This window comes from Pleurodeles waltl, chromosome 6 (genome assembly GCF_031143425.1).
Source record: "Pleurodeles waltl isolate 20211129_DDA chromosome 6, aPleWal1.hap1.20221129, whole genome shotgun sequence".
Classification (NCBI taxonomy): domain Eukaryota; kingdom Metazoa; phylum Chordata; class Amphibia; order Caudata; family Salamandridae; genus Pleurodeles; species Pleurodeles waltl.
In genome coordinates, this window is record NC_090445.1 from 116103024 (window position 1) to 117184431 (window position 1081408).

A 1081408-nucleotide genomic window follows, 5' to 3' on the forward strand; every position below is an offset into this window, starting at 1 on the left:
GAGACTTCAAACAACAGGAGGCAAGCTCTAAATCAAGCCCTTGGAGATGTTCACAAGATGGAAGGCACACAAAGTCCAGTGTTTGCCCTCTTACTCTGGCAGAAGCAGCAACTGCAGGATAGCTCCACAAAGCACAGTCACAGGCAGGGCAGCTCTTCTTCCTCAGCTCTTCAGCTCTTCTCCAGGCAGAGGTTCCTCTTGGTTTCCAGAAGTGTTCTAAAGTCTGTGGTTTTGGGTGCTCTTCTTATACCCAATTTCTCCTTTGAAGTAGGCCTACTTTGAAGTAGTCTCTTTTGAATGTGAAATCCTGCCTTGCCCAGGCCAGGCCCCAGACACTCACCAGGGGGTTGGAGACTGCATTGTGTGAGGGCAGGCACAGCCCTTTCAGGTGTGAGTGACCACTCCTCACCTCCCTCCTAGAACAGATGGCTCAGCAGGAAATGCAAACTACACCCCAGCTCCCTTTGTGTCACTGTCTAGTGTGAGGTGCAACCAGCCCAACTGTCAAACTGACGCAGACAGGGAATCCACAAACAGGCAGAGTCACAGAAATGGTATAGGCAAGAAAATGCTCACTTTCTAAAAGTGGCATTTTCAAACACACAATCTTAAAATCAACTTTACTAAAGATGTATTTTTAAATTGTGAGCTCAGAGAACCCAAACTCCACATGTCCATCAGCTCTCAAAGGGAATCTACACTTTAATCAGATTTAAAGGTAGCCCCCATGTTAACCTATGAGAGGGACAGGCCTTACAACTGTGAAAAACGCATTTAGCAATGTTTCACTGTCAGGACATATGTAGCACATTACTGTATGTCCTACCTTAACCATACACTGCACCCTGCCCCTGGGGCTACCTAGGGCCTACCTTAGGGGTGCCTTAAATTTAAGAAAAGGGGAGGTTTAGGCCTGGCAAGTGGGTACACTTGCCAAGTCGAATTTACAGTTAACAACTGCACACACAAACACTGAAGTGATTACAGAGCTACTTAGGTGGGTGGCACAACCAGTGCTGCAGGCCCACTAGTAGCATTTGATTTACAGGCCCTGGCACCTCTAGTGCACTTTACTAGGGACTTACTAGTAAATCAAATATGCCAGTCATGGATAAACCAATCAAGAATACAATTTACACAGAGCGCATATGCACTTTAGCGCTGGTTGGCAGTGGTAAAGTGCTCAGAGTTCAAAAGCCAACAGCAACTGGTCAGAAAAAAGTAGGAGGCAGGAGGCAAAAAGATGTGGGGATGACCCTGCATAAACTCAAAAGTCTAACTCTAGCTTTTTCTTTGTCACAGTTTTTTTTTATATTTCTCTTTTTCCTCCTTCTTTCCAAAGTATGAGGAGAAAAAATAGACCAAAAAATGGGTCCTGGTGGGACCCACCTGCAACCACCAGCTCAAATTAAGCATGTTACCTTACGATTATCTTCTTATTCTTAAGTATGCATCGCACACACCTACCCGTCTGATCTATAGTGTTATGCACATCCTCAGTGTTATGCCCTGTTATTGTCTCCTGGTCTTATGATATACCTGTTTCTTGCTTCACTGGCTGTATTTTTCTTTGATTATACACATAGTTTCCCACAGTGTGGCAATGATGTATCTTCTTTCCCTTCCTCTTTGAAACTCTCTAAAACCTTCGGGCCCTGTGTGCTCTATATAAAACCGCATAAATAAATATATTAAATAAATCACATCTGTGGAATTGTCTAGAATTCGAGCAGGACCACACGGCCTGCTCATATCCATGCTGTGAGTAATGTATACGTCAGACCTTTAGAAAGCCTGGGTCAGAGTAATGTGTTTTGCTTTTCCATATGCTGTGTGACACTCAGATATTTCTCAGAGTTAAAGCCTTCAAGTCTATGGTCGCTGTTAACTTGATGGCTTGTCTGGTTAACATTGCACCCTGGATGCAGAAGTGTCTTTAATAAGGATGCCAGTTAAGAAGTGAGATTTATTTGCAGGTGCAAATATCCAGCAATTAAAGGCTACGATTTCAAGCTATGTAGGCAAGTCTTATTTTGATTGTGTACCAGACCACTTGGCAACTACCGAGTCACCGCTTGAGTGTCATTCCTACAAGTGAGGGAACAGGCTTGGCTAGGCACTATATATATATATAGCACTAGAAAAGAATGTAACAGCAGGTGCTCAAAGAAATGGCTTTATCAGAGCTTGATAAAGCTTTCTTTTAACTGGAGCACAGCTTCTCAAACTTTTAGGACCGCAACCCAATTTTTACATCACCAAATGTGTGTGATTCACCGAGACTTAACAGACATGAGGCAGGGGCGATTTTTCAATGTAATAGTGGACATGCTTTAAAAATGCTGTAAATTTCCAAAATAACATACTCCTTACAGTTCGTTTGTTTTCTTCTCTAACAGCATTTGCTTGTAAATGTCAAAACCTTGACCACGTCCTTCGATATATCTTTACTGGGCTATAGCCAAGATAATGATTTGCCCATAACAGTTGCAGATGGGGATCTGCAGTAGAGTTGGAACACTTTTCGGAGGGGGGTGCTGGCCTGTGACATCTGTTTACTAAAATCACAAGGCTTCTGTAAATTTTTAGTGTTGATACCACTGAGTTTAGCAAATTTGAAAACCCCTTCTGCAGCAGAGTATGGGGTAAGAACTTTTTGAGTAAAAATGAGGGCCCCTGGTTTCGATCTAGACTATACACATGTATTGCAGTTATATACCGGCACAAACACTGCTCAAGGGCATTGGAGCACTCTACATGAGCACCACATTATTACATTACATAAGCTCAAATTAATGTTATTGTAAGCACAGGCAATTAAGTGATTTGACCAGAGCCAACTCCCGGATTTGGACCTGGTTCCCCTGTTCCAAAGTCAGCAACTCTGGCAGTTAGATCCACATCCATATTTCTCAACTTATGCGTGAAAGCCAAACACAGGAGGGTTGATTGTGTAAGATTACGTATAGTGAGCATATTTTCTGATGGAACAATCAGCAGCAAAAACATACTGGGTGGTTCACCCAGAGTTTTGCTTTTGCTTTTTGCATGAATTTGTTTAAAAACTGGACGCAGGGACATATCTCAGCACCTTTGCGCTAGTAGTGCTGGAACAATTTTCAGAGTTGGGCTGCTGGCATCAAGGTTACATCACTGAAGTCATATGGATCGTGAAAAATCTAGTTTCACTCAAAATGTAGCAAATGTATTCTGCAGGAGCGTGCTAAGGGTTTAGTATGCACCTGGTGGTGCATTTTGGACTTCACTGTCACAAATATATTACTAAAGCATCGCACAGTAGCACGCTGTCAATTATAGACACCACATTTTCCATTGTATTGGCCACTACATTTGCATAGATAAAAGTATGTCAGACACAAAAAATGATGTGGAAATTGGGTTTCAGTCAATATTAATTTTTTGCGCAGCACAGAACAAAAGTGTTTTGATTTGTTTTGATCGTATAAACATTTTTGTTTCCCTCACACTTCAGAATTACAAAAAAAAGTGCTTCATTTTTTCATTCCTGAATGCTGATATATTCTGAAATATATGTACAGTTCATTTTCAGGTATTTAAATGTTGTTGTGTGTAGCAAAAAAGGCACCCTACAGCCTTTCCTTTCACACTCCCTATACCTCAGCAAGATTGCCACATAGTTTACATTCAGAACTCCTCTCACCTCACTTTGTAGCCAGAGAAAGAAAAGTATCCCCCAATCTCCATGTCTAAAGAATAAGGAGCAATTTGTTGGAAACATAGCCTGGTATTTGGCCCCTGTCTTTGAAGCACAGCAAATGTGACAAGATAAAAATACATAATGTAAAGGCATCTTTATTTATTGCTCCTTCCTGATCCACCAGACATCTGCTTGTTACCCACCAGTGGGTCGCAACACATTCTAGGCAGTTTGAGCCTTCAGCTAGTTTTGCAATACCCCTGTTACTGAAGACTTAACATATAATTCAATACTGTTTGGCAAAAAGGGCTTAAATGACTGGCAATAGGTAAAAAAGAAAAAAAAAGTTTTCTGAACAAAGGGCCCCAATATATATTTTGCATGGTGCCCCAATACTCCGTAACATGGCACTGATTCACTTGTAGCACCTTAAAAATATGGCTGCTCCCTTAGCCATCAATACAATGAGTTGTGAACATTCATATCATGTGTTGTCAACCCTAAGATGGCTTTTTGTGCAGTAACATATTAAATGAAAGACCTTCACTCTAGCGTATTTGATATAATTGGGACTTGAACTTTGATTGTTGTATTTTGCTTGAAATGCATGTGCCTTTTAAAAATCTTTGGTGTGCCAGTTAAAAATCTTCGCGGATGCCTGTGTTCAAAATAGACAGCATGCGAAGCCTATGCAGACTTCTTGTCTTATTCACCACATCCTTGATTTATTAACTTGTCTTGTGAAGAGCAGGCTCCACCAAGGCTTGCTCAGAACATCTACAGACTTTCAGGACACAAAAATGGAAAACATCTAGATACACCTTCAAAACGCTATTTGATTTTGTGTGAAAATGTGAGGACCTAGGCCCCTATTATACAGCGGGTGCACTGCCTCTGTTCGCACCATGGCGCTCCTTTAAACAGGAGTGCCAGGCGTAAACAGGAACAGAATACCTTATTACAATCCATATCCTGCCGTGAACGCATGCCTACTCTGGGAGCAGCATATTAGGTAAATATGGAGTGGCTGCGTGATGTAGCCGCGCCATCTTTCACTATGAGGGTGGCACTGGTCTGCTCTTCAGTGGAGAAGCAGCGATCACTCTTCAGATTGTTGCGGTGAGAGACTTCTCCCGCCTGCAGGTGGGGTCTCTGCGGGGCCATGGGACCTCACCCCCCCACAGAGCAGCACCTCTTGAAAGTCTTTTTGCCGCAGCACTGCATCCATAATACGGCACAGGTGCAGAAGTACATTGTTTTCTTTGTCTGCATGAGGCCACGCCTCCAGGTAAATGAGGGAACGCCCCCTTGCCTTGAGATCATGCTGGCTCTATATGTACGCTGGTGCTGTTGTATTACTGAAGGCGCTGATAAGCATCAGTGGACCCTTCTGTAGTACAACAATAGGCCAGGGGTGCGAAAAAAACAGACATACACTCCGGTTGAGCCCTCATGACATTGTATCTAATACATCCCATGTTGGTTTGATGGTTGATGGAGTATGCCACTGTATGTACTGTTTGTTTTTCGGACTAGCGTTGTAAAAATTGTTTGGAACGTATGCTTTATAAGATAAATTAGAGGACAACATAAACAACAAAATCCACTATAATCACCCAAACAAAGACAACACAAGACACACTACATCCTTCAATGAACATCGAGAGACCAACCAGACATTGATCAAACCACAAATACACCACATACAGCCCAAATTGTCTACCATCTTTGACTCCCAACCACAGAGCAAAAATAAGCAAAACATAAATTATACAATCCCTTTCCTTTCCGACCAACTCGGGGCATTACTCTTTTCCTCCAACCATGGAATCCTTAAGTATTTCTTACAGTCTAGCAACCCCTTACTAAGGGTTATCAATTATCACTATTATGGGACTTTTACAGCAGTCCCAGGGAAATCAAAGGTTACCAGGCTAAGATCCTTCATTCAGAAGCTGTTACCCATGGTGCCCTGAGGCTTAACCTTGCTACTGAGCCAATAACTGAACACCAAGTACACTTGTTTAGCATTTGACCCTCAGGGTAGTGAAGTTGAGCAGTCTGGTGCTTACTGAAGGAGGTGGTGTGGGGTAGGAGGCTCAGAGCTCAATAAATGATTTAACAGTCCAGTCAGTAAATCACTGTCATGCCATTGTTTTTGCTTATAAAAAGAAAATATACATTATTCTCACATATAACACATCACTGTGCCTAATATTCAGAGGGCATAGCACAGGTTGCACTGATATATACATTATGGTACAGTAAGGAGGACACTGAGTAATGGGTTTCAGTCAGTACATGTGTAAAATGGACTGTGAGCCCTCATGGGGAATTGTTTGGAGAAGATACTTCTAATGTACCCTTCCTCCCTAGATCTGGTTGGCCGTCTTGCAATGGAACATGCTAGGTTCAAGTTCGATGAGGTATGGTTTCCCTCTTGTGTGGAGTGTCAGATTCCATAGTAACTACATTTGGTTTAGTTTGTGTGACACAGGCCAGGTCTGTGCTGCTCAGTCCTTGATGTGACTGCACCGCTAGGGGTGGTATGCTCTGTGCATGGCCCGCCAAGTACAGATTGTCTCTTCTCTCTCCTAGACTAGTCAATGTTGTTGCAGTCTGTAGTCTGTGAGCCTGGGCATAAACGATCAGGTGAGTGTTGGCAGCACCAGTACCAGTGATGGAGCCAATTGTTTTTAGGTTTTGCTGGTCACAGTCCAGTAGTCCTTGTTTCAGTGGATCTTCCTCAAGTCCAGACTCAACCAGCCCCCCTGAAACCCTCCCACTCCTCCCCCAAATAAGCTAGCACAACAATGGTACTTAGCACTAATGTCCTCTCTGGTAGCAGGGATTTGTTCTTCCTAGACATGAGTCATTGAATTGCGACCACCAGATGTGGTGGAGTTTCAGTTTAAACTTTGCACTCCTCCATTCTTTCAGCAGGATAACTGGTATGGAAATTGTCCGGTAAGACTCCTCAAGCATAGGCGCTTCTAGAGGCCTCCCATGCTTCAAGAAGATCTGAGTCACCCGGAGCTCACCAGTCATTGTGAGCGGTGCAGTTCGTTGCCGCCCTAGCTCCTTCGCTGTCCCACTTCTTCTTGGCACAGTCTTACTTTTGCAAGCGCACCTCCGATGCCCTTCATATGCAGTTAGTCTGCTTCTTGCTGCTCATTTTCCACAACTTCCCTACAGGAGCTCCGCTTCGGGCGCTGTCCATACTTTGCACTGGCTTCTGATCCATAAAAGGATTCTGTTTAAAGTACTTTTGCTTGTTTATAGAGCATCAAGAAAAAAACTGGACCCAAATACTTTAGTGAGCAGTTTACCATTATTTACCCCAGCGTATCCTAAGGTCATCAACAGAGAATCGTTTGAGACCTCCCTCTTTCTGACTAAAATCTTGTGGCAGAAAGTCTTTTGCAGTTCTGGGGTCTAAAGCCTGGAACTTATTTCCTCATGGCATGTGCTTTATTGAAGGGTAAGCTAATTTTAAAAAGGAATTAAAAACGTGTTTATTTCAAGCATCAGACGCTTTGTGCCATTCGCTAGTTTAGGGACACTAGCATACCTTTCTGAATCTATAGTAGTTTTTCTGGCATAGCACCAGGATGCTCCTTGGAGTGACAGTTGCGCTTTATAAATATTTTTCATTCATTCATTGATGTGGACCAACTGCGTCGACACGCTAAGATGTGGATCCTTCTTGCATAATGTATTCCATCCTGAGAAGAGGAGCACCTCTCTGTACAGAGCATTCAGCAAATATAAGTTACCACAGACCTCCATTCTCATAAACAAAGAACAATTCAGATAACACTTCAGGGCAGGATCACCCAAGAAACACAGTGCAAACTGCCACACAATGTACCATTTACTATAAGAACAACCCGACTTGTATCTTTTTGGCAAATGTTACATCTGGATGCTGGGCCTGTTGGCTGTGTATTATTGATTATGAGTAAACCCCACTCAAGGGTAAAAGGTAGACGTTCCAGAGTGTGATTTTGCTGCAAAGTTTGGGAAAGCACTCACATGCTCAAGAATTTCTGGGCATTCTCAAACTCTCCTCTTAGCCTTGCTGAAATTGTCGAAGACTTGCTCCTTTGGAGGAGGACAGTCTCTTCTGACGAAAGGGTAGGGACACAGCCCTAAAACGTGTGTGTGTGTGGAAGCAAAAAATATTTTACCTGTGAAAAAAAAGATACAATGGAGTGTTCCTTTGCACAAAGGTACTGCCATTTCACCATACCTGGTTGTATAATGTGTACAATTAAGCATTGGGGGACACCTTATCCAAAGCAAAAGAAGGAATGGACAAATCTTTTTCAGGATTATTCCTGCACAGCTGAGATGGGTGCAGGTTCCCAATGTAATCTGAAAGGTTTGTGAAATTCAGAAACTACAGATGTAAGATAGTTGAGCTGCGGTTGCAGATTAAGGACTTTCTCTATGAATTTGGTCAACTTTATGCAAATCTCTTGTCAATGTGGATATCCTGATTATCTGACATTGCTTCTTGGACGGGTTGTGGATCCCATTCCTCTCGAACAATGACCTGCGGTGCCAGAGAAAGGCTCTGTATTGTTCACTGCAGTGACAATGAAATATACGGAACATGCCTATTTAACGCTGTGAATTATTGACCTAGACCCATCCTACTCGGTGTTCTTGGTTGTTAGTTTTTTGATTCCAGTATCATCTATAAGGCCTTATTTACAAAGGATCAAGTCACAAAGTAGTCTGTTTTTGACTGCTTTCCGACCCAACTCTTTTCCACTGTGAAGAATGGACCATTGCTTTGCAACATACAACAGCCACTTAGTAGGATTCACAGAAATACTGTCGCAGCCATGGAAGGATTTCCTCTGTAAATCCTACTGAATTACTGTGAATCCAGTCATGTAGGCCAGCGAGGGTCATAACAGCTTCATCACTCCATTTACATTCACAGATTAGAAACATAATACGCCTGCCCAGCATAGGAACAGGACTTGCAGTGGCAGTGTTTTAAAAGTGTGGCTAATTATGATTAAGGCTTCCAGTTTTCCACTGTTGACTGATTTTTACAGATAAATACAGGCGGAAAACCAAGTGTTCCCTGTCTGCATTTATGTTTTTTAAATGGAAAACTACCGAAAATGTGGTTTTTGAGTGACTTTCCATACTGTTTTCCATCAGTTCCAAGCCTACCCCTGGGCAGCTAGAGTGCATGACGAGTTAAAAACAAGAGGAGATCTCCTTAAATAACAACATTTGTCAACATCCATTTGTAGTATAATGCTAATATTTACCTGCGGGTGTATTTAGCTGCTTAATTTGATAAAACACAACATGCGTCAAACTATGAGAGACCACTTATTAGTTAAATGTATGTGGAAACATACCATTTTACAACTTGATTTATTCACAGAACAAAAAATAAATATGGATAAAAACGGATAAGATGGGGAAACATAAATATGTGTAAATACAGGCGGAAGTGTTAAAAGAATAAATACCATGAAACTGGGAGTCCTGATTATGACGAGACATCGTGGTGAACGTGCAGTGGTCCCTTGGACAACTGTCTGCTCCCCCAACACCCACAACTGTCAGCATCACCAAACACGTCCACTTTGCAAATGGCTCCCATAATCATTCGGCCGGACGCCACACTCGGAATCCTGGTTACATGGCAGGTATGGGGACTGACATGTGACTGCATCCCTGTTTGGGTTCGATTAAGCTGCAACATATTGCACACCCCATAACGTTGCCCCATCTCCTCGAGTGGGCAGGTTGCATTTGAATAATTGCAATACTGCATTCATTGTGTATTTAAAGTTTTGCGGGAGGCCACCTAAATATTGTCATTTTATTTGTTATTAGTGCAGCAGGGCGATGCTTTTGAGCGCTTCAATGGGTAGTGTAGCGAAGGACAGTAGAGGAACTAGAAGGTGTAAGAGGCCTCTGGGCGCTGTAAGGGTCAGACAGAGTTGACCCTAAAGCTTGTCAGAGGAGTTGTGCCTTTACGGTCTCATGAACCTTAAGAAGTTGACCTTTGCGGACAGATCAAAGCAAGAGTTCCGGCGGGGGGGGGGGGGGGGGGGGGGGGGGTAGAGCCTTGAGCGAGACGTGACCTTCCAACTCAGCCCATGCGTGGAGAGTCTGTTATGTATGCGGTGCACGGGGTGAGGGTCCATGCTGCAGAATGTGGCGTCTGGATGCTGTGCGAATACATACGATGTTGGTGTCTGTGTGCTGGGGGAAGCCTGGGAGTTGATTACAACTGGACTGAAAACGGAGGCCTGACAGAACCTATGAAGCTGTGGCTGTAACCTAAGGGCATTCCATGAAATAAAGAACATCACTCCCACTGAGGGGCTCCAGCCACAACAGCCGCCCGCTGGCGCCTTGGCGAGTCGGGGAGAGGGGCTTCTGGGCGCCTGGTAACGAGCCTGCGTCTTTTGTTTCCTTCCCGCTGAAGAAGTGGCTGCCTTGTTAATCACCGCACGCTGCGTAATTCTTTTTCAGTGATTCAAAGTCACCTTATTTTGTGTGTTCGTTCTTTGTATTTTTCTGTTGAGGAAATCGTTCTCTTGGGCAATTTACTGTGTGTTTATTGCACATTCATGCCGCGACGGAGCCTGTGGGAGAAGAATAATTGGCTTCCAATGAGCCGAGGCATTTAAAGCAGAAGCGCATCCGGCCTGTAGCTCTGGAAAACCGGGAGGCGGAGAGTGGGGGGAGGCCCCGCGGGGTCAGGGGCCACGGTGTGGCGGAGATCAGACACCCGAGGGGTTGGCGCATCCGCGGACGCGTTGTCAGCCTGAGGACGACTGAAGAAACTGCTCCTAGACACGGGGTCGGTGAGCAGCCAAGGCCGGGGACGGATCGGGTGTGACTCGGGTCAGGGTAGAGGAAGGATCGGGTGTGGCTTTGAGGTCAAGAAGGGGGAAGGATGGGGTATGGCTATGAGGTTAAGGCAGGGGAAGGGTCAGGTGTAAGCCGGAGGTCAAGGTAGGGGAAGGATCGGTTGTGACTTTGAGGTCAGAGCAGGGGAATGGCCAGATGAGACGCTGAGGTGTCTCCTACGGCTTGGGGGTGATGAGGAGGTATATTATACCTGCCCCCGCCTTTGAAACAGAATGGATGCCAAGCAGCATGCGCTACGAGGGGGCTCTGAGCGTATGCAGAAATTACAGGAACTGCTCAACATAGTCGGATTGGGATCATAATGAGGCCCGGGCAGTCCCACAAGCGTGGCCCACATTCCCGGACAGCGCCCGTTCATGAAATACTGTTTGCTGAGTCTCACTAGACTCATTTTTAGAGAAATGTGACAGTAACAGAGGCGGAGGCAAGAGGCAACAATATCCCCTCGCCCCCAGTCATCTCCTTCCAGCTCAACATAATCTCGGGGCGATCACCTGTCAGGGGAGGGGTTAAGAAAAACACAGTGCTGAGGTGAAATGACCCAATGGTCACAAAATCACCTGCCCGCTCCCTCTACTCCGGGAAACCCTGCATACAGCCATGCTCTGAATGTAATGGCCCAGAGAGGATGGGGCCCAGAAAAAAAGAGATTGCGTCTGGGCATTACCGTCCCGCAGGGGTCCCCGAGGTGAGAATGGCCTGAGGGCAAGAGCAACACCTGGCCCTATGGAGACCATCTCAGCCTAACCCTACCCCCCCCCTTGCCCAGCAAATCCTGAAGAGTGATGATCGCCAGGCAGTGGAGGAATAAAGCAAATGGCACGCCGTGGGCCGGTTAAAAGAGGCCCTAAAAAACCAGCCCACAGGTCACCCTTGGGCATCGGCCCATTGGCCAATGCCCGATTGCCCGCCATACCAATCCGACCCTGCTGCTGAATAAAAACTGTGAGTCAGCCTGGGCGCGTGTATCTGTGCAAACCTGTGTGTTTGCGTGTGGGTGCATGCCCACCTGTGACTGTGTGTACTAGCTTGCATGTGTCTGTGCATCGAAGTATGAGAGTGCATGGCCCTGTGTTCAGGAATGTGACTATGTAGCCCATATGGTTATGTGTCTGCTTGAATGTCGGTGTATGTAGATATGTGTTTCTGTGTGTGTGTCTTTTAAGCACATGCATGTAGGAGTATTATGTGTCTGGGATTACATGTGAGTGCAAACATATGTGCCTGGTTAGTACATGCATGCATTTCTTTTTAATTATATTTATGATTAGCTCTTGTATATGCACGCGTGTATCTGGCAACAGGATGTCGTAAGCATCTGTCCTGTATCCATACAGATTAATCTCTTTGTGCACAGGAATGCACGTGTGTCTATGTATTTGCATTTTTGTTTTAAGAATGCCTGCGTGTCTGTTGTGTTCCTGCATTGTCTGCGCTTCTACGAATATAAATACCAGCGTGTTTTGATTGTGTGAAGACATGTATGTGACACATGCATGTATGCTTGAGTGTGCTCGTGTGTGTGCCTGCATGTCTTTATATGCACACCATGTGTGAGTGCACCCATGTGTGTGCATGAATGTCTTTTTATGTGCATGCACATGTTTGTGTGCGCGCATTATCTGAGGGAGCCTTCTTGCATGTGTGTGCCTTAATGCATGCATATGTGTTCTCGTTCCTGCGGTTTGCACTGGTGCGTGGATGCTGTGCTCTGGTCCTCAAGTCCTGCTCAAAGGAATGGCGAGGAGCTGTCTATGTCACAACGGAATGCAAGTAATGTGCTAAATTGATAGAGACTAATCAGTGCAGCTTCTCTGCATAAGAAAAGCCCCTGACAATGAGCAATCTGTGGCCTTTGCTTTCTTTATGTAGGCCAAACACAGTGTTTTTCAGACTTGCCATTTGTGGTTGGGCCAGGTCCAAGGGGCATGTCAGGCTTCGTAGCAGTTTGTGCGGAACACGGCACTCGCAGCCCAGAACCGCCATGTCGGATGGCAGGGCATTTATCACGCCAGGTAGCGAGTTGGGCCTATTTCCAAGAACGGAAGGCTACCCCCAAATAAACAACACTGGTAAAACAAACACTGTCGGTGAGAGCCTTTCCATGAAAAGGAAAGCGGACTGCCAAAAATTCAAAGGACAATAGGATGCAGGACAAAGGCAGGCCAGGACTTGAAGGCCAACAGTCACTCATGACAAATTGTGAAATGGAGAGGTTAGACGAGTAAAGTGAAAAACTAATGAATGCACAAGATAAAAGTAATTTGATATATGTACTAAACGCTTGTTGATCAGTGACCGGTCTGCATAACCTGTAAATATGTTAACATTGGGGCAGTCACATGTCGCAAGATCGCTTGTCCACAGTAATAAAGCGGCCAATTTATTACACTATACAAAGGTTTGCCAAATTAATTTTGTATGATAAGAATTGCATGGGCTGTGTTGGATGTCATGTGGTTAATTGTCTGCTCTGTAGTGTGCCAAGTGCGGGAGTTAGCACTCAGAGAGGCCTTTCACCAGGTTTCACTCGCACTAGCACAGAGCAGGCCTATGTATGACTTGTGTACGTGTTTCTATTCACCGAGGCTCTTTCCAGGGCAAACTCCCCGCAAGGGATACAGAGGTTTGTGGAGTGGTTAGGATCGGGGTGGCCTTATGGGATCTTCCTGGCCCCAAAGAGAGGAGGAAAGCGCCTGTCAGAGGGTAGTGGAGCTGCAAAAAAGAAAGTCTTTCGACATACTACATAAAGCAAAGCAACCTCAACAGATGCACACGTTTAAGACCCCAAAGAGGACTGCTCAGCGAGGACGGGGTGCTGTGGACAGTGTGATGCAGTCATGCAGTACAGCGTTCACACCTACAGATTTAAGAGGTCACGCTGTCTTTTATTTATGTGCCCTGCGTTAGTATCCACATTCTATGTGTACACATACAGTCCACATGCGTATTAGATGTTGCTTGAACCCACCAAACGGTCCGTCTACCAAATGCAATTGACCTTGGGTGGAGACCTCTCTTCTTGCCCCTACACTCCTGTCTCTGGTGGTTCACACAGAAATGTGGAGTGCGTGCATCATCTCCCAGACTGACTCGTTTCTAGGTTGTCAGCTGTGGGCTTCATCGATTACACCGATCCCCTTGCCTGTGGGCTCCTCATTCGGAGTGTCACTCTATAGGCCCTCTCTGTGCACGTGCTAGGACTCCATCCATCAGACTATCCCTCCATTAACTCACCGCTTTGATGTCATCTATAGGCTTCATCTGTAAGACTCACTCTGCTAGTGCATTCCATGGCTGCCCCCTGTGGGCTTCTCCTGGCCGAGCACCTGTCTTTGTGTCCTTGGTGGGGGCCTACGGGCTCTCTGTTGGCCCCTTTACCTGGGTAATTCATGTGTTCTTCACACTAGTTCTCTGCCTAGCACACACAAAATGTTTGTGTGTTTTGTTAAGGCCATCGTCCACCCTTTGGGTGATTTGGTGCTGTAAGGATTTTCCCTTAAGAGAGAAACATCGAACCATTTCACAATGAAAAATAAAACTATCTTGCTGAGTTGCAACCCGACATCAGGTTATTTAGGGGAAGTTTTTTTGGCAAAGGACAAGGTTTTTTCCTAAATGTTAGTAGGTCAGGGTCTAAACGAATTTCGGCAGGGACTGAATTCCATTCTGGGCTGCAGTCATTGAAAATGCCCTTTCATTTCCCCGTGCATTTGACTGTGGGGATTTTTAGGAAGAATTCATCCTCAGATCTGAGAAATAAGGAAGGAACATCCCAGTGAAGACAACTGGACAAAGGAGTATGTTTTTGCCCGTGGAATGGTTTATGTATTAGGCACAATGATTCATTCGTGGTCAGCAGAGCAGGAGACATGGTCCTACTTCCCGAGGCCCAGGATCAGCCTGGCTGCTGAATTCCCAACCAGCTGTAGCTCCTGCACTGCAAATCTGGACAGACCCAAAGAGAGCGCAGCAATGAGTTCAGGCGTAGATAAATGCATTTGTGATTTGCATTTCATGCTGAAAAGAGAAGAGGTGTAAAATTAGTTTCAAAATACGCAGCTGATGAAAGCATGAACTGTTGATCTGATTAGTTACAGTGAGATGAGAGTCAAAAATAATTCTAGGTTATTTACACAGGCGCCAGTTTGTCACCTAAAGCCCAGTGCTGCCAAAAAGGAAGGTCCCAGGACATGGAAGGTCTAAAAGGTAATAGAATTTCTGTCATGTCTCAGTTTAACTTCCTTTGGATATGACACATCTGATTTTGTACCACAGAGAGGCAGTCATGCAGACTGGAGAAACTGAAGAGTAGTTTTGTGAGATAAAATCTTACCACCACCTGTGTGTCATCTGCATGCATGAAAAAAACATTTGTCCCGTGGTTGACCAGCACAAACCTGGGCCACCACCTACGGGTGACCAGTAGAAACCTTTTGGAGTACAATCAGTCTCTTCTTGTTCACATGACTCTATGCATCTAGTTGGCTTTTTGGGGGTAGCTGGTGTGGGAAGCTGGCTCTTTTTATAGTGGACCAAAAAGAGGTACACGGGGCAAAGAGTCCAGACAAACCCCAAAGGAATCACAGAGGCAGAAATGACATCCCAAATGCTCTCTGTTAGGCATATCAGAGGGTAGTGCTAAGCATGTAAGGCACATGCACAGGCAGTAAGTGAGGCACACACTCAATAAAGAAGTAAGACACCAATTGATAATAACACATACGTTTATATAATTTGGATAGCAAGATCACCAAAATCAGGAGAATACTTTTCAAGATAGGAATTTTTAGAGTTTTAAAAAGTCGACACTGCATTTTTCTGTTGGTGCAGTGTTTCTCTATGGGAGAGAAAACATGCACAGCAAACAGGTACTTTACAGCAACTTACAGGACCAATCTTCTGGACTTAAGGTGAGTACGGGGTAGGGTCCTAGGCCACACCAACAGGTCATCTCGGGCGGCACTGAGGCAGCCGGGTGCAGTGGTGCAATTCTGCATCTGGTACCCTGTGTAAGTCTATGGGGATTGGTCCAGTCACAAAGATGCTGCAGGGTGGGGGCTGAGAGTCCACTTCAGGTGAACCACTGAGGGGGTTCAGTTCTTGTGATTCTCAGGGACGTAGGAACACCAGTGGTCCTGTTCTCTTCAGTCCAGGTAATCCAGGTGGAGAGGTGGTTTGGACCATCTGGTTTTCTGTCACTGGTAGTGGTGGAGGAGGCCTACAGGAACAGGCTGCAACCAACAAGTGGGCTCAGATCTCATGGGCCTGGGGGGCAAAGGGACACGAGTAGTCCTTATCTCCTCCATCTGGGTATCCAGGTGCAGAGGTGCTGTGGACCATCATGTCTCCGTCACCGGAGGCGGTCAGGGTGAAGGGGGTCTACAGACACAGACTGCAGACACCACCGGGAAGTCCACAGCGGGCAAGCTCAAGGTAGGCTTCATCTCTGAAGGGCCTGGGAACCACACTGACAACTTTGGCCCACATTAGCTTGGGCTAGGTGGCTCAGTGCAGTGATGATGTCTGGCATCGGGTTTTGGAAGTCCCGGTCCTCAAAGTTCTTTCTTGGGTTGCCTGCAGATGCAGGGAAGCAACTACTCTGCTCCAAGTACTGCCCGCTTTTCCAGTTTCTTGGAGGCTGCAGGACAGGTCAATTGCTCCTCAGGGGTCGGGTGCAGTATGCAGGCTAGCAGTGTTGACACCAAGTCTGTTGCGCTCCTCAGTTAACGGGTTCAGCAGGCTTCTTGTCAACACTTTTTTGTCCAGCAAAGATCTTTTGTCCTGGTATCATGGGGTCCCCTAAATACTCAATTTAGGGGGAATTAAGGGTAGTGAAGGGTAGTAACGAATGGTCTCTCTATCCTTGGTGTCACTGTGCCCCCTAGATGACCACTTCCTGTGGGGAGTGGGCATCACTCTGTCCCAGACTTCCTAATTCCACCACACACAAGATGGCGTAATACCTAAGGCTGTGTTCGCTTCAGGCTGGTCACCCTAGAAGTGTGTCCAGCCTGGAAATGCAACACACTTCCTGCATAGCTAAGTTTCTCACTTGTCCAAGTGCCAACTGGGCAGTGTGGCAGGGAGATTGGCATCTCTCTCTGAGTGGAGCCAGCTTAGCATGCCAAAGGCAGTGGGCTTCTATGAAGCTTTCTGCCTTGCAATGTAGATTTGCAGGTCATCCTATTTGGAGGGGTGTGTAACACCCCTGCCAGAGCAGGCTTTGTCTCTGACCTCCAAAGAGTAAAGGCTCTCACCATTGGAAGTCAGAATCTCGTCTTTTTGTGACAGGCTGCCTAGAACTAGTCATTTAGCCCACCAGCAGTTGGTGTGTTTTCAAGGTCACCTCTAAGGTGCCCTCTGGATGCATGTATTAATAAATCCATCACTAGAATCAATGAGGGTTTATTAATACGAGATGTTTGATACCTAACATCCCTAGTTTAGGGAAGCCATCATGTTGTTGGGGAACTCGTATTGACCAGTGTCCAGCACATGTATTTGAAATAGATTCCCTGTACACTTACTGTGTCTAAGAATCGTCAAAGACATAGAAGGGGCATATCTGCTCTTGCATATATGTCCACACGTAATATAATGCACACTGCCTTAAGGCAGTAAGGCCTGCTGTTTGGGTGACTTACACATATTATGTGCAGTGTTTCGGGGACATGGCCCACAGGCTGTGTGCCAAGTCCTGTTTTCACATTTGGAAGCACCATACCACGCAGCCTGCAGTGGCAGCCTGCATTAGCTTGGTGCTGGGTCCCTTAGAGTGGCACAAGCTGTGCTGCAGCTAGCTCTTGGGGACCCTCTACAGGCCCAAGGTACTAAAGGTACCACTTACTAGGAACTTACAAAAGGTGAGACAGGACCTGGCCACTTGGGGATCGAGTGACCAGGTGTCTTGTTTTGTGGAAGGAACAGTCACACTGGGGACCTGCTTAGCAGGAACCCAGTGCACCTCAGTCAAAGTTGCATCCAAGACCCAGTAAAAAATTGGGGGGAGGCGGGGTGGGGTACTGCAACCAAAACCCAGCTTCCTAAAGCTGATCTGCTAAAAATCACCATTTTGTCAGGAGCCTAATGCTCACTGCTTAGTTTGTAAAAGAAAGAGTGCTGGTGCCTGAAGCTCTGCTCAGAAGCCTGTGGCTGGTACGATTAAAAAGTGGTGCTGAATAGCAAAGCTCGTAGTCTTAAATCCATCCCATGCCTCTCCTTAATCCACCACGAGACACTCCCTGCCCATGTATCTCACTCTGTTTTTCTGTCTCTCTCTTTACCCTTCTTTCAGATGTATGTGTTTCTCCGTCTCTTGCTCTTGTGTTGTGACTGATGCGGAAAAATAAGGGTCAGTCCCCAATAATAAGTGCCGGTGACCCCCCACCAGATCAAATTAAACACTGCTCATGCATGTAACATTCAGATGGTTATGCTGTACATGAGATTAAAGGCTTGAATCACAGTGGGACAGCTCACCATTTCTCCATAATCGTCGATAAATACCCTTCTTCAACATTTCAATCCCTTGTGTTAAATGTCCCCAGGATCCTGATTTGTGATGCTGTGGATGGATGCTACCTGGCACCAGGCCTTTTAACACAAGGGATTGGAATGTTCACATACTTCTTACAGTGAATGTAAAAATCTGCATCAATAGACTACAGCATTAAAGCAACAAAACTTATATTGTTGAAATATTAGCCTTGAAGAAGTGACACAGTAGTCATGAAGCACTTGTTGGCCTTTTATGTGGTACATGATTTCCAATTAAAGAAACACATTTCTTTAACTCTGGGATCAGCATTGTGAACTTTCATTTTATTGCTGTTATATGAAATGGAAGGTACACTCTACCAACTTAAGATAACCCTTTGAGCCCAAATTCTAACAAGTTTGTGTTGGAGGAAGATCTTTTTCATTTCAAGCTAGTCATCTCTGGAACTCATTGCTAACTTACATCTGGCCATTGGACGACCAGCTTGCTTTTTTAAAAGCCTTGAAAACCTGGCTCTTCCCTAAGTAATGCAATTCGTTCTAGTGCATTCGAGTTAGCTTTTAACACCAGGAGACCTTTATAGGTATTTGCAGTGCTCTATAAATAAATAAAGATGAAATGGAAGGTGGTAGATGCAAATTGCCAAAAGCGCACACTAATTTTATCTTTGCAAACTGATTAGCCCCCAAAATATTAATTTAAGAGATTCATGGTTAACCTGCGTCGCTGTGCTGCATTCCGCAATTGTGGTAAGAACTCCTTGAGGCACAGGGCTTTTACAGATGAACAAATGCTGCTTGATTTCATTTGTAGAGATTGTGCTGCAAGCGGCGCGTGCACATCAGGGCACGGTCTCCGGAACGCTTCTCTCAAAGACCTCGTACAGTGAAGGGATCTCAGTTCGGCTGAGCAGATGTCCTTGGAAGAAATAATGTTTGTTGTCTTGGCACAAACATCCCCATGAACACCCAGATCAGATGCATCGAATACAGTTTCTGCCTATGGATATTGCCTCCTCTCGAGTGATGGATTAAGAGTGGCCAATTTGGCAATGCATCACCCAGCTTCATCTGCTTAGAGGAGTCTTTCCTCACTGGACTCCATTTATTTAGAGAAAGTCCATATTCCTAGTGTGTCAATCATCTCAGGACTTTACCTGCATAGAGGGAATGGAGGACTCTTTATACATAGGGTAGATTGTTTCTCGCAGGATATCCTGTGTATATGGGAGACCATTTCTTCCGTGGCACTGCTAATTTAGTGGACTTTGCAAAAATAGAAAAATGAATTCCAGACAGGATCAAGCCCTCAAAGGAGAGGCCTCTGACTGCATGGGGAGGATGTCCTCCCGCCCAGTATGCTTCTTGCTCTGGGAAGCCCATCCTCTACAGATTTGCCTTGGGCTCTGACCAGAATCAAATCAGAAGCAGCCTGACTGCTCTGGGTGTTTTTCAAAGTCTACAAAAGTAATTTAATGCAGTAATGATGTCTGTCGGTCCCGTCCATTTTACAGTTTTGCACCATGTTGTCTTCATCTGCTGAAGTTGTTGTTTCATACTGACAAATTTGTAAATTGCACTATTTCTCCATATAACTAAGGTGCTGGCAGTTCGCATCCATTTGTCTTGCTTGGCAGACGTATCCCTTCGCGAGGTGGGTAGTGTCTTGCTTTCTTTGCAGTCATTCTGGTGATAATATCACAAGATGTTTTCAGTGGATTTTTCGAGCGCTGTCTCAGTCAAGGAAATATTGAGGGCCACTCCTTCCCGATCACCTATGCCTTTTGTGAGCGTAGTTTGTCTGCACTTTCTTAAAGAAGGTTTACTTCTCTGCTCTCTGTTGGTCATCTGCCTCTGCTGTTCGTGTTCTGGAGAGAGCAGGGACTGCTAGTAAGAACTTAATTTTCTCGAGAGTCTGGTGTTCTTAGGTTTAGAACTGGCAACCAGGCTGTGGATGTTAACCAGGGGCTGCAGTGTTTGGGAAGAACAGGCACAAGGTACCGAATGGAGGGGTTATGGAGTTTTCCTTGTGACTATAAAATGCAAACCCAGCATTGACTTTCTATTGTTTTGCTTTCCGCAACAAGGCAGCAACAGTTACAACTTCTTCCTTTTGGGAAAGCCTGAGGCTTTGGAGCGCACGAGCCTGGAGAGCGTTGAAAATGATACTTCTATAAGGGTGCAGTCCACCTCACTTGTCCTCAGGGTTAGCGTAGGGTGGGTGCAACCGTAGAGATGCATCGACAAAGGGTCTGAAGTGAACATAGTGTGCCTTCCTGGACATGCTAGTGTTTGCTGCTGTAATAGTGGACAGAGAGAAAGCCTAAGTTCACAGCACGCAAGAGACTCTGGCAGCTGGAAATTATTCATTAGACATAAAAAAATTGGGGTAGAATTGCCATTCATTAGCAGTGGTGTCTGTGCTCAGGAAAGAGTTTTTTCCAATCTTTTTTTACCATCTTTTATAAGCACAGTCAATCAATTTGAAGGTTAAAAGCCCAAGCCCAACTTTTCTTAAGCCTCTCCGATGCAGATAGCTCCACTTGGCATAAATCCTTCATTCTTTTGTTCCCCCAAAGCTAGATTAGCCACTGTAAACTTAGGTCAGTAGACGCCTTGTCCACGGAAGGAGTTGATCTGAGGCAGCCGGAGCAGTAGGCCTGTCTTTTCCAGGCAGCCATGTTGCTTGCATTGGGCCTGTTGAATGGTCTTAGTCTCTGAAAGCACCCCTGCTGTGGTCTGGGTGAAGGATGCAGCAGGGCAGAGGGGGCATCCAATCTGAAGGATGGTGGCACGGCCGGGGCCTTCAGCCATGGAAGTCAATTCCCCAAAATGCCAGGGGTGGCGGAAGTGACATCATATGTAATTTCATCTTAACTTTCCCTCACACACACATGCTTACACAAATTCACATACACACAGTCTCTTTTACACAAGCACACTCTCGCCTGCAAACATGCACACAACATACAGTTAAAAGTGATTTGTTTATTTTCCTCAGCTACCGAGGAGGCTCAAATTCTATCTACCTGTACTTCATTTTTTGTTACATTAATAGTGAATAATATATTATTCGCTATTAGTATAATAAAAAAGGACTAAAAACAAGGAAGTGGAGTCCCAAGCAACGTCTGTAAGGACCAGATGCCCCTGTGCTCCTGGCACTGATTTTGCCACCTCTGAGGCCAGAGGTCGCAGAGGCAGTGGCAGGGTTTGCAAGGGGCTGGGATCGCTGCTGCGACCCCTACTGGGGTTCGGAGCTGTCCGCGCATTCGCCCTCTGACTCTGGGATTACTGAGATGGGACTTTAATACGGCTGCCTCGGTGTAATCACCCACCCCCGGCTACACGCGGAGAAATATTTCACGGACCCGACGACGGTTTAATAACTCGTCCCCATTACAGCCTCCCAGACACTCATCTTCTTTTCAATTAACAGCCCCTGCCTGACAAAAGCCAACGTCCTCACTGGGGCTTAGCCTCTCGCATCCGTCCTAGCTGTCTCCTCTCTCCTTCCCTGACTCTGCCTTTCTATCTCTCTCTCGTGTCTCTCTGCTTCTCCAAGCACGCGGGGCACATTCTCTACCGCTTTATCACTCTCTGCATTGTGTTCGTTCATTTCTGCTCTATTCTCTCTCATGTTTTCTCTGATCCAATCTCTTGTATACACTATCTCCTTTCTCAATTTTCTCTTTCCCTTTCATCCTTTCTCTTTCTTTTTTCATCTATTCCTTTCAGCCTTCCACTCTTTTTTTTTCTCTTTTCCTTTCATCTTCTCTCTTTTTCTGACCTATTCTTTTCATTCTTTCCATCTGTCCTTTTCCTCTTCTCCCTCCACATATCGTTTCTTCTTTCATCTTGCTCTCTCTCATTTTCAATTTTTTCTCTTCACTCTTCCCTCCCTTTCTTCTACTACTTTGTGATCTCACTTCTCTTTTAAAATGTTCATGACATTGAACGTAACAATTTTGGAGTCCGTTTTTAAAAATCTACAAAACGTAGGCCTGTGGGAAGCTGCTCTACTTCGGGCTCCAAACAAAGCTACTCAGGCATTTTACATTGTGTAAGTTGTAACTTCTTGGCAACTTTCTATGGCTTGGGGTGAAGGCCCTAGTTAGGAATCCCTCCTAATGCATTTTCAGTTCATGCAGACTTACTATGGAAACCAAGAGACACCCTATGGGCCTGACGCAGAGTTTGGTAGGCCGGTCTCCATTTTGAGTAGGACGGACCTACTTGTATTTGATGGTCGTGCACCCCTCCACTGGAAACTCTACACCAACGGCCCAATGGAGCCCTATTTAGAGCAGATGATCAGTATTATTTTATCAGTTTGGGACTGCCAGGGAAATTCTGGCAGTCCCAAAATGAAAAGATAGTAAAATAACCCCCACACCCTGGCTGAAAACACCCAGGGGATTGGTGTCATTTATTCTTTATTTTTTCAAAACAAACTGTCACCTTGGGAGTTTGTTTTTGTAAAACAAAAACGTTTGAGCATCCACCTGAAACATGGTGGGCCTCACCAAACTTTCATTGCCTAGATTCCTCTGAAGGCCCAAAGATCTCCAAAGTGCTGCCAGAGATTTCAAAATATGGCCCTCACCATCCTCACTAACTGCTGGCCACCCACAATAGTCTAATTCGGGCCCTGTTTTCTTATCTCAGAGCATGAAAGTTGAGCAGCCAAAATATTTGAGACTACTTTTAAGATTTGCAGTAAGTAAACTGGCGAATGGGTTACTCCGTCACAGCGATGACGGGTGTCCCATCTGCTGAAATCTAAATCCCATTATATCCAGTGGAATTTAGAGTTAGACGGACAGGACATCCATCACCGCTGTGATGGAGTACCTGTCCGCCAAGTTAAAAATCAGGCCTAAGTTTTTAATGAATAGCTTAGCAGTTAATGTGAGTTTTAAACTGTTTAGCCACTGGAAACCCTTTGAGTCATGACTGAAGTCTGAGGGAGTGTGTCCTTCATCTCCTTTTCCTATACATCTCTGATGTCATTTTCCTCTACATCTGTTTCTGAACCATCACACATGCTGATCAAAGAGCTATCGAACAGGTTCATCAGGGTCTTCTTGAAGCCTTAATCCGGCTACGCCACCTCTCCAGCTGCAGAACCTGTCACTGATGTAAAGCCATGTAGAGATTGTAGGCACTACAACTCCTTCATAAAATACAACTAAATTGATATACAGCAAAACTAACTTAAATTAATCCTGTTATTAAATGTATATTTAAAAATACTGATAAAGTAATGCCAATCTCAGCAGAAATATTGGAAGTTTATTTTTATGTTAATGCAGTAAGTTCCGCTTTAGTACACATCTCTTTGTTTGTTGCTGTGGGCGTTGTGCAGTTGGATTCAGGGACATGTGTGAGCTGGTCCCATTTCTATGACATAAACTTTCTGTCCCACCCACTTTCTGCCTGTGTTTACTTTCCTTTATTTCTTGTGCGTCCCAATCAATCAATCAGTCAATCAATCAGTGTTTTTAAAGCTCAGCTACTCACCCCCAAGGGTCTCAAGGTGCTGGGGGTGGTGGTGGTGGGGGTAGGGGTGGATATGTAGCGTCCACTGGTGAGGTGGTTCTTAAAAAATCCATGTCTTCAGCTCCTTCGTGAAGATGAAGATGGGAGTGGTTTGTCTGATGTGGAGTAGAAGGGCGTTCCAGGCGGTGGCTGCGACGTAGGAAAAAGAGCATTCCCCTGTTCTGGTTTTCCTGATGGGGGGTACTTTGGCGAGAGGGAGCTGGGCTGAGCGTAGGGCCCTGTGGGGTGTGTGGAAGTTGAGTCACCTATTCAGGTAGGCTGGTCTGGTGTTGTGGAGGGCTTTGTGTGCGTGGGTGAGGATCTTGAAAGTGATTCTTTTCTATATGGGAAGCCAGTGTAGTGTGCGCAGGTGTTGCGAGATGTGGCAGTGTTGAGGGAGGTCGAGGACCAGTCTGGCGGCGGCGTTCTCGATGTTCTGTAGTTTGCTATTGAAATTCTTGTTGATTCTGGCATAGAGTGCGTTGCCGTAGTCCAGACTGCTGGTGCCGGAGTCCAGTCTCACTGTCAACCAATTCATCTGTTACCCGGCTTTACTTGTTAATGTCCAGCCTGTGGAAAATTCTGCATGCTATTGTTGACTCGTCCCTTAAAAACATGCTTTCCCTAAGCCCACAATTGCATGTTCCTTAAAAACAAGGGTAAATTTCTTTAAAAGAGCTTCAAACAATATTTAAACTGTACATCAACCATCAATGCTACTCTCCATAGGCAAAGATCAGTGTTTCATACACACCAATCAACACCGGTACTCTCCAGAGGTAGCGGTTACTGTACACCAGCGGCAGTAGCAGCAAATGTCAAGGGTGGAAGTGCAGGGGGAACGTCAGGGATGAGGGGAAGGGGGGAAACAAAAAAAATCTTTACCTTGCCGTTACCGCCAACTCCTGCCGCCTCACTCCTCTGATAGTTGGTGTCCAGCACAGGCTCCCCAACAATCCTGGTGCTGCTTTCATGCTAAACATAGCATGAAAGCAGTGCCAGGATTGGCCTGAGTGGCTCAGACTTCCGCTCAGACACGAGCCCTGGGGTCTGTGCAGTTTCTCCAGCCTGGCTGTATACAACCGGCTGGAGAGACCTAAGTGCACATGTGTGTTCGGCCGGCTGGCCAAGCACACATGCGCACTAAGGTGCACTCTCTCCTCCTCCCCCTCCCACCTCCCGTGACCCAGTTCCTCCCTGCACTGCTGACTGAGCCAGCAGCTGAAAAATAAAAGAATATTAAACTATTGTTTTATTTTTCATCTCCTGGCTCTTGGCCAGGGGACCAACTCTCCTCTGCCATTGCGGAGGAGCCGCCCTGATGTATACCAACCATCGCTTGGTACTTCTCAGGTGCAGTGGCTTGCCATAGCCAACCCCCTTTTGTTCTCTGCAGAAATACTGGTTCATGCATACAAGTCGTCACTGGTACTTTCTAGAGGCAATGTACACACAAACTGCCCATCATTGCTACTTTCCTCTGCTGTTCAAGGGCGCCATTATCTTAAACTGTGGAAGCTATGGAGGATATCTCCACTAGCTTCAGCATTCTCCCCAGGCTAAGTTGTTACCTGTGCAAATAAGGGTGTTATTCACAAGAATCACACTGAACCTCGAGTTTAGTTAGGTAGACTTGCATGACGTTATATTTAATACATAACCTAGCTGCTGGTTCTTCTTTCTCTTGTTCTCCTAGGATGCGGCATGTTTCCTTAGTCCATTTTTCTTGGGAAGCCATTTTCTTCCGTGCAAGACAATTGATTAGGGCTGTAGATCGTCTTTGTGTGGTTTCTGGTTTGCACTTTGAGGAGTCCAGCGATCTTGTGTCTCCTTTAGTTAGATGATGTTACAACCTTCCATGCTGTGTCTGTGTATACGCAGCTCGTATGTCCAAAACAGTAGGCGCTGGATCATATCAATCAGTTGGTTTGGATACTTTATGGTCCCTTATGAGCGTAATCTCCGTACCCTTTGAGCTGAGCTAGTAAGATCTTTTCCAAACCTCATGGATGATGGTTGGTGACCAGCTGTCTCGAGATATCTCTTTCACTATTCTATAGCCATGCGTGTAGCTGTTTCACTGATCTGTGTGTGTGTGCACTTCACCCACTTCTGTGTAAAGAAAAATACATAGTTGTAGAGCTGCCCTTGACTCCCTTTTATTTGCAGGCCCGAATAATGCGTGGGCTATGTACAAGCGCAATGAAAAACCCAGAAAAGCTGGAGTGCGTTGCCATTGCTGCGAATGAGACAAAGGACTATTTCTCTGTTTTTGTTTACGTTTAGGTTGGCTTGATCACCCATCTCTCAGCGTTACCAGAGAAGAACAATGCTTTTTAGTTACCATTAACGCACGGAACCACAGGGATTTAAAGCTTTTCTAAATGATAGTACGCTTGTTGTCATCCACAAATCTAAAGAAAGCAGATTTCAAAACAAGCATTTGCAATGCAAAGGGTCTCTCGTTTGCTCGAGTTTAAACTATTAGTGTTGTAAATGCCTAAGTGGACTTTGGACTTTTCTTGGCCCATAAATTGAAAATGAAAAGTAAAACAGTTGACATAAGCGAGCCGATTCAAAGCGCCGCGGCCTCCATGAGCATGAATACGAAAGAGAGACACAAAAGGAAAAAGAAGTTTGCACGCATGTTCACACGTATTGGCAAAAGTGCGTTATCCATGTAACAAGTTTGATGGCCAACGCTGTAACAAAACTGCCCCACGGACGGACAAACATAAAGCATTTACAAATAATAGCAAAGGATTTTTGAAAGGCAAACCCTTGAATGAGTGATAGAGATGGGCGTGCATGCGGAGAGTGTGGTGAAAAGGCCACAGGTAGATTACAACAGTCCAGAGCACTTGCTCTCTCGACCTAAAAATGAGTGCAAGCGAGGGACTTTGGCGAGATGTGCAGAGACTGAGCGTGGGATGTGGCCTAGCATGTAAGCCTGGGTGTTGCAGTTGTGATAAGAACACAGAACCGATGCAAACTCTGAAGCATGGTGTTATGTCCCCTCTTCTGGATTTATGTTCTAACTGCTAGTTGGTGCAAACTCTGAAGGGTTCTGTGATGCCCTCTCCTCTGACAGCTCAACCTGCATCATTGTATAGTCTTTACAGACCGCGCAGTAAGTGACTCGAGAGCATCAGAAACAAAAACCTGTCCTGTGCACTAAACGTACCAAAAGAGGACAAAGCCTTCTCCTCGAACGAACCTCTGTTTTGGACCTTGATTCTTTTGAAGCTTCTTTAGTGTCTGCTTTTTCTATGAACCTTATCTCACACCAAGATACCTGTTTAGGTTATGAATGTGTTACATATGCAGTCAGTCAGTGTCTCCTGTACAGAATACATTTCAGTATTTACAAAGTATCTTTCAAAACCCTTGTCCTGGTGTCCATCCATACTAAGGAGGGAAATTCCCAGCTGCAGGGGGTTTGGAAACTCGACGTCCGGAATGACAGACCAGTCAAGCTTTCTTCTCAGACCTTTTCTAAAGACTACTCACTTATGAGGCGATGTGAAACTTGCTCATTCTATTTTATGTTTTTCTGTTTCAGTTTTGCTGTATGCTATATTTTAGTTTTTACACCTAATGTTATAGTGTGTTGTTTATTGTTGTCCAGCTAAACCCTCTGCCTCTATCTCCCCTTTTAGCTGATCTCGAGTTTCATCTTCAAGATTTTTATGACACAAAGCAAGTCATAATTTAGGATGCCCTTTTCAGAACAACTTCGTATGCATGACCTATTTTCAACTAATTTAAGCCCTTGTGGTGTTAAAAGAACATTACATCATATGTTAAACTGTCAAAAACGGGGCCATTCGAAAACACCCACAAGCTTAAGCTTACATTTGTAATACTACACATAGTAGGCTTGAACAAGTAGGACAAAGTCATTTCTTTTTATGCGCGATATTATATTTTCTTTAGTTTTGCAACAGATAAATACTATTGTGGAATTCAGTGTCTAACCAGCCTGCTCCTCCAAATACAACAAAGACATGGTAAGGGTGACTTGCTGGATTGTTAGAGGACTAGTGCATAGTATTGAAATAATACATATACCCATATGCTTCAAGGGGTAGCTTTAATTGCCCGGCATTCATAATTGCAAACAAATTCCTCTGGCATTCCCAGGCATTCAAGCAGCAACACTGAAAATCGAAGGAAAGCTCCCGGGAATTTCACCATTCCATCGAGTGAAATGTAATTATTTGATCCTTAATTCTCTACCTCAAATTTGTACCTCCTGGCGGGAGACAGGAGAAAGACTGGTGCAGCGAGAGAGGTGAAATAAAATGGAGGATGGACAATAAATGAAGTAGGGAGAAAGATAAGGTAAAGACAAAAATGGTGAAAGAAAGCTATGGAAAGAGAGAAACAGAATTAAATAGAGCTAGGTAAGGTTTTATATTGAGGTAGAGGTGTGTAGACAACGGGAGAGATAGTGAGAAGGAAATGTAAAGAGATGGCGGTGAGAAGGACAAAAGTAGAAAGAGTTGTGAGTTAGAGAGATGTAGATGCAGAGAGAAAGGGGTAGGCTGTTGAGGTCCCAAGAGTTGTAGGGAGGGATGCAAGGAAGAGAGAATGGTGAGGTAGAGAGGAACAAAATAAGAAGAGATATAGAAAGAAGACAAGTGAAGAGTGCAGCGAGGAAGAGAGAAAGACAGAGGTAGAGGGATGAAGGGCAGAAAAACAGTAAAGATGCAGATTTAAAAGAGGTAGGGAGGCAGAGGGGCAGGGCAGAGAAAGGGGAGTGGGGTTGAGATGGAGAGGGTGAGGTAGGGACGGCTGTGCGGCAAAAAGAGGAGCAGAGACAGGTGTAATGAGGTAGAGAGTTGTGGGGGAGAGGTGAAGTAGCGAGGGGGAGTCAAATTGAAGGAAGTGCACAGAGAGATGAAAGAAGAGGTAAGGATGGATAATAAAAACCAGGCAGAGAAAGAGAGATGGCCAGCAAGGAGTTGGTGAGGAAAGCTTAGTTAGCGGTAACAGAGGAAGGAGCTAGAGACGGGGAAGATGGAGAGCGAAGGTTGCGAATGAGGTAAATTGAAAGATTAGGTAGTGAAAGATAGAGATGAGCAAGAAAGCTTATTACAAGAATATAGATTTTTTAATCTCGGCCTGCCAAAAAATATTGAGGTAAAAACATAAACATCCTGAATATTATTAAGATATATACTGGTAATTATAGGTCTACTATACTTAAACACATATTTGTACCTTGACATATGCATATATCTTCAAGGTATGTAGATGTGGAGTTAAAACGGATAGATCTATGTTTAATTCAACCTACCTTCACAGTATTCTGTTACCTGATATTATTGCACATTATTTTTGCAGGTTGATATTTATGTCCTCAATATTGTAACATACAACTATAGGGAAAGAAGATGTAGTGAGAGGGATGTGAAGTATAGAGAGATGAGATGTATAGTTATGAGTTAGAGTGGAGTGGTAAAGGGTGATAAGGTTCAGAGAGAGGTGATGTGGGTGGAAGTGAGCTAGGAACAGCAATGAGGTGCTGTGAAAAGGGTAACGTAGAAAATATTTCACTTGAAGGGAATAGAAAGGTAGAGGTGGGCAAAGATGGTGGTAGAGTGGGAGGTGAGATCATGAGAGAGGTAGAGAAAGTGGGTAGAGAGATGTATTGAGAGAGGTGAGGAACACATAAGCTGCAGGAGAGAGTTGCAATAGAGAGAGAGTGTAGGAACATCCAGATATTCATCTAGGCAGAAAGAGAGATGGGTAAAGAGAGAGGTATGGGGTGGAAGATGTGAGGTAAAGTAAGGATAGATGTGAAACAGAAAGAGTATTTTTTAATTAAATTGCCACCAGCTGCCAGAGAGTGCAGGGGGTAAGCCGTAAGCTTCTAAGTCTCTCTTATGTGTCTCTCTCTCTGCTTCTGTCTGTGCCCCCTCTTTTTATTTCCCAGTCTTGCTCTCTTTCTTTTCCCTGTGTTTCCCTCTGCATCTCACTTTTGTTCCTCTCTATTCCTATCTTGGTTTTTCATCCTTATTCTTTCTTTCATCATACTCTTTTCTTCACTCCTCTGCCTCTTACATCTTTCTCCTACCACCCTTTCTTCTCTCTCCACATCTTCTGCCTTCTGTCATAATTGTTCTCTCCTCTCATCTTTCTTTTTTTCTTTCTTTGTAGCCTTCTGTTTCTCTCTCCAGCCTCTCCTCTCCCTTCCACCGCCCCCGCTATCTTCGCCCCACCCTCTGCATTGAGTGATTACAACTGGGCCTTTATTTTTAGAACACTTATTTCTGCTGCCAACCCATCATCTTTGACAGGTGCCTTTGATTCCGCTTCTCCTGCTGGTTGTCATGCCAGGAGCTCTGCAGGCTGCGGCAGCAGCAACATGGCAGGGCTCTGGTTGTGCACAACTCAGATCTCAGCATCCAGCTGTACCAAGCAAAGCCAAGTGAGCCATCCTGAGGGGGGCTTGCTTTGTCACCCGTTCTTCTACAGGCTCCTACCGGTTATCCGTGTTGACCTAGGATGACCCAAGACTGTGGGGAGACTCACAGTGGTTTTGACAGTGGTTTTATTGTTAACAAATGTTATTGTCATCCCTTTACTGATCCGATGCCTGAAATGACTAGGTTATATTCTAATGTGTACATTTAATATATTGTGTAACAGTTGTATGTCAGAATCTTGTATACAGGATTATCATCTGACATATGTATCTTGTCATAAATATTGTTTCCAAAAGTATTGTCCGATTGAAGATAGATTTTCTATTATGAATTCTGGTATGCATTATTTTTACAGAACGATATTTGGTACACAATATTCATGTCAGACGATATCTCTAAGTCGGAAATGACCATCATTTGTGTGGTGTACCCGCAAATTTGTGCCCTATCTGTTTTTGCTAACTATGACCTTATCCCTGCAAACCGGTAGTAAAGTGCCTGTGCTCCCCCTTTTAACATGGTTGAATTGGCATACTCCTAATTGAGAAATTTAGTTTGCCTGTAAGTTCCGAGTGTGTGGTACAAAATGTACAGGGGGCCTGGAAGTTAAATGCCACTAGTTGACTTGTGCCATCCACTACTGTGGCAGTGCAAACATGGTTTCATGCCTACCATTGCAGCCTGACTGTAGCAGTGTAAAAACTGCAATGCCACCTGTCAAAACAAACACTTATAACTCTTTAAAACCTCCCTTTAAATATTAATAAGCCATCTCTCCGTAGACCTTGTTGCCCATAAGGTCAGGTGTATGGTATTTAAAAGTAGGACATGTAGAAATGTAAAGTTAACATGCCCTTACAGTTAGTAGCCCCTAAAAAAAAGAGGCCTTTTCCTGGAAGTACCCAGCTGACCAGTAGCAACTGTACCTCAACTGAACCATGCAGTTGGCTTCTGCCTGACACCCTGCGAGTCTCTAAGTGTCTCCCCTAAGGTCCTGGCAGACTTTAAAAGTGTACTTAGGACTGGTAGATTGTGACTTAAAAGACTATGACAGAAGATTAAGGGGGTCATTCTAAGTCTGGCGGGCGGCGGAGGCCGCCCGCCAGACTTCCCCCCTCCAAAATACCGCTCCGCGGTCGCAAGACCGCTGAGGGTATTTTGGCTTTTGCACTGGGCTGGCGGGCGACCGCCAAAAGGCCGCCCGCCAGCCCAGTGCAAAAACCCTTCCCACTAGGACGCCGGCTCAGAATTGAGCTGGCGGAGTGGGAAGGTGCGACGGGTGCAGTGGCACCCGTCGCGTATTTCAGTGTCTGCAATGCAGACACTGAAATACAAAGTGGGGCCATCTTACGGGGGCCCCTGCAGTGCCCTTGCCAGGGGCCCCACGACAACCCATACCGCCATCCTGTTCCCGGCGGGAGAACCGCCAGGAACAGGATGGCGGTATGGGCTGTCAGAATCCCCCATGGTGGCGCAGCAAGCTGCGCCGCCATGGGGGATTCCCAGGGCAGTGGAAAACCGGCGGGAGACCGCCGGTTTTCCTCTTCTGACCGCGGCGGTTCAGAATGCCCTGCGGGGCACCGCCAGCCTGTTGGCGGTGCTCCCGCCGACCCTGGCCCCGGCGGTCAGAATCACCCCCTAAATCTTTGACCAGGACAAATCTGTATGGTGACCCAACCCATGCTCCATCGTGGTTGCACCTAGGTTCCGTTCTACCACTATCATTGACGCTTTCTGTTATTTCTACTTAAAACATTAAAAAATAATATATCAGGTTCCCCTTATTGGATGTTTGTCATTGTGGTGTCATTTTGTTTATGAAATAATAATTTCTTTAAAAAAAATGTTTTATTGCATTTTGACTTTATTACTGTTTTGGTACTGCATGAATACTTTACATATTGCGCTACGCTAACTCTGATTAATTTAGTGACTTTAAGGATTCACCCTCAAAAGAGCTGTGATTATTCCTTGAGGTAAATTTTCACTCATCCCAAATAATAATCCAACTGTGTACACTCTGATACGATATTCTTGTACCACAACTGCAATAACATCAGGTAGGAGGCTTTGTAACACTGCAGAAGCAGACCAGTGAGAGAACAATGACTGCTCTCTACTTACAGATAATAGTAACTTATGCTGTCAGAAAGCAAGGCTTTCAACAATGGCAAAAATAAACTGGTATTCTACAGCACAGCAACTTAAAGGAAGATAATTTTGCAGATGAGTTGTGCGATGAAAAGGCCCTACCCCCTTTAGTGAACCTCTTGCATCAGAGACTGAAGGAATCAAGTCTGCATCAATCTCTTTGATGGAACTGTGCCACAACATCGCTGCTTGAAACAAATGGGTGCCCACGAGCTAGATAGTTCCCAAACCATAAGCCAAGCCTAAAAAGTTTGTTCTTTTAGACACTAGCAGTTGAGGTTGTTTAAAGTGGATCTCTTAGGATGGTTTAGTTTTAATCTCGAGACAAGGTGCAGCATTTTCTTTTCTTTACCTTGATCTTCTGTATTCAGTCCATTATTTACAGACACCAATCACATCATGCGTACCTGCTAGGTGACAAACTTCAACATAACCTGTCCCTTGTTGAATGACAGATATTGAATTATAGGAATTTTACGTCAGAATACTGGCCACAAAAATGTAGTGCTACCCAAATATCTTTGCACGATCGGCAACAAAAATATTGTGCATGTAAGTTTGTATTGGTAAACATTGATTTACTTTTCTTAACTCCGCACGTTGAACATTTATATGGTCAAGGTACATGTATCTAGAGTTAAGTATAGTATATTAATACTTGTGTATATATATATATATATGTATATATATCACAATTTTTTGTTAATTATTTTGCTGCAAGGTTTTTGTAGCACAGCAATTAGTGCTCAACATTCTTGTAATATACCCTGAGAGAATATACATAACCCAGCCATCTTCCGGATGTTACTATAGGCACTGTGGTGACCACACTTCTATATGTTCAACATCTACTGACAAAAGAGAAATTCCTGCTTTTCGGCTCACGATGCTTCTCTGTCTCCCAAAACCTCTGCATCAAAGATGGAGTACCCAACCGTGGAGAGACAGATATTGGTGATAAAACTGTGTAATATTAGATACTTTATCATAACCATGCACTCAGGTCATTCAGACATACCACATCAGGCTACAAAAAAAAAGCAGTTAGATTTGCTAAAACGTGACTGAAGTCCAGAATATGCATTTTAATTAATGTCAAAAGGTCTTTTAAAAATACAATGATAACAGTTGATTGGTATTTCAATATCTCTTCACATTCTTGCAGTTTCTAACCAATAATCTTATTAATTCATGCAAGTTTTTTTTTTATCATTAACACATGTCGTTGGCCAAATGCTTAGGAGCATGTTTGGCTGATTGGTACCAGATGGGTCTCACCGGGGTTTAGCTCATGTGGACGTTGAGTTTGTCATATTTTAGGTAGCACTCATCTAGTTCACGTCTGGAGAGGCACAGTTGGTCAAGCCTTCGTGTTCCAGCCCTGCCTAGCTTTTTTTCTGCCTACAGTGGGTGTGAGGTATTATTATGAAACAAAACCCGTTAGTGTAGCAGACAGGTGGGTCTAGTCCCTCTCTGTTGGGCAGAAGTCCAGCGCAGTGTCACTGTGTTGGAAGCGCTCTGTCCTGAATTTCGTTTCAGTTGGAATTCTCTCTAATTTTATTTGACTGTAGAAGAAAGATGGCTTTTTATCTAACAAGGAATGAGCTAAAAGCTACCGTCCAGTTTAGCAGATTTTCGAGGTGTTGGTGGGAAGCCATGGTGGACAGCGTAGGTTTAAAGACCGATTGGTCTTCCAGTCCCCTGAGGAGTTTGAAAAGCTCTACTACTTGGAGAGTTGATGGCATGACACAGTTCTTGCACAGGTTATCTTGACTTGTTTGTCATCATCTTCCTGAACTCTGATGTGGGTTTCTGGATCATGTACTGTCTACCTGAGTTGAATATACCCCCTTTCTTTCCCGAGTGTGGCCTGTGCCCTCCAGGGATGTAGGGTTTTGAACACACCACGTCTTAGCTGCTCTGCGTTCTCCTCTCCCCAGGCAACCGTGCCCACCATAGCTGTGATATCAGCGTGGAGAGTAGGAATGCCTCCTCCTCAGAGGCCGAAGGACAGACATCTTTATAGGTCAGAGGTCTGACCAGGACAACGCCCAGGACATCCGTTGCTCCATTGTGATTGTGGTTTTTGAGCTGATTTGTGGTTGTGATTGGAGCAGGAAAAGAATTGCTCCTTTGGATTCCCACACCATTTCCGGCCTCAGGGGTGTGTGAACCGTGCAGTTGCACAGAGCCCGCAACTTACTGGGTTCAAAAATGTCTCCGAAAATTTCATCGAAATTTACCATCAACGTCAGAGTGCCTGCCCCTAAGCGCCAGTCCTCTCGCCGGCCAGTGCTCTCAGCTGAAGAAGAGCTGGGCGCAGTCCTGCGATGGCGGCAACACGGTCTGTACACGAAAAGCCATCCTGATACAGATGCAGCATGTACTGCGTCTGCTCGCTCTGTTCCCAAATACATGCATGACAACCGTTTGCATTAAATTTATCCCAATTTAAACATCATTCTTAGAATGTTTTTGACAGTTCCGTCTCAGTAGCCTCTGGGGAACGATCCTTCTCAAAGTTGAAAATTATTAAGAATTACTTGTGCCCTTCAATGGCCCTAGACTAGCTGACTGGCTTGGCACTGATATCATTTAAACATAAAGTTGGACAAACTCCCGACTACAGTAAATTAAAATAATTTGCAGGACGGCAAGCAAAGAAAGTTCCCTTTTTGTGAAGAATTACCATTATATATTATTCTATCACAGGTGCGCTTGCAAAGTTAAATTGTATTTGTTGTACTTGTTAACAATCTACTAAAATAAAATGATTAGCAATGAGAAACCCTCATTGGTCCTGAAACGCCCCAAGGCCGGCACTGGCCCCACGTCTAGGTTGGATTTTAAGTCCAGAATCACTCTTTTGGCTAAGACACATGTGTACGTACCCACGGCATAGTGCGTTTCAAACCAATGACACATGGCGTGGTACGCTGATGTCACTAGCACGTGGTACGTCTGAGGCCACTGGCGCGGCATCGTGAAAGAAGCGCAGTTATGTAGGCTTTGTAGCTAGCTGGGTTGAAACGAGACCACACGTAGGATTACACTGCCCACGCTTGTAATGAAAGACAGTTGTATATACAACCATGTTTGACGTCACATTTAACAAATTGTGTATTGGAAACTCAATATTTTTTTATGTACTCCGATTTTTATTATTAAATATATGTAATGAACACATTTTATAACATTTTCACTGACAACTTGAAAACGAAGTGGGGATATTATATTACTTAATTTAGTGTATTACCTGGTTTTATTATGCCAGTTGTAAGCTACAGCATTAAACATACAACATTAACACATACAAAGTTCTCTCTGTGGCTGCTTTATTTGGTGAATATTTGGGTTTTTCGACCCTCTGCATGACCAGTTCTCTGCCAGTGCACTGCCTGATTACCCCTAAACCGAAAGGTACCCGAGATTGAAAGCAGAAAGGAACCACAGCTTGTCTCAACATGCAATTACTGTCTCTCAAACTGTCTCTCAAATCCCTCCGAGGACATCCGAAGGATAAACAACGCACTTTCTGTGCCACCCGCCCCTGACGCGCGGTGTGACCCTGCGCATTTTACATCCAAGCAGCAAGCCCTCTGAGTGCATGCGCGTGCAGCCCTGTAAAGTAGTCCTTTGGGGAAGCAGTACTGTACCCGCCAGTTCTGATTCGCCTCTGACGCGTGGTGTGACCTTGGCCTGCAGAGACCATTTTCACCACCCTCGTTCCTTATTAACAGGAAAGACCGTGTGAAAAAGTGAAGGCCACTGGACTGGAGAACGCCCGGAGAGACGATGAAATGAAAGTCAGAGATTTGCCCTTCAGACGTGTTATTGATTTTCAGAGAAGCAATATAAAAACACTCGGTTCAGGAAAATTCAGTTAGCAGACGATATTGGGGAAAATATCGCATCATTTTGAATTCTGATACTGTAGCCATCTACGGAAAAGGAATCTCACTGTGGCTGTAAAATGTAATGATATAAATATATTTTGTATTACAAGAAGCATGTGGATTGCTTGCACTCAGCCTTAGGCACCCCAGAGCACCTTCGGGTGTAAGAGAGGAGCTGGGAGTGACAGGTACGTCGATGAAAAGCTGTTCACAGAGGAGGTCTCAGTCGTGAGGGCCTATCTGGCGAGCAGAGGTCAGGCCAGGTCTTGAGCCTCTGACCAGGCAGAAAAGGTGGGCTGCGGCCCTCGGGTTTCTTGAGTTGTAGGGTGGGGTCGAGCGAGTCACCTCGCAGTCGGACACGGACAGACGAGGTCAGGCTTTTGCTGTTTTTGGAATGGTATTGTGCGTGTCCCTCCTGTGTGAGGGGTGGTGTCCGATGTGGAGGGACGCTCCATGGTGTGGAGCCTTGGACATGCACGGATCTCCCTGACCAGTTATGTCTTGCTAGATGATATGGAAGCTCAAAAGCGATGACCCCATGCGTGCGTGGGTGGATGTTAGCGTGACCACCTATCATGGAGGCAAATCCTGAACAGGACTATGAAAAATTCAGGACAAAGGGTCAAAAGTCAGAACAAAAATTTAGGACGAAGGGTCAAAATTCAGGACAAAAATGCAAGAACAAACATACGTTTCACTGACACATTCAAGTAGAGACCGTGCACTACTACGTTATCAGTGTATTTATTTACTATTTTCCACATAGAACTGTTTATTCACTATGGTTTTTTTGTGATTGCCTCCTGGTATTCTACATTACGTCCTTGTTCAGTAGTACATTAATGGCTTTCAGCACTGTATCAAGGCCATTACCCGTACCCAAATCTACGCAATCTTTCTTGGAGAGAAAACAACATTGACATTCTGATTATGTTTCTAAACATTTTAAACCTCGGGGCAAAGAGCTAGGAAACAATAAAGTAAGTAAACTTATGCTAGGTCAAACCAGTTGAACAAAAACATCTGTCTCACCTCAGCCTTCAGTGGACTTTAAACTTAAAAAAATATTAATGAGGCAGAGGAGATGCTGTTGGCGACAGTCTCACACCTAATGTCAGGATGTGAGGTGCCCACAACTTGTCTGTATTCTCACAGCACTAGAGTGTATGTCCGAGACTCTACATTTATCTCAGAACTGGGAGCCCAGATTACCAAGCAAAGAGATTAAAAGAGGAGGTTGAAATCGAGATCAGATGGGAGATCCAAAGCAAATTTTCAAAGGGTTGTTGCTAAGAGCTGGATAAATAAGGAAGAGAAGAACAAGGTGGGACAATTCCTAAAATCGGACAAGATGGCTCCACCAAGAGTATCAGAAGGTATTGCATTCCTGGGGAGTTGTCTCAACAGAGAGGAGAGAAACAGAAGAGGCACCGTCAAGTGGTTGAACAAGCAGCACCCTCCCAGTCTGGCAAACTCTTCTGGTGCCATGGTCCATTGTTCTTGCTTGTGAAGGGTGAGGAGGGGCCAGACCCCTTGCAAGGTTGTGCTAGGTAGGCAATTGCCCATTCTTCCCATGTCTTAAAAGGGTTTTGCAACTGAGCAAAAGCCAAACTAGTGACCTGGCCCATCCCAAGTGTCAAAGTACACAGAGAATCGTCAACATATTTGATATGTAAATTGCACAAACAAAATGTAAGAACATGAGAAAGATTTTAAAATGTAATTGATGTTTTTTTAACATATGGCACTGTTTTCCCTTTATATACAATTAGACCTCAGATTGAACTGGAAACCAGTTACCTTTCAATACCTAGGTATTAATATCTACCATTTCCCCACTGATACGCACAATGGAAATCTGGGCAGAGCGACGCAGTCCCTCCAAGTCCAGTTTGCTTTTTGGTCTTCTCTTCTACTTTCAGTAATGCCCATGTGGCAGATGGTGTGCTACCTGATTATTGTATTATTCTGCAAACCTTCCCCCGCTCATCCCTCATTCCTTCTTTGGACACGCTACATATCAGATTTGGTTGCTGGGGTGCTGTCCGGTAGCTGTTTCAACTCTATAGCTACACATGAGTGCAGGTGGATTAGGCCTTCTGGACTTAGAATGCTATTATTTAGCTGTACAGCTCCAACGGGTGGCTTGCTGCCTGTCTTGCCACCCCTTTGCATGAGATGGGGTTTATCCGTAAACACTTTAAGGAGAGTTTACTGCACTACTCATGGTTTCCTACTGAGTATTCTATGGAACACTATCTGATCATTCCCAGCTTTCTCTTGCCTTTCTAAAACCTATAAACTCACTGACATGAAGAAACTCTATGCTTCTGCACTACCTCTACTAGGCCTTCCCACTCGCACAAGACGACTGTGCTCAGAGCAGCTCTGTCAGTGGCATGCTGCAGGTGTCTTAAATTTGGAGGATTTGTTTGTGGTTGGCGAGCTACTCATTTCCAAACCCTTGTGGCAGACTACCATCTTCACCCGGGTCATTTGCTTACTTACAAACACCTTAAACAACCATTGAATGCCCTATTTCATGACCACCACCTATCACTAACCCCACATGAGGTATGCCTGAAGCTCTACACTGTAGGGACTGGTGAAAAAATGATAAGATGGGTGTACAAACCTTTCTTGCAACATGTAGAGCTCTGCAGGGCTTCTCACCATACTACCTGGGAGACTGATGTGGCCAAACCTCTGCAAGATACAGAGTAGGCTAAAATACTGGACTTTTTCCACAAAGTATCCTGCGGCTGCCACTTTAAATACATTCAGAGAGCTTCCCTGGGAATGCATTCCGCCTGTTGCTTGCCATCGGCTTTGTGGTTTATTTGTTGCTTTCAATTTGCCGGCTTTATTTGTTTTAGACTGTCCAGCTTGAATTCATCCCTTCCCTTGTCCAAACCTTATTTACAGTATCCTTACAAGTGCTCCCTTTCTATAAAAAGGGCCCGTAAATCTTGTTTTTATCTCATCACATTTGCTGTGCATTCAAAGAACACAGTCAAGTGTCTGGCTCTGTCTTCGATGGAAGCTTGGTGTTTACTTTTTTTTCTCTGACTTCAAAGTGAGATGATTTATGTGACAATCTTGCTGGATATCGGGGGTAGGAAAGAGTGTTTTTTCTATCAGATGACAACATTTAAATGAATTGTGTAAGGATTTCAAAATATGTCAGAATTAGGAACACAAATATAACACATTTTTGTTAATTCTGAACTGTGCTGGAAACAAATACCTTAATATGATTAAGACATATCATTACATTGGGTGATGCAATTTCCACACATCATCGTCTGTGCACGGTATAGTTTTATTAGTGAAGCTGTATGTCTGTGCCAATGTAATGGTCATTTCAATCAAAGACATGTTGTCTGTAATGGCAGTGTGCTACCACACCATTCATACTCCACTCCACTTAACTCTGCACCACTCCACACCAGTGCACCCTACTTTGCACCTCTCCACTTTACACCACTCCATGCCACTGCATTCTGGGACACTTCACTCTACTCTACTCTAAACAGCTCCACTTTATTCCACTTCACGCTACGCCTCTCTACTCTACTCTGCACCACTCTACTCTATGCCAGTGCACTCTACACCACTCAACTCCACTACACTTTGCTCCTTTGTACGCTAAACCACTTCAGTCTAGGACACACCAATTTGCTCTGCACAATTCCACTCTATGCCACTCTGCAACACTGTATTGTATGCCACTGCACTCTATGCCAATGCACTTTACTCTGTAACACTCAACTCTATGCCTCTGTACGCTACACCAATACACAGTAGATCAGTCTAATCTACTCTGCACCACTGCACTCTGCGCCAAGGCACTCTACACCACTTTATGTCATTATGCTCCATGCCACTCTACGCAGCTGCACTCTACCTTTCACCCCTCCACTCTACGCCACTTCACTCTACTCCAGGCACCTCCAACTAGTAACTCGTGAGCTACTGGGAGCTCACCAGCTACCTGTAAGTAGCTTTCCTGTGTGTAGCCCAGCACACTACATTTGAAACTTTTCCTTAGTTTAAATAATATCTATATAACAAAATACAAAAACATGTATTTGAGACAGATATACATGTATCTTCAGAACTCACAAGATGGTATTTGGAGAATAATGGTGGAATTTCCAAAATAAATGTAAATCTGACATTTGAGTGATAAATCATGCAGCAGTAGGGAGACATATTATGACCTTGATGGCAGGGGTATTGCAGCTATTGGTATTATGTATTGTCCATGTAGAGGCATTCCTAATGCAAAAAGCATTGTTATGTTTTTGCAGGCAACCACTGCTAAAAATCTTGCAGGGGGTGGTCACTAAAGTAATCTTGTCTGATGCGGTCACAGTTATAACACCAATAATATCAGTAGCTCGGGATGACTTTAGTTCAACATAAGTAGTTCCTAATACAGAAGATGTTGGAGACTCCTGCTCTACTCTGAAACATTCTACTCTACGCCACTGCACTCTACGCCACTGCACTCTACCCTGCACCTCTCCACTCTATGCTACTGCACTCTACCTAGCACCTCTCCACTCTACGCCACTTCACTCTACTCTAAAACAATCTACGCTATGTCACTGCACATTACGCCACTGCACTGTATGCCACAGCACTCTACTCCACTCTACCCCACTCCACTCTAAACCACTGCACTCTGGGCCAATGCACTCTACGGCAATACACTGTAAACAACTGCAATGTACGCCACTGCACTATACTCTGCACCACTGTAGTCTACGCCACTGCGATCTACGCCACTCTACTCAGCAACACAGCACTCTCCGCCACTGTACTCTACACCACTCTACTCTGTACTATTGCATTCTAAACCAATACACTCTATGCCACTCTACTCTGCATCACTCCACTCTACGCCACTGCACTACAGCAGTATACTCTACTCTGCACTGCACCACTCTGTGCTGCTCTACTCTGCACCACTCTGTGCCATTGCACTCTGCCACTCGAGTCTACTCTGCACTCTATGCCACTGCACTGCCTACCACTTTACACTTCTGCACAATCTGACACTCTATTGTACGCCACTCTACTCTGTACCACTGCACTCTATGCCACTCTACACTCTGTCCACTGCACTACTATACACCACTCTATGCCTCTGCATTCTATGTTGTCCCATTGTACGCCGCTGAATTATATGCAGCTGCTCTCAATGCCTCTACACCACTGTATTCTGCAACACTCTACGCCAGTGTACTCTACACCAGTCCACTCTACTGTATGCCACTTCTAAACACAACACTCTCTGCCACTCCACAACACTCTACTCCACTATTCGCCATTCCTCTCTACGACACTCTGCCCCACTCTCCTCTATGCCACTAACTTTTAGCCGTGCTGAACAGCAGCCACTCTGGTGTATAACATGGCTAAAACACATTGGCAAAGTCAAAAACTCTTGCATAGACGAGACCTATTGGCTTTGCCAATGTTTGTTAGTACTATGAGGTCCCTGAAAGCACTGTGAATGTGCAAGTCATTATTTTAAACATGTATTACACACAGCGTAATATAGGCTGCCACAAAATGCGCATATGAATTTAGGTTAAACATAAAAAGTGCTTCTAAACTATAGAGTTGAATATTATACAGATTATACCCTGTGCAGAAATTTTTTATAACGGTCCATTAAAACCACACATTCCAAAGCTCAGCTTGGAACACCCTTACAGTACCTCTCTAAAAGAAAATATTTTTGCCTTCAGAAAGCTTCAAGTGACTTCTTCCATTAAAGCCACTACAGGCTTCCATGCCCTTTTAAATTTGCAGATTTACCAGCTGTTCACATTTGCATTTCTTTCAGGAAGGAGGCACACTGGCAGGAAGGCCTGCTTCTTATCTGTCTGCCCCTCCTTTGGGATCAGAGTACAGAGACTCCCTCCCTTACACTACAGCTGGGGAAACTAAATTGTCAAATTAACTTTTGTGCTTTTGCTGAAAGGCTAAAATCACAGACAAATGCCATCCGTTAAGCCATCCATCATGGACAACGGATGGGTGGTCACCGTACTGGATGGGTGGGTTAGCAGTAGTGCAGCAATGCAGTGACTTAAGCAGCACAAGGTCTTGGATTGTGCGCTAAAACAGTTACTTAGCACATAGCCTTGGGTTGTGTGCTGATGCAATGACTGAGCACAGGGTCGTGGATGGTGGTCTGATGCAGGGACTTAGCACCAGGGCTTGGATTGTGCGCTGATGCAATGATTTAGCACATGGCCTTGGATTGTGCACTGAAGCAGTGGCTTAGCACAGGGTCTTGGGTTGTGCGCTGATGTAATGACTCAGCACAGGGTCTTGGATTGGGCTCTGATGCAATGACTTAGCACAGAGTTTTGTTGTGCGCTGTTGCAATGACTTAGCACTTTGCCTTGGATTGTGCGCTGATGCAATGGCTTAGAGCAGAGTCTTGGGTTGTGCGCTGATGCAATGACTTGGCGCAGGGTCTTGTGTTGTGCGCTGATGCAGCGAGTCAGCACACAGTCTTGGTTTGTGCACTGATGCAATGACTCAGCAGAGGGTCTTGGGTTATGCACTGATGCAATAACTTAGCACAGGGTCTTGGATTATGTGCTGATTCAGTGACTTAGCACAGGGTTCTGGGTTGTGCGCTTATGCAATGAGTTAGCACAGGGTCTTGGATTGTGCGCTGGTGCAATGGCTCATCAGAGGGTCTTGGATTGTGCACTTCTGAAATGACTTAGCATAATTTTTTGGGGTTGAGGGCCTTGGGTTTGGGGCCGAAGCAATGATTTAGCACAGGGTCGTGGATTGTGCACTGATGCAATGACTTAGCATAGGGTCTTGCATAGTGTGCTGATGCAGTGTCTTAGCACTGGGTCTTGGATTGTGGGCTGATGTAATGACTCAGCACAGAGTCTTAGATTGTGCTCTGATGCAATGACTTGCCACAGGGTCTTGGATTGTGCACCGGTTCGATGATTTAGCACAGGGTCTTGGATTGTGTGCTGATGCAGTGACTCAGCACCGGGTCTTGGATTGTGGGCTTATGCAATGACTCATCACAGGGTCTTGGATTGTGCTCTGATGCACCACACTCTCATCACCATACTCCACAGCAGTGGCGACCAGGACATCGCACTCAACTGTATCTCCTCCTTCCTCTCCAGCTGAAGGCAGAGGATCCTCCTCCCACCGTTTATCTCCGCACCCAAATTCATCATCTGCTGTTTTCCCCCAGGCTCCTCCCACAGCCCCACCCTCTTCAACTCTTACATGACTCCACTGCCAGACATCGCATGCACCGTGGTCTTAACATCATCTCCTATGCCGATGACGCCAAGCTCATCCTATCCCTCACCAACGACGCCTCCACCACACAAATCAACTTCCAAAACACCATGACCGAAATTGCTACATGGATGACAACCAACTGCCTCAAACTAAATTCAGACAAAACGGAGATCCTCTTCTTAGGGAACAAGCTCTCCCCCTGGGATGACACGTGGTGGCCTGCCGCCCTTGACCCCCCTCCTACCGCTACCAATCACACACCCCAGCTCGGCGTTATTCTAGACACCCAACTCACCATCAAGCAACAGATCAACTCCGTCTCCTCTGCCTGCTTCTGCATACTTTGCAAGGTCTTCCGATTGATCCCCAGCGCGAGTAGGAAGACAGTCATCCAGGCCCTCACCTCCAACCATCTCGACTATGGCAATGCACTCTACACTGGAACCACAAAGCAGCTCATGGACTGCCTCCAGACCATACAGAACACGGCAGCAAGACTCGTCCTCAACCTCTCCAAAAGAACCAGCATCATTCCCCACCTCAGAATCCTCCACTAGCTTCCCGTCCTGCAAAGATGCCACTTCAAGCTCCTCACACACCCGCATGGTCTTGGACTGTAGGTTGAAGCAATTACTGAGCACATGGTCTTGGATTGTACGTTGAAGCAATTACTGAGCACTTAGGCCCTCATTACAACCTTGTAATGGCTGTCCGCCAAGGTTGGACCACCGTGCGGTGATCCCGCCGGCCGCATTACAACATCCTCGCTGGGCTGGCGGGCGAAAACAGAGTCCCCAGCGGGGATGTCGGCCGTAACATTGGAGCCGGCTCCTAATGGAGCCGGCGGTGTGGGGTCGTGCGACAGGTGCAGCTGCACCCGCTGCGCTTTTTACTGTCTGCTGTGCAGACAGTGAAAAGCAGGGTGGGGCCCCCAGGGGCCCCGCGACTCCCCTTCCTGCCAGCCCCAGGGCAGCGCTGCTTGCAGCGCTGCCCAGGTAGATTATAACCGCCGGGACAACGATGGCGGGAAACCACAGGTCTCGGCGGTGCGGCCGTGGCGCTACCACCGCGGTCATAATATGGCAAATTGTACCGCCAGCCTGTTGGAGGTACAGTCGCCAAAACAACCCTGGGGGTCTTTGACCACCAGGGTTGTAATGAAGCCCTTAGTCTTGAATTGATCACTGAAGCAATGACTGAGCACGTGGTCTTTCATTGTGCACAAATCAGTGGCAACACTTGGCCTTCGATTGTGCACGGAGGCAATGACCGAGGACATGGTATTGAATTGTATGTTAAAGCATTGGCTGAGTACATGGTATTGTATGTTGAAGATATTATTGAGCACAAGGTTCTTGGCTTGTGCACTGATGCAATGACAGCACATGGTCTTGGATTGTAGGTTGAAGCAATGACTGAGCACATGGTCTTGTGTTGTAGATATTATTGAGCACAAGGTCTTGAATTGTGCACTGATCCAATGACGGAGCACATGGTCTTGGCTTGTGCATGGATGCAATGACAGCACATGGTGTTGGATTGTAGGTTGAAGCAATGACTGAGCACATGATTGGATTGTGCACTGAAGCAATGACTGAACACATGGTCTTGGCTTGTGCACCGATGCAATGACCGAGGACATGGTCTTGGATTGTACGTTGAAGCAATGACTGAGCACATGGTCTTATGTTGTACGTTGAAGATATTATTGAGCACAAGGTCTTGGATTGTGCACTGAATCAATGACTGAACACATGATCTTGGATTGTACACTGATGCAATGACAGCACGTGGTCTTGGATTGTAGGTTGAAGCAATGACTGAACACATTGCCTTGGATTGATCACTGAAGCAATGCCTTAGAAGATAGCACACGGTCTTGACTTGTGCACTGAAGCAATGACCGAGCACATGGTCTTGGCTTGTGCACTGATGCAATGACCGAGCACAGTGTCTTGGCTTGTGCACTGAAGCAATGACTGACCACATGGTCTTGGCTTGTGCACTTATGCAATGACCGAGCACAGTGTCGTGGCTTGTTCACTGATGCAATGACAGCACATGGTCTTGGATTGTAGGTTGAAGCAATGACTGAACACATTGTCTTGGATTGATCGCTGAAGCAATGCCTTAGGAAGTAGCACATGGTCTTGGCTTGTGCACTGAAGAAATTACTGACCACATGGTCTTGGACTGTGCACAGAAGCAATAACATAAGAAATAGCACAGTGTCTTGGCTTGTGCACTGAAGCAATGACCGAGGACATGGTATTGAATTGTACGTTAAAGCAATGACTGAGCACATGGTATTGAATTGTACGTTAAAGCAATTACTGAGCACGTGGTCTTGGATTGTGCACTGAAGCAATAACATAAGAAACAGCAGTGTCTTGGCTTGTGCACTGAAGCAGTGACAGAGGACATGGTCTCTAATTGTAGGTTGAAGCAATGACTGAGGACATGATTGGATTGTACACTGAAGCAATGACTGAACACATGGTCTTGGCTTGTGCACTGACGCAATGACACACATGGTCTTGGATAGTAGGTTGAAGCAATGACTGAGCACATGATCTTGGATTGTGCACTGAAGCAATGACAGCACGTGGTCTTGGATTGTACTTTGAAGCAATGACTTAGGAAATAGCACACGGTCATGGATTGTGCACTGAAGCAATTACTGAGCATTTGGTCTTGGCTTGTGCACTGAAGCAATGATTTCGGAAACTTCAAAGGGTCTTGAACTCCGTGCAATGCATTGTGAAATAACGAGCTGTATTAAATCATGCAGCAAAGCAATGACTGCGTAAATAGCACAGACTTAAATATTGCAGCTGTGCAATGCCTTATGCAATAGAAGAAACTTTTACATTCTACAGCTATGCAGCGCCTTATGAAATAGAAAATGATCTTAAATTCTACACTTATGCAGTGCGTTACGTAATAGAACAGGATCCTACATTTCACAGCTATGGAGTGCCTTTTGTAATAGAACAGGTTCTCAGATTCTACAGTTGTGTAGAGCCTTGTGTAATACAGCAGTATCTTAAATTCTACGGCTGTGCAGTGCCTTATGAAATAGAACAGGATCTTAAATTCCACAGCTGTGCAGTTCCTTATGAAACAGTACGACTGTTCAATTCTGTAACTACAGCTAAGGACAGGTGTTTGAATACTGGACATGGGCAATGCTTCTTTAAACATCACAGGGTCTTTAATTGTGCAGTGGTGCAATGCATTAGGAAATGGCACAGGGTCCTGAAAGGTGCAGCACATGGAATCCATTGTGAATTGTGCATGTGACCCTGAATTGTACACCAGTGCACTAGTTTAAGAACAGCACGCAGTCTTAAATCGAGCAGCTGTGCAATGCCTTATTAAATAACAAATAGGCCCTCATTACAACCCTGGCGGTCGGTGATAAAGTAGTGGTAATACTGCCAACAGGCCGGCGGTTAAAAAAAATGGAATTTTGACCACGGCGGAAACCGCCAACACAGACAGCCACTTTAAAACTCCGACCGCCACGGCGGTAGCAACAAGCACTGCGGCGGTAACCGGCAATAGCCAGGCGGAAGACAAAGTACCGCCCACTGTATTATGAAAGGTCAATCTGCCACCTTTTCCGGGGCGGTACCAACGCCATCAAAAGCATGGCGGAAACAGTACACAGAAGGGAAATGACTCACCTCTCGACACTCAAGGAAGAACCACGACACCATGGAGCCCATGTTGCACATATTTCCAATGCTGGTCTACCTCCTTCTACACCAGGAACACGAATGGCGGCGAAGACAACCATGGCGAGTACTGCACCTAGCACACAAGGGAGGGGGAGAGGAAAAAGAGAGTGACACACACACACGCAACACACCCACCCCAACACCATACACACAAACAGATGCAACAACATTACATATTTACCCCGTAACCCTCCGGAATAACGCAAGGACAAAATGAATTGATTAAAGTGAGTGTAATATTAAAAATGTAGATAAATATGTCCTTAACCCCTTCTGTGCCCAGGACGTAATGGTTACGTCCTGAGGCACAGTGCTCATGTGCCCAGGACGTAACCATTCCGTCCTGGGCACAGAGCCCAGAGGGAGCGCTAGCGCTCAGTCTGTGGGGTTCCCCCTCACCCCCCCAAGGCAGGGATGGAAGGGGAAGCCCTTCCCCTTCCAACCCCAACCCCCCCCCCCCCACTGACCCCCAACCCCCCTGTGATGTCAGCGCGCGATCGCGCGCTGATTGTCACAGAGGGCCTCCTCCATCACGCTGGAAGCTCAGCTTCCAGCGCGATCGGAAGAGAAATGCAAAAGCATTTTTCTTCCGATCACGTGGAGGAGGCCGAGAGACTTCAAAGGGAAGGAAAGTTATTTAAGTCTCTCTCAGCGTTTGCAAGCAATCCAGCTGTCAAAACGCCCACTAGACACCAGGGTTTTTATTTTTTTAAATGAAATTGGCATGAGGGAGCGACCTTTGGGCAAGGGTCGCTCCCAGGGGGGGCATTATTTTTTAAAGGCCTTTTCTGCCACCCCTGGGGGCAGATCGGCCTATAATTAGGCACCAGGGAGCATTTTTTTTATTTTATTTTTTTTATATATTTTTGAGGTGAGGAGCGACCCCTTAGGCAAGGGTCGCTCCCATAGGGGGCAAATTATATTTAGGCCATTTATGCCCCCCAAGGGGGACAGAAACCACTAGACACCAGGGAGTTTGTATTTTTCTTGCGAATTTCACGCAAGGGGAGCGACCCCTTAGGCAAGGGTCGTTCCCCTGGGGGGCAAATTTATTTTAGGCCGTTTCTGCCCCCCTGGGGGGCAGATCAGCCTATTTTAATTAGGCCGATCTGTCCCCAAGGGGAACAGAAACCACTAGGCACCAGGGATTTTGTTGTTGTTGTTGTTTTACAGATGGGGAGCGACCCCTTAGGCAAGGGTCGCTCCCCTGGAGGGGCAAATTGTATTTAGGCCATTTCTGCCCCCTTGGGGGGCAGATCGGCCGATTTTAGGTCAATCTGCCCCAAGGGGGGCAGAATCCACTAGGCACCGGGGATCTTTTTTTTTGTTGCGCCAACGTCACGCAAGTGGAGCGACCCCATAGGCAAGGGTCGCTCCTCGGAGGGGTGGGGTGGCGGGGGGCAAATTTATTTTAGGTCATTTCTGGGGGCAGATCGGCCTATTGTTATTAGGCCGATCTGCCCCTGGGGGGGCAGAAACCTCTAGGCGCCAGGGCAATGTTTTTTTTTTTTTTTTAGAGATGGGAAGCGACCCATTAGGCAAGGGTCGCTCCCCTGGGGGGAAAATTGTATCTAGACCATTTCTGCCCCTCTTGGGGGCATATCGGCGGATTTTGGGTCAATGAAACCACTAGGCACCAGGGATCTTTTTTTTTTGTGGCAATGTCACGCAGGGGCAAAATCCACAGGTAGGCACTTTGCAAAAAACACCTCTGTTTTCTGTGAAAAAATGTGATGTGTCCATGTTGTGTTTTGGGCCATTTCCTTTCGAGGGCGGTAGGCCTACCCATACAAGTGAGGTACCATTTTTATCGGGAGACTTGGGGGAACGCTGGATGGAAGGAAATTTGTGGCTCCTCTCAGATTCCAGAACTTTCTGTCTCCGAAATGAGAGAAAAAGTGTTTTTTTGGTCACATTTTGAGGTTTGCAAAGGATTCTGGGTAACAGAACCTGGTCATAGCCCCACAAGTCACCCCATCTTGGATTCCCCTAGGTGTCTAGTTTTAAAAAATACGCTGATTTGCTAGGTTTCCCCAGGTGCCGGCTGAGCTAGAGGCCAAAATCCACAGGTAGGCACTTTGCAAAAAACACCTCTGTTTTCTGTGAAAAAATGTGATGTGTCCACGTTGTGTTTTGAGCCATTTCCTTTCGTTGGCGCTAGGCCTACCCACACAAGTGAGGTACCATTTTTATCGGGAGACTTGGGGGAACACAGAATAGCAAAACAAGTGTTATTGCCCCTTGTATTTCTCTACATTTTGTCCTTCCAAATGTAAGGCAGTGTGCAAAAAAGACGTCTATTTGAGAAATGCCCTGTAATTCACATGCTAGTAAGGGCACCCCGGGATTCAGAGATGTGCAAATAACCACTGCTTCTCAACACCTTATCTTGTGGCCATTTTGGAAATACAAAGGTTTTCTTGATACCTATTTTTCACTTTTTATATTTCAGCAAATGAATTGCTGTATACCCGGTATAGAATAAAAACCCATTGCAAGGTGCAGCTCATTTATTGGCTCTGGGTACCTAGAGTTCTTGATAAACCTACAAGCCCTATATATCCCTGCAAAAAGAAGAGTCCAGCTGACGTAACAGTATATTGCTTTCATAAATCTGACATCGCAGGAAAAAGTTACAGAGTAAAACGCTGAGAATAATGGCTGTTTTTTTCACCTCAGTTTTAATATTTTTTTATTTCAGCTGTTATTTTCTGTAGGAAACACTTGTAGGATGTACACAAATGACCCCTTGCTGAATTCAGAATTTTGTCTACTTTCAGAAATGTTTAGCTTTCTGGGATCCAGCATTGGTTTCTCACCCATTTTGGTCACTAACTGGAAGGAGGCTGAAAGCACAAAAAATCGTAAAAATGTGGTATATCCCAGTAAAATGCCAAAATTGTGTTGAAAAATTGGGTTTTCTGATTCAAGTCTGCCTGTTCCTGAAAGCTGGGAAGCTGGTGATTTTAGCACTGCAAACCCTTTGTTGATGCCATTTTCAGGGAAAAAACCACAAGCCTTCTTCTGCAGCCCTTTTTTCCCATTTTTTTGAAAAAAACGAAATTTTCACTGTATTTTGGCTAATTTCTTGACCGCCTTCTGGGGAACCCACAAAGTCTGGGTACCTCTAGAATCCCTAGGATGTTGGAAAAAAGGGACGCAAATTTGGCGTGGGTAGCTTATGTGAACAAAAAGTTATGAGGGCCTAAGCACGAACTGCCCTGAATAGCCAAAAAAAGGCTCGGCACAGGAGGGGGAAAAGGCCTGGCAGCGAAGGGGTTAAAGCACAAAACAGTATGTACAGTATATTCAAATGGAGGGACTATGGCCACTCCAAAATGTCCATGGCCCACAGGGCCATAACACTTGACTCCTGCCTCAATATGGAGAGAACACTGCTGGGGCATCAGGTCGAAAATACACAGGCACCTCAGGGGTAAGGGGAACGGGGGCACCTCAGCCGGAAGATGGTACAACACCACTGCTCCTGGAGGGGGGTACATGCCCTCTGCGATGTCCTGGGGATTGCAAAGCCACAGTCTCTCTAGTGGGTGCCTTCTTTCACTGGTTCTGGAGGGGGCCTTGTGCCTAGTGTGCTTCATCCTGGCAAGGAGGGGGTGAGTGGAGGCCTTCTTCCACTGGTTCTGGAGGGGGCCTTGTGCCCTGTGATGCAGATCCTGGATGGTGCAAGGTCACAGTCCCTTACCTGGATGTCACACCTACAGTTGCTGCAGGGGCCAGGACGCACTACAGCCCATGTATCAGTGATGGCAGTGCTGGCGGCGGTGGTGTCAGTGGTGGTGGGATGCTCCAGCCCCTCCCCTGAAGCCTCGAACGGCTGCCCAGTGCAGGTGGCGGTGCAGGTGGCAGTGCTATCAGTGGTGGGGGGGAGGCTCCTCGGACGGCTGAAGTGCCATGGCTGCTGTTGTTTGACCAGATGCTGCTCCAGCCCCAGACACCAGATCCATCTTGCCTGCAGCGTCTGTTCCTTTTACATTGGCCTTGGCATGTGTTGTTCCCTTCCTGCCCTTGGCAGCTGGTGGTGCCTCCTTGCTTCTGCCAGCTGGTGTTCCCTTCCTGCCCTTGCTAGCCGGTAGTGCCTCCTTTGCCTTGCTGGCTGGTGGTGCATCCTTGCCCTTGCTGGCTGGTGGTGCATCCTTCCCCTTTCTGCCTGGTGTTCCCTTCCTGCCCTTGCTAGCTGGCAGCCCCTTCTTGCCCTTGGCAGGTGGTGCAGACACACTGGCTGTGCTGACGGGTGCCTCCATGGAGCCTCTCACACATGCAGTAGCTGCAGAAACTACAGTGGCCGTGGACTGGGTGGCTGAGGTGCTGGCCTGGGTTCTGCCCACCCTGGCCCAAAGCCTTTTAGGGACACTGGGGCTGGAAGAGGGTGAAGGTTTGGGAGAGGAGGAAGAGGGAGTGGTTGTACGAGGTGTCTGTCTGCTGTGTTTGGGTGCAGGTGCATGGGCTGGATGCTGTCGTGAGGTGGATGGCTGTTGGGTGTCTGAGTGATTGCGTTTGTGTACTTTGGGAGGAGGGGGCACAGACGCAGTGGGAGAGGACACAGGGGACGTGTGCATGGATGTGGGGGTGGTGACTGCCAGTGAGGGGCGTGTAGTTATAGGCATGCTGGTGATGGAGGTAGTGTGTGAAGATGTAGTGCATGTAGGTGTGAGTGGAGATGCAACTGGGAGTGAGGTGGACGAGGAGGAGGAGGAGGGGGACACAGTGGAGGAAGTGGATGTTGATGTGTCTGCATCTGGATGGTGCTTGTGTGAGTGCCCGTGGGATGAAGTGTGGTGCTTGTGTTTGCCTGATCCACTTCTGTGTGTTGATTTGGGTGCATGCAGGTCTAAAGGTGTGCTTGGGATAGGCTGAGGTTGAGGGGAATGGGATTGGGTAGAGGGAGTTGGAGGTGGGAGGCTAGAGACAGGGACAATGGCTGCCATCAGTGAGTTAGCCAGAGCCTGGAATGATCTCTGTTGGGCCGCCACACCAGAGTGAATGCCCTCCAGGAATGCATTTGTTTCTTGCAAATGCCCTGCTAGACCCTGGATGGTATTCAGTATGGTCGACTGCCCAACAGAGAGGGATCTCAGGAGGTCAATAGCCTCCTCACTGAGGGCAGCAGGGCTGACTGGGGCAGGGCCTGAGGTGCCTGGGGCGAAGAGATGCCCACCTTCCTGGGTGAGCGGGCACGGGAAACTTGCTGAGGGGCTGCTGGGAGGGTGGTGCTGGTACGGGGGTGGCGGCTGCACGTGTAGTTGGGGTGGCCACAGAGGTGTCAGCCACCACCAGGGAGCTTCCATCGGAGCAGGTGTTACTGTCAGAACTGTCCCCTTCTGTCTCCGTTGTGGTGCTCCCCTCGCCCTCCTTCCCACTGGTGCCCTCACCGTCGGTGGATTTGGCCTCCAGGCCCATGTGGGATGCAGCTCCCTCCGTCGCCGGTGCCTCTGCTCCTCCGCCAGATGATGCTAATGCATTGTGTGGGGGTCCTGTGAGGATGTAAATGCAGTGTTATTGTTTCTGCGTGTGACATCTTGTGCATGGGTATGTTCCCCTCTATGGTTGTTATTACCAAGGCAGCTTTTGCTCGTGTGAGTTGTGATTTGGTTGGCTAAGTGATGTCACTAGTGTGCATGCTGTGGTGATGGGGGTCCATGCAGGTCTGTGATGGGGGTGCATGCATTGGTGTTGCATTCAGGGCTTGGTATTAGGATGAGTGGGTTGTGATGGTGGGGTGTATGTGAGGTGGTGGGGTGATGGGGGTGAGGGCAGGGGTGGGGGTATGTGATGGCATGCAGGTAGGAGGTGATAGTAATAGAGTTGACTTACCAGAGTCCAGTCCTTCTGCCACTCCTGCCAGGCCCTCAGGATGCATGATCGCCAAGACTTGCTCCTCCCATGTTGTTAGTTGTGGGGGAGCAGGTGGGGGTCCACCGCCAGTCCTCTGTACAGCTAACTGGTGTCTTGCAACCACGGAACGTACCTTCCCTCGTAAGTCGTTCCACCTCTTCCTGATGTCATCCCTTGTTCTGGGGTGCTGTTCCACGGCGTTCACCCTGTCCACGACTCTCTGCCATAGCTCCATCTTCCTAGCAGTGGACTTCTGCTGCACCTGTGATCCGAATAGATGTGGCTCTACCCTGATGATTTCCTCCACCATGACCCTAAGCTCCTCCTCAGATAACCTGGGGTATCTTTGTGGTGCCATGGGTGTAGTGTGAGTGGTGTGTGTGAGGGTGTGTGGGGTGATGTGTTGGGGTGTATGCTGCGAGGTGCGTGGATGGTGTATGGGTGATGGTGTTCTGTGGCTCTGATTCTCTGGGTGCTCCTGGCGTGTCTCTCCCTCAGTTGTCAATTTTCTTGGGTTGTAAGGGGTTGTGGGTAATGTGGATGTGTGTTTTATAGTGGTGTGGGTGTGATGTGTGTATGTGTGTCAGGTGTGTTTAGTTTGAATTGTCCAATGTAGTGTTGTTTTGTGTGGATTTTGAGTGCAGCGGTATGTACCGCCAATGGTTTACCGCGGTATAATCTCCACCGCAGTGATTCGTGGGTCATAATGCTGTGGGCGTTTTTCTGTTGGTGTAACGATGTGGGTTTTGGTATCGCCAGTTTATCATTGACTTTTGGGCTGGCGGACTTGTGTGTGTGTGTCTGTATATTGGCGGATTTCTACGTGTGGGTCATAATACGCGTAGTGGCATACCGCCACAGTCGCGGTATGTTGGTGGCAGTCAGCATGGCGGTCAGCGTCACTTACCGCCAATGTCATAATGAGCGACATAGTCTTGAATTGTGCAGTTGTGCAATGCTTTATGAACTGGCAAATGTCCTCAAATTGTCCATGCAAAACTGAAACATACAGAAACATGAAGGCTCAATTGTTGAATTATTCTCAACCACTGGTAGTTACTTGTGGCATTCCCGTTCCACTTAGGGCATCACGCTGACGCTCGCTATGCCACCTCAGTTTGTACCCAGCCATATACAATTCAGTCTTGACCCTGCTTTAGTGTTAACGCGTCAGCCAAACTGCCAAGCCATGTCCTCCCTGAACAAGAACACAAGCAACTCATTCTGGTTTTGCTCTTATTAAACCTTACCAGTCTGGTATGCCCAGATGTGGGTCCCATGCACACTGTACCACTGGAACCAATCTGTATCCAGCTGATGAGGCGTGATAAGAGTGAAACTGGTCTTGGGTTGCTTGTGTTAAAGTTAACGGAGGACCTGGCCGGACAAGACTGTTCCTATTGGAACAGGATCAAGACTGACTTGCACATGACTGGGTCCAAACTGACGTGGGATGGTGTCCAAAATAACAATAGATTGGGATGTGGCCCAAGTAATTACAAGGGGCTGAGATTAATTCAAGCAAATTAACCATCACATTTTTGTATACTTTAATGTCCTATGAAGCAGCACATATTCTTCAATTGCGCAGTTGTGCAATGCTTTGTGAACTAGCACATTGTTTTGAATTTCACAGCTTTGCAATGCCTTGTGAGCTAGCACATGGTCTTGAACCAAGCAATTCTACAGTGGCTTGTGAGCTACTACATGGTCTCAGTCAAGCAGCTCTGCAGTGCCTTGTAAGCTAGCACACGATCTTGAGTCAAGCAGCTCTGCATTGCCTTGTAAGCTAGCACACAGTCTTGAGTCAAGCAGCTCTGCAGTGCTTTGTGAGCTAGCACACGGTCTTCAGTCAAGCAGCTCTGCAGTGCCTTCTGAGCTAGCACACAGTCTTCAGTCAAGCAGCTCTGCAGTGCCTTGTGAGCTAGCACATGGTCTTGAACCAAGCAGCTCTACAGTGCCTTGTGGGCTACTACATGGTCTTGAACCAAGCAGCTCTACAGTGCCTTATGAGCTACTACATGGTCTCCAGTCAAGCAGCTCTGCAGTGCCTTGTGAGCTAGCACACCGTCTTCAGTCAGGCAGCTGCAGTGGCCTGTGGGCTACCACACAGTCTTCAGTCACGCAGGTCTGCAGTGCCTTGTGAGCTAGCACACGGTCTTCAGTCAAGCAGGTCTGCAGTGCCTTGTGAGCTAGCAGACGGTCTTCAGTCAAGCAGCTCTGCAATGCCTTGTGAGCTAGCACAGAGTCTTGAGTCAAGCAGCTCTACAGTGCCTTGTGAGGTAGCACACAGTCTTCAGTTAGGCAGCTCTTTAGAGCCTTGTGAGCTTGCACACGGTCTTCAGTCAGGCAGCTGCAATGGTTTGTGGGCTACCCCACAGTCTTGAGTCAAGCAGCTCTACAGTGCCTTGTGAACTAGCACACGGTCTTCAGTCAAGCAGCTCTACAGTGCTTTGTGAGCTAGCACATGGAATTGAACCAATCAGCTGTGCATTCTATGTGTTAGCACATCGTATTGAACCAATCAGCTGTGCATTCTGCGTGTTAGCACATCGTATTGAACCCAGCAGCTGTGTATTCTATGTGTTAGCACACGGTATTGAACCAATCAGCTGTGCATTCTATGTGTTAGCACCTGGTATTGAACCAATCAGCTGCGCATTCTATTTGTTAGCACATGGTATTGAACCAATCAGCTGTGCATTCTGTGTGTTAGCACATCGTATTGAACCGAGCAGATGTGCATTCTGTGTGTTAGCACACGGTATTGAACCAATCAGCTGTGCATTCTATGTGTTAGCACCTGGTATTGAACCAATCAGCTGCACATTCTATGTGTTAGCACATGGTATTGAACCAAGCAGCTGCGCATTCTATGTGTTAGCACATGGTATTGAACCAATCAGCTGTGCATTCTATATGTTAGCACATCGTATTGAACCAATGAGCTGTGCATTCTGTGTGTTAGCACATCGTATTGAACCCAGCAGCTGTGCATTCTATGTGTTAGCACATGGTACTGAACCAATCAGCTGTGCATTCTGTGTTAGCACATGGTATTGAACCAAGCAGCTGTGCATTCTATGTTAGCACATGGTTTTGAACCAAGCAGCTGCGCATTCTATTGTTAGCACATCATATAGAACGAAGCAGCTGCGCATTCTATGTGAGTTGCCACAAAGCCTTCACTTGTTTGACAATGCATTTGAAACTAGCCCAGGGTCCCGAATTGTTCTCTGTCCTTAATCCGGGTGCAGAGGTAGTTACCGGAATATCACAGTGAGATTATCATCATACTGAAATGTTGTTTACAAAAGTATCGCCCCATTGGAGTTATGAATTATAAATCTACTCGCAATGGGATATCTTTGTAAACAATAGTTAGGGGACAATATTTATGGCGGGTGATATTTCTGACAGTGATATTCGGACATAAAATCTTCAGGAGCCAGTGTAAAACATTAGGATGGCGATGAAGACGTGCTAATGTCCCATATGTGGGAATATGAGTCGCTCAGCATAGGTCTGGGTTCTGTTGATGTAAAGAGATCCTTTTTGTCAGTCCGCTCTGTAAGACATTGCAGATATGAGGTGGCAATAGCCGGCCTTGCAGTACTTATGTAGAGGAGTTAAGGGAGGAAGTGGACTCGTCGGAGCAGGGTTAACTGGAGGAAGGCACTCTTAGCACCTACATTTACGTGATGAGTGAAGCAGAGCTCACCGTTGAGCACACTTAGGTTGTAGACTTAATACGCGGGTCTCTGGTTGGTGGCTTAGGAACTCTCATTGACTTAGGCCTCAAAGGGAGTCCATGAGTCCATCCCTGTCTTTTGATAGTTGCGACAGATCCTATGGCACATTATCTGGGAGGCATCTTTCATGCAGTTTGTCACTTGATATCGATCGGCATTTCTCTTTTCGAGCATGAGGTGATCTGACTGTCTTCTGAGCACAAGTTGTGTTTGGAGATTGTCGGCATCTATAATGTAAAACATCTGGGCATGTGACTTTAAGGAAGCCCAGCAAGAGAGCCAGCCCTTGTCAGATTAATATTTCAAACTTGGTGATATCCTTTAGATTTCTATACATAGCATCTAGTCTTTTATCTCTTGTGGGAGTACTGTTAACTTAAAGGACATCTGCGTTGCCAGTAATATACATATCATTCATTGTACATTGAGTACATCTTCAGTAGCTCTCTGCAGATGATTAGTTCATTATCCAAGGCTTTATCCACGGTCTGAAATATTATTTCAATATAATTTGAAATTGGTTATTTTATTACTGTCAATTATAACCTGATACTTTTTCAGCAAAGACCCGTTAGATCACAGATTCTAAAGCTGGTTGGCCCAGTCTTTTATTATTGGGAGATTGCTATGGTGGTAAACATGCTTGCGTGGGAGAATTGATTCTTTTACAAACTTATTAAATAAGTAATAACATTGTTTACTAACACTAAACCTTCCAATAGCCATACTACTGTTCAGAACATTTTTCACAAAAGGCTGTTGTGTTGGGGTGATGTTTGGACAGGAGTGAAACTCACTTGATACAGACTACCCTTGAGGTCAAAACCCTGACGACTTACAAATCTCATGGTGTGACATCCTACAGGGCTCCCATCGTTGCTCAGAATTCCAGTTGTATTCTACGGGGACGAAAAGTCAGCACATAGGGGTGTAGGCCTGATGCTGCTGCAGCTAGAGGGGATCGCGCTTGTCACTATGGGAGACAGTATCCCTGTGCTCTTCCTTTTGGCTTCATCAAGAGCTCCCATTTCCGGTAGACACTCTGTCAGTAATCTGTAGAACCTTACAAGTCCAGACAAGGGGACACAAAAACAGTTACCACTAATATTCCAGAGGAAAGGAAACACAGAAATTATTTATTTCTGGAAAAAGCATTAAGTTGGCATTAGCTTTATAAAAAAATAAAGGTCCTGGACACCCATTCCGGTGACAAGCCGCGCTATACAATAACACCTGATTGATTGATTGATAAATCCCCAATTTCAGTGGCATAACAAAACATGAGGAGGCCCCCTCCCACTGGACCCAGGCAGGGGCCTGCAGCCCGTGCGCAGTGTACTGTGCTGAGGGGGTCCCCTGAAACTCAGGATAACACCCCCCCCCCCAACACCTCAGGGCTGTGTGGGCCTTTGTTACGCTTCCCAATAGCAAGCATAGCGCATACAAAAGTTAGCTTGTCATCCACATACAAGTTCCCTAAGCTTTTATACTAGAACAATTCCTTTAGCTTTTAAGTGTGTTTTATCACATCAGTAGTCAGCAGTGTATAAACTGTTAAATCACAGTTTAATACTCTAAATGGCACAAACAATTGGCTCTTTGACCCCCAGTTTGGTCATAAAAAGGCAACAATTTTGACCAGTTCATGTGGTTGGACGGCTGAGCTAAGATCTATGAAATCCAAGTAGAGGCTGCTCCGCTTGGCCTCCCTGTATGTCTTTGTCATGAGACGATAGCATTAGTCTCCCTTCCTGAAATTTGTCACAATGGTAGAATGAGACCAAGGCTGTGAAGGGCCGAGCTCCAGAGCGGAAGGAAAGCTTGAAAACTAGAACAAAGACGGTGTAACCATGGGAATTAGCCTGAATAACAAATGGACGAGTTGGAAAATGTAGTAAAACTGTGACCCAGAGCCACAGGGTAACCGGAGGAAGCCGTTGAGTGATAGCCACAGGAGAAACCTACAAAGGTGGTTTCTTGAGTGGGGAATGAAATAACAACCAGGGTGAAAACTTTAATTCTTAGTAAATGCACAGGAAGAAAAGTGAAACAGAAAGAAATCCAATGCTGAATCTGCATAAAGCTAAAATGAAGCCTCAGTAATGCTTTACTGATTATTTGTGGCCCGGCACCACCTACGCTGAGAAGGGCATATAGCACGATAAGCATAAAACTGGTCTGGCTGATAAGGGGGTCTTCAATGCCGCTTGCCGATCCAACTAAAGATGTATACAATACTAGTGCTAGTTTGGGAATACATTGTCACTGGGGGCACCAGATGGTTCCATGTCACTGGGACACCACTTTTCCATTCTTGAACTTTGCTTTGCATATCATAGTTATTGGGTGTGTTGATCCAAACAACTCAATTACAGTGAACTAGGACTACAACTCCCAGATTGCACCGATATCATGAATTGAAACCCAGAACTGGAAAACGTGTGTCCTGGTGACATTGATTATTTGGTCACCCTGGCTAGCATAGCTGGTGAAGGTATGGTCTACCGTCAGAAAGCGTGGGCATCATGCCTGCTCCAGGCCTACTGATCTTGCAGAGGTCCCACCCTGTCTGTAAGTTTTTTAAGTGGTTTTAGAACACTGCCATCGCAATACAGCAATTGCCAAAACATTACGTTTCCTCGACCTCCGCTTCCTCCCCCCAGGGGCCAGGGAGCACAGGCCGGAAGTTCATAGACTCCATGATTAACACATTTTCGCATAAACTATGATAATCGTACTGAAAAATAGGAATACAAATATAAAAATAAAGCTTACCGTTTTGTGTCACGTAAGATCTATTGTCATTTCCGTAATGAATTTCAGTTTTCTAAATGTAATAACATCACTGTAATATAAGCATCTCGGAACAGCCTCGTGTGCAAAAACAAAGTTCCAGACTTTATATCTGAGTTTTATCTGTTCAATAGAAGACGCCAATACTTAATTCGAGTCAACTTTTTAGGATAATAGAGGCTACTTAGACAATGATCAATTATGATTTAAAGTGTAAAAATAGTCACTGTGTGATGATGCAGAGGCACAAAGAGATCCCGAGAGCCTGGTAATGGGGTGGGGGGAGCGGGCAAGAGGACGGATATTTAGTATAAGGTCAGCAATGAATTCAGATAAGGAATGAATGATATATGAATGGTGGGGAACGTGCTCTGGTTCCCACTGTCAGCTCATTATCAATCTGCCTGCGAGTGGCAATACTGAATGTGCGGGTGCTGCACCACACAGTGACTCGGCGTTACCCGACATGCTTGTGAGGTGCAGGACTGAATGTGCGGGTGCTGCACCACACAGTGACTCGGCGTTACCCGGCATGCTTGTGAGGTGCAGGACTGAATGTGCGGGTGCTGCACCACACAGTGACTCGGCGTTACCCGACATGCTTGTGAGGTGCAGGACTGAATGTGCGGGTGCTGCACCACACAGTGACTCGGCATTACCCGACATGCTTGTGAGGTGCAGGACTGAATGTGCGGGTGCTGCACCACACAGTGACTCAGCATTACCCGACATGCTTGTGAGGTGCAGGACTGAATGTGCGGGTGCTGCACCACACAGTGACTCAGCATTACCCGACATGCTTGTGAGGTGCAGGACTGAATGTGCGGGTGCTGCAATTACCCGACATGCTTGTGAGGTGCGGGACTGAATGTGAGGGTGCTTCAGCACACAGTGACTCGGCGTTAACAGCATGCTTGTGAGGTGCATGGCTGAATGTCAGGGTGCTGCACCACACTGTGACTAAGCCTTAACAGCATGCTTGTGAGGTGCAGTACTGAATGTGAGGGCGCAGCAGCACTCAGTGACTCGGCATTACCAGACATGCCTGTGAGCTGCAGTACTGAATTTGAGAGTGCTGCAGCACACAGTGTCTTGGTTTTAACAGACATGCTTGTGAGGCGCAGTACTGAATGTGAGGGTGCTGCAGCACACAGTGATTTAGCATTACCAGGAATGCTTGTGAGGTGCAGTACTGAATGTGAGGGTGCTGCAGCACATAGTGGCTCAGTATTAACAGCATGCTTGTGAAGTGCAGTACTGAATGTGAGGGTGCTGCAGCACATACTGACGGTGCATTATCAGGCTGTCTGCGAGGTGCAGAACTGAATGTGAGGGTGCTGCAGCACACAGTGACTCAGCATTATCATGCTGCCTGCGAGGTGCCGTACTAACTGTGCGGGTGCTGCAGCACACAGTGACTCAGCATTAACAGGCATGCTTGTGAGGTGCAGTGCTAAATGTGAGGGTGCTGCAGCACATAGTGGCTCAGCATTAACAGCATGCGTGTGAGGTGCAGTACTGAATGTGAGGGTGTTGTAGCACACAATGACTCACCATTAACAGGCACGCTTGTGAGGTGCAGTATGTTGCTGCAGCTCACACTGACTGTGCATTAGCAGGCTGCCTGTGAGGTGCAGGGCTAAATGTGAGGATGCTCCAGCGTACAGTGTTGCCACATTAGCAGTCCTGCCTGTGAGGTGCTGTACTGAATGTGAAGATACTGCAGTTGACACTGTCTGTGTATTAGAAGGCCTGGATGTAAGGTTGCAAAATTGCTACTTGTGAGGGTACTGCAGCTCACACTGTTGGTCCTTTAGCAGGCAGGCCTGTATGGTGCTGTACTGAATGTGAGCGTGCTGCAGCTTACTCAGTCAGTGCCTTAATAGGCCTGAGTGTGAGGTGTTCATTTCTACATGTGAGGGTGTGGTAGCTCACACTGTCAGAGCACTAGCAGGCCTGGGCATGTGAGGTTGCCATTGCTGTATGTGAGGGTGCTGCAGCTCACGTTTGGTGCTTTAGCAGGCCTGCATGTAAGGTTGCCATTACTGTGTGTGGGTGGCAGCTCATACTGTCAGTGCACCAGCAGGCCTGCGTGTGAGGTTTCCATTACTTTATGTGAGGGTGCTGCAGCTCACACTGCCAGTGCACTAGCAGGCCTGCGTGTGAGGTTGCCATTACTTTATGTGAGGGTGCTGCAGCTCACACTGTCAGTGCACTAGCAGGCCTGCGTGTGAGGCTGCATTTACTTGTGTGGGGGTGGCACCTCCCACTGTCAGTGCACTAGCAGGCCTTCGTGTGAGGTCGCCATTACTATATGTGAGGGTGCTACAGCTCACACTGTCAGTGCACTAGGAGGCCTGCGTGTGAGGTCGCTATTACTATATGTGAGGGTGCTACAGCTCACACTGTCAGTGCACTAGCAGGCCTGCGTGTGAGGTTGCTATTACTATATGTGAGGGTGCTACAGCTCACACTGTCAGTGCACTAGCAGGCCTGCGCGTGAGGTTTCCATTACTATATGTGAGGGTGCTACAGCTCACACTGTCAGTGCACTAGCAGGCCTGCGTGTGTGGTTGCTATTACTATATGTGAGGGTGCTACAGCTCACACTGTCAGTGCACTAGCAGGCCTGCGTGTGAGGTTGCCATTACTTTATGTGAGGGTGCTGCAGCTCACACTGTCAGTGCACTAGCAGGCCTGCGTGTGAGGCTGCATTTACTTGTGTGGGGGTGGCACCTCCCACTGTCAGTGCACTAGCAGGCCTTCGTGTGAGGTCGCCATTACTATATGTGAGGGTGCTACAGCTCACACTGTCAGTGCACTAGGAGGCCTGCGTGTGAGGTCGCTATTACTATATGTGAGGGTGCTACAGCTCACACTGTCAGTGCACTAGCAGGCCTGCGTGTGAGGTCGCTATTACTATATGTGAGGGTGCTACAGCTCACACTGTCAGTGCACTAGCAGGCCTGCGCATGAGGTTTCCATTACTATATGTGAGGGTGCTACAGCTCACACTGTCAGTGCACTAGCAGGCCTGCGGGTGTGGTTGCTATTACTATATGTGAGGGTGCTACAGCTCACACTGTCAGTGCACTAGCAGGCCTGCGGGTGAGGTTGCCATTACTATATGTGAGGGTGCTACAGCTCACACTGTCAGTGCACTAGCAGGCCTGCGTGTGAGGTCGCCATTACTATATGTGAGGGTGCTACAGCTCACACTGTCAGTGCACTAGCAGGCCTGCGTGTGAGGTCGCCATTACTATATGTGAGGGTGCTACAGCTCACACTGTCAGTGCACTAGCAGGCCTGCGTGTGAGGTCGCCATTACTATATGTGAGGGTGCTACAGCTCACACTGTCAGTGCACTAGCAGGCCTGCGTGTGAGGTTGCTATTACTATATGTGAGGGTGCTACAGCTCATTCTGTTACTGCATTTATAGGCCTACTTGCAAATGTGCCAGAACTGAATATGAGGTTCATCCACGTGACACAGTCAGAGCTTTAATAGGCCCCTGTGTGGGTGCACTGGAAGTCAGTGGTGTAACAAAGCCCGCCGCAGTCCTGGGGCGAACTCCAGGGGGCCTCCTCAGCAAAGCACGTGGCCTGTGTTAGTTCGGTGGGAGGACTGGGGGAGGGCAGGCTCCATATTCTTTGCAGGGTGGGCCTCGGCAGTTTCGTTACGTCACTGCTGGTGGCACTTCACCTCACACCGTGGCTGCTTTGTATGTGGTATTTGCATGTTGCAACGGTAAACACGCAGTCACCTAATGACTGAAGAGGTAGTTGGGCACTGGCACAGGACGTGGTGGGCAGGCACTGCGTCATGACGCAGTGTCCTTCAGAGAAGTGCACCGTCAGCGCTTTCTTGTAACAGGGTTGTGGCGGCCCTCCTTGGCACAGGGACGTTGTGCTAGATCCTGGGTGCACAGATGGAAAACGCCTCTCGCAGGAAAGGCATCTAGCTGGACATGATGAGATTGTAAGGATAATGCTGGACACACTAATTGCATTACAGGCATACGTGTGAGCTAGTCGTGAGAATGTGTAAATGCGCGGCTCACGCTACGCAGATTAGAAGGCCTGAGCAGTGGTGTAACAAAATTTAAGCCCCCCCAACCCTCAAGATAACTGTAGGGGCTTGCCGCTCGTGCTTATGTACCGTGGTGAGGGCCCCCCCTCTGGAGCTCCTCCCTGGCCCCCACTGCAGGGCTGCGGGGGGCTTTGTTACGGCTCTGGGCCTGAGTGTAACGATGTCAGTACTGAAAGTGAGGGTACTGCTGCTCACATTGTAGCTGCATTCGCGGGCCTTTGAGTTCACCCTGCACCAGTTCTCTTCCCCACAGCTGAATTGCTGCTAAAACAAGCTCACAATGCCGTGTTCCCTGGTGATGGAAAATGGCCGAACAAGAGCAGAGTCCGGCCCAAAATTTCTTCTCTCTTGATCTCGCGCGTTCCCCCCCCTTTCTCTATCTCCTCTACCTCCTTTTAAACCAACCCACTGTGGTACCCACAAGATCAAAGGAGCCCCCACCCCTTTGCAGGACACCTCAGCTCTCAACCCCACAAAGAGACAGGAAAGTCAGGTCAGGGAACTATGGCAGGCAGATGAGATGTGGATGGGGCGAGAAAGAACTTGTATGGAGAAGGTTTTTGATCAGTGGCAGTTGGCTACCTCTCCTGGAAAGCCATGGATGAGATGTGAAAAGCAGTGTGCCACAGAGGACTCGGGTGCAGGGAAAGGATTAAGACCCACAGCAGAGACCAGTTCCTTTAAAAACACATAAACGTCACCTTACAGCATATATAATAAATGTATTTTGATCGTTGATTTGTGTTTTTTGATTACCTACATGCTTTGATAGTGACGTTTCAACTAATTTCCCAACGAGATAGTGTAAAATAGGTTCTGGCAAACTGTGTGCATTTAAAGGTTGCAGCTGCTCACTGGTAACAGAAGCCCTTGATATTTGTTTTTTAAGTATACGTGTAAATCGGCTTACATTCAGGTTTAAAGACTCGGTAGCTGAGCCTAATGTCTCCAAGGCACTGTTACAGCTGGCATAGCCACTGTTAGATCTGGCATTCCAAATGTCAGGCCGGGCGTTCTTTGTTTCTCACACTCAGGCCAAGCCTGAGGTGCAGCTTGGCTGTTCTTAGGCGTGTATCAATGGGTTCGCTCTAAGCATGAACAGGAGAGCTTTTTCTGAAGGTGTACATTTGGAGTTTGATATTTAAGCATTCGCCCTCATTTCTGTACTCTCTAGAGATGACTTACAAAAGTGTTGGTCAAACCACATCAATGGTGAAAACGTTTTGTGCAACACCCAATCCCCTTTCAGAGCCCCGGCTATTAGAAAAACCTACATACTTCCAGACTGAAAACATATACACACACACCCTCATAAGTCGTATAGAGGGTCACTTCAGAAACTTTCATTAGTAGAAAAAACTACAGTCAATATCAACAGCTCACAAATATACAGCTAAGAGAAACTGACAGAGACACCACCAAGGCTGGCTTTAGGGAGGTGTGGCTGGTGCAGCTGCACCTGGTACTGACCTCGGGGTGGGGCGTGGTGGCACTGTGTTTAAACATAACATTGATTTAAAAGCACCTGCTGCAAAGTTCCTTGTGTGTCCAGCAGTTTTCAGACAACTATAAAAATGGCAAGATAACTCTGGTGATAAATGTTCCTGCCAGAGGCAGATATCAGAGTTTTGTCTAGTGGCTATTTTGACTTACAAAGTAGCGCACAGAATTAATATGCCTGCTGCAAAGAGACTGTACCCTGCAGTTCACAGAACTGTATTTTAGGTGGATGGCTCAGTGGGTTACTGCTTTTGTCACAGAGATACTTTTATTACTTGCAGTTTGTAAGTTAAAATCCTAAAATAGCATAGTGCCCTATGAACTGCCTTCAAAGAGCTGCATACAAACTGCAGGGTATTGGTTAGAACTTTGTTTTCCCCAGTCTTTCATTTTCCTAAAGTTGTTAAAAAAGGTCTTGTTTGGGTAGAAATACGTTCTTATTAGTATAGCCAACCACAACCACAGTGGTACGTTTTAAATCCTGACACTATTAAAATATACTTTACACTAATATAAATGACATGTGACTCCTACTCCTTGTCTTCCTAATTGATTTATGCCACATTTCCCAGAGATTTACACATGTATAATATGCTGTCTCTGTATATTATGTGCATGATGCAAAGTGCTCTGACACCCTACACATGAGTAGCGCTATAAAACAAGTGAAATGCATTTGTGGGAGGGGCTATGGAGAGAAGAGGGGAGGGTGGTAGTGTGGGAATCCCCGTAGAAGGAGGTCAGGCTGGGGGAAAGATAGTAGAAATGGGCACCACCAGAGCTAAAGCTGACCCTGGAGGTCACTATATATGAAATGTCTCACCAACAGAACACCTTTCTACAGACTTGACGTCTACAACACCCAACCCTCCTCCATAACCCCCTTCATTGGGAATACCCTCACCCGTGACAGTAACCATCCTCCTTTTAAGAGTTCTTGCCAAAGGAAAACACACAACACATAGTTTATTTACAACAATAGACTTTTACTAACAAATGTAGGCTTGATGCATGGTTGCAAGAGCATGTGCCAATTTTATAGTTCCTGCCCCATTTGGAAAATCCAGAACAGCAAGCGCCAACAATATAACCTGGGTTATTGAAAGGTCAGAAAACCCTGCATCCTCCCATCATCTTTTGCATGTTTCCTGGGCCCACAAATCCCTCAGACATCTGCTGTTTTGCAAGCCTTGCTGCCAGTTCACTTTCCCTGGTGATTGAGATAAAATGGTTTATTCAAGATTGAATAAATCAATGTACAACTTTACATCACCTTAGTTGATGGTCTTTTTCTGAACGGCAGTATCTTTAGAAAAAATGCATTTATATTGTAGTTATTACTGATCCTTACTTCACTGGTCTTTCCTTCTCCTAACCAGACTGCTCTTTATCTCACATCTCCTCCAACCAAACACTGCTGATCCTTACCAGACTGCGTTTCTCCTCCCAAACATCAATTCTACGCATCTTTCCAAACATTACTGATCCTTACCTCATTGCTATTCTTTCTCCTAACGTTTGCTGGGCTTTACCTCACTCCCTTTCCTGCTTCAAGACCTTACTGATCCTTACCTCGCTGATGTTCCTCCTCCCAAGCATTGTGTTGCTCTTAACCCGTAGGTTTCCTAATTGCAGTTCTTCCTCTGACGCCCTACTGGTTATGATACAACAGTACACTGTACTGCAAGCTTCCATCTCCTTTCCCCAACTTTACTCCTCTCTCGTTAATGACCTTCTCCATGAATCCTGCCTCCCTTTCTCCCTGAGCCCAGGCCAGTCACACCTAGTATTATAATATTCTCTCTTGGAATCTGATAGAGTGGTCTTATTTTACTCAAACTAGTTACAGCTAGCATGTTTTTAATTAGAGTGACTATTTACTCGGAATCAAGTAGAAATAATCCTGCCTCAATCCTGCTGACTCATGACAAAAGTTTCAGTTGCTTAAATAGCATCTATTTACTGACTGATGGAGAGTTTTATTACTTCTTGGTTCCCACAGTCAGACTGTTTCTTTTGCACGTTTGTCTTCTGGATATTATTAACTGCATCATATATCGGTCTCTACCAACAATTCCCCATCTTCTTCCTCCGTTTCCAATATCACTGAGCATTCCTTTTTCATGGTCACATTTATTTTGCCCCAGCATGAGATGTTTCCTTCTGAGAACTGCACCTTGGCCAGGGACAACACTTGTACTTAGCTCCTTACTTACCCTGGGGGCCATATCTTTGACAGGCAGGTCAATAAAGAGAGGCTGTTCCAGACTGCTGAAGGCATCCTTTCACACATAGGTCCAGATCAATTGCTTTAGCTTCCTCTTTTTCAGCATGTCAGTCAAGGGTGATCAGAGGGCTTTGGGCCTGATTTAGGACTTGGCAGAGGGGCATACTCCGTCACAAATGTGAAAGATATCCTGCCCACCGTATAACAATCCCATTATTTCCTTTGGGGGTCGTAATACGGCAGATGGGATATCGGTAACGTTTGTGACGGAGTAACACATCCTCCAGGTTCTACATCAGGCCCTTTGTTTTCTTTCGTAAATCTGTAGTAGTAGTCTACTGCCTCCAGAAATGCCTTTCGGGGCTCTGGGTTGAGATGAGGACTGGGTCTGCTCTCAAAGAGATGCCGTCCTGACCGGTCTTAGTTGATGGCTGCTCTGGGCTACCAGCCAGCTCAGTGAGCTGACGTGCCGCCGCAGAGATTTGCAGGTCATGGGTTGTAATCCTGGCATGTCCATTTTAGCCTTCGTCCTTCTGAAATTAATCAAAGAATGCCACTTAATGGACCTTTATTGGTGCACTTATGGGCAGTTTGTGGTGCATATCATCATAATGATACCTCTTTACTTTCTCCTCTCTGCTACCCCAGTGCAGACTGACAATTAAATGCGTTCACTGTGAATCCTGCCTCTCGCCTCTGGCCCAGCGGCGGGGACCCGTTCTGTATAATGGAAGAGCCACCAGCACTGAAGATTGACAGAGCGCTGGAATTCAAGTATGCCACGTGGTATTGTATCTCATGCAAGCTCTCTAGAGCGTACAAACCTGCTAAGGCTTCTCAGTACCAATGGGATGGCTGCACTGGTGGACAAAGGGAAACGTTTCAATTTCTTTGTAAATGAAGGAGGAATACGAGCAAACGGCATGGGCAAGGCTTGGCCCTGCTGTAGATCCAAGCTCAGACCTCTGTCGTCTCCATCTGGGAATACACAAGTGTAGAGGAAAACTGACGTATAAAGGGTCCCTTTACTTGCCTCATCACCCCGTGTGTGAATGGTAGAGATCATACCATATGTCCCAAACTTTTGTGTACGCACACTAAGGGCGCTTACTGCATACTCCGCCATCCTTTAAATAAATAGTAGGTATTATGCCACCTACTCAAACTTCCTGTCCTCATGACACACTAGTACCTACGTGAACGCTTCTGCAGGCTTCTACATCACGCCATGTGGATGCACTAGAGACCATGACATGTCCTCACCGCTATGGGATCTTGGCTCCTACCACTATTTTGGCACCGGCCATAGCACGGAGTCATTTCCTGCCACTTCTTACCACGCCTAAAGAGTGTACCATAGCGGGTCGACGCGCTCCTACCAGGCTGTGAGCTCCACTCGATTCCCACGTTAGGAGTAGGCCTTTCGGTGGGAGGTGGGCGAGAGGGCATTGTAGCAAGCCTTCTTCTGCAACAGTCTTACTGAGAGGGAATCAGACCATATGCTTGGGCTGGCTTTATGGACAGCCGCAGCCCCAGTGTCTGCCCACAGCATCCAGCTGGAAGCATTAAACTCTAACGCTAGGCTGGCAGAGGCAGTGCAGTTGCCGGGTTGGCATGCCAGCCCTCTCTAGTGCATTCAGCTTCAGCAGATGTTCCCTTTCTCCCGATTCTAGAGGCCAGCATGGTTAATGCGACCCGCTCTGTTCCATCTCCGGTCTGAGCCCGTGCCTACTCTGAATGATGAAGGCATGATGCCAGCCCTGGCGGCGCCACCACATCTCCCAGGGACCCTGGGCCATTTATTTACTGCTCACAGGAAACTGTCTCTTTTGGCCTGCTGTTGCTGATGAAGTATGAGCTTCCGCCAACAGCTTGGGCTAGGGTATTGGTAGCTTCGTTGCTAAAATGCTTAATAAAAACTGTTTTTTCTAGCTTATATGTTATTAAGTTTCAAAGTCGCCAAAAATCATCAATATTAATAAAAGTTGCGAAAGCTGGTTGGCAACCAATGTGCTGGTGGGATCATCTGTTCGGCATGAGGCCTTCAAAAGAATTTCTGCCCCATCGATCCCCTGTTTGTCGCTTCCTTAGTAGTCTCCAATGCAAACTCTATGCTTTAAAGATACCAATATTTAAAACCATATTTAAAGACATTTTAAATATGCGAGGCAGTAGATAGTGCCATTCACTGCACTGAAACCTAGCGACACTATAGTGACAATAATGTTTTTTATTTTTAGCAGTGAGTGACTGCTCACTGACAATCGGTCTATCTGACGAGGGATTTTCCATTTCTAAAAGAAGGCGTTAACAACTAATGGTGAAAAGTCAAGGGCACCCTGATTCTGGGACTCCAAAGCAGCTTTCTCCTGGCACTTGCCTCTCTAGCCTGGTCTTACTGCATCATAGTTGCAGAAAGACTCTACCTTACTGGATGGTTGACAGAATATGTAAGTTGCTCCCAAGCCCCTACTGTTGTATGAACTGAGCAAACGAGTGTCACTGTACCTGCTCATTTCACACTTTCCACCACCTACCACCACCATTCTGTTCTCTTTGCAGTGACATGACTTTTCCGTGGCTTAAAAAACCTATCCTTGATCCCTCAGTTCATTCTTACATCCTGCCTCTTTCCTGTGATTCTTAACACAGAGTCTTAAATCTCCCAGCAGTCTGCTTATGTCATTTCTAGCCCTCTCCAATCACTCCAGTTTCCGATTTAGTCACTATCCCATTCATAAGAGGCATGTCATACTTTCTTGTAAATTTTCTTTGACGCCATTGACGGCCCTACTCTACTAAACATCCTTCCTTGTTTTGTCATCTCTGGGTCTGAGTTTGCTTGAATGCCTTCCTACCCTCCCAAATTCTACTCTGTATATTGGGGCTTTCAGGGTCCCTCATAAGGCTTCATGTTGGTGTCTCCCAGGGCTCGGTTCTTGCTTATATTATTCCATTGTCGAGGCTTAAATTGCTCCTTAATGCTGGTGGTCCAACAATTTTACTTCCTTTTCTCATCACCCTTCACAATAATTTATCTGTCTGGTATTACATTCCAGCTGTGTTCCTGATACAGTCAGCCTAACCATACTAAGACATATATTGCCAGTGCTTTTCTTAGAGCTCAGGCATGCATGCCATCTACTCTTACTTTCTTCTCTTTCATTCCTCCCCATGCCCACTTCAGCTTGGAACCTCAGACTTTTTTTTAATTCGTCTTTATCCACTATCAGTCAGATGTTATCTGTTTCTCCCCCCTGTTGCTTCCAACTTTGCAACGTTTTAAACGAAGAACTCGGTGTCTCATACCTTTCTGTGTGGCTGAACCACCAGTTGTCATTCTTATATTTTCCCGTCTAGCCTGTTGTTGCTCTCTTTTTTTTTGTATGATTTGGATTTTTCAGTTTTTTCAGTTTTTATAATTTATATCCACTGCTTTGGTGAAAGTAATTTCATAATATGATAAAATAACTTCATGAGCAATTGCAGAGCATACACTACCTTCCTCCCTCCTCTAATTCTGTGCATATTTATATAGTGCTAAAGCCTCAGTCTGCCTACCAAGCGCTTTGTGAATAGACACTGATGTAATCTGTTTCTAGGCTGTGGTTTTGCTGTATCAGTCGAGCTCTGAAAACTGAGTAGATTAGTGTTTTTGAGGGTTTCATGTGGGGGTCTGTTCCAGCTGGTTAGGTCCAGATAAAGAGGTTTATCCACCTCTCGAGACTCTAGCCCTGGAATCGTTAGTTGATCTTTGGCTTTAGGTGGGGAAAGGTTTGTCCATGTTGTACTGTGGAACGTCTCCATTGAAGGCTTTCTGTGTGATAGTGAGGAACTTGAAGGTGGTTTATTCTTGGCCTCTGGGACAGTGCAGCTGTTTCTAATCCCTTCACTGTTTTGCTCCTTGGTTTCAGAAACCCTGGCTTTCAACAACAAAGCATGTTGACTCAGCCTTTCTCAGGCTATGCATCCAAAGTATGGGATTCTACCATCCGCATTAACCCCCGTGTTCCTACATTCAAAAAAGATTTAAAACAATTTCTTCTTAACCTTCATTCCACACCTCCCTCAGTTAGCTTTCTTCACTACAACTATTCTTCTTACTTTTGCAAGGTGCTAGCTGTTTTATTGTGGAAAACCCTGCATTTTGTATTTCGTTTTGATTAATCCTTATCATTGTCTATATCATTTTGATCTTTTAGGGCTGAATGCTGCTGCATCTTGCATTATTTTGTTATTATTCACGTTGTTGACTTGGAGTTTAGTTAGAATTTGGTAATCAGGGTACTTTGTCACAGGTGTAGCGGAGTACCCTGACTGCCAAACTCTCAGTTCCCCCTCTCTATTTAGAGTCTGGAAACCTCCACATTTTTGGTGGTGGGGCCACTTCTGGCTCTGTCAGTGGACACCTTTGACCGACAGCCCGATCACATTGGGCTGCCTGTCAGTGAATGTCAGACCGCCCGTCCTGTTGAGGGTGGATGTTCCAGCGCAATTCTTTCCTGTTCCTGACTGTCAGAGAAAGGCTGGCGATCTCGAACAGGAGTTATGAATGTGAGGGGGAAACATGGGAAAAACTCCCAGAGCATAAGGTCCATTATCTTTTGTTTTTCGTGAACAATCTTTTGTTTTTCGAGAACAAACTCCCACTATGAATTTTTGTTTTTGATAAACAAAAAACTCTGCTGTGCAGGCACATTGCACATAATGCTTGAACAGCAAAGCTTCAGTGCCTTCCGAAGAGCCATCATCAGTGTCTTGCACAGAACTCTAACTATGATTGACTGAAGTCCACCAGATCAGTGGAGTACATCCCATCTTCGACCTAATGGAATGGAGTACACTTGCCAGAAGCAAATTTAAGCCCTCTTACCTTATTTTGCTGTTGTTCATGTTACTAAATATCTTGTATGCCATGCGTAGAGTATATGTAAAGAGCACTGATGCTCTTGGGTCTTGTATGTGCTATGTAAAAACGTCAGTTAAATGAATATCTCTAATAGTACCTGCCTACTACCTACCACCACTTGTTTCTGAACACTTCTCAATCGCCCATGGTCTCCAGGGCCCTCCACTTACATTACCTTTTCATTCACTGCTGCTTCTCACCCAAACACAACAATACAACACCTCAAGTACTGAACATGAATCTTCTCAGAAATATGTTGCTATTTGTGCTTCGTGTTTTTGACTTCCTGCAGATTGCTATTTAACTAAGGGTCTACCCTGAAAGAACCAGCATCAGTCTTGAACTCTCTGTTCCCTGTATTGGTTTGATTAATTTACTCATAAACGTTTTTGATCCCTTGGAAGATCAAGGGCCTTCAGCCAATCCTTGTCTTCCAATTTCCCATCAAGATATACAGAAGGTCAAACAAATAACACTTGCACACGATGAGGCCATCTGTAAAGCAACAATATTTCTTGTAATCAAAGGACATGCAGAATACTTTCTTTCACATTTCATTGTGAGTGTGCTTCAGAACATTCCTGCAATTCAAGCCAGTAATTCAAAGATCTGCTTGATGTTTTAAATTGACTTATGACATTCTGAGTTTTGATGAAATTCCAGACATTGATGAATACTGAGATTTACAAGGAAGAAAACCACATCTACCCATTTCTGAAAAATTGTTTCAAAAGGGATGGCACTAAACGTCCCCAGCTAAACAAGCAGCGCCGGGCCTGGTGGGTCAATGGAGTTTGGCATACCCTCCAGTAATCTTTGATTGGTCTCGTGGTCATAGATTTGAATCCTGATGGATCCACTCAGCCTACCATCCGTCTGAGATCGATAAACGGAGTCTATTGAGTTAGGTAACAATAACCATTTGTTTTTTTCAGTGCCAAGAGATCTAACGGCGAACATGTGCTTTACAAACACACATTATGTTATTCACTAATGTACAGTGTGTATTATTTCTGTAAATTATAGAACACCAGCTCTGTCTGGCTCACTGAATGCTCTTTCTTCAGTTAGTCTTTAATATTTCAAAGCAGTTGTTTGGTGACTCGAGGTACATTTCTAAAACCAATCAGGATTACAATCCAGTTGTTTCCTCCAGTCTTTAGTAAGAACAATGCAATAATGACAGTAAGCTATTTGCAGGATACTTTGTGGGCCATCCAGGGGAATTTCTCTAATCGGCCAAGAAAAAACATTCAGTGGGATAATGGTCTAGAACAAGAAGTGCAAAACGAAAACAAATTGTAGCTACATCAGACTTCATACTGATACTTTTGCTAAATCAGTACTACTGTGATTTTTAATAGGAGTCAATTTACATGGGAATAGAACTTTGTTGCAAATTCCGGCCTATAGTAAAACTCTTATTTAGTGTTTAGTCTTGAATAAAAGGTTATTTCTGCAACTAATTAAAAGCCTATAGTGGGAGCTCCCTCCAGCTTGGTTGGCTTCTCCACCCTTTTTGGAGAAGAGTGTTTTTGCAAGGCTCATTTTAAATTAATCCCAGGGGTGACTCAAAGTTTGTTTACTGGAGCATGGCCCTGAATATTGTCAAAGATTCTGTAGAAATTACGCTTATTTCTAACATACATCTTGATCATTCACTTCATATATAGGTTTATGAGTGTATTTCTCATTTTAATGGCAGCATTATGGTTCTCAGAATCAACTGAGCCTTTTTTTCCTAATGTTGCTTCCTTTTTTACATCTCAGTTTATTTTGTCTATATACTTGCAGTATTGAGATTTATATTAATACTTCTCTTGGTCAATCCCAGGGTGCAACAAAACACTGCACATAATATTAGCGGTCATGGGAGCATTCGAGATCCAAGACTTAAGGTGGAGAAGGGAACAACTTTGCAATTACTCTTTGGGTTTGGCAAACAATTTCAGATATATGAAAAGTGGTGCTGCTGTTATGGTAAAAAGCAAGCAATAGCCTTTTTGTGTAGCCATCAGGTCCTTCACTGTTTAAGAAGAAACGTTCCAATTGTGGGACTCTACCACTCTGTGAGGAAAAATGTGGCTTTGTTAATGTATATTAGGATTGAGGGTTCTCTTTATCAAAATAACAGTATTCTTACTTGCTTTACCAATAAAGTATTTCTGTTTAGTTTGTGCTGATATGTCTCAGATCAGTAGTTTTCTTGATTATCTTCAGCTGTATTTGAGTGGCTCTATTTGAGAATATGGGATGGCAATATGACATTATGGCGACCAAGAAAAGATACTTCACTGACTAAGGAGGAAAAAATAGGCTCCCCGCACGAGGGAAAAATTGGTGGTTGGGAATGTATGAGTGATAACATAGGAAGATGGATTTGTGGGAAATCTGAAGACTTGACTAAGGGAGTAGCTTCGTTGGGGGAGGGGGTTGTTTGGGGTGTTAGCTTTCCACTAATAAATGTGTTTTCTGATAAATAATTGGGTACAGTGCTTTCGGTTGGGTTTTGTGACATGTCAGTCTGATTTCACCAGGAATTTTTACACGAAGACCAACAAAAACGCACACACACTCACTCCGTTTCTGTTCTGAAAGTCCTGAAAAATAATGGTTATTTTACTAAATATTGCGTTTTTCTCCTACCAATCTGCATTCCTCTCCCTTTCCACTGCTCGTTAGGGCTGTCCCACCCTGCTTGTCCTATAATGTATTTAAACATTATATGCCAGCCTGATTGTCAAAAAATCTGAAGCTCAGTCCTCCCCACCAATCTTACTGACCAAGTTACACTCCTGAAATTGACCTTGGATGGGCAGGATTGGATAGGAAGTAGGTATGTTTGGCGGCATTTCTTACTGACCAGACTTCGAAAGAGCCAACATCTTCTGGCTATTTTGTATTTTATTGCTTATTTTCACTCTGCAGCTACTGATGTTGCTAATTACCGCATGTATAACACATTATCAACCAATAGTATGCCGTCACAGAGCCTTGTCTCCCAGGTTGCACTCTTTGCATCTAATGATTATGCAGTTTTTAGGTTGAGCACGCAAGCTCTTTGACCTGTTGTAAGTCTTGTGGGTTTTAACCACTCCCACCGCAAGCCCATCATTTCACTCATTTGTGGGGTTGCCCTTTGTTATCATTGGTAAATGCTTTACGTTTGTCCCTCCTTGGGGCGGTTTTTATTACCACCTTGCAGACTGCCCTTTTTCCATGGGTAATTGCACAATTGCCGATACATTTGACTGCAAGTAAACTTTTTTTTTTCTTTTGTGTCTCTCCTTTGCGCTTATGCTCATGGCGGCTGTGGAGCTGTAAATCGGCTCGCTTATGTCAACTGTTTTACTTTTTATTTTCAGTTTATGTGGCAAGAAAAGTCCAGTTAGGAATTTACAAGGCTAATAGCTCTAACTCGAGCACACGCGAGACCCATTGCATTGTAAATGCATGTTAGATGTTTTTCGTTCTGAAATGTGGCTCCCTCTTCGGGTCGCCTGTACCAGTCACTCCTGATGCAGTTTTATCTTTTAAGCAAAATATTATTTTATCACTCATGGCCTGCCATTGTTAAATTTTTTGCTATTTTGGGACAGTCATGAGGACGATATACCTGCCTTTCTTTATACCAAAATCTTGTTATCTTTCACTGTGGGCATTTTCTGTCTAGTTATCAGTGTTTTGTAGCAGAAGTGGAATGTTGACTCCTTACATCCCCTTTGGGGTACAATCTGGGCGGTGTGTTGTTGTGCTGGACAAAGATTTAAAGGAGCAACTGGGGGATAGGTTGGTGTAGGGGGCAGTTTTGCTGGTTGCATATCATCCCTGTCCCTTGACATTTAAATGCCTGGTACTTATCCTCAAACTCTGATAGCTGTGGATATACAATGCATCAGTGTGGTCTGAGCTCTCTAGCATTTTTTCTGACATTCAGGTAGTAGTAGTTTTGAGAGCTCTTCTTCTCACCACAAATACTCGCTGATGCTTTCCGTGGAGTCACAAAATCAGTTTTCTTTCATAGTTCCCAGTAGCTAAGAGTTCTTCATATGATGGGATAAGCTAGACATAAGGGCACTCCCTCAATATTACTCAGCCGATCTTTCATGGCTTAAGGATCGGTTATCCAGACTGTAGCCCAGAAGGCCCTGTCCACCCTCTGCTGGCGTAATTTTGCTAGCCACAGTTCTGTGAGACCAAGCTGATGGACCCAAATTGCAAAATGAACTAGGGAGTATAGATAAGTGGGCTGCTTCCTTTGAAGACTTTGATTTATACAAGAATTTGGCAAAGTAGGAGTTGGGGACTTGCTCCCAGCTTCTGTGTCCCTTCCTGTCTTTTTCCACCTTTGCTCGCGGTAGAGTTGCTTGGGTGTTTTTCTCTTTTGCGGTCTTGTTCCTTTCCCACCCACTATGAAGCTTGGTCATTAGTTGTCATATATATTCATATTTTCGAGGGGACTTGATCTTCTGGATCCCCCGAGTTCTCGGCATTGTCTCTTATCATATGGCTTTTCATGGGAGTTTGTTGAATAGTTACAGAAGCATTTCCAGTTTCGAGGCTTTTGATGGGATTACCAGGAAGTCTTAAATTTGGAGTGTCCCGCACACTTAAAACAATTACCAATAGTGAGCTGATGAACAATTAACCATCAGGCAATGCTTTACAGATACTGCTGCAAGTTTAATTGTTGCCAAATCTCTCAGTGAAAGTTACTGGCATGTATGGTAAACCTGGTAAGATACAAAGTAAACTGCAGATAAAAGTTTGGCAAGAGTGGAAATTGTGGAAATATAGGATTACATTTTGTTAATTCCAGTGTACCTGTTGCCATACCTTGCCTTCTTTATTTTGGGGCAACAACAGCAGCTGCTGCAGCATCCAGGAATACTGAAGAGTGACCAGGACCTCCGATACGTAGAGAATGAGCAGCAGTAAGCTGTGCCACATGCACGCTTATGGAAGAGGACATGCATGAAAGTGTGTCTACTGAGGCTGCAGTTTTAGGAGTGGCTGCATGTTATGGGGTTGTTGCTGAGCTTTCCATTCCGAAGAAGGCAATCCAGAAACTGACTATCCTACAGTGATTGAGTGTTTTGTAGGATGTTTTTGATATTCATACCAAAGTTTTTTTTCTGCTGTGTGGTAATTGTCTTTAAATGCCTGACCTGGATTGTTCACATTTAGGAATTCTCTAACGTCTACTATGGTCCCAGAGTATAAGATTGTTTTTGGATAACCTCAAAAGGGCTCTTGTGAATCATAAATCCTCCATTTACAATAGCTCCTGTATCAGACCAGTTGTGAGAGAACTCAAAGGCAGTTGGGCAATCCATGTGACGTGTATTGACTCTGTCCTGGAAATGTGAGGAATCTCTGCGAACTCATTGAACTGACATCTTTTAAAGTTATGATTAGATCTTGCCTGGACCATTGCATGTGCGTGCTAGGGCTGTTGTTACAGCGAAGGGCTTGGAGCCCATCCAGTGATTACTATTCGTTGGTTTCATTGTCTCATTTCTTTGCTGCCTTCTTATTGGCCAGTGCAAGCCAGATGTCACTTCCTTCTCTTTCTGTAAAACATAGCCCAAACACAGATTGATTCAACTTAATTAGTGTCTGTCCGCTGATTGTGCTGTGATTGAGGTACATGTGTCAGGACACTTCCTCTGTTTCCAGTTCTCGTGCTGCATTCTCCATTCATTCTGATTTCATATGCATTTTTGGACATTGTTTATCTCTTCCTGCATCTTTTTGTTTACTCATACAACTAAAATAAAATTACATTTTCCATGGATTGGATTAAGCTGTTATAATGTACAAATGCCACACTGACAACACATTTACACCTTGCGAGTGCTTGTCACCACACACCTATTTTGATTGAATTTCAGCCATTCATCCCCTGTCTGCCTTAAACCTTTGTGTGGATTTTAATTTAGGTTCCTTGTTTAACTTACATACACTCACACTGTACTACTCTATGGCCCTCTATGCTACACCACTCAGCAGTACCTCACTCCACTCTATGCTATGTCACTGTACGCCACTCCATTCTATGCCACACTACATCACACCACTCTACGCCACTTTACACCACTCCATGCCACTCTACACCAGTCTATGCAGTGCTACTCCACTTTGCTGTTATCCACTCCACTCTGTGCCACTCTACTATATGCCACCCTACACAACTCCGTTCCACTTTACACCACGCTATATGCCACTCCACTCTACACCACTCTGCTATACACCACTCAACACAGTGCCTCTCTACAGCACTCTATGCCACTCCAGTCCACACAGTGCCTCTGTATGCCACTCTGATCTATGCCACTGTACTCTAAGCCACCCTACACAACCCAACCAATCCACACCACTTTATACCACTCCACTCTACTGTACGCTGCTATATACCCCTTTAAGCCATTCCATGCCACTCTATTATACACCACTTCATTCTGTGCCATTCCATTCTGCCAGTCCACTCTAATCTATGCCAATCCACTCAACTCTTTGCCACGCTACTCTACCCCACTCCACTCTAATCCAATTTCCTCTACAGGACTCGCTTCTGTGCTACTCTACGCCACTCCACTAACTTTTAGCCATGCTGAACAGCAGCCATTCTGCTATGCAACAAGGCGAAAAGACTTTGGCAAAACGAATACCTATCATATAGATGAGACAATTGGTGCCAATGCTTGTTTTTAGGATGCAGTAAATCAAGTTATACAGCCACATGTTATGCTTGGAAGTGGTGTGGGGTAGACCTGCTAGTTCAGCCAGTAAACCTATCACTTACATTGTATAAAGTTTCCTGTTAGTGTTACTGTTTCTAAGGAAGAGATATAAAACTACTCATGTTAAGATAAAATGCTTAGTAGCACTAAGTAGTAGAATGGCATCATTTTTCAAATGCAGTTAAAAATTGCGGTTTGTCTTGTAGTTGCTCTGATGCAGTATTAACTCTGAGTTTTCTTCATGCAAATATGTCAATCATTTTTGGTATTTAATTTGGTGTAAATTAATAAGATAATGAATTTATATTTGCCTTTTACAGTCATCAATATTTCCTAAACTCATTGTCATTATCAATAGAATTTGATGTTACTAATTCTAAGCTATTGAATTTACTAATTGTAGTTGCATTTCTTGACATAACCACATCTTGGAGGGTTTTACTTAATTGTCTTTTAAATCCTGGTGGAACAGAATATGCTCAAATGATAGATTGGATACAGCCACTAAATTGGTATGTCTCTAAATACCATAATTCATGCCCCCTTCATGTTTTTGTCTTTTTTTTTTACATACCATTGGCTAAGTTGTGTACTGAGCATGGTAGGGGATGTAACTTCTAGTGTAAATTGTTGATTGTACTCCATAACTGTTGAATGTAAGGACTTTTAAAGTTTTGTGGTCGCAAAGTGACAGAGTATCCTCTCCACCAAACTGAAGGTCCATCCGTCTCATTAATGTCGATCAGAAGTACTCCGTGTCCGCTGCGGACATACACCTCCGACGGCCCGACAGGGTAAGGGAAGGGCTGTTGGAGGTTTTGCTATTTGTCCAGCCACCCTATTTAAAGTATGAGAACAAATGTCACTTTTTCACTGTCATTAATTGTCAGATAAAACCGGGTGGCATGGGGAAATGAAAACTTTAAAATGATCCATTCGCCATGACAGACGGATACTCTCGGTTTGTGGTTTATTTCGCCCTGGCGGAGTAAATCTCATCAGCCAAAGTCTGCATCAGACCGTTGATGTTTTTTAGTAAATTTCAATGTCTTTTTCACGGTGTGCAACATTCACCTGCCGTGTACACATTCTGTGTTGTGCACAGCTTTCGGCAAAGCCCTGTGAACTGCCCACTTTGGCTGTGCATAGCAGAGGTTGGTAGCGGGTCCCATCTGCTCTTGCGTTGAGTTTATTTGGCTAGCTGTCAAAATGTATGCATATTCATCAAAAAGTGCCAAAGTTAAAAGCGAATTAAACTTTTATCGCCTCACCATTTATCATTTGACATAGCAAACGGAAAGCTAAACCTTACAGACGTCTGCTAAATTGAGTGCAGATTCATCAAACATTTTTTATTTACTAAGACTTTAAGCACATTTTAATGAATCCGCACGATATTTAGCATAGGCATAGCCTGTTTATCCTTCTCTTAGTATTTGTTAGTTTGTGCAGATCCATCAATTGGGTATCCACTTAAAGGGGCAAGTTGTTCATTTGCTGATAGGATTGACACTGTGTAACAAATCTGAAGAAAACTGGGCATAAGCTTGGGTGCATGGATTTTCATATGTTAAGTTTTATGTCAATCCATTGTGTGTGGTGGGGGGCAAAATTAAAGGAAGTGGGGGGACAATAATATTTTCATTTGCTTATCGATTCTTGATGAATCTACACCAAATGCACCAGGTGGTTATAGAGTTATACCCAGTATGGGTATATTAGGTTCGTGCAAATTAGGAGGTCAGAAAGTGAACAAAGCAGGTCGGGTCAACATTTTGATATGTTAATACCTTTAGCAGTGTTTCAGGAGGGGTCCTAGCACTTCCAGCGGCCAGGGTGTGCCACTGAGTGTACTACTCCTAACAGGGAAATACCAGTAGTACAAGAGGGGGTTCTCCTGCTTCCAAGAGCTAGGCCATTCCATGGGGGCTTCTACTCTGTACAAGGGAATCGCTGTACTAGAGGAGAGGTTGTACTGCTATCGGTGGTCACGCGGTGCCGTGGGGGTTGTACTCTTGAGAGGGGTATAGCAGCTGCACAAGGGGTTCTACCGACATCAGGGGCTAGGCCGCACCATGAGCGTTTCTACTCTTGGCACGGGTACGGCAGTGCTTCAGAAGAAGTTCTACCTCTGTCATGGCCGTGCCATGGGGAACTCTACTCTTGACCGGGGTGTTGCAGTTGTGCACAAGGGGTTATATCGATGTCATGGGCATGGCTGTACCACAGGGCATTCTACTCTTGCCAAGGGTGTAGCTGGGCTACGGGAAGGATTCTGCAGCTGACAGTTTCCAGGCCGCTTCACGGGAGACTGTACTCTTGACAAGGGCTTGGTGTGCTACAAGAGAGGTTCTACCCCTGTCAGAGGCCAGGTCGGACAGCAGAGGACTCTGCTCTTGACAGTGGCATAGCTGTGCTTCAGGAGGGTTTCTCCAAATGCCAGGCTGTGCTAGGGGGTACTTTACTCTTGACATTGGTGTAGCAGTGCTAAAAGAGGGATCAAAAATGTTTTAGCATTCGTGTCAAGAATTTTCAATTCTATTAAGGACACGGAGGCGAGGATTATGCTTTCTCTTTCTTTACTAACAAACACAGCAGCCAATAAAAAACGTAACTACATGAGGAACTGTACTCTTAACAAGAGCGTAGCAGTGCTACAGAAGGAGTTCTGCTGCTGTCAGGCACCAGGCGGTGCTTATTCTGTAGAAAAATAAGTGCCAGGACCAAAGTTTTGCTCAAAAGTCCCTGGTTGGTGCTATTGAATTTCGGTGTGCCAATGCTGCATAGTCTTGATTGCACCTTATGCTTCATGTTCCGAGACTCCGTATTCCTTCTTTATCTCACTCTTGCAAGTTCCTGCTTGCTTCCTTTGTCACTTTTTTATGCCTTTTAATTTCTCCTTCTTTCCCCGATTGTGTGTGTTTTCACTCACATGCTCTGGGTCAAAGCCTGATGACGAAAGATTAGTGCTGGTCCCCAAAAATGAGTGCCAGTGCCCCTCTACATCCAACCACAGGCTAAATTTAAACACAGTGACTAGGCCAGGATGTTGCCAGTTCACAAGTCTCAGCCCACTGTAATGTTGTACACCAGACATAGCCATGTGAGAGATGCAACCCGGCAGTGTCCAGATGAGTCATAGGAAGGATTCAAATAGGGGATTGTACCACTGAGATTGTACCACTGAAAGAGGCAGGTCACACATTCTCCCACTGAGACGGCAGGCGGTTCTACAGAAGGGCCTGTACTGCTCAACTGACCCACTGAAATGTGTCAGTTATGTTATACCACACACATAGTGCATATTGTAACTGGGGTCACTAGCATGCTTCACTCTTGCTTCACTACTATTTTTCCAGTCATTTTCCGACTGGTGATTTGTTCATGGCAGGCGACCTAAGTTATGGTGTGTATTTTTCAATAAATATCTATGTTTTGTTCATAATACACTTTATTACCAACCCCTGCCACATAATTGCCATATAATTTGCAGGTTTCACAAAATGTTGTTTCTGTCTCAGATGGATGAAAATAATACTGCCACAGAATATGACGCATAATTTGCATTTTTGCTGCATCATTTTGATAGCTTTGCAACATAATTTCAAATTCATCTAAGCAGCATAATTCAGTGCAATACACCAATGTAATAAAAACCAACCATAATGACACATATATATATATATATATATATATATATATATATATATATATATATATACACACATACACAAATATTCTGCTCCAAATTTGTGGTCATCAAACCGTCTGACCAGCCCAAGTGGGGTGAAGTGAGGAAGACGAGACCGTACGATATCTTGACCTTTGTGTGTAATCAAGCACCAAAAAGACGAACACCTTAGGAGTAGTATTGCACACTAGTATTTGTTGCCAGTTCACCTGTGGAGGGCCTGTCGCCTTTTGACCATGTTAGCCTCGATCAAGGTGTATATACAAATATATATGTACTTGCCAACAGTACAATGATTTTTTCTTCGTTATGTCTCCCGATGTAAGTGTAGTTAAGAAGACTCCTGATGTACTTCTCTGAATTGTAATTGTCCTCGATGTCCTGGATGTGATGTGCGGGTACCATACCGAACACTGTACCACTGCACTGAACACTGTACCACTGACAGGGGTCAGGCAGTAACAGCCTATGTTCTACAGGGAATATATCACTGACCGAGGATTTGGCAAGTCTCAGCCACCCGTCATTTTCTGTCACCATCACAGGTCAGGCTATGCTATACAGGGATTATATCCCTCACAGGGGACCGGATAGGTCCCAGTCACCTTACATTTTCCGTAACTGTCAGGCTATGCTCCACAGGGAATATATCATTGACAGGGGAGCCGGCAGGTCTCGGCTACCTTACATTTTCTGTCACTGAAGGGGGGTAGGCTGTTCAATACAGGGAGTGTATCACTGATGGGGGCATGGCAGGTTCCACTCTCCTTACATTTCTGTCACTGTCAGGCGGACAAGCTACGCTATACAAGGAGTATATCACTGACGGGACCCTGGCAGGTCTCGGCCACCTTATGTTGTCTGTCACTGTCAGGGGCACAGGCTATATCACTGTCAGGGCATAGGCTATGCTATACAGGGAGTATATCACTGACGGGGAGCCTAGCAGGTCTCAGCCACTTTACATTTTTTGCTACTGTCAGGGGCACAGGCTATGCTATACAGGGAGTATATGTAGTAAAGTGCCCCTTTTGGAATGGTTACCCCCTCCCCCACTTTTTGCCTGATATTGATGCTGACTTGACTGAGACTGTGCTGGGATCCTGCTAACCAGTCGCCAGCACCAGTGTTCTTTCCCAAAACTGTACCATTGTTCCCACAACTGGCACACCCCTGTCACACAGTTAAGTTCCTTGTAAAAGGTACCACTAGTGCCAAAGGCCCTGTGACCAGAGAGGGTCTCCAAGGGCTGCAGCATGTATTATGCCACCCTGGGTGACCCCTCACCAAGACCATATACACTGCCGCTGCAGCTTGTGTGTGCTGGTAGGGAGAAAAAGACAAAGCCGACATGGCACCCCTCTCAGGGTGCCATGCCTACAAACCACTGCCTGTGGCATAGGTATGTCTAGCAGGCCTTACAGCCCTAAGGCAGGGTGCACTATCCCACAGGTGAGGGCATAGTTGCATGAGCAATAGGCCCCTACAGTGTTTAAGTCCATTCTTAAACATTGTAAGTGCAGTATGGCCATACTGAGTATATGGGCTGGGAGTTTGTCATTACAAACACTAGTGCTCCATAATGGCTTTACTGAAGTCTGAGAAGTTTGGTATCAAACTTTTCAGCAGAATAAACCCATACTTATGCCAGTGTTGGATTTATTGAAAAATGCACCCAGAGGACCTCTTAGAGATGCCTCCTGTATTTTAGCCAAACTTCCAGTGCAGGACTGACCAGTCTGTGCCAGCCTGCCGCTTCCAGACAAGTTCCTGACCACATGGGGCGAGAGCCTTTGTGCTCTCTGTGGCCAGAAACAAAGCCTGCACTGGTTAGAAGTGCTTCACACCTCCCCCCTGCAGGAACTGTAACACCTGGTGGTGAGCCTCAAAGGCTCAGGCCTCTTCTTACAGTGTCCCAGGGCACTCCAGCTAGTGGAGATGCCCGCCCCCTGGACAAAACAGCACTTTTTTGCAGCACGTCCGCTAGGAAAATTAGGGAAAACAAGGAGGAGTGACCACTTCAGCTGGGACCACCCCTAAGATGTCCAGAGCCAAAGTGACCCCCCCCCATGCAAAATCCTCCACCTTGGTTTGGAGGACAGGGGCCAATAGGGTTAGGTCTGTGTCTCCCTCCCCAAAGAAAGTGGACAACAGAAGGGTGTAGTCACAGCCTAGAGCTGGTCTCCAGGAGATTCTGGCCTAGTGTCCACCCTGGGTTGACACCCCCCTCCAAACAAGCACGACAACGCCTGCAACCGAAATCCAGAGGACCCCCCTGACCACGAGAGAACCAGACGAAGATTCCTGACGCCAAAAGGTACCCCTGCACCCGTAGCCCCCTGGTCTTGGGAATCTGACCTTCAGTGCAGCAACATCCAGCAGGTGGCCCTCCTCCTTCTCCAGTCTTTTGGTTTCTCGGAACCGACCCCCAGGACTTAGCCTGCAGCATCTTTTGGAACCCCTGGGGTCCCCCTATTGGAAAGCATTGGGACCCGATGCTGTGTTTGCACCCTGCACCCGGCCGCCCCTGCGCTGCTGAGGGTGTGTGTTTGATGCTGACCTGTGCCCCCCCAATACTCCTCTAAACCCCCCAGGTCTGCCCTCTGAAGACGCGGGTACTTACCTGCAAGCAGGCCTGATTCCGAGTGCCCCAGTCTCCATAGGAGCCCGTGTTAAATCTAACTCAGCTTCGACCACTGCACCCGGCCAGCCCCGTGTTGCTGGTGGTGGGTGTTTGGGGTTAACTTGAACCCCATCCTGTCGACATTCTAACCCCCAAAGACAAGAAGTCTTGTACTTACCTCAAAACTGCTAACTTTTCGTTCCCCCTAGAACTCTCTTTAAAAATTGCAGTGTCGACTTTTAAAACAGATTATTGCTATTTATTTGAAAACCGTAGAACTTGTCAATTTGAAACAAAGTGGTATTGATACATATTTTGGATACGTACTTGCAAATGCACTTACCTGCAAACTGAATCTTGTGGTTCTAGTAATAAAATAACAAAAAAAAATGTTTTTGCTATATAAAACCATTGGCTTGGAGTTAGTCATTGAATGTGCTTCCTTTAGTGCCTGTGTGTGTACAACAAATGCATTGCACTACCCACTAATACGCCTAACTGCTGGACCACACTATCACAAAAGAGATCATTAGTATTATCTACTTTAGCCTCTGTTAAACCTCTGAGGAACCCCTGGACTCTGTGCACATAATATCTCTTTTTTATATGGTATATACAGAGCCCGCTTCTTACAGTATATCACGGTCAGGGGCGCAGGCTATGCAATACAGGGGGGCCGGTAGGTCTCGGCCACCTTGCATTATCTGTCACTGTCAGGGGGACAGGCTGAGCTTAACAGGGAGTATATGCAATACAGGGGGGCCGGCAGGTCTCGGCCACCTTGCATTATCTGTCACTGTCAGGGGGACAGGCTGCATATCACTGACGCGCGGCCTGGCAAGTCGCGCACCATACATTTTTTGTTACTGTCGGAGGTTAGGCTATGGGGGGCCCAGGAGGTCTTCCATTGTCTGTCAGTGCCAGGGGTCAAGCTATGCTGTGCGTTAAGTAGATCACTCAGAGGGGACCCGGCATGTCCCACCCCCTGTACATTTTCCATGGCGGTCATGGTGTCATGAGTGATACCACCCTTGACATGCGCATTCCGTGCCACATGTGACCTCGAACTGCATTGTAGTAGGTTGTCCCGGTCTTGGGGTACCTCTGCCAGTATAGGGGTGCGTGGAGCCGCAGTTCCGAAGAGCCACGCAGGGAGGCCTGCAGACAGGGCGCCCTGCAGAGACGCCTGACTTTAGACACCACAGCGCTGTTAATTGAATCAAGGAATCAAAGCGTCCAGATCAGCCTTCACGGAGCACAGACAGAGTGAGCGCGGAGAGTGAGACAAGTAAATTACTCTCCGCCATTCAGGGCCGCTGGAGGTATTAACCACCCGGGGAACAGGCGCGCGCCTGACAGCTGACTAAGGACCAATTTGCGCAGATGGAAAACCTGCGAAAGGCTAAAAAAGCGCAGCTTAAAATTCCGGTGTCTTAAAAAGGGCTGATCTCACCTGCCGCCGAGACATCATTCTCAACCCGGCCTCAGATCTCTTTTTAATGTTCCCGTGTCCACTCCGGGTGCCGCCTCAGCCTGAAAGAAGCAAAGAGCCCTGGCGGCGGCGGAAGAATTCCGCATATTACATTTCAAGAGAAGACTTTTATTTAGAAATGGAGCCCAGCAGCCTCTCAGCGGATTCCTTCTGGTCCTGGCCGCAGAGACGCTTCCGCGCTGCTCCATTAGAAGTAAGTGCTACCTGAGTCCCTAACTAGGTACCCCGCACTGTGGCTGTAATGTTGTTCGGTGTACACAGTATTGGTGAATGCCGTGAGACTCCAGACTCAGGAGCGGCTTTCATGGAGAGCTGTGGCTTCCGAGGCATGATTCGTGTATGTGCCACGAACCAGTAATCAATCAATCTGTCTGTCTGGAAAACAGTACAGGCCCCATCAATCCACTGCACAGGAAAACAGTACAGGTCTCACATCCGTGCTCCTGTACATATATCATATATGTATATCATACGCATCCGCCAGTACAACGAAAGCACAATAAATGAACGTTGTTTACACGCTTGGTTTTATCTTTTTATATGTCAGTCCGTCTGTCCTATCTATCTGTCTGTCTATCTATCTATCTATCTATCTATCTATCTATCTATCTATCTATCTACTTATATATCTATGCATCTGTCTGTCTATCTGTCGGTCTATCTGCCTGTCTATGTATCTGTCTATGTGTCTATCTGTTTATGTATCTATCTGTCAAGCTTTTTTTCTATTTATCTGTCTATCGATCTACCTGTCTATCTTTCTCTGTATGTCTGTCTATCCATATAAAAGTATTTGTCATAAATCTTCTGTCCCCCATCCCCTCTCACACTTCTACTTGCACAGCTGTTGGTCTGTTGTTCCACCAGACTTGTAAACACATTTTTCAAAACGTTAAATGTGAACTGGTGGTTGCCGGTGGGTGCACCAGCACTTATTTTTGAGGAGAAGCATTTATTTCCTTCAGTCAGATATTTACCAGTTACTAGAGAAGGAAAAATACACAGATTGGACAGATGGAGGAAGAAAAAGACAGCAAAACCGTCACAAACAGTAAGCAGGAACCCGCAAAAGCAGAGAAGGGGGCAGGGAGAGTCTGGTATTGGTATAAAGACTTCCGGTCTCGCTATGCAGTGTGCTGACGTGTTTTTTGCATCCGCCGCTGGCTACTGAGCAGAGCGTGGGGCAACCGCACTCTTTCTTTCACAAATTAAGCTCTGCTGGCCCGAAAGGTAAGCACGCCTATAGGATTTCAGTGTCACCATCTAGGCTTCAGAGAACTTACAGTGTAGCTTGGCAGCAGCTGGCTTCTCTGAAATATCATGGTAGGATTTTGGGAAACGTTAATTGAAGGCAAAAAAAAGTGAAATTAAAGCATAGATTGGCCCACCAGCCCTGACGCTGAAGAGGGGTGTTTATAGGCAGATATGCACAAAGTGCTGCCCCCCACAGTGAAGCGAACCATTCACTGAAGTGGGCTGACCTATTGCCCCAGGCTGAATGCTTTGGTGGGTCAGCACAATGTGCATGCCATTTGAAAAGAGCAGTTGTGAAAGTCACGTGACAGACAAGATCGTGCACAGTTTAAGGCCAGCCCTTAACTGCAGCAGCTTTCAGTCAGTGGAGGTCAATGCAGTGGTTTGTGGTGTCGGGGGAGGTGACGATTCCCCGACAATGATCCATCCATTGAGGGCCCTTGAAGTGGAAATGAGCGACATGGCATGAACACTGAGCCTCTAATTTGTAGGTGAGTTGCAATGAGCGAAACAAACACAGGTGGAGGCCTCTTGCAATGTGCCACACAAAGATGGAGGTTACATGAAATCAAACGCATGCACACATGTGGAGATCACTTGCAATGGGCCACTCATATAAATGGAGGTGACTTTATAAGAGATGCGTGCACACAGGTGGAGGCCCCTTGCAATGTGCCATACGTATAGATGGAGGTGTTGTGAAATGAGATGAGTACACACAGGTTGAGGCCCCTTGCAATGTGCCATACGTATAGATGGAGGTGTTGTGAAATGAGATGAGTACACACAGGTTGAGGCCCCTTGCAACGTGCCACACGTATAGATGGAGGTGTTGTGAAATGAGATGAGTACACACAGGTTGAGGCCCCTTGCATTGTGCCACACGTATAGATGGAGGTGTCATGAAATGAGATGCGTGCACACAGGTGGAGGCCCCTTGCAATGTGTCACACGTATAGATGGAGGTGTCGTGAAATGAGATGCATGCACACAGGTGGAGGCCCCTTGCAATGTGCCACACGTATAGATGGAGGTGTCTTGAAATGAGATGAGTACAGACAGGTTGAGGCCCCTTGCAATGTGTTATACGTATAGATGGAGGTGTTGTGAAATGAGATGCGTGCACACAGGTGGAGGCCCCTTGCAATGTGCCACACGTATAGATGGAGGTGTCTTGAAATGAGATGAGTACACACAGGTTGAGGCCCCTTGCAATGTGCCATACGTATAGATGGAGGTGTTGTGAAATGAGATGCGTGCACACAGGTGGAGGCCCCTTGCAATGTGCCATACGTATAGATGGAGGTGTCGTGAAATGAGATGCGTGCACACAGGTGGAGGCCCCTTGCAATGTGCCACACGTATAGGTGGAGGTGACTTTAAAAGAGATTTGTGTACAGAGGGGAAAGCCACTTGGAAAATGCCACAAATATAGATAAGAGGTGACTTTATATGAGATGCGTGCTCACAGGTGGAGGCCACTTGCAATGTGCCACCCGTATAGTAGGAGGTCACTTTAAATGAGATACAAGCACACAGGTGGAGATCACTTGCAATGTGCCACACATATAGATGTAGGTGACATGAAATGAGGTGCTTCCACACAGGTGGCGATCACTTGCAATGAGCCACGCATAACGATGCAGGTGACTTTCAAAAAGATTTGTGCACACAGGTAGAGACCACGTGCAGTGTGCCACACATATAGGTGGACGTGACTTTAAATGAGATGCGTGCACACAGGTGGAGGCCACGTGCAATGTGCCACACATATAGATCGAGCTGACATGAAATGGGATGCAAACACACACGTGGAGGTCACTTGCAATGTGCCATACAGAATGGACAGGTTTTTTTCTCAAATTAATTTACATATTTATTTCATTATTTTATGGCGTGTGAGATTACCAAAAGAAACATCCTGATGCTAGAAGATAGAGAACCCAACTTAACAAGTCTACAGCTTAAAATGTCAAGTTCTGGTTTGTTTCATGAGCTTAAGAAAGTTATTCTGGCATCTCATTTCGACGGGTCACGAATACCAGGCTGTAGCCACCTGACAGGCAAATGAACCGCCATGGCAGGATTTTCTCATCTTGAGAATCTGTTGTAAAACGGCCGTGGAAGACCTCAGTCATGGAAGGAGAATACCAGGAAAATCGTTGTCAAATAAGACGGTGAAAGTATCGGGAGCCTATGTAAAGTCTGCAAATGGCCAGAAAAGGAACCTTCTAATGTTAAAAACAGGAAGATGTAACTTTTTCAATCTGAATGTAAAATAAAAGTGCACCACCAACTAAAACTGCTAGAGTTTTGATTGACTGTGCAGGAGTTGGCCTAAAGACCAGGTGCAGGAAAACCTCCCAGGACCATCACCTCAGTTTTGTCTGAGTTTAACTTCAGACAGTTTTTGGGCTTCTTACGTCCTAGGAGGAAATGTAAATGGACAGCATCTCCTTTGCCACCCAGTCTCAGGACTATCTGGATGCGCATGCGTAGCACATGCATGACAGATGACTTTTTTTAAATCAAATCAGGCAGCAGAGCCACATTCAGAGCAAACAACAGGGGCTTAATGAAGACCTCTGTGGGACTTGACAAATCTGTTTGGCCGTAGACCTGAAAGGACACATAAAGGCCGTTTGACTGGGTCCTATTAAATATGAAACATGACATGAAATGAGATGTATGCATACAGGTGGAGGTGTACTGTGCCCCTTAGTCTCGGAAGAAGATGGCAGGAAGTGAGATGCAAGCATACAGGTGCAGGTCACTTGTAATGTGCCACATAGACACAGGGGAGGTGACATGACATGAGACGCATGCATACAGGTGCAGGTCACTTGTAATGTGCCACAGACACAGGGGAGGTGACATGAAATGTGGCGCATGCATACAGGTGCAGGTCACTTGTAATGTGCCACAGACACAGGGGAGGTGACATGCAATGTGACGCATGCATACAGGTGCAGGCCACTTGTAATGTGCCACAGACACAGGGGAGGTGACTTGACATGAGACGCATGCATACAGGTGCAGGTCACTTGTAATGTGCCACATAGACACAGGAGGAGTTGACATGACATGAGACGCATGCATACAGGTGCAGGTCACTTGTAATGTGCCACATAGACACAGGGGAGGTGACATGACATGAGACGCATGCATACAGGTGCAGGTCACTTGTAATGTGCCACATAGACACAGGAGGAGTTGACATGACATGAGACGCATGCATACAGGTGCAGGTCACTTGTAATGTGCCACATAGACACAGGAGGAGTTGACATGACATGAGACGCATGCATACAGGTGCAGGTCACTTGTAATGTGCCACATAGACACAGGAGGAGTTGACTTGCTCAGCGACCCACATACACACAGGTGGAAGTAATTGCAATAAGATAGATAGTTTATCTGGGATGGTCAATAAAGCGATCTGTAAGTTGCTACTAGCAGTCTAATGAAAATTAAGAGGTCTGGTCATGGCACTTATGCTCTGGCCTCTTTGCTTTGGTTTTGTGTGGTCGAGCAAATCAGTTTAAATCAAATGCATTGGTTCACGTCTATCCATAGTTAGATAGCCTTTCCCTTGCTCTCACACTTATAAATGTACCAACCGAGGAGGCAGCCACACTAATATGATGGCAGATTTGATAATTAAATTAAAAAATCCAGGATTTGGAACCGTTTATGCAATTACAGTAAAACTGTGAAATTATTTCACAACATTTGGAGGTCTGTCTTCCGAAATTTAGAAGAGCTTTATCCATGTTAAGTCACGAGGGCACAGATACAGCGCCAGGATGCACTCTATAAAACCCCAAAACATATTCAACCACTTACACAGATGGAGGTAATTGCAGTGAGCCACACACACAGCTGATAACTTTCTTCATCTGCTGTGTGTGTGTTTGTGTTCTTTACACGTTCTCTGCAAACTATCTATGTTTGGCGCTATCACCCTTCCACCTGCAACTTGTGTGGCTCATTAAATGTCCTCTCCACGCGTGTATGTATGTGTAGCTCGCTACCTTACACGCCTCATCAACAGACACAAGATTGAGGGCATAGCAATGTAGACACACAGCAAGCCCTGGAAATTAGCTGATTGCACACGTCAGATGGAAGTGACAGCACTGTGTGCATATACAGATTTTATACACAGCCCCAGTCACACAGCTGATGGAGGTGACTGCGGTGTATACACACAGAGGGTTTACGATGGTATAGACAGCAGATGGAGGTGATTGCAGAGAAGACACATACACAAAGACAGGGTTTACAAACAGCCACGTGGAAGTGATTGCTGTTTGTGTACACACACACACACAAATATAAATCAGGTACACCCACAGCAGATGGAAGTGATTGCTGTTTTTGTACTCACACAAATATAAATCAGGTACACCTACAGCAGATGGAAGTGATTGCTGTTTGTGTACACACACACACACACACACACAAATATAAATCAGGTACACATACAGCAGTTGGAAGTGGTTGCTGTTTGTGTACACACGCACACAAATATAAATCAGGTACACATATAGCAGATGGAAGTGATCGCAGGGCACACACAGAAACACAACGATCTTGAATTCAGCATCATGCACACATGTACCAGATGGAAACGATAGCTGATACACATTTACACGCGCACGCACAAGGCTTACAAATAACTACATACAGTATATGGAGATGATTGCATTGTATACTTGTGTACAGATGGGGCTTACAAGCAAACACACACAGCAGGAGGGGTGACTGCAGTGTGTATGCACACACAAACACACACACGGCAGGGCATCAACTACACAATCAGATAGAAGTGATAGCAGTGTATACGCACAAGCACACACACAGGTCTTATAAATCATCACACATGCAGCAGATGGAGGTGGTTACTGTATTTACACACACACACGGCAAGGCATCCTTCACACATACACACAAACACACACGCACACAAACAAACACAGAAAATAGATGTGATTGCATTGTGCCCACGCGGGGCTTGCAAATGCCTCCCCTCACCCCCGAGCGCACGCGCGCACATACCGGACCTCCGCCACACACAGAGCCGATGGGGCAGTGGCAGTGATTCTCACACAGATGACGGTGACCTCTACCGGCCACGGCTGAGGGGCCTTCCTCCAGTCAGTCACCCCTCTGAAGGATTTGTTACGAGCTGCGTCCTACAATAAGGCCTCTATCCGCGGCTTGCACTGGTGTCAGCAGTCGAGAATTTTAAATCCCTTCTCTTGGCAGCCGGTATTAAATGAAGTTATTAATTCTCTGAAAAAGCTGCAGCCGCCGCACCGTCAGGGGGCGCAGAAAGATACGCGCACTGCGTGACAGGTGCGAGGGCTGAACCTGGCACCCTTGTCTGATAGAGCAGCATCCCAAGGTCTGGGACTGTAGGAGTCTACTGGCACAGGGCAGGATGGGCATCTCACATAGACGGGGCAGAGCGGAGACTGCTTCAGGGTAGAGTGTTCTGCATCATAGATACTGTGGGCACGGGGGTCTACTGGCATGGAGCATGCGCTCTACAGCACCACGTGCAGGCCTGGAGTGGCTGTGGTCCTGCCCCATCCTTGTTTCTCCAACAAACCCCAAGGAAACAATTGGATTGGGTTAGGACGCAGCAAGTTTATTTCACACTAAACAAAGATACGACCGTGATAATTGCTCACTGGAAATCAGTGCCTACACCACAATACATTTCCTATTTGCAACCCTTTTTAAGGGCAGGACAGGCAGTGTGTCCCACCCAACATGGCACAGTAGAAGTCATGGAAACAATACAGTAGCACATCCGAGCTTTAAATTCTTCCAGGAACTGCGTACTGCCTCATCCCTGCCAGGGCAGCTTGCGACACCTTAACCGCGCATAAATCTGAGTGGTACCCGAGGTAGGGTAGAAGTCCAGGCTCTGCAGCAGGTCAGTCCCCTTCCAACCAGCCTCATTCCCTGGACAGCCTCTCCTGTAGCGAATGGCAATCGTGTGCCCCAGCACCCTCCCGAATTGCATTGCTACTTTGACACATTTTGACGCTTCTATAGGGTGAGAGGGTGGGTATTTGTTCCTTCGACCATTGTGCCACTGCCCCTCAGAGGACAAATAGATGTCTCGCTCTCAGCCACCCCTATACCTTTGGGCCCCTTGTTGCCACAATATGACCACTCCCAGCCACTGCCCTGGCCACCTGGGCAGAGCTGAATCAGCTCGCTGGACATCCGGGGAGTCATGGTCCTGCCCCAGTCCGGCCCCTGCCCTCCACGGTAGAGAGACCAATGGCACCCTTCCACTATTTGCAGTTGGCTTGTACCCAATACTTAAGTCTGGAGCTGTAGGACACAGCATTTCACCCAACATTGCTTGACCTCCATTTTTCAGAGTGGTACCTGAGCCTTTAAACCCTCCAGGGTTCCAACTGTAAATACTACCCAGCAGAGCCTAAGCTGCTGCACTTTGGGACACAAACTGTGCTCCCGCATATGCCTAACTTCTCATAAACACAGTAACCATCTTTAGCATTTTCCGGGGGTCACTGCCCGGTTTGTGGTAGTCTATTGAGAATTGTTGTGCACTTAATAGTGCCCCAGGTAAAACTAATGGTGCTTCCTATAATTGTGCCTGGTCCCTACTCCAAGCTGCGCATGAGTCCTGAAATACACTGAGAAGTGAATGTCTGGAACCTCCCCTCTCACGCCCTTGGCTGGAACTCATACATCCTTAAAAGGACTTTCATGCCAGCCGCTACAAGTGTGCCCAGCAGAGATCCTGTGAAAATGTTCTTTACCCTGAAAGGCAAGGCCATCTGAATTTCGAATAATCCAACCTTTTTATAGGAAGTGGGACCCATATCCAGTGACTGCAACCTGGTTAACTACTGGAGTCCTCCAGTCAGTATTCTGAGGGAGGCTCTCTGTGAATACCAGTGTACATAAGAAGTGCTCCTACCTGGATGTGGACCTTTGTGGTGCTAATCTACCACAAATTAAGACCAAGATATTTTCCTGCACCCTGATTTACCCAAAGTGTCTGCTGCGAAAGGATGGTAGAGCTGGTCAATGAACAGCTTTGCTGGACCACAACAGCGAATAATGATGCATGCATGTGAGAAGGCCATGTAATGTGAGAAGGCCACCTTGCCTATAGGTAAACCTTCCTGCACTGATAATTTATTTCCCTTTCCTGGGAAGACCTGCGACAGACTGTGCCTATCAGCCTTCCCTAGTCAATTGACAATTCTCAAGGACTTCCCTTCCTACAGGCACTTACTGTGCCTAACCTGCCATCAAGCTTGGACCTTTGGAACCCAACATATCTCTTGCCGATGTGCTTCACACATATCCCCCATGACAACCATCAGGGTGTGAAGTCGACTAACCAGTAGCACTTGAATCCGATCTGCTATTTGTTGATATTGCGGTATGTCCTTTAAGGAACTGAGCTTCCCTTCCCTCCTTGTAGCACTTGCCCTGAAAACAAAATCAGCATATATCACGAGGTAGGAAGATCTCTGCTGTGACCAAAGGGTGTCATATGCCCGAGACACATCTATGATACCAGAAAAACTCTACAGGGTTCCTGGACTCTTAGATTTGTTTTTTGTTCCAATCCAGTCAGTGCTGATTAAGAGGTGCCTGAAACTCTAAACACCCCCAAGTTACCAGAAAACAGCAAATATGGCTGTCAGAGGCCAAGATACAGGGCTGCATCCATTGATCAATGCCAAAACACTCTGCTAACACCAGAGGAAACACTACCTCAACCTCACCACTCCAATGACAACTTCTAAAAATCTGTCTTTACACTAATTCTACCATCCAGTATGCCATAGTGTAGGCACAGCAGGGCTCTCTCGTGGACTTGTGGAAGGATTGTCATAGGCCCAATTCAGAGTGGTGAGGAGCAGAATTCCTGTGTGGAATTGAACTCTTCACAATTATAGGTGAGCTGATGTTCTGGATTTGCCGGGTTTGGGAACACCAGGCCTGAATTTACCACCTTGAAAAAATAGCTGTTAAGATCTCTTTGGGAAAGGACCACACATAGCTTTCAGCCAATGCACAGGAGAAGGATGTATGTTCCACCTTCACCCCCCCCCACACACACAGCATTCCCCTGACATGCATAGCCTCCTCCATACATAGAGCACTTCATCCCAGGTGGTCATTAATGTAGTAAACCACATGGAATAGACATTTCTGGGTTCGCACAGTTATTCTCCATTCCAGTGGGTTTAACTCGTTATTCCAGGAACTGTACACAGACACCGTCTGGAGTCGGAAATTCCAGCCACCTGGAATCTCTGCATGCACTTTTTACAAGCTTTACTCCGGAGCCATAGTTTGGTAATGCGCAGAATGTGCATCTGATATAGTGTGAATACAGCAGAACTTTCTGACACAGTAGAATGTGTATCTTGCAATGTAGACATCGCAGAGCACACCGAAATCAAGTAAATGCATAGTTTGCATAGTTAGACTAAGCCTAGTATGTATATATCTCATGGATAAGTCATCGAGTTGTACATGTCATCTGTGCTACTGTGATAAGGCGTATGCCGCAGAGGGGTGGCCCTGTTTGCAGAGACCAAAAATAAGTCCACCATCGGCATTGTGAAGTCTCCGTAGGTTAATGATGGCTTTGGAATGAAGACCAGCATACAGAACTTGCATAATCAATGCAGGGCTTGTCAAACGTTGTCATAGCAGCCCCAATTGATGTGTATGTTTAAGAAAATGAAGAATGTGAAAGGATGTTTTGGCAACTGTGTTCATTTGAGGATTAACGTGGTAATGAGAAGGATTTGGAAGGATTGTGCTTCTGTTTCCCATGATAAGTGATGGAACTCGACCTTATAATGTCCAGCGTTAGCAATTAGACAGAATTTTGACGTGTTCTCTAAAGTATTGTCTTAAATTTGTACATATTTGGAATGAACAAAATATATAATATTATTTTATAATTATTATGCAAAGTCACAAGTGAAGTTCATATGCTTCGATGCATTTCTCTGGCTATATTTATTTATATTTTGTTTGGCCAGGCCCTTTTTTGATAGCACACATTACACCCATGCTTAGATCCCTACACTGTCCATCTGTTGCAGAGGTCCTTTCTAACCACTGACCATCATGCACAACAAACAACCTACCTTTCTGGCCATTAAATTCACTCCTTTGAGGGCTATTGTCTCACTTCTCCTCCAAAGTCTGCCTGCCAGCCTCCTTTCACTTGCAGATTCCAGAGCAAGAACCACCACCTTCATTGCTTTTCCACAGTAGTTACACAAGTGTGGAATTCTTTACCTCTTGACCTCTGTGCAGATCCAAATGTGTTTCCCCTTCGAAAACTCTTTTTAACAAGCAATCTCTACATTACTGCTCATTGACAAGTTTATCTTTGTTACGTGTTTTGTAGCACCAAGAATCTATGCTGTCGAAGGCTGTTCAAATAATGTACCATAAATTGTCTCTAAAGGTTCTGCTATGGTTATGCGGCATGGATACTACTTGCGCGCCTACCTACTTCTTTTCCTTCTTTTGTCTTTCTATTGTCTTGTGTTCAAAACAGCTTTTAGTCTACTTTTTAAGTTATGTCTTTTAATATATTGAAAACACGGTAAGTATGTTTCAGAATTAGGGCCTGATTTAGATTTTGGCAGACGGGTTACTCCATCACAATAGTGAAGGATAGCCTGTACGCCCAAATCTAAATCCCATAGAATATAACATGATTTATATTTCGGCCAACAGGCTTTCCGTTACCGTTGTGACAGAGTAACCCATCCACCAAAATCTAAACCAGGCCCTTAGTCTAGTGTGACCGGTTGGTAAAGATGCTATACAAATAATTCTACCTGTAAGGTAACAAATCCCAGAAGGACGGCTGTCTTTAGCCTGTATTCTCAATGTGTATATGGTGCTATGGCTAGGAAGTCAGCATGTGTGGGCCTTATATTCAATACATCACTGTGGTAACACTCCCAAGAGGGAAAGACTGATATGTGCTGAACTGACTGTATCTGTATGTCACCACACGTAGAAGGAACAGGCAGGCTAGGCACTATATTTAATGTAAGAGCATGGTCAAGGGACTTTAGTTTAGGTCAACAGTACACATAAACTACAACATAACACTCACACTCAGTACAGATCAGATACACTTCGAAAAGCTGTCATGGGATCCCAACAGCACTCAATACCAGCACACTTCACTCAGTACTAAACAATCACATACAGAACACTTACTCACCGTTCACTTAGGTGCTTGAGTGTCTGTCAGTCTATACAGGGAGTGCAGAATTATTAGGCAAGTTGTATTTTTGAGGATTAATTTTATTATTGAACAACAACCATGTTCTCAATGAACCCAAAAAACTCATTAATATCAAAGCTGAATATTTTTGGAAGTAGTTTTTAGTTTGTTTTTAGTTTTAGCTATGTTAGGGGGATATCTGTGTGTGCAGGTGACTATTACTGTGCATAATTATTAGGCAACTTAACAAAAAAAAAATATATACCCATTTCAATTATTTATTATTACCAGTGAAACCAATATAACATCTCAACATTCACAAATATACATTTCTGACATTCAAAAACAAAACAAAAACAAATCAGTGGCCAATATAGCCACCTTTCTTTGCAAGGACACTCAAAAGCCTGCCATCCATGGATTCTGTCAGTGTTTTGATCTGTTCACCATCAACATTGCGTGCAGCAGCAACCACAGCCTCCCAGACACTGTTCAGAGAGGTGTACTGTTTTCCCTCCTTGTAAATCTCACATTTGATGATGGACCACAGGTTCTCAATGGGGTTCAGATCAGGTGAACAAGGAGGCCATGTCATTAGATTTCCTTCTTTTATACCCTTTCTTGCCAGCCACGCTGTGGAGTACTTGGACGCGTGTGATGGAGCATTGTCCTGCATGAAAATCATGTTTTTCTTGAAGGATGCAGACTTCTTCCTGTACCACTGCTTGAAGAAGGTGTCTTCCAGGAACTGGCAGTAGGACTGGGAGTTGAGCTTGACTCCATCCTCAACCCGAAAAGGCCCCACAAGTTCATCTTTGATGATACCAGCCCAAACCAGTACTCCACCTCCACCTTGCTGGCGTCTGAGTCGGACTGGAGCTCTCTGCCCTTTACCAATCCAGCCACGGGCCCATCCATCTGGCCCATCAAGACTCACTCTCATTTCATCAGTCCATAAAACCTTAGAAAAATCAGTCTTGCGATATTTATTGGCCCAGTCTTGACGTTTCAGCTTGTGTGTCTTGTTCAGTGGTGGTCGTCTTTCAGCCTTTCTTACCTTGGCCATGTCTCTGAGTATTGCACACCTTGTGCTTTTGGGCACTCCAGTGATGTTGCAGCTCTGAAATATGGCCAAACTGGTGGCAAGTGGCATCGTGGCAGCTGCACGCTTGACTTTTCTCAGTTCATGGGCAGTTATTTTGCGCCTTGGTTTTTCCACACGCTTCTTGCGACCCTGTTGACTATTTTGAATGAAACGCTTGATTGTTCGATGATCACGCTTCTGAAGCTTTGCAATTTTAAGAGTGCTGCATCCCTCTGCAAGATATCTCACTATTTTTGACTTTTCAGAGCCTGTCAAGTCCTTCTTTTGACCCATTTTGCCAAAGGAAAGGAAGTTGCCTAATAATTATGCACACCTGATATAGGGTGTTGATGTCATTAGACCACACCCCTTCTCATTACAGAGATGCACATCACCTAATATGCTTAATTGGTAGTAGGCTTTCGAGCCTATACAGCTTGGAGTAAGACAACATGCATAAAGAGGATGATGTGGTCAAAATACTCATTTGCCTAATAATTCTGCACTCCCTGTACTAAGACAGGACTTGTTCTTATGTTACCCAACTGCACTTGCCACCATCAACTACCAACCTGCCACCTACATTTATTGAGTGATGTGCACCCATTCCAACTGAGTGAAAATCTTAACAACTTCATACAGCCCTAAAACTTTGACATTCTCACTCTTCTGAGAATACTACACCACAAAACCGAAATAGACTCTGGTCTGCGATGTAAACATTTGAGGTGGTCATGGTTGCTCCCGTCATGCCCTGTGACTAGGATGGGTTTCCGGTGAGGCAGGGAGGCAGTGGACGTTCCCAAGGTGGCTGGGGGGAGGCTAACAACAATGGAGGAGCTGCGACGGTGAAGCTGGAGAGCAAAGTTGTGGCGACGGTGTCCCGCCGTATGTATCGAGCTCGGCCCATCTCAGGCAGAAATGGTTGGCCAGTGAAGACCAGCTTTTCCAAGTGCTGGGAGCTGCATGTGGTGAACCACGCGAACATTAGCAGTGAGTGGGGCTTCTAGGTGGCAGGGTGTGGCAGAGTGAGGGGTCTTAAAGACCTAAAACCTGGTGGTAAGGTGGGCACAGCTGGGGGTGCAGCAGGGCGGCAAGACGTTGTGCTATAAGCGCGTTGCAGCAATTCCTCATCACCACTCGATCTCAAACTAATTTGCCAAATCTCCTGGGGCTTCAGCCAAGAGCTAGCATTCTGATCTGAGACCACAACAATGACTGTGACACCACACGCCAGATATCGGGCTCCTGATAAGGGTATGGGGATATCAGCAGTACATGGCCACCTAGGGGGGCGCAATAGGGGCCACTCTAGGTTGAAATAAACTTAGTTGGCTGTGAAAACGGTCCATTTAGTCGCAGATGCGGCTTGCAGCCTCCAAGGTATGCCTCTGGGCCTTTATGACCACGCCGGCCCTGTACTCCATCCCAACCCCACCGCAACTCCACGCTGACTAAAGAATACGTGTAAGCGCAAAGTAGGATGAAGAGGCTGTCATGGGAAACTTCGCTGCGCCCCCGTGTCACTGGCGAATCATACAATGCATCAGAACACAGGGGCGCTAACATCCTCAATAGTCCCAATGCGGTTCATGGGCATAAAAGTATGGGAAATCAAGCCAGTTCAGCCAGTTTCAAGACCTCTCCACAATCAGCTTCATCCGTAAATACTCAACTTGAGGACAACCATACAGTGCCAGTCGCAACATACATGCCACCTGAAACAACCACCAACCAGAACGCCGTGAACCCCTTTGCAAAAATATTTCAGGTCCTGTGCTAGAAAGTCCCTGTCGAACAAACTGTTGGGGAAACTGTTGCAGAACTAAGGTGTGCGAGCACAGCAATGTGCGGGAGGGAATATGGTGAGGGCCCTAGCAACATACCCCATATTCTCAGTCGTCAAAACCAGGGGCCTGCAGACCCAAAAAGACCAACAAGCACAGCAATCAACCACTGATACAGGTCGGCAAGCAGAAGCTGTTTCACCACAAGGAGCAGTAGATCCAGGGAGTACAGACGGAACTCGCACACTTACAGCCTGGGACAGATGAGCAGGTTTTTCTTGGAAGGCCCCGTCTGCTAATTCAGGAGGAAAGCGGAAAATCAAACATTTCATCATGTGCTCCTCTCTTGCATATGGCTTTAAAATCACCAGGGACAGCCGCAGTCCCGTATCCTACATCTTCAGGAGAGACCCTCCTTCACCAAATCTTGGGTGAAATTTGCGAGATGAAGATCTCTCAAGAAGAGGCCCACAAGAAAACAAGTGAGAAGCTTGGTCAACTTAATTCAAATATAAAACTTCTAAATAACTGGATGTTTCAGGCAGAGCAAAGAATTTTGGACTTGGAGGACTTCAAACAGCATATGGATCCATCAACTATAAAGTTACAGGCCAAACTGACAGATATTCAATGGAAGCTGGACTATTTGGAAAATCTATCTCACAGGTCCAATCAGCGCTTTGTTGGTGTCCTGGAAGTCCATGAAGATGGCGACCACTATCATGTTGGTTGTGTCCGATCTTATTCACAAATATATCTCCTGACATGACCATTAAAGTAGTGGATCTCACCATCTCGAGAGCACATCGTGTGCCTGCAAATCAGAATCCCAATTTTCAGCACCCACAAACCATATTAGTTACTTTTGTTCAGATAAAAGAACAAATTCTATCAAACTCAAGAACAGGGTATATCATACGACAGATGACTTTTCATTTAGAGTGTTCTCTGACATGTCGCTCACGGCTGGCCATTGCCACAAAGAGTTGAAGGGGATGATTGATACCATCGAAACTTTAGGGGCGCCGTCGGGAATGGACCAACAGTAAAAACTGAAAGCCGTATACAAGGGACATTCTCATATATTTTTGTCAGTAGAAGAAGCTAAGACGTTCTTCAACCAAATTCGCTTAAACTGACAAACTGTTCAATTTTTTTTTGGGGGGGGGTCTTCTTTTCCATTTTCCAACCTTTTTACTGTAATGGATGTCAAAAAGTGGCCTTTAATCCAGGTCATTTCGCACCATTGAGGCTAGGAAAGTTTGGAGCGCCCTTCACTCTCGCTCCTCCTTGGAATCTGTTCCAGGCACCATGCCAATTCATTTCACGGGAAGTCGGTATTGGGGGAATGGGGAATAGGAGTGGGATGGATAGGGTTGAGAGGGGGCACATGGGGGTGTTATAGGGGTGGGCCCTCCAAGAGACCCTAGGTGGGCGGGGGGTCTCAGGTTTTGGGAGTGCGGGGGGACTTAAAGGGGGTGAAGGGACACAGACGGGGGAATGCACAAGTTAAAAAAAGATAATCAGTATAAAGCTGAAGTAAAAGAAGGTTGGCTATATCCAGACAAAGAGGGGCAACCATATATAAATAGATTGGCACAACTAAGTTAGTCTTAACAGCTGTATTAATAACCCAAACTAATATCGGTCTATCCTGTCCTGGCTCAAATCAACAGGAGCACAAGCCATCTTCCTTCAGGAAACACACTTAAAGATAATGATAAAAACCACCAGTTCTGCCAAAATGTATAAAACAGCAGCAGTCAGTGGGGTTGGTATATTACTTACACAAAAGTTCACAGGGGAAGTATAACAGGTGACACGCGACCCTAAAGCTCTATGGATCCTAGTCTCTTTTAGAATCAATAATGTAATTAGTCATCTTGTCAGCTGGTATGGACCCATCGAAGAAGAGCTGACATCACTTCAGGAGCTTTATGATCTCTTACTCCATCTGACTGGGTTAATTGTGATTGGTGGGGATTTTAACCTTATGCAAGAGGCCACTCGAGATTGTTCTTGACAGAACAAAACACAAAAAAAACCAAGATCTGCCAGAGAATTAGCACGGGTAAAATGAGACCTTGCGCTGGTAGATCCTTGGAGAATAGACCATCCCACATTGCGGTAATATACATGTTTTGCAAAACGTTACCATACTGCATCCTGAATCGATTTTATTTTTTTATATCCCATAGTTGGGGAAGAATACGACTACCTATTTTGTTAAATTCCTTTTACAATCGTTCTGCCCCATATGTAGATCTTAAAATTAGCATTATGAAGAAGGGAGAAATACACGGGACGTTAGATAGGCCCTTGCTGACTCAAAAAGGGGAGGTCTCAAATATGCAGCGGACTTTAACAGGATTTATTCAAATGAACCAGGGCTCCACCTCAAATTATTTGAAGGCCTTTATACGATGCGAGTGTATTGGCTATGCAGCTTGGCAAGAGAAAGTTTGACACCAAGAAATGGACATGCTTCAACGGGAACTAGACCAAGCCAGGTGGACAGATAACAGACTAAAGACAGCCCAACCTCACCTTTAGAAGCAAATCAAGAACTTAAAGATGTATTTGTTTCCTGCAAGATCATCAATCAAAAAACTTGCTTCCAGAGAGTCTATGGAAAAAGCAAACATATTGGGCATCTCCTAGCATGGTCAGTCAAAAAACAGCATTATCAGGGGATTATTTGTGCTATACGGGATCCAAAAAATAGGGCAGTAACAACTGGTAGTGAACAAATAGGTCGAGTTTCCCTGGAACATTATACCGACTTATACTGTTATAGTAACTCCCTTCCACCTGAGCAGGCCTATTCATTTCTCAACTCAGTCAGATTTCCAGTAAGAACTAATGATCAACAGAAAAGCCTCACTACCCCTGTAACACGGACTGAGATAATAAACACCATCAAAGGTCTTCCTAACGTTGAGGCATGTGACTGTGCTGGTTTACCATCTGAGTTTTGCAAGACCTTTGCTTCACAAATAGCAAACCCTTTACTTACAGTCTTCAACACACTTCTGAATGGAAGCGAGACTCCTAAAGACTTTACTGAAGCAACCATAGTCATCTTTCTGAAGAAAGACAAGCCCCCTGAGTCACCAGGCTCTTATCGGCCAATTAGTTTGTTAAACTCAGACTACAAACTTTATACTAAAATGATGGCCCTTCGGCTAGCCCCAGTCGCGGCAAATTAGAGTGGGAAAGTGGGGGGCGCAGGCCTGCACCACAATTGGCTGATGCTGTTGTAGCTGGAAATGTGGACGTGGACGTACGTGGTCGTGCATTGTGAGCTATGGGCTTCCCCTTTCATCTTTTTTTTTGTTGCTTTATATTGTTCACAGGTGCTCTCCTGTATTATCCTCCTCAGATGTATTCCAGTATGTGTTATATCCTTACACCCTGGGCCCAGAGACCACATATTTTCACGCTCTCTTATGCCTGTGTGATGTAAGGAGCACCACCAAACCAGGACTAGCCCCTTACCACCCTAGATGAGGCAGAGTGTTGTAAGCCTGGTAGTGTGTCCCCTACTCCTAGTCAAGGCATGGAAATTTGCAAAGGACTGTCAGTCTTTCTCCTGTCTCTAGGTGACACCTGGCAGTGTGCCAGAGGCCTGAGAGTATACCTCTTGCCCCCTGGTAAAGCTGTATTGTTCATTTTAGGCCTGGTAGTGTGTGAGATCTTGCTGTGTTTCTGCTGCCACCATATGGTACTAGGCGGTGTTTGTTGCCTCCAGGTGAGGCCTGGCAATGTGAATATAGTCCTCAGGCGATTCCTGGCAGTGTGTATGAAGTCTGACAGCATGCCTGCTGCCCTCAGTTGAAGTCAGACAGTGTGTTGTAGGCTCAGCAGTGCATCTGCTGCCCTCAGGTGAAGCCTGGAAGTGTGTATGAGGTCTGTTAGTATGCCTTCTACCCTCAGTTTAGCCTGGCAATGTGCTGGAGGCCGAGCAGTGTGTCCACTGCCTCCAGATGAGGCATGGCAGTGTACTAAGCCGGACAGTGTGTCTGTGTCCGCTGATGATGCTTGGCAGTCTGTTAGAGATCTGATGTGATATCTGCTTTCTTCAGGCGATGTCCGTCAGTGTTTAAGAGATTTGGAAGTGCCTGTTGTTTCCAGTTGAAGTCTGAGGTTTGGAATTGTGGCTGTGACATATAGCGGTGTGTGGGCTGTTCCCAGGTGAGACCTAGCAGTGTGTCTGCTGTTCCCAGGTGAAGCCTAGAAGTGTGTCCACTGTCTCATGCGAGCTCTGGTGGAGCATGAGGCCTGGCGGTGTGTTTGACGTGTGGTCAGGTGTTTGTTATCCCCAGGTGAGGCCAGGCAGTGCGTTTGACGTCTAGCAGTGTCAGCTGTTCCCAGGTGAGGTCTAGCAGTGTCTCCTGCAAGCTCTGACGGAGTATGAGGTCTGGCAGTGTGTTTGACGTGTGGTCAGGTGTTTGTTATCCCCAGGTGGGGTCAGGCGGTGCGTTTGATGTCTAGCAGTGTCTGCTGTTCCCAGGTGAGGCCAGGCAGTGTCTGCTGTCTCCTGTGAGCTCTAACGGAGTATGAGGCCTGGCAGTGTGTTTGATGTCTAGCAGTGTCTCCTGTTCCCAGGTGAGGCCTAGCAGTGTCTGCAGTCTCCTGCAAGATCTGACGGAGTATGAGGTCTGGCAGTGTGTTTGATGTGTGGTCAGGTGTTTGTTATCGCCAGGTGAGGTCAGGCAGTGCATTTGACGTCTAGCAGTGTCTGCTGTTCCCAGGTGAGGCCTAGCAGTGTCTGCTGTCTCCTGCGAGCTCTGACGAGTATGAGGTGGCAGAGTGTTTGACATATGGTCAGGTGTTTGTTATCCCCAGGTGAGGCCAGGCAGTGCGTTTGACGTCTAGCAGTGTCAGCTGTTCCCAGGTGAGGTCTAGCAGTGTCTCCTGCAAGCTCTGACGAGTATGAGGTGGCAGAGTGTTTGACACATGGTCAGGTGTTTGTTATCCCCAGGTGGGGTCAGGCAGTGCGTTTGACGTCTAGCAGTGTCAGCTGTTCCCAGGTGAGGCCTAGCAGTGTCTCCTGCGAGCTCTGACGAAGTATGAGGTCTGGCAGTGTGTTTGATGTGTGGTCAGGTGTTTGTTATCCCCAGGTGAGATCAGGCAGTGCGTTTGACGTCTAGAAGTGTCTGCTGTTCCCAGGTGAGGCCTAGCAGTGTCTGCTGTCTCCTGTGAGCTCTGACGGAGTATGAGGTCTGGGGGTGTGCTTGACGTGTAGTCAGGTGTTTGTTATCCCCATGTGAGGTCAGGCAGTGCATTTGACTTCTAGCAGTGTCAGTTGTTCCCAGGTGAGGCCTTGCAGTGTCTGCTGTCTCTTGAGAGCTCTGACGGAGTATGAGGTGGCAGTATGGTGGACATGTGGTCAGGTGTTTGTTATCCCCAGGTGAGGCCAGGCAGTGCGCTTGATGTCTAGCAGTGTCTGCTGTTCCCAGGTGAGGCCTAGCAGTGTCTGCTATCTCCTGCAAGATCTGACGGAGTATGAGGTGGCAGTGTGTTTGACGTGTGGTCAGGTGTTTGTTATTCCCAGGTGAGGTCAGGCAGTGCGTTTGATGTCTAGCAGTGTCTGCTGTTCCCAGGTGAGGCCAGGCAGTGTCTGCTGTCTCCTGTGAGCTCTAACGGAGTATGAGGCCTGGCAGTGTGTTTGATGTCTCGCAGTGTCTCCTGTTCCCAGGTGAGGCCTAGCAGTGTCTGCAGTCTCCTGCAAGATCTGACGGAGTATGAGGTCTGGCAGTGTGTTTGATGTGTGGCCAGGTGTTTGTTATCGCCAGGTGAGGTCAGGCAGTGCATTTGACGTCTAGCAGTGTCTGCTGTTCCCAGGTGAGGCCTAGCAGTGTCTGCTGTCTCCTGCGAGCTCTGACGAGTATGAGGTGGCAGAGTGTTTGACATATGGTCAGGTGTTTGTTATCCCCAGGTGAGGCCAGGCAGTGCGTTTGACGTCTAGCAGTGTCAGCTGTTCCCAGGTGAGGTCTAGCAGTGTCTCCTGCAAGCTCTGACGAGTATGAGGTGGCAGAGTGTTTGACACATGGTCAGGTGTTTGTTATCCCCAGGTGGGGTCAGGCAGTGCGTTTGACGTCTAGCAGTGTCAGCTGTTCCCAGGTGAGGCCTAGCAGTGTCTCCTGCGAGCTCTGACGGAGTATGAGGTCTGGCAGTGTGTTTGATGTGTGGTCAGGTGTTTGTTATCCCCAGGTGAGGTCAGGCAGTGCGTTTGACGTCTAGAAGTGTCTGCTGTTCCCAGGTGAGGCCTAGCAGTGTCTGCTGTCTCCTGTGAGCTCTGACGGAGTATGAGGTCTGGGGGTGTGCTTGACGTGTAGTCGGGTGTTTGTTATCCCCATGTGAGGTCAGGCAGTGCATTTGACTTCTAGCAGTGTCAGTTGTTCCCAGGTGAGGCCTTGCAGTGTCTGCTGTCTCTTGAGAGCTCTGACGGAGTATGAGGTGGCAGTATGGTGGACATGTGGTCAGGTGTTTGTTATCCCCAGGTGAGGCCAGGCAGTGCGCTTGATGTCTAGCAGTGTCTGCTGTTCCCAGGTGAGGCCTAGCAGTGTCTGCTATCTCCTGCAAGATCTGACGGAGTATGAGGTGGCAGTGTGTTTGACGTGTGGTCAGGTGTTTGTTATCCCCAGGTGAGGTCAGGCAGTGCGTTTGATGTCTAGCAGTGTCTGCTGTTCCCAGGTGAGGCCAGGCAGTGTCTGCTGTCTCCTGTGAGCTCTAACGGAGTATGAGGCCTGGCAGTGTGTTTGATGTCTAGCAGTGTCTCCTGTTCCCAGGTGAGGCCTAGCAGTGTCTGCAGGCTCCTGCAAGATCTGACGGAGTATGAGGTCTGGCAGTGTGTTTGATGTATGGCCAGGTGTTTGTTATCGCCAGGTGAGGTCAGGTAGTGCATTTGACGTCTAGCAGTGTCTGCTGTTCCCAGGTGAGGCCTAGCAGTGTCTGCTGTCTCCTGCGAGCTCTGACGAGTATGAGGTGGCAGAGTGTTTGACATATGGTCAGGTGTTTGTTATCCCCAGGTGGGGTTAGGCAGTGCGTTTGACGTCTAGCAGTGTCAGCTGTTCCCAGGTGAGGCCTAGCAGTGTCTCCTGCAGCTCTGACGGAGTATGAGGCCTGGCAGTGTGTTTGACGTGTGGTCAGGTGTTTGTTATCCCCAGGGGAGGTCAGGCAGTGGGTGTGACTTCTAGCAGTGTCTGCTGTTCCCAGGTGAAGCCTAGCAGTGTCTGCTGTCTCCTGCAGCTCTGACGGAGTATGAGGTCTGGCAGTGTGTTTGATGTATGGTCAGGTGTTTGATATCGCCAGGTGAGGTCAGGCAGTGCATTTGACGTCTAGCAGTGTCTGCTGTTCCCAGGTGATGTCTAGCAGTGTCTGCTGTCTCGTACGAGCTCTGACGGAGTATGAGGTCTGGCAGTGTGTTTGACGTGTGGTCAGGTGTTTGTTATCCCCAGGTGGGGTCAGGCAGTGCGTTTGACATCTAGCAGTGTCCGCCGTTCCCAGGTGAGGCCTAGCAGTGTCCGCTGTTCCCAGGTGATGTCTAGCAGTGTCTGCTGTCTCGTGCGAGCTCTGACGGAGTATGGGGCCTGGCAGTGTGTTTGACGTGTGGTCAGGTGTTTGTTATCCCCAGGTGGGGTCAGGCAGTGCGTTTGACGTCTAGCAGTATCCGCTGTTCCCAGGTGAGGCCTAGCAGTGTCTCCTGCAGCTCTGACGGAGTATGAGGTCTGGCAGTGTGTTTGACGTCTAGCAGTGTGTCTGCTGTTCCCAAGTGAAGCCTGGCAGATAAGAGGTCTGGCAGTGGGTCTGCGATCCCAGATGACGCATGGCAGCGCGCCTGCTCTACCATATTTTCATACATCCGGCACGAAAGCACGGATGCCGTACGGAGGAAGAATGAATGCCCGGGGCCTGCGGCCTGTGGGGAGACGAGCCCGGGGGAGCTAAGCAGCGCGCGTTACTCACCCTGTGCTAAGAGCACACCCCGCGCGGCCTGCCTTGTTTGACACGGAAACTCGACTTAAATAGAAAAATATCCGTCTACTCATTTCAGACTTATTTTTGTAGATGCAGCGAGCTGTGAACGCTACTGAAACTTATGAGGTTGCCTTTTTGACCCATACGTTTCGGCAGGTTGAACCTGATGGAATCTTATCGGGCGAAACTGCGAGTATGTGATAATTTTCACAATACTCGTGAACCCGATCCTGTGCAACCTCTTATTTGAACGGGGATCAGGATTGAGCCCTTAACAGATAACGAGGGTGTTTTGTATTCTCTTCTCGTCTTTCATGACATTGAACAGGACACGATTAGGAGTCTGGTGCAGCAGTATCCGCACGTGCAATTACTGACTGCAGGAGCACCAGGTGCAGATTCACAGTCAGGAAAACCCCTGATGAATGGGGCAGGGACAGATTCACACTCCTGAAAACCTGATGAATGGGGCAGGGGCAGATTCACACTCCTGAAAACCTGATGAATGGGGCGGGGGTAGATTCACACTCCTGAAAATCTTATCAATGGGGGCAGCGACAGATTCACACTCCTGAAAACCCCTGATGAATGGGGCGGGGGCAGATTCACACTCCTGAAAACCCCTGATGAATGGGGCGGGGGCAGATTCACACTCCTGAAAACCTTATCAATGGGGGCAGGGGCAGATTCACACTCCTAAAAACCCCTGATGAATGGGGCGGGGCAGATTCACACTCCTGAAAACCTGATGAATGGGGCAGGGCAGATTCACACTCCTGAAAACCTGATGAATGGGGCAGGGGCAGATTCACGCTCCTGAAAACCTGATGAATGGGACAGGGGCAGATTCACACTCCTGAAAACCCCTGATGAATGGGGCGGGGGCAGATTCACACTCCTGAAAACCCCTGATGAATGGGGTGGGGGCAGATTCACACTCCTGAAAACCTGATGAATGGGGCAGGGGCAGATTCACACTCCTGAAACCCTGATGAATGGGACAGGGGCAGATTCAACACTCCTGAAAACCCCTGATGAATGGGGCAGGGGGCAGATTCACACTCCTGAAAACCTGATGAATGGGGCGGGGGCAGACTCACACTCCTGAAAACCTGATGAATGGGGCAGGGGGCAGATTCACACTCCTGAAAACCTGATGAATGGGGCAGGGCAGATTCACACTCCTGAAAACCTGATGAATGGGGCAGGGCAGATTCACACTCCTGAAAACCTGATGAATGGGGCAGGGGGCAGATTCATACTCCTGAAAACCTGATGAATGGGGCAGGGCAGATTCACACTCCTGAAAACCTGATGAATGGGGAGGGGGCAGATTCACCCTCCTGAAAACCTGATGAATGGGGCAGGGACAGATTCACACTCCTGAAAACCTGATGAATGGGGCAGGGGCAGATTCACACTCCTGAAAACCCCTGATGAATGGGGCGGGGCTGATCCCCTGCGACACCCCTGTTGTACAGGAACCTGCCTGCCCCCCAGATGGTCTCCTGACCCCCAACATCCGCCTTCCACCCCCTGCATGTGTCTACTCTGAGCAGCATTGTCCCCAGAGTGAGGGATACCCACACGGAAAAGGAACCGGTGATCCCGGGTCTGCGAGGACAAAATGGCCGGGTTTAGTTCTCAGTCGTCCGTCAGGAATCATTACTTCCGGTGCGGTATCTCCACGACCTACATTGGGCTGTCGGTTATTGGAGTGTAAGGAAGACGCATATTCCGAGCAAGGCCTTTCAGAAATTTGTGCTCTGTACATGTGATTTTCCCCCCACTCAGATGCCTCAGGTACGGCATGGAGGGATTTGGGCGTGGAAAACAAGAGAAAACAACGTCCCACTATGCTGTAAAAACCGATCCCACTGTGCCAGCCCTCCTCCCAACTACAAAGCATGGAAATATGCAGTAAAACCACACTAGGGGGGAGCAGTGATGGCGTTTCCATGGAACAATTTTACCTGCCAATAATTGAGATACTCAAAATGCCAGCCTGCATCTTCATGCAAATATGTAGCTCGTTATGGAAGAGTTGGATGAGGGGGGTATGCACTTAGGTCCAATAGCAGCAGGAACTGTAACGCTAGAGCCTGACAATGTGGGCGAGGGAGGGCTCACACTGGGGGTCCCATGGCCGCAAGGACTGTAATATCAGACCCTGAGAGTGCATGGGGAGGAGGGTACAGGCTGGGGGTCCCATGGCCGCAAGGACAGGTACACACTGGGGGACACATGGCAGCTTATAGAGTGATATCAGACCCTGACAGTGCATGTGGAGGGTACACACTGGGGGACCCATGGCCACAAGGACTGTAGTATGAGACCCTGAGAGTGCACGTGGAGGAGGTATAGAGGGGGGGTCCGTGGGAGGGGTGGGAGGAGGCATGGCAGCTTATAGTATAATATCAGACCCTGAGAGTGCACGTGGAGGAGGGTACACAGTGGGGGTCCCATGGCTGCTGTGACTGTAATATCAGACCCTGAGAGTGCACGTGGAGGAGGTATACCCTTGGGGTCCCATAGCAGCTGGGACTGTAATATCAGACCATGAGAGTGCAAGTGGAGGAGGGTACACACTGGGGGTCCCATGGTAGCTGTGACTGTAATATCAGACCCCGACAGTGCACGTGGAGGAGGTATACCCTGGGGGTCCCATGGCAGATGGGACTATAATATCAGACCCTGAGTGGGCATGTGGAGAGGTATATACTGGAGGTCCCATGGCAGCTTATAGTATATCAGACCCTGAGAGTGTATGTGGAGGAGAGTATTCACTGAGGGTCCCATAGCAGCTGTAACTGTAACACCATAGCTGGAGAGTGCATATGGAGAAGGGTACACACTGGGGTCTCATAGCAGCTGGGACTGTAATATCAGACCCTGAGAGTGCATGTGGAGGAGGATTCACACTGGGGGTCCCATGGCAGTTGGTTCTGTAATGCCAGAGCCTGCCAGTGTGGGTGGAGTATGGACACACTGGGGGTTCCATGGCAGCTGGGACTGTTATTCTTGAAACGCTTGCCCTGGTGTTACCCGCTGCAGGCTTCTTTAGACAAGCAAACTGAATCCAAACTACCTAAATCCGGAATTACTCAATTACTTACTTAACAAAAAGTAATTCAGTAAAAAATCAGAAGGTGTCATGAATACTAAATTCTAGGCACCCTCAGGGTCGGAATGGCCTATAGGGCAATCAGACAGTGCCCAATGGATTGGTCTGACAGGTCATTGCCTGGGCCCTGTTTTGGCTGTTTGTGGGCCTGTTTTATGGCCTGTGGGTCGGTTTTTATTGGTATTTGCCCTGATATTAAAACAAACGGCACCTATAGCAAGCTCTGATGTTTGCAGTGTTCCATACCTATCAAAACACTTATGCAGAGAGTCTTTAAAAGGAAAAACTGAGCCACTTCGCAAACTTGGAGCACCTTTTTAGGTTTCCAATTCACTAATGGGGTCACTTTTATTTTAGAGGCAGACCCAGCACACCGCATGTCAAATCCTTCGCCCGGAGAGGAGAAAAAGGGCTTTAAAAAAACATACAAAACTTTCTGTAATTTAAAAAATTTTAAAAATAAAAGTTAGATTAGTAAAACAAAAAAGAGCAACAATAGAATCTGAAATAATCTTGAGTCACGAAAGACGAGGGTGAGGAGGGCAGCCAAGAGGTGGTAGAATAAAAGGTAAGAAGAGACTAGAGAAGTGCGGAGTGATGGTGTACATGGGAGGAGTGTCTGGGGACCAAAGGCAAAACCTACCTGCAGTACAAAGAAACAGCCATTCTAAAAACATACTAAGCTCACTGTTCGGCCTGATGCTACAGAGGGTGAGAGAGAAGAGAAGGCTACATAGAAAAGGAAAAATAGTGTAGAAGAAATCAGTGTGGGCATCCCTCAATGTCGGGTATTCGAAAGAGGTTGGGGTGTCTTCCTGCTAGGTGGTGGGAGAGCAAGAAAAAGACGACCAATTCTGTATGAAAACCCCCCACTTATTTTGGCAAAAAGCGGGCTAGGACTGATTAATCCATTATGAAAAAAAGAGGGGTCAGCCTCTTTTTGCGAGGATGACAACTGTTCAGGAAACAATTGGCCAACTCAACATACAGCTGCCTCAAGCAAATCTGCAAGAAATGGCATGAGAGCATCTTCCATGTGACCATTGACTTGGTCATAGGCTTCTGTGCTGCAGTTGAAAGCAAGAAGTACTCAGTTTTGCCTCCGCTGAGGGCTTGTATGTCAGAATATCGAGTACAAAATTATTGCCCTACAAAAATACTGTAGCCTCAATATTGACCTCCACAGTACTTTGGAGGTAAGTATGGATTTATTATTGTTAACTACACACACTGAAGATATGTATTTCATAAAAATGCTTATGTATGGAGTTCAGAAAAGTAATTGTACGCATTCTTGTATATATTGTCTTCGCCCTGTTGTGGCAGTTGATATTCTGGTCAGGATGTCTTCATAAGATGATATTTAGAGCACAGTATTCTGGTAGAATACCTTGCTAAGGATGGTGGCACGAGCCCCAGGGCCTTTCTGTAGTCATCCAGGGGTCCTTCCTTCAGCTCTGCATAGACAAGAGTTGTATTTATTGGACAAATCCACTTAGCTAAGAAAAGCTGAAGTCCTTTTCCCTAAGAGAATTGTTTAATGCCGAATCCAATTGTGATACTGACCGGGGGGGGGGGGGGGGCACTCTTCCTCCAGATTTGAGAAAGATCATACCCTGCCTTGGATTGGTGGACTGTTGTCGAGAATCCCTCCGGTGACTGCCACTCTTCCTACCGTCATGATCCGCTTTAATAAAAGCTAGGAAAGATTGCTAATGAGGCTGTTTGGGAGCCAGATTGCCCCAGAATGGCTGCACTCAGAGCTACGTAGACGTACACAAAGAAGGGGACTGGTTCACAGATACTTGGCTTGTCTCCCGTACCATAATCAGTACCACGACCACCCATTGCTCTCTCCATCCAGCGGGCACAAGAAGCAGGAGGCTAAAGAGACTCCTGGCCCCTGTACTGACCTGGTACTGAGCACACCCTTAGCGCTGACCATAGCACAGGCAGTTAAATGCTTGTCACCAGTCTGAGATGTACCGAGCTCACCTCTTGCTCCTCTCAGACCTATATCTCCTCACATATGGATGACAGAGATGAGTTCCCAAGAGTCCCAGATAGTGGTTGTCCCAAATCTTCCATTCTCGCCTTACTTTTGAGATTTTAGGCTTCGCCTTTACCCAAGACCCACACCCCATCTCAACAGCAAGATGTTATCTATCAAAGGGGCTTCTCTGACTAAGATGGACCCCAAACAACCACCATTCTTTCTGACTCAGGGGTGACAGCCAGAGGTGTTAGTAACAAACCAATGAAACAATCACCACAACACAGGTTCTTAAAAGTCACTCTTAAAAGCTGAACAGATTTAAAAGATAATGTGTTAACATGGCTACAAATCACTTAGCACACTGTAAAATGTAACACCATTGCTTAGTGAACGATGCGTCAAATGGATTGAAGTGACAAGCTGTATAAGTTATATGAACAAAGCAAAACACAACATTCATCACAACCATTTAAAATTATGTTTACATATACCATCTTCCCTGAAGGTTTATGAAAAATTAACAGCAAATGTTCATGGCTATTGGATCCTGGCCCTCCAGGTCCGACTTTAGCAAAAGATTCTGTAAGGGACTACAGGTATTTTCAGTGGGTCTGTGTGTGTGTGTCAAGAGTTCAGTTTTACTGGGATTAATCTCAGAGAAAGAATGTGTCAAGGCCAAGCTTCCTAGAACGTAACAAGAGATGCTAACGAGACCCCAATACCCCTGTCAAAGGACAGAATAGTGGATAACAAGTCCCCCGACTCTGGTGGGAGCCCTATTCAATGTGGCCTGTGCCTTGACAGGGGAATGGTTGAATGGAAATAGGCATGTCAGAAGTTTTTGCGGGCACCTGGAAAAAAACGTCATGCCGGGCACACACGTCAGTATCTGGCGCCATCCAGTGGTTTAAGCCATGATAGCCGCCATGAATTAACAGAGCAGGTGTCCTTCAAAGTCTGTAAAAAGATTTTCCAGCATAAGAGCAGGTCCCAATGGTCTGTGGATAAATGCCCCCAGCTCCCAACTCCGACTGCTCTGCATGGAAATCGAAAGCTGTACCCTGCCTGGAGCTCACTGTCTCCTGTAGCGGTGGGTACTGTTCCTGGTGCATGGAAACCACAGGACCACTGGTATTATGCCATTCTGCACCTGCTGCAATTTCCGCCTTCTTGTGGTTTACCGCGTTTGCCACATAATCCATCATATGCGGCACATTTAGCAGATAGTAGCAAAAAAAAAAAATCTATCTCAGACTCATCAAAAGTTACTGAAAACGCTGCTGCACGTCTTCCGCGTAGTGGAAGGCCCTTTGCAAGAGTTGGCCACCTTATATTTGCTTTTTGCTGTATTTGCGTGTTAGACTGGTAGTAATGAGGTAAAGCCTTTGCCCAGGCAGTGAGGTGTGTAAAAATGACAAAATATATATACCACACTACGCGGCATAAATATTCGCACATGATTTATGTGTAATGTAGCACACCCTGACACATATTCACAGTTGCCCTACTTGTAGCTGAGGACTGTGCAGATTAAGGTGTACAAGCCCTGAAGTCAGGACACTGAGAAGGTTGTATCTGCCAAATCTTTTGTGACTCACTGTGCCCTCTCCTGCTCATTGGTGCGAAGACCTGGGATATAAAGTCAGCTTCTGGACTGCACCTACATCAAGCAATTTGTGTCACCCATTTACAATGTGAACATCATGCTGTCGTCCTAGTCATTGTCCCAGTGGTAATTAGCTATTTAAAGTGACTGCAGTTTTGTCGAGTTATGTAACCTATTACCAGACATTCCCTCTGTGTTGCATAGATGATTACCCACTATCCTCGTTCTGGCGGCAAGAATCAAACAAGCTTTGGCAAATCAAATAGCTATGATTTTGGCTCCCAAATTTTGTTTTTGTCAATGTTTCTTTTGTTTAGTCATTTTTTAATAAAACGTCGAGGGAGCTGCAAGGCCCTTGGCAATATCAACAGAAATCATTGGAAAAACTCAAGCAGTGCCATTGTAGTACCAGGCACTAAACTGAACTACTTTGTGTGAGGAAGTGCTCCTTGTGAAAGAACAGAGTGGGATGACCCATTTCTGGATACTGTATGCTATAGTGAGCAGAAGAAAACATTTTAGTGACACAACAACATATCAATGGATAAAGAGGGCAGGTTGAAAGGTTTAATACGTAAAGCTTTAATATGTAAAATTGTAGTACAATCAAATTGTCTTGGCTACCTCCTGATATGAAAAAAACAGCTGTCTAATACAGCACCCTTCTGCCACTGGTATATTATTCACACTGACCCTTGTTAAAATCGGAAAAATAGACAGTGCTCACCTTGACTCTTGTTAAATTCAGGAAATAGAAAATGCTCCCCCTTTGTGTAATGACTGGATTTTTTTAGATTTTCATATTTAAGAACTATTGATAGGTACATTTTCAGCCCTGCACTTCCATTTGACACACAGACTTTCATATCTCACATTTTATAGACATCGGAAAACATTTTCCATGGCTTCTAAAATCATCAAACTACTGTTTACCGTACCAAAATAACTGTAGAATAATATAAAAATTATAGTTGTAGGTTCTGGACTTAAACACAAAACACTTTGTGCATATTAGTAAGCCCCTAGTCCTTAGTGGCTTCAGAAGGAAAGTGGTTTCTTCCATGGGTATTTTCCTGCAAGAGTCCGATTTACTAGTTCCCCTATATTACTCAAGGACTGGTAAAGTGTTTCCATTGTTAATTCCATCCTAGGACTGTTTCCAGGAGATTGACACGATTACTAGAATGGCTTCTGAATGTTGAATGTATACAGTTCATTTATAGGTATTTACATTTTGTTGTGTTATAAAAAAATTACATTCTTTAGCCCTTCCCTTCACACTCTTCGTACACCAGTAACATTGTCACATAATTCACTTTACTTTTCTTTCTCTGACTGCTATTTGAGAGGAGTTTGTAAACCACAACTCTCTGCAGAGAAGGATTTGGGTGGTGATTATCGCCTCTGGCAAGCCCTGTGGGTAGAAGATTTGCACTGCAATAATTCTTGCTAGAATTGCATCATAGTTATGAATCCTTCTTGTATCTACTTTGCTTTCAACCCTACTAGACCATCCCTACTGCATGGACGATTTACTGCTTTTGAGCTAATTCTTCTGCACCCTGTAACAATCTTACTCTTGCCTATTTGGAACTAAAATGTGATTTTTTTTTTCCCGAACTGACTTTGTTGTATTCATCTAACATTGTATGTAGATACCCTGCTACTTTCTATTCACCATAGTGCTATTGTTAACAAATATGGTGTTTTGTAATTGTATCTTGTTAATCAAGTTGATCGTGTTGTGCTCTGCGTTTTGCTGGATTTTTCCGATTGGAAATTATATACATCTGAAAAACCTGAATGAGTGGTGTCCACATTACATAATACAATATATAAATAAATGAACTGCCAATCTCTGGCAGGTGAAAAGCTTAAGCATCCAAAGCCTTTGCGATCAAGATGTTAAGTATGTTTGCTGTTCTTTACCCTTCCACCACTGCCACCCCTCTAGTGCCATAATTTCCTCTTTTTCTTTTGTGTTCTCATTGGCTTGCTCCATTCTTTACCTCTCTCTCATTTTTCTGGACGCAGTATTCATATCCTTCTCACCTCCCCCTCTCCCATGTTGGGTCTCATTCGTGTCATCTCATGCTGTCCCTCTCTTGCTCTGCCCTGGGCCTGCCTCACTTCTAAAGTGAGCCACTGAAATCTTGAGTCAGGCTCCGACCAGGTGCCCTGGCACAGCTCAAGGCCCGCTTTGAGCCTCAAACCCTAAACGAGCTGTGCTTTCTCGCCAGCCCTACACATGCTGACCACTTAACATAGAGAACCAGGGTTCAATCCCCGCCTGGGCCCCGCATCCCATAAATCTGGCAAATAGCCGTGTGTCATAAGAAAACATGCAAAGCAGTCTGTGTGTGTTTTGAAGCAATGCACCTTCTGTATTTCCGTGGGAAAGGTCCATGCTAAGTGAGGATTCTAAAAATAAAATGTGCTTTGTGCCTTTCAATTAAGGACAGAGCATTAAGTTTTGATATCAGAAAGATAGTGGCTGAGTTGCCCATCTTCAAACTGCAAAATCTGTGATTAATTTTGTCTTTCTTGCTTGACCAAATTGTGGGATCCTAGGCAAGTACTTTATCACCAGGCCTTCTTTTTTTGTTTATTATCTCACATCAGAGCACCTTCAAATACATGATTTAAAGAAGTCTCTCTCGTTCGATTTAACAAGCTATTTAATAAACTATATTGTTGTTCTGTGTTTAATAACAGTGTAGGCCACATATAGAGTGCACATGACAACTGACTTACCTCTTAGTTCACTCATTGTCATCACAGCAGGAATGTTTCTCAGTTGCTATTTAAAAACGATCACTTTTAATAAATGCTTCTTGTTGCAGCGATACAGCCTGGAAGTGGAAACGCTTTCGCCTAGTAAAGAAATATGTTTTTTTAAATGTTGAAGTCACTTTTCCATATTCGAACATATTTGTTGCATGCCAGCTATTTTCAGGGCTCGGCTGGCGCATGCGCTGTCAGAGACACATCCGACCCTCGGTCTGTTCCACAGACCAGACCTTGTGATCATAGTCCAGGCTCTCCGCAGAATAAAGGAGATGGCTCCCGCAAGCTGTGCTTGTCAGAGACGGGGACCAGCTGCTGCGGCTCCCGCGCGCCTTCCTCCAGCCACGAGGGCAGAGGGGTTAGCTACAGCCAAGGCTTTGTCTGGCAGGAAGTGTGCAGATGTCTGCCCCTCCCCCTTGGCTTCCATACGAGGCTCTTAGCCAAGTTAAGCACAGGGTGGGACTGGGAACCCCAAGCAGCCCTGACAAATTTTGTCAGACCAGGGTGCATGGCGACCAAGACTGGCCACTGCAATAGGGCTTGGGGTACCCTCCCCAGGAAAATCTGGGGAGAGGTGGCAAAAGAGGATTCTACAACACATTTTTTGTTACATATTCTATTGTATTAGCTTTTGAAGCATAGTAAATGATGACCTTACAGTGCGCCAGAATACAGCAATCTTCATGGAGGTTCTTCCAGTGATTCCCAACCCATCACCGTCTAACAGTGCCTCCCAACGCTCCATAGTCCCTCTGTTTCATGTTCCATTTGCTTTATGGAGCCTCTCTTATGAGCATAGGATATTGGAGCACTTACATTGCACACCAGCATAGAATGTGGGAGCACTCTACATCACACACATACAGAGACAATTAATCATACTTGTGTAAATTAATGTATAAAAAATGTTGACAAAGGCGACTACAAGGTGTAGGATTCACGTCATATACACTGGTAGGCATTTTTTTAAAGTGCTTTGCTGGGGAACCATAAACTCAGGATTCAGCACATAACACAGTGGTTAGGGGCGACTTTACTAATAACCAGTGCTTTAAATGGGCCGGTACTGTCCGGTACTGAGTACCGGCATTTTTTTATTTTGAGAGGGTGAGTACCGGCACATCTCAGGAAAAACGTAATACTTTTAATTGGAGAGTACCGGCACTTCTCGGAAACAAGCAGGTACTCTGGCACAGAGTACCGGCACTTTATTTTTTCCATTTCAAGCACTGCTAATAACAATTTGGAACCTGTGCCATGCAGCTGGCATGCAGCTCTTAGATGGCAGTTCATAGCTCACTGTGCTAGATTATGTTTATAATTTATGAATTGCACAGTAACAAAAGAAGCTCAGTGATAAAAGCAGTATCCCACTGAGATTTGCACATAAGATACTGTTCTATGATCTGCATAGAACACATCATTTTGCAGCAGGCATATTAACCCTCTGCGCTACCTTACATGAGTCAAAACTTCTTCTGGCCAAAATCCCAATCTCTTTCCAGCAGGTAAATTAATCACCAGAGTTATCTTGGCACTTTTGGTGTTGCCTGAAAACTATTGAATATAGAAGGAACTCTGCAGTGTTTTTAAAACTACTACATTGGTAGCAAACTGGCCCCCAGTAACAAAAGCAGACCCCCAACCCTTCCAGCCTCCAGGGAAAACGCCCTGGTGTAACAAAATGTGAAAAGGGGCCCCTGAGTCTCTCCTTCCCACAGATATTCATTGGCCTTGGGTGGAATGGGGCTCCTCTGAAGGTCTATGGTGCCCCTCAAGGGTTGGGTGCCCCCATGAGCTGCAAGGGATGCTTGGGCATGCGTTACACCCCGGATTACAGACAAGTACCCGTTCAAAAGGTAGGTGTGGACAGACTGCTGTTCCCCACCAGATCTTTGCAGCCACTCTGGGGTGCACAGCACACTCATTTTGTGTACCGGACCTTGCTTAATTCTCAGGGTGCCATTATAAAAAGTACTAATACCAAACAGGTAATTACCGCTGCCACATGGTTTGGTATCCCAGACGCAGTGTTACCATATCACTATAGGTTCCATAAGTCGGAACAAAGGATAACACTGCAACACAAAAATGCAGGTTGTAACTGTGCAGTTTTCTGGATTGAGACTTGTAAGCAAGGATGCAAACTGGACAGGACACTGCTGACTCTGTGGGAACTGGTCTGCTGTTAAAGATCATGGTTGTTTGTGTTCGATCAGTGGCATAGCTTGCATTTGTGCGGAAGGTGCAGTATCACGAGGGCTGAGAAGTTCGAGGGGCCCACTGAAGCCTGATTATAGCTATATTTCACAGTTCACACATCAGCTCAGGTCCTATTTCCTTCCTTGCACTTGGGCCAGTGACACATTGGCTATTACACTTGTTCGAATGGGTTTTCTAGCAACCCCTTAGCTAGGTTGAAAGTTGTACTTTGACTAGAAAGCTGTCAGTTCTCTGAAGAGGTTCAAGACGAGCAGTCTTATGCCGCTTATGTTCAGGCCTAACTTCTCCAGCTAACAGGTTTCACCAGCAGTGTCTCGCACCGATGCTAGCTTTTGCCAGTCTGAAGTTTGGTTGTCACTTCCATTTATGCATTGAATCTGATGTCAGGACCCGGACTCCATTTAGGGTTGAGCCTGCGTTAGCAGCATGTGCTACTGCAGTGTTGTCCAACCTTTTTATCGCCGCGGACCGGTAAATGTTTGTTAATTTTTCCGTGGCCCGCTTGGGAGGGCGCAATGCTCTGCGCCTCGGCCGCCCGCCACAGTGAAATGAAGTTGAAGATCCTCGGGCGGCCCGGTGCCGATTGATCCACGGACCGGCACCGGTCCGCGGCCCGGGGGTTGGGGAACACTGTGCTACTGCATGCCGCATGTGCTTTTGTTTGTAGGGCACTGTTGTTTATAAAAGGAACTCAGCCAACTAATGATAAGCAATGGGTGGTCTCCAAGTGCCATTCTTCTATCCTGCCTCCTAACTGGACAGCACTGGCCAGGCATCACTTCCTGTTTTTTCTCTGGTGCATGGACCAAGCACAGATTGATTCTTCATAATTTGTGTCTCTCTGCTGCTCTGTCTGCGATAAAGGTTCTTTTTTGTTTTACTTTTTTGCCTGTGTTGCTTCTTCCCCCTCCCACCCATCACTTCTCCTTGTTGCAGACCCCCATTCCTGTCACCCCTCCCCGCCTTCCTTGCTTGTGATGTCTCCTGTCCGTGATCAGTAACCTCTGCCTGATTTGGGGGAGGGGATGAGTGTTACAATTGTGCTTTCCACCACTTGTACGCTGCGGCTGAGTCAGTTGCTTCCCTCAAAATTAGGAACAGCAAATACTGCCACACTTTTCAAAGGTAATGGACACAGTGGGACTGCTGCCTGTGTTTGAAAGCAGTGCTGTTTGGATGGGATTTTTAATGGACTGGTAAATTGTTTGTATGTGTCTAACTTCAATATTAGCACTCAGTCAGGTTTTCGAATTAGTGCCTTTTGACAGGTCCGAGATCCACAAGGACCCTTAAGGTTTTTTACTTAGCTATGGCAAATATTTCTACGGAAGGGCAAATTCATAACATTCATAACATGAAGTCAGCGACAGCTCTTACTGTAGTTCCCAACACGATTATTAAATGATGAGTGAATGATGGTGGAAAACTAAACATCCTACAACTATTATGGCCAAGGGCAGATCTGGCAATATATAAAAGGTACTCTAGTGCTAAAGGAAAAGACATCTTAGGAAATCGCCTTCTCGGCTCTAGCATACCCATGACTTTAGAGACAATGGGTGTATTCTGCAGTGATTGTGTATGTGTCCATTGAGGGAGCATCCTGGCATGTTACACAGTAGAAATGTTTGTATTATTATGGATATGGCTCCTACATTGGCGCTGCTTGATCATTCAAAAGCAGATGCTGGCTACTGGCTTCAGGCCACCAAAATCAATACTAAACAATGCATCTTATATGGTGAAAAAACACAACTCTCACTGTAGGTCCTTACAATGACATTTTTGTGAAAAGTTGCCTTGTGGTACAATTTGTCACATATTTGTAGCAGAATTGTCTTGAGTCATTTATAGTGGGCACATTCTCTGTATAGATAGCATTCAGATTCTAATGAACCGTAAGAAAATACAGTTGGAGGACCACCTAAAAAGGTTATTTACATAAAAGCCACATCTTAATTTTTCTTTTATGATGCGCTGCTCTCTTAAACATTGAAGCCAATAGAGCTCGCATAGGCAAGACCTATTGGCTTTGCTAATGCTTGTTGGTCTAGCAAATGTGCTTTTAAGACCTTTCTGTCATTGTAGATGTTGCAGTTGGAGTATTTAACAGTTCAGAATTTGTGAGAACAAGTATCCATTAGAAGATGTTTAATTTGATAACACTCTCCTTAATAGATACAGTATCTTCCTGCATTCTCCTCATCTCACTCCCGTCTTCCCTGTTTTGTGTGTTTTGGTGCTTTGGGGATGCTCTTACTGGTTGTGTCCTGAGGTGGTGTCTTTTTAATTCTGACTTGACAGTGCAGCTCTCTGCTTGACATATTGGTACCAATTCTTTAAAATATAGATCGAGTGGATCATGACTCCACCTAGAACAATATTACTCACTCACCCCATGCTATTAGCTATTTTAGGTATCATTTGGCCCACCCAGTAGAGTTTCCATTTATTTAGAATGGACGGGGGACTATTTTACATCTAAAAAGTACACTCAACCATCACATTGTCTTAGTCACACTTTACCTCCTATGTGCATGCTATACAGAAAGCAGTGCTTTCTTGCTACGTTTGTCCCAGCATTGGCAGCTCCAGTAGTGATAAACAGATGTGTTTGCAGATGTAAGAACACTTGTGGTTACATGCATTGGCAAGTTAAACCAAGAACTGCTGGCCTTACAAATGCTTGTTTATCTTCTGTGGAACGGGGAAGTTAGCCGGATCTGACATCCCTAGCGATGATGCTGCCGTTGCCAGCGGTATCACCTCTAATGGACTCTGGAAGAGTACTGCACAGTACCACAGGGGTGAATTGCTCCCAAATGTTCAGGTTGGTGGCCTTGAGGCCTTTCAGCATGCGAAAGCTGCAGAAAGCGACCATGGCTGTCACAAAAGCCTTTAGAAGGTAAGTTACTGGTTCTTCTGCTGAATTCTGAGCACGATTTCCGTCCGAAGCAGATCGTTTCTACTGAGTAGAACCGCAATAAAAACAGTTATATAGTGTTGCACAAAGCATGGATTTTATACGGGTAACAAAAATACAAGGTGCGCATTTTTCAGTGCCAACATATTTAGAAATAATGACAATAGTATCTGGCAAACGCTGACCCAGAAAATAGATAAGAGGAGCCAGAAACATTGCGTCAGCGAGGCCCCGGTTTTTGGGGGGCTGGAAGTGCTGACCAAGGTACATTTGGGATGGGGAGGGGCTGTTCGCTTCACACCAAGGGATCTCCAAGCGAGATTTGCAGGTGTCGATTGAATGTCAGAGTGCCCCCTTGGGCTGCCCGGGCACCGAGAGCGCATTCTGCTGACTGCACCGTATGGAAATCACCCAGGCCTCGCGGGTCCTGGGAGTCCGTTCTGCACCGCCAGGCGCTGCGCTGCGCTGCGCTGCGCTGCTGAAATAAGGCCGGGCCTTGTTAGGTGGGGCGGTGTACGGGGGCCGTGAAGTTAACATTTGTACATCCTTGGGCTCTTCTGATGTCGGAGAAGGGACGCGGGAAGCTACGCTGTCACGACCGGATTTTAAAGGCCTGCTCGGTGCAGAAAGTCTTGCAGTCCCACGAGACTTACCCCATCTCTCTCCGGGTAAATCCTGGGCGTTGTTGGGGTGGAAGATTTTAAGTCGCGCAGAAGGCAACCTAAACTACTCCACATACCTGACTCCCCTACACAGTGAACGCAGCCCCCAGCTTGATCGATTCACCGCACGCATGGCTGCCGCTCACAACTGGATTTAGCACACACTTGATTTTGTGGGTATTAATGTTTCTAAATATTTCCTGAATTGCATTTCCCACTGCACCTTCCTTAGGGTTGACCCCTCATTTTCTCTTTCCTGGCCCATATTTCCCACGTCTTCTGTCCCGTTTCTCAAAGGTTTGGGGCAACCTAAGGTATTTTGAAACGCCAATTAAATACCCAACATAACACAGCACGACGAGACCCCATCAAGTTCTGAAATCTGAACATTTCTCTGCAGGCTAAAATGTGTAGGGCAGAACTACAGCCCTTTGGCCTCTCGGCCCCCATCAAGTAAACACTGGCCCTGTAGCATTTAATTGACTTTTAAACCCGACCTCTGGTAATCCTGAGCCTGCCCACTCACTTATTCTTATGTTCCCCACCCTACCATGGAAGTACTTGACCCCAAGCTCCACAACCCCGATACTTATAATGCTTCTCTTCCATTGGACAACCTCAGATGTGTGAGAGGTCCACCTATTGATCTATGCCCTACCACAACTGTTGTTTAATATGGCCGCAAATAAATCTGTTTTCTTTTTTTAGGTCGAGCATAGCAATGGGCAAGCGCTGCTTTTCCGATGTGTTGGTATCTACGTGGGCCTTTAACCACGCCCACCTCACGCCCATCACTTTCACTCGTTGGTTGGCTTGCCTTCCGAAAATCCTTTGATGACCTTGGTAAACGCTTTACATTTGTGCCTGATTCACGAGGCTGTAGGGCTTCCAGAGGTTGTTGGGCCTCAGTTGTGTGAGTTTATGGTTTGGACAGCAGAGCAGTTTAATGCTCCTTAAGAGGGGTGCGCGCGCACTAGGGTGACCACCTGGCATTGAGGCAAATTCTGGACAGGACTGTAAAAAATTCAGGACAAAGGGTCAAAATTCAGGACAAAAATTCAGGACAAAGGGTCAAAATTCAGGACAAAAATTCAAGAACAAACGTCAGTTTTACAGACACGCGCAAGAGAGGCCATGCCTCACTATGTTGTCAGTGCATTTATTTACTCTTTTTTTAACATAGCACTATTTATTCACTGTGGACCTTTTGTGATTGCCTCCTGGTGTGCTACATTCAGGTGTCACATTACGTCCTTGTTCAGTAGTAAATTAATGCCCTTCACGGCAAGGCCATCACCCCTACCCAAATCTACCCGATCTTTCCTGAAGAGAAAGTAACAGCAAAATTTTGATTATGTTTCTGAACATTTCAAAACCCCTGGCAAACAGTTTGAGAAACATTAAGGTAATTAACCTTATGCTAGTTTAAACAAATTGAACAAAAACATCTGGCTCACCACAACCGCCCATGGACTTTCAACCTAATTTTTTTTAAAGAGGCAGGGCAGATGGTGTGGGTGATAGTCTCACACATAATGACAGGATGTGATGTACCCATAACTTGTCTGTAGTCGCACTGCACTAGATTGTATGTTTGGGACTCTACATTTATCTCAGAAATGGGAGCCCGGACTACCAATCAAAGATAATAAAAGAGTAGGATGAAATCGAGATAAAATGGAAGATCCACAGCAAGTAATTCAAAGGGTTGTTGCTAACTACTGGATAAATAAAGTAGAGAAGAAAAAGGTGGGACAATTCCTAAAATCAGACAAGATGGGTCCACCAAGACTATTTGAAGGTACTGGGTACCTGGGGAGTTGTCTGCACACAGGAGCGAAACAGAAGGGGCACTGTCAAGTGATGGAACAATCAACACCAATCCACCTTGGCAAACTCTTCTGGTGCAATGGTTCGCTGTTAGTGCTTGTGAAGGGTGAGCAGGGGCCAGAACCCTTGCAAGGTTGTACAAGGAAATTGTCTGCTTTATCCATGTCTTTATATGGTTTTGAAATTGAGCACCTCCCTGCATGAGATGGGGTTTACCAGTAAAGACTTTTAAGGAAGGCTTGATGCACTGCTCATTGTTTCCTACTGACCATTCTATGGATTACCATCCGGAGTTATCATGCATGGCTTTCTCTTGCCTTGCCAGAACCTGTAAACTCACTGACACGAAGAAACCCTATGCTCCTGCACTACCTTTGCTAAGCCTTCCCACCCCCACAGGATGGCTGTGCTCAGAGCAACTCCATCAGTGGCATGTTGCAGGTGTCTTAAAACTGGGGACTTTGTTTCTGAACAGTGAGCTACTAAATTTCCAAACCCTTGTGGCAGACTACCATCTTCACCCCAGTCAACTCCTTACTTACAACCACCTTATATAATCATTAAATGCCCTATTTCATGTCTGCTACCTAGCACTAACCCTACAAGAGGTGTGCCAGAAGCTCTATACAATAGGAAATGGTGGCAAACTGATAGAATGGGTGTACAGACCTATCCTGCAACATGGAAACCACTCCAGGTCTTCTTGTCATACTACCTGGGTGATTGATGTAGCCAAACCTCTGCAAGATATGGACTAAAATACTTGACTTTCCCCACAAAGTATCCCACAGCTGTCACTTTAAGTAAATTCATAGTGCTTCCTTGTGAATGCATTCTGCCCGTTGCTTGCCTTTGGCCTTGTGGTATGTAACTCACAATTTGTTGCTTTCAATTTGCTGGATTTATTTGTTTTAGGTTACGCAGCTTGAATTCATCCCTTCCTAAAACCTTATTTACAGTATCCTGCCGAGTGCTCCCTTTCTGTAAACAGGCCTGTAAATCTTGTTCTTATCTTATCATATTTGCTGTACATTCAAAGAACAAAGTCAAATGTCAGGCTCTGTCTTCGGTGGGAACTTAGTGTTTACTTTCCTTTCTCTGACTTCAAAGTGAGAGGATTTATGCAACAATCTTGCTGGATACTGGGGTTAGGAAAGAGTTTTGTTATCACATGACAACATTTAAATAGACTTCAGAATATATCAGAATTAGAAGTACAAATCAAGCAAATTTTTGTTAATTCTGAACTGTGCTGGAAAAAAATACCTTTACATGATTAAAACAAATCATTGCATTAGGTGATGCAAATTCCACACATCATCGTCTGTGCACAATGTAGTTTGATTTGAAAAACTGTATATCTGTGCAAATGTAATGGTAATTTCAATCAAAAATGTGTTGTCTGTAATGGCAGTGTGTTACCACACCATGCATGCTCCACTCTGCTCTGCACCACTCCACACTACTGCACCCTACTCTGTATCACTCCACTTTACGCCACTCCATGCCACTGTTCTCTTCTCTATTCGGAACCACTCCACATTATGCCACTGCTTTCTATGCTACTTCACACTATGCCTCTCTACTCTACTCTGTACTACTCTAAGCCACCACACTTTGCGCCTCTCTACACCACTGCGCTCTGCTCGTCTGCACGCCATACCACTCCAGTCTAGGCAAACCAATCTAATCCGCACAACTCCACTCTGCCACTCTGCAACGCTGCATTGTACGCCACTGCACTCTAAGCTAATACACTTTATGCTAATGCACTTTACTCTGTAACACTCAACTCTATGCCCCTGCACTCTACATCAATACACTGTACATCATTCTAATCTACTCTGCACCTCTGCACTCTATGCCACAGCACTCTACACTACTTTACTCTATGCCATCACACTCTATGCCACTTTATGCAACTCCACTCTAACCTGCACTTCTCCACTCTAAGCCACCTCACTCTACTGTGAAATAATCTACTTTATGCCACTGCACTCTGTGCCACTGCATTCTATGCCACTGCACTCTACCCTGCACCTCTCCACTCTATGCAACTGCACTCTACTCTGAAACAATCTATTCTACGCCACTGTACTCTATACCACTCTGACCACTGCACTCTAGTTCAGTGCACTCTACACCACTGCAAGCTGACACTCTGCAACACTGCTCTGGCCGCCACTATACTCTACACCACTCTGCTCTGTACTACTGCATTTTGCACCAATATACTCTATTTCACTGCATTCTATGCCACTCTACTCTGTCCAATGCCACTCTATGCAACTGCACTCTACACCAGTGCACTCTAAACAACTGCACTGCCCTTTTCTCTGCACCACTGTACTATATGCCACTGTTCTCTGTACCACTCTACACCACTGCACTGACACTCTACTCTGCAACTCTGCACTCTACACCACTCTACTCTATGCCACTGCACTCTAGGCACTAGACTCTACACCACTCTACAATACTACACTCTGCACCACTCTACACCACTACACTTTATGCCACATGAGTCTACTCTGCACTCTATGACACTGCACCACTCTGCATTACTGCACTCTCTGCTACTCTATTGTATGCCACTCTACTCCACTCTATGTAACTCTACCCCATGCCACTCTATGCCACTGCACTCTGCGCCAATGCACTCTAAACAAATGCACTTTACGCCACTGCCCTCTACTCTGTACCACTGTACTCTACGCCACTGCTCTGTGACACTCTACTCCACTCTACATCACTGCACTGACACTCTACTCTGCAGTGTTGCACTCTCCACCACCGTACTATACACCAATGTACTATGTACTACTTCATTCTATGCCACTGTACTCTATGCCACCCTACTCTGCATCACTCCACTCTACAGCACTTTGCCCTACTCTGCACCCCTCTACACTACACCACTGCACTCCCTACAACGTGAGTCTACTCTGCAATCTATGCCACTGCACCACTCTACACTACTGCTCTCTCTGCTACTCTATTGTATGCCACTCTACTCCACTGCACTCTATGTCACTCTACTCTGTCCCATGCCACTCCATGCCACTGCACTCTAAACCACTGCACTCTACGCTAACACACTCTAAAACAACTGCACTGTACCCCACTGCACTGTACTTTGCACTGCTGGGCTCTACGCCACTGCTCCTATGTTACTCTACTCCACTCCACACCACTATGCCACTAGCTTTAAGCCATGCTGAACAGCAGCTACTCTGGTGTATAACATGGCTAATGGCTAAAACACATTAGCAAAGCCAATAACTCTTTCGTAGATGAGACCTATTGGCTTTGCCAATGTTTGTTAGTACTATGAGGTACGGAGGTACCTGAAAGAACTGTGAAAAATATAATTATATCATAATAAAGGCTGCTACAAAATGCGCAAATACATTTCAGTTAAATAAAAACAAATTGCTTCTCAAATACAGATTTGAATAATATACCGTGTATATCTAGTGATAAAAAAAATTATACCACTCCATTAAAACCACACACTCCACAGCTCACCTTGGAACACCATTACAATACCTCTCTGAAAGAAATATCTTTGCCACCAGAAAACTTCAAGTGACTCCTTTTAGTAAAGTCAATGCAGGTTATCAAGCCCCTTTGTATTTGCAGATTTACTAGTTGCCCACATTTGCATGTCTTTAGGGAAGGAGACCCCCTGGCAAGAAGGCCTTTTCTTATCTGTCTGCCCCTCCCTCCCTCAGAGCACAGGAGAGCCCCTGCCTTCCAGCCCAGCTGGGGAAACTCCTCTGCCGGTAATTTCGCCCCTGCCTCCGTTGCCCTTTAGGTGAAAGGCTAAAATTACGGACAAATGCCGTCAGTTAAAGCTTTCATCACGGACAACGGACAGCAGGGCGAAATTACGGACAGTCCGTGAAATTTACGGACGGCTGGTCACCCTAGCGCGCACACACAGGGCCGGCTTTAGGGCAGTGCGACAGGTGCAGCTGCGCCTGACGATGACTTTGGTGGGGAGCAATGTGTTTAAACACAACTTTTTGGTTTAAAAGCACGTGAACTTCCTTGTGCCCAGCAGTTTTCAGGCAAAAATAAAAACGTCAAGGTAACTCTGTTGACTAATGCTCCTACTGGTGAGAGATATTTTGTCTAGTGGCAGTTTTGGCTCAATATAAGGTAGCCCAGATGGTTATTGTGCCTGCTGTAAGGAAATGTGCAGTGCAGATCACAGATTGAGTGTGAGTGAAGTATGAGCCGCACTATAAAAATAATGAAATGTTTGTCAGAGAGAGGATGTTGAGAGATGAGGGGCACTGTTGGAGAGGGTTAGGGAAGGAATTAATAGAGAAAACGTTTAGGGGGGGTATCGCTCCATCAGCGCTAAAGCTGGCCTGCCCACGACCACACGCGCGCACACACACCGAGAGAGAGAGAGTCTCTCTCTCTCTCTCTCTCTCTCTCTCTCGCTCTCTCTCTCTCACCGTTTCAATAGCAAGGATACAAATCACTTACAGTAAAGATTTATCCCAGGGCCAACTAACCACATTAGGATAGTCTGCTGACGTTATCTTCGAGGTAACTAGTGACAATATGTTTGCCTACGGGCCCCAACATAGATTCCAATGCATCTTATATGTTGCAAACGCTATCACAGTCCTGGACTGTCCGTTTACCATCCCATATAAGGGGTATCCAATGGGCGTTTATTTGATTCCGTCTCACCTGCTGGGTTATTGAATTATTGACAGCCACTGCATCTCTTTTTTCATGTGTCGATCTGTTTCATTTTCTGCACATGTCGAACTGTTTGTTTTACTGCATGTTAGATAGTTTGATTGCCTATTATAATATACCCATGGGTAGATCCTTTTGCTTTCTGTGGTCGAATGCACTGACAATTTAGTTGAATACCTAATTTAGTTCTGTTGGTCACAGTTTATTCCTGCTGAAATGATTAAGGTTGTATACAAATGACCCCGAAAGAACCACTATATGTTCTTATGTCAGCTTCTCTCAGGCAGAACCATCACACCACTGCCAACAACTGTGCAGCGTCATCACACAGTATTTATTTACTTTCACACCAGAATTGTCTCGACATTATTAGGCTGCGTGCTTGCACACTTCTTCAAGATTACAAATAAGGCCTATAAAGACCTGAATCTTTATTATATATATGTTTTATTTATTTGCACGGTTTTACATAGCGCTTACCAGATCCAATGTGGCATAGGAGCGCTTTACCACTTTTTAACATATCTTTATAAAGGCTTAAATTACATAGGCATCCTAAATATGATACTGAAGAACCGCACACAGTGACATGTTTCATGAATTTGAAACTGCTCGGGAAGGCTGTGCTAGGAATACAGTGAAGGTGGCACTTTCAACTGCATGTATGCTACTATGTTTTCTCAGAATTGCAACACTTCATTTATAATTCAGCCTTGGGAAAGCTTGTGGGCATATCTCTAACAAGCAAAACATTTGTCAGCTAAAATTGTGCTACCCCAGAAGACGAAGCAATTTAATATTTGTACATGAAGAGAGCAGCTTTTCGAATAAGTTGTCCAGAGAAGACTAATTTAGAACAAATAGCTCCAATATTTTATAAAGGTTGGATTTATTTTTCTCTTCAATGTCCTCCATGTGGTGATAAAGTATCGAGGTGGAGGGAAAGGAGTTCTAAGACAGTATACATTGTTTCTAACTAGGTAGGATAGGCTACACCGAGTGGGGTTACAACGCCCTGTTGCAGTGCCACAAAAGGACACGAGGGGCACTTACATTCAATTTGATGACCACAGGGTTTTCTCTCCAGTGCTCAAAAGCTTGGGTTTCTCTGGTCCGTGATAGGCAACGCAGTGCCAGCATGGCGTGTTTACAAGCACATGCCCTTCAAAAAATGCCCCTGTAAAATATACTTTTTAATGTTATCTCTGATTAGATTGCATGTTAGCATGGACTTTACACAGAATGTATGCCTGACAGTGTGGCAGTATTAATCATCAGAGTGGAAATCTGCATCCACTGGTGATAAATGTAAGATGCAACATTGTAGACCAACTGTGTCTTGCTGTGACCATGTAAGATTCACTTCCTGCTGCATGGTGAAACAGGTGCCTTATCCCAAACACAATTTACAGAGGAGATCTTACTGCCAGCCTTCTGCCTAGTGCTTGATTGTGCACAGATAGTTCTCGTTTCATCAGGCAGTGCATTGTGGTTGTAATGGAGAAAGTGCTCGAGTTCACAGATCAACCTAGACCAGATCCTCCGAAGTCATTGTAGAGAAGAGGTATCCAGCCATCATTTGTCATAAGAAAGGTCTCTTAACACTGTTTAGAGTTGGTAGGTGAGTGTTGTCAGTACTCCATCCCAGGGGCGTAAAATCTCTTTATTTCCTGCAGAAGTTGTCCGTGAGTGTTGTCAGTAGGCTATCTTAAGGGTGCAACATCTCTTTAGATTGCTACAGACTGGCAGGACCTTAAGTAACTTCTGGCAGTTGGCCATTTTCAGTGCGCAGTTGAGTTCTGGCAGTAGGTCATCTTCAGGTCACAATATTTCTTTATGTCCTAAAAAGACCATGGATGAGTGCTGGGAGTAAGCCTGTCATGATCTGAATGCTTCTTACTGCGGTTATCTGTCAATCTCGAGGCACCACCTGGTCTCATGATGGTTCTGGACTGACCAAGGTAAGGGTGATCCTTTCCAGTAGCCACGGTGCTGCTGATAAAGTAACACCAGGCAGACTGTGACCTCTAGAAGGAGTCCCAGAGAAAAAAAAAACAATCCTGGGAAAAAGTCTCAGAAGCAAAGAACTCCTGAAAAAGAGGTAAAAAAAAAGAGAAGCGTAATATGAACTGGAAACAGCGAAAACTGCAGAAAAGAAAAAACAGGAGAAGTCCAAAAAATCACCAGATACAGGAGCTAGGAGCACCACCAGAATGGAAGTGTTTGCCAGTATATAAGCACAGTTGGTCTAATGTTCCTTGCGTTGCAAACAGGAAGTGACACGCAGGAAGTTCTGAAGACACCATCTTGAATTGGGAAAAGCCACATTAGAGTGAATGGAAAAATAGCCATGGTGTAAAAGAGGAAGCAAAGCATGCAGGGAAGGAAACACAGGCTCCTGGGAAATAAGAAAAGATGGCTAAGAGGGAAACCACAAAGAAAGAGAAAACAAGAAAAAAGACAAAAGACAGAAAAAATAGGTAAGAGAGATTATAAGGGCAAAAGGCGGGCGCAGCGCGGAGCAGCGCCCAAAGAAAGATGTACCAGTCGTGCTGTGGACCGAAAAATAGGCAGCGGCCCGAAACAAGGCTCAAAACGCAGCCTGTGACAGAAACGGCTGTCCAGGGCACGGACCGCCGGTCTGACCGCGGTCCGCAAGTGGGGTGCCGCATATCCTCGCATCATCACAGTAGGTCCCCTCCCCGAAGCCCCAGGCTTGTCCGGAAAATGCTGAAAAAAGATACGGACCAAGCAAGGAGCATGGACAGAGGAGGCACCTTCCCATGAACAGTCACTAATGGGATCCAGCGAATCAAAAACTGGAGGCGATTCCTAAAAATGCATGAATCGCATATCTCATGTACTTCATACTCAGGATGACCATCAACAAAAAGAGGAGGAGGACCATGGGCAGTTCTCTGGTAGGGATCAGAAACAAAAGGCTAGAGTTGGGATACATGAAAAACAGGATGCACTTTCCAAGTCAATGGCAGACGAAGTCGAACAGAGACTGGATTAAGCACATGCAAAACTCAAAAAGGCCTAAAGTAACGAGGTTTGAACTTGTTCTGAGTTAAGCGAAAAGGCAGAAAATTAGAAGAAAGCCAGACCTTATCCCCGGGCTGAAAAGATGGAGCAGTATTCCGCTGAGCATCAGCTACCTTCTTCATATATTGTTTTGTGGCCAAGAAATTGGCACGTATCAGGTTCTGGACCTGATAGAGATGATGAACAAATGTGGTAACTGCAGGAACAGGGGAGTCCTTAAGAGTGACATTAGGAAAAGCAGTAGGATGAAAACCATAAGTGCAAAAAAAAGATGTAGACCTAGTTGCACTATGGACTGTATTTTTATAAGAAAACTCAGTCAGTGGTAGGTAAGAAGACCAATTATTTTGAGTCGCATTACAAAAACAGTGCAAATATTGTTGGAGTCCTTGGTTTAGGCATTCTGTTCGACCATTGGTCTGCGGATGGAAATTGGAAGATAGGGCCACATCAACATGTAAAAATTTACAAAACTCTCTCCAAGAAGGGGATACATATTGAGGTCCCCGATCAGAAATAATGACTTGAGGAAGACCATGTAATCAAAATATATCTTGTATAAAGACTTGACTCATTTTTTTAGCGCTGGGTAATTTCTTGAGGGCTGAAAAATGAGCCATCTTAGTGAAGGAGTCCACTGTAACCATCATGACCTGATAATCTGTAGAAGATGGCAGAGAACATATAAAATCCGTGGTTAACGGATGCCATGGAACCGATGGTACTGGTAAGGGCATCAATAGACCTGCTGGCTTAGTCCGAGGTGTTTTAGTTTGAGCACACATTGGGCAAGATCTTACATATGTTTCGGCATCAGACTTTAACATGGGCCACCAAAAAGAGCGAAGGAGTTATTCCTGTGTGTTCTGAATTCCAGGATGTCTAGCAATAGGAGAGTCATGACACATTTGCAAAGCTTCTGTCTGTACTTTCTTAGTAGGCAAAAATATGGTGTTTTTATTAAAGTAATATTCCTGATGCTCCTGTAAGTGGGGACTTAAAGTGTTCCATTCTTCCATGGATACCTTCTGATACTCAGTCTTCACCGGGTCAAGAAAAGATTGAACTAGTCCCACAATGCGACATGGCTCAATGATGTGTGGAGAAATAGAAATATTGCTCTTCAGATATCGGCGGGATAAAGCATCTGCCACAATATTTTCAGGTCCGGAAATGTAAGTAACAATGAAATCGTATTGACTAAAAAAAAAAGCCCACCTGGCTTGACGACTTTTCCGGCATTGAAAACTGTGGAGGCATTGTAGATTGCGATGATCAGTTCGTACTTCAAAAGTCTCCTGAGAACCCATTAGGAAATGCCTCCATTCCTTGCAGGCAGCCTTTAATGCCAGTAATTCTCTTTTCAATGCAGAATAGTTTTGTTCTGTGTGGGATGACACATGGGATAGATAAAAGATTGGATGTTCAAGGTTATCATCGTCTTGTTTTTGTAGTAACGCGGCTCCAATGGCTCGATCTGAAGCGTCCATGACCACAATAAATTTCTTAGTAGTGTCAGGATGATGGAGTATCGGGGCTTGGGTAAAGGCATGCTTTAGAGTCTGAAAAGCCTTTTCTGCTTCTTCTGTCCAAATAAACCCCTTCTTTAGGACTTTCTTTTTTGATGGTCTGAGTTATACATCCTTGTTGTTGGGCAAAGCCCTTTATGAATTGCCTATAGAAATTGGACAACCCTAAGAAGCACTGTGTTTCTTTCACAGAAGTAGGAGAAGGCCAATCTAATATGGCTTGTACTTTTTCTGGGTCCATGGCGATTACAACTGGATTGATATGAAAACCTAGATATTGAACTTCGGTCTTGTTAAACTCACAGTTCTCCGGTTTACAATACAAATTATTTTGTCGGAGTCTTTCCAAAACTAGAAGAACATGTTAAGTGTGTTGTTTGGGACTACGGGAATATATTAGAATGTCATCTAGATAGACTACGACACTCTGGTTCAAAAGATCAGAGAAAACCAAATCCATAAATCTTTGGAAAATGGAAGGTGCATTGGTAAGACCAAAAGGCATGACACAATATTCAAAGTGGCCCAAGGGGGTACGAAAAGCAGTCTACCATTTGTCTCCTTCCTTAATTCGTAAGAGATGATAGGCACCCCTTAGGTCTAGCTTAGTGAATATTGTAGCTCCTTGGACTGCTTTCAAAACATCCTTATTAAGGGGTAAGGGATACCTATCCTTGATGGTAATCTTATTTAACTCCTTTATTCTTCTTAGGTTCAAAGAAAAGAGGAGTCCCAGCAGGTGATCAAGAGGGAGCAATCAACCCACTTTGTAAGTTTTCGTCTATGTATTCCTTGAGTACCTTCTTTTCCTGTTCTGATAGGGAATACATTCTTCCAAATGGGACCACTTCCCAGGTATTAAAGGAATAGAGCAGTCATAGTCCCTATGAGGAGGCAAAATTGGCCTTTGAGGTTTCTGGAATACGTCAGAGTACCCCTGATAGCATCTGGGTACTCCTTGAATCACATTAATAATACTGCTTGCTTCGTTAGAGAAAAGCATGGACCCTTTTGGTGACCAATAGGAGTCAGTAGAATAGCAATGCAACTTATAAAAGTGATAGGAAAGTGATATAGTCCGTGTCTCCCAGTTTATATATGGATTGTGTCTTGCCAGCCAAGGAATACCCAAAATCATAGTATGGTTGGGGGGAGATATCAGGTCGAAGGCCACATGTTCCTTATGTCTTCCGAATTGCAGGCAAAGGTTGGGCGTGGTATCAACCACTGGTCAAGAAGTTAGAGGAGAGCCACCTGCTGTTTGGATGTGTTTTGGGATTTCTTTAGGAACACAAGGTATTCCTTTTTCTTTAGCCCACTCATCTAAAAACATACCACTGGCTCCACAATCCAATAACACAAAGACTTGTTCTTCCTGGTTCAGGCACTGAAGAATCACTGAGATGATAAAAAGAGCAGAGTTGTCCTCTCTGGAGTAGCAGATTGAAGGAATTTCAATACCTCCCGTCCCCTTCCTTCTCACAGGGGGCGGGAGTTGGTGTTTCCCGAAGGTCTGATGGGACGGATAGGACACATTTCAATTAAATGACCTGCACTGCCACAATAAAGACATAAGCCTTTACGTCGTCGGTTCTCTCGTTCTGCTTCTGATAACGGACCATGGGCAACGTCTATTTGCATGGGTTCTTCCTCCGTAGAAGCGGAGTATTCTGATCGGTTTTCTTCAGGACAATGTGTAGACGGGCAAATAGCCACTGCCGAAGACTGGACCCTGAATCTTTGTTACTCTAATATACGTTCCCGTAAATGGTACTCAATATTAAGGGCCAGGTCCATCAGTGCCTTCAATTATTCTCCTGGAGTTGAATGCACCAGTTCATCCTTTATTTTGTCTCGTAACACTCGATGAAAAAGTGTCACAAAGGTGCGTTCAGCCCACGTGGTTTCAGCCGCTAGTTGTTTAAATCTGGTTATGTAAGTCAGAACATCCTGATTCCCTTGTTGTATCTCACATAACGCCTCTTCTGCAGCATCTTTCAGTCCAGGTCATTCGAACATCTGTTTAAAGGCTTGCAGAAAGTCTGAATAATTAGATGTTATCGGATCATTGGAGGCTACCAAAAGGGTTGCCCAAGCTAGGGCTGCGCCAGACAAGGAGCTTATCAGATAACCAAACTTGGTCTTATCCTGAGTAAACTGAGAGGGTCGAAACACAAAGTATACCATTAAGGAGTCCATAAATTCATTTAACTTGTTTGGATCTCCAGACTAACGAGGTGTGGAGACAGAAATAGCAGGTACAACACTGGACCATGACACCAATGCTTGTCTCAGAGCTGTTTTCTCTGTACGCAGTTGTTGTAATTTCTGTGTCTGTTGTTGTATAGTATGAAGCATAGACTGTGCAGTTTCCATGACATCATCAGGTGGGACGTCCATGGTTCCAGGGCAGCGCAGAATATTTTGGCATTGCAATCTGCCACGATCTGAATGCTTCTTACCGTGGTTATCTGTCAATCTCGAGGCACCACCTGGTCTCATGATGGTTCTGAACTGACCAAGGTAAGGGCGACCCTTTCCAGTAGCCACAGTGCTGCTGATAGAGTAACACCAGGCAGACCATGACCTCCAGAAGGAGTCCCAGAGGAAAAAAAACAATCCTTAGAAAAACCTCAGAAGCAAGGAACTCCTGAAAAAAGAGGTAAGAAAAAAGAGAACCGTAATATGAACTGGAAACAGCAAAAACTGCAAACAAGAAAATACAGAAGAAGTCCAAAAAATCACTGGATAGAGGAGCGAGGAGCACCACCAGAACGGAAGTGTTTGCAACGCAGGGACCAGAAGACCAACTGTGCTTATATACTGGCAAACAGGAAGTGACAGGCAGGAAGTTCCGAAGACACCATCTTGAATTGGGAAAAGCCACATTAGAGTGAATGGAAAAATAGCCATGGTGTAAAAGAGGAAACAAAGCATGCAGGGAAGGAAACACACACTCCTGGGAAGAAGAAAAGATAGCTAAGAGAGAAACCACAAAGAAAGAGAAAACAAGAAAAAAGACAGAAAAAATAGGTAAGAGAGATTGTAAGGGCAAAAGGCGGGCGTAGCGCAAAGCAGCACCCAAAGAAAGATGTACTGGTCGTGCAAAAATAGGCAGCGGCCCGAAACAAGGCTCAAAACGTGGCCCGCGACAGAAACAGCCATCCAGGACACGGACCGCCGATCTGACTGCGGTCCGCAAGTGGGGCGCCGCAGGTCCTCGCGGCGTCACAAAGCCAGCTTCAGGTCACAATATTCCTGTACGTCCTTGTACGCGAATACTGCAGTAGGCCTTCTCAAGGTGTGAAGTTCTCTTTACACCCAATAAAGATTAGATAAAGATTATGGATAAGTGCAGTCATCTCAAGATCTATTTACATCCTATAAAGACCATGGATAAGTGCAGTCATCTCAAGGTTGCAAGATCTGTTTACATCCCATAGGGATTGTGGGTGAGTGCTGGAAGTAATACACCTCAAAGTAAAATTATGTTTGACATCCCATAGAGACCTCTGGAAGTGCAGGCAGTAGGACATCTCAATGCTGCAAGGTCTCTTAACAGCCCATAGGGATCGTGGATGAGAGCAGGCAGCAGGGCATCTCAAGGTCGCAAGATATTGTTACATCACATAGGGATCATGGATGTGTACTGGCAGTAGGTCATCTCAAGGTCGAAAAATTTCTTTATCCCATAGGGATCATTGAGGAGGGCAGGCAGTAGGACATCTCAAGGTCGCAAGATTTCTTTACAGCCCATAGGGATCGTGGGTGATTGCTAGCAGTAGGCTGCCTCAAGGTTGTAAGATCTCTTTACATCCCATGGGGATCATGGATGAGGGCAGGCAGTAGGTCATCTCAAGGTTGCAAGATTTCTTTACATCCCATAGGGATCGTGGATCTCTTTACATCCCATAGAGATCGCGGAAGAGGGCAGGCACTAGGACATCTCAAGGTCGCAAGATCTCTTTACATCCCATAGGGATCGTGGGTGAGTGCAGGCTGCCTCAAGGGTTCACGCTGTTTAAAACCCTACAGAGACTGTGGGTGAGGGCCGGCCTGCTCCAGATGGAAAGGCCTCTTTAAACCCTGCAGAGGTCAGGTGTGCGCGCTGGCAGGATGCCACTGTTCAGTGGTTACCATTAGTACCAAGTCTTATCAGACCGCACTTAGATGCTACAGCCTGCAACAGGGTCTGCACAGAACTTCTGGAAGGGAAGGGGCGCCTACCCTCTTGCCCGGGTCACCTTTCTCCTAGCTCACGGAATGGAGGGTCGGAGGGAGACAGCATGTGGATGGATAATGCAGTGGCCGAGGGCGAGGACCATATCCGTTCAGTACATTGCATGGGGTCTCTCCTAGGAGCCAGGGGCCCGCCTGCCTCCCTCTCATGCCCTCACTCCCCTCCCTGCCACAACCAATCTTGGTACTGTGCGCACTGCGCGCCGACCTCCTTCACGGGCCGTCTGGGGCTCGCTGCCTCCCGGAGATTTATGGACCCGCAGTCATAAACTGCATTGAAAGATCCGCTGGAAGATAATTCCTGCGCGCGTTATGGATCAAATCTGAAACCTCGGGCTTTCCCCCCGCGCCCTCGTGGTACCAGCCGCGGCTCCGCCATCCCGCGGGCGTGGACCCCGCGGGGGCCGGGTCGGTGCAGGCGCCGGGTAGCATGGGCGGGAGGCGGGATCACGGACGGCGCCGGCTGCTCGCTGCACCGGGGATGCGTCCGTCAGAGCAGCCCGTGTTCCGGGGCAAGGGTGGCGCGGCGATGGATGTGCTGAAGGGCCGCGGGCGGACGTGAATGCCCACCCGAGGCTGCCGCAGAGAGCCAGTCCCATCCCCGCAGGTAAGAGGGGCAGGGTGGGTGGGTGCCATGGCCACACTTCAGACCCTGTGTTTATTCCACCCGTTTTGGGCTGCGTCCCATGCACTGGCATTTTCATGCAAGAGGAGTTCTCGCTTAGGAAATCTCTATCACTGCTCACTGCTGGGCACTGCCTTGGCACACAGTGTAAGGATATCACCCACCCCTGCTTACCGATAGGCACTGCCTTGGTACACAGTGTAAGGATAGCACCCATCTCTGCTTACCGCTGGGCACTTCCTTGGCACTCGTAAGGATAGCATCCGTCCCTGCTCACCCCTGGGTACTGTCTTGAAACTCATTTTAAAGAGATCACCCATCCCTGCTTACCGCTGGGCACTGCGTTGGCACTCAGAGTAACGATAGCATCCATCCCTGCTCTCTGCTGAGCTCCTCCTTAGCACTTTTTGTAAAGAGACCATCCATCACGGTCACAGGGTACCGAGTGCAAGGAGAGCTCTGCTGGACATCTCTAACACTCACTGTAAGGAAAGCATCCATCCCTGCTCACTGCTGCACATCTCTAACACTCACTGGAAGGAGAGCATGTTCCCTTCTCACTGCTGCACATCTCTAACACTCTGTAATGAGAACATCCGTCCCTGCTCACTGCTGCACATCTCTAACACTCACTGTAAGGAGAACATCCGTCCTAGCTGGACATCTCTAACACTCACTGTAAGGAGAGCATCCGTCCCTGCTCACTGCTGCACATCTCTAACACTCACTGTAAGGATAGCATCCGTCCCTGCTCACTGCTTGACATCTCTAACACTCACTGTAAAGATAGCATCCGTCCCTGCTCACTGCTGCACATCTCTAACACTCACTGTAAGGAGAGCATCCTTCACTGCTCACTGCTGCACATCTCTAACACTCACTGTAAGGAGAGCATCCGTCCCTGCTCACTGCTGCACATCACTAACACTCACTGTAAGGAGAGCATCCGTCCCTGCTCACTGCTGCACATCTCTAACACTCACAGTAAGGAAAGCATCCATCCCTGCTCACTGCTCCACATCTCTAACACTCACTGTAAGGAGAGCATCCGTCCCAGCTCACTGCTGCACATCTCTAACACTCACTGTAAGGATAGCATCCGTCCCTGCTCACTGCTGCACATCTCTAACACTCACAGTAAGGAGAGCATCCGTCCCTGCTCACTACTGGACATCTCTAACACTCACTGTAAGGAGAGCATCCGTCCCTGCTCACTGCTGGACATCTCTAAAACTGTAAGGATAGCATCCGTCCCTGCTCACTGATGCACATCTCTAACACTCACTGTAAGGATAGCATCCGTCTCTGCTCACTGCTGGACATCTCTAAAACTGTAAGGATAGCATCCGTCCCTGCTCACTGATGCACATCTCTAACACTCATTGTAAGGAGACCATCCGTCCCAGCTGGACATCTCTAATACTCACTGTAAGGAGAGCATCCGTCCCTGCTCACTGCTGCACAGTTATAACACTCACTGTAAGGAGGGCATCCGTCCCTGCTGCACATCTCTAACACTTTGTAAGGAGAGCATCCATCCCAGCTCACTGCTGCACATCTCTAACACTCTGTAAGGAGAGCATCCGTACCTGCTCACCGCTGCAGATATCTTAACACTCACTGTAAGGAGAGCATCCGTCCCTGCTCACTGCTGCACATCTCTAACACTCACAGTAAGGAGAGAATCCGTCCCTGCTCACTACTGGACATCACTAACACTCACTGTAAGGAGAGCATCCGTCCATGCTCACTGCTGCACATCTCTAACTCTCACTGTAAGGAGAGCACCTGTCCCTGCTCACTGCTGGACATCTCTAACACTCACTGTGAGGAGAGCATCCGTCCCTGCTCACTGCTGCACATCTCTAACACTCTGTAATGAGAGCATCCGTCCCTGCTCACTGCTGCACATCTCTAACACTCACTATAAGGAGTGAATCCGTCCCTGCTCACTGCAGGACATCTCTAACACTCTGTAATGAGAGCATCTGTCCCTGCTCACTGCTGCACATATCTAACACGTTAAGGAGAGCATCCTCCCCTTGTCACTGCTGCTCATCTCTAACACTCTGCAAGGAGAGCATCTACCCCTGCTCACTACTCTGCGTTTCTAACACTCACTGTAAGGAGAGCACCCATCCCTGCTCACTGCTGCGCATCTCTAATACTCTGTAATGAGAGCATCTGTCCCTGCTCACTGCTGCACATCTCTAACACTCACTGTAAGGAGGGCACCCATCCCTGCTCACTGCTGCGCATCTCTAACACACTGTAAGGAGAGCATCTGTCCCTGCTCACTGCTGGACATCTCTAACACTGTAAGGATAGCATCCGTCCCTGCTCACTGATGCACATCTCTAACACACTGTAAGGAGAGCATCCATCCCTGCTCACTGCTGCACATCTTAACACTCACTGTAAGGAGGGCATCCGTCCCTGCTCACTGCTGCACATCTCTAACACACTGTAAGGAGGGCATCCGTCCCTGCTCACTGCTGGACATCTCTAACACTGTAAGGATAGCATCCGTCCCTGCTCACTGATGCACATCTCTAACACACTGTAAGGAGAGCATCCATCCCTGCTCACTGCTGGACATCTCTAACACTCTGTAAGGAGACCATCCGTCCCAGCTCACTGCTGCACATCTCTAACACTCATTGTAAGGAGACCATCCGTCCCAGCTGGACATCACTAACACTCACTGTAAGGAGAGCATCCGTCCCTGCTCACTGCTGCACAGTTCTAACACTCACTGTAAGGAGGGCATCCGTCCCAGCTCACTGCTGCACATCTCTAACACTTTGTAAGGAGAGCATCCGTACCTGCTCACCGCTGCAGATATCTTAACACTCACTGTAAGGAGAGCATCCATCTCTGCTCACTGCTGCACATCTCTAACACTCTGTAAGTAGAGCATCCGTCCCTGCTCACTGCTGCACATCTCTAACACTCTCTGTAAGGAGGGCATCCATCCCAGCTCACTGCTGCACATCTCTAACACTCTGTAAGGAGAGCATCCGTCCCTGCTCACTGCTGCACATCTCTAACACACACAGTAAGGAGAGAATCCGTCCCTGCTCACTACTGGACATCACTAACACTCACTGTAAGGAGAGCATCTGTCCATGCTCACTGCTGCTCATCTCTAACACTGTAAGGAGAGCATCTGTCCCAGCTAACTGCTGCACATCTCTAACACTCTGTAATGAGAGCATCCGTCCCTGCTCACTGCTGCACATCTCTAACACTCACTATAAGGAGTGAATCCGTCCCTGCTCACTGCTGGACATCTCTAACACTCTGTAATGAGAGCATCTGTCCCTGCTCACTGCTGCACATATCTAACACGTTAAGGATAGCATCCTCCCCTTGTCACTGCTGCTCATCTCTAACACTCTGCAAGGAGAGCATCTACCCCTGCTCACTACTCTGCGTTTCTAACACTCACTGTAAGGAGAGCACCCATCCCTACTCACTGCTGCGCATCTCTAATACTCTGTAATGAGAGCACCTGTCCCTGCTCACTGCTGCGCATCTCTAACACTCACTGTAAGGAGAGCATCTGTCCCTCTAACACTCACTGTAAGGAGAGCATCCGTCCCTTGTCACTGCTGCTCATCTCTAACACTCTGCAAGGAGAGCATCTACCCCTGCTCACTGCTCTGCGTTTCTAACACTCACTGTAAGGAGAACACCCATCCCTGCTCACTGCTCTGCGTTTCTAACACTCACTGTAAGGAGAGCACCCATCCCTGTGCACTGCTGCACATCTCTAACACTGTGTAAGGAGAGCACCCATCCCTGCTCACGGCTGGACAGCTCTAACACTCTGCAAGGAGAGCATCCATCGCTGCTCACTGCTGCACATCTCTAACACTCTGTAATGAGAGCATCTGTCCCTGCTCACTGCTGCACATATCTAACACGTTAAGTAGAGCATCAGTCCCTTGTCACTGCTGCTCATCTCTAACACTCTGCAAGGAGAGCATCTACCCCTGCTCACTGCTGCACATCTCTAACACTCACTGTAAGGAGAGCATCCGTCCCTCTAACACTCACTGTAAGGAGAGAACCCATCCCTGCTCACTGCTGCACATCTCTAACACTCTGTAAGGAGAGCATCCGTCCCTGCTCACTGCTGCATATCTCTAACACTCTGTAAGGAGAGCATCCGTCCCTGCTCACTGCTGTACATATCTAACACTCTGTAATGAGAACATCCATCCCTGCTCACTGCTGCACATCACTAACACTCACTGTAAGGAAAGCATATGCCCCAGGTCACTGCTGGACATCTCTAACACTCTGTGAGAAGAGCATCCGTCTCTGCTCACTGCTGCAGATATCTAACACTCTGCAAGGAGAGCATCTTCCCCTGCTCACTGCTGCACATCTCTAACACTCACTGTAAGGATAGCATCCGTCCCTGCTCACTGCTGCACATCTCTAACATTCTGTAAGGAGAGCATCCGTCCCTGCTCACTGCTGCACATCTCTAACACTCACTGTAAGGAGACCATCCGTCCCAGATTGACATCTCTAACTCTCACTGTAAGGAGAGCATCCATCCCAGCTCACTGCTGGACATCTCTAACACTCACTGTAAGGAGAGCATCCGTCCCTGCTCACTGCTGCACATCTCTAACACTCTGTGAGGAGAGCATCCGTACCTGCTCACCGCTGCAGACATCTTAACACTCACTGTAAGGAGAGCATCCGTTCCTGCTCACTGCTGCACATCTCTAACACTCTGTAAGGAGAGCATATGTCACTGCTCACTGCTGCACATCTCTAACACTCACTGTAAGGAGAGCATCCGTCCCTGCTCACTGCTGCACATCTCTAACACTCACTATAAGGAGTGAATCCGTCCCTGCTCACTGCTGGACATCTCTAACACTCTGTAATGAGAGCATCTGTCCCTGCTGCACATATTTAACACGTTAAGGAGAGCATCCACCCCTTGTCACTGCTGCACATCTTTAACAGTCTGCTAGGAGAGCATCCGTCCCTGCTCACTGCTGGACATCTCTAACACTCTGTAATGAGAGCATCCGTCCCTGCTCACTGCTGCATGTCTCTAACACTCTGCAAGGAGAGCATCTACCCCTGCTCACTGCTCTGCGTTTCTAACACTCACTGTAAGGAGGGCACCCATCCCTGCTGCGCATCTCTAACAATCTGTAATGAAAGCATCTGTCCCTGCTCACTGCTGCACATCTCTAACACTCACTGTAAGGAGAGCGTCCGTCCCTCTAACACTCACTGTAAAGAGAGCATCTGTCCCTGCTCACTGCTGCACATCACTAACACTCTGTAAGGAGAGCATCCGTCCCTGCTCACTGCTGCACATCTCTAACACTCTGTAATGATAGCATCTGTCCCTGCTCACTGCTGCACGTCTCTAACACTCACTATAAGGAGAGCATCCATCCCTGCTCACTGCTGGACTTCTCTAACACTCACTGTAAGGAGAGCATCCGTCCCTGCTCACTGCTGGCCATCTCTAACAGTCACTGTGAGGAGAGCATCTGTCCCTGCTCACTGCTGCACATCACTAACACTCTGTAAGGAGAGCATCTGTCCCTGCTGACTGCTGCACATCTCTAACGCTCACTGTAAGGAGAGCATCCGTCCCTGCTCACTGCTGCACATCGCTAACACTCACTGTAAGGACAGCATCCGTCCCAGCTCACTGCTGCATATCTCTATCACTCACTGTAAGGATAGCATCCGTTCCTGCTCATTGCTGCACATCTCTAACACTCACTGTAAGGAGAGTATCTACCCCTGCTCGCTGCTGGACATCTCTAACACTCACAGTAAGGAGAGGATCCGTTCCTGCTCACTGCTGGACATCTCTAACACTCACAGTAAGGAGAGGATCCGTTCCTGCTCACTGCTGCACATCTCTAATACTCTGTAATGATAGCATCTGCCCCTGCTCACTGCTGCACATCACTAACACTCAGTGTAAGGAGAGCATCCATCCCTGCGCACTGCTGCACATCTCTAACACTCTGTAATGAGAACATCCGTCCATGCTCACTGCTGCACATCTCTAACAGTCACTGTAAGGAGAGCATTCGTCCCTGCTCACTGCTGCACATCTCTAACACTCTACAAGGAGAGCATCCGTCCCTGCTCACTGCTGCACATCTCTAACACTCACAGTAAGGAGAGAATCCGTCCCTGCTGACTACTGGACATCACTAACACTCACTGTAAGGAGAGCATCTGTCCCTGCTCACTGCTGCACATCTCTAACACTCTGTAAGGAGAGCATCCGTCCCTGCTCACTGCTGTACATCTCTAACACTCACTGTAAGGACAGCATCCGTCCCTGCTCACTGCTGGACATCTCTAACACTCTGTTATGAGAGCATCCGTCCCTGCTCACTGCTGCACGTCTCTAGCACACTGTAATGAGAGCATCCGTCCCTTATCACTGCTGCTTATCTCTAACACTCTGCAAGGAGAGCATCTACCCCTGCTCACTGCTCTGCGTTTCTAACACTCACTGTAAGGAGGGCACCCATCCCTGCTCACTGCTGCGCATCTCTAACACTCTGTAATGAGAGCATCTGTCCCTGCTCACTGCTGCACATCTCTAACACTCACTGTAAGGAGAGCATCCGTCCCTCTAACACTCACTGTAAAGAGAGCATCCGTCCCTGCTCACTGCTGCACATCTCTAACACTCACTGTAAGGAGACCATCCGTCCTAGCTGGACATCTCTAACACTCACTGTAAGGAGAGCATCCGTCCCTGCTCACTGCTGCACATCTCTAAAACTCACTGTAAGGAGAGCATCTGTCCCTGCTCACTGCTGCACATCTCTAACACTCACTGTAAGGAGAGCATCCGTCCCTGCTCACTGCTGGACTTCTCTGACAGTCTGTGAGGAGAGCATCCGTCCCTGCTCACTGCTGCACATCTCTAACACTCACTGTAAGGAGAGCATCCGTCCCTGCTCACTGCTGGACATCTCTAACAGTCACTGTGAGGAGAGCATCCATCCCTGCTCACTGCTGCACATTACTAACACTCTTTAAGGAGAGCATCTGTCCCTGCTGACTGCTGCACATCTCTAACACTCACTGTAAGGAGAGCATCCGTCCTTGCTCACTGCTGCACATCTCTAACACTCACTGTAAGGACAGCATCCGTCCCAGCTCACTGCTGCACATCTCTATCACTCACTGTAAGGATAGCAACCGTTCCTGCTCATTGCTGCATATCTCTAACACTCACTGTAAGGAGAGGATCTATCCCTGCTCACTGCTGCACATCTCTAATACTCTGTAATGATAGCATCTGTCCCTGCTCACTGCTGCACATCTCTAACACTCTGTAATGGGAGCATCTGTCCCTGCTCACTGCTGCATGTCTCTAACACTCTGTAATGAGAGCATCTGTCCCTGCTCACCGCTGCACATCACTAACACTCAGTGTTATGAGAGCATCCGTCCCTGCTCACTGCTGCACGTCTCTAACACTCTGTATGGAGAGCATCTGTCCCTCCTCACTGCTTCACATATCTAACACTCTGAAAGGAGAGCATCTGTCCCTTCTCACTGCTGCACGTCTCTAACACTCTGAAAGGAGAGCATCTGTCCCTTCTCACTGCTGCGCGTCTCTAACACTCTGTAATGATAGCATCCGTTCCGGCTCACTGCTCCACGTCTCTAACACTCTGTAAGGAGAGCATCTGTCCCTGCTCACTGCTGCAGATATCTAACACTCTGTAGTGAGAGCATCTGTCCCTGCTCACTGCTGCACATCTTTAACAGTCTGCGAGGAGAGCATCCATCCCTGCTCACTGCTGGACATCTCTAACACTCACTGTGAGGAGAGCATCCGTCCAGGCTCACTGCTGCACATCACTAACACGCACTGTAAGGAGAGCATCCGTCCCTGCTGCACATCACTAACACTCAGTGTAAGGAGAGCATCCATCCCTGCGCAGTGCTGCACATATCTAACACTCTCTAAGGAGAAGATCTGTTCTTGCACACTGCTGCACGTCCCTAACACTCTGTAGGGAAAGCATCCGTCCCTGTTCACTGCTGCACATCTCTAACATTTAGTAAGTAGAGCATCCGTCCCTGCTCACTTTTGCACATCTCTAACACTCAGTGAGGAGAGGATCCATTCCTGCTCACTGCTGCACATCTCTGACACTCTGTAATGAGAACATCCATCCATGCTCACTGCTGCACATCTCTAATACTCACTGTAAGGAGACCATCCGTCCCTGCTCACTGCTGCACATCTCCAACACTCACTGTAAGGACAGCATCCGTCCCAGCTCACTGCTGCACATCTCTATCACTCACTGTAAAGATAGCATCCGTTCCTGCTCATTTCTACACATCTCTAACACTCACTGTAAGGAGAGTATCTACCCCTGCTCACTGCTAGACATCTCTAACACTCACAGTAAGGAGAGGATCCGTCCCTGCTCACTAATGCACATCTCTAACACTCTGTAATGATAGTATCTGTCCTTGCTCACTGCTGCATATCTCTAACACTCTGTAATGAGAGCATCTGTCCCTGCTCACTGCTGCATGTCTCTAACACTAAGTAATGAGAGCATCTGTCCCTGCACACTGCTGCACATCACTAACACTCTGTAAGGAGAGCATCCGTCCCTCCTCACTGCTGCACATATCTAACACTCTGAAAGGAGAGCATCTGTCCCTTCTCACTGCTGCACATCACTAACACTCACTATAAGGAGAGCATCCGTCCCTGCTCACTGCTGCAGATATGTAACACTCTACAAGGAGAGCATCTGTCCCTGCTCACTGCTGGACATCTCTAGCACTCACTGTGAGGAGAGCATCCGTCCCTGCTCACTGTTGCACATCACTAACACTCACTGTAAGGAGAGCATCCGTCCCTGCTCACTGCTGCACATCTCCAACACTCACTGTGAGGAGAGCATCAGTCCAGGCTCACTGCTGCACATCACTAACACTCACTGTAAGGAGAGCATCCGTCCCTGCTCACTGCTGCACATCACTAACACTCACTGTAAGGAGAGCATCCGTCCCTGCTCACTGCTGCACATCTCTAACACTCACTGTAAGGAGAGCATCCGTCCCTGCTCACTGCTGCACATCACTAACACTCAGTGTAAGGAGAGCATCCGTCCCTGCGCACTGCTACACATCTCTAACACTCTGTAAGGAGAAGATCCGTTCTTGCACACTGCTAAACGTCCCTAACACTCTGTAGGGAAAGCATCCGTCCCTGTTCACTGCTGCACGTCTCTAACACTCTCTGTAAGGCGAGCATCGATCCCTGCTCACTGCTGCACTCCTCTAACACTCTGTAAGGAGTGCATCCATCCCTGCTCACTGCTGCACATCACTAACACTCACTGTAAGGAGACCATCCGTCCCAGATTGACATCTCTAACTCTCACTGTAAGGAGAGCATCCATCCCAGCTCACTGCTGGACATCTCTAACACTCACAGTAAGGAAAGCATCAGTCCCTGCTCACTGCTGCAGATATTTAACACTCACTGTAAGGATAGCATCCGTCCATGTCACTGCTGCACGTCTCTAACACTCTGTAAGGCGAGCATCGATCCCTGCTCACTGCTGGACATCACTAACACTCACTGTAAGGAAAAGATCTGCCTCTGCTCACTGTTACATATATCTAACAGGTGGCCCTTCCTGCTCTCTGGGTTCATTTCTGGTGGTTTGGAGGGTACGCCAAGCTCTTTCCCCCCTTACATACGGGGTTAGTGGGTATCTCTGGCTTTGTTCCCTCGTGAAGGCTGACGATTTTATAGTGCCCCATTCAATGGCCGTTTAAAGGGTGCTCACAGAATTAAGGGCCAGACGTATCAAAGGATTTTACCCATTCTGTGTCTATGGGAAAAAGCTTTAGTACATATGGCCCTAAGTTCATTAATGCGACCACGTTCTCAGTTGCGTTTAATTAATTCGGTATCTTGGTGGTCTGCATCCCATGCCCCCTCCCCACCCCCCCACACACAGCTGAGACTGGATGACCCCTTCAGTAGTAGCTGTCACGTCTGTTTCATAGTGCAGCCTGAAGCGGGCAGAGAGGCCCCTTCGAACACCCCCCTGTCCCCTCAACACGATCTGCCAAGAGCCAGCACGAAGCCAGTGTGCCAGCAGCAGCTGGTACCCTCCGAGGCCCCCTGGCTGCCTCCTTGCTCGCGGGGAGACCCGGCATCTCTCCAAGGGATGAGCAGCGACATTAGCAGCTGTAATTACAGCCCACTCTGCCTTTTTTGTAGCAACAAGCTTTCCGGTTCCGCATTGCACGAAGCGCCTCGCCACTGCGAGGGTGTCAGGGCTGAGCGGCGGGCACACGGCCATACCCAGCAGAAGGGGCCTCTGGGCACACTGGCGACGGAGCTACTGCATTCAGATTGAGGGCGACACAGGTGCCAGCTCTCTGCGGGGTGCTGGGCATACATACAAAGTGGTGGCGGGAAGGCTGCCAGCCCAGGGCGCTGGGTACCGCACTGACATACTGAGTGATGCCAAGGGGAACTGGCGGTCGGTTGGCGCAATACTGGCCGTACATGCATAGCAAGTGATGGCAGGAAAGCCGCGGTGCCCACACATAGAAGCGCCGGGCTTGTGCATATTGTGATGGGGGGACAGCTAGCTTCTGCCCGTGAGTGATGGGCACACGCATACATGCATTCCTAGAGATGCCAGACAGTAGAAGTGATGCTGCCTTTTGTTATAATTGCATTTGCATAGCGCTCAACTTCTGACAGGGCGCTAAAGCACGTTGTTGTCAAGACACACCGCGGCTTCATGTGACTACTTGTGATGCCCAACCAGACGGAGCTGTACAGAACTTTAACCATCTGCTTTAATATCGTGTGTATTAATATGTTCCCTTCGCCGTACATGCAGAGCAAGTGACGTCAGGAAGGCTGCCAGCCCCTCGGCACATTGGCAGACTGGTGGGCATATATAGGTATAAGCTGACAGCTGCCAAGTCGTTGGGCACACAAACGTGCCATCAGATGGAAGAAAGGCGTCCAGGCCTATCAGATGAGTGTTGGGCGCGCAAACATGCCAAAAGGATGCTGTGACGGACCACATGCGTATGAGCTGAGCGCCGGGTGCATTCGATGGCGCAAAACCTAAGAAATACACATTTTCTAGTGTAAAAAGGGCCACTTTAATGGATCAGGTGCGCATCACATTTACTTACAACCCTGGCACCTATCTGGCATGGTTACTAGTTACCCTCGATATACATTTATGTACACCTGTCAATCATTTCGCCCCACCCCACTTAACAGCTTTCACTTTGAACTGCTCTCTGACTGGCGCCCAGGCCAGCACCTTTTAACCAAACCTCATCTTGATTCCATAACTTTCCCCAGACCCCCGCGCCTCCTTTCCCCCTGGAGCCGATCCAACCCGCCCAGTAAGGAGACTCACCATGACTGCACCCCGAGACTGAAATGTTACCATTGGCCACCCCACCTGCTCGTCAGGTCTGAACAGTCTTTCACGCGCACATGTCTCACCACCAGTCCAACCTGTCCACTTGGTACCTCCCCTCCCTCCCCCCAGTCAAACACTACAACCTTGAGAGCGGTAAAAACCCAGATAGCCCCTTTTGTTCCAAGAACAGTTGGGGGGATGGGACAGATCAGTTACAGACATCAGTGGGATCGGTTCCTACGCGCGAACTAGCTTGTCACAAGAGCGAAAGGCAGTTGTCATTCCAGATTCGTAGGTGCCACCGATATCAGATGAGTGCAAATAAAAAAAACACTGCATGGATAAAAGCAAAATCATTGTAGAAAACATTTGCCGCACACTTAGTGGATGTTTGAGAACAGAAATCACAAACCAAGAGGACTCTCTCAGTAGATGTTCTCACCCCTTGAGCGCCGCCCCTCCCCCCCCAACACTACCTCCTCGTTCCTGTCTTTAGCGCTCATGCAGCACTGTGCAACATAGATGGCAACATGTCGCTGTCCAACAACAGTAGACCAGACCTGAGCACCCCTCCCCCGCCCCCTTCTGGGTGCCATACTCCCAACGATGACCATATATGCTACTCAATAATTCAGGGTACATAAACCCTATCATCAGCTTCTAAAATGGGGGTACCCCTCTCCATCCACATGAAATCTTGTTTCCACCATGTCAACCACAATGCCAAAAGTTAACCCACTGGCAATGTGTCGCTCTCAACAGATCGCTTATCACAACCCGACTGCCTTTAATCCATCACGTCCCCTCCCCACCACAGCAACAAGTTGGAAACATGCCACTCTCAACCTTCAACCCCGAAGCACTGCAATATCAGCACCAGCAGTTCAGGATCACTTCCTAGAATTGTAGTCCCGCCCCATAGCACTGCCACCCCAAAGCACCACACACCTGCCATCATTATGGAGGTACTGCCACAGCCACACTTCCATTCTCACCACTGTAGTGCAAGCCCAGCACTATGCTGCCACCACTTTGTTTCGCCACATCCCCATTCCCACGCTGCTTTTCCTTCTTCGCCACAATATTACTCCATACTCTACAATCATCACCCATCACTCTTCAACTCATCCACAGTACTGCACTCCAATGTCACCATTCTACCACCCTGTGATCACCCGCGGCACTTCGAGCCACCAGTACAGTTCTTAGTCCTCACAACACTGCACTGCCACCAAACATCACCACACAGCCACCACCACCATCTAATTGCTACCTCACATAATCATAGTACACACCCCACATCTGCTTTTTCAGGCCCCAAATCACAATGGCACCCAATCTTCTTCTTATTACTTCCTACCACTGCCTTGTGACTCATCAGCACTTCACTACCACCACTCCACACCTTTAACATTAACGCTGCACTGCAACACCACACCACCACTCTATCACACCACAGTACCTCCCTGCACAACACTACCACTCCAACACCACACTTTTACCAGACAGCACTCCATCACCACCACTCACCACATTACCTCTCACTATCACATCAGATCACCCCCAAAACTATACTTCACAAAACCATACAACACTCCTTGTCACTGAACAACCTGCAGAACGCCAGTGTCACCCCTTTCACTGCACTAGTGCCCCCTCACCACCTGAAGCTGAGAATGAGAAATCACCAGTGCAAATGGACCTTGGATTATTGGTAATTCTTCATAACCCAAAATCTCCCTTAATTCCGACCCTAAGATTTAACAGGTGTGGAATTAACATCCGCTTCCAGGGACCTTGTAACGAGGCCCATTGTGAATAAAACAAAGAGTTTACATAACCTGGAATCTAAAACCAATACTACTGCATAAATTGTAATATTTATTATATTTAACATGTTTACCCTGGAAACACTTGTCTGACTTGTCAGGCCAATAAAGCACATCGTTGTGCATTTGTTTAATGCCTCACCGTGGCATTAACACTGTTCCCCCTCGACCCCCACAAGTGCTGGGCATTGTGCATCAACACACAAAACCTTTTTTATTATAGTAAGATAGGCCTCTTGTTTTTGCCATTGTTTGTTATTATTACAATTGTCTTGAATATTTTTATAATTTATAAAACTCACATCAATCTTTCAAGGATAGGATCGGGGTGGAAAGAGCATTTGTTGCGCAACAGACAACTGAAATGCACTGTAGGCATTTGACATCTGCTCATTAATGCATTTTTCCTGAGCAGAAGACATCTGCGGTGGGGGGGGAGGAGAATGGGGAGGATTAAAGTACTTCTTCAGGTTTATTCTGAGTCTTTGAAGGAGAAGAATGACAGATGAAAGGAATCAGGTTTATTTGTACTCGTTGGGTACGCATTAGCAAATAATCTGAGTCGCAAATGTTGTGCTCCTTGTGTACCTGGTATGTGGGGGAGGGAAGCTTGCGCTGTTGCTGCCTGGGCTGTTCCTGTCTGTGTTAGGGACATTTGCACTGCGGACCTATGTACTTTACCTGTTCTGTGTTAGATTGAAGCTTGCACCGGTGCTGCCTGGGCTGTTCCTGATGTGTGTTAGGGACATTTGCACTGCTGACCTATGTACTTTACCTGTCATGTGTTTGATTGAAGCTTGTGCTGTTGCTGCCTGAGCTTTTCCTGATCTGTGTTAGGGACATTTGCACTGCTGACCCATGTACTTTACCTGTCCTGTGTTTGATTAAAACTTGCACTGCTGCTGCCTGGGCTGCTTCTGGTCTGTGTTAGGGACATTTGCACTGCTGACCTATGTACTTTACCTGTCCTGTGTTTGATTGAAGCTTGCACTGCTGCCGCCTGAGCTGCTTCTGGCCGGTGTTAGGGATACGTTACCTGTTCTGTGTTTGATTGAAACTTGCACTGTTGCTGCCTAGACTGTTCCTGGTCTGTGTTAGGGACATTTGCACTGTTGACCCGTGTACTTTACCTGTCCTGGGTTTGTTTGAAGCTTACAATGTTGCTGCCTGGGCTGTTCTTGATCTGTGTTAGGGGCATTTGCACTGCTGACCTATGTACTTTACCTGTCCCGTGTTTGATTGAAGCTTGCGCTGTTGCTGCCTGGGCTTCTCCTGGTCTGTGTTAGGGACATTTGCACTGCTGACCCATGTACTTTACCTGTCCTGGGTTTGTTTGAAGCTTGCACTGCTGCTGCCTGAGCTGCTTCTGGTCTGTGTTGGGGATATGTTACCTGTTCTGTGTTTGATTGAAGCTTGCACTGTTGCTGCCTGGGCTGTTCCTGATCTGTGTTAGGGACATTTGCACTGCTGACCTATGTACTTTACTTGTTCTGTGTTTGATTGAAGCTTGCACTGTTGCTGCCTGGACTGTTCCTGATCCGTGTTAGGGACATTTGCACTGCTGACCCGTGTACTTTACCTGTCCTGGGTTTGTGTGAAGCTTGCAATGTTGCTGCCTGGGCTGTTCTTGATCTGTGTTAGGGACATTTGCACTGCTGACCTATGTACTTTACCTGTCCCGTGTTTGATTGAAGCTTGCGCTGTTGCTGCCTGGGCTGTTCCTGATCTGTGTTAAGGACATTTGCACTGCTGACCTATGTACTTTACTTGTTCTGTGTTTGATTGAAGCTTGCACTGCTGCTGCCTGAGCTGCTTCTGGTCTGTGTTGGGGATATGTTACCTGTTCTGTGTTTGATTGAAGCTTGCACTGTTGCTGCCTACACTGTTCCTGGTCTGTGTTAGGGACATTTGCACTCCTGACCTATGTACTTTACCTGTCCCGTGTTTGATTGAAGCTTGCGCTGTTGCTGCCTAGACTGTTCCTGGTCTGTGTTAGGGACATTTGCACTGCTGACCTATGTACTTTACCTGTCCTTTGTTTGATTGAAGCTTGCACTGTTGCTCCCTAAACTGTTCCTGGTCTGTTTTAGGGACATTTGCACTGCAGACCTATGTACTTTACCTGTCCTGTGTTTGATTGAAACTTGCACTGCTGCTGCCTGGGCGGCTTCTGGTCTGTGTTAGGGACATTTGCACTGCTGACCTATGTACTTTACCTGTTCTGTGTTTGATTGACGCTTGTACTGTTGCTGTCTAGACTGTTCCTGGTCTGTGGTAGGGACATTTGCACTGCTGACCTATGTACTTTACCTGTCCTGTGTTTGATTGAAGCTTGCACTGCTGCTGTCTGAGCTGCTTCTGGCCGGTGTTAGGGATACGTTACCTGTTCTGTGTTTGATTGAAGCTTGCAATGTTGCTGCCTGGGCTGTTCTTCATCTGTATTAGGGACATTTGCACTGCTGACCTATGTCCTTTACCTGTCCTAAGTTTGATTTAAGTTAGCACTATTGCTGCCTGGACTGTTCCTGATGTGTGTTAGGGACATTTGCACTGCTGACCTATGTACTTTACCTGTTCTGTGTTTGATTGAAGCTTGCACCGGTGCTGCCTGGGCTTCTCCTGGTCTGTGTTAGGGACATTTGCACTGCTGACCTATGTACTTTACCTGTCCTGTGTTTGATTGAAGCTTGCACTGCTGCTGTCTGAGCTGCTTCTGGCCGGTGTTAGGGATACGTTACCTGTTCTGTGTTTGATTGAAGCTTGCACTGCTGCTGCCTGAGCTGCTTCTGGCCGGTGTTAGGGATACGTTACCTGTTCTGTGTTTGATTGAAGCTTGCAATGTTGCTGCCTGGGCTGTTCTTCATCTGTATTAGGGACATTTGCACTGCTGACCTATGTCCTTTACCTGTCCTAAGTTTGATTTAAGTTTGCACTATTGCTGCCTGGACTGTTCCTGATGTGTGTTAGGGACATTTGCACTGCTGACCTATGTACTTTACCTGTTCTGTGTTTGGTTGAAGCTTGCACTGTTGCTGCCTGGACTGGTCCTGGTCTGTGTTAGGGACATTTGCACTGCTGACCTATGTAGTTTGCCTGTCCTGTGTTTGATTGAAGCTTGCACCGGTGCTGCCTGGACTTCTCCTTGTCTGTGTTAGGGACATTTGCACTGCTGACCTATGTAGTTTGCCTGTCCTGTGTTTGATTGAAGCTTGCACCGGTGCTGCCTGGGCTTCTCCTGGTCTGTGTTAGGGACATTTGCACTGCTGACCTTTGTACTTTACCTTTCCTTTTGATTGGAGCTTGCACTGCTGATGCCAGTTCAATATCTATTCAGTCTGTGGGGGAAGTTGGCGGAGCTGTCCTACCGGCTGTGGGTTAAGGAAGCTGCCATTGCTGCTTGTCATATTTTTCCCTGTGCCACCTAGAACCTGTTTTGTATCAGTGCTATGTATTAGAGGGCAGCTTGCCCTGCCTGTGGGGAGTACATGTGGTGCAGTGACTGAGTTGCTGACATTAGACCCTCGAGATTGGGGTTTAGCTTTTGACTCTCCGGAGTTTTTGAGGCCAAGTGATTCTAGCTCTTCGTCTCCCTGTATCTGAAATGGTGCATGCGTGTAACATCAATATGTATACAGCAACTGGTCACTATTTCTTCTAGTACATCCGTGCTTGCAAGTAACCATTCCCCATCCCTTCATAGATTGGTTTCAGTAATCTACTCAAAGCATACCATGTGCAGACCCTCAAGATTCGAGATGCACCTCTTACAAATTAAAGAGTGTCTTTGTAGAAGAACTCCATTGATATTTGGAGAGAGCGAATGGGAGTGTGTGTGTGCTTGGCAGTGTTTTTATTTGTTGTGACTTTCTGATGTGAAGTGTTTTGGTGTCAGGTGTCAGTGACCGGAGAGGTGCTCTTGTCCTGGTAAGCAGCATCAAGCAGTGTAATGGAGGAAGAGGTGTGACAGGCACCAAATTATAATTATATTAAGACTTAAACATATATGCAGCTACACAGAATCACCCTAGCCAGAGTGGTGTGCTATCTGCATATATACCAAATAAGAGGGAAATCAGAGAAGCACATTAATATTTATGGCAACATGCACAATGCACAGATGCTGTGAAATTAGTAAAAGGAAGCCGAAAGGGCGAGGATGGGAGTTGGTGACCTGAGCAGGAGCCATGCACCGTTTTTTAAAATAAGTTTTCTAACTACTGCTGCACAAATAGATCCTAAGAGTGAGGAAACAAATGGGAGAGGCACCAAGGCTGGCAATCTGAGCAGAAACTACACAATTGTTAAAGGCTCAGATTTCACCTATCCCTGCTAGGCAGAAGGAGAGCAAAATCTACAAGCAAGAGTTACTGCTTCTGATTGTCCAGAGCTTATTCTCAATGAGAGGGAAGTTTCCACTGCTCCTGGAAGTGTAGTCTGTGAGTGAAGTTTACACTGTTTCACTTACTGCAATCCATTATTGTGGTTGGAACCTACACAGTTGCTGCCTGTGCTAGTAGGAGGCTGCTCAGTTTATGATATACACCTATGGTGTGGAACCCTGCACTGAGCCCAGGCAACCCTTAATGGATAGGTGTCCAGATAGCAGATGCTCTCAAGGGGTAGCTGAAGCGAGCAGCTAATGCTTATCCAGGAGGAATGTAAAGCACTTGCAATACCACAGTAGTCAGGCAGTAACTCACTCACAAGAAAGAACCACATAAGTGTTGCAAAAATATAGGATACTTTATTACAGCACTACTACCAGACTAGCATTGGTACATCTCCCTTTGGAGATATCTCCATACAATATGTACTCAAAATAACCACCATAAATAGCACAAAAATACACAGGACCCTATGGGAGGGTCAGACCATAACCTAAAAAAGTGGAATGTGAAATAGTGACCCCTAACCAAGGTAAGTATGGTAGTTAGCTAGGGAGCAGGGTCAGTTAGAAATGCCAGAGGTAAGTACAGTAAGTGTCCAGGTGGAAGGTAGTTACCCACCCAGTTGTCCCCTAGGCTAACACAGAGAGTAGTGGTTGGATTGTGTGGAATTCAGGACTCTTCCTGGTGGACCCCGAGGGAACCAGCAGACAAGATGAAGGATGGAGAGTGCCCCACCCCAGGATACCCAGAAAATGGAGTAGCAACACCAGGGGACCCAGGTGCAGGGGGAGAAAAGGATTCTCTCTCAAGTCAGTGGATGCCTGGGATTGTCCAGCTGCTGTCACGACCAGTGGGCCAGGCTGGTGGAGCCCAGGGACTAATTCAAGATATGGAAGTCCTGCAAAGGAAGGGTACAGAGTCCAGCACCCTTGGAGGTGCCCAGGTGGTGCAGGTGACAATGCCCATCCTCCTGAAGGTGAAGTTCCTGCATGTCGGTGGAAGAAGTCCAGCTGCAGGGTCCAGGAGCGGGAAACATCCTTTTTTACTACTTTTTTTTCCCGTAAGTTGTGGTTAACGAAAGCGCAACAACGCTTTTTTTAACCACGACTCCGTTTTTTTGTGCCTTAACTACGAATGTTCTGAACAACGAACATGCGTGGTTAAGGTACAAAGAAGGGAGTTGGCGAAGGTAAGTGGTGGGTTTAGGTTTTGGGGAGGGGGTGGGGGGTCAGGGAGTTTTAGGTTTTGGGGTGGGGTTGGGGGGGTGGGGCGTTTTTGGTTTTGGGGAGTGGGTGGGGGGTCAGGGGGTTTTAGGTTTTAGGGTGGGGTTGGGGGGGTGGGGTGTTTTGGGTTTTGGGGAGTGGGTGGGGGGTCAGGGGGTTTTAGGTTTTACGGTGGGGTTGGGGGGGTGGGGTGTTTTTGGTTTTGGGGAGTGGGTAGGGGTCAGGGGGTTTTAAGTTTTAGGGTGGGGTTGGGGGGATGGGGCGTTTTTGGTTTTGGGGAGTGGGTGGGGGGTCAGGGGGTTTTAGGTTTTGGGGTGGGGTTGGGGGGGTGGGGTAAGGGATGTAGGGTGAATGGTGCCTATTGCTAATGATTTTATCAGGAATGCCTTTACAACTAAATATCGTTGTTAAGGCATTCGTGGTAAAATCATTAGTAGTAGCAACGAGGTCGGTGTTCCGACCTCGTTGTTAAGTCATTAGTTGTTTTTTAATTCGTTGTTTCGTCGTACAATCCCAGGAGCTGCAGAAGATCCCAGGAGTTGCCTGCAAGCTGTCCCTTGACAGGCGCCGGGTAGCAGGGCAGTCAGTGACCAGCCATGTCACCAACAAGCACTAACAAATGCAAACAGGAGCTGAAGAAGAGTTTGCAAAGGTTTGGGGATCACAAGGTCCAGGATACTATATCCAGAAGGGGGTCTCAGGTCTGGACCTCAGCACATAGGAAGGCTAGCAGAAGTCAATGAAGCCCCTATGAGTAATCCACAGGCAATGGACACAGGTAGTCACAAGGAGGCCTCAACATCACAACAAAACAGAAGTCCCACGTTACAGGACAGGGGCTAATCTTTGGCTTGCCGAGTGCTGGGGGCTGGGGTTTCTTGGAGTCTGAAGATCTCTCGGAGGAAGGGTCAACAAGCCTTGGCAAGTGCAACAGTCGGGTGGGGGGGGCACATGGGTGCACGTCCAGTGGCAGGCGCAGTCTCCCAAGGTGGTTAGAAGGCAAGCAAGACCTAGGGGAGACCACAGACTCACCACCTTTGTTGCAGAGTTGCTGGATGTCCGGGGGACAGCAGACCCCTCCATCCGGTTGACTTTGTCATGAGGTGCCTGCGGTTGCAGGGGAGTGACTTCTTCACTCCAAGGGAGATCCCTTTGTGCTTTCTGGTGCCAACCCAGTCCTTGTGACCCTGGAGCATGCACAGCTTTGGAGGTTGCAGAATACTTGCAGGATCCAGAGAAACGATGTTGCATTGGGAGCCTTCCCACCAGAAGCAGACTTGTTCAAATGTCTTGCAGAGTTCCTTGGAGTGTCTTGCTTGACAAATGTAAGGACACACCCATGAGGGAACCCTTAAGTAACCCCAAAATGGGGTTGGTCACTCTCTGAAGTGACCCACCTATCAGAGGGGGTCAGGTACATCATCTACCTGGCCTCACCAGTCATATGCCCCCAGGGGCCTCTGCACATCTTATTTCCAAGATAGCTGAACCAAGTGGCCACCTGGCAGAGCTCTGTGCACCTCCCTAGGGGAGGAGCTGGACAGGGGGGTGGTCCCCTCCCCTGTCCTTTGTGTAGTTTTGCTTCAGAGCAGGAACCACTGGATCCTTAACTGGTGCAAACCGGATAATGCAAGGAGGGCACCAAATGTTCCCTTCAAAGCAGTCTGGTGGCGCTCAGAGGCCACCCCACCCAGCCCTTAGACACCTAATACACAGGGGGAGGTAGTCACACACCTCCCTTACAGGAAATCCTTTGTCCTGCTTCTCTGACCTTAGCCTGGCATGTCAGCAGGCGGGCAGAACAGTGTCTGGGGTCAGCAGAAGCGTGGGCTGGCAGCTACACCCTGTAAGGCTGCACTGCCAGCACTAGGGGATCCTCTAAGGAACCCCCAGAGTACATGGGATCTTGCAACTAACACTGGAAATGTTGTAGTTGCATGATTCCAACAAGTTTGATACCAAACATGCCTAAGTTTGGAGAAGCCATAATGTAGTTGGACCACTTGTGTTGACTACATACCTTAAGATGTTCCCTGCACTTACAGAGCTCAGGAACTGGCAATGGGGTCTGTAGGGGCACCCTGCTCATGCAGGGTACCTTCACACTTACAGAAGTGCACCCTGCCTTTGGGCTGAAGGGCCTACCAGAGGGGTGAATTATAGTGTCTTAAGTGCACGCACCCTTTCACGCAGACTACTATAGCAGACCTGCAGAGACAGTTTGCATGGGCTCCCATAGATAGCACAATACATGTTGCAGCCCATGGGGGACCCCTGGTGTACCAATGCCCTGGGTACCTAAGTACCACATACTAGGGGCTTACATGGGGGCACCAGTATGCCAATTGTGGTGTAAAATGTTTATCAGCAACCAAACTTAGAGGAGAGAGCACAGTCACTGGGGTCCTGATTTGCAGGATCATAGTGAACTACAATCGAAATACACTGACATCAAGCAAAAAGTGGGGGTAACTATGCCAGAAAGATTGCACTTTCCTACAGTGCTGTACCTGGTCTGTGTATGAGGGAAGCAAAGCCTCTGCTTGCTGCTGCCCATGGTGTCACTGGTCTATGTATTCGTGAAGGTTGAGGAAACATTTTCACTTTAGAAATGGAAAACAGATACCTTTGTCCATACTTGTTCAAAAAGTGAGTTGTAAATGGACTTTGAGTTATTTCTTTTAATCACCCTTCGTTTGTAACCGGAACCATGGTGATGCCCTGGGAGTTTTGAAATATAGATTACACCATCCTCTCTTAAAAAGCTCTGAAACAGATTGGGATGATTTTAAAAACCCTGTGTACCAAGGTCAAGGAGTATAGGAGCAAATACCTGGTTCACAGTAGAGTCCATTTGAAGTCCTTAGAAAAGTAAGAACCTGCCAGTCACTCTAAATAAGATCAAATAGGAGAAACACAGAGGAAGAACTGATGGGGTTCTATGTTTTCAACTATAGAATACCTTAAACCCAAAGGTTTGGTGCATGTGGAAAACCTTTTCTAGACAGCCACTGTTTTTAGGACCAAAAAGACTGTCCCCAGTAATGACCACACACCATAACATATCTACCCACAGGGGATTGAAATGCCCAGGAAAAACCAACCACACCCAACAAAACCTATGGAACTACAGCTTAAAAATTCTGGGTCTCTCCGTTGCACAACAGTGTACAGTTGTGCCAACATGCCTGCAACCCACAGCAACATAAGAAAGACAAATGGATCACCCATCACATTTCCGCCCAGACACTGTCAGAGTGTATATTACTCCATCACCGCCATGCTAACTTCCCCTACCACACAACTAGATTAACACCTGAATCATTTGTTATCCCTCTCCTTACTAAATGAGGTGTGTCCACCTTCTCCCATTCACCAGGTGAGCAAGTAAATCCGAAAAAACTTGCCACCGTCCCTTCTTTTTCTACCTCTTACCTTGAAGCCCCTCCTCTAATGAAGGCAATAAAGGGGACAGAGACCCCAGATCTCCTGGTAATCACCAGGCAGTAAGGATCAAGGTCATGTTCATGGGAGGGTGGGCCATACATACTGGGACGAGGACGAGTAATGAAGATTACCAGTAAGTTATTGCCTGTTACCGCTTCAAGGCTTCTTCATCCCAGTCCTTACTCAAAGAGGGCATGCCAGACACGTAATTCCATGACTCCCACGTTAGCCCACCAGAGCTACTTAAAACTAGGGCACTAGAGTGCCCTAAGGGACAGTCTGTGATTTAACACTGTTTAGTCAATGCGCCCTTGAGGGCCCGTGTATGACTTACACTGCGCAGAGAAGAACATCCATGAAGGCTGTCCAGGAGAGGCCGCTGTGTGACTAACCCTGCACAGTGAGGACATCATTGAAAGTGTGTGACTTACACTGCAAAGTGGGTAACGCCCACGACAGCTGTTGTGTGACCAACAGTGAGCATTAAAAGCCATCCACGACATTTTGTGTGTGGCTTACACTGTGTGTTGTAGGACGTCCACAAATAGAACACGTGACTTACACCACTCAGTGAAAAGCATCCACAAGGGGTGGTGTGTGACTGTGCAGTGAAGGGTGTCCATGAGGGCAGGTGTGTGACTAATAGTGAATAGGGCATACATGAGGGCTGGTGTCTGACTTACACTACATAGTGAAAAAGCATCCAAAAGGATGGTGTACTGCTAACACTGTCCAGGGAAGGGTACCTCTGATGGTGTTCTACTACATTACAGTGTTTTTAGGCCCTGCCTACACACAGCTGCTAGATTTTTGTTTTTGGAGATCTGTTATGGACAATACTGGTCCTTATGGGCAGCTCATTGCCTACCATTGGTTGACGTTCTTGTCATCCTCATTTACTTCCTTCCTAATCAACGGCTTTCCTTCCTATATTTATGTTTGTCTGTGTTACTTTCCTGGAGCATAGATTGTTTACTATCCTTTTGCTTGGGTTACTTGTATTCTTCTGCTCATTTGGGGTGGCTGGTAACCTAAAAAAGTGGTGGGGTGAGTGAAGTGCCCCTCCGCTTCCCAAAAAAACAAAATAAAACACCCCCTCCCTCGAAAAGCCCTTAATAAAACACCCCCTCCCTCCAAAAGCACAAAATAAAATACCCCTCCTCTCCAAAAGCCCATAATAAAACAACCCCAAAATAAAATTAAATAAAATTAAAATAAAAGGAATTTGCCCACTGTTGCATGTCCTCCTCGGTGTTCTGCAAATTGTAGCCTGCTGTGGAGCTCCCCTAACCAATCCAGATGCTGCTGTCATGCTATTAACCAGCATGAGAGAAGCGGGTTGGCTGGACGCTCCTTCAGGCCTGGCTTTCATCCAGTTATGGTAGTTCGGGATGGAGAGCTTCAAAGTGTGCATATCAGGCTGCCCGTCACAAGACAGCCGGACAAACTGACATGCGCACTTTGGAGCATCCAGCCAACAGCTGCTCCTACCCTTCATGCTGCCAAGCGGCAGCAGAGGACACCCCCGCATGTCTTTTACCTCGGGGGCACTGCGGTGCACACATCTGGAAACTAATAAAATAGCTATTAAGTCATTTAATTGCCATTTTATGTTTTCCACCCGTGGCTCGCAGATGCTCCCCTGCCCTCGTGGAGAAACCGCTGCTGCTGCTCATGTTCACTAAATTTCTTTTATTCTTTTTCTTTCAGCACCCCATGGGAATGCTTGTGTTCTCTTGCACTCTACCTTGTGTGCTGCTTCTCCCCTCAAATACCTACCATCGTGCACTCCCAGTTGCTCCCTCTTTGCCTCCATGCCCTGCCCAGCTCATGCACTGCTTCCCCCGCCCTGCCCTACCTTTTGTTTGCTTAATATCTTTAATATTTCCCTCTGTTTTAGGCTTCCCCATTGCTTCAAATAGAACAAGTTGCAAACATTGAGCAGAGATTGCTTCTTTCTGTTTCCAACTTGTTCTGTCTAAAGTTCATGTGTTATCGCGGAGAATTTTTTAGTTATATGTTTGCACATTAGACAAATCAGATGCATAAAAACAGGTGCTCTGCACTTCAAAATAAAGTCAGGGCTGCTGAAAAAAACGGCCAGAGGGCAACCCTGAATGCTCCCTCACAGAGCTGTGAAAACCACCTGCCAGCCGATATGGTCTGTAGCCCCCATTAGGGGCGTATCTGTTTTTTTACATTTATTTGGGGGTGGCGGGGGGGGGGGAGGGCAGCTAACCCCCCAATAACAACTCCCCCCTCCCCCCCCCAAAAAAAATGTATTTTCTTGTAAATAGTTGGGTATAGGTGTTTTCGGTTGGTCATAGTGAAGCGTCTATCGGATTTCACCAGGACGTTTTACATATACAGCAAAAACCACACAAACACTCTTTGCCTGTCTGTTTTTAAAAACTTAAAAAATGTTGGTCGTCTTATAAAATATCATGTTTTCTCTCACTAAGTAGCCTTACCAATACGCATTCCTCTCCCTTTCCTCTGCCCCTTAAAGCCCCCGCATGAGCCCTGCCTGTAGTACAATGTGTTTTAACATTGTTGAAAAATCTGAAGCTCAGAACCCCACCGATCTTACTTGCCCAGCTACGCCCCTGTACCCCAGCTGTCTTCCTCGGTGGTCCGTGTACTGCACATGCTTAGTGCACCGCTGGGCGCCTCCCTCCCGATGCCCTCGTATTAGGGTGACCATTATTTTAAGCCAAAACCGGGGCTTTTCACCTCAGTAGAAGAAGGACTACAATTGTACTTCAACCGAGCGCACAGAATGACAGCGCTGATCAGCGCAGCACTATAGAAGAGGCACTAAGGACATAAATAAACTAAAGCCACTATCGTGCATGTTATTTTACTTGCTTTCCTATAACAGCTGTTAGCTATCCGTGCTTTGAAAAACATAAAAAGGCCCCGCCCGCCGTTCTCAGTCCACCCGCTCTAAAAACCGGGACATGAGCTGAATTTCCCGAAATCAACCGGGACAGCTGGCGGAAAACCGGGACTGTCCCAGCATGTCCGGGAAGCCGGTCACCCTGCACTTGGGGTTGTGGGCAGGAGAGTGCAACATGGGTACTGCCCCAACCTACTTCCTGGGGGGTGGGGGGGAGGCAGCGATCAGCCCCAAAAGGCGTCCTCACGGTATTGACATTTTTTTCCATTTTAAGAAATCGACTTATTATTCAGTTTAACAATCGGAGGCTCCGGCGAGTAATTAGGGAGCCGTCGCGTGTCGCAGGCGCCTGAGGAGGCCGTTTGATGTTTTCCTTCCTCCGCTTTGATTTCATCGGTGCGTCGAGCCCAGCGGCGCGGGAAACGTGTCCCCGCCACCGCCTGGCAGATTTCTTGGGGGCGAGGAGGGGGCACGGCTGAAGGCAGCTCACACAGGCCGTCCAAACATTCGTAATTGTTGTTCCCATCCCACGCGTCGACACTAAACCGTTTATTTCTGCCACTTCACCAATTTTAGCAGATGTTTTACAAGATAAAAAATGAAATGACGCGTCTTTTCCGCAGTTGATAATGCTGCAGTGTGAATGCGCTTCGAAATGGTGCATCGACGGAGAGGGTTCCTCGCCTCAGCGGTTTGGAGCATCCACTGGACCGCTTCTCCCCCCGCCGTCTGCTTCGCTGCAGCCCCAGAGTGCTTTGGGACTGAACCCAGCACAGAGGCCCAGCATGGATGGTTCAAGGCAAAGGTCATAGCTGTTGCTTCCAGAGATTTCCAATGCACGCAATGCCGCGTTGCGCATCGGCGTCGACTAGCTTGACATCCACGTGGTGTCTCTAAATGCTGTTTTGCCATTGATGGAAGCCTCCTGTTAAATAGAAGGCTCCCCTTGATACAATGAGCCTAAACAGACCACTTGTTTTATCGAGTACTCATTTATGCAGTGACGCACGAATAGTCTGTCAAAACTGAAAACTACATTGGCGACGGTAGGTCTGGGCCTGCTGAAGTCACATCTGCATTCTGCTTTCTTCTACCACTGGGCACCTTCTGTTCCCGACAGCTGTCCTTGGTCTGTCCCCCACACCCCCTGGAGTGTATGTGTCCATTGGGAGGGGGGTTCCATTACGTCATTTCCAAACCCCCTTCTTCTTTCTCCACATCTACCAGAGCCGATCTCATCAGTCGTCTCCAGGAGGCCCAAACTTATTTTCGTTAGGGTGAGGGAGGAAAGGTACTACCATGCGGTTGCATGAATCTGGTATAAGGTGCTCCTCAGAAATAAATACCAACAATCTAACAATTACTCAGAAGAGGAAGCCACCTAGGGTCAGTTCCTCAAACTCAACATAGGCTTCCTTGGCTACGGAGTAGCCTCTAAAGTACGAGACATTAAATCAGCTACACTACTCTCATTGTTGTCCAACTTCCACAGTTTCCTGGAAACAGTCACCTTCTATGGCTGGTTTATTGGAAATTTTATGTTGCTCACAGATCTGGTGAGGGGTCTCGTGAAATCCACATCTGTCTGCCATTGGACCAGTGCCCATCAGCAGCTAGTTCAAGTTACCAAAGATGCTCTCATCCAACACCACCCTCCTGCATTTTGACTCTGAACTGTCTGTTAATGTCAATCCTAGTGAGTTGGAGTCAATTTTTCTACTGAAACAGGTATTCGTAGAGTGGGCCACAGTAGCCTACACAGTCAAACTATTCACTGGAAGTGTAACCATTTCCACTTTTACCTACCTATATGGCACATCTTCCCAAGAGTTAGCAGACCAGAAACTGGTGGCTCTCTTCCAGCGAATATCGTCCCGATATCAGAGCCAAGTTCATTCTGGCTTGCAAATGAGATCTTAGGTCAAATAGTGGTGTCCTCTTGCACTTTTGTAATATGTAGGATGCATAAAATAATATTTTGTCTCACGGCTCAAGGGTTCCACTTAGTGAGAACACCACGAGAGACTATGGGCGAATGCAAACTTTATGAGCCACCTATAGCATATCATAACAATTCTCCTTCCAACAATGACATTAAAACTCAATTTGGAGGCCCTCGTTCCTGTTTCTCCAGCTTACGCCTGCAGAGGATCATGGGGGCGTCTTGCAGGAATATGTCTAGCTGTTCTGTGAACTTTGAGTAGCTGCTGCTTCCTCCAGCTTGCCCTTTGACCTCTCTCCTGTCACTGCGCGAGGGCAATGACAGGAAGAGAAAGTAAACAGGGATGGGCTCTTAGGCCATTCTTAATCCCTCAGCACCAAATAGAAGCCTGTGGAGAGGTTCAAGAATGGGCAAGTGGTCTAACCTCTGACGTCACTGAGAGCGAGAGGATGCGCGAGGACAGATCTTCGCCACGAGCCCCCGCTGTCTGCAGACACACACGGCACACCAGATCACCGGGTAATCACTGGTAATTAGTATTTGACGCCCACGCTGCCGAGTGGGGATGGGAGCTTCTGCCTCCAAAGTGAGGCCCACGTGAGCCACGATGAGCGAGAGGGGAACCGAGGCGTCCTCGTGAGCAGAGATGAGGAATGGATATGAATGTGCGGGCGCAGCTGACAGGCCGCTTAATATCTCGCTTGGTTGGGATTCTGCAGATTTTTATTCCAATGTCAGAGACATTGCACTCTCGAGGGGTAATGAGGCCTGAAAGGGACGGGAGGAAGGCGAAGGACGCCTTTTAATGCAGTCGGAGTAGAAGAGCGGCCACAGCATGACACGGGGGGATGGGTGGTGGAAGGGCACGTGGAGGCATCAGAGGGAGGGTGAGAGCCAGGCTCTGGTGCGAGAGCAGCTGAGGCGGGGAGCTGGCACGAGGACCAGGGAGTAGCGTGAGGAAGATGAAGCAAGGGACCAGTGCGGGGACCAGGGAGTGACGGAGTAGGGGGAGGAGAATGAAGCAAGGGACCAGTAGGAGTACCATAGAGTCATGGAAGAGTGCGTGAACCAAGTAATTCGGGGACTAATATGAAAGCTAGGGAACCTATGACTAGAGCAGGGACTAGGGAGTCACGGACTAGTGTAAGGATCATGGATGGGCCAGTGTTGGGGAGCGGGGACTTGTGGAGTACTGTGGGGATGATGGAGTAAGGGGTCAGTGTGGTGAACAAAGAGTCACGGAGTATTGTGGGGATGATGGAGTAAGGGGCCAGTGTGGTGAACAAGAAGTCACGGAGTACTGTGGTGATGATGGAGTAGAGGGCCAGTGTGGGGAGCAGGGAGTTATGGAGTACTGTGGGGATGATGGAGTAGGGGGCCAGTGTGGTAAACAAGGAGTCACGGAGTACTGTGGGGATGATGGAGTAAGGGATCCGTGTGGGGGAGAAGAGAGTTATGGAGTACTGTGAGGATGATGGAGTAGGGGGCCAGTGTGGGGAGCAGGGAGTTATGGAGTACTGTGAGGATGATGTAGTTAGGGACCAGCGTGGTGAACAAGGATTCACAGAGTACTGTGGGGATGATGGAGGGGCCAGTGTGGGGAGCAGGGACTTATGGAGTACTGTAGGGTTGATGAGGTAAGGTACCAGAGAGTCATGGAGAAGTGCGAGAAATATTGCGCCAGGGTCTAGCTTGAGAACAAGGAAGTCCGGGATTGGTACCAGGCTCTGGAAATCAGGGCAAATAATGAGGCCCCGGAGGATCAGGCAGTCGTACAGTAATGCAGCACTTACTGTATGAAAATGAGGAAGTCTGGGACTAGTGTGGACTAGGGAGCTGTGGACTAGAAGGAGGATCCAGTAGCCGCCCTAGTGTGAGAACCAGAGAATAGGGGACTAGTGCGAGAACCAAGGAATCAGTGACTAGCACAAGAACATAGGAGTCAGGAACGCCTATGAAGGGTAGAGTGTTGGAAACCAGTGTCATGTCATGCCATGGAATCAGGGACTAGTGCGCACACTGCAGGGTAACAAAGGAGGAGTCTGGGGCTTGTGCTTGGGCGAGGTTGTCAAGGACCAATGTGAAGACCAATGAGTCACAAAGCAGTTTGGGGACCAGGGTGTGAGGAACTAGTACAAAAGCCCAGAAGTCGGACATTAGCGGAAGAACTAGGTAATTCCAACTATAGCTACCCCAGAGCAGGCAAAATGACCTATACCCTGTACCATCCACCACTGTCTTAGGACAGTGCAGTGCCGTGATCAGCGATCGCTTGTACCCACGTACCATCTGCAGAGCTCACCAGTAGGAATTGCTATTGAACACTGAATTTTATTAAAGCTAATAGGTTTGACTGATTAATAATTAACTGCAGAGAAAAATATGCATGCGTGGTATGTGAAGGCTCCTTACATGAATAATGAATCAAGGTTGAACATACAAATATTAAAGGTGAAAAAGCTGCAAAGAAATGAAGAAGTGTATAGTATGCAGACATCACTTGTCTTATAATCCTTTGGGGTCAGAGTTAACTCCTACTTGAAACATTATTTTATTTATGGAAATCAACAAAATGCATTACAATACACTCTATTGAAGTTATTGAGATCATCGATATATAACATAACTATACATTTTACATCAGTAATATTCATCATCGTACAGATAAATCCTTGGATACATTAAGGGTAATCTTTAGGGCAGTGGTTCCCAACCTGTGGTCCGGGGACCCCTGGGGGTCTGCGAAGCCTCCTCAGGGGGTCCACAACTGCTTAAAAAATAAAAAAATATTATTAGATTAGGTCCCCAGCTTTCAGTAATATCTCAGTGGGGGTCCCCAGATTCCAATAATGATTCATTGGGGGTCCCCGGGTTCCAGTAATGATAAAGTGGGGGTCCACAGAAGTCAAAAGGTAGGGAACCGCTGCTTTAGGGCAATCTCATGCTTGGTGGATAGTGTAATGCTATCTGTATTTAACCGCTGATTCAATCTTGACCACTGACTCTATTTTGTGCTTAGCTTAGCTTCAAATGCCGTCGCATCGGGGGCGCAGGTATTTTTCCACACACAGCTTGTTCTCTACATTGAACCTGTTTTCGCTTTTCTCACAAGGGAAGGGAACTTACCATGGGGGATGCAATGATGATAAGAGTGTACAATGATGAGAATAATTATAGCAGAGAAGGGTACAGCTCTGTCTTGGAAATACACATCGGGATCTGGCCAATCCTTTTGTGTGTTTTGAACACTGACCAAGTACAGCCAGCGCTTGAATTTCACAACTTACTCAAACGGAGGAGGGGGGTTACCAGAATCTTCCTCTTAAGTCTGTTTAAGGTATATAAGGTGGGGAAACTTGGCGCTGAGGCTGAAGGAACTTATTTCTGAGGGTGGACGCATTGCTCAGAAAAATCAGAGTCCCATTGGGGAAAATGTCTCCTGTCTCAGCTGTCCAGGGTTCCACAGCTAGACGTTGGCAAGGACAAGGATGATGTTGGATTCAATCCCCACGGTGATTCATTTTTAATTCTTAATTATCTAGCTTTGCTGTGTGCGTGCATAAAAATAAATAAATATATATATATATATATATATATATATATGTATATATATATATATATATATATATATATGTATATCAACTGCTGTGATTATTTTAGCAGCTGCTTGTGTTTTGCTGCTTTCAAGTTAAATGCTCACGTTAATATTTTTGTATACTTTCGTTTGAGCCTTGGGAAGTGCCTTAATAAATTCATTACTCAAACTGAGTGCTGCATTCTTTGCATTCTTTAGACTCGTTCCCTCTTAGATTGAGACTAAGCAGAACAGATAGTCACACTGCTAATCAACATAAGGTGTGGTAGAGTTGAAGTTGGTTTACTCATCCATTCTAAAATAACATATTGAAGCATCCACCATTAACCTAATGTCACAAAACCTAGGCAATGGTGGTAACCATCACTGGCAACTTTGCCAGCCTTTGTGCAGAATAGCAGCATAGTTTTCTGTTTCTCACTGGTGGTGCAATAATATTCACTTTCCTCCTAAGGTCTTCTTCGCATCTCCACATAACATGATTATATTTGGTATTGCTAAAAAAGGATTAACTGGCATACAATGAAGGCCTCCAATACATTTAATCTTATCTATGGTCACCTCCCATACTTAGTAAGGTGCCACACTTCCCAACAATAAAGACATAGGGCCTTATTTAGATATTGGTGGATGAGTTACTCCGTCACTACAATGACAGCTATCATGTCCGGAAATTTCTAAATCCCATAGTATATAACAGGATTTAGATATTAGCAGATGGAATATCCATCATCATTGTGACAGAGTAACTCACCTGCTAATATCTAAAACAGGCCCTTACGCCTAAAAACTATTTGGTCAATTATCCTAGATCAAAATGCAGTAGCATGCTTAAATGACCTAATCACTCTTCAACCTAAACAAGAGGATTGACCATTGTAGGGGGACTATAATCATCTTTGTGAAAAATAGCAGAAGGTGCATAATTAGTTATTTGCCACCGAAAGTGCAATCACAATATTCGCTTTCTTCTTGAAGCCTTTCACACATGGCAAGTTATACATTTTTCATCAATACAAGTTGGTAGCCCTGCAGTTAAGGCCTCCAATAAATTTAATTTAATCTAATTCACCCCTATGCTTATAAAGTGGCCACACTGCTCACATATAGGAGGACACAGAGATAAAATGATTTGATCACCCGTCCTAGAACAAAGTGCTAAGGCATCCACTGCCACTGTTGACCTAATACCATAAATCTCAAACAGACTGCAGGCTTTATCAGTCTTTTTGCAAAATAGCAAAAGGCGCATGCTAGTTTATTTCTCACCAAAAGTGCTGTCACAATATTTGCATCCCTCTTGGAGCCTACCACATGTTACTAAATATGTCCTGGAAAGAGGGATCTGCATTCTAAATTTGATGTATAAATTACGTTTCAGTTCAGGGTGGGGTTCAACAATGTATTCAAGGTATCCTGCCGGCAATCTACCTACTTTCATGTTAGGACTTTTTTCACATTGTCTTTGTTATCTGATCCATCTAAGGTGGGTTCCTTCCAGAGATTCCCTAACTGTAGAGCTGATAAAGATTTTCTAATATGTGCCATCCATACCACTAAAATTTGCCGTCTCTAAGACAGATTTTAAATAAATTGCTACAAAAGGATTTGTGTGCAACCGTATCCATTACAGTATAGGTTTTAGTGTTGCCATATCTGAACTAGTGGTAATACATATTCCCAGGTATGGAGCTAATAAAGGAATACCTGGGTCCAGCACAATTAAAGATCTTAAAGTTATTCTCCATTACAGCAAACCTTGAAATTGCAATCCCCCCATAACTGTGCTTCATATGTTGCAGAAGTCATCACTTTTTGTTTGTAATTTGGAGCCATATGAACTTATGGATTGGCTCCCCCCTATACGAGAGATCTTCTTCAGTGGGAGCCTAAAATGACACACCTGCTTACAGGGATTTCTATCATTCTTACCCTGTACCAGCTTAAAATGACACCTATAGGGCATCCTGGGAACCTTCCCACAGGAGGCCTAAAATGGGTCACCCATGGGGGTTCTGAGGTTAATGTATGTATATCTATTATTATTTACATAGTAGAAACCTATCTGGGGGAATAACAGAGTGCTAAATAATGGATGACAGACTTATAGTCAGATTATTGGTTATTAACAGTAGTTAGGTAAAACATAATTTCCTGAGAAATTAGTAGTGTTCATTGAAGTAAAGTGTTTAAAATTTCTTTCTGAATTCTTTCAGTTCTGATGTCGATAAGCATTGTGTTCCAGTACCTAACGCATAAATAGAGAAGATCAGCTGTCTGGTTTTTACCTTTTGCATTTGGTGTGACACTGTCCATATGTGGTGTTTGTTTTTAGTTTTGTGGACATATATGATGGTTTGGTGTTTCTAATTGCCTTAGATCTGTGATCTGTTCAGGAAGCTGATGTAATTCCTTCACCAGAGGGGATGTGGTTAAACTTCTTCACACCCTGGATGAAGTGTGCCACAGCATTTTGGATGCCTTCCACAAGTGCTAAAGACATGTGGGGAAGGCTGCTTGAGAAGAACATTGTCTCCATCCAGGTGGGGAGACACAGTCGGCTAATGGGAGCAGGTACTACTGCTGTCTTGTTTTTCATAGCAATGTATTTTTGGGAAAAAAGGCACTGTGTTTTCAAGGGTTTTCATGCTAGCTGTAAATTTTGGGGGGTGGGAGAGGTTGAAGTTGTCTAGGTTCATGTCATATAACCAGGCTTGTTTGGTGCTTTTGTCGAACTAAAGAATTCCACGCTTTTACGGTTGAGTGTCAGTGTGGTATGTGCCTGACATCCAATTTTAGCTTTGCTTGAGCCAGGTTTGTGACTCATCAAATGTCATCAGCTGAGATTTTAAGTTAGTGTAGAATACTGACAGCATACCGATGGATCATGATGAAGTTGTAAGGATCTGAGGGCATCCATGTAGTGAGTGAAGGCGGGGAGAAAATGGATCCATGATGAACTCCCCCAGAGATGTGGAGCTTCTAGGATTTTGAGGGGAATATTTGGACGAGCTGGGCCTGGATGGTGAAGCAAGAGGTGAAGTTTAGTAGGGCTGTTTTATCAGAGAACCCATGTATGTTTCCAGGATTGGGATCAGTGATTGATGATCAACTGTGTTAAAGACTGTTTAGATGTTGAGCACGCTCAGGAAGAAGGGGTTGCCATTATCATTCATGAGGAGGGAGATGTTGATTACTCGAAGTGTAGATGTCTCCATCACAAATCATGGTCTGAAGCTAGCATGGTAATCTTGAAGCAAGTTATTTTTAGTGAATTCGCTCCCGGGGTTGAGTGCCAATTGCTTTGTTGTTGACTTTTCCAATAAAGCACTGGTTGGAGATGTGGTGGTAGTTAATGAGGTCTTCAGGTTCAAAGTAGATTTCTTCAGCAGGCGAGGATCTGTTCTGCCTTGAAGGCATTTGGAAATGGTGCTTAGCTGGGAGAGGAGTGTATGTTATTTAGGACGGGTGTGATGGTATCTTCTCAGCGGGATTTCACAGTGGAAAGTGGCAAAACGTCATCTTCATAGGAAGTGGCCTTTAGTGAGCTAAGGATGGTGGCTCATTCAAAGCCTATATCCACTTTGGGGTAAGGTGATGGGGAATTGGAGGGAGAATCTGTTTCATGTTCTCAATGAGGGATCTGATTTTGTTGTTGTTTTTAGTGAAGAAGTGATTGATTGCGCTGCAGTCGTCAGCCTATTCAATGAATTAAGGGCGTTAGGTGAATTAGTGCAGTAGTAAACTCATTGAAGAGTGCTTTGCCCTTATTCGTTGATGGTAGTTTTGCATAAGGAATTTCAGTGCAAAGGCCGGTGTGCATAGGCTGCTGGACCACTCCTTCACTTTAATTAATTTTTTTTTTTTTTTTTAATGTTGCATATCTTTGCAATACATAACCATTACATGATGCAAAGGCAGACATTGGCTTTGCTAATGCTTCTTTTTAAATCAAGTCTCAAGGACACCTCATAACGGTTGTGTAAATGTATAACATTGCTTGCACAATTTTTGCAAATGGAGAAAACTGATAATTACGTTGCAGTTTCCCGCCTTTGAAGCATTTCATTTGTGGACGAAATTAACCTTAAATATGTTTGCAGCCGAATTCACTAGGGGAAAAGTGTTTTTTAGCCGTTGAAAAGGGGTTTTCAACTTTTTATTTTAAAGCGTTACACATTGTAGGCATTTTTATGCCAATAATTTACATGTTGCGAACTAATTAGGGACACGTGTAGGCTTGCAGCCTACCTTATTAAAACATTGTGTTCATGTCACGCTAATAAAACGTACTACTAAAAGCAACATACTGTCCGAACATCTTGCATTTTTCTGAAGGGGCAAAAGAACCTGTCAGTCAATTAGAGTAGTCAATGTACATTTCAACAGCTTAGAGTTCTTAGGTGTACCATGGTGTTGAAGGCTTCGGTTTACAGAACATGTTCTCGGGAGTTTATGTGGTTTTTCAAGGACGTGTTGTACTTGCCGGTAAGACTCCTGCCACTACAGTGGACTGATGTAGAGGAAAGGTTGGTTTTCTCTGTGTGGTTGACAGTGGCGTAGCGGTGCAGGGGGGGCCGGCCGCACCGGGCGCAACATCTGGGGGGGGGGGGGGCGCGCTCGCACTCGCGAGGGCTAAAATCCACGGGTTAGGGGGCGCAAATTACTTGCCTTGCCCCGGGTGCTGACAACCCACGCTACGCCACTGGTGGTTGACTTAAATGGCACCGGCCGTGGGGCTCCCTAAATATAATATATACACAGTGCTCTCGCAATACACCCATCCCCGCCCGAGGTGACTCACTTGTGGCCATTGACTTAACCTCGCTAGAGGAGTTTTCAGAAATAAGTGATTAAATATCATACAAAAATGAAACATGAAAAATATATATATGTTGTTTGATACTCATTAATGAAGTTGCACATGTGTAGTGAGCCAAAAAACAAGTGATTATCTCTTACTAGTGGATACAGTGTTGCTTTATCTGCTACAAGGTTTCCCATCATTAATGTTGTCCCTTCCTGTAATGACCCACCTTTGGGGTTACCATGAGCTTATTCCCTTGCAAGGATTCCACGATAGTTCTCTGTCATTACAGCAATTGGCATCTAACCTACCCTGGTGAAAGTGACTTACCTGCATGCGTTCTTGGGATACACTACTTCATGCATGCCTAAATTACTCTTTTATAAGGGGGTTCTCAGGATAAGCTGGAGGTGCTCCACTTGTAAGGTGTAAGACACGGTTCTCTTGTGCTGTCTTAGGAGGTCATCACCTTGTAAGGTGGAGGAGGCCCTCAGCCTGTGTGCTGTCTTACGAGGTGCTGTACTTGTAAGGTGGAAGACACGGTGCTCTGTCTGTGTGCTGTCTCAGGAGGTGCTGCACTTGTAAGGTGGAAGGCACGGTCCTCTGCCTCTGTGGTATCTCAGGAGGTCCTGCACTTGTATGGTGAAGGAGGAGGTCCTCAGCCTGTGTGCTGTCTTAGGAGGTGCGGCGCTTGTAAGGTGAAGGACATGGGGCTCAGCCTGTGTGCTGTCTCAGGAGGTGCTTCACTTGTAAGGTGGAGGGCACGGTGCTCAGCTTCTGTGCTGTCTCAGGAGGTGCTTCACTTGTAAGGTGGAGGAGGAGGTGCTCAGCCTGTGTGCTGTCTCAGAAGGTGCTTCACTTGTAAGGTGGAGGAGGAGGTGCTCAGCCTGTGTGCTGTCTCAGGAGGTGCTTCACTTGTAGGTGGAGCACACGGTGCTCACCCTGTGTGCTGACCCAGGAGGTGCTTCACTTGTAAGATGGAGGATGAGGTGCTCTGCTCGTGAGTTACGGCATGAGGTGCTCACCTTGTAAGTTGGAGGAGGAGGTGCTCAGTCTTTGTGCTGTTTTAGGAGGTGCTTCACATGGAAGGTGGAGGAGGAGGTGCTCAGCCTGTGGGCTGTCTTAGGAGGTGCTCACCCTGTAAGATGGAGGACACGGTGCATGAAATGGAGGACACGGTGCTGTCTTAGGAGGTGCTCACCTTGTAGGATGGAGGACACAGTGCGTGAGATGGAGGACACAGTGCTCAGCCTGTGTGCTGTCCTAGGAGGTGCTCACCTTGTAAGATGGAGGACACGGTGCTCAGCCTGTGTGCTGTCTTAGGATGTACTCACCTTGTAAGGTGGAAGAGGAGGTGCTCTGCTCGTGAGTTGTGGCATGAGGTACTCAGCTTGTAAGTTTGAAGAGGAGGTGGGTGGTGCTCAGATGGTTCTCCGCTTGTAAGGTGGAGGAGGAGGTGCTCAGACTTTGTGCTGTTTCAGGAGGTGCTGTACTTGTAAGGTGGAGGAGGAGGTGCTTAGCCTGTGGCTGGGTCAGGAGGTGCTCACCTTGTGAGCAATGAAAGGAAGTGCTTCTGGGAGCAGGTACAGTTGATGTGACTTAGGGCAAGAAGTGTTCACATTGCATGTTGTGTCACGAGATGGCGAGAAGCAGTGTCGCATTAATGTGGCTCAGGGTCCCGGAAGGATAAGTGTATCTTAGTGTGCGTTCTTCGTCGTGCTTGTCCATCATTAGGGTTAAAACTTGTGCTCTTAGGCCTCTAATGTGTCTGTGTCTGCGTATTATGTGTCGATGGCAACGTTGTTTCACTTGTCTTTTGACTTCGGTGTCACTCTGGGGAATCCACAGGTCCATAAGGTGGTGAATGCATGTGTCCTTCACAGTCCACCATCGCTCACCTTGCCCTAGCCGTTAGGTCCCATAGTAGTCTTCTCATGGGTAGGGAGTGGCAGAGTCAGACGGCTGCTGGGCTTGTCCTAGTGACAGGTACTCGCCTGGGGCTGTCTCAGGACTTTGTCCAGAAAAATGTCAGCTTCTTATTCTGCCAAGTCGTTGCCCATCTATGACTATTCCCAAATGGAAGTGGTGGCCTTCTGAACTTGCCCCTTCCTGAAAAACGGCTCCATCGTCCGTGGGTACTCTCTCTCGCTCTTTCTTCCCAAAAATGTCATCTCCTGTGGGTGTCTTCTCGCCCTTCCACAAGAATGTCATCTCCTGTGGGTGCTCTCTTTCTGAGGTTGTAGAGAAGCTGCAGTATTACTGAGTAAACACTACCAGGGCCGGCTTTAGCACTGGTGACGCCCTGTGCGACAATCTGTTTTGGTGCCCTCCTCCTCATGACCTCCTCTTCGGATTCCAGCACTACCACCCGGCAAAAGTGCTCCTCATCTCTCCATAGCAACTCTCTCACATACATTTCATTTGTTTTAATGCTCTGGTAAAGGCTGACTTGACTAATCCACTCAGGTAACTACATAAAGTACAGATCTGTTCTGTGCAGCAGGCCTATTAACTCTCTGTGCTACGTTATGGCGACTGAAAACTGCCACTGGACAAAACTTGATCGCTCTGTCAGGAACATTAATCACAAGAGTTATCTTGACATTTTTATTGTTGCCTGACAGCTGAACGCTCAAGGAACACTGCTTCAGGTGCTTTTAAATTGTATGTTATTGCTAAACACAGCCCGCCCTCTCCCGTTCAGCGCCCAGTGCAGCCGCACCAGTCACACCCCTCTCAAGCCAGCCCTGATGCTGCACTACAGAGAAGCACAACTGTTTATATACGAGCAACAGAGACCATGTTCAGAGAATAAAATCATCCCTGCCACTAGAAAATTCAGACCCACACACAGCCCTGCCAATGCCCGCCCTTCACCCTGACCTGCAGCCACGGGTGTAGCTTCAAGGGGGGTGTTTGGGGTGTTACACCTGCCCCCCCCCCCAATAGTATTTTCTGATAAACAGTTGAGTACAGGTGCTTTCGGTCAGGTATTGTGAGATTTCAGTCAGAGTTCACCAGGAATTTTTATATCGACATAGAACAAAAACACACACACACACTCTCTCCCCCTCTCTGTTTTGACAGTCCTCAAAAATATTGTTTTCTCTCTTAGTACTCCTAAACCTACCCACATTCCCTGCCCCTTTTAACACCTCTGTGCATCCTGCTTATCTATGATGTATTTAAACATTATGCGCCAGCTTGATTGTTGGAAAATCTGAAGCTCACCCCCCTCACCAGTCTTACTGGCCAAGCTATGCCCCTGCCCGCAGCAGCCCTCTGTTTGTTAGGCGCTGTGATTGGAATACAGCTCTCCTAATGCACCTTACTAATGATTGGCAGCAGCTCCAGATTATTCCAGTGCCATACAAATCTATCAATACACCGCAGCCCTCATTTTCCAGCCCTGCTTGTGTTTTTCTGTCACAGCGTACTGCACTCTCTAGTATTGCAGTGCTACGACTCACCCACAGGTCAGCTAATGGAACACAGGATTTGTAGAAACGTCTAGTTGTCCAGTATTGTGACCATCTCAGTCCTGGTGAAGCCCCTGGTTCTCCTGTCCTGGTGAAGCCCCTGGTTCTCCTGTCCACCATTTGTGGCCTTAGGACACTGGACAGAGACTAGTGTCCTTTCCAGTAGGATAGGACCTGCAGTGCCTGTGTTTGTAGTGTCTAAGCAGTACTGGGCAGACGAACGATGGCCTGAGGCCTGAAGAAGTAGTAGAAGGTCTCCTTACTCCCTGGGTTCTTCTCTCACTGGACTCTCTAGGCTACCTGAGCCTTAGTGCTCACACCATCCCTTCCAGGGGAGCACTCTGCCCTGGGAACAGTACTGCAAAGAGGTAGTGCTGGCCTGAGGGAGAACCATTCCTCCTTCGGGTTACCTGTGATGTATAACTCTAGGCGTTATAGGTTTGTAGGGATAGGAGGCAGCATTTCATTAAGGACAAAAGGAGGGGACATACCTGGGCCGGACCGGCTCATTGGGCCGGTGGTGCCCAATTGGTGACTTGACCTGCAAGAGAGTCTGGTTCATTTACTGTTATATTCCTGGGGTTATCAGCCCTGTCGCCTGCCAGGTCTACTGCCATTTTGTCCTCTGGAGCAGTGAGAGGAGTCATGTCAGTACGAGGTATTACCTGTAAATAACACAGGCTACTTGGACCAGGCTATACTCGAGATTCACTTCCTGTACTACCATAAGCAAGCCTTTCTGTTCCTGGGCCTTCCCTGATGGTGCACATATAGGGTTCTGGGCACCTGCTCCCTCCAATCTCTCTCTAACATGACACCAACATCCAGTTCCTTCTCATTCTCCTGGAACAATCTAAAACAGGCTTCAGACACTCCCATCCACCCACCTACCCACCCGATAATCACTTGCTCACGCTATGCACATTGGGAACCCATGCAAAGCATCATCCTGCCCTTCAGTTGCTAGGAGATAGTATGCTATTCCACCTGCATCTAGAATGGTTACCCTGCAGTTCAGCAGACCCAGCGTGGCCATGCACCCAGATCAAGCTCCCCATCACCCAACCAAAGAGAACATTTGTATCAGAGATCTGGTGCCTACAGGCACACACTCTGGAGGAGGAGAGCTCCGCTCTCACACCTCTGTTAATCCAGTGCTGGGACCACCATCGTTCCCTGCCAGGGCACTTCCATTGTGACATGTATGTGACAGTACAGCTGGAGACTTACTTAGTAAGGTGTACTAACACACCTCGGTCCTAACCTGCTACACTCTCTGATATTGTGTCACCTAGTCCCACACAAATCTCTCCCTAACTCCTTTAATTCCCAACCTTCAGCACACCCCCTGGTCTAAAAACAGGCACTACAATCCAATCCTGACCCGAAGAACCCTTGTAAGTTCATGCTTCCGACCCTCACCTCTACCATTGGACGCCATTTGTGACCAGCAGTACCCCTGTATCCCAGTACTAAGCCTCAGTATCACATGGCTCTGCCAAGTCACCTCAGGCCTGACCTTTTTGATCCCTTCACACCTCAGTGGGGCCAGGATGGTGCTGTATCTTCTGGGCCTGTCTGGAAAAGACTTTGATTGTCCCCTGTTTTTCTCCCCCACCGTGCAGATTCTACCCGGCCTGGAACACACATGATCTCAGCGGACGATGCAGAATACCCCCGAGAATACCGGACCCTGGGAAACGGAACCCGCCGCTTCTCTAACGTGGGTCTGGTGCACACCTCGGAGCGCCGGCACACTGTGATCGCGGCCCAGAGCCTGGAGGCGCTCACCAGCCTCCAGAAGTCTGACATGGAGAGAAAGAGAGACGCCTTTATGGACCACCTGAAGAACAAGTACCCCCAGCACGCGCTGGCCATCAGGGGCCAACAGGAGCGGATCAGGGACCAGGTGAGGCTGTTCTGTGAGACATCATGTATGGGTGACCGTCTGGATGCAGGGAAACTCTAGACCATGGGTCTCCAAGGAGTAAGCTGTGAGCTGCTAGTAGCTCTCGAGCTACCCATAAGTAACCGTCCTGTGTGTAGCCCAATCTACAAAAACTGAAAAGTTTATGTTTAAAACAAACATGTAAACTTGTCTGATGTGGTCAGTATTAAAAAAAAATCTAATAATATGCATAGTTCTGAATGATTTTCATCAACATAAGTAGCTTTTATTATAAAAAAAAAAAAGGTTGGAGAGCCCTGCTGTAGACAGGTCAGGCCAAGTATAGGATCTTAGTGTGACTTTATCGATGGAAGTCAATACATAAATTATGTGTGGGCTTCCGTCTGGGTGCAGCGAGCTGTGCTGCTCTAGCAGGAGAATCAAAGGCTGGTCAGGCTAGGCCAAGGTTCCTGCATGTCCGTGACATCATGCATGGGCGACAGACTGACTGCAGGGGGCTCTGCTGTTTGATTAGGAACCTCTTAGCAGGTCAGGCCAGGCTACGATTCCTACGTGTCCATTAAATCTGAAGATTATGCAACAGATGATGGATTGTGTGACAAATCCTCAAATATGCATAAAACGCAGAGCGGCACAGTTGCATAATTCTAGTGGCAATGCCTGTATGTGGCCTAGAGTCTTACTACGCAAAGAGTTACGTTATAGTTTATTGAATCAAAAACAAGAGGTTTTACTACAGGGCACACTATGAGCTCACTTATTTGAAGGTTCTCTGATATCTGATAATGAGCAACAAAGTAGGCCAGGTTACAAAGAATTTGCGTAGTCCACACCATTTTTCCAAGCAAGGAAGCCAAGATTGAGCTCAGATTTTCCAGTTTCACATAGTGCAATCCAGCCACTAGGTGGGTATCTCTGTCTGACATCAAAGGCTTTGTCCTTAACTCTTGGAAGAAGAGTGTTTCGCATAGGTGACAGAATAGAATCCACATTTTTGGCATTTTCACATAGCACAAACGTATACAAGTGTTTCACAACAGAAACAGATTAAATTATTTTTATGACACAGAAAGTTTTGCCAGATTTGCAGAATGCAGAGCCGAGGCCAGGATTCGAACATGGTTACCCGTGTTATATGGTCAGCATTTGCAACCACTAATTTACATGGTCTCGTGCAAAAGCTCAGCTTGTTTTGTGCTCGGGGTTCAAGGAGGACTTCACGCCGAGTCAGAGCCCAGCTTCTAGCTCGTTCTTTCAGTGACTCAGAGACACTAATATGTGTCAAGCTTCAGATTTTTAAGTTTGAGCACAGTTGTTTCAAAATGAGTGTTGCTGCTACTGCTTGTGTAAACGGCTTAGGCATCCCTCCATAATAGACAATGTGCTCTAAGTGGAAAGCTGCCGACGCAGAACCTCTGGTCATGGGTTCGAGTCAGCCTCAGCACTTCAAATAGTGGAATCCTTTCAAACCTTTTGTAATTCAAAGGTTTAAATTCCTCCATCTGAAATCTGCTGGTGCCCCCTTTAATGCCTCATTGCTCTCTAATAAATTCATGTTGCATGCTGGTAATGCCAGTGCCTGCCATGAAATTCCAGAGTACAAAATCCTGGCCAATATATATTGCTGCCTTGAAGACTAAATTACCGGTGGGGCCCTTGAAATACTGACCAGAAGGCAACCTTATCCGGGCACAGGGAGTTCATCTGCTGTAGTTAGAGCAGCACTGTGACGTCAGGCTAAGGCTGATATCTCTAGCAAGTGAGGCACCCCTATGGGTACAGGGAGGTGTTCCTCTTTAGGAGGAGACTTTAGGCAGGTGAGGTTAGGGGTAGGATCCCCAGCCATTGAGTCTGCTGTGTATGACATCATGAGTGGGCGCCCCTCTGGGTGCAAGGAACTTTGCTGCTCTAGGCGGGGACTCTAGGCAGCCTTGGTTTGGGATCTCCAGCAAGTGAGGCCGCTATGTGTGACCTCACTCCTCAGAATAACTCTGTGACAAAGGAATTCTGCTGTTCTGGACGGGGGCTCTGAGGCAGTCCAGGAGAGACTGGAGCAGAGGGAGCAAGGAGGCCTGCCTTGACCAAAGTCATTTCTTGGTCCACTATAAAATCCACAAAGGAAGCATAGATTCTCAGCTCATGTAGGTGGCTTATTTATTAAGCCCAGGTTAATGGTCTAGATAAGATGCAGGTAACTGATGGTATCTTCTTCTCAGCCTCCTCATCCAATTGTTACTTCTGCCTCCACAAGTCCCCAGCATAACTACCATTGAGTCATAACGTCCTTTCACGATCCACAACAGCATAACAGCCGTTGCAGCATTACATGCTCCAACACACCACAACTGCACAGCAGCTGTTGTACCCGTACGTGCGCAAATGCACCACAACAGCAGCAGCGCTATTGCACCAGTACATATACAGCAGCATAAAAGCTACAGCACAATAACCTCTCCTACATAGTTAGTTCTCTGTTCGCAATGCACAACTCCACACAGCCATGCTCATAGCACTCAGTGCAACAACTTACTCATAATAATCCAATACAAACTACCTTTCGTCCCCCTGTAACACAAAGGAAAAATATAAAGATATTATTCTGCAACAAGTTCATTTAAAAGTAAGCCACCCGTGTCCGCTCGAACACCCAAGCTCATCAACACCTGACCAGTTTGTCGAAAGTACACACAGTTAGCACTGTGCAGTTCTATAAATATCCCATGGCAGCCACCATAGTTGTAGACAGGAAACATTGTTTTGCAAAATGAAAATTTATTGCAACTTGCATATATTGTCATCTTCAATTTCCTATGAAGGAAGATATATATGTATATATTTTTTTGCCTGAACATGTATATCAACCCTGTTCTCTTGCAAGACTACCTCTGAATACAGCAGATTCATTGAGGATTGAGTTCAGCTGTTGTGAAGGTCTCACTGGACTATAAATCAGCGCCTTACGATAATGTGCACCACAGTAGACACAGGAATAAATACAAACACTCTCACAGGTTCAGAGTATCTAGATCCTGTTTAATGAGAGCGTCACTGCTTTATAGCAAGAATGAAAGTTCTCACCCCCTGTGCACAAGCAACAGCTTTATATGCTTGCGAAGAACAATCCTTAGCACTCGAACCTCCTTATAAACCTCTCTCTATTTCCCCAGCTATGTGGTGCAGAAACTGAAACCTTCTTAAGAAATTCAACAAATCTGCAAATATTTTAAAAGTTCAGTTGTGGCTGAATTCAGCCACACGTTTGTGTTCCAGCCAGCACTTTGCTTTTATCAAGTTTATGGCGTCATGTTGGTTTGATTTTGGGAAGGTTGAGTGTATTTAAAACGGATTGGGTTTTGACCAGACAGAGCTGACTGTTGACGTGGTGTCCTTAGTAGTATCCGGAAAGCCAAGAATACATTTGATGAGCCTCTGCTGGACAGAGGTGCATAATGTGAATTTGCGTTACAGCATTTTTCATCCAGCTATCACTTTTTCTTCCACCAAACCCTTGATGACATACCCCACATTCTACTTTTAACATGTTACTTTCCACTCGTGTGCATTACATCAACCAGACTAATGACTCTTAGAACATAGGGTAAGGACAGTACAACCATAGGAGCCTTCCTGCTATGAAAGACTTACCCTAAGAAGGTTATTGACATGATGTGCAACAAGCGATGTCACTTTGTACTGCGTTGTGCCTGCGCGCTCCTCTGGGATCAAGGAGCACTGCATCTGACGAAGACCCTGAGGCAGGTCAGATAAGAGATGAGCTGTGTGAAGTCATGTCTTACTGCCCTTCTTGGAGCAAGAAGCCTCGCTGATGTAAGATGGACTAGGACACAGATCAGGAAATCGAGAAGACCGACAACAAGAGATGCTGCTATGTGTAACATTGTGTCTCGTTACCTTTCTGGGAGCAAGGCGCCTTGCTATTTTAGAAGGGCATGACACAGGTCGAGCCATAGAGAGGTCCAGCGTCAAGGCATCTAGCTGATGTAGCCGATCATGAGTAGGATGTACAGCAGATGAAATAGGTCTGCACAGCGGGCATTCCTGTTGAAGTAAGGACCACTGCAGCTGCTGGTCAAGCGAAAGAGTGGACTTGCATTAAGTGAGGCCGCTCTGTGTAACAGCACATATAGGTGACTTCTTGGCGCAATAATCTAGCTGCAGGAAGAGGCTTTGAGCTCTATGAGGCACACCAGAAGGGTCGGTAGCAAAATGGCCTTCAGTTGTGAAGCAGGGGTGGTGCATGGATATATTTGATAGAAGATTTGAAGTAAGATCTTTTGTAAGGTGAAGGTAAAGTTCTGCGGCAGGTGAGGCATTGAGGAGATTGGGTTCTGTTGCAGGTAAGGGCTATGGCTGCGAGTGAGAAGTTCAGCAGTAGTTGAGGCTTAGGGTCACTAGCACTGCGTTGGCAGGAGCAGAGGAAGGTGAAGTGAGGAAACTGGAGCAGGGGAGAGGTGGGTTCTGTTACATGGGGTGGGTACACTCAGCTGCATATAAGGCGTAGCTTCTGAGGCAAAGGAGAGGTAGAATCTGTTGCTGTTGAAGATTATGGACTGTAGCGGGGAAGTGTTTTGTGTTGGCCAGGGATAATTCTAAGTGAGGCATAGGTGATGTTTTGCAGCAGGCATACTCTGCTGCTCAGGAGATGTGCTGCTGCCAGTTAGATCCCCCTTGTTATTGCACACTTTTGAAAGGTTTGCTGCGGATGTACTTGTGGATAATGTGTATCAGTCTTCCACTGCATACAAGTAACTTTCATAACGTTGAAAACCGAGGTCCCAAAACATGCTGTTTATTGTTTTTTGGCTTTAACCATGCTTTGAATATGTTACAACTAGAACAAAGTTTGCTAAGCTGAATTAACTTCAACCAATGTTACGGGCAGTGGTTTCACAAAAACATGTTTAGCAGCCCCAGGAAAGGGCAGCTGCATTTATTCTTATGTATCTTTGATCTGACAATGCATTATTTATGCCACTAACTGGTTTCATGGCATATTGTTGGAATGTGTGTTGCCCAGAACCTGGCCATTTGACCTAAACCATTGAAAGACCATACCTGTGTCAAGTAGTGACGGAATTACCCACTATATTAAGGAAGATGATTGTGGGGGCAGAGACACTCATTCAGCAACACTGGGCTCCACCTTTTAAAATGACCTCTCCAAAGTCACTTTCATAGATTAAGAGTGCCGCTTGAACGGAGAAAGTCGTGATTCATAACTGCTGATCAGCCACTAAACACTGCCTTGAGATTTCGGAAGCAATCCTGCGTGCCAACCTGGACATCCTGTTTCTCACTGAAACCTGGCTCAGTGACGCCACAAACAGGACCTTTTTTTGCCCCCCACTCCACTCCATTCTTCGCTGTGAATGGGAAAGAATTGCTCTGTTGCAGGCTCCTTACTTTAAATCGCTTTCACCCCTTCAAGTACATGTCTCTGGAAATCTACACTATATACTGCTTCTAATCTCAGAGTGAATGTAAGTTATCACTCTCTGGGTGAAATTAACTTTTTGTCTAAGAATGCAAGGAATTCATCACATCCCAAGTAATTCATTCTGACAACATCATCTTCCTGAGTGACTTCAATCTTCACTAAGATTCCATGGGTAGAAAACGAATGGACACCTTCTCCTCATTTCTAGGCGACAATAATCTGTTGCAAAATTACCAAAAAACCCATACACTGCAGGAGCTCCACTCTGGATCTGATTATATGCATTTCCTTAACTAACAGCAAAGGAGCCCATATTGGTAGATTGGTGTTACCACATCCTAGTCCCCATAACAGCGATCTTTACCTACATGAAACCCTTTGGTTAATCAAAGTAAGAGAAAATATAGTGCATGGACACATGAAACATCGATGTTAAGGCCCTTGCAAACAAGGCTCACCCAAATAATGCCTCTGTAGTTCCATGACTTGACACCAATGCTGCTACAGACAAATTTAATAATTGCATGGAAACATTGAAAGAGGAACCTGCACCTCTCAAAAGCAAGCACGGTAGATCCACACCTTCTCCAACGTGGTTCTCAAAATACCTTTACGAGGAAAGGACGTATCTCAGAAAGCTTGTAAAAGTGCAGACAGTGACCCTCTCCACTGAGTCTGATTAGGCGGAGCTCTGCAAGAAAAATAAAATCTACAAAGACCATATTTTCAGAGCAAGTCAGTGCATATCAGACCCCTCCTGGACTCAGCAAAGAACAGATCTAAACTTCTATTCAAAGTAATCAAGCAGGCAAATAATCCTTCTTCTAAAACCACATCCATGTTCTCTGAGGCGCTATGTATTGACTTTGTAGTTTTTCAACAAAAAACGTAAAAGCCATGGACAGTTCCCTGCAGGCCACATCTGACAATAATGCAGGGATAATTTAACTTAGAAATTCCCAAAGCACACTTACCTTCGCTCAGAGCAGTTTTCCATGCTGTGGCCCTTTTTGTTACTGGACACAAGAAATTTGACCACATCACAGGTATATTGCTATCCTTGTATTGAGGTAAGAGCTCAATTTAAAACTGCCTTCATCACCCAAAGGCCCTCCATTCCTCTTCGCCTATCTACCTAACTGGAAAATTGGAAATCTTGGGTATAAAAGGGGTTCAAGAAATGCATGATCCCTTGTTCAAGAAATGCACAGTCCCCTCTAGTAGTGCCTCTCTCTTTTTCCCATGGAGAATGATACATGAAACAACCATTCTCAGGATGCACCAGAAGAATCCTGAACTCCCTCCATCTGACTCTTTGTATGACTCCATGCCATGCTACCTTCAAAAAGGAACTTAAGACGCTTCAATTTGAAACAGACTAGGGCTAAATTTATGATCTCCTTCACACTCTTGAATGTCTGTATTTCTCTTTTAGTGTGATGTATCACAAATATATTTTTACGGAGACTGTAACTGTACTCTTGTAAAGCGCTCTGATGCCCACGCTAAATAAAATCACACACGAATAATAATAATAGCGGCCTTAGATTTGAACAGACTACAGGCAAGCACAATTTGACAGGGGCACCATGATAGACCACCATACAGCACCTCCATGCAGGAGAAATCAAATTCCTTGCAGACCCCACTGCCCCTGGTTTCCATTGGCTAGTTCACTGAGCTGGGTCAAGCCACTGTAGCTGAGCACACTCACTCCACTGTCTTCCATTCATCAGTCCCTGCATTTGTGCTAACCAAACTCTCCCTTTTCCGGTAGGTTATCATACCTGGTGGACTTACATTTTTAGGAGGTTCTATGGGATTGAGAAGCAAACACTTACTCCTCCTAGAACTTTCCTCACTCAAGGCATCCATCATCAGCAAACTGTACTTTTCAGGTGCAGCTGCATCATCTTGGAACTTTGTTCATAGAAACCTAGGAAAACTAAACAGCAAAACATGTTTCTGGCACACTGTTTAACATTCTTACCTGCTTCTTCATTTGACTTGTTTGTATATTCCATAGTGATTACCCGCAATTTTTTTATTTGAAAGGAGAGTACCAGCAGTTTCTTAGGAGAGGTGAGATACATTTAAAAGAAAGAGCACCTGCACTTATCAGTAGCAAGCAGGGATTACTCGGGGATAGTGATTGCCCAGAGCAAGTTTGCTACTGTAGTAGCAATCATAAGCAGTGCTGTTACTACACATTAATCATGACCTGCTGCACCCTCTGGTGCTACAGTACTGGTATTCACAGGAAGTTCTGCTACTGTCTCTTGACCCTGATCTGAAGTACCCTGTGGTGCTTACTGGGATCCAGAAGTAGCTTTTTTACTACACCATGCTCGTGGCCTGAAAGACCATCTGATGTAACAGTACTGACATTCACAAGTGTAGGACGCTGGCCTGGCTTATAGTGGGTACCTTGTGGTACTTACACCCTGTGCCAGGTCCAGTTATCCCTTATTATCCACTTATAAGAGGTGTTTCTAGCAGCTTAGGCTGATAGAAGGTAGCTATGGCAAAGCAGCTTAGGCTGAACTAGGAGACATGCAAAGCTCCTACTATACCACTTATATCATATGCACAATATCATAAGAAAACACAATACACAGAGTTACTAAAAATAAAGGTACTTTATTTTTATGACAATATGCCACAAGTATCTCAGTGAGTACCCTCAGTAAGAAGGTAAGTAATATACACAAGTTATATGTACACAAACCCAAAACAGGTAAGTAATAGTAAGAAAAGTAATGCAAACAGTGTAGAATTACAATAGGATGCACTAGGTGAACATAGGTCTAGGGGCAAAACACAAACCATATACTCCAAAAGTGGAATGCGAATCACAAATGGACCTCAGACCTATGGGAGCTTGTAGAGGGTCGCTGGGACTGTAAGAACACAGTCAGGGTGTCCAAGATACCCCCCCCAAGACCCTTTAAAGTAGGAGTAAAGTACACCTACTACCCCAATAGAACACAATAGTAGTGATAGGGAGATTCTGCAAGAACCACAAACACCAGCAAAGCACTGAAGACAGATTCCTGGACCTGAGGACCTGCAAAGCAAGGGGACCAAGTCCAAGAGTCGCGATAGTGTCCGGGGGGGGGCAGGAGCCCAGGAGCCCAGGAAACCCCGGTTGAAGGTGCAAGGAAGCTTCCTCCGGATGGAAGAAGCTTAGGATTCTGCAACAACGAAGAGAGCTAGGAACCACTCCTTTGGATGGAAGATGTCCCACGGCATGCTAAAGGTTGCAGAGGTGTTTTCATGCAGAAATACCGCAAACAAGCCTTGCTAGCTGCAAGGGTCGTGGTAGAGGTTTTTGGGTGCTGCTGGGGACCAGGAAGGACCAGGATGTGGCCCCTTGGAGGAGGAGACAGAGGGGGCGCTCAGCAACTCAGAGAGCCCCCACTGAAGCAGGCAGCACCCGCAGAAGTACCAGAGCAGGCACTTAGAAGATTTGTGAACCGGAACTGGCTCAGAGTCACAAAGGAGGGTCCCACGACATCGGAGTCCAACTCAGAGGGTTGAGCACGGCAGGACGCAGTGCTGGGGACCCAGGCTAGGCTGTGCGCAAAGGAATCCTTGGAGAAGTGCACAGAAGCCGAAGCAGCTGCAAATCACACAGTACACAGGTTTGCAGTCTAGCGTGGGGAGGCAAGGACTTACCTCCACCAAACTTGGACTAAAGGATCACTGGCCTGTGGGAGTCACTTGGATAGAGTTCCTGTGTTCCGGGGACCACGCTCGTCAGGATGAGAGGGGACCCACAGGACCAGTGATGCAGTCTTTTGGGCCTGCGTTAGCAGGGGGAAGATTCCGTCGACCCACAGGAGATTTCTTCTTGGCTTCCAGTGCAGGGTGAAGGCAGACAGCCCCCAGAGCATGCACCACCAGCAAACAGTCGAGAAAGCTGACAGGATGAGGTGCTACAATGTTGCTGGTAGTCGTCTTGCTACTTTGTTGCGATTTTGCAGGCGTCCTGGAGCAGTCAGTGGTCGATCCTTGGCAGAAGTCGAAGAGGGAAGTGCAAAGAAACTCTGGTAAGCTCTTGCATTCGTTATCTGAAGAATACCCCAGAGGAGAGACCCTAAATAGCCAGAAAAGGAGGTGTGGCTACCAAGAAAGGAGGATTGGCTACCAAGAGAGGTAAGAGCCGATCAGTGGGGGTCTCTGACGTCACCTGCTGGCACTAGCCACTCAGAGCAGTCCAGTGTGCCCCCAACACCTCTGAATCCAAGATGGCAGAGGTCTGGGACACACTGGAGGAGTTCTGGGCACCCACCCTGGGAGGTACTGGTCAGGGGAGTGGTCACTCCCATTTACTTTGTCCAGTTTCGCGCCAGAGCAGGGCTGGGGGATCCCTGAACCAGTGTAGACTGCCTTATGCAGAGATGGGCACCATCTGTGCCCATCAAAGCATTTCCAGAGGCTGGGGGAGGCTACTCCTCCCCAGCCCTTCACACCTATTTCCAAAGGGAGAGGGTGTAACACCCTCTCTCAGAGGAAATCCTTTGTTCTGCCTTCCTGGGCCGAGGCTGCCCAGACCCCAGGAGGGCAGAATCCTGTCTGAGGGGTTGGCAGCAGCAGCAGCTGCAGTGGAAAGCCCGGAAAGGCAGTTTGGCAGTACCCGGGTTTTATGCTAGAGACCCGAGGGGTCATGGAATTGTCACCCCAATACCAGAATGATATTGGGGTGACAATTCCATGATCTTAGAAATGTTACATGGCCATGCTCGGATTTACCATTGTGACGCTATAAATAGGCAGTGACCTTTGTATAGTGCACACGTGTAATGGTGTCCCCGCACTCACAAAGTCTGGGGAATTTGCCCTGAACGATGTGGGGGCACCTTGGCTAGTGCCAGGGTGCCCACACACTAAGTAACTTGGCACCCAACCATCACTAAGTGAGAGTTAGGCATACAGGTGAATTATAAGTTACTTATGTGCAGTGAAAATGGCTGTGAAATAACATGGACGTTATTTCACTCAGGCTGCAGTGGCAGGCCTGTGTAAGAATTGTCAGAGCTCCCTATGGGATGCAAGAGAAATGCTGCAGCCCATAGGGATCTCCTGGAACCCCAATACCCTGGGTACCTAGGTACCATATACAGGGGAATTATATGGGTGTACCAGTGTGCCAATGAGAATTGGTAAAATTAGTCACTAGCCTGCAGTGACAATTTTAGAAAGCAGAGAGAGCATAAACACTGAGGTTCTGGTTAGCAGAGCCTCAGTGATACAGTTAGGCACCACACAGGGAACACATATAGGCCACAAACTTATGAGCACTGGGGTCCTTACTAGCAGGATCCCAGTGACACAAATCAAACACACTGACAACATAGGGTTTTCACTATAAGCACTGGGCCCGGGCTAGCAGGATCCCAGTGAGGCAGTGAAAACACCCTGACATATACTCACAAACAGGCTAAAAGTGGGGGGGTAACAAGGCTAGAAAGAGGCTACCTTCCTACAACAAGCAGCTCTGTTCACTATACCACAGTAAGCTCAGTTATTACACCTCATTCCTGACCTGCAGCACACTTTGGTGTTATAGTATTGGGATTCAGAAGCTGCTCGATTATTACGCTGTTTTTCCTAATCTGCAGCACCCTGTAGTGAAACAGGACTCGGGAACACAAGCAGCCCTGTTATTGAGGCTTAATATTGACTTAAAACACATCACCCTCTGGTGCTACAGTGGCTGCATCATTTACAAAGCTCTGAAGGCCAGCACCCGCTTACCTTGCAGACAAGCTCACCATCTTTGCTGGATCTTGGCACATCTGCAGCCAGGACACCATAAGACTAGTATGAAAAGTGTAAAGAAGAAAAAGAAGACAGCAGGCCTTTTCCATTTATGCACCCAAGATCTGGAACAACATCCCTGTATCTATCATAAAACACCACAAACTACAACCACATGAATGCATATCTCTCACACGTAACCCTTATAAAAATAAACAAGAAATACTACCGCACCACTTCACTGTATGATTATGTAGGCCTGTAGAGTAAACAGACCTCAGTGGGAAGCAGGCTCGGTTGCTTTCCATAATGGTGAGTCGATCTGTCAGACTTGAAATATTACGCTTACATTAAAGCCCTGTGGATTGAAGACCGGCGTCTTTATTACTGTGCTTAAGAAAACTCCTCGTGGCCACTGCATGTTCACATGAAAGCGTTATAGATACAAGCATTTGGAATGCAATGGTCTCTTGTTTGCTGGAGTTAGAGCTCTTAGCGTTGTAAATTACTGACTGGACTTTTCTTGCCACACAGACTGAAAATAACAAGAGGAAGAGAGCACGAGCGAGCTGGACCTGGAAAAGCTGCTGAACTGCTGTTGGTTACGTTTACAGAGGGAGCTGGTGGGGAGGTGGGACTGAACACACACCCACAGTGTAAGACAAACAGGCAAATACTAGGAAATAAAGTGCCTTACAGAAGAGATAAGAAGGACACATCGTAATTATACAGTACTTTGTGCTGCTCCCAAAGAGAAAAAGGCAGGACAAAGAGGCAGAACTGACCACTAGCAAGCAAGGATTTTTGAAGGACACTGCAAATAACAAATCAAATAGCTTTGTACCACAGTATAAGTACACTAAAAGTATACAGCAGGTCTAACGCTAACACTTGACCTAAAAATGGCACACAAAGCGCCCTCTGCTGCTAGAGTAATGGCATACACAAGCTGCTCTGTTTTCAGAACTTAAACCTGTCAGTCGCTCCCTCTAGTACTGAAGTTCTAATATCCACAGAGGGCTCTGTTAAGCATCACAGTCCTGACCCAGTGTGTGTATTTACAAACAGCTCTGTTATTAGACCTAATTGCAGTCTTGCAATACTCTCTAGTGCTACAATACTATGAGCCACAGTCGTCAGGTCTGTTGTACTCAGTCCTGCAACATCCTCTGATGGTACTATTATGGTATTGACCCGTGTCTCAGTTATTACACCTCAATCATGATCCACAGTCCCTCCAATGGCACTGTTCTGGGATGTTCAAGCAGCTCTGTTATTGCATTTAATATGATCCGTAGCACCCTCTAGTGCAAAGGTATTCAAAGTGTGTGCCCCCCCCCAGTGGTCCGTGGCTGTATTCCCAGGGGGGCGCAAGTACCTCTGATGCAGGTGGCTTAGAGGCGCGACCTTATTTGTCACGTTTCCAGGTGGTCTTCATGTACAGTGGATGAAGTGCATATAAAAGCACGGGAACTGTGATCCTGAGTGCCGTGTGGGCAGGGGTCATTAAGGACGGGACTTGGGAACAGGGACGTAGCTACCAGTCGTGCAGCAGGTGCAGTTTCACCAAGAACCATTGAACCATGATAACTGTTGTATTTCTTAACCCAATAAGCAGACCAAGGGGCCACTTTCATTGCTTGCACTAGGTCTCATGTGGCATCGTTGCTGGGGACTCAAAAGCAACCCAGGCAGAACAGCTCGACCCAGCCCCACTCCCTTACTCTCTTTGCAGTCTCTTTGGTCTCTTTCCATCCTTTCTCTCTTTACTCTCTCCTTCAGATGCAGAACCCCTATAGTCCAGACTCCTGGGACTTCAAAGTAATGGCCCAGGAGAAAGAGGAAAGGAGCGAGATCCATGAAAACTATCTAAAAGATGACCTAGTGGAAGGGGGTACAATGTGGGACCTGATTTTTCATTTACTATTACCTGTAGTGCAACATGTGCAGTGGTACTGGGGTCTGGAGTGTGGAGGGCCACTGCACCCCATGTTTTACTATTAAAGAGAGAAATGGGGGCCCATTGTTTACTAGCATTATCTAGGTCATCATTTCTGTGCATGGAACAGAGCCGAAGCAACAGGATAGAGATGTGAGACTTTCATCCTTCTTTATTTTTTACACCAAGGGGTAGGTAAGCAGTTGTAGGAAGGTGCAAGGGAAACAGGGCTGTAAGTATCATTGGTGGTGCTGAAGGTGCAGTGGGGTTTGTTAGCCCATCACACCACTGGGCCAACTAAACAACACAGGGTGGAGTGAGGAGCTAACTAAACCCCAGTTATGGCTGTTACAATCCCTTTTTGCTTCTGAAAGGGACCAGAGCATCCTTGCTGTGCCAATCTTGCTTTGGGTCTCAGAGCAATGACCCAAGTGAGGGAAATATTGAAGTAGAGGAGACACCTTAGCTTGGACTCGGAGATGTCTGGGGGGAAGCAGGGGGCCTGTGTTTTAACAAAGGGCAGGGACAGACCACTTTGCGAGGTAGTAGCTGTCATTGGTGAGGCAGGTGCAGTGGCACTGGGGTTCAGGGGTTTGAGGGGCCCATTACATCACACTTGTGGCTGCCTTACGTTACAAACGGTGCATGGTGGCTCATTTTCACGTCTCACAATTGCGCTGAGGATATCCTTGCTGTACGGAGGTAAAAGAGGGAGGAACCAGGGGGTGGCGCAGGCAACACAAGGGGACAATTTTTTTTTCTGAAAGGAACAGAGATCCTGTTTCAAGATTAGAGTGATGAATAGGCATGATGGGGAAGGAGTGAGAGAGGCACAGGAGACAGCCTACTACTCAGTTCACAGCTATCATTAAGTGCACCAGCTGCAGTTGCATTGGGACCCAAAAGTATGAAGAGCTCGTATCACCCCAGTGTTAGGGAGCAGTGTTTTTTGGCCAGTTTCCGTTTTTGGTTGATGCAATTGTTCTTTTATAAGTCTCATGTTTACTCTGGATTGACGTATAGAAAAAGTTCCACTGAAAATGAACTCATATGTCCCACGCCTGTGCTCAGCCCTGCATCCTCTGCTCTCCTAATCCTTGCCATGAAATTGTGTAGGGGGGCCCGACTTGAAAATATTTTGCTTGGGGAGGAGGTAGTGCGGGGTAGGGGAGGCTCCGAGCAAAAAAAGGTTTGAAGACCTCTGCTCTAGTGCTATAGTTCTGGGATTGACAATAAACTCTATTGCTGCACCTTAATCCTGATCTGCAGCACCTCTGGAGTACAGTCATGGGATCCACAGGCAGTTTTGTTACTGAAACTTAGTCCTGACCCGTGGCACCATCTAATGCTGAAATACTGTGATCCACAAGCAGCTGTTACTCCATCTCAATTATGTTCCGCAGCAGCCTCTGTTGTTACAGTACCGGGATTCACAGGCAGATCTGTCAATACTCCTTAATCTCTATCACTAATAGCTCTGTTATTGCACCACCCTGACACAGTACGTGCTGCTGCTGCAGTACTGGGATCCACAGTCAGCTCTGTTATTTCACCGTCCGGCTCCATGGTACCTTCAGCTACAGTACTGGGATCCACAGTCAGCTCTGTTATTTTACCGTCCGGCTCCATGGTACCTTCAGCTACAGTACTGGGATCCAAAGTCAGCTCTGTTACTGCACCGTCCTGCTCCATTGTACCTTCTGCTACAGTACTGGGATCCAAAGTCAGCTCTGTTATTGCACCGTCCTGCTCCATTGTACCTTCTGCTACAGTACTGGGATCCAAAGTCAGCTCTGTTATTGCACCGTCCTGCTCCATTGTACCTTCTGCTACAGTACTGGGATCCAAAGTCAGCTCTGTTATTGCACCGTCCTGCTCCATGGTACCTTCTGCTACAGTACTGGGATCCAAAGTCAGCTCTGTTATTGCACCGTCCTGCTCCATGGTGCCTTCTGCTACAGTACTGGGATCCAAAGTCAGCTCTGTTCTTGCACCATCCTGATCCATGGTACCTTCTGCTGCTACAGTACTGAGATCCAAAGTCAGCTCTGTTCTTGCGCCTTATTCTGACCAACAGGACATCTGATGCTACAGTTCTGGGACCCATAAAAGGTTAAGTTGTGGCGCATCAAGTGTGACCCACAGCACCTTCTAGTACTGCAACACTGATATCCACATGCGTTGTGATCATGATCCACAGCACCCTTGGACAAGGATTCACAAGCCGATCTTTTACTACACCTTCATTTTCATCCACAGCACCCTATAGAGCTACAGTTTGGGGATCCTCAGGCGGCTCTATTATTGCACCTCAGTCCTGACCAGTAGCACCTCTGTTGCTACAGCTCTGGCATTCGCAAACAGATTTTGTACTACAGCTTAATCCTAATCCGCAGCACTGGGACCCACAAGTGTCCGTGTTACTCCACCTCAGTAGAGACCTGCAGCGCCCTCCTTTGATAGAGTCCAGGATCTGCTGTTACGGAACTGCAGTCCAGACACATGGCAGCCTCTGGTGCTACAGTGCAGTTCTGAGGTGCAATAGCAGCTCAGTTATTGCACCTCAGTCATGACCCGCATCACCATCTCATGTAAATTCACAAGCAGATATGTCACAGGGCCTTAGTCCTGGTGCGCTGCACCCTCGCTGAGCCTCAAGCAACTCCATAATTGCACCTCAATCCTTACCTTCAGCACAACTTGCATTTTAATATCAGGACCTCTGAGCCAAAGCACATCAGACCTAGCCAGCATCCCTTTCTAGGAGACTATCACGCCCACAAGGTCAGCAACTGATGTCTACATACCCTAAGAGTGAGCAAGGACGGTGGCTGGCACCCCTGCGGTCAGATTTCCCATGAGGCTTTGCCCCACGTTGGCACAGTGTTGACAGCCCATCATGGAGCAGCCTCCATCTTGGGCCTCACAGGGGGGAAGCTCGGCATAATTGAAAGTAAGGTTCGAGATGATGACTTAAAAATGCTCCTAATCACCCTCTGTCTCGTGGGGAGCCGCTCGGTTCTGTTTGTTCCCTGCTGGGGCTGCAGCCACTTCTTCCTGTTATTGCTGTTAATTACGTATCTGTCACCGCTAATCAGAGGGATAACGAATGGCTGGAATTAGCGAGCACCGAGGCTTTTCTCCGTCTCTGCTGCACGCCGTAGCGCCTACCATTAAACCGCTTTTGGAGCGGCCGAATGCGGGGAAGGGTCCGCGGCTCTCGGAAGAAGGTCGTCCTGCCCAACTGGGAGGTATTCCGCAGCGTAAAGTCCTCTAGAGTCAGATGTGCTGTAGAGGATCACGTGGAGTCAGGGGAAGATCCGGGCGCACTCTTGGTGAGTCGCACCTAGTGAGGGCAGCCATTTTGTGCTTAGAGTAGAAATGCCATTGAAGGTGCCTTACAATGCCCTGCCCCAGCCAACGGGTTTGCATTTCTCTTTCCTCAAGTTAGACAATTTCTGACCACAAGCATCTACACTTTTTTTTAAAGACCCATCTCTGGTTTTCATCTTTTTTCGTGATACTATATTTTTTTTTCCACTCGCTTTTTTTATTCCTTAAACCTTGGCATGTTGTGTTTTGTTTTTTTTACATTACAAATGTATTATTTTTCCCCTTTTTTTCATAAACAGATGATCTTGTAGGTGATGCCAGTACATTTTTTCCCACCTGCTCAACTATCCCAACTAGGACAGATAGGCATCACGAGTGGATGCAGTGTGCGTCACCTTATCAGCCTCACGGTCGGGGTCACCTGACTGGAACAAGCGTTCTAACATAGTCCGTCTGCCATTTTCACTCCGTCATTGACACATGTTATGTCTGTGAACTACAAGCCAGTCACTGAGAGAATCTAGACGCGCCACTTGTACAAAGAGAAAAGCTCTTTCCCTTTATAAGATCTGTTGGCTGGCGCTAACGTGGCCCAACAGTTTATAACTTGGCCTCTCAGAGTTTGCCACTCCTTATCCTCAAGACAGTGCATTGAGGCTTGACACAGCCAGACAGAAAACTTCTGATGCATTCTGTCATCCTTAGCCAATATCGCTACCGTTACCTCTGATATGTTGGTGATTTCACATTTATGGCCCAGAGTGGCCAAGCCAGTGTCTCCCAGTCCATGACTTATTCTGCTGGCTCAAATGATCAGAAACCGAGCAAAATAAAAGTTACAAAAAAATGCAGTCACACTCGTACAAGTTAAAATTGCCCTAGTTCCTGCAGGTGTCTGTGTGCGAAGGAAAATTCGGTGCAAAATAGGCAATGCTTAATTTCCACAAAAAAAGTTTCAGGGACGAAGGTACAACTAGGGAACTACTACAGTTTGGACCACCCACTGCCGCTGCAGCAAAGTGGCAATACCAGGTGGTCTTAAAGCTCCGCTATTATTATTTACTGTATATTTAACTATTAAATTGATGTGCTCTTCTGAAATCAGGCAGACAGCGCCTCCATTTGGTAAAAACGTTCTGGTGTTAGGAATTAAGTGTCGTGCTGAGCACCAGAAAACACAGGCACAAATTGAGCTTTGAAAATAGGGTTTTTTCTTTGGTAATAACCACTTGTACCTGAGTGGATTCTGGTCTTGGTACCTACTAGTGCTTATTTTCATTGGCATTCATTATTTTAAATTTACTGACTGCCCGAGTTTCCGCAATCTACATCTACGAAGAAAAGTCCTATATCAAGAGGTTCAATGAGTTGGAGTCAGATGTCTGCTTCCTACAGTTGTTATTGGTAGCAGGTCAAAATGAAATCTTTGCTCTTCCTGCTCCCTTCCCCCCGAAACCAGGCAAGGACTTATCTCCCTGAGTGTGCCCCTGGAGCAGGCTGCACAAGACGTGCAACGCAGAGTAAATGTGAGGGATGTGAGACAGTATCAAACAGTATCAAACATCGCTGGCAGTTCGAGAATAACCAACATTGCTGGAATTCCGGGGTCCAGAGATAATCTAATAAAGTCTAATACTGCAAATAAGGCGGTTTCTGTTCTATGGAAGGTTCTAAAGCCTGATTGTGAGGCATCCCAAAGACGATGGTTCTCTAAATAGGAGGAGAACTGTTTCTTAACATAGGACTCCAGAACTTTGTCCATCAGAGGTAGAAAAGATATGAGGCCATAGTTAGCTAACTCCTATGGATCTGCTTTGGGCAATGAGGAAGCAGGCCTTATCAGGGAAGAATAAGGTTAGATTAAAGCAGGTGGAGAAAAGGTGACTGGGATATCAGAATGTGAGGACAATACCCATTGTCAGGAGAGGTAAGGGAGTGTACAGTAGGAGAGAGGAAGTGAATGAACCAGAAGTAGGGCATAGAGGTGTGAGAGGGTCTAGGAGAAGGGTATCTGATTGTTTAAGACACACAAGGGTTATTAGGTGGGTGTAGGAGCAGATGGACATTGCAATTGGATAGCCAGAGAACCTTGTGTAGATGAGTGTCGAACTAGAGGCAAAATGAGGTCACATATACGTATTTGCAGACATTCTCATGCATCAGTATGATGCATTGAGGCCTCAAGGGTTTCCCACTCAGAGCCAGAATGAGATTACAATTACAAATCAGGAGCGTGTTCCTGGCATCATGGCTGATATGGTGGTAACTTTAGAGAGTGTCCAGTCCGAAACCAAGTAAGCTCACGTCTATCTCTCTGGAGGTAAAGGTCGAAGCAGCAGGCTGGAGCAGTGGAGACTTCGACTTGTTCCAGTAGGATACTGATGGCACATGTACTTAAGTGGGCACATGCCAAACAGCAGGGCCGGAATGGTGGGGACCTCAAAGTGGTGCCCCGTCAAAAGTAGTAGAGTGAGTGCACATAGACATATTTGGTGACACACCAACATAAGTGCCAGGCTATATGGCAGCAACTAGGTAGTGGTCAGTCGTATTGAATCTACTTTGAACCCAAGCAAGCATGCCCGCCATTACTACATGTAACACCCAATAACACTGTGTATGTACCCAGGCTCATTTGTAGCTTGTGGAGTGTAGGGGAGGGAATAGGATCACTTGCATGGCTCCTCCGCCTCTTTCTCACTTACAAATGAGGCTTCATGGTGCATTCAGAGGTTGACGACTGTATACTTAGAGCAATCTTTCCTTGTTGCTCAACAGGTTAATTCGTAGGAAGGGCAAAAAGAAGCAGGCTCTTGAAGACTATATGCATTGGTATGACAAGTTGGCCCTCCTTAATGAGCAAATGAATGCCATTCTATCACTCACTCTGAAAGTCGCTTCAGAGATCCTTGTGGGTTACCAGGGATGCGCAAGGGTGCTGCCTCAGCGGTCCAGTGCGTAGACAGAGTTAGAAATGGTTAATTCCAGCTCAGCACTGTGTGTGAGACTTGGTGCATTCTCAGAGGGAGTTCTTTCCTATGTAGGGCAAGACTGGTCTCCTCACTGGGAAGCAGATTGCTAATGTGTGCATGCATGCAGGTATGCGCACACACTTACGATCCAGGGAATTCAGATGCACAAAAACATCTATCATGAGTTGTTACTGAGGGGTCAGACCCTGGCTGCTACTTCCTGGTTTATAGTAAGGTGCTTCGAGGGCATCCCTTGGGTACAGCATCATCCTTCGAGGTGAAGATGAAAACCCTAGTAATTCAAGTAGGAATGGTTCATGTCAGAACATCGTTTTACAAAAAATATTGTCTGATGGAAATACCATTTATAAAAAAATAAAAACGTCCCACTGTTTGTACATTTTCAGTCATTGACTACAAAGGAGCGATATTTTTTTACACAATATATGAGATCATATTTTTAGCAGATTATATGTTGGTTACAATGCGCCAGGATTATAACAGTAGGGTTAATCTAAGCAGTGCCAGTCTTCATACTTTAGGATTTTCAAGCTCACGCAGTTCCAGTGTCCTTGCTCATGAGCTCTTAGTACAATGTGCACCATTCAACTGAGCATCACAGACAGTAGTAACATGCCATCTATTTCTGTTCACACTTCTGCTACACTCATAATTAGCTTCAAAAATGCTGTTTTTGCATTTCCCTGTTCCTAACAGCTACAGAGCGAGGCATTGTAGATGGGCACCAGTCTCTGCGCAGAGGGAGAAGCTGCTCAATGGGAATCATAGGCATTAGTAACCAGGCACTAGTAAGTGGGAACTAGTCCCTCTTCATGAGGATGGAGACACTACTGATAGACACTACTGATGGAAAATAACTCACTGATGTGCCAACTCCATTTTTCCAATGGAAACTTCCCACTACTGAGCGGGAGAATGCCCCTATTAACAGTGCGGAATGCATTCATGGAAAGAGAGTGGTTATTGCCGAAGAGCAGTGTAACTCCTGTGCCATTAAGTACTCGTGGTCAGCAGTCTAGTGCTCACATTCTAGAGTTCTGTGACATTTCAAGATGGTAGTTCCAGGTTTGGCAGTTGCTGTGCTGGTCCAGCTAAGGTAGGTGAAGTAAGTAAATCCACTCTTCCTCCACTGTACCTTTACAATGGCAAAAAGTATAATTTAAGGACCAGGCCAATTGCTGATCTGGTGTAATAACCACAGATTGGAACAAAAAGGGACTGGCAGAGGACGTTAACAGTACTTTGACTGGCAAAAAGCAAGAACAAGATTGAGTAGAACTGTTACCATTTTACAAGGAGACAAGAAGTAAAATAAATCAGCTTTTAACATTACTACTCTACAGTTTGTACCAGCACTTGCCAGAGCAAGCACTGACACAGGCCAAGGAGATCAGTGAGCCTTTCAAACCTTCCACCAGCGTGAGGAAGCAGGCGGCGTAAGTACAGGAGCAGTAAACACTAACACTTCTTCCAGTGCAAATGTAGGTGAACTAACTTGTGCAGAACAGCAACACCACATGACTGCAGCGCAAATGCTTGGTGTATTGATGATAGAGACCCATCAGCCGAAGACGTTCAGCTGCGCGTGGGCACTAAAAACAAGAACAAGGACGGCTCAACGTGTAATGCCCTGACTTGAGACACTGGACAGGTACACAAGAAGGGAGCTATGTATAGAGCAAGTACGCTTATAAACAGTGACACACAACTCACTCAGACCATGCCACACCATAACTACATCATTTTCAACAGTAGTATGTCACATGGAGAACCTTATTGTCCCATCTATGTTTGTATCAATGTGCATCACGTGCTAGTTCAAGTTTACAAACATCTAGTGCATACCTTTGCCCTGTATTGTTTAACCAACCCATTCTGTACATATGCCCCCTCTAGTTAGTGTTCTTACAGTCTCCTAGCCATCTAAGTTGATAGGGGAAAAAAGGTTTTGAGGGTCGTATTTATTCTGTGGAAGAAGGGGAGACATTTTCATAGGAAACGCAAGCTAGATAGCTTAAGCACTGTCTAGTGCTGAAGTGATAAAGGAAGACATCTTAATGCGCTTTCTGTGGTGGATGATGAAGAAGAATTACATGACGATGAAACTGCCATGAAAAAATAAATGATTAAATATGACAAAAAGTCAGGTAAAAACATGAGGTGATAGCAAGCCACAGATTCTTTAGCAGAAGTCAAATTCCTGGAGAAATCGTGGGTGATGAGTTTGTATTGGGAATTATTAGCATCTTGTACCTTTAGGTCGTTCCATGATGAAATGTTGCTTGATCAATTTGGGCAGAACACTGCAGGCAAGATAACATTTGAAAAACTACTGCTGAGTAAAGGTTTGACTTTGGACTAGGCAAGAGTACTAGTTAAATGTTCCTAATATATGCCCCAGGATGAAAAAAGATCTTGAAACAAGTGGAAGGGAAATAGAAAATGTTCAAGATATTAGGTGTAAGTTAGCAAAGCACATAGGGGTTCATGAGGGTCGTGTACATAAGGAAGTTTGTGGTCAGGGTGAAAAGGAAAAAGAAACAGTATGGTCAGTGTGTGTTTCGGATATATCAGTGGACATGTATCAGCCAACTGTAGCCCGGTGTTGAACCAAGGGTGCAGGAGGTGTAGGCAAACGGGGCACTATGCTCACATGTGTAGAGGAAGGAGTGTAAGAGGTAATAGTTTCAGTAGGCAAATGTAGTTGAGGTTGACGTAGAGGAAAGTGAAACAGATGTCAGTAAAGTTGAATTCATACTTCAGATCTCTGAATTGAATGGTGAGGTAGTAACGGTTGTGCCGACTCTGTGGCATGATACATGCTAATTGGGTATTACATGGTACATGTATACTAAGGAGAAAATATAAAAGTATAGTAGGTTAGTTTGAAGCAGTAATCAAATTTAAGGGATCAAGGACCTGCAGTTAAGCTTACTCCAGGGTTTCATGCACAAACATACTACATTAAGGAGTGGTCACGTACATACACAGGGCGAGACTGGTGCCATTTGCACTGAAGGTAGAGTTGAAACGACTTAGACTGCTTATGCAAGGAAGAAATAATTGAAGCAACGGGGGCTTCAAAGTGATTGACTCTGATTGTTAACATGGAAAGCTGAGGGCAAGATAAGAAGGTGTATAGATTTAAGGGATCTTAATTAAAATATCTGGATTGACAGACATTCTTTACCAAGCACTAAAGAAGTGTTGGGAATGTTGAAACAAGCAAAGGTGTTTTCAACATTGGACTTCTCCTCAGTGTATCACCAAATTGCACATGTGGAAAGGTCCAAACCACTAACATCATTTATCATCTCCAACGGAGTGCACAGGTTTTGTCTCATTCTCTTAGAACTGGCATCTTCGGAGTGCCAAAGGACATTGCAGTGGTTTTTGGAAGGTTAACAATGTCACCTCCTTTCAAGATGATTTTCTAATTTATGGAAAGGATTGGAAAGGGTACAATGAGACAATGAAAGAACTTATGACATCTTGAAACGAAGATGATTCACCACTAAAGGAGAAAAGTACAAGCTGTGAACTACTGGATGGATTATATAGGTCACCACATGAACGATGAGGGTAACTGGGCTGAAAGAGAACGTAGCCAAGGCAATTAAGGAAGCTCCCAACTCTGCCAATAAAGTGCTACTCTTTCTTGGGACTGGTGGAGTATCATGTGCAAAATTCGTACCAAAGTTTGCATAAAAACTATGTAACATGTGGAAGTTACTTGAGAAAGATGTGAAATATGCCCGGTGCCAGAAATGTGAGGATGATTTTGTTAAGTTAGGAGATAAGATGTAGAACGCCTACTGTCTGAAGCTATTCAACAAGAAATGAAACTGAATTAAAGTCAGAAACACAAGTAGCTATGGCATTGGCACTGTGCTAATGCAAGTGAGAGATGGCAAAGACCTTCTACATCCATAGAATTGAGACAAGAGGAGACGAACTCAGGGATGTGGATCGCCCGATGCCTAGGACATATTGTTTGGGGTCAATGGCAACATGTTTTCCTTTTTATTTTGTCCTTAGGACAAGTAGGCCCAACCCCCTGCAGCACAAACCATTTGTTATAGAAAAGGGAACTCTCTGCAGGGTGAGTACTGTAAATAAACACTGCTCTACTGACAGAGGTTCCAGTAAAAAAAAAAAAAAAAAGTGTACATACATGTTTGAAAAGTTTAACAATATAAGTATAATGCTCCAAGAATGCTCTCTGATTAGATGCAAATGTTTGCTGAAGCTTGTACGCAGGAGTGATGAATCTTTGCTTTCAAAATAAAATGTTCAGAAAAAATGCAGGTAGGAAAAAAGTTTAGATACTATGACATTTTAGGTGCTGTTTGTTTGAAGCGTCATTTAGTAAAATGTGTTGATGCATGCTAGTATTTCTAAAAAGTATTGCTAATGGAAAATCAGTGTAACCATTTTCAACAAGATTATGAGAAGCATGAAAATAAACAAGCACTGGCAAAGCCAACTGATCCAACATTTTTTTAGTCTGTTGGTTTCGTCAATGCTTGTCTTGTTTTGACTTGGCTTTTGAAGCCCTTTATTGTTGTGGGAGCTGCCAGGCCCTCACCATTTTAACACACATTGGCAAAAAATGTTTTTTTTGTCTCAAAAAGCACACATTGCCAGCAGTGGCATAACAAAGGCCCGGCAGCCCCCCTCCAAGGGGCCAACTCAGCAGAGCACCTGTGATGAGGGAGATTTGGGGAGATCCCTCAATGTTCTTTGCAGGGGGGCCACCTCCAGTTTTGTTACGCCACTGATTGCCACAGTAGCTCCTGGCACTGAACAAAACTACTTTGTGTGCCTGTATGCTCCTTCTGGAAGAGCAGAATGCGATCAATCACAGTAAAGCCAGCCATTACATAGAGAGAGAAATAAAAGTCTAATAAAAACAAAATGTCTTTGTTAATGTCAGACCTAATTAGGGACCCAATTCTTAAAGAAAGTCACAAAAGTGCACCCATGATATATGTCTTTGAATTAGTGGCTTCATGAATTCACAAGAACTTACAGAAGTAGATCAGGAAATCGGACTCTTACAAAATATTTGTGAACTGTATTTTAGCACAAGTAAATATGCATGTGTAGGTACTCTCATGTAAAAATCTATCTAGCGTTCATTTTTCCTTCATTTTTTTCCAAACCCTGGAAGAACTTCTACTTCTGTCATTGTTAGAAATACATTTCCAACATTTCTCATTATGGTAAAAGATTAGAGAAGAGCTGATGAAAATCCTTAAAACATGCAAATTAGTAGGTTTGCAGACTCAATAGCATTCCAGCCCTGGAACTACTGCTTACTGCTTGCTCCAGCCCCAGAATGTAGATCTGTGGAAAGAGGGCAAAATAAGGAAATTGCTATAGTAGGGATTGAAATTGCAAGTATTCAAGCCCTACTATAGTATTAGCCCTGGCATTATCAGAGCTCTTACATAATTAGATGCTGTAATTTGTCGCCACACTACACGGCACCAAAAGGTTAAGTAGATTATTTTTTTACAGGACAAGTAGATTTAAGAAGCAACCTGTCCCATGGACAAGTAGATATTTTATTAAATTCTACACCCCTGCCAACTATTAAGTTGTGGAGAAGGAAGTGTTAGCTTGCTGGTGATTTGTGACCCATTACAGACAGGACATGTGCTGGGTCAAATTTACTGTCACAACTGTTTTCTGCAAAAGGTAAAAGGAACGCAACACCCCTTAAAGCCAAATGGCATTTCCCTCTGCATGAATATATATTTAATGTGGAATATAATGTGGAATATGTCCCCGGTGAGAAATGCAACAACAGATTACTTGTCTCACTTACCCTTGGAAGCCAGTGAGACGGTGGAGCATGAAGAAGTGTGTAGTGGCAGAAGAAGATAATAAACATATAAAAGTGTGTTTCATGAGGAGTAGGTGAAGGAGATTCAAAATAATGAAGTAGTTAGGAAAGTAAGTGAGTATTTACAAGCATGTTGGACTGTGAAAGATAAGCTTGATAAGGAAGCAGAGTCTTATGAAAGTGTGAATTTGGAATTGTCCTAGCAAATGGCGTTTGGGGAAATAAGCCTTAGTGTTGCAGAATGGAAATATCAACCAGGTCTGGGGTTGCTTGTGTTCCGGTTCAGAATGGACTAGGCCTGGCAGTTTGGGCTGAACTGTTCCTATTGGAGGATGACCAAAGCTGATTTGTATACTTTTGGCTCATGTCTGAGGTGGCATGGTGGGAAAAAAAATAATCAACTGGAATGTGGCTCTGAGTAAGTACCTGTGGCTGAGATTAATTCAAGCATTATGCCATCACTTTTTTGTATTCGTCAGTGCGATGCCCCAGGTGCAGTGTTCGTGCTCCGAAGTTGGTCCCATGTTTAGTGTGTCTCTGGGACCAAATTCCACCCTACTGAAGAGACCCAAATAGGCCAAAAAACAGGCTAGAGTTGCTTGCACTCCAAATCACAAAGAACCTGGGAAGGACCAAGGCTTATTTGCATATGGCTAGATCCTGTCTGAAGCGCTATGGTGGCCAAAAAAAACTCAATGGACAAGCAGGCACTTCTTAAGTAATTACCAGTTTCTGAGATTAGTTCAAGTATTTCGGCAATCACTTTTTTGTATTCTTCAGTGTGATGCTATAGGTGCAACGGGTATGCTTAGGCATGGGTCATGCGCTCACTGCACTACTGCAGCCAAGCTCCCTCTTACTGAAGAGGTCCAGTTAGGCCAAAACCTGTCTGGGGTTGCATGTGTTCTGGTTCAGAATGGACCTGGCCTGATAGTTTTAGCTAGACTGCTCTATTGGAGCAGGATCAGACTGATTTGCATATGGCCAGGCCCAATCTGAGGTGGCATAGTAGGCAAAACAAGGATGGATTGGGATGAAGCCCTTAGCAGTTACCACTGGCTGAGATGAATTCAATCTTTCTACCCATCACTTTTTTCGTCTGCTCTATTCTTGATCGATTCATAGTGAAGTTATGTGTTATCATATATTAGAAAAAACAACTTCTAAATATGTGGAATGTATAAGGCCTGTAGTTCCAATCATACCATGAGAATTCATTATATATATTCAAACCCTTCCTGAAATAATGGATTTAAGCGCTAGATAATGTGGGGTGTCTGTGAAGATATTGTAATGGTCCAGGGGTGCTGTTTTGAAGGTGCATGTTACGTCTGTGTATAACCATTGTAGTGTCTCCAGGATGGGGGAAATTTAGTTTATTAGTTAATTAAAACCATAAACATACACAGGTCAATAATCTTAAAATCATGCATTCAGTAAAAACTAAAAACATAAAATGGTTAGGCATAAGCATTCAACATCATAGCAAATAGATTTGGCAAAACTATTGAGGTCTAACATCCACATACTATTTCCAGCATATTTTGTGCAGTCTTTTATGAGTCTAACAGAGATTTCAACTGATTGGCTAAACCATCATCCATCCTCCTTCTGCCTAATCACTAGTGCAAAAAGAGCAATATTTAACAGTACAAAAAAAGAGACCAAGCCTCTCACAGCCTGACTCAACACACAAACCAAGTAAAAAGTGCATTGTGAAAAAATTACGTGCGAAGCAGAGCACAACTAATTGTGCAAAGAATGCATTACGTCAACATGGAAAGCGGGACTACTTTACTACCGGAAACCAACATCTTCCATATGCCTAAGGAGCCATGAAACAGACTCTGATGCCCAGGGGTAAACAGCCTGGATGGTCGAGATAAGGGACTATTATCCTCACACCCTACCCCTAGCAGCCAGCCCATATATATACTCACAATAACATGGATGGCATGCCAAAATACACAGCTCAGCTAGTAGGGATTTAGTTTCGTGACAAAAGGTAGGCGAAGGGTGATTCTAATTTAGCCCATAACAGCTGTTAATGCATCAAAAAACCCTTTGATTCCTAATTCCCACTGCCCTGCTCAGGCCCTGATAATAATTTTATCTGGTTATTAAAAACTGCTAGAAACTGCACCATCCAAACATTCAGCATAAGGGTGTGTGAATTAAGGATCTCTACAAGGCCTTATTCCCAGGGCTAGAAATTCTTTACGCAGCAGGGCCCTTCGATCTGCTAATAACCTCCGACATAGACATACTATATGCGGAAATGTTTTATTTGACTGATGACATAGGTGACACAGTTTGTCATCCGGTTGCCTCTTAGTCTGACATTTAGGTGTGAACTCTAGCGTTGGAAGAAAGCTGAAGCACATTTTTATAGGTTCTTTCTTAATGGTTAAAAAAAGAACTGAATCAAAATAGGGTAGTTCCCTGCAGGTTCCATACAAGTTCATCACCAACCACCTAAGGGCTCATTTTGCCAATAACCTTTTGTCTTTCATAAGGCTTTTCTGCTGAATACATTTATTAAAAGTTTTCTCAAAGATGGAATCACTTACAATCAGTTGCTATAAGTCTGAAAGACCTAAATTCTCCATGCTATTCTGCAAGTATGTGGCGAAGTGTCTTTTCCCCCGTTCAAGATTAGTTTCATCCCAGGCAAGGTGTGCTAGGGTCTCTTCAGGGCCATTCCTCAAATGGTGACAGCAATTTACGAAAGCCCCTTGTCTGGCTAATGTTTGCTTTGGCAGAGAGAACTCCAGTCTTGCTTGGGCTGGGGAAGCAGACTTTGGCAGCTGGAACACCTGTTTATATGTTCGTAGTATGAGCTTCTTCAGAATGGCAGCGTCCTCCCCTAGCATTATCCCCCCCATGTATGATAGTCTTTGCAGGGCTACTCTGGTGTTACTTAGCATTAGCAGATCATCAGCGTGTAGGATGTTACACAGCTCGTGACCACCATTGCTCGGTGTGTCCAACACCATTTCAAACAGCAGGGGGCTAAGACGCACCCTTGCTTTAACCCCAGGGATGTTCTTACCTCTCTGGAAAAATGCTGGCTGTCCCCATACCTTAATCTTTACCCAGGTTCCTGAGTATAACAACTAGATTGCTCTTGAAAGTTTTGGCAGAATGCCCCAGCATTGTAGCTTTTTCAAGAGCAACCCCTGTGGGACTCAATCGAAGGCCTCTTTCTTGAGGGCTGGTGGTATTCCATTGGGACCTGGTGCACAGTTGGTATGTGAGTTCTCAATGATTTTTTCCAGCGTCACAATGTTGTATTCTAAAATATCTTGGGCGCTGTCGGTATTATTATCAGTAGGTCGCATGTCGAGTGGGCTGGAGCGAGATCCCAGCCCATACTTTCTTTATTGTGGTCTCCTAGGAAATTCACCCATTCTTCCTCACTTATATTAGTATTGTTTGGGACCCTGATCGAGTTTATTAGCTTCCAAAATTTCCTGTGGTCATTATGTTTTGAAGAGTAAAGAAGCTTGGCCCATAACACTTCAGTTTTGCCCTTCTTATACAGCTAGACATCTCTATTCGATCGTCTGCAATCGTGTCGAAGGGACTTTAGCAGTGTACAGTTCTGCTGTGCTCAGCGGTGCTCGGTGCAACTGTTGGAGGGTTTTATTGATCTGTGATCTAATGAGGCGAATTGGCTTCAGCCAAGTAATGTTCCTATTACATGTGATGCTTGTGCCAATAAGTGAGGTGGTGGCCTGATGCCTTGCCATTAGGAATTCCGAAAGGCATTCCCAGGCCTTTATTGGGTCTTGATCGCTGGCTGAAGCTTCTTTCGGTATGTCCACTGTCTCACATGCCAGATCTAGAATGTCTTTTAAGGCATTTTAAGTTCTCAGCATAAGCTTCTGCCTGTACTATCCGAGCATGCCCCAGAACTCATGCACTTGCACAGAAGCAGATATTTTGTGGCAGGTAGTCACTTTCTGTTCACTGGTCGATCTTGAAGTCAGTTATCCTACTGAACATGCTGGCACTTACTATGGTGTAATTGAGGTAGGAAGTCATTGTACCAGAGCACCTTGTCCAGGATGGTGGGGTATCTCCCGGGAGGTAGCCATTTAACATTATCAGTCCGGCTGGTTCACAGGCCTTTGCAAGCTTTTTCCCAAGTTTATCTTGTCTTCTATGTGAAGGGTAGCTTAAGGCAGGCAATTCATGTAAAACTACTTCATCGTCCCTGTTTGTATCTTGGAAGAGCTTCAGGTAGAAGACTCTGGTAAGTACCAGATTCGCCACCCATGGTTCACTTTTCTGCTCCAGGAGCAAGTTGATCAGCTTATCTACTGTTTTTTCCCTCAGATTAATATAGATGTTAACGAAGACCAGCGGGCTTGTCTGCTGCCTGTCCCATTCTTCCAGGCGAATCGCCTGCAGCCAAGGTATGTTAATACCTAGCACCGTGACTTCTTCAAGTGAGTTTGTAATTTACATAGATCATCAGCCCACCTTTAGCTCTTCCGTGAATAGTGCTTTTACTTGTCAACATATTCAGTGAACCCAATTAGGGGGATACTAGATTGTGCCTCTTGTACAGCTATGATGTCAAATTTGTGGAGGTATTTCGACAATGAGGGTTCTTAATTTTTTTGTGCAAGGCACCCCAGGTTACAGGCACAGATATGCAATGTACCTTGCTTTGTTATGTTGTACCTCAAGGATCCTCACTTCAGTCCATGTGGCAGCTGGCTTGACGTGCCTCCTATAAAGAAGAGGGGAGCCAGCTCCAATATTCTGTTACATCCATTTCGGTTACTACTCTTGTTACAGAGGCTTCTGCCGACGGGGCCTTGATTGTTTGAATCATCAGCCCAGGTTTTCCACTTGTGCTGAATGACCCACCCACTGCAGTTTTCAAAATTGGACATGCCTGTTGCCCTACTTTTTGCTTCAGGCAGTTTGAGGCCTTATGGCCACTCTAAACGGTGCTCTTGCCTGCTGATTGCCTTTGAGCCAGAAGTAGTGGTGGGTAGCGATCCTCCTGGAAATGCACTATTTTTATGCCCCAACTTTTCGAGTTGAACGTGCCCAATGTAGGCTCTGATACTTGCTTATGATTCGGTGCAATGATTTTATTGGAATAAATGTCCTGGGACTCTACTTCTGCAAGGCCCGGTAGGCCCTTGATTAACTTTCAAATATTTGCACGATTTAGAATGTCATGGCTTTTCCTTGATCTAAACTCTGGGATCCACAACAATTGCCTTTGGACATTGATATTTCCCGCAAGCTTTCCTAGGGGGCATTATACGTTGAGAGTTCTTACCCTTGCTTCGATGAGACCCCCTTGAGCATGGAGTGGCATAGTTTTGTGCACCGACCTCTCCTGTAAGTGGATGCTACACAGTCTGCTGCACACCGACACATTACCTGGGTGGAGTTCTGTGATCTCCTTCCTTGACATCCCAGCACTATCACTCACTTGGGCACAAGATAACATTATATTGTTATTCATTGATTCTTCTTCTTGAATTTCTCTGGGCCCACCAGCTGTCCATACATCTTGGCGTGTCAATGATGGAGCTTTACTCTTGTCTCCCTGTGATTTACCAAGATATGCCCTGGCTGGGCCCTGCCTACAGCTGGTTTCCAGAGGCTTGGTCCTGCTTGTACCTGTAGGAGAGGGAGCTTTGCCCTGTTGTCAATACTGCTGAAGGTTTTTTTTTAGGCCTCCCATGGTGCTGTGGCCACCACATCTTTGATTATGGGTGTTGGTTGCCGGGGTAACGGGAGACCCTTGTGCCATAGTAATAACAACTGTATCGGCTTCCTTTCCCACTTCCTCATGGGGGGAGGTGCTGAAGCATTGAATAATGGATACTAGTTGGCCGTAGGGGCTAGCCCAAGCTCTTGGCAGGTTGGGTCCATGGTAATCTCACTGTCCCCTTGCTTACTTCCCGCTACTTAGGGTGCCGTTATTTTTCCCTCATGTGCAATTAAACTAGTCAGTGTCTCCTCCTGGGCTCTACTTGAAGTGCAACTTGCACTATCTCTGCCAGCCCTTCTTTGACTGTTAACTCCGGCCTTAGATAATTGCTCCTTGCTGGTTTTTGATTTGTGTGTCACATTCCTTATTTCCCTAACCATTTCCTATAGAAATGCCGATAGTCACACCAAATTATTGATTACCTCCTTGTATGAACAGACTGTAGAGTTGTTATCATTCCTGGCTTGAACTCTTTTGATTAAGACGTTTAGCTTCTCCAGCTTTCCGTCAATTCCTGACATGGAGATAGGGAACATATTGAGCATGTCGACTTGAATGTCCATCTTATTGGTGTGGTCATTTAATGTCTCCACTGTAGGGTGCATTGTGTTTGGTACGGCACTCCAGAGCCCAATAGGGGCCTTAGTAAGGTCTTTCATAAATTTTCCATCCTCCACACTTGGACATTCTGCTTTGTGGGAGCCCGGTAGTGGTGCTTCATTTGAAATGGTCACACCCTTGTTAAAATTGTTTGCTTCTCACTGACTGACAGACAGCCCCCCTCAAAAAGGCAGATGGTTGAACGAGTGAAGCTGTGGGAATGTCTGCATAAGCTGGAAATGAATTGAATATTGAGTCGAAGCTTACATCTTCAGTTTTGGCCATTACACCATTTGGCGGGGACTCCGATCCCTAGTGCTGCAGCACAAAATTTGGCAGATTGGAAACTATAACCACTGGAGACAATGGTAAGAGTGCAATTCGTGGGGCTGACTGTGAGGGTAGTAATTGTGGCAATGGTTGCTGGTCCCCACCTGTGACCTTGTCTTCTCCACACTGATGCCTGAGCTCAAGCTCCGAGGCAGAGCCCAAGCCAGAGGTTGGGTTCTTGACAGTGTCTGCAGTGTAGGGGACAATCCGTACTTCCTCCTCTTCCAGTGGCAGAAAATAATCAAATATTTTTGAGGGCTTGAAACTTTTAAGGCCTTCTCCCACTGCCCCCATTTCTCTGTTTTCAGGGAACAACAATAGATCACCTATCTTTGCCTCAGTTTTCTCAGTAAGCCAGAGGTCTTCAAACTTTTTGATGCTGAGACCCCCCAGGCAAAAAAAATTAGGCGTAAGGACACCCTCCTGACAAAAATTTCTAGGACCTGCTGTTGTTGGCTTCGGTCATGTTTGGGGGGGAGGCTGAAGGGCCTTGAGAGCCTGAGCACGGAGAACCATGTAAAAGAGCTTCCCGACCCAGTGGCATAACATCCTGTGCCCCCATGCACCATAGGGCTTAATTAATGTGTGCACCTGCGACACACTGCTTTCTTTTTCTGTTGCTGCCTGGGAGTGAGAGCTGGCCTAGGTGCAGGGGTGCAGCCATATGCTGAGGCAGGCAATGTCTGGGCGGGAAAGCTGTTGTGGAAGCAACTAATACAGTACTGTAGGACAGTGCTTGTCTGCATGACTTAAAGGTGAGGTGCCACTCACATAAAAAAAAAAACACATATACAGGGTTCAATTTAGCCCACAATTAAGTCAATGGTTGCACATTGTCAATGAGACATGCATCAACCTGGAGGCAAAAGCAGCAGCGTGTAAAAGAAACAAAAATGTCACTTGCCGTCTGGGCTGAGTGAGTCTCAGCTGTGGTTCTGTGGTCAGACTGCTGCAGCCAGCGAACCTGAGCCCTCAGCCAGCGCAACCAGTGCCACCTATATTGTGATGAGTGAACTGTACTCACTGAGGCGTCATTGATGTGTGCAGTACAGTCACTCACTCAATCAATCATAGATTTGTAAGCATGCCTAATCACCCATAGGGTCTCAAGGGGCTGACTCTGGGCGCGCTGCTCAGCCGAAGAGCCAGGTCTTGAGGTCCTTCCTGAACTGCATCAGTGATGCGGTCTGCCTGAGCTTGAGGGGTAGCACGTGTAATGTCCGGGCTGCTAGGTAGGAGAAGGATCTTCCTCTTGCTGTGCTTTTCCTGATCTTGGGGACGGCTGCCAGGGCGAGCTGGAAGGAACGGAGACGTCTACTGGGTACGTAGAAGGCGAGGCTGTGGTTAAGGTATGCTGGTCCTACGTTGTGCAGCACCTTGTAGGTCTGGATCATGAGTTTGTATGTGATGCACTTGTTGACTGGGACCCAGTGTAGGTATCTGAGGTGGGAGGAGACGTGGCTGTGTTGGGGGATATCCAGGATGAGTCTGGCTGCTGCATTCCAGACTCTTTGGAGTCTTGATTGAAGTTTCTTGGTGATGCCGACCTAGAGAGCGTTGCCGTAGTGAAGTTTGCTGGTGATGAGTGCATGGTTGACTGTCTTCCTTGTATCAGAGTGAATCCTCTTGATAATCTTCCGCAGGAGTCAAAGGGTGTGAAATCATGATGAAGAGATGGTGTTGACTTGGCATGCCTTGGATAGTAAGGAGTCCAGGATAATGCCCAGATTGCGTGTGGGGGTGATTTCCAGAATGGCGGGCCACCAGGAGTCATTCCAGGCAGAAGGGGTGGAGCTGATTACGTGGATCTCTGTCTCTGAGTTGAGCTTGAGGCAGCTGGCCTCCATCCAGGCGGCGACTGCTCTCATCCCATTTTGGAAATTCCTCTTGGCCTGAGTAGACTCCTCAGACCAGTTGATCGGATCAGTTGGGTGTCATCAGGTAGGAGACTATGGCCTTCATTCGAACCCTGGCGGGCGGCCTGGCGGGCGGTAGCCGCCCGCCAGGCGGGAACCGGCATTTGGCCGCCATGCGGCCAAAATACCGCTTCCCTCATTACGACATTCCCGCTTGGTCGGCGGGCGCTAACCAAGTTAGCGCCGGCCGGCCCAGCGGGAATGGGGGCCGCAACACAGGAGCCGTCTCCGAATGGAGCCGGCGGTGTTGCGGCGGTGCGACTGGTGCAGTTGCACCCGTCGCACTTTTCACTGTCTGCTAGGCAGACAGTGAAAAGCTTCATGGGGCCCTGTTAGGGGGCCCCTGCACTGCCCATGCCAGTGGCATGGGCAGTGCAGGGGCCCCAGTACACCCCTTACCGCCAGCCTCTTCCTGGCGGTGAAAACCGCCAGAAACAGGCTGGCGGTACCGGGGTCAGAATCCCCAGGGCAGCGCTGCTTGCTGGCGGATTCGCCCAGCCGGGGCAAAAATGGCAGGAAACCACCGGCCCCGGTTTTCTGACCGCGGCTTTACCGCCGCGGCCAGAATGGGCTTGGAAGCACCGCCAGCCTGTTGGCGGTGCTTCCGTCATTCTTGGACCGCCAGGGTCAGAATGACCCCCTATGTTTAGTCCGTGTTGTTTGGTGATCTTGGCAAGCGGAGCCATGTAGATGTTGAAAAGCGTCAGGCAGAGTGAAGATCCTTGGGGCACTCCACAGCAGGTGTCTTCGGGTTCTGACGTAATCGGCGGAAGTCTGACACTCTGGCCCTCATTACAACACTGGCAGTGGGTGATAAAGTGACGGTAATACCGCCAACATGCCAGCTGTAACTACCGCCAAATTGTGACAATGGTGGTGATATCTCCGAAAGACAGCCAATGTACCACACTGACCACCAGGGCAGAAACAACAGTCACCACGGCGGTAGCGGCCTACAGCCAGGTGGAAGACAAAGTTCCACCCACCATATTAATACCCTTCAATCCGCCACCTTTTTCGGGGCGGTACCAACGCCATCAAAAGCCTGGCAGAAACAGTGCACAGAAGTCAAAGGACTCACCATTGGAGACACAGGGAAGAACCACGCCGCCATGGAACCCAAACTGCATGTTTTCTCATTGTTTTCTTCTACGTCATGCTCCACCACGAACACCAATGCCGGCGAAGACAATGACAGTGAGTACTGCCGCATAGCACATGGGGGGGGCAGGCCGAGAGTGACACACACACACCCAACACACACACACACCATACACACAAGCAGATGCACAAGAAAAAAAAATTGGCCACGATAATCGGCAAAATAATGCAAGGACAGCAGGAATTGACTAAAGTGATTGTAATAAGATCAACATCAAAAATAATAAGTCGGTGTGGCAATGCAACAGATATTTACAAATGTACAAAAAAGGGACACTGCCCAGTCCATAGTTCACAGGGCCCACATGGCCACAGGGCAAAGTCCAAGGCCCCACTCGATTCCTCCACCAATATGGAGAGAACACTGGAGGGGCATCAGTTGGAGGGGGGGTACCTCAGCCGAATGCTGAAACGAGACCATTGGTTCTGGAGGGGGCAACATGCCCTGTGCTTGGTCCTGGGAAATGCAAGGCCACAGTTTCTCGAGTGGGTGACTTGCCCACTGGTTCTGGAGGGGGCATCATGCCCTGTGCTTGGTCCTGGGGAGTGCAAGGTCACAGTCTCTCGAGTGGGTGACTTGCCCACTGGTTCTGGTGGGGGCAGGCTGCACAGCAGCCCATGGAGGCTGGATTTATGGCATCCACCGTAGGTGACGGCTGCACTGTGGTGGTGGTTGTGGGAGGCTCCTGCTCAGCCCCTGCACCCTCTGATGGCTGCACTGTGGTAGTAGTTGTGGAAGGGTCCTGTTCAGCCCCTGCACCCTCCGATGGCTGCACTGTGGTGGTGGTTTTGGGAGGCTCCTGCTCAGCCCCTGCACTCTCTGATGGCTACACAACCACTGCTAGCTATGGGGGCTCTATGACAACTGCTGGTGCAGGCTCCTTCCCCTTCTTTATGGCTGGTGCAGGCTCCTTCCCCTTCTTTGTGGCTGGTGCAGGCTCCTTCCCCTTCATTGTGGCTGGTGCAGGCTCCTTCCCCTTCAGTATTTGTGGCCTGGAATCCTTTCCACCACAAGTAGGTTATGCTAACACTGAGCCCGTGGATTGTTTGGCTGAGGTGCTTGGCTGGGTCCTTGATACCCTGGCCATACGTGCAGGTCCGGGGGAGGGGAGGGGTAGGGAAGAGGTCAATCTGGAAAAGGAAAAGCTTTTTAGGGACATTGGGGCTTGAAGCGGGAGAAGTAATGGGAGTTGAGGATGAGGGAGTGGTTGTTGGAGGTGTTTTTCTGCTGGATTTGGGTGCAGGTGCATGGGTTGCATGCTGTTGTGAGGTGGATGGCTGTTGGGTGTCTGAGTGCTTGCGTTTGTGATAGGAGGGGGGACAGACACAGTGGGTGAGGACACAGGGGACGTATGCATGGATGTTGTGAAGGTGTCTGCCAGTGAGGTGTGTGTTCTGCTTGGTGTGGTGATGATGCTAGTAGTGGATGATGATGTAGTGCATGCAGGTGTGAGTGTGGACGTAACTGGGTGGGAGGAGGAGGAGGGGGAGACTGTGGAAATAGTGGATGTTGTTGTGTCTCCAACTGGATGGTGTTTGTGTGAGTGCCTGTGGGATGAAGTGTGGTGCTTGTGTTTGCCTGTGACACTCTTGGGTGTTGTCTTGTGTGCATGCTCGTCTGGCTGTGTGCTTGGGATGGGTTGGGGTTGAGGAGAATGGGACTGGGAAGTGGACGTTGTGTGGGGGGGGGCAGTTGAAACAGGAACAATGGCTGCCATCAGTGAGGAGGCCAGAGCCTGGATAGATCTCTGTTGTACCGCCAATCCACCGTGAATACCCTCCAGGAATGCATTAGATTGCTGCATCTGGGCTGCCAGCCCCTGGATGGCATTCACAATGGCTGACTGCCCTACAGAAATGGATCTCAGGAGGTCAATACCCTCCTCACTCAGGGCAGGAGGACTCACTGGGGCAGAACCTGAGGTGCCTTGGGCAAAGGAGATGCTGACCCTTTTGGGTGAGCGAGAATGGGAAACTCGCTGGGAGGGCGGTGCTGGTACGGGGTTGGCAGCTGTACCTGTAGCTGGGGTGGTCACAGAGGTGTCCGCCACTACCAGGGAGCTTCCATCGGAGGAGGTATCTGAGTCTGTGTTGTCCCCTCCAGTCTCCGCCGTGATACTCCCCTCGCCCTCTGTCCCACTGGTGCCCTCAGTGTCGGTGGACTCTGGCTCCAGGGTCTTGTGGGATGCAGCTCCCTCTGTTGCTGGTGCCTCTGCTCCTCCGCCAGATGATGCTAATGTGCATAAGGACAGGATGACAACACAAGAAAGGGGGGAGAGAGACAAAGGATACACTGGGTCAATGACTGCACCAGCACCACCATTTGTGTACAGAGCACCCTCACACACAGGGTACAGGCCTACGCACTGTGCATTGCACTAACAGTAATATTGCTAGCCACCATGGCATGAGGAGGAGCACACACCGCCAAATGCAGCACACCTGAGACCCACGCAGCCCTGACCAGTAGTGGATGCTAACAAGCTAGGTAGGCAGTATTTCCCCTTCAGACCCTTAGCCACCAGAGGACATACACTGCTATGTCTGGCCTGGCCTAGGGGCACCCACTGACACACAACCACCACCCAGATACCACCCCTCCAGCCTTGAGCTTCAATGATGGCCACTGTACTCACCTCCTTGTGGCTGCTGTGATGCCCTCAAGCGCCCAGACACCTCAGGATAGGCCACCGCCAGTATGCAGGCCATCAGGGGGGTCAGGGTCTGACGGGCACTCCTTCCTCGTTGGGAGGGCATCCCCAGGTGGGTCTCCGCTGTCTTCCGTGCCCAGCGTCTCAGGTCCTCTCACTGTTTGCAACAATGGGTGCTATGCCCACCATAGACCCCCAGGGTCCGCACCTCCTTGGCGATGGCACACCATATACCCTTCTTTGATGGGCGCTGACCTGCAGAGGCAAAACAGACAGGAGAACACCATTAGACAAACAGTCCAGCCATGAACACGAATGGTCCACCATACCCGTTTCCATCATCATTGGCACACACATAGCCCAGCACACAACGTGTACACCGCCAAGAGGATATCCATCCACCCCCCCTACACGATGCCTTCACACACAACTCCATGCATTCATGCCACATGCATCGTGCCCACAGTGTACTCACCTGTTGGTCCGGAGGCCCATACAGCAGTCCGTACTGGGGTAGAACCCCATCCACTGGTCTCTCCAGCTCCTCAGAAGTGAAGGCAGGGGCCCTTTCCCCAGACATATGAGCCATGGTAGGTTCCAGACGCAGGTCACAGCAGCACATGCAATGTAGGTCCTCTCCTATGGAAGGTCAGGAAACAAGTGAGGAATATGATAGAAAATGGCAGTCACGTCCGCGGCGGAGCATACCGTCACCGCCGAGGTAGCTCACCATTGGCCACTGTATCCCATAGGGCCCAATTACAACCAATGAGGAGTTGCACAGTGGTTCCCGACCGCCTACTGCCACGCACACAACGTCAGCGGCATTACCTCACTTCCACCTGTCCCTCCACATAGGACAGGCGGATGCCATGTCGGGGGGGAACAGGCCTATGGATTAATGCTGCATCACAGGATAAATGGGCACATACTTGACAAATTACACTGTCCCATAACATGTTTGCAGATTGCGGACTACTGTTGTGGCTCCATTGTTCAGTCTGTGACAGTCTCCTCACTCTTTTGTCCCTTAGATACCTACCGCTGCGGATGAATAGGAGATGGAGACATACCCCCGTGTACAGACCCCTGGTGGACTTGGCTGCGCTGGAGGACAGGCACTTTATCCTCGCCTATAGACTGGACAGGGCCACAATCACATAGCTGTGTGCCCAGTACATCTCCCACGTCAATGCTAAGTATCCTGGGTTGGTGCATGATGGTGTTTATTGTAGTAGTAATATATAGAGAGGAAAGTGCAATGGGATGGGGTGATGATGGAGGAAAGTCCAGGGTATTGCTCCAGTCTGTTCGTAGCACAGGTGCATTGTCCCAGGGGACATAGGAAAGGGAGCAATGGCAGTTCAAGGTGGACAGGGTGACTGAGTGGGACACAAGGGGGACAATCAGGATAGTCTCATTTCCTGGTGGGGGGTCTTGGCAAGTGTCTCTGGCTTCTGTCTGGATCGCAGGGAACGTTTGCGGGGTGGTTCATCTTCTGCAGGGGGAGGGGTGCTGGTGGCCTGTGGGTCCTGTGGCGGGCCTCCTGGCCACTAGCGGAAGTGGAAGGCTATTCAGATAACTGGCTAGTGGCAGGGGCCCGCTGTTATGACACTGCCTCCCACATAATGTCGACCATCTCTGTCAGCACCCCTGCTATGGAGATCAGGGTGTTGTTGATGGCCTGCAAGTCCTCCCTGATATTGTCCCTCCTGCAGCCGCCTGTTCTCCTGCACGTTGTCTAGGATCTGGCCCATTGTGTCCTGGGAATGTTGATAGGCTCCCAGAATCTCAGAGTGTGCCTCCTGGAGAGTCGGTTCCCTGCTCCTGTCCTCCCCCTGGCGCACAGCAATCCTCCCAGTTTCCCTGTTGGCCTGTGCCTCTGTCCCCTGAACCGTGTGCCTACTGCCCATGACTCCAGGTCCCTGATTGTCTTGTGTGCGAGGTGTGGCCTGGGGTCCTTGTAGAGGTCGGCACACTGCTGATTGACGTGTCCTGGGGACAGAGGTTTGTTTACACTGGATGGGTGCTGTGGTGTTGTTTCCTGATGGGGGAGGCTCTGTGGTGGTCTGTGACTGGGCTTGGGTAACCGGCTGTCCAGTGGTCCCTGATGGGCCAGGTTGATCGTCCAGATCCTGAAGACTAGAGTTACTGTCCTCACTGTGGGCCTCTTCTGTTCATGGTCTGGATAGTACTGGCACTTCCTCTCCAGTGACATTGGCTGGGGTACCTGTGGGGATGTAAATTATGTATTATGCTTCATGTATATGACATATTGTACATCCTTGGCTTCCCCTCTATGGCTGGTGTTGCCCTGCCAGCGTTTACTTGTGTATGTTGGTGTATGGTGGGATTGTTAGTTTCCCTGTGCTGTGCATGTTTCAGTGATGCGTGTCCATGCAGGGCTGTGAGAAGTGTCCATGCATTGGTACAGCATGCAGGGCTTGGCATTGAGATTAGTGAGATTTGATGGTGGAGTGTGTGGGATGGAGTGGAATGGTGGGAGTGAGGGTGAAGGTATGTGATGGCATACAGGGTGATAATTGTTGAAAGTTGACTTACCAGAGTCTGGTCCTCCTCCGGCCAGACCCTCAGGATGCAGTATTGTCAAGACTTGCTCCTCCCATGCTGTGAGTTGTGGGGGAGGAGGTGCGGGTCCACTGCCAGTCTTCTGTATAGTGAGCTGGTGTCTTGCTGCTATGGAACGTACCGTCCCCTCTAGGTCGTTCCACCTCTTCCTGATGTCGTCCCTTGTTCTTGGGTGCTGTTCCACGGCGTTGACCCTGTCTACAATTCTCTTCCATAGCTCCATCTTCCTGGCTATCGAGATTTGCTGCACCTGTGCTCCAAACAGCTGTGGCTCTATCCTGATGATTTCCTCCACCATGACCCTTAAGTACTCCTCAGTATAACGGGGTTGCCTTTGCGGTGCCATGGGTGTTCTGTGATGTGTATTGTTGAGGGTGTTTTGGGTAATGTGTTGGGGTGTGTGATGTGGAGTGCGTGAGGGGTGTGAGTGGTGTGTGTGTAAAGTTGTCGCAGTGGTCTTGGTGTCAGTCTTGTGCCAATGATTTGTATTCGTAAGGGGTTGTGGGTAATGTGGGTGGGTGTTTTATAGTGGTGTGGTGTGTGTATTAGTGTCAAGTGTGTGTTGTTTGAATTGTCCAATGTGGTGTTATTTTGTCTGTGGGTGTCCATTGTGAACGCGGTGGTATGTACCGCCAATGGTTTACCGCCATTGAATGTCTGCCATGGTGATTCGTGGGTCATAATGTGATGGGCGTTGTTCTGTTGGTGTAACTGTGTGGGTTTTGGCACCGCCAGTTTATCACTGACCTTTGGTTTGGCGGATTTGTGTATGTGGCTGTATTCTGTCGGATTGGTGTGTGTGTGTCATATGGTGAATGAATATCCTCCTGATGCCAGTGTTGGATGTATTACAAAATGCACACAGAGTGCATATTAGAAGATGCCCCCTGTATTTTACCCAATCCTTCAGTGCAGGACTGACTGGTCTGTGCCAGCCTGCCACTGAGACGAGTTTCTGCCCTCCTGGGGTGAGAGAGCCTTTGTGCTCTCCGAGGACAGAAACAAAGCCTGCACAGGGTGGAGGTGCTTCTCCCTTCCCCCTGCAGGAACTGTAACACCTGGCAGTGAGCCTCAAAGTCTCATGCTTTTTGTTACAGCACCCCAGGGCATGCCAGCTAGTGGAGATGCCTGCCCCTCTAGCCACTGCCCCCAGTTTTGGCAGCAAGGAAGGAGAGGATAATGAGAAAAACAAGGAGTCACCCGCCAGTCAGGACAGCCCCTAAGGTGCCCTGAGCTGAAGTGACCCCTGCCTTTAGAAATCCTCCATCTTGGTTTTGGAGGATTCCCCCAATAGGATTAGGGATGTGCCCCCCTCCCCTCAGGGAGGAGGCACAAAGAGGGTGTAGCCACCCTCCAGGACAGTAGCCATTGGCTATTTCCCTCCTGACCTAAATACACCCCTAAATTCAATATTTAGGGGCGACTCAGAACCCAGGAAATCAGATTCCTGCACCCTACACAAAGAAGAAGGACAGCTGACCTGAAAGCCCTGCAGAGACGATGGAGACGACAACTGACTTGGCCCCAGCCCTACCGGCCTGTCTCCAGACTCAAAGAACCTGCACAGCGACACATCCGACAGGGACCAGCAACCTCTGAAGCCTCAAAGGACTGCCCTGAAACCGAAGGACCAAGAAGCTCCCGAGAACAGCGGCACTGTTCAAAAATAGCTACAAATTTGCAACTTTTTAACAACTTCCAAAGAACTCACTCTTCCTGTCAGAAGCGTGAGACTTCACACTCTTCACCCGCTGCCCCCGGCTCGAGCACCAGAGAACCCTCCATTGATTTGTATTGCAAACCTGACGCCAACTTTACACACTGCACCCAGCTGCCCCTGCACTGCTGGGGGTGTGTTTTGTGGGCCTGTTTATGTCCCCCCCAGTGCTCTACAAAACCCCCCTGGTCTGCCCCCAAAGACGCAGGTATTTACCTGTTGGCTGACTGGAACAGGAGCACCCCTGTTCTCCATAGGTGCCTATGTGTTTTGGGCCCTCCTTTGACCTCTGCACCTGACCGGCTCTGTGTCGCTGGTGCGGTGATTTTGGGGTTGCCTTGAACCCCAAACAGTGAGCTGCCTATGCCCAGGAAACTGAACTTGTAAGTGCTATACTTTCCTCAGAAACTTAACCTTACTTACCTTCCCCAGGAACTGTTGATTTTTGCATTGTGTCCACTTTAAAATAGCGTATTGCCATGTTAACCTATACTGTATATGTTACTGCTCTAATTCAAAGTTCCTTACTTACCTGTATGGAGTACCTTGCATTTTATGTATGTGCTTCAAATCTTGAATCTTGTGGTTCTAAAATAAATTAAGAAAATATATTTTTCTATATAAAAACTATTGGCCTGGAGTTAAGTCTTTGAGTGTGTGTTCCTCATTTATTACCTGTGTGTGTACAACAAATGCTTAACACTACCCTCTGATAAGTCTACTGCTCGACCACACTACCACAAAATAGAGCATTAGAATTATCTAATTTTGCCACTATCAGCCTCTAAGTGGAACCCTTGGACTCTGTGCACACTATCTCTCCCTTTGAGATAGTATATACAGAGCCAGCTTCCTACAGCTATTAATCAGGATTCCTTGTGACAGGCTCAAACTGTGTGCTCCTTCAGCTAGTAGATGCTGCATGGTGGCCTTGGATGTGCTGTGGCAGTGACAAGATGGCTGTGGGATTTTCTCCTAAGCTGCATGGGAGGGTGCTTTAAAGTCTGCTCTTGTACTACAAAGAATTGTTCTCCCTTGTTGCTGTGAAGCCTTAAGTAGATTTGGTTTGTTTTCACCATGTACCAAATGGTTTTAATCGAAATGCGGCCTGAAGTTTGGTGTATTCCTCAACCCGCCATATGGTCTATTCAGGGTTGCTCCCGCTCTAGGTCAGGATAGATGTTTGTGAACCCTTTCTCAAATGAGGTGATAAAGTTTGTAGCCCAGATGTGCACAAAGAAAAGGTTTCGAAAATGTGAGGAATGGGAAGATTGTCACTGACTTATTAGCAGCCTGTTGGACTTGGCCCTATCTGCAAGGTCACCCTCAAATGTTTTACTTTCTCCCTTCCTGGTTTTTGAACCTGTTTTGTTGGCTTTTAGGATTCTGTGCACTTTACCAGTGCTAAACAGTGCCAAAGTGATTGTCCTCGCTCCTTTAAATATGGTAAAAGTGGATAATACCCAATTGCACATTTAATTTACTTACAGGTCCCTAGTAGAGTGGCACTACATGTACTCAGAGCCTGTAAATTAAATGCTACTAGTCGGCCTGCAACACTCATTGTACTACCCATTGAAGTAGTCTTTTAAAACCGGTCTCAGGGCTGCCACTGAGCCTGTGTGCAGTTTTAAACTGCCATTTTGTCATGCCCAAAAAAAATTTGACTGGCCCAAACCTTCCTTTTTAATACATATGTTACCTCGAGGGTAGGTCCTGATCAGCCCATAGGGCAGGGTGCACTGTATTTAAAGAGTATGGCCTGTGTTTAACTGTTACATGTCCTGATAGTGAAAAGCTCTTACATTTGTTTTTCACTACTGTAAAACCTATCTCTCCCTTTGTATAACATTGGGTTACCTCTTACATTTAATAAGTGATAACGTTTGTTTGGGAGCAGGTAGAAATGTCATGTTTACACTTAAATGAGTTGTAATTTAAAAATGTATTTAATGGCAAAGTCGGATTTTAAGTCACAATTCTGAACATACCTCTTTTAGAAAGTTGGCATTTTCTTGTCCTAACCATTTGGTGCCTGCAGCCTGTGATCCTGGGTCACATGACAAGGTGTAGTTGGCCTTTGTGTATTCCTCCCAGACACTGTCGCAAAGGGGGACTGAGTGTTGGCAGGATGGGCCACCCTGACAAGATGGGTGGGGGCGGAGTAGTCACCTATCATATTTGCACTTCAATAGGGGCTGCCTTCTGCATTCGCAAAAAACTTCACACTTGCCTTTTGTCACCCCAGACATCCTGGGACCAGAGTATGGAGGAAGGAAATTCCAGAACCTTCTGTGGGGTGGAAACTCTAGAGGTTTCTTCCACTTCTAAGCTGACGCCTGGTATTAAAAACAGGACCCTCAGACCGACTCATTAATACACCACTGGACCGGTGGATACTACAGAAGAAGGACTGCCCTGTTGCCAGCATAAGACAGCTGCTTGAGGCCTGCCCTACTCTCTGGGAAGGAAGACTGGACCTGCTCACTTCATCTCAGGCAGAGTGACTTCAAGAGTCAAGTACCTGACCTCCTGTTCTGAGCTACAGGGACACAGCAAGTTCTAGTGGCCTCAATGCAACTGCTCAGCTGACATGCTGCACTGGACCTGCCTAGACCCACAACTGGACCTGCCTGAGCCGTGCTGGCCTCTGCATGAGTGAGTTACTGATCCCAATAGGTGCCTCCCCTTGGCTAACATCAGAGAGAAATCCCCCTGGCATATTTGAAAGTTCCATTAAATCAGACGCGAAGCGACGTAAATGCCCACTGCACAGCCTTATCTGAAATGACGGCAAGTGACATAAAGCACTGTGAAGCCTCGCTGCACAGCTTCATCTGAACCGACACAAAGCACTGCAGAACCTAGCTGCAAGCTTCATTGGAACTGACACCGAGCGACACAAACCTCTCCACTCAGCTTCATCAGGACCAACACCACACGATGCTAACCCTTGCAAAGCAACACCCCACAGACCGGTCACCAAGGACCTAAGGTACAAACCTCAGCAGGCCAAAATTGGTCCTTTGCCCGGCTTGCATTCTATGGCTGTCAGCCTGAACTTGTGACTTTGTCCCGGCTCGGCTCCACTAGATACCATCAGATGGTGCTTTTCACCTTTTGGTGCTGCTTTCATAGAAACCTTTAAAATTCAATATCTCCAGTAATACTGATTGGATTTTGGTCATGTTGGTGTTAATTAATTTATTAAAGCATACCCTATTTTTCTAAATTGGTTTGGGATTTGTCTTGTGTTCTTTTTTCAGCCTATTACTGTTGGTGTGCTGCATAAATACTTCACATATTGTTTCTAAGTAAAGCCATACTGCTTTTGTGCCATGCTACCAGAGGGTGAAACACAGGTTGATTTAGTGACTTTTTGAGGTTCACCCTGATAGGGATTGTGGTTGCTTAAGCAGGGTTTCGCCCACCTCAAACTATAACGAAGTTTTTCACTGGGCCCCAGCAAAAGCAAGGCCTCTAGCAATCCTTTTGGAAGGAAAGGATGTATCAGAAAACAGGAGGAGATACCAATTACAGAAGCTCAACAGACTCTAGCCCAGCTCATTCCACACTTCATTGAGACCCAAGCCTAACGGACATTTTCAGTGTTAGTAAAATCGTTGGAATGTTTTTTATGGTCCCACCCTTCTGTCATGTATGTTATCTCTTGGTTGACAGCATGTCCCCTTTTTATGTCCATGCCGCTGGTGTCGCGCGCTGGGTGCAGGTGGAGTTAGGTCTCCTTGACAACGGCTGCTGATCCTGTGCGCGTTCCCGTTCACGCGCAGGGTCGCGGTCGTGCGCGCGCGGCTCTGAGGGCTCGGGACGCTGCGGCTGCGGGAGACGCGGGGGATGGAGGAACCGGCGAGCCGGGAGGGCGAGCGGGGGTCCCGCGGGGAGGGCAGGTAAGGGCAGTTCTTGTGGCCGTAGAACGGCGGGGTGGTGGCAATGGGTCCATCGCAAACAGATAAGAAGAGCATGTATTTGCTAAATAAGAAGACAGGTGTGTGTGCTGGGGGTGGGGGACGCGCGGGTAGTCTAGCCAAGGGACGAGGGCAGGTGTGGGACGCGGGGGCAGGTACGTGTTGAAATGCCTTGGTGCGCGCTGGGGGCAGGTAAAAGGGCCGGGGTAAGGGGAAAAAATTCGGCGACGGTAATGGAGCAGGTAACGGGCGCGTTGTGGTCTTGCATCGGTTACCAATGATACTGCCTGGGAGGGAGTTGGAGTCCACGAGCTCGTGGCAAGGGAATGGAAATATGTACCTTGAGGTGGGCAAGGGAAGCCGAGTGATAGGAGGGTATATGGGGTAACGGCAGAATCATAGCATGCAAAGGAATGCACGATCTGCTGGGTGAAGGGGCTTTGATGTGTGCAGTGGCATGGGAAAGCCGAGTGTGCACTAAGTGGGTGTCAAGGCTGCTTCCTGTGTAAGGAGAGCTATTGGAGAGTGACAATACATACTGCTTCCATGGAGGTCGGGGAAGGGACGAGGTGAGAGAAGGACACTCACTTCCTGTTGTAATAAAGGATGCATCTTATGATGTTGCTAATAAAGACGACTTCCTGCAAGGCTGTAGGAAGTGTTTTCTCGATGTGAGTTCAAGAAAGCCTGCTTTCTGTGGGGGTAATAATTCTCCCCTTGGGAAGATGAAATCAAAATCTGCTTTCATGCGGGAGTACTAAAAACAGATTGCTATAAGGATATGTGACGGCTGTTTTTGTTTTGGAGGGTGGGGGGCATCGTCGAAATTGTAAATAAATGGTGCCTCTTGTGGGGTGAAAAGGGCCTCTTCCTGTTATTGTGGTAATGCAGTTTCACACCAGCTGGTGTAATACGGTCTGCTTTACGGGTAGTGTATTAAGGACCATTTTCTGATGAGGCTGCTTCATCGGGCACATTCTTACAGGGGCAATAGAGCTCGATTTGATGCAGTTGTAATGAAAGGTGATTTCTCTTGGGTATGCGATACCTGCCGCTTCCCACGGGTGATCGAGTCTGTTTCCCAGTATGGTGGCGGTAGTTGCCTTTTTCTCGTTCGGTTACCAAAGGCTTTCTTCTTTAGGGATTGTAAACTGCCACTAATTTCGGGAACCCCGTAATACTGCTGTTGAGATCGGCAAAGATTATTGCATGTTATAGAGGCAATTTTTGTATTGACGAGGAGGTTAAGCATGTTTCTTAGGTGTACCAGACCATTGTTCCTTCTTTTCGGGGTAGCAAACTGTAGTCGGTGTCGGGTAGGGAAGGCTGCTAGTGCTTCGGTGACGGTGGGGTGCGAGGGGACGTTTAAAGCCACCTTCCACCAGGGATAATTGAGGTCGTACACAACTGACTCTTCCGCCTGTGCAGGTGGGCAGGTTTTCCTGTAGTCCAGCCAGCCTCTGACCCCAGGTGTTCATGGTGTCTTCACACCTTGGATGCTCTCAGGATGACGCAAAGGCAGTTCTCCCAGCAGAATTGCCCCCTGGGAGAAGTGTAGAATGATGCAATGACAACGTGTGTGGGATGGAGCTGAGCCGATTGGATGGAGCGTTACAGCCTGTACATGCTAAAGTGGTTTGCAGAACGCTAGCAGCTGATCGTGTTTAGGAGCCATTTAGTTACGCCCATCAAGGTTTTAATATTCGTATTTGTCAGACATCTACTTGAAAGTCGCTCCAATCAAAGGATTTTAATGTACGCTGTGAGCTCCGTTCCTATGTCCGATTCTTCTCTGCATTGCTCTCTTGGAGTCGGGATTTGACGTCTCTGTCTGTAGTAGACTGGCACTTACGCGTTTCATTGGCAGCATCGCTCACCGCCCGGCGGCATACGCTTTTAAACAACGCAGACTAACTCGACCTTGTGTCATGGAACCTGCCAAAAGGTACTTAAAGGAGTGAAATTAATTCTTAGCAGTGGTTATCACCTGGTCGGTGTGGAACGGCGAGAATATAAGGGACTTTAGTTCAGCTTGATCCTTTGCTTTAAATAATCCCCGAGACAGGTAGAGAAAAACTAAGAGCACACATTGTAGGCTGTATTCATGCTAAGGAGGATTTTAAACAAAAACGGAGATTGTGCAGAAGTAACTGGCATTAGTGGTTTTCGCACGAGTCTGCTTCTGATATGCTGTCAAGGGACTCGGAGACGGAGCGAGGCCTCTGCCTTGAAGCTCAGCCATGTCCGCCATAAACAAGGGCTTAACTGACCACACTCACATTGGCTATGAGGTCAGTGAGGAGAGAAGTGGATTTTTGGATCGAGTACTCAATGTGTTCTACAGAGGAGTCAAACTTCATTCCATAATCATGTCTCATGATAGTTATCCCTATGTTGGTTGTCTGAATAAATAGGAGATGTAGTGCCTGAAGGCTAGCCCTCCATATCTGGTGCCAGAGGTGTCCACTTGAACTACTGAAGATAGCTGGTGTTTTAGATTCATGCTTAAGGGAAGGCACCACCTCAGATGTCTTCCCAGATTGAGGGATTTGATGTGAGGCAGAACTGCATGAGCTGGTTTGGGCCCCATTGATCCATGGCTGTGACTGACCCATCTGATCTGGGAGGTAACCCGGGCAACCAACTTGGATTCGTAGATTTAGGACTAGGGCTGTAGTCTACAGCTTCACATTTCAGATCCGAGTTTAGGTCTAGCCCTCCTGAGCCGGGCATCCGCTGGTCTTCAGAATCCAAGGACAATGCTGTCTTTTCAGAACTAGGACACAGAGCCACCCTTTGGATTTACTGCTACATCTGTTTTGCCTGAACTGTGGTATAGGACTGATGCCTGAGTGGTGCGATATATATGGCGCCTTTATGCTAGACTTGGCTCTTTTGAGCTGGGAGAGTGAACCAGCTTTCTCAAGCTGTGCAGTATATCTGCCCCCTTAATGTAGGACTCTTCTTCTGTATTTGGGACACAGAGCTGACCCTGTCAAGCTGTGGAATATATAGTAGCTGTCTTATGCTGTGGGTCGCTCTCTCAAACAGGTAGACAGAGCTGGCCCTCAGAAGTGGTAGGTAATAGCTGCCTCTGTTAAACTAGGGATCACTCTCAAGCTGAGTCAGAGCTGGTACTTTTAAACTGTGCAGAGTAGCTGCCCTTCTTAACCTAGAGTGCACTCTGCAGCAAGGACCCTTACATGAAGCAGGTTTTCTCATGCTTGATGTGGTAACAGAAATGCATATCCAGCTTCAGCCCAAATCAATTTTTCTTTTCTCCACTGTGGGAGAAATCTGTATAGCAGGGCATATTTGGAGCTGCAAGCTTCTTCTTACTTGAAACAAGCTGGGATAAGAAGCTCTCACATCACACATGTCCACTCTTCCACAGAGACTGTTGAAGCCATCACGGAGAAGGAGAAACAATGAGTGAAGAAGGAGATCAAATTGTCATTGAGAATGATTTAAATAGTGCCATTGAGTTGTGGCTGGCTCAGGCCATTGCATCAGATAATTTATTTATTCAATGGGTGGGAAGTGCAATCCAGTAGCATAGCCCCTTCCTGCCTCAGCTAGTCTCGACGTTCAGCTTGACACTTAGGTTTCCTGGTGGATTTTGAGGGTGTCGGCATACATAGCAGACTCTAATGAATTTTGCTTGGCACGCCTGGAACGTACACAGTGGTGGCCATCCCCGCGAGTCATCTAGAGACCTATCTAGTTACTGAGATGTTTCCAAGTTGCTTTACATTGTGAGCACCAAGAGCATCTCAAAAGGGTTCCCCGGCAGGTTTGGACCCACAAGTAGTATACTTTTTGGCTATGGCCAATGGTTTGCAGTTTATTGTCCCATGAAGTGTTTCCCAGTAGCCCTAACCCTATTCAGCTGGCATCTCAACCTCAGTACTCCGGACGGCAGTGGAAAACGTTTTTGGCTAGGATCCAGTACCACGATGCAATCACATTAAGGTGAGTCAGCCCCCCGAAAATCAGTGGTTGTACACTTTCTGAACCTCTGTCCCACCCCCACATAAAAGGTAAACAGCAAAAGATCAGTTTGGAGTTATTGTATCTCAGTGTCTGCTTGAAAGTCTCCACATTCAACTGAGAGACAAGGGAGGACGGCTAATTTTCAGATTATTGACTGGAACAGCCAAAGAAGTTCAGTGCCCTCCAAACTTTGGCTGGCCCACTTTTACTACATTTTAGCTGTTTTTTTTTACCTAAAAAACTCTCCACAATGGCTGTATCCGCAGAACTACTTCGCACATCTCCCAGACTATTGTGCTATTTGTGTTTTTAAAGTCCCATCCTGGTTACAAAGCAGCAGTACATTATACATGAAATGAGCATTTACTGTGGGTAATGCAGAACCAGGGGAATGGGGAAGATGTAAATACAGTATAAGGATTTATGGTGGAGATAGGAAGGGTTCTAAGATGCGGCAAGATTAGATTGGGTTATTGAGGAGATTGACAGCTGTATGCAGGTGAAGTTGGAGGAAATTTTAAAGCGACGTGGCAACCTAGTGGCTACGCTAAGAATGTATTGATTGAAGGGATTGGTTTTGAGCCCTCACGTGAAAGTGGAGAAGAAGTGGTTCCTTGTGTATTTGCATTAGAATGACAACTTCCAGCAAGACTGGCTTAGCGTCTTGTCTTTTCCTTCCTTTATTTCCTGATTTCCAGTCTGATCATGGTGCAGTGTTTCTTGCATGATCAATTGGAGATGTTGATGCTGTTTAGCAGATTTGGTGGGGTGCTATATATGATTCCTTTGTAAGTGATATAGTAGGACTTTAATGTAGTGAAGATGATCATTGGGAGCCAGTGGAGGTCTCTGAGGATTGTTGTGATATTTTAATAGTCGTGTAGACCAAATGTTGAGGAGGACTCCTGCATGAAGAACAGTCCTCCTACAAATAGGGTGGACAGTAGCAACAGCAGTCAGAAGAGCTTTCAGGATAGGAAAGGTGTAGAGCCTGGACCACTGGTTTGAAGTGATTTTCCGGTTAGGAACAGCTTCACTCTGTGGAGTAAGGCTATTTGATAGCTGACAGTCATTGTCTTCACGCACTGTAATCCTTTAAGCTGGGGATGGTGCCTGTGTAGGAGCCCACAGACCTGGTGTTGTTGAAGAGTGAAGCCATCAAGGTTCACCTTGCAGAGTAAACTTTGAACCAGTTGTTTGCAAATACTTGGGATGTGCCCACGTTCTGTCATGGTGGGATTTATGCATTAGTTGAAATTCACTGGTGAAAATATAGAGACTTGTGGGGATCTACAAGAGGCAAGAATGACCTCCGCTCTAGAGGAGTTCAAGGGGTTGGTTGGTAATGACCTTCTCAATATTATTACACAGGAATGGAAAATGGGTGATTGGATTGTAACTTGTAAGTTCATTGAATTTACCTTTGGCCCTTTTCAGGTGGAGAAATGTCTCACCTGTCTTGAGGCATGGAGGAAAGAACTTAAGGTGAGGAATGGTATTTCTTGTGTTAATTTGAAGTACAAGGGCTTAATTGGAAATGTTCCTCATTTTAAATGACGGGGTGACCTAGTCGTGGAAGGAAATAATCTTCAGAGGTTAACCAGAATGTGAGCAACTTTGTTTTCAGAATGCTATTGCATCTTGTCTCTCCTACTTTTGAAGACGTTGTTGATTGTGCGTTTGTATTTGGCATGTTTGAGTAGGGGATTTGGTTTGGGGATTAAGCAGTGTTTGAGCACATTAAAGAGTGCCGAGCCTTAAATGGTGGTTATATGATAGGCTATTTTGGCCTCTGCTAATGCACGCCTGGTCTTTAAAGTCAGTAGTTGTTCTTTCATCTTTAGTAGATGGAAGTTGACCTCTGTTGAGTTTACTGACTTGTGTGATGTATCTGAAACTCATTGCCACTTGATGTGGACATGGCCACTGGAATTATGCTGTGGGGGAGGGTCAAAGTGTGCGACAGGGTTGAGTAAATTATGCAGCAAGAAAAGGCAAATTATGCAGTAGAATTTGTGATAGTATAACTTCATTATTTTGTCATTTTTTAACTACCTGGGGATTAGTTGCACCTTATTGGTACCAGTTTAACACCCAAATACAGAAATAGGCTACTGAAAGGTGACCAGTCAACCTTTGCTCAGGGCCTTCCACTGAGCTGCAATACTTTTTGCTGCATGTTTACTAAGTTTTGAACGGTTTGAATTTAAAGCAATTTTTCTTGTTAAAATGTGGTGATTATGTGGTTCGTGATGGATTGTGGGCAAATCTACTGTTATGCAAAAATGGCTGTGGTTGCATAATCACATAATTCCAGTGGCCGTGGACTTAAAGTATACCACGTACACCACTGGAGATTTAGGTAACCAAAGAGAGTCTTGATTAACTTTTGCAGGCTGCAGCATTTATGGCCAGAGAATAATGAGAAAAGAGGGTTAGTGCTGCAAAGGCCTTTAGGCATGTGCTGTGTTTCAGTCTCAGCAGTTAAATAATTCAGACGTGCTGTGGTTGTTCTGTTTCGGCTATAAAGGTAGTTAGGCACATGCTGTGGTTTTGCCTCAGTTGTGAAGGAAATTAGGTGTTTGCTGTATTTCTGTATCGTCAGTGAAGGCAGTTAGATGCATGCCAGTGCTGGAAAGTAGGCAGATAGTTCTAGATCCCAGGTCCGACAGCCATTTCTGGCCAGATCTTGGATCCGGTCCAGCTAGGGGGAAGAAGATGAATTTGTTCTGATAATATTTTCTGATACCAGGGCACATTTAAGTATTCCGTTTGGACCAGCAACAAACAGGGAATAACAGGAAATTCTTCTTTACACTTCCAGGTGGGTTCAAAACAAAGGTCTGATTCAAAGGGCCATCAGCCTGTCAGTTATCTGGACTCTAACACCTAACTGCCAAAGCAATGGAAGGAAACAAAGGAGCACAGCTTGTTTTCATTTCACAAGTACTTAAGCGGCACTATGATTATTCAACTCCCTATGTAAGGCGTGTGCTTGCACAGTAAGAATGCACAATTTATCCGTATGAATAATTGCACAAAGATTGATGTAAAATGGCGCCTACTATTTTTTTTTTTTTTTAATTCTTATGGCACTGTTCATCCCAGTGTAGGGTGTCAGACTGCTTTGCATCATACAGAGGCACAGAACATCATACACGTGTGTAAATCAATGTACAGGAAATGTTAGAGGAGACAGAGAGGGTTATAACTTATAAGGTGTTGGAATCACATATATTCCATACTTCTAGATGTTATATAATAAGAGCAAATGGTTAGGAGAAATGCAGAGTCAGGGTATGAAATCTAACGCAGTGAGAGTGGTTGTGTGTACTAAAAAGACTTTATTACTTTCCAAAGGAACCCTTCTTTACAATCTTAGAATAACAGCAAATTGAGAATAAAGCAATAGAAATCCAAACCTATGATTTAAAGTTTGAATGCAGCTCCTTGTTGCCTGTAAATAGATCACTGTACTATGTTAGAAGGCTTTCAACTTGTGAAATGGAAAAAACAAAATGATTTCAGTGTCAAAAGCCCACTTACCTTTCTAAATAAAAACAAATCTGTGATCTCCATGTTACAGTGTTAAACAGCATGCTTTGCAGAAAGCACATTAACCCTCTATGCTACTTTATTAGTCAAAATTGTGAATGGACAAAACACAGAACTTTCCCAGGGCTATGTTAACCATTAGAATTATTTTACCACTATTATAATCTTCTCAAAATTGTTGGGGACACAAAGATCTGTGCAGTCGGTGTCTCCTGCAAGATATCTGTAAATTATTTTAAAACGCAGCCTCTTTGTAACCAATTAAGTAAACTAGAACAGATTTACTGTCATATGTCCTTTTTGCCAATTTCTTTGAAGTAGATTTTATTTTTTTAAACTAAACTATAAGTTGACGGTCATACTGCTTTTCAAGTTTTGCCCCTCGTGAGTCCACCCCTTACTTCTGCCACACCCTAACCCATAATTTATAGGTGCCCAGAGTAAAAAAAATAATTCCTGCACTGATGCATGCTGTGGTTCTGTTTCAGCTGTGAAAGCGGTTAGGTGTATGCTGTGGTTCTTTAGCAATGAATGAAGTTAAGCACATGCTGCCAGGGAAGCCCAAACCAATGAATATCTTTTAGAATTGGGAGACTAAGAGGCGCCTCTTCCTATTCTGCAGGGGGGCCTCCCTCATTTTGCTTACACCACTGACATGGTGTGGTGCAGTCTTGGTAGTAAAGATAGGCACATGCTGTGGTTGAGTATCAGTATTAAAGCAGTTAGGAGCTGAAAGCAGTTATATCCGGTTGCAAGTATTGATCTAGAAGGTATGATGGGAGTCAGCCGACATTGCCATGTCTGCATGAGACAGGCGCGAGTTCAGCAAGCTGCTATACAATTTTGTTCAGGGTCTGGCCGGGAACCTGGGACCAATCCTTTGGGTATTCGGGTCTACACCCAAGCAGATCACCTTGCTTGCAGCCAGCTTGTGTTACTTTCAGACTTCAGTGTGATGAGCGATTCCGGCTTCTTAACGTGGGGGTATATGTTTCTTGGTGCTCTTAAGGACTCTTGCTTTTGCTGGTGTAATATTTGTTACATAACAAGTTGTGTGGAGATAGAAATTTGCATTATCTGCCTTCGCCATCACAGGTCTGGTCTCCCTCCTGCTGGGCGCAGTGTAGCCATGTTTGCTTTCACTTTTCACCAGTTATTTCTGTCACGCAAGTACCTGCTTTTCCTGTACTAGCAGATCTTTACTTATGCCATTGCAGGAGCGTAATGAAGGTTACTGCAGACCTGCGGTGTAGGAGGCCCCAGACGTTCAGGGGACCCCTCCCTGCATTCAGTCCAAGGCCAATGCACATCTGTGAGAGATGAGACTGACAAGGGCCCGATCACATCCTGCAAAGGGAGCGATATCATTTTGCGTTATGCCACTGTACAATTGCCTGATGCTGGGCGTGGTCCCCATCAGCATGCATGTTGGCTGCCGTACTGAATCCTTTTGTTCTATAATTGCATGCTGCCAGAGCAGATCCTTGCTGCAGGCATTAAGCACACGGTGCTCCTCACTGCAACAGTGCACGTGGTGGTGATAATCCTCTGGCAACAGTCGAAAGGGAATGATCGTTGTGCGCGACAGAGATGTAGCATGTGCAATCCTGCCTCCATTTTATCACTGCACGTTTGACATTTTATGGAGATTCGGGATCTAAGATTGAGCACGTTTTAACTCTGCATTTGTGATGTTTCATGGCGACCTGGTATCCAACAGCTCAGACGTCTCCATTTTGTCCATCCGCCTGCCTCATTCTTTAAAGTAAAAGCTTCAGTTTTTTGTTTCTTTCCAGGAACATACGGCTGGTCTAGGTCATAGGTAGTAGATCCCAGAACCCTCCAGCCTTTTGGCCCAAAAGGCGGAGGGTCATTTTAGGGGCTAGGGTTTTGTTTCCACTCTTAAGTCACTGATTCAACTTGCGTACTCCTATTTTTTATTTAGTAAGCATTCTCCCTTATGAGATTCGGAGCAATAGTGATAATTAGAAATGCTTTTGTGGCTCAATAGGAGCGAAGGTTACTTTTACAGAAAACGCTTTTTGGTTTCTTCTAGTCACCAAAAGGGTGATAAGTTGTTGAAGATGCAGATAAAAAATGGAACTGGAAAACCACTGCGAAAGTGAAAAAAATATGAAAAAATAAAGAACCTCTTGGTTATCTAGTTGCTCAAAGCAAATGTGTTTTTATATGAGAGATTCCCTTTTCATCATCAAAACATTTATTCGGATTCAAGAAAATCCATAAAAGTATATTTTAAGCATAATAATCGATTACACATTTCCAACATTAAACATCATACATCTAATTGCAGAAAAAAAATTATAAAAATATTAAAAGAAAACATTTTGAAACAGCAGCGCTTCAATAATCAGTCCTTAGACTACTAACCCATGGGTACCAATTTATATCTATATTTCAGGGCCAAAGATTGTTTTATAAAATTCAACGTTGCCCAACACACCTCTCCGTTACCCAACCTCTGCAAATAGCACAAGCCCTCCGGATATGATCTAGTGCTTGCTTACCGCAAAATTGGGACTAGGCACTTATGTCTTGGTACTTCATATAAACGGCAAAAGAGCAAGAAATGGCATTTATTTTGGGCTGAGAATCTGTCACAACTGCATGGTGGTAGATTGCGAGACTAGCATAAATGGTTGGGGAAAGCCACTGCCACATGAATCATTGAAAATCTGTTTAGAGAAAGGTACCTACGATAAAAAGGATTCCTGAGCCAAGATAAGTAGGGTTCCAAACCCTCTGTCATTGAGAGGGGTACGTAGCATAGTAATGTTGGGATACCTTGAGCATTCCTTAGCCTAATGTTGGTGTAGTAATTTAAACAATTTTCTCTTGCCAGACCTTTAGACTTAGAAGTGATGGAAGTCGGGTCATCATACAAGTATTTTAGATCTATCACTTCAAAAGTCCTCTTCAGATAGGACAGCCATGGGGTTTCTGCCACACTCGCTAAGCTTAAGCAGTCGGAAATACAGGCTTGCACCAAAGAGGCCTCTGGTTTCAAGCATATCTTAGCCCAATATAAAAGGGGGGCAAGTCGAAAAAAATCCTCTAGATAAGGAAGCCCAAGTTCTTCATGGCAGATCAAATTTGCATGCCCTGGGGATCCTGTGAGTAGCCTCTTGAGGAGAAGATTTTCAGCTACTGATAGACTATGTACGTTTGCATATCCCCAAATGGCTGCCCCTTATGAGCCTGCTGAAATACATTTTGTTTTATACAAATATATCAGTTTTTTGCCCTAATTTCTGGGCAGATCTAAAAATTGCTTCAATATTATTTTTAAAACAAGAAGTTCGAACCGTTAAGAGGTATTTCTAGGCCAAAGAGGAACTAAAAGGGATTCCCACGTAATTAAAAACTTGCACCTTTTCTAAAACTGTACCCCACATCCTAAAACTTTTGGTATTTGTATTGCGAGGCCCACACCTCATAACAAAAGATTTACCATAATTTATTTTAAAGTCCAGCCTTGACATATAATCTGTAAAACCATCTAATAAAATGTTTAATCGATTTGCAGTTCAAGCAACCAATACTGAATAATCCACATACAATAAAATCGGAATCTGATACGACCCCATGCAAGGAAAATCTTCCCCGAGTTGAATCCGATGACTAGAAACACCAAATAAAAATGGTGCAAGAATGCATCCCTGTCAGATACCATGTGTAACCTTTATAGAAGGAGTCAATTCCTCCTGAGGTCCAAAACAGACTTTCAACAACAGGTCCTGCTTTAGGCGCTTTTTTATATCGCTAACAGTTAAGACTCAACGCTCATCCCTTCCATCAGTGCCCAAAGTTTTTGCCTGTTTTCCAGGTCAAACACGGTAGATAAATCAATAAAAGCCATGTGTATTGATCCCCTTTTTTTGCTACAGCATACTTACCCAATAGCAAATTCAGGTTTAAACACTGATCAATGGTACTAACCCCCAGTCTGAAACCAAATTGGATACTTGACAGTATTTTGTTTTCTGAAGCCCATTGTTTCAAACGCTCCAGTAGCACTCTACCCAAAATCTTCATACTGGAGTCAGTTAGTGAAATAGGTCTATAACATGTTGGGGAAGACCTATTGCCCTTTTTAGGTCAAGCATAAGCGTTTGACCTCGTGTATACTTTTAAGTATATTTATACAGTGGGCTTAAAGCAATTTTATTTGTTGGTTGCAGTGTCCTTTAAAAATCCTTGATCGCTAGAGGTCAGTTCTGCATCTTCGTCCCTCCTTTTTCCTATTTGGGAGCACTGACTTACTACTGTTTAATTATGCTTTGTTGTGTTTGTTTGTTTGGTCTTTTTGGGGCTTTTTTTTTGTCTTGGCTATCTGCTTGTGTTTGGCAAAGCTGCCTTATTTGTTTGCAGAACACTTTTTCTCTCAGTTTACCTTTGCTGTAACGTTGCTCCAGGAAACAGGTCTGTAGATTATCTGTTGTTATTTTGGTTACTTTTGATAATTATTTAAATTGTGAGCTTAGGCTTTTTGTGGTGTAGAGTGTTTTTTTATAAAGTTTCTTTTTCTGTGTAAGATGTGTTGGCTTTATTGTAGATCACTGCCTTTTCTTCCGAATGAAAATGTTGTCTTTTTGCCACGTTTAATGATTTCTGTTGAAAGAAACTTTCTTTATGACATATAAAAGCATGTGAAAAGAAATAAAACAATGCCCAATGTACAAAAAAAATCAGTGCTTAATTTCTGCTGGTGGTTTTTGGGGCAGGGTATTCGTACTTATTTTGAAGGGCCGATACTTATTTTTCTGCCTCAATCATTTACTGTGCGCAAAAGACACATGGGAAAGACGGAGGAAGAGAAAAACGAAAATAGCATCTCAAACTGAGAAAGCAGAAAGATGCTAGAGGGAGCTGAAGTGGCAGTGAGAGGCTGCAAATGGATTAAAGAGGCTATAGCTCGCTTCAGAATTTCACTCCTTTAGTATTTTGTGCACCTACATTTCATTGCAGCAGACTCTAGTTTTAGAGGAGAGCTTTGGGCACTGACACGTTTTATTTACAAATTAAGCACTGCAAAAAATGCAAGCCTAATATTGTCCTTGCTGAACGTAAAATTTAAATAGAACAAAATAAACCTTTACGTTACTGCTGGGAGCTGAGGTGCCAGGGAGAGGCAGCAAATGGATTAAAGAAGCCCGAGATCGCTTCAGAATTTCACTCCTTTAGTATTTTGTACACCTACATTTCATTGCAGCAGACCAGAGTCTCAGAGGAGAGCTCCGAGCACCGGCATATTTTATTTACAAATTAAGCACTGCAAAAAATGCAGGCCTAATATTGTCCCTGCTGAAATTGAAATTTAAATAAAAAGAAAAAACCTTCTCTTTACTGCATGTTTTCTTTTTCTCGGAGCTCTACTTACTACATATGCTAGTAACTAATTTTATGGTTCTTAATTTACCGGTTGCATCAGGACGAAAGATGTTTGTGCTGGCCCTTGTGTATAATATAGAGTGCTTAAAGATAATTTACATTCTTAACAGCCTTTTTTATAGCCCAATGTTTAGCATAATTTGTTGCATAAGATAATATCTTCAGACAGGAACCTTTCACACTATTTCCAAAGGTTTCTTTCACTTTGATCTCTTAAGCCTCTGCAACATTTAATTACCATATGTTTGCATGCTCCGTTTATGGGGTTAGCTCTTTTAGGAACACTTAAAATATAATTTGCTTGCCTTTTCTGGTTTATAGCGATTTTATAAAGTTTAACGTTTTTGTCAGATGCGTTTGCTTTAATTTCGATCAATGCCTTTCCCTCCAATTTAAAATGGTGTTGTCCTTTTGGCATGTTTTACACTTTTTGTGGAAAGAGACTTTTTTGATGGGATATGAAATGTGAAAAGAAATAAAACAATGGGCAATGTGCAAAAAATCAGTGCGTCATTTGAACTGGTGGTTTCCGGTGTAGGGCACCAGTACTTATTTTTTAGGCAGTCATTTATTTTTCTGCCTTAATCATTTACTGAGTGTGAGTAAAACACACATATGGGAAAGACGGAGGAAGAGCAAAACGAAAAAGCGTCTCAAAGGGAGAAAGCAGAAAAATGGTTTAAAGAGGCCCGAGATTGCTTCAAAATTACCTGCCTCAGTATTATGTTCTTGTACATTTAATTGCAGCAGCCACTTCAGAGAAGAGCTTTGGGCACTGGCACAATTTTATTTACAAATTAAGCACTACAAAAATGCAAGCATATTATTGTCCTGCTTTGGGTATACTAAAGATAAGCTATCCGTTCAGTGTTAAGTGTGCGTTCCCTTCACACGGCAATGGGAGATGAAAGTGCAATTTTGGTCACTTTTCCGTCCATTTCCATGATGCTTTAAACACCTTTTTATATGCTCAACAATTTATTTTTCAAGCTGTTAAAGCCTACACCTGATGAATGAAACTTTATGGATGACATATAAAAACATGTGAAAAGAAATAAAGCAATGCTGGTGGTTTCCGGTGCAGAGTACTTATTTTTTAGGTCCGGTACTTTTTTTTCTTCCTCAGTTATTTATTGTGAGCCAAAGGCATATATTGGAAAGACGGAGGAAGAGAAAAAAGAAAAAGCGTCACAAAGGGAGGAAGCAGAAAGCTGCTAGAGTGAGCTAAAATGGCAAGGAGTACAGTGATTAATTTGTAAATAAAAAGGTGCCGGTGCCCAAAGCCCTACTTTTAAACTCCCGGCTGCTGCAATTGCATGTGTGAACACGGAATACTGAGGTACAGTAATCCCGAAGCCATCTGGGGCCTCTTTAATCCATTTAAAGCCACTCCCTGCCCCTTCAGCTCACTCCTGCAGTTTTCTACTCTCTCCCATTGTGACGCTTTTTCGTTTTCCTTCCTCCGTCTTTCCCAAACATGTCTTTTCTCGCAGTAAATGCTTGAGGCAGAAGACTAAGCGCCGGCCCTGAAAAATAAGTGCTCAGCACCGGAAACAACAAGCACAAATTAAGCACTTAAGGAGTATCTGTAAATGGATTAAAGAGGCCTGAGATCGCTTCAGGATTACACTTGTGTCTTCTGCTCAAAGAAATGCATCATGCAAAAAAAATAAGTGACGGCCCCCAAAAATAAGTGCTGGTGCCCCCCACCGCCACAAATTAAGCTCTGAATTTTGAATGTAGCTTTGTATAGATAAATTTGTATGAGTAACAACATGGCTGGCCCATGTAATTGCTACAAAAAATGGAGTTGTCCCAAATCATGAACCTCACGGTCCCCCCTGCCCACAAAGCGGAACTCCAATCCTGATTCTCCTTTCTCTGGTCTTCCTCCCAAATCCCATTCTTTTGGCATCGAAATAACTGGTTTTTCATCACGTACTGCCCACAGAAACTACGCTGCCCTTTCTAAACTCGCGTTGGCAGACTTAGAGACTTGCGCCGGCAAAAGCTTACCTGACTCGAATAGTTAGTAGTGGTTAAGATGATGACCCTGCCCCGTATTTTGTACTGTTTTCAAACGATTCCCCTCTCCCCTCTGGCTAAGGTACTATTTAACCTACAGTCCACAATCTTCATATTGATCTGGGGCGGTAAACCCCAGTGCTTGTCCAGGCATATCCTTTTCTATCCTAAGAGAAATGGGGGACTGGCGGTTCCATGCCTGGTGAGATACTTCCAGGCTGCTCAATTGCGTTTCATAATCGAATGGAGCCACCCATACACTGAAAAATACTGATGCTTCATGGACCAGGCCGTCACTGGGTCCCACATCTGGAAAGAACCCTGGCTCCCATGCAAATACAGGGCTAAAGGACTATATTATTCCCCCATCACTAGCACGTAGTTCCGGGTTTGGGACACAGTCTCCATTAAAGCTGGACTAACCTCTTTTGCATCACCTATGACTCCAATATGCTCCAACCCAGACTTCACCCCTAGCATGAACCCAGATAGCTTCCGCAGATGGCATGCTGGAGGGTGTAAGAGAATAGGGATCTTATTTGACAAGAACGGTATCATCCCCTTCGACTGCCTGAAAGAAGAATATAGGCTAACTGAGGCAGACAGGTCAATGTACCTGCAGGTCAGGCATTTGGTACTTCAGCCCTCGATCCGATCCCTCGCTGCAAGACCGCTTACACCATTTGAGAAATAGGTAATGCTCAAACAAGATGACAAACGACTGATAACTGACATTTATATACACCTAGGCACCTAATCATACTTGCCTAAAACACTGGGGCAGCATAAATGGGAGACTTGGATAGGGAGAGAAGTGTCAGACACAGAATCAGGAGACCTTTACTATAGGGCCCACCACACCGCACATAATGCAACGGGCACGGAGATGGCTTACAAACTCGCCTCTTTCTGGTACCACACCCGAGCACGAATCCACTCATTGGACCGCACAAAACCGGCCACTTGCTGGAGAGGCTGTGGTACTGCCCTAAGTTGCAACGATATTGGAGTCGCATCTTAGATGATATCTCAAAGGTCTTCAAAATGGAGATGCCTAGACTACCGACATATACAGTTCTTTGTCTTCCTAATCCACTAACATTCCCGCTTCACTCTATAGAAGGTTGACAGACCATCACACCATCTCGTCACTCTGGGGCACTGACAGAGTTCCCAATTACATGTCCTGGTTTCACAAACGCGGGCATCTTCTGGGGATGGAGAAGATCTCCCTCATGGTGGAACACCTGTCTCAGACCTTGCTACTAAATGGGCACCCTTCATTCAAATTCTTTCCTCCGAATTCAATGTTCTCACATGCCCCACAAACTTAAGTCTTCCATCTTCTACATTTGGACAACAGAACAGCACCCCACTCCCAAAGCCCAACTCTTCACTATTGGGTAACTAGGTGGAGCCCTTATCCTCAACTCACACTTGGAGGATCATATAGGTGGGGTGGGATGGGGGAGGGTAAAGAGAGGGAGGATTACTTGTTTGTGTCACTACTTTTGTTTACACATTTTTTTTATTGTTTAAATTGCGACTGACTACGCTGCCGGCCCCGGGGTTGTGGCATCAAAGCTGTGTTACTTAGGTTCTTTCATTGCTACTACCGCTGCCAGCCCGAAAGGTTGTAGGCATACAGCTGTGATTCTTTAAAAACCTTAATAAATCGAACTGATCCGTAACCCCTCCTTTCCAAAAGCACCGCTCCCATCTAATACCTTTTAATGCAGCACTCTCAGTGTATTTGGAGTAATTTTGGTGGTCGTTTGGGTAGGGATGTGTGCTTTGAATCTCACACCCCTAGTCCACTGGTGCTAAAGTTCTTGCTGTTTCACACATACACACCTTCCGTTTTAAGATGCCATGGCTGGAATGCAGTTGCATGCAGACACAATTGCCCTCACTTGGTCACACACACTGTTGCACACGCACTAAGGGTACCACAGCATCTCGTATATTCCGAAGGGCAAATTGCTTCTAGAGAAGATGTGGCATAACAGCCAGAGCTGCAGGCTAAGAAATTTTGATATCAGGTTTGAGTCTCTAAGCCCACGTACTATCCTGTGATTCTAAGCAAAACACTTTAATCTCCCTGTGCCTAAAATCAACAAGAATTGGCAAAGTCAAAATGTTTCACCTATGCAAAATCTGTAGTTATTTGTTGCGCTTGGGCAATGTCACCTGTACCAACTGCCAAGTAAATACATTTTGCACCTGGGAGTAGTTTGTGTTTTAACCCCTTGGGTGCCCTGGATGTAATGGTTACGTCCTCGGACGCAGCGCTGCTGTGCTGAGGACGTAACCATTATATTCTGCACCTAGCCTCCCACCCTCTTTTTTTTTTTTTTTTTTTTTTTACGGGGAGTGGCCCCTTAGGCAAGGGTTGCTCCCCAAGGGGGCCACATTTATTTTATACCATTTCTGCCCCCCTTGGGGGCATATAGGCATATTTCTATTAGGCCCATCTGCCCACAAGGGGGCTGAAACCACTTAGGCACCAGGGATTGTTGTGTGTGTGTGTGTGCGTTTTATTTGGAGGGGCGGGCAGCCCCATGGGCAAGGGTCACGTCATGGGGGCACATTACTGTTGACCATTTTTATTAGGCCCATTTACCCCCAGGGAGACAGAAAGCACATTAGACACCAGGGAAGATGTGTTTTTTTTAAAGGTGGGGTATGGCAGTACCCCTACCCCAAATAAATGGGGACAAAGTTGTCCTGCCCACCGGTGGGCAGATGGGTTAATTATCCCTGATCCACTCCTTGGCAGAAAGCCTACTAGATGCCAGGGAATTAAAAAAAAAAAAATGAAGGGGTGGGGGTTGCCAACCAGTATGGGGTAACAGACTTTTAGCCTTTCAGCCCCACCCCTTGCAAACTAATGGATCTTATCCCAACGGCAAGCAAGAGGACATTTGATTACTTTGGGTTTTGATTTTACATTTGGGCCAAGAGACCTCTAGTTCTCAATATCGTCCCACTTGGAATGGGGTGCAGCTGTACTTTTTGGACTTTGGTGCGCTGCCCCCTAGACAAATCTACTAGACCTAGACACATTTGAAAAATAAACATCTGGGTGAGTCCAGGGTGTTGTGCTACACATGTACCCCACACCATTTTCTTACCCACTATGCCCGGCAAACCTCCAACTTTGCTTGAAATCACGCATTTTGCCTACATTTTTTCTGATGGAACTTTCCGGAATTTACAGAATTTTTACCACCCAGCATTGTCCCATCTATATCCATACAAATTCTGCCCCACTTGTCAGCCAAAAACGTTTTTTTCCAAACTGCCCTTTTAGACCCGCTTTGGTTCCCTCTGAATTTCGGCATGTTTTTGGCCTTTCCCCGTCACAGGCACTTGGCCCACCTATACAAGTGAGGTATCATTTTGATAGGGAGACCGAGGTTAACATTGAGTGGTAGGAAATTTGTGCTGGTGAAGTGATCCCACACAGAAATGTGAGGAATTATTTTGTTTTTAAGTTAAATTTGAGGTTTGCTGAGGATTCTGGGTAAGAAACCACTGGGGGAATCCACACAAGTCACACATACCTGGGCTCCCTTGGGTGTCTAGGTTTTAGAAATGTCTGGGTTTGGTAGGTTTCTCCAGATGGCTGCTGAGCCCAGGGCCAAAATTGCAGAGGTGCACCCCTTGCAAAAATAGGTAGCTTTGTAATGAATAATGTGTCCATGTTGTGTTTTGGACCCTTCCCTGTCGCTGGCACTAGTTCTACCCACACAAGTGAGGTACAATTTTTATCAGGAGATGTGGAGGAATGATGGAGTGGAAGGAAGTTTGTGTCTCCCCTCAGATTCCAGAACTTTGTAGCACCTACCCATCCTGGATTCCCCAGGTGTCTAGTTTTAAAAAAATGGACAGGTTTGCTAGGTTTCCTTAGGTGCCGGATGAGCTAGAGGCCAAAATCCAAAGCTAGGCACGTTGCAAAAAACAGGTCGGTTTTCATTAGAAAAATGTGATTTGTCCACTTTGTGTTTTGGGGCATTTCCTGTTGCGGGCACTAGGCCTACCTCACACAAGTGACGTACCATTTTTATCAGGAGACTTGGGGGAATGCTGGGTGGAAGGACATTTGTGGCTCCTCTCAGATTCCAGAACTTTCCATCACTGAAATGTGAGGGAAAAGTGTTGTTTTTTTTTTTTGTGCCAAGTTTTGAGGTTTGCAAAGGAATCTGCGTGCCAGAACCTGGTGAGAGCCCAACAAGTTACCCCATTCTGAATTCCCCTGGGTGTCTAAATTTCAAACATATATACGTTTGCTAGGTTTTCCTAGGTGCCGGCTGAGCTGGAGGGCAAAATCCACAGCTAGGCACTTTCCAAATAACACGTCAGATTTCAATGTAAAAATGTGATGTGTTCATGTTGCATTTCCTGTCGCGGGCACTAGGTCTACCCACACAAGTGAGGTACCATTTGTATCAGGAGACTTGGAGGAACATAGAATAGAAGAACAAGTGTTATTGCCCCTTGTCATTCTCTACATTTTTTCCTTCCAAATGTAAGACAGTGTGTAAAAAAGTCTATATGAGAAATTCCCTTTAATTTGCATGCTAGTATGGGGACCCTGGAACTCAGAGATGTGCAACTAACCACTGCTTCTCAGCACCTTATCTTGTGCCCATTTTGGAAATACAAAGGTTTCCTGGATACCTATTTTTCACTCTTTATATTTCAGCAAATGAATTGCTGTATACCCAGTATACAATGAAAATCCATTGCAAGGTGCAGCTCGTTTATTGGCTCTGGGTACCTAGGGTTCTTGATGGACCTATAATCCCTACATATCCCTGGACCCAGAAGAGTCCAGCAGACGTAACTGTATATTGCTTTAAAAAATCTGCCATAGCTGGAAAAAGTTACTGTAAAAAAACGTGGACAGAAATGGCTGTTTTTTTCACCTCAACTTCAATATTTGTTTTATTTCAGCTGTTACTTTCTGTAGGAAAACCTTGAAGGATCTACACAAATGACCCCTTACTGAATTCAGAATTTTGTCTACTTTTCAGAAATGTTTAGCTGTCCGGGATCCAGCATTGGTTTCACACCCATTTCTGTCACTAACTGGAAGGAGGCTGAAAGCACAATTTTTTTTAAAAAATGGGATGTGTCCCAGTAAAATGCCAACAAAATTTGGTTTTCTGATTAAAGTGTGCCTGTTCCTGAAAGCTGGGAAGATGGTGATTTTAACACTACAAGCTCTTTGTTCCCATTTTTCTGGAATCCCCCTCCTCCCCCCACCTTTTTAGCTCTATTTTGGCTAATTCATTGGTCTCCTGCATGGGAATCCACAAACTCTGGGTACCTTTAGAATCCCTAGGATTTTGCAAAAAAGGACGCAAATGTGCGTGGATAGCTTATGTTGACAAAGTTATGAGGGCCTAAGCGTGAGCTAGCCCAAATAGCCAAAAAGAGAGGCTCGCCACTTGTGGGTGAAAAGGCTGGCAGCGAAGTGGTTACGGGCCTTGTTTAAAAAAAATATTCCAGTAGGCCTACTAGTCCTTTAGTTATATTCAGGGCCATTCGAATTATGTGGCAGAAAGGACCAAAATATGTAGCAGGGTTGACAAATTAATGTGGCAAAAAAGTCCAGTTATGCATTTATAATACCAATAGCTCCAACTCAAGTAAATGCAAGACCTATTGCATTGCATATGCTTGTTATAAATAGGGACCACTATGCAGGTATGTATTCCATTGCCACATGCCTAAAGACATTTGTTAGTAATAGGGCCCAAAAATCTACATGTGACTTAAAAACATCCACAGTGACCTTGTCTGAGCCTGGAGCCTTCCCAGCCTGTTTTTTTTATTGCTGTCTCCACCGCCTTAACATCAAAACATAAAAGACCTCCATCACTTCTAGTCTGGATCCTGTCAGTGCCTAAGGCAAGGGGGGCATAAGAAACAGCCTCAGGTTGGAAGATGGATGAAAAACACATCGCCCATTTCTCTGCAGGAATTGTTGATTCTATTTTCGGGGTGCTGGCATCAGTTAAAAATGACCTATTTATTATTTTCCGAAAAAGCCAATGATCTTTTAGAGAAGCTGCTCTTTGTAAGTTGTCCCAATCTTGCTCCCTAATCTCCCCTTTCCTCTTTTTAAGACACAGTTTATACTGCTATCAAGCCAACCTAACTTGGTCTACTGAACTGGATGAAGTTTGCAAAAGGCTTTTTAACTTTTTATGAGCTGCTGGGCATTTGGCATTAAACCATCTGTGTGGAGGTTTTGCCCTAGTAGTTAGCTTTTGATTAATAGCATCATCCATTTTTCATAGGCCAATTGCAGGGTCTGAGCTTGGAAATTCTCTGCAAGGCATGTAAAAATGTAAGGAGCATAATCCACAACCAACTGTTTGAGGAAAGTTTCAGTATTTATGATTGGCCATTTCATTTTAAGAGCCCCTCCACTTGCAGCTAGCTTGCAATCATGCTTATCCATATTGGTGATTTTAGCCCCAAGGCTCAAAACGAAAACTAATGGATTATAGTCGCTCAGACAGTGAGTTTGAACCCACAAAAAGGAACGAAAGCATCAGACATCAACATAAAGTCAATATTACTACCTGTATTACAACCCATAAGAGTAGGTAGTAGCCTTCCCTCCCTTTCAGGAGATAGCAGGTCACTGGCTGAAAGAAGGATGAGCCTTTAAACAAGGCTATTTAAAGCATCACCATAAATAGAATGTGAGAAATAGGTAAGATTTTGATCCTCCAAATTTACTAATCCACAAACGTGTTTAGTATTTAATTTACATAATTGTATTTTAAAACCCCCAACCTAAAATAGCCTAATATCACATTTTGCCTTTGCTGTATATGACATGACAAAATTATCAAAGTCAACAATGGGCTCTGCATCAGTGTCCTTAAAATTATTATAATAAACATTAACCACCACCCCAGCCAGACACTGAAATCGCTGAAAAGAAAGGGGATGTCCAGATCCTATAAGCTTTTATAGCAGGATTCGAAACTGACACCAAAGTTATCAAGCCTCCTTTTGCTCTGCCTGCCAGGGAAGAACGGGCTGGTTTCCAAAATGCATAAAACCCACCTATGTAAGCAGCATCTTGCATCCACGTTTCCTGCAGACAAATTATATCACCCTCCGTAATAAAACTGAGCCAATCTGGGTTATTTAATTTAGCTCGCAGTCCAGCTATATGCCAGGAAATCAGTTTAGAACCAACACCAGCTGCAAACTGTGACAAAAAGCAGTAATTACCCTTACAGTAGTAGGGGGGTAGATCAGGGTGGGAAACATCACTTACAGCTGGATCAAATCAGTCTAGGAGGTCCAAGTTGGCAATAGGTTCAAATGAATTTGAAGTTGATACAGCAAAGGTAGTAGCAGGCCCTTGAGGTGCTGCATTTCGGGTCACATTGATTGGCCTATAGAAAAAGCCTAGAGAGAGGGCCTTCATTTGAATTGGTAAATAACTTGAATGTATTAAATTGGACAAAACCTGACTTACCAACTCTTTACTTCTAAATTTGATCACAACACAAACAGCTACCTCTTCTTTTGGGATGGTCCCCACCCAGCCAACCCTCCTCACATGCTTTATAAAATTGTGAGTTAATTTATTATTAAATTAATTTTTATTTAACCAGTGAATTACTTTATTTTTTAATTGGTCATGATCTACGGTTACTCCAACCTGAAGAGGTGGTACTCCTTTTAAAACAACAACAACATAGGGCGAATCCTTGCGGGGGTGAAGGTACTCTTCATTCTTGCCCAGACATAACACAATCGGGGATAAGACCTCATTTAAAATGTTAGTGAGTGCTGAGCATAGAGTCTCTCTGGCGTCCTCTCTAATGGTCTCAAGAGCTCTGTCAGCTGTGCCTTGTGATATGTCCAACGAGGGAACCTGCTGATGACTTGAAAAGGCTGGACAGGGTCTCTTTGCTTTCACACCACCCGTCCTTTTGCTTTTGCCATGTTTCAATTTGGAAATTTCTGTTAAACCTGCCTCCTGCGCAGCTCCAAGTGTGAGGCCGGAGGGGGAGGAGACTTGGCCGACAAGCAGCGACTGGTCAGATGAGGCATCCAGCACATGGGGTTGTGATTGCGTTCCTCTTCTCCCTTCAAGGGGAGATTGTATTTCAACCATTGGTAGCTTTATGGGTGCCAGTTCTATGTCTTTATTTAGCACCCCTACTGCCTGCTGAAGGAACCCATCCAATGTAGAAAAGGGTTGGAGATATTGGAGCCCGCAGAGGAAACAGTGGTTTATGATATAACCTTCTTTTTACCCATGTTTAACTCAAATATATTTTCAAATACCTCCAGGGCCTCTCCACCTGATATAAAAAAACACAGTACCTTCAGATCGATTAAAAAGGGGGTGGCCCAGCCCGGCCTCCTCTGGCCGTTGACTGGCATAGTCGGTCCCGGTCTTGGCCTGGGCACGTCCTGCGGTGTAATCAAGCGGGCCAACAACAGGTGTCTGCACGAAGCCTGCTTGGGGATGTAGTCCCAGCCCAGCAGGAACAAACTGAAGCTGATGGGTCCTGGAACAAAAAGCGCGCCCATTTGACAATATATAGATTTACAGCTTATTAAGAAACTGTTTAATTTTATCTCATGTAAAGTCAATATCCTGTGAACTTCATCGACACACCCACACATCTAAAGAGCTAAATGTATTGCTAACAATGTACATAGACTGGGCTTTTGGTCTGTGCCTCTCAGCCGTTGGCTTTCTTTTTCTGATTGCATGAAGACCTTGTGTCTTGAAATTGTATTCAACAGGTTGTTTTTTGTTTGTTTGAAAATATATCCTTTTCCCCTTGCTTCTTTCTGAGCTGCTGCTGTTGTGTTGTATTCATTCTTGGTTTTCCCATTTAAGTCTCACCTTTTTATGGGAGTGGTTTTAGAACTCTGCACAATGTACCACAGCTAACCAGTGCTAAAATTCTTGTGATCTTTTCTTTGAATGTGGTAACATTTGGCTTATACCCAATTGACATTTAATTTACTTGTAAGTCCATACGAAGTGGTACTACATGTACTCAGGGCCTGTAAATGAAATGCTACTAGTGGGCCTGCAACACTTATTGTGCCATCCTCCTAAAGTAGCTTTTAAACTTGTCTTGGGCTTGCCATTGCTGCCTGTGTGTGCAGTTTTAAACTGCTGTTTCGACCTGGCAAGATACACCTCTTGCCAGGCTCAAACTTCCCTTTTTAATACATTTGTCACCGCTAGGGTAGGCCCTACACAGCTCAGAGGGCTGGATGCAGTGTATTTAAACCATTAGACATTTTACATGTCTTGGTAGTGAAAAACTCCTACATTCATTTTTCACTACTGTGAGGCCTTCCTCTCAAATAAGATAACAATGTGTTACATTTAATAGGTGATAACTTTCAATTGAGAGCAGATAGGAATTTCATGTTTGATGTCTAAGAAGTTGTAGTTAAATTTCCTCTTTAATAGTTAAGTCAGATTTTAAGTTACAATTTTGAAAATGCCACTTTAAGAAAGTTGGTATTTTCCTGTCCTTCAGCTTGTTACCAGGTCACATGACTGGGTGTAGTTGGACTTCGTTTATTCCTCCCAGATAGCCATACAATACAGGGGTAAGGTGTGTCTGGATGGGCCATCCTGGTGGGGAGGGGCAGAGCTGAGCACAACCCCGCTTTCAACTGAATAGGCTCAAGGAGTTTAAAGGGAATTCTCTAAAAATGTCTCCTACTTCAAAGTAGGCACCAGATTTAAATATTGTACCCAACTCTTCAGTACATATCTGGACCTGTGGAAGACTCGGAAGAAGAAGGAATGCTGTGCTGCTTTGCTGGAAGTCGGAATGCCACTCTGTTGCCCTTTTTTCTGAGTCAGAAGGGCAGGGCCTTAATTTTGAACCCAAGACCATTAGAGTGACTCTAAGGGCAAGTTGGCTGGCCTCCTGATCAGAGCCTCAGGGACAGAACAGGTTTCAACAACCTTGTACCCAGTCCCAAAACTCTACCAACTATGAATCCTTACCTCCCAAATGGTGCCATCCCAGTCCTGAACCCTTGGAAGTGGGCCTGAGGGTTCTTTGCAAACCCAACTGTGGGCTCAGCAGAATCAATGCAGTGTACCACATCACACTGCAAGACTCCTCATTGGAACCGCTGATGCAGGGCTTTGTGTTGCAGCCCATTGGAACTGCTACTGTGCGACACTTCTCTATGCAAGTACCTCACATCAAATTCTGCAGCTCCCTCAGAACCGCAGCTCAGGGGCAGCTCCTCCACAATGGTGGAGGAGCGTCACCCCACTGGCCAAGAGCCAGCAGCTAAAAACTAAAACGATATTTCATTATCATTTTATTTTTCAGCTGCTGGCTCAGCCAGCATGTGCAGGGAGAGGCAGGGCTGGGCCATGGGAGGGTGGAGGAGGAGTGGAGTGCTCTGAGTGCGCATGTCTGTGTGGCCAGCTGTCTTAGGCTGGCCAAACTGACATGCACACTTAGGCTTCTCAAACCCGGCTGTCGGAGAAACTGCACAGACACTAGTGCACTGTCTTAACGGCAGACCAAGCCAATCAAACCAATCCTGACGCTGCTCTTATGCTAGGCATACCACGAGAGCAGTGCCAGGATTGCTTGGGAAGCCTGTACTGGTGTCCTAGGGACTGCTGGAACACCAGGAGAACAGAGGGGTGAGGCGGCAGGTGTCGTAACGGTAATTTTTATTTTTATTTTTTTATTTTTTTTAAATAGATTTATATATATTTTTTCTCCCATTGTCATCCCCCTCCCCCCTGACATTTGCGGGGGCCACAGCTGCGTGATGCATCTCCACGCAAGGACCCTGCATTGCCACTGCAGCTTCCTCAGAACTGCAACGCAAGAAATTCTCATTGCCTCTGTTGCACGATGTATCCTTGATGAAGAACCTCTCATTTGTCTGCAACCAGGAATTAAGCCACTTTGCTCAGCAGGACTAACTTTGTCCCTGTCGCCAGCCCGCACTCTAAAGTAGTTGGCCTGAACTTGTGACTTTGTCCCGGTCCTGTACAACTAAATAACTACAGTTGGTGCTTTGTGCTTTTAGGCACTATTTTCACTTAAATCTTTACAATTGCACATCGCTGCTTTTATTGATTGGCTTTTTGTTGTTTTGATCTCAAATACTTTATTAAAACTTACTCTATATTTTTTTGGTTGAAGCATACTAGACAGTATGGTTTGCTAACTACATCTTGAGGACATTTGGAAAGTTTTTGTGGGTTTGAAACTCGAATTTGCTTACTTCTTATTTGCGTGCTTTATTTGTTTTAGACTGTCCACCTTAAATTCGTCCCTTCTGTGGCCCACACCTAATGTACTGTATCCTTCCACTAGTGTTCAATTTCTGTAAACAGGCCTTTAAATCTTGTTCTTATCTCGTCATATTTGCTTTGTATTCAAAGAAAGAGGTCAATTGTCAATTCTATCTGACAGGGAGCCCGGTGTTTACTTTTCTTTCTCTGAATTAAAAGTGAGAGGATTTAGCTGACAATCATGCTGGCTACTGAGGGTTTGCTAGAGGCAGGCTGTGAAGTGTGGTGTAAACAAATTTGTAATACAATCAAAACAAATCATTACACTAGGTGATGACACTTCCAAGCATTATCGTTTGTGTGCTGTATACTTTTATCATTAAAACTGTAAGTGCAAATGTAATGGTTGTTTCAGTTGGACATGTGTTGTCTTAATTGCAGTGCACTACCACACCATGCATACTCCACTTTACCTCACTCCACTTTACTATGCATCACTCCATGCCTCTGCACTCTACTCTGCCCCAATCCACTCTGCCACTTCACTCTACGCCACTCAACTGCACTCCACACCAGTGCACTATATGTCAATCCACTCGACCCACCCCAATCTAATCCACTCTGTCACTCTACTCTGCACCAGTCCACTCTGTGCCAATTCACTCTACTCTGAAACCATCTACCCTACACCAATGTAACCAACGCCACTCCACTCTTTGGCAAGCTACGCCACTGCAATCTACTCTGCATCACTCCCTACCATTCTACTCTACATTTACTTCATGTCACTGCACTCTACTGTAACCATTGCACTCTGTGCCAATACACTCTACACCCCTTTACTTAAAACCAATGCATTTTATATCACTGTACTGTACACCAGTTTACTCTGCACCACTGCACTCTATGCCCCTATACTCTAAAACACTCTACGTCACTGCACTTGACACCATTATGCTCTACACCAATTTCACGCTATGCCACTCTATTCTACTCTGCACCACTATACTATACGCCACTGCTGGCTACCCCACGCCACTCTACTCTGCACCACTCTACTCTACACCACTCTACACGACTGAACTCTTTGCCAATCAATCACAGATATTTGTATAGCGCGATACTTACCCGTTAGGGTTCCAAGGTGCTTAGGGGGGAGGAGGGGGACTGCTACTGTTCAAAGAGCCAGGTCTTGAGGAGTCTTCTGAAGGCGAGTAGGTCTTGGGTCTGTCGGAGGTAGGTAGGGAGCGTGTTCCAGGTCTTCGTGGCGAGGTAGGAGAAGGATCTGCCGCCGGAGGAGGTTCGTTGGATGTGAGGGCGAGGCTTGCGGATCGCAGTTGGCGGGTCGGGGTGTAGAAGTTGAGTCTGTCGTTGAGGTAGGAGGGGCCGGCGTTGTGGAGGGCTTTGTGTGCGTGGGTGAGGAGCTTCAAGGTGACCCTTTTGTTGACGGGGAGCCAGTGGAGTCCTTTGAGGTGAGGGGTCATGTGGCAGTGGCGGGGTGCATTGGTGATGAGTCGGGCTGAGGCGTTTTGGATGCGTTGGAGTCGCTGTAGTTGTTTTGCTGGGATTCCTGCATAGAGTGCGTTGCCGTAGTCCAGTCTGCTGCTGACGAGGGCGTGGGTCACTGTCTTCCTGGTGTCGGTCGGGATCCACTTGTAGATCCTGCGGAGGGTGTTGTAGCAGGAGGAGGTGACGGCGCTGACTTGTCTGTCCATGGAGAGTGCGGAGTCGAGGATGAATCCCAAGTTGCGGGCGTGGTTGGTGGGCGTCGGGACAGTTCCGAGGGTGGTGGGCCACCACGAGTCATCCCAGGCAGAGGGAGATGTCCGAGGATGAGGATTTCTGTCTTGTCGGTGTTGAGTTTCAGGCGGCTGTTCCTCATCCAGTCGGCGACTGCTTTCCTTCCCTCGTGGAGGTTGGCTTTGGCGGTGGCAGGGTCGTTGGTGAGGGTGAGGATGAGCTCGGTGTCGTCGGCGTAGGTGATGATGTTGAGGTCGAACCGGCGGGCCACTTGTGCGAGGGGGGCCATGTAAATGTTGAACAGCGTAGGGTTCAGGGAGGAGCCCTGTGGGACGCCGCAGATGGTGTTGTTGGCTTCTGAGCGGAAGGGTGGGAGGCGGACGGTCTGTGTTCTGCCGGAGAGGAAGGATGAGGTCCAGGCTAGGGCTTTTTCCTGGATGCTGGCTTCTTGGAGGCGTGACAGTAGGGTGCGGTGGCAGACTGTGTCGAAGGCCGCGGAGAGATCTAGGAGAATGAGGGCGGAGGTCTCGCCGCGGTCGAGTTGGCGTCTAATGTCATCTGTTGCGGCGATGAGGGCGGTCTCGGTGCTGTGGTTGCGTCTAAATCCGGTTTGTGAGGGGTCGAGGACGTTGTTGTCTTCGATGTGGCATGTCAGTTGAAGGTTGACGATTTTTTCTGCGACTTTTGCTGGGTAGGGGAGGAGGGAGATGGGGCGGAAGTTCTTGAGGTCCTTGGGGTCGGCTTTTGGTTTCTTGAGGAGGGCGTTGATGTCTGCGTGCTTCCAGTCTTCTGGGAAGGTGCCTGTTTCGAAGGAGGCGTTGATGATCTTGCAGAGTTGGGGCGCGATGATGGAGTCGGCTTTGTTGAAGATGTGGTGGGGGCAAGGGTCGGTCGGAGATCTGGAGTGGATAGAGTTCATGATTTTGCGTGTTGTGTCGTCGTCAACGTTGGACCAGGCAGTGATGGGGTTGGTGATGCTAGGGTACGAGGTGGTGACGGAGGTGGGTTCGGTCGGGGTGTTGAAGCTGCTGTGGTTGTCGGCGATCTTGCTGTGAAAAAAGGCGGCGAGGGAGTCGCAAAGTTCCTGAGAGGGCGGGATGTCGTTGACGTTGGTGTTGGGGGTGGATAGTTCCTTCACGATGCGGAAGAGCTCTTTGCTGTCATGTGCGTTGTTGTCTAGGCGGTCTTTGAAGGAGGACCTCTTGGTGGTCCTGATGAGGTGGTGGTGTCGGCGGGTTGCGTCTTTGAGGACTGCGTGGTTGTCCGGTGTGCGTTCTTGGAGCCATTTCTTTTCCAGTTTCCTGCAGGCGCGTTTGGAGGCCAGGAGTTCATCGGTGAACCAGGAGGCTTTCTTGCTGGTGGGGTTGTTGGGGGGTTTCTTCAGTGGGGCGAGGATGTTGGCGCAGTTGTTGATCCATTGTCTGAAGTTACAGGCCGCGGTGTCTGGGTCGGTGGGCTCGTTTGGAGGGTTCTGGGAGAGGGTGCTGAGAAGTTGTTCTTTGGTGACTTTGCCCCAGTTGCGGCGGGGGAGTTGGCGGCTGTGGTGGTGTGCGGTGTTTTTGTTGTAGGTGAAGTGGACGCAGTGGTGGTTGGTCCAGTAGGGTTCGGTGGTGTTGTTGAAGGTAACGTGGTCACTGGTGGAGAAGATCGCGTCCAGTGTGTGTCCGGCGGCGTGAGTTGGTGACGTGACGAGTTGTCTGAGGGCGAGGTTCGTGAGGTAGCTGATCAGCGTGGAGGAGTTGTGGTCGTTGTTGTTCTCGAGGTGAAAATTGAGGTCCCCGAGGAGGATGTAGTCCGTGGAGGCGAGTGCGTGGGTGTTTGCGAGGTCAGCGATGGGGTCGCAGAACTGGGCTCGTGGTCCGGGGGGTCTGTAGACGAGCGTTCCTCTGAGGGTGGTGTTGGGGTCGGTGTTGATCCAGAAGTGTAGAAGCTCTGCGGTGTTGAAGTGGTCGTCGGTGTGGGTAGTGATCTTGAGGGAGGATTTGTGGACGATGGCGAGTCCTCCTCCGTGGCCGTTGGTGCGGTCCCTGCGGGAGATCTTATATCCGTCTGGGATGGCGATGGCGATGTCTGGCGCGGATGATTCGTTCCACCATGTCTCGGTCAGGAAGGCTACGTCCGGGGCGGTGCTGTCGAGCAGGTCCCAGAGTTCTACGGCGTGTTTGCGTGCGGAGCAGGTGTTGAGGAGTATGCAGCGGAGGTGGTTCGGACTGGTGGTCGTTGGCTTGGGGGTTCGGTCACATGAGAAGAGGCAGTTGCGGCAGGCGAAAGGTCCGTGGGTGTGCTTCGGGGCGGCTTGGTAGCAGCGTTGGTTTCGGTCTTGGTCGTAGTTGAGTGCGTGGAGGCAGGCAGCGTCGTAGCTGAGCCTGGGTGGTGCGCGGTGCGAGGTCCAGGGGTCCTGGCGCTGGGCGCGGGCCAGGTGCGGACGGGCGCAGACGGGCTTGCCTCTGGCGCGCCTCCGGCACACCATCGGCGCATCCGGTGTGCAGTTGCGCAGCGACCTGCATTAAGAGGGGGTGGAGGGAGGGAGGAGGAGCTGGGGGCGGGGCCGAAGCAGCAGCAAACGGGCGAGGAAGCGGTGAGTAGGGGGGGGGAAATAACACTAGATAGCTAGAGGGGCGGGGGAGGTGGGAGGGCAGGGGGTGTAGGCTGGGAGAAAAGAGTCAGGGAAGCAGGTGGATGGCGCTGGATTGAGGGTGGGGGGGCCAGAGGAGGAGGGAGACGCGCAAAGGGGAGAGAGCGAATGCGGCACAATACACAGGACAACGAGACCACTAGGCAACAGGTACAGACACTAGAACACAGGGCACAGATGGAACAACAGTGAACAACAGTGACCACAACACAATACAGCACAGAGAATACACAAACAAGGAGAGACGGCGAGGAGACAGAGAGAAACGGACACGAAAGAGCAAACCTTACTGCCCACCACTGGGCCACCAGGGATGAGGCGCAGGCGGGGGCCTGCAGGTGGAGGAGGGCCTCGAACTCAGGCAGCAGTGGCAGTCAGGGACAGGGCACCTGCAGGGTGCACTGCGCGGCGGGGGGAGCGTCGTGTCCTGACAACAAGGTCAGAGAACGCACCCTCGGAGCGCAGCGACCTGCATTAAGAGGGGGTGGAGGGCGGGAGGGGGGCTGGGCCGAAGCGGCGGCAAACGGGCGAGGAAGCGGCAAGTAGGGAGGGAGGGGGGAAAAAATAACACTAGATAGCTGGGGAGGTGGGAGGGCAGGGGGTGTAGGCTGGGAGAAAAGAGTCAGGGAAGCGGGTGGATGGCCCTGGATTGAGGGCGGGGGGGGCCAGAGGAGGAGGGAGACGCGCAAAGGGGAGAGAGCGAAAGCGGCACAATACACAGGACAACGAGACCACTAGGCAACAGGTACAGACACTAGAACACAGGGCACAGATGGAACAACAGTGAACAACAGTGACCACAACACAATACAGCACAGAGAATACACAAACAAGGAGAGACGGCGAGGAGACAGAGAGAAACAGACACGAAAGAGCAAACCTTACTGCCCACCACTGGGCCACCAGGGATGAGGCGCAGGCGGGGGCCTGCGGGTGGAGGAGGGCCTCGAACTCAGGCAGCAGCAGCAGTCAGGGACAGGGCACCTGCAGGGTGTGCTGCGCAGCGGGGGGAGCGTCCTGTCCTGACAACAAGGTCAGAGAACGCACCCTCGGAGCGCAGCGACCTGCATTAAGAGGGGGTGGAGGGAGGGAGGAGGAGCTGGGGGCGGGAGGGGGGCACTCTGCCACTCTAAAATACATCACTGCACTCACTCTACGACAGTGTACTCTCCAACACTGCACTCTGTCACTGCACCACTCTACTTTATGCCACTCTGAGCCAATGCACAGTATGCCACTACATTCTATGCTACTCTACATTGCTCCGCACCTCTGCACACTATTATGTACGACTCCATTCTATGCACACCATTTCTACACTAAACAATGCACACTCTGCCACTGAACTCTGCACCACTCTATTCTGCACCACTGGAATCTGTGACACTGTGCTCGACTCTGTGCCATTCTACGCCAATGCACTGTACGCCAATACACTCTATGCCATTCTGCTCTGCATCACTTCCCTCTAGCCCATCCCAGGTTCATGACAGTTCTTAATTTGGTTTTGCATGCTCGTGACATAATCAGTCACATTAGTACTGCAAATTAAGAAAGTCAGGCCACCCTTTCCATTGGAATTCTTGTGTGCCTTCTTGAAAGAATAGAAATCAGCTGGATTTTCAGGACCCATATCAAAATATTCTACAACAACCTGCAGTGAGACTAATGATTCGTGATAGCGCTAGTTCTTTTTGAGGTGTCACGTGTCATTTGTGGCGTTGCCAGCATGCTCCGTCTTATTTCTGGCATTGCATGGAATTGCCTGCTGAAATTACTGGCTCATATTGGAACATTCATTTCTTTTTTTATGAAAGTCTTAATCCTCCAAGATTTCTTTTTACAACAATATTGTAGTTTACACATTTATAATATGGTGGAAACTCTCAGAAGATACCAGCCATAGCAGTAGTCTTTGAGAGCAGTTCAGCTTAGTGAGATACAAGCAAGATAGAAATAACAGTTTTACATTGTTCAAATATCTTGAGTTACACTTTATAGTTAGCCAAAATATTTCATTAAAAACTACATTCAGCTGTTTACGAGCGCTACTAGACAATTTGAAAACTTTGACATCTCTCACTTTTTACTATTGGGTGCTCAATAATAATGCAAAACTGACTCAGTCTGGTTTTCTTTTCCAGCCTGTATTCTTGTACCTCCTGAGACATTTTCTGCTGTACTGCATAGCATACTTTATAGTCCCATATCATGATTTGCATTAACAGAGAAATCTGCATCCAAGTGGAGTAACAAATCCAGTTACCACTTTAACTTCCATGAGAAAGGTGCAGAATGCTTGTAGACTCACTTCCCCAACCACATTGCTGCCACTTAATTGTTCAGGCACAAAAAACAGGGCCAAACCATCACAAACTTTAGAATGCTCGGACTATTTAACGGAGGAATGTACCCATTTTCTCTGCTTTTTAAACGACAATGAAGAAACACCTGCTCAGAGAGGCTTTTGCAAAGCGCACATATATCTAGAAGCCGGGGCCCTCAGAATGTGCATTGATAAAGGGTAGGTGCAACAGATATGCACTGTTCTACCTTAACTAAAGCTAGACGTCCAAGATGCTGCGAAGTGGCTGGAAGGTAGCGCTGGCACATTATACATCAAAGTTCGACCACCCATGAAGGAGTTTTTGCACCTTGATGTGGTTAAGGCAAGGAATGAGTAGACCGAAGACTGTGCTAACATTTGTATATAGCCTGTGTGTGTGTGTGTGTGTGTATATCTCTCTCTCTGTCTCTCTCTCTCTATATATATATATATATATATATATATATATATATATATATATATATATATATATATATATATATATATATATATATATATATATATATATATATATAGAGAGAGAGAGAGAGATAGATATATAATCACATTTAGAAATGAGCAGCAGCATTGTGGGGGCATTGTAGATCAACCCTGCCAGCCATTGTGGATGAGTTGAAGCTTGTGAATCAGCGAAGAAGAAAGGCCACTATAGAAAGAATTGCAATAGCCTAGTCTATGTAAAATTAATGACTACATTTGAATCTTTCTAGATTCAAAAGGTAGAACGGGAGTGATTTTCTTTAGTACTTTCAGCATAAAATAACCAGCTTAAAATAACAAGTAGATGTGAGTTTTGAAACATGGTTTCTGAAAGACAGACTGGAATGAAAAATCCCTGCAATATTACAGACTGATTCAGCTGGAGTGGGAGGGATGCCACAGGAACTCGGCCACCATCATAAGGACCATGGGCCTAATTTACTGGAAACCAGCATTTCCATCTTCTCTTTATTTAAACAGAGTTTTTTTTCATGCAAGTGGATAATGCTACCAGACAGGATTTTGCTAGTGTCTGTCTCAGAAAAGGAGCCTTAGACCTTAACAAATAATTGGGTGTTGTCATTCTAAACAAGAAACAGCAGTCCAAATGATGCTATCAGGTATGCGAGAAGAGCGACCTAGAGGTAGCCCAGTCTCCTTAACCTGTTTTATCAAGTTTCTTTCCAGTAGATTCCATAATATGTATGTTCTTGTACTCACCTTTGGGGATCACTTACTGCAACACCCCATTTTTAACTACAACTTGTTCTCCCCTCGAATGTTACAAGTTTGTGGAGTAGACGTTCCCTCTTTTTACTTCTGTTTTTGTTTAATGTCCGTTCTGTTAGCAGTGTGTGCTTACGTTTCCTCTCGTACAGTCTGGCAGAACATACTTAATGCAGAAATGCAACACACAACCATTCTGTCTAAACCTTAGCTGGATATGTTCCATCCCCAGCTGACACCTGGGGTACTTTAATGGACTGCAACATCAGCACTTCTCTCTCTTGTGTGCACGTCAGTGGCTACATTTGGTCTTGGGGCAGAGCAGGGTTTGAGGACGAGCTGGTTGACTAACAGCATATTTTTTATTATAGCCATGTTGTATTTACTTTAATGTTTTTTTTCGTATAAAAAATACATATAAAAATAGTTTGGAGATCCCACAGATGGGCTACTGGTTACAGATTCATAAAGAATATCCACGTGGCACGACTAGTATTGCTGCTAAGTAACTTTTGTTTCTGAGGTTGCCTTCTATCAAGACAGTCAAATTTTGGCATGAAGTCACCAGCTTCAGAATCATCCCAAACTGTTTTTGCTGTCCATCCCAAACAGTATCTTTATGATTTGCTGCTTATACCGTTACACAGGTGGCTTGGCTTCTGAAAGTCATGCCTGCCCAGGAATACCTAAGTCAGTTCTTCAGCTGCCATATGTTTCTGGTGATTAGTGAGGTAGCTCAAAAAAGATGACCCTTCAATATAATCCTTTGAACGTGCTTTCAGATGTCATCATAATGGAAGGCCCAGAGTAAACCAAAAGAACTTTCCCAATTCCATACTTTTAGTGCGTCACTGAGTTGGCCTTCTCATAAATATTATGTATTCCATCACCGCGGCTACGCCGGCTTCTTTCTCATCACCACCTTATTTTCTGATTGCAAACTTCCTTTGTATACAAGGGCATAATGGCCGTTTGCCACAGTTTGTGCATTGTGTGCTTGCAGCCAAGCAACACTGTTTACTGTATAAGAAAATACCCTTGATCTAAAACACACCTCTGTGGATCAACTGCATACTTTAGAACTAGAGACACCTTTATCATTCTGTCACACTGTTGCAAGAGGAAGGGCAAACTGCAGACATTGGTTATTGGACCACAACAGCACTTGTTGAAGTTGTTTGCCTTTGGTATCCCAGGGTCCGTGCTCCTATGGCTCTGCAAACTGGGCCATGTACAACTTTCTTTGCACTTCACTCTCATGGTAGGTAGAATGAGCAGTCATGGGGTTTTTAGAGAGATAGTAGGAGGCAAGAACTCAGAAATCAACAGTCAACCAACAGGCAAAATAATGTAATGACCAACCTAATGCTTCAATTGTGTATAAAAGCAAAGTACATTAATCACATAAATTAACGAAACATTACACAATTCAATCTAAATGACTTATATGGTTGAAACTAAGTTGCATTAGTGAGGTGCTACACCCTATTCTTCCCAGTATTCTTCTGGAATCCCCCTTCCTCTTGATAAGGTTGAGGTTCTGTATCTACAGTCACCAATACTATTTTAGGAAGTACTAGGAGCAGTTTTAGGTGGCTCAAATACTCTCACAGATTAAATTTGCAACTCAGATCAGTGACTGTTTACTCCTACAGTCAAAAAGTCTTAGGGCCTGATTTAGATCTTGGCGCTAATGGTCCTGCCGCAGGTTTTCCTTCAGAAAACCAGTCTGTCTCCTTGGCGGTCCACCCGCCCAATTGGGATATATGCTGGACCAAAGGCGAAAGAGCACTCGAGTCCCGCCGACTCTGCCAAGACTCTCTAGCTGCCTCAATGGCGGCCTTGAGAATTGGGGCGGACAGCGGGACTCCAGTCACCTTTACTGCCGAGCAGATTTGGATGTGCCTTAGCGCCAAGCCAACTGTGGCGGTCTGACTTCCACACCTGAGTTGGCGGATTGTGGGGGAAATGAGGTACAAACCTACCTTTTCTCCCCATTACGCTTCCGTTTGACTGGACAACACCTTCCTTCGCTGCTGCCACTGGACAATTGAGAAAACATGACCCCGGGCTGTGTATGTTGTGTGGTCACTGCTTATGGGCACAGGACAGTGCAGTCATATACATGTCACAGTAATTTTTTAAATTACTGTGACATTCATATTTCTGGAGCACATTTGTGTGGGACATGGATGGGGACACACTGTACATGACATATCCCATACTTAAACAGCTGTCATTGTGGTGTCCGTATTCATTTCCAAATTAATGCTGGTATCACAGGGACGTTACATTCACACTCGTCGACTGTGTCCATGTGTGCACATTACAAGGGGAGCTGTACCTGTGATGTCTTGCTACCAGTTGTGTATGTGAGTCAGTATGTGTGTGTGTGCGATTGACTAGTTGAGTTGGAGGGAGCTGGAGTGGGTGATGTGGTTGTGTGTGTATGTGTGTCATTTTCATGTGGGCTCAATGATGTGTTGCTGTGTACAACATTCAGGTTAGTGTTGTGTGGTTGTCATTGTCATGATGTGTGTGTAGTTGTGCTTGTGTGTGAGTATGTTTGTGTAGTTGTGTTGATTTTTGTGTGTGGGTGCAGTGTCAACAATTTGTGTATGTTGGGTCATGGATGTGTGGCAAAGTGTAGCATGTTCGTGTTGTGGTGGAATGACAATGGATGTGCGTGTGTTGTGTGGTGCATGTGGACACATAATGGCTAAGGAACAGTGTTTGTGTGTGACTTACCTCTATTCCATGGCCAGTGCCATTGTCCGATGTCCATTGGGACCAGCAACTGTTTCCCTCCGTCAGCAATCCGCCAAAATTACACCACCTGCAGGACTGTAACAACTAAATAGAGTAGTCAGGAACCTGCCAGTCTGATGACTAGGAAGAGCACTTTGCCTCAGCCACAGTAATCTAAATGTGGCAGGCGGAACACCATCTACTTAATGGTCTTTTTGGGTCCGCCGTGGATTGGCAGTAAGACCACCAAGATGTAAATCAGGCTCGTAGGCTGTAGAGCAGACATGCCTGTGCATGTTTAGTCTCTTGCCCCTGGTGAAGGCTAAGCGTGCATTTTACTTTCTGATAGAGAATCAGAGGAAAAGCCAGTGAAATTTGCTTTATGGAAAACTGCTTGAAATTGAGGAACGTGAGGAAACACTGCTTCCTGCAGTCAGCCCCCATTTCTCAGGATTTACATTGCAACAATAATGCGTTATAACAGTACTTGGAACTTACAGCCCCAACCGATCTAGATTGCTGGTTACAATATTATCACATAAGTCGACCCTTTAAAAAGTTTTACCAGCAGTATTCCTGCAGATTCAGCAACCAGATCCATAGCTCCCGCTAACCATCTCAACTGATCTCCAGCAGCAACAATTCTCATTTTCTCAGGAAACAAGCACTGGCAGTGCCAGTAGGCCTGGCTTTAAAGGAATATTGTATGGTAACGTGAAGCATTACAAGTAAACAGCATAGGAATGGATATGTATGTATGTATGTGGAAGGAAAGAACTGTAGAATAATATTCGCGTGGATTGAAAGGTAATGTGACAGTTGCTCTGTCCAGCCAAACCTAAAAATCCATGCAGGTTAATAACTGCTTTCTTTCCATCTGTGCAATTTCCAGAGAAAAACACCATAAATTATCTAGTTATCTCAGACACTTTAATAGCGTTGCAATGGCATGCATGTCATGTCAAACGTGTTTCCCTGTAAGTTCAAACTTAGGCAGCTGGATAAATAAACATTATCATAGCTAGGAGGCGGCAGGCACTTTGTGGCAGCACACAAATTGTGCTCAATCAAAACATGTACTCCTGGCTCCCAACACATGGGCGGAACCAAAGCCCCTCCCCTGGTGATCCTCACATGATTGGCTGTCGTCAGCTGTGCTTTTAAGCCAGATCATAAAGGTGTGCACGCAACAACAGGGACAGTCGTCCTCCTCATGCTTCTCTGACAATCCAAAACCACAGTGAGTACTTCTCCTTTAAGTACTTATTGTTGGATTCAGTCCATTTGTCAGGCAGCAGCCTGGGCCTCAGTGCATTCGTTTGTCCCCCATTATTATTTGGATGAGTGAGACGGCACACTGTGTTTATTGGTTTCCATTACTCTTTAGTGGTTTCCTCAACCATCACCCTTCCACAGCTTCTCTGAGTTGTTCATGCATCTGCAGGGGTTCATATTAGTTAGAATTGCTTAATATTCAGTATTGTTCTTTCTGATTAATATGATACATTCTGCAGATTCCTTGTTGAAGGTTCACTCCTCCTTCAAGAATAACTTTCTTTGGGAATGATTTTTGAGATCTGCCATTCTCGACCTTTGAGATGTGGAAAAACGGGGCAGAACTTATGTTACCAGCAATCACTTCTGGTTGCACTGACTGTAACACACCCTACAACACCAGAGACGGGTGAGAGGCTACTGCTAAAGAATGTTCCACATGTAATCAGTCACCTAAGAATTAAATACACACAAGGAATGTCCTAGAGTTGTTGTATATGTTTTGGAAAGAACATCACCAAAGTTAACTAACTCGTTCCTCATAGCTGCTAGAATATTAAAAATTCTATCAATGGGCAATAAAAGGTATAGAAAGAACGATTGAGTCTTCCAAAGCTGTATGGGTTAACATTCCACTATTTTGGCATCCAAGATTCTAATATGTGAAAAATATTACATTTCAGTGACTAAGCTCAGGTGCTACACATAAATAAAAGGAGATTCACCAAGATATAATAGGTAATTTTTGGTTATATAAAAACAATATCGCAATAAGATATTACTGAAAATTGATATTTCAGTTCTTTTATTTTATTCGGGTTAAGTATGATCTACTTCCGGGAGGCAGTGAAGTGCCGTCTGTCATTTGGAAGAATGCATGGCATAACTTATAAGAACTAGAATACATAGTATTAGGGGTGCAGGGTAGAGTTTGCCTATTAAGGTACAAGAGAAGTATTCGTAGTATGTGAAGGTATTGTAGGAATTGGCTTTCTTTATTGTGAATTTGAGAGGCTGGCAATCCTGGTTTCCAGCCAAAAAAAGGGGGCACAGTCATCGTAGATGTATGTAGAGAGACGGGATTATCTGGTCACCAGGATCTAGAGCAATATGTTAGTGTGCATCAGCAATGCACCTGTGCTGTCCCAATTAGAAAAGAGCTGACGAGACACGACTTTAAAGAACTTTACTTCGCAACTACCAGAGCAGTCCACTTACATCCCCTGACCCCAGCTGTCCCTCCGATCACTTATTGACAGCATCTTTGCCTTTGAGCCTTTACTTGATCAGCTGACTTTAACTACGTTTTAGCTATGCAAAAGCCACATATATTCATGTATTATGAACGATTGAAGGGGAAATGGCGTAGCTTTGGTGATTATGGGTCTCTCTGCCTTGTTACTCTTGGGGTTTAAAAAAAAATGCTTGCTCTCTGCGTCTGTCTCCTCTGGGAAGTCCTGACATTTATTCTCATGCAGCTTGAAGCAGAGGTGATTCCCAGAAGCCGACATATAGGGGCTTTCGTGTGGCCAAAACATGTCTGTCGAAATGGAATAAGGCCTTTGTAAACCTGAATGTGTGTCTGAGAGAAACACACACTGTGCACTGACTCCGGACATAGGATCGATCCACTTAACATTTCTATGAATGTTTAATGGAGACTGCTTCAGTTAATTTGCAACTTTTTTTTTACTGGGAGCTTCTTGTGGATAATGCCCATGTGCAGGTTAGTATGCCGTGCCATGCTTCTAATTCTGCACTTCTAATGGGCAGGCTATGATGGCAGAGCTTCCTGCATCATGGGACCTAGATTTTAGAATCCACTTTTACTTCAGCTTAGACTTGTATCACATTGCAAATTGTTAGAAAGAGCTGGAGATGCTGTTGTTTTGCTAGTTTTTTTTTTCTCTATTGCAAAGTTTTTTTTTTTTTTGTATCTCCCTTGTTGCTTTGTGGCCGGGTGGTTTACATGTGTCATGCTACCTTTTCTTTAATGTGCATTTCAATCCAAAGAAAACAATAATTTGGGTATTGTCATTGTCAGTATACGAGGACACCTGGACATTGAAAGATCAAACCAATTTAGCCATGGGGGCCCACATACAAATTAAAGAGGGTTGGACTTAGAGATGACCCCTGGGGAACTCCACAAGGGAGCTGAAAAGGAGCTAAGCTGAAGTCCCCACACTTGAATGTCAATGTTCTATCTCGGAGGAATGTCTCCAGGATGCTCAGCCCTCAAACCTCGCTGATGTAAACGATATGCCAATATCAGGGGCGAGATGGTGTCAGATGTCTCTGATGAATCGAATAGGATTATAATAGCGCCACCTCCCTGATCTACCTGTTTTCGAATGGAATCTGTGGTGGCACTCAAGGCGGACTCCATACTATGATTTTTCTGGAATCCATGTTGGTAGGTATCCAAACAGTCATACGCCAGCAGGAAGTTGTCAAGTTCTTGGTTGATGTGTTTTTCTAGAATCTTGGTAAGCATGGGCAGTAGAGCAATGGGACATATGTTTTTGAGGTCACCTGGGTGCCATCCCGGTTTTTCTTTGATAGACATAACGACGGTCTCTTTTCAAGTGTTTGGGAACATACCTGATTCCAATATCTCTGCATACATCATCTCCAATGGCACCGCAATAGGTTTGCTTACCATTTGTAACACTCTGGTAGGTCAGGGGTCATTCGGGGACCCCAAGTGAATCCCAGATATAAGGGATTTGAGTTTATTAGTCACTAGAGGTGAAAACTTTGCCAAGGTTGGGCCCCCAACCGCTCTGCCATTGGTGCCAAAATCCTGCTCCCCTGGAACTGTGCGTGGCGTTGAAAACTCGTAGTCCGTCTTTAAGATTTTGTATCTAAGAACTCAGCTACTTTATTGCAGAAGATCTGTGAATTTTCTAGCTCCTGAGAGGGATTAGGGGCGACTACGGCCTTTACCACTTTAAACAATTCTTTAGAGGCATTGCCTGCACTCCTAATTTTCTGTGAGTAGAAGCTTGACTTGGCGACTTTAATAGCACATTTGTATGTTCCCCACAATTTCCTGAGCTTCGCTTTTTCTTGGGATCCAGGGTCAAGTTTCCATTTTCTTTCCTGCCTTCTGCATGATATCGGGAGTACCTTAAGCTCTTCAGTATACCATGGGGCAGAGACTATCAGTCTTGGATTTGACTTCCCCAAGAGGGGCCACTTCCTCGATTGCTTCCCTTACCCAGGAATCACAGTTCTTCACCCATGACCCTTTGCCTCCCTCTAAACTCCCCTGGTGCCTCTGTAGGGTGAAAAAAAGATCCTCCTTCGTAATACGACCCCCAGTTTCTGCTGTAGGTGGTAAGTCTGCCTGGAGTCCTTCTGTCTCCAGTATCTAACTTCAAAGGGGACCACACTGTGATCTGCCAACTCTAACTGCAGTCACTCCCCAACTGCAACAGATTCCTTTGTGGAAAAAAATGCCATCCAATACATGCCCCAATATGTAGGTGTTCGAAGTGACCGCTTGACTCCAACCAAAGCAGGACATAAAGTCCAGGAGTGTTTGGATATCACTATCTCCCTTTCCCTTCAAGGCAAAGTTGAAATCCCCAAGGATTAGACAGCGGTCGGCGGACGTTAGAGGTTCAGTGATTTGGAACCAATTCTCCAAGAATTTCTTATTGGGCCCTGGTGGGCTTGAAGTAGCCACCTCCGCACGTGTCTCTAATGGTATTGAAGGGACCCAAACAGCAGTACAAGCTGTTTTTAAATATAACACCACCCCACCTCCCCTCCTGTCGTGCCTGTCTAACCTCTCCACTCCGTATCCCATGGGCATATGAAACGAAGTCCGGATCAGAATCTGCTCTGGCACATGTCTTGGTCAAGAATAAACAATCCAATCTAAATTCTAAAATGGCTTCCCCTATTTCCAAACTGTTTAATTGGGTAACTGGCATTAATCAGAGTGTCCTGAGTAGCCGTCTGCTCTCTCCCAGGGGGCACACTCTTAAGGGCCCCTTGGCACAATGTAAGTGGTCCTTATTGAGTTGTTCCCTGGGTTTTCAGGTACAGTACCTGCAACTTCAAAACACAAGGGGGGGAAAGGAGAATTGGGCGGTCCAGTGTACGTTCTCCCAATAATATGCAAATATAAAGTGGTACACTGTTCCGAATGAGAGAAAAGGAGTCCTGAAATTCAGGAGCAATGGTCCTCACACACCTTAGTTGGTGTCATGCTTCATCATCGGACAGCTCCTCGTCAGACCGGCGCTGCAATGTCTGACGGGCACCCCCCGAAGGGGGGCTCTTTGCCGGAGATCTTTTTATATATTCGATGATGCCGTGGGACCTAATATGGATCCGAGAGAGGACAAATCCACAAGAGAGAGAGAGAAAGATAAGGATAAAATTGGCTCAGATCCCTCACTCAATGATTTATTGCTTGCTATTGGGAAATGGTCAAGATGAAAAAAATGTAGGGAGTGGAAACAGAGGTAATGCTCGGACACTCACACAAAACATTTAAGAAAAGAGGGTGGTGGAAATAATCCACTCCTCATTAGTATACGGTCGACATGTTTCGCGTCTATGATGGTCCCACAGGATCCAGTGACGCCTCTTCAGGACCTACTAAATCACAAAATCACTCTCAAAATATCAATATACCTATACTCCTGCTGACTACCGTTCACAGTCAAGGCGTCATCAGTCACTTACTGAGGTCAAACCGGACTGGCTTCTCTTTCCTACTAATCACCCTAAACCAGGGGAAAAAAAAGGCTCAAATTAGCGCTGTAAAAAATCACTCCATCAGTACTAGAGAGTGATAGATTTGTGATGAAGAAAACAAATTGTGACAAACTGTGCAACACTCAGTGATCAGGTGGGTGCGAAGCAAGCCATGCTAATAATACATAGGGAGGCTTACCCTCTTTACTAAAAGAACAGGCTCCATGGGATCACGCTGGCCTCTTGCCTGGCTCACCGAAAAATCTGGTTGGTAAGAAAACATATACCGAGTGGAGGACCACATGTTATAGTCCAACATTAGTCGATGGGATATTCCGCAAAGTAGCTGGGTATCGGTCAACCATAGCATGAAAACGAAATTCAAAAGTAATACTTCACAACTGTGTAAAGGTATCTCATAGACACTCACCAATAACAATATCCACAAAGCAGAAAAAGATAATGCATAGTTTAGTACTAGTATGTCACCCTTAGAAATGAATATGAAGTAGGGTGTTCAGTACAACCACATTTAGGTAGATAAAAATGATCGTTTACTCTAATAGGCTATGCGATGTGGCACACATCAAAAGTAATTCGCCAATTCGAGGAGAATGAGGTTCCTGCACCGATATATCCAATAATGGTATAACCATTCTGAAAGGCCCCTCTTGAAAGTAAAGCGTCTCACTCGGCCAAAAATAGAATACACAACATAACCGGGTACGAGAAAAACAAATTGCTCTTTTTCATATCACTAGCCTAAAAAGAAAACGTCCCATAGACTTGTGGATACAGGCACCGTCTATCAGGATTGAGTACGTTTTCAAAGACACTCGAAAGAATCTGTCAAGAGAAACTGGGTCGGGGCACTTACTTTTCAAGTAGCCGAGGTACTCCGTCACACCTACCCTGGGGTTCGCGGTCCCGGATGTGATCGTAGCCCAGGGACCGGCGAGTTTAAATATCGCGTGTGATAGGCGCGTAAGTCTTAATTAGGGGAATCGGTATCCTAGCAACCCCCTCGTGAGTTGCAACCATCTCTGGAAATAGACGATGGACTATAAAAACGAGGTGGTGAGAGCCCCTCGTTTGTGTCGGCCATCTTAAAATGGTGAATGGCCATAAATGATGAGCCTAGTCTGCAGTGATTGACTAGACCTGGGACAGATCATTAGAAATGCCAATGATATCGATCGTGGCATTCCTAAAATCACACAGTCTGATAATTTTGTACATCGTATGGTGAAAAAAAAAAAAAAAAAAAGGGGGGGTGACAGTATTGAAGACCTACATAATTGAACGTAGATTTACTAACCTGTCTAAAATTGAGAATGAGGCACTTCGAACTTTGGCAGCTGAAACCAATATCACTATTAAACCAGCAGACAAGGGAGGCGCCATTGTTGTTTTGAACACAGAGGAGTACAGACAAGAGTGTCTTCGCCTCCTTGACGATGCTACCTATTATGCCCAAATTGATCAGGACCCTACGGCCTGTTTGCAAACTGAGATACGGGGCATGTTAGAAGAAGCTGTCAACAATACTTGGATATCACAAAAAGAAGCGGATTTTTTGAATACGGAAGATCCCCATACTCCTTATTTTTATTGTCTTCCCAAAATTCACAAGGGTATTCTACCTCCACCAGGACGCCCGATAGTTTCTGGTATTGGGTCTGTTCTTGAACCACTATCTGTATTTTGTGACCACTTTTTACGACCTCTTGTACAACGGTCCTCTACTTACCTTAGAGACACTAAAGACGTCCTCAATCTGATCAAAACCATAAACTCATCAGTGTTTGTTGATGCCCTGATCACCCTTGATGTTGAGGCTCTATACACCAACATCCCGCAAGCAGCCACACTGGACGTAGTTGAGTCAGCTCTTACATCTACTAGCCCAGAATCAACGACACCTGTTCACTTTATCATGCACTGTGCCAGTTTGGCCCTGACTAGGAATTTCTTCCAGTTCGGGGATAAACTCTTCCACCAGATTCATGGCACTTCAATGGGCAGTACATTCGCCCCTAGCCTAGCATGTTTGTACATGTACAATTTTGAAAAACGCTTTATCCTGCCAGAGTCCAATCCATTCTTCACAAATATTAAGCTATGGCGTCGCTACATAGACGACATCCTTGTCATTTGCCACGGACCTTTAGACTTGGTAGACTCTTTTTCTACATGGATAAATACTCTGGATCCTTTCCTCAAATTTACCTCCTCTGTCTCTACCACTGAGGTCCCTTTTTTAGACTTGCTAATCAGCATTGAGGAAGGTCGATTAGTGACCCGCACTTTTCAAAAAGCTACAGATCGGAATAGCCTACTATTATATGATAGTCACCATCCTAAGGCACTCAGGCAAAACTTACCATTTGGACAATTCCTACGCCTTCGACGGAACTGCAGCGATTTACGACTATACAACACCCAAGCTGCTGATCTACAGATCAAACTACATGACCGTCATTACCCAGAGAGAGTTATCAATACAGCTTATAAACGAGCTAAGTACAGTGATAGAGAGTCATTGTTACAACTAACTCCAAAACCCACAGACCACAAACTCACCTGTGTATCAACGTTCACTCCCTTCTCAAATACGGTGAAGAAGATAATCAATAAGAGATGGTCAGTCCTCTGCAGTGGTGGTGAAGATATTCCCAAACCTGTGTTTGCGTTCAAGAGGACCACCAACATAAAAGACATGTTGGTACATACTCGACCCAAACCTACCATCACTCCTCCTAGACAGAGGACTTTATGGGACCTTCCCCCAGTCGTGGGCCATTTTCCATGTGGAAATTGTAACATCTGTTCACTCACCAAGCGTACAGACACTTTACACCTTGAACCCTTCCTCACTTGGCAATTGAGGAAACACACTAACTGCAATACTCGGAATTGTGTGTATTTGATTACTTGCCCGTGTGAGCTACGATACGTAGGGATGACTACACGACCTGTGAAAATCAGGATAAATGAACATCGGAGTAATATCCGATGTGGACGTGCCACTACCAAACTCAGCATCCATTTCACCGAATTCAAACATACACCAGATGACATGTGGTGGGTAGTGCTACAGACTTGTGACTCGACAGGCACACATTCACTTTTTGAATTGGAACAACGTTGGGTGTATCGTTTGAATACCCACCGCCAGGGACTCAATGATGACATCAATCAATCAATCATAGTATTTATAAAGCGCGCTATGTACCCGTCAGGGTTTCGAGGCGCTGAGGGGGGGGGGGGTGCGCTGCTGATTTAGCGGTCGAAGAGCCAGGACATCCCTTGGTTCCACCTTTCCAAATAGACAGCAGTATGTTTATTCTGACCACGTAACCCCCTTGTAAATACCCTTGTGTTTTGGAGAAATTCCCTATGACGACACCTTTTATGTCAGTCTTCAATACTGTCACCCCCCCCTTTTTTTTTTTTTTTTCACCATACGATGTACAAAATTATCAGACTGTGTGATTTTAGGAATGCCACGATCGATATCATTGGCATTTCTAATGATCTGTCCCAGGTCTGGTCAATCACTGCAGACTAGGCTCATCATTTGTGGACATTCACCATTTTAAGATGGCCGACACGAACGAGGGGCTCTCACCACCTCGTTTTTATAGTCCATCGTCTATTTCCAGAGATGGTTGCAACTCACGAGGGGGTTGCTAGGATACCGATTCCCCTAATTAAGACTTACGCGCCTATCACACGCGATATTTAAACTCGCCGGTCCCTGGGCTACGATCACATCCGGGACCGCGAACCCCAGGGTAGGTGTGACGGAGTACCTCGGCTACTTGAGAAGTAAGTGCCCCGACCCAGTTTCTCTTGACAGATTCTTTCGAGTGTCTTTTAAACCTACTCAATCCTGATAGACGGTGCCTGTATCCACAAGTCTATGGGACGTTTTCTTTTTAGGCTAGTGATATGAAAAAGAGCAATTTGTTTTTCTCGTACCCGGTTATGTTGTGTATTCTATTTTTGGCCGAGTGAGACGCCTTACTTTCAAGAGGGGCCTTTCAGAATGGTTATACCATTATTGGATATATCGGTGCAGGAACCTCATTCTCCTCGAATTGGCGAATTACTTTTGATGTGTGCCACATCGCATAGCCTATTAGAGTAAACGATCATTTTTATCTACCTAAATGTGGTTGTACTGAACACCCTACTTCATATTCATTTCTAAGGGTGACATACTAGTACTAAACTATGCATTATCTTTTTCTGCTTTGTGGATATTGTTATTGCTGAGTGTCTATGAGATACCTTTACACAGTTGTGAAGTATTACTTTTGAATTTCGTTTTCATGCTATGGTTGACTGATACCCAGCTACTTTGCGGAATATCCCATTGACTAATGTTGGACTATAACATGTGGTCCTCCACTCGGTATATGTTTTCTTACCAACCAGATTTTTCGGTGAGCCAGGCAAGAGGCCAGCGTGATCCCATGGAGCCTGTTCTTTTAGTAAAGAGGGTAAGCCTCCCTATGTATTATTAGCATGGCTTGCTTCGCACCCACCTGATCACTGAGTGTTGCACAGTTTGTCACAATTTGTTTTCTTCATCACAAATCTATCACTCTCTAGTACTGATGGAGTGATTTTTTACAGCGCTAATTTGAGCCTTTTTTTTCCCCTGGTTTAGGGTGATTAGTAGGAAAGAGAAGCCAGTCCGGTTTGACCTCAGTAAGTGACTGATGATGCCTTGACTGTGAACGGTAGTCAGCAGGAGTATAGGTATATTGATATTTTGAGAGTGATTTTGTGATTTAGTAGGTCCTGAAGAAGCGTCACTGGATCCTGTGGGACCATCATAGACGCGAAACATGTCGACCGTATACTAATGAGGAGTGGATTATTTCCACCACCCTCTTTTCTTAAATGTTTTGTGTGAGTGTCCGAGCATTACCTCTGTTTCCACTCCCTACATTTTTTTAATCTTGACCATTTCCCAATAGCAAGCAATAAATCATTGAGTGAGGGATCTGAGCCAATTTTATCCTTATCTTTCTCTCTCTCTTGTGGATTTGTCCTCTCTCGGATCCATATTAAGTCCCACGGCATCATCGAATATATAAAAAGATCTCCGGCAAAGAGCCCCCCTTCGGGGGGTGCCCGTCAGACATTGCAGCGCCGGTCTGACGAGGAGCTGTCCGATGATGAAGCATGACACCAACTAAGGTGTGTGAGGACCATTGCTCCTGAATTTCAGGACTCCTTTTCTTTTCTCTCATTCGGAACAGTGTACCACTTTATATTTACAGTACCTGCAACTCCATCCATCGGCGAGGGGGGAAGAGGAGCCATCTCCCCTACCTTGCAGCATGTTTTGCATACATAGCTCATAAGCTGTGCCCCTGTGTATTGTAGCCGAATGGTGTGTCCATTAAGACTAGCAGCATATCTGGCCCCTGGACCTGGTCGGGCACAGATGGGCTTGCCTTAGGCTCGCCAGCAGCGCTCCTGCAGCCCTCCTGCTTAAATGCTGCTTGCCTGCACATCAGGCATAGGTGGGCGTGGCACACAAAAAAAGACTAGTCCAACGTCCCCTTCCAAAATAGGTCTTCAAATATGGCCCAATCACTTAATTCAGGTCTCTGGCACTAACAGGCCTTTTGCCCCCCATAAGATCATCATAATGAGCAAAATATTCGGGAGGGAAATCATCCATTCCCCTGTCCTCTTCCTGAGCCAGCACAAGAATACAAACCCCAATCAGAAAGTATTTAAAATGTACACAGTGTTAAAACTAACAAAAATATATTTAAACTATTAAAATGATCAGGAATTAAGAACTTGTAATAATACAATTTCGCCACCTAAAAAGTGATCACGGGTCAGTGTTCTTACTATGATGTAATCAGTGTGCAGTGTGAGATCGTAGACCGGAATAAAGATGTTTGTTACAGAGCTCCGTGTGAGACTGGTCATTTTGCATGCTCCTGGGCTGGGGAGGAAGCTATGCCTATCATTGTACCCGCAGTAATAGGATCACAGATACGTTACTGCAACATGCCTTTTGTTGGTTACGACACCAAAATGAGATCGGGCCAGAGGTCTAGCAGGAGCGTCCAAGACCAAACACATTTCACCCACCATTAAGAGGCTTCTTTAGCCTCCCGTGGCCCCATAGAAAAAATAAAAATTGCTTTGATGCTCACAAAATAGTGAGAGTTGGCCCCAAAAAGCCTGGTAAAGACACTATTGATATTTATGATAAATAGTCTTTAGACTGTAATTCTTAGATAAAACCAAAATATTAAACTTAACTTTCATCCCTCATAGGTAGAACCCAGGCAGTGCACGGTTCGCTCGTCTAGAACTCCGTGATAATAGGAAGGAAGTTAATTATTAGAATTTTGATGGTTAAAAATTGTTTTAATTGTCAACCTTTGGAAGGTGATGTAGGTCAGCGCAGACCCTCCTGTGCTAAGTAGCTTGGATATCACGTGGTTTAAATATTATACAGGTGACAAAATTAACAGATTGGCACTTCATAATGAAGAAGCAATTTCTCACAGTAAACCGGATTTAGTATCTCACTTACAACATGATATAAACATTAACAAAAATGTGTCGGAGTGGTCAGAGAATTCTCAACATTCTGCCCTAAATGGCATTTTCATCCATACAATAATGCTTGATATAACAGTACAATCATGCTAGCAGTCTGTAGCCACTGTTCATCTAGAGGCATTCAAGTTCATCTCTGGCAGTGGAGCCTTCTCCAACTGTGAGCTGCAGTCAAATTAATTCCTCGTGTAGAATGGCTCGTCATCCTCCACCCCAAATTCCTGTTACTTTCTTAGAGTAATGGATGAAATAATCTAGCAATTTCAGTTCTTTGGAACCTGTTTTGCATAGTACACATTTTCAAAATATATTTTGCTGAAGTAGAGGGTGCATCACAAGTGCAAAATGTAGTTAGCTGACAGTGCCGCATGTAGTGTGCAAAGCAAATGAAGCCAGAATAAAATTCCAAATGCCAAATTTCTCCTGTGAAGACCAGGCCCTCAGCAGATCATCTGTTGTTCGGACTAATGCTGTGTGAAACTCACCCAGCCGGCAGGCTTTTTAGTAGCACTGGTGTGGGTGTTCCCTGAAGAGGTATGTCTTCACATTTGTCTTGTTTTTAAATATAAAAATAAGGTGGTGGCCATAACCTAGAACTCTAAAACTTTCTTTGGACTCGACACCTCTTTACATTTCTCATTTGTGGGTTATCCTACCTATGGGTATAAGGTAGGCGCTGATTGGCGGGCCCTAGGGATAAGATACCTTTAATTGTCAAGAATATGACATATTATCCACTAAATCTCAAGACTGTAAAGGATTCTTCTTAGATGGCGGTTGTTTGGAAGTGAGAAGTGGTCAAGTGCAGAATGAAGACTTAGTCATACAGAGTAAGGTACAGGATGTACATGAACCGTTCATGCTTTTGAAGATGGCAATCTTCATTGGAATTGCACCTTAGACTTTTTTAACGTTGATTGCTCCTGATATGATTTTACTTTATGATGTAAGGTTTTTTTTTTTTGAGCCAGTGGCACGAGGAGCATGTCTGAGATTAACATCAAAAGATACAGAAAGTTCAGTCGAAGATTAAAGGTCAGCTTGGGCGGGGGAGGTTGTGATAAACTGGCAAACCACAAACGAGCTTGAGATGAATGTGTTATTTTGAAAATGTCCCAGTTTGCTATGTTCATGGTATGGTGCCCAGCATCAAGAATCTGTACAGGTCCTAGACACACAGATTTCAGAATATATTTTCGCACAACAATGTAGCTTTTTGACAAAGTCAAGGTGTTTGCGCATGGTCAGGTTTGAGAACTTTGCACAATGAACCGTCTATGTGTCACTAAAAACGGGATCAACTTGAGCTTTGCGATAGACCTCAAGGAATGCTCTCGAGCCGTTGGTTAATTGTTCAATAATGAATGAGGACGGCATCACTTGCATTGGCTGTGACGCCTTCCTGGGTTAAAGCAGATGTAAAGGCAGCTCTTTTATGAATGGTAATGTAATTCACGTTTTCCCTTGGAGTTTCGTTGTTGGATATTTGGGTTTCACAGTAGAAACCTTCAGAGCTGGAAGGTGAGAGGTTTGCGGTGAAAAGCTAGCCCGGGGTACTTGCTCCCCTTCTCTTGCCCCACTCTATGCTTTTTAAGGCAGTCTACCTAGTGCCCAAGACTTCAGGGCCTACTGTTGATGGAAAGGAGGAAAGCGCTTCCTAAACCCAAAGGGGAAGGTTCACCACAGGGTGGGTATATATATATATATATATATCACGTTAATTTGTGGGATTTAGGATAGTGCCTAGGTATAAGTACACCCTCTGCGCCCCATTTTGTTCTCTGCCTCTCCCGTTGCCATCACTTGCTTGGGTGCTTCCTTTTTACCTGGGATCTCTTCCACAAGGGTTTTAGCGTAGCGGTCTCCCTGTCCCATCATTCTCCAGATATCCAAGACCACTTTGATATGCCATAGTACAATGTGTGACTGAAACTGCAGAAACTAGAGTAAACTGGCCACCTCGTGATGGCACTAAAAAAAAAAGATGATACACAAAAATGCCATTAGTACTGAAGACGTCAAACATACTTCAGCACTGATTGTTGCTCATCGGTCTTTCATTGTACCTTTTCCTTTTACATTAATCTTTGTGCTGTACATAGGTCCACCAGTTTTGTCCCTTTTTTTACTCTTAGCCCAGCTTTATTTCTCATCCCTCAATTTGTCCGTATCATATCACTGTCCTGGATGATTTAAATATTACGTTTGACAAACCTTCGACAAACATCTTCCTAGAAACGTTCAACAAACCTTTTCCTAGGAAATGTTCCTTAAATATCAAGACCTTTTAATTTCTGTCAATTAGTCTGTGGCCCAACCCACTGAGCCACATTATAGGTTTCATTTTCTCCACAGATGATTCACTTTCCGAACTGTTCAGACTGCTTCTTCTTTTCCATCACTCTATAGCTTTCCATATTGCAGTAAAAGGTTTCAAAATCCCGAACCTTCCACAAGGACCAACCCTTACTAGTCATTCCTGAATCAAACGGACTCTAACCGATTTCATTCTGGGATCCATCAGCTTATTTAAAACGTTGATCACTCTTGGTCTTTCAGTGAATTAAACATCTTTATCTCGAAATGACACGCTAAGTGGTTCTCATCATGGCTGGCAGATGCTCTCTAGAATGGACGTCATAGATAGCATGGTTTAGAACTGCTCCTTGATCCTCTCTCCATTGAAAGAATCTTCCTGACATTCAGGGCAACCTTGGACAGCTGGAAGAACCCTCATTTGTTGTTTACTTTATCTTTGCAGCTCCTGATTACCTTTTAATTTTTATCATTGAAACGTTGACTGTTCTCCATGGCGAAGTACTGCTTATGCCATAACTGGGAGGACTCCTTTTCAGTTCATCCTGTGTAGTCAGACCAAACATTACCTTGATGAAAACGTCCATACTCTCGCCTCAGCAGTTTCTCTCGCATTGGTAATTATTCTTTATCTCTCTGCTGTCAATGTGCCCTGCAGTAGTCTCAATGAGGAATGAATCATTTCTACATAAGACATTCGCCTATAAAAAAAACATGTATGTTGCATCAACATTAAGCAAATCCTCCTGGGACCCTTCATATCTAGGGAACTACAAGTCTAAAACGAAATTATCCTTACCACCTAACCCCCAAAAATGCTTGACTGTGCTGCAGTCTACAGTTGCAACACTTAAGTTGAAAATATTCTTGATTTCGCCCTCTGCATTGCATTTTTCTACCCCCACATGAATAGCCTGTCAAGTTTTGTCCCTTGTGAACGAGCTCAGATTAGAGACAAATAGCAGTGATGTCAGGTTTGCATAATGCCTCAGCGGCCCTCCACATTGTTGATCATGGTGCTATTTTGGAATGGGCAGATAAAGTAGGCAACAGCAATTGGGCTCTCTTTTGAAACTTCTGGGCACCCTTATAGATATACATATTTGCATTCTGAGATTTCTTTGATGACCAGCACCGCTACTGCACTTCTGGTCATCAAAAATAGTATTTGATGACAATAATGTCATACTTAAGCTACCCCTTCAAAACACCGAAGGAACCAATTATGCCAATATCTAATATAGACCATGCTTTCTCAGGAACCGGAACACATCCCACAGGAAGAGGTACAATTAGTTGTGACTTATCACATACAGCACAAAACATATGCTGCCCTAAAAATTGCTCAACCAATATATACAAGGCTGGCCTCCCAAACAATTCCTTTGTCCTCCTCTTCATAGCTTGCACCCCATCATGTGCTAGTTTCACCACTTTAGATTTTAGCGACTCCCGCTCACTCAAACTATCTAGTCTTCTAAGTGGACCACTGATGTTTCAGATGTGATATGTCAGAAAAAGTAAACTCCTGCATGAGAAAATTTTAAATTGGACAAACCTTTATTCACACTTTCCATTACTCTTTCTATGGTCCCTTCATATACTAAGGCTGAAGGCAATTCTCTTTCTGACATTGCACTTTGGCAACACATTATCTCGCTGACCACAGCCTTGTCATCCTCATTACGGTCTTCATCCTTGAGGTCAGACCCTTATGATAGCAACAACTGCCTAGCTATAGAGCACAGTGGCCTGGCCTTAATGGGCTTGGCCACCTAAAGTTTAGACTATGACCCAAAACCCTATCTTGGTCTGCCATAGTTTCTAATGAGATGTCTGTATCTGTTACAGAACATGCCAGTTCTCTCTTAAATCTTTGTGAAAGAAACCAGATCTTCTCATCATTATGAATACTTTACTGGTTTTCTGTCACAAAATGGATGAAATGAAGCCATGTCGAATTGTCCATTAAGCCTCCTTTCAAACTGGAAAAGCAGTTTTCTTATGGAATCGTCATTCAACAAATGCTTTACTTCTGCAAGTGCACACGTTCGTTAGTATGGGCAGTCAAATATTTTCAGTTGCATATTGCAAGTTCTATTGGGGGCCTGCCAGAACATCTGTCACTAATGAAGACACTTCATATCTTGTTCTAACGCTGGTCCCGTTACATTGATTTTTCACCTCTGTAACTCTGTCTGGTGGTTACTTTATCTCTCCATTGGTAGGTTCTCTTTGTGCTAATAAGCATTTAAGAAAATACATTTCTGCATAATGTAATAACTGCAGAGCTCACAGTAGTGAAAATAATGTATACAAACAGGGTTATAAAAGCACAATTACACCCCCCCCATGAGATAGGGACATCACCTTCAAACCTATGTGCGGTGGGGACAGCATTTGCAAAGATTGGTGTGAGTGGGGGTAGCAGCTCCGGTCCCCAGTGTGCTGGAGGCAGATGATGTGAATTTCAGGATGATGTGAACAGCACAAGCATACCTGAGGGTGACGATACATTTCATCAACACTTAACCTCGATTCCATGGTCAAGCAGTTACTTATGTGGACTCAAAGTGTGATGGATCTGTTGCATTGTGCACACTTATGATAATCACAGCTATTACGTTTTGGTCTATAGTGTAAAATTAAGTGAACGTTTTGTAGTACTTGAAGTGTGCAAAGAAATACTCCAGGTTCACCTATTTGCCTAATTTACGGTGCATAGCTGATTCCTATTCTGGCTAGTTAAACATAGGAATAATAGCATACGTAGGCGGCCAAGTATCACTGCTCTCACTATGCTTGCTCCTTTTTCCCTGCTCCCTTAGTACATAAGGCAGCACATCTCTCTGCCCTTAACAAATACGCCAGCTTGAGCCTTCTCCCTCTATACACAGACGATAGTGACTCCCAACATACATGTCCACTAATCTGTCTTCCCTCCACACACAAATGCTGGCTTTTGGTTCCTTCTCCTTTAGTCCACATGCAACCTTATGTCTAATCCCTCTACACTGATGACTCCCAGTTTCCTTTCTCAACATGAGTCTTGTCTTTGCAGTGCATATACCCTTCAGTCCCTCTTCCCTCAGTATATGGCCTACAGCCTGTCCTTTCTTTATAGACCTGGCCTGTAGTATCCTAGAGCTGGCTTTACCCTGTGGGGTCAGGGGTGTGGGCCCTACTCAAAAAATAACAGATGACTCTTTCTTTCCCCTGTCCCCAAATTGGGTAGAAGCATGGGTGCCAATATTCAATAGGAGGACCTGTGCTTCTGCAGTGGGTCAGTTTGTGTTCCTTGTGGGTGGGCCTTTGCCGCCCGCTGGAGCCAGCCGTGAGCATCGCCCATCTCACAGATGTTACAGGCGGCCCACTCCTCTCTGACACTGCCCTCCGGCATCTCACGTTTCAGCTGATGCGGCCTCACACATCTCTGCATTGTGGTTGCCAAGTTCTCTCCTCTTTGGCATCGGGCATTGCTATCTCCTTCCAACAGCTCAAATTCACGTCCCTTTTGGGTGGTAGTACCTCCACTCTCATGGTCTGTAAGTTTCTTTGGCTACCAACATACCTTGTCTTTCATTTCAATGTGTGTTTGCTTCATGGTACACTTAAATCACATGTTCTCACAGCTGAAATGTTTTAACAGTTTCAGCGCAACTAATGTTACACATTACTTCTAAACTGTTTTCGCACAGTGGTCACGTGGCCCCCCAAAACCTTTGTGTCTGAATCTCTCTGCAGTCTTGTGTGGGATAAAAGGCCCAAAGATAGACGTCATACCCTGTTGTATCCTGCTGGTAGCTGGATTCCTTAATGAAGGGTTCCTTGAGGAGTCTCGTGACTCCTGTACTCCGGCTGTAAAATGGAATGAGCAAGTGCTTGTGCAGGCATTTTTCTTCTCTAAAGGAAGCACAGGGAAAGGTAGGTTGGTGCTCATAGACTTGTTGTTAGGGCAGGGCACACTTCAGTTGGTGGGTCAGAAGGGGAATGTGGGGCATAAGGGAGGCATGTAATCTCAGTGGATATTATGTTGACTTTGGACATTCACCTAATTCTTTCTCCCTTTTCTCCTCTTCCTTTTCCACCAGTTGTTCCAGGGATCGGGCCCTCTCATGCTTGCAGGGACACATGGCAGCCCTGAGGACCTGTTGTTTAGGGAGCTAGCAGACGGTGGTGGTCAGGATAACCCTCCGGTAAGAACGCCCGTCCCTTCCCCTCTTTGCATCACTTTGTACATTACTGTTACAGGGCAGAGGTCCCAGCACCAAAGATGTGCTGACAAGAATGGTAGGTCAACAGGCAGATGTGGAGGAAGAGGCGGGCAGATGAATAAGTTACGCCTCAAAAAGTCTTACCCCAACTGGCTCAAATTTAGTCTAAAGGTGTCAACTAAATTCCTCTTTTTGTTTGTTTAGATTATTGAAAGTATATGAAAGTACATAGGCGCATACACTAACATGCACACTTACATGCACCAACAAATGCCAGAAGAAAATACATATCACAGTGTGCATATAAGCAGACAAAGCAAATACATATTTCCAAACACATTCTCTTAACACTATGTGAGGTCTGGTTACTGATTTGCGTTGGTGGCAATTGCAATCATTTACCATAGGTGTCCAGGGGCCGCTATACTTCCGTGCCACAAAGTGAATAACCACGTCCCCCTTGGTGCACTTTAGTCTCTGAGTCAGAAAGTAGAGCAGTCCAGAGCTTACTCAAGGAGGTGATGTAGGTTTAGACTAGGAGTCTCCAACCTTTTCCGTATGAAGAGCTACTTATGTTCAATGAAAACCACCCCAAGCTAGTAATATTACTAGTATTGTAATGGAGACAGCTTGAGATTATTATATTAGTGGCCACCATATGAAAGGGTCCCAGCAGTGGTCACCTCAGTTCATCAGGCACAATTGCCAGCAGTGCTGTAAAAAAAAAAAAAAAAGACTTCATCAACGTGAATGCTTCTATATGGATAGTGCAAAATAGCCTTAGCTGCAGTGTCTTATTTTAGTAAGGTCTCCATGACACTGCATGATTTATCACTTAAATAGCAGCTTTAAATATATTTTAGTAATTCAACCACTCTTCTCTTTAAGTGTGTGAGTTCTTATTTTCGGCTGTAATACATGGTTTCAATTCTGGTATAACTATATTAATTCAACCAAACAAAATCTTATAATTTAGTTGGCTGAACTGTGCACAGAAGTTACTTATAAGTAGCTGGAAAGCTACCACTAGCTCAAGAGGTACTTGCTGGAAAACCTTTGACCAGGCTTCTCCAACGAGTAGCTTGTGAGCTACTGGTAGCTCTCCAGCTACCTGCAAGTAGCTCCCGTGTGGGCAGCACAGTGAAATAAATTAGAAGCTTTTGCTTGGAGATATATGTTCAATGGCATTTGTAGCTGCAGATACACATGCTGTGCATATGTCTGCCATCTAGTGTTGGGCTCGGAGTGTTATAAATTGTTTTTCTTCGAAGAAGTGTTTTTGAGTTACGGGATCAAGTGACTCCTCCTCTTCAGCTCCATTGCGCATGGGCATCGACTCCATGTTAGTTTTCTTTCCGCCACCAGGTTTGGACGTGTTTCCTTTCGCTCCGATAGTTCGATTCGGGGAAACTTTGAAAACGCTTCTTTTCTGATGGATACAACTACCAGTGGATTCCTCACCTTATGAAAGTCTTCTTCCTAGCTGTCGACGAGGACGTCATAATGGCACAGCTCCACGTGACTCCGTCTGACGTCAGCGTGCCATCTTCTATCTACACTTCGGTACCGTTGGAACAGATATCTCTACTCGCCCTTTGGGGCGCGCGCACCCAACTCGGGCCTCGTCGGGCCGACCACGTGGGAGCCTCATGGATCGGACTCCATTCCAATTCTGTCCTCGGTGCCACGCTAAATTCCCTTATACGGACCAACACCTCGCCTGTAATCTCTGCCTTTCCCCCAACCATCGGGAATAAAATTGCGAGGCCTGCAGACCCTTCCAGTCGAAAAAGACACTCCGAGACAGAAGAGCACGGAGACTCGAGATGGCATCAAAAAGCACCGAACATCTCAACATTGAAGAGAAAGAAATCATGCAGACCGCAGTCTCCGTTCGAGGATCCGACTCCGACCAGGATTCCCAGGAGGACAGACCGGTCACGGCAGCACATCACATGAGTACGCCTGCCCCTGTGTCATCTAAGCCCAAACATAAGGCCTTGGGAACGCAGCTGCCGGAAGGCCATGGCTCGACCCGAAGGAAAACGCTCGGTGACCAACCCACCAGCTCGGCACTGAAAAAGGCCACCCCTCCGAAGCCATCAGACTCGAGCCGAAGCACCGTCTCCTAACCGAGCAAACACCGATCTTTGGAGTCGAAATCTCGAAAATCATTTTCGGAGCCGAGACCATCCTCAACCCCAACCTTTTCGATACCGAAAAAGCCAGCTTCGGAGCCGAAAAAGCCTATTTATACTGAGGAGCATGGACTTTCACAAGCCCTTAAAGAAAGCCACAAAGCTACTGAGGAGGACTCAGAAATACAGGCAATGGATAAAAGGCAAGGCAGGATTCATATCCATAAAGAGACTGGTAAAGTTTTAACCACACCTCCTCCAAAACCAAAGAGGAAATTAGCCTTTCAGGAGGAATTAGACACTACACAGCCTCCAGCTAAAGTGCCAAGAACAAAGGAGAGACCTCCACCTCATCAATTTTCTCCTCCTCGGTCTCCTCCTCACTCTACACATTTACATATCTCTCCGTCTAATAGTCCTACACCTATGCAGTCACCATCACACTCATTTGATTCGCAGCAGGACAATGTGGATCCATGGGATCTTTATGATCCAGATCCCATTCCAGACAACCCAGATTGCTATCCCTCTAAGCCTTCACCACCAGAGGATAGAACAGGCTACACTCAAATCATGGCTAGGGCGGCATCATATCACATTGTCACCATGCATACTGAGACATTAGAGGATGATTTCCTATTTAACACACTCCTCTCCACGCATGCAACATATCAGTCGCTTCCTATGCTCCTCGGCATGCTAAAACATGCTGACCAGGTATTTAAAGAGCCAGTAAAAGCAAGAATAATTACTCCTAGAGTAGAAAAAAAATATAAGCCACCTCCTTCCGATCCTGTCTATATTATCCAACAGCTACCTCCAGACTCGGTAGTTGTAAGCGCTGCCAGGAAGAGAGCATGTTCGCAGTTGTCAGGTGATGCACCCCCACCAGACAAAGAGAGTAGGAAGTTTGATGCTGCCAGGAAAAGGGTGGCATCTCAGGCAGCCAATCAGTGGAGAATAGCCAATTCTCAGGAATTGTTGGCTAGTAATGACAGGGCCCACTGGGACGAGATGAAAGACCTAATCCAACACCTCCCCAAGGAACAGCAAAAAAGGGCACAACATATAGTAGAGGAAAGGCAAGCCATCACTAATAATCAGATCAGGTCAGCCCTAGACTCTGCAGATACAGCAGCCAGAACCATCAACACTGCTGTAACCATAAGGAGACATGCTTGGCTTAGGTCTTCAGGATTCAAGCCTGAAATTCAAAAGGCAGTGCTCAATATGCCATTCAACCAAAAACAACTTTTCGGCCCAGAGGTTGACACTGCAATTGAAAAGATGAAAAAGGGCTCAGACACTGCAAAAGCCATGGGTACACTGTATACCACACAATACAGGGGATCCTTTAGTAAACCCCAATTTAGAGGTGGATTTAGAGCCCAAACTGCTGAGGCATCCACCTCACAGCCAAAGTCGGCCTACCAACCTCAATACCAACGAGGTGGTTTCAAAAGCACTTATAGAGGCCAGTACCCCAGAGGCAGGGGAAAATATCAAACATCAAAACAAGCCTCACAACAAACTAAGCAGTGACTTGTGCCATTCCTTCCCACTTCACACCTCCCCTGTGGGGGGAAGCCTGCAAAAGTTCCACAACAATTGGCTAAACATTACCACAGACAGCTGGGTATTATCAATTATCCTCAATGGCTATTGCATAGAATTGACACAAACTCCACCAAACATTCCACCAAAACTACACAAGCTGACCACAGACCATATCGCTCTGCTGCAGGAAGAAGTCAAATCTCTATTACTCAAACAAGCAATAGAAGCTGTGCCACAAAATCAAATAGGGACGGGAGTTTACTCACTGTATTTCCTTATTCCCAAAAAGGACGGAACCTTAAGGCCAATATTAGATCTCAGAACCCTCAATCTTTACATCCTTTCAGAACACTTTCACATGGTGATACTACAGGATGTTATACCACTACTTCAACAACACGATTTCATGGCAACATTAGACCTCAACGATGCGCATTTTCAGTTCAAAGTGTTACCCTTTGGAATAACAACAGCTCCCAGGGTTTTCACAAAATGCCTGGCGATAGTCGCAGCCTACCTAAGAAGACAACACATTCATGTCTTTCCATATCTAGACGATTGGCTAATAAAATCAAACAGTCATACACAGTGTCAAAACCATGCGCATTATGTGATACAAACCCTGCACACCCTAGGGTTCGCCATAAACTACCAAAAGTCACCACTACAACCTGCATAAATTCAACAGTATTTAGGGGTAATACTAAATGAAAAAGCGCTTGCAAGCCCAAATCCGCAAAGAATGCAAGCATTTCACAATATATTGGCACAAATACAGACAGGGCAACAGTACACTGTCAAATTTGTGATGAAAGTATTGGGCATGATGGCATCCTGTATTGTGATTGTTCCACATGCAAGACTAAACATGCGGCCCTTGCAACAGTGCCTTGTACAACAATGGTCACAAGCACAGGGTCAACTTCAAGATCTAGTGTTGATAGACTGCCAAACATACATGTCCCTTCAGTGGTGGAATTTCATAAACCTAAACAAAGGGCGGCCATTTCAAGACCCTGTGCCTCAGACTATACTTACAACAGATGCATCAATGATTGGCTGGGGAACTCACCTCAACAATCACAACATTAAAGGACAATGGGATGCCCAACACAAACAGCTACATATAAATCACTTGGAGATGTTAGCTGTCTTCCTAGCACTCAGAGCTTTTCAGCCTCTCCTTATTCACAAAAATGTCTTGATCAAAACCGACAACATGACCACCATGTATTATCTAAACAAACAAGGAGGGACACATTCGTCCAAACTCTCCCTCCTAACTCAAAAAATTTGGAAATGGACAATACACAACCAAATTCACCTGGTAGCACAGTACATTCCAGTGGTACACAACCAATTAGCAGATGTTCTCAGCAGAAATCATCAGCAAACACACGAGTGGGAGATTCACCCTCAAGTACTTCAAAAATACTTTCATCAATGGGGAACACAAGACATAGATCGGTTTGCCACCAGCGAAAACGCAAAATGCCGAAACTCTGCATCCAGATACCCACATCCCCTATCCAAGGGCAATGCTCTATGGATCAATTGGTCAGGGATGTTCGCTTATGCTTTTTCCCCTCTCCCACTCATTCCATTTCTAGTCAACAAACTGCGTCAAAACACGCTCAATCTGATACTCATAGCGCCAACGTGGGCACTTCAGCCGTGGTACTCAACACTATTAGACCTGTCAGTAGTACCACACTCCAAACTCCCAAACAGACCAGATCTGTTGACACAAAACAAAGGGCAGATCAGGCATCCAAATCCCAACACACGCAATTTGGCTCCTGAGGTCATAGAATTTGGGTATCTACAACTACCAACTGAATGTATGGAAGTAATTAAGCAAGCAAGAAAACCCACTACCAGGCAGTGCTATGCCAACAAATGGAAAAGATTTGTATATTACTGTCAATCTAAACCAATTGCCCCTCTTTCAGCATCAATACAAGATATTGTATGCTATTTGCTTAATTTGCAAAAATCAAATTTAGCTTTTTCTTCCATAAAAATACATCTCACTGCAATTTCCGTATATTTTCAAAATATACAGCACAGCTTTTTATTTAGAGTTCCTGTTACCAAAGCCTTCATGGAAGGTTTAAAACGCATCATCCCACCTAGAACACCTCCAGTGCCTTTGTGGAATCTAAACATAGGGCTTACGTGACTTATGGGCGCACCATTTGAACCTATGCACTCATGTCAAATGCAATTCTTAACATGGAAAGTTGCCTTCCTAGTCGCAATTACATCATTGCGAAGAGTTAGTGAAATTCAAACTTTCACAATTGAAGAACCGTTCATACAAGTACATAAACATAGTCGTACTACAAACTAACCCTAAATTTCTTCCTAAAGTAGTATCACCCTTTCATATCAAACAAACAGTGGAACTACCAGTCTTCTTCCCACAGCCAGATTCTGTGGCAGAGAGAGCCCTGCATACATTGAATATTAGAGCTCTAATGTACTACATAGATAGAACAAAACCATTCAGGAAAACTAAACAGCTATTTGTAGCTTTTCAAAAACCTCATACTGGTAACCCCATTTCAAAACAAGGTTTAGCAAGATGGATAGTAAAATGCATCCGAACTTGTTACCTCTTAGTTGCACCTAAAGCACATTCCACAAGGAAAAAAGGGGCTACAATGGCCTTCTTAGGAAATATACCAATGGCTGAAATATGTAAAGCAGCTACTTGGTCAACACCACATACATTTACTAAACATTATTGTGTAGATGTTTTAGCAGCGCAGCAAGCCACAGTAGGTCAAGCTGTACTAAGAACATTATTTCTAACAACTTCAACTCCTACAGGCTAACCACCGCCTTTATGGGAGGAATAACTGCTTTCTAGTCTATGCACAGCATGTGTATCTGCAGCTACACATTCCATCGATTGGAAACTGTCACTTACCCAGTGTACAACTGTTTGTGGCATGTTCAGCTGCAGATTCACATGCACCCTCCCACCTCCCCGGAAGCCTGTAGCCATTTAAGTTAAACAAACACTCGTACGTGTGTGTGTGTGTGTGTGTGTGTGTATATATATATATATATATATATATATATATATATATATTCAATTTACATGGACATCTCTTTTCTTTATACTCTATCACGCCTACCTTACCCTCTGCGGGAAAACAATCTAACATGGAGTCGCTGCCAATGCGCAATGGAGCCGAAAAGGAGTCACTCAAACCCGTGACTTGAAAACACTTCTTCGAAGAAAAACAACTTGTAACACTCCGAGCCCAACACTAGATGGCAGACGTATGCTCAGCATGTGAATCTGCAGCGGAACATGCTATGAACAGATGTACACTGGGTAAGTGACATTATATATATATATATATATATATATATATATACACACACAACAAAATTGAAAAATATGTGTTTTAAATTAAATGTCTATATTTTCAGAATTATAAGCAGATGCTTGGTGAAAGATTTCCAAAATATAGTTAAAGCTGATATTTGAGTAAAATAAATCAGTGTTGTGAAGACTATTACTAATATTATTAACTTGATGCTTCGGGTGCTGCATCTATAGCCGTTATGTATTATCCATGTAGAGGCATCGGCATTGACAAAGCATTTTTTCACAGTACTGCTGGAAGCCATGCCTGATGCACAGAGGTGATTACTTTTAGTAATACTACATATGGTGGCCACTAATATAATCTTGGCTGCTGTGGTTACTACTACATCTCCAATTATTTTTTGTAGCTTTGGGGCTTGTTAAACACAAGTAGCTCTTGTTACAGAAAGGGTTGGAGACCCCTGCCCTAGACTTTCCAAAATACAGTAGAACATTTGCTTTCCACTTAGCAGTCTAGTCATTGCCTTTATAAAATTCGAAATCAGTGTCTAAGCATGTTTACAGATAATAACACATAAGAATATTAAAGATGTTTGCAAATCCCAGGATCATGACTTCTGAACACCAGAGATGGCAACATTTTTTTGCAAAAGAGAAGAGATGTAAGCTAATAGCCAGGGCTGCCAAGTTTGGATTTGGGGAACAGGTGGGAGTCCTGGCCTCTGCTCAACATTCTGTGATCCATTGCAAATTATAAAATTCCCCGTGACTACCAAAACAATTAAAAAACTGTAATATTCTGGTAGTCAAGTAAAGCACTCCATTGCCCTTCGGACGTCCTCATGCTATATAACACTGAAAAAAAAGATACAGGGACACACTTCAGAAGTGAATGTTATTATTTGTTACGCACAGATTATAGATTTGGTTACTTAGTCCAGACCTCACATCTGAAGTTCGCTTTTATTGCAGAAGAAAATCCCAAGAAATGTTTAATACTGAAGTTTTGTGATGTGACTCACCAGACCAAACGTGGTTGATAATGCAGTTTGTAATGCATCTGTGATATCACACACGTGTATGTTTTGGATCGTAGCCATAATAACATTTCAACTGAAGCATTTTTGGAAGAGGCATGCAAAAGCCACACCAACACAATATACATCCCCCAGGTCAAAATTAAAAACGTATACTAACAACCCAATATAGGGTTGCACTTCAAAAACCACACACTGAAAAATGCTTCCGTATACAGAGCTAACAGGTGCAGTGGATGCACTTTATACTCAGTGCTGCAAACAGTCTCATGTTGGTCTCCTCTAAATCTGGCCGCAGAGGCATCCTTATTAAGCATAGACAAAGCATCCTACAATAAAAACAAACCAAGATCCGACGCACTTGATATAAGTTGCTGGTTAAAGATGCTTAATAAAACTGGAGGACTGTTTCAAAACTCCGTTTCCTTTTGTCCCTCGTGCATTCAAATTCCATAAATCTCCTGCCCTTTAAAAAAAAAAAATCCACTAACAGGCTCACTTTGCTCTCTGATTGAATCATGGTTCCCTTTTACATCTAAAGCCCCGTATTCCACAGCTTTTGTGCCTTTTTTAAAGTATTTTTTTTACTTTTGTTTTCCCTCTTGCTACAGGCAGCTTTAACTCCCCATCAGAAAGCATTGTTGCTCATTCTTTAAAATGGCCGTTGGTCACGATGGAACTGTAAATTCATAATATAAAGTGTAAAAAAAAAAAAAAAAACACCCTAAAAAAACACACCAACTCTAGATGGCCGCTAGTGCGTCAGCATGCACCGTTGATCATCTTAGATTGTTTTTTCTTTATGACGAAAACCATTCCAAGATGGGAATGCAGGTGTGCTCACACAACAGTGGCTATCTTGGAATGTTTTTTCTAATAATGAAAAGAAAAAGCATTCTTTAGAGGCTGCAATTGCTTGACGTGCCATTGACCGTCTAGAATTTTTTTTTTTTTTTAACTTTGCTGGATTGCAAACAAGCATTTGTGTAGGCAAAATTGCTCCGCGCATTCACAGGTTTGCCAACGCTCGTTTCCCTTTCCTTTTACTGTTTTGTAGCAGCACGATTTTTCACTGCTTATTATCGATGCTGCACATTTTACCCATTCATCCTTATTTTTGCTTTGTTTTGGATCTTGTGGTGATTTTATATGAGAAAATAGCCCATAACTGTCTGTTAACCAGTTTCCTATTAGCGGGTGGGCAGCTGAGCAAGGCTGCTCCTTTTGATTTATACTACTTCTGCTCGTTTCTTAACTTAGATTAAGTAAAACGCAGCTTACTTCAGGAAAGTGCATGATGGATGTCCTTTTTCCTTTACTTCTTCGGAAGAAACATTCTAGTTTAGCATCTTCTGCAAAACCGTTTCTAAAACTTTCCATTTCTTCACCCTTGGGAGTGGAAAACAATTGAGTTTCTTTCATAGTGCTCAAGAAATTGTCTGCCTTATTGGCCACAGTGAGTTCAAATATATTGGGAAGCCTTCTGTCAATTCTTGTAGGGGCCCCTCACTCCTTGGGATTAAGTCCCTGAGGATCTCCTGGGAGGTCGCCTGTTATTTACATTCATTTTGAAAAGATAGAATTTGTAAATCTTCTGTGTTTATTTTTCCATGCCTTCTCTCTGTACCACGCTTTGAGAGACCGTATCTGTTTTTTTACTCTCTTGATTTTTGGGTTCTCTTTAACATATTGAACACCTGAAGGTGCATACCCTTTTTATGGTTAATTTGCATTTTTTGAGTTTTTTCCACTCGGGGATAGTGTCGGCATGACTTCACTTTTAAGTGCTTCGTGTGTGGCAGAAAGAATGCTGCAAATGACCCACCTAGTGTCTATGTGGTTTGCCTTGTAACTTTCATTCTGTGGAAGAATGTCCATTTTGTCAAAATATGTTGACGAGGACCCTAAGGGGATAGTCAAGACATTCTGTGGGGAAGAATGGAATGCGTCCTCATACTGAAAGAGAGATGGCGTGGCCAGTAAAGGTACTCCTTTTTTTCATGAATCTTTTTATTTTTATTTCATTTCAGACACGAGAACAAGAATAATGAGCAGTACGTTACTGCGGCATGAAACAGCTGGAAGCATAGCTCCCGTTACATCATATCTGATTCATCATGATAACTTGCCAAGTAAATGTATAGTGCATTTAATTGGCAATAAAGGTTTCCTCAAATGTCAACAGGGTGGTGTATCAAACCTAGAATCTACTGTGTGCTTGCGGTTTACAGGGTGTTCAAAGTTTCAAGACACATAATACCCCAGAGTGCCACCCTGACGGGCAGTCACCTCCCATAGCACAGTACAGAAGCTAAGATCCAGTGTTAACAGTGTGCACAACAGTATAACCACAAAAACAGTAACCATGATTGGAGCCCACTCCCGATGCCCCCACCCCTACCCTGTAACCCCTCAACTCCACCCATTCCTCCCATCCCAGTCCCAGTCCCATAGTGCTCTATCACAAGACCATCCTCAGTCTTTCCACTACGTGCCCTCTCTCCTGTCGGGGAGGGAGAGGGTAGGCACGCTGCCAGAAGCACAGCAACACTCTTCTACACACCCAGCCGCTGCATCAGTCATCGCCCGCACAATCTCCACATTTACATCCCCCACATGAGCCTCACTCCCAGCTCACGAAGCGTACGCAGCATCTCATCCCGGCTAGGGGATATTTTTGCAATCCCATGTTGTCATCCCTACGCAATGCCACCCCCTCTGCCTCAGGCCATACTGTAAATGATTTTTTCCATGCGGCTATCAACGGGGATTCTGTGGATTTACATTGCTTGGTAGGGAGGCGTTTAGCCGTCAAAAAGCCCAGGTCCAAGTATCTCGTGGAGGCTTTGTGTTTTTTTTAGCCCTGGGGAAAAAGGCCCAAAAAACAAGTTTCCCATGTGGACAACAGTGGGCGCCCCGCACATTCCAACAGCTTCTCCAACACAACCCTCAGTAAGAGCTCAACGAGGGACAGGACCATAACACATGCAGCAGGTCCGCCCCACTTGTGTGCAGCAGTGCCAAGCTGCATCCATACGATGGAAATACAAATCGATTTTAGCTGGGGTAAGATAGGCCCTATGGAATATATAGAATTGAATAAGGCAAAATCTAGCATTGCGCGAGATGTTAGTATGACTCCTCAGCGCTGTGTTGCATTCCCCATCTGTACAGGGCCTGGCTAGATCACCCTCCCAGCTGGTCCGCATTGTAGCGCAGGCATGAAACGTGTGTCCAGAGTGCGTCAGTAAACCAATGTACCAAATGTCTGCCCTGCCCCATGACCTGCATGTATTGCACCAGTAAGTGCATTGGCGGCTCCACTGAGATGTCTCCCCAGTGCCGCCTTCAGCGTCGCTATCAAGGAGTTGTGCAACAAAAACTGCCCCTGTGGCAAGCCCGTTTCCTCAGCTAGTGTAGCGAATGGGGCTAGTGCGCCCTCGTTGTACATATACCCCCAGTGTATGCAACCCAGCAACATGCCAAGGTCCCAGCTCTATACTCGTTGTGAGTTGCGCACCGCGGGCATGCCCAGTAGAGTCAGTGCTGCTTTATAGGGTGTGACCATGTGCATGAGACATAAGCACCTGCGGAAACAGTGATGCGCCACACTCACTAGGAGCTACTCCGGCACCTTCACCCGCGCAAGGGGTGGAATAGATGTGATACCTCCGATACTGTCCATGGGCGTACCACTGCAGCTGTGTCCAACAGCTGGAGTCCCGAGAGCCACCTGGCTGCCCGTTGTAGCTGAGAAGCAAGGTAGTATTACTCCATTGTCGGCACTGCTAGTCTACTCCGGACCAGTGGGGAGTAGAATTTCATCAGCGCCACCCTACAGAGGCCTATATTCCAAATGAACTCCCTAATTCTGCACTCCAGCTCCCTAAAGAATTTAGCAGGGACATAATAGGGTAAGTTAGAGAACTAATATAGCAACCGCAGGAGGACCACCATTTTCAGGTGAGCAATTCTCCCCATCACTAAGAGTGGCTGCACTTCCCATCATGCAGATCCTCTTCCACATTGGGCTGCCAAGGAATGAGCGCCCCAAAGAGATGAAGAGCCCGAATCTGGTATGTCAGGGTAGAAGGAGAGCAAGCATGATTTTGCCCAATTTACCCGCAACCCTGACAGCGCAGCAAAGAGTTGTAATATTTCCTCTACTTCATCTGGAACATTGGAAATGCTTCTAAAATACAGAGGAAGATCATCTGCATAGAGGGACACAATGTGTCCACCATCTCCTAACTGAATACCTCAGGCCTCCCATTTTGGTGGAATCCCGCTGCCAAGGGCTCCATTGCCAACGAGAACAGCAGCAGGAAAGGGTGCAGCCCAGTCGGATTCCTCTGCCCACTCCAATTGGCCGCACCAGTCTTGACCCTGACTTGAGGTTGGGTGTATAAGTTTCACCATCCGTAAAAAGCTGGGACCTAAGCCAAACCGACGCAGCACCTCAAACAGGAGAAAGGCCATTTCAGTGAGTCAAGGGCCTTTTCCAGGTCTATTAGCAAACAGCCTGCTCTAGGCCAGCCCTGCGTCGAGTACCTCATGACCCGAAATAGGCATTTGATATTCCAGGAAGTGCTGCGTGGCGGTGCAAAGCCATTCTGATCGGGGTGGATCAAACAAGACACTAGGGCACCAGTCACCCTGCCAGAATTTTATAATCTGTGTTTAGCATCCCGAGTGGTCTGTATGAGCCCAGTTCCACTGGATTTTTGCCAGCCTTTGGGAGAGATATCAGTAGCTCCTCCTGCTATGAAGCTGCCAGAGCCGCCACCTTCAGGGTCCCTTCGTATACCTGCATCAGATGGGCTGCAACCACAGGTGAGAGTGTTTTATAAAACTCCGACAGGAGGCCATCGGGGCCTGGGGTTTTGCCAGAGGCCAAGGCGTGTTTACTACCTTGTATCTCCAATAGTGTTAATGGCTCATCCAGCTCTGCCTGCTGCTCCTCTGTCAGACCAGGCAGATGGAGTGAGGAAAGGAACTCCTTGTACTCCGCAGGCCCCGCTGTCGTCGATGACTGATACAGGGCCTTGTAGTTACGCGTGAGCTCACTGTGTATCACACCCTGGGTGTAGAGCATATCGCCCGTCGCTGAGTGCAGCTCCAAAATAGGGCTGCGATCCTGCTCTTGGCGGATCAACCAGGCAAGCAGCCTACCCGACCTGTCAGCCATGGTGTGCGTGCGAGCCGAGTGAGCTGTATAGTTGAGACACCGCAACCTTTCTACCAGAGACAAGCGTTCAGCCCTTTTGGATGCCAGTTGGGGAACTCCTAGAGGGTGGTGGATAGCGCTCTGCTTGTGGTGCAACTCCACCAGAGTTAAGTTGTTTTTAATGGATTTGTGCATGCTCCATTGTGTGCTCAGACAGTGCCCTCTTATAAAGACCTTGAACGCCTCCAATTCGAAAAGCCCAGACGTTGCAGTGCTGTCATTGTGTTCAAAATATTCAGAGCTAGCCGTGCTCAACAATGCCTTAAACGGTGCATCTTCCAGCAGCCCAGGTCGCAGCTGCCAAATGGGGACGGCAGGAGGGGATGTATCCCACCCTGGCTGCAACAACTGAGGGTTATGATCAGAGTGGGTGCGACCAAGATAATCAGTTTGCAACACCGCATAGCCCTGGTCAGCTGTACAAAGTGTTCTATTAAGTCACACATGCAACTGATGTCGAGCTGAAAAAGGACAAATAGGTTCTGATCTCAGCATTGCATTGGTGCCATGGGTCCCGCCGCTGCCAGTGACGGAGCCACTCTCGCAGCAAACGCTCAGCCACCACCACAAGCGCAGTGGATAAGGGTGGGAAAGAACGGTAAAGGACCGGATCCAGGACACTATTAAAATCCCCCCCACAAGCCATGGGAGGCCACTCCATCTGGAGAGAGTGCCAGATAGCCTATGAAGAAAAGAGGCCTGGTACACGTTTGGCTCATAAATGGACCCCAACAACAGTGTGCGCCCGTGCACAAGCACATAGCGGCCCTCTGTGTCTGCTTCCCATTCATGTCACAAAAGGGGTAGACGGACGGATTCAAACAAGAACCCGCCTAGCATATGAAGAGAAATTGGTTGCAAACAATTGTCCGCGCCAATGCCGCTGAAGTCTGGCAACTTCTGACAGCACAAGATGCGTCTCCTGTAAAAGCGCTGTGTGGATTGAGATGGAGTATCTACGTGCAGGTGTGTGTGTGTATGCCCCACACATTCCATGTGAGGATGTTAGTGGGAGTCATAGGTGTACAACAGGATAATAGTCTGTTAGGGCGTCACTCCTATGGACATGTGACACTTAATGACCGGTGGGTAAGTCGCAGGACAGAGGGGAGCAGCAGTGGTTCGTACTCCAGACAGTAACAAACAAATGTAGCAGAAACCCAACAATTGTCACATAGGTAAAACAGAAAAATACCACTAGAGCAGAGGGACAACCGGTGTCTTCCCTAACCTTTGAACTACCCTGTCCAGCGTAACTGTTTTTGGGAAAGAAAGTACCCACAAGCAAAAAGGTGGAAGGAGTTGGCTCTGTCAAACAAGCCCAAAAGTGTGTGACCCTGATACATCTGATGCCCAGGCAGACGTTAAGCCTGTGCCATGATGCACCCCGCAGCTACCCACCTGGCCATTTCCAGACCCTTCCTCTACGGCGCCATCCAGCAGATGGGGAGCAACGCAACGCAACGCAGCGCAGCCATTTAAATGGATAGTGAGCCAACTAGCTCTCGCAGTTGCGGCGCGGGCGACCTATGCCCATTGCTGTCTGTTACAGCAATGTCATACACCGGGGATGGGCTAAGTGCTGTGAGTACATTATCGCTACAAGTTTAAATTATATCGTCCACCCTCTGCGGTGTCACAGTAGGAAGGGCCAAGGACCCAGAGTCCAAGGGTACTCCAGCTACGGATCCCTCCTCACCATCAGAGAACAGAACAAGAAAGGGCGTGGGCCCGAACCCGGCATCCGGGCCCTCGACGGTACCCAATGGGCTCGTTCAACAGGGAAGAATTGTGTCAGTGATCCTGTCGGGACCAGTTCTCAAATCTACTTTTCTACATAAGCTACTGCAACTGAGTCTTCTGACCCTTCTGAAAAGGTCCACGACACAGATATTATTTCTTCTCTTGTGGCCTTCTGCATCATCCGCACAGTGCTCCAGCGCCATGACCCTGTCAAGCACCTCCTGCAAGGAGGTCTCCAGTTGCCTGGTTTTGGGAGCAGTGTCATTCAGTGTACCCTCCAGTGAGCAAGTCTCATCTGCCAGCTTGCGGTAGTCCACATGAAGCAGCGTGAAGTCGCTAGCCACCTTATCAGTCTTGCTCTCCAGTGAAGTTCGTGTCTGGTCAAGGGATGCGCCAATGCGCATCACTGCCGCCAGTACCGTGTCCAGTTTGTGGCTGTTTGAGGCTTAGGTGTCAGGTTTCAGCACCCGCGCATCGCACCCGAAGCAGAGACGGTCCATGTTGTCCGTTGTAGTGCCCCAGTAGCCCAGGCTCCTAGGGCCAAGTTATGGCACAGCAGTCTACAATTTACAGTGTTCCAGGGGCCAGGAGCATGGGGTGGGGCAACTTGCTTGTGCAAGGTGAGGACCGGCAGACGCAGTAGCACGAGCTGCATCCCGCCAGCAGCGATCTTCGGAGGCCGGTGCGTCAGGCCTCCACGCTGCCTGCCACAGCAAAACCCATCTCTGCTGTTCAATGTATGTCCCAGATGCAGCTGCGGCTGCCCATTCAGGCCATGTGGTCTGATTCAGTGATGACACGGGGGCTCAGGGCTCATAAGGTAAAAGAGAAGTCCACATTGGAAGTGCAGCAAAGTCTAACCATTCACAGTCATGTGATTCTGTATCATAATCTTTCGAAGTCCCATTCTTTGACATCACATGCTTCTCTGTCAACTCATAAAACTTCTATTTCAAAACTATATCCTTCCACCCTTCTTTAGCAAAAGTCTCCATCTTTCGTCCTTATTCTAACATATGACCCGGTATAAATTCCTTTAGCACCGCTAAGGCTTCTGCAGAACTCTCTTGTCCAGCTAATCATTGTTGCAAGGTCAGTTTGTTTGAACCCGGGAGGACCACCAAAGACTGCTACCGTGATTTTATCTGTTGTACTTCTGCAACCATTTGGCCACAATATCCTATTGTACCAGACACTGTAGGGAAGTGTAGGAAGTTGGCTCTGTATGCACTATTTCAAAGTAAGGAATAGTATGTACAGAGTCCAAGGGTTCCCCTTAGAGGTAAGATAGTGGCAAAAAGAGATAATACTAATGCTCTATTTTGTGGTAGTGTGGTCGAGCAGTAGGCTTATCAAAGGAGTAGTGTTAAGCATTTGTTGTACATACACACAGGCAATAAATGAGGAACACACACTCAGAGACAATTCCAGGCCAATAGGTTTTTGTATAGAAAAATATCTTTTCTTAGTTTATTTTAAGAACCATAGGTTCAAATTCTACATGTAATACTTTGCATGAAAGGTATTGCAGGTAAGTACTTTAGGAACTTTGAATAATCACAATAGCATATATACTTTTCAAATAAAACACATATAGCTATTTTAAAACTAGACAGTGCAATTTTCACAGTTCCTAGGGGAGGTAAGTAATTGTTAGTTCTTGCAGGTAAGTAAACCACCTACGGGGTTCAAGTTTGGGTCCAAGGTAGCCCACCTTTGGGGGTTCAGAGCCACCCCAAAGTTACCACACCAGCAGCTCAGGGCCGGTCAGGTGCAGAGTTCAAAGTGGTGCCCAAAACGCATAGGCTTCAATGGAGAAGGGGGTGCCCCGGTTCCAGTCTGCCAGCAGGTAAGTATCCGCGTCTTCGGAGGGCAGACCAGGGGGGTTTTGTAGGGCACCGGGGGGGACACAAGTTAGCACAGAAAGTACACCCTCAGCAGCACGGGGGCGGCCGGGTGCAGTGTGCAAACACACGTCGGGTTTTCAATTGGAATCAATGGGAGACCAAGGGGTCTCTTCAGCGATGCAGGCAAGGGGGGGCTCCTCGGGGTAGCCACCACCCGGGTAAGGGAGAGGGCCTCCTGGGGGTCACTCCTGCACTGGAGTTCCGATCTTTCAGGTCCTCGGGGCTGCGGGTGCAGGGTCTTTTCCAGGCGTCGGGATCTGGGAGTCAGGCAGTCGCGGTCAGGGGTAGCCTCGGGATTCCCTCTGCAGGCGTCGCTGTGGGAGCTCAGGGGGGGCAACTCTGGCTACTCACGGTCTCGTAGTCGCCGGGGAGTCCTCCCTGAAGTGTTTGTTCTCCACAAATCGAGCCGGGGGCGTCGGGTGCAGAGCTGCAAGTCTAACGCTTCTGGCGGGAAACGCAGTTGTCTTTAAGTTGCTTCTTTGGAAACAAAGTTGCAGTCTTGGGTGAACAGGGCCGCTGTTCTCGGGAGTTTCTTGGTCCTTTTAGAGCAGGGCAGTCCTCTGAGGATTCAGAGGTTGCTGGTCCTGGGGAAAGCGTCGCTGGAGCAGTTTCTTCAGAAGGGAGGGGGAGACAGGCCGGTAGAGCTGGGGCCAAAGCAATTGGTGTCTCCGTCTTCTCTGCAGGGTTTTTCAGCTCAGCAGTCCTCTTCTTCTTAGGTTGCAGGAATCTGAGTTCCTAGGTTCAGGGAAGCCCCTAAATACAGAATTTAGGGGTGTGTTTAGGTCAGGGAGGGCAGTAGCCAATGGCTACTAGCCCTGAGGGTGGCTACACCCTTTTTGTGCCTCCTCCCAAGGGGAGGGGGTCACATTCCTATCCCTATTGGGGGGATCCTCCATCTGCAAGATGGAGGATTCCTAAAAGTCAGAGTCACTTCAGCTCAGGTTGCCTTAGGCGCTGTCCTGACTGGCCAGTGACTCCTCCTTGTTTTTCTCATTATCTCCTCCGGCCTTGCCGCCAAAAGTGGGGCCGTGGCCGGAGGGGGCGGGCAACTCCACTAGCTGGAATGCCCTGTGGTGCTGTAACAAAGGGGGTGAGCTTTTGAGGCTCACCGCCAGGTGTTACAGTCCTGCAAGGGGGAGGTGATAAGCATCTCCACCCAGTACAGGCTTTGTTACTAGCCACAGAGTGACAAAGGCACTCTCCCCATGTGGCCAGCAACATGTCTCGAGTGTGGCAGGCTGCTAAAACCAGTCAGCCTACACGGGTAGTCGGTTAAGGTTTCAGGGGGCACCGCTAAGGTGCCCTCTGGGGTGTATTTTACAATAAAATGTACACTGGCATCAGTGTGCATTTATTGTGCTGAGAAGTTTGATACCAAACTTCCCAGTTTTCAGTGTAGCCATTATGGTGCTGTGGATTTCATGTTTGACAGACTCCCAGACCATATACTCTTATGGCTACCCTGCACTTACAATGTCTAAGGTTTGGCTTAGACACTGTAGGGGCACAGTGCTCATGTACTGGTGCCCTCACCTATGGTATAGTGCACCCTGCCTTAGGGCTGTAAGGCCTGCTAGAGGGGTGACTTATCTATACTGCATAGGCAGTGTGAGGTTGGCATGGCACCCTGAGGGGAGTGCCATGTCCACTTACTCGTTTTGTCCTCACCAGCACACACAATCGCCGGTCACACCCTTGACCCCCTCTTCACCTCTAGCAACCACATTTCCTTCAGCCACACCTCCGAACTCCACTGGACTGACCATCACTGTGTCCATTTCACCTAAAAGAAAACCACAGAGCAACACCGCATCCAGCTACCTCCCCACCGCCGCTGGGGCAAAGTCACCCAAGAACAACTGACCAGCACCCTCATCAACAACCTTCCACCCGACGCAATCGACCCGAGCACAGCCGCCAACAACCTCCATCAATGGATCCTCGACTGCGCCAACACCCTTGCCCCTCTCAAGAAACCCACCACCATCCAAGGAAAGAAAAAACCAGCCTGGTTCACAGACGATCTCACCACCTCCAAAAGCAACTGCCAGAAGCTCAAAAAGAAATGGATCCAAGAACGCACACCCGACAACCTCGCCGCCCTCAAAAACGCCAACCGCGAACACCACCAACGGATCCGCACCGCCAAGCGCGCCCACTTCACCGAACGCATCAACAACAACGCCCACGACTGCAAAGAACTCTTCGGCATCGTGAAGGAACTCTCCAATCCGAAAGCCAACTCCAACGACATCCCGCCCTCCCAGAAACTCTGCGACGACCTCTCCACCTTCTTCCACCAGAAAATCACCACCATCCACGACAGCTTCATCACCGGTCCACCCCCGACGTCTCCTCCCGCGACTGCCGCCTCACCGCCTGGACCCACGTGGACGAGGCAGAAACCATAGCAACCATGAACACCATCCACTCAGGCTCCCCCACGGACCCCTGCCCCCATCATGTTTTCAACTCAGCCAACGCCACCATCGCCCCCGAACTCCGCAAGATCATCAACCTCTCCTTCACTTCTGCCACCTTCCCGGACAGCTGGAAACACGCAGAAATCCAACCCCTCCTCAAAAAACCCAAGGCTGACCCCAACGACCTCAAAAACTTCCGTCCGATCTCTCTCCTCCCTTTTCCAGCGAAAGTCATCGAGAAGATCGTCAACACTCAGCTCACCCACTTCCTCGAAGACAATTCCATCCTGGACCCCTCACAATCCGGATTCAGACGAAACCACAGCACTGAGACCGCCCTCCTCGCCGCCACAGATGACATCAGACATCAATTGGACAACGGCGAAACCTCAGCCCTCATCCTCCTCGACCTATCAGCCGCTTTTGACACCGTCTGCCACCGCACCCTACTGACCCGCCTCCAGGAAGCCGGCATCCAAGATAAAGCCCTCCACTGGATCTCATCCTTCCTCTCCGACAGAACGCAGAGAGTCCGTCTCTCCCCTTTCCGCTCCAAAGCCACCAACCTCATCTGCGGCGTCCCCCAAGGATCCTCCCTCAGCCCCACGTTGTTCAACGTCTACATGGCCCCCCTTGCTCAACTGGCCCGCCAACATCATCTCAGCATCATCTCCTACGCCGACGATACCCAGCTTGTCCTCTCCCTGACCAAAGACCCGCTCACCGCCAAAACAAACCTCCACGAGGGACTAAAATCCATCGCCGATTGGATGAACAACAGTCGCCTGAAACTCAACTCCGACAAGACGGAAGTCCTCATCCTCGGACGCACTCCCTCGGCCTGGAACGACTCATGGTGGCCCTCCGTCCTCGGACCCCCACCCACCCCTGCCAGCCACGCAAGAAACCTCAGCTTCATCCTGGACTCCGCCCTCACCATGTCCAAACAGGTCAGCGCCGTCTCCTCCTCCTGTTTCAACACCCTTCGAATGCTCCGCAGAATCTTCAAGTGGATTCCAACAGAAACCAGAAAGACGGTGACCCAGGCCCTCGTCAGCAGCAGACTTGACTACGGCAACGCACCCTACACAGGCATCCCAACCAAAGACATCAAACGCCTCCAACGTATCCAAAATGCCTCCGCCCGACTGATCCTCAACATACCCCGCCGAAGTCACATCTCCCCTCACCTAAAGGAACTCCACTGGCTCCCGGTAGACAAGAGGATCACCTTCAAACTCCTGACCCACGCTCACAAGGCACTTCACAACACCGGACCCTCCTACCTCAACACCAGACTCAACTTCTACACTCCAACACGTCAACTCCGATCCGCCAACCTCGCCATCGTACCCCGAATCCAGCGCAAGACATCCGGCGGCAGATCCTTCTCCTTCCTCGCCGCCAAGACCTGGAACTCTCTCCCCACATCTCTTCGCCAGACCCAGGACCTCCTCGCATTCAGAAGGCTCCTCAAGACCTGGCTCTTCGACCGCTAAACCAGCAGCGCTCCCCCCCCCCCCCCTCCCCTCAGCGCCTCGAAACCCTGACGGGTACATAGCGCGCTTTATAAATACTATGATTGATTGATTGATTGACAAGCTGGTAAGCAGTGTGTCTGTGCTGAGTGAGGGGTCCCCAGGGTGGCATAAGATATGCTGCAGCCCTTAGATACCTTCCCTGGCATCAGGGTCCTTGGTACCAGGGGTACCAGTTACAAGGGACTTACCTGGATGCCAGGGTGTGCCAATTGTGTAAACAAAAGTACAGGTTAGGGAAAGAACACTGGTGCTGGGGCCTGGTTAGCAGGCCTCAGCACACTTTCAAATCATAACTTGGCATCAGCAAAGGCAAAAAGTCAGGGGGTAACCATGCCAAGGAGGCATTTCCTTACACAACCCCCCCCCCCCCCAAACGAAAGAGGATGAGACTAACCTTTCCCAAGAGAGTCTTCATTTTCTAAGTGGCAGAACCTGGAAAGGCCATCTGCATTGGCATGGGCAGTCCCAGGTCTGTGTTCCACTATAAAGTCCATTCCCTGTCGGGAGATGGACCACCTCAACAGTTTTGGATTTTCACCTTTCATTTGCATCAGCCATCTGAGAGGTCTGTGGTCAGTTTGAACTACAAAGTGAGTACCAAAGAGGTATGGTCTCAGCTTCTTCAGGGACCAAACCACAGCAAAGGCCTCCCTCTCAATGGCACACCAACGCTGCTCCCTGGGGAGTAACCTCCTGCTAATGAAAGCAACAGCCTGGTCAAGGCCATCATCATTTGTTTGGGACAAAACTGCCCCTATCCCATGTTCAGAGGCATCTGTCTGCACAATGAACTGCTTGGAGTAATCTGGAGCTTTTAGAACAGGTGATGTGCACATTGCTTGTTTCAGGGTGTCAAAGGCCTGTTGGCATTCTACAGTCCAGTTTACCTTCTTGGGCATTTTCTTGAAGGTGAGTTCTGTGAGGGCTGTCACTATGGATCCATATCCCTTCACAAACCTCCTGTAGTACCCAGTCAAGCCAAGGAATGCCCTGACTTGAGTCTGGGTTTTTGGAGCTGCCCAGTCCAGAATAGTCTGGATCTTAGGCTGGAGTGGCTGAACTTGGCCTCCACCTACAAGGTGTCCCAAGTAAACCACAGTTCCCTGCCCTATCTGGCATTTGGATTCCTTGATAGAGAGGCCTGCTGATTGCAGAGCCTTCAAAACCTTTTTCAGGTGGACCAGGTGATCCTGCCAGCTGGAGCTAAAGACAGCAATATCATCAAGATAAGCTGCACTAAAGGACTCCAAACCAGCAAGGACTTGATTCACCAACCTTTGGAAGGTGGCAGGGGCATTCTTTAAACCAAAGGGCATAACAGTAAACTGATAATGCCCATCAGGTGTGGAGAATGCTGTCTTTTCTTTTGCTCCAGGTGCCATTTTGATTTGCCAGTACCCTGCTGTTAAGTCCAAGGTACTCGAGAATTTGGCAGCACCTAATTTGTCAATCAGTTCATCTGCCCTAGGAATGGGATGGGCATCTGTCTTGGTGACAGAATTAAGTCATCTGTAGTCCACACAAAACCTCATCTCTCTCTTTCCATCTTTGGTGTGAGGTTTGGGGACTAAGACCACTGGGCTAGCCCAGGGGCGGTCAGAGTGCTCAATTACTCCTAATTCCAGCATCTTGTGGACTTCCACCTTGATACTTTCCTTAACTTGGTCAGACTGTCTGAATATTTTGTTTTTGACAGGCATGCTGTCTCCTGTGTCCACATCATGGGTACACAGGTGTGTCTGACCAGGGGTTAGGGAAAAGAGCTCAGCAAACTGTTGCAGGACCTTCCTACAATCAGATTGCTGTTGGCTAGAGAGGGTGTCTGAATAGATCACTCCGTCAACTGAGCCATCCTTAGGGTTTGATGAGAGGAGATCAGGGAGAGGTTCACTCTCAGCTTCCTGGTCCTCATCTGTTACCATCAACAGATTCACATCAGCCCTATCATGGAAGAGTTTTAGGCGGTTCACATGGATCACCCTCTTGGGGCTCCTGCTAGTGCCTAGGTCCACCAGGTAGGTGACCTGACTCTTCTTTTCTAGCACTGGGTAAGGGCCACTCCATTTGTCCTGAAGTGCCCTGGGAGCCACAGGCTCCAGAACGCAGACTTTATGCCCTGGTTGAAATTCAACCATTGCAGCCTTTTGGTCATACCAAAACCTCTGGAGCTGTTGGCTGGCCTCAAGGTTTTTACTTGCCTTTTCCATGTACTCTGCCATCCTTGAACGTAGACCAAGTACATAGTCCACTATGTCTTGTTTAGGCTCATGAAGAGGTCTCTCCCAGCCTTCTTTCACAAGAGCTAGTGGTCCCCTTACAGGGTGGCCAAACAGAAGTTCAAAGGGTGAGAACCCTACTCCCTTCTGGGGCACCTCTCTGTAAGCGAAAAGCAGACATGGCAAGAGGACATCCCATCTCCTTTTGAGTTTTTCAGGGAGCCCAATGATCATGCATTTTAATGTCTTGTTGAATCTCTCAACAAGGCCATTAGTTTGTGGATGATAGGGTGTAGTGAATTTATAATTCACTCCACACTCATTCCACATGTGTTTCAGGTATGCTGACATGAAGTTGGTACCTCTGTCAGATACCACCTCCTTAGGGAAACCCACTCTGGTAAAGATACCAATGAGGGCCTTGGCCACTGCAGGGGCAGTGGTCGACCTAAGGGGAAAAGCTTCAGGGTATCTAGTAGCATGATCCACTACTACTAGTATGTACATATACCCTGAGGCTGTGGGAGGGTCAAGTGGACCCACAATGTCCACACCCACTCTTTCAAAGGGGACCCCCACCACTGGAAGTGGAATGAGGGGGGCCTTTGGATGTCCACCTGTATTACCACTGGCTTGACAGGTGGTACAGGAGACACAAAACTCCTTGACTTTCTGGGACATGTTGGGCCAGTAGAAGTGGTTGACTAGTCTCTACCACGTCTTGGTTTGTCCCAAATGCCCAGCAAGAGGAATATCATGGGCTAAGGTCAGTATGAACTCTCTGAACTCCTGAGGCACTACCACTCTCCTAGTGGCACCAGGTTTGGGATCTCTTGCCTCAGTGTACAGGAGTCCATCTTCCCAATAGACCCTATGTGTTCCGGTTTTCTTGCCATTGGACTCTTCCGCAGCTTGCTGCCTAAGGCCTTGAAGAGAGGGACAGGTTTCTTGCCCCTTACACAACTGCTCCCTTGAGGGTCCCCCTGGGCCTAAGAGCTCAACCTGATAAGGTTCTAACTCCATAGGCTCAGTTCCCTCAGAGGGCTGAACTTCTTCCTGAGAAGAGAGGTTCTCTTGTTGTTGCTGTGTTGCAGCTGGTTTCCCAGTTGTCTTTCCTTTCCTCTTGGTAGGCTGGGCCCTTTTTCCAGACTCCAGCTCTACTTTTTCACCCTGAGCCTTGCACTGTGCCCTTGTCTTGACACACACCAGTTCAGGGATACCCAGCATGGCTGCATGGGTCTTCAGTTCTACCTCAGCCCATGCTGAGGACTCCAGGTCATTTCCAAGCAAACAGTCTACTGGGATATTTGAGGAGACCACCACCTGTTTCAGGCCACTGACCCCTCGCCATTCTAAAGTTACCATAGCCATGGGATGTACTTTAGTGTGATTGTCAGCACTGGTGATTGGATAAGTTTGTCCAGCCAGGTATTGACCAGGGGGAACCAGTTTCTCTGTCACCATAGTGACACTGGCACCTGTATCCCTCAGGCCTTCTACACTTGTCCCATTAATAAAGAGCTGCTGCCTCTATTTTTGCATATTAGGGGGCCAGGCAGCCAGTGTGGCTAAATCCACCCCACCCTCAGAGACTAATGTAGCTTCAGTGTGACACCTGATTTGCTCTGGGCACACTGTTGATCCCACTTGGAGACTAGCCATTCCAGTGTTAGCTGGAGTAGAGTTGGAAGTGGTACTTTTCTTGGGACAGGCCTTGTCTCCAGTTTGGTGTCCAGGCTGATTACAGCTACGACACCAGGCCTTTTTGGGATCAAAGTTTTTACCCTTGTACCCAAAATTGTTTTGTGAAGAGGCTCTGGGCCCACCCTCCTGTGCAGGTTTTTTGGGGCCTGAAGAAGACTCTTTACAATGTTTGTTTTTGGATGTCTCAACACTCTTCCCCTGGGGAGGCTTTGTGACCCCTTTCTTTTGGTCACCCCCTGTGGAAGTCTTGGTCACCCTAGTCTTGACCCAATGGTCCGCCTTCTGTCCCAATTCTTGGGGAGAAATTGGTCCTAGGTCTTCCAAATGCTGATGCAGTTTATCATTTGAACAATTACTTAATAGGTGTTCTTTCACAAATAAATTGTACAGCCCATCATAATCATTAACACCACTGCCTTGAATCCAACCATCCAGTGTTTTCACTGAGTAGTCCACAAAATCAACCCAGGTCTGGCTCGAGGTTTTTTGAGCCCCCCTGAATCTAATTCTATACTCCTCAGTGGAGAATCCAAAGCCCTCAATCAGGGTTCCCTTCATGAGGTCATAAGATTCTGCATCTTTTCCAGAGAGTGTGAGGAGTCTATCCCTTCACTTTCCAGTGAACATTTCCCAAAGGAGAGCACCCCAGTGAGATCTGCTTACTTTTCTGGTTACACAAGCCCTCTCAAAAGCTGTGAACCATTTGGTGATGTCATCACCATCTTCATATTTAGTTACAATCCCTTTAGGGATTTTCAACATGTCAGGAGAATCTCTGACCCTATTTATGTTGCTGCCACCATTGATGGGACCTAGGCCCATCTCTTGTCTTTCCCTTTCTATGGCTAGGATCTGTCTTTCCAAAGCCAATCTTTTGGCCATCCTGGCTAGCAGGAGGTCCTCTTCACTGAGGCTATCCTCAGTGTTTCCAGAGGTGCTGGCCCCTCCTGTGAGGGAAGCAGCATCTCGGACTATCACATTTGGAATCAGGGTTTGAGTGTCCCTGGGTTCCCTGATTAGGACTGTAAGGGGGGAGTTCTCCTCCAGTTCACTATCATCATCCTCTGGGCTGTCATCCCCTGAGGGGTTGGCTTTTTCAAACTCTGCCAAAAGCTCCTGGAGCTGTTGTTTGGAGGGTCTTGAGCCAATTGTGATGTTTCTTTAGGTTGCAGAGTGACCTTAGCTCCCTCATCTTAAGATGGAGGTAAGGTGTGAGGTCGAGTTCCTCCACATTCATCTCTGCACTAGACATTATGGGCCTCATTATGACCCTGGCGGGCGGCGGAGGCCGCCCGCCAGGATCCCGCCCTCCAAATTACCGCGCCGCGGTCAAAAGACCGCGGCGGGTATTACGAGTTTTCCCCTGGGCTGGCGGGCGGTTCCAGTAAAACCGCCCGCCAGCCCAGGGGAAAACGACCTTCCCACGAGGATGCCGGCTCGTAATCGAGCCGGCGGAGTGGGAAGGTGCGACGGGTGCTACTGCACCCGTCGCGTATTTCAGTGTCTGCAAGGCAGACACTGAAATACTTTTCGGGGCCCTCTTACGGGGGCCCCTGCCGTGCCCATGCCATTGGCATGGGCACGGCAGGGGCCCCCAGGGGCCCCGCGACCCCCCCTACCGCCATCCTGTTCATGGCGGCTTTCCCGCCATGAACATGATGGCGGTAGGGGGGGTCAGAATCCTCATGGCTGCGGAGCGCGCTCCGCAGCCATGGAGGATTCCAAAGAGCAGCGGAAAGTCAGCGGGAGACCGCTGACTTTCCGCTTCTGACCGCGGCTGAACCGCCGCGGTCAGAATGCTCATTGGAGCACCGCCAGCCTGTTGGCGGTGCTCCCGTGGTCTGTGGCCCTGGCGGCCACCGGCCGCCAGGGTCAGAATGACCCTCTATGTTTCTAAAAGTTGGAATACTTTTTAAGAATCTAAAACTAGTTCTAGAATCTAATTCAAACTTTTACAAAACTTTTAAACTCTAAAAGAAATGCTAAACAGGGACTAACACAAGGCCCTAGCAGGACTTTTAAGAATTTAGAAAAATAGTTCAAATTGCAAAAATCAATTTCTAATGACAATTTTTGGAATTTGTCGTGTGATAAGGTATTGGCTGAGTAGTCCAGCAAATGCAAAGTCTTGTACCCCACCGCTGATCCACCAATGTAGGAAGTTGGCTCTGTATGCACTATTTCAAAGTAAGGAATAGTATGCACAGAGTCCAAGGGTTCCCCTTAGAGGTAAGATAGTGGCAAAAAGAGATAATACTAATGCTCTATTTTGTGGTAGTGTGGTCGAGCAGTAGGCTTATCCAAGGAGTAGTGTTAAGCATTTGTTGTACATACACACAGGCAATAAATGAGGAACACACACTCAGAGACAATTCCAGGCCAATAGGTTTTTGTATAGAAAAATATATTTTCTTAGTTTATTTTAAGAACCACTGGTTCAAATTCTACATGTAATACTTTGCATGAAAGGTATTGCAGGTAAGTACTTTAGGAACTTTGAATAATCACAATAGCATATATACTTTTCAAATAAAACACATATAGCTATTTTAAAACTAGACACAGTGCAATTTTCACAGTTCCTAGGGGAGGTAAGTAATTGTTAGTTCTTGCAGGTAAGTAAACCACCTACGGGGTTCAAGTTTGGGTCCAAGGTAGCCCACCGTTGGGGGTTCAGAGCCACCCCAAAGTTACCACACCAGCAGCTCAGGGCCGGTCAGGTGCAGAGTTCAAAGTGGTGCCCAAAACGCATAGGCTTCAATGGAGAAGGGGGTGCCCCGGTTCCAGTCTGCCAGCAGGTAAGTATCCGCGTCTTCGGAGGGCAGACCAGGGGGGTTTTGTAGGGCACCGGGGGGGACACAAGTTAGCACAGAAAGTACACCCTCAGCAGCACGGGGGCGGCCAGTTGCAGTGTGCAAACACACGTCGGGTTTTCAATTAGAATCAATGGGAGACCAAGGGGTCTCTTCAGCGATGCAGGCAAGGGGGGGGGGGGCTCCTCGGGGTAGCCACCACCCGGGTAAGGGAGAGGGCCTCCTGGGGGTCACTCCTGCACTGGAGTTCCGATCTTTCAGGTCCTGGGGGCTGCGGGTGCAGGGTCTTTTCCAGGCGTTGGGATCTGGGAGTCAGGCAGGCGCGGTCAGGGGGAGCCTCGGGATTCCCTCTGCAGGCGTCGCTGTGGGGGCTCAGGGGGGGCAACTCTGGCTACTCACGGTCTCGTAGTCGCCGGGGAGTCCTCCCTGAAGTGTTTGGTCTCCACAAGTCGAGCCGGGGGCGTCGGGTGCAGAGTTGCAAGTCTCACGCTTCTGGCGGGAAACGCAGTTATCTTTAAGTTGCTTCTTTGGAAACAAAGTTGCAGTCTTGGGTGAACAGGGCCGCTGTTCTCTGGAGTTTCTTGGTCCTTTTAGAGCAGGGCAGTCCTCTGAGGATTTAGAGGTCGCTGGTCCTGGGGAAAGCGTCGCTGGAGCAGTTTCTTCAGAAGGGGGGGAAGACAGGCCGGTAGAGATGGGGCCAAAGCAGTTGGTGTCTCCGTCTTCTCTGCAGGGTTTTTCAGCTCAGCAGTCCTCTTCTTCTTAGGTTGCAGGAATCTGAGTTCCTAGGTTCAGGGGAGCCCCTAAATACAGAATTTAGGGGTGTGTTTAGGTCAGGGAGGGCAGTAGCCAATGGCTACTAGCCCTGAGGGTGGCTACACCCGATTTGTGCCTCCTCCCAAGGGGAGGGGGTCACATTTCTATCCCTATTGGGGGGATCCTCCATCTGCAAGATGGAGGATTCCTAAAAGTCAGAGTCACTTCAGCTCAGGTTGCCTTAGGGGCTGTCCTGACTGGCCAGTGACTCCTCCTTGTTTTTCTCATTATCTCCTCCGGCCTTGCCGCCAAAAGTGGGGCCGTGGCCGGAGGGGGCGGGCAACTCCACTAGCTGGAATGCCCTGTGGTGCTGTAACAAAGGGGGTGAGCTTTTGAGGCTCACCGCCAGGTGTTACAGTCCTGCAAGGGGGAGGTGATAAGCATCTCCACCCAGTACAGGCTTTGTTACTAGCCACAGAGTGACAAAGGCACTCTCCCCATGTGGCCAGCAACATGTCTCGAGTGTGGCAGGCTGCTAAAACCAGTCAGCCTACACGGGTAGTGGGTTAAGGTTTCAGGGGGCACCTCTAAGGTGCCCTCTGGGGTGTATTTTACAATAAAATGTACACTGGCATCAGTGTGCATTTATTGTGCTGAGAAGTTTGATACCAAACTTCCCAGTTTTCAGTGTAGCCATTATGGTGCTGTGGAGTTCGTGTTTGACAGACTCCCAGACCATATACTCTTATGGCTACCCTACACTTACAATGTCTAAGGTTTGGCTTAGACACTGTAGGGGCACAGTGATCATGCACTGGTGCCCTCACCTATGGTATAGTGCACCCTGCCTTAGGGCTGTAAGGCCTGCTAGAGGGGTGACTTATCTATACTGCATAGGCAGTGTGAGGTTGGCATGGCACCCTGAGGGGAGTGCCATGTCCACTTACTCGTTTTGTCCTCACCAGCACACACAAGCTGGTAAGCAGTGTGTCTGTGCTGAGTGAGGGGTCCCCAGGGTGGCATAAGATATGCTGCAGCCCTTAGAGACCTTCCCTGTCATCAGGGCCCTTGGTACCAGGGGTACCAGTTACAAGGGACTTACCTGGATACCAGGGTGTGCCAATTGTGTAAACAAAAGTACAGGTTAGGGAAAGAACACTGGTGCTGGGGCCTGGTTAGCAGGCCTCCGCACACTTTCAAATCAAAACATAGCATCAGCAAAGGCAAAAAGTCAGGGGGTAACCATGCCAAGGAGGCATTTCCTTACAGGTGGTCCAAGCTCTCATTCTTGATGTTGATCCGAACAAAACGCATGGTGGTTTCCACCTCCCTTAAGACACAGACAACACACCTTACTCACCAAGGAAGGATACAAACTCCAGAGAACCTTACACTTATGTCATATACTACATCTTCACCTTGTTGTTTAGCAACTGTGTCTGCAGTGTAGAACAACATAAAGTTTAATGTGGTGTTTCGGAAGGTAAGTGGTGAAATTATATTCCCCAGTGGTTCTTCACCTGTGGTCCCAGAACACCCAGTGGTCCGCGACCCCTATTTAGGGGATCCCTGAGTGCTGACAAAATTAAACAACATTAACATATTGATAAAGTGTAGATAAGTAATGAAGCAAATGAATTATAAAATTGTAAATTTGAAATCGTTCTGTAAATACAAAAATTTAAATTGGAGACTTAAAGTTAACTTGGTATCCTCTGACTGAATCGTTCATCAAACAGAATATAGTATGGGCGATTAGTGGTCTCGATGGAATTTAGAAAAGCTCAAAATTTCCCATTTGTTTTTCAATTAATAAATATTTAATCATTTGTATATTTGTTTGAATGTTTTATTCCATATTTCTGATGGATACAACTACCTGTGGATTCCTCACCTAATGAATTCTCCCATGGCGCCAGCATTCGTCGGAAATCTTCTTCCTAGTCTCTGCACGTCGACGAGGACGTCACTCTAGCCCACGCGACGCCGTCTGACGTCATACAGGCAATAAGAGGTCCTCGACGACGTGCCGACGTCAGTTCCCTTTTTTCCGTGCATTCGAAACGGTTATCTTCGAGGGAGCAACTGTTACTTTTGTGGTTACAGTGTATTTTTGCTGCGTAGTCTTTCGCTGTGGTAATAATGTCGCAGAGAAAGTCTGGATTCAAGCCTTGTCGTGAGTGTGGAGGCAAGATGTCAGTGACGGATCCTCATTCCGACTGCCTTTGGTGTTTGAGCTCCGACCACGACGTCTCGACTTGTGATTCATGCCAGCACATGAATCCAAAGGCCCTCAAGGAACGTGAGGCGAAGCTGTTTATGGCGAAATCGAAAAAAGAGAAGCATCACAAGAAGTCTTCTTCACCAAGACATCGGCGTCATCGAGACTCCCGGCGCCGTAGAGAATCTCGGCGTCATTCGAGCAAGGAGACTCGTTCCAGGTCTTCGGATCGGCGCCGAAGGACATGGGAGATCAGTCCCACGGTTACGCCTCATCCTTCGACGCCGTTGCCCTCTCCGGCGTCTCCGACTTCACCTGGACAGGCGTCGGTGATTGAGGTATTGGAGCCTCAGGTGTTATCTCCGGCGTCGCAGACGTCGAGGCCGGCGTCGGGGTCGCCTCCGAGACAGGCACCCCAGTATCCGGCTTTTCCCACCCCTGGAGCCGATAGTTCCGCATTCTTGAATGCGATGTATGCCATCTTCCAACAGATGGCTCCAGGGGGTGCTCCGGCTGGGCCTTTGGCCTTTTCATTGGGTGATCCTGCGCCTCTTCGGCCGGCACCCTTTATGCCCTTTCTCCCTTTTGGGAACGTGGGCTCGGCGCCGGCGCCGGTGGCCGCTCCGGTGGCTTCAGAGGGATTGGCCCCGGGGATTTCCATCCCGTCGACGTCGGGATTTCGGCCTGTGACTCCGGTGGGTCCATCTGCTTCGACTGCTCTTTCGTCGGCGCCGAAGTTACCTGTGGCGCCGGACGCGGCGTCGGTGGCTTCTGAAGATCTGCGACTTCGGCGGAGGCATTGTCGACTCCGCATATTGAGCAACGGCTTCATTCGAGGAGACGTGCTCTCCATGTATTAGAAGAGCAGGAGTACCAACGAGCCCTGGAAGAAGGAGAGCTAGAGGACTCGGGTGATGGGCTGCGTGGTCTGGAGTCGGCCAGTGGGCTGGACACTTCCCCTGAGTGGGATCTTTCGTCCCCAGGAGAATATACTGAGGAGGCTGCTTCCTTTCACGCAGTAGTACGGAAGGCAGCTAGTTTTTTGGACCTGCCTTTGCCGGTGATGGAGGCAAAACAAAACCTTCTAACAGAGGTGCTACATCCGGCCTCAGCTGCGGCAGAGCCTCTTTTGCCATTTAATGACGCTCTGCTGGATCCGGTGTTAGAGGTGTGGAAGAGGCCGGCATCTTCCCCAGCAGTTCACAGGGCCGTGGCCAGGAGGTATCGGGCGGCTCCAACTGACCCTGGTTTTCTGTCTAGGCACCCTACGCCGGAGAGCTTGGTGGTGCAGGCCTCCTGTTCATCCAAGTCAGCGCCTGGTTCTTTCCCGACGGTGCCTGGGGACAGAGATTCAAAGAAACTGGAGGCGCAGTCCAAGAAGATTTTTTCGTCCTGCAGTCTGGCGTTGAAGGCCACCAACGCAACCTGTATCCTGGGGAGGTATATTCATGCTCTGATGGATGACATTTCCTCATCATTTACAGAGCTTCCCCAGGGTCTTTTGGACGTTGTTTCAAATGCCCAGGCTGCTGCGACCCAGATTATCCAGACTGGACTGGATACGACCGACTCGGTGGCCAGAGCAATGGGCACAACTGTGGTGGCAAGGAGGCAGGCCTGGCTCCGTAACTCGGGCTTTTCTGCGGATGTACAGTCCACATTGTTGGATCTCCCGTTTGATGGGGACAAACTGTTTGGAGCCAAGGCTGATTCGGCCTTGGAACGTTTTAAGGAGAGCAGGGCCACGGCTAAGTCGTTAGGGCTCCAAGCTCCTTCTTCCACGGCCTCTTCCAGATTTTTCAGGAGGATTCGTGGATTTGGGCGTGGCTCTTCCTCCTCTTCCTTTCGGGGAAGATATCAGCAACCTGCCTCTTCCCATCCCTATAGATCTTTTAGAGGGAGAGGTAGGGTCCGCACCAGAGGAGCCTCTCAGCAGCACTCTGCCTCTTCCTCATCCTCTGGCGGGGTGCAGCAGGGGAAGCAGCCTTAGGCTTCCACCATTCCCCACTCACTCCTCTCCTGTAGGGGGAAGATTACAGCATTTTCTCGCCAAATGGAAGACTGTTACAACGGACACTTGGGTTCTCAGTATTGTGGGAAAAGGCTACACCCTTCCCTTTCGGGAGTTCCCGCCCCTCATCCCACCCCGCCCTTCTTATTGTTCAGAAGAACACCTCCTGTTGCTAGAACAGGAGGTACAAGCCCTCCTTTCAAAGGGCGCGGTGGAGTTGGTCCCAGAGCAGGAAAGGGGTCGAGGATGTTACTCAAGGTATTTCCTGATTCCCAAGAAGGATGGTCGTTTGAGACCAATCCTGGACCTGAGGATCTTGAATTGGTTCCTCAAGCAGGAAAAGTTCAAGATGCTGACCCTAGCACAGGTGCTTTTGGCGTTGAACAAGGAAGACTGGATGGTGTCTGTCGACTTGCAGGATGCTTACTTTCATATCCCGATACTCAAGTCACACAGGAAGTATCTCCGGTTTGTGGTGGGATCGCAGCACTATCAGTTTGCGGTCCTTCCGTTTGGTCTTACTTCAGCACCTCGAGTCTTCACGAAGGTGATGTCGGTGGTTGCGGCAGAACTCAGAAGGAAGGGGATAGCAGTATTCCCTTACTTGGACGACTGGTTGATCAAAGCCAAGTCCCCGGAGCTTGTGTCGCATCATCTGCAGTCAACAACCCAGTTGTTGTTCGACCTGGGTTTTTCGGTGAACGAGCCCAAATCTCACCTAGAGCCCTCTCAGCGCCTCCTGTTCATAGGGGCAGTACTGGATACAACATTGGGTCGGGCCTTTCCTCCGCCTCAGCGGATTCAAGATATTCAGGATTTGGTTCCAATGTTTCGAAATGGAGCGGTAGTTCCAGTCCTCAAGGTCCTTCGTCTGCTCGGTCTGTTTGCCTCCTGCATTCTGTTGGTCACGCATGCTCGCTGGCACATGAGGGCTCTTCAGTGGTGCCTCAGAAGGCAGTGGTCTCAACACAAAGGGGATGTAGAGAGTACTGTCAAGATCTCCAGAGATGCTGCTGTGGATTTGAAGTGGTGGATTGCAAGCAACAATCTTTCACAAGGAAAGCCGTTCGAGCAGTCGCCACCAGTGGCCACAGTCATAACGGATGCTTCCACTCTAGGGTGGGGAGCTCATCTGGGGGATCTGGAGATCAAAGGCCTTTGGTCTCCAGAGGAACAGATGTTTCACATCAATCTGTTAGAGTTACGGGCTGTACGTCTGGCTCTCAAGGCCTTCCTCCCTTCCCTTCGTGGTCAGTCGGTACAGGTTCTAACGGACAATACTACCACGATGTGGTACATAAACAAGCAGGGAGGAGTAGGGTCGTACCTTCTCTGCAGAGAAGCTCTTCGACTATGGTCCTGGACAAAGGACCATCAGATTTGCTTGATAGCAAACCATCTGGCCGGAGTCTTAAACGTGCGTGCGGACAGTCTCAGTCGCCAATTCTCGGCAGACCACGAGTGGCGTCTCCATCCAGATCAAATCCGTTTAATCTTCCAGAGGTGGGGGTTTCCTCGGGTAGATCTGTTTGCCACTCGAGAGAACGCGCATTGTCCGTTATTCTGCAGTCTCCAGTATCCGATGCAGGGAGCGTTGGGGGACGCGTTTCAAATAACCTGGTGCGGCCAGTTGCTTTACGCGTTTCCTCCCATACCCTTGATTCCTCGAGTATTGAGGAAGATTCGCCAGGACCGGGCTCTAGTCATCCTAATAGCTCCGGATTGGCCAAGGAGGGTATGGTACTCCGACCTTCTCCAACTCTCAATGTGCCCTCCGCTCCGTCTCCCTCTCAGGGCAGACCTCCTCTCGCAGTCGCAGGGGCAGGTTTTACACCCCAACCTCCAGAGTTTGCACCTACATGCCTGGAGATTGAACGGGGCAACCTGAGTTCCTTCTCTCTCCCGCCTGAGGTAGTGGATGTTATATTAGCGGCAAGGCGACACTCCACTAAATCTATCTACGCTAATAGATGGTCTAAATTTGTTGCGTGGTGTGGTGAGAGGCAGATTGATCCCTTACATGCTCATCTATCGGACATTTTGTCTTTTGCTCTGTCTCTAGCGCAGAAAGGTTGTGCAGTGGCTACCATTAAGGGTTATTTATCGGCCTTGTCAGCCTTCATATGTCTTCCAGACCAACCATCTTTATTTAAATCCCCTATTGTTATCAGATTCTTGAAAGGTCTTCTAAATAAATATCCTCCAAAACCATTCGTTATGCCGCAATGGGATTTGTCCTTGGTCCTGACTTTCCTTATGGGGTCCCCTTTTGAACCTATGCATTCTTGCCCCTTAAGGTATTTGTTTTTAAAAACAGTCTTCCTGATAGCTATAACATCAGCAAGGAGAGTGAGTGAGTTGCAGGCCTTATCAGTAAAACCTCCTTATACAACTTTTTATGGGGATAAGGTGGTGTTGAGGACCAAGGCTGCTTTCCTCCCGAAGGTTGTTTCACCTTTCCATTTGGCTCAGGCAATTACTTGATCCACGTTCTATCCTCCGCCTCATCCTTCCAAAGAGGAAGAAAGACTGCACCGTCTGGACCCAAAGAGGGCGTTGAGCTTCTTTATTGATAGAACAAAGGATTTCAGGCTGGAGGATCAGCTGTTTATTGGATACGTGGGCAAGAGGAGAGGAAAGGCAGTCCACAAGAGAACACTATCCAGGTGGGTTGTTCTTTGCATTAAAATCTGTTACTCTTTGGCAAAGAAGGATCCTCCTGAGGGCATTAGAGCTCATTCTACCAGAGCTAAGTCGGCCACTTCGGCCTTGGCCAGAGGTGTTCCTGTGGTCGACATCTGCAAGGCCGCAACTTGGTCGTCCCTTCACACTTTTGCAAAACATTACTGTTTGGATTCTGAGGTTAGAAGGGACGGCCATTTTGCACGGTCAGTGCTGCAGGATTTCTTGGTTTGACCATTTGGGCACCCACCGCCAGGCGTGGTACTGCTTTGGGACTCTATTCATTAGGTGAGGAATCCACAGGTAGTTGTATCCATCAGAAGAACGAGTTACTTACCTTCGGTAACGACTTTTCTGGTGGATACATTAGTTACCTGTGGATTCCTCACGGTCCCACCCGCCTCCCCGTTGCCTTTCTGGTCTTACCAAGTAATCCTTGAGTGCGCTCCTCTTGGTCTTCGAGGGTGCAATAGATGTTGTATATAATATATTTATATATATGTATATATGTATATATCTTTGTGTATATACTTGATGTGTATATATATTTAAAAAAAAAAAGAGAGAGTTATATATATATATATATATATATATAAAAGATTTACAGCTATTCAGGCAAATGTTGTGTATTTTACAATGTTATGGGATGTTGCCTTGCTCTTTCATTGCATTGCCTGGTTGTTCTCATGCACGTAAAAAATGATTGGTACTGACGTCGGCACGTCGTCGAGGACCTCTTATTGCCTGTATGACGTCAGACGGCGTCGCGTGGGCTAGAGTGACGTCCTCGTCGACGTGCAGAGACTAGGAAGAAGATTTCCGTCGAATGCTGGCGCCATGGGAGAATTCATTAGGTGAGGAATCCACCGGTAGCTAATGTATCCACCAGAAAAGTCGTTACCGAAGGTAAGTAACTCGTTCTTTTGTGCATTATTTTGTGGATCAAATCATCAAAATTGCTTAGGCCAGGTTCCCAGGATTCCAGTGATGACTCGGAGGGGGTCTCCGGATTCCAGTAATGATTCCAGTAAAGCTGCTACAAAGGTAGCTGTGCTAATATAGCAGAAAAAGTACAGCCTTCCATGACAGGGTTCACTTTCCTGAGATGTTTTCCAAATCAAGAGTCTGTGATAGCAATGGCAGCATTGGATGCCTGCGCCCACTGCTATTACCAAGTCTAGTGAATTCACTGAAATCCTGCAGCCATCCTCAGCAGTTTTGCAACCCTTGATGCTTTTCAACGAGAGCTGCCGAGGACAAGCTCTTGTTGGGCACAGCAGGCCACAGACAATATGCATAGTACCATAGACGTGTCTTCTGACTCAGTTATTGTAGACACACACTTTTTACTGAATAGCTGGAGAGGACAAATTAAGTCCCAAATCTTCCACAACTGCTTCTCCAGTTCATAAGTGTAAAAGGCCTCACCCTGTGTGCAGAAAAGTCTCCTTACGGCAATGTAAATCTTTGCATTGCCAAGGTCACATGCCTCCCTGGCTGATAGACCCACATCTTGACGGCATAGGTTAAAACTACTCATCAGTTAGCCGAACCACATGAAGAACATTTTTCGGATGGGGTTAGCGATGGTTTGGATGCTTCCAGACAGATCTTGAAGTGTGGCCTGAATTCTGCCATCTCGTAGTTTGATGCTTTGCAATAGCTGTTATTTTGTGTGATTACTCCATCCACAGGCTATTTGGGATCTGTTCAGGTAATACAAATGGACATGTCTTTTGTGTCAAGCCACTCTTATCAGAGAAGGCCAACCCCTTCCTGATTTTGTGTTTCTATTATAATCATGCTACTTCATGCTGACTGTCTGGCCTCCCCAGTGCTGCAGCTCCACCAGTCATATTATTGCTTCATTGGCTTTGCTAGGGGCAACCCTCATGCAACTGTAGCCTTTCCAGCCGGTCCAGACCCCACAGCAGCTCTGTCACTTCTTTCGCGGCACATTAACATCACTAGCTGCTTCAGCGCGAGTCTGACCTATATTTCTGGTGAATATGCTGCTCAGAACCTCTTTTGATGCATTCCTCTAACTCCAGCTTCGGGTGAGGTTGTCTGTTGTCTCTCAGTTTACTTCCAGTTGGGAGACATTCACAACAGATATCTCTCTGCTAGTCGGCTTATCTACAATGGTCACCCTCTTCCTTACCTGTTCTTCCCAATGTTCTGCCCTCCATCTACAATGAAGAGCTGTCTGAAATACACTGCTCGATTTTAGATGTTTCATTTTTTGGCCCGTTGAACAAAAGGGTCATAGAAGAGGGGCATGGGATTTATCTCTTTTCCTTCTTGATTCCCTGGGAGGATAGAATTCTCAGGCGCATTCTGAACCTAGGACTTTTAAAACTTTCCATTTAGGAAGGCAAGTTCAAAATCCTGTCCCTTTGCCAAGTTCTGCTTGCCTTCAACTCGGCCGATCAGTTAGTGTTCCTGCATTTCATGGAATGTGTTTCATGCTGATCCTCCCTGCTTACAGCATTGCCTCCTTTTTACTGTGGGATTCAAGCACTATCAGTATGCGGTACTGTCAGTTCGTATTCAGAAGCTCTGCAAATGTTAACCAAGGTATTGTCAATGGTGGCGACTTAACGCAGAAGTTCAAGAATTCATGTATGTCCATACTTTGATGACTGATTGGTGAAAGTGAATGCCTTGCGCTAGTCGGAGAACATCTCCAGGGTACCATGACTTGTTTGCATAAGTTGGGCTTTTGTATCAATTTCTAGAAGTCACATGTAGTAGCTGATCTATCTTCATAAGTGCAGCGTTGGCCACGTCCTGTAAAAAAGTTTTGTCTTCTCATTAGAAGATGCTGGATGTTCAGGATGTTTCTCAAGCAGTCTCCAATCCCAGTTTTTCAAGTCCCTCTGCCTTCTGGGCTAGATGGCTTTGTTCTTCCTGTTGGTACTGCCAGATCTCATATGAGGGCCCATCAATGATGCCTAGGACAACAGTGCCTCTAAAAATCACTGAAGTCTCTCTGCGTGGGTGTGGATCTACCAGTCTGTTCTTTTGCACCTTCATTAGTAGATGTGCCCCTCCACCCTCCTAGTGGATTGTCCCTTCAGTAATCTACAGTCCCAGATCTCCAAGTTATACAATGCTTCCTCATTGGGGTGGGGTAAATGATGGCGGAGGACCGTAGGTCCATTTTGAAGCAGCAGGTTCACATAAATGTGATGAAATTTAAGACCGTCTGCTATGTCCAGAAGACATTGTCCCTGCCAGCTCAGGGAGTATATCCAAATACTGATGGACAGCACGACCTCAACCTTATCCCCCCCACACCCTCACCCCTGCCTGCTGCCTCGCAGTGGGTACTTTAGTGAAGTATCTTCCTGTTAGCATCCAACCCTGCTGGCTCCCTCATTGTGAGGACAGAAGTAGTGTGTTGCCTGTCTTTAGAGGGCCACAGTTGGGCGTTTCATCCTCAGGTAACAGATATTTGTTTTCAGTAGGGTTTGAAAAGGTGTGGGAGGACAGTGTATGGCCTGGCTGGGGGTCAAGTGTTCCATGCTCCCTCTCTGGTGAAGGAGGGGCCAGGCTTAACCTCTTCTCACTGCCCCTACCCGCCAGTCGCAACAGGTTTACCATGTGTGGACCTATACCCAGTTCAAACCTGGCTCGGTATTCCCACACTTGGTAATCTTAAGTACAGGACCATGATTTGTCAGAAACATTCCACCTTGGCAACACCACTCTGCTAGATTGGTAATCAGGGCCTAAGTGTTGTAAGCACGTTTTATGAAATTTTTAAAATACAATATTTTCAGGATTGAAATATGATCTAACTCCGTTTGTAATGAGGAAGGCCATGTTTAGCAAAGACAGTCACGTGTTGTACCTTTATACTTGTTTGTCTGACCACACATCCCATGGTCCCAATCTCAGGAAACAAATAAAAGAACAGAGGTTTTGAAAGCCCTTAGCAGAATGGCCAGCAGTGTTTTTGACGGGATGAGGTTTGTATCTTTTTAATGAATTGTATGGTGCTGTCTCTTGGGATGTTGTTGACACATTAGATAGTTACTGATATTCCTCTCCAAATCTTTCAGGAAACCAGCTAGCCTTAGGCCTTTGTTATTTGTTATTTACCTCCCAGACTATCATATGACCTAATGAACTTGTAGGAGACGGTTCTGATGTATTCTCGTTTCTGTGATTGTGGCGCAGACAATGCTGATAAACCTATTATGTTCATAGTTTTAGAAGTAGTCCTGAAAAAAGCTCTAGTACTGTTTGTGCGGGTTGGTGTCTTCCCCCCCACCCCCTCTCCAAAACAGACTTGCTTGTGTGTTTTTGCTGGGGAGGATTGGTGCGTTTGTTACCCTCAGCTCTCTGCCAAGTTATTGGTTACAGTGATGCTCTGGGTGTGGGCTCCTGATGTTCCTGGGCTTTGCATGTAATTTATGAACTCAATATGCCGTGTTAGGGGTATGATGGTGATGTGTGTTCCGAGTTCATGACCTCCCTTTGTGTTTCTTTAATGAACGTGGTGGCTGTGTATTTGGTAGTAAATGCACTGTGTGTATGAGTCGGTCAACTCTGTTTTTGTTTATATAGGTTTTGGCTGATATGTGTTCAATGGATTCTATACACTTCATGTGTTGTGTGTCGGTAACAGCGGTGGCTGTCTGCGTCTTCTACTGGTGAGAGGGGGGAGGGGTTAATGACCTTCCTCTGCTTTTTTTTTTTTTTAGTCGGAGTTGTGCCATCGGTAGTGACGTCTTTCGTGCGTCTGCATTTATGGTCCGCTCGTGCTGTTTTTATGAACTCTAAGGGCAGTCTGCGTGGGTTATTGAGTGCCTATGTGTTTGTCAGTTGATGGAGTCCCTAGTGCTCCTGGTAACCTTTATTGAAATCCATTATCTCACATGACTTAACGTCTGAGCTGCAGTTGTTGTTTATGGGAAGGAGTAGTGACTGTTGACATTTGCTGACACCACATTATAAAGGGTTGTTGACACAGCAAGCTCTAACAAACGTTTGAAAGCTGCACAGCTAAAATGTCTGTGATTAACACCGGGGACTTAAGTGTAGTTTTGATAAGTAACCTGCAGACAGCTTCAAGGCAACACTTGCATAACAAACGATCTCGCGTTCCCTGCAGAGGGCTAAAGGTTGGATGGCAATACAACCGCATTCTTCTGTGGCCTTGGATTTGTTTCTTTGACTAAGGCTTTCCTACCTGTCTGCTAATGTTTGCAAACGTGTGGCGCACACGTAGATTGTGTTTTAGCTCAGGATTCAGTCGTTGGTATCAGGGTGGTAAGACATTGGTTGCACTTGGCCTTTGTTAGCAGGCCCATCACTAGATTTCTTGAGTATTTATTGTATTTTGTCCAGGATTAAGAGGCTTGTAGGACATCAGCACCCATCACCTATAGATTGTACGCTTGGAAGAGGCATGCAGGCGCAGCCCTTTTTTTTCTCTATCCATTTTGCACTCTGTTTTGGAGTAGAGGAAACCAGCTCATTTAATGCTGGTACCTGGCAACCTGGGAGACTGGCACATTTAATGTTGGCATTTGGCAGCCTGGTGTTCACAAGTTTGTAAAGTCACCTACCCAGTTCTAAAAGAACGTATGTATTGAAATATTTGAATCTGTACATAAATATTGCAGACAAATGAAATCATCATAGTGTGAAGTTTCATACTATAATTAAACCCTCCTGTTCAGGTTGTAAAATATATACCAAAATAGGCTAAAAGCAAACCTAGAAACCTTAAAGCACTCCCCAGGTATCACACTAGATCCGGAAAACCTTTAGCAGTACGTGTGCGTGCAGGTAGGTGGTGCTGACGGCTCCACATCAACATTGTCCATGTGAATGCATAGTGCCTTTATAGGCACCGCCCCCTACACAGTGATGTCAGTTTGTTTCTTTCCACACCAACAATTGCGGCTCTGGAGAAATACCTCGATCACTTTATGACCAACTTTGTCTTGACTTTTGTCAAGCCATTCTTACAACTAATAGTTTCCAGCGAGCTAGGGATATGTCCTCTTCAAAACCAGCTGGTTTTAAATGCTGCAGGGACTGTCAGGGGCATATGTCTGTGACGGATCCTAACTTGTTGCTTGGGGTCCAGCCATGATTCCAAATTCTGTCAGCGCTATCAGTTGATGCACCCAAAGGCGATTTGGGAGAGGTCACCAAAGCTTCTGGTTGGAGCAACAGAGTAGGACTCTGCACTGGTCCCGCCTCTCTCTAAGCGGATCCTGTGACTGCTGGTCTTCAGAATTGAAGTAATTGTTGGGTAAGTCCAAGAAAAAAAGTTGTCAATGCACTACTCTACTTCACTGCATCCTTCCAAGTCCTCAGAAGGCACGTTGGGCCACCCCCTCCCATCTAGACCCCCACTCCAGCAATTCAACCACAGTGCCGTCAATAAGTACTTTACTTTTCAGGACCTTCACAAGCTCCTGGAGGGTCTTCTGCTCAGCTTTAGGAGTTCTATGCAGCCATGGCTCTCGTCTTTCGCCAACCGTCTCCCTTTGGTGTACTTTCTGGCCCCTCGGAGCTGAGTGGTGACTCCAATATGGTACCTTGCCAACTCCACCCGAGGTCGAGACTGGTGCTGATAGACCGGGCACAACCTTTTCACACCGATACACCATCCTTTGGCCAATTCGGGGAGGATTACAACTCTGTGGCTCTTTACCCTTCAGACAACATACCTCAATCCTTTTCAAATGAAAACTGGTACAAATAATTGGGGGAAGCCAGTGGACTTGACACCTTGCCAGTCACTGGGTTGGTCTCCCCACCCGGCCCAGCCACCAAAGACATTGTTTCCATCTCCAAATTGATGAGGAGGGCACGGTGGTCCTTTTATCCAACTCTCCTCAGTGGAAATGAAGACAAATTTCCTGACTGATAAACTCCAGCTAGGAATCCCTTATGGACTTCAACTTGAGGCTCCTTCTTCGGTGTCCCTGTTAATTGCCTGATTGCATGCCAACACTGGCCTGCCCCTGGGGATCCCACATTCCTTAAACAGCACCCCAGCCCTTAGATCTTAGTGGTGCAGGCCTCAATGTCGAAGGTAAGTCCAAGCACCTTCCCTACTATCCTTCCGGGCAGGGAATCCGTGCTGCTTAAAAATTTGGCAAGAAAATGTCTTCCTCCACAAGTTTGGCATTGTGCTCTTTTAATACAGCCTGCCTGTTAGGCCAGTACTCTTGTGCTGTGTGTGATCCAGTAGCACCTGTGGTTCAGAGGAAGCTGTGTCTATCCTAATGCAAGCCATGCTGGATGTCGACAAGTTCCCCATCCGGTGTGGTTTACATACCACAGACTACATTCGTTGTGCAGTGGGCTGCACAGTGGCTTGGCTACAATCATCAGGTTTTCGGGGAATGTCCTGGTGAGCCGTATGGACATGGCGTTCGTTGGCTGTCTCCTATTTGGGGATAAGGTTTATAGGTGGATCCTGTGCTGGAGCACTTTAAGGGCAGCAGGGTCACAGCTTGCTCCCTGTTATGTCACCCCACATCAACTGTATTCCTTTTGCCCATTCCATGGCGGTGGGAGAGGGTCCCAAAGTCACCAATACCATCCCTACCTACAAGGCTAGACAGCTTTCCAGGCAGTTTGTAGCTTTGACAGAGGCTCACACAGACCTCATGGTGATCAAGGGAACTGTGTAGACCAGTGTTCGGTTCAGCCCCACCAAATCTCTTTTGTATGTGCTCTTTGGAACCAGCTCCCCGTATAGGGGAAGATTGAACACTCTGTACTGGAATAGCAGAAGGTCACCTCAGATGGGTCTTGTAAATTGTCAAGAGGAGTTACTTCCCTACATTCCTCGTGACCCCACTGCCCATGCCCCCTCCCATACATCATCTGTAAAGAGGACCATCTGTCATCGTTGCGTCAGGAAGTGGAGGCCCTTATGGCGAAAGGGGCCATCAACAGGTGCCAGCACCAGAGTATGGCTGCTACTTCTGCTACTTCCTGGTACCAACAAAAGACGGAGGCATCCGTCCTATCCAAGATCTTCGCCTTCTCAATGCCTTCCTGAAGACGGACAGGTTCAAAGTGCTCATCCTTGGCCAAGTTCCATCTGCCCTGGAGATCGGATGGTAGCGCTGGATCTGCAAGTTAATTATTTTCACATTCCCATCATGCAGGTCCACAGGCGCTACCGGTGGTTCATGGTGGGCTTAGAGCATTTCCAATTTACCATGCTCCCTTTCTGGCCTCACCAGTGCTCCTCGGGTGTTCACAAAAGTAATGGATAGGGGCCCCATTCTTCCCCTACATCGAGGACTGGCTGCTGAAGTGGGGGTTCGTCCCAGGCAGTCGTCGCCCACCTCCAGACTTCGGCGAACCTTTTATATTCATTGTGTTTACTATGAACATGTCAAAGTCACACCTGACTCTTTCTCAAGTACTCCCCTTCATTGGAGCCATTCTAGACACAGTGATGTTTTGCACCTGTCTGTCGGTGCAAAAAGACCAGGACATTCCGACTATGATCCCCTTGTTTCAGCCTCGGCCTTGGATTCCAGTGAGATTTAATCTGAGGCTGCTGGGTTTGTTGGCCTCCTGCATCCTACTGGTGCAGCATGCTGGAAGACACATGCGGGGGCTCTGCAGCGGGATCTAAAGGTCTAGATGGGCGCAGCACCAGGGGAATCTCTACAACTGTATCCATATTTCGTAGGAGACTGCACAAGACCTGCAGTGGTGGTTACTGAATTGAGATCTGGTCAGTGACTGACCCCCTCTCTTCCTCTCCCAAAGCAGACAATAGTGACCGATGCCTCGCTCCTGGGATGGGGTGGCCACCTAGGAGGTGAAAATCAGAGGTCTTTGATCTCCGGAGTGCTGTGCGGGCAAGTGAATCAGTGTGGTGCCTCTGGCGGCGACTCCGTATGCCAGGAGGATCTACTGTGAAAGTTATTGTCGTATTGGATGGACCGAAGCCTAGACAGAGCCTAGCGGCAACCATGTAAAACAGAAGGGGAAACGAAGGTAGGGACTACCATGTGGTGAGTGCTGGTGCCTAGGCAGTGAGTTTACTGCAACCGAGTATGCCTGGAGGGGATGCCAATAACTAAGTGGCTGCAAGGATCGGGCCGACGCCTGAGAAATCTGAGCTGTGACCCATGGGTCAACAGGAAGGAATAAGGATTGAGCCAGAGCTTCCACCCCAAGCCCCCCTGGCCCCCTCCACCCCCGGTGTAACTGAGGAAGACACCTTGTGTGCATCGTTGCATCACTGGGCCCTCAGCTGGGACCTCAGGAATCCAATAACCCCAGGTGTGCTGCTGGGTCCGGTTGCGTATGCTCAGAAGAGAGCAGCGTGCATCCGACTAGCCACACAGGAGTGGAGCAGTGCGAGTACCTGCAGTCAAGGCACTTTCTGGGACATTGCAAGCCTACTCGCTGATTGAGCGGGTGAGACTGGATACATGCCTAGCTGGCTTGGGGAAACTCGCTACTGAGAGCTCTGCAGTGCCAAGACACTTGACTATTTTACAGAGTCAAAGTGAACTCTTGAGTTAAGGCCTGCCAGTGAGCATTTCCTGCTGTGGCCACCAGTGAATGGTTAATAACCCCAACCACTTTACAAAGAGTGGGCGGGTGAGGGATTTGCTAGCAAAACACTATCCCCGACCTCAAGGGGAAATGCTTTCTTGTTTATATATTTCGTAATATTGTTTTGAATTCGTAGTTATAAATAAAATAATTATTTTTACTATTCTTACTTGCATTCACACTCTCTATCAGCCTGAGGGGTGGAGGGTAGTAGAGCCTTCAACTACTCAACCATAGCTACCACTAAGAATCAAGTGTAGATGGGGTACTTGGCCCAGTTGCTCAGGAGCCATAGTAGGTCAGGCCCTGGGACATCAGATGTAAAAGACCTCAACCCCTATGGTTGGTCCTAGAAACCCCTGCATTCCCCTTGGCCCCCTGAAAAGTGATTCGGACACTGCTCAGCCAGCACAGTGGGATACGTCTGTATGACCTGTGCCCTACCTTCGCTGTCCGCAGCCTTCGGGCCATGCACAGAGCAGGGTTGGCCAAAGGCCCTGCTTTTCAGCCTGGCCCTGTGCCCAATATCCTGTGGCTAGTCAACCCACATTTTTTTTTTTTTAAGTAATAATTTTTGGGGGGCTCCTCTACCCCCACGGTACCTGCTGCTCAAATCACAAAAACACAATTTCCTAGTGAAGATCTTCCTTTTTGCATTCATTCCGTTTAACCATTTTATTTTTCTGTATCGGAGAGCTGAGGTTCCTATGGAATTAACATAGGAAATCAGCTTTTCAACCCCTGCCCTTCTCCACAGCACTTTCCTTGGCTCTTACATCTATGCAAATCTTTCTATGAAAGAGCCAAGGTTGATGACATTTTTTATTAGAAAGGTTTTGTGAAGGTTCATCAAACAGTGCCAAAATTATTAGAAAAACATAAAACACTCTGGCTATGAACTCTCTGATCGGACTTCTAAGTAGGGTTATCCTAACCCAAGTTTCAAGGTTTGACCATGCCCTGTCCCATACTCTGTCCATCTCTAACCCATCACTAACCTTACTGTTTTCCTTACAATGATTCCAGTCCCTATCCCTAGTCCATATCCTAACCTCAAGGGCCTGATTTAGAGTTCTGCTGATGGGCTACTGTCTCAAATGTCACGGATATACCGTCCACTGTAGTCTAAGCGCATTATATCCACTGGCGGGCTAATCCTACACATCTAACGTGTGTTAAGCATTAACCCGTCCGTCAAACTTTAAATCAGACTCTACCTCTTACCATGATCCTTACTGTAACCATATCCCTAATTGTAGCCTATAAGGTAACCCATTTGTTAAACTTAGTTGATAGATTTTTCTTCATTCTAATGCTGTCGCTAACTCCTTCCTTTCTTTGAACCTAACCCTAATTCTTTCTGAGGCTTTTTGAATTTTAACCCCTAAATATCAGCGAATTTCCCCAAATAGACAGAATGAGTAAAAACGTTTGATACATCAAGCAAATCGTTTACAGCTGTTTTTTTTCAGACTTCATGTTCTTTCTTTTTTCTTACTTTTTAGGTTGAGCATAGCAGCGCTCAAGTGTTGCTCTTCTCAACATGTTGCAATCTATTCTTTGGACTTTAACCACACCAATCACTTTCATTCTTTCCTGGGCCTGCCTTTCAAAAATCCCATGATGATGGTGAATGCTTTACGTTTATCCCGCCTTGAGGTTATTTTGTTACCGCCTTGGATACTGACCCTGTTACATGGACTATTGCACAATCGGCCATGTATGTTAGTGTGGCGCACTATTTTTTCTTTGGCCTCGCCGCTTCGTGCTCATGGCGGTATGTTGTTCCTTCCTCTTCCTTGTTTCCGGGCAACATGCTGTTTCTTTGCAATGCGTTTTTTTTTTTTTTTGGGCAGTTTTATGTAGCGTGAATTTGACACAAAGGTATTGAAGCTCTTTGTTTTTTTTCAGTTTTATATAGCACAAACTCCATACAAAGTTATTACAGCTCTAGCCTTTAAGCCACATCCTCTCCCGTAGGGTTCTTTGTTTGGTGTTCGTTGGAGCAGTCTGGGAATAACTTATATATATATATATATAGATATAGATATATAGCTATAGCGCTTGATAACACAGGTTCTGCCATTTCATAGCGCTGCAAAGCTAATGCCATTCGTAACAGAATCGCTATAATTCATCTGCATCGACCTTGCAGAGATGAAGAGGTGAAAAAGCTATGTCAGGATTCTAATCTGTGACATTCTCCTCTGTCAAGTCCTCTACAGTGGGTGCATTAACCAATTGACTTGAATAGAACTTAACACTAGGCGATGCACATGCTCTTGATAACCTCCAGAGGATCACTAACCAAGCACATAGGTTAGTTCAAGGCAAGATGATGACGAAAGGTGTTGTCTCCAAAATGGTGGGAAAGTAGTCGTCACTACAGACCCAAGCACTTCCGAGCCTCAAGCTTGATGGCAAAAAAATCTAGCATTTGGATGTAAATTGGGCCTCTTCAAACAGAGTTCAGTTAGCATGAACTCGATGCAAAGGTATTACAGCACTTTACATGAGCACCGGTTACATTACACAAGAGCACATTCATTTTTGGTAGCAAGGGGAGATTGTGATTTGCCCAGAATCACAGGATGTTGAGCCGGCGCGTGTCATTTAACACACATTATTACAGTCTGAGCAAAGTTTTTTCCTTATTAGTACCAGCTTAACGCGTGACCACAAGAGTCAGCAACTAAAACGTGACCAGATGACCTCTGGAAAGGATCTGCCTCTCTGCAGAATATGCCATAGTCACAGAACTGCGTCACTTCAGTGGCCCTTCCTCTTACTAACATGCGCCAAGAGGAGACACTGCATGCTTAATGTGAGCTACATAAATGATTGTTAAAATTGTATTATTATTGTTATTGCATTATTTGTGTTATGGGATTATGAACAGAAATGCATCTTTACAATTGCACTACTTATACATGATGCAGTCCAAGTTTCCAATTCTGGAGTTAATATTTTCTCTAAAGTAATAGATGATTCCTATTTATGACTTGTGAAACACTGAGAATTTGTGGCTGGCGCAGCATCTGTATATGCTTCACAGACTTTGACACATCCACTCCCAGCATCACCACAACATTGATCTGTGTCAGAGCAGTTGTTCGTGGCATCTTCAATACACACAAATATTCGTGGTACCAGCTGTTCCAACAGAACGTCTGTTGAATGGCTGGGCCAAATTAATTCTCTCATGGTTTGTCCCAGCCTGTAATGGCACAGACAAGCTAAAAATGATGGAGCAGAATGTGCCTCACCATGTCTCAGAATATTGTATTTGATATTACAATTCACATAGAGCTGCTTGCCAACTGGAAAAAGGTCTGTGTGATTTCTTATTTAAAGCTGTGCCACACAACCAAACTCTGTCAAAACCGGAAAGGGGACCAAGCATCAGCATGATATAACACAAGGCACCACCACTGCTGTATCCAGTGTCACGACAGTGACGTGGACAGTGGCCACCCTTAGCTGGATCACTGTCTACATCCTGGTCTGCAGGTATATTTTGAATCAAAACCTTTTCCCAGCACCTATTGGGCATCTTGAGGTTGACTTGTCAAATGATTTCCTGGGAAGCAGGAAGTTGGGCGTATGTGCCCCATAGCACTCATTGTTCGATTCAGTCATTTGCATGTATAGGTTCAACTTACTTGTGTAAATGGCTTGATTTGTAAAAGTATAATATTATTTTAAGCTTATAACTCAAATCACACACATATAATATAACACCTGTATTATGTAGCATTTAGTTGGAGTAAATCTGCACTCATGGGTGAGGAGTGTCCATTCCATAGTCCGGTGGGGATTCCGTAGACAGTTTGTGCATACTGACAAATGTATGAATTGGTAACTACTCACAAACATTCTCAGCTTAAAAAAGTTTAGAGACTTACTTTTGTTACAGACAGTAGTAAATCATTTCTCAGTAACAGAATGAGGGGCAACATCCGTAAAATCTGTGGAGTTGTAGCTTCTCCACCGGGAAAAACATTTGCTGGTGGAAAATGCGGGGAAAAGTTACAAAGGGTAAATGTCTTTGTAATAATTATTTCGCATATGACATTACTTTTCATGATCAGTTATGTATGTGTAACTGCTTAGGATTGTGAGTACCTCTGAAAACGTGCGACTGTCACAGGCTCCCAGGATTACTTCTGGAATTCTTCAAGAATTCCAAAATCAGAATTAAAAATCCCCCCCTTAAGGTAGGAGTAGTCCTAAGACTGTAGGTTTTGTTAGTGAATGTGGTGGCTCCTTGTATCCGAAGAAAACATACACACATAAGCGTACAACATAACTGGAGGAGTCATGACTCCAGCCCAGGTGGCAGCCCAATGCCACCTCCTGACTCAATATTTAGGTTACTGTTTCTCTTCTGTAATTCTAACTTAATATTTAAAATGAAGTCTGTGATTTGTAGTCGCAGCTTTTGTTTGCTTCTGTACACCGAAGTTTGGCCTAATGTGCTAGTTGCATGTATTTGCATTCTGAAACAGTCATCTGCGGCACGGGCTGCAAAGCCATAGTTGAGTCATAGCATCTTTGGGCTGGGTAACTTTTCACTTCATAATTTGAATGGGCCTAAAGTACTTTATTTCAAATATTTTAAACACTGGATTTTTCTGCTTGCTGGAAGTGCTTGCTTTGGGCCGCTGACATCATTCTCCTCGTTTAGTGAGGCGAGACGTCAGTGACCTCACAAGCTGATAGTGTGTGTGGCCTATTTATAGAACACGAGGTGAAATAGGTAGCAGTGCACTGCACAGCAGCATTTATATTTCATTTTTATGTTGCAGTCCTTATGCACTATATACATATTATAGGTTGAGGTTATTAGAACACTTTATTGCATGTCATTAAAGAAAACACATGTCCATTGAAGGACTGGGAAGGCATGATTGATGCCAGGCTTGCAGGGTAACCACTGTTATTAAGTTCCATATAAATTATTTTTACAGAACTTATATTATGTGGGTATCAAGAAACTCTGACATGGCTCTAGACCTGCCTTTGGATTCCCAAGAAAAACATACATTTGAACCCTTTTCATAGCCAGAATAAATGCCAATGAACCAGCCCTGTAGGAGCCTCAGTGGGCACCACTGGTCTAGGGGAAAAAACACTCTGTCGTCCAACACTGGCTTCCTGCTCTACTTTGAGTGGTCGAGATGGCAAGGCCAATACTTCAAATTTTGAGTAGCCACCCCAACAAATTTAATTCTCACTTCAAAACCATCAGCCAGTGCACAAATATATGCCCGAAAAGGCACCATCAAGGCCCAAGAGATTCAGATATGTGTATCTGTTTTGCAGAGTCTAATCCTGAGCCGAGGGCAGTCATGAGATTATTAACCCAAGGCAGTGTTTCTGTATTTCCATTTAAAACAGTGACCAAATGTCACAGATTTCGCACCCATGGAACCTATCCTGTCGGCCCATCTACCACTGAAGCTCTGTTTTACCAATCTGCACACATTTGAAGCCCCCTGTTCAGTTATGCTGCCTCTTCTGTTAGTCTCTTGGTATACATTCAATGTTATTAAAAGTTAGCCTGGTATTGCCAGTGTAGAGGAATAATACTTTAAAAGTTTAACCCAAAAATATATGGCTGCCCTCTTTTCTTTGCTCTTAACTCTTTTGACCCCCCTCATTCTCCGGGTAAATGTCATGCAGGTACCTCATTATGGCTTGTTTGGTGCTATAAAAGTTTAGGTAAATGCACTAGAAAGGGTTGCATCCCTAGGGTATCAAAGCCAGTCTGTAGGATTGATGCAAGCACAATCCCAAGATAGCGGCCTTTTTTTTGTCTTTTATGTCACTTTTCACCCAAAAGTGGCAATGTATAAGGAAATACTGAATGCCATGCTTAAACATTGCAATACCAGGTTCTAGTGCACTTAATGAAAACTGAAATTGCTGGGAGCACACATGTGGTATATGTTCCACTGAAATGGAGATGAAGTTAGACATTTTATTGAGAGTAAGAGTTCTCTGGTACATGCCAATAAATATTTAATTCAGCATACGTTTATGTGGCTATTTATCCTAGAAAACGTCAGCGCACTTTTGCTGTCTGGCACAGTATTTCATTGCAAATTAGCAATTGATGCTTTATCTTTTCATCATCTGTACATTAATTTTAGGAATGATTTAGAATTTACATAAGTAAATTATCTATTTAAAAATGAGTGAGAACTAATCCATACAAATCCACGCCTGTATCACAAAATTGAATTGTTTTGGATTTCATGCATGTATTCTTCTTCAGGGGAATAACGCCTCTGGAAATAATAGGAAACCCATAAATGAAATGTCAAATAGTCCTCAAGCAACTGAATTATTTTACACAAGGTTATTGAGCATAAAGCATCATTAACATCAGCATTCAAATGACTAAAGTGAAGGGAATAGTCAGAGAAATTAAATAACCACCACTTTAAACTGTATGACTGTCGTTGAGTGAGTAAGTGATGCACGTAATCCCGAACCTTTCAAGGAAGGTCCACAGAAATAGTTCTTCCAAGGAAATCTCTCTTCCTTCTTCCTTTCCTTAACTTTTTGTTTTTCCATTTTTCTTTTCTTCATTCCATTTTTCTTCTGTGCGTTACATCATTTTTTTTTTCGATCCTTCTACGTTTTCTTCTTTCCTCCCATCTTTCATGCTCTTATGCCATTTGCCTATCGCTTACAGTCTCTTCACAGTTTTCTCTGTAACCATGTTTGGTGTTTTTACTGCCTTTTAGCCTCTACCATGCAGCTTGGCAATAGTATCTGTAACTGTTATTCATTAGCTTCTGCTTCTTTCTTACGAACTTGAAGGAACAGCTCAAACTAAAGAAGAGCTAGAATTTTTTTTTAATTTGTCTGGGGACGCACCCGCTTAATTAAGCTGGTATAGCGGGTGCTTAACTATCCCCTTGACCCAAGTGCTCCATAAGAAAATCACCAATAAATGTGCTTCTGTGTTAACCCTTTTGCTGCTAGGCCCAACCCCCTCAACCTCCCAGTGCTGCGCCCATTTTTGGTTATTTGGGGTAGTTCCCCTTAGGCATCCAGAACATTTTGTCCACATAAGGTATTCATGCCAAATTTGCTTCCTTTTTTCCAACATCATCAGGATTCTAAAGATACCCAGGGTTTGTGGATTTCCCTGGAGGGGACGGAGAAATTATTCAAAATACAGCTACAATTTAGGTTGTTTGGGGGAAAAATGGGAAAAAAGTGCTGCAGAAGACAGCGTCTGTTTGTTTGTTTCCTTGAAAGTGGCATCAACAAAGTGTTTGTGGTGCTACAATCACCATCTTCCCAGCTTTCAGGAACAGGCAGATTTGAATCAGAAAACCAAATTTCTTTTAACACAGTTTTGTCATTTTACTGGGACATACCCCCATTTTAAAACATTTTTGTGCTTTCAACTTCCTTCCAGATAGTGGTAGAAATGGGTACGAAACCAATGGTAGATCCAGGAAAGCCATACATTTCTGAAAAGTAGACAAAGGCCCTCATTCGGACCTTGGCGGGCGGCGGAGGCCGCCCGCCAAAGTCCCGCCGTCAGGTTACCGTTCCGCGGTCGAAAGACCGCGGCGGTAATTCTGACTTTCCCGCTGGGCTGGCGGGCGGCCGCCTTCAGGCCGCCCGCCAGCCCAGCGGGAAAGAGGCTTCCACAATGAAGCCGGCTCGGAATCGAGCCGGCGGAGTGGAAGCTGTGCGACGGGTGCAGTTGCACCCGTCGCGTATTTCACTGTCTGCGCAGCAGACAGTGAAATACATTTAGGGGCCCTCTTACGGGGCCCCTGCAGTGCCCATGCCAGTGGCATGGGCACTGCAGGGGCCCTCTTACGGGGCCCCGCGACCCCCCCTACCGCCATCCGGTTCCCGGCGGGAGAACCGCCGGGAACTGGATGGCGGTAGGGGGGGTCGGAATCCCCTCGGCGGCGCAGCTAGCTGCGCCGCCTTGGAGGATTCCAATGGGCGGCGGTACACTGGCGGGAGACCGCCAGTGTTGCCGGTCCGACCGCGGCTTTACCGCCGCGGTCGGAATGCCCATTGGAGCACCGCCGGCCTGTCGGCGGTGCTCCTGCGGTCCTCCAACCCGGCGGTCATGGACCGCCAGGGTTGGAATGACCACCAAAATTCCGAATTCAGCATGGGGTCATTTCCATAGATCCTTCAAGGTTTTCCCAAAGAATGTAACAGTTGAAATAGAAATTAAAAAAATGTCATTGAGTTGAAAAGAACAGCCATTTGTGTATACATTTTCATCTGTAACTTCTAACTGTGACAGATTTTCAAAAGCAATATACTATTGCATCCACTGAACCCAAGGTAGGTAGAGCCAATAACTGAGCTGCACCTTGCAAAGGTTTTTCATTGTGTACAGCAATTCAATTGGTAAAATGTAAAGAGAGAAAAATACGTATCAAGGAAATCAATGTGTTTCCGAAATGAGCAGAGGATATGGACTTTTGAAGCAGTGGTTATTTGCACGTCTCTTAATTTGAGGGTACGTTTCTAGCCTGTGAATTAGAGGACATTTCTCAAAGCTACTTCTTTCTTACACACTGTTTCACATTTGAAAAGCGCAAATGCAGAGAAAGACAGTTTGTTATAACACTTGTTCTACTGTTCTTTGTTTCCCCTAAGTCTCCTGATAAAAATGGTACCTCCTTTGTGTGGGTAGGCCTTACCGCCCACGACCGGAAACGGCCCGAAATGCAAAGTAGACATATCATATTTCTTCACAGAAAACTGACCCTTTTTTTTTTTTTTTTTTTGCAGCGTGCCTAACTGTGGATTTTGGGCCCTAGCTTAGCAGGAACCTAGGGAAACCTAGCACAACTATACATTTTTTAAAACTAGGCACCTAGGGGAATCCAGAATGGGATGACATGTTGGGCTCTCACCAGGTTCTGTCACCCAGAATCCTTTGTAAACCTCAACATTTGTCTACAAAAACACATTTTCCCCACATTTCAGTGATGCAAAGTTCTGGAATCTGAGGGGCGCCACAAATTTCCTTCCACCAAGCAGTCCCCCAAGTCTCCTGATACAAATGGTACTTAACTTGTGTGGGTAGGCCTAGTGCTCGCGATCAGGAACAGCCCAAAACGCAACATTAACACATCATATTTTTCCACCCCAAATGACCCCCTTTTTTGCAATGTGCCTAGCTGTGGATTTTGGGTCCTATCTCAGCTGGCACCTCAGGAAACCTAGCTAACCTGTACATCTTATTGAAAACTAGACACTCATAGAAATCCAGGATGGGATGACTTGTGTGGCTCTCGTCAGGTTCTTTTACCCAGAATCCCATGTAAACCTCAAAATGTGTCAAAAACACATTTACCTCCTGTTTCTGTGATGCAAAGTTCTGGAATCTGAGAGGAGCAACAAATTCCTTATCACCTAGCATTCCCCCAGGTCTCCAGGTAAAAATGCTACCTCTCATGTGGGTGGGCCACGTGCCAGCGACAACAGGGAAGGGCTCAAAACGTATTGTGGACACACATAAATTATTGGTCCCGATCTCAGCGGCCATCTGGGGAAACCTACCAAAACCAGACATTTCTGAAAACTAGACACCCAGGGGAGTCCAAGGAGGTGTGGCATGCATAGATTTCCCCCCCCCCACATTTTCTTACCCAGATTACCCTGCAAACCTCTAATTGTGCACAAAAAAAAATCAATCAAATTTTTCTCACATTTCTGTGTGGGATCACTGCGCCCGCACACATTTCCTACCACCCAGCATTCCTCTTGATCTCCCGATAAAAATGATACTTCACTTGTCTAGGTGAGCCAAGTGCCTGCGACAGGGTAGGGACAAAAACATGTAAAAAGTGAGGGGGAACCAAAGCAGGTCCAAAAGGGCAGTGTTTTTCATTTGTTTTTAGACTGACTCGGATTTGGGTATCCACACAAGTGGGCAGTTTTTAACAGTACAGATGGGGCAGTGATGGGTGGTAGGAATTGTGTGGATTCCTACAGATTCCGGGAGTTTCTATCACAAAAATGTAGGGAAAATGCGTGATTTCAGGCTAAGTTGGAGGTTTGCAGGGCATTGTGGGTAAGAAAATGGTGAGGGTGCATGTGAATCACACTACCCTCAACTCCCCCAGATGTTTAATTATCAGAAGTGTATTGGTCTGTGTTGGACCTGGCCCTTTTACAGGGTCATTCCCCAGACTTTTTGCTTTTGCCTCCTTATTTTTCTGACCTTTGTTGGCTGACGTTTTGACTCTGAGCACTTTTTCACTGCTAACCAGTGCTAAAGTGCATGTGCTCTCTCTTACAAATTTGGTATGATTGGATTATACCTGATTGGCATATTTAATTTACCTATAAGTCCCTTGTAAAGTGGTATCCCTATACCCAGGGCTTGTAAATTAAATGCTACTAGTGGACCTGCAGCGCGGCTTGCGCCACCCACTGAAGTAGCCTGTCAAACCTATCTAAGTCCTGATAGCGCAGAGCGTGTGTGCGCAGTTTCCTGCCACAGGGACCTGGCATCTAAATTTAATTGCCAAGCCCAGAACTCCCCTTTTACTACATGTAAGTCACCCCGAAGGTATGCCCTAGCTAGCCCTTTGGGCAGGGTGCCATGTATGTAGAAGGCAGGACATGTGCCATGTTACGTGGCCTGTCCTAGTAGTGACAAACAGCCTAACTTGGTGTCTCACTGCTGTGAGTGCTGCCCTCTCATAGGATTGCCCTGCCTTATGTGTAAGGGGTATTGTCTGATTTATGAGGGGTAGGGTAGGCATGTTTGGGATGGTTGTGACAGTGGTAAGAAATGCTGCTTACTGGTGTAAGTGTATTTTTTATTACTATCACAGAAATGCCTCTTCTAGAAAGTGCGCATTTATCTGTGCTTATTACTTTGGTGTTTTGCAGCTTATCTCCAATCAACGTCTGGGCAGACTGACAGTTGGGGCTTTGTGCATACTTCTCAGACAGCCTGAACACAGGGAGGGTGGAGGTGACACAGAGGTGCATCTACATATTGTAAAGCCTTCCTGGGCTGAGAGAAGGGAAAAGCGGGGCACACCTGAATTTGTAAAGACTGTGCCCTGGCCTCACACAATAGGGTCGTTAACCCACCACTGATGTTTGGAGCCTGTGCTGAAAGGAGAGAGGGGGCACTCCCAGAGCCAGTTGTAACTGGCTGGAACCTCCTCTCCCTACCATTGTGAAACACTGTAAGAACTGACTATAAGTACAGGGGAATTTTCCCCACAATTTGAACATTCTTGGAACTTGAAACTGGACACAGAACGCTGATGAATGGACTCACCAGGAAACCACCTTGGACTGCTGCTGTTGTGCTGACCTGTGACCTGCCTGGTCACTAGGAGGAACTGCCGCCATCTGCACCCCTTGTGCTGGCCTGTAGCTGGGCCCACCAGCCCTGTGCTTCTTCTTGTTTTGGTTGCTCCCAGGGGCAGGGTGTGGTGGCCCCTCACCTCTGCCAACCCTTCTACCACTTTTGCCCCTAGCGCTTTCCAAAGGGCGCTCTTTTTTCTAAGGAAAAATCACCGCCGCAGCCCAGGCTGCAGATTTGACCTGAGTGCTGTGAAAAGTGCTTTATTGGGAACCCTAAAAGTCACAGCCTCAGCCCGGGCTTTTCGGAGTGTCCCTTGCGCTCTGCACGGCACCTCTCCCCTGCCTGGAGTCACTGCCGCAACCCGGCTCTTGAGGTGAGATCCAGCCCGCCGGAGCTGCGCTGTCTTCGGTTCCCGCAGGACACTTATAACAAAAGTAATAGGAGCGAGCGCGCTCCTGTCGTACTCCCGGGGCGAGCTTGCTCTCTGGAGCACCTCCGGCACCAGCAGGCACCTGCTTCGGGTGCCTGCCCGGTGCCGTGAGCCGGAAAGGCTCATTGCAAGGCTTCTCCGTCGGGCGAGGGGACGGAAGCCTCCTCAGAAGCTCCCACCCACCCCACCAGGTCCACAGTATCGTGTGGGGCCCTGTTGTCCCCCTCCCCCCCCCTCCCGAGAAAGGGCCGGACGAGGCCCAGGGGGAAGCTCCCCCAGAGGACGCGGCCCCCAGAAGGGCCAACATCGAACCGGAAGAGCGGGCGGGGTGGAAGTCTCATCAGAGGCTCCCCGCGCCGCCAATGATCGACCCTGTGGGCATTTTGGTGGCCCCCTCCTTGGCTAGAGGGGCCTGTTTTGAATCTCAGAGAGGGTGCTGGCTACCCCTCTCCCCTACAGAACAGCGTGTGACCCCCGTTGAGCACATAGGAGCGCCGGGGGCCCCCACTACGACCTTCCAGGCACTGGAGTGCCTTACACTGGGAACTAAGGTACTCTTGGGGTCACTGGGAGGGTGGGATGTTCTAGGGTGATCCACTGAGAGAAACATATTTTCATTTATGTCTTGCCATATGTTCACTACTGTTCCTTTTAGGGGTACTTACGAATTATTCGTGACAAGTGCATATACCTCTTATTGTAATTCCGGACTACTGCTTATGTTGCAGAATCCTGACTACTTGCGTGTTCTAATGTGACAACTGCATATTCTTGCAGAGTATTAGCAACTTGTGTAACTTTCTGACAACTGCTAAGGTAGCAGGGTATTACTTACATGTAATGTTGGTCTAATTATGTTTTGTGCAATACAGATTATTTTTACATAGCTCAGTGTTGTGTTTACTTTGTGGTGTACATTTTGCGTCACGTGTGTTGTGTGTTGTGCAAACGCTTCACACATTGCCTCCAGGTTAAGCCTGACTGCTCGTGCCAAGCTACCCAGGGGGTGAGCAGGTTATCTTGGACGTGTAACTCCCAAGCCCTGACTAGAGTGGGTAGGTTCTGCCTGGCTGAGGTGCATACCCTAGCCAACCAGAAACCCCATTTCTAACAGTCTGGTATACCTTTCCTGGTGGCAGCATACTCCGCACGCTCACTACTGCATATGGGATGATATTGGGTCGAAATTGGATTAGCCAAGCACTCTTGGCCCATATGTAAAACCAGCCCCCACCCCTCGAATTAAAAAATCAAAATGCTTCCCTGGTGTCTAGTGGACTTTCTGCCTGCCCTGGGGGAAAGGTGGGGGGGCAGATCGGGGTAACAATCCCCATCTGCTCCCCCAGGGGTTCAGAAAGACTGTGCCCATATATTTTGGGAGCAGGGGTTGGGACATTGCTGTGCCCATTCTGGGCAGCCCCTACCCCTACACTACCAAAGCAAATCCAGGTGCCTAGTGGACTTTCTGTCCTCTCCTTGGGGGGGAGGGAGGGTGCAAATTGGGGGGCTATTGTCCTCATCTGCCCACCTGGGGAAGGGGGCAGAAAGACTGTGCTGATTTTGTGGGGGGAGGGGTGGGAACATTGTAATGCCCATTCTGGGCAGCCCCTCCCCTAGATGTATAAAAAAATAAAATAATCCCTGTTGCATAGTGGGCTTTTGCCCCCACCTGTCCCCTGGAGGGGGCAGAAAGTCTGCACTGATTTATTTTTTGGGGGAGGGTTGGGGGCTATGGCATGCCCATGTTCGGCAGCCCAACCCTAGATGAATTAAAAAAAAAAAAAAAAATCCCTGGTGCATAGTGGACTTTCTACCCCCCCTTGGGGGTGGGGGGGGTGCAGAAAGACTGTGCTTATTTTTTGGGGGTGGGGTGGAGCATTGCAGTGCCTATTCTGGGCAGCCCCTACATGTATATAAAACAAAAATCTCTGGTGCCTAGTGGGCTTTCTGTTCCCCTCCTCCCTGCAGACTGCAGATTGTTTTTGGGGGGGGCGATGAGTGGTGGCATTGCTGTGTCCATTCTGGGCAGCCCCCACCCCTAGATGGATAAAACAATTCCTGGTGCATAGTGGGCTTTGTGGCCACCCCTTAACCCTCCTCCCCCCCCAAGGAGGCAGATCAGGGGCTTTTGCCCCATGGGTGGGGGGGGCAGAAAGACTAATTATGGCCAAATAATTAAGGGGGAGCAAAAGCCCCTTGCCCAAGGGGCAGTTTCCCCCTCTCTGGTGTCTAGTGGGTGGATCCCTGCTTGGGGAGCACCCTCCTGCGACAATCCTCAAGCAGGAATCCACTTGGGAGGAGTACCGTAGAAAAGGGGTGATTCCCCCTTTTCCAATGATACCCCTTCCATCTGCCTCAGTGCTTTGGGGGCTGAGAAAGCCCCCTGAGCACCGAGGCAGTGAAAGTGAAATGAGCTGATTGACTATTTTCTCTTTTGTTCTCAGTAAAATTACATCAGCACACCCTGTCATTTCAATGAAAAAAATAAGCCGCCTCAGGAGCTGGGTATAAACGGCACGATGTACTGAACACACATAAATAAAAATACTACTTGTTAGTAATTAAGTTGTATTGTATACCCGAAAAAGTTAATGATTTATACAGTCCCTGCATGTGAATTGTATTGAAAAAAGACTCCAATGGAGCATGAACGTCACACGCACGGTCGCACCTTATATTATTGACCGGGTGCTCCTTACATTGGTAAATTAAAAAAAGAAATAAGTCCATGAACGCACTTTTCTTGTAGCAGATCAAACTGCAGTAAATGGCAGCTGCTGGGCCCTGAGCGGTCTTCCAAAAGATGCAACCAAAAAAACATAAATGCATGCAGGCACGGGTAGCAACAAAGGGAGCGGATGGGGTGGAATGAATGAGGAATGAAACAAAGCCAAGTGGGGAGAAAGAGAGAATTTGAGGGAGAGCATACCACTGAAAAAGTATTTGCCTAAAAGTGAGAAGTGGTAGGATACAGTCAGCCAAACAAAGGATAGTAAAGAGGGTATGCTCTAGGGCAGGGACAAACACAAGAAAAGAAAGAGAAGCCATTAAATAAGAAGCAAGCTGAAGTGTGATAGCAAAGCCAACCAATGGAGGGGCGGGTTCCAAGCGCATTGTAGGTTCTTGGTGTAGTATATTTGCCAGAAGTCTTTGCAACTAGATAACTGTCCCTGTCTCATATGTAAGACATACCGACTTTGATTTGGGAATACAATGTGAGTGGCTTAATGAATCGGCTCCAGAACAATTAAACCATCTGTACAATATGTAAATACAGTACTAGGACAGGACCCTGGCTAGTGATCAGACGTTCATAAAAAGCTATGTGGGAGAAAGAAAACCATGCTTATGTGTAACTAGTTCGCACTGCTAATGTGGAAACCTACGTAGTAAGAGGAATGCTGCATACAGAAATATTTTTGGCAGGTTACTGCATAGTTTCTTGCCACATCTGATCAGTACATTGGAGAGATCAGATTTGGACAATTATCTGATAGAGACTTCTAGCTGCAGATTGCTTACCTTTGAATTCTCCCCGGGTGTCAGACTGGATCTGGAAGATTTTTAATGAGCAGTACCCCTGCATGCTGTTAGGTAGTGCTGGTCGGCTCCACGTCAGTTGTCTGCATCGTCCTCCCTGGATATTAGGTTGCGGATCCTATGTAGGTGCCACCTCCGGCTGGCATTGAAAGCCTTTCTTCCCTCTTTCAAGGGAAAGATGGTACAGGTGTTCATGGACAACACCACCGCCATGTGGTTCTGCAACAAGCAGGGTGGAGCTTGTCATGGACCCTATGTCAAGAGGCTCTGTGCCCCTGGATGTGGATGGAATAGCAAGGCATATCCCTGGTGGTTCAACATCTGGCAGGATCTCTGAACACCAGAGCGGACAAACTCGGCCAAAAATGCTTAGCGGATCATAAATGGCGTCTCTATCCGGAGGTGGCTAAAGGTCTCTTTCAACACTGGGGAGAGCCTTGGTTAGATATGTTCGCCTCTACAACAAATGCAATATGTCAGCAGTTTTGAACGTTTGAGATTCCAAGGTGGCAATCTTAGTTGCTTTTCATCTCGAGTGGATCTCAGGCCTCCTGTACACCTTTCCACCCATACCACTTCTGCCCAGAGTTCTCAAGAAGATCAAGAGCGACCACCGGGTCCAAGTAATCCTTGTGGCTCCAGACTTGTCACAGAGAGTCTGTTATCCTGAGCTGTTGAGCATGTCCATCAATCCTCCAATCAGACTTCCCCCTTCTGGAGGGTCTCCTGTCTACATCCAAACCTGTCCACGCTACACTATAGAGCAGCAACAGTTGACAGTTTTTGACCTTCTTCCTGAAGTCTGTAATCTAAGCTTGACAGCCAGGCGTTTCTCCACCAAATGGTATGCGCGCCTGTTGGAAGAAACTTGTGGCATGATGCACAGACAAGGCTGTTGACCCCTCTGTCTGAGGTTCTGTTGTTCATACTGTCTCTGGCCAAGCAGGGTTTTCCTATGGGCATTCTTAAAGGTTGTCTGCTATTTCAGCATTTTTGAGGTTGCCTGATCAGCCTTCTTTGTTTAGGTCTCCTATTGTACATAGGTTCCATAAAGGCTTTACGCATGTTTTCCCTCCATCTCCATTCGTAATGCCTCAATGGGATCTGAATTTGGGTTTGATCTTTCTGATGTGCACTCCTTTTGAGCCTCTCCACAATTGTCCTCTCAGGTTTCTCAATTTAAAAGCAGCCTTGTTTGTGGTTATTACATCCCTAACTGTTAAGGGTATATCCCTCAGCTTGACAATTTTAGGTATGGCATTATCTTTGAGCACAATCCTATGTTCAAAAACAGTTAACTTACCAATGCAGTCATTAAAAACCTTAGGAAACTTTTTCTGAACCAAATTACATATAGAATCACACATGTCAATCACCATCACAGGTTCATGACTATTGGAGTCTAAAATAATGCCCAAACTACCCTGATCCTGCCAACCTAAAATTACAGGACCTCTCTTCGCAACATACAATTTACATAAGCTAGATCTATCTTTGAATTCAAATAAAAATGTGGTAAAACCTACTAAATCAATTATCTCACCCAAAAAATTTTCTGGAGAAATATCTGGAATGACCAAAATGTTCCCAATTTCTTTTTTTTTTTTTTTTTTTAAGTTTATTAAGCCACAATTGTTCATCAATAATAGTATAAGGAGAGCCTGAATCTGCATACATCTGAACCTCAACACCTCCAATAGTCACTGTACAAATGGGTTTCTTCTTTGCCTACCTTGAGTCAACATTTAAAATTATGTCATCAGTACCTCTAAAGTTTAACACAAACCTATCACCACCATTTTTGGCCCACGAAGAACCATCATCTCTATCACATTCTTCAACAAATTTGACATAATTGTGGAATTTTTTCCTACACACTTTAGAAAAATGTCCTAGTACCCCACACGAAGAACATTTCTGTTTTAACGCAGGGCAAAAATTTTTGTTCGCCAAATGTGAACTGCTGCCACAACTAAAACATTTAAGGGGGGCTTTTGAAGTGCTCTTATTCACTTCTGGTTTCCTACCTGGTTTCTGCCCTCTATTCTTAGAATGAACTTTACTCACACACTTATCAAGTTTGGACTCTTTCTGAATAAATTTAGCACTCCTAGAAGACACTTCAGCTTTTCTGACAATATCAAGGATTTGCTGAAGAGTAGAATCCCCATTCACCCATAACCTCTCTTGAATAGAAGAATCATTAACATGCATAACAATTTGATCTCTAATGAATTCTTCCTGTAACTGCCCAAAATTGCTATCCAACGATAATGTTCTAAGAGCAGCAAGATAGTCATCAATATTTTAATCAGATTCCTGTTTCCTGTGGAAAAATTTGTATCCTAAAATACCTATGCATACTTTCAGGGAAAAATATTGGTCAAATGCACTGATAACACTATCAAGCACACTTTGATCCCCTTCTCCACCCCCAGCTTTAGTCATTCGATTGTAAGCCTTCAAACCCTCTGGTTCAACACAATGCAAGAAAATCCTTTTTTCTGTTGAGGAGGCATTTCACCTTGGGTATCAATAGCGTCAATGTAATTCAGAAAAAATGCTTTCCACTCTGGCCATTTCATACAAGGAACTCCACCTGCTGGCCAGAATACTTGTGGAGGAGGAAGAGAAAAACTGAGCACACATAAAGGTAAAAAAAAAAAAAAAAACACCAATGAGGGTGAGGAGCTGAAGATGATCAAAAGTCACACCAGAACTGTAGAAAACAGACCAACAGTTCCACAACGAAGAGGAAAAAAACAGGAACAGAAAACTGTACTTCCTGGAAATGTCAACCAATGAGGGATAAGAACGCGATGACGTCACACCAAAATCGTAGGAGTGGCAAAATTACAACACTACCAATCCTAAGTAGTGCTTGCATGCGCACACAATAGCTCTTGCGTACTCCCGAAAGTGCGTCAAGGCGCGCGTAACCAATAACTTTTGCGGGCTCTTAAAAGTGCATTGAAGCAGAAATAGGCAGGCGTCCTCCGTTGCCAGGTAACGTGCACATAAGCGCAACCTTCTTAGTAACAATAGAAGACGCGGTAAGCGCACAAGAGGCGTCCACCAATCAACGATTGTAGTGTTGCTCCCAAATAATAATGCTTGAAATTTCCAAACAACGGAGCGCTGAGAAGAAATGCGCTCCACAAGGTGACCTGAAGGCTCCTTACAACAGCTACTGGGAACACCAAAGTAGTAATCCAGAAAACATTTAAAAAACGTTGGCAACAGGTATAATGAGGCAAGCAGAATGCGGATTCGAGGAGTGGTGCCGCTCGTCGCCACTTGTTAAATAAGACAAGTGCGAAATGAGTAAGAACGAGGTTTATTAGACACCACTCCGAAGAAGCGTCCAACTCCTGGATCAACAGGAAACAAACTACCGATCCTGAAGTAGAACCCTTTGTGCATATAAATCGAAACAATGCATGCGCTGCCATGAAACCATGGAAGCAGGTGCGCGCAGAACACAACAAGAACGGTGAGAAAACGTTTGGTTGCATTTTAAAAAGAAAAGAGGTACTTCAGGGCTTGGAAGCCAGCCGAAGTCCGCCGCCCCTCTTTAGTGAGTGAGGAAGTGAGGCATTCCTATCCAAGAGATTTTCCCATCCCACACAAAGTTTACCCTGCTGGACCAGCACAATGTGCCATAATACACTGAGAGTAAAAACCCCAGGCTCTCTGGCCTGCTGTTCCCACGTACCCGACGATTTCTTCCAGACTGTGGCCAAGTGTGAAGTTTCAGGGAAGGGGCATTCAACCCCATAGGAGCCAAAGAAACCCCCGAGATAGAGCCTTGAGTTGCTTTAGAGATTAAGAAGAAACTTCCTAACCCAGTCGCGATCCACGTTCTTATCGTCATAACTTATGTCTAAACATGGCTAGCTCCGCACTGAACTATTTATTCTATCCATGCCTCGTAGTGCCATGATTTTTCTGCCACAAGATCAATCCTCTACCGCCTCTGCTAACTGCTGATTGTACTGCTGTAGCAGAATGTTAGAATTATCACCTGTACCACTAAATCTTCTTGTGGGTTGCACTTTAGCAACCAGTTTATTAACATCAAAAGTGTACTAGTCTCGGACTAAGTCATTTGTCCCAGCTGCCTGTTACCTGCTAAGTAATGGCTTCATAACCAACCAAATGATAATATAAAATGGTAGGTCTAGGGTACCGCAAATGCTTGTTAATTCTCGTACATTTGTCACTGGATACAATATCCAACGTATAATGTGTTTCAGTGACTTCCTTCAAATTTAAATTACCCGGAACCTAAGATTCTCTGAAATTTGCTTAAATTCACAATGAATATTTAAGTCTGCTGCTGCAACGTTCTTTACATTGTCGTAATGAAGTTTAAATGTGAATTCAGATGATCAAGTGCTGCTTTAGAGCAACTCCTAGGCCATCTGTAGCACAAAAGTAAATGCTAAATTAACATAATCGAGCCAGGTTAATCTCAAGTGTTTCATGGTCCAGATAAATGTCTAAAAAAGTTCATATATTTTATTAACTGTTTTGTAATTACTGCTAGCCACCTCCACGTTTATTTTCCTGGCAGGCAGAAATTGTTTGATAGTCTAGTGGGACTAAGGACTTGATTAAGTCCTTGGTGGATGGGACACTCTGTCACAAACGTAACTGATATCCTGCCCGCCATTTTACAAGTTCCATAGGATATAATGGAACTTATAATACGGCAGACGGGCTATCCGTCACGTTTGTGACGGCCAAGGTCGAAATCAGGCCCTAAGTTCTTCAGCACAGTGTCACAGTCCTCTCTCAACCAGGATTCGGATAAACATACCAGGTCGAGGTCTCTTTCTATATAATCGGATAAAAAATATTATGAAAGTTCTTTATTGCTGACTGTGTATTAACCCCTTCGCTGCCAGGCCTTTTCCCCTCCTGTGCTGAGCCTTTTTTTTGCCTATTTGGGGCAGTTTGCGCTTAGGCCCTCATAACCTTTTGTTCACATAAGCTACCCACGCCAAATTTGCGTACTTCTTTTCCAACATCTTAGGGATTCTAGAGGTACCCAGACTTTGTGGGTTCCCCTGAAGGAGACCAAGAAATTAGCCAAAATACAGCAACATTTTTTTTATTTTTTATTTTTAAAATTAAATGGGAAAAAAGGGCTGCAGAAGAAGGCTCGTGGTTTTTTCCCTGAAAATGGCATCAACAAGAGGTTTGTAGTGGTAAGATCACAATCTTCCCAGCTTTCAGGAACAGGCAGACTTGAATTAGAAAATCCCATTTTCAACACAATTTTGACGTTTTACTGGGGCATACCCCATTTTTTACTATTTTTTGTGCTTTCAGCCTCCTTCCAGGTAGTGACCGAAATGGGTGAGAAACCAATGCTGGATCCCAGAATGCTAAACATTTCTGAACAGTAGACAACATTATAAATTCAGCAAGGGGTCATTTGTGTAGATCCTACAAGTGATTTCTACAGAAAATAACAGCTGAAATAAAAGAATATTGAAATTGAGGTGAAAAACTGCCATTTTTCTCTACGTTTTACTCTGTAACTTTTTCCTGCGATGTCAGATTTTTTAAAGCAATATACAGTAATGTCAGCTGGTTGCAGGGATATATAGGGCTTGTAGGTTCATCAAGAACCCTAGGTACCCAGAGCCAATAAACGAGCAGCACCTTGCAATGGGTTTTCATTCTATACCGGGTATACAGCAATTAATTTGCTGAAATATAAAAAGTGAAAAATAGGTATCAAGAAAACCTTTGTATTTCCAAAATGGCCACAAGATAAGGTGTTGAGAAGCAGTGATTATTTGCACATCTCTGAATTCCGGGGTGCCCCTAATAGCATGTGAATTACAGGGCATTTCTCAAATAGATGTCTTTTTTACACACTGTCTTACATTTGGAAGGAAAAAATGTAGAGAAAGATAAGGGGCAATAACACTTGTTTTGCTATTCTGTGTTCCCCCAAATCTCCCGATAAAAATGGTACCTCACTTGCGTGGATAGGCCTAGCCCCTGAGACAGGAACTGCCCCAAAACACAATGTGGACACATCACATTTTCACAAAGAAAACAGAGCTGTTTTTTGCAAAGTGGCTAGCTGTGGATTTTGGCCTCTAGCTCAGCCAGCACCTACGGAAACCTAGCAAACCTGTGCAGTTTTGAAAACTAGACACCTAGGGGAATCCAAGATGGGGGGTGGAGGGGAACTTGTCACGCTCTGACCAGGTCCTGTTACCCAGAATCCTTTGCAAACCTCAAAATTTGGCCCAAAAAAACACTTTTTCCTCTCATTTCGGTGACAGAAAGTTCTGGAATCAGAGAGGAGCCACAAATTGTCTTCCACCCAGCATTCCCCTAAGTCTCCCGATAAAAATGGTATCTCACTTTTGTGGGTAGGCCTACTGCCCCCGAAAGGAAATGCCCCAAAACACTCTCTGGACACATCAAAATTATCAAATACCAAACTACCTGTTTTTGCAGGGGGGCAGGGGTGTGGGGGGGGGGGGGGTTGACACCTGCATTTTTGATCCTGGGCTCATCAGTCTTCTAGGTAAAGCTACCAAACCCAGACATTTCTGAAAACTAGACACCCGAGGGAGTCCAGTGAGGTGTGACTTGCATGGATCCCCCAATGTTTTCTTACCCAGAATCCTCAGCAAACCTCAAATTTAGCTAGAAAATCACATTTTCCCACATTTCTGTGTGGGATCACCGCACGGGGACAAATTTCATACCACCCAACGTTCCCCTCAGACTCTTGGTAAAAATTATAACTCATTTGTGTAGGTGGGCCAAGTGCTTGTAAAAGGGAAGAGCCAAAAACCTGTCAATATTGAGGGGGAACCAAAAGGGGTCCAAAAGGGTAGTTTGCAAAAAACATTTTTAGGCTGACAAGTGCAGCAGAACTTTTATCGGTATAGATGAGACAACGCTGGGTGGTAGGAATTTTGTGGATTCCTGCAGATTCCGGAGCGTACTGTCACAAAAATGTGGGAAAAATTTGTGATTTCCAGCAAAGTTGGAGGTTTGCAGGGCATTGTGGGTACAAAAATGGTGCGGGTGCATGTGAAACACACCACCCTGGAACCACCCAGATGTTTAGTTTTCAGATGTGTCTAGGTCTTGTGGATTTTTCTACATGGCAGCGTCCCAAAGTTCATAAAGTGCAGCCCTCACCATTCCAAGTGGGACGATTTTGAGAGTTAGCCAAGCTCTCATGGCCCAAATGTAAAACCAAAACCCCAAATCATCAAATGTCTTCTTGCTTGCTGTGGGATACGATGTTTTTTATATATATATATATATATATATATATATATATATATATATATATATATATATATATATATATATATATATATATATATATATATTTTTTTTTTATTTCCTGGCATCTAGTAGACTTTCTGCCCCCGGGTGTGGATCAGGAGTAATTGCCCCATCTGCCCACTGGTGGGCAGAACAATTTGGCCCCCTTAGGGGGGCAGATATGGAAAATTGTAATGTGCCCCTATGAGGAGCAACCCTTACCCAAGGGGCTGCCCCCTAAAGAAAACACATGCATACACACACCAATCCCTGGTGCTTAAGTGGTTTCTTCCCCAATCGGCTGCTCTGCCCCCCCCCCCCCCCCCCCCCGGGGGCAGAAATGGTCTAAATACAACTTGCCCCCCAGGGGAGCGATCCTTGCCTAAGAGGTAGCTCCCCACCTCTAAAAAAAAAATTAAAAAAAAATGTATCCCTGGCGCCTAGAAGGTTTCTGCTCCCCTGGAGGCAGATCGGCCGAATAACAATAGGCCGATCTGCCTCCGGGGGGGGGGGGGCTGAAATGGCCTAAAATTAATTTGCTCCCCCCCTCCAAACCCCCCCCCCCCCCGGGGAGTGACCCTTGCCTAAGGGGTCGCTCCCCTTACGTGAATTTTCTGTTAAAAAAAAAAAAAAAAACTCCCTGGTGTCTAGTGGTTTCTGCCCCCGCTTGGGGGCAGACTGACCTCATAAAAATAGGCTGTTCTGCCCCCAAGGGGGGCAAAAATGGCCTAAATATAATTTGCCCCCTAGGGAGCGACCCTTGCCTATGGGGTTGCTCCCCAACTCTAACAAAACCACACAAAAAACAGGGAAAAAAAACAAAAACAAATTATCCCTGAAGCCTAGTGGATTCTGCTCCCCCTGGGGGCAGATCGGCCTAACAACAATAGGCCGATCTGCCCCGGGGGGGGGCAGAAAAGGCCTTGCAAAAGATTGCCCCCCTGGGGAGCGACCCCTTGGGCAAGTTTCATTTTTAGAAAATATCCCTGGTGTCTAGTGGGCATTTCAAATGCCGGATCGCTTTACGATCTGGCTTTTGAAATGCTCTGAGACTTCAAAGTGAGGGAAATTCCTTTCCTTCCCTTCGAAGCCTCTCAGGCCCCCATCACATGATCGGAAGAGAAATGCTTTGCTTCCAGCGCGATGGGGAAGTGGCCTCTGATGAGGTCAGCGTGCAAATGCGCGCTGATGTCATCAGACGTCACTGGGGAAGTCAGGGGGGTATGGGGTGGAAGGGGAAGGGCTTCCCCTTCCATCGCTCCCTCTGAGCTCAGTGCCGAGGGCGTAATGGTTATGTCCTCGGCACATGAGCACTGTGCCGGTGGATGTAACAATTACGTCCCCGGCATAGAAGGGGTTAATTAGAACACAAGAAAATTCTTTATCTGTATACCAGTTGGCATACTATTTATCTTGGTATTCCACCTGTACCTTTAGCAAATGGAACATGGTTGATTGCATGACTACTAAGAGGTCAGTCAGTACTTAAATACTTAAGCACAAGTAATGTTATTTCATTCTTCAGGGAGGACCATTTTGTATAATTCCCATGATGAATAGCTTAGACTCCGCTTACCCTCCTGCCTGATGTGTGAGATATAGCATTCCTGAATGAGAGAGAGCATTCCTGACTACTAGTCACAATCAGGGTGCAGATGGGCTTGCCTTTGATGCGTCTGGTGCGCAGATGCTTTCTATAGCTTCCTTATGCATCTAGAACACTTCTGAAAATGGTGCAGTCTGGTGGGGCAGCCAGGAAGTGAGGATATGAGCTAGCACGATCCAGACGTTGAGTGAGGACAAAATGAGCAGCTGGGTCTGTTACCGCTCCTAGAAATCTCATGCACAAAAACCGTTAAATTATGTCTTACACGCGTTCTTGTAACAGGGCATACTGTGCCCTAAGTGGAGATTTTGGAGTGGTCGCAAACATACTATTTCTGTTTTAGCTGCTATTACAATTTGTTCCTTCACAGGATCATGTTAATGATCTGAGGGATCAACTTCCGCTATAATGGGTGCATGTCTATAGGATAGCCTCCCTTCAGTTTTTTGTGGCCTGGAATGATAGTGCATCTGTTGCCAGATAATTAAGTGAGAAGAGGGGCTTTTGGTCTGCCCACGTGTTGGGAGCCAGGAGTATGGTTGATTGGCCAGAAGGTGTGTGCTTCCCCAAAAAAGTGCTTGCTCTCCACACAGCTGTAATCATTTTATTTATTCAGCTACCTGAGCTAGGGAACTTAGCTAAGTAGTAATTTTTGGTATTGTTCTCTGGCCGCAGCACAGATGGTAGGAGGGCAGTCATTAACCTACCTGGACGTTTAGGTCTGGCTTGACAGTGTAACTGTCATTCATCCTAATAACCTACACCAATTTTATTCTACAGTTCTTTGCAGCCACACAAATACTTTCCCAATCCCATTCTATCTAATTCCAATGCTTCACATTACCATACAGCATTCTTTTAAAGCCAGGCCTAAAGGCATTGACAATGCTTGTTTTCTCTTAAATGAGAGAAAATTAAGGTTTTCACAGCAATGGAATTACATGTATTTTACACTTTTTCAGTTTCTCAGTGATTTGTATTAAAAAGGGCGCATTTCGATAAGAGCATCTAGTTGGTGAGATTTATTTTTCTTTTGAAGTGCTGTTGTCCTTCAAATGCTCAGACGCTCATGGATTTAATGAAAATGATTATGATACTAATGTTACAAGTATGTAACACTTTGTCTTAATTTTTAATTGAAGGTCACAAGAGAAGTTGCCTGGTGCTGGTTTAGATTACAGAAGCTCCTAAAATTAGCTACCTGGGGAGCAAACAATTTGCCTTGGATAATAAAGTTTTAGATGTGATCAGTAGATATTGCTGGGAGTTTGTCGGTGTTCTAGCAGGAGAGCGGAAGGTGATATGTTCAGTGAAATTTGAGCTTGCTCATGTTGAGTTCTGAATCTGCTGGCTACAGACTGCTGTTCTGGTGACCTGCAAGGCATAGAAATAGTTCCTCCTTGGTTTTAATAGGATCATTTAGTATTATGGGTGTTTTAAGGAATCATTATTGTGCCCAGCGTTCTTTTTTTTTTTTTCCAAAAGCAAGTGATTATTGCTACCATAAGGCAGTACCAGCCACTCGTCTGTACATGTGCATTAATAAGATCCTGAAAAGCAACACAAAATGGGTGAATGTTATTTCCTGACAATGTAGGCATTCATTGCTTTCTAGAACTGCAAATATACATGCAAGTATACCCACACAGAGAGAATAGTTTACAAAAACGCAAAAACGAGCATGCAAACAACACACTAATTCCAAACCCACACACACTTTTCAAGAACTGCAAAACATGCATATGTATAATGTAAACCCATACAGCTTTTACATTTTTATGTGTTGATTTGTTTTGCACAGCATCGGTGAACTATTTTTGAATAAACATTAAACAACGTGCAGCCACTCAGCAATGAACCTATGAAGCATTCAAACGTGGGTCAGCATATAGACTAAGGTGATTCTAAAAGTCAGGAGATTCTGGGTAATTCTCTAAATATGAAATTACATCACACGCTTACTTTTTGCTTAGTAGTATTAGCCGATATGCAGTAAGACCCAGTATCAGGTCGTTCTCCATCTGTTAAAGGTGACAGATTTTAGAAGGTCTGACGTCATCCAAAACTGGAAAGACCCAAGAAGTACCCACCACCCAAAAGCAGGTGTAAAACACCTGCCTCCCTAAAAAACAAAATGAACAAGAATGGCTCAAGTGTCACTCGTTGCCATACTGAAAACAGCTTAGGGCATTACGATTGCTGCTGTTCATTTTCACAAGCCCATTACTCATATTTTGTTTCATTGCAAACAGTTGTGCAGTAAACTATTTTTGATCGTTAGTTCAGTCCATGCTTCCTAGAGAAAGCACTGTTGTTAAATCACGCACTGCACTTAGATGCTGTGACAATGCTATTACATTGATGGACTGTCCTGCTATTGTTATTATTCGCTGCCTCTTTCTAACTAAAGCTGTGGCAAAGTGTGTTATACCATGCAGTATCACCACACAATTAACCACATTGTTTAGGAATGCAGTGCCTGACTGCAACAACAAAATCTCTACATCTTTAAATTCTTCATGGTGTTAGCACCATACTCTAGAAGTATGTTTTAGGTTATAATAAATGTGAATAACATGTTTGCCAACTATTTTGAGTATTGGTTATAAAACGTGTGCTGAAAATTGAAAGAATGCAGTCTTAATTACATCATGCTCACGTGCCCGATCCGCCCAATCCTAGGTCGGTATTGTGCATTGGTAACTGTGAATTATGTAAATAACTGTTCCTGGAATAGACATGCAGTGAAGAAATCGAATAGCGTGTGATGTATGATCCCTACATTTTAGGCCTTACAGCAGCAGCATTTTCAGCATCTCTACCTGTGGTAAAGAAGATATTGAGCTAGCCAAAGCTAACTCTATTTAAATCTGCTCTGGATTAAAGAAAGGCCGGTACTGGTTATGCAAGTTGTGGTATCGGTTAGCAGAGACCTTTCTTCAGGATCTTTAGGTGAAAAGACCTGTTCTGGTCACAGTTGAAATCTAAGTGACAACCTGTTCATTAATTGACCAGAACACTAATGACCATTATCTCAGTTTTATTTGGATCCATTTTTTTTTTTTTTTCGGTCGAGCGCACAAGTGCTTTAACCTGTTGTAAGAATTGTGGGCTTTTAACCACCCAATTAGGAATTTACAACACCAATAGCTCTAACTCGAGCAAATGAAAGACCCATTGAATTGCAAACGCTTGTTTTACTTAACTGAGCACTAATTGTCAATGCAGTGAAAACATAGTTGCCATTTTCCACAGTGCATATGGAGATTAACTTTTATAGGGATTATTGATCTTCCTTCTGTTTGGAGTAAGTAATACAAAAGAAGTGGGGGAACTTAAGGAGCAGGTCAAGATCCATATATAATAATGTGAACCGTGCTGAATCCTCCGAGTACAACAAATGATGGCTGTTCAAGTGACTAAGAAATTACTAGGGCACTGTTTGTTTGGAAGAACTTGATCTACTCCTGGGCCTTCTCCTTGGTAACAGCCAGCAGGAGTTGCTTGATTAAATGGAATTGTCTCTGGTGTTAATGACAGCTGATAGATCGAGGAGAATCAGTCTATCCACATAGGTACAATTTATCTGAAGTCTAAGGTCATCCAAGACAGAAGTGACAACAGATGCAGTATTCTTGCGAGATTTAAAATAACATGTATGTGTACTCAATGTTGTTGCTGTAACAGGTTACGTTTCAGCAGTTTGCTTGCAGTGACTGTTAGGTCTCCATGAACTAAAGGAAAATATAAATCTCACGATAAGTGAAGCTGCGAAAGAGAAACCTGTTTCAGGTGTTAGATAAATTCTGCAACGGGATGAGATGCACTCGGAGCATTAACATTGGCATTTTCTAAAAAAATAAATAAATAAAAAATTCACAATGTTGACATGCTGGACCAAAATGTTTGTGTTGGCAACCACTCATCTGCAGTGCCTAGAAATCCAGTGTGAGTTGTTCTCCAGCTTGGCTATCATTTAGAGTTGTAAGTCTATTGTGTCTAGTCTTTTAGAAGCAAAGTATAATTGACAAAATGGTCGGTGATCCTGCTTTATCAACCTTAATTCATTTCATGAGCATGCTTGGTGGCGCCTTGCAGTGTTGATCAGTGGTACGTAGGTTTGCCACATGTTTAACACTCTCAGAAGAACTTCCTCCATTTTAACAATAGATAATCCACCGAAGAGAGAGATAGCCAAACCAGTCATCTTTTTTTTCAGCCTGTGAGTTTAAGGGTTTTTATATAGTTTATCTGATACCTCTGCAAATCAAGATATCTTGTTCAGCTCTGCTCACCGGAATTTTAATAATCTACTTTCTTCAATGGTGGTCAAGAGAGGGACACTATTCTTAAAGTTTATATCTAAAGCACGTTATCAGATTACTCTGGGACTGTTGGTTTGTCATGCAGATTATCACCATGGTTCACATAGAAGTGTATTGTTTTGCACAAAAACGGTTGACACAAGTGTTTATTCTTTTGCTGTTAACTAGCAACTGAATATGTGGTCAGAGAGGGCGGGAGGACAATGTGCATGCCACTGTGTAGAGCCACTGGTTAAATATTATTTGGCTTCAATTCATTGTTGGACTTTCACCAGTAGTAAGCTGTGCAGCAGTTTAATAGTAAATACATCCCCAACTCGGCACAAAACAAAACTCTTTCAACAAAATCAGTATCTTTTCAACATAGTGTCACCACAACCAGCTATCAGTTACAATCTGTACTAGGTATGATTAAAAAGCGCCATCCAGTGGTAGTGCACAGTGTCAGAATCTGCAATACGAGGAGACACAGTGGTTCAGTGCCTTCTGTGTCCATGCCATGATGTGGATTGTTATCAGTGTTTATTTTGGGCCCGGCACTTACTCATTTATATTTGATCTAGTGTTTAATTTAAATTTATACCAGACTACTGCGGAAACCTTGTTAGATTATTCGTAAACACGTACTACCTTTATGCTTTCTGTTGGTTTCTGTGTGATAAACTTAAATAGACATGTACAACAATAAAAGGGAGTGGGTAGTGTTAATAGAGTACTTACAAGTTACAAAAAAAACGAAATAGGTGTCATTGCATGCTTGAAGCATTGATGTTCAAACTGTCATCTATTCATATGCCCAGCGTCAAATAAAATGTTTGAAAAGAAACATCTATAGTTCATTAACTAGTTCCTCTCTTTTTTTGTAATTCGTCATTATGAGTGAATGAATTTAAAGTTGTGGTGGAAGATGACAAAGATTCATCAACCTACCAAAGTATTTTGAAAATTGTTCCAAAAGTCAGCTCCCATAAAGCCATCTTCTGGACTTCGACTTTGTTAGTGGAGGATGTTTCTGTTAGACGTTTAGGAACATTTGTGCTGGACGAGTCTGACCATGTGACTATAGAGGGGCCTATTGACTTCAGTGTACCTCGGAACCTAAAGTAGAGCCTCCATACTTCTGTGTACAGTAATGTAAAGCAAAAAAAACAACTGAGGAGGCCATCACTCTGCTTATGTTTTTAAAAATAGATGGCACGGACTGGTGTCCCAGAAAATATCAGCATTATATTCTAATGTCTAGTACGATATTGTTGAACTTGGCTCCCTTGAAATGTAGCCATATGTAATCAGCATGCCTTTAAAAAGGGGTCGCATTTGGCCTTCACAGAGTTATGATTCTGCTAGTTATATTGGGCCTTTTTAGAGAGCGCTATTAAGGTCTGAGAAAACACTGAAATGGTTTCTTTTGTGGATTGGGAGCAAGTGAAGCCTCGTGATGGGAGGAGAAATGGGCTCACGGCATGAGAGGTTGAGAGCAGCATTCTGAATCGTTTGTAGCTGGTGAGTCATCTATTTGGGATGACCCAAATCAAATATGTTGGTGTGGTCAGCGTGAGGTGTGGGGCGGGGCTAGAGCTCTGCATGCAGAGTCATGGCCTTGCAGTAAATCACTCGGATGCAGACAATAGTTAATGCACTTTCAGGGCGCCAGTAACGTCACTGACCCTGCCTGACTGCTCCTCCTTTTATTTCCTGCGGCCCACGTGATCGTGGGGCCATAGCTGCACTGGCCAGTGACACAGGCGAACTCCCCCACAACAGTAACTGAGGTCCTGAGTGTATACCAGTTAAGTCTCTGGTATACTCTACAGTTAGCTTACTCTAGCCTGCAGATGATCATGACATGCACCAGTGATATGCATGTTTATGCAGGTGAAGTCTCCAGTATTTTCCTAAGTGCCCTGGGTAGAGAGAGACAGCAGGCAGAGACAGCATAGACTTGGGAACTTAAAGAAAGATCACTGTCAAACGTAACTCCTGAGTATCTAGTCACGTTAGTAGGGTCAGGAGGTTGTCCAAGTTCAGAGGGCCACCAAGCCTTGGACCAAATGGAATTGAGTGTGCCGAGGATCTGCGTTTTCTGAGCCGAGTTTTAAACAAGTGTCCATCATCCAATTAAAGATTAATGTTATACAGTCTTTGAAAGAGTTATGAGTTGCAGAGATACTGTCAGAGATTGAGACAGTTATGTGTTCTTTGCATAAGACGTGACGTTGAAACCAAAAGACCTGACAAGATAGGCCAGAGGGACCACAGTATATGTTAAAGGGAGTAGGGCAATGTTGAGCTGTGAGGGAATTCAGCGCAGATGGAGGAGACTTGTAGGGAGGGAGAATGGCAGACTTGGAACATTGGAGGAAAAGGAATCCAGTTGTTTAAAGGCTAAGCCACAGATGTTAAGACTACATAAAGAGCCTTTGCAGCAGAATAGCATGTGAGACCGTATCAGAGGATGCAGATAGGTTGAATAACACTAGTGCAGGAGAACCTTCCTGATCTAAAATGGCTCTAATGTGCTCTGAGACTACCGGCAGAGCTGATTTAGTACTCTAATACGGCCTGAATCCAGATTGGGAAGTAAGATACCGGCTTCAAAGTATTCCAAGAACTGAGATGTGATGACTTTTTCTCAGTATCTTGAAGGCAGTGGGATGCAAATAGATGAGGGTCTATAATTAGGGCCACTGAAACAACCAAATAATGCAGTGGAGTTGAATAAATTATACAGCACGAAAAGGAAAATTAAGAGGCATAATGTGTCTTATTTTGTGATCGTGTTACTTCATATTTTTTTACATTTTTAGACGTGTTACCACTAGGCAACTCATCAGTACCAGTTCCACCCCCACATAAAGCAATAAGCAACCGAAGGTGACCAGGCAATGTTTGTGAAGAGCCTTCCACTGCATTGCAACAGTCTCCGCATTTTTAGTAATTTTTTTATCCTTAGGAGCTAGAGTTTTTTGTATTTTATTTTTTAAGTCTGCAAATTGTGGTGGATGATGGATTGTGTCAAATATGAAAAATCCATATTTACGTGGTAACACTGCAGCCGTAAAATCGCATAATTCCAGTCACCATGTCTATAGTTAACCAAGTTGCCAAGTCAGCTGATGTCTCTTGGGAAAGTGGCAAAACTGGGCTTGTTTCCACTGCTTCTGAACGGTAGCAGTCAAGAGAGGTATTGAACAGATGACTCAGAAAAAGGCAAATAGTGTCAAGCGCAGTAACAAAAATGTGCAGGGAAAAAGGGTCAGCAGGTAAGCAGTATTTTCAGGAAACAGTTGGAGCCAGTGCTTCCTGAGCTTAGACAGGAGTACAATTAGGCAAGGCGGCGCCCCAAGGACCAAACGTGGAGAACTGAACTGTTTGCAAAATTCAGGTAAATGTTGTCAATTTGTGTCTTGGAAAAACGAGACATGATTTATCCCAGATAACTCCTGTGTCTGCAGGCAAGATTTCTTGCCTCAGCTACTCCTAATGAAAAAAAACAAAAAACAGTTGAAAGAACAATGTAAAGTTAAATCATACAAATAAAAGAAATGCTCTGTATGAACACAAAGTTATCATTAGCCAGGCATCACCTGGGGTAGGCTAAAAGGAACTAAAATCAAAATATCTCTAAGTGCAAAGCCTGGCAGTCAGGCGATATCATGAAATGGCCTTCCAAAATGGGCTGTGGGATAGCCAGATGTCAGGCTATGCCACAGCCCGTTTTGAATTCTCTGGGGGTTGGATGTGAGGCATGTACTGGATTCATCACTTTTCATGCCACATTTCAGTTTTGTAAAATGCAGTTTGGTTCGGTGTTGGCAGTGGCTGTGTCCCAGAGGGTAGTGTTCTAAATATTTTCTTAGACCCCAGGTGTGGAATTTGTGTATGAGAGAGGTGGAACATGACAAGACGTGAAACTCTGTAATGTGGTACAGGTCTTGAAAAGGTGTTTGGACTTTAACAGCTATAAATATGCAATAACATGTTCATCATTTGAACAATTGAGATATGTTGGCAAACTAGAAGGGGTCCATCCAAGAGAAAAGGTAAACAGGGCTGTTGTCCACGTGCCTCTACCCACATGCAAAGAACAATTTGTGGCATTCTTGGAATGTTAAATTCTTTGTAAAGATTTGTGTTAAAGTTTACAGACAGAAATTCATCTGTGATCTTTCTTTCAAAAATGTATTTTTTTTTGGGGGGGGCGTGGCTACGGGCGTCAAGATGGCGGTCTCACTCTGTGAGTGCTCCGGACCCCTCCGTCATCCGCCGTGAAGAGCCCAGCCGATCCTGTGCCCATCTCATCCTCAGTTGGGCCCCCGCAGGTGAAGGAGTCAGTGCGGCGGCGTGGGGGCCCGGACTTGTCCTTTATTAGCGGCGGAGCCGGAGGTGGGCTCCGCCGCATGAGGCTGGTGCCTGTGGTCTACTCTGGGGCCCAGTTGAGCGGGGCGGGCTGCCGGTGAGGCAACGGTGGCCTCTGGGAGAGCGTGACGCATTTGTGGCGGCGCGCCTGAGAATTCGGCCGCCGCCTGTCCCGATCAGTGATTTTGCAGCGAACTGCGGGCAAGATGAAGAGAGGTGCCCCGCCCCACCCTGCTGCGGCCGGGGAGGGGGGGCAAGATTTTGGCAGCGGCAGAGGAAGCCTGTGCTGGCCCAGTGCTGCGGGCGCGGAGTGAGCTGCGGCCTGGACCCAGGGCCCGGCGGTGCTCACCCCTGCTGGCGGTGAAAGAGTTGGTAGGGTGGGGGGTGCCATTGAACCCCCATAACCACCCCCCCCCCCACCCCCCCCCCCCCCCCCCCCCACCCGGAGCGCGCGCGGTCGGCAGCCCGGAGGTGACCCGCGGTATAGAGACTGAGGCCCTGTGTGTGCAGAGCGGCGTGGCCTGTGGTGGGGCGACCGGCCCGAGAGGAGCATGGGGACCGAGACAGAGGGCACCTGAAGAGGAGGACCGCCGGCAGCCAGTGAGATCCGGTTGATGGTGAGACGTGGGCGGGAGCCGGTCGAAGTGCCATAGCATGGAGGGGCCAGAGTAGGCTTGGATTCTGCGGAGAACGGGCTGTCTGCCGCCGGCCCCCTCGCTTGCCTGCCGGAGAGTGGTCCTGGAGCGACTGGAGGGCGGCTGCTGCGGGTCCTCTACTGACTTTTTGGTGACTGGATCGTTGGAAGGGGCCCGGGGGTATCGGGTTGCCCCGCCATGGGGAAGGACAAAGCAAGTAAGCAGCCGCCAGCATCGCAGCAGCGTATTGATCGATTTGCCATGTGTGCGGCCTCTCGGGTGGCAGGTGACCTGGGACCAGAGACTTCCGCTGCAGAGGGGGTGAATAAGATCCTTCAGGCCATCCAATCCTCGCAGTTGAGACCAAGGTTGGTGAGGTAAGGGAGGATTTGGGCCTGTTGCGACAGGATCTGCAGACATTAGTGGGTTGAATTAAAGAAGGTGAAGACCAGGTCTTCCAGGTGGAGGATGAGATAGCGAGACTTAAGGCCAAAGTTGTTCAGCTGCAGACTCGCACGGGTGAACTCCACCATAGGGCAGAAGACACCGAAAACCGTTCCAGACGTAACAACCTGCGTTTTGTGGGATTCACGGAGGGAGTGGAGGCGAGCCACGCAATCGATTTCCTGGAGCGCTGGATCAGGTTGTGGGTCCTGGATGAGTGGCTCTCCCCCTGGTTTGCTATAGAGCACGCCCATAGGGCTTTGGCACTGCAGCCCCCGTCGGGTGGCCCCCGGCGGCCGATGATTACAAGGTTCCTCAACGTTAAAGATCGGGACGTCATTCTTCGGGAGACGAGAGCCCATCCTGACCTTCGCTGAAACAACCACAAGATCCTAATATTCCCAGACTATACCCACAAGGTGCAGGCCAGGTGCCGCTCGTATGGAGGAGTCAAGCAGAAGCTGCGGGCAATGCAACTGACTTACATGCTCCACTTTCCCGCGCGCCTCAAGTCCTTATGGGCAGGAAATCCTTCTTTTTTTGAATCACCAGAGGCTGCCTGGGACTGGCTTACTGAAGAGCATCGAGTGGCCCGGAGGGCCCCGTCCCCGTCCTGGGGGTGGCCTGCCAGTGTCTGGTGCGGCGGGGGCGTGGGCGTACCGGGTCCCCCTCGATAAAGAGGAGCGGCCTGCGCGGCAGGTCGGCGGAAGATGGTCGACCGAGTCTGACTTTGTCTGGGGGCAGGAGTACACCAGACGGTCCTGAGGTGAAGAGGCCGGCGCCGGCTGCAGAGGGGGCGCGTCTTAGCCAATCTTCCTTGCTCTCTTGAGACTGACCTGTGCGAATCTCATGCAGCTGGGGGGGCAGGGATGAACTCTCCCTTCCGGGCACAAGGCATGGAGCAGCAGAGGGCCGCATTGCAGAACTCCAACTCAGTAGAGGGGTCCACCACTCCACACCTACTATTGACATTCTGCTTTCACAGTTAAGGGCACCAGATGCTTTTGGGGTGGAAGTATGGGGAGGAGGGCAGTTGGGGGAGTTTATGGGCTAGTTCATCTGCAGTTTTTTACGGTTTAGTTTGTGTTATGCTCTCCTGTGTCGGTTTAGTTGGTCACGATGGGAAGGTCAGACGGGCACACTGCACACACTACTACTGATTCTTCACTCATGCCGGAGCTGGCCAAGCGGGTCCTCTCCTAGAACGTAAATGGGCTCCTGGTTAAAATGAAAAGATCTGCAATCTTTAGTATCCTCCGTCGCTTTGCTCCGACCATAGTCTTACTCCAGGAGATCCACTTGCTTGGTACTCGCTGCCCTATGCTCATGAGGTGGGGGGATACGACAGGGTCTACCATGTGGGTTTTTCCAGGGGCTCTAGGGTGTGGCCGTCTTGTTGCACCTTGGTGGACTTTACCTATGGTGGTTGCTGTTTCCCGGTTGGATCCGCAGGGACGGTATGTGGTGATCTCTGGACTTCTCAGGGGACACCCAATCATCATCCTTAGTGTCTATGCTCCTCCGTGTGCACTGGAATGATTTCTCGTGACCCTTAGGGACGTGGTGGCTGTGCTTCCTAACCATATTGGGGGTGGGGGGGACTTCAACTCCATCATGTACCCTGAGATGGATATCACCGGGCCTCGAGCCGAGATACCAGGGCGACGGGGCTGCTTAGATGGGTGGAGGGCTCTGTGATGTGTGGCGTGTATGGCACCCCCAATTGCGACAATACACCCATACGTCGGCGGTGCACTACACATGTCAGAATAGACCTCTTTCTTGTGCCAGCCCTTGATGTCCCCCGGGTCATGGGGGTGGTGGTGCTCTCCCATGGCGTCTCGGACCATGCGCCACTCCTTCGGCTGGATGATATAGACGCGGTCAGACGCTTGGTGTGGCGGCTCAACACCTGGTATCTTCAGGATAGCGAGTACGCTCAGGCCATTGGGGACCGGCTCTCTGGCTACTTTTCTTTCAATCTTGGATCGGTGCCGTCTCCGGGAAAAATCTGGGCAGCTTGCAAAAATGGCAAGCTTCTACACTGGCTTGCAACTGGACAGATGGCAATCAGAGTCGTTACAGAGATCGTGGACGGCTTGGGTGCCGTTTCCCAGACGCCGTGCGAGATAGCGTAGAGTTTTGCCACCTATTACATGAAGCTCTACGAGGAGCGTCCTAGGCCCCAGGTGGAGAGGGATACCCCTTTGCTGCAGGAGGTGTCCTTTCCTAGGATCTCGGTGGCAGACAGACGGGACCTCGACGAGTCCCTGGGACTCGAGGAAATTGGGGCCGCTATAGTTGGTGGCGGGTAAGACCCCGGGCCCGATGGTTTCCTGCCAGAGCTCTACACCAAGTTTCGTGATATCCTCACTCCCCATATGCTTGTCATGTTTGAGGAGGCTGAGAAGACCGGGGGGGTTTTCCCCCGGGTCTAAACCAGGCCACCATAGTGGTGATTCCTAAGACAAGTCCCCCCTTGAGGTGTTGCTCTGAGTACCGCCCCATCCCGCTTCTGAATACTGAGATCAAGATACTGTCCACGGTTTTGGCCTCTAGGTTGAAGAGAGTGTTGACTGCACTGATCCACCCGGATCAGTGTGGTTTTATGCCAGCTAGGAGTACCAGGCATTGTATTAGGCGACTGCACCTGGCACAGGCCAACCGGGCCCTCTTGACCGCTCCTTTGGCGCTCCTCGTGGATTTCGAAATGGTGTTCGACACGGTGGACTGGTCCTACCTTCAGGGGGTGCTTGCAAGTGCTGGGTTTGGTCCTCGGTTCCGGGCACTGGTGGGAATCCTCTACTCTAATCCCACGGGCCGAATGCACGTGAATGGGGCAGTGTCGGACCAGTTTGCCATCCGCTGGGGTACCCACCAGGGCTGCCCCCGTCCCCGCTCCTATGGGCACTAGTGATGGAGTTGCTCACGAAGCTAATAAGGGAGAACCCCCTCATTGACGGTTGGGCTTGGCCCACCGGGAGGGAGGACCGCATTGCGTTATACGCAGATGATGTACTCTTGTTCTTGGTTAATCCCACCAGCAGGGGACCTAGGGTGATGCAGCTGCTGGGGATGTTTGCCGAGCCATCAGGTCTGATTAGTAACCCCAGTAAATCTCTCTTGGTGCCGTTGAGGCCCACCAGGGACTGTTATGATTTGCAAAGTGCTATTCCTACCCGTCGTAATAGTTTCCGGTATCTGGGGGTGCATATAGCGCTGCTACCCGAGCTGGCATGGTCTCTCAATTTGGTGCCACTAAGTCGAAGAGACAAGGAGGACCTCCAGCACTGGCGGTCACTGCCACTCAACATCCTGGGCCGGATTAGCGCTGTATAAAATGATGGTGCATCCCCGGTTCCTGTATATGCTCCAGAACTTCCCCTACCACATCCCCAGGCGATGGTTCAGGGAGATGGAGGCAGTCGTGCGACAGTTCCTATGGCACAGCTCGCGCCCTGTGCTGACTTTTCACACTTGTAAGGCTGATGTATATGAAGGGGGTCTGGGGATGTCTAGCCTCTCTCTTTACCACCTCCTGATGCATCTGTTGGTTGTTAATGAAGGGGTGGGGGGGGGTTGGTCAGAACCTGTGTACCATTTGGAACTCTTGTCGATTGGCTTTCCTGGTCTGTTTGGGATGCTATACAGTGCCCCCCCTGCCGCGTAAAGTCCCGGAGGTGACGAGGGTGGTGCTGACAGGGTGGGGGGGGGGGTCTGTTCCGCGGGTGACACGGTGGTGGCAACGCCTTACTCAACAGACTCCGCTGTGGCAGGGATCGTTGCTGGGAGAGGTTGCGGCGCTTCATGGGTTTCACAAATAGGACCTCATAGGTATTTCGTTACTGAGTGATGTCTGGGTGGGTTCCCACACGTGGTACTTCCAGGAGCTTCAGCAGCAGTTTTCGCTCACCCAGTCCCAGTTTCATAAATATTTGCAACTCAGGCATGCATTACAAGCGCACATTCAGGCAGAGACGGTTCTCCCTGAGTTTAGCCCTGTTGAGGCCAAGACACTGATGGGCGCCCTGGGTAGAGGGGGTTTGTCACGTATTTATCGCACATACAGCACAGACTCTTGACAAGCTCAGAGAATGGTGGGTATGGTGGGTGGGTCCGATAGAGGATGAGGACTGGAGGGACGCTCTGATGGCCCCACGGACACTGACCTTGACCTCCCGTCTCCGGGTGGTGCAGACCTACTTTCTCCACACGGCATACCTCACCCCGACAGGATGCAGAGCGGGGCGCCTGCCCCAGGCTAACTGTCCTCGTTGTGCAAGCCCTAGTGCTGACTTTCATATGGTTTGGACTTGCCCCCACATAGCAACCTACTGGCTGGGGGTGGTAAGAGAGATCTCCAAAGTCTTATAGCTCGAGGTCGCCCCGTTACCTATCCTATTGGAAGTTCTTGAGGGGGTAGGGTCCAGCAGAGCGGACCGGTCATTTGTGGGGATGGCCTGTTTAGTGGCCAAAAGAGACATTGCAGCAAGTTGGAAAGCAGAAACTGCCACGGCAATCGTGAGGTGGTGCTGGGGGGTAGACTGGTGCGTCCAGCAAGAGAGTTTGTTTTATGAAGCGTGGGGCTGTCCAGCCAAGTATGGGGGAAGTGGATGGGGACCTGGGGAGATTGTGCAGTAGGCATCGCTTCGCTGTAAGAATATGGTGTGCCTTGTCTTTGACTACTATGATGGTTCCTGAATGCATACCTGTGTTATATACTTTGGACCTCTGCAGTTTAGGTCCGCAGAGTGTAATCGTGACCCGTTGGGTTGAATGTTGTGATACAAAACTAATAAAAATTGATAATCAAAAATTTAGTTTTTTGAGTGTGCAGAGGAATAGGAATTTGACATGACTGAGGCCATAAATAAGGTTCCATCATTGGCATAGGCCTTAAAGGCAGATTTGAAGTTATTGTACTTACAGTGCTTTAGGCACACCCAAGTTGTCTGGTTCTTCAATTTTTGCAGCCTGGTAAAGAGGTTCATGTGGAGAACAGTGCAAATGATGTTGCAGTTATAAAGGTTTGCTAAAATCAAAGGCCTAATTGAGATCTCAGCAGAGGGAATACTTTGTCACAAGCGTGACGGCTATCCCATCCACCATATTACGATTCGTATAGGATAAAATGGGGTCGTAATTCAGCGGACTGGAATTTTGTCACATTTGTGACGGAGTATTCCCCTCTGCCGAGATCTAAATCAGGCCCTGAGTCTTTTGGCAGCTCTACTCTGTGATCAGTTTGGAGTAAAGGTAGAATTTTACAGCATAAGGAGATCAGGAGCTTATACACTTAACTACTGCATTAACCTGAGATGCAAACAAGGTTTCCAAGTTGACGGTATCCCCATGCTCCTTACTTTCAAAGTGGTTGAACAGGGGTATGGTACAGTCAAAGGTGAACAAAAATATATATATATCTGCATTGAATGCCCTGACTGGGATCTCAGTTTTTGCTTGATTGCTGCTGAGAAAACGCTCCTTCATCCAGAATAGCAGGTGGTGAAAGGATGTGGTACTATTAAATGTTTTCTCAGGCTTGTTACACAGCTGGATGTCCATTAGCCTGTTATCTGAGTACATTGGAAAGTTCAGCTGCAGTTGGCCAAATAATTGAGCCAAGAGGAATGCATAGATGTGTAACAGAAACACGGGCTGAATGGTCCTGGTGGAGTACCAGAGGACATAAAGCGTGTGGACAACTGGCTGATCAAATTTAGACTTGTATTTTGGACTGCAATTGGTCCAAAATGACTGGATCCATTGGAGAATGGGTCTAGCAATGCATGTCCACTGTCCAGCCTTTCCAGTAGATTTGTGTCATTGACTGGTTCGTAAGTTGTGGATCAGTAAAGAAGTATTAGATTTTTTTTTATTGACTTGCTTCTATTTGACGAACTAATCAGTACCTCACTAAGTTGGCTAGAGCTGAAGTGATACCCCTGCAGATATGAATACAGGTGGTTGTGGGTAAAATCGGTGAGTTTTGCATATTGTTAAAGGTGTTGTGCTTCTTTCCTCTTCATGATCTTGCTGATTAAGGAAAGTTTAGAAAAGGGCCACTAGTTGGTCAGTGGGTTTGAATCTCCTGAAGGTTTCTTCAAGAAGGGTGTGAAGAGTGTTTCAGCAGGCTTAGACCAGAGTGGCATGTTTGTTCATTGAGTGTTAAACCACATGTAATACTCCATGATGGAGAAAAAGTAATTGACTCTAGGTTGGGTTGTAAAAACGTTATCTGAATTTGTGTGGGAATTTGCTTTAAAGTGAGAGTGATTCATACCTCTTAGTAAGGGCTTTAAAAAAAAAAAAAAAAAGAATGTTGTTAAAACTCGGTCTCATCCAGGATTTGCCACACACCTGTACGGTTTTTAAAGTACAGTGTGTAAATGAGCTCCTGTTTGCATGCTAGCTTCCTGTGGAAGAATTTGAAATTCAGAATTGGACAATACATTTTTGTGAGAAAATGTAGGCTAAAAGAGTGAGAAAGTTCCAAATGTCTTTCTGCAAAATAATCAGTTACAGTAAATCAATACACGTCCCTATTGGTTATAATGTCATACTGTATAGGCCTTATTCCATTTTACAGGCTCTAAATGAGACCCGTTCAGCAAGAATTGGACCCTCAATAGAAGTAGATTGAAGGTTCATGGGAAGATGTGGTCACCTCACAAGGCGTCTGAAGCAAGCATTGTTATGCTGGAGGATCCCAGAATATGAGTGCAGTATTTTCTTTCCTGCCATAACAGAAAGGATAATACTCACAACGGATGATCCTGTGGATGGATAAGGAGTTCACCTGCATGAACCCTCAACCAGAGCTTTCTGGGCAGATGCAGAGAAGATGCTCCACATCAGTGTGTTGAACTCTGTGCCATAGAGTTGGGGTTACAAGTGTTTCTCCCCAGATTAGCAGGTCAGCCAGTTGTAGTCAGAAAGACAACACAACATCTATGTTTTGCATAAACAGGAATGTGGTCCAGGCCCCCCTTGGAAGCTCCAAGTCTGTGGAACTGGGTAATTTCTCACAAGATAAATATTGCTGTAGAATAGCTGCTGGGCTGCCAGAGCGATCTGGTGGATGCACTCAGTCTGCTGCTTTCACAGTGCCACAAATGGGAACTGCACCAAGAACAAGTGAATTACATATTCAGTAGACCGACGGGGTTGACCTACGATCAATCGGTTTGCCATTCCGGATAACCGCAATCGCCAGTACTTGGGAAGCAGATTTTGGCATCCAGAGATGATGGGCAATGCCCATTTGATCCGTTTATACTTTTCTTCCATTTCTCCTGATCCCCAGGGGTTTGAGGAAGGCTAAGATAGATCACTGCTCTCTGATCTTTTTGCTCTGGCATGTCCATGCCACTACTGGTACAGCGATCTCCTACAGTTATCAGCACTTCCAGCCAGATCTCTGACGTACATATCGAGATCCTCTCCAGGTCCACAGAGGTTCTCCATCACAAACCCAAGTCTCTGAACTTGACAACATGGTACCTGACCACTTAGAGCTTGGCCATTTGGATCTACTACAAGACTGTAGAAATATTTTGGTGCAGGCTGAAGCTCAAGCGACCACAAAGACTTATAATGCCAAGTGGAAGCATTTCTGTATTTGGTGCAGGGCAAAAGGGCTTCATTTTCTTCAAATAAGACCTCATCATATTCTCCCCCATTTGTTGGAACTGGCCATGGGTGGACTTAAATATTCTTCAGTCAGGGTCCTTCGGGCCACAATTTCAAAGTTCAAGAGAACTGAACTATTATCTCCTCTGTTCTCTCAGTAGGTAATAAAACAATTTATGAAAGGGCTCTTCAGAGTATTCCCACCTCCTTGACATTCTCCGGTTCCATGGGAACTTAGTACTGGCCTCGTTCATTTGATGCTCCCTCCTTTTAAGGCAATACACAAGGCACATTTGAAATGTGTCTCATGGAAAACAGCTCTTCTCCTAGCTTTGACATCTACAAGGAGAGTGGGTGAGATTTGTGTGTTCACCATCAGGGCAGGGTTCCTCAGATTCACAAAGGAAACCGTTATTTTGAGAACCAGCCCTAAATTCACACACATGGTTTCTACTGACTTTCACTTAAATTAACCTGTTATTCTCTGGTCTTTCTTCCCAAAGCCATCTACGACAGCAAATAAATGGTTGCCTTCTTTGGACATTTGTAGATCTCTCAGGTTCTACATAGACAAGACAAAGGACATACACACATCAGACCAGCTGTTTGTGCCTTTTGGCATGAAGAGGGCATTCCCTGTCCAAACAAGATAGCTTGTTAGATGTTGGCGTGCGTTACCTTCTTGTATGACAAGGCCAAGCATCCACTCTAGGTAAGTGTGAGGTCTCATTTGAACAGAAGCATGGCTTCAACTGCAACACTCTATGCTGATGTGCATTTAAAACACATCTGCTGTCCAGCCACCTAAAAGAGCAGACACACTTCCACAAAGCATTACTGTCTTGACGTGGATTGAGAAGCTGACACTGCAGTGGGAAAGGTTTTCCTAAGAAGCCTGTTTCCCACTTTTATGTATTATAATGTGTACTGCTTGATATTCTGATTTAAGCATGCAAATATATAAATGATCCAATTTTTACGAAAAAAAATAGTTACTTACCTGTAACTTCAATTCTCCATTGTTGGTATCTTTTTATATATTCACATGCGGCCTTTCCTTCTTCTCGGTCATACACTCATTCTTTATTTACTCTTCTCACACTTGTGCTTTGAAATCTGAGGTATGGTAGCCCCTAGGGGGAGTAGGAGAGCTGAAGCTTCCACCTCATTGGCCTTAAGTTTGTGTTCTTTCAAATGAGGTAGACGTGCTCTAAACAAATGTTGTTGTTTGAGGCCTGTGGCCATTATAACGCTATGTACTTCTATTTTAATGTACCAGGGATTTCCAGCCTGATGACGAGGAATGATTCAAGCATTATGAATATATATAAGATGCCAACGCTGGAGTACTGGAGTTACAGGTAAGTAACAAATTCTTTCTCTGGGGAACAAAGTGGTGATCTTCCCCTCAACTTTAACTACCCCTAGACAGAGAAGTCAAGATATTTTGTGTGCCTTTAAGTTCATTCCTGCTCTCATTCAGGTGACGCAGACAAAACCACCATGTTTTATTTAAACATTATCCAGAAGAACAAAGGCCTCTTCACCGAATAGCTTTGCAGATATTGTATTTCGGCCAGGCTCAGCACCCTGCATTTATGAAATGGAATTAGATCATGACTTGTTAAAAAGTCCCACTTGTAGATGTACCATATGTACGCTTCCTAAAATCAGGTGCTTATATGAGAAATCTGTAGGGTTGCTAAGTTGGCTACTGCAAACACCTTTTTGTGGGCTGCATACTGTGGATATCTTTCACAAACTTGGTGCTACTTTAAAAAGTAAACCATACAGATTATATGCTTCATTACAGATTTTTGTTTCTGCTTCCATTTCGTCCCTCTGGTGTATGGTGGAATATGCAGTAGAGTAGAGTACTAAAAATGGCCACCATTGTACTTCAGGTAGTCTAAGCTCTCACTCCTTTGACTAGCCGTCCCACTGGATATGTGGTGTCACAATGTGCATTCTTGGCAAAGGAATAAAAGGAACCGTTGGGTGTTTTTGATATGAGGGGTTCTAAGGATTTTAAACAGAGACCTTTTTCTGAAGGCTACCATAGTTTTTTTTTATATTTAAATATCAATTTTCCAACCGATTTTGAAGGAGGTACAGCAAGGACTAGGAGTCAAAGTACCTTAATCACCTGAAACGATGAATGCCATGATCTATGAGTACTCATCCGAGTTTCATAGAAAAACCCTATTGCTCATTCCATGCTTTCTGTAAGCATTGGTTTTTGGACATTCCTCACCACTTGTTTCATACTTTGACTGTCCATAGTGTTTCTTTTAAAGATCATGTTCCTGGCTCCATGGCTTCCTTTCTTTTCCAGCATGGTTGTCTGGAGATTTCTTGTGTCTGGTTCAGTGTGCTGCCTCTCGCAAGAACCCCCATCCTACATCTGTAACATCCTGAACTTCTGCTTTGTATTTTATCTGAAAATATTCCTTATTCCATGCCTTTCTTTCCTGCTGTCACTTTAGCACATAACGTTACTCGTTCTACATAAATTGTATCTCATTTGTGTTGATTAGTTTTCTCAGTCTCTTTTTTTAGTGTCCTACTTCCCAACAGCGTCACTGCAGAGTGTTTCAATACCTCTGTTGTCACCTTTTTGGGAGGTCCAAGATAGTTTTTTTTCCTCATTTAATTTGTCCTTGGGTTACATGCACTTGTTCCCATTTCTTGTCCTTGGTGTGCGTTGGATACACTGTTGACCTACTGTCAGCCTTCATCTTCCAGTTTCTCCTAATGAAGGTACAATACAATTTAATTTATGCATCACTAATCCCTAATTAAGTGATTCCATGTTGTGCTTTTATTCTGCCTTGCTGTTTGGTTTGCAGTTTGATAAACCATGGTTTTAAAACATGGTGCCATGTTGGCAAGCGAAAGTCAAATAATTTGCATCACGGTTAAAAATCCTGGTTCTCAAACTTCTTTTGAAATGGTGACCGTGATACCCCGATCTTACCAGAAATCATAATCCCCCTTTTGTTGGTTAAAATCCAAATGAGAGTTTGGCAGCTTCTAGATTAGAAAGTGAACTATATAACTATATTTAGACTAGTTTTTCATTTTTCACCCCTTATCCCTAGAAATAACATTGAAATGCCTTTCCTCTGGCTAAACAGTCATAAGGGCTAAATCGGATGGTAATATTTTGGTTCCACTGGAGGGTTCAAAAATTAGGAGGGTTAAATACATTTTTATGATGGTGCCAAGGCAAAATCACACCTCTCAGACACCACACCTTAGGCACACATCGTCAAGCCAGATCACACCTTTCAGAAAGCAGACTCCTGACACCCATCCTCCATGCAGATTTACACCTACCATTAGTTTACAAATGCTTGTCCCCTCGCTGGATAGCGGCTCTCGAACACTTGTCTCCATTTGCCACATACTTCCAGTATGGCTCATTCTCGGAGCACTTATGGTGGTTCTGACCTCAGCTCTGCAGGCTTGGAATATCCTTTCTGCGAGATTAGAGGTTAGGTGAGTTTGCCTTAGGAAGGGGACTTCATACAGTTAATAAATATATATATATATATTGTCTCAATAAAAGACAGTTTCTTAATGGTATTTTCTTTTGTTATTTTTGTTAGCAACCAAACTACTGGAGTTTTAAGGTCAGTATTTTTGATTTTACACCTTAATGCATGCAGTTTTTTACACAGTGTGATTGAGTGTGAAATGAAAGGCTGGTAATAGTTCAATTAATTTTTGTATTTAATTCTACTAGATTAATTTATTATTGTTTTAGATTATTTGACAAATGCTGGTGGTGGTCTGCTGTACATTTTTTTAGAGGCTATATTTAGAGTTATTTATACATGTGCAAAGATCTACCTCTAGGGAGCAAGACACAAAGGCTATCCATATGACATGATATGGAACCTATTCGACCCATGCACAAAACACAGCGTCCCTAACAGAGTAGTTTGGACCTTCATGTGAGGGAAACATCTCTAAATTGTCCAATATGATCTGGGACATGACTGCCCCATGGCTAGATCTGATTTGTCCATTGTCAAGCACATGCCTCCTCCCAGAAGAAAATTCCTTTGTCTATCCTGAACGATTCAGACCTCCTTCTAGCTGAACACCCAGAGTCCATCTTAGCTGATCAACTCTCCTGCCAGTATCTAATACCAGAGTCTGTCTTGGACGATCTGAGATTTCCTTCATCGAGGTTAGATACATAGTCCTCACTTGGCAAACACAGACACCGTCAAAAGCCGAGTCCTGAGTGCATTGCAAGCAGTATCTGTGTTTGTGAAGAGGACTTTGAGTGGAGCAGCTGGCTGGAACTTTCTTGATTGCTTTCCACTTAATGCGCCGTTGTGCACAGTAGCCTTCACTTTGTCATTCTACCAGAACCCTGAAAAACTAACATAAATCACTTAGTCATGCCAAGCAACACATAGAACAGAATCTGTACTTTCTGGCAGGGCTTCAGTTTGCACGTTTTCTTTCCGTTATCCGTTCGATCCTGCCCTTTACAATAAACATCAGTTTGGGACTTTATAAAATTCCCCCACAAATAGGCAGATTATTGTCCTTTAGTGGGATGAAAGACTGATCTTGGAAAGACAAGCGGTGAAGACAAAAGCTAGTGTAATGCGTGTGCCTGACTCCATAGCTATGAGCTGGGTTACTGGCCTGCACTGCCTGGCTGCAGAACCGCCATGTCTCATGCTGAAAATGATCTTTAGCATGCTATAGAGGTTTGATGGGATGTCAGTTGAAGATGTATGAACAAGGTTTAACAGTTTTAGGTTAAAATATCACAAGGTTTATTTTATAATGTATGTTGGTGGCGAAATGTGTGAAAACTCTTTGTAATGCATCAACTTTGTGAAATGTCTCCATTGCACAAAACTTACATGTCCGAGTGTCGGGGGACATCACTAGACCTGGGTCATGCAGGTATGCAGGACACTCAGGAATTCAGTATATTAAGCACTCTAGCGTATGTCATGCAGGGGGCATACTATACATGACAGTAAAGAAGTGGGCAGGACAGACATGACTACTTGTGCCAGTGACTGTGGACTGGACCAATGTAGGACACGGGCTAGAGATTAAAAGTTCGGTGTACTTTGCCGTGGGTGTTGGGAGGTGTAATGATAACTTGAGTTGGTGACACATACAATTGTAATAGTTTAACGCTGGGAGATGAATAGAAAGGGTAAACGGACGAGTAAGAGTGGAAAGCGTAAACAGTAGATATTGTTATAGATAAGTCGATAGACCAGTTGTGAGTAATTGGTAATTTGTTATTGGGGCTGGGACCCTTACTTGGATCATCGGAGTCGACGTGTATCCAGGGCTAAAAAGTGCACTAAACACCAGCAAAGTCTCCCACTTATGCAGACAGATAAAGTCTGGGTGAAGGGGAACGTGATGTAGGAAAGAGTTCGAGGGAAAAGACGGCAAGGGACTGCCAGGGCTTGAACAAATGAAAAAATCTGAATCTAGATAGAGAATACCACATAAGAGGACTGATAGAACAAAGATGAGTTGAGTAGGCCAAACCACCTTGAGTGCTGGAAACTGACATCAGAACCGGAAAAGCTATGTAAATCGATCCTGAACTAAGAACTGAATTGAAAATCAAAAATGCCATAATACTGAAAGGTAATATGCTCTAGTATTCATAGTAACAAGGAAGGCCAAATGGCTACAAAAAAGCAAGTGTTTTATTTATACTTGTATAGCGCTTTCATGCCCCCTGAGATTTCTGAAGCGGTTGTTTACTGGTTATGCAGTAGCTACTCCTTTTGTTATATAGTGGAACAAACCCCTAAAATATAAAGTGCTCTGATTCGCATTGGGTTTCTGCACAGCCTTCAAGTGCAGAGTTTAAATTATGTGGATTGTCTTCTTACCTATACGGGTCCGTTGGGTGAAATGCGTGAGGTTTGAAGGTGTAATTTAGTTATGTTGAATGAAGTATTGCAGAGGGTGTTAGAAAAGGAGAAGTAATGCATGAATCTAATCACCGTCATATGGGTGAACCCTGCCATACATTGAGATTACATCAGTGAGCATCAGTATATCCACAGGGCATATATTACAGAGACTACTTAGTTGTAGGAAAATATACCCTTTATTATGTAGTGTTCTCTTAGTGTTGCTATAGCGCAAGATATTCTAGAGGCACTTTCAAAACCATCAAGGAGGCCCTATAGAAAGGCCACCTGGAAGTGACTGTAGCACCATCTGCTAGCATATAAACCAGTCCCACTAAATATTGATTGCATTCTGCAGAATTAGGACCTGGGTTCTGTGGAGAAGGGGCCTGTTCTATATATATTTTTTTTAGAAAATTTTCTTTATAGCTTTTCTAAATTCAAGATCATTTATCATCCTTATTTTCTTTTGCATGGTGTAACATAGAATGAAAGTCTGTTCAGAGAAGGAACTTCGAGATTCTTCTTTTAGATTCTGCTAGCCAGACCAGGTATGTGTGAAATAGTTGTGTCAAGCTAGGAACTTGTCTGATAATTGCATTTTGGATTTGCTGAAGTTCTTTGATTGCGCTTTGTGAACAGAATGCAAATTAGGTTGCATGATGAGTACTTGACGCTACTTGTAATGTCAAAGCCTCGATCCTGTAGGGGAAACCCATACAAGGAAAGAAAAGTTGCAGTGGTCTCAGTTGAGTTGGAACCACATCTTCTTACATTACAGATCTGATTATGTAGTGAGAGTTTAGACTCATTAATCACACCAAATTCTTCACTTTAGTCGAGGTGATGAGGAAATTAATTCTACTTTTGGTCGGATATGCTGGGGTCATGGGTTTTCCATAATCCACATGACCCTCTTTATTTTTGAGGAATTGAGGGTAAAGTATTTTTTGTAGAATCCACTGGTCTAGTGCCTGTAGGCTTTCGGGGGAGTATGCTAGGTTGGGTGGTCTTTTTAATTTTAAAGCAATCCGGGTTCATCGTAGTTAATATGGGTAATCTTGAAAGAATTGACAAACTCAGAGATTGGGGCCAGGTTTACATGGAAGAAAAAGGTCAATGGTTATGCCTCAGAAAACGCATACCCATTGCAGAAATTATGCTGATTAAAAAGGAGGCATGTTCACAATTTGCGCTGTGTCTTTGAGGTAGGACGTATGCAAGTTTAGCCCAGTGCCATGGCTTCCTGTATTGTTTAGTCTTTGAAGTAGCAATTGATTGGCCACCTTGTTAAACGCTACCAAGAGGTCAAGAGGGAGTGTGTCTAACTGTTGGAGTCAAAGGTGTTGAGTTTGTCCCAACTTGCAGATTATGCTCATTCATTGTCTATTGCAGGTCGGAAAACCATCTGTCTATTGGAGAGGAGGTTGTTTTGCTTTGGGAAATCTAAGATCTGAGTGGATAATGCTATCTGTTCGATATATATTTATAGTGTGTTGGGTCTGCATGATTAGGTTCTTGCCTCTTCAGGACTGGCATTACAGGATGTATTTAATTCACTAGGGAGTTCTCAGATTCATAGGGATGAACCTTTGATCTTCCAGCTAGAATGGCCTCAGAGGGTGCTAGGAGTATACTGAAATAAAGCATACAGATAAGGATACAGATGTAATCCTGGCTTGAAGGGAACTGCATCGTTCATAAGCCTACAAGCAAGCTTCAGGGTTCAATCATGGTACCAGGAGAAAATTGGTAAAGCTAGCTACACAGCAAGTGGAACAAGATAATGAATGGTAAACATTCAGGCAGGAACAGGTTTGACAGTCAGTACCTGCTGTCCTCCACCAAAGAGCTCACTATGAGCAAAACATGTTGGTGTAAGAAAAAGAACGATTAGAAGAAAAACATATTTTTCAAGCTATTTAAATGACGATCAGAATGCACTGGGAGGGTACTGAGTTGTTTAACTTGAAACCCACAGTTGAAGGCGGTTGATGAGTGCCAGTCCTGTTTTGAGTGCTGCCAAACCGAGGTTTTTCCTTTTTATTCCATTTTATTTTTGTACTGTAAGGAGGAGCTTAATCACCTACTTGAAACCTTTGTAGTCACATCTGACCCCGTGATAGTACAGTGCTCTGTGACTCACTGTGAGTGAAGTAGATATATTGACCTGCTACTGCTTTAAGGTGAAACTGAGTCATTGCACTTTCTCTGCTGTACCTGGTCTCACTGTGTAAATACCAATGTAACCAGGATTTTATAACTAATATCTCAATTGAATGCATCAATTTCATATTTAAGCTGTTTTAATTTTTAATTATATCTTAGTATTTTTCTTTTTACACTGTAGTTTTATGGTATAAATAAACCAAATCACTAAAACTGTGACCACATCACGGATTCAGTGCTGTTTTCGTCTTCACAAAGGTCATCACTGCTAGCTTTTCTATGATTGAAGGCAAATCGGTCTGAAGGAGATGTAACAGTGCTTGAATACCACAAGGAACTACATAGAAGTTAATGGGAGGAATGCTTGCATTAAGTCTAACCACTGGCAGTCGCTCCGGGTAGCATTCCAACCCATTGTTCTTTTGTTCACCATGCCACACCAGTTTGTACCCAGCCATATGCAAACCAGTCTTGACCCTGCTCCCATAGAAACAGTCCTGTCCAAGCTGCCAGGCCAGGTCCTCCCTGAACCATAACACAATCAACCAAAGATCAGTTCACCCTGATTGGGGCTCATTAGTCTGTGTAGCCTCATTCCAGTGGCACAGTGAGCACAGGACCCACATCTGGGCATACCCTTGACTAATTGCAGGTTGCTTTAAACACAAAAGATGATGGGGAAAAATGCTTGCAATAAGTCTTACCACTGACAATCGCTCAGAGTTGCATTCCAACACACTGTTTTGCCAACCATGTGACCTCAGTTTAGACCCAGCAGTATGCATGTCAGTCTCAACCCTGCTACAGTAGGAACAGACCAGCCCAAACTTCCATGCCAGATCCTCCTTGAACATGAACACAAGCAACCCAAGACCAGTTTTGCTTTGATTGAGGCTAGTCAAGTGTAACTTGGTTTCATTGGCACAGTGAGCACTGGACCCAATGCTGGGCATACCCTTAGTCACTTAAAGGGTTACATCAAACACTGAAAGTGATGGGCGGAATGCTTGCTATAAGTCTGACCACTGGCAATCACACTGGATAGCATTCCAACCCACTATTTCTTTGCCCATCATGCTACTTCAGTTTGGACCCAGCCATATGCAAATCCGACTTGACCCTGCTCCAGTAGGAACCGTCCTGCCTGAACTGCCAGGCCAAGTCCTTCCTCAACCAGAACACAAACCCCAGACTGGTTGCGCCCATTAGTGGGGTGTAACTTGATTACAGTGGCACAGTGGCTGCAGCACCCACTTCTGGGCTAACACTTGGCCACTTAGGGTGTTAAATCAAGCATTTAAAAGGTGATGGGAGGAATTTTTGCATTAAGCCTAATCATTGACAATCACCCAGGGTAGCATTCCAACCCATTGTTAGAGATGGACTGTTCCTATTGGAGCAGGGTATGGACTGATTTGCATATTGCTAGGTCGAAACTGAGGTGACTTATGCAAAATAATGATGGGCTAGGTGGCCGCCCCTAGTAATTACCAGTGGCTGAGATTAATTCAAGCATTCCATCCATCACTTTTTTGTAAAATTCATTGAAAAGCTCCAGGTCTGACGAGTATGCCGATACATCTGTTGCGTGCTCACTGTGCCACTGAAACCAAGCTGCACCTGACTGATGAACCCCAATCAGGGCAAAACTGGTCTCGGGTTGCTTGTGTTCAGGTCCTGGAGGACCTGGTGTAACAGTTCAGGCTGGACTGTGCCTATTGGAGCAGGGTCAAGACTGATTTGCATATTGCTAGGTCCAAACTGAGGTTGCATGATGTGCAAAATAAGAACGGACTGGGATGCGGCCCGAGTAATTATCAGTGATTGAGGTTAATTTAAGCATTCCATCTATCCCTTTTTTGTATTTTTTTAGTGGCTATCACAAAAGTCCTTTGCTCCCAGTAGTGCCAATGCTTATGAAACTAAGTAAACTCTATCTCGAACCTTGCTGAAAGATGATAGGGGCTTGGGTCTGCTTGAGTAGGAGGAGAAAAAAAAAAACGTACTCCTGAAAATCCATTATTCCACTGTGGAATTTCAGTCAAACTGCTTGAGTAAACAAGTATTTTCAATGCAACGGGTCTCGCATTTGTTCGAGTTAGAGCTATTAGCGTTGTAAAGCAAAAAAAAAAATGCAGCACGATCGCGCTATGTAAAATGCAGCGCGATCGCGCTGCGTGTAATATAAACAGATAAAGTAGTCCTGACTCCAGGCTGAAAACATCGAGCTTCGTATGTTTTTGGTACTTTAACGGTGCTGTGTAGGTGGGCTAAACACCGGAAAAGGCATGACGTATGCATGCTTTTCACAAACGAAAGCAAGCGGATTTTAAAAGGCAAGCCCACAAACCAATGCAAGTGACTGACGTAGCATGGGCTTGGTTTAAAGCCCAATGGAGATATTACAGAATGGACGGAGCACTTTGTGCTCGGCCATACAAATAATGTGGTAATGTGGGTGGGGGTGCTATCCACAGAGATTTTTTGGTGGAGCAATAAATGTATCTGCACGCTTATTAAATGTGCGGGTGTCTTTTTCAAGAGTAATTTTATATACGTTTTTATGTTGTGAAAGTATTAAAAAAATAATTTATGAATATCCAAAACCGAGTTTGTGGGTGTCCTCTGCAATATGTAGTCACCTTTCCAAAAAACATAGTACAAGTTCCATGGGCTTTAATGGCTTTAATGGAACTTGTAATACGGCGAGCTGGATATCCCTCACGTTTGTGACGGATTGTCCCGTCCGCCAAGGTCGTAATCAGGCCCTTAGTGCCGTTCCTAATACAAACATTTAGGAGTACAGCAGTTTGATCAGTCTGAATGGTTCCTTCACCTTGGCAAGTGCGCTTTGCACGAGTAAAACTTGGATTCATGGCCTTTACTCCCCAAAATGGCTTTTCTTGCACACTTAAATGAAACTTGGATGTGCAGTATCCTTTACGTTTCTTGAACCCGTTTCAATCCTGTCGCCCATCATACACAAGCAATAGCTAATGCCCGTACAGCTACCACTGCTAAGAAGCACTGGGTATAGATGCTTCAGCCCCCTGGCTCCATTGTCCTTTAAGAGAGGATGTCTGTATGGAGAGTTTTATTAAACGAAAATGTAAATTTCTCTTTCACCCTCTTAAAAATCCCTGTATTGGCAAGCCTCCATTCTTCAGAGAAGCTCCACTTCAACTCTTTATTACCTCACTGCAAAGCTCCCCAGTGCAAAGCGGTAATGCTAAAATGATGTTACCACCAGTCTTTGTGGATCAGAATGGATGGGGAAGGGATAGTGGAAATCTTATAATCTAGACACCCTCGGAAGGTGCGGGCAGGGTCCACTCCGGGGATGTTGCCGGCTTCCCTTCGACCTTCTTCGTTCCCTGAGACCTTAATGTTGCGTCGCACCAAGACTCAAGTGGAACCGAACCTAAATGAATGCTACAAACCAAAGAAAGATAGCTTTCAAAAGCCAGCAGAACTCAGCGTGCTGAATGCCTCACGTTAAGAGATGTGCTTTTACGTAAAGGTGTGGAAAAATATTGCCTTGTGTGCTAAAAGGTGTACCGTCGAATTGTTGAGCAATGCAACTTATCATTCGTGCGTCGTACAAGAGCACTCGGGTTTACGTTCTAGGTATTTTTGGATTGCTTAATGACTCTTAAAGTGCTGCTGATATGGATGTTCGACCTAGCCTCATTGATGCCCGAGATCTCGAGGTCTTTTCGGCTTGCCGACCTTGGGTTCATGGTCTGCGGGCTACCTCTGTGCGCCAAGTTCATGCAGCATTCCTCAGGCCCTGCTCCCAACCTGCCGGGTAACCGGTGGTCTAGCAGTTGCTTGGCAACGGGAGCACTGATGAAGGGAATGGGACGGCAGCTTGTTTTTGCCAGAGCTTTCGCAGGTCTGATTTATCTTTTGAAAGGGCAGAGGATGGGTCTGTGTAATGTGCTTCCAAGCGGTATTTATCCTAGTGATTAAAGGCGACTGTCGGTGATCTAAAAACTTGTATTTTTCATGCTGGATGCACGCGCTGAACGCCAGCCAGAAGGCCGGTTGGCAGGAAAAGACCTGCGTTGTAACTCTCTGCACACTCGTCATGTTAGAAGGATGTTCTTTACCCGGGCCTACTGGAATTATGTTAATATGCCGCCGCGGCTTTTTTTCGCACAATTAAGAGTTTGCTACATAATCTACTGTATAATCTGCAGATTTAAGCAAAAAACAAAATAATATTTTGTTTGTGGCCCAAACGGATCAAAAGTTACTAAAACGTGGCGATGTGTGTTTGTGCGTGTTGAAGGACCCTTTGGAAAGGTTAACTGGTCATCCTTCAGTTGCTCATTTATGTACTTGGTCGTTAAGCTGGTTCTAATGAGGTGAAATATTTGCCCAAACAGTATTGCCATGTATAACAAGCATTGACAAAGCCAATAGGTCTCACCTGTGCAAGAGCTATTGCCTTTACCAATGTTTTTAACCATGTTGTACACCAGTGTGGCTGCTTGTCAGCATGCCTAAAACTTAACTGGCGTATAGGAGAGTGGCATGGAGTGTCATAGAGTGGAATCACGAAGAGTAGTGTGTTGTGGAGTGGCATAGTATTGTCTATTGGAGTTGCATAGAGTGGCATACATAGCAGTAGAGTAGACTAGTGTAGAGGGCATTGGCGTACAGTGTTGCAGAGTATAGTGGCATAGAGTTCAGTTGGATAGAAATCAGTAGTGCGCAATGCAGCACTGTAGAATGCAGTGGCATAGATTAGAGTGTATAGTAGAATGCAATGGTGTGTAGTGCTGAGTGGAGTGGTGCAGAGGTGAGTAGCAGAGAGTGTAATGGCATAGGGTTGAGTGTTGCAGATTGTAGTTGCATAGAGTGGAGTGATGCAGAGTAATGTGGCATATTGCGGAGTGATGCAGAGTAGAGTGGCAGAGTGCATCAGCAAAGAATGGAGTAGTGCAGAGTAGAGTGCAGTGGCAAAGAATGCATTAGTGCAGAGTAGAGTGTCACAGAATGCAGTGGTGTTAATACAGTGGTGCATAGTGCACTGGTGTTGATAGAGTGGTGCAAAGTAGAGTGGTGTTGATAGAGTGGTGTATAGTGGTGTTGATAGAGTGGTGCACAGTAGAATGAAGTGGCCTAGAGTACTGTAAAATGCAGTGGCATGGAGTGGCACAGAGTAGAGTGGACTGTTGTAGAGTGCATTGAGGTAGAGTGTTGCAGTAGTGGGACAGAGTGCAGTGGCATAGAATTCAGCACCATAGAATTGAGTGGCGTACAATGAAGTGTCATAAAATGCAGTGACGCAGACTAGAGTGGTGCATAGTAAAGTGGTGTGGAGTGATGTAGAGTGCAGTGGTGTAAAGTAGTGTAAAGTGGCATAGAATGCTGCAGAGTGGAGTAGCATAGCGTGCAGTGGAATAGAGTGGAGTAATGCAGAGTGCAGTGACGTAGAGTGCATTGGCATAGAGTGCAGTAGTACAGAGTAGTGGCGTGCAGTGCATTGTTGTAGCTTGCACTGGCATAGAGAACAGTGGCATAGAGTACACTGGTGTTTATTAGAGCGCACTGGCATAGAGCTCGGTGGCGTAGAGTGGCATAGGGTGTAGTGACGCAGAGTTGATTGTTTCAGAGTGGAGTGGTGCAGAGTAGAGTGCAGTGACATAGAGTAGATTAAAGTGGCATACCGTGTATTGGCATGTAGTTCAGTGGCATAGGCTGGAGTGACGTAAAATAGACTGGAGTGACCTAGACCTGAGTGGCATAGATAGCAGTGTTGCAGAGAGGTGTAAAGTGGAGTGATGTAGAGTGCAATGGTGTGGAGTGGTGCAGAGTAGACTGGAGTGGTGTAGAGTGGAGTATGCACGGCATGGTAGCACACTGCCATTAGAGACAACACATTTTCAATTGAAATGACCCGTACATTAGCACATACAGTTTTACTAATAAAACTATACAGCGCACAAACTGTAGAGTGTGGAAATGGCACCACCTAGTATATTGATTTGATCACATTAAAGTATTTGTTTCCATTCAGAATTAACAAAAACAGTACTACGTGTGTGTGTGTTCCTAATTATGATATATTCTGAAATACTTGCACAGTCCAGTTGAATTTTCACTTAAAAGAAACCCCTTTCCTACCCGCAGTGTCCAGCAAGATAAAAAAAAAAAAGAAAACACCAATCTACCTTGGAAGACAGTGCTTGACATTTGGCCTCTGTCTTTCAATGCACAGCAAATGTGACAAGATAAGAACAAGATTTACAGGCCCATTTACAGAAAGGAGCACTTGTGGAAGAATGCAAGGGGAGTTGGTGTGAAAAGGCTTTGCTCTTTGGGAGGGACCAACTTACTCTGTGCAGCCCAAAACAATGAAAGTCAGCAAGCAGAAAGCCATAAAATTTGAGTTGCAAACCATAAACCCAATGGTAAGCAATGAGCGTAAGGAATGCATTTCCAGGGAAGCATCCTGAATGTTCCCAAGATGTCTCTAGCAAACCAGACAGATATACTATCTAGTAGGCTTCAACCTAATGACTGACAACAAAGGGGATGGGGAGTGGTAGTACACAGTTCTTTTAAATTCAAGCCACTTAAAAGGTGAATTATGCTACATAAACTCACATAGGAGATTAAATGAAAGTGTCTAAGTGGCATCATAATACTATAAAATAGCAGATTGGGAATTATGTCTTTACAGAAAGTGTCATGAAACCGATTTGCTGTACTTAAAAAAAACCTTCGTGAACATGAAGGAACATCTTCTGAACAGCACCAAAAAGAAAAAATATATATACAAACCACAAAGGCACTGCGTGATATAAAAACAATATTTATTACTGAACTTAAAAAAATTCTCCTGACAACTCACTGTGCATCCATAAAACAGCATACTCCACCATTCACTCAGAACATTCAGGAAAAATTGCATTCCCCTTGAGCCAGGGAGGAACAAGGCACCAAACAGAAACTGTTTCAATACACTTCACTTAAGAGGCAAGCACGTGGTTGTGCAACATCATAGATGCTTTAAGACCACATAGAATATTATTGGAATAGAACAGCACATGAGGAACATGTCAAATATCCAGTTAATCATTTAACACAATAACATGTATATCACATTTTGATGCACTCTCAACCTTTGAGAGTGCATCAAAATGAACAAGGGGGGGTATTTAGTTCACGATTAGACACTTTATTCAAGGGGTTAAATAAAAAATTTGAACCAGTCTTCTGGTTCCAAGGGCAATTGCAATGAAGCCATCAGATCAAAACTCGCTTGAAGAAAACAGTGCATCTGTGACAGTCTGGCTGAACTCCCCTATTACTGTTTTATTTCAGTGGGAAGCAGCACTTTGATTTCATCCAGTCTCAATGCACTATCCCCTGAAATCCATAATGATGTGAATGGAACATAAAACGTCTTCCAAAGGAATATGAACTCCTTATTAAAAAATACAATTGTGGTACATTATAAAGTACACTCACCACTTACATTGGACACACAGTTATACCATAGTTACTTTCCATAACATTTGTATACACATATGTACATGAAGAATTCCCTTTTAGCAAGTGTTTCATGCATAGATGCACAGAAGCGATGAATTCAAGAGCTGTAGTTTCCTCAAGTGAAAAGGAACAATACATGCAATGTTTATTGTGCGTTGTGAAGCATGGGGAACCACCATTGGAGTACACGCAGTCTCTGCAAGCAGAAATTCATACATTCTGCTGCCGTATTTCTACTGCTGTGCAATCATGGCAGTAGAAATACAGAGGCCTTGATACATTATGCAGCAATACATATTTTGGAACAGGTGCGCACACGTAGGGTAGTAAGTATCACGCGCCGCTGTTATCGTCTGGGGGTGGTTGCATGACACATTCAATATAAAGTGAACCTGGTCATTCCTGTGTTGGCTCCCTGCAGAGAAATAAAGTTGATAAAATGATGGCACTCACAACAGAAGTAACGAAGATGCTCTTTCTATGAAATGTAAAGATCTGCTGCACGTCACATATAACCTACCCCTCAAGCGTTGCAGTGGGCTATATTTAGCTTCATCCTGATTTCACCTGCTACCTATACTGGCATCCATGATGTGTAATAGAGTTTTAACACTATGGGCGTTGCGCTTCTGCTGTGGACACAGATCATACTCCCTGAATGGCGGCAAGACAGACTGCCAGAGCCTGGGAGCAGTGGGAAGTCATGGAGGAGCATGGGCCCTATCCTAGGATAAAATACAAGCTGCTGGGAGAAGAAAAGGGTATGGGTGAAGGACAGGCAGAGACAGCACAACAGACAGACTGTCTGGAAGCTACAGGGAGAGAGCTCTGCAACGGGTGGGACAGAGCTTGTAAAAACACTAGCAATTGTGTGAAGTGCTCAAACAGAAAGAAATGTAGCTCCAAAAACGCGAGCAGGCTAAGGATCAAAGTACTTGGTCTATGCTCCGGGGGAGGGCTAAACTCGACACGAGGCATGCCTGCTATGGACAAATGAGGACAAAGGATGTGAGAGAGACGGAGCAGGCAAATGGCAAGTCTATGGATGGGCTGAAGCTCACAGATTGAATTCCAGTGGCCCTGTCTTTACCCAAATGTGCAAGCCAGAAAGTAGGATCAGTGTCCAGCAGCTTAGCTAGGACTACAGTTTTTTCATTGTTCAAACAATAGTGCCTTGAATGAAGGCGCCATAAAGTTTATTTGAACTAAATTGACCAGTTCCTTTCTAAATTCAGAAGGGGACTTCAAAGTTCCATAAGTAGAATCATCGCCAGAGGTAAAACTTACAGCCAGTTTTACAGTCAGAGCTTTGTAAAGTTGTCAATTGACTTGCCTCATTTGGTCGCCTGTCGCTGAGTTCATAGCGGACCTTCAAATCATGGAAGATAACAGATAATTACTGCAATGTAAATGCACAGATGAACTGAACAGTCAGATCCAAAAGTCAAACATTCTACTAAAACGAAAACAATCGAAATTAACACATCTGTTTGTGCCCTTGTTTCTCCGTTCCACGCTTGTCCTCGTTCAGTCAAACTAAAAATAAAAGCACACAAATTAAAGAGATGGAGGTCAAGTGTTGTCTTCTGAGTTTAGAATCCTTCAAAATCATTGTTTTGTTTTCTCAGGAGATCATCAAAAGTACTGTTTCTTTAAGATGTAGAGAAAAGTACCTGAGAAAGGATGAACAAGATATTTCAAAATCGAACTAGGAAATCTACATCCTTGGTCATTTTAGCACATGCGGATCAAGGACCTGCAAGATGATGTCTCTGAATGTTAGTGGTTCTATAGCATGTGGATTATAATCTTGTGTATGGTACTTAATGTGAACAAAATGATAGGAAAATCTATGAGAACCTATTCATCATTTCTAATACAATTAGTAGACTTCAAAGTCGCTTTGAGTGGAAACAAAAGATCCTATTCTTTGTTCATCTAATTCTGTGACAGATATTTCTGACCATAGATTTCTATTTTGAATCCTCCCAATCACCAGTCTGGATGTGGATTTGTTTTTCTTCAATCGCTCTTACATGCTTGGCAGGTGGCACCATCAAACTCAGAAGCAGCTCATCCCACCTCTGGAAGTAATGATGCAGAGCTTCATATAGGAGCCAATCATATGCGCTACTGTTTGTTCTTCTTGGTCCTCCCCCTTTGATGTAGATACGGAGCCCTATCATTTTACCAATTTCACATAACTTATTTTTATAGTGTGAGGTATGTCATCTTCAAAGTTACGGGATTTTAGGTGTACCACGCCTGCATGAAACAGCTCTCAGTCACAGACCTGCACAAAATCTGTTATTCCAAACACAGCTTGATGGCCTCTGAAAAATGCTCCTTGATATATCTGAAGACTCTTAGGGTACTTGAAGCCAAGTTCTAGGTTGCGGAGCATACAAAGTAGGCTGGTCCTGCTACTGTCCTCTGGTAAGTCCAAGGCAAAGTTGAAAGGTAAGTATTGACGCAAGCATAAGAAAGCAAAGCAGAGCTGGGCCCCATCCTTCCATTCACAGTCCAGGGAGTAAAAGCGCAATCAGTACTCAAGAGCTCCAACTTCAGGGGCAACATCCGACTCGGACCTAATTCCAAGATTGAAGCCAGATGCACTCGGAATTTACAGGGCCATCTTTGGCTCCACATCAGATCTTGGCCTTTATGTTGATAAATCTGCAGTCATGCTACACGATTCTTGCTCTCTTTAGCACGCCTTTTGGCCCCAGGGACCGTTAGTGTTAACAGTTGGACTTCAATTAGCGGGCCTTTACCCCAGTGCCAATTCACTGTGTTCTGCATCAGTCAGCATCAGACCTTGCCTTGACACCTGTGCCACAGGATCCACCGGAATATCAAGCGCTGTTCCAGCTTTAGCCCCAGCGGCGCCAGCTCTGTCCAAATTACGATGTTTGATCCAGAATTGGCTTAAACAGAGCTCAGTCTGTTTTAACATAGGAAGTAACCAAATATGTCTCTCTGGAGGATTCCTGTACTTTTCCTTTGTCTTGGTGCAAGTACTATCGGCGGTTATAAGCCATTTCTGGCTCCAACTTCAGGACTGTTAAGGTTCTCGAGCATATTCCCCACAATGAAGATGAGAGAGCCAGTTTACTCGCCCTACATTATAGATGCTTGCCTTTACCTCGACCTCTAACATGTAGTCGTCTAGATACTTCACCTGAAACTCAATTGGATTCACCTTAGGAGTATGTTCCTTATAGTGGTTGTTTGCAGGGCTGCGGAGGTCTTGGGTTTATAGTTGCCAATTGTGGATACCAGGGTGAGGTTACTGGCCTATATTTTGCCATCTAGTCAAACCTCTACTGAGCCCTTATTTCCATTTAACAAGGCCCTGACTGAGGCTGTTGTGGCTTCCACAACCAAACCATTTTTGGCACTGCCTGTGAGCTGCCAAATTGCTCGGCACCATAGTCTTGCATCTGTGTAACTATCTTTTGTGATGCAGCATCTGACTTGGAGAGCGAAGTCGTTTAAGCTTGATGGGCAAGGTGAACCTTAATGTGTTTCTTACTGCGCCTCCTGTTGGATAATCCCCAAAAATTTATGCTTTAGGCAAAATAGTTTTATTTTTGCTGGTCTGGCCCTGTGTTCTTCAAGCTGAGTTTTTGTGTTTGGACTGCTATGTACACACACACACACATACACTTTGTGACCTGTCGAATAAGATCTTGGCAGTTCTCCTAGAGGACATAATGGCTTCATTTGCTCAAATCAACATGACTGCTAGATCACTGCCAAATTCATCCTTAGGGCCAATCTAGACCCTATAAACTGTGATGGCCGTGTCATGGGCACTAGCTTTGTTATTAGACAACATACTTCGATGGATACTTGTGGATTTTCTTGAAATGTCCAGGCATCCATTAATGGAAATGGCAATTTATAGAGCTAAAGAAAGTATAAAGAAGTGTTGAATAACATACTTGATTTAATCATGGGTAATTATTTGGATCTGCATCTCAATCTGTTTTTTTTGCCCACTATGCCACCTCAGTCAGAAATCTGCTATATGCAAATCAGTCTTGGTCCTGGTTCAGTAAGAACAGTCCTGCCCAAACTACCTGGCCAGATCCCCCTCTGACCAGGAGCATAAGCAATGTCAGCCCGTTTTCAGCCTATTTGGGCCTCTTTAGTTGGATATCACTTGAGTCCTATGCCACTGTGAGCAATGGGACTCATGTGTTGGCATACTCGTTGCACTTAGGGCTTTGCAATGAATAAAGCAAAACAGTGAGGATTAGAATGCTTGAATTAATCTCAGTCATTGGTAATTACTTGGAGCCACATCCCAGTCAAAATTTTGAGTTTGCCCACCGTGTCACTTCAGTCAGGAACCAGTCGTGCAAATCAGCCTTAAGCCTGCAGCAATAGAAAAAGTATAGCCCGAACTGCCAAGCCAGGTCCCCTCTGAATGGGAACACAAGCAACTCCAGACTGGGTGTGGCCTATTTACGTCTCTTCTCTAGGGTAAAGCTTAAGTCCTGTGTCACAGTGAGCATGTTATCCACATCTGGGCATACCCGTCGCACTTAGGGCATTGCACTGAAAAAAGCAAAAAAGTGATCGGTAGAATATTAGCCACTAGTAATTACTTGAGGCTGCAACCCCGTCCATCGTTCTTTGCCTTTTAACAGAGCCAGGCTCATTAGCACAAATGTGATTTTAGAACTGGGGTGCGTTCTTGATTGCCAGGATATGGCCTGCTGCCTGGGATTATTTTCTCCAGCTTGCTAGTTCCACCAGCAGTACTCCAAATTTCAGCAGGTACTCAAGGGTCTGATCTACAACAGGGACATCCCTCACAGCCTTCCCAGCAGCATGGCTAGCCTTTTTGCAGCTCTAGAGGGAGAAAGAGTGGTAGGAATTGCAGTCCTCATACTCTTCATCCCCGGCGGCAGCCATCTCCAAGCTACTTTAGTTCCCCCTTCCTAAGGTCATATGGGAAAGGTAAAAGCAAGAATATGAGTCACTTCGGATCAGTGAGTCATTCAGGTTGTTTAATTTGATTATGTTTCTCCTTTTGGTATGCTCCTCCATATGTTCCAGCAGTTTTTAGTAAGAAACTTGCAAAGGAGTCTGCAGCCATCAATGCTAGAGAAGTTCAGATGCTGCTTGTCATGCGTGCTATCAAATTGGTGTCTGAGGCGAAGAGCGGCACAGAATGCTACTCCCAGTACTTCTTTTCCCAATTGTATCTCGGGTTTCTGAACACCTTCCTAAGGACAAGTTCAAAATGCAAATGTTGGGCCAGGTCTTGGTGGGCTTGGATCTGTGTGATTAGATGGTGCTCTTGGACTTGAAGCATACTTACTTTCTTGTACTGATCTTGCTGTCCACAAGTGCTTTCCCAGTTTGTCTGTGTCAAAGCTCTTCCAGGACGCAGTCCTGCCCTTTGGTCTTGTCTTGACCTCGAAGGTATCTTGAAAGTGGTTTCAGTAGTTGCAGCACATAATTGCACATTGGGAATGCATGTATTCCTGTACCTCAGCAACTGTTCTGTTGTTCATTTTGTCTCTGGCTGAGCAAGGCTTTACTCTGGGTACAGTTAGCGGTCACTTACTGGCTCTTTCGGGTTTTTTTGTTTGCTTGCTCCCATTGTGATACATTTCATAAAAGGTCTTTTGTATATGTTATCATATTGCAAATGGACCTTGTTGTGGTCCTGTTTTTTTTATATTAGCACCATTTGAGTCGATGCACAGTTGCACCTTGAGACCTTTAATGCTCAAGTTGCTTTTTCACCTTACCATGACTTCACCATGGTGCATCATTGAATTGCAGGCTTTGGCTGTTCAGCTGCTATATACCTCATTTTTCACTGAAAAATTGTATCTTTGGACTAGACCATCCTTTCTGCCACACGTGGTGGTGCCTTTTCATGTGGGGCTGTCACCACATGTTCCACTTTCTTCTCTATCACATCCCTCTAAAAAGAGGAGATTATATTCCTGCTGGATCATAAGAATGCCCTTAGTTTCCACATAGGCAAGAAAGAAAGATAACTGGATGGATGTTCAACTGTGTCTAGTTCACCAGTTCAAAAAAGGAAAGTTATCGAGATAAGGACCTTATTAAGATGGGTTGCCTTTGTATGAAGCTGCTCTATTTAAGTTGGAGTTCTTCAGTTGAGCTCTTACACTGCCAAATGGGAAATAACCTAATTAATATCTTAAGTAGGCACAGTGCGTCATCCCGACACCACATAAAGCATTATACATTTATTTTGCTCCACACCTCTGGCCTATTGAAAGTTACTGGAGTCACTTGTTCAAAATTTTATGGAATAGATGACCTTTGGGGACGCAGTGCAATTATGTTGCAAAGTCCAACATTTGAAAGCCAATTTATTGCAGCCTCTATATTCCTGAGCACTGTGACGTAATATTAATGGTCTATTGACCTCCACTGGGGTAGTGACTTGGACATGCTTTATCGACCAATGAAAAGGAACTTGTATGATTATTTACTATAGTTACTCGGGATGTAGAAATATTTATTTTAACGTATAATGCTGGAAAACATATTTTTGCCAGACATTTCATTCTTTTAAGAATAGTATCATGCTATGACATGGACTCTAAAGTATAGAGAATTCATTGACGTATATTGTGGTGAATGATATATGTGGAGAAGTGTGGCACAATGGTTAGAGCGGCAGACCCTGATGCAGAGATCTGTCCCGGGACAAGGGTTCAATTCCCACCTCGGTGGGTCTTGGGCTCAATTCCCTTGCACCAGATAATTCTCGCCTCGGTGCCTAATCTAATTAATGGGTCCCACTCTGTAACTCTGGGCAATAGCTTGCTTAATCTCCACAACGGTCCTCACAGCGCTTGGATGCCTGGCTTCACCCTGGGGCTGTCCAGGAGTGGGCACCTCGCAGGGAAAAGCCAGGAGGGGTTCCACAGCGGTATGCATACAGCACCTTGAGACCCTAACGGGTGAATAGTGTGCTATACAAGTGCGAAGTTTACAGTTTTATATAACTAAAACTGCACAGTCAATTTGGTCTGTTGCCTCAGAGGACTAATGCATCCATCCCATGAGGTGCACGCACTTTATTTCCATTGTTGCCGGTAAAATGAGTACAACTAAGTTTCATAAAAAGCACCATCTGTTCTGTATTGCTAAGAAATCCCTCAAGTTGAAGGTGCAGGTATGTTGATGGTTAATAACATGTATTTGTAAAGAACATCCTCTCCTAAGGGGATGTCTTGGCATTGAATGATAAGGTTGTTGTTCTCCAACTTTCCATACAATCTCCTCCATTTGATCATGAATGTTTAAAACTAGGTTATCATAGTAAAAAGCTTAATACCCTGCACTTAAATAGTAATGTTATACAAGCTTATCTAAATTAATGTGGCTCCACTGACTAAGCCACTGGAATCCTTTGGATTTTAGATCATGTCCAATGCCGATGATACTCAACTAGTGTTATCAGTAGAGCAGGACTGATAACAAAAATTAGTTTCCAGGATTTCATGAAGGAGTTTGCTTCCTGGTTGAAACAATATTGTTTTCACAGACTTAAGACCGTGATCATGCTGTTTTGGCAAAACGAAGAATTTCTGGACAGAAGACTGGTGGCCTTCTGAGCTGGTAACAAGTCCCTATCCTTAAAACTGTAGTAAAGAATCTTGGTATACTTTTGGACGATGAGCAATGGAATCTTTCGTATGCTCAAGAAAACTTTCCATGGCTTCCTATCGAATGCAGAAACTCCATCAAACAAGTTCTGTAGACTATGATAATGTGCTCCTGGTAGCAATTAAGTAGGCACTATTATCAAGATTACAGGTGATTCAGAATGCAGAAGTCGAGTTGGTCTGGAGTGTTTCCAATGCACATCTTTAGGTCCAATTTTAAGATTGCTGCACTAGCTTCCCATAAAAAAAAGTACTGCATCTTTAAGCTGCTTTGCCATGCACCTAGATCCTTTTGCAGGGAAAGGCCAGCCTACCTCCAGTCTAGAGTTATGTTTTATTATCCATCTACGAGTCTTAAATCTGCATGTTCTGCTTTGGCATGTCTGTGCCTTGTCTGAGTGACTTGCAGGGGAGGTAGATCCTTTGCTCACTTGGCCGTGTAACTTTGGAACATGCTACCTCTTCAGATTTGCACCTGTCAACATTTCATAGCTTTCAAAAAGTTGCAAAAAACCTGGAGGTTCTAAGGTCTTAGTTGGAATTTCCTTCTGGTTGAAGCTTCAGCTCAAAGATACTGCTCTGGGAGTGAGCTGTCACGCTCTCTAAATGTAAATGTGTGTGTGTAATGGGGCTGAGTGTGGTGCTCAAACACAACAGAGACACTCTCTTATGTAGGCTAAGTCCTCCATTTCCCAAAAATGCAAAATCCTCTCGTCCAAATATTTCACTAAGGCAATCAGGAGGAATCCCAGCAGAATGGTGATAGTAATTGGTGATTTATCCTCTATGGTTAATTTTGGAGGCCAGTGTTCCTGACTATATTATTTATTACACTTTTCATGGAAGCCTGTTGACACAGTCTTCCTGTATCTCGGAGCCCAAAAGTGTAGACTGAAGGATTCATACTTCAATATTTTGCAGCATTGCTTTGTCATCTTCAAAACACTATCTCTTTTCTTGTCTACATTGCCATCTAGTTTATGTTTGAACTGGGTGAACTGTTGCCTTAAAAGATTGAAATGAATGTCCGGGTTTCTGTTATTTCCTGATACCAAAGACAGGCAAGCTTTGAGACCCATGTGGTCTCAAAACACATTTCTTTGAAGGTTACTTTGACACTGATTTTGTAGGCACTGTAGGAGGAAGTCTAGCCATGATCTATTAATCTTTTTCTTTTCTTTTCGGAAACCTAAGTGCCACAGGGGTTTTCTTTGCTTTGTGGTAGAAGGAGAAAATTGTCTATTTTTATTTAGCCTTCCTTTTTCTAATCACATCTCCAACAAGGCCTCTGCAAAACTTCTTCTCCTTTTGAAGGAAAAGCAATACCTTATCTGGATAACTAGTGAAACCAAAATCTACAGATCAAGCTTCATCCAACCTAGAGAAGAACCTTATTGTTCTCTTGTAAGGTCAGATGTCCTAAAATATGCTCGCACAATGTGATTTCACTTGGTGAGATTAACCTTTCTGGTGCCTCAGAGAGGGGGGTGGGGCAGCACACATATGGTGACTCTTTCTATCAGTGTTCAATGAGTATTTGTGTTCCTGCAACTTTTAGATTTGATGACATCTAGTGCTGTAGGCCTGCCTTAGGAATTGCTTTTCTGTACCAGTAACAAGAAATATGAATTAATTGCATCAGTGTTTAATCACTTGAGCCGAGATCCCACATGGTGATGGTTATAGAGAATCTCCTGCAAGGAGAACCTTCGTCTGACCTAGTCAAGTAGTTACACACACCTTAGAACAAAAAAGTTTTCCATCTTCAAACAGACACACACACACACACACACCTTAATCTAAGAGTGAAATAGACCAATCAATTAACATGTATGAGAAGGTGGATTGTACCTTACATGATAGAAGTTATCAAAGGTAAATTCTCCCTTATTGTGTGTCTATACACACACACACCTTAATCTAAGAGTGAAATAGACTAATCAGTTGACATGTATGTGAAGGTGGATTGTACTTTACATGATAGAAGTTATCAAAGGTACATTCTCCCTTATTGTGTGTCTATACATTATTAAAACCGAAGAGTTGAGAATATTTTTTTAACCTTTATCATAAATCCAGGTCATACAATTATTGTGTGATGTAGCGTAAGTCACTGCTTACTTTTTATTTTCTGTACCACCATTAGATCAGGGTTCAATCCACGCAATATGACTGTCTTGTTTAGAAACATAAAAAAGAGAAATGTTTGAGGCATGTGTGGCTGTAGATTCACATGCTTGGCATACTCCTGCCATCTGGTGTTGTACTTGGATGTGTGCAGGTAGTTATCTTTTTTCAAATAAAGCCTTTCATGTCACGCGTAAGAGTGACTCCTCTTGCTGGTAATGCGCATGTTCATAAACTCCATTGTTTGATTGTTTTCTTCTGCTGTTGGGTCCGGACAGGTGCTCTTCTGCTCCGGTTCGACAGCTTTGTTGTTTCTTCTTTCCAAACTTTAAAGTCGGTATTGTTTTTGATCACAGTTCTTCTCTGTCTCCCTCATCTGTTCATTGACATCTGGGTGACTCAAGACGGTTGCGGCCCTTGTGGGCCTTCACCCTTTGGGACGGACTTTATATTTGATGTTTCCTCCACGCCATGTCCACCAGGTAATGGAACGGATGGCCTTGCATTCCTTCTCTAGTTGGCACGCCAAGTACTCATGCACTGATCTCCATCAGGTGTGTAACTTATGCCTCTCCCCTGAACATGAGGAAGCTACCTGCGCAGCCTGCAAGTCTTCACCCCTCCACCTCAGTGCTGAAAATTCTGTCTTCAGACCTGAAACCCTTCGATGTCGGAGACAAAATCTTTCACATTCAGCAAACATACCCATGATTCCAAACCTGTGGAACCAGTGCTTCAAGGCTGCAAGAGAAGATTGACTCAAGAAAAAAACATATCATGATACACCCGGACACTGGCCATATCATTGCAAGTCCTCATTCTGTGACGCAGCCCGACAAAAGGCAGTTATCATTCAAAGAAGATTTGGAAGCCCCAGCACCAACAAAGTAGAGAAAGAAGACAGACAAGTCCACAAGCCTGGTGCATGTTAGTCCACCCCACCTCCTACTGCGCACCACATGCTGCACCCATTACTGGCTTCATCGATAGAATCCACACCATACTCTCCAGAGGGTCCCATTCACTCCTACGCAGGATAGGGAGAGGGGAAAGACAAGTTTTACATCCCACCACATGATGACCAGTGGTATTCCTGCGATGCAGAGCCACCCCGATATAGACCCAGATTTGTAGCCGACTAAACCCTCTCCACCACCACCTACCTTGACCTGATGGGCAGAGCTGCCACCTTTTTTCAAGTTCCAATTACATGCCAAGCCGTTAGAGAACGACTTCCTATTTGAAATGCTCTCCATCAGCCAACACTCAGAAAAATATCGGCCAATGCTTAAAGGCATGCTATGCCACAAACCTGATACATTCAACTACACTGTTAGGTTGAGTCTCATAACACCCAGGATTGACAAAAAATATAAGGCGTCATCCGGTGACCCTACATACATAAAACGGCAGCTCCCGCTGACTCAATAGTAGTTGCCAAGGCACGTAAGAAGGCTAACTCACAAACATTTGGCGTGGCACCCCCACCAGATAAAGAGAGCAAGAAAATAAATCCAGCGGGCAAGAGGGTGGCTGCCCAGTCCACGACAAATGGAGGATTTCTAACTCAATTGGCCTCCTAACCCGCTATGACACGGCCTACTGCCACCACCACCAAACACTGACTTGCCAACCATCCCCCCCAATTACACAACACCTGTTGGGGGTCGATTACAAGGGTTCTTTCCCACCTGGCGGTACATCACCTCCGACCAGTGAGTGTTGGATATTATCCAGCATGGTTATTTTCTGGAATTCACTTCCACACCTTCAAATATTCCACCTTGCAAATACAAACTCTCATCAAAACTTCAGCTGTCGCTCAGAGAAGAAGTTCAAGAACTCCTTAACAAGGTGCCATAGAACCAGTGCCAATACACCAGCAATCCACAGGAGTCTGATTACTCTACTTCCTTTTTCCCAAAAAGGAAGGGTCCTTGAGACCAGTCTTGGACCTCAGACCTCTAAACAAATACATTATCTCAGAGCACTTTCAAATGGTCACTCTTCAAGCAGTCATTTTGTTACTACAGCAAGGTGACTTCATGGCCACATTCGACCTCAAGGACACCTATTTCCACATTCCTGTTCACCTCGTGTGTCTCCGATACCTCAGGGTCGTGATAAACAACCAGCATTTACAATGGAAAGTGCACCCTTTTGGGGTCACAACCACGCCATGGGTCTTCACCAAAATTGTCGCTGTGGTAGCTGCTCACCTACGTAGGCAAAACATATACATTTTTCCATATTTATACGATTGGCTCATCAAAAGCATTTCTTGTCAAAAGGGCTACCAACACACTTGGGCCACAATAAACCTACTACATCAGTTAGGCTTTACCATCAATACTGTCAATTAAACCTCCAACCTCTTCAAATACAACCATACCTGGGAGCAATCCTAGACACACTGGAGAGGATAGCCTACCCCATTGCCACACAGATTCAATATTTTTAGACGCTCATCCTACAGTTCCAACCCTTCAGCAGGTAACAGTGAGGACAGTCATGTGTCTCCTCAATATGATGGCTTCATGCATTGCCATAGTTCCTCATGCCAGACTCAGCATGCGTCCCTTCCAAGAGTTCTCAGAGCATCAATGGACTCAAGCAGCGGGAAGATCTAGTGTTGGTCGCCGTCAAGCTTGCAAATCTCTGCAGTAGTGGAACATCAACAATCTCCCAAAAGGACGGCCTTTATTAGACTCAGTTCCGCAGATAACCATAACAATGGATGCCTCCCTCATAGGTCGGGTAGCGCATTCACAAGACCTGACTATCCAGGTCGCTGGACACCCAACCAGAGACATCTCCATATCAATCACCTAGAGTTCTTTGCTGTCCACCTAGTGCTCAAAGCCTTCCTTCCTCATCTGACTGGCAAAGTAGTCCTGACCAAAACAGAAAGCATGGCTGCCATGTATTATCTCCAAAAGCAAGGGGGCACCATATCCACTCAGCTAACTCATCTCGCCCAATCCATTTGTAGGTGGACTCTCCAGTACAACATTCACCTGTTGTGGATTATCTTCCGGGAGTGGACAACAACTTTATGGACATCCTGAGTTGGAGGCGCAAACAAGTCCATGAGTAGGAACTCGACCCACAAGTCCTTCTCCCATACTTCCAATTTTGGTGTCACCAGAAATAAACCTTTTCACCACAGCATAAAATGAAATGCCCAAATTTCACCTCCAGATGCACACACCCACAGTCAGGGGGCAACACACTGTGGATGAGATGGTCAGGGATATTTGCTTAAGCTTTTCCATATATCCCAATGCTTCTGTTTGTGGTTTGCAAGCTTCAGAAGACGGGGTGGGATAATCCTTGACTCCATGTCTGTTACAGAATTGGAAATTCTTGATGCGATTGCTTGAAAATGTTAGTCTATTCCAGGACGGATGCTTCAGATTATGCTAGTTTAAAACTGCGCTAGCACCCTGGAGGCAATGTTCCCTTTAAGGTGTGCTCGCGGGCGTGCGCACACACATTCCTACGCCCACCGGGCAGGCCTCTTTGCCAAGTGCGCACTTTTCTGCCACGTCACTGCCTGCATCACGTGAGAGAGTAAAACCATACGTCAGCGCTGTGTTTAAAAAAGAAACAGCGCAAACACACGGTCATTCTCTTCACAGCAGGGTAAGGTGGCAGCAGGCACTTCTCAGAAGCAAAGAGGAAGCAAGGTGGCAGGTAAGTGTTTGAGGTGAGTGTGGTAGGGTATTGTGTAAGTGATGTAAAGGATGTAAATAGCGACGTGTGTGCTGTGAGCGATACCGGCGATGTGATAGTTATCACATATGATGACCCTCTTAGCCGCACCTCCACCTTTTCTGACATTTCTGCACAAAGGGACAGTCCTGTTTTCAGATGTCACTTTATTTTTGTCCTTTATCTTTTTTCATGTGCTCTTTGTCTTGGATGTTCACGTTTTGGGGTGTGTGTGTATTTGTGTTAAGTCAGGGGAGCGTGATGCATGGTACAAACCTCTGTCCTGCGTCTGACAGCACAAAGAGGGGTTGCACTGGGGGGGATGGGGGGGTGACGGTTGTGTGTGTCGGTGCTCCAGGCTCTCCTCTGAAACACAACACGGGGCTGCTACAATCAAATGTGCAAACATGAAATACTGAGGCTGTGGGGGGGCGGGGGGTGGTGGGAAGCCTAAATGTTTATAGCAGTCTTTAATGACAGCACATTCCTGAACTATGGGCATAAGTTGTTAATTTGTAGCCCTGGTTTAGTTTGGTCACTGCCGGCTTTGCAAGTCTGACACAAGCGATGGTTGTGTGTGCCGGTGCTCCAAGCTCTCCTCTGAAACATGGGTCTGCTACAATGAAATGTGCGTACACGGAATACTGATGGGGGGGGTAGCCTAAATGTTTACAGCAGTCTTTAATGACAGCACATTCCTGAATTGTGGACATAAGTTGTTCATCTGTAGTCCTGGTTTAGTTTGCTCACTGCCGGCTGTACACGTCTGACACAAACAACGGTTGTGTGTGGCGGTGCTCTATGCTCTACTCTGAAACATAGGGCTGCTACAATGAAATGTGCGATCACAGAATACTGAGTCAGCCTAATCCTAAAGCCATCTCAGGCCTCTTCAATCCAATTAAAGCCACTCCCTGCCCCTTCGGCTCACTCTTGCAGCTTTCTGCTTTCTCCCATAGTGACACTTTTTCATTTTTCTCTTCCTCCGTGTTTCCCATGTGTGTCGAGACGGGGCCACTCACCTGAAAAGCAGGATGTCTGCAGGGGCGATGGTATGCCCCAACCTCCTGGAACACCTCTTGGCACTTACTGGTGGACACACAAACCCCAGCAGGGGTCCCAAAAGGAAAGGGGGAGTGGAAGAGAAAGAGACAAAACACTGCCACGTCTTGCCGGTCCCGCCAGGCACCCTGTATCTTCGGGGGGAGGGGGGCAGGTCGTTGTTGACAGTGATAGTAGAGTTAGTGCACTCAACTTCCTTGAAACTTAATCTCTCTTTCTTATATGGGCACGGGAGCGGTAGAAGAACACCAAGATGCTGCAGCACTTTTCTTGGATAATAACAACTGTTGGCACAATTACTAACACTGCATTACCAAAAACCCAAACTGAGTATCATAACAATAAGTACTGCAACACTAGGGCTGGCTTCAGAGATTCACTGTTGCACAATACATTTAGAACTGTGGTTGCACTTTTCATGCACAAGAAAGACAAACAAGGGCATTAATTATATCACGTATAACTTTCCTGCATGCATAGGGTTAAACTAAAAGGAACAAAAACAATCCAAGAAATACAAATGTCCTCTCTGAATTTAAACAGTTAGGTGGGCACAGTTTGGTTTGGTTTTGCTGTGTGTGTGTGTGTGTGTGTGTGTGTGTGTGTGTGTGTGTGTGAAAACCCCTTCAAAAGCAAATTGTTCAAACTTGAAACACAGGCATGAATGACACAATTTAAATCCAAGAGTTATGCTATTAGAGAAACAAAAGTCACGTAAATGCTCTTTTAAAATTGCACTGTCACTTTGTAGTACTTGAGCTCAAGCAGATTTCCTGAAGCACATTTAGGCAAGTAACTAAAATAATAATGTACAATGTTCAGAAATGCATTTGTCTCTTCGAGATAAGCCAAAATGCGAGGTCTGAAATACACCAGCTGTTCTAGGCAAGCGCGGCGCTCAAAGAACAAACTCCCTGGAGAATACTAGTCACTTAGCTGCAGTCTTTTCCGGAGTGCTGGAGGAATGCCTGGTGTCAGCTGGTACAGGAACGAAGAAAAGAATTGCCTCGAAAGTCCTGAATACTAGGATGACCGCAGGGGCTGGACTGACAAATCAGATGCTGAGATCAGGAGGCAGAACAAAGCCAAGCAGGAAGGCATGCTTCACTCTGCTATTTACAGCCAATCAGGAAAGCAGTTGAGTTTCCACATGTGGATGGTCACCACACCCAATTAGAAGCACATGTCTACACCTGCTCACGTTAGCAAACAAGCATTGGTGAAACAATCATTGATAAAACCAATTGTGTAACATAGCACCTTATGTTTACTTGGAAACCTGAAGATTTAACCAAGAACAGAGATATGATTTAACCCTAATCCCTGGGAATGCTGACAGATAACGCAGGAGGCACCTTGGGGATTCCTAACAATTGTGTCTTTTGCTCGCATTAAATGCTTGAGGCAGAAAAATAAGCGCCGGCCCTGAAAAATAAGTGCTGGTGCTCCGCACCAGAAACAAGCACAAATTAAGCACTGCTTCGACTAAATATCATTGTCAAAAGGTAGATGGAGACCACCATATGTAGGACAAAGCACAAGGGTCGGCGCTTTACAAAACCTAGGAAGTTTTTTTTGGAAGTGGTTCAGAAGATTTTGATCAGTTTAAAAACAATAGGGAAAAGGTAATCTTCCAGACACAATTACGTTTCCACTGCAGAGTACTGTCCTAACTAAAAATCAGGGAAATTAGCATTTGCAATCATGGCTGTGTAGGAACAATAATAATAAAAAAAAAAAAAAAGAAAAACACGGAGGCGATACAAAAATAAAGTCACATAGTAAATATCCTGCACATAGCCCAAGTGATGGGGTGAGGTGTTTACGTGAAACACACTGTCGTTAATTCTTGGTGTGGATAACAGAAAGCATTGTTTGACCACTGACGGCAAGGACATATGATTTCTAAGAACATATCTATATATAATTAGATGCATATACATAAATATTTATATTCAGTATTTATGTGCTGAGCGGAGATATGGTCACGCTTTGCTTTCTAACAGCAGATGACCTGGAGTGAAGGGCTTACTCTAAAAGGCTGGTGGGTGTGAGTTCCGCTGCACAGGTCTTAAGAGGTATTAGAACCAACCCTAGATGAAGCTCCGGGTGGTTTGAGTGAAACTCGTAGGTTTTCCTTTGTTGATCTTAGGCTCTTGTGTGGATGTAGTGGAACTGGACATCAGGGAGGTACTCATTGACTATCCCAATGACTGCTTTATACACAAATATCAAGTTTCCATAGGCCTTTCAGTTGTGCAAATATACAGGCCAAGTGGTTATACTAGGAGCCTGCCTAACAGGTTTGGTTGTTCAGTGTATCTTTTTCATGGCCTAACAGCATAACCTTCTGTAAGGTACCCCACACGGAATTAAAATGATGTGCACTGTCAGTGGGCATTGGGGATGAGCTACAAAATTCAGGATAAGCATGGGTCTAATACTCTTGGTGAAAGCATAATAAACTGCTACTTGTATGAAAGTCCTCACCTAAAAGTAAATACATCTGAGGAAGAAAGTGGCCTTAAAACTGCATACCTTCTGCGTATATATTGTCATAAGGGACATATTGGCATATTTGATTTACCTTTAAGTCCCTAGTAAATTGCACTACATGTGCCCAGGGCCTGTAATTTAAATGCTTCTAGTGGGCCTGCAGTCCTGATTGTGCCACCTACATAAGTAGCCCCTTAACCACGTCTCAGGCCTGCCACTGCAAGGCCTGTGTGTGCAGTTTCACTGCCACTTTAACTTGGCATGTCAAAGTATTTGCCAAGTCTCAAACTCTCCTTTTTCTACACGTCACCCCTAAGGTAAGCTATAGGCTGGCGTGCTGTATAGGTAAAGGGCAGGACTCTGCGTTGAATTATTATTATTTTTTTTTTTTAACGCTAATTTGCTGCAAACTTAACTCCATATTGATACTTTCGCACTAGACGCGTCTAGCGCCAAAGTTTTGTAGTTAACATCACTTTTTTGCTTGTGGAAAACTACCTTGCATCAATGAGATGCAAGGTAGGCATTCCCAGGCAAAAAATCATGCAGCACCTTTCAAGGCATATTGCTGTTGGTGCACTCTTGTGTAATTATGAGGTTGCTCTCAGATACTTTGATCATGAAAGAGTTGAGGAGAATGACCCAATTGCTAAATATTGCTACAAAAAACTAGCTGACTCAAACTTCCATATTTCCTTTGCAGCAGTGAATGACATTCTGGGCGAACTTGCATCTTTGTGCACGTTGTTTCAGAAAAGCTCTTTGACCATAGTTAAAGATGTACAGTAAGCAAGAGTAAAAATTGCCCAAATAAAGGAACAGTACTTGGGCGACACTGTCTTTTGGAACAACATAGTAAGAGATCTGATGGCTTTGTGCAGAGAGGACCGAGAGTATGATAGTGAGCCGATGTTATCTTTCATTAAACTTCTTTGTGAGCACATGGAAAGAAGGTTCCGAGAAGATTAATTGAAGTAATGGACAAGCTTTGATTTCCATGCAGTAACAACACAATCACAGTTTGATTTTGGGACTGAGAATGTACAAAAACATGTTGAAAAGTATAAGAAGGTATTGGTCCTGAGTGATTGTGACACCCCTGATGTTGTTCAACAGTAGAGAGATTATAAATATGTGGTGGCAGCGCATATAAAATGCAGATTGTTTAGAACCTTTCAAGACATGGTGAATTTCACTCTGTGGAGTTCTGCACAATATAGTGTTGTATCTCAGCTTGTTGATGTCTGTGCAACTTTCCAGGCTTCAAGTGCAGACTGCGAAGGTGGACTCAGCCTCATGAACTCAATCAAGTCCAAGTTAAGCAACAGACTTGAGGAGAGTTGCCTAGATATGCTGATGAGGACAAAGGCCTACCTCTCAGATGGGAAAATCGACTTAGACCGAGTTTATCAGCACTGGAAGAATGGCAAGGACCGGCGAGAAAGACATGTCACACATCTGACGTTGGCACCTGACTTGTCTAGACTCTGATGCGGCTCCTCCTACAGTCCATGTGTGGGTGGGATAAGAACATTTCTCAGCCGGTGTCTTGGCAGGGACATCATGGCATTTATCAGTAGTGTGTTCATCAAATTGTAAATGTTAACTAATTGTACAACTTGCTCTATTTGGTGTGCACGGCCCTCTGCAGCGCTCAGAGTATTCATTAAAGTTTCATAATGGTTCAACCTCCTGATTTCCGTTTTCTCTAACTGGGGTGTACGTGGCACTCAACAGGTCATGTCCTTGGGGTGTGCCACCAGATCACAAAACTGCCTAAATGCTCTATTACATGGAGCAATATTTATACAAATATTCCTTTTTTGCTTTAGTGGTAAAAAAAAACTATGGGGTGGCAAATGCCAAAGATCTTGGTAGCAGCGCACAGAGACCTCGCACTGCCCCACACAGTGGAAACAAATTAGAGGAAACATTACCTGGAGGCCAAATCCACAATAGGTTTATGGTAAAGAACTTAAATGTGATATCTAGTGACCAGTCCATCTCAGCTCTAATGTTCTCCAGCCTAGAGCCCACTGCAAAAGCTTTGGAAGTCATGGCTCCCTTAACTGAATGAGCTCCAAAGATGGAAACATCAATACCTGCCACGCCAGCTGCCATTTAACCCACCTACCCAAGGTAGCTGAGGAAACTGGCTTAAAGTGTTTCTGCAAAACAATCAACAATTTACTCCCCTGATGTCGTCAAAATTAATGTGTTCAATCTTCATACATCTTCAAACATCTTACAGCACATAGTTTACGATCATCAGGAAAAGCAAGATAACAAATAATACGAGAATCTGTCTGTACAATTAGAAATTTGAAAAAGTCACTCCCGAAGGAGAGAAAACAGTACCTGTTAAGTCCATCGCTTTTACATCTAAAACACACCTATATGACACTAGACACAGTACGAGTTGTCAGTTTAGCTGAAAACTGCTTACGAGAGAGATCCTTGTTTGCTGGACAAGCTCGCAAAACACGAAACATCAAGTCTACGCCCCAAAGGGCAGAATACTTACTTCTGGGGATGAGTAAGTCACGCCCCATGATCAATCTGCAAATTTGCAGATGATCCCCCCCTCCTCCCCTTCCACTGGGTTACCCTCCACTGGGGAATGTCTGTCGGAAATACTCGACCTAAAGTTGTTGACTGTTCTGTAGGCGACGCCCTGAGAGGCTAACTGAGCCAAAAAGTTAGCAATAAATGAAGAGTCTTCCCCACGGGATCCACACCCCTCACTGCACCAGCTAGCCCAAAGCTTTCATGTGGAAAAGTATTCATTATAGTTACTTAGAGCCCAGGATTGAGTGAGGAAGAAGGAAGCTTTATCTGAAATCCCAGGAACTTGTCATTGTTTCCTGAAACTCTCCAAGCTGCCAGGGACAGCTGTCTTGACCGTATCAGAGGATGAGGCCGCCCTGTCGATCTGTTAGGAGATTCTCAGAGTTGAAGATGCGAATCGGTTTGTCGCATGCCATTCCCAGGAGAACCGGGAACCAGGCTTGGGATCTCCATGAGGGTGTGATAATGTCCAATTTCCACCCGTTGTTTCCGTGCTTGAGCCAACACCTTGCAAGGACGCATAATGAAGATCCCCCGACCAAGACTAAAGGAAGGCGTCTGAACTTTCAGTTCAGGTCCACAGTAGTGGGTCTGCTTACATATGATTACTGGGATTGCTATGACGCACTCACATTGTATTTGGTACAGAGGTCCTTCTTCACTGCCCGAGGCAGAATGGAGATGTTTCTTAGGGACCATCAGTGGAAATAATTGGTTCCAACTGGTCCATATGTTTTCATCCGCATCGCCATATGCCACCCTGATTTGAGGACCTTTCACACTCTTCATCCACATTCGAGAAGTTGTTCAGTAAGTAATCAGATTCTGCTGTCATGATTTGTACTCATTTGTTCTTATTGGTCAACAAAAGGTCTATAGCCACTAGCTTTTAAAGCAGCTTTTCATTCCAGAGACCCAAGACAGAGCTGGGCACAAACTCTCTCCACAGTTACCAGTCGTGCAGATAGGAGTGCTTCAAGAGGTAACAAGTTGATTCTTGGTTTCAGTCATCAGCAAGTGGGTTGAGAAGTGAATGTGAATGGCTGCAGATGTTTTTTGATCCGTGATGACTTTATTTTTCACCAAGATTTGCAATAAATTGGCCCATTTTCTAGACAAGGTTTATGCTTCCTGGCTAAATGTAGCTCAAAATTGTGGCATCCGTGTTTTCTTCAGTTCATCTCACTTTCTTAATAAAATCCCTCCAGTGCCAGCCCAGCTATTCTTTATCTTTAAATGTTTGTGCCACAGTAAGAAAGATCAACTCTGGGTTAGACAACAATCTGGGAAGTGGTATACAGGGGAGTTAAGGGCAATAAAAAGGGACTGTAAAGCCCTCGAATGTAAGTGGTGGTGCACTAAAGAGTTAGAGGATAGAGTGGTCTATAAAAATGCCCTTACGGCCTATTAGAAACAACTGAGTCAAGCCAAGAGGCAATTGTTTGTAAAAAGATTGGAGGAAAACAGTAGCTCATCTAGAGAACTGTTTAAAATAGTTAAGGAACTGGCTCCAACAGTGCTGAATCAAACAATTAAAACATCTGTTTCCTTTAGTGAGGAATTAGCTACATTTTTCAACAATATAATCATTTATTCGACATTTAGAGCTCAACCACCTAAGGATGCTAGATTACACCCAGAAGTCACCTATAGTTTGAGGATGTTTGCGGAATTAATAGTGGAAAACACTTGCCTGTTCTCTCCTAACTCATATGTGTTCCCTATGTAACACAGCTCCTGCAAAAATCCTTAAAGGATGCAGAGTTTCTGGTAGCCTGGAAACAGGCCTTTGTAGTGCCATCGGCAAAGAAACAAGGGGTAGATGATTCCATCCTATCTAATTATTGTCCCATTTCAATGACATCCTGTTTAGCAAGTGTACTGGGAATGGTCAACTTTCAATTAATTCAATTATTGGAGAGTAATAACGTATTAGACCCTTCTCAAATGGGATTTAGGGCGGAAAACACTACAGAAGCTACTCTACTAGCAGTGTTGGACAGTGTTAGGCCGCTTGTGGACCAAGGTAAATCAGTAGCATTAATCTTTTTAGATTTGTCAGCAACTTTTGATACTATCTCTCAGCAACATCTACTTCAAAGGCTGTTTGAAATCGGTTTGCACTCCATCTACATTGCAGTGGTTTTGTTCATTTTTAAGTAATAGATACCAATCCATGCCACTACCTCCTTTCAGGTCTAGTTCTAAAAACTTGCACTATGGAGTACCTCAGAGCTTCTACTTGAGTCCCACTTTGTTTAATGTCTATTTGGCACCTTTGGCAAGTAGTTTAAAAAAAGATGTTTTGAGATTGTTTGCTGATGATACTTTGATTATTTCTATTGATGGCACGCATAATGAGATGAAGGGGAACTTGGTTGATTGCCTTTTAGAGGTAGCAGGGTGGCTGCAAATTAATTGTTTAAAACTTTATGCTGATAACACACAGATGTTGCTGTTTTGGGGCAGTGGTAAGTTCTGGAATGGTTTGTGGTGGGCAGTGCTGCTAGGCTCCAAGCACCAAAGCCTAAGAAAGTGGTAGGGAGTGTAGCCTTTTTAATTGATAATGCCCTTTCATTGCAGGAACACGTAACTAGGATATTTGAGACTTGTTTTGGTCTTTTATTCACCCTTTGGAAACTATCTCGATGGATCCCAGTGGAATGGAGAAGGAATATTGTTCAAGCCTTGATTATGAACAGGTTGGAATATGGTAATGCGTTGTATGTGGGCATGGCAGAGTACTTGTTCGCACAGCTTCAGGCTATTCAGAATTCAGCTGCAAGTGTTATCTGTATTAAGACTAGCAGGAGCTCAGCCTTGGCTTGTCCTAACCATCTCTATTGGCTCTCAAACAAGCTGTTTTCAAGCCAATGTGCCATACGCACAGAGCACCTTATGATGAGGGCCCAACAATGTTACAGAACAGAGTTACTTTTTACAAACCTATAAGGAATCTTTGATCAGCCAACCAGGCTTTTAATATCTTGTCAAAGAATCAAAAAATCTCAAATGGGTGGGCATTCTTTTAATTTTTTGGCAGCAGCCCACTGAAATTAGCTTCCTCAGAGTCTACGTGTAGTGCCAGATTTGTTGGTTTTTAGGAGGGAACTGAAGGCCTGGTTGTATCTGCTTTAGGGCTCGATCAGAACAGTTAAAAGATAAGGTCTAGGAGATGAGAGTGTGCTTTATAAGTACAAAAATACAAAACAATAAGGTAGTTCCGCCAGTGCTCAATAAAAACTCACTGGTCTGAGGAGGATCTCCCTTTTCACAGTCCTATTGTAAGAGTAGGAGCTATTTGCTGTATATGGCAAGATGTCTTGAAGCAAGGGCCCTTTCCCTTTCCTGAGGTCTTTTTGTGGGCTTGCCTTTAAAGTACAGCAGTTGGATTTTCCATCCCCGGCTAAATTAGGTGTCAAAAGCAGAAGGCCATCCAGAACTTCAAAAAGGCATTTGCTACACACAACAGCAAGCTTCCAGATAGACTGTTTCGAGAATGAGCTCAATTTTCACAGCCCCATTTTGTTGTTAGTTATTCACAGCATGCAACGAAGAAGTTTTAGAGCAAAGTTCCTTCCCTTTTCCTGAGTCTTCAGTGAGTTTTAAGGAAGGCAATTTTAAATGATTTAAAACATATTAGGCAATAACAATCAAATGACTCAATTGATTGTTCTTAAATTGAATTACCATTCAGCTATACAGTTTGCTTGTGTTGGTTAGGAAAATATTACAAACTAATTTGTTTACTAACCAGCTATTACTTTTCAAAGGAAGTCGTGCAGTCTGCTAGCAGACACATGGCTTTTTTTTTTTTTTTTTTTTACAAGCTACATAGTTGTTACCCCTAAGTTATTGGGGTCAAACCTGGTTGATTTTCTAAGCCCCCATGGAAAATGCATCCTTTTCTGAGGTTGCAAAACTGCAAAGTGTTTGCAGTTTGCCTGCCAAAGGTATGCAGCTTCACAGCAGGAGTGGAGTACCTGCAGCTTGGGCCTGATCAACCTGCCCTAGCTACTCCAGAGGTCAAATAGCTGAGCAAAATAATTGGGGTTGAGAGCATAATCCAAAGGTGGTTGTCACCGTATTAAGGTTCTAAATATGTGAAAGTTCATCCACCATCTTGAAAAGTTAATGCATCTGAAGAGGCATGGCCTGTCTTGGCTTCCTGGCCCGGAGCACTACTTTATCAAGAAGTTTTTCAGGTATGCCCAGTTCCATATCTGTTTAATTTGCCACGTGTTGGAATGTTTATATTAGTTTCCTTGTAGGGTGTGTTAGACTGGAGCTTTATCTTGTCAGAGCTGTGGTCTCCCGATTGGATACCAGGATTTTAAGGGTCTTGCTACCATATAATGCAAAGAAAAGACATGCTCCCAGTGAAGCAGCTAGCCCTGACTTTTCAGCAGGAACACCATTTGCATGCAGCTCTGCAGAGAGTCAAGAAAGAGATGTCCTCCTTGGACTGAAACAGGACGTGTATTTCCGTATGCCCATCATACAGTACCACAGGTGTTGTAGGAAATTTGCTTTTTTGCTTTGTTCCTATCTTATTTCCTGCTAGACACTGCTGGTATTTTCACTCTGCATATTGAGAAACCACTGGCTGTTTTCTCAGTGCACGTGTTTCCTTTGAGTATAAGTTGATTGTTTTCAGTTTCTGAGCCACAAGCACATAGCCTGCCTGTTATTTGAAGGACAGAGCAGCGGACGGACTGTTTCACTTTACACTACCTCACAGGGCTCTGCAGAGAAGGAAAGGAGTTGGGGCTGGCATAGCTCCCTTTCTAGGAGGCCCAACTGGCGAGAAGAAAGAAGTGTTCTTCAGTGGATCGTAAGAGGAACTGACAGGCTGGGATTCTAGATGGGGAAAGTTAGATTTTCGTTCTGTCCTCTATTGAATTTTAGAATTAGAGATTACCAAACCAGTTTAGGTGAAACCAGCCTTGGTCCTTAATGGGACAGAACCAGTGTAAATGGGCCAAAATAAGAGTAGCCCAGTTTTTGGAAGTTACCAGTGTAAACATTTAAAAAGTTTGAACTGACAACTCGGATCACTCCTTCCTTGCCGTAAAGAAGACACTGTTGTACGTTGGTGGTATGGGGAATTACGATAGATGCTAAATCTATTGGCATTTCAGTGAGAAGGATTAGATTAAATTGAACAGGAGACAGGTGTGTTGATGATGCCTCATGAGAGCTTCTTTTAAAACACCCTCTGAAGTCTGAGGGGGGGGGGGGGCAGGTTGGGCCGGGCCAGATATCTGCTAATGGCAGACTGGAGCACAGCTGGAAATCTGAGGAGGCCGAAAGACAGACCCACACAACTTTTTGTGACGCAGGACTAGGGAACAGATCAAATGTGCTTGTACTATGGGTGGGAACACGACCCACTCCAACTAAGACCTGTGTTTTATTCTTCAAAAGGTTGAGTGTCAAGACTGATCCCCTGGTTGGGTCAAATGGGCAGCCATTAAAGAGCACCCAGAGAGACTGCTTTTGAGCAGACCAGTCAACCAATTGTTACTGGTCTGGCACTTGACTTGGAGGTTAGTCTTTGGAACTGGAAAGTGAGTTACAAAGCTACCTTACATTCACTATGAACTGGTATCCTGAAAGAGCTCTCTAGAGGACTTTGGAGCCACACCAAGGATTGGATTAGAAATGAAGAAGGAGAGGAGGGTGTACTGTCTGCTGGCTTATGCATACTCAGAAACATCACAGAGACTGTCTGCCATGGAGAAACAATCAAGAGACACCTCTACAGGAACTCTCTGAAATTTGGAAGATATGGACTATGCCTGTCTGAACAAGACTACTAACTCTCTTCCAGCCCCTGTGTGACCTTGCTGAAGCATAGAGGCAGCCTGGAGCTGGAAATCATGCTGTATGGCTGGAGGGAGAAGAAGGCTCCAGTGGCCACTTGTGAGTACTGCACGGCAACTTTCATTGACAGGCCATGCAGAATTGATGAGCCATGTGGAATGGAGTTGTCACATTAAAAAGCAATACCTATCCAGTGACAGATCAATTTTTTTGACATTTTGGCCTTATTGTAATCATAAAATACTTCTTGATTTTACTGAATTGATCTGGTAGCTGTACTGATTTCTTGATGCAAGTGTTGTGATGGTTACCCTTAACACACATTCTCTGACTGTCTTCCATCTTGGACTGTGCTACTAAAAGGTAAATGAGGCTGACTTAAAGAAGCTATGTTTGTCTGGCTTGGAGCTAGTTTTATACAGTGGTGGTAGAATGCACTGCCACTGGGAACCCAGCTTCTTCAGGTATTACCTGTGGTTCATGGTGGAACATTAATACTTTTGATTTACCATTTTGATTTACCATACACCTGTTTAGCGTTATCTTGGCCCCTCAGATGTTCATCAAAATGTTAGTGGTGGTTGCTGTCAATCTTCGGAGGTCAAGAGTATGTGTATTCCTATACCGTCACTTGTCGCAGTCCACATCCGACAACAGCTGAACTCTAACATTATTGTGATTCACCATCTACAAACCAGAGTTCCACCTGTGCCCGGTGCATTCCATTTATCGAGGCAGTTCAGGACATTCACAGCCTTTCCTCCATCACAGCAAGTCCAGGATAGCCAGAATGTGATCAGTTCTGGGTTCCGGTGGGATTGCTGTGAGACATGTTGGGCTAATGCCAAACACCAGGTGCCACATGGGTGCCCTGCTGTTGACCCTCAGTGGGCCCAGCATAATGGCTGCCTATCTGAGTCCTTTCAGGTCCCAAAGAAGACGGTGCAGTATCAACAGTGGTGGCTGATAGGCGCCACTCTCACCTGCAACAGGTCTCTTTCTCTCCTGCAGAGTTCACATCGTCACTGCTGGGCTAGGGTGAGTATCTGAGAGAGGTGGAGATCAGAGAGGATCCATATTCATATCTTCAGGAGTTCAGGTGATCTGTGTGCCCCTTAAAGCCTACCTGCCACCCAGTAAAGGGAGGTGGGTGCAAGTCTTTACTGGTAACACAGCCACCATGTGGTTACTTCAGCAAGCAGCGCTGAGTAGGATCATGTGCCAGGAGACACTACACCTCTGAACGTGGCTGGACCAGCAGAACATCTTCCAGGTTTCCAACCACCTAACGGGGTCCCTGAATGGCAGAGGGGATGAACTGAGCAGGCCTCGCCAACCATGAGTGGCATCTCTATCCATAGGTTGGACAGGGCATCTTGGATTGATAGGGCAGTCCCTGGCTAGGTCTGTTTGCCATCACTGAGAATGCAGTGTCAACAATTCTGCACATTGTCGTTTTCTCCAAAGTCATCATTAGGAGGCATATTCGATCTGGAATGGAAGGACTGTTTCTTGTTTACCCTTCCATCTGTAAGACAGAACAAGGGGAAAGTCATTCCCATCATTCTGGACGTGTCCAGGTGAGAGTGGTACTCAGTTCTCGAGTCCAAGTATTTGTCCTCTGATCAGGCTTTCACTTTAGTAGGGCCTACTGTTACAGCAGCAGGGCAGGGTCCTACATCAGAGTACCCACAACCTGCATCTCCATGTGTGGAAATTGAGTGGTGGCAACTGAATGCTTTTTACATGCTGACCAAGGTAGTTGATTTCATTCTTGCGGCCAGATGCCCTTCCAAGAAGTCACTTGGTGCTAGGCCCTGGGAAAAAATTGTTGCTTGATGTGATGCTCTTAAACACCAACCCCTTACAAGCCAAACTTTCTGGTATTCTTTTGTTTATTTGTTCATTAGCCCAGCAAGACCTGTGTGGTGGCACAGTAAAAAAAAATATATATATATTTATATATATATATATATCAGCCCTTTTGGCCTTTGTATTTACCTGACTAACAGTCTTTTTGTTTTATAAAAAGGTTTGATGCGTATGTGTCCCCGTACCCTCAAATTGTTTGTTCTCCAGTATTGCATGTTCATAGAATCACATGCTTGTATCTTTCCTGTTGTTGAGGTGGAGCCCCATGGTAATTATAATAAGCAGGGTAAAACAAAGCATTACATAGTAAAGCTTAAACGGGGGACAGTTAACCAATTCACATTGTTTTAGAAAGCACTAACCTTCAGCCAACCAGAGGGCAGTTGCTACACCACCCATTCCCTCCAGGACCACTGTAGATCAGATTTCTTACAGCACATTATGTAAAGTGTCTTCTTGAGCGCTGCTGAATTGTTAAGTGAGACAGCTGTTTTTTCTTCTGTGATTAACTGTTGATTGAACTTTAGCTGCATTCTGCAGAAAGTGACGTTCTGTCTGTTAACCTCTGACAAGACTTGCCATGTAAGAAGTGTTCAAAAAAGGACTTTTTTTTAGACCATGTAAGTCCTGTGGTAAACTCGGGCTTTTTCCTGAGGACCTTCATAATGAGGGTCTGTATTGCCTGTATCCTTAATACAGCCCTAAGGAATGTAAATCCTGCATTACTTTATAGTGAAAACCCTCGAATAAAAGGATGCAAGGCTTCTTTTGTGACTTCAGAAGAAGAAAACTATGGAAAATCTCATCCCTGGAGATGGGATAGAGAGAATAAAAACTCCTCTAAAGAAGACCCACAAAAAGAGATAGACAGGAGAAGACTTTCTAGAAGAGCCTGTTAAAAAGGTTTTGAAAGGATAAAAACAAATGGTCTGATGAAAGCCCAGTAAATCATAGGGGATAAGACTCTTTACCTCCTGAAGTTTTGAAGAAATCAAAAAAATAATGTCTGAACCTTCTAATCCATCTGTGAAGACCTACACCTCTTCAGAAATGGGAAAACCTTCCACGTATCCTCCTACGTTGAAGAAGCATGGGTTGGTGAAAAACTATCAATGAGACTGCAGACTGCTACAATGACAACATCTACGTCAACAGTGACTACAACATTCACTACATCCTGGTCTACTAAGTCTTTAACGATGACGACAGCATTGTCTCCGGGACTGTCTATGGCAGCTCTGGGAACGATTGAACCTCACATCAGCGACCACAGCACAACCCAAATTATTTTTCAAGAATAGAAAACCCATGATGGGCACGTCAATTAAACCACCAGATCACTAGGCCTGAATGCAACTCTCAGAGTTTCACTCCACAGAATACAGCGGAGTTACAGAAGAACAGAGAGATTCTGCGGAGTTCCGCAAGCAGTTGTAATTGGGCATGTTGCGCTGCTCACGCTCATTTTTAGTGCTGGGGGCGTCTTCTGCACTGTTTAATCAGCATGAATGGCAGCGCACCAGAAGGCGCTGCTTCTTTCTGCTGCTTGAGTAGATTTTCTGCCAGAGTGGCAGCTTTTTCAATGTGAACTGTTGCGACCTGCTGCTACCGCTGCGTTGAGAAATCTTGGCAGTAGGCATTCTAGTACCTGAAAGTCACGTTAGGGGATGCAAATTCTCACTTGCACTTGGCAAATTAACGTTGACGAGCTGTGCGAAAGAAATAACTCCACCACACTGCGGTTGGCAGAGTTTCGCCAGAACTCCGCACTCCAAGCGGAGTGGGCAAAACTCTGCGAACTCCGCCAGGTGGAGCTACATTTTTTGCCTACCCCTACAGATCACATCTTAAGGCTAGATCAGACTTTGCCAAGCAAGCTATCACATTTACCTCCTGTCCGTCTACTTGAAATGGGTGGCACATATGGAGGCAAAGATGATGATGGTTCTTTAGTCAGTGCAAGCAGCCCATCACAGTTCCATGTTAAGTTCCAAGACAAGACATAGTTAATAATGATGAAGAAGAGGATATGACTTGCACTGAAGGAGATTTTTCCTTCAAAGAGAGGCTTCATATTAGATGTGGGACTTCTGAAGCTTTTCTGTATCAGTATTCATATGAGGATACTTTTCAGTAGCAACCCTGTCCAGAGCCAATGATGCAGGTTCCAGTAGGCCTGGTTTCAAATCGTCACATGCTCAATGCCTACTATGGAAGATTTCAAGAGATGGGGGATCTGCCTCTGCATGTACAGGGAACACCGGTTCCTCAAACTGCCATTTCCCCACGTTCACCTCATAAAATATCTCGGGGGAAGAGCCCAGCTATGCAACAATGGATAGTTACACAACCCGGGACGTAAAAAACGATTACCATCCACAATGATTGTGGATGAAGGAGACTATGAAGAACCAGATGAAGGGGAGATCCTCTTGGAAAAAACAACTGACACAGGGAGCAAATGGGATGATTACATTGCTCCGCTGTCAGCTCCTCCTACTCCTCCTGGTGGCTAGTTCCCCACCAGACACTATAAAGGGCTTTCATGCTCTTTTCAAAAGAGCCTTTAGTAGGTTCGACCTGTCAGTGCAAAAATATGACTGTTTCCTTTAGGACTTCAAGAGACATGTAGGAAGTCAGTTAAGTCTATTCCTATCATAGATCATATATGGACAGAAGTCCACAAACCTAGGAAAAATCCTGCAACAGTAGTGGCCATAATACCCCGCCTTGAGAAAAAATGATACAGACCACCAGAGAATTGGTCACCCAAAGCCAGATTCAGTTGTCATGCAAGCAGCACAGAGGTGTTCATGGACTCTTACCACTTACCCTGCACCACCTTATAAAGAGGGTCGGCATTATGATTACACTGGAAAAACATTCTACGCCATGGCTGCCCTAAATATAAAAGCTTCCAACACCCTAGCTATCCTGAGCAGATACGATCACCAAAAGTGGTAAGACTTGGGGGCATTCATTGATTTGCTTCCCGTAGGAAAAAGAAAGGAGGTAAAGGCGACCCGTTAAAAGGGAGAGAGGACATCTTTCAAATTATATACTCAGCAACAGAATAGCATAAGTAAGATTTAGAAAAATGGTTGGACAGCAGTCTCGAGTCGTCAAGGCTGGTTGAAGACAACCTTATGCAGACCTAAGGTACAGTAAAAAAAATTAAAAAATACTCTATGTTGTATGATGAGAGAGCCTTATTCGGAAAACATGTGGGTTACGCCCTCCAGTCAATTAAAACTGACACAGAAACAAATTGTCTAGAAGTGCTGCAGCAGCACCGTTTCCTATCCTTTTGTGAAAGCTTTGTTTTGACATTTCTCATGTGCCTGGCCATTTGAGCGGACGCACAGCTGTTTCTTATGACACTTGATGCTGAAAACCGTCTTTCACGTTGCGATTACTCCAATATGCAACATGAGGGCATTCTTACTACAGCCGCCTCACACTTCCTAATACCTCCTCATTTCTGGACAAATTGGTACTGAGGATCCAGGCGGCAGCCCTACTGAAGGTCATGGCTCCATTTCATGTTGGCCAATCGATTACTTTGCCAGCATTTGTTTTCCCCGCCTCACCTCTGGAAAGAGGAGGAAAGGCGCGCTCGACCGGACCTAAGATCAGTCTTTGACTACACAAAAGGTTGCTGTATAGATGATCTGCTCTCTGTGTTTCTCTGGGGCAAAGAAAGATATATCTGTGCAAAAGAGGACTCTGTCTTGGTAAAGTGTCCTCTTTATTAAAATGTGCTCTGCACTGGTCTTGAAGCAGTCTCCTGATGAGCAGCATGCTCATTCTAGCAGGACCAAGTCTGCTATGTTAGCTTTAAAGCAAGCAATGCCTTTTTTAGGCATCTGCCATGCTACGATGTTGACATTGTCAAGACAGTAGTGTTTGTGAACGTAGGCACCAGTCAGGAATTTCAGGAAGATCATTTTGCCCTCTCATTTCTGCAACACTTTTTGGTCTGAGTCCACTCGCTAGGCCCCGCACCTTTGGGAGGTACTGCTGTGGTATACTTTCTAAAAGTTAGAAGTATCCATCAGAACAAGTCACTTCCCTTCATAATGCTCTCACTTGTAGATACTCTAACCACAGATTCCTCACTGACCTTCCACCTCCCTGTTCTGTGGACTGGTCTCTTTACCATCTAAAAGCGTCTTAAGTTAGGAATCAGCACAGTGTCTCAGACCGGGTGTTGTATGTTGAAATTGGAAAAATACTAGATACTGACATCAGCGTGTAGGGGTGGCACTTATATGTGACTCCGCCCAGTCACTTCAGGGATGGTATGAAGTCACTGTGGAGCAATACAGTTCCATCTTTGCAGTGCAAGGGAACACTTCCGGAATAATTCTCCCAATCTAGTCTGGCACATGGTAATATCCCAATGCTGGGGTATCTGCAGTTAGTGTACCTTCCAGAAGGAGCATTTCCCAAGGTAAGTAGCTTATACTTTGTGAACTGTAAAAGCTTTTCCAAGTCACCAAATGGGTTTAGTAGATACAAAGCATTGCAGTCACAAACCCTGTCATTTTGCTAAATGTAAGGTTTGCAGCTGAAAATTTGTGACACAGGATTAGCAAAGCCTTTATGCATGTCATCCAAAGGTCAGAGCTGGCTGGATCTGAACATATAAAAGGGACTAGGTCTTGGTTCTGACAGGTTAACACTGATAACCTGCATTCAGATTTGCACTGCGGTGCTTTAAGGCTCTGAACCAACAAATTGGATAGAAGACGCCAGAAAGTCCATCCACCATGCACAACACACTCGACAAGTCACTCCTATTCCTCCATCTGTATTTAAGGACTTCTTGAAGGGCTTACAAACACTTTTCAGGTAACAGAAAATGGTCAAGTGTTTGCTGTTGGGCGTCAGACTTGGTTTGGGCAGCTGTTAGTGAGAAAAGCAACTATCTTCTGTGCCGTTGAGGTTGGCATGATGTTTAATTTAGGACAATGGTACTAAATGTATAGCCAGTGGACCACTAGCAGCATAGCAGACCTTTCATTGTGGCCTGCAGATATTCCTCTGGGGGGGCCCTGATAAATCAAGAGTTGCAGCTGAGAAATCAACTTGAGTTCTTTTGTTTGGCAAATGTTGATGATTCTGGAATTTATTTCTGTAGTCAGTTCAGCTTCTTTTAAGAACGTGGCTGCCCGGCTCTTAAAACAGGCTAAAATGACTCTAGAACTCTGAAAAACAAAAAAAATATGTTCCAATGGTATGGTTTTTTTTTTTGTGGTTTTATTTTGTGGTCAAGCCTAGATGAGAAGACTGTGGGAGTGCATAAAGAACGATTTGGAACTCATAGTGAGTACAATGGGGCTGGGTCAGTGAGTGTATGGAGGGGATCTGTCGGGTAGGCAAAAAGATCAAAGTATTCTGTAACCTTTTCATTGGCATTTAACCTACATGTAACTGAACATAAAAATATAAAATTTTAAATGTAATGCACACACCTTAAATGAAAAATAATGCAAGTTAAACTAATATCTGGAAATGCATTGTTGTCGTAGGAAAGCTCAGTTAGCTATGCTAACATACATAATCCAGATGTCTGTGTGTAACTGGAGGGTCACTGTCTTAAATGCTGGTTGGTGCTCTGGGGAAATGTGATGTTTACTTATAATGCTATGACGTCCCATCTTGTGACAGTAACCGTGGTGAATATGCAGGCCATTACTTTTAAAAAAGTATAACGTAGGTTACACAATTTAAAAAATCTATATAGTATGAACAATGTGTATTATAACTTGCTGCAAAATGTGCAAAACAGATGTGAAAGAAGCATTTCCTAGTGTTATTTTGAAATGGTGTGTTTCTTTTATGACCACGTAATATGCACCCTACCTCATCTCCATTGGGATGCATGGCATCGATGTGACCCATGGGCACACCCCACACTAAACATTTTGGTGCCTGTGAAAATGTTTGTGTACCAGTGAGTTAGGACAACACTCAAACTTGATACGGGCCATCAGTTCTCTGATAGCACCTAGACAAAACACTTAATATCTTTTTGTCTTGTTTCATGTTTTTATATTAGATTGCTTTGTATTTTTTTGTCTCTTTTATTTCCATACAACACCAGATGTTATTCATGAGTTATTTGCCCATGCAGACTTGGCCATTACTGCTAATGGGCAGGCTTTCATTCTGAACACCATGGCTTGGGAATGGCTACATGCCAAGTATTGCTTGCCCTCTCTTCATGCGGGGTAATCCTACAGAATGAAAACAGTCTCTGTACTCTTTATAGGTTCCACAAGCCAAAAGATCAGCAGCTATATCTGGACCGATTTCTTCTATTTTTTCTGGAAGAGACTAGATTTAATGTGTGGACTTCTAACTCCTAAATTGAACGCAGTCTTTGTAACTAGGATGCCGTTTCCATGCCAGACGTAGGGGGCTAGGAGAGTTTCCTGGTTTCCAGATCAGTAGATAGATACTTTAGCAAATCACCATCCTCATCTTCTCTCCTCTAGGGAGGTGGGCATCTTTTTGTGTTCTCCAGCAAATTATTGTGAATGGTTCTGTGACTGATTTAGCTGATATTTCCATGCTCCAGTCTGATTGGTGAAGGGTTTGATTCAGATATGATGACACTTGCTTTTCTGAAGGCATCTGTACCTTTGCTTATCTCTTATTCAATTAGTGTCAGTGAAATTCCTTACGCCTCCTGATAAAAGCTTGCTGACTGGGTGATAGCTTAGTAATTGGATCATCAACACTGTCCAATTACAAAACAAGAAACAGAAAAATATTTTGTGAGGTTTTGGATGTACTGTATATGACTGTGTGGGGCCTTACCATGCAGTACACTTACAAATACCATCTTGGGTCCAGCCAGGCTTGTTTACTTAACCTTAAGCACAACCCTGGGTAGCTGTGGCTGTAAGCAGTAAGGCTTGGCAAAGGTACTTAGTGTAAAGCATTTAATAGCACCAAACATTGAAATGAGAAAGTCACACAATAGGAACAAAATCAGACACCAATTTATAAAAAATTATATATTTTTTAAAGAACTTGATGAATAAAATCCACTGCCAGAGTCAGGCGATACAGATTTTGGAAGATATCGCTTTTAAGTGCAATATCAAATGAGATCTGTTAACACAAAGTTTGTACACATTTGGAAAAGTAAATTCTACTACTGCAAGCCAGTTTAGGCAACTAAGTCCAACTGGGCAGAGGTCTAGGGGGCCAGAGTGGACACATGAGACAGTTATCTGACCACCAGAGCATTTTTAAGGCAAGTTCCAAACTTTACAGGATGACCACCATAGACAACAATGGAGTGATCCTTATCCTGAGGATAAAGGCAAAAGATGCTCAAAGGATCCTTTGGTTGTGATGCGGTCGAAGGGGTGTATTTGCTGTTGCTTCTAATTCCACAGATGAAGTAGGGCGACTTTGTCCACAGAGATCGGGCCCCCAGAATGCCTCTACATTGCAGTAGCAGGCCAGCCAGTGTTTGGCTACCTGTGTCTTTGCACCATAGTTGGGGTGAGATCCTTGGATGTGACAAATCCGGTCCTGGATTGCACTCCCGGGTCATACAGACTCCGATAAAACTAGATGCCCAGTGACTGGTAGCGGGGAAACTTCTGCAGTGGCTACCAATTTGTCGGTTTGGGCTTCTTCAGGTCTTGCATCCCTGTAGCTGGTTCCAGGAGATCAGCTGACTGATCCTTGGAGTCACTGCTATTATCTGAGGCTGGAGCCACAGGTACAGTCCAAATTTCAGTAGCCCAAAGTGCAGCAGTTGCAGTCCTTCTGACGGTGCAGCCTATTTTTGTGCGATTGCAGCTTGACAGTCCTCCTTCACCAACTCCAATGTGATTTGTGGGGCAGGGTGCTATGGATGGCACATTTATCCATGGAAAGAGCTCTGAAGGGACCATTTGGTCACTAGTCAGTGAGCAACTTGGTCCTCTCCTACCCAGTGATGACGTTTCTGTGATGTGAGGCACCTGACTATCCCAGAGTGCAACATTCTTGCCCCTTTCAAAATAACACAACCCTTTTTTGGTTGCCAGGAGCTTCGTAGCCCACCCTAGAGGTGTGGCTACCAGAGGGCTACGTGCCTACAGAAAAAATGTTTTAGGGACTGGTTTTTCCTCTCTGGCTTTGTCTCCACTTTGTCTGCAGGAACAAAAGGCATCCTGTTCAGGGTTTTATCACTACCTCCCTCACAAATGTGGCTTCCCCTTTGAAGCTAGTCTTTTGGGCTAACACACTGAGTGACCATCCTCGGAGAGGAGGTAACCACCTAACTCTGCAGCAACTTCCTTTGTTCCTAAGCCTGGGAGTCATTCATATGTCTCCCCATGTGGGCAGAAAGCTGTCTGTGTGCCAGGGCCTCTGTGAGGCCGCTGAGCTGGCTGGAGTACAGATTAGCACCTTTTTAAAAGTTGCTAAACTTCGAAAGGTATAATAAATTCGACCCCGGTGTCCAGTCGAGTTGTATACCACAGTTAATTTGATACCTTACATGACCCATTTAGATAGTCCCATTCAGAAGTTAGCCATGCCAGGATGCAGACCGGTAACTCTGTGGTAACCAATTGGGCTACTAAGTTATCCACAGCAAAACAACAATTTGTATGTCTTGCTGTTAGGACATATGAACAATATGTGTCCTACTTAACAATACACAGCTCCCTTACATAGGGCTTTATAGGCCCTTCGTAGGGAAGACATATATATTGTTAAGGGAATGGGTGGCTTTGCCATTGGTTTGAATGGCAAAATTGAGCTGCCAGTGAACACACTATCCTTCCAGTCTGCAGTGGCAGGCTGGGAGACATTTTGTACTTTGTCACATACAGGGGGGCACAGGACCGTCTGCCTTAAGTACTCTTGGTAGCTTATACTAGTGACTTTTAAGTAAGTCAGTCCTTGCCAATTGGGTGTAGCCAATACAACATCAGTTTGTATAGGGTTAGAACACTGTCACTGGAGTCTGGTTAGCAGGCCTCAGTGCACTCTTGGTTGAAAAACGAGCAACATCAGTCCAAAACTGTGGAGGTGAACATGCAAAAAGAGGCATTTCCTTACACCTTTGTCTTTATTTTTAGGGATGACGAAACCAAGATTGGTGGATCAATTGACACTTTGAGTAGAGACGTGCTTGTCAACTCCAGCGATAGAAGGTGCAGGAATTTCACTGTAAATTCAGAGTATGGTTGCTTTAAGATGCCATCATACGTTACGCATCTCCTCTTGGCTAGAGACAAATGATTCTCTTCTGTACAATCCCAGCCTTGCCACTGTTTACTAAGCACCGCAGTTCACATACTCCCTTCTAACAGACGCATTCATAACAAGCATTGGCAAAAAGAAATATGTTCAGGGTTGCATTTTGAGCCCTGACTAAAATATAAAATAAGCCTTCTCTTGTGGAAAAAAGCAAAGCAAATAACCATTACCTTTAGTATGCAAAATGCATCTGTGATAAAGAATTTAATGTTTCACACTTCAGTGTGGTTTTGAGATATAAAATAGTCCCTTGTACAATGGAATGTAAACACTCTATGGGAGCTCGAATGGTATTCCACTTAGCCTGTAGCATCTGGTGAAAGAGAAATACTACACTCTGTATTCTGTAGATGTCATAGCAATAGAGCATGCAGAAAGCTGCACAGTCAAGCCATACTTAAAAACGAATGAGCTTTATAAGGAATTCGTTTCTCAAAGGTTTGCACGTTATACTAGTTGTAACGTCAGATTTCTTAACTATGGTGTAATTTATCTCTGCTGCCACCCTGGATTTTATGGAGAGCTGTAATTCCACGACAAAAGTAATCTGTCATGTGTCTATCGTTTTGTTAAAATGTGGAATGTAGTCCTAGGTCAGTGATGTATCTGTGTTTGTAAAGGTGTACAAACATGACCACAGACGCACATGCATGGTTGAACACATTCATAGGCTCATGGTCAGTCAGATGCTTTTTAACTCTGACATGAAGGATGGGTTGCACACGTTCAAACACAAGATCATGTAGACACACCCACACACACACGGTTACATGAATACAGTTGCTGGGTGTCAGGTATACTTGCACATTGTCACATGCTCACATCGCATGGCCATACTCTCTCATAGACCCAGCATCTTATCTCGGGAAAAGAGCCACATGGCCCCGGGCACGTGCCTCGGGTGCATGTGCACAAGCCTCCTAGTAAATGGTCACTAATCTACAGATGCAAGGCATTCCCAGGCAGGTGAACCTCGGCTTTCTGCACATACATTTCTCTTAAACCACCCTCCGTGGACTCCTCTTCACTCTCCAAGCAAGCAAAGTGGGATCCCACATCCTGAAAACCTTCCTCATTCTCCACAATATGTCCTTTCCATGATGATAAAATGATCACCCTCCAAAACAAGACCATCCTTCTTAGTAACGTAAAGGCTCGAAGGTATGTACATATGTGAAGAGACATAGTCACACATGCGCACATATCCTCCTCATGCGCCGTGGGCAGTGATTATGGAAGGGCAGGCTAGGTCATCCTCCTGTGGAGAGCGCCGACCTTTTTGGACTCCTGTCCACTCCGGTAACATGCCAGATGCCTTCCCATAGACTTCAGTAGGATTAGCTTCTGCAGAAATCTTTGGTTTTAATGAACTCACCATCCAGAGACATCTGCCTTAACCCTCCTTGGATGGTGATAGAATGCGCTGCAGGTAAGGGTGCAGTGCTCAGTGTTACCTTAAAGATACTGCTATTACTCCTGGCAGGTAGCGTATCCTAGCGCCTGGTTTAGATTTTCATTTACACCAGCGCACATGCGAATCCAGGGCTTTTAGTGAGCCTGCTCCCTGCGGGTCTCAAACCCAGCAGTAATTAAAAACGGACATTGAAACGGGTCATATATTTATGTCCTTCACTCTGTTGGCAAAGACACTGGTCGATTTTTCAACAATGGAAAAAAAGTTCAGGTCACCTATGTAAGCTGTTTAGTTCCTGTTTATTTTTCACGTTTACGTAATCTTGCAGTCTCGCAGAATGTTAGCTATTTCCAAGATGTCGTGTTTCTGTATTTTTCTTTTTATGTAGCATATTGCTCTCCTATGGTGCATATTTTGAACTGAGTCTCTTCCATGTGTTCATAATGTGCCACGACTGAGCCCTCTGGAGACTGCAGGCAGTGCAAGTGTCTCACAGTACCTGTCGGTGGGTCAAAAAGCTGCAAAGCACACAGGGCAATGGCCATATATTCTAGTTGCACAGAGTCTGTCTAAATACGTGTGGAGTTAAACAGTTATTAAAATACTGACAAGGTGAAAGTTAAAGAACATGCAGTACTTGCAGGTGAGTGAGTACATTGTGTGTTTGGGTGGTGATGAAGGGGAGATGCGAGAAACTGGATTCAGGAGAGAGCATAAAGAGGGTGCTGAATAGGAAAGAAATGAGGGGTAAGATATGCAGATAGATGAGACGTGGAGAGAAAAAGGGGTGTATATGTCTAACACAGTGAAAATAACAGGAGTGACTGAGAGTGAAGACCGCTATTCCTTCCACAGGCCTTAGTAATGTTTGTTTTTCTGTCTCACAATTTCAAAATTGAAACATATTCAATATTAATTATTTAGAAAAAAGCATTGTTCTTTATTTTCAACAACTAACAACCATTAACTAAGCCAATAGACTGGGCAGGTTTTAGATGCATGGCACTTGTGTTGTATATCTGGTTGCAATAACAAAAAGTTCAAAGAGGAATCAAAGTAAAGTTGGCTGGCACCAGTGCTTTAAATGGGCGGGTACTGTCCATTAACACGTACCTTCACTTCAGTTTGAAACAAGGAGTACCTCCCCTCAGTCGAGGCTCGCGGTGCACTGAAGGGGCGGGGTGGTGTGCAGGCGTGGGGAGGAGGGAATAAACATTAAATAATTTTTTTTTTAAACTTACTTCGATCACTGCCGTTGTCACCACTGCGCCCGCTCCTCTCCTGCAGGCACAGGCTCCTAGCCTACTCTATGGCCAGCTCTGACTCTGCTCAGAGTAGTGTTAGGATTGGCTAGGATTGCGCAGACTGGGAGCCTGTGCCTGCTCTCTCCAGCCCGGCAACACTGCACATGTGTGTTTGGAGAGCCCGAGGCGGACGGACGGCCAAACATACATGCGCAGTGAGGGGGAATGCTGTGCCGATGCCTCCCCTTCCACAACACTATTCCAGTATGTTTAATGGGAGAGTAGGAGCACTTTTCAAGAGTGACCGGTAATGTGGACAGTGAGTACTAGCACTTCTATATTTCCATTTATACCACAGGGTGACTCGCTGCATGAAGTGCAGTAATTTAGCTTACATATTTAAGCCATGCCATTAATTACATAGACCACATCACTTTTAGAGACTCCCCTCCCCCCCTTGTATCATCGCACTTCATGCCCTGTGCGCATCAGATCACTTGAAATTGTTTTAATAGTGAGCAACTAGAGAGAGCGTGCAATATGGACGATACGTTATCATTTCATGAGTTCTTAGGGTCCTGGTCTTGGTCCATACATCTCAAGCCTGAAGCCCTGTCCGACAGCTCCCTAGCCTATCCGTCTCAAGCCCTCCTTGGCTGTGACAGTGTGAACGGAAAGAATGTTTCTCAACCTCCTGTGTCCCCGACCGTGGAGACGTTCTCAGGCTGGCTTTCAGGGGGGGCAGTGCCAATCTGGGTGAGGCTTCATGAAGGCCTCTGTGTCTGACCAGGGATGACTCACCGGTGCCTGACCTTCAGTAGTTATCAGTGCAGAAAGTTCCCAGCTACAAACGTTTGCTGGCTGCGAGGCACCGCAGGACGGCCTCTGCGAAGACAAACTGTGCTCATGTCTGTTTCTCTTATCCCACACCCAGGTCTAGAACTGCGATGAATCCCCGCTAGTGTTATGTTATGGACATCTCTTGCGTAGTAAGTACACAGTGCGGCTATTAATGTGACCGTCTAGTGCTTTGGGCTGTACATAATGACAGAATGATCTGGGTAGAGGGGTTATATCTCCAGAGACTTTCAGAAAAAGTATGTAACATTCTTGGTATTTTAAAGCAAGGAATGGATTATCTAATTGTATTTTATTATTCTTCTGTTTCTGTTCCCAACCAGATGGGAACCCTGCCATCTAGTGGTGAGTCCACAAACTATTTTGATAGCTGTTGATTCCCCGGTCTTGCAGGCTGGTGCCACGCACGTATCCACATCACGACCATGACACATAAACCATGTACCACATAGGTGCCGTAAAACATGAACACCATCAAAAGCCCAACACACGTGCCACATATCAAAAACACCAACACGCACACATCTCAGACACTCACAAGGGTCTGGTTAATGCATATGTGTGCTTGGGCACAAGGGCTGGTTTATGCACAGGTGTGCTTGAGCACAAGGCCTGGTCCATCCACGAGTGTTCTTTAGCAGAAGAGCCTGGTTTATGCAAGTGTGAGCTTAAGCAGAAGGGCTTGGTTTATGCAAATATTTGTTTGAGCAGAAGGGCCTGGTTTATGCAAGTATGTTCTTAAGTAGAAGGGCTCAGTGTATGCAGTTTGGTGGTGGATTAGCGGTGTCGTCAATGTGCAAACCAGTTGATGGGTATGTGTAATGGACATACAGAACTATCCATTTTCTTCACGGTTGTAAAAACAAGCCTGGTTTATTTAGTTGTGTGGTGGGCAGGAATGGCTTTAGCGCGGTGCTGAGCTCGGAGAGGTGGGTGGGTTGCTCTGTTTAGAAATACCTTATGGGTTTAAAAGCACCTGCTGCAGAGTTCCTTGTGTGTAGAGCAGTTTTCAGGCAACAATAAAAAGGTCAAGATAACTTTGGTGATTAATGTTCCTACTTGAGAGAGATCGGAGTTTTCTCTACCGGCAGTTTTGACTTCTACAGTAACACAGAGGGTTAATGTGCCTGCTGCAAAGAGCGTGTACCCTGCAAATCACAGAACTATATTTTATGTAGGTCGCTCAGTAGATTGTTTTTTTGTCACAGAGATCATTGTGGCACTTGCAGTTCATAAGTTACAGTCTTACTATAGCACAGTAACCAATGAACTGCCATCAAAGACCAAATACTAACTGCATTGTATAGGTTAGAACAAGCACAGTAACCTATGAACTCTCATCAAAGATCTACATTCAGACTGCATGGTATAAGTGAGAATGTTATGTTTTTTTGCCCCAGTCGTTCATTATGTTTTTAAAAACATATTTTATTGCAGTTTTCAATAAGCACATTCCGTCAATACACAATGTTTGGATGGGCAAACGGTACAAATTGACTCTTAACGTTGTAAACATCAAGTTTTTCTATGAGTTATTCCAAAAACAAAGCCTGTAGTATAATTATCATTATCTGATAGAGACTTCTAGTCTAGAGGGGACCTCGGTGGCCGGAGCCGAAGCCGCCGGCGCCGAACCTGAAGGCCCCTCAAACGAACCCCTTTGGCCCAAAGGAGCTGTATCGGGGACAGTCCGCCCAAAGATGAGGCGCATGGCCTCATAGAACTCTTTAAGTTGGGCAGGGGTCACTCCGGGAAACTCAGGGAAGTGCAGAGCAGACCTAGACGCAGGCTCCGAGGACAGAGGCCTTGAGCATTGACGCTCTTCCCGCATCGCGTCAGCCGAGCGATGGGGCAAGTCGGAGAGCGGTGGGACCTCTTTGACTTCTTCTTCTTACCTGCACCCGAAGATGAGAGGTAATGGCTCCGCAAACGGTCTAGAGACCTTCCTCTCGATCGAGACCGGGACTTACGCGTAGTCGAGTACTGGGCTGCCATGAGCTGTAGGGACCGCTTCCTCAAAGCCTTCGGGTGCATGGCTCAGCACTGGGAGCATGACTTCAGGTCGTGGTCGCACTCTAGACACCACAGACAAACCCGATGAAGATCTGTCACTGACATCATACAGCGACCGTCCTCGCACGGCTTGAAACCGGTCTTCGGGGACATCCTCGACGCACCAAAATTCTCACAAAAACTCGACAAACGGTCTAAGTCAGTCAAAAACAGACCAGGGTAGCTCTCCTCTGGATCAGCGAGTGGCATGGAAAGAAAAGAACTGACATCACTGTGCGAAGACAGTGTCTATATACTACTTCCGACGTCATCACGGCGACCACAACGCCGCCTGCCGAACTGATTTCTAAGGACAGGGATTCCCCTTTCAGGCCCTTGGCTCTGGCGCACCAATCTCAGTGTTCTTAGCGGTTCTGCGCTTTGGCGTGGAAAGTCGTTAAAAGAAACTGACGTTTCTGCGCGAAGGTGATGTCTATATACTACTCCCGACGTCATCACGGCGACTGCAAAGCCCGCTGAGTCGACCGACGCCACCTACCGACGAGCAAGGGTATTGCTCAAAGAAAAATCTCCAGATCCAGTCTGACGCCTGGAGAAATTCTAAGGTAAGGAATCTGCAGCTAGAAAAGGTCTCTACCAGATATTTTTTTACTGAAGGTAAGTAACTTGTACTTCATGTCCAATATAATGACAGCATATGTATTTGTGACTCAGTGGTCAATAAAAGAAAACAAAAACAAAGTCAGAAAGAAGAAATCCCCAGCTCTCTCTCTAATCCAAACTAGCCATCAGTCATGCTCATCGACAGGTTAATATGACATATGTACATAATCCTGGATAGAGAACTAAGAGTCCATCATTAGGGCATGTTCCAGTGAATTATGAAGTACCCTGGGGAACTTTCAGGAGTCATGGGCGATTGAGTGGCAGTGGTATCACCTAGTTAAAGACTACTAGTCAGTGTCTTCCTAGGAGCGAAAGGACTCCAGGAGGTCGTCCCAAATCACTGTAATAGGTTGTTTACAGAGGTCTCTATACTCTTACCTGCACAGTGCACAACTCTCTGCTGTAGCCCAGCGTATAACCCCATCTCTCCAGCTCAATGTACAAGGCACACAAAGGGACTTCTAATATCTAGTAATATGACATTTCGCTGGAAGAAGTGCTAGTTTTACAAATCGTTCCTTGGTTTTGTATCTCTTAGGTTTGGGGTATAGGCCCAGGAGGCCTTGCTTGACAGTATTCTAATTTTTGTCATAAAAAAGCAACAAAGGAGGGGCAAAAAAATTTGGGATATTCGGAGAGTGACTCCTGGTCCCGTGTGTCAGGTTCCCAATAGACACTAAAACAGAAGAGGGTAACACACGGTTCCAACTAATACTATGGGTTTCTTTCCAATATGTAGTTCAGTCATTGACTGGAAACCAAAATTTTCGAAGCAAGAGCCCTCACTCACCATCCGGTGACATGCTTCATCATAGGGCCAGCTCCTCGTCAGGCCGGCACTGCAATGCCTGACGGGCCCCGCAGGGGGGCTCTTTGCCGGAGATCTTTTTAAGAAATGAAAAAGCCGGTCGGAAGTAAGGGTGGATTGGTAAGAAAAAAGGATTAAAAATGCCTAGAGGTGGTCACTAGTATTTTTAATTCTCATGCTACAACCTCTGGCACGGTTAAAAACCAGACACGGGGAGTTCGTGGAATGATGTCCACACCCCCCATATAAGTGTAGGTAGGTATAATAATGGATGATAGGTCTCTTGGAAAAAATAATATACAAGAGACGGAGCACACAGGGTCCCCTGTGTTACTCTATGTAAGTGGTCAACATGTTTCTCGCCTATTATAGATGAGTTATCTAGTGCGATTCATCAGGACCTGGTAACATACCTAATCCAATAAATGGTGGAAAGTTACACAAGGTTGTAAGTTAAGTACCTAAAGAAATGTAGAAAGAAACCACAGTTAGCATAACACAATTCATTTGAGAAACATATTCCCCAAAAAATTCTTTTAATGATGAATAAAGATATAGTGCACACCCAACACGAAGTGAAAATCACTCTGGTGCTCGGAAAAACAAGAACGCTGTGAAAGGAAGGAAAACAACGAAGCCTATTAGGCAGATATACGTCTCTATTTGCTTACCCTCCAAAAATTCATGGTAGGGCCACATCGGGGGGGTTCAGGCTAAAGAAAACAACTCAGTTCTCTATATGTACAAGGGACACAAAAGAAGATTCAATTAAGAGGGATAGTACTAATACAAATAACATCATTTGTAATGCGAGGAGCAATGGATTCGTTCAGAGGTACCTTAATCTAAAAAAACAAATCCCTAAGAAGCGGGACGGGGGATAGGTTATCATCTCACATACAGTGCTCCATCCCGGTAATACCACAGCTAGCGGATCATGTAAATGTCTACTACCTTTAGTATATAGCGTCATGAAAAGACAGAGACTAGCCTATGGACAAAAATAAAGTTGGTTTCAAAAACAGCGGGTCAACTAGCTGTGCGCATAAAAACAGCACCGCGAGTATGGAGAACATGGTGGTCAGCGCAAGTAGATTGATTAGCGTTGTTCTCCCGTGTTGCCAAAGTTATCAAAAAACAACCGGGTTGCCTAGGAATACCGCACCTCGATTGTCGCGTAAGGCATGTTAAAATATAAACAATTAGATAGCGGGAGTTCCGAACGTTGGAAACTCCGCAGTAAACAGCAAAAGCACACGCCGACACTCCGTGCTCGTCAGTAATATGGCCGAGTTACCGGAGTGTCTGCATTATCAGACGAGGTACTTACTTGAAAATAGTACCGAAAATGCCGGATCACCTATGCCAGTACTCCACCCCGGTATCGATGAAAACACTGGTGCCGGGGGGCTTTTCTTAAAGAAAAGAATGGTGACATAAAGAAAGGACTCCAAACGTAAAAGAGTGTCGGCCATTTTGGACATCAGAAATGTAGTTCAAAGTGTGTCGGCCATCTTGAAGTGTATATATAATATTATAACCCAATCATTCAGTATGAGCCTTACTCTGAAAGGAAATATAAAGGGGTGTCATTGCCAATAATTAATATATATCAAATTGTTTGCGATATTGGACTTGTTGTGCAATTGTCTAAAAAGGTAGATCTAGGGTGGAGAAAGAAGGAAAAATCTTATTATTAGCGAATAAAGTTTGTCCATTGAATATCGTCATTAAGGCCAATTGTATGCGTCTGAAGTCTAAAGACCCATCGTTGTTCTTTTTCAAAGAGTTTCTTGGAGATGTCGAGGTTGTCTCTAATAGTTTCTAAGACAAACCATTTAATGTCGTCAAGTGTATGCTGTTTCTCAATGAAGTGATTAGTCAGTTTAGTAGAGGATCTCTTACATCTGATGGTACTGCGGTGTTCATTAATACGGATTTTCACCATCCTTGTTGTCATCCCTATATACTGCAAATTGCATGGACAAGTGATCATGTAGATACAGTTCTTAGTCCTACAGTTGGTATGGGATCTGAGTTGCCAAGTCTTTTGTTCACCTATATCTACCTCACGAATGTTACTAGTGAGGGGACAGATATTACAAGAGCCACAAGGATAGTGACCCTTAACTTTAAGCCATTGATCAGGGCCTTGGTTGGTGGAGGGCCGGATCCCCGATGGTCTTGTGTGTACCACCAAGTCTTTTATGTTAGGAGTTCTTTTGAAGGCAAATAAAGGACGTTCTAGGGTGGCACCAGCACTAGTCAGGATAGGCCAGAGTCTGCGGACAATACCCTTAATTTTGTTACTGAGGGGAGTAAATGTAGTCACGCAAGTTAATCTAGTCTGCTGAGGGCGGGTGTGATTGGTCAGTAGTATATCTCTAGGGATATTACCAGCCCTCTTCTTAGCCTGTCGAATCTTTGGTTGCGGATAGTTACGGTCACTGAGTTTACGACATAGAGTGTTGGCTTGTGTATAGAAATCATTCTTATCTGAACAATTTTTGTCACCTGTAAGCATAGAAAGCGCTTTATTGACATCTGCCCAATAAGAGGTCTGTGAGGGACATGCCCATAACGTGGAGCAGATCTGCAGAGTCTGCCCGGAATCTGCGGCAATTATGTGATGCTGTGGGGATTAGCCTGTGAAGCGTGAGCGGTGTCAGGTATGCCCTGTGTAGAAGGGTAAATTGTATTAATTTAAAATGTGAATTGCTGTGACCTTTACTGGGATATTCCAAAAGTGTGCCATCCCTTATCATGTAGGGCTCGTCTCAAGTCTGCCTCCCATTTCCCTTTCAAGAGGGTTAATGATGTAGGTAGGTGGGTGCGCATTTCTCTGTACAACCATTTAACGAGAAATCTACCTATGCCCGTCTCATAAACTGCCTTAGTTAATGCAGGTGTATCCAGTTCGGCCCCCATCGATGCCCAATGTGAAGGTATCTGTTGGTGAAGTGTGACGTAGACAAGGAAGAGGGAGCTTGGCAGTGCAAGCTGTTGGTTAAAATCTTGGTGGATCATCAAGGTGCCCTCCTTGAACATGTCCCCTGTTGTGGTTACTCCTTTGTTCACCCAAGGGGCCATGCAGTTCGGGTGAGTGTCTTGTTAGTTGTGGGTATACCCGACAGTGGGATATTGGGGCTGTAGTTCAGGGGTGAAGTCACATATCTGCGAGCACAGCACCAGTATGTCAAGGCATTGCTAAGCAACAGTGCCAGGTTAGGGGGTCGAATTACCAGAGGTAGTAGCAACCTATGTTGTGTACCCATGTGTAACATCTGTGGCGTGTAACCAGTTTCATGCGATTGGCATTCTGCCAACCAGTAGGACAGTGATTGTAATTGTCCTGCGGCGGCAACTGCATCTTAGGGAGACTGGTCCTGTGGCAACCCGTGCCCCAAATTAATTCAGGCAGCAGGGAATTGGGTGTTCTGAAAGTGGTCATGGGGACTACATGGGTAGATTAACAAAATAATATAGGAGACGGGGCAACCTCACAATTTTAGACAAAGCCAATTAGCCTGCCATCGATAATGGCAGTGTTACCCAGGATTGCACTTGGGATCGAAGTGATGAAATCATTTTCAGCAAATTACTGTCTAGTAAATTTGCACTGTCTTTATAAATCGGAATGCCCAAATATCTAAAAGTGTGTTGTGCTAATGGTATAGGTTGTGAGCCGAAAAGCAAGGTATCATCGACAATGGTTCTTTGAAATGAAGATGCATGTGATTTAGCGTGATTTGCCCGGAGCCCGGCCACGTTTCCAAACAGGTGGAGTAAGTTGGGAATCGGTGTTAACTCCATATTAAGATCACAAATATACTCTATCATGTCCTCTGCATACATTGAAATGGCACATAGCTTAGGTCACTGTGGTATGTCCCAAGCAGTTGCCAGTTGTCGAAGGAACTGTTCTAGGGACTCCATTGCTAATACAAATAGAAGTGGCAAAAAGGGACAACCCTGTTGCATTCACAAAATATTGGGTATTAGGAGCAAATGTGTGCCCCGGTCTTTGCTCTGGCTGTGGTATCAGTGTTGTGTACAAGAGTCAGACCCATTGAATAAACATGGGAGGGATATTAAAGCAGACTAGTGTGCGAACACATAGTTCCAGCGTAATATGTTAAAGGCCTTTTGTAAATCAAGAGAGAGGCTGAGGGATTAATGGTCCTGCGCCGCCTCCATAACTTGATACAAGCTTTGGATATTCTAAGATGTACTTCTACGGGGAACAAATCCACATTAATCTATGTGGATTAATTCTGGGAGAATAGGGAGCAGTCTAATTGCCAGTGTCTTACTTAGTATTTTATATTCTGTATTTAAGGGGGACAAGGGTCTGTAGGAAGATAGGTCGATGGGATTGCGACTGGGCTTAAGTAATTAAGTTACTAGAGCTTGTTTAGTAGTGGGTGGGAGGGTGCCTGCTTCTAAGGAGGCATGATATAGTTTCTCTAATCGTGGAACAAAATGGGATGCGTAAGTAGCATAAAACTTGATGGGTAAACCATCCGTCCTAGGAGTCTTATTACGAGCAAGCTCCCCTGTTAATTGTCGAATTTCATCCGATGACAAAGATGCCCCCCCAACATTTCTCTATGATGAGTTGCAACCTGGGGTAATTGTAAAGTTTTTAAAAAAAGGTAGCCATGGTACTAGAGGACTGGGGGAGTGGATGCCATTGAGCCTGGCATAATATTCATTAAAGGTGGAGTTTATATCTGGTTGGGTAGTGCATGTACCATTTGTGGGTGTAATCACAGAGAGGACTGGTGTAGATGGTGGTGCTGGATAGATCATATGGGGGTAATAACGTACCTAAACAAGCAATGTAAATAGGAGTATGCAGTTCCTAAAGCGAAGGAAAAGATGTAGGTCGGGAGTAACCTGAGACACCGGATCCAATGGATCTGGTTGCACAGGAGCAAGGGCCTCACACACCCAAATGGGTGTTGTGCTTCATCATCAGGCTGCTCCTTGTTGGGCCGGTGCCATTCAGCATTGCAGTGCCTGGCCAACGAGGAGCAGCCCGATGATGAAGCATGACACCAATTTGGGTGTGTGAGGCCCTTGCTCCTGAGAAATCAGATCCTTGCATGCGGCACTCAGGTTACTCCTAACCTACATACATCTTTTCCTTTTATTTAGGAACTGCTGCAAACTCCTATTTACATTGCTTGTTTGGGGGCGTGTATGCTGGACTTTAATTCGCCCCCTTTATCTTTTTTACATTATTTGGGCAATAACGGACCTGCCTTGTCGCCATCTGGGTGTAATTTTTGTGTGTAGTTAAGGACTTGCTGGCGTTCCAGAAGTTCTGCGCTTTTAATCCTAGCTTCCTGTAATCTTTCTGCCTGAGCTGCATCATGATTGTTGCATGTTCGAGCTGTCCTAGTAATGTTTCTCAGTCTTTCATTGTGTTAATGTATCTGAAAAGGGTGTGTTTGGGTAGAAAAGCATTCTTACTCCTAAAGTCAATCCCAATCACTTTGATACATTCTTAGTCTTGGGTTTGTGCTTTTCCAGACAACCCTTAAAATATACTGCCCACTAGTATGGGTGACATGTTATTCCTACGCCTTGTAATCCTCATTGTTTTATGTAACATTTCCTATGGACTCATTTACACACGTATGATTCATTGCCTCTGTATAATGTGTGTGGGATGCAAGTTGCTCCGACATCGTACACTGGTATGAGTAGCCCTATAAAACAAATCAAAATGCAAGTGAGAGACGGGCTATGAGGAGAGGAGAGGCACTACAGTTGGTGGTGCGGGGGCACCAAAAAAGATTGTTGAACTAGGCACCGCCAGCGCTAAAGCTGGCCCTGGTGCTGGGCCTGCAGAAGGACAGAGTTTGAGGTGTATTGTAAACAAATTTTCCTTACGCAGTTGTGCTTTGAACAGCAAATGGGCCCAATGTGTTCAGGAGTATGGACGAGCAGGAGAGCCGCGTGTATGCAGGTGTGTGATGGGTGACCCTAGGAACCCAGTTTATGCACACATGTCACAGACAAACTGAAGGACAGAGTTTATGCAGAGGTGTGGCTGGGATAGAGGGCCCAGTGCTTGCAAATTTGTGATGGATCTTTAGATACCACTGGCATAGAGAAATAGAGGCACCTAGTTTGTGTGAACTGAATTAACCAGTTTATGCGGGCGCATGGCAATCCGGCTTGGTTGTGGAGGCTTGTGATGGACAAACCCAGTGTATGCCGATATTTAATGGGCCTGGTTTATACAGACCGAACATAGGACCACCTCATGTCCTGCTGATATATGTGCGTGTCTGGTTCCTGGGCAAATCTCTCTTGAGACCTAGCAGGGTTGACAGGGTCCTTGAGTAGGTACATCTGACCTCTTGGAGCTCGGTGAGGCCTTCGACCCCACAAAGGAATGGGAGGCATCTAATCAGTACCGACCTGGCTCGGGTTTAAGTACCATTCGGGTGGGAGGTCGTAAGCTTCCTGGTCTGTGCCCCCCACCCACTGTGAGCTTCATTCACCTGCCCCTTTCCGAAAGGGATTCATTGTTACTGATGCCCGGGGGTCGCGGAGCTGAGTGAGACAAGGAGGTCTGGGGTTCACGGTCATCGAGGTTAGGCTCAGGCTTTCAGACAAACCTTCGCCCGTGCTTGGATGAGAGAGGTCGCGGTTTGCATCCTGGGGTGCACTTTTCTTGGTGGTCGCTCATTTATTGTGACCAGATAGGGTCAATTCAGCAAGTCCAGGTCAGAGAGGGCAGGCTAATGGATGGGGGGCAGGCGTGGGGGACAAGCTAATTTACATAATGTATCCAGTCCCAATACCTCTGTCCGGCTCAGCCGGTTATTGCCACATAGAAAGCACTGTGTTGTTCTGAACTTCAGCTTTGAATGGATTTAGAGGAGAGGGGGGAACTGACATCCCAGTGAGGGAGGTGGTGGGGGTGTTGACCATCACTTGAGATTCCAAGTTCAGAGCTATTATGGTAATTTGTCGATTTATAAATCCTTCGGTGGCGGGAATTCTTCTTGTGCTACCAACGGGGCATGAACTACAGTCCTGAAGCGGGAATCTTTAAATATCTCAGCACTTCGGTGTGCCCAGAAGCATCCGTGGTAGCCAGACCGTGGGAGTGTCGTGTGACCTCCCAGGAAAGACTCTCCATCAGTAATGACGGCAGCAGGGGCCATCCTTCCATCCACAGGTGAATAAACACACTAACCCCAGGGCTAAGTTATTTCCACCCGGGTCGAGGGCCCCTCTCGATCCGATGTCCTCCCTAAAAACCTGTTCTTGGATGCCTTTCAGCAGGTGCTACGTGAGGTTAGAGCAGGGTCATGTCCCGGTTTTCACCATCTGTCCCGGCATATTTCAGTAAATTCGGCACATTTCCTGGCTTGCACTACAAGGGAGCACGATTTTTGTGTACAGTTGGACCGCATCCGTTCGGACACAGCCCCTTAGCCTAATGTCAGGGGTCACCTCGCTCACAGAGGTATCACAGCATAGTTTGACTTACGAAACCAATGGGACACAACGGCGCTGCTTCTTTCAAGAACAAAACAATCACACACTCGGAATTTATAGCTAATCGCGCTGCCTTGAACGCATGCCAGCCATTATCGCTGGGAATTGGGACAGAATGTGGTGTGAAAAGAGGAGGCTGGGGTTGTCTGTCTGGCATGTCAGCTCGCTGAGGGCGGAAAGCAGCTGCTGGGTGTCTCTAGTCTCCACAGTGCGTCTGCGCCTTTGACTGGCTGACCTCAGGCCGCAGCACTGGACACAGGTCTCACTCTGGACAGAAACTGCATGACCCCGATGTGCGGTCCCTGGGGTCTCCGGGCGGATCACACGTCTTATCCTGGGCAGGAATCGAAAAGAGATGCTCGTCTCGGCCTCACTATTGACCTCTTGGCTGTCCAGTCCCATACTCTGGACAATAATCTGTGAAGAGCTTCGGCCTCTGAGTGCAGGAGTCTGCGAATAGCTGAAGCCGGTGACCTCAGAACTGGCCACGTTTGTCACTGGGCAGCAATCAGTGAAGAGCTGCAGTCTGTGGCCTTAGGGCTGGACACACGCCTCACCCTGTACAGTAATCTTTGTAGAGCTGCATTCTGTGACCCGAGGACTGGACACACGCCTCTGCCAGGTCAGTAATCTGTGAGGAGCTGCAGTCTGTGTCCCGAGGAACTGGGCAATAAAATGTGAAGGGCGGTGGTGTATGGCCTAAGGAATGAACACTGCATTCATCTGAAGAGCTGCGGTCAGTGACCTGAAGTCTGAGACACATCTTACCCCGTGCAGGAATTGCTGAATAGCTGCAGTCCTTGACCTGAAGACTGGAAAAACACCTCGCCCTTGGCAGGGACCTGAGGAGAGCTGCAGTCTGTGCCTTGAAGCCTCGGGGATGGGCACACCTGAGGCACAGTATGAAGAGCAGCCGTCTGTGACTCGAGACTACGGGACTGGACTCACGGTCCACCCCGGCAGGAATTTGTGAGGGGCAGCTTCCACTGATCGGGATCGTTCATCCCCCGCAACCTGGGCATGAACAGGTAGCGAGCCGCTGAGAGTGACTGGCCAAACGCAGTCTAGTCACCACACTGCTATCTGACTGGCCAGCCTAGGGCCTCAGCCTGCTCACCACCACTGCTGCCTCTTACATACCCAGGCCTGTTTCAGGGTACGTCCTGCTGCGACTGACTGTCCAGCCTAGGGTCTCAGCTTGTTCATCACCACTGCCGCCTCTTACCGAGGTACCCAGACCCTCGACAGTCTACAGCCTACAGCCTGGGCATTGGAGTGGATAGGGTGTCTGACTGACCGGCCTAGCGACATGGTACGTTCACCTCTGCTGTCTCTGACGCACTTCGTACTCTGAGCACGAATTCACTAGCAGCTGCTGTCACTGATAATAGGCCTCAGTGCAGCCCACAGTCAACCCAGGAAGCCCCTCGCGGTCACCGACTGTCTTCCCCGGAAGTGCATTGCTATGAAGACCCCCTCACGCGCCAGAGTGACGTTTGTCGGGATACCAGATTCTCCCCCCACCTCGCGGCTGAGGGCACAGGTCAGTGAAGTGTCGTGTGTTCCTTTTCTGCTGCTCGACCCTTTCGCTTTGTTCTCGTCCCATTGCTTATGTTTGCCTCAGGCAGAAAACCTAAAACAGAACCGTTGTGATTAACTTTCACCGAAGAGCGCAGTTAGACTCAGAAGTTTAGGCCACCGGGCTTCTGAAAAGTTACGCCAACTGGATGCACGGAGGAGAGTGCAGCGAAGGGTTTTTGGATGGGGATGCGAACGGGTGGGACTGGGGTGTGCGCGCCTGCGCTGCTGGCGTGTGTGGCAGTAAACTGCTCAAATGCTATAAGAATAATCACATTAAAACAAATCATTATTTAACAATAAATTGTAACTTAATTGAAGTACACTTTGACTTAAACAATTAACATTCTAACATTACACAAATACCAGAGAGAGTGCCTTGCTCACTCCTTCAAATAACCTTCACCTCCCCACCCCCAGCTAGCAACACATGCTGATTCAATATGGTCCATTTTTCCGCCTGGACTCCTAACACCTACCCCGCAGTGGTGTTCTCAGGTATTCCACTTCCCAGCACTAGCCTAGGGTTCTCCACAGATGGAAGATGTCTCTTAGGGGAGGTGCCCTTCTCTTGTCTCTGTGTCCCATTCTGCACTAAATCACTACTGCTAAATCGCCGTGCTCTGAGGGGCGCCTTCTTGCCCTATTACTTGATGCTGTTTACTATAGTATTTATCACGATACTCTTATCCAGCGCCAACTTTGCCACTTGGTAACAGAGCTCTTCATTTGTACCAGACAAGACTAAATATGCCACTCGCCCTTACTCCTGAGCGCCTTCACAGTCCAAGATGGGCTTTGGGAGGGAAGCGGGTGTGATGCTATATAGTGGAGTTAAGGGCTACCATACTGAGTTCACTTGACTACCCTTGCGCCGCACTGCCAGTGGAGCGTGTGTGCACGCGTCTGTCTCTTTATTTTCACTTTTCTAACTGCCTGCTAAGGTCAGCGCGCTGAAGTGTCCAGAGGCTGCTTGGAACGCCAGCACTACACTCCAAGATACATTACCACCCGCACTTGACTCACTCCAGTGTTTTGTATAGCAATAATACTGAATCGCTGTAACAAACCAGGCATTGTTCTACCATTAAGTGTGGATATACTTGGCCGCTTTATTGATATGGAAAATGTGTAATTGCCTGTAAGTATTTAAATTCCTTTAATTCGGTGAACATTAGTTTCACTGTTACTCCCATCACAATTCTGTCAATACAGTCATCAAACTTAGTCATGAGCAAGAACAATAAATTTAAAATGAATTCAAACCAAAAATGTAGAGCTAGCAGTGACTGCTCAGCCTCGGAGTCCTGGCCTCTGTTTCACATGTCTCTTTGGCCCAATATGTTGTAGGCAAACCCACATTTCCTTTTGGAGGGGGCTCAGTCCACAGTGTCCGTTTTACCACGTTTCTCCAAAGGGGTAGCCTCACATTCTTTGGATAAGGCCCAGCTCGCTACCTGGTGTGTGTCCATACCCTGCGATCCGACCTGGCGGGTCTGGGCTGCGAGTGCCGTGTTCCGCTTACTCCCCTTAGCTGGCCTCCTTTCACCCTGCCGTAAGGCATTCCCAGGTGTAATGGCCTTCAATTTGCATACCGCCTTACTAGGTGTGCTTACCGTCCATTTTGGTAAAACCTCCTTTTATTTCCACTTGCCCCTTCAGTCTGTCCGGCATTGCGACTGGATGCTTTATTGTTGGGGTGGGAAGGTGGTATTTCCGTCGATTTCGTCAGCGCGCCGTTCTGGGTCATCTACAGACTGGCCCCACCAGACAGTGCGCTCCTTAAATGCCCCCCCTTGCCCCTCTAATAGAGAATCCTCGTTTTGCCATGGGGGGGGTTGAATGCTAGCATTTCATTGGTATGTCGGGTGCGTAGGGCTTGGCACATTGTGATCTGCGAAGATGCCGTAGCCAGCATCTATGCATTACCCTCAGCTATTGGGAGCCAGTAATAGGCAGAGGGCCCAGACGTAGCGTGACCCTAGTCAGGGAGTGAATGTCTGGGGGGAAAGGGGAAGTCTCACTGTCGGGCTAGCTAGCCATCTAGTCAGCCACTGCAGCTGACCTGCTAAATAGTATGCTTTGAAGTCAGGGACAGCCATCCTTCCTCCTTCAAGTGGGCATTACAGAATTGTGAGCGCCAAATGTCGTCTGCCTGTTCTCCATAAGAAGCCCACAATCATGGAGTTTAATTTTTTGAAGAAGACTCTCTGAATCCATCGCGGAGAGTGGTGAAAAAGTACAACCAGGGTAATGCTATCATTTTTAATAGTGCCACTCGTCCGGCTATGGATATTGGCAGTGGGGCCCAGAAAGTCATATTCCCCCGAAGTCCTCTCCGAGTCCGCTCTAGATTTCCCTCCAGCAGATCTAGGTTATTATGGTATACCTGAACTCCCAAATATGGAAAGCATAATGGTTCCCACTGTAGGTTCCCAAGATACAAGGGGGCAGTCCTGCCCTCGAGGACAGGAAATAAGCTAGAATTTTTCCAATTTACTCTGAGGCCAGATATAGCCCCAAATCGCTCTAACAGACTGCGGGCCCCATACAGGGTATCTCCCTCATCCTGCAGGAAGAGCAGTAGATCATCTGCATACAGGGCAATGTGGTGTGTTTGTCCCGCCACCGTTATGCCCGCATAAGCTCCTCCTGCCCAGGCGACACAAGCCAGTGGTTCGATAGCTAAAGCAAAGAGCAATGGTGAGAGTGGGCAACCCTGTCTAGTCCCCCTCTCCACCCGATAGCTCTCTGATATTGTTGTGCCTGTGCGGACTCTAGCCGTTGGATTAGTACAGAGCAGCTTCATCCATGCAATGAACTGGTCTCCCAGGCCAAATATACGGAGCATAAATATTGCCGCTCAAGGCTATCGAAGGGCTTTTCGAAATCGATCGGCATTATCACCGCTATGAAGTAGAGAGAAGAGGTGCCTCATATTCAGCACTGTTTGACGCCCTGGGATGAACCGACCCTGGTCCATGTGGACCAGGCGGGGCATATGCCGCAAAAGATATATAGCCAGAATTTTGCTCAGTATCTTATAATCTGACAGGGGCCGATATGAGGGTACGTCTGTGGGCAGTTTCCTCGGTTTCAACAGAGGAATGATCAATGCCTCGCGAGTGGACGCCGGGAGAGTATGCTGCTCCCTAGCTTCTTCATATACCTCAACTAGAAACCGCCCTCATCGCATGCACTGATGACATCAGGACCAAAGTCGACAAAGGCGAGACCGTCGCACTCATCCTCCTAGACCTCTCTGCAGCCTTTGACACTGTCTGCCACCACACACTCCGCACACGCCTCCACAACATAGGAATTCGCCACAAAGCCTTAGACTGGCTCACCTCCTTCCGACCGGACCCAGAGAGTCTGCCTTCCACCTTTCCACTCCACCGCTACCAAGATCATCTGCAGAGTCCCCCAAGGGTCCTCCTTCAGCCCCACACTCTTCAACATTTACATGATCCCCCTAGCCAACATCCTCCGACCACACGGAATCACTATCCTCTCCTACACAGATGACACCCAACTCATCCTCTCCCTCACCCGCAACCCCACCACCGCCAAAACCAACCTACACGCTGCTCTCCTCGACACCACCAACTGGATAACAACTAACCACCTCAAGCTTAACTCCAACAAAACCAAGATCATCATCTTCGGCCCCAACAAAACCATATGGGACAACTCCTGGTGGCCCACCGCCCTAGGCCCACACCCACCCCCGCAAACCACGCACGCAACTTAGGCATCATCCTGGACCCCTCCCTCTCCATGACACAACAAATCAATGAACTAACCTCCTCCTGCTTCTACACACTCCGCACTCTAAAAAAAATCCTTCAAATGGATTCCCCCAGAGACCAGGAAGACAGTCACCTATGCACTCATCAGCAGCAGACTTGACTACGGTAACGCCCTCTACTCCGGCACCATACTCAAACGCAAACTCCAGAGAATCCAGAACACAGCCGCACGCCTCGTCCTTGACCTCCCCCGCCACGAATGAATCTCACCACACCTCAAATCTCTTCACTGGTTCCCCATAGACAAGAGAAACACTTTCAAGATCCTCATCCACGCACACAAATCCCTCCACAACACCAGCCCGACCTACCTCAACGAAAGAGTGAACTTCCACACTCCCACCCGCAACCTCCGATCAGCCAACCTTGCACTAGCTACAGTCCCCCGCATCCATCGAACCACCAAAGGAGGCAGGGCCTTCTCCTACCTCGCCCCCACAACCTGGAACCCCCTCCCCACCAACCTCCGCAAAACCAAAGACCTCCTATTCTTCAGAAAAAACCTCAAGACATGGCTGTTCGAACAGTAACCCCCCCTCCCCCCACTAGGGCCTTGAGACCCTCACGGGTGAGAAGCGCGCTCTATACATTTTTTTGATTGATTGATTGAACTAGTCTTGTGCCCAAATTTTCCATAAATGTTGAGTAAAATCGACCGGGAGTCCATCTGGTCCCAGGGTCTTGTTTTTCGCCATGCTACTAACGGCCACCTTCACTTCAGCCAGGGTGATCGCTGCCCCCAGTTCTGTGGCCTAGAGTTCAGAGACTGTTGGGACCACTATATGTGATAAGAAACTGTGTATCTCTGCTGCTGTTGGTCGGACTTTGTTCTTATAGAGGTCGGCATAGTAGTTATGAAACTCATAATTAATCTCGGTCTGGGTGTATACGCTATACCCCCTGGGGTTGGTTAATTCTACTATAGCTGTGTTCCCATGCACAGGATTTGCTAACCATGCTATTAGTGAACTGGCACGATCTCCCTCTGAATGCGTACACGCTATATATGTTTTGTAGTCATAACAGCGCAATCGTTCGATCATTGCTGCTGTCTTTTCAAGTGCTGTGAGGAGAATTGTTTGTAATTCTGGGGCACCAGGACCTGCTGTTGAAGTGTGTGCTGTGCTTGTTCTGCTTTCTGTATGTCATGTAGCAGCGTGTGACATGAACCATCCACTGCCGAAATGCCGTTCCCTCTAGTGACCACCTTGAATGCGTCCCATTCGGTCAATTTGGAGCATGCCGAGCTTCTGTTAACTTCGAAGTAAGCAGCTATCTGCGCTAATGGTATGTGTAAAAGCTTGATCCTTCAACAAGGCCGGCTGGAGCCACCTGGTGGAGATCGGCGTGCGATGCTGCAACCACCCCAGCTTAATTAACAGTGGGTTTTGATCTGATACTGTTCGGGTTAGATACTCGGTCAGGTCTGTTTGTGTATGTAAATCTGGAGAGCATAGGAATATATCCAGCCATACAAGTAGATCATACATTGGTGAGTAGAAAGAGTAGTCCCTGCAATCCGGATGTTGGATATGCCATGAGTCAACCAGGCCCCAGTCCCTCTGCTAACTTTGGTAACCTTGGGCTGTTCTATTAACCAGTGAAGAGAGTAGAGAGGGATGAGATCTATCCAGCATCGTACGCAATTAAAATCTCCCCCTAGCAGTACTGATCCTGTTAAGTGCATTGCTAGTTGTTCGGAAAGGGAGGCGAGGAATCCCACCTGGTCTGTATTTGGACCAAAATGCTGCCTAGCACTATTGCCCTCCCATCCAATTTTCCAGTAATTATGGTGTAGCGTCCCAATGGATCTATAACAGTCGCCGTGTGTTGGAATGGTACCCCATGTTTCACCCATATTAAAGTCCCTCTGGCGTAAGCCAAATATGTGGTGCCATAGGCCTGACCGCTCCATCTTCTCTGGAGGGCACGGCTCTCTACCGCATCTAGATGCGTCTCCTGAAGCATTGCAATTTGGATACCCCTTGTATTGAGATATGAAAATACCTTGTGTCTTTTAGCTATGGATCGGATTCCTCTAACATTCCATGTGAGGAACTTAACTCAGTGTGGCCTCCATGAGCTATATAGCAAAGAACCCATTGACCCGTTTTGGGAGCCCACTCCCACCCTAGAGGAGCCCCTTTCACATCAGTATGCATGTGTGACACATCCAGGCAACACAACATAAACTGTTCTGCAACTAAATAACATTTTCCCCAGCTCCCCCTCCCCAGGGCAAAAAACAGCATGTTCTCGCTCAAACAGTCAAAGAACTGGTAGTCAACAATACTCATGCCCTCTAAGGTTCAGGCTATGATATGAGTGGGGGGTGGTGGTCTCAGTGGGTTGCGGCAGGGTGCTCTGGGTGCCCCCGGCCACCATCCCCCCTCCAGCTTACTATCAGCTATGGAGAGTGGGCATATGTGCGCGAGACGAGCGGCGCTGCCGAGTCCGTAGGGGCAGGGTACGCCACTCTCAATGGATTCTGGTGGTAGCCAGCTGGCCGGCCAGTGTGTGAAGGTCCCAGTCGCGCACCTCACGCCGGCCCAGCGCTCCGTTAATTATCTATAAGAGTTCATCTGCATTGTTTGGGGTGACCACTGGTAGAACTACACACGAAAAAGTTGAAATCGTGGTCTCGCTCTCAGTCTGTCTGTTCATCACGCATCTGTCGACTTGGGGATATCATATGCCTCGAGGTCTCACCCATCGATGCAGCCACCACTATTACCTTCTGCCATTCCTCCTGCACTTCTGGTGTGGGTGGATCAATCCTGCACTGTGGCTGTCTCCTACGAGGTCTAGGTCGTCGTTTCATCTTTCTGTGTCAGCCAATAGCATTGGAATCAACGTTCGGCGCTAGTTCAAGCCAGGTCCATGCTTCTTGGGGCATATTAAAAAATTCCACCCCTGTCTGAGTGACCACCCGCAGCCGAGCCGGAAATTGCATGGAGTATGGGATCTCCAACTCTGAGTTTTTGTTTCACGGATATGAAAGCTGCCCTCTGGCGTTGAACCTCGCGAGAGAATTCAGGGAATACTGACACATTGCTGTTGTCAACTTTCAGTTCTTCCCGGAGTCGCGCCTGGCGCAGTATGGTGTCTCCATCTCTTTAGTAAAGCAATCGTGCTATCACTGTTCTTGGCGGAACTCCCGGGGAGGTGGGGGGGGCGCCCGGGAGGTACTCTGAGCTCTCTCCAGTGCAAAGAAGGGCAAAAGCCCCTCCGGGGCCACAGCTGATTTGAGCCATCCCTCCAGATAGCCCACCATGTTGGAGCCTTCAATTTTTTCTGGGAGTCCAATCACCCTAATGTTATTGCGCCTTGCTCTATTCTCTGCATCCTCTGCCCTATGTTCAAGCTCTTTCAGCCTGGCTTCGATGGCAGTCATGCGCCCGTCCGCGGATGCCAATGTAGGAGTTGCTGCTGAAAGTTCTCTCTCTGTCGCAGTGACTCTCTCCGCTAAGCGCCGATGGTCGTCGTGAAGGAGACCCAAGTCTATGATTAGAGTGTCTATTTTTACCTCGAGTGCTGTCCGTGAGGCTGCTATGGCCTGCAGCACGTCTTGTAGTGTTGGCGGGGCGGTTGTTGATTCAGTTACCGTGGATTGTTTTGGCTCTGCCATCTCGTTGGGTAGTTGTAGCTGGGAGGGCCCCTCCAGTTCTCCACCTCTCTTGCTAGTCGCTTTCCCCATTTGTCTCTGCATGCAGGAGTGGATCCTATTTTTCAGATGTTTACAGCGCTCAGGTGTGAGTTTCTCCTTATCGCCACAAAATGACATCCTGTCGGAAATCCTCACAGTGAGGCTGACCGTTGCAGGCTAGGGAAATTGGAGTCCTGGCCCCTCTTGGGACTTTGATAGGAATTGGGTGGGAGCTCCAGTTGTGTCCCTAATAATTGGCAATGTGCCGATTATTTCATGGGCAGGGGACTGTCCAGTCAGAATTTCACTCTTGTCGCTCTTCCCTTAGTCCGCTATGGATGCATTGGAATATTTTACCTCCCACAATGCAGGTGAGAGCATGGCCTCGGATCGCCTTGTAACGTTGCTTCGTTCTCCTCCCCTGGGGATTACTCTCCCCAATGCTCTTAGTGTCACTAGTCTCTTTGCTAGGTACAGCTCCCTTGCCAGATGTGACTCCCTAATTTGTGCTCTATTTGCAGAGGTTCGCAGTAGTATCTGGTGTCTCCGTGGCCCCACCCGTTCAACCGGTTCAGGCCTCTCAACGGGTCCCTCCAGGGCCTCCGACTTACATGCAACTGTTGGTGTTCACTTTAATATGTCGCCCAGGGCCCACTGTAATTGGCCCCCTCTTCTCCAGCCAGGGTGTTTGGGTGGGCTTTTCCGGCCCCCGCTTGACTAGGGCCTCCTCTAGTGTTAGGCATACATGCAACGCCAGACGGTCGCCTTCATGAGCACCCTTCGTGGTGGTCCGCTCCCAGTCCTGCGGCAGCACTCCGCACTCCTTCACTGTGGCCTCTCGGCCCAACAGTCCCCACCTCAAGAGTAACCGTGTCCAAGGGCAGTCGGCCTCCACTTAAGTAGGGCTCTGCCGCAGCTCGGGCGTGCCGCGCTCACTCACAGCACGAAGGCTGCCGGGGGCCTGGCCCAATCAAGCGGCAGCCCACATGGGCCCCCTTTAGCGCCACCGAGCCCGCATGCCCCATGGCCCACCAGGAGCCTGGGTGCCCGGACCCAGCTGGGCCCAGCCTCCTCCTCCTCTCAGCAGCCACTGGGCTCGCGCCCTCGGCATCAGCCCCAAGGAGCGCGGCGGATCTGACCAGCTGCCATCTTGCGCCAGTCGTGCCACCCCGCTCCAGACTTCGGATTCGGCTGGCTGCTGGGGACCCAGTCACCGAGCCCTCGATCTCCTCAAGGGTCCAGTGTACATGCCCAGCACTTCGCCCTCTTTCAGGATGATCTGCGGGGGTTCCGATGTGGCCGTGGGTCCCAGAGCTCAGATGCCCCGCCGCTTACTCAATTCGCTGCTTAGCCACGCCCACCATTTTACATTGGGTTTGCATCACTTTTTTGGAACAGCCTCAATGCAAAATCTAATTTGTTAAATATTGTAATGCGCTCACATGTACTTATGATAGACCTGCTAAAAGTGTGAGGTCTTAAGATCTGATGTCACTTCTTGTGATGTCACGTCCTGTGAGGTCATGGGTTGTGATGTCACATGCCATGTCAAGCACTGCGCCGCGATGTCACTTGGATGCTGCCTATCTTGGTTAGTCCCCCACTTCTGTTTTTTTAGGACATGTGGCCCTACAAGTTGACCGATCCCTCACACTCTTCTGTCCTACTCTTCGGGCAACCAGCTGTGTCCTTCACTCTTCTGGCACTGCACCTCGTCTACTGGCCTAACTGCCTGCTAATGTCAGGCGCTGAAGTGTCCAAAGGCGGCTTGGAACGCCAGCACATGTGAACACTCCAACACACATTTTCACATGCTACACGAAAATGAATGTACGGAATGGCATGCATGTCATCCAGTGGCATCTCAAAGCATGCCCTGCTCACTCATCTGGTTGCCCTCCTCACTTATTAGATTATGCCCCTTACTCCATAGGCAGTACAACTTGTTTATCAGTCATCTGGTAGGTAGGGTTGCCCACATGGCTGGTTTTCTGCAGACTCCACTAGTGTTTTAATGTCCCAGGTAATACAAAAATAAGCAAAATCGCCTGGAGCCGGTATAGTTGACCCCTATCTGTACATACTTCAAGCACCAGCTATAAATAGAAAGCACTTTTGAATGTGTTCCAGAGCTGCGTTAATGATCCATTACTAATATTTAAAGTAAACAAAGGCAGAAAAGTAATGTTAACAATGAATATATACAGTTTTATTTAAAGTCCTATTCAGTGTAACGTCCAGGCCTTTGATGCCTCCAAACAACAACAGATGGCTGATATTTTTCTCGTGGAAAGGTTACCAACCCTACTGTCAGGTCGTAGCCTTCATGCAACTGCTCATACACCAGCTCTCACTTGGTCAGGTTTCACACCCACTGAGTAACACACCTCCCCTCCAGGGGAAGTGTACATCCCACTCAGCGGGCTAAACAGTACACCTCACCTTACCATGAGGGCTTCACCCAGAAAGGTATTTATAGCATGTTGTAGGAATTTGTACATCAGCCTGCTTTACAAGAAGCAATGCATTCAGCCCCGAGGATAACTACCCAGACGGGAGGAGAGAAGATTACACACTGTGAAAGTGTTTACACAAGAGAATCGTCTTAAGTAGGTTTATGAATTTCAGCAAAAAATGTTAGACTCGTAAGGTCGAAGACAGATGTAGGTTGCAGATCCAGTGGAGAATTAGATATCATCTCTCTGGTTTTGCACTTGTTTCTCCTCTGATAGACGGAAGTTGCTTCTCATGTTTTTCTTTCACTAAAATTATTTTCAGTATCTTGGCTAGGGAGGTGTAGGGTTCTTAATTGCATTAAAAGTAAAGCATGCTGGGGATAACCTGGCATGGCAGAACTGGTCACATGAGACATTTCAGCAGAAAACTATTTTTTAGTGACGTAGAACGATTAGAGAATTGCAGATGCATGAAGGCAAAGATAACACCAAACTCTAGCAGTGGGCACCAAAATAATTGTTCCCAGACCTGGACAAAGGACAGTTCACCAACAAAATACAGATACATAGAGACCTTCAGCAGATTATCTTAAATGCAGGTAATGTGCCACTACGAAAAGGGAGTCCTAATTGTGCACCCTGCAGTAAAAATCCATAAGCCATCTGATCTGCTAGACCACCAGGATTCCCAGATTCCACAAGTTCCCATACTTGCCTCCATGCTACATAGGGTCTGTCATGAACTACCTCTCCTACAGTGGCAACACATATGGACGCAGGGCCTTCTATATCACTAGTCTGATACATAATCTTATTATTACATCCCAGAACACATCAACTCAGACTGTCTGGTCAGCCAAACCACCACTCTCCATTTTTTACACTCTATACTCCAAAATACAAGTTTGTACAGTGTTGTTAACTTAAGGTGCTGCTCCTACGTGGACAAGGTGCTATGAGGCAGGCTTTACTAAATAATTGGATAGATACCTAATCGTGTTATTAAGCAACAGAACATCACGGCTCAAGAAGATGCAGATAGCGAAATCAGTGTCATGATAGATCTGCAGCTGGGATTGTAGATGGACAGGAAAGCCGGTGACAGGGAGCCAAGAGGGTCAATGACCAAGAGGCTTAGAAAAGAGAACCTCCGAGATTCAGGGCATTGTTTAGAGTTTGGCGGACAGGTTTCTCCCTCAAAGTGTGGCAAATGTCTTGCCAGCTGTTTGTGATGAATACTTTTAACTACAGATTCCTCAACTTTAGAATATTGTGCAGGTGCATGACTGGACCTGGAAGTTTGCACAGCAGTTCTTCTGCAAGCCAGTAGGTGGCGTCATGTGACTCTGCATTTAGTTTTTGTTTTTTGCCCTAGAAGGGATAGAATGGAGGCGTATATAGACACCACCATGCTCACCGATGTCAGTTCCTTGGATTCCTCGCCTTTGCACATGGATCCGGAGCTCCGCTTCATTTTCTTTCGGTTGATGACTCCTTTCAAAAGTCTACACCCCTGCAGTGACTGACGCAAACAGATGTCAGTAATCGACCCACATGAAGACTACCTCTGGTTTTTAGGCTTGCTGCACAACTCCAAGACGTTAGAAAAATGTGCCCTCCTGCACCCAAAGGGGATCCGGTAGCAAAGCTGTATGTCAACAAACACCAGTAGAACATACGGACCTCAGGCAAGTCGTACTCCAAGTCCAGGGTGCAGACCCGTTCCTGCTCTTGAGCCTGGTTTCTCAACAGGTCTTCTTCATGATCGAAGTCGTCCACTAAATTAAAGTAAAAATCTAAAAATAAATATAGGAAGTTGAAGCAGGACTGGACCCCATCCTGCTAGTCTCTTGTCAGAGAAGTTGGAAGGATGTCAAAGTGCCTATTGATTTTGCCCCAGATCCCTGCTTCAGGAGCAGATTCCACGGTTGATCTCAATGTTTCTGCATTCCTCGGGTCTAAAGGATCCTCAAGGCCTCCAGTCCAGATTACTACCCGGGGGTTCACCAATGGCACAATTTGAAATCTGCCTCTGGTTTCTCACCAACTGTGGTGTTGGCTTCCACTCTGGCTCTAAGATCTGTGCTGGTTCCTGGTGGCAAATTTGATCCCCTGCCAATGCTAATGTCCAACCCCAAACTGAATCAGTCTCGACTGTGGCTGTACTATGACTCCACTCCTGCGTACCATTTTCCTATCTGTTCTGACTCTGATAAAACACTTCCTCTACCACTGAGCTTCCCTGGAGTTTCCATCATATTTTAAGATTCCATCATTTTTTTTGTTTTTTTGGCTCAAATTCTGATCACGGTTCCCGACCGCCTGACGAGGATGGTAATGATGAGGACGATTACCGCGTGCTCTATTATGACAACAGTGTGCACATGGTTTTGCAGGAGGGCACTGGCTTGATACTTTCCCCTGATAGTGTGTTCATTTCGTCCCTTCAACCCCAATGGAGGAGAGTGCTTTTACTGCTGTTTTGATTAATGTGTGTCTGAGGTCCTTGACCTACAGCTGCCTTATGTTGAAATCTGGACAAGTGTCTTTACTGAGGCCTCACCTGAGCCCTTACTGACATTTAATGAGATACTAACTGACACCCTTCTGGGCATTTGGTTTAAACCTTGTTCTTGTCCCACAGTGAACCAGCAAGTAGTTAGACGCCACAGACTGTCACATAGCGACCTGGATTTTCTTATGCAGCATCCTACTCTTGAGAGTTTGGTGGTTCAGGAATCTATCAGCAAAGTGAACCCTAATTTGTTTACCACAGTTGACCTCAGACAGGGAGTTAAAAAGGATTGCCACACTGGGGAAGCAGATGTTACCTTCGGCTAGTTTGGCATTGAGGTCAGTCAGTGCAGCCTAACTGCTAAAATGTTATAGGCATGTCCTCTTGGACATGGCCAGTGAGATCTTGCCAGCAGTCCTGAAGGAGTTTCGGGCCTCTTTGGCTCAAACTGTGTAGGACAGCCAGGAAGCTACCACATATTAAGGCAGACCTTTCCACTACAGACTGCTTGGAGCAAGCAGTTGGCAGTAGTGTGGGGCTTTGCTGACATACATGAACGCGAACAGGGGTGTTCAGGCATCCCATATGCATATGTCTTTTAATGGGTACCTCCTATTTGGCACGAAAGCTGACTCTGCTCTCAAATACCTAAAGGAAAGCAGAGAAACAGTATCTTCCTTGGGCCTTCCCATCCTGTTCGTCAGCTTCACTTTCAGTTTCGTTCCTTCCAAGGATACTCCAGATGACTTGCATATAGACAGCGTTTATCCTGCCACCCCAGTCTTTTCATGGCCAGGGGCTATAATCAAGCAGACACCACCCTGGTCATCAGGGACAGTACACCTTTCAGTCTCCCATCTCTGTGACATCTACCTCCAAACCGCTTTAGTTTGCCAGTAGCAGCACACAACTACCGTTTTGGAAGGCAGAATAAGGCATTTTCTCCCAGGGTGGCAGTCCATCACATCCGACAGATGGATCTTCCAGACTGTCCTGCAGGGTTCAGCCCTTTCATTTCTCCCTGACACACCACACCTTCCTCCCATATCAGAGCAGCTTTCAGAGGAGCATCTTTACATCTTCCTCCAAGAGTTGCCGGCTTAAGTGTCCAAAGGGTCCATCAAGAGGTAATATAAAAAGCTAGGATAGTTGTAGTAGCTAGTACTGTATGTAATGTAGTTTCCCTCCTCCCTGGGTCAATTGTCATAAAACCCGAAGAAAGCAACTGTTATATTGAAAAATGGGAGGCTTTTCAAAGTTACTCTAGAGACCCTTTTGCTGTATAACCAACAGTGTTAAAGCATATTATATCAAAATCCTCGTCTTCAGTTCTTTTGATCAGTTAACAAAGTCCATCCACACCCTTAAAATGTTTGTATTAAATGGCCCCTTTATTCAATATTCAAGACAAATAATTCCAATAAACAGCCAACACATTATTTCTAGACAGTGGGACTTCCCCTTTCCAATGATAGCTCTCCTGTCTGCATCGGTGCGAGGAAAAAGGCTGAGATAGCCCAATGAGCACCGATGCAGTGAAATTAGCACTTTCATTGACATGATGTCAGCGTGCCTTGCACACCGATTGCCATTTCAATGAAAAAGCTGAAATAGCCTCTGGTGCTGGGGAAGCTCTTATTCAGCTTCGAGGCTGTTTTCAGTTTTAGGAAATCCCTCTGGTGTAGTCACCAGAGGGATTTCCTGCCTCTTGTGTGGGGACGGCTTGGCGCTGTCCTCTGCACACGAGCACCGGTGCGGAGGATGGCTTTGAGCTGTCCTCCGCACCGAAGGGGTTAAAAACATACATGATACTGACAATTCTCTTCTAGATCTTAATATACAACCTTCAACTGAGCACAGCATGCAACATGATTTTAGTGTTTATATGCTTTTTTGACATCCAGGCTTACAGGGTCGGTACATAAATTTATAAAACAAATATAAGTACACGAGCATCCATAGATATATACTCATGACATATAGAAGGAATGACTCAGTGTTTTCCCTGGGCTTTCATGTATACTTTCATGTGCTTGTCCCCTATTCCCACAGACATTACCTTCTGTTGAAGGTAGACCAGGAGCATCTTCAGATTGACGTGCTCCGTTTTAGACTTACCAGCGCCCCTTAGGTGTTTTACGAAAGTGATGGCAGTGCTCACTGCACATCTTCGGAGGTTGGAGATGCCAGTTTTCCTTGATGACTGGATGTTGAAGGCGGGTTCCCCACAGTCAGTCGTAGACCACGTCCAGACGATGTAGAGCATTTTGACAATTATGGCGTTGTTGATCAATGTGTGGAAGTCGCGGCTGACTGCTTCACAGAGTCTTCCTTTTATTGGAACTCTTTTAGACATGGTGCAGTTCCAGACCTTTCCTCCCTACCAACAAGTCTAGGCCATTGATGCAGCCTTGGCCCTGGATCGCAGTGAGAGCAGTTCTGAGGCTTTTTGGCCTGCTGGCCTCATGTATCCTACTTGTCCAATTTGCCAGGTGGCATATTAGGACTCTGCTGTTGGCTCTGAAGTCTCAGTAGGCCCAGCACCGAGGCAACCTTTTGCATGTCATCCAGGTTTCAAAGGAGAAGGCACAAGATCTACAGGGGTGGATGCTCAACCGCACCCTACCCAGAGGCAGACCACTCCCTTCCTCAGCTAGAGCTGATGGATGGTCATGGATGTATCCCTGCTGGAGGTCCTCTGGGAGGACTTTGGTCTCTAGCAGAAATCCGGCTGCACATAAATCTGTTGAAGCTGCTGTCCATTGACCTGGCATGAAAGGTCTTTCCGCTGTCCATCCAGGGAAGGCCGGTGTAGGTTCTCTTAGGCAACACCACCGCTAGGTAGTGCTGCAACAGTCAGGGTATGATCCTGGTTTCTGTGGCAAGAGGCTTTGCCCCTCTGGAAGTGGCAGGAGTATCAGTGCATCTCGCTGATCAAGAACCACCAGATGGGATCTTTTAATGCCAGAGTGGACAAGCTCAGCTGCTGATGCCTAGTGATTTACTAATGCCGAAGGCCAGTGGATCACTAATGATGATTGCACTCTGAGGTGGTGCAGGACATTTTACAACAGGGATAGATCCCTGGCTGGAACTTCTGCGCGTTGAAGTTCCCAAGAACACTGCCTTTCCGCCCGCATCTCATACACTACGTTCTGAAAGACAATTGGAACTACCGGGCCCAAGTCATCCTAGTGGTTCTAAATTGGGTCAGGAGAGTGTGGTACCTGGAATTTCTGGGAATGCGCTGTCCTGCGATTAGGCTGCCACTTCGGGAGGGTATTCTATCACAGCCGCAGGACAAGATTCTACACTGGAACCTGCGCAGTCTACCCCTTCATGTGTGGAGATAGATCGAATGCAGTCATCTGCTACAGCTCAATCTCCCAAGGTTATGGATGGCATCTTTTGTGGCTAGGCACCCCTCCATAAAATCTGTTTATACGGGGCATTGAGGCAAAATTGTGGCAACACAGACTCATTACAAGGCAAACTGTCAATTATTTTGTTGTTTGTTTTATCTTTAGCTCGGCAAGATCTTACATTGGACACCGTCAAAGGTTATTTGTTGGCCTTTTTGTGTGTGCCTGACCAGCCGTCCTTTTTTAAATGACCCTTTTGTGGTTTATTAAAGGTTTGATGCATATTTTCCCTCCAAAACAGTTTGTGATGCCACGGTGCCATCATAATTTGATCCTGACCTTCCTCATGTGTACACCGTTCAAGCCAGTGCCTAGCTGCTCATTGCACCTACTGACTCCCACGGCCGTCTTCCTCAAAGTGATCTCTTCAGCTGGTTGCGGGTGTGCTCCAGGCTCTTGTGCAGTATATTTGCTATTCCGTCTGTGAAACTATGACTAAGGCTCAGAGTCTTTGAGAGAGGAAGATACCTTAACAGGAAGAGTTTGAAACAGAATAGCACTGGGCCCAGAATAGTGGAAGAGCATTGTACGGGTGACTTACGAATAGTAGTGAGCTGGATGAGAACAGATAAAAGTAATTTAAATGTGACTGGCAAATATGGAGACTGGCTTTTATTGGGAATGCTATAACCTAATCCAGTAAGCCAATACCACATACACAAATCAAATGTTTCAAAAGCTTAGCACCATGATGACTCTAATGCACATCCAAACGAATTATATTGAAAGGCACAAGACCAGACATTCATTCAGAGGCTACTCTGAGCGTCTGGAGATTACACTGCCGTACCCCTTAGGTGAAGCCATAGAACCCCCATTCTCATTACTCCTACTCCCGGAACACTAAACAGAGAAAACCTGTAGTTTACACTTACATGGCATGCGATAAAGATTCACCCTCCTTACTCTTCTCAAGCGAAGGCGCTGTTTAGAGAAAACCTCACTCTGCAACCAACATCACCCAGCCTTACTTGGGTCACTGGAAGACTGTGTGACCCACATTCTTCAAAAGACCCTATCCTTTGGGAGGCACCACATATCATAGACTTTATTCCCCCCCTTGAAGCCAGAGAGTCGATGTGTAAAAACCATGTAACAATCATTCCTCCATTTTGCTCCATATGTCAGTCTAGCTGTGGTGTGCAGGGTTACTTTCAATGGCACAGAGGATGAGCTAAGAAGACTGAAAAGGATGGCAATCAGTAAATCAATTGAAGAGGTGACCATGGCATGGCATGTGAGGTGATAACCCAAAAGGCTCAAATATAACACTGCACCATAGTACCTCTTTGTTATATTAAGGAGCGAGAGGTATCACTGCCCTCAACATCCCTGCTTTCTTTCAACCTACACAGCATTAGGGGTTAGAGGTAGTTTCACTCTTGAAACTTTGCTTATCAATTTAGTATGGGACCTTAAGGGCTTTTAAAAATTGCTCTCACTCCCTAGATAGAGGCATGTTTCATCATAGGGCATGCTACAACACCCAGGTGCAGACTAATATCCTGGACGGAGCAATGATCCAATCTTTTAGAGGCATACTCTCCTCTAATTGCCAGGGATCTGCTTGTGCAGGTAAAGTTTAAAACTGTATTGGTGGGTACCCACTTTAATCTTTATTATCAGGCCGCAGTGCTTAATTTGTAAATAAAAACGTGCCAGTGCTCAAAGCACCGGAAACAACAAGCACAAATGAAACACTGCAGGCCGCATTGACAGGGTTAAAACATGTATTTTAGGGCAACTCTCAGGATTTTAATGTCCTGTACCTCTCTTTGCATATATCAATGTGGTTTGTCCTTTCCTTAGCCCAAAGGGGTCAATGGGATATCAGATTCCTTACCTATCTTTAGTTTTTGGCATTTCCCCTATTAACTAATTGTGAACAGTAGGCCGGCTGCTTCTGGCTATTTGCAGTGTCCTAAAGTAACACTTCAGTACTTCTGAGTTTCAGTACGCCCGAGTTTCATGGTTACATTTCCCAAACCGGGGATGTAGTGGGAGCGTTGCCATTAAGTCACACTCTGTTGCAAATACACAATAATAATTAGGTTAGGTTTTCCATGGTGTTAAGGTATTCAGCCTAAGATTAATGAGATATGATTAGACTTAACGTTATCACAACTGTGTCCAAATTAGCCCTGGGTCGATCCTGGGTCAACTCTCAAATCCGTGTCCCCAATGGGGAAGAGGCCCTTAGTTGGTTGTGGGTGTGTTTTTACTCATCTTGTTGTCATGGTATCACACATTCATGCCATCCATTCTTACATACAGCGCATATGTGCCGCCCTATTTGTAGCCCCAAAAAGGCTCAAATATAACACTGCACCATACTACTTCTTTGTTAGTTCCCTGTCTTCGTTGCCTCTCTTTCGCACCTAAATCATTGCGTTACAGGTCTGTGCACTCATGCTCCCTTATAAAACCATCTGCATAACCCCTTCGTTCTCCCAGGGTTTATATGCCAACATTGTTGTCATGCACATATTCCCTTCGCCCTGCAGGACACTTGTGCATTTAAATTTAATGTTGCCCATTGCTGTCCCCTTCACTCTTACACTCCCATCCTGTTCCCGCTTACTTCGTCAAGGAGATCGACGCCGCCATCAGCTGCCACTTGCTTCCCTCAGTTGGTTAGCTCGAGCTGTGGCTTGCGTCTCCATTTAAACTCTGCTCGATGTGTGGTGACTCGCCCACATTTTCGGGCGCATTCTTCCAGACTGTTTCATTCCTTATTTTCCACCCGTCCCCACCAGCTTTGATTGGGGTGGAAACAGTATTATCTGGTTAGTCTAAGTAACATGTTATTTAGCCAAGTACTGTCAATATTGTGACCATTTACCACAGACATAAAATAAATCCTAACAATCAAAATCATCCTCACGTGTTTATGCTTTAACATTTGGTATTAGGATCTAATGGGATGGGCGCATCAATTTGTCTGCTTTCTTTTCAATGTACACCATCTTGGAGCAGGAAGGTGTCAGTAATAACTCTTTCTGATGGATACAACTACCTGTGGATTCCTCACCTAATGAATACTCCCATGGCGCCAGCATTCAACGGAAATCTTCTTACTAGTCTCTGCACGTCGACGAGGACGTCACTCTAGCCCACGCGACGCCGTCTGACGTCATACAGGCAATAAGAGGTCCTCGACGACGTGCCGACGTCAGTTCCCTTTTTTCCGTGCATTCGAAACGGTTATCTTCAAGGGAGCAACTGTTACTTTTGTGGTTACAGTGTATTTTTGCTGCGTAGTCTTTCGCTGTGGTAATAATGTCGCAGAGAAAGTCTGGATTCAAGCCTTGTCGTGAGTGTGGAGGCAAGATGTCAGTGACGGATCCTCATTCCGATTGCCTTTGGTGTTTGAGCTCCGACCACGACGTCTCGACTTGTGATTCATGCCAGCACATGAATCCAAAGGCCCTCAAGGAACGTGAGGCGAAGCTGTTTATGGCGAAATCGAAGGAGAAGCATCACAAGAAGTCTTCTTCGCCAAGACATCGGCGTCATCGAGACTCCCGGCGCCGTAGAGAATCTCGGCGTCATTCAAAGGAGACTCGTTCCAGGTCTTCGGATCGGCGCCGAAGGACATGGGAGATCAGTCCCACGGTTACGCCACATCCTGCGATGCCGTTGCCCTCTCCGGCGTCTCAGACTTCACCTGGACAGGCGTCGGTGATTGAGGTATTGGAGCCTCAGGTGTTTTCTCCGGCGTTGCAGACGTCGAGGCCGGCGTCGGGGTCGCCTCCGAGACAGGCACCCCAGTATCTGGCTTTTCCCACCCCTGGAGCCGATAGTTCCGCATTCTTGAATGCGATGTATGCCATCTTCCAACAGATGGCTCCAGGGGGTGCTCCGGCTGGGCCTTTGGCCTTTTCATTGGGTGATCCTGCGCCTCTTCGGCCGGCACCCTTTATGCCCTTTCTCCCTTTTGGGAACGTGGGCTCGGCGCCGGTGTCGGCGCCGGTGGCCGCTCCGGTGGCTTCAGAGGGATTGGCCCCGGGGATTTCCATCCCGTCGACGTCGGGATTTCGGCCTGTGACTCCGGTGGGTCCTTCTGCTTCGACTGCTCTTTTGTCGGCGCCGAAGTTACCTGTGGCGCCGGACGCGGCGTCGGTGGCTTCTGAAGATCGGCGCCGATCTTCGACTTCGGCGGAGGCATTGTCGACTCCGCGTATTGAACAACGGCTTCATTCGAGGAGACGTGCTCTCCGTGTATTAGAGGAGCAGGAGTACCAACGAGCCCTGAAGGAAGGAGAGCTAGAGGACTCGGGTGATGGGCTGCGTGGTCTGGAGTCGGCCAGTGGGCTGGACACTTCCCCTGAGTGGGATCTTTCGTCCCCGGGAGAATATACTGAGGAGGCTGCTTCCTTTCACGCAGTGGTACGGAAGGCAGCTAGTTTTTTGGACCTGCCTTTGCCGGTGGTGGAGGCTAAACAAAACCTTCTAACAGAGGTGCTACATCCGGCCTCAGCTGCGGCGGAGCCTCTTTTGCCATTTAATGACGCTGTGCTGGATCCGGTGTTAGAGGTGTGGAAGAGGCCGGCATCTTCCCCAGCAGTTCACAGAGCCGTGGCCAGGAGGTATCGGGCGGCTCCGACTGACCCTGGTTTTCTGTCTAGGCACCCTACGCCGGAGAGCTTGGTGGTGCAGGCCTCCTGTTCATCCAAGTCAGCGCCTGGTTCTTTCCCGACGGTGCCTGGGGACAGAGATTCAAAGAAACTAGAGGCGCAGTCCAAGAAGATTTTTTCGTCCTGCAGTCTGGCGTTGAAGGCCACCAACGCAACCTGTATCCTGGGGAGGTATATTCATGCTCTGATGGATGACATTTCCTCATCATTTACAGAGCTTCCCCAGGGTCTTTTGGATGTTGTTTCAAATGCCCAGGCTGCTGCGACCCAGATTATCCAGACTGGACTGGATACGACCGACTCGGTAGCCAGAGCAATGGGCACAACTGTGGTGGCAAGGAGGCAGGCCTGGCTCCGTAACTCGGGCTTTTCTGCGGATGTACAGTCCACATTGTTGGATCTCCCGTTTGATGGGGACAAACTGTTTGGAGCCAAGGCTGATTCGGCCTTGGAACGTTTTAAGGAGAGCAGGGCCACGGCTAAGTCGTTAGGGCTCCAAGCTCCTTCTTCCACGGCCTCTTCCAGATTTTTCAGGAGGTTTCGTGGATTTGGGCGTGGCTCTTCCTCCTCTTCCTTTCGGGGAAGATATCAGCAACCTGCCTCTTCCCATCCCTATAGATCTTTTAGAGGGAGAGGTAGGGTCCGCACCAGAGGAGCCTCTCAGCAGCACTCTGCCTCTTCCTCATCCTCTGGCGGGGTGCAGCAGGGGAAGCAGCCTTAGGCTTCCACCATTTCCCACTCACTCCTCTCCTGTAGGGGGAAGATTACAGCATTTTCTCACCAAATGGAAGACTGTTACAACGGACACTTGGGTTCTCAGTATTGTGGGAAAAGGCTACACCCTTCCCTTTCGGGAGTTCCCGCCCCTCATCCCGCCCCGCCCTTCTTATTGTTCAGAAGAACACCTCCTGTTGCTAGAACAGGAGGTACAAGCCCTCCTTTCAAAGGGCGCGGTGGAGTTGGTCCCAGAGCAGGAAAGAGGTCGAGGATGTTACTCAAGGTATTTCCTGATTCCCAAGAAGGATGGTCGTTTGAGACCAATCCTGGACCTGAGGGTCTTGAATTGGTTCCTCAAGCAGGAAAAGTTCAAGATGCTGACCCTAGCACAGGTGCTTTTGGCGTTGAACAAGGAAGACTGGATGGTGTCTGTCGACTTGCAGGATGCTTACTTTCATATCCCGATACTCAAGTTACACAGGAAGTATCTCCGGTTTGTGGTGGGATCGCAGCACTATCAGTTTGCGGTCCTTCCGTTTGGTCTTACTTCAGCACCTCGAGTCTTCACGAAGGTGATGTCGGTGGTTGCGGCAGAACTCAGAAGGAAGGGGATAGCAGTATTCCCTTACTTGGACGACTGGTTGATCAAAGCCAAGTCCCCGGAGCTTGTGTCGCATCATCTGCAGTCAACAACCCAGTTGTTGTTCGACCTGGGTTTTTCGGTGAACGAGCCCAAATCTCACCTAGAGCCCTCTCAGCGCCTCCTGTTCATAGGGGCAGTACTGGATACAACATTGAACCGAGCCTTTCCTCCGCCTCAGCGGATTCAAGATATTCAGGATCTGGTTCCAATGTTTCGAAATGGAGCGGTAGTTCCAGTCCTCAAGGTCCTTCGTCTGCTCGGTCTGTTTGCCTCCTGCATTCTGTTGGTCACGCATGCTCGCTGGCACATGAGGGCTCTTCAGTGGTGCCTCCGAAGGCAGTGGTCTCAACACAAAGGGGATCTAGAGAGTACTGTCAAGATCTCCAGAGATGCTGCTGTGGATTTGAAGTGGTGGATTGCAAGCAACAATCTTTCACAAGGAAAGCCGTTCGAGCAGTCGCCACCAGTGGCCACAGTCATAACGGATGCTTCCACTCTAGGGTGGGGAGCTCATCTGGGGGATCTGGAGATCAAAGGCCTTTGGTCTCCAGAGGAACAGATGTTTCACATCAATCTGTTAGAGTTACGGGCTGTACGTCTGGCTCTCAAGGCCTTCCTCCCTTCCCTTCGTGGTCAGTCGGTACAGGTCCTGACGGACAATACTACCACGATGTGGTACATAAACAAGCAGGGAGGAGTGGGGTCGTACCTTCTCTGCAGAGAAGCTCTTCGACTATGGTCCTGGGCAAAGGACCATCAGATTTGCTTGATAGCAAACCATCTGGCCGGATTCTTGAACGTGCGTGCGGACAGTCTCAGTCGCCAATTCTCGGCAGACCACGAGTGGCGTCTCCATCCAGATCAAGTCCGTTTAATCTTCCAGAGGTGGGGGTTTCTCGGGTAGATCTGTTTGCCACTCGAGAGAACGCGCATTGTCCGTTATTCTGCAGCCTCCAGTATCCGATGCAGGGAGCGTTGGGGGACGCGTTTCAAATAACCTGGTGCGGCCAGTTGCTTTACGCGTTTCCTCCCATACCCTTGATTCCTCGAGTATTGAGGAAGATTAGCCAGGACCGGGCTCTAGTCATCCTAATAGCTCCGGATTGGCCAAGGAGGGTATGGTACTCCGACCTTCTCCAACTCTCAATGTGCCCTCCGCTCCGTCTCCCTTTCAGGGCAGACCTCCTCTCGCAGTCGCAGGGGCAGGTTTTACACCCCAACCTCCAGAGTCTGCACCTACATGCCTGGAGATTTAACGGGGCAACCTGAGTTCCTTCTCTCTCCCGCCTGAGGTAGTGGATGTTATATTAGCGGCCAGGCGACACTCCACTAAATCTATCTACGCTAATAGATGGTCTAAATTTGTTGCGTGGTGTGGAGAGAGGCAGATTGATCCTTTGCGTGCTCATCTATCGGACGTTTTGTCTTTTGCTCTGTCTCTAGCGCAGAAAGGTTGTGCAGTGGCTACCATTAAGGGTTATTTATCGGCCTTGTCAGCCTTCATATGTCTTCCAGACCAACCATCTTTATTTAAATCCCCTATTGTTATCAGATTCTTGAAAGGTCTTCTAAATAAATATCCTCCAAAGCCATTCGTTATGCCGCAATGGGATTTGTCCTTGGTCCTGACTTTCCTTATGGGGTCCCCTTTTGAACCTATGCATTCTTGCCCCTTAAGGTATTTGGTTTTAAAAACAGTCTTCCTGATAGCTATAACATCAGCAAGGAGAGTGAGTGAGTTGCAGGCCTTATCAGTAAAGCCCCCTTATACAACTTTTTATGGGGATAAGGTGGTGTTGAGGACCAAGGCTGCTTTCCTCCCGAAGGTTGTTTCACCTTTCCATTTGGCTCAGGCAATTACTTTGTCCACGTTCTATCCTCCGCCTCATCCTTCCAAAGAGGAAGAAAGACTGCACCGTCTGGACCCAAAGAGGGCGTTGAGCTTCTTTATTGATAGAACAAAGGATTTCAGGCTGGAGGATCAGCTGTTTATTGGATACGTGGGCAAGAGGAGAGGAAAGGCAGTCCACAAGAGAACACTATCCAGGTGGGTTGTTCTTTGCATTAAAATCTGTTACTCTTTGGCAAAGAAGGATCCTCCTGAGGGCATTAGAGCTCATTCCACCAGAGCTAAGTCGGCCACTTCGGCCTTGGCCAGAGGTGTTCCTGTGGTCGACATCTGCAAGGCCGCAACTTGGTCGTCCCTTCACACTTTTGCAAAACATTACTGTTTGGATTCTGAGGTTAGAAGGGACGGCCATTTTGCACGGTCAGTGCTGCAGGATTTCTTGGTTTGACCATTTAGGCACCCACCGCCGGGCGTGGTACTGCTTTGGGACTCTATTCATTAGGTGAGGAATCCACAGGTAGTTGTATCCATCAGAAGAACGAGTTACTTACCTTCGGTAACGACTTTTCTGGTGGATACATTAGCTACCTGTGGATTCCTCACGTCCCACCCGCCTCCCCGTTGCCTTTCTGGTCTTACCAAGTAATCCTTGAGTACGCTCCTCTTGGTCTTTGAGGGTGCAATAGATGTTGTATATATTATATTTATATATATGTATATATGTATATATCTTTGTGTATATACTTGATGTGTATATATATTTTAAAAAGAGAGAGTTATATATATATATATAAAAGATTTACAGTTATTCATGCAATGTTGTGTATTTTTACAATGTAATGGGATGTTGCCTTGCTCTTTTCATTGCATTGCCTGGTTGTTCTCATGCACGTAAAAAATGATTGGTACTGACGTCGGCACGTCGTCGAGGACCTCTTATTGCCTGTATGACGTCAGACGGCGTCGCGTGGGCTAGAGTGACGTCCTCGTCGACGTGCAGAGACTAGTAAGAAGATTTCCGTCGAATGCTGGCGCCATGGGAGTATTCATTAGGTGAGGAATCCACAGGTAGCTAATGTATCCACCAAAAAAGTCGTTACCGAAGGTAAGTAACTCGTTCGTTTGGGTGGGCTTGGGCTCTTCTCCTGTAATGTGTGGGTCAGGTGACCCTATGCTGGTAAAATAAATACAATTTGTAAAATGATGGTCCCCCTTAAAATTGAATTTGATACGTGGGTCTCAGTAGACTTGACAAGTTGATTGGCTAATGCTATTGTGGTTAAATATATTCCATTATGATAGCTCCTCACAGTTGTGCCCATATGTTCTTTGTTCTCGCATTGAGGGGAGCTGTGGTCATTCTCTTGTGACAACCATGTGATTGATATAATTGTGGGCAGTTTCCTCCTGTACATTGCCCCTCTGGTAAACATATTCAGAGGGCGCCCGGGGCCTTTTTGCTGCACCTGATTTCTAAAGTGTCAATACTGACTATCTCATGTCATTTTCGCTGCTGGGCTTCTACTTTATTTCGCCTGATATTGTTGTCTACAAATATGATTTTCTCCCCCTATTGTTTGGCTCTGTAATACTCCTCATTCATCTTGGCAGTGGGGTTTTACTTGGGGTGTAACTTTCAGGTCTGTCATCGATGTATCTCCAGTTGTATAGGCTATTTAAGTTCTACACAAATGGGTCCATGAGATATCATAATTAATTCCCATCTCATTACTTCTCAACCTGGACACCCACCTCTGTTCTTATCTGAACAGGGACTGTTTCACATCCTGTGTGGTGGTCGGTATGTAGAATTTGTCAATGACCAGCCAGTTGAGTTCATTCACCGAATGTTTAATCGCTGAAAAATGTGCAATGAGCCTAGTCATAGTCTTCCCACATCTAACGTTGCTCATGTGCTCAGTAATTCTAGTCTTTACCTTCCTCGTTTTTATGCTTATGTACAGTAAATTACATGGGCATCTGATAAGGTAGATAACATTTTCGGAGTTGCATGTTGTATGGCTGGATACATTTCACAGGTATTTCTTCCCTATATCAACTGACATTGTGGTGAAAGTGAGGGGGCAGGCCTTGCATGAGCTACACAGTTTATGGCCAGTCACTGATGGGAGGTCCCATAGTCTTGGTTCCATCCCCATCCTGGGAGATCTTGATCTTGTGTGTACTGTTAAGCTTTTAATGTTTGCACTTCTTTTGAAAGTGAACATAGGGTTTGGCAAGCCTAAACCATTCGAATTTCAAATAACGCCAGTTTAACTGGTTAGGGTCTGTATTAAAAGTAGTTACAAATACTCCTGTCTGTGCTTGGTTGTGTATTGGTTTCCAAAAGGGCCTCCTGATGAGCATTTCTCGTTCTTTTTCACGATTTAGGGCTCACCTTGCTGAGTTAGTGTCGCTTCTTCAGTTTGTCACAGAGCATCTCTGCCTCTCTCTCTCAAAATCCCTCACCTCCGAACAGTTCCTCCAGAGGTACAGGAACTGCCATATGGTTGATTCTCAAACGATAGTAGATTGTTTCTATCTGTGGCTTTATGTTGTACCTCCGTAATTAATTTTCCTCCACATGGTCTAATCTGAAGAATGGGAGGCACTATTTTGTGATGACTAAAGTGAAGTAAAGGAAGGGGTTTCTACTGTTCAACCATTCCAGAAACAGTTTGACTGACTCCCTGCTCCCTTCCCCTAATCAGTAGGACATAATCGATAAAATGACCCCAAGGTTTGATCGATTTCCGGAACAGATTGTCCTTGGAATAAATGTGTAGTCTCTCAAATTCCGAGACATACAAACATTTCAAACTCTGCTCAAATGTACTCCCATAGATGTTCCATGGGTTTGTAAATACAAAATGTCCTCAAACTGGAAGTAGTTCTTTGTGAGTGCCAATTCTGACAGGCTAAGGTGTCTGGTACTGCCAATCTTCTTGATGGAGGATGTTTTCTACGACCTGCAGTGTCACTTCCTGTGGGGTGTTTGTGTAGAGGGATTCTCTATTCAAACCCACCAACATTCCTTCTCCTCATCAAAAGGGATTCCCTTGATGAGATTAAGTACATCCCTAGTGTCCTTTAAATATGAGGGCATCTTCTCCACTGTAGGCCTTAGGTAAATCGAACCTAGGGCATATAAACCCTGGAAAAAAAAAAGGGTTTGTGCACATGTTTTTTTATAAGGAAGTATGAGTGCCCAGATATGTAACGTAATGATTTATGTGTGAAAGAGAGACAACGACGACAGGGAAATAACGAAGCGGTAGTTTGGTGCTGTGTAGTCTTTGAGCCTTTCTGTGACTGCAACGGCACATATGCACTGGATGCGAGAATGGATACCACAAATGTGTGATACCATAACAACAAGATGAGTAAAACCAGAATGATTACCCACAACCAACTAAGGACCTCTAGCCCATTGGGGACATGCATTTAAGAGGTAGCGCAGAATCAACGGAGGGATAATTTAATACCTTGGGAGAACCTAACCTAATTATTATTGTGCATTTGCAACAGAGTGTGACCTTAGGGTGATGCTCCCACTACATCCCCGGTTTGGGAAATGTAACCATGAAACTCGAAAGTACAGAGGTGTTACTTTAGCACACTGCAAATATCCAGAAGCAGCCTACCCACCGAGACGGTTTTAAACTTTAACTGCACAAGTAGATCCCTGGAAATTAGAGGAAAATAGGCCTCAAAAATTTAATTTCATTGCTCCACACAGGATGTTGGTCTGCACCTTGATTTTGTAGCATGCCCTATGATGAAACATGCCACAATCTAGTGGGTGAGGGCAATTTTTAAAAACCCATAGTGTCCTATACTAAATTGATAAGTAAAGTTCTGAGAGCGAAATTATCTCTATACCTTCTTGTGTGTGTTGGAAGTCTTGATAGTAGGAAACTGTGTGAGCTCTGAATAGATGCAGCTGTAATGTGGCCTATTTAAGGATTTAACGGGTGTGTTTGGTGGACTTGGCATAGGAGTCTGTATTAATCTGAGGGATTTGCGCTGCATTCTTATGGAGATGTTTGAATAATTTTGAAGTTATTAGACCACTGGTCGGTATTGTGGAAAACTGATTTTGAAACATCAGGCAGAAATTATATTTCTATGGCTCTCAATTCAAATAGTTCTTTGCTATGAATGTGTTGATTTTGGAGAGGCAGCCTGTAGATGAGTGATGGTGTTAACATAAGGCACTTAAATATGTTTAATGGGACCCTGTATACCGATGGAAAGAGATAGCTATCCCCACTATCAGTATACCCAAAAGCTCTTTTCAGAAGGTAACCCTTGGTAATATCGTACGACATTTGGTCAGTTTTAAAGGTTGTTGACCTAATGGTTACTGCCTATTTTACGTTGATCAGAAAAGGATGACCCCAATCAATGAGCTTGTATCCCAACAAAAGTTGGCAGACTGACTCCCTTGCACGGACCTGCTTTAATCTCCGATACGGGACTGTGCCAATAATCTTAGCACCACCAAACAATAGCTGGTAAGGTCATGCTCACCAGCCCCATGTTTTTGAACTGATGTTGATTTATTTTGATTCAACATTAAAATTGATTCATTGTGATTGATACCTATTGTGTTTGAGACCAGCTTATGTTTCGCACTTAGAATGTTGTATTCAGTGCTTTGTCTATATTTATTTAAATTTCAACGTAAACTTTAATGCTCTGTCAACTCATTGCAAACCAAAGCGAAAAAAATGCATATTGTCCTGATGAAATCAACGTAAATAATTACAATGAATCAAACTGAATATTTAACGTTTGTTTGATGAACAGTACTAAGTGCCAACAGTTTTCTAGTCTGTGACCCTGTCTTGGAAACCAATTTGATGGAAAGGGATATGTCTCTTATAGCCAGTAATATAAAAAGGCTGCTGAGAGTTCAAAAGGATGAATAGGCAGATGTTTCCCTCATCAGATATGCTTAGTAGCTCATATGGGATTCTTATGGTGGCAGTGCTTCAGCTGTTACTAGGTCAGAAACCTGGTTAGTTTGGTGCTGGGGATAGTCTTCTGAGGCGTGGTGAGCTGGCCCTACAGAAGTGGGTCACAGTTACAAGCATCCCTGTTAGTGCATGGTTCCAGTTTCTCTACTCACAAACAGTGAAAGAGAAAAGGTTGAAATAAGGCAGACCTCATCACGGAGTAAAATCAACAGAAGGATCACTTTGGGTTCCTCTTGATTAGAGAGTCAAGCTTTGCTTGGTGGCTTACAAGGTCTCACACCTGCATGGTCTCTGAGATTTGGATACCAGAGGTGAAAAGGTTGCAAACATGGAAAATTTTAGTGAGCAGGAAGCTACTACCGGGTGACCTGGACCTTGTTCTTCACTGAAAGATGAAAGTGTAGGAATCACTGACCACGTGCAGTGTGTTTCTGATATAGGGTGGCAATGAAAGCGCAATGAAAGCGCAGGGTGTGTGAGAAAGGGTGCCACAGAGTGGCTCTGTTTCAATGATTGATGTCGTTATGTGAGCATGCTTGCATAATTTATAGATCTGCATCCTCTATGCTGATTTCTTTGCATACCATGCCCATTGCACCTACTCCAACCCCATCTCTGAACACCAGCTCTTAGCTTAATTTTTTTAATGTTATATTTAACCTGTGCATGAGCATGTGAATTGCATGGATTACAGCTGTAGATAAAAGCAGAAAGACAACTGCTTACTGGTTTTGAATTATCAGCAAATATAACTGATTTCTGATTTAAGTACAGGCTTTCAAAATGCATACATCTCTGCAAACCAACAGTAGTAGATAATTTCTGGGGAAGTAATTTCTCACATAGTAGCTCCCAAGGCCAAAAGAAACTATTGCACTGATAACTAAAGCATTCAGAAGGTCTTTTGAACTTTCCACCTTGTAGATTGTACAGCACTCACCACCATTTGCAAAATAGTTTCATTTCCCAATGCAAGCAAAACTTGGACCTCTGTTTTCTGTGGCACCTGAATCACAGTCTGCACTGGAGCTGGTTCTCCAGGTCTGTGGTGTTTTGGAGTGGGGCCCTGAAATCCCCATAATCATGTCTGGGAGCAAAGGTGGGCATAGATTTAGAAGCAAAGTGAGCCCAGCACTCCTTTGACCTTTTTCATGGTCTCCTCGTCCCCTTTCAATGTTATTGAACATGACGGGGAGACCTTTGGAGGAACACTGTTGTGGAATGCAGAAGGGACAGTAGCATAGATGGCTTCTCAGATCTCATCAACAGTAAATTAGATCCAGCTCTCTCAGTTCCCAACGGTGGGCTCCTTTTGTTTCTTGCAACGCAGAGGCGGGGACTCGGGTTAATTATTTAAAAATTCAAAAATATTATAGAATAGAATGTTTTCTGTGCATATTTACTTTGTTACATTTTTAATGCACTGAAACATGACCTCGTAAAAAGGAAGTTAAATACACATTGTGAAGCGGTCTATCAGCGATGTTGGTCGCAGACAATTTGGCCAGGCTTGAAAACAGTCCTAGGATTTGAGTTGCCAGACCATCTCTCTCCAGGTTTGGGTATGTCACTGCTGCTATGAAAGCATAATGAGGCTACAATATGTCAGTGGTCCTGTAGGGACTACAAACATGCCACAATTAGATAAATGGGTTTGGTCTCTAATGTCTAGCAGGGTGTCTTAATCTGTCTCCCTGCTGCGAAGATGATACTATTGTTTCCATCCTACATACAAATGGACAGAGTCTGTTTGAGGAAGAAATTGTCCTCGCCTTGCTGTTCAGCCCTGTTTTCTGGGAAATCTACAGGCTGTGCGGGCCTATTCCTCAGACAGGAGGGAGGCAGCAAAAGAAGGCTCCAGGACCAGTTAAGAAGTTACCCAAATAGCCCATTAAGAGACTCCCAATTGCCTCGAAGTCACATTTGCCATTAGGGTACAGAAATAGCTGAGAATCGCATACTGACTGTTGGCAATGACCTCTTGTGTTATTTATCTTGCAAAGCATGGCCTGTGTTGAAGGTCCACTTTGTAGCACTGAAAGCAGTGAATGTTTTTTTTTTTTTTGTTAGACGCTGTTTTCTTTTTTTGTAATGCGCATCATCCAGGGATGTGGCGTGTTAGGTCATGTGGCTTTGGACAATAGGGCTTTAAGGATTTAGCAGCTCTGTCAACTAATGCATCAATTCCAGGGATCTCTGTTTGGCTTTGTGGTCTCATGATTGTGCTGGGTCCACTCAGTCTTTCATCCTTTCAAGGAATGATAAAATTAATACTATTGAGTTTAGTAACAGTAAACCTATGTTATTTCAGTGCCAAGATGTCCCATGGGGTGAACATGTGATGTACAAATCCACGTTATGTAGTGACAGAAGTAAAACAGCTGGTAAAGGGTGCCCATCCCTTCTTGGAAGAGGGAAAACAGAGAATGTTTTCATGGGTGAATGGGAAGACTTTTCTGCATAACCTTATTTTCAACATGCCTCTTTATCCTTGTTCATCAGCAAGGATTGACTTCTCATCTTTGACCTTTTGCTTAAATCTGGCCTGAAGAAGCAGTGTTTCACTGGTGAGTAAAATGTTTAAGGTTTCACTTCTGAGTGTAGTGTCTTAACAATGACTGAAGATATTTTGTGCTGAAACTTAGTCTGGTTTCTTGGTTTTACATTTTTGGAGTTTTGTGATACCTTCTTTGGGGCACCTACAGCTGCAAGATTGCAGAAGTCCAAACTCAACTCCAAGACGCGTTTCAATGCATTTGTTTAGGGCAGTGATTCCCAACCTTCTGACTTCTGTGGACCCCCACTTTATCATTACTGGAACCCGGGGACCACCACTGAATCATTATTGGAATCTGGGCCACCCCAACTAAGTCATTACTGAAAGCTGGGGATCTGATCTGTTAATATTATTTAATTTTCTGAGCAGTCTCGGATCCGCAGAGGAGGCTTCGCCGACACTCTTGCCGGTTGAAAGAAAGGCTCTCATTAACTCGGATGTTTTTGATCTGCTTAAATAGTGGTAGCTCTTCTTCATCACCAGGTACAGATCCTACAGCACTTGGTGATGACCTTGCTGAAGTCCTTATGGCTACTCACTTGGTTGTTGATTGTCATCAGCAGATATGTTTTGAAAGGAAGCTGACATTACAGTATTAACAGTGTGAGTGGTTTCATGTGTTGAATAAAAGGGGATATGGGGGAAATCCCTATAGTGCTCTGCAAGTGATACGTTTTACTGATGATGAAGAATCAACTAGCATTTTTTGGCTTCATTTGGACTAGGAGTGACCCCATTGCAGGGCCATACCTGTAATCCTGACTTGTTTCTCAAGGTTATCTGTTATTTCTTTGTATTTGACGGTGTCATATGCTGTGATAGAGCAAGAAAGTGTACGATTTGAGAATGACCTGCATCGGGTGAAGAAAGCACATCTCTGATGTCTGTAACTGTGGTTTCCATCAATCTGCCTGCTCTGAGCCTAGAAAATGTTTCACTCAGAAGCAAATTAGTTTCTATGTGTGAAGTGTTGTTTGGTATCCAATTCTGAAGGATTCTTTAAATATCTGTGGAATTTAAAGTTTGTAGAGCGCATACTATGTTCAGGTAACTCAAAAGGCATGTTGACAAATTACATAGCTTGGTGTGTGAGTGACTAGGGAGAGACTGTCGGAAATGTCTGACAGATGTACATCATTCCCTCACTTATTCATGTGCTCTTCCCCTCAGAGCATTTGCACAGATCACGAGTCTCTCAGTCTTTGCATCTCAGCCCCTTGTTACCTGTTCAGCAGAAAGGTGACTTGCTACAGTGTGAGACGTGTGTTTGTCGTAGTGGCACCATTGGCATCTTCTTCAGCTAGGCAGGATCGCAGATGGCAGCCTCATCCCTCTTTTGGGCCACTGGAACGCCTTATTGGTGGGTGCTCATCAACAGTTTGGGCTTATCAGCTTATCGTGGCGTGCGTCATCATGGTAGGTAAGTACCATCTTGGTGGACTTGACTATTACTGGGAATTCGTATATAAGTGCAAGCCAGATTATTGCAAGGCTCCAGATAATTGATAAAAATACCCCCTAGGAGTATCATTTATTATTGGGTATCTCAGATATGATTAAAATTCATGTGTATCAAATATCATATGAGGTACAATGGCTCATCTAACTGATCACTTATGCCATCATGTGTCGGCCATTTAATAATCCCATATGGTTCTCAGTCCTTTATTAGGGCTCCTATACTCCGTGCCTATCTAAGCATTTGTGCCATGCACCAATCATGTGGCCCAATGCTCTCATACCTTTCCTTTTCTTTTACTTTTTAGACAGGCATCCTAACTCATGGGTGAGTTCGGAGGCATACTGCTCAGAACAGGGAGGTACTCCCATTGGAGTCACACATTTGTCAAAAGGATGTGCCTTCATTCACGCCTACATTTACCCCATCTGCCGGCAGGCCCTCGTAGGTGTGGCGTCTTCCCACAATCTTTTTGATTCTTGTAGGCCCTTGGAAACACATTCTTTAAATAAAACCTCTGCATTTTTTGTATGTTCTTAATCCACAATGAATCCCACTGGCCCCAGCAGACAAACTCTCACCATCACGCATATCCTTGATATCGTGCATGCATGCCCTCCACACGTGCATAATGTCAGTGCACGGGTCTGGTTGTTACATCTTAATGTGGAACTTTTACTTGACCGGTGCTGGTATGCCAAAGTCATCTCCAAAACAGAAAAACGTTTGCTCAGGAATACTCACAAAAAATTGGTAGGCTGCCATCATCACTTCATGTTGTCAACTTAGGCATGAACAGTTGTCCCAAGTCAGCGAAAAATACATACTTTGTGTACCTATCCAGGTCGGAGAATAGGTTCTGGACATTAGATTCACAGTGAACAGGCTGAGCCCTCAGTGCATACACTAGATTAGCATGACAGGTGAGCCCAAAAAATTCAGGTAACAATTTCACATGGAGTTGTTTCACTCAAAGGCAGGGTTGCATGCGTTTATAAAAACAAAAAAAACAGGTATGCAGTTTCTGTGTAAGCTCAACTATGCCTGTTGGGCATGGCAGCGCTGGCCCAGCGTGGAGAAATCCCAGTGATGAAGCATGACACCTATCTGGGTGTGTGAGGGCTCTTGCTGTGCAGTCCAATGCCACCACCTGATCTCTCAGTTCATTACCGACCTGTTCATACTGACAATCTCTTTCACATAGGAGCTGTATATTCCTTTTTTTAAACTTAGGTTTGGGAGCGCACATGCTGGATCTTCATGAGCTCTCAGCCCCTCCTTTTGGATAGTTGCAGGTCTACTTCCCATGAAGGGGAGAGTCCTCTTCCTAACAATGTTACATGGAGTGTATCCAGGTGTGACATAAACTGTCGTTCTGGTGGCACAGTTGAGCTACCAGCGAATGGTGTGTGATGTCCAACCTGGAGTGACTTTAGGACAGATTCATGGCAGCACAGTTAAGCAACTAATGAATAGTATATGGTGTTCTCCAAGGTGTGATAAAAGTACACGTCCTGAAGGGGCAGTTAAGCAGTGTGAGAATTCTAAATTAGTTCCATCCAGCCAGTAACGTTAAAAGTCCAAGGTGTGGCTACAAACTGGATGTGGGTGACTAGTTTGCTTACTAACCATGAAGGACACACATGAGGACGATTACTGCTCTCATTAGCCATGTAGATGTTGGTGCCACAAGATGTAGAGTAGCCCTCATGACATTAGAATCTTTCAATCCTCTGTCACCATAATGCACTGAAGAGAGTGGCTGTTCATCAAAAAGAATTGCAGAACATGTTTGATATTTGTAAGGTTTTGGAGCAACTCTCTTGAGTTTAGAGTGATGCCAAAGAGTAGTAAAAGATGGATGGAGACAGCAATTAAGCACTTAAGGTCTCAAAGTTGGTAGAATGTGTGAACATAGACTGCAAAGTATAACTGATTGAGACTTCTAGCCGCATATTCCTTACCTTTGAATTTTCTCCAACCCCTCAGCTTGGATCTCAATTTTTTTTCGGAGCAGTACCCCTACGTAGATCGGCTCCGTGTGGCTTCTGTGCCGGAAGCAACGTGTGCCGTACCTATGTAGGTGTCACCACTGCATGCAAACTACAGTTTCTTTCCTTCTGTACCGGTCAGCGCAGATCTGAAGAGCTACCCTGTCAGCCACTTTTTTTTAATTTTTTTTTTTTACTTTTGTCAAAGCTTTTTTAAGACTTTTTCTCCTGGAATGCCATCTAGGAAAGCCGGTTTCAAACCCTGCAGTGCCAGACCCACACCTTGTTTTTTGTTTGCCTCTGGTGCCTGGAGCATGACCACAACATTAAGACCTGCATCGACTGCTGCACCATAAATCTGTAGGCCTTGATGGAGTGGTAAATCCAGCTGTTGGCGGCTCAACGTGTGGCACCGAAACAGTCTCGATCTCAGTCAAGAGTAAGGTCCTGGGATCAGTAATGGAGTCAAAGATCTTCGTTGCACTCGAAGTCATCGGACCATTCGGGCAAATCCTACCACAAGAAGAAGAGTAAGAAGTCGAAGAGGTCTTGGACCTCAACCCATCCATGGAAGTCATCCGATGAGATGAGGGAGCATCATCCTTCGAGGCCTGGCTCCGCGGTTGAGCCAACACCTGGAGCTGGAGCGACCCCGCCTAACTCTGAGTTTTATGAGGCCATGCACATCATATTTGGGTGTCCCATTCTCTCCAATACGCCTTAAGGCCCCCAGGTTCAGAAGGGGCCCCTATGGGTTCTCCGGCGGCTCGGTGCCAGTTGGGCCTTTTTGATCCACTGATGGATCCGGACCAGCACCAATCGTAGCACCGTGACCTTCCCTAGGGCTAGCCCCAATGCCAATGCTCCTGGGGGTGCCATCCCCAACCTCATCCCAACTCTGACATGGAGCCAGAGGGATGTAATCCGACACTGGCGCCGACTGGGGCCATGTCTCACTGGTCAGATCCCGAGCAGTATTACTGTAGGCTGGTACTCGTGGAGGAGTGAGGACCTGGTGGACCCCAGTGGACTGGTAACTTCTCCAGATAATAGCATGGTCTCTACTTCAACTGTGGCTACGGCGGAGGGAGCCTCATTCATAATGGTGGTGAGAAAGGTAGCTGAGATGTCCTTGACCTTCAGTTACCTTTAGTTGGCCTCAGCAGAGGTACGTAATGGTCATTATACCCAGAAACGTTCTCTGAATATAGTTTTCAGCATTTTTATGCAAACCCAAGGTACCACCTAATAAAGTATTCTTTGTGGTCTACCTTGATGTATTTTTTTTTACTAATTACAACTGGATCCCTGGAAGATTATCCAGACAAATAATTTTTAACTCCCCCAAAAAGAATTACTTGAGGTTGAGTCTGCCCTGGTAGTACCACTTTACCATGGTGGGATGAGATGGCTAGTGATGCAGCATGCCACACTACATGGGAAAGACCACCTCATCCAATTTCTTAAATACTCTAAAGTAGAGCTTCCACCCATGACAGATAGACGCTATCATACAAGAGTAGAGAACAAATGATCGCTCCTCATCGCCAGCAGGTTGCCGTGTCACGTTGTGATATGATAAGTTCCTAGTTCCCACTCCTTTAGTTTGCCCATATTCCACCACAATCACCTAATGGGAGGCAGGATACGCCATCACTTGCCCCACTGGCAATATATATCACATCAGACCAGTGGATTCTTCAAATTGTCTGATGGGGCTACTCCCTCCCCATCGTGACCTTGCTTCAACCAATGCCACCCTTTTGCGAAAGACTGATGGAGGACCAACTCACCTTTCTCGGGAAGTGATGGCTCTCTTGGCCAAGGGAGCCATAGAGAGGGTGGCGACACCATAAGCAGGTCATGGTTGCTATTCCTGCTACCTACGGGTGCCTCTCAACTTCTTCCTCAAAAAGGGGAAATTTAAAATGCTTATGCTCTTTCAAGTTCTGTCTGCCCTGGACCTAGAAGACTGGATGGTGGCATTGAACTTGCAGGATGCTTACTTCCAAATTTTCTTGTCCTGCATGCCCACAGGCGTTGCCTGTGATGCACTGTAGGCCACAAGCACTTTCAGTTCACTGTGCTTCCTTTTGGCCTTACCAGCGCCCCTCTGGTGTTAAGTCGTAGCTAATCTGCAGGGATCAGAGGTGACAGTCTTCCCCCATCTTTATGACTGGCTGTTGAAGACAGACTCATCCCAGGCTGTCATCTCCCACCTCTAGACTATGGCGGATCTCCTGCACTCGCCGGGGTTCTCTATAAATGTGCAAAAGTCACATCTGACTCCCTCTCAGATGCTTCCTTTCATCTGAGCTGTTCTGGACACAGTGCAGCTTCAGGCTTACCCTCCTGAATGACGAGTCCAGGATATTCAGGCTTTGATATTGTTGTTTCAGCCTCTATCTTGGATTTCAGTGAGACTGACTCAGAGGCTGCTATGTCTCATGGCATCCTGCACCCTGCTTGTGACACATGCCCTCGGCATATGCAGACTCTGCAGTGGAACCTGATGTTCCCTTGGGCGCAGCATCATGGGAACCTCTCAGACATGGTCTAGATATTGGAGGAGAACAGTGGTGGCTAACAAATTGTGACTTGGTCAACGGCAGACCCCTCTCCCTCCTCCAATCAGACCTGACAGTAGTCACAGATGCATCACGCCATTGATGGGGCAGCAACCTGGTAGAGATGGAGATCAGAGGTCTCTGGTACAATCAAGTCTCCACATCAACCTTCTGGAGCTCCAGGCGAACCGGCTGGCATTCAAATCCTTTTATCTCCCATCAAGGGATGGCTAATGCATGTGTTTATGCAGTACACCGCCGCCTTGTGGTACTGCAACAAACAGGGCAGGGTTGGGTCATAGACCCTTTGTCAAGAGGCCCTGCTTCTCTGGACATGGCTGGAACATTAGGCTTTATCTGGTGGTTCCACACCTTTCGGGCTCTGTGAATGCCAAGGTAGACAAAGTCTACTGAAGATTCCTAGTGGATCACAAATGGTGTCTCCAACCTGAGGTAGTGCAAGGTCTCTTTCAGTAGTGGGGAGAGCTGTGGTGAGATCTGTTTGCCACTGCCAACAATGCGCAATGTCAGCTGGTCTGTGTGCTGTATTTTCCAAGGTGGCTCTCACTCGGAGACACTGTACACCTTTCCGCCCATGCCACTCCTGCCCAGGGTTCTCAAGAAGATCAGAAACAACTGGGCCCAAGTCATCCTTGTGGCTCTGGACTGGGTTCTGAGTGTTTTGTATTCCAAGCTGTTGAACATGGCCATCGGTCGACCAATCAGGCTGACTCTTTGGGAGAGGATCATCTGTTGAAGCAGCAGGGCAGGGTTTTCCACCTCGACCTGTCAACTCTCCGCCTTTATTGCATGGAGATTGAGTGGCAACAGTTGACAGCTGACAGTTGACAGTCTGAAGTCCGCAATGTTATCTTGGAAGAAGGTGTCAGTCTACCAAAACTATATATGCCAGCTGTTGGAGCAAGTTTGTGGCATAATGTACAGACAGGTTGACCCCCTCCCCCCCCCTTTCTGCTCCCCTTAATCAGATTCTTGTATTTGTACTTTCCCTTGCCCAGCAGGACTCTGTCTTTGGCACCTTACAGGGCTTCCTTTGTGCTATCTGTTTACTGTGGTAGCCTGACCAGCCATCCCTTTTCAAATCCCCAATCGTACATAGATTTCTGAAAGGTTTGCAACATGTTTCCTCCTTCTCCCTTTATCATGCCTCATTGGGATCTTAGTCTAGTCCTGACATTCCTCTTGTGTGTGCTTTTTGAGCCCTTGCACAACTGTCCTTTCAGCCCCCCTACCATCAAGACAGCCTTCTTAGTGACAATTCGAACCGCCTGGAAGGTCAGTGAGCTTCAAGCTTTGTCATCCAAGCCTCTATACAGAACATCTACTCAGACAAGCTGGTTTTGTGAAGAGGAGTAACTCCACTATCTGGACCCACAAAGAGCATTGTCGTTCTACCTCGACCACACAAAGGAGTTCCAAGTGGACAACTAGCTCTCTGTGGGGTATGTCAGAGCGAAGAAGGTAAAGGCTTTCCAGAAGTGGACCATCGCCCGATAGATCATGCTCTGTATTAAAATCTGATACGCATTGACCAATAAGCAACCCCCTGAGAGTTTGTGTGCTTATTCCAACAGAGCCAAGGCTTGCGACCACTACATTAGCACGCAGAGTTCTGCTCCTGGACATTTGTCAGGCATCAATGTTGGCATCTCTGCACATGTTTACCAAGCACTACTGCCTGGACAGCCAGGTCCGTAAGTATGAACCTTTTGCCTGTTCATTCATGCATGACTTTTTGGGTTTGAAATTGTTTTGCAGATCCACCTCCAGGGATGTATTGCTTGGGTAACTATTCTAAGGTAAGGAACCTGGGGCTAGAAGTCTCTATCAGATGAACAAGTTACTTACTTTAGGTAACACCTCATCTGTTAGAGACTATCAAGCTGCAGATTCCCTACCAACCCACCTATCCTCCCCCCTCTGCGAACGGATTTCTAGGGACAGGGGGTTCCCATTCTAGGACCCTCATTTTCCATGCCAGTGTTCTTTATGGCTTTGTGCTCCTGCCGTGGAAAGTTGCGAAAATAAACAGACTTCAGCATATTGGGGATGTGCCGATATAGGCACCATGCACACCACATCCGGCGCAGATGACACCGCCGACACCACGTGTAGCCGATCGACGCCACCTATCGGGACGCAGGGGCACTGCTGCACAAAAAAATTCCAGATCCAGTCTGATGCCTGGGTATAATTCTAAGGTAAGGACTCTGCGGCTAGACGGAGTCTATACCAGATAAGGGGTTTCCGAATGTAAGCAACTTGTTCATTACTCTCACCTTTTATGTTCTGGCAAAAGTACATAAATCAGTTCCCAAACCACCAGGAAGGCCAGTTGTCTGGTTCATATAGTATTTGACTGAGTGTCTTTCTCATTATTGTAATCAATTTTTTTTCTTTAGCTACAGTGTAATATTCAATGGAAATCCTAAACACATTTAATAAATTAAAGTGCAAGAAAGAATATTGTCTTGTGACATTGGATGTCAGATGTATTGACTATTCAGAGGGGCTGAAAGCTAAATATCATTTTGCAGAATAGATCAGCTTCATTGTTACATGCATAATAAGATGTTGTTCTAAATAATAGTCTGTTTTTTATAACAATTTCTTCTTGTTTGATGGCCAATATTCACAGAAACATGGAGTAGCTACGTGTTCTAGTATTGCCCCCAAAATTGGTAATCTTATAATGGGTTATTGGAAAATTAATGTGGCTTGGGGCCATCTGTATGAGAAATGGCAGGAGAGATTTGTATTATGGCTTAGGAATTCTGATGACCTCATTTGGGAGGGGCCGGGGGGCAGAAATGACTTGAAGGTGTATGAGTGTTCTCGAAAATGATGTTAATCTGCAATTCATGTACACACATTTGTGGAAAATAGTTTTTAATTTATTGATGTTTGTAGACGTTGACAACTTGTGGACTAAGCTATTGCAGAAGTCATCCTTCACTAATTTAGTATTACATACCCGAAGCTGCATCCTTCCAAATTATAGTAGCAAGTGAACCTTATGGGGAAATGATCAGCGAAAGGTATAATTGTTCTTATACTACTGATTTTATTCATGAGATGGCTCGGATAGAGAACATTCTTCTCCAGAGAATATTCCCGTTAAGTAACTAGTTCTCCTGAATCTTGAGTGCCAGGACTGATAAGAGCTACTCGATTAGACTCTGGAAATAAACATGTCGGTATTCAAGGTCAGAACAAAATTATTACTAAAAATATAGAGACTATTACGAGAGTATGTGAGCTAGTACATTTTACTAGCATGACATCTGATTTGAAAAATTACATCTCTAATGCCCCTCGGATCACAGAGTGAACAGTTGATTATATTGGAGACCTGGTCACATGTAGTCATTTTATGAATAAAAAAACTAGTAAGTGCTTAATGCATATCAACTGCCGTTTCGTGTGTATATATATATATATATATATATATATATATATATGTAAGATAAGCTATTTTATGAGTCAACAGATTTAAAAGCCTGAAGAACATCTTTAGGGGAGCCAGATTTGAAATTAAATCCATGATAAATTGTTTAACAGATTATGTGGCATACACGCTGATGTGCCACTGAAGGGGTAAGCGTGTAAGTGGCATGATTTGTATGAAGAAATTGAGAATTTTAGAACATCTTAGAGCAATTAAGAACTGGTATAAATTAACCATTTGCTCTTCATTTTTCTGAAAACATGGCAGTGACCTGCCCCAGATTAACATAGTGGGTTTTATACAAAGAATGAAAAAGAGATTGTGTTAGCGACAGGGAATTATATTTAAGGCAGATGGAAATTGAAACTGCCTACAATCAGTGCTTTAAATGGGCCGGTACTCTCCGGTACTGAGTACCGGCACTTTTTTATTTTGAGAGGGAGAGTGCCGGCATATCTCAAGGAAAACGTAATACTTTTAATTGGAGAGTACCGGCACTTCTCAGAAACAAGCAGGTACTCTGGTAGAGTACCTGCACTTCTATTTTGCCATTTAAAGCACTGCCTACAATATCACCCCAATACATGTCATTATGTAAATGTTTTACTGCAATTAAATAAGTGCCTTTTTGTGAAATACATGTTCTTTTTTTGCTGCCGTTAAAACAACAGTCATTACGTAAACATAACACTGTTTTCAGTGTTACAAACTTGGCATTTAGGACTTTATTAATATTGATTGATTTTCTTTCCTGGTTAATTATTATTACTCATCATGGTTCTGGCTGGTGATTAAGATTTTGGGTTTTATTACAACCATTTTGTTGGAGACTTTTAAATAATTAAACCTAGATTGAGGTTAGAATGTAGTCTCCAGTTTTTTTTATTGTCACTTGTAGATCTATTTGAAAAATAAGTTTGATTTTAAGGATATGGCAATTTGTATTCTTTCTCTGAGAAATACCGGAAGCAAGCATAATAAAAGGAACATTTTCATTTCCATGCTTAAAGGGCGTCTTTTTGAAGTGTTGAGGTATGTGGAACATCCAATATGGGTTTGACATTAAGGGGTCCCACTGAATTTAATGTTTAATGAGTGTGTTCAATATGTGTACAGGCGCAACATATTATGTATGAGCCTATGTAAGTGTACCGAAGAAAATGCAAGCATTGTTCCACGTGGTTTGACAAAGAAGGCAAACTACCCAACCCAGAGGAGGACGTACTTATAGTATGGCACAGAGAGTGGTTTGTGTAGTAGAGTGTTTATTGTTAATCAACAGATTTATTACATTTTGCAAGATAATCTGACGTCCACAGCATATGGTCAATGAAGTATGCAGTCACAGAGAGGTGTCACACATTAATAGCTGTCCATCAAACTTTCTTCTACTTGTGTCCCACGTCTCGGACTGCAGTGTGTGAGCACCATATAATTAGTTAGCCAGATGCTTCTAAGCTCCCGAGCCCACAGCCTCAGTGTGTATCAGTGCCCCTTGCGGGCTATGTGTTTAGAGCTAAATTGAGGCGTTCAAGGCCGTACTATAGTCCCTTGCCATCGCCCAGCTCTTCTGGTCAGACGAGTCGATAACGTGCTACTTTCATGTGATATCTTTAAACAATGATGTGTATGTGTGTGTGTATATATGTGTGTGTGTATATATATATATATATATATATATATATATATATATATATATATATATATATAATTTGCATGAAGGCCTTCGAGTCATAAAAGACACCGAGATAATGCCGCCTTCTGAGTGGGCGCTATTGGCCATCCTATTACGATGCAGGATTTGGAACCTCAGAAGTTGTCCTGTTGATTCTGTGGAGGGGTGCAGCCTCTGCAGATCCCGGCTGAACTAGGGGCACAGGGATGTCAGCTAATTAACTAACCAACCATCAAATCTATTCCCTCATTAGAAAACAATAAAAAGGCATTCTGAAGAGACTCGGTAATGGCTCTATGGAGGTCAAGGACAGACACCCACAAGTCTCTTAACATTTAAATCCTAATTCATTTCCCCACTAATGTGTCACGGATGAGTTCTCGTGTCTCGCTGACCTGCACGATGAAAATGGACTGGCATCGAGGCTGGCGGTGCGGATCTTGCTGGAGGGGACGAGTGCAGCTGCCATTTCAGAGCGCTCCGGCGTATCTCGCCAGATGTCAGTGTGCGATGACCCATTAGCAATGGCTGCACCCGCCACAGGCTGGCCAGAGCTCTACTCTGCAGTGTTTTGGTGTTGTTATAGGGGCTGCTTTGGATCTAAAGCAGACTGAGCCGAGGATGCCAAAGCAATGAGAGCTTGGAGGTGTTAGCAGACCTACCTAACACGTGGTGCGTATGGATTCTGTTTTTATAAAAGTACACCATGATGAAAGTGGTGAATATGGACTGTCTGCGCCAGCACAACTATGTGTGTCTTTTAAAAATGAGGTGGGGAGAAGTTGATCTCCATTTCCTTCAATCTAACCTCCATTCTTGTCATTGTGTTGGCACAATAAGCCAGTGACAAGCCTTTCCCGTTATAAACTCTTTTATTAATGAAGGTGTAGACTTCTAACTCCCTGCTGGTAGGGCTTAGGATCATACGTTTTGATATGTGCATGTAATATGTTGGTGAATCTGGCGCAATTGATATTTGACTAGATTGTTTCCAACTCTCTAGGCTAGGGTATAATAGGCAGGACCCCTAGAATTATTGATTGTGCAGCAGAGTGTTTTTCTCATAATTATGGATATGCTTCATTTGCCACATAATCCATCATGTTCTGCATAATCTACAGTTTTTAACAAAAAAATTGTTTATAGCTCAAACAGTTCAAAAGTGACTAACAGCGCATCAGCATGCGTTGCCGAGCATTAAAGGCTCTTTGGAAAGCTTGACTGGTCACCTTTCTGTTGGTTATTGCTTTATTTGGGTATTAACGGGTATTAATGAGGTGCAACCAATGCCCAGAGAGTGTTAACAAGTAATACTATCATAAAATGTGCAGCATTATTCCACCTAAATTGCCTTCTCTTGCCACATGATTTACTCAACCCTGTCGCATATTTCGGCCCTCTCCTACCGCATAATTCCAGTGGCCCAGCTAATAGAGTATAAAAAGTTACTTGCAACCCATTTTGCTCTCAGCCTTTATGACATCTATTGTCTGCAGGCTGAATGATAGGAATAGTGGTATTTGTGATGGAAGGCCCAGTGTTTCACAACTTTTGACTTTGCCCAAGAAGGTTATTTCACACTGATTCAACAGCAAGTGAGGCCTAGAGCAGGTCAACCCTGTTGGCTCCAAGCTCAGCATGGTTTCCTTTTCTCTTCAGCCTTGACAAATGATACACTAAAAATTGTAATCTGGCATCTGTATAATACTACAATACTAAAAACCATACAATACTAAAAATGCTGCATTTTAATTGGATCCTAGCCAGTTGATAGCTACTCGGAAAATCATAGCTAGTACCTGAGGCAAGTACGTTGCTGTATCAACCCACGTATCACTACACCTTCTTCCCACAATAGCTGCCTGTGAACATCAGAGTTATAATAAAGAATCAGTTTTTCACACAATTTATGTAATCTGTCTGCACTGGAAGACGTATTGCTAGAGAAGGTTACGTTAGAATCATTCACTTTCCTAGTCATAGGGCTGAAAATGGACAGAAAAATGTTTATCATTTCTTTACTCTTGTGCTACAAGTTTCTGGAATAAACAAGCCCTCAAAAATATTACTTTACATTTGTTTATATTATTATATATTTAAATTGTTCTGAATCTGTGGAAAATGATGTAGTGCATTACGGTTTTCAGTTTCTAAAAAAGAGTCTTATATTTCTGACTGATTTACATTGTTACTGATTTTAACATTTGTTTTCATTATCCTCGAATGAAGTTGTTTTTACATTATACAGCGCAGCATTTTCTCAAATGTGGTTTATCATTTCTGTATAATGATTTTGAAGCCAGTACAGGAACTCAGAAAAACTTACAAAATAAAAAAAATAAAAAATAAAATACTAAACAGCACATTCAGAGGTCCCGACTACCCATTGGAGCACAGGAAGTACATGTTTCACATAGTATGTCACACGTTTTTTTAATAACATGGATGAGGAAGATGAGAATTTTTAGAAAATGTCTTTTCTCTGGAGCATTAACCGTAATTCCTATGACAAAAATGAAACCTCTAATTTTGTTCATTGACTGCAGTCTCCTCCATAGGAATACATTTTAATTCTACAACCCCTATTCCAACAACATACAAACATGGCCTTAATTTGTCATGTATACTGAATGTTAATGCTTCAGTTCTTCATTAGCACTCTGGTGAAGCTGCAGTAGACCACTGAGGAATGCACATGTGCAAGTCAGCATGACAGGCATTTGTTTCATGTAAATAAGAAAGATAATTGTGTATTTAAAGAATACGTGCCCTCTTCTTGGCTTCTGGAGCACCTTCCATAATTTACATATGAAAAGCATTAGAGAGAACAGTTTTCCCTCAAACGTGGATCATCAACAGTGGATCAACATTTTTCATGGGCAAAAATACCTTGTTATGCTCCATGATTCATACATTTAGTATAATACCAACACATGTTTTATTGTGACTAAGATCTATCACCCTTTCTCCTTTTGTGCTCTCAAATCTTGTCATTCGTGTGAGTGCATTTTTTTATGGGTAAAATGGTGGCACATTATCACCAAAACAAAATCCAACATATATACTTTTTGTAACTTTCTGCAAAATATTCCTCTGGCTTTCCACCGACACCAGAAAGCGGTCACCCAGTCCCTCATCACCAGCAGACTGAAATACGGGAACACACTACGCTGGCATCACAAATCAACTCTTAGAAAGATTCCAGAATGCTGCCGCCAGACTTATCCTAAGAAATGCACACATCACCCTCCACCTCAGAGGGCTACACTGGCTACCAGTCCAGAAGCGTTGCCAGTTCAAATTGCTCACCCATGCATGCAAAGCTCTTCACAACGTCAGACCTGCCTACCACAAACAAATCAACTTCCACCAACCCATCAGACAATTGCGCTCAGTCTCACTCCTCCTTACGTGAACACCCCACATGCTGATGGAGCAAGTCAGGAGGAAGCTCCTTTTCCTACATTGTCACCAAATCCTGCAACGACCTTCCACACCGCATCGGGACCTCCTGATCCCTTCTCGAATTCCACAAGAAACTGAAGACCTGGCTATTGGATGGGACGAGGTGCCTGGAAACCCCCTCAGTGATAAGCACACTTTACAAATCCTCATATCATAAATAATCCCATGAAAACCTACTATCTAATAAATAATTTTGTAAAATCACTCCAAATTTTAAGGGTCTGGTTTACAGTAGCAATATTATTAAAGGGAAAGGCACTCCCAGGTAGTTGTTGACAGGAATGAAGAAGGACTTTTGGCTTCACCTTGGGCCTTCTAACTACCTTGGAGTGTCCTCCCCCCTTGGATAATATCACTTGATACCCATATGTAGCCCCGTCATAAATGGGATTGTCAGCTAGCTGCAAGAGCAATAGATCATCCAAATCATTCTTTCAGAACAAGGGAACGAGGGTCTACCTTGCCCTTAGCTGCTCAGTCACAATTTCTTGCAAACATCTCACAGAGGGAAGCAGCAGAAATACAGTTCACTAGTGCCTTTACTGCAGTCTACAAATACTTTCAATTAAGAGCAATTTCGCTGTACTGCACACAGCACCTCACCAGTCTTTTTTTTAAATGTTTATAAACCTCTTCATGTGGGACATATGCCTAGCAGCAGGCCAGTCTCGGTTCTTTATTCATCCATAGGCCAACGCAGGCAGGCTATTCCAAGACAGTACAGCACGTCTATAAAAATCCACTGTCACTGGGAATTGGAACCACCAATTCTAAGAAGAGGGTCAAATATAGTGTAATAGATATTAGCCAGGAGGTGGGAAGTTTATTATTCCTCTGGACGTTGTCAACAGCAGAGCTGGTCCATTTTCTTTCTTACGAAGACTCCTTGCAAGTTTTCTTTGGCTCTAAGTCAAATTCCAACCAGCCTTCTAATTTCCAAGAGTTAGGAGCCCCAAGTTGGAATGAATATAAAACCCATCAAATACACCTTCCTAGGAGGAACAAATCCGAGTCTGGAGAGAGAGACCTACAATATAGGGCTCCTTTCCTCTTGGCATGGTCAGTGGAATGTGAAGGATGCAGAGTCTTCCCGTTTGTCCTTCGGAGTCGAATGCCCCTGGTACATAGTTTCCACGTATGCTCCCAGCAGAGCTCTTCTCGTTTCATAATTCAAGGCCATAAAGGCTAGATCTTTGGGTTCAGAATTAAGCCACACACCATCACTGCAAGATGCCCACAGGCCTTGAAATGGCCATGTAGCCTAAAAGTAGTTCATGTAGCATAAATGTGCTACCTCTTCAGGAGTCAGGTTGTACCGATTAATTATATTTACACTCTCCTAACTGGATGTGCTAAAATGACTTATTAAAACATTACACAGACTTTGCACGTGTAAACATTTGTAAGGGCCTTCTGGGTTGCAAGGTTTTCAAGTTCCTGAGCAGTATGTAATCTTGACTGTCATAATTTAAACCTGAATGTTCAGCATATGGGCCCTACCCCTGCAAGGCATCATAACACTTCACATGTTTAAGGTAAAAGTTTGACCTTTAATTGTCAACATTGGTTTTGCTTTCACATTTTAAGTTTGCAGCCCTAGGCTCCTTGTAACATGGCTGCCTTTCAGCCTGTGTCCTAGGTTTTGAAATTCCGCAAGTATGTGGTGTAGGTTCACTCATCATCCCACATCTAAATTTTTGACTTCTAAGCCACTGGCCCACGCTTTGAGCGTTTTGACCTTGGGCTTGCTAAGAAAGTCGATCTCTGCGTGCCAATGAGGCCCTAAATTTTAGGGGTAGAGGTACAGTATGAGGTTGTTAAGCAGTTTTTGACTGCCCAGAGTCCAAGTATGCTGTCCGGCTTTCTTCCTCTTTCCACCCCGAAGCCTCCATTTCTTCATGCTCGCCAAAGCTACTTTGGAGAGTAATGGGTTTCTAATGTAGCCTAATAGCCATGGTTCTTGTTCTCGCAGTGCTCGTGTGCAGGCCTTAAATTACTCTGCCTACACTCATACCCTCTAGTTTCTTGAGGCCAAGCTATGGTCGTCGGGAGCAGCAGCAAACGCTTACGTGTGAGAGGGGTGATTAATCAAACTCTGTAGCCTGCAGTGATATATAACTGTTACTGTGCCCAGGGACAGGGAAGGACACGCAGTCCACGTGCATAACGAGAAGGCTTGCATTGCATCCAATCTTTGTTGGTGTTGCATGCATCTGTTCGTTAAAAAACGTTGTTCGGAAAATATCCTTCTAGTTCGTGGCATAAAAATTCCAATCCTAGTTGATAAAATATACCAAAAATTATATTTTGTCAATGCTGTTTGTAGAAAAACCGCAAGACCGTGGCAGTTGCATTCATTTATATTATTGAGACTTTGTTATGATTCGGACCAAGTGCAAGAGCACCCAGTGTCTCCCAAGAGACTGATAATGATGATAGGTTAACATTTGTTCTGTTATATTCTGAATCCATTCGGCAATACAATGAGTCAGTGTGGGACTTCAGTTGTAGCCAATAACATCCAGTCAGCCAGGAGCAGGTTTGTAACACCAAAACATATCAGGGTGGACACAGCTTGGTTTCTTCTAACAACCCTATGCCGTAGAAATGGACATGTTTGTATTATTCTGATAGATACTTATATCTAACAGCCGATTTATGACCATTAGAATATCCCAAGGTGCTAGACGGGAGCTGGAGAATTCTATAGCAATGGTCTCATGTTCCAGTAGGTGGCTTTAGTAACTATGGTGACTACGTACTGCTCCAGAAGGTAGAGAGTGGACCTGCAAACAAGCGCCATGCCTGCACACTGACATCTGTTCCATTCTTTTCTGTGTCCTTCAAAGTAGTTCCAGAGCTCTGTTCCTAACTTTATCGGTCTTCCAGCAGCTCCTATAGGTTTTTGCAGATAAGCACACTTGCTCCTAACAGTGTTGCCATCGAAAACAACAGGGTTCAGGCCATGCACCCCAGAGCAATTCAGAAGGCAAAACTCTGTTGCAGAACACAATTTAAAGTATTGGTCTTGCTCCAGGTCACAGGCACTGTCATGGCACCAATCATGAGGATGCTACCACGAAAAATCTGCTTTTTTTGTAAGTCCAAATTGAAGTCAACTGAAGCACAAGAAAGCCATGTGTGACTCTTCCACATCCCACCACTTGAAGTCTAGCGGGAAGCCTGAGGATATCAAAATAAAAGTTGCATTCCTCAAGAATCAGAACATATCCTGCAATTGGTCCTGGTGGCCCCAAATGTCTCAGACCATCATCGCCACTCAGCAGATAGCGGCCACGCTGCATTTTTGGGCAATGCGGACTCCCTCTGACAAGCCTTTAGGTTGTAGTTGGCCTTCTGCTGGTGGGTCTGCCTCCAATGCCATCTGTTGCTGCCTGGGCCGCTACCAGGCACTGATTAATTCCAACACTGACTTCCACCCTGGTGCCAAGGTCCATGGTGGCTCTTTTTTTTATTACCAGCACCATTGACTGTAACCCACCAACCAATGATACAATCCCAATGCCAATCTCTAACCCTAAACCAACGTCAACCAGATCCAGACATATGTTGTGCTGTGAATTTAAATCAAATCAAATCATTAACATTTATAAAGCGCGCTACTCACCCGTGCGGGTCTCAAGGCGCTAGGGGAAAAAAGGGGGGGTTATCGCTGCTCGAACAGCCAGGTCTTTAGGAGTCTCCGGAAAGCGGAGTGGTCCTGGGTGGTCCTGAGGCTGGTGGGGAGGGAGTTCCAGGTCTTGGCCGCCAGGAAGGAGAAAGATCTCCCACCCGCCGTGGAGCGGCGGATGCGAGGGACCGCAGCGAGTGCGAGGCCAGAGGAGCAGAGGAGGCGGGTGGGGACGTAGAAGCTGAGGCGTCTGTTGAGGTATTCCGGTCCCTTGTCGTGGAGGGCTTTGTGTGCGTGGGTGAGAAGTCGGAAGGTGATCCTTTTGCTGACTGGGAGCCAGTGCAGGTGTCTCAGGTGTGCGGAGATGTGGCTGCTGCGGGGTATGTCGAGGATGAGGCGGGCCGAGGCGTTTTGAATGCGTTGCAGGCGATTTTGGAGTTTGGCTGTGGTCCCGGCGTAGAGGGTGTTGCCGTAGTCCAGGCGACTCGTGACGAGGGCGTGGGTCACGGTTTTTCTGGTGTCGGCAGGGATCCAGCGGAAGATCTTGCGGAGGGTGAGGAAGCAGGCGGAGGACACGGCGTTGACTTGCTTGGTCATGGTGAGAAGAGGGTCCAAGATGAAGCCGAGGTTGCGGGCGTGGTCTGTGGGGGTCGGTGCGGTGCCGAGGGCTGTGGGCCACCAGGAGTCGTCCCAGGCGGACGGGGTGTTGCCGAGGATGAGGACTTCCGTTTTTTCAGAGTTCAGCTTTAGGCGGCTGAGCCTCATCCAATCTGCGACGTCCTTCATACCCTCTTGGAGGTTGGTCTTGGCGCTGGCGGGGTCCTTGGTGAGGGAGAGTATAAGTTGCGTGTCGTCGGCATAGGAGGTGATGATGATGTCGTGCTTGCGTACGATGTTGGCGAGGGGGCTCATGTAGACATTTAAGAGTGTCGGGCTGAGTTATGAGCCTTGGGGTACGCCGCAGATGATCTCTGTGGGTTCTGAGCGAAACGGAGGGAGGTAAACTCTTTGGGAACGGTTTGAGAGGAAGGAGGCGATCCAGTCCAGGGCCTGGCCTTGGATTCCGGTGGAGCGGAGGCGGGTGATTAGGGTGCGGTGACAGACTGTGTCAAAGGCAGCCGAGAGGTCGAGCAGAATGAGGGCGACTGTTTCACCGTTGTCCATCAGGGTTCTGATGTCGTCAGTGACTGAGATGAGGGCGGTTTCAGTGCTGTGGTTGGTTCGGAATCCGGTTTGTGAGGGGTCGAGCAGGTTGTTGTCTTCCAGGAAGGTGGTCAGCTGTTTGTTGACGGTCTTCTCTATTACTTTGGCTGGGAAAGGCGGAAGTTTTTCAGGTCGCTCGGGTCAGCCGTAGGTTTCTTTAGTAGGGCGTTGACTTCGGCATGTTTCCAGCATTCGGGGAAGGTAGCAGAAGAAAAAGAAGAGTTGATGACGGTCTGGAGGTGCGGGGCGATGATGTCGTCGGCTTTGTTAAAGATGAAGTGCGGGCAGGGGTCCGAAGGGGCGCCGGAGTGGATAGAGTTCATGATGGATTTGGTTTCTTCCGTGTTGATGTGGGACCAGTTGTTGAGGGTGATGGCCGTGGATGCCGGTTCGGTGGTGTTTGGTTGGGTCTGGTGTCCGAAGCTGTCGTGGAGGTCGCTAATCTTGCGATGGAAGAAAGTGGCGAGGGATTCGCACAGATCCTGTGAGGGTGTGACGGCGTTGGTGCTGGGGTTGGAGAACTCCTTGACGATGCTGAAGAGTTCTCTGCTGTTGTGTCTGTTTTTGTCCAGTCTGTCGGTGAAAAAGTTCCTTTTGGCGGCGCGGATCAGGTGGTGGTGTTCGCGGGTAGCGTTCTTGAGGGCGGTCATGTTGTCAGCGGTGCGGTCCTTGCACCAGGCTTTCTCAAGGGCGCGACAAGTTTTCTTTGATTCTTTGAGGGTGTCAGAGAACCAGAGAGGTTTTTTGGTGTTGGTCTGTCGATGCGTGCGTTTGAGGGGCGCAAGGATGTCTGCGCTGTTGGAGATCCAGTTTGTGAGGTTGAGGGCTGCGTCGTTGGGGTCGGTGGTGAGGGTGGTTTGGTTGGCGGCGAGTGCGGAGAAGAGTTGCTCTTCGGGGATCTTGTTCCACTGTCGACGAGGGATGGGTTGGGTGCGGAGGTGGCGGGTCTCGCGTCGGAATGTGAAGTAGACGCAGCTATGGTCGGTCCAGTGTAGGGCGGAGGCGTGGCTGAAGAAGACGTGTTTGCTGGCGGAGAAGATTGGGTCAAGCGTGTGTCCGGCGATGTGGGTGGCGGTGTTCACCAGTTGTTTGAGGCCGAGGTTGGCGAGGTTGTCGAGCAAGGGTGGTGGTGTTGGGGTCGTTGTTTTGTTCCAGATGGAAGTTGAGGTCACCTAGGAGGATGTAGTCAGGCGAGGGCGTGCGGGGAGATGAAGTCGGCGATGGCGTCGCTGAAAGGGGCGCGTGGCCCGGGAGGACGGTAGATGAGGGATCCTCTGAGGGTGGTCCTCGGATCGGTGCGAATCTGAAAATGCAGGTGTTCAGCGGCGAAAGGGGTGTCTTCGGTGGAGGTGGTGACGCTGATGTCGTCTTTGAAGACGATGGCGATACCTCCTCCTACCTGGTTACAGAAGTAACCAGTGGTTATACTGTCAGATGCAGCACAGAACCTCTGCTGTGACTCCAGTACCAGTAGAGGATCCATGCTACTTTTGGTTCTGATTAGGAGAAAGGGCAGGACCACCCAGTGTCCCCCAATAAACTAATTATGATGAGGAAGGGGACAGGTTGCTCCCTGCCCATACTTACTTTTCATTGTAGGAAGACTTGTAAAACTGCCAGTGGGTTGAACACATCCTGAAATTGAGATAAATTTGCCACCTCAACCACCAGATGAAGAAAGAGGTTTGTTTGCAGTAGAATTGCAAATGCCCACTATAGAGATGAAAACAAAAGTATTTTCTAAAAGTTTTCAGTCAGGGACAGCTTCATCTGAGCTGGTATTGCCATTTAATGAAGAGTTTATTGATGCACTGACTCCGAGGTTGCTGCTATTGATCTCCTCCTGCATCCTGCTTGTAACACAGGTCTGCTGGCATAAGCAGGCTCTGCAGTGGGATTTCAAGTTCTAGTGGGCGCAGCATCAGGGGAATCACTCTGACATGGTCCAGATGTCAGAGGGCAGTGCAAAAGATTTGCAGTGGTGGCTGACAGACTGTGATTAGGTCAGCAGCAGGCTCCTTTCCCTTCCCCAACCAGATCTGATGTAGAGACAGACTTGTCACTCCTGGGATGGAGTGGCCATCTGGGAGAGGTGGAGATTAGAGGACTTTGGTCTCCAGTAGAAGATCAGAGTACTTGAGTCTCTGGTGGAATCCAAACTCTGCATCAGCCTGTCGGAACTCCATGCTATCTGATTGGCATTCAGAGTCTCTCTACCCTCCATCAAGAGAAGTCTTGTGCAGGTGTTCACCGAAAACTCCACCACCATGTGGTATTGCAGCAAACTGGCCGGGGTGTAGTCGTGGACTCTGTCACGAGGCTCTGCACATCTGTACATGGCTGAAACATTAGGGCATTTTTGTGATGGTTCAACACCTGGTGGGCTCTCTGAACACCAAGGCAGACAAACTTATCCGAAGATGGCTAGTGAATTATGAATGAAATCTTCAACCGGAGGTGGTGCAGGGTTTCTTCAGTAGTGGGAAGAGCCTTGGTTAAACTGTTCATCACCGCCAACAATGGGCAATGTCAGTAGGTCTACATTTTGAAGTTTCCAAGGTGGCTGTCGCTCAGAGACATCTTTCATCTCGAGTTGAACTTCGGCCTCCTGTGCACCTTTCTGCCAATACCACTCCTTCTCAGAGATTTCAAGATCAGCAGGAACAACCAGGCCCAAAACATCCTTGTGGCTCTGGACAGGGCTCAGTGTGTCTGATATCCAGAGTTGTCGAGCATGTCCATCAGCATGTGATCAGACTGCCCCTTCTGGAGGATCTTCTGGTGCAGCAGCACAGGAGAGCTTTCTGCATTGAGCACCTTGAAGAGTTATTTGGCTGCACCAGGCAGCGCATTACTGGTGCAGGCGACGCTGACAACGCCTTGCGGAGATGAATGACGCCACCTACTGGCATGCAGGGTTTCTGCTCACAAAGTTTCTGGATCCAGTCGGATGCCTGGGGAAGATTCAAAGGTAAGGAATCTGCAGCTAGATAGTCTCTACCAGATGAGGCACTATCCAAAGAAGTAACTTGTTTGTTTACCCTCACATGCCCAGCTAGTTGTAGGCAGGATACAGCATTTCCTCCTCTGCTGGAGATCCATCACAGCAGACAGATGAGTCTTGCAGATTGTTCAAAAGGGGAATGTCCTGCCCTTCGTTTCTTCCCCAGCATTCATTCTCTCACCATGGAATGACCTTTGGAGGAGCACTCTGCAATTGTCATGCAGGAAGTCAACTTCTGTTATCCAAGTGTGCCGTCAAGCAGGTGTCAGTCTTGAAGGAGGGAGGGCTATTTTACCAGAACTACTTTCTTGTTGTGAAAAAGAGCAGATGCCTCATGCCTATTTTAGACTTCCATCTGATGAACATCTTTCTGAAGAATGACGGGTTAAAAATCCTGAGTGGCTCGGATAAGGTTGGCACTGGACCCCGGAGACTAGGTGGTGTCCTTAGACTTGCAGAACCAAATTTCATTATACCTGTCCTGCAGTCCTACAGTCCTTATCATGGCTTCTCAGGTGTTCATGAACATTATGGCGGTGGTCGATACTTCTTCAGAGGTTGGGAGTACATGTTTCCCACACACTAACAACTGGCTTTTAAAGGTGGGCTCACCACTGTTGGGCATGCAATACTTTTGGATGATAGCTGAAATCCTGACACAGAGTTTCTCCATCAGTGAACTAAAGTTCCCCCTCAGCCTTGTGCAAATACTTCCATTAATTTGGGCAATTCTGGATAAAGTGGTGTTCAGGGCCTTTCCTCGCCTACAGTGAGTCGAAAGCATTTAGGTTATTCGCCCATTTTTTCAGGATCAACTCTGCATTTTGCTGAGGATGGCTTTAAGGCTGCTTAGTTTTCTCTCCTTGTGCATCCTCTTTATACCGAAAACCAGGTAGCAGTGTAACCTCAAATCCCAGTCGGCATACCATTCGGGATGCCCCTGCAACTCCATTCAGATCTTGTGGAAAATGGTAACCTCGCCTGCAACAGTCCACTCTACATCCACTACTCAGTGTCACCAGACAGACGCATCATCACTAGCTTGGGAAGGCCACCTAACAGAAGCAGAGATCATTTGATGCTTCTTGTATCCTGCAGAGGGCCAACTCCATATCAGTCTTCTGGCGCTTCAAGTGATATGTTTGGCCCTTAAAACTTTCCTTTCCTACCATTTGTCAAAGCGAGGCTGGTGTAGAACATGTAGCAGGTCTGCCTTGTGGTGCTGCATTAAGCAGGCCAGATTGGGGCCCGATATCCTATGACTTTAGAAGTGGATGGACCAACAGAACATCTATTTTGTCATTAACCACCTAGCAAGGTCTCTAAATACAGGAGCAGCCAAACTGAGAAGATATTGTCTGGAGACCGCAAGGGGCATTTTCGCCACGAAGTGGCAGAGGATGTCTTTGAACAGTGAGTATGTCCTGACTGGATCTGTTTAGCAGCATTTGGAAAGCATAGAGACAGCAATACTGCACATTGAGGCACTTGTTAGGAGAAGCATTCCAGCTGGAATGTAAGGAACTGCTGCACGCGTTTCCACTGTTAACTCTGTGGCCTTAAGTCTGAGGAAGATCAAGGCAGACTGGGTCATTCTTATTGCCCTGGATAGAACCAGGAGGGTGTGGTACCAAGAAGTCCTAAGCCTGATCATTTGCCCTTTGATGAGCCTTTCACTTCAGGAGGACCTCCTTTCTCAGCAATAGAGCAGGTTTCCACATCCAAGACTGCACAACCTATCCGTCCACGCATGGAAATTGATTGATGGCACCTAAATACATTTGACGTGCTCACAGAAGTGATTCATGGCTTGCTTGCTGTCAGACAACCTCCACAAAGCTGATCTATGATGGGTGCAGGAACAAATGTTTTGCCTTGTGTACCCTTAAAGGCCATACTTCATTTCTTTTTTCTTGTTTTAGCCCAGCAGGGTCTTGTAGTGGGCACATTGAAAGGTTGTTTGTCAACCCTTTTGACCATTCTGTGTTAACTTTGCTAGCCATCTTGAAGTCACTGGCTGTGGTGCATTTTTTAACATGCATCTGCTCAAACCGATTGTTCTAATGGATTTTGAACTTGGTCTTGACATTTCTCATGGGCACATCCTTTGACCCTGTGCACAGCTGTTCTTTAACGCTTTTAACTCTGAAAACTATCTTTCTCATTGTAACTGTCAGGAGATGCTATGGTGGGTGGGTGAGCTACAGGCGTTTTCAGTGCAGTCACCCTATTCCACCTTCTTTCAGGACAAATTGGTGCACAGGACCGAAGTGACCTTCCCACCAAAAGTCATAACACCCTTCCACGTTGGCCAGTCGCATACTCTGCCAATGTTTTTTACACCTCTTCATCCCTTGAAAGAGGGAGACTCCATTGGGTCGGCCCTAAGAGGGCACGTTGCTTTTACACCAACTGCAAAAAGGGCAGTGGTGTGGATGATCAGCTCATCATGGTGTTTTCTGTTGCAAAGAAACACAAGGCATTGCAAAAGAGGACCCTGCCAAGGTGGATAATCCCCTGCATCAAAATCTACAACTCCTTAGCCAAAAAGCAACCCTCTAAGTACCTGCATAAAGGTGAAGGGCACTACACTTTGGCGAGCGGGGTAATTGTTTAGACATCTGGCAGGCTGTGACGTGGACTTCGGTCCATCCGTCCACAAAATACTACTAAAGTCAGGTGTGGCAGGGGACGTTACATCACTTTCTTACTTCTACAGGATTTTGTGTTCTGAGCCCTCAATCCTGACATCCACCATTTGGAGGTAATGCTTTGGTGTACCAATGGTGAGGAAGTTATGGTTAAAATTATCCATCAGAACAGGTCGCTTACCTTTGGTTACACTATTTCTGTTGGATACACTATTGAATTGTAGATTCCTTGCTGTCTTCTCATCTCACCATTCTGTGTAGTATCCTTTTTCCATCATACAAAGTTCCCAAGTTAGGAATCAAAACTCTGTCTCTAGCCGGTTCATTCCACGCTCTGTATCCAAGTTAGTGGAAGCAGATAGATGCAAGAAACTGACATCAGTGTGTAAAAGTTGTGCTTATATTTGGCTCCGGTCCATCACTTCTTGGGCCGTACATAGTCACTGTTGAGCAACACGGTGGCACCTACTGTCAAATATGAGCACTACTGAAGAAGTATCTGTATCCAGTCTTGCACCTTGAGATATTACAAATGTGAGGAGTCTGCAGCTAGAAAGAGTATCCAACAAAAAACAAACAGTCTTACCGATGTTAAGTAAACTTGTTCATCTCAGCAATTGATAGTTACCTAAGCCAGTCTGTAGGAAAGTGCCCCTTTTGGCATGGCTATCTCCACCCACCATTTGCCTGATATCTGATGCTAACTTGACTGAGTATGTGCTGGGATCCTGTTAACCAGGCCCCAGCACCTGTGTTCTTTCCCTAAACTGTACCATTGCTTCCACAATTGGTGCACCCCTGGCACACAGCTCAGTCCCTTATAAAAGGTACCAGTGGTACCAAGGGCCCTGTGGCCAGGGAGGAGGGTCCCTATGGGCTGCAGCATGTATTATGCCACCCCAAGGGACCCCTTACCAAACAGATGCACACTGCCATTACAGCTTCTGTGTGCTGGTGGGGAGAAAAAGGTAAAGTCGACATGGCATCTCGCTCTGGGTGCCATGCCCACAAACCACTGCCTGTGGCATTGGTAAGTCACCCCTCTAGCATGCCTTACAGCCCTAAGGCAGGGTGCACTATACCACAGGTGAGGGCATAGCTGAATGAGCAATATGCCCCTACAGTGTCTAAGTCATCCATTCTTAGACATTATAAGTGCACTGAGGCCGTATTGAGTATGTGGCCTGGGAGTTTGTCACTACGAACTCCACAGCTCCATAATGGCTTCACTGAATACTGCAAAATTTGGTATCAAACTTCTCAGCGCAATAAACCCACACTGATTCCAGTCTTGGATTTATTGAAAGATGCACACAGAGGGCATCTTAGAGCTGCCCCCTGTATTTCACCCAATCCTCTAGTGTAGTGCTGACCAGTCTGTGCCAGCCTGCCACTAACGGACACGTTTCTGACTCCATGGGCTGAGAGCCTTTGTGCTCTCTCGAGTCTGGAACAAAGCCTGCTCTGGGTGGAGGTGCTTCACACCTCCCCCTTACAGGAACTGCAACACTTAGCGGTGAGCCTCAAAGGCTCCTGCCTCCTTTTACACTGCCCCACGGCTGAAGGGAGTGGGCACAGGAAGGGTGTGTCACCCTCGGGGACAGGAGCCATTGGCTACTGCCCTCTGACCCCTGTAGTGCCCCAAATCTAGTATTTAGGGGCATCTCTAAACCTTGCTCTTCAGATACCTGGCACCCTAACAAGAAGGTGGACTGGAGAGCCGCACCAAACAGAGAAGACTCCAGACAACAACTGACTTGGCCCCAGCCCTACGGGCCTGTCTGCAGCTTCAGGAACCCTGCTACAAGAAGACAACGTTTCCTGCAGGATCAGTGAGCTCTAAAAATCCCCAGAGGACTGCCTTCCTACCCAAAGACCAAGACCTCCCAAGGACAGCGGCCCTGTTCACACAGTGATCTCCAAGAAGAACTCAAGAACCACCCCGGATCTGTGAGTCCTGCCCACTCTGCACTTGACGCCCACTGCCCATGCCAGGCGACCCACCGGTCCAGAAAAGGTCCCTAGGGATTCCAACCTCTAGTCCACGCTGGGTTGATCCCTCCGGACCAACACGATGACCCCTGCAGACTAAATCCAGAGGGACCCCCCTGACTGCGACTTGTACAGATGCCTAGAGGTACCCTTGCACCGGCAGCCCCAGACCTTGGGGAACCCAACCGACAGTCCAGCAACGTCCAGTAGGCTCTCTACTTATATGTCCAGCAGTTGGTTTTCTTCAGTGGACTCCCTGGACAGTGCCTGCAGCATCTTTGTGACCCCCGGAGTTCGCTCATTGAAAAGCATTGGGCACTCTGTACTGTGTTTGCACCCTGCACCCAGCTACCCCAGTGGGTGTGTGTTCAGTGCTGACCAGTCGTCCCCCCCCGTGATGATCTAAATCCCCCAGATCTGTGCCCTGAAGTTACAGGTATACCTGTAAGCTGTTTGTTTCTGAGAGCCTAAACTTTGCCCTGTGGACACCTTAACCCCCAAAGACCGGGATCGTAAGTCGAGTACTTAACTGTGACTTGTGTTGTTACTTTTCCTCCCCTAGGATTGCATTGCTTTCTATGAGACATTGCACTAAAGTGTCCACTTTTGAAACTGAAAAGCCTTACTAACCTGTAAACTGTTTTACTTGTGAATTCTAAACAAAGTGCATTTGATACTTGAAAGTGATACATTCTTGAAACAGTACTTACCTGCAACAAAGATCCTTTTGGTTCTAGAAATAAAGTAACAAAGTATATTTTTGATACATAAAAATGTTGGCCTGGATTTAGTCATTGACTGTGTGCCTCATTTCTTGACTGTGTATGTACAACAAATGTGTAGCACCACCCTCTGGTAAGCCTAACTGCTCGACCACGCTACCACAAAACAAAAACATTAGTATTATCTAGTTTAGCCTCTGTAAAGCCTCTGGAGAATCCCCGGCCTTTGTGCATATTATACCTCACTTTGTTATAGCATATAGCCAGCTTCCTACACAGCCTTCCAGTCAGTTGCTTCTGTCATATGCAAATCAGACGTAGTCCTGCTGCATTGGAAACAGTCCATCCAAACTGCAAACCTAGACAGGAACACAAGTAACCTTACTGTTGGCTATCAAACTGGCTGAAATGGTTTGGGGTTGAGTCAAATGGCATAATTAGCATGGGGCCCACATCTTTGCATACCTTGTTACCATTATTACTTCTCGCCTAGAAAACTTAAAAAATAGTGATGGATGCAATGCTCAAATTATTATTAGATACTATGATTACCCAGGCTGTCCTCCAGTCTGTTGTTCTTTTGCACACTATGCCATTGCAGACTGAGACCAGCCATTTGGAAATCAGACATATTCCTGCTGCAGTAGTAACAGTCGAGCCCAAAGTGCAATGTCAGCCCAGGTCATTACAGGAACACAAGGAACCCCAAACCGTTTTTGTCACCTGAGTATTTGCCAGTGGCTGAGCTTAATAAAATCACACCATTAATTAGGATTTTATTTCTCTAAAGCCAAAACCCACGGCAGTGGCCATGATTTTATAATTTTACTGACAGAACCACCTTTGTTATGTGGATGCTATGTTAATGGATTTGCTAGTCACAATAAACTATTCCCTAAAGTTAACTTGCCTTGGTTCATTTGATACATTTTTCTGTGGCACCTTCTGGCCAAGGCTTTCTGATTAGTCAAGCCAGTTCCTACTATCCTAATATGCTTTACAGTGTGCTGATCAGTGCAAGTCTACAGAATGTTGATGAATGATGGAAAATGCAAAAATTATCATATTAATTTTGTTCCACCGTCACTAAATTAAAACACATATCAGATTGATACATATTTGAATAATTGATGTACTATCAAACTATAAGATACCAACCTTATATGTTGTACATGCACAGCCAATGCAGAATGGAATATGCAAGTGTTGTGGAAACCTAGTCCTTGTACCCGTAGCTTGGGCTGTAGTATTTTGTAGCCCAGCAGATTTTACACTGGTTTAGCTGGACTACCTTGGTATGTACAGTTCAGATAATATAGGAAAGTGCAGGAACTGGTTCTTATATAGGTCTTCTCTACTGATGCTTAGTTTGCAATGGCATTGTTGATTTAGTCCATGGTCACTAACAGGTTTTTAAATCTGCTTCACTGGGGTTCCAATAGCCTAGTGCTTTAGGTAAGTTGTCAGCTTGGGACTCCTAACACAATGATGTTTGTTTTGTTAAGATTAGTCTTTAATTGAACCCAGTCTGATCCTCAATGGTTAGTAGCCTTGATGGTGCTATGTTCTTCTAGGAAGGCATGGCACATTTTCTATAAAAACAGTGGGGGGTCATTTTGACCCTGGCGGTAAAAACCGCCTACCACCGCGGCGACGGCCGCCAAAGGACCGTTGCTGTGGCTACCAGCCGTCTGCCAAATTATGACCACAACCGGATTTCTGCCAGAAGGATGGCGGAAATCCAGCTGTGGCCATGCCGGCAGATGGCGGTAAGATGGCGCTGCTGCCAGCAGCAGCCCCACGCCAGTAGACCGCCGCCAGTCGTATTATGAGAATAATATGGCCTGTTGGTGTTCTGCTGGCGGACGCTGCTGCTGGCAGCAGCGCCCCGTCCCGTCTCCTGCCGGAGGACCCCCTGGACACAGGTAAGTGGGTGCTCCAACAGGGGAGGGCGGTGTTGTGTTTGTGTGTGGGGGTGTGTATGTCTGTGCATGCGTATATGCAGGTGTGTTGCGTGTTGTATGTGTGTGCATGTTTGGGGGGGTGAGTGCATGTATGTTGACTAGTGTGAATGCATGTCTGTGTGTATGTAGGTTGGTGGATGTGTGTGTGAATGGATGAATACATGCGTGGATGAATGTATGAATGGGTGTGTGAAGGGAGGCGAGTGTATGAAGGGGGTTCTGAAGAGGTGGGGTGGGGGGGAACCTGTGGAGGGGGAGGTGGGTGGGGAAGACCCTTATCAGTGACAGGGAAGGGATTCCCTCACTGATAGTGCCTACTGCCATGCTTTTCATGACGGTAAGGAAGCCACGAAAACCATGGCGGTGGGCGGGACCATAATCCCGCAGGCGGGCAAGTGACGGCCGTCGGGCTGGAGTTTCTTGTCTCCAGCCCAACGGCCATTAGCGCCGTGGCGGTCCGTGTGGTACCCGCCAATGTCATAATATGGAGGAAAGTACCGCCAGCCTGTTGGCAGTACTTTCCTCCATATTACCGCCGACCGCCGGGTTCATAATGACCCCAAGTGTGCTTTCAGAATAATTAAAACAAAGTATTTCAAAGTAATGAATTAACCACATGTGGTACCCTATTTATTCTTTAAAGAAAAAGATGGTAAAATGTCCCTCTGCCTTACAACAAAATTGGTCACAAATTGTGATCTTATCTGGTTCGGAACATCTGTTTTTATTGTAACAGATCTTCAGGAGATTAAAAGTGTGTCTGGTACTCTGTTATGTAAAAGGTCATCCCTATAGCTTCAGGATCCCCCCAACTTTGTGCCTGTTTCTCTCTCCTCGCTGTATTCACTAGGCCTTTGAGAATTTAAGCTATAGCTAAAGGACATTGACGAGTAGGTGGTATTCGCTGTGCTTGGCTTTCTCCAGATTGCTAGGACACATGAGAGAGTTCATACTACCAGAGTTAGCCTTCCCTCACAAGTAGTTTTTCTCTCCTTATTATATATTGAGTAGCACAACAGCAGGAACGTCCTTTGGCTTTCAAAGTACTTCACAACCCCTCACTGCCTCCCATTGTACTCATTAGAAACGGTTAAGCTCATCCCATCCTATGTAATGCACTTCTACACATGTGGATGAGACTCAATCAGGGTAGTGAAGAGAAGTCTCCTGAATGTTGTTTCTAGCATTCTGGTAAAAGGTTCAAAAACATTATTGAGTTATCATGGAGAGAAGTTAGTGCAACGTTATTTAAGGTCTCTTCCCTTGTGCAAAACTGTCTTAATATATTCATTATTTTGCCTACAGCTTCCAAAGGTTATAATTATACACGGCCAGGTGTGGAACTTTGCAGCAACATTCCTATAAAGAGTCTGTTACATTGTAGTACAAGCAGGGTTTGCAAGAGGGCTTTAATCCTAGAGGCAAGACAATTTACTCTGCGTAACAAGATTCTAATTGAGAAATCTGTTACTATTGACGACTGATGATAATCTGTGCTTACTAAAGCTGGAATGTGTTCTTCACCTTAACTAAATCTACCATTTTGTGTTGGCATGACATTCTTCAGGCAGGGAACATTCTGCACTTGCATCACCCTGTTGGTCATATGACAGGGATTATTATGTGTTTTTACTCACATCATTTTCTTTGTTGTGTTCTCTATATAATATATGTACAATAACATACCGGAACAAGTCAAAACAAAGGAAAGCCAACATAACAATATACTCCCTCACTTACCCATGGTCCAAGTCACCTTGTTGGTATAGTGATGCACTCTTGTAAGTTTAGTATAGTCTCCAGCTTTGTTGAATTCACGTCTTTGTCTAGGCTGATATCTTGCTACAAAGAAAGTTAAACAATTGTAAGACTTTCAGTTTGATAGGGGAGAGTCATCTGTTTTCAGTAGTTGACAACCATTTGATCGGGGGTGGCAGGTTTTCATAGAATTATTCTCAGTTTGAGACACATCATGCAAAAGTTTTCATACGCAAGCAATTTACAGATGTCCAAACTATAGGATTATACCTGAGAGTTCTCTCTATTTCCAAAATAAAGCTATCTGGGTTGCTCATAAAATCTACCATAGTTACCATAGTAATGTCTTACCTGCATTATTTGTCTTACGATATCTTCTTGCACTATCACTAATAGTATCAACATTGGGGATGTTGGTATTTAGTACACCAATGTCCCAGGGCATAAATCAGGCTTTATATCACCCCTTCTCACAGATGACGTAATACTAGACTCCTGATAAAATGAATTAAAGAGAGAAGTCTTTTTTATTTTTGCTTTTTGGGTTTCCTTGATTTTGACTGGTTGGTCTAGTTGCTCCCTCCAACACAGTGGCAGACATGGAATCCCACAGTTACTCACTAAGTCTCAGATTTGGAATATATCCTCTTGTTGAGAGTACACCAGGAAAAAAGTTCTAAAGACTTCCTGTTTCTCATCTTCTGTGGTTGTCCATGTTCCCTCAGCTAGCTTTATTCTCTAAGTTATTCTTCGGAGCCTTATCCTTTGGGTTACCAGAGTTCCCACTTGGTCACCATTGTCGTAGTTAGTATGACCTACCTTTAAAATGGTTTTCTCTACTCTGTTTGTTCTGAGCTTTTCAGGGAAAAGGTTTGCTTATCTAATCCCTCTAGATTTTTTTGTTCTGCCATTAGTTTATCTTCTGTTAGCCTTTTTAATGTGTTTTTTGGCCATTATTTCCCTTAATGCAGACGTGAATATATCCCACCTGATTGCTTTCTTGTTTATGCTTGAAAAATTATATTGTTTTTCAGCTAACTGATTCTTTAATATGGATCCCTGAAGGGTTTATAACTTGTCTACCAACGCACATTAGACCTACCTTTTAGGTTCTGACCCCATTTAGATATTATGTGTGCATGATCTGAAATGGAAATGTCCTCCAAATCGGATGAGTGCACTCTTCATATCAGGTTTTGAAACATAAAGAGGTGGTATTGTGGGAGAAAGGTCTATGCACATGTGATTAAAAGGAATAGTGTTGTTCATTTGGATGGAGGGTCCGCCATGTGTCTTCAAGAGGCCATTTGACGAATTGCTCTTGTGATCCTTTTGAAGACTCCTGTCCTGTGCTAACCCCTTGTCCAATGTCAAATTAAAATTTCATCTATAATTACCCCTTTACATATATTCTCCATTAGTTTGCTCAGTTTGTGTTTCAAATATTTTCTTTTGCAACATGGGTGCATAAACCTTTAAGTGGCGTTTGAAGTGGTCAATTTATAGCTACATATTTGTGACTTCCCTGAAGGTCTTTAACTCCCTTGCCAGTACTACACTGAGATTCTGCTTACAGAATGTTGCCACTTCTGCTGTTTTGGGGGTGCTAATGCCCAATATTGATGAGGGTTTAATCTATTATGATTCTTTTGAAGGAGATGAGTCTCCTGTAAGACCACTGTCTCCATCTAATGTCTTCATTTATAGTTCCATATTCTGATTGACAGCTCTAACCACAAATTTCTCCCCAAGGCACCAGACTGTATTTTGAGATTATTCTAAGCATTGCTCCTGCACACCAGCAGGGGGCATTGTGCAGCTCAGTCAGCTTCCTCTTGGCCCAGAAGTGATATCCGAGCCACGTATAAGCACCACCCCTGTGTGCTAACATCAGTTTCTTTCTTTTGGATCCCGAGCTCCCATCCAAAACTTTCTCGTTTCTGAATAAATTGTTTTGCTTCTAAAACTAAAAATGTGTAAGGTGACATGTCCCTATATAAAAAGGCAGGGTTTAAGCCTTGAAGGAACTGCCCCGGCAAATGTCTGATGGATTCCCACGAGGTTTCTTTCTGGTGTCAAGGTTAATCTCACAACGCCAACACTTGCCAGGACTGCACCCCAGATGAACCCTAAGGCAATCTTGGATGGCAAAGCAAAAAACGTGCCAAACATGGATGCAAAGCTAGTAAGTCCTGCTCCAGGTTGAGGGTCTGGTCCCAGTTCTCCTCTCAAGGCTCTTCCCACGACATACCCTCTTCCCATTTGAAGTCCTCGGGTAATTCCAAGTAAAGGAAAAGCTAGAAGTTTAAGCACGATTCACCCCTGTCTTTCCAATCTCATTCAGAGGTGTCACACAGGTGCTGGTTCCGGCCACGTTGATGCTGGCCTTAACGTCAGAGGGTGATTTATCTGACTCTGAAATAAACCTGACTCAACCTCGACTGAAGTCATGTCATATGCCACTACTGGTCCAGCCTGATCCTGACAGGACACTTCCCCTACCGGGAAATGATCCACAATCCCTCCACAGCTTTTAGATCAGACTCTGACCAAAGCCAGAATAATCTCTGTAATGACAATGGAGATGATGGGGATGATGCCCAATATTCTGATGATGCTACTCTGTTAATGGATTTACAGGAGTTCAGTTATTTGCGCACCTCCCCTCACACTGGGTTGAGACACCCCCCCCCCCCCCCTTCCACCCTCACCCCACGAAAATCAGCCTCTCAACTTCGGACCAGTGTCTTCTCTGTTGTCATCTGGCAGGCAGCTGAAGTTTTTGACCTACAGCTGCCATCTAACGAGGTCAAGACCAATGTGCTGACAGAAGTTCTGGACCGGCATCTATGGAACCGCTTCTTTTTAACAAATTTCTCAGTGACTTATTAATGAGCACCCATGCCAAACCTTGTTCTTACCTACTGTTAAATAGGCAAGTCGATAGATGCCACTGTGGATGAGAGCCTGCCTTTCCCAGCATCCTACACCTAAAAGCCTGGTTGTCCAGGCCTTTGTGAGCAGTCTCAACCGTAACTTATTTCCTAGGGCTCTCCCTGACAGGGATTACAAACATATGGAAGCATTCAGAAAAATGTTTTCTTCTGCAAGTCTTGCTCTTCTCTCTGTTGGTGCTAGCTGCCTCTTTGGGAAATGCTAGGACACATTGTGTGATATGGACATCAAGATTTTGATGAGAGTACCTGAACATTTTTTCACCAGTTTAGCACAGATGATACAGGATGGCCAGGTTGCAGTCAAGTAAGTTATCCATTCTGTTATACAGTTCCTACTGAAATATTACGACTGTGTATTAGGACGACAGACCTTATGAATTCTGTGACTGAATGCATCCACACCATCAGGTGCTCTCAGCTCTAATTCCTGGCTAGCTCACAGTGCCTCACCCAAACCCCTAAACTTACCAGGATGAAAGGTGATTATGGCTACCTAAATATGACACAATGATCCCCCAGGGAATGGTGGAAACAGATCCTATCCTTTCATTGTATTACGATGAAACACAAGCGACATACAAGATACGTTTTCAATACATTTATTGAAACAGTCATAGCTTTGCATAGAGAAAATGAACTGCAATACTTAGGCAGATAAAACAAAGGATAGTTACCAGCATGATGAACATGATGAAAAGAATAAACAGAGTCCAACCATGGCAAATGACTTCTAGATATTACTACCTATCACTAACCCTATACTGAGTGCATGGTTAGTGTTAGACTTTTCATCCTTGGCGTGGTCTCCCTTAACTTTTTGCCTCTGTTCCCCAGGTTGTTAATGTGTGCTGGACTCTGATTTTGCTGTTCTTGTTACTCTTGGCACTTTACCACTGCCAACCAGTGCTAAAGTGCAAGTGCTGCATTACAAAATGTGTATGTGATTGGTTTATCCGTGATTGGCATATTTGATTTACCAGTAAGTCCCTAGTAAAGTGCACTAGAGGTGCTAGGGCCTGTAAATCAAATGCTACTAGTGGGCCTGCAGCACTGGTTGTGCCACCCACATAAGTAGCTTTGTAGTCATGACTCAGACCTGCCATTGCAATGTCTGTGTGTGCAGTTTTACCTGTAAATTCGACTTGGCAAGTGTACCCACTTGCCTGGCCTACACCTTCCCTTTTCTTACATGTCAGACACCACTAAGGTAGGCCCTAGGTAGCCCCAAGGGCAGGGTGCAGTGTATGGTTAAGGTAGGACATATAGTAATGTGTTTTATATGTCCTGACAGTGAAATATTGCTAAATTTGCTTTTCACTGTTGCAAGGCCTGTCCCTCTCACAGGTTAACATGGGGGCTACCTTTAAATCTGATTAAAGTGTAGATTCCCTTTGGGAGCGGAGGGACATGTGGAGTTTGGGGTCTCTAAGCTCTCAATTTAAAAATACATCTTTTAGTAAAGTTGATTTTAAGATTGTGCGCTTGAAAATGCCACTGTTAGAAAGTGAGCATTTTCTTGCTTATACCATTTCTGTGACTCTGCCTGTTTGTGGCTTCCCTGTCTGGGTCAGTTTGACAGTTGGGCTGGTTGCACCTCACAGTAGACAGTGACACAAAGGGAGCTTGGGTGTACAAAGGTAGCTGGGGTGTAGCCTGCATATCCTGATGAGCCCATCTGTGCTAGAAGGGAGGGGAGGAGTGGTCACTCGCACCTGAAAGGGCTGTGCCTGCCCTCACACAATGCAGTCTCCAACCCCCTGGTGAGTGTCTGGGGCCTGGCCTGGGCAAGGCAGGATTTCACATTCCAAAGAGACTTTACTTTGAAGTAGGCCTACTTCAAAGGAGAAACTGGGTATAAGAAGGGCACCCAAAATCACAGACTTTAGAAACACTTCTGGAACCAAGAGGAACCTCTGCCTGGAGAAGAGCTGAATAGCTGAGGAAGAAGTGCTGCCCTGCCTGTGACTGTGCTTTGTGGAGCATTCCTGCAGTGCTGCTTCTGCCAGAGTAAGAGGGCAAAGGCTGGAATTTATGTGCCTTCCATCTTGTGAAGAAATCTCCAAGGGCTTGAGTTAGAGCTTGCCTCCTGTTGTTTGAAGTCTCAGGGACAGCAAAGACTTCTCTCTGCCAGCACCTGGAGTCTCTGGAGAGACTCCTGCTCTGACAAGTGGTGCCCTATCCAGTCCCTGGGCCCTTGAAAGGAAAGCTGGTGGAAATCCAAGGAAATCGACTTCGGACCGACGCCGCTGCTAAATCCGGTGACACTGCCTGCACCCGACGCTGTGACCTTCGCTGGAACGCGACGCTCTTCGCAGGCCCGACGCCGCTGCAGCCTCGCTGAAGTCCGCGACTCCGTGGAAGTTGCCACACCACGTCGAGACCGACGCCGCTCGAAGTGCGTGGATTCAACGTTTCGCACAGACGCCACGATCCCCGACTTCGCGCATTGGCTTGTTTTCACTCTTCACCAAAGTACTGTACTTGGGGGTCGGCTTGTTGGGAACGACTCCGTCCCGATGCCATGTTAACACCTCATCGAAGCATTTTTTTTCTAAGTGCTATTTTTGAGTTTAATCTTTAAAAATTCATAACTTGAGTTGTGTATTTTGGATTTATGTCGTTTTGGTCTTGTTTTGTTTAGATAAATATTTCCTACTTTTCTAAACTGGTGTTGTGTCATTTTGTAGTGTTTTCATTAAGTTACTGTGTGTGTTGGTACAAATACTTTACACCTAGCACTCTGAAGTTAAGCCTACTGCTCTGCCAAGCTACCAAGGGGGTAAGCAGGGGTTAGCTGAGGGTGATTCTCTTTTACCCTGACTAGAGTGAGGGTCCTTGCTTGAACAGGGGGTAACCTGACTGTCAACCAAAAGATCCTGTTTCTAACAGTTAGTGTACCTTCTGCCTTCACCTGATCAAAGTGGATAGGCTTAGCCTCCATACCTGGAGAACTGAATCAGGAATCAGCCTGTCGTGTAGATGGCCCTCCCTTTCTGGAAACTGGAAGATCGGCACCAGCAGAGCTGCATATTAAATACAGCATTCGTCCCAAAGACGGTTGCAGCTGGAGTGCCCCTCTGCCCCTTCCGGGTCAGTGCATTATTTATACAATAAGAAGCCCCACTATGTTAGAGACACAGCCCTGATGCAGTGATATGTCTAGATGTTAGAAATTGTATCTAAACGAGCAACGCAAGCACTGGGATATCTTGTACCTCTTGTAGCCTTGAACAGAATGTACAAATTACATGTCGAGAAAAGCTACCTAAAACAAGTAACTGATACAATGTATTCTTATAATAATATCATGCAAGCCTAAGTGTGTTAAATGTCTGTGTATAAGCGATGTCAGCTACAATGTGTAAAGTGTAAAATATAGCTAAAATGGGTAACCAACATGGGCGCAAGAGGGCCCCACTACAGTTCTAGACTGGATACTTCTGACTGTTTAGGCAGGGCAGTCCATAATGTGTGGTGCTTTGGCACCACTCGTGGATGAGATTCACAAGTTTTTGCAGTGACGTCCAAGCATCATTAATAGATATGCTGTTTGACGGCAGCAGTCTCTATGCAGATAAGGCAGACTTTACACTGGAGGGCTTCCAGGTGACCATTAAGGGAAGGCTGGTTCTGGCTCTAATGGACGACACCACCACCATGTGGTATTGCTCCCTCTTCCAGATTGCGAACTCGGATGTTAGCTCTGCAAGACCTGTTTTCCAGGTCTGTTTACTTCTAGTTGCTTGGTTTGTGCCTCTAGGTTTACTATGTATATGTGGAAGAGTTGCTGAGAGACTGCATTGGTTTCTAATCTGTATCTCATATTTAGAGATTATATGATAGCCTTTATTTATGCAATTTCCTTGCCTTGGTCTGCCCTCAATGCTGATAGCCTCTCTGAGATAGTCTCTACAAAATGTGGCTGCTTGTCTACCAGGCAAGCCTTCATCTCTCAATCACTGCCAGCTTTTTCTCCGAACACAGTCAGGTAGTTTTACCCTTCATGTATCTGATCAGTTTTCTTGGAATTTATTTACCAGTGTGATAGGGGAGTGTTTTGCAGGTGGTGTATCCCCATTTCCTCTGGGTTATTAGCTCGGTTTCATAATCTGGATTTCTGTGGTGTTTGTGTATATTTCATTTTATTTCCCCGCCATGACTTCAAAATCTTTCCCTGCACGACTGGCCCTTAGGCTCTCTTTCCTCTCAGGGCATTCGTTTGTATACTGAGCCTAGTTTCTGATTACTGATGCTTTTTGCTCACCATCCTGGTCCTCCGTCAGTGCTTCCATACAAGAGCCATGCAACACGGTTGGGAGACTCCAGAGGAGGATCATAGTGTTGTTCACTGCTCTCCTCCATTTCAGCCGTTCACTCATGGTAGTTGTCTCCCAGTCATCTATCATCCATCGCTTTCTGTCTGATTTGAAGTCCTCTTCATGTTCCGTTGAAGTGGACAGTCTTTCTCCTCTTTCCTCACTTTTCAGGGCAGGGAGCTGTGGTTTCCTATGAAGCCCATGAATCAGGAGCCTGGAGCTGTGCTGCAGCGCCATTACACCAGAGCCATCCTGGCAGAAGCCCCACAAACCCTAAATTGAGTCCATCTGCTTAAAAGAAAAAAAAAGGTGTTGGTACTCTGACAAATGTAAACCTCATAGTTTCAGCTGCTAGAAACCTTATGTTATCTGCTTGATAAGTTAGTAAATACTTGATCTTTACTATCAGACAGGTATTTTCTAAAGACCTTAATTTTCTGTCTAATAATAAATATGATTGTCAATTTTAATAGTGATCTTGTCGAATTTGTTGTAGGGTTCAGATAGTACTGGCAAATACCCAAGAGAATGCAAATGCATTGTATCCCCGATTCCTTTTAGCATCAGTTCATGAGATCAATTCAACATGATGCTGATACAGTGTGAGAATTGCATCTAGGGTGTGTATAACTTCCAGTCCACCAGTCTCAAATTACTTTCATATTTGAGTGAAGACCACCCTTTTTAAAGTGGGGTCAGAACTAGCTCCAGTCGAGTTCTTAGGTACACCAACCAATGTGAAAACTAGATTCAGGCCCCCCCTTTGACACTACGGATAGTATAATGACCAGTTACAGCCCGCCTTTTGTCGCTGCATCCAGTGCAGTAATTGACCCTAGCCCATCTTTCAGAAACTGTATTGCTGTTAACCTCTAACCTCCCATTTGGAGGTCCCAAGTGGTATTGTGTTATCACACCCTCTGCGGGGAAAAGGCAGGTGTCTCTCACTCTTCCCTATCAAAAGTTAGGCGCTTCTATAGTCAGAGTGTTATAGGTCAGACAAATCTGTCATAAAAACTCTTATTCGCTGGGGTTATTTGTAGAGGTGTAAACCCTCACCTCGGGCCACAGAAATAGTAGACACACACAGCTGTTGGCATTTTATAACAAAAGGTTACTTACTGTGGGCTATCAGTGTGTAAGCCATAAGTTGTTATTAACAGTTTATATATAGGAGAAACTGAACAGTAAAAAAAAAAAAAAAGTATTTTACATTGCATATCCCTACTCGTTGTAACAGATTAAGTCTAATCCCTACTTAACACCTAAGCGCTGGATGACCTATTCAGTCGAAGAGCCAGGGCTTGAGGAAGGACCTCAGCTGAGCTGCAGGACACCCCCAGCGCCTTGAGACCCGAACAGGTGATTAGCCGCGCTCTATAAGAACCCTGATTGATTGATTTATTTGCTACCAGTCTCAGGGTTATCACATCGGCTGTATGGTTAATAATTTCTCTACTTATGCCAAGCCATGTATTTATTCCTGTATACACCGGAAAGCTCTCTGGTCTACTCTCGGCCCACCTTAAATCCCCTTGAGCAATTAGTCTTTGTGTCTGCCCCTCCCAACTTCTCAGATCTCTTTCTGCCATTCTTTCAAGCGATTGTGTGTGTACAGTGGAGGGGAAGTTGTGCAGTTTGTCATATCTACACTGTAAGAAAGAAAACGTGTCTGTCAGAGACCTGCGAACGGCAGGCAAATGTATCCAGCGTTGCTGCTTTTTCCCTCCAAAACTATTCCGTGGGGGGCCGGATGGCCTTGCAACACTAATCTCATGTAGGTTGCTAGACAGCAGAGCAGATGATTCCTTTCTGCTGCATTTCTGTTATTTTCCTAATATGACTAATGTCAGTCTGTTCGCTAAATAATGTGACGATCTTGCTCATTCTGTCATTACTGTTCAGTAATAGTCCCCTAGGCCTCAAGCCTTGCACATAGGTACACTAAAGAGCTAATGTGTCTCTTGTTTGACATAAAGTTGGACCTAAGTTGTATGTAACAGATATGCATGATCATACATGCATCTGTATTTCATTTAAAGACAGACTTCAACCTTCTAAGCCTGCATCAAGTTTGAGGACAGAGTATAGTTCACCCACTTATGCTACACACCCTCATGATACCTCAGATCTAGAATTCCACCGGTAAGGCATTGACAAATTGAGTACAATACCTCTTGTTCAACTAGCACCTCCCTGAAACATGAGATACACCCCTCTCACTACCTGAAGATCCTAAAGTGTCCCTTTCCCAAACCATTTAGGTTTGCTATTTCCATCTCAACGATTGGTTATTTAATTGTTTTTGTCCCAGCACAATAAATGGAGTAGGAGAACTGTTTTAACTAATTTGAACCATATCCATTGTTATATCCAAACATGCAAAACAAATGATTTGCCTACTATACTTTGTAGGTTTTGTGATAAAAGTCAGACAAAAAGGGATTTAATTTAGCTGCAATTCTAGACCCACTGCCTGTTATGGGGAATGCTGTAAACATCGCTTCTATATCTGATATGGTTTGATTTTGATTCTTCCAGACACGAAGCACCCGGCACTCCCAGGGATCCCAGCCCGGCTTAGCAGATCAAGCAGCCAAGCTTTCCTTTGCTTCGGCAGAATCTCTAGAAACCATGTCGGAAGCTGACCTGCCCCTTGGGTTCAACAGGATGAACCGATTCAGGCAAAGCCTGCCCTTATCCCGGTCTACCAGCCAAACAAAGCTTCGATCACCAGGTAAGCACATTCTCCTGCATGCCAGCATGATCTCATTGCACCCTAGCATTCCCGCCTTCTTCTCACTGCGGCCTCTTCTAATGTTTGCTTGTCACTACACCCTTTTGTGTGCCAGCATATGCTTACTGCGCCCTCTGTGTTGTCACTACACCCTTTCTGCTCAAGCTTTCAAGGCACCCTACCTTTTCCAGAGAGAACATTCTTGTCATGCTGTTGTAAGGCGCAGATCTTTTATAAAGGCATCTGTTCCTATGCCAGTATGCGGTCAGGATTTTTTTAATTGCACTCTACTGTTATAAGGGCGTTTCCTTGTTCCAGTTCTTTTGGAATTCCTTTTGAACCCAGATTTTCTTAGTGAATCTTCCGATGGCCTCCAAAAGCATCATGCTTTGTGCTAGCCTACATGAACTGCCCACTGCCATTTTCCATCATGTTCTGATTTTAGATTTTCCTATGCACATTAGTGTGTTTTGCCCTAATTTATGCGGAATAGGCCTGATGGTTCAATACACTAGTGATTCTTGTAAAGGTCACTGTGCTGTACAGTGCACACAATATGGGAAGCTTGCCTTTTGCAGTAAAAAGCCTATTGTGGAAATAGTGATGTGAATAAAGAGTAAAACAGATTGGAGCTGTTATTTGTGCACAGATATTCACACCCCTGAGATGATGTCCTGTCTACAGAAAGCACTCTTTGTAAGTGTGTCTGATGTGGAGCAAAGCATGCATTACACATTTTATTTTGTTTGCAGACTATCATGCTATGTGTAGCTTGTCTTGTGAGTTATGAATTTGAACTGGGGTAACCTTGCCTTAAGTGTTGATTTTCTGTTGTGGATTCACACAGCGGAAGCCTGCTTTGTATGTTATAGATTTGAAATTTAGGAAAGTAGAGGATTAATGATGTGGTACGTGTGTATTTTAGCAGTAGGCATATGTGAAAAGCATTGATTTGTTATGTTTTTGTTGCACTGTAGGGGTCCTGTTCTTGCAGTTTGGGGATGAATCGCGGCGGGTGCACATCACTCATGAGATCAGCAGCATGGACACTCTCCATGCCCTCATCGTTCATATGTTCCCACAGAAGCTCACCATGGGGATGCTCAAATCCCCCAACACTGCCATCCTTATCAAGGACGAATCACGTAACGTCTTCTATGAACTAGAAGATGTCAGGTGAGGACCTAAGTGTTCCAGCCTTCTTTTAAGGGAGGACACAAAAATCACGACCACAGTTACAATTAGATTCCAAAACAATTGAATCCATTTCCATTCTCACTTACAGACAGCGCCAGGCCCTACATTTTTTATGGAAAGCATCACTCCAGTTTCCACGCAGAAGTGTAGTAAGCCAGTTTTTTATGTTATTTAGCTCTGGGAGTATGGAAAGATTTTCCTATTGCCACATTCCATCCATCCATCCATCCATTTTTTCATTATGAGCCTTACATAGCTCTACATGTTACCTTGTAGTTACTTAGAGTGCTAGAAGAACCGATGTTTGAAGAGACAAGAAACACTGAAGTTTTGAGTCCAGTCAGTCAAGCAGTACCCAGTAATCTTCAGGTGTGATAAGTAAGGAGTTCCTTTAGAAAGCATGCCTCAGAAGTTATGTCTCCTTCTTTTAGAATCGCAGGGAGGGGTTGAGGGCTTTTTGTAGTTTGGGGCTGTGCATTCCCAGGAATCTGCTTCCTTCTACTGACAACTGGAGGGATCAGGTGGGTGAACATTGATCTGAGATCTCTGGCTGTAGTGTGGTAAGGGGTAATTTTTGCAATTTTTTTGTGCCTTAGCCCCAGTAGGCTCAGTTGTGACGGTGCCAAGAGCTTTGGACTTAATCCTGGCTTCTGCTGGAATACAAGGGAGTATTCGAGGAGGGATTTAATGTGGTAATTATTGCTGGGATTTAGGTACAATCTGGCAGTCTGACTATCTAGCAGCAGAGGTGTTCTGTAGTTTTGTAGGCTGGCAAAATGTTTCTTGTGTGCTCTGTTTAGAAGATATTGCACTAGTGCAGGAATGTTGTGAAAAGGGATCTTAGAGTTCATCTCATTATCGGTTTGGAGTAGTGAGAGAATTTTGCGGAGATCTGGAGATGAATATACAGCTCTGGTTTTGGGGCAGGAGGGTGTGGGGGTGTTCAGAAAAGGGCAAGGGGACTGAGCAAAAGTTCGAACCCAAAAAGTATCTCTTGGTTTCTGGACTTTTGATAGGTGGGAGTTCTTAGATCTTGGGACCAGTTGGTGGTGGGCCGGGCTTAGAATCTTTGTTTTGTCATCATGCAAAAGACGCTTTTCATCCACTAGAATATTTGGTTCAAGCATTAGATGGTGGTGATTGGGTTGTTGAAATGACTGTCAAGATGGAAGTAAATTTGCTTGTCATCCACATTTGGAAGTTGAATTGGGTTTATTGAGTCGCTGAGCAAAGAGAGAAGCATTCATTGCAGGAGAATGGATTGCCTTTAATGGATGTCTCAGGGCTCCCTGTTGTGGTAACTGACCCAATCTTAACTTTTGAATTGGTTTAGAAAGAAGATACTGAATACAAGTCCGAGCACGTTCAGACATTTCTGTCAACTGTTCCAGCCTTTACTTGTGTGATTGACAGTGTCATAGGTCGCAGAGGTTGAGGAATGTCAATTCTATTTTCTTGTCTTCATCCATGAAAAAGAAGAGTTCCACCCCTGTGGTGGTTGGGATTTGTCTGGTGTTCCTTTTCGGACTAGATCCAGGCTAATGGTCATAGAGTAGTTGATTAGCTCTTTATATTATTGGAAATGTAACTTCTAGCTGCAGATTCCTCACCTTTTGAATATTCCCAAGGCTTCAAACTGTATCTGTAAACTTTTCCACAGTACCTTTGCGTGCTGGAAGGTGGCACCATTTGGCTCTGCACTGATGTTGTTCTGCTTTGTAAATGATGTGTGCCACTTCTGCACCCTGACATCAGTTACTTCCTTTCCAGAGCTTCTCTCATCTGAGAGGTGCTTTTTTCACGATTTTCTTTGAAGGTTTACCCAGTATGCAAGGGCTGTCATCACCTAAAGCAACAGGTTTTAAACCCTGTAAGGACTGTCGCAAACAGATGTTTGGCAGATCCACACCAGGTTTGCCTGTGTGTCTGAGTCAGGCTACAACTCCAAGACCTGCGAAGACTGCATCGATGAACCTGAAGGCCATCAGGGAATTCGAGGTGAAACTTTGTCGCCAAGCATAAGGTGATGCAGGATCTGGGACTGCTCCAAGGCCAAGGTTCGATTCCACTCACGGAATCAACAGATCTGCTTTAGAGGGCAGTCTTAGTCGCACTCCATGTCTCCCGTTAAGCAAAAAAATTGCAAGAAGTCAAAGCGGAGTTTCGCGCCTTGCGCCATTCCTACTTCCTTTACAAAGTGCGTGGGCGGCACCAACTGTATTGCTGCTGCTCTTGACTGACTTCAGAGTTGATTCTGCAGCTGGTTCTGGCACAATCTTAGTTTCCTGTAACTTCAGCCAGCCCACACCAAATCGAAGAGTTCTGCGCAGCTATGATTCGATTCTTCGGATCTCTACCAACTCCCTCTTGTGCGCCTTCAGGCCCCATGGAGCTTAGAGGCCTTCCACCTGGACTACCACCAGCAGCTTTGCCCTCAGCTCAAGCTGGCACCTCTGAACCACTTCTGCCCTCAGTACCAGCTCTGACGCCATTCCAGCACCCAAAACAACACCAGGTGTCGATGCAGACCTCGCCACCCGAAGAGGTGCCTCCAGTTGTTCTCTTCGAGTCGATACCGGTCTGACTTTGAGCAACAATGCGCCCAAATCTGATCGAGGCAATCATTTCTGCACTCGCATTACCACAAGGCAAACAGCATCCTTTACTTTCCCTTTATTTAACCAACTCCGATAATGACTATAACCATGATGATGAGCTCACTCATTCCTATGCAGAGGGAAATTGATATGAGGACTTCAGGTGGCTAGTGGGACACATTTAGGCTTTTTCTCTCCTCCCAGCCCAGCCACAGTAGAATCTGCCTCCTACCCCATGGTCATGCATAGAGTGGCTGAAGTCCTTGACCTTCAACTTTCCACCATTGAGGTAAAAACAAACGTATTGACCTAGATTCTCTAACTGGGCCAGACTACTTCTGAGCCCGCCTCCCTTTCAATGAGGCCTAGACAGATACCCTCCTAGGAGCTGGGAACAGCCTTGTACTGCCCACACGTTTGCCCCCACATCCCAGTTATCAGACAAATAGCCAGGCACCATCAACCTGCTCCCGTTGACGTGGCCTTTTTGTTGCAGCACTTTTTTCCCTGCATTGCTATGACTGACTGGCTTCTCATGCGATGTCCAGTCCTCTCTGATGGACATGGCTTTCGCTGGAACTGTCCTGTTTGGGGACAAGGTTTATTCTGCCCTTGAACGTTTCAAAGAGAATAGAGCTACTGCTTGCTCTCTGGGCCTCTCTGCCCAGTCTTGCCAGCCACACGGATTCCACCATTCCTTTGGTGGCTTTGGTCCAAGTGTCCTTTATTGCCAGCCTGCCCCACCACAGCAGGGAAACCAACAGTATCGCAGGAGAGGCTGAGGTGCCCAATTTTTCCATGGCCAAGGTCAGTGTGCCTCTCAGTCCACCCTCCCCCTGAGCAGTCCTCCCGAAGCCTCAACTGCAAAAACTCTTTAGTGTACCCTTGCTGGGACATAGCTACCCAGCAGGAGGTAGAATCCACAAATTATATCTGTGTTGGCAAGAGATCTCATCGGACGGGTTGGTTGTGCAGATTGTCTGTAAAGGTTATGCCTTATCCTTCTTTTATTCCCAACCGCACCATCTACATCCACCCAGCGACTGACTGAGAACCATCTCTCCATTTTGTGACAGGAAGTGTATGCCGTTTTGGCTACAGTGCATGGTTGTTATTCCTGCTACTTTCTGGTGCCCAAGGAGGTCCTTGGCCTATTCTAGATCTGAACTCGCAAGGTTAAATTCAAAATGCTCGCCCTCGCCCAGGTCTTGTCTGTTCTCGACCCTGGAGGCTGGATGGTGGCATTGGACCTATAGTATTACTATTTCCATCCTGCCAGCCCATTTGTGCTGCTTGTGGTGTGAAGAGCAGTTGGCAGTGCTTCTCTTTGGTCTTATCATCACTCCTCATGTGTTCAGGAAAGTGGTGGCAGTATACCTTCTCAGGTCAGGGTTGTCAGTCTTCCTTACCTCAGCAACAGGCTCTTGATGGCAGGCTCACTCCAGGCAGTCTCCAACTGCTTTCAGATTATGGCGAACCTCCTGTCATCTTTGGGGTTCACTGTAAATGTGCCAAAGTCACACATGACTCCTTCTCAGGCACTCCCCTTCACCTGAGCCATTCTGGACATTGTTTGGTTTCCTACCTTTCTTTGGAAAAGGGAGGCCAGGACATTGAAGCTATGATTCCAATTTTTCAGCCTCCATTCTGGATTTCAGTGAGACCAACTCTTGAGTCTACTGGGACTATTGGCCTCCTGCTTCTTGCTGTTCGAGCACACTAGGGGGCATACGCGGGCTCAGCAGTGCAAACAAAAATGCCAGTTGGCCCAGCGTCAAGGGGGCCTCTCCGACCACATTCAGATTTCAGAGGAGACTGTGAAAGATCTGTGGTGGTGGAAACTGGATCTCAATTGGGTCAGGGGCAGACCCCTCTCCCTTTCCCACCCAGAGATGACAATGGTGACCGATGCATCAATTCTGGGCTGGGGCAGCCACCTGGGAGAGGTGGAAATCAGAGGCTTCTGGTCTCTAGTGGAGTACCGGCTCCATATCAGCCTTCTGAAGCATAGGGCCATCTGCTTGACTTTGAAAGCCTTCTTGCAATCCATCAATGGGAAGGCTGATACAGGTGCTCACAGACAACACCACTGTCTTGTGGTAATGCAGCAAACAGGGTGGGGTCACTGACTGAGTGCCAGGAGGCCCTTCCCAGTCTTGCAAATAATTTTCCTGGTGGTGAACCTCCTGTCAGACTCTTTGAACGCCAGGGCAGATAAACTCAGCCGTCGATGCCTAGAATGACAGCTGCACCCAGAAGTGGTTCAAGGTTTAATCTGTGAATAGGGAGAACCTTGGCTCGATCTGCTTGACCCAGAAGAGAAGGCACGAAGTCTGCACTTCTGCTCGTTGGAGTTTCTGAGACGTCTCTTGCTCAGAGATACAGTTCACCTTGAGTAGAATTTAGGATTCCTGTTTGCCTTTCAGTCTAGACCCACTCCTGCACTGAGTTCTCAAGAAGATCAGGGTGGACTGGGCCCAAGGCATCCTAGTGGCTCTGCATTGGGCACGGAGAGTACGGTATACAGATCCCCTGGGCTTGAACATTTTACTCTGATCAGGCTGCCCCTCTGTGAGAATCTGCTTTCGCAGCAGCAGGACCAGTTTCTGCACCTTGGCATTTTAATTCTCCACCTTCATGCTTGGAGATAAGCTACAACAGCTGAAAACCTACCAGTTTCCTTCAGGGGTGGAGTATGTAATCTTGGCAGCGAGACGTCCCTGGATAAAAACTGTATACACCTGTCGTTCACTCTGGTGTGCAGCACACACCAGATTGAGCCCCTCCAGCCTAAACTGTCATTTATTTGTTTTATATCTTGCCTGGCAAGATCTTGCTTTGTTGAAAGCTATCTTTCAGCCTTCTTACATTTGTCTGATCAGGTCTCTTTGTTTGTCACCCATTCTGACGTGTTTTGAAACTGCCTATATATGCCCTTTACTTTTGTGATGCCCCATTAGCACACCAATCTCATCCTTTGGTTTCTAATGTGCATTCCATTAGAGCCACTCCACAGCTGCTCCTTACAGCTCTTTACCATCAAGATTGTGTTTTTCATCGCCATTAGCTCGGCAAGGAGTGTGAGTGAGCTTGAGGTTGTGTGCAAACAAGGGCATCCTTTCAACAGAAAGTTGTGATGTCGTTCCACATTGGCCGAACCCTGCTGCTGTTCTATGCTCAGACTCACCTCTCTAAGGAGGAGAAGCTCCACGGCATGGACCCCAAAAGAGTGCTGAGCGTCTACATTGATCGTCCACATAGTGGTCCTTGGTACAATCAGCTCTTTGTGGGATTTGCTGAAGTGAGAAAAGGCAAGGCTGTGCAGAAGCGTATCATGCTGGATTATGCTGTACATTAAGCTCTGCTGTGAACTGGCTAAAAAACAACCCCTAGAAGGACTCTGTGTTCATTCTACCAGAGCCAGAGTTGCTACCACTGCTTTAGCATGTGGAGTTCTATTTTAGTCATCTGTCAGGTCGCTACCATGGCATCCCTCTATACGTTCATGAAGCACTATTGTTTGGACTGCCAGGTCCGCTGAGAAGTGCACTTTGCCCAGTTGGTCCTACAGGACTTTCTGGTTTAAGTCCATCCACAGCCCACCTCCCTTTGGTGCTACTTTGGTATCTATTCAGAAGGGGAGGACTCTGTGGCTAGAAGTATCTATCAGAAGAACACGGTACTTACATTCATTAATGCTCTGTCTTCTATAGACTCTCTAGCTGCAACTTTCTCACTGACCCTCCTTTCCTCACCGTTCTGTGTTTGGACTCTAATAAGATCCCAAGTGTAGGAATCGGCAGACTAGTCTATCTGTTAGCTTTTGGGACTCCACGTGTATGGAGGTGCGGATTGTCTTGAAAGGAGCTGATGTCAACTCGCAGGTGTGGCGCCTGAATAGGATCGCGTGTCATTTCTAATAGTGTGATTTAGGAGAATTTGGCAAATGGTAACAGTGGTGGGGAATGGATGGGAGGTGAGTTAGTTCTGGTGTGTTGGACAGGGTCCTGTGTTTAAAAAAATATATATATCTATATATATAAATTTTCGATCATGAGAACTCAAGAACATCTTTGAGTTATTGTTGAAGTGCACATGGATAAGTATTCAGGGTGGCACCATTAGATTGTTCAAGCAAATACTGAATTTTCCCTTGGTGTAATTAGCTGCTTGTTTGCTGAGTTGTCCTTTTTAGCTCACTTAATTGCTCTATTGGAGCCTCTGCATTGAATCTTGTATCAGGTTTTATCGTCTTCTGACTTGGATTGCAACATTCAAATTCCAGATTCCGATCAATACATTTCAGTTCACTTTACTTGGAAGTTTAGGGTGTATGATAAGGTGTGTAATGAGTGGAGGTAGATGTTTTGGGGCTTTATGGTCTTTTTGAGGTAGACTGTTGATCTTCACAGGACCTCAGGGCAAAGAAGTTTTCATTGGTAGTGTTACTGTTTGCTTTAGAAGAATAGTAGTTGTGGGACTGTGTGCAATGACAGTAGTGGTATTTCTTGCCTTGCATTCACTACTGTACTATTAGATATTAAATCATTAAGTTTATTTAAAAGAATGTCAGTTATTTGTTTTCTGATCTTAGAATCCGGCCTTTTGCTTGTTATTCTAGCAGGGTAGTGTTCTATATGTGTGCAGACTTTTAACATGATAGACTTAAACTGGACACACAAAGAATTAACTTTACTAGTGGTTATGTACCTTAATACTGTCATCCTGTGGAGTTCCACAATTAAGAGGTAAGCAATCCTTTCTTAACTCTGGTCCCCAGTCACCTGTACTGCCAAAGATCTTCTTCAAGATGGTGAAGTAGTCACACAGTAAAAAACATGCACCACCCTTCTGAGCACCCTACTAGAGTGACCCTGAGGTACAACTCCAGTCTGGTACCGAAGCCTTTGATCCCAATGTGTCCTGGCAGACTTACATCATGGCTCACCCTTAAATACTTTTATTGTCTGTCATCTTGGCTTTCCCTGACTTGTTCTAACTCTTGATGGTATTACCAGTTGCAGACTCCTCTTGTGCACACAGTCTACCGTTCATGCTGGATTAAAAGCTTAATTTTTTGACGAATGTGGATTTTATTTAAAGGCCAGTGGTTAGAAGTGCGGTTAAGATTCTGGTTTATTTGATACTGTTTTGCCAGCCTGAGCAGGATAACTGTGTCCTGCAAGTTGATTAGAACCAGCACCATGAGTTTTCTTTGCAGTGGCTTGACTGGTGTTTTTGCCCCCTCTGGTAAATCTACCTTTTTCATTTGAAGATGTGTCTCAAACTCACCCAGGAGTTTACTTGGTTCTCATGAAAGTTCTCCATCTCAGGAAGCTTCAGATGTTTCTATGTGCAGGAGTTTCCAGAAAGCAATGCTGCCCTTTGGAAATTCCTTCCTTATTATGTCCCTACTTTTTATTAGAGACATTAAGTTTTCTGTTTCTATGGCTCTCTGTTGTTTTCCCCTCCTTGCCTCAAGTGGGGAAAATAATACGGCTTTGGTGCCAAGGCCTAGCCTGACTTAAATGCTTAGGCTCTTATTGCTACAAGGGCACAACATAACCTGATTGTATTGGCAGGGTCCAAGCTCCCAATTCTCCCCTTAGCTGTAACCCTATTCCCTGACTCTTCCTCCATGCCTTTGGGTAACAGACAATTCAAACACAAGGTGCTCTCAGCTTCCAGCACCTTAGCCCCCTGCATTGTAGACCACTTGTTGTAATATTTAAGTACATATTTAATGATGGGGTTCTTAGTTATCTGACAGGCTAGATGAACCTACATCATACAATTCCTGTTGAACATGTTTTACTCTTATCTAAGATCCCAGCACACATTTCAGAATCCCTTAATTTTCAGTCTTGTTCTTCGAAGCCTGTTTAGAGTGACCACTTTAGTGAGCGTCATCTCCAGTAGATATAGATACTGACTCCTATGATGAATCTGGGTACAAGAGCTAGGAGAGCCCCATTTAAGGATTACCCCTTTCTACATCTCATTTTAAGATACACTTGTGTGACTGGGCCTGAAATCGGCCTATAAAAATGTGAGTGTGGTCCCCATCAAAGCCAGCCTGAGATCACCATTCCAGGCTGAAGGTTCCTTTTCGTCAGTAAACATTTCAGTTGCCTCCTCCCTTTTTATATCCTTTTCAAGAGATACCAGTCTGCTTGGAATTTGATTACTGCTCCAGTATTGTTATCCCATTCCACTTTGCACTGCATAACATCTAGTGACTTTAGACCTCAGTCAGCATGACACAGTAACTTGCTTTGTGACAAGCCCCATACCATTTTTCAAAATGAGTACAATGATTTAATGGACTTATTCTTTCACAGCATTCAGAAAATGTGCCTCTATACCCTGTCAGAAATCTACTTCAGTGCTAGCATCAATCCTTCACAGTCTGAACTTTGGGAAGGAATCTGGGGAAAGATCCTGATGAAAAATGGAAAAAGGCTGTTTCCTTCTTTTTTCCAATTGTTCACTTGTCTCCAGTCTGATAATCCTCTGGCTGCGGATGTGCTGAGAGCCACCAGAGATGGTGCGCTTGCCTAACAGGAAGTTTGATGGTTCTGATGTGTTTATACATAAACTAGTTTTAAAGATGGTATGGGTTGGAAAGTTGAGCCAATGCAGTTCTATCAGGGTGGGAGTGATCTGGTCATATTTCCTGCAAGGGGAAAACCATTGTGGAGTCTGTGACACCATAGAGCAGGGCTTCACTACTACCTGGATTCAAACGTATGAGTGTTTAAATAACTGTTCTGAAATTGCTTTCTGGAAGGACTGATTATCTTTCTGTAGTAGAGAGCTAGTTGTAGCATCTATGTTCACGCAGTAAGTGCCAAGGCACAACCTTAACTGTGGCTTTTTAGTACTAAGTTTCTTTTAATGTAAAGCAGCAACTTTGGAAACTAGACACACTCCTTGATTGTCCACTTCATACTAGATGCACAGTTTGGCTGAGCTAGAGACAAGAAAAATTGTGCCAAATACGCCAGAGAATTGAAGTCGCAGCCTCCTCCCATTTTAAAAGTGAATGATCCATAAACTTTAATCATTTTACAGGTTCAGAAAAAAATACTATTAGCAGCAACTCTTTTAAACCTGTCCTCTGTTCCCTTATGACAATGCACTTGCAATTATCACTCCCTGACATTTTATATACAATATGATGTGAGCAAAGAAAGTGATTTAGGAGAAGTCATAAGATGTGTTTTTGGCAGTGTGGTGCATAGAGCAGTAGCCAGGCATGCACCTGAGCTTCCAAACTGTATAATTTAGACTGGACAATGTGCGATCATTGCCTCTAGTAAGACTAGGAGTGCAAAAGTCGTAACTTGTCCCAAATGTATGTGTATAATACTTAGGATCTACTTGTTTTGAAAGACAGTCTAGTCTGTTTTTCTGAATGCTAGATTTATCTTGAGTGCATTTATGAATCCTCTTAGCTGATGTGGTGCAAAGTTTGTTTTTCTTTGAAGTGCTTTATGAACATGTGTTTTTTTTTTAATAGGATTATGGATTTTAAGGTATCTACTTTGTGCCTGGTAGTTTAAATAGTGCTGAGGTTTTTGGATTCCCTCTGTGTTATGCCTGTATGTGTCTCAGTGGTATTGGCATACTTTACAACTGTGTGCATTCCAAATAACACTGTTTACCTTACTGATGGCTCCCCATGTATGTCTATGGCGCATTGTATGTCTGAAATCCTGCCAGGGGGTTGTTTTGTCTAATCAGTGTGTTGTGGCTATTGTTTGGATGTAGAAGTTGGTGTGTTGGTTTTAGTGAATGCCCATACTGTTGTACCGATCATTTGATTCTTTTTACAGGGATATCCAGGACAGAAGTATTATAAAAATCTTCCGTAAGGAACCCCTGTATGCCTCCTTCCCTGGGACGCACATGACGAACGGTGACCTGAGAGTAAGGAACAAATAATGTTCTTGATGTTTTAGTTTGTAATAGATTTCAAATAAACCTTGTACAAATTGGGTCTAAGGAAAGAACCCAGTATGGAACTCAGTAGGAACAAAGAACACACTATTGTATTGGATAAGGGGTAAATAACCGAGTAGGGAACTCAATATGGGCACATAGACCACCATGGGATTTAGTATGAGGAAAGAACCCAGTCTGGCTACAGAACTCCGTATCAAATTTGGTCTGGGAAAATAATCTATAATGGGACTGGGTAAAGTGGAAAAAAAAATCCAGTATATGATTGTGTATGGGTAAGCCCTAGCACTGGTGATGTATAGACATCTCATAGCCATGCACTGGAAAGCTCCTGGTGCCCCGGGTGTAGGCCACTGGAGAGTTGAGTTGTTGCGCTGGGCCAGGGCTGAGGCGCAGGCGTTGCAGCTCCTTTCTGAAAAAGGGATCCCGGTCAAGGGCCTGGACACTTGGGACTCCTTCGTGTTAGCCATAGAAAGTAAAGATGACAAGCGACCTCCCTGAATATGGTACCTACCGGTCAACGCCTGGCGTTTAAGATCTGCATGTAGCACACCATCACCTTCGGACAATACGACAAATACAATAAGCTATAAACCAACATAAATAATGGTGATATGGTCACTGGTGGTTGCCCAGTCATTCCGCACAAAATCACGGGGGTTCACTGGAATGGAACTAACTCAGGATGGATAATACACGGACACACTGTTCGCCTTGACCGGGCCCACTCCCGTGGCTCTCTCCCCCGCAGGGTGTTCACCCCTACCTCGGACCCTCTCCCTCCAGGGGTTGGTTCCTTGGGCTCACCCTGACTCGTTCCCAGGCTGGGGATTGCGACTGATCGGCCTGGGTGTAGAAGCAGGTGCATTAGTTCATGAGTGGCTTGCTTCGCCCCCCTGCCCTTCCCCCTTTCCCCTCCCTGGCCCCCCCCACCCCCACGCTCGGTCTGACCTTGATCCTACTCTTGCTCCTTTCCTTACATTTTTTCGGTTACCTGGTTATCTTATTGCATGACAAGCTAATCCTGTGCTCCAGCAGTACATTATCCCTGGCGCCGTTTTGTTTTTAGATACCGAAGTTTGTACCATGTTGCGCGGCCATGGGATGGTAAACTCATTCAAGCTATGAACTGCCTGGGAGAACTAACTGCTAAGATGTGAACTCCTGCTACTGTGATTATTCCTTTTGGATTACAAATTAAGAGTACTGTCCCTTGTATGGTAGACTGAATAGGCCTCTTCTAGCTCCAAACAGTGTTAAGGTGTATTGTGGGTTTTGTAGGTGTCTGCATAGAGAATACCTATCATCGTTGTTTAGGGAGGTTCTGTCCAGCATTTGTTCTCTTATGGGTTAAGCTACTTTGTGAATATTCTGTCACTTCAAATTGGGAATCCTCCAGTAAAATCAATAGGTTGAGCATGTTATCATTACACTTAAGGCCCCAAAGTGTGTTCCTTTTGTGGAGGTAGTTGAGCCCCCTTTTGTCGATAACTCCCTACCCTTCATGAATATCTCCCTCTAGCACTTCCATTCCATAGCTACCTACGGCATGTGCTGGTTGATGTGAGGTTTTCTTGAGGTCAGCACTTTATCTTCTGTTTTTTAAAACATTTAAATTTTCCAGACTGCTTTGTTGATGACCTGTGCTCATTGTAACCAGAGACATTTTTGTAAAGAACCTTTACAAAGATTGTGTGAACTGCTTGCATCCTGATCACGGCACTGAGTGTGACACCTGCATATCTTTCTCTATAGGGACTGGGTGGAATGAGAAGGTACTGAGAATCATGTATTTAGAATTGAAGTGTATGTTGGAAAAGATCAAAGATTTCTCTGCAATGGCTTCCAAGACAGTTCCTCATTGAAGTACACATCTTATCAACCCCAGGGTCTCACTGATTTTACCTCTGTCTCCCTGGAGCATTTCTCTATTGATTGTCTCCTGCTATGACTTCTCTTCCAGGGGATCATCTGAAAAGTCCTGTCCATATGCTCTGAATTGTCCTGCCCACACGCATGAATCCCAGAGCACTTTTAAAAATTATATGTATAATAAAGTGTGTATTATAGTACTTTACATATATGTTTGTATCTTAAAGTAAGGCTAAACATGGAAAGCTTGCATTTAATTTTCATTTTAAAAAGAAGCCAATTGCATAACAATACATCAATATACAAAAAGTGACCATAGACAATGTTTCACAAACCTTTTTAAAAGGGAATGGAAAGGGAACATGATGAATACTCTGCAATGCAGAGGATAATAGAGAAAAAAACTGGCACCATGTCTTTAAGGGCCTCACAGTGCACCCTGTTTCTCATCATGCCTCACAGGTATGTCAGTTAATTTTTTTGGCTCCTGAAAAAAAGATCCTGGGGCACTGAACTCTACCTTTTTTGACTAAAATCTCTGGGAAATCTTTCCAAACATTGTATTTTGGGTTTTCACTCGACTTCTTTTGACACGTAGGGTATTTTGACACCTTTTCTGATAGAAAATAGCTATTTTTTTCAGCAAAAAAATGCCTTCACTATATGTGAAGTGCCTTTCCTATGGGAGAAAGAAGGCAGAGTCAGACCTCCAGAAGCTCCACATTTTGTCTTCTGAGGATCATATCCATGATTACTGCATTCTTTACCAAAACATCTCAAGAAGGAATTTGAAAGCTAGACAATAGATTAGACTGCATGGGTTGCAGCAAAGGAAGCAACATAAACATGCATCCAGATCTTATTAAAACTATGAAGAATGTCAGTCTTCTACCAGAGCTGCTTCTTCACTACAAGGAGTCACCTACAGGTAGATCCAAGGAGAGAAGACATCAGAAGATTAGACATTGCACCCGAACGATGAGAGGAAGAATGAAGTCGAGGAACATAGTGTTGAAGACTGGAAACTTCCTATACGCTTGCTGTCATCAGGTACGACCTTAAGACACTTGACGGCAGAGGAACCCCTTAACAGTTGCTGTTGAAAATACTGGTAACACCAAAAACACCACCTTTGACACTAAGGCCACAGTCTTTGACACCACCTCAGTCTGCCTCTGTCGCTGCCAAAGCCACCTCTGTTGGCACCAAAGCCACCTCCTTCAACGTCAAGACCACCAACTTAAACAACAAAGCCACCACAGTCTTCAAAAGTAACATCCATAGCAAAATCTCTGTCACCATCTGTGCAACTACAGGAACCTCATTCAGCGTGACGTGTAACTCCAAGCTTTGATTAATCTCAAACATATTCTCCTTCGCACCATACACTGGAAATAGCTCCTACTGGTACACTTTCACCTGGACAGCAACACCATTTATCTATTCTCCAGGTTCAGTAACATTGCCTAGGCTTTCACCTAAAATCCCCCGTACATTTCCGTCTCTTCTAACAAGGACACAGGAGAGTCCACGGTTGTTACATAGACTCTGCTCGAGATTCAGATCCAAATGTTGATTTCAAAGATGCTCTAGAGAAAGACGCCTGTCATCTCACTCTAGATCAAGGAGATCCAGTACAAGGCGTGGCAGGAGGTCACGATCTCAGCACAGAACTCGGTCTTCATCTTGGAAAAGTACCTCAAGATATTCAATCAGAAATTGTTCTCCGATTCTTTCAAACATACCTCCAGCAAAAAGTATCTCCAATTGATTACCTAACAACTTTCAACAAGGCATTAGTAAGGGGTGCAGCTAAGTTGAATATTACTATGCCCACTCCTACTACATCTGCATCAGTCATCTTTGAGACATTACATCACATAATTATATCAAGACCTCCCCTTCTTCTGGTTCCAGTTCTTTTTGAACCTGCAGTGCATTGATTTTTAACCCCTGCGTCAATAAAAACGGCTCCATCTAGGCTCTTAAAGAAGTATAAGCCTTTTGACCTAGATCCTCCATTTCTCTGGTCAGATCAACAATGAGGTTCAGTAATTGTGGCTGCAGCAAGTAAGGCACACAACTAGCGCCATCTTCTTCCCTAACCCCAGGAAGGAAAATGTGTGGAATGTTGGCTCCTACAATGAAAGCACCAAGTACCAAATGCCCTTTTAGTGAGGTAAGACTGTTCTCTTTGGGACTCCCTAGAAAGATGTACAGACAGACTTTCCAAAGAGGGCGGACAAGATTTTCTGGAGGTCATCAAGGAAGGCATGCTGGTCTCAAATCAAATCACTGACTCAGCTGCTGACATATCTGATTTATTCTGATTTTTGTGCTAAGAGAGGCTTATAGCTTAGACCAAAAACTCTAAAATCAGAAGTGCAACTGGAATTCTGAACCTACAGTTTACAGGAAAAACACTGTTCGGAAATGAAATGAAAAATGAATTGGACACCTTAGAAGTTGTGGCCCTAGAAAATAATTTAGGAGATACAGGCCTGATGACCGGCATTACTGCCCTCAGAGGGTTCAAAAACCTCACTGGTCACAACACCAGCAAAAGCAGTCCCACAACCAACACAAAACCTCTAGATAGAGAGGTCAGCAACCTGTAGTAGGGAAGACTCTTACTAGACAATGAGTCCCTTCTTTCCCCAACTCCATTAGTCACTCTGATAGGAGGAAGTACTGCAACTCTCTTTTCAGTGTGGCTGCTAATAGCTGAAGACAGATGGATCTTGAATATTGTTCAGAAAAAAGAGTCCCTTCCTCCGTCTCTTCTTTCAAGCAAAACATTGCCTTATCAACAAGATTTATCATAAAAAGAGGTAAGCATTTTACTGCAGAAAAATGCAGTGGAGGAGATTCCTTTACATCAAAAATGACTTGGAAAATATTCCTGATACTTTATGGTTCAAAATAAAGGAGCAAAGGAGGAGACCAGGCACATTCTCGACCTCAGGGTGCTGAACAAGTACATAAGGAAAGAAAAAATCAGAATGCTTTCGTTAAACCAGATCTACCCTCAACTACATCAAGGAGACTGGGTGTGAGCAATAGCTCTTTAAAATTCTTACTTCCACATTCCGATCATAAAAGAAAATAGAAAATTCTTAAGGTTCATAGTAGGCTCAAGGTGTTTTCAATACAAAGTTGTCTCTTTCGCACTGAAATCGTCTCCTAGAACATTTGCAAAATGTATGGCTGTCATCGCAGCACATCTGAAAAAACAACAAATATTTGTCTATCCTTACCCAGCCAACTGGTTAATAAAAGGGGCATCCTTGAAAGAGATAATGAACCACTTTCAAGTTTGCCTCCACACTTCGAAATTAGGCTTTCAAGGAAAACTCTGAAAATCCTCTACTTTCCCAGTTCAAAACATACATTGCCTGGGAGCTGTAAGAGATGGACACTCTGAAAAAGTGAATCATTCAGAGGAGAGACTGTTATCAGTCCAACTGAAATGCTGCATTCTATTACAAACTCCCCATCCAACAGCTCAACAAACTTCATCCCTAGTGGGATCAGTAGCCTCTTTCATTTTTCTAGTTCCTCATGCCAACCTTCACATGGGTCCTATATATGTGTAGATGATGAGTGAAACCAGTTTTTGAACATCTGGGAGAAGAAATCACAATCAGCCATCCAATCACTTCCATAGTGGAGGAAACCGAAAAATCTGTTGAAAGTGACCTCATTCCTTCTTAGGTCTATGAAGTACATTCATTCCAGTCGGATCTCCCAGTACAGACTCTAGTCACAGATGTGTCCCTCTAAGAATGGGGAGCACATGTGGTAAGAACCCATGGGTTATGGTCACACAAAGATAAAACCTGCCACATCAACCTGCTAGAGAACCATCCATTTAAGAACCCAAGGATTATGGTCACATAAAGAGAAAACCTGCCACATTAACATGCCAGACTTGACAGAAGTTCTTCTGGCTTTAAAATCCTCTCTTCAGGTAATCAAAATGATTTCTCTGCTTTTTCAGATGGACAGCACAACAACAATGTACTACCTGAACAATCAGGGAGGGACGCATTCACAACCTCTGTCAATAGTGTCACAAGCCATATGAAAATGGGTTATTGCAAGGAGATGAAAATTACAGCTGTCCATATCCCAGGTATGAAAAACATGCAAGTGAACACCCTCAGTTGTACTCCCCAAGAAAACCAAGACTGGATTCTAAAAGACAAAATTGTGGAAGAAATTTTCCAAGAATGGGGATAGCCTCAAATAGACTTATTTGCAGCCGTAAAATAAAACAAAAAATACAGGCATTACGCCTCCAGATTTTATCAGCCAGGGTCGAAGGGGGCTGTTCTTTTGAGAGACTGGATAAACACATTTATCCACACTTTTCCACCAGTACCCCTCATTTCGACAATTCTGGTAAAATGTTACTGATCCAAAACCATAATGATAATGATTACACAAGAATGGCCTCATTCGTGGTGGTACATGTACCTTCTTCACCTGTCGGAGCACCCAGACATATTGCCGTACAGACAGGATCTCCTGCACACGTTTGGGGGCCATATCCTGCACCTCAATCTTCCCTCACTCAACATAGCGACATGTCTCCTGTATTACTGCACAATGGCCATCTAGGTCTTCCACAAGATTGCATGAATATTCTGCAAAAAGCTAAATGGCCTTCAATGTGGAAACCATATGCATTTAAGTGGAAGAGATTTTGCATTTGATGCATTCAAAACAGCCACAATACGTCTTCCTGTCAAGATGTAGTGATGCCATATTTTCTTCATCTGTCAAGGTCTGGTTTACACTTTTTGTATATCAAGTACACCATGTTGGTCTAACTGCTTGTAGGAAGTCTTCAGAACAAACCTCTGTCATTGTCTGCCTGTGGCTAAAGATTTTTTTGGAAGGTATTAAAAAGGTATTTCCACCAGTTAAGCCCTCTTCTCCTCCTTGGGAGGTTAACATTGCTCTTTCTAAATAAATGGAACTGCCGCTTAAAACCCTTGTGGCTTCTGATCCACATACAATATTCCATATTTTTAGAGTTATAGTGAGAATTAGGGATAGGTGCTGCCTCCATAATTAGTAAGCTCAAATGAAAGTTGTCAGTCGAAAGATGATTGACCCAGACTTCCAGGTATGTACAAGGAGTACATTATATCCCTTAAGAGGATCCTAAGGAGTGCAAGTAGAGAAATCGGACCAGGATATGAGCCACTTCCTCCTGGTTTGGCATATGGCCTAACTGGGGGACCATTTTATGATGGCCAAGGGGAGCAGAAATAAGATGGGTGCACTTTGTCATTCCAATGACAATGCAGTGGAGGAAGACCAGTGTGGACCTAGCTGCCAGGTGGACATTGGGCTGTGAAACAGCTGCATAATTAATGGAAATGTTCAGGTAGATTTACTTCAGCTTTCTTCATGATCCATGGAAACTATTTCCTACATGGTTCCCATGGTCAGGGTATTCTCTGAATTTGGCCTGGACATGCAGGCTGAGGATTCGGTTGTCATTTTCGTGTATAGTGTGAGTTGGAGAATGTCCTTAGCTCCAGACTTGATGATCCACACGTGGAAGATATAAAAATCCCTCTTTAAGAACACTACCATCGTTTTTGCAGTTCCTCTTCAACAGAATACAAACTATAGGGCCCAAGACTCTGCTCTTCTTCGTCTGTGATGTGTGTTTGAACCAAACCCCATGGTGCCTGCAGCTGCCTGCAGACAGCTATGTCTGCCCTTTCAGCCGCTCTGCAAGAAGCCGGGCGGAAAGGAAGATTTCAAGATTGCATCTGTGTGTTCGTGAAGACAACAATGTGCTGCTACTCATCAACTATGCCAGGAAGCAGTGAGAGAATATGGCCACTCTCCCCCTTCTCTCAGATGATAAGGCAAAGAAGGTCCTGATGAAAAGTGGGCTTGCTTAAAAACACACCATGAAAGTGTTTTTTGAATGGGCAGACTATGGTTTGTGCTATAGGTGCCACATCCAAGTCCTTGACTGCAAGACCTGCCTGAAAAAATGTACTAGATTATGCTAGTAGTGCAGGCCAAGGTGCTGGACATGTGTTTCACTGCATATGATATTTTCATCAAGGAAGTGGAAGCAGATCTGCCTTCCATCAAGGGTGTCGCCAGCACAGTTAAGGCAATTGGGTCTTGCTTGAATGAGTGCTAGGCTCACTCTCTTAGGTCTATGAAGTACTCTCATCCACAGAGTCCATGGATAAGTAGATGCAGGATTTGTTGATGTAAGGGCCATGCCGGAGTTCACATTAATACCTTTACCCTGGACCCTTCTATACAAGGAATGAGGGGTTAGTGCCAGCAGTTGGAGGCAGATATGTGATTGGAGTCAATGTGCTGCACAAAAAGAACTAGGAGAAGCATTCTTCCTGGTACAAAAGGAGGACAATGATGCCTACTTAAAAAGTTCAGGCATGTCAGGGGCTCTGGCAATTCAAGGTCTTGCTCTTCAGTCTGTTCTCTCTGCCCATGGTCCTTGTTATGAAGTGGCGGAGGGGACTGCACTCATGTTTGTAGCCCTATTTCAGGCAAAGACAAAGAAAGCCATTTAGAAGTGAACTCAATTATTCAAGGATATGGGTATGCACCCTCTACTGCATACTCTCACAGGACCAGGGACTTAAATTGCACAATACTATCATATACATTCAAAACATGCACACCTTCTACTACACACTCCGGCAGGGCCAGGAACTCAATGAATACAATTCATTGCATGGGACAAGTATGAAAATATTTTTCCTGACAACTTGACTCAACATGGAGCAAATGAAAACATATACTGTGGCAGCAAAAGCAGCATGACGTTAAAAAATAACAATGCATGTAACACAGTTCTCCACTCCGGGGAGCGCCATCTTACCCAAAGTACACACAATACCCTGAGTGTATATCAAATACTTAAAGAGACATTATAGTTCCCTAGGTGCTGAGTTGAATGTCATAAATTTATACATCACCTATCCCTCCAAAACAAGGACCAGCAAAACTGCATGTCTCTTATGTTAATCCTGCAGTGTGGTTTCGCTTCAAATAACATTGCTGCACACCACTTTGACGTGTTTCCAAGAACTGTGACGTGGACACCAGTGATTCTTGCATCATGTTGACTTGCACTTAAACGTGGTCTATTCTTTAGCTGCTATGTTGTGCATCGCTTTGACTTGTTCCCAGTCAACACTGATCACTATGTGGGAATGCTCAGGATTGTGTTCCCTTGTACCTAGGAGCTCATGCTTGGAATCCCACAGATCTCCAAATAACAGTGCATCAAGTCACTCGCACTCTGGCGTCACAGTAAATCAGTTGTAAATACTCAGTCTTAGTGCTAACAACAATGCTCTGCACGAGTCAGCCTCCCAAATTCGGTGACATGCTGTCCTCCTCTGTTATACTGTATACTTGCTGCCAGTTTACTCGCCTCCAAGAATTCTGACTGCAAACCCCTCCACTCCACAGACTAGATCAACTTTGTATTTTGTCCATCTGTGTGCATGCGAAGTTCAGCAGGCTACTTCTTTGGTATTCGTAGTCCATTTAATATCAAACCAATTAAATCCACATCTGACACAGTTCCAACCAGGCACAGCAGGCCTGGCTCAAAAACAGTGACTGCTTAATAGCGTCTAGGTTCATCTATGTACAGTTAAGTAGACCACCCTGTCAGTCTGCTGGCAGTCTGATGGGTTGAGACACTGGTGGGGTTCAGGGTGTCTACCTTTCCTCTTCCTGCATATCTTTTCTTCTCCTGCACCTTCAATGTTCCTTCACTCCTCTGTTTTATGAGTTTCCTTAAGTGTAGGTTTGTTTCCTGAATTCTCCAGTGTTGTAATCAAAGATCCTTCCTTAGTAAGCAGAGGTTAGGGAGCCAGTTCACAAAGGATAGAGGTTGTAGATTTATTTGAAAGTTTACAGGATAAGTTACAAGCTGCTTAATAAGGAAACCCCACCTTACGGCATTCTCTCTGCTCAGCCCCCTCAGTCATTATCCCCCAGTGCCCCACCCACATCCCATTCCATCTCACACTGGCTGAGCAGAGCAGAGAACAATGGAGGTGTGCACAGAATGCATCACAAACATAGCAGATTATAACAAAAACTCTGATTATTAATGTTCCTGATTGAGCTAGATCAGAGTTTTGTCTAGTAACGGTTAGAAACTTACCTGAGGAAAAAACACCCTTGCCTCTTACCACTTTGTATAGAGGTGATGGAGCTCCATTGAATCGTACAAGTCATTTCACCACAGGATGGAGTAATATTTTGAACTATGAGTTGTCCACATCATATCCCTTGATATTCAGTGATACAATTAACAAGGATCTGAGAAAAAAATACACCCTAGTTTAGGCAGGAGTAGCAGATGTTATTTAGTGGATGCTGTTGTTGATCACTGAAGCCTTAAATCAAGGATCTGAAATGCATATATTTATTTTTTTTAACCACCAATATCTTCCACTGATATTCCCTATTAAATTTCTGCTTAATATTTTATATATATATATATATATATATATATATATGTTCGATGGCATGTGTAGCTGCAGATACACATGCTGTGCTTTATCCTGCCATCTAGTGTTGGGCTCGGAGTGTTACAAGTTGTTTTTCTTCGAAGATGTCTTTTCGAGTCACGAGACCGAGGGACTCCTCCCTTTCGGCTCCATTGCGCATGAACGTCGACTCCATCTTAGATTGTTTTCTTTCCGCCATCGGGTTCGGACGTGTTCCTCTTCACTCCGTATTTCGATTCGGGAAAGTTAGCAATTTATCGGAAAATTTGACGGTATTGTTCGCGCTCGGTACCGGTCTAGTGTTAGTACATCGACACTGAAAAAAGAAGCGCTCCGGCGGCCCTTCGGGGCTTCCACTCTTCAGCGGGGCCTGGTCGGCCCGACCGTGTCCATCCTCGAAACTCATGGACTGGACTCCCCTCCGCTTCTGCCCGGATTGCCACGCAAAGTATCCTTATACAAACCAACACTTGGTCTGTAATCTGTGTCTATCACCAGAACACAGGGAGGATACTTGCGAGGCCTGCCGGGCATTTCGATCGAAGAAGACCCTACGCGATCGAAGAGCCAGAAGACTTCAGATGGCGTCGACACCGGCTGAACAGATCGACGTCGAGGAAGAGGAGAGATTCTCCGTTCACGAATCGGACGACTCCGAAACTGAGCAGCCGAAGGCACAGCCAAAAACTGTGAGTAAATCTGCCCCGGCCAAGACTCACTCCAAAATTATAAAGGCCAAGGGGATGCCACCGCCAACAGGCCAAGGCTTAACCCGAAAACACGGTGACCAAACATCGGCACCGAAAAAGGCCTCCCAAGAGCCGAAGACATCCGACTCCGGTCGAGATACCGTCTCCGAAACAACTCGACGTCGAGAGTTCGACAGCCCCAAAGTTAAAAAGGTTTCCTCGGAGCCAAAAAAGAGCGTACCGAAACCTTCGGTGTCGAAACATGCAGCCTCGGAGCCAAAAAAAGGCTCCTACACAGAAGAGCACGGCCTTTCCAGCCAAATGCAAGGGCACAGATTTGAGCAGGATTTAGGTATGGGAGAGCCAGACCATACTCAAAGGAGGCTGCACATCCAGAAAGAGACTGGTAAAATTCAAACTCTTCCTCCAATAAAAATAAAAATAAAGCTAGCATTCCAGGAGGCGGAAATGCAGCCAAAAGCAAAAGTGTCAAGACACAAAACACCACCAAGGTTTTCGCCACAGCCTTCACCACTGCACTCACCACATCTGTCCCCGGTAGCAACACCCCCAATGCAGTCACCAACACACACGGGGATGACACAAGATGACCCGGATGCATGGGACTTATATGATGCACCGGTCTCAGACAACAGTCCCGATTGCTACCCGGCAAGGACGTCACCACCAGAGGACAGCACTGCATATATGCAGGTGTTATCAAGGGCAGCTACTTTCCATAATGTAGCAATGCATGCAGAGCCGATAGAAGACAACTTCTTATTTAATACCTTGGCATCCACTCACAGCTCTTACCAAAGTTTGCCAATGTTCCCAGGCATGCTAAAACACGCCAAACAGGTGTTCCAGGACCCAGTGAAAGGCAGAGCCATCACTCCTAGGGTGGAGAAGAAATATAAACCTCCCCCAACGGACCCTGTGTTTATAATACAGCAACTGACACCAGATTCGGTGGTCGTGGGAGCAGCCAGAAAAAGGGCAAACTCCCAATCGTCAGGATACGCACCACCGCCCGACAAGGAAAGTCGGAAGTTCAATGCTGCAGGCAAGCGGGTGGCAGCACAGGCAGCCAATCGATGGCGGATTGCCAATTCGCAGGCTCTACTGGCTCGCTACGACAGGGCACACTGGGATGAGATGCAACATATAATACAGCACTTACCCAAAGAACATCAAAAGCGTGCCCAACAGGTTGTTGGATAAGAACAAGCGATTTCCAACAACCAAATAAGGTCTGCAATGGACTCGGCAGACACAGCAGCACGGACAGTGAACACTGCGGTAACCATTCACAGGCACGCATGGTTACGGAGCTCAGGTTTTAAACCGGAAATCCAGCAAGCTGTGCTAAATATGCCGTTTAACCAAGAGCAATTGTTTGGGCTGGAGGTGGATACAGCAATCGAAAAGCTCAAAAAGGACACAGACACGGCCAAAGCCATGGGCGCGCTCTACTCCCCACAAAACAGAGGCACTTTTAGAAGGCCACAATTTAGAGGGGGGTTTTGTTCCCAAACCACAGAGCCTTCCACCTCACAAGCCAGACCCACATATCAGGGCATGTACCAAAGAGGTGGTTATCGAGGATCATACAGGGGTGGACAATTCCCAAAAGCAAGGGGGAAATTCCAAAGCCCTAAAACTCCTCAAGCCAAACAGTGACTTCAGTGTCACAAACCCCCACCACTCAACACTAGTGGGAGGGAGACTTACTGCATACTAACACAACAGGGCAAACATAATTACGGACGCATGGGTCCTAGCCATTATCCAACATGGTTATTGCATAGAATTCATATATTTCCCACCAGATGTGCCCCCAAGAGCACACAATATGTCCAAACAACACTTAGACCTCTTACAGCTAGAAGTTCAAGCATTGTTACAAAAACAAGCAATAGAACTAGTGCCCAAACATCAAAAAGGTACAGGTGTCTACTCCCTGTACTTCCTAATTCCAAAGAAAGAAAAAACGTTCAGACCCATATTAGACCTCAGAACTCTGAATCTCTACATCAAATCAGATCACTTCCACATGGTAACACTTCAAGACGTGATTCCCTTACTCAAAAAACAGGACTACATGTCAACGTTAGATCTAAAGGATGCATATTTCCATATACCCATACATCCTTCTCACAAGAAATACTTAAGGTTTGTAATACAAGGAGTGCATTACCAATTCAAGGTGTTACCATTTGGAATAACAACAGCCCCAAGAGTATTCACAAAATGCCTTGCAGTAGTAGCCGCTCATATAAGGAGACAGCACATGCACGTATTCTCCTACTTAGACGACTGGTTAATAAAAACCAGCACTCAACAACAGTGTCTGCTTCACACACAATACGTTATAGAAACTCTACACAAACTAGAGTTCTCTATAAATTACCAAAAATCACATCTACAACCATCCCAAATACAACAATACTTGGGAGCAACACTCGACACAAAGGCCGTTGCCACTCCAAGTCCACAAAGGGTACAAGCCTTCCAAAATATAATATTAAACATGCAACCAAACCAACACTACCAAGTGAGGTTTGTAATGAAACTTCTAGGCATGATGTCTTCATGCATAGCCATTGTCCCAAACGCAAGACTACACATGCGGCCCTTACAACAGTGCCTAGGAACACAATGGACACAAGCACAGGGTCAACTCCAAGATCTAGTGTTGATAGACCGCCAGACACACTTATCGCTTCAATGGTGGAACGCTATAAATTTAAACCAAGGGCGGCCATTCCAAGACCCAGTGCCTCAATACGTGATCACAACAGATGCTTCCATGAAGGGATGGGAAGCACACCTCAACCAGCACAGTATACAGGGACAATGGGACGTTCAACAAAAACAACTGCATATAAATCATTTAGAACTGTTGGCAGTGTTTCTAGCATTGAAAGCATTTCAACCACTGATAGCCCACAAACACATTCTTGTCAAAACAGACAACATGACGACAATGTATTACCTAAACAAGCAAGGAGGGACACACTTGTCACAACTGTGTCTCTTAGCACAAAAGATTTGGCATTGGGCAATTCACAATCACATTCGCCTAATAGCACAATACATCCCAAGGATTCAGAACCAGTTAGCCGACAATCTCAGTCGAGATCATCAACAGACACACGAATGGGAGATTCATCCCCAGATCCTACAAGATTACTTTCTACGTTGGGGAACACCAAAAATCGACCTATTTGCAACAAAAGAAAACGCAAAATGCCAAAACTTTGCGTCCAGGTACCCACACCCTATGTCCAAGGGCAATGCACTATGGATGAGTTGGTCAGGGATATTTGCTTACGCTTTTCCCCCTCTCCCACTCATTCCTTATCTGGTAAACAAACTGAGTCAAAACAGACTCAAACTAATACTCATAGCACCAACTTGGGCTCGCCAACCGTGGTACACAACACTACTGGACCTATCAGTAGTACCTCATGTCAAATTAACAAACAGGCCAGATCTGTTAACTCAACACAAACAACAGATCAGACACCCGAATCCAGCATCGCTCAATTTAGCAATCTGGCTCCTGAAGTCTTACAATTTGGACACTTAGACCTTACACAACAATGTATGGAGGTCATTAAGCAAGCTAGGAAACCTACTACAAGACATTGTTATGCAAACAAATGGAAAAGATTTGTTTACTACTACCACAATAATAAAATTCAACCACTACATGCTTCTGCAAAAAACATTGTAAGTTACTTACTACACTTACAAAACTCTAACCTAGCATTCTCTTCTATTAAAATACATCTAACAGCAATATCTGCCTATCTGCAGATTAAACATTCAATATCGCTCTTTCGAAACCCAGTCATCAAAGCATTTATGGAAGGATTAAAAAGAATCATACCCCCGAGAACACCACCAGTCCCTTCGTGGAACCTCAATATTGTATTAACACAACTCATGGGACCACCATTTGAACCCATGCACTCTTGTGAAATGCAATACTTAACTTGGAAGGTAGCCTTCCTGATAGCTATCACATCTCTTAGAAGAGTAATCGAAATACAAGCATTTACTATACAAGAACCCTTTATACAAATACATAAACATAAAGTGGTTCTCCGTACAAATCCAAAATTGTTACCAAAAGTTATATCACCATTCCACCTAAACCAAACAGTGGAACTCCCAGTCTTTTTTCCACAACCAGACTTAGTAGCAGAAAGAGCCTTACATACGTTAGACATCAAAAGAGCACTAATGTATTACATTGACAGAACAAAACAGTTTCGCAAAACAAAACAATTATTTGTAGCCTTCCAAAAACCTCATGCAGGGAATCCTATATCCAAGCAAGGCATTGCTAGATGGATGGTAAAATGTATTCAAACCTGCTATATTAAAGCAAAAAGGGATCTACCTATTACACCAAAGGCGCATTCCACTAGGAAAAAAGGCGCCACAATGGCTTTTTTAGGGAATATACCTATGACAGAAATTTGTAAGGCAGCCACATGGTCTACGCCTCATACATTCACGAAACATTACTGTGTAGATGTGTTAACAGCACAACAAGCCACAGTAGGACAGGCTGTATTACGAACAATATTTCAGACAACTTCAACTCCTACAGGCTAAGCCACCGCTTTTGGGGATATTACTGCTTACTAGTCTATGCACAGCATGTGTATCTGCAGCTACACATGCCATTGAAAGGAAAATGTCACTTACCCAGTGTACATCTGTTCGTGGCATGAGATGCTGCAGATTCACATGCGCCCTCCCGCCTCCCCGGGAGCCTGTAGCCGTTATAAGTTGAATGAAACTTGTAAATTTGTAAACTTGTAAATATATACTATTCTTATACATATTATGTACATACATACTCACTCCATTGCATGGGCACCTTTACTATATACACAACTCCTACCTCACCCTCTGCGGGGAAAACAATCTAAGATGGAGTCGATGCCCATGCGCAATGGAGCTGAAAGGGAGGAGTCCCTCGGTCTCGTGACTCGAAAAGACTTATTTGAAGAAAAACAACTTGTAACACTCCGAGCCCAACACTAGATGGCAGGATAATGCACAGCATGTGAATCTGCAGCGTCTCATGCCACGAACAGATATACACTGGGTAAGTGACATTTTCCATATATATATATATATATATATATATATATATATATATATATATATATATATATATATATATATATATATATATATTATTTTTTTGAGTTATGGTTCGAGCTCTGAAATTTGCCAGTTATGGTTACCAACACCGCACAAAACGTGCCATAATGTGTGCTGACTGCCATGCTCAAAATACCAATTTGCTAAACGTACAGAAACAAATTAAGGAGCAAACGAGAACAAATTGATGGATAGCCTGTGCTCTGTGTGTTGATGTGTTTTGCTAACTGGAACTGGCGAATTTCAGTGGTTTGTCACGCTTGAGCCATAACATTACTCAGTTCTAAACTGTGGTGTTTTCAGTGCATTTCATTCCTTTTCTACGATGTACTTAGTTTTGAACTCCCTTTGTGCACGGCCATTGGCTTAACGCTGCCATCACTCAGCCAACCGCTGCTGCGCACAGCTTTTGGGTGTGTGCTGTAGGGGTTTGAAAAAAGGCCTGTCAAAACCTACTTAATGGATTTACATCAAACCAACGAAAATATATATTTTAAAAAAAATATATATTTTTAGGTTAAATTGTATTTTATTGGCAAATTTGGTATAAATACGTTCAGCGGTACGAGCTGTAGGCTGCAGCAAAACTTTCTTTGAGCTAAAATGGCATTAAGCTTCTTAATATTTTTTAAATATTTTCCACAGATCTTCACGAAACTTGGCAGGCCAAACATTAGTTGAATAGGATGATGGATTGCTAAATTTCGTGTATATCTGCCAACATCAAATGTTGCAAGCAAATCATAAAATACCATTATAATGGAATGTGCAACTGAATCATAACTGTATAATGGCCACCACCACTGTGTAGTCTTTATGTGTGTACATGTACATTTTTAAATATATATAATATAGTCTGGCACTAGCATTGGGGAGTTTCATAGAGGGGAAATCTGTCTAGTTAATCTAGTTATGGTACAAGAAATGTCTAGTAACTAAACGCCCCTGAGTCATTTTAGTATGTGCTGGTAACCATTCTGCCTTTTGTACTTTCTTCGGACAACGTGCCCATAGTTATTCTATGTTATCATCTTGTACAGTCGTGAGGGAAAGCACATTGGACCAATCCTCTCTAGAGTGATGGAGATACTACAGTGTATAGAGCTTGTGTGGGACACACTGACAATTGAATCGTTTAGCCACATTGGTTGGATTTAACCTGGTAAGGCTAGAACAAGGAACCTAAAGCAAAATTCCCCATATGCCAAGTTACAAGTAACAAATTATTTTTGTGTGAAATCTATAGGTACAGGATGGTTCCATGACAGGAGTACCTTAGTGGAGTGTATTGTGTTTAGTCTGGATATGTATGGATTTTGATGGAAATATTCCATCTGAGAGTGTGTATGGCAGTGCGTTATCATGTGAATTGTAATTATTCATGCTATTATATGGAATTGCGGGAAGTGATTATTTCTTCATGTAAAATTCCATCACCTAGTAGAGCTCTAGGCTGTTTTGGACGTCCTGCTATGTTATTTCCAAGCTTACAGAGCCTTGTAGTAGTTAGCATGGCATACCGAGATTACCTGAGAGGTGACCTAAGTGAGTGAGTAGGAGCTTATTCCTTGTTAGCTGCCTGTGATTGGAAGTAAAATCATCTAGGAAGGGTCTCTTTTATGCTGGAAGTACAAGGGGATGTAGTATTCCTTGATTTGAAGATAGCAATTTAACTTAAGAGAGTGTGAAAGGGGATTTAGTAAAGCCTAGCACTAAATTTCTTCCAGACTGAGATTCGGAGAGGACATTTTTAAGTTGGATTACTCAGAAGTTTGTTACTCCACATTGAAAGCATTTGCCATTATGAGACTGTAATGCTGCCTTGTTTTCTAAATACTTGGATTTTCATTTGTTAGAGCAGCATTGTTCACTTTAAAACGTTGTGTTACCCAGTGTTCCATAGCCCTGATTTCCACCTTTTCCCTGATCCTGAAGGGCCTTGTTAATAATGAGAGGAACTAATATTGCAGAGGATGGTGTGGGAGAGATGGTGTATATGAGTGGAAAATGGAGAAGCTGTGGTTATACTGACAGGCGACATGCTAACAGATCTATATTTCTGTCTTCCCACAGCGGGACATGGTTTACAGTGCCAGGGATTCATCACCAACTCGACGTCTGAACAACATGTCTCCAGCTTCTCACCTAACATCTGGCTCCCCTCCCTCAGTACTTCAGTCTTCCTCCCCAGCAAGGTCCCGCATGTCTTACAGTGGTGGCCGCCCCCCCTCTTTTGCTGGAAGTCCTGTACACCATGCTGAGCGCCACTCCAATCTCCCACCACCTCAGGGGGTCTCTCCGAGCCCAAGTGCCATCCTAGAACGTCGAGATGTCAAGCCAGATGAAGACTTAGCCAACAAGAATGTAGTACTTGTAAAGAACGAAGGACTGTACGCTGATCCCTACGGCATGGTGCATGAGGGCAGGCTCAGCATTTCCTCTACACAGTCTTTAGCAGGAATGGGGGATCCATTTTCCTACCCTGGGGGGCTTTACAAGCGTGGTTCGGTGAGGTCCTTGAGCACTTACTCTGCTGCTGCTCTGCAGTCAGAACTGGAAGACAGTCTATACAAATCGAACAGCCAAATGTACAGTGATCCCTATGGACCAGGTATGGGGTTCAGGATGCCTCCCTCCTCCCCACAGAAAATGACTGATGGCAGATTGGTAGATGTTCAGCAAGGGCAGAGCCCACACAGCACTTATTCTGGACCTTCCAGCCGATCCTCTCCTGTCCGCCAATCCTTCCGTAAAGATTCCTCCTCGTCTGTATTTATGGACAGTCCTGTGAATAAAACCAGAAACTCAAGTAGCTCTGGACCCCCAGAGATCTTTCCAGGACCTGGAGAACGTCCTTTGTCGGGATTCAGCTCACCCGTGCCTACAAAGGAAGTGGAGACTAGGTAATGTTAAACTCTTTACCAGCAAGGTCTTGCGGTGTGATTTTAAATTACACTTGGGGATGGGCCTTCTGTGGAATTCTGCTCAGTTTATTTCCTGAATGAGGAGTTCATGCCTTTGTTGTGAGAACGGTAAGGGTTGTTAAGATATTCTAATTGCAATTGTGAGTTCAGACTAGTTCAATGTTTGCACACTGTGAAGTGCAACAGCATAATTGGTATTTCATTGTCTAAACCCAACTGTAGATACACTTAGTTATTTTAGATTAATTAAGACATCCAACAGAGAGTATGCTTGTTTATTGAAACCCCCAAAAGTATAATGAAAAATGTCTAGAATTGTTGAACATGGCATCTTATGCCATCTTTGATGGGGGAAGGAGAGACCAATATTCATATAATGCCACTGTATCACCTTTACTGTTCAACCTTCTTCATGAGCAGTTGGGTAACCACGACAAAACCACTTGTGCATTTCAGACTGGACTATGGCAATATTGTTATCATTGAAGCATGTATTAAAGTGGTTCATCATCTTCAGCTAATTTAATTAGGCCGGTCTGCCCCAAGGGGGACAGAAGCCACTAGACGCCAGGGATTATTTATTTTTTTAGCGTTAGGAATGAAGGGGAGCGACCCCTTGAGCAATGATCTTTCCCCTGGGGGCTAATTTTTTATTAGGTCATTTCTGCCCCCAAACCGCCCCCCCCCCCACCCCCTCCAAAATATCAGATCGCCCTATTTTAACGCCCATGTTACGTCAGTCACTTTCATTGGCTCGTGGGTTTGCTAATAGCTCTAACTCGACGTAATGCAAGACCAGTTGCATGACAAATGCTTGTTTTTTTTCTTTTTTACATTAAGAATCAAGGAGAGCGACCCCTTGAGCTAGGGTCGCTCAGTTTCAAGCAAGGTGAGCGTCCGCTTAGGCAAGAGTCGCTCCCCTGGGGGGCTGGGGGACAAATTTATTTTAGGCCATTTCTGCCCCAGGCCGATATGCCCCCAGGAGGGGCAGAAACCACTTATGAACCAGGGATTGGTGTGTGTGTATATGTGTGTTTTGTTTAGGGGGCAGCCCCTTGGGCAAGGGTCGCTCCCCATGGGGCACATTACTGTTGGCCATATATGCCCCCAAGGGGGGCAGAAAGCCCACCAGACACCAGGGAAGATTTTTTTTTTCAGAAAAACTGGGTGGGGCTGTGGCCTTACCCACACCCCCAAAAATAGGTTGTTTTGTATTTGATAATTTTGATGTGTCCACATAGTGTTCCTTTCGCGGCACTAGGCCTACCCACACAAGTGAGGTGCCATTTTTATCAGGAGACTTGGGGGGGAACGCTGGGTTGAAGGAAATTTGTGGCTTCTCTCAGATTCCAGAACTTTCTGTCACAAAAATGTGAGGAAAGTGTTTTTTTGTCAAATTTTGAGGTTTGCAAAGGATTCTGGGTAACAGAACCTGGCGCGAGCCCCATAAGTCACCCCATCCTAGATTCCACTAGGTGTCTAGTTTTCAAGAATGCACAGGATTGGTGGGTTTCCCTAGGTGGCGGCTGAGCTAGAGGCCAAAATCCACAACTAGGCACTTTGCAAAAACACGTCGGATTTCAGTGTAAAAATGCGAAGTGTCCATGTTGAATTTCCTGTCGCAGGCGCTAGGCCTACCCATACAAGTGAGGTGCCATTTTTTTGGGAGAATTGTGGGGAACACCGAATAGAAGAACAAATGTTATTGCCCCTTGCTTTCTCTCCATTGTTTGTGTAAAAAAGACGTCTATTTGAGAAATGCACTGTAATTCACATGATGATATAGGGACCCCGTAATTCAGAGATGTGCAAATACCCACTGCTTTGCAACACCTTATCTTGTGCCCATTTTGGAAATACAAAGGTTTCCTTCATACCTATTTTCACTCTTTATATTTCAGCAAATGAATTGCTGTATACCCGGTATAGAATGAAAACCCATTGCAAGGTGCAGCTCATTTATTGGATCTGGGTACCTAAGGTTCTTGATGAACCTACAAGCCCTATATATCTCCTCAACAAGAAGAGTCTACCAGACTTAACAGTATATTGCTTTAAAAAATCTGGCATCGCAGGAAAAAGTTAGAGTAAAACGTGGAGAAAAATGGCTGTTTTTCTCACCTCAATTTCAATATTTTTTTATTTCAGCTGTTATTTTCTGTAGAATCTACATAAATGACCCCTTGGTGAATTCAGAATTTTGTCTACTTTTCAGAAATGTTTAGCTTTCCGGGATTCAGCATTGGTTTCACACCCATTTCTGTCACTAACTGGAAGGAGGCTAAAAGCACAAAAGAATTGTAAAAATGGGGTATGTCCCAGTAAAATGCCAAAAGCTTGTTGAAAAATGTGGTTTTCTGATTCAAGTCTGCCTGTTCCTGAAAGCTGGGATGATGGTAATTTAGCACCGCAAACTCACTCTTTCTGTCTAGGCCATCTCTGGGTTCCCACAATAGGTTGGGGGGGGTCAAAATAATAACCCCTCCCACGATTTAGTTTCTTCATGGCTGGAACTTTTGTTTTACAGGTGGGATTAGTTGTAGTTTGTGTTTTAAGGGCCTTGTTTATAATATTAGTCTAGTAGGCCTGTTAGACCTTACAATGTGTAATGCACTACGCCCTCTATGGCTTAAATATATGGTTACACACTGCATTACGTACTGCCATTCTGTTTCCATGTGGTTCTGCTCTCTAGGGGCTGACTATTTGGTTACATGACCATGCTTCTTACAAGTGCTGTTTTTATTGTAGAGTTCTCTATGGGCTGTTCTGAGCATTACAGTCAAGATACCAATATATTCTTTGCCCTCGTCCCATAATGCTTTATGGGACCACCATCAAAACGGTCAGCACAACATGCTCTTTCTGTCTAGGTCATCTCTGGGTCCAACCACTAGGTTGTGGGGAGGGTTGCGGGTAATAGCAATAAAAAAATAAATGTCACCCCTTTGCTGCCAGGCCTTTCTCCCCTCTGGTGCCAGGCCTTTTTTTGGCTATTTGGGGCAGTTTGCGCTTAGGCTCTAAATTTTTTGTCCACATAAGTTACCCACACCAAATTTCCGTCCTTTTTTTCCCCAACATCCTAGGGATTCTAGAGATACCCAGAGTTTGTGGGTTCTCCTGGTAGAGACAAAGAAATTAGCCAAAATACAGTTAGAATTTCGTTTTTGTTTCTTCTTTTTTTAAAAAAAAAAAATGGGCTGCAGAAGAAGGCTTGTTTTATTTCCCCTGGAAATGGCATCAACAAAGAGTTTGCGGTGCTAAAATTACCATCTTCCCAGCTTTCAGGAACAGTCAGTCTTGAATCAGAAAACCAAATTTATCAACAAAATTTTGGCATTTTACTGGGACATACCCCATTTTTACCATTTTGTTGTGCTTTTAGCCTCCTTACAGTTAGTGACAGAAATAGGTGTGAAACAAATGCTGGATCCCGGACATCTAAACATGTATAAAAAGTAGACACAATTCTGAATTCAGTAAGGGGTCATTTGTGTAGCTCCTACAAGGTTTTCCTACAGAAAATAACAGCTGAAACAAACAAAAAATATTAAAATTGAGGTGAAAAAAACCCATCCATTTCTCTCCATGTTTTACTCTGTAACTTTTTCCTGCAATGCCAGATTTTCAAAAGCAATATACCGTTATGTCTGCTGGACTCTTCTGGTTGCGGAGATACATACGGCTTGTAAGTTCATCTAGACCTCTAGGTACCCAGAGCCAGGAAAGGAGCTGCAACTTGCAATGGGTTTTCATTGTATACTGGGTTTACAGCTATTTATTTGGTGAAATATAAAGAGTGAAAAATAGGTATCAAGGAAACCTTCGTATTTCCAAACTGGGCACAAGATACGGTGTTGAGAAGCAGTGGTTATTGGCACATGTCTGAATTCCGGGGTCCCCATACTAGCATGCAAATTACAGGGCATTTCTCAAATAGATGTCTTCTTTACACACTGTCTTACATTTGGAAGGAAAAAATGTAGAGAAAGACAAGGGACAATAACACTTGTTCTGCTATTCTGTGTTCCCCCAAGTCTCCCAATTAAAAACGTTACCTCACTTGTGTGGGTAGGCCTAATGTCCACGACAGGAAACGCAACATGGACACATCACATTTTTACATTGAAATCGGATGTTTTTTTTGGGAAAGTGCCTAGCTATGGATTTTGGCCTCTAGCTCAGCCGGCACCTAGGGAAACCTACCAAACCTGTGCATTGTTTAAATCTAGACACCTAGGGGAATCCAAGATGTGGTGACTTGTGGGGCTCTCACCAGGTTCTGTTACCCAGAATCCTTTGCAAACCTCAAACTTTGGCAAAAAAAAAAAAAAAAAACTTTTTCCACACATTTCTGTGATAGAAAGTTCTGGAATTTGAGAGGAGCCACAAATTTCCTTCCACCCAGCATTCCCCCAAATCTTCCGATAAATATGTAACTTCACTTGTGTGGGTAGGCCTAGTGCCCGCAACAGGAAATGCCCCAAAACACAACGTGGACACATCACATTTTTCCAAAGAAAACAGACCTGTTTTTTGCAAAGTGCCTAATTGTGGATTTGGGCATCTAGCTTAGCAGGCACCTAGGAAAACCTACGAAACCTGTTCATTTTTTAAAACTAGACACCTAGGGGAATACAGGATGGGGTAACTTGTGGTATTTTCATAGGTTCTGTTACCCAGAATCCTTAGCAAACCTGAAAATTTGACAAAACACTTTTTCCTCACATTTCGGTGCTGCAAAGTTCTGGAATCTGAGGGGAGCCACAAACTTCCATCTACCCAGTGTTCTCCCAGGTCTCCAGATAAAAATGGTACCTCACTTATGTGGTTAGACCTAGTGCCCGTGAAAGGAAATGCCCCAAAACACTATGTGGACACATCAAAATTATCAAATGCAAAACTACCTGTTTTTGCAGGGGGGGCACCTGCGTTTTTGGTCCTGGGCTCAGAAGCCATATAGGGAAACCTACCAAACCTAAACATTTGTAAAAAAAATAAAATAAAAAAAACTTTAAAAAAACGAGACACCCAAGGGAGTCCAGGGAGGTGTGACTTGGGTGGACCCCCCATTGTTTTCTTACCCAGAATCCTCAGCAAACCTCAAATTTAGCTAAAAAATCTATTTTTTTCTACATTTCTGTGTGGGATCACCGCACCGGTACAAACTTCCTACCACCCATTGTTCCCCTCAGTCTTCCGGTAAAAATGATAACTCACTTGTTTAGGTGGGCCAAGTGCCTGTGACAGGGAAGAGCCAAAAACATGTCGAAAATGAGGGGGAACTAAAGCGGGTGCAAAAGGACAGTTTGAAAAAGAAAAAGAAAAAAAAAGTTTTTAGGCATACAAGTGGAGCAGTTGTCATCGGTATAGATGTGACAATGCTGCGAGGTAGGAATTTTGTGGATTCCTGCAGATTCCAGAAGGTTCCATCACAAAAATGTGGGACAGATGTGTGATTTCATGCAAAGTTTGATGTTTGCAGGGTATTGTGGGTAAGAAAATGGTGCGGGATGCATGTGAAGCACACCACCTTGGACTCACCCAGATGTTTAGTTTTTAGATGTGTCTAGGTCTTATAGATTTTTCTGCATGGCAGCATCCCAAAGTCCAAAAAGCGCAGCCCTCACCATTCCAAGTGGGACAAATTTGAGAGTTAGACAAGCTCTCATGGCTCAAATGCAAAACCAAAACCCAAAATAATCAAATGTCTTCTTGCTAGTTGTTGTGATAAGATCTTTTAATGTGCGGGGGAAGAGCTGAAAGACTGTCACCCTCTTCAGTTGGGGTCATAACCAGGCCGATACTGGTTGGTAGCCACCACCCCACTATTCTTTTAATTCCCTGGCATCTATTAGGCTTTCTGCTCCCCCCCCCCCCCCCCCGGGAGTGGATCGGGGGTAATTGCCCCATCTGCCCATCGGTGCAGCACAACTTTGCCCCCATTTATTTGGGGTAGGGGATTGGCCATACCCCATCCCCCCTTTTTTTTATTTATTTATTTTTTTAATCTTCCCTGGTGGGCTTTCTGCCCCCCTTGGGGGTAGATGGGCCTTACAAAAATAGACCTATATGCCCCCAAGGGGAGCAGAAATGGCCTAAAATAAATTTGCCCCCCAAGGGAACGACCCTTGCCTAAAGAATCGCTCCCCAGCTATAAAAAAAAAAGAAGAAAATGGAAATGCTTTAGTTATATGCAGGGCCACTGGAATTATGTGGCAGAGAGGACCACATTATGTAAGGGGGTTGACCAATTTATGTGGTAAAAAAAAGTCCAGTTATGCATTTACAATGCCAATAGCTCTAACTCAAGCAAATACGAGACCTATTGCATTGCAAATGCTTGTTTTACTTAGCCCCTATCTCATGTAGTATGATGGGTCTGCTACACGTGTATACAGTTTATGAATATCAACAATATGATGGACAAGGAAAAGCTACTTGTGTGTAATACCAGTTTCCAGTTCTCTTTCAGGGGATCATCATCAATAGTCCTAAGCACTGAATATTCCTGCCCACATGCGCGGATCCTGTAACATATATTAAATGCATATAATAAATATATGTTTAGCCTAAATTTGTATTTAGAATGCGGTGATTCATCTGCCTGGAGTCCAGAACATAAAGGTGGACTCTCTAACCCGAATCTTCGAAGAATCTCACAACTGGATCCTATGTGAAAACGTTGTAAGGGGTATTTTTCAGGAATGGGGGCATCCTCAAATAGACCTGTTTGCAGATGAAACAAACAAAAAATACGTCACATCCAGGTTTTACCGACTGGGAACAAAGGGGAATGCCCTTTGATAGACTGGTTAGGGACATTTATGTACATGTTTCCTCTCATTCCTCTGATACAGTCACCATCAACTATTCAGGGCCAGGACCAGAATGATCCTGAAAGCCCAAGAAAGGCCCTGCCAGTGGTGGTACCCGGATCTGCACCACATATCAGAAAGACCACACAAGAGACTGCCATGCAGACCGGATTTCCTCTACAAGTTTGGAGGGAATATTTTCCACCTCAGCCTTCTCTCGCTGAGCTTGACAGCATGGCTCCTGAATTCCTGTGGTATGGACTCTTAAGCCATTCTCAGGAATGCATGAACATTTCTAAGGAGTCTAAAAGACCATTGACCAGATGTTCTTACTCTTTCAAATAGAAGAGTTTTGACATTTGGTGTATTCAGAATCATTTCCACCCAATTCTGGGCCAGGAGAAGGTAATATTACCCTATGTCCCCCATCTAGCAAAATCTGGTTTACAACTTTTTTCTATTAAAGTACATCTTGCAGCAATAACTGCTTATAGGAAATAGCCTTCTCAAATGTCATTCTTCCAAATGCCTGTAGTTAAAGATTTCTTAGATGGTCAGAAAAAGGTGTTTCCACCTGTGCGAGCCCCATCTCCTCCTCAGGACTTGAATGTGGTGCTTTCAAAACTCATGGGTCAAACCCATACATAAGACTTCCCTACAGCACCTTTCCTAGAAGACTGCTTTTCTTATCAATACTGCTTCTGCATGCAGAGTCAGCGAGATTCAGTTTCTCTGTGCAAAGAGCCTTACACAGTGTTCCATGAAAACAGGGTAGTGATGGGAACTCACCCCAGGTTTCATCCTAAGGTAGTGTCTGATTTCCACATTAACCAGACAATTTCACTCTCTACATTCTTTTCTAATCCGTCCATGCTAATGGATAAAGCATTACACTCTTTAGATCTGAAGAGAGTACTACATTTTATCTGGACATTTTCTTTTCAGTGCTTATGACTATTGATGAGGATCTCCTGGAAGAGAAGGATAAGTTTCTTCCCTGTAATCCTAGTTATTTTCCAGGGGAATCCTCATCAAAGTCATAAGCAACCCACCCATCTCCCCGCATGAATCTCGCAGACAGAAGTTAATACATGGTTGTAGTCTGTTCTTCATATGAAAAAGTACTGACCTAACTGTCAACTTTAGGGCATGATGGTTTATAGGAGTACATGGAGGTAAAGGCACAGTGCCAGTATTCTCTTGGATTGCTTTTTAATGCAATCTGTTGGCTAACAATGCCTGTACTTTTCAATGCAGTTTTGTTTTCAATAAAGGTTGTATTTGCATTTTCATGCTTTCTCTTTTCTGATTTACAAAATTGCTGGAGTCTGCTGAGATGTTTATTAAAGAAAAACTCAATGTAATTAGGCATTTTTAGCCTTCAAACAAAGGCTGCATAGATACATGTAAATACGAATGTGAGTATGTATATATATGTTCGATGGCATGTGTAGCTGCAGATACACATGCTATGCATATCCCTTCCGACATCTAGTGTTGGGCTCGGAGTGTTACAAGTTTTTTTTTCTTCGAAGAAGTCTTTTAGGAGGCACAGGATTGAGTGACTCCTCCTCTCGGTTCCATTGCGCATGGGCATTGACTCCATTGTTTTCTTTCTGCCGTCGGGTTCGGACATGTTTCCTCTCGCTCCGAGATTTCGATTTGGAAAACTTTGGAAAACCTTCCCTTTCGTCGGTATTGTCTCGATCGCGTTCTCCATCTAGCATCGAACCAGTAGTACTGTCAGAAAATCACTTTGTTCGCCCTTCGGGGGGGCGCGCACCCAACTAGGGCCTATTCGGGCCGACCGCATGGAGAGGCTGTTGGATCGGACTCCATTCCGATTCTGCCCTCGGTGCCATGCCAAGTACCCATACACAGACCAGCATTTGGTTTGCAACCTGTGCCTTTCTCCAGACCATCGGAGGAAAACTGTGAGGCCTGTTGATCGTTTCGATCAAAAAAGACTCTTAGAGATCGAAGAGCAAGAAGGCTGGAAATGGCATTGAAGAGCAGTGAACATCTCAAAGTCACAGAAGAAGAGCAGGCGCAAATAGCAGTCTCTATCCGAGACACAGACTCCGAGCAGGAGTCTGAAGACGACAGACCCATCACAGCTGGCCAGCATGTGAGTATGTCTGCCCCTGCACCCAACCACAAGAAACATCTTAAGGCCTTGGGTACACCACTGCTGGAAGGCCATTGTTCGGCCCGAAAAAAGACTGGTGGCGACCGACCTCTGGGTTTGGTGCCGAAAAAGGCCACTCCGACTACTTCGGAGTCGACTAAAACTATAAAGGGCTCCATTTCAGACTCCAGCAAGAAACACCAAGTTTCGGGGTCGAAAATTAGAAAGGCAGCTTTGGAGCCAAGACCTCCCACAACATTTTCGATACCGAAAAAGCAACAAACTTCGGAACCGAAAAGGACATCTTATACAGAGGAGCAAGGACTTTCCAAAAAATTACGAGAAAGTGTAAAACCTCTGAGGAAGAGTCAGACATTGAGCCCATTCTACAAATTATAGATGAGAGACAATCTGCAATACACATCCATATAGAGACGGGAAGAATTATTACAGCACCTCCTCTAAAAACAAAGAGAAAGCTGGCATTCCAAGAAGAACTGGACAATGCACAGCCCCCAGCTACAGTGCAAAAGCAAAGAGAAGCCAGTACCTCCTCAGTCTTCGCCTCCTCATTCTCCACACCCATCTGTCTCTCCTCACACCAGCCCTCTACCAATGCCTTCTCCAACACACTCTTTTTATCGCAAGAAGACATAGTAGATTCATGAGACCTTTATGATTCTGATCCCATCCCAGATAACAACCCAGATACCTACCCATCCAAACCATCTCCACCTGAGGATTCCACAGTATACAATCAGGTCATAGCCAGGGCTGCAGCTTATCAGGGGGTAACAATGCACACTGAACCACTGGAGGAAGATTTTTTGTTTAATACATTATCTTCAACACATTCTAGGTACCAATGCCTTCCAATGTTACCAGGCATGGTAAAACACGCAGACCAAATCTTTAATGAGGCTGTGAAATCCAGAATAATCACGCCTAGAATAGAGAAGAAATATAAGCACCCTCTGACCCAGATTATGTTACTCATCAGGTGCCTCCAGATTCGGTGGTGGTTACTGCTGCACGAAAGAGGGCAAATAGCCAGTCTTTAGGAGGTGACCCCCTCCTGATAAAGAGAGCAGGAAATTTGACTCTGCATGGAAAAGAGTTGCGTCCCAAGCGGCAAATCAGTGGAGAATAGCTCATTCTCAAGCGCTACTAGCCCGCTATGATAGAGCTCATTGGGATGAGATGCAGGATATCATGCAGCATCTCCCAAAAGAACACCAAAAGCAGGCACAACAGGTAGTAGAGGAAGGGCAAGCCATCAGTAACAATCAGATAAGGTCTGCCCTTGATGCTGCTGATACAGCTGCAAGGAGCGTTAACACAGCCATTACCATCAGAAGACATGCATGGCTGTGCTCCTCTGGTTTTAAACCAGAAATCCAACAGGCTGTGTTAAACATGCCTTTCGACTATAAAACACCTCTTTGGCCCAGAAGTGGACACTACAATAGAAAAACTACGGAAGGACTCTGATACAGCAAAGGCAATGGGTGCTCTGTATCCTACACCATATAGGGGGTAATTTCGTAAGCCTCAGTTTCGAGGAGGTTTTAGAGCACAATCCTCAGAGCCTTCTACCTTACAAACGAAACAAAGATATCAAACCGAGTACCGGCGAGGTGGGTTTAGAGGAACATACAGAGGCCAATACTCTAGAAATAGAGGTAAATTCCAAACCTCTAATCAACCAACAACACAACCAAAGCAGTGACTTCCTTCCCTCTCTTCCACTCCACACATCTCCTGTGGGGGGGAAGACTACAGCAGTTCCACTCGCATTGGAAAAATATCACCACAGACAACTGGGTATTATCAATTATCTGCAATGGCTATTGTCTAGAATTGATAAACACTCCTCCAAATATTCCACCAAGTTATCACAGGTTATCCCCAAAACATATAGTTCTGTTACAGCAAGAGGTTCAATCCCTACTACTAAAACAAGCAGTAGAATTAGTTCCACAGTCTCAACACGGAACAGGAGTATACTCACTATACTTCCTAATTCCCAAAAAAGATGGCACCCTCCAGCCAATACTAGACATCAGGTCTCTCAATTTTTACATCTTATCAGAACATTTCCACATGGTAACTCTGTTAGATGTTATCCCACTACCACAAAAGCAAGATTTTATGACAGCCCTGGACGTCAAAGATGTATTTCCATACATACCCATACATACCCATCCACCCAGCTCACAGAAAATACCTCAGGTTTGTTATACAAGCAAAACACTACCAGCTCAAAGTGTTACCCTTCGGCATAACAACATCTCCAAGGGTGTTCACAAAGTGTCTAGTAGTAGTAGCGGCATACTTAAGAAGACAACATATCCATGTCTTTCCGTATCTAGACGATTGGCTAATAAAATCAAACAATCGTACACAATGCCAAAAACATGCAAGTTACGTGATAGAAACTCTGCACACGCTAGGATTTTCTATAAACCACCAAAAGTCACATCTTCAACTAGCACAAGTACAACCGTATCTAGGTGCCATCCTAAATACTCAGCTAGCGTATCCAAATACACAAAGGATACAAGCTTTCCAAAATCTAATTCCACTTATACAGCTAAATCAACAATACACTGTAAGATTTATCATGAAAATCTTAGTAATGATGGCATCTTGCATAGCAATAGTCCCACATGCAAGATTGAACATGAGGCCCTTACAACAGTGCCTTGCACCACAATGATCACCGGCACATGGTCAACTTCAAGATCTTGTGTTGATAGACCACCAAACACAAATGTCCCTTCACTGGTGGAATTGCAGCTATTTAATAAAGGGGCGGTCATTTCAAGACCCTGTGTCTCAGACCATAATCACAACAGATGCATCAATGATTGTTTGGGGAGCTCACCTAAACAATCACACCATTCAAGGACAATGGGATGTCAAACAAACAGCTACATATAAACCACTTAGAGTTATTAGCTGTATTTCTTGCCCTAAAAGCATTTCAGCCTCTTCTCAAACAGAAGAATGTTCTTATAAAGACCGACAACATGACAATCATGTATTATCTCAACAAACAGGGAGGGACACATTCATCTCAACTGTCCCTTCTAGCTCAAAAATGTGGAAATGGGCACTTCACAATCAAATTCACCTAATAGCACAGTACATTCCAGGGATAGACAATCAGTTGGCAGATGTCCTCAGCAGAAATCACCAACAAACACACGAATGGGAGATTCACCCCCAAGTACTTTCAAATGTGGGGAACACCAGACATAGATCTGTTTGCAACAAGCGAAAACCAAAATGCCAAAACTTCACATCCAGACAACCACATCCCCTTTCAGGGGCAATGCTCTATGGATCAATTGGTCAGGGATATTTTCTTACGCTTTTCCCCCTCTTCCACTCCTTCCATTTCTAGTCAACAAATTACATCAAACGTCACTCAACATTGTACTCATAGCACCAACATGGTCACATCAGCCCTGGTGCACGACACTACTACACCTGTCGGTATTACCTCACTCCAAACTCCCAAACAGACCAGATTTGTTAACACAAAACAATGGTCAAATACTTACAAGATTTATGGGACCACCCTTTGAACCCATGCCCTCTTGCCAAATTCAATTTCTAACATGGAAAGATGCCTTCCTTGTGGCCATTACTTCTTTAAGAAGAGTTAGTGAAATACAAGTATTCACTCTTGAAGAACCTTTTTTCCAAGTAAACAAACATAAAGTTGTACTAAGAACAACTCCAACATTTCTACCAAAAGTAGTATCTCCTTTTCACATAAATCAAACAGTGGAATTGCCAGTCTTCTTTCCACAGCCAGATTCTGTGGCAGAAAGAGCTTTTCATACACTAGATCTCAAAAGAGCTCTTATGTACTACATAGACAGAACTAAATAGTTTAGGAAAACAAAACAACTTTTTGTAGCCTTCCAACAACCACATAAAGGCAATCCTATATCAAAACAAGGTTTAGCAAGATGGATTGTTAGATGTATACAAACAAATTATGTCAAAGCAAAAAGACAACTTTTAGTCACTCCTAAAGCACATTCTACAAGAAAGAAAGGTGCAACAATGGCTTTTTTAGGAAACATACCAATGGCTGATATATGTAAAGCTGCTACATGGTCAACCCCGCATACATTTACTAAACACTACTGTGTTGATGTTCTCTCACAACAATAAGCCACTGTAGGACAAGCTGTCTTAAGGACATTGTTTCAAACAACTTCAACTCCTACAGGCTAGCCACTGCTTTTTGGGAGGACTAACTGCTTTGTAGTCTATGCATAGCATGTGTATCTGCAGCTACACATGCCATCAAACGGAAAATGTCACTTACCCAGTGTACATCTGTTCGTGGCATGTTGTGCTGCAGATTCACATTCGCCCTCCCTCCTCCCCGGAAGCCTGTAGTCGTTTAAGTTAATAACATTTGTACATATGTATATACGTTTACATTTGCATGGACATCTTTTTTTCTCTTATATACTCTATCACTCCTTTCTTCACCCTCTGCGGGAAAACAGTCTAACAGTGGAGTTGATGCCCATGTGCAATAGAACCGAGAGGAGGAGTCACTCGATCCTGTGACTCCGAAAAGACTTCCTCGAAGAAAAACAAATTGTAACACTCCGAGCCCAACACTAGATGTCAGAATGGATATGCATGAATCTGCAGCACAACATGCCACGAACAGATGTACACTGGGTAAGTAACATTTTCCATATATATATATATACATACAGGGAGTGCAGAATTATTAGGCAAGTTGTATTTTTGAGGATTAATTTTATTATTGAACAACAACCATGTTCTCAATGAACCCAAAAAACTCATTAATATCAAAGCTGAATATTTTTGGAAGTAGTTTTTAGTTTGTTTTTAGTTTTAGCTATGTTAGGGGGATATCTGTGTGTGCAGGTGACTATTACTGTGCATAATTATTAGGCAACTCAACAAAAAAATATATATACCCATTTCAATTATTTATTATTACCAGTGAAACCAATATAACATCTCAACATTCACAAATATACATTTCTGACATTCAAAAACAAAACAAAAAAAAATCTGTGACCAATATAGCCACCTTTCTTTGCAAGGACACTCAAAAGCCTGCCATCCATGGATTCTGTCAGTGTTTTGATCTGTTCACCATCAACATTGCGTGCAGCAGCAACCACAGCCTCCCAGACACTGTTCAGAGAGGTGTACTGTTTTCCCTCCTTGTAAGTCTCACATTTGATGATGGACCACAGGTTCTCAATGGGGTTCAGATCAGGTGAACAAGGAGGCCATGTCATTAGATTTCCTTCTTTTATACCCTTTCTTGCCAGCCACGCTGTGGAGTACTTGGACGCGTGTGATGGAGCATTGTCCTGCAAGAAAATCATGTTTTTCTTGAAGGATGCAGACTTCTTCCTGTACCACTGCTTGAAGAAGGTGTCTTCCAGGAACTGGCAGTAGGACTGGGAGTTGAGCTTGACTCCATCCTCAACCCGAAAAGGCCCCACAAGCTCATCTTTGATGATACCAGCCCAAACCAGTACTCCACCTCCACCTTGCTGGCGTCTGAGTCGGACTGGAGCTCTCTGCCCTTTACCAATCCAGCCACGGGCCCATCCATCTGGCCCATCAAGACTCACTCTCATTTCATCAGTCCATAAAACCTTAGAAAAATCAGTCTTGAGATATTTCTTGGCCCAGTCTTGACGTTTCAGCTTGTGTGTCTTGTTCAGTGGTGGTCGTCTTTCAGCCTTTCTTACCTTGGCCATGTCTCTGAGTATTGCACACCTTGTGCTTTTGGGCACTCCAGTGATGTTGCAGCTCTGAAATATGGCCAAACTGGTGGCCAGTGGCATCGTGGCAGCTGCACGCTTGACTTTTCTCAGTTCATGGGCAGTTATTTTGCGCCTTGGTTTTTCCACACGCTTCTTGCGACCCTGTTGACTATTTTGAATGAAACGCTTGATTGTTCGATGAACACGCTTCAGAAGCTTTGCAATTTTAAGAGTGCTGCATCCCTCTGCAAGATATCTCACTATTTTTGACTTTTCTGAGCCTGTCAAGTCCTTCTTTTGACCCATTTTGCCAAAGGAAAGGAAGTTGGCTAATAATTATGCACACCTGATATAGGGTGTTGATGTCATTAGACCACACCCCTTCTCATTACAGAGATGCACATCACCTAATATGCTTAATTGGTAGTAGGCTTTCGAGCCTATACAGCTTGGAGTAAGACAACATGCATAAAGAGGATGATGTGGTCAAAATACTCATTTGCCTAATAATTTTGCACTCCCTGTATATATTTATTTCCCCCCCCAAATTCTAAAGACAATTTTAAGGGTAAACATATATATATATATATATATATATATATATATATATATATATATATATATATATATATATATATATATATATATATATATATATATATATATAATTTTAATATGTGCTCCGGGGACCCAGCACATGGGTGGGAATATTCAGTACTTATGATTTTAATGAGGATTTCCCTGGAAGAGAACTAGGATTCCAAAGTAGTCAACGTTTTACACTTAGGGCAACAAGACCTAATGTGGGACTTCGTAAAATTGGTCCCGAGATTAAGCAGGACATAAAATTAACAAAAGCAAGGACAATAAGATGCAACACTTTAGAAGTCCGCGTCTTGAGCACAGCATCATCTGCGTACAGAAGTGCTGGTACGGGCTTACCCCAATTATTGGAACATCTTGAGTGGCACCAAAGAGGGGCAAGTACACAGCCCTGCCTGACACCCCAATAAATTTCAATATCTCCAGAGACCTCCTCCAACTATTATGGACCCTTGGCTTAATTCCCTCATGAAAATAGTCTACAAAAATGTACCAGGACATAGATTAGCTCTAGTGAGGCAGTCGAATGCCAATGTCAAGTCCATGAATGCAAAATACATAGATGAATGTTTAGCCACTGTATATTTGCCTAACACCAAGTTGAGGTTAAGGCATTGTTCTGTAGTGCCTAGTTTACGTGTAAACCCAAACAGGCATCCACTTAAAATGGACCTGCATCGACCCACTCCATAATCTTCTTATAAGTAATCTGACCCAGTATTTTGGCTGTACTATCTGTAAGAGATATTGGTCTATAACATGATGGAAGTGAACGGTCACCCTTTTTAAATATTGGGACTGTGATAGACATATCATACTATGATGATAGACATACACCATGAACTAAGTAAGGTAGTATGCAACAAACCATTAAAAATATTAGTGAGAAGTAGGCCCCCAAAAAGCGATCAAATCAGTAGGATTCCCATCTGGGCTTAAATTAATCCCAAATACCACCTCTGACAATGTAACCAAAAAGTGGGAAAATGAAGAAACAACTACAAAAATAGCAGCAGAAGGCAGTGCCGCCGCCCATAAATTTCTCTAAAATGCTCCTTCCACTCACTACTAGTAATGTGACAAGAAACAGTGTAAGAGTCCATAAATCTTGTAAGGGAGATTCCCAGCGTAAAGAAACAACTTCATGGCAATGCTTTGTAACAGATGATTTGTATGCCTTACCGTAACCGCACACTATTCCAACATCTCCTGGCTTAGCCATTAATGCAGAGCGAAAAGCCTTATTAGTTGCAGAGCACTCAGTATTAAACCATCTGGGATTATCAAGAATCTGTTTCACAGGTACGAGTAAACTCTCCTTAATTTTACTGCAAAATTTAATAAAAGCCTCAACCAGCTGCGAACCAGGGGCCTGGTCAGATGAACATGTAAACAAGGGTTGGAGATTACAAGCACCCACATCTCTCCTAACTTTATTCTTATGTGGGATAGCCAGTTCAGTTTCTTTTGGGTTATGATCACTAAAAGTCGACAAAATGACCAAACCATGTTGGAGTCGATCAACCATGTTATCAGTAACAAAGACACAATCAATAACAGAGGGGCTGCCACTCCCGTTAAAAGTGGGGACCTTACTATAATTTGATGGTAAGCCCACTAGTGTATTAACTATACTTGCAGACTCAAGAAAAGTCCTCGAGGTTCAGTCCGGGAACTGGTAATTCCACAGACAGGTAGGATGCATGTTCCAAAACTTGCTGCAGTATGTGAGTTAAACTCACCAGCTAGGCAAAGATAAAATAAGTGCCTCACTGTGCTGTTCAGAAAGTCAGAAATAAATTCAAATAATGTGCGAAACTTAGAATTGGGGGTATTAACAAAGTCATTGTAATAAACATTTACAATATATAAATACATTTTAAACCTTAAGGCTAAAGCTTGAAAGCTATTATCCTACATCTCAATTACTTTTACTATACCTCCAGTGTTAGCTCTTACCCGAATAGCCAACCCCCCAGAAGCACGACCTCTACTAGAAGGCACAGCCGGACTCGAAAACATGGTACCCATCAAATTGCATAAAAGTGGTATCCTATGTTTCCTGAAGACAAATAATATCCTAGGCCCTAATAAAATTCTGCCAATCAGGATTCAGGATCTTAGATTTTAAACCTGCCAGGTTTCAGCTTAGAATTCTCAATGACTCACTACCTGCATTCGAAGTAACCATATAAGAAACAGGGGCTGAAGTAGCAGTAACCGGGGCTTCGCAAGATTGAATACCATACCCAGCCCCGGGTTGCATTGGCACCGAGTGATCTACCGTCAGTCAGTCCACAGAGTCTAAACCACTTAGCGTTGAAAACTCATTAGAACAAGAAATTACACCAGAGGGGTGAGATGGTAAATTAGAAAAACCCTGCTGGAATGTGTGCGGTTTTGTCGCGTAGGCTCTCATTATTCTAATGGGACTACTGGATTTTGAGCAGCAAGATCGTCCACGGGGTGGGAGACTGAGTCTGACCCACTGTGGGTGACACCTGTCGCTCTAAATCCGGGTTTTGCTCCGGCTAACTGGCAGTGCCTCACCTCTACCAAAAGATAGGGATGAATGGGCAGCCGAGCGCATGACATACTAGGCTTCTCAGGGAAGTTGTGGTCACTCAGGTTGCATCCGGTTCTCTCATTCACAATTCAGTCTCCTACATAAAGGACAAACAGAAGCAGTATATGTTCTAATGATTGGTTTAATAAAACGACTGCATCTTAGATAGCAAAGCGTGAGCTGCAATAACCAGGATGACACAACATGACAATATTAAAATAGTGACTAGGAGAGTGAAACACAAGAATAACGCTATCATATTGTCACTAGAATTTATGGACTATTTCCTTTCTAAATCATAATCTGAGCACAGCATGTTAAGCTCTAATTCTGCCTTTCAGGTTCCCCCGGGAGGACATCGACCCTCACACCTGAGCTAAGGCCTGTAGTCTGCGATAGCATCTGCAGCGAAGCAATCAGCATACAGTCGTGGTTTCCTGGCTGGAATCTCCCTCTTAACATGTAATGGGACTAGGAAGTGTTTATATAATAACACAGCTGATGTTCTAAGAAAATGTCCCTACGTAAGGATGTGTATTTTTTACGAATGTTGGAGACTAAACTTCTACCACGTTCACCGGCAATGTACCAAACTGTAGCCTTGACTGAAGCACAAAGTGATCAAGAATGTCTTGTTTGAGAACACAGTGCTAGGCTAAGCAAAAACAGTTAGATAGATGGAAATAAAACAAGACCGTAAAACTGGTTATTGTAAAAATAACAATGCGAAGCTGAATAAAATACATCTAGGTCAAAGTGCACAGCGGCCTAGTGTGTTAAACTAACGTGCATGGAGCTATAACTAAAATGGCTACACAACAGTTTGTAAAAGAACCCCAAAGGCAAAGTAGCAGTATTTGTTTCCTTCTGCGCAAATAATCTTTTTACACTGAGTATACGCTTAACATTACCTGGTTTACTAACACTTTCCACAATACAATCCCCTTGAATGGATTTCTGTGAATTGCCAAGCCATCCCACTCTATTCACCATCAAGATCTCATTCAGGTCCTTAGTAACAACATTTGTATGCCTGAATAACCATTGTTAAACCTTCCATAGAAGTTGGCTCCATGAGTCCTGCTGGCCAGCTTTCACAGTGGGACCCCGGCTAGCACTAATACATAAGGGCAGGTGGAAGATTCAGAATATCTTTACATGGGGCAAGGGCAGAATCAGAGGAAGGTTGACCAGGCAAGTTGCCTATGACTACTGCAGGGCCAGATCAAGACACAGGTGGCTGTAAATGGCTGTTTGCATTAATATCAATAGCAGGTAACCTCTCAGGTGCAACAACACTCTGAGTATTAACTGGCTCCGCTGAGAGAGTCGTGTTTACACAAAGACTGGGTATTAGGAGCAACACCCCCTCGCACATCAGGAACCCGAACGGATGAAGAAATTTGACAACAACTTCCCGGGGACACGATGTCTGGTGAGGTGGCATTCCTCACGTTTGTGAGGCCCTCTAAGCGGACCTAAGTACAGCCTAATCGATCTAACAATGGATGAAGTTTAGCCTCTAGGATATATGTCGCCTTGGAGCAAAACGGATGCCAATGGAAGGAAATCACAAGTTTGCGTAGCCATAGAAGACGAGCTAATACAGGGGGGCACACAAGGTGACACAGCCGGCTGAGCCCACAAAAGAATCTGGTTTGGGGCCTGAGGATTTTGACTACACAATGTTTACTTGCTTTTGGTAGTGTTAGCGCATCTGTCCTTATTTGGTCTTTTATTGTTATTTTATAAGGGAAGCATTTTACGTCATCATAATCAATAAACATCATCAAATATTCTTTGGAGTCAGTAATCTTTACGCACCATGACCCATTTGGTCATGAATAACCTCACCTTTGTGTAAAAGTTAGAAAGTTTATTTCCCTATATAAACAATGCTAATGCCACGTAAATTAGTCTCAACACCAACTGCTAAACATATAAGAACAACACTGCTTGACCAAATCTTCTAAGAAAATCTCAATTTAGCTAACGCATTGATCATTAAACATTTGAGAGCTACATTACAAATCAAGAGCAAGAATAACTGCGCACTAGAAATAGCATACATCTAGGTTCAGCAACTGAGCAACATCAATTATCTATTGACAGCAACCTGTTAACATTTCAGGGTTTCCCTTACTAACCTGATTAGAATAGCATGGTTGGACTTCATGCAAAACAATTTAGTCAACATAAATTTGGAAAACATCTAACTATGGCTCTATCAAAATTGCGTTTTGTACCTGGAAACAAAAGACAAACATAGAACAATAGCATTTTGTTATACCTCTCCTCATATGGATCAGCAAGCTGCGATTATCTTTGTCCGTTGGACATTGGTTCGGCCAGCATCAGCAACGGGCAGTGAAAGGGGAATGGTTCAGGTACGGCGTCTCTAAGTAATTTCTGAACCATTTAATAAGCAATGTCTAAGGGATCAGCATCCAGGAATTTAAGCAATAAAGTTAAAGATAGACATAAATCACCAGGAACTGTTCAACTTCTCAAACATAATAGAATGAATTTCTACAGAGGAAATCAAGGTAGGAAAGGGGCACACTCCTCTTGGTGCAGTCGGGCTAAATCCAAATCACCTAAATAACTTCCCACATTATCATTGGTCAAAGAATCATATGTTTACAATGAGTCTAATAAGGATTAAACCTCAAATCTAAGATATAACTAAACTGTCTTTCACATGTCAATGATTGGCTCCTCTTCTCCTGTTCCCATCGTCAGGTAACATTTTTGTATCCATCCGTACTCCAGGCAGTGCATCCATTGTTAGCTCCTGGCACATCGTTGTATCACGCATCAAACTATGCAGTGTAACAATTACTAATACAAGATATTCTAGCAAGCAGTTCTCATGAGAAAGTTAAAGACATGTGTTAACATTTGGTCAACACAATGTGATTAATACATGAATTAATTTCTCTAGATATAAATTCAACGCTTTTATTAAACAGTGCAGCTTAATTTCAGGCTGTGCAAAACTAGGCCCAAATCTCGCTAACGTAAGGCTTATAATTAATAAAGCAAATACATAACATTGTAATCATTGATATACCACACTGCTACATTTCTCCTAATGCAGGCACTTCAATTAATATTAATAAGCATTTAATAAAGACATTTCGTAGTTTAATGACTGCCACTCAGGTGGGCACTTTTCTAAGACACACATTATTTTCTATATTAGTCAAATTCTATGCAAATTCTTAACCCCAATACATAAAATTCATTAGTAATAAATTCAGAGTTCACAGTAGTAAAAACAAAAATTCAAACTGCCTTGTACGCTTTGCACCATGAACAGGTTGTAAAAAGTGAGATGTGGAAACGCTAGCTTGGTCAGATAGGCCCAAAACCACATTACAACCAATTTCATTTGGCACCACCGGAAGCACAGAATACTTATTTACACACATTACTTATGCCGGTCGTGCTCGTCGCCAAATATTTGAGTTGCAAAGCAGTACAAGGCAAGCTCACATGACAGCACCCATCCAGAACGGCATATTCCTCCCAACTGTCACCCACCCAACACTCTACTACTGAGCACACTGCATTCACCTCGAGGGAAACAATAGTACAACATTCAACATTCTGTCTACTTAGTAACCAACTCTTGTGTATGACATAATAAAGAGTACAACACTCAGGTCGTAGAACAAGTACAGAATTCACACCAGTGCCTCAATGGTCACTTAAGAAACCTAAAAGCCTTTCTCAAAACACAAAGAGTTTGATGGATCCTTCTAACTGCAGATTGCTCACCTTAAGGCTATCCCTAGGCACTAGACTGGATTGGGAGAATTTTACCAGCAGTGGTCCTGCGTGCAGAAAGGTGCAGCTATGTGGCCCCATGCCCCTGAGGTGACAGAGCGGAGATGCACATTAGCACCACCCCGTACGCTGGCATCAGTTGTTTTCTTTTGGTGTGCTTCAACGCTGATTCGGAACTCTGGTCCCACCTTGTAACTTTTTCTTTGACTTAAAAAATAAGTTAACAGACAGTGTGTCAGGGACGATGTCTCCTCCAAAAAATTACAGGATTCTAATCATGCCAGCACAACGTTTGTTTTTGGTGCTTGAGCTCCAGTTAGAACTCAAGTTGACCCTCGTGCACCCAATAGTGATCTCGGAGCAGAAGGGAATTATTTTATATTGCTGAACATAGAAAGGGGTCACAGTTGAAAATAGACCACACTCCTGCTCCTTGTCACTGGGCAGTTTGTGTTCCAGTTCAAGGAGTTAGTCCCACACAGTCTTTTCCCACTCAAAGACTTCTGATACGTCTAAGACACATCATAAGCACAAGAAAGCCAGACAGAACTCGACTACCTCATGCCTCTCGCAAGGGCATCATTGAAAGGGTCAAAAGTGTCTTCTGATTCTGACCTGGTCCGGAAGTTGATTCTAGTGCGCCCTGAATTTCCTGTGCTATCATCAACCCAGCAGCAAAGTGCGGCCGTAAAGGAAGCCATGCTGCTGCTCTTTTGGACACTTCCAGGTCCCTCTGGCTTGCCTTTGGGCCCATAAATCAATGCATTTGAAGATTTGTAGAGAACGACTAATCACTCATAGGGTCTCAAGGCACTGTTTGTGGGCTTGCTGCTCAGTCAAAGAGCCAGGTCTTCAGGTCCTTGCTGAACTGCTTCTGCGATGCAGTCTGTCTGAGCTTGAGAGATAGCGTTTTCCATGTCTGGGTTGCTAGGCAGGAGAAGGATCTTCCTCTAGCTGTGCTTTTCTGGATCTTGGGGACGGCTGCAAGGGCGAGCCAGGAAGAATGGAGATATCTGTTGGGTACGTAGAAGGCGAGACGGTGGTTGAGGTATGCCGGTCCTATGTTGTGCAGTGCCTTGTAGGTGTGGATGAGTTTGTATGTGATGCACTTGTTGACTGGGAGCCAGTGTAGGTGTCTGTGGTGGGAGGATATGTGGCTGTGTCAGAGGATGTCCAGGGTGAGTCTGGCTGCTGCATTCTGGATTCTTTGTTGTCTTGATTGAAGTTTCTTGGTGATGCCGGCATAGAGTGCGTTGCCGTAGTCCAGTTTGCTAGTGACGAGTGCGTGATTGACTGTCTTCCTCGTGTTGGAGGGAATCCACTTGAATTTTTTTTGCAGGAGTCAGAGGGTGTGGAAGCATGACAAAGAGATGGCATTGACTTGGTGGGTCATGAATAGAGAGGAGTCCAGGATGATGTCCAGGTTGCGTGCGTGGCCCATGGGGAAGGGGAGGGGGGGTCACCAGGAGTCGTTCCAGGTAGAAAGGGGTGGAGCTGATTACGATGATCTGTCTCGTCCGAGTTGTTTGAGGCAGCTGACTTCCATCCGGGCAGCTACTGCTCTCATCACTTTGTGGAAACTTCTCTTGGCCTTTTGCAGGGAGAGGGTATCGTTGGCGTAGGAGACTATGTTTAACTCGTGTTGTTTGATGATCTTGGCAAGCGGGCCGTTTAGATGTTGAAAAGTGTGAGGCTGTTAGTAGTGCGGTTTCAGTGGTTGCTTCTGAATCCAGATTGGGATGTATCTAGGATTTGGTGTGTCTTGAGGAATTTGGTGAGTTGCTGTTTGACTGCCTTCTCCATTACGTTGACTGGGGTAGGAAACAGAGAGATGGGTCTGTAGCTTTTCACTCCCTTGGGTCACCAGTTGGTTTCTTGAGCAGCAGGTTGATCTCTGCGTGCTTCCAGTCCGATGGGAAGATGTCGGTCTCAAAGGATCGGTTGATAGTTCAGCAGTGCTCCGGTGCTATGGTGGGGCTGGCCAGGTTGAAAATATGAGGGCACGTATCCAAGGGTGCTCCTGAGTGGATGAAGTTCATGAGTCTTTGGGTGCCCTCTTTGGTGGTGGGGGATCTGGTGAGGTGCTGGGTCCGTGGTGGTGAGCGATGCGGGCGGGTTTTGGTTCTTGAAGCCTTCGTAAATATCCTGGATTCAGTGTAAGAAGGTAGCAAGGTGGTTGCAGAGGTCTTGGGAGGGAGGGATGGATGAATGAGTTGTCTTCTCTGGGATTCGCAAACTCTTTAATGATGACGAAGAGCTATTTGCTGTTGTGAGTGCTGAGACATGCTTGAATGGCGGCCTTTTTGGCGGCTCTGGTGGTGCATGGTGACTGCATTCTTGTAGGCTCTGCGGTCTTCAGTTGATTTGTTGTTCCTCCATTTCCGTTCCAGTAGTCTGCAGGAGTGCTTGGATTCCCGTAGGTCTGTTGTAAACCATTTAGGTGTATTGCTCTGTATTACACCTAAATATTGCTGGGTCGATTTCCTGCTAGTTTCTTTAGGGGAGCTACGTTGTCTGCCCATTCCGATAACCAGTAGATTGCATGCTGCTTCATTTGCATCTGCTGCATCTGGTGGGAGGGAGTGGTTTAGAGCATTGGTGAGTTGTCCTTCTGCAGGGGGGCAGGGGCATAGTGGCTTGCAGTGTTCTTTGTGAAGTTAAGGTGGATGCACTTGTGGTCGGTCCAATGGTCTTTGGAAGTGTGAGAGATGGTGATGTTGTTCCCTGCTGAGAAAACGGGGTTGAGAATGTGTCCGGCTCTGTGGGTGGGGTTGTTGACGAATTGTTTGAGGGAGAGTGTTGTGAGGTTGTCCAGGAGGTTTGTGGTGTTGGGGTCATCGGGGGAATCAAGGTGGAAGTTGAGGATGTAGTCGGAGGAAGTGAGCGCTTGGGTGGGCGACGAGGTCGGTGATGTCTTTGAAAAATTGGTATCGGTGTCCGGGCGGCATGTAGATGAGAGTGCCAGGGAAGGAGTCGTTGAGGTTGGTCTGAATCTGGAAGTGTTGGTGTTCATGGGTTGACTGAAACTGTGACTCACTGGTGGTTGTCAGATGGAGTTTGTTCTTGTAGGCTATGGCAATGCCTCCTCCAGGCTGGTTGGCAGTGTCCTTGTGAATGAGTTTGTAATTGTTCGGGATGGCCGTGGCGATGTCTGGGGCAGCGGTGGGGGTGATCCATGTCTCTGTGAAGAAGGCGACGTCTAGGGCTGTCTAGTTAAGGAGGTCCCAGACTTCCACTGCGTGCTTCATGAGGGAGCGTGTGTTGAGGAGTATACACTTGAGGTGGTCGTCCGTGATTGGTGCGGGATCAGGGGGTGGTCCTTGTAGGGTGCGGGAGCGTGCGGGCCATGAAAAAGGTCCATGATTGTTCCTGGGTTCGTCTTGGTGGCAGGCTGAGGATCTTCCAAGTTGAGGGCGCGTAGAGTGCTGGCGTCGAACCGGTGGATGGGGCGAGAACCAGGGTCCTTGGCACTGGGCGCAGACGGGCACAGAAGAGCTTGCCTTTGGCACCCCTTCGGCATGGCTGCACAACGGCCACCATTAAGAAGGAGAGGGGGGAGGTGGTGGTTGTCCAGTCAGCTGGGAGGCGGGAGGGTTGGAAAAGTACTTTGCATGGACTGAAGGGAGGATGGTAGGGACCCATGGGCAGCAGCACTGAGAAATCGCGGGGTGGGAGAAAAAGAGAGAATAGAGGGAAAAAGGAATAAAAGACAGACATTTAATATAGAAGTAAAAGACAGAAGTAAAGGCAGAAATAAAATAAAATGCTGGAGTAATGCGAGAAGATACTCACTTGCAGAAGGCCACTAAGCCACCAGGGATGAGGTGCAGGTGGGAGCCTGCGGGTAGAGGTGGACCTCAAACTGAGTCAGGCAGGCTCTCAGTTCTCCAAAGGTAGAGGCAGCAGCAACAGGTGGAGCTGCACAGGTTAGGGCAACAGACGCCGATTATGAGGTCAGAGGAGTTGCCCTCTTAGTGCGCAGCGGCAGCCGTTAAGAAGGGGAGGGAGGCGGGGTGTCTAGTCAGCTGGGAGACTGCAGGGTGGGAAAAGTGTTTTGCAGGGTGAGGGGAGAAGGGGGTCTGCTGGGGCAGCAGCGGTGCGGGAAAAACACAGGAAGGGAGAGAAAAAAGAAGCGAGGGGAAGAGAAGGAATAAAAGACAATATAGAAGTAAAAGACAGAAGTAAAGGCAGAAGTAAAAGGCAGGAGTAAAGAGAGACAGAAAATACGTACTTGCAGAAGGCCACTGGGCCACCAGGGATGAGGCGCAGGCAGGAGCCTGCAGCTGGAGGTGGGCCTCAAACTGACAGTCAGGCAGGCTCTCAGTTCACCTATGGTAGAGGCAGCAGCAACAGATGGAGCTGCACAGGGGAGGGCAACAGACTCTGACCAGGATGAGGCACAGGCGAGAGACATTAGTTGCTCTAGTTTGGCTTGTGCTAGTGGGCCATCACTTATCACTAAGTGATTCTGTGGTAGCTGTGTCTGGGTCCTTTCAACGCCGCTTCATGCTTCCATGCTAGTCCATATGTGCCGATGCCAACTCTTCTGACACAGGACCTGGCTCCAACTCCATTATCCAACCAAGAGTGGTAATCTGTGCACTCTAGACCTCTGTCCCGTTATGAGATCACTAAGATGCAACCTGTCGTTTTGCATGTAGACTGTAATCCTCAACTTCTGCCTTGACACAAGTACTATCAGACGCAAGTGGCCTTATTTGGATCCAACTCTGGCGTGTTTACTATGATCTTGATGATAACGGTAAAGCAGACAATCTCCTCCTTTCTCACTATACTGATAATGGGCTATACCTGGACTTACAAAATGCCAGTGAGTTAGATTAATCTCCAGAGACTGAGCTAGATTTGCGAACTGCGTTACCAGTGGAAAAAAGTGCCTCTTTCACAGTAGTTGTGTGAAGAGCAACATAAGTGCTTGGCTTACTGTTGCCTACTGTTGAAACCAAAGAAAACTTGTTAGCTTTGATCTTTCAACTCTTCTGAGCCATTAATGCCATTCTCTGAAGCTCTTAAGGACACCCTTACGGCTACTTGGCCAAACTATGCTTGTGCTCTCTGGCCATTTGACTTGCTGTGTGTGAAATAGGCGGGCCTCTGGTGACCCCAATTCTCTGAAAAAACACCCTATGCTGAATAGCTCAGTGGGTCAAATAAAGTCTCTCCTTTCCAACCAATCCTCTGAATAGTCGAAGAATATTGATACCTTTGGGAAGAGATTGTTCTATTCAGCCAGTTTGGCCTTAAGATACTTGAAGGCAGTGTTTCTTCTGGTCAAGCTTGCCCATTCATTATGGGGCATGGTCAGCAAAATATTGCAGATTATTCTGGTATACCTCAGGGCCTCAGTGGCTCAAACAATACATGACAGCCAGGCACGGGGGAGGGGATTTGGGTACTACTTGGGACACCACACACTGCTTGAGCAGAGCTATTGGCACCAATGTAGTTCCTATGAGGAATGCCTGGATGCGATCTGCTGGGTTTTCAGGAAATGTCCAGTCGTCTCTTAAGGACATGCCCTGTGCTGGTTTCAGATTTACTTGGAGAGAAGGCTGATTTGCACAATTCTAGGGCCTCATACCTCCCACCTAACAGCCCCACCAACAGTACAGGAAGTTTAGAAGTTATTCTAGGGTAAACTGTCAGAAAACAGCAGCCTTCCCAACCTGTGCAGTAGCAGAAGGCCCAGTCCTTTCATGAGAGGTTGTAGCAGTGGCTGATGCCGTTCACACCAGCAAGACAGATGAGCCTTACAAATCATTCAAAAGAGCTGCAGCGTGCCTTTTATTACCTGCCCCACATCACAGTAACAGAACACACTGCAATGTTGCTCAAGAAGTAGACTTTCTGCTAACCAAGGTGGCATTTACCAGGTACCAGCTTAGGAAAGGAGAGACGTTCCATGTGTTCTACTGCCTCGTAACAAAGGGCAGAGGCTCTGCCCACTGTATGCCTTTCTGTGGAAAGATAGATTTAAGATGCTCACCTTCTCTTAGATTCTTTCTCTTACGGAGACTGAGTGGTGTCTCTGGACTTTCAGGACTTATTTTTCTTTAACACATCCTGCAGTCCATCAGGCATTATCTGTGATTCAAGGCAAGACCTGAACACTTCCAATTTACTGTGTGCTCCTTTGGCCTTACCTCTGTACTTGGGTGTTCACAAATGTGATGGCTGTGGTCACTGCCCACCATTAGCAGTCGGGAATACATGTGTTTCAGTATCTTGAGGACCACCTCCAGATTACGGCCAAACTCTTGACATCGTGACCTAAAAAAATATCTTTGGACTTCTTCTTCAATGAGTTGAAGTCTCGCCTGTGCCATATTCAGATGATTTCCGTCACTGGAGCTGTCCTTGACACAGTGGCTTTCAAGCCTTTCTCTCTGCAGCAGTGAGTCCCGGACATATAGGCTTGTGATCCCAATGTTTTGGGCTCAGTTGAGGGTCCCATTGGTGATGGCTCTGAGGTTTCTTGACCTCTTAACCATGTGCATCCTCCTTGTTCCAAATGCTGGATGGCATATGTGGGTCCTGCAAGTTTCAGTAGGCCCTGCGTCAGGACGGCATATGAAACTCCATCCATATTTCTCAGGAGCTTCTGTGGATGTAAATAAGCCTTAACCTGACTTGTGGAAGGCTGCTCTAACTTCCCCACCCACACTTCTTGATTGTGCCAGACCTATCAATACTTGGGTGTGGGGGTGGGGGAGGGACATCAGGGAGAGGTAGAGCTCAAAGACCTATAGTCTCTGACCGAGAGCCATCTCCACATCTTTCTTTTGACCTGAAAGTCTTCATGGTATCCATCAAAGGAAGGCTATTGCAGGTCCTCATAGAGAACACAACAGCTATGTTGTACTGGAGCAGGCATGGTGGAATTGGGGTCCTGGGTCATATACCAGAAGGCCGTACGCAGTAGGAAGTGGCTGAATCAGCAGAGCATTTTTTCAGGAGCCAACCATCTAGTAGGATCTCTGAATGACAAAGCAGATGAGCTGACCCGACATTGAGTAGCATCTCCACCCTTAGGTGGTGAGGGGCATCTTTGATGAGTGGGGTATGCCATGGTCTAATCAGTCCCCTGCCAGGAAGAACACCCAGTAACTCTACCGCACACTGGAGTTTCATCAGGAAAGTCACAAGGAGGAGCTTCTGGGTGCAATGGGACACGGGCTCCTGTATGCTTTCCTGCCTTGAGTTAGGAGGAGCGTCTGGACAGACCAGGTGCAAGTCATCTTAATTGTAGAAAATCGGACTTTTTGGCATGGTTACTCCCACTTTTTGCCTGTTCATCAGTGTGTTTAGACTGTCTTCACTGGGATCCTTCTAACCAGGACTCCATTGACTGTGCTCTCTCGTTCAAATTTGGTTGCTTTTGTACCCTTTACACCCCACAATTGGCATACGGGTGTACCCATGTAAGCCCCCTGTATATGCTGCTAGGGACCCAGGGCATTGGTACTGCAGGGGCCCCCATGGGCTGCAGCATGTATTAATCCACCCGTGGTAGCCCATGCAAACTCTGTTTCGCAGTCCTGCCATTGCAGCCTGTGTGAAAAGGTGCATGCCCCCTTTCACTGCTGGTCACTGTAAGTCACCCCTATGGTAGGCCCTCTTAGCCCAGAGGTTAGGGTGAAGGTGCCTGTGTGTGAGGGCACTCCTGCATGAGCAGAGATGCCCTAGGAACTCCAGTTCCAATGCGCTGAACTTCGTAAGTGTGGGGAAGCCATTTTACCCGTGTACTGGCCACAGGCCACTGGTCCAACTACATAATGGTAACTCCGAACCTAGGCATGTTTGGTTTCAAACATGTCAGAATCATGCCCTGATGCTAATGCCAGTATTGGTGGCATGATTCCATGCACTCTGGGGGCTCCTTAGAGGACCCCTCAATATTGCTCCTACCAGTCTTTCAGGGCTTTCGGGCAGCCCGCACTGCTAGAGCCTCTCAGGCAGGTTTCTGCCTTCCAGCTGCTTGACCAGTTCAGGCAGGGGAAGGAGGAACAAAGGATTTCCTGTGGGAGAGGGAGGCAACACTATCTCCCTTGGAAATAGGTGTTACATGGCTGGGGAGAGGTTGCCTCCCCATGTCACTGGCTTGCTTTGAAGGGCACATTTGGTGCTCTCCTTGCATGACCCGGTTTGCACCGGCCCAGGGACCCCCAGTGCCTTCTTTGGCACAAAGCACACAAAGGAAAGGGGAGTGACCACTCCCCTGTCCATCACCACCCCAAGAGTGGTGCCTAGAGCTCCTCCAGGTGGCCACTTGATTCTGCCATCTTGAAAACAAGATGTGCAGAGGCCCCTGGGAGCATCTGGTTGGTCAGGACAGGTGACTGACGTCAGTGACCCCCTCTGATAGGTGGTCACCCTGCAGAGTGACCAATCCCCCTGGTAAGACTATTTAGGGACCCCCTTGTGGGTGGGTCTCCAGATTTGGCATGCAAGACTCCACCAGGACTCCTCTGCAATGACCTCTTCTGCTCCTGGCCACCGGAAAGCAACTGGACTCTTCAGGAACCAAACAAGCCTGCAACTCCCAAGACAACCTTGCATTGTTTCTCCAGCTCCTTCCAGCAACTGCAACATTTCCATGGCTGTGGATCCTCTGGGGTTGGCAAGACTTTGGCTGCACCAAAGAAGCAAGAAGGAATCTTCCTTGGAGCGAAGGAGTCACTGTCCTGCATCCACAGGCACCTAAGGCAACAACGACCGGTTGCTGGGATCTTCTGCCACCCGGCTCCAGGAAAAATCTCCAAAACAGGTGGTGGGTCCGAATGGTCCCCTTGGTCCTCTCTACCTGCTGTCCAACTTGGGAGACGGTGAGCCCTTGCCTTTCCTTGCAGGACAATACCTCCTGTGCACTGTGACTCTTGCAGCAGCCAAGGCTTGTTGACTCAGGCTCCAATTACACCCAGCCTCCAACACTTCATCCTTGCAAGGACAGTCTCTCCTCTGCTGCTCCAGCAACGTGGGACTCCTCTCCAGGTGTGCTGACAGGGCCGCACTGCAACTTACTATGCCTGCTGCCTTTGGTTTTGCCTGTGGGGCCTGCGACTGCTTCTGCTGGCTCTCCCAATTGCTGAGGGTCAGCCCTAAGTCCCCTGGACCTTGCTGGTCCTCTTCAGCTCTGCAACTCTTCTTTTGTTCTAGCTTGCATTTTGCAAGGCTTGTTTGTGGTCCTTCTGACCACTGACCAACTGCGACTTGGGAACTAACGTGGTGCATCATCTACACAGCTCCAAGGACTTATCTGCAGCTCCTGGGCTCCACAGCTGATTTTCATCTTCCCTCATCGACCTGGTTGTTCATCCACAGAAGGGTGGGTAGTGGCTCCTGCCCTGTCTGGACACCCCTGTGTGGACTGGACTCTGCCTCCTTATTTTTCAGGCCCTCCTCTCCCGGAATCCACGGTTGTTTTTCCACCGTACTAGTCCTAGTCTTGCTGTCTTCCTCTCTGTAAGTACTCTGGTTAGTCCTTGGGAAGACCAGGTTCGTTACCTCTGCTCTCCTGGTCACTGGGGGTGGGGGGGGGGGTCACTCAGGTACTCACCTCTTGGGGTCCATAGTTCTCCCAGCTCCCCTCTAACTACTCAATATCCTTGGGTTTGGAGACTTCACTTCACATCCCACTATTTTAGGTTATGGTTTGCCCCCCCCCCCCCCAATAGGGCTCTAACTATTTTTCACTAATTTTTGCCAGTGATGGTTTTTCTATTTGCTAATTCCTAATAATTACTATGTGTATGTATGTGTATATACATATATATATATGTATATATATATACATATATATATATATATATAGTGTGTGTGTGTGTGTACTTACCTCCAGTTGGGGGACTGCCTATAAGTAATCTAGTTCAGTGCTACTGTAATAAAGTACCTTTAATTTGTAACACTGTGTGGTTCCTTTCAGGTGTGATAAGTTGTTGTGTGATTGCTGTGGTATTGCAAGTGCTTTACACTCCTCCTAGATAAGTGTTGGCTGTTCACCATAGCTACCACTAGAGATCCCTGGCTTCCTAGACACTGTCTTCATTCACTAATAGGGGTTGCCTGAACCTGGTATAAGGTGCAAACGCCATAGATTTCCACCACACACACCAGGCCAGCTTCCTACATTAATAGCCCCAGAATGGTTCAGGAGAGTGTGTGACCCTGAGCATGAGAATTTGCACTCCGATCGGACTACCACTTTGGTAGGACCACCTCTCAGCAACAGGGTAAAGTATTAAAAGTCTCTGCAAACTACATCACCATGAGTGGAGATTAAGCAGCAACAGGTAAATGTGGTTGATCTGCCTGCTGCAGAAGTCTTCATTATCCTTGCAATCCAACATCCCTTAACAAAGTTCATCTATGCTGGGTGCTAATAGAAGTTTGTTGCCTGGTGTGGTGCTAGTCATATGGACCTCTGTAGGCCAAACTTTCGGGTGTTAATGTTTGTTTTATTGTTGAACCAGCACAGTTAAATGTCACTAGTAAGATTTTATGTTTTTATCTTTTCAACAATCTCCCTTCAGATGACCTGTTGTGATACATTTTATCTAAGGTCTATCTGTCGTGTTTCCCCCAAAGCTGTTCGCCATGACTCAATGGGACTTGAACTTCATGTTGATATTCCTGATGTGCATGTTTTCTGTGCCAAAACACAGCTACCCACTGAGACTACATTCATTCAAAACAGTCTTTCTGATTGCCATGACCTCTGTGATTGAACTGCAGGTCCTTTTGGTACAACTGCCTTCCACTGCCTTCTTCTTGAACAAGTTATAGCTGAGGTCCCCAGCAACCTTCCTACCCAAAGTCGTATCGCCTAGACACTTTGGTAAATCTATCACTTTGCTAATGTTTTTCCCTCCAGCTCCACCTCAACATTTGAAAGAGGAGGAGAGTCGCCATCGGCTCAACCCTAAAAGAGTTTTGAGCTTTTACAATGACCACACAAGGTACCATTTTGTGAATGGACAGCTTTTTCTCTTGGGCAAAGACAAAGAAGACTGTGCAGAGAAGGACCTTTCGACATGCATAGGTCTTTGGATCAAAATCTGCTATATACTGGTCAAGGAGTTATCATCATAATACCTGTGGACTCATTCCACCAGGGTCAAGGCCACTATGATTGAATTGGCAAGAGCATTGCTGGTTCAGAACATCTTCCAGGCTTTGAGGTTTATGTCAGTGCACACATTCTCGAAACAATTCTGCATTGATAGTCAGCTTCAATGGGATGACCTAGCTTTTATAACTCTGTTTGTGGAGGATACTCTGTATAATCATAGAATCCTGACTCCCCTTCCGCCTCTCAGTAATGTGGAGTGGACTCCTGAACATCATGATAAAGTTCCGTGCTATATTTTGGCACACTGTCACCCAGTTTGTTTTAAGTGCTCCGCATCTGATGGCACAGAAGGAGAAAGATACAAGAAACTGACTGTGTGCAGGGGTTTTATGTGGATCCACTCCTTTACTTCTGAGGTAGAAGAGTCAATGTGGAGCCAAACACCACCACCTATCAGTATGCTGAAGCATTGGTGGGAAAATTCTCAGAATCCAGACTGGCAACTGGCAATATATTTGAGGTGTGGATTTTGCAATTAGATGGAGTATCCATCAGAAAGAGCATTACCATCATTAAGTAACTTGTTGGCTCATGCTAGGAAAGTAAGCTTGATGCCAAAGGCAATCAGCCTGGGAAGTCTATATCTGAAGGCCTGGTCATTGCAGGTACTACTTACTGAACATACAGTTTAGACACTGAAAACATCCTCGCCATGAAGTGTCACTCTGGACAAAAATCAAGATTTCTTGAGACAGTCACATGACGACAAAGCAGAAAATCAGAACTGCGAGATAAAATATTTTTATATTTGCCCCAGAACAGGCCATAATGTAGCACAACACATAATTATATCTTTAAAAGCACAGACATGGCTGGATCAACCAGTCCTTCATCGCAAAGTCTATCAACTTTTGGCGATATTGATAGTAAGTGAAAGATTACATTTGAGGAGACTACTTCTCCCAAGATAACCCATTGTCACATTTGTAAACCAGACAATCCCAAAGGCACATGCACCACAGGACCCCCCATCTGTGCCACCACATGCATACACTGCACACTGAAGAATTAGAAGACCAAGGGCAACAATATCAAGACCTTGTTTCATGGTCTGATAATACATGGAAAAATTACTCAGCAACTCAGAAAATGGGAAACTATCTAGAGCAAAATCCCATTAAAGCTTCAACCTGAGACTTAACTTCAGCCGCCTACCATGCTGTAGGTTTACGAGTTGCATATGAATGTGAGGTCACTATGGCCATACAACAAGAGGAGGAGGAATTTCCTCATTGAAACATTGCCCAGAACTGAGAGTACAGTCCAATATTTACCCATATTAAAAACAGTCTTAAAGAACTCAGCAGAAAATGTTTGAAAATCTGTAAATAAACCTAGAGCAAAACACAAATATAAATAAATACTGCATTACTGCATCTCAGGATCCTCATACTGGAGACATGTGCCTCCTGATTAATAGAGGTACCACTGAAGAGCTTCCTCCAGACAAGGAGCAAAAGCCTTGAAGCAAGACGGAAGATTGTGGCAGTGGGTACATAAACCTTGTCGCACATTTCTAATATCCAGGCACTTCTCAGGGTAAGACCAATTCCATTTGTAGAAAATGGAAGATCTCCAAAACCAGTCGGAGTAAATAGAAGATCACCACAAACACCTTCCAGAAAAATACAGAAAGGATGAAGAAATAGTTGCTAAAGGAAATATAATTGTGTAACCAACCAATTGTTTTTAATATAAAATTTAGCACAGCGTAAAGCATATTTATAATAATTTGAACGTTTTCGCAAAATTGTAAGCACATATAAATATACAATCTGAAAATCATATCTGGCAAGTAACAGTGTCGTAGTTCAACTCTTGAACCTAGGCGAGACTGCTGGTTTAGGGGAGACAACACTTATATTTGTAGACGACCTAACCCATTCCTACAGCAAGTCACAACTGTCTGCTCAGCCCTCCCAGCTCACAAACAGTACCTCACCAAAACTCAGAAAGCAAAGGTGATTTCTGGCAGCCTAATGGATGGACTCTAGATAGGACCTCTTAGGGAAGTCAGGAAGATGGAAATTACCCTTTTCTCGTGTTAGCAATAAGTCTCCGTCACACACAAGCAATGAATGAGATGCAAGGCATTTTTCAATATATTCATTGAAAAGATTGCAATCTGCAATGAAGTGCATGAGCTGCAATGATTAGGATAATAAACAGTAAAAGAAGCATCATTGTGAAGATGAGAGTTGTGAATATAAAACCCCCCACCATCTTACAATAAACATGAGATATAAAATTCCTAACAAAGAGAACCTACTCTCTAACCTAATGAGCGCTAGATATGATAAACCTAATCTGCCAGTTCCATGTCCATGAGAAGCATCCCCCAACTATCGTTACCTTGGAATGATGTATCTAGGTCAGACACTGTGGTGTCACAAAAGCTGAGTTCTGCAGCAAGGTGACGTGCTGTGTAGATGACATCTGGAAGGAACCCCTCTAATGATCTTGTCCGTGTGAGATTTAGTTATACAGATCATGTAGGATCCCTGACACAGGTATGTACCTAAACAATTCATAAGGAGGCAGACTTGTGTTGGCAATATATAAACGTTCCCCTACAAGTGTACATTATGTTCCTATCACATGTAAGTGAGAAAGGGACATGATGATAATACCTACGTACATCACTGATCGTGATGCTTATACTGACGCCTTCTCAGAGTGGCACTGATAATGCAAATAAAAACATCTTGATAAAATATAAACAACGGCAGCCATCTTAGAAGAAATAATAACATTAATCAGAGCAAGCTAAATAGGTTAAAAGTCACTAGGTGACGGCGGCCCAGGCCTGCAAGCCAAAGGCTAAGCTATACTCCTGAGTCCCAATTAGAACTAAAATGGATTCACCACAACAACACGCCAACAAATATATTTTCACATGCAACAAAATATGATACACAACTCACTTTTTATCAGGTATTATCAATAGGAGGTATTCTAACTTACAAATTTAGGGATAGAGTCTTGAACCACTACCGTTAGTTTTCCATGACATTCCACAGTTTAATCGACCACAAACTCACTGGTGGTGGTTCATTGGGTTTCCAAAATTCTGCAGTCAACAGTCTTGCAATTAATAATGGTCTTTCCTTACCAGTATAATCAAAAGAACAAATCAAAATTCTTTCCATTGCCCACATGCTGCTGCTTTTTGGAAGCTGGAGGTAAGGCCTGCCGCCAGATAAACATCAGCCCTACGCAGTAGGAACTGGATGATTCATCAGAGTATGTTTCTGGAGCTGCCAGGTAAACACCAGCTCTACGCAGTAGGTAGTAGCTGAATCAGCAGAGCTTTGTCTCTGTGTATGGCTATATATTTTAGGTTTCTGTCTTGAAATACAAAAGTTCATTGTCCAGCCCTCATGTTGTTTAGGCCTTTGAAAAAATTAAAAAGGACATCGACCCAGGCAAGTTCATGGGTACCCTCCAGCAGCAATGATCATTCTAGTACTGTAAACAAACATGGTGAGACGCACCTCCTAATAGAAAATCTTTCCAAGGCAGTCTTCTGAGCTATAAGCACAATAACAAGACAAGCCCTACAAAAACTGTTTTTTGAAAGGAAAAGTTTTTAAGGGAACAATAGAGGCTGATTTAGAGACTCCCATTCACAGGGATATTCTGTTGCATCCAAGTAGTGACTCTGTGCATTCCTTGATCACAAAATACTGCCTTTAGTCCAGCTTGATACTTGATACCCCCATCCCCTGCTTACTTCCACAAAAGCGCAAAATCAATAAAAGAAATGTCCTTGTGTTGCTGGAAAAGATTTGCTTGTTGGTAAGCAAGGGTATAGTAGTGGAAGTGCTGATATGTCAGACAGGTCAGGCAAGTGTGTATGATGTGCTTCATAATACCAAAAAAGAATGCCACACTGCTTCCCATCTTGAATGTGGGTCCTGAATACCTGACTACTCGGAAATCATTCAAAGATACAATATTATAGGAAGTGATCTCACTCCTTTCTAGCAGCCCTCCAATTCAAGACTAGCTTTCATTTTGTGATACTCTAAACTCGTCACAAGTATCTTTAGTTTGTCAGAGATGCAAAGAATTATTAGTTAAGTTTTTACCTTTCAGTACAACTTCTGCACCAAGGATATTTGTCAAGTGGCTCTTCCACCAAGGAATTAATGTTTACCATTATCTAGAAAATTGTCTGGTGAAAGGGAAATTAGCTCAGCAATCCCCACCTCAGACAAAGAGCACATGGTCCCAATATAATCAGTGTTCACCATCAATATGAAAAAGCCCTCTCTGCAGGCACTTCTGACCCAAAACTATTTGAGAGAAACGCGGAATACCCAGATAGCCCAAACGTTTTCGGCTGTGGCATTTCCAAGACTTATTCCTATTTTCTGGATGTCACAATTTCTGGCAGCGAGAATGGTGATTAGGATGTTGGGTATGATAGTTCTGTGCTTAGTCATTTCCCAGTGAATGTCTGCAGCTGTGTCCCTTGCAGGAGTGTTTGGTGTCTCAATGGGCTCATGCTTCACAATAGTCTCCCCAGAGACACATTACCACTTACCTTACCTCCAGGGATGGGAAGCACATATGTCCCATTTCACATTTTAAAAAATGAGGCACAATGTGGAACAAAGTAATTGTGTTGAAATCAGAAGTTTTAATTCTAGCTCAAATGCATTCCATACGCACTTGCTCAGCAAAACGTATCACTATATGTTAGCACCAGACAACCATATATTCTCCAACATGGGATCTTTTACATATTCACATGCTTGAATCATTTCCTATCGAAAGGCTGGGGATTCCCAGTGGATTAAATTAGCAGTATAAAGTGTTAAAATGGCCATAGGATTGAAATAACATTATCTATTTAGTAGCACATGCACCTCATTTAGAAGAACCCAAACTTTAGCCAATGAGATGAAAGCCTAAGCTCTCCTACTATCCAAAGAGGCCACCATAGCTCAGATTTTCCCTAGCCGAGCTCTGCTGTAACATTTCTGTTAACCTGAATCTGTTACTGTTTTGATGTGTTCTGGATTTGAACGAGCCTTGTCTTCAGCACTGAAGTGCTGTTAGTGTTTAACATGTTGAGTCTGTCTTTTCTGGACCAGGTAGATCTTCTTATCTGACTGCCAACTGTCACCATGGCTGACAGAGAGAAGAAATCCCTTTTCAAACCTTGTTCATCTTGTGGGCACAGTAAGATTCACACTGCCGACCCACAATCTCAGTGTATTTATGGCCTTTAACGACGCCATAAGATATCAAGATATGATATATGACTTACTACTGAAACTCTTAAGGACAGAGAAAGGAGGTTGGCATTTTTTGACTAAAGAGAGTCCCTCCCCCCCTTCAAAGGGGGTGCTCCCTCTTCAAGAGAAGACTCCTTGAAAAGTGCCCATCTGAGCACTTCGGCAAAGGCAGCGCAGAAAAGGAGGCTTGTACAGTTTCCTGAGCTGGACTTTATGGGTACAGTACTTGCAACCACCTCCTCAAGTAATAAACATGCCACGATTACTTCTAAGCACAATCAGGAGGATCAGCCAGTAATAAAGAACAAAAGATCTGCAGAGGACATAGCCTCAAAGTAAACCTCTTCAACTTCACAAGAGCACTGTTGGTGACTACACAGTTAATAATGCAGTCCGTGATGACCCTGCCATTGACAAGACCGTTGAAGATAACCCTGCAGGCAATGACTTCGTTGACGGCAACCCAGCCATTTACGACTGTCAGCAGCTTCTCAGCAGTCGACACTGTCGATGGCAACCCCGCAGGTGACTACACCAATAACATCAACTCTACAGACACCATTGACCACGGCAAATTTGTGCTGTGCAAAGTTTTTCTGTTTACGATTGAAGGTGTCATATTTGCCCCCAGCTCAAATCTTAGTTATGCCAAGAAGAGGCAGCTAGGGATTATGCTTCACGGACTGCTTACAGCCAACACAGTTAATGTTGGGTAAGTCCCATATTTTGCAGTAGATGATGGAAACTTTTAATAAGTTATTACCACAACATTCAACTAATAATCCTCAGATTGTGTTACCTGCTGCACCAATTCTACTGCTGCCTCCATCTGCTCCTTTACCATTTATGCCACCTCGACAACCCTCCGCCACCAAAGGAACCCTCTCCCAGGCCATCAAAGCAATTATGATGATTCCAATAATTAAGTATACTTGGATATGAATGAAGTGGAAGGGTGAGTGTTCTCAAAATGATGGAGGGGTGTAGGAAGCTGGCCTGGTGTGTGGTGGGTACCTAAGATACATACACCTTATACAAGGTCCAGGTATCCCCCTCTTAGTGAAGTCTAGGCAGTGTCTATAAGCCAGGCTCTCTAGAGGTAGCTGTGGATGAGCAGGATGAGCAGTGAAGGCTTATCTAGGAGGACATGCAAAGGTCATGCAAAACCACTGTAGTCACACAGCACTTACACATGTGAAAGAAAACACTCAGCTGTACAAAAATAAAAGTACTTTATTTTTTAAACACAATACCACAAAATACTAGCGAGGCAACCCTCCAATAGGAGGTAAGTAATACACTAATTATATGCACTAGTAAACAGTAACAGGCACAGAAAAGGTTAAAAAACAGTGCAAATAGCAATAACCATATGTGACCATAGGGGGAGCCCAAACCATGTACTAAAGAAAATGGAATTGAAATACAGGACCCCCACCTAGGTACGTGGAACGTGTGGAGGGGATCTGGGAGTACTAGAAAACCACAGAGGTAAGTAACAAAGCACTCCCCAGCGACCAGGAAAGCAAGAGTAAATCACTGGAATTTCCCCAAACCACCCAAAAGGAAGGAAAAGAAGAGAATAAGACACTCAGACAAGACTGCAAGAAACCAGCGATGGAATCCTGGAGAGGAAGACCTGTGGAGAGAGGGGACCAAGTCCAAGAGTCACAGTGAAGTCCAGGAGGAGTAGGAGCTACTACCCACCCAGCTGTACTTGCAGGAGTTGGTTGACGGTGAGGAAGAACAGGTCATTACTGCAGCTTTGGAGCCGGAGAAGAGTTCATGATGGATGCAGATGATGTCCCACGCTGGAGGGCCCACAGAAGCAGAGGCAGCACCCACAGGACGGGGACACAGAAGTTGCAGAAGGAGCCTACGCAGCATTACAGAAAGGGATTCCACGCCACAGGAGAACCATGCAGAGGGCTGTGCATCGCAGAAAGGAGTGCTGGAGGCTGGAGCTGCACGTAGCCTGAAGTTCCCTTGGCGGGGATGCAAAAAAGCCTTGGCAGCTGCAAGAGACTGGGTACACTGGGGTACTGTCCTGTGTGGAAAGGCTTACCTTCACCAAAGTTGGACACCTGGCAGAGAGGACCATGAGGACTACTCTGGACCACCACCCGTGATGCAGGAGCCACACAGCTCAGAATGAGAGGAGATCCACGCAGCCGGTCGTCGTTGCAGAAGGTGCCTGCGGAAGCAGGGGAGTGACTCCACTCCAAGGGATATTCCTTCTTCCTTCTCATGCTAACTGAAGACTTGCTGCCCTCAGAGGATGCACAGCCGGGGAAATGTTGCAGAAGTTGGAAGGAGCTGTGGAAACAATGTTGCAAGAAGAGTCTTCATGGATGCAGATTGTCGGTTCCTGGAGGGTCCAGTTGTGGTTCCAGTGGCTAGAAGTCGAAGTGGAGGATGAAGAGGAGTCTTGCTGGAATCTCGCGAGCCGAATCTGACGACCCACCCCAGAGAAAGATCCTAAATAGCCCAGAGAGTGAGCTTGGTCACCTAGCCAGGTGACCACCTATCAGAAGGTGCCTCTGATGTCACCTGCCTGGCCTGGCTACTGAGATGCTCCCAGAGTTCCCTGCCAACCTTGGAAGCAAGATGGCAGGACCCAGGAACCCTCTGGAGGAGCTCTGAGCACCACCTTGGGTGGTGATAGACAGGGGAGTGGTTATTCCCTTTTCGATTGTCCAGTTTTGTGCCACAGCAGGGACTGGGAGGGGAGAGGGGGTCGGTCCCTGAATCGGTGTGGACTGGTTTATTCACGGAGGGCATTAAATGTGCCCTTCAGAGCACAACTAGTGGCTTGGGGAGGCTACAACTATTTCCAAAGGGAGAGGGTGTTACCTCCCTCTCCCAAAAGAAATCCTTTGTTCTGCCTTCCTGGGCTTGATCAGATCAAGCAGCGGGAGGGCAAAAAACAGTCTCTGGGGTGGCACTAGCGTGGACCGCCCCAAAAACCCTGTAAGACTGGTGGTAGCAATGCTGGGGGTCCTCTAAGAAGCCCCCAGAGTGCATGGAATCAGACTTCCATTACTTGCAACAGGATTGGGGTATGATTCTAACATGTTTGTTAGCAAACATGCCTAGGTTCGGAGTTACCATTATGTAGCTGGACATAGGTAGTGACCTATGTCCAGTACACGCATAAAATGGCGTCCCCGCACTAACGAAGTCTATGAAAATGGCACTGGAGTTCGTGGGGGGACCTCTGCTAGTGCAGGGGTGCCCTCACACACAGGTACTTGCACCCTGCACTCTGGGCTTGGAGGTCCTGCCATGGAAGGTGACTTATAGTGACCTGGTGCAGTGACTTATGGTGAAAAGGGTGCATGCACCCTTTCACGCAGACTGAAATGGCAGGCCTGCAGAACACTTTGCATAGGCTCCCCATGGGTGGCATAATACATGTTGCAGCCCATGGGGATCCCCTGGTACCCCAATGCCCTGGGTACCTCTGTACCATATGCTAGGGTCTTACATGGGGGGCACCAGTATGCCAAATGTGGGGTGAAAATGGTACAAGTTACCAATTTGGAAGGGAAAAAGCATAATCACTGGGGTCCTGGTTAGCAGAATCCCAGTGAACACAGTCACACACTGACAGGCAGAAAATGGGGGTAACCATGCCAAGAAATAGGGTACTTTCTTACAAGGGGAAAATGATAATGGATGTGATTGTATTGTCCCAAGTAGTGTTGATGAGGAGCCAAATACACTGGATTCAACAGATAAATATCTTTAAATTCCATTCAATAATGGAAAGAGCTGCAGAGAAATTAAATCTACTAATGACGTCAGTAGGTCAGCCACGTTTCCTTTACAACTTCAAAGGACAGCCACAGAAGTCTGTAAAATCTATACCCATTTTTGATTGTCTAGTCGGAAGGTATAAAATGAAAGAAAACACTGGCTACATTGCCAACTGTGATGCCTCACCTGGAGGGAAAAGTATGATACCTCGGATTCGGCGCCGACATGCCTCGGTGGTCATACTGAATCAGATTCAGTCATCTCTTCGGCAGCTCAAAGAAGGTACAAGGCCCCAATCACACCATCCTCCTGTCCACCAGACCAGGTCAGTAGGCATAATGATAATTTGGGATAGAGAAATATATCTATGGCAGCAACTTCAATAAAAACAGCTAATACTTGAGCAATTGTAGGACTTTATGAACTCCAGATGTGGCATGACATCAATCATTTATTGGAGCATATCCCTGAAGATAAGAAGGAATTAGTAAGAGCTGTCCTTAAGGAAGTAGAGTGGACTTCCTCCTACATTGATGCAGCAGTGGCTGCCTCGAACACAGGTTTTTGCCAACTTGCGGGAGTAAATGTTTTAGGAAGACTAGACTGGTTAAAGTCGACAGCCTTCCGTCCCAAGGTCCAGTCTAAGATTGCCCTGGACATGGCCTTGGATGGCCTTACTATTTTTGGTAAACATGTAGATGAAGCCCTACAAGGTTTTAAAACTGACATTGCTGCCACAAAGGCATTAAGGCATCTACAATACCGTAGAGTTGGAATATCTATTTTTTGTGGCTCTCAAAGATCACAAACTTTAGAGGAACTTTCATCCAATGTGGAGGTTGGGGGCTTGCATACAACCCACAGAGAGATTAGGGATGCAATCAAGAACAATCCTCTAATCGCAATCAAAGACAGCCATATGGGAGATCTTCAGGGAGGAAGAAAAGTTCTTCAAAAATATGTACCAATGACAATTAGAAGAGAGCTTGACTCTCTGCTTTTGCCCCATGTTACATTTGGTACTTTAAAGTTGGGAGGCAGAATTTCTCTTTTTGCTCCTGCTTGAAAAGATACATAGGACAAGTGGGTGAGGCAAATTCTTCATTCAGGACATACCGTGGAAGTTTGTTTAGCGACCCCCAGTATGTCCGCCCAGGAAGGAACATCATTTCCATCTTAATGAGCTTCAACCGTAAATTCTCATGCTTCTTCTCAAGTGGTCTGTAGAGATTATCCCCAAGTCACAGAGAAATCAAGAATTGTATTCCAGGTTTTTCTTAATCAAAAATAAGTCTGGTTAATGAAGGCCAATCTTAAAATTCAGGCAACTAAAGTTTTTTTTTTTTTTTTTTTAAATCTTGTAAATGGTTTCTCTACAAGAAGTCCTCCTGATGATGCAGGAAGATTTCATGACTTACCGGAATCTTCAGGCTTCATATCTCCATAGAAAAAACAGAAAGTACCTTTGATTCTTGGTAGCTGGACTACATTACCAGTTCAAGACTCTACCTTTCGCGCTCAGATCAGAGCCTTGAATATCTATCATGTGTCTCACACCAGTAGCTACCTTTCACAGACGAGAAGGTTATCTGGTGCTCCCATACGTTGACGGCAGGCTTGTCAAAGCATCAGCAAGGCAAGGAGCAAATGCTTCTACGACTGCCTGCATGAGTCTCTTCTGGAGATTGAGGTGCTCATTACAAGTCTGGCAGTCTTGGGACCGCCAGACTCGCGGTGGTGGTCGGACCGCTGCCAAAGCAGCGGTCCGGCCTCCACATTATGACCCCTGGCGGAGCTGCCACGGTCCAACCGCCGGCACCACCAGGTTGCCCCCAGTCGACAGCCTAGTGGTGCCGGTGGTCTTAATCCACCAGGGCACCGCTACAAACAGTGCTGCCCTGGGGATTACGACTCCACTCTCTGCCGGCTTCTTGCATGGAGGTCCCACCACCATGCAAAGGCTGGCGGAGACTATGGAGCCGGTGGCCCCATCGGGCTCCTGCACTGCCCGTGCCCTTGGCATGGGCAGTGCAGGGGCCCCCCTGGACAGCTCTGTTGCGCTTTTCACTGCTCGAATTACGGACAGCGAAAAGCGTGACAGGTGCTGTCTCACCCAACGCACCACAACATTGCTGCCGGCTCATAATTGATGTTGTGGTGAGTTTCCCCCTGGCCCAGTTGGAAACTCATAATAGTGCCAGCTGGCGGAAAACCGGTGTGGCGGTTTTCCGACCCAAAGAGTTTGGACAGACACCAGCTTTGCAGACTTATTCAGTAGACACAATCAGAACTCATATGAGCGGGAACTCAATATCCAAATCCTCAACTCATATTTGCAAAGATAGAGCACTCCAGACTAAGATATATGTTCTTGATAGCCCTAAGCAAAAATGCAAATTTTTGACATATAGGTGTCCATACCCTTTTCCTCATGGGAATGATCTGTAGATAAACTGTTCAGGGATATTTGAATACGTTTCTCTACTAAAAAGTAGTCAGAATGCAAGGGGAGTTTGTGACACTGACAGTTGAACCAACAAGGGCGTACAAGTATGGTAGTCCCAATTGCTCGAGATGTACATACATGTGCATTAGTGTACCCACATTTGTAGACAAAGCAAAGCGGCTAAATTTACCATCCAAATCCACTGTCACTCAAGTGATTTGGCTCCTGAAATCTTTGAATTTGATTACCTTAATTTACCATCAGAGCTTGAGTATTCTTTAAAAAACACATCATCCAGTTACTCCCGGTATGCTATGCAGCAAAATAGAAATACTTTGTATGTTACTGAGAATGAAAGTATGTACAACCCAATATACATAGTGTTACCATTATTGCTGTAAGAATCAGGTCAGACCTACATTTTTCAAGTTTCTTTGTCTGTTGTAGCCACATATACAAAACAGGTAATCTATTTGGAAAATACTTGCCATTACAGCCTTCACTGAAGGATTAAAAGGAGTCGCCATCATCATAAAAACTTTATTTGATTATGCAAAATAATCATAAAAGTACATACACTAAAATAATAGTGTTGCTGCAACGAGCAATAATTTAGGAAAAGAGCCTACAGCAAAAAAAGTATCTTGATTTGTAAATGTTTGCAAGTAATACAGTTCTGGTCTACACGGTCTAAAATATTTGGTTTTCAATACAGGTAATAGAAATTGCTTTGTGTAAATTACATACAATTTACAAAAAAAGGACATTGCAACAACGTTTGTTTCTGAAAAACCATTGCAGGGACATACAGTAAAATAATGACTTCCAAATTTGCCCAAAGGAGAACAGAGCAAATTACGTACAGAGCCTGACCTAAATCTAACTAATAAACCCCCTTCTTAATGGCCTGTCGTGTACAGCAAATAAGGATTAGTCCAGAAGTGGTCTGTAAAATAATATACTGTCTAATTATAAGATTGATTCATATGTTGTCTTCTCTCTCAAGTTGTCTAACTTCATAAAAAGTATGCTTTAGCCAAGTTTTCTTTTTTGGTAATAGAGCCAGGATTCTCAAAAAGTGATAGTCTTCCCAGGTGCCCAGAAAAGTGCTTAACATAGGACAGCCAAGGAATACTCAGCCATTGGCACAGTTAACAGTCCATGATGACTTGCTGATTTAAAAATACCTTAAAGATTACTCCAAATGGATAGCCAAAGTTTATTTGATCCTCAATAAAAGGCGATGCTAGCTCTTCATGACTTATGAAATACAGGCGGCTGGGAGTAAGAAGAGGAGGTGTCGACAAAATCGGTTCTCCTCTCTCAGTATGTACAGAACATTGCTATAACCCCATACTGTAGCTCCATCTGTAGCAACAGTCACACATTGAGCATTATATATCTTAAACTGGTGCAGTAGGTTTACCTCCCGTTAGCAGAGCCAGATGAAAAAGTGCGCTGATTGATTGTACAAATTTTAGCTGTTTTATGACAATGTTAAAATTCCACTATTATGAAGAATTCAACACAACAACCGTAGATATGGGAAACTAAACACTTTTGTTAGTTTATTGCTATTGATAGAAAGTATGCACGTATTCAAGTCTTTACATCAGAAACCATATTATACGATTTAGAATTAATATCCATACCATATCCAAAACTAGCCTTGACATGAAATTGCCCATTGCCCATTACCTATTTTCTTTTAGGCTCCTGGGATTACGAGCCAATAGCACAGCGTCATCTACATATAATAAAGCAGGGATAGGGTGTCATTTGTCAATGGAACGTCCTGCGCATGTTCCATCTAAAAGGAGCCCAATTTGTTATTGTGGAGGATAAATAAAAAAGGGGCTAAGCTACATTCCTGCAGCACTCCCCATTCTAACCTGAAAGAATCTGTTCATTCTCCATTGGGTCGAAACCTGGCTCTGGCAGACAGGTTGCAATGGAAATGTGAAAGAAAATTGACCAGAGTCAAGTCTAAGCCCAGCTCCACAACCTAGCCTACGGTTTATTACCATGATCAAAAGAACATTAAAGGTCCATGAAGGCCAGGTAGTGGGCAGCACTTTGCTATGCCATCTTTGCCAATACTAGGCACTACTCCACCACTATACCTGCACCCTCTTTGTATCCATATTGGCAAAACGAATAATATTGTATTTGTTGGCCCAGGATCTTGTTCTATTGAAAAGCAGTCTCCACAATGCCTTGGCCGATGATCAATGAGGTAAAAAAGCCTATAACAGCACAGGTCTGAGCATTCACCTTTCTTAAAGATGGGTGCAATGAAGGAAGTGGACCAAAAGGAAGGCAAGTCTGATCTGTTCAGACTGTTAGGAACAATAGTATGCAATTGTTACATTTAAACAGATAGATGGGTGCCCCACTGAGCTGGGAGCTTTGCTGGAAGGGTATTCCTGTTAGGCTGCAATGAGTTTGTGGCTCTCTACTGGTGAAGTGGGGTTAAAATCTGGAGTACTGGGTTTGCTCTTTCTGTTGTCATTGTTGGAACCCAGATGATAAATACTCGAAAATGTGCTACCCATTTATCGGCAGGGGTCTGGAAAATAATGCTGGGCAAAGCACTATTTCCCGTTCTGTTAGAACTGACTGTATGCCAAAACGCTTTGGGACTTATCAGCGTACTTGCGTTGATTAGGGCATAGAGACTGTTTTTCTTAATTTTGTTTTGACTAGCTCAGAATGTTTTTATAAAGCGCCTAGCAGCAATGCCTCTTACTTGGTTTCTTCGAGAGAGCTTTGTTAAACATCTGTTTGAGGAAGGACAGGCTGCATTAAACCATCTAGGCAACTGTTCCTTAGGGTGATTGACCAGTTTCAAAAGTAAGCCTTTTACCCTGGCACACAAATTAATAGATGATTCTCAAATACCATCATTAGCACCCTGGTCCCAAAGACAGAAGTTGAATGCTATTTGGTGGCTGTTGACTAAAGACCCCCAAAACACACATGGTTTAGGCAGGTTATAGGTTATTCTTCGGTCTTTTTTGTTGATGCTACGTTTAATTGAGGAATCATGTGTACAAGCCAACTTAGACACAGAGAGCACTAACACAGCTGGTTTAGGCAGTTAATCCTGCCTAGGCATCATAATCGTCTGACAGATAATTATGATCTCCTGTACTCACATTTAGCGTTTTACTGTTCAAAACATTTTTTTAAAGAATATAAAAATATAGTCAACTGTAGAAGAACAGTCTGTACCTAATAAAATAAAAAGGGAGTATTAAAAGGACTAATTCTCACAAGGGCTTTCAGGGTGACTTCTTGCATTCTCTATATTATCTTAATGAGACTTAAGGGTCCTTTTGATCCACTGCACTCGTATTCATTTGATGTCATAAAATGGAAAGTTCGATTTTCTAACAGCAGTATCTTCCTTGTGTAGAGTTAGCGAAATGTAGGTGCTCACAATGGAAATACTTTTGTCTCATGTCCACAACAGATATGATGGTCTCTTACACACATCCGTGATTTTCTTTCATAGATTGTATCACATTTTCTCCTCAATTAATCAGTTGCACTTCAAATATTCATTACTAAAACCTTCAAGCAGATTAGAGAGTTTAATTGTATTATCCATTCAGGGTTGTTCAGCATATACACAGAGACAACTCATAGGCATTCCATGAGGTCATTCAGCTTGCACAACGGGGTTACCATCGTTTTCCTGGACACCATCATGCTCATGGATCTTAGCAAGGCACTTGCATTCACAAAGTTACATTATTGATATTCACGCAGCAAGCATTGGCAAAGCCATTTGGGCTCTGTTTTTTAAGGGATCATTGTCAAAGTCAGAATGTCTGGCTTGTAACGGAAAATGCTAGCCAGACCCGTCAGCTTATGGCGGCACATGTTAGATGCTCAGTACCACCAGTTACACTTTTCATACTCAGCACCTGCCAAAAACACCAGATAGATAGAAAAAGCACAACAAACAAGCCTCAGCCAAATGAGGAATTTGCATGTCCTTGAGGTTTTGAAAAGCTGCACTTAACATTATCAAAGATGTAGCTTTTGAAAAACGTGGCTTTTTAAAAGCATCAGTTACTTTTTCTGCCAGTGTAAGATGTATTTTACCCTGCAAATTTCATCTTCAACTCCCACGCACAGATCTATACCTACCTTTTCAAGTTAATCTAAGGCACATGTAGGCTAATCTTTTTTTCTCGATGGAGCTGGCCTGTAAGTCATACATTCGTACATTACTCACTTCCTTTCCCTACAAAACAATGGGTCACAGGATAGAATGAGTGACCTTAGCATGAGTGTCGAATCACCAAAATGCCAGGGTTAGCAGAAGTGACATCACACTTTGTCTACCCCTGAAGACATCACAGAAAGTAACCTCACACGATCCTTGACAGAGGTGACATTCAACTAGGGAGACATTATTGAACCTCAAAAGTGTACAATAACAGCAAATTGTCCGAAAAATAGAAAATGTACTAAAAAAAATAAAACTTGAAGTTTCAATTCCAAATTCATGTTTAGTGCGGGCATAGTATGCCAGAGGTTCAACCATGATAGCCCAAAAGACACGTTCTCCCAGTCGAGGAGCCCAGCCAAGTTCAGTCTCAAGTGCTCAGACACATTCATCAGTTTCGGAGACCTAGCATTACACGACTAGGCATAACCTCTTAAACCAACGTCAGTGGGGCTTTGGTAAGGCGTAACTAAAGCTTCACCATGAGAATATGGATTGTATGTGTAAAAAATGTGATTGAAACATATAGTGTATTTACTTTTGAAATGACTACTCTAATGTGGTAACTGACAACTTGGTGTTGCTTATAATGAAGATAGAGGATAAATGTGGTTTGGGCATGATTGTTAATGTTCCCTTATCCTGTAGACAATGTCAGAACTGTACATAATCCAAAGCATACAGAGAGGCTGTGATTAGGGCATGTTATACATATAGGAAGCTTAGATTAGAATAAGGAAGGGACGTAGTTCCCCCAAGATGGCGCCGACCGCGATACATTGCAGAGAAATAATAGCAGACTAGTTTGCGGCGAGACAATTTTTTAAAAATGTCCGACACACGGCCGACCGCGTCTTTACAGCGGGCGCGCAGTCAGCAACAAGAGACAGACAAGGACCGAGTGGCAGAACGAGAAAAGAAGAGCGAATTGGTGAAAAGTAAGTGCCATTAGAGCAAAATTATTCGGAGTAGGAGCGATGTTCAGTGGGCTATGCAATCGAGTTATTAGCCATTGGGATTGAGAAATATCTTATTTCTCTCTTTTTTGGCAGTGATGATAAGCATTTGATTGCTTGGTGCCATTACCGTCCAGTGAAATCAGAAGGTAATTTAAATAGGGAATGGTTACGATACTGTAAATCTTAATCGAATGAAAGAGTCTTCTTTGATATGATGAAGCTGGCTGAATTGTTTTCTTCTTGCCCTAGTTTCAGAGTAACACTAATAGACAAATAGGCAATGTGGCTTGAAGGCTGACAAGGTTTGACTACGTTTTGTAGAAAAAGGTATGTGGTATTATGGTTGCCATTGAATAGGGTTTATTCCCTTGTGGAAGTATCACTTGGAGATGCGGGATGATGTGTAATTATTTCGATCTCACGTAATCAGTGCACTGGGAGTGATTTAATTTAGATTATTAGTTACCATTTTTTGGTACAATTATAGTCTTGAGGCCTGATAACTCGCTTCATAATATAAAATTCAGACTTTGTTACTGTATACATTTGAAGAGAGATAGAGAAGCAATATAGTGTAATTGCTCGTTTTTAATATTTAATATATATGTTACTTTTTGTAGAGGTGCCAGTGCCCTTCGACTGTCCTGAGGAGGCCACGAGTTTTGAGGCCGAAACGCGTCGACACTAGTCTAACGGGACCAAGGGCTTATAATTAAGAAATTGAGAGATCAAACAATGAGAAGCACTACATAATACCTTAAACAATTGTTAGGTGTTTTCAGCTGGGTGCTAACCCCTTGGTCATCTGTCTAAGGCATGATCACAATGTGAATTGAGCTATAGAGACTTTTATGAGTTATTCCGTTGGGCATTACCCATTCTGTTTGTGTTTAGTATTAAGGAATTGTGTTGTGTAATATATGTAATAGTTAGTAAATTGATGTGTAATTGTTTGTTATATGTTATCATGATGAGGTGCACACTGCTATTTGCAAATAAATTAAATAAATATGGGAAAGTAATTTACCCTTTTAACCAAAAGTGAGTGGGTTGGTTAATTTAATTAATGAATAGATTTGTCCCTGCCTGCTATTATTTTTTGTGATTACAGGCGGCAGGGCTCTCCTGGCCCTCCATGGTCTCAGAGACCAACTGTTACAACTGATTGGCTGCGGGAGATAGGAACACATTGCTTCCTAGAGTATTCAGAGACCCTTTGTGACACACAACTATTGATGTTAATTATTTCCTGCCCTCAACTTATGATCTGTCTTTTCACAGCGTGTGAAATACTGCCTAAACCAAAACTAAAACCTAACTCTATCCGAATAACCATGCTCCAAAAGCAACTAAAAGTGCTCCTGCTCTGGCATAACAAAAGCTGATTGGGCCCTTATACAGTCACCCTTCTTGTGGCACTATCTTCATTCTGGCACCCATCCCAGGGATTTCTGCAGGTGTTTCAGCAATATGGTTAGGGTCTAAGGGAAAACTAACAATTGTTTTACTTCAACATGTCGTATGGTAAAAGTGTTATTATGGTACAATGTAGATGGACTGTGTTACTGCATTATCATGGACGTCCATTAGAGGTCGGAGCGCGATCCCTGGCTTGCCCCTTAATGCCCCTGGCAGAGTCTCTGGAGCCCCGAGCTCAGTGATCATGTCAGCAGGTAACAGTAAACGGAGCTCGCTGAGAGAAAGGTGCATTTTGGCTCAGAGGTGCTCGTGTTTGAAACAGTCTCTGAAGGAAAGGTGTTGGTCCATCAGAGTTAAGGCCCTGTGGTGTGGGCAGGGCCGGCTTTAGGGCGGTGCGACCAGTGCAACTGCACCTGGCACTGACCTTCACTGTGTTTAGAAGTAATTTATGGGTTTCAAAGCCCTTCAGAGTTCCTTTGTGTCCACCTGTTTTACAGACAACAATAAAAAAGTCACAATAACTCTGGTTATCCCCTTCGCTGCCAGGCCTTTTTCCCCCTCCTGTGCCGAGCCTTTTTTTGGCTATTTGGGGCAGTTCGCGCTTAGGCCCTCATAACTTTTTGTTCACATAAGCTACCCACGCCAAATTTGCGTGCTTTTTTCCCAACATCCTAGGGATTCTAGAGGTACCAACACTTTGTGGGTTTCCCTGAAGGAGACCAAGAAATTAGCCAAAATACAGTGAACATTTTGTTTTTTTCAAAAAAATGGGAAAAAAGGGCTGCAGAAGGCAGCTCGTGTTTTTTTCCCTGAAAATGGCAATAACAAAGGGTTTGCGGTGGCAAGATCACCATCTTCCCAGCTTTCAGGAACAGGCAGACTTGAATTGGAAAACCCAATTTTTCAATACAATTTTGACATTTTACTGGGACATACCCCATTTTTACTATTTTTTGTGCTTTCAGCCTCCTTCCAGTTAGTGACTCAAATGGGTGAGAAACCAATGCTGGATCCCAGAAAGCTAAACATTTCTGAAAAGTAGACAAAATTCTGAATTTAGCAAGGGGTCATTTGTGTACATCCTATAAGTGTTTCCTACAGACAATAACAGCTGAAATAAGAAAATATTTAAATTGGGGTGAAAAAAACAGCCATTTTTCTCCACGTTTTACTCTGTAACTTTTTCCTGCGATGTCAGATTTTTGAAAGCAATATACCATTACGTCAGCTGGACTCTTCTGGTTGCGGGGATATATAGGGCTTGTAGGTTCATCAAGAACTCTAGGTACCCAGAGCCAATAAATGAGCTGCACCTTGCAATGGGTTTTTATTCTATACCGGGTATACAGCAATTCATTTGGTGAAATATAAAAAGTGAAAAATTGGTTTCATGAAAACCTTTGTATTTCCAAAATGGCCACAAGATAAGGTGTTGAGAAGCAGTGGTTATTTGCACATCCCTGAATTCTGGGGTACCCATACTAGCATGTGAATTACAGGGCATTTCTCAAATAGCCGTCTTTTTTACACACTGCCTTACATTTGGAAGGAAAAAATGTAGAGAAAGACATGGGGAAATAACACTTGTTTTGCTATTCTGTGTTCCCCCAAGTCTCCCGATAAAAGTGGTACCTCACTTGTGTGGGTAGGCCTAGCGCCCACGAAAGGAAATGGCTCAAAGCACTACGTGGACACATCACATTTTTTCACAGAAAACAGAGGTGTTTTTTACAAAGTGCCTACTTGTGGATTTTGGCCTCTAGCTCAGCCGGCACTTGGGGAAACCTAGCAAACCAGTGCATTTTTTAAAACTAGACACCTAGGGGAATTCAAGATGGGGTGACTTGTTGGGCTTCTGACCAGGTTCTGTTGCCCAGAATCCTTTGCAAACCTCAAAATTTGACCAAAAAAACACCTTTTCCTCTCATTTCGGTGACAGAAAGTTCTGGAATCTGAGAGGAGCCACAAATTTCCTTCCACCCAGTGTACCCCCAAGTCTCCCTATGAAAATGGTACCCCACTTGTGTGGTTAGGCCTAGTGCCAGTGACAACGGTCAATCTTGGTCCTTACGTGAGGCAACTGTTGACCCTGGAGTGATCCATTCCTGACGCAGGCACTAGGTATAGGCACTCAAGTGGGGTAGTGTTTTTATCAGGACAGGTGAGGAATCACTGGGTGGTAGGAATTTTGTGGATCCCAGCATATTCATGTAGTTTGTGTGACAGAAATGCAAGAAAACTGAGTTTATTTTAAATAATTTCAGCTTTGCAGGGTATTCTGGGTAAGAAAACTTTGGGGAATCTGCACAAGTCACACCTCTGTGGACTCCCCCGGATGTCTAGTTTCCAGAAATGTTTGGGTTTAGTATGTTTCCCTATATGGCAACCGACCCCAGGACCAAAAACACAGGTGCCTGCCTTACAAAATTAGTTTGTTTTGCGATAGATAATTCTGATGTCTCCACTATACAATTTGGGCGGTGGAATTTGGGGCTGAACTAAATTGGGGAGCTCCCAAGAGAGCACTCTCTCTCTATGCTTGCTGCCGCATTTACCTGCTCTCTGGGTTGGGCTATCCCACTATTGCCCCGTTGCAGAGACTGCTTGCGAAGGGACAGCAGGACTGTACTCATCACCTCCCTCATAATTTACTGGAAGAAGAGTTATCCAGTATTGGATCTTTCATAAATTCACATGCTTGAATCATCCCCGTCGTCGAAGTGGGAGTCCCACGGTACATAAAATAGCAATAAATAATAAATAATTTTTTTTTGCCATAGGCTATAATGGAGTCAGAGCTTGCTCATATAGCCTATCCATGTCCTTTTGTGAAAGGACCCAAACCTGCCTGCTGTCCAATCAGGCACCATCACCCTCTAGAACCTTCTCCAGAGAAGCTCCCTTCCTCAGATTTTCTACCGCACGTCGTGTGAAGGGAGTCTCCCTGAGCTCTGCTCAGTTTTTTCTTCTACTTCAGAGATTTTCTCTCAAGAAAGCTTCAAATATGTCAGATTCTTCTAGAAAAGGCCTTTTCCGCCCTTGCAAGACCTGTGGGAAGAAAAGGCTCCATGTGGATGACCCACATAAAGAATGTCTGTACTGTCTCTACCCACAACATCAGGTTAAGGACTGCAAAATATGTCGCTCCTTCTCCACAAAGACCTTCAGAGACCGGGAGGGCAGACTCCTGACATGGTTACAGGCCAAATCCTGTACTTCAGGTGAGGAGAGTGGGTCAGAGAGGCCACATAAAAGGTCCAGATCTGAGGACCTAGGCCACATAGAGAAATCCAGAAAGAGGCAGAAATCTCATCATGGGAAGGGCTTACAGACTTCAGTCTCCTCTGAGCCTTCCTCTCCTCTTCAAAAGAAGGAGTCTTACCATCTATCTCCTTCTTCAGAGCCTTCCACTTCTGGAAAGATGACTCTGAAAATTAGAACAACGACGACAACACCGTCGACGACCGTGACGACGACGACGGTATCTACATCTACCGTCTCCACTTCATCGTCGACGAGACCGTCGTCAGCGTCGACGACCCTAACATCGACGGTAAGGGGTCCGATCTCTTCTCTCCAGACTCCATCGGCACCGTCGACGACTGCCCCGTTGACTATAACCTCAGCGACGTCATTCTCATCGGCGCTATCGCCATCGACGGGGTCAAAGAAACTACCGTCGACGACACTACCGTCGACTAAACCATCGTCGGCAAAATCATCGTCAACGAAACCATCGTCGGTGACTCCACCGTCGACGACACCACCGTCGACGGAAAAATCTGCACTATCCACGGCTGCATCAACTTTCACGCCATCGACAGCAGTGATGCCTAGTGGACACGTTGAGGCTATTCCTACCTCTTCAAGGTCTCCAGCTCTCCGAGCCATGGTCAGCATCAGAAGTCTACCTGCACAGGACGTTTATCCAACCGACACATCTCCAAACAAGGTGTCGGCTTTACTACCCAGTCATCTTCTTGACTGGGAGGAATCGGACGAAGGTCCTTTTGGAGATGCACATAGCCCTTCGCAGCTCCATGTCAAATATCAAGACGACGATGAAGAGAATGAGTATGAACAGTATCAACCATACTACTCTCATCAGGACCAATACTATGAAACACGGGATCCTCAACACAGAGACACCGTAGAAATGCCTTCCTCCTTAATCCAGGATTTACAATCCATGCTTCAGGATTATAGGAGAAGGTTTCCAGAGGAAGGTCAACCACCGGCGCCGGTCTCTACGGTGACGCCAGGTAATGCTCCTCCTCCTCCTCCAGCTACTCCAAGATCAACATCACACTCGGTGTTAGCTGCACCCCCCAGAGATGAAGGTTCCACTTCAGGGGAAGAAGAACAAGAAGAAGGAGAAATTTCTACTCCACAAGATCCTACAGAGGAATGGGATGATTATTTGGCCCCCACTCCTTCTCCACCACCTCCTCGCCCCTCTGATTCTCCGCCCGAGGACATAGGTGGTTTCCATAATCTTATGGACAGAGCCGCAGTACGTTTCCACCTACCAACATCTGTCTCCCAATTGGAATGTTTCCTGCATGATTTCAAAGAGCAATCACGGAAGTCGATACGGTCCATTCCGATTATTGATTACATTTGGAGCGAGGGCACAAAGATTATGCGGAATCCGGCTACTGTTCCTCCAGTTCCACAAAAACTGGATAAAAAATATAAGGCGACCCAAGATTCTCCGGCATGCCTTACTGGCCATCCAAAGCCTGATTTGGTCATCTCACAGGCTGCTCAAAGGCGCTCCAAAAATCCATCAACGCCTATCTCCACTCCTCCAGACAAGGAAGGTCGCAGACTGGATAATATAGGCAAGAGATTCTCCTCAATGTCTGCAATCACTGTCAGGGCATCGAATTCATTAGCAATTTTAGGCCGATATGATCATCAAATGTGGTCCAACATGCAACCTTTCCTGGACCTCATCCCAGAAAATAAGCAAGAAGAGGCACGAAAGATCCTACAGGAAGGTGAGCGTGCGTCGGAAGAGATTATTGACTGCCCTCTGGACATAGCCTCTACTGGTTTCCGCCAACTAGCGGGCGCCGCTGTCTTACGACGACAAGGTTGGCTCAAGGCCACATCCTTCAGACCAGAAGTGCAGTCCCGAATTCTAGACATGCCTTACGATGGGGAATCTTTGTTTGGCAAACATGTGGATGATGCACTTCAAACCATTAAGACGGACACAGACACGGCCAAGTCCCTGGGTACCCTACAGTACAGGAAGCAGCCCTTTCGAGGGGCTAGAGGGAGAGGTTTCACCTCATTTTGAGGTTCCTTTCATAGACAGTACCAGCAATCCCAGTACAGGCCTTCATACCATCAGCAGTACAGGCAATCATCGACTGCCTCCTATACCAGACAGGGAGGGAAACGAAGACAGGGTTCACAATCCAGAGATCAACCCAGAAAGCAATGATTTTCCACAGGCACCGGCTATGCTCCCTCAATGCCCGCAACATCAACAAATAGGAGCAAACATTTCCAACTTCATCCAAGAGTGGAAGAAGATAACATCGGACAAGTGGGTGCTAGATATAGTGACAAGAGGTCATACCCTGGAGTTCACAGAAAAGCCACCGCTTCACCCACCAACATCAGGCAGATCTCTCCACCTTCGTCTGCTTCAAGCGGAAGTCTTCAGCCTTCTGGCCAAAGGGGCTATAGAGGCAGTTCCTCTGCAGCAACGAGGTCTCGGATTCTACTCCCGTTTTTTCCTCATAAGGAAGAAGTCTGGAGAGTGGCGTCCTATATTAGACCTCAGGAAGCTCAACAAGTTCCTTTGGGAACAATCCTTCAGGATGATCACATTGTCAGATATCTTGCACCTCTTGAATCCTGGAGATTTTATGACAACCTTAGATCTCCAGGACGCCTACTTCCACGTTCCAATACACCAAAAACATCGCAAATATCTCCGTTTTACAGTAGCCGGTGCCCATTATCAATTCAGTGTCCTGCCATTTGGCCTCAGATCAGCTCCGAGAATCTTCACGAAATGCCTTGCCCCAGTCGCAGCCTCCCTCAGAAGCAAGTGTTTCCAGGTGTTCCCTTACCTGGACGACTGGCTCATAAAAGCTCCGTCATCTCTACTAGCCTCAAAAGCCACAGATGCCTGCCTAAGACTATTCAACAGTTTGGGTCTAACAGTGAACCTACAAAAGTCAGTCGTGTTCCCCGCACGCAGGAGAGTTTTCCTGGGAGCAGAATTGGACACTATCCAAAACAAGGCATATCTTACCCTAACAAGGCAGCAGAAGCTGACCCAATTGGCTGTCACAATCTCCGCAAGAAAGTTTGTTTCAGTACGACTATTCAAATCGCTTCTGGGCATGATTTCCTCAGCCATAGTCCTAGTACCGCTGGCAAGACTCAAGATCAGACCTCTACAAGAAGAACTACAACTCCAGTGGACCCAGTCACAAGGATCCTTCGACGATTTAATAACTATCACACCAAGGATTCGGCAGACGTTAGAATGGTGGTCCCACATCAACCACCTCTCCCACGGTCTAACCTTTCTGGCACCAATAGCAGATTTCGTTATCACCACGGACGCCTCCCTGGAAGGATGGGGAGGCCACTTACAGGACATGCGCATTCAAGGCAGATGGTCCAAGCTCCAAAAAGAGATGCACATAAATCTGTTAGAACTGAAGGCGATTCATCTTACGCTCAAAGCTTTTCTGCCACGCATCGCAGGATCATCAGTGTTAGTCAGAACAGACAACACAACAAGCATGTTCTACATCAACAAGCAGGGAGGAACAAGATCCCTCTCCCTCTCAAGGGAAGCTCAGTCTCTCTGGAACTGGCTCACACGGAACAACGTCCGCCTCAGGGCAGAGCACCTGGCGGGGGTCAACAATGCTCTAGCGGACTCTCTCAGCAGGACAGACGACAACTGTCACGAGTGGGAACTCAACCAGACCATACTCGAGAGCATTTTTCAACGATGGGGTCGGCCGATCCTAGACCTGTTCGCCACCAACCTGAACGCCAAATGCCAGTTTTACGCCAGTGGATACCCACTCCCGGGGTCGTGGGGAAATGCTCTTTTGATAAGATGGTCCGGGATCTTTGCATACGCTTTTCCCCCCATTCCACTGATTCCCAGACTCCTCAGGAAAATGAAGACCGAAGGCTGCAAGATCATTCTCATAGCCCCCAAGTGGCCGAGGCAGTACTGGTACACGGAGCTCCTCCTCCGGTCAATAGCCAATCCAGTCCGTCTCCCTTGCAACCACAATCTTCTATCGAAGAATCAGGGTCTCATCTTACATCCCGACCCAACTTCACTGCACTTGCATGCTTGGCTCCTGAGTTCGGAGAGTTCCAAGATATGAACATCGACCAAGAATGTAGGCTCATATTATCTAAAGCGGGAGCGGAGAGCACGAATAAGACATACAAATTAAAATGGAAGAGGTTCTGTGTTTGGTGTTCTCAGAACAATTTTCACCCATTTCAAATCAATCCTGAGCAAATTCTTCCTTACCTGCTCTCCCTTTCCAAAGCTGGTCTTTCCTATGCATCAGTCAAGATTCACCTAGCAGCTATAGCCTCTTACAGACGATCGGCTAACATGCCGTCTATTGGTTCAACCAGAGTCATCAAACAGTTTATGAAAGGGCTGTTCCGCACCTTTCCTCCAGTTCGCTTACCTCCGCCAGAGTGGCACCTTAATATTGTTCTCTCCCAGCTCATGAAAGCCCCTTTTGAACCCATCCATAGAGCTGAACTCAAGTACATCACCTGGAAAGTGTCAACATTGCTCGCTCTCACCTCTACCAGAAGAGTCAGTGATATACAAGCGTTCACTACTAAAGAACCCTTTCTAGTTTTTTCTGAGGATTTTGTTATGCTCCGAACCAATCCCAGATATATTCCCAAAGTTCCATCTTCGTTCCACCTCAATGAACCAGTTATTCTACGAACCTTTTTTCCAAACTCTACTACGATAGCAGAGAGAACTCTCCATTCTTTGGACATTAAACGATGCCTAAAATTTTACCTGCAAAGTACCAAGAACATCAGGAAATCAGACCAACTCCTAGTATCTTATTCTCTGGGACGTCAGGGAACAGGAGTAACCAAGGCCACTATAGCCCGATGGATTTCTTCCACAATCCAATTTTGTCACACCAAGGCAGGAAAACCATTGACTAGACGCCAGAGAGCCCACTCTACAAGACCAGTCTCCACATCGGCTGCTTTGTTCCAAGGTATTGCCTTTGAAAAAATTTGCCAGGATGCGACATGGAAAACCACGCACTCCTTTACGCAGCACTATTGTTTGGAGTCATCACAAAGAACAGACTCTCTAGTAGGACAAGCTGTGCTACGCCATCTCTTTCATTAAGGTGAGACCTTTCCTCAGTTAGTCATATGTTTTAAGATGCAGACAACCATGTTTCTATTGTGCTTCCTGGTGAAATATCTAAAGTGTATGTATCTGTATTCCTTCGTAACTCACGCTCAGAAATATATGAGTTTTCTATAAATGTTATTATTATTATGATTATTATTAACTATAATTGAGATAGAGGGTCTTCATGCTCGCACCCTCCACCCACGCTGGATACAATGTTTATCAACCATACTGCTGTCTATTCAGATTCAAGCATGTGAATTTATGAAAGATCCAATACTGGATAAGAAAACAAGTTACTTACCTGTAACTAAAGTTATCCAGTATTGGTATCTTTCATAAATTCACATGCGACCCACCCGCCTCCCCTTTGATGCTTGCATTCCTCTCAGGTTTTAATTTTTCACTCTCGTGCTGGAAAATCTGAGGAAGGGAGCTTCTCTGGAGAAGGTTCTAGAGGGTGATGGTGCCTGATTGGACAGCAGGCAGGTTTGGGTCCTTTCACAAAAGGACATGGATAGGCTATATGAGCAAGCTCTGACTCCATTATAGCCTATGGCAAAAAAAAAATATTTATTATTTATTGCTATTTTATGTACCGTGGGACTCCCACTTTGACGACGGGGATGATTCAAGCATGTGAATTTATGAAAGATACCAATACTGGATAACTGTAGTTACAGGTAAGTAACTTGTTTTCTTATCCAGTGGGACTTCTCCGCCTGAAAATCACTCGCAGAGTCTGCGCCATTGTCCTATTCCTCAGATGCGGTCTCAGTATCTGCTGTCTCAGTCTCTGATCCTATGTCAGAGCTGTCCTCTATAACCCGAGTGACTGCGTCAGCAGCAGTCATCCATCAAGATGCCATCTCTGCTATTAGCTAAACTGTTGCTCTAAAACACTAGCCTACGTAGACAGTCACAAAATTGCTGGTGTGTGTGTGATACGTGCAACAGTAGAGGCCACTTTACCTGCGCTTTTTTCCTCAATCAGCACGTTCTTTCAAGACACTCAAAAAACACCTTGTCACATACCATTCATCACAGTCTTTAGCACCTCCTGCACCCAGTACAGCAATCATTATTGGTGCTCCCACTCCCATGTCCTCCTCTTCGGATTCCCTCATTACCATCCAGCAAAAGTGCCTTCATCTCTCCATTGCCGCCCCCCCCCCATTCCGCACATACATTTAATTTCATTTGTATTATAGTGCAGGTAATGGCTGACTTTACTAATGTACTCAGCTATTTACATAAAATACAGATTTGCTCTTTGCAGTAGGCATATAAACCTTTGGCGCTTCTTTATGCACTAAAACTGCCACTAGACTAAAGTCTGATCCTTTTGTAGCAGAAACATAATCACAAGACTTACTTGACTTTTTTTATTGCTGCCTAAAAGCTACAGTTGAAATGCGCCAGTTGAAGTATGTGCGATTGCGCCCCCCCAGGGACACCCTCCTCAATATAAAAAAAAAATGCCCCCGGGTGGGGGGGTAGCCCATTTTCTAAGGGGGCTGACCCCCCAAGTGAAATCCCTGGTCTCTAGTGGTGTTTCCTGGCCCTCGATCGCAGCTGTGCTGCAAGGAAACGTGTTCAGGAAGGCCTTGTATGGCCGTTTGGGGCCATTTTTCCCCATTGGAGCAGGAAGTGGCCTTACGGGCCGCTTCCTGCTCCGATGGGGAAAACAACAATATGAGGCGCGTTGACGTCACAAAGGGGTGGGTGGGGGGTGGGAGGAAGACTCGGAAAAGCTTCTGTGTCTCCCGGGGAGTGAAAAGAAAGAAAAAAAAATCCTCGGGTGCGAGGGATTTTCGAACCCCCTCCCTGGTGTCAGCCACTGGTCGTGACCCGCACTTAACGGGTTAATTTCTCATCAGTGAGCAGCACACTAAACCTAGACATGAACAAATGTTACAACTTTCCGGATTCTCTGCCAGCTCCCATAACAATGTGCAAGGCAAAGGTTTCAAAATAACATTCCAGTGTAGAAGATCTTTAAGATGATGTCTATTCAGGCTATCAGGTCACTTAGAAGAGTTCTCAGATCTCAAAATTAAAATAGAACTGCTCTTGAAGTTACTTTGAAAGTAACTAAGTATGCTTGGTGTTGTAGGTTAATTATCGCATTTAAGTGTGTGCGCCTGGCACATTTCATACAGCATATTACGCTTTCGACCAGTATTTGTATTTTAGTCAATTTCACCTTGTTTTCTGGCTGGTATTTAGTCTTCATGTTGCTATTAGTAACAGAGGCTTAAAATCGGTGGGCAAACTGTTTTACCTAAAAAACACTAGCTGAAGATGTGATGTTTAACACGTTCAACTTAAGAGCTGCGCGCTTTTATCCTGCACTGAGCTTCTGTTTGGCAGCTGACTAAGGTGCATTTGTTTTTGTCATGGTCTTATTCAGCTGTTTCCTGTACTGCACTAGTTCTGTATGAGGGCAGGCCTTCTGCTGCCTCTGCTTTTAAATGCTTTTTGCCATGCCTCTTTTTAGTTTAGAGCCTGCAGTGACATGCGCCAGCGCATGCATCTCGCTTGCGAGACACACTTCTAAACAGAAAAGAGCTTGGAGCCTGTCTGTGCTTACCATTTGTAGGCATGCCTGGCACTGTTCTATACAGCCTTGTAATTGGTCACTGCAGGCATACCATCATTTCCGTCCCGATCTGTGAAGCAGGGACCAAGGACTGATTGAGTCATTTTAATCAGTTACCATCTGCTGCTCTGACATGATTGAGTTACTATTTTTTTCTTTTTAACTTCTAGTACCCAGCAACCAGTAGGCATGTGACTGGCAAAAACATGCCCAGCAGGACAAACAAGATTGTAAAGTTTTATTTTCTATTGTTAACGCTTTTCTTTTGGTTTGCCGAGTCTTCTTTTAACTTTGCACTAATGTTTTCTTTTGTATTTGCTTGTGGACGCTTGTCTCAAAATATGACGATTAGATTGTTCTAAATATTGCAAAATGACATTGTTTCTTTCTTATGTGTAAAGTCCATGCTTTAACACATGATCTTGCAGTGCACCTCAATCCATGCCACCCCATCCCCCGTCTCACCCTGCACCAGTCCACCCTACTCAATCCAGTGCACCCCACTCAAATCCAAACCATTTCAATCCATACTACTCAAACCAGTGTAATCCAACACTCCAATCCCCCAACACACCCCACTCCAATCTGCCCCATTCCAATCCACAGTAACCTGCCCCGCTCCAGTCCAAAACAATCTGCCCCACTCCAATCCAAATCCGTATACCCCCTTCAGTCTGCCCAACTCCAATTCAAAACAGTCTGCCCCACTCCAATTTCCCCCACTCCAATCAAAACAATCTGCCCCACTCCAGTCTGCCCCTTTCCAATCTTTCCCACTCCAACCCACCCAACTCTAACCTGTCGCACTCCAATCCACCCCACTCCAATCTGCCCACTCTAATCCAAAACAATCTTCTCCACTCCAATCCCAAAAATTCTGCCCCACTCCAATCCAAAATAATCTTCCCCACTCCAATCTGCCACTCTCCAGTCCAAAACAATCCACCCCATTCCAATCCACCCACTCCATTCTGCCTCACTCCAATCCAAAATAATTTTCCCCACTCCAATGAGCCCCACTCCAGTCCAAAGCAATCTGCCCCATTCCAAACTATAGCAATCTGCCCCACTTCAATTTGCCCCACTGCAGTCTTCCTCACTTCAGTCTAAAACAATCTGCCCCACTCCAATCCAACATAATCTCCCCCCTCCAGTCCAAAACAATGTACCCCATTGAAATCTGTGCCTCCGCAAACCAAAGCAATCTGCCCCACTCTAACCCAAAGCAATCTGCTCCAAACCAAAACAATCTGCCTCACTCCAATCCAAAATAATTTCCCCCACTCCAATGAGCCCCACTCCATTCCAGTCCAAAGCAATCTGCCCCCTTCCAATCCATAGCAATCTGCCCCACTTAATTTTGCCCCACTGCAGTCTTCCTCACTTCAGTCCAAACCAATCTGCCCCACTCAAATCTGTGCCTCTGCAAACCAAACTAATCTTCCCCACTCCAAAACAAAGCAATCTGCTCCAAACCAAAACAATCTGACACACTCCAATCTGCCCCTCTACAGTCCAAAACAATCTGCCCCACACCAGCCCGCCCCACTCAAATCCAAAGCAATCTTCTCCACTCCAGTCTTCTCCACCCCAATCTGCCACACCCCTATTAAAAACGTTCTGCCCCACTCTAGTCCAGAACAATCTGCCCCATTCCAGTCAGCCCCATTCCAATCCAAAGCAATCTGCCCTACCCCAGTGTAACCCATTCCAATCTAAAGCAATCTGCTCCTCTCAAATCTTCCTCATTCCAATCCAAAACAATCTGCCCCACTCCATCCAAATAAATCTTCTTCAGTCCAAAACAATATGCCCACTCCAGTGTGACCCAGTTCAAACCAAAACAATTTGCCTTACTTCAGTCCGCCCACTCCAATCCTCCCCACTCCAATCCATAACAATCTGCACCACTCCACTCCAGTCCAACCCACTCCAGTACAGTCCACCACATGCCAGTCCAAACCACCTCACTCCATTCCAACCCATTTCAGTCCAGCCTACCCCACTCAAAGCTAATCCACCAATTTCACTTCAGTCCACCCGAGCTCACTCCAATGCAACCCAGCTCACTCCAATCCAATACAACCCAGCCCACTCCAGTCCAATCCATCCCACTTAATCCAGTCTACCTCACCCCAATCCAATCCAGTCCAGTCCAATCCACCACACTCCAGTTCAATCCACCCTGCTCCACACCACCTTAATCCACCACACTCCACTCGAATCAACTCCACTCCAGTCCATTCCACCCCATTGCAATCCAGTTCACTCACGCCAATCCACCCCACTCCAATTCACCCCATCCTACTCCAATCTACCCCATTTTACTCCAATCCAATCATCCCACACTAATCCAACCACTCTACACCAATCCAATTCATTCACTCCAATGAAATCCACCCATCTCCAGTCCACCATACGCCAATCCAATTCACCCATTCCATCCCTCTTCACTCCCGTCCAATTAACTCCAGTCCAGTTCCACCCCACGTAATCTAGTCTGCCCCAAGAAAACAAACATACTCCAATCCACCACACCGGATTCCAGTGCACCTCAATTCAATCCACCTCACCCCAACTCAGTCCACCTCAATCCAGATTACCCCAATCCAGTCTACCCCATCCCACTCCAGTCTAGTCCATCCCACTCCAGTCCAACCCACCCCACCAAATCCAATCCATCCGACTCCAATCCAGTCCATCACATCTCAATCCAGTCCACCCCACACAAACCAATCCATTTCACCCCACCTCAAACCAATTCTGCCCAACCCACTCCAGTCAAATCTTGCACACACATTCCACCTCACTCCAGTCCACCCCGCCTTATGCCAGTCCATCCCACTTCAGTCTAACCCCCAGTCCAATTCATCCTACTCAATCCAATTCATCCCATTGAATCTTCCGCATTCCAGTCTACCTCACACCAATCTACTCCACTCCAGTACAACCCACCCCAGTACAACCCACTCCAATCCAACCTAGCCCAGTCCACCCAGCCTACCTACCCCACCCCATTTCTATCCACACCACTACACTCCAGTCCATTCCACTCTGATCCACCCGACTCAACCTAGTCCAGTCCAACCCATTCGAGTTCAGTCCACCCCTTTCCAATCTAATCCGTATAGCCCACACCACTCAAATCCAACCCACTCCCATACAAATCACCCCACTATAAATCCACTCCACTCCATTTATATACAGTCCAACCCAATCCACTCCCATGCAGTCCACCCCACTCTCATGTAGTCCACTCCACTCCCATACAATCCACCCTACTCCAGTCCAGTCCACCCCACTCCTAATTCACCCACTCCAGTCCAACCAACACCACTTTAATCTACCCCACCCCCAATTTACCCCAATCCGTCCCACCCCACTCAATTCACCTTACTCCACTCCACCTATTTCATTCCAGAATACTTCACTCCAATCCACCCTACTCTGATCCTATCTACTCCCATCCACCTGATTCTACCACAATCCAATCCACCCTCATTCAGTCCACCCCACTCCAATCCCATCTATCCATCCCACCCCACTCCAGTCCAGTCCAGCCCACCCACCTCCACCCCACTCAATCCACTCCAGTCCACTCCACCACACTCCAGTGAATCCAGTCCACCCAACTCCAGTGCACATCAGTCTAATTCAAACCACCCCACTCCAATTCAATCCACCCCACCTAGTCTACCCAATCCAATCCACCCCAGTCCTCTCAATCCACACCACTCTACCCAAATCCAATCCATCCCACTCTACTCCAGTTTAGCCCACTACCTCAGTCCATTTAAACGCACTCCACCCTGTTCCACTCCACTCTTTGACACTGCACTTTACAACACGTTCTGCCTCTGAACCACAGAGCTCTACTGCCCACTACTCAACTCCACGACACTCTACTCCCTTTACTCCACTCCACTCCATCTGACACTCCACACCACTAACATTAGGCATGCTGAACAGCAGCCACACTGGTGTACAACATGGGAAAAACACATTGCCAAAGATAGTAGCTCTTGTACGGGCTTTCCGTGGCCTACTTTGTGACCGAAATATACACTGTTGCTCTCCCTGTTGTAACTGCTTCATGTGAGGGAGGCCTGCACAACTTCCTTCTGTGTTGTAGCTGTTTGAGTAAAAGCTGCACTTCTGTTTTTCAGCAGTTATGGAATGGCTGCTATGACCTATCTACCTTACACCGGTCATAGCAGTCATTCAATACCTGCTTTGTGATGGAAGCTTGCAGTGCTACGTTGCATGTTGCTCTTGTTTTTTGTGATGCAGACTGCAAAACTGGTTATCCTTATAACGTTTTTGTGAAGGACACTTGCGCTGCTGCTTCCCATGCTGTAGCTGTTTTGTGTAATATAGGCCTGCTAAATGGTTTTCTGTGATCTTCCTTTTTGTGAGGGCATTTTACACTATTACCTTCTATTTGCCTGTTTTACACATGTGAGGCTTGCATAGCCGATTTCTTAGCCATTGTATATGTTGTGTGAAGCTGGTTCTCTCATTTGCTGTCAGTGTCTGTGGAAGGTTTGCACTCTTATTGGCCATGCTGAATCTGCTTTAATTCAGAAGTTTGCACAGATGATCCATGTTCTGTCTCTGTTGATTGAAGGAAACTTCAGTACTGATGCTGATTGTCTTCTGTGTGAGGGGAGCATGGTTTCCCGAATTATCTGTACGTCTCTGCTTTGCCACTGCTGCTGAGTGTGCATTACCTGTTGTAGGTATGATTGAGGATTGTGCTTCTTTTCCCAGTCTTTTACATCCCCAGAGGAGAAACCTGCTCTGTTGCTGCTTTCACTGATACATCCTGATGTAAGAGTTAAGGTGATCTCATTGGCCTTCCTCTCCACTTCATTCACAGCAGCACTCAGGTGCAAGTCTCAACAGTTCTCCTCTGGTCACCCATTTAAAATGCAGAGAAATGGTGTGTTCGATTGAGTGTGTGGCTAATGCTACATATGCTCTGCATGCTCCTGCCATCTAGTGTTGGGTTTGCAGTGTTGCAAGTTATCTTTCTTCGAAGAAGCATTTCCAAGTCAGAGGATCAAGTGAATCACTCCTCTTTCTCTGTGATACTGCACATGGGCATCAGCTCCTTTGTTAAATAGTTTTTTCTCCACCGTCGTGTTTGGGCTTGTTTCTCTTTGCTCTGGTCTCCCTTCGCTCCAGTTTTAAAATCTTTCTTCTGTCTTTTGATGGTATTGTCTTCAGTCATGCTTCTCTATTATTGCGCTCGCCTTGCTCTGTTGGTTCGGGAACCGACCGAATACCCTTTGGAGCGTCCCTTTAGGGCCTACCTCACCACGTGGCTCTGAACAGCATGCCATGCTGATGGAACATCTGCTGTTTCGATTCTGCCCTCAGTGCCACTTCAAAAAACCTGTGCCTCTCCAGAAGCCACTGACGCCGGTAAATCCTTCCGGTCGAAAAATACACTTTGGGACTGGAGGGCTCGTCGACTAGAGAATGGAGCACCAGACCACGGAAGACATTACGGCCCAGGAGGAGTCGGAACAGGAGGAGGCCATCTCCATCGAGGACTCATAGTCCGACATCAAGTCAAACATCGAAAGCCAAGAAGTCACACCAGCGCAATCTGTGAGTACCGTTTCTCCTTCTGTCTCCTCTAAGGCTCCCAAAAAGACCCTTTACATAGGGTTGCCGGACCACCACTGCGTTTCTGTCATGGCAGGCTCCAAAAAACTGGTTCAAAAAACCACCACCTTCTCCAACACCTCTACCACCTGTCTACCTCCACCTTCATCCCATCCTCTTTCACCCACCTCTCATACTGCAGCAGATGTAACACCATAGAGTTCCCCATTATTCACTGGGGGAGACTTAGGTGGCACAAACCTGGACTCAGATCCCTGGGATACATATTACCCTGATCCTAAACTCTCTACAGATCCAGATCTATACCCTGCACGACCTTCACCACCAGAGGTTGCTACATCATACCAACAGATGATTGCTAAAGCAGCCACTTTTCACAATGTCGACCTTCATAGGGACCCCACTGAACAAGACACCCTAATGTCAACACACAGGAATATTCAGTTGCTCCCTGGCATGCTTCGTGATGCTTCACTCTAGGGTTATCATCCCTAGAGTTGATAAAAAAAAATAGAAGTCTGAACAATCAGATCTATATATGGCCTCATGTCCTACCAGATTCTATTGTGGCTACTACCACACGTAAACAGGCCAATAGCCAAGCCTGAGGGGACTCTTCTCCCTGAGATAATGGGAGTAAAAAGATAGATGCCGCAGGTAAAGGAATGGTGGTGCAAGCAGCCATTCACTGGTGTATCGCCAACTCACAAGCTTTACTTGCGAGGTATGATTGCGCTCACTGGAATGAAATGCAGGAGCTCCTCCAATATCTCACAGATGAGCATCGTTAACTGGGACAACAGATTGTCACTGAAGGGCAGGCAGTCAGTAATAATGCCATCAGATCTGCATTGGATGCCGCAGACACTGCTGCTCGTGATATAAATAATACTGTTTTAGTTAAGTCACGCCTGGCATAGGTGCTCAGGATTGGGTTTAAACCTGAGGTGCAACAAACAGTATTAAATAGGCTGTTTGATAAGGAGCATCTTTTTGGCCCTCGAGTGGACTCCACCCTTGAGAAGCTGAAGAAAGACACAGGTACTGCGAAGGGTATGGGGACTTTACTATCTCCCTCACAAAGAGGTACTTTTTGTTGCCCCACATTCAGAGGCGGTTATAAACCAATGGCCTCCAAGGCTTCCACATCTCAGGCCAGACAGCCTTCCACCTCCTACTCATGAGGATTCTATTGAGGCACCTATAGAGGTAACAACACGAGATAAAGGTAAGACAACCGCCACCCGCTCATTTACCTCAACAGCTGAACAGTGACTATCTGCGCCTATCCACACCCCCTCGATACCTGTCGGGGGACGACTTCAAGATTTCAATACACAATGGGTCAACAACACCTCAAACCAATGGGTCCTATCCATTATCCAACATAGTTACTGTCTGGAGCTCATTACTGCTCCTCCAAACATTCCCCCTCGGTCTCACAACCTCTTGCAGGAGCACCTTCTTCTTCTCCAACAACAGGTACAATCCCTTCTTCTCAAAAGTGGCCATCAAGCCAGTTCCATTACAATGTCAAGGAACAGAGTATAGTCTCTACTTCCTCATTCCAAAAAAAAGACTGCTCTCTCAGACCCTTTCTGGACCAAAGGCTCTTGAATCATTATATTTCATCCCAACACTTTCATATGGTCACTCTTCAAGATGTTATCACACTTTTACAAAAGGGCTACTTTATAACCACCCTAGATCTCAGGGATGCCTACTTCCATATCCCCATTCACCCTGCAATACCGCAAGTACCTCAGATTCGCGATTGCAGAAAAACACTATCAATTCAAGGTTCTACCTTTTTGAGTCACCACAGCTCCCCGGCTCTTTACAAAGTGCTTAGCAGTAGTAGCAGCACACCTCAGAAGACAAAGTGTACACGTATTCCTTGATCTAGACAACTGGCTCATCAAACCAAGGATATTGTCACAGTGTCAACACCACACTCAGATGACTGGACCTTCTTCACAACCTGGGTTTCACACTCGGCCTCCTCAAATTCCATCTTCAACCTCTCCAGATACAGCCATATCTAGGAGTTATAGTCAATGCAAAATTAGGAATTGCATACTCAAATCCGGCTCGTATTCACACCTTTCAGTCTCTCCTCCTTCAGTTTTGAAAGAATTGTTCATACACGGTCAGAACCATAATGTGACTGTTAGGGATGATGGCCTCCTGCTTTGCCATCATTCCCCTTGTCAGACTCCACAAGCGCCCTCTACAGCATTGTCTGTCTAGTCAGTGGGCTCAATCACAGGGTCAGTTGGAAGATCTAGTGCTTTTGGACAGCCATACTCACCACTCTTAGGAATGGTGGAACACTCCAAATCTCTTAAAAGAGTGACCTTTTCTGGTCCTTTAGCCTCATATCACTCTCACAACAGGCGCCTCACACACAGGCTGGGGGTGGGAGGGGGACTCATCTTAAGGACCTCTCAGTGCAGGGCCATTGGGATTCTCATCATCAATCGCTACACATATATTTCATAGAGCTTCAGGTGGTATTTCTAGCCCTGAAAGCATTTAATCATCACCTCTGTCACAAAGTTGTTGTATGGGTAAACTAGTCAGGGATATTTTCCTTCCTTGTCCTCCTCTCCCGCTCATTCCATTTCTAGTTTGATGAATCAGGCAAACATCTCTCAAAATGATCCTTGTACCTCAAACATGGGCACGCCAACCCTGGTTCACCACACTACTGGATCTCTCAGTAGTCCCCCACAAACCTTCTCACCCAAAACCAAGGCCAGGTCAGATAACCAGACCCCAGATCTTTCAACCTTGCCATGTGGCTCCTGCTGTCTTAGAGTTTGCTTATTTAGATCTGCCTGCCGAGTACATGACCATCCTTAGAGAATCTTGTAAACCCATTGCCAGAGCAGGTTATGCTGCAAAGTGGGAACGCTTTGTTTGTTACTGTCAACCTAAACATACTAATCCTATCAAAGCTACTGTCCAAGTCATTGTCTGTTACTTGCTTTATTTACAAAAAAGCTAATTTAGCTTACACCTCCATTCGCTTACATCTTTGCTTGCATCTATAACTGCATACTTACAAAACAGAAAAACAAATCCCTCTTTGGGATTCCAGTGGTTAAAGCATTCATGGAAGGTCTTTAATGGGTTATTCCACCAAGACTGCCCCCCTGCACCATCATGGAACCTCAATATTATCCTTATTAGGCTCATGGGCCCTCCTTTCGAGCCACTTCACTCATGTCCTCTTCAGTACCTCCCATGGAAAGTGGCCTTTTTAATTGCTATCATATCTCTCAGGTGTTAGTGAGCTCCAGGCGCTAAACTTGGAAGAACCATTCTTTCAGATTCATAAAGACAAGGTGGTTCTTCGCACCAATCCGAAGTTCCTTCCTAAGGTGGTCTCTCAATTCCATATTCATCAATACATTGAGTTACCAGTCTTCTTTCTGCAGCCTGACTCAGTTGCAGAAAGAACACTTCACACTTTAGACGTTAAATGTGCATTAATGTTCTACATTGATAGAACAAAAGACTTCAGAAAGTCTTAACAGCTTTTTATAGCTTTCTCTTTAGCTCATAAAGGCAATCCAATATCCAAAAGCAGCATAACTAGGTGGGTAGTTAAATGTATTTAAACCTGTTATGCGAAAGCAAAACAAAAACTTCCTGTCCCTCCTAGAGCACACTCTGCCAGGAAGAAGGGAGCCACTGTGGCTTTCCTTGGAAACATACCCATAGCTGACATTTGTTAAGCAGCTACATGGTCTTCACCACATGCATTAACATCTACACAATAATGGTTTGTAAATGTACGTCAGCAAGCCAGTGTAGGCCAAGCAGTACTAAGAACACTTTTCCAATCGACTGCAACTCCCCTAGTCTAGCCACCTGTTTCATGGAGAGACTGCTTTGCAGACATTGCAGCACGTGTATTTAGAGCCACACATGCCATTGAACTGAAAATGTTAATTACCCAGTAAGCATCTGTTCATGGCAAGTAGTGCTGTAGATTTACATGCACCCTCCCTCCTCCCCGGACGCCTGTGGCCCTTTCAGTTGCTTTATATTTGTATATAGTAGTGCATATGTAGACATATGGACACCTCTTTCTCGATACTTCCTTTACATTACTTTTCTCACCCGCCTATGGGAAAGCAATCTAACAAAGGAGTTGATGCCCATGCGCAGTGTCACTGAAAAGGAGGATCACATGACTCGAAAATGCTTCTTAGTTGAAAAACAACTTGCAAAACTCCGAACCTAACACTAGATGGCAGGAGCATGCAGAGCATGTATATCTACAGCAAAACATGCCATGAACAGATGCTTACTAGGTAAGTAACATTTTCCATTCTTAGCATGTGTTGTCTGCAGATACACATGCTATGCATAATCCTGCCATCTAGTGTAGGATTCGGACTTCAAACTTTTTTTTTTTGTCCAAATCTTTGTTACTAACGTGACATCAATGCTCTTCCTCTTTGAGTGAATGTGTATGCTTATCAGCTCCACTGTTAGATTGATATTTTTTGTGCCATCAGGTTCGGATGGATAGCGCCACAGATCCATGCAACTTTGGCACCTTGTCGACCTACACAGAACAGAATCGACCCAGAATGATAGTACTTGGCACAGCTTGTCGACTTTGAATCTCCCAACCTTCTTTGTACCGAGGGAGCAGCCTGGAGAATCCTCCTTCCTCCACACCGCCGAGAATGCTTGGCTCCGGGTGATGGAAGGTAAAAAGGTCAGTCTCTTTCAAAAGTTCCCACAGTTCAGGGCGAAGTACGCATACTCAGACCAGCACGGTATCTGCAAACTTTGCCTGTTGCCGAAACATAACTAACAGGATTGCACGGCCTGCAGCCTGTTCAATATCAAGACATCTCTTCGCTCACAACTGATGTCTAGCTTACACCCTGGAAATGGTGGCAGAGGCAGAATTCTCCGTAGAGGAAGAACACATCGGCAGCGAGGAAGAAGACTGAGCCGAAGGTGGCATCATCCTGTGCAGTCCACACTATGACTCGTCTGAAGACTCCGATCAAAGTGAATATGAGGAACAGGATAAACCCTGATCGCTACCTCTGGAGCTTCTATACAACACCACAACTATGAGAATTGAGCCCAGAATGAAGACGATTCCAAGAGCCATGAGTACCCAGTGTCACCAGACCCACACAACACAATTATCAACAATGCCTACCCAAAACCGCCTTGGTGCATCACTGCCTTTGGTATCTGCTCGACACCTAGAGCGCCCATTGGAGCTGATACAGGATGATGGTGTGATCAATTCTAACTGGGCTCAGGGCCAACACGGCAAAATGGAAGGTGACGCACAGCCCTAAAAGCTGAAGCAGCAGCTGTGCTGTCAAAGGCATCGATGCCTGCCCAACCCTCAATGCCAGTCAAACCATCAGCGCCGCACACATCCTTGGTGCTGGCATGCTCCACACACATTATCGCCGCCCAAAAGGCCATTGACACCAAGGCCGGCAAGTGGATCAGTTTCACAGGAGCATCAGACAAAGAAAACCCAGAAGGACTTGCCAAATAAGAAAACGCAGTATACAACACTGATGCAGAGGGCAATGTCTTTGAAAACCTCCAAGAACTAATGGACATAAGACATTTGAAGGCAGAACATTTATCTGAAAAACCATGATGAAACCGGATGAGGCAGTACACTGGTCAGCCATAGCCTTCTCCAAAGAAAAAGATTATGTAACACAAAGCAACCAACCCTATGCTATTTCACATAACACACAGTCCATGTCACCAGTGGCCACGCATTCAGGTGACATAGACACAGGAAGCCCTACACATTACACTCATCAAGATGACTCTCAGGTAGTGCCCCCAGGTAGTCCAGACCATTGGGATGCACATGTTGTTGTTCCTCCAGACCCTGATGTTGATGCACCAGCCCCAATCAAGGCATCGCCACCAGCTGATACTACTTCATAACATAGTATTTTACAGTGTTCAGCTATCTTAAAGTCCAGATGCACACAACAGAGGAAGAAGGTAATTTGTGTTTGCAGACATGCTCAACCTGAGTGTTCTGTCCAGTACTTACCAATGGTAGGATCAAAGTTCACGGTCTTTACTGAGATAGTTAAAGAACCAGTTAAGATAAGGATCTTAACACCTTGAGTAGAGTTCAAATACAAGCCTTATCCCAAACGATCTGCTCTACATTAAGGAACACCCTACAGCTTGATTCCTTAGTAGTGACAACAGCTAGGAAAAGGACATCCTCCCAAAGTACAGGTGACACTCCTCTGGACAATGAGAGTAAGCATATAGATGCAGCAGGGAAATGCGTAGCGGTAGGACATGCCAATCATTGGCACATAGCCAATTCAATAGGCCTGATGTCTCGTTATAACAGGGCTTCCTGAGATGATATGGAGGAGCTGGTACAAAATCTTCCAGATCAGTATAAACAGCCAAAAAACTAGTTTCTGAGGATATGCAGATCTCTAATGCAACTATTAGGTGTGCCCTGGGCAATGTGGATACCGCTGCATGAGGGATTAATTCCTCAATAATACTACGCCAACATGCTTGGCTGCATATCTCTGGATTTAAACCTGAGGTTCAGTAGCACCTCTTAAACGTACCTTTTGATGGGGAGATCCTCTTTGGCCCAGATGTGGATACTCAGTTATAAAAAAAAAAAACAGAAACTGCAATCCATGGGGGCACTGCAGTCCAGCACACCTCAGCAGCAGTCCTTTTGCAGGTTTCAGGGCAGAGGTACAGACAAAAGTTCCACCACTGACACTCAGTGTTACCAAAAACAACAACAAGCATACCACCAGCAAAGTGCTAGAGGCTGCATTAGAGGAGGATACAAAGAGGGGGAAGCCATAAAGGTACTCTGGAAAGGGAGCCTTTAGCTCTAAACAATGACTAACCACAAATTTCCCTTGATCACACAACATCTGTTAAGGGAAGACTGTAGCAGTTCCACCACCTATGGCCGGAACTGACATCCAACCAATGGGTGCAGTCCATAGTTGGACACAGATACTGCTTAGAACTTACTTCTCACCCCTCAAACATTTCACCACGCCGACAAGCCCTCAACCCTTGTTATCTTCACCTTCTCAAGGAAGAGATCAAAGCGCTGTCAAAAGATGCCATAGACCCAGTACCAAAAGGAAGACCTCAGCGAGGTGTGTATTCCCTATAATTCTTAGTCCCTAAAAAGGGAGGTACAGTGAGATCAATACTGGATCTCCTCCCACTCAATAATTACCGATTGTCAGAACACTTTCAGATGGTAACACTCCAGGATGTGATCCCCCTGCTTCAAGAAGGTGTCTTTATGGGGGGGTACTGTACTTCAGGGACACCTACTTTCACATCCCCATTCATCCAGCACATCACTGTTACCTTGGGTTTGTGGTAAGTGGACACCATTACCTGTTCAAGGTGTTGGCTTTCGGGGTGACAACAGCACCTCAAGTCTTTACCAAATGCTTGGTAGTTGTAGCAGCCCACTTGAGAAGGGGCAATATCTCTTTCTTCCCATATTTGGTGGACTGCCTTTCTGATAAAGAGTTCAAGCAGACAAAAATACCTGCAGGACAGACAGACAACCTTCAGTCTATTGCAGAAATTGGGCTTCACTATCAATGCTACAAAGTCCCACTTACAACCTCTTCGGATACAGCCATATTTGGGAGCGATCCTCAAATCGATTACAGCCAAAGCATATCCCACTAGCTGGAGAGTTCTCAATCTCTGGAACCAACTGCCTCTTTTTCAGCCACATCGTTGCCTGCCAGTCAGAACAGTGATGTGACTCCTGGGCATGATGGCTTCCGGTATAGCAATTGTACCGCACCCCAAGCTTCACATGAGCCCCCTACAGGAATGTCTGGCATCTCAGTGGTCACAAGCAGAGAGTGGTTTAGAGGATCTAGTGTTGACTCTGGCCACTGTCCATTGGTCATTGCAGTGGTGCAGCACAGACAATCTCCTCAATGGCAGACCATTTTTAGACCCGATCCCGCAATTGACAATCACTACTGATGCTCCCCTCATAGGGTAGAGGTGCATATGGAGGACATGACGGTTGAGGTTTCTTGGACTGATCATCAACAAATGGTACATATCACTGTGCTAGAACTGATAGTGATTCTGCTGGCTCTAAAAGCCTTTGTCACCAAAGTGATTCTGAAGGTTGTCCTTTTCAGAACAAACATGAGAGCAGTGTAGTACATACAAACACGGGGGAACCCATTCGGGACAGCTGTTTTGTCTAGCTCAGGAGATTTGGCATTGGACTATTCAGCAGTAGATATGGGTGTGGACAGCTCTGTGGCAGACCTCCTCAGCAGGACACAGCATCAATTCCACGAGTGGGAACTCCACCCATGAGTCCTTCAGTGCTATTTCCAGCTTTGGGGGATGCCGAACGTGGAACCACTGCAGAAAACTCAAATGCCAATGGTTTGCCTCCAGGTACTACCACCCACAGTCCCTAGGCAATTCACTGTGGATGAATTTGTCAGGGGTATTTGCCTCCACTTTTCTACCTCTCCATCTCATTCCTCATCTTGTCAGAAAACTCGGACAGACTTCTCTCAAGATGATTGTAGCTCTGCATCCCACACTGGTGGAACAATCCCTAGTACCTCACAAGAGGCTTTCCATCACCCCAGTCCTTCTCCATCGCAGCAGCAGCAAAGTCAAGCATCCCAACACCAGACAACTCAACCTCAGAATTTGGCTCCTGAAGTCCTAGAGTTTGGATACTTACAGCTGCCTCCAGAGTGTATGTGCATTCTTAAAGAGCCATGGCATCCAACAACTAGAGCCTGTTATGTAGCTAAATAGAAAACTTCTGTCCATTACTGCATGGCTCAGCACATACACCCTTACGCTCCCACTGTAAAACAATTAGTATTAGTATATTATTTATTGCTTCTACAAAAATTAAGCCTGGCATATACTTCCATATGACTGCAACTTGCTGCAGTTGCAGCAGTCCTGCAAAATCATGAGCACCAGTCCCTTTTTTGCATACCGGTAATTAACGCTTTCATGGAAGGTCTGAAAAGACGAATACCTCTATGAATACCACCGGTCCCATTATGGGATTTAAATGCAGTTTCTACAAGACTAGTGTCCACGCCTTTCGAAACAGGACAATCCTATGCAGAGCAGTACCTGTGATGGAATGTTCTTTTCCTAGTGGCTATCTCCTCACTAAGAAAGGTTAGTGAGTTACATGCCCTTACCATAGAAGAACCTTACGTTCACGTTTTCCAACATAAAGTACAACTGCAGACAAACCCTAAATTTCTCCCAAAAGTCGTATCCCTTTTTTGCTTAAATCAGACACTTGACCTCCTTGTGCTTTTTCCTAAGCCACAGACAGTTGGAGAAAGAGTACTTCACACACTGAATATTAAGTGCTCTTATGTGTTACATTGATAGGACTAAACCCTTTAGGAAAACACAGCACTTGTTTGTTGCTTTCTCCAACCCTAGAAAGGGAAACACAATTTCCAAAGCAGAAATTGCGAGATGGATATTAAAATGTATACAGGTATTTTATATAAAAACCAAATGTGGATTGCCATCGATTCTGCAAGCACATTCTACTAGAAAGAAAGGGGCTTCTATAGCCTTTCTGGGGAACATCCTTTTAGTTGATGTTTGCAAAGGAGCTACATTAAACAATCCACATACCTTTACTAAACACTATTATGCGAATATTCAAGCAAGACAGCAGGCTCTCGTTGGCCAACGAAAATTAGGAACGTTGTTCCAGATATCTGTACCATCTGATGTTTAAAGCCACTTCTTGAGGTAAACTGCATTTCAGTCTATGCATGGCATATGTATCTGCAGGCAACACATGCTATGAATGGAGTATGTTACTTACTGTGTAAACATCTATTTGTTGCGTTTAGCACTGCAGATTCACATGCACCCTCCTCAGCAGGCATTCACTTGTGTCAGATTCCCATGTATATACATTATATATTCATATTTGTACATATTTTCTTTTTCGTTATTAAACATACACATTATGCTTGATCCTTTCGATATCATCACTTGCTCCATCCTCGCTCATCATAATGGTGGGAAAGAATCAACAATCCATCAATGGAGCCGTTAAGCATGTGCATTCACTCGAAGAGGAGGAGTAATGACATCACGTCAGCAACAAAGACTTTGACGAAAATAACAAGTTGTAAAGGCTGCGCCGGGGATTGGCAGGAGTGTGCGTAGCATGTGATTCTTAAGCACTACACACTACGAAAAGATGCTTACAGGGTAAATAACATACTCCTTCTGATGGTAGAGCAGACGCCTGCCCTGAAACATCTTGCAACTACGTTTTTGTTAATGAAAATACCAAAGGGTTTGAATAATTTAGGATGGCCCTTCCCCTCTACGACACCATTCTGACTGACATATTTTCTGCCCTGGGAGCCACATTAAGCATGGCAGTCCTGGACAGAAAAGCTCTTGTGATGTCCACCATGCAGTGGGAAAAGCTCCCAGGATATTACAGGCATTAGTTATGTTATTTAGATCCATTCTCTCGCCTCCACCGCCCCTCCTCCCCAGTCTCCCACTGGTTGTGGTCTATCTTCTGGAATAACATGAGAGAAAAAAGCTAATGGATTGGCAAAAATGCATAGTGGATTACTTACTCCCACCTCTCTCCAGCCCAGCTGAACCACCCTTCCTCTGAAGCGGCACCTTCTATGTACATGGGAACTGTTTCTGGGAGAAAACTGATTAACAAGGCCATCAGTGCTCATCAGCTAAAGGGGAGAAAAGGACTGAGCATGGAGATAGATCTAGAAAAATAAGGAAGAGAAGAGAAGAAAACTAATGCGGGTGATGTTAAGGGTTAGAGATGGCAATAGATAAAAAAATAAAGAGGAGAAAAAACAAAACAGAAGAAAAGATGGAGCAGAACAAAATGGAAACAACTGAAGAAGAAGCTAGGAGACAAAAGGAAGGTTAAAAACAAAAAATGTGACAGCAAGTTAAAAATAATACAGTTAAGAGGAAAGCAAAAACGTGATAGGGGGCAGAAAGAAAGAAGAAAGCAGAATGGAAGGGGAAAAGTAGTAAGAATTAAAATGAGAGAGGAAGAAAAAGAAGGAAAAGTTTAAGTGAAAGACCTAAACGTTAACGGAGGGAACATAGGAAAGTAGAGGACATGAAAAAGAAAGGGGAGAGGATTGAGAGAAGCAAAAGAGAAAGAGCACAAGAGCGAGGTTAAGTCAGGTAAGCCATTAAAGAGCAGAAGTAGATGATGAAAGAGGGGAAGCAGTGGAGCCATAGCCATCTAGCCAGTGCAAAACAGATGAAGAGAAGACCAGGGCAGAGGCATAACAGAAAGTAAAAACAAATGTAGTGGTAAAGGGTGATGGCAGAGATGGGCATGTGTGGAGCATGAAATAAATAGACACCACTGGATGAAGAATATGAGCACACAGAAGTGAAAATGGTTACATATATGGGAGTGAGTCAGAGGGTAAATAGTAAAGTGTAATCTGTTGGGAAACAATGTAAGCTGACGGATGATTGAGTGAGATAGCGGTGAGGGAGACTGGAAGAGAAATGGGGCAGAGAATATGAGTGATACAGATACAGGTATGATGAAACTGGAGGGATGGGGTTTAGGAAGAGCCTGCTTGTAGAGCACAGACGAAGTTGGATAGGATATGGCTGGTGCGGTCTTCTATGCAAGTGAGTGGAGGATAGATGAGACATCACTGTCTGGAATTGAAATTGACCTCAAGGAGTGTGAGACAAGTGACAGCAGCAGAGAGGAGCGTGCAGGAATGAAGAACTGGAAGGAGAAGTAATGACAGAATGCCAGAAAGTGACAACTTGGATAGAGGAGGTGAGAGCAAGAGAATGGAGCAGAGTAAAGAAGCAGGGCTGGGGTAAGCTAGAATAAGATTGAGCATTTTGACTGCGAGAATTATATGACTGATGCAGCAAGGGCATCATAGAGAAACGGAGCCTGTGCCATAAACCTGTACGCAGTGGACTTAGTGAAAATAGATCATGGATATCTTTTTTTTTTTTTTTTTAACTAAGGTGCAAAAAAGAAATGCCACTTTTTCAGCACTCCTACATATGTGCAAGTACTGTGTGAACTGAAACATTCATTATGTCAGGTGGAGCTTGTTGCACCCTTTTACCGGTGTCACTTTGGCTAAGGGATTTCTTGTTGATATAATAGTAAACGCTCTGTAGTGTTTCCTTCCTCTTCTGCTTCTTTTTGATTACTGAACTCATTACTGAGGAGATGTCTTTACAGTTTAATTGTGCTATTTCGTTTTTAAAGGGAGCGTATGGAAGCCATGGAGAAGCAAATTGCCAGCTTGACCGGACTGGTCCAGAGTGCCTTGTTTCGAGGATCGGAAGGCGAGAATCCCAGGTATGAACTCATAATTTGTACTTCAATTTAAGCATACATTATGTTGATTACATTTATTTAAGAATCTGATTAGAGTAAGCCTCATAGGCTGACACTGGTGCAGTTGGAAGGAGAATGACTCTAGTCTGCCAACACCAATTGATATTTCTTTAGGGAGCCTTACTGGCCCTTTTTCTAGTTTTGCGTTTTTTGGATTTTACATTTTTTGTAAGTGCTGTGGCAAACTTGTCTGGGAATAGGAGACTACTACCAAAAGTCTAATAAAAGCAAAATAATTTAAATAGCATTGATTTAAAACATCCCACTGCATTATACTTTTTAAATGTGAGTGCATAACTAATCTGTGAAAATTAAATATGTGAAAATAATAATATGAAATATTTAAATAATGTGTCTCTTTATTAACCCCTTCGCTGCCAGGCCTTTTCCCCCTCCTGTGCCGAGCCTTTTTTTGGCTATTTGGAGCAGTTCGCGCTTAGGCCCTCATAACTTTTTGTTCACATAAGCTACCCACGCCAAATTTGCGTCCTTTTTTTCCAACATCCTAGGGATTCTAGAGGTACCCAGACTTTGTGGGTTCCCCAGAAGGAGGCCAAGAAATTAGCCAAAAAACAGTGAAAATTTCGTTTTTTTCAAGAAAATTTGAAAAATGGGCTGCAGAAGAAGGCTTGTGTTTTTTCCCCTGAAAAGGGCATCAACAAAGGGTTTGCGGTGCTAAAATTACCAGCTTCCCAGCTTTCAGGAACAGGCAGACTTGAATCAGAAAACCCAATTTTTCAACACAATTTTGGCATTTTACTGGGACATACCCCATTTTTACGATTTTTTGTGCTTTCAGCCTCCTTCCAGTCAGTGACAGAAATGGGCATGAAACCAACGCTGGATCCCAGAAACAGCAACATTTCTGAAAAGTAGACAAAATTCTGAATTCAGCAAGGGGTAATTTATGTAGATCCTACAAGGGTTTCCTACAGAAAATAACAACTGAAAAAGAAAAATATTGAAATTGAGGTGAAAAAAACATCAATTTCTCTCTACGTTTTACTCTGTAACTTTTTCCTGCAATGTCAGATTTTGGAAAGTAATATACCGTTACGTCTGCTGGACTCTTCTGGTTGCGGGGATATATAGGGCTTGTAGGTTCATCAAGAACTCTAGGTACCCAGAGCCAATAAATGACCTGCACCCTGCAGTGGGTTTTCATTCTATGCCGGGTATACAGCAATTCATTTGCTGAAATATAAAGAGTAAAAAATAGCTATCAAGAAAACCTTTGTATTTCCAAAATGGGCACAAGATAAGGTGTTGAGAAGCAGTGGTTATTTGCACATCTCTGAATTCCGGGGTGCCCATACTAGCATGTGAATTACAGGGCATTTCTCAAATAGATGTCTTTTTTACACACTGTCTTACATTTGGAAGGGAAAAATGTAGAGAAAGACAAGGGGCAATAACACTTGTTTTGCTATTCTATGTTCCCCCAAGTCTCCCGATAAAAATGATACCTCACTTGTGTGGGTAGGCCTAGTGCCCGCGACAGGATATGCCCCAAATCACAACGTGGACACATCACAGAAAACAGAGCTGTTTTTTGCAAAGTGCCTACCTGTAGATTTTGGCCTGTAGCTCAGCCGCCACCTAGGGAAACCTACCAAACCTGTGCATTTCTGAAAACTAGAGACCTAGGGGAATCCAAGGTGGGGTGACTTGTGTGGCTCGAACCAGGTTCTGTTACCCAGAATCCTTTGCAAACCTCAAAATTTGGCAAAAAAAACACATGTTCCTCACATTTCTGTGGCAGAAAGTTCTGGAATCTGAGAGGAGCCACAAATTTCCTTCCACCCAGTGTTCCCCCACGTCTCCCGATAAAAATGATACCTCACTTGTGTGGGTAGTCCTAGCGCCCGCGACAGGAAACGCCCCAAAGCGCAACGTGGACACATCCAAATTTTTTAAGGAAAACAGAGGTGTTTTTTGCAAAGTGCCTACCTGTAGATTTTGGCCTGTAGCTCAGCCGCCACCTAGGGAAACCTACCAAACCTGTGCATTTCTGAAAACTAGAGACCTAGGGGAATCCAATTTGGGGTGACTTGTGTGGCTCGGACCAGGTTCTGTTACCCAGAATCCTTTGCAAACCTCAAAATTTGGCTAAAAAAACACATGTGCCTCACATTTCTGTGGCAGAAAGTTCTGGAATCTGAGAGGAGCCACAAATTTCCTTCCACCCAGCGTTCCCCCACGTCTCCCGATAAAAATTATACCTCACTTGTGTGGGTAGGCCTAGCGCCCGCGACAGGAAACGCCCCAAAGCGCAACGTGGACACAGCCAAATTTTTGAAGGAAAACAGAGGTGTTTTTTGCAAAGTGCCTACCTGTAGATTTTGGCCTGTAGCTCAGCCACCACCTAGGGAAACCTACCAAATCTGTGCATTTCTGAAAACTAGAGACCTAGGGGAATCCAAGATGGGGTGACTTGTGTGGCTCGGACCAGGTTCTGTTACCCAGAATCCATTGCAAACCTCAAAATTTGGCTAAAAAAACACATGTTCCTCACATTTCTGTGGCAGAAAGTTCTGGAATCTGAGAGGAGCCACAAATTTCCTTCCACCCAGCGTTCCCCCACGTCTCCCGATAAAAATGATACCTCACTTGTGTGGGTAGGCCTAGCGCCCGCGACAGGAAACGGCCCAACGCAACGTGGACACATCACATTTTTTCATATAAAACAGTGCCTACCTGTGGATTTTGGCCTCTAGCTCAGCCGGCACCTGGGGAAACCTAGCAAACCAGCGCATTTTTGAAAACTAGAGACCTAGGGGAATCCAAGATGGGGTGATTTGCGGGGCTCTGACCAGGTTCTGTTACCCAGAATTCTTTGCAAACATCAAAATGTGGCCAAAAAACACTTTTTCCTCTCATTTCGGTGACAGAAAGTTCTGGAATCTGAGAGGAGCCACAAATTTCCTTCCACCCAGCGTTCCCCTAAGTCTCTCCATAAAAATGGTACCTCACTTGTGTGGGTAGGCCTAGCGCCCACGAAAGGAAATGGCCCAAAACACAACGTAGCCACAACATATTTTTTCACAGAAAACAGAGGTGTTTTTTGCCAAGTGCCTACCTGTGGATTTTGGCCTCTAGCTCAGCCGGCCCCAGGGGGGGGGAAATGCCCTAAAATAAATTTGACCCCCCAGCCCCCCAAACCCCCCCTGCCCAGGAGCGACCCTTGCCTACGGGGTCGCTCCCCCTGCGTGACATTGGCGCCAAAAAACAAATCCCCGGTGCCTAGTGGTTTCTGCCCCCTTGGGGGCAGATTGACCTAAAATCGACCAATCTGCCCCCAAGGGGGGCAGAAATGGTCTAAATACAGTTTGCCCCCCAGGGGAGCGACCCTTGTCTGATGGGTCGCTCCCCATCTCTAAAAAAACAAACAAACAAAAAAAAAAAACACACCAAATTTTTTTGCCCTGGCGCCTACAGGTTTCTGCCCCCCCTGGGGGCAAATCGGCCTAATGATAGGCCGATCTGCCCCCAGTGGGGGGCAGAAATGGCCTAAAATAAATTTGCCCCCCAACCCGCACCCCCCCACCAGGAGCGACCCTTGCCTACGGGGTCGCTCCCCCTGCGTGACATTGGCGCCAAAAAACGAATCCCCGGTGCCTAGTGGTTTCTGCCCCCTTGGGGGCAGATTGACCTAAAATCGACCAATCTGCCACCAAGGGGGGCAGAAATGGTCTAAATACAGTTTGCCCCCCAGGGGAGCGACCCTTGTCTGATGGGTCGCTCCCCATCTCTAAAAAAACAAACAAACAAAAAAAAAAAAACACAAAAAAAATAATTGCCCTGGCAACAAGAAGTTTCTGCCCCCCCTGGGGGCAGATCGGCCTAATAATAGGCCGATCTGCCCCCAGGGGGGGCAGAAATGGCCTAAAATAAATTTGCCCCCCCACCAGGAGCGACCCTTGCCTACGGGGTCGCTCCCCCTGCGTGACATTGGCGCCAAAAAACAAATCCCCGGTGCCTAGTGGTTTCTGCCCCCTTGGGGGCAGATTGACCTAAAATCGACCAATCTGCCCCCAAGGGGGGCAGAAATGGTCTAAATACAGTTTGCCCCCTAGGGGAGCGACCCTTGTCTGATGGGTCGCTCCCCATCTCTAAAAAAACAAACAGAAAAAAAAAAAACACAAAAACAAAATTTGCCCTGGCAACAAGAGGTTTCTGCCCCCCCCTGGGGGCAGATCGGCCTAATAATAGGCTGATGGGGGCAGAAATGGCCTAAAATAAATTTGCCCCCCGAACCCCCACCCGCCCCGGGAGCGACCCTTGCCTACGGGGTCGCTTCCCCTGCGTGACATTGGCGACAAAAAACAAATCCCCGGTGCCTAGTGGTTTCTGCCCCCTTGGGGCCGTTTGACCTAAAATCGACCAATCTGCCCCCAAGGGGGGCAGAAATGGTCTAAATACAATTTGCCCCCCAGGGGAGCGACCCTTGCCTGATGGGTCGCTCCCCATCTCTTAAAAAAAAAAAAAAAATAAGAAAACACAAAAAAAATATTTGCCCTGGCGCCTAGAGGTTTCTGCCCCCCCTGGGGGTAGATCGGCCTAATACCAATAGGCCGATCTGCCCCCAGGGGGGGCAGAAACCTCTAGGCACCAGGGATCATTAGGGTCGCTCCTTATAATAGGCCGATCTGCCCCCGGGGGGGCAGAAAAGGCCTTCCCAAAAAAATGCCACCCCTGGGAGCGACCCTTGCCCAAGGGGTCGCTCCTGTTGTGTGAAATTTGCGCAAAAAAAAAAACTCCCTGGTGTCTAATGGTTTCTGCCCCCCTTGGGGGCAGATTGGCCTCATCAAAATAGGCCAATCTGCCCCCAAGGGGGGCAGAAATGTCCTAAATATATATTGCCCCGTAGGGGAGCGACCCTTACCTAAGGGGTCGCTCCCCACCTAAAAAAAAAAGAAAACATCACAAAAAATAAAAAAATAAAAAAGCTCCCTGGTGCCTAGAGGTTTCTGCCCCCCCCTGGGGGCAGATCGGTCTAATAATAGGCCAATCTGCCCCCAGGGGGGGCAGAAAAGGCCTTCCTAAAAAAATGCCCCCCCTGGGAGCGACCCCTGCCCAAGGGGTCGCCCCCTTTTGACAGTTTCATTGAAAAAAAAAAAATCCCTGGTGTCTAGTGCTTGCAATCCGGCTTTTGAAAGACTTCAAAGTCTTTCAAAAGACTTCAAAGGGAAGGAAATACATTTCCTTCCCTTTGAAGCCTCTCGGGGTCTCCCCCTTGGGATTGAAAGAGAAATGCAAAGCATTTCTCTTTCAATCGCGCTGGAAGCTCTGCTTCCAGCGCGATGGGGGGAGACCCTGTGACTAATCAGCGCGCGCTGACGTCACAGGGGGGATTGGGGGGTCGGGGGTGGGAGGGGAAGGGCTTCCCCTTCCATCCCTGACTTGGGGGGGTGGGGGGGAACCCCACAGAGGGAGCGCTAGCGCTCCCTCTGGGCTCTGTGCACAGGACGTAATGGTTACATCCAGGGCACAGCAGCACTGTGCCTCAGGACGTAACCATTACGTCCTGGGCACAGAAGGGGTTAAAACAAAATACTCCGAGAGGACCTACAATTTAAATCGTTTTGCCCTATAGGGTAGCCATCTTTAAAGCACTCTCAGTATCATTCACCAGACCCATCTGTTCAGTTTTGTTTTCCTCCTATCCTTAAAAGATCCCCAAACTATTCAAGCTTCTAATTTGTAAACATACCCACTCTGTCTCCTGCACCTCAATCAATTCCATCATAGATTTGCAATTATTCCTCTTTGTCAGTCTAGAATACCTAGTAAAATGTATGACACATCTATATTGAAACACAATCAAATCATAACACAACAAAAGCAGACACACTGGGCTCCTATTTAAAACAAAGAAAAACCACTAGCAACCTGTTTCCAAATAGCCCCTCCAAGAGTAGGCTAACCCAGCCTCTGCATTCCTCCAAACAAATATCAAAGTGAATTTATGGATCTGGTCAAGGAAGCTTGCCATCCGGCTGCCCTTCTGACCCTTGTCCACCACAAATATTCAAGAACATTCTTCTAACTACCTCGGCTACTACACTAGCAAGAAGAATCATCAATATTTCTTTAACTTTGGGAATCTTTCCTAAAGACCTAAAACAGGCATACATATGACAGTTATTATAGAAAACAAATCAGGACCTACGTGACTGCAACAACTACAGACCAATTACTAATGGGCTTTTCCTGGGCAAACATGATAGAAAAAGCAGCATTCACCCAGATGTCACATTTCTTTGAAGATAACTCCATACTTTCAGACTACCAGACAGGATTCTGCCCAGGAAGAGACACAGAATCTGCACTCATCGCCATCTGAAATTACCTTAAAAACACAGCAGACCGCCACGGGGTCGTTGCGCTACTTCTCTTGGATCTCTCAGCTACCCTCGACATAGTTGACCATGACACTGTAATACAAAGACTCAACAAAGCTGGCATTGAAGGGACTGCTATTGACTGACTCACACCTTCAAACCCGAGCAAATTTAATCTACACTCCCTCTTCTCATCCAAACTGTACTTCACAAAAGCAGGGGTCCCTCAAGGCTCTATCATCTCACTCATGCTTTTCAACATCTACATGAAGTCATTACAACAATGAGTTTCAGCTCACATGCTATAACTATGCAGATGACGCACAAATGCTCCTTAAACTTGAAAGCCCCAAAGACATTGGAAAATCAAAAATCTTCAGTTTCCTTAGAGCCATTGATCAGTGGATGACAAGGAGCCATCTCAAATTAAATGCTTCCAAAACTGAAATGATAACGTGGCAATTGGAGAAACCATGACCCACTCTGTGCCTGGCCTGATGATCTAGGGCAACCTCCTAAAGTATCTAAGATAGCAAGAAACCTTAGGATTACCATGGACTCCAAGTTATCAGTGAATGCCTGAGTGGTCAAATTAGCAAGATCAAGCTTCATTAGTATGAAAACTCTGTGACGCATCTTCCTCTAACTGGGATTTCCACACAAGGTCCAGGCTACTATCTCTCTTTTACTGTCTAAACTCGATTATGCCAATTGCCTCTACCATGGATCATCTTTATCAATGATGAAAAGACTGCAACGGATTCAGAACTCTGCTCCAGACTACTCCAACATGTAAAGCCACAAACCCACATCTTCCTTGCCTAGAGGGCCCTACATTGGTTACCTGTTGCCAGAGTATCCACCTTCAAGCTGCTTTGTATCACCCATAAAGCAATACATGGAACAGGACTACTTTTCATAAGAAATAAAATTACCAAATACATTCAACAAATAAACCTCTGCTCCAGATTGGCACCTCGCCTCAAAATTATAACATAAAAGAAAAAAAAACATGGGTGGCACATCCTTCTCCAGCCAAACTATGGAACTCTTAACCCCAAAACATATGATCCACGGATAACTACCTTATCTTTAGAAGACTTCTCAAAAGTTGTTTTTATCCTACATAACCACCATCCTTAGCTAGTAATGTGCAGCATATCTCTGTGTATATAAACATTTATAATTGGATTATATGTATGTATCTATATATGTGTATTTCATTGTATAAATATTTATAATTGTTTTCTAAAATATATAGATACTCTTTAGGACTGGTTAACATGTATATATATTACTTATTGTTAAATATATATGTATATTCAATTTATGTTTGTTTTAGTAATAATATACAGGTATATTTTATGCCTAACATGTATGGAGGACAATGCATAGTTTTCATATGTTATTTGAATAGATGCTGATGTGTCTGTTTTATCTATCACAATGTAAATATTATCTTACCTGTTTTTTTCTACAACTACTTCATTGTTTCAAAATTGAGGAACATATAAAATTAAAGAAATCGTAATTATACAAATAAATTTGCTTAAAGTACAGCAAGACTTGAAAGTCTGACTTTGTAAAACACTGCTTTAAATCTTGATATATTCTCTTTTTATACATGTATACCCTCTCTATGTACTTATGTATCTATATATATATTTATTATTTTGCTCATACTGTAGAAGAAAAAAACATTTGACTTGTGTCCAATGCACTTCTCTCTCACCTTATACCTCTCTCAATATATCTTCTGCCTCAACTCCATGACTCATCCCAAACCCCATTATAGTACTATGATCTCCGAAATAACCTTTTTTAGACTCTTTCCTCCCCTATCCCTCCTTAGATCACCCCAAAGCTAATTTTTCTACTACGATCTCCCTAACAACCCTTTCTAAATTTTTCTCCCATGTATCCCTCTTTTGACTCACCCCAAACCTCATTTTACTAATATGATCTCCCTAATCCGTTTCTAGAGCTCTTCCCTCCTCCATCTCTCCTTTTACTCATTCCAATCCTCATCTTACTAATGTGATCTCCCAAATAACACATTCTAGACTCTTCCCTCTTCTATCCCTCCATTATCCTATTCAATCCAACTAACTGACACCACTCAAATTAACTCCTGTTTCCCTATAGTAATCCACCACTAATCCTTTTTTAATTCGAGTAGCGTGCTACTCGCCGAAAAGCACTGACACCTCATTAGGGGAAGTAAGTGTAATATAAATAAAATTACATCTAATACAAATGTGGTGTAAATAATGAGGACATCAGGTAGCTAGTCACGTAGGTTAAAGATGCAGATTTAGTAAAAAGAATTCTCTTAGGTTACGGGTTATATCTAAATAGGTAAATGCCCTACCAGGAGCAACAGCTTTACTGCTCAGCCTACTCTCTTTAACTAACACTCTTACCAGCACAGGCACCCATCAACGTTCCATTACAAAAAACGCACACACACACTCACAACAAAAAAGAAATGCCTTCTTTTTTTGATGAAATGTTAAGAAATCTTTACCCATGGCTTTCCCATTAGTTCACCTGTTGCTGTTCAAGATGAAGCAGCAGAGTTGTAGGTTGAAAGTCATAACCCTGGCATGGGTGAATGGTACTGGTACACAGCTCTGCAGGTTTGCCGATAAGCTAATCTGGTTTACATTTGATCTCTAAATTGTTGTTGAAAGAGGGATTACATAAGGCCCATCAGCCCAGCCTTCAGACAGCATGGGCCCAGACAGTTACATAATGGAAGTACTGATCGTTGGCAATAGCAGCAACACATGGAAAGACTCCTGGTGGCCATCAGACCTAGGACCCACACCATGCCAGAAACCTCAGAATCATTGACAACAAGCTCACCATGAAATCACAGATCCGCACCATCTCCCCTGCCTGCTTCCTCACTTTGTGCATACTACATAATATCTTCAAGTGGCTACCCCTACACATGAGACGCACCGTGACACAGGCCCTCATCACTAGCCAACTGGACTACGGCAACGCCCTCCATGTTGGAATCTCTGCACACCTCCTACAGAGACTTCAGACCATACTGAACGCCGCAGCCAGACTCATCCTCAGCCTTCCCTGATGAACCCACTTCATACCCCACCTCAGGCAACTCCACTGGCTCTCCCTGCAGAAGAGATGCCAATTCAGTCTGCTGACCCACGCACTCAAGACTCTACACAACCAAGGACCTGAACACATTAGCCACTGTCTGAACTTCCACCAACTGTCAAGAAGACTACGCACGTCCTCTCTTTCACTTGCCCATACTCCCCGCAACTACCAAAGCAAAAGTGGAGGACGCTCCTTTTCTCACATTGCAGCAAAAACCTGGAACAACCTCCCCACGCACCTCCGGACCATCACCTCACTTCCGGGACCTGCAAACAAGTGCCTGGATAACCCATCAGTTGATTGGCCACTCTTTATAAATCCTGAATGATTGATTGAACGCTGGGAGTTTGATGCCTGATATCCTTCAGGCAGCTAAAGTGGAAGAGATTTTTCCATTGATGAAAAAGGGGCTAAACTCAACTATTGCTGCCATACTAGATCCACTTGGTGTGTTGTGGCCTCCAGTCCTCTTCAAAGGCATTGTGTAAAAATATAAACTTCAAAAAAAGTATTTTGAAGAACAAAACCCTCCAAAACATAGACTGACAAATTCAGTACATTGCATACTGTAGGAAAGAGCCACCATTGCCATGGTTACCCTGCCCTCCCCCACACTTTTTTCCCTAGTGTTGATGCCAACTTTGATTGAAAGTGGGCTTGGGACCCTGCTAACCAGGCCCCAGTGTTCTTTCCCTAAAACTGTACCTTTGTTTCCACAATTGGCACAACCCTGGCACACAGTTAAGGTCCTTGTAAAAAAGTACTCAGGGGCCTGTGGCCAGGGAAAGTCTCTAAAGGGCTGCATTATGTATTATATCACCCTAGGGGACCCCTCACTGAGCACACACACACAGTCTTGCAGCTTGTGTGTGCTGTTAAGGAGAAAATGACAGTCAACATGGCACCCCTCTCAGGGTGCCATGCCCACAAACCACCGCCTTGTGGCATAGGTAAGTCACCCCTCTAGCCCTAAGGCAGGGTGCACTATACCACAGGTGAGGGCATAGCTGCATGAGCAATATGCCCCTACAGTGTCTAAGTCCATTCTTAAGCATTGTAAGTGCACTGTAGCCATATTGAGTATATGGTCTGGGAGTTTATCATTACAAACTCCACAGCTCCATAATTGCTTCACTGAATACTGGGAAGTTTGGTATCAAACTTCTTAGCACAATAAACCCACACTGATGCCAGTGTGGGATTTATTGAAAAATACACACAGGGGGCATCTTAGAGATGCCCCCTGTATGTTAGCCAACAGCTAGTGTAGGACTGACCGTTCTGTGCCAGTCTACCCCTTTCAGACAAGTTTCTGACCACATGGGGTGAGTGCATTTTGTGGTCAGAAACAAAGCCTGGCCTGGGTAGAGGTGCTTCACACCTCCCTCCTACAGCAGTGCTTAATTTGTAAGTAAAAAGGTGGTGGTGCCCTAAAGCCCTACTCTCAAACACGTGGCTGCTGCAAATAAACATGCGAACACTGAATACTGAGGCAGCATAATCCCGAAGCCATCTCGGGCCTCTTTAATCGATTTACAGCCACTCCCTGCCCCATCAGCTCACTCTTGCAGCTTTCTACCATTGTAGCCCTTTTTCGTTTTTCTCTTCCTCCGTCTTTCCCCGCTGTGTGAAAATTAAGTGTCCGCCCTCATAAATAAGTGCTGGTGCTCCGCACCGGAAACAACAGGCACAAACTAAGCACTGCCCTACAGGAACTGCAACACCTGGCTGTGAGTCTTACAGGCTCAAGCCTCGGACTATAGTGCCCCAGGGCACTCCAGCTGGTGGAGATGCCTGCCCCTGGACAAAGCCCCAACGTTTGGCAGCAAGTCCGGCGGGAGAATTAGGGAAAACAGGGAGGAGTGACCACCCCAGCCAGGACAACCCCTAAGGTGTCCAGAGCTGAGATGGCCCCCTCCCTGAAGAATCCTCCATCTTGGTTGGGACCAATAGGATTAGGTCTGTGCCCCCCTACCCAAAAGGGGTAGGCCCAAGGAGGGTGTAGTCGCCCTGAGGGACAGTAGCCATTGGCTACTGCCCTCTGACCCCTAAAACGCCCCTAAATCTAGGATTTAAGGGCCTCCCTGAACCCAGCTCACCAGATTCCTGGTGACCTGACAAGGAGAACTGCTTAGCTGAAACCCCAGCAGAGAAGAAGGAAGATGACAACTGCTTTGTCCCCAGCCCTACTGGCGTGTCTCCTGCTTCAACGAGCCTCCAAAAGACCAACGGTGGAATGTCCAGCGGGACCAGCGACTTCTGCCCAACTCCTGAGGACTGCCCTGCACCTAAAAGGACCAAGAACTCCTGAGGACAGCAGCTCTGTCTAAGAAAAACCTACAACCAAGGACTCCCACCTCACCCCGGATGCGCGAGTCCTGACCCCTGTGCACCCGATGCCCACGGCCCGTGTCCAGGTGGTCCACCCAGCAAGAGAGGGTCCCGAAGTGCCTGAGGACACACTGCACCCACAGCCCCCAGGGCCTTGGAGAAACTGACACCCTGTGCATCTACATTCAGCAGGCAGCCCTCCTCCCTGTCCAACCTGTGGTGTGCCTGAGACACCCCCCTGGACCCCACCTGCAGCCTTTGAGTGACCCCCGGAGTCTCCTCATAGACCAGCATTGGAAACCCGATGTCCTATTTGCTCCTGGCTGCCCCTGTGCCGCTGAGGGTGTGTTATTTGCCTACTTGTGGCCCCTCCAGTGCTCCTTCAATCCCCCCTGGTCTGCCCTCCGATCCACTGGTACTTACCTGCAGGCTGGCCTGATTCCGAGTACCCCCTGTCTCCATTTGAGCCCATGTTAAGATTGCTCATCTTTGACCTCTGCACCCGGCCAGCCCGTGTTGCTGGTGGTGAATGTTTGGTGTTAACTTGAACCCCAAACGGTGGGCTTCCTAAAACCTGAGACTGAAACTGTAAGTGTTGTACTTATCTGTAAAACGATCTAACATTTCTTTCCCCCAGGAACTGTTTCTGAAAATTGTTCTGTGTCCATTTTTAAGATAGATTATTGCCAAAAATTCAAAAGCTGGATTACTTATCTATTTCAAACAAAGTACTGTTGATACCTGTGTGATATATGAAACGTTTAAGGTACTTACCTGCAGCTTGAACCTTGTGGTTCTAAAAATAACCTAAGAAAATATATTTTTGCTATATAAAAATCATTGGTCTGGAGTTAAGTTATTGTGTGTGCTTCTTCTATTGTCTGTGTGTGTACAACAAATGCTTTGCACTACCCTCTGATAAGCCTAACTACTCGACCACACTACCACAAAAGAGAGCATTAGTATTATCTAATTTAGCCTCTGGGGAACCCCTGGACTCTGTGCACACTATATCTCATTTTGATTTAGTATATACAGAGCCAGCTTCCTACACATACATATTGCCATTCACAAATGTTCACAAACTCACCCAATGCTACTACCAAGCATTGCTTCTAAATGTGCTGGAATAAGAGTTAGAATAGTATAGAAACTCTGTTTTTCAGATTTCCTGTATTTTTTTCTCTGCTAATCACTTGTAATATTTTGACTCTAGGGCATTGAGAAACCACTATATGGATTCTCAGTGCATGTGTTTCCTTTATGGTGTATAAATTAACTGTATTCAGTTTCATGGCCACAGGTGCAGAATCTGCCTGTTCTTTGCAGGAAAGAGATGCAGGTGGACTGGTTTCCCTTTACACAACCTCAGAGGGGTCTGCAGCAGAGAAAAGGAGTGAAGAAGGACACCTTTCTAGAAGGCCAAGTTGGAGAAAATAAAGTAATGTCTTTCAGTGAATTGTCAAAAGAACTTGCAGGGCTCTAATACGAAATGGGGAGAGATCAGTTTAGGTGAGGGAAGCCTTGGTATTTAATGGGAGGAAACCAGTGGGCAAAAATAAGGTCAGCCCAGTTTTTAAACTTCACTCCTCTAGACATTAAAAAAGCTTGAAATGATCACACAGGTAATGGCTGCCTTGCCATAAGTGAGAGACTCTTGTACTTTGTAGGTCTTGGGATTTACAATTCCTCCCCACTTCTGATAGGTGCTATGTATTTGGTGTTTCAGTGAGATGGATTGGATTAGACTGGACACAGCCATGCTACTGGCTGTCATTTGCTTGCTACCCTGGAAAAACAGACCCGCTGAATTGAGGGGTGAAGATTGTTTGGGACCAAATGGCTATTGAGACCAGACTGGAACATAGATGGTAGTCTCAGGAGACAGATCCACACAGTTCTGCGCAGTGCAGGAATTGGGAGCAGATCAAATGTAATTTTACTAGGGGTGAGGATATGACTCACCCTGACCAAGACTGGTGTGTTTTGTGCTTCAAAAGGTTTAATATCAGGACTCATCTCCCAGTTGGCTGAACCAGACGACCACCAAAGAGCACCCAAGGAATCCTATTGTGAAGCAGACCAGGTGGCCAGGTAGGAAGGATATGCCCAGATGTAGGTCCTGTGTTCACTGTGACACAGGAACCGAGCCTCACCCCACTGACGAACCCCAGTCAGGTCAAAACCGGTCTTGTATTGCTTGTGTTTTGGTTCGTGGATGACAAGGCTGCAGTTCGGGCTGGAACACTCTTATTGGAGTATCGTCAATACTGAGTTGCATTTGGCTGTATCCAAACTGAGGTAAGATGATGGCCAAAAGAAGATGGATTGAAATGGTACCTGACTACTAAGGGATACCCAGGGCTTTCTTAGAAGAACACTGTTTGCCGAATTAAGAACATTTCTTTTCACTAAATCCGTCTGATTGCTCTCCTTCTTTAAACTGTGCGTGGACTTTTTCCTTTTTTTATTTTTTTTGCATCTGAATACGACCTGTGTCACAACTTACATTTCTGAAATTCAGTTCAAATCAGGAGCACTACTTTTGTACAGTGGGGTAGAATTTTTCCTAGTGGCCAACAAGGCATCCTACAAATGGTAAATTAACCCAATCCTAAAATACAAGGGAATAGAGTTTTGCTTGATTTAGAATTTAAATATAGATTAAAACTGAAATAAAGTTATATTTATCAGAGATTGAGAGCTTGACTGTCCAGATTTTGGAGTCTGCTATGATTTTGCCATAAAAATAGTATTTATGGTCTAAGTCCTCAATCCGAGGTCACATTGCAGCAATTTCATGTTGCACAAGGGAGCTAGGATTTGCACTTTAACTTCATCCGAAGCACATAAGCAGTGTACCACTGTTTAGTAGCACACTAGTTTGGTGCTAAAATGTACGTACGCACATGCACTTCTGTGGAGTCCAATTTCAGTCACTATTTTTTAATGGTATACCATATTTTATTGATTTACCATACAAGCAAGAAACTGTACATAACAGGACTCTTAGACACATGCAGAAGAGATCACATGATCGTACTGTTAAATGTGGTAGTTCAACATTCATATGAAAGCAGATTTATTGTATAGAGCCAACCTGTGGTCCTGATTTACTCTCCCAGCACAGTACTCTGGAAACATTCATTGGGCAGTCTTCGACCAGTAAAGTGAATTCTAATTTATTTCTGACCAGTCCCTTGGATTCAGAATCCAAAACGATTGATGCCTTTGGCAAGCAAATGTTTCCCTGTGTCTACCTGGCAGTGAATTCCATGAGAGTAGTTGGGCTAATATACACTTGCCCTTTGAGCCATGGCAGGCAAGATCTTGCTGGCTGTCCCAGAGGACCCTAGAGAGTCTTTGGCTCAGACGATCCATTATGGGCAGGATGTGGCAAAGTATGTAATCAATGCAGACTTGGATACCATAAACTGCATCGACAGGGCAGTTGTCAGGACCAGCATTGTGCTACGCAGACATGCCTGGATGAGATCAACCAGATCTTCTGGCAATGTATAGACATCCCAAATAGACATGTCTTTTGATGGGTCTCACCTTTTTAAAGAGAAAGCGGACTTTGAAGCAGTTTCCCCACCGGTTCCACAAATTTAGGGACTAGTCCAGGGGGTTTGGCACATAGGCAGCTGCAATCTTCCTAGCCAGAAATGCAGCAGAACGTCCTGTCTGTACTGTGCCACGTACTTGGAACCAGCTGACAGCACACAGCCAGTAGGGGCGCCGGTGCGCCTATTCCCCTTCCCTGGCAACAGCAACCAACAAACCATTTTAGTTTAACCTTAGCGGCTCAGGGTGCTCCGTATTAGACTCTAGGAGGTCTAATGGAAAACATGCTACATTTAATGTGAGATCAAACGGTTTTGAGATCTTTCTTAAACTGTCCAAATTTACTTTGGGAGGGTAGATGGACAGGCATTCTATTCCAGACTTTAGGAATGATTATAGAAGCCATCTGTCCCACAACTTTAGTTTTCTTGAATTTGGGGATGGCCATCTGAAACTGGGCTGGCTGGAGTGCATCTGAAGAATAGATCTTTCCTTTGAAAGTAAATAACAAAGGCAAGAATCTGGGATATTCAGACTTGGTCCCAGATCCTGGTGGGGGTGGTTCTGTGGCATCTTTGCATAATAGCCTCTTGCATTCTTATTGCCAACTAAGCTAGATAGCATATGCAAGCCCTGAAGTGGAACCTGAAATTCCAGTTGGCCTAATATCAAGACCTCCTTTCTGACACTATCCACATCTCAAAGAAAATAGCCCAGATCTCTAGTGGTGGCTTACTGATGAATATTGTCCTATGCAGGTCACTCTCCATCCACCCGTTGCTGTTGGGCCGGGGGGAATCAGCTGAAGCGGTGAAGATCAGATCCAAATCAACCTATTGGAGCTACGGGCCATACGTTTTGCCCTGAAGCCTTTCATGCCATCAGTCGGGGAGAGGCTGGTGCAGGTTCTCCTGGACAACACTACCGCCATGTGGTAATGAAACAAGCAGGATGGAGGAGGGTTGTGGCCCTGTGTCTCTACTCCTCTGGAGATGGCTGGATTACCAAAACATCTTCCATAATATCCAACCATCTCTCAGGGTCCCTGAATGCCTGAGCAGACAACATAACCAAATATAATTTTGCAGATCATAAGTGGTATCTACATTCTGAGTTGACACAGGGCATATTTGACTCATGGGGAGAGCCCTGGCTAGCTGTTTACCCACTATAAAGAATGTGCAGTGTACAAATACACTTGCTAGGAGATAAATTTCAGTTGGAATGGGACAGGGCACTCCTGTATGCCTTCCCACCAGTACCTCTTCTGCCCAGGGTTCTGAAGAAGGTCCAAAATTAACAGGACCAAGTCATCCTGATTGGACAAGTGTGTGATACCCAGAAGCCCTGAGCATCACCATCTGTCCTCTGATCATGCAGCCACTGTGGAACGACCCCCTGACTCAGCAATAGGGCATGGTCTTTCACCCAAACTTCCACCACTTACATCTCCATGTGTGGAGATTGAGCAGTGGTAGTTGACTACATTTGACTTGCCGTCATAAGTGGTGGATCATTCTCGCCACCAAATGTCCCCCCCCACAAAATCCACCTGTTGTGGTGCCTGGGGAACACAGACCCCTTGCAGGTAAAGCTTTTAAATGTCCTTTTATTTGCTTTTGTTTAGGCAAGCAAGACCTTGTAGTGGGAACTCTAGATAGTCAGTTATGTTGCACCTTGCTGTGTTGCCATGCCAACTGCCTTTTATGATGTGATTGAATGTGGTCTTGATATTCGTTGTATGTACGTCTTTTGAGCATGTGCATTGTTGCTTGCTTCCTCTCCTGTCTCAAAAAATGCCTCCCTCATTGCAATCACGTCAGCAATCATGTCCAGTGCAGCTGCCCTAGAACACCTTATTTCCAGACATATTGGTCCTAAGGACTCATTCTTGCTAAACATTGGGGAATTGATCCCTCCAATATCATTCTTTGGTGCCCCTCAGAAGAGGAGTAGAGGCTCCATCGGTTGGACCAAGAGTTCTGTAAACCTTTACAATGATCATACCAAGGACCACTGAGTGGATGATCAACTTTCTGTTGGGTTTTCTGAAGCAAAGAAAGTGAAGGCTGTGCAGAAGAGAACACTAGACACTGTTGAGGTGAATAGTCCTCTACATCAAGGTCTGCTATGCACTAGCCAAGAATCGGCCCCAAGAAGGTTTAAGAGCCCATTTCACCAGGGTCAAGGTTGCTCCTGTTGCTTTGGCGCATGGTTTGCTGGGCCTTGATATCTGTCAGGCTGAGACATGAGCAGCTGTGAATATGTTTACAAAACACTGTTGCATTGCCTGTAAGCTCCAATGAAAGTACACTTCACCTGCTCAGTTCTGCTGGACTTTTTTCTTTGAGTACACTCAACAGATCCTCCACCTAAGAAGGTACTTCTTTGGTATTTACTCTAAGGCGAGGAATCTGCGGTTAGAAGTATACATTAGAAGGCCAAATTACCTTCACTAATGCTCTTTCTGGTGAATAATTTATCTAATCGCAAATTTGTCACAGCCTTTCTACCTTCCTCTTCTGTGGAGTCTTCTCTTTTGAACATCTAAAAATGGACCCAAATTAATGATCAGCACACTGTTACCACAAATTGTTTATGATCCGCATCTGAGGGTGCAGAAAGAGAAAATATAGAAATCTAGCACCAGCATTCATGTGGTAGTGCTTGTATGCAGCTTTGCTCTGCCACTTTCAGGACAGTATAGCATTAGAGCAGAGCTGCAAAACGTAATCTGTCAGCATGCGGGAGCACTGCTACAAAATTCTCCAGATCCAGCCTGGTGCTTGGGGAGATATTCTAACGTGAAGAATCTACAGTTAGAGTATACAACAGAAAGAGTGTTACTGAAAGTAACTTGTTCATTTGACTAGGTGCACCCATTGCTTCTTACACCACAGCTGGTTCTCAGATCTTATTCTGACTAGTAAAGTTCCGTACACCAGCAATAAAGCACCACATTAGTAAGAGGAAGAAGAGTGCCGAATAAGTGTTTGCCTAGCACCACAGCTAGAAGATCCATCCCAGGAAAGGATGCAGTCTCTGAACGAATGGCATGATCTCCCCTCTGCCCAACTGGCTAATTATTAGGTAGAAGATTTGAGATGCTCAGTAGGATACCTGCACTTAAGCCATCATCAGCCTCTCATTTAACATCGATTGGACTCACTTGCCATAGGCCCCTTTCAGTAGTTTATTTGCCAAAGAAATGATTGTGAGTATCCACGGGCTGTCTTGAAGTGATCTGCGATTTCATATGGGGAGTTCTGTAGAGCATATAATAGATACGGGGAACCACTATTTGAAATAAACATACTCTGCCCAGGAAGAAGATCAAAATCGAGGGCCACGTCCAAGATTTTTTGTCACGTCTGTCAGTAGCAGCACCAAATTGAGATCTCCAACCTGCTGTGTTGCCCAGACGTCCTGCAACCACAGATATTTGAAGCAGTCTCTTCCTGGTAGTTCATTCCTGTTCCCCACCTTGAAGTGAGTAGATTACTGGCCAAGGCAAAAAGCAGGGGCAAAATGGGGAGTATTCCAACCAATTTTAAAGGCCATCAAGAGCATCCCTATCAACCCTCACTCAAGCCATCGAATAATAATTTGGACTTTTGACTTATGTTAAGAGCGAAGGCCCAAAATTCACACACTTTACTGAAGAGAAAAGCTATGAACAAAAAAAATGTAAAGGCCTTCACAAAGTTGACCAAAACAATAGCAGATAGGTCAGACAAGTTATGCATTGGTGCCATGATCAGATGAAGTCTCCTTAGGTTATGTAGAGTGGCCTTTTTTAGCATGAGTTCATTTTGGTTGGAGTAAAAAAAAAAAAAAAAGCTGGAATCGCTTCCATGTTTTTGTCCTCCCTGTTAATAACGGAAATTTAGCACTAGAACTCACTCCTTTCAGAAGGGCTGCCTGCTTCCACTACCACAGCCATGGTAGCCATCCGTACGTCTTCCATTAAAGAGCTCTCCCACACTGATTCATCAGTCATAGACTGCAAATGTGGCACAAGGCCAGAAGCCAGCTTTGTAAATTGGTTGTTGGGGAAAGCCATTGGGTCACGGGTTTTCCCTAATTTCATAACGGACAAGTCCTGAGTAATTTCTTCAGCTGTTTCACCTGGCATTCCTGCTCGTTCCAGGGGATTGGGAAGATCAGCCATAAAAGTTGTTCCCAGTTAGGGATCTTTAGGTGGGGTTATAGCATTAATCTTCGCACTCCAGACACTTACTAGACCTCGGGGGTCAGAACAAAGAAAAGGCCACACGGAAGAACAGTCTGATATGTAGCTGAAAAATATATGTATGCAAGACTCTGTGGATTCCAGTTTCACCAGACATCCTGGTGGCCATTGGAAGCCAACCAAGTTGAGAGAGAAGCCCTACATTGCAAAAATCCCAGTCTTTTTCCCATGCTTGTGTCACTGTGATGCCCGGTGGAGCCTCCTTCAGGAGTGCATTTAATTCGTCAAGGGGAGCAAGTGAAGGAGGTGTGGGACTTAAACACACCCAAATGTCCATGTCCTTCTCCCCAATATGTTTGATACCATCAGCCATCTGCCTGTCTTTCTAAGAAGGGTGACCACAGCCAGAAATGAAAAATGTGGGCTCCTTTCCCACCTAATAATAATGGTCGACACCCTACACCCTAGTACAGAACCAGAATCTAACCAAAACACAAAATGCCACAGAAAATTACACTTGGTACCTAAGAAAAGAGTCTCTTGCAAAATGAGGGCATCAGGGGAAAATCTCTTTGCGCACAGCATAATTGCTCTCCTATTACTCTTATTTTAATTGCTTTTCCTGTATTCAACAATGTGTGTGTGTTGGGAGTAAAAAAAAATTTATATATATATATATATATATATATATATATATATATATATATATACACACACACATCGTGCATTGACTAACAGTTTTATGAGAAAAATATTAATAAGGCCCAGTTTAAAATACGTTACGTTAGACAATAGATGAAATGCGTGGAGCTTCAGAAATGAATGAAGGTGTAACTGGAAAGGAAAAATAAGCTTCCGTTTGGGAAGTAAGAACAGCAGGGATAGACATCTGCAATACTGTACAGCCGAATATCAAGAAGATATCTATGTGAAATGGAGCAGTCACACAGCATGAGGCACATATCATGCAAACCGAGATAGGCATGTTGACATTTTGAGGCGCTTCCATGGTAAAACGTCATTCTCTGTGACCTTCAAAATTTATTTTTTTAGTGTAAAGTCCAGAGTGTTGGGCTAACTCTTTTGTGAGAGCATTCCAGGCAGTGGATCCAAAAACGTGGAAAGATTGGATCTAACCAAGCACACTGAGATTTGGGTGTTATGTGGTGCTGGTTGGGAATCTAATTTGTAAACAGATTGCTCACATTAATTTATTCTGCTTTCCTCCGTAGTGAAAAGACAGAGACGCCGAACGGAGTAGCACCAACTGCAAGTAGTAAGTGTTCAAATTCCAATCCTGTTTATTCTCTAGGATCTCATTCCTTGCAAACTTTGACATTTCAGGTTTCACCTCCAATCTCAGTGCTACTTATTAGAGATTCATTGTAAAGCTTGATGCTTTCTAAATGAGATTCTGTCCAACCCAAGTGGATTGATGTACAAGGGAGAAGTTGAGAAGTTTAATATGTATCAGTGTGACTTTGAGAGGGGGGAGCTAGTAGCTTGATGAAAGAGAAGATGTCCACAGATTATGGAATGCAGCAGAGGAGAAGAGGTGGTGTGTGGAATTATGGACACGGTTATTGCTTAGTACGTTACTCAACACCTTAGCTGGCTCTTTCTGCAAGTTTTCATGCCACTGTTTGAGCACTGGACATCTTGAAATAGTATCTGAGGATTTATGTAAACATCTCTTACAGGCCCTTGAAATAGCTTAATCCCACGGTTTTCCCAAATTCAGCAGCATATGTGTGCTCAAAGAACCATCTGCCTCTGCACATTGACTTGTTTGTTGGTTGACCTCAAGGCCATTGTCTAGCACCCTGGGTGTGCTGTTTAATCAAAATGTTATTGAATGTAGGCACTCAAAAGTAATGTTAGGGAAATATGTTGACGCAAAGTAAACAATAAATTCAAAGTTTGACCCCTCCAACTCTTTTTTTTTTTTTTTTTTTTTAAATTTGGTTGCAGGGCGAAATTATAGCACATAACTGCTATTGCTGGGAATGACCGTTCCTCTGTGTCTCAAGATGTGTTTCTTTGCTATAAAGTGCTCTACATAGCTTGTTCTGTGGTCTTAGGATAGCAGTTTACTGAGTGCACTTCCCTGTGTGCTTTGTGTCTCCTGCAGAAGCAATGTCCCCTCTGTTTATTGTGCTCTATAGAAGCCAGCTAATCTTGTGTATTGCTTGGTGGTTATTAAAGGGACCACCTATGGTGTGCAGTCATATGTTATATGTTCTTCTCAAAAGTGTATCTTACCACAGCCTACCTGTGTTGTTCAGTGGAACACAGCTCCATGTGTTTTGTCCTGCTTCACCCTGTATAACGGTCTTTGTGCACAGATACTTCTGATCTTGTGCATTGCTCTGTGTGCTCAATGACATGTGAGAGTGCATTTGAATATATTGCCTATTTCCTGGTCTTATACCATTGTTTGCACGTCTTCCGGTCTGAATTTAATTTGAAATTCTTTATCTGCCCTTGTGTTGCCCCTGATTTTGTTCATACTATGCCTCACACACTTTTAATTTCCCCCAATGCCATTAGGTGCTCTCCTTTCTCACCTAATATTAATTCAGTCTTTCCTGTCACAGCTGTCAGCCACTCCAACAGGAACAGCATGGCCATGTCCGACTCGACTCCAGCGCAGGCTGCCCCTGCGCCAGTGAACCAACAGACCGCCATAAACCGCCTGCACATGCAGCTGCACCTACACGGCCTGCAGCAGAACACAAGCGAGCTGCGAAATCAACTGCACCAGCTAAAGAAGATGCAGGTACTTCCGCTGTCCGCCATCTTCTAGTGTCCTCAAGACGTTTCTAAAGTGTGATTTCTACAAATCTTCAAAGTCAAAATCATCTTTATTCGGCTAACATAATAGACATAAAAGCACAAAAAAACACGCATAGTAAATAAATGATAAAATAGATTAAAAGGATAAAATACAGAACATCATATGATAAAATGCACAATTAGTGAGACACTAAAATAATATACTAAAATATCCAAACTTTACACAAATATATCGGCCCGAAGAAATAGTGACATTCGTCTACAAATTTCATCATCATCCAACCCCATTAAAAAAATAAGCATCGAGGCAGGTACGAATATTCCTATGCTTCCAAAGGGGCTTTGATATCCTTTAGTATATATCAAATAATAATCACAGAAGAAGAGAAAGTGAGACATAGTTTGCTTTTGTAATTTACTACAGGGACATAATTTAGAACTAAGATTTGGTTGGTAACCAATGAGGGAAGCAAAGGGAGTACTCATAACGCCGGCCCGAAACCTAAGTAATAAATATCTTTGCCACTTATGTTGATGTTCTACGAATGACTAGGAAACGGGCCCCCCAAAGTAAGGCGTAAGTAATTCATTATGCATGGCTTTAACCCTTCTGCCCTTACCGTCACTTGTGTAGCGTGCACCAACATCAACGCTTTAGCATGCATTCTGCTATTAGGCTCATCCTGATACTCATAATCTCAAAGTTGTTCAGTACACGGATATTGCAAGTGATAGCACTGATGATTTATATTCCAGAAAGCATCTGTTTTGAAAAACATCCTCTGCTCTTAAGTACAGCATATTTTTCTGTGCTTCATCTGCAAAATGGTCTCCTAGTGGAAAGTTGTGGCAAGGATTTAAAGCACACATCTTCTATTCCAGAAGTAGTAAACACATGTATGAAGTTCCCTAATCAATTAAAAACAGCGCACAAAGGGTTATCAAAGGTGCAGAAGCCATCACATCCTCTTCCTAAAGAACAAGTGTTTTGAGGAAGAAATGGGAAGTAATCCTCTTTTCCCGTTGTTTTAATCTTTCCTGTAGTCACGTGCTGTGCATTATTCCAATACCTGTTGGTTGGTTCTGAAAACAAACTTCTGCAACCCTACTTTGTAGGTGGAGCGTAGCAGTGCGCAAGCCTGCTTTCCGATGTATTGTTATTTATCTGTGGACTTTGACCACACCCACCTCACGCCCTTCACTTTTATTCCTTTCTGGGACGCCTTTTCAAAAATCCCATGTGCAGAGACAACAGATGATGGATGGAATGCAGAACAAATCAAACATTCACCCCCAGTCACAGATCTGGGTTTAATCCATCAGTTTTTTTGCATGCCATGCCATTCCAGTTTGGACCCAGCCAAATGCAAATCAGTCTTGTCCCTTGAGGAACAGGGTCAAGACTGATTTGCATATGGCTGGGTTCAAACTGGAGTGGCATGGTGAGCAAAAGTGTTTGAATTGTTCAGCACTCCGTCCGTCATCCTTTTGTGTTGCTAAAGTTGCCCTAAGTGGGAAGGGGTATGCCCAGGCGTGGGTCCCTTGCTCACTGTGCCACTGGATTCAAGCTAGCCTGGCTGATGAAGGGTGAAACCCTGAAACCGGTCCCAGGATGCTTGTTTCCGGTCCAGTGAGGGCCTGGCTTGGCAGTTCGGGCTGAGCTGTTCCCATGAGGAGCAGGGTCAAGACTGATTTGCATATGGCTGGGTCCAAACTGGGGTGGCATGGTGAGCAAAAGAACGATGGATTAAACCCAGATCTGTGACTGGGGATGAGTTTTTGCATTATTCAGCACTCCTTCCATCATCCTTTTGTGTTGCTAAAGTTTTCAAAAATCCCTTCATGTTGTAGGTAAATGCTTTTTGTTTGTCCCGTCGTGAGGCTGGTTCGTTACCGCCTTGGGGACTGACCCTGTTACACGATTGCCGATATGTTTGACTGTGAGCAAACTTTTTTTTCCTTTTGTCTCACTCCTTTGCGCTCATGCTCATGGCGGCCATGGTGCTTAGAAGTTTCAGAAAGTGCGAACTAGATTGGCGATATTGCAGCACTTTGAAAGACTTCCAGGTAGATCACATTGTTTTTGTCTCTCTATTGCGGTCTGTGACAGCCATGCCCCTTTTAAGTTTCTTAGAGCCCAAACTTGTTTAAAAGCGATGTCGCTATGTGTTTTAAGCAGCATTTGTTTTAATAGCAACTAGATGCCGAAATTGCCACTAGTTTATTTTGCTCGTTTCGGTGCCTGTTTTGGGGAGGGGTCTGATTGCCACCTTTATAAGCTCACCTTGCACAAAGTGATGCTCCTGCACATCTGAACTCACTACTTTCTGTAGATCACCCTGTCAGTCTGAGGATGCATTTCAGAAACTAGAGCTTTGGCTTGCTGATCGACTGTGTGTCAGTCACCTACCACTTCACCACAGAAGTGGGTGAGCACCTGGCAGATGTTACTATAGCCTGGTGTTCCTTAATGGCAGATTGTGGACAAGTATTTTGTGCAAATGTATCTGAAGTTTCATGATACACAATTGTTTGCATTGTTGCATTAACCTGCTGAAATAGTGGGTGAATGCACCGGCTATGGAGTTACTTTTACCTTGATGTTGATCGACTGGGCGCACAGCTTTGGGTATGTAAGCGGTCGCTGTTGAGATCCTTGTTTTCAACCATCAGGTGACCGGTTCAACTCCCAGCAGGGCTGCTTCAACCTTTCATCCTTCCGAAGTCATTTCATGAGAGTCCCATTGCCCTGAGTGATAACAACTGCTTTTATTTTTTACATGTGTTTTTTTCATGGGGTTATGCCCTCTGGGGGCTAACAATATGGTTACTTGACCATGTTTCTAACAAATTATATTTTTGTTATGGTGCCCTCTAAGGGCTGTTTTAAGCATTACAGTGTGATGCCAGATGTTTATTTCTGACAAAGGTTTAAATGATAATTGTAGATGTTTTAGTAATCTCTCCTTATTACAACTATGATCATGATTCAGGCCCATGTAACATCCTTATCACACTATGACTGTATGAACACATTTGATATGTTTGGGCTGCCCTTCTAGTTTATTTCTCCTCTGTGGCTGTCTTGTGTCGTTTTTGGGGGAATTGTGTTAGCCAGTCAGCAACTCTGATGGTGGGCTGGTGAAAGTGGTATTCTACTGGAATTAGCATGGCAGATTTAAATTAGGATGCTGAATGGCAACATTTTCATTTGCTGAAGATAGAGGAAGCAAGTAAATGGGAGTGCTTTCATTTTATGCAGGACCACTGGAATTAAATGGCAGGACAAGACAAAATTATGAGGCAGTGTTGACCAATTTATGTGGCAAGAAAAGTCCACTTATGAATTTACAATGCCGATAGCTCTAACTCGGGCAAATGCAAGAGCTATTGCATTGCAAATGCTTCTTTTTTATCTATTGGGAAGTGACGATAGGTGGACTTGTGGTGCCTCAGAAAACAAGCTTTGGCAAAGCCAATCAATATGGCCTTTCACATATCTACAGTAATTCAAGTAATTATTAGATGTCCTTTTCGAGGCAGAATAAACTGTGTGAAGTCTTTAACAAGACTACAGTGCTTCAGATCTTTGATGTTTCTCTCTAATCAGAAGCAACTGCTCAACAAGTCTGTCACAAAGCTGTAGTAACTCATTTGTTGATAAATGTCCCTCTTGAGTAATATGCAACTGCTACAAATGTCCATCACAAAGCTGAGGGAGCATGACATCAACATAAAAATGTACATATCCACTTTCGCTACTCTTAGAAATTGTGCTTTATTTCAGTAGGCTAAGTAAATATGACATTGTATGCAGATTAATCAATATCACAGCTTTCAATAATTGCCTTGATTACTGTGGAACACTTGTAAAGGCAACCCAGTGAAAATCTTAAATCTTTATTTCAACCAGAAAAATGGCCATAAAGCATGTAGAAAACAATAGATATATCCGTAAAACTGTTGATCACAGACAAAAGTGCATATTTCATACAGTAAAAGGCCAAAGTATTAAAATCAGAAATCAAAACGTCACAGAATTTTGTAATTTGACAGCAAATTTTTAATATAGGCCCACTCTAAAGCAGAGATCTTCTGAACGCAATGACTGGATTTAATAGCGCAGCACTACAGTTTTTTATCCTGGCCTTCTGAACCGCTGGTATAAGCACCCCTTTGGACAATTCTCTGTAAGATCGACAAAAAAACAAAGTTCAGAATAGTTTGATCAGAGGATTCATCACAGAAGCAGCAGCATACAGAGGGAACATCTTACTCTTGAAGGGGGAAACATAGCTTCCATCTGATAGAACCCAGACAAAATCTAGGAAGAAGTAAATGTGGCAACTGAAATGGCAATGGGGAGACTGGAGTCTTATTTTAGAATTCTTAAGGCTGCAGCGGGATCTCAAGTCCCAAGCCACTTGCAGGTTGGCATGAGCCATTTCCTTCAAAGAGGAGTGTAGAATGGGCATGCAAAGAGGACGTGGGCAGTTGACTCCTGGTATAGGTTGCAGTAGAGGCATACCTTATTGCTAGGGGCCTTATTCTGCCCTCTGCTGATAAAGGTTTTGAGGGGGAAGGCACCAAATCTGAATTGCATGTAGAGCTTCCTATGGGCGGGTCTAGAATGCTGTCTGTCCCGGTAAGGTTCTAGCAGCCAGGTAGACTTGAACTCCAGAAACTCACTAGTTAGTCGCCCTGAGGAGGGCGAGAGAGATACAGACTTGGTTGCCCACTCCCAGTAACAGGACTTCACTCTTTCTTTGGTCGGAGGTGGCCGTATCTGTGAAGAGTTCCATGAGTCCCCAATCCCGATGGCAATCATAGCTGACTTAACTGAATGGATCCACTGGATCTTATTAGAGGTATCCGAAGAACAAACTTCCCTAAACGCGGTGGCATAAGAGGAAAGTTCGGGAGTTGCCATGATTCTCCTCCAGAACAACATCGGCCTGAGACCGACTATGGCTGCTAGTGGTTTATGAGCCAGATCAAAGTGCAAAGGAAGAAGCGGGTTGCTTGGGGGCAGGGAGGTGAGCTTTCTCAAGAACATGTTCTCAATGCGGGTGAGTTCCATTACATCCTCAAAGCCCCAGAGTTCAGCCCCGTAAAGTGCTACACTAACAGACTTCATATTATAACTCTGGAGAGCAGCAGCTACAGGTCTTGTAGTTGATGCCTGGTGCTTCCTTAGAAGGACACCCACTAGCTGGCTGAATTTTAATGATGTGGAATTAATATGGGCTTTCCAGGACATTGAGTCTGATAGTTTGATCCCCAGATAATCAAAGTTGTTAACTTGTTCTAATTTAGCCCCACCTAGGGAAAGTTCCCCCTGTTTGACCTGTGAGGGTTTATAACCATGAACTTGGTTTTAGAGGTGTTTATTTCTAAGCCTCTCTTGGTGCAGAAGTCATCAAATCGATTCAACGAGGATTGAAGGCCCATCAGGGTTTTAGATACTATCAGAGTGTCATCTGCGAACAAAAGTGTCGGGATCTTTTTGTTGCCTAAGGCTGGTGCATCAGAGGCTGCAAAGTGATATGTTGAATGACCTGGTTCAAATAGAGGAAGAAGGGCGTTATAGCTAATACACAGCCCTGCCTCAACTCCCCTGACTACTTTGATCGGATCAGTGAGATCACCCTGGTTTCCCCAGCGTATTCTTGCATAGTTGGCCTCGTGAAGTTGGGTTATTGTGGTCAGGAGCTGTGGGGGCATACCCATCTCATTGAGGATCTCCCAGAGTTTGCCTTTAGTTACCAGATCGAATGCAAATTTAAGGTATATAAAGGCTACGTCGAGACTCCCCTTCCCTATCACTACAACCTTCCAATAAAAAAGCAGAAACCAAAACACTTGGTCTATAGTGCTTGTTTGAGACCTGAAGACAGCCTGAAATGGTGATAGGATGTCATTCTCAGGAATCCAGTCTTGGATTTTCGATAGTAGGGCAGCAGAATACCTTTTGTACTGTGTCGATAAGGCTTATGTGCCTGTAGTTGGCGGGTAGGGATCTATCACCTTTCTTGTAAATGAGTCTTACCTCAGCGCCCCTCCAGGACTCTGGAATGGGGGCTCCCCTAATAATTGCATTGGATAAAAGGAGGATGTACTCAGCCCATTTGTTGGTTTTAAGAAGAAAAAGGTCACCAGGGATACCATCGGGGCCAGCGGCTTTCATTCGAGCTATATTGTTTATTGCATCGCAGATGTCTCCCAAGTTGAACAAACCATCCCCGTAGGTGGTATTCTGCTGGGGTAAAAGCGAAAGGACAGAGATGGTTTCGGATTGGCTTTCGACATTATAGAGGGAGTTGAAATGATGGAACCAGTCTGAGGGCAAAATGTTGTTGCCAATTGCAGGGACTCCCTTTTTGTTTCTTATGCTTGCCAAAAGGATCTGGAATCCCTGCATTCACATGCGGCCTTCAAAAGTCTCCATCTTTCCTCCTCCAAGTCCTTCTTGGCCTTATACTGTGTTTGCTTGTACAGATTCCGCTGAGTCCTGACTCGGGCGGCAACCTTTTGCTTGATTGCACTGATTAGATTTGTTCGTACCGTCCGGCAATCTTGATTGTACCAGTTATCTCCCTCACGGGGAGGAGCACTACCAGCGTTTTGGGCAGCTGGCAAGGATAATAGCTGTTCCAATCTTATGAAAAACTTGATGTGTGCATCGATTAGAGAGGAATGGTTTCCTACATCGTCTGCCATTGCAGATATCAAAGCTACGCAATGTGTCAGATCTAAGTTGATGGAAGAGAGAATATCGTCTTGCAGGATCACCTTGCTCCATCTAAGTCACCGTCTGCTATTCCTGGCCTGGACTACCTTGGCTATTTTGGCAGTGGTTGTTACAATAGGCGCCCTACCCCACAGTGGCTCTAAACTAAGACAGAGTGGGTTGTGGTCACTGTCCATTTGTGTCCCAACTACCATGTCATTTACCAAGTGTGGGTATGTAAGGCCCATCAATATATAGTCGATGCAGCTCTTCCCTGCGTGCCAGTGAAGGTGCGGGCAGCGTGCTTGTCAGATTTGGTTCTTCCCTTTACAGCCCTCAGGTCTTGGCTGAGGGTCAAGGCTTTTAGCTGCAGGGCAGCTGAGTGCCACTTCTTGTTGGGTTTTGGGGGGTTGAGGGGGGTGTTCCAGTCTATCTATGGGCCATATGTTATCTTCTTTCCTGAAATCGCCCATGTGGTCCAGACCGAGGAGTTCGAATGTAGTATTCAAGTCCTCTGCAACAATGAGGTTAATGTTTGGAGGGTCTTTCATGCAATTGGGTCTCTAGGGACTTCAGGGTGATGGAGTGGTTGGGCCTCCTAGTCCCCCTGGCATATATGTTGAAAATGTCTGTGACAGTGGACCCTGATCCCTTGAGACTGATACTAAGGATGTTGGGGCTGTCGGTGGGTATCAGTTTCACTGCACACTGTAGTGTTATTTTCACCCATATTAGGAGGCTCCCCGATGGACGGCCCGCCTTACTGGGAATGGCGGGTATGTGGTAGGTTGCGTAGCCAGGCTTGTGAGCTGGTTCGATTAGCCAGGTCTCCTGAAAGATACATATATTGTAGTCGTCGATAAAAGTGTTCCAGTAAGGCCACGGGAGTTTGGATTTGATACCCGCCATATTCCAGGAAACTATCTTTACTTTCAGACTGGTAGTCGTGAGTTGGATGAAGGAGGCGGGTTTACCTGGAAATCTAGGGTGGCTGATGCAACGACACTGGGGGAAGTGGTGGGTACCTTCCTGTTTCTCTGATTGAAGATGTCTGCTGGGTGGCTGATGGTGCAGAGACAATTTTTCGGCTTGTGCTGCTATCAGGTCTATCGTGGGCAGCCTGCAGCTCAAGCTCTGTTGGTCAATCTATCTTGGAACAGAGAGAGCCATGGTCTAAAGCCACTTGGGAGGGTGGCCCACAAAGTGGGGTGGGTGACTCAAGTGTGAACTGTATAGTAGACTCTTCCGGAAGGATGGGTCTTTGGTCTAGGGCTACTAAGCCATAGGCTAGCTGCCCGTTTTCTAAGAGAAGCTCGATGTAGTCAGACGGTGAGCTCCGAGACCTGTGCCTTCTGGCCCTAAGAATATCTTTCCTAATTACTGAGAGACATCCTCTACTATATCCAATACAGTGGGTGACTTTGTTGATGAAGGAGTCTTCCCCTTCCCTCCCCCTCGGGGAGTTAAATGTAGGCACCTTGGTCATAAAGATTTTCCGAGGAGGGAGAGTGAAGGTCCTGGGGACATGAGCACTGCCAGGGTAACAGCCCTCCTCTGGTGTAAGGGATGTGAGGTTGAAGCTTTTGTTCTGGGGGTTGATGGAAGGGGATTTAGTTTGCCCTCCTGGTAGTGAATGGGGACCCAATATAGCGGCTCCGACCAAAGTCCTAGAGATGGTGTCCTCAAGTGGAAAGCCTAAGTGTCCTCCATGATGTTTTACATAATGGGTCGTGGTGGAAACAGATAATGCCGGTGGCGGCAATGTTGGTCAAAACTGGGGTGGCAGCACTATCCCTGGCTATTCTCCCTCTCCTTTCCATGAGGTGCCCCACTGTGACCGCAAGGTCGCCTATCATACACTTAAGGGCTGCTATTTCTGACCTGAGTGTTTGTATAAAACCTACCAATTTGTCATATGTGGAGGGAGAGGGTGACTGGTTAATAGGGAGAACGTCTGCCCTGACCTGGGCAGGTGGAGCTGCGGGATCCTGAGTTGTGGATGGGTCAAAGGAACAGGATAACTGAAGAAAACGATTAGTACAGGGGATGGACGAGGGAGGGGGCACCATTTCTAAATCATGAAGGGAGCCAGAGCTAGGGACTAATTCTGCGGTGTTATGGGGCTCAATGCTGGACTTGGTCCTCGTCTGTGCTTTGTTGAACATATTAGATATGCTTTCCTGCTTGCTGGTCAGTGGTTGGAATGCAGGGCACGGTTTGGAACTCAATGGTTGGTCTGCAGAGGATGGTAGGGCTAATATTTCCCCGCAATCAAGTAAGAGGTAGTCGATGCAGTCAAGTACTTAGTTACAGCCTGACTTTTTAAAGTTTTTCTTGTGCTCCCTCTCCTCCCCTTCCCCCTCCCCAACACCAGCCCCACCCTCAGTTGCTTTTCTTTTACCCATATCTGTGGCAATGTGTTGGGATGGGACAGGGGCCTGAGATGGTATTTGTGGGGAAACCAGAGGGGGACAGAGCATTAAGAGCCGGACTCAGGGGGGTGGCCTTGCCCGGCCTCAGTCGGTCGCTGCCGGACGCAGACGGGACTGCCCTTGGCCCGGGCTTTGTCCAGGCGCGTCCCGCGCTGTGGTATGCCCCCTTGCTCTTTATAGCGCTCGTTGGATCTGGCAAGTGGGAGCAGGTGATGCACAAGATGGTGGCTTCCTGGAGCCGCAAAGTAGCCTCGGATATGTAGTCCCTCTGGTCCCACTTAGCACGTCCCGCACTGCGGTATGCCCCCTTGCGCTTTATAGCGCTCGTTGGATCTGGCAAGTGGGAGCAGATGATGCACAAGATGGCCGCCTCCTGGGGCCGCAAAGCAGTCTGGGATATCTGGTCCCTCTGGTCCCGGTTAGCGCGTCCCGCGCTGCGGTATGTCCCCTCGTGCTTTATAGCTCTTGTTGGATCAGGCAAGTGCGATCAGGTGATGCACAAGATGGCTGGCTCCTGGGGCCGCAAAGCAGTCTGGGATATGTAGTCCCTCTGGTCCCGGTTAGCGCATCTTAGTCAGAGAATTACCCACCAGAGTATCCCTTAAACCCTTCATAGAACCCTTCATAAAATGGTTAAACGAGAGTTGAAGAGCATTGTGATCACTGAAAGTATTGGGGATGACACCACTGTCAACAATGCTAGTGGACAAGCTATTGGAAATAAAAACATAATCTATAGTGGAAGACTGGCCTCAACCAGTAAAGGTAACTGCTGTAACGGTATCAGAACCTAAGAAGGCAAAAGCATTACACAGATTGGAACTGGCAAGCACTGGAAATAACATAGCACCCCTAATATGTTGGCCCTGAGAGGGGAAATTACATGATAAGTTTGAAGGGTAATATTTGGTTAAATCAGAACAAGCTCATAACTTAGCATTAAAATCGCCAGTAACTAACAAGTTGCAAATTCCTCCTGCACATAAAGGGTGGGTACTTAAAAGAGCTTTGAAATTCATATTTGTCTTATGAGAAAAATCATTATAAAAGTTGAAAACAAAAAACCCAACATTGAGTGCCCATTTTGGTTAAAATGCCTGTAAAAGTCACTCTCTGAATCAATGCTGATTATAGAACAACCCAAAGTGACCATAAACCAGGCCAGTAAACCAGCACAGGCCCTCCCTGAGGTAGACTGTAGAGCATGCTGAGAATAGCTGATAAAGTCATTGCAAAAAACTCCCTTCAAGGCCCACATCTCCTGCAATAAGAATATATCAAATTGCTTAATCACGTCCAACCATGTCTGAGTTCCCAGCTTAGCTTTAACCCTCGCAATGTTCCTGCTAAGAACATTAAAGCTCTGTGGTCTGGCATCTACTTTAAGGAATTAGTTTCATGAAAGCTGGTCTCAACAAGTGTAGAGATGAGAGGCATTGCATAGGTAGGAGTCACGTTAGGTGATCCCACTATACATGGCTGGATCGAATTCAACATGGTGGCTTCACGCTTGCAAATACTGTCCTCCTTGTCGAAAAGTCAGCCCACCTTAAACAGGGGCTCAAAACGATTGACAGTGCTATCCCCAAAGTTTGGCCTCCTCCTGGATTGTACAACAAGGCATCTCGATAGTTGGCCCAGGTTATTATAGAAATATTAAAGGGACAGGAGTTGGATCACGCTGGACTTAAACAACCCCTTTTTAGCTGCAGAAGACAGACCATCAACAATCCTTGGCAATCTAAAACAATCTACTACACAGACCCCACTGAAGCCTTTGGAGCTGGGGCCCACCAAAGCCACTCTCCTTACAAATGTTGTCCGTGTTCCAAGTTGATGATGTAGTCTTTGAGCTAAGCCGGTGGGTGCCCTTATTTTTCAGCTCATTAGTCGATTCAGTGGACCCCAGAGGTAGTACAGGAACATTAACCATGACAATCACGTACGGGTTAGCAGCAGGTAGTAAATTTAGGGTGGGTTTCCCTTCCCCAGGCCCTTCCCTTATCAGGCCAACCCATCTTGGAGGGCTTGATGGTTGGGTGCAGCCTGGTGGAGCAAAGATCTCATTCCTGCATAGGTGGCCCTTGGAAACTGTAGGCTGGAAAAACACAGGCAGAGGGACCTCACGACCACCAGCTGCAGATTTACCAGGATCCTACTGGCAGATTCTGGGTGGTCAGAGCCTCCTTGTTTTTAGGGTCGAGCCTGCGTCACTTGCGCATGCGTATCGCAGCGAGACGCTTTAGGTATTAAAAAAGGTCTCGGAGCCCTGTCGACGTCACGTCAGTGTTTTTCATTGGTTCGTGGGCTTGCCTATTAAAATCTGCTTGCTTTCATTAGTCGAAGGCATGCATACGTCATGCCTTTTCCGGTGGCTAGCCCTCCTCGAGCGCATCGACCAAGTACAGTTTTCTGTCAGATCGTGGACTACTTTTTCTCTATTTTCCTAGCGCGATTTCGCTTGGCAGAAGTCGAGCGCTTTACATAGTTAATTGCGCTTTTTCGGGTTACGTACATAAATGCACTTTTGCCGATAGGTGAAAAGTCGGGTTAGGAGTTTACAACGCTATCAGCTCTAACATGAGCAAACGTGAGACCCGTTGCATTGCAAAGGCTTTTTTTTTCTTCGAGAGCACATTGGCCACCCACCCTAGCTCCTGTGTAGTCCATAATCGTGGCCAGTTTATATGCAATGGTCTGTAGCTTTGTAAGTATGGGGTCAAGTTTAGTTCACAAGATAGCAATGAATTCTGCTTTGAGTGAGTTGACCACAGCATCCACTAAGTTGGGGCCCAGCTGGAGTAAGTCCTCTGTTGGTGACTCAGAGCTGGTGAATCCTAGCGGCCATTGTAGGCATGGCGGCCTGTCTCCTACATTTATTCACAGGGCTTGAACACTGTAACTGACTTTACTGGCTGGACACAAGCACTGTACTGCTAGGTGGGCCCAAGATGGGCAGGTCAGGCATTGTACCTGGATTCAGCTGGAGAGAGGCCACAATTGATACAGCAGAACATGAAGGAAGATCACCTGGGGCAGACTGGAGCCGCGTAGAGGGAGAACTTTCTCAGTCAGGGAGAGGCGCAGCACTACTAATTAAATTTATTTTGATACAACCCTTGCAGCATCTGCTAGGAAACCCTCAGTGGTGGTAATGCTTGTCCTGTGGGGACGACAAGACTTGAGAAGGGGCAACCTTTCTCTTCCCTGTTCTTCAAAATGAAGGGAAAAAAAAATAGCCAGGCCAACACAGAAAAACAAGAAAACAACAAGCAGAAGCTGGTACCTTTCACGGTCCGGGGAGCAAAGCAAGAGTGGTGGCTCAGCCCAGCCAATGTCAGGCGATGACGGATCGAGACAGGCTCAGTCTTCGCCAGGGCACGTCCCACGCCGTGGTATCTAATCTCCCTAAAGAGTACTTTGTGGTGCTGACCCCTCCTCCTTGACTCACACAGGCTCATGTAGGCACCTGGATGTTGGAGTCCCCCAAGCAGCAGTGGTGGGGAAACAGTCATTGCAACGCGGCTATTTCCCTGACTAGACTTTACCACGCATGCGTTACAGTGCACGCGTCATTACAATAAATAGCCTTTACCATGCATACCATTGCAACGATTGTAATGGTATGCTTGGTAAAGGCTATTTGTTGTAATGATGGTGAAGGCTATCGGTGTCATTAGACGAAATGGAAAGATCATTCAGTTTCCTCAGAGCAAGCTGCGACGTGCCTGAGGAAGTGAGGTAAGGGAGATTGGGTCTGCTGCTGTGGGGGCTACTGTTATAAGGAGGGGGGTTTAGGTTTTAGGGCGGGGGGTCGGTGTTCGGGATTAGGGCAGGAAGACTGTTTTAGGGCTCAGGGTGGGGGATAGGGTTTGAAAAATTTAGGGTTCAGAGTGAGGGAAGGGCAATTTTTTGAATGACTGGGTGGGTGGGAATTCACGTTAGGACCATTAACGCGCATATGCCTTTAAAACACTTGTTTTTACAACATAATTTTTGTAAAGGCATGCGAGGTAAGGGATATGCGTTGTAATGGCATTCTTGTTAACGGGTTTGTGGTAACGACATGCATTGCAATGTAATGCGTGGTTCCGACATACAACCCGGTGGTAGCAAATGAGTTTTAAGCACAGCTCGCATTTCAGTATCTGTCACACTAAAAAGCACTACGGTGGTGCTGACCCTTCCACCTGTGATCGGACCGGCTCAGGGATGTTGTAGTCCCCTAAGAAGTGGGTTTTAAGGTGTTCCGCGTCGCAGTATCTGGTTGTGCTGAAGAGCGCTACTGTGGTGCTGGGCTCACACAGACTCATGCAGGCTCCTGGCTGTTGTAGTCCCCAGTACATATAGGTACTAGCAAACACTGGATTAGATACAAGCCAATACATAAAGATATTTGGTGACATGCATGTGTATATGTATTTGCAGAAAAATATATGTGTGTGTGTGTGTGTATATATATACACAAATATGTGTGTGTGTGTGTGTGTTTATTTATCTATCTCACTGAAAAACCAAAGTTTACAGGGACATTATAGTGCTTCTGAATTTCTTTGGTTTTCTGTTTGTAAGTTCTGGACCTAACTATAACGTCCTTGTAACCTGGGTGTGTGAGTGGTTGTATGAGTGTGTGGTGGGTGTGGGTCTATGAATGGCTGTGTAAGTGGTGGCGTGGGCCTGTGAGTGGGTGTGTGAGTGGATTTGTGGGTCTGTGAGTGGCTGTATGGGTGTGTGAGTGGGTATGTGAGTAGGTGTGTGGGTGTATGTTTTTTTTTTTTTAAGTTGTGTGTGGATCTACCCAAATCTGTGAGGATCCAGATGGATCCGGGTTGATCCGAGGGTCCTCACGTGCTAAAAAGTTTGGACTCCCCTACAGACTCCCCCATCAGTCCCATGGGATCAGTGTACCCCTGACTCCTTCTATCACTTTTAAATTGTATTTTCCCCGCTGGGAAAAGGAATGGCCATCCAATGACAGCACTGCTGTTGGTGCGTGGCTCCTCGAATCCACAGTAGATCTGCATCTCTATATATATGTAAATCTTTTTACTTTCATAACTCCAAAACTACTGAACAGATTTACACCAAATTACAAAAAGCACTCTTTCTGAACCAAGATCTAGCTCTCTGACAAATTTGGTGTAATTCCGTTCAGCTATTCGGGCTGTAGTCATGTCTAAAATCCCTATGTAAAATTACTTTGAGGGAAACCTGTTTTGGGACCCTCTCCTTTTTCTCTTCCCTGCTTGACGGACCACCCCAAATCTTTACAGACAGGAGCTGACTGACAAATTAGTTTTGAAAATGTTGTTAAAATTCGTCAAATTGTGCCAAAGTTATTAGCAAAACAAAAATCTCTTTTCCTATGGAAACTAGGTCCTAACTATGACTACCTACTGTCTACCTCAAGTAGCTAATATATATATCCTTTCACAGTAATAAAATGCCAGCACTTTAGCCCATGCAGATGCAAAATTGTGTTGCTGTGGAGTACATCATCAACATGTTTTGGCTTTCACAAAGTCTTTGTCACAATAGTTCATACCATAGTCTGAAACCCTCAAATAACCATGTGACCAGTGTAAGTGCATAAACAAAATACTATACTTTTCCATGCTCTATTTTTTTTAATTCAGATATCCTCTCCACAGTCAAACTATACAATATATCTACAACTATTAATGTAATCAATTTTACAATAAATTATAGGCACAAAAATAAAATGGACAAATAATTCAAAATGATATGTTTACTTAACAACATGAATACGTTAATAGATTCATAGTTGATAAATTACAATACATTTCACATCATATAAATTTGGGCTTGAATAGGAGGACACTACTCAGTTGACCTACACCAAGCTGAGGGTGTGTGAGTTCCGTAAAGAAATTTGCATACACACTTTTGCTGTTTCAATCATGTGTGCTTGTTTTCCATAGAATATCTTATTTGCCAAAGGTGGTTCTTAATAACAAGTAAAGTACAGATTTCAATAATTTTTTTTTTTAAGTTTGTGATCACACCCTACTACTTTTTGTAGCTTTTATTCACTAGTAAGTACAAGTACACTTAGATGGCTCTTTTGGCTATTTATTTTGGAGGGTTTAAGCGTTGTCTTTAAGTTGAGAGGTGTATTTTCTGCATACTGACCATGCTGGTACAACCTTCCAATAGGGGTGATGTAATTCCAGAAGTAGTAATAGAGGGCTCTCTCAAGTGGTTAAAATGTCATTCACAAACCTGTGGAGGTGAGGTTTCAACCTAAAAATCTGGATATACACTTTAGCTACTCTAATGACTTGTGCTAATTTTCAGAAGGATAAATAGATATATCAAAACTAGTTTGTAGTGAAGATTGAACATTGAAATTTGCAATAAATGTCTTGAGAGGCATGAAAATAGTTTACGTAACCGTACTATACATGGGGACTAACGGTCATTGGAAAGTGCAAGTGTCTAACAATTTCCATTTCTCATGCTGCTTTAGCCATAGTTCCCAGAATTTGGTGTTTTGAAAGAGGTGGTCACTCCTCATTTCTAGCTCCAAGGCATGGAACAGTCTTCCAGCTGAACTCTACATGTTGAGTTCGGTGTCTCTGTTCCGATAAAAAAATAAAATAACCTGGCTGTTTGGGCAAATCTAACAAGTACTCTCTTGGGTACTGTTTCCCCCTGCCATCTGGACTCTTCTTGGCATGGTTAGTTATGAACGATAAAATCTGTATTTATTCTTCAATCTCTTGGATTCTGATTGTTTTTTCTTGTCAGCATTGGTGTCTTTTGGTCTGTTTATTGAATTGGATTGTCTTTGCGACCCTGATGATGCCCATCTAGGGGATGAAACATGTTGGCTGCGCTGACATGATGCGTTTCTTGTCAAAGATTAAACACAGATTTTTTCTCATCAAGCTCAGGAGCTTTGAAAAGACTATATTGACCTCCTAAGGGATAAAATACCTAACTTGGGGGGGGGGGGGGGGGAATGCCTTCTCACTGCTCTTTGTGAAGCATTTTCTGGTGTGGTCTGAACTGTAGGCTTAATCAAATTTAATCCTTTTTATGTGATTCTTTGGAGAAGACTGCACAGCTGCAAATTTTCATTCGTTCTTCCATCTGCTGGTGTATTGATTTCTACCGGGTATTCAGGATTATGATGGTGCACATTGGTGGGACTGTTCGGTGTTTATAACTTCAGTGAAAGTTTCTACTTAGATAACTAGGATTACACTGATGTAGCATTTCTTTCTTAAATACAATAACAGGGTTACTTTATTTCTATGACATACTATTCTGGAGCCTTAATAAACTCACACAGCATGGTATCTTTATAATACTGTGTGTTATTCTCACTTCCACGCGGTTATAAAGCACGATTTATCCCTGCCCGGAGCTATCTGATAATTAAATCAGTTTTCGGGTATCCTCTAGTGACTTATGCATACTCCATGAATGTCCCCCAAAAATTTCTAAGACCATCCCCACCTCCTGTTTCACAAGCTGCTCTTTATAAATCAGGGAAATTGTCAGGCTATAGTGGGAGCTTACTTTGTTGAACGATCCTGAAGCAGAGGTTCAGTGGAAGGTCAGCAGTTGCAATCCTTTGTCAATGTGTAGTTTCTACATGGTTGTGACCTTGTCAGCCACTTTGTGAGCTACAGTTTATAAAGTTTTTTTAAACTTCATAATTCTCTCATGGAATTACCTTTCCTTGCTTCCAATTATGGATGCATCGCAGACATCCAATATCCTCTCTAATCAGTTTTGTCTATGGTTTGACATTTAGCCGTAAGCTTCACGCTAGTAGTTTGTGCTAAAGGGCAGGCTGAAGCAGGTACTCTCAATGCTTTTAATAACTTCTATGGCAATTGTGAATATACTGGTCGTTATTCCTGGTCTTGAATCTACTGGTATTTCTTTGTTGTATTGAATCGGCTTGTCCTTTTTTAGGGTTGAGCGTGCAAGCGCTCTGGCCCCTGTTGTATATTCTCTGTGGGATTTTAACCACCATGTCACGCCCATCTGTTTCTTTGGTTGGTGAGCTTGCCTTTTAAAATTAGCTTGATTTCATTTGTGAAAGGCATGCATACGTCATGTCTTTTCTGTTATTTAGCCCTCCTCAACAGCACCGCTAAACTACTGAAGACACACGAGGCTCCATGTTTTCCGCATGGCTTCTGGACTACTTTTCCTTTTTATTTCCTATGCAGCGCGATCTCGCTGTGCAGTAGTCGATCGCTTTGCATGACATTGACCCTGTTACATATATAATTGCATAACTGCCTATACATTTGACTGCAAGCGAACTTCTGTTTCCTTTTGTGCTCCTTCACGCTCAAGCTCATAGCGTGACGCTTTAAATCGGGACGCATATGTAAAAACTGTATTACTTTTAATTTTCAATTTATGTAGCAAGAAAAGTTTGGTTAGGACTTTACAAAGCTAATAGATCTAAGTTGAACAAATGCGAAACCCATTGCATTGCAAATGCTTGTTGTTGTCTTGTAAGATATGATAATCTATTTATACACACACATCCCCTTCAATTAAAGCTGTTGAAGGACTGGAGATTTGTGATCTTGACCCTGATTCTTAAAAGTATGGCTCTTGTTCCTCTCTGTGGTTTGTATATTCATTTTTTATGACACATTTTATTGACTTTTATTTTGGTAAAAAATGCAACACAAAATGCAGAATAAAAAAACACCTCGTGTTCTCAGTTTTCATTATTACAACAAACCCCACCTTCTACAGTACATTAGCCACCACCTACCACTTCAGCAATTTCACATTTAAATATTGTCTGGATGAAAGATATGAAGTTCAACATCACAAATTGCACACTTTTCATGTGTTGGGCTCCAGCAGGATACCCCTATAGTTTGCCCAGTGCCCCATATTATCTGCTATTTTTGAGGATAACTCCTGGCCTTAAATACTGGCCTCACCAGCCCAATACACTTATACAATCCCCTAACATGGATACATCAATTATGTCCCAACCCAGGAATCCCTGTAGCTGTGTTACTGGATGTAATCACCTCTCTGCCCACAAGGGGGTATCTTTCATTTATCTGTTCCTCCATCCCTGTACTCCAGTGTTATCACATCAGATCTATAACCTGTGTAACTGGTGGTAGAGGTCCCCCCTGCGTTGCCAAATCTAAAAAATGTGCTAGGGGCAACCCTTGCAGTGCCTCTTCTCAGATGCAAAAGCTGGGTCTCTGCTCACTTTATACCACCACTTGATAAGGATAAGTAAGTGGTAGACTTTGTAGTGAGACTTGATGTCAGTTGCTGCTATGCCCCCATCCTAGATAGATTTGAAGCTTTTATGTAAGGGAATCTTGGGAATCACTCCAAAGAATATCCCAAAGCAAGAGTTCATTTGAAGGAAGAAACTATGTGAGATTGGGTACGGGAAATTCTGTAGGTGATAAAGGAGCTGTGGCAAGGCCAACATTTTCAAACTTCCTGAATGGCCCAGGATTGACAGCGGAAATGCTGTCCAGTAGAAACATAGTTTACAGCTCTGTCAATACCACGCAGTGCCTTTACCATGCATCCATGATCAAACAATGCCTTTACCACACATGCCTTAAGTATATGCCCGGTGTGTGTGTGTATGTATGTATGTATGTGTGTATATATATATATATATATATATAATAATGCTGCAGTGTTGAACAACAGCAATTCTGAATATCTGTTTGATATTATGGGTAGTTTGGAGATTATTCCTTAGGATAAGGCTTTTTAGGGGCACAGTGCACTCTGTGAATGGACTCTGAGTGGGCAATATCAGTTCTCCAGTATTGGATCTTTCATAGATTCTCATGCTTGAATATTCCCCATAGTGGGAGTCCCACGGTACATTAATAAAGCAATGTATCTATATTCATATATATATATCAACAATATAGGCTACAATAGGAATAGCATGTTGTCTTATTAGCCTATCTACATCCTTTTCTTTAAAAAAAGGACCAAAGTTCACTTTAACCACTCAGACGAGAGCACCCTCTAGAACCTTCCACACAGTGGCTGAAGCCATCAGATTTTTTTACTGCACATCATGTGAAGGGAGTCTCCTTGAACTCTGCTCAAACCTCTTTTTTCCTCACAGAGTTAATCCAGAAAACTTTCTTCTGTGGAAGTATTATTAACTTTTTCTACTTACTACAGATTGGTAAAGATGTCTCACACGTCTAAAAAATGACTTTTTAGAGATTGTGAATCCTGTGGAAAGAAAAGGCTCCACTCAGAAGATCCTCATAAGAAGTGCATTTATTGCCTTTATCTAGAAAGGTAAAGGATTGTCAATTTTGTCGCACCTTTTCACAAAGGACTTTGAAAGACAGGGAAGGTAGGCTCTTATTGTGGCTCCAGAAGTTCTAAACCAGGGAGTATCCATTGTCAGAAGATGACAGTGAATTCTCCTCTTACACCACAACTTCTAGCAAAAAAAAAAGAAAGGAAACAAAGAATTCCTCAGAGCCACCGTCAAAAATCAGTAAAGAATCAAAAAAATATTGACACTGACTAGGAAACTGGGCATAAGGCTCATCCTTCGACCTCTAAACACAAAGGACCTATCTCTAAAATTAGGTCGGAACCTACTACTCCTTCCCAGAGAGAATCAAGCCTATAACAGCCTGTACCATCAACGACAAAAACGAGCTTAGAAAAAATACCATAGACGACTACATTAACGACAGTGACGTCGACATTCACAACAACCAGGTCTCCGTTAATTATAACATCGTCACCGCTTTCTTCAATGACGATCGTCACCACAAAAATGTTCAAGCGTCAATCGATGGAGGTTCCATTGACTACAGCTTTTTTTAATTTCCCCTCGTCTGAATCTATAACAACATCGCCGACGAAGACACCATCAACAAAAAAGACACCGTCGGCGGAGGCACTGTTGACGGAGAAGAAAAATACATCAATTACACCACTATTGACTGAAAAACATCTAAAGAAGATACAGTTGTCATCGAAAATACAGGAAATATCCAATCACCCTGAAAAAACATTTCCTCCAATATCATTAATACCTATAAAATCAAAAATCTTAGCTGAGCATACTTCCCTAAGTAAAATCGTGCCTTATCCACCTGTACACCTCTTGGATGAGGACAAGGAGTCAGACGATGAAGACCCCTTTGATGTGGCTAGTAGCCCATCCCAATTACAGGTAAAATGTCCTGATTATGGAGATGATGACTATGTAGAATATCAGTACTGTACTACAGGTGAACAAGCTGAACCATTCCATGAAGAACATCAAGACCAGTCTATTCCAATGCCACCTTCCCTAGTTTCAAGTTTATAATATTACCACTGTCAACACCTGCCACATCTATAAGTCAGAGGGCACAATCAGAGCGCCTGTTTCAAACCCCAACACTGTTACCATATTCTGTTCTGGCACTTCCAACACCAATTATCCCTACACAGGAAGTATCACAGCCAATGGAAGAAGAAGTAGTATCATCCGGGGAGGATGCAGAAGAAGAGGAAATAAAGGACACTGTAATGGAGCAAGATGAGTGGGACGACTACCTTATTCCCACCCCCTCTCCACCTCTGGCGACTCCGGTGGACTCCCCTCCAGAAGTCATTGGGGGATTCCATAATCTAATGGATAGAGCAGCAAAAGGGTTTGACCTGTCACTATTAACAAGGGAGACAGACTGTTTCTTGTATGACTTCAAAGAACCAGCAAAGAAGTCTGTAAGAGCTACTCCAATATGACTTTATTTGGGAAGACGGACTCAAAGCCATGAAAAATTCGGCTACTGTATCTCCAGTAATCCCTTGCCTGATAAAAAAAAAAATATATAAACCTCCAGACAGTTCTTCTGCTTGCCTGATCGGATGAACAAAACCTGATTCGGTGGCATCGCAGGCAGCGCAACAGCGCTCAAAGAACCCTTCAGCACTAATCTCATCGCCCCTTGATAAAGAAGGTTGCAAGTTAGACAGCACTGGAAAGATATTCTCAACAATGGCAGCCACTACTGTACGGGCAGCAAATTTGATGATTATTTTAGCTTGTTCTGATCACCAAATGTGGTCAGACATGGCACCATACATAGACCTTTTGACTGAGAACAAGAAATTAGAAGCACGCAAGATCCTTCAGGAAGGGAAACGCGTTTCGGCAGAAATGATCGATGGTGCACTTGACGTAGTTACCACTGGACTCAGACAGCTAACAGGGGTGGCAGTGCTTCACAGACAGGGATGGCTGAAATCCACTTCCTTCCGCCCAGAAATACAGACAAAAATTCTAGACATGCCGTTGGATGGTGAATCTTTGTTTGCAAGCATGTAGAAGATGCATTGCAAACTATAAAGACTGTCACAGAAACAACGAAGTCCTTTGGAACACTCCAGTACTGAAAAGAACCTTTTCAAGAAGCTAGGGGAAGAGGAAATTATTCCTTTCGAGCAGGCTACCAACCGTATAGGCAATATCAGCCTGGACAACCGCAGTACCAACCTCAGTATTCACAGCAGCAACAATACAGACAACCTCCGGCAGCTGCATATAGACACTGATCCAGAGGCAAGTTGCCAGCAACAGGCAGAGATTCTAGAAAACAATGGCAACCTAATAGCACCATCTGCCTCACCAACCTATTGAGTCGGAGGGAGAATATCAAATCATTTCCAACAATGCTCCACAATAACCTCAGACAAGTGGGTCCTAGATATTTCAGAAGGTCATTCATTAGAATTTCTACAAAACCCTCCATACACTCCACCATTAGGCCCACCTCCTTGACTAAAGCAACTAATGAGGGACATTTCCAACATATTAAGAAAGAGAGCAATAGAGATCATTCCAAAAACTCAAAAGAAAATGGGTTTCTACTCTTGCTTTTTTCTCATCAAAAAACCCTCAGGAGATTGGCGCCCCATACTCGATCTGTGAAAACTCAACGTATTCCTAAAAAAGCAAACTTTTCGCAAGTTAACCCTTCAGGAAATACTACAGTTCCTGAACAACGGAGATCATATGACATCCATTGATTTACAGGACACATATTTTCATATCCCAATATGGCCAAATCATCGCAAATTCCTACGGTTCCAGGTAGTCAGGATCCACTTTCAATTCAAGGTGTTACCGTTTGGCCTAAAATCGGCTCCCAGAATCTTTATAAAACTGTAAAAACCGTAAACGTCGCACTTGTATAGCGCACTACTCACCAGTTAGAGTCTCAAGGTGCTGTACGCATACCGCTGTGGAACCCCTTCTGGCTTTTCCCTGTGAAGTGCCCACTCCTGGGCAACCCCCAGGGTGAAGCCAGGCATCCAAGCGCTGTCAGGGCCGTTGTGGAGATTAAGCAAGCTATTGCCCAGAGTTACAGAGTGGGACCCATTAATTAGAGTAGGCAGAGTAGGCACCAAGGTGAGAATTATCTGGTCCAAGGGAATTGAGCCCAAGACCCGCTGAGGCTGGAACTGAACCCTGGTCCCCGGCCAGATCTCTACATCAGGGTCTGCCGCTCTAACCATTGTGCCACACTTCTCCAGTAAAGATGTTGGCTCCGGTAGGAGCACATCTCAGACAGCAGGGAATCCAGGTATTCCCATATTTAGACGATTGGCTCATAAAAGCTCCTACGTTGCAGCAAACGGCAGTGGCCACAACCACCTGCCCGCCACTATTCAAAATTTTTTGATCTTACAACAAATTACAACAAATCTCAATTAACACCAACTACAAAGATAAAGTTCTTGGGAGCAATCCTAGACGCACTAAAGATCAAAACCTATCCCTCCAAAGATGGACATCTAAAAATCCAGCAGATGGCAAACAAACTGTCCAGAAAAAAGTCTGTTTCATTTCGGATCTACAAATCTTTCATGTGCATGATTTCCTTGTGCATCCTTCTACTCCTGAACTGTTGGCTAGATCTATGGCCCCAGCAAGAGCAGATAGACATTCAATGGCGTCAAACACAGGGCTTATTCGAAGATCTCATAAAAAAAAACACCAGTTAGGAGAACAGCAATAATCTGGTGGACTGGCCAAATAATGTGTCCAAAGGATTGGACTATCTACAAAGGATACTCAGTTTCATAATAACAAGTGATGCATCATTAGAAGGCTGGAAAGTGCACCTCCAGGGCTTACAAATCAACGGGAGATGGTCAGCAGAGGAGAAAAACCTGCACATCAATCAACTGGAACTCCGAGCAATCGCCTTAGCGTTAAAGGCTTTCCTCCCCAAACTATCTCACTCTGCAGTCCTTATTAGAACAGGCAACACAACCATTATGTTCTACTTGAACAAGCGAAGAGGAACCCGCTCGCAGGCACTGTCCGCTCAAGAGATATGGAACTGGGGACATCAGCACCACATAACCGTTAGGGCAGAACATTTACCAGGAAGGTCCAATCTCCTGGCATGCTCCTTGAACAGGACCGTCATTCCTTATCACGAATGGGAGATAGACCTACAGATCCTGAACTTTCTATTCTGTTGCTCACTTGGATCTGTTTACGATGAAGGAGAACAAGAAATGCTTGTTCTTCACAAGCTGGCATCCCCAGAAAGGATGGTGATGTAATGCTTTTTCGATACTCTGGTCAGGGATATCTACCTACTCTTTTCCACCGATCCCATTGATCTCAAAGTAATCAACAAGATAAAGAAGGAACCTGGCAGAATTCTCATAGCTCCCAGATGGCCCAGATTTTCTGGTTCACTGAACTTCTGCGCCTCTCAGAACAACCTCATCTCCAACTCAAAGTAACACAGACGTTGTTGACAGTGAACCAGGGCCAGATAAAACATCCAGACCCGACATCATTGCACTTGTCAGCATGGATCCTTAATACAATGAGTTCTCCTCTGTAAACATCCAATCAGAATGTAGACACACAAAGGCGATAGTGGACGCAACAAACAGAATTTATAAGTTCAAATGGAAACTGTTCTGTCTTTTTTGTGTGTAATCTAACATCCACCCCCTCACAGCACAACCACACCATATTCTCCCATATTTGATACATCTAACAAAATCAGGTTTATCTCATTCCTCAATTAAAGTACACCTAGCGGTAATTTCTAGATTTCGTCAAACCAGTAATGCGCGATCCTTATGGTCCGCTCGCATTATTAAACAATTCCTCAGAGGTCTCTTCAGGATTTTTCCACCAGTCAGAGAACCTCGACCTCTGTGGTATCTTATCATAGTCCTGGCCCAACTTATGAATCCGCCATTTGAGCCAATTCACAAGTCTGAAATCAAGTATGTCACTTGGAAAACTGCTATACAACTAGCTCTCACATCTGCAAAGAGAGTAAGCGACATACAAGAGTTTACCATTAAACAGCAGTTCCTACAATTCACTACAGACAGCGGTATTTTGAGGACTAAACCAAACTGTATTCCAAAAGTTCCTTTAGACTTTCACTTAAATAAACCTGTGTTTTTAAAAACCTTTTTTCCAAATCCTCAGATGCGAACTGAAAGGTCTTTACACTACTTAGATGTTAATCAATGTCTAAAATTCTACCTACAAAGAACGCATTACATAAGAAAATCAGATCAATTATTTCTAGTATACGGAGGCATTTGAAAAGGACTCACAGTTACAAAATAAACCATTGCCAGATGGATGGTTGCTACTACACGGTTCTGCCACACACAAGCTGGAAAACCCCTGCAGGGTAGAGTGAAAGAACATTCTATTAGAGCTGTAGCCACATCAACAGCTCTGTTCGCTGGGTACCGATTCACCATCTCTGCAGAGCAGCAACATGGTCAAACAGGCATATGTTCACAAAACATTATTGCCTGGAAGAGAGTCATAAAACGGATGCAGCAGTGTGACAAACAGTGCTATGCCAGCATTTTGGATAAGGTGAGCCTCTGTGTTTTTTCTCTCGTTTTCCCACCGTCCCCTATTTATTGTTGTTATAATGGATATATGGTTGTTTAGTGCATTGCTTATTAATATTATTCAAGCATGTGAATCTATGAAAGATACAATACTGGAGAAGAAAATTAGTTACTTACCTGTAACTGTAGTTCTCCAATATTGGTATCTTTCATAGATTTACATGCAACCCACCCATCTCCCCTCAGAGGCTCCCCGTATGCATAAACAATTGAAGTACACCAGTGCTAAAACATCGGAGGGCTTTAGCCTCTATGGGAAAGGTTCTAGAGGGTGCTCTCATCTGATTCGTTTAAGTGAACTTTGGTTCTTTTTTAAAAGAAAAGGATGTAGATAGGCTATTAAGATAACATGTTATTCCTATTGTAGCCTATATTGCTAATGTTTATGTATGTTGTATGATGTTTATGTATATATGAATATAGATACATTGCTTCATTAATGTACAGTGGGACTCCCACTTCGACGGGAATATTCAAGCATGTGAATCTATGAAAGATACCAATACTGGAGAACTACAGTTACAGGTAAGTAACTAATTTTCTTCCCATTCAGTTTGAGAAACAGTTCAGTATTTTTGACATAACATACATAAGAAAAATTAAGGGATCCACTGAGTTACAGGAGGAGCCGCAGGTAGATTACCTTAAGTAGCACTCACAACAGAGTCCTGAGTGACTCCACAGACAGCCTTAGCAGCTGATAATTTGAAGTGTGATATAAAAACCTGTCTGAGTGCAGTCCATTAGGAAAGAATTGATCTAGTCCAGTACCCTTGTCCTGTCTCCAACTTAAAGTAACTTCTCCACCAGCATATCATGACACAGTGTCAAAGCGCATGGGTAGGTTGAGGAGAATCAGAATGGCCACACCTTCTTTATTAAAAATCATCCATAGCCCGTGGCGGCTCCTTTGGGTCACTCGGGGCGGGTGCAGCGTGTGGGGGTGGGGGGCAATAGAGGGTAAAATTTATTTCAAAATATGTATAAAAAAAATACACTTACCCTTCCTGCAGTGCGCCGCTCCACTCCTTCGTCTCCTCTCTGCGGGGTGCAGGCAGGCACAGGCTCCCAGCCTGCCATGCAGCCAATTGGCTGGGAGAGCCCAGCCAGAGCGCTTCCAGGCAGAGACTGCGCATGTGTGTTTGGACAGCCCAAGACGGCTGGCACACTCCCCCACGCTGCTCGTCAGGCCCGTGGCCCGGCCCCTTTAACAAATGAAACAATAACATTATTGCTTCATTTGTTAAAGATTTTGCAGCTTCTGCTGCTGGCGGGGGCAACACTCCTCTGCCCTAACAGAGGAGCTGCCCCTGTCCATAGCTCATTTTGTACTGCTACAGGCTCTACTTCTATGCCAGTAAATGCCCAGAACCCAGCTTGAACTGGGACAGGCAAGGAGTTGTCCTCAGTAAACCTGGACACCTGGAAATCCACTTCTTTTTCTTCACTTTGAGCACCAAAAGGGAGCAGAAGTAGGTGTTATTTACTACTAAAGTCTGTAAAGGATTCTTAAGAAACAGGGCAATGCAAGCCACTGCCAGTCAGGGGAAAAGCAGCCTATATTGAGGGATTGATAAATTAGGTTAAAAAGGACCAGTGCCACCGAACCTGCTATCAAATGTAAAATACGAGCAGGGCACGGATCAGCTAGAGAGCGTAACTTCATGGATTTTATGGACTCGAGGTTCTGTACTATGGTAATCTTTTAAGTACTAATTGGGTTAGAAAGTTCAATCACCACTCAAAATGTTCTGGGAAGACATTATTACTAATGAGAATCTGAGTGGCATAGTGGTGAGCACCCTCCAACGTAAGTTCATTTTCATAAGATTTAAGAGCAGGTGCATGTTGAGCTTTTGCCTCTTGCAAGTATCCTATACTCTGTACCTTTTCTAATTGCTTCCAGACAAAATTCAATATCACTAGTGCTGTCAAGCTTATTCTAGGTGTGCGATAACAGGAGCAATGAATTCCAGGGCTGTGTAAATCTAAGAATGTAATTTGTTATCCATGCAAACATAATCACCCTGAACTATTTTCTGCTCACATGTAGTTTGTTTGAAAACTCATCACTAGAGGTGATAGATGGAAAACATCTTATTTTATTGTGTTGCACCCAAAGTAAACTAATAAAGACTTAGTTAAAAAAAAAAAAAACATTTAATGCTAAACAACCTAAACACTTATTATCAACATTGTCCCAAACATTGCACTTAATCTTCAGTGGTTGCCTGCACATGTTATTCTTCTCTTTGAAGCACATGATGCAGTTAGGGAAGATCTTGGAGAAACAGAACTGAAGAGAAACTGAAACCATTAGTGGAACTCCTCAGATTGTAAGCATTGCTGATGGATATACATTTAAACCCTCAGTCTAGCCATTGTCTCCCGCTTACAGTAATATCCCAATAGGCATCAGGAATCTTTCTCTCTAAATATGTGCCCCCCCATTTGATATATCGTACCCATTACGATGACATAGAAACAAGGCAAAATTAATTTACAACTAATTACCTCCTCACACAGCCAGAGACATTCATTGGGGATAAAAGCCTAAACTCAAGACACAGTGAAATCATTACTGTTGTGCAACTGAATACCATGATGTTTTGCTTTTCACTAATGACCGAGCTGAACTACTCATGCGCTGACAAAAAAATCTCTATAATGCACTTCTTAGTCTAAAGAGGACATTTATTGTTTCACTACGCAAGTTTCCTAAAAGGAGATTAGCATGTTGAAAGCATATGTTTAAAAATAGTCACAACAATGAAATGAAAACATACACGACTGATTCTCCACTGCAATATACACAGCAAATAAATGTACCTATATTATAATGCAAAGCAAATAATTAATAAAAATTCATCACTGTAGGGCCTGTCAGGTGCTTCATCTTTCTCCTGCCAGCAAGCCGCTGACCCCGTTCAACTGCAAAAGAAAAAGAGAGATCTCTACCCTCACGGGAAATCTACATCAGGCATCCGATGTCTGAATCCTTACTGAGCTCTCTGAATCCCTCACTGTCGCACTGGGTCTCTTTTATATCTTAAAAAAACAAAGAAGGAGCTTTATGGAAATACCCCTCCTGTTGCACAAGAAGTATTCAAACATGCTGGCTAGTTTAGGTATGCTTTGTAAATAACACGTTTGGGTTTGGCCACAATTCCAAGATGTCAAGTCAAAGCAAGGCCGTTCCCTGCCGTCTGAGTACATTCTTATCAACCAAAGCCCTTGGTGATAAAAAGCACGAAAACCGACAGACAACGTGGAAAATCACTGGCAGCCTTTACCATGGCAGTGACTAAAGCTACAATAAAGTCAATAGGCAGAATTAAGCTAAGGCTAAACTGGAGTCTGTAACTGGTAAACACTGGACAGCTAAGCCAGGTGCAAAGTGGTGCAACACAAAGTCAGTGGTCAAAACACACATTTCACTACACATGATATATGACAAGACCTTAAACTGTACTTGCCTATTTATCCTTATCAATATCTTTGATTTCCGGAGGAAGGAAGATTGTTGCATCTCCTCTAAAATAATTGCATGGCACGCTATCTATTAACTTTTACTTGAACTTAAAGCTAAGAATGCAAGCAAAGTATTTCAGGCTTCTAAAGTGTTACCAAAGTTTGTGCAAGTTAAAAGACAGCTCTTTGAACCTGTTGTTCACCCTCAAATAGACCCTATTCCCTACTTTTCATGTCATAGACGGAATGCCTATATCCTCATCCTACTTCGGTCTCGTTGCATGTTCCTTGCAGGTTCATACAACAAACGAACAATGATCTTGTCTTGAAATGAATAGACCTCACTAATCAGTCGCCCCGGCTTACCTACATCACTAATTCATTCTCTTCAATAATGACTTACCAACTAAAACATTAGGAGCACTTCTACTGCTCCCATTAATTAACCTGACACCATATTGTATCCTATCAGTGCCCATTGAATCCATCTGAATTGCCAGATCAACTGTCAAAAAATTGTCAATGATCTCATTCTAAATCATGCCATCCATATATATATTATCCGCCTCTTAGACATGGTGCAACGCTGCTTCTGTGCTTGACATAATTATTGTCTTCTCCATTTTAGCAACGAAATTCAAATCCAGAATAGGAATATGTGTAGAGTAGGCAGGGTTACCTCTGCTTACAGCTCGATACTGGGAACAGAGATAAGATCCCATCATATGATTCCTCTGAGTACCTTTTATGCAAGGTGGTCACCAGCCCTACCATTACCTTTATATGTTAATTGGTCCACCATCTGGTATTGCCACTACCTTCTTTGGCCAGCGCTTGCAAATTATTACCACCTTTCTACCATTATACAAGTTTGATGGCCTCCAGCAGCTGTTATCAACTTCTGTTTGCTTATGTCTGCATTCTATTCAAAGCAGTGATTCAGTCACCCTACTCAATGTATTTGATCCAAAGTGATCAGAGGCTAATACACAGCGGTTTGTAGTGTTAAGACCTTCCACCCCCAAATAAAATGAGAACGTAGCTCAAAAATAGGATACAGAGCCTCCTCTCCCTACTCTACTCTAAAAAATAAAGCACGTGTTTTCCCTGACAGACTATAGAATGCACCCTAACCCAACATACTGCACATGGGGAGCTGCTGCTGGAACTAGAGTACTCACAAGATGGTATAGAAAGACTCTATCCGCCATCTGTGAAGTGGATGCATTCCTGGAAAATCCATGTAAAGTTGCAATACTGTAGCCTCCCTCAATTCAGTAAAGGGTGTCTAAATCTGCAGGATCCAGACCCTGATCTCCAGCTAGTCAAGCCACCTCAGGGTATCTAGGCACTGTAATATCATGTTTAACATAGGTGTGAAATGGGGCCCGTGTATTTTCATACTGGGGAATTATGTCTCTCAGCATAGAGTAAATATTTTAATTGCATGAATTGTTCAAACTTTAGTCTGCCAAATGCTCAGTGTGGATAATGCAGGGCCTCGCCATCTCGGAGTCACCACTAGCCCAGGTGCCAACAGCAATTCGATCAACAGATTAATCATCGGTGATGAAAGAGGGCACAATCATCAGTCAGACGTAGCAAAGAAATCAGAGGCGACATTGGCAATTACATATTTGCAGTCTCATAGGTCCATGTTGCCCCACTTTCCCTCCAACAGGCATCTGAACTATTGATAAATTCACATACCATTGCAACATGATTTTGAAAGCATTGGCTCTGTGTTGAAGAAACAGATGATTTCACCACATCCCTCCAGATCAAGATCTAGTCTGCCTCAGACAGTTTGCGGCCGAGGTTTTCCATCCATTTCTGCATAAATGGGAGTTATGGTTTTTTGGGTGTGGGGGAGCATTTCTCTCCAAAGCTCTGTAGAGCCAGGATAGCATTTTAGTGGTATCCACTTCAGAAAGCATATCCTCCACACAGTGGTTTCCCCCGCTCCTTGTTATTACACTTTGGCACTCTCAGTATAAATCTTTGGGTCCTAGTAGGATAGTAGGAAGTCATTAGCGCATTGGTGCCTGATCCTGGGGCCCACCCCCCTCACATAGGCATCTAGTGTTGTGCTCGGATGTGTGTAAGTTGTTCTTCTTTGAAGAAAGTATTTTGAGTCATGAGGTAGAGTGACTCCTCCTCTTGTTGGTAATGTGCATGGTCATCAACTCCATTGTTAAATTGTTTTCTTCCGCTGTCTGGTTCGGACTTGTGCTCCTCTGCTTCTGTTCTACACCATTGTCGCTCAACCCCTTCCAAACTTTATCATAGGTATTGTTCTCTATCCCAGTTTCCTCAGTCCCCCAACCTTTGTGCATCAACATAGACTTCATTGGGGTGACTCAAGTTGGCCTTGGTTCACGTGGGGCTTCACCCTTCGTGGCAAGTTTTCATACATTCGACGTTCCCTCCACACCATGTTCATCCGGTGGTGGAATAGACGCCCTTCTGATTCTTTCCTTGCTGCCACACCAACTACCCACGCACTGATCTCCACCAGGTGTGTAACGTCTGCCTCTCTCCTGAACACAAGGAAGCTACTGGTGAGAGGTGCAAGTCCTTTCAGCCAAAGAAGATGCTGTTTGACCAAGGAGATGTCCGCCACAGTGTTAAGGATACCCTGGACCTCTTAGGATGCAAGGAGATACAAGCACAAGAATCTGCAGCTGAAAAAGGCACATTCTCCCCCAGAGGACAGCTCTGGCTCTGAACTGGAGATGCCAGTTTTCACGTCAGGTAAAGCCGTTAGTACTGAAACCCCTCCACCCTGCAGACCATCACAAAAGGCTGCCTACTTACCCCAAACCGGCCAAAGACTATCGTTGGACTATCACTGCTTTCGGGCCATGGTCGGCACAGGCCAGCTGCATCGGTGATGCTCAGCCTCTGCGCTGAAAAAACAGTACATGCCACATGTTCCAGATCTGACTCCTACATCAGAGTCAAGAAGATCTTTTGAGCCAAGACCCTCGGCGTTGAAACACCACTCTACTTCAGTGCCTAAAATGCCAGCTTCAGGCCCAAAACCCTCTGCACTGAAAATACCGGCACCAAAAACTTTGATGTTGGAGCCCAAATCCTACACTTTTGGCAAACAGGCACATCATTCCTAGCCTGTGGAACCAGTGCTTCAGCGACTACAAGAGGACAAAGACTGCAGACAAAAACATATAATGATACACCTGGACACTGGTCGTATCATTACAGACCTCCTCACTCTGTTGCACAGCCAGCAAAGACCACTATCGTTTGGAGAAGCTTTGGAAGTACCAACACCACCACCAAAGCAGAGAAAAAAGATGGACAAGGCCACAAGCCCCATACATGTTAGCCCACCACCAATGCCTGCTGTGCATTACACGCAGTCACTGCCGCCTTCACCTATAAAACACACGCCATACTCTCCAGAGGGTTCCACCCACTCTTAATCTGGGGGTGGGGGTGGGGCTGAGGCCAGGGGGGTGGGCAAATTTTTCATCCCAACCTTTGCATTCATATCACGCAGACCCACTTGCAGATACAGACCCCAATATGCATCCAGCTAAACCCTCTCCACCAGACGACTACCACCTATTATGACCTCATAGGCAGAGCTGCAGCCTTCCACAAAGGTCAGCTAGGCATCAAGCCTTTAGAGGAGGACTGTCTCCTCCAACTAATGCTTGGCACAGTACTTGCTGATGCTTAAAAGCATGCTGCGCCACACATCACATATTCAATGACCCTGTTACATCGTGGGTCATCACAACTGGGCTTGACAAAAAATACAAAGCATCACACAACGACCCCACCTGACTCCCTGGTATTTGCCACAGCAAGTAAGAGGGCTAACTCTCAAATATATGGTGAGGCACCCCCACCAGATAAGGAGAAGTAAGAAGGTCAATTCCTTGGATAAAAGGGTGGCTGCCCAGACTGCCAACCAACTGCATTGGCCTCCCTATCTTGCTATGACAGAGCCCACTGGGAAAAGATGGAGGAGGTCTTCCAGCATCTCCCAGAAGAGCACAAGAAGCAGGCCTACCATATTGCCTCCAAGTGTAAGCCTATTTCCAACACCACAATTTGCTGCGCCTTCAATGCTTTCGGCACTGCAGCTAGAGGTATAAACTCTAGTGTCCTCCTTCGGAGACATGCCTGGCTTCAGGTGTCAGATTTTAAACCTGAAGTCCAGCAAAAGCTCTTGTCACTTCCCTTCAACGGAGAATACCTTTTTGGTCCCAGGTCAATACATTCCTGAAAAAAATAAAGAAAGATAATGAGACAGCCAAAGCATGAGGGCATTGCAGACACCATTGCAATGTGGATCCTTTCACCGCTCCTCTTACAGTTTAGGATCTAAACCACTTTCCCTTCAACGTCCACCACCTAGCAGTGTCCCCAGGGGTAGACCACCTCATCCAGGGGATTCTACAAAGGCTCATTTACGGGCACCGGTTCCAAAGTGTGGTTTCTCCAAGTCCCCTGCCAACTCCACTAAAACTTGACTTTCCAACCATCCCTCTGACCACCGAACACCTGTCAGGGGTCGAATCAAGGGTTCTTAGCCACCTGGCGGAGTATCATCTGTGACCATTGGGTTTTGGATATTATCCAACATGGTTATTTTCTGAGCTCACTTCCACACCTCCATACCCTCCACCTCACAAATACACACTCACCACAACATCAACAGTTGCTCAAGGACACTCCTCAATAAAGGGGCCATAGAACCAGTGTCAAGTACACCAGCAAGGCACATTGGTTTATTCAGTGTACTTTCAAATCGCCAAAAGGGACTGGTCCCTAAGACCAATCTTGGATCTCAGACCCTTAAACGAAGAGCACTTTCACATGGTTACTCTTCCAGATGTCATTCCTTTACTACAACAAGGCGATGTCATGGCCACACATGATCTGAAGGATGCGTATTTCCACATCCCTATTCATCCAGCTCACCACTGATAATTCAGATTTGTAATAAACAGACATTATTTCCAATTCAGAGTGCTTCCCTTCAGGGTCACAAGCGACCCTATGGTCTTCACCAAATGTCTTGCAATAGTAGTGTCTCACCTACACAGACAAAACATACATGTCATTCCATAGTTAGATGACTGGCTTATCAAAGTGCAACTCTGCAAAAGTGCTTCGAGCACACTCAGGCCACAATAAATTAGACTTTACTATCAATGCAGTCGAAATCCCTTCTTCGACCCCTTCAAATACAATCCTACCTGGAAGCAATCCTCAACTCACAACGAGGGATGGCTTACCCCAATGCCACATAGATTCAGTCCTTCAAGGAGCCCATCCCACATCTCCAACCTCATCGGCAAATAACTGTGGGGACAGTCATGCATCTCATTGGTATGATGGCTTCATGCATTGCCATAGTACCTCATGCCAGACTAAACATGCATCCATTGCAAGAGTGCTCAGTGCTCCAGTGGACTCAAGCAGAGGGTTGTGGGAACATCTAGTGTTGGTAGGCCATCAAGCTTGCCACTCTCTGCAGTGATGGAACACCAGCAAGTGCCTAAAATGACGGCCTTTCCTAGACCCAGTCCCACAGAGAACCATAATAACAGATGCCTCCCTGGGTTAAGGAGTGCATTCACAAGATCTGACTGTTCACGGGATGCTCGACATCCATTTAGAGACATCTCCATATCAATCACCTGGAGTTGCTAGGTGTTTACCTATCTCTCAAAGCCTTCTTTCCCCACCTGATTGTCAAGTTGGTCCTGATAAAACATACATGACTACCATGTATTATATCCAAAAGCAGGAGGACATAAGGCCTCCTCAGCTGTCCATTTGGAGGTGGGCTCTCAGATACAGCATTCACCTGTTACCGGAGTATCTCCCAGGAGCAGATAGCAGGAGGCTCCAACAAATCTACAAGCGGGAGCTCCACCCACAAGTCCTCCATCCATACTTCTGGCTTAGAGGTCACCCAGAAATAGACCTTTTCTTGCCACAACAGCAATTGCCAATTGCCCAAGCTTTGCCTTGACTTTCCCACAGTCCACTGGCAATGCACTATGAATGAGTCGGTCCCAGATTTTTGCTTATGCTTTTCTGCCTCTCCCACTGCTTCCCTTTGTGGTTTTCAAATTTTGCCAGACATCTCTCACTTTCATCCTAGTAGCTCCCACATTGTTGCAGTAACCATGGTTCACCACACTCCGAGAACTCTCTGTAGTTCCTCACAAATTACTGCCAAGCAGGCAGGACCTTCTCACGCAGAGCCATGGAGAAATCAGACACCCAGACCCCAGGTCCCTCAACCTTGCCATCTGGCTTCTGAAGTCAAAGAGTTTGGTTATTTAAATCTACCACAACATTGTATGGACAGTCTGAAAGAAGCACGCAGACCCACTGCTCATGCACGTTATGCAGCAAAGTGGAAAAGATTTGTTCAGTATTGTCATTCAAAACACATTGATCCTTTAACAGCCAACGTGCCATACATTGTCTGTTACTTATTTCATTTACATACTATTGGTCTAGTGTTTATATCTATTAGACTATACCTGGCTGCAGTAGCCTTGTATCTGCAAAGCAGACAGCACACTTCTCTATTTAGTATTCCTGTCATTGAAGCCTTCTTAGAAGGTCTTAAGAGGCAATCCTCCCAGGGTGCCACCAGTCATCACTTCAAATCTCAGTTTTATACTAAAAAGATTAATGAGCCCTCCATCTGAGTCCCTTCACTCCTGCCCTCTCCAGTTTTTATTATGGAAACCATAATTTATAGTTGCTATCAATTCACTCAGCCGTGTCAGTGACCTTCGGGTGTTAACTTTAGAAGAACCATTCTTCCAACGAAGTAGAGACCAAAACTACATTTCTTCCAAACATGATCTCTCAGTTGCACCTTAATCAATCTATTGACTTGCCAGTATTTTTCCCCAAACTGACTCAGTTGTGGAAAATGGTTCTACACACCTTAGATGTAAAATGAGTCTTTATGAATTATAGTGACCGAACCAAATCATTTACAAAAACAAAACAACTCTTTGTCGCCTTTTCAAAGCCACACAAAAGAAGAGCCATTTCTAAATCGGGCATTGCATGTTGGATTGTCAAATGTATTTAAACATGCTATGCTAAATCTAAAAAGAACTTTACTTATCTCTCCTAGAGCTCACTCCACTCATAAAATAGGAACTTCAATGGCCTTCCAAAAAATTATGCCTATAGCTGAGATATTTAAAGCAGCTACACAATCTACACCCCGTACATTTACTGTGTAGATGTGCTACCTCGCCAACAAGCCAATGTTGGCCAAAAATATCGAAGTACACTATTTCAAACAGCGGTAATCCCCCCAGTTTAGCCGCCGCTTACTTAGGAGGACTGCTTTTCAGTCTATGCTAAGCATGTGTATCTACAGCCACACATGCTTTGAACGGAAAATGTTACTTACCCAGTAAGCATCTGTTTGTGGCATGTTGTGCTGTAGATTCACATGTGCCACCCTCCTCCCCAGACACCTGTGTTTGTTACAGTTACTTTTATAAGTTATCACACATTCATTTAGCATGGGCATCTCACTATACTACACTGTGCTTCACATTCCATCCTCACTGGCCTTGTGGGAAAACAATCTGTCGATGACCACGTGCATTACCAGCAAGGGAAGGAGTCACTCTACTTCATGTCGTGACTCAAATGACATTCTTCAAAGAAAAAGAACTTGCACACATCCAAACCCAACACTAGATGGCAGGATTATGCTAAGAATATGAATCTACAGCACTACATGCCACCAACAGATGCTTACTGAGTAAGTAACATTTTCCTTATTGGTCATTCCCAGTGGAAACTCTGGTTTTCCAATTGCTAAGGTCCGAGGGAAAGGATAAGTAGTGATCCCCTTCTTCTGGACTGCGTTATTCCAGTATTACGAAGTCTCTGTTGTGGGCCACGTCAGGATGCCCACAGGGCATTGTTCACTTGGGGAGGGCCATAAGAGTTGATGAGGCAGGAGCTTGCTTACAGTCGTGGTCTAAAAGACACCAAGGTTTGTCTGCATCTGGAGAGTACCACTCTGGGATCGGGTACACCTGGGGAGCTGAAATATAACCTTCAATATCAGAAACTCCCATGCCTCCCTGCCAGGGGCTCCTATTCAGCAGGGATCTAGCTGTGTGTGCTGATTTGTTTATTCCAAACCAAAGCCCGTATTTTCTGTGTGATGGGTTTTAAGACTTCATAAGGGAATTTCATGGGAGGGAATGTAAAATATAGAACAGTCACGCCATGAAGTTCATCCTCGTGCAGTTTATCCTACCTACCCAGGAAATCTCAAGTTTATCCCATTGATATAGGTCTTTAAATAAGGTATCAAAGGTGGAAGAGGGTACATTACTCTGGAATACATATCCTACCTTAGGGGGATAACCACTCCTAGGTACTTGATCCTATTTCATGCCAGCTGGAATCCATGGCTAGCTGTGACTGCCTCACTAACTGTGTGGTTGTCCCTACCCCCATTACTGTGGATTTCTGATAGTTTGAATTTAAATCCCACTGTGAGTCTTCAATTCGATCATGAAAACAAGAACATCGTTGGCAAAAATGGCTAGTTTCACCTTCTCATCTCTAGGGTCTAAGCCTGTGATCACAGCGTTAGCCAGTCCATATTGGAACAGAGGCTCTATCATTGGGGAAAAAAATCACAGGCAAGATGATTCACCCCATTCTTGTGCCCTGGTTTAGTCATATAGACTGAGAGACTTGAGCGAATCCGGAATCTTGTTGAGGGCCTTACATAGTTGTTAAAATAAAGGGTTTCATTTAGGGGCCCAAGATAGTCTTATCAAGCGTCTTGCCCAGGAATGTCCAATCAACATGGTTGATGCCTTCGCCACATCCAGTGACAGATGGAGGATCTCGATGCTTGAGGAGGAAGCTGTCAGCCTTGTTGAGGGCTAGCCTAATATCTCCTGTGTGTCTATCTCGAAGAAACCCCAAATGGTTAGAAGCCCCTAAGTGGGGCCAGACTCCTCACAACATGACAGGATCGTGGTGGAGACCTTCACATTGCTATTTAGGATTGCAATCAGACAAATAGTAAATGTAATAAGGGAACCCAATGTTATCCTATTAGAGAGGTAGGGCTCACTTTAATCATAAAATAATTTAGGGATTTTTCACTGCCAGAACATGTAAAACGTAAAGTACCTGCCCAACATTTTAAATACAGTGCACTCTGCCCCCTGGGCTGTTTAGGGCCTATCTATTGTTGATGTATGTGTTTTTAAAGGGAAGGTTTATTCAGAGCCAGGTTCAGTTGGCAGTTTAGAACTGCACACTGGCTGCAATGGCAAACCTGAGCCATGATTTAAAAGGCTACATAAGTGGGTGGCACACATGCTTGAGGCCCAATAATATCATGTAAATTACTTCCTCTGGGTACAGGTTGTCCCACTTTACCAGGGACTTTTAAGTAAATTAAATGTGCTAATTGGGATGTAAGCCATCTTTAGAAGAGCGGGCCCATGCCCTTTAGCACTGATTACCAGTGGTAAGGTGCACAGAGTCCTAAGGTCAACAAAATAAATTTCAGCAGACTGGAGGGGAGAGAAGGCAAAACGTTTAGGGGAAGACCACCCCAAGGGCTCTCAGGTCTAACAAAGTTCCTTTATTTCCAGCAATTTGTGAGCTACAACTTTGTTCAGAACCTCCTGTAGCTTTCCTCTGGCCTTTCATAGGGCCTTCACTGTTTCCCACCAGGATGTAGTTTTAAATTCTTTCTCCAGTCTACAAACTTCCCCCTCAAGTTCTAAGCATCTGGTCTGGGCTAGCTGCAAAAAAAGTGGTGATATGTTTGATCAACTCCCCCTAACCACTGCTTTAGCAGCATCCCATATAGTTGCCCTTGGAATCTCAGTGGTTGTATTCTCTTCTTCCACTGTATGTTCTCTCTAAGAACAGGGTCCCGAAATGCTACCTTATTCATATTAAATGGCCTATAGGGTGGGTCCTTCAAGAGGGCTGAAGGTATTTATATTACCACTGGTGCAAGGTCCGACAGGAGCCAAGTGCCTATGTCAGAGGAACCCACTCAGGAAAAAAACAATTAGGTAGACAAAGAAACAGTCAATCCTTAAATGTGATCAGTGGACAATAGAGTTAAATGTGTAATCTTCCACCTTTATGTTGTGTGCGCCAGACAGACTAGCTTTAGGTAGTCAGAGGGTGGTTGGTTCATTGTTTGGCAAGAGAGATGTGATCTATCAACATTAGGTTCTAGAGCTGCATTAAAGTCTCCCCCAATTATTATATCATCATAGGAGTGCTGGTCTCCACAGGGAAAGAGCCAAGCAGAGAATTGATCCTTGTTATGTTTAGGGTTATGAACTGAGACTGCTGTCACCGGCTTGCCCACAACCAACCCATTTATCATGACCAGTCTCCCGTGGTGAGTTCTGTGACTTGAGGCAATTTGGGAAGGAGTTACCTCCCCTATCAGGATCACAACCACCCTTAGTCTCCCCTTAGGGCATTAGTGTGGAACTGTTGTAGAAAATATTGTGAGTCACATTGTTTAACATCATCGACTAGAAGGTGTGTTTCTTGTAAGGGCACAACATTGGCTCCCTTCAAATAGAGCTAGGGGATCACGGACTTCCTCTTAACCAAGGAATTAAGGCCCCATACGTTTAATGTCAAAATATTCAGTGTCAACATTTTCTAGCATCTGAAGTGTAATAGGGGAAGTGTAAATTGGGCTGTATCCTACCACAATATGGTATCCAAGGTACAAAGGAGATTATACCCTCCTGGCCCTCTATCCCTCCATACAGACGTCAACAAAATCAGTGTCCATGCCTGGGTCAAGAACAAACACAGCAGTCGTATGCCAAAACATGAGAATTTGAATGAACTGAGTGTCACTTCAAAGTATCTTATCTCCTCTGTCTTGCATGCAGCTACATATAGTAGTATTAACAATGTGGAAGGACACATCCAACAGTCCTCATTGGTGGGGCCAGTTCTTCAAGGCCCCAATGTCCCCGCCTGACCCGACGCATCATAGGAAGATGAAAACAGTTTAATTACACATCACAATCCTCAGACTAGATTCTTTACTCCAACAAGATATGGTTGCAAGGCAGAGGGAGCGTATAAGGAATTGTAAGCCAGCAGCACCCTCTGGAAATTAGCAGTTCATAGCCAAAGTCACTGGCCCCACCAGCTTATGAATCAAGAGGCATGAGGACGGGGGTCTGTGGAGGGGGATTGGCACTGTGGTTCCTGACTTGAGGACAGCTTCTCCTTGTATTGAAACATAAGGCATGCCGGGAGACCCCAGCAATATGGGATCTTGTGGGATTTCCTTTTGGCCAGTGTCAGAGCAAATGTATTCTGGAAGTAAGTCAGTCGATCCTCGAAACACTACAGATTCTAATTGTCTTAGCTGCCTTCATTAAATTGTCCTTCTGCCGAAAATGATGGCCTCTAGTTAGGATGTTGGGGGTCAGCTTATTCTGACTTGGATACAAGCTGAATACTCTGTGAGTGCGATTTAGTTCAGTTGTCATTTTGTCTGGGCCTTGCAGGAGGGACTTGGAAAAGTCCTGGACATATTGGGGCAGATCTTGATAAGGGACACAGTTTGAGATGTCCCTAATGCCCACTTTGTTCCACCTGGAACGGTTCTAATTATCCTTCGGGCTCCCCCAAACACACTCCCAATTCATCTCTTTTGCGAGTCCCTTTGACTGTCACGGCCTCCAGATGATCCATTATCAGGTCGAGTTTTTGGCTGACATGGTCCAGGTCAGTTAGCGACTTCACAAAGTCTTGTAATAGCAGCCCATTTCTTTCTTAAATTGCACCATTAGCCACTAAATATTGCCTTTTGTTGTTCGAGCGCCCAGTCTGTTCCCTCATCAGCTCAAGATCCCTTTGAGGTTGGTTCGTTGGCCTCACTGTCCAGCACAGACATCGGTCGCGGTCCTTGGGCATAGAAGGTTTTTAATCGATCATCCTACTACTCAGAGAGGCAGAAAGGACTGGAAACAATAAGCAAGTAATATCCAAAGCAAACAAAAGTAAAACATCTGTATCAACAACACATGGAACACTTGATCATTTAATTCCACAAAGGCTTTTCATAAAGCATCCCAGCAAGGCTGTATGAATTGATTAACAGAAAAGTGCACCTTAAAATGAAATATTAAATAAATCATTCTCTTCACACTCCCAGATGCTCCGCAGTCATGGAAGTTCCTTACAGCTTAAACTACTTGTAACCTCATTACTTGTTTGTAATATTGAAGTAAAGTGACAAGTCACATGATCTTTTCATATCCATACACTATCCAGTCTATCATGAAGCATTCCAATCAATAAGGCATGGAATAAGAAAAACTGTATGGGCTTTTCTGCCCATTATAGTGCCTTCTGCTTTGCGGGCCTATATGTGCCTAATAATGCCACAGATAGTTGGCTAGCACCGAAGACATTTTGGTCCTCATTACAACCCTGGCGGTTTTTGACCGTCAGGGCTGTTTTGTCGGAAGCACCGCCAACAGGCTGGCGGTGCTTCCCTGGGAATTACGACCGCGGCGCTTCGGTTTCCCGCAAGGACAAAAGTTTAAATCCCCCAGGGCAGCGCTGCTGGCAGTGCTGCCCAGGGGATTACGAGTCCCCCCTCCGCCAGCCTTTTCATGGCGGTTTGAACCGCCATGAAAAGGCTGGCGGAAAGGGGAGTCGCTGGGGCCCATGCAGCTTTTGCAGACAGTGAAAAGCGCAACAGTTGCAACTGCACCCGTCGCACAGCCGCAACACCGCCGGCTCCATTTGGAGCCGGCTCCCGTGTTGCGGCCAAGATCCCCGCTGGGCCGGCGAGGATCTCCAAATAGACCCCGCGGGAGTGCGGCTGCATTGGCGGCGGCCCGGCGGTTTCAACTTTCCGCCCGCCAAGGTTGAAATGAGTGCCTTTGTAGCCAATTCATCTATTATAACCGTAAATAACAGGCTTGACAAATACCCAGGGGAAACTAACAAATATTTACTATAATGGCATGAAATCATTCACGCTAGTGATGGAAATCTTTTTGAGGAGATCTTTCTCACCCTGATGAGTGCAAAATAATTCTTGGAAGGACAACATACCCACGACCATCACCACTCCACAGATACTATAATCTCACACCACCTTTTAATAACACTTTCAACAATGTTCAAGAAACTAACCTACTGTCCATGGGCTTTCACAAGAGAAGCCACAGTTACTCCAGTAATGGAACTTTCATAGAGTCACATGCTTGAATCATTCCCGCCATCAAGATGGGAGCCTCTGGTACCTCTAATTATGTAGTATTAACATAGGATTAAACCTAAAGGCCCTCAGGCCTCTCAGTTTAGCACTCTATCAGAGTCTTTTTAAGAAAAAAGAACCAAACTTGAGGCCCACCAGTCAGGAGACACCACCCTCTACAACATTCCTGAGCGAAGCTCCAGTTCCTCAGATTTTCTACCTCACGTCATGCTAGGGAGTCTCCTCAGAGCTCTGCTCAACTTTTAGAATAACTACAAGGTTATACTCTTCACAACTAATTCTGACTGATTGCTGATAAGGCCTACACCATGTCTGACAAGGAAAAGAAGGGATTGTTCAGATCCTGCAAGATCTGTGTGAAAAAGATTACACTCTGAAGATCCTCAACAGAACTGCATATACTGCCTTTACCTAGACCACTCTGCAAAAGACTGTAAGGTATGTCGCACCTTCTTTTCTAAAACCCTAAAGGATAGAGAGGGCACATTATTGATATGGCTGCAGAAACTTAAATCTAGAGATAACCCATTCTCTGATTCCGAGAGCGATGATTCATCCACATCTTCCAGGAGATCATCTAAAAGAGCAAGATCTCCTCACTCAGGGTCTTCCTCAGAACAGCCAAGAAAGGCCTACAGAAAGGCCTAAAAAATCATCTTCTGTGCCTCCTAAGTCAGCTGAACCATTTAAAAGACCTTCCTCTGCTCCTACAGTTGACAGACAGCTGGCCAAAACCCCACCGTCGACGACATCCTGATCGACGAAAGGCAGCGGTGAGATCCATTCCACCGTCAATGATGGTTTCTGTTGTAATACCGTCGACAGACCCTCCGACAATGACAACGTCGATGACGAGTCATCCACTGTCGACGAGGACATTGACGATGAAGACCTACACGTCGTCATCGTCTAAGGCGGTAACCACGTTCTGCTCATTGCCATCGATGATGACCACCGTCAACTGTAGTTTCCTCCACGAAACAGATGATGGTTAAGATATCAATGAGGACAGCATCCAAGACCGCTTCTGTCACGCCGTTGACAAAGGCGTCTACCAATCCGTCGACGACACAGTCAACGAGGGAAATATTGCGCAAAAGGCAGGAAACAACCAAATTTACACCGAGCATACTTCTAGTAAGATAGCCGCTCTAATTCCAGTCCATCTCTTGGAGGGTGACGACGAACCGAATGATAAGGGTCCATATGGGACAGCGCACAGTCCCTCTCATTTGAAAGTAGAGTACCAGGATGACGATGATGAGTAAGGCAAAGCTTATGACCCACATTACTACGCAGGTGATCAAGCATATCAAGAGGCTTTGTATATGCCACGCTCTTTAATATTTGATCTCAGAGCAATGTTAGCCAACTACGGTAGGCACTTTCCTGCTACAGAAGAGGTGCAACCTCAACCACGATCATCGCCAGTTTCTTTGGCAGCCTCCCCGTGTCTGAGACCAACCACTCTACCACTGACGAATGTGGCCCCACCGGATATGACCCTACCACATGAGCCTGACATATCGGAAGGAGAACAAGAGGAAAATGAGCTCCTCGACAACCAGTCAGAGTGGGATGAGTACATTATTCCAGCTCCACCTTCTCCTTCACCTTCAAAAGTAGATTCACTTCCAAAGGACATTGGAGGATTCCACAATCTTATGGAAAGGGCTGCTAAGCGTTTTGCTATTCCAATGCCATCCAAGCAAACTGATTGTTTTCTGTATGACTTTATGGAACAATTTCAAAATTAAGTACGCTCCATGCCACTAGTCACATATGGGAGGAGGGTTTGAAGGTCATGCAAAACCCAGCGACAGTCACAGCAGTGCTTCCATGCCTGGATAAAAAGTATAAAGCACTTGAAGATGCCCCAGCATGCTTGACTGGTCACCCTTACCCAGATTTGGTGGTAACACAAGCAGCCCAGAGAGGATCCAAAAATCCCTCTACACCAATTTCCGCTCCTCCTGACAAAGAAGGTAGACGATTAGACAATATTGGCAAAAGATTTTCCTCAATGTCTAGTCTAAGTATAAGAGTGGCTAACTCCCTGGCAGTGTTAGCCAGATACGACAGGCAATTATGGGCTGACATCGCCCCATATCTTGATCAATTGCCAGAGAACATTAAATCGGAGGCTAGAACGACATTACATGAGGGAGAACGCACATCAGCAGAGATGATAAATTGTGCGATGGACATAGCCACTACTGCGTTTTGTCAGCTTGCAGGGGCTGCTTTCCTGAGAAGGCAAGGTTGGCTGAAGGCCACATCATTCCATCGGGAAGTACAGAATAAAACACCAGATCTTCTTTTTGGTGGTCAAGCGCTTTTTGGGAAACATATTGACAAGGCATAGCAGTCAATAAAATCTAACACTGAGACGGCTAAATCTTTGGGAACACTCAAATTTCATAAGTCTTCCTTTTGAGCCACGAGAGGGCTTGGAATTCCTTCATATAGGGGAGGCTACCAGCAGTTCAGATATCCATCGTTTGCATCCACCTCGCAGCAATTTTGACAGCAGTACTCCCAAAGACAACCTCCACAAGCGGCTTACAGTAGGTCTACCACCAGCAGACGCTCAGCTTGTCCAACTAAAGACTCTGCTCGCAGAGCATGATGTGTTCAGGGCTTCGGCTACGCCCAAACACCTACCTCCCCCGCACCCAATCTAGGCAGAAAGATCTCTCTTTTTCTCCAGCAATGTCTTACAGCTGGTAAAGTGTGGCACAACAACTCAAGAGAGATCAACAAAATGCTCCTCAAGAGCACAATAGAAAAGGTGCCTCCATCACAGCGAGTGAAAGCCATGGTATAACAAAACACTGCGTAATCAGAAAAATTAAGTCTCTAGAGAACTAAAAAAAAGTCCCAAAGGACAAACACTGGGGAGGGAAATCTGATAACACAAGGCTTTCTGTACTAAGAGCCAAATATATGGAAAACTGCTGGAAGGCAAAACAGAGATATCATGAGGACTTATGGACCAAGCTTCTCATGTCCAACAAACAGAAAAATAACAAAAAGTTCTGGAACTGATAAATGGACTAAATCAGGGAATAAATCGTCATATGAACACAGGCATTGACGCGGCCACAAGGGAAGCCCATGTACAAACAATGTTCTCACTCCCAGAGCACCACGTGAAGGGGGAGGTCACTCAGGCAGCTAATGACATAAGAAAGATAAACTTTGGCTTTAGTGTGATAATGCAAACTGATTTATCTCTAAACGATAACGAACAAAAGCATGCTTTAATGAACATAGACATCGAAAAGCGGACAGACCTAATCAAGAAACTAAAACTGGAAGGGGCAGCTGGCCAGAACGGAATTCGAATGCCCATTTCAGAGGAGACCCTTCATTCTGGGCTCATTATCGGGCACTGCCTTTTAATGACCTCCAGAGGACTATGAGGCTACCAGACGCACGGAAAGGCAGTATTATTCACCCAATATACAAAACAGGAAATCCTGCAAGCCCTTCAAACTACAGGCTAATCGCCTTGATAGATGTGGAAGCAAAACTCTATGCAGCCTGTCTTCTGCAACAATTAGCAGAATGGATTCATGATAGACATCTAATTCCACAATGCCAGACAGGCTTTAGAGCTTGTATGGGAGCCTCTCCTAACCTGGCAGTCCTGGCTCTGCTGGGAAACAAAGCCAGGCTTAAGCACAAAAGGCTATTTGCATGCTTTATTGACCTGAAGGCAGCTTTTGATTGTGTACCAAGAACCCGTGTATGGGAGAAACTGAAAGGTTGGGGCTTAGCTTGCAGCCTTCTCAATGCAATGATGGACTTGTACACAGGCACTTGGGCGCAAGTAAAAATCGGAGAGGGCGGCCACCTCACCAACAGAATATCAACAGCAAAAGGATTAAAACAAGGGTGTGTATTAGCCCCCACGCTGTTCCATTTATATCTTGCAGACCTAGCCGAGGCCCCTGCACCTGTAAATAGCCATGTTCCAGTATTGGCCAGGAAAGGAATAGCATGGCTACAGTATGCAGACGACCGTTTAACTCAGCCAAACACCAGTCTGACTACAGCATAGCATTGACGCACTTTATACATTCATAACAATGCGAGGTCATGCATTGAACTTGAGTAAAACTAAGGTCGTCCGCCTAGTCGATAAGTTTAAATCTGCTTCATGGTTCATAAATGGAACCCAGGTGGAGGCCGCCCCCACATACAAATACTTGGGATTCACTATGGATCGCCTCTTGACTTTCAAGCCACAGCTTGCTGTTGCTCAAGCTAAAGCCCTCTCACTGACCTGCGGCTTCAAAGTACTAAAACAAAAACTGAGCTGCCTGTCATACACTCCCCTGCTTTCTGTTATGGCAGCACGGCTAATGCCCACCGTCACTTATGGAGCCAAAATCATGCTGGGGAAGGAGGCAGTTTTTTTTTCAATCAAGTCCAGACGAAGGCCTAAAAATACAGTCTTTCGGATTCCACAACCAGCATCTCCATCCCAGGTCTGCCTAGAATTGGGTCTGAAAAACTACAAATTCCAGAGCAAATGTGCCTTCACCAAATTATGCTGGAGAATGCGTGCAGCACAAATCGGTACCATAAATAACCTATGTTGGATGGAAATTGAGGAGTAACAGCGTCACAACGATAAAGGCACCTGGGGTCATCATTTAAACAACTGTATTAAAGTGCTAGGTTTGGGAGAAGCCTGGGAGCAGAACCTGGGCAAAGCGGAGTTTTATCTGAAGGCAAATGCTGTCACTAAAATGAAGCCTTTAATTTTTGACAAATAAAAACTGGCAAGAAGATAGCATGCCTGTACAGTAATAACATCATACAAAACATTACCGGCCCAGGAATATCTAGCAGCATCTTTCAACCAGTCGCTGAAAATTCAGGTCATGCTTTTTCGATTTGGGTTGATTGGGTTATATATTTTGATTTATCAAAATATATGGTCCTTTTATGGAGACAGCAAGATCCAACATATTTCTGTCGATTGTGTGGGTACAGACAGGAGTCATTAGAACACATCTTTTGCATATGCCCAGCTTTGCAAGGCCTCAGGACATTGTATCTGAAAAATATCCTTAGGACATTGACTATACGCTCATGCAGGCCGGCTGTCATCAGTTGGCTTAGTGGACTCTCTATTCCCTTTTCTTTTCGAGGGACCAAATTTATGGTACAGGCCCAGAAAGAATTAGAGAATAAAGTCTAGTAAGCTGAGTGTGCATGGTTTATCAACTTATGTTAGAAGAGTTCCCAAACGGTTAACTCCAGACAGAAATTAGTTACAGGTACAACTCAGTGTTAATTACTTTGGCATATTCCCTGAGCTTCACTTTCAGCAACCAGGACGCAATGTAGTTTAACAGGGAATTAAGTAAGTCCTAAATTTAAGATCAAGAACAAGGTTGGAATCAGTAGAGTAGGTCTTAGTCACGCTCAATTTATTACCATGACAAGATTTAGTTTTAAACAAGTAATATATGTTTTTATGAGTTTCCATTTAATATAGTGAGTATGCTAAGTATTTATATAAGTATATATGTCTGAATTGCGATGGTTTTAATTAACCATATCAATAAACTTGAACTTTGTGGTTACCCCAGATTCTTCCTCATTTGAAAAAAGTGGAAAGACTGGAGACCAATCCTCGATCTCAGAGAATTAAGCACTTATTTGAAAAAACAGTAGTTCCGCATAATCACCTTGCAGGATGTTCTTCTTCAGTTGAACCGGTTAGACTTTGTCTACCCTGGTCCTGAAGGATGCATATTTCCACATCCCAATTCATCCAGCCTACAGACAGTACCCAAGATTCATGGTAGCTGGAAGCCATTTTCAATTTCGAGTCCTTCCATTCGGTCTAAAATCAGCTCCAGGGACAGTCACGAAGTGCCTGGCTCCTATTTCAGCCTTTCCTAGGAGAAGAAAACATCTAGTATTCCCATACTTAGATGGCTGGCTGATAAAAGCAGACACGTTCTCAGCAGCACACAGGTCAACAAGAAAGTGCATTGCCTTACTCAACAGCTTAGGCCTGACTGTAAACTGGAAGAAATCCAAACCACAGCACTATCGCACTATAACATTTCTAGGGGCAAACCTAGACACTCAATCCAGTCTGGCCCGCCCTACTCAATCGGTCAATCAATCAGGGAGATGTGTTATACAATATGCATCAATACTGCTTACTACACTGATTCAAGCATGCAAATCTATGAAAGTTCCAATACTGGAGTAAGAAAATTAGTTACTTACCTGTAACTTTAGTGCTCCAGTATTGGAATCTTTCATAGATTGACATGTGACCCTCCCTGGAGAAGCTCACCTTCACCTCTCTTTTATATCCTATATGCACTTGTGCTTAAAAAATCTGAGGAACTGGAGCTTCTCTCAGGAAGGTTCTAGAGGGTGGTGTTGCCCGATTGGTTTGGTCCTTTTTTCTTAAAATGACTCTGTTAGAGTGCTAAACTGAGCGGTCTAAGGGCCTTTAGGTTTAAACCTATGTTAATACTACTTAATTAAAGGTACTGTGGGCTCCCATCTCGACAACGGGGAATGATTCAAGCATGTGAATCTATGAAAGATTCCAATGCTGAGAACTAAAGTTACAGTTGAGTAACTCATGTTCTAACCACCATTGATCATACATTCAGGTTTGCCTGAAACAATTAACCAAGTGTTGACAGATGCTGTGCTGCAGTTTACAGATCAACACAAACAAGCCAGCATCATCAATGCCCTCACAGAATATAAATAACTTTGATATCCAAACTGACCAAGTTGTCACAAGTACACATATCAAACCAGTATTCTGTGAAAATAATTCTACCTACTTGCAAACCTTCAGTCCTTACAAAAGTGGACCTTGGTAGTACCCGGTTTACTCCGAAACAGTTCGCCAAAGTTAAAACCTTATCAGCACAAATAATATACAGATAATCAGACTATCAGAAGCCTGATTTTGCAGTAGCTTTTGCACTGTCTGAAATGAATTGATGATTTAAAACTTCAAAATGCTGTAGAGGAACAAAGAAGCCCAAAAAGGAGCGGAGTAGCCTACATTCATGACTTAGCTGTCCTGTACAAATATACCAATACATTATACACTTTCTGTGAATGCCTTATGGCTTAGTGCAAAATCAGTTCAAACGTTAGTAATTGCAGTTATCTATCACCCACCAGTATACACTGGCATTTTTTTCTAGATTAATTTCACAAATGTGCTTTATCACTGCAATCTTCAGCTCAAAAACGTCTGATAAAGGAAGATTCTACCTTGTGCTTGTGGGTAGACATCCCCAATGCTAAACATGTTCCATATTGGAAAGTGTTCTAGCACAGAGTTTCATTCAAGTTGTGAATGTCCCAGTTCATACAGCAGGGCATACATTAGATAAGCATACTTTAGATGTAGTGTTCTTCCATAGTGATGAAGTAGCCTAATTGATGGCACAATTTTCAAGTTGGTCTGACCATTCCTTTTTTATCATTTCATTTCACAGACTTGATATATCTGGTTTGCCTTCGAAGCAAATTCAACACACACCCTGCTGGTTACACATGGAAGATTTTTTACAAAACTTAAAAAGTGGTTTGAAAGAACCCATCATCTGTGCCAGATCAGGAACCAAACTAGAAACACTGCAACATTACTAACTCTCTCAGCATGCAGGCCCATCTCAAATCACTAAAACAAAAATCAGGGATTAAATGATCCGACAAATGGCATGACAGCAAATCGACTGACTTAAAAAGAAATTGTTGACAACTTGAGAGCAGGTATACATGATATTTCTATAGTGCGAACCTAGCCAAAAAGCAGCTTCAATGTACAGGGTCAACGATGACTATAAAGCCAATGAGTGAAAGGAGAGGTAGCTGGTTTATGGTGGTTAATGCATTATGATGTAGTGTTCTTAAAGAGGATGTTAAACATTAACTACTATGTGTAATATAAGTTGTGAGATACCAGAGAAAATGTATACCACAAAGCCATAAATAGATCTTATTTAATGAACACAGGGATGAGGAAGCAAACAAATTTAGAGCGATCTTGAGCTTTTTCCAAGATTTCATAAACTTAAAGCCATGAATAACATCATGTGTGCTACTACACAACACTGTAATAGCATAATATCATTCTCTGAATCGGAAATCACAAAAATTCTAAAGAAAATAGACATCTCCTTTTTCCTCCTATATACTCATCTAATCTACAGATGTCACATATGGTGCTCAAGCCTTTGAAAGAGGAGAAGCTGTTGAGACCAGCACTTAAGAGTAAAGTTTCAAGATTGCCACCTGAACCATGCACTGCAGCCTGTATGAAACAATTCATTACAGCTCTCAACCCAGACCTCAGATGTGATTAAGGAATCAACCCTAGAAGGTTCTGTCCTAAATTCACCCGTGCACACTATTATCATATCCCAGTTAGTCATCCATGGCAGACCCCACCAATTTGGAACAATTAATGGCCAATCTCTAAATTGCCTTTTCTAGCAAAATCCAGGAAAGTTACAAATAAAGTAAAAACACTGTGCGGAACAAATCCATCTTCTGCATTGTCACCATTCAGGGTGTAGACCCTCAAAAGGCATCAAAGCTACATTGGCCAACATGAGAGAGCTGTATCCCATTTCAAAGGATGAATTGTTTCTGATATTATATCTCTCAGCCGCATATAATGCAATTAGTTATTAGTATTGAATTTGCAGCATAATTATAGAGGGATCATTATGAAAACTATAGCTTGCATTTGAATCTTCCTCCTCAAACCTTGTCAACAAGGACACATTAGAGCCAAGAGATCATCAGTATAGAAAGTGTGAGTATCGCGTGACTGTACAGTCTCTCCATTGCTGTTCAACTTATACACATGACCCTTCACCTAGTACAATATGGAGAACACTTTCATATGTGTATTGATGATGCATATTTGATTGGAGAAGTCCTAGCAACGTTCCTTTGAACATGGGTGCAAGAAAAGTTCCTTTGTTTGAAATGAAGAAAGACCGAAAACGTTTTATCCCGCTGAACAGACAAATCCATTCCGTTCAAATAGCCACAGTCTGTGAAACCCTTCACCTATAACCACAAAGGCAAATACCTGTATTTTCTGTTTGAAGTCAACTTGTCTTTTTTGTCACAAATTAACACTATGGTGAAGAGCATCTTTGCTCAAAAAAGAGCTTCTCCTTACGCCATGTGGCATGTGAAACTCATAAGGTCTTTTCTAATGGAACAGCTTTGCTATTGTAAAATGGTGTATTCTGGACATACACATACCTGACCAAAAGATGGAACAATTACAGAATTAGGTAGCCAGAATGTGGCTGATCCTCTGAAAGTGTGTCTACATTAAATCAGCACTGAAAGCATTTAATTGAGTGCAAAATCAGGGTTAAGTTGTCTGTACTTTTCGTAACTCTTATTGGGTGAAAAACCAAGGGTACAGCAAAATCACTCCCCACATTTCACCACAAACCAGAATCTGCGATCAACTAGATAACCCAGATTATCTGACAGTCATTTTAGACTACCACTACAGAGCTAGATCTGTTGGATTGCAAGCCCAAAGCTGTGAAATGTCATCTATGGACCATTCCTTGAAAGCAAAACCCAACTATCTGTGGTTCAACAAATAAAATAAAAAAAACTAAGTTATCTAACTGCCATTTGAGTAGACCTCTGATGTGGCACTGCGTAGTGCGAAATGTCAGTTAGGGTCATGATCCCAGATGACTGTATTCCCACTGCACTGTAATCATATCCTCAATCCGTAGAGCACATAGCTATGTAAAAGCCCCCAAATAAAAAACACACATAATGGAAGATTCTGTGATGAGTGCAACTCCACTCCCTCTAAAAAGGCATTGAAGTCCAAACTTACAGAAGAGGTGTGCTAGAGAAAGCAGCTTCAATTGTGGACCTACGTTTATCATCTAAAAAAACAATTTTCAATGTGTCAAAAAAGCAGGACAACCTTTCTAACACTACCTGTGGACCGTTCAGGAAAGGCACCCAATTACCTTTTTAAAATGACTATTAATGGCTGTCCCATTATTGGGAAAAACAAGACAAATAGTAATTGACTGTCCTGTCGATGATACCTCCTCTAGTCACATCTTGATATACTTTGCCATTGTAAATGAGAACCCACATCAACATCGTCCTTGATGATCCAGCCACCACCTCCACTGTCAGTGACTATGCACTCGTCAGTGTTTGCACCATAGACCTCATCAAAGCCTATCTTGTCGATGCATGTAATGTTGATGCCAGTGTCCTATATCTCTCATCAAAGGGCCTACAGTCAGCAGAAGAGACGTGATTACTTATTGTCTTGAAGCTCAGAGTGATTTGCTAATATCTCCAAACATTTCTTGCATAGATCTAGAACTTCGGTGGTGGTGACCAGAACACACACTCCATCACCTCCAGGTTTTATGTCAACAAGCAAGATGAATGAGACCTCTCCTTCTGTTGGAAAAGACCCAATGTCTCTAAAACTCCAGCAGTGGACAGCATCATTCTGAAGTCCGCTCATGTACAGGGTGCTGAAAAAGACTGGGCGGATACGAGGAAACTATAAGTGGAAATTGCATCTAGTTTACCTGCACAAGGTTTTTAGTTTATGGGGCAGCCCAATGGTGATGTTTGCCACCAAAGACAACAAATTATGTCAGTTTTAACCCAGCAGGCATTGGAAACCTGGCTGGAGGGGTAATGCGTGGGTATGAACTGGTTTGGCTAATTCTTATAGGCTTTTGCTTAGTTTCCACTCATCTTGAAGGTAATCCGCAATATCACAAAGGAAGCATGCAAAACATTCGCATTTCTCCAGTGTGTATGGTTTACTGTTATTTGATCACCCGGGGCACCCAGTTGATGATAGGCAATGCTTATTCAGTCACGTGGATCTCTGAAAGCTACTAGCACTTGAAAACTGTAGTTGCAAGGAAGTATTTTGTTTATCATCTTCCTGCTTTGCGACTTTTGTGTTAATAATTGTTTTCTTTTCTTTAGTTGCAGAACCAAGAGACTGTAAAAACGATGCTGAAGAGAACAGAAACTGAGATAAGTGTCAGAGTTACAGACACAATGCGCAAACAGGAGGACCCTCTTCAGCGTCAGCGAGCTCTAGTGGAAGAGGAGCGGCTCAAATATTTGAACGAAGAAGAACTCATCACACAGCAGCTCAGGTGAGAGCACACCTATTGTATTATAGTACCTCTGTTCTGAAATTTACTAAGCCTGACCACTGAGGGCTGACTTACCTGATATACGTTGTAAGGCACTGACTCGCTCTGAGTTCTGAGCTGAATGTTGTATTCCTGAGACTCACAGCCAGTGTCATGAATTCATTTCACTAGAGGGTGATTTTTACAAGACAACAATTTAATGTCCTAGTAGGCTACGAAGCTTAGGTTCAGAACCTGTAATGGCTTCCACAGTAGCCTATCCTCCAACCCTCAAAGCCAAAAAGGCGATTAATATGACTCCTTCCCCTCTCCTTTGGCATTGGTAAAGCAATAGTTGGATAGTTAGGGCAGAGAACAGGTGGTTGCTAGGAACTACTGGAGTACCCCGAGGCTTTCATTTGCTTCTTTATTAACTGGTTCTATTTAGGTGGCCTGGTCTATGAACCAAAAAGTAGGAAGCAACAGCTCATTTTGTCAAGTAGCATGTAAGTGAATTATTGATCAGAAAGCTGGCACAGTATGGATGGACTGTGCATGGCTAGCCGTTACTCCATAAATTTGATGGAAAAACAGAAGACATGTTTTTTCTGCTTGCATAGCTTAATAACCTAGGACTGAAGGGGCTTGTTGGTGTAAGGTTTGCTACTCATACTAACTGCTAAGACAGTTTAGCAGAAAAATTTCAATAGTGCTAAAACAGGGTAAATCCGTGTACAGCACTGTTTGTGTGTGTTCAGGGAGTAGGGCAAGTAATATTTGAAAGAGAGCAAGGATGGTCCAAAATTTTCCCTATGTTACTAGAATGTTATTATCATTTTTCATTTGTATTATGTGAGTTGTAATCATTTTATACACAATTTTATTACTTACAAATAGTTTCAAATCTGTTTCCTCCACTATCGTAGGTTTGGCAAATTTAAATTAGACAAGAAAATTTGTGAAAATTATTGCAATTTTGCATTAACGTTTTCACATCATTTTTGGCTGCAGAATATTGGTTTACACAGTGTTGAGTGTTTGCTCAAGAGTGTAACTCTGTCCCGCGATATTTTTACTCAACCCCCTACTATTTCATTTCATGTACTTTTCCTTAGATTTCATGAAACAAATTGTGATTTCGCCCACACCCTTCTAAATTTTTGTTCTCCTACAACAAAGGCTCCTATAAAACACATTTGTCCGATTCTGTACCACTGTAGAAAAATAGTACAAATGTATTTGCCTTTTTTCAATACTCTTGACAAAATTCAGAACAAGGAACTGTGGCAGTTCATTCATATAACCCAGCATCAAACCTCTCAGTTCTGTACTTGACATTCTATGCCTTCACTTGTAGATTGACCTGAGGGGATGAGAGCCAGGGAGTGCGTGGAGACTCTAATCTGGCTTCTAAACTGGTCATGAGGGATCTTAAAGTGTTAGCGACCCTGTTCATCTAGTCTGTTACATTGACATCCTGTGTGTGTGTGGCTAAAGATAAAAGGGACTTCTGTGTATCTGTCCTAAATCAATCATTCAATCAATCAAATACTCGTAGAGAGTGGCTAATCATCCCTTGGGTCTCAAGACACTGTGTGGGCGTGCTGATCATTCGAAGAGCCAGGTCTTGAGATCCTTTCTGAACTTCATCAGCGAGGGGAGCTGTCTGAGGTTGAGTGGGAGCGTATTCCAGGTCTGAGCTGTGAGGTAAGTGAAGAAACTGCCTCCAGCTGTGCTCTTCCTGATTCTGAGGATAGCAGTGAGGGTGAGTTGGAAGGATCGGAGTTAACTTGTGGGGGGGGGGGGGGTGTAGAAAGTCAAGACGGTGGTTGAGGTAGGCAGGTCTGATGTTGTACAGTGCCTTATGTTGTACAGTGCCTTGTAGGTGTGTATCAGTAGTTTGAAGGTGATGCGTTTGTTGACAAGGAGCCAGTGGAGATCTTTGAGGTGGGTGGAGATGTGGCTGTGGCAGGAGATGTCCAGGTTGAGTCTCTCTGCTGTGTTCTGGATTCTCTGTAGTCTTGCTTGCAGTTTATTTGTGATGCCGGCATAGAGTGTGTTGCATTAGTCCAGCTTGCTGCTGACAAGTGCGTGGGTGACCATCCTTGTTTCGGTGGGGATCCACTTGAAGATCTTCCGGAGGAGACAGAGTGCTGAAGCATGACGATGAGACGGCATTGATTTAATGTGTCATGAATAGTGTTGAGTCTAGGATGATGCCCAGGTTACGTGCATGGTCGGTGTGGGCGTTAACTAGGGTGGGTGTCCCCCAGGAGTTGTCCCAGACAGAGGGGGTGGAGCCCAGTAAGTTTCTTGCTGACGTGAGTTTGAGGCAGCTGGCTTTCATCCAGGCAACGACCGCTCTCACTCAGTTGTGAAAATTGCCCTTGGCTGTTGATGGGACATTGGTCAGGGAGAGGATCAGTTGAGTATAGTCGTCGTAGGAGACAATGTTAAAAAAAAAAAGAAAAAAACGGTAAACTTCGCACTTGTATAGCGCACTACTCACCCGTTAGGGTCTCAAGGTGCTGTACGCATACCGCTGTGGAACCCCTCCTGGCTTTTCCCTGTGAGGGGCCCACTCCTGGACAGCCCCAGGGTGAAGTCAGGCATCCAAGCGCTGTGAGGGCCGTTTTGGAGATTAAGCAAGCTATTGCCCGGAGTTACAGAGTGGGACCCATTAATTAGATTAGGCACTGAGGCGAGAATTATCTGGTCCAGGGGAATTGAGCCCAAGACCCGCTGAGGTGGGAATTGAACCCTGGTCCACCCTGGTTCAGGGCCAGATCTCTGCATCAGGGTCTGCCGCTCTAACCATTGTGCCACACTTCTCCTTAAGACCATGCTGTCTGACGCTTTTAGCAAGTGGAGCCATGTAGATGTTGAAGAGGGGTTGGACTTAGGGAGGAGCCTTGGGGTACACCGCAGCAGGTTACTTTTGGTGCTGAGGTGAATGGTAGAAGTCTGACACTCTGGGTGCTTCCAGTGAGGAATGTTTGGATCCATTCCAGTGCCTTGCCGCGGATACGGGTGTCGTGGAGTCTGGTGCACAGGGTTGAAAGGGAGACTGTGTTGAAAGTGGCAGAGGGGTCGAGGAGGATGGGGCGGCTGTGTCTCTGTGGTCAAGTATGGTGCGGATGTCACTGATGGCTGCAAGGAGGGCCATTTCGGTGCTGTGGGTGGTCCTGAATCCGGTCTGAGAAGGGTCTAGGATGCGTTTTGCCTCGAGAGACTTTGTTAGTTGCATGTTGATGCCCTTTTCTGTTACCTTGGTTGGGAAGGGGAGCAGAGAGATAGGTTTGCAATTCTTCAACTCCCTTGGGTCGGCGGAGGGATTCTTTAGGAGCAGGTTGGTCTCTGCGTGCTTCTAGTCTGATGGGAAGGTGGTGGTTTCGATGGAGCTGTTGATAGTCCGGCATAGCTCTGGGAAGATGGTGGCACTGGCCAGGTTGAAGATGTGATGTGAGCACACGTCCGAGGGTGCCCATGAATGGATGGGGCTCATAAGTTTCCAGGTGTCTTCTGTGGGAATAGGGGTCCTATGGCTGAGTCTGCTGCAATGTGGGGTCTGAGGTGGTGCTGGTGGGCGGTGGTAGCAGGCATTGGTTTGTGAATCCTTCATATATGTCCTGGATTTTTGGGTGGAAATAGGTGGTGAGGTTGTCTTGGAAGGGGGATATGTCTGAGGTGTCTGTTCCTGGGTTCGTGAATTCCTTGATTATCCTTCTTGGAGGCTCTGATGATATGCAGTGACTTTGTCTTTGTAGGCTTTGTGGTCTTCAGTTGTTTTGCTGTTTCTCCATTTTCGTTCCAGTCGTCTGCAGGTGCATTTGGAGTCTTGGAGTTCTGTCTTGAACCAGCTGGGTTTCTTACAGTGCTGGTTTCCGGCAGGTTTTCTGAAGGAGGCTATGGTGTTGGTGCATTCTGTGATCCAGCATGAAGGTTGCGTGCTGGGTCATTAGCATTTGTGGCATCCAGTGGGGGGAAGGGGCTGAGTGCGTTGGCGATCTGGGCTTTGATGACCTTGCTTCAGTTTCTGCCAGGGAAAGGGGGCATGGTGGCTTATGGTGGTCTGCGTGAAAGTGAAATGGACGCATCAGTGGTCGGTCCAGTGGTGTTCGGAGGAGTGAGAGAGGGCGATGTTGTTTCCTGCTGAGAATGCGGGGTCGAGGGTGTGACCTGCTAAGTGGGTGGAGAGGTTGGCTAGTTGCTTGAGAATGATAGTGGTGAGGTTGTCCCAGAGGGATGTAATGTTTGCATTGTTGTGGTTTTCGAGGTGAAAGTTGAGCTCACTGAGGAAGATGTAGTGGGTGGAGGCTAGGATGTGAGGGGGGGAAGGGCGACAAGGTCGGCGATAGCTTTGCTGAACTGAGGCCAGGGTCTGGGAGGTCTGTCGCCGAAAGAGCAGCAGAGGGAGGTGTTTGGGTCGGTCTGAATTTGGAAGTGTAGGTGTTCGGGGTGGTTGGCTGGCTCTGCGCCATGAGGGTGGTCAGACAGAGGGTGTTTCTGTATACTATGGCGATGCCTTTTCCTGGTCAATTGACTGTCTTTGTGGACGATTTTGTAACCGTCAGGAATAGAGGAGGGGAATTCCGGGGCTGAGGTGGAGGTAATCCAGGTCTCTATGAGGAAGGCAACGTCGGGGGCAATCGAGTCGAGGAGATCCCATACTTCTACTGCATGTTTGACTAGGGAGTGGGTGCTGAGGAGTATGCAACAGAGGTGACCATCTGGGTTCGGAGCAAGATGTGGCATATGGAGGTAGGTGAGGGAGCAGTTGCGGCAGGAGAATGGTCCTTGAGTATTCTTCGGATTGACTTGGTGGCAGTCTGCAGATTTCCAGGGTTGAGGGTATGCAGGGTGTTGTCATCGTACTGATGGTGGTGTGGTAACCAGGGTCCGTGGCACTGGGCACGAACCAGGCACTGATGGGTGCAGAGGGGCTTGCCTTTGGCCCACAGCGGCGCAGCTGCACATCAGCCACCGTTAAGAAGGGCAGGGAGGTGGGAGGGGTTGGTCTGCTGGGAGGCGAGAGGGAGGGAAAACATGTTGCAGGGAACGGGGTGGGGCCTCAAGGGCAGCAGCATCAAGAATGGAGCGCGGGGACAGTGCTGAACAGTACAACCAACACAAAAGCGCAGAGAGAGAAAAAAAAGAGTACAAATAGACTAAAAGGACAGAGACGCACAAGGCAGCAGAGAGATACAGATGGCCATTAGGCCACCAGGGAGGCGCTGGCGGGTGGAGGTGGGCCTCAAACTGAGAATCAGGCAGGCTCTCACTCAGATCAGCAGCAACAGGTGGAGCTGCGCAGAGGGGAGTGACCAGACGCTGGACCAGAAGATCAGTGGTCGCCCTCTCACTTCATAGCGGCACCATTAAGAAGGAGTGAGGTGGGAGGTTCCCGTCAGCCGGAGGGCAGGAAAGCGGGTCACAGGGAAGGGGGGGCTCGCCGCAGGGACAGCACGTGATCAGCACTGAACAGTACAAACAGCACAAAAGCGCAAAGAGAGGAAAAAGAGTAAAAATTGACAAAAAGGTCAGGAAAAACAGAGAGGCACAAAGCAGCAGAGACCGACAGATACAGATGACCAATAGGCCACCAGGGATGAGGCTCAGGCGGGTGCCTGCGTGTGGAGGTGAGCCGCGAACTGAGAGTCAGGCAGGCTTTCCCTCAGATCAGCAGCAGCAGGTGGAGCTGCGCAGAGGGGAGCGAGCAGACGCTGACCAAAAGGTCCCCACACACTACTTCACCCCTCATGATCCTTAACAGAATTACTTTTGCACGTGAGCCACCAGTGTTAAAGCCGGCCCTGGCAATAAGGTATGATTTAAAAGCTCCTACTAATGAGTTTCTTGTGCATCCAGCTTTCAGGCAGCAAATACAATGTGTAGGAAGTTGGCTCTGTATATACTATCTCAAAGTGAGAGATAGTGTGCACAGAGTCCAAGGGTTCCCCTTAGAAGTAAGATAGTGGCAAAGTTAGATAATTCTAATGCTCTATTTTGTGTTTGTGTGGGCGAGCAGTAGGCTGATCAGAGGGTAGTGTTAAGCATTTGTTTTACACACACAGGCAATAAATGAGGAACACACACTCAAAGACTTACTCCAGGCCAATAGGTTTTTACATAGAAACATATATTTTCTTAATTTATTTTAGAACCACAAGATTCAAGATTTGAAGTAAATATATAAAATGCAAGGTACTCCTCACAGGTAAGTAAGGAACTTTGAATTAGAGCAGTAACATACACAGTTTTAGTTAAAATGGCAACAATCTATTTTAAAAGTGGACACAGTGCAAAAATCAACAGTTCCTGGGGGAAGTAAGTAATGGTTAGTTTTCTCAGGTAAGTAAGGCACTTTCAAGTTCCTAGGCATAGGCAGTCCACCGTTGGGGGTTCAAGGCAACCCCAAAGTTACTGCACCAGCAACTACAGGTGCAGAGGTCAAAGGAGGACGCAAAACACATAGGCGCCTATGAAGAACAGGGGTGCTGCGGTTCCAGTCTGCCAACAGGTAAGTACCTGCGTCTTCAGAGGGCGGACCAGGGGGGTTTTGTAGAGCACTGGGGGGGACACAAGTAGGCACACAAAACACACCCACAGGGGCGGCCGGGTGCAGTGTGCAAAGCAGGCATTGGGTTTCTAATAGAAATCAATGGAGGGACCCGGGGGTCACTCTAACGGTGCAGGCAGGGCACAGGGGGGCTTCTCGGGCCAGCCACCAACTGGGCTAGGCAGAGGGTCGCCTGATGATCACTCCTGCACTGAAGTTCGGTTCCTTCTGGTCCTGGGGGCTGCGGGTGCAGTGCTTGGTCCATGGGTTGGGTTCCTTGTTACAGGCAGTCGCGGTCAGGGGGAGCTTCTGGATTCTCCCTGCATGCGTCTCTGTGGGTGCCTGGGGGCTCGTCTCAGGTTACTCACGAGTTCGCAGTCGCCTGGGAGTCCTCCCTGTAGTGTTGGTTCTCTGGAGCTCGAGCAGGGGGTGTCGGGTGCAGAGGGTGAAGTCTCACGCTTCCGGTGGGAAAAGTGAAGTCTTTAAAAGTTGCAAAGTTGTTGCTGTTTTTGAACAGTGCCGCTGCCCACGGGAGTTTCTTGGTCCTTCTGGTTCAGGGCAGTCCTCTGAGGCTTCAGAGGTCACTGGTCCCTGTTGGATGTGTCGCTGTGCAGGTTCTTTGAGTCTGGGGACAGGTCGGTAGTGCTGGGGCCAAAGCAGTTGTCGTCTCCGTCGTCTCTGCAGGGCTTTCAGGTCAGCAGTCCTCCTTCTTTGTGTAGGTTGCAGGAATCTGATTTCCTGGGTTCTGGGTCGCCCCTAAATACTAGATTTAGGGGTGTGTTTATGTCAGGAGGGCAGTAGCCAATGGCTACTGTCCTGGAGGGTGGCTACGACCTCTTTGTGCCTCCTCCCTGAGGGGAAGGGGCCACATCCCTAATCCTATTGGGGGAATCCTCCAATCTCAAGATGGAGGATTTCTAAAGGCAGGGGTCACCTCAGCTTAGGGCACCTTAGGGGCAGTCCTGACTGGTGGGTGACTACTCCTTGTTTTTCTAATTATCTCCTCCAGCCTTGCCGCAAAAAGTGGGGGCAGTGGCCGGAGGGACGGGCATCTCCACTAGCTGGGATGCTCTGGGGTGCTGTAACAAAAGGCATGAGCCTTTGAGGCTCACCGCCAGGTGTTACAGTTCCTGCAGGGGGAGGTGAGGTGCATCTCTACCCAGTGCAGGCTTTGTTTCTGTCCTCAGAGAGCACAAAGGCTCTAACCCCAGGGAGGCAGAAACTCGTCTCAGTGGCAGGCTGCCACAGACCAGTCAGTCCTGCACTGAAGGATTGGGTAAAATACAGGGGGCATCTTCTAAGATGTGTGCATTTTGTAATAAATCCAACACTGGCATCAGTGTGGGTTTATTATTCTGAGAAGTTTGATACCAAACTTCCCAGTATTCAGTGTAGCCATTATGGAGCTGTGGAGTACGTTTTTGACAGACTCCCAGACCATATACTTAATATGGCCACACTGTACTTACAATGTCTAATAATGGACTTAGACACTGTAGGGGCATATTACTCATGCAGCTATGCCCTCACCTGTGGTATAGTGTACCCTGCCTTAGGGCTAGAGGGGTGACTTACCTGTGCCACAGGCAGTATTTTGTGTGCATGGCATCCTGAAGGGGATGCCATGTCGACTTTGCCTTTTTTTTCCCACCAACACACACAATCTGCAATGGCAGTGTGCCTGTGTTAGGTGAGGGATCCCTTAGGGTGGCACAACACATGCTGCAGCCCTTAGGGACCTTCCCTGGTCACAGGGCCCTTAGTACCCCTAGTACCTTTTACAAGGGAACTTATCTGTGTGCCAGAGGTGTGCCAATTGTGGAAACAATGGTACATTTTTGGTGAAAGAACACTGGTGCTGGGGCCTGGTTGGCAAGGCCCAGCAAACTTCAGTCAAGCCAGCATCAATATCAGGCAAAAAGTGGGGGTAACTGCAACAGGGAACCATTTTCCTACACAGTCTCATGGTAATTCTTGTGATTAATGTTTCTGCTAGAAAGAGAGATCGGAGTTTTATCTAATGGCAGTTTTGACTCACCATAAAGTTGGTCAGAGGTTTAATATGTCTGTTGCAGAGAACAGAGCTGTATTTTATGTGAATAGCTGAGTGGATTGATAAAGCCAGCCTTTGCCAGTGCTTTCAAACAAATGAAATGTTTTTGAGGGAGGAGCTATGGAGAGATGAGGGGCACTTTTGCTAGGTGGTAGTGAGGGAATCCAAGGAGTAGGTCATATGGGGGAGTTGCCAAAAAGGATTGTTGCATCAGGCGCCACCAACGATAAAACCGCCCTGCATATATCCCTTTCCTACTGTATAGACATGTGTCACTGGTTCCACTTGTCATATTTAGGCTTCTCTTAAAGGTTGGAGTCTTAGGTACCCTCCAATCCAGTTAAGAGAACATCTTTAGAAACAGGTCCCTGGAGGGTCCAGAATCTAGGTACTGTCCAAAGATATCCATGCCTATGACTGATTTAATGAATGTATATGACGAGTATCATGCACTTGGTACTCTGTGACTGGAAGACGTTACAGGCCATGAGTACAATAAAGAACACTCTTCCTACCCTCAAAGCTACAACAGTCTCAGTTCCTCTGCTAGCCAGTTATTATGACAAGGGAAGACGTCCTATTCTGGTTCTTTAAAAATGGTGCATGTCTCTGATCACTTTGGTTTACTAAGGTCGTGGTGTGACATTTAACGACACAGGAAATTAATAATAGATGGTGTACTTTACTGTGGCATGCTGATGGCAAGGAGAGTTCAAGTTCCTAAGCTGAAAGTAACTTCTTATATCTTATCGTGTAAGAGTATCTTGCTCTTCCTTCCCCTTGTGATGGAAAAGGAAGGGAAGTGGCCAATGTGATATTTGTTGCACATGAGATGCAGTCTGTAATGACTTTCCTGGCTTGATTGGTGATAATGATGGCTGTAGTGTTGATTTGGTGTCTAGATATTCATGTGATGTCCATAGGGAGAATGATGTTGAAGTTAACTGTGACAACAATGACATGGCAAATGTTGGCATCAGAAACACTGGCCATCCCATTGATCAGCATGGGGATACTAAGTAGTAGTGCCGATAGCAATATAAATAATGAATGTGATGGTGGCATTATGAATTCGGTAGTTTGAAAGGTGTCCTAGAAACTCGCCATTCCTATAGCAGGAAGGTGTTATAGTTTGGTTTTGTGATTTCTTTTTTTGTGATTTTTTTATTTTAGTTTGTTTAGCTGAAAACCAATTAAGGAACTAAAACACAAATTGGCGATTAATATTCATTGCTAACTGAAGATTAATACTCACTGGTTTGCCCCTAGATTGACATACGTTTGGAGTCTCGGAATATGTATTACTACCTGGTGAATAGAATCTGTGTTGCTTAGATTTCTGTAATCTCTTTTTAACAATACACTGCGCATGTACATGGGGTCATTGTGATACGCTGTGACACTAAATGTTTTTCTTGGGTCTCCAAGTGATTTAGAGAAATCTGTGGAGAAGATTAAGAAAGACGTGGGTCACAGTCATCAGCTAATCTCGATACAAGAGTTGGAAGAAAAGACCCTGGTGCTCCAGCAGCTGGGTGAGACCCTGACAGAGTTGAAAGGTAAGAGGGGTTTGGGGAATTTGATAAAAGGGGTTTATTTGTGTTGTCTTCAGTGTTCTCATATTCCATTTTCTGGGGACGGAGGACCACAAACTGTTTTCCTCTTGCAAGGGAGAAATGTCAACCCTCAGAGAAGCAGTCTGTCCAATTTCCCAGCTTTTTATTTCCATAATTAGCTTGTCCATAGCCACCCATATCTTTGTAAATGCTTATTAACCGTAGGCCTGAACAAAAAATCTAAGTGCTAGACTCCATGCTTTATTGCCTGAGGCCTAAACACAAGTCTATTGTAGTGCCCAAGGTTAGGTGCACCTCTGCAAACCTGTAAGCACAGATTTGTTTGTTTGCACAGAAGTGATGTCGTTTTGACTCCATTAACTACTTTGGAGTACGAGTCTATTATGGCCCACATGTCCTGTTGAAGGGGAATTTGGGTAAGACAGTTAATGCAATACACCGCTCCCTCCCTTTCTGGAACAAGCTGACCCCCTTCAACAAAATTGCCTTTGCTGTGATGTTGGTCCTACCACATCTTTTATATTTTTTACAACCTTTCCGCTGATTATTTGTCATACCTTCTTTGCGGACCTAGTAGTGTATTGATGACCCTGATCTGGGGTGAGAGCAGGCAATGGGTTGCTGTACGTGAATTATTTGCCCCACTGGAAGAGGGAGACTTGGGAACCCTTGACTATGAGCAATATTATGCAGCTGCACAATTACAGTGCCCAATGCGGTGGTTTGCTGGATCACCGGCCCTTGAATGCATCGATGTACAGGACGAGTTAGAGGGTTGGCCATTAATAGAGAGGCTCCTGGACAAAACCTCCCACCCTCCCCCCAGTGCAACGTATAGTATGCTTCTGAGGACAGCATTGTCCATATGGAGAGCACTTGCAAATGCAAGGTGGTGTGGTATGCCCTATGCCCTCTGTCTGTCAATTTGGCCCATACTGGAATGTGTAGGCCCGAGGACGGTGTACCGGATTCGGGAATGGGAGGAAGCAGTTGTCGAGCTTTGGTGTGAAATGGTGTCTGAGGATGGGTTCTGTACCTTCGACACTTTGGCACAGGATCATGTATTGGGCCCAGAACAGTTTTTGTTATATTCAGCATTATGTGGCAGGATGCAGCAGACTTGGGATTCTGATCAGGAGCAACTTCCTGTAAGGCTTCCTTTGAAAACAGCCTTAACAGGTGGGAACACGGTGCATGCTCTCACACAGTTGTATGCTAGGCTGAGGTTGGTGGTCACAGGAACTTAGGAGGGATTTTACAGACAAACAGTGGACCCGGTGTTTACAAGCAGTCAAACTAGTGACACGAAATGTACGGTTCCACCTTGTACAGCTTTATTATTTACAGCATGCATATCTTACCCCTAGCATTTGCCTAAGATTTAAAACCCACAATGCTGACTTCTTTTACATGGTATGATATTGCTCGGTGATATGCCCTTTTTAAGACCAGGATGGACTGTGGTGACAGAGGTAACAGGAAGCTTTCTCCCTCTTGAGCCGCTTCAGTGCCTACTTGATACTGGGCATATTTACTAAAAAGAATAAAGGCTTTTTGCGGTACCAGAATCTAGCTAATCTTACTCAAACATTATATAACTATGGCTTGGGAGTCACCCACAGCACCTCCGATCTCGTGATGGAAGTCGGATTTGCAAAGATGGCCATCAGTGAAGCTCATGATCCATAAACGACTACATACGAGAGGCGACAGACTTGACCCTCTCAGAAACTGGGACGTATATTTTGAAAAGCCAGAGGCGGGTTTACTTTACCAACCCTTCTTAAATGCATACCATGTTTTTCCTCTAACAGTTGTGCATTTGTGTCACAATCCCCAAACCATTAAAACAAATGCCCACCCTAAATGGTAGACCAGGTGTCCTGAGGAAGGGCGTTAACCCGAAGTTTCCATTCCAGGGATGCACCACAATAAGTTCCATTGGATCCCTCTCACTATGAGTTATTTCACCCTAGTGACATAGCAAAGTCGTGAAATATGTTACAGTAGTAAGTACACACGTAAGGGGGAGAGGGGAGGAGGCTGGATTGTTAGTTGGATCGTTTTGGTCAAACTTTATAATGTTTCCTTTGGTGTTTCTCTCTCTTTATTGCTGATTCCAAATGCATTTTTCCTATGATGCAGACACTGGCTGATCTTCATAGCATGAATAGATGCATGAACAGGGAAGCATTTATTAGTGTAACTGTATCACACATATTTGTTATCAGACTCCCACCAGATTGCCAAATTGGAGCTTGCCAAAGAGGAGAGGGTACGGGGTGTCTGGGTTGTTACCCTTGCATATAAATATCATGGGACTGTAGGCCCACAGTTAATTGTGTCCAACACGATTCCTTTCCTGCGATAAGCTGATTACCTATTTATAGACAACTGTGATCAATAAGTGAATTGTACTTTGTTTTTTAAAAACGCAATAAAGATGTTTAGAAACAAAAAAAAAGCACAGATTTTTTTGGGAGGCATTTTATTAATTACATAAGATACGGACACAGCAAAAGTGACATCCAAACTATCTGTCCCTTCCGAAAAGGAGTAGTGAAAAATAGATGAAATGTGGAAGTGTTATCAAAATATCTTTTGGTGGATAATTCTAACCACAGATTCCTCACCATGTGAATATTATTCGAGGTGTTGGGCTCCATCAGGAAAGTCAGAAGCAGTACTCCTACGCGCCAGTAGATGACATTTTGAAGCTCCACACCAACTTCATTCCGCTCCGGAAGTGACATGCAGGGCTGCATATAAGCAACACACAGGCACGCCAGTTCCTTTTTTTATGCTCCTTCAGACGCGGATCCAGAGCTTAGTCCTCTCATTTTTGACAAGTAAGTTTCTCCTAAATATTCTTTTACCAGTGTCCAAGGGGCAAAATGTCACTTTTCAAAATGACAGGGTTTAAAGCTTTTATGGTCTGCTGCAAACAAATATCTGCAACAGATCTCCATTAGGTATGCTTGTGGTGGCTGGGGTTGGAGCACACCTCCAGGGCCTACAACAACCTGAAGGCCGAATGGAACCATGAGGTGCAACTCTATTTTGCTAAGCATCAGAAGCCTCTATGCCATGACCAGTCAAAGTTGAAAGGAAGGTACCATTCCCGCTCCTGAAGTTGTTCCTACCTTAGGTCATTGTCATGGTCGGACACAAGAAGTCAAAGCAAGAGTCTCGGCTCCTTCCAGCTACCCTCAGACTCTAAAAGGGTACCAGCATGTCAACGTGCCTCCTGGTCTTGCTCCCAAACTCCTGAGTATCTGATTCAGAGTTTGATATAAATGCACCCAAATTAATGGGTTGTCTGTAATGTTGCAAAAAATAGAGGCCTATACAGAGGCCTTGCTGGGCATATCTGGCATGACTCCTGCTCGTTTTAGACTGCATAATTTTGATGCGGCTGAAGAAGGAATACTTGTCAGTTTTGCAGCAGGAAGTGCAATTTCTTTAGGCCAAAAAGCCATAGAGAGGGTTCCAGCCTTGAGAGTAGGAACTGGGTGTAACTTTTGCTACTTCCTTGTGCTGAAAAAGGACAGAGGTCTTTGTTCATTCTATTTTATATCTCTGCCTTCTCAACACTTTCCTGTAGAAGGACAAATTCAAAATGCTTATGTTGGTCCAGATCCTGTCTGCCCTTGTTCCTGGTAGCACTGGACCTGCAGGATGCATATTTCCATATTCTCATCCTGTAGGCACACAGGCATTGCCTGCAGTTCACAGTAGGCCAGGAACATTTCCTGTTAGCTTTGCTTCTTTCTGGCCTTACCAGTGTTCACAAAACTGATTGCGCTGGTCTCAGCTCATCTTCAGAGGTCAGGTGTATCAGTCTTCCTGTATCTCGATGACTGTTGAAGATGAGTTAACCCCAGGCTGTCACAGACCACCTCTATCTAGACGACAACAAACCTCCTAACATCATAGGACTTCACTATCAATGTGCCAAAGTCACACCTGACCTCTTCATTGAAGCTATCCTGGATATGGTGCATCTGTGTATCAGAAGAGAAGCAACAAACTGCTTTTTGCCTGCCCTCTAGAGTGAAGAGTCAAGGACATTTGGGCAATGATCCTGATCCTGCCCTGATTCTCAGTGAGGATGACATTTAGGGTTTTTGGACTCTTGGCCTCCTGCTAGGACAACACACCAGATTGCACACGTGGACTCCGTAGTGGGATTGGAGTCCCAGTGGGCATTGTCCAAGGGGAATCTTTTGGATTACTGTCATGAGCACTGTGACAGGGCTGTATTAGCTACTTTTATTTTTGTTTGCTGACTTGCAAACTCTTATCTCTTTCTATTAGAGTGTGAAGTTTTGGATACTTGCAGAAGTGTTAGCAGCATGTCTGATTCTTATATAGGCTGACATAATTTCATTGTTTATGTAGGAAGCTGGCCAGGTGTGCGGTGAATACCTATGGTATTATCACCTTATACCAGGTCTAGGTATCCACTTATTAGTGAAGTAAAGCCAGGCTCTCTAGAGGTAGCTGTGGATGAGCAGCCAAGACCTATCTAGGAGACATGCAAAGCTCATTCAATACCACTGTAGACACACATGAAAGAACCACACAGTGTTAGAAAAATAAAGGTACTTTATTTTAGTGACTCAAGTACTAAAATACTAGATAGGCAACTCTCCAATAGGAGGTAAGTAACAATCCTTAATAGGCATAAAAAGTAATAGAAAACTGTGAAAAGCAATAGGCATTACTGAAGACCTAGGGGGAGACCAAACCATTTACAGAGAAGGTGGTATGCGAAGGTTGGGTCCCCACCCAAGGAAGGGGAATCTGTAGAGGGGAGCTGAAGGGACTAGGAAACCCCAAAGGTAAGTACTGGAGTTCTTCCCCCCACCCAAGCGACCAGGAAGAAAGATGTAATTTACTGGTTCTACCCAAACCAACCCACAGGCCTTCAGAGAAGGATATTGCAAGATCCAGACAAGACTGCAAGAAACCAAAGGTGGATCCTAGAAGAGGAAGACCTGGAAAAGAAGGGGACCAAGTCCAGTTCCAATTGAAGTGTCCGATGGTGGCAGGAGCAACTACCCACCCATCTGTGGGTGCAGGAGTTGGTCGACAGGGAGACGAAGATGGTCTGCAGTGCAGCACTGGAGCAGATGAAGGGTTCCTGGGTGATGCAGTCGACGTCCCACGCCAGATGAAGGATTGCAGACACTCCGTGGTGTGGAAGACCACCAACATGCCTTGACAAATGCAGATATCGCAGTTGGAGGAAAAATGGAGATGCCGGGGACCAGCAAGCTCCAAGGGGGACTCAACCCATGGCGGGAGTCCCAGGCGACTCTCAGCAGTGCAGAGAGTCCAAAGAAGAAGAGGCAGCCCCCAAAGAAGACCCACAGGCGAGGAGCCCAGGAGTTGCAGAGAGGCCAACACAGCACACCTGAGGAGAGGTTCCACGTCGCAGAAGAAGCACGCAGAGGACTGTGCTTCACAGGGAAGAGTGCTGGAGGCTGGGGCAACTCTGAGCCTGAAGATCGCGTGGAGGAGATGCCAACAAGCCTTGGTAGCTGCAAGAGACACGGTGCACGGGGGTACTGTCCTACATGGGAAGGCAAGGGCTTACCTTCACCAAAGTTGGACAGCTTGCAGAGAGGACCAAGGTGACCACTCCAGACCACCACCCGTGATGCAGGTCAGAATGAGAGAAAATCCACACAGCCGGTCGTCGTTGCAGTTGTGCCTGCGGATGCAGGGAAGTGACTCCTTAACTCCAAGGGAGATTCCTTCTTTCTCAGACTGAAGACTTGCTGCCCTCAGAGGATGCACAGCTGGGGAAATGTAGCAGTTGCTGGAGGAGCTGGTGAAACAATGTTGCAGGGCAAATTTGTCACTGTAGCTGCAGATTGTAGGTTCCTGTGGAGTCCAATTGCGGTTACAGTGGCCAGAATTTGAAGTAAACAGTGCAGAGGAGTCGTGCTGGATTCTTGCCCGTTGAATCTGAGGACCCACCCAAGAGGGAGTCCCTAAATAGCCCTGGAAGGGGGATTGGTCACCTAGCCAGGTGACCACCTATCCGGAGGGGGGTCTGATGTCACCTGCCTGACCTGGCCACGCAGATGCCCCCAGAGGCCTCTGCCCATCTTGGATTCAAGATGGCAGAATCAAGGGGCCATCTGAAAGAGCTCTGGGCACCACCCCTGGGGTGGTGATGGGCTTGGGAGTGGTCACTCTCCTTTCCATTGTCCGATTTCATGCCAGAGCAGGGACTGAAGGTCCCTGGATTGGTGCAGACTGGTTTATGCCAGAAGGGCACCAAAATTGCCCTTCGAAGCATACCAGTGGCTTGGGGAGGCTACCCCTCCCAAGCCATCTAACACCTATTTTCAATTGGAGAGGCTGTTGCCTCCCCCTCCCAAAGGAAATCCTTTGTTTTGCCTTCCTGGGCTTGAGCTGATCAAGCAGCAGGAGGGCAGAAACCCGTCTGAGGGGTGGCAGCAACTTTGGCTGCCCAGAAAACCCCCAGAAAGCTGTTAGGAGCAATGCTTGGGGTCCTCTAAGGAGCCCCATAGTGCATGGAATCATGCTTCCAATACTGTCAACAGTATTGGGGTATGATTCCAACTTGATTGATACCAAACATGCCCAGATTCTGAGTTCCCATTATGTATCTGGACATAGGTTGTGACCTATGTCCAGTACACACGTAAACTGGTATCCCCGCTCTCACGAAGTCCATGAAAATGCAGCTGGAGTTCGTGGGGGACCTCTGCTCATGCCCTTCTGGGCTAGGAAGGCCTACCATCGGGGTGACTTAAGTGACCTGGTGTAGTGACCTGTAGTGAAAAGGGTGTATGCACCTTTTCACACAGGCTGCAATGGCAAGCCTGCAGATACACTTTGCATGGGCTCCAGATGGGTGGCATAATAAATGCTACAGCCCGTGGGGGACCCCTGGTGCCTCAGTGCCCTGAGTATCTGCGAACCATATACTAGGGACTAATAAAGGGGCACCAGTAGGCCAAATGTGGGGTGTTTGTGGTCCAAGCAACCAAGTTTAAAGGGAGAGAGCACAGTCACTGGGGTCCTGGTTAGCAGGATCCCAGTGAACACAGTCAAAAACATACTGACAACAGGCAAAAAGTGGGGGCAACCATGCCAAAAGAGGGTACTTTCCTACAGTTTACATAATGGCCGCTGCCACATTGAGGTTGACATATCTAGTGAAGGCTAAAATGTAAACACATAAATTAAAATGACACATTCAGCATCATACTTATTTTGCCTTATTATGACTTTAGTGTCACCAAATTTATGAGCATGAGGTATAAATTGCCAATCAGCTGCTGTAAAAACCCTTATATTTGTCCATTGTTTGTAGTGGATTAAACAATTGAAAAATCAGACCAGAGGTCATTGCTCTCTGACATCTGCTTAGAGAAGTGGCCTGATAATTCCTGGGCAGGGGCTGTGATAGCGAATAGCTGAACAACTATTTTGTTGCAAAGGAAGCTGAGCTGTGCAACCCATTTTAAGAAACTCAATTTATAGGCTTAGTATTCTCTGCTTCTGCAAAATTTCAGCATAGTGCTTAGAAGTAACTATAGGGTTTTTAGTAAGTGTGGAATGTACCAACCATGTTAGGACTGTTCCATTTTGCTTTCACTGGCCATATCATGCCTTGAAGCTTTTATTTTCTCATTCTGTGTAGTTGCTGTTCACAATTTATGCACTAGACTTGGGTTTTAGAAATGAACATTGTTAGGTTGTGTCCATGTTTCTTAGTGCTATTTTTTTATTCATTTACAAAAGAGGGTTTGGATTTCCACTGTGTCCCTGAACTTATTTAGAGGGACTAAACTGTTGTAGGACTCTTACCATGGGGGTATGATTGCTTAGTTTCAGGTGGCAGCACCACCGTGTGTGGTTGACTGAGTCAGTCCTACACTAACTGAAAACTGTCAGCCTGATCTTTTCAGCTAGCTAGCAGCACCTCACCCAAATCTAGAAAGTAAAGGTGATTTGTGACAGCCTAGATACTTGACATTCTGACTCCTCAGGGAAGTCGTGGTCGACAAATCGTACCCTTTTCTCTCAGTTACACAAAGTGACTGTATTCTATGGTAAAAAGCATGAGCTGCAGTTGTTAGGATGATGAAACCTGTCACAGTGATGAGTGTGACCATTAGAGTGAAACATATAAACAGTCCCAAGATCCTGACATAATCATGTGATCTAATAATTCCTACCTACACCCTAATGTCTAACATGAGAGCATAGCAGCGTTAGCCCTTGCCGCCCCGGTCTCCAGAAGGAGCCCTAACCCCATATCTGAAAGAAGGCAAGGGTTTGCCTGTTCTGCTGGCATTCCTGGTTGGTTGTAAAGACGAGGCGAAGATTAGTGAACCTGTCGACAAAGTTCCCCACCACATAAGACGGCGCTCGCTAGAATGCCTTCTATCCTCCTTGGGCCTATGTGGTGTTTATATAACAAAACATGTTGTGTTCTGAGAAGAGGCCTGGCGTGATATTATGGCTGAATCTGTAACTCTTTGAGCAGCAATACCGGATAAAGTATTGTGTATAAACATGACAGCCTTGAGCAGGACACAGACTGAAATGTGGGCAAGGGACAGATAAATGTAGATCACAAATATCTTTTCTAAGAAAGGCAGCTGATAATATAAAATAACAAGCTAAAAGCAAGCTGTGCTATAATAAAATCAATAAAAGTGAACACAAAATGTCCATGTCATAATGGGAAAGACTATGGTCCTAAAGGCTAAAATATGAGTGCCCAATCTAGGCGCTAAAAGGAACCCACAACAAAACATGACCAGAAAACGCCACCCGCACAGTGTTGCTTACCAGATTGTGTACAGGTCGTAGCCCAACTGGATTTCTTTTTTGTGTTGGTGAATTGAAGAGGTTAGAAATTCGACCCCTGTGGCTCTGGGGAGACCCCTCCAGATGATGACATTCCATCCAGGTTTCAGAGGAGACTGTAAAAGATCTGCAGTGGTGGCTGAGAGACCGCAATTGGGCCAGTGGCAGACCCCTCTCCTTACCCCACCCAGAGCTGACAGTGGTCATGGATACATCATACCGGGCCTGAGAGCCCATCTAGGAGAGTTGTAGATCAGAGGACTCTGGAGTTTAGCATCAACCCACCTCAAAGTCAATTTGCAACAGCTGCAGGTGTTCTGCTTTGTGTTGAAGGCCTTCCTACCTTTGATCAAGGGAATGTTCTGGCGGACAACACTACTGCACTGTGGTATTACAGTAAGCAGGACAAAGTGGGATCTTGAGTCCTGTGCCAGGAGACTTTCGCGTCTCTGCAAGTGGCTGGCTCACCAAGACATTTCTCTGGTCATGAATCACCTGGTGGGATCTTTGAGCGCCAGGGTAGATAAACTCCGATGCCTAGCAGATCACAAATGGCAGTTACACCCAGATTTAGTGCACTACCTTTTCCAGCGATAGGGAAAAGCCTCTTGACTTGTTCTTTTTGCCACTGCTGAGAATGAAAGGTTTACAGCACTTTTCCTCCAAAGCCATTTGTGATGCCACTTCAATTTCGATTTCACTTTTCTACTACATTTGAGCTGATATACAGCTTTTCACTGCGTCCCTTGACCCTGAAAACAGGTTTTCTGGCTGCAAACACATCCTCAAATCATGTGAGTGAGGTTCAGGTCCTCTCGGTCCATTCACCAGATATAGCATTGTTACCAGACAATATGGAGTTGAGAACTCCAGCTGCATTTCTTCCAGAGAGACTGCATTGTTTGGACCCCAAGAGAGCCCTCCGTTTCTACATTGATAATACAATGGACCATTATGTGGATGCTAAACTCCTTATAGGTTTCTCTAGAGCAAAAAGGGCAGGGCGGTATAGAAAAGAACCATTTCTCCATGGATTGTCCTCTGCATAAAGATCTGTTTTGAGCTAGCTAGGAAGCAGGCACCTAAATGATTGAGGGATCATTCCACTTGAGCTAAGGCTGCCAATACTGTGCTTGCATGCAGAGTGTCTGTCCTAGATATTCAACAAGCTGCAACGTAGGCATGAGTGCACATGTTCACAAAGCACAGTTGTCTTGACAGTTCGGTCCATTGGCATGGACATTTTGCCCATTTGGTCCTGCAGGACTTTAGTTTGAGCCATTCTAAAGACTCTGCAGGGTAGGAACGGCTTAAGTATCTATTTCCAAGGTGTGGAATCTGTGGTTAGAAGTATCCATCATCAGAAACGTAATTTGCTTGACGGTTTTTCTGGTGGATACTCTAATTGCAAATTTCTCACCAACCTTCCAACTTCACCTTTTTTGTGAAATGGGTTCTTTTTACATCTAAAAAAGATCCAGATCTAGAAATCTGCACACTGATCATGACAATTTGCCGATGGGCTTTGCGTGTAAGGGCACAGACAAGCCTTAGAAAGCAACTAATTTCCTGGGAGACGTTTATATGTGACCCACTCATCACTGAAGGTAAGTAACTTGTCCTTGAATCGCAGTGTGACACAGAAATTTTAGAGCAGTATTATGCAGACATACGAGGAAATAGTGGGTCAAGATGGCCAACTTTGCTTTTTTTTTAATGTCTCAATAATTTGTATTGCACAGAACACCCAGCAAACCATTTTATGTGTGGCCAGTGAGAAGAGGTTAGATGAGAGGAAATGTGGGTCCACTTGTTAAGCCCTAAGATGAATTGTGCTTCAATGTTTTACACCATCTTAACTCTCAAGAGAAGGTGTTTTGGGAGATAGAGAGAATTCTAGTAGTAGAGGAAATTACCACCTGTAGGATGTTTTGCTAAATACAACACATAATGGATTTCCTTACAGTAATAAACTCCAAACTCAACTCACCACAGACTCATTAGTCCAGTATGCTTTAGCGTCTTCTGCAAGCATGGAAAACAAACTACTCTGCTGACAAAGGAGACCTGTGCCTTCTGGTGCCACTCTACCAGAGAGCAGTCTTTGAACTGGTAAAAGAAATACCTGGTTTGTCGCCTCTTGGGATCAACCAGCATGAGACCCCTTCCTCCCTTTGTTAATCTCCTTCCTTTGTTAATCTCCTTCCTGTCAAACACCAGACTGCAACCCACAGTGCGATGTTTGTCTGTTTCAGAGGTGAATTGTATAGTTTCCTTAGAATTGGAAGTATAATTACTTCCACAGCTCTCTTCTAGCATCGCCTCAAAAGAAGACCAGTAATAAACCCTGTCACAGTGCCTGAACTCTGTGGAAGTATGAATGTTCCAGGACTACTTCAAACGCATTGCTTCCTAAGCAGCATAGTCAGTCCAGAAGTACCCCAAACTCATTATCCCATGTACAGAACTGTATTAATAACTGCCCAGGTCATTTGTGAGCTCTTTAGCCCTTCTGACAACCAGTCTTTAAATAACAGGAAAAGATGTTAAAAGGTTATGTTGAGAATATGTGAAAATCTGACCTCCTTTTTTATCAGCTTTCATAGCACTGAGGCAAAACCTATTGAGGTTAACTTCGAGCCGACATGTGACTAGGCAAATGGGCACAGTCTGTTGCTATATTTGTTAATATGTGTATCCTTCCTTCAAGGAGTTCCTGTGTGGCATTTGCTGCACTGCCTCAGCCTGCCCATGCAGATAAAGTGGTGGAGGTCGTTGAATCCCTCGGTCAGTGCATCTCCATTGGGCCTGCTGACTACTGACGCTGCTCATTCCCACACTCCCAAAGCAGGCACTTCATACTTTCCCCACTCCCTCTCAATTATCCCCTTTCACACTCCTTTTTTTACATCCCTCGCCAGGTTCTCTCCTTCTTGCTCCCTCACTTATACCTCACCCCTGCCACGCACTTGATGCCAGGCCCCTGCCCTCACACTAGCTGATTCCCCCCTGACACCCCACCTCCAAGCTGCCTGAGGGGCTCTCCTCACTGTCACTTCAGGGGTTGTTGTTTAGGAGATGTGCAGTCTAGGATAGAGGAAAATAAACAGGCCTGCTATTGCAGCACTGCAGCTGGAAGGAGTCGGTAAGAAAGTTAAGGTTCTAAACTGTGTGCGTGTGCCTGTCTGTGTTTGTGTGTGCATTTGTCCACGTGTGGAAGTGCATAAGTACAAGTGTGTGTGTGTGTGTGTATCTATCTGAGAGTGCATGCCTGTGTGTTTATGTTGGGGTTGAGACCCAAGTGTGTGTGAAGACTTAGGGCCTAATTTAATTTGAAGGAGGTGGTTACTGTGTCACAAAGGTGACATATCCTGTCTCCCAAATTATAATTCCTTTCAGCCTATGGAACTTGTAATACAGCGGACAGGATGTCTGTCACGTTTGTGACAGTGTAACCCTTCCACCAAACTCCAAATTAGGCCCTTAGTGTTTTGGCCACTGCCACTGTTGGATATGATATGCGGGTAATTCCTTGTAAAATGCTGTACCTAGCACAATGGTGGTAATACCCAAAACAGTGGTTTTAGCACAAATGTGATATTCTCTGGTAAAATACTGGCCCTGACACAATGGTTGTAATCCATGGCAACATGCTGACCCTGGTACAGTGCTGGTAATCTCTTGCACCATGATTGGCCTGGCACTGTGGTGGTGATTCCTGGCAAAGTGCCACAATGATGGCAATTCATGGTAAAATGGTGGACCTCGCACAATGGTAGTAATCCTTAGCAATATGATAGCCCTGGCTCAATCAGTACACAATTTGAGCCAGTGGTTACCAGTGAGGCACCAGCACTCAGTTCTTATGGACTGGCACATATTTCTACTCATCAGGGTCAAAACAGAGGGAAAACCACACTAACAGGAAAGAAGGATGAAGAGGAAGATGGAAAACCTGTGGAAAGGGAGAAAACATGAGCCTGCAAGAGTGCGATTAATGGGCAGGCAGTGCCTGGCAGTGGGTTAAAGAGGCATGGGGTGGATTCAGGGCTACACAGCCTTGGTAATCGGTGCACTGACAATTAATAGCACCCTTTAACAGCGCCGGCTGGGCTTCGGAACATCTCTTTGGCACTTATTAGTTTACTGAGCACTGGGCACAATAATGTGAATTCCTGGTAAATGGCTGCCTCTAGTATGATGGAGGTAATCACTGGCATGTTGTGGGCAGACGTGGCTTAATGGTTCCAAGGAATGAAAGTGCATCATTTTTATTACATTAAAGTTCAAGCAGGCACAGAGACGTGTACAGCAATGTTAGTGATTATATGAAACAGGTATGTTAGTGTACACAACTTTAATCCTCATTATTGATAGAAGGTACTAGGCATTGTATAAGTCACTTGTTGTAGTGGTCCCTTTTTTGGCTATATGTCTTCATTACCAGTCGTACCAGTCGCACTGAATTGAATACCTTTAGAGGTGTTCAGGCATATACACATATACACGTCTGCTGTAGATTCACACGCTTGCTTGAATCATTTCCCGTCGTTGAAGTGGGAGTCCCAAAGTACCATGATAAATCTGTACATAACATTGGCATAGGTTATGTAATGGAAATTCAACTTTATTAGTTAACCATATCGTTTAAATCTTAACTCCAGCCAGTTAGGTGATTGCACACTCTAGAATACTCCCCACACAGGCTGAGTACCTCAGATTTTCTACTCCACGTCACATGAATGGAGGTTCCCTGAGCTCTACTCAGTTTTGTTCAACCAGTTTGGAAAATAATTGTCTCGTATCTACTGTCATGTCAGAGTCACCATTGAAAGGCCTTTTCAGGCCCTGTGACAAGAAAATACTTCATTCTGAAGACCCCCACAAGGAATGTATCTACTGCCCCCACTCTACACATAAGGCAGAAAACTACAAGAGCTGTTGTACCTTTTCTACTAAACCCTAAAATCTAGAAGGTCTCCTGTTTCTGAGGAAGAAGACAGTGACACCTCTACAACCTCTCTGAAAAGATCACACAAGAGGGAAAGATCTTGTGAGCACGGGACATCAGAGGAGTCTAGAAAGGCCTTAAAAGGGACTCACCATGAGTCTGTCAGAGACAGCTTCCAAAAGGAGAAGTGAGATTAAATCTCCTGAGGAACTGCAGGGTCTGAACCCCCCACTCCATCTGCAAAGTCTGGAGTGCAGCCAGAGAAGTTCTCCTCAGGAGAAGGCCTCCTCAGCACTATCAACGATGAAGCCAAAGATCGCTTTAAAAATCTCGACGACCTCACCAATGAGAACACGAGTGTCCACAACGACAACAGTTACTACAGTGACATCGACATTAGCATCAACGATGGCTACATCAACGAACCTATGCATTGCATGGTCGGCGACAATCTCATTGAGGAAGGTATCGTCGATAAAAGCTCCGCCAATGGGCACCTGTACAGCAGTCGATGACAACACAGTCGACAAGTGTCCAATTGGCAAAAATAACTATTGATGTTGAAAGTCATGAAAAACCTTTGAAATGGCAAGCTTCAACTACGTACTTGACTACGATGTCATTGACATCGGCAAGGGTACAAATGACAAAACGATTCCTCCTGCCTGAACGTACTTCCCCAAGAAAAGTGTCTTCTCTCCCTCAAAGTTTCCTTTTTGGCCTATAAAAATCAAAACAATGATGGCGTGTTCAGTGTGGCCCACAGCCCTTCTGAGATCCACGTCAAATATCAAGGTGAGGATGATGACCAGTACAATGACATTTTTTTATAATCCCCAGCAGCCGTGATACACTGAAAATCTCATGCATGGGGAACATATCAAGTATAATGGCCAGTGAGGGGCATGGCCGGCGGCTGATGGAGCCGCACGCTTAGAGAGGAGATCTGGGAGAGCAATCGGGCCCCGGCTTGCTGAAAACCCCTGATTAACGTCCTAAACTGGCTCCAGTGGATCATGGACACATCTTAAGGCGACGGGACCACAGACGATCCATCTTCGACCAGAATCAACAACGGGAATCTACTTAAAGTAAAACTTATTCATCCGAGGCTGCACGAGACAAAATGGCAGCCGCGACCAAGTGATGCCCCGGCAGACTCGCCCCGGAGCACCGAAGAGACGGAACGCCCGCGACGAGATCCAAGCGGGCCTCATGGACCGGGGGGACTCCGGAGCGGAGGCGACCCACCTGCAACACGCTGGAGGAGCCGGTGAGTGGGGGGGCGATCGGGTGCGAGGAGACTGAAACCCTAGCCCGGTAGCGGCCCAGAAACTGTGCCCACCAACCCGGGGACCCCTGAACCCACAGAAAAGCTTACCGGAGATCTCCGGGCGGGGAGGAAAGGACTCGGAGAGGAGCGCGGGTACCCCATCCAGCACTGGCACGGAGGCGCGTCCCCTACTTCAGGCTGAGCTGTAGGCACCTCAGTCTGGGCCCAACAAGCACAATAAGTAACCAGGGACGACTTGGACATTTAACTTCCCCCTCGGCCCATGCAGTGAAATTCCCCCTCGAATTTGAAGCGACGGGAAATAGGGGCCCTCTTCTTACTCATCGTAAGTGTTGAATAACAACAGCAACTGCCCGAACTGCGACGCAAAGTGAAGTCCGCCTCATGCTAAGGTTCCTCTCCCTGACCCGAGAAGTGCTGTTGATCACAAGAACGACCACAGACCCCACCGTAGGATAACCTTAAGGGCCCCTCGTGATAACTCAGATCAAAGATGGGCATGTAAAACACCAGTAAAACACCAGTGAAATACAGCCTGGGCGAAACCTGCTGAGCAGAATCAAGCGGATTCGGAAACCCTGAAATCGGGAGGTGAATGAGACCCTCACACCCCCCCCCTTGTATAGTCTAAACAGACAGCTGAATTTTCCCCCTCCACCCCTGGGAATTTGGGATCCTCGGTTCACGTACTGCACCTACCCACTGAGGGAAAGTAGCGGGCCCTTAGAGGACACTCCCGAAAGTACAACGCAAGATAGGGGGCCACACACCGGCGCAGAAGACACGTTTCCTCACCTAATTAGTCAACTGTCCCAAAAATGGGGAAAACCAAAAGACGTGAAGAGCCGAACCAAGACGAGGCATCAACCACAAAACTACTAGTCACCCCATAAAGTTAACCTCTCCAGATGACAATTTGCAACAGGAAACAACTCTGGACACGGTCCTCCTGGCCATTAGAGACTCCCGGGAAGCATTAGAGAAGAAAATAGATAACTTGGCAACGGACCTTACATTACTGCAAGATGACCACCGCAAATTAAGGGAAAGAGTAGGAGCGAATGAACAAACTCTTGCAGCAACTACTTTAACACAAAATGTAACTGCCACAGAGCTCACAGATCTCTCCTCACGCATTAAATCCCTGGAATCCAGAGCGGAAGACGCTGAAAACCGTGCACGCAGGAATAACCTTTGTCTGGTTGGGATTTCAGAGAGAACAGAGTCATCAGCAGACAGTATAGAAGCCTTCCTGGAAAACTGGATCAAAACCACAGTAGCCGAGGAGGGCCTCTCAGCATTCTTCGCAATAGAAAGAGTCCATAGGGTACCTCCACTTGGAGCCAGACCTCGACCAATTATAGCAAAGTTGTTGCACTACAGAGACAGAGACTACATCCTCTCGCAAACTCGTCAACTCAGTGAAATTACATGTAATAACCAACGAATTATGATCTTTCCAGGTTTCTCCAGAGAAACGCAAGCACAAAGGGCCTCTTTCAATGACTCTAAGAGAGCACTACGCGAATGCGGTATTAAATATGCCATGCTCTTCCCAGCTAAGCTCCGTGTGGAATACGACGGCAAAACGCACTTAACGCACTTTTTTCCATCACCGCAGCTAGTAAAGGAATGGATGGAAACCCTAAAAATAAACAACCAGTCCCCTCCTCCTAGAACCCCACGCAAGCCCGACAGGAAACGCAGCAGATCCACCAAACGAACCTTGGTCGCAGCCCCACCAAGACAACAATCACTTCAGGAGATGCGGAATGCAGTGGCAACGGCAGCAGCTCTAAGCGGAGGGACCAGCCCTTGGCCTCTGACCTCGAGTCGGACTGCGGGGGCTCATCATCATCCTCGCGTGACACTATCACCAGCCTGCCCAAAATAACACCAGGTACTGCAGAGGAGATTACCTAACTGCTATCTGTGAGGACCAAGTTCTATGTGAGTACCAACAAGGTCCTAATTAACACACCCAGGTTAATAAGCAAGTATCCTCTTAGACCAACCAATAGTTTATACCTCTTGGGTAAATGCCACTGGAAGCAACACACCCTATAGCCGGGCCCCGGGACCAACTTGGAGCGGGGGCTCTCGACCGCCGACACATCGGCCACCTATAGGACTCTAATTTAAGAATGTTTACGGTTTGGACGGGGAATGTTTTGGTCACCGGTCCTGGGGAGTGGGAGTTGGGGATTAAATTTGTTCACATAGATAGAGGGGTTAACAATGCACTAATCACTAATGAATCAAACAATTCTCGTCCTAGATCCTCAATCAGTATTCATAACAGAAAACCTATTTATAGGTCTATATTCACCTACGATCAAGAATCTAAAACCCACAGATCATGGCCGCAATTTACAAAATGATAACATGGAACATCAGGCTTAAATAACATGTCCAAACGATATAAAGTATACAACTACCTTAAACGTAGGGGGACACACATAGCCCTACTACAGGAAGTCACTGCACTAAAAAAAAGATGGAGAGGCCAAATATTTGCCACTACCTTCTCGGCATATGCCAGGGGAGTGCTGATATGGATCCGACCGGGGGTCCCTTTCCAGGCTCTACAAACAACTATAGATAGAGAGGAGAGATATATGGTGGTCAAGGGTAGATTAGACGGGAAGGTGGTGACAATTGGCGGACTATACGCACCGACTCTAGATTTAAAAAAAAATCTTTGACAAGCTATCACAAGAATTAGGTCCGAACTTAACAGGCCCGAAAATTCTCGGTGGGGACTACAACTGTATAGCCAACATACACCTAGATAGGTCACATCCGCCCTTACCGCAATCACAAGCCACAAAAACTGCCAAATCCTTTACAGAATGGCAACAACACTGGCAATTAGGAGACTGCTGGAGACAGCTTAACCCGCTCTGTAGGGACTACTCCTATCACTCAATAACACACTACCTACACGTGAGGCTAGACACCTTCCTAACATCCCACGAACTGCAACAAGTAGTAGTAGCAGCCTAATACTTAAGTCGTACTACATCGGATCACAACCCCCCTAATGGTATCACTAGCATGGAGAGGGGAAAAACCGTAGATCCCTACCTGGCGACTGAGGACAGAAACACTTGAAGACGAAGCATTCAAACACACTCTACATAAAAGCATTGAGGAATACTTCACTATAAACACAGACAGCCACCACCAGAGCCCTTGAATGGGAAACCTTTAAAATAGTAAATATATTGGTGAGAGTATAGGAGTCCGAAATTCAATTGAGAATGAACTAAAAAAACTTAGACACCCTCAGAAACGTAGAGCATAAGATTCCTACCCAACCCGAATTGACCCCCCCACATGACTGAAACTAAAGCTAAAATTATTGAGGCAAACGCTAGATAATCTTGCTTCGACTACAAACAATATATAAACCAGCAACACGCAGAAGGCGACAAGCAAGGCGCCGTGTTAGCATGGCTAGCTAAACCCCCCAACCAGCAAACCACCATAGTCGAGATCGAAACACAACAGGGTGAAAGAGTACATGGTCAAAGGGAGATCAACACGTGTTTCCTCGAATACTACTCAATCCTTTATGCCCCACCCACGGACACTATTAGTAGCATTCAGGTCCAGGAATTAGAGGCTCTCACCCTTCCAAAACTAAGCGCTGAAGAAAGCCTATCCCTAGCTGCTCCAATATCAATAGCGGAAATTAAAATAGCGATACATGGCATGACAAGGGGCAAAGTTCCAGGAACGGATGGACGCCCTATGGAGTTCTATTTACTATTCCAGGATCTACTAGCCCCAAGACATTGCGAAATATACACCGAAGCATGGCGTATCAACAAACTGCCTCAATCAACCAATGAGGCCATAGTGATTCCCCTACTTAAGCCCGATAAACCGCCCTCGGACGTATGTTCTTTCCACCCACTATCCATGTTGAATTTAGATTATAAAATATTGAGTCAGATACTGATAAACAGACTTTTACCCCTCATGACATCACTGACACACCAAGACCAATCGTGATTTATCCCACAACCCAGCGCAGCACAAAATATCAGAAGCTTAGTTTCAATACTGCATGCCTTGCCTTCAACAATGCCTCAAGCAGCGATAATCTCCGTAGATATAGAAAAAGCCTTCGATAGCCTAAGGTGGGACTACCTAGAACAGGTCATGCTAACACTTGGACTAGGAGAGGGATTCACACGTTGGACAAAACTACTGTATTCCAACCCCACAGCGAGAGCACGTACAGGCAACACCATTTCTGACTCCTTCCCAATAGGTAGAGGGACCAGGCAAGGCTGCCCACTATCTCCCCTCCTGTTCGCTATAGCAGTAGAGCCCCTTGCACAAACAGCAAGATCCAAGAAGTGCTTTGAGGGTATTTTAATCAATAACTGGACACACCACATAGCGCTATACGCAGATGACATGCTATTATTTCTCAAAAACCTGGATATAGACTTATCTGGTGCAATAAATATGCTAGAAAATTTCGGTAAGGCCTCTGGCCTCCGAATCAATAGGAGAAAATCCTCCATCTTCCCACTAACCAAGGACACTATAGAACCCGCAGAAACCAGGGGCCTACCCTGGTCCCTGAACACATTTAAATACCTAGGGGTCAACATATACCACACAGTAGAAGACCTATTAGAGGGAAATATACAGAGGGCAATAAGAGGAATCAAAGCTAATATGCTCTTCTGGAGCACACTACCATTGACTGTCTTTAGGAGAGTTGCCCTGCTCAAAATGATAGTACTATCCAGGTTGCTATACTACTTCTCCACTATCCCGTTAATAATCCCGAAAAGAGTGTTCAAAAATATAGACTCCCTAATTGTAAATTTCATATGGGGACCGAACAGGCACAGAATCGCTCTTAACACCCTCAGAAGGCCCACTGCGGAGGGTGGATTAGCCGCACCAGACTTGGAAATCTACTTCTGGGCAGGGCAACTACAATGGCTGGCTAATTTACGAATCCAGCTAAACTGTCCTCTCGAAAATATTGTTAATATACTTCTGATCCCCAAAAAACCTAAACAGCTCCCGCTGGAATGGGAAACATCAAGATATTGCTGGGAACAATTCTGAGACGCACCCATACAAAATCCCCATATTCACCTGAGATCCCCCTAGTAGCCTTAAACCACATCCCGAAGGGACATATCGCAACACACACTAATAAACTGATAGCACATAACATCATGAAAGTGGGGGATTTGTACAGTAATGGTAAGCTCTGCTCCTACGCAGAGCTCCAGGAACGGTTTAATCTCCCCTCCTGACTGTTCCTCACTCAGAATGCTTTGGTTAACACTGTCCAAAAACTATGGGGAACAAAATCTAGTGAGCCAAATATACATGAAGGATGTCAGTTCCTCTGTTCAATGGGAGACCAGAAGGGGGCAGTCTCGGGAATATACAGATCTCTACATAGCAGCACCTGTGTACCAATGAATAAACTTAGAACCAAATGGCAGACAGACCTAGATATTATACTGGAGGACACTCAATGGTCAGGAATCGCCTCTCACATCTACCCAGTATCCAGGAATGCAAGATTCAAACTGATAAACTTATATATCTACCATCCGGCATATCTAACCCCACAATTGATAACCAAATTCTACAACACGAGCAACTCTAAATGCCCCCGATGTGAAGAACCTACAGCAGACCTGGTACACATGCTATGGAATTGCCCGAGAATCAGTTCATATTGGTCAGAAGTGTTTAGGAAAATATCCTCCAGCACAGAAAAATCACTTTCGCCCACCCCAGTAGTGGCGATACTGGGGGACTTTCCTCACCCTTCAGCTCAAAAAATAACTAACAGGTTCATAGACCTGGCACTAATACTAGCAAGGAGAGAAATAACGGCGCACTGAAAGGACCCGGGAGGTCCCCAAGTGGTAAGATGACAAAATGCGCTTGAGAAATGGGCTGGAACTGAAAGCGTGGTGCTGCTGAAAGAAGCCCTACAGGGACTAAGGTCTAGAGACAATGCTAAACAGTGGGATTACCTGCTGGAAAATCTAAAGTCTATAGATGCTTCCACATCAGAGGATAACAACTCCGACAATGAATCAGAAACTGAATAGACTGTTACAACTGCAACAAAAAAACACCATGGAACACTGATAAAGCTCCTAACAGCAGAGAATTGTTGTAATAAGAGTACTTGAAGATGGACAAAGTGCACATGGGGGGAGGGGGCTAAGAACTCATTGTTGGGTCTAATTTAATAATTGTATCGTTACATGCTATAATCCCTTGTTAAAAGCAATAAAAAGATTTTTTTTTTAAGTATAACGGCCAGTCTCCACACGGGAAGTCATGGTGCGGCTTCCTTTGACCCTGTTTCAAGATCTCCAAGGGATGTGGCAGGATTACTATCAGAGGTTTACAGAGCCCACTAAGCAGCCATCCCTCAAAACAGCCTAGCATTCTACCTTTGTTTCTGAGGACCACAAGGCCTTTTCCACCATCCTTGACACCTGGGGGACACCTGCATCCAACATTGCAGCACCTCCTAGCAGCAAAAAGGTTTCAACTGCTAGTGACAGTTAAACATTCTGACAATCTTCTTTATGATTTCAAGGAGCCTGGCAAAAGATCTGTGTGAGCAATCCCTATAGAGGTTTACATCTGGGAAGAAGACACAAAGATCATAAAGAATCCTGCGACTGTTGCTGCTGTTTTACCATGAATTAACAAAAAGTAGAAGGCACCAGAAGATTTACCTGTCTGTCTGATAGGGCACCCAAAGCCGGACCCAGTCATTTCCCAGGCAGCTCAGTGCGGGTAGGGCAGGCGCCTGGACATTGGTAAAAGATTCTCCTCTATGTCAGTGATCACAGTTCGTGCTACCAATATGTCCTTGGACATATTGGGCTGGTATGACGGTCAGATGTGGTCTGGCTTTAGTGCTTTCTTAGACCTTGTGCCTGAAGACAAAAGTGCAAAGGTGAAAAGAATCCTACAGGAGGGGGAAAGAACTAAAACAGCAGAGGTGGTTGAAGGCAACATCTTTTTGGCCTGAGGTATAGATTCTGGACATGTCCTATGACGGCGAAGCCCTATTTGGAAAACAAGTGGTGATGCCTTCCAGGCCATTAATCAGATACTGCCACTGCAGAATCATTGGGCACCCTGCAATTTCGAAAAGTGCCCTTTCAAGGAGCACGAGAAGGCATTTAAAATCTTACAGAGGAGGTTACCAACACTTTCATCAATATCAACCCTACCAACAACAGTATAGGCCACCCTGCCAGCATTGATCCTGCTGCAGCCTATAATAGACATGTGCTTAGGAGAAAGCAGATCCCCCAGGGAAGAGACAATACCAGAAAACAGTGACCTTCCCCAAGTGCCAGTTTCACCCAACACTACCCAAACTGTGGGTGAAACAGTTTTCCACTTCTTCCACCAATTGCACCAGATAACATCAGACGGATGGGTATTGGACCGCTTCATTTGTGGTCATACTCTGGAATTCATCAGAACATCGCCTACTACTCCACCAAAGGGAGTTCTCTCTCCTCATCTTCACTTACTTCAGAAGGAATCCCTCACCATGTTAAGCAAAGGAGCAATAGAGAAAGTTCCTCATCCCCAAAATGGAATGGGTTTCTACTTCTGTTGAAAAGAAATCAGGGGAATAGCGACCCATTTGGGATCTCCGAAAAGTTTACAGAAACAACGGAAACAAACCTTTCACATGGTAACCCTTCCAGACTCCCTGCATCTCCTCAAAACCATGGAGATTACATGACACACCTGGATTTACAAGATGTATATTTTCGTATCCCCATACTTCCCAAACATCCAAAATGTTTGATTCACTGTAGCCAGCACACACTTATAGTTCAAAGTTCTCCCATTTAGCCTCAAATCAGCTCCCTGCATCTTTACAAAATGCCTGCCTCCAGTGGCAGCTTCACTACGGAAAAAAGGGTTCTCAAGTATTCTCACACCTTAACAGTTGGCTGTTAAAAACACCAACAGTCACGGAAGCTTGCCTATCATTGTTCAACTGCCTAGGTTTCACTGTCAACCACCAGAAATCGTTGACTCTTCCATCAAACAAGATAATATTCCTGGGAGAATCCTTGGACAAAGACAAAGCTTTTTTATCTCAGGACAGACAGCGAAGACTCAAGGAATTGGCCTCTGGGCTGTTGAGAAAAAAGTCAGTTTCTGTGCACTTGTTCAGATATCCCCTCAGGATGATATCCTCTGCATTATCTCTGGCCCCTTTTCCCGCCTGAAAAAGAGACCTCTACAGGAGTAGTTAGGCAATGATTCCAAACAGAGGGAACATTCGCTGATCTAATAAAAATCACTCCAGTCATGACAAAAGCTCTAACCTGATAGACGCAAGATGTATCTACAGGTTTAACGTTACTGTCTCAAATACCCAACAATGTGATAACCATGCATGCCTCCCTAGAGGGCTTGGGTGGCCATCTGCAGAATCTGCAAATCAGTAGAAGATGGTCTCAGATCAAAAGAGCATGCACATCAGTCGGCTGGAGATTAAAGCAATCTAAGTCTTGAACCTTCCCTACCAAGGATAACAGGTTTGTCAGTGTTAGTTCAGACGGACAATACCACCAGCATGCACTTTGTGAACAAACAAGGTAGCACAGGATCGCTAGCCCTTTCCAGGTAAGCTTAAGATATCTGCAACTGGATCATGACACACAGGATAACACTTCAAATGGAATGTATTCCCGGGACAAGCAACATCTTAGTGGATACTCTAAGCAGAACAAGGAACAGCTGCCATGAATGGGAGCTCGATCAGGTGACTCTGAATAAGATATTCTCTCTCTCTGGGTCAAGCCGGCTCTAGATCTCTTTGCAGTAGAAGAGAACCAGAAATGCCAGATTTATGCAAGTTGGCGTCCACATCCACGGTGGTGGGGGAATGTGTTTCTGATCAGATGGTCAAGGATATCTTCATACACTTTTGCCCAATACCTCTTATATCAACGGTTCTCAACAAGTTGAAGGCAGAACACAGTCACATAATCCTGATAGCCCCCAGATGGCCCAGACAGCATTGGTTCAAAGAGCTGCTCCTGTTGTCTGAAACCAACCACATTCACCTAAAATCGTCCAGGACACTATTGATAAATAACCAAGGCCAGGTGCTTCACTCATACCCGACTTCTCTCATCTTATCTGCATGACTCCTGAATTTCATGAGTTGGCAGATCTAAATATCCCCCAAGCCTGAAGAGACATACTAGCAAAAGCCAGAGCGGACACCACTGCAAAAACGTATAGATTGAACTGGGAAAATTTCTGTCTATGGTGTCAGAAGACAAATGTGCATCCTCTTCAAGCATCAACAGAACAAATTTTACCTTATCTCTTGTCTCTTGCTAAGTCAGAATTGGTTCATGCATCAATTAAGGTGCACCTTGCTGCAATCTCAAGAAGGATGCTCTTTCTCTCCTTCTTTGTGGTCTGATAGGATCAGTAAGCAATTCCTTGAAGGAGTATTCAGGGGTTTCCCTCCAATAAGGGCTCTTCCTCTTACATGACACCTGAATGTAGTGCTAACACATTTAAGAAAGAGGCCGTTTGAAGTTCCTGTCAAGGAAAGTAGCATTACTGCTGCTGCTAACATCAACCCAGTAAGTCAGCAAAATACAGGCATTTACAATTAAGGAGCCTTTACTACATTTACAGATGACTGTTATTCTCAGAACCAATTTGAAAATTATCTCAAAGGTCCCTTCGGATTTACATGTTAATGAGCCTGTAATACTAAGAACTTTCTTTTAGAATCCGCAGTCAGTAGCAGAAAGATTCCTGCATAAATTAGATTTGAAAAGATGTCTGAAATTCTGTTTGCATCGCACCAAACTGGTCAGGAAAACTAATCAAGTGTTAATAACATAGAAATAGTCGCAAAGGTGCTCCAGTCACAAGGGCAATCGTTGCTCAATGGCACACAGCTGTCATCCAGTTCTGTCATTACAAAGCTGGCAGACCTTTGACCATGTGCAGAGTGCTCAGATTTCCCTAGATTTGGGGAGCAGCTCTGGTTGTGCATACTGCACCTACACAAAGTGAATATACAAGATACTGGGAATGTCCCATCACTAGACAATGTACTGTCAAGGCGATTGGGGCTCTCCAGTCCTCACCACCCGGTGGGTCCTTTTGTTGCTCGCAGTTTTGGAGCAGTGCTAAACTACTTTCTACCAGAGGCAACAGCAGCAGCAAGTCTCCCATTGTTTTTCAAGGGTTGCTTATGGGGGTAATAACTCAAAGGGCAGGGATAAAGGTGGTAGAACAAAGGGAGCCAAGCAGTGACTCCTGCTCCCTTCCCCCGAGCATACAACACCTGTCAGAGATCACATACGGGGTTCCACCCACTATTGTAAAATATCACCTCCAACCAATTTGTTCTGTCCATTGTGCAACACAGCTATTGTCTGGAACTCACTGTTCCTACCAGAGCCTCCTCCAGGCGGAAGCAGCAGTCCTACTCCGCAAAGGGGCATTAGAGCCTGTTCCACCATACCACCATGGCAAAGGAGTATACTCCCTGATCTTTCCCATCCCAGAGAAAGACAGGTCCCTCAGGCCCATAGTCAGTCCAGGCCTCTCAATGAGTACATTCTGTTGAGCACTTCCACATGGTCAGCTCCTAGATGTCAGCAAGGCAACTCCATGACCGATCTCGACCTGAAGGACGCCTATTTCCACCTACCGATCCACCCTGCACAGCAGGTTCAAGTAAGTGGACAGCACTTTCAGTTCATAGTTCTGCCCTTCGGCGTATCTACAGCACTAAGACTCTTTACCAAATACCTTGAAGTGGTAGCCTCTTATCTCAGGATGAGTGGTGTACATGTATTTCCATACCTCAACAACTGGCTGACAAATGGTGAGAGCAGTGCCTTGCTCACACTCAAATCACCTTTGATCTCCTCTTTGAATAGTTAATCTGTATTGCTAAGTCTGCTTCACCATCAGTATGGGGGACACCTCCAACCACTTCAGGTGCAGTCCTTTTAAGAGGTGTTTCTAAACATAGTCATTGGGAAAGTGTATCCTTTCCGTGTGTGAGTTCAAACCTTCCAGCTCCTGCTGCCTCTTTTTTTCAGCCAAATCGCCAGTTGCCGGTCAGGACGCTGATGCGCTCCACGCATGATGGCCTCCTGCATCACCATCATTCCCTATGCTCAATTACACATGCACCCGCTCCAGGAGCACCTGGCAGCTCACTGGTCACAAGCAGAGGGTCTGTGGTAAGATATAGTGTTGATTTGGGGCAGCACCCAGTGCGCTCTTCAGTGGTGAAACGGCAACAACCTGTTGCACGGCAGGCTGTTTCTAGATCCAGTCCCATAAGTGACCATTATCGTAGGCACCTCCCTCATGGGTCCGGTGAGGGGGATATCTGCTGGATATGATGGTTTAAGGTTTATGAATGCCTCTTCAACTGTCTTCCTCATCAACACCTGGAGTTGCTGGCAGTCCAATTGGCTCTCAAGGCCTTTTATTGCCACTTGCATCACAAATCAGTCCTTATGAAAACAGAAAACATGACTGTCATGTATTACCTTCCAAAACTAGGGGGCTCATACTCTCCCCAGCTTTTGTGGCTGACACAGAGCATTTGGCATTGGGCTATCCACCACAGGGGTTTACCTGGTAGCGGAATACTTTCCATGATCGAACAACAGTCTTTCAGACCTACTCAGCTTGATGCTATAACAAGTCCACAAGTGGGAGCTGCACCCTGAAGTCCTCCTCCTGTAATTCCAACATTGGGAGTTTCTCGACATAGACCACCATTGCAGCTGCAGAAAATGGCAAATGCCTAAGCTTCGCCTCCAAGTGTCTGCACCCACAGTCCATAGGCAATGGACTATGAATTAACTGGTCAGAGATATTTGCTTACGCTTTTCTGCCTCTTCAACTTCTTCCATATGTTGCCCGGAGGCTAAGGTCGACATCTCCCATCCTCAACCTGGTGGTTCCCACCTGGGCAGGACAGAACGGTCTACAACCCTACTAAAGTTTTCAAAGTCCTACATGAGAAGCTCCCCAGCAGGCCGGACCTTCTCACTCACCACCTGGGCACAGTCAGGCATCCCAACCCCCTGCAGCTCAACCTAGCAATCTGACTCCAAAGGTCCTAGAGTTTGGTCATCTCAATTTACCAGCTGAGTGCTTGTCCATGCTCAAAGACTTGGCATCCTACCACCCGAGCCTACAGTGCACCAAAGTAGAAGAGATTTGTTCACTACTGCTTACCCGTTAATCCACTTATGCCTGCAATACAGGACAGTGTCTACTATATCCTTCATTTACAAGGCTCAGGTCTGGCTTATACTTTTGTTCGCTTACAATTGGCTGCACTAGCAGAATACTTGCAAAACTGGGACCAGTCTTCACTGTTCAGAGCCCCAGTCATTAAAGCCTTTATGGATGGACTTAGTTTTTTTAAATTTATTTTTTAACAGAATTTTATTGTTTCCATAAAGCTCAACATAGCAGCACTTAAGGCAACTTATATCAGGAGTATACAATTGTTCATGCACTGTAATGGCACAGAATGCTAGGTTGATTGTATGTCCTATCCATGAAGCTGAAGTGCATATTTTATCGTGTCAGAGTATAGGCCAGTTAATACTAATACAAGTAAACTGAACTCCCCCTTCTCACCTTTCCCCTGTCTCTCTCTACCATACTGTCTGATGTAGAATATTGGGTAACAACTTTCAGGAGCAACTTTTAGTGTAATCAGATTTCCCCCCATGGGACCCCAGTCTGTTTGATGCTATTCAGGCAAGTTCACTTGCCAAGCCCTCCCCAGATACAAGTGAGCTATTTGGTGTGTCTGTGACTGCTTCCGGGGCTATAAGACTATCCACCAAGTGTTCCCATGCTCTTGCTCTATTGTACCTCTTCCTCTTTTCCGTTCACGGAGTAGTACAGTGTTCTGAAAACCTGCCCATTTAGCCAGTTTCTACAACCATTTATTCAGCCTTGTTTCCCCTGTACCTTTCCACTGCATGGTTGACTCCACTTTGGCTGAAATCACTGCCAGGCCAGTAAATCTGGTAGTGGGTTTGCGTTTAGCAGGGTGAGGGAATCTTACCAGGAGGCAAGCCAACAGTGTGCAATGGATCACCCGGTTAGTAAGGTTGTTGACACAGTCCATTACTACTTCCCAAAACTCTGTCAAAGAAGGGCAGGCCCATACCATGCAAAACATTTCCGCACCAGGTTCCTCACATGTAGGACAGGCGGTCGTCGCTGTTGCTTAATGACTGTTGATCTTAGCAGGTGTGAGGAAAGCCCTGTGTAGGAAGTAAAACTGAATCAATTTAAATCTGGCATTGCGAGTGATGGTGGGCATGTTTGCCAGGATCTTCTCTCAGACTGAATAGTTAATCTGTGTCGCTAAGTCTGCTTCCTACTTGCCGTTCAGTTTTGTTAAAGCAGTAAGAACATTGGTGCGTATGGCTCCTTATAAGCATGAACCACTTTAAAGCAACCAGTTGCCGTACTGAGCAGTTGACAACATTGGTGTGCCGTGGTTTCTAAGTCTCCGTTTCCCCAGTGGTTTCTAATTGTAGCCAATATCATTCAGTGTACGAAAATGGACCCTCAGGGATGTCAAATTCCACTGCTAAGTCCTCAAAGGGGAGCAATGCTCCATCTCTGTAAAGGTCTCCTATGAAGGTTATCCCATAGGCAGTGCACCCCGTTGTTCTTCCCAATGCTCCCTCATGGGCCATCAGTTCCAGACACTGTAGTGACAGGTCTGGCAAGTAAGGTGTATAGGTGTGTGCTCACTTTAAGTAGCATAGACAGCAATGATGTACCACCAAGAGTTCTTGAGTTGAAGTGGGCAGACGCCGCTGGGGAACCAGGAGGACCATGGAGATGTCCCGCAGGTCAGGAAGCGAGGCAATAGTTCCCAGTTATGGGTGCATTCTATAGCAGTGGTTCCCCAACCTGTGGTCCGGGAACCCTTAGGGATCTGCAAAGCCTCATCAGGGGGTCCATGCAGCTCAGAAAAATAACTAATATTAAAAGATTAATAATGTGTATGTAAATAAAGAGGCTAAATGTACAATTGAACATTTTAAAATGTTCTATAAATAGCAAGGGATTTGTATTTGGTCGCTAAAAATTAAATTAGTATCCTCTGAATGATTTGTGGGAGCAGTACAGGTGCATCAAATAGAATATCGTGTGAACAATATGTGGCTTCAATTGAATATAGAAAAGCTCCAACCTCTAACTTTTTTTTTAATGCAAATGAAATAACGTGTTATCATTTGTATATGTGTTTGATGGAATGCTTGTTTCCTTATTGTTTTGCGGTTCAGATCATCTATGTTGGGCCTGAGTCCGTGGCTTCCAGTAATGACTGAGTGGGGGGGGGGACCCCTGATTCTAGTAATGATTGAGTGAGGGTCCTCAGGCTGGCTCCAGTTATGAAAAAGTGGGGGTCTACAGACGTCAAAAGGTTGGGAACCACTGTTCTATAGTATTTCCATTGATTAAACTATTGCAGTTGTGCTGCTACGTAATGCCTCTAGGTCTGGTACTGTTATTCCTCCCTCTGTCACAGAGTGCTGCAGTGTGGACAATGCCACCCTGCATCTACCCGCCCCCAGATCAGCTCCAACAAAAGTAGTCCAGGTCCCGGAAAAGACAGCTAGGAACCAGCAGAGGCAATGTGGAGAAAAAGTAAAGTAATCTTGGGAGTGCACGATCTACCAGTGACGTATAATGGCAATGATTTCCAGACATTTACACTGGATTGGAGCACTCCAACAGCCACTCCAATATTATCATCTAACAGGTCTGGGTAATCGTGGTGTACTTTAACTCCTAATTATTTCAGACAGATGGCGTTACAGGTGAGGCCACCCAAGTTTTGGGGTGGAGTGGAGTCTCTACAGAGTGGATATAAATGGGACTTCTGCCAACTGATGTGCAGGTCCAACACTGTACCAAAGCACCCCAGTAGATCTATTGCCCCAGGGGAGTCTATTGGCCCAGGGGAATCATATTATCAGCATACATTGGTTTGTAGTGGGACTGTCCTCTAACCTCTAAACCACGGTAAAATCTACCTGTGCTCATGCTGCAGGCCAGAGGCTGTACCTCTATGCCGAACAATAATGGGGGGAGGCACACCCCTGTCTGGTTCCACGACCTGTGGAGTCAGTCATATATTGATCTGTGCGGACACACGCTATGATATCAGAGTAAAGGAGCTTGGTCCATTGTATAAGCTTGGGACCTGCACCCATCCGTGCTATGACCCGATGGAGGAAGTCCCATTTCACGCTGTCAAAGACCTTCTCTACGTTTGTTGCCATAACTACTGCTGTTCTGTGATTGGTGTGGATCAGGGAAGACATGTAGTGAGGCTACAGGTCAGTCATGATGCACAGTGTCCACGTTCCCAGTTCAGGAAAGGTAACATTGGATTATGATCGGAGGCCTTTCGACCTAGGTATTTTATATTGTGAACTGCTCCGTGGACAGTTGGTGTCCAGAGGAAGGTATCAAGACGAACATGAAGTTCATGCATGCCAGAGTAAAATGAATAGTCAAGTGACACAGGAAGAAGGTGTCTCAAAGAGTCCACCAGACTCCACTGTGTCTGGCAGTCTGAGAAAGCGCGCAACAGGCGGGTCACCGGGGAGTTTTAGCAGTGGCTGAGACTGATCAAGGGCAGGATCAGCAATGCTATTGAAGTCTTCTCCCAGTAATACGTTTTGCGTCAGATACGTCCCTGCTCTACCCAGGTTGCATTCTACCCACAAGAAGGCTGCCTCCATTGCCTTTCTGGGAAACATCCACTTAGCTGTAAGGCAACTCCCTGGTCCACACCACACGTGTACTTAACACTACTGTGTGGATGTCCTAGCTTATCAACAAGCCGCAGTGGGCCTGGCTGTTCTACCTACACTTCTTCAATCTTCTGTACCATCCTCTAGCTAACCACCACTTTAGGGGGACAACTGCTTTACAGTCTGTGCAGAGCATGTGCATCTACAGCTACACATGCCACAAATGGAATATTTTACCCTCGAAGCATCTATTTATGGCATGTAGTGCTGTAGATTAACATGCCCCCATGTCCTCCTCGAAAGCCTTTGGCTGTTGCAGATACTTTTCCTCTGTTTTACTTTTCATACATTCCTTGGCATGGTCATCTTCTGTCACTTTCTTTTCCATCTCCATCCTCACTCGCTGTGCGGGAAAACAATCAAACAATGAACAGTCTAACAATGGAACCGATGACCATGCACAGTACCAGTCACCCTGTGACTCAAAAGACTTCTTCGAAGAAAAACAAGTTGTACATGTCCAAGCCCAACACTACATGGCAGAAGTATGCAGAGCATGTGAATCTACAGCACTACATGCCATAAACAGATGGAAGGAAAGTAATTTAATCTTAAAGTCATTTCAGCATTCCATTTGAAGTAGGAAATGTGACTCTCAGAATTTCGGATGTAGCATAAGACCTCTTTAACCTTGATGTGAAATCTTTTCTGTGGGAACATAAATCATTTAGGTCAACAAGCATTGGTACTTATCATTACTGGAACACGGGTAACAAGATTTAAAAATTGATCTGGGCCCCAGTCACAGTGAACAGGTGTATTTCTGAGTAAACACATGTAGGCAACTATTCTCTTTTTTACCCCACAGAATCTTTTGTGCTGAATATTGCCTCTGTGCCCATATAGACACAGTAGCATGGGTTGGAGCCCGGACATGGGTACATCAGCCAGAAAATGTAGCACTGGATTTAATAGAAAACAATGGGGCAGGCCTGTAGAGATTGTGCAGTCTCTCTCATTGTTTGAAGACTTAAAAGTAATACATCTGCTATACAGTGTGACCGCTTTACCACTTTAGGCAACAACGGTGATTGAGAGTGGCTCAAAAAGGGGATAGTTAGTATGGTTCGGTGTTGTATCCCAGTAAGGCTTTCACCCATTCAAGAGCAGAGAACTGTGATCATATGAACAACACAGTGAATACAGTAATAGAAATAGGAGAGGCACACAATTTTGCTCCAGTAAAGCCCAAGAGAACAAGTTAAGCTACAAGAAATATCACTGCAAAAGTACCAGGAATTCCCAGACCAACAATTAGGCATACTCAAAGACCATACATAGAAATCTATGAAATGTGCTAATGCTAGAGAGACCCTACTTTCTTCTGAAAGAGTCTAGTAAAGGCATATTGCTTCAACCTTCAGAAGTGTCTTGCTTAGAGATTTAATGATCTCATCAGAAAGGTTTAAATTAGCAATATCAGCAGTGTTTCTCAAATGGCTTAAAATAGTAGTTCTATGGCTCTATGCTATACGTAGAGAACAAAAACACTGATTGGTAAATTGTCCCACCTTTTTAAATTTAAAAACATTATTTCACAAAATATATGCTGTATGATCAAGCTCATTGGCTAACTAATGTCACTATTGAATAACATGGTTTCTTGCCTATTGAAGATTTATTTTCAAACCTTCATGTAGATGAAAAAGGAAATAAATACGAAATGATTGTTAAAACATCTACAACTGACTTATTTTGACTGTACTTGTGCACTTTACATATACTGAGTAGCAGAGTGCTAACTTAAATACCTTCTTTTTTTATGCTATTAAGTCATTTATTGTGAGAAGGACCAGACAGAATGGAGTTCCATTAGTACATGAATATCTAATATGGATATTATCAGAAGATCATTATTTAAATTACGGAGGCATGTTCTCCCATCTCAGCAAATTAGCAACCATTACTCTTTTGGGTCACAACATCTCACAAATAAATATCCTTACCATTACTGCATAGGGAATATCATAATTACTTCTAGAATAAACATAGGACTGCATATAGAATGGTCTGAAGCAGGGATCCCATGTCTGCATTTAAATGGGCTGGTATAAAGAGACTGTGCGTGCTTCAATAAGTTCTGGTGTATCTGGCATAATGATGTTCTGCAAGATAAAAACGTAAGTTGACAAGCAAGCAAGAAAGTCATCACTGGAAGAGATATTCTATGTGTCCTTTTGGACTGCTTGGAGGTAGAGCAGGATGCTGAGAACAGAGGATGCTGAGTCAAATGAAGATAGATAAGTGCTGATTCCCTATCTTTGAATTGTTGCGGAATTATGTTTATATAGCAACATTTCTACTATCCTTGTTTCTACCTTCTTCCTTTCTTGCAGCTCATTTCCCCAGTCTGCAGAGTAAGATGCGTGTGATCTTGCGTGTTGAAGTGGAAGCTGTGAAATTCCTGAAGGAAGAGCCCCAGCGATTGGATACTTTACTGAAACGCTGTAAATCAATGACTGATACTCTGGCTCAGATCCGAAGGTGAGAACCTCATTGTATAATGACATCCTCCTCTACATGCTGTGAGACCTCAAGCTCTCTTTACTAGAGAATTTCTACCTTGGTGCTGAAGAAATTATGCCTTCCTCAGGCATTGCCAGCCCATTCTATACACTCTCCCACTTATTTCCCTGAAGCCCTACAAAACATCACTTGCCCATCCCTTTAAAATCCTATTTCAGAATGCACACATTATACTTCCGTCCTTGGAAGCCATATGTCCAAGGCGTGTGTGGCTGCAAATATACATGCTGTGCATACTCCTGCCTTGAAGAAGTCTTTTGAGGCATGAGGTATAGTAACTCCTCCTCTTGCTACTAATGCACATGGTCATCAGCTCCATTGTTAGATTGCTTTCTTTCGCTGTCAAATTCGGACTTGTGCTCTGGGTTGACATTGTTGGAGTGCTCGTTTTTGGTACACACAGGTTCCTCCTGCTATATTATTTTTTGATCTTGTCTCCCTTACTCTCTGTCTCGGGTCAATGTTTGGTTACGTCACAAGTAGGGCTAAGTCGACCCTGGCCCCACCTGGGCCTTGCCCTTTGGTGCATGCATCCTGTACCTCAGTCAGGTCACTGTACCATACCTCAACGGTGATGGAGCGGACACCATTCTGATATTGTCATTGCTGCCATGCGAAATATCCTCGAACCACCCTCCATCAGGTCTGCAACTTGTTCCTGTTGCCTGGACACAATGAAGCTGCCTGCGATGCTTGCCATTCTAGGAAGACTCTTCACAACTGTCTGGCACGTCAACTCTGGATGTTGCGTAGGAGTGGCAATGCAATGACACCATCGACTTCTTCGGTCTCAAGGAAACCGAGGGGGAGCATCATTTCGAACCATTGGCTGCAGATGAAGAAGCTTTCTCCCAGAAAAAAACTCTGGCTCTGATCTGAAGATTGAGGACCTTCCGTCAGCCTACCAGTCCATGAGTACAGCACCTCCTCCTCCTCAGGATTACTGTTGACCTGAGCAGCCCTCTGTCAGACGGCACACAGCCACTCTGCAGCACCAGAGCCAGGCCCTAAGACCACCACTGCCTTCGGGCGGTGACAGCACTGATAAACCACTCAAGATGCACCGCCCAGCTGCGGCTCGGTGCAGATGAAACCTTTGTCACTGTCCGAAATCGAAACCGCCCTCGGAGCCGATGACTTTGACATCAACCAGCAGGACCAACATCATTTCTGGAATGGTCGAACCGATTCTCCACAAACTGCAGATCATTCTTGCAAGGCAGAAACACCTGGTCATCTGCCCCATATGGTCCTTCTCTTTGTTGGTCCTCTGGGGTCTGCTGCTGTTCCTCCCTCGAAATACCAGCTCACCTTCTAGGAAGCCTTGAACATTCGAATTCCACCAAAGCAGTGCTAGAAGGTAAATAAGGCTACCAGCACTTTACCTCACACACATCCATCCACAAACATCCCCCTGTTTCTCAGTCTTCACCTTTCCCACCTGTTTCTCTAGTGGACCTCCTTGACATCACACCCTAGGGGTCTCCTCACTCTGACATGGGTGGACGTGGGAGAGAAGGCAACATATTTGACACCCCTCCACAGGGTGACCCTGTCATGAGGTTATTTTAGCATTAACACAGGCACATTATTTAGCCCTGGGCTTAAGGCCTGTGCCCTCTCACTTATTACATTTTGCTTTTATTCTTTTTCTAATTTTAGCAAAGCTTCATTTTAGTGGAGATGTTTTTTATTATTTTATCAGTTGCCCTTTCACGCAGATTTAATTCATTTTTTGCACAACATTTTCACCTTGTGCTCAATCTAGGGCTGTACACGATATTTACCAGGTATTGCCGGTTCAAAGAGTGCATTGTCTACCCTACACAGAAAAATATGCGGTGTCACGTTGGGCAGTTCATAGAATAACATATGTTATTATAAAACATCACACTGCCCACACCAGGGTAGAGGGGACATGTCAGCCAGCTTGTCAGCTTGCACGTCGTCGCAGTTTCTGCAGAAACATTTTGGTTCTTCTTCATCTATGTGCAGACTAACAGATGTCTCCTTCACCTCTAAACACAGGTATGGGGGTTGGGCTTCCTTCACGGGACCAAAAGGGAAGATTAGCGCTACCAAAGCTATTGGCTCTTATGTAAAAAGTTAGTAGTCTAGGTAGGGATATAAGGGACACTATTGTGACTATGTGGTGGGACTCTTCTTGTGTTTCACCTTCCTGGTCACTTCTGTAATAACACTGTGTTTCATTATCCTCATAATCACAATTCATGCCTTTTTACGCACAAAACAGTTGCTTCAATAAAATATATTTTGAACCAATATCCTGCTTCTGTTTGTCCTTGCATGTATGAGACTTCTATAACTGAGAGAAAGGGGTACGATCTGTTCCACCACGACTAGCTTGCTGCTAGCTAGCCAAAGGTGTTAGCCAGACAGCTGTCATATGGTTTGGGATCAGACGCAGTCCCCCTTACTCGGTGGTGCTGCCGCCCAAATTCCAGCAGTCTCATTACTATAACAGGAGTCTATGACGTGGCACCGCCAACGTTGGTTAGGCACTGATTTTACGGATCTCCCAAGTATCTCAGTCTCATTTCATGCAAATTCATGCTAACTACCTTACATAGAGAAGTCCGTGGTATTAGGGGATAGCTTCCTTAGGTGGATAGGTAGTACCTATTTGACGCTGTAGGTTATTAAAGTTTGAACTCTTAAAATGATTCCCCATTTGGTGTTTCTATCTCTGAACCATTAAATTCCACTTTAAAAAATGGTGGACCAAAACAGGGCCGTAATTGCAGTAAACATGGGACTCCCTCTCACAATACATCTGTTAAATAATGGCCTCACAGATGAGGGAGGAGCAGTTACATTTCTTGTTGAGGCTCACAACGCATACAGTACAGATTTTTTTTATTCTTGGGTCACTTTTCCAGCAGCAAATGGGAATACACACATTTCATCACTACACTCAAGCAGATGCACGTGCATAATACAGACCATATGCGTACTTAGAAATACCACTACCTTATCAAGAACACCAAAATTGGCTTGACGGCTTCCAATCCCATGTAACACAAAACAATAGACTAGGTCCTTTAAATAATGACAGACCTACATAGCCAGGATTGGCTTCCTATACTCCACATCCTAACACAGATACAATGGCAGTAACAGATGTACTCCACCTATACACTAATTTAGTAGAGATAAATAGACGATGAATGCAATTTGTAATGCAGATTTTGAATACCACCCCAGCAAGGGCTGCTCTAGCACAACCACATGTGGCCACAGCTGCCATTAATCCTACTACTATGCATTCATTTATGGATAAAGTACCCACCAAGTGTGAAGAGTTTGCGTTTTGGTTAGCACAAAAAATGTACGCATTGGAAGCAGTATTTCCCTGTATGGGACCCCAAGATAAACATAGAAATCTTAGTGTGCTTGGGGACTGGGATTCCAGTGATGTAGACCCACTGGGGGACACGGACCCTGACCTGTACCCTGCCCATTCCACCCCACTGGAGGATTCCATGTCCTATGAGGAACTCATTGATAGGGCCGCCTTATTCCCTAAGGTGGATCTTCATACAGACTTCCTTCTTGAAACCCTCTCCTCCGCTCACCGCGCTACTCAGTACCTTCCCATGCTTAAGGGCATTCTACACCATTTGCTTGACATTTTTGAGGACCCTGTCCGAGCCAGTGGTGTAACACCTGGGGTGGTTAAAAACTATAAAGTGTCCCCTACTGACCCCATTTACATTTGTGGCCAGCTCCTGCCCGACTCTCTGATGGTCACTACAGCTCGTAAGCTAGACAACTCCCAGGCCAGCAGTGATGCTTGCCAACAGAGCAGGAGATTAAGAGCATAGATGCATTGAGCAAAAGTGTGGCAGACATGAGTATGAACACCATGTGAATCTACAGCACTACATGTCATGAACAGATGATTATAGCGTAAGTGTCATTTTCCTTCTCCATAACACTACAACATATGTACATTGCCATGCCCTTATAACTATTCCTTAGCATAATACGAATGAAGCATTCTTCCCTGTAACCATGATCATTTTTCTCAATAACAAACACCTTAGTGTAATACACATTAAACTTTTCCCCTGGAACCATGAAAATATGCTACCCCATTTATCTATACAGGAGTTTCTCACCATAATCCTTGCAAACATACCCTTATGAGTAAATGAAATGTCCTTAGACTCCTATAAAACATCCCCACCTTCTCCAGTCAGAGACTAATTATTTCTTGTTGATCCACAGGCGATGTCTTTCAAACCTAATTACCTATGTTGGAAATATTTACTACTCCTTGATGTGTTAAGATCCTTCATCCCCAGGTGGTTTTCAAATCAACACTCTTTATTTTAGAGCACTGTCTTGTCCACTAACCCTGTTTTGCTTGACATTTTCTAAAATCCGGTGGACTAGTAAAGAACCCTGCCACATATGGTATATTTTTGAAAACCCATGTCCTTTGCTCTGTTGACTTCCATTTTGCCTTTCACTTTACTTTCCTCGCAGGCAAGTGGAAGAAGGCGTGTGGACTCCAGCGGACAACCTCCACAACCAATCCCCAAAGCAGGTGATTGCTGAAAATGAATTCACTAAAACATCAGACTTTGAGTTTCCTACAAGCCCCCCCATGAACTTTCATGAACTGACCTCTTCACAAACTCCTAGCTGGGAGTCTCCGAGTCATGGAGGTCCCGGGTACATCCAAAATGTCTCTGGCAGCCAGACAAATCAACAGCGCTGTCACAATCCTTCCCGAGCTGGAGAGATGGTGGCAGTCAAGACTCAGACTGGTCCTGAAGTCCCAAGCAAGAGGATGAGTGCAGACAAATCCGTCTCCGTTGAGGTAAGGCTTATACTTTGGGTCTCATTATGAGTGCTCCACTAAAGTCATGTTGCTATACCACACTGGAAATTACTAATACCACAGGATCCATTTTGTATGTAGTATGGTATTACTGCATCATTAAGCGTGCCATTAACCGAAATGGGAGATGGCGATAATAACTGATCCTCAGAACTGAGAATGTTATTTATCCCCCAGGGACATGCTGCAAGGTTTTACCTATCAATCTTATGTGTCAGTGAAATTACAAGGTGTAACTGTGGCGTAGAGTATTTCACTCTGGTTGTATATTGTTCAAGGTTCCTGTTCCACTATAATATAAATATTTGTCAAGAGCACAAATCTTCTTAGAGTCTCCTGACACAAAAAACGTAAGGGGTCACCTAACCAAGCAGGGTTTGTACTGCTTATGGAATAAAGAGGAGTGTCAGACCCTTGACAGTTCTAGAAGGAGTGGGTGCCATGAGTAATACACAAACTCTGAGAAGAAGCACTCTGCAAGATTTTTCTAAACTGTTTGAAACACTAGATTGTTAGTAGTTATAGAACACAATTGTTTGCTGAGCTCCTAAGGGATGGTATGTCAGTGCTTTACGGTAGGAGCCCAACCATTGATGATTCGATTAAACATGTATAAAACTAGCTTTCTAAAGACCAGCTTTCTATGTATATTCAAGCGTCCCCTGTTGACTCTCTACTGAATGCGGCTCTCTATGACCTTGTAGAGTCTATAGTTGGCCCTGTATTCTCTGGCACCTACAGTTACCTTGTGCTGTCTCTTTCTGATTTGGCTTTATATTGCTTGTCATTCGTTTCTTCTAACACTGCATTTCCAAGAGTCCGTTTGTCCTTATAGTATAGAGTAGTGGTTCTTCAAATTCTGTGACTCCTGAGGACCAATTCCCCCCCCCACCCAACCTAATCTTTACTGGAATTTGGGAACCCCCACTGAATCGTTGGAATCCAACAACCCCACTGAGCCACTATTGGAATCCTGGGACCCCTTGCTAAGCAATTTTGATGATTCGAACAGCTAAACAATATACAAAATTATGGAAACAAGTATTCATTAAACAAATACACAACTTATGAACTGTTTTATTTTATTCACAGGCAATTATAAACAAATCAAACTTTTAATGTTAATGGAAATGTTGAAACATTTTTAAATGTAATCAAGGGCACCCATCTTCCATACTGTATTCTGTTTGATGCACTTGCACTGCTCCCACAAATCAATCTGAGAATACCAACTTAATTTTTAGTCTCCAATTTCAGATTCCTTCACATTTACAGAATGTTTTAAACATTTTAAGTTTACATTTTGCTTCTTAAATTATATATGTTTTGATTATCTGTTAATATTAATCTATTTTCTAAGTAGTTGCAGACCCCTTCAGTAGGCATTGCGGACCCCCAGTGGGTATAGACTGTACAGAGTGTATCCCTTATGTGTTTCTCTTGATCATGCTCTGCCTATGGTTTCTGTTGTTTATCTGTACTTTGGGGTATAAAGTCAGACACCAACATCTTTGACCTGTTTCTGTGCTGGTCATGTATAATCCTTAATCAGGTACTGCCTTTATTGTCCGGAATCCAGTATGCTTCTACATTCATGGTTTCCCTTCTGACAGTGTAATGTCGCTCTGTCTGACTTTCTTTTTCAGGGTCCTTATTTGTTTCATAGTATACAGTATTTCCTTTCTAACATAATTGTATTCCCAATTTTTAATCTGTGTGTGCAGTTTCCTCTGTATAGTTAGGCGCCAGCTCTGGTTGTGTATTTGTTGGGATCAGCCATTGTCTATGGGGTGGGATTCTGTGTGTGTGTGTGGGGGGGGGGGATGTGTGTGTGGGCGGGCACTTTTTTTCATGCGTCTCTTCAGGGCCTGATTTGCCTAGCATTTCTTTTATTTATAACTATGTATTGAGTGGCCACTATTACTCCTGCATCGTCTGAGGTCCTTTGTTGGCACTAAAAAAAAATTACATCTATACCTATTCTAAGTACACCTGCTATTATTGTTTTCTGCCATCTGGTAGTTGAGCTTGGAAAGAATTTTTAAAAAACATTTAAATGTGAGACCCTCATATATGGATTTAATAATTTTCACCTGGTCGAAATTCTGCCCTTCCCTTGTTTGGAACATATATTTTCGATGGCATATGGGCTTGTAGATACACATTCTCTGCATACTCCTGCCATCTAGTGTTGGGTTCAGAGTGTTGCAAGTTGTTTTTCTTCGAAGAAACATTTTCGGGTCACAAGATCGAGTGATTTCTCCTTCTCGTTGATACTGGACATGGGTATGACTCCTTTGTTAGATTGTTTTCTCTCTGCTTTCAGGTTCAGACGTGTGTGTCTTCGCTCCGTCTTTGACTCGCTCCAGTTCAAAATCTTCCCTTCCATTTTCTCCTTATCTACGGCATTGTTTCTCAATCACGTATTCCCATGTTCGCGTTAGTCTCCTCTCGACGGTCTGGGCACCGACCATGGCCCTAGGTGGTGACCTCGCCCGTTTGTGAGCCTATCTCACCAGTCAGCACCGTAGAGTATGCTGAGCTGATGGAACAGATGCCGAAAACCACAGCGACAAGATCTTTGGAGCAGAAGGACTCTAGCCAGTCATCAGCTACTCCTTTACCTGTGGAACCCATTGTGGATATCATGGAAGCTTGACAGCACAGCCTCCATATCCAGGAGAGTATGGGGCCCATTATTGCTCCCCCCCCCTGTACTTTGGAAGAGGAAATTATCCTTCCAAGAGGCTTTGGACACTTCTCCACCTCCAAAGAAGGTTACCAAGGACAAGGCTTCCACTACACACCTACAAAGCTTTCTCCAACTCTCCATCCTGCATCTCCTCCATCCCCTGCTTTTCCTCCACCTCCCACCCCTCTTCATTCACCTCCCCCAACTACTGCAGGAGACTTTAAACAGCAGGACCCAGATCCATGGGACACTTACGACCCTAATCCCATGTTGACCGACGACCCAGATTTGTACCCCGAAGGCGCAGACAAAATTTTTAAAGAACCTGTCCGCTCTAGGGTTTCCCACCTAGAGTTGTTAAGATACGTGTGCTCTCACTGACCTGCAATATTTCAGGTCCTAGGTCCGTCCAGACTCCATAGTGGCCACCAAAAGGTCCAATGGTCAGGCCACAAGGGACTCTCCTCCTCCAGATATGGAGAGTAAAAAGCTGGATGCTGCTGGCAAAAGGGTGGCTACCTAGGCAGCCAGTCATTGGCACATCGCCACTTCACAGGCCTTGCTAGCGTGATATGACCGGGCTCTCTTGGATGAGATGGTGGAGCTCCTCCAATTTCTCCCAGATGAGCACAGAAAAAATAGATTGTTGCATATGGGCAAACAATAGCAAATAATTTCATCTACTGCCCTAAATGCTGCACAGATAGCTGCATGCCTTTTTAACAGTAGCTTCGATGCTCTGGTTTGAAACCAGAGGTCCAGCAGGCAGTGCTCAATATGGCCTTCAACAAAGGTCACCTTTTCGGCCCTCAAGTGGACTCCACCCTTGAGAAGCTGAAAAAAAAAAAACAGACACCGCAAAATCCATGGGTCCTCTTCTGTTCCCCTAACAAAGGAGCACTTTCCGTCGCCCCACAATCAGAATTGGTTACAAATCTGGAACCTCAGAGGTGTCTACTTCCCAGCCCAGACAGCGTTCAGCTTCATATTCTAGTGGTTTGTTCAGGGGATCCTATAGAGGCAATAACAACTGAGGCAGAGGTAACAGCACCGCCACTCAAGGCACGAACTCCTCTGCAAAGCAGTGACTTCCGCCATTCCTTCCCATCCCCCCCCCACTCCACACTTCAAAATTTTCATCTAGAATGGCTCAACATCACTGCGGATCTATGGGTTCTTTCCATTATCCAGCATGGTTATTTTCTGGAGTTCATTACCAATCGTACAAACAGTCCCCTTCACACTCACAGACTAGCCCAAGAACATCTCCTACTTCTCAAACAAGAAGTTTAGGCCCTTCTTCTCAAAGGGACTATCAAGTCTGTTCCCATACACAACCAAGGATCAAGAGTATATTCCCAATACTTTCTCATTCCCCCAAAAAACAGCTCTCTCAGGCCTATTCTGGACCTCTGACCATTAAATCACTACATTCTCTCAGAACACTTTCACATGGTTACTCTTCAAGATGTTATTCTGCTTATACAACAAGGTGACTTTAACGGCCCTAGATCGTAAAGGATGCCTACTTCCATATCCACATCCACCCCGCACATCAAAAATACCTAAGATTTGTGGTTACAGGCAAACACTATCAGTTCACAATCCTGCCTTTCGGAGTCACAACTGCTTCCAGAGTCTTCACGAAGGGCTTAGCAGTAGCTGGTAGCCCCCACTTGGGCACGTCAATCATGGTGCCCCACACGAGAGGCTCTCTAACAAGTCGGACCTTCTCATTCAAAATCAAGGACAGATCAGACATCCAGACCCCAAGTCACTCAACCTTGTGATATGGCTCCTGAAGTCATAGAGTTTGCTTACTTAGGATTGCCTGCGGAATATACGAACATTCTCAGGAAAACTCATAGACCCCCAACCAGAGCATGTTATGCTGCAAAATGAAAACGTTTGTATGCTAATGCCAACCCAAATGTATTAATCCCATTAAAGCTGCTGTTCAAGACATTGGTAGTTGTTTGCTACACTTACAGAAAGCAAAATTTAGCTCACACTTCCATTAGTTCACATCTTGCAGCTAAAGCTGCATAACTACAGAAAAAGACAGCATAGTTCCTTGTTCAGAATCCGAGTCATTAAAGCTTTCATAGAAGGCCTTAAAATGATTATTCCACCCAGAATGCATCCTGCACCATCCTGGAACAAACCTCAAAATTGTGCTTACAAGGCTCATGGGCTCTCCTTTTGAGCCACTTCATTCATGCCCTCTTCAGTATATTTCTTGGATAGCTATCACATCACTCAGGCGTGTTAGTGAGCTCCAGTCCCTAACCATAGAAGAGCCTTTCTATCAGATCCATAGGGACAATGTGGTCCTTTGCACAAACCCGAAGTTCCTTCCTAAAGTGGTTTCACAATTCTATATAAACCAATCCATTGAGCCACCAGTCTTTATTCTGCAGCCTGGCTCAGTTACAAGAAGAGCTCTACACACTTTAGATATTAAACAAGCACTTATGTTTTACATTGACAGAACCGAATATTTTAGGAAAACGAAAAAGCTCTTTGTAACTTTTTCACTACCTCACAAAGGCAGTCCAGTATCCAGAAAGAGCATAACTAGATGGATAGTAAAATGTATACAAACTTGCTGTGCTAAAGCACAGTCTACTAGAAAAAAGGAGCCACTATGGCTTTCCTTGGAAACATACATATAGCTGACATTTGTAAGGCAACTGCATGGTCTACACACATACATTTGCAAAGCTTTACTGTGTGGACGTACTAGCATGTCAGCAAGCCAAAGTAGGTCAAGCTGTGCTACAAACACTTTTTCAGTAAACTGCAACTCCCACAGCATTTATGGAGGGCTGCTTTACTGCCTATGCAGAGCATGTGTATCTAGAACCACACAAGCCATCAAACTGAAAATGTTACTTACCCAGTAAGCATCTCTTTGTGGCATGTAGTGCTGCAGATTCCCATGTGCCCTTCCTCCTCCCTGGACGCCTGTGGCCGTTTCAGTTAGTTTATACTTTTATATAGTTGTACATATGTAGTTACAATTTCATGGGCATCTCTTTCTCTATACTTCCTCTACACTCCTTTTCTCACCTGCCTGCGGGAAAAAAAATCAATCAGAGGAGTTAATGTACATGCACAGTATCCCTGAGAAGGAGGAATCACTCGATCCTGTGAGTCGAAAATGCTTAATCGAAGAAAAACAACTTGCAACAATTCGGACCCAAACCTAGATGGCAGGAGTATGCAGAGCATGTGAATCTACGGCAATACATGCCATGAACAGATGCTTACTGGGTAAGCAACATTTTCCTTTCACACCTTCACTTTGGTTACGGTGTTTTTGTTGACTTTGTTGGCAGGCAGCAGAACGTGATTGGGAGGAAAAGAGGGCAGCTCTTACGCAATACAGCGCCAAGGACATAAACCGCCTCCTGGAGGAGACCCAAGCTGAACTTATGAAAGCCATTCCAGACCTGGAGTTCGCAGCCAAGCACAAGCAGAGTAGCAGCACAATGTCTACACCAGAGCACAAACCCACCAAACCAATGCACACATCTAAGGGAACAACGAAAATAGATCCCAATGGGCGCAGGGGTTCAGGTAAGAAAAACACAATGTGATATCACAGTCTAAGTCAGAATCATTTGAAAAATCTCATGTCAATACCCTTTCACGCTAGTAGGTGTGTACTGGCACAGCAAAAACTGAAGACTGAAGTGATTTTTGCATGTCTACAAAATGTGTTTCTGGCTTGACAACTCTGTCATCATTATGGGATGTGCACTTCCGTCTTGTCTCCTAGATTTCCAGTACCCTCAACCACTCTTGCTTTGTCAGATATTGAAGTCAGTGTATGCAGCTGGCACTCTTGGGAAACTGTTTGCTTCTGCTTTTTTTGAGTCCAGTTTCTTTCCAGCTTTTTAAGATCACAGATCTTCTTTTCAGTGTGGTTATCAAAATGTGGATCAATGGCAAAGGATCCTTTTTTCCATGCCAAAAACTCTCTTGATTGTCTGGGTCTCTTGATATTTGATATTGTTACTTTAAACATTCTAATTTATTTTCTTATAGTTGTGCGACTATCGTGGGGTAGAGTTTTCCCCTATGTTTTTGTCGCGAATGTGAAGATGACTGAGAAAAGAAAGAATTCAGTTAAAATGCAGCTAAAATTGTGATTTTCAAGCATTGCTGGCTAAATTCTCCACATTGGTTTATTAACATTTCCTGAGGTCCCATAACGGGAAGACTGACTGCACCATCAGATTTTCCAAAACAGAGGTACCTAGTTCCTTGTTCGGCATATTGAGGAGAAGGTGGAGAAATGAGTCTCTACGTTTTTGAGGTGTGCAGCACTTGAGCACAGCTTTCAGAACACAGATCCTTTACAGAATAATTCATCGATTGAGATGCTATGAGATCGCATTCATTGGATGGAACTACACTCAAACTGAGAGACCATTTCCTCCCAATCATGATTCAAGAGTTTAATTGCCTTGTGAGATGTTAAATAATATATTAATGTTTGATGTATAATTGCTCAGTTTTCTTTGACTCGTGTACTCTTTTCGAGTTAAAGATAATGACAGCAATAGATATGTGTTTTTATATAAAAAATGAGAACTCAATATCCCATCTGAGGGCAAAAGTGCTAGGTTCACTACCGTCATCTACTGTAATTGAACAAAAGTATTTCTAGGTGATATACCCATCTGTAAAAAATTAAAGTTTACAAAGCCGAAGTGGTCCTGAAGAAGACATATAATTGTGTATCCAAAACTCTGCCTCAGCAGACACGAAGAAGATATCGTGATATGACATCATGATGAGTTGAAAGAATGTGTTACTTACAGAATATTTGAAATGCCAAGAGATAGTGTTTTGTGGCAAAATATGTCTTGAAAGCTAGATCTTTCATAGATTCACATGTTTTAATCTCCACTGTCATGAAACCGGGAGTCCCATGGTAGCCATAATTAGCAGTTTCAGTGTTACACAAATCCTGCAAAGCTTTAACATATTCACATTGTTGGCCTATCCACATTGCTTTAGAAAGGACTAAAGTCCAAACAATGAGGAGTTAGCTCATACAACTCCACTCCCCCAGAAGCTACCCTAACTCAGATTTCTACTGCATGTTGTGCGTGAAAGATGTCCCTTGAGCTTTGCTCAATATTTCACAGATAAATGACTTTTTTTCAACCAAAACTGTTGATGTTCAGTTAACATTTTTCACACTGTGAATTTTCTATCTTTAAAATACGGACTAAGGTCCTTATTTAGATGTTGGCCGTAATGGTCCAGCTGCCGATTTTTCTATTGTAAACCCGCCCGCTGCCACGATGGTCCACCCGCCATATTTAGATGTTGGTAGCCCGATAGGCGAAAGACTGCATTCTAACCGCTGTCTCTGCCAAGACACACCGTCCGCGTTGACGGTGGGAATGGGAAAAGGGGATGCTGGCAGGACTGCAGCCAGCGCTACCGTCGTACAGATTTAGAGGTGCCTTACCACCAAGGAAAAAGTGGTGGTTGACCTCCACTCCTTAGTTGGCAGATTGGGGATGAAAGGGGCTGAGCACTAACCTTTTTACCACTCCCCCACCCATCATCTTTGACTGGACAGGACTGAACAACACCTGTCACTGCTGCCACCAACCCACTGAGAAAACATGACCACCCCTATCAACAGACTACGAGGTAGGGACACTGCATTGCCAGGGTACGATGGGTGGGCACTGCATAGGAGGTGGAGAGCATCACTTTGACATGTGTAAGTCCGAGACACGAGTGGGTCAGACATGAGTGGGCACATATTGGTACACAACCCATATCGCGCACAAACACAACTGTCATTATGGTGCCAGTATTTACTGGCAAATGAATGCTGGCACAATGATGGTACATTCACACCTGTCAACTGTGTCTATGTGTGAACATTGACAGGGGAACTGTACCTGTCATGTTGTGCTGCGAGTTGTGTATGTGAGTATGCAATGTGATTATCTGGGCGAGAAGGGGAGCAGGTGCGTGTGAGTGTGTCTGTCTAGCTGGGTGTGTAGTTGTGTTGTGGTTGTGTCGTGTGTGTGTGTGCAGTGTCAATGGTGTATGTATGTTGTGTTGTGTAGATATGTCAATGTGTGTATTCGGTATGTACAGGTTGTATTGTGACGGAAAAGCAATGTGTTATTGTGTGAATGTGTTTGTTGTGTAGTGCGGGGGTACACCTATGGCTAAGAGACTGTGTGGGTGTGTCTCACCTCTCTTCAATAGCCCCTGCCATTGTACAAAGTCCATAGAGTCCTGTTGTCAGTGAACCGCCGCCATTCATACTTCCAGCAGAACTGTAACATCTAAATAGGGCGAGCGAAAGACCATTGACAGGACGGTGTTCTCAGGTTCGAGCCCAAAGCGGCTTGGTGGTGCGACTGCCAACATCTAGATCAGGCTCTATGTCTTAGACATCCAGAAAGGTCTTTTCAAGCTTTCTGGGACTTGTAGCAAGTAATGGCTTCACTCTGATAACCTTCACAAGGAGTGTATTTTTTGCCTGTATCCTAAGGCTAAGAAATACAAGATATGCTGAATCTTTTCAAATAATATCCTTAAAGACAGCAAGGGAAGGATGATATGGTTACAGTAGTCAAAATACAAGGATATTCCATCCTCTGATAAAGAGACAGATTGTGCCTTAAAAAGGTATTAGAAACTAGCAAAAAGACCACATTCACATCTATTATAGTGTTTGTTGGAAAATGGGTTATTGGTAAGGGCAGGTAGGTACCTACACCTAGCAACAAGCCACTAACCTCCACCTAGGTACAGTTAGGTCTCAGTAAATTAATCCCAGCTCAACCCTTGGTAGCTTGGCAACGAGCGTCAAGGCTTAACTTAGGAGACTGTGTGTAAAGCATTCAAATATCACAAAACAGTAATTAAATAAAACACAGGAAACAGTTTAAAAATCCAAAACCAATTTATAAAAATAGTTTATATTTTTATCTTTAAAATGACACAAAAACGAATAAAATCGGATAAAGGGAACCGGAGATATGAATTTTTAAAGAATCATTATTTTTCTAGCGCTTAGAAACAAAAAGCGCCAATCGGGTCATCTGGTTGCACCTCGACCGGGTCAAAGTTTCAGGCCGACCGCGATGGAGCCCTGCTCGGCTACAAGTCGCGGGAGGCCTCAGTTAAAAAGTTACCTTCTGACTTAGTCTTTATTTTGAAGTTTTTCTTCACTGGGACGAACCTGCCAGTTGAATCCGACCTCCTGGAGCACTTGTCCGGATACGCGATGTGGGTTTCCTTGGTGGAGATTTTTACCTTCGGACTTAGTCGTTTTTTCGAGATGAAAATCCTTCGACCGGGGTAAACCTGGATCTTGATCCGACGTCAGTGGAGCCCTTCTCGGATACGATGGCTGGGAGGTCCCGGTCAACTTTTTACCTTCGGACTTAGTCTCTTTTTCGGAGGTTTTTCTTTACCGGGACGAACCACCAAGTCAGGCCGGGTCGCGGTTGACGCAAGCCGGCTAGAATTTCCGCGGCGGGTCGGTCCCTCTCTGGAGCTTTTTAAAAAAAATTCTCAAATCTTTTCCAAACTTCTGGGGCTTCACCCAGATGTTCTTTTAAGGTTCTTTTGGGGTCCACAGCTCACCCCAAGGGTCCAGAAGTTCTGTGATGGTCCTTGGGGGGTGCGGACTTCAACTCCCAGAATGCACCTGGCGCAAACTCCTTTTTGGCCACTGGACAGTGGTCAGCTGGTCACTTTTCAGGAGTTGGTGCAGGGGGACTCTGGATAGCAATTTTTCACCTGTAGCAAACAGGGAGTCCCTCCTTGAACCAGTTGAAGCCAGGCAAAGTCCTTCTTGTGGTGAAGCCCAAGTGTGCAGCTGGTGCAGTCCTTCTGAGTGCAGGTTCCAGGTGCAGGCCAGGGGTCCAGCAGGGCAGTCCTTCTTCTCCTTTAGTTCTTTTCTTCTTGAAATCTGGAAGGGATCGGAGGTGTGGGGGCAGGTCTGCCAGTTTTATCCTTGCTCCTGGGTGAAAAGCAGGGGGGTCCTGGTCCTCCAATCAGGTACAGGGTCGTCCCCCTGTGATGACCACTTCCTGGGAAGTGTGGCAAAAATCCATCCCAAAAGGCAACAGTCTCTAAAAATCCAACATGGCTGAATCTGATTGTTGGAGGTTACATCTGGCTGAGCCCACCCACTGGTGTGGCTAAAAATCATAAACACACCCCTCTCCTGCCCTCTCCTAATCTAATCAAGGGGGCACCTAGTTGTCTGGGGTTGCAGGATGTGGGGGTGTTGCTGGGTGCTCCAGATGTCCTTCTCTGCCTTTGAAGACCAGTTTGGCAGCCCTCCCCCTTCCTGCCTCACCATCTGCTGAGGGGAGATTCTCTCCCCCAAGCACATTCCTTTGTGTGAAGCCAGGCCACTTCACACCTCATCAAGGCAGCTTGGCAAAAGCTGCTGCAGGCTGGCCAATCAGAGCACAGCAGCAAAAACAATGCAGAGCTGAAATTGGCAACTTTTTAGGTAAAGTCTAAACTTTTTACCTGAACAAGTTATATTAAATCCAACAACTGGAAGTTGTGGGATTTATTACAACAATTAATTTGATACCAAGTTCTTGGTATGCAACATTTAAGGAGACTTTAAAATTTAAAATAAAGTCTCCCCATTCTAGCCTATGAAGGCCATTTACTTCAATGAGGGAAAAACGAATTTGGCTGTTTTTACCTCACCAGGGCTTATAAATCTATTTTTATAAAGTCCCTGCTTATAGTTACATGGCACCCAGCCCTAGGGGCACATAGGGCACACCTTAGGGGTGACTTATATGTAAAAATAAGGTAGTTTAAGACTTTGGAAGTACTTTTAATTCCAAAGTCGAATTTGCATATAACTTTAATTTCAAAGCAGCCAGCAAGGCAGGCTTGCTTTTAAAATGACACTGGGCACTTCAGCAGTGCACCTAGGTGTGCACCACCTATGCTGTGGTCCCTTAACCTACATGCCCTACCATATACTAGGGACTTATAGGTAGGTTAACTTAGCCAATTATAATTAGCCTAATTTGCATATCCATTTTACACAGAGCACTGGCCCTGGGACTGTTAAGCAGTACCCAGGGCACAGCCAAGAGTCAGTAACCACCAGTACCTATCCAAAAAGTGTGGGGGTGATCAGGCAAAAAAAAAGGACTTTCCTACAGTGTTGATGGTGATTGGACACCAACATCAACTTCGAAGACTGGTTGCCTACAGCACAGACGATCTCATTGTTGACTATCTCCTCAACGATTCCATCGAAGGCCATATCTTCATCGACGAAGCAGTCTCCATTAATTTTATTTTCAACTTCTCCTCGGTCAAAACGTTTCAGCAACATCATGAATTAAAATGTCAATACAGTGACAAGCCCTATGAGGGCAACACCTATGTCTCCAGCCAACCCATGATGCTGGTACCATTGAGTCTAGTTAAAGCACTGTGTCTAACGTTTGCATATTACTACATACTTTTCCTGAAACTGCCTTGGATGCTCAAAGAAAGAAAATTCCTGTGCCAGTTTCACTTCTGGCTGTGGTATCTCAAATCTAACCCACCACTCCTCACACCTTCTGGTGTTCTGTGAAGAAAGATATTACCATTTCATTTTCCAGTGACATCTCACAAACCACCTTCATGAAAACCTGACAATAGTAACACTTATAGTAATGATCCACAAGAAAAACGAGAAGCTCCACCTGTTTATCCAAGAGGCACTTGCCCCGCATGGGATAATTACATAGCCCCTGTTGAAGGAAATAAAACTTCTCCTCGGATGATATTGGTGACATTCTTAGTCTGATTGAAAGAGCATCTCTGATTGAAAGAGCATCTAAAAGATTTGATATTCCGATTCAGAAACCGTTTGCTGCTTTTATGATTTTTAAAGAACCAACCAGAAAAATTGTCAAAGCAATACCCATAATTAATCATATCTGTTCAGCGGGTCTTAAACAAAAAAAAATGGAAAAAAAAAAATACAAGGCGCCAGGCGACAGCCCTGTGCATTTCATCGGACAAACGCATTCGGATTTAGTGTGATAATGCAAGCTACACAGAAAAGATCCTGAACCCAAACTTCGCCATGTTCAGCTCCTCCAGAGGAGGAAGAAGGCTCAATAATGGAAGCAAAATATTTTCATTAACAGCTGCAGCATTGATTAGGACCTCTAGCAATGTTAGTCCGTTATGACAGACAAATGTTGTCAGATATTACACCATGTCTAGAGATACTGCCGGACTATAAAATATCTAAACCAAAAGCAATTTTAAATGAGTGAAAACAACATCTTCCATCATTGGTGTTTCCATGGATGTTAAAACCACTGGATTTAGACAATTAGGTAGTGCAGCAATATTAAGACATGGGTGGTTGAGATCGACTTCATTTCATACTGAAAGTCAAATATTAAACATGCCATGTTATGGAGTGTTCTTATTTAGAAAGTATATTGATGAAGTGCACCAGTCCATAAAATCAGACACTGACATGGCAAGATCTTTACAGTCATTACAGCAATGTGGAATCCAGCCCTTTTGATGAGTTAAAAGACAGAATTTGTACCCTTATCAGTATGGGTCCAATTACCAAGCACACCAAAAGCCATACTGTCAGTGATATACTACCCAGTGCTGGCCACCACTGGTCTCTTATCAAAGACATCCCCCTCATCAAAGGGTTGGGAATCAATACAAAATTCAGGAACCCTCCAGAAGTCAGTGACATATTATGGGTGATTGCCCAAACCAATTCTGACTACACCTGTAGGTGGAAAGATCTCTTCTTGCTACCAATCTGTGGGTTCTAGACCTCGTACATCCAAGGTATGCATTGGAACTCATACAAAATCTTCCTCTTACTCTACCATCCAAAAAACTGCATCAACATCTTCGGCTGTTGCAAACAGATATCTCCATAGTGATGAAGAAAGAGGCCTCAGAACTGGTCCCCAAATCATAGCGAAGTATATGCTTCTTTGCTCGCCTCTTTCTATAAAGGAAAAAGTCAGGCAAATGGAAACCGATTTTCGATCTTCACCAGTTGAACACATTTCTCAAGAAGCTGATATTTTGAATAGTAGCACTGCAAGAAATTCTCCAGTTATTGCAAACAGGCAATTGTATGTCTGTTAGACCTACAGGACGTGTACTGTCATATACCCATCCACATAAACAATGAAAATACATCCAACCAGACCAAATAATTTTCAAGACGTTAATGGCCCCAGTCACAGCACATGCAAAAAGCAAGGACATCACGTTTTCCCCTACCTCAAAAACTAACTAGACAAAGGAAAGTCTTTCAGAGTTGAAGACAACTTCATGAAGGCCACTCTAAAAAAAATTCCACAGTTAGATCTAACGGTACAAGGGCAAGTCAATGATAAAATCGTGCAAGAATATACAATTCTTGGGAGCAGTTTTGGACACAAGCGTAGGCAAAGCATTCCCATCCCCATAACCAGCTTAAAAAAACAGCCCTTAGAAGAGAAAGCGAGTAACTTTAGACTGTACAAGTGTCTCTTAGGGATGATTTAATAATGCCTTCATTTAATCCCGAATTCAAATTCACAAAGAGTTGAAGGTGTATATGACTTAAACATACATTTTACACCCGATTGTGAGGCTTAGGAAGATGACTATTGTAACCGATCTAGTAACAATTATCCTCGGTTCATCATCTAGCCTAAGTATGATTCAAGGCACATGCCTTATCTTCGGCCATCCTTGATGCAAATTGCTGCATGCTTCCTGGATTCTTTAAAAAACATAATAGAAACGTTCTCAACTTCCATCAGACATGACAGAGCATGCTGCTCTTCTACAAATTACCTCTGTTTCCTCTTCCTGATCTTTTCCCTCAGCTACAGCACCCTCCTCCAATATCATGCAACACTGACACATCTTCCGATACCAGGAGACATGATACAGAGGGTGAGGTGAGCTGGTGGCATTTGGGCTGAGGATGATTGAAGCACCCATGTGGATATATTAACTGATCAAGCAAGCTACAACACGTGCAAAACTGATTGATATGTCTGACACGTCTGACGGCTATATTAAAGTAAAGAAGATTCTTTACTTTACTATAGCGATGTTCCATAGATTGCTTGAAATAGCCTCAGCAAAAGAGTTATTATTTTTGTGGCAACCTCTTTCTGTTGAGTACAAAATCCAAGCAAAAATGAGTAAAAGACCCTCTCAATCAAACCTGAAGGTAGGTGAACTTGCCTATACAACAGTGAATTCTGCTAAATCAGTTGTGAGGGCAAAAGCCAGGTGAATAAAATAAACAGAAGGTCAGTAGTGCTGTTTTGCACATTTATGACTAACAGAAGTGCATAATTTCATTCAGAGGTGCAGACAAGAGTCTTGAAAATTCCCTTTGAAGAGCTAAAGCTCTTCAGAAACCATGTCTGTGAACAGTTCCAAGCCATAAAAGCAGATCCAGAGATGGCCAAGTCGCTATCCTTTTATCTAAACAAGCATCCTTCTTCAGTGTCAGGCGGCTATTATACAGTAATACTGATTGCTGACTATCATTATTTTCATTCCTTCAGAGGAAACACAGGCTACAGTTGCTCCCAGCCATATCAGAAATACCAGCAACATCAATGCTACAGAAGATCTCAGAACTACTTAACAAAAACCAAGGGCATCTTTAACTCCAAGGGAGATCATTAGCTCAGGTGGCCACAACTGTTTAAAAATTCACACCCTAGCAAGGCTAAGCAGATCGGACAAATGGGCATGATTTGAGAACACAGCAAAGAATTACTACAGGGATATTGGTTAGAGAACTGATAGTTTGGCTACCGTCCGGAATTTATCCAAAAGATGCCTGAAACATCACCAATGAAGGAACAGCATTTGCACCTATTTTCTGCTCCTGAAAGAAATTCAGAAGGTGTTCCATAAATTAACGTTCAAAGAGTACCCACATTGCCAAGGGCAAATGGATGTTATTCAAGATTCTCTCGTAGGGGATTTCCATGTATAGTCATAAGCACTGAATAGTTCCGCGTGCCTGCGGGGACCCCGGAGCACTGATGTGAAGTATATTCTTAAGTGCAAATACCAGCCCTATGAAAAAAGGTTTGTCAAAAAACACATAAGAATAACACTGCGCAGCCTATGTGAACAGCTACACAGGCCAAATTGTTAAAAAGAAAAACAGTTGTAGTGTAAATTCACGTTAAAACATTTATTTATTCTAGAAATGTAATAACAAATACATTCTCATATTCTATTTACACCTCTCATGAGAATAAAACAATACAGGGCAGTGTAGCCGATAGGCTGCCATTATACAGAATGTAAATAGAGCTGTGCCTTTAAGAAAGTAAAGTCTTCCTGTTTCCCATCATGCACAGCAAAAGGCAGTTGCCTCAGTTCTTTTTTCCGGCTCCTTTCTGACAGGACCCTGAAGCATTGAGCTCTACCTCACAAAGCCTTTTTTTGACAGAAATTAATTCAAAATCTTTTGAATTTCAATTTCACTCGACGTTTTTAATATTGAGTGATCATTTCCTACTCTTTTCTGTTAAATTCTAACAGAATTTTGAGGTTTTTCTAGTTTAGAAATGCCTTCACTTTTTGATAAATGCCCTTCTTGTGGCAGAAAAAAGGCTAAAACAGATCCACATCGGGTCTGTATAATTTGCCTTCCATCCAGCCACAAACCGGAATCGTGTGACATCTGTAAAACTTTCTCCAGAAGAACTCTTCGTGATAGGGAGAAAATCCGACTTCAGGCAAGAGAGGACAGGAGAAAAAGTGGTCATTCTACCACAGAGCGAGGAGAAGGTCAGTCTTCTACCAGGGCTCACCCTGTTTCCTCTGTAACTCCTACCAGACCTGCTCAAAAACGGCACAGGTCTCCGACGACGTCGAGGGCGTCGACGTCGAGACAGGGAACGGTGCCAACATGCTCGCCGTCGAGGACTGGTTCACCGGCGAGGAAGAAGCATCGTTCGCCGTCGACAGCCATTTCGCCGTCGAGACGGCGTGGACGCTCGCCGTCGAGAGGATCTGGGTCGCCGTCGACACGGCGAGGACGCTCCACGTCGAGGAGATCTGAGTCCGGTTCGCCGTCGACACGGCGAGGGCGATCGGCGTCGAGGGAGAGTGCTCGCCGTAGGAGACGTTCCACGTCACCACATCGACGTCGAGGGTCGTCGTCGAGAGGTTCTCAACGGCGAGAGGAATCGACGTCAAGAGGCACTCGCCGTCACCGCACTTCGACGTCGAGGAGTGTGTCGACGTCGAGGCGACAATCAAAGAGACCTAGAAGGGTTTATACCACTTCAGAATCCTCGGCCTCACTCATCCTGTTTCCAGCGTCTCCACAGCTCTCTCCTCAACAGTTGCCGTTGCCGCAGACACCAGTAACACCTACGGCTCCTCCTTCAGAGTCTGTTCTGAGGACTCCAACGCGATCCATAAGGCATTCTGGACATTCCTCTAGACGTTCATCTTCCTCTCGGCACCACCGTCATGAGTCACGACAGAGATCTCAGCATTCACATCATAGACATTCTTCTTCGTCTACACAGGACTACTCTCCAACCCTATCGGACTCACCGTCCCCGAGAGTGTCCCCCATAGATGATGTGAATACATTCCAGGAGGTCTTAGTGCGAGGGGCGACCAAACTGAATATCCCGTTGGCGGTACCTGCCCCATCGACATCAGTAATCTTCGAAACCTTGCATCAGAGGACCTCTTCGAGACCTTTGCTTCCACTGGTTCCGGGTCTTATTGAACCGCAATGGATATTTTTCTTACACCGGCCGCAACAAAGTCTGCTCCTTCCAGACTTATTAAGAAGTATCGTCCACCGGAACAAGATCCTCTATTCTTGAGGTCGGACCCAGTACCGGACTCGGTGGTTATAGTAGCGGCAAAGAAATTGCACTCTACATCACCGTCTTCCTCCTCACCTCCGGATAAAGAGAGCAGAAAGATCGATGCTGCAGGCCGAAAAGAATGCTCTACTGCAGCCATCACAATGAAAGCAGCCAGCGCAACTGCTTTATTAGGGAGATACAATCGGGCCCTCTGGGACTCTATACTGCAGTTTGCGGAGCATCTTCCTCAGGATAAAAGGGAAGATTTCCTGGAGGTCGTGGGTGAGGGAGCCATGGTTTCTAACCAGGTAATAAGTGCTGCGGCTGATTCTTCGGTGCTGTCCGCACATAACTACGCTCACGGAATAGCGCTAAGAAGACATGCATGGTTGCGATTAACATCTCTCAAACCAGAAGCACAGCAGAGAATACAGAATTTACCTTTCTCAGGCTCCACTTTGTTCGGCTCTCATGCCGATGACGAGATGGCCAGGATGAAGTCTGAGCTAGATACTCTAAAAGCGGTAGGCATGGAACGCCCGAAAGAACAACTAAAGGTATTCCGTCCATATCAGCGAAGACTTTTCACCCACAGGTATCAGACACCACACTGGATGTCTTCACGCCCCCAGCAGCAGCAGCAGCAGCAGCATCAAAGGGTCTTCTCCACACAACGAAGGTCGACAAGGGGTCGTTCAACACCACAAACTCAGGCAACTCGACAGGCTCCCGCGTCTAAGCCCTGAATCTTCGCTTTCCCCTCCTCCGTTATCCACTCCGGTAGGGGGAAGTATCTCAAATCATCTGGACGAGTGGCTACACATCACATCAGACGCCTGGGTATTGAATATTGTGCGACATGGTTACGCTCTCAGATTCATCAGTCCTCCACCATCTGTTCCACCTAAACCAGACAGCCACCACCTCGAAGCTCTTCAGTTAGAAGTCACTATTCTATTACAAAAAAGAGCCATAGAACCCGTCCCGATCAGCCAGCAAGGGAAAGGGATTTATTCGAGGTATTTCCTTGTGCCAAAAAAAGACAAGCAAGAGTTTCGTCCCATTCTAGATCTAAGGACAGCAAACAAGTGGATTTGCAAAGAGAAATTCAGGATGCTATCCTTGCACCAAATTTACCCACATCTTCGTCAGGGCGACTGGCTCTGTGCGATAGACCTTTGCGACGCTTACTTTCATATTCCGGTGACCAAGAAACATCGAAAATTCCTAAGGTTCACCGTCGGAAAACGTCATTACCAATTTGCGGTTCTACCCTTCGGCCTCAAATCAGCGCTGAGAACTTTTTCCAAATGCATGGCGGTGGTAGCCGCCCACTTGAGGAAACATCGAATATTTGTATACCTCTATCTAGACGATTGGCTCATAAAGGCTACAGGAAACTCCACAGACCACTGCAAGAGTAATAGCTTCTCTACTGGGCCCGATGGCGTCTTGTATCCATCTCGTTCCCAATGCTCGCCTCCATATGAGACCCTTACAGGAAAACCTGGAGGATCAATGGTGTCAACTGATGGACAATTGGGAGAGCAAAGTCCTCCTTTCTCCCCACGCCCTACAGTCCCTCAAGTGGTGGTGTTCACCCAACAATCTCTTGGTGGGTATTCCGTTCCAACAACAGCCTCCAGCTCAAACCATCGTAACAGATGCGTCACTGCTCGGATGGGGAGCGCACATGGAACATCTTCGAGTCCAAGGCAAGTGGTCACAGAGAGAGAGTCTCTATCATATCAACCTGCTGGAGCTTTGCGCAGTCCACCTTGCGCTCAAAGCCTTCCTTCCCTCTCTGAGAGCGGAAACTCTCCTTCTCCAGACGGACAACGTGGCCACTATGTACTACGTAAACAAACAAGGAGGCACCAGGTCCAGGATTTTATCCAGAGAGGCTCAGACAATCTGGCATTGGCTTCTAGCCAGGAACCTGTCGCTAGTGGCAACTCACCTGCCTGGCATCCAGAATGTTCAAGCGGATGCTCTCAGTCGCGTAATGGACGAGAACCACGAATGGGTGCTACACGACGACGTCGTTCGTTCCATTTTCGCACTATGGGGTACCCCCCTCTATAGACCTATTCGCAACCCCAGAAAACAATAAATGCCAAAACTTCGCCTCCAGATATTACCATCCAGGGACACTGGGGAATGCCCTGTGGATAAGCTGGTCAGGAGCATTTCTTTACACCTTTCCACCGCTTCCCCTGATTCCGGCGGTCCTCCAGAAGTTATCCAATGCTCAGCCCAAAATTATCCTAATTGCTCCGGAATGGCCACGCCAATGGTGGTTTCCAGACCTTCTTCACCGGTCACTCAAACCACACATCAGGCTGCCTTATCGTCCGGACCTGCTCACGAAGTTCAGAGGGCAGATATCTCATCCCAACCTCTCATCGTTGAGTTTGGCAGCATGGCTCCTGAGCTAGTGCAATATGGACACTTGAACCTACCTCAGGACTGTATGGAAATCCTGAAAGAAGCAAAGCGCCATTCCACACGATCGGCTTATGCAAGCAAGTGGAAGAGATTCTGTGTGTGGTGTTTAGACAACAACATTGACCGGGTATCCTGTGGAGAGGAATCTATCCTGCCATACTTGCTAAGTTTGGCAAAATCGGGCTTACAACTGTCATCAATAAAGGTACACTTGGCGGCTGTAACGGCATACAGAAAGAGCCCTTCACAAACTTCCTTTTTTCGGATTCCAATTATTAAGGACTTCCTGGAAGGTTTAAAAAAGGTCTTTCCTCCCATTAGAAAGCCATCTCCTCCATGGGAACTGAATGTTGTCCTATCGCGTCTGATGCTACCTCCATTCGAGCCAATACACAAGGCATCACTTCAACATCTCACATGGAAAACTGCTTTTCTGGTGGCAATCACTTCAGCGCGTAGGGTCAGCGAAATCCAGGTCCTTTGCGCTCAAGAGCCCTACACGGTTTTTCATTCTGCGAAAGTGGTAATGAGGACTCATCCAAATTTTTTACCAAAAGTCATCTCCGACTTTCATGTGAACCAAACCATTTCATTACCAACTTTCTTTCAAAATCCAACTACTCCTGCTGAGAGAACTCTGCACTCTCTGGATGTAAAGAGGGTTTTGAAATTTTACTTGGACAGGACAAAATGCTTACGTAAATCACAACAGCTCTTTGTTAACTATGGCCCAGTTAGAACAGGGTTGGGCACGTCTTAGCAATCTTTATCCAGGTGGATTGTTTCATGTATAATGTTATGTTATCAGTTAGCGAACAAATCCCTTGGTGGTAGGCCAAAAGCCCACTCTACTAGAGGGAAGGCAGCTACTGCAGCCTTGATGAGAAATGTCCCTTTGGCAGAAATATGCAAGGCTGCCACTTGGAAATCGGTCCATACCTTTACTCAGCATTACTGCCTTGATACGGACGCTAGGGCAGATGCGCAGGTTGGACAGGCCTTGCTTAAGAATTTATTTGCATGACTCATGTTTTTTGTCAGTATTCTTCTGTCTACTCCACCGCGGTTATGGGGATGGGCTTGCTACTCTATTCAGTGCTTATGACTATACATGGAAATCCCCTACGAGAGAAGGAATGGTTCTTACCTGTAACTCCAGTTCTCTCATAGGGGTATTTCCATGATTGTCATAAGCAACCCTCCCTCCTCTCCGGTGGAGTTGACATAGAACAGGTTGCCATAAATATTATCGATGTTGGTACTCCAACAGATGTTTTGTTCCTTCATGTCAGGTTACAAGCCTTCAAAAAGAACTGAGGCAACTGCCTTTTGCTGTGCATGATGTGAAACAGGAAGACTTTACTTTCTTAAAGGCACAGCTCTATTTACATTCTGTATAATGGCAGCCTATGGGCTACACTGCCCTGCATTGTTTTATTCTCATGAGAGGTGTAAATAGAATATGAGAATGTATTTGTTATTACATTTCTAGAATAAATAGATGTTTTAACGTGAATTTACACTACAACTGTTTTTCTTTTTAACAATTTGGCCTGTGTAGCTGTTCACATAGGCTGAGCAGTGTTATTCTTAAGTGTTTTTTTTTTTACAGATCTTTTTTCAAAGGGCTGGTATTTGCACTTAAGAATATACTTCACATCAGTGCTCCGGGGTCCCCGCAGGCGCGCAGAACTATTCAGTGCTTATGACTATCATGGAAATACCCCTACGAGAGAACTGGAGTTACAGGTAAGAAACCATTCCTTCTTTCTTATGAGGACAAGCATCAGGTGAATAGCAGCCAATCGTGGACATCAGTGGCCTGGAACAATACTACTTGCAACAATTTTTTATTTCATTCTAAGGACCATACAAGAAGCAAGAAAAAAACACTGTGAACAATACGAATCATGGAATCATGAGCACAACTGCACTCAGTGTGTGTATGTGTATATGCACACATACATATATGCTATATATATGTGAATATATATATATATGTTCGATGGCATGTGTAGCTGCAGATACACATGCTGTGCATTATCCTGCCATCTAGTGTTGGGCTCGGAGTGTTACAAGTTGTTTTTCTTCGAAGACGTCTTTTCGAGTCACGAGACCGAGGGACTCCTCCCTTTCGGCTCCATTGCGCATGGGCGTCGACTCCATCTTAGATTGTTGGACGTGTTTCTCTAGGCTCCGTATTTCGAATCGGGAAAGTTAGCTAAATATGGAAAATTTGACTGTATTGTTCGCGCTCGGTACCGGTTTAGTGTTAGCATATCGACACCGATAGTAGAAGCGCTCCGGCGGCCCATCGGGGCTTCTGCTCTTTAGCGGGGCCTGGTTGGCACGACCGCGCCCATCGTCGAAACTAATGGACCGGACCCCCTTCCGCTTCTGTCCGAAGTGCCACGCGAAGTATCCTTATACAGACCAACACTTGGTCTGTAATCTGTGTCTATCACCGGAAAACAGGGAGGATACTTGTGAGGCCTGTCGGGCATTTCGATCGAAAAAGACCCTATGCGAAGAGCCAGAAGACTACAAATGGCGTCGACGCCAGGAGAACAGCTCGACGTCGAGGAGGAGGAAAGAATCTCCATCCAGGGAACTGACTTAGACGACTCTGAAAGTGAGCGACCCGCAACTACGCAGAAAACTGTGAGTAAAACTGCCCCGTCCAAGACTCACTCCAAGATCGTAAAGGCCAAGGGGATGCCACCGCCAGCAGGCCATGGCTTAACCCATCGAAAAGATGGTGACCAAACATCGGCACCGAAAAAGGCCAAACAACTGCCGAAGACATCCGACTCCGGTCGAGATTCAGGCTCCGAACGATCTCGGCACTGAGAGTTCGACTCACCCAAGGTGAAAAAAGTTACCTCGGAACCGAAAAAGACAGTTTTGAAACCTTCGGTACCGAAAAAAGCAGCCTCGGAGCTGAAATTAGGCTCTTACACGGAAGAGCAAGGACTTTCCGGCCAAATGCATGAACATAGATTTGAGCAGGAAATAGGTATGGGGGAACCAGACCATACCCAAAGGAGGCTGCATATACAGAAAGAGACTGGAAAAATACAAATTCTTCCACCAATTAAAATCAAAAGAAAGCTGGCATTTCATGAGTCAGAAATGCAGCCGAAGGCAAAGGTGGCAAGAGATAAAACACCTCCACCAAGGTTTTCACCACAACCTTCTCCACTACATTCACCACAGCTGTCCCCGGTAACAACACCCCCAATGCAGTCACCCACCCATACAGGGATGACACAGGATGATCCGGATGCATGGGACTTATATGATGCTCAGGTATCCGACAACAGCCCAGATTGTTACCCAACAAGGACGTCACCTCCAGAGGACAGTACTGCATACACGCAGGTACTATCAAGAGCAGCTAAATTCCACAATGTAGCAATGCATTCGGAGCCAGTAGAGGATGATTTCCTATTCAACACCTTGGCATCCATCCACACTTCCTATCAAAGTCTGCCAATGCTCCCAGGCATGCTCAAGCACGCAAAACAGGTCTTCCAGGAGCCAGTGAAAGGGAGGGCTATCACGCCTAGAGTGGAGAAGAAAATACAAACCTCCCCCAACGGACCGTGTGTTTATAACACAGCAACTGACACCAGATTCAGTGGTTGTGGGAGCAGCAAGAAAGAGGGCAAACTCTCAATCATCAGGAGACGCTCCACCACCTGACAAAGAGAGTAGGAAGTTTGATGCAGCAGGCAAACGAGTGGCAGCACAGGCAGCCAATTAATGGCGGATCGCAAACTTGCAAGCCCTTCTGGCTCGCTACGACAGGGCACACTGGGACGAGATGCAACACATTATACAGCACTTGCACAAAGAGCACCAGAAACGTGCCCAACAGGTTGTTGAAGAAGGACAAGCAATATCCAACAACCAGATAAGGTCTGCATTAGACACGGTAGACACAGCAGCACGGACAGTCAACACTGCGGTAACCATTCGCAGGAATGCATGGTTATGGAGCTCAGGATTCAAACCAGAAATCCAGCAAGCTGTGTTAAACATGCCTTTTAACCAGGAACAATTGTTTGGGCCGGAGGTGGACACAGCAATTGAGAAATTAAAGAAGGACACAGACACGGCCAAAGCCATGGGCGCGCTCTACTCCCCACAAAGCAGAGGCACATTTAGAAAGTCACAATTTAGAGGGTGGTTTCGTATGCAAACACCAGAGCCTTCCACCTCGCAAACCAGACCCACCTATCAGGGGCAATACCAGAGAGGAGGGTTTTGAGGCTCATATAGGGGTGGACAATTCCCAAGAGCAAGGGGAAAATTCCAAAGCCCTAAAACAAGTCAAACCAAACAGTGACTTCAATGTCACAAAACCCCAACACTTAACACCTGTGGGGGGGAGACTTACTGCATACTACAAAAACTGGACACACAACTACGGACGCATGGGTCCTAGCCATTATCCAACATGGTTATTGCATAGAATTCAGAAATTTCCCGCCAGATGTGCCTCCAAGAGCACACAATATGTCCAAACAACACTTAGACCTGTTTCAACTAGAGGTCCAAGCATTGTTACAAAAACAAGCAATAGAGTTAGTATCCAACCATCAAAAAGGAACAGGTGTCTACTCACTATATTTCCTAATTCCAAAGAAAGACAAAACGTTGAGACCCATATTAGACCTCAGAACGCTGAATCTCTTCATCAAATCAGATCACTTCCACATGGTAACACTTCAAGACGTGGTTCCCTTGCTCAAAAAACAGGACTACATGTCAACGTTAGATCTCAAGGATGCATACTTCCACATACCCATACATCCTTCGCACAGAAAATACTTAAGGTTTGTAATACAAGGAGTGCATTACCAATTCAAGGTGTTACCGTTTGGGATAACAACGGCCCCAAGGGTATTCACAAAATGCCTTGCAGTAGTAGCCGCTCATATAAGGAGACAGCACATGCACGTATTCCCATACTTAGACGATTGGTTAATAAAAACCAGCACTCAACAACAGTGTCTTCTTCACACGCAATACGTTATAGAAACTCTACACAAACTAGGGTTTTCTATAAATTCCCAAAAATCACATCTGCAACCATACCAGATACAACAATACTTGGGAGCAACACTCAACACACAAAAAGCGATTGCCACACCAATTCCACAAAGGGTACAAGCGTTTCAGAATATTACATTAAACATACAGCCAAACCAACACTACCAAGTAAGGTTTGTAATGAAACTTCTAGGCATGATGTCCTCATGCATAGCCATTGTCCCAAACGCAAGATTACACATGCGGCCCTTACAACAGTGCCTAGCAAAACAATGGACGCAAGCACAGGATCAACTCCAAGATCTAGTGTTGATAGACTGCCAAACACACTTCTCACTTCAATGGTGGAACCCTATAAATTTCAACCAAGGGCGGCCATTCCAAGACCCAGTGCCTCAAGACGTGATCGCAACAGATGCTTCCATGATGGGGTGGGGAGCACACCTCAACCAGCACAGTATACAGGGACAATGGGACGTTCAACAAAGGCAACTGCATATAAATCATTTAGAACTGTTAGCAGTGTTTCTAGCATTGAAAGCATTTAAACTGATAATAGCCCACAAACACATTCTTGTCAAAACAGACATCATGACAACAATGTATTACCTAAACAAACAAGGAGGGACACACTCATCACAACTGTGTCTCTTAGCACAAAAGATTTGTCATTGGACGATTCACAATCACATTCGCCTAATAGCACAGTACATCCCAGGGATTCAAAACCAGTTAGCCGACAATCTCAGTCGAGATCACCAACAAACACACGAATGGGAAATTCGTCCCCAGATACTACAAACTTACTTTCTGCGCTGGGGAACACCACAAATAGATCTATTTGCAACAAAAGAAAACGCAAAATGCCAAAACTTCGCCTCCAGGTATCCACACCCTCAAGGGCAATGCGTTATGGATGAGTTGGTCAGGGATATTTGCTTACGCTTTTCCCCCTCTCCCACTCCTTCCTTATCTGGTAAACAAATTGAGTCAAAACAAACTCAAACTAATACTAATAGCACCAACCTGGGCTCGCCAACCATGGTATACAACACTACTGGACCTGTCAGTAGTACCCCATATCAAACTACCAAACAGACCAGATCTGTTGACTCAACACAAACAACAGATCAGACACCCGAATCCATCCTCGATCAATCTAGCAATCTAGCTCCTGAAGTCTTAGAATTTGGACATTTAGACCTTACACAAGAATGTATGGAGGTCATTAAACAAGCTAGAAAACCTACTACAAGACATTGTTACGCAAACAAATGGAAAAGATTTGTTTATTACTGCCATAATAATCAAATTCAACCACAACATGCCTCCGCCAAAAACATTGTAAGCTACTTATTACACTTACAAAAATCTAAACTAGCATTTTCTTCCATTAAAATACATCTCACAGCAATATCTGCCTATCTGCAGATTACACATTCAACATCACTCTTTAGAATCCAATAATCATACCCCCGAGAACACCACCAGTTCCCTCGTGGAACCTCAATATTGTATTAACACGACTCATGGGTCCACCATTTGAACCCATGCACTCTTGTGAGATGCAATACTTAACCTGGAAAGTAGCCTTCCTAATAGCTATCACATCTCTTAGAAGAGTAAGTGAAATACAAGCATTTACTATACAAGAACCCTTTATACAAATACATAAACATAAAGTGGTTCTCCGTACAAATCCCAAATTCTTACCAAAAGTTATATCACCGTTCCACCTAAACCAAACAGTAGAACTCCCAGTTTATTTCCACAACCAGACTCAGTAGCTGAAAGAGCCTTACATACGTTAGACATTAAAAGAGCACTAATGTATTACATTGATAGAACAAAACAGTTTCGCAAAACAAAACAATTGTTTGTAGCCTTCCAAAAACCTCATGCAGGAAATCCAATATCCAAACAAGGCATTGCCAGATGGATAGTGAAATATATTCAGACCTGCTATATTAAAGCAAGAAGAGATCTACCTATTACGCCAAAGGCGCACTCCACTAGGAAGAAAGGCGCCACAATGGCCTTTCTAGGAAATATACCTATGACAGAAATCTGTAAGGCAGCCACATGGTCTACGCCTCATACATTCACAAAACATTACTGTGTAGATGTGTTAACAACCCATTAAGCCACAGTAGGACAGGCTGTATTACGAACATTATTTCAGACAACTTCAACTCCTACAGGCTAAGCCACCGCTTTTGGGGAGATTACTGCTTACTAGTCTATGCACAGCATGTGTATCTGCAGCTACACATGCCATCAAACGGAAAATGTCACTTACCCAGTGTACATCTGTTTGTAGCATGAGATGCTGCAGGTTCACATGCGCCCTCCCGCCTCCCCAGGAGCCTGTAGCCGTTATAAGTTGATGAAAGTTGTACATTTATAAATTTGTAAATATATACTATTTTTATACACATTATGTACATACATACTCTCTCCATTGCATGGGCACCTTTACTATATACACAACTCCTACCTCACCCTCTGCGGGGAAAACAATCTAAGATGGAGTCGACGCCCATGCGCAATGGAGCCGAAAGGGAGGAGTCCCTCGGTCTCGTAACTCGAAAAGACTTCTTCGAAGAAAAACAACTTGTAATACTCCGAGCCCAACACTAGATGGCAGGATAATGCACAGCATGTGAATCTGCAGCGTCTCATGCCACGAACAGATGTACACTGGGTAAGGGACATTTTCCATATATATGTGTGTATGTGTGTGTTTGTTTGTGTACAGTCAAGTGGTAATCTCAGTTCTGCATGTTCTTGGGAACTGTAACAGCACTGATGTAGGCGCAGCTACAATGTGTTCAATAACCACACAGTGGGGCTCAAGTTTCTACACATGGTGTGAATGCATAATCATATGGAGATAGGGCTATATTCATTAATCTGTAGCTTGGAGAGTCTATGTCAAAGACATGCCAAAGACATACCTATCTCAGGGAGTAATTATCATCCTCACTATTTGGATTCTGTTCCTCATACAAAGGTTGATTTGGGTCCAGCGCGTCTTATCATTCTGGGTCTTGAAGATCAGGTGGTTCAGGTCTTCAGTGATGTTATCTGTGCTTGTAAAGAGCACTATCACCTGCCATGATATCCTGGCAGTTTCAGACATATGAGGGATGGTCAGATGTACCTCCCTGAGAATTGTCCCTGAGAATATGTCTGGAAGGAGTAAAGATTGAGTCTGAACGTAGTCAAAACAAGAGGATGATCGTGCATCCCTTGATATAAACCTGTAGTTGTGGTCAACTGGGGCCATGGAACCTCCATATGTCCAGAACACAGTGGTTTGCAATAATGTTATTCAGAATAGCCCTGGCATTGGTTTTGCACCTATCAACTGGGCTTTCCTTACTCATAAGCAGGCCCAATACCAAATTCCAGTTTCTACCAATGTCCTGCGTGGAGCAAATTCCATAAAGACTGTTAGTGTTGGTGAGAAAAAGTCCCTTTGGCAGAAATTAGTCAAGTATTTCATACTCACGATATGTCTAGGATTTGCATCTTTATAAAGGCAGATCTATCTTCTGTGTCTGTCCATTGACGTAGTATCCTGTGGGGAAGGGATTTTCTGACTAGTACTGCTACTCTCCTTTTTCCGCTTTCAGGGATAGAGGTGGCAGGCCCATTTGCTTTCGGTTTGAATGACTGCTGTTAATCGCAGTACTCCTGTTTCATTCTCATTTCAACTTCATCCAGTCTGTTGAATAAGGGCGATGTCACAGCATTTCGTGTGGAAATTGTGTATCATCTTACTTTTCATAAAGTGGATCGTACCATTGACGTTAAGGGGTCAAAACAAAGGGTCTCTCATGGCAGATGTTTGCTGGCATTATTCTAACAGCTGAACCTAGGGGGCCAGGAGGGTCACAGCATGGAACCAGACAACTGAGTCAGTGTCTGTCATTCTGAGTGGCAAAGCTCATCCAGAATCAATAATGAGATGGTGCACTGTTGTCTCAGCTGGCATTCAATATGGAGAGCATCATAAATGTGTAACGTAGGGAAGGTAAACAAGGTCACAGAGGGTAAATTAAGGAGACAGTCAGCTTCCCATCAGTGTCTGGATTGTCAGTCTCTCGTATCGCGTCCAGCTTTTCAAGCACTGTTATCGGTGATCTGGACTTGTTTCTTTCCTTGGTCAACATGTTCACAATATGGTCTAGGCTTTCTTTTTCTGATTGCTGACATTCACAACTCCCTTTATCTCCAACTTCCTTAATCATCTTCCTGTGGTCCTTGGACGAGAGCTGGGCAAAGACAGAGTCTGAGCATCTGTGGGAATGCGAGATGTCCATAGAGGTCACATCCATAGAGTCCTAGAATTGTTCCACATCTTCCGGATCAATGTTTTCCAATGACTTCCCATTGAGGGTAATGATTATTGTCATGGCTTCCAGGGTCTCCGTACGCAGAGATTCTCCCCTTTCTTTTTTAGAAGTTTGTTGTTTTTTATCCCAGCGTTTCTTATTACCCTCAGAAGCTTGCTTGATAAAATCTTTATTAGATTGACCCTGAAGTTGTGGTTTTGTTGGTCTGGCCCCTAGACTATCTCTACCAATGCTCTAGAGTAGGTCTCTGCGATAATCTTTGGCAGCTCACGTTCTTGATCCTGTTGAGGAACATCCCGGAGACGCATGCGCACTGGTAGTGCGACCGCTTCTCCTTTAAGGCTCCTCAAAATAATTGAGGATACTGTGGCAAAGTTGCCCATTAATTGTTTCCCCAAATCTAGGGCCGGGGCAGCCCCGTATTCATCTTGAATCTGTTTTAACACTTCAGGTAAATTGGCAAGTGCCGGTGTTCTGTGTACGGTAGTATAGAGCGTGGCAAATACCGTGCCCCATGTGTTACAGTTATCTATTGTGGGAACCATCCCAAATGGCAAGCACATTGTTGGTATTCTGTGTTTATCCTGAGGTCCTGTATGGGAAATACTGCTTCCAGTGCATTTATTTTTTTAACTAACCAAAATGGAATTTTTCTCGTTTGGTGGATACTTTACCCATGATCGAATGTACAGTCGCAGGATTAATACCTGGCGTCACTGCATGTGGTGGCGCTGGAGCAGCACTTGCTGGGTTTGTTTTTAATGTTTGCATTACAAACTGTACTAATCATCTGTGTTTATATAGCTGTCAGGTCAGTATATAAGCGAAGGACTTCAGCTACTGCTAGGTTTGCTACAGCAGAATGAGGTGTATAAGTGGCCAATAAAGGCCAGGTAGGACCATCATTACTTAGAGGACCTTACCTAACTGGTAAAATCGTGTGGGATAGGGCGCCATCAAGCCAATTATTATATTCTTGATAAGATAAAGGTATTTCTAAATATGCATATGCTCTGTATTGTCCAGGTATGTGTGCAAGTGTATAGTGATGAAATGTGTTCATGTTCCCATCAACTGCTAGAAATGTGACCCAAGAATAGAAAAGTTCTGTTCTATAAGCTGCATATGCATCCACCACAAATGTGACTGGACCCCCCCAGGGCCGTTAGGCCATTTGTGAATAAATATGCAGGCAGGGGTTGTCTCATATTGACTGCAATTGCTATCTGTTGTGGATTCGCCATATTAGATGGTAAATTTGTTCAGAGATAAGTACACCAAATGGGGATTTTCCTTTTAGAGTTCAAGCTTGAACATCCTCCAGCATCAGATAGGGTGCCCTACTTAGCTGAGGAGGAAATCCTCTATACCACAGACATCTCTGTATAAAGTGCTGAGGTGTCTTTGTTTATAGTGAGACAGAGATACTCAGGAGGACCCGAAAATTAGAGCCTGACCAAACATTGGCGGCACCATGTCACGTAGGCTCTCATTTATTCTAATGAAACGACTGGATTTTGAGCGGCAGAATCACCTGCGTTGTGGGAAACTGAGTCTGACCCACTGCATGTGACACCTGTCGCCCCAATCCGGGTTTTGCTTCGGCTAACTAGCAGTGCCTCACCTCTACTCGAGAGCAGGGGTGATTGGGCAGCCAAGCGCATGACATAGTTGATTTCTCAGGGAAATCGTGGTCACTCAGGTCTCATCCGTTTCTCTCAGTTACATTAGTCTCACATACACAATGACAAACAGAGGCAGTGTATATGTTTTAATAAGGTTTTAATGAAGCTACTGCATCTTAGATAGCAAAGCATGTACTACAATAACCAGGACGATACAGCATGACAGAATTAGAATTGTGGGAAGGAGAGTGAAGCATAGAAAAAACACTACCATATTGGCACTAGAGTCAATAGACTAATTCCTACCTAGTCCATAATAGAGCACAGCATGTTAAGCTCCAATTCTGCCGTTCAGCTTCCCCTGGGAAGACATCATCCCCCATATCTGAGCAAAGGCCTGAAGTCTGCATAAGCAGCTGTAGCGATGCTTTCAGCAGTCAGCATACAGTCGTGGTTCCCTAACTGGAATCTTCCTCTAACGTGTAAAGGACAGGGAAGTGTTTTTATAATAAAACAGCTGATGTTCTGAGAAAATGTCCCTACGTAAGGATGTGTGTTTTTCTATGAATGTCTGAGACAAAACTTTTACCACGTTCACCGACAACCTATCTTACTGCAGCCTTGAAAGAAGCACAGGGTGAGCAAGAATGTCTTGTTTGAAAACGTAGTGCTGGCCTAGGGAAAAACAGCTGGAGAGAGAGAGAGAGAAATAAAACAAGACCGCAAAAGTGGCTATTGAAAGAATAATAAAATGAAGCTGAATAAAATAGATCTACGTTAAAGTGCACATCGGCAGTCCTACCATGCTAAAATAACGTGCATGGAGCTATAACTAAAATGGCTACACAACAGTACTTAATGTCTTATTGTCAGTGGCTTGGACGAAGCTTGAAGTACCACCTGAGGGTATTTATCTCAATCAGTGGTCATCAGAAGCATGAATTGGATGAACATCCACCATGAATGGCCATTCTTCTTCTTCACCAGTTGCAGTACCAGATGTGTATGCTGGTAGTGCAGGAACATTTTATCAGACTGAATCTGTTTGAGTTGCAAGTACATCTTGGTTGAATTTGGTGCACTGTCTTGAACTCCAGCAGTTCTGCAACATTAGTTTCTTAGAGTTGGGGTAGGGCATTCCTAAGAAACCCAAACGCATCCTCGCCCTCTGGTTTCTCTGCTATTCAGTAGAGCCTGACATTGTCTCAGCTGGAACTGTCTGTGATCTTGCACTTCATTGCTGGTTCGGTCCCCAGTCTGAAGGATGGTCAAGTTTTGCAAGTCTTTTGTCAATGGTATTGAGTTGGAAAAAATTATGTAGCATCTCTCCACATAGATCTCACCTCCTCTGATACATCTGCCAATTTGGAATCTCCTTTCCTGAAGGTGGAGTCAATGTTTAATAGTCAGGACATAAGTGTGTCAGTCCTTACTATGGGAGCAGTAACCATTTTCTGAGCAGGTGACTGCTTGCCCCTGTGATGTCATGGTAGTGGGCACCTGAGATTTTTTCAGATAACAGCAGTTGTTGCGAAGGTTTAGAGCACCATTTGTGTGGTCAACAATGCACTTTCACTGCCACCAATGAAGATAAACAAAATTCCAAATTGGCAGCAAAGTTATTTCTGAGCAATAGAACATGTTTACAGCTAGACGAAGCCCTCCATACGCTGGGTGGGCTAGAACCTAGTGTGTGGTTAAAAATGTCTGCGCCCCAGGAAGTGCAAACAGACCATTGGGGAACTGTCAATCTCACAGCTCGCTGCAAGTAGACAAAGGTTTCAGCCACTCCAGCTGTATCCAGGCCAGCAGGTTGTGCCTGTATACTGGAAGGGCACAGCAGTATATGGGCCTTATGGTCCCAGTGTAACTGGAGCATTGCAGATTCTCTCACCTCAGTAACTGCAGCAGGCCTTAGTATATGTCCCCAGGTCGTTGCCATGGTATAACTGTAAAAGGCTTATCTCATTAAATCTATTCAAGGGCGCTACCCTGAGTAGCAGAATATCCTCCAGTCTCCACTGTCTCCCTCTACCCTCTGGGACAGCCATTGAAAAAACAAGCCTTGCAGCATTGGAGGGATCCGCAGGGCCCTTCAAGTCAACAGTCTGGGGCTAATTCCAAGACCCACCAGTAGCACTCCCTGACTGCACAGACCGGTTTATGGCTGTCAGCAGCAGGACTCCTCACCGTAGCAGTGACTTTGGTGTTCTGTAGCGGGTGGTGTTAGGGGAGCAGGGAGAGTGCACTAACCCAGATCAAGGCCACAGGTGGCAGAGTACTTCCATATACCACATCCCAGTGCCGTACGATGCAGCATCTCCTATGAATACCACTGTATCTTCTGGTGCAGTATCCACCCAAACACCAGAATGGACTGGGCCGATCGGTTGCCATATTCAGTGCAGTGAAACCAACCATTATGTAAGCTCTGCTGATACTCAGGGTGTGCTGATGGGAGGCACAGCAGAGGGAAATGACCAGGTATTAAGCTCAATTGCTACCACAGTGAGTCATATAAAGACCTATAGTAAGATGCGAAGGCATCTGAGATTGCCATTGGGTGGGTCAACAGAGAGTCCCCCATGGTCTTGTATAGCAGTAATCACTAATTACAATTCTCTTTGATGCAATTGATGCATCAGTAATCTGTTTTCCTGCTCTCCCCTCCCCTCACTATGCCACTTGAATGGTGAGATACTCATGGACATTTAAAAAGAAAATCATGTAACTTTGTTTTATGTTGATAAATAAGATCAGGGGAGGGTCAGCGTGCCTTTGCATCCTTCATGCATGTGAAATTATTTCTGGAATGCTTCCCTGTGTCTTGGGACATACATCTGACGTATTTTCCTCCTATGGCTAATAGTTGATAGTTTTATAGTAGTATTGGGTTTAGATCTCTAAGGGGTCTAGAAACAGCCATACCAGGCATAAGCAAGGAGCTCCCACTAGACAAAGATAAGAATAGGATAAGAAAACAGTCTTAATACTCCTTGATCTATCCAAGGCCTACATCATTGTTGACATACTATACTGCTGGATAGGGTAGAAAGTGGGTGAAAATAATCAACTGTGCTCTGATCTTAGTCCTATTATTTGTCTTGAATTAGCCACGGGTGATGTTCTCTCTTTACTTCTGTGTTTGCGAACCACATCTGACCCACAGTTCAAATAAAAGCAGTTTGCATTGGTACTTTCAAGACCATTTATGTGCTTATCTTATTCTTGATTATTCCCTTTCAAGGTGTATTTTGATACGAGATGAAAAGTGAAATATGTTATTCATTTACTCTTGGCAGTGCGTTTGTCTCTGGTTGTTACCCATTAGCGACTATACTGCTCTGTGTTATTTTTTTGTTTTAGCAGTGTGCAGTAACCCATTGCTAGCAATGAGAAGTATTCCTGGTGCTCTACATGCATCCTTTCTAAGAGGCCTTTAATATTGATCTAAAGTAAATGGATCTTTTGTGAAACAGTGAAACAGTTGGTGCGGGTATACATTTTGTGCCTCTCATTGCTTCTTAGAATCACCTCTGTGCTGCAGTATGTTTCGATTTTCTTGAGGTTTGATGCTCTAGTATTTGTTTTATAATTTTTGTAAATGTTATATTATAGATCCAGTACTGCTTAGAATTTTTATAGTGGAAATTTATATAGTTTGTTTTAATTCGATAAAATAAATTCTATCAAGATCAGACGCTTTATGTGGTCCTGCAGCTTTGCTGCCAACATTAAGAATGTATAATTATCTCCAAGGACTGCTTTGCATAACATGATAGTAGGAGCAGAGGGTTGTCTTAATTACTTGGTGCCTGCCACTCGCCACTGCAGTTGACAGCTTTTTTTCTTTTTGTGCAGAAGAGCTCACTGTACCCAGGTATCGCACGGAGAAGCCTTCAAAATCCCCGCCACCACCCCCACCTCGGCGGAGCTTCCCATCCTCTCATGGTATCACCACAGCTCGCACTGGTGAGGTGATTGTAACCAGCAAGAAAGAAACTACATACATTAAGGTAAGAAGGTTGTTGGCAAACATGCTTTTAATGATGTCGAATTTACGAGTGGTGGAGAGCTCAGAAACAGGACATGGCCTGCCTCAAAGGCATGAGTTAGAAGGGAAAGCTAGGTGGTAAAAGAGCCCTTCCAAGGTGAGCTATCAGTGCACAGTAAAAGCTACAAACAGTGTTAATTAAGTACGCCAATCTTTTAGGCGGGAGCGTGGAAGGAGTGAAAACAGTGTATAACAGCTCCCTAAGTGGATTGTGCAGGAATAGAACCAAGCAGATAACAGTAATCCTTTTGGAAGAGAAGGGTAGTGTTGAAGTGAGCAGTAGTCCTTTAGGATGAAGTAAGTATAACAGTTTGCAGTGGTTCTTTGGTACAATGGGACAGTGATAGCAGGAAGAAGTGACCTTTTGTAGAAGGGCAAGTGCAAATGTACCTTGTAGTAGGGGATGTATTAAGTGGAAACGTGCTATCATGTGGTATAAGGGTTAAAAAGACAAGGGTGCCATGGAAGGGTAAGTTAGCAAAGCCTATTGGGGAATCAGATAGAAGCATAGCAGAGAATGGGAGTCATTTATGGACCAGATCACAAGTATTGATGACCAGGCATATTTGGAAGAGGGGGGACAGGAAAAAGAAACCTTAGCCCGAAGTAAATTTCAGTAAAAGTGGGTGTAAGGAAATGTAGATGGAGCACAGTCATTTCTGGTATAATGTAAGGGAATGTTTTGAGGCAGGTGAGACCAATGCGTGATGTGGAGAGGTAAAGTAGCAGAAAGCATGGAATTTATGGGACAAATGGGTTTAAAAAGAGGTAGATTGTGAGGCCATCATGTAACAATCTAGGGAAGAGTGGGTGACCGCATGGGAAAATAAAAAGACAATTTGATGGACATTTTTTTGCCACAGGAAAATGTAGGAGAAGGTGGACCTCCTACTGGGGATATGTTAACTAAGGTCACAAGTTCTTTGATTGTAGTGTAGAATGATAAAAGGGATCTAATAGATTTTTAGAGGCAAACAAGCTTATCCGTGAATAGGGGATTTTTTTTATTGAAAATTGAAAGAACAGCATAGAGTGGGGGGATTCGTTGGTGGAAAACTCAACTATAACAGTGATTAGGAGCCTTTTGGCGTAAGAGAAGTCCAGAAATGTAACTGTTAATGAAGTCCTTAGGAGGATGACATTAAAGGATGCAGGGATTGGGGTGGTTTATAGAATTGAAGGCAAATGTGTGGGACTGGTAGACCCTTCAAGTATTGATAAGTAGTAGCAATTCAAGGTCATTTAAAGAAGAAAGTGAGTTGCTAATAGAATTCCTAGAAGGTAACAAAAGAGTATTTTATTGAAGTGGCTTGTTAAAAAAAAACATAATGTAAACACGTAGTAGGGGTACTCCTTACTGGTAGAAATCAAGGGTAGCAACAACTGGGGTGGTGGGCTTTCTGAAGTAAGATGGCGAGGTCCTCTACGTATGAGAATGCTACTAGTGTATATTCAGGCCTAAAGAGCTGATAAGGTCAGAGGATTTTGAAGTGGGAAGAGGAAGTTTAGCAGAGACTTATTACTGTAAATATTGATCCCTACTGCTGTCTTCGCCTACTTGTCCTTTCTTAACTTTGTTTTTTCCAGTGCATACCGTTCAAAAGAAAATCAAAATCTTAAACATTGGGAAGTCTAAATATGCAAATAGTATATTTCTTCACCATAACTATGCCTACATATTCAAGGGAGTGATGGGGAAACTGGAAAGATCGCACCCTAGATGAACAATTACGTTTTTAAAAAGTAAAATAATGTTCATAGCTTTTGCTTCAGTAGACACATTCTGTGCATACTTTCCTGCCATCTTGTGTTGGCCTCATACGTTTGCAAGTTGTTTGTCATCTTAGACGTCTTTCAAGTTACATGGTATATTGACTCCTCCTTTAGCTAGCAATGCGCATGTGCATCGACTCCATATTAGATTGAGTTTTCCACCGTTGGGTGTGGATGTGTATCGCCTGGGCTCCATGTTCGGCGCTCATAGCATTTTGCTTTGAGCTCACTTCGTTGCTGTTTGATCTCACTAATATCAGAAAACTTTTCACACAAAGGCCATTCTGTGTTGTCGACAAAGCAGTGTATCAGACACCAACCTTCTTTGATGCCTCACCATCAGCAGACTCTGGCCTCTTCCGGGCCTGTGTCCCTCGCTCCCTAAGTTTTCATCGGCGAGAATGCCTCATCAGTAATAAAAAGGACACTCTTTCAATACTGTTCTCAGTGCCACTCCACATTTTGATGTATCAACCACCATCAGGTCCGCAATCTCTTCTTTTCCGCCAACCATGACGATACCACATGCAGTCTGCCTCACCTTTTTTCCCAAAAACACTTTGTTAGCGATGTGGCAGAGGTGGGCCACTCAGAGGATACAGAAACAGGAGTCAAAAAATACCCCGGATATTTTTAGGGAGCAAGGCATCAAGGCAGAGGAGGAAGAAGCTGCCGGAGGATCAAGAACGCAGCTCATCCAGTCATCACTGAGCCCAGAGGCAGCCTTCTCCTCCAAGAAAGAACAACATCTGGACAGAGGTGCCTCTCTGACACTGTCAACAGTGGGTACTTTGCCTTCCGTTACTCATCTCGCTACAGCCCAGTGGACCGAAGCTGAAACTGAAGCTGAACACCACCACCGTAAAGGCCTAGCCCAGTCCCTAAAAGACCCTCAATCAGCCAGCACTGTTTTCAGGCCATGGTCGACACCGACCAAAGACTTTGGAGCCAACAACACTTCTATCTTCAGGCACAAAGCAGCTTCCGGGCTGTACTGACACCTGCCTTGGTACCGAGATTGACATCAATACAGAAACTGTAGTTAATGTCCAAACCTCTGCGGGCTCCGAGAGCCCCATCCGGTGCAACAACCACCCTCATCAGCTGGCTCTGAAGACTCAGAGCGATCTATTTTTCAGTGACTGCAGAAAGCGATAGATGTCCAACAGAAACCCCTGTTCATACATCCTCAAACAGGCAAACTCACTACAAAGCCTCCATCAAAGCTGACAGAGATTCTCACATACAAGAGGAGGCTCCCTTTTTAGGGGCAAATCACTTTCGAGCTTTCTCCACTGCCTTAGTTTAAAAACCTTACAGGCAGGGGCACCAGGCCACTCTATAAACTCCCTCTTCCTCCATCACCACCTCCTCCTCTTCGCCCAACCCTCCTCTATCTCCCCACACCTCTCCACTTCCCCTCCCTCCAGAGGGGTCATCTCATTCTTCGTAAGGGGAAGGTAGCCCAATGCAACCTACAGCCCCATATGACACACTGTATGACCCTGTGCCTACGGACGACTTGAGGGATCATTATAATTTAAATCCACTTGTCAAACCAGATCCTGATCTATATCCAGCTAGGTCATCCCCCCAGACGACAACACCTCCTACCATGAGGTCATCCAGATGACAGCCATGCATGTCTTCCAGGAAGAACATGACTTCTGGTAGAGCCAAAAATACAACCTACAACCCAGTTCTTTCCCATGCTTAAAGGAATGCTCAAGACTTCTACTGACACCTTAAAGGAGCCTACAAATCACTCAATGGATTATCTAGAAATACAAACCTTCTCATAATGACCCTCCCTACATTCATGGGCAGCTGATTCCCTAGTTGTGCATACTGCCTGTAAACACACCAATGACCAGGCCATAAGAGAGACTACCCCTCCAGATAAAGAGAGCAAAAAGATAGACGCAACAGGTAAGAGGATAGTGTGGTAGGTAGATACTCACTGGAGGATACAGCATCTCTGTCACTTTTCTATCTCTGGACAATAGAGCCTACTGGGATTAGATGCAAGACTTCCTCAAGCATCTCCCAGAGGAACTCAGGTAGTGAAGCGTGGAGTTGGTGTCAGAGGGAAAAACAATTTCAGATGCCACCATCCGCTGTGCTTAGATGACGCTGATACCCTGGAATTATATTAGATGCCACGCCTGGCTTTGTGTTTCTGGGTTTAAACCAGAGGTACAGCACTTGCTCAACCTGCCCTTCAATGATAGACACCTTTCATGTCCACAGGTTGACCAAATGGTGGGTAAACTAAAAAAAGACACCAACAACCAGCACAGACAAGGCTGTGGGGGTCCTTACAGACATCTACCCTGAGAGACTTCTTTCAGAGGCAGCCATACAAGGCAGGCAGTATAACCAACCACCTCTTCAGACACCCAATTTTCATATCAGAGATAGCAGCGAGGTACCACCAGCCATCTTAAAGGTGATACTCCAGAGACACATATCGGATTAGCAACAGTGGAGATGGGGACAAGGGAATCTGAGATAGAGGGGACTCAACTACGAAACAGTGACTCTCCTTAACTTACGACATCTGTTTGGGGAAGGCTCCAAGATTTCCTCCACCGCTGGCAGGAGATCACATCAGACAAGTGGGTTCGAGACATAGTTAAGCATGGCTACTGCCTAGAACTTCTCAACCACCCAACATTACCCCACACCCTTGGCAAATACCTCCTCAGCAGCGAACATCTCTTAGTGCTTAGCTCAAATAGAGATCCAAGCTGTTTTCCCTAGGGGCGCCATCGAGCAGTGCTCTCCAACTAATGGCATGGGATTGTATTCACTGTCCTTCCTTATGTCAAAAAATGATGGCTCTTTCAGGTCCATTCTGGACCTCAGATGCCCCAGCAGATATGTTCTCTCCAAAAATGCCCACAGGGTCATGCTGCAAGATGTGATCCCTGTACTCTAGCAGATGACTACATGACCACGTTAGACATTAAGGACTCTTACTTTCACATCCCTATCCATTCCACCCCCTTCCTGCATTTTGTGATAAGTGGCCAGCATTATCAGTTCAAGGTGCTCCCCTTTGGCATCATCACTGCCCTTAAAGATCTTCACCAAGTACCTGGTGGCTGTTCTGGCTGCCCACTTTAGGGGAGAGGGCATCCTTTGGCATCACCACTACCCCAAGGGTCTTCACCTAATACCTGCTGCCTGTTGTGTCTGCCCTCCTACGGAGAGAGGGCATCCATGTGTTTTGCTATCTTGACCATTGGCTGATCAAGAGTACAAGCAGCCTGCAGTGCTTCACAGTCTTGGGTATACCATAGACATGGCCAAGTCTTTTTCATCATCCCCACCACATCCAACCCTTTTTAAGAGTGATTCTAAATTCAGTCACAGGTAAAGCCTACTAAAGTGCTCAAAGAGTTGCAGCCTTTTACCTCTTTTTCCGCCACAGAGTCACGTCACAGTAGGAACTGTAATGCTGCTCTTGGGCATAATACCCTTGTGCATCATAATTGTACCACATGCAGTTGTTGAAACATTGCCTCTTGGCGCAAGCAGAGGATCAGATGGAAGATGAGCGGTGGGTCATATGGAAGATCTAATGTTGGTAACTGCCAGCTCCCATCGCTCCCTGCAGTGGTGGAACAGCATCAACTTGTTGCAGGGCAGACCTTTGCTAGACACCATTCCCTGAATCTGCATCACCATGGACGCCTCCCAAGCCAAGTTGGGAGCTCAGCTCAAACACAACACAGTGCAGGGTGTGTGGACTCCACAACAGCAGAGCCACCACATCAACTATGTCAAGCTTCTGGTGGTCCACCTTGCCCTCAAAACCTTCCTGTCATTTATTTGGGGCAGAGTAGTCCTGATTAAGAAAAACAATATGACTGCCATGTACTATGTTGAGAAACAGGGGGCACTCTTTCACTACTCCTCTCCCTGCTGACTCAGTGTGGCATTGGGCATTTCACCACTGTCTTCACTTAATGACACAGTACCTTCCGTGGGTGGACAATAACCTGGTGGACCTTTAAGCAGGACGCACTAGCAAGCCCATGAGTGGGAACCCTACCCTCCGGTCCTGCACCAGTATTTCCAAGACTTGGACGCTCCAGATATAGACCTGTTCACCACCCCGAGACTGCAAAATGCCCAAGCTTCGCCTCCAGGTTCCAACATTGCATTGCACTATGGATCAACTGATCAAGGTTATTTGCCTGCGCTTTTCCGCCTCTCTCACTCCTTTCACTGGTGGGGTGAAACATGCAGCAAACACATGTAGCTTGCATTCTGGTGGCCCCCACCTGGGCCAGGCAGCCTCCTGTATTAAGACATTCTAGAGATGTCAATTAACTCCAATGAGAAGCTCCACAACAGGCTGATCCTTTTCACCAGGAACCAAGGCCAGATCGGGCACCCATGACCCAAGCAACTAAAAATAGTGATCTAGCGCCTGAGGTTCTAGAATTAGAGTACATTGGTCTGTCCTAGGAATGCACAAACATCCTGCATGAATCCCGTAGACCTACCATACATGCATGTTATGCTGGAAAGTGGTAAAGATTTGTCTACTACTGCATTGACAAGAAGTTCAATTCTTTAACACCTGCAGTCCGAGACACCATCATCTACCTACTCCAGCTTTCAGTGTGCCTTCATTTAGCAGCTGTTGTTGAATGCATGCAAAACAGGGAGCATTCCTCTCCCTTTCACATCCCTGTCATCAAGGCGTTCAAGGAGAGCCTTAAGAGAGTCATCCCTCTTAGGGTTCCCCATAGGCCAATGTGGAACCTCAATATAATATTCACTAGACACATGCATTCCCCATTCGAACCCTTACCCTCTTGCCTGCCCTAGTACCTCTCCTGAAAGGTAGTCTTACTGGTGGCAGTAACATCTATGCACTGTATTAGTGCAATAATCTTTCATACAAGTCGATAGGGCAGGGTGGTACTCTGGACAAACCCCAAGTTCCTTCCAAAGGTGGTTTCCACATACCACTTTAATCAGATATAAAACTCTGTCTTCTTCTCCTAGCCAGATTCTCTGGCACAGAGAGCACTCTGTATCTTAGATGACAAGCTCTCATGTATTACATTGGCAGAACTAAACCTTTTTGCAAAGCTGACCAATTGCTAGTTGTTTTTGTAAAATCTCACAAAGGGCAGTCCTTTTCTAAAGCAGGCATTGCTAGATCAATAGTTAGGTGAATTCAGATATGTTATCTCAGAGCTAAGAGAACCCTATCTGTTACTCCCAGGGCTCACTCTACTGTAAAAAAAACAGGCTGCTACCATGAGCTTTTTTGGGTTGTTCCCTTAGCCGTAATACGCAAGGCTGTTATATGGTCAGCCCCACACACATTTACTAAGCACTATTGTGTGAATGTTCTGGCTAGACTGCAGGCATTGGTTGGCCGAACAGTTCAAATAACTTTATTCCAGACATCTGCATAATATGATGGCCGCAGCTTATGGAGGGTACTACTTTACAATCTCTGCAGAGCATGTATATCTACAGCAGCATGTGCTATAAATGGAAAATATTACCCTTTACGAATGTGTTTGTAGCATGTAGCGCTGTAGATTCACATGCACTCACCCTCCTCCTTGGATACTTAAGTCTCTGATCACAGATCTCTTTTTCCTCAAATCACTATTCCTGTTGTGCAATACACATGTGCGTCATTTACTGGTCTTATCACAACTCCATACCACTCTCACCCACTGTGAGGAAAACAATTTAACATTGATTTGGTGACCATGAGCGATGCCAGCTAAGGGAGAAGTCTCTATGGGCCAGATGTAGCAAATAAAAAATTTGCGAGTTGCAAAGTGCGAGTCCATGCAACTCGCAATTTGCAACTCGCAAATTGGTATGCAGTACGGTGTCTCAGACACCGACTGCGACTCGCTATGGGGTCGCAATGACCCACCTCATCAATATTCATGAGGTGGGTCGCAAATTGCGGCCCCATAGCGAGTATAGGCACTCGCAAACATGGAGGCCTGCTGTAGTCAGCAGACCTCCGTGTTCGTGACTGCTTTAAATAAAGCAGTTTTTTTTTTGTTTTTTTTAAGTGTAGCCCGTTTTCCTTAAAGGAAAACGAGCTGCACTTATAAAAAAAAAAACGAAACCTTTAGTTTCGGTATTTTTTCAGGGCAGGGAGTGGTCCCTTGGACCACTCCCTTCCCTGAAAAAATATTTTTGGGTCCATTCACAAAGTGGAAGGGGTCCCGTAGGGACCCCTTCCAATTTGCGAGTGGGTTACCATCCACTTCAAGTGGATGGTAACTGCGACTCCATTTGCGACCGCGTACGCGGTCGCAAATGGAATTGCATCCCACTGCGAGTCGCAAATAGGAAGGGAACACCCCTTCCTATTTGCGAGTCGGAAATGCATTTTGCGAGTCGGTCCCGACTCGCAAGATGCATTTCTGCATAGGAAACTCACATTTGCGACTCGCAAACGGCAAGTTTTGCCGTTTGCGAGTCGCAAATCGTTTCCTACATCTGGCCCTATATCTCAAAACTCGAAAGTCTTCTTCGAAGAAAAACAACTTTCAAACATCCATGCCCAATGATAGATGGCAGGAGAGTATGCAGAACATGTAAGTCTACATCATTATATGCTACTAACAGATGCTTACAGGATGAGTAACATTTTCACTTCCAGCTGCATTTGTTCACTCTATATGGTGTATAACTCCACGCTTCTGTACTTGATTTCTATCTGTTCCCTGTCTGTAGTGTTGTTTCAAAATGAGGTGATCTGCATTGTCAGAGGGTGTTTGTGGTGCTTACATACAGCTTGCCAGTGTTAAGGTGAAGGCGTCAGTTATATTAACAGATCTGCTTTGACAGAGTGTAGAAGTTTAAAGTGTTGAAGAGAGTCTGCGGTGTTGGAGTAGAGAAGTCCGCAGGGTTAATGGAGAGGTGTGTGTTGTGTTTGATTTTTCAGTATTGAAGTTCAAGGTTGTGCAGTATTAAAAGTATTGAAGTGGAGGGCCTACAGTGTTGTGATGTACGGTTTACACTAATGAGGTGTTGGGTACTACACGATTATGATGTAAGGCCTGCAGTTGTGGGCTGTACGAAGGCAAGGTTTTCTGGTGTAGTGCTCTTTCATTTTGAGCTTGTGAAATCTAAACTATTGAGGACTCAGGAGTCTGCAGTGTTTAGCTGAAGATGTCAGAAATGCTACAATGTAGTTGATAGCAGTATTGAAGTTAGTGGCCTTTAGCGTTTGTCCGCAGTGTTGAATAGGAGTGATCTGCAGTCTTAAGCTGTATGATACAGTAGTATAGTATGGGGGCTGCAATATTGCGGTGGAGGAGTCTGCTGTTGTCTACGATTTGATCTTTCATAGGTTTGCATGCTTGAATATTCCCTGCCATCAGGCTGGGAACTTTCGGTATCATATAAGTTAAATAGTAATCTTTCTCATCTATTAACTAACATTAAACTGTTCCATAGGTCAGTGTATCCATCTCATTATGTGTCCTAATATTTGACCATTGAGGTTGACAAGAGGAAGGCTCCTTTCAGGTTTTTCTACCACAAGTTTGCGTGAGGAACTCGCAGGAACTCTGCTCCTGTATTCAACATGTCTGGAAAGTTCCAGTTATTTTTTGAGTGTCACTTGAATTTATGTGAGAGGTAGTGTATTCAAGCATTAGCCTATTCCTTTATGACTGAGGTGGAAAATGTCTTAGACACAGAAAAATAAATCGTAGTTAAAAATTGTACTGCTAGTGGTACAAGTCAAATTTATGTTAAGAATAAGCATGCATTATCTATAGTTTGCCTTCACCACAACCTTGTACACATTTCCTTAAAAACAATATGCAAAAACAAACTGATGGGTGTAATGTTCGGATCAATCTTAACCTGGGTCCGTGTCCCAATCCATTGTTGTTTTACACATCCTGCCACCTAATTTCCTAAAAAGACTTTAAATGCTCACACCAGGCAGTTGGTTCTCATTTTGATGGCGAAGGACCTACATCTACATCTGCGACTCCAAGGCCATCAAAAATGAGGAAATTGGATTATCTGTCTGTTCAACCCAAGGAAAAGAACTCCTCAGTATCAAAGTAGCGCTCCATTGAGCCTGTTGCGGAGGACAAATCATGTGGTCAATCCTCATTCTCATACCTTAAGAGGAGAAAAATCATGAATGACCTACTGACAGTAGGGACATTTCAGAGTCCCTAAAGCATGAAGATCACAAGGATCAAGCTAAGGATGGCTTCAGTTCATGAGAGAATGAACAGAAGATTACTATCCGCTGGCCAGTTGAAAAATCGCTTATAACCTCAACCACAGAGCACAGAGACTCCCCAACTGGTTTTAATTGTGATTTGATAAAGCCTCATTAGCATCAACTTTTACAGGTATAGTTTAGGTTGCAGTAGACTTACTGATGTAATTACTGCAGATTTCAGCATTTTCATCCCATTTACGCCCAGAAATGACAGTTGTTTCTCAGCCATTGGAGTCAGTTGACCGTCACTCCACAGGAATCTGGCAAAGCTGCAATATTTCAGTACGAATATGTGTGAAATTCCAGTGTTTGCAGTAGGTCTGTGTGATATTGGCATACCTTATAAGTGACTCTTTGAGCAGGACCGGCTTTAGGGAGGTGCTGCGACCGGCTCATCCGCACCCTTTGGTGGGGGGCAGTGATTAAAAAAAACTTTTAGTTTAAAAGCACTTGAACTTCCTTGTGCGTCCAGCACTTTTCAGGCAACAACAAAACTGTCAATATAACTCTGGTGATTAATGTTCCTAAGAGGGGGCGAGATTGGAAATTTGTCTAGCGGCAGTTTTGACTCCTCACAAAGTAGCGCAGCGGGTTAACGTGCCTGCTGCAGAGAACGTGTACGATGCAGATCACAGAACTGAGTGTGACTATAAAAAATGAAATGTTTGTTAGAAAGAGGCTGTGGAAAAATGAGATAGTGTTGGAGAGTGGTAGTGAGGGAATTCATTAAAAAGGAGTTCATGGGAATGGGGGGGCCCCCAAAAATGATTGTCACACTTGGCGCCACCATTGCTAAAGCAGGCCCTGATTTGAGTGATATTATCTCACAAGCTGTTGAACCAAAAACTGCGCAGGTCCATAGTTTTAAATTGAGATAGTTGTAGTTCTGCATTCACAGTGTTAGGAGCAACATGAAAAGTACCAGAATGCAATGAAAAAATATGACTTGATGAACTACGTGTAGCTGTCCAAAGTGGCGTCCCAGCCTCAGATATTCAAAACCCACCTTTTGAGACTTACACAAAGACAATTACTTTGCGGGGCACGATTTATGCCTTCCCTGACCTCCAAACAATGATAAAGCAACTTGTCAAACTGTCTAATAACTTCATAACATAAACCATATACTTATGTATGGCTGGCTGTCTCTCCACTTTGCAATCGAGCTCCGACAAAGAAAACATCTTGCACTTTTTCCTTTCACTTTCTCTTGCAAGATCTCAATGTGAGTGGTTCCCTTGCAGCAGCAGTTGCCACTTGTCTGATTACCCTCTAATGCTTTTGTTCTCTCCTTCACAAGAGGCAATAATAAACAGGTCCACGACTACATAGCGCACCCATAAACTCAAACAGAGTTAGTGCCAGATCTTTATCATTACGTGACAGTCATAATCCGTGTGCCGATGGCTGTGCCTACCATGTCAGTGCTGAGCAGAGTAGGTGCCCGTTCAGTTACTGCTGCTGGCTACTACCCTGCAGGTCTTCAGTGTCCTGTGAAGAAGTTAGGCCTGGGTGTTCAGCTGTGCTATATGTCACTTCAAAGTCACTGCTGAATGAGGTTAGGGGTGTCTTCTGACAGCTGGACAGCTAACTTCACAGTCCTGAAGGGGCTTTTGATGGTTGACTTCATCGATCTAGCAGGGACACTGAGAATCACCTCCTGCCATGTGCGGCTTGGGCAGCACGTGCTCTCACTAGACCTGTGTCACATTCTGAGATTCATGGTCGGCTTAGGGTGTATCCTCTGAGTTAATCCAATCAGAGGGATGTACCGAGGGTACAGCCCCAGCCCTCGAACCCGTGTGAACAAAAAGACGTTGTTGCAAAGAGGCGAGCAGTGCATTAATAATCATGACCCCACCTGAAATGCCAGGGTGGCTCCAGGCAGCACTTCCGTGTGTCACTGCCTGGAGAAATAAAGGCCCAGCTCGAGCAAGCTTGCACCGGGCATGCACTTAATTTTGACTGCGTGAAAATATGAGGTACATGCGGTAATGCGCAGAAGTGTTAGAAATGCGTTGGCTAACCTTTGATGCGTGGCATTTGGCAGAGCTTAAGTGGACCATCCTCTACCTGCTGGAGGTGGCCATCTACTATATGTACCAAGTTTGACAATGTAGCCATGAACGCCTAGTCAGAAACATCACTGCTGATCAGAACCAACAAGTGCAATGGAATCCTTAAGAAGATGATAATGACTCAAATGCGTTTGGCAGTTACAGTGATGAAGAACTGTGTGCTAGATAGGACCAAGGAACCAATGTTTGTCATGCTGCAGAAATATATAATAAATCAGAATCAGATCATTTCATAGCCCCAGATGAGTCAGGCTCAGAGCGTGAACACCACAACATTCGCTACCCAATGGCACTGGGTGCTGTTACACCTGGATAGAGAGATTATCGAGTCAGTTCATCCTCCGGATTGCAGACGTGGCTTCTTTGAAGACAATGGAGCAGCAGCGGCCTATATGAACTGATAAAGGCCCACTGCTCTTAATATTTCAATGTTCTAATACACAGCATCTGCCTTTCTCTTTCCCCTGCCTCTCCAAATATATGGAGTGGGCAAGGAAAAGCAAAAGGCAGAGGCTGTGCTGCAGAGCACACCAGAGCTTCCCCTTCCCTCCTCCCATAGCTTACAGAATCACTTAAGCCTTAGAATGAGGGAGGGGAAATGCTTCTAAGCTTCCAAGGAGACAAAATGGGATTTGAAGCACTCGTCAAGTATACCACAGAAGATGTTGTTGTGAGTTCATCAAAAGTCATTTATTCTTATGACACAAAATTCATATCATCCTTGGTACAAGTTCAGTCACAAGTTCAACATCAATAGCCAACAAGTGTTTTGTCCGCGTTAATGGTACAATAGCAGACTTTATCAGGCCTTTGTGTTTTTAAATTAGAACATTCTGACTCATGCCTTCGACTCTGGCCTTTAACGCTGGAGTGGGCCTTTAATGACTGGTATAGCCTGCTATGGCAGACTATAAAGCTAGATTATAACAATCAAATGTTGAGAGCTTCATTGAAGACAATTGAGCAGCAGCAGCCTATATGAAATGGTATAGGCCCGCTGCTGTCAACATTTAAATGTCCTAATACACAGCATTTGCCTTTGTCGTTCCCCTGTCTCTCAAAAATATATTACTTAGGCAGAGGATACACACAGCCTTCACACTTCCCTCCTCCTGTAGCTCAGTCATATTAGGGCTTCAGATGAAGGGAGGGATGACTGCTGCTCAGCTTCTGGGTCTCCCTAGCTTGGCTGAACTACAAAAAACCGTTGGGGACCAGGGGCTGACTTAGGCCCCTTTTACAGCTCTTGCTGTGAATGTTCAACAGCTAAAAGCCATGGCCCTCCGATCACTGTTGTCTGTGGAACATTCACAGCAAGAGCTGTTAAACAAAGGCTTTGGAGCTCGAGGAGGATTTCAACCCCTAATAATTAGAACATATTTCCCTCATAGACAGGATGTTCTAATAGCTTTATAGCTCACCAAAGCTGGGCTCTACCGGCCACTAAAGGCTCGCTCCCTTGTTAAAAGCCGTTGCCTTCGTTCTTTAGCCCCAGCGGGCTATAAAGCTATAGTAGATGAGAAAAATACAATCCAGGAATAATGGGCAACACTTTTCCTCATTTTGAAGAAAGAGAGGATTCTCATTTTAGACCTCGGAGATTGAAATAGATTCTTGAGAAATGAGGCCTTCCGGGAGATCCTTTGTATATTGTAAATAAAAACAAATATCTGGCCTCAATAGACTTGGAGAATGCTTATTTCAATATCCAATACATGTGTAGTCAGTACTTAAGATTCGTAGTGAACAGAGAACCTTATCATTTCAAGGCTCTGCCATTTGGTCTCAAATCTGTGTTGCATTTTCACACAAAAAATTGCTCCAGTAGAATCGTATCCATATCGAAAATGTTATATAGTTGACCTGTATTTAGACAACTAACTGATAGAATCATCTGCATCCAATCTAGCCCAGAACTAACACAAAAACAAAAAAAACTTAGCATAATTGGGCCTCGCTGTGAACATGAAGTAGATAACTCAATCAACACTCAGACATATATTCATCAGTGTATGTACCATGACGAGCAAAGGGAAAGTTTTCCCATTGAGAGGTGACAAAAGATGATGGCTTAGGCAACAGATGACGCCATTTTACCAGATAATCTAAGACATAAGGTGGATCTCTTGGTTGAGCATCTGACTCAAACACACTTGTGCCGACATGCTCATGCTCGAACAGCAAATCATGAATGGAAGTAAATAGCAAACCCTGAAACTGGTATTCAAGAGACTGGGCATTTCAGAGTGGCATACGTTTGCAACAGATCATTACAGAAAATTTCAAAGGGTCATGAGTAGGTGGCCCTGCCCAGCTCATAGGGAGAGGCTTTTTTTGTTAGAGTAACTTTATGTGTTTACCCCATCCCTGTGATTCTGAACCCACTGTGCAAGATGAAGAAAGACCCAAGTTTGATACTGATAGCCCATGCATGTCGAGGGAGCTCTGGTTTCCAGACTGCTGGAACATGTCAATGAACAGACCAATTCAGTTTATAAAAGTACAGACATTGCAATCTAGTAATTGAGGACAAATGCTCCTATTCACACTCATTGCTTCTGACAGCCTGGCTGCTGAGGGCTTAAAATGTATTCATTTATTCAGTGGACTAATTTTTGTAATTGGGCTCAGGCAAACAACCTAGATCCGTTAATGATGTCACCACACCAGTTCCTCCCTAATTTGTTATTGTGGAGCACGGCAGACCTGACTAATCTCTCCATCAATCTGCATTTATCTGTAGCATGTAAATAATTGAGAAGACCTTGCACACCTTCTTTATTTTCAACAAGAATAATTGGAGTTCATCAAAGGGCTTTTCTGCATTTTCCCACCGGGCAAGAAACCGCATCCAGTTTGGAACTTAAACGCTGTTAAAGCGGCACTGAGTGACCCTTATGAGCCAATTCATAAGGTGTCACTTCAGCACTTTTCATGAATTATTAGTATTTTTTTTTTTTTTTGTTTGCAGTACCCGAAGCCAAAAGATGAGTGAAATGTATGCATTTTCAATACATGAACGTGCCTTGGATTCCTTAATGATAAGGTCGCCCTGGAAACCAGCTTTATCTTCATGACCAAAGTCCCTTAATTTCACCTGAATGAGCAAGTATGCCGACCTACTTATTTTCCTCAACCATCATACCTCAACTATCGAGGACTGTAGAAACGATTCTGCTTTTGAGGATATGAAAGAATGACTTAAATTTTACTATGACAAAATAAAAACATGCTGTAACTTAGACCAGCTCTTTGCAGCCTTTGGACAATCTAACAAAGGTAAACTCTGGTTAAAATGAGGAATATCAAGCTGAATTGTATCTTACATTTTAATAGCATATGCAACAGCAGAAAGACAAAGCCCAGGTAAAATTAGAGTTCATTCCACCAGGAGTGACTACCACACCAGCACTATTTTCAAGACAACCTGTAAGAGACATTTACCAACGAGCAACTTGGAATTCCACCCACTCTTTTTAACTAGGCATTATACAGTCGAGTGGAGACGTCACTGGGACAATTGGTTCTGAGAAACCTATTTGCGTATGATAAACCACTTTACACCATCCACTGAGTTTTGAACTGCTTTTAATGTTTTTAAGAATGTGATTCGAAATCACATCAAGCAATTCCAACTCCTCGACCAACATCAATCTGTTTCAGACCGAGCCATAGTACCGAAACTGCCCTGGTACACATTGTTGACAGTGCTTTATGTGCACTTGATCAGAACGAATCTTGCCTACTAATCCTACTTTACCTGTCAGCTGCATTCGACATTGTCAATCATGAGAATCTTCTGAACCTATTAGAATGCAGGATGGGTCTCTTTGGCACTGTATTAAAATGGCTTTCCTCATTCCTACACAACAGATGTCAGTTCACCCTAATCAACCATGCTCTGTCTGATCAATCCCCTGTTACGCTGGGCACCCCAGGATTCTACTCTTATCCCTACTCTATTTCACCTGTACATGGAGCACTTAACTGAAATCCTCAGACTTTCACTCGTCTCCTACTATGTGTACACGGATGATGCGCAACTCTACATGAAAATAACCTCTCCCGAAGACATCAACATCCTTAGTAGCACACTGACAAAAACACCACACTGGTTAACTTGTAACCACCTCAAACTCAATGCAAAAAAACGAATTCTTACTGATCTCTCTGCCCAGTATTTCCCCTAGGATCAAAGACTGGCTCACACATCTCACTGTCTTGAACTGTACCCCATACATCCTTGACTCAGCTAAATCTTCAGGAGTAACTCTGGACAATAACCTATCCATGAAAACTCACAACACTTTCACCAGAGGAGCTAACTTTCAACTTCAAGCATTAAGGAAACTAAAACCTTTCCTCTCATCATCAGATCTCAAAACAGAAGTAAAAGCCTTAGTGATATCTACAGTAGAATATGGCAGTGCCTTCCGAAAATTAAACTTGCACCGCTGTAGGTTACCTTGAATGCAGCACCAAGGCTCTTCACTGGATCAGAAAAGGGATCATATCACCCATGACCTATTATCATTGAATTGGCTACCCAATGAGGCTAGGAACCATCTCAAATTTGCCTGTCTGACCCATAAAGCTCTTTACCACACCAGTCCCAATTACCTGGCCAGAAATTGACCACAGAGCAGAAACAGATCTTCCCAAGCACAAACTTCTTCTACTTAAACCACATAAATTCTTAAAAAAGAAAACCTACAATTGAGCCTTTCCTTCCTCCGAAGACCAGATCCAACCCTTCCATTTCCTTCTTCAAAAAAGAAGTAAAACTACTATCATCAAACAGGTTCCTTTCACATTGAAATTACACCTCCCTTGCCCCAAGTGTGACGTTATTTCCTGCTGGTCTGAGTTCATCATGACACCCGTTGGAGTTTACCCATTCCATAACTTACAAATGACTATTCAGTCCTATCTTGCCTTTTATTACTCGCCTCTTTAATTTTGCCTTTTCGACAACCAACTTGTTTATCTAAATTGTCTTTAATTTGTACTGAAACTACTGTTCATTGTTTCTGTAAAGCACTCTCGCACCCGACTGGGTCTTGTTCCTGCCATATAAAACGCTATCAAAAATAACAAAAAATTAAAGGTCCAAGGTTGCAGGGAAAAAAATAGTTTTCCTGTGTCTGTATTTGTTGATTCACATACACACAATCCGCCCTCCTCTTTGATTTTAAAGATATATTTGCATATACTGACTCAATATGAGTTTTGTATATCTGACAGTTGGAGCCTCAAGGTAGGGCAGAGGTGTCTTTGGCTTTTCACCTCATTGACCAAAGTTTGGGTCACATTTTGAGATGGATAGATTGCATGTAGTCTGTGGAACTGTTAATGTTAGTTAATGCAGAAGAAAGACACTATTTAACTTTTTGGCACAGAGGCTGCCCAACCTAACGACTTGGAATATTCAAGCATTGAAGACCGACATCAATGCTGAAGAACTATAATTAACTTTTTCCTTTTGCAGTGTGAGACTCTTGCATTGTGCTGAGGTGTATTGGTCAGTGGTATTGAAGTGCAGGGGTCTGCAGCATTGAGGCATGAGGTGTGGACTGTTGAAGGAAGGGGTTGTTAGCATTAGTCTGCTGTGTTGAATTGGCAGGGTCTGCATTGTTCAGCTGCAGGCTGCCATGGTGTTGGGGCTGCCGTATTGAGGTGGTGGAGCTTGTTTCTACGTTGTAGTATTCTGCTTTGTCCAGGTGCAGTAGTTTATTGAGTTGAAGTGCAGGGACCAATGATGTTTATTTAAAGGAGCCGTCTTCACTGAGGTGCAGGGTGCTGCATTGTTGAGTTGCAGGGGTCTGCAGTGTTGATTCCAAAGGGTCTGGAATGTTTAGGACAGAGGCTTTTAGCATTGGTCTGCAGTGTTGAATTGAAGGTGTCCACAGCATTGAGCTTCAAGTTCTATAGGGACAGCAGTACCGAGTTGGATAAGTGTTGAAGTGTGGTGGTGAAATTTGTTGTTAGGTTGTGGTCAGAGAAAGGGGTTCGTACTGTTGAGGGGGATGGATCAGTAATTTTCATGTACCTGGGTGGCAGTGTTGAAGTGGAGGGGACAGCGATGTTAAGGCATAGGGGTTTGCAACATTGTGGTATTGGGGTCTCTTAAGTTGCAGTCTGATATTGAAGTGGGGAGTTCTGTGATACAGGCATGGAACAGACTACTGTGTTGTGGTGGAAGTGCCTTCTCTGTTTAGGAGTATGTGGTCTTCAGTCTAAGGTGCTTTGATTATTGATGGAAGTGTCTTAATTATTGTGGAGTGAATTCAGCAGTGTTGTAGTGAATGGGTGGCATTATCGGCATGAATGATCTGCACTGTTTGGGTTTGACTGCTGGTGTGTGGAAAGGTATGTTGTGTTGGGATGAATGGTTTTTGTTTTTCAGTATCTCATTGATCATTCCCTTTGTTTCTCCTCTTCAAATCTTTAGAAGGCAGATTCAGAGGAGCTGGAAAGCCAGAAGCCCCAGGTCAAGTTGAGGAGAACAGTATCTGAGGTAGTCAGACCAGCATCTACTCCACCCATTGTGGCCTCTGGGATCAAGGATGATGATGATGAGGATCGAATCATCGCTGAGTTGGAGGTGAGATTTGTCACCTCCCCATTCTGAGAGTGGTGGTGGACAACCAAGATGTGAAAGAAAAAAGGTCAATGACATTGGACGGAGTTTTTTTTTTTTTTTAAGTGTTTTTATTGCATCTGAACTTTTCCAGTCGTTTTATACAAACCAGTACTACGCACCAAAGGCCCAGCATGGCCTTTAATCGGTAGAACTGCATAGTGATATCACTTTGCATAATAAGACTAGTATCATTTTAAAATGGTGTACAGTGCCTGTATTTAAATGTGGTATCAACCAGTGCAGGGTACGGAATTCCTGTACAGTCAAACAACTTTGAGCACCCCTATCCAGCCATTATCTAGTTGCTTTGGTTTCACCATATTTCAATCCCTTGTTTCGAAGCTGACCACCTTTGCCGTTCCACCGAAGAGCACAGCCACATGGAAAAGACCCTACTTTTATAACTTATGGTTCTCTGTTGGGGGAAAGGGTGGCCACCATTCTGCAGGAATAGATCCTCCAAGAGTCATAATCTAGAATAATTCCTGTCTGCCAAGTATTGAAAACATTTTAATAACAAAGTATGTAGAAAACATTTTCCTATCATGAAATCTCTGAAGGCAGGGCATTTTATAAAAGTTTTAAAGCAATTTATTTTTTCACATTTCTATATTGCTGTTTTGCTTTTCACTAAAGACCGAGCTGAAACACTCATGCACTTACAAAAATCTCTGGAATGCGTTTCTTAGTCCAAAGAAGACATTTATTATTTCACAACGCAAGGTTCCTAAAAGGAGATTAGCATGTTGAAAGCACACGATTAAAAAAAGTCACAACAATGAAATAAAAACATACACAAATGATTCTCCACTGCAATATACACAGCAAATATATGTATCTAAATTATAATGCAAAGCAAATAATGAATTAAAAATGCATCACCGTAGGGCCTGTCAGGTGCTTCCTCTTTCTCCTGCCAGCAAGCCGATGACCCCGTTCGACTGCGAGAAAGAGAGCTCTCTACCCTCACGGGAAATATATATCAGGCATCCGACTTCTGAATCCTGATTGAGGTCTCTGAATCTCCTACTGTTGATCTAGGTATCTTTTATATCTTAAACCGAAGAAGGAGCTTTGTGGAAAAAACCCTCCTGCTGATTAAAAAATGCTGGCTAGTTTGGGTATGCTTTGAAAATAACACGTTGGGATTTGGCCACAATCCCAAAACGCCAAGTCAAAGCAAGGCCGTTCCCTGCTGTCTGAGTACATTCTTATCAGCCAATGGCAACTTTTAATATGGCAGTGTCTAATGCTAAGATAAAGTCAATAGGCAGAATGAAGCTAAGGCTAAACTGAATACAAAATGTAGTCTGTAACTGGTGATCACTAGTGTGATGATGGACAGCCAAGTACAAAGTGGTGCAACACAAAGTCAGTGGTCAAAACACACATTTCCCTACAATTGCTTAGCGCCAAGTGTCCCTTTTTTGTTATTTTTTCTTGAATTTTATGTTCACGGCAGTGGCAAGATGAAGAAAGAGTATTTGTTGTATTGCTGGCTGTACTGCCTGTTTTTCCTTTTGCCTGACCCTGATATTAGGGAATGCTAGCTCTGTCTCTTCTCTGCACTAATTGAAATGAATAGCATGATGCTAGGCCCAGGAAAGAGTATTTGCCAAAATGTATATGTTGGAAAGATCCAGGTCCATTCCCTGCCACCTTGTGTGCAGCCTCCATATCAGTAATGCTGGTGCCTGACAAGGTGCTCAAGATTGTGCTTCAGCCCAGTTATCTCTTTTGGCAGCAATGACTCTGGTAACTCCAGGAGGAGGTACAGTGCAGTCTGGGATTTTTGGAGTAGGTATGCATCAACAGGAGTCTGGTGCTAGGGGCATGGCCTGGAGCCCATGGAGTGAGCAGCCGAGGGGAGAAGCTTTGGCCCAAGACCTCCCATCCGCATGCATCCTGACCCCATAGCCTCGTAATTTGTGACACAACTCGGTCTGGGGGGGGGAGTACATGAAGAAACGGAGCAGAGTAGTGGCGGCAGGGTCCGGAGTCGGCCGGTGACGTCTGAGTCCGCCGAGCCGCTTGCCTGCAAAATGGTGGGCGCGACTGGAGCGGCTGCGGCCTCCGGGGGCTGCTGAAGTCGACTTGCGCGAGGGGGTCCTTAGACAGGAGCAAGGACAACAATAGCAGGGGCGACCCCATGGCCCAGCAGATACATCAGGCCCGATGGGAGATTGCTGGTGGCCCGCTCCCCTCCGGCCTCGGTAAGCGTCCTCGACCTGGGGACAGGAGGGAGGCCCAAGGATTGGGGCAGCCGGGCCTACAACGACCTCTGCTGCTCAGAAACAACGTCGGGGAGCGAGATACGGGGTGCCCCCCTCCTCTGCAGCGAAGGAGACAGAGTGTGGCCTGACTGTGCGAGGCAGGCAGTGGGCCGCGACGAAGACACCGACGACCCTCTCCCCTCGCACCTGAATGCGGTGAGGGCGCAGGGGACTGCGTGCTTGGTGAGGACCCATCCTTGCTTGCAGGAACTGTGCCGGGGGCATAGTGGGGAAGAGCCTGTGGGGGGGGGGCGAACAAAGTCTGACTGTTGGACTTAGGCACATGAACAGTCAGTGCTGTGGTGGAATGACGGAGAGTTACTAAACAATGGGCAAAACCAACAGGAAAAAGGACATGACAGGAGACACTAGCTTGAAATAAGGCTGTCCCACCTCTCCCCTACAAACACGGCGCAGACAGCGCCCCTTGACGACCCAGCGGGGGGCCCCTCTTTGGGAGACATACTGCAGTCCATCACGACCTCCAGGGAAATCCTGGAGTCTAAAATTGATACACTTGCTACTGGACTTGGGCTTACTGAGAGAGGACCAAAGACGCTTGGCAGAAAGATTTGCAACAACGGAACAAAGCATGGATGAGCTCAAACCAGAATTGACAGCAACAGGAGACCTAGAGAAGCAAGTAGGGGCGCTAATGCCCTGCGCTGAAGATGCCGAGAATAGGTCAAGAAGAAACAATATCCGCATAGTGGGGCTACTCGAGAAAGTTGAGCTAAAAGGCTTAACAGCTTACCTAGAGAACTGGATAAACACTGAGGTAGCACCGGAGGGCCTGTTGCGAATCTTTGCTTTCGAGAGGGCACATAGCATGCCGGAGCGATTTCCCCCCACTGGGTCCTTGCTGTGGCCGGTGGTGGCCTGACTGCTGCACTATAAGGGCCGGGACCACATCCTTGCTCAAGCTAAAAGAAAAGTTGGGAATTGAGAGTGGAGAACAGCATAGTCCAAATTTTCCCTGACTTCTCTCGTGAGGTGCAAAAACAAAGGGCAACTTTCCTAGAGATCAAGAAACAGTTGTGATTATTAAACCTCCTGTACGCCATGCTTTTTCCTTCTACGCTGAGGGTCAAGATTTTTCTGTACACCACAAGAAGCGAGGGATTGGCTAGATGAGCGGGAAGGTCCCACAGGCACAGGAGCACCTTGCAAAACCAGACCCAGGAGCAGACAACAGCGATCCAGAGGTCCCTGGCGCAGGGGGGCTGCGCCCACCTTGGAGGAAGCCCAGGAGGAGAGATAGCATGCCACCGCAGCTGTGGCATCATTGAGCGGGGGTAGGCTAGCCCACGATCTAAGGCGACAACGAGAGAAACACGAGGATCGGAATCTGATGTGGAATCTGAGAGCTCGGCGGAAATGAGCGTGGAACTGCCGGTGGTGACACCGGTAACATCTGAGGATATAATTTGACACCAGGGCCAGGATGTGATGCTGTTACGTGGGGCCCTACCGTGGTGAATCTGGGACCAGACGAGAGATGCAAAGCGAAAGGTTTGAGGAATCCAGACGGGGGAGTGCCCGGCGCCGTGAGTTCTATGTGACTGGAGAACTAATCTTGCCCACCCTTTAAGTACTGATTTCAGTGCCGCCTACCACCGTGGCAATGGCCACCAAAAGACCCTCGCCACGGCTAACATCCGTCCACCACAATATGACCACAGCCGGATTTCTGCCCTTCTGCCACAAGAAGGACGGAAATCCGGCTGTGGCCGTGCTGGCGGATGGTGTTTACGGTGGCACTGCTACCACCAGCAGCACCATGCCAGTAAACCGCCGCCAGCCGTATTGTGAAATATAATACAGCCTGGCGGTTTTCTGCTGGCGGGCGCTGCTGGCGGTAGCAGCGCCCCGTCCCCTGCCAGAAGACCTCCTGGATGCTGGTAAGTCGGGTTCCCGACAGGGGAGGTGAATGGGGGCGTTGTGTGTCCTTGGGGGTGTGTGCATGAATGTGTGAGTGTGTGGGTGAATTCTAATGTGTGTGTGTGTAGTGTTTGCGTGTGTGAATGTGTGAAAATGAGCGTATGAATGCGTGTCAGTATGAATGTCTGTACGGATGCGTGAATGAATGGATACATGCGTGTATGCCTGTGTGAGTGAGTGTGTGAATGCGTGTTGTGTGCCTGCGAGTGTGCGTGTATAGAGGGTGGATTGGAAGGGGGGGAGCGTGGATGGAGGGGGGAGTGTGGATGGAGGGGGGGGAGTCTGGGGAGTGTAAGAGGGGTGGGTGAACCTCCTACCAGTGACAGGCCTACCCCCATGGTTTTTGTGGCATAACGAATGGCACGAAAACCATGGCAGTAGGCAAGGTCAAAATGCCGCTGCCTGTACAGTAGCAGCTGCCGGGTTGGAGATTTTCTCCGGCGGCTGCTACCTCCATGGCAGTCGGTGTGGTATATTGGTGGGTTGGCTTCAGCCGACCCGCCAATGTCATAATGTGACGGTATGTACTGCCAGCCTGTTGGCGGTACTACCGCCACATTTGCACCTACCGCCAAAGGTCATAATGATCCCCATATTCTAGTTGCAGATTCCTTGCCGACCCACCCATCTTCCCCGCACTGCGAACTGATTTCTAGGGACAGGAACTTCCCTTTAAGGGCCCTAGTTTTGGCGCACCACTCTGTGTTCGCTGGGGTGGCACCTATATACGACTGCGACATCATCACGCGAACATGACACCCGCGGAGTCGACCGGCGCCACCTGAATCCGTGCAGAGGTACTGCTCGAAGAAAAATCTCCGGATCCAGACTGACACTTGGGAGAATTCAACGGTAAGGAATCTGCAACTAGAATATGTCTCTACCAGGTATATTGTTACCGAAGGTAAGTAACTTGTACATTTGTTTGTCTTTAATGCTACTATGAATTTTGGGTAAAATACATTATTGCATTGCATCTGTTGTTGTAGCATCACTCTCACTTTCACCTTCTAGGAAGGTGAGCAGGCTTCGTTCTTTACCTGTTCCTAAAACTTAAGGCTTTCTTCAGCAGGATGCTTAAGAGCTTTAGGCTGCACTAGTCTAATGCCTTGTTTCCTCATATGCTTAGTTTGACATAGACAGACTATTTTATGATTGTTTGTCCATGCATTAACCCACTGTAACCTGCTTTATGTTGTACTCTTACCAAAAGAACTTAAGAAATAAAATAGAAAATGTTACCCGTCTCTTGTCTTGTCTAGCTATCATGTTCATAACCTGCACAGTCTGCATTTCCTGCATACATTTATGGTTCTTGCGCCTTCAAATTAGGACTGAGGCAAGTGAAATTGGCTCAAGGCATACTAGGAGGCCTCTGGTTAGTAAGCTTCGACTTGAAAAGGGAAAGAGGACGATTTAATTAGTATTTAAGTAGTTTTTTTCAAGTATGTGTCTGTCTGGATCATGCCCAATTCACAGTGCTTATTCTGAGGGTCTTAAGTATAATGAAGATTTGAAGATATCGAAAGGCGAATACAGGTATGTAACTTTTGCATTCTTTTGGCAACAGTTTCATTCCATCCTGGATGTTCATCATGCATCTTTGCAAGCTCATCTAGTTTCCCTTTGAAACTATGCATACATGTATTCACAAGATGTTTACATAGATGTGGATTATTAAATTGTCTTCACTAGGAGAGTAAGCAAGATTCTAGCCATGTGTTCTCGTAAGCGTTTCCCTGTGTTCCATGAGGATAAAACACTCTGAGAAGTTGTACTTTGCTTCTCCCTAAATATTTACCTTCAGCATCGGTCACAGAATTAACTTATCTTTTCCCCTAATCCTGTAGCAGTACCTGAGAGACTCACTTTGGCTGTCAAGACTGAACTTGGAGATTGTCTAGAAAAAGTGCATTTTATTCTATACTAATTCTGTTGTACTGCATGCAAGGAATTTTGAGATAAATGCTAAGACAGGAGGCTGTGTCCAGGTGGATTGTGGCATGTACGACGTGTTTGAAAGGGCCTCCTATTGTTTCCTAGTGACTCACTAGGCAATTAAGGGTGCGTCTGGATTGCCTTTGCCTCACCCGTGGAGATGGAGCATGGAAATACATTCACATGCCCTCTGGTCACTGACACTGATGTCAGGCAAGCATTAAACAAAATAGAACTAGGTGATAGAAACTCCACCCTTCACGTGTTGAAGCCCACCTTTTTTGAGGGTTACATAATTCAACAAAACATATGCTTTAAAATCTGCTGACCGTCTCTTATTGGAGACAAATAATTTCCAACCTCTAACAATAGTTCTCCAGTGAATGCTCAACTCCAGAACATTTGCTCTTTTCATAAGAGGTCTGGGTTGCAGAACTGGAAAAAAGTTAGTGTGGGTGAAACATACACTCAGATGGATGCTAGACCAGGTTTCTTGGATACAAAATAGTTCTCATACATGGTTTGTGTGAGTTGATTTATGGTTATGAGAGTAGGCAGCGTATCCTCTTTGGTGCAGTACTACAACTGTTAAGTACTTTTTCTAAATGGGGACTAGGTCCCTAGCACCATCTTCTGCTCGGGTGCCACACTTCTTGTAATCCCACCCATATCACACGTTGTCCAACAATTGCTGAAGGCTGTACCATAAAGGCTGTTACAGACCAATAGAAACCAAAGCACTTGCTGAAGAGACATTATGTAATTAAAAGACTGTGCTCTAATTCTGCAGTTTTTTCAAATTGTAGGTTGCAAATTGGTTTATTTTTGGATACTTCACTTCACATTTAGGCAAAAATCCACCCATTGCCACCTAGAATATTATACAACCTACAGATTAATTAGCCAGCACAAGAAATGTTATATTTAGTTGTACTACGCTTATCAAACTTGGCTTCCTAAGCCAGACAGCAGAAGAGCCTGCCTGCTACAAAAAACAGATGTCTATTTGTTGAGATATAGTTAGGGCTCACCTGACTGCTCCTTTTCTCCTCCAATGGAAGTAAATAAATGTTGTTTCATTATAGCCTTTAAACATCAGCATGTCCCAAAACTGCACATCTTGTAGACAAATGTCGTTATCCATTTCCCTTTGTGGCCAAGCCTTACTACGCAAACACATTCGGTCGCACTTGTTCCTTGATCATATACATCTGCATTTGCTAAGCTTATCATCGAGTAGAATGTAAAATCCCCTCTGACACTTGAAAGCAATCCAGAGAACAGTGATACTGAGGAGTGATAGGGTGACTGGTGATTGATAAAGAGACTCAGTAGCGTAAACGAAGATTCCTGTTGGTTTGACCTCAAGGAGTGTTGAGGTGACACCAGGGTGTGATGGAAAAGCATCAGGGATTGATGGTGCAACACATTGTATTCACAGATGGCTGGTACGGTGTGATAATGGTGCTAGGGGATGCTAATGACAATTGGAAATGTGAGTGTCCTTAGAGATCAATGGAAGGACAGAAGGCCTTGTCTGCATCACTGGAAATGCAACAGGCACCCTGTGGATACTGGCTGAACACCTGGCACTAATAAAAGGACATGCAAGAGTATGAAATGGCAATCCATATTGCTGAAATGGCACATTGGATTGATGGAATGACATCAAGCAGTGAGGCAGTGGTCTCTGTGAGTGATAAAATGATGCTTGAGCGCATAACAGTAGACTGTGATAGAAAACAAATTGATTATTTACATTTTATAGCACTTTTTTTTTTTAAAGTCATCTTCAACCACTTACTGCTTTGATAACTCAGAAATACCTGTAGATGTGTAAATGGAAGAGCCAAAATTTTAAGGATTGCATACATGTTGAAGAGCTAGTCTCATGCAGCACATAATGAGAAAGGTTATTCCTGATTTTGGAGATGGTGACTGAAAATGTTGTCACCCTTCGTGGCCAGGTAAAAAGGGCAGTGGTTTGGACCAACAAACCCTAGACTGCGCAATAATGTCTTTGAAATGTAGTGTGGGTTGTACCATGGAGACAGTTTTACACTAACCATATATTTTGGCAAGTATTTTGGTGTCTGCAAGTTACAGCAACAATACCTTTGGGCATTGACTAAGTGAACAGTGTTCTCATCCTTTGATCACTCTGGCTTTCCATATCTTCTAATGCTATCTCCTGGTAGGATGTCACTCACTAGAGTGTGGGGACCATCTTAGATTCAGGCATGGACCCCTTTGGGACATCATGGATGGAAGCTGCTCCTCGAACTGAGTAATGTTGCTTGTGGACGCAGCAATCTATTGGACCTACCCCCTCTATATGAACCTCAGAAGTGTCCCCACACTCTAAGTGACATCCTATTAGGAGATAATAGGTTTTATCTATCCAGTTAAAAAGAAGTATACTTACTCTCTTAGTGAGGACTAGGTATTGTATGGTAGGTCCTGATGAATCACCAGTAGATCCTTGGTGACTAGACAGGTGAGAAACATGTTTACCATTGGCTATGTAGTGTAGGTAATACCTACACAGCCTTTCCCATACATACACCTTAAGTCCAGGTGATAGGTATACACGCTATAACTTTTTAGGGAACCAGATCGTTATAATCTGTTTGCCCTTTTTTAATCTTGGCATCGGCGTCAGGTTGACCAATTATATTGTACTTTTTCCAGTTCCTCACACACCCTTTCATCACCTGCAACTACTTCTGAAAGATCCCAGGCAAAGAGCCCTCTTGAAGGGCCCTTCAGGCATTGCAGTGCCGGCCTGGAGAGGAGCATGGCCCAATGATGAAGTGGTGAGTGGAGTGAGAGATATTGTTCCTACTGCTTGTGGGGACCCAGGACTCCCACCCAAATTGGTTGTGAGGAGCCCTTGATTTTGGAACAGTACTTCCTTGTTTTTAGATTAGTATTACTCAGGGAGACCGTGCACTGAGCCATATAAATTCTCCCAGCTTTGTTTCCCCTCCTTTTTTGTGATGTATCCCAGGAATAGCCAGACTTGCTGAAAAGACTGCATTGAAGAAGAAGGAAAAGCAGTGTTTTTAGAGTGATAACAAGTAGTGACAGTACATTAAGTTATGTCACACTTAGTTTTGAAGAGTCACCAGTGAGTGTTTAAAATATGCTTGGGAGATTTTCCAAGAAGACTTGGAGTGACAACCGGGAGTATTTCAATTATAAACCTGTCAGTGTCTTGCAGTTTCAAGTGGACATTAATTACTGGAGTGGCCCTCAGGATTGTTCAAGTAGTACTGGTGAGTAAAAGTAATACCCAGTTGTGCTGGAGCTACATCAGTAGTGTTCAGTTGATACCAGTGAGTACTACCTCGCAGTGCTGAGGAGATACTCAGGAGTGTGTAGGTTCCTCCCAGGAGCTACAGTGACATTGAATTAATACATGGCAGTCTAAAGGTGACACAAGTTTTGGAGTGACCGCTGGAGAGCTGTAGATGACCTCCAAAGATTCTTGGAGTGACACCAAGAGTGGCTCTGATAGGGCAATCACATGTTGAACATGTGGAGGGACATTAGTAGCTTTGGCAGACAACCAGGAGTATTCACATGCTATTGTGGGACTGAGGAGTGTTTGGACTGATTTCCAGGACTGCCGCAGAAGTCCTAGTGGGGCAGATGTGTAGTTCAGAAAAATGACAGGTCTCACATTGACCTCATGTTTTGAGGTGAATCTTTCCTTGCAGGCTTGTGTGGCTTGAACGTAAGCACAAGCTTATTTCTTGGTTGTGAATTCAGTGACAGAATTGTTAAGCTTTGTATTTTTTCTTATTTCCCTTTTTTTGTTCTTTCGTGTTTACTCCCTCAGGTATTTCAAAGAAGTTCGGGCTCCCCATATATCCACTGTGATCGGCTCACATCTGCCGTCTCCCCAACTCCTGTAGAATTTTGGCCTTATGAGGCCACTGTAGCAGCTAAAGAATGGAAGGTAACCTCTAGTTAACATCACAGATATCTGCACTCCTTTCACCTGGCTGCTGCACTTCAATCGAGCTTCCTCACTCTGCTCCAGTGTTCTATTTTACTATCAATTAACCAACTAACTTTTCTAACCTGCTCCCTTCTGCACTCACCTTGTAACTGATGACACAGAATAATTGCACCATATCTGCTTTTCCTACTAATGTCATCCTTAGTAAACAAGTGCCAATGTACTTGGCTCCCTTCACCCTATTGGAGTGCTCTCCAACAATAGCTTTAAAGAGACACAATGCATGATCCCTTCCAAAGTGGTCAGTGTGGTGTGGATGATAGACTCACACAATTTAGACCCTTGCCATGGCTGCACGTTGAGATGGCAACTACTGTTTTTTCTACGCTGGTTTCTTAAACAGCTCTGTTTTCTGGTTACATAATATGTCCATTTTAAACAGCTTCTAGGTCACTGCAGTATTGAAATGTCCATTCACGATAAACCAGTGGACAGTCTGCGCCAACCAGATTTTGGTATTCATTGATACTAGTAGCCCTCTTTTAGATCTTGTTTTTAAGCCATAGACAGCCTTTTTTAACCACTTTCCGTGAAGAAGATGATGATCATGAGTGTGTGAGTCTTCAACTGTCAAATGGAAACCTGCAGAAAATACCTGAACAATCCAGCATTGGCAAGCCTTCGAGGTTGTTTTGAGGGAAACACTTACACTTGATCATTCATGAATTCATATTTATATTAAACTATAAAAGATATTCTCCATTTTGCATTCCAAAGGTCCTCTAGGTAACAATGTGGATCCATTGCAGCAGGGCTACCAGTAATGAGCATCTAAAAAAATACCAATGCTTGGTAGCCTTTATTAAAAAAATATCATTGACGTTTTGTAGCATTGGGCACTAACCGGTCCTTTACCATTCTTGAATTTTTAAACCCAAGTAGTCTGTTGACCAAAAGGTTATATGAAGTGATAAATTGGTGTTCTCTGAAAGCAAGTCAGTAGAATGACTAGCGCCCCTCCTCACCTCTCATGTCTCTTGTCCCTAGTGTTTGTAGTTCAAGATATGTACAAATGTGATCATTTTGAATATTTAAGGGTAAAAGTAGAAGGGAGAGAATACACAGCTTCCAAAATAGATTCAAGCGGCCAGGTGGGCATCAACCACCCTGTATCGGGCAGTGACATGAAAATATGTACCTTCTTTGTAGTTTTCACTAACATTATATTCTTTCACCCCATAACCAATCTTTGAGTTTGTTTGTTTCCTATTTTCTATTTTGTCATCCTGTCTTATATACTATATATATATATATATATATATATATATATATGTCTATACTAGCCCTTTTTCTCTTTTGACCAGTGCCTGCATGAGAGCCTAAGCCCCACCACCAGTGGCGATACCAGATGCTTTCCCCACTCTACCTTTGAGAAAACCTTTGTTGGGAAGTCTTGCTCTTTAAAGAATTGTTGTACTGACTATAAAACTGAAGATATATTGGAATAAGAAACCTGTTTATTTGCTACAGTTAGTGCTGTCCTCCAAGATATATAACAGCAGCTGGTGAATTTGATATAACAGCAGCTGGTGAATTTGCTGGGTTTCTAGTTGAGACTCCTGTCAGTTTGTGGCCTGTGATTTCTTTTTCAGTTAAAATATTTTCAACAGCAACAAGATTTAAAAAAAAGTCTTGTAAACAATGTGGGCTGGTTATCTTTGACCAGTAATGGATGGAATGCTTGCCACAAATTGCTGCTAGCCAGTCTGAATTCCTCTTTGGGGCACTTTCATGGTGTGACAAACAAGAGCAATCCTCCTGGAATGCATTGCAGGCTCAATGGCCCGAGAAAATTGCTTGCGTTTCGGCACAATTACCTTTAAAAAACAAATTTAAAAAAAAAAAGGTTTTGTCACAATTACCTTTATTTAAAAAAAAAAAAAGAGAGGGTTTGAAAGGCCATAATTAATACAGACAGTTGCAGAAAATGAAAACTTATATGACCTATCATTTATCATTGGATCTCTTTATTTCACATCCTTTGTTTCTACTTGTTCTTTTCCAGGTAGATTCTCAATCCTATGTTATGATGGAGAATCTCCTTTGAAGGTGCAGGGTGTACAAATTTTGCAATCCCCGGCAGTGCACATCAGAGCTAAATAGGTTTTTCAGCAGTTATGGCCGCCTTACAGATTTGGTTAGCAAACTGTGTGTGTGTGTGTGTGTGTGTGTGTGTGTGTGTGTGTGTGTGTGTGTGTCTGTCTCTGTCTGTCTGTCTCTGTCTGTCTGTCTGTCTGTCTGTCTCTGTCTGTCTGTCTGTCTCTGTCTGTCTGTCTGTCTCTGTCTGTCTGTCTGTCTGTCTGTCTGTCTCTGTCTGTCTCTGTCTGTCTCTGTCTGTCTGTCTGTCTGTCTCTGTCTGTCTGTCTGTCTGTCTGTCTGTCTCTGTCTGTCTGTACCGGCACACAGCAATCTCGAGCCCGAGACAGCGGCTCCGAGCAAGTTCGGCACCGAAATGGGTCGGCACCGAGAGACCACGACGCCGAAAATAAAGAAAGTGTTGTCGGAGCCGAAAAAGGCTACCGAAAAGGTTTCCATTCCGAAACATCCAGCCTCAGAACCAAAATCAGGTTCCTATACAGAGGAACAGGGATTGTCCTCCCAAATGCAAGGACATAAGTTCGGACAAGAACTAGAATCAATGGAGCCAGACTACACTCAAAGAAGGCTCCACATTCAAAAGGATACGGGGAAGATAAGCACTCTTCCACCAATTAAAATGAAAAGGAGACTTGCCTTTCAAGAAAAGGATATGCAGCCACAGGCAAAGGTGGCAAGACAGACAACTCCGCCACCATCTCCACCACCATCAATGCACACATCACCGGTAGTCACTCCACCACTTATGCAATCCCCAACGCACACTGCAATGAGTCAGGACGATCCCGACGCATGGGACCTTTATGATGCGCCAGTATCGGATAACAGCCCAGACTGTTACCCAGCGAGACCGTCCCCACCTGAGGACAGTACATCCTACACGCAGGTGGTCTCAAGGACAGCGACTTTTCATAATGTCACCTTGCATGCAGAACCAATTGAGGATGACTTTTTGTTTAATACACTATCCTCCACTCATAGCCAATACCAGAGCTTATCTATGCTACCTGGAATGCTAAAACACTCCAAACAGGTGTTTCAGGAGCCTGTGAAGGGCAGGGCCATAACTCCAAGGGTGGAGAAAAAGTACAAGCCACCACCTACAGACCCTGTGTATATCACTCAGCAATTAACACCTGACTCTGTGGTAGTAGGGGCAGCTCGCAAGAGAGCAAACTCTCACACCTCGGGAGACGCACCACCTCCAGACAAAGAAAGTCGCAAATTTGACGCTGCTGGGAAAAGGGTTGCAGCAGAAGCAGCAAACCAATGGCGCATTGCCAACTCACAAGCACTTCTGGCAAGATACGATAGGGCTCATTGGGACGAAATGCAGCATTTCATAGAACACTTACCCAAAGAGTTCCAGAAAAGGGCACAACAAGTGGTGGAGGAAGGACAAAGTATCTCAAATAATCCGATACGGTCAGCAATGGATGCAGCAGATACAGCTGCAAGGACAGTAAATACTGCAGTAACAATAAGGAGACACGCGTGGTTGCGTACGTCAGGATTCAAGCCGGAAATACAACAAGCTGTGCTGAGTATGCCTTTTAATGGACAGCAGTTGTTTGGGCCGGAGGTGGACACTGCTATAGAAAAACTTAAAAAAGACACTGATACGGCCAAAGCCATGGGCGCACTCTACTCCCCACAGAGCAGAGGCACATTTTGCAAAACACAGTTTAGAGGGGGGTTTCGTGGGCAAGCAACAGAACCCACAACCTCACAAACAAGGCCCACTTATCAAAGCCAATATCAGCGGGGAAGTTTTCGGGGGCAATATAGAGGAGGACAATTCCAAAAGAATATAGGGAAGTTCCAAAGCCCTAAAACTCCTCAAAACAAACAGTGACTTCCAAGTCACAAATCCCCAACACATAACACCTGTGGGGGGGAGACTAAGCAATTTTTACAAACATTGGGAGGAGATAACAACAGACACTTGGGTACTGGCAATTATCCAGCATGGTTATTGCATAGAATTTCTCAAATTCCCTCCAAACATTCCACTGAAAACACACAATATGTCAAAACAACACATGGATCTTCTAGGACTAGAAATCCAGGCATTGCTACAAAAAGGAGCAATAGAATTAGTACCAATTCAACAGAAAGGAACAGGAGTTTACTCTCTCTACTTTCTCATACCCAAAAAGGACGAAACACTGAGACCTATATTAGATCTCAGAACATTAAATACCTACATCAAATCAGACCACTTTCACATGGTGACATTACAAGACGTAATCCCACTGCTCAAACAACAAGAATACATGACAACACTAGACCTAAAGGATGCATATTTCCAGATACCAATACATCCTTCATACAGAAAGTACCTAAGATTTGTATTCCAAGGGGTACATTACCAATTCAAGGTGTTGCCATTCGGAATAACAACTGCACCAAGAGTTTTTACAAAATGCCTAGCAGTAGTAGCTGCACATATCAGAAGGCAGCAAATACATGTGTTCCCGTACCTAGACGATTGGTTAATCAAAACCAACACACTAGAACGGTGTTTACAACACACAAAGTATGTCATAGAAACCCTACACAAACTAGGTTTCTCAATCAACTACACAAAGTCACACCTTCGGCCGTGTCAGACACAGCAATACCTAGGGGCAACAATCGACACAGCAAAAGCGATTGCCACTCCAAGTCCACAAAGAGTACAAGCATTTCACAATGTAATACAGGTCATGTATCCAAACCAAAGACTACAAGTCAAAATAGTAATGAAACTCCTAGGCATGATGTCCTCATGCACAGCCATTGTCCCAAACGCAAGATTGCACATGCGGCCCTTACAACAGTGCCTAGCATCACAATGGTCACAAGCACAGGGTCAGCTTCTAGATCTAGTGTTGATAGACCGCCAAACATACACCTTGCTTCAATGGTGGAACAATATAAATTTAAACCAAGGGCGGCCTTTTCAAGACCCAGTGCCTCAATACGTAATAACTACAGATGCCTCCATGATAGGGTGGGGAGCACACCTCAATCAACACAGCATTCAGGGACAATGGGACTCTCGGCAAAAACAGCTTCACATAAATCACTTAGAACTATTGGCAGTATTTCTAGCGTTAAAAGCATTTCAACCAATAATAAGCCACAAACACATTCTTGTCAAAACAGACAACACAATGTATTACCTAAACAAACAGGGAGGAACACACTCAACACAGTTGTGTCTCCTGACACAGGAAATATGGCATTGGGCGATACACAACCACATTCAACTAATAGCACAGTTCATTCCAGGGATTCAGAATCAATTAGCAGACAATCTCTCTCGGGATCACCAACAAATCCACGAATGGGAGATTCACCCCCAAGTACTACACACTTACTTCCAAAATTGGGGAACACCACAAATAGACCTGTTTGCAACAAAAGAAAACACAAAATGCCAAAACTTCGCATCCAGGTACCCACAAAATCAGTCTCTGGGCAATGCGTTATGGATGAGTTGGTCAGGGATATTTGCATTCGCTTTTCCCCCTCTCCCACTCCTTCCATATCTAGTAAACAAGTTGAGTCAAAACAAACTCAAACTCATACTAATAGCACCAACTTGGGCAAGACAACCTTGGTACACAACACTACTAGACCTCTCAGTAGTGCCTCATATCAAACTACCAAACAGACCAGATCTGTTAACTCAACACATTCAACAGATCAGACACCCCAATCCAGCATCGCTGAATCTAGCAATTTGGCACCTGAAGTCTTAGAGTTCGGACACTTAGACCTTACACAGGAATGTATGTAAGTCATAAAACAAGCTACAAAACCAACCACTAGACATTGCTATGCAAATAAGTGGAAAAGGTTTGTTTATTATTGCCATAATAATCAAATACAACCCTTACACGCATCTGCTAAAGACATCGTAAGCTACTTGCTACATTTACAAAAGTAAAAACTAGCTTTTTCATCCATTAAGATACATCTTACCGCAATTTCAGCTTACCTGCAAATTACCCACTCAAATTCACTGTTTAGGATACCAGTCATAAAAGCCTTTATGGAAGGTCTAAAAAGAATTCTACCACCAAGAACACCACCAGTTCCTTCATGGAACCTCAACATTGTCTTAACACGACTCATGGGACCACCTTTTGAGCCCATGCACTCATGTGAAATGCAATATTTAACATGGAAAGTTGCGTTTCTAATTGCCATCACATCTCTAAGAAGAGTTAGTGAAATCCAAGCATTTACCATACAAGAACCATTTATTCAAATACACAAGCATAAAGTAGTTCTACGGACAAATCCAAAACTTTTACCAAAAGTCATATCACCGTTCCATTTGAATCAAACAGTAGAACTACCAGTGTTCTTCCCACAGCCAGATTCTGTAGCTGAGAGAGCACTACATACATTAGACATCAAAAGAGCGTTAATGTACTACATTGACAGAACAAACCAAATTCGGAAAACAAAACAATTATTTGTTGCTTTCCAAAAACCTCATACAGGAAATCCAATTTCCAAACAAGGCATTGCTAGATGGATAGTTAAATGCATTCAAACCTGTTATCTCAAAGGAAAAAGAGAACTGCCTATTACACAGAGGGCACACTCAACTAGAAAGAAAGGTGCTACCATGGCCTTTCTAGGAAACATTCCAATGACTGAAATATGTAAGGCAGCCACATGGTCTACGCCTCATACGTTTACCAAGCACTACTGCGTGGATGTGTTAACAGCACAACAAGCCACAGTAGGACAAGCAGTACTACGAACTTTGTTTCAAACAACTTCAACTCCTACAGGCTGAACCACCGCTTTTGGGGAAATAACTGCTTACTAGTCTATGCAAAGCATTTGTATCTGCAGCTACACATGCCATCGAACGGAAAATGTCACTTACCCAGTGTACATCTGTTCGTGGCATGAGACGCTGCAGATTCACATGCGCCCACCCGCCTCCCCGGGAGCCTGTAGCCGTTTCGAAGTTGATCTTGAACATTTGTAAATTTGTAAATATATCACTTTAAACTACATTAGGTACATACATGTTTACTCCATTGCATGGGCACTATTACTATAATACACAACTCCTACCTCACCCTCTGCGGGGAAAACAATCTAAGATGGAGTCGACGCCCATGCGCAATGGAGCCGAAAGGGGAGGAGTCCCTCGTTCTCGTGACTCGAAAGACTTCTTCGAAGAAAAACAACTTGTAACACTCCGAGCCCAACACTAGATGGCGGGATGTGCAAAGCATGTGAATCTGCAGCGTCTCATGCCACGAACAGATGTACACTGGGTAAGTGACATTTTGCATATATATATATATATATATATATATATATATATAAGAGCTGTGAATATGTATATTTATGTGTGAATATGTATATTTATGTGTGTGAATATGTATATATATATGTTGCATATATATATATATATATATATATATATGTGTGTCTGTCGGTGTATGTTGCACCTTGCATCCTGGTTTGGTTAAATTCCTTTTTGTTAAAACAAATTCACATGCAAAAATGCCATGCTCGCCTTGTGTGAGTCGTGCACTATATATATATATATATATATATATATATATATATATATTTTTTTTTTTATGTCTCAAGATGAATTGTAGAAAACGGCACTCCCAACAATTGCTGAATAATGACAAGATTTATTTACAAAGGCATTCTACAAGGCTTGTCAAGCCTGGACGCGTTTCGACCATAACGGTCTTTGTCAACAGCCAAAGTCATTATGACAATCTCCCCTCCCCTTAACCTTTATAACCTAGTGCATTAACATAAAAGAAACACTATGAAAATTTCATGAAACCTATTTGCATTTGTGAACACACATAATTAACAATGTTACTTCCCCACATGGTTAATCACCGATATGCCTACAGTATTAAATTGGCATTGAGGATGAGGAAGTTTTTGTTCACATTGGCTGATATCCATAATGAATTTGCATGAAACATATTAGAATTTGATGTAGGAAATAATTAGGGATGAGTGTCATGTAAAAAATATATATTTTCTTTTTTTTGGGGCCCGTAGATTAGCATTATAGAAGTATGATATACAATTTTATGTTTAGTAGGGTAATGGAAGAATAATTGCTTGATGATATTAATGCTGATAAGGATTATTAAGTGGCCCATGTGTTGGTATACATTGACAATTTAATACTGTAGGCATATCGATGATTAACCATGTGGGGAAGTAACATTGTTAGTTATGTGTGTTCACAAATGCAAATAGGTTTCATGACATTTTCATAGTATTTCTTGTATGTTAATGCACTAGGTTATAAAGGTTATGGGGAGGGGAGATTGTCATAATGACTTTGGCTGTTGACAAAGACCGTTATGGTCGAAACGCGTCCAGGCTTGACAAGCCTTGTAGAATGGCTTTGTAAATAAATCTCATCATTATTCAGCAATTGTTGGGAGTGCCGTTTTCTACAATTCATCTTGAGACATTTAAATGTGGGTCCTGCGCCCATAATGGTGCACCAGCTCCGTTAGGCTGGCGTTGGAAGAACAGCAGGAGCAGTTGAAATATATATATATATATATATATATATATATATATAGTTGGGTCCAGAAGTTCTAGTACTTGACCAAAAACCTACATTTTTTGTCCATCTTCCTTTTCAACCTCTGTTTGCTGGTGGGTGTCGACTGAACTGCCATTTGGTGTCTCCTTGTGACGTCGTAGTACTTCCTCCCGATGTTCTCACCTTAGGTCACCATCTTCAGATCTTTTTTTTCCGCCTTTGGGTCTGGATGTTTTTTGCAGAGACTTCTCCAGCTTGTAGGAAAAAATTAAGAATTACCGACAAAAGTGGATGAAAACTTTCTTTAAAGCCGCAGAACTTTGTAGTTTTCAGCAGTCGGGTGAAAGAAGTAAGAGTGGGTGCGAAAATCTCACAAAAACTTCGACGGAAGACCGTAATTGCTCAGACAGGGGGCTCCCCACACGGCGTGATGGAGAAAACACCACTCCAATTTTGCAAGAATTGCCAGCACAATTATGCACAAAAGGACAAGCATGCCTTTCACTTGACCACCAGAGTGAAGATTGTAACACCTGTGCCATTTTAACACTAAAGACACTGAGGGTGAGAGTGAAGCAAAGAATGGCCCATCACTCAATGCAAGGCCAAAAATCAACAACATCCTGAAAGATCTGGGACTTTCCAGTAACAAGGAGGAAAATGTAGCAGAGGGAGTGCCAGGAGAAATCTCAGAATGTGACCATGAGATCATTGAGGTTGAGGAAGAGCAACCGAAGAAGAGCAAGAAGAAGGTAAGAGAGTCACCCACCTCCGTTAAGGCGCCTAAGTCCAGAAAATCAGACTTGCAGCCGCAAAAGGGAGCCTTAGCATTTTGAAAAGCTTGCCGTCCACAGACACGCTCTATACAAAGGAGTCACGTGGAACCCTCAAAGGGGTCACTGGTGGCGATAAAACTCCCAAAAAAACATTAGGCAGCAATGGACTGAAAGGCGAAGGACAGACGTCGAAAAAGCCTAGAACTTCAACCGGTTCACCGAAGCTGGAACTGCAAACAATCGGCGAAGTATGGTTCCTCCATGAAGAGAAAACACTCCACTACCAGCCCCGATGGCAAAGCCCTTGGGATTGGAAATAAACAAAAGAGGCTCGAGGCTGAAAAGGCCGCCTTGATTCAGAAGGAAAAGAATTAGAAAGAAGTCTAAGGGGGTTCTGAATTCCACCAAAAGCTTCAGGGTCGAAGGAGGTTTTGGAAACAGAAGTCGAAGACATTTGCCCCCTCTCACACCAGAGCCTCAAGAGGAGGAGGAGGAGGAACTCTTCTACCAGGAAGAAGAGGAACAGATAGTGTATCAACCTTCAGAGGAAGGTGAATATGTACAAATGCAGTGGGAAGATTTGGAGGGGGATCAACCAGAGGTAGAGGTGGAAACTTATCCACCCAAACCTTCTCCCCCTGATGATATTGGTATTTATATTACGGTAATTGAAAATGCGGCAGAAAAATGTAATGTTCAGCTGGAGGAGGAGAAACCCCAGTCATGTTTCCTTTTAGAGATACTGCTGCCAAGCCAGACAAATCAGTATCTCCCTAAGCTACCAAGCATTCTTAATCAAGGCAGGGAAGCCTTTAAGGAACCAGCAACCTGCAGAGCAGTAACACCAAGACAGAGAAAAATTAAACATTTTCCACATGAGATCCAGCTTAAATTAAGGGTACCATTCCAGCTGATTCCATTATAAAATCCATGGCTAAAAACAAAGGCGAACATCCCATCTACATTCGGCCGACATCAGACAAAAAAAGTAAAAGGAAGGAACTTATGGGCCGCATTATGGAGAGGAGTAAGGCAAACCAATGGCACATTGCAAATTCCAAGTCATTGCTCAACAGACACACACATCAGCACTGGGAAGAGTTAGGAGAACTAATAAAGCATCTCCTAGAACTGTTCATAAAGAGGGCTACTCATCTGGTAGAGAGCGGGAAAAACATCACAAACACTTGCTTGAAATCTGCATTGGATGTGGCAGACACATCTAGCCACCAATTGATTATGGGTGTTACTTCAAGACATCATTCAGGGCTAAGAATTTCTGGTTTTTCTAACCAGAGGTTCAAGCAAACTTAATACACCCTTTAATGGACAGCAGTTGTTCAGAAATACAGTTCATGAAAGCCTCAACCAACTAAAAAAAGGACAATGAAACAGCTTAGTCCATGGGAGCATTGCATTTTCGGGGAGGAACCCGAAGAGGGCCTTTCGCAACGAGGAGAACAGCCTCTAGAGGAACATTTTAGGCAGGGGTCTCTCATCAGAGCTTCAACAGTGGTGCCAAGACCGCAACATCACAACAAAGTTGGCAGTACCAACACCACGGAAGATGTTCTTTTCTAGGAGGAGCCAGAGGGCCATCATCTAGAGGAGGTACAACCCCCTCTAGTAAGTGACTGTATGATCTTCAACAAGAAAGGTTAAAAAAAATCAGTGACAGGAAACATCAAAGATTTGCAATAACTTCATCGCACACCAGTGGATGGAAAACTACAGAATTTTCTCCAGGAGTGGAAGAAAATGATTTCAGACAAGTGGATTCTAAACTCAATACAATATAGGTATTGCAAAGAACTAGACAAATTCCCTCAAACTAAAGGTCCAAAGAAAAAGACACATTCAATGGAGGAAACAGATCGACTTCTCAATTAAGTCAGAGAATTGTTAAACAAACAAGCAATAGAGCAAGTCCCAAAACAAGAAATCAGCAAAGGAAATTTCTCAACATGTTTCTTAATTCCAAAGGTAGACGGATGCCTGTGTTCAATTCTAGACCTCTGGTTCATCAACAAGTTTATAAAGACAACGTTCAAAATGCCTACTTTACAGGATGTTATTCCACAGTTGCAAAAATGAGAATATATGGCAACAATAGATTTGATGGATGCTTACTTACACATATCTATAATGCAAATCACAAAAAATACCTAAGGTTTGTGGTAGACAGAAAACATTATCAATTCAGGGTCCTAGCCTTCGGAATAAAGTCAGCACCAAGAGTGTTTACAAAGTGCCCAGCTGCATTACCGGGCACATCTCAGAAGAAATTGTATTCATGTATATCCATACCTCGACGATTGGTTAAGAAGGGCACACTCTTATCACAAATGCAAGCAGGACATTCAAATAGTGATGGAGACTTTGTACACTCAAGAGCTCTCGCTAAACATATAGAAGTCCTCTCCAGAGCCAGAGAAGATTTTCTTAGGAACAAGACTGAATTTGATTCAGGGGAAAGCATTCCCAAGCGAAAAGCGGATGCAATCCTTTCTGGGGGAAGTTCTCCGTTACCAGAAGGGGCAAGCTCTGACAGCAAGGACTGGCGGGAAACTATTAGGAAAGATGACATCATACATTCCCTTGATCCCATATGTGCGACTTCTCATGGGGCCAGTCCAAGAGTGGATTCAAAATCATTGATCACAAGTGACAGGGAGTTAAGAAGATCTGGTGCTTGTCACGCAGAAATACAGGAGGAAATTGCGTGGTTTTACAGAGAGAACATTACACAGGGAAGACAATTTCAGCAAACGCCTCCTTCCGTAACAATAACCACAGACACCTCACATATAGGATGGGGAGCTTGTTTAGGACCTCTGAAGGTACGAGGAATCTGGAGGGAGCAATATGCGGTCAAACACATCAACTTCCTGGAATTAAAGACTGTGGCTCTCATTACGAGTCCCCTCACTGCGAGTGGTTACATTGCATTTTCACCGCCATGTAATTGCTGGCGATGACAGGGTGCCGGAGGCCCTGTGGGGGCCCATGCGCTGCCCATGCAATTGGCATGGGCAGTGCACGGGCCCCCATGGGCAGCCCCGTTGCGCTTTTCATTGTCTGCATAGCTCAACATTGCCGCCGGCTCAATTATGAGCCGGTGTAAATGTTGTGGCTTGTTTTCTGCTGGGTCGGCAGGCAGAAGCTCTGTTTCCGCCTGCCGACCCAGCAGAAATTCCTAATAGCCCCAGCGGTCAGATCACTGCACTGGCGGTTTTCTGACCGCATGGTTTCTGTCTGCCGAAGTCGTAATGAGGGTCTGTGTTTCTAGCACTGAAAGCTTTCCAGAAACACATTCAAGGAAAGACAATATTAATTTAAACCGACATCACAACAACAGTGTTTTGCATCAACAAACGGGGGGAATTCAATCTCCACCACTCTCAAGACTAGCTCAGCAACTCTGGAAATGGAAGTTCAGAGGAACATAAAGATTCAGTCAGTACACCTGCCAGGAGAGGAAAATTGTGAGTCAGACAAATTGAGCAGATAGGCCTCATGCTCACACGAATGAGAGCTCAATCAGAAAGTGGTGCAGAAGATTTTCAAGATGTGGGGCATGCCAACAATAGATCTATGTGCAACTCCTTGAAATGCAAAATGCCAAAACTTTGCCTCCAGGCAGCCACACCATCAGTCTAGGGGGACTGCCCTTTTGGTAAACCGATCAGTGACATTTGCGTATGCTTTTCCACCAAGTCCTCTGATACACATGGTCATCAGCAAATGCAAAACAAGCCACTCAGCGTTGATTTTAATTGCTCCACAATGCCGAGACATATGTGGTACTCAGAAATTTTACACTTAGTACAGGGAACCTTTTTAACACTTCCAAGGTGACAGGATCTGCTGCACTCAGAACCCGAATACTTCAAAATGACGGCATGGCTCCTGAAGACTCAGAATTTGGGCACATGAAGTTACCAGAAAAGACAATGCCAGTATTGAGAGAAGCTAGGAAACCAGTAATAAGAAAATTTTATATGGCAAAATGGAAAAGATTCAATCTTTGGTGTGTTAAAAATAAGATCAGCAAAAAGATTACAAGGGAAAAGACGGTGTTAAAATATGTGACCCACCTATTACAAGAAGGTTTAACATACACATCCTTAAAAATCCATCTGCTATTGTGGCCTATACCGGAGGCCAAATGGGAAGACATTTCTTCACAGTACTAGTGTTCAAAAGGTTTTTAGAGGCTGCAGAGAGATTAGCACCACCAAGAATGTTACTGGCACCCACACGGAATCTAAACTTAGTTCTTACACAGCCCATGAAGAAACCCTTTGAGCCACTACACAAGGCTACTTTACAGATGCTAACTCTAAAGACTGCTTTCTTGGTAGCTATTATGTCCCTGCGCAGAGTGAGTGAGCTGCAAGCACTCACAATTCAAGAACCATTTTTCAAACCCACAAGGACAGAATTGTCATGAGAACAGATTCACAGTTTATACCAAAGGTGGCATCACAGTTTCTCATTAACCAGTCTATTCAGATTTCAAGTTTTGTTTTCAAAAGCCTAAGACGCATGCTGAAAGATTGGAAGCATGCCCTCAATTATGTTTTACATTGAAAGGACAAAACCTTTCAGGAAGAATCAACAATTGTATCTTTCTCAGAAAGCTACTTTGGAAAACCAGTGACAAAGATCACAATAGCAAGATGGATTGCACAAATAATTCTGCTGTGTCACACCAATGCACCGGGAACACCCTCAACAAGGCAAAAAGGTGCAACTATTGCATTTATCTCAAATACTCTATTACAGTAGGTATGCATGGTAACAACTTGGTCATCAGTGCACACGTTTACTAAACATTATTGCATTGACATTCAGATGAACAAGGAAGATCAAGTTGGACAGAGGATTCTAAGACATTTATTTACAAGTCAATACCCATCTTCAACGCAGCCACCACAGTAGTAAAAACTACTTTAAAATTAGGGTGCATCATGTGAATCCAGAAAAGATTCATACTGCAAAATGTAAAGTTTCTTACCTGTAGGTGTAGTTTTGCAACTCGAATAATTTTCTTGATTCACAAGTGCCCCCCCGCCCTCATTCCACCAAGAAGATGGGAGGAGGAAAAAAGTGAATCTGAAGATGGCGATCTAAAGTGAGAACATCCAAAGGAAATACGACAGTCACAAGGAGACACCTAATGGAGGTTCCATCGACGCCCACCAGAAAACAGGGGTAGAAAAAAAAAAATACCTGCCACACCCTTCAAAGTGCAGTCCGGTAGCCCCCAGTGCATATCAGTCAGACACCCATGCACTTGGCAATGTAGGGAAACCTTCCACCCTTCCCCCTCAACCCCCCGTAACTCCACCAAGTACCGCTGCAATTGTGACCTTGCAGTGTCACATCCAAACTGACCGGGAACTATGATCATGGTCAGTTTTGATGTGACACTGCAAGCTTCGAAATATTGGATGACTTGTTGGCAAGCTTTCTGTTACTTCTGGATCATCTGCACTAGGGTCTGGAGGGCTGCTCGATTCAACAGGCAAACTACAGCTCCCACGGCCTTCTGCACTCACACCACATTGGGAGTACAGCTGAACTTCATGGTGGCCTCATTCTAGATCCTGTGGCTACTTAGGAGGTCTCAAGCTAGCCAGCGCCTCCCCACGGGCCCACAGGATGACAAGCTGCCCGCGCATTGGTCCTCAACCGGAACAGCTCAACGAGTCAGCTTTCTTGTAGTCCCAGGCATATATATATATTTTCATTAATTAACAGGAGTGAGGCCTCGGGCAGGGAAGACCTCGGCTGAGCTCACCAGAAAAACACCCTGCACATTGCCCTGCAGTTCACGCCCCCAAAATGTTTTTTTTAACAAGTAGACAGATAAACTGCAAATACAAATATTTGACTGAAGCAATTGATTAATTTTCCTCTAATCATTACAAAACATCCCACCTTATAGTAGGTGCTGAAAAGTCTCTTTTTATTCTATGTGCTGGGAGCCTTTGTGTTTTAATTAAAAAAATGGCTTGCCTAAAGAATTCTTAGCCATTTGGTATTGTTCTATCTCAAAGCTGCTGCAACTATCAAACTCAGTTTGTTACAGGTTGGCAAAGTTACAGTTACTTAGGTAACCTAGTAATATTGTATTGATTAAAATTTGTCCCTCCCTTACGTGGCCAAACTATAGTTTTTAGCTGACGGATTTGATTTTATATTTGAGGGCAAATTACAAAAATATTGAATACACGTTTGACCAGTTCTGACAGTCGTCAAAAATAACTGCCTGTAAAACTAATCAGAAAATGTGACATAATTTTGTTTAATGCCTCTAGAAACAAGCTCCCTTTGAGTCTGCGAGCAAAATACACTTTTCATTGTCCAGTTAGAAACATTGCTATTAATATCAGTGCCAACTATAATGACCTGTAACAAGGCTGAATAAAACAACAAAAATGTTTCTAAAGTTGTACAATCTTCCTCTAACGAGTATAGGTCATGTCACACTAATCAAAATGTAGGTTTTGCCCTCAATATTTTCTAATGTGACCTGTGAACTACAAACACATTTTTGACTCTTCATATAAACTGATTATTAAACTTATATGGATAGGGTAAATACCTCGAAGTAAACTATCCCATGTTCATCTTGATGCACAGAACGGAGGTCTTGCTCTTCCCAACTTTAAGATGCATTATTTAGCCCATCTGGCCATTTGTTTAATGCATTTGCAAACACAGCCGAGACTAAAGTTTGTAAAAGTTCTTTGATAAATATGATGTTTAACAAATCTTTTATTAATACTAAATGAAACATTTTAATTATCATATATGGTGGCCCACGGTCGAATACTTTATTTGCAAGATTAATTAAAATCTTAACAAAGAACACAATACATAAAAGTTCTTCAGACTACTGCAGACTTCAGTCCACAGTTCATCAGGGCCTCCAACAACCTTATGGAACATATATGTAATGCATTACATAAATCCTCTAAAACTTTCAGGTTATAAAATCTTTATAAAATGCTATAGGGCTAGAGTTCATTGAGATAAAATAAGAATTTCGTGCAAAAGTGATTATAACACAGTACGTATAGTTTTCTGTAAGAGAAGCAATAAAATCACCGTAAAGTGCTAGTTTAAGTGCTTTATAACTGGATATCAATGAAGTTATAATATTCACAGCCCTTGCTAAACCTTCTTCATCACAGTATTCCTTCAGAATCATGTCTGGGCAAAACTAGAGGAAGCTTGTCAAAAGATTATAGACAGCACATTGCATACAGTTTTCTATGAGAGAAGTAATATAATCACCATAAAGTGCTAATTTTCTAAGGGCTATAAAATTGGATATCAATGAAATTATAGTATGCACAGCCTTTGCTGAACCTTCATCACACTATGCCTTCAAAATCATACCTGAGCAGAACCAAAGGAGGATTGTTGAGAAATCATGAACAGCCTGTGAGTGTTATCATGCAAAGTTAAACATCTCACCAGACTACAGTGTATCTGCGGGTCAGGCGGATTCGGAACTTTCTTTACTGCTGGCTGACAGGAGCGAACTCCACATATGACAAAAGCAGGTTTCAACAATTGACGTTGGGCTTCTCTTAGGGCTGGACAGATGCAGATCAAATTAACAATGTCCTGTGCCACAGCACCGCACAATCTGCATGACGTCTCACCACCATTCTACCTAGCTGGTTGGTCCGCCAGTGACAGCAAAGACCGTAACCGTAATGCAAGCTGTTGGCGTTTCCGCTGAACTGGGTATGTTGCATTCAAATACTGTGCTGGCACCATCCAGGCATGCGACCAGGGCTCAAATTTACGTTTTTCGTCCAGCAAAGATTGCAACTTTGCTACTCTGTTTAATGCACAGCAGAAGAGGAGGTATGGTAAATAGGAATTCCGTAGGTGTGACGTGCGTGTCTCTTGAAGAGAGCATTGCAAATATCCAGTGTATGTGAGTTTTGATCTTTAGCCTCAGAGTTCCAGAGTGCAGCAAGTAATGGGCTTGTGTGATTTCCCCTACTTTTACACCAGGTCTTAATCGTATGAAACTTCCTTACTAGCTGCTGCTGCTGCTTAAGGCCAAATTTTAATCTGACTTGTGATGGGGATGCACGTCAAGACCGACAGAAAACTCGCTTGTAGATTTTAATTTGTTTTAAATTGTTGCTGGTCCAAAATTACCGAGTCTTTCCCGTATAATGCTGCACTCCCATATGTTACTGTTGGAAGAAATTTTGCAGACATAACATACATTAGTGTTTTAAAGCAAGGCCCTTTCAACTTCTTGGAATGGGCACAGAAGGCAAACCTCAGAGCTTTATATTTCTGTATGACGTGTTGCTTGTGCATTGCAAAATTCAGTTTATTATCCATGTTGAGGCCCAAGTATTTGTAATAGCTGATTTCCTCTAACGCTGTTATCTAATTTGTGGTTGAAGGCAGGGCCAAAGGTGCTCCGCATAGACATGGTTTTTGATTTGCTGATGTTAATTTCCAGTTTGTTAGTTGTAGCAAAGTTGGCCAAAGCATTGACTAATCGCTGTAAGCCCACTTTTGTGTTTTTTTTTATTGATGCATTCCTTTTTAGCAAATCTCGTAACTATTAAAATTGCAGATGATAGAATTGGGCAAAAACGTTTCTTTGCTCAACAACATATACCTGAAATACATTAATGTCACCTTATTGCAGTGAGATAAGTCTCAATATGGAATTAGAAGTTTTTTTTTTAAAATGAGAATGCTGGCTTTCAAAAGATTTCCGATTTTTTTTGTCTGCCGAGATATTTAAATTCTGGGTGACAATTTACAACCATTTTTACAAACATACGCTTGGATTTTTGTCAATTTCCAGCAGATAAAAGGCCACTTTAAGCATTGTTTTGACAAAGCAGTGGTTCATCCCCCTAAAATATCTGACGCAATTTTCAAGACCCTGTACAGTTACGTTATCATATTCTAGCACAGGTTACTCAGAACGCCATAAGTACTGATCTTGTTGTTAAAAAGGACAGAGACACTGGCATTCAGTTGACTGACAAAATGTAGATGTAAATATCTCGATTCATTAATGAATCCTTTTGTGGTGCCAATTTTAGGCAAATGAATTTGTATGCAAGATTGACACTTTATTCTACACCTAAAATGCTGTTCAAGTTTTATGCAGACATCCCATCATGTTGTGTTCATGGTCAAGATGAATCATTTGGTGATCTGTGGCATATAGTAGACTGTTGGCTCTATCTACAGCCTTTCTTGATTCAAGTTTTTCTAACTATTTGCTCCAAAATATGATACAATATCAGACCTGGTCTTATACTTGTGCTAGGTGCTCCATTTTATCTACCAGGTCTAGAGCGTCAAAAAATATGTTCATTTATCGCTATTGCAATTGCACGCTCATTAATATCTCAAAGATGTAGACCTTCATTAATAACATTTTTGATGTCTGGAAGGAAAACAATGTTTAAGGTTATATGAATCATTTTATACACTGAGATTGAGCACTTTTTAAAGATTTCGAAAGGTTTGGAAATATTTTCATGCCTGAATAAATAGAATTTTATTTCTTCATGCAGCTGAATAATAATATCATGTAGTAATACTTTACTTTGAGCTATAAACAGAAAGTATATTTTTTTCTACCTGAATAAAAAAAAAAGGTCAACTGACATTCATTCATGAACCACAGTACTACCCAGGAACAGTTATAAGACATGTTGAGGAGCTTGTCCGCAGGAGCTCTATATAAATGGCCATTTTTCAACGCAGGAAGCCTGATTATCTTTGGAGCTTAACGCAGTGAGACTTCCAATAGTCAGTGACTCTAAGGTCACATTATAGTTAGACAATATGGCAGCGCACATCTGTGTATGGAAGCAAGGCATAAGTACCAGCTGCTGTCAAAGGAAAAGCAGTAGTTACAGTCCTGGGCAATAAAGCACATCTGGTCATCGCAGCAACTGAATGGACTCCAGTTCTTACAAGAGCAAGATAGACAAGTAGCTGGAGCTTGTCTTCTAGCGATCGGAAAAACAGCATTGGAACCTGTTTGCCACTTCACAGAAAAGCCAATGCAGGTTCTTTACATGAATGTGGTGGTGCTTTATTTCACTCCATAGACTCGCCCTAGTACCAACATTGTTTTAATAAATACTTGCATGTGACCACTGTGGCCCTTAATTCTTTCTGCTAATCTTCTGTTTAGTGTGTCACCGCCCAGTCCTGCATCTCAGTTTGGACAGGCTTAGTTGAATTTATCGTTCCCGCTTCATCCTTAAAGCTTCCTCTGTTACATCACTGAGTGATTTTAATATACGGGCAGATGATTCAGAATGCTGATATATGGACAGATGATCCATAACATTATAAATCTCACCTTACAGACCACTTGTGCTTCACTGGGCCTTTTTAAAAAGATCATTTGGCTTAGGCATCAAGCTGGACATACTAATCTAATCCCTTGATAATGATCTTAAACTTTGTCCTGACACAGCTGCTGAAACTTTCCCTTGTATCTCTTAGAGCCACGTCCTATTTCAGACTGACTTATCCAGGCACTAGCTTATATAGGATCCGATTTAAATCTGTAAGGGCAATGGAATAAAATACTCTGTAAGGGCAATGGAATAAAATACTCTGTTGTCCTGGCGGAGGTCTCCAACACCACATTTAAAAATGTCCTTTTGGCATTGAAACTTTGCACTACAGCTCCGTCAAGCACAGCAGAGCCATACAGTCAAGTTTCCAGAGTTATTTACATTTTGAATTTTTTTTTTTTTTAAAGAAATGCCTCCCTTCCCTCTCCCCGTGCCATGAGAGTCATCTCCCATGGTGATGGAACAATTTTTTCCTGCCCCTTCCTGCCTGGGTTTGTCTGGCAGTGATGGGCAATAAAAGACTGCTAATTTTCACCCTTCCTAATTGGAGGGAGGGGGGACAGATATATAGCCAATTCTCCAACAGTCCTTAATCCTTCTGGCTGTCAGAGAAGTTTGCTAATGACAATAGAGCAATCTCTGCTGTGGTCCAACTGTGCTCCAACTACTTTTAAATTTGGAAGGCAAACCATCATGTTGGCGGTAAGAACACGCCTTGCCTTTGCTAAGAATGCTTATCCGTCAACATTTAAATCCAGCCCATAGGCCCCAGTGCAGCACACCAAATCCTTCTGTAGTTTACTAATGTACCTTGGCATAATAAAGAGCTTGTGTGCATAAAATATCTTGTAAAGAAGAGCTGAGCACAAATAAGGCAAATCTTCTTGTGCATCCTCAGAATGTTTCTGTATACATTCCAGGAATAGATTTAAATGGGCCTTTCGCAAAGCACGCTTGAACTACTTTCAGGACCCTATTGCCAATGCTGCCTGTGCTCCTAGGAATATTTAAAATTGTCTCAGAATTTAAATAATCAAATTTGTGCTTATTTTTCTAGCACCTCCCACTATGTGAACCTGTCCATTTCTGCCTCTTCTCCTTTCCCTATCACCATATCTTGCTTCTTCTTGGACAGTCTACTGTCCCGCAAGCCTCCTTATTGAGCCTTGCTCTTTTCGTATGACATCTCTCATTTAAGCACATGGCCTCCATTTCTTTTCTTACTCTGAAACATTGCCTATTCTATGACTTAGTAATCAAGCCGATATATTCCGCCTGCAAGTTCAGTTTCAGAACCGCTTAATTGACATTGTTACTCGGATGACATCCTGTAACTTGAAATTAAACACAGACAAGACAAAGATTCTTGTTTCTGGTAAAATCTGGTCTCTCTTCAGTTAGCATCCCAACCATTCTGAAACACACAACCTGGGAACCCTTTTTTACTATCAACTTTCATTTAAAGCACAGATCTGATAGAGACTTCTAGTTGCTGATTCCTTACCTTAGAATTTCCCCCCAGGAGTCAGACTGGTTCCGGAGATTATTTTTTTTTAGCAATACCCTTGCATGTCGGTAGGTGGCATCGGTCGACTCTGCGGGTGTCATTGGCTTTGTAGTCGCTGTGATGACATCAGTAGTTCATAGACGCCGCCTCAGCGCAGTGGTGTCAGTTCTTTTCTTACTGCGCCATGCGCTGATCCGGAGATAGTTACCCTGGTCTTTTTTATTTTAACAAGTTTGATCGTTTTGTTGAGTTTTTGGGTGAGTTTTTGGTCTGTTACGATGTCACTGAAGACCGGTTTCAAGGCGTGCGAGGACTGTCACCGTATGATGTCGGTGACGGATCCACTTCGGGTCTGTTTGTGGTGCTTGGAGCGCGACCACCCGATGGCCTTGAGGGAATGGTCCCTCAAGCTCATGGCGGCCCGGTGCTCGACTCCGCGTAGGTCTCGCTCGAGGGGAAGGTCTCAAGACTGTTTGCAGAGCCAACACCATTCTTCTTTCTCCAAGTCTTCGGGCACAGGTAAGAAGTCGTCGAAGCGGTCCCATTGCCCTTTGACCACACCCAGTTGCTCGGCTGAGGAGACGCAGAAGGATCATCGACGCTCGAGGCCTCAGTCTTCAGCGCCTGCTTCTGGATCCGCTCCGCGCTTCCCCAAATTCCCGGGAGCCGGAGTGACCCCTGCCCAATTAAAGGAGTTTTATGAGACCATGCGCCTCATTTTTGAGCAGGCCGACCCCGATGCGGTGCCTTTGGGCCCAAGAAGTTCGGTCGGGGGGCCTTTGTGTACCGCGACAACAGCTTTGGCTCCGGGCACCGAGGTCCCCTCCAGATCCACTTGCGGATCTGCACCGATGCCGGTCGTACCATTGAGACCTTCCCCGGCGCTGGTTCGATTGACAACGCTTCTGACGTCGGTGGTGCCCGCCATCGGCATCGACCCAATCCTTATCCCCGATGACTCGGAGTCAGAAAGGCATCGGCCACCGCCGCCTCGGTCTTCGAAGGGGCCTACTCACGCCAGGTCGGATTTGGACCCTTTTCCTTATGGCAGTGTTTCCCAAACTTTATCGACCCATGGCTCCCTTGACCTATTGGCAGTGGACTGTGGCTCCCCATTATGTTACTTTTTTCCACGGGTGGTGGGATGTAAGCCCGGCCTCAGGAGTACTTCAATTTTTTTCATTGGAAATAATTAGGATGAAGCTGATGAAGAGATTACAATGATAGAATATGAGGCAGAGGCAATTTCAAGTGAGAGACATACAAAATTAAGCTATTTTTGCTTAAAAAATAGGAACAACACCCTCCTCCTGAACCGGATCTATTGGCATGCATGGTTTGTGGAATGTCAACAGCTGGCCCTTGGCCCCCAGCTCAATGAGCCTACTGACCACAAAACGCAGAACAATACAACATTCCAAAAATGGCTCTGGTTTTTTCGATAACCAACCACCACTAGGTGTCACAATAAAACCAGAGAGGGGGTCAGTATCACCTCTGTGATCAGAGCACGCCACAAACATTCCAACAAACCTGCTCAATCTCTTCACTAACCTCCTTTAAGTCTGATATCAAACATCACTTAATTTTAAGTGCTTACCACCCTCTGCCTCTCCGTGCACCGTACATATGTATACTGGACATATGTTTGTACTGTCATGTCTGTGTTAAACAGAGAACATTCATCACCTGACATAGCCTGCTTTCTATATGTTCCCACCAGCATCATAATTGCTTATGTACCATCTCTAACTGCTAATATTTACAGCATTTTGTGTGCCTTTTTTGTTGCAATAGTTGCAATAAATAACTAAAAATAACAAATACAAATAATCTTGGAAAAACGCTCATTCTGAGTAGCAACTATAATGTGATCGTATGAAATACAGATACCTGGTACTTTTCACCTTTTACTCTAGTGAAATCAGTCATATGGCAGACGACAGCATTGAATTATTGGAACAATTACTGTTCCTTAAAGCCTCCTTCAAACCTCCTCAGCTCCTAAACTACCTAAAGCTGCCGAGGTGTTTACCATATTACTACCAATATAGAATGACAGAAAACGACTTCCTAAAGCGCATTCAGGTTGAATATTTTTAATGACTAAGATCAGCTACTGAAACTCAATGGCATAGCTATCCGGCATGCAGCAGGTGCAGGAGCTGCAGGGTGTGAGGAACCCTCTCTCTGGTAACAGTTTATTTAATTAAGTTCTAACATCTTTTTACAAGACCCTTTTTAGGGGTTCCTCCGTTTGCTTTTCCCTGCTAGAGTGTTTTACGGAGCAGTGGAGAAAGGGAAACTCAGAGGCGCGGTGAAAGGCTAAAGGCCAGAGACTGCAGTTGTGTATCTGTGTTGAAGGTGGAGGAGAGAGAAAAATATACAGCAGACATGGAGAGTGCAGAAAGAGAAGAGAGCGAGATGGGCTACTGAGACGAAAGAAAAGGGGACCATAAGAAAAGAGGAGAAGAGCACAAGAATGAAATGAAGAACAGAGAAGAAAGGGGGTAAACAAAAATGAAAACATTGGCGGTAGCAGGGAAGGGAGCCATGGGATGTCGATAAGACGAAAGTGAGAGGAAGGAGATAACAAGAAGCATAATGGCAGAGGGGACCATGTAAGATAAGGTTGTGAAAGAGAAGAAAGAAGATGGCAGTAAGAGCAAAAGAGTAAAGAAAAGAAATAAATGGAAGAAAGGAATGCAGGGCGTAGACGCAGCTACAGCATTGGCTCCCAAACTGTGTGCGGCGCCCCTGGTTAGTTCTCATGGTGCACCGGGGAGCCGTGGCGCACAGATTGGGAACCGCTGCCTTATGGGTACGAATTCGGGGAAGGATTGGAGGGGTCCCTGGACCCTTATGAATACCAGGATGACCCTACTATGGACTGGGCACAGGAATTGGGCGAGGCCAGTGGACTGGACACTTCTCCAGATGCTGTCTCCTCCCACCGTGGCTAAGGCAGAAGGAGCGACTTATGCTATGGTGGTCAGTAGGGCAGCTGTAGGTCTTGGCCTTGAGCTGCCTACGGTACAGGTCAGGCCAAATCGCCTGACGGAGGTGCTTCAGCCAGGGGCTTCTACATCTGTGCCCTTTTGCCAGTCAGTGATGCCCTTACCGATGTCCTCTTGGGTACCTGGTCCAAACCCAACACAGGGGCTCCTGTGAACAGGACTATTGCACGCTGCCATCAGCCTGTCCCTAACGACTCTAAATTCCTGACCCATCACCCCAAGCCCGAGAGTCTTCTCATCCAGGCTTCCTCTTCCTGAGGTGCATTCCCTTCCGCACCCCCGGATAGGGAATCAAAAATGTTGGAACAATTTGGGAAGATGTTTTCTTCCTCCAGTCTTGCGCTGTGGTCCATGAACACCGCATGCCTTTTGGGGCGCTATACACACTCTCTGTGGGATACGGTCCCACAAGTTCTGCCGCAGATACCGGAGGAGGCCCGTGCTATTGTCTCCCAAGCTGTCTCCGATGGGAGAGATGCGGCAAAGTTCATGATCTGATGTGGGCTTGACACGACTGACTCTCTGGGCAAATCAGTTGCTATGACGGTGGCCTTGAGACGCCACGCCTAGTTGCGTACTTCTTGTTTTCCGGGGGATGTCCAGCGGACTCTTATGGACATGCCCTTTGATGGCTTCCGTCTGTTTGGAGACAAGGCGAACTTGGCTTTGGAGAGAGTCAAGGACTCCCGGGCTATGGCTCGGTCCCTTGGCCTTTTCTGCTGCCCCCGCCCCCAACAGTCCACCTTTCACTCCTTTCCTGGCCACGGAAGGGGCTCCCTGTCGCATCCCAAACCCAGCCACTGTGACGCCCATGCTGTTCAGCCACTGTGTGGCCGGGGACGCGGAATCCCAATTGTGCGTGGGACAGGGAACCAGAGGTCTGGCCAGTTCACTCCTGCCCCCCCTGCAGCCTCCTAGTCCGTCCCCTCACTCTGATCAACTTGGCGGCAGGATTCGCCATCACCTGCCCCACTGGGAATATATCACTACAGACAAGTGGGTTTTGCAGCTAGTTCGAAAGGTCTATTCCCTCCCCTTCTAATCTGCCCCACCAGCCATGCCTCCATCAGTCAGCCATCTTCCGGAGAATCATTTGGCACTTCTCCTTCAGGAAGTAACGTCTCTCTTGGCCAAGGGAGCCATAGAGAAGGTCCCTGTGCCAGAAGTAGGTTGTGGTTGTTATTCCCACTACTTTCTGGTGCTGAAAAAGGACAAGGGCTTACATCCTATCCTAGACCTTCGGAACCTCAATTACTTCCTGATGAAGGAGAAATTCAAAATGCTCACCCTGGCATAAAGATGTGCTACGCTTTGGCCAAAAAGCAACCCACTGAGGGCTTGCGCGCTCATTACACCAGTGCAACTTCTGCTTCCACTGCGTTAGCACTCGGAGTTCCTGTCCTGGATATCTGCTAGGCGGCTACGTGGGCATCCCTGCACACGTTTGCTAAACATTACTGCCTGGACAGTCGGGTCTGTCGGGACGGCTGCTTTGGTTGTTCGGTCCTGCAGGACTTTCTAGTATGATCTTGGTTCGCAGCCCAACTCAGAGGATGGCATTTCTTGGGTATCTATTCTAAGGTAAGGAATCTGCAACTAGAAGTCTCTTTCAGATGTACAAGTTACTTACCTTCGATAATGATGTATCTGGTAGGGACATATTCTAGTTGCAGATTCCTTACCGACCCACCCATCCTCCCCACTTGGTAGCTGATTTCTAGGGACAGGGATTCCCTCTTCAGGTCCTTAGCTCTGGCGCACCAATATCAGTGTTCTTAGCGGCTTTGCACTTTGGCATGGAAAGTCGTTAAAAGAAACTGATGTCACTGCGCTGAGGCGGCGTCTGTGAACTACTCCCGACATCATCACGGCGACTACGACGCCAACAACGCCTGCGGAGGCAACCGACGCCACCTAACAACGCACAAGGGTTTTGCTCAAAGAAAAAAATCTCCGGATCCAGTCTGACGCCTGGGGGGAAATTCTAAGGTAAGGAATCTGCAAATAGAATATGTCCCTACCAGATATTTTGTTACCGAAGGTAAGTAACTTGTACTTTTGTCCTTTGTGCTTCCTGATTCTGATGACCTATTGTATATTGCTTATATTTCTACAACTGACATGTTAAACCATCACTCAGGCAATCATGTCTTCCCATATCAACTACAGAAATGCCATTGTTATACATTAGCGTGCATTTAACACTCTAGGAGCATTTTTGTTTAGCTAAAAATACCTTTATGTGGGTACGCACTACTTTAGTCAGATCTGTTAATTACATATTTAACAAGCGTTTGCAAAGCCAAAAGGGTTCATGTTTGAGACTTTTGGCTGCCAATTGTTTTTGATGATACTGTAAAGCGTTGTGATGCTAAGGCTACCTGAAAGGGAGACCTAAAAACTGTTCTAGTGCTATCGTACTATCCCATCTCAGAGATCAAAATTTCTGCTCCTGTGAAGGCCCTAACTGGGTCTTCTGCTTTCATCAGGATGTGCCTTGCACCTAGCTATACTTTTCAGCTACTACCAATAAGATGGTGGTATTTATGCCATGTGCTATCTCCCCATTTTAGTTTAGTGTAAAAAGCCAAGCTCGAAGGGTTTTGCTTTCTCCTCATGTAATATAAGCGTCCTACATGGGTATTCAGTTAATTGCAACACAAGTACAGTAGGAGCTAACTTGCCCCAGTGTACATGAATGCCGCTGGCACATAATAACAGGTTTGGATCTGCACTGGTAGAGAAGGCACTGCATGCAATTCAAGAAACCTCAGATACTCAGGAGGACAGAAAAACACCCCTCTTTTTAAATAGGGTTGTTGAAGAATTAATTAAAATACTTTTTTGAGCATACCCACCAGTGGCAAGACCTGCACCTGTATGGAAACTTAACCAATTCCATCACTCTTGATGATGCCTTCATTTGACCAAATTTGTAAAGCTATGTTTCGGAGCCTGTCCTAGATGACATCTTTCATATTGGCAGTCACCTCAGTCTTATCCTAGGACAGACGTTCTCCATCAAGGATCTAGTCTACTGGTTGATAGGAAAATGTTTCCCTCAGGACAACTTCTTGTTTAATACAAAAAGTACTGTCTTCCTTTTCTCTAAATCAACACTCTTTCCTCAGCATTTCTCTGCAGTAGAGAGAGCTTTACATACTTTGCCTGTAAATGTGTTTGTATAAAACGAAATAATGCATTTGGATCAACTGTCTGTTTTATACCATTTTGAGGGGAAAACTATTATGAACCTTGACTTTGGGTAGGAGAAAAAACATGAGAATTAACATGGATGTGAATAAGATCTAATGCCACTATGACTTTTTCTGATCCTCATATATTTATGTATTTGAATGCATGAATATTTGAACTGCAATTATAATATCAGAATATGATAAATGTAACTCACAGTATAACATGATAATGAACATAAAAACATCAAATCATGTAAATGAATATTGTCATAATGCTTAATGCCTAAATAAAAAAACAAGCAAATTCACAATATGGGGGGGGGGGGGGGGTCTCCTAAGAGACACAGGCAAAATATATAGCAGTGTGAAGGACAACACATTCTTTTGGGAACACAATTGGATTTCCATACAAGATCAGAGACAGTCATTCCAGAAGCAGTGCTGCGTAATATGTGTAAGTGGACATCATTCCATAATTGCTCTTTTTCCCTAATAGCGAACACTGCTACAAGATTGGCCTACAAAAAATTCAAGCAGTGTCGACAGTCTACAGGAAACAGGAAGGAGGATCTGAGCAGAGCTTAGTGGGCGAGGAGTGGTGTGAGTTTGGGCGCTGTGTGACACAGGTAGGCAGCTGTCGCTCCTGACAGTTAATAGTCTCCGAACACCAGGCAGGTAGCTGGCATCGACCTTTCTAGCCCTCCCATACGCCTGGCTGCCCATTGACTGCAGCTACAAATTGTCAACACAGCATTCGTCTGCCACTGTGGGCTGCAGCAAGTGCAGACAATAAGCCCGGGCCAGTACTCAGTGCGGCCCCTCTGAGCAGACCTCCACTTTCACTTCCTCACTAGCAGCAAGCGAGCTTGTTTGTTAAAGAACAGGACTGCACTGCACACACCTTAAAGCCTTGAGAAAACCACAGCAAGACTTTTCAGCTCGCTCTTGGACGAGCCGTGGTGGAGAAGGACAGCTATTGGAGGACGTGGAGGTGAACATCTGGTGAGCATCTGATCAGCCTGTCACGGGTGGCTCCGTCCCCCCAGACTTAATCCCTTTTTCTTGCCTTCTCTTGCTAGCTAGCAAAGCCATGCTTAGCCGCGACCCCCCTCTACGTTCCCAACTACGGCACCTGACAAAACCAGCACCTAGCCAAGTGTCCTTTGACCTGGATGCAGCTGTCAGCACTGTTTCTACAAATCGTAAATCACCTCTTGAGTTCCAACAAAAAAATCTTTCAAAAGTCAATCTGTGCCCATTGGACTGGCTGGGAACTACCTAATCTAGGCACTAACTCCAATCCCACAGTAACATGGTGGGAAAGTGAAGTATAAGGCCCAAGAGGACCAGGGCCCATACTGTGGATTCTACCAAAATCAAACATCTGAAGATCCAGAGTGACTCCAATTTGGATTTAATCTCAGACCCTAGCTCCTCTACCCCTCTTGTGAGATCAAAAGACCAACTTCCGATAGCCCCTGGGAATTGAATCACAGACTTTCTTTAAGAGAACAACCCCAGCAAGTGAGGCCAACCATACCTTCCTAGAGGCTGTAACCAGGGGGGAGCAGCAGCTGCTGTGAGCCAATCAGTGACACAGTCACTAATAAACAAATCCCAAGCCCATGCGTAGGTGCAGATCTCCTCTACCTTTCAGCTTCACAGTGAAAGGAAAAAGCCAGTGACAGCAGTACGCGATCAAGCTTGAGCTTTGCTTAGTTAAAAAAAATCCACTGAGGTTTTTCATATCCATCTGACATTCATTTAGACTTGTAGATTGCGAGTTTAGATCCAGCCTTACCTCTGCTCCACTCTTTGATGCAGTAGCTATGGCTAGCACAGGGAACGGCCAACTGCCACAGCAGCCGAAGCATTCTTTTGGTTCTGGACACGATCTGGATCAGCAATTCGAGCCTCAAAAGACTCCACCGGCTTTGCTACTGCACCACCCTCCGCTGCTCCTTCACACTCATCGATTCTCTATGAAGAACCAGTGCATGAGCTGCCAGGCCCAATGTGTAGATACATCCTTGCACTATTCTTCACCTACAGACCATGGCAACACACCTTTAAATTTGTGCCACAAACCACAGGTGTGGTCTTCCCTGCTGGACACCATAAAATCAACGGTGGCTTCCATGATTTACCACTCAGACAAACTAGATGCTCAGATGGATATTTTAACTTCTCTTGTGGTCCTCCTTACAGGTGGAAGCTCAACGAATTAAACAGCTTGCTTCAGCATCCTCAATCAGCAGCAGTCAGAAGATCCAGAAAGACTGCAAGGGTCATGCCCATGTTCTCTGGTTCTGAACAAATTGTCCACACAGCCACAAGGCATGGAAGCTATTCTTCAGGACCTCAAGATGCAGTGTCCAGAACCTAACCCTCAACCAAGAGCGAATGCTCCACCCCACACTGCTCCTTTTGTAGACAGGCAAAAAGTTGCACATAAGGTCACCCCCAACCCGGTGGCAACAGATGGAGAGACAATATTTGCTTTGCCACTTGGGAAAGAAGATTCACCCAGTACAATTGTGTTTACCTCTCAGTGTCCTCCAAAGTCCACAGCTAAGATCCCCCACACCCCCAGCAAAATACCTTTAGCAAAGCATAGCAAACGGCCTCGCAAACGAGAAAACAAAGTAATAAATTCCATAGGGCACCCACCCTAGCAAGGCAAATGTCGTTTCACCCACTGTTCACAAACAATAAACAAAACAAAATCACACGTCTCACCGAACCAACAACCCAAGCTTCAGGAACATCTTTGAACACCTTGGTTTTGGAAGGTGCCAGGTCTGATCAATCCTTTGATTAAGTTCCACCTGAAGTAGCAATGTGCAGTTCAACCTCTTGCTTTGTACGAGAATCAGCTCCCTGACCCAAGGCCCCTCTGCTCCTCAAGAAGAAGTCTACAAGGCACCATCAAGATCCTTAACATGTCCAGAATGCAAAAACATGACTAACAGTACTCTTTCCAGCAAACTAATCAATACCAAGCCCTACACTAATGTTGCCACTGATCAGAAAGCCATGTCTAACTTGCCCGCAGGAGATCCCCAGTGTGAATCCTGCCAGAAACATCTCCTGCTACATTGATTTCCGCCTGTGATGCTGAATCCTCTGCACCCCTTAATCACCTGTTTGATTTCTCCAGGCCCAACATGCTGATTCTTATCCCGCAATACTTAACAAGAGGGGGCTCACGGCATTCTAAACAGTGGAAACATCTTCTGGTTGGTTCAATTGATCCCCGATTTAAACCAAATAAAAGCTACAGACATCATGGCAACAGAATTTTTTCAACCCCAAGGCGACCAAGCATCAGAACCTACCCAGGTCACTTTCGCATCTTCTATATAGGTGGAAGTAATCATGGCGCAACCAGTAATATTAGAAGGCTGGGGCATTGTACCTAAAAGAGTGAAGGTAAAGGATACCCGACCATGCTCAGTCGTCAGGCAAAACCTCCTACGTACTTAATCCTAAAAAATGCACAAGGCCATTAAAATACTGACTCGCTCACCCACCTGATTAACCAGCCCACACAATCAGTCTTAAAAAATGTATATAGAAAACAAGGTCATAGAAATACAGAGGTTTATTCCAACGACTGGAACTGACTGCCTATCGCCCTCCAGGCCAGAAGTAGTTATTGACAAAGCAGTAAGAGTCCAGTCAGCCAGCCTTCACCTAAGGTGAAATTTAAGCTATGTTCTTGGAACATCCACAACCTTAGGCAAAAACTAGAAGGCAACGATATTGCCATGTTCCAGAGGAACTTTGACCTTATTTTGCAAGAAACCTGGGCTTAAACAGCAGTCCCCATGACAGGCTACGTTGTATATCAGAAGCAAGCCACTAAAGTTAATAGCTATGGCAGGCCAATTGGCAGTGTAACAATATATACATTTCCACATTGCTGCTCTACATGGCGGAGGAGATTTTTCTAAAAGGATCATGGATTCAAGCAATCCACTTCAGCTTATCCGACTGCAACAAGAAGCCCTAATGTCTATATATATTCAGTCAGATCAGGTAAGAAGGCCAAACTCAGAGATAGCCACCACAGACCGCAGCGAATCTACCTTGTCATCTGTACAGTGAAAATGGAAGTCGCTCCCCCCACTAGCTCTGAGGTGTTCATGGAATACCTAAAACGGCTAAAATGGGAGAATGAAAACAGCACTTAGGCTGTATCCTGGGTTAGAGCGCAATATATGGCAACCACCGCTCAAACAACTTCTCCTATCAGGCAATGGTCACTCTGCATAGACCAGATCCTTCATAACTTTCAAGCCAATTTTTACCCCTGAATAACGTCTCTGTCCTTCCACTAAATTTCAATTGTCTAGGCCCCAGAAGGCCTTGAAAAGCGAAGTCATCCGCAATATGCGTATCCTCTTACAGCGCCCTTCCTCTCCAACTACAAGATCTAAATTAAAGAAAGTCAGGGCTAATTTTAGGAAATCGAATTGGCTTGCCAAAGCAAAAAAGAACCTTGATGTTTGGGCTCGACTTCTGCTCGCAAGCAAGAAAAAGAACGCAAGTCAGTTTAACCAAGTGGGAACCTGAAGCAACAGGGGCACCAATGCAGATATCTCAGAAACTGCATGGGTCTCCTTTCTGACGTCATACTTCTCCACTGACACCATATCTGGGGGCGTACCACCCTTTATTCAGTCATCAGGTTATCTTTCTGCCGCTCCAGAAGTAATTAAGATGCCTGCATGCGATAGGACTGGAGGTCTTTTCGATACTTTGTACAAATAGCCCACTAGAGCAAGGCTGTGGATTGAAGCTGGCAGGACTGCATAAAGACGGGGCGCCTAGCCCAAACGGGCTTTCCAAGGCTCTTTTTTGCATCCAACACTACATTTTGGGCCAAGGCACTTTCTCCTCTGTTGGAATTTTGCCTCGTATCTAACAACATCCCAGATTCCTGGAGAGGATCTATCATCCAACCAATTTTCAAAGGCATGAAATCTGATCATCGCCATTACCACCTCATTGCGCTAATTGACAATGACGCTAAGCTCTTAGCAAGCCTTCTACTTGATGCACCGCACCCACCCCCACAGACCACGCCCGCAAACTCGGCTTCATCTTGGACCCTCTTCTCACCATGACCAAGCAAGTCAACGCTGTGTCCTCCGCCTGCTTCCTCACCCTCCGCATGCTCCGCAAGATCTTCCGCTGGATCCCCGCCGACACCAGAAAAACCATGACCCACGCCCTCGTCACGAGCCGCCTGGACTACGGCAACACCCTCTACGCCGGGACCACAGCCAAACTCCAAAATCGCCTGCAACGCATTCAAAACGCCTCGGCCCGCCTCATCCTCGACGTACCCCACAGCAGCCACATCTCCGCACACCTGAGACACCTGCATTGGCTCCCAGTCAGCAAAAGGATCACCTTCCGACTCCTCACCCACGCACACAAAGCCCTCCACGACAAGGGACCGGAATACCTCAACAGATGCCTCAGCTTCTACGTCCCCACCCGCCTCCTCCGCTCCTCTGGCCTTGCACTCGCTGCTGTCCCTCGCATCCGCCGCTCCATGGCGGGTGGGAGATCTTTCTCCTTCCTGGCGGCCAAGACCTGGAACGCCCTCCCCACCAGCCTCAGGACCACCCAGGACCACTCCGCTTTCAGGAGACTCCTAAAGACCTGGCTGTTCGAGCAGCGATAACCCCCCCCTTTTTCCCCTAGCGCCTTGAGACCCGCACGGGTGAGTAGCATGCTTTATAAAAGTTAATGATTTGATTTGATGACTTAAAAGCCTGAGCAGATGATAGCCAGATCACCCGTAGTAACTAGTGTGGTAGCTTCAAAGACAACTGCAGCACCACCTCAAATCTGGTGGTGCTGGTCCTTATGTGCGACAGATTTCTCAGACGTGGTTTAGCAACTTAATTCCTGCTTCGTAGACTTCAGAGCTGCATTTGACAACATACCTTGAGGCCCGTTGTGGTGCAAATTGGAAGATTGGGGTCTACCAGCTGCCTTACTGAGACCAGTTGAATAGCTGTAGACTAATACCTTGATGCGAGTCAAATTAGGGGATGGTTCATGCATTTCAAGGAAGATACCCACTAAAGCAGGGTTGAAGCAAGGGTGCATGCTCGCTCCTTTGCTTTTCAATTTATATATTGCCGATCTGTCAGAGTCCCTTGACAAAGTGAATTGCCATCCGCCCAAACTGTGGGGGGGAGGGGGGGGGTTCAACTCATGACCCACCTGCTACACACAGATGACCTTGTGCGTCTCAGCCAAACCAAGATTATCCTTCAGCGTCAACTATCCACCATACATGCAGGAACATTCTTGAGATAAATCATGCAAAAACCATGACAGTTACATTTAGAGCAAAAACTGCGTGTCAACACTGGTGGCATCTTAATGGCGAATGGCTCCACCATAGCCAAATATCTGGGCATCTGTCTGTATAGCAAAGGATCATTCAAACCCCATTTGTGTGTTATATTAAACAAAGGCACCAGCTTCATGTTTGCTTTTTTGCCTGTTTCACAGAAACTGCTGGGACCAAGCCTTGATCCTCTCCTCCAGGTGATGAAAGATAAGGTCATTCCAGCACTATCCAATGGGAGTGAAATCGCTTTGGGCAGGGAGGCTACTACTCTTGTCAACTACATCACCTGCCAAAGAAAGCTTTCCTGGTTCAAATAAGGCTTGGGGTTCAACATAGTAAAACAGCACTGTGCCAGAAGAATGTCATTTTTACATTTATGTCATAGCCTTAGATCTGCCCCCTAAGACTGTATTCATTGCCTGATCTGGTTTGAATTAGCAGGCGTAGGTTCAACCTCATCCTGTAAGTGAGTTCCTCGATGACAAGCAGGTCTTTAAAAAGCTTACAACGGCCATCGCAAAAAAAGTTACCTGATAGAGAAAACTATCCGCAGATTCCTTATCTTAGAATTCTCCTCCAGGCGTCAGAATTTTTTTCCTCAGCAGTACCTCTGCACGTCAGTAGAGGGCGTTGAGCAACGCCGCAGCGACGTTGTCCCCGGACGTGACGTTAGCAGATTCCATATATTCCCAGTTTCTTCTTTTCCATCAACACGGATCTGGTGTAGAGGTGCCTCGGGCCCTTTTGGCCTTCCTCCTGGTTTTTACAGGTATTTTCTTTTTGAGAATAGTGTATATGCCTTCAGGGTTTAAGCCCTGTGGGTCCTGTGCCCAGCAAAGGTCGGTCACAGACTCCCATTCGGTGTGTTTGTGGTTTCTGGGTGCTCATCACGATGCCAATGACTGCGACGCCTGTCATCGACTGAAGCCCAAATCCTATAGGGAATGTTGGATGAAGCTCCTGGCGGTGCAGGTGGAACAGTCTTCTTCTCAAAGGCGTTGAAGTAAATCTGTCTTCTTCACGGTCCCGGGAATGCTCCAGAAGTCGTTTGCGTACAGCTCCGTTGATGTCCGGTGGTTCACGGCATCTCCAAGTAAGTGTTCCCGGGTGCCGTCAAGCCCGTTGGCGTCACAGTCAGTGCTCAAGTTGACCCCTTCCCTTCCGCACTATCTCGGCGCCGGGGCAACACTAACCCAAATGCAGGACTACTACTCATCCCTTCATTCCATATTTGGGTCTTCCCCTCCCTCTGGAGCGCCTTCGGGCCCTAAGGAGGTGGCAAGTGCTCTGACAGGGTCTTCACTGGCGGCTTCAGCGCCTGTTCAGCCTCTCAACTCTGGAGTCAGATTGGTGCCGGTGCATGGCCTCTTGCAACCTCCGTCTCCATCGCCTGATCCTGTTACCTCGACGCCCCCCATGGAGCCGTTAGTTCACTTGACTCCGCTCAGTGCTTCTATTCTGATTTCCCCAAAGTTGGATGCTACCGCTTCCGAGCAGTCATCCCCCGTTCGAAGTGGGTTGACACCGATGCCAGGAGAGGCACCGTTAGAATTGGATGTGGTTTCTGGTCTGGATCCACCTTCTCAGCTTTCTACACATGCTAAGCCTCCCTTTACAGGTTCCCTCCCGGGGTCTTCATCTGATTGGATGCGTGACTTAGCCACTGCTGGTGGCCTTGACTCCTTGCCGGTGTCCAGCCTACTCTCGTCCCCCGGGTTGGGGACTGAGGCCAGTACTGCCTATGCAGACATGTTTAGGTGGGTGTGGCTGCTGTTTTGCATTTGCAACTCCCAATGGTGCAATTATTTACAGATCCGTTAATGGATTTTAATCTTGATCAGTCTTCCACTGAACCAATTCTGCCTTATTGCTCTTTGACATTCTTTTGGGTATCTGGAACCAGCCTGTCTCTGGTGCCTCTGTGGAGCACTCTATATCCCACAGGCACCAGCTGGCACAGGAGGATCCCTTATGCCACCACCCTACTCCTCAGAGCTTTGTGGTGCAAACTGCTTTAGGCACTCCTGTCGTGGTGCAGATTCCTCCTGCCCGCCACACCGTGAAGCCAGACAGATTGACGTTGCTGGCAGACGTATGTTCACCTCCTCTGGTGCCGCCCTACACTCCACTAACACCTCCTGTGTGTTGGCTCATTTCTCAGATGCTCTGTGAGATTCAGTGGAGCGTCTGTTGCCAACTCTCCCTGAGGATGCTCACACTGCTCCTATGCCTTTGATCAGAGATGGTCAGCAGGGTGCTAGGCTCTCGGTTCGCGCTGCTATGGATAATACCTATTCTGTTGGTCGGCTTATGGCTGCATCTGTTGCCATACATCGAAGAGCTTGGTTCACACCTTCTAATTTTTCAGCTCCTGTGCGGGATGCTCTTCTTGACATACCATTTGATGGCAAATTTCTTTTTGGTGTGCATGGAGATTCTGCCTTTTGCCATTTAAGGGATTCGTATGGTGGGGACTACTATTCCGTCCGCCTCTGTATTCACTTGCCTATTCTGTTGCTAGCCTGTTTTGGGTTGCCGTGTTCCTCACAGCTGTGGGTTGTTTTTCATACACACCCTTTCCTGTTACATGTTTCTTACACTTATTGTAGTCCTCTGGATTCTGGTCCAGAGTATACTCCTGTTCTTCGCAGAAGCATTGGTCCATGGTGAGTTTTTTCCACTTGTAATAATGGCGCTACGTGCCCTTTAATTTCTACGGTGTATCGCCAGCTCTACTTCTGAGGCATAGCCATGAGCCCTACTTCTCACTTGGCAATCTACAATGGTGGGTCACCTCCTTAAATCTTGGTCTTTTCTTACCACTTATGTTGGTTCTCTTTTTGTTGTGCTTTCAGACTAAGTTTACCTCTTCTTTATTTTGACCCCTAGGCAGATCGCATATCATCTCTGTTTGCTAGAGATTGGGTTTGATCATTGCACTTTCGAGCTTTTAGGTGAAAGCTATTTGCTACATTTTCCTCTTTCTTATTCCCGTGGGGATCTATTCTTGAACTCCTCTGAGAGCCACTTCTTACTTAAATTACTTTAGGATTGCTGCCCCTTGGCGCTATCTTACCACCCTCCCTTCTTCTACAGAAGGTTTTTTCCCATATTTGTCATGGGCTTTATATTAGACTTTGTCTGTTTCCCTTTAACCTTTCCTGTCCTGCTTGTCTTTCTCTGCTTGCAGGACCATATTGGTGACTTTTGAAGATTCTCATGTGCCTCTCTCCTGACTTGGTGGGTGTCTGTTGTCACTTACCTTGTGTTTTTTGCACAAAACAAAAAAAACACTAGTATCCAACAGAAGGGCACATTTAATCAATTCACTTGATTACCCTGTGTTCTTTTTTGTTTAAAACCCTACTCTACTGGTTCTTTCGGGGCATTCATTGGGTTTATAGTCCCAAGCCAAACTCCCCCCTCTCGTGGAATTTTGCTCACGATCTCTATCTTTCTCTCGGGATATTGTGTGTTGTGCTCCAGGTCTACCGCTTCCAGAGGCTATACCTTTTCTCTTTCCTGCCTATACAATGGAATCCCATATTGTTTTGCATGTTATTCTAGCGCCATGCTTTACCATTTCCTCGCACTCCGGCAGGAGTGGTGAGTTAGTGGTTATAACAATTGTGGAGAGTTTCCTACGACTTTCTGGTTGGACTTCCTCCTTTCTTCCATTGTCCACTGTGATTGCTTGGGATGTGTGGCATCTATTTATTTCCGTTGCTGGTATTCCTTCCATTGTCAATAGTTTGTTGAGTGCCATCTGTTTGGTTATTCACCTTTTGTACACTCCTTTAGGGGTTGTTTCCCTCCACGTGTTTCTTCCCTGCCCAGTCACCTATTTACAGACACTTTTTCCTACGGTTCCTTCCCAGGCACTACATATTTTTGTGGCTCCGTGGTGGTACTGTCTTTTTTTCTGTACACTAGGTGTTTTCCTTTCTAACCTTCCAGGTTTCTTAGGTCCAGTACTGTCTCGCCCTCAGGTTGTTCTCACCCTCTGGAATTTCCGTGCCCTCATGGTCACGGTCATACACCCTCGCTCTTAGTGGTGAGCCTCTATTCTGGGTATGTCTGTTGACATGCCTCCATTTTCTTTTCTTTTTTGCCCTGGTGTTCCTCTCTGGTTTGCCATGACTGGTTCACTTCCTCTTCCATGGATTGATCCCATTATTACTTGCTTATTTCTTACGTTCTGTGCTTCTGTGTTGCACAGTTCTGTTGGCCCTTCTTAAGCAGATGGTTATTCCGCCTTCTGTTCCATGAATGGTTGTCTTTGTTTCCTCTTAATTACTGTTTTCATTGAAAGAGGTTCCTTCTTCCCCTTCATTTCATCTATCAGGGTCATTCTTTGTATTTTGTCCACACGGGGACGTTGGGTTCTTTTACCCAATGTCATACCATTTCCGCTTCAAGGGTTCTGTTTCTAGCCCTCCTCTGGTGTCCTGCTTTGTTTATGGTGTACATGTGCGCTGCACTTTTTGCACCAGACACTTCTTGTCCTTCTTGCTCTATTGACTCGTTGGGTTCTGAAGCTATTTTTCCCTAGTTCTTCTAGAGCACCCGTTTCTGCTTGTCTTGTACACTTTTGAGTGTTCTGTTCTTTCCTTTAGTGCATCATGGCCTTCTGTTTTAGCTTCTGTGTTTATTCACATGTACGCTATGCTGGGATGCTCTCTCATTCTGCTTTGAGATAGTTGTCCCTTGCACGTTTTCTCTGGTCATTCTGATACACATTCTGGTCTCTATGACATCTTTTTAGTCTATTCTCTTCACATTCTTTTTAACATGTCTTTTTCTTCAAGTCCCTTGGACATGTTTCCCTTTTTTCTTATGCCATTCGTTATTGGCAGCTCTAATTGCCCCATTTGTCATGGCCACTGCCGCGTTCCCTTCAGGGACATTCCTTTTCAATCATGACATATATCCCCTTTTGATATGCCCGTCATCATTTCCTGTGAGTAGCTTATATTATCTTCTTTTTGTGTCTGTCTCGTGCCTGGTTTATCTCCTCTTTGTTGCCAGGTTATTTTGCAAGACTGGTGAAATCTATTCGTAAGCTGTTTGTAAAGAAATGGCTCCCTGTTGCAGTTACCCCCCACTTTTTGCCTGATACTGATGCTGACTTGACTGAGAAGTGTGCTGGGACCCTGCTTACCAGGCCCCAGCACCAGTGTTCTTTCACCTAAAATGTACCATTGTTTCCACAATTGGCACAACCCTGGCACCTAGGTAAGTCCCTTGTAACTGGTACCCCTGGTACCAAGGGCCTTGATGCCAGGGAAGGCCTCTAAGGGCTGCAGCATGTCTTATGCCCCCCTAGGGACACCTCACTCAGCACAGACACACTGCTTGCCAGCTTGTGTGTGCTGATGGGGAGAAAATGACTAAGTCGACATAGCACTCCCCTCAGGGTGCCATGCCAACCTCCCACTGCCTGTGGCATAGGTAAGTCACCCCTCTAGTAGGCCTTACAGCCCTAAGGCAGGGTGCACTATACCACAGGTGAGAGCATATGTGCATGAGCACTATGCCCCTACAGTGTCTAAGCAAAACCTTAGACATTGTAAGTGCAGGGTAGCCATAAGAGTATATGGGCTGGGAGTCTGTCAAAAACGAACTCCACAGCTCCATAATGGCTACACTGAATACTGGGAAGTTTAGTATCAAACTTCTCAGAATAATAAACCCACACTGATGCCAGTGTTGGATTTATTAAAAAAAGCACACAGAGGGCATCTTAGAGATGCCCCCTGTATTTTACCCAATTGTTCAGTGCAGGACTGACTGGTCTGTGCCAGCCTGCTGCTGAGAGACGAGTGTCTGACCTCATGCGGTGAGAGCCTTTGTGCTCTCTGAGGACAGAAACAAAGCCTGCTCTGGGTGGAGGTGCTTCACACCTCCCCCCTGCAGGAACTGTAACACCTAGCAGTGAGTTTCAAAGGCTCAAGCTTCATGTTACAAGGCCCCAGGGCACTCCAGCTAGTGGAGATGCCCGCCCCCTGGACACAGCCCCCACTTTTGGCGGCAAGTCCAGGAGAGATAATGAGAAAAACAAGGAGGAGTCACTGGCCAGTCAGGACAGCCCCTAAGGTGTCCTGAGCTGAGGTGACTCTGACTTTTAGAAATCCTCCATCTTGTAGAAGGAGGATTCCCCCAATAGGGATAGGAATGTGACCCCCTCCCCTTGGGAGGAGGCACAAAGAGGGTGTACCCACCCTCAGGGCTAGTAGCCATTGGCTACTAACCCCCCAGACCTAAACACGCCCTTAAATTTAGTATTTAAGGGCTTCCCTGAACCTAAGAATTTAGATTCCTGCAACTTACCGAAGAAGAAGACTGCTGAGCTGAAAACCCCTGCAGAAGAAGAAAGAAGACACCAACTGCTTTGGCCCCAGTCCTACCGGCCTGTCTCCTGCCTTCTAAAGAATCCTCCTCCAGCGACGCTCTCTCCAGGACCAGCGACCTCTGAATCCTCAGAGGACTGCCCTGCTTCCAAGAGACCAAGAAACTCCCGAGGACAGCGGCACTGCTCCAAAAGAACTGCAACTTTGTTTCAAGGAGCAGACTTAAAGACCCCTGCAACTCCCCGCAAGAAGCGTGAGACTTGCAACACTGCACCCGGCGACCCCGACTCGACTGGTGGAGAACCAACACCTCAGGGAGGACCCTCCAGCGACTCCGAGACCGTGAGTAACCAAAGTTGTCCCCCCTGAGTCCCCACAGCGACGCCTGCAGAGGGAATCCCGAGGCTCCCCCTGACCGCGACTGCCTGAACTCCATTTCCTGACGGCTGGAAAAGACCCTGCACCCGCAGCCCCCAGCACCTAAAGGAACGGAACTCCTGTGCAGGAGTGACCCCCAGGAGGCCCTCTCCCTTGCCCAGGTGGTGGCTACCCCGAGGAGCCCCCCCTTGCCTGCCTGCATCGCTGAAGAGATTCCTTGATCTCTCATTGAAATCTACAGAGAACCCGACGCTTGTTTGCACACTGCACCCGGCCGCCCCCGCGCTGCTGAGGGTGTACTTTCTGTGTGGACTTGTGTCCCCCCCGGTGCCCTACAAAACCCCCCTGGTCTGCCCTCCGAAGACGCGGGTACTTACCTGCTGGCAGACCGGAACCGGGGCACCCCCTCCTCTCCATTGCAGCCTATGCGTTTTGGGCACCTCTTTGACCTCTGCACCTGAGCTGCTGGTGTGGTAACTTTGGGGTTGCTCTGAACCCCCAACGGTGGGCTACCTTGGACCCAAACCTGAGACTTGTAAGTGATTTACTTACCTGACAAAACTAACAAAAACTTACCTCCCCCAGGAACTGTGAAAATTGCACCGTGTCCACTTTTAAAACAGCTTATTGTGTTTTATGTAACAAGTATACATGCTAATGTAATGATTCAAAGTTCCTAAAGTACTTACCTGCAATACCTTTCAAATGAGATATTACATGTAGAATTTGAACCTGTGGTTCTTAAAATAAACTAAGAAAATATATTTTTCTATAACAAAACCTATTGGCTGGATTTGTCTCTGAGTGTGTGTTCCTCATTTATTGCCTGTGTGTATGTACAACAAATGCTTAACACTACTCCTTTGATAAGCCTACTGCTCGACCACACTACCACAAAATAGAGCATTAGTATTATCTCTTTTGGCCACTATCTTACCTCTAAGGGGAACCCTTGGACTCTGTGCATACTATTCCTTACTTTGAAATAGTGCATACAGAGCCAACTTCCTACACTGTTCCTTGGTTGGGATAACTTGGGTATCCAATTCTAAGATAAGGAATCTGCGGCTAGTTGTCTTTATCAGATGGACAAGTTACTTACCTTCGGTAATGCCTTATCTGGTAGAGATACAGACTAGCCGCAGATTCCTTAGCAACCCACCCATCCTCCCCGCATGCAAACTGTATCCTCTTCAATCTCGCTTGGGGTAGTCTCTGATGTATTATCGTTATTGTACATATATTGTTATGTCCTTTCCTTCCTAGTTGGCATATACACTATTTCACTACCAGTTTCTATGTTGCTCTGCGTTTTTGTCCGGGTTCTAGTCATCGAAGAAACTTACATCAGCATGTCGGAGGAGTGAATATATGGACTCCGCTGACGTCATTTCCAGGGTACGACGATGCTGCGGAGTCGATCGGCGCCCTCTTCCGACGTGCAGAGGTACTGCTGAGGAAAAATTTCTGGATCGATTCTGACACGTGGAGGAGAATTCTAAGATAAGGAATCTGCGGTTAGTCTCTTTCTACCATATAAGGCGAGATTGAAGGTAAGTAACTTATCCATCAAGGATAGAGGACATGGCAACACTGGGTAAGCGCTCTTATACCTGGACCGGTAATCAACTCTTACGCCCCCAGCAAACAACAGAACTAAATTACTTGGATGTACCCACCGTGGATAAAGGCCAGGTTAGTTGCACTTAGATTGGGGTATGGAGCTTCCAGGCTCACCTTTCAGCTTGGCGCTGCTCCGACTCCCACGATGTAGTGTGCCAACTCTGTGGAGTGGGAAAGGAAACCATTATTCATACGTTGTGCATCTGTTACTGCTGCAGCAAAAAAAAAATCTTCCTTCATAGATAATTTTTTCGTGTAGGAGTTTGAACTTGTCATCAAGCGGTAATAACTACTCTGAATCCGGATAATACTGCACTGAACATTAAAGCTTTTAAATTACTCCTGATGGCCGTGCTAAACTGGGCTCTGCAGATTATATTTGTGCCACAAAATCTTGAGCTTTATTATTTGATCATGTCAACCACTGTACAATATCTGAGACACTTTTTGAGTAATCTGCGGCACCACCCTGTATCTGCCAACCACCAAGTAGATCCCTGCTGGACCATCTTTGAGCAGCTGCCACTTCACCTTGGGGCAACTTGTTGCTCGCGCTAGCACTTTCCGTACCTTGCACATTATAAATGACTGAAGAGCACACTTGCGGCATTCTTGGGAGTCTCCCTTTTTGCTCATTGCAAAGCACACTTTTTTTCTGGGCATTTAAAACGAATGTTCCAATGCCCCTGTCACTCTCGTTTTGCCCTGTAACCAGGGGACATTCCTTTATTGTCTTCCACACATTGCACTTTTCTTTTTAGCACATTAAAAATGCATGTCATGGTAACTCTGGCATACATCTTAAGTGCCTTCTGCATTAGGACTCTCTATGTAAGACAGTAATCCCTAAATCGTTCTTCGTGGAGCATTTTGTGACAGTGACTGAATCAACTTAAAAGTCAACTTTTTTTGATACTGTATAATCCAGTCTGCGAATGACTGGTGACAATATCTGAAGCAATTTCTGGATATCCCGCTATTCCTCTGTGCACATTGCTCTCCTTTTCTGGAGTTAAAATAATTGTAATGATATACTTGTTTTAAAAATAAAAAAATAAAAAAATGTTGCACTGCATCGGCCACTTTATATTGTATTCTCTGTTTTTACTATGGTTTTTTCTGGTTTTAATTATTGCTCTGATTACTTATCATCGCTACGCAAGGTTGTTTAACTGTACGATAAAAATACTCTACTGCTTTGTGCGTCATAATTAATGCAAGAGATCAATTGATGGAAAGGATAGTTTACTTGCAACTATATTGGTATCTTTCACATTCACATGTACCCCAAGTATTCCCCTTATTATGAGGCTCTTACTTCATTTTCCTTGGTCGGCTACAGAAATCTGAATGACGCTAAACACCTCTCCACCTCAGGACTTGTGACCTTTAATGCAGGAACGTTAAATGATTATTTGTTAACACTGTTATTTTAAAATGTATTGCCATGGATTCCCAGACTAAGGGCAGGGAAAAATTCAAGTTCATTGTCTAGAGCTGGAGAATTCTAGTTCTGAGTAAGTGACATGTTTTTAATATAAGTGCCTTGATTTGTATACTAAAGTTGGACGTTTTATTTCAGATCTTATAGCTTATCAAGCAGCTTATTGTATTCTTTTTTTTATTTTAGCCCACTCTCCTCCATCCAATTAATGTTATAGGTGTCACTACAGAAATCTGTAAAGATAAAGTGCCTCATTAAGAGTTTGGCTGATGGAAAACTTCGTCCTCCAAACTCCCGATAGGATGGCTGACGCCTACGCCGTAACCACCCCGCCGGAGTCATTAAGAGTTTCCTGCTAGGTCAGTGGGCGGAAACCTTAGGTTCGATGGCATCTGTCGCTGTAGATACACATGTTCTGCATAGCTCGCCATCTGGTGTTGGGTCGGAGTGTTACAAGTTGTTTTTCTTCGAAGAAGTCTTTTGAGTCACGGGACCGAGTGACTCCTCCTTTTGTCTCCATTGCGCATGGGCGTCGACTCCATCTTCGATTGTTTTCTTTCCGCCATCGGGTTCGGACGTGTTCCTGTCGCTCCGAGTTTCGGAACGGAAAGTTAGTAGATTTCGGAAGATTTTCGTCGGTATTGTTGCGTTCGGGATCGGCGTAGTTAGATTCAACACCGCATCGAGGATCGACGCGCTCCGGTGCCCTTCGGGGTAGTTTTCGAGCCCCCGTCGGGGCCTGGTCGGCCCGACCGCGTGTCCAACACCGCCGATGGAACGGACCCCGTTCCGTTTTTGTCCCAAATGCCACAACAAATACCCGTATACAGACCAACATTTGGTCTGTAACCTGTGCCTGTCACCTGAGCACAGTGAAGAGACTTGCAATGCCTGTCGCCCGTTCCGGTCCCGAAAGACACTCCGTGACCGTCGAGCCAGGAGACTTCAGATGGCGTCCACGCCGACAGCGCACCGAGAGTTCGAGGAACGAGAGGAAGAAGAAACCTTTTCGATCCACGAATCGGACTCCGAGGAATTCGACGATCAAAGAACTGTGAGTAAGACGTCGAAAACAACACATAAAAAAAGTGACAAGGCCCAGGGGACGCCACTGCCACCAGGCCATGGCTCCACCCATAAGTTCGGTGACCGACCATCGGCACCGAAAAAGGCCAAAACAGTGCCGAGATCGTCCGACTCCGGTCGAGACACCGGCACGCAGCCTTCTCGGGATCGAGAAAGTGCTGGAGAGAAGCAACGACACCGAGATAGCGGTGTAGAAACGGCTCGACGCCTAGACAGCGGCACCGACGAAGATCGACGCCGAGAGGTTTCGACTCCTAAAAAGAAAAAAGCCACCTCGGACCCGAAAAAAGATACAGGCAGGGTTTCGGTGCCGAAACAACCCGTAACCGACCCAGGTCCAGGCTCTTATACAGAGGAGCAATCACTGTCCTCTCAGATGCGTAAGCATAGGTTTGAGGAAGAGCTGCAATCCACCGAAGTGGACCATACGCAAAAACGTATTTTCATACAGCAGGGAACAGGAAGAATAAGCACCCTTCCCCCTATTAGGAGAAAAAGGAGACTGGAGTTTCAAACAGAACAGGCGCCACAAACAAAAATGGTGAAAACGGTGACTCCGCCACCCTCTCCCCCACCTGTACTTAACGTCTCACCAGCGCAAACTCCGTCACATTCCCCGGCTCACACCACCATGAGCCAAGGTGACCAGGATCAAGACGCTTGGGACTTATATGACGCCCCAGTGTCGGACAACAGTCCGGAGGCATATCCAACAAAGCCCTCACCACCTGAAGACAGCACAGCATATTCTCAAGTGGTGGCTAGAGCAGCACAATTCCACAACGTAAACCTCCACTCAGAACAAGTCGAGGATGACTTTTTATTCAACACCCTCTCCTCCACCCACAGCTCCTACCAAAGCCTGCCTATGCTGCCAGGTATGCTTCGGCACGCAAAGGAAATCTTCAAGGAGCCGGTCAAAAGTAGGGCAATAACGCCAAGGGTGGACAAGAAATATAAAGCACCTCCTACAGACCCTGTTTTCATCACCACACAGCTGCCACCAGATTCCGTCGTAGTGGGAGCAGCTCGGAAGAGAGCCAACTCCCACACATCTGGGGACGCACCACCCCCTGATAAAGAGAGCCGCAAGTTCGATGCAGCTGGGAAAAGAGTCGCAGTACAAGCTGCAAACCAGTGGCGCATCGCTAACTCTCAAGCACTACTTGCGCGCTATGACAGAGCCCATTGGGATGAGATGCAACACCTCATCGAGCATCTACCCAAGGAACTTCAAAAAAGGGCAAAGCAGGTGGTTGAGGAAGGACAGAACATATCTAATAACCAGATACGATCTTCTATGGACGCAGCAGACACAGCTGCAAGAACAATTAATACATCTGTGACCATTAGAAGGCACGCATGGCTAAGAACGTCTGGGTTCAAACCAGAGATACAGCAGGCAGTGCTCAATATGCCATTCAACGAAAAACAACTGTTCGGACCAGAAGTGGACACGGCAATCGAAAAACTTAAAAAAGACACTGACCCTGCTAAGGCCATGGGCGCACTCTACTCCCCGCAGAGCAGAGGAACCTACAGCACCTTCTGCAAGACACCCTTTCGAGGGGGGTTTCGGGGTCAGGCCACACAAGCCAGCACCTCGCAGGCAACACCGTCCAGCTACCAGGGACAGTACAGGGGAGGCTTTCGGGGCCAATACAGAGGAGGGCAATTCCCTAGGAATAGAGGGAAATTTCAAAGCCCCCAAACCCCTACAACCAAGCAGTGACTCAGATGTCACTCACCCCCTCCACACAACACCAGTGGGGGGAAGGATAGGTCATTATTACAAAGCATGGGAGGAAATAACTACAGACACTTGGGTCTTAGCAATTATCCAACATGGTTATTGCATAGAATTCCTACAATTCCCTCCAAACATACCACCAAAAGCACAGAAATTGTCAAAACAACATTCCGACCTTCTGGAAATAGAAGTTCAAGCACTATTGCAAAAGAATGCAATCGAATTAGTACCAATCACACAGACAAACACAGGAGTCTATTCACTGTACTTCTTAATACCAAAAAAGGACAAAACACTGAGACCAATCCTAGACCTCAGAATACTAAACACCTACATCAAATCAGACCACTTTCACATGGTCACGCTACAAGAGGTGTTACCATTGCTAAAACTACAGGACTACATGACAACCTTAGACCTCAAGGACGCGTATTTCCATATACCAATACATCCATCTCACAGAAAATACCTACGGTTCGTATTCAAAGGAATACATTACCAATTCAAAGTATTGCCTTTTGGTTTAACAACCGCACCAAGAGTCTTTACAAAATGTCTAGCAGTAGTGGCTGCACACATCAGAAGGCAACAAATACATGTATTCCCGTATCTAGACGATTGGCTAATCAAAACCAATTCACTAACAAAGTGCTTACAACACACAAATCAAATCATACAAACCCTCTACAAACTAGGCTTCACCGTCAACTTTGCAAAATCCAACATTTTGCCGTGCAAAGTACAACAATACCTGGGAGCCATAATAGACACAACAAAAGGAGTAGCCACTCCAAGTCCACAAAGAATTCAAAATTTCAGCAAGATCATACAACGCATGTATCCAACGCAATCAATACAAGCAAAGATTATATTACAACTCCTAGGCATGATGTCTTCATGCATAGCCATTGTCCCGAACGCAAGACTACACATGAGGCCCTTACAACAGTGCCTAGCATCACAATGGTCACAAGCACAGGGTCACCTTCTAGATCTGGTGTTGATAGACCGCCAAACTTACCTCTCGCTTCTATGGTGGAACAGTATAAATTTAAACAAAGGGCGGCCATTCCAAGACCCAGTGCCACAATACGTAATAACAACAGATGCTTCCATGACAGGGTGGGGAGCACACCTCGATCAACACAGCATACAAGGACAATGGAACGTACATCAAACAAGACTGCACATAAATCACCTAGAAATGCTAGCAGTTTTTCACGCATTGCGGGCTTTCCAACCAATTATAACTCACAAATACATTCTTGTCAAAACAGACAACATGACAACTATGTATTATCTAAACAAACAGGGGGGGACACACTCAACGCAGTTGAGTCTTCTAGCACAGAAAATATGGCGATGGGCAATTCACAACCACATTCGCCTAATAGCGCAGTTCATTCCAGGGATCCAGAATCAACTTGCAGACAATCTCTCTCGAGATCACCAACAAGTCCACGAATGGGAAATTCACCCCCAAGTTCTAAACACTTACTTCAGACTCTGGGGAACACCTCAAATAGACTTGTTTGCAACAAGAGAGAACGCAAAATGCCAAAACTTCGCATCCAGATACCCACACAGGCAGTCCCAAGGCAATGCCCTATGGATGAACTGGTCAGGGATATTTGCCTACGTTTTTCCTCCTCTCCCTCTCCTTCCTTATCTGGTAAACAAATTGAGTCAAAACAAACTCAAACTCATTTTAATAGCACCAACTTTGGCAAGGCAACCCTGGTACACAACACTGCTAGACCTATCAGTAGTACCCCACATCAAATTGCCCAACAGGCCGGATCTGTTAACACAACACAACCGACAGATCAGACATCCAGATCCAGCATCGCTGAATCTAGCAATCTGGCTCCTGAAATCCTAGAATTCGGACACTTACAACTTACCCAAGAATGTATGGAAGTCATAAAGCAAGCCAGAAGGCTGTCCACCAGGCACTGCTATGCAAGTAAATGGAAGAGGTTTGTCTGTTACTGCCATCATAATCAGATCCTACCTATACACGCAACTCCAAAGGATGTAGTGGGTTACTTGCTTCACTTACAGAAATCTAGCCTAGCCTTCTCTTCCATTAAAATACACCTTGCGGCAATATCTGCATACCTGCAGACTACCTATTCAACTTCCCTATATAGGATACCAGTCATTAAAGCATTCATGGAAGGGCTTAAAAGAATTATACCACCAAGAACACCACCTGTTCCTTCATAGAACTTAAATGTTGTCTTAACAAGACTCATGGGTCCACCTTTTGAACCCATGCACTCTTGCGAAATACAGTTCCTCACCTGGAAGGTTGCATTTCTCATCGCCATTACATCTCTAAGAAGAGTAAGCGAAATTCAGGCATTTACAATACAAGAACCTTTTATACAACTACACAAAAATAAAGTCGTCCTAAGGACTAATCCTAAATTTTTACCAAAGGTTATTTCACCGTTCCACCTAAATCAAACAGTGGAACTACCAGTGTTCTTCCCACAGCCAGATTCCGTAGCTGAGAGGGCACTACATACATTAGATGTCAAAAGAGCATTAATGTACTACATTGACAGAACGAAGAACATCAGAAAGACTAAACAACTATTTATTGCATTCCAAAAACCTCATGCAGGAAACCCAATATCAAAACAAGGTATAGCCAGATGGATAGTTAAATGCATCCAAATCTGCTACCTTAAAGCAAAACGACAACTGCCCATTACACCAAGGGCACACTCAACCAGAAGAAAAGGTGCTACCATGGCCTTTCTAGGAAACATCCCAATGCAAGAAATATGTAAGGCAGCCACATGGTCTACGCCACACACGTTCACCAAGCACTACTGTGTAGACGTGCTATCCGCACAGCAAGCCACAGTAGGTCAAGCCGTGTTAAGAACGTTATTTCAAACCACTTCCATTCCTACAGGCTGAACCACCGCTTTTGGGGAGATAACTGCTTACTAGTCTATGCAGAACATGTGTATCTACAGCGACAGATGCCATCGAACTGAAAATGTCACTTACCCAGTGTACATCTGTTCGTGGCATCAGTCGCTGGAGATTCACATGTGCCCACCCACCTCCCCGGGAGCCTGTAGCAATTCGGAAGTTAGCTTCAACTTTGTATATTTGTATATATATTATTTTAGCCTTAAATAGGTACATACTTAGTCACTCCATTGCATGGGCACTATTACTACAACACAACTCCTACCTCACCCTCTTCGGGGAAAACAATCGAAGATGGAGTCGACGCCCATGCGCAATGGAGACAAAAGGAGGAGTCACTCGGTCCCGTGACTCGAAAGACTTCTTCGAAGAAAAACAACTTGTAACACTCCGACCCAACACCAGATGGCGAGCTATGCAGAACATGTGAATCTCCAGCGACTGATGCCACGAACAGATGTACACTGGGTAAGTGACATTTTCATTTCTGCCCGCTGACCTAGTGGGTAACAGGCTACAGCATTGTCTCTGGCTCGTAATCGAGCCAGCAGCAATGCTGTAGCCAGCAGGTTGCACCAGCATCTTCACAATGTTCACTGTATGCAAAGCAGGCAGTGAACATTGTTAAGGTGCTGGGCAGGGGGACCCCGGCACCCCTTGTGGGCCCCTGTTCTGTGTCAGCCTTTCAGTGGCAGTGTTACCACCATGAAAAGGATGGCGGAGAACGAGGTCGTAATCCGCAAGGCAGCGCTGGCGGATTAGGATATCCACCACTGCCAGACCCCTAGGATCCAAGGTCCTGGCACAGCTGGCGGGGTTATGATGTGACGATCGGACCAACAGTGTGGCGGTCATATGACCGCCACTCTCGTAATGAGGGCCAAAGTATCTGCAGAGAGAAAAGTATCAATTATAAGAAAAAATGTATGTACTTTTTCAAACTTTCATCTTTAGAATATTTTCTTAAATAAGTGTGAAACAGAAATATTGCCCCATTGGAACTAATAATAGAACATCTACACCCAATAGGACAAGATTTTTGTACACAGTATTTAGGAAACAATATTTATGTCATAAGATATTTCTGTATACTGTATTCTGACTTTACTGGTTCTGATTTATATGGTGCTGCCTCTGTAGATTTTTTTTATGTTTGCCCACTTTCTCTCTCTGCCCTCAAATCTTCAAGTTCACTTTTGGTAGATTAAGTTCTAGGAACTAAAGGAGTCTGAAAGGAAGGCTCATGTGTTTACTGGCAGCCATTATATCTTGTCACTGTGACTGTATTTTAAATGTAATTTTTCATAAACAGAAATTTATGAAGGAGCTATAAGGAATCAGTGGGCAGTTTATGCACATGCAGTTGCCGTGTCACTGATTGTTCACCTTGTAGTCAAGTAGATCAACTCTTTGAAATTTTGAAATATCTTTAGTTTTAGAGGGTAACTCATCAGCATCCAATGCATTGTGTTCTTGCATGCTAATTTATGTAACCAATCATGTTCCACCTTCAACAGGAAAGTTATTTTATATAACGTGCACAAAAAAAGGAATCTAATGAAAATTCAGGATTTCATTTCTATAACTGCTATTGAAAGACTTCTGTAGTATGAGTACATAATGATGCAGTTAGGCGTACAAGTATATTACTCCTTGATCCCTACCAGGCACCAAGTTAGTGATTCAGCTAAGTATTTCAAAATGTGTGCAGTCATCCCTGATGGAGTGCCATCGTTACAGGTCTGCAATATTTCCATTTTCTGTAAGATTGCAACTGTTCTTTCTGAAACATGTGTAATATTATCCAACCTTGGATACGCATGAGCTCCTAATAAATTTGGCACGAGTATGTCTCTGGGTTATAGCCTCAATGTTCTACGATGTAGTGCCTACTAAAGGCTATCCTAACACTTCTCTCTGACTAAAATTAATTGGATTTCAGAGTTCAAAATACACTTGAAAACATAATTCATTTTAGATTTTCGATGGTAAACATTCAGTCTCCAGTTCTGCTAATGCTTGTTTTTTTTATTATTTTTTGCTTAGGATTTGGAATCCTTACAATCTCATCACAGAGGAACGTTTTGTCTCCCTCAGATTGTGTTAACTGAATGGGTTTCAGACCAGTTGTCACCCAGTGAGCCAGACATTGAGTTAATCAATGATCCTGTGTGCATAAAAAAGGCAAAGCCAAAAGGTCCGAAGGAAGAAATGTCTGCCAACCCATGTTCAGGTTCTGAGCTAATACATAACATGTTCCAAAATAAAAACTCTCAACAGTTGGATCTCAAGTCAGGCAGTTATGAAAAAGAGATACGGTTCCCTTATGACATACATGGGTCACCTCTACCCAGCCTCTGCAAGGAGTCATCAATAGATAGAGGATGTTGTCCCTCAGTTCAGTACATTGAGGCATCTGAGCAAAATATTGATGATTTATTAATAAAAAATAAGGTTGACAGCCCCGTCGGTGATATTGTAGCATTTATCATCACAATGACCATGGTTCAGGCACTGTCAAGGAAGGAGGTTCAGGAGTTATTAAAAACAGAAGGTCAAAATGTTTCCACTGTGAACATTGATATCACACGGGGGCTGGATAGTGCAGAAATTAGAACTCAAGAACTTTTTGTACATTTGGACAGCAAACCTCTCCTGGCCATTTTTGAAGAACCACTGGAGCTTAGCATTGCCTACAAAGTTCTGTTATCTGTTCTCGAAGTGGATCAAGAATGTAGGCCATCAGAAGAGCTTCACAGGGAGGTGGATAATCCTGAAACCCATATTGTCAGCTTGAAGGAGGATCATTCCGCTTGTGCAGACGTAGATGGTGGTTATTTGAAACCAACAAGAGGGGATCCTTTAGAAGACATTGGTGGGCCTCTCAGTCACAAACAACCAGTGCCAAAACCAAGAACATTTCAAGGAAAGGACCTGAAGATATTTGTGCCCAAACCATGCAGATTACGGGTCTCGAAAGTACTGCACAGCACTTTATCACAAGCCATCCAGTCCGAAGCAGTCTCCTCCAGGAAGATGATGAATGTCCTCACTGAGCAAGATAAGGTTTTGCAGAAAAATGAAACCTACAATTTGCCACTCTCAGAGGAGATTAAAGAGATATTCTCAGAACCGACAACAACATCTGAACCCTGCACAACAGCAGCAAGTAGTGAAATAGGCACTACATATAAAAGGCTAGATAGTCTTGAAGATACTATCCGGGCCCTTGAACTCACACTTAGTGAAATAAGTGATTACCACTTGTCTGACTATGCATCTTCCCTCAGATATCAAGGCTCACAGCTAATGGGCATATTAACACCTGATGTTAGAGGTTCAGAGGATTTAAACATGCAGAATGTGTCCGAAAACAGAAGGGTGTCTGATGAGCATCTTCCTCCGAAGACCCCACAAGGAAACATCAACAACTCGAAGATGGAGTCTTCCGTGAAGACAAAACCACCACTTCTGCCCAAGCCTAATATCACTCCTTCCCAGGTGTTTTTCCACTTTACCTTTTCCTGTACCTTTTCCTGTTCTTTTAACTCACCTACAACTCCACTTTTGTTCTACCAGATACTTTTTCCTCCTTAGATTCAGGTTTAAATTATTTATTCAGTGAGTGAATTGCAAGGTTTAAAACTAATGGTCCAATTGGAACTAAGAGTATCCTCTTTGTAACACCCTCTTTAATAGGAGCAGCTATGCTGTCTGTCATGGTGAAGCACCCACTGGATGTTTTATTCCTTGCTTTTATTGTATATGTTTCACCAGCATGGGATTCTTGACTGAATCTGCTGCTTTTAAAATCCTCCCCTGCAGAAAAGGAATCATGCAACAATTTGCTTAATTTTCTATTTTCGAATCATTCATTTCTTCCAAATGATGACTTGCCTCATAGTACCATGGCTAGCGGTCACTGCCCTATTACAGTAGATGGCAGCCTCATAACTCCTGTGTAGGAGGAGGCCCTTAAATACTTATTGTGATGCATTATGCAACAACTTATTATGTACAGTGACACTCTTTGGAAACGGAGTGTGCTTAGATTATATGAATATTGCATACTCTAACCGAGAACTGTTTGTTCAGAGTCAGCATCACCGTGACCACAACGTGAAAATGTCTAAAAATGTTATAGTGATTTTATAAACTATTTGTAATTCCCCCACCTTTCATCAGATCCTGAACAATGCTGTGGACAATTGCCTATCAAAACAGAACAAGGAATTTTGGTATTCATTGGCCAGGTCCTGACAGCAGGCTATTTGTTACTGGAAACATTAAAGGTCTCAAGTGTAGATCTGAGATTAGAAAGCTTTATATGACTTAATCTTAAAGTCTCCATTTAAAACACAGGGGCATCTATTCCCCCCCCCCCCCAGCTGTGCGCTAGTCCTTTCTCAGATGAAGATGGAGGAAGTCTCTCTCACAGCAGCACCTGGATGGCAACCCAAGACTCTCCTAGCATACAGTGCACATACTTTCTCTTGTCTTTCTTACTCTTGTATATCAAACTGTACTTTAATAAACGTTTCTTATTCTGTCAACTCCTTAAGTGCCTCGTGCCTATTGTTTCTCTGGCTTTTATCCTTTATTTGGTCTTCCATATCTCAAATAAAAGGCAAGAAGAAGTGTGTTTTTTTCTGCTGTAGCGTTGCTATTTTTTATTTTCCAGTGAGTAATTTAGCTGTAAACTTGCTTGAGTCAGAGTTGTAACTCACTAGTAAGTTAAATCTACTGGTTTAACCAAAGAATTGGGTGTATTGTTACTGGTGAGTCTCACACTATTTTGGTAAAAATCCCTCTATGTGAAGCAATCTGTACTTCGGAATTCTGCTTCTTCACATGCCTAAAAAGTCTCTTACGCTTGTGTACATGCCGCAAAACGCCCCTATGCAGAACAGATACCATAGAGGCACCCATGCTTATATAAATGGATATCTTGGATGCCCCCTGCACATACTATATGAAGATTATGGTTTAAACTACCTAGTTATAAAACACATTTTCAGAATGTCTCATCCTCACTCAAAAAAACATCCACAAAAGAGCAGACCCCCTGTCCATGCTTAAGTAAATCTGTAAAAGCATAGTTAGGTTAATTCAGAAGTTTCAAAGACCACTTCCCGTACCTGTGCTATAGATTGCCACACAAAATAGGATTTCCCCATAAGCCATTCCACACAGCTCACTCTTCCTCAAGCACACCAATAATCAGGTGGTCCAGAAAATTGCTACTCACTATGAAATGACCCTAAAGACCTCCTCCCACAGTGAGATTTCCTTTAAGGCCCATAACAATGCATGTCTAAATGCCTCAGTGCACAATCTAGTGCCCCAGAGACCACCACCCACAACCAGATATGCCTAGAAACTTCCACCCCAAAATAACATACTTCTTAAAGTTAAAAAGAGCATTACCCTAAAAAGAGCCATCTACGGTAGGCTAGGTCCACCAGTAGTCACATACTTGTGTAGAATGACATTCACAATAACATTCTATTTATTTATTAATCAGATGGTTCTGTAGACCACCAGACTTATTTAGATGGCTCTAGAGATCACCTTCCATTATAAGATGTCCCTTTGAATTTCTGTCGACAAGTTCTTATTCTTCTAAAAGCACGGCCTAATCAGAGGGTTGGTTTCAAAGTCCAACACCTTTGATCAGATGGCCATAGAGACAACCACCTATAAAAAGACACACCAAACATATGCCTCCTATTATGTAATAATTCTAAACACTTTTGTTCATAATAACGTAGTGCTGACACCCAGAGCCTATAATCAAAGGGCCCTTAGGAACACCACTCATAAAAAAATGCCCTTAAGATTGCCACCTGTAAATGAATGGTTCAGAATGCCAACATTGTTAATCAGGTAGCCCTAAAGGCTGCCACACATAATCATGTCTTCCTGATGACCATAAACAGATGCTCCAAAAGATAGTCACTTCTTCTAATTTGCCCTAAAGGCTGTCATTTTTCATTCATTGACAACCACCCATCAACAAATGGCTCTAAAGAACGACATCAACAACAGGTGCAACCAAAGTTTGCACTACATAATTATATGGCTCTGATTGCTGCCACTTACGTTTAGTCCTCTAGACTGCCACCTTTCTTCATTCTTTCCTCTTCTCTGGTACGGGCTGCAGAGGTTGTGGTGTGCTACCAAAGCTCTAGAAAACATGGTTGTTTTACCCGTATCTTTAGTCTTGTTATTGTTTCCTGTGTTTCGTGAATTCGCCATAAAATAACACAGTTGAAGGTTAGAACTCTAAAGCCCTTCACCCATAATCAGATCATTTAAAAGACTATCCCCTATGGTCATATAGATTTAAATACCATCACTAGCGCACACAAAATCTTAGACTGCTTCTTGTGATTAGATGGGCGTAGCTACTGCAGCCTGTATACCTAGACGATCCTAAAGATTGCCAACCCTAAGTGCATGTTTCTAAATACCATATAGTGACTCTAGGGGCCAGCATTCATTTTCACACGGTTCTAAATATTGTCACCGATAATAAACACCCTAGTGTATAACACTCTACTCGGCAGGTTTCTAAATATTGCCACCAATTTCCTGTTCCCTAAAAGTTTCCACATATAAACACATCTTGAAAGAACCCCATTCTCTCCTGTCTGAACATATGGCATCGGGGCATAAACACTGTCATCCAGTTTGTGAAATGCCACATGGATAGTCGGATTGTTAAAAGAATATGGCATGTATACATTAAAGAGATGTTATTCATACATACTCGGGAACAGTGGCAGCAGTACAGTCTTCCACACCTTGCACAAGCTTGCTGCAGCCTACACCAAGAATTAGAGATTAAAGTCATGTTTTAAAGTTCTGTTTCTAACAGTTTCCTTTTTTTCTGGTAGAGTGGTGGCGTGTCTATACCAGCGATGAAGATGGTAAACCCAGCAGCATCACGACTGAAGGCTGTTCAGCAGCAGGGAAGTCCTGACAAGAGCAAGCACATAAAGCAGAGAATGGAGTACATGCGGATCCAGGGGCAGCAGCAGGTAGTTTATCTGTAGAGTAGGTGCCCCCCTTTAACCATAGGGTCTAGTTGAGTGACAGTGTTTTTTTCTTTTTAATGGGAGGAACAAACTGGGGTGGGATGGGAGGGGAAAGCAGAAATCAGGTAACTTTTCCAGTGTCACAACTCAAAGGTCCCATAAATCATTGTCTAGGAATATAAATCTCGAGACTTGCTTCCATCTTTTCCCAAAGAGTGCTTAGGACATTTTTGATGGGCATGTGTAAACACAGCACTAGAAACCTGTTTCCCTCCTAGAAATTATAAAGATGTAATTACCATGACGTGTTACAATGTACCTTTAGACGTAGAAGTCGGTGTTTTCCATGTAGTTTGTGCTGGAACTGGTCCATCTCTTCAGTAGAGAGCCCTTGCCCTAAGACCAGATTTGCAGACTATTCTCTGCCTGGTTAGCCAGTACATTTTTCTGAATAGTGTCGAAATCTTTCAAGGTTATGTTACCTTAACTTAAGCCTCACCTAATCCCCTTTTATTTCACTTGGGGGGAGGTGGGTGGTGGTGGGAGAGGGAAGTATCATTTTCCTCATTTTTCTGCATGTTGACATCATTTAAGTTCTGTACTTATTGCTCATCCAATCCTTATCAGTTGAGCTTAAGGCCTCGCTGTCGCCCAGTCTTACTGCAGGTTATTAGGATGTTCAAATCGTTCCATTGTTCAATCTCAAAACATCCCAAAGGAAGATTACAACCTATCATTTGGCCAATCTCTAAACCTATTGCTAGAATTATATAGCATTACCCCTCATTCATTCTCATAGCATATCACTGATATATCAAGGCCCATATTTCCTCACCCCAGTCTTTCCTGTACTGTGTTAACGCGTATTCCTTTGCATTTCTAGTTGATGTCACTGGAAGTTTACAATCCCAATACATGTAATTTATTCAGTCTCAGTACCTCTTGGTAGAACAGCCTTTAACTCATTCTATCACAATTCACGTCACTGGCATCTTTTGGCCGATCCCATTTTCTAGCCTAAAAATTAACACCTATTCTTAAAACTACAGGTTGCTGTATTTTGTAGTGTGTGTATGTGTTCATATGAGACTTCAGTATGTTACCCATCTAGGTATCATACAACTGCAGGACATTTCACATACCAGTAAGGTCGATTACCCATACATTTTCTGTGCACTCTAAGGCATATCCCTTAATCATGGCACATGCCATCAGGATTGTTGGAAATGTACCTCATCTAAGCCCTGTGTCTGCCACCATCTTACTGGTATGCTGTCCACTTCCATCTTTGCTGTGTGGTCTATGCAGCCTATCTACAGAGATCATTTTTCCCCAGCTCAAACCAGGCCAAAAATTAAAAATTCTGGGTTGCCATCTGTCCACAGCTTCTGGCTTCTCTAACTTCCATATACCCAGTCTCACAATGCAGTCAAGAGTAAAGGCCATTTTGCTGTGCTCAGGCACATTCCAATAATTTGTGCCCCTCTTGGAAACTCTTCCTTTGTTCTCATTTGTTTCCAAGAGTTAGTGTCTTCTTTTCATGATCTGATTTTATGTGCATTTGCAGGTATAACTCAGGAGCTTATTTGTGAGTTAATGACATTTGGTTGTTAGTCTTGCATGGTTCTTAAGGGTTTCTCCAGTTCAAGCCCTTTGGAAGATTACACAGGGGTCAGGGGCATAGGCTTGTTGGGTCCTTGCTTCAGCGTTGTTTAACAAGCCCTATGTGTTGTACTCCTGGCCTTACTTTTTCCATATGGTCTACCTGTGCCTTATTTGCTCCTTGACCTCCTGTATGCATCTCCTCTGAGGTGGAGCCCTCAGCCCTCCAATCGTCCCCTCACTGTGTCTTAACATTAAGCTTTGGGTTAGTGTCACCATTGCCAGCCTGAACGATTTCATCATGAGTCTACTCACTCTTCTGCTGCTGCCTGTGGGTTGGCCTTATGGTCTTAGGCCCATAGTAGTTTTTATCCCCAAGTGCTTCTCGAGCTTTTTAGCGTCTAGGACCTCCTCTGTGCCTCTACCGCTCTATCCACTGGTTGTCTTTAAGGCCTATTATTAGTGTTGTTTCCACCTGAGGAGCCCCCGAACCTCATTTAGCCTTGCTAGTTTTGGGTGATGACTTGCAGGCCTTGCTGATCCTTGCTCACTCTGCCTTCTGGTATCATCCTTGTCAAGCTTACTAATGTTTTGTCTGGTGGTACCCTCCAGTGCCTTAGGGTATTTCTTATTCAAACATTGCATCTATAAATCTTGGATCAGTACATTGAGGAATACTTCTCAAGCCATATGACAGAGAGCAATTATCAGCAGGCTTAAGCAGTCTTAACAGGTGACAGGTTATCACCAAGCACACGATAAACATTAAGTTATAAGGAATATGCTGAAAAGAATAGCCTAAGTGTCATCCTATGGTATTCGAGCGTCAGAGATCCAACTGTTCATCCTATCTGGGTAACATGGAACTTTTTGTAGAAATAAACAGGTATAAATCCTTGAGACTAAAACAAGTATTGAAATTGCTCCAGACACTTTAGTGTTCCTTCTTTTGTGGAAGGGTGAGCAGTAGGGCTTCCCAGACTTAAAGCGGCTTGTACTTAATAAGGTCCGGCAAATCCTGCAACGGAAGGGGTAGATATAAGTAGAGATTTCAAAGAAGATTGCTAGAATCGCCTAGGAATCTATTTTAGAAATTTTAGCACTAAGCATATCAAATCATATTTAATGTGTTTCTTGATGGGAAGCTACAGCACAGACCACAAAAACCTAGGGAGATGTGCTTGAACCTATCAACACATGATTGTAAATTAGGCCTGACCCAAATCTTAGACATGCCTTTAAGTGAGTGGACGTCTCAAGAAAATGTTTCCATGACATAGTGAAAACTGTTTAAAAAAAAAAAAAAGCAACACTGGTACAACCAAAGTCTCTTCTATTTTTCGAGGACTTACAGAGAGATTTAGAGATCAGCTGTATGCCCACCCTCTGCTTCAGAGGTCAAATCCGCACTGACTTAACTACCCATTAATTATAAGGATGCTACTTAGAAGTGTAGGAAAAACCAACATAGCATTTACCTCCCACCGCCTGCCAGTTCCATCAGACAGGAGTAGCTTGTGTTCACCAAAACTGACAGATGCATATTTTTACATAATAAGATCCTAATTCATAGTTCAAAAACTAAAGTATGCCCGCCAGTGTGCTGAATTCTGGAACACTTTTACTGGCTCTGCACCATACATTTCAGTGGTATAAAACTACCATTTTTAAATGCAGAAACTAATACTGAGCTGCAACCGAAAGCCAAATGTTCCTAGTTGCATATTTTTATATTAAAAACAAATGATAAATTAACATTTGAAATTAACGTAATTAGCGCTGCAAGATAACTCTAACCCTGTAGCCTAAACGGTCAAAAACGTGAAGAAAAAAATAATGCATAGGTAGGCATATAGGCAGCAGCCATGCAAAACTGAAACTACAGTGAAACTAGAACACTCTCCTTTAAGGAGACGGTAGCTTCCACATTCAATCTTGCTTTGTATATGCAGTTGCTCCAGATATGTATACTGACTCATGTGAGGAGGTTCCCAGGACAAATAGAGATCAGTACCCTTGTTCTGAGAAAGATTTCTCTAACGCTTTGGTTTCATTCAACATTTTACCATCGAGGAATGCTTCTTTCGGCTTTTTCCTGCCTATTCTACCTTTTTCCATCAGGCATGTCACCCCTGTCAAATGAAATAGTTGTGGGAAATAAAAGGGCTGTCATTGATCCACATGGATTTTGTTTGGCGTTTCTACAGTTCCCATGTAGAAGAGGAAGGAGGTGCTCTTTTTGTCAGAAAACGCCCAAGAGGACACCATGAATATATCCATCTGAGAGGACTACTAGAAGCTGTCATAAAGTATGTAAGCACATACGAGCAGCCAGTAAAGGGACTTCCTATAGTGGGACAGAGCTCTCTTTGTCCCCTAGGATACAGAGTGAGATAAAAGGAAAAGAGCAGTTTTAACAGACATTGCCTATCCGTTCACAGGTAGCACTCGTGTACGGCTTCAGACATTGCAGTCAAAGTCTGATGCGCTTCCTTCACGTTCACCTTTGCAAAGAGATGCAGCTGTGAACACAGCGTTGAAGTGATTTCATCACTCGACGTTGAGAGGAAATTCGATGTTAATGTTGTGAGTCAGATTGCCATTTTATTTCTCGCCATTTGACATGAACGTATTTATTGCTGACACAAGTCTTTTGCATATTATAGGAGACTGACAGAGAAAAGATTGTCATCCTCCTCTCTATTTCAATTTCTTTGTGAGCTGTGGCCATTGTGTTGACAAAGTGAGACTTGGAATTCTGTAACCAACTGTGTGAGTTGGAGGCAGGTGGCTTGGCATGGCTGATAGTTGTATGACCCCTGTTTTAAACGTATAACCTTTTCTTTGTGCTGAGCTAAAATGATCTTTGCACTAAAGTCAGATAACACAGGCTTTCCAGGAGACTGGCAGAAGGGCACTATGTGCTGCCTTTGCAGGATTCACTGTGATGAGTAGCCTGGACCATGTAGGTCCTAGCCCTTAGTTCAGCCTAAGTGCATTTTTCTAGGTACCTGCGATCCGTGTATACATCATTGTGCTTAAGTCCTCACCTTGATTGCATCTCAGTACTTGCCACTGAAATATTAGGAGCTATCTCTCATTTGCTGCCCTCAGAGATGGCAGGCTGTAGTAAGGATTGTTTTATCAAGGTATTTTATAAATCAATCAGTCATCCTGTTTTTGGACATTTCACTGGTCGATTACGTTATATCACTTTTCCAGTCCATTATGTTTAAACAAAGACCCTTGCATCATTCCCAGTCTGGAGATCACCAAAATTCACTGCCCATCTCTCATCCAATCCCAGTACAGGTTGCCCGGGTTTTAAAGACTCTTTCTCATTTATTCGTAATACCTGTCACCTCCTTTGCTGGAAAGATTACAGCCTGGTCATCCACTGCCACTGCTCGCCACTATAAATTACAGTTTATAAATCTTTCTATGCCACAAAAGGGTTGCAGTCAGTCCCTCATCCAGTCCTATCACCAGGTCACTGGAAAGCTACATCATACCCCTCAAGTCCCAGTACACTTCACAAGGCCTTTAAAGTTTAACATTCGGCCACAGTGCCTTTTTCCAGGACGTTAAAGCTTAACTTACATATAATTCCCAGCACATACCACTTGAAGGTCCAACCATGTGGGTTTTGGCCTGTTTTTCAATCAGTAGCAGTGTGTTTGAAAGGCTTCAACTCTGTCTATTCCAGTCATATAGTTTCTTTTCATTTCCAGCTAGAAGGCCCTTCCCTATAATATTTTTTAGCCATAAAACCCTGATGCATTGAAAATTCCTACCGTAATAGCCAAAGTACCCTCCAGCAAAAACATTAACTTAAAGCTATGATGATCGTATTATGAGTGTCAGAGTGCTTTGAATGCCTTGTATTAGGAGTAGCGTAGTGAAACAAATATCTTTTTGGCCATCATCCGGAGGATGGATTTGAAAGACTACTTTAGGTGTTGCAGTATCTGTCACAGGACAGTTGCAATGCCATTTAAACGTCCTAATCTTGCATAAAAACTAGTCATCAGGAAATAACTTTACAGAGCCCTCATTTCTACTTCTTGAACATGTTCAACATGCCCCTTTGTGTTCTTTTCTGTTAACTGATCAGAAAGTGGATATTTAATTCAGAAGTGGTAACTCCGCCTGGTACACTGCAACTGTCTAGGGTACAAATAAGTAAATGTTTGACTGATTAATAATGTGCACCCTTTTAGTTTATCAACTCCTACTTGTATTAGCTTTCAGTGGATGCTTGTGACATGGAGGAGGCCGCATTAGTTGTCAAAGAAAGGAGATTGGGGTGGAAATTCTTGGGGTGGAGATTCTAGGTCAGTGGTGGAAGAGAAGTAAGAGGAGTATGTCCTAAAAATAGCTAGCTTGGGTTGGAGAGTGATGTGCATCGATGGTGTGTCTGAGTACATGTGGAACGAGGCTTATGTTTTCAGCCATTTTCACTCGCTTGTTCCTCCCAACATTAACAGTGCTCGCTGTGGTTGTCCAGCTTACTGAGGCAACAAGGCAAGGTAAACTGAAGCCACTTCCACCTTTAATGGCTCCCACCTGTTCCCCTCCTGCGCTATCAGCTCCTACCAAGCACCATGCCTCCCTTGTGTATGCCATTCTGTTGTGTTTGCAAAACGTCTTCCAGCACACGTGGCCTATCCATTCTTTATAGCCACACAGGCCCAAAGGCAGCTGCCCAAAGACTTCCTGTTGGCTGGGATGTCACTTCATACATTGCAACTGGTTTTCACTTACTCATATCCACCTTACAGCTTCTACAAAAAAGTACCAGCACACACACACTATTAGTTTGACATGAATACACATTACAACTGGCAGCTGACCCAGACTTTGAGAATAAAATGTTTGGAGAGTAAGGTGATCGGGCCATCTTACCCGTTGTAATTGGCTCTTCAAAGGATTCATAAAGCACAGGTGCCACATGTCCAGCCAGAGCGAGGCCTATGGGAACAGAGGACTCCACAAACTAAATAGTGAGGTATTGCACCTCGGGAGTTTGCCCGCATATAAACTTCTCTTAGAAGTCCCCACTACTTGCTAGTATATTTGAAGCTGTTTTTAGAAGCTTTGACTGACTTCTGCTTCCCGCTGGTTCATGTGTGGTGTACAGGAAATGGAAATTAGTTCCTCTAAATAAAGTGCTCCAAGTTGTGGTAGCAGTTAGTGTTTACCAGATCTCGTTATGCAGACAGACGCCTTAACATAGCTGTCCTAGGGTAGAGGTGGCTGGAGATTCGTGCAGGAATAATCTCCTTCTTTTCATCCAACATATTTCTGCAGTTCTTTCCTGCACTGTTTGCTGGAAGCTCTGTAGGCTGTTTTAGTGATTAGGCAATGCCCCTGGCTGTTTACTGGACTTCATGCACACGTGAGTGCAGCTCTTCCCGTCGGTGTTTGCAGGGGTATACCGTCGCCCTCCTTCTGTTCGGTTTTTACTAGGAGTTCATTTCAACTCTCACAGCGATGGAATATTGTCTTCATTTACTGGAGGTTCTTTCTTACAGGGCAGACATTTCTTTCGTTGCTTACTGGAGTTTGTGGAGACTGTTATTGTGTCGAAGACAATGTCCTCTGGCTTGTGTAATGTTGTCTCTGTCAGATCTTGGTTTCTGCCGCTGGATGCACTTATGGTTTCCGGGGCTCTTGTCGGGTTTCACAGGGCAGCTGACAGCGCTATTTTTTTTAATCTGATGAGGGGGTCTAGGTTTTTATCATTGTATGCCCTGTTTATTTTTAATATATGTCAGTACAGGAGGCAGCATATCTCCCTGGACCGGGCATAGTGACAGGCTTTGTTTCATATATGCATTCTTGCCGTATCTCATACATTTAAAAGTTGTAACTCCTACTGTATCCAGTGGTGTTCCTAGTAAAGATGCTGGTGGTGTCGCCTATTATATTTTATCCTTGTTTCAGCTGGCTCCGCCGGGGTTTCAGCAGTCTCTCAAAGCGTGGGAGAGTGCCCTCAATTTTACACAATAAGCTGTTCTGTCCTTGCTGTACATCAACAGTGTATCCGATCTGGGCGGCTCAGAGATTTCTCAGGGCAGGTTGTGATGTCGATTATGTAAATTATTGTATTGTATAAAATACAATTACAATAAGTTGTGTGTTGCTGTAGATTCTGCAAGCTGTCATCATGTTGGAAACCTTCCCCTCAGTTGTATTCAATATCAGTATCAGTGTTTCCTGTAAGATTCTACTACACTCCAGTTTAGCAACTCTCCGGTGCTGTTTTTTTTATTTTAAAGGCTGGAACAACTGTCTCCTGTTGTCTGTTTGTGAGGTTCGTTTTGGATTGTTTATTTGTGTAGACTGGGCCCTACATTTTAACTGATGTACTTGTTTTATTTTTATTTATTTTTTCATACAAGCGCTACATACTGGTGACGGTATCCTCATATATACTCGCTCTGTGTTCTTACCGCGCCTCACATCCTAGAAAACAGTGTCTTAGATTATTTAATTCATCACTGAAGTATCTCACATTGATTTGCTCGTGTATGGTGCCTGTTTCTAGGATTTCTGCAGGATCTTATAAAGCTGGAGACAGCATAGTAATAAGTGTTTGTCCATCATGATAACCTAATTAATATTCAGTGCCTACCTACATGCGGTTTATCTGGACACTCTTTTCAAAGAGAAATAACTTTTTCCAAAAACATTTTTTAAATCTTTGCCTCTATGAAGAGAACAGTTTTTTTAGTGATTTAAATTACTAATCAATACGAGCTCGAAGCATTTAGGTTTAATAAACCGCATTTAACCCTCATTTTTCAAATGAAAAGGAACACAAACAAATGGGCTTAGGTATGCAGAAACACTACTGCAAAGGAAGTACACTGTGTTACTTTAAAATAAGTGTTCCAGAGCCAGCACTGTAGTATGATGTGTCTCCGAGTTAATTTTTCTCCTTTTCAACCTGGGGAACCCCAGACCCTGGGCTTATGATTTTCATTAAAAAACAGAATCACATTTTGAAGCAGATATTCGCTTCATTTTACCTTAAGCACATGGCTTCTGTTGTTTCTGTTTCGTGGCTTCTTCAGCTGTATCTTCTGTTGCCTTTCCATCTCGGTTTGATAAATGTCCCTATTGTGATAGTGAAAAGGTCACAAAAGTTTGAATAAAAAGAGCCACAAAATGATGACTATAAGTTGTAGTTATTCCTTCCTTAGGGACGTTTTGTTATGAGCTTCGTATAGGAGGCCTAAATATAGAGGCAGCTCACTAGCTTACTAAGGTGAGCCCACTTAATAAGCACACCATCTCTTGAAGAGAAGTACTGTTCATGTTGATCAGGGATGCCAACCAAGCACAAGGGCTTTGGGGAGCACTGACTCTACCTTGACCTTGTATGGACTTGTGTGACAGCAGTGGTTTGATGTCAAAGAGCATGTCACCGACAGCCAACTTCAGGACATGCTTGACGCTCAGGTTACCTTCCTTGAAGCATTTGTCATCTAGATTCCCAAATAGAACATAGAACCCCTTAAAGTAAATCAGAGAAGATTCTCTTTATATTTCCGATTCCAGTTCTTCTATGTATTCCTCTGGGATGTATTCCAGGACCAGTCCCTTCAAGAATGTGGGGCCATTAATTGAAACGAAGGTCCCAGTCCATGAAAAGGAGCATAATACAGCTATTCTCCTAGCTGCTCAGTAGGAGAATAAAGGAAACCATCAGTGACATTCTTCTACATATAGAAAAGAGAACTTTCCTTAGAGGGGTACCGAAGTACTGGTCCAATATCAAGTTGAAGCAGGCACTTCTTGCTATGTCCATAATCAATCTGATCAAAGATTTCTCGAGTGGATGACATAACCACCTTTTCAGTTATGATATTACAGGTGCTGACATCCCTTTTTATACGGTTCCCGATAAAAAGGTAGGACTACGTTTTAGGGTGGCAGAAGTTTAGAATGAGAGATCTGAGTCTGTCTTCACCATTATGAGCTGTTAACCCAATTACTAGCTTGCTCACAGTGTCTCACCAGAACCCACAACCTTCCCAGGGTAACAGATGACTACAGCAACCTCAACTTAACACTTTGACTCCCAAGGGAATTGTGGAAACAGATCTTACCCTTTTGTTGGTTTAATTATGCATGCCCAGGATAAAAACACAAGAAAGATGTTAATAAAGGTTTTCAAACATTTATTGAAACAACCATATTCTTGCATAAAGAGAATGAGCTGCAAGATGATACAAAGTATTGTAATCAGTGTTACTAACAATGTTGAAAAGAATAAACAGTCCAACCATGATAATCTTACATCTTTATCTTCCTACCTAATACTGTCTGCGAACTGAGAGCATAGCGGCTGTACCCTCTGCTGATCTAGGAGTATAGCCTGAGTCCCCCATGTCTGGAGAGCTGAGCCAAGGAGCCAATGTAGAGTAGAGTTGGCACTGCTTCTTTGCAAGATGGAAGATCAGCAGAGCTGCAGGTCGAACACAGGATTTGTTCCAGGAAAGTAGTGGCCGTAGTGCTCCCCTAGCCCCTTGCTGCGGTGCACTGTTCATCAAAACAAAACATAGATGCACAGCTCTGATGCAATGATATGTTCGAAGCCGTCTTCGAATTTGCAAGGCAAACACTAGTATATCTTGTTCTGTGTTCCTAGCCTTGAACAGAGTGTACAGAATACATGTCGAGAAAGGCTAGCTAAAAACAAACAGCATTTACAATGTATTGTCGGAATAATATTGTACAAGCAAAAAGTGAGTAAATTGTCCTTGCTAAAAGCAATGTCAGCCAAAAGCGTATAAAAGATAAAACTTAGCTAAAATGGAGAACCAACATGGGCCCAAGAAAGCCTCACAACACCTTCCCCTTGGCCATGAAAAGACACGCTTCTCAATAAAACCATGCTAAAAAGGAATAAAATGTTCACCTCAACAAGCAAAGCAAACAAGCCTTTAAGAATATGCTGTTTAAAAACATAAAATTAATTAAGGCAATTTGATAAAACAAGGTCCAAATTGTAAAAATCAAAGGAGGCTCCCAAAAGGTAATCCGTGTTATCATTGTCAATGGGATCCAAGATGGAATTCCCATGCACAGACGACGTGCCTCACCAAGCAAAGCGAAGGAACAAACATGGTCATTCCCCCTCAACTGGTGCCAAGGTTGTCGCATCCTGTATTGTGCCCGAAGTAGAAGAGCCAGTGATAAGGGATCCGGAGGCCGCAGCATCCATTTCCAAAGTAAAGAATGGCCTATAGAAGCAGTCATGAACCAGTGGCAGTCTCATGGGACAACACCAGAAATTAAATTTCAGCAGGCACATCTGCAGGTCCATGACTGTAGATTGTACCCATTGCATTGCAAGACAGCTGTTGAGTGCATACTCAAAAGGGCACCACAGACAGCGGAACACTGGCTACACACAATAGAATCACACTGACCAAAAAGTCAGGGAACAGTTTTGTTGAGTTCCTCCAGCAAGGATTCTCCAAAGTATTGTATCATGAGCTCACAACAGAGCTGGACATGCAATAGTTCCATCCCATTTGGCCTTGAGGTGGGACATCCACTGTGGAACAGCAAAAATAGAACCTGAATACCACCAACTAGGAATAAGACAAGTGGTGGGCCTCCAAATACACTCGAAAACAGAGAGTGTATTAAAATTGTATTACTCCAAAAGCAGTCTGGAAAGTGCTGATAAAACCAGATCCATCTGCTTTAAAAAAGAGTGTACCACACCCACGCTGCTGGAAGCATTAAATATGCAATGCACAGTGTTGGGGAAAGTTTATGGTTAATAGCAGTTGTATTTCAGAGGGCGACCTCACAACATGAAGTTCAAATATTTCACAGGTGGATGTAAGTGCTATGTTTTTCTGAAACAATAAGGCCTTTTGTCTGCCCAGCTCAAGGTTGGGAAGCAGACTATTCTAATCTAATGCATGAGAGGAAAGAGTATGTTATTACAGCAGGTCACTATTTAAGAGACCAAAACCACATAGGGGATACCTGCTCTCATCCCACAACAGCCTTGATCATTTCGCATCAAATAACTTCCGTTCCAAAGTAACTTAAATATTGGCTAAATCAAGGAAACTGGTACTTCCTTCAAATATTCAAATAACATGCCAGATTGGCCATGAAGGCATTACACACCCAGTGCAATGTCACCTGTTTGCAAGTTATGGAGTGGAATAGCAAAGTTTCACATTCATTTCTGCTGAGAAAGACCTCTTTTTCCCCACACACATTTGTAATTGAAGGGTAATTCCCACACCTCATGTATGAAACTGTCCCTCAAAGCTCCATATCTGCCTATTGGAAAATCTTTCAAACATGATATGAACTGAAACGTTGACATTGGCAGTGAGCTAACATCATGCATTACTCATGCTGCTGATGGAGTCTTGACTACTGTGAAAGGCAATTTTTCGAATCTCTCAATATTCTACATTATATAAGTAGTATCTTTCTTTGCCGTTATTAAATGATGAAACAAATCTATTGTGTTTACGTGCTTCCAGGGCACGCAGTTTGATTTTAAAACCTGTAGTGTCCATCTGAACTGCATAATCAATGTAAGCTGACTTTTCCCATATGGTAAAAAAGGCCTGTGATTGTGCATAATGTCATTTGCAGATGATACAATTTTCAAGGTGTAAGTACTAGTGGACAACATATACATTCCATTTATGACAATAGCCAATGCTTTTTACAAATTAGCCTGATCAATTTGCCTTAAACGAGCAGCAGCTTCCAATTTGAGAAAGCTTCCAAATGTTGTTATTAATGGCATAAAGAAAACATTTGGACCGTGGTGACCTAGGACCAAACAAGAAATCATGTAAATCTACGTCATCATAGAAGGGAGAAATGTGTTCTTTTACTACAGATAATGTCAAGTGCTATAACCATTGGTGGCATAACTTTTCCACGCAATAGGTAGTGACAACCTCTGAATGTTGAGACTGAACGTAACGAGGGTCCAGTCTGCTTGCTTTGACACCCTGTGAGGAGTTTAAAAAAGTGCATGACAACCATTTGCGTCAACTGGCCACAATAACCACCTGTTTGGTACTGAAAGTGTAGAATTAAATGTACCATTCTGTACCATGCCATTTAATTGTTCTTTAGTGTAATTTACAATGTGTTGCCAATTCTCAAAATGTACAATAGAGGGGAATACTGGGCACATTAATTTCTTGAATTTTTGCTAGAGCCAAGCAAGTAGTTTGCTGCACTGTCATTAAACAGGCTTTAAATAAGGTATCAATGCCCTGCACTTGCCAATGTTTTGTACCCCATGCTCATTTTAAATAGTTTCTTTCCAATATTCGTAGCCTTTAATTGTCAGTTGGGAAATACATTAATTTGAATAAAATAATTTTGTCTGGGTCAGCATATTTTTGTTCACGTTTGTAGGGGTAAGTTCATAATAATAAGCTGGATCTGAGGTATCGTTCCCAAAAATATGTGAATGTGTCTTAATACGGTTTGGGACTGCCGACTGGTGGTGTTGGAAGCTATATGCTGAGTACTATTTCTATGTAAATAGTGGTGGGCATAGTGATGGTAACAAAACACTTCACCATAATTAATAAAAGTCATGTACATATTTTCACTTTCAAATGCAGTATAATATTCAAGCTCAGATAGCATTGAAGTCACTGTTCTTATATCCCTTTCATCAGAAATAAGACCTGGTGTTATCGCGTCATCATAGATACTTTAAAACCATAAGGAATTTGCAAAGTTTCTGTCGGACCAAAAATATCATATGGGAGCTTATCCCTCACAATTCCATCCATCCATCCATCAGAGACTGGAAAAGCAGAAATGTTCACAAGCGACAAGTCTGGAGACCTATTGAGCTACACATTGTACAGTAGAGCATTCTGGGAGATAATGTCCATTTATAAGCAAGAAGAAAACTGTCACAAATCCTATCCACAAAAGCAATGAAATGGCAAGCCACAAATAAGATCATGATGGGACCAGATAAGTGTGTTTCAACCAGAGAAGAAAAGAAAATCATGTGCACTATGTAGTGAAATATGGAAAGAATCAGCAGAAAAGTTGTCAATGGTTACAAAATAACTAGACACAGTCTGTGTGAAGACAGGAGCCTCAATAGGCGAAAGAGAACTGGTAGACACCTCCAAAGGTGGTTCATCATAAGCAACTTTATTGTTTTCAGTATCATTAGAAAATTGTAGATTTACATCTGATGTATTTCTTGAATTTGCAGCAGTACCAGGAATCAGAAAAAGTTTATTCTCTGCCTTCCCCAGCCAGAGGGAAGCAATATTGGTGTTAGGGAACTACCCAGGAGTTCTCATGGCCTACTGTGTAGAATGGGCCACATGATGCAATTTTACGTGATCAATTGAAACAAAGCTTTTGTCTTTACAACCAGCAAGCGGTGGCAAAATCACAGTTCTGGTACCTTGAATGCTGGGGCACCGGTGCACTGTATGATGGGCCAAATTCCTTTAACGCAATTTCCCTTCAAACTAGATCCCCAACTTTTAAGAATCCAGATGAAAGGAGCTGGGCGTTCCTTCACTCCTCAGTGTCAGAATGTTTAAATTGCTCGTTAGCATGTTCTCCCTGGAAGTCTAGAGGTTCCTGTAAGACAGCAAAGCGTTCACTTATGTCAAGAGGCATATCTGCTGCCACTGCGCCAGGACTGTCAAGACATGGAACATACATCTGGATTCAAATAAAGAACCTCACAGGGGGTCTTTTCACCCAAGGATCATCTAGGCAGATTGTTTAATGCTCTCTGGACTCCATACGAGTGATGGGTCCAACTATGATCTGGACCTAATATTCTGGTTGTTAAGGATTGCTTTAAGTCTCTGTTCTTCCTCTCCACAATCGAATTTCCCTCAGGATGATATGGAGAAGAATAACGCACAGCTACCCAGCGTTTCCATAGTATCCTTGCAAGCATTAGAGGAAAGCAGGGCCCTGTTCCGAATGGAATTCAGCCACTGCATAAGTCCCGATAAAGACTTGCAAATCTTTAATAACATGTGAACATCAGCCGATAGCTGTGGCCACACCCTTAGGAATCTGGAGCAAGAATCTACAGCAAGTAGGATAAACTTAAATGCCTTATCTGAATTTAAGGGGCTGCAGTGGTATAAGGTATACACACTGGAGTGGGGTTTTTGAAACTAAGAGGGTTGCCTGCGGTGAGAGTGCATTGGTAGAATTTGTAATTTGCTGGTAAATGTCACAACTAAGGATATTTTGTTTTGTATGTTTCTACAGACCCTGCCACCAGTATTGCTTCTGTAGCAAATAAACTGTGGCTACCATACCAGCATGGGCATATGCTACACTCTCATGTGCAGCTATACTTAGTCCTAGCCTGTGACATTCATTGGGTATCACCCACCCCAGGGATGGCAGCAAAATGAATGTTTTGGGCACTTAAGTGGTAGGAATATTTTGCTGGATAATTTTGTAGGAAATGGTGTGCCGTTGCGCAAATCATTGACAGCAGCCATATCATCTTCATCTATCCTCGTTTGAGAATGAGTAATTGCAGTCTTGACTGTTGATGTGGCTGCTTCATCAGCCAGTGAATTCCCTACAATGTGTATTCCAACACATTGATGACTCAATGTATGAATTGCATGAGCCCGTGGCAAACTGTTTTTCAGTTGTGCCACCTTTCCCAAAACAATTTATGCTTTATAGTGCTCTTTTTTGAGTCTCTGAATCTATTCAGGCGCCAGTAATGTAAGTTTTCCTTAAAAGACTGGACACAATAATATGAATCACACACTGAGAGTGGAGAATTTTGGATCTGTATTTTCTTGTGCCAAAATCAAGGTTTTCAGTGCAGCCAGTTGTGCAATACATCCCCCTAGAGACTGCGCAAGAGTTTTATGAGGAAGGAATTTTCCATTCTTTATTACACCATGTACCGTGCTGGAAGCCAATGAGTATTGATGTTTGGGGCCTATAGCAGGCTTTGCTGAACCATCTGTATATATTATATATTTATACTGCTCAAGGGGCAATAACTTGGTGGGCATAGGGTATTCTTCTTCATACTGGAGACATTCTTGAGTTTGTAGAGTAGGGTCAAAGACATAGCTATACATCAGTAGCCATCAGGGAAGTGGCCCACTGTATCCATCTAGGATGTAAGGCTTTTGCGTTAGGAACGCTGGCCTTAGTGACAGCCTCTAAGGCTGGGACAGGAATAACAATTATTTGTTTCCCTTGAGCCAAAGGTCTTTCCTTTATGAAAGCCATCTGCCAGTGAGTATTTTTTTTAGTCCAAAACGCATTTCAGCATTAGAATATAAATGTGATTTATATGCAGTGGGCACTGTATCACCCTCATCAAATGTGACGTGTGTAGCCAATGGCACCCGCTGATACACAGCTAACCACATTTGTTTTGTTTACATGTGTAGGTGTGTAGATGCAAACATGCCATTTGGTAGTGATCTGAGAGCCTATGTATGTTCTGATGTCCAGTGTGCATGAGAAAAATCTGGGCAGATTAAATTGTATAATGGTTTTATATGTTTTGCATTATCCGGTATCTATGTTCTGCCAAAATTGACAAATCCTAACAAGGAGTGCAATTTTTTATAGTGTTTGGGAGTTCTAAAAGAGCACAGTTCTCTAGGAAATTTGGTGCCGGGCTGTAGCCCTCATTTGATAACTCACATCCTAAAAATAGGACACTGAGAAACGCAATTTTCGTTTTCTTGAAATTAAATTTGTAGCCATGTTCAGCAAATCCCAAAACAATGCGATCTATTCTGGGTAAATATGTCTTTCAGTCCTCAGCTGTGAGATATATATCATCTACACAGAACAAAGCTTCTCGATCAATATCATGTAGAATTGATGATATTCAGGCCACAAACAGCCTAGGACTGTTTTATAGCTCTGAGGTAGCCGACAAGAACGGTGTTATGAGCCTAGCACGGAGAAAGCAGTAAAGTCTATGCTTTCAGACACTATATTTTGGCAGAAAAACCCATTGGAAATATCCAGGGTTGCTTTATATTTTTTTTACAGACAATATTGTTCATTAAAGCTGTACTGTATGAGTGTTCTAACAAACTCTGGTGGCCAATCTCTTTCCATCATGAGAATGTCATCGCTAAGTGTTACGTTTTCCCAGAATCTTGCTTTAATAGTGTGTCTGGAGGGGTGACCCGCTGATCTGGAGTTTTGACTTCTATGAATTTGTTAGCTTCTTTCACATCCAGACACTCTTTAACATTCTTGCGAACTTTTGTGACCTCTGCCATGAATGTCAGTTCACCAAAATGCCAGGAGTAGCAGAGGTGACAGCACACGTCATTTAACTGTTACTTTCACTCATGCACACATTTGCTTACACATTCACACACATTTACACATACTCTTAACACATGCACACAGTTTTTTTCACATAAACATACTCTCACCCGCAAGATCGCACACAGCATACATTTAAAATCATGTTTACTTATCTCAGGGAGTGTTATATTCCAGCAAATTTTAATTTATTCTTTATTACACTAAATGTGAACAATAAAATAAAATATTATTCACTGTTAGTGTATTAAACAGTTGACTAAAACAAGGAAAGTGGAGCTGCCCTTGTGTGCCTGCTTTTGCCACCCCTGATGTCAGAGGTCTCCACAGCAGTGCCAGCTGTAGCAAAGGGCAAACCAGGGATCGCAGCTGCAATCCCTAAATGACATCCATGACTTCTGCCATGCTGTGTAGCAAAGTCACAACCCACATCTCTGAAGGGGCATTCTCAATATGTGTGGAATATTTAGCCGCAATTCCTGCCACCTTTTTCTTTTCGAATTGGGGCTTTTGCTGAGGAAATTCCTCTTCCTTTTTTCTGATTGTCAGGCGAGCATTGTGAGTCTTCTTTCGGTTGCACATATTTTTCTTGTCTGCACTCTGAACGCCCCGCTTTCCCAGACCATTTGTCAGATGAGTCCTGAAAGGAACGAGAAGGGTGTGTATCAGTATACTGATACCGATCAGGCTGTTTTAATGTATCATGACTACGTAAATTATAAAGTTTTTTGAAGTCTCTGATTGCTGAGCTCCACCCTGTGATTTAACTTTGTCTTTATTTGTTTTTGTCCAAGCAATTAAAAAAATTTTTTTTTTTTTTTTTTTAGAAAACTCGAGTGCTTGTTTGGTATTGTTCTTTAACGGACTACCTTTAAAGCTGTGGCTTCAATGGCATGGCCCCCAAATTATCTTGACCTATAAATGTATAGATGTTAGCAATAATGTTAGTAGTTCACGCTCTTAGGCTGCAACCACGGCCTGCGTGAGGCGTTGGCGGATTTGCTAACCCTGCTGCTTCCCCTTTAATATTGCTTAAAATAATTGAGGATACTGTGGCAAAGTTCACTAATAATTTATTCCCCAAATTCAGGGCAGGGACCGCCCCATATTTGTTATGAATCTATTTTAGCACTTGAGGCAAAACAGCAAGCAATGGTGTACCATGTGTTATAGTATATATTGTGGCAAAGATTGTGCCGCAAGTTGCACAGTCGTCTACTGGGAAACCATCCCAAGTGACATACACATAGTGAGAATTCTGTTTATCTTGGGATCCAATATGAGGGAATACTGCTTCAAGGTGGTTTGTTCTCTGCGTAATCCAGAACGGAATTTCCTCCTGTCTTGTGTGTGTTTTATATATAATAGCATTTATAGTTTTAGGACTAATTGCAAGGACAGCTAACTGTGGCTGCACAGCTTGAACAGCTCTTGCAAGGGTAGTTGTTACTCTCTGCATAACAAAACTGTGTTAGACATCTGTATAATCTCACTAGACCATTGTAAAGTTGGCATAACTCGCCCACATTAAGTTGTTGCATATTAGAATATGGTGTTTGGTCGATTAGAACTGGCCATGTAGCCCCTTCATTGTTGAGGCGACCCAGTCTGATGTTTTTAAAAACAAGTGGTTGGGTGCCTTGGAACCAATCTTGGTGTTCTGGAATGTTAATGTTATTTCTAAATCATTATAAGCTTTTTACTGGCCTGGTAAGGCAGCTTCAGTGTATGCATGAATGTGTTTGTATTAGCATCGACTGCAGGAAAGGTGACCCATGAGTAAAATAATTCTGTTTTATAAGCATCGTGAGCCTCAACCATGAAGGTAAAATCTCCACCCCTATTAGCTAGAGCTAACCCATGTAGTGTGCTGTAACAGCTGGTCTGCAATTAGCAGGAATGTTAATTACATTCGCCATTTTAATGAATGGAATTCACAGAGGGAATACGCTATAGTGGGGTATCCTTTTAAATGTTCAACCTAAAAACAAATATAGGTACTTCCTATAATGCTGAGGAGGATTAAATTCCTAACACTACGGGTGTCTCAGTTTTAAGTTGAATAGGAGACCTTGGGCGCACACACAAGAACTATTCAGGAGACCTCTTAAATAAGTACCTGACCTATAAATGTAGGTTCCTTTACGCGATTCCCACTGAAAAGGTAGGACTACGAACTAGGGCGGTAGAACTTCAGGACTAGAGGACTGTCTCCATTTACACCATCAGGAGCTGTCAACCCAATTTCTAGCTAGCTCACAGTACCTCACCTAGACCTTCCAACTTTTCCAGGGTAACAGATAATTACAGCAAACTCTAACATGACAGTCTGACTCCCAAGGAAGTCGTGGAAACCGATCTTCCCCTTTCTTTGTTTTCCTGATGCATGCCCAGGATAAACACAAGACGGATATGGATGAAGGTTTTCACACATTTATTGAAACAATCATTTTCTTGCATAAAGAGAATGAGATGTGATTATTACACAGATGAGACAAAGTATTGTAACCAGCGTTACAAACATGGTGAAAAGAATAAACAGTCCAACCATGATAATCTTAGACCTGTATTTTGCTACTTAACACTGTCTACAAACTGAGAGCATAGTGGGTATGGGGGAGTCAATCTAGGAGGATAGCTTGAGATCCCCATGCCTGGAGAGCATAGCCAGGGAGCCTGTTTGCAATAGAGTTCGCAATCCTTCTCTGCAAGATGGAAGATCATTATCAGCAGAGATGCACGTTGAATGCAGGATTCGTTACAGAACAGTAGTGGCCGAATGCTCCTCAGAACCCCTTGGAGAAGTACATCGTTTATATATAATCAAAGCCACGCTGTGTTTAAGACACAACTCTGTTACAAAGATATGTCTAGATTTTAGAAGCTGTCCCTGATCAGGCAATGCAAGTACTAGGATATCTTGTTCTATGATCCTAACTTTGAACAGAGTGTAACTAAAAACAAGCAGCATGTTCAGTGTATTCTCGAATAATATTGTGCTGGCATGAAGTGTTTAAAATGTCAATGCTAAAAGCAATGTCAGCCTAAAATGTGTAAAATATAAAACTAAGCTAAAATAAAGCACCAACTGGGGCCCAAGAAGACCTCACAACACCCTTAGATTTGACGCACCCTAAAACTTGTTTACTGAAAAGACCTCTTATCCTGCTAGTGCACGGAATTTAGAGCTGATTATGGAGGCTCTCTTGATACATGAAACTGCATTGAATTGTTAACTAAGTAAGAAATTCATATTCTCCTTAATGCACAGGACCTTCTATGATACGTTACCTAACTTGGTAGTTGTGTCAGTGGACAAGAAAAGGATTATATCCTAGCCTTTATCTCTTTTATCTGGAAAAAAACAGCAACCAAATCATAAGTACAGCAGAGCTCAGCACCCATGGAAACTTGCATGGGATCTTCATGAAATGTTTCTCCTGACTTCACTCTATTAGACAGAAATTGGATACTCAGCAAAACGTACTGTCTCCATGTTTGTTGAGGCTTCTCTTTGGTTACTTCTTGTGCTGATGGCAAATTCCACAATATGACAGCTGAGATGCACACCATGAAGACTCAGGCTGGAAAGGAATAAAAACTTCACCAATCCTTCAAACGCACTCTTGACATAAAGACCAGGAGCAAATGCTGTACTATCACAAAAGGCAGCATCATCAAACTAGGAGTAGATATGAAAACAAGCTCTTATCAACACTTGGGAACCCTTGTAGAAATAACAAGTAATACATTTTCGTCCACTCTTATGACCGAGTGCCATGACTGCAAGATAATAATGTACACCAGCTTTTAGATTCCCAACAGAAAGGAAATGACAAATGGATGCTTAGCATTGTATGGATAAATATACTTTTAAGATTCAATAAAGGGTGTTACAATCATGCCACTCATGGAACATTCAAGACAATACAGTTGAGCTTGCTGATTCAAGAATTACCTTTTTTTTAGGTAAGCAAAATATGGCAATATTTCTGTTATGTCTAAATAACAAAGGAGTGCATTGTTGCTACTAATAGTAGTCCTAATGAGGAAAAGGAACTCAAAAGATAAGTCTAGATCTATTCTGGGTCATAAGACCGCAAGCTAATGGGGAAGTAGTAGTTAAACATACTGGCCTTGCATCAGATCTAACCACAGCAGTAGCACTGACACTTGATGTGTGCAGAAAGATCGAAAATACCTGCACTGTGTGTTTTAACAAGTGCATGACAGTTATAGTATTTTTTATCAGGGAGAAAATAATTCAGATCAACCACAGAAAGTCACCATCCAGTCCAGTACTTCAGAAAAACCTCATAAACACCTCTTCTTTTGGGGACAGGTTATCATTTAGGTGTCAGAAATCTGTTTCACTCCAGACGAATCGTCTGAGCGAAAGGTTGATGGTTCCAGTTTAGGTATTTTTGGGCCTATAGCTAGGTCGGTACCGCCACTTGATTATATAAAGACCCTTGTTGAGGGGTAGAAGCTCCCACTAGTTGGATTTCCCTAATGGCGTGAGGTTTTGCTCATCACTGTTGGCAGAGAGCTGTTTTGTTTAACACAAAATCCCCTATTTGCTCGAAGGATATATAAATGCCACCCACCCCCGTGGGTGGTGAGTCTTCTACAGCGAGTGATACAGTACCTCCTGGGGTCAGGAGGCTTGCATTTTTGTTGTGGAGCAGCAGAAATAATCTCTAGCAGATTGCCTCAAAGGTCGGGAGTGGCAGTATAAGGGAACGCAGGCACTTAGTTCTCTAGTCTGTTGATACTAGTGAAGCAACACATTGAAAAGAAACAACTTCCATCTCACATAGTTGTGATTCGTCTATCCAGTTTCAGTTAAAGATCTTCTGAGAATCAGTTAAAAGTTAAAAGAACTTCATCACAGAATGAGAAATATTACCAAATCAGCATGCTAGAACTGGTAGATGTTCCTCTAGCAACTGAGCCCTTCTTCCATTGATTATTAGAAAGTAGTAGTGCTGTTAATAGGCACCATAACGTACATGTATAAACTCAGCAACAAGGCTAGACCCTTTTGAGGGAAGCTTAAACGTTTTTTATTGGCTTCTTATATATATCTGTTGTTGAAAAACACAACTTTTCATGCCCAGTTTGCCTTGCTTCATTTCAGTTTTTCTCTTGTTTTTCCCTCACCCTGATCACCAACAGAGGGATGCTAGTGTGCGTTAAATATGAAAAGAGCTCTTTGGTGATTCCTTTCATAGCCAAATAATAAAAAAAAAATCATTTAATAGTGCCAATTGCATGTGGTAAGCAGCTTTTAAATGATGCATCGTCGAATGCAAAGTGTCCTACATTACCACAGGCCATCAGAAGGCACACAGGTTCTTGTGGTTTGGCATTGATCAAATCGCACTAGGGAAAACACCTATCACAGCTCTTTATTGAAATGTTACTCTTGCTGACATTTGCAGATCGACCACATGATGATCATTTCATAGTTTCACAAGATGCTACAGCTTTGATGCTGACTCCAGAACAGACAAACCAGAGGTTAAGGACTTTGTTACTTCGTTGTAACTGGTAGTTTTACATCATCATGACTATTTCTGACAGTCTTCCCTTTTGCTTGCTTTATAACTTCCCTCGTTGCGGTATGAGATTGTTCTTCTGTTGGTATGAACATTAATGGAAATCTCACCACAGGTATCTTCATTTAATTAACAAACACCTAGCCACCTTTCAAGGCCAACCAGGGAGATGAATACATTGATACTGTTTAAAGTCCTTCCACTAACATTCCTATCAATGTGACCTGGCAGCTAATTGACATTGCACTACATTGAGAGACTTGTGCAGTGTGATGTTTAAAAGTGACAATGTCAAATTCCTTCTCTAACCCCGTTTCTTTCTTTCTTTCTTATTCTCTAAAGGTGGAATAATGGCTCACTTAGTTCCTCTGCTCATGTAAGCAGATAGCATTCCATTAAGAGTTATATTAACACAAGTCTGTCTTCTTTAAATGAGAAATGTTTTTAAACAATATATTTTTCTGAAACTGAATATTTTTCTTTAAAAAAAAATCCCCACTGAAACAGTGAGTTTCAAAATTGTATTTATTTCATAATGATTCTTATGATGGGGAACTAGAAATCTTCTTAGGTGTCGACTGCCTCTCTGTGCTGGAGACCTAGCCCTCCATTGTGTCCGATGTATTATTCTTTTTTTAGTGTAGGATCTTGGTGTCCACTGTTGAATCAGATGCAGGTTTCTGTAACTTCTTTTAGATGCCACAGGACTGGAGACAGGGCCTTCTAATGCATATAATGTGTGTCCCTGTGGTTCCTTTAAGATCTTATTGCAATTGATTGTCCATGATGTCTTTCCTGCTGCCTGAGATAATGTATTTGACTATTTCTGACGTGAGTTTCTAGATTACCTTTAGGATCTCATGGTGGTAGGACAGTACTAGTGGGTTGTAGGACATCATTCTGGGAATTACTGCCACATCTTTCAGGACAGAACAACATTTTACATTCCTTTCTGATTGTGTCTCATTTGAACATAACACTGCTGGTGAGGGATGTTGTTCTGCTCGTTCCTAGTTATGCCAGTGCTACTCCTGTCCAGTCATTTTCACTTAAAAGTAAGGACATCACCTGATACACTAGAGAAGCTAAGTGTCCTGTCCCGGACATCTCTGCCCAGGCATCCTCTAGGGAGTCATTCCATAGTAGACAGGCCTCAGTGCTCCAGTTCAGTCACAAATTAATTGGTGGCCACTTTAACCCACCAAGTGATATACTGATACCAGTGAACTTTAATATAGAAAGTTCTGCAAAACCAGTTCCTCACTACATGAACTTTTCTTTCCAAAATAGTAAATATGAATCTGTATATTTTTATACACCCCAGCTATGTTGCATGCACACAGGTCCGAGATATGAGCGTGTCTTCATGGCAGGGCCTTTTTGGGACACAGGAATCATATTTCACAAATTTTACTATGTCACTGCTGCAGACACCCACATTCTTAGATTTCTGAGCTGAAAGTCCTACCATCACCCCTATGTCTCCAAGAAATGCTCAATGAGAAATAACCCTGTCACATTCACTGTGGTTCTGACTTTTGAGCAACACGTATTTAGTCAACTACCATAAGCAGCTTGTAACACAACTAACAACTAATGCAGTCACTGTTGTACACGGCATGCATGCCAAGTCTAATGTATCAATTCTTGTTCTTCCTCACCCCTCCCCATCTGTCTCCCTTTGCCTGCCTGTGTGTGTGTCTCTTTCTCTCCTCTCCATGGCTTTCCTTCCCTCATCCAGTAACCTGTGGACCAGCTCTACTCGTACCCCGTGTGGTGTGTGGACCTTGTACCAGCTGCCCAGCCTCAGGCCTAGTCTTTGCTGCTTGTTGACCAGCTCCTTGGTTTAGAATTGTCTGAATTTGTACTCTGCTCCTTCTCCTCCTTTCTCCTTGAATCTTGCTTTTCTTTCCAGGCTACTAAATCAGCTAAGGATGCTAGTGGTGTGAATGAGACTTCTAACACAGGCTCAGAGAAATCTTCTCCTGGTAGAACATCCATTCCTGTACTCACTTCCTTTGGTACAAGGAACTCATCCATTTCCTTCTGAGGGTGTGCTCATTGCTACTTCCCTGCTCTGTGAACTGCCCTTTCAACTGTTCTCCTTCTACCTGCTGGTGGCACCACTTCCGCTCTATTGTGGATGATCTTCTCAATGCAACGTGCAAGCATTGCTTCACAATCTAGAACTTTATGCTCCAGAATGATTGCCCTTGCTCCAGATTGGCTGTCCTCTTGCTCCTGTCTTCAGCTTTCACCTACCTTTTACCTGCATCCATGTTGCAAGCTTCAAGGAATGAGGACTTCGCTATCGGCAGCCACAATCTTCAAAGGAATGGAGACAGCCAGGACTGGACCTTAAGGAGGCTTTGGCAATGATCATGGCTTCTGAAGACTTCTTGTTCACCCACAGGCTGTGACTGTTACTGCTGCTAATGCTAACTGTTCTCTACTAATCTTTCTAACATCAACAAATATGAACCTCTTCAGAACTGAGAAGGTGCTGAACTGCTAGAGCCAGGTAACCAGAGGGCATCTAGGCCAGCAGGTTAGCATACATTTGCTTCTTAAGGCTGCAGGTGCTTTTACAATTGCTTTATTTTTGTTCTGAAAGTCAAGCCCATAATTAGGGTTGTGGTGGGTCATAGGCCGAGCAATAAGCAGTCAGGCATCCTGTTAGGCAGAGTGAAAGCTTCTTCCAAAGACCGAATAAGAATGAGACATGGCTTGGATTAGCTGTAGGGACAGAATTGGCCACAGCACGCACAGGCAGGGCTCGGAACTTGAGAAGGCATGTTCAACAAGCAAGGAAGTCTAGTCCTCTCTAAAAGAGTGCTGAGGTATAAGGGTTGTTGCCAGCCAATACACTGTTTAATGGATACTTTTTTACTGTAGAGAGCCATTCAGCAATGCTGATTGGCATCCTGTGGAAGAAATTTGTGATGTGCGAGTAAGTGTGGAATCTAGGATGCCTCACCAATGTTGTTGATGAGGTCTGTGAGATTGGGTTTCAGTCATTGTCAGAGTTTAGACCCTTTGAGTCTTTATGAGGGACAGGGCCTTAAGTGTTGTGTGTGACTTAGAGTGAGTAGTCAAACTAGGGCAGTTGCATATCAGATAGTATGAGGGAGGTGAATTGGAAATTGAATTTGATTTGGTGTGTGAAGTTAAATATGTTAGAGGACTGCAAGGATCTGGTTGAGTAGGAAGGATGAACTGCGATTTCGCAGTGTATGATGTAGAAATGCAGGCTCAGTCTTTTTAAATTGTGTCAAGTGAAAGGAAGCTGGGGTACATGTGGTCATGGGGACTGGAACTGAAGCATGTGTTGTGAACTGAGATGATGAACGTATGACTATATAAAAACATGGAAACTGCATGACAGCAAGAGAATATTGTGACCTGGCTCACAGTGTGATGGGCCTGACCTGAGTCACAGTGTGCAGCATGGGGACAATATGAGAGGTAGACCTTATGTGACAGTGTGAGAAGATGAACCATTGTGGTACTGATAAATAGTGAATATCGTAGTAATCAAAGCCTATTGGCAGTGGAAATAAAGAGCCTGTGTGACAGTGTCTGGCAAAGATGGATGGAGGTGACAACGTAAGCGGTGAAAAAAGACTGAGTGTCAGGAAACAAACCTTTGTAGCTGTGAGATGTACAGTCTATCAAACAGTAGAAAAGGCTGGCTCTAATAAGATGAGAAGTGAACCTTGTTTGACATGGTGATGAAAGGTAACTCTGAGACAGCATGACTGATAAAATCAGTGACAGTGTAAAACGTAGAACCTGAAGGAAAAATGGATGGATCTTAAAGGACATGACTCTGTTACTGTGTGAGGATCTAAGCCTGGTGGCGCTGAGAAAGGGGCCTTGTTGGTGTAAGGGGCGTATCTTTAGGGCAATGTGTAGGTCTGAGAATGTTTGCATTTGGAGAGTTTGGACCCTTCAGGTACACACAGCGCTACCTGACAGCTTGGTCTGAGGGTACAAGAGGGTAAAAGGACCGTGTTTGGTGCCATCCCAACATAATCAGAGCAACAATTATTAAACTGTAGCACCAAGCAGCACCTAACCTTTTGCCTCTACTGTTAATTGTTGAGAATCAAATATGACATCTGTGTTTTGATGCCTGGGTCAGATATTTGGGCATCCTTAGCTGCTTTTCTCAGAGACTGTTCCGAGATCCTATGACTGTATGGCCTAAAGACTGATCTCAGCTGTGAAAGTACTTGTCTAAGTAAGTTTACCAATAACAGGCATTTACTGAAGCTGTAACCAAGTAAAGGTGCCTGCAGGGAAAATTTGTAACAAGCACCTTACAGTGGGGAGATACCGTCAAATAAGGTGGCCAGGAGAACTCAACAAAAGGACAGAGAACAAGCATGAATCCGCTGAAGCTCTGCATAGCTCCTCCGTCGCTGCTGAGCCAGACTGGATGGTGCAGATGCACTCCACATCCATACCTATGTGTGCTAGAATAAGTACAATACACGTCTGTTAGTGTGTGGTGGGAGGGGAGGGTGTGGTCTGACTTTGTACAGTGTAAGCACAGGAATCTTGTCGGAGTGTGAGTTGTGTGTAAAAGGATTGTTGTGTTGGGTGAGTGGGTTCCGGTGGGTGATGACTGAGAGCTACAATCACATTTTTTTGTTGGTTTGTTGATCTTGATTTTGTTCTTTTTGTTGGTTTGTCCTTTTTGTAAATCCATCATTTTGTACAGTTGAAGCTTTTATGACAAAACTAGATCCACTGAGCGATGGCTTATGGATTGCAAACAGCACCTCTTTACATTTAAGTGAAGTGTCTTAACATTTTATATTGTTTTAAAGATATATATATACATAATAATATATACATATACAAATAAACATAATATAAATATATATATAGTATAATTATGAAAAGGGATCCCCTGCGGTTCCTGTGTGTGTGTTGTGTGTAGGGATTACTGCTTTTGAATTGTTGCACTCTGTTGAAACTCTTCTTTTGAGAGTTGTGTCTTCAACACCAATGAATTTAAAACCCTAATATCTGTATTCTGCCTGTGTCACTTTCACTCTTGAGCACAGGAGGCTGTGTGAAGACAGCAGAACATAAATGCCACATTCTTTCTAAAAGGAAAGAGACAGAAGTGAGCCATTATTTGTTTTGATTGCCCCCTTCTGATTTTAATCAACCCTGAAGCCAGAAAGTAGGAAAAGCTCTCAGTTGGTACCAAGGGTAGCAGCTCTTGGGTGTCTAGGAGGCAATCTGTGATGAATGTCAGAACGTCTAGAGATCTGGATCTGCAGAAAGGCCCCTCCTCATGTAAACAGAGGTCATGTGTCTGGGTCGCCTCCCTTATCAGACATAAATAGCACCTGGAATGTACCAACTATCATAGGCACCTCATGACCATATCTTTTTCAGAACGAGTTTGTACCTACTTGAAACATCTCCCACATGGTCGAATTCCTCCCTTTGGGCTCCTTTAGGTTGTGCCCTTTTAATCGTCCTCCCACTCAGAAGGGTTACCTAAAACCCTGTCCTTGTGCCTCATCCACCTCAGTACTGTACATGGGACATCCTCTGAGTGGATGGTACCTCAGCATGCACTTTACCATCTTGAGACCTTAAAGGTCAAGCTCAGGAGCCTGAGGGTGGGTGGCACTGCCCCTGGCTTCTCCCTGTCTTCTGACATCAGGCCAACTATAGAAAGCAGATGGGGCGATGTACCATGGGACGTTCAGAAAGTTGCCCTTATCACATGTATGAAGTAAATTAATTTTAAAGAAAGCTGGGAAATTTACCAGAATTCTCCACTTGCTAGCCTTTTTGGATGACAAATCTAATACTTGTAGGAGAAGGTTTCAAAAGCTGCACCACAATTGATTTCTGTCAATTTCTTACCTACATGAGTGTTTGGCATCAAATCATGTTGGTTTAAAAAAGGGCAAGAACGACCAAAATCAAGTTCCACTCTGTTCTTAACATTGTAATGATCTTTTTCTTTCATCAATATTCTATGGAATTGCAGTGCAGTGGATCATGGCAAGTTGATTCGAGGTACTTGTGACATAACTTACATGTTTCTCTCTGATGTGCCCTGTCGACTGTGTCAAATACTGCAGGAATATAGGATATCCAAATGTAAATTGTTGAAATCACTCTTGGCTGTAAAGAAAATAATTTCAAATGGAAAGTACTGTGGAACTTCAACTGTTGAGTAATATATACATTGTATTATAGGTTTCCTTACTATGAACAACGTTGTCGGCATGGCAGCTTCCAATCAAGGTCAGCAGCCCACTGATCACATGATTGCAGAGTTACTGTACTTTCCACTTGGATCAAACATTTCTTCAAATATACACAAAACTCAATCCCACAATGCGTGCTGTGTTGCTCCTAACATTTTCTATAGTTAGCATACGACCACTCATATTTTTCATTGCTACAAAAAAGAGGTATGAACTCTTAGAACATTTCTATTGTTCCAGAAGACTTCTCTACCAGCAGTTTTTTAAAAATCTTTCAGATAATGAAAGAAATAGTAGTTATGATTCTTGGCGAGCTTTGTTTTTTCCAGAATCAAACAGAAGTGATGTTCTTTTCTGTCACTTAATCCCCGCCAGTGACCTCGTATGCTGAAAGGTGAGGGCTGGAGAAAAGGGAATGGCATAAGAGAAAATGCTGGGACACAGAACACTACTCTTTACCTCGTCCCTTCTGGGGTCAAGCAGGTCTGCAGGTTCATAAAGAGATGTCCTAAGTAATTAGTCATTGGATTACTAAACTGACTTGTAAGTTTTAATAGAGGTGCTTGACAATGTTTGTTATGTTTGGGGGTTTGCTTTGTATGTAAATAGACTGTAGGTGGTGCGTTTCACATCTCACAAGGTCCCACACTTCACTAGTGATAGTGGAGAGAGAAATCTATTTTATATCGGACGGATCTACGCTACACCTCCAGTTGCACTTGCCGAACACCTCTACCTGTTGAGCAAGGGATCCTCCTACCTTACCTTCACTCTGGTTCCTGACGGTCGCACTCTCCGATTGTCCCCTTTTGTGGGTGATTTAGAATTCCCATAGAGCCCTGACAGAGGTTGCCCCCGTCTCTTGAGCTGACACTCCAATTTAAATGTTGCTGCTGCAGCCTCCTGTATAAATGTGGAACTTTCAAAGCTCCTTTGTTACCTGTCCTAGTTCGAGGTGGTGCCCAGTAGGAATGACCCGCTGGGTGTGGCTGTCGAAAATCTCATCAGTTTCCATGTTTGTCCATCATCACTCTTCCTATGACTTTGATAAATCTTTTATAATTAACTGGTCTGGTTTGTTCTCTGAACAACACAGCTATATTCCATTGGAATAGATCAGTGGTTAATGAAAATCCGCAAAGTTACCAACGTTGCATTTGGTTTCATTGAGAGTCTGTACACTTAGCTCTCTACTATCCAAAATGGTTTCTGCCTGATGGGCGTTGAAATGGGTGACAATGTGTGGGAAGAGTAATGTTCAAGAGTAATTATTTTACCTGCCTTCAATGCAAGGTTTTTCTATCTTCAGAAATATTGTGACTCTTTCTTTAGTTCTGGCCCCTCACCATTCTACAAAAATATTTACACCTTCGAGAGCGAAGGGTGCTTGTATCCCAACAAATGATCCAACTATGGCTTATGTTTAATAAAGCAGAATACACATGGCATTGGACCATTTCAGGAGCGTTAATGTGATAAAGGATTAGAACACAGAAGAGAACAAATAAACACTCTGAGGTCTTTCTGTCCACTTTCCCAGAGGTGATAGCAGGGGCAGGCAACGGATGCTACAATTGCCCACTCCCCTCCCCCCCCCACCCCCCTCCTCCTCACACCCACACCCCGGGTTCTTAAGTCTATCAGAGTATTTTGTGCTGCTTTATTGCTCTAATCTTTTCTGTCAGCGAGGACTAAGGTCACTTTTTTTTTTTTTTTGCAACTTAAGCCTTTTGACCCTGAAAGTGATTTTGGGCCACATCTGATCGGTCTCCACGTAGCCATCCATGGCTGGAAGCAAGGTGACTTGCTTCATAGTTGTTGACATGAGTGTTAGAAACTGCACTCCTGGAGAAACTGACTGACGCTTTCCCACAGAGGACAGATGTGTAATGGATTGTGAAGGCTTACCTATTTCACTTGGCACTTAAACTTGGATAATCCATTCCCAATATTCGTCCTCAGGTGGTCTTCAAAGTGTTTCCAGACACCTAAGGCAAGCATACCTTCTTCACTATTGGGTTTCTAGCCTCCATCCTCTTAAGGCTTGGGCTCTGCTTAATGTTGAGCCTCCTTGACATGCCCCACTCGTACATGATGGAGGCTTCTCCAACGAGTAGCTCATAAGCTTCCCAGCCAATGATAAAAAGCTCTCCTGTGTGCAGCCCAACGTACTACTAAATTAGAAGTATTTACTTAGTTGAATTAATATATAGCAAAATTTAAATTTAATAGCGTGTATTTCAGATGAAAGTGTATAATTCAGAACTCATCAGCTGGGGTTTGGAAGAAAATGGTTACATTTTCAAGATATATTTAAAGCTGCTAATTGGGCGATAAACTATGTGGCATTACCCACTTAGAGGCTTTCCACATTGACAAACCTTTTTTTTTCATTACTGCTGGCAGCGCTGCCTGATCATTAGAGGTGATCACTGCTGGTGATCTTGAGAATGGCGGCCATTAATGTAAACTTGTCTGCTATAGTCACTATTACAACTCTAATAATTTAAGTAGCTTATATTATATTTTCATTGAATTTAAGTAATTCTTATTAGAGAAGAGGTTTCACATCACTATCTTTTGCAGAGTATTATCACGCTATAAGCTTATCTTCATATGTACATTACAAAAACCCTTAATAAAATAAAGGCAACACCGTCCATATTCCCGGGTAGTCCCAAAAGCCGTGCTTACTACATGAATGATTCCCATCCGAACCATCTGTTCTGCGGCCTGATAAGCCAGCCCCTCTTGCAGAGAGCTTTAAAATATTAACTGAACGTTGATGGCTGTAAGGGAGGGGCAACATTTCTTCAGATTTCTTTTCCACGTTTTTTGTGACCGCCATCTGTATGTGTGTGCATGTGATGTATGTTCATGTGACCGTTTTCTGTTCCATAGTGTCCTAAGAACGGTTGTACAAAACAGCAATCAAAGGGGTTTCACTACACGATAATATCTCTTGATTCCAATGTTAATAAAGAAATACAGAAATGTGACCCTGCCCTCTTTTTTTCTGGCCCTGGCAATGCATGTATGGGAAGAAGGATGTGGCTGTACTGCTCACCTCAAGGTGTTTCTACGTTGTTCAAAAACATAAAATTCCAAAATGAGGAAGCAAAAAAAAAAACGAGCCGTTTAGGACATAAAACAGTTTGGGGTTTTTACACTGTGTTTGTCTCTTTAGCATGGACTTTGTTGTGAACTGTTTTAAAAGAAAAAGTCAAAAATAAAAATAAAACAAACTTGTTTAGAGACGACACTGAGAATTCCGGCGTCTATTAGTTCTGAAAATGGAATGCTAATATTTCTCGCATAGCTCAATGTAGACATAGAGGATGCCCTAAATATTCTGTGAGAATCAAACTTGTTTGTGGATTTCTTTTTTTGTGAACTGAAAAATCCAAATCAAAGAGTCACTTTTTTGTTTTTGTATAAAAGTGTTTGACTTTAATAAAAAATATATATTAAAAACGTTTCTTAATTGCATGTCATTTGTTTTTCAATATTGGTATCTATACAAAAGCAGACAAACATGAGATTGCAGAAGACAATGCACCCTTCTGTGTGAATAGGATTCGTCCACTGTCTGATCTTTGAGGCTCTCACATTACAAGTAAATCCAATTAAAGTAGAGCCTCCCTCGTTTTGTCTGATGTTTGTTATTATAGTGCTAGGTGGATTCCCACCTATACCCAGAAATCTAGATATCATCTATGGATTTTTTCAATCTGTGAGCTGCAGGAGATGTGTATGTTTGGCCTCAAAGAAGCAAGTGCTGTCTGAGAAATCACCAAATAGCTAAATAATATTTGTACCAAATCACCGAAAGGGGGATAGCTGAGGGAAATACTGCCTAAAATACACCGTCGTACCTATCCTTACGTTATCACAGAGTACTCTGGAGAAGCACGACGACAATGAATGGGTATATCTCTATGCTGGTAATTCAGTCATGCACTCTGTCACTGCTGTCACTTATGATCCATATTGATTAGTACTATTGTGGTTTCCACTGCTTAATCAAATTTAAAGACGCAGGGTTCTCTCCCACCCATAGGTGGCATGCTACAATATAGGGCCCTCTCCTTTCTCTTGTGATATTATTCCAACATGAGCAGGCTTACCCCTGTGGGGGCACTCTTAAGCCCCAAGTATTGCTCTAAAGTAAATTATATCACATTGTTTTAGGGTGTTCTAATGATGCCTTATATGTTCTAAAAGTGGTCTGTTGCAACACTGTTTTATCCTGTTAACATAAAAACGTATGAAAATATGGACAAAACATTATAGAAAGATTCACTGTAACATTTGTTCAGGTTGTCTTCACACCCCAGCCCCGTTCTACTAAGGAAAGTCCCAAATTAATGTGCGTACACTCATGTTTGTGTGTATGAAAAGAAAGCTACCAGTGCGTCATGTTCAAGTGGAACACCACTCAAAAACAAATGGTGAAGAGAGAAGGGATACGTTGCTTAGAAAAAAAGAGAAACACACACACAAAACACACTTTACAGACAGCAAAAGAGCATTTGCTTAACCCTTTACTAGTGGGTGTATATGGTTCCAATGGGAGGGTGAACATCGTGCTGGAATCAGCTAAGTATGAACAAGGAGCTCGGACAAACAAGGCAGGTGGGTCGTCTGAAGCAGAAAACGTTATCTTGATGTTGCTTGCCTAATGAAGTGAGGTCCTTGTCTAGTCACCTAGATTTGACCATCATTGGCCTAAAACACCACCACCTGGTTGTGGTCAGTCTTTTCAGTCTTTCTTACACTGTGATTACCGGTCACAGTGACATAGTGCATACTGTCACCATAATCAAAGTGATCTAAACTTGGAACCACAATGTGGTGTCCATAAACGCTTTGTGTAACTTCTGTTGTCAGATGTCATGGATGAGGAATAAGTGAGAACCAAAGTGCCTGGGAAAGTAAAGTTGTATTGTTAATACACATAATATCATAAAATGGATGTGATTCAGGTGCTGATTCATAGTTACACATGTAGGAACGTACCTACTGATAATATGGTGGATTAACAAAATCTAAATAGCCTTTTATGGCTATACAATAACCACAAATAATGTAAATGGTATTTATTCTTGCGATGCCAGTGTACACATAATGCTCTGAAATGGCTCATCTACATGTACTGTTATTACATAAATGGAACCTATTAAAAGGAGAAAGTATGTTCCAGAGACCAATATAGCTTGACATTGGCTTTCAGATTGACACCTAATGCTTAAACTCCATACTGTGAGAGTACAGAGTCTCTCCCCTAAGCGGGGTCCAAGGTATTTCATAGTTTAAACTTTGGGGTATGTTCTTAATCTATGGACTGATTGTTCTTTTAAAAATAAAATCATTGCACTAATATTTGGCAGTATTGATTGGTGTGATCTGTGTATGCTATTCTACTTAATGTCATCGTTGCTCTGTCCCTATTCTAGAAAATAGGTTGTCAGCCTTGTGATGGTATGTCTGCACCAGATGATACTGCGTTGTACCATGCTCCTTGGTTTGACATGTGTAATTGACCCATATAAATGTATTTTAAACTTCCATGGTCATTCAAATATGTAAATCTCCCTTTCACTGTAAGTTTGTGGTTTGCCTGAGCTTCCATAGTGTTCGTAAATACAAATACAGTTCTGTTTTCCTTTCAGTAAATTGGATACCTTCGTACACACAGGGAAAATTACGTGCCATAGGTGATAGAAACCAAAGGGTTCTCTGGCTGGGTTCCTTTACTCTAGGGAGGAGTCTAGTGTGCAACAGCATATTCTTCAGATTTCTACTCCTCTTGAAGGCAGAGTGGCTCATCCAGTTCTGGTTATTTCAGTTTAATGTGCAAATTGCCATTGATGGCTTTTTTCAGTCTGCTGGAGAATCCAGAAGAGGTCGTTACAGGTCATTCTATTGTTAGGGTCTTTTGTGGTGCATTTAAGGAGAGCTTATCTGCCCTTGTTCTTAGCCCTTTTCTTGCCCTTTGAGTAACCTTCGAGGATATGCCTTTTCCTGGAAACTCTGTACTAGTTCCTCTAAGCTCGGTAGAGATGAGCAATTGCATCTTACCCTTAGGAATCGATCAAAAGTCAGGATCTCTCTTTAATGATCTTGTATGGTGACTGTCGAAATGAAGTAAGGAGTTCCTGTTGGTCAGTTCCTGTAGTCTGTACATTTTTGTAGGCAGATAGCAATTTGCATGAATGATCAGGAGATCTAGGAATGTCAAGCTAGTCTCCTGGAAGTGTTTATACAGCAAAGGTAAAGGTTGAGTATTAACTCACTCTATGAATTCCGTCATGCTGCCTGGTGCCCTGGTGCCTGGCCAGAACACCTGTCATAGTGAGCCTTTCTCTAATGTTTGTCCCTATTTCATATCATTTTCCATTGTTGTTTTACAGGCTACCTATCCATGGTTCAATGCACAGACACATTGATTGGGTTTATTATTATTTTCTTCAAAAGGTACATCTCGGCTATTCACACTTACCTTAACCTGTGAAGCAATATTTAGTCACTAGAGCTAGTGTAGACATAGGGGGTTACTCCTGAAGAAAACCGACCAGGATCCATACCAACGAGAATAACATTGTATTTGGAAGAAACGAGGAATTTATGGTACCATGTTTATTTTTTGCTTGACTGTTGATTAGACTGCAGGAATCTGTGCTTATTTATCACACATTCTGAGCTCGTAGAAAGTGTCTTAGATAAAAAGAAAATGTAATATTATTTTCAATACATTACTAGCTCACATTGGTGTGTTTAGTGTAAACAGGCCTAGAAGTTAAGCTTTGTAGTGAAAGGGTAATGATATGATCACGCATTACAAGGAATGAAATATCTTGTGAAATACCATTGTGAAAACTTTGCCTTTTGTTTTGTTCCTCTGTATGGTCATGGAGCACCTTTGTAGTTTGTAATTATTCTAATAATATATGGCAGAGGATATGTTATCTTATATATATTCAGTATTTAGCGTGCATTGTCTCGAACTGCAACCTGAGTAAAATTATTTGGGATCTGTAAATCGGAAAATTACTGCCTTTGTCTTATCCAGTGCCTAATTTGTAAATAAAAACGTGCTGGTGCCCAAAGCTCACCTTTGAAACTCGCGGTGCCTGCAGTTAAGTACAGGAGCACAGAATACTGAGGCAGCGTAATTCTGAAGGCATCACGTGCCTCTTTAATCCGTTTACAGCCACTCCCCACCACTTCAGCTCACTCTTGCAGCTTACTGCTTTCTCCTTTTGTGACGCTTTATCATTTTTCTCTTCCTCTGTCTTTCCCAGATGTGTCTTTTGCTCGCAGTAAATGCCTGATGCAGAAAAGTAAGTTCTGGCCCTAAAAAATAAGTGCCTGTGCCCCTCACCGGAAACCACCGGCTCAAATTAAGCACCGGTCTAATCCTGCAGCAACAAATCACAGTTGTCTACTTTTTTTTTTTTTTTTTTTTTAATCTGACGTTCCGTTTTAGGAGTGGCTAATATGTTGTGATTTGTGTTTCCGCTGGGAGACATGTTTTTTGGGGGGATATATTGTTTATTTGAACCCAAATTTAACATTTAAACATGGTTGGCAGGCAGTAACTACCAGGATATTCCCAGTGAGGGAGCATTTGGTGATCGCTAGAGCCATAACCGAATGAGTGGCTGTGTGTTTTTTCTTAATAAACCAGTGCACGGAACTAGATCTCCCGACTGTCCTCATTCCAGGGTTTTTTTACGGCGCTTGCACGCATTTTTGCTGTCTGGGATGTTGTTCTGCTTCTTGGCCAGACCCGCTGCTTTATTCACAGAGGACGGACAGGGTGATTTTACTTAACCACCCATATTTATGGGCCCTAGCTTGTAACTTGGTCCCAAAATTGCAGGCAGGCCTGGCTCTAGGGCAGTGGTCTCCAAACTTCTTAATGTCGTGCCCCCCCAGTTGAAAAATAAAAATCTATGGGTCCCCCTCAGAATTTTTCACAAATATTTTATAAGGATGGCAATGTTAAATATGTCCAGACCTATTTAAACATTGCAGTTAGGTGCTGTAATCTTTTTAAAAATGCAATAACATGCTTTTGTTTAAAACAAAGGCCTGTTATCGGTATAATGCTTCTTTTGGCCAGAGTTTGGCACCCCCCCTGGGAGCACTTGAGGCCCCGCTAGGGGGGCCCGCCCCACAGGTTGAAGACCTCTGCTCTAGGGAGTGGGCCTGGTGGGCCAAGCCAGCCCCACCCAGGACAGCCCCATGGCGCACCCAAGGCCTATTACAATTAGAAAACCAGCTTTTTTGTTTTTTTTTCAATGACTCACGTGGGGAGCCTGTAGCCTCACTTTCTCAGTTTAATAGTTTAGCTTTCACGAATAGCACCAATGCCCTGGGATACTTGAACAGCAAGAGAAGCTCTGACCCCTGCTATTCACATATGCATGATAACAGCCACCATCGCGATTGACATTACACCATGCTTAACCTTCAGTGTATAGTTTAAAAAAAAAAAAAGCTGCCAATGTCACACGTTTTGAGCCACCACAAACGTGGTGGCACTCTTCTGGCAGGACTGGAAATGTGCTGCTCTTGTCCTGCCTACTCCCAATATCCCTGGTCTGCTAATAATATCAAAAGAAACTTAAGACACAGATAACACACTTTGGGGCCCGAGTGGCACTGCTATTATTCACTCCCAAAACACTCTCTTTTGGCTATATCAGGGGCTAGAAATGGATCATAGCACTGCTGTAACAAGTCCTAAACTGATAAGATAATTTAGTGGGCTAATACACTTGCTACTGAGATGTTCCTACAATCTGTGGCTTTATTAAGTTCAAATCTGGCTACTCAGCCTTTTATTTCCGACCCAGAAGTGGAAAAGTAAGCACTTTAAATAACGTTTATATCCAGTCAACGATAAAAGAAATCTGAGCTGTCAGGTGTCCCTGAACTCGATAAACACAGTTATTTGTGCTTCACATAACAGTGATGTTTTGGGACATTGTGAAAGTTTGAGTGCATACCTCACTTAGGGCCAGATGTAGGAAACTAGCAAATTGCGACTTGCAATTTGCGAGTCCGTGCGACTCGCAAATTGCAAGTCGCAATTTGTTATGCAGAACGGTGTCTCAGACACCTTCTGCGAGTCGCTATGGGGTTGCAAAGACCCACCTCATTAATGTTAATGAGGTGGGTCGCAATTTGCGCCCCCATAGCGACTCTGGGCACTCACGGGGATGGAGGCCTGCTGGGAACAGCAGACCTCCATGTCCGTGACTGCTTTTAAATAAAGCAGTTTTCTTTTTTTTTCCAAGTGTAGCCCGTTTTCCTTAAAGGAAAACGAGCTGCACTTAGAAAAAAAAACCGAAACCTTTAGTTTCGGATTTTTTCAGGGCAGGTAGTGGTCCCTTGGACCACTGCCTGCTCTGAAAAAATAAATTTGGGTCCAGTCACATAGGGGAAGGGGTCCCATGGGGACCCCTTCCCGTTTGCGAGTGGGTTACCATCCACTGCAAGTGGATGGTAACTGCGACTCGCGGTCACAAATGGAATTGCATACCACTGCGACTCGCAAATAGGAAGGGAACACCCCTTCCTATTTGCGACTCGGAAATGCATTTTGCGAGTCTGTTCCGACTCGCAAAATGCATTTCTGCATAGCAAACACGCATTTGCGAGTCGCAAACGGCGATTTTCGCCGTTTGCGAGTCGCAAACAGTTTGCTACATCTGGCCCTTAGTTCTCTAAGTATTATTAGCTGTTGAGTAACTAGCAGCTCTGGACGTGGTCTTTCATTAGAAGTTTTGAAAAACAGAGTTTTCACAGCTGTGATGCTAACGGGTTGAGCGCATGATCAAATATTCAAAATCGGATTAAAAGGAAAAGGTGAAGGGGCACAGAGATGAGAGACGGTGGGAGGGGAGTTGGGGGTGGGGGGCAGGCGTGATTAGGGAAGAGCTGGAAGAAAGATGAGAGAAAGGGAAAGGTAGGATATAAGACAAGAGAATGGCAAGGAAAGAGCTGGGTGAAATAAAAGGAAAAGAGTGACTAAAAGGGAAAAGAAAAAAAATATGACACAGAAGAGTGCTTAATTTGTGCTGGTGTTTGCCGGTGCTCAACATTGGCATTTATTTATGCAGCCCACCTTGTAGTGGGGCTGTAAGTTTTTTTTTTAAAAGAGCACAGGAGCTGACTGTTCAACAATCCAATATCTGTAACAATAACACTAGTGTGCACAGGCCATTCTTATACCTTTAGGTCACCTAGTAAATCCCAAATCGTCACATTTGTAGGAGTGCCATGGTAACTAAGCACCGACAGATTTGATTAGAGAAGGCAATAAAGATGCTGTTAGAGGTGGTTGAAGGAGGGTGAAAGGTGTCTGATGAAGTAGGGTAATGGAGTGGGGCAAATACGGAGCAGGAGAATGATAAGCAAAGTGTTTGATGGGAATTTGGCATTGGGTATTGAGAGCTGCAAGGAAGAGTGAAGGCAAAGGATAACGCTGTTGAAGGATGAGTATGATGGGAAAGAAACTGGTCAGAAAGAAGGGTGATAAGTAAATGATCAATGGTCGGAAGGACCAGAGAAGATGGATTATAGAGACTGGAGTGGATTGATAGAACAAGAGACAAGCGGGGAGAGTGATGGAGAAAGAAAGAGAGGGTAGTGAGACTAGTGGGAAAGAGGAAGAGAACATGAGAGGCAGCAAATTGCAGGTCACAATTTAGGAGAAACGGTTCCGATTTGAGGCAATCACACCTATAATTTACTCCTTGTTCCCCTTAATATATATTCCGCTCAAGAAGCTGACAACCAAATATTCTTTGAGAAAATAGCCTCTCATGGGAAGTCCGGTCCTCCACCTCAGAAGCTCTACTCAGTGAGTAGCTAAGGGTAGAAACAGTCACACACTTGATGTTTGGTTTGTTCTTCTCAGGTTGCTAACTTTGTCTGGTCTTCCAATTGTTATGGGAATTTTGTTTGGGAGTAAATGTGTAGCAGTAGCCACTATCCACAACTTTAAAAGTTGCACTTCTCCTTACTATCTCTTTGAAATGCAAAAGCAGCCCAGATCTTTGTAGATCTTGTGCATGCTCATGAGAATGACTGATATGATACAGGCCCCTCTGCTGCTACTGTTCAAATGTTGAGAGCTACCTGTGAAAAACACATCCAGGGAAGCAGGAGTGGAAGGTCTGATTACGCGTACCTCCACACTAGCACAGCCACACACGCTTGTACAGTAGCAGATCAAGCTCCCTTCCTTACAGTTTTTACTCCATATGCAGCAACAGTGAAGGTGATACTGGCAGAAGACAGTGAAGTGGGCGAGAGGACTGTGAGGTGGAGAGATGTAAAGGTGAATCAAAGTAAGGAGAGGCTGATGGATAGGAGTTGGGGGGCAGAGAGATATGAGAGTCATTGGGAGGACATTGAGGAAGGGAAGGAAGATGGCGGGTTGAAAAGACAGGAACATGGGGCAGAGAGTGGGGGAGGGGAGACCAAGAAAGGAGCTGGAGAGAGTATGGTGAGGTGGAGACAGGGTGAGGTAGAGAAAGAGGAGGTTGATGCACAGTAAAAGTATGGAGAGGTGGAGTGAAAGCGGAAGGTGAGGTGGAAAGAGAAGGGTGAGTTGGAGAGAAGGTAAGGTAAACAGAAAGGAGGGTATGGCTAGGAGAAAGGAGGATGAGGTGGGGAGAAAGGGTGAGGCAGAGAATGAGGAGGGTGCGGTGAAGAGAGAAAAATAAAGTGATGGGAGGAATCAGAGGATGAACTGGGCTAGAAAGCCTGGAGTGTGAGGCAAAAAGTGCAGAAGATCACATAGCTACAAAGCCCCAGAAATACAGAATAAAACTAGTTGGCACAACCAGTACAGTAGGTACAGTATGTTCCTCATTAATTTGGAAGGTTTAGTGATTAAAAGACTACCTATTTGGGTTATTCTGAAGAATTGGATGCTAACTCGGAATACAGCATATCGCCATTCCCTATCTACCTCTCTCTCAGTTATCATCTTCTTCAGCGTCTTCCTCTTCCCAAATGAGTTGGCTTAAACAAGCACCATGCACACTACACTAGCAATTCGTGTTTTAGACCGTACTCCTTTGTCAATGGTTTAATATGTTTCAAATTATATCAGTGTATTCAAAATGTGTATTTTGTTTTTCTCACAGTTTATTAATGTGAGAATAGATTATTGGCAAGAAAATAACTCTTCATACTTTCCAATAAACATTTTTTAATCTATATTGTTATTAAGTGTTTTGGTTTAACAGCCACAACAAACAAGAATTCCATGTTCAATACATATATTTCCCAATTTGTACCCAGGAAGGCAGTATGGTGTCCATATAACAATTCCGACCTAACCTCCAGAAGACAAATTAGCATTTGATAACAGATACATAAAAAATAAGCCTCATCACCATATGTTATCCAGTTCCCCCAAATCCTCCATTTCCCAGGGAAATCCTGGGCTTCATTTAAGACCGTTCAGTCGGTCTTAATTTCAAAATAGCTCTGTTCAGTGTGGTTGATAATCGGGGGTTTACACATGCTGAACGGACATTTTAAAAACTGGGCCTGGTGATAGGCGAAAAGGATGTAGCCCTGTGGCTCTTACAATGGGTGCTTGAAGATCCGAGATGGATATATGCTTTGTACGGGAAAGAACTGTAATTGAAGCCCGGGGCTGATCACAAATGCATTTGCTGCCTATTATGCATCACGTAATACGAATACCCAGACTTGCTCAGCTGAGGAAATCAAAACATGTGTCTTGGCTGCACAGTCGACATAATTGAGTGGTACTCAGTGCTCCATTTTTGACTTGCCGATTACTGCCCTTGAGATTGCTGAGGCCATCTCCCAATTATCCACAAGAAAGACTCCCCTCAGGTGTCGTATATGTAGCACCTGACTCCCCAATTTGCACTGTGGGTGTATTTCTATCAGGTGTTGGCTCACACAGTTGAGTAAGTTGCTTGTTTTATTGCCATATTGGTAGAGATGGTACTGAGACACCTGATAAACCTTTTTGGCATCATCAGTTTGGAATTGTGAGTGCCAAGAAGGCCTGCAGAATTACATGGTTCTCTTTCGCCTAGGCCCCTCTTGCATAGTCACATTCTGCATCGCTTTGTAAAAGGTGGCTGTTGAAAATGGCCCTTTTTGCAGGGTTGTCCCCTGTCTTTTTGCCTTTGACCTCCAGTTTTTGATCCTGTGCTGCATTTATTTTTTCTTGTTTTAGGACTCTGGGCACTTTACCACTGCTGACCAGTGCTAAAATGCAAGTGCTCCCTGTCTAAATTGTATTGGTGATTGGTTTATTCATTACTGGCACATTTGATTTACTGGTAAGTCCCTAGTAAAGTGCACTATACATGCCCAGGGCCTGTAAATCAAATGCTACTATTGGGCCTGCAGCACTGATTGTGCCACCCATATGAGTAGCGCTGGAAATATGTCTCAGATCTGCCACTGCAGGGTCTGCGTGTGCAGTTTTGAACTGCCAGTTCAACCTGGCAAGTGTACCCACTTGAAAGGCCCACACCTTCCCTTTTACTACATGTATGTCACCACGAAAGTAGGCCCAAGGCAGACCCATCGGCTGGGTGTAGTATATTTAAGAGGTAGGACATGTACTGATGTGTTTTACATGTCCTAATAGTGATATACTGCTAAATGCGGGTTTCACTGTTGCAAGGACTCTCTCCCCCATAGGGTAACATGGGGATTGGCTTGAAATATCTTTTAAGTGTTAATTCTCATTGGGAGCAGATAGCGATATGGAGTTTGGGGACTCTGAACTTTTGGTGAGGTTGGTTTTGGAATTGTCAGTTTGAAAATGCCACTTTTAGAAAGTGGGCATTTTCTTGCTTAACCATTCTGTGCCTCTGCCTGTCTGTGGAATAAACGTCAGGGTCAGGATGACAGGTCGGCTGTTTGTAAATTCACTCTAGCCAGTCACACAAAGGGAGCTGAGATGTGCCCTGCATTTCTTGATGGGTCTTGCTGAGCTAGAGTAGTGAGAGGAGCTAACACTTGCACCTAAATAGGGCTGTGCCTGTCCTCACACAAAGCAGTCCACAACCCTCTGAAGTGTGTCTGAGGCCAGGGCAGGTAAAGGCAGGGTCTTGTGCACTACAAGGACTTCTCTTTGAGGTTTGCCTACTTCAAAGACAGAAATGGGTATAAGTGCTGAACATCTGACATCACAAAGTTAGAACACTTTTGGACTCCGGACATTCTGCCAGGGATAAGAGCTGGATGCTGTAGGAGGGACTGCCACTCTGCATGTTGCTTTGTTGTGCAGACCTGCTGCTTCTGTCCTGGGAGTGAAAGGACTAGACTTTGCTTTCTATGTCCTGCTTTCCAAGGTTCTCCAAGGGCTTGAAATGAGCTTGCTTCTTGTTAAAAAGTCTCCGGGACACCAAATATTTCATCTGCCAGTGCCTGGGCTCTTCTGCTGAGAGTCCTGACTTGCCAGGTGGTGTCATCTCCAGTCCTTGGGCCCCTGGAAGTGTAAGCTGGGGACCTGAAGGAGAAAATCCACGCACTGATGCAAGGCAGATGAAAAATTGATGCAATGGTGGCAGAATCATAGCATCACCTCTCTCGCTATTGAAATATCAGCGCACAGCCTGCAGAATCGACGCAGCACCTGTTTTACCACAGTTCCATCATCACAGCACGTCTGGGTTTTCCACACATCGTCCCTGGGTGTCATCAACCCGCGCTGCAGTAAGGAACTGAAGCTGCATGTTTGGAAATCAACTCAGCACCTTTCCTGCGTGAAAGAACTGATGAATCACCTCCCCTGCCAGTAAGGAAACAACATATCGCCCCACCGGTAAAGAAAGAATCAATACATCACCTTCCCTGCGCAGTAAGGAACCAACGCATCACTTTGTTTTTTCGGCACCAAACCGCCCCTGCGGCCAGCATCGTCTTTGTTTTTGACGTCTCCCAGGTACCTTTGTGCTAAAAATATACAACCATTGATTCCTATGGACTAAGACTCTTTTAAACTTTAAAAAGTGATCTCTTTACTTGTGTATGTTGAATTTTTGTCATTTTGGTCTTGTTTTATTCAGATAAATATTGGCTTCTTTTCTAAACTGGTGTGGAGTACTTTTGTGGTGTTTTCACTGTGTGGGTGTGTGTGTGTGTGTGTGTACACAAATACATTACACATTGCCTCTGAGATAAGCCTGACTGCTTGAGCCAGGCTTCCCAAGGGGTGAGCAGAGGCTATCTTAGCTGTGTTGCTCCCTTACCCTGACTAGAGTAAGGGTCGCTACTTGGACAGGGTGCAAACCACTGCCAACTAGAGACCCCATTTCTAACATTGGTGATCAGTGGTGAGGATAGGACTTGTATTTGTACTTGACATACAATGATGGGTGTACACTACTTCCATTTCGCAGATCATTATGTGATCACATACAGTTTTTTTTTTTTTTTTTGGGGTCTTTTTGCCGTCTTAAAGCTTTGCAACTTTTGAGTCTTATTCACAATCAGGTCTCAGTCTAGGGAGCCATCAGTTGGAGCTGCAGATCTGGTTTTTGAGAAGGAGATGTTGGAGACCTATTTGGTGCCTCAGCTCAAAAAGTTCTGCGAGGAGCTCAGATGTCCTATTCAATGCCTCACTAGAAAGGAGGTGCTGCAAAATGCACTGAGGACCTGGTTGGCAACAAAGGAGACTGGTGAACCCACAGAGGAGGAGAATGCTGTTGTGGATAGAGAGGAACAGAGCCTGTGTGGTGATTTTATGAATAATCAGGATCTGCCTGAGGGAAAGGCACCCTCCAGGGCAACCAGCAGTGTTTCTTCAAAGAGTCTGACCCCCGAGAGGAGCTGAAGGACAGGTGGGAAACTAGGAAGCACAATTTGAAACATGAAAGGCTCACAATGGAGGCAAAGAAACTGGCCATAGAAGAAAGGAAAATTATTTCAGCTCCCAAGCTGAGCTTAAAGGACGTCGACTTAAAGAGCAGGACTAGCACAGATGATGGCAGCCGATATACAGTGCAGTCTGAGGGGAAGGTACACATACCTAAGGATGTGGTGAAGGATTTTGTTGTGCAGGATGACATAGAGCAGTGGTTTAGGGGTTATGAAGTGGCAGTGAGAAAGAACAGGGTCTCTGAGAGAGATTGGGGGCAGGAGTATGGAGTACTTCGCAGTAGAGTGGAGGGACACCTTGTTGGCTTTAGAAGAAGATCGGATGACGTACTCCACCATGAAAGAAGCCCTAACCAGGAGATATGGTCTCACCCCAGAAAGTTACAGTGTAGAGTATAGGGAAAGTACTAAACTTGGTTTTCAAACTTGGATAGAGTATGTTGATTCCTTTTACAGAGCATTGGTTGGGTGGGTGAAGGGCAGCGAGGTAACAGACTATCAAGGACTGTTCAATTTGATTACATGGAAACACTTGTCTAGTCATTGTCTTTCAGAGCTGCGCCAGCACTTGATTGACAGCAAGCTTACTGACCCCAGGAAGCTTGCCAAGGAGGCAGACCGCTGGCTCAGCACCAGGGTCCAAAAGAAGTTGTATATGGGGGGCTAAGCCAAGGGTGGGCAGGATCCCCAACAGCAGAAGGAGGTGGAGGTCAAGGGAGATAGTCAGCTCCCGGGATAAGAGGGGAAGAAAAAGGTTCCCATGTCCCTTCTGACAGGAAGGAGGGAGGTTCCGGTGGGCGGTGGCCCAGTGTGCCCCATTTTTAACCCCATTGCATTAAGTGTTCCCAGCTAGGACACAAGAAAGGGGACTCTGTCTGTCCTAAGAAAGTCCCCACTGGTGGTCCCTCTTCAGGGGTTGCCAATGTGGCCTTAAGGGGAGGTAATCCCCTGGGCAGGTCATAAACCTTGCTGTAATCTCCCTTAGTTGGGAGGTGAACTCAGAGGGTGAGTTGGTGATCCCAGAGGGTGACAGTCGTCACTTCCACCAGGTGATAGTGTAGGGGGTCCCAGTCACTGCTTTGAGGAACACGGGGCTAGCCAGACCATGGTTGTGAAAAGGCTACTTTCCCCCAGAGCAGTACACTGGCAAGGTGTGTAGAGTGACTCCAGCCCATTGGCAGGACTTTTTCTGCACTATGGCTGTGGTGTCCCTAGAGTGGCGTAACGGAGGTGACCCAGAGAAGGGTCATAGTTATTTACCAGATGCCATAGACTGCATTCTGGGGAATGAGTTGCCCCCGGTGTCAGGGGAACTTGAAGGGGCGGCCACCAAAAGCTCTCTCTCAGATCAGTTTTCTGGAGGAACCACACCAAAGTGGAATGTACCGGACCCGAGCAGTAGGGACAGCTGGAGGGGAGAGCCCATCCCTGTCCTCTGCTCAACCTGAGGGTGCAGACCCTAAGGTGAGTGGCCAGTCTCAGTATACCACCCCTGAAGAGGTGGGAGGTGAAGTCAAAAAAGGGTGCAAGGCACTTCGAGGTACTGCCCCCGACTTTTCTAAACCACAGAGGCTAGAGACCCAGGATGGCCTCTTGACACTGTCAGTGGCCTCTGTTAGTTGTTGTCCTTGTGGTCAGAGTTTTCCCTGGATTGCGGACCGAAGTCAGACCCAAGGGAATGGGCCACATCACACTTTTGGCCACGGTGGCACTGTCTGCCTACTGGGATGCATCTATGAGCAAGGTAAGGTAAGGTTAAGTGCTGCACAGACTGAGTCCACAGAGAAGGAGAAGGGTTTCCCCCTGGGTTAGTCCAGTGGGCCTTGAGAGTGTAGACATAGTGATCCACTTGGGTTCAGAGAGGGTTAGAACTGGCAAGAGCAACTGCAGTAGTGGGCCATTGTCCAGGTTCTGTCGCCTTAGGCAGAGAAGTCCATCAAGGTATTGATTGGCTTACCTTGGCTTTAGGTTGGGAGGAGGTTCTGTTGGAAATGGCCCTTTTTGCCTCTGACCTCCTGTTTTTGATCATTTTTGCTGGTTTTAGGACTCTTGGCACCGTTTTACCACTGCTGCCCAGTGCTAAAGTGCAAGTGCTCCCTGTCTAATTTGTATTAATGATTGGTTTACCCATCATTGGTATATTTGATTTAATAGTAAGTTCCTAGTAAAGTGTGCTATGCATGTCCAGGGCCTGTAAAGCAAATGCTACTAGTGGACCTTTAGCACTGATTGTGCCACCCATGTGAGTAGCCCTGTAAACATGTCTCCGACCTGCCACTGCAGTGTCTGTGTGAGCAGCATTGAACTGCTAGTTCGACCTGGCAACTGTACCCACTTGTCAGGCCCAAACCTACATTTACTACATGTAATTCACCATTAAAGTAGGCCCAAGGCAGCCCCATGGGCAGAGTGCAGTATATTTAAAAGGTAGGGCATGTGCTGGTGTGTTTTGCGTGCCCTGATAGTGAAATACTGCAAAATTCGTTTTTCACTCTTGCAAGGGAGTGAAAGGACTGGACTTTGCTTTCCAAGGTTCTCCAAGGGCTTAACTGAGCTTGACTCCTGTTAAGACGTTTCAGGGACATCAAAGACTTCATCTGCCAGTGCCTGGACTCTTCTGCTGAGAGTCCTGACTTGCCAAGTGGTACCAACTGCAGTCCCTGGGCCCTTAGGAGTGTAAGCTGGTGACCTGAAGGTGAAAATCCATGCACCGACATGCCTCCGCTGAAAAATCGACTCAACACCTGCGGAATCGATGCAACACCTGTCTTATGGTTGAAAAACCGACGCAGCACTTGCAGAATCGATACAACGCCTATTTCACAACGGTTCCATCATCACAGCGCCTCTGGATATTTCATGCATCATCCCTTAGCATTAGTCTCTCGTCGTCCATGCACCGCAGTAAGGAACCGATGCTGCATGTTGGGAAATCAGTGCATCGTTTTTCCTGCGAGGGAAGAATCAACGCAACACCTCCCCTGCCAGTAAGGAACTGACGCATCACCTCACCTCCGAGGGGAAAAAGAAATAGATCAAAGCATTGCTTTGCTTTTTCAGCGCCTCACCTCCCCTGAGGCCCGCGTCGTCTTTTTTATTGGTTAATACAGTTCCCAGCTACTTTGTGCTAAAAAGATACAATCATTGATTCCTAATTCCTATGGACTAAGACTCATTTAAGCCTTTAAAAAGTATATGTTCGTTTTTTGGTCTTGTTTTAATGAGATAAATATTGGCTATATTCCTAAACTGGTGTGGAGTACATTTGTGGCTTTTTCACTGTTACTGTGGGTGTGTGTGTGAAAAGAATACTTTACACAGCCAACTAAAGACCCCATTTCTAACAGTGGCTATCTCCCGCAGCCATTCATATTTCTTGTGGGCCAGCTTTAAGGTTACAATTTTCTTCGTCACCCTTCCGTATGCTCCAGACATTTTTGCTGTGGAGTATACAGCATGTTGCTGGAAACATTGTGTTGATCCTTCTTGAAAGGGATTTCGAATTGGCTGTTGGGTCAGCCACCATGCTTTGAGACACCAAGGGATCGAAGAAAGTGGGCAGCTGCAGTGTAGTTCCAGTGAGGTACGATCTGAGAAACCCCATGCATTGAGTGGTAGCCAGATAATCAAATACAAATGGGCACTAGGGACCATGTTGTAACCAAAATGAGAAAGATGGTGTATCCTCCCGCTTCATGGTGGTGATGGCGTTAGACATTACTGAGACAGAAAGCCTCTGCAGATGACCCTAATAATTTGGCTGAGGTCAGAGTTCAAGGAATGGACCCAGCCCAATCAAGAGGAAGATTCTTCAAACCATTATCCCCCCTCCCCCATTTGATACCGAGTGGCGATGGGACTGAGAATGCAGCCTCACTGAAACTTGTGAGGAGGACTGTGGGGGACAGTGTATACCAAGCAGAAACTGTGGAGAAGTCCCACACTGTCCACCCCAACCAGAGGAATCACCCTATGGCATCAAAGTATACTTGTTCCATCATGAAGGTGATACAAGTGCTGCCATCCCTCTAGATCCCTGTGGAATTCTGCATGATAGATTGTATTGAAGCTATAACTCTGCAGGAAGGGACAATGATTCCCTATTTGGTGAGTCTTCTGAAAAAAGAGTACTTCTGATCGAGGCTTCTAGCCCCAGATTCCTCACTCTTTGAATATCTCCCCAGGCGTCAGCCTGGATCTGACTTTTTTTTGTTTTAAGTACCACTGCACACCTTTGGGTGTGCTGTGTGGATTCATCAATTACATGTGGGCCATTATAGGCACCACTCCAGTGCACTGGCCTAGGTTACTTTCTTTCCATGCCACCAGATGCAGATCCAGAGCTACCTCTGGTCTTGCCCTGGGAAGGTGCAAGGGCATCATCATGCCTCTCAATTTCACTTGTGAAGCCTTTCGCTATCAGAGTCAATCCCACAACTTGTCCGGACACAACCTGAGCTTTCGGAGCCATTATGTGATTACTGAGGCAGATTCAAGAGTTCCGTAAGGCCATATTGCACTTGACACACCTGCAAGCCAGAATGAGCCAAGAGATTATCCTTCTGGGATACCGGCAGCGGGTTTGCCCTCGTCACGAGTTGGACCTGATTGAACCACCACCAGACCACCACCACCTTTGCCCCTCCTCCTCTGGCTCCACGCCTGTCCCGGAACGCTGCCACCAATGTCGACTTCATCAACGCCAAAGGATGAGGAACAACCCTTAGGGCTTTCTGACTCCAAGCTGACACCACTCTGAACTCAACTGAGGCTGCGCTCATTGTCCATCAAACTGCAACCTTTGCCTGCTCTATCTTTACCACCTACCAACCAGTCCCACAGGACAGGTCTCATACATTACATTCCTTACTTGGGACTAACTGACAATGAGTATGATGCCGGAGATTAATTTGTGCAACCATACCACGAAGCAAGCTGGTATCAACATCTCCAAGAGGCCTGTGACCTTAAAACTCTCAGCCCCTACCACTGAAGAGAGGTACTACTTCATAATCGTTATGCTCAGGGGGGGCTGAAGTTCTCAACCTCCAGATTCCCACCTTGGACGTCAAACTAATGTTCTAACTGAAGTCCTCCAGATGAATCAAACTAATACTGAACCTCTAGTGCCCTTTAATGAGACACTCTTGATATCCTGCTCTGGTTCCCCAGGGAATCACAAGATTGCACAGCATCATCGTCCTGCCCCCTTTAACTCCACTTTTCTAACTCAGCAATCTTCGCCAAGAGTTTGACAAACCTGAATGCTTTCCTGACTACCCCAGATAGGGAATCAAAGAAAGTGGAGAGCTTTGGGAAGTGGGTATTTCCTTCCAAGTTTGGCTCTCTGGTGAGTCAGTGCAAGTTTCTTTTGGGCCACTCTTCGCATGCTCTCTGGGATTCTGTAACTCAGGTTCTCCCAGATGTTCAAGAAGACCTTTGCCTCATACTGTCGTACAGGATGGCTGCTACTTCGTTAACCTTGCCATTGTTTGTGGCCTGGATAACACAAATTATATTAAGTTAGCCATTGGCACTGACGTGGTTAACAATCCTTATGCCTGGTTATGATCAACAGGTTTCTCTGGCAATGTTCAGTCATTGCTTATAGACATGCACTTTGAGACTCTCCTTTTTGGCAACAAAGCAGATTCTTCTCTGGAGTATTTAAAAAAGCAGGGCTACAGCACTCTAACTGGGCTTATCTGCACCGCCACACAAACCGCATCAGTCCTTTCAATTTTTGTGTGGCTCTGGCTGGGGTGTCCCATATAGACAGCCACTTCAGCCTCAACAGGAATCCCAGACATTTGGTGGCCAAATCTGTTGTCGGGGACAGCACGCCAGTCAGGGAACAGCCTTGTCCCCCTCCCCGTGGCCCCACCTGCCAAACCCCTTTAGTGTGGCCTTAGTGGAGCACAGCCACCCCATTGAAGATACGATCCAATGATATTTACTAGGCTGGCAGACCATAACATTGGACAGGTGGTCCTGCAGATTATCCAAAAGGGGTATGCTCTTGCCTTCATGACTGCTCCATGCACCTTCCACCAGCCCAGAACAACTGACGGAGGACCTATGTCTTACAGAGGGAAAAGCAGGCCCTTTTGACCAAAGATGACCAGGAGCTATTGAGAGGGTGCCTGCATTGGAAGTGGGTCTTGGTTGTTACTTCTGCTACTTCCTGGTGCCAAAGAAGAATTGAAGCACTAGTCCTTTTTTAAACCTGTGCCCCCTAAACCCCTTTACTTAGAAGGCAAGTTCAAGATTCTCACTCTGACCTAGGGTTTTATTGCCCTCGAAGCTGGAGCCTGGATGGTAGTGTTGGACCTGCAGGACGCTTAATTTTACATTCTCGGGGCTATCTGAGGTCATGGTCGCATAGGAGCATTTTTTGTTTGCTGTGCTTCCCTTTGGTATTGACAGGGTCCCTTGGGTGTTCATGAAAGTGATGGCTGTAGTCTTTGCTGATTAGAAGTTCTAGTCTTTCCCAACCTCAATGAGTGGCTGCTGAAGACTGGCATACCACAGGCAATGGGCATCCACCTGCAGACTGCATTAAACCTTCTGACTTCCTCGGGGTTCATTTTCAATGTGACAGTCACATCTGACTCCTTCTCAGATGCTCATTTTTATTAGAGCCATTAATGTCCAGGGCATTCTGTTTTTGATCCTGATCTTTCAGTCTCTCTTCTGGATTTCCATGAGGTGAACTCTGGGCCATATCAACCTCAATGGGACCTTGCCAACCACTGCCCGATGTCAGGCGAGACTGCAAAAGATCTGTAGTGGTTGTTGCTCAACCATGATTTAGTCGGGGCAGACCCTGCTCCCTACCCCACCAGAGCTGAGAGTAGTGACCAATGCATTGCTTCTGCTTTGGGGTGGCCACCAGAGAGGGGTGGAGATCAGAGGCCTCAAGTGTCTGGTAGAGGCGGGCTCAACATCATGCTTCTGCAAGTCATCTGCTTGGCGTTGAAAGCCTTCCTGCCATCCATCAAGGGAAGGCTAGTGCATGTGCTTACAGACTCCACTGCTATATTGTATTGCAACAAACACAGCAGGTTGGGGTGGGTGAACCCGGTGCCAGGAGTAATTGCATCTTTGGATTAGGCTGGACTATCAAGGAATCTTCTTAGTAATGAGCCACCTGGTGAGATCTTTAAATCCTGAGGCAGACAAATTCAGCTGTCAACGCCTAACAGGTCACAAGTGACGGTTACTCCTGGAGGCAGTGTAAGGTCACTTTTGCACATCAGGAGAACCATGGCTTGATCTCTTTTCTACCACTGAGATCGAGCAATGTCGGTAGCTCTGTGCATTAGAGATTCAAAGGGGACTCTTACTTGGAGATTTCTTCCAACTATGGTGAGAGGTTGGCCTCCTGTACGCCTTCCTGCCAATACCTTTTGTGCCGCAAGTTCTGAAGAGGATCTGGACTGATCAGGCCCAGGTCATACTAGTGGCACTGATTGGGCATAAAGATTATGGTATCCAGAGCTCCTGGGCATAAGCACATATTCTCTGATCAGGCTACCCTTCTGGGAGGATCGTCTTTTACAACAATGGGGCAGGGTTCTGCAATTGTCCCTCCTCAACCTCCACGCTTGGAGATTGAGCGGTGACAACTGAACACCTTTGACCTTCCTCTGGTGGTAGTTGATGTCATCCTGGCTGCCAGGTGTCACTCTACAAAAAACGTTGCCTGTCATTTGTGGTTTGGTGCGGTACAGTGCAGATAGACTTCTCTTGAGGCCAGGTTAACTGATGTTTTGTTATTTGTTCTGTCCCTCTCCCAGTAAGACTTTGCTTTGGGCACAATTAAAGGGAACCTTCCAGCTCATTTGGCCTTCTTACTGTTATTTAAAGCACATGTTGTGGTATGTGTTTTTTTTGTTTTATAGGAATCCAGCATTTGTTTCCTACTTTTGTCTTTAGTATTCTGCAGTGGGATCCTAACCTGCTCCTCACATATTTGATGTGCACTCAGTTTGAGCCGTTGCACAGTTGTCTTTTGTGGCTTCTCCCTCTCAAGACTGTGTTTTTTGTTGCTATAGCATCAGCATGGTGGGTGAGTGACCTCCAAGCTCTTAGAGTAAAGCCGTGACTTTGGGCATCCTTTTTTTCAAATGTTGTGATGTCGGTCCAAGTCAGTCAAACCATCACCTGGCTGGTGTTCTGGTGCTCCGCCTCACTCCTTGTAAAGAGTAGGTGATACTCCATCACCTAGACCTTAGGAGAGTACTGAGCTTTTACATTAATGGTACGAGAGAGCACCGATTGGATGATCAGGAGTGAAGAAAGGCAAACACATGCAAAAAAGAATCGTCTCAAGCTAGGTTGTGCTCTGTATCAAGATCTGCTACGCATGGCCATGAAGCAGCTTCAGGAAGAACTAAGGGCTCATTCCACCCACCAGAGCCAAGACTGCTGCCACTGTTTTGGGACACAAAGTTCCTGTCCTGGTCATTGGTCAGGTACTTTTGGTTGCTCCTCCAAACGTTCACAGCTCTACTGCCTGGATAGCAAGGTTCACTAAGAGGGGCATTTTGCCTGCTCAGCCCTTCATGGCTTTTTAGGTAGAGCCAATTCACAGCTCCATTTCCAGCTCCAAATGATTTTGGTGTCTAATCAAAGGGGAAAAATCTGCAGTTAGAAGTCTCTCTCAGAAAAACAAATTACTTACCTTCAGTAATGCTCTTTCTAGTAGAGATTCTATCTAACTTCAGATTCCACAACAACACTCTCATCCTCCTCGTTCTGTGAATTTGAACCTGTCCATCTAAAAAGATCCCAAGTCTAGGAATCTGCATTCTGGTCAAAGTCAATTGAGTTCTAGGACTTTGCGTCTGTTGACTCATGCAGCCTTAGAAGCAATTGATATGAGTGCACTGGACTAATGCCTACATTGGCTCTGCATGTCATTTCTGGAGCGGAATGGTCAGTGTGGAGCTGCAGGACGCCACTTGACAGCGCACAGAGGTACTGCTGAAAAGTTTCCAGATCCAGTCTGCCTCCTGGGGGACTGCGGGTGCCCCATTGGCTAGCACTGTTCGTGGAATAGAGACATCACATCTCAGCATTCCACAGGGGGCAACAACGGGCCAAATCTCTTGTAAAGCTATCAATTATGGCATTGCCAAAATCAAGTGAGGGTGATATCGAGTTCCGAGCCTGAACAGAGCAAGGGCGCAAGACTCCCCTGCGAGTGAGTCAATAATTTTTTCAGGAGACCCCGACACATCTGTTTGATCTCCATTGGTTGTGGTGGGCCTCTGTATATCTGGTCTGGAGGGCCGGGGAGTTGTCTGGTTTGCCTCCCATGTCAGCAGGATCTCCTGCACCAATGGATTTTGTGACTGCATGTCACCACTGAGGAGTATGTTTAGGAAATAGCCACTCACTCCTTTAGTGGAGGCCTCTCTTTCATCCACTGCCAGGCAAGTTCCAGGGTACTGAAAAAGAACAAACGGGATTGAAAATTAACCTTACATTTTGCATAAAAGACCAACATATATTTCAGTTCGATATTTCTCAACTTTTACTTGACAGTCAAAGGTTTTTTGTTTTTTTTGCTCTGTTTGGACATCTATTGTATAGTCAAGCATGACCGTAATAGTGTGGGAATCATATTGGACTTTGCCCTTTCACATAATAGCGTAAAGGGCTGTGTCCAGGTCCTGAATGTTAAGAAATCTGGCAATAAAAGGTCTGGCGGGATCTACTGGGGTGGCCTCGGTTTCAGGGCACGATAGACATGTTCCATAAAAACTAGCAGGACAACTCCTGGGCTGGTACAAAAGTCTCCAGCCAGGTCTTCAAAAACAAAGTCCACGGTCTGATCCCTCCATTCACTCTGGGAATCCCACAAATCTCAAATTGTTCCAGCAGGGGCTGTCCTCTGCATATTTTGTTCGTAGATAACCCTCTCAACACCATTGCACAGGCCCTGTATCTGTAGAAAAACATCAGTCCTGGCCTCGCAATTTTTTGTTTCAAGGGTGTTTTTTGAGTCACTTATGGCCTGGAAAATGACAGCAATAGAAAAGTACTCCTTTTGAGTTCCGTCAAATGCCCCGTCTACTGCAGTGCTCTCCTTCGGTGCATCTGGGGGACAAGAAACCAAACCTCAAGCAACAACCAGATTCTCACTCGAGTCATTCAAGTTTACGGGGTTAACAACTTCCAACTCCAACACTTGTCGCAGTCATGGACCAGTTCAGTCTCCGGTGTCTTGAGTCTAAACCCTCAGCGTCTAAGTAGAACATAAACGGTTTTTCACGGTCCTCAAGGACTGACCACCACATATCCAGGTACCCCAGGATTAGGAAAGGCCATGGAAAGCAGGACACAGTTGTAGCAAAGTGGGTGGGAGGACAGTAGGAGTAACTGCTGTATACCGAGCGCCAGAAAGCTGTGCCGCCCCCGCCCAACTCGCCACAGGCTCCTTTGTTGCACCAGGTGGAGAGCAGCACTCAGGATGATTATAAGTAGCAGGGGAAGTGGGAACAAAAAAAATGAAGCCAATCAATGTTTCCCTACCTTCACATTTCTGCCTCAGCCGCCAGTCCCTATCTAAAAGTGAGTAGGTGTTTAAGTAGTGAATCCATCTGCCTCCTGCAAAGAACGATGAGTGACCCTGCCAGCAACCGGGGACAGTGTCCAACCCTGCAGGATGTCCAATCCTGGGTATCTTCAGGCGAGTGGTGAGGTCCAGGCCACAGGAGTGAGGATTGGTGGGTTTGCGCATGGGATGGGGTTAGTTTGCCCATTAGGGAGAAGCGGGCCATTTGCATCATTCCAACATTGTGGTCCTATAGTGAAGTGTGCCATTTAATTTGTTTCCTTGCAAGGCCTATAGCAGTAGGCTCAGAATGTCAGATAAATAGGATGCTGTTAGAACGGTGCTCCGAGTATTCTGTGAAGCATGCAGGGCTGATGTAATCCAGCCCAGTGTATTACCGCAGGCGTAGGTGGGAATGGAGAGGCCAGAGTGCACTGCGGCAATTGGTGTGACGGCGGCTATTTAAGGCATGCTTGCCACCGCAACATAAGGCCAAGTTGTTATGTGCTTGTTGCCGGGAGGAGGAGAGCATTCAAACTCTGGTCCGGAGAAAAGGAGATGCAACTCTTACTTTTGAAGAGTCTGTGTCCTCATCTGAGAGAGGCAGGGGCCATGTGTGCACACCTGCCTTCTGCAGGAAAATGCCCAGCGAGTGAATGGTGAGCCCTGGTGGGATCCAGATAAACAAATTAATGACGGCGCTCTGCGCGCGTGTTGGCACAGACGGGGCAGCAGAGAGCTCAAGTGTGCTACTCAGCACGAGCATTCACTCGATAAGTGTGCCTATTTTTAAGAATACATTAAAGCAGGCACATTTACAGTCACCAGTTTTAACAGCTAATTAAACGTGCACTGCCAGCTATAGTCTGCTCTTCTGAAGTGCAATTTTGCAAGTGTACACAACAGAAAATGAGGGCAATTTGCGAGAACAAAATCATAGACAATATAAAGGATAAAGAAATTAAAAAAGTAAAAGTCATCACTGGTATGAAGAATGATGAATTTTCAGTTAAAGGTAAATGCCCAGCAATGAGTTGCAGGAGGGATTGACTGACCCCAAGAGACGTTAGGTGTAGGTAGATGGGTTTGGATGCCCAGTTTTGCGGATTTGTCCCAGAGCAGTGTAAGGAATGTAAATTACAAGACCACAGTCCCTGCAGGTTGTAGCGGCCCGCAGGGCACTGATGGGAGAATACTGCATAGCAAAGCAGGATGCAGTGAAGACCAGCCGACTGGTTTAACACTACCCAAAGTGATTTGGGAATCAGCTGAGCCCATATTTTCTTGAAAATAAAATTCTGGTTATTCCAAAAGATATAATGGAAATTCTTAATCTGTTAGCCACCATGCATTTAATCTCCATATTCTGTCCAACTAGGCATGCCACTCACCTAGGGAAAGTAGCATTAGGGAATGGTCCGATATGATCTGGAAGAGGACTTGCGTGCACCTGACAAAAAAGTGTATGGCCTATTTTATACCATGGAACAGGTGCCATGCGTCCATTAGCCCTAATGAGGTTGCAGTCTCTTAAGGGGATACTCTATTTAATGTTGAGTCCTTAGGGAATACATGTCAAGGTCCCAATCCAGGACCCTATTAAAGTCCCTCATCACTGCTAAGATGCCCAGTGGGGCTTCAAGTAACCCTTGACCAAGGGTCGACATAGGCAGCGGACCCAGGAGGTTGGGGGATAAACATTTAAAGAGTAACCGGGTACCTGTCTTGGTATCTGCTGTGTCAATCAGGGGTTGTAAATTGTATGTGAAATTGAGAGTTGCTGTAAAGAAAAGAGCTACCCCACGGAACCCCTTCATGAAATCAGAGTGACTGGCATTAATAAACATGTATTTACCCATGAAGGGAATATGTAAGAACCAGCTAGTGGTTACTTGAGTATCTGTGGCCATCTGTTTTGGAAGTAAATTATGTGATACAACCATATATGGACCCAAGGGGAGGTGCCATCTAGTAAGGAGTGTTTGTCTGATGCTTGGGAGAGTGGAGAAGACAGGCATCGACATTTGTGACATAGGTCATAACCTCCCCACCCTAGTTCTAATTTGAAGCATCAGTCACCCATCTTTAGTGATTACCGTGAACCAGAATAAGAAGGAGCACCGATAATACATCCTAATTCCAACTGTGTAACAATGAGAACTTGCTATAACCTGGTTGGAAGAGCACTCATAACAGTCAGTCATGAAGAATCATGTCCAATAATGGCTTAAGTCTTCGGACATCAAGATGTTTGATTTATGAGCAACAGTTGTATGGAGCATGACTGGGAGGAGCATGTAGGGACTTGAAAGGAAGGATAATTGCCTATAATAGCCCCCTATCCTCTCTGCCACTGTGAGAGACTCATGGTTAAATCCTGGTCTAAGCTCCTACCATTTTGTCACTTTCGGGTGGCCAGAGGCAGGCTTGAGTGTCCTCAGGTAGCAGCCAACTCAAAAGCTGGATCCCTTAGAGGATAGGGGAAGTCATTGTGGAGAGTTACTGCCAAGGCAATGTGCACCTGTTTCAACAAAGTATCCACTTGTGAAGGTCAGTTAGTCAATGGATGCAGGAGGTTAGGTTTGCCAGGATTCCAACAACCCCACCCAAAAATGTCTGCAATTTTATTCTTGACCGATGCAACTTTCTGGAGTGCCCCTGCTTGTTTCATTGGTGCGGCCAAGATGGTGTGGGGGAGTTGAGCAAGGTAAGAAATTGTGATATCAAGCTTCTCTTCTCCTCCGCCTATTCCCAAGCAGCCATAGGAAATTGGAAAAAGGTAGCTTTGGTTGAAAAAGTTACTTTGAGCTTTGCCAGATAGAGGGCATGTAGAACAGCTTCTTGGCGCATAGTTTATTTTTAACAGCTTCAAAAGACTTTTATTGTTTATAAACTTGTCAGGTTAGGGCACACTATAATGTGATCAGCCTGTCCCACACAAATGTATACTGAGAGCCTTTTGGGAGGGATTATTCAATGGATCCAACTGTTAATGACAACTTCATTCTAGGATCCTTCTATCATCTTTGGAGATATCCTGAATCACAGATTGCTGCACCTGGCACAGCTGTCTGCATCCTCAACTTGGAATTCTAAGAGATGCTGTCAGGTGAGTCAGAGGTCTGAAGAGTCTTGACTTTATCTTCAAGTTCAGCGATGGAACCTAATCCACAGTATTCTTGAGCTCTGGGCGGAAAAAAGGCATCAAGCACAACTTACCCAATTTTGTCTTGGTCCAGTCTGGAAACCCTGTGTAGTCTGAAGAAAAACATCAGTGGATGTGGGTGAACCTCTTAATATCTGGGTCATTATTGAGGCAGCAACCCACGGGGTGAGTTAATTAGTGCTGCAGCACTGCGGCTGCTTTTAGTGAATGTTTGTAGCTTTCCCTGGTGAGGTGTGTTGTTTGTATTGTCCATGGGGATTCTGATGATCAGGACTACACCATTCCCCATGGTTGAGGAAGCGCCAAAGCAGGAATCACCTGGGTGTTCGTTTTAAGTCTCCAGTTTACAATGTCACCCAAGGATTGAATAGGGAAGAATCACAATTGCCTATATAGGCAGGTCAGCTAATACCTGATGCCAAAGATCATTCTTCTTAAGTTTGGCTAGGGGCTTGGAATTTCATCATGAGCATCAGTGTCTTGCAATGGGGCAACCATCATGGTACACCAGACACCATACCTCTGCTGTTCTTGCTAAAAGCTGAGTCTCCACTTGACCCACTCACACCTCAACAGCCAGCAGTCTCATAGGAAGGGGGAGCACAAGCAATCAGCAAACCAGTTGCAGGTAGCTTATCAACCTTCGGGGCTGTAGGACCAGACCTACGACCTCAGCAGCCTTTCAGCTGGGCCTCTGTCTGATCCTTTCCGTTGTTCCACAGCTACGCGGGGCTGTCCTTATCTCTAGCAAAACAAAGACTTGAAGGCAAGCTCCAGTTACCTGGGACAATACCCAGAGGCCTGTGGCTGGCAACCAAGCTACGGCCTCGAAGGCTCTATCCCTCCTTTACTGAAATCTCAGTCACTGGTGGCCATAAAGTGAACGACTGCCACAAATGGGTTAAGCAGAAGCACTGCAGCCTCACAGAGCAGGGTTAGAATAGGGATGGTTCTGCGCCAATCTTCCTGACTGCTCAACTCAGATAGAGTTGCTCATCTCGCCGAGAGGTCCACCCTCCAGACTGCCAGCTAAAGAGTGTGACGAGGTGGTTCAGGTACACCACAAGACCTCTGGCAATTCCGGTGCAGTGTGGTACCACCCTGTTCATCAACAGCTCTGTGCTTGTTCTGTTTCCCCACTTAGGGCTGGGGAGCGTGGAAGAGACCCATCCCAGATAACTGATCCATGGCAAGGACGGTTGTAGGCCCACTGTGCCCTCACTAGGCTTACAACCCCTATCTGTAAGAGTTGCCACAATCTAATCACTGCTGGAAACAAACAAACAAGCCATCAACCCAGCAGTAAACTTTTCCTCACCAACACTAGAGAAACCATGGCTGGACTTGGGGCTGTCTCTTAGGGTTCCACCATGCGCCACTATTCCAGTCAGGCAGGAGATGCCCTTAGCCTGCAGCAGCCCACTTCTTTCCTGCATTCCAGATCCAGGGAGTACGTGGGGCAAGGAGCATGAGCAGCTGGGGACTTAATTACAGGCTCATGCCCTGAGGAGTTCAGAAAATCTCTGAGGTAGTTCGATTACTAAGGAAAAGAACAGTGGAAGATGTTTGGGCACCCGGTTGGAGATCAACATACAAATGACCTCCATCTTGGATTTGCCCCTGATTTATTTTCGTATACCTAAGCATGATTAAAAACCCAAACTATACAAAGAAGGTAAAACACGTTTTATCTATAGAAACACTTGGAAACTCATATGTTTTTGCAAACAATTTGAAAGGTGTGAGGTTTTTTTCTAACTCTTGTGTGACTTATTTTTATCACAAGTATCCTGTTTTTCACATACAAGGTTCCGATGCACTAAGTGTATATTTCGGTGTTTAAGATTCTGATGTAAACAATTCCGTGCATAGATTACTTTTCCTGAATGTGCACATCAGTGGCAAATATTACACATCTATGACATTGTAATCTGCCAATTTCTCAAAAAGACAAATCATTCAAAATATTGATTTATGTTTCTTAATTGCTCCTATTTAACTGCTTTTTTGTGCAATTCTGCTGGTGCTGAAGACTTGTTGAGAAGTAAAAATACATTACTAATTTGTGAATTAACATATTCGATATGACTCACTTGATAAGTGCAACATGAGAGGCATCAGTGAACAGATAAATATGCTTTATTTGGGGGCATGAGGATTGCTCCTTCACAGTCTAATGCGGTACATATCAGAACAAATGGTGTTTGTCTGTGGTGTCTGAAGCATGACCACGACCTGAAGTCATGTTCCAAGTGCCGGGCCATGAATCCAAAAGCTTTGAGGGAGCCGTCCCTAAAGCTCCTTGTGGCCCAGTGCTCCGGTCCACATCAGTCCCAATCTCGGTTGGGAGAAGGGTCCTGAAAATGGTCATGCTGTCTCCACTTCATCATTGTCCCACTCCAGGTCCTCGGGACAATTGGGTAAGTCAAGGCACAAAAAGAAGTCAAAGAACAAGCATTCTTTGACTCCACCTCACCCGTCAGCTGACGAGACGAGGGATATAGAGTGATGTCTTTCTAGGCCTCTGTCCTCAGAGCTTGCGTCTGGATTGACTCTGTGCCTCCCCGAGTTTCCAGGAGCCTGAGCGACCTTTGCCCAACTCAGAATTTTATGAGGCCATGCCATTGGTCTCTTGACCAAGGGAGCCATAGAAAGGTTCCCTGTGCCATAAGTAGCTTGTGGTTGTTATTCCCGTTACTTAATGGTGCCCAAAAAAGAGAAGGGCCTCCTCTCTGTTCTAGACCTCCTATCCCTCAATCTCTTCCTCAAGAAGAAGAAGAAGTGCAAAATGCTAACTCTGGCTCAAGTTCTTAACGCCCTGGACCCAGGAGACTGGATGGTAGCGTTGGACTTGCAGGACGCTTACTTCCTCATTCCCGTCCTGCCTGCCCACAGACGTTACTTGCGGTTCACAGTGGGCCACGAGCACTTTCAGTTCATCATTCTCCCCTTTGGCCTTACCAGCGTCCCTTGGGTGTTCACCAAGGTGATGGCAGTGGTAGCAGCTCATCTGCGCAGATCAGGGGTTTCAGTCTTTCCCTATCTCGATGACTGGCTGTTGAAGGCGGGCTCACCCCAGGCTGTCATCTCCCACTTTCAGACTATGGCGAACCTCCTGCATTCACTTGTTTCACTATAAACATGCCAAAGTCACAACTGACTCTGTTTCAGACGCACCTTTTCATCGGAGTGGTTCTGTACACAGTGCAGTTTCGGGATTATCCTCCTGAGCTGGGTGTCTAGGATATTGAGGCTACGATACCAGTGTTTCAGCCTCTATCCTGGATTTCAGTGAGAATGACTCTGAGGCTGCTGGGCCTCATGGCCTCCTGCATCCTGCTGATGACACATGTCAGATGGCATATGCAGAAGGATCTGAAGTTCCAGTGGGCGCAGCATCTGGGGAATCTCTCCGACATGGTCCAGATCTCGGGCGGAAATGCACGAGATCTGCAGTGGTGGCTAACGAACGATGATTGGGTCAGAGGCAGATGCCTCTTGCTTGCCCAACCAGATCTAATAGTAGTGACCAAAGCATCACTCCTGGGATGGGGCGGCCACCTGGGAGAAGCGGAGATCAGAGGCATCTGGTCTTCGGTGGAGTCTGGACTCCGCATCAGCCTGTTGAAGCTCCAGGCGATCATACTTGAATTGAAATAATTTCTTCCCTGTCTCAAAGGGAAGGTAGTGCAGGTGTTCACGGACAACACCACTACCATGTGGTACTGTAACAAGCAGGACGGAGTAGGGTCATGGACCCTTTTGTCAAGAGACTGTGCGCCTATGGACATGGCTGGAACAGCAGGGTATGTTCCTGGTGGTTCAACATCTGGCGGGCTCTCTGAACGTCAGAGCAGACAAACTCAGCCAACAATGCTTAGTTGATCACAAATGGCATCTCCATCCAGGGGTGGCGCAAGGTGTCTTTCAGCAGTGGAGAGAACCTTGGTTAGATCTGTTCGCATCTGCAGAGAATGCGCAATGTCAGCAGTTTTGCGCATTGGAGTTTCCAAGGCGGAACTCGTTCAGCAACACTTTTTGTCTCGAGTGGAGGTCAGGCCTCCTGTACACCTTCCCTCCCATACCACTTCTGCCAGGAGTTCTCAAGAAGATCAAGAGCAACTGTGTGCAAGTAAATCTTGTGGCTCAGGCCTGGGCACAAAGAGTCTGGTATCCTGAGTTATTGAGCATGGCTGTTCATCCTCCAATTAGACTGTCCTTTCGGGAGGATCTGCTGTTGCAGCAGCAAGGGGGGGGTTCTCCACCCAAACCTGTCCAGTCCCTGCCTTCTTGCATGGAGATTGAGCAGTGGCAGTTGACAGTTTTTGACCTTCCTTCAGAAGTCTGTAACGTTATCTTGGCAGCCAGGCATCCCTCTACCAAAACGGTTTCCACCTGTCATTGGAAGAAATTTGTGGCATGGTGCACAGACAAGTCTGTTGACCCCCATCTCTGCCCCTCTCTCTGAGGTTCTTTTGTTTAGACTTTCTTTGGCTCAGCACGGTTCTGCTTTGGGCACTCTCAAAGGTTATTTGTCTGCCATCTCTGCTTTCTTATGGCTACCTGATCATCCGCCTTTGTTTTAAATCTCCTATTACAAATAGGTTCCTTAAAGGCCTTACTAATAGTTTCCTTCTTCCCCATTCAGTTTGCCCTAATGGGACTTGAATTTAGTTCTGACGTTCCTGATGTGTGCTCCTTTCGACTCTCTCCACAATCGTCCTCTAAGGCTTCTCACTTTGAAGACAGTCCTCCATGTGGCCAATACATCTACCCGCAGGGTGAATAAGCTGCAGGTATTGTCATCTAAGCCTCCCTACCTTTCCATCTATTATGACAAAGTGGGGCTTCACACACGGGCCTCCTTTCTTCTGAAAGTGGTTACGCCTGTCACTGTAGGCCAGTTCATCACCTTGCCTACTTTTTACGCACCCCTACATCCTTCTAAGGAAGTGGCCAGACTCCACTACCTGGACCCAAGAAGAGCGTTGGCATTCTACCTTGATCGTACTAAAGAGTTCCAGGTGGATGACCAACTCTTTATTGGTTATGTGGGTGCAAAGAAAGGTCGGACACTGCCAACCTCCAGTCCAGATGGGTCGTACTCTGCATTAAAATATTCTACACATTGGCCCTGAGAGCTTGCACGCTCATTCTTCCAGAGCCAAAGCTGCAACCACTGCATTAGCATGTGGAGTTCCGTTACTGGATATCTGTGAGGTGCCAACGTGGTCATCTCTGCACACGTTTACCAAACACTACTGCCTGGACAGTCAGGTCCATAGGGACGGGCACTTTGCCTGTTCGGTCCTGCAGGATTTTCTGGTGTGATCTTGGTTTGCAGACCCACTTCCGGGGATGGTATTGCTTGGGTATCTATAGTAAGGTAAGGAATCTGCAACTAGATGTCTCTATCAGATGGACAAGTTACTTACCTTTGATAACGCCTTACCTGGTAGAGACAGTATCTAGTTGCAGATTCCTTATTGACCCAGCCATCCTCCCCGCTCTGTGAACTGATTTCTGTGGCTAGGGACTTCCATTTCAGGGCCCTAGTTTTGATGCACCAGTGGTCAGTATTCTTCATGGCTCTGCGCTTCAGGCGTGGGATGTCATGAAAATAAACTGATGTCAGCGTGCCAGGATGGCGCCTATTTAGGGCCCAGGATGTCATATCTGGCACAGATGACGGCTGATGCAGAGCTGATCGATGACACCTAACAGCGCAGAGGGGTACTGTTCGACTGACACTCGGGGGAAATTCTAAGGTAAGGAATCTGCAACTAGATATTGTCTCGACCAAATAAGTTGTTACCAAAGGTAAGTAACTTGTCCATTAAATGCTGCAGACAGACCTCAAGTGTAAGCATACCAAAACAGCTGCTATCACCAATGATCCTCTGATCAGTGACCACAGGGGACATGACTGAGCATGAGCACCTGTGTTCTCATCCGAAAGCCAGCTTGATATATGTTTAGCAACACATTTTTCTTACCAAAGCTCTGGAGTGAATGTATTACTGCAAGCCGCTTGACAGGGTAAAGGATGAAGGAAATATTTCTATAGTTGGCTGGGTGCTTGGGATGAACTTCTTGAATAAGGACCAAACCACTGTTGCTTTGAAGTTATCATAGACTACTCCGGATCTTAATAAGGCATTAATAATGCCTGGGAAAAAAAGAAGTCTATGGTGTGGCCAGGTATATGGACAAGAGACTTTACTACTTAAGTAAAATTGCTTGTGCTCATGTTATTTAATAAAAGGGATACTTCAGATGTATTCTTTAACTCGGTTGAAAGATTAAAATCATGTTCTACCGTTAAATCATCCTAGATTGAATGATAATGGATGCCGACTCAGCCAACAAAAAAAAACGATTCCTTTTGACAGTGATGATGGATGATAGGATCATATACTTCCCATCAACCAGCCTATCTTTGCAGAAAATAGAATTTCAGAATCAGAAAATTGCTTGAATGTATTATTAGTGACTCATAACGACTTGTGAAAAATGCTAGCTGTTGCACCCTTTTTTTTTGGACCTGGTCACAATGCAACAGCATAAAATGTGGCAGTACCACATTTTCATTTAACCATGAGCAGTCATCCAAGAACCACAGCTCTGTAAGCATGTTAATATAAAACATCCTAGTTATCGTAAAGGAAAGTTTTCAATTCTATTAAGGGCACGGAAGTGAGGATTATGCTGTTCCTTCTTTGCTTTTTTATTAACAGCAGCCACAAGGGGCCTTAACATGTCAACAAAACTACCTTTCCCATATACACCAGGGAAGGGGTAGAATTGAAAAGATACAATCACAAAACATCCAATCGCTGTTCAGTGTATCATAATAAAGTCACTAGTCAATGTTCATTCACCCTCTTTCTTCATGTGACAATCCGTACATCATCCGAGTCTCCTACTCTTGGTTAGAGGAGACAGAGTGCATAAATAAGAGTACCACCAAATAGTGGCTGCATCACATAGTCATTCAAAGAGACACATCAAAGGTCATGGTATTTGTATAACAATGGGTACAGACTCACCAGCTTGTACAACAATGGATACGGAATCATTACTCGCCAAGAATGCAGCGTCCCACCTCACACTTAACAACAATCGGACGGAAATACTGTCTCCAATCAGTGGATGGGAACAATCCTCACCTCCGTGTCCTTAAGGAATCGAAAACGTTCCTTTCCAATAGCTAGGAAATTTTATATTCTACGACAGGACGCAGGCAAGGATTTTGGAGGTTTAAAACTTATTAACCACAGAAGAACCCATATCAATTACTGGCTTGAAATGGGTCTTAAAGATGGAATAGGAAGACCGGTCAGTGGTTGTCTGAAAAAAATGGCTATGAAAGGTTTTCTGAGCGATATAAGGAGCTGTCTTTCTTTTTTTGGGGGGGAGGGGGGGAGGGAATGAAGGGTCGTAGCACATCTGTCATTGCCTTGTAGGCCTTAATGCATTTCACACCCCAAAGTTTTGGACTATCTGGAAAGGATAAATATGAAATTATCCTGGTGTGTGTCTTTATGCACTTTGAGATATGAAAAGTAACCCTCTCCGGGATAAAAACCCTACCTGTAATTTCTAGAGTCCGGGCATCCGAAACTCTACCAGTATGTCGTCATTTTTTTCCGAACACAGCAAAATGTAAGTACCTGTAAATGTTCTTTACAAATATTTCAAAGAATGTCACGAGTTACGAAAGCACAAATGAAGTACTTTTTTGTAATTCTGAACTGTGATGGAAACAATCATAATCATTTTAATATGATCAAAAGAACTCAATGTACTTAATGGTGTGAAAATTATAATTATTCACTGAAATCATATTTTCCACACATTGTCTTTTATGTTCTATATTTTTATTATATCGTTTGAGCAGTAAAACTGCATTTCTTGGCACATTCACTGGCCACATAAATGGAAAATGTGCTGTGTAAATGACAGTGCGCCTTCACAATATATTTGTGGCACTGTGCTCGTATATACACCACTGGCTACATGCCACATCCTTGTCACTCCCCTGCTGAGGGTGTGGCTCATTTGCCGCACTTGTTCCGTGTGCAATGCTTCAATTTTTCACAATCCTTATGACGGGTGATGTAAAGTTGATGGCAGCACCCCCACTCTGAAAATTGTTCCAGCACCACTGTGTCCAATACCTCTTTCCAGTAGAGGGTCAGTTTGGGGCACTGTGATAGTAGGTGCACAAGCATTCTTGTATTCCTACAACCCCTTCTTCAATGCCTTGACTTTTGGGGATACCATGTGTGCAGTTGCACTGGTGGACAGTACCAGTATAATGTCAATTTCAAGATTGTTTTTCTGAATGCAGCTCAACTTACTAAAGTTTGTGCTCAGTAGTGAGTGTCTGACCACTCTTTGCCCGATACAGCATGACCAGTGCCAGCGTTAGGGCGGTGCGGTCGCACCGGGTGATGACTTGAATTGGGGGGCACTGACCTTGGGGGCGCTGTGTTTAGGAATAACTTAGAAACTTGCAATTTAAAAGCACCTGCTAAAAAGTTCCTTGTGGTTCCATCTTTTAGGAAACAATTAAAATGTCAAGATACCTCTTGTGATTAATGTTCCTGCTAGGGAGAGAGATCGGTGTTTTGTCTAGCAGAAGCTTAAACTCATCATAAAGTAGCATAGAGGATTAAAATGCCTGCTGCAAAGAACAGAACTATATTTTATGTGGATAGCTGAGTGGATTAGTAAAGCCTGCCTTTCTAAGCACTTTAAAACAAATTAATGTTTGAAAGTGGGGCTATGGAGAGGTGAGGGGCACGTTTACCAGGTGGTAGTGAGGGAATCCGAGGAGGTGGTCATGGGGTGGCGGGCGCCAAAAAAGACTGTCGCACAGAGCGCCATCAGCACTAAAGCCAGCCCTGAGTATGACCTAGTCCATTTTCCCACCTCATCTGTCCCCAGGATTTTGTTAGCTGCAAAGTAGACTATATGATAGTTTATAGATCTGATAGTATGCCCGTGCCATTGGATTTAGGCAGTAGCCACTTATCAAAAGCAGTTAAAGATCTGCTCGATGCAATTTCACTCCCCTGTGAGAGACCCGGTGCCTCACCCGAAAGTATTGTAACTACTGTGTTTCTGGCAGCCATCAGTCTTTTTTTTTTAAGCTATTGAAATGTGGTTACCGCTTCCATGGCCATCATATCACCAATGTGTTTGCAGCCTGCATCCTGTAATGGTTGGAATTGATCGTCCCTAAGGGCCGGAAAGAATTCAGGATTTGATATAATCTGTGTGAATTGGCAAGGGAAAGTCATAAAGCCATATTTTTGTGCCACCACATCCCATAGTGTCAGTGTGGTTTTAGGGGTTGTTGATGAGTATATGCCCCACAGTCAGTGTCTTTTAGTCAGCCTGGGGACTTTCCGTATATGCCTTCCTGTCTGTTGTTGGCCCACGAAGCACCAGTATTTTTCAGTCCTTTCCCTGGACCATTCAGCTATGGGGCTTAACTGTGCTACCTGATAGTAGCATGTCACATTGCGGGTTTCAAGGCCTGTCTCTCTTGGGTGTCAATATGAGAGTGTAAGGAATATTAATAGTTTTTTTTACCATCCCTACCATATGAGTTTATTTCCCTCTGCTTTGATGTTAGTGTGCTCAAAGGAGGTTCTAGAGGGAGAGTTTGGAACATAAATAGAATTGGGCGTAGAATTATCATTTTTTTCTTTCTAGCCAAGAAAAGCTAAGTTAAGACCATGATTATAGATTTTCATGGATTTTCTGTGCTAGAGTCCCATAACTGATATTAGCTTTTGCCTTTGCAATAGTCGCTAACTGATTCCCTAGATATGTGATACTTTTTGGAGCTGACTAGATCGGGAAGCAGGCACATAACGTGCTGCACAGTAGGGGGTTCGGATAGACTAGGTACCTAGGGGTTTTTGTGGGTTCAGTTTCAACCCCGATACCATTCCCAATTCATGCATTCCATCCACTGCAACCTGGAACGCTTGAATGAGGCCTGCCAGTGAGAGTATCACATTGTCAGCATATCTTGTCACTTAAATTTTGTGTGTATCTTGACCAAAAGAGACACTGTGTCTTAATTTATGGGCCCTAATTATCTGTGATAGTGGCTCCCTGTATACGGTAACCAAAAGGGGGGATAGTGGGGTATCCCTTTCTTGTTCATCATTGAATATGGAATTGCCCACACAGTACTCATTGCATTCTTATTTGGCCCTCTGGAAAAGAGTACACACATTCCACCAATCTCCTGAATCTGTCTCCAAGCTCAAATTCTCTGGGGGATTCCAATGCACTCTGGTGGTTAGTAGTAGATCCATCTACCTTATTCAGAAGATGTAGGAATCTCCTGATGTTTTCTGAGCATTTCCATTCTGGGTTAAATCCTGACCGGTCAGAAGGAATCAAGCCTTGCATGCAGTGATTAAATCTGGCTCCAAGGATGCTGATGAGTAACTTTGCATCCGCATGAATAAGTGAAATGGGACTTTGCTCATATATAGGCCTCTTTACCTGGTTTGGGTATGACTGTTATGGCTGCCCTGAGCATAGAAGGTGTTAGTGTGCCCTAACCTAAGAAATAATTAAATAACTCTGTGAGAAGAGGAGCCAGGCTATGACAGAAACTTTTATAGAACAAAGGGGAATATCATTTCAGTCTGGGGCCTAAATATGTTCCAATCATTCAATGGCCAATGTCACTTGTTCTATATTTTGGGGTTCATCTAGAGCCTCAGCCTGTTGAGGTGTCCGTTTTGGATGGCCAGCATAAGAAAGAATGTGCAAAACAATATTGAGCCCTTATTTGCACAAATCTTGCACCTCATTGAGAGGAAAAGCATATGCATTAAAAGAGTACACTGAATGGGACCATAAATGTCTGGGTCAGGAACTTTCTGAAAGAACTAACCTTGTACTGTTTTCTTCCATAATCTACATCCAGTGTGAGTGATGCGCTCTTGGTCACCTCCACCAATGACCAAATACAGCAAGAATAATAGTACCAGTAGTGACGGGGAAAGGGAAATGAGATAAGAGAAACACAGACATCGGACTCATCCAGGATGGGTTGTGGGGGGGTAGGGGGCAGGGGAAGGGTCTGGTGTAACTGCCAGAGCTGCCGACTTTAAAGCTGGGAAACCAGGTCTGAGTCTCGGCTTTGGTCCCACATCCTGTGATTCTGGGCAAATCACTTTGCCTACGAGTGCCTACCGAAAAAGAATGTGCCCTTCTTTAATGTAACCTGGTGCTCATGTAAAGTGCTCCAATACCTTCGGGCCATGCTCACGCTATTAAAAAAAAAAAAAAACTGCTTGGCACTGATATTTGCAGGACAAAATGGCTGTCAAAAGATAATTTGAGATGTTTTAATAATTTGCCATGGCAATCCTGCATTTAACTATAACAGTGAATGGATGTGCTATCATGATTGCCTAGGAAGAGCACTGCGAAAGGTAGGCCGTTATACCCAATCATCCAAGATGACCACTGACATCTCTTCCAAATAAGATGAGAACTCAGTGGCTGCTGGGAAATCTAGTTTGTCAGCAGGGCACTATTGCATAGTGCGTTCTTCAAACACATATAGCCTCACAGCAGATTGCACCACTTTGCAAGGGCCTTTCTTTGTTTGAGATAAACTCAGTGAAAGCAGGCTTTGAATATCGCTCCCCTGCACTTGCTGAGTGTTAAGCAGTAAGCCATAGCTCCTGTCCTGCTTACAGGACTGTGTGGTATTTCAGCTAAGATGTCTTCCTTTCTTGAGGGAAAAAAAACAGTTGGTAAAAGAAGCAAGATGTCAAGTCCCCATTGTATATAATGGAATAAAAATGATCTTGGCTGTTATTCAGCATGGCTAAAAGGTAGCATGGCATGGAGTGTCGTAGAGTGTCAGAGTGGTCTAGGGGAGTAATGTTCAGTGGCAGAGAGTGGTGTGGAGTGGAGAGGAATGGAGCGGATTGATGTAGTGGGGTGGATTGGACTATAGTGGGTTGGATTGGAGTGGGTGGACTGGATGGGATAGATTGGATTGGAGTGGGGTGAAGTGGATTGGATTGGGTGAGGTGGATTAGATTAGAGTCGGGTGGTTTGGAGTGGGGTGAAGTAGAATGGTGTGGGGTGAGGGATGTGGAATTCCTATCGCCGGACACCCAGGAAATCTTGTTTGGGGCCAAGAGCAACAAGTTTTCAAGTTTATTTTGTCCTTTGGGACAAGTAGGCCCAACTCTCTGCGGCACAAATCCTATGGTTGCCAGTTTAAAGAGAAGTGGAACTGTCTGTAGTTAAGGTAATGTGTGTCCATATTTTAATACTATTAATGGTGTTCGAACTTGTATTTATGGTTCATTAATTGAAAGCCTTCATTATTAGGGTGAGTACTCTAAATAAATGTTTTAAGGTCATACTACAGTTTATAAAAAAATAAATAAAAAAAAAGTGTACATACGTTTAAATAGTTAAGGCTAAGTATTATGCTCCCAGAATGCTCTCTGATTAGATGCAAATGTTTGCAGAAACTTGTAAGCAAGGGAGGTATCTTTGCTTTTAAAATAAATGTTCAGAAAAAATGCAACTAGGAAAAAAAAGTTTTGCTACTATGAAATTTTAGGTGCTATTTCTTTGAAGCATCATTTAGTACAGTGTGTTGATGCATGCTAGTATTTCCCTAAAATATTCCTAATGGAAAATCAGTGTAACCATTTTCAACAAGATTATGAGAAGCATGAAAATAAACAAGCACTGACAAAGCCAACCGATCCAACATTTTTTTGTGAGTCTTTTAGTTTCATCAAAGCGTGTCTTATTTTGACATGGCTTGTGTAACACTTTATCGTTGGGGGAGCTGCCAGACCCTCACCATTGTAACAAACACTGGCAACAAAAAAAGTGTTTGATCTCTAAAACCACACATTGCCACCAGTGGCATAACAAAGGTCCCGCAGGCCCCCTCCAGGGGGCCCCTTCAGCACAGCACCTGCCCAGAGTGAGTCTGGAGAGGGGGACCCTCCATGTTCTTTGCAAAGGAGCCCCCTCCAGTTTCATTACGATGTTGATTGCCACTGTAGCTCCTGACACTGAAAAAAACTACTTTGTGTGCCAATATGCTCCTTATGGAGAAGCAGAATGCGATCACTCACAGTAAAGCCAACCTATAGAGAGAGAAATAGAAGTTTAATAAAAACAAAATGTCTGTTAACGCCAGACTTAATTAGGGACCCAATTCTTAAAGAAAGTCACAAAAGTGCACCCATGATATATGTCTTTGGATTAGTGGCTTTCATGAACTCACAAGACGTATACCAGGAATTTGTACTCCTATAAAATATTTGTGAACTGTATTTTAAGCATGGGAAAATATGCATGTGAAAATCTATTGAGTGTTTACAAGTTCACTTTCCCTCCAACCACTTTCTTCCCCAACCCTGGAAGATGTTCTACTTCTGCCATTGTCAAGAGTAAATTTCCAACCTTTCTTATTATGGGAAAAGATTAGAGAAAAGATGGTGAAAATCCTTAAAACATGCAAGTTAGTAGGTTTGCAGACTCAAAGGTATTCCAGCCCTGGAACAATTGCTTACTGTTTCCTCCAGCCGAAATATGTAGATTTGCGGAAAGGTGGCAAAATAAGGAAATTGCATCAGTAGGGGTGAAATTGCAAGTATTCAAGCCCTACTATGTTAGTAGCCCTGGCATAATCAGAGAGGCTATTATCAGAGCTTTTACATAATGAGATTGCTGCCATAATGTGTCACCGCACTACATGGCCCAAAGAGACAAGTAGATATTTTTACGAAGCAACCGGTCCCATGGACAAGTAGATATTTTAATAAATTCCACACCCCTGGGGGTGGGCTGGATGGATTGGATTTAGTGGGGTAGACTGAACTGGAGTGGGGCGGATTGAATTGGGGTAGAGTGGGATGGATTGGAGTAGAGTGGAGTGAGGTAGACCTCATGGATTGGAGTGGAGTGGAGTGGATTGGATTGGAATAGGGCAGATTGGATTAGAGTGGGGTGGTTTGGAGTGGGTGTATTAGACTGGAGTGTGGTGGATTGGACTGGACTGGAGGGGGGTGGATTGGATTGGATTGGAGTGGATTGGTGGGGTGGATTGGAGTAGGGAGGTTTGGATGGATTGGATTGGACTGAGTGGGTTGGTTTGGATGGATTGGATTGGGTGGGGTGGACTGAACTGAACTGGAGTGAGGTGGACTAATTTGGGGTGGAGAGGGATAGATTGTATTACAGTGGGGTTGATTGGGTTGCAGTGGAGTGAGGTGGATAGGATTGGTATGGGGTAGGGTGGGTGGATTAGATTTGGTGGGGTGGATTGAAGTGGGATGAATTACATTCAGGTTGGGTGATTGAGTGGGATGAATTGGACTGGAGTGGGGTGAATTAAACTGGAGTGGGGTGGACTGGAGTGGGGTGCCTGGAGTGAAGTGGAATGCGATTGGAGTGAGCTAGATTGGATTGCGGTAGGGTAGATTAGAGGGGGGTGGATTGGATTGGGGTTAGGTGGGGTGGATTGAGGTGGGATGGACTGGATTGGAGTGGGGTGGAATGGATTGAGGTGGACTTCCTAGACCTTTTGCCCCCTGTACTGCTGCATCATTAAGATCTTGACCCTGGTGCCTGGAAGGTAATTGCACTACTGACTGCTTGTTCGGTAGTAAAATATGGCAAAATTCCGTGTTCACTGGGTTTCCCAGAGTTTATAGGCTATGTGCCACTGCCCCTGCTGCACCATTCAAATCATGACCCTAGTGCCTGCAAAGTAATTACACTTGTGACTTCGTGTTTAGTAGTAAATTATATAAGTAGTGTTTAGCGGGGTTCCTAGAGCTTTTTGCCCCTGTGCCACTGCACCTGCTACACCATTCAAATCATGGCCATGGTGACTTCAAGGACGTATGAGGAAGTGGTTTATATCCAGTAATATATGCGTTCCGAAAAAGCACAGTTGCGGACCAAATACATTATTGTATAGCTAACAATAAACACAGAATCATTTGTCAAAGGTGCCTTTAACCTTAAACTGTCCAAAATGAGCCATAATAAAATAGTGGTAGTTATTACATGTCTTTTTAATATTAAAACATTTGTAATTTCCCCAAACTCACTTTACACTGTAGAGCACATGGCACCTAGCAAGTTCTAAAAGGAACTCAGCCATAAAATGTAGTTACCAGAGATGTGGTAAATGAAGCATATGCTTTACACATCAAAGTGAAAACCAAGCTTTGTTAAATAGTGTTACAATGTGACTGGCTCTTTCCTATGAAAAGATCTTATCCTGCGCTCAACAGTGAATGGGCTGTGATCCGTGTATATTGCCCAAGATCACCATATGTTAGGCTGATGCAGAGACTGAAATGCAATTTTGTACTTTGTTCATTAAAGGCATAGTTTCACAAATTACATGGATTCACCAAAGAAAAGAATGCTAAAAGTATTAAAGCACAGCTTAAATCACCAAAGAATGGATGTTATAAACAATCTTATATGTCAACAAAAAAAAAACAATCGTGTTCCGCAAAACGCGCAGCTACACAAATGACATACAGTCAACAAACAGGCTTGATCGCAAAGAAAAAAGTAGATCTATGAAGAAAAAAAGGCAGATGAAAAGTTAAAAGGAAGGAGTATGTGGTCCAAGCCTCACTGATAAGATAAACACATGAACAGAAACACAAACACAACAGGAAATACCATGCTACAACCAACAGAAAGCAAGGAAAACAGAGTGGCAAGCACACAAACAAATGGAAAATATGGGCGGGCTGTAAGCCCCTTTTAAGACTTTTTAGGTCTCAGCTAGACAACACATGTGCTGTCTCGAAAAAATATGTTGTATATACTTTGTGGGCTTCAGCCCGGCCAGAGGCTTCCCATTTGATAGCTCCATTGTCGCTCTCATATTCCTTCTCCCCATTTGTCCATGGCATGCAATTGTCATGCCTCTTCCTGTGTTTTGCTGTCACCAAGAGCATGGACCAATTACACTATCCCTCCACTGCTTCCACTTCAGGATCTGTTTTAGGAACTACTTTTTTCTTTGTTAAAGAGCACCTAACACAAGTAAATGTCAGACGCTGTTTTCTGAGGACATTTGTTTACTTTCTTTCTCTGACTTGAAAGTGAGAGAGATGCGTCCCCCTACCTCATCACTGTTTGATCCCTCTGTCCATAATTGTTTGTTTTATATTTTTTTCTCCCCGTGTACATGTTGCTTCTTCCCCTCTGTTAGACCTGGCAGCTCTTGGCGTGGTTTCCCTGTACCTTTTGCTTCTAACATCCTGTTTTGGGACCCTGTGCTGCAATTAGTTTTGGCTGGTTTTGATACTCTGGGCACTTTACCACTGCTAACCAGTGCTAAAGTGCCAGTGCTCTCTGTCTAAGTTGTATTGTTGATTGATTATCCATGATTGGCATATTTGATTTACTAGTGAGTCCCTAGTACAGTGCACTAGAGGTGCCCAGGGCCTGTAACTCAAATGCTACTAGTAGGCCTGCATCACTCGTAGTCCCACCCACATGAGTAGCCCTTTAAACATTTCTCAGACCTGCCACTGCAGTGTCAGTGTGTGCAATTTTAAAATGCCAATTCGACCTGGCAAGTGAACCCACTTGCCAGGCCTAAACTTTCCCTTTTACTACATGTAAGTTACCCATAGGGTAGGCCCTAGCTAGCCCCATGGGCAGGGTATTTAAAAGGTAGGGCATGTACTGATGTGTGTACTGATGTGTTCTTCATGTCCTGATAGTGAAATACTGCAAAATTCATTTTTTTTTCATTATTGCAAGGCCTATTTCTCTCATGTGTTAACATGGGGACTGCCTTTAAACATCTTTTAAGTGCAGTTTCCCATTGGGAGCAAATAGAGATTTGGATCTGGGGTCTCTGAACTCACAATTTAAAAACACACCATTTAGTAGAGTTAGTTTTTAGATTGTCTGTTTGAAAATGCCACCTTTAGAAAGGGCATTTTCTTGATTTAACCATTCTGTGCCTCTGCCTGCTTGTGTATTCCACATCTGGGTCAGACTTACAGTTGGGCCGTTGTGAATTCCTTCTAGACAGTGACACAAGGGGAACTGGGCTGTAGCCTGCATATCCTGATGAGTCTCCTGAGCTAGAGTGGGGAGGGAGGAGCTGACACACCTGAAAGGCCTGTGTCTGTCCTCAAACAATGCAGTCTGCAACCCCCTGGTGTGTGTCTAGGGCCAGGCCTGGGCAATGCAGGATCTTGTGTACAACATAGACTTTCCTTTGAAGTTTGCTTGCTCCAAAGGCAGAACTGGGTGTAAATAGTGGACCCAAACCCCCAGATTTTCAGATTACTCCTGAATGAAGAGGAACCTCTGCCACGGAGAAGAGCTTGATGCTTGAGGAGGCCCTGCCACTCTGCCTGTTGCTTTGCTGTGCTGGCCTGCTGCTGCTACTTCTGCCTTAAGAGGGAAAGGACTGGACTTTGCTTTCTGAAATCCTGCTTGTAAAGTTTCTCCAAGGGCTTGGACTGAGCTTGCCTCCTGTTAAGAAGTCTCAAGGACATCAACGACTTAACCTACCAGCACCTGGGTACTCCTGCTGAGGACCCTGACTTGTCAAGTGGTGCCAATCCAGTTCCTGGGCCCTTGGAAGTGAGTTCTGGTGAGAAAACAAGAAGATTCAGGCACACTGACTCTGGACAACTCCAGAACCGGTGCTGCTGCACAACTCCGTGCCGCTGTCTGCTCCCCTCTGGAGTGCGATGACCCCGACCGACACCGCAGGCCCGAAGCCGCCTGTAACGGGCCAACCGACAATGAGCCAGCCCTGCAGTGCCCCGGGGGCACCATGGCGTCCAGTGTACATGACCCGGATGTAGTGCAGGCGCCACCCAATCAGGCAGCATATCCAGTCGAGGGTGGGGATTTTAAATTCCTATCAGGATGGACTGGGACGTCGACAATGGGCAGCGGCAGCACCAGCAGAAACACCACCTTTTGAGGCGTCCCAGGAGAGGAACGCGATAGATACCGCAGCCACGATCGACGTGCCATTCGAATCGGCACCAACAGAGAAGACACCAGGACCAGCAGGAGGAACGACAGTGGCCTATTCCCGATTCCAGAGGCCAGGTGGAGGAACAGGAAGCGGCCAGACCAGCATACCGGCCATGCTCTGGGGAGAGCGTGGCTTTGCCAGGTACAGTCCTAAATAGGAAATAGAAACCTCAGAACTGGTGGGAGGCAGAGGCAGCAAAGGACATCTGAATGTTTAGTGTTGTTTCATTTTTTATTTTAGTTTGGGGGTATTACAAGAGGGGTTTTACCTAACAAGCTCAGCCTATATTATAGCGACAATTCCAAAAAGGAAGTACAAGGCAAAGACAGGAAAGAATGATGTCAGACTCTTAGTTTGTTTTTTGAAAAACGTATTATTTTTATTTTCTTATCATTATTTTCTCCTTCCTTTTTGTTTTTAAAACATCTGAGAGGAGTAAAGGCTAGAAAAGGGGTAAGAGAAGATACACAAGAAACAGGGACAGAGGCAGAAAAACCCAGAAGAATAAAAGATAGAAGAGAAGAAAGAAGACAAGGAAAGCTAGTAGCAGAGACCAGTACCAGAACCACAGAATAAGAGAACATAGACAGTAAGAGGAAGTCAGAAAAGAGAGAAAAGGAGAGCAAGACAGCCTAGGAAAAGCCGGAATAATACTTACCCGTCCACCAACAGTATTTTTTTTCTTTTCTTCTTTTCCCCATGCGCCTCCTGAGACCCCATCTGGAAGGAAGAAGATGAACACCTCATGAGCCCACAAAGAAGGACAGGGAAAAGAAACCATAAACAACAAAACAGAAGGAAACGAACAAAACAATAAAATATTAATATAACAGCACTAACTAATAAAGACAATTGTAAGGAAATGGCTCCTTGGCATGGTTACCCCCTGACTTTTTGCCTTTGCTGATGCTAAGTTATGATTTGAAAGTGTGCTGGGACCCTGCTAATCAGGCCCCAGCACCAGTGTTCTTTCCCTAAACTGTACCTTTGTCTCCACAATTGGCACAACCCTGGCACTCAGGTAAGTCCCTTGTAACTGGTACCAAGGGCCCTGATGCCTGGGAAGGTCTCTAAGGGCTGCAGCATCTCTTATACCACCCTAGGGACCCCTCACTCAGCACATGCACACTGCCTCACAGCTTGTGTATGCTGGTGGGGAGAAAATGACTAAGTCGACATGGCACTACCCTCAGAGTGCCATGCCAACCTCACACTGCCTGTGGCATAGGTAAGTCACCCCTCTAGCAGGCCTTACAGCCCTAAGGCAGGGTGCACTATACCACAAGTGAGGGCATATGTGCTTGAGCACTATGCCCCTACAGTGTCTAAGCAAAACCTTAGACATTGTAAGTGCAGGGTAGCCATAAGAGTATATGGTCTGGGAGTTTGTCACACAGGAACTCCACAGTTCCATAGTGGCTACACTGAAAACTGGGAAGTTTGGTATCAAACTTCTCAGCACAATAAATGCACACTGAGTGTGCAATTTATTGTAACATACACCCAGAGGGCACCTTAGAGGTGCCCCCTGAATACCAACCCGACTTCCAGTGTAGGCTGACTAGTTTCTGCCAGCCTGCCACACACCACACATGTTCCTGGCCACATGGGGAGAGTGCCTTTGTCACTTTGTGGCCAGGAACAAAGCCTGTACTGGGTGGAGGTGCTTCTCACCTCCCCCTGCAGGAACTCTAACACCTGGCGGTGAGCCTCAAAGGCTCACCCCTTTTGTTACAGCGCCACAGGGCATCCCAGCTTGTGGAGATGCCCGCCCCTCCTGCCACTGCCCCCACTTTTGGCGGCAAGGTTGGAGGAGATAATTAGGAAAACAAGGAGGAGCCACCCACCAGTCAGGACAGCCCCTAAGGTGTCCTGAGCTGAGGTGACTCCTGCTTTTAGAAATCCTCCATCTTGAGATTGGAGGATTCCCCCAATAGGATTAGGGATGTGCCCCCCTCCCCACAGGGAGGAGGCACCAAAAGGGTGTAGCCACCCTCCAGGACAGTAGCCATTGGCTACTGCCCTCCCAGACCTAAACACACCCCTAAATTCAGTATTTAGGGGCACCCCAGAACCTGGGAAACTAGATTCCTGCAACCTTAACAAAGAAGAAGGACTGCTGACCTGAAGCCCTGCAGAGAAGACGGAGACGACAACTGCTTTGGCCCCAGCCCTACCGGCCTGTCTCCCAACTTCGAAGAAAACGGCAACATCGATGCATCCAACAGGGACCAGCAACCTCTGAAGCCTCAGAGAACTACCCTGCACACAAGGACCAAGAAACTCCCCTGGACAGCGGCCCTGTGCAAAAACCTGCAACTTCTTTGCAACAAAGAAGCAACTTTAAAGACTTCACCTTTCCCGCTGGAAGCGTGAGACTTCCAACTCTTCACCTGACGCCCCCGGCTCGACCTGCAGAAAACCAACACCTCAGAGAGGACTCCCCGGCAACTGCGAGCCCGTGAGTAACCAGAGATGACCCCCCTGAGCCCCCACAGCGACGCCTGCAGAGAGAATCCAGAGGCTCCCCCTGACCGCGACTGCCTGTAACAAGGGACCCGACGCCTGGAACCAACATTGCACGCGCAGCCCCCAGGACCTGAAGGAACCGAACTTCAGTGCAAGAGCGACCCCCAGGCGACCTTCTGCCTAGTCCAGATGGTGGCTGCCCCAAGGAGCCCCCCCTGTGCCTGCCTGCATCGTTGAAGTGACCCCCGTGTCCCTCCATTACTTCCTATACAAAACCCGACGCCTGTTTGCACACTGCACCCGGCCGCCGCTGTGTGTATATACAGAGCCAACTTCCTACAACAATATACATTGGAACGCCTGGCTGAAAGTCTCCCTTACAGTGTCCCTGTAACACCACCAAAGTTCTGATACTCTGTGGGTTCCAAAGTACTGTGTCACCGATGTCCATGATATCCAACTCTGCCGCGGTGCCAGCACCGCTGTGTAGTGACTGCGACCCCGTGAGGTCACCCAACGCATCCTGACCCACCGGATTCATCGACCCCTGCCGGATCGTCAGGGACCAACGCTTTGCACCGAATTCAGCAACATCTCTCCTCCAGACTCCGTGCACTGGTTTGTTTCTTCGTCACCAAAGGTACTGTACCTGCGGGTCCATGTAACTCCGTGACCGGCCCCATTGGCGTCAGATTGTTGGGAACAACTCTGTCACGACGCCGCAATAACTAATATGAAGCATTCAAGTTTCTAAGCGCTATATTCAAGTTTAATCTTTAAAGATTCATAACTTTGCTTGTGTATGTTGGAGTTTTGTCGTTTTGGTCTTGTTTAATTTAGATAAATAAATATTGGCTATTTTTTTCTAAACTGGTGTGGAGTCCTTCTGTGTCGTTTTCACTGTGTTAGTGTGTGTGTTCCATCCAAATACTTTACACGTTGCCTCTATGATAGGCCTGACTGCTTATGCCAAACTACCAAGTGGGTGAGCAGGGGTAATCTTGGGTGAGTAACTCCCTCGCCCTGACTAGAGCTGGTTTATGTGTATACCCTAGCCAACCAGAAACCCCATTTCTAACACCCTCCTACTCCTCCCTGTTGCTTCTTATCCCAACCCCCTAGTACTCCGTCCCCGTTTCTTGTTGCACTGCTGTGTTGTTTCTACTTGCCATTAAGAGCCGTTCTAAGAGTCACCCTCTAGGCTAAGTTCCAGTCGTGAGCTCACCGACCGGACAACACGTGATGAACAGTAATCTTTGTCCGGGGCTGGTTTTTCCCTGCCCGGCGTTTGAAAGTGAGGCATTCAGCCCTGTGGGAGCCCTCCTTTACCAGCCGCATGCTTCATTTACCAGTTCCAGCTCTTCGCTGATCCTTGCTCTGTGAGCAGAGAGAGCTCTGCAGGCGATGGATGGAAAGGCCAGCGTATATCCAGCTCGCGCTCACCAATAGAAACATCCTCTGAAGTAGCGCCGATAACCTGGTCTTAGATTCAGTCCCCCACCAACACACACATTCACACCCATCCTCCTCCCCCGACCTAAAGTCACGTCGGACCCCTCCTTCCATTTGAATAATCACCTTATATACCCATACCTGGGCACCTGCGTGAACTTGTACTTGCCACAAAACGAACATTACAGACAGCAGCATTCACAATAGATAATGGTTCTTTCGGATCCATCCGAAATGTCACCCAGACTAAGAAAGCGCTTCGGGCCGTGTAGTTAGTGTGACACAAGTGCCAATAACATAACTACAGAAAACCCAGCACTACATATATTCTTCCCCTTGCCCCCTCCCACCCCCAATAATGACAAGTCCACTGCACCACGCTCTGACTTAACTCTTATCGTGCAAATCATAACAAAGCATTTCCAGTGCTTAATCTGAGCCGGTGGTTGGGGCCACCGGCACATATTTTTGGGGACTGACACTTTTTTCCTCATCATATATTGACCACGAGCAACAGAGGGAAAAACACACAAACTGGAAAGATGCGGGAAGAGAAAAATGGAATAGCAGGCACAAAGACAGAAAGCAGGAACCTACAACCTTGATTTAAACGGGCAGCAGTGGCTAGCAGTGGATTAAAGAGGCATGATGTGGATAAACACTATGCAGCCTTGCTATGGTATTTGGCATGGGGATTTCTTTTTTTTAACAACACCTGAGCAGAGATTTGTGTACCAGCACTCATTATTTTACAAATTAATCACTGGGTACTATCTGGTAATATTCACAGCTGCAGCACATTTTAATGTTACTGACATCATTCATTGCAATTAAACAAATACTGCCTTGCGCTGGAGTAAAATTTACTGCCAGCCTGTAATGCACACCTCTGGCTAGAAATTGTACATTAATTTTTCGGGGGCTCAGGGACTCTGACGGAACAGTAACCCTACCTTAACCTGTGTTTTACACCTGAGTAACAATTTAGGTGGGTAGCTGATTTTGCCGGTCTGTAAACTAGCACGTTAATGATCTTATATGGGTGTAAATTGCTCCAGTTTTCTGGTGGTATTTCATCATGTGACTTAGTTGTATTTTCCCTTACCGCTGTAATCTGCCAGTCTCTGGGCACCACCAGGTTTCTTGCTTGTTCTGGATTGACCAAGGTAGGGGCGACCCTTTCCAGTAGCTGATAATAGAACACCAAGTAGGCCGTAATGTCCAGAAGGAATCCCAGCGGAAAAAGCTAAACTTGGGAAAAACCTCAGATCAAGGAACTCCTGAAAAAGATATAAAGAAAAGGAAAAATTAGGCAAAAAAAGTCTGGAACAAAAACTGCAGACAGGGAAAAGCAGGTGAAGTCCAAAATTGTAGGATACAAGAGCGAGGAGCACAACCGGAACGGAAGTGTTTGCAACGCAAGGAACAGAAGACCAACTGTGCTTATATACTGACAAACAGTAAGTGACATGCAACAGGTGACATGTAGGAAGTAATGCCGACACCATCTTGAATTGGGAAAAGAATCATTAAGTAAATGGAAAAATAGCCATAGTATAAAAAGTAGGGAGCAAGGTATGCAGAGAAGGAAACACAAACTCCTGGGAAAGAGAAAATATGGCCAAGAAGAAACAAAAAAGAAAAAAGAAGAAAAACAGTAAAAAAAACAGGTAAGTAAAACTAGGGGGCAGAGCGTGAAACAGAGCCCAAAGGGAAAGTTTCAGGTGGCACTGCGGGCCAAAAAACAGGTTGCGACCGTTAAAGCGTCTCGCGGCAGGAACGGCCACCCAAACGCACACCGCTGATCCGACTGTGGTCCGCAAGTGGGACGCCGCCAGTCTTCGCGGCGTCACAATAATAGTAATTACCAAACAGTGCTGAGGGCATATTTATCCTGTGTTTTGCCTACTAAGACCCTAAAAGGCTGCCATGCTAAAACAGTGCTTTCCACCTTTCCAACTCCTTCACATTACTTTGGTTGGATTCCACATTATGGAACCCATTGCGTATTTTGCTTCAAATATGTTTTAACACAGGTGATGGCACATGCACCAGGTGGAAACCTCCCCTCACCACCTTCACTGGTATGACACCACTTCCTGGTTTGAAAAGGAATAACGTGCTCATATTTACTATTTTTTCACACAGAGCAGCCCAGCACCCAAATTTACTTTACTGTTTTGCGCAAGGGGAAAAACAGTGCAGTGGAATATCTACAAAGATTGGCCTGCTGCAGGTGTCATCCCCTGCACCGGAACTCAATCAAGGCTGTTTTGGAAAATCATTCCATTTTCTCTTATTAGAGCTGCTTCAACACAATTTCACACCACCACACAATACAACTCCACTCTATGCAATTACATCCACTCTAACCAGTTTCACTCCACGCAATTCCACACCACACCCCATTCAGTGCCACTTCACACCACACAATGCCACTCCTCGCCACACAATACCACTTCTCACCACACAATGGCAAGCCACTACACCTAAAAAATAAATAAAAAATAAAATACAAAATTGCACATTGCCAAGACCTATTGGCTTTGCCAGTGCTTCTTAGTTTTCATTACAAGAGATTTCCGAAGCTCAGCGCAAGTGCTGTGTAGGCTAAACCTAAACATCACGTTCCACTGGTTATTTTCTCTACAGGGTGGGGTCCTGGGCCTCGAGGGGGGGACACAAGTAGCAGGTACTGTGAGATTGGACCCGTAGAAGTACTGCTACAATTAGTCTGAAAAGTTGAGCAACGTCTGTTTTTTGTGATGGTGGTGGTGGGGAGGGCTGGGTTTGCACAACTTACTTACTGCCGGCATGTAGCTTACACCACAAGCAACTACAGCACAAGAGCACGATTCATGGAGGTTCCTTCAGATATTATCCCAGTCAACTACATGCCACTGTGGACACTAAAACTAGCGGGGTTCCAGTTTTGATTCAAAATGTTTTGGGGGTGACGGGTCTTTAACCGTTAACTGACAAGTCAGACAACTTTGGGTTTTTCAAAGGTTGAATAGGTACAAACGTTCTGATGATCGCTGCTGTATAGGCCCCAATCACTGGGCAGTAACAAGTTCTGCTATCAGCCTTGTACAAATTAAAAGGTGTTGCAGCAGGCAAAGTTGTTTTAATAGGAAACTTTATCCAGGAAACAGGTAGGAAATTAGACAGGTAGCAGTCATAGACTTAAAAGCCATCCTCATCGTCTGATGTTGTAGATCAGCAGCTCTTAACCTGTAGTCTTGGGACCCATGAAGGGCCATGACATCCTGGAAAATGGCTAGAAAATTAAATTATATTAACAGACTAATGTAAAATGAAAATATTAAAACATTCTGTAAATGTGAAGGAATTTGAAATTAGAGTCTAAAAATTCAGTTATTCTCAGATTTATTTGTGGAAGATGTGTGTGTGTGTGTGTGTGTGTGTGTATATATATATATATATATATATATATATATATATATATATAGTTTGAATGACATGTGGCCTCAATTAAATTTAGAAAAGTTCCAACCTTCCATTAAAATTTTGTTTTTCATATTTGTGAAGTGAATAACCTTTTTAATAATTTATGTATTTGTTGGATGAATGTTTGCTTCTTTGTTTTGTGCATTGTATTGTGGTTCAAATCATCGAAATTGCTAAGTCTGGGGTCCCCAACTTTTAGTAATGACTAAGAGCCAGATTAGAAGTTGGGCGGTTGAACTGCCACATCTCTAGTATGGTGGTGGGGAGATGGCCGTATCATCGATGTATTACAATGTTTCCACCGGGCTGACCGGCGGAAACTGCCATATTATGACATTCACCCAGTCAGCCCGGTTGAAACAGTGTGGCGGTATTGGCCTTGGCTCTCTCAGGGAGCTAAGGCCAATGCTGTCGCACACAGCACCCTCAGAATGCGCACTGTCTGCAAAGCAAACCGTGCACATTCCAAGGGTGATGACAGGGGGGCACCCAACATTGACCACGAAATGGACGTGGTCCGCAGCACTGCCTTTCCACCAGCCTTTTCATGGCGGGGACCGCAGAATGAAAAGGCTAGCAGAAAGGAAAGTCGTGATCAGCACAGCGGTGCTGAACTCAGCACTGCCATGGCTGACCACTGCTTCGACGGCCGCCAACATGTCGGGATCCCTGATCGTGGCGGAGGCAGCAGTCTCCTGGTGGTCCAACTGCCAGGATCATAATCTCACTGTCAGACCACCAGGACTGCAGCGGTCTGACCACCACCGCGAGTTTGGCGGTCTCAAGACCATCAAACTTGTAATTAGACCCTTAGTGAGGGTAGAGCGGATTCCAATAATGATTCAGTGGGGGTCTCTGGATCCCAGTTATGATGTAAGTAGGGGTCAATAGAAGTAAAAAGGTTAAGAACCATTGTTATAGATAACTTAAAAGACCTAGGCCTGGTTGATGTGTGGGGAACCTAACATCCATATGTGAGCAACTGCACCTTCTACTCATTTCTTAGTAGACCGGCATACGCAACACAAAAAACACTTGGGGGAGGGGGGATTAGACAGAGCTGACATAAGCCGGCTCATGATATCACATCAGTCCTGTCACCTTATGTAGAGTAATGACACCATAGAAGACAGAAGATCGCAAATGAGGAGACATACAGGATGCAGGTAACGGCTGAAATCAGAATTTTAAGTTCTGAATAGCTGCAATTTAACAACAGCACATAAACACCAAAGGCAGGGTTCTGGGATGGCCTGAAGACTGTAGTAAGGAGGAACCTGCTGACCATGGCTGCAGATGTTAAAATGGACACAGAATAATCCAGAAACAATAGAGTAATATTTGAAACAAGCCAAAGACGTACTCAAGCAAATAGCTGACAAAATAATCTTAGACTAGGGTCTCATTATGAGTTTGGTGGAGCGGATTACTCCATCCCAAACATGACGGATATTCCGCCTGCCGTATTACAAGTTCCATTATATCCTATGGAACTTGTAAAACAGAAGACGGGATAGCCTTGATTAAAGGCCAACTGCGTACTTTATTAGTTGTCAGACCAGAAAAGGCCTTACAAGCATTGAAACACTAGTTTTTGAGGCTAGCAACAAGGCGCATTTGTACTAAAAATAGGTCCTTTGGGAGTACAGTATTTTCCAATAAAAAAATGTCCATAAATGTTTATATTAAAAAACACATTTTTCGATATGCTAAATTCCAGTTGATATTTTATTTTTGTTACTGTCATAAGATTATCATTAGACTTCATACGTCAGTTTGACAAAGCTTCTGATACATTATGTTCTAACAACCATAAATTAACAATTAACAAGAGGTAGCAAGTGCTTTCCCACAGTCGGGTATGATTGCCCCATAGCCAACATGTATTTTGCAACTTTTTGCTTCCTCAGGGTACAAAGTGGGGTAGTTTATTCAAGGAGACAGTTTGTGACTGTTGTATACTCTAGAAAAATGTTTAGACCATTTTAGACCTACTGTCTTCTCCATTACAAATGGCGCCACTTCATTATGCAAACCTTTGTTCAAGCGCGTTCAGTCCGGAGCAAAGATTTCAACTCAAAATTCTTGGTCACCCAGTCCATTCTCCAACAGTTTTTCTCAGATTTACCAAAGAAGGATGAGTTATAGTTGTATCCAATGGCACAGTTCTCCAACACCTGTTTCCAGTTTACACGTTTTCTGAATTCAGTCCAACCCCAGAGTTTCTCATGATTATTATTATTTTTAAATACTTCCTAAGGCTCAATTTTTTGATGTGTAGTGTATAGACCAGTCAGATTTCTGGTCTCTCCGAATGAGTTGCTGAAGGCCATTTGGATCTAGAAGTCTAATTTTTTTCTGAACTCTTTGTAAGGCACATATGTATTTGCTAATGTCCTTAAAAAAATAACAATGTATATCAGACAGGAACAGAAACTGATAAAAAAGACAGAAAAGGTGGAACTCTTTAGTCATTTCTACAGATTACCTGATAAGCATTCATAGTTATTAAAAAAATTAAAACTCCAAAGGAGAACAATTGGTGGCCTGTACAGTGGAAACAAAGATTCTTGCAGTAGTAAACTCAACAAAATCCTGTAAGTCCTCAGGACCATATGGGTTCACAGGGAAATTTTACAAGCTGTTTGCCTACAGTCTTGTACCCACCTTGACTAAAGTTGTTTCAGTAACAGACCTTCGTCCCGCCACTCCCTCAACGCTGGAAGTTGATGTATTGGTCCTCCTTATACCTGGCTACAGCATAGCACATACAGGAGCAAACACTTCTTAATTTGGATAGCAAAAATATACATGAAGGTCCTTGGAACCAGACCAACAGAGGTGCTTCCAGAACTGATTCATGGGGAGCGGACAGGGTTTATTAATGGCAGCATCAGGAGGACAGGTACACCTTGTTGAAAAGTCCATGAGGGATAACTGGGGATAGTTTAAAGTGTACTTGATTCAGTAAAAGCATTCAATTGAGTGATGTCCTTGATGATGGGAATTACAAAACAATTTAACCTAGCGGAGTCATTTATTATAATGGCCCTGGTGTGAAAGGTAAGGACTCAGTCTTGATTTTTCAACTGTTTGGCAGGTGCAGCACAGATGATAGGAGCATCCAGAAGGAAACAGCTTTCGTCTCCTAAGATTAATACTGTGGTATTGGAACCTGTAGGTCACTATAGAGCCAGAACTAAAGGAATAACCTACATAGTTCCTGAACAAAGTTGACTTACTAAAACTTTGGCTCTTTGCCTGCCAGCACTAAGGTACATGACCTACTAAAGCAGAGAGCTTACCTACCATCCAAGACTATGGGCTTTACACAAATTTGATTGAACGTCTCCAGAAACTAAAGATTGGCAGCTATTACATTATTGTGATGCAAATTAAGTGAAGGCTACATGTGTCTGAAATCCAAAAGACTACAAAATTAGGTCAGCGGGAGGAGGGAGAGTTAAAGGAGGATAAAGTTAAGAGTGTTTTGTCTTCCGTTTTCCTGTTTGTGTTTTTTCACTCAGTTTAATTATAAAGTCTGCAGGGGTAATGATGTAAATGTAATATCAAGAGCTGTATTATATGGTATCTTACTACACACCAAAACTAACAAATAGAGTTTAAAACCATGTTCACATGCTGGGAGTGCGAATGCAGGGATATAGGTCTGCTGTCCCTTATAGGCCTCTACCTATACATTTAAGGCCATTTGTAGCGAGATAGAAAATGTGACATGGTTTATTAATGTTTATGAAACAAGAGGTTTTGCAGCCCTCTCCGGTAGTGCATTTTGCAGTGTGACTCACTCATTCAATCAGTCAGCAATTTGTAAAGCACACTACTCACCCGTGAGGGTCTCAAGGTGCTGAGGAAGGGGAGGAGAAGCAGGGTGGGTGGGTGCTGCTACTGCTAGAACAACAGCCAGATCTAGAGAAGTTTCCTGAAGGTAAGGAGGTCTTCGGTCTGGTGCAGGTGGGTGGGAAGAGTGTTCCACGTTTTGGCGGCGAGGTCCGAGAATGATCTGCCGCCGGTTGTAGTTCTGCAGACGTGTGGGACGAGGGTGAGGTCGGCGGAGCGGAGATGCCGGGTCGGAGTGTAGAACGAGAGCCGGCTGAGGTATTCTGGTCCAGTGTTCTGCAGTGCTTAATGAGCGTGGGTGAGGAGTTTGAAGGTGATTCTCATGTTGACTGGGAGCCAGTGCAGGTTTCTCAGGTGGTCTGTGATGTGGCTGTGGTGGGGGATGTCCAGGATGAGGCATGCAGAGGCGTTCTGGATGCGTTGCAGCCTCTTCTGGAATTTGCCTGTGGTTCCTGCGTGGTTCCTGCGTAGAGGCCATTGCCGTAGTCCAGTTTGCTGCTTACGAGTGCTTGGGTGACTGTTCTGGTTTTGGTGGGTATCCATTTGTAGATCTTTCAGGGCATGCGTGGGTGTTGAAGCAGGAGGAAGAGGTGGCGTTGACTTACTGGGTCATGGATAATGAGGAGTCCAAGATGAATCCTAGTTTGCGTGCGTGGTCGGTGGGAGTCGGAGCGGCTCCGAGAGTGGCAGGCCACCAGGAGGGGCCATGTGGGGGGGGTGGAGTCTAAGATGAGCACTTCCGTCTTGTCGGAATTGAGGTTGAGGCAACTGCTCTTCATCCATTCGGTGATGGCCTTCATTCCTTCGTGGAAGTTGGTCTTGGCGGAGTCCTTGGTGAGGGAGAAGATCAGCTGGGTGTCGTTGGTGTATGAGATGATGTTGAGGTTGTGGGGTCGGCGATGTTAGCGAGAGGGCCATGTAGATGTTGAAGAGGGTCGGGCTGAGGGACGAACCCTGGGGTACACCGCAGATGATTTTGGTGGCCTCCGAACAGAATGGGGGCAGACAGACTCTCTGGGTTCTGCCTGTGGGAAAGGAGGTGACCCAGTCCAGGGCTCTGTCACGGATTCCTGCATTGCTGAGGCGTGAGCGTAGGGTGTGGTGATAGACGGTGATGAATGCGGACGAGAAGTCCAGGAGGATGAGAGCCGCGGTTTTGTTGTTCAGTATGGTTCTGATGTCGTTGGTGGCAGCCATGAGGGCGGTTTTGGTACTGTGGTTGCTGCGGAATCCGGATTGGGAAGGGTCCGGGGTGCCGTTTTTCTCCAGGAAGCGGGTCTGTTGACAGCTTACTTGATTACTTTTGCCGGGAAAGGGAGCAGGGAGATAGGCCGGAAGTTCTTGATGTCCTTTGGGTCCGCCTTGTTTTTTTTTGGAGGAGGGCGTTGATCTCGATGTGTTTCCAGCTCTCTGGGAAGGTGGCTGACTCGAAGGAGCTGTGGATGATCTTCCGTAGCTGGGGTGCGATGAGGGAGCTTGCTTTGTTGAGGATGAGGTGAGGGCAGGGGTCAGATGGGGAGCCGGAGTGAATGGTGTTCATGATTTTGATGGTGTCATTGTCGTTGACGAGGGTCCATGAGAGCAGGAGGTTGGTCGGAGGTTAATCTGTGGTTTTGGTGGTTGCTGGGGGTGTCTGGGTGCTGAAGCTGTTGTGGATGTCTGCAATCTTGCGGTGGAAGTAGGAGGCTAGGGAGTCGCAGAGGTCTTGGGATGTCGTTGGCGTTGGAGCTGGGGTTGGAGAGTTCCTTCACGACGTTGAAGAGCTCCTTGTGGCTGTGTGCGTTGTTGTTGATTTGGTCTTTGAAGGAGATTCTCTTGGCGCTCGGATGAGTTGGTGGTGTCAGCGGATGGCGTTTTTGAAGGCTGTGTGGTTGTCCAGAGTCTGACCTTGCCACCACTTTCTTTTGAGTCTTTGGCAGGTTTGCTTGGATTCGTGGAGATTGGCGGTAAACCAGGAAGCCTTTCTGTCAGTGCGTCTGTTGGAGGGATTCTTGATTGGGGCAAGAGTATTGGCACAGGTGTCGACCCATTGCCTGAAGTTGCGGGCAGCTGCATCAGTGTCCGTGGTGTTGATGGGTGGGTTCCGGGAGAGGGTCACGATAAATTGGTCTTCGGTGACTTTGTTCCAACTGCGGGGCGGGATCCGTTGTGGGTGGTGGTGTGTAGTGGGTTTCTTGAAGGAGAAGTAGATGCAGCGGTGATCTGTCCAGTGGAGTTCGGAGGTGTGGCTGAAGGAGATGTGATTGCTGGCAGAGAAAATAGGGGTGAGTGTGTGTCCTGCAGAGTGGGTCAGGGTCGAGGTTGGAGAGGTTGTTGAGCAGGGTGTCAGTGTTGTTGTCGTTGGTGTTCTCGAGGTGGAAGTTTAAGTCCCCAAGGAGTATGTAGTCAGTGGATGCGAGAACGTGCGTGCTGATGATGGAGTCACTGAATTCTGTTGGGCGCCGGGGGGCCTGTAGACGAGTGTCAGGATACTTCTATTCGATTTCCTCAGAAGCAGAAGATAACTCCTCAGTCCCGACCCGAGCTACTCACAACGAATATTAATCCTTCGTGCTGAGTACCCCGGAGGGGGAAAGGGGAATGGGATGGTAGAGAGACTGCCACAGAGATGATGAACGCCAGTACTCAGTCTGCCTCTTCACATCTAAGATTGGATACAGCACCTGCAAGAGTCACAGTCGCAATTACTAGGGACATACAACATCAGTTTTTCACTTTCTACTCTCAACACTTAATTCTCTTTAATTCTATTATTTCTTCACTCACCCTGAGTTCTCTGCAGCCTTGCTTCTCTCTATAAATGATAGCTCTTCTTAAAAAATGCTTAATACTGATTCTGGAAGAACTTCTCAACCTTTGTTAGAGATTGGTTTTATGTTGCTATATATATATATATAGTTGGTGATAATGCGTTCTTCAAATCAGCTGATGTTATTTAATTTCTCCCGTCTTATTGTGACTTCTGTCTATACTTGTATTTGTAAATGCTTGTTTATTAAAGTTTGTTTCTCCTTTCTTACTTTGACATTTGTTGATAACTTGTATTTTTAAATGCTTGTTTATTACAGTTAGTTTCTCCTTCCTTACTTCGACATCTGTCGATAACTTGTAGTTGTAAATGCTTGTTTATTTAAGTTTGTTTCTCTTTTAAACTCTATTTTGGTTTATTACCATTGAATTTGTAAATGCTTATTTGTTAACAGTTCGTTTCTCCTTTAAACTTGGCCTTTGTTTATAACCTTGACATTTGTAGATACTTGCTCTTTTAAAGTTCGTTTTTTCTTTGACTTTAATATCTTAAACAAGAACCTTGTAAACATAAGGTTAATTCATACATTAACTCAGTAGCCTTGCCGACTTCCACGTGAACGATCTACTATCAAACTCTTCGAATAAACCTTGACAATATTTATCTGTTTTCTGTAATATAATCTTCAAATGTAATTTTACCTCACAGGAGTTTCTATTCTGAAGCGCGCTCTCTCTCCACACAGCTGATTCCTGTCAGACCTCAGTTGAAGTGCAAGGCTTCCAGCTAGAGAGCTCGTAACCTAGCAACCAACCGATTGCAAGACTAGAACTGTAACTAACCTTCAGGACTCACAGCGGCCATCTTGGATCTCCTCTTCTTGATTCTTCCTTTGAAATAAGCGCAAGATTACTCTGCAAACCTTCTTCCAGTTTGGGCTTTGCTGTCTCCACTGAGGATATCTCTTAGCTTTTCTCATGCACTTCTTTGATTTGACTTGGCAAGTTTGTGTGCTCATGACAACGAGGGTCCCTCGGAGGGTGGTGTTTGGGTCATCAGTTGCATTGCAAAACGTTGGCCATGTTGCAAAAATTTGTTGAGCAGTTTGCCCCAACTATTTGCAAACTTCCCAATGATACATCAGGGCCTTAGTCTTGGCAGGTCTGAGGGAGGGTGTATACCTCAACTGGAAATAGGTCAGAGGAATGGTGAAAAACATTTCAAGAGTTCTTCACCAATAAAGTGCTACAATTTAGACAAACAGTAGAGTAAACAAATGAAAGGGTTATACAAGCTGCTGTAAGTATGTTGAGCCGAAGAACCTCAGAAAATAAACAGGAGAGATTGAAAAATTGTCCTTCAGAGAAATCACTCCCATAGACAAATTATCTGTTTGTAAGAACTTGAACCTCGCAGCTTGTCAAAGAGGGACCCATGCCTCTTGAGGTTAGTGAAAGTGCATTTTAAATCTTTTCAAGTGTTAGACCTAATAGAGCTACAGATGGAGAACTGTTACATATGAAGTCAAATATACTGAAAATATTGGAACAATGAGAACCAACTTCACTAATGTTGCTAGATTTATTGGTGTACTTTTGTGCAATGCACCACTCCATTATATTCCAAGAATGAGTAAATGGGTTTCGTCTGATCCTGCCAGTGGGAAAGCATGCAAGGGTAGGTGAAAAGGATGCCATCACCTAAATGGTTGATTTCAGAATATCACGTGGCTTATGCCTGTTGCCCATGCTTTCAACATACTTATTATACCACGTCATCATCCACTGTCTCAAGGGTTTAGCATTACAGAACTGTATTCTTGATTGTTGCAAGACGAAATTAGTGCAAAAGGAGCCACAGTGCATTCTGTGGCCCATGGAGTTTGTGATAATTATTGCACCTTTTAAAATCTGATACCAACTAGGGTTGCCACCTTAGTGGTATTTCATTGATATGACCAGTATTTTTATATCTGCAGATACCTTACTTTTGAATTTCCCAGGCATCAGACTAGATCCAGAAATGTTTGCGTGAGCAGTACCCCCTGCTCACTGTTGGGGGAGCTTTGTTTGTTTCCGCGTGGTTTTGTTGGCTCAGGAAGTGATGTTGCCACACCCAGGCGCGTGGACGTCAGTTCTTTTCTTTCCACGCCAGTTAGCGCTGATCTGGAGAAGAGTTACCCCTCTGTCTCTTTTTTAAAAAAATGTCGGCTTTTTGTTGGCTATTTTTAATAGTGTGTCGAATGATGTCCTTCAGGAAGGCAGGTTTCAAGCCGTGTGGCACCTGTCACTGCACCATGTCGGTAATGGAAGAGCACTTGGTGTGCTTTTGGTCTCTCAAGTGTGACCATAACTCAAAGTCATGCTCCGACTGCCGGGCCATGTCGGCGAAAGCTTTGAGGGAGCAGTCCCTAAATGTGCTTGTGGCCCAGAGGTCAATGCCAGCTAGGGATACTTGGCGAAAAGACACAAGAAGAAGTCTAAATGGACTTCACCTTCGCCTCATCTGTCAGCCAGCGTGATGAGTGAGGAACATTGGCGTTCCAAGTGGGATCGGAGGAAGCCCCTTCAGGTTCCACAGCTCCGGCCTCTGCTCCGATGGGCTTTCACAGATCCAATCCCTGATCCAGATCAGTGCCAGTCATGCCAACACAACCTCCAGTGCTGATGCTCCTGGTGCCATCGGCATCCACCGATAGCGCCTTCCCCATTCTAATCCCTGATGACTCAGATTCAGAATGGCGTTGATCTATTCTGTTTCCATCAGGGCCCATTGGCCCTAGGCCATTGCGTGAGCATTTTATGGAACAGCGAGGCATGGGGAAGAGTGGGGGGGGGGTCACCGGACCCTTTAGAATACCAGATAGAGACCCCCAACTTCATTGAACTGGTATGAGGAACTAGGAGATGCCAGTAGACTGGACACCTCCCCAGATACTGGTATGCTCTCTACACCTACCGTGGCTACGGAGGAGGGAGTATCTTATGCAATGGTAGTAAAGAGGATGTGGAAGGTCCTTGACCTCAAACTTCCCTATGTAGCGGTCAAGACTAACCTCTTAACAGAAGTACTTCAGCCTGGGGTTTAATCATCCAAACCCCTATTGCCCTTTAATGAAGCACTGACTGACGACTTGCTGGGAACTTGGTCCAAGCCCAGCACTGACACTCCTGTAAACAGGCCAATTGCCTGCCGCCATCGTTATGCTCCAGGTTATACTAGCTTCCTCAACAAACACCCGACCCCTGAGAGCTTGGTAATCTAAGCCTTAACTTTCCATAGTGCTTTCCCTGACGCTCTCCGGACAGGGAATCCAAGAGGCTGGATAGCTTGGGCAAGAAAATGTTTTCAAACCTCAGCCTAGCATTGCAGTCAGTGGACACTGCATGCTTGTTTGGCCGTTACTCCCAAACCTTGTAGGATATGGTTGTGCAAGTGCTGCCACAGATCCTGGAAGAGGCCTGGGCCATCGTCTCCCAAGCAGTGAAAAACTAGAGAGAAGCAACGAAGTTCACCATGGTTTGGATAAGACTAACTCACTGGGCAGAGAAGTTTCGGCAACAGTGGCCTTACGGCACCGCATGTGCCTGAGAACATCTGGCTTTTCGGGAAATGATGAGGCAAATCGCATGGACATGTCCTTAGACTGGACTCGTCTTTTTGGAGAAAATGCAGACTGGGCACTGGAGCGCTTCAAGGGCTCACGTGCTATGGCCAGATCCTGGGATCTCTCAGTGACACCGCGCCCCTAGCCTGCCTTTTGCCTCTTTCTTGGCTACGGATGGTGTGTGTCATCGCTCCAGCCCTGTGCCAGCCACCATCCTACCCAAGCTGTGCGAGGACGTGGACACTATGCATTCCGACCTCATGGTTCTGGTAGCCAGAAGTTGTCCGCCACCAACCCCCCAGCAGCTGCAGCCTCTAAGCCCTCCTAGTTTGGTTGTGCAGGACCTTGGGTGCTCAGTTGATGGAAGAATCCAACATCATGTCCTCCACTGTCAGACCATAACATCAGACAAATGGGTCTTGCTGATTATTCTGAGTGGCTACTCCCTCCCTTTCTAATCTTTCATCCCCCTGTACCGCCAATTCAAGAAGTACTGACAGAGGATCATAGGACCTTGCTCCGAGAGGAATTTACAGCTCTCCTGACCAGGGGGGCTATAGAAAGGGCTCCAATATCAGAAGTAGGCAGTGGTTGTTATTCCCGCTACTTCCTGATACCCAAAAAGAACAGGGGTCTTCGCCCTATTACAGACCACCGAACCATCAATCTCATCCTCAAAAAGGAGAAATTCAAGAGGCTCACGTTAGCTCAGGTCCTGTCTGCCCAAGACCAAGGAGACTGGTTGGTAGTGTTGGACTTACAAGATGCATATCTTCACATCCCCATCCTACCTGCCTACAGTCGTTACCTGTGGTTCAAGGTAGGCCACAAGCACTTTCAGTTCACTGTGCTTCCCTTTGGTCTTACCAGCACCCCTCGGGTGTTCACTAAGGTGGTTGCTGCTCATCTGCGTAGGTTAGGGGTTTCAGTCTCCCACCATCATGATGACTGGCTGTTGAAGGCGGCCTCGCCCCAGACTGTTGTCTCCCACCTTCTGACTTCAGTGGACCACCTGCATTCGCTGGGGTTCACTGCAAATGTGCCAAAGTCACACCTGACTCCTTCTCAAACACTCCCATTTATTGGAGCTGTTCTGACCACAGTGAAGTTTTGGGCTCATCCTCCTGAGCAGCGAGTCCAGGACATTTAGGTTAGAATAACAATGTTTCAGCCTCTCTCTTAGATTTCAGTGAGAATGCATGGCATCCAGCATCCTGCTGGTGAATCATGCCAGATGGCCTATGCAGGCTCTACAGTGGGACCTGAAGTTCCAGTGGGCTCAGCATCAGGGTAATCTCTTTTACATAGTCCAGATCTCGGAGGGAACTGCAAAAGACCTGCAGTGGCGGCTAATGAACCGCAACTGCGTCAAAGGTAGGCTCCTCTACCTTCCCAAACCAGACCCGGCAGTAGTGACAGATACATCACTCCTGGGATGGGTGACCATATGGGAGAGGTGAAGATCAGAGGACTCTGGTCTCTGGCAGAATCCAGACTCCACATAAACTTGCTGGAGCTCCAGATGATCTGGCTAATATTGAAAGCATTTCTTACCCCGGTCAAGGGGAAGTTAGTGCAGGTGTTCACGGACAACACTGCTGCCATGTGGTACTCTAACAAGCAGGGTGGGGTGGGGTCGCGGACCCTTTTGTCAAGAAGCCCTAGGTCTCCAGACATGGCTGGAACAGCAGTGTATAACACTGGTGGTAGAACACCTGGCAGTTTCTCTGAACACCAGGGTAGACAAACTCAACCGCTGATGTCAAGTGGATCGCGAATGGCGTCTCCATTCGGAGGTGGCACAAGGACTCTTTTAGAAGTGGTTAGATCTGTTCACCTCTGAAGAGAACATGCAATGTCAGCAGCTTTGCAGATTGGTGTTTCCAAGGCGGCTTAGAGATGCTTTTCATCTCGAGTGAAGTTCAGGCTTCCTTTATGCTTTCCGCCCATACCACTTCTGCCCAGAGTTCTCAAGAAGATCAGGAATAATCTGGTGTAAGTTATCCTTGTGGCCCTGGACTGGACACAAAGAGTCTGGTATCCTGAGCTTCTGAAAATGAGCATCGACCCTCCAATCAGGCTGCCACTTCAGGAGGATCTTATGTTGCTGCAACGGGGAAGGGTTCTGCATCCAAACCTGTTAACTCTCCACCTTCTTACGTGGAGCTTGAGCAGCAGCAGTTGATAGCTTTTCACCTTCCTCCTGCAGTGTGTAAAGTTATCTTGGCGGCCCTCCACCAAAACTGTATGGGCCTGCCATTGGCAAAAGTTTGGATTATATTGTTCAGAAAAGTCTGTAGGCCCTCTTTCTGCCTCCCTTTCACATGTTATTCTCTTCATTCTTACCCTTGTCCAGGAGGGCTCTGCTCTGAGCAGTCTCAAGGGTTATCTTTCGTCTGTGTCCATCTTCCTGCGGCTGCCTGACCAACCATCTTTAAGTCCCCTATTGTACATAGGTTTCTGAAAGGGCTCGTATCTATGTTCCCCTCGTCGCCCTTTATCATGCCTCAGTGGGACCTGAACCTGGTTCTCACGTACCTCATGTGTGCTCCTTTTGAGCCACTACGTGGTTGTCCCCTCCAGCAGCTCACGATCAAAACAGCTTTTTTAGAGGCAATAACATCTGCCTGGAGGGTGAGTGAGCTGCAGGCTTTATCATTCAAGCCTCCCTATCTTACTGTGTTCCTGGAAAAGGTGGTGCGTCGCACCTGGTCCTCTTTCCTCCCAACAGCGGTAACCCTATTCCATTTGGGACAGTCGGTCACCCTGGCCACCTTTTACGCTCCTCCACATCCTTCTAAAGAAAAGGAGCGACTCCATCATCTGGACCCAAAAAGAGCATTGTCATTCTACCTTGACTACACCTACAAGTTCCAGGTGGTTGAACAACTTTGTAGGGTATGTAGGAGCTTGCAAAGCTCTAGCAGTACAGAAAAAAATACATTTTGCACTGGGTCTTTCTCTGTATCAAGATCTGCTATGCCTTAGCAAAAAAACAGCCTCCTGAGGACTTACGGGCCTATTCCACCAGAGGAAAAGCTCCGGCCATGGTGTTAGCTCATGGAGTTCCAGTCCTAGACATCTGCCAGGTTGCAACGAGGGCGTCCTAGCACACATTTGCAAATCACTGCTTCCTGGCCAGTCAAGTCAGCAGAGATGGGCATATCACCTGTTCGTTCCTGCAGGACTTTTTAGTCTAGTTAAATTTGTCCACAGCCCACCACCAGGATTGTATGGCTTGGATGTCTATTCAAAGGTAAGGAATCTGCAGCTAGAAGTCTCTATCAGATGAATAAGTTAATTACCTTCGGTAAGACATTATCTGGTAAACACAATATCGAGCTGCAGATTTTTTACACCCACTCATGCCTCCCTGCTCTAAGGACAGATTTATAGGGCCAGGATTGTTCCCCTTTCAGGGCCCTAGTTTGGGCGCACACTCGTCAGTTAATTTCATGGCTCTGTGCTCCTGGTGTGGAAAGTTGTGAAAAGCAACTGACATCCACGCACCTGAGTGGTGCCTATATAGGTGACCCTGACGTCACTTCTAGCACCAACGACGTGTGGAACCAAACCAAGCTACCCGACGGTGTGCAGGGGCACTCCTTATGCAAAAGTTTACCGATGTAGACTGATGCCTGGGAAATGAAACAGTAAGGAATCTGCAGCGAGGTACTGTCTCTACCAGATAATGTGTTAATGAAGGTAAGTAACTTGTTCATCTAGGCCGGGAAAAGAAAAATTAGGAAATTCAGTCACAGTGGGTACCTTTAGCCCTTTTCACTGTATTCTTAAAATAGCAAATGCAACAAGAAACTGCCTTTGAATGATTTTAGCTGGTCGCTAAATGATTCTTGGATAATGATTAAAGTAAACAGATTAAAAATGACCATATTCAAAATGAATACAAAGGAGTTCTAAAATAAGTATTAGGTCTTGTCCTTTTTCAGGATTTCAAACATGAACGAATGGCCGTATTGTTCTGAGAAAGGTGGTAACCCTAGATGCCACGGGTTTGGAAATTAACATTTGTGAAAATTAAGTCCTATTACAGGTTCTGCCCTTTAAATTGGGGCATAACGAGCAGATTCTGGTGCTGTATGGAAGAATATCTTCATTTACTAGTACAGGGCACCTTCGCCTGGTAAAATTGGGCAAGCTTCACCTGTCGAAATTTAGTTGTGGACTTGAAGTTCCGACCCCCGAGGAAACAGGAGTTTGGCACAATCGGATCAGTGCGAACCGCTCGTGATGAGGCCGTACAGGCCCTCATTAGGGGCCATACCTACGAACACTTTTTCCCATAGACACAGAATGGGTAAAAACCTTTGCTACATCTGGCCCTAGGAGTTGAAAGGATTTTGCGTGGATTTGCAGCTGTGGCAGGCACGCTTGTGCCTGTCCGAGGGGAGTATTGTCTCCTCCCGGGCTGCTGCAGCGAGAGGCAGGCAATGCTGCTGCCTTTGGCCCGGTCCTGTGTCTCAGGGAATGTAATTATCAGCCCGGAGTTTTCGGACTTCATACCTCTGGGCCCTGCTTGAAATTTTCATCCGTAGTTAATAGCCTGGGAGAAATAAAACAACTCGTAAAGAAGCCATTATGTTCATATGTTTAATAGCTACTTGACCTATGAAAGCTTTAGTATGTTCCTAGAGTGAATTCCTTCTTTAAATGTTGCTCCCGTGTATGTGTTTCCAAGGAAATATACAGGTTCACAAACAAACTCACACGTGCCTTTTCTAATATGCTCCTGAAAGGCGTGCATTCAAAGGAGAGGCACGCCTCAGTTACCTGCGTTTGCTATCATTCACATTCAATCTAATAAAATAAACGATCTGTTATTTTTACACTTTGATCGCCGAGCCTACTCCTATTTTAAGGGGTGCGCAAATATTGGTTTTACCAACAGTATTAGCGTTCTTGGTAATTCCCAGATGCAGGAATATTGCAGTACTCCAACGCATGTACCCCAAGCATCCCAAGATAAAATGGGTAATTACTTTGGGAGTTGGAACAACTATATATAACCAGTTTCTATGGTCCTTCATTTTCTTTTCCCACTCTAAACTTTCAACAATGGTTCGCTTGTAAAACGTCTAGGAGATTGGGGATCGGAAATGTGATATTACCGCATCATCTTTAATTCCTGTTGTAGCACCCACCATTTATCATTTCTTGCCAAATCGAGAAAGTCAGTACACTTTTAATGTTCTGCCTAAGAGTGCTATTAAGGTTAGGTTATTTAATTCAATTAAGACGACTCAGAGGAAAATGAAAGGGCAATTACCGTTTTCCACCATCCCAAAATACATTCACAAACCTTTCACACCCAAGGCCTGATTCACACAGAATGTTCTGTGAGTAGGTGTGACTTACTTGTGACTCCACATTTCCCTAGGTGTACTACTCTGAGAAGAAACTTTGTGAATTGGGCTCCATGATCTCGATGACTCTGCTTACCAGAAATACTAACATAAGTATGGTCTTTAGGGGACATGCCCCCCACAAACTTTAAAATGTTTCCTCAGGTAGCCCTCTATTCAGGTTCACCTTAGTAACTGCCTAGATGAAAGCTACAGCAGGGAACATTTTGTGAAGTTAAAACTGAAAAATGGAGATGGCAGGAATTCCGAATGGCCCTCAAGACCTGGCTGTTCGAATAAGCCTCTTGGACCTGCAATGCAAGTGCCTGCAAACCCTATCTGATGGTTAGCCGAGCTTTATAAATCGTGATTGATTGATTGTTTGAGCTATGCCTCCACCCAAGGTTCCAGTTGAGCAATCTGTGCGGTAAGTTTGGTTTGCAAAGTAAAGCAAGTGCCCTACTTGAAAATGGGTATTTTAGACAAGCTGTGCACTCACTTCTTCAAATTTCATTATGTGCTAGAATGCATCACTTTTTTTTTTAAGAATGTTGTTAGTTGGCTGTTAGTAGTCAGGAGACAATTGACATTGAAGGTATTCACCAGTATCACCATAGGATGAATGTTAATTTTTGCAACAACACTTGCAATATTTGCAATAAGGCCTTGCCAGTTTATGATACAGCTAATTCCACAAAAGGAATCTGGAATGGTCGGTAATGATGGATTGTCTTGCTTTGGCCCTGCAACATCCACATAGGTCCACTAACCATTGTTCATTTTGTTCTGGTCACGTCACTTATTGGTCTGGGATACCATGCTCTGCTTGGAAGCAGTGGTCACGTGTCTTCCACTGCTCCTCTTCGATTGTATGTTGGTGACAAGATGCATTTGAAGTTCACCCTTCCTGGTAATCTGTAGGGAGGGACATCTTGATAGGTAGCAGGGTGTTTTCCAGGGCAGTGTGCACTCGTTGCTGATACAGTGGACAAGATTTATCAAGGTTATGCATCACCCTTGTGTCACCCAGGGGGGCTCCGGGGAATTAAAACCTAAGTGATATTAATCAAGCCACGCAGGGCCATCTTGCCTGGTCCTGCATGGCTTGATCAATCTAGAGTAATGCAAGGAAGCACAAATCGCTGCCTTGCAATACTCTGCGACAAGAAGGCATTCCATTGGTGGTGTGTGAGTGTTCCCACACATCCACTCAGCGATTTTAGCGCGTTCCCAGACTTCTGTTAGTCAGAATGCTACGACTCCCTAGGTGGGGCATAAAGAAGTTAATATCTTTATCTCCTCTTTCTACATGTGCTGCATTATACATCACACGTAGAATCAGGAACATGCCTCTGGGGATTGTGTTGGTGCAGGAAGATTTCCCTTCTTGCACAAAAACAATGCAGGCACCCTTGCACCATGATGCAAGGGTGCCTCTGTTGGTGCCAGGTAGCCAAAAGTGCGCCAGTACTAGGAAAGGACAGGAATGCGCTGTATAATGTTACATTCGGCACATTCCTGCCCTTTCCCTTTCATGCAGCTGTGTGAGAGAATGATAAATCTGGCCCAGTGTCTGTTTTGAGTTGTAGGAAAGTACCCTCTTTCTTCACATGGTTACCCCCATTTTCTGCCTTATTGTCAGTGTGTTGCCTGTGTTCACTGGGATCCTGCTAACCAGGACCCTTGTGACTATGCTCTCTCCTTCCTAAATTGGTAACTGTACCCTTTTCTTCTCACAATTGGCATACTGGACCCCCCATGTAAGTCCCTAGTATATGGTACCTAGGTACCCAGGGCAGTGGGGCTCCAGGGGATCCCTATGGGCTGCAGCAGTCATTTTGACACCGTTAGGGAGCCCATGCAAAGGGTTCTGCAGGCCTGCCATTGCAGTCTGCGTGAAACAGGTGCATGCACCAGGTCACTGTAAGTCACCCCTATGGTAGGCCCTCTCAGCCCAGAGGGCAGGGTGCAGGTACCTATGTGTTAGGGCACCCCTGCACCAGCAGAGGTGCCACCACAAACTCCAGATCCATTTTCCTGGACTTTGTGAGTGTGAGGACACCATTTTACACATGTACTATACATAGGTCACTACCTATGTCCAGCTACATAATGGTAAGTCCGAACTGGGCATGTTTGGTATCATACATGTTGGAATCATACCCCAATACTGTTGCAAGTATTGGAAGTATGATTCCATGCACTCTGGGGGCTCTTTAGAGGACCCCCAACACTGCTACCACCAGTCTTACTGGGTTTTCTGGACAACCCAAGCTGCTGCCACCCCTCAGACAGGTTTCTGCCCTCCTGCTGCTTGATCTGATCAATCCCAAGAAGGCAGAACCTAGGATTTCTTTTGGGAGAGGGAGGTAACACCCTCTCCCTTTGGAAATAGATGTGACTGGCTTGGGAGGGGTAGCCTCCCCAAGCTACTAGTATGCTTTGAAGGGCACATTTGGTGCCCTCTGTGCATAAACCAGTCCACACTGGTTCAGGGACCCCAGTCCCTGCTCTGGTGCGATACTGAACAATGGAAAGGGGAGTGACCACTCTCCTGTCCATCACCACCCCAGGGCTGGTGCTCTGCGCTCCTCTAGAGGGTCCCTGGGTTCTTCCATCTTGTTTCCAAGGTTGGCAGGGAACTCTGAGAGCATCTGAGCAGCCAATCCAGGCAGGTGACATCAGATCCCCCTCCTGATAGGGGGATTGGCCACCTAACCAGGTATGCACCTATCAGTACTCGGGTGGGTCCTCAGATTCGGCTTGCAAGACTCCAGCAGGATTCCTCTGCAACTTCCACTTCGGTCCACTGGAACTGCGACTGGGTCCTCCAGGAACCAATAGTGCTGCAAAAAACTAGGAAGACTGTTCAGCAACTTTGTTTTCACGACTCCTGCCAGCTTTGCAACATTTCCCCAGCTGTGCATCCTCAGAAGACAGCAACTATTCAGCCTTCACGAGAAGAAGAAGAAGAAGAAGAAGAAGGAATCTCCTTTGGAGTGAAGGAGTCACTCCCCTGCATCCACAGGCACTTGCTGCCACGACGACTGGCTGCGTGGATCTCCTCTCATTCTGAGCTACGTGGATCCTGCATCATGGCTGGTGGTCCAGAGTAGTCCTCTCTGCCAGCTGTCCAACTTTGGTGGAGGTAAGCCTTTGCCTTCCCACGTAGGACAGTACCCCCGTGCACCGCGCCTCTTGCAGCTGCTGAGGCTTGTTTGCATCTCCTCCAAGGGATCTTCAGGTGATGTGCAGCTCCAGTCCCCAGCACTCCTTCCTGTGACGCACTGCCCTCTGCACGGTTCTCTTGCGACGTGTGATACCTTTCTGTAGTGCTGCATGGGCTCCTTCTGCAAACTTCTCTGTCCCTGTCCAGTGGGACTCCTGTGGATGCTGCCTCCGCTCCTGTGGACTCTCTGTGATGCTGAGGGTCCCCTGTGACTTCCTCTGCTGGGTTGAGTCCCCCTGGGCCTTGTTTGTCCACGGCAGCACCACATTTCCACTAACTGCGAGTTTGCCTTTGCCAAAGCTTGTTGGTGGAATTACTTCACCGACACCCATCTGCAATCTTCACTCCTGCGTGGGACATCTTCTGCATCCATCAGGAACTCTTCTCCGGCTCTAAGACTGCAGTGCTGACCTGTTCTTCATCACCGTCAACCAACTCCTGCAAATACAGCTGGGTGGGTAGTAGCTCCTACTTCTCCTGGATTCCACTGTGACTCTTGGACTTGGTCCCCTCTCTCCACAGGTCTTCCTTCTTCAGGAATCCACTGCTGGTTCCTAGCAGTCTTGTCTGGGTGTCTTCTTTTTCTTCTTTTCCTCCATTTGGGTGGTTTGGGGAAAATCCAGTGATTTACTCCTGCTTTCCTGGTCACTAGGGAGTACTCTGTTACTTACCTCTGTGGTTGTCTAGTACTCCCAGCTCCCCTCTACACTTTCAACTTACCTAGGTGAGGGTCCTGTGTTCGCATTCCATTTATTTAGTATATGGTTTGTGCTCCCCCTAGGGTCACTATTGGTTTTTACTATTTGCACTGTTTTCTAACCTTTTCTATGCCTAGTTTTGATTGCTAGTGTATATATTTAGTGTATTACCTCCATTTAGAGGGTTGCCCTTCTAGTATTTTGTCGTATTGTTCCAAAAATAAAATACCTTTATTTTTGTACAACTGAGTGATTTCTTTCATGAGTGTAAATGCTGTGTGACTAAAGTGGTATTGCATGAGCTTTGCATGTCTCCTAGATAAGCATTGGCTGCTCATGTACAGCTACCTCTAGAGAGCCTGGCTTCTAGACACTGCCTAACCTTTACTAAGAGGGAATACCTGGACCTGGTATAAGTTGTAAGTACTCTGGGTACCCACCACACACCAGGCCAGCTTCCTACATGAGTGTATTGTTTAGAGATATCATCCACTGCACAGTTCACATAAAGCATGGTTTCTGATGGCAAAGGTTGAGCTTTGAGATTAGGCACTCCCAGTTGTAGCGCATAGTAGGATCTCACCTTCCTTTAGGTGCTTCTCTGGTGACAGAACATCTGCAGTTTTGCAGCCATTGAAAGGTTATATAGAAGCATGGGTGGGCCATGAAAATTAATGGGTACTGGCCCCAAAAAATCTATTTAATGATCTTATATTTCAGGTATTGGCATCTGTCCACTTTTAACATTTTTAACACAATAAACAGCACGCAAGGAGCTACATATTTCGCTTTCTCTGATGTGGTTTGGGGAAGGGGAGGGAAGCTCCTTGTCAGATCTTTAAGATGCAGAACTTTGTCTGCAGCATACTTTTCCTGGTCATGTGCAGCAGCAGAAATGTTTCTGCTTCCGTACAGGGCCACTTTACAGCTTTTCATGTTTTAAAAAAATTGCCAGCTTTTTACTTTGCAAAGCACATAAGTTTAAACATATGATGCAATAAGCCAAGAATCTTAATTCAGTTTTCAGGATATCCGTGCTGGTGATTTGTGCATCATAGCAGCTACTAAACTCTGTTGACTTCACATGGATGTCACCCCAGGCCTGAAAATGTCCAATGTCAGTGGTGTTAATCATTAAAATAAACGATAATAGAGAACCAATGGAGATGCATGCCCATTTCAAACATTAAGGTGACAAACTTTTGTTTTTCAGTTCTAAATAGCCTTGGGTGGGCCAAGGTAATCCTTGGGTGAGCCTGGCCCGCCTGGTCTCATCCGTAAAGGGATTTGCTGGCTTCACAACTCGTCTCTAAGGTCACAATTGTAAGGATTGATACTGCTAAAAAAGGTGAAAATTAGTTTTCAAAATGTTACTGCTTTTCACCCCCATGTGGTGGCATGGACGTGCAGCTAAAACAGAAAATGAAGAGCTCCTGCTCAACAGAGAGCTCCAAGCAGAAAAGATGTAGATCTAAGGAAGACCACCCTCCTCCCTCTTCTCCAATCTCTAGTCCCAGTCTAATGGAGTGAGTGCCTGAGGACCCAGTCCCTTTTCACTGTCCTGGTTAAATAATACTGATGTGGTTGTACAGATGTGTCCATGAGCGGTTGTCCGCTAGGAAAGGAAGTTGTCATGTCAACATGTCGTGCAGGCCATAACAGGAACTACAAGGCTGAACAACACTGTGCACCTCTGACATTGGGAGGATCTTATGGCCCATGATGAGAGTTGATGAATGCCTTAAGTACCCAGGGATTTACCAGTTGTGGGATTGTGTGGCAGGTTAGCCGACAGGAGGGCAAGCTTTGGCTTCTATGTGGTGCTTTTCATTAATAAACAAGATAATTTTTCCTTTGGGGATTGTTACAAGCCAATTTAAATTAAAATATGTTGCTGATACACAATTGTTATAAAAATGACTAGCAACTCATTTATAGCCATACTAACCCTTCACAAATTAAATACCCTAGTTGGACCAAAACATATAGGTGGTCATTACAACCCTGGCGGTCTGTGTTAAAGCGGCGGTAAAACCGCCAACAGGCCAGCGGAGAGAAAATTGGAATCACGACCGTGGTGGAACCCGCCAACATAAACAGCCACTTTAACTCTCCAACCGCCAAGGCGGTACAAACACCGCAGCGGTAACAGCCAACAGACAGGCGGAGGACAATGTACCGCCCACAGAATTACAACAGTCCAATCCGCCACCTTTTCCGGGGTGGATTCACCTCGAAGAAAAACACGGCGGAAACAGGACTTGGAAGGGAAAACGCTCACCTCTACACAACCCACGAGGAATCAGGACGTCATGGAACCCGAGCTCCAAATACTGCCAGCCTTTATCTTCCTGCTTCTCTACCAGGAACAACAAAGACGGTGGTGGAGACCATGGTGAGAACTGCACCTACGACACAGGGGAGGGGGGAGGGAAAAGAGAGTGACACACACACACGCAACACCCCCACCCCCACCCTCACCCACGACAACACACACACTAATACATCATGATACGTTACAGTTACACCCCTCAAACCCCCCCCCCCCTGGAAGAATGCAAGGACAAAAGGAAATGAGTCGAATGATTGTAATATGTTCAAATACATGAATAAAAAATATCCACATATATAAAGATATTCACACTATAAACAAATATATTCACCAAGAATACAAGTCCAAGGGATTCCACCATCATAGTCCATGGACCACTGGGCCCAAAATGCATGGGTGAGGCCCACACTCAATACCCGAACAAGACGGAGAGAACACTGCTGGGGCATCAGATAGAAATAAAACTGGCACCTCAGGGGGAAGGGAAGGGGGGGCACCTCAGCCGGAGGAGTGCACGACGCCAGATCCACGAGGGGGCTCCATGCCCACTGCTTTATCCTGGGGAGTGCAAAGCCACAGTCTCTCAAGTCTCTCCAGTGGGTGGGTTGCCCACTGCTTTATCCTGGGGAGTGCAAAGCCACAGTCTCTCAAGTCTCTCCAGTGGGTGGTTTGCCCACTGCTTTATCCTGGGGAGTGCAAAGCCACAGTCTCTCAAGTGGATAACAGTCTCCACTGGTTCTGGAGGGGGCTTTGTGCCCAGAGTGCGTCATCCTGCCAAGGACTGAGGTAGTGGATGGATCTCTCCACTGGTTCTGGAGGGGGCTTTGTGCCCAGAGTGCTTCATCCTGCCAAGGACTGAGGTAGTGGATGTCATTCTCCACTGGTTCTGGAGGGGACTTTGTGCCCAGAGTGCTTCATCCTGCCGAGGACTGAGGTAGTGGATGCCTTTCTCCACTGCTTCTGGAGGGGGCTTTGTGCCCAGAGTGCTTCATCCTGCTTGTGGCGGCCTCAGTAGCGTCGGAATCTTTGGTGCTCACTGGCCTGCGGTGCTTGTTGCGGTGGTGTCCTGTTCAACGGTTCTGGTGGCGGCGATGTCCTTGGCAGCGGTGCTGGTGGCGGCAGTGTCCTTGGCAGCGGTGCTGGTGGTGGCGGTGTCCTGTTCAGTGGTGCTGGTGGCGGCGGTGTCCTGTTCAGCGGGTCTGGTGGCGACGGTGTCCTTGGCAGCGGTGCTGGTGGCGGCGGTGTCCTTGGCAGCGGTGCTGGTGGCGGCGGTGCCCTTGGCAGTGGTGCTTGTTGCGGTCTTGTCCGCCGTGCAGGTTTTCCCAGACTTGCCGGTTTTACTGTGCCCCTTCCCCACCGTGGATGGTGGCGCAGCTGTCTCTACAGTCCCAACTGTACCCCTGGGAGCGGCTTTGGTGGCAGATTTTTTTCCTCTCTCCCGCCGGGCACTGGGCAACTTTTTATGCTTTTGAGGTGGGGGACTGTCCATGCTCTGGCTCCTTGCCACACTGGCTGCCCTGCTGCCTGGCGCACTCCAGAAGCCGGTTACTACTGGCACCACTGTTCCCGCAGATGTTGTGGCTGAAGCGCTGGGTTGGGACCTGGAGAGGTGGGCCCTATGAGACTGAAGGGGTGGGGGAGGTGAGGGAATGAGGTCAAGGTTGGACAGGAAAAGGTTTTGGGGCACACTGGGATGGGTAGATGGAGGGGGTTTGGGAGTGGAGGAAGAGGTAGTGGTTGTAGGAGGTGTACGTTTGCTGACTTTGGGTGAAGGTGCATGGGCTGGAGGCTGTCGTGAGGTGGATGGCTGTTGGGTGGGTGTGTGGCAGCGTTTGTGTACCTTGGGAGGTGGGCTCACAGACACACTGGGAGACGACACGGGATTTGTGAATGGTAGTGGGGGTGGTGAGTGCACGTGAGCGGGGTGTGGTGGTGGGTGTGCTGGTGATGGAGGAAGTGGCTGATGATGTAGTGCATGCAGGTGTGAGTGGAGACGAGACGGGGAGGGAGGAGGGAGACGAGGAGGAGGGGGACACAGTGGAGGCAGTGGATGTTGGTATGTCTGCATGTGTATGATGCTTGTGTGAGTGCCTGTGGGATGTGTGGTGCTTATGTTTGCCTGAGCTTCCCTTGTGTGTTGATGTGTGTGCATGCTGGTCTGATGGTGTGCTTGGGATAGGCTGAGGTACAGGGGTTTGGGTCTGGGTGGAGAAAGTTGGAGGGGGGAGGCTAGAGACGGGGACAATGGCTGCCATCAGTGCTGAGGCCAGAGTCTGAAAAGCTCGCTGTTGGGCTGCCTGACCAGAATGAATGCCCTCCAGGTATGCATTGGTTTGTTGCAACTGCCTCTCTACACCCTGGATAGCATTCAAAATGGTAGACTGCCCAACAGTGAGGGACCTGAGGAGGTCAATGGCCTCCTCACTGAGGGCAGCAGAGGTGACAGGGGCAGGGCCTGAGGTGCCTGGGGCGAAGGAGATGCCCACCCTCCTGGGTGAGCGGCCACGGGCCAAACGCTGAAGAGCTGCTGGGAGGGCGGTGCTGGTAGGGGGAGCGGCGGCTGTACCTGTAGATGCCGGGGGCACAGATGGGCCCGCCACCGCAAGGGAGCTCCCATCAGAGGAGGAGTCCGTATCGCTGGTCTCAGCTCCTGTCCCAGCCGTGGAGCTCCCCTCGCCCTCCGTCCCACTGGTGAATTCAGACTCCGTTGTGTCGCCCTCCAGGGCCATGTGGGATGCAGCTCCCTCCTGCTCCGGTGCCACTGCTCCTCCACCTGATGATGCTAATGCACACAAGAACAGGGAGACCACAAAAAGGGGGGGAAGACAGAAGAAAGACATGATGAGTGCATGCAATACCGCTACCGTTGGCAGACACTACAGACACAGAAGCCCCATGCACTACGCCGTGCACTTGGAGTTCCCTAATCAATCACATGGACATGGGTTACAAGGCTATGCCTGAATGCTGCACACATGATGTCACAAGAGCCTGACTAGGTGTACTTGGCTCTGTACACAGGTGGGGTGGGGTGCCACAGGGCCTGCCTTCAGAAGGGACCTTGCCTACTAAACTCGCCCTGGCCTAGGGGAACCCACAGCCCACCTCCCCCACCCAGACACCTACAATGCATGCTGAATCAGCTGAATGAGAGTGTACTCACCCCCTTGTGGCTGCTGTGATGCCCTCAAGCACCCATCCAACTCCGGGTACGCCACTGCCAAGATCCGGAACATCAGGGGGGTCATGGTGCGACGGGCACCCCTCCCACGTTGGGAGGCCATCCCCAGCTGGGCCTCCGCCGTCTTCTTGATCCAGCGGTGAATGTCCTCCCATCTTTTCCGGCAGTGGATGCTCCGTCTGTGGTGGACCCCCAGGGTCCGGACTTCCTTGCCGATGACATGCCAAATATCCTTCTTCTGGTGGGGGCTGACCTACAGGAATAGTACAGGGGAAAAGGAGAAGATATAACCGTCCGCACCCTCATAGTCAGGTATCAAGTGATTGAACAGAGAGAAAATGGCGGTTACGTCAGCGGCAGTGCGTACCGTCACCGCCGGCGTACATCGTCATTGGCTCCTGGGACCCAAAGGGTCCAATGTTAACCAATGCAGGATTGCCCCATGGTCTTTGACCGCCTACCGCGACGATGTACAACGCCAGCGCAGTTACCTCATATCCCCTTGTTCCACTTTACAGGTCAGGCAGCCGCAATTTCAGGGGCTCACATGGCATTATTTTGGACTGCATCACACATATCTAGGCCTTGCTTAAACACTAATACAGCCATATGTTGATTTGCAAACATTTTCCGATCAAGTTGTGTTAACGTACCTCAGAGTTGGTTGACTCTCTGCTCCCTGTTCTCCTCCATAGGCAAGGTCCGCTGGGCAGGTGAGGAGGTGGCGGCATCCTCTGGTGTACAGACCGCTGGTGGACGTGTCGACAATGGAGGAGTGACATGTGATCATCACCTACAGACTTGATTGTACCACAATCCTGGAACTGTGTGCCCAGTTGGAGCCAGACCTGATCTCAGCTATCCGCCATCCCACAGGAATCCCCCCTCTAGTGCAGGTGCTGTCAGTACTCCATTTCCTAGCAAGTGGGTCTTTTCAAACAACAGTGGCCATAGCATCAGGGATGTCCCAGCCTATGTTTTCCAACGTGTTGTCCAGAGTGTTGTCTGCCCTGCTGAAACACATGCGGAGCTACATCGTTTTCCCTCAGGTGGAGGATTTGCCTACAGTGAAAAGTGACATCTATGCCCTGGGACATATCCCCAACATCATAGGTGCCATTGATGGGACACATGTGGCCTTGGTCCCCCCACGCAGGAGTGAACAGGTGTACAGAAACCGGAAGAGTTACCATTCAATGAATGTGCAGATGGTGTGTTTGGCAGATCAGTACATCTCCCATGTGAATGCCAAATTTCCTGGCTCAGTGCATGACGCTTACATTCTGAGGAATAGCAGCATCCCTTATGTGATGGGGCAACTCCAGAGGCACCGTGTATGGCTATTAGGTGAGGACATTGACCCTATACAGTGTGAATAGATGTCTGGGGATGTCCCTATGAGTTAGTGTGTGTTTAACAGTTGTCCCTCGCCATTTGCAGGTGACTCTGGTTACCCCAACCTGTCATGGCTACTGACCCCTGTGAGGAATCCCAGGACAAGGGCAGAGCAGTGCTACAATGAGGCCCATGGGCGAAGTAGGAGGATTATAGAGAGGACCTTCGGCCTCCTGAAGGCCAGGTTCCGGTGCCTCCATATGACTAGGCCTCCCTATTGTACTCACCAAAGAAGGTATGCCAGATCATCGTGGCCTGCTGTATGCTTCACAACTTGGCTTTGCGACAACAGGTGCCTTTTCTGCAAGAGGATGGTCCAGATGGAGGTGTTGTGGCAGCTGTGGAGCCTGTGGACAGTGAAGACGAGGAAGCAGAAGAAGAGGACATAGACAACAGGAACACGGTGATCCACCAATACTTCCAGTGAGACACAGGTAAGAAGACAACACTGCCTGCTGCATCTGATTTAATTCTACTACCTCTCATCTGTCTGTCATTTTCACCCATGTATGGTCACTGAGTTGTCACTTTCCCTTACGATTTCACAGATGTGGGTCCCACTGTGTGACATCTGCTTTGTTTCTACATGGACTAGAGCTGTGTGACATAGGTATGTTGACAATACAATGGACATTGCTATTTCCCTCAGTTATTGCAAATACACAATTGTGAAAGCACAGACTGACTCCAGATTGTTTTGTGATTTAAGGGTGTTTATTTAAGTTCTAAATAGTGGAGGGGGTTGTAAAATGGTCAGGGGTGATGGTGGAGGAATGTCCATGGCAGAGTCCAGTCTATTAGTCTCACAGGTGCATTGTCCAAAGGGGCATAGGAAGTGGAGCTGGGGCAGTTTAAGGATGACAAAGTGGGACAGAAGGATGACATTGATGGTGGTCTCTTTTCTTGCCAGGGGTCTTGGCATTGTTCTCTGTCTTTGTCCTGGATCTCAGGGACCGCTTGCAGGGTGGTTCTCCATCTGCAGGGGTTGGGGTGCTGGTGTCGTGGTCCTGTGGCAGTACCTCCTGTCCACTAGCGCCGGCGGAGGTGGTGGGCAGTTCAACGTCCAGGCTAGTGTCAGGGGCCCCTTGTTGTGCCAGTTTCCCTCCTGGTGTTGACGAGTTCCTTCAGCACCCCTACAATGGTGCCCAGGGTGGAATTGATGGATTTTAGTTCCTCCCTGAAGCCCAGATACTGTTCCTCCTGCAGCCGCTGGGTCTCCTGAAACTTGGCCAGTACCGTTGCCATCGTCTCCTGGGAATGGCGGTATGCTCCCATGATGTTGGAGAGGGCCTCGTGGAGAGTGGGTTTCCTGGGCCTGTCCTCCCCCTCTCGCACAGCATCCCTCCCAGTTCCCCTGTGTTCCTGGGCCTCTGTCCCCTGAACCGTGTGCCCACTGCCACTGCCCCCAGGTCCCTGGTGTTATTGGGGTGGTGGGTTAGCCTGGGTTCCCTGTAGTGGTGGACACACTGCTGATTGACGTACCCTGGGGACAGAGGGATGGGCCCGCTGGGTGGGTGCTGTGCTGGTGTTTCCAGAGGGGGGAAGCTATGTAGTGGCCTGTGCCAGTGTGAGGGGAACCAACTGTCCCAAGGTCCCAGATGGGCCAGGCTGGTCATCTAGATCTAGTTGGACAGAGCTGCTGTCATCACTGTGGGCCTCTTCTGTGGGTGGAGTGGACATGTCTGGACCCTCCTGTCCGGTGACGTTGGGTAGGGGTCCTCCAGGGGTGTAAAAGCATGATTATTGCATCTATGTGTGCCATGGTGTGCAATGGATGGGTGACCCTGTGCCCCAGTGCTTGCATTCCTGTGTAGGACCTTGTGTGATAATGGTTTAGGGGAGTGTGTGGGTATGTGCAGTGGACATGCTTTGGTGATGGGTGTCCATGCTTTGGTGATACATGCAGGGCTTGGGTTTGGGATGTGTGGTTTGTGATATTGGGACATACGTGAGAAGTTAGAGTGATGTGGTAAGGGCGAGGGTGGGGGTATGTGAAAGCATGTAGGTGGGTGGGGGATGAAGTAGTGAAAGATTTGCCTTACCAGAGTCCATTCCTCCAGCTACTCCTGCGAGGCCCTCAGGATGCAGTATAGCCAAGAACTGCTCCTCTAATGTAGTGAGTTCTGGGGGAGGAGGTTCTGGGGAGGAGGTGGGGGTCCACCACCAGTCCTCTGAACCGCAAGGTGGTGTCTTGAGACCACGGAACGCACCTTCCCCCGTAGGTCGTTCCACCTCTTCCTGATGTCAACCTGTGTTCTTGGGTGCTGTCCCACTGCGTTTACCCTGTCCACGGTTCTTCGCCGTAGCTCCATCTTCCTAGCTATGGTGGTGTGCTGCACCTGTGATCCGAATAGCTGTGGCTCTACCCGGATGATTTCCTCCACCATGACCCTGAGCTCCTCCTCAGAGAACCTGGGGTGTCTTTGCAGGGCCATGGGGTGGTGTGGGTGATGTGTGGGGTGGTGTGTGTTGTGATGTGTGGGGTGATATTTAGAGGTGTGTTGTGTGAGGTGCTTGGATGTTGTGTGAGTGATGGTATAGGGTGCCTGTGGATGCTATTGTTCTTTCTGGTGGTGTCTCTCTCTGGCCTTCTGTCGCAATTGTTGACGTAAGGGTTTGTGGGTGGGTGTTTTATATTGTATCGGATGTGTGGGAGTGGTGTGTGTATGTGTATCAGGTGTGTGTATTTCGAATCGTCCAATGTGGATGTGTTTTGTAAATGTGTGTGTATTTTGAGCGTGGCGATGTGTACCGCCAATGGAATACCGCAGTTGAAAGACCGCCACGTGGGTTCGTGGGTCGTGATAGTGTGGGCGTATTCCTGTTGGCGTGACGGTGGAGGTTTTGTTATCGCCAGTTTATCACTGACCTTTGGTGTGGCGGACTTGTGTGGGTGTCTGGATTTTGGCAGATTCCGAGCTGTGGGTCATAATGACCGTGGCGGAATTCCGCGGCGGTGTGTTGGCGGTCTTCTTCACGGGCATAAGCGGCTTTTACCGCCAATGTTGTAATGACCCCCATAATCATTGTTTTTTATTTATTTTCAATAAATATACATAGTGCCTCTGTATTAGATATTACATCCAAATTCTATAAAAAAATCTTCAATTACATTAAAAAGACGCAAATCAACATTTAAAAATGATGTTTCTCATATACAATCTAAAATACCATCTCACGCATATATTTAAAAAAGGGCAGTCGACGCGGCGTTTCGGTGGTTTTCAGTTGGTTCACACCACCTTCTTCAGGACAAGTTAATTACTAAACCTTTCACGAGATTAACTGCAAATATATAAAAATAAATTTTTACAAATTTTGTAGTGTCCAATTGAAAGGGTTTAACAACGGCAATGTTTTATATCTACTACTATCTTTTCCTCATATCTTTCCATTTCTTATTCTTTTCCCAATAAAATCAAAATTACTCTTATGTATAAACATTTCTATACATTAATGTTTTCTACATTATTGGAAAAACATTTTTACATTATTTAGTGCATTGTATCATTTACCAGCCTCACACATTTTAAAATACTGTACATACAACATTTTGACCAATTTTGGCCTCTTAATGTCCTTCCAAATTGATATGCTCCTGTTTATATTTAATCTTTCATTCTTCCCCATGCTCCAATCACTATGGAACTTTTAAGTGACTATATACTATTTCAAATATTTTAAGGCTTTTTAAATCACTTTTTGATCTTTGCTCACCTGTTGAGTCCCCCTTCTCTAGGGATGAATTTCAGTCTCACTTTTTTGGCAGTCGGACCTCCCTATTTCAATTGGCGTATAGAGCGTAGTCAATTTCATGGGAGCTTCACTTTCTCCCGACTCTAGGAAAAATTAATATCGCCATTTTAAATCAAACTGTCAGGCCTTATAACATTCCTGTTGTTTCTTTCCCACCACCTGCTCTCTTCCAGCTGTGTCTGGTTGAAGCAAGCCTACTCCCTCACACCTCCCTTGTGTTGCCTGTCCCCCCACCTCCCATTCCTCACCCCGAGGCTGTTTTTACATATATTGCAAAGCTGTGCGGGCTGCTGGGAAACATGGCTTAAAAGAATACAGTGGGTCGACGAAGTCAAGTGCTGCCCACGTCATAGCTTTATTTTTTTACTTTAAGCCATGTTACCCAACACCTCGAGCTGCTGTGCAATGTCCTAAAAAATTGACAAAGCCAATAGACCTAGCATAGGCGAAACCCATTGGTTTTTATCAATGCTTGTTGTAAGTGCAGGACTTCATCAGAGTGCATGTGTTTGCAGGCCACCTCTCCCATTCACTGTGTTGTTGCTTGCCCTCTCTAGGGTTGTTGCTTGCCCTGTTGTTGTTGTTTGTCTCGCCCCTCCCGCGTTGTTGCTTGCCTCGCCCCTCCCATGTTGTTGCTTGCCTCGCCCCTCCCATGTTGTTGCTTGCCTCGCCCCTCCCATGTTGTTGCTTGCCTCATCCTTAATTGTATAGAAATAATAAGGTATCAACTACAATAATAAAATCATTGGTAAAAACAAAGAATGCCTTTCATAAATAGTTTAAAATTACAGAAAGATAAGATTTCTCCAAAGATGGTCAAGTATCGAATAGATGTTTCAAAAGACTATAAGTAAGGCCAAAACCTTTAGTCATCTTCCCGATATACTTGTTGTCTTTGGATGAAAAGTTCATTGTTTCATGTACTGTTCTGCTGTTGGCTTTAATAAAGCTGGAGTTTCTTCTTGAAGTCCAAAAGCGAAGGACGTAGACAAACAATATGTTCTATGGTCTCATTCCTGTATCCAGCTATGTGACGTGACTTTGATGGCAGGAACTGAGTGTTCCAGGCATGAACCTTTGAGCATATACATAAGACAAAATCTAAAATATTTATTTTTTGCTGACTGGGTTTAATGTATATATGGAATATTCTTGATTTATATTCGAATACATGTTGATTGAATAGTCGGCATAGATAGAGAACTGTGGGGGGCGTGGCCAGCCGCCGATGGAGCAAGTTGCTTTGTAAGTGAGCTCCCACCAGCGGTCCCCATTCGGCCTAATCCTGGCAAAATAATTGGCTAAAAGTTGGAGTCCTCTCCCCAGTGCCCCACAGGGCAGACAAATACTGAGAACCCATCCATAGCCCTGTGCGACTGTGAAGAACTGGGGCTCGAGGGAGGAGAAGACAACCCATTCAACATTAACATTAATGGTAGTGCCCATGACACCACATTCCACCCAAAAATCACAACCAAAATTTTTTTTTTTTTACATAAACACTAAGGGCCAGATGTACCAAAGGATTTTCCCCATTCTGTGTCTATGGCAAAAAGCTTTCGTATATATGGCCCTAAGTGAAAACTCCAATACCATAAAAGTGACCGCATAAAAGTAGTTCAATATAAGTTTTTCATTACTCACACCACATGGTCTTTTAGTCTAGATGACGGTGCAGGATTACCCCACAGTTCATACCTGGAGCAGTTGGCATGGCTAGCCACTGGCAGAGACTCACTTGGAGTGGTAACAGATTCACTAACCTGTTCTGGTGACTCACCACCTTGGTCAGATTCAGTCGAGCAACCCAGCGATTTTTTAGACTGGTCATCTTCAACCACCTCTTCTACACTTGTGTCCAGCTGACGGAACCTATTTACAGAATCTGAAACATGTTCATCAGTTTCAAATCGCTTGAACTATGCAACGTTACTTGCAATTCTGTCTGTTCCTCTACAGGCTACAATCAAAGATCCTTGTCGTCTAAAGACGGTCCAGGGGCAGACCTCAAAAGGCAACCTAAACTTACTGCCTGGACAATGGTCTCTCACCAGAACTTGATCACCTACCCGTAGATCCGAAGGTCTTGCCCGCCGACGAAGGCTTGCTTGGTCGTTAGAGTGTTTCCGCTTCAAGTACTCCTGTTTCTCATGTCCGGGTGTTGGTGTCCACGATTCATGGTGAGGAATTACCTCAGTAACCAAACGTCACATGGACAAATGGCTCAGCGCTATTCCAGTGGTTGAGTGTGGTGTTTGATTGTAATCCAGCAGAAATGAATATATTGCCATCTCTGGTTCCTCTCTCTTGGCAGCAGCTATTCTGATTACTTTGTTTAATGTTCTCATAAACCGCTCTAACTCTCCATTTGCTTGAGGCCACCTCAGAGTGATTTTCTTGTGCCTGATTCCAAGGGATTTCAAATATTCAACTAATTCTCACCTTCAAAGGTCAGTCCGGATCTCTTGGATCATGCCATGGGTGGCCATAATATTTTCTACCTTTGAAATTACTTCTGCGGCTGTCAAAGTTGAGACTTTTTCTCCTTCTGGATATCGTGAAAAGTCATCAATCAGTACTAGCATGGGGCGGCCATCTGGCAGACTTCCAAAATCCAGACTTGTGGTGACCCAAGGTTTTTGAGGTCTTCTCGCTGTTATCACTGGAACCAGTACATTCGACTCTCCCGTCACTTGGCACCAGTGGCACAAACTCACCAACATCTCAACTTTCTCATCCATCCCCAGGGACCCGGCTTTGGTCCGTAACCTGCTTTTCGTCTTTACCATGCCCTGATGCCCTGCATGGGCTAGTTGCACAGGTCTGTCGGCAAGGCTTGCGGGGATTACCACCCGGTGTCCTCTGAGGAGGCAACCATCACCACTAACTGTCAGTTTGTGACGGACATGATGCAAACTCTCCAGCGACTGTCTAGCTGTGGGAGTGAGTTGATGCCATTGTTTCTCAATCAATCAGTGTATTTGTAGAGTTGGCGGGACGGGGTGTAGAAGGTGAGTCGTCTGTTGAGGTAGGCTGGACCGGTGTTGTGGAGCACCTTGTGTGCGTGGGTGAGGAGCTTGAAGGTTAACCTTTTGTTGACGGGGAGCCAGTGTAGGTCTCTCAGAAGGGGAGTGATGTGGCTGTGGCAGTGGGCATCAAGGATCAGGCGTGCGGAGGTGTTTTGTATGCGTTGCAGTAGTTTGAGGAGTTTGGACGGGTAGAGGGCGTTTCCATAGTCAAGTTTGCTGCTGATGAGGACGTGAGTGACTGTTCTTCTTGTATCTGTGGGGATCCATCTGTAGATCTTGCGGAGCATGCGGAGGGTGTTGAAGCAGGATGAGGAGACGGCGCTGACTTGCTTGGTCATGGAGAGTGTTGAATCGAAGATGATGCCCAGGTTGCGTGCGTGGCTGTTGGGTGTTGGGGCTGCCTCCAGAGCGGTCGGCCACCAGGAGTCGTCCCAGGCTGAGGGGTTGGCGCCGAGGATGGGGACCTCCGTCTTATCTGAGTACAACTTCAGTTTGCTGTTCCTCATCCATTCGGTGACGGCCTTCATTCCTTCGTGGAGGTTGGATTTGGTGGTGCGGGGGTCCTTGGTGAGGGAGAGGATCAGTTGGGTGTTGGCGTAGGAGATGATGTTGAGGTTGTGTAGCTGGGCAACGTGGGGCCATGTAGATGTTGAAAAGTGTAGGGCTGAGGGACGAACCTTGGGGAATGCCGCAGATGATCTTGGAGGCTTCGGAGCGGAGAGGGGGAGGCAGACGCTCTGGGTTCTGCCGGAGAGGAAGGAGGTGGTCCACTCCAGAGCTTTGTCCCGGGTCCCTGCGTTGTGGAGGTGTGTGCGTAGGATGCGGTGGCAGACGGCGTCAAAGGTGGCCGAGAGGTCCAGGAGAATGAGGGCCGCGGTTTTCCCGTTGTCAAGCAGGGCCCTGATGTCATCGGTGGCGGCGATGAGGGTGGTTTCGGTACTGTGGTTGCTGCGGAACCTTGACTGGGATGGGTCCAGGATGTTGTTTTCTTCGAGGTAGTGGGTCAATTGTCTGCTGATGATCTTCTTGAGGACCTTGGCCGGGAATGGGAGCAGAGAGATGGAACAGAAGTTCTTGAGGTCTCTGGGGCCTGTTATGGGTTTCTTAAGTAAACGTTTGATCTCAGCATGCTTCCAGCTCTCGGGGTAGGTCGCGGTCTCGAAGTAGATGTTGATGACTTTGTGGAGGTGGGGTGCCATGGTAGCGCTTGCTTTGTTAAAGATGTGGTGCGGGTATGGGTCTGACGGAGATCCAAAGTGGATGGTGCTTATGGTTTTGATTGTGTCGTCTTCATTCACGTTGGCCCAGACGAGCAGGTGCTCGTAGTTGAAGGTGGGTGGAGAGTCTGAGGAGTCGGTGATTGGCGTGGTGGTCTGGCTGTTGAAGCTGTCATGGATGTCTGTGATCTTATGGTGGAAGAAGGCGGCGAGGGAGTTGCACAGGTCTTGTGAAGGTGGGATGTCATTTGTGCTGGAGCTAGGATTGGAGACTTCATTCACGATATTGAAGAGCTCCTTGCTGTTGTGTGCGTTGTTGTCCAGGCGGTCTTTGAAGGAGGTTTTCTTGGCAGATCTGATAAAGTGATGTTGATTGCGGATGGCATTCTTGAAGGCGGCATTATTGTCCGGTTTCTGTTTGAGGAGCCACTTTCTCTCCAGTTTCCGGCAGGTTTGCTTGGAGGCTCGAAGGTCCGAGGTGAACCAGCTGGCTCTCTTGTTGGCACCTCTGTTGGAAGGTTTATTGAGCGGTGCAAGAGTGTTGGCGCAGTCGTCGATCCAGCCGCCAGAGGTTGCAGGCTGCGAAGTCGGGATTGTTGGGTTCGGTGGGTGGTTTTCAGACGAGGCTGGTGTTCAGCTGGTCTTGGCTGATTTTGCTCCAGTTGCAGCGGGGATCTGGTGGGTGCAGTGGTGCGTGGTGGGTTTCTGTAAGGTGAAGTGGATGCAGTGGTGGTCGGTCCATGGGAGTTCGGTGGTGTGGCTGAAGGTGACGTGTGGGCTGGCGGAGAAGACGGGGTCCAGCGTGTGGCCAGCGGAGTGTGTTGGGGTAGTGACGAGTTGTCTGTGTCCGAGGGTGGCGAGGTTGTCAGTTAGGGTGGTGGAGTTGGGGTCATTGTTATTCTCCAGGTGAAAGTTCAGGTCGCCGAGGAGGACGTAGTCGGCAGAGGCTACGGCGTGCCTGCTGACGAGGTTGGCGATGGAGTCGCAGAACTGAGGCCGTGATGAGGGTTCCTCTGAGGGTGGTGTTGGGGTTGGTGTGGATCTGGAAGTGCAGGTGTTCGGCGGTGCTGAGGGTGTCGTCGGTACAGGTCGTGACCCTGATGGTGTTCTTGTGGACAATGGCGATTCCACCTCCGACTCCGTTGGTGCGATCCCTGCGGATGATCTTGTAGCCATCCGGAATGGCTATGGCGATGTCTGGGGCCAAGGAGGCGTTCATCCAGGTCTCCGTCAGGAATGCGACGTCCGGGTGGAGGATTCGAGCAAGTCCCAGAGTTCGATGACGTGTTTGCGGCTGGAGCGGGTGTTAAGTAGGATGCATCAGACGTAGTTGCGGTCAGGCTCGGCAGGAGGTTTGGCGATTTGGAGGCTGGTGAGGCTGCAGTTCCGGCAGGGGAAGGGTCCCTGGGTGTGCTTAGGGGAGGCCAGGAAGCAGGCGTGTGCTCGACCGGTGTTGAGTGCGTGGAGGGTGCTGGCGGTATAATGGTGTTGCTGGCCGTGGTGGTCTTGGGGACCAGGGGTCCTGGTGCTGGGCACGGTCTGGATGCGGACGGGCGCAGACAGGCTTGCCTTTGGCGTGCCAGTGGCGCGGCTACCATATAAGGGGAGGTGGGAGGGAGGGGCAGCAGGGAGGAGGAAGGGGGCAGCGAATGGGCGAGCGCTGGGCGGGGCCGCTGGGACGCAGCAGTGGGAAAAAAGGAAATTGAAGTGGAGGGAGGGGGCAGGGATGCGGCGGCGGGGAAAAGGGAATTTGAAGTGGAGGGAGGGGGGCGGGCCGCAGGGACGCAGCGGCGGGGAAAAAGGAATTTGAAGTGGAGGGAGGGGGACAGGGACGTAGCGACGCAGCGACGGGGAAAAGGGAATTTGAAGTGGAGGGAGGAGGGCAGGGCTGCAGGGACGCAGCGGCGGGGAGACCAGGGCAGATTAAAAATAGGGAACCTGGAGCAGCGGCAATACCGGCACCAGGTGCAGGGGAGCGACCTGTCTGAAGCAGGGTCAAGGGTCGCTCCCTTTACTGTGCAGCGGCTGCCATATAAGTGGGAGTGGGAGGGAGGGGCATCAGGGAGGAGGGAGGGAGCAGCAAATGGGCGAGCGGGGGGTAGGAACGCAGCGTCGGGGAAAAAAGGAAATTGAAGTGGAGGGAGGGGGGCGGGGACGCAGCGGTGGAAGAAAGGAATTTGAAGTAGAGGGAGGGGGGTGGGGTCGCAGGGATGCCACAGTGGGGAAAAAGGAATTTGAAGTGGAGGGTGGGGCCGCAGGGACGCAGCGGCGGGGAGACAAGGGCAGAGAAAAAATAGGGAACCTGGAGCAGCTGCAATACCGGCACCAGGTGCAGGGGAGCGACTTTTCTGAAGCAGGGTCAAGGGTCGCTCCCTTCACCGTGCAGCGGCTGCCATATAAGTGGGAGTGGGAGGGAGGGAGCAGCAAATGGGCGAGCGGGGGGCAGGGACGCAGCGGCTGGGAAAATAGGAAATTGAAGTTGAGGGAGGGGGGTGGGGATGCAGCGGTGGGAAAAAAGGAATTTGAAGTAGAGGGAGGGGGTGGGGCTGCAGGGATGCTGCGGTGGGGAAAAAGGAATTTGAAGTGGAGGGAGGGGGCGGGGCCGCAGGGATGCAGCAGTGTGGAGACAAGGGCAGAGAAAAAATAGGGAACCTGGAGCAGCGGCAACACCAGCACACGGTGCAGGGGAGTGACCTGCCCGAAGCAGGGTCAAGGGTCGCTCCCTTCACCGCGCAGCAACTGCCATATAAGGGGAGGTGGGAGGGAGGGGCAGCAGGGAGGAGGAAGGGGGCAGCGAATGGGCGAGCGGCGTCGGGGTCACAGGGATGCATCGGCGAGAAAAAAGGAACTTGAAGTGGAGGGAGGGGGCGGGCCGCAGGAACGCAGTGGTGGGGAAAAAGGAATTTGCAGTGGAGGGAGGGGGCAGGCCGCAGGGATGCAGCAGTGGGAAAAAAGGAAATTGAAGTGGAGGGAGGGAGGGGGGCGGGGCAGCAGGGACACAGCGGGGAAAAAGGAATTTGAAGTGAAGGGAGGGGAGGGGGCGGGGACGCAGCAGCGGTGAAAAAGGAATTTGAAGTGGAGGGAGGGGGGCAGGGACGCAGGGACACAGCGGCAGGGAGACCATGGCAGAGACAAATTAGGGAACCTGGAGCAGCAGCAACACTGGCACGCGGTGCAGGGGAGTGACCTGCCTGAAGCAGGGTCAAGGGTTGCTCCCTTCACCGTGCTGTGGCTGCCATATAAGGGAAGGTGGGAGGGAGGGGCAGCAGGGAGGAGGGAGGAGGCGAGCGGGGGTGGGCCACAGGGACGCAACGGTGGGAAAAAAGGAAATTCTGAATGTCATGCCATTGATTGGTGTGCACCGCTTGTATTGCTCTTTGTATGACTTCATCTTCCTTGGTGGCTTGTTGAATAACAGCTAGTGAGATGGGCAGAGGGCGTGATCTTTCTACTATGCACTTTACATATTCTTCTGTTTCTTGGGCTTCATCAGCTTCCACTACTGTGGCCAACCTGTGGTATCGTGAGAGGTAGTCAGCAGGGTTATTTGACCCTGAGCGATACCCACTCTGCAATTATATTCTTGTAGTTGCAACATCCATTTTTCTATCCTGGGGGGCAGCTTAGAAGCAGTGCCATTAAATAGTGGAATGAGTGGTTTGTGATCTGTTGTGGCAACGAAAGGGTGCCCATAAACATACAAATGGAAATGCTTGCACGCCCAATGAATTGCGATCGCTTCCCTCTCAATTTGTGTGTACCTCCTTTCCGTCTCAGTGAGAGAGCGACTCGCATCTGCCACTGGGGCCCATTCTTCGGCTTGTACCTTCTGCATCAGAACAGCACCTAACCCTATAGGACATCACTGCAATGGTGATGTCTCTCTTAGGGTGGTGTCCTCTCACAGTGCATCTTTGGTCGCATGAAATGCACTCACTTGGGCTGGGCCCCACAACCACGCGTTGGCAGATTTGGTCAAATCTCAGAGGGGTTGTGTGATGAGTATAAGGTCTTTGATAAACCGACCACAGTAATTTACCATCCCAAGGAAACTTCGTACTTCAGTGACATTTGTGGGTGGAGGTGCAGTCTTAATGTCCTTCACCTTTTCAGGGTCTGGAGCTATCCCTTGTGCTGTAAATGAGTATCCAACAAATTGTATTTTGTCTTTGAGGAATTCACACTTCTCTCTATGGAGTGTGAGTCCGGCATCATGTATCCTCTTCATGATGGCTTTTAGTCGTGTATGGTGTTCTAGTATAGTTCTAGCATAAATCATGTCGTCACTAACATTGATAGTGCCAGGGAGGTCTATTAGGAGCTCGCGTATTGCATTTTGAAACACCTCAGCTGCACTGGAGATGCCAAAATTGAGTCTACGGTAGCGGTGAAGTCCCACGTGGGTCGAGAATGTGGTAATGTACCTCAGCTCTTCCGCAAGGACTAGCTGATGGTACCCGGACCGCAAATCCGACTTCGAGAAACACCTCGCTTCTCCTAATTCTCCAATGAGGTCATCTATCGTTGAGGTAAGGTGTTGTTCTCTTTTTATTGCTGCGTTAGGCAGTCGCATATCCACACAGATTCCGACCTCTCCTGGTTGTTTTGCTTGTCTTGCTACCACAATTGGCGAAACCCACGGTGTAGGACCCACTGCTTTTTCAATTATGGCGGCAGCTTCAAGTTCTCAAGTTCTCGCTCGACAAGAGGCCTTAGATGGAATGCTATCCGTCTATGTCGTAGGGCAACTGGTTGTACTGACCAGTCTATATGGAGAGTGACTTGTTTATCCTTGAAGCATCCTATACCTTCAAACACCTCTGGAAAGGCCTGTAGGATGTCATCTAACGACTGTAGATGGACTCCAAATGTAAAAGTCACGATGCCTAATGCTTCTGCGGCGTGGCACCCTAGAAGAGTTAGTTGACCTTCCTCGGCAACATACATCTGTGCCTCTATTTCATTGGACCCATAGCGGATGTGAGTCCGGAACTTTCCTTTCATGGTTAATGGTCGTACTTGGCCATACGCGGACACTCTTATCTGTGTTGGCGTCAGAGGAGGCGATGGTTGAAGGCTTTGATACGTGCCGTTTGACATGAAGTTTATGGATGCTCCAGTGTCCACAATGGCAAGGACAGGACTATCTCCTACCACAACTTTACATTTCGGTAGCTTCCCACAATCCTGAGTGGCGGTGCTGAGCGTGAATATTGAGTGCACCGTTTGTGTTTCCTCTTCATCGTCGTCCATATCACTGTGAGGTGTGTGCACCTCTAAGGCTGAATTCACTGTGGCTGGAGGTGCCCCTCCTCTTGAGGATCTACACACATGTGCATAATGATTGGGATTGCCGCAACTGGGCACACTTTTTTCCTTTAGCAGGACAGTCTTGCATGGGATGTAACAACCCCCGCACTGGCCGCACGTTTTTTGCATCTGTGTTGTATTCCTGGGTCGCGGTTTGTTTGTCACAGGTGTTATTGCCTCAACTTGTTCTGTTTTAACTGGGCTCTGAAGTGCTGCTTCCGTGTGGGAGGCTCTCGCTTTTGACAATTATTTTGTCCTTCCCATGGTTAGTATGTCTGCTAAAGACCGTCCTGACTCAAAATGCATTCCCTGAGTTTTGAGGATGCGCACCCTTGGATAACCTGCCCCCTGATTTCTTCCATTTTGTTATGGAAATTGCACGTACTAGCTAACTCCTTGAGTCTCATGTAGAAGGCATCAATGGACTCTTCAGGAAGTTGTCATGCCTGCCTGAAAACAAATCTCTCATAGTCAATATTGGCAATGGGTTGAAAATGTGCCCTTAAGGCTGCAATGAGGGTAAGGTGCGTCTTTGGTTGCGCTTCAACAAGCGTTTTGGATATGGGGTGAATGTCCTTCACTCCTAGATGCTGTATCATTGCTCTCTTTTGTGCATCTTTGACCTTTAGGGCTTCAAAAAATAGTGTAACTCTCTCTACCCAATCTTTCCAGCGAGAAGCTTGCATTCCACTATGAATGGCTCAATTGGGGGTATGGAATTAATGGCAAAAATATAATCACACCTGACGAAATGGAGACAAATGGGCTAGAATAGGAAAGAGGAGCCTCTGTCCACACGTTTGTTCTGTGTATCATAAATACGGTTTTGAAACTTGAGGAGCAGGAAAAACAAATTGACTTTGTATATATTTATTTGTTGTTTTTTAAAAAATCCTGATTATTGTGGAAAGTGCTGTGGAAAATCAGGCATAGCTTTACATGAATTACAGCATCAGAGGATTCCCAGCCTGTCACTAGGCGAGCGTGTAAACGGGAGCTGTGCCTTTAAGAGGCATCCACTAGAGCAGGCAGGGGGGCATGGCTTCACTCACCTCCGAGGAACAAGATCACCGGCTCCTCGTTTCCTCAGAATAAACACAAACGAAGAGGAGCGCGTTGTGGCACAACTTCAGGATCAGCTCACGGCTCCAAGAGGCCACACCTGCAATCAACACCCTTTTTATTTTGTTTTTTTGTTTTTATCCCAAATTGGAGGCAATGTGCCGGTGCTGACAGATCTGCTCGCTGCAGGTGGCAGAAGGGCGGGCGCTGAGGCCTCGCAGTGAGGTGGTGTGGCGCCACCCGGTAAGGGCCTTTAATACCAGCTCTGTGCGGCATGAAATAAACGACCACCTGCACTGAGAAGCCTTTCCCCGGTTCCTCTGCTCTAGGCGTCGACGGTGGCCCCCATACGAACTTTGCCCAAAGACCTGTCAGATGCCAGTGTTTACAACATAACTACACAGATGAAGGGGGCCCAATAGGGGGTAAACAGTCAGTGGCGGCTACGAGTTTTAGGAGGGAGGGGTGCGGGCGGGAAGCAAACTCACAGTTTCACACGCGCACATCCATTAACAACACTCATCAACATTCAAGCATACACGCACGCACCAAACATTAATTTAAAAAGATCACACACACACACCGACAGGCAGCAGCCCCAGCCTCATCACAGAGTGGGATGGGGTCAGTTAGACTTCTGACCCCACCCCACTCTGTGACCAGGTGTCACTGATTGACACTCACCCTGGGCGCTTCAGGGCTTAATCCTGAAGTGGCCAGGTCGAGGTCAATGGGTGACACTTTCCTCGTCACCCGGGGGAGGGCCTCGAGGCACCTATGCTGATCCAAGGAGGTCACGCCCATAGGAGCTGTGACCTCTTCAGCACAGCAAAGTTCAGCTCAGGCAGCCAGGAGTCTGCACAAATCGTGCATGTCTGCTCCTGGCTGCCTGACCTGAACATGAAGAGTGTCTGTCAGGCTGACCTTTGCTCAGCCTGACAGACACTCATTATGAGGGGCAAAAGGTGGGGGGCGTGGCCCCTCTGCCCCAAAGGACGGGCCACGCCTGTAAACAGTTACTCTGTATTTTAATCTCCAGTAACACAGAGGAGATTGCTTGTAAATATATATGCGAGGACAGAGGTTTTTGCTCATGTAAGCTGAAATAAGGTGCCTGCGCACAGGCTAGTAGTGACTAGACACCACACTGGCAGATACATATTGGGCCTTGGGTGAGCCATCTACGATTCCCACAGACCAAGACCACACAGAGGCACTAAGAAAATAGCACACATCACCTTTCGAAGATCACATCTGAACTTTCATTGGATTGCACTTCTATACTTGGGGGGCACTTCCAGACAGCATTGGGGGGAACCTCTGCTGCTGAAACTACTTGATCTGGCTGATTAACTGGGGGAGCCTGGAGAGATATACCGCGAGTGTAGAAACCACAGGCCTATATCAAGGCTACGAGTGCCCACCCTCCTCGAGGTGGGACCATGGTTGGGGAGGTCTACCTAGCCGCCTCCTCAAGATTATTGCATCTCCTCAGCACCCCTCCCCAATCAATGGGAACCGAAGCCTGACATACACATCGCTCACTAAATAGAGGAGGGGACACTCCTTATCCCCCACCACATCGCAAAATATGGGAAAACACAAGAAGAAGGACTTGAAACTGGAGAGTGATCATTTTGGAGACCCTGCTGCATCACCTCACGTGGGAGGCGGGCGGCCCAACAGTCATGGAATTGAAGATAGCCCTTCACTTCAGGACATATTACAAGCTATCAGAGCATCTAGAGAGGTATTGGAGATAAAAATTTACTCATTAGCCGCTGGTATGGGAATACTATGAGATGTCATCACTGACTAGCTGAACAAGTCACTACAGCTGAAAAAGACCTAAAAACTATCTCTCCAGTAGTGACTAGAGGTCACTTGTAGGTTAACAGCTATGGAAATAAAAATCTGCACCCAAAAGAAAAGAGCAGAAGACGCAGAAAACGGGTCACGTGGCTACAACCTCGGTGCTCTGACTAGAGGAACGAATTGAAGGAAGAGACATGGTGGGGTATCTGGAGCGCTGGCTCTGAGAGGAGGTGGTAGGAGATGGCCTCTCCCCTTTCTTTGCACTGGAAAGGGCGTACAGAGTGCCAGCGTGACCTCCCCCCACCACTCCCAGGGGCTGCTCTGAGACCGGCAGTAGCAGGAGTACTTCACTACAGAGACCAAAACCATATCCTTCGTAAAGCAAGCCAGAAAGAGGACCTTATCATAAAGAACAGTGAGGTCTGGGTCTTCCCAGACTCCTCTTGGGAGGTCGAGTAGCAACGTTCCTCATTCTAAAGGCCAAATCCAAGCTCCAGCAGCTCATCCTCCCTTATGTGACGCTCTTCCCTGCTCGCCTCAGGGTGGAAATGACAGATGGGACACAGTTCTTTCAAACCTCAGATGAGGTGTGGACCTGGATAGCCCACGCTCAGTCAACCAGCTCAAACCAAGGAGCCTGCGGAACCTGCGGAACCTGCTGCCATAGACTATGCTCTCGGCCACCGACCCTGACGACCACCGCAGCTGCCCCGTCTAGAGAAGTGCAACAATAGCATCAGAAAGCGGTGCAAGTGGTGCCATGCATGAGCAGTGCCGAAGTAAATCCGTCACCCCTACTGGCAGAAGATGACTCTTGAACATCTGACTCTGATCCTGGCTTAACTTCCTTTGAGGACTGTTGCCACTCCTTGTGCCAAGGGGGACACCAGGAACATGACATGATTTGATAGTACTTCCTTGCTAAAAATGACTGGTTCTCCACAAATAAGTTAATAGAATGGGGCCCCGACTGGTGGGCCTTTAAATAATTGGGGTCCACCGTAAGCCATACATTTGTTATTGAAATGGCTGGGCAGGGATGGCCGGATAACACCACCGAGGAGACCACCATCCCTCACTCTATATAGCAAGCAGAGTTCAATGTTGTACATTGTTTTGACTGTTTGGATGGGGGGTGTATGCCTGCTTATCCTGGGGAGTAGGAGTTGGGTTCTTCATAGTTGGATATTTAAAGGGGTGTAAATGGATCATGTGTCACTTGAGATTACATAACTGCTGGGTATTTCTTTCCTGGTGTAAGTGGAGGAAAGAGATGGGGGGGAAGAGAAGTGTGGGAAATGTGCACTACCCTGTTGGATAATATTGTGCCTTACAGGATTTTGTCCTAGATTATAAGGGGGGTGCACACTGTGACATTTTCTTATCCAAATTGGAGGGGGATACATTTGGCGCTTTTACATTAAACACATCTCACTGCCAAAGAAAGAGTAGCACTACACAGGCGCTACCTACTCAGCCTATGCAAGAAGCACATTGATCTGGATTAGAGCAGGGGTACTATTCCAAAACACTGGCGACCTCATCAACCCGGAGAGCTTCTATGTAGAAGTACCTGGACCTCTAGAGGGTCGAGACATAGCTTTAATAAATATACATGCTCTGAAAATAGATCAGGGACCCTTCCTCTCGGCTACCTTGGTACCCTACCTGGTTCACGCATCAGTAACTGGGGGAGATTTTAACTGCGCAGTCGACCCTTTCCTGGATTGCTCCCATCCTCCACGTCAGGACACCCTGATTGCTAGGACCACGCGTCACTTTGTAGACTGGCAGAACAGTGGGCCCTTTGAGACTCATGGCGCAGCGTGCACCTACAAGAACGCAACTATTCCTTCTTCTCGATACTACACAATCTTCACACACAATTAGACACTTTCCTATGTACACCAGAGGCCCACGGTATGGTACATGTGGAGGAATATCTGACCCGCACAGTATCAGATCATTACCCAGTGCTTCTCCATTTGCACTGGGGATGTAGCAAGGCTACTAGCCCCACATGATGCCTGAAGCCAGAATCACTTGCAGACCTGACATATTAGGAAGCAATAAGAAGACACATTACTCAGTACTTCACAGAGAACGAGGGCACAGCAACCACGCCGTTAGTAGAATGGGATGCATTTAATGCAGTCATAAGGAAAAAGTGCACAGTGGAATCAGTGGGAATCAGGCACACCTTATTGCAAGAGGTTGAACAAGCAGAACAGTACCTGAGGGAGCAAGAAAAGTGCAGGCCAGGCCACCCGCAGGTCCAACCAGCATTGCTAGAGGCCAAAGAAGCAGTAGCTAGCCATGTTAAGAGACGCTGATGCTTTGATTACAAGCAATATGAGGTACAGGCTCACCCGGAAAGAGACAAACTGATTCCCTACTGGCTTGGTTGGCTAACCCAACGAAGAGAATGTCAGTAATCATGGAAATGCAAACGGGATGCTCGATAGCTATTCAGGCAGCATGGTATCAACATGCACTTTATGCATTATGATTCCACTCTTTACAAGAGTCTAGCTAGATGGGAAGAGTGAATTGCGCTACTTTATTGCACCAGTTGCACTCACCACCATCACAGGGGAAAAAGCGGAGATTCCTGTTGGAAAATAACTCTCCAGGAGATAAAAGCAGTGATCAAGGGAATGGCACATGGTAGGACTCTGTGGACAGATGGCATCCCTGCAAAATTTTACACAACCTTTGCAAAAGAATTATCACCCAAATTAACAGATCTTTACAAGGTAGCAAAAGATATGGGGGTACTACTGTCCACTACCTGGGAGGCACTGATAGTGCCTTTATTAAACCCAGAAAATTAGCGCAGGATTATAAAGCCTACAGATTGCTGTCAATGCTCAACCTGGAGTACAAAATCCTCAGTAGGATTTTGGCCACTAGACTCCTTCGTTTGATGCCCACACTCGTGCACCCCGACCAAGCAGGGTTCATCCCAGGGCGTAACACAGCAATCAATGTGTGTAGACTTCTGGAAGTTATGGTGGACACTACTTACGATGGCAAGGAGGCTGCAGCCTTCACTGTTGATGAAGAGAAGGCATTTGATAGCCTAGAATGGGAGTTCATTTATGCAGTCATGCTAAGATGGGGTTGGGGAAAGGATTCACAGCATGGGTGAAAATATACAAGAATTCCACAGCTACTTTCACATGACGTGGGAGATTAGGGCTGTGTTTAAACACATGATATGGGTCTGCTCACATCTGCGAGAGTACTGGAGAACAGTTACCAGGGTAGTGGTGGAGGTCACTGGTAGGGAGGTACTGGAATCGATGGAACATTGCATACTGGATAGGTTCCGACACATGGCTAAGATGAAGGTGAGTAGCAGGTTCCAGGACTTAGCTTTGGTGTTGACGAAGAGTGAAATCAAACTGCATTGGAAGGCGCCGGTGGGCCCACCCTTTGACACTTTGCGCCAGGAACTCAAGAGATCCATGAAGGGGAGGTGCTCCTCAGAGAAGCTTGGCGAGGACTACGACAGATGGAGATAGCGCGAGCTTGGGAGGAACTGGTCAACAACCCAGGAGAGACCTGAGGATGCATCACCAGCAGGGACCTCTACATAGTCCCCCATATCCTCAAGTGTGGGCACTATTGAGACAGACTAGGTACTGGACTGATTAGCAAGGATGGCCTACTTCCCCAGATCTGACCTTTTGCTCCTCGTATACCAACTATACATTCTGTTGGCAGATTATTCAGACAGTTGCGGCCACAATCCAGCAACAGTTTGGTTGCAATGCATTCTGACACTGACCCCTAATTAAGGGAGGGAGGGAAGGAGGGAGAGAGAGATGGAGAGCGGGAAGGGAGAGTTATATGATTTTTTTGTGTTTTCACTAGATGTTAATGATTGATTACTGCCACTTGATGTATCACTACTTACGAGAGGCAGACATACAGTTGCAGCGGGAATCCAACACTGTACTGTGTTATGTAAAAAGTTCAATAAAATATGTTTTAAAAAAATTATTATATACGACTGTGAAGTGAACAAACCAGCCTCTCAGTGGTTCTTCGTCAGGGTCTGCCTTATAAGGGCCTTACAAGCTGTGCAGTCAACCTGGAGAGAAGTGGTCAGTTCATAAAATTCCAAATCGTAGTGGGCTACAATTAAACCTACCTCATCAATATTCATGCGGTAGATCGTAAACTGCTACTCACGACAATTGAATGCAGTCACAGAGATGGTGGTTACTGTAGTCAACAGACCACCATGTCTGTGATTCCTTTTTAAATAAAGTCAGCTTTTTCTTAAATGCAGCCCTTTTTCCTTAAAGGCAACAGGATTCAACTGGAACGGTTAATCCTAGTTAATTTCCAAGCAATCTCCTGGACAGTGAATCTAAATGTATTGATACTTTTGCCATACTGATTCAGCTTGATGCTGCGGTTCATAAACACAGTCTGTCTATTTGGCTGATATATATTTGCCTTATGGGACATGGCCAGTGAGATTTTGCTGGAGGTTCTGGAAGTCTCCCTGGCTCAGACAGTCCATGCTGGGCAGGATGTGGAGCTATCTGCACAAGCTTAGACAGCACAGACTGTTTTGGCATAGCAGTTGGCACCAGTATTGTGCTTCGAAGGCATGTCAAATTGAGGTTTACAGGGCTTTATGTTGATATGCAAGCATCAGTGATGGATAGGCCCTTTGATAGACATAGACCCTTTGGATAGAAAGCAGACATTCCGCTGGAAAGGTTTAAAGACCGTAAGGCTACAGCATGCCTCTTTAAACTACTGACTCCTGCGTACCGAGGCCCATATTTATGGGCTTTTGGTGCAGCGCAGAAGTACACCTTGCTACACTGCCCTGCATCAAAGGAAAAGGGCAGGAATGCATCGTATCTATGGTATACAACACATTTCTGTCCTTTCCTACTGTGCTGACGCCGTTTTTCCAGCCAAGTGGCAACGCAAGTACCCTTGCACCATGGTGAAATGGTGTCTGTGTTGCATGCAGGATTGTTTGTATGCAGGAAGGGTCACCTTCCTACACTAAAACAATCCTGGGAGGCTTTTTTATCTTTCTATGTGTGCTGCAGAAAGTAGCATACATAGAAGGAGTAAAAAATGAGGAGAAATAAACATATTTCCCCTCATTGCGCTTCCCTGGGGAAGAGTAAGGTTTTGGAGCATCCCCTGGTTTACAGGGTCTTTTAGATCTGGGGATGCATCACAATCCATGGAGGTTGCATGGGAACACCCACCGCAACATCTTACTCTTGCGCAGAGTAAGGAAATGCAGCGATTTACACTGCCTTCCCTTACTCCATATCAATGAGGCCATTCAAAGCCACACAAAGTGGCTTTGTGTGGCATCATAGATATGTTTTCAAGGTTTACGCCACTGTTGCATCACAGGAAGTAGTGCAACAACAGTGCAAGAGGCTCGTAAATATGTCCCCATGGGCCAGATGTATGACTATTTTGTGAGCCTCTAATTGCGATTCATTGCTAATTGCAATTAGAAACTCTCAAAACATAATGTGCAAATGTATCTCAGACACATTTTACGATTCCCAATGGGGTCGCAAATGACCTACCCCATTAATATTCATGAAGTAGGTCGCAATTTGCAAACCCATTGGGAATGGCCACTCTCACAGGGATGGTGGCCTGCCGGGGACAGTAGACCACCATGTCTGAGACTGCTTTTTAAATACAGTAGTTTTTCTTTTTTTGAAATGCAGATGCATTTCAAACAAAAAAAATAAAAGTTTTCTTTTCATTTTTCCAGAGTAGGCAATGGTCCGTGGGACCACTACCTGCTCTGAAAAAATATTTTCACTTCCTTTCACAAAGGGGAAGGGGTGCCATGGGGATCCCGTCTCATTTGCGAATGGGTTATCACCAACTTAAAGTTGGTGGTAACTGCGATTGTTTTGCGACTGCATTCACCGTCACAAAACAATCTTACATACCACTGCGAATTGCTATTTGGAAGGGATGCCCACAGCACACCCCTTCCAAATAAAGACTAGCAAACCTATTTCGCAATTCGGTAAATAGATTACTGAATCGCAAAATAGGGTTTGTACATACCAAAATGTATTTTTCTTCTCCAAATGCTTTTGCGACAAGAAAATAGCTACATACATCTGGCCCCAAGTTCCTTATCCGTTCCACATCTTCAGTGGATGTTTCAGGGGATTAGCCTGTAGACAACAAAAACCTACCAGCCACTGATTCAGAAGACCACTCAGCACTTTCAGGGCCTGGGACGTGGCCTTGGCAGACATCTCACAGGACAGTAGGAGTGTAAGTCCTCCAACTCCTTGCCCCTCCTACTATGGTTACCTGGCCGTGTTAGTTTTTCTTCAATGACTCACGTCCAACCAGTGAGGGGCAGTTATTTACTCCCAGGGTGGCAATCCTTTATGTCCGACAGATGGGTTTTTCAGATTGTTCAGCTGGGCTATCCCCTGCCTTTTACTTCCTCTCCACACCACCTTTTTCCAGCACCAAAAATAATTTTAGAGAAGCATCTGGCCATACTACTAAAGGGGGAACATCCCTTACCCTCCAACTGTGCCTTTGAATGGGTATTGAACTTGGAGTGAGCAAGGGCTGTTTTTCACACTACTTCCTCTTTCTGAGGAAGGATGGGGGTCACAGACCTATCCGGGACCTTCGGCCTTTAAATGCCTTCCTGCAACAGGACTAATTCAGAATGCTCACTTTGACCCAGTCCTGTAGTTCCACGCTATCTGTGATTCAGGTTGGGCCAGGAACACTTTCAATTTGGTGAGCTTCTCTTTGATCTCCCCTCTGTCCCTATGATATTCATGAAAGGATGATGGTGGTCGCTGCCCATTTTCTGAGGTTCTGTATTTCCATACATCTTTGACAGGCTACTGGCTCACAGCAGTAAATGGTCGACCACCTCCGGATGCAACAGAACCAACATAGTTAGATTTTATCAAAAATAAACGGAAGTTCCAATTGATCCCCTCACAGAGATGTTCATTCATTGGGGCAATCCTAGATACAGTGAGGTTCAAGGACTGTCCTCCATCACACAGTTCCATGACATTGTGAATATCATTCCAATGTTTTGAGTGCAGACCTGGATCTTGGGAAGAACGGTTCTAAGACTTGTTGGTCTCTTGGCCTTGGGCATCCTTCTTATCAGAAAATTTGAGAAGCACATTTGAATTCTGCAATAGAAGCTGAAACCTGTGGGCTCAGCGTCAAGGCTTCTTGTTAGACTGGTCAGCCTTTGTGTGATCTTCCCCCAAACGTTTTGCCTTTGCCCTCCATCTTTTTTTTGCTGGAATTCATTTTGTTGGCTCTAGGAATCTGTACACTTTGCCACTGTTAACAAGTGCTAAAGTGGTTGTGCTCTCTCCCTTAAATATGCTAAAATTGGCTTACACCTCACTGTCATATCTAATTTACTTATAAGTCCCTTGTAGTTTGGTATACCACATACCCAGGGCAGGCAAATTAAATGGTACTATTGGACCTGCAGCGCTTATTGTGCCACCCACTTAAGTGTCCCCTTAAAACATGTGCCAGGCCTTCCATTGCAGCCTGAATGCAGTTTTAAACTGCCATTTCTACTTGGCAATATAACTCCCATGCCGAGCCTTAAGCACCCATTTTATTGCATATGTCACCCTTATGGGTGGCCCTGGGTAGCTCATGGGGTAGGGTGTAATAAAGAGATTGGGCATGTACTTTTGAGTTTTACATGTCCTGAAAGTGAAGAACTGGTAATTTGATTTTTCACTATTGTGGGGTTCACCTCTGCCATAGGATAACATTGAGTTGTCTTATTACATTTAATAAGTGCTAAATTTTGATTGGGAACAGATAAACACTCCATGTTTGGTGTCCAAGAAATTGTAATTAGAAATCCTGTTAAATTGGGAAGTTGAGTTTTAAGTTAGAGTTTTGAAAATGCCACTGGAATTTTCCTGTCCTAACTATTTGGTACCTTCAGCCTGTCCTAGGTCACATGACTGGGTGCAGTTGGCAGTCAAACTTTGTTTATTCTTCCCAGATAGCCACCCAATAGAGGGATTACATGTGCCTGGATGGGCCATGAACTGGCAGGGTGGGGTGGAGGGGTGGAGCGTGACACAGCCCCACTCGCTGCCTTCATACAAAAGACGTCACCACAGCATTGTTCATGCAGCCAGTCTGAAGCCAGGGCAGGGAAGGCAGAAAATTCCAAGCACATTAAAGGAAATTCTCTAAAAACTACTAATTCTTCAAAGCTGGCACCAATTATAAAAATAGGACCTTCAGCTCACATTCTGAACTTCAGCTCACATTCTGAACTGGGAAAGAACTCCCAGAGGAGTGCCTACTGCTGTAGCCTGCTGTGTACTCCACAAGACTGCTTTGCTGCACCTTGAAGGGCTGTTTTTCTGCCTGCAGCCTGCCTTGAGCCCTCCGAGGCCTAGCCTGCTGTTTGTGCTGTTTCAGCCTTGTTTAATCACTTAAACCCACAAATAGCAGAATTAACCCAAGGGCTAGTTGGCTGGTCTCCTGATCAGAGCCTCAGGGACAGAGAAGGCTCCAACCATCTTGAACCTGCACCTGGGCCCATCCTGAGTGAGTCCTAACCTCCCAAGTGGTGTCCCTCCAGTCCTCGACTTTTGGTGGTGCTGCTAAAGATACCCAGATAGAGAAAAGGGAAAATTTGGGACATAGAAAATTGTTGACTAAAAATTGCTCTGAGAACAGAGGGAAGAATGGGACCAACCTGCTTGTCTATTCACCCAAGATGCATCGTCGGCTGCTATGTTCTTCTCTGCAGCAGCAAATCTTGTTCCGCAGTCTTTTGCTCAAGGGGTATGCGGTCTCCTGCCTTGCCCCACTGAAGATTTTTGACTTCCAAGAAAGAGACTAAGGGCCATATTTATGAGGGGGTTGTGTCAATCTTGCACCACGCAATGTGCAATTTATCAAGCCACGCAAGGCAACCTTGTGTGGCCCTGAGTGGCTTGATAAATCCAGAGTAATGCAAAGCAGTACAAATCACTGCGTTGCATTACTCTGCCCCAGGGAGGTGTCCCATGGGTGTTGCGTGGGTATTCCCTCACAACACTCAAGGATTGTGATGCATTTCCAGATTTACCAAAAGTGGGAGACGTAGGAATGCACCAAAATGTTACTCCTCCCCAGGTGAGGCGTAATGAGAAAAAAGTAACAGCATAGCTTTATTTTTCCTTGTTTTTTCCTCTTTATGTGCTTCATTATGCAGCACACATATAAAAAGGAAAATGCCTCAGGGGGTTGTTTTTGTGCAGGAAGGGGCCCTTTCCTGCACAAATACAATCCTCCTTACAATGCAGGCATTCTTGCACCATAGTGCAAGTGAGCCTGCGTTGGTGCTAGGCAGCCAAAACAGCACTAACGCAGAGAAAAAAGCAGGAATGCACCAGATTCATTTAAATATTGTGCATTCCTGCCCTTTCCTGGTCATGCAGCACAGCAAGGTGACTTGCTGCACTGCATTACTTTCTCATAAATATGCCCCTAAGTTGGAACGTAGAAATCTTCACTGTGACTTTTTCCAGCGGCTTACCAATGACGATTTCTCCTCAGACACCGCTTGTAGCCCTACTGTGTTGAACTTTACCTTCTCAGAACATTTCCATCAAAATTTCTTCTAGTTCCAAAGGTACACGCCGATCGAGCCCAATCCACTTGTATCTGACTCACGCTCCATTGCGCTTGCCCATATTTTTTTAATTTGACCTGGTCTTGTGCAACTAGATGTCCGCATTTGGTGCTTTCTTTGATCTTTTAGGTGCTATTTATTCCCTTAAACTTCCACAATTCACAACCCCGGTTTTACAGATTAGATTGTTGTCATTTTGGTGTCAAATAATTTATTAAAATGTACTTTCATTTTTTTAATTGGTGTGGGATTTTTCTTGTTTTGTATTTTCACTTTATTACTCTTTGTGTGCTACATAAATAATTTACACATTGCCTCTAAGTTAGGCCTGACTGCTGTGTTCCAAGATAGCAGTGCGTTAAGCATAGGCTAATTTAGTGACTTTTGTGGTTCACCCTGACAAGGATTGTGGCAATTGCTTGAACAGGGATCCCCCCCCAATTCAACCAATAACCCAGTTTCTCGCACTGCCTCTGTGATTCCATCCAGGTTTTGAGGGAGACAGCCAAGGATCTGCTGTAGAGGCTGCTGATCCCACTTTGTCCTGTGGCAGACAGCTCCTGCTTCCCAACTCAGATGTCACAGTGGTGACAGATACATCCTTGCTTGGTTGCCGGCAGTCATTTGGGGAGATGGAGATCAAAGGTCTGGGTATCCAGTGGAGAGCTGCCACCACATCAAACTACTGAAGCTTTGGGCCATCCGTTGGCTCTGAAAGCTTTCCTGTCATCTGTCTAGGTAAGACTGGTGCAGGTCTTTATGGACAACATGACCGACATGCAGTAATGCATCAAGTATGGAGGAGTGGAGTCTTAGATCTTATGTAAAGGGGCTTTACGTCTTTGGAGATGGCTGGGGCAGCAGAACATTTTTCTGATAGACAACAACCTAACCCCAACCTTGAATACCATAGCAGATGGACTGAGCAAGCATTGTTTGTCAGATCACAAGTGGTGTCTGCATTCCAAGGTGCACAGGACGCATGCAACCAGTGGGGAAGAGTCCTGGCTAGACCTATTTGCAGTGCCATCAACTTTGGCGCTTTGAAATTTCAGCAAGAGCACTCGCTCTGAGATGCATTCTGGCTGAAATGAAAAGTGGGACTCCAGTACAACTTCCCTTTACATCTTCTCCTGCCCTAAGTTCTGAAGAAGATCAATAACAACCATACACAATTCAGTTTCTTACTGAAGTAGTAGATGTCACCCTTGTTTCCAGATGCCCTTTTCACAAAATATATTTATGCTGGACACTATGGCAAATGTGTTGCCTAATGTGTTACTCTTTACAAGATGAGCTGTCAGATGTTCTATTACTTGTTTTCTCTTTAGCCCAGTCTTGCAGTGGGCACTGTAAAAGGTTATTTGTCTGCAGTTTTAGCGTTTTGCATTTGCTGGTCTAGCAGTCATTTAAATCACCAGTTGTGATGCAATCCATTAAAAGTTTGACACACATGCTCCCTCTCAAACCATTTGTTATTCCCCTGCAGGACTTTAACTTGGTCTTGACATTTCTTAGATGACTCCTTTCAATCTCATCCATACTGTCTCTTGACTCTGAAAACTGTCTTCCTCAGTGCGATAATGTTATCTTGTGGGGTGAACTGTGGTATGCCACCTTCTTTGTAGACAAATTGTTGCTTACGTCTTGGTGGCCTTCCTACAGAAGGCTGTGACTCCCTTTGATCTTGGGCAATCGATCACTATGCCAGAGCTCTTTGCTCCCCCTCACCCTTTGAAAGAGGAGAAGAGGTTTAATCATTTGGACCCCAAAAGAGTTTTGAGTTAAAATTGATCATACCAAGGTCCATCAAGTGGACGATCAGCTCTTGGTAGGGTTTTCTGAAATAAAGAAATGGAAGCTGTGTAGAAGAGGACCATGTAGAGAAGAATAGTCCTCTGCATTAAGTTCTGTTATGTACTAACTGAGAAACAGCCTTCTGAGGGTCTAAGAGCCCACTCTATCATGGATAAGGCAGCTACAATGGCACTGTCTCTAGGGGTGCCGGGACATTTGCCATGCTGTGACTTGAGCATCAATGCATATGTTCATGAAGCACTATTGCTTTGACAACCACATCCAGAGGGATGAATACTTTCCCACTTGTACTGCAGGACTTTTTGGTCTGAGTCCACTTCACAAACCCTTCACTTCTCGGAGGTAATGTTTTTGTTATCGCTACAAAAGGTGAGGAATCTGTAGTTAGAAATATCTATCAGAAGAACAAGTTACTTACCTTTTGGTTTCTGGTTGATACTCTAACCACAGATTCCCAACTGCCCTTCCATCTTCAGGTGGTGCTGGAACTTAAGTCAGCACATGGGCCGATGCTGAAACTGATGCAAGTTTGAAGGGCACAGATGGCAAGGAGGAAAAAACCCGTTGGCGGCTGCCTGACTGGAGGCCCCTGAAGATCCTTGGAGCCCAAAGACACTTTAGAGGGAACCGGTAAAGTACTGAAAATGTGCAGCATGTCCTTCCTGAAAGCCTCTTGCTACAAAGTCTCTGACAGACCCACATATTTGTGGTGCATTGGAACCAGACTCCGGATTGACTCCAATGGAGACTGGGAGTGCAACAAGGTGGTACGTTGACACCCTCATGCCTTTTCTGGAGGTAAAGAGTGGTGGGGAAGTGCAGATTCCACTTGGACTTTCTACGCTTTTTGTCAACTTACCCGAAGACTTTCACTGCAGTAGGAAGCTACTGTGTGAACAAGACCTTTCTTTTGACTTTAACCAGTCATGGCATGGAGCTACTCAGTGTTTGGCTGAATACAACTTCACTTTGCTGTTCTGGATAGCCTTGGAATTCATCTGAGGGCATTCGTCACAGACCCTGGAATCGCGCTCCAACCTCAGGTACCATAAGCATACTTTGTGACTGTCTGTTACAGACATTTGTTTGCAACAATCTTTATACAGCATAAACCCTGTTGTTTTATGGTGTAACATTTGAACCTTGCACTCTGTACAGGAATTTCGAAAAATAATCTAAAAGACCAAAGAATAGCTTCGGAGCCGCATCTGAAGTCATAGAAAGAAAAGAACTGCATCAGCGCGCATAGGTTGAGCCTATATTTCATACAAAGTCACAAAAGGAAAATTCAGTCTTGACCACTGCCAGTGTTGAATGTAGTCTAGGTATTTGTGTCTGACAGGGACTTTTTTTGTGATTTTATGATTTTTAGGTATTTTTGTATGTTTGCTTAGTGGTATTGTCAGGTTTATACGTGTGTCATCATCCATGTTTCAAGGTACTTTCAATCACAGAAAGGCATGTGAGCTAAATTTGTCTTTACAGAATTTGGTGCCAGATGTTCTACACACTGGTCGCTATTTGTGACCAGTGTGTTATTTTGTGTACTGAGCTATGCAATAATAGATCAGTTTGCAAACAAGCGAATTATATGGGTCACAAACAAACAAATTATAATGAGTCACAATTCAACCTACCTCATGAATAATAATGAGGTAGGTTGCAAATTGCAGCCCACTATGATTCACTTCCATCAAGGGGATGGTGAACTGCTGGGGTCAGCCAACCACCATGTCTATGATATTTAACAAAGCAAACTTTCTTTAAAATATAGCCTGTTATATATAAAAGAAATGGGACTACGTATAAAAAAAGGAAAATGTTACTTACCGTGTAAGCATTTGTTTGTGTCATGTCATGGTGTAAATTTACATGCTCTTCATACTCCTGCCTGTTAGTGTTGGGCTCGGGCATGTGCAAGTTGTTTTTCTTCGAAGAAGTCTTTTCATTCAAGTGAATCTACCTATAGCTGGTAATACGCATGGGGTCAGCTCCATTGTTGGATCGTTTTTTCCACCACAGAGGGTGAGGATGTAGATAGATCACAGAGATACAGAAATGATGACCATGTAAATGAAGATTAAAGATGAAAGGAAATTATCTGCAACTTCAAAAGGCTTCCAGGTAGAAGGCTGGGAGCACGTGAATCTACAGCACTGCATGCCACAAACAGATGCTTACAGGGTAAATACAATTTTCAGTTTATGGCATGTGTAGCTGTAGATACACATGCTGTGGATAGTCTGTAAAGCAGTCTTCCCCCCAAGGTGATGGCTAGCTTGAAGATGTTGAAGGAGACTGAAATCGTGTGATAAAGCGTATGAGTGTCCTACACCTGCCTTGGTGAGAGCACACCCTTTGTGTGGTTTGATAAAAAAAACAAAGGACTGTTGTGTCTTTCAGAAGGGCTTGGTCCTGTCAATGAAATGAATAAGGGCTCTTTTTCCATCTAATATGGGAAGAGCTTGTTTTACTACCAACTCTGGATGTGGGAAGAACACTCTGAGTTTTGTGGTTTGATTAAAGTGGAAACTGGATACCACCTTAAGAAGGAAATTGGGGTGTTACAGAAAATGTAGAATATGTATGTGAAAATATAGCGCAACAACAATTTGCAGAAAGCGCTACAAAATATATGAAATAAAAGAACATTGCAGGCCCAAATCTAATGCTGATCAAAATAAGGTAAAGAGTTCACTTGAGGACAAGATTGCAAGTAAATTGCAGTTAAAAGCTAACTCGTGTTTTACAAACATGTAGAAATTTATGACCCAAAATCACATAGGTTCACTGGCACATATTTCATGTTTCCAAACAGATTGTAAATCTGATTAGACAATGAGTGCAGGAAATCTAATCAGCTGAGACTACTTGGAGGTCGTAGGGTTAAAATGAATTGGCACACATGGTTTTAAAATTGTATATGCTGTAGAAATGTATGCATTCTAGAGTGAAGAATTGGTAGATTGTCTAGCTTGCTAAAGCCACACATAACGAATGTGTAGGAGATTATTTTAGAGTTAAGGGGCCTATGGGGTCACAGGTGTTCAAATGTTTTTCTGTTTCAATCTATGACTGGCCAGTCAAAGATTATTTGCTGTTTTGTAATAAAGCCTTGTGTGCTTTTGTATGTAAGAGGCTGTCGGTGCCCCAGCAACTTGAACTTGAGACAGGTTACCTGCCTGTATGAGGAGGGTCGATTTTCCTGTCGCAACAGTAAAGAACTGTCTTTTTGGTGCCAAAGGAGAGTTTGTCTTTTTTCCAGTGTTTAAGATTTGTATTTACTCTGCAACAGTTGGCGAGCCAGCATAGGAGTCTCATTTTTACTTTTTTTCACCTGATTACGTTGGAGGACCACCTACACCCTGCTGCACAGGTATTGCGCATCTTTGATTGGGTAAGCAGATGCCATAGTTTTTTAAAAGTTCTGCCTGTGCAATGGGGCTGGGAAAGATTCTGGGGACTGCCGTCATTTAAAGGTGAGGGAAAAATGCGGACTATAGTTCCATGCTTTTTATCTAATGTGTGACTTATTTTCCTTGACAATGGTAAATACAGATATAGACATATCAGATTATCAGAGATATAGGGGTATTGCAGGCAAGATTGTGTACATGTGTCTGAGAGACGCATGATTTGAAAAGGTTATCTCCTCGGAGTGCGGAGAAAAGTGACCAGGGGTCACCAGTTGCATTTACCATTTTAGAGTAGAATATTGTTGATTAATTGGGTGCTGCATCACTGGTTAACTTGTTATTCCTAACGACAAGTTAGATGTAGTCAATTTGGGTAATTCAAAATTGAGGGTTGCCAATACTGTCTAATACTTCAACATAGAGTGACAGCAGGAAGGCTGACATTGTTAAAGTTCACCTCTAAGTACAATCTGGACATTCAAATCACTGTCCTGGATCTAATATCCAGCAGTCACTCTATGGGCTGAGGATGCATAGTTTGAAAAGGTTATCCTCTCTAGGCACAGAGGGAAGTGACTAGGGTTACCAGTTGCATTTACTGTTTTAGAATAGAAGAACAAGCTACTTACCTTCGATAATGCATTATCTGGTAGAGGCAGGATCTAGCTGAAGATTCCTTTCTTTAGAATCCTCACCAGGCGTGAGCCTGGATCCAGAAACGTTTTCCGTAGTACATCTGCATGTTGGTAGAGGGTGTTGCACGACTCCGTATCTACGTCGTCCACCGGATGTGATGTCAGCGGAGTCCATATAACTACCTTGCCGATGTGCCGTCAGTTTCTTCTGTGACTATTTTCCGTGCTCAAAACAGTGTGCTTTGAACAAAAGAAATCCTTGTGTCAAATATTCACTGAATTCATAATTCTAGGTGTTGATTTCTATAATGAAACCTTCTGAGACAAAAGAGGAACTCAGCTCACAGACCGGGGAGTATGGGAGCGTCCTTAAGGAATCTGCGGTTAGATCCTGTCTCTACCAGATAGTGCATTACCGAAGATAAGTAACTTGTCCATGATAGAGAGATGTAGCTGCAGATTCTTACTTTAGAATCAGATACCAAAGCATAGTAACCCAAAGGAGGGACTGTGAAGTATTGCAAAACCGGTCTAGAAAAAGAGAAAACAGACCAGACAATCATAATAATTGTGACATCTCTATGACATCAACACCTGTGGAAGTAACCACAGGTAAAGAAAACCATCAAACATTGGAGCATGGAAATAAGCTCATCCATGTTATCATGTCAATTGTGTGTCATAAGTGACCTAACAACAGGAAAAGTATTTTATCCGGAAGAAAACTGGTCTAGTACCGGAGAAATAGATTATGCACTTGTAGTAACGTTAAGAACATGGGTATATCATTACCCATAATCAATACTATTAAAATTATGTTCTTAGAACAAAATCGGTATTCAGTAATGCAAAAAAACTAGCATTTTAAGAATGAACGTCTGACGTCATGAACATAATTCATGACGTGAGACTCCTGGGAGGAACCACTAATGAGTCAGAAACAAACAAAAACATGGAATAAAGAAAATCCATGTTAATATGACCAATCAGTGTTAGAGGCAAACTAACAAAATTGAATATTAAGCTGCTTGCTCCCTTAACAGGATGTGAACCCATGCACAAACATCCCATTAATACTGTGGAAAGGACCACAGCAATGTCATTCTAAAGACAAAGAATACATGGCTAAGAAAGACTACCCATGTCCGTAGGACAGTATTACCAAATAAGCTAGTAAAGATAAATCTAGTTGTTCTTATATGTAGACTAAAACTGCATGTTCTGCCCTGTTGGAACACAGAGTAGCATAGCATGCCATGGAGCAGAACCTCTTACCATGTAAATGTATATCCCAACCAGACCTACATTATAAGACACACATAACATGTTTATCTCTTGCAGAGAAAACATACAATTGTTAAAAAGAAGTTGAAGACAACAATAGTAATCATTTAGCATATAATTATACTTTTCCCCCAGGAAAAATTGCATCTATAATAAAATCATCAAAAATGAAGGGATACTGTTCCTAACAGAAAAGATCCTAGAAGGCTACACACTCACTCAGGTCAAACAGCAGGGGAATTGCTCCCGTAAGTTTTGGTGCCCTCACACATCCCAAAAGGTTTGTTATGCTACATAATCGGGCTACTCCTTATAGGACCGGCGTTGCAATGTCCTACGGGCCCCACGAATGGTCACTTTAGCAGAGATCCTTTTATTATATGCCGTATTGTGAAGCCTATAAGTGTGAGGGTGGCCTAAAATATGAGGTCAAATATGAAAAACTAAATATAAGTGAAAGGAGAAGTGAATAACTAAAACCATCTAGGGGTTACCAAAAAGTCATTTAATTACACAGTGCTCCTGGTGGGATTAAACAAAGCGACAAAAAAGGCATTGAGGGCTACTTAGGGTAGGTAATGAACCCGCGTAGCCATAAAAGTCAAAAGTGAGTAAAGGTCAACATGTTTCATGCCAGGCGGCCCAGGAGAATCGGATCCATGTGCTTCTTCAGGACCACAAGTGAATAAAAGTTCCCTAGTAGGGCACCACAAATGTCAGCGGGGTGGTATGCTAGTGGTTACCACTACAAGTGTAACAAGTGACCTCTTTTAATATTCAGTCTTTCCAGGTGAGCAGAGGTCCGGGTAGGTTGTCTGTGTGCAGTGCTCCACGAACCTCAATGAGCTGAACTCTACCCTCTGCCTACGACCTATTGGGCCCTGTCATGACTTTCTGCAGGACTGGACATTCACACATGTCAGACATTTCTAAATGGTACTATCAAATTAGTTTATATTTTCTATGCCTGAACATTAATAGAGGGCACTTCTTACACTTGCAGCGGGCTCCAGCGCTTGTTTTTATTATAGGCCCCTGGGTGCACCACGTCCCAGAGCATTAACAATTTTGAGTGTTGTGGGGCCTCTTGGACCCCCCCGCACCACTGGGACCACCACTTCCCTGGGGCATTTGTTTTTAGCTGTGTGGGGGAGGCCCGTTGGCCAAGCCACAACAAACAGTCCGCTCTTTGACAGCGGGACCTGTCTACCAGGTCCCGCTGTCAAAGAAAGGATTTTTCATCTTTGTCCACTGTACGCATGCAGGAAACAGAGATGAAATGCTTCAGCAAGCAGGGAGCTCCTGTTAAAGCAGCTCCTTGCTTGCTGAAGCAATGGCACAGCGAGGAAAGCCTTCTTCTTTCAAGTAACTATAACTTGCGCCCGAAGATAACTATAACTTGCACCTTCACCATGCATAGCTAATTGCTCCACATATTATATCATTAATGACATCTTCTATCCCATTTTTCATATTATCACTGCAACATCTGCAACAAAATTATTGATGAGACAACTGTGCATGGCGAGGGTGCGAGTTATAGTTACCTTAGGGCGTGAGTTATAGTTACTTGAAAGAACTATAACTATAACTGCTGAATTTCTATGGGTTTGTACGAGTGAATTCAGAACCTAACTATAACTATATTCAGTGAAAATATATATTTTTATATATATATATATATATATATATGTATATTTTTTTAACTGAATAAAACAGCAAGTCTGTAAAAGGGGTCTTGGTAGAATTGCAGAAACCAAGGTCAATATATAATTGTTCGTCCCTGTAACCTTTATTTTTTTCAGTGAAAATATATATTTTTATATATATATATATATATATATATATATATATATGTATATTTTTTAACTGAATAAAACAGCAAGTCTGTAAAAGGGGTCTTGGTAGAATTGCAGAAACCAAGGTCAATATATAATTGTTATAATGAATAAGACTCATCTGCAGATGACTAGAAAGGGTATCAATGATGAAAAAAACTGAACATTTACCAGATTATGAAATAGAAAGAATCTGCCGGAGTTTGATGAATCCATCCTATAACAACACTTCTCCAAATGCGCACCCAACTTACAACAAGTAGAGTCATGTAAAGATGAAAACAGTTGTATCTATATAAGGTATAATTAACCTCATCAAACATAACAGATATAAATATCTTCATAGAGAAGAAGTACCCCTGAAATGGGTGAAACCCTTCCGAAAAGAAGGAAGTTTTGAATGCAAGTGCAAAAGCATAGACCAACTCCTAAAGAGTCCATATATTAATTAGCCTACACAAGAGACTGAACAGAATCTACAAATTGATACATCTCTATGAAGAACAATTATCAACTGACATAAGTCAGGAAAAGAAATATTAATGTTCAATGAACATGTCAACACCTTAGAAAACTCTACACTAAAGTGTCAAAAATATGTAAACTGTGATGAGTATCTAATATGAACCCTTTAAGACCAAAACAAGGAAAGTCTTAAAGTGCTTAAGAAGATACTGTCTGGCTTATAATAAAGTATCCAATTTACCAACATTAGAAGAACGGATATTACCATATCACAGTTAAAAGTAAATGTACCTCTCAATTAGTGTAGATCAACAGTTAATTTATTTGACAGTACAAAAAGGACTTAGTAAACAAACACCCTTTGACCCTCATTATGACATTGGTGGTAAATCCCGCTTACCACCACGCTGACGGCCGCCAACTTACCGCCACAGATATCTGATCACCATATTATGACACACATACACCAATCTGACAGAATTCAGCCACACACACAAATCCGCCAGACCAAAGGTCAGTGAGAAACTGGCGGTATCAAAACCCACAACGTTACGCCAACAGAACTACGCCCACCACATTATGACCCGCAAATCACCATGGCGGACATTCAACGGCGGTTAACCATTGGCGGTACACACCGCCACGCTCACAATGGACACACACAAACAAAACAACACTATATTGGACAATTTGAATAACACACACCTGACACCCATACACACACCACACCCACACCACTATAAGACACACACCAACATTACCCACAACCCTTTACCATTTCAAACCATTGCCAGCAGAGAGACACCAAGGCCACTGACACAACTAGAGCCACACACTACTCACACCTATACACCACTCACGCACCGCACATCACACACCCAAACACATTACCCAACACAACCTCACCAACACACCTCACACAACACCCACGGCACCACAAAGACACCCCCGTTTCACAGAGAAGGAGCTAAGGGTCATGGTGGAGGAAATTATCAAGGTAGAGCCACAGGTATTTGGAGCACAGGTGCAGCAGATATCGATAGCTAGGAAGATGGAGCTATGGTGGATGATCGTGGACAGAGTCAGCGCCGTGGCACAGCACCCCAGATCACTGGATGACATCAGGAAGAGGTGGAACGACCTACGGGGGAAGGTACGTTCCATTGCAGCAAAACACCAGCTCGCTGTACAGAGGACTGGGGGTGGACCCCCGCCTCCTCCCCCACAACTAACAGCATGGGAGGAGCAAGTCTTGGCTATCCTGCATCCTGAGGGCCTGGCTGGAGTAGGAGGGGGACTGGACTATGGTAAGTCAACTCCCTACTACTACTACCCCCTACCTGCATGCCATCACATACCCCCTCCCACACACCCCACCATCACATCTCACTCATCCCAATGCCAAGCCCTGCATGCTCTACCAATGCATGGACACCACTCACAGCCCTGCATGGACACTCATCACTAAAGCATGCACACTATGGAGAACTAACTATCCTACCATACACCAACAAACACAAGTGAAAGCTGCCAGGGCAAATCCAACCAAAGAGGGCAAGCCACAGATGAACAATATGTCAGACACAGAAACCATAACACATAATTTACATCCCCACAGGTACCCCAGCCAATGTCAGCGGAGAGGAGGTGCCAGCACTATCTAGTCCCCCAACTGAAGAGGCCCACAGTGATGACAGCAACTCTGGTCTTCAGGATCTGGATGACCTATCTGGCCCATCAGGGACCTCTGGACAGCCGGTTACCCAGGCCCAGTCACACACCACCACAGAGCCTCCCCCATCAGGAAACACCACAGCACCCACCCAGCGTACCCACACCTATGGTCCCAGGACACGTCAATCAGCAGTGTGTCCACCTCAACAGGGACCCCATGGCACACCTCATACCCAAGACAATCAGGGATCTGGGGTCAGTGGCAGTGGGCACACGGTTCAGGGGTCAGAGGCACAGGCCAACAGGCAAACGGGGAGGAGTGCTGTGCACCAAGGGGAGGACAGGCCTAGGGAACCGACTTTCCAGGAGGCACTTGCAGAGATCCTGAGAGCCTATCAACATTCCCAGGACACGATGGGCCAGATATCTGGACAGTGTGCAAGAGAACAGGCAGCTGCAGGAGGGACAGTACCAGGGGATCAGGGAGGACTTGCAGGCCACCAACAACACCCTGATCTCCATTGCAGGGGTGCTGGCAGACATGGCCAATATTATGAGGGAGTCAGTTTCTCACCAGCGGGCCCCTGCCACTAGCTAGACATCTGAACAGCCTTCCACTACCGCTAGTGGCCAGGAGGCCCCACCACATGACTCACAGGCCACCACCACCCCTCCCCCTGCAGAAGGAGAACCACCCCGCAAACTTTCCCTGCGATCCAGGCAGAAGCCAGAGACACTTGCCAAGTACCCCATCAGGAAATGGCTCTCCTGATTGTCACCCTTGTGTCCCACCCTGTCACCCTGTGCACCTTGAACTGCCATTGCTCCCCTTCCTATGTCCCCTTGGACAATGCACCTGTGCTACAGACTCCATCATCACCTCATCCCATTGCAATTCCCCCTCAATATTTAAGCACTTTAATAAACACCCTTGGAAAAAAGGTTTGGAGTATGTCATGTATATCAAATATGTATTCATTGAAACAGGTACAAACATTGCAAATCAACTGTACCTAAAAAGAGCATAGATTAATGACCTGTAGCTGGCTGCAGTGGTCACACCAGGAGTATATGTGAACTCACCAACATCTGCAAAATGAATTGCCAGAGGGAACAGTAAGTGGGCATAGAAGTGGGAAATATCAGCATGCCATTGCTACACAAATTTAAAAAAATGTCATTGAAATGTAAATTAACACTGTCCTACCTGTCTGTCATTGGAAGTATTGTCTGATCACAGATGTTCTGTTGTCCTCATCGTTATCCTCTGCCTCCTCATCCTCACTGTCCACAGGGTCCACAGCTGACACACAGGCATCTCCAGCCTCCTCCTCCTGCAGGAATGGGACATGGCGTCTGAGGGCCAGGTTATGCAACATGCAGCATGTCACAACTATCTGGCAGCCCTTCTTTGGTGAGTAGCACAGGGATCCACCTGTTAAATGGAGGCACTGGAACCTGGCATTCAGGAGGCCAAAGGTTCTTTCAATTATCATTCTGGTACTCCCATGTGCCTCATTATATTGTTCTTCTGTCCTTGTCCTGGCATTCCTGACAGGGGTCGGCAGCCATGATAGGTTGGGGTAACCAGAGTCACCTGAAATATTGAGGGACAACATTTAGCCACACACTATCCCATATGTCCCTCACCATACCCATACACCAACATATACTGGGTGGGAACCAGGGCTCACCTATTAGCCACACCCTGTGCCTCTGTAGTTGGCCCATCACATTTGGGATGCTGCTACTCCTCAGGACAAAGGCATCATGCACCGACCCAGGATACTTAGCATTGACGTGGGAGCTGTACTGGTCTGTAAGGCACACCATCTGTACATTCATAGAGTGGAAACTAAATAAAGGGGTCCCTGTACAGAATAGAGAGAGAGAACCAGGGAATACAATCTATTCTAAAGAATATTGCTCTCTCTTATTTCAATTCCAAAATATATACACACTTCAACATCTGAAAAGCTTGTGTATCATAGACATTAGAAAATTATTTTTATTTTTGATAATCGTAAAGAATTAACACTCATCTAATATAAACTCAACATAAGACATGGAAAGACAACCAAACTACGACCACACATAGAGACACAAAACAAATCACATCACGCCAAGGATAAGACAAAAATGCAAAACACAAATAATATTTACATATTGTATCAAAAATATAATCCTTATACAATCATCCCCATTTTCTCAAATTCAAAAAAATAATTTTGCAAATAATCTGTCAACCCTTGGGCAGTCTATATCTGGACTTTACTCTGTTCTTAGTATCAACATACTTTACTTTTCATAGTCTTTAAATTGTCCTTCACACATCAATATCTTTTGTCCTCATGTGTTACCATACATTTCCAATTCAATATATGTAGAGGAAAACATTTTCTGGGATTTCAGCTTGAGCGTCGTTGGCCACTGGGCTTTGATGAGAACATTCTAAGCCAGCCTTAGTATTCCTTGCATGGCCGCTGGGCTTTGATGAAAACCTTCTAAGCCAGCCTTAGTATTCCTTGCCGACGCGCGTTTCGGTGGATCCCACCAGATGCTGATGTTTTAAACCACCTTCCTCAGGGCTGCACACAATCGTGCACCAATAGGCTGGAATGAAATCGTCTAAAAGCGCCGCGCCGAGTAACACTCGGGAAGTCGGCACATCAGATTGACACGGAGCAGTTGCAGATGTCGGCGCACTAAGAGTTTTTTGGCAACATTGGCAGTAAGTATCTACGATTCGGAACAATTAGATGCTAACTTAGGTCCGCTGTAAATGCTCGATATTTAAGTTTATGGTGTTCAGTTTGTTCGCGGTGTAATTGTTTACAAATGAGTTTGTTGCAAATTTCTTTCATCTATGTGAGTAATTTCACTTTCATGGTTTTTGGTGAATATAGGTTGATAATTGACCATAACGGTTAAAGTTTTTATAATTTAGAATTCTTTGTTTTCAGCCTATGATGTTCCAATGAGGCCTTTCGGATTATAACGTTAACCCGTTTTGGAGGAAAGACGTAGAATGATTGAAAAAGAGGTATCATTATTCTGCTCTGAGTGTCACCATTTTGTAGTTTTATAGGTCACAGGTGATTCTTTATTTATTTTTTTAATTTTGTGGTGTGCATACGAGGAACTTGTGCTGGTCTGTTGGCTAAGGGTTTTATAACACGCCCGGTGGTTTATGTTGAAAGTTGTTTCAGTTTGGTGAAGGTCTTTAAAAAAACACTTTCTTTGAAAAAAAATATTTTTCTTTGAGAGACACCTCCAGCACATTTACAGCTCTGACCACTTTGTGGCAGGTACATTGGTGATTGGAAATATGAGTAAGACATGGTTAAGAATAACATGGCAATGAAATAGGGTTGATTAGATTAAATGTATTTGTTATAGATATTATTCCAGCCTATTGGTGCACGATTGTGTGCAGCCCTGAGGAAGGTGGTTTAAAACATCGGCATTTGGTGGGATCCACCGAAACGCACATCGGCAAGGAATACTAAGGCTGGCTTAGAAGGTTTTCATCAAAGCCCAGCTGCCATGCAAGGAATACTAAGGCTGGCTTAGAAGGTTCTCATCAAAGCCCAGTGGCCAACAACGCTCAAGCTGAAATCCCAGAAAATATTTTCCTCTACGTATATTGAATTGGAAATGTATGGTAACACATAAGGGCAAAAGATATTGATGTGTGAAGGACAATTTAAAGACTATGAAAAGTAAAGTATGTTGATACTAGGAACAGAGTAAAGTCCAGATATAGACTGCCCAAGGGTTGACAGATTATTTGCAAAATTATTTTTTTGAATTTGAGAAAATATGGATGATTGTATTAGGATTATATTTTTGATACAAGATGTAAATATTATTTGTGTTTTGCATTTTTGTCTTATCCTTGGAGTGATGTGATTTGTTTTGTGTCTCTATGTGTGGTCGTAGTTGGTTGTCTTTCCATGTCTTATGTTGAGTTTATATAAGATGAGTGTTTATTCTTTACGATTATCAATAATAAAAATAATTTTCTAATGTCTATGATACACAAGCTTTTCAGATGTTGAAGTGTGTATATATTTTGGAATTTAAATAAGAGAGAGTAATATTCTTTAGAAGACATTCATAGAGTGGAAAGTCTTCCGATTCCTGAACACCTGTTCATTCTGGTGGGGATGGACAAATGCAATATGTGTTCCATGAATCGCCCCAATTATGTTGGGGATATGTCCCATTGCATAGAACTCAGCCTTCACTGTGGCCAAATCTTCAACCCGGGGGAAAAATAATGTAGCTGCACATGTGTTTTATCAGTGCAGATAACACCCTTGTCAGCACTATTAGGAACATTGGCTGTGACATTCCTGCTGCCAAGCCCACTGTCACCTGGAAAGAACCAGTTGCCAGGAAATGGAGCACTGATAGCACTTGCACAAGATGGGGGGATCCCAGTGGGGTGACGGATACCAGATATCAGGTCAGGCTCCAAATGGGCACACAGCTCTGTGATTGTGGCCCTGTCCAGTCTATAGGTGAGGATAATGTGCCTGTCCTCCAGTGTTGCCAAGTCCACCAGGGGTCTGTAAATGGTGGTATGCCTCCATCTCCTATTCACCTGCAATGGTAGCAATCTAAGGGACAAAAGAGTGAGGAGCCGGTCTCAAACTGAACAATGGTGCTACAACAGAACTTTGCATCCTGTAAACTTCTAATGAGTCAGTGTTATTTGTCCAGTATGTTCTAATATCTCCTCTGGCGCAGCATTATTTGAGGGCCTGCCCCCCCTCTGAAATGCCATCCACCTCTCCTGTGTGGAGGGACAGGTGGAAGTGAGGTAATTCCGCTGCCATTGTGCGCTGTTGTGGGAGGCGGTCGGGAACCGCCGTGCAATTCCTCATTGGTTATAATTGGGCCCTAAGGGGTACAGTGGCCAGTGGTGATCTATGCCAGTGGTGGCCGTATGCACCTCCACGGACGCGACCGATATTTTCTATCATATTCCTCACTTGCCACCTGACCTTCCTTAGTAGAGGACCTACACTGCATGTGCTGATGTGACCTGTGTCTGGAACCTACCATGGCCCGTGTGACCGGGGAAAGGGTGGTGCATGGGGTCATACCCAAATACAGACTGCTGTATGGGCCTCCAGGCCATGATGCATGTGGCATGAATGCTTGGAGTTGTGTGTATGAAGGCCTTGTGTAAGGGGAGTGGGTGGATGTCCTCTGGACGGCGCACAGGTTGTGTGCTGGGCCATGGATGTGGAAATGGTGATGGAAACGGGTATGGTGGGCCATATGTTTAACAAGCAGGACTGTTTGTCTAAATCTATTTTTCTGTGTCTATTACCTCTGCAGGTCAGCGCCCATCAAAAGAAGGGATTATGGCGTGCCATCGCCAAGGAGGTGCGGACCCTGGGTGTCTATGGCAGGCGGAGCACCCACTGTCAGAAACGGTGGAAGGACCTGAGACGCTGGGCACAGAAGACGGTGGGGCCCCAGCTGGGGATGGCCTCCCAATGAGGAAGGGGTGCCCGTCGAACCCTGACCCCCCCCCCCCCTGATGGCCCCCATACTGGCGGTGGCCTATCCTGAGCTGGATGGGCACTTGAGGGCATCACAGCAGCCACAAGGGGGTGAGTACAGTGCCCATCATTACAACTTACCCATGATAGGGTGGTATCTGGGTGGGGGATGTGAATCGGTGAGTACTCTTAGGCCAGGCCTGACATTGCAGCGTAGGTCCCCTGGTGGCTAGGGTTCAGAATGGAATATCTTGCAACCTAGCTCGTAGGCATCCACTACTGGTCAGGGCTGCGTGGGTCCCAGGTGTGCTGCATTTGGTGGTGTGTGCCCCTCCCCATGCCTTGGCCGCTAACTGTTTCTCTGGTAGTGCAATGGCATATTGCGTAGGGCTGTTCCCTGTGTGTGAGGGTGCTGTGTATGCCAACGGTGGTGTTGGTGCAGCCATTGACCAAGTGTATCCTTTGTCTCCCCCCCCTGTTTTTGTTTTGTCATGCTGTCCTTATGTGCATTGGCATCATCTGGTGGAGGAGCAGAGGCACCGGAGATGGAGGGACCTGCATCTCACAGGACACAGGAGGCAGAGTCCACTGACGGTGAGGGCACCAGCCGAACAGAGGGCGAGGGGAGCACCATGGTGGAGACTGGAGTAGACAGTTTTGGCACAGATACCTCCTCCGATGGAAGTTCCCTGGTGGTGGCGGACACTTCTGTGACCACTCCAGCTACAGGTACAGCTGCCACCCCCATACCAGCACCGCCCTCCCAGCAGCTCCTTAGCGAGTTGCCCATGTCCGCTCACCCAGGAGGATGGGCATCTCCTTCGCCCCAGGCACCTGAGGCCCTGCCCCAGTGAGCCCTGCTGCCCTGAGTGAGGAGGCTATTGACCTCCTGAGATCCATCTCTGCAGGGCAGTCAACCATTGTGAAGGCCATCCAGGGTCTAGCAGCCCAGATGCAACAATCTAATGCATTCCTGGAGGGCATTCACACTGGATTGGTGGCCCAACAGAGATCGATTCAGGCTCTGGCCTCCTCTCTGATAGCAGCCATTGTCCCTGTTCCTACCGTCCCCCTCCAACTTCCACTGCCCAGTCCCATCAACCCCAACCCATCCCAAGCACACATACAGACAAGCATGCACACAAGACAACACCCAAGAGTGTCACAGGCAAACACAAGCACCACAGTTCATCCCACCAGCACTCACACAAACACCATCCAGTTGGAGACACAACAACATCCACTATTTCCACTGTCTTCCCCACCTCCTCCATCTCCCACCCAGTTAAGTCCACACTCACACCTGCATGCACTACACCATCATCCACTACCAGCATCACCACACCACACCTCACTGGCAGGCACCTCCACAACAGCCATGCACATGTCCCCTGTGTCCTCTCCCACTGTGTCTGTCCCCCACACCTAAAGTACACCATCGCAAGCACTCAGACACCCAACAGCCATCCACCTCACAACAGCATACAGCCCATGCACCTGCACCCAAAAGCAGCAGACAGACACCTCCAACTTCCACTCCCTCATCCCCCACTTGCATTCTTTTCTCTCTTCCCGCCCCAATGTCCCTAAAAAACTGTTCCTATCCACCATTGACCTCTTCCCTACCCCCCCCCCCGCCATCCTGCACGTATGGCCAGGGTAGGAAGAACCCAGCCAAGCACCTCGGCCACACAGTCCACGGGCCCAGTCGTCACCACACCCACTCATGGTGGAAAGGGATCCAGGCCATATGTCCTGAAGGGGAAGGAACCTGCACCAGCCAGCCTAAAGTGAAAGGAGCTTGCCCCAGCAGGCAAGAAGGGAAAGGAACCTGCCCCAACAGGCAGGAAGACCAAGACTCCTGCCTCAGCAGGCAAAAAGGGAAAGAAGCCTGCCCCAGCAGGGGCCTGGGCCTGGAACTTTGATGGAGCCCCCACCACCAACCATGGTTGTGCAGCCGTCCAAGGTTGGAGGGGATGGGCAGGAGCCTCCCCCCACCAGCACCACCACCACTGTGCAGCCGTACAAGGTTACAGGGGATGGGCAGGAGCCTCCCCCGACCAGCAGCTCCACCACTGTGCAGCCGTCCGAGGTGGCAGGGGATGGGCAGGAGCCTGCCCCCACCAGCAGCACCACCACAGTGCAGATGTCCGAGGTTGCAGGGGATCGCCAGGAGCCTCCCCTCACCAGCAGCGCCACAACAGTGCAGCCGTCCGAGGTTGCAGGGGATGGGCAGGAGCATCCCCCCACCAGCAGCACCACAACAGTGCAACTGCCGGTGGCCGGTATGTAATCCTGCCTCCATGGGCTTCTGTGCAGCCTGTCCACTCCTGCATCAGTGGGTATGACACCCACCTGAGAGACTGGGACCTTGCCCTCCCCAGGATCAAGCACAGGGCATGTTTCCCCCTCCAGAACTAGTGGGTAAGACACCCACATGCCCATCACTCCCCAGGATCAAGCACAGGACACGTTGCCCCCTCCAGAACCAGTGGGTAAGACACCCACATGCCCATCACTCCCCAGGATCAAGCACAGGGCAGGTTGCCCCCTCCAGAACCAGTGGGTGAGACACCCACATGTGAGACTGTGACCTTGCACTCCACAGGACCAAGCACAGGGCATGTTGCCCTCTCCAGAACCAGTGGGTGAGATACCCACATGTGAGACTGTGACCTTGCACTCCACAGGACCAAGCACAGGGCATGTTGCCCACCCCAGAACCAGTGGTCTTGTTACATCTCCTGGCTGAGGTACCCCCCCATACCCCGGAGGTGCCTGCCTATTTACCAACTGATGCCCTGCAGTGTTCTCTCCGTGTTGAAGCAGGTGACATGTGTAGCCTTGGACTTTGGCCTGTGGCCATGTGGCCTACGCAAATTGTGGACTGGGCTGTGTCCCTTTTTCTGTACATATGTATATATCTATAATCTTGCCTAACTTATTTTGCATGCTGTGTTGATCTCATTACATTCACTTGTGCAAAAACGTTTTGTCCTTGCATTATTCATCCGACTTACGGGGTAAATTTTTTTTGTAATGCAGCTGGTTGTGTGTATGGTGTGTGTGGGGTGTGTGTTGTGCATGTGTGTGTCACTGTAATTTTTCTCCCCCCTCCGTTGTGTGCTTCGTCTTCGTCGGCGTTGGTGTTCGTGGTGGAGCAGAATGTAGAAGATCATGGGGAAGACAAAAGTTCATGTTCCATGGCTGCAAGGTTGTTCCCTGTGTCTCCAGTGGTCAGTCCTTTCCCTTCCGAACTTAGTTTCCACCAGGCTTTTGATGTCGGTGGTACCACCCCGGAAAAGGTGGTGGTTTCAAGGGTCTTAATATGGTGGGTGGAACAATGACTTCTGCCTGGCTGTAGGCGGCTACCACCGTGGTGGCTGTAGTTTCCGCCCTGGAGGCCGGTGTGGTACATTTGCTGTCTATCGGAGATCTTTACGCCATTTGGTGGTAGTTACCGATGGCCTGTTGGCAGTATTACCACCACTTTAACACTTTAACACCAACCGCCAGGGTCGTAATGAGGGCCTTAGTGTTGTAGAATCCATCCTTATAAGAAATCTCTTTGAACAGAGAAGAAACAACACTGACACTCCCAAAGAGGTGGTAATATCTCCAGTTTCCAGGGATACTAGTATAATTACATAATTTCACAAGTTAGAAAAACTAACTCTCTGCAGAGGGAGCAATTCTGAACCCTTCATTGAAAGTGTAGTAGCTCACAATTTAAGGATTGTACATCATATATAAATACTCTTTAGCATACTAGCAAATACTCAAATACTCCACTTAGAGTATGGTATATACCATAAAGGTAATAACTCTTAAGCACAAGCTTTTCTTCAGAGTAAAGTAAATGATATCACCTTATTTCAGGTGTAGTAACATGTAATAACCCTCTAAGAGGTTATTGACAAACTTGAAGTAGAACGTCATTACTTACATCAAGAACGATGGATTAAACCCAGATCTATGACTGGGGGTGAGTGTTTGACAATGTTCAGCATTCCGTCCATCACTTGTTGTTTTTGCTTTGTCGCCCTAAGTGGGAAGGGTATGCCCAGACGTGGGTCCTGTGCTTCCCATGCCACTGGATTCAAGCTAGCCTGGCTGATGAGGGGTGAAACCCCGAAACCGGTCCCAGGATGCTTGTTTCCGGTCCAGTGAGGACCTGGCTTGGCAGTTCGGTCTGGACTGTTCCCATGAGGAACAGGGTCAAGACTGATTTGCATATGGCTGGGTCCAAACTGGGGTGGCATGGTGAGCAAAAGAACGATGGATTAAACCCAGATCTATGACTGGGGGTGAGTGTTTGACAATGTTCAGCATTCCGTCCATCACTTGTTGTTTTTTCTTTGTCGCCCTAAGTGGGAAGGGTATGCCCAGACGTGGGTCCCGTGCTTCCCATGCCACTGGATTCAAGCTAGCCTGGCTGATGAGGGGTGAAACCCCGAAACCGGTCCCAGGATGCTTGTTTCCGGTCCAGTGAGGACCTGGCTTGGCAGTTTGGTCTGGACTGTTCCCATGAGGAACAGGGTCAAGACTGATTTACATATGGCTGGGTCCAAACTGGGGTGGCATGGTGAGCAAAAGAACGATGGATTAAACCCAGATCTATGACTGAGGGTGAGTGTTTGACAATGTTCAGCATTCCGTCCATCACTTGTTGTTTTTGATAAAGAAAGAACATCTGTCATGAAAAGCTCCATAGGGTTTCAGGGTGCTGGATTCAGCTGTTCGGATACCAGCGCCGAAGGTGGAAACCCTGAAGGGCTATGCACTGGTGCAGTAACGGCTTTGTCAACTGACGCTGAAGGCCTAACTGAAGCTAAGGGTGAACCTGCCGGTGAGGATATAGTCAGGGCACTTTGCACCTCCTTGGGACCCACAGGTACTCCAGGGGGAGGTGACTGACCGAAATTAGCATGAAGGGAAGAATAATATTCATGCATCTGGTCTAGAGTTACCCCGTTTCGGGGAATGAGAGGAAGATGTGGGTCAGACTCTGACCTCGTCTCCTCAACCGAGGAATGACAGGAGGTGGTATGCGGTGAAGTCGCCAACTTTGGTGACTTTGACCGCTTGCAAGACTTACCTTTGAATGTCGATGGAGAATGGTGTCCAGGAAAACGACTTCTCGAATGGCCCCGTGAACGGACCCCAGTCCGAGGAGACCTCATTCGATGGGAAGACCGGGATGACTCTGACATCCGCCCTGCTAGAAGCTTCATCTGACATTCTTTTAGATCCTTCGGCCAAAGTTGCTGCCAAGAGTTGCACTCTTCTGCGTCATGGTGTTTGCCCCGGTACCACATGCAAACCAAACGGGAGTCCGTAACCGACATTTGTGAGTCACAGGACCCACAGGGTTTAAACCCGGAAGACATAGAGAGCACACTGTTGCAGTACAATGAAAACATCGAAGTAGGCCAAAAAACACCCTTAATGACCGTCACTGGATCCACGTTTCAAGTGTAGAAAAGAAGGAACTGACATTGACGAGGGAGTTATATAGACTCCGCTGACGTGACAACCAGTGGACGGCATTGGTACCGAGTAGCGTGATGTACAGACGTACTATGGAAAAGGTTTCCGGATCCAGGCTTACTCCTGGGGAGGATTCTAAAGTAAGGAATCTGCGGCTAGATGTGTCTATCAGAATATTGTTGATTAAATGGGCGCTGCATAACTGGTTAACTTGTTATTCCTAATGACGAGTTAGATGTAGTTAATTTGGGTAATTTGAAATTGGGGGTTGCCAATGCATGTCTAATGATTTGACATAGCGGGACAGCGGGAAGGTGAGTGTTGTTAAAATTGAACTCCAAGTACAATCTGGACACTTAAATTACTGCCCTGGATCTAATATCCAGAAGTCACTCTATAGTCTGAAGAAAGCATAGTTTGAAAAGGTTAACCTCTCTAGGCGCCAAGGGAAGTGGCTAAGGTTGCCAGTTGTATTTACTGTTTAGATTTCGAAAAATGGTGATTCATACTTCGAAAATAATTAATGTGTTCATATTTTTTATACTGATTGTGAGTGCGTGCATGCATGAATGAAGTGCCCACTGTGTGATGTCGTTGTTTAATATTGCATAATGTTCTTTTAACCCCTTGATTGCCATGGACGTAATGGTTACGTCCATGGCTGCGCCTGTGAGGCGCCATGGACGTAACCATTACGTCCATTGCACAGCCCTCGGGAGCTAGCGCTCCTCCTGAGGGCCACCCCCCCAGGTCAGGGCTGGAGGGGGACTCCATTATCCTTCCACCCCCACCCCCCCATGATGTCAGCGCGCAATCGCGTGCTGATATTATGAAAGGGAGGAACGACGCGTGGAAGCCATTTGCTTCCTGCGTGTCTTCCAGCAAGGAGATAGGTTTTTACCTCGGGGGGGAATGCCTGTAAAAGAGGCATCGAGAGAAAGGAAAGGGTTTTCCTTTCCCTCAATGTCTCTTTGAGCATTCTTGCTGCCCGATCGGGATCGGGCAGCAGGAATGCCCACTAGACACCAGGGAATTAGTGTGTGTGTGTGTGCGTGTGTGTGTTTCTTTGTTTTGGAGAGCGACCCCTTGGGTAAGGGTCGCTCTCCTTTGGGGGGTAATACCTTTTTTTGCAATTTCTGCCCCTATTTTTAGGCCGATCTTCCCCCAAGGGGGGTAGAAAGCCACTAGACACCAGGGATTGTTTTTTGTTATTTGTTTTTTTTGGGGGCGGCCCCTTGGGCAAGGGTCGCCCCCATGGACCCAAATGCACTGATGGGCAGTTATGCCCCTAGGCCTATGTTTGAATCCCATAGCACCAGGGATCATGTGTGTGTGTGTTCTTTGTGTGGGGGGTGGCCCGTTGGGCAAGGGTCGCCCTCCAAAAGGGGGCAATGTGATATAGGCTATTTCTGCCCCCCTTTGGGGCAGATTGGCCTAGTTTTTGTAGGCCCTTCTGCCCCCAGGGGGGGCAGAAACCATGAAGACGCCAGGGATTTTTTTTTCTTTTGTTCTCTTTTTTTTGTGTTGGGGGCGCCCCCTTGGGCAAGGGTCGCCCCCAAGGGACAAAAAGTACTATTGGGCAGTTCTGCCCCCCTTGGAGGCAGGTCAGCCTATTTTCTTTAGGCCTTATAGTACCAGGGATCAAGTGTGTGTGTGTGCTTTGTGTGGGGGGTGGCCTCTTGGGCAAGGGTCGCCCCCCAAAAGGGGGCAATATGATATAGGCTATTTCTGCCCCTATTTGGGGCAGATTGGCCTAGTTTTTGTAGGCCCTTCTGCCCCCGGGGGGCAGAAACCATAAAGATGCCAGGGATTTTTTTTTCTTTTGTTTTCTTTTTTTTGTGTTGGGGGCGCCCCCTTGGGCAAGGGTCGCCCCCAAGGGGCAAAAAGTACTATTGGGCAGTTCTACCCCCCTTGGAGGCAGGTCGGCCTATTTTCTTTAGGCCTTATAGTACCAGGGATCATGTGTGTGTGTGTGCTTTGTGTGGGGCGGTGGCCCCTTCGGCAAGGGTCGCCCCCCAATGGGGACAATGTAATGTAGGCCATTTCTGCCCACCCTGGGGGCAGATTGACCTAGTTTTTGTAGGCAGAAACAATGAAGACGCCAGGGATTTTTTTCTTCTTTTGTTTTGTTTTTTTTGTGTTGGGGGCACCCCCTTGGGCAAGGGTCGCCCCCAAGGGGCAAAAAGTACTATTGGGCAGTTCTGCCCCCCTTGGGGGCAGATCAGCCTATTTTTTTTTAGGCCAGGGATCATGTGTGTGTGTGTGTGTGTGTGTGTGCTTTGTATGGGGGGTGGCCCCCTTGGGCAAGGGTCGCCGCCCAAAGGGGGCAATGTAATGTAGGCCATTCTGCTCCCCTTGGGGGCAGATTGGCTTAGTTTTAGTAGGCCTTTCTGCCCCCAGCGGGGGCAGAAACCATGAAGACACCAGGGATTTCTTTTTTTTGTTCTTTTGTTTTCTTTTTTTTTGTGTTTGGGGGCGCCCCCTTGGGCAAGGTCGCCCCTAAGGGGCAAAAATTACTATTGGGCAGATAAGTCTATTTTTTTTAGGCCTTTCTGCCCCCAAGGGGGGCAGAATCCACTTAGCAGCAGGGATCATGTGTGTGTGTGTGTGTGTGCATTGTGTGGGAGGGGGTGGCCCCTTGGGCAAGGGTCGCCCCCCAAAGGGGGCATTGTAATCTAGGCTATTTCTGCCCCCCTTGGGGCAGATTGGCCTAGTTTTTGTAGGCCCTTTGGCACCCAGGGGGGCAGAAACCATGAAGACACCAGGTATTTTTTTTTTGTTTTTTTTTTGGGGGTGCCCCCCTTGAGCAACGGTCGCCCCCAAGGGGCAAAAAGCACTATTGGGCAGTTCTGCCCCTCCTTGGGGGCAGATAGGACTTTTTTTTTTTTTCAGGCCCATCTGATCTCAAGGGGGGCAGAATCCACTTTGCATCAGGGATCATGTGTGTCTTTTGTGTGGGGGGTGGCCCCTTGGGCAAGGGTCGCCCTCCAAAGGGGGCAATATATTCTATGGCATTACTGCCCCCCTTTGGGGCAGATTGGCCTATTTGTTTAGGCCCATCTGCCCCCAATCAGAGAACACTAGACACAAGGGAACATTTAAAAATGGTTGGTGGCGGGGTGTTTGTCAACTGGCGAAGTATTTGCATTTATGATAACAGTTTATTTCTTATTTTTGTTCTAGTTCAAAGCTTTTGCTTCCTTTGCTGTGGTTTGTTGCAGTTATGGCAGTGGCTGTTCTGCGGTATGCATAGTTGCATGTTTTAGGTAAGTAAAGAAATTTACTCCAAAGGAGTATTGTTGCCATGCATGAATGACATGTTTGTAGGTGGTGTACTCAATGAAGGATTGTGTGTGAAATTGTCTTTAGATTTATGCACAATGATTATTGTGTTGTCTTATGTCTAATTTGCTTTTTTTATCTTTTTAGTGGGATATCATTGGTGATTGCTGTGGTTGTGCAGAGTAGTTGCTGGTGAGTCAAGCTTTTTCAGGCAAGTGAGCGGTATAGTTTTTGAGTTTATAACTCTTAGTGATAAAGCTACACTTTGTTTGTTTCTTATCTTACACAATGCTGGTTGTTAGTGGTGCATTTGTCCAGTTAATTTTTGTAGGAAGGATCATGGCTAGCCGTAGGATGACCGCTCAGCAGGTTGTTGGTGTGCTTTTTGAGTCGTCTTCTGACCATAATTATGAGACTAACTCTGCATCTGAGGCAGAGGAGGAAGTGCAAGATTCTGGATGTGAATTTTCTGTCAGAGAGGAATCCTCTGATGATGAAGCCACTCTCAGTGCTGATAAAGGGCCTGTTTTAGAGGAGGAAACTGATGTGCTGATGGTGCAGGAGCCAGCGGCTGAAAGGCTTCCCAATGGAAGACCTGATACGTAGGTTGCACCAAACATGGAGCAGCCACAGGTGCCTGCGTTTACTGGTTTCCCAGGGTGTCGAGTTAATACGGAAAACTTTTTCCCCGTCAACTTTTTTGAGTTGTTTATGGACAATATATTTTTGGAAGAGATTGTTGAGCAGGCTAATTTGTATGCAGAGCAGTTTTTGAGGGACAATGCTGCCAGACTTAGGCCACACTCTAGAGCTAGCCGGTGGATTCCCACAAATCTGGAAGAGTTGAAAAAGTTCTTGGGTTTAACTTTTTTGATGGGGCTGATAAGGAAGCCATCACTGTCTTCATATTGGTCAACTAGTCCCTTGATGGCAACTGCTATATTTCCTGCCATCATGAGTCGTAACCGGTATGAGCTTCCTCTTCAGATGTTGCATTTTGTAGCTAATGCTTTAGCCTTGCCACAAGATCACCCTGATTCTGACCGTCTTTTTAAGATTAGACCTGTCTTTGATCATTTGTAGAGATCTATGTTCCAGGCAAAGAAATATCTGTAGATGAGTCTTTGGTCCTGTTCAAGGGTCATTTGGATTTTAGGCAGTACATTACTAGCAAGAGGGCACGGTATGGAATTAAGATGTATGTGCTGTCTGAAAGTAGTACAGTATATGTTTATAATTTCAGGGTCTACACTGGTAGGGATTCCAATACTGACCCCCCTGGTTGTCCACCCACTTTTGGAATTAGTGAGAAAATTGTGTGGGAACTTGGTAGACGACTGTTTAACAAATGTCACCATTTATATGTAGATAACTTCTACACTGGAGTTCAGTTGTTCAAGGAGTTGTTCAGAGTGGACACTGTTGCTTGTGGCACAATCCGCTCTAATCGGAAAGGCTATCCAAGAGAGCTTGTCTGTAAAAAACTTGAGAAGGGACAGTGCAGTGCCTTGCGGAATGATGAGCTGCTAGCGCTGAAATTTGTAGACAAGAGGGATGTGTACATGCTAAGTACCATCCATGATGAGAGTACTTCACCTGTGGCTGTTTAGGGTCAGGTTGCCGAACTGCGCAAACCTGTGTGCATTTTAGACTATAATAAGCACATGGGTGGTGTTGCTAGAGTAGATCAGAGGTTGGAACCTTACACTGCTGCTCGTAAGTCTTATGTTTGGTATAAGAAATTAGCGGTTCACTTGTTCCACTTGGCAACTTTTAATGCTTTTGTTGTGTTCAAGGATAGTTCTCCAGAGTCAAGGATAACATTTGTGAAATTTCAGGAGTCTATCATAGCTAGCCTTGTTGTGCTAGACAAGAGTTCCTAGAGAAGCAGTGGTGGAGGATGTAGCTAGACTGAAAGATTGTCACTTTGCTGAGCACATTCCTCCCACGGCGAAAAATAAATTCCTGTTAAGAGATGTAGAGTCTGTTCTCAAAGAGGTATCAGGAAAGAGACTAGGATGTACTGCCCTGATTATCCTTCAAAGCCTTGGCTGTGTGTGGGTGGCTGTTTCAGGAGCTACCACACACAGAAGAATTATTGGGAAATTCCGTGAGCGTAAACTGCTGTTTTATATTTTTATAAGTTCAGTTTCACGGTTGACATTAGTCATGTATTCAGTTAGAGCTTCTGTGTTTGTAGTTTTGTACTTATTTATGATTAGTGGTTTCTTCGTTGTTTAAAAACAAAAAAAAAGTGATGGTGTGTGTGGGGTGGCGCTTGGCTGGCAGTGTGCGTGGGGTGGTGGTGTGCGTGGGGTGGCGCTTAGCTGGCGGTGTGAGTGGGGTGGCGGTGTGCATGGGGTGGTGCTTGGCTGGCGGTGTGAGTGGGGTGGAGCTTGGCTGGCGGTGTGCGTGGGGTGGCGCTTGGCTGGTGGTGTGCGTGGGGCGGCACTTGGCTGGCGGGGCGCCAGCCAAACGCCAGTCCACACACTCATCAGCTGCTGTGATTGCTGTATCAGGCATGTAGGCGTATGAAAGTGATGAGCCCTTGAGTGGCGCTGTCTGTCGATGCGAGTGTTGTCTTGTGCTGGGCCCGTGGCTGGTGGCGTGAATAGTCTTGTGCATGTCATGTATGGAAGGTGAGTGAATGGACTGTAAAGCGGTTGGTGCCTTGTCGTGGCTTTACAGCTCATGAGCCATGAGTCATTGGTTCAGTTTTTTGGCCTTTCAGTTATTAACAGTGCATTTCATTTTTGTGAAATCTCTTGTTAATAAAATTTGATCCACTGAACCATCACTCACCCTCGTGCCAAATCCAACCAGTATGTGTGGTAAAAATGACAAAACCTGCTCCGCTGTAATCAGGCGTCGCAGCACACCTGTGACACGCTAGGTGAGTCAGGTGGGACCCCGATGATGAAGCATGCCACCAACTTCGTTGGTGGGTGAGGGGTCTTTTTACCATAACCAAAGTGCGTTTCTTTTCACAATTATTGTGTCTGGAACAACACATAAGTAGGTGGACACATCAAATGTATCTATTGCAAAAGTACCTATGTTGGGGTGGCACCTATGTTTTTGGTCCCGGCGCGGCCTTCATCTAGGGAAACCTACCAAACCCAGACATGTTATACAAATAGACACCCCAAGGAGTCCAAGGAGGTGTGGCTTGCCTGGATCCCCCAAAACTTTCTTACCTAGACTCCTCTGCAAACCTCAACATTCCCTTAAAAAAGCATATTTTCCTCACTTTTCTTTGTAGGATCACCGCTGCGGCACACATTTCCTACCACCCAGAGTTCCACTCAGTCTCCCAAGTAAAATGATACCTCACTTGTGTGAGTCCCCAAAGCAGAGTCAGCCTAAAAGATGAATAAAAGAAAAATATGTGCTTATCAAGTCGCTGTGCTATCCTCTCAATCTCTACAGGTTTTTGGCATTTTTCCATTGCAGGCACCTGTGCCACCCACACAAGTGAGGTACCATTTTTATCTGGAGACTTGGGGGAACACTGGGTAGAAGGAAATGTGTGGCTCCTCTCAGATTCCAGAACTTTCTGTCACCGAAATGTGAGGAAAAGGTGTTTTTTTAGCCACATTTTGAGGTTTGCAAAGGATTCTGGGTAACAGAACCTGGTCAGAGCCCCACAAGTCACCCTATCTTGGATTCCCCTAGGTGGCTAGTTATAAAAAATGCACAGGTTTGCTAGGTTTCCCCCAGTGCCGGCTGAGCTGGAGGCCAAAATCCACAGCTAGGCACTTTGTAAAAAACAGCTCTATTTTCTTTGTGAAAATGTGATGTGTCCACATTGTGTTTTGGGGCATTTCCTTTCACGGGCACTAGGCCTACCCACACAAGTGAGGTACCATTTTTATCGGGAGACTTGGGGGAACACAGGGTGGAAGGAAATTTGTGGCTCCTATCAGATTCCCGAACTTTCTGTCACCGAAATGAGAGGAAAAAGTGTGTTTTTGGCCAAAGTCTGAGATTTGCAAAGGATTCTGGGTAACAGAACCTGGTCAGAGCCTCACAAGTCACCCCAACTTGGATTCCTCTAGGTGTCTAGTTTTAAAAAATGCACAGGTTTGCTAGGTTTCCCCTGGTGCCAGCTGAGCTAGATGCCAAAATCCACAGCCAGGCACTCTGTAAAAAACAGCTCTGTTTTCTTTGTGAAAATGTGATGTGTCCACATTGTGTTTTGGGGCATTTCCTTTCGCGGGCGCTAGGCCTACCCACACAAGTGAGGTACCATTTTTATCGGGAGACTTGGGGGAACGCTGGGTAGAAGGAAATTTGTGGCTCCTCTCAGATTCCAGAACTTTCTGTCACCGAAATGAGAGGAAAAAGTGTGTTTTTAGCTAAATTTTGAGGTTTGCAAAGGATTCTGGTTAACAGAACCTGGTCAGAGCCCCACAAGTCACCCCATCTTGGATTCCCCTAGGCGTCTAGTTTTAAAAAATGCACAGGTTTGGTAGGTTTCCCTAGGTGCCGGCTGAGCTAGGGACTTTCCAAAAAACATGTCAAATTTCAATGTAAAAATGTGATGTGTCCATTTTCTGTTTCCTGTCGTGAGCTAGGCAATTTGTAAAAAACAGCTCTGTTTTCTTTGTGAAAATGTGATGTGTCCATGTTGTGTTTTGGGGCATTTCCTTTCACCGGCGCTAGGCCTAACCACGCAAGTGAGGTTCCATTTTTATCAGGAGACTTGAGGGAACACAGAATAGCAAAACAAGTGTTATTGCCCCTTGTCTTTCTCTAAAGTTTTTCCTTCCAAATGTAAGACAGTGTGTAAAAAATACGTCTATTTGAGAAATGCCCTTTAATTCACATGCTAGTATGGGCACCTCAGAAGTCAGAGATGTGCAAATAACCACTGCTTCTCAACACATTTACTTGTGCCTATTTTGGAAATACAAAGGTTTTCTTGATACCTATTTTTCACTTTTTTGTATTTCAGCTAATTAATTGCTGAATACCTGGTATAAAATGACAACCCATTGCAAGGTGCAGCTCATTTATTGGCTCTGGGTACCTAGGGTTTTTAATGACCCTACATATCCCCGCAACCAGAAGAGTCCAGCAGATGTAACGGTATATTGCTTTCTAAAATCTGACATCGCTGGAAGAAGTTACAGAGTAAAACGTGGAGAACAATTGCAGTTTTTTTCACCTCAATTTCAATATTCTTTTATTTCAGCTGTTATTTTCTGTAGGAAACACTTGTAGGATCTATACGAATGACCCCTTGCTGAATTCAGAATTTTGTCTACTTTTCAGAAATGTTTAGCTTTCTGGGACCCAGCATTGGTTTCTCACCCATTTCTGTCACTAACTGGAAGGAGGCTGAAAGCACAAAAAATAGTAAAAATGGGGTATGTCCCAGTAAAATGTCAAAATTGGGTTTTCTGATTCAAGTCTGCCTGTTCCTGAAAGCTGGGAAGCTGGTGATTTTAGCACCACAAGCCCCTTTGTTGATGCCATTTTCAGGGAAGAAACCACAAGCCTTCGTCTGCAGCCCTTTTCTCTCATTTTTTGGAAAAAACTAAATTTTCACTGTATTGTGGCTAATTTCTTGGTCTCCTTCAGGGAAACCCACAAAGTCTGGGTACATCTAGAATCCCTACGATGTTGCAAAAAAAGGACGCAACTTTGGTGTGGGTTGCTTATGTGGACAAAAAGTTATGAGGGCCTAAGCGCGAACTGCCCCAAATAGGCAAAAAAAGGCTTGGCACCTGAAGGGAAAAAGGCCTGGCAGCGAAGGGGTTAATGTGTATTGTATACATTGACAACAACAAAATATTGCTACATTTCCCTGCTTTTAAAAACACATGTGTATGTTTTAAAAAAGGTGTAATATTTGAAGGTTAAATTTGGACGTATTGGGAAGACGAGAAATTATGGAGACTCCTTTAGCACATATACAGAAGGTCTTTCCTCATAATAGTAGAAAATTAGAACAATATTGTTTAGAATGGTCTAATACCACCCAAAAACATACATTTCCCTGGCCAAAAGAAGAGACATTCAATGATAAATTAATTGAGCATATTGGTACATACCTCAGGAGTAAGTATGAGGGAACCAAGGGCCAGATGTAGCAAAGGGTTTTACCCATTCTGTGTCTATGGGAAAATTCTTTGGTACATATGGCCCTTAATTACAAAAAACAGAAACTATTTTAGCAAGTATTTTGTGAGAAATCTAAGAAACCCTTAAAAGATAATACCCCTAAAACCTGGTCTCCTTATCTGTTTCCCCACCCCTCATACGATTCTATGAGTACCTTTCCTAAGGTACCCAGTATTTACCCATTAGTGCTGCTACAAGAAGCCACAGTGGGATTTGAGAACCCCCAAATTGAGACCCTTCATAATCCCCCAAAGCTACCCCTAATTTCGCTTTACAAATGACAATGCCAAAATATGCGAACACACATTACCAGCAATCATACATAAATTAATCTCAGTTTTCAGGACTAGAAGCACAGTTCACTCTGCATTTAAACCCATCATCTCCTGAGGAGGAAAGAAATGGAGAATCAAAGTTCAGGGGATAATGATTACCAGTCACATGATTCATCAGCAACATCGCATTTGTTGCAGAAGAGAGATATAACAGGAAGGGTAGTTAAAGAACAAAGGTTTTCCTCAGAGGGAAGATATGCAGATGATGTTAGATGGAGTGACTATGTGGACAGAACTGTTAGTATGGCACAATGGCCAAAATCCCAAGAAAAAGATAAGACTAAAAGTAGTTTACCACCTTGGTGGACGGAGAAGGGGAACATAATAGTTTCACTAGAAAGTGTTTGAAAGTCGTTATTGCAAAGCGAGAACAGGGGAATTTCTGGGAAAGTAATAAATAGGAGTGAGCCTACCCATAAGCTTGCGGATAGTATGGGTGAGCTATTTTGACCTTCAAGAGTTAGGCACTCTATCTATGAAGTGGATATCTAAGAAAGACTGCTTATTGATCTGGATCATACAAAAGGTGCCAGGGGATTTTCTGATCATGTTGGTAATAGAGAAGGAGAACAGGAGAAGTTTTCCAGAGTTAGGAAAGCTCGAGCGACAGAGGTTGAGCGATTGTAATTTCAGGAATGCTTTGCCCGCCAGTCCCAGAAATGAGATCTTGTGAAGCTATGAGAGGACTGACACTACACGATAGATCAGTACAGGAAAATGAGTATTCAGTCAGTTTTGCACAGTACAGCTCTCACCCCTAGTGAGATAGTTGCAAAAGGAGAGAATAGTTGACACAATGTTGTGCCATATGTAGAGAATTTAGTGGATTGGACTGAACGACTAACATCGCAAATGAGTCCATGGCCACAAGAAGGATCTTTTGATCAACACAATACAGTCAATGCAGAATGCTGCATTCTTTATGGGTAGAGAGATCCAGACTGATATTATCCCTACATGTTTGTGTATATGACAGAAATGTGCTAAACAGCATAATCCCTCAGCGTTCTACCACTCCCTTACATCAGATGCCCTTGATACGCAAGGGACGTGGGGCACCTCATTAGGTTCCTGGGCCACAAAAGGACAAGAAAAATCTTAAGAAATTGTCGCCTCTGCTTACAGAGGAAGCAGGGAAGTGGATCAAAGCTTTTGAAAAAAACAAACTGCAGGTGTCACCTTAGCAGTAGGGGATATAAAAAGTCTGCTTAGTTCTCTTATAAAAGATGAGAAAGACCCTGTTTTTCAAAAGGCTGGAGTGAGAAGTGTTACCCTCACTGAAACTAGATATGATGGGTCATCATTTAATTTATTAAGAAATAGCAATTTCCAACCAGTTGCGGAAGATATATCCTGATAGGCCAGATACTGGATCTCTTATGACTCACTCAATGCAGCCAAATGAGGATCCTGCCCAGTTCCTTAATAGGATGAAGGAGGAATTGATCCAGGAAGTAGGCCACGGTTGGAAGATAACAGGAGGAAATACTTTATTATTTTATATTGTGGTAAAAAAAGGGTTACCCTTTGATGTGCAGGATGGCGTAGACGCCAAGCCCTGACAGAGATACAAGCACACATAATCATTTGTTGCAAGCAGAAACACGAGAATGAAAGAAACAAACAGGAAGTAATAGAGAAAGCAGCAGCCAAACTGGTGCAGCAGAAGCTGGCAAAGGAAGGAGCAGTAGAAGGAATTGTAGCAGCAGCTGCCACTCAGATGACTGCAGTGTCTGTGGGATCGGTCCCAGGGATCACTCAACCACAATACCCACAGCAAAAGGACAATATAAGGATACACAGAAGTAGTAGAGGAAGAATCAGAAGGATGGGTCCTCAAAGATTGGATCAGGTATCTCATTATTGTCATTTTATTAGATATTGTAGGACTTAGAGATAGGATGAGCAAAACGGAAGAGTAGGAGTTTATAATCAGCCAGTGGAGATGGAAGTAGAATGGAGGGACATTGAAGGCTGTTTACTATTTACGCCAGATGCCACAGCTAGTTTATTAGGAAGAGATCTTATGGCAAAACTAAGTAAGACTATTCATTTTGAACCTGATGGTACCATGATTGTTCAACTCCTGGACTTTCACCTTCCAGGGTGATGGCAGTAACATTAGATTCCTCTACTGGAGACCAAATCAGAGCACGACCTGTTGGTATGGAGGCATTTATAACAGCAATGTATACAATCATAGCAGAGGCACCAGAGCTATTAGGAAAGGAGGTTCAGTTACCTAAGAATGTCGACAATAATGATGTCTTATCGGAATGTATTATTTTTATAGAACCAGGAAAAATGGTTAGCGACTGTATGGTATTGGACTGTTTTGTGATGACAATCTTAAGAAAACAGTTGTAGTTTTTCAAATTGACATACCTTAGAGGACAGTGTTGGGAATGAGGACACCAACACCAGGAAGAGCTTTTGATTCTGTTAAGGAAGCTGATCTGTCACAAGTACCAGACATTTTATAGACTAAGGGCCATATTTATACTTTTTGACGCACAACTGCGCCAACGCAGTTGTGCGTCAAACAATTTACCGCCGGCTAATGCCATTCCAACGCACCATGCGGGCACCTTATTTATGGAATGACGTTAGCCGGCGCTGCGGACTGGTACGCGTAAAGAAAATGACTCACACCAGGCAGCAACGGCGTATTGGAAAATGGGGGTTGTGCGTCAAAAAATGGTGCAAGTCAGGTCTGAGGCAAAAATCAGGCCTCACACCGGACTTGCGCCATTTTTTTTTTACGCCCAACCTCCATTGACATGACTCCTGTCAAAGGCCCCCCTATGCCACTTAAAAAAAAAAAACGGAAAAAAATACTTACCAGAACTTACCTTTCCTTCCCTGGGATGGGTCCCTCCATCCTTGGGTGTCCTCCTGGGGTGGGCAAGGGTGGCAGGGGGTGTCCATGGGGGCAGAGGAGGGCACCTCTGGGCTCCTTCTGAGCCCACAGGTCCCTTAACGCCTGCCCTGACCCAGGCATTAAAAAACGGCGCCCACCAGGCTGTGCGCCGTTTTTTAAGGCCCACCCCCTCCTGTGTGTCAAAATGACGCCAGAGTATAAATAAGGCGCACAGGCCTTAAAGTCATTTTTTGGAAGGGAACGCCTACCTTGCATATAATTAACGCAAGGCAGGTTCCCCCTTCAAAAACAATTACGCACATGGTGGGATTTTGACGTCCGCGGGGTCGGGCGTCAAAGTATAAATATGGGGCAGGGTTTGCAGCAAATGTGCGTCAAAATTTTTAACGCACATTCGGCGCAAGCAGAGTATAAAGATGCCCCACAGGATCCTCACGATGTAGGCCTTATTCATACTGCTACACCATTCCGAAGTACATGAAAGGAAGGTGCTATTTTACCCAGAATGAGACAATATCCTCTTTCTAAGAAAGCAGATGAGGGCATCGCCCCTCCCTATACAGGCTTTGTTAGAGCAAGGGGTAATTTCCCCTGGAGTGTCTCCTTGTAACACCCTGATTTACCAGATTAAGATGTCCAAGGGTAATACTTGGCACATGGTTCAAGACCTGTGTCCCCTAAAAAATATAGTGATACCGGAACTTCCAATTGTTCTCGATAAATTTAAATTTATCATTTTGATTAATGCTCCAAAGGATGTTAATTTTTTTCTGTTATTGATCTGAAGAATGTTTTCTTTAGCATCCTTCTGCATACAGACAGTCACTATTTGACAGTGTTCTCCTATCGCTGGACTCAGTATTTGTATCCTTGTTTGCCCCAATGGTATTGTGAGTCCTTGAGTATTTTTAACAGAGTGGTAAGAAATGATTTGTCGAATTTTAAGTGTGACAGCACTTTGTTACTGTTGGACCTGGCCCTTTTTGCAGTTTATCCCCATACTTTTTGCCTCCAACCTCCTATTTATTCTGACCTGTTTTGTTGGCTTTAAGACTCTGGGCACTATACCGTTGCTAACCAGTGCTAAAGTGCATATGCTCTCTGTCTAAATTGTATTTGTGATTGGTTTGTCCATGATTGACATGTTTTATTTACTAGTAACTCCTAGTAAAGTGCACCAGAGGTCCTCAGGGCCTGTAAATCAAATGCTACTATTGGGCCTGCAGCACTGATTGTGCCATCCTCTTGAGAAGCCCAGTAAGCACGTCTCAGACCTGCCACTGCAGTGTCTGTGTGGGCAGTTTGGAACTGCCAGTTCGACCTGGCAAGTGTACCAACTTGCGAGACTCAAACCTTCCCTTTTACTACATGTAAGTCACCCCTAAGGTAGCCTCTAGTCAGCCCCATGGTTGTGGTGCAGTGTATTCAAAAGGTAGGGCATGTACTGGTGTGTTTTACATGTCCTGATAGTGAAAGACTGCTAAATTCGTTTTTCACTATTTCAAGGCCTATCTCTCCCATAGGTTAATATGGGATTGCCTTGAAATATCTTTTAAGTGTAAGTTCCCATTGAAAGCAGATTAAAATATGGAGTTTGGGGTCTCTGAACTCAGAATTTAAAAATACACATTTTGGTGAAGTTGATTTTTAGATTGTAAGTTTGAAAATGGCACTTTTAGAAAGTGGGCATTTTCTTGCTTAACAATTTTGTGCCTCTGCTTGTCTGCTGGAATACACGTCTGGGTCAGGATGACAGTTGGGCTCTTTCTGAATTCACTCTATACAGTAAAACACAGGGAATGGAAGTGTACCCTGCATATCCTAATGGGTCTTCCGGGGCTAGAGTAGTGGGAGGAGCTGACACTTGCACTTAAATAGGACAGTGCCTGGCCTTACACAATGCAGTCTCCAACCCCCTAGAGTGTGTCAGGTACCAGAGCAGGAAAGGCAGGGTCTTGAGCAGTACAAAGACGTTCATTTGAAGTTTGCCTAATTCCAAGGCAGAAATGATTTTAAGCATTGGACCCAAGACCCCAGACCCCAGACTTATAGAACACTTCTGGGTCAAGAGGAGACTCTGACAAGGAGAAGAGCTGAAGACTGTGAGGAGTACTACCTGTAGGAAGCTGGCTCTGTATATACAATATCAAAATGAGTTATAGGCCCCGATTTATACTGTTTGCACCAAATTTGCATTATGTTTTTACGCAAATTCGGCGCAAACCTAACTCCATATCTATACTTTGGAGATAATGTCATTTTTTGTTTGCAGGAAACTACCTTGCGTCAATGAGATGCAAGGCATTTCTGTGCAAAAAATGACGATATGGCCTTAGCACCATATTTATCACCCATGCTAAAATGACAAATGGGGGCCACGGGGTCTTAAATAATGGTGATATGCTTTCTTAGCGTCATTATTTAATGCCTAGGTCAGGGCAGGCGTTAGGGGACCTGTGGGCCTACTTCCATGGTCAGAGACCATGGAATGGGCCCACAGGTGCCCTTCCCTAACTCCACGGACACCTCCATCTACACCAAAGGAACACCAAAGGATGGGTGTGGGGGGACCCCATCCCAGGTAAGTAAGGTAAGTACAGGGAGGTATTTCCAATTTTTTTTTAAAGTGCCATGGGGGGCCTAACTTGCACCCCCCCCACATAGCTCTGGGCCCAATGACCATGCCATATGTCCCCTAGGCATGGGCATGACTCCTGTATTTACTAAGACAGGAGTCATGTCCATGGGCGTTGTACGTAAAAAAATGATGCTAGTCTGGTTAGAGGCATTTTTATGCCTCTACCCAGACTAGCGTCATTCTTTGACGCATACCCTCCTGGTCCCCCTACGCCTCCCCCACCCGGCTAGCGTCCTTTTTTACAGGGAATTACTTATCATAGGGGTAGAACAAAAAGGGATTTGCTGTGCCGCAGCTATGTAACGGACTCAGGGGTTACCAACACCTGGTTGAGTAACAAAACAAAGGATTTTACACATGTAGTGAGTGCAATATGTGCAAGTTTGGTAAAAATAAAATCAAACAATTTAGTTACAGTACGAGATGTAATTATAACATTCAACACTATGGGGGTCATTACGACCCTGGCGGACGGTGTTAAAGCGGCGGTAAGACCGCCAACAGGCTGGCGGTCTTTTTTTTTAGTATTATGACCATGGCGGTTACCGCCATGGTCATCCGCCGCTTCCCCGTTCCGCCCGCTGGGCTGGAGACCTGGGTCTCCAGCCCGGCGGCCGTCACAATACCGCCGCCGGTATTGTGACCCGACTTACCGCCGTGGATTTCCAGCAGTAGGAACCGCCATGAAATCCATGGCGGTAAGCACTATCAGTGCCAGGGAATTCCTTCCCTGGCACTGATAGGGGTCTCCCCCACCCTCACTCCCTCCCCTACACCCCCCACCACCCCTGCCACCCCCCAAAGGTGGCAGGACCCCCCCTCCCCACCCGACCCCCGACATTACCTTACACATACACACCCATGCAGGCACCACCAATACACATAGACGCACACACACCGACATACATGCCAACATCCACACACACAGTCAGACACGTACACCCACATTCACACATACATCCACACAGACATACCTACAGACATACACGCACTCATTCCCCCCTACATACAGACGCACACCCCCATGCACCCACACAACACACAACGCCCCCCTCCCGTAACGGACGATCGACTTACCTGTTCCGTCGATCCGCCGGGAGGGGACAGGAGCCATGGGGGCAGCTCCGCCGACACCACACCGCCAACAGAACACCGCCGCGCAGAATCACAGGACGTGATTAGCTGGGCGGTGTTCTGTTGGCGGTGGAGGCGGAGCAACCTCCACTTCCCCGCCGCCCGCAAGTATGGCTGTTGGCGGCTCTCTGTCGGAAAAACGACGGAGGGCAGCCAACGGTCATAATACGCCGAGCGGCAAACCGCCACTACTGGCGGTCTTCCGCACGGCGGTCCCTCGGCGGTCTTGTTAAAAGACTGCCGAGGTTGTAATGACCACCTATATCAACTGTAAAACTAAGGGGCATATTTATACTCAGTTTTGCGTAGGATTTGTATAAAAAATAACGATGCAAATCCGGCGCAAACAAACTCCATATTTATACTTTGGCGTTAGACCCGTCTAGCGCCAAAGATCTAGGAGTTTGCGTCATTTTTTTGCGTGGACACCTTCCTTACGTTAATGATATGCAAGGTAGGCGTTCCCATCTAAAAAATGACTCTGAGGCATGTGCGCCGTATTTACACTCCCGGGCAAAAATGACGCCCGGGAGTGGGCGGGTCAAAAAAAATGACATCCAGCCGCTTTAGCGTAATTTTTTAACGCCTGGTCAGGGCAGGCGTTAAGGGACCTGTGGGCTCGGAAGGAGCCCAGAGGTGCCCTCCCATGCCCCCAGGGACACCCCCTGCCACCCTTGCCCACCCGAGGAGGCTCCCAAGGATGGAGGGACCCATCCCAGGGAACTTAAGGTAAGTTCAGGTAAGTATTTTTTTTTTTTTTTTTTGGGTGGCATAGGGGGGCCTGATTTGTGCCCCCCTACATGCCACTATGCCCAATGACCATGCCCAGGGGACATAAGTCCCCTGGGCATGGCCATTGGGCAAGGGGGCATGACTCCTGCCTTTAAATGGGGGTTGGGAGTAAAAAAAAATTGCGCTAATCGGGTTGAGGCGAAAAGTTTGCCTCAGCCTGACTTGCCCCATTTTTTGGCGCCCAAGCTCCATTTTCCCCTACGCCGGCGCTGCCTGGTGTAAGTCATTTTTTTTTACGCACACCAGGCAGCTCCGCCGGCTAACGTCATTCCATAAATAAGGCGCCCGCATGGCGCTTTGGAATGGCGTTAGCCGGCGTTAAATTTTTTGACGCACAACTGCGTTGGCGCAGTCGTGCGCCAAAAAGTATAAATACGGCCCTAAATTTGTGACATATGTCATTGGCTGCGGATGTTGTTTGATATATGTTGCCAGTATAGTGAGACCCCTTAAAACACGGATACAGGAAACATATGTGCCATACAAAATAGGTATAATAAGTACCCTATAACCACACATGGTTGAGCAGCATGCAGGTCAAGTGGATGTTTGGTTTCATGGGATCGATCATGTTTCCCAGAATGTTAGGGGTGGCAATAGGGAGCTGACATTGACACGATATTAAGTAGGTTGGATCAGTTGTCTCCGTTGTGTTGAGGTGGGGCATAATACTGAGAATGAGTTCCATTATTTCCTTTAATATCTTTATGTGTACCTGTTGGAACATAGCCATTTAATTTCTAGATTATGGGTTCAGATGGAGTATAACACCGGAAATGAATTTTATTATGACCTCTACTCTTGTCAGCTTCATATGTAGGTGCGAGTTTAATAAATATTAAAATTCCCTTTTTTCAGACATTCAAGTGACTGTATGGGCAATATAACTGTTGGTTATATTTAGTTAGACAGTTATGTTCTGCGTCCACTCTTATGTATGCTGAACAATGGGTATATCCATGCATCCATACTTAGGGATCCTGTGGAGTAGGGGACCAAATAATCTCCACTTAACCCTACCTAGTGGAGTTGATACTTAGTTCGAATCTGACTTATGACTTTACTTGATTCTTGACTATGCATAATCTCTTTGATTCTTAATTTAAATTTTGGAGTTCAACTTGTGGTTGCCCGTGCGATTTTTTGTGATCTTTGTGCGCAGTTACATTTGGATTTGAAAAAGTGGGTTTGTGTCTAATTGCCATTATGTTGAGTAATGGGTATGCCCACACATCTATATTCACTTTTTTATAGGGTTGAGGTGGAATTCATTTTAAGAGGGCCTCTATTCTTGTCAGGTTCACATGCAGTTGTGAGTTTAATAAATATAAAATTCCTCTTTTTAAACTTTTAACTGACTTTATGGACAATATAACTGTAGTGGATAGTTATTCTCTGTGTCCAAGTTAATGTATGCTGAATCCATATGTCTATGCATCCATACTCAGGAATCCTATGGAATAGGGGGCTAAATAACCTCCACTTGATGCTATCTAGTGGAACTGGTACTTGGTTTGAATCTGACTTATGACTTCACTTGATGCTTGTATGTATAAGCTCTTTGTTTTTTAAATTACATTTTGGAGTTCGGCTTGTGGTTGCCAGCGTGATTTTTGTGCGCAGTTACATCTGGAACAAAGCAACACATTTACTATTTGAATGGAGCTCACTAGACTGAAACACGGTAGAGTTGATTTTAATTATGATAATATTTTGAAGGCAGGTGTTCGGCTTCCACACATTTGACTACTTATGTCATTAGAATTATGTTTGGTGAGTTTAACAAGAGATAATCCACTGCATTATAACAAGTGTGTTTCACTTTAATGGATTTTTGGTCACATGATTTCTCTACAATACTGAAATAAGAGTGAAATTGGCAGGAAGGGTAATTTATTTTGACATCTCACTGAGTGGTCAGAGTGTCTATGTGAGCGGCTTATCATGGCTTGGGAGAGCTGATATACATTGAATCAGTGAGCCGTTATGTATGTGATTTTGATTCTGGGATTTGAAGTGGCATGTTAGATTTTTGGATGGGAATACTTGTTGGTGATTTGTTATTTAGTGAGGGGCTTAGTTATATCTAGGGAAATGCTTACTTTTGCTTTGTTCGGAATTTGATATAGCTTATGCGATCGAGTTAACTTCTAATGGCGTCCGGCTTTCATACTATGACCTTTATAATTTTACATTTGGTCTAATGCAATGACTGTTTTGACTATAGAAAAAAAGTTCTTCTTTTTTTTTTTTTAAAGAATCATTGTAAAATAATGAACGTTGCTCTTAAAAAATGGCTGGCCTTTAAATGCAAGTGTTTTCCAAACATGATAGGTTTGAGATGATTATTATGCAGTGCAAGTCATGCGGTTTAGCAACGACGCTTTATATTTTGGTGTACTATGTTTTAGGTTGCACGTTGGTGTATCAATTCGGGGTTTGTGAACATTGTGACCATATTCCTGTGTTTATATGATTTAATGGCAATTTACTTGTTATTTTCTTTCAGATTTTGAGCGCTTTAGTGCTATGGTGCTCAGTTACATGTGTCTTGAGTCAAAGGGTCATTAGGGATGGATTAATAGTTACACTTAAATGATTTTTTCTAACATTTTCGAGGAGCTACTACATTTACATAGTGGGACATTGAAGACTACAACGTCTCACATAACTTGGAAACATTGATGGTACGTAAATGGAACTATATTTGGGGTGAGAATATATTTCCTGATTTATTTTACCTTGTCTCTGTGTGGGGTCAAAAATAAATATACTGTTAAGATATCAAGAAAACATAAGAGGCTACTGTACCTCCTGGATTGATCCTATTGGGATAGATATTTAATATTATGCCCATGTTTTTCCTATTCATGGCCTCTCCCGGTTACTATCAATAAACGAGCACTAGTTATTATGATGAGGAGAAAATATATTTAACTAATGACTTATACTATAGGAATCACTCAGTAAGCGCATCTAAATTTAGTTTATAGAAACAATAAGGCTGTTGAAGAAGTGTCATGAGGAATTTCTGTAGAATGACATTTTTAGTTTTTTGGTTTTGTGTCTTATCAGTTTATGTTTCATGTGGATTGATGTTTTTAATATGACTTAATATGTTTAGAGGGTAAGGTATATATTTAAATGTTTCATCTTTAGGACAATACATCTAGACAATTACGGACAGTGATACAAAATAAAAACCGTATGTATGTGGATACGGTTTTTATTTTGTATCACTGTCCGTAATTGTCTAGATGTATTGTTCAGTTGCTTATCTGTCAAAATGATAATATTGTACGATGTTATAAATGAGAGGTATGAGCATTTTATATATGTTTGTCCTTTGCCGCCCTGAGGAAGTTCACAGGTGGTGAACGGAACCCATTGGCTGTTCTCTGTTTTGTTGAAGAAAATAAAGACTCTGTTGGGACGACACATTTGGATTGTTCTACTTTCTTTTAATTACTGTCGGTGCCCTGCCAATTGTAATATACAGACTTTGGACCCTCCTTTTTGTGTGCACCTTAGAAGCATCAGGTGCCTCAGTTGGGGCATGACACAGCTAAACTTGTGGGATAAGGGGGAGGTGTGGTTAGAACATTTGGCTCACTGCTCTGGTTGGATGATATTTGTATATGTATCAACACCACTTTGTTTTGATTTGGCAAGTTAAACTGTTTTCAAGAAAATAGCAAATATCTGTTTTAAAAGTTGAGACACTGCAATTTTCAGAGACAGTTCTAGTGCGGAAGAAAAGTTAGTACAGTTTTGAGGTAAGTACAAGACTTACAGTTTCAGTCTCCGGGGGTTAGGATGTCCACAGTGTGGGGATCAAGTTAACCCCAAACACCCACAAGCAGCAGTAAGGGGACGGCTGGGTGCAGAGGTCAACATTGAGGTAGATTTAAAATGGGCTCTAATGGAGATTGGGGGCACTCAAAATTTGGCCTGCTTGCAAGTAAGTTCCCACGTCTTTGGAGGGCAGACCTGGGGGGTTTAGGTGAGCACTGGGGTCCACAGGACAGCGCCAAACACACACCCTCAGCAGTGCAGGGGTGGCCAGGGGCAAGGTGCAAACACAGCATCAGGCTCCCAATGCTTCTCTATAGTGGAACCCCTGGGGGTCACAAAGATGTTGCAGGCTGGGTCTAGGGGGTTGGTTCCGACAAACCACAGGCTGGACAATGAGGAGGGCTGCCTGCTGAATGTTGCTAAACCGGTGGTCGGATTCCCCAAGGCCAAGGGGCTGTGGGTGCAGGGGCACCTTTAGGAGTCAGGAATCTTCATCTGGTTCTCGCGCAGTCAGGGGGTCCACTAGATATAGGCTGCAGGCGTCGTCGTGTTGGATAGGATGTGTCAACCCAGGGTGGGCACTAGGTGACAATCGCCTGGGGACCAGCTCTTGTCGGTTGGGCCACCTGGACACGGGCCATGGGCGTCGGATGCAGAGTGGGCAGGAGTCGTGGAGCCATGGTGGTTCTGGAGTCCTTTGTTGGAGTTTCTTTCTGGACAGGGCCACTGTCCGCAAGAGATCTTTGTCCTCTGGGTTGCAGGCAGTCTTCTTGAGGCTTTTAAGAGATCACTGGTCCTGCAGGATACGTCACCTTTTTGTAGCAGGACTTCAGAAGCTGGAGACAGGACGGTAGGGCTGGGGCCAAGTCAGTTGGTGTTTTCAGTCTTCTCTGCTAGCGGTCAGCTTAACAGTCCTTCTTCTTTCTTTAGTCTTCTTGAGGTCGCCAGGAATCTGACGAGCTAGGTTCAGGGGAGCCCTTAAATCCTGGATTTAGGGGCATTACAGGGGTCAGAGGGCAGTAACTAATGCCTACTGTCCCTGAGGGTGACTACACCCTTCCGGTGTCCACTCCCTTTGGGGAGGGAACACAGACCTAACCCTATTGGCCCCTGTCCTCCATACCAAGACGGAGGATTTTGCAAGGAGAGGGTCACTACAGCTCTGGACACATTAGGGGTGGTCCTAGCTGAATTGGGCACTCCTCGTTTTCCCTAATTTTCCTGCCGGACTTACCGCCAAAAGTGGGGCTTTTCCCCGGGGGTGGGTATCTCCACTAGCTGGAGTGCCCTGGGGCACTAACAAGAGGCCTGAGCCTTTGAGGCTCACCACCAGGTGTTACAGTTCCTTCAGTGGGAGGTGTGAAGTACCTCCACCCAGTGCAAGCTTTGTTTTTGGCCACAGAGAGCACAAAGGCTCTCACCCCATGTGGTCTGAAAGTCGTCTGAAAGTGGCAGGCTGGCACAGACCGGTCAGTCCTGTGTAGGAGTTTGGCTAAAATGCAGGGGGAATCTCTAAGGTGCCCTGTTGGTGCATTTTTCAATAAATCCATCACTGGCATCAGCGTGTTTTTTTTGTGCTTAGACATTTGATACCAAACTTCCCAGGCTTCAGTTAGGTCATCATGGAGCTGTGGAGTTCGTAATGACAAACTCCCAGCTCATGTACTCAGTATGGCTAAACTTCACTTACAATGTCTAAGAATGGACTTAGAAACGGTAGGGGCATATTGTTCATGCAGCTATGCCTTCACCTGTGGTATAGTGCACCCTGCCTTAGGGCTGTAAGGCCTGCTAAAGGGGTGACTTACCTGTGCCACAGGCAGTGTGATGTTGGCATGGCACTCTGAGGGGAGTGCCATTTCGACTTAGTCATTTTCTCCCCACCAGCACACACAAGCTGGCAAGCAGTGTGTATGTGCTGAGTGAGGGGTCCCTAGGGTGGCATAAGACATGCTGCAGCCTTTAGAGACCTTCCCTGGCACCATGGCCCTTGGTACCAAGGGTAACAGTTGCAAGGGACTTACCTGAGTGCCAGGGTTGTGCCAATTGTGGAGACAAAGGTACAGTTTAGCGAAAGAACACTGGTGCTGGGGCCTGGTTAGCAGGGTCCCAGCATACTTTCAAATCATAACTTAGCATCAACAAAGGCAAAAAGTCAGGGGGTAACCATGCCAAGGAGGCATTTCCTTACACAAGCCTTTGCTCAAAAAGCCTCACCTCGATGCAGCCCTATTGAATAACTATAGGCTAATCTCTATTCTTCCTATAGTGTCCAAACTGACTGAAAAACATGTCAATAGACATCTGTCAGGTTTTCTTGAGGACCACAAGATCCTTCATCATACTCAAATGGGCTTTAGACCCCAACATAGCACAGAGACTGCCCTTCTGGCAGTTGTGGCAGACGTACGACGATAGCTTGATTCAGGAGGCTCTGTGGTTATCATTTTATTGGATTTAAGCACTGCATTTGACACAGTTGACCACACCACTCTGCTTCAAAGAATCTCTCATGCAGGCATCAAGGGGCTCGCCTTGAAATGGATCTTCTCCTTCCTGGGGGATAGGACCTTTCAAGTCCTTGATCGTTCCTTTTTTCCAATAATTTCTCTCTCAGCTGTGGGTTTCTCCAGGGCTCCTACCTGAGCCCCACTCTGTTCAATAGCTATATGTCTCCATTATCTAAGATTGTAGAACCTTATCATTTGTCACTGGTGTCCTATGCCGATGACGTTCAGCTGTTTTTTTAATTCTCCACTAATTCTAACTCTGTTCACCCCAGTCTAACACCTCGCCTCCAAGCAGTAGCCAGATGGATGGCCGACTGTAAGCGCAAATTAAATGAAAACAAAACAGAAATAATGTTAGTGGGGAACTATGTCCTCCATAGATCCCCTTCCCCAGTCCCTGAAGGGCTGGAAGACTTGCCTCTGCCAAAAGAAAATATAAAGAGCGTAGCTTTTTGGCGGACTCCCATCTTACTATAGACTACCAATCGAAAAACTTGGCGGCAATTTGTTTCAGTTTATTAAGACATTTTAGGAAGGTTTTTAAGGTACTTCCATTTTTGGCCAAAAGACTCATTACCAAGGCTCTTATAATTTCACGCATTGATTATGGGAATGCCCTTTATCTGAGCTCACCTCAATATGTATTTAAGAGACTGCAGGTGGTGCATTAGGGGCCTACTTATGAATATTCCTAGACACATGTCTGCGAAATATGCTTTAGCCTCCCTCCACTGGCTCCCTGTGAAACAACATAGCACCTTCAAAGCCCTTTTACTTTGCACAGAGCCCTACACAATAGGGGCCCAGCCTTTCTTAGGCAGATTGCAACGCCTTATACTCCTCACAGGTCTTTCAGATCCACAATGGTTTCCCTGATTAATATCCCTTGGTTCAAGAAAGCGAGGTGGGGGGTTAGATCCTTGGCATATAAAGATTCAAATCTCTGAAACTCCCTTCCCTTGGAGCTCTGTCAGGATAGCCAAAAACTCTCTTCCCGTAGGAATTTGAACGCTCTATTTTTCACAGTATAAGCCTCTTCCTTTCAGTCTGTTCTGTCTCAGCACTAGCGCTGGGAGGCCTTCGGGTAGCCATGCGCTTTATAAATCTTTTCAACTAAACTAAACTAACTGTGTGTGGGTACAAATACTTAATACATTGCATCTGAGGTTAGCCTGACTGCCCGTGCCAGGCTACCAGGGGGGTGAGCAGGGGTTATCTTAGCAGTGTGACTCCCTTACCCTGACTAGAGTGAGGGTCCCTACTTGGACAGGGTGTAAACTGACTTCCAACTAGAGACCCCATTTCTAATAGTTGCAATATGTTGACGACATACTGATTTATAGTTCCATCAAGCAGCAGTGTTGAAAGAACACTGTGGGGCATATTTATACACTGTTTGTGCCGAATGTGCGTCAAAAACTTTGACGCACATTCGGCGCAAACCGTGCACCATATTTAAACTTTGACACCGAGCCCGCGGACATCAAAATTCCTCCGTGTGAGTCATTTTTTGGATGCGGGAAACTGCCTTACGTTAATGACATGCAAAGTAGGCGTTCCAGCCCAAAAAATGACTTTAAGGCCTGTGCGCCTTATTTATACTCCTGCATCATTTTGACGCACAGGAGAGGGCTGGCCTTAAAAAATGGCGCACAGCCTGATGTGCGCCGTTTCTTAACGCCTGGGTCAGGGCAAGTGTTAAGGGACCTGTGTGCTCACTTCCATGGTCTCTGACCATGGAAGGAGTCCAGAGGTGCCCTTCCCTGCCCCCAGGGACACCCCCTGCCACCATCGCCCACCACTGGAGGACACTCATGGATGGGGGGACCCATCCCAGGTAAGTACAGGTAATTTGAGGTAAGTATTTTTTGTTTTCTAAGTGGCATAGGGGGCCTAATTTGGGCCCCCCTACATGCCACTGTGCCAATGACCATGCCCAGGGGACAGTGGCCCCTGGGCATGGCCATTGGACAAGGGGGCATGACTCCTGTCTTTGCTAAGACAGGAGTCAATTCAATGGGGGTTGAGCGTAAAAAAACACGCAAGTCCGGTTTGAGGCATGATTTTTGCCTCAAACCTGACTTGCAGCATTTTTTGACGCACAACCCCCATTTTCCCATACGCCGGCGCTGCCTGGTTTGAGTCATTTTTTTTTTACTCAGACCAGTCCGCAGCGCCGGCTAATGTCATTCCTTAAATAAGGCACCCGCAAGGCGCGTAGGAATGGCGTCAGCCGGCAGTAAACTTTTTGACGCAAACCAGCGCCGGCGCTGGTTTACGTCAAAAAGTATAAATATGGGCCTGTATCTCTCTTAGTTACTCTTGCACAAAGAGGATACAAAGTAGAGAAAGACAAAGTACAATATTGTCAGGAGGAAATTCACTACTTAGGACAATTATTGTCAGCTTCTGGTCAGCGAATAACCCCCTGAAAGAGCAGCATCCATCCGTCAGATGACAGAACCAGAAACTGTTAAAGGAATGCAGAAGTTTCTTGGTCTCTGTAATTACGTGAGACAATGGGTTTTTGATTATAGTACCTTGATTGTGCCTTTGTTAGCTTTTAGCAAACATGCCAAAGGCAGAGGACAAAATAATATGGATCCCAAAAAAGAGGGGGACTTTTCAGAAATTGAAGACTGAAATAACAAATGCTCTGGTCTTGGGAAGTCCTGATTATTCCAGGGAATTTTATTTATTTTGCCATTGCAATGGTCAGGTGATGACAGCCGTCCTTACACAGAAATATCCTTTGGGACATAAGCCCATTGCATATTTCAGTGGACTGTTAGATCCAATGATGAAAGGACATTATCCCTGTGAACAGGCTCTAGCTACTGCCTTTTGCAGTACAGAAGAGCACCCCACATTGGTATGGGGACACCTTTGACACTTTATGCAAAACATACAGTATTTGCTACTATTCAGAAAGCTAAGACTACTCTGACCACACAGAGTGTCATGATATGAGGTGATACTGTCACTACCATCTTAGAAAGTTGTGAAGTGTCATATCATGAATCCTGCAACATTCTTTGTCCATCCAGTATTAGATTCTGAGGATTATGTACATGATTGTGCAACTTGCAATCCTAATTAGTCTAGTCAAGCAACAGAGGAACTTATACCAGATAGCATTGTCTACTTTGGTGATGGTTCTTCTACCATTGACCAAGATGCAGGAATTATCTACACAGGTGCAGCAGTAATCAGGGCACAGAAACATGGCCCTTCTGATATACTCCATATAGTGGACCAGTTGACATTACCAGCACATTATTCTGCACAAGCAGATGAATAGCATTAATAGCAGCTCTTAAGCAAGGAGGAGAAATTATTACAATTTATTCAGGTCTACTTATGTGACAACTACTGTACATTCCAGCATCATGAGATAGAGCAGGAGAGATTTTCTTAAGTCAGATGAAAGTGCCTTATGCATAGAAAACTCCTAGAAGCTTTAATAGAGGCACTTGCACTACCACAGGCGGTGGCAGTTGTGAAGTGCACAGCACATACTAGTGGACAGGATTTTGTGTCTTGGGGTAATGCACTACCAGACTGGACAGCTAAAGAGGCAGCTAGAAGCACTCCCCCGTTTGTGCCAGCGGCATCACAACATGTCCCTGTCCTGGTAGCTCAGGCTATCTTACTGCCTGAGTCTGAATCTAATTCTATTACAGACAATGATTTGCCACATTTTGCTGAGACAACTCGTTTACATCTGCAGAAATTGCAGGAAGCTGCTTCTCAACATGAATAACAGTTATGGGAGGATAGACGATGTACTCAATCAGGGAATGACCTAGTAGGCAGCTGTCTACAGGTATACCAGTGATGCCACATACTCTACTTATGATAGCTCTTGGCCAGTTGCATTTACCAGCTCATTCCTTAAGAAGACTGGTTTGTTCCTAATCTGCACGACATACTTACTATGTACTTCCATGACTGCATTGTCTGCCGCCAGCAGTTTTCTCCTAATCCCACATTGAATGAAAGAAATAACACCATTACATGACCACAAGGTCCCTATAAGTGTCTTCACATGGACTTTGTGGATATGATTAATAGGTGCAGCAACTAAAAGTATCCTAATGTTGTGGTCTGCCCTTTTTCCCCGATTGATTGAAGCGGGACCATACGTTCATTGTGATGCTAAATTAGTAGCTACCTTTCTAATTCATGAAGTAATTCCATGATGGGGAATTCCAGAGGGTATAAAATCTGACAAGTGCACTCATTTTGTTAATGCAATATCACGACACAGGCATAAAGCATAAGTTATCCTCTGCGTATCGCTCTCAAAGAAATGGTATTGTAGAGCACCTAAATGGGATTTTGAAAAGCAAGATTGGTAAGCTATGTGCTACAATGCATAAGAAATAGTTGTATTGCTTACTATTGGCTCTCTATTCCCTAAGAATACACCTAGTTCTGATCATCACTTGACGCCCCATCAGATAGTAACAGAGAAATTATTGAATATGCTAGCCCCTGCCACCAGAAGTAGTGTACAAACGGAAAGCTCTGCAGACATCCTCAGTGATGAAATGCATGTGTATTTTTATGACTTAATGAGAGTTGTAAAGTTCATTTCTAAACAGGTGACTAAGGAAAAGGAGAAGCGTGCCAATGCAGAGGTTGACCTCTCAGCTGTGCACATAGCAGATACAGTCTCTGTGACAGATTTCCTCTGGAAATGGAAGGAGCCATGCATCAATGGACAGTACATGGTGATCATGGTGACCCCTACCACCTTCAAGGTGGATGGCAGAAAACCCTGGATTCATCACACTCATGTTCATCTAAGTTAACCATCTCATTAAGACTTATGAACACTGTAAATGGAACAAGGGGGAAGGAAAATTGCCATCGGAAAAATACCCCCTTCACCTCTGCTTTTGGACAAGTCATATGTGAAAGAACAACACAAAAGAGATATATATTTGTTTTTGTTTCTCTTTTGTCTCTCGATTTTACCCTTTCTGTTTTTCTACAAAAATGAGCTCTTTAGTCATAATACTTTATATGTATGAAAGGAAACTTTAAAAAAGAAATTGTGACTTGTAATGCCCATACTCATTTGTTAGAAAATATGTGGTATTAGTATGTTAGACATACATTTGTAGAATACTAATGAGTCTTGTTTTGTGTGCTCCCTAGTTATCATACCACTGGATCGGATAGGTTACATTTAACAAGAGAAGTGCCCCCAAGTGCAGCCTTATGTTTATTACATCTTTATTCATGCAAGATTAAAGCCCAAAAGAAGTCAACACATGTTAAAGTAGTACGTTTTTTTAGTCCATACCACGAAATATGATTCTTTAGCAGAAATATTGTACGTCCTCACAGACAGATAGGACACTAAAGAAGAGCTATCATGCATGAAGAAGTCAGGTCGTCGTCCACCTCAGACTGGATTCAAATGGTCCTACATTTAGGTTTTCTAGGAATTACATGCCTGCCCAGTGAGTGTAACAATTATTTAGTAAATCCTTTACCCCCAGATTGTTTCGGTAGACCAGGGTTTGGGTCACTGGATCAGTCTTTAGCCATGATCAAGGGCATCCTGATATTGAATTTTCTTGTAGAGTCATAACTTTATGGAAAAGTATTAATGTTAGTCACATTGTGATAGTGAAGTGTACCCATATCTGGGATGAAAACATTTCATGTTACACTTGGACAGTGAATCCTCAGACTGTCATGAGAATAACATCTGTTTCTTTATGTTTCAAAGGAAATGGCACTGTTGATGTGGGCCAAAATATTGGTTGTAAGACTACAACAGATAACGCCAACATACGGGGGGCACCTCCAACCTCATGGACTATTATTGGCAGTGTGAATCACTATTGTATGCCCAGTTGCAACTAAGCTGGGGTGCACTCTGTTCCATTGTGACTTTGAAAGCTCTGGTTTTGATCATTCCTAGAATTAATTTGACAGCTTTGCATGAACACCCCATGAGTCATCCAACAACCTTGGTTCATCATAACTGAAGGAAAAGAACTGCAGAGTACTATGGTATGAGTACTTGGAGTAATATTTCTCAGAAGTACTGTTTGCTCAATGATGCACAGCTATGTTTCGGAAGTATTCTGAAGTTTGTTCAAGCCAAAGCAACAGCTTGATGGTTGCAGATAACTCAATAGGAACTTCTTAAAACTATCAACACTACAAAGGATAGGTTCAACGCAGTTAGGTCAGAGCTGTGTGCGATGAGAATAATGGTGATGTAGCACCGTTATGTACTTGACCCTATGATGGCCATACAAGGGGGCACCTGCAAACTGATTGGGACAGCATGTTGTACTTTCATTCCAGCAAATGATGCAGATAATGGAACTTTATCAGGAGCTATACAGACATTGCATAATGTACAAAATAAATTGTAGATGAAGGAGGTGCCTCAGATAATTGGTTTAGTGGGTGGTTGACATTACTGCCATCCTGGATATTGGGACTGTTGGGAGCTTTGATTCCATCCAATGTAGCCTTATTATTAATATGTTGTGGCCTGCAGTTGATTCTATGATGTTGTAGAAGAGTAGGTGCTAAGGTGGGAGGGACATTTCCAGTTAGTACACCAACACGTGTGGTTGATTCTCAGGGTAATGTGTATTACTTAGTGCCAAATGAACACCAGGGCTTAGATTCAGAAGTTGACAAGTCAAATAGAGGCGAGAATGGTAAAGAAAAGGTAGAATATGTATGCGAAAATATAGCGCAACAACAGACATTGCCAGAAAGCGTTACAATATATGAAATAAGAGAACATTGCAGACCCAAATCCAATGCTGACCAAAATAAGGTGAAGCGTTCACTTGAGGACAAGATTGCAGTTGAAAGCTAACTCGTATTTACCAAACATGTAAGAATTTATGACCCAAAAAAACATAGGTTCATTGGCACGTATTTCGTGTTGCCAAACAGATTGTAAACTTTATTAGACAATGAGTGCAGGAAATCTTATCAGCTGAGACTACACAGAGGTCTTAGGGCTACAATAATAAGGCACACAGGGTTTTCAAAATTGTATGTGCTGTAGAAATGTATGCATTCTAGAGTGAAGAATGGGTAGTGTGTCTAGCATTGTTAAAGCCACACGTAAAGAATGTGTAGAAGATTTGTTTAGAGTTAAGGGATTACAGGTTCACAGAAATGTATTTCTGTTTCAATCTATGACTGGCCAGCCATTCATTATTTATTGTTTTTGTAATAAAGCATTGTGTGATTTTGAATATAAGAGGGTGTCTGTGCTAGTGCAACATGAGATCGGCTGCCTGCCTGTGTGAGGAGGTTCAATCTCCCTGTCGCAAAAGTAAAGAACTCTCTTTTTAGTACCAAAGGAGAGTTTGTGTTTTTATCCAGTGTTTACGTTTTTTATTTACCCTGTGTAGGAAAATGGACCTTATTGCAGTTACCCCCCGCTTTTTGCCTGATATTGATGCTGAATTGACTGAGAGTGCACTGGGACTCTGCTAACCAGGCCACAGCACCAGTGTTCTTTCACTAAATATGTACCATTATTGGCACAATTGGAACACCCCTGGCACACAGATAAGTCTCTTGTAAAAGGTACCAGTGGTACCCGGGGCCCTGTGAACAGGGAAGGTCCCTAAGGGCTGCAGCATGTGTTGTGCCACCCTCAGGGACCCCTAACCTAACACATGCACACTGCTATTGCAGATTGTGTGTGTGGGTGGGGAGAAAAAGGCAAAGTCGACATGGCATCCCCTCAGGGTGCCATGCATACAAATCCCTGCCTGTGGCATAGGTAAGTCACCCCTATAGCAAGCCTTAAAGCCCTAAGGCAGGGTGCATTATACCATAGGTGAGGGCATAGCTGCATGAACAATATGACCTACAGTGTCTAAGTCCATTCTTAGACACTGTAAGTACAGTGTGGCCATATTAAGTATATGGTCTGGGAGTTTGTCAAAACGAACTCCGCAGTTCCATAATGGCTACATTAAATACTGGGAAGTTTGGTATCAAAAGTCTCAGAATAATAAACCCACACTGATGCCAGTGTTGGGTTTATTAAGAAATGCACCCAGAGGGCATCTTAGAGATGCCCCCTGTATTTTACCCAATCCTTCAGTGCAGGACTGATTGGTCTGTGCCTGCCTGCCACTGAGAGACAAGTTTCTGACCCCCTGGGGTGAGAGCCTTTGTGCTCTCTGGGGCCAGAAACAAAGCCTGCACTGGGTTAGGTGCTCCCCACTGCAGGAACTGTAACACCTAGTGGTGAGCCTCAAAAGCTCAGGCTTCGTGTTACAATGCCCCAGGGCACTCCAGCTAGTGGAGATGCCCAGTCCCCGGACAAAGCCCCACGTTTGGTGGCAAGTCCAGAGGGATAGTTAGGAAAAACAAGGAGGAGTCACCACCTCAGCCAGGACCACCCCTAAGGTGTCCAGAGCTGAAGTGACCCACTCCTTTCAGAATTCTCCATCTTGGTTTGGAGGACAGGGACCAATAGGGATAGGAATGTGATCCCCTCCCCAAAAGGAGTGGACACAAGGAGGGTGTAGCCAACCTCAGGGACAGTAGCCATTGGCTACTGCCCTCTGACCCCTAAAATGACCCTAAATCTTGTATTTAAGGGCTCCCTGAACCAAGCTAGTCCGATTCCTGATGACCTCAAGAAAAGAAGGACTGCTGAGCTGAAAACCACAGCAGAGAAGGAAAGGAGACAACAATTGACTTGGCCCCAGCCCTACCAGCCTGTCTCCTGCTTCAAAGAACCTGCAGAAGAAAAGCAACATGTCCTGCAGGTCCAGGGGCCTCTGAAAAACCTCCAGACGACTGCCTGCATCACAGAGGATCAAGAACTCCTGTGGACAGTGGCCCTGTCCGAAGAAGAACAGAAGAAGAAACCTCTTCTGAAGGACTCCCACCTCACTCCATAAGCTTGAGTCCTAACCACTCTGCACCCGACGCCCATGGCCTGAGTCCAGGTTGCCAAACCTACCAGAGAGGACCCCCAGGCGTCCTGACGACGCCTGAAGAGGGAATACCGAGGACTGCCCTGATTGCAACTGCCCTGGACGAAGATAACCGACGCCAAAGGACCCACTGCACCCGCATCCCCCAGGCCATGGAGAAATCGACACCTGGTGCAGCGACAATCAACAGGCGGCCCTCTTCCTGTCCAGCCGGTGGTGTGCCCGAGACCTCCCCCCCCCCCCAGACGTCGCCTGCAGCACCTGAGTGACAACCTGGGTCCCCTCATAGAGTTTCATTGGAGACCCGACACCCTGTTTGCAGCCTGCACCTGGCCTCCCCAGTGCCGCTGAGGGTGTGGGATTGGTACCTACTTGGGGCCCCTCCAGTGCTCCTCTAATCCCCCCCTGGTCTGCCCTCCAAGCTGCGGGTACTTACGTGCTGGTAGACCGAATTCCAAGTACCCCCTGTCTCCATAGGGGCCCACATTAATTTGGCTCCTCTTTGACCTCTGCACCCCACGGGCCCCATGTTGCTGGTGGTGGGTGTTTGGCGTTAACTGGATCCCCCAATGGTGGACTACGTATACCCAAGAGACTGGAACTGTAAGTCGTATACTTACCTTTAAAACAGTGCTTTATTTTCTTCCCCCAGGAACTGTTCTGAAAAATGCAGTGTCCACTTTTGAAAGATTTTCTCTGTTTATTTAAAAAACTGTTTTCTTTGCTAAAGTGAAACAAACTTACATTGATATCTGTGTTGAGTACTTACCTGCAACAGTATTCATTTCTGAACTGAATCTTGTGGTTCTAGTAATGAAGTAACAGTTTATTATTGCCTCTGTCAGGTATCTTGGGGAACCACTGGACTCTGTGCACACTATATCTCATTTTGATATAGTATATACAGAGCCAACTTCCTACATTGGTGGATCAGCAGTGGGGTCTACAACTTTGCATTTGCTGGACTACTCAGCCAATAGCTGATCATGTGACTAAATTCCAAAATTGCCTTTAGACAACTGATTTTTGAATTTGACAATTTTTTTCTAAATAAAAAAAAAAGTCCTGCTAGGGCCTTGGTTACATCACCTTAGCATTTCCTTTTAGATTTAAAAGTCATTGTAAGTCACAGATTAGTAACTATAAGTAGTTTTCGTTCCTAAAAGTAATCCCCAACTTTAGAAACAAAATGAGTAGCTCAGAGGACACAATGATGGAACTCAACCTCACCCCTTACCTCCATTTTGGGATGAGAGAGTTAAGGAGTCTCTGCAGCCTCAGAAAAATCAAAACAGGTTCCAAACCTACCAAGGTCAAGCTCTAGGAGCTCTTGGCAGAGTATGAAGGGGAGGGACCACCCTACGGAGGAGGAAGACCTCCCCTTAGATGGGGAAGAATTTAGGGCTCATGAGGATGTAATCCCCCCTCCTAACCTAACTAGGGAGACCAGGGTTCCAAGATCCCTGTCTCCAAAGATAGTACTCACAGGACCTAGATCTTCCACAGGGGAGTCCAGCTCCTAAGAGAACATTGAGGGCAGCCTCAATGAAGAGGACATCCTTTAAGCAATGATGGCCAAAAGATTGGCTTTGGAGAAACAGCTCCTGGCTATAGAAAGGGAGAAAAAAGATATGGGTTTAGAACCCATAAGTGGAGGCAGCAACAAAACAACTAGGGACAGAGAGTATTCTGACACCCCTAAAATCCCTAAAGGAATTGTCCCCAAATATGAGGATGGTGATGACACCACCAAGTGGTTCATAGCCTTTGAGAAGGCCTGTGGAACCAGAAGATTTAAAAAGTCTCACTGGGGAGCTCTCCTTTGGGAACTGTTTACTGGTAAGTGTAGGGATAGGCTCCTCACACTCACTGGTGCAGATGCTGAGTCCTATGATTTCATGAAGGCTACCCTGATTGAGGGCTTTGGATTCACCACTGAGGAGTATAGAATTAGGTTCAGGGGGTCACAAAACTCTGAGCCAGTCCTGGGTTGATTTTGTAGTCTACTCAGTGAAAACAATGGATGGATGGGTAACTGGAAATGAATTACATGACTATGATGGGCTTTATAATTTGTTTATGAAAGAACACATTTTAAGTAACTGCTTCAATGAAAAGTTGTATTAATATCTGGTAGACCTAGGTCCAGTTCCTCCCAAGAATTGTGAAAGAAGGTAGACCACTGGGTCAAGACTAGGGTAACCAAGACTTCCACTGGGGGTGCCCAAAAGAAAGGGGTTACAAAGCCTCCCCAGGCGAAAGTGGGAGACACTCCTAGAAGTAAAGAAAAAGAGTCCTCTGTAGGCCCCTAAAAACTTGTCTAGGTGGGTGGGCCCCAAGACACATCTCAAAACAAAAGTGGGTACCAGGGTAAGAACTGGGATGCTCCTAAGGCATGGTGCCACAACTGTAGGCAGACAGGGCAGTACACCAAGGACACTTCTTGTCCCAAAAACAAACCTCCTAGCAAAACCCAAGGGATGACCAGTGTAGCCATTGGGTCTTCATAGCCTTCAACTGGAAAATGGACCCAACAGGTCAGTTGGAGATTCGAGAGGGAAGTAGACACTTCCACCACCTACTGGTGAATAGAATCCCAGCCACTGCACTGAGAGACAGTTGTGCCAGTCACACTATTGTGCATGACAGGCTGGTGCACTTAAACCAGTACATCCCAGGTGAGACTGTCAAAGTAAGGGTTAGCCCAGACAAGGTCACTAATAGGCCTCTGGCTTTAGTGCCCCTAGCAGTGGGTGGGACGTTTAGCTGGAGAAGGATGGTAGTCAGTACAGACCTCCCCCTTGATTGTCTCCTTGGAAATGACTACCCAGAGGTTAGTCAGAGCCCAAAGGAGGAACTGGTCCAGTACCAGCCCTCTCCCAAGGATTCTGGAGGTACTGCCCCTGCAGTGTCTGAAGGTAGGCCCCAGAAGAGAAAAAAGAGAAAACAGTGCAGGAAAGATGGACAACATTTAGCCAAGGTTCCAGTAAGCCCAGGAGATTCTGCTCTAGTAGGGAAAAACTTAAAAAGTGGCACTGGTAAAGTCCAACCTGACCCACAAAAAATCCTGGCTAGTCAGGCAACTGTTAAGTGTGAGTGGGTGGCTCCTCAGCTAACAGAAGAAAGAGTGGAAGAAGGGTGTTTACTATAAGAGGGAGCAACCCCTCCGTCTATCACAGTAGACAGGCACCCTGAACCCAAAGAAGCCTGTAACTTAGCCCCTTCCCTTGCTGGTGAAGAGCTAAAGGTGTGGTAATGGGCAGTGACAGCTGTCAGTGGCCTCTGCTGGGCATTAGCCTTTATGGCTGCACTGTCCTTGCATGGTGGTCTGACCCCATCACAAATAGCAAGTTAGGCCCCATGACCCTGTTGGTCATGGTGGGGTTACTCCAGCTGTGGGTAACCTCTTTGGGTAAGCTACGGGTGACCCTGGCTAAGATAAGATTAGCAGCGGTGGATACCTCTAACCCCAAAATAAAAAGAATGGGTGAAGACTAAAAACACAGATAAGAGGCAATTCAGTTTGGGTCCTATCACTGTTGAAGTAGGTCCATTCCCCAGAGGGAATGGCCTAGACAGGCGGATGTAAGGCAGAGTAGGCCCTGCAACAAAACAGCCTGTTTCCCTGCTCTTCCTCGCCTGACAGACTAGGAAGACTCTCCTAGGTTTGGCTGAGTCTCCTGGCTTGTGGGCTGGGGGGGAGGGGGCTTGTGTAGGGAAATGGCCCTTGTTGCAGTTACCCCCCACCCCCACACATTTTTCCTGATATTGATGCTTACTTGACTGAGAGTGTGTTGGGACCCTGCTAACCAGGCCCAAGCACCAGTGTTTTGGCACACCCCTAGCACACAGATAAGTCCCTTGTAAAAGGTACCAGTGGTACCCAGGGACCTGTGACCAGGGAAAGTCCCTAAGGGGTGCAGCATGTGTTGTGCCACCCCAAGGGACTTCTCACCTAACACATGCACACTGCCATTGCGAATTGTGTGTGTGGGTGGGCAGAGAAAGGCAAAGACAACATGGCACCCCCCTTTAGGGTGCAATGCACACAAAACACTGCCTGTGGCATAGGGCAGTCACCCCTCTAGTAGGCCTTAAATCCCTAAGGGAGGGTGCACTATGCCACAGGTGAGGGCTTAGCTGCATGAGCAATATGCCTCTACAGTGTCTATGTCCATTCTTAGACATTGTAAGTACAGTGTGGCCATATTGAGTATATGGTCTGGGGGTTTGTCAAAACGAACTCCACAGTTCCATATTGGCTACACTAAATACTGGGAAGTTTGGTATCAGACGTCTCAGTATAATAAACCCATACTGAGGCCAGTGTTGGATTTATTTAAAAAATGCACACAGAGGGCATCTTTGAGATGCCCCCTGTATTTTACCCACTCTTTCAGTGCAGGACTGACTGGTCTGTGCCAGCCTACCACTGAGAGTTGTGTTTTTGACCCTCTGGGGTGAAAGCCTTTGTGCTCTCTAAGGCCAGAAACAAAGCCTGCACTGGGTGGAGGTGCTTCACACCTTCCCCCCTGCTGGAACTGTAACACCTAGCGGTGAGCCCCAAAGGCTCAGACTTTGTGTTACAATGCCCCAGGGAACACCAGTTAGTGGAGAGGCCCAGCCCCCGGACAAAGCCCCACTTTTGGCGGCAAGTCCAGAGGGATAATTAGGAAAAACAAGGAGTCACTACCTCTGCCAGGACCACCCGTAAGGTGTCCAGAGCTAAAGTGACCCCCTCCTTGCAGAATCCTTCATGTTGGTTTGGAGGACAGGGACCAATAGGGATAGGAATGTGACCCCCTCCCCAAAGGGAACGGACACAAGGAGGGTGTAGCCACCCTCAGGGACAGTAGCATTTGGCTACTGCCCTCTGACCCCTAAAACACCCCTAAATCTTGTATTTAATAGCCCCCTGAACCAAGCTAGTCAGATGTCTGATGACCTCAAGAAAAGAAGGACTGCTGAGCTGAAAACCCCAGCAAAGAAGGAAAGGGGACAACAACTGACTTGGCCCCAGCCCTACCAGTCTGTCTCCTGCTTCAAAGAACCTGCAGAAGAAAAGCAACATGTCCTGCAGGTCCAACGACCTCTGAAAAACCTCCAGAGGACTGCCTGCATCACAGAGGATCAAGAACTCCCGTGGACAATGGCCCTGTCCGAAGAAGAAACCTCTTCTGAAGGACACCCACCTCACTCCAGAAGCGTGAGTCCTAAACACTCTGCACCGGACACCCACGGCCCGAGTCCAGGTAGCCCAACTGAATAGAGAGGACCCCCAGGCGACGGCAAGTACCCACCCTGGATTGGCCTTCTCCACGACGACGCTTGCAGAGGGAATCCCAAGGACCCCCCTGACCGCGACTGCCCTGGACGAAGGTAACCAATACCAAAGGACCCACTGCACCCGCAGCCCCCAGGCCTTGGAGAATTCGACACCCGGTGCAGCGACAATCAACAGGCAATCTTCCCTGACCAACCGGTGGTGTGCCCTAGACACCACCCCGTACCTTGCCTGCAGCACCTGAGTGACCCCCGGGTTCCCCTCATAGAGTTTCATTGGAAACCTGATGCCCCGTTTGCACCCAGCACCGGGCCGCCCCCTTGCTGCTGAGGGTGTGGGATTGAGGCCTACTTGGGACCCCTCCAGTGCTCCTCTAATCCCCCCTGGTCTGCCCTCCGAGCCACGGGTACTTATCTGCTGGTAGACTGAATTCCGAGTACCCCCTGTCTCCATAGGGGCCCACGTTAATTTGGCTCCTCTTTGGCCTCTGTACCCCAACTGCCCCGTGTTGCTGGTGGTGGGTGTTTAGGGTTAACTGGCACCCCCAAAGGTGGACTACCTATCCAAGAGACCGGAACTGTAAGTTGTGTACTTACCTTTGAAACTGTACTTTATTTTCTCCCCCAGGAACTGTTCTGAATAATGCAGTGTCCACTTTTGAAATAGATATTCTCTGTTTACTTGAAAACTGTTTTCTTTGCTAAAGTGAAACAAAGTTACATTGGTATCTGTGTTGAGTACTTACCTGCAACAGTAATTATTTCTGAACTGAATCTTGTAGTTCTATTAATAAAGTAACAAAATAATATTTTTCTATATAAAAACCTGTTGGTCTGGAGTTGTCATTGGGTGTGTGTTTCTCTTATTGTCTGTGTGTACAAAAGATGCTTACCACTACCCTCTGTTAAGTCTAACTGCTCGACCACACTACCACTAATAGAGCATTAGTATTATCTAATGTTGCCTCTGTCAAGCCTCTTGGGGAACCCATGGACTCTGTGCACACTAAGGGGCATATTTATACTCCGTTTGCGCCAAATTTGCGTCGTTTTTTTCGACGCAAATTCGCCGCAAAACTAACGCCATATTTATACTTTGGCGTTAGACGCGTCTAGCGCCAAAGTATGAGGAATGAGCGTCATTTTTTTGCGTGAACGCCTTCCTTGCGTTAATGAGATGCAAGGTAGGCGTTCCCGTCTAAAAAAATGACTGCGACGCAAATGCGTCGTATTTATACTCCCGGGAGTGGGCGGGGCAAAAAAACCCGCATTTGCGCCTCTTTTTAACGCCTGGGTCAGGGCAGGCGTTAAGGGACCTGTGGGCTCAAAATGAGCCTACAGCTGCCCTCCCATGCCCCCAGGGACCCCCCCTGCCACCCTTGCCCACCCCAGGAGGACACCCAAGGATGGAGGGACCCATCCCAGGGACATTCAGGTAAGTTCAGGTAAGTATAATTTTTTATTTTTTTATTTTATTTTTTGGCATAGGGGGGCCTGATTTGTGCCCCCCTACATGCCACAATGCCCAATGACCATGCCCAGGGGACATAATGCTCTCCTCCCTGCCTGGTGTTGCTGCTGGGGGTGTCTTGTGGGAGACCTGTGGGACATAGGGGATACACTGTCAGTCTCTCACATCTGTTTTATGCCTCATAATAAACATTTGCCTATAGTCTGACTACTGTACTACATTTCCCATAATGCACTCATTCTAGAGGTTGCTAGACTGGAATGGAGCTAGTCTGGTGGTGCCTGCTGCTGTGTGGAGAGTGTGGATACTGCACTTGTGGGTGTCAAAGCATATCTCATGGTACTCACTTTTGGATATCCCTGGCGCTGAACTGTCCACTTCTCCCATTCCAATGACGGCCTATGGCTCCAGGGTCTGCTCAACCATGCTTTCCATGGTTGTGGGTGGTGGGTCTGTGGATGGGCCTCCTCCGGTGCCCCTCATCTCCCTCAGGCGCTCTGCAACCCTCTCCTTCATCCTGGAGCGCAGGTCATACCACCGTTTCCTAATTTCCTCAAGGGTGCGGCGGCTCACCCCTATGGTATTTATCTTTTCCTGGATCTGCTACCATATCATTTTCTTTTGAGTGTCTGGGACACTCATGGCTGCCTTCCCAAATAGTTAATCGTGGTGCAGGCAGCATTCTTCAGTCAGCACCTCCAGCTCTTTATCAGAAAACTTCACCTTCCTTCTCCTGCCAGCACTGCCTGTCTCCTCCATTGTTGCAGCAGCTCCTCTCTCCTGGGTGTGGCACAGCAGTTTGGAAAGGGTGTGGTCCTCCCTCCTCACAGGTGTATTTGATGACTTCCTGGTTCTGATGTCATCACCAAGAGCCAGGAAGTGGGTTTCCAAACTGTTGTGCAGCACCTGCAGGCAATTTCCGAGTCAGTCGCAATTTGCGACACCCTTCTCGCAATTTGAGACCTCGCTAAAAGCGAAGGTCACAAATTGCAGTGCGACACCTATGCGACTCGCAAATTGGTATTGCAATTATTTCTTGAATTTGATTTTGCGAGTCGGAAATAGCAATTCGCATTGAGTCGCTATTTTCGATTCCCAAACTTTTACCTACCTACATCTGGCCCCAAATCTCTATGTTGAGCTGCTTGGGATGCCCGAATGGGCCCTGATTTCGTGAGAGAAGATCTGGCCGATTAGGAAGCTTTGGGTGGGGCACTAGAGATAGTTCAAGAAGAGGGGTGAACCAGGGATGCCTGGTCCAGATTGGAGTGACGAAGATGAGAGTGAGGGAGGTTTGCCGGAGCCTCTGAACCACAAATGGAGGGAGAGGTGGAAAAGCATAGGCAAGTATCCCTGACCAGTTCATTAACAGCGCATTGCCCATGGAATGTTGGTGTGGGAACATGGAGGCTAAGTTTGTCCATTTTGCATTTTCAGCTTTGGCAAAGAGGTCTACATGTGGAAACCCTCAACAGTGGAAGTATGGGAGTAGGACTTGAGGGTGGAGTTCCCACTCATAGACTTATTGATGCATCCTGCTGAGGTCTGCAAAACTGTTGTCCACTCTGGTATGTGCTCTAGCAGTAGATAAACTCTGTGATGGATCGGCCACTGCCAAATGTTCTGGGTCAGAGCGAATAACTGCAGACAGTGAGTGCCGTGCTAGTCTTGTGGGTAGAACATGGCAGTTATGTTGTGTGCATGAATAAGTACTACTTTATGTTGTATGCAAGATAGGAACACCTTGAGGGCTAGCTGAATGGCTAGGAGCTCCAGGTGACTGATGTGGAGGCCCTGTTAATGGGACATCCATATGCCTTGAACAGTAAGTTGCTGTAAGTGCCTCCCCCCAAAGCCAGTGAGGGAAGCATCTGATGCAATGGTTATCTGCAGTACTGGGCCCAGAATGGGCAGACTTTACAACAGATTGTTGCCATTCTACCACTGCAGGGAGTGATGAGTACGACCCCAGATCAACACTAGATTCTCCCAATGACACTTCACTTGTGACCACTGTGCAGCCAAGCACTGCTGCAGCAGATGCTTGTGTAACCTGGCATCTGGTACTATAGCTATGCAAGAGGCCAATATGCCAGGGAGGAGGATGACCTTCCTTACCGATACCTGACAATCTAGCTGAAAAAAGAGGGATCAGTGTTTTGAAAGCCTGGATCCTTGCGGGACTAGGGTATGCTTCCCCTGTCACCAAGTTGAGTATGGCCCTAGGAAGGGTTAAATCTAAAGAGCCCACAGGTAAGATTTTGTGGTATTGATGATATAATCCTAGGCTGTGTAAGAGATGTATAGGAACTTTTGTGTGCGCTCTTGATCAGCCAATCGTCTATGTAAGGGAAGACGTGGATGCCACTCCATCTGAGGTGAGAAATAAACTTTGTAAACACACTGGGAGCTGTTGTCACTCCTAAGAGCAGTCCTTTAAGTTGATAATGCAGGCAACTTACCACCGATGAAGGAACCTGCGATGTGCAGGGTGGATGAGAATGTGAAGTAGAGGTCCTTCATGTCGATGGAAGTCATGACATTTTGCTATAGTAGACGAATGAGATCCTGGAATGTTACTTACAGGACTGGTCAGACAAGATGTATTTTTTTTAGGGGCCTGAGGTCAAGGATGGGCCTTAGTGACCCATCCTTCTTGGGAAAAAGGAAGTAATGAGAGTATGCCCCTTTGTTGCAGTGCTGCGGTGGCACGGGTTCTATGGCCCCCTTGCTGATTAGTGCATGCATCTCCTCTTGTAGCAGACACTAATGTTCTGGGGAGAGTTTGTGTCTGCAGGGGTGGGGAATATTTGGTAGTGTTTGTGTGAGTTCCAGACAGTACCCATCTGCTATGATGTCAGGACCCACTGGTTCGTGGTGATCTCTGTCCAGCGGGATAGAAACCCTTGCAGTCTTCCCCTGGAAGGTGTCATATGATTGAAAGGGAGGGTAAGGGAGTCATTGTCTTGCAGGTGCAGCTCCTTTAGGGGCTGCACCTCTGCCCTTGCCTCTACCATTGTTGTTCTTGTACCTTTCCCTGTAATAGTCCGAGATGGTGTCTGTTGTTGTCTGGAAAAGGAAGTGGATGCCTTGGGTTGGTGGTTTTAGTCCCTCTGTGATACTGTGAGAGACAAAAGGAGTGTGGGTGGATGGTGCCTGTCCCATGGAATCTGCACTCTCTGTGTCAACTTGTGAGTTGAGGAAGTGCTCCTCATTAAAGGGCAAGTTGATCAGATGCTGCTGCACCTCTGACTTAAAGCCAGAAACATACAGCCAGGTGTGTCGAGAAAGAAGGACACTAGTATTAATACCTCGTCCAGCGGTGTTTGCCGGATCAAGGGCACTCCAAATATTGGTATTAGATATAATGTTGCCATCTGCCATAAGCTCTGGACCCTTTTTTCTATGCTGGTCTGGAAGGCGTTGAAGTAATTCCTCCATTTCATACCATTGTGCCATGTCATACTGAAAGAGTAAATCTACAGAATTGGCGATGCCCCAATTTGTAGCAAACTGGGCAGTGATGCCTTTTCCCGCCACATGTATCTTTTTACTCTCCCTGCCATCACCCATACCCTGTGGGTTGGCATGCTTGCATGTGGTGTGTACCCCCAGGGATTAAGGGAGGGTGTTGGCCCCTGATGTAAAGAGAGGGCAGAAGGGGATTGTTTTTTTTGTCAACCCTAGGAGTGATCACTTGTTTTTTTTCTTTTTAGAAAACCTATTTTTAATTGGCATTTAATATGAAATCACAGTGTACAAACTTCCACCATACATTTTAAATTGTTTTCACTCCCCCCACCCAATGTAGGCCTGAGTGCGTTCCCTCTGTTTCCTGAGTCCTGATGTATGTAGAATAAATGTAGGATGTATGCCCTGGCCTCACCGCTATTCCATGGTGCCCCTTAGGTGTGCGAGGTGGACTTGGCCTATGACCCATTCTTCTCATCAATATCTGGGCCGGGACTCTGCAAGGATTTAACTCCACAAGGGTAGTGCCTGTTCCTCACAAGTGTGTCTTTTATGTAGATGTCTCTTGACTTAGCATGCTAAATTGCCATAAACAAAACTATAAACTTCTAACTACATCCCAGGAGAGATCACTACCAGTACTATGATGAGGTAGGTGCTGTAGTCACACCCCAATGTTTCAGATGGGGGGGGCAAAGCAAGGGGGGGAAAAACAGGGGGTGGGGCTTTAAGGCCGTCGGCACCCCTAGACCTCAGACCAGGAGGTGGGGTGCTCTCCGCAACCTCCCCTCCAATACCACATCCCTCACCCCCCATACCTGCATCCCTCAGGATCTGAGTCTTTACCATCAGTCTAATTCTGGTCAATGTACCCATCCTCCCCCTGGGGACCCTCCGTATGAATCTCTGGGTCCAATGGGTGCTCCCACTCGTCCACCACCTCTGACCACAAGTCTGTTATGGGGTGTCGGCAGACTCCTCAGGCTTCCTCCCTCTGCAGTTCGCTCTCCTCAGCCCGGGCCCGCAGTTTCACATTCCTGGTCCATGTCTCAACTGTAGATACCCTGCGGATTTCCAGGCCATGGCTATTCTCCTCTTTGCCAATATCAAGGCTAGGTCTAGGAACCTACTCCCTACTTTTTTAGGCCCACAAAAGCAGACCTCCATAGAATTCTCTAGGGTGTGGCTCAGGGTTGCGTTTAGTTTTGCAAGGTCTGCCCCCCCAGAACACCTGCACATAGGTCATGTGGTTGAAGCCATCATCTAGTGTCACATATTGTGGGCAGCATGGCCTGGGCCCAACCCCCATAAATCGTCCTGATCCTGTGTGGCATCAAGTATGTCCAGCATGTATAATTATACTGGGTATATTTTAGGTGAGTGTTATGGGCCACTCTCTGCGGGTACGCCAACAGTCTCCCCCATTCAGCATCTGCAACGTCTCTGCCCAGGTCAGCAGTCCAGCGTCTCCGAAGGGAATCTAAAGGTTTCCAAGCCCTCATATTCAGTGCCCTGTAGAACCACCAGAGTGTCTCCCTGTCCCCATCGTCAGTAACTGCTGCAAAACTAGGTAGGTTGCTGATTCGGTTGCTTCCTGTACCCAGAGGTCTTGGAACTTTCCCAAGAGTGTGCCATATGTAAGGAATTGGCCTGCCGGCAGGGTTGTTTGCTCCATCAGTGGGATAAGGGTGCCCAGCTGATAGCAGTCGCTCACCGTTACTATCCCCACCTCAGTCCTGGAGCTCAACTGCCCTGCCCTCAAGTATGTGAGTGGGTCTCCGTGTAGTAGCCCCACCAGCAGGAGCTCTGGGGCAAAAAGCACTGTGCCCTCATCCACTTAAGAGAACGGTGCCAGCAGCTCAGGACTGTTGCCAGGAGGAGTCCCGGTTGAGGGATCCGCAGTGCAGGCCAGAGCAGCTGCGTGAGGACCATCCCCTGGTTTGTTTCAGTTCCTAATCCAGTCTAGCTTTAGTAGTCCTGCCCCCATTGAGCAACTATGAGACCTATTGAGTTTGTGCCGTCAGTGACACAGAGCCAGCCCTCCAAGGGTGTGTGGTGAAGGGCATCAAGCAAGACCCTCTGACGGCCTCCATTCCATATAAGCTCCCTAGGGAGGGAATCCAATTTTCGATCCCACGACACCAGAACCCTAACCCACAGAGTAGCAAAATAATAAAGCAGCCTTGGGAGCATAACCATAAGCGCATCATTATGGGCAGGTTTAGGGATTATCATAAGGGTCCAATTGGCAGTTTCATCATAAATGTGGATACCTAGATATTTAAAAATGTGGGGTGTCCGGTGAACAACCAGCGGGTTAGGGGGCTTCATGCATCACTGGGAAGACACACGTCTTGGCTCTAGTTACCTGAAAGCCAGAGAAAGCCTCATCGTCCTCGAGGAGCTGCAAGGTAAATCAGAAGATCATCTGCATAAAGGGAGATAATATGTTCCTCCCCATCTACTATGAATATCTTACCTCAGCATTCCATCTGGAAATACACTGTCAGCAGTTCGATAGCCAGGGCACAGAGTAGTGTGGACTGCGGGCATTCCTGTCTTGTACCTCAGAAGATGTCATAAGAATCCGAGATGGTGCATCCTGTTTTCACCCTGACCGTGGGCTATGAGTACAACAACTGCACCCAGTTAGCCCATCCCATGCCAAGCCCCATATGGGGAATGACTGGAAGTCCCATTGCATGGTATCAAAGGCCTTTTCTAGGAACTGGGATGATAATACCTTGCTCAAGACCTTGAAGTCAGTATTAGGCAAGGAGAGGGGTCTGAAGTCCACTGTGTTGGCCTCAGTTGAGCTGGTCTTGGGCAACGGAATGACCAGGGACTCTCTTGCTGAGCCTAGGAGTTGCCCCAGTTAATGTGTTTCCTTATACAGGGCCTCCAGGTCTGTCTTGTCCTGGACAGCTGCCGTAAAGTGCAGGAGGAGTGTCACCTGACTGTTCCCCACCTAGAAGGAGCCTGTCTGTCGTGCACTCTGCAAAAGTGTGTCTCTGTGTATAGTGTAGCACTTTGGCAACCACCAGCCTGGTCGACCTCACCGAAACCCTATGCTCCCTCTCAAAGAAGGAAGTTAGTTGGTCCAGGGCCACCATCTCCTGCATCTGTGATCCAAGTATGCCACCATGTCAGAGCCCTCCATGCCCTTGGGGAGACCCACCACTCGCATATTGTTCCGTCAATTGCGTCCTTCCGTTTCTTCTGCCCTTTGCTCAAGTTTGCTTACCTGGTCCGTCAGGCCCCTCAATTGTACACTCAGCTTTCTGTGCTAGTTGCAGTTCAGTTATGGCCACCTCTGATTCTTTGACTCTGTCTGCCAATTAATGGTGATCAGCCTGCAGCAGGCACAGTTCTGCCGCCACCGAACCAATCTCCCGCTGGAGTGTGGGTTTCGAGTCTGCCATAGTATCAAGGATTTTGTCTAAGGTGCTATATAGGGGATGGTCCAGGACCATCTCTGGCTCTGTTGGGTCTTTTTCTGCCTCTTGCAGCACTTGGAGGGGACCCTGTAATTTAGCTCTTGATTTACCCATCACTGCCCACTCTCACTGGATTGGAGTCTGCAAGGCTGCTCCAGCAAGTGTAACGTACGTTGTTCCTACTACAACTCGGGTGTCCTCTTTACAGCAGGTCACCTTTTCCAGCATGTCTCGTGCTACCAGATCCAGGCTCCACCTCACCCTATCCGCCCCCCACACATTCCCAGCGCCATCATCACTTGGCTGTCAATACTATTGTACTATTGTGCCACCTGAGAGGATGCTCAGTTTCTGGTGGGGCTGATTGTCTCCGTCAACCTGGGGTGGGCCATCTGGGCTTTTTATCATTCTTTTCCTGGACCCGCACTGTGGCCCCTCCAGGTACACTATGCCGGCCTCTGTCCCATGGTGCTATGGGCCTATGCAGTGGGGGCTATGTAGAGCTCTGACACCCTTAGTGCCAGGGAACTCCTCTCACATTTATGACCATGTCTCTGAATTCCCTTTACTGCCTTGTTAACCACACTGCTACCTCCCCACAATCATGTGGATGTAGTATAAGAGGAGGTCCGGGGGGGCGGTGTCTGCCAAGCCTATGGCCTCTGATTTTCTCTCCCTGGGGCCACTGCTGCAGTCTCAGCTGCTCCAGTGTTCCCATAAAGTCCTCTTGGCTTGGGTCCCATCACCACCTCCACTGGGACCTAGAGTTGGTTTATCCCGTGTGGGCTGCAGCTTTCTGAACCACTCTCCCCAACACCTCAAGAGCAGCCAAGGGGTGGCCCCCGGGTGTTCATCACCTCAGTCTCCGCTGCTACGGCGGAAGTGCCAGTCCTCGTAGCTTGGGCCCGGTCACCGCCTCCGCCAGGGCCACTCAGCTGACCCACCTTCTTGGAGGGAGCTGTGTCCAGCTAGCGGCTTCGTCCCTTGTTGTGCAGCACAGCAGACATCAGCTTTACGACCATCTCTTTCACCGCAGCGCCCCCTACCTTGGGGGTAGTCCAGGGACTCACGAACACACAAATGGCTTCAGGAGTTCCGATGGGCCCTGCAGGTGCGCTGAGTGTGCAAAACTTTGTTGGGCCTTGCTTTTAGGAGTCCACCATCATGGCCCACTTAGCCATCCCCCATCACTTGGGCCCTTACTGTCTCATTAAGGATGTCGGAGCAGGCTTAAGCATCCCTTTTAACACTAGTAGATATTGCATGGACCTTTGAGTGGAGAAGGTTTCCATGAGGAAGTAGTCATCCTCCTGCTGTTTATGCATTTGCACTTTGTGAAAGGTGGCTGCCCCCTGTACGACCTGATGATATGAGGTAGTGTTGTCTGGTGGGATTGGCTTGGCTGGATAGGGGTCAGTGTCAATACTTTCCAGGGGATCGACATCACAGTGATCCCACGGGTTGTCCTGGGGTGAGGGTGTCCAAGGAAATGCCATATGGAGACCTACAGCTGTCTCCCCCAAAACCAGAACATGGGGATTCCTGAGGAGAATCAGGTGATAAGTTGGCTGGTGGTAGTGGTGAGGGGGCGAGAAGGAGGTGGGGAGGAAGGGAAAGGAGGAGGGGGAAGAGGAGAAGAGCCAGGTGGAGGGAGACAAAGCAGCGGAGGTTGTGGAGAAGTGCCTGTGTCACGGCACCTAGGTTTCTTGGGCACTAGCTTTGGTGGTGAATTTAGGGCTTCCTCAAGAGTCAATTTCATCTTGGGAGAAAGGTGTCCTTTTTCTTGAATGGATGCTGAGCTAGGATCTGTCCATTCTCATGATGGATGTGGATGAGCTGCTGTATGGGGTCCAGCTCCTCCTATACGAGCTGGAGGATAGCCTGCTCTTGTTCCTCGGAAGAGGATTCCCTGGGTGCTGGTCGTTTTGGTGCTGGAGATGGCCACTGACCCGCCGGCACCAATCTAGACCTAGTCTACGAATAACTCGACTCAGAGGCTAGATTCAAGCGTGGTTTTGACACTAGAGCCGAAAGGGTGGTCGACGTCAAAGTGTGTGGCTTTGTGTTGGACTTTGGCACCAAGAGCTGGGAGGGTGCAGGGTCTGAAGCAGAGGTTTGGTGCCTACCATGTCCTTGCGGCAGTCAACAACCAAAGCCCTCATGATGGACCTGCAAACTCTAGGTGCAACCCCCTTATGGGCCAGGCTCGGCTTCTAAGTGGTGTTGAGGGGTGGGAGGCAGCAAATCTGTACTTACTGCAGGTGACTTCCATGTGGGATGCTGGGTAGGCAGTGATTCATCCACTTTAGCGTTAGAGCTGGAGGTCTCTTGCAGTGTGTAGACCTGGGCCTTGGTGCTACAAGTCCCTGGCTGCAGCTTACACTGGATGTCTCGGTTCCCGAAAAGGTCAGGAGTGTTGTCCGCCTGCTATTGTGCCATTGAAGCAAAGGCAATGTGTTGAGCGCAACGGTATCGAACAGTCTTTTTATTTCTGAAGGTGGGCCACATCAAACAGGAGGCCTCCTGATGGTCTGGGGACAGACTGTGGTTAAACACCTGATGGAGGTCTGTCTTTTGCAAAAAAGAACAACAAACAATGGAGCAGATACCCATGCACATTACCAGCAATAGGTGGAGCCACTATATCTTGTGACTCAAAAGACTTCTTTGAAGAAAAACAACCGGCCCATGTTCGAGCCCAACACTAGATGGCAGGAGTATGCACAGTATGTGTCTCTATAGATACATAGTCCACAAAGATAAGGGAGAGTAAGAGATGGCAGTAATCCTGTGCCCAGCCCCCTCCCAAATACTGACTCGGGCCATATTTACAGGAAAGTGATGCATCACTAGGGATATGCCACTTTTCTTGCGTCCCCTAATGCCACCATGGTAGAGCTGTTCTTACAATACAGAGCACCGTGAAGCATGTTAGGAGCAAAAGCGTCATTTTTTTTATGCCATTATAACGCTACACTGGATTAGCGTAAAACAATTATGCTAATCCAGTATAGTGTTAAGAGGCCCATTGAAATCAATGGAAGCCTCATTTTAATGCCTGCTTTAATCTTGTAGATTCCATTGCGCCATGTTTAGCGACCCTCTAACAAGGGAATGCCCCCTTTGCATACATCATGCATATATCATGCTTGATGTGGCGCGAAAGGTTTACAAGGTGGCGCAAACCTAGTTGGTGCCACCTTGTAGATATGGCGCCATGGTAGTGGCCTGTTAGTGTCACATTTGCGGCAAAAGGGGCTCAAAGGCCTTGTAAATCCGGCCCAGAGTATCCATTTCTAAAAACATTTAGTGATTCGGACACACTTTTCCGAATTACTAAATGCATTTAGGACACAAGAAAAAGAGTTTAGCACTCACAAACCGATTGCTTTATTGATTCAGAGGATTTATGAATGCTTAAACCCTTTGTACATCTTGTCCTTAATTATATTAGAAGCCCAGGTAACCAGTTAATTTGACAGATTTTGTAGCTTTAATGAACTTTTGAGAGTGAGTTTCCCCAAATAGTTCATCAAAGCATTGGAGAGGATGTGGCGTAACTACCTGAGCTGCCAAATTTGGAGCTGGGAAACCAGGCTCGAATCCTGGTATCAGCTCAATATCCTGAGATTCTGGGCAAATCACTTAGGCCCTCATTACTATCATGGTGGTTCGGCTGAAGCCGCCAGCTGGCATGGCGGGCCTAATCGCCATATAAAGAACAGGGTGACGGCCGCCAGTGGCAGACGTCACCCACCGCCATGCTTCCGCCGCCAGGCAGCCTGGCGGTGGGATGAAACACCATCCGCCAGGGTAGCAACGCTACCCTGCGAATAATGTTTCGGGGGTGTCCCGGGGCACCCCTGGGGGCCCCTGCACTGCCCGTAAACTTTGCATAGGCAGTGCAGGGGCCCCCGTGCAGGCACCCGTCGCGCATAGTGACATGCGCGACGGGTGCTGCTGCACCCACCGCACACCAACATTGGAGGTGGCTCCTCATGGAGCCTCCCTCAATGTAGCGGCCGGCTGTAGAGGTAGGCTGGCGGGGAAACATTATACAGCCGGCGGGTTTTCCAGGAGGCTGGCGGTCGACCGCCAGCCCGAACACGGCGGGAAATCCTGCTGTGTTCGAAATGACCACCTTAATCTCCCCATGACTAATATTCAACACCTTGAGACCCTCACAGGTGATTTGCTGCGCTTTACAAATCCTGGATTATTAAGCATAGCTGTACGGGTTTAGGTGTTGGAAATTCAAATAAAGGAGTTTTAATAGGTGGCATCAGGATGCTGGAAGTTCAAATCTGTCATGAGCCTGAGCCGGGGTCTAATAACGAGAATGCACGGCTGTTCCATGAAGAAGCCATTTATTTCCAACACACACTGCGCCTCAGCTTCTGAAGCGGGCTTTTCATGGGGTTTGGGTTTTATTCTTAGTTTTGCATAAGTTTGACCTTGCACAAGACGGGGAGAAATACATGCACAGAACACTCAGAGAACAGGGCAGCACTTTCGGCGAACAGCAAAACATCTTACAAAATTCATATAAATTCTTTATCATATACTGTATGTTACACATTTGAAGACAATATTTACAAAAACACATCAGACTAAACTTTACTTCAGGTGTTTTGCATAAAACGTTCACTCTTGTGAGAATTCTCCTCAGTGTCCCGGCGGATTCGCTGCATCTAGCGCTGGAACCGGTATGCATGGAAAAAGACAATGATAGAGGGAGCAGCGTGCAAAGGAGGGGGGATAGAGCAGAAGAACGGAGGGAGGAAACGAAGATGCGGAAAAGGAACAGGCATAGGAAAGAGGGGTATAGGGGAAGAGTACGCAGGGAAGAAGGGACACGAATATAGGGACTGAAAGGGGATGTATGAAAAGAGGTGTTGGTTCTGAATATTGTGTTTAGGAATACTGCGGTCTTTTAATATTTTAGTCAAGACATTGAGAGAAGTGTACATATATATATATTTTCTATATCTAACTTCCCATATATGTACTTTGACATCAAAGATGTATATCATCAAGATATGTAGTTGTGGAGTTCTGAATAGTAAATCAATAGTAAATTCAGCCCCGCCGTCTTCATGCTGACGGCCTTATCACAAACCGCCAGCCCCCTTGAGTCCCGCCGCCCGAATATTAAACATTCTGCTGGGCTGGGACATTGCAGACGGCTCCACATGGAGCCGTGATCAATGCTGATGTGCGGCGGGTGCAGCAGCACCCATCGTGCAGATCACTGTCTGTAAATCGGGCAGTGACCTGCACAACAGGGCTGTGCACGGGGGCCCCGGAGCACCTCTTCCGCCAGCCTTTTCCTGGCGGGTGAACCCACCAGGGAATGGCTGGGGGAACAAGGGTTCTTTATCCGCAGGGCAACGCTGCCCTGTCGCATGAAGAAGCCCGCCATCGCCAGGCTGCCTGTCGGCGGTAGCCTGTCGGTGGTTATCACCCTATAATTGTACTCGACATTTTAAACTACAACCATTGTAAGAGTGAGGCAAGGATCAGGGACACAGGCTGGGAAGGAGGCATTCAGGGAAGAACGGAGAGAAACAAGAAGCAAGGTAGAGCGGGAGATAAAGAGGAAATGGTAAAACACAGAAAGAGAAGGTCAAGGAGGGAGTTCGTGGAAGGAGGTTGGACCGAGCTATGTTAACATTGCATTTGACTGTTGTGTGGCCCGTTTTGACGTCTGAGGCACCTGAATCTTGCAGGAAACACACTTTAAGACACTATTAACCGCACAATTCTACTTCAGACAGTTTTTAACAGTGCTTGGCATATTTGTTGACTTGGCTTTTTTGTTACAAAAAATATATATTTATATAATACTAGTAAAATAAATTAGCAGCACGAAGAGGTAAGTTTGCTGTTTATCGGAGGAAGAGCAAATGACGAGCGAGGCAGAGTGATGAGATGAAGCAAGGCATTGAAACTGTACAAAGGCTGCAGAGAAGCATGGGATGAAAACACACTATAGTCCTTGGGGTGGGTTCTAGTCCCAGAGACTGCTGGGAGCACGGAATGATCAAACACTGAGGCCTGTAGAGGCGATATAGAGATTGAAGAATGTATGGACCGGAGGAGACAATGGCCACGAGTCAATACAAAGGCATGAGAGCATGGACTGATCCTAACATAGTCCTGTAGACAAGATACAGAGGAAGCTCCGGCATGGACTGATGACACAATGAGGCCAGTAGAAAGGACATACAGGCTTCTTGGGGTATGGCTGAAGGAGACACCAACCACACTATAAAAACACAGAGGGTGCTGGGAGCACAGCTGATGCCTATAGATGCTGACAAACTAGAAGCTCCGAAACTCGTAGCAGGACACAATGCCCAGATTGATCATCAACACCTGAAGCCTGTTAAAGGACACCTGTGGAGGGGCTGGTCACATGTGAAGCCAGTCCTATGGAGTGTATACAGACACATAGGCTGTTGAGGTCCAGGACTGATTGCATACTAAGGTCTATAGAGCACACATCACAGGAAAAGGTAGTTGGCTGGTCACACACTGTGGCCTGTGGAGGCGGGATATAAAACAGACTGCTAGTATCTTGAACTGGTGACTTGTTGAGATCTGTAAAGGGGACATAGAAGCTGCTCAGGCATGGACTGCTATGTATATGGTCCACCAAATGAGAATTTGATAGAACCATGAAATGATTCCTCACACACACTTGGTTGGTCAGGCGTGCGGAGGTAGCATAAGTAATGTGGTTCATGCAGCTACGATGCATGGAAGGCAGACCCCATCAGCCTTGACATACAGCTCAATAAGTCTCACAGTGTGCCACTGAAGGCAGTCTTACTGAAATGTCAGTCTCACTCTATCAGAAAGTGCTGGTATTCTGTGACTACTAGAGGCACTCTGCCAATCACTCACAGACAACCATTCCCCCTTGGCTAGGAGGCTGGCTTCTGATGGTGGCTTACCTTGGAATGTATCTATGGAAAGAGTTTGGCAGAAGTTGTGCAACGGGGAATGCACCCTGACAATACTGGGGGTAAAATAATTGGCTGTGTGCTAGTAAAACACCGAAGAGCTTGGACCCGTTTTCTATTTGGGATTAGAAGTAGTGCAAAAATACCATCCATTTCCCTGTACAAATAGACCACATCGATGGTCTAGTTATTTACTCACACAATTGTTAACGGAGGCAGGAGTCCCCAACACACTGGGCTTCCAGCTTTGCGTTTGACATCCTGGGCTCAGAATACAATTATAGACAAGACTCCATGTATTCTGCATCATCAAGGCTCCCCAGGGGACGAAACGCAGACAATGCTTTTGAAGCACTTGATATTCTAACTTAATTGATGAACACTATATACGAAGGCCCACTGATTGGCCTCTGTGTTATCAGCCCTCACTTATCCATTACTGGACATGGAGATATGATCGAATGATACAGTCTCACCCAGCAGGTTTGCCTGGAGTAGCCTACCTCACAATCTGGCACAAGTGCACTCTTTGCCCCTGAGTGAGGTCGATGGATATGCACACCGCCCTATAAGAATGTGTGAGGCAGGATACATTTCCTGGGCAGAGCAAAGAATTAACTCTCAAATAAAGTCACAGGACCCCTCCAGGGACACATAGGTACAAAAACACCTGACACACACCCGCGTACAGAGAGCAAACAGACGTGTCCATACACAACACATTCAAAGTATATGTACAATGAGAAAGACGAGTCGTGAAGAAAGATCCTAGAACACAGATGTAATACATGCCCATACCCTCTCAGATCTAGAAAAAGGAAAGATGATTTCAATATACGACCCATGCGTCAGAGTCTAGTCTGAAAACAATCAACCTATCATCCAATGGTGATAATAGAACTCACATACACAGTAAACGCCAAACATCTGCCTAGCTCCACACGTATCCCCATGACACTGTTCGCACATGTTGGATAGATCACAGATTAGAGATGTTGAAGGCATTTGGTCTCATCCTTGGTATGGCCATTCTCTTACTGAGTAACGCGTTAATTGTGTTTTTTTTTTACCAGCGTTTTGTGTGACTGCTCACGTGGAGCAAAGTGACACACAGTAATATGCCAATTTAATTGTCATTAAAAAAAGGCCCGGGGGTGCAGTGAAAAAAGCGCACACCGCAAGTGCCCAAGCAACCCTCAGAAACCTATGCCTACGTGTATTCATCAATACATTCACAATGAAAAAGGAACATAGTTGTGTACGTTCATATATACAATCTCTTCAGTACATACAATAAAGAGTAGTCTAAAAGAATCTCACACGTACAAAGAAATGCAATACAAGCTGCCCATGTGTTATCTAGAGTGGGCTCAGAGTATCAGAACTATCTTATTTTTGGCAAAGACACACACACGTACATAGGCAAAGGTGTTCAGTTCCACAATTCCTTTTTCAGGCGACCGCTGGCATAAACGTCCCCAGAAACCAGGACGCAGATTAACCTATGTAGGACCTAATAATGTTTCAGGCTCAGTGACTTTAGGACGCAGGCCATTTCAGACAAAGGCCCATGGATTAGCTTTGCAGGAAAAAGATGTCTTGTCAATGAAGTGAAAAAACTATCATGAAATCTATGTTCAAGGGCGATTGCTTTCTACAGATTTTAGGCAGGTGGTGCACGCACTGATACTCCTTTACAAACATAGATTGAACAGTCAATGGTCAATGATACCACCCAGAACACTCAAATAATGTTCAGAAATAAATATGTGTCAACAAGGCAGATTCATGAAAAGTGGCACTACACCTAGTGCAGCACCACTTTTCTTGCGGCCCTTAGCGTCCCCCTAATGCTACCATGGAAGTAGTTAGGGAACTAGCGTCAGAATTTTGGATGCTAGTTCCGCACTTTGCAGGATTAGCATAAAAAATTCTGCCGCTAATCTTGCAAAACACCCAGAGGCCCTTAAAACCAATGAGAGCGTCCTTTTAACGCCTACTCTGAGCAGGCATTAACAGTGCCCAAAAAGAGGACACAAAGAAATCTCTTAGATTTCCTTGCCCCTTTTTTCGGCCCCTCTAACAGGGGAACGCTCCCTTTGCATACATTATGCCTGGCACAGGCCTAATGTAGCCCAAAGGTTACGAAGTGGCACAGTGCATGCATTGCTCCACTTTGTAAATCTGGCGCTGGGACTTTGGACTCGTTGGGCCACATCAGCGTAAAAAAAAAGTGATGATAATGTGACGCAAGGAGGTGCTATGGGCTCTTAAATATGCCACAACATTTCTAGCTGGAGGACACGATCTTGCAAGAATAGACTGTACCATGAGGGCTACAAAAAGAGGTAAGATTCCTTAATGGCACTTGGAATGAAAAGACTAAATCAGAGCTACCTGTCCAACAGTTTGTAGCTGCACACTTGTTGCTTATAGCTTGTCCTTAGCTGTGACTCACAGTAAGAGGATGCAGATGGTAGACTTGCTCCTCAAGATTGAAACACTCGTAGTGTAGTTCAAATTACACCTTTTAAATCTTTCTTTCTCTAGAAAACACCATGGCAAAAAATATTCTGCAAGTCTCATCCAATTTCAGCAATGTTGTTAGGCTGGTTACTTGGTACAGTGATGTTGCTTCTGAAAGATGCACTTAAGTATGCCTTTAAGGTTTTGTTTCTATCTACCAGCAACTACAAGAACAACAGACCTTGAAAGAAAAAGGTTGGAGCACTGGACTAAGTCAAGCAGAAGGAGGAAGGTTTCAGATTTATCTAGAAATGCTCCCTCAGCTAATACACCTCAATAAGCCATGAAAACGATTTCCTTCAGTGCAGCTCATAAAGCCGTGGGACCTTTACCTCTTTCATTCCTAGACACAACTTCAGAATCCATCATTAAGGCAGGTCTGAGGAAAGGAGAAGGGTTTAAAATCGAATGAGAACATTAGGAAGGCAGCCTCTCACAAATCCGGTAACAGTTGGAATGCCCAGCTGAAACCTAGACAGGTTTGTAAGGGATATTCCATGACAAATCCACAGTGGCTGCTTTTGCCCTTCTAGCATGAGTCTATAAAGTCCACTGACACTGGTCATTCTTCAATTCCTGGCAAATTTCAGTTTTGTTGGAAAGCTCTAACTCACGTCAATTTATGCTTCCCAGGACCTCTCCATAAATCTGACAAAGAGCTGGGCAGGGTTTCTTAAAAAAGAAACAGATGTGATGTTTTTCTCT

General features: G+C 45.4%; 1 protein-coding gene across 3 annotated transcripts; it reads left to right on the plus strand.

The window, feature by feature from the left end:
* Positions 1-140410: 140410 nt before the first annotated feature.
* On the plus strand, positions 140411-899058 carry SRCIN1 (SRC kinase signaling inhibitor 1). 3 transcript variants are annotated; one of them, XM_069237488.1, is made up of 22 exons: positions 140411-140526; positions 181247-181530; positions 283465-283569; positions 373702-373725; positions 511013-511208; positions 512186-512384; positions 522841-522934; positions 541332-542161; positions 622077-622169; positions 643007-643050; positions 644372-644553; positions 697471-697646; positions 707666-707796; positions 741178-741325; positions 745880-746216; positions 752271-752511; positions 781168-781322; positions 799917-800069; positions 810105-810224; positions 861834-863288; positions 866687-866830; positions 891251-899058. In XM_069237488.1, exons 2-22 carry the CDS (start codon positions 181270-181272, stop codon positions 891383-891385), a joined length of 5223 nt encoding a protein of 1740 aa, XP_069093589.1. In that variant the 5' UTR covers positions 140411-140526; positions 181247-181269; the 3' UTR covers positions 891386-899058. The 3 variants fall into 3 exon arrangements, with proteins under 3 accessions (XP_069093589.1, XP_069093590.1, XP_069093591.1); XM_069237489.1 differs by lacking the exons at positions 140411-140526; positions 181247-181530 and adding an exon at positions 227368-227485; XM_069237490.1 differs by lacking the exons at positions 140411-140526; positions 181247-181530; positions 373702-373725 and adding an exon at positions 227368-227485.
* Positions 899059-1081408: the final 182350 nt, after the last annotated feature.

Excerpts from the sequence above, each read along its gene's own strand:
- SRCIN1 (XM_069237488.1), top strand. The coding sequence starts at position 181,270 with ATGATCTCAGCGGACGATGCAGAATACCCCCGAGAATACCGGACCCTG. Across the intron at positions 511,209-512,185 it reads AACAAAGCTTCGATCACCAG|GGGTCCTGTTCTTGCAGTTT; the intron begins GTAAGCACATTC and ends GTTGCACTGTAG. Across the intron at positions 707,797-741,177 it reads GACCCTGACAGAGTTGAAAG|CTCATTTCCCCAGTCTGCAG; the intron begins GTAAGAGGGGTT and ends CCTTTCTTGCAG.